The sequence below is a fragment of the Mixophyes fleayi genome, chromosome 4 (genome assembly GCF_038048845.1).
Source record: "Mixophyes fleayi isolate aMixFle1 chromosome 4, aMixFle1.hap1, whole genome shotgun sequence".
NCBI classification, from domain to species: Eukaryota; Metazoa; Chordata; class Amphibia; order Anura; family Limnodynastidae; genus Mixophyes; species Mixophyes fleayi.
This window is the reverse complement of record NC_134405.1, coordinates 284,921,256-286,074,688: the sequence shown is the minus strand read 5'-3', so window position 1 is coordinate 286,074,688 and position 1,153,433 is coordinate 284,921,256. Positions and strand designations below refer to the sequence as shown.

General features: G+C 40.2%; 3 protein-coding genes across 5 annotated transcripts; 2 read left to right on the top strand and 1 right to left on the bottom strand.

The window, feature by feature from the left end:
- The first annotated feature begins 273,460 nt into the window (after window positions 1-273,460).
- Window positions 273,461-312,983, top strand: SPDL1 (spindle apparatus coiled-coil protein 1). Its single transcript, XM_075209817.1, has 12 exons — window positions 273,461-273,691; window positions 276,490-276,664; window positions 277,433-277,609; window positions 278,796-278,990; window positions 281,142-281,291; window positions 292,088-292,186; window positions 292,985-293,095; window positions 294,052-294,192; window positions 295,433-295,536; window positions 297,306-297,493; window positions 303,501-303,828; window positions 311,217-312,983. The coding sequence occupies exons 2-12, from the start codon at window positions 276,503-276,505 to the stop codon at window positions 311,365-311,367; spliced, it is 1,806 nt and encodes a 601-aa protein (XP_075065918.1). The 5' UTR covers window positions 273,461-273,691; window positions 276,490-276,502; the 3' UTR covers window positions 311,368-312,983.
- Window positions 312,984-447,298: 134,315 nt separating this feature from the next.
- On the top strand, window positions 447,299-1,146,799 carry DOCK2 (dedicator of cytokinesis 2). 2 transcript variants are annotated; one of them, XM_075209814.1, is made up of 52 exons: window positions 447,299-447,488; window positions 547,014-547,097; window positions 562,052-562,092; window positions 567,498-567,553; window positions 570,724-570,820; window positions 580,318-580,466; window positions 585,015-585,150; window positions 586,075-586,229; window positions 604,706-604,787; window positions 606,463-606,598; window positions 608,639-608,714; window positions 629,527-629,603; window positions 631,213-631,338; window positions 636,688-636,803; window positions 638,761-638,859; window positions 652,639-652,711; window positions 652,791-652,894; window positions 656,735-656,915; window positions 659,959-660,056; window positions 664,620-664,709; window positions 666,056-666,156; window positions 667,869-668,003; window positions 712,668-712,776; window positions 736,606-736,676; window positions 743,348-743,454; window positions 786,934-787,082; window positions 799,041-799,136; window positions 925,504-925,602; window positions 927,545-927,639; window positions 953,410-953,488; window positions 989,812-989,912; window positions 990,813-990,871; window positions 1,013,561-1,013,709; window positions 1,019,021-1,019,106; window positions 1,023,991-1,024,147; window positions 1,029,226-1,029,266; window positions 1,031,945-1,032,035; window positions 1,033,107-1,033,226; window positions 1,038,826-1,038,915; window positions 1,043,362-1,043,466; window positions 1,049,911-1,050,052; window positions 1,064,919-1,065,000; window positions 1,068,383-1,068,467; window positions 1,083,571-1,083,657; window positions 1,084,056-1,084,232; window positions 1,095,255-1,095,338; window positions 1,099,572-1,099,709; window positions 1,103,796-1,103,923; window positions 1,118,310-1,118,490; window positions 1,140,777-1,140,897; window positions 1,141,088-1,141,230; window positions 1,144,593-1,146,799. In XM_075209814.1, exons 1-52 carry the CDS (start codon window positions 447,446-447,448, stop codon window positions 1,144,665-1,144,667), a joined length of 5,502 nt encoding a protein of 1,833 aa, XP_075065915.1. In that variant the 5' UTR covers window positions 447,299-447,445; the 3' UTR covers window positions 1,144,668-1,146,799. The 2 variants fall into 2 exon arrangements, with proteins under 2 accessions (XP_075065915.1, XP_075065914.1); XM_075209813.1 differs by having other exon boundaries at window positions 1,118,307-1,118,490.
- INSYN2B (inhibitory synaptic factor family member 2B) lies at window positions 815,507-905,230 on the bottom strand. Of its 2 annotated transcripts, none has more exons than XM_075209815.1 (4): window positions 905,028-905,226; window positions 839,564-841,515; window positions 837,062-837,136; window positions 815,507-818,169 (listed from the first exon to the last, which is right to left on the bottom strand). In XM_075209815.1, exons 2-4 carry the CDS (start codon window positions 840,907-840,909, stop codon window positions 817,983-817,985), a joined length of 1,608 nt encoding a protein of 535 aa, XP_075065916.1. In that variant the 5' UTR covers window positions 840,910-841,515; window positions 905,028-905,226; the 3' UTR covers window positions 815,507-817,982. The 2 variants fall into 2 exon arrangements, with proteins under 2 accessions (XP_075065916.1, XP_075065917.1); XM_075209816.1 differs by having other exon boundaries at window positions 818,032-818,164; window positions 905,028-905,230.
- Window positions 1,146,800-1,153,433: the final 6,634 nt, after the last annotated feature.

Below are 1,153,433 nucleotides of genomic sequence, written 5' to 3'. Positions count from 1 at the left end.
TACATGCTGCATTGTAATTAGTTGAACTGCATGCTATATACCTATTTTACTATGTTTTACAGGTTCTAAAAGTGCAACAAAGGTGTATTATTAATAAATCAATTGTTAACTTTTATTTGACTTGTACTTACACATTCTGTGCAGCTGTCCTGGATTTAACTTAGGTACACAGCCTCGGACTGGCCTGCCGGCCAGCCGGGCTGTAGACCGGTAGGCCCAGCCGCGATTAAGCCCCGCCCCCTCCGACATTGGGGCGGAGCTTGCAGGGAGCACCTCGTAGACGGTCGTCTGTGTAAGAAACACACTACCGCGCAGGCGCAGAGAGCCGTGCCTTGGCTCTCTGCGCCTGCGCGGTAGTGTTTTGTGAACTTCAGCAGGGGAGGAGGACGGAGTTTCTACCGCGGCTGTCTTCTTGTCACTAGCCGCGCCGCCCAGAGGAGCAGGATGCCGGAGCTTTTCAAGGTAAGGTAAGTGGCAAAAAGAGGGGTTACTATTACTACTCGTTTCCCACAGTAAATGAGGGTTACTTTTCACCTCTTTTTTTTCCCCCTCTTTGTACTGCAGTCTGCAGGTACTGTTAAATTGCACACAGATAGCTGACTAGCATTCACCATAAGTGTGTACAATGCTCTGGATCTTAGGAAAAAGCTATAAAGGGTTAAGTAAAATCAGCAGTGATTAGACTCCTTTGTTGACATTTATTGTGGGAGTCTATTACATTCAGAATTTGTGGAGCAACAACCAATGTGAGGTCCAGAAGTAATGCGTAGCACCTCACTCCCTGCCAATCGAGGAGCCAGAATTGGGAGTGCCCAACCTGTACCCAGAAGCCTCCACAGGAGGGGGATCCAGGTTAACCAGTACTAGCAAGAGGTTACGACTCATGCTGTACCAACAAGATGCAGAGGCTGCAAGGACCAGATATCTTTTTCCTCATTGCCTGTGAGCCTTGTATAAGCATGTGCCCCAAAAACAGGCTGTCATTGGAGCAGGACTGCCTTGCTGGCTGTAAGAGGGGGAGAATGCTAGTAACCACAGGACTGTGCCCAGGGGTTGGCTAAAGTGAGACTGATAATTATAACGTATTCAGTTGTTATGGTATAATTGTTTAACCTTTTAATAAAAAGTACTATAGCTCCGTTGTGTTAAATAAACTTAAGTTTTCATTATTCAGATGTTTGCCTGGATGTGAAAATACCAGTGTACACAATTAATGAAAAACTTTTGTTTTATACATCACGGAAACATTATCATTATAAAATTCTGTAGATGGTTTAGCCAAACGGTATTGTCACAAGGCTTAGCAAGAGAGTTCCCCTGCTTTGGTTCTATACACTGTTAAAAACACCACAACTCCTGGGAAACAATAAAGAATATATATGTATATATAGTGTGAATTGAGAGTACTATAGCTGCACAGAGAACACTAAATGCTGAGTTGGTTTGGGTCTATAGTTGAATGTGGGGCTGAGTGTGGGGAGGAGGCTGAGTGTGGGGAGGGGGGCTATCTATTAAATGTGAATATTAATTATTTAATGCTAGGAATGGTAGTGGGAAATGGCTGTATTAAACGTAAATGCTATTGATTTATTGCTGGGGCCGTTTGGAGGGAGGGTAATAGGTTTATTTATTAAATGGGAATACTATTAATTTAATGTTGGGGTTGGTTGGACGGAAATAGATCTATTTATCAAATGTGAGTGCTATTACTTTAATGTTGAGGCTGGAGAGAGGCCTAATTATTAAATGTGGGTGCTGTTGATTTAATGGCAGGGATGGTTGGCGTTTCTAAATGTACCAATTATTTTTTCCAAATAGGGCCCTCAACATTCCAGGATGCAGACAAGCCGCAACTAAAGAAACCAGCAGCCACAGGTAGTAAAAGTGACAACAACAGGTAGGACAGTCTGTCAAATGTTCTGAGTCTAGTGTAGGCTTGGCTAACCTGTGGTACTCCAGGTGTTGTGAAACTACAAGTCCCAGCATACCCTTCCAGCAATAAGCTGCTATATATTGGCAAAGCATGCTGGGACTTGTAGTTTCAAAACACCTGGAGTGCCACAGGTTAGCCAAACCTGGTCTAGTGGGACAATCCTGATTTTTGGTGACTGTTCTGCCCAATCTAAGAGGCAGGTCAAGACTGTGTATTCTTTATACACACACTGCATTCTTTATATACTACACTAAGGTGCTAGCTGTCCTTTGTGGGCTGACCGCTCCCCCTCTAGTGTCTGGTCCCGCCTCTATGATGGCTGACCACACCACCTCTGGTGGGCCCCTAGTGTTGCATTCCCGGTGGGCCCTTCATGCCCCAGTCCGACACTGTAGGTACATGTCTTATATCGGTCTTGTACACAGCAAATGTACAGGCTGCATGGTTGCACTGCAATTATTTTACATGAATGCTGCATGTTGCAAAAAAAACTGCAGGTGTGCCTCACGCACGTGAACCAATTGCAGTGCATCCATGCAACATACTTCTTATATGTATCATGCTTTAAATGGCTGTCCTGAAAAACTGAATTGTGATCAGAATATCTATCCAATATTGTGAAATACTGATAACTAGAGTATAAAGGGGAGTTATAGGAGACATACAAAATGTCCACCATTTTTTTTTATCCATGCATTTCTCACTAGTTTTCAGTTTCACTGGCTTTTTCTTTTGGGTTTCATTTTTTTCTACACTGTCATCAGCCTCCTAAATCTTCACACTCTCATACAGGAGGATGATGAACTGAGCAATGACATTGCTAATGCTGCTCCTGTTTACTCCACTTGCACAGTAGGGGTAGTAAGGTTGGGGCAGAGTGTATATCATACTGTCTCATATATCACAGTAAATTAGTTGTGGGCATATAAAACTATATGTGGTATCTAAGTCATACGTGGCCACTCTCCCGGAATGTCCGGGAGACTTACGACTTCTATGTAGGTCTCCCATACTCCAGGGAGAGCAGGCAATTCTCCTGCATGCTTCCCACTTCCAAGTGAAGTGAGCATGATGGAAGCCTTCATGAAGTGAAGCACTTCACAGTGAATAACATCATTTTGGCCCCACCATCCGCTGTAAAATGACGCAGATGCCTAATTGCTTTGCAAGGGCAGGGTCAAAATGACACAAATCGCTGTGCCCCACCCCACTCTGTCCTCCCACCTCACCTGCCCAATGGGATTTCCCAGAGGGAAAGAGTAAAAACTTTGTGAGCATGATGTAAATATAGTGGCTATGTGTTCTTATAAAAGGGCATATGGGACATATTAGCTACCTGGTATTGACTACATTGTGGCATATGAGGCTATATGGAGGTTTAGGGCCTGATTCATTAAGGAGAGTAAAGCATATAAAAAAGTAACTTTGCACTTTGGCAAAACCATGTTGCATTGAAGGGGTAGGTAAATTTAAAATGTGGGGAAAGATTTATAGTTGGGGTAGGGCATGTCCTAGATCAACTTTAAATTGCAGTGTAAAAATAAAGCTAGCAAGTATTTGTGGGCTAAACGACAAACAGCCATGTGCAAAATAATAAACTCATTTGCACCCCTTGCATTGTAACGTGGATTGTCCCGTAGAACATTTACTCCTTTTTTGCCTTACTTTTTTTGCCTTAATGACACAGGCCTATATTGATTATATGTGAGGCTATATAAAGTTTGGGTCTAAAGCACATGGCATTTCTTTTGTCATACTATGCACTTTTAATATTTATATTTTCACGTTACTTAAAAAAACTTATATGCTGCAATATGTCATACTTATAAAGAATAAAGAAGTGGAAGTTGCTCAAATCAATTTATAGGCTATAGCAGGTGCGTGAAAGGGTGGAGTTATCCTAAAAGGAACAAACACACAGAAAGATCCTCCAGCACACTGCTATAGCCAGCAACATATCTGCCATTTATACTGTCTATAAAAATGAAAAAGTCTTTGTTGCACACATTTGCAAATGTATGTTTAAGCCAGCCGCCATTCCATGACGCTTTTGCTAGTAGGATGGTCCTAACTCTAAACAATGAGAGTCCCATATATTTGGGCCATATGTGTTTTTAAATTGAGATCTAACTTACCAGAGAGGTACCCCAGAAGCCTCCAAATAGCAATCCAATGTCAACACTCCCCCTCAGCTACTGACACCAACATGCCTCTCAGACAAATAAAGAAGTGGAAGTTGCTCAAATCAATTTATAGGCTATAGCAGGTGCATGAAAGGGTGGGGTTATCCTAAAAGGAACAAACACACAGAAAGATCCCCCAGCACACAGCTATAGCCAGCAACATATCTGCAATTTCTGCTGTAGATAAAAATGCAAAAGTCTTAGTTGCACACATTTGCAAATGTATGTTAAAGCCACCCACCACTCCACGGCGCTTTTGCTAATAGGGTGGTCCTAACTCTAAACAAGTCATACTTGCCTACTCTCCAGGAATTTGCAGGAGGTTTCCAAATTTCAGGGAGCATCACCACATCCCGTCCTGCTCTTGTCATCTGACCTCCCCTTTGGGATCTCCTGGAAAAGAGGTTTTAAAAGTTGGCAAATATGCAATATGTGGATATTTTTTCACCACATCATGCGTGACAGATATATTTTTTGTGTTTTATTTTTGCTGTAGTAGCAGGCTGACATAAAATGTAATTGTCACACGTCACACTGCATTGCATACTTTATTTTGCGAAGTGCAGTGCAATTCATATACCATTATCGCTTTTAATACTTGCTCATTTAACTGTTAGTTCTACTTTATGAATTTAATTTTGCAGCTTGTGATGCTGAACACATTATTTGGCCCACCACTCTATGTCAGCTCTCATCTTGGTGCCGCGCTAGATTACTACCCGTAATAACAAAAGTCAAGTTAGCAGCTCTGATGCAGGTAGTGCTGGTGGGAGACAGTGCTGGTGAAAGAGATTGCTGGGGTCAGAAAAGGCTGGAGGACAGAGTGCTGTAGAAAGAGAGCTGCAGACAGACAGTGCATCATTCATCTATTATTTCCTTTTTACTCTACTACTAGTTTAGAGGCATACTTGCCAACTCTCCGGGAATGTCCGGGAGGCTCCCAAATTTCAGGGACTCCCGGAAGAGTAGGCAAACCTCCCGGATCCTATAAAATACCAAACTTCACTGCATTAAATAGCGATTAATGATGCGAATAAGCCCCACCCCCCGCTATTCAACACCTTGAATTGCTGTAATTTTAGTGGGGGCTAAGGGTGAAGCAACATCGTCACACCCCCTCCTACCATCTGTCACATGACCTGTACTCCGGGATCTCCCGGAGTACAGATTAAAAGTAGGCAAGTATATTTAGAGGGTGTTGGAGCTCATGTATGGCATACAACTTTGATGCTTTTTGCATTTATCTATGTTGTTTTTGCACTCTTTACACTTTCACAATGTTGGAAAATATGAATGTATAGGTTATACAAAGTTTTCTGGCAGGAAAAGTTTTAAACATACTAATTTCTGAAAGAATTATATATGTTGTATTAGAAAAAAATATGTAAAAGCATACAAAACTTTAATAGCAATGACTGTACATATGTCACAAGCCTCTGGTCACCTTAAATATGGTGATATACTATGGAACATGTTTTAAAAATTGCAACTAAGATAGAGTTCCTTTACTGCATACCTCCAATACCTCCAGAGGGAAGGTGGAAAGTGAGAACAGAGGAGGATGGGGGTAATCAAATCGCGTCATTTTGGCCCCGCCCCAGCAATAGAATGCGTAATTTTGCCATGGGGGTGGGGCCAATATGCCATGATTCAATGTGAAACTGTTCATGGAGGCTCCCATCCTCCCCACTTCAATAGGAAGTAGGCAGGATGCAGAAGAATGGCCTGCTCTCCTGGAAGTATGGGAGGCCTACCCGGAATTAGAAAGTCATCCATGAAGCCATCCATGTTACAATAAGATTGTTAACAAAAAGTGACACATACAGTATTTGTTTGACATTTGATGCAATATGATCAAATAGGGATAGCTTAACCAATCATTAATCTGTCTTCTGTAAAAAACTGTTATGCAAATATGAGCAGATTGAAGCTCATTGAAATGTGTATTAAAATGTTGTGTGTGTTGGGGTCAACAATACCGTAATAGTCATAAATTGCCTCTGTGCTGAAAATAATTCTGGTCTATCAAATTTATAATGTTTGCAAAGTGATTACTCTTTTTTTTGACAAGTGATCTGATTAATATTGACTGCGTGGCTAAAATGTGATAATAGCTTATGTGGCTCATACGTATATGTCAGAGAAATATAGTTGTTCAAAGACAAAATAATATGCATGTGTTGGTTTCCACTTCACAATTCTGAGCCAAGATTCACCTGAATTTATGGAAATAGTTGAAAGCGATTGCTCATATAGCATTTGGCACCCATTAGTACGCAAGCAAGGAATGGTTTCTATAAATCGAGCAATTTTTTTTTATCATAGAGGTGTCATGATTTTTTGTTTAAGAGAATGGAATCCCCAGTTCAATTACTGTAGTATAAAAGGTAGCTGCAACTCCATGCATGGTTTGCTGAAACAGGCATAAGTAAAATAAAAAAACAAACTATTTGTAAGAGTGAAAAGGCAATGCTTCAGTTGTGACTACAATGATTGTTACAAAGCGAATAGTTGCATACTACAAATGGTTACAAATTCTGAACTTAGCCGTTATAAGACAAGTGTGGTTATTTAATTGTACTTAGCATGATAATATAACAGGCAAGAGTAAAAACATTGATGCAAATCAAAAATGAGGACAATGAGGTTAAACAAACATGTGAAATGTCTACTGGTTCTGTGTGAAATATTTAGGAAGTGTACATCACAATCTTATCTAACGCTAAATCAGGTTATAACTGTGAAAGGAGTCAAAGGTGCATAAATCTAATCCAGATTTGTGAATTTCCATACCTTCTGGCGATGTAACTAGGAAATAAGAGATGCATATCTCCCAACAGTCACATTTTCCCAGGACAGTCGCATTTAACAGTGCTAAGAAAGGGTACGATATCGATTTTGGGTGTCATCTAGCAATTTTGAAGTATGGTTGGTGAGTTTAATTGTGACCTAGGATAATTGGAGCGCCAGACAAGGGGCGTGTCTGTATCATACATAATTTTTTTAAGTTTTTTGACCACATTTGGTCATTTTCACCTGTAAAAGCTATTGTGATTTTCCACTACTTTTAATACCAGTGTGTCTCATGGTAAAGTAAACATATGTCAATTAAATACTACACTATGGGTTCATTTTTTATTTTTTTTATGTCATATGGGCTGATACTCTGAAGATATAAGAGGAGACAACTAAGATAAAATAAAAAAGGAAATAGAAGCCTTATCTACATCACACTTAAGGAACTGTAATGGAATGCCTTTTATTCTTTGTACACATCTATAAGTTTTTTTTGCCTCACATTGGTATACTTGTTTGTGTAGCATATTGGCTGTGCTGCAATGTGGCTCCATGAAATGTGAACAGGTGGAGGGAGAACAAATATTTTTATTTTGAACACAATTGATTTTGAAAGTCAATTTTTCCATAAATATACAATCCACAAAAATTATCCACTCACCATTAAAAGGAATATACATTCCACTTATAAACTGTAACTGAGTTAAAACATTGCCAATTAGTCCAAATATCACAGTTAGTCAAAACGGTATACTTATTTGTATTAAATATAGCATGGGAAATGTTGGAGTGTTACTTCTTGTATTCCCACATGACTTTGATGACTTTTAATGCCACAGTAAAAATATTACAAGTACAAACTTAGCAATGTTAAATATTTTAAGTATTCATGTAGCAAACTAAGCAACTGGCTGCCTGAATTATAAACCAAACATTATATCCAACAATAATATATTAAATCTGACCTTTGCTACATTTTTATTTTCCATGCTGTTAATGACTGACACTTCCGGAAATTGTAACTGTCAATTATCAAATAGAGTGGCACATTCTTAATAACTTTTAGTTATTAAAACTGGTTACCATCAAAGCATTAAATAACATCATAATGTATCATTTGTTATGACATTAGAAAGTATGAGCAATGTAATTAATAATTGCTCTGAAAGTCTTAAACCCATAAAAATTCCAATTTGTACTGGGCTCACATTCTAAAGCATTGCTTTTAATAAACTCTTACATTCCATTTAATCTGAGTTTTGATCTGTTAAGTCAACCCCTTTTGTGCCAAAAGATAAAACAGAACGACTGAAATTCTGAAGCATAAAACATCTGGAAGTCAATGCAAGTCAGTGGTATTTGGACATTATGTTATGTACAATAATGATAATAAAAACCAGTCTGTAACAGTTTTCTTAAGTTTGATGCTGACTTAGGTGAGTTGGTATAAAATGAAACTGCACAGCACTGTGATCTCAGGTAAATGGAATTTTAATAGTAGAGAATATTAAGAAATGGCTCTAATTCCAAGAATACAGTGTGGGAAGACATGTCGAGAAACCAAAATATTATTTGTTATGTTTAAAAATGGGCAGCTGAACAGTCTAGGTTTGTAGAGTTATGGCACTGAGATAATATATGTAGCTGTTATATGTATTGTCAAAGTCGTATAATTGGATGAACGAAAATACATTGATTAATATTGTTTTATTGTGTGATTGCACTCTACACGTTGCATACTACCATCGCACGGTAAAATACGCACGCACACACTACAACATTTAGTTATTTATATATTTCATATTTAGAATGATTCCAATCCACAGTGATTTTTGATCAGATAGTATTTAGTTTATTATTAGTTTATATATTATGATTATATGTACACTTTAGTGTTATTTAAGGTTCAGGTTATAGGAAATGTGTCATGTCTGATATCATTTTAATCCCCTATTCATCAGCAGTTGTCCGGTTCTTTTTGCCGTAAAGATCGCACATTGCATACTCTAGTTAGTGATGTTAGGGAATAAATACTTAAAGTTATATTGACTGTGATGTGTAAATAGACTAGATAAAACTGGTTTCTGGGCGGGAGAATCATCTGGAATGTTGACCCTCAGCCTTAGAGGGGGTTGTTTGAACTAGCCTATGACCTGTTTACACTGGACCCACCTGAAGTCTGGACCTATAGAAGCAAGCCACGTCATCTGCATTGTTCTCTCTGTAACGCTGAGTGTATATAATATAGCTGTACTCACACTAGCTTCAGTGGTAGCGCAGCTAGCGCAAGCGAACGCAGCGGTATGTATTTATCTTTTGGTATTGGCTTTACTGTATTATAATCATGTATTGAATTGTTAAATTTGCATCTGCAAATTACTTTGTGCCTTGGAAACACAACACAATCGTTTATGTAATGCTTATTTGAAAACAATAGAATTACTTTAATAATATATATAAATATATATATATATATATATATATATATATACAAAAGAAAAAAGAAGCGCCAAAACATAGTGTGATATTGTCACATCGGAGCAGTGATCAGATTAATTATCAAATTATCCTCGTACCAGATATAAAATGTAATTTCGCTTATCTGAGAAAATATCCTTCTGCGATCTCCAGATCCTTCTTGTGCAGATTAGGGTACTCCAAACTAGGACTCAGATAGAAAGTAACAAACAATAGTGTAGCGCATTTTTAACAAAAGTAAAACATCATTTAATTCATAAAATTGTATCCATAAACAACAAATCAATGCCCGTACATTGAATAAATTAATTCAAGCTTATCTGTGCACTGTGATCGTCCACTGTCCAGTAAAGATCTCGCCATCCACTAGTGATCCTGGCTCCTTTACACCAATATACAGACAGGAGATATGATTCCTCAGCCCTCTCAGACAGGTGACAATGCGTCCTCAGCTTACAAGTCAAAACGAGTGCACTTCAAAAGATCCCTGACGCGTTTCGTCTGTTAGACTTTATCAAAAGGATGAATGTTTACCATACATGAGAGGCCTTCTTTTATAATGCCTGCTTCTCATCAATTCCACATATATATGTATACAGAAACAAATAGAACCGGAGAGCGCTCAGTGCAGTAATTTTTCAACTTAAATAAAATGTGTATAGTTCTTATATAAACTCTTCTCCACTATCCTCTCTCTCTTTATATATATATATATATATATATATATATATATATATATATATATATACACATTAGAGGAACTGGGAGACTGGATGACTGACGGAGATATGGTAGGCTCTTTAATCTTCAAAAAGGCCACACATTACCCTTAATCTCAGTAACAAAACATTTAATCAAATAGAGACACCTATCTGAAATAACATATCAGTGGACACCTAAAGCAAGTGTTACAAGCTATAACAAACAAACCTGCCAATAAAGCAGGATGGAACTGAAGGGTGCAGGTGAAGGCTTTGAGGGCCACCTGTTGCCTATGACTGGTATATAGACTAAGGAAACATTTTTTGTGTATCTGCATATGTTTTCATAAAAATTGGTCTCAACATAATGGCTACCGTCATCGTTTTGTACAGTTTTGGATCTAGCGCTCTTTTGTATTTCTAAAAAACATAAATGTGGAATGAAATGATCTCTGCTCCTCTGCAGTTTCCTGATGTGAAGCACTGGGTGAGTAACTAAAATGCTCATTTTAATATTTTGCACTTTAATTGAGCGTGAGAGTGTTAGGAATTCACAGGAATATGAGGTGAGGTTGTAAAAAACATAATGGAGTTTATTGAAGTTCAGTCATATAATGATGGTTTGAATATATGCTTACTGAATATTGCAGTAATCAAGAGAAGCCAGGTGAAAGCACTGACTCTGAAGTAGTGCAGGGATGAGTCACAGCCAAACAACAATGCATGAATGTAACACAATCTTTGAGGTAATGCAGAAATTTACATAGTGTTTGTGGAAATACAGGTATAGAACAATGTCTCTGTGGCAATGCTGATATAAACCAGCCTTTTAAGCAATGCATAAGTGCAAGTATAACAGTCTTTACTGTGAATGCCCAGCAGAATGAGCAATGATAATTACCAAAGTCCATGCCTGTACCTCAGAGACCATTATACTGCATAGAGCTATATGTATAGCATGCAAATACAAAGCCAGATTTCAGGATCAATCAGACTGTAAATTGCAAATCCAGAGTCAGAAAGGTTTAGTCAGAGCTGAACAAACTTAGGGACTACTTTTAGTGTTATTTTATTATTTGCATTTGCATTCTGGATAATAAAACAAGCTGTGGGCTAATAGCATGCTTTCACTTGACTTTATTAATGACTGCTTTGTTGAAATGTGCCACCATCTACCCCAGGTGACAGATTATGCTACCTATGCTCATCACATGCAAGCAGAACATTATTTATGAAAAACTTAAATGTTCAGACACTTATTTTCTTGCTGGAAATGCCTAAACAGAATCAACAACTACATCAAACTCGATAGCTAGGCACTTCTTGAAGAAAATTGCTGTAAATAATGATATAGTAGCCTATTTAACCAGAGAATGTGCTGCTTTGCTGGCTACCCCAGGATATGGCTTTTTATGTATTTACTTAAAGTAATGCACATGACCTTAACAAATGTTTCAACATTTGGAACAGGTCATTTTGCAGAGGTGTAAAATTACAGCAATATGAACATCAAATTCCGTATTTCCTTCATCATTCTACACTGTATTCAGAAATTCCACTTTATAAGTATGTATTATAAGTGTTTGGGTATTAATCTATTTGATTTTACATTCAAATTTAGTTTTCAATTGTTTTCAATTAATGTCTATTTAGTATATATTTAGTTGTATGGTTTTTTTTATGGCTATGGCATTCTATTGAATTTGCTTTCATTATTTGACTGTAGCAAACTGATTATATGAATGAAGAAAGTTTTATAATCTGGTTGCTCTACTTACGAGATGAGTGAGATCAGGTTTATTTACCGTCTCCTGATCCGTTTATATTAAATACTATAGCAAGATCATCTTATTTATAAGACCTCTGGACTCTATATGAACAATTAGAATTGTAAAGTGATTGGCCAGGCGATATAACATGATCACTGGCTCAGCATTTAAACAGCGTCTCCTCAGTACATACATTCATTCCTCTGATGAAACCGTTCTAAGTAATGGAAAAACGCGTCAGTATTTTAGTTTATATCATAATTGGCACTGTGGATTCTTGGATTGTCTGACATCAGAATCCCGGGGTTAGTTTACTATTGAGTGGACTGTGGTTATTTGTGGATCGTTACTAGTCAGTTCATTATTATCAATCCGATCTTCCAGCGGCTTCCAGGTGGGACAGGTGTCTAAACATCATATTTATACACCACTTACTGCAGTAGATTTCTGCATGCTAATCAAGTACTTTCCCTATTTGGTGACTATCCTCTGGCTTCAGCCAGGAGAGTTCAGATTCCTATCTCAGTGATTCATTTTTCATAATATTATCCACATGTTAAGTCCAGGTTACCGATGTGCATTCGTTTATGATTAATTGCTGCTAATATATTAGTCTTACATAATTTATATTATATTGCTAGTTGGTTTTATAATTATTTATATGCATCATTGTCTGGAATGTATTTATTATTAAAATATTATTTGGATTCAGACCTCTCCTATAATTTTCACTTTATAAATAGGGCTGGGACAACAATAGTGTTAATTCATTTTGGTCTGTGATGTGGTTGGGGTACAAAAAGTGAAGCCTAGGCAAAACAAAAATGATATAGAGCTCTTAAGGCCAAATTTTGGCAGAGCAACATGCCAAATTTAGTACCTGAATGGAAATTTTCCATAAAACGGTATAGGAAATATATCTCATATCTTAGCTGTCTAGCCATTTAACATGGTGTTTGGCAACACTTGCTTTATTTGAATGTTTTAAAAGAGCCTTTAAATTAAAAATACATAGCACTTCTGGGATGAGAGCCCCAGACATTCAATATTCATGGCCTAGGAAAACGCTAACTAATAGCGACTACCTAGAATCTTCTTCTGTTGTACTGGAAATACAGAGATTCATAGAACAATTGTAAAAATAATACCTGTTTTGGTGTATTGTATACCAAGTAGTCTTGCAAATGTATGGATAACCATTTTAATAACATTATTTATGACTACTACTGTTAACCAGTTCCTTGCACAGATAGTTATGGTTTAACCTAATTAATATAATTTGTATTTTCCCTTAAATCCACAGGACCAATAGTTATATAATAACTTATACTTATTTCTTCAAGAAATACTGCACACAAGATGTAGCTTCATGTAAAATGTTTTGTATTCTTAATTAACATTCTAATTGTAAAACGTATATATTATAAAACAGTAGACAGTGTATATTATATAAACTCAACATGTTTTGTACGCTCTATTAACATGGGTTGTATAGCATAGATGTTCATACAATACATTACATTCATTATCTGTTGAATAAATAGACAAGTTATTGTGTGTGTTTTTTGATCAGCCATTGTGAGGTTTTTAGGGTGTGTGTGCCAGTCAGCTTCATCTATTGACTAAAAGTGTGTGACTGTATTGTGTGTGTGTGTGTGTGTGTGTATGTGGGTGGGTGGAGGGGGATAAGTAGGGACATGTGGGTGGAGTGGGCGGAGAAACACAAGCTAGACTCCATTTTAAGCATTCAAAACTCATTTCACAACAATATTCTCACAATAAACTCCATGTATCTCACATATAAACACATATAAACTTCTATCATTTATCCACATGTAAACTTCTATTTATCTCACATGGAAACTTCTAGTATCACAGCAAAACATTATTTAATTTACAATGACAGCCATTTTGAGGCCTGGTGGGATTAGATCAACCTCCATTTTTTCTATTGTCTGAAACTCAGCCTTCCCTAAACATATGGTATATCACCTTGCTGCTGTAGTAGCTATCATCCCATAAATTCAATTTCTCCAGCAATAAACTGCATTAGATCAAAGTTTCCCATAACCAACCTTCAATCTTTCCAAAATCCATTCTAAACACTTATGAACTTCTGGACTTACATTTTAAACCAAATACATATAATTCAAACTCTATACATCCATTCAAGCACCATAATCCTATTTCACTGTGTCTCGTAAATCAATGTGTATAATACATATATATATATATATATATATATATATATATATATAGTCCCACAATTGTACAGCATTGCAGGAGTTAACAGCAACATAGCACATTGTTAGCCATTCTAACACTATATTCAACTATCAATCTCAAATATATACAGTTTCTATTTGTGAAATGCTTTCAATCTACAACACAGTCACATATTAATCACATAATCTACATAATCAAATCTACAACATCACATTGTCTTACCAACTCTAATCACAGCATTGCGACACTATTGCAGGACATGCAGTTACTTATTTTCCATTACCCTTCAATTCAAATTCACTACAGCATTCATTTTCACATACTAACCATCTGCAAACCAACAAAAAACTATATATATCCAGATTCAACCACCTTGAATTCAAACTTCATTATAATCAATTTTTCATACTAGCCAGCCTCTAATATAAATGTCCTTCTAAGCCTCTCACATGCACAAACCTCCATTGCATTCAACTTACAGTTTCTAGCAGCTGGGAGCTGTACGTGCTAAAGTCCAAAGAATTGTTTAGTGTATAAATAAATACCTGTCAAATTGGTATGAAATCCAAAACTGCCCAAAAGAGTTTCACGACTAGGCTTTCCCCACGCATTGGTCAATGTGTCTGGGTACTTTTATAGGATTTTTGAGGGGCAGTTATTTGCGTACTGTCACCTAACTACAACTACTATGTGCTATTATAAACTCTATTATCTTAGACCCTTTCAACCCCATTGATCAGACAAATTCAGAGGATAATTTAACCTTCAGCTCAGCACCAACATACAATGGCAAACCAATCTTTCTTGTCCTTCAGGCATTAAAACATGCTACAGAACATTGTTGTTCCTATTTTTGTCAAGCTGCACTTAATACTTTAAAAATATATTTCAAAAGCTCCTTTGAGTAAACCCCTGAAAATCTCTAATGAGTAAACTTCCTCAGACCCTCAAAATGGATTAAATCAAACTTTATATAAAACACAAAATCATTGCCCGATCTATATACTGGCTCACACACAGCATAATATATATATATATATATATATATATATATATATATATATATATATATATATTGTGGCAATGGGAGTGGTTTGACACAGGCCTCTAATAGTGGAATTAGCTATGGTGCTAACTGTCTGCAGGTAAAAGGCTGCAGACCAAGTTATATACAGGTGTAGCACTGTGCTTAAGTTCAGTAATGTACAGGTCAGAGACATGTGGTAAAGTAAATGTAAAAAAGTGATTTACTTGCATGCTTTAACGTGTTTGTATCCACAGAGCTGATAGGGGTGGCTGTGCTGATTAGGCGTTACAGAGCACCTGAGGAGCCATCCTTTAAAGACAAGGTGGGAGTGTCGCCTGTCAGTCATCCAAGACTGTGGGAGGAGACATGTGCATTTAAACCTGGAGTTGTGCTCTTGTCAGAGGTGACTGACGCTGAACCAGTTGGCCAGTCAGTAGGGAGCTGTACTGTGTCTAGTTAGTGTTTAGGGTCACCAGGAGGTGCAGGCAAAGGTAGTTGCTTGCTGGTGTCATCCTGCCGGAAGTTGTACAATTTATTGTGATGAAAACAATAAATATATTTGATTTATAAAATAAGTTTTCGTGTTGCTGATGTCTACTGGGTATTCTTGCAAGAGAAGGTGACAAAAGTGCCAAGAGAAGGGTGCGGTTTTGTTACAAGATATATATTTTATATATATATATATATATATATATATATATTGTTAGGAGCGTTTTGTCGCTATCCAATAACGATTGTCGAATCTCGATTTGTGTTTCCAACGCACAAATATTTATTCTCAAAAAGTAGCAGAATAATTCAAGCGAAATAATAATAAGTACAGCCGTTACTTATCGCAGGCGCTCTGGATCCAGTGTACAGTCATTCAGGTCTGAAGTCTGTGGTCAAGGTGACTGACCACTAGATGAGGAGCTGCTGTTTATATGCACACAGCGATACAGTAAACAATGCAGATGGTATAGCTTGCTTCTATTGGTCCAGGTTTCAGGAAGGTCCAAGGGTTTGTCGATCATTGGCTAGTTCAACCTAAAGAATCCAAAGGTGGGGGTCATCTCTCCAGGGGATATGCTCCGATCTTCCCGCCAAGATTCATAGTCTTAATAGTCCATAATTCCCTAACATTAATAACTTGCGTATGCACTCTGCGATCCCTTCGCAGAGTGAACCGGACAGTCGCAAATGTAAAGGGGATTAATATGATACCTCACATGACATGATTCCTTCAACCTGTACCATATGTTTTACTGATATGCATATAACTTATAATATTACACATAAACACTACTATATTTCGACATAAATAACTATGTGTTGCAACTACCATTAATGTGTACTATTTTACAAATGTGTGTGTTGGTGCGAATGTATGTAAAAGCATAAATACTGTTGTTGCCACGTGTTGCGGCTGCGTACGCCCTTCCACACTGTAGCGTGCCATACGCATCTTTTCAGACAAAGACAACCAAGTTTGCTCGATTTTAATTGAAATGACTTTATCCAATTTGCTGACTTTGACAATATATATATAAATTCATGCACACACACACATGAAACAATGTACGAATGTTAAAGAACAACTTAGGCATAGCATTTTAACTGACAATTGCAGCAGAAATGTTGGATTTATTTACATTACTAAATAAGCTTCCATACTTTACTGCAACACAGTTTTATGATTCACAGACATGAAAATCTTCACATGATTTTATAAGAGTTATTTATTACTTTATTTTACCGTAAAAGTTATCTATTAATGCAAATACTGCCGTTGATAAAGAACCTGCCATCTCAAAGGGATTATGTACTGCAGCCCACCATTTCTAATATAAATTAATCCCTTTGCAGCACATGATACATTTGCTGGGACTGGATCTATAATAAATGGGCATCAGTTTACAGAGAACAAATTTTGGCAACTACTATAAATAAGATGAGTCAACCATACATAGAGATAAAATATCATGTGCTAAAGATGTTAGTAATTATGTTCTTTATACAGGAAAAATATTTATTTTGAAAACATTGTAAAAATACATACTATAATTAATTTTTATTCAGAATTTTATATTGGAAGAAACTTTCATGATCATAATGTGCTGAGATGACTTTAGATCTCAGCAAACTGTCCATGGAAATTTAAAAAAAATATTGGCAACTGTGCATGTGGAAAAATAAAGTGGAAAGAAATTGTATTTATATATATATATATGTTATAATTTACATTTAACATTGAAATGTAGAATAGGAAACAGACTACAGATAAAGCAACAGATGCAGTGAATGGTTGTTAACAAATTAGTTACTAAAGGCAGCAGGTTCACAATAGCAAAAATAGCAGGTATAATTGTAAATGCAGATTCCTAGATACAAGGGGAAAATTGCAGCACAGGGTAGCAGGATTACCAGTTTGAACAGATGAACTGGTTTAGCCACTGGAACAGGTAAAACTTCTGTCCGATGAAGAATCAGACAAAAGGAGGGTTCGGCATTTGACCGGCGTCAAATGCAGGAAAATTCACAAAAGTACCAGGGATTAGGCAGGGGCAGGGTCAAACAAAGCCTGGATCTGGGTCACAAGAGAAGGTACAGAATGTAGAAACAAGTAGGTGTCAATTACCATGGAGTCAGTCAGGATCAGAACACAGGAGTACACTGTGGAACCAGCAGAAGCAAATACAAACAAACAGACAAAGATTGCTGGGAAAGACAGGCTCTTAAATGCCAGACACAGGTGAGCATTATTCAGCTGATGTGGGCTTCACCCCTACCAGGCAAAGAAAACTGTCCAGGTACAACAGCAGGACCTCTGGTAGCACAGAGACACTGCAGGTCTAATACAGAATGAGGGACAGAGTCCTAACAGTACTAAACCCCCTTGTTTAGATGTTTTATGTGTTTTTATTGAGTAGAATATCAATAACATGTATTCCCTTTTAAAAAGGCATATTTTAGGTTGTTGGGCTGTAGGTTTAAATTTTGTCAGTGGTTAAATATATTTTACTCCTATTTAAAGGTTATGAGTAGTTTTTTTATAAGTATTTGATAATATCACTCATAGGTAGCTTTTCACAATATTTTTAATTTAAGTATATGTTGGGATATCTATGCTGTTTAGGTAGCTGTCTATTAACCTATTCTGGAAAGAGATATATGTTTGGTGGTTTCCATGACAACTAGTATCCCACTGTAGCTGTATCATGGTATTTCTAGCTATGTTTAGGAAGGATATATTCAGTATTAAAAAATTGTGTGGCACAAGGTTGTACGATAATGATACGTACTTTGTAATGTTCCGATTTGAGAACCATTATGGTTTCCTAGTCGGTATATATATGAAGTTTAAATGTGAGCTTTAGTTGCAGTATAGAAAATGAATAACAACTAAATGAACTAGAACTTACTTTACAAGATGACAAAATGATTAAAATATTGGAAGATCTACAAATAGAAAGTTCAGGAGAAACCAATATAACACAAATTAATACTAATCAACTAAAAAGGAATCTACTTTTTGTCCAAATATCACACTCTACAACACCCTACATGATACGGTCAAAATCTAAATGATAAGGAAAAGAAAGACTTGAAGAAAATACAAGGATGGAAATATGTGATAATTAAAGCTCAGATAAAGGAGGCAGTATCGTAATTTGGCCAATAAATGATTACCAAGCAAAAATTCATAAACATAAGAATGATGAGACAAGCTACAAAAGCTTAAATTTAATCCAACAGCTAACTTTCTAAAGATATATCAAAATTTAGTGAAGGGTACAAATGAAAGAAGGATAATAAATAGAAGATAATATTCATTCCATTGGGTTAGGAATCCCAAAGTTGCAACCCTATATATATTACCTATGGTAGATAAAAATGGGAACAAATCCCCCGAAAACCTATTGTATCAGGAATGGAAAATCTGACTGAAACGGCAAGCATTTATGTACATACCTAAGAGAATTTGTTATGACACTGCCCTTATACATTCGAGACACGCTGGATATCCTGGAAAAATTGCAAAACATCAATGCAATTATGAACACATGGCTCTGCACATGTGATGTGGAGTCGCTTTACACCAGCACAGAAAATCAGACGGGACTCAATATGGACAAATATTTTCTAAAGATGAAGGCTCTTAAGAGATTTCTAAGAGATTTCCTCTTAGGTTATTGGAATTTTTTCTAACTAGGAATTACTTTAAAGTTAATGAAAAATTCTATCTACAAATATGTGGCACAGCAATGGGAATGACTTTTGCCCCAGCGTATGCAAACATTTATCTAGGGGGGTGGGAATGCAGAATTATATTCACCCTAGAAAATGAGAAATATACTGAATGTATTACTATTTGGTTTAGATTCACTGGCAATATACTCCTCATTTGGGAAGGTAGTCAAACCTCTTCAAAGAATTTATTCCAAAATTAAATAACAATAGCATCAATTTGGAAATTGATTCACAAAGTATAACATTCTTGGACTTAACAATATCAGTAATGGATAAGAATGAATTAAAAACTGAAATACATAGGAAGTCAACAGCCACGAACAGCATGCTTCAAACTCCCATTTACCCTCAACAATTAGAGGGGATACCAAAGGAGAATTTCTCTGTATGAAACGTAACTGTGGAGACTGGTTACATTTGATAAACGAGCAAATGAATTACAAACAAGACTATGGAATAGAGGTTACTGTCATAATCTGATTAAAAAAAAACCATAAAGGGCCTGATTCATTAAGGAAAGTAAAGCAAAACAATAAGTAACTTTGCACCTTGGCAAAACCATTGCATTGGTGGGGGAGCTAGATTTAAAATATGATAGCAGCTTTATAGTTGGGATACGGCATGTCGTAGATCAACTTTAAAGTTCATGGTAAAAATAAAGCTATCAAGTATTTGTGTGTTACATAAAAAACAGCAAGTATTTACATTATGTGCAAAATAATAAACTAATTTGCACCCCTTGCAATGTAAAATTGTTTTGTCCATCTGAAAGCTTACTACTTTTTTGACTTAATGAATTAGTCCCAGTATGACTAAGGAGATATATACAGAAACACTAATATTTCCCATGCAAAAAGAGAAAATAATCCGTGGCAGGATTACAAGGAATACCGGATAAACATAAACATGTTTTACAATTGGATTCGGATTTAAAAGAAGTGATTGGGGAAAAATAACAGTCAGTTGGAAAAGATCCAAAAGTCTGAAGATCCTCTTGGTCAAGAGTCATTATACCCTGAAATTAAGAAAGGACCTCTTGGACAGACTGTGGAATTATATGCCTGGGGGAGGTGTAAAGCTTGTAAGTATACTAAATAAACAAAACTTTTTTAGGACAAATATAAAAAAAAACATGCAATAACATTCATCAACTGTAACACACCAGGGGTAATATACTGGTTAAAATGTATTTGTGAACTAAGTTATGTAGGCATGACTAGTAAACCTTTTAAACAGAGATTATTAGAAAATATTGGTAATATCCGCAATGCCAAATCAGATGTAACCAGGATGAAACCTCTAACAAAGGTCGCAAGCCATTTTTTAAAAGAACATAACAGTGATTCTAAATTTTTCACAGCCTTCTGTATGGAAAAATTATCATTAGGGATAAAGGGAGATGATATGAAAAGGAAACTTTTAAAAAAGAATCAATATATATATTCTTATTGGATACTATTAGTCCTAGAGGACTAAATGAAAATAATTACTTAATGGTATACTTATAAGAAACCAATAGGAATAACCTACCAGACTCCTCGGTCTGAAATCGTGGGGGGTTCCTCCTCTCAGATGGTAGTGTTGTTGGGAGATGAAGAAGTCAGTCTGAAAAATAAATACTATACAATAATTGAAATAATAATATAATATAATAAAAAATAATGAAAATATTAGAAAGTGTACAAGAGGTGGGAATGTTATGAGGGACAATTTGAGATGACAGGCAATAACGTGCACAGTTTATGAAAAATCAATTTTTACACAAGATCATGAAATTAATTGAAAATAAGCATTGTTCACTGAATGCACATAATTCAGAGATTTAATCATATAGCAATATAATTAAGTTATTTTTAAAATTATGAGCTATAAGATCACCCAAAGCAACTCCAAGCCTCATTTATAATCCAATGTATATATCACCCTGACTAAACAATTCCTATATATGACTTGAGATTTACTATTGATTTAAACAAAAATAACTTACTGATTCCTCTGCCTCCTCTCCCCACATCATATGATTTGCATGGAATCATTATGTCTCCAAGTCCTTAGCCCTGCCCTCCTCCGGGGGTACTCCATATAACCCCCCCCCCCCCCCGCCCAGTAATATCCAAGGGCTATTATCTACCGTCTTTGCTGTGTCTCAAATGATTTGTAAAATCTGTTAATTATTGAGTATGGCTTTGTTTTATGCTTTTGACTTGTATTGATATGTACTGCCTCCCTCTCTCCCCTTCCCCTCTGTCCTCCCCCATCCCTCCCTTGTATATTACATTGTGTGTCTTTTCTGTTTTTTTTTTATTATGTACCATGTAACCAAAAGGAAAATGTTTTAATAAAATCATTATTGATAAAAAAAATAACTTACTGATATGCACTAGTGAAGAAAATACTGATTCCTAATAATGATTTAAGTGATAGAATGTCCTAACTTCTACTTGAATGATAGAATCTCCCTACCGATGATCCGAATGATAGAAGTCGGCAGTTCAGATCTGTGCACAAATAGAAGAAATGAATAAATGGAAATTAAGTTTTATTTAGAGTTAATAAATCATCCCCTTGTATGTACAGAATGGGAGGACCACTGCAGAGATGGAGAGATGAGCTGTTCTGTCGGTATTCCGATATGAGTGATCCTGGCCTAGGTCTATATGACTGGGGTCTGACTATTGATTTAAGCTACAATGATTTACTGATACCGATGGTAATGAAAACACTGACTCCAAATAATGTTTTAAATGATAGAAGGTCTTACTCACCACTAAGTATTGGAACAATAGAATCCGTCAGTTTAAATCCAGGTCTCTGTGTACAAATAGAATGATTGTACAAGTGAAAAGATTATATTATTGAGAACTAATAAACCCTCCCTTGTGTGTACAGAGTATGAGACCTATTGTGGCGATGGGGAGATTAGCCGTGCTGTCGGTACTCAGCTATAAGTGATTGCGGCTGTTAGAATAGCTAGTAATAAGATTTTGAGAGGAAAGTAAATGAGACCATTAAATAAACAAAAAATATTGGATTCAATGGTGCCCTACTGATTGTGACGAATGCGGTAAAACTTCACAGAGAAGAAGGATATGGTGCATGGTATTCTCTAGAGTAGATTTGGATTCTATACATATAACTTAAAAATCATTATACATGTAGATTAAATATTATTATTGTATGTATTAAATGTATATATAGGTTGAATTAGTTTGTATAGAATATATATATAGGTTGAATTAATATGTATAGAATGTATATATAGAGTGAATGGATGAATCCTCTTTCTCCTTGGCATATGTGGAAGAACATGGTGGCAGTGGGGAGACCAGCCACACTATTAGCTGTGAGTAACTGTGGAATATGTGATCCTCAGATAATGGGATAAAGATAGTTAAACTAATTAGCTAATTTTTGAGATCTAATAACTAATGTTGAAGGATATGAAGATACCTCATTAATGATGAAGGATACGGTACAACATATTTTTGGGATATGATACTATTAGACTATATTTCTCATTTAAACCCTAGTAATAAAAATAAATTAGGCTATTATCAAAACTCATAAACTATAAATTGTAATAACTGCAATCTAAATACTGTATAAATTAGAAGGAATGTCATAAATAGCAAAATGAGCAAACCATGGATGTAATGAGTAAGTGACAAAGCAATCCAAACTATAAAGAGTTAATGTGGAAACAAGTGCTAACCAATTGGGGAACAAAAAAAAATCAAACCAATGATAGGTGGGAAGGAATTTAAAAACCTCGCTCAGAATTTTACTCGGCTTGCCTTGAAAAAGCAGCTTCAGCAAAACCCACATTGGCGTTTGCTGAGTATACTGAATCCAAAATCTGATTAAATATATTAATTTTCTACTAGATTTTTTAAAAAAACTTAGATCAGAGAATAATATTATGGATTGCAGTGAATGTAATCAACTATGGCAAGTAGACAAACTAGCTCCGATCAGCCCCAGAATTAGTGGAGCAACAGAAGATAGTAAACAATTCAACATATGTATTGGAATCTATAAATATTAACGGATAAGTAATCACAAATAGGGTCAATCTTTGCATTGAATATTTAATTAGGGGAGAATAAAAAGGGAAATTTTATATTGAGACATTTATTACATGGCAAAGTGATTCCCTCATAAGTTAATTACCAGAGAGATCTGATCCCCAATAAGTGATTGTGGTGAACTACTGAAGGCAGTAATCCTAGTTCCAAACAATTGGTTTAGATCTAAGGTATAATTCGGCAGGTTGTAACAAATGTGCCCATTTTTATAAATATTGTGCAAAATATTGGCTAACATTTATACAACACTGAAACAAAATACTAACAGCCCTGGAAATAGCTTGGATAATAGCTACAAATCATTAAGCAACCTATGTTATATACAGTATGAAATATACAATAGAAAATAAAGGGATTAAAGATATACTCAGAAGATATTAAATATTACATGAATTCAATATTTCACTTTGCTGTTATTTCACTGATTATATTTTAATTTTAATTATAAGTAATAAAAGTTAATTTTCAAAAAACTAATTGGAACTAACAATTATTGGTTAAAGGAATACTATTATGATACTGTTAGTGCACTACATTATTCAAAGTCTGTTTTTAGAATGCAGTATAGCTTAAAGTGTATTCGGTCTAATACAACACTATTTGTTAGTTGTATATAAGGAATAAAATAACACTAAGGTGTTATGAACGTAAACTAAAAATTGTATATAATAGAGATGCACTACATTCATGTACTGGACTGTGATATAAAGATGGACATATTTTATATGAATATAGAGTGAGTACTAATGTTCGTAACATTGGAGATGCGGGATATCATAGATACATTATGCAAAGGTTGCAGCTGCAATGAATCCCCAAGATGACTGTAAGTTGAACACACTGAGGCCTGATACATAAGGGAAAGCAACTTGCGGTTTAAGAAAGAGCACAGAACATGAGCGTAGTTCCAACCGTATTCAAATTTAAGTGGATTTCAAGTTGCCTTTCGATTTTGAGAATAAGTGCACTCTACCTAAACTGTGATTGTTGTGTGTTAACAGACTGAACATAAGTTCAATATAAGTTCACATCAGAACACATATAAAAAAATTATATTACAAAATAAATGTACTCTAAACAGTTTAAACATTAATAAAAAATATAGCTGGTTTAGAAAATATATATATTTTATGCATTTTTTACATTAAATAATAACTCAAGATGTTCTTAATGCATACTGCCTGAGTCATTAAGGCACGCAAAACAAATGAATTGTACGTTTTTGAAAAAACGCATGTAGTTTGGACATACGCATGTCTGTATTCATCTAGAAGCGGATCTGAAGAAACTTCTCTTGTTGAAACAGGGTGTAGGTACACTCTGCATATACAGCCCTTGCCATATTGAGACAGATACAAAACACTGCAGGATACGAAGCAGTGACAGATCTACCATTGGTGCGGCAGGGGCAGTGCACCGGGGCCCATGGAGATAATGGGGCCTGCTGCATGGCAGATGGAGAGGGTCGGTTCCCTCCGCCTTGCATCGGGGCCCACAGCTCGCTAATTCTGCCTCTGATACAAACAATAGATATGTAAAATAAGTCCCAGCAGAACACACAGAAACAAAAAGTATTCAATTATTGTCATCTGTTAATAATATAGTCGTTAATAAAAACAAATTTTAAAAAAACTTTTTTTTTTATTCCTCATGAAATAAATTTATCAGGAATGTTATTAATGCACTTGCACTTGATTGCAAACACATGTTCTAGCATGCACATGCAACCACCATCACTATCACTCTACCCTGTAGCTGGTGCAAATTAAACGACTGAAAAACATCAGAGATACTCAATGCTTGAATTAGTCTCTGCTGTGTGCGCTCGACCTTGATACGCTCTGCTAACAGCCCTCACACTGTAAATTAACTATGTGCATATGCCCTCTCACTCACCCGTTCCGCCCATCATCAGCAGCAGCAGCAGCTATTTATATAGCGTTACTAATTCCGCAGCGCTGTAAAGAGAACTCACTCACATCGATCCCTGCCCCATTGGAGCTTACAGTCTAACTTCCCTAACATACACAAAGACAGACAGATACTAGGGTCAATTTGATAGCAGCCAATTACCTGCTAGTATGTTTTTGGAATGTGGGAGGAAACCGGAGCACCTAGAGGAAACCCACGCAAACACAGGGCTGCTCATGAAATCTAGGCTGTCGGAACTGTCCTTTGCGCTCGAAGATAAATTGGATGTACTTGTGGTCACTGGCATCTAGATCATTTCTGGGTATGCGCAGTGCAATTATACACAAAATACGAGCATTTACATTCATTAATAAATCAGGCCCACATTGCTTTTTTATAGTCTCTCTGTACATTTCCAAATAAAGAATTTGCCGTGCCAATCATCACTATCAGTCAGCTCTTACACCTGCCCTGTAGCTGGTGCATGTGATACATTTGAAACCAAGCATACGTAACAGAAACCCAGGACTTGAATCGGTTGCAGCTGCTTCGGTATGCTCTTACTGTACGTTGCCTACATCCGCCCACTAATTCCCGCCCTTTTCTGCACTTCATGACGTAGGCAATAGTAAGTGTCATATATTTTTAGAAATGAGTTGCATGCATTTACGATCATTGGCCTATTTCTGATCATGTGCAGAGCTATGCAAGATACAACATTCAAACCTACTTATGTCTGCATGTAAATCATTTGAGTAAGGGCTTTTCTCATCTGAGCGCTCAAAAAGGTTTTTATTTACATTTTAATCTAATTCTGCCTTAAAATTGCTTGTATCTCATTCTTTACATTTAAAGCAACTCCATCTCATTGTTGTTCCTACCCTGTTTTTTTTCTAAATGGTTAATAACCGGCAATAACTATGTCCCAGTGATGGTTTTTAATATACCATCACTCAGTAATACCTATACGATCTAAACCATACCTTAGATTACTTGAAATCACTTCAGGGAACTTGTTTCCTAAATTGCATAGCATTTAATACATTTTCCTTAAATTGCCACTATGACCAATACATTTTTCATCATATGAAGGGGGCAGAAAAGTATACCATTTTTTGTCCCTTCCCCTAATTAGATTAATTACCCCCTAATGAAATATCTGAACTTCTCACTAAGAACTTCTGTATACCTCTCTATCCCTAGTACCAGGATGCAAGCAGCCTTTTTAAACAATCCCTTATTCATGCAAACTCTGCTGTCATGTCTGACAAATCTAAACCTCTTCTCCTTTCACCAATTATTTAACCAAGGTTTAAAGTGCCTGATGCAAAGGTTCCTGTCCTCTTCCACATCCGGAACAGAAAATGCTTCTCAGAGGGACACTAAGTAGACTACCTGCCCTAGCTTTTTTCCTTACTGACATTAGCTAGAGATGTGCTCTGACCCTCATGTTTCGATTTCAAAACCACTGTCGGTTCTAAACCAAGTTCGTGTTTCGACTTTGCTACAGGTTTTGCCAAAAAAAAGCAAAAGGTTTTGTTTTTGTGTTTGGATTTAATTAAAAATTGTGAACAATAGGTAAAATAATGTCATGGTGAGCTGTTTTTGCTCCTATATTACTACTTCTAGCAATAACATTAATTTCCAGGCATTTCCAGTCTATTTTTCTATCCCTTCACAACTGTCCCAATTTTCACCAATGTTGGCCAAAGGCTGCAGCGAACTGTCTTAATGAAGGATTTTGTCACTTTACGATCATTGCATTTGCTTTCTTCGATTCAATTAAAAAAATAATAAACTATAGAATATGTAATATGTGTCAGCGCAGCAGTCCAGTGGTAATGAGGGAACCCACGTGCTGCTCAAATGAGATTCTAATTCTCTACAAAAACAATAAAAAACAGAAACTCAGCGCACTGAAAGGTTCCACAAGTTAATAGACAGTGATGTTTGTCACTAATATAATACTCGATGTGATGCCTGTTAATATGTACATACAAAACCTTAACAATATCCTTGTTAAAGTCCAGAAAGAGCTTGTGATAATGTTCACTTCTTGGAATATAGGGAACTTCACAGTGGTATCTGTATCATAACTCATGTATCTTCAGGGCGTTCGCATGTAACAATAAAAGACAAGGATGTCACCAACATCAATTGCGTCCAAAATGAAAATTACAATATCTACTCACACCATAAGCCTTACCTGGAATTCTCCTCATAGGTCAGTGGTCTACTGAGGCCGTCTGCTATTTTATTTTTTATTCATTTTTTTTTTACCCCACGGGGGCGGGTGGCCGCCCGACGGTGAAGCAGTCCCGGAAGTGCTTTTCACTGAATTCTGGGGGGGCTGCAAAGTCACACACTGGAGGGAGGGACATACAGATGTAACAACGTTAACTATTGGGGTTCACAGGAAGGATCAGTATAAGCAGCAGCAGTCCCAATGCGAAACGGACGTGACAGGTACGTCGATTCACACATAGGACAGGGCTGTGTTTAGTGTTTTTGGTGTGTGTGTCACAATTTGAATTGGGGGCACTATTTGACATACTATGATCCTGGGAGCACTATTTGATATACTATGATACTGAGGGCACTATTTGGTTTAATATGATACGAAGGGCACTATTTGGCATACTATGATCCTGGGGGCACTGTTTGGTATAATATGATCCTGGTGGCACTATTTGGCATACTATGATCCTGGGGCACTGTTTGATATAATATGATCCTGGGAAAACTATTTGGTATAATATGATACTGGGGGGCCCTATTTGGCATAATATGAGCCTGGGGCACTATTTGGAATAATATGATCCTTGGGGCACTATTTGGTACATCATCCTGGGGACATTATTTGGCATAATATGATTCTGGGGAAACTATTTGGTATAATATGATCTGGGGCAGTATTGTTTAGTGTTATATAAACTGGGGGCCCTACTGGGTGGCATAATATGAACTGGGGCACTGCTAGGCACCCTAGATGTTGCTAGACACGAACTTCCAGTGGCAAGCTGGGGCACAGAGTATCCCTTGCTCAGTTTCCCAAGGTACGAACCTCAATGAAAGGTTATGCACACTCCTATGGGTAAGTGACCTGAACTGAACACTCTGATCCACCTAAGAGAGTATGGAGCTAATATCAGATAATCATTGACAACAAAATTTCCTTGTGGAACAGTTCTGCTTGCCTGCCTGCTGCATCATCTTCCTGTGTCTTATAACATATGAAAGTGTACTTCATCCTCATTATTTGCTAGTATGTAAGGTTTTTATCCTTGTTATGAGACCTTGTTATACGTTTATGATCTAATTTTACTGCAGAACAGTGGTACTCTCACAACTGACAGTGTTGCCGTCCATGCGATTATCCAGCACTTTCTTAATTTCTCTACCTGGTCATTTTTAGCAGGGTTTGCAAGTACAGCCATGGGCAAAAGTTTTGAGAATGACACAAATATTATTTTTCACAAAGTCTGCTGCCTCTCTTTTTATGATGGCAATTTTCATATACTCCACAATGCCATGAAGAGTGATCAGATGAATTGCAATTAATTTAAAAGTCCCTCTTTGCCATGACAATGAACTTTATCCCAAAAACAACATATGCATTGCATTTCAGCCCTGCCACAAAAGGACCAGCTGACATGAGGTCAGTGATTCTCTCATTAACACAGGTGAGAGTGTTAGCGAGGACAAGGCTGGAGATCACTCTGCCATGCTGATTGAGTTAGAATATCAGACTGGAAGCTTAAAAAGAAGGATGGTCCTTGAAATCATTGTTCTTCCTCTGTTAACCATGGTTAACTGTAAAGAAACACATGCAGTCATCATTGCTTTGCACAAAAAGGGCTTCACAGGCAAGGATATTGCTGCTAGTAAGATTGCACCTAAATCAACCATTTATTGGATCATCACAAACTTCAAGGATAAAGCTTCAATAGTTGTGAAGAAGGCTTCAGGGTGCCAAAGAACATCCATCAAGCACCAGGACCATCTCCTAAAGTTAATTCAGCTGTGGGATCGGGGCACCACCAGTGCAGCGCTTCCTCAGGAATGGCAGCAGGCAGGTGTGAGTGCATCTACATGCACTGTGAGGCGAAAACTTTTGGAGGATGGCCTGGTGGCAAGAAGGACAGCAAAGAAGCCACTTCTCTCCAGGAAAAACATGAGGGACATACTGGTATTCAGGGATTGAACTGCTGAAGACTGGTGTAAAGTAATTTTCAGATTTTTTTTGGGCAAGTGCTACCATCAGTCCTGTATCATGCCAACAGTAAAACATCCTGAGACCAGTCAGGTGTGGGGTTGCTTTTCAGCCAAGGAAGTGGGCTCACTCACAATTTTGCGTAGGAACATGAATAAAGAATGGTACCAAAACAATATTCCAGGAGCAACTTCTCCCAACTATCCAAGAACAGTTTGGTGATGAACAATGCCTTTTTCAGCATGATGGAGCACTTATCATAAGGCAAAAGTGATAGCTATGTGACTCAGGGATGAAAACATTGAAAGTTTGGGTCCATGCCCAGGAATCTCCACAGAACTCAATCCCATTGAGAACTTGTGGTCAATCCTCAAGAGGCGGGTGCACAAACAAAACCCCACAAATTCTGACAAATTCCAAGCATCGATTAGGGAAGAATGGGCAGCCATCAGTCAGTATGTCGCCCTGAAGTCGATTGACAGCATGCCAGGGCGAACTGCATAGGTGTTCAAAAAGAAGGGTCAACACCTCAAATATTGACCCTTTGCATAAACTTAATGTAATTGTCAATAAAAGCCTTTGACACTTATGAAATGCTTGTAATTTTACTTCAGCATACCATATCAACATCTGACAAAAAGGTCTAAAAACACTGAAGCAGCACACTTTGTGAAACCAATACTTGTGTCATTCTCGAAACTTTTGGCCATGACTGTAAATTCATTAGGAATTGAATGAATTACCTATAAACTGGAAACTCGAAGAGCGTTTACCTATTCTGCGGAGTGTTAACCTATTATTTTAACTCTTTATTTATATATTACAAACATGTTTCACATAGCTGTACAAGACTAGCATTGTATTCGTGCACATCAGTCCCTGTGTAGCAGCAATATAGTGAGACTTCAATGCTTGATGGGGGAAGTATAGGAAGGGAAGATAGATATCTGTAGTGAATGACTTTTTTATCGATAAGTGGCTGGCTTGGCCTGCCTGTGTGGTGTGCAGGTGTCAGGGGGAGGACTAATGATGTTCCCTCATGAGTGCAGAGGATCAAATATCTTTTTATTTACACAATGTAGTCACACTCCTCTTGTACACCAGTTTTCAGTTCTTTTCATTCATTAAATACTTGGGGTACTGCTTATTGTGACAGGCTCTACCTTGTGCTGCTATGACTCCACCTACCACTGTGTGTTGTATAAGCCTTGCCTTCCACTGATGACGATGTGGTTACGTATAATTGAGTTAACCCCACCTACTTTCAAGATGGTCCCACCCACAGTTGTCTGGTCCGCCCATGTGAGGCCACTTCCAGAATTTTTTCCAGGGCCACTTTATGTTCCCAATCCACCCCTGACTCACACTATAGGTAGCTGCAAGCCGTTCCTGACTCTTTGAGACACTCCTGGCCAATACCTCGATCCTCCTGAATTTGGTTGTGTTCACCCTGAACGGCTCCCGACCTCTCTAATCCTCGTGGTAGTGGATTCCACCTAACACTTCCGTTGTCCTATTCAATCTATAGAGGTCCCGGAGTGTCTCGAGGAGTCGGAATGGTTTGCAGCTATCTATAGTGTGAGTAGATATTGTAATTTTCTTTTTGGATGCAGTTGATGTTGGTGACACCCGTGTATTTTATTATTACATGCGAACGCCCTGAAGATACATGAGTTATGATACAGATACTACTGTGAAGTTTCCTATATTCCAAGAAGTGAACATTATCACAAGCTCTTTCTGGACTTTAAAAGGATATTATTAAGGTTTTGTATGTACATATTAACAGGTTTCCCATCGAGTATTATATTAGTGACAAACATCACTGTCTATTAACTTTTGGAACCTTTCGGTGTGCAGAGTTTACGGTTTTTAAAAAATAATAAACTGCATAGCGTTAATATCTCCACTTTATTGAACCCAAACCTCCTTTGCATGTTCAAACTATTATTACTGTAACTGAATAAATATATAACCACACGGTCAACAATGTAAATTTGACAAAAGGTCAAAGTATTTATTTAAACAAAACTGGTGGTGGAGAGAGCAATGTGAGACAGTTAACAACTAATAACAAAACTAAACAGTGGAAGGTCATATTGCTATTACACCACTGCTCCCACAATAAATTACATTAGGATGCTACAGGCTAGTAACTGTCATAAGCTTTTAGAACTAGCAGGAGAGTACTTCACCTATAGCAGCCGCCTTTCCCGTAGAGTTAGACACACTTACAGGTACTTGGATGCTCCCAGGACTTAACTCGATTTAGTAAAAGTTTATGAGCAGGAACTGATAGCACAGAGGTAGGAAAAAGGGGGCCAATAGCACGCCCCCACATCCACTCAGGAGGCAGTAATCATTTATTTAAACGCGCGTCTTGGCTGCCTATTACTAGCTGGCATACAGTGGCAGTGTGAAGCTTCCCGGTTGCCCTTGCGTCAGGGTAAGCACACCTCTTCTTGGGGTACAAGTCTTCGGCAGTCACCTTTACCCCAGGGTTGGATGAAGCTTACCCTGGGGAATTATTTTTTAGCCCTTCCTCCCAATAAATATTTATGAGTCCCCTGGTTTGATTTAGAAGGGCAGCATTACTGCACAGAGCACATAATTAAACGAAGGTAGGAAAGCCCTGCTCTTGGCTACTGATGAAGGCTCTGGCAATATATTGTGGGCGTAATCTTTGCATTTTTGTCGTATGGGTGCAGGCTACCTTCCTCTATTTACATTCAAAAATGTCTAACTCTATTCTATTCATACTCATGACAAACTATTGGCCGGAGCAAAATTTGGCATCAGGGTGAATACACCACTTCTTGGGGACCACCACTGCTGCCAGTCTCGAGCAGCCCCCTTTACCCTGTGGTTGGACGAAGTTTCCCCTGGGGGACTGATTCTCTATATGGTTCTCTAACTCCATTACATAGCGTAAATCATCGTACATCATATTGGGCAGCACAGTGGCTAAGTGGTTAGCACTTCTACCTCACAGCGCTGGAGTCATGAGTTCAATTCCTGACCAAGACCTTATCTGTGCGGAGTTTGTATGTTCTCCCCGTGTTTGCGTGGGTTTCCTCCGGGTGCTCCAGTTTCCTCCCACAATCCAAAAACATACTAGGTTAATTGGCTGCTATCAAAATTGACCCTAGTCTCTGTGTGTGTGTGTGTGTGTTAGGGAATTTAGACTGTAAGCTCCAACGGGGCAGGGACTGATGTGAATGAGTTCTCTGTACAGCGCTGCAGAAACAGTGGCGCTATATAAATAAATGGTCATGATGATGATGATCATATCTCCATCTTTGCATGTATTCTTTGTTAGTGCCAAAATCTGTCATCTTAATTTCTCCGGATGTGGACCTTCAATTGCATTGTCAAGACATATTTTAGGCAACCAAATCTGCATCAATGTCAGTATTATACATACTTACATGTGTAGAAAGGGCAACTATTGGCCTAGCTGAACTGTCTGTTTTACATAGTTCTTACATGTCACTAATAGAACATATAAATACTATTTATATACATCATATTTAAAAACATGGGTCTTGGGGACCGCCTCTGCTGCAAGTATTGAGCATTCCCTTTACCCCAAGGTTGGATGAAGCTTCCACCAGGGGAATGATTTTGCAGCCCCCCTTCCACATAAATATACACAAGTCCCCTGGTTTGGTTCAGAAGGGCAGCATATGGCACAGAGCATATAAATAAACAAGGTTAGGAAAGCACTGCTCTTGGCTACCGATGAATGCTCTGGCAATACATGTGTGTGTAGTCTTTGAAATTTTTAGTATGGGTGCAGGCCACCTCAGCATCTTCATTTATTTATATAGCGACAATAAATTAGATAGCTCTTTACAATTGGGTATCTACTTGTCTAAATATCTACTAATACCTCTGTCCATCTAATGACATCTGATTGTTGTTGCATCTTCACTCTCTATGATGCATGCTGTGCAATGTTTCAAATTTAGTAGCCAGTAGCCACTAGTCCGTGTACAGTCTATTAAAGACTAAAATTAAAAGCTATTGATTACCAAACTATTCTAGCTGGCAAATCTCTACTTAACTGCTTTTTACAAAAATTATACATTTTATTGCTTTCCTATGTCAATCGTTCACCCTGAACTCTATTTTATGAGCAGAGCACCTCAGGAATCCTCCTCCCTACATGCTGTCTGTTCTAAAATGGCACTTGAGAAAATGAGAGAGGGCTATATATACAGAAGATTTTGAAAAAAAATCCCAGAAATTACATTTTGCCTAATTTTGAGATCTGAATTTGTCATGCAAAACCAAGCCATGACACTGTTCCGCTCAGATACTGAACGTCGGATCTTGTCGGTTTTCACAAAATCTGACCCACTCCTCTCTAAAAATAGCTCTCTGTTCTGTTCCAACATCTCTGATGGATAAATCAATAGTAGCAATATGTAGCACAGAATATAACCCTCCACCTTGACTCAGTAATTCAACAATTATCACATGCCTCCTATCTAGTGGGAAGGAGGGCAATTGCCTTCTAGACTGACCAACCCTTCCCTTATTTATTCTGTTGAGTGCGACTGCTCTATAGAGAAGATAGTATTTCCTGTTCATTAATGCTGTTATCACTGGGCCAGAGATAGGGAGAGAGAGGAGGTGGAGTCTGAGCAGTGGGATGAGGCTACACATGCATGTGCAGTCCTGCAGGCATCACGAGACATAGGAGGGGTGAAGCTGCTGCAGTCCACAGAGTGACAGCCACTCAGTTTTCCAGGTGAGAGGAAGAGGGAACTGCAAGGAAAACCCTTTTGTGTTTTCCTGTGGCTGTGTGTTTATTTATGTCACCCTCTGTGTCTCTATGTAACCCTTTGTTACATAGTTTGTGTCTGTGTGTGTGTGTGATCCTGTGGCTGTGTGTGTCTCTGTGTGACTGTGTGTCTCTGTATGTGTTGCTCTGTATGACTGTGTGTGTCTCTGTGTGATGTTGTAGTCCGTGATCCTGTCTGTCTGTGACCTTGGGTTATGTGTGTGTGATCCTTTATATAATATATGTGTGTAACACTACCAACTTTGCTGGTCCATGAATTGAGAGAGATGGTGGTAAGGGGCATGGGCACATTATGATGATTATGTGGTCACATCATGGTGGGAGTGTCTAGAGTTTCTGAACTGCTAAGCAACCCCTCCCTCTCCCATCGAAACACCCATTCATTGTCATGCATGTCAGTGGCAATTGTGCGCGGCAACCAGTCACTACTCCTCTAAAATGCAAAGTGCCAGTAAAAAGGATATACTTTCAACATTCCGATCTACAGAACAAAGGTGTCCGCAGGTGGGAAGTCAGGTCAAAACCCTCAAATCGGGACTGTCCCACATAAACCAGGACATTGTGATGTCCCCCACTGCTGGTGGCACACATTTGGCCACATGACTGGATTTTTCGCAGGAACCTAAACACTCTATTTTCTTCATGATCAACTCCCATATTAATACCTTTTACTATAGACTCCCATATGAAAAGCTACCATTCCTGCTGAGGGTCATCACTGCAATCCAGTTCCTGGAGACTCCTTTGCTGGAAACACTTATATAACTTTTATGCTCAGTGAGAACAGTTAATGTATTATTATAAAGGGACATCTGCTGGGAAATATCTATGATCCACAGTCCTAACTGTTCCAGATCCAACAGTGGTTATAATTGCTCTTCTCCAGGGGGAATGGTAACAATATAGGGGGTGACTTAGACAAAAAATAAGTTCTGACTGTAACCTAAGGATCTTATTGTGCAAATGTGTGAACCATACTTGCCCACACTCCAGGACTGTCTGGGAGACTCTCAATTACTGGTAGGTCTCCTGGGCTCCTGGGAGAGCAGGCTATTCTCCAACATCCTGACCACTTCCCAGTTAGGTGGGTGGGATAGGGGTCTTGATGACACAACTTGTCGTGAATCGCGTTATTTTGGCCCTTTCCCTGCATGTTCACAGCATTGCCTCATGAGGGGCAGGGCCAAAATGACACAATTCACATCACCATGCCACCCCTTCACATTTCACCTCCCCTCCTCTCCCCTCCGGGATCTCCCAGAGGGGAGAAAAATAAAGTTGGCAAGTATGGAGTGAACTGCATTCATATACAATTACCAAAGAGTCATTGCACAGCACTAGTCCAGACATGCTTACAATAACAAATATATTACATACTAATAAAATCAATCTCCTTCTGTTTCTAAACTATTGAACTTCTTGCATCTGTTATCCTTGCACTTTCGATTTAGTTGCTCAGAAGAGCTAATGTATTCCTTACAACAATGGGATGAATCAGTCTATTCAATTAGCTATACAAATGCTAATCACAAACTACGATTCATCATATATTTATGAAAGGGTAAAAAGCTGGTGTCTTTGCCAGCAGTAAGGCTCATTTTATTTCTCATTGATAAGCATTAATAGAAAATTAGCCTCATCTTTCATTTTTACAAATAGACTCCTATGTCTCAGTGAAAATTATATAGTGTCTACTGCACTTTTTATGTTGCTATCCTCAAATAGTAATAGTAATATGAAATATAAAGCGTTTTGAATGGTTAATCATTACTTTACAGTATAAAATTTCACAAACAAAGTTATCTATAGATACCCCATCATAAAGTTTAGACTTCTTATATGGTACATTAGTTCAGTGCCAGGTCTAGAGACAATGGTATAGATTATTTGTTTGGAAACAATTGTCTTGTTCGGTGCTACTTCTATTGTTCATATAAATAAGACTGGCTGCCATGTGACTTCCACATGTTTCTGATGCAGAATGTTGATATGCGGAGTGTGAAGAGGTGGCAATGTCCAAATTATACATACTTTAATATCCTAACTAATATGCCTTTGGCATTTTCACATCAAATGTGAATTCATTCATTCTTTTCCTTTAGGCAGAGTCAATTTCAGTAAATCTGGTGAATATTTAGATGAGTTCATAAAAATTAAAATATTTTTAACTTGTAGTAAAATTGCCAATTGTTAACTTGAGTTATTTAGTCGTATAAGCCAGTTTGCATTAAATCCAGTAACAACCTAAGATTACTCTTGCAATCCCATTTTCTGGAAAGTGTGACACAAAAGAGTCATTTCACACATGTATAAATGCATATTTTGTAAATACGCACTCTTAAAGATGTTGATGTTTTGATAGCAAAACTTTCCCACATTCATTTTTGATGCTCATATATAAATTATTTGCAGATTTAAATGTTGCACAATTTGTCATTCACACATGCAGACAAAATCTCATAATTGTTTTGTTTGCGATCTGCTATCTTTGTTTTAGAAATATTTAGTTTATGCAAGTAAAGGTGTAACTGTTTACTATATTGCTGAGTTTGACGTTACAAATTCCATGTATGGTTGTTATGAGTATTTTTAATTATTCAGAGTGTTATTGTCTACGTAAGGTTGAATATAAAATAATAATGATAATAATAATGATCTTTTGTGTTTTTTTTAATTGGACATTTTAATAAATTAATAGTTAAAAGACATTTTTGGAAGATCTAGGCATTTTCTTCTGAGAGACTTTGAATAAGAATCTACAGCTGTTAGACTATGATAGCTGTAATACCTGGTATATTTGTGTGTGTCCAGAAAGTGACATTCTAGAAGCGGAAGTTAGATAAACAATGAGAAGTAACCACTGATGTCACAATATCAAATGTGTTTGTCAAGCTTATGGATGAGGAATTATAAAATTGATAAAATAAAACATGTTTGTATTGTATAAAATTGCACTCTCAATCTCCGCTCTCTCTCTCATCAGAGTTTTAAGATTTTTTTTAACACATTATTTAGAAACATGCGCTGGCTTCAACAAAGTTGCATGAAAAGTTGGTCATGATTTTGGAAGATCAAACTGGAAAGTCACCAGATAAATGTTACTGATAACTCTGAATGGACCAATGCGAAGCACCTGAGGAAAAATTTAAAAGAGGGCTGACAAAATTTGGTATTTTGGTATGTCTACCAAGCCATATGACCTCCTTTAAATTTACACGGCTGTTTATAACAATGCTTACAATTTTTTTGAACAAGCAGCAGCATGTTTCAAGGAACAATGAACCTTCTTCCAGATGTTTTTCAGAGAACAAGCAATTTTCCAAATCTCAGGATGAGCTGGTGAAATTATGTTGGAAAATTATGCAAACTTGGGATGCATCTCATAAACACAGAAAAATGGAGAATATCCAGAGGATGAATGAAGTGTTCAACCCAGTAGTCATAAATGTAACACCTTAAATACTGTTCCAGAGGCTGATTCACCCTTTCAGTTTGTCCATTGGTTTGAAGATGACAACTGGATAAAAAACTTTAAAAAATGATCTCCAGAGCAGAGCCACAAATTGTGTTTCTCTTTCAGAAATAATATTATAGAGCATTCGGTGCAATCTAAAAATGTGTTGAATGAGGAGAGGAGCCAGAGCTTTGGCAGAAGGTAATTTGGGAAGTGGAATAAAATGGGCCATTTTACTGAAACGGTCAACCAGCACCCAAATACAGTTGCAACTTTTTGACAAAGGTAAGTTATTGATAAAAATCCTAGAATATATAAGTCATATATAAGTCCATGGAGCACTTAGTACATGTAGAAGAACCAATTTTCCTGTGGGCACCTCTGTAGGTATCCTTTTTCTGGAGAAGGTTCCACAAGTATGTCTTTAATGAACGCCATCTGCCAGGAGACTTTAGAGTCTTAGTGATACCTGGTTCTCCAGATATACTGCTGTTACGACAAAACAGACTTTTTCAATGACACAGGTAAAAATACCAAGTGAGAAAACATGGGGGCAGGTACTATCCACTATGAGGAGCATTAGCAATACGTACTTTAGTGTGATTAATTGCTATAACATCAGACTAGGGCGGCAGACTGTGAGGGATATTGGGGATAATCAATGTAAGCACCCAAAATCCTTAATGGTATGTTCTACCTGGTTAAGAACAACGCTAATTAAATAAAATTTTATGTGGAAATTGCTGTTTGGAATGTACAGCACATGCATTGATCCATCCACCTAGGAGCCGGAAGGTTATCTATTCAAATGCCAAATAACCCTGAGAGATTAAGACAATATTATGGTCTCTATGAATAAATTAAACTTTTTAAAACAGAGTTTAATATGCTATACCATATAATAGTTGTCATAGATTAAAATGATTCTAACACTAACACCCAGTCTCATCAAAGTATGTGTGATGAGACTGGGCACCACAGTTGGAATATCGGGCCAAACCAGTCTGTCAGACAGTGGGCCAATTGGACAATATTGGCCTACCCAGTTATTAAATATTGTCTTGTGACTGGATCCAGTATTGTTGTGGTGACCAGTGAGGGCAGGGAGGCAGCCCACATGAAACATGGAACAGCTGGGGACTCTGTGACATAGCAAAAGTGTGGAATGGGTAAAGAAATGGAGGGTCAGGACTCTATCTGAGGTCAAGAGGTGGGATCTGACTCATAACTGACCATTGTTCCAGCACATCTCAAGCCATACTTGATGTCACAAAACAGAAGGTGGTCTACTGCTGAGTTCATGTTCTACCTCCACCCATGTTACCACACAGATTCCATCCGCCCCCAATGAATCATGGCCCAGGAGGCAAAGACCTGGTAACATTGGGGAGAGACAATAAGGGAGACCAGGGGGGGAGAGGGAGTTGTTGCTGGAGGATTTTGGAGAGAGAGGACTTGGGCTGACGTTGAGTAGCCATACTCTATCAGGGCCATAGAGGATTGTTTGAAGCAGGAGCTTATTCAGTCAGATCAGGTTCTGAACCTCTAGGACTGATTTGTCATCACTCTATAGAGAGACACTCACAGGTTCTGGGGAATTGGTGATCCTATATAGGTAGGGAGATTGAAACCCAGAGTCCCAGAACCATGGCCCACCTGGATTGTCATCTGTGGACTTTGCTGTTGGGAGTTTGTGTCTGTTAGGACTTTGAGCTGGGAGATGACCTGCTGGGGACTTTGTTAGGAGTTTTTACTGACACTGGTGATTTTAATTACACATTGTTATATTTGGCGTGGGAATATGCTTTTCCTTGGGGTGCACTGTTGCATTTACATTGTGCGCACACTTTGTTTAAATAAGAGGTTATTATCTCTTTCTTTCTTCCTTACCTGTGTCATCTGTGAACCTAGTGGGTCGAGTATCTAGAGAATGACGCTTCCAACGCCAGCATCCTCAGTATGTAAGAGTGTTCCAAGTTGTGCAGGCTAAGTCTAACCCTAAATATAGTGTCCCTTTAAATGATTAGCAATTACATAGTATGCTAAAACATTGATCACCCTTAATTGGCCCAAACTATATTTTTATTATTTTAATATTTTGCTTTTTAATATAAATAAGATTTTATGGACAAATAAAAGTCATATTTTATTTATCATCTTTAACTTTGTTGGTCACATAAAGACTCAATATCAGACCATTAATATTACATTTCCAATTAAATATCCAGGGAGTGCCTCAAATTATTAGTAGTTCAACAGCCTGAAACTGATTAGACAAATACTGATTTACTGAATAACCCTAAAACAATGGCTGCAGATGGAATGATGTAGGTATAAGAGAGAAAATACAATTGTTTTTGCATAAAACCTCTAGATAACAAAACATAATAACAAAATCAAAGTGATAGAAGACCAAGATGCATTGTGCATATCTGGGATTGGGTCTTTTTGCTGCTTCAATATATTGAAGGCTCTTATGCTCAGTAAATACAATGATGACTATGCTTATCTTCCTCTAGACAGAATATCCTTTCTTCAAATGTGCATTTCATGGCAAGTAAGATTTGATTATTTACAACATTGGATTCACAAAAGACATTTTTTTCAGAAAAATGCACAATAGTGCTACTTATTTTCAATAGTTGGCACTTGGAACAGGAGAGCACCAACACCAACTCCGGAGGCATGCACTTCAATAATAAATGGAATTTCAGTATTTTGTTTACTAAGAATAGGAGCTGACACAAAAGCCTTCTTAAGGTACTCAAACGCTTGACCAAGCTCCCTTCTTGGTTAGTGCTGTAGTTGAAGTCACCATCAAATAAATCTCCTATAATAATTAGCAAAATCTAGAAAATGTTTGATCGGTTTCAGATTAGATCCTGCAACACAGCTGTGTTAGCCCAAATGGCATAACCCTGAAGTGATAGTGCTCAAGTATTGAAAGTTGTCTTCCTCTCATCACCTTCATGAATACATATTAAGTTGTTTGCTCCAAGCAAGTCAATGTTTGAGAATACAGTAGCACCCCCTAATTCTTTCAACAACAAATTAAAGGTATCAGATCTATGGCACAATCGTATGGATGATTTGGAAGTAATGTGTATGCAGCCTGGTTGGAGAAAAATAATCCAAGTAATTCTGGTACTGATGGGGAACGAATTGATAGAAGTAGTGACCAACTTTAATGGCTGAGACAGACATGCTCGCATACAATCTGTATTCCATGCGATAAGTTATTCTAAGGACCAGTCAATGACAGGGTAATGTTTCTCAAGCCAAGAATCAGAGGATACATGGGAGATTAGGGCAGCACGGTGGCTAAGTGGTTAGCACTTGTGCCTCACAGCGCTGGGGTCATGAGTTCAATTCCCGTTCATGGCCTTATCTGTGTGGAGTTTGTATGTTCTCCCCGTGTTTGCGTGGGTTTCCTCCAGGTGCTCCGGTTATCTCCCACACTTCAAAAACATACTAGTAGGTTAATTGGCTGTCATCAAAATTGACCTAGTCTGTGTCTGTCTGAGTGTGTGTGTATGTTAGGGAATTTAGACTGTAAGCTCCAATGGGGCAGGGACTGATGTGAGTGAGTTCTCTGTACAGCGCTGTGGAATCAGTGGCGCTATATAAATAAATGGTGATGATGATGATGATGATGATTAATTTAATAGAAAAGGCAATGAATCTTTATGCATAGACCCAACTGAAAGTGTACTGTTTCTTTACACAGTAAGCAAATGGCCTTCTAAGCCACATAGAGGGACAGGATTGTCCAGAGGCTGAATAGAAAAAGCCATTTTGTTAGATACTGAAATATACAAGAAATTTCCAGTTGCTCCACTATAAAAAAGGAAGAGCAAATCAAAGAATTTGGAGTCAAAAGACACCAGAGCATGTATCTGGATTGATTTTTTGCCTTTTGCCACCATCAACTTACTTCTCTGCCCATCTGCACCTTCTCCCTCGTCCTCCCTCACATTTCATGATTTTGCCACCTACTTCAAAGAGGAAATCGACACTCTTCGACAAGCTATTGCCACACACATGCCAAATTCCACACACTTCACCCACTCTGAACATTCCACTGAAACTGCTCTCACAAATGTGATTGATGATCTACTTCCTGCAAAGTCTAAGAGTCATTTCTCCATATTCATTCTCCTGGACCTTTCCGCTGCTTTTAAAACTGTTGATCACCCTGTTCTCCTAGACACCTATCACTCTAATGGCCTTCGTGGCACAGTTCTTTCCTGGTTCATTTACTACCTATAGAACCGCTCCTTTATCGTTTTTACCTCTGGCACATCCTCCCCATCACTATCTGTTGGGGTCCCACAAAGCTCTGTTCTTGGCCTTTTATTTTTTTCATTGTACACCTTTTCTCTTGGGGCACTATTTCGCTCATTCAGCCTCCAGTACCACCTCTACACTAATGACATCCAAATCTAAATCTCTTCCCCTGACCTTTCCCCTTCTGTACTATCTTGTGTAGTCAACTGTCTTCCCACTATCTCCAATCACTGTCAATAACACCACAATTTCCTCAGTCTCTCAAGCCCGCTACCTTGGTGTCACACTTGACTCCTCCCTCTGCTTTATTACTCACATACAGACTCTCTTCCAGTTGTGTCGATTCCACCATAAAACATTACTAGAATGTGCCTTTTTTTTACTTAACATGCTACCAAAACTATTCTCTCATCATCTCCCGTCTTGACTACTGCAACCGTCTGCTATCTGGCATTCCTGATACAATATATTCACATTTTAATCCATCCTAAGTGCTGCTGCAAGTCTGATCTTCTTCTCGCACTACTCCACATCTGCTTCACCCCTTTGTAACTTTCTACACTGGCTCCCTGTGTACTCCAGAATCCAATTCAAATTACTCACCCTTACTTACAAAGCCCTCAACAACAGCACCACTTCGTTCATCTCAAATATTGTATCAAAATACTCTTTCTTCTTCTTAGATCTACCTCTGACCTGCCCCTTGCCTTGTCTTTAGTAACCACCTTTCACTTACGCCTACAAGACTTCTCCCACTTATTAAATTCCTTACCACGCCCAATCAGGTTTTCACACAGCCTTCAAATCTTTATACATTTTCTAAAAACCTCTATTTTAAATCTTACCATATCCCTGTTAACAATATTCACACTAATACACCCTCACAGTCTATGTGTAGGCACCTGCCATTACCAACTGCAGCAGACGGGACATAGGCGCAGCAGACTGGAGGAGACACTATTAGACACTGTCTCAAGAGATAATACTTACATCATCTCGCGAGACCAAGAGATTCACAGTGCAAGGAGCTCATAAACACATGACCCGATCCTTGGGACAAACACTTATGACTGGACAGCACCTCTCCTCCGGCACATGAAAAAAGTAAATGCATAAGACAAGCAATAAAATCACACACAAAAAAAGAGAGGAGGGCTCGAGCACAGGGGGCCGCCGGGCCCTTAAGCATGCTCGGGCCCTGTACTTTGTACCTACCCTACCACCCTCTCAACAACATTGCATTCTACACCTTTAGCAATTGAAAAAAAACAATTAGGACCGGATAAGGAACGCAAATTGAGTTCAATTTGCTTTTTTATTTTTAAATACAAGCAGGTACACCCATATCCAACAAGAAGATGATCTGAAAAAACATTTTTAGTTGAATATGGGTGTAAATATGCTCGGCCTACATGACATTTGCTGTATACAGACAGGCACAACACACTGCAGGATATGCACAATGTATATGTATATATAAAGTCCCATCAGAATGCACAGATTAAAAAAATATTATTAAATGCATTAACACCTGTTAATAATATAGTCATTAAAAAAATACATGCAAAAAGTTTTATGTTTTTCTTATTTTTTTCTATTAAATATATTTAAAATTAGGTTATTAATGTCTACTGTACATAAATATTGTTACAGTACTCTTGATTGCAAATACATGTTCTAAAATGCAGATCAGTGTCACTCAGCGTACACCTGCCCTTACCTGGCCTGTTGTTGATACGTCTGAAAATCAAGTACGTGAGAGTGCCCCAGATCTTGAGATGGATGTGCATGTGTTCAACCTTAGCACATCCTTACTGTACATTGACTTGTGCATTTGCCCCTTCCCTCCTTCATTCCACCCTTGAAATCATATGCTGTCAGAAGAGTCTTTTGCGTTCAATAATGAATTGGATGCACTTGTGTTTACTGGCTTTTAGTCTGTTTCTGTGCATGCACAGAGCAATTTGCACGTACCGGCATTTATGCTCAATAATGAATCAGGCCTTTAATAGCCAGAAAATCACTTGTATTAGCAAATCTACTGTTCCATATGGGTGTCTGTATGTTCCATGCTCTAAATCAGATTTTTCCTGTACCAATATGTCTTAAATACAAAGCACATGCTAGGCTAACTTTGCTTTATGTGAAAGAGAGAAATTCTTTTCTTGATTGCATGTTCTTCAGCTGTCATTATAGTTTCCATGGACACTAAATACTCCACGTTTTTATTACAATTTTTTTAAGTCAGTAATTAAGGATACTCAGGCTTTGCTACATTGGAAATTAAGTCATTTATGTTAAAATAATTATAAACAATTGGTGCATTTTACCACAATCAGTGGACATGACTAATATGTTTTATCTCTTGTTTTTCTTATGCAATGCACTATAATTTGTAAGTTACATTCATTTTGCTAGGATTTCCTTCTGGGTCCAATTTCCAATAAGGCCTGCTTAGCACAAAGTGACCTTCACCTTGTGACAATTGTCTTTTGATTTCAATTACTGCAGTCAGCAGTTGGTCAGAAATAAGTTTGAAAAGAGAGAACCATTTTAATCAGTGAACTGCAACTGTGATCACATCTCCAGTGCTTTATAATTAAAGCAATAAACTTTCATATGATGTTTCCTCCAGTACCAATGCTATAAAACATCTGTAGTCTTTTGAAAAATATATGTTGCAGTGAACCAGTTTTACTAAGAAATATTAATAGTAAAATATTACTGGAAAAAGTTATACATATGGTGGAAAATGGCATTGATGCCACAACATGAGTTGCCAACATTTTTACGGACACTGTATTTATTTAATTGTAAATATGGCATCAAAGAAATGATAAGGATTGCATCTAGAGGACAAAGAGGATCAAGGATGAGAAAAGTGGAATGCATAACCATTTTCACATAGAAAACCACTGATCAGTGCATAGGGGGCCTGATTCATCAAGGAACGTAAATGCTGATACATGCTCTTATTTTGCGTAAATGTGAACACAGGGGTATGCATTTAATCTTTGAAAGCAAAGGACACTTCCGACAGCCTACAATTTCAATGGGGGATTGGGTGAGGGATGGGGGCCTATGCATGTACTCAATGTACAGTAAAGACGTGCCAAGGTTGAGCTCACTCCCATTTGTCTAATTCAAGCTCTGGGCAACACTCATGTACGTGATTTTCAGCTTTATAACTTAGACCAAATACAGAACAGGTGTAAGTGCTGATTGATAGTGCTTATAGTTGTGTCTGCATGCTCGAACATGTGTTTAGATTCAAGAACAACTGTAAAAATGTTTTTTATATATAGTAGGCATTAATAACATCCTGATAAATGTATTTCATTAATGATTATATTATTAACAGGTGTTAATTTGTTTAACAATTAAATCTTTTTTCTGTGCATTCTGATGGAACTTTATATATAAGTAGGCATTGTGCAGGGTGTTATGTCTATATAGGCAGTGCGTACTTATACCCGTATTCAACTGGAAACATTTCTTCAGATCCTCCTCTTGTTCAATACAGGTGCACCTACTTGCATTTTTCAGTCATTTATAAAAAAAAGCACAAATTGCGTTGACTTTGTGTTTCTTAATGAATTAGGCCCAGTTTGTGTACTCTTGTAGTGTTTGTATAAGATTTCCTTTGTTTTTACTAAAATGGTTGCATTTAACTGGAATGTTTACTGACAGTAAATGTTTACTGATTATCAGAAAATATATTGACAACTATCAATGTTTGGCATCTAACTGAATTGGTGGTGGATAGATTCATAGCACCCATTGGCTTAGAAACATAAACTCGGTAAATATATATATTTTTTTTAAAAAAAACTACAGCCAGCTTTTTGTACTGTATTTTTTTTCTACATTTATATAAATAAATATTCTACATTTGTAATTAGTTATCATATTCGACTATAAGTTAAAACATTAGTGAAATGAACATTCAAAGGAAAAAAAGGTTCACTACTCTACTATTTTATTTATTGTTGTTTATTTGTATAGTGCCATAGTTTAATTTGCTTGTGACAACATAGATTCTAGTTTGTGGGCTAGATTTACTAAACTGCAGGTTTGAAAAAGTGGAGATGTTGCCTATAGAAACCAATCAGATTCTAGCTGTCATTTATTTAGTACATTCTACAAAATGACAGCTAGAATCTGATTGGTTGCTATAGGCAACATCTCCACTTTCTCGAACCCGCAGTTTAGTAAATATACCCCCGTCTGTGTTTGTGTGATAGGGGATTTAGGGTGTAAGCTCCAATGTGAAAAGGATTGAGGTAAATGATTCAATAGTCTCTGTTTTTTTTACAAGTCTCTGTATATTAGAATATTTCATTTGTAATTTGGTCAATTTTTTTCTTCTTTGTGTAATGTGCATTTTTGTTCGTTCTTCCAGCATTGCTAATTAATACGCTCCTTTGTAAAGGCATATATTGAACATGTCCTATTTAAAAACACAACAAGTATGTAGCACTCAAGGTTCTAAGGTAACACTGCTTTTCCACATGTGTGTGTCCTACTACTTTTAGTGAAGTATATTATGTATCTTGCAGAATGGCATAGTTTTAGAACTGCTAAAGTAAATAGTGTGTTGGTGACTTGGATTTGGAAGCAAGTGGATTGATTAATTACACATGGACAAATCATGCTGCACTTATGTTGGAGAAAAATACTAGATAACATCTGAAGTTACACATATACGTGCAACATTTTTTGTATGAAATGTATACATTGTCATTCATCCAACATGTAAGATGTACATACTGTATTATGGTAAATATATAATTTTTATTTTGTTGGGGTCCACTAGCAGCATCTCCTCGCTCTTCACCTCCACTTAGTCCATCGCTGTCATCTCCACATCCACCAAATTAGCTGTTTCCTCCACCACCACTGCATCCTCCACCACCTCCGACTTAGCCTCCTCTTCCACCACACACTCCTCCTCCACCTCCTCTGCTAGCTCTTCTATCTCACCTTTCTAGAGCTTCTCCTCCATGGCTTGTTCACGTGCGAAGCATTTTGTGTAACATAGTACATGAACATTTTAATTTGCTGTGTCATCTGTTTATGAGTTTATAAAATGACATTACATCCTGTATGTATATTGTGCAATAACATATTTGTAACCTTGTTCAAAATAAACAGTATCTCTTCATACACAACAAAAGTTGCATAATTTATGTAAATATGTATACATTATGAACATAAACATACTGGCATAAATCATATGCACCCAAACCATATGGAACTTAATATGTCAATTATACTGTTAACTTCATTTATAATTGAAAAAAAAGTCCAGAATTAATGTAAACTTTACAACCCTAATCTCATACTGCATATTTGATATTACAATGATAATCATTGGCCGCCTGTCATGCACAGTTATATTTTTGTGATATTATATACTGACATATTTTTACATACACTTACAATTTACATTTGGCTTATGAGAAAAATGTATTCCTAACTGTAGGTCAGGAAAAAAAATACATTGATCCTCTGCACTCACCAAAGACATTATTATTGCTATTCTAGATTCTTCAAGCTGTGCTCTGTATTAAAAACAAGCAATGTTTGTTCTGCATATTGCAATATATGTTAAGCTGGTCAACTCATCCCAAAATCTTCCCCTTCTGGTCAGTCCTACTCTAAACATAAACATGAATTCAATCTGAATTTTTTTTTTTTAAATCAAGAACTTTTTATTGAAAGCTTTCAAAGCAAAGAAAATGACATAAACACAAACAAAGAACACCCCAAACTAACCCCCCAACCAGCCTCGGACTGGCCCGCCGGACAGCCGGTCAATCCACCGGTAGGCCCAGCGGGGTTGAAGCTCCGCCCCTCCGTTGTTAGGGCGGAGCTTGATGTTGAACTTTGTTTAGATGGCGGCGGCGGTCACATCTCCTGTAACCACACTACCGCGCAGATGCAGAGAGCCCAGGCGCGGTAGTGTGTTTTTCAGCAGTTTGAGCAGGGGAGGAGGACGTCCTGATATCAACATACTGATCCAAGGTCAGTTTGGTCATCATAGGTTCATGCAACACTGGACGCAATAGACCACGCCCCCTCTGACGCTGCAGAGTTTCCCCGGGTTATCTGAAGCCCAGCCAGTTTGATCGTGGCTGGGATACAGAAGCTGGATACTGCCGTTTGATCGAGGAAACATATGGACTGAAAGATACCTTTTTAACATACAAAATGTGAGTGTTTTTAACCCCATGTTTTAACTTAATAAATAGAGAACGTAAAACACCATGAGATCTTTCTCTGTTCTCTCCCTGGTCTCCCATATGTGCACTCTGGTGAGGAGAAGAAACAGGTTTAGAGGGGAGTAAAAGTACATCGTGGTGGTGCTTTTTGAAGCAAGAGGACACATTATTCAAATACTGTATGGAATAGAAAAGGTCACATTGATGTAAGTTTACCATCTGGGACATCGGTATAGGTGGAACTAGAAGACCAACATCCTTTAATGACTTTGGGACCGTTTTCCCCTTGACTTATTCATTGACCCAATCCTTGTGTTTCTTTACCCTTCCCCCATTTGCGCCCGTCCTTTGATATTTATATTCTCTTTCATACAACACTGGCAGCATACCAGCATATATGGAATAAATGTGACAGGCTTTGGATGGGCTGTATTCTGTTCATTTTGTTGTTTTTTAAAATTTCCCTTCTCAACAAGCATTCATTGGTGAAGTACGCAACCGTAGTAGCACTGATGCTGTGTGTATGGTCTTTGACGAGTGGCATATTCTGTAAGAGTCCTTAAAAAATAATTATAACAAAGAGTCATTTTAATAATCAGACTGTGTATACAAGATCTGGCAAATGAAGGGTGCTTTTCATGTAGTCTAGTATTCCAATTGCATCCAGTTGAAAATATAATCATTCAGGGTTGTATAATATGTTGGTCTATATTGTATGTTAGTGTAGAAAGGCACATGCATAGGAGAACATAATTATATTTATATATTTTTCCTTTTGCCTATTGTGCATTCTTTTTGATGGTTGTCCTGTTTAGAATTTAGGGGTGATATAGTGAAAGTATTATAGGCATATATCAACCGTATTTAAAATGAAATTAGATGGATTTCACTGAGATTTGTTGAGAATTACAATCACTTGTTTTTTTATGAATTGACTTTTATTCCAGGACATGTCACAGCAACAACAGGTTGGTAACCATTGTACTAAAAAATTAATTGTGCAGTTTATGTCTTCTAATTGATGATGTTATTATTTGGTTTGTGTAGCCCTTGTAATGGCTTTTAATAAGCTCAATACATGATGGGCAATAACAACATATGAGGCGAGGGTTGGAGGTAACCAAATGATGCACTTATCATAAGTAACTGTCTTGGTGCATTAGGAGACGACAGGAGCTGGTACTGGAGTTTCTTCCAAACCACAAGTGTTTTATTAATGGGTCCCATGTAGTTCCCTACCAGTAGAATGGGCAGGGTCTAATGCAAAAGGTGCACATTTAAAATAGTGCTATAAGTTGTCCTCCATAGCCTGACCACACCCCCTTTACTGGCCACACCCACTCCTAAAGTTGGCCACACCCCAATATAGTGGGCCCCTATCACTGAATTCCCCCGGTGGGCCCTTCATGCCCCAGTCCGACACTGCCCCCAACAGTAATGTATCCAAATTACACTTGATAATTAAACAATTAAGTATAATGCTTGATCTATATTCAATAGGTATGTACCACATAATTGAGTTATAACACAGAAAAAGTTAAAAGTAATCATTTAATGGTTTGCATATCATATTTTTTAATGTACTTCCATAGATATATGTAAATTACATAATATTATAGATTGCATATAGATTGAGCACAGGATAAGACGTATCACGGGACCACCTCTTCATTTATTTCTCTTTTACTCAGATGCTTCCAGATCTCTACAACACGCTCTATACCTTGATTTGTTTCATCAGGAAAAAATCTTGTGGTACTTATGCACTCCATTTTTACTGATATCCAGATACCGTTCTGGCTTTTTTGTATCATTAACAAGCACTCTCTATTTTTGGAAGTCAGGGTAGTCTGCAGAGAGCCAAGCTCTTGCAAAGATAACTTTTGCCAATTTGTCAGGTTAAGTATATATTTGTAAATAGCATTATTAGTAATATCCTCAAAGGAGATGCCTTATAGACAGTACCTGGCATCAAGAAGGGGGACTGCTGGTATTATATCCATAACACACTCCCAAATCTCCATGCAGAATCCTCCTACCGCCCGACATTTCCTGATATGTGCCAAAATGTGCTCCTGCTTAATTTGAATTTCGGGCAATTTGAATTGCTTCTTCTACTCATTTTAAATAGCCCAACCGGTGAGTGATAAACTCTGTGAGGAATATGTAGATTTATCTGTTGTTACTGGAGGCATGACATTGCATTCATTATATTTTTAGCATTTGATTTCAATCCTCAACAGAGTGGGGCCCCAAGTCATCCTCCTAAATACATTTGAGATTCACGAATCCATCAGGGGCTGTCTGAAAATTAAGATTAGAGTATATTGTGGATATTTTATAACGTGCACCCACAGTGGATAATCATTTCTTGATAGGGACACCCTAATATGAGGTGAGGACTCATTGAATTGAGAGTTAATGACATGCCATAATTGAAGATAATAGTAAAAGTAGAATTAGGAAGCCCAAATTTTTTTGTTTTAACTGTTCAAAAGATTTTAAATAACCTTCCTGATAGAGTTGTCTCAACGTAAACATACCAAACCGTTGCAAATGTTATATTCTCATAGATTATCCAATTCACACAGCTTATAATTGATCAAAAGTGGAACGTCTGTATCATATCCCTGACCCCCCAACAAGTTATGTTCTACACTCTATATTTCAACCACTTGACCATTAATCAATGCAACCTTTCTACTTATCCTACCCAGAAGAAATACCTGTAATGGAATCAAAGGATACTCTGTCTGCGTACCAAGGAAGTCATCCAGAACACTTCGTCTTGCGCTCCCCAGCTATTCAATTAAATTAGATAATTGTGTCGCAAGGTAATATAGTTTTAGGTTAGGGAGTGCCAAGCTTCCTGAGGCCTTAAATCTACAGAGTGTACGCAGTTAAAGGTTGGCTCTTTGTTGCCCCATACAAATTAGGATTTATATTTATTTATGGTTTGGAATATTCTGTTACCCATAAACATGGGAGAGTGCTGTAAGATAGAAAGATAATTGGGCTGAATAGTCATTTTATATAGATTGAGCCTGCCTGTTTTCTCCATAAGTGCCATTACAGAAGATTCTGTGATTGGGTCAAAATTTTGTTTAACAAATTCAGCATTTATAATGAATATCCAGACTATTAAATATATGAAATGCAGGGACCATTGCAGGGAATGTCATGGTAATGCAAAAGTTGGGATTGTACCATATAATCATTCCCAGTATGAAGAATATGTAAATGAGTTGTCTGTGTCTGCATCTGACAAAAGCAGGAACATGTTGTCCATGTAAAGGGCTATGGTATCCGTGACCTAATCAGCTGGGAGGGTGCGGATGCCAAGAGTGCATGGATCAAACATGCTACAGGCTCTATAGCCAAAATGAACAATGCAAGAAATAGAAACCCATGCCTAGTAGCCCTTCCCAGACTAAACAGGTCCATCTCCTCTACCATTGGAGGAACATTTAATAATTCTACCAAATCCTCAGATAGCCTGGTCTCACTAACTCTGCTGAGTTATGTAGTTAGTTGAAAGTCTGTGTAAGTCACATGAGTTGCTTACAGGTCCCTGTCGTAGTGAAAAGAAGAAAAATTCACTCTTTGCTATTATCTGGGTTGTAAAAGCTGCATGAACTTCAAGGTATTCTTCCTTGATTACAATCACAAACAAAAAAGCAGATCATTCTCTCATTGTCTTAAATTGTAAATAATATAATCCCTGTCTTTGTGATGGCTACAGTTATGTGAATACTTTTGGTTAGATTGAAAAATAGTATCAGAGCTGGGTTAACACTGGTGAAGGGATAGACAATGCATCTGTTTTGCACAAAACCCAAGGAGTATTGATTCTAAATGATAGTGTGTTTTAAAATGAATAAAGAACAAATTTACAAACAAATAGAGCGTGTTCATCAAAAACGTAATATACTTCAGAAAATTATATTTGTGATGTTCTTATTCCCATTTTAATTGGAAAAAAAAAGTTAGTTCATATGCTTCAAAAGCAATATTTGGTCTTGGAATCAATTGAGTTCTTGATTTATTGTTATAGTATGCTATCAAAGAGACTCTATTCAGTAAAAAGTCTTCAGATAAGTGGTTCTGTACCTCAATGTCTTTAATAGTCCATGGTGGTCCAAGTTCTGATTTATTAGAGTTCCTTGTTCTTGATCCAAACATTGGATGTTCTCCTAGTCTTCACAGGTTAAGTAGATAGTTCAAACAATGTCTCAATGGTGTCTAATCTTCTGTGTGTCATTTTACCAGTGTGAAGTACACTGTATAGTTCTTGAAGGATAAAATGATATCACAAGATTGATGCTCCTCTATTAAAATATCATATACCAGATAAAACCTTAATGTATTGATAAATTGGTAGATGGATAGCACTTACATCTGTATTTGGTTCCTGGATGTTGGATTCCAGGATTCGTTCCATTCTAGTTAGATGGGGTTTTTGGTTCTTGGTTGTTAGATCCCAGTTATATTGAAACTACCCCTGGCTACATAATAGCTTGGCTATAATTGTGCTAATTAGTTGACCTGCTGAGATTTAGCTGGCCTGGTTATAAAAATTGCAGTAGAACTAAATAAAGTACTTATTCCAAAAATATAAAATCTAAAAAATTCACACAAAACAGATATTTGAACCAATAGACAAAAATGTGTGGCCCTATAGCAGTGGAGGAAGGTCTGGGCTATTTAATTTTCTTTAAAATGTTTTACATTAGGGCTGTTGAGTATGGCTGGGATGGTTCTACTGATCATTTTGTCATGGCTAAACAAGCCACGTAGCCCCCCTCCCACATACACCTGAGTGTATTGTACATGTCTAGAGAAAAGAAGTCTACTTTTCGACTTGTCAAATAAATGGTACTACCAATCCAACTGTGCATGTAGCCACATTTGCATATTTTTTTATACTAGACAATCTACTGCTGTTTCTGTTTTTTTTTTATTGTTTCTCTAAGGAGTACTGCAGTATCCAGACTATATGTAGTTGGCTTTAATTGTAGCACCACTTAGGGCACATACTTAGTTTATTTCTGCTCAATCATATGACACAACTGTCACCCGTGATTTGAGCATTTTCTTACCACTTGATGTAGCATATGCGGTGTTGTTCCATTTTTATTTTTTTCATTAAAATCATTATTTGTTTATGTTGTACTGTTCACCTATCCACTTTTTAATGCCTGCTCTGCCACACAATACTGTTTTGATTATATTGACATGTTTGCAATGATAAAAATTATTGAAATAAACTATCTGTCTTCAACATGGTGTTTTGTTCTGTCACTGACACACAACATCTCATTGGGATGGCCAATGCCTTGATCTGATTTTCTCTAGGCTATGTGTGGTTTCTAATTTCCTTAACATTTTTTCCCCCTCTTGGATCATCACTTTATCAGCTAAAACCTCTCCACTAGTACTTTAACCTCTTTGCTCTCAAACTCTACAAAGCCTCCTCATACCCGTTGAAATCTTAACTGTATTTATTTTCAACAGTTCTCCACTTTTCTCCATACTTTCTCTCCCCTTTTTCTACATTCTCATCTCCTGATATATCAGTAACACATTTTCAATAAACCCTAGCAAGAGCCCTTGATCAAGTGGCTTCAACTACTCAACATAAGTTAACTTGAACTTCGATGTCAACAGTGGCACACTAAAGTAAAACGACATATTGAAAAACTTTCTAGCAAAGCAATATTTATCATTGGCGTAAATCTTATATTTCTAATGATTTCATCACATATACTGCTATATACTACTCCTATCCAAACGTTATGAACACTGCCAAACAATCATACTTCCAATTTCTCATCTCTGCTCAGGCTGCTAACTTTAAAAATGCCTTTTTAACACATTTAATTCTCTTCTCAACCCTCCCATCCCAAACTTGCTGATTACTATCAATGACCAGGATCTTCATTCCTACTTCAGGGACAAGATTGATAAAATCCAACATGAAATAGTATCTTGGCCCTTGACAAACACCCAACTCAATTCCTTCCCTGCACCCTCTGGCACACTCTCTTCATTTGATCCCACAAATGAAGATGAAGTATCCACTCTCTTCTTATTTCTTACTCTACTATCTGTCCTCTTGTTTATATACCTTCACAAATCAGTAGATCCCTGTCTCCCTTTCTTTTGCCAACCTTCTAGTGGTATCTTTCAGTCATTATTTAAGCACGCAGTGATTACTCCTATTCTGAATAAACTAATTTGTTACCCTTATTCTCTCTCAAATTAATATTACAGCTCTCAGCTCCCATGCTGTGCTTCTTGAGAAAATTGCCTATACTCACCTCACACATTTTTTATGTTATCACACAACCTATGTATAAAACTCATATCTCACACAAATCACTGCAAAAACTTTCATTCATGAGATCTTCATCTCCCCCATTGACTATTGCAATTGCATCCTTACTGGTCTTTACTGAGTCAGCCTCTCAACCCTACAATCTATTTTGCACACATATTGTTCTTCCATCGCTGATCCACTCTGTCAGACTATACATTGGTTACCTAATTTTTATCGGATCCAATATAAAATACTTTTAAATACATACAAAGCCATCAGCAAAACTGCACCAACATACGTCTCTTCACTTGTCTCAAAATATCTCCCAATTCGACATCTTTGTTCTGTGAAAGTCAAATAATTGGATGAAGTCATTTCAAATGACTAATCATCAATTTAATTGGCTTTATCTGAAAATATGTGAATAGCAGGCTACGGTGTGGAAGGGCGTATTACGCAATAACTAGCGAACACTTCTACATACATTTACACTCACACATTCTTTTGTAAATAGTTCACCTTAATAAAGTTCCTACACATAGCCTTTTATAATCAAATGTAATAGATTTAATAGTTTAATATAATAATATTAAAACCACTTTAATGACATCTAAGGTTCAGGATAAAGGAAATGTATGGTGTCATATTAATCCACTTTCTACTATCAGACATCTACAACAATCGGCTAAGTGATCGCATCTTGCATATGCTAGTTATAGATGATAAAGGATTAATGCTCAAAATTATATTGTGTTTGGAATGCTAATAGACTGGTTTGAACCAGTATTTTGGCATGAGGGAAGACACGTAGGAAGCAGTTGGAGAGTTGACCTCCACCCTTGGAGAGAATCGTTTGAATTGACCTATGACCTGCATTATACTGGACTGTCCTAAATCCTGAACCAATGGAAAACTGCCATGACATCACCACTGTTTTTTATGTATCACAAACTGTATATAAACCAGGCACTGAGACCATCATTCAGTCTACTTTGACCACAGGCTTCAGGACTGAATGACTTAATGCTGGATCCAGTGCGCTGCGTATGTATCGGCTGTACTTTATTTTATTTAATTATCATTTGTTACATCTTGCTATTAAATGTCTTGTGTGCGTTGGTACCACATTGATCGCATTGGACAATATTTATTGATAGCAGCTAGACGAACATAACAGTTCTGCACAAGATCAGTGTCTCTCTTCCACACTCATTAACTGCTCCCATTCCCGGTTCAAATACTTTTTCTGGCTTCACCCACTTTGTGGAATTCCCTCTCACGCACAATAAGACTTTCCTCTAGTCTTCAAACCTTCAAGAGTTCTCTGAAAACCCACATCCTCAGATAAGCTTATGAAATTCCTAAACCACCCTCTTAACCTCACTAGGGTACTTTATTACCACCCTTTACACACACATGACAACAATCCTCTGAACCCATGACTAACATTGCTGGTTGACTGGCTCATATAACCTACTAAGCACTTTTTAACCTTTGCAATCTGGCCAGACCAACATTCAATATGTAGCACTTAACCTCATGAATCAAACTTTCATTGTCCTGTCCACTATACATATTTGATTAACAATTTAATTTACATGCCCTACAGTCAATGACCAGGAGATGTTCTATGGGGTTTTAAAACAAAATATATACTATATAAACTCCTAGATCTTTTGGGGATGCCGATATATATGCATTGAATGACACTATTAGGATATATTAATCAGATCTTTTTGACAGACCCTATGAATATCTGAAAGTCAAATATATATGTTTTGTGGGACTGGATTGAGAGACACCATCGGGGTTTGATATACACAACAAACTCAGCAAGTGTGATGGACTCTATACACATTTGATTAATAGTCTAATTCGTATACCCCACGATCTCTGACTAGGATATATCACTGGGGTTCTATAATATACACAATTCAAATTATTAGATCATTTAGAGATGTTGATATATATGGTAAAAATATCAGATGATTTGGTTATATCCCAATTATACTATCAGAGATTAGTCACGGGTGGGAGCGACTACTGATTTAACAGCTAAACAATATTTGTGCACTCGTAGTTTATGACTAAATTTATAATTCTCATACCTCACTAATATTGAGATCCTGATATATATAATCTTCTTTATTTATCAACATAATACGATTGGTAACAAACGGGAGTAAATACTGATCTAACAGATAGATTGACATCAGCAGATTTGTAATTTATTATTGATTTATATATTATTTAATTCATATACCCCATTTATACATATATTTTTTAGAGAATCTTAGATCTTGTTATATGTACGACTCCACTCCCGAGATTATATAGAAATAACTTCTTTAATACAGTTAATTTTATATAGGACATTATTGTTCAATATACTTTGAGGTTCCTAAAATATCTATATAGAGTTATCCTATCCATATATGGATTACTAATACATTTCATGCTATATCCCTACTATATATTACATTAAGGATGAAGCCTCACCTATTAATTTTATTTACATCTTTATTTATCTAAGCCTGTTCTAGACCCCATATTTTTAATATTTCACTTTCATTCATTATTTTAATGTATACCTAATAAACTATTTTTAATGTGTAGTCTATTTATTTCTTTCATATCCACCTTGGGGTATCTTATGGACCAAGTAACAAGGTTTCCATCTCATTGATTTTTCAGCTAATCTCCAGGGGTGCCTTCTATAAAGTAGTATATTTTTCTGTTTTGCTTATAATAATCAAACTATGCTGCTCTCATGCTATGGTAAAAGCCAGAGAGAAAACACCTGTAGAGGTAAGACGGCAGTTCATGACTGCAGCAGGGAGCGTAGTACTGGACTCCGTTTTTTGTGAATACTTCAAGCAGGGGAAATCTTGTTGGTGTGGTGGAGAAAGGCGAGATTTCTCCTGTAGGAAGTTTTAGTTTAAGTAAAATAAGTGAGAGGAGAGGGAGTTACGTCATGTCCATGGTTGATGCAGTGCTAAATAGGAATATATGCACTCACTTCTCCCTTTTTCAGTAAAGCAAGTTGAAGTAAACATTTTGGTTGTGAATGCCAAGTATAACACTGGAAAGGGAGTATGGCAGGAAACTGAAGCTAGGATATAAGATAAAGTTTCCAAGTGGCTGCTATAACAGTTATTCACAGGAGAGGCTCATAAGCTAAGTTATGGTGGGGTCCACGGGAGTGTCTTCTGTTGCCCCAACTGGACTGGGTGAGTTGACACTGGGAGACTTGTCTGTGTTAATTGACTGCTTGTGTGGAAGAGGCGACTACCCAAGTCTGCTTAATGCTTATCCAAATCAATCAAGTTTAGATACGTGAGTCGATAGAATGGATGATGCTCATATTGTGGATGGGGTTAGGCTTCCACATGGAACTAGATCAGCGTCCAGTAAGATCATATGGATGCTGTGGATGAGAGCAGAACTGCCTTCATTCCTGGAAGCATGCAGCATGCGGCCACTGTAGGTACAACCTCATCTTGTGCACAGGCAGAGGCAAAACTAGCGAGCTGTGGGCCCCAATGCAAGGAAGCGGGGGATATGAGGCCCACAGCTTACTCACTCCCCGTACAGCAGGTGCCATTTTCACCACCACAGGGCATATGCGTGTCTCTTGACCTCTTTGCTTCTCCTCTACCTGGTGCTTGAATCATGAGCTCCTTTGATTGCAAGCTATTCCTCCTGTTTCCCTCAATGTTAAGCTGCCGGCATTCCTCCCTCCTCAGTCTCCACCCCCCAGTGTGTATGTCTCTCTCACACATTTGTCTATGTCTCCCTCTTTCTGTTTGTGTCTCCAATTTTATATGTGTACCTGTTTCTCACATGTGTACCTTTGTCCCTCCTTTGTGTGTCTCTATTTCTATATATTCACCTCTGTCTCCTCTTCTGTCTCCTCTTCTGTCTCTCTTTGTCCCATCATCATAATCATCATCATCATTAGTTATTTATATAGCGCCACTAATTCTGCAGCGCTGTACAGAAAACCCATTCACATCAGTCCCTGCACCATTGGAGCTTACTGTCTAAATTCCCTAACTCATACACACACACACACACACACACACACACACACAGACTAGGGTCAATTTTGATAGCAAACAATTAACCTAGCAGTATGTTTTTGGAGTGTGGGAGGAAACTGGAGCACCCAGAGGAAACCCATGCAAACACAGGGAGAACATACAAACTCCACACAGATAAGGACATGGTCGGGAATTGAACTCATGACCCCAGTGCTGTGAGGCAGAAGTGCTAACCACTAGGCCACTGTGCTGTTCCACTTTGAATTTGTGTGTCTCCGTCTCTGTGTTGTGGGTACCTGTGCTTTCTCCCCCTTTGTGTGTCTCCTTTTACCCCTTATTATATCCAGGGGCAGGCTGGGCTGGGGGGGCATGTGGGCATTCGCCCCCAGGTCTTCCCATAGTGGTCTACCTTGGGCTGTGTCACTGGGCCATCTGCATTATTTTTCCTTTAAAATGTTCCTAATAGGCTGCTGAGTCAAGTCTTGTCCCCTGGGCTAAAATTTGCCAGCCCTCCCCTGATCATATCTATCCCCAAATTTCCTCTACCATTTCTCCCACCACCCACTTTTCCCTTTTCCTCTTACCCTGCTCCTTTTCCTGTCACCGCCATCTTCCACCTCTCCTCTCTTTAACCTCATGTTTTCCTCCTTCTTCTCTGCTGATGTCGATCCGCTGGCTGCCGATCAGAAGCAATGTGAATGAACCTGAGGATGGCAAGTAAGCACAATCTTCTGATTATAATAATTTTTGCCCTATGGCCAGTGAGAACCCTGGCGGAGGTCAAATTTACCTGCTTTCGTCAGCAAAGCTTCCCCATGCAAATTGCACAATTATTATGGCGGTACTTGTACCACTGCAATATCTTTCTGTTAACAGATAACTTCAAAAAATTGATTGAATGTATAAAGGCTTTTAAATATTTATTTATTTTTAAAAATAAATTTTAACATTAATATTTAAATTAATAATTAAATTATTTTATTTCTACTTTAGTGAAAATGAAAGCCCCAATCTGTCAAGCCAGCTTAAAGACTGGTCTGGCAAAGTGGAAGGTTAACCCTTACCGGTTTGGGCCAGTATCTCTGCCTCAGAGATATTTTGATAATTGTCGACATAAGGTATTTTTTACATTACATATCACTACTAAGGGCCTGTTCATGATAAATAGCTTCTAATGTTTTTGACCAGCATCTCTTGTTTTTAACAGTAATGAAATTCATCAAGTTTCTTGGCCATCTTGTTAACCCTAACTTTTTTAAATGTTGTTCTTGTGTTGTGTCTATTTTAGCATATTAAGAGACCTTAAAATAACAGCGATTACATATTTACTTTGTATAACAATAGAAGCTCCCAATGTGCAGGGACTCCCGAGAAGTGCTCCAGAGAAGTTACAGGGGTGAAGCAGATATGCCAGAATAAAAATAGCAAGGTAAGTATTTTAGACAGCCTCCGTGTCCTGCTACCGAATCTGGTGCCATCACTCTATTTCAGTGCCTTTGTTGCCAACTAAATCAACTTCATAGGCCGGGGAACTGACTGGTGACCTAACCCTGACAATGGCACACCCGGAGGCCTCATTGGAGAGGTCTGGGGATCTGCTTGCCTGCCAGACCAACAACGTTCATCCAGAAGGTTTGGTATACCCCGAGTCGGGAACCTGGTTACTTCTCCCAAACTAATTGTGAGCACCTGCATGCTGCCCTCACTTGACGAGACTTCCGCTCTCCCCAAACTATCGTCTACCACCTACCCCTGAAGTTCTGTTTGGCTCTGTGCACTGGGCAGTGAGTTCAAATCAGCCAAGGTGCATGTCACGAACGTCCAACCTGTCTCAGATACAGCAATCTGAACAGCTGGCCGTTACTGGATTCACCTTAGTCACTTAGCAATGAATTCACCTTTTCTGCCACCACCAAGGATTTATTATGGTGTCCTTATGTTCACCAAAACCACTTATTAATGTTTCACACTTAAATCACATACACATGTAGCATGAGCCTCCCTGGGCTTCATAAATTCACAAAGAATCACAGAGAATATGCTAGATTAAATGTATTTTAATCCGAAAAATGATTCCAAGGCTTAGTTACAAAAAGTTAATGACAAGACATACAATAAGTTTCACAAATAATTTGCAGACAATAAAATAGGAGATAAAACCAGAGTCACTACTTACTAGTTAAGACTTGGTGTGGGTGTGTGAGGGAACACAATTGAGAAAAATGGGACATTTCAGTCTTGATAGACCCCCTCATGAAAATGCACAATGTGATGTTTAAAGCAGAAGATTTTAAACCCTTCTTCCAGGCTCTTCGCCCCCACATTAGGAATTACATTTTCAATTAAGTCAGATTGATTCCAAAATGACACAGAGCTTTCCGAAGTAAATTATCTATCACTAAGATATATGTTTGGGCACCTCAGAGAATCTCTCACCTCTGCTCTGCTTGAGTGGCTAGATGGTTTACAACTTTGGGGCTTCAAACTCCTCCGTCACTCTTCAAACGCACACTTGATCGCCAGCAACTCCCAGTTACCCACATCGTAATGGGTTTCTGCGGAGGAAAATTTCCTGGAGAAAAATACACAGGGGTGCAGACAGTGATCATTGAGATCCTTCTGAGAAAGGATGGCGATGGCACCGGCCCCGACGTCAGAGGCGTCTACTTCAATAATAAAAGGTAGATCCGGATTGGGATGTCGGAGGACGGGTGCGGAGATGAAGGCATCTTTGAGGGCCTTAAAAGATGTCAAAGCAGCGGAAGACCAATTAACAGTATCGCCCTGTTTTCGAGTAATGGCAGTAATAGGAGCCACTAACACTGAAAATGACCGGATAAATCGCCTATAATAATTAGTGAATCCTAAAAACTTCTGAATGGCTTTTAGATTGCTTGGCCGGATCCAATCGAGAACTGCCTGGACCTTACTGGGGTCCATAGAGAAGCCACAAGGAGAGATGACATATCCGAGGAACGTGACCTGGGTGACTTCAAACTCGCATTTCTCAAGTTTTGCAAAGAGGCAGTACTGGCGTAGTTTAAGGAGAACCTTTTTGACATGAATACGGTGCTGCTCCAGTGACTTGGAATAGACCAATATGTTGTCAAGTTATACCACCACAAACTTTCCCAGAAATTCTCGTAAAACATCATTAATAAAATCTTGGAACACTGCAGGGGCGTTACATAGGCCAAAGGGCATGACCCGATATTCATAATGGCCCCGAATGAGTGTTGAAGGCCGTCTTCCACTCATCCCCCTCCTTGATCCGGACCAAATTATATGCCCCTCTCAGATCAATCTTGGAGAAGACCGTGGCTAGTTTGAGCTGATCAAAGAGCACGGAGATGAGCGGCAATGGGTAGATATTCTTCACGGAGATCCCATTCAGACCCCGATAGTCTATGCACGGACGGAGACTCCCATCTTTTTTTGCCACAAAGAAGAAACCCGCTCCTACGGGTGATTTAGACAGTCGAATGAATCCATTACGTAGGTTTTCCTCCACATAGTCGTCCATAGCCTTAGTCTCAGGAATGGACAGGGCATATAATCTTCCCTTAGGAAGCTTGGCACCCGGAACCAGATCAATGGAGCAATCATAGCTACGATGCAGGGCAGAGAGTCTGCTTCCTTCTTAGAGAACACGTCGTGGAACTCCTGGTAAGGTGAAGGAAGAGATTCAGGACAAGGCTGAACAACCCGAAGAGGTAGGACAAGACAGGTTGATGAACAGGCCTTACCCCATCGTAGGATTTCTCCAGTGCTCCAATCGATGTGAGGAATGTGGAGTTGAAGCCAAGGATGCCCCAATATCAATGGTACGGAGGAACAGGGAATCAGGAAGAACGAGAGAGCTTCAGAATGGAGAGCTCACACAGTAAGGTGCAAAGGAGGAGTTTGAGATGAGATCCTTCCATCAGTCAACGGTCTACCGTCTAGTCCGCAGACTGTGATTACTGAGTCCAATTTTACTGAAGGAATACCAGGTGCTTTGGCAAAGTTTACATCTAGAAAATTTCCAGCTGCTCCACTGTCTAGGAAAGCAGAGATGGAATCAATTCTATCTCCATACATGATCCGAGCAGGGATGAGGATGGAATTCTTGGAAGAGACCATTTGGAGACCTAGGCGTACCTCTTCCTTTACTCCTAGGTCTAATCTTTTTCTGCCTTGTTAGGGCAGTTACGCAAGAGATGGCCCTTATTGCCACAGTATAGACATAGCCCCTGCAACCGCCGCCTGGACCTTTCCTCGGGGGACAGGCGATAAGCCCCTAACTGCATGGGCTCCGGTAAGTCCTGAGGGACCGGGTAGACAGCTGGAGAGGACCAGGATGGCGAGACGGCCTCCTTGTCGGACCTCCTTTCTTTGATCCTGTGATCAATCTTAATAACTAATTGCATTAAGGCCTCCAGGGAAGGTGACGAAGGGTACTGGACCAGGGAGTCCTTTATCTGCTCCGAGAGCCTTGGCCAGAACTGACTCCAAAGTGCGGGGTCATTCCACTGGCTGTCGACCGACCAACTTCTGAACTCAGCGCAATACTTTTCTGCTGTACGCCGCCCTTGATTGAGTGCTCTTAGGTGTGATTCGGCAGAGACCACCCGGTCTGGGTCATCATATAGGAGACCAAGAGCGTTGAAAAAGACGTCCACGGACTGCAGAGCAGGATTAACAGGGATCAGACTAAACGCCCAGGATTGGGGATCGCCCTGAAGTAAGGAGATGATAATACCAACCCTCTGTTGCTCCGAACCCGAGGAATGGGGCCTGCGGCGGAAATATAGCTTGCAGCTCTCTTTAAAATTCCGGAACAGGGTTCTATCCCCGGAGAAGCGGTACGGAAGATTTAACTTGGGCTCAGGAGCAGGTGCCAGAGTTGCTTGTGAGGCTTTGTCGGCTTCTTCCTGAGCAGAAAGTCTGAACGAAAGGTCCTGAACTACCTGTAAAACAGCGTGGATCTGTCCTGCCAGGACTTGAGCCGAGCTGGGATCCATCAGCGGAAAATAGAATCGTATTTATGGCCAGTTATAATGTTAGGAACCCCTCCGGTCAGCACGTCAAAACCCGGAGTCTGGTGTTCACTGGAGCCCCTAGTGGTGGGGACAGACTTGGCCGCAGACAACAGAGGGTCGAGAGATGAGCGCTGACTGGGGAGAACCCAGCTATGGAGGGTAAAAGCAACGGCAGAGTGAAATCCAGGCAGGGGTCGAGGGCCGGCAGTGGACAAAGATATTCCAAGCACAATCCTAGGTCAGGGGTCACAGGCAATACAACAGGGTCCAGAAACAAGCCAAGGGTCATACACAGGAGATCAGGTCTAAGCAAAAACAATCAAGGAGCAGAAACAGGAACAGAGAGCCTAGCTACACTGGGAGCTATAACTGGCAGTGAGGCTCAGTCCTCACTGCCTTAAGTAGCGAGAGGAACCAATAGGAGCCGTGAACAGCGGGACTCCTCCCAGTAACATAATCAGTATGCAATGCCGACCAGCAATAGCGCCCAGAATACACAGCCAATATAAGCATATAATTCAGCGCCACAAGAGAGACCCTCATAGGGTCCAAACAAGAATAATATTACCTTTTCCTAGTCTTCCTTCTGCGTGCATGCGCCTGGCTGTAGGATAGTTGGCCGGGCGCTGCGGCAGGCGAAGCAGAGCGTCCCGGTTGTTGCTCAGGCAACTGGGACGTAGGGGGTGGAAGTGATGTCCCGGTCGTCATGGAGACGGTCAGGACGTCCGAGGATACCGGAAGTGAGTCCCATCGGGGAGCCGCGACTCGTAACACATAGGCTCCATACTCATATCCGACCACGCTCCTGTCTTTTTAGCACTCCGTCTTCATTTGGAAGGCCAGAGGAATACTATGTGGCGATTCCCATCACATCTGAACACATCGGAAAAACGTCTTAAATATCACTGGATCGATTACTTGGACAACAACATTAACCACTTTGACAATCCAGTGCTGTTTTGGGAGATCTCCAAGGCGGTGCTGCGGGGGAACTTAATAGCCTACATTGCGAACAGGAAAAGGGAAACTAACAAAACCAATCAGTCCCTAACACAACTTACAGTCAGGTCCACAAATATTGGGACATCAACACATTTCTCATATTTTGGGCTCTATACACCACCACAATGGATTTGAAATGAAACTAACAATATGTGCTTTAACCTCAGACTTTCAGCTTTCATTTTACGGAATTTACATCTAAATCAGGTCAAGGGTGTAGGAATTACAACGGTTTATATAAGTGCCTCCCACTTTTTAAGGGACCAGAAGTAATGGGACAATCGACTCAAAAGCTATTTCATGGACATGTGTGGGCTATTCCCTCGTTATTTCATCATCAATTAAGCAGGTAAAAGGTCTGGAGTTGATTCTAGGTGTGACATTTGCATTTGGAATCTGTTGCTGTCGACTCTCAATATGAGATCCAAAGAGCTGTAATTATCAGTGAAGCAAGCCATCAGTAGGCTGAAAAATCAAAATAAACCCATCAGAGAGATAGCAAAAACATTAGGTGTGGCCAAATCAACTGTTTGGAACATTCTTAAAAAGAAAGAACGCACCGGAGAGCTCAACAACACCAAAAGACCCGGAAGACCATGGAAAACAACTGTGGTGGATGACAGAAGAATTTCTTCCCTGGTGAAGAAAAACCCCTTCACACCAGTTGGCCAAATCAAGAACACTCTCCAGGAGGTAGGTGTATATGTGTCAAAGTCAACAATCAAGTGAAGACTTCACAAGAGTGAATATAGAGGGTTCACCACAAGATGTAAACTATTGGTGAGCCACAAAAACAGGAAGACCAGATTAGAGTTTGGCAAACAACATCTAAAAAAGCCATTGCAGTTCTGGAACAACATCCTATGGACAGATGAGACAAAGATCAACTTGTACCAGGGTGATGGGAAGAGAAGAGTATGGAGAAGGAAAGGAACAACTCATGATCCAAAACATACCACCTCATCAGTGAAGCATGGTGGTGGTAGTGTCATGGCGTGGGCATGTATGGCTGCCAATGGAACTGGTTCCCTTGTATTTGTTGATGATGTGACTGCTGACAAAAGAATTCTGAAGTGTTTCGGGCAATATTATCTGCTCATAATCAGTCAAATGCTTCAGAACTCATTGGACGGCGCTTCACAGTGCAGATGGACAATGACCCGAAGCATACTGCAAAAGCAAACAAAGAGTTTTTTAAGGCTAAAAAGTGGAATGTTATGCAATGGCCAAGTCAATCACCTGACCTGAATCCGATTGAGCATACATTTCACTTGATGAAGTCAAAACTGAAGGGAAAATGCCCCAAGAACAAGCAGGAACTGAAGACATTTGCAGTAGAGGCCTGGCAGAGCATCACCAGGGATGAAACCCTAGTCTAGTGATGTCTATGCGTTCCAGACTTCAGGCTGTAATTGACTGCAAAAGGATTGCAACAAAGTATTAAAAAGTTAAAGTTTGATGTAGTATTGTTTAGTTTGTCCCATTACTTTTGGTCCCTTAATAAGTGGGAGGCACATATAGAAACCATTGTAATTCCTACACCGTTCCCCTGATTTGGATGTAAATTCCCTCATATTAAAGCCGAAAGTCTGCAGTTAAAGCACATCCCTGTTAGTTTAATTTCAAATCCATTGTGGTGGTGTATAGAGCCCAAAATATGAGAATTATGTCGGTGTCCCAATATTTATGGACCTGACTGTATGTGGGTCCAGTATAATGCATATATTTTTGACCCTAATGACACAACTTTTGCTAACTATAAACAGGCGAAGCTAACATTAGAAAACTTTGTATTAGCTCAGGCCCAATCTAAAACTGACTATTCTAAAAACAAGTATTACAGATGAGATAACAGAGTTGGTAGACTTCTGGCTGATATGTCTATGGCCTCCAGATGCAGAAGCCATATTGTAGCAATTAAGATGAATAACTTTTTTGTCCCCTTAACTAAGTCTAAATACGTCACTGATGCATTCTTTAAATATTATCAGGCACCATATACTGTTTTCCCCCCAAATACTCTCTTTTGAATGACCTCCTGCAGTAAGTAAATTTACTTAAATCTACCCCTTTTAAAGGGAATTATTAGATCAAGATATCTCTACACAAGAAATCTTAGATACAATTTCAGACCGATGGATACTCGGGCGAATATTATAAGTTACTTAAAGTCAAACTAATTTCAACTTTGCTGGAACTGTATCGTACTATTCATCGTCGGCAGCCCATTAACCTAATTTTAATCAGGCATATTAGCTCTCATTCCGCAACCAAATAAGAACCCTATGTTAATTACCTGGTATCGCCCCATCTTGTTGCTCAACATAGACTTCAAAATACTTTCACAAGTTATGGCAAAACACCTTCAGAATATTTTACCCTCTTTACTGACCCCTGTCGAGGTTGAATAATTGGATGAAGATGTTCTAAATTAATTAATATTGGTTTACCGTTCGATTGCGATTAGTATGCTACACCATACTGTGGTTAATTACACAATCGCACAGGCAAACAGCATAGACACTTACATTCACACCTACATTTGTAAATAGGTCACATTTAATAAAGTTCCAACCCACATTCATTTAGAGATTATTTATACAAAGATAAAATTATATTAAAGGTATTTATGGTTCAGTTCCTCAGAAATGTATGGTTTGGTCTTATATTAACCCACATTTTACCAGCAAGAATCCTGTATCATCAGATGAGCGAACGCACATATCGATCGCGAGTTATAAATAATATGAGATTAATTCTCAAACGCACTCTGTTAATTGGTTAGTTGAAACCAGTTTTTCGTCGGAAAAACACGTATGCAAAAGTTGTATTGAAATGCCCCCACCTTTGGAAAAAGGATCATATGAACTGACCTATGACCAGCAATCTACTGGAACATCATAAACCCCGAACCAATGAAGAACTTTGTAAGTGTTATCTGTGTATAATTGTGACATCATCACTGATTTTTTCAAACCAAATTGTATATAAACTGGTCTCTGGTATTGGAACGGTCTCTTTACCAACACAGATTTCAGCTTTGATGACTGTTCCTGGATCTATTATGTATCGGTTTTACTTTGTAACATTTTATTGTATTTTGCTGCTTATTGCTATCAAATCTCTTTAGTGCGTTGAAACCACACTGATCGCATACGGACATAACACCCCACATCAATTAGGTTTTGTACACAGACGCCACTCGGTAAGAGGCATCCGCACACGCAATTACATCTATAATTGTCTCTTCCCACATCTCTAACTCCTCCCATATGCTCCCCAGCCTTGATGCCCATAAGGCATTTGATACAGTCTATTAGTAGGAGGGAATTCGGTAGAGATTTCACAGCCATGATTAATTATTTCTATGGCATCTCATCGACTTCCTTCACAATTAATACATTACTCTGTGTTTCCCTGGTGATGACAAGAGGGATTCGGCAGGGATGCCCAATGTTCCCCTTATTATTCAACCTGTTACTAGACCTAGTGCTGCGAGTCATACAACTATGGCCTCAGCTGCACAGTATCTTCATTGGCATGGAATGTACCAAAATTACAGCATTTGTAGATGAACTTCTGCTCCACATCTTGAACTCAGAGTCCTCTCTGCTTCCTCTAATGAGGAATATTGACTTGTTTGACTCGGCGTCAGTTTTTGAGGTGAACCTTGACAAGTCAACTACCATCTCCCTGAAACTCCCAAAGAACATGGCCACTGTCTACAACCTCAATATTGGTAGAGCAATTTCTGATATGCAAAAGAAACTGGTAGGGTGGGAAGAACCTAACCTCTCCTACTTAGGTAGGATGAACCTCCTGAAGATGATATCTTTCCAAAGACTCTTGTATTCCCTGCAAACATTGCTCCTGCTACCAACAAAAAAAAAAGATGCACAACACATCAGTTATTTATTCCGCAAGTTCATGTGGAGGAAGAAGTGCCTCTGTGTTAGTCTCATCAGACTTCAACAAGCCAAAATAAATGGGGATATAAATTTTCCCAATGTTGTCCATTTGCTTTACCTGAGAGATCGGCTGACTGACCGAAGTACTTACACCAATTTGGCAGTGAAGAAGCAATTCCTTCCCAATATTCATATAAATGTCTTTCTCCACCTGCACAACCAAGAAATATCCTCCCATATCCTGGACACCACACTTGTACTTTCTGTTAGCAAAATTTGGCACATATTGCATCCCTAATGTTATCTAAATCTTTACAAATATATCCTCTTACCTCTTGTTGGGAACCCTGATTTACAAAATGGCATGGGAACTTGCCCCTTCACTGTGTGAGATAGGAGTGGACTGCAGCAATTGTTATATAGAACTGTTGGACAGTTGTTAGATAGGACTAATAAAAAAACATACCGCCACACCAGGGCACTGGAATTATTCCCTTTCTTGTAGCCTAGTCTTCATTCAAGCCCAGCACTACTTTAGCAATGGTATCTTCCTCTTCGCTGCAGTTGATTGGGATTACCCCTTTGATACCCTATTGCTATCTGCTCCCTCTAAAAGGAGAATGATCTCTTCCCACTACACCTTTCTGAGGACTATATTAGATCATGGTAAAATTATATCAGGTTTGAGTCAGCCGCTCAGCTACTTCCCTCAATTGAATGAGGAGACATTGTTAAAGGCATTGGCTATCTCGTTTACACTTTTCCCTGCCTCTACAAATTCGGAAATGTCCCTCAATGTCACACTCTGCTCTCCGGGTACATCTACCCGAGCCTCTAAACACTGACTGTCACATTAATTCCTCTTCTAGTGCAGATGATTAGTCATGGTCTGCACCTGTATTTACTACACCTGTGTGCTGGTCAGGTTTACCATTGGTCAGCCTCCCTTTATAAGGCCTCTCCTTTCATTCTTGCATTGCTGGTTCTTCAAGTCATATCTGTTACTTTGATGTCTCTGTTGGGATGCATACCTGTTACCTGCTCGGCCTGCATTGCTGATTGCTGTTACCTGTTCCATAATCCGTGGTAGCTGCTATTCATCACTGCTGTATGTTCATCGCTGTTGTATGTTGGACTTCCTCGATCTCTGCATACTTGTTCCACTGCTCATGGTAAACGCTATGATCTACACCTGTTACCTGCTCGGCCTGCATTGCTGACTACTGTTATCTGTTCCAAAATCCGTGGTAAGCCGCTACTCATCGCTGCTGTGTATTCATCGCTGCTATATGTTGAACTGCCACGATCTTTGCATACCTGTTCCACTGTTTGTGATGAACGCTACGATACACATCTGTTATCTACTTGGCCGGCATTATTGATTATTGTTATCAGCTCCATCATCTGTGACAAGCTGTGCCAATAGTGGCTGCTTATTGCATGTGCAAATGAATTATATTGTATTAATGAATGTTGCTGACAGTTACCGTTCTTGCATGTCTTCGCGATCATCATCTGCAAATTCCTCAAGTCTTCATAGAACCCTTGTATTAATGTTTTATAATAAAATGGTAATCATTGGTACCGCCATTTTAATGTCCGAATTGGATCATTCTCCTTCTATGTAACTTGTTCTCTAGCTGTCTCATTGGGAACTTTCCTGGAGGGCCGCGACCTGCAAGGTGGGAGCCGCAGAAGTCCATATTCCCTTGCGGGAATCATTGGTGAACACCTCCAATTTTGTTAGACTCCAGGGAAGTTTAGTCAATACTGTTTGAGACAGCAGAGTCTCACTCAATTATTCGTGAGCTAACCTGACACTCAACATCTTCCACAGAGGCTACCTCTCACCCCACTGCAGGAATATTATTGGCCTCTCTACTGATGCCCATTTAATATGGATAGTGTGTTCACCATTTTGCATTTGAATCTCTGCGTGTGCTAAACCTGCCTTTATACTGAAACGTAAGGCTGATACTTTAATTAGTTCTATGATTCATGCATATCAGACAAGGCATTTTTCCTTTCCCCAATTTGCTGAATGAGTTCAATTGCCCCAAGTGTGGCGAACCCCGGCCGGATTTATATCACTGTTTTTGGACCTGCCCCGTTATTAGGGGCTTCTGGACCCATGTGTGGAGATTTGCAATGGCAGATTTGGTGAACTATCTACTGCTTACACCTGAATGTGTCTACAGGGGCCAGGAGATTGTTGATGGTGATTTCCGCTAGTGACTTTTCACATGGCTTTTCTGATAGAAGTCTTACATTGAATAGGTTTGGTTATTAAGTTTATATTTTAGGGTTCCTTTTTGAACATTTTCCATCTGAGCAACATTGTGCAACATTTCTTTCAAAATTAAAGACAGTTACAAAGTGGGGTAAGAAAGAGACAGACAGACACAGAAAAGACAGAGATGCACAGACATACAAGGGGGGGGGGGCAGAGCAACACATACAAAATAGCAGACAGAGGAAAACAAAACAGGGGAGAAGAGACAGGGCTGGGGGACACACCGAGTTCAATAAAGTTAAAGACAGTCACAAAGTGGGGTAAGAAAGAAACAGACACAAAGATGCACAGACACAGAAAGGGGGGAGCAGAGCCACACAAACAAAATAGCAGGAAAACACAAGAGGGGAAAAGAGACAGGGGGTGAAAGATAGAGGCAGGCAGACAGAAACACGGTGGGGAGTTAGGGGGGAGGGGTGGATACCTACCGACAGCAGACAGCAAGGGAATCCTTGCAGAAGCATGAATCATGGGACCAGGAGCAGAGAGGTCAGGGGGCGAGCCTGTGCAGTGTGCACATGAAGATGCCACGCCCCCTGTATAGTGAGAGTAATCTCTATACATTAAGCCGCATGCTGCCTGTTCCAGTATAGAGGCAGCATGTGGCTTAATGTATAGAGATACGGGGAGAGGGGGAGCGATTTTGCTAGGGGGACATATCTAGCATCACAGTAAGCCCTCGCTACGGCTCTGCCCACCCTGGCTGGTTTGCCTAGTGCTAGTTGAGTGAAAATAGGGGGGAACCCCACTTACATTTTTCCCCGATTTTCACACAACCAGCAGTAGGCTGGCAGCACTATAGTTAATAGTGGTCGGGCTGGGAGCCCCACACTTTTTTTTAAAAAAAAACAACTTTTATCTGTTTTTAAACTTTTGACAGCCGCGGGGACCTGCGGCTGTGTAGACAGACAGTCTATGTGCTTACTATACACGCTGCTAGGATGCAGCGTTTTGTATCTGGTAGTCAGGAGAGTTTGCTCCCTATCGATTTTGTAAAGAGTGATTTTGACAGAAACACATCTCTGGTGATTTTACATCAAATCTCACTTTAATACATCTGCGAAATGAAACACCCGTGAGAAAATCGCTGATTTGCAAAATCGCACCATGATACATTTACCCCTAGGGCTTATATAACACAGGGATCATTTGTCCCAGCATGCCCATGTAGTTTTCTTATTTTGTGGGTTTTCTATTTGGTATATAGAGTATGTGTAAAATAAAAATATTTAGTTAGGAAATTTATAAATCCCCTTTGAATTTTCTACAAAATATTGTTAAAAAAAAATATATGATTTGGGGGTCAAGATAACTTTGTATTTCACTATAATCTGGTCATGTGTGCTGCGGAAGCTGCACATACATCATATTAATATGTACTCAAGTGAATTTTAAAATGTACAGGTGCAGCAGCATTAACTACTTTAAGCATATATTAAGTTTTACATAAAAAAAAAAATCATTTTTTTTTTTCTTTATTTATGGCATAATTGCTTTAAAAAGTTAAAGCATTCAGTTTAAATGAGTTATAAATAGAAGGCTGAACTTGTTCTGAAAAAAATTCATACTTGGAGCCTGATTTAGAGTTGGTCGAAATTCCAACTGTGGTCTTCAAAAATCTGCTCTGTTTTACTGCCAATAAACAGTAATATGTATCAGAGTTTAAAGTTACACATCACTTGAACATTTGGCCCTCTATAGTTCGGGATGTACAAGAGCAAGTTATGTACAGTAGGGTCTGTAAAGATATGTGTTGATAATGATTACCGTCAGCAGGTATCTTTGCGTGTTAAAAAAGAATAATGATATAAATAAAAAAAAACTTCTAGCACCCCCCTACTAAAATAAGTAACCAGCAGCAATACTATAGCCTTGGTTGGTTATCATTAAAACAGGGCAACAATGTGCAGCCATTGACTGCTTTGGCATGCTGGCTCTTGTAGAAATATATATTGAATAAAAAAAAAAAGCTTAAGGTAAAATAAAATAAAAAGGAAAAAATAACTCTAAATTTCATGTTTTGCTCCTACAGATGCTGCAAAATATCTTTAGATATGTGCAACCTAAAATAGAATGCATAGATTTGTCCAAAGCAAACATACGAAAGTCATGATCATCAACACACAAACTTGCATCAGACTTATGGAACAAGCCCCTGATCCACTTTTTCTGCAGCAAGAGGCTGCAAGTGCAAAATAGGTGTGACTTTAAATGTGAATGCAACTTGTATACATGCACAGTGCAAAATATTGATGGAAAATAAAAATGTATGATGCACACTGTACTCACATGTAACTCTAAATGGGGCTCATAGTAATATAGTAATAAGTAAAAGTATGGTCCCAAAATTCTGGTTGTACATGTGTAGTTTGAGTTACTTGCAATCTTTAGCATGCTATACCACACAGGATATAGTTACATCAATCACAAAAATGTGGCCATCATCATCAACATGGGAATTTACCAGTGGGATGTGCAAAGAACTGTATGTTAAAAGGCGTATCTTAAGGATATTTGCAAGTCAAAATCAAATGCATCTCCACACCCTTACTGTACTGAACTTACACATGAAAGTTCCTGATGTGTCTCTCCGAATTTAAGGGGCCTACAGTCTCCTGATTCATATACACTGTACATAAATGTATAATTTTACACTTTTACACAATTCAAGTGGATTTTTCAGCTCTAAATGAGGCCAAATGATGATAAGGCAGTGTCGGACTGGCCTGCCGGGGAGCCGGGGTATCCCCCGGGAGGCCCTGTTGCCTGATAACCCCGCCCTCTTTGTTGGTGAGGCAGAGCAGAGAATTACCGAGTTGCGGTCAGTCTACATATGAAACGGAGACTGTCAAACTAATCCCTGCCTACAGCCAGCACGTGAGAACACTTCCTGCTCCTGAGACAGAGAGAGGCAGAAATGCTTCACAGTGACACAGATCTCAGATTACTCCTTCTGCTGTAGTTGCAGGCGTCCTGTAGTCATAAAGTTGCCATCCTAACTGCAGTGTGAGTCCGTGTAATCAGTAAGTAATAAATCGTGCAAACTTCTCTAGAGCTCTCCACTGTGTGACCTCGGAGGGAGGGAGATAAATTAGAATGGCTTCATTGCAATATACGTCTTCAGTGCCTCTATAAAAGGATCCTATTGCAGCTGACCAATGAATGGATTCCTAATAAACTAGTAAACAAATTCACTGTTTATATCATGTTCCATGTTTATTTGTTTTCAATCAATTGTGGGACTCTATTCCCTATAGAAGCATATCTTAATCAGAATAAAACACATTCAGACAGTTAGGTCCTTATAGGATTGCATCTGCTATATGCTTTAATATTAATGTTTTGCTTTTGTCCTTTGTAGTGGCATTGGATTATTATTGAGTGTACATTTTGTGGGTAGATCATTTTTTAGAGTCCTGTTTTTATTTGCCAGTGTCTAGAGTGTAATTAGATTTATGTAATATTTTAAATGTGCATATATTTTTATGCTAATAATTTTGTGGTCTCCATAGTGCTTCATGGATATATTAATTTTTAGTCTATACCCTTATATTGTGGTTTTCATATGATGAATGGTTGATCTCTAGTACTGTAGTATAGCATTTGTTTTCTGTGTACACTATGAGGGGAGAGAACACTAACCACAAAGAATGGACAGCACACAAATAGCTGATGATGATTGATTGTATTCAATTCATCCCTCCCCTTTCCCTGTCTCCCCTGTTTCACACAGTGCCCTCCATGCTGCATTTGCTCCCCTTCACTTACTTTCCTATTGACTTCTTTCTTCTCTTCTGTCTTTTCCTTCGCGGCTCCTCACTGCAAATGTCCTCTTTTTCTTTATGGACCATACTAAGGTGCTATACGTTGTCCTCCATGGCCTGACCCCATCCCCTTTAATGACTGACCACAACCCCTCTTACAGTTGGCCACACCCCATTGTAGTGGGCCCCTACCGCTGCATTTCCCCCGGTGGGCCCTTCATGTCCCAGTCCGACACTGTGATAAGGGGTTAAGTTCCTGAGCCTTTCACCATTTCCAGCCTGTTGTCATTGCCCATCACAAAATTGACAGCAAATTAATGCTTTAAAAAGTTGTCTCAGGGGAGTTCTTACATGAAGCTAGGTAATGACCTCTAAATAAATATTATGTCATGCAATACCAAAAGTGACACCATCGGGCTGTACATAAGAGCTCACATAACTTTTCTAATAGAAGTCTTACATTGAATAGGTTTGGTTATTAAGTTTATATTTTAGGGTTCCTTTTTGAACACTTTCCATCTGAGCAACATTGTGCAACATTTCTTTAGTCTGTATAAATGTATATGTATAAATATATAGTGCTTCATCAGTGATGGTTTTTCAGCCTATAAGATTTACCACAAACGTTGTTATGTTTATATTGAATTTGAACACAAAGCCAGGTAATCTCCAATGCCATGTTACCAATTTAATCAATTTAATCAATAACGGAACATTCTGACCTAGAGAAGAAAACTGTCTCAAATCTGTTGGATATCTTCCCATTCAAACTAATCATCTAAAAATATATGTTCTAAAAAGGCTTTGGAAAAAATGAAATCATAGTAATGTCCATAATTGCCAATAAGATATTACTATGCCAACAAAAAACCATTACATTCATCAGTGTAATCTCAATGTTTACGTGTGATGCTTGGTATTCAGAAAACACACTCGATGGAAGCAATTATGAATAGCAGTAATTGCCTGTCAAGTCACTAACTTGGAAGATCTGATTCAAAACAAATGTTTTTCTTTACCCATCATTCCTAAATTACTGAAAATACTGTACATATATGAATTAGAAAATGTATTATTGCTTTAATTAGTTCAATTTCAAGTCATCAAAGATAGGCATGTATTTTTAAACTATAATACTATTATGCAGAATTGTAGCATTTTACTAAAATAATATTGAAGACATTCATAATTGCAACATTTAATTGTGTATCTACACATAATATGAAATAACTGAAGATAATAAAACAGTAATTAAGATAAACAGTTTCGACAAACAGTTATAAAAGACCATACCGTACCGTTTACACAATTTTCACAGTAATGCCAAATAATCTACTAAAGTGTAGACTATTAGTATAAAGAATGATAAATTGAAATAGTATCATGTTCAGGGGAGAGCTCAAGGCATAAGCCCACCAGCACCAACATTTGTCCATGGTCTTCCCTGATTCCATACCATCACAGGTATTTTACCCAATTTCAAATTTGTTTTCCATTATATTGAAAAATCTACACCACAAGCTAATTATCACACACAGCAAAACCCTCTCCCAAAGTGCATAATAATGGACTTTATTGCCATAACGAAAATTCAAATTCTTTTAATGATAGAGTACACATTTTCACTTGTATAGCTTTAACTAATCTTAGGTGAAGTGTAGTGGAAACTAAACACATTGCAGGCAATGTATTTGCCCTACAGCCAGCAGTGTACAGGGGACCCGGTGAGTTTGTATAATCTGAACCTTGCAAACCATATTGTTTTTTCTATTTCTTTTAAGCTAGTAGATTGACATTGGTCCAGAGGTTGATGTGGAAAGGTAGAAGTTGCGGTATAGAAAATGTTATGGGAATGTAAGTGAATGGAATTTGAAAGTTTTACAATGAAGCCAGCAGGAGTAGTGGCGGTATGGCATGCCACCCTATACACCCCCACTTTGAGGGGGGTGGTAGGTAACTTGGCTCTGTGGTACACATGACAATGCAATAGAGGATAGAGCCTTCCTCCCTCTAATTAGATAGGCTGATTCGACAAACATTAGAAAGTAGTCCTGTGTAAAGTAATCCTGTTTGAAGCACAGAGCTCTGAAGTATTCTACAGTCTTCAGCCTCTTACAATATCATCAGAAACTCTTCGGAAATATAGAATTTACCTCCTGATTTCAGTATGACTTTCCTGCTTTTACCACTTTGTCCCAGCCTCCTTTGTTCCCTTATATTCCACATTGCCCTACATTTTCTTGGTACTGGAAGCCAAGCTGGGACTTAGGACTTACTGCAGTGGAGTATAGGAATGGTAGGTACTATTCACGCAGAAATCAATGGCAGCCATTCTAGCAGCAAATCACAGTGAATCAGTTGCACAATGATTTACTGTCAGACACTATTTCACATCATCTATAACACGGCCACACAAAGTTCCACCTCGCAAGACTTAAGGCTTATTCAAAAATATTCCCTGGAAAAATGGGTAGAAGTACATGAAAACTCACATGAGCGTTAGACACATTTTAGTGATTTATTTTTAATGTTTAATGCGCTTTTCATGTATTGTGTTTTTATCAGTTCAATCTATTGAATTAAAAAAGGCATGAGAAATATAATGCCAAGTTGTAGAATTTTAAAAATGGCATTTATAGTGGGAATGTGCCTATAAGAAACCATTCATTTTATTTTTAATGCACTTTGCAAGCATTAGATTGTAGATGAAAAGAGCATTAACAGTAAATATGTGTAAAAAAAAGCTGTTAAACTCTTGTACTAAAGTCTCAGTTGCATCTTTGCTATGTAGAACCCCTCACTCACATCCGGGTGAGTGATCTCTGAAAGTATAGTTAGGCATGTTTTAAATTGTGCTGTATTGTCTCTCATAACATAATAGATTAACTCACCCAACTGTTCTCAATCTTTATCAGTGCATTTTTGGTACTTAAGGATAAAATACAATAACAGTAAATATTTCATACTGTTCTCCTCCATACCTAGGGGCTGATGCAGAGTTGGGTAAATGTCTGTTTGTCTAGTGTAAAATGCACACATTGGTACTGTGCATGCCCACAAAAAAAGCACACTCCTACGTCCATATTCACATTTACATCTCACACTTATGACTACTTATGACTGGAGAGTCTGGCGTTTTTGTGTAATAGCAACTGAGGTAGAACAACACAAATATGCCTCTCATCAGCAGTATTAGTGGTAATCGTTTTCACGATTACCACAATTCCGACAGCGAGGACACCGGCAAATAAAAACCGAATTCATGAAAAACCGATTGGAATATAAATTGACTTACCTGCAAACTGACGCTGCAGATCTCCCATGGAACCACCATGGTGACAGTAAGTTATTCCGAATGGACAGGTCTTAGGCATTACAGTTTGGCGTCATTGGGACTTCTATGAATGTTAATTTAAAGCTGCAAAATCGGGACCCTGCAGGTTAAGTGTTCAACACTTAACCCGACATTGGCGCTTTAAATTAACATTCATAAAAGTCACGATGACGTCAAACTCTTCTGCGGAAGACCTGTCCATTACAAATAACTTGCTTTCACCATGGTGGTGCCATCGGAGATCTGCAGCGTCGATTTTGTGGGTGTCCTCACTGTCGGATTTTTCAGAAGCGTTAAACTGTAATCAACCCAGTGGTATCACTTGTGGGTACATAAGGTCTGGTGAAAATACATACTGATGAGGTCATTAACACTAGCTTGCCGCTTCGGATTGGCTGATTGTGGATTAATCCCTAAAGCTAATAGTGCTTTCTTCTTTGCTCTTGCCTATATCAAACAATTTCGTAGGTATATTTAGCCGTTATAATGTTGCTACTTTCATTTGTAAATGTGAAGGAAGACTTCAAAATGAAAATGAAACCTATTAGTGAATGCATCTTATGCTATCAAAACAAACTTTACAAAAGTTTTACAAATGGAGCAGAGGCAGAGCATGCACAATTCACAAAGTTAAGTTGTGTGTAAGAGCAGACATAACCCTGGCACATATGTTGTTGGTACTATGGTTTACATGCTTTTCAACTCTACATGCTGCAAAAAGCAGTTAGATGAAAATTACAAATTCCTCCCAAGAATATCTCTTTTTGGAGGGGAAGTAAAATGAGGACGGAGAGTGTATTACTGTCCAAATGTGAGGTAATATTCCTCCTGATAATGGTACTCTACGATAATGGTAATGTAGAGATGATGGGGTATAACATTTTATATTATGTGAATATTAGTGTGTGGTGTTTGTGCGATACACTTATCTTAGTCATGTGATGGTACCGAATACAAGTGTCTGACTGTCCTCTTCAGCCTTGATCTTGATTGAAGTCTTTCACCGCTCACCTGCACTGACATCGGAGCCTCCCTCTCAGTTGTTGGCCTAGCTTGGGAGGCACCAGCTGACGCACAAACAGAACAGATGTTCCAGACGTGTATTTCCAGACTCTGCAGCTCGCCGTCCGTCTCCCAATGATGCTGGCACATAAACCTAGCAACTCCTCTGTCTGCACCACTGCTTCAGCCTTTCCTCACATACTGTCTGTGACTATATGCCTCAAGGCTTATAACTTTCTCTCTTTACTCCTATCGCTATCGCCTATCTCCATCCTGTCCCCTTTCCCACACTTTCCTCAGATTTATCCTCTTCCCCTCATCATGGCCCCACCCACTTCTCTCATGCTCATCCCTGTCTCTGTGTCTGTGTCTTCATCCTCCTCCAGAATCCCCCTCAGGCTCACAACAACCTCCTTTCTATTTCTGATTTCTTAGTATACTGTCCCAAATCTGGTTGCAATGGCAACATTAGCAGATCTGTTAAATGAAGCCAGCAGTCTACATGTTACACCAGTAAATATTTTTTTGAGAGTCTTTTTTTAGCTCTTTTTGGATGTATATACATCCAACTCATCATCAGCTCCAGTGATCTTGCAGATTAGAATATTCCTGGATCGTTACTCCAGCCCAATTGCCACAGCTGTAGGCATCTCCACAGCAGTATGTGGATGTGAGAGACAATGTAGGATGAAGACCCAACAACAGACTGTATATAACTCAGCATTCACAAAGCATCAGATAGGCGCTCTGTCTTTGGCTGTGACAGTGCAGGAAAGGAACTTCTAATCTGATCAATTTAAAAATTGCCCACTATACTTGAAAGGAAAACATTTGGTTTTCTAAAAATGTCAAGTCCCAGAGCAGCTGCACCGGCCCACAATTTGGGTCTTGGGTATTTGGGTCTCACTAAGTGTTTGGGGCCCTGGGAAATTATAATCTTTGTCCTTCCCTAACACCAACTCAACATGTTAAGTAAAACATTCTGCAAACTTAGTAATTTACAATTAGCTGGCATGAGTATGAAAGACATTCTACAGATACATTTCTACTGGGCAGGCACATACATGCACAACATGCAGAGATCAGTCTAGATAAAGGACAGAATACCCATTATCTATGCAGCATGACATATACAGACCAGAAGATCTCAGTACCAATGTATTGTATTTAAAATCACATTCAATTAATATTATGCAGTATAGACACTAACAACCGCATTTACCAAGAGGCATGGTGCTGTGTAGTTGGCCAGTATTACAAAACAGGGTCTTTCAAACATTTCACTCTTCAAGAGACGAAATATGAATAAATATAAAATATATAAAGGATATCAAGGTCTTTACCAATCATGGATGAATGGAATCAGCCTTACGTAACAATTATTAATCAGCAGGGGCCTCTTGACAACTGTTAGTGACACATCTTTTGTCTCACGATATGAAATACGTTTTTGAACCATTTGGTTAAATACAATTGGCAACAATTGTATATTCTGTGTATGTCTCATAAAATACCTAAAAATAAACCAGCTGTTGTACTGAGAGGTTGAAAAGTAAGATATACACATATACATGTTTATTTTATGTGCAATCAGTGTATAAAAAGTGACTTTAAAAACAGGATACAATTACATAATTAAAAAACCTAGCATCTTGCAACCATCATTTGTTCTCATTTCAAGAACATTATTTTTCCATACATACATAACACAAATAATAGATTAATGGCACAAGTGGGAATGCAATGAAGAAATAAAACTCATTTGAAGTTTTCCTTTAGAATGTTGCCATTTAAGATTGGAATCAGTGTTGTCGTTTTATATATTTTATCAGCCTGAGAAAAAAGCTTACTTTGCTTGGAGATAATCTGTTGAAGTTTTAAACCTAGGAGAAATTTCCATAGCTATACAGGAAGACTTATGTTGGTTATACCTCCGATTAGTGACACACTACTGTCTAGAAAGTAACAATCACTGCGAAGACCAGAAAATATGCTTCGGTACCTTTTTGGCCACAGTTTATCCACAGAACTTAGAGACTGAGGGGACTATTTTATGAAACTTACCAGGAATAAAAGTTCTCATTTGTGGTTACAGAGGAGGCTGCTGCCTTCCACTCTAAATTACAGGGCCTGATAAAGGGTTCAGGCTGCCCTAGGCTAATATGCTCATTGTTCCCCCTCATCTCTCACATCAGGCTAATATGTAGTATGTAAAAACGAACTCAACCTTAATTTAAAATCTGCCCTATTTCACCTCAACCCACCAATGTTTATGTTCCCATGTTTTTGAAACTCAGCTCCAATTGGCTTTTTAAAGGGTCACGGTTCATTAAAAACTGTATACCAGAACATAGACATGAGTGAGCCTACTGAGGGCAGGATAGGAATACATGGGGCTGTCATGCCTGCACCTGTTTGCCATTTCTGTCTCTCCTACTCTATTATCCTCAAGCACCCTTCAAAGGATGACGCGTTGTCTTCAGACTTTACCATAGGAATATGTCAAGTTTAAAACCTTACTTATTTTTTTTTATGTTTCCTTTTTAGTTTGGAGAATAACTCTTCACTTATATTTTAAAATGAACTTCAGTTTCCAGTCTCACAATTTTGCACTACAAAAGTTTTTGGTTCCCCAAAAGCCTTGAGCCCTAGGCTGCAGCCTAGCCAGCCTATAATGTAATCAGACCCTACTAAATATCATTATTTATCAAACTATAACCGTGTATACTCTAGTGCAACCTCCCATATATGACGGTGGGTATCTCCCTAGTAAGGATTGAAGACCTGGGGGTAAATGTATCAAGCTGAGAGTTTTCCAGCGGGTTTGAAAAGTGGAGATGTTGCCTATAGCTACTAATCAGATTCTAGCTGTCATTTTGTAGAATGTATTAAATAAATGATAGCTAGAATCTGATTGGTTGTTCAAACCCGCCGGAAAACTCTCAGCTTGATACATTTACCACCTGGGAAGTATCACCATGAAAGGAGTAAGTTTGATGTGAAAAACTTATTCCAATTTGATTAGCTCCAATTTGGGTTGGTGGCTCTAAAGGAAATTGATGAATTGGTAAGCATCCTGGGGAATGTCAACCTCTGCTTCAAATTGAGAGAATTCAAGACAGAGAGAGAGAACATAGTCCCTTAGCTTCGTTCCAAATTTCAAAGTGATAAGGGAAATAATTGGGTTAGACTAAACATGGACTGGTCATGACTCTTTAGGTAACCAAAGTATAAGGCCTAGGAAAATTGGGGGACAACAAAAGAGTTCCAGGTATACCCACCTCTTTGTATCATGGAAATATTTTCAGTAGGTTAGCTGGCACTTTTAAGCTGCCTTGGAATATCTAAGTAGTACAGATGCTCCCAGCCTCTTTAGAGATCTAAATCTTTGTGAAAATTAACATTTTGCTTCTAGTTTCTTTCTGCCTGGAAATAAGTTATTTACCCAATGCTGAAACAGAAGTGTTATGTTCTTGCCCTTAGATTTGCCCTCATTCAAGATGGCCGTGATTGCCTCATGAAGTTTCCATCTTGGATCTCTGATATGAACTTGCCCTTACAATAGTCCTTATCCAAGATGGCCAGAACTGTCTCAGGAAGATTCAATCTTGGATCTCATTTCCTGTTTGGGCCTAGAAAAGGCACTTCCTGTTATGCAGCCTTTGCTCGAGTATTGTATTTGTGTCTGAACCAGATGCTTCCACTGAACCTTGCTCCCTTGTGATTTGGAATACAATTACTTGATACCTCTACAAGATATTTATCTTGTTGATACTTTGGACTTGCTTGCTGGACATTTAATATTTATTTCTATATCAAAATAAATCCTGTTTACTACAGAACTACCTGGCTATTGGGTTCCATTTGTAATACCAGAAGTGTGACAAGAAGAAGGACTGATATGGAAACTTGACTTGGAAGAATGTGAAATAGGTACAATTAAAGCAGATAAATGGATTTTATTAAACAGGGGTAATTTGCTATATATAATTATTCATAACCGTTACCTATCTGGAGACCAAGATAGTAAAAGGAGATGTCATGCATGGTGAAGTAAAAAACTTACAAATGCAATCCTCCAGTTACAATTAAACTTCCGTTCAACACCACAAAACAATTATATTCTCAAAAATAATATCATAGATTTATATTTATATGCTAGTTTCTTTGAATCAATTCCTTAATACTATTATTTAACCTCTAATGCTAATTAACCTCTAACCATAGATCAGTTACCCTGCTGATTTTACAGTGCATCACCGCTGACTTCTAACTCTTAACGGCTCCTAGTGAATACTAAAGATGGATTATTACCTACGTCAATTAATAATACTTCTATTTACCTATGATTAATCTTATTATACTTAATGCTGCAGCTAGACTTAACTTCTTCTTTCACAGCTCCACATCTGCCTCTAACCCCTATGAGCAGGGGCGGATTGGTGATTGACCTTACAGGGAAGATTCCCGGTAGGCTGATACCCTAACGAGATCCCCTCATTAATGAATGTTTATTTTAAAGTACACCCTGCGCACCGGTGCTGGGTGTATGGTAGTAGGCACAAAGGGGAGTGGGGGGCATTAAGTTGACGGTTGGGTTGGGAGAGAGGGGGGCACGGGCGACGATCAAAGACTTTGGTGGCCAGTGTAAACCAACAGGCAGCCAATCATGAGGCTGCCTATTGCTTACTAGGGTCCCACAATGCTGTGCATACAGACAGGAACTTCTGATCTGAGCAGCAATGCTGCGCGCCGCAAGGTAAGTGAGTTGAAGGAGGGGGTGGGGATGCTCCTATATAAAAGCTATTATGGGAAGAGGTTGTTTATATATAAAAACTATTATGGGAAAGGGCTGCTCATATATAAAAACTATTATGGGAAGGGGCTGCACATAGGTAAAGACTATTATGGGAAGGGGCTGCACATATATTTAAACTATTATGGGAAGTGGCTGCACACAGGACTGGACTGGCCATCTGGCCCTTCTGGCAAATGCCAGAAGGGCCGATAGTTAGATGGGCCGGGTCTGGCACTGCAGTCAGTGCATCCAAGTTAATGGGGCTGGCCCTAGCCTATTAGGGGCCGGCCCCAACACCGACAGGCTTCCTGGTTGGCCACACCCCTACATTGGGGTGTGAGCAACTTTAAGAGGTGGTGTGGTCAGTCATTAAAGGGGGTGTGGTCAGCTCATTGAAGACAACGTGTAGCACCATAGCGTGGTCCATAAAGAGAAAGCCGACCTTGCAAATAAGGGCAATTTCACATGTATCATGTCAAAAAACTAGAGATAAATAAATAAATGTGAGTGCTCTCCAAAAGCTCAATGCTGTTACTATAAACAGATATATCAATGTAGAGAAAGGAGCGCAAAGAAAATCAATAATGCTGATATAAATGAAGGGGAGAAAGATAAACGACAGTGTAAATAGATATTATGTTTATAGCCTTTTATGAAGCAATCCCCTAAATGCACTTACATCAAAGATGTTTCCCAGTATCAACATACGGACCTTAAACCTAATAGTAAATTCTACCCTACTTTCTTGAAAGGTTCCTATATAGATACATTTCAGAAGTTAGTAGAGAAAGATGTGGAGGAATTACCAGACAAGATAAAATATAGAAGTAATTTATCCCAAGGAGAAAAGACAACTTAAAACCAATAAACACATAGGGCCTGATTCATTAAGGATCTTAACTTAAGAAGCTTCTTATTTCAGTCTCCTGGACAAAACCATGTTACAATGCAAGGGGTGCAAATTAGTATTCTGTTTTGCACATAAGTTAAATACTGACTGTTTTTTCATGTAGCGCACAAATACTTGATAGCTTATTTGTACACTGAAATTTAAAGTTGATATTTGTGTGCTACATGAAAAAACAGTCAGTATTTAACTTATGTGCAAAACAGAATACTAATTTGCACCCCTTGCATTGTGACATGGTTTTATCCAGGAGACTGAAATAAGAAGTTTCTTAAGTTAAGATCCTTAATGAATCAGGCCTATAGTTATCAAATCGGCTGATAATGGAGGGGGCATAATCATTATGGATGTGTGGAATTACTCGGCTGAATGCCTGAGACTTTTATCTGATTAAAGCACATATAAGAAATTAAGTGAAGATCCTACACTCTAATATCAAATAGAACTGAAGGAATTATTGGATAAAGGACTACAACTTAGAATTTTGACCAATAAGGAATACTGACATATTTTGACCAAACATCCCAGAATACCCGTATTCTACTGTCTCCCGAAAGTGCATAAAGACAGGAATAACCCCCCAGGCCGTCCAATAGTCTGTGGCATAAATAGCATCACTGCCAACCTTTCAGGCTATATAGATCAGTACCTACAGAATTTAGTTAAAGGTCAACATAGCTACCTGAAAGATACCACATCTATTTTACAAATTCTAAGTAGTATTCAATGGAACAGTTTCTACTATCTGGTTACATGCAATGTTAAATCGCTTTATACTTGCATTAGGCATGCAGAAGGTTACAAGCATACATACCATTGTTTGTGTTCTCAGTCCACATAAATAAATACAAATATATAAATTAGAACTAGAAAATTAAACAGCAGCTTTTAAATGAAAGCATATAAATGAACCATCACACAATTATGGACATCTTTTAATTTAGTTTAACATTGAGAAGGTATGATACAAACATAAAATATATAAATCAAGTACATTAACATTCAAACAAAACACACATTTTGAGTATCAAATAACTTTAAATAAACTTGCTTATAAACTGCTTATCACACAGTACAAAATACCTGCATGTATTACCTTCTTAATTTTTTGCAGTGGTATTTTTGAAGTTTAAGACTGAAACCGTCAACACAGCAACAATTTAGATAAACACTGAGAATGTTTGATACAACAACACAAAAAAATATAAATAACATTCTTTAACACCACACAGTTATAAGTTTGAAATAACTTTAAATAAACGTGTTTCTAATCTGCTAATCACAGATAGTGCAAAACACACGCATATATTACTTCCTTCACTTTTTGGAGTGGTATTGATGAAGCATTATAGGTAACAGCAATTAAGCTGTTACAGAAGCAATTTTTGGAGAGGAGAAGATGAATATGTAAATGTTTCAATTATCTCATCAATTATGAAATTTCCAACAATATCCATTTCAATATTAAGAAGCAGAAATTATTCTAACAATTCTTGGCCAATCATTGATCTAAATCGATTTTTTACTATTTTAAGCTTTGAAACAACTCTTTCAAAAGATACCTGAGTACAAGCTAATGTAAGAAGAGTTTTGTACACAGCAAACAGATTGGTATATGCATCAGAGTGTAAATTGTGATCATATAGGAGCCAGTAGCAACAGGTCAGGCAGTTTTCACAGGCTTTATATTTTATATGACTGGGCATTGTTTCTTCAACGTTTGTTTCTTCTACACTAACACTTGTGGTCTGAAGGGAATATGGCTTTTTAAGCACTGAATAACTCTGCACAAAATTTAGAAGCTCTGCTTTAAGCTGAACAATGTCTACCTCAGCCAAATCTGCAACAGTTCTCAGAGCCTTTGTCAGTATTACACACTGTTTCTTTTTCATTTGGTTAAACTGACTTGGGTCAAAGTAGGTTAAATTCTGAATGAGGCTTTCATTTTTTGAAAACCTTCTATCAATACTCTCTACTGCTCGATCAAGTACAACATAGTATGTCTGAATTTCTAAAGCTTTTAGAGAGTCTTCAATAGGCTAATCTCGAGATAACTCACAAGGCATCTTTTTTTTCTAGGTCTTCTTTTATCTGGTAGACTTTTTTGAACTTCAGCTGTTACAGAATGCTCTTCAAGAGAACTATCAACTTTGTCAATAAATGAATTTACTGATTCTAAGCTTCTAAAGCAGACCCTTGGCAATGTCAATCATTCGCAATGCCTGTAATATATCCAAGCCACTAGTCTGCAGATAATCCGAAACTGGAGTTGCAATTTCAAAGATCTACATGAACATAAATGATACAAGTAGTGTTTCTTATCTTTAAAAACAATAAAATACAACAAGGCGCACTGGGCAAAAAAATATGACCAAAGCGTTCTCAACTCCATCTATATAAACATAAAATCGATGTTATATTATGTGTTCTCACTTATTCTTTTTGTCAATAAAATAAATAACCTTTCTCTTCCAAGAATGACATAAAATGCATATAACAAATTCAGTATAGGAAGCTGATGAATTAAATGATAGTCCACAATGTCCACAAGCACAGAAGCACTCTTTTGGAATCCAGCGATGAAATATTCTCAATAGATGTTGTCAAAGCTGATGTTGTCCAAAAGGACCTTCTTATCTTATAAACCGTCTCCAAATAGTTGAATATGTTGGATAGGACGAAAATAAACATATATAATGTATTAATGATTGGACTAATAATCTGACCTTATATCACAATTCTATATCCAATATTACCGAACTCCACGTGGGTTAACAAATGATTAACTAGTCACTGCCACACGTGTGTAGCACAGCAAACAGTCACTTACATAATAAAAACCAGTTCACTTATGGATGTAATTCCTGCACCAAGTTCTCTTATCGGAACGTCACCCGATTGTAACATACAGAGAGGGGAAAATATCGGAAGAGAATCTGGCATAATATCTTCAAGATTTATTTGTCATAATGCATAAAATCACAACATAAAATCATTTCCTAATTTTCAACTCCCAACCTAGACAACAGATATACTCGTACCGGACATAAATGAAAAGTCAGCGTGTAGTTAGAAAAATCCCGGGCATTCACCGCTAGACAAGTCACTCTCCTCCGGCTCTGAGGATCTCTGGGGTCTTTCTCAAGGTATCTGATACCTTGAGAAAGACCCCAGAGGCGGGGTTGAAACGCGTCGGTGAACACAGATCCGCCCACTCGCCAGCGGTGTTACATAAGCGGAGGAGAGTGACTTGTCTAGCGGTGATTGCCCGGGATACTTTGCCATCATACTTTGTTATAATCATGACATCCTTTAAAAGTAACCATATACATGCCTTCCTACTTTGTTATAAATCAACCATATACATGCCAACCTACTTCGTTGTAATCATGCCATTTTTTAATATCAACCAAATACATGTCATCCTACTTTGTTATAATCATGCAACGCCTTCAAAATATATTATTTCTATCCAATGATCACATAATTATGAACATAATACAATCTCATAATAATGATATACCATTAACAAAGCTGTTTTAATGTCAAACTTATTATACATTTTCTGATTGGTTTGCTAAAAATGAAATGAAATCTCATTTGACTCGATTCTCGGTGATTCACGCCATTTTGGAGGGCGGGAGGGTTGCGGGGCGAGGCCAATCGCGTCAACCACGACGGGAATTAACGTTTCGCGGGGGCGGGGCCAAAATGACGCGATTGGCCTCGCCCCACCCCCTTTCCGGGAGTTGGCAAGTATGGTTTTCTCTCTTTATGGTGCTGCGGGTCTGAGTCATAAAGGAGTCATAAAGGAAAGTAAGGCAAAAAAGGAGTTGATTTGATCCTAGTCAAACCATGTTACAATGCAAAGGGTGCAAATTAGTTTATTATTTTTCACATAAGGAAAATAATGTCTGTTTTGGCTTGTAGCTCACAAACACATGATAGCTTTATCTATTACACTTAAAATGAAAGATCCAGGATATGCCCTACCACAACTATAAATCTGTCCCCACATTTTAAATTTACCTCCCCCTGTAAAGCAACATGGTTTTGCCAAGGTGCAAAGTTACTCCTGTTTTTTTGCTTTGCTCTCCTTAATGACTCAGGCCCATCATGTGGTGCCCTGTAAATAAAGATTAATAATAATAACTATAGCAATAAACATTTAAGTATTAATCAGGTGTAACAGAAACTGAATCTTCATAAATCTTTATGAATTACTTCTCCCATGGTATGTGTTAACTGTAACTGTTTTATAAATGCAACACTTAGCTGATCATGAGTTTATGAAGCTTATATATATCTATCCTATATATCTATCCTGTGTCTCTTTCATCTCTCAACTGCTCAGTCTGCCTGCTCTCTACCTGTCTACGATTTTACTTTGTAATACGGCTATTCTTTTTATATGAAAAGCTTTAATTCTGTTTTCATCATCTGCAGCTGTAATTTTCCTTCCTTACTGCCTCACACTGGCACACACATCTTCCTATGTCTCTCACCCTCAATTTCACACATCCTCAATTCTTCTACATTGCAATTTTCCAATCACCCCCATTCTAAACAGTCTTCTCACAAACTGAAGATTCGTGTTCACACATATGTGGCAAAATAAAATTCTGTGTTTAATGTAAGTACAGATGTTTTCAGACACATATTTTTGCACCTGCTACAGGGCAAGTGTAAATGCCGGATGGTCGTAATGACTAGAGATCGGCGGGCTCGGTTCCCCGAGATCCTAATCCATCCGAATTTCGCCTATCCGAGTATGAGCTGAGTAGGCTCAGTACTCTCCCGCCCATTCGGAATCAAAATCGAGGCAAAACATCATCGTGACGTATTCGTATTTCTGAGCTCGGTTCTCGTGAGATTTGAAAAGCATAAATACCAGCCTCCACAGCAATCCATCGCCATTTGACAGAGGGAGAGAGCAGGGTTAGGTCAGAGGCTGTATTAGCGCAGGGACAGAGCAATAATTGTACATCTTTATATTATTCTTTCATTTCGAATCTATTCAATTCTATTATAGAATAAAAATCTATTTGCAATTGTTAGAGCAGCAAAACAGGAGGATAGAGGAGGCTTTTTTTAAAATTTTTGGCACTCAATTTTATGCTTTTGGGATGTCCCATATTCCCCAGTGTTTTATATTAATTATTCTGCAACCAGGTTCTGTCATCAGTCCTGATGGTAGTGTTTCCAGTATGTCATCTGGGAAAGGCGATGTCAAAGTACATAGTCTTTTTAAATCAGGGAAAAAAAACACACAACCAAAAAAAAATTACCGTGTTGAAGCGAAAAAGAATTGTAACTGAGGAAGTTAACTGCCGACAAACAAAAAATTGCCAACATGCCATTCTACACACGCAGTGACAAAGAAAGAATGAAGCCTTTGCCTTTCTCTATTAGTGGCAGATCAAAAAATGTTACCGAGCATTCTTCTTGTACGGTCACTCGTGACCAAGCAAGACCAAGTAATTTGGAGTCTAAACGTGGTGCACAACTACTGTTACGCATCAAAGCCGAGCTGCAAGATAACAGTAAGGCATTAGAGGATAATGTATGCTCTGAATCAGAAATGACACCAATCCCTGTGGAGATTCCATCCAACAGTGGTATGTCTAATTGTGAGCATCCTGTTAGTGCACCCATAAAGAAGGGCCCTTTCTGCTGATGTGTGCCTGAACAGCCCGAGTGTAGTCGGTGATACACAAATTGAGGATGGCACTTTGGAAATAGAAAAGGATAAGGGGGAGATTTCTGTAGGCGACGAGGGCCCTAATGAGGATGTTGATGAGGATGAGGTTGTTTGTGTAAGTCCTGCACCAGTGGCAGCAGTTCTGGCACGTGACAAGAAAAAGGCCATAGTCATGCCTTGGGCATAAAACAAAAAAATCCACTTCTTATGTGTGGAAATATTCCTACCCAAATCCAGACAATTGTATAGCCATTTGTAGTGTATGTCAAGCCACAGTCAGTCGAGGGAGGGACCTTAACCATCTTGGAACCTTGTCTATGTTATGCCATTTGACGAGAGTTCGTGGCAAAGTGTTAGGAAAAGCTGAAAGTTCTTCCAAAAACATTACAAGCACTCCATCATCAGCTAGGAAACTCCGGTCACTGACATCCCGACGGCTACAAAATACACCCACCACACCATCCTCATCAATATCCTCAGTAGCGTTTGGAGTTAGCCTTGCATCCCACTTATTAAAGCTGGATGACTCCTGCACTATAATTGATTCCTCTGAAGAAAGCGTTAGTCCCACTGCTGCTGCAGGTGAATCGTCAGCCCAGAGGAAGGCCAAGAAAAAGAGCAGTCCTACATTTCAACAATTAACTGTGAAGCAATCATTTGCTAGGGGAAGCAAATATGACAGCAGTCACCCAGTCGCCAAGCGAATCACAGACACCTTGGCTGCAATGTTAGTGTTAGATCTGCGTCCAATATCCACAATAAATGCAGTTGGTTTTTCACAGTTAATTGAGGTTTTGTGTCCGCGTTACAGAATTCCATCGCAACACCATTTTTCCCGTAAAGCTATTCCACAACTATACCAAAAAGTTTGTACAAATGTAGAGATTGCGCTGAAAAATGCCATTCGGCCACTGTCCACTTAACCACAGATATGTGGACAAGTGGAAGTGGTCAAACGAAAGACTATATGACTGTGACAGCCCACTGGGTTGGTCATTCACCTTCACCAGCAGGAAAAGCAGCAGCATGTACACCACTACGTAACATTTGTCACAGGCAGGCCACTCTTTGTATCACCAGCTTCACTAACAGGCATACAGCTGACAATTTGTTACGCAAACTAAGAGATGTGATTGATACATGGCTTATCCCACTTGGACTCTCCCCAGGATTTGTTATTTCTGATAATGCCAAAAATATAGTGCGAGCATTACAGCTGGGTGAATTCCATCACATTCCCTGTTTTGCTCACACCATCAACTTGGTAGTGCAGAGCTTCCTACGAAATAACCGTGAGGTGCAGGAGATGCTTTCGGTGGCCCGTAAAATTTCAGGCCATTTCAGGCATTCTGCCACAACATGTAGGAGATTGCAGCAGCTCCAAGAGCAGTTTAACTTGCCCTGCCACAAACTTAAGCAAGAGGTGGTAACTAGGTGGAATTCCACCCTGTACATGCTGCAGAGGATGGAGGAACAGCACAAAGCCATCCAAGCATATTGCACAAGCCATGACATATGGAAAGGAGGGGGGATGTATTTCACTCTTGCACAGTGGGGAATCCTTTCAGTGCTGTACAAGGTGCTGAAACCATTTGAAGTTGTGACGTGTGAAGTGAGTGCAGATGCTGCTAGTTTGAGCCAAGTCATTCCTTTAATTAGACTCTTGGAAAAGCTGCTTGAGAAACTGAAGGAGGAGATGAAAGCAAGCAATTCCGCAAAGTATGTTGGCCTTGTTGATCAAGTACTTAATTTGCTTCACAATGATCCTCGAGTTATTAAGATCTTGAACTCAGATCAGTATGTTTTAGCCACTGTGCTTGATCCAAGGTTTAAGACCTACATTGAGTCTTTGCTTCAAAATGAATGAGATGTGAACTTTTGCAAGGAGCTATTGCTCAGCAAGTTGTCCGCTGAACTAGGCCTTGGCTTGACGACGTGTCCTCCTTCAGTTTCTCAAGCAGCTGCTGCTCATAAAAAATAAAATTTTCAAAAAAGAAGCAGGGATGACGCAGAGGGAAGACCAGAACAATTTAACATCTGGGCTGGTTTGAAGAATTTTTCCAAAAAATGTGTGACCTTGCCCATAGCTCCATTCAATATGAGTATTAACATGCAAAGGATGGTGGAGGATTATTTTCAAGAGGTAATTGATATGGAAATGTCAGACAGTCCCTTTCCTTACTGGGAAGAAAAGCAGGCTATTTGGAAACCCATGTACAAACTTGCTTTGCAATACCTAAGCTGCCCACCCTCCAGTGTGTACTCTGAACGAGTGTTCAGCACAGCCGGGAACTTAGTCAGTGATCGCCGTAGAAGGTTGCTTCCCAAAAATGTGGAGAAAATGATTTTTATAAAAATGAACTACATCTTCCACGAGGAAGGCTTTCACCATCCAATACATCAAAGCACTGACTGTTCTCTAATGGCGGATTCAAACGGCGATGAATTGATAGTCTGTGATGATGACGTACACACTGATGATGGTGAGGATGAAGGTGCAGATGATGACGATAACATCTTTTTAAAACTTTCTATGTAACTGTAGGGTGCAATCTACCCCCAAAGAGGAAAGGGACTTGGGGCATTTCCATATCACGTACCGTCTTGAAAGGCTGCTGTTTGGCCAATTTCTCATTAAGGGTAGGGTGTCATACACAGACTGACCCCAAACTGCCTTTGTCCATTTCTATTAATATTGTACAGTCTTTTAACAGCTGAAATTTTTTGTGTTTTCGACAACTGGAGGGGGGCCTATAGAGACAGAAACCAAACTACCTTTGTCCATTTCAATTAATATTGTACAGTCTATAACGGCTGAATTTTTTTGTATTTTCGACAAGTGGAGGGGGGCCTATAGAGACAGAAACCAAACTGCCTTTGTCTATTTCTATTAATATTGTACAGTCTATAACGGCTGAATTTTTTAATATTTTCTACAATTGGAGGGGTGCCTAGAGAGACAGAAACCAAACTGCCTTTTTCCATTTCTTTACATATTTAACTATAAGTGTAGGGTGTAATATACATCCAAAGACGATGGCTGCATTGCAAATATGCATAGATGGAGAGGAAGACAATCTGGTTTGTGTGTAGAATTAATGAAGGTCTACCTACCAGGAATTAAACTGTTTTTTGGATAATTTATTAGCTTTACAATTACATTACTTATCCAAGAAACAGGTGGAGCAGTAAATTTGGTTATTTTACGCCCAAAAACATTGATTTTTAAATAAAATAGCAAAACAAAACCAAAGAAACCCAAAATCAAAACACGCAATGGCGGTTTGGCAAAACCAAAACACGACGGTATTCCAGATCCAAAACCAAAACCAAAACACGAGGGTCAGTGAGCATCTCTAGTAGTGACTGACACAGCATTGTCTTCGTTTACTATGCATCTCAAAAGCTAGCACAAAACAACTGTACACACTGAATATTTATTTTCTATACATATTGTATGTCCTATATGCAATGAATATTAATATTATTATGTTTTGATTATATTAAAAAAAATGTATTATTGTTTTTTTTAGTTTTTATAATAGTGTTTTCAGTTGTTATGATAGTTTATGATCAGATAAAACTCATTGTAAATATGCATGTTGTAAACAGTGCAATTTCTCCTAAAAAATTACTGTATACTGTACGCTTATGGAAAGTACACACTGTTTATGCAGAGCGTATTTCCACCCATGTTCAAATCATATCTTAAGAAACATTTGGAATTCAATACGGGCTTAACTACGCAAACATTTTGGACCTCTTCTCTGGGAGATCCCGGAGGGGAGATACAAGGGACAAGTCAGAGAGGATGGCAAAGCATGATTATCATGGCCCAGCCGCCCGATGCACAACAATGCAATTTGCATCATTGCACAGGGGGTCCAGGTCGATGATGATGCGACTCGCATCAAATCGTGTCATTAATGCCCTGTCTCACCCACTTCAGAAGAAAGTCAAGTGGATCTGGTAGGGTGACCTATTTTGGCAGGTGTCCAGGAGCACTCCCTGAAATTCAGGACTCTCATAGAACTTAAATGACTTATTTTTCTGGTTATTTTGACTTCCTGGAAAAGATATCTCTTAACTGTATTTTAAATTAATGATCAATACTATTTTTATACTTCAGCTATTAAAATTGGTAATAAAGGGAATTCAAAGACACATCAATTCCTTTAAAAGTACATCATTTTCTAATTAAATCACCATATGGAATATGGTGGACTATAACTTCAGAGTACAGTCAACAGAACCTTTGCTTTTCCATCTTTTAATAATACTATAAATTTTAATCTTTACATTGAATGAGTTATATATAAATAGAAGGATCTAATGTGTCTGCTTACAGTTAGTGCTGATTTTTCTTCTTCACTGGTTATCGCAGGGATATCTTGGACAGCCTTGGGATAGGTGTTGAAGAGCAGTGTCTGACAAGTTTAAACTGAGAAGCATCCATCTTGATGGCAGCTCACATCCATATTACTACTGTTGCCCTATTCAGAATAAGGTTAACACTGTTAGATAATTTAATGATAGATATAGGAAGAAAGAAGGTTAAATGACTATGAGTTTAACAAATATAACGTAAACATCCACAGAAACCAATGATCATATACAGTGAAAAATAGCTTGCTACTGATCTATAAACACAGAACAAAGTCTTTAGTAATGGCAGTCTCTGACAGCTGTACTGAATCAATGATCTCCAGAGACACTGGCAGTCTGTAGTATTCATACAGAATAATTAAAAATAATTAAGTAACAGACTTGTAGAAGTAGACAGGGTACTCACAAGATGAAATCTTGCTAATGTGGAATATCCAATCTTCTTGATCTGCCTGGAGAAAACAAAAGTCCAAGTGCAACTGAGATGAGCCCAAAGCTCATCAGTGCCATAATCAGCAGGCAGAGTAATATAGAAAGGTTGTTCAATGTTCAAAATGCTGTACTCACAGAGAGAGGTCACAGTAAGCAGAATGGTGGATCGCTGAGTTGGAATTATAATGCTGTTCGCTAGGGTAATAGAGCCAGAGTTGAAGTTGAATCAGAAAACTGAAGAATCTCAGAGAGGAGACTGTACAGGAGTCCAGAGTGAAACTGTATCACTGAAAAAGCTGCATATAACAGGTGGGACTTTTAAACTCCAAAGAACCAATCAGGTCAGGAAAGAAACACACCTTAATTTATTGAGACATGTACAGTATATAATGATGTATGCTCAAAACAGCTGAAGAGGTAATGTCAACATAAACAGTCAATGACTCATGCTCACCAGAGTTAATGAGGCAATACCAATATCCTAACATACACCTAGGCAGGAATAACAGAAATCAAAAATTATTTTTATATATTGGCTATACAAAGCATCTATTCATATAACATCTACATCACGTAAAAAGCCAGCAATACGTCAGAGTCTTTTCATCACATCAATAAAAAAAATACTGCATCCTAAGTTGTCTAGCTATCCTGGTATTCTAAAAGTGAGGGGGCATTACCTTAATTAGAGGCCTTGTTGCAGGTCTGGTAGCTAGGCAGGGTAGAAGTAGCAATTAATCCAATGCTTTATTTCTGGATATATTACCACAGCAAGTGACAATTGGATCTGTGTTTCCTCTCTTACAATGAGCACACAAAGTTTTCCAGTCACAGGCACTGGTCCAGGAAAAGTTCTATGCATCTGGACAAGAGTGAGCCACTAGAAACATCACAGCTAGACCAAGTTATTTATCCAGTGTAACATCAACGGGAACAGAGGGGCACCTGGTGTTTGAGATTCTAGGAAAGTGATGGATTGGAGTGAGATTTCCTCTGGTTAGTCCTTGTGCCATGTGGGTATAACCCCCTGTTTGTCCCTCATACTGTGCTGCAATGTTACCACTTCTCATGCAAATGATTGGTTGTTTGCTTCAATAAAATTAAGGAGACAATTACTAAAGATGTTATTTACAATAACACACTTTACTTTTTCATCAGTTTCAACATTTTGGAAAAAAACCACAACATATCTCATTGGTTCTCACTCAGATTGTTGCAGTTTAGTATTAACCAAAATAAAAAAATAATACTAATACTGGGGGTATGGCCAGGTTGTTGATTGAGACAGATGCCTTTCTTCAGAATTGCGTTTCTTGTTCTACAAAATCTATATCCATCATGCTCAAAACTATTTAATATTAAACCCATGTATGTATATTGCACTCAGAAAGATTGTCAACTATCATTTTTCAATCTTTGGCAGGTTTATGACACTAATCCAACTTGGGAGACTCCACACCGATCTCACAAGAGCCATCCAAACACTCAGTGTCTGAAATACACCACATCCTCCACCTTAGGGCTTACTCCCTTCTCAATAACTTCAGCATCTGTGGACCATAAATATCTCCCATCACTTCAGTTTTTCACCCATTCAAGATCCCAGAATCTCAGTACAGCTTATTACCTACCAGTGGTCTCACATTGTGAGCACAAGCGACCGGCAGCTTTACAGGATCAAGAGTCCCTAAGCTCCATACCGGTTATGAATTTGCCCTTAGTATAGCCCTTATCCAAGAAGGCCAGGACTGTTTCATGAAGATTTCATTTTGGATCTCATTTCCAATTTGAGCCTATAAAAGAATCTTCATAACTGAAGCCTTTCATTGTGTATTGTGGTTGAATCTTAACTAAATGGTTTCACTGATCCTTGCTCACGTTTGTGATTAGAATTGCACTAGCTTGTTACTTTCACTGAACCGTTCACTGCCTTGTGACTATGGACTATACTTGTTAGATACTTTAGATTTGGCTTATGAAATAAATCCTATTTACCTTTGAACTACCTGGCTATTGGACTTCCATCTATAGTACCAGTAGTGTGACAATACCACTGCTTCCAGCAAAAGACTCTCAAAGTGAACCCTGAGCATCCTGTAGAGCAGGTATCCATGATTTGCCCTCTACTTCCCTCCATGCTTTTCCTCTCCTCTATCCACTCCCTTAGTGGCCTAACCTATCCCATTTTCCCTCTACTTTATCTCCAATTTTCTCCATTACAGGAACCGCAACAGGCAAGAGTCCCCTCTCATTTAATTATTGGAGACTGTGGTGATCCTAACTATCCCAAGTCTCTTGCTGACCATCTATTCACAACCTACAGAGAGTTTCCACTTCACTTGCAACATTTTTGGTATTGTCGAAGTTGAATGATTGGATAAAGTAATTTTAAATTAATAAATTTTAATAAATTTTAAATTAATAAATATTGGTCAATATAGAATCCTGTGCAATTTGTACGCACCGGCATATGAATGTTAAATACGCAATCACACATGAGTGATTGTAGTCTTGTTCTCGCTCCTGCATACTCTGGAATGTCAGGTGTTCCCTAGATGATTTTATCCCGTAGGTATTTCCAGTTAATTTGAAAACGATAGTAAAAACCTACTGTGGCCACAGCACGTTACTCAGTTCCAATTGTGATGCTGTTTATAAATCCTTATAAGTAATGGTAAAGGGAAATAGTTAATGCAATCCACCAATGAGTTTTGTCCTTTTAACAGGACTTTCTCAAGGAGATTTGTTGCAGTCCGTGTATGCAATATATGTACTCTCCCTAACTGTGTACTCGGCTACAGGTCAACATCCATATTAATTAACTCCTACCTGTGTCAACTGTGCATGCTAACATCCCTATGGGTAGCCACATTGTAAGCTCATAGTGACCTCTAATTGTCTAGAATTTAAGTATGTATAGTGACTACACTGGTCCATTTAATAAACTTAGTCTACTCTTTCCCCTTCTCACCATTCTCAGTTATGAGTTCCATAGAGATTGTATTGCTACATACCGACGGAAAATATGGATGATCTTTTATATTAATATGTATACTTCCGCAGAAGGATACTGTTCAGGTTGCTTTTATTGGCACTAGTTCTATTCCTTATCTACCTGTACACAGGTAGGGATTCTGTACATGTAGTAAATTCATAACAAGACCCCTGTGTATGAATTAGATTAACTGTATACGTAACAACTCAGATTTATCCGCATAATGTGTCATAAAGTTTAATACTACCCCCTCTTCGAATGCAATGTTGAGGGTTGCTACTAGCTTGTTATTTTTTCCTAATAACTGTTTCACATCAAAATCAATATTCAGCCCCATAGGGTGTAGTGTTTACATTTTATATATCCATGCTGTCTCTTCCTTGTTTATTTTTAGCCCCATGGGGTGTAGTGTTTTCAGTTTAGTTTGTAGCAATCAGGACAGTAAATAAGAACTGGAGAGGGGGGATTGTTTGAGGAAAACAAACAAGGAATAGACAGCATGGATATATAAAATGAAAACACTATACCCTATGAGGCTGAATATAGAATAGGAAAAAAATATATCTGAAACCAAAATAAATATTTTTTTAGTGATTGGTTTGACCATTTAATGACCATGCTTTCTTCATAGCGATCTTTTTATTTCAGTTATTTCATTGATTTTAAGTCCATCCAAAATTAATCAAAAGTCCTCCCAAAATGAGCTTCAGACATTATACCACAGCTAGTTATGAAATGGTTTGTGATTAGAAACTGTTACTTTCTTGGAATTCTGACTTCTGGGGGTAAATGTATCAAGCTGAGAGTTTTCCGGCGGGTTTGAAAAACAAATCAGATTCTAGCTATCATTTATTTAGTACATTCTACAAAATGACAGCTAGAATCTGATTGGTTGCTATAGGCAACATCTCCACTTTTCAAATCCGCTGGAAAACTATCAGCTTGATACATTTACTCCCTGATGTAAATAGGGTTATCATGGATATCCTCTTATGATTGTTTTACTGCATGTAACTCTCAGAAGGATACAAGTAGTAATCTTTATGGACTGAGACAACATTGTGGCTTATTGGTGATATTCCATGAAATGTAAAAAATATTTGAGCCATAGTTTATATTCATATGCTGGTATTACTGACCTCAATGTATTGCTTTACATCATGTCTTTGCAATAATTTAGGTAACTATGCAATATAAAAGGATATAATTGGCCACAATTAAAAAGTTATTTATGTTTGATCTGTTATTGGTCACTCAGGACAGAACCAAACCCTGTTCTTTTTTGGGTGTAATGAAACTCACTTGAAATGACAGAGGTTACCAGAGCTCAGATGAAAATAATTCACTAGTAATAATTACCACCTAAGGTTCAGAAAAAAGTAATAATTGTTAAAAGATGCTTCATCAACATTTTTGAAATACATATGAAGCTATTCTCTTTGATGTAACAGTAGTAAAAAAAAAAAAAAAAAGACCTTTAGCCAATATAGCATTTAATGTTTGGGAAAGTCAAAATTGTCATATAATTAATTTTCAGTTCAAAAGGTAAAATATGTTTTAATATTGGTAAAAAAAATATAAATAAATGGCATTAATTTGCCTCTTTCTATTAAAAGGTATTCCGAGGTGATGTCAAGTGATTATTCCAGTAAATATAGAAATTCTTGATCCAGTGAACCAAATTAAACAATTTTTAGTTGCTTACTAATTTTATTTTAAATATGTTTTTAAATAATTCACTTTTAATAATGTGTGAAGTAGCCATTTAAATATTTTTACATGTTTATGACTATAGTTTGGCCATCAAAAATTTAAATTCTTGGTTTAGGGGTAATTAGGGAAATTTCGTAGTAGTTCTAGAGGATCATCCCTCCTAACTTTGATGTCCGCAATGAAATGCATGGGACAAAATGGAGGGGTAGTTTTTGATGTTTAAGTGTCAAAACTTGCCTTGTTTTGTGCTTCAGGGCTTCCACTCTGGTGTCTAATGTATGGCAGTATTTTGTATTTGGTTTCTTATATATAGCAGGATCCCTAATCTGGTGTGTAATCCAGTCTTGTGTCTATGGCAGGACCTTCAATTTAGTGTATAGTAGAATCTCTACCAATCTAATGTTAGTATCTAGCAGTACATCTAATATGGTTACAAGCTCTCATGTCTTACATATGGCAGAATTTCTAATCTGGTAACTGTAAATGGCAATCCTCCCCCAATGAAGTATTCACTGTCTACTCTGCTTGTTCTTTACTCATATGGAAGAACTTCTGGAAGCAATAAGTAACATTTAACAGACAGCATCCAGTGTATAGTTTCCTATCTGACACTATGCATACGGCTCCCAGTGTACTCCACCCTGACCTGCTCACACCTCTACTTTATGCTGTGGGGTACCCTTCTCCTTCTATTATGAAACTCTGAATCGGTTTCTTCCCAATTGTCATATATGTTTTCAAATGTTTTTGCATGACTAAAGGGCTGTATCACCCTGAAAGCTTGAAATGTAAATGCTTTTGTTATCTATTGGAGGTGTAAATTTTATAAGAAATTATCTGTTTTTACAACACAAATGTATTCACTAACCCACTGCCCATAACCAGTAGTACAAGGCAAAGTCCGAACAAAAGCCAGTTTAATTCTTATATCTCTACCATAATGACTTTTTGATGCTGAGATTTTTAGCTTTACCTCTCATCTGTAGGACACTCATCTCATTTATATTTGTCTGTACAAGTTTCTCTTCTTGCAATGCCAGACATAATGCTACATAATCCGGTATTAGTTCATACTCATTGATCTACACTGTTTTCAGCCTAACATTTTAGTTCATAGTTTTTCTTTCTGCGGACTCTCAGTGGTCTTTTGTTAACCAAACTTGCACTAATTCAATCCGTCTTGAATGTGGCTACTATACAGATTTTTCTCACAAAACATATTACTGGTGCTGCAACGCATTACTAGGTTCCATTGGTTACCTGTTTCCTCCATGATAATATTTTAGTTCCTTGTTCAACACTGCATCTCCCGATATCATTTCACTAGTCACTGCATTCCCTTATTCAATTGTTCACTAAGATTGTCCATTAACCAACACCTTCCTTATTGGCACATCCCACTCCTGATTCCAGGGGGATATTTACTAAACTGCAGGCTTGAAAAAGTGGAGATGTTGCCTATAGCAACCAATCAGATTCTAACTGTCATTTTGTAAAATGCTCTAAATAAATGATAGCTAGAATCTGATTGGTTGCTTTAGGCAACATCTCCAGTTTTTCAAACTCGCAGTTTGGTAAAGATACCCCCTTTTCCATGCTGCTTTAGGCACTCTCTGAAACTGCACCTCCTTAATGAATTCTTTCAAATTCCATCACCCTATAACACTAACAACCTAGCTGGTTCTGTTAAATAATGAATACTCAGGTAAGTACCTGTGGCTGAATATGCCCTTGTAACATTACCAAAAAGCGTTTCCAACCAAATAAATAAATCTTTTTCTATAACAATTTGGGTTTATAGATGGGTTCAGGCTCTTCCTTCTGCTGCAAATGTGCCTTTTATATAGAACTACAAATGCCAAGTCACCCTGATTTGAATTACAACATTTAAAACTTAACAGATCACATCTAATTACATTATTTTGATATTTAAGTCAGTTTAGTATCACTGCAATTAGGCTCCCACAACACAATAAATGGCACCAATATAAGAAAGTTACCAGTTGGTTTATGGTTTGCAAAAAAAGATACTAATGGCATATTTGATTGATATCATTGGTTTGCTTAACAATCTACTATATACCATTAAAAAAAGCTGTCTAAGTGAATGTCCTAATCCTCAATTTACTGCATAGTTGTATTTGTTCATCTCTTACATAAAATGATAAAGGTTTTATTTTTCCATGGTCTGAATACATTCTAATCTGTTAGGGCAACAACATTTATTTTAATACACCTTTTTTCAGATGATATACTTTTAAGGTTACTTTAGTGCAATTTGCAGATGCTTGAGGGTTGGTTAAAATTTAGTTGAGGAAGATTTTTGTTTCATCTCAGTGTTTAAGGTAGAAAGGTGTCAAATGTTTATTTCCCAAATAGCTCCAGTGTCAGGAAGTATTCACATATGCATATCATTTCACACCCTCTTTAAAAATAACATGTCATTCTCTTTTATCAAGGAGTGGAGACATACACGTGTGCTTTGTATACATAATGAGCTATATTAAATGTCATGTGCAATGCATTTAGAGCATACTTATCACATAATTATTGACTTTCATTTATGTTATCAAGATAAAAATCCCGGCTCTTTTGTTTTGAGTCCAGAATGTAGCCATTGAATGAGTTAGTGTGACCACATGTTAATGTGGAGAGTGTATTTTCCAGAATGCTGTAACAGTTTAACCTTTCTTTAAAAGCACACTGCTGAACAATATTATGTCTTATCTGCAATAATTTTAAATATTTAAGCAATTTTCTTATTATATTTTATATGCACACTTAGGGCTTGTTTAGAGTTGAATGTAAAGATGATCTCATTTAAATGCAATGTATAGATGCATCTGCACACTTACGTTTCCATGTTCTAGTATATACAGTACATGTATCCGTGGCAAAGATACAATCATCATCGTAATCATCAACTAAAACTAGCACCCAGTTAAAGTTTGTGCAAAATGTACGTCTCTTAGCTAACCTATTTTATTGTAAACAAGTTAAATGAAACTTTAAATCAGGCTCTTCGGGACTTGAGTTCAGGGTTTGGGAAATCCCCTGGTTATGAATCTAACTGTACTGCCGCTAATTGCTGATTTGCGGTAGTAGTGAGCTAGTAGTGTGTCATCCAATATTGTTTCTTTCCCAATAGCAGGATCTATAACAGATGAAGAAGATGCCAGTGGTACCCACATGAATCTAGGTGAGATAATAAAGAGGGTAAAAGAGGTAAGTCTTTATTTAAAATTAAAATAAATAAATAATTTGTATGTTTTATTTCCATTTTCCCCTTGTGCTCTAGTGGTCGCAGTGGGCTCTGGATGCTTGGGCATCCTGCCACTTGTAGATCAGCATGACCTGGTAACCATGGGCATGCTGGTGCTTGTAGAACTACAAGCTCCAGCATACCCAAACACTTAACAGCAGCCTGGACATGCTGGGTCCTGTAGAGCACCATGGACACAATGGTTAAAAATGTCTAAAACACATCCACTACCCCACTGTTGTGAGAATAGCCCATGCGCTTTTCGGCAGGGGGCTGGTTATACCTAGAGGATGGGCCTGCATTGTTTTGTTGACCTGATGCCCTAGGGAATACAGCCCTGTGCTTACCAGAATATGGCTTGTTTGGCACTAATGCAAGGGGGATTGGTACAGTGCCCCAAAAGGTTAAGTTGGGCCCAGAGAGCAGCATTTTTACATGCTTCACACATTCAGATTTTATATTTTATATTAATATTTAAAGACTCTCAATTTGTCCCTTTTACTTTAAGCCATACTTGCCAACTCTCCTGGAATGTCCGGGAGACTCCCGCATTTCGCGGGAATTCTGCCCACTTCACTTCCTAATGAAGTGGGCAGAATTAGGTCCAAAACGCTGCAATTCTCGGTAAATCGCGGCATTTGGCCCGCCCACGCTGTAAAATGACGCATTTTGAGTCATTACGTCATGGGGAGGGGCCAAAATGACGCGATTTTCATAGCCCCACCCCCTGCACGCCCACCTTCCTCGGCAGGCTCCCGGATCATACTTGCCATAAGTTGGCAAGTATGCTTTAAGCTACTACGCATTTTGTGACTACATTTGTTGCAGCAACAAACAAAACAATCATGAAAGAATATATTAATGCAGTGCATTAGGTGCTAGATAGTGTGTTTCTGATAGGAGTTCACTAAATCCAATATGCCAGATGCTTCTAAAGATAGGCTGCTCCTTATTTCCCCCCCCCCATTTCCTCAAAAGACCATATAGAGCTTACAACACGCACCAGTGGTAGGTATGCGCAGCACCCGTTCCGTGCGTCTCCTTTTTTTGCAGAGCAGCTATGTCCTGCAGATACTACCCAACGTTCAGATCTATGGTGCAAAGCTGTCCTGATCCAGACTATGAAATGGAGCTGTCAAAACGGGACTGCCCCACCAAAATCAGGACAGGATTTGAAAACTTTTAGAATTTCTCAAGCTTTCCTTAATGTGAACTGTTATTTAGAGTTTTACTGCAATATTTAAACATTTTGTAATTGAAACAAACAAAAGTGTCTCCTATTTAATTTCACATTCCTTTTCACCTAGTATATTATTTAAGTCTGTTTACTTTCATTTAGGGTTTTTTATTGCAATCTTTCTATAAGGCATTTGGAAATGACTTTGGCAAAACTTCATACAGGATTGCATAAAGTGTGAAATAATTAGGCTTTGCTTTAAACTTTCCTGGCTCATGTGGAAGAAAAAAACAGTCCTTTGTGAATGTACTAAAGCATTCTGTTTCAATAAACTTTAATAGTGTTTTCCAAGCTGTAACTTTTGATCCAGAATTGACATACAAAACGTGAAAGAACAATGTTAAAGGCAAAGTGTTATGGGAGAGGCTTAAAAATTCCAAATTCCCTTGTGGTTCTCAGTTGCCAGATCTCAAATCAAGATGTCTATCAAAACAAATAAAGCAAGTTGAACTCAGTTCTCAGTTAATGTTATCTTTCTGATCAGGAAACAGTTTCAAATCTTTATTTCAGAGCAATGTGTTTTTGCTTGGACTCATTATAGGGGTTGTATTCAAAGCCGTGTGCCCCAAGGTAAAACGTACATAAAAGAATGCGCTTATTTTAAGCAACTAAAAATGGGTATAAGGTATGTTAGAAGCTCTTTAAGTTTTTAAATATAGAGATATAAAAGTCTTTTTAAAGGCCTCTGGTAAAAATAGAAATGAATCAGAAAGCAGTGAAAGTGGGCAGCACGGTGGCTTAGTGGTTAACACTTCTGCCTCACAGCACTGTGGTCATGAGTTTGATTCCTAACCATAGAGTTATCTGTGTGGAGTTTGCTAAGTGACTGCTATTAACTTGACCTTAGTGTGTGTGTGTGTATGTGTGTGTTATTTAGACTGTAAGCTCTATTGGGGCAGGGACTGATGTGAGTGCGTTCTCTGTAGAGCACTGTGGAATTAGTGGCGCTATATATATAAATAAATGATGATGATGATGATTGATAACTGCACTAATAATTGGGAGTAGCTGGATGGTTTTACAAACCGCCCTCCAAGAGTAACCTCAGGCCCAGGTGCGGCTGCTTCTTGGGCTTCACCACTCAGGCTGTTTGGAACCCCAATGCTGCACAACTCTGTTATAAGCCAGTGATGTGCGCACAGTCACTCCCACGCATAATCTGTCTAAGAATGGGCGAATGAGGCCAGGAGCCATCATAGCCACCTGAGTACTTTATACTTGCCCCTTCCTAGGTGCCCCTGAATATGGTATGTTACATTGCGTGGGAGAGGATATTACCTTGTGTGGAAGTTGAATTAAAATAGATTATTCTACAATCTCAGTAACCCATCCAAGGACAGGACTTCTTTTCATGTTCTCCACTTACATTTCAAAAGAATATGGGATTGCAGGATGTATGTGGGAAAAATAATGTCTAAAGCATCACATTTCATTAGGTAATTTTTGTTGCTAGGATGCCTTGGACTGATTTGTAATTTGAGGTGAAAAATTAAAAGTATCAAATACAGAAATACAGTCTGGAATTTTCAGTCAAAATCAACAGCAATTTACTAAATAAATATAATGGATACATTGGGCCAGATTTACTAAACTGCAGGTTTGAAAAAGAGGAGATGTTGCCTATAGCAACCAATCAGATTCTAGCTGTCATTTATTTAGTGCACTGTACAAAATGACAGCTAGAATCTGATTGGTTGCTATAGGCAACATCTCCACTTTTTCAAACCCGCAGTTTAGTAAATAAACCCCATTGACTGTTAACAGTTTAATTTTTTTGTAAAAAATTTGTATAAAAAATATTCACATTTCTAAAAGATTAACAGACAAAATCGGTACTTGCAACTATTTAGATGTATTATAAGAGTGCACTTGGTAAGAAAAATATTAAAACCCCTTACAGCATGCATGCTATGGTACAATAATCGGTAAACAAAACTAATATACTGTAGGTTATTAGATTGTACCATGGTAAATGTATTGTAACATTTTAAGCTACTGAAAAATATTTAAAACACTCAAACAAAGTTTTTCATTTAATACATTACATGAATATCATCAGTTCAAGAGGAACTGACCAATATTTAATTTACTGAAACAAGATAAAAATATTACAGTGAAAGCTTAGTTTGCCTAACTTTAGCTTCAAAATGTTGTGGTTTGGGCATGCTTAATTGTAGGTTTTAAATATATTAAATATATTATTATACACACATACCAGTGTATTCATAAGTAATAAGAGCAACATTTTGTTTTAATTAAAACTGTTAAAAACTTCTCATATCAGTACAATTACACAATTTTATTTTAAGACAACTGTATTTATTATTAAATAATGTTACATTATTTAAAATATGGTATGGGATAGATGAGTGGCAAACATCCTCTTTATGCATCATTTTATATTCAGTGGACAAAGTAGGAATTTTAGAAGTGGCGGTATGGAAATTCGCAGTGAAGGGGCGGAGACTTTTGATAGTGTGAAATTATTTTCTATGCTTTTTAACACTATATAGCAGCGGTTCCCAAAGAATGCGCCACGGCTCCCAAGGGTGCCGCGGCCAGGAAATAAAAACTTACCAATCCGGCAGCGCCTGGGACCCAGCATCCTCCTCCCTCCTCACTGAATGTCGAGCATGACGTCATCATGTCCAACATATTCAGTGTAGAGCGGCAGGAGAGTGGAGCTGGAAGAAAGAAGACAGAAGAGAAGACAGAAGAAAATGAAGAAAGAAGATCAAGTATGGTAAGTAAAGGAACGGAGCGGAAATGGTGATAGGAAACAGCAATGCATGGGCAAAATAATGAATGAGGGGGCAGTGTGAGTATGTAGAGGCACACAGTAAGGATGAAGGGGCACACAGAGTGAGGATGAAGGGGCACAGAGTGTGAGGATGAAGGGGCACAGAGTGTGAGGATGAAGGGGCACAGAGTGTGAGGATAAAGGGACACACAGAGTGAGGATGAAGGGGCACACAGAGAGAGGATGAAGGGGCACAGAGTGAGAACATGAAGGGGCCTCTACTGAATGTGAAAATGTGGAAGCAAAGGTGGCAATGGTAAAAACGGTGTCAATATATATAAAGTATATGGAATCAACAATGTCCACTTTCTTTTAAGTCATTGGCTCCTGGTTTGATGTGCGGAACTTAGTTCTGTCCAGTATACAAGGGAAGGTACTGATGGAATTTTTGAGAGCTTTCCTGGTCTGCTGTATGGAGTCCTGTTTTGCAGTGTCAGATTGTTCTAGCGTTGATGTCAGTGGTAAGTCTACAGAAGCCCAGAGCTCCCAAGAAGGTCAGGAAAGAGTTTTGTCCTGTGCTTCTCCAATAAGGCCTGTTCACTTACCTGCTGCAGTGTCTGTTAATATCCACTTGCTTCTAGACCATGTGAGCAACTTCAAATGGAGAGGGGAGATAAAGTGCCAGTATATCATATCAGCATATACCGCCAGGGGCGAATTGGCGATAGTCGTTACCAGGAATTTTCCAGGTAGGCCGGTGGTCTAATGATAAAGACTGAAATGTATATCATTGGAAGCATCACATAGGTTCTATTTAAAAGAGTATATATGCACTTTGGTCTCAATTGTTGGAAAAATGTATCCAGCTCGTAGAATACAAACATCAAAAATATCCAGATCGATTGATGTAAAAAAATATATAAGGATATCCCTAAGAAAGTTAAAACTGCCTCCTTTTTGAGTTGCTGCATTTGATACCTAGGTTTTTTTTTAGACAATATCAGCAACACACGATTTGTATTAGCGCCAGAGATTAAAGTTTTTCGGTGGTCTAATGAGGCTGTCCGTTGGCCTGCTGTTGTAATCTTTTTTGTTTTATTTGCATTACATTTTTTTGTGTGTTTTTTTTTTTTTTTAAATCTCCGGCACTGCTTCATCAGGGTCAGCCGTGCCTAACTGTTACCTTCTGTGTTAAATGTAATTAGCAGTAGTATATAACAGAAATGCCTTCTCCAATAACTACATAACTCGGCCACAACAGTTCCTGAAAGAACATGTGATGTACAAGTTCCTGATTAATCTGCGGTGTGCCGAACTGCCAGTACTTATACGGATAACTACATGTCAGCAGCACCCTCCAGCACAGATGGAGAGGGGGGATCGGGGTGCCAGCGGAAGACCAGCAAGTGGCCGCGGATCTTCTCCTCCCTGCCTCCCTCCCTCTATGCGTGGCCTTGTCCTATACCAGATGTCACATGGGACGCGCATCATGTGACAGGTGCCATCCCATGTGTGCACTGCAGGAAGCACGGCTTCAATAAGGTAAGTGAAGGCGGGGGTGGGGGTTAATGCAGTGTAAAGTGTGTGTATGAGGACAGGTGGCTTACATGAATGTAATGTATGTATGTATGTATGTATGTATGTATGTGTGTGTGAGGGCAGGGGGCTTATATCAATGTAATGCATTTGTGAGTGAGGGGAGGGGTTTATATTGATGTAATGTATGTGTGTGTGTGTTTGGGCAGAGGGCTTATATCAATTTAATGTATGTGTGTGTGTGTGTGTGTGAGGGCAGGGGGCTTATATCAATGTTATGTATGTGTGTGTGAGGGTAGGGGGCTTATATCAATGTAATGTTTGTGTGAGTGAGTGAGGGCAGGGGGCTTATATCAATGTAATGTGTGTGTGTGTGTGTGTGTGTGTGTGTGTGAGGGCAGGGAGCTTATATCAATGTAATGTATGTGTGTGTGTGTGTGTGTAAGGGCAGGGGGCTTATATCAATTGAATGTATGTGTGTGTGTGTGTGTGTGTGTGTATGTGAGGGCAGGGAGCTTATATCAATGTAATGTATGTGTGTGTGTGTGTGTGTGTGTGTGTGTGTGTGTGTATGTGTGTCTGTGTGTGTGAGGGCAGGGGCTTATATCAATGTTATAATATGTGTGTGTGTAAGAGCAGGGTTTGCTTATATCAATGTAATGTATGTGTGTGAGTGTGAGGACAGGGACTTATATCGATGTAATGTGTGTGTGTATGTGTGTGTGTGTGTGTGTGTGGGTGTGTGGGCAGGGGGCTTATATCAATGTTATGTATGTGTGTGTGAGGGTAGGGGGCTTATATCAATGTAATGTTTGTGTGAGTGAGTGAGGGCAGGGGGCTTATATCAATGTAATGTGTGTGTGTGTGTGTGTGTGTGTGAGGGCAGGGAGCTTATATCAATGTAATGTATGTGTGTGTACGTGTGTGTGTGTGTGTGTGTGTGTGTGTGAGGGCAGGGAGCTTATATCAATTGAATGTATGTGTGTGTGTGTGTGTGTGTGTGTGTATGTGGGGGCAGGGAGCTTATATCAATGTAATGTATGTGTGTGTGTGTATATGTGTGTGTGTGTGTGTGTGAGGGCAGGGGGCTTATATCAATGTTATAATATGTGTGTGTGTAAGAGCAGGGTTTGCTTATATCAATGTAATGTGTGTGTGTGTGTGAGGACAGGGACTTATATCGATGTAATGTGTGTGTGTGTATGTGTGTGTGTGTGTGTGTGGGTGGGCAGGGGGCTTATATCAATGTAATATATGTGTGTGTGTGTGAGGACAGGGGGCTTATATCAATGTAATGAGGGCAGGGGGGCTTATGTCCATGTAATGGGTGTGAGGGCAGGGGGGCTTATGGTAATATAATGTGGGTGTGAGGTAGGGGATGGCTAATTGGGTGCTATTTTATTTGTGGGGTGATGGTGGGGCAATTTAATAGTGGGTCCTATTAATTTACGACGGGGTGGTTTGGGGGCTATTAATTGAATGTGGTTCTGAGTTTGAATATGAATTATTAATAAACTTAAATGCTATTTATTGATGGACTTGTCTGGAGGTAGGGAAAAAGGTTTACTTTTTAAATGGGAATACTATTAATTGAATGTCAGGGCTGGTTAAAGTGCAATAGATCTAGTTATCAAATGTGAATACTATTATTTTAATGTTGGGGCTAGAGGGAGGCCTATTTACTAAATGTGGGTGCTATTGATTTAATGCCGGAGCTGGTTGGAGTTTTCTAAATTTCATGTACCCATTTATTTTCCGAATAGGGCCCCAAACATTCCAGGATCCAGACAAGCGGCAACTAAGCAAAAGACACCAGCAGCCACAGGTAGGGAAAGCAACAAGAACAGGTAGGAGAAAGCAGGACAGTCTGCCAACTGTATTTTTCTATATTGGTTTCACACGCCGCTCACCCACGGTTGCCACCAGGTAACCTGAATATCATTCATTCCTCATTCCCTGCTTCTTCCCTGGCTGTCAGGCCTGCAATCAGCTCTGCACATGCGCAGGTGATCATCTCACCTGTGTTCACCTGTCCCGCTCATCCATTGGTTACCTCTCATTTATAAGGCTCCTCCCAGCACCTCTCATTGCTGGTTCTTCTCGTCAGACTCCTGACCTGGAAGCCGCTCATGGACTCTGCTGCTGCAATCACCTATTGCCTGCTCCACTCATTAGTGGTAACTACTGCAGATCATCGCTACCATCTCTTCAAGTGTATTGCTGCAACTAACCTATTACCTGCTCCACTCGTTAGTGGTAACTACTGCAGATCATCGCTACCATCTCTCCAAGTGTACTGCTGCAAATCACCTATTACCTGCTCCACTCTTAAGTGGTCACTTCTGCAGATCATCGCTATCTTCTATCCAAGTGTGCCGCTGCAAATCACCTACTATCTCTCTGTGTACTATCACTGAGCATCACTCAGTAATCCTACTCATTTGTGGCTATCTAGTGCCTACATTCCTCTCTATACTAGTTTCTGTATCACAGCTCACTAGGAACTTCCCTAGAGGGCCGCGACCTGCAGGATGGAAGTTGCCAAGCCCAAATTCCCTTGCAGGAACCTCTGGTGAAAGCCTTCCACTTTGTTAAATTCCGCGCCTCTGGGTGAAGTACCATCAATCCCAGGCAGAACAGAAGGATCCCACTCATCCTAGTGAATTCTGACAATTGGCAGTTTATCTGCACCGTTATTCCGTATATGTATATTGTGATGACATTTTCTGTTACAGGTTTGCTACCGCTAAATTTAGTTGCTCATTTTGTCCTATTTTCTATGTATTAGTCAAAGTGTACTCATCACCCGTGCACAGAGGAGGTAGCCATTATGTGGGTGAACCAATAATCATACCTCCCAACTGTCCCGATTTATACATGTTTGTCCTGCGGATGGGAATGTTGGGGGAAGAGTGGTATTTAATGGGCAGCCTAGTGCTTTGCAGCGCTAGGCAGACCTCTGGGGTATAGCTAGCTTGTACTAATCCCGTCTCCTTTTGTGTGGGCCCTTATTACAGTTGATTTGGTCCCGCCCACATGAAGCCACTTCCAGAATTTTTTAAAGGGCCACCTTCAGTTCCCAATCCGCCCCTGTATACCGCCCCACTTCAAGCACTCTTCAGAGTCACAGACACAGGTCCTAGAAAACAATATGAAAACCCATTACAGGAAATCTTTCTGAATTATTATATGTCATAATCAATAATTTTTTCTTTTGTGTGTATCTAGAGTGTATATTTGTGAGTATTTGGAGTCGCAGGTATCACTAGATATTTCCACCTCAAAACACAGCAGTATTTTTATGTGAAGCATACAAATGCTTATACTTACACCCAATGATAGTTTAGCGATGCGGCCCAACAATGTTAGTGACAAATGTGAAAGCTGTATTATCCATATAAAATATAATGACATACAAACACGCCCATGTCCCACATCAATTGCTTACCATTTATACATCTAATCTTCTTTCCTGCAGTAGGACAAATTGAAATGGCGGAACCATGGTCTGACTGGGGCACAATAGGCACATCAGAGAAGCCAATGGTAGCGGCCTACAGAATAGCATATGCTTCCATATATTCAGCCTGTGAAGAGGACATAACCAGCCCATGTAGTACGAGACTAGCACTTATCAACTCTGCTTAGGAAGTGGTGTTTCAAATACAATACAGGCAGCCATGGATAAGATATTTAAACACTGTGATTACTGTGGACTGGAGATGCACATTTCGAACACATACATTATATATATATATATATATATATATATATATATATATATATATATATACAAAATATAAATCTTAAAATGCCAGCCACTGACATGGCAAATTGGGATAAGTAGTTCCACCACAGCTAGTGTGTAAGTACTGTATATATAATTACTGTGGGTTGTGAATGCATGTTGGAAATAGCATCAACAGTGTGAGGACACTGGGATTGGAACATAGTTCTCTAGTTTACCCGGTCCTCTAGGTTCATGGATCACACAGGTAAGAAAGCAAGAAGAAGGAGATAATAACCTCTTTATTTAAGCATAGTGTACACAAAAAATAAATGCAACAGTGCTCCCCAAGGAGAAATGTGTTCCCTAACCAAAAATAACCAAGTTTTCAATAAATTCATCAGTGTCAGTAAAAAATTCCAACAAGGTCCCCAGCAGGTCATCTCCCAGCTCAGAGTCCTAACAAGCACAAACTCCGCAACAAAGTTCACAGTTGGCAATCCAGGTGGGCCAGGAGTCCTGATCCGCTGGGTGTGTTTGTGTGTCTTGCTGATCCTGGACAACGCTTCACCAGCTTGGTGGGACTCTGGGTATCAGTCTCCCTCACATATTCGATGTAGGCTCACCAATTCTCCAGAATCTGTGTGTCTCCCCATGGAATGATGACAAATCAGTCCTAGAGGTTCGCACCCGATCTGTCTGAATAGGTTACTTGTTCAAACAATCCTCTCTGGCACTAATAGAGTATGGCTACTCAACATCAATCCAAATCCTATCTGTCTAGAATCCCAGCAACATCAACTGCTCCAATCCGGCTTTCCCTTTTTGTTCATCCCCAAAATTCCCTGATCCTTGCCCCCTCCCTGGGCCATCCCCCCGGGCCATGATCCATTTTCATTGGTGGTGGAAGAAATCTAGCTGGTAACAGGGGTGAGAGTAGAATATGACCTCAGCAGTAGCCCACCTGCTGTTTCCCTGCCAGAATGTCTGGGCCAGTTCTGTGGAAGACAATGGGTAATAATTGGCCTTCCCCACATCCAGATCTTAGATAGGACTCAGTCTCTCTTGAAGTTAATCTTTTCCACTACTTCATGATGTCACAGGGCCCCAGCTGTTCCATACTTCCTGTGAGCTTCCTCCCCCTCACTCTTTGGTCACCAAAACAATGCTGGAGCCGGCCACCTGGCAGCATTTAATAACTCGGAGGGCCAATGCCGTTCAATTGGCCCACTGACTAACAGACTGGGTTGGCCCAATATTCCCACTGTGATGTCCGGTCTTATCACAAACAGTAATTCAATATACAAGAGGATGCCAGGGTAGGGGAGCGCTATGAATTTGGTGGCCTGTGTGAGAGACTAGTGCTTGGGGCCTCCACTCCCTCTTATTTGACAAGGGAAGAACAGTGGGAAATATATGTGACAATGGGAGAGCGAGGAAGGCATATGTGCCCTTTCCACTCTCCTTTTGTCACATATTCTCTCCCACCATACTGTATATCCATTTAAATCAGAACACGAAAAGAAATGGAATTTACAAGATTATTGAAACCCTAGACTTTACATCTGGTAGCACAACCTTTGGTCAAAATAACTATCAACTGCTTCCTATAGCCATGGATGAGCTTCCTGCATCTCTCTACTGGCAGTTTCGTCCACTCTTCTTGTGCACGCTGCTTTAGCTCCCCTTCACCCAACTGTTGTTTCAGATCTATCAACAGGCGTTATTTGAGATCTACATGTGGCCAATTCCGAATAGTCCAGCATCTTGTCTTGTGCCATTCCTGTGTGTTTTTGAAGTATGTTTTGGGTCATTGTCCTTTTGGAAAACCCATGACCTTCGACGGAGACCCAGCTTTCTATATTGTACTCCAAAATTGACTGATGCCATACACACTTTCAAGGCACCCAGTGCCAGATGCAGAACAGCAAACCACAATACATCACTGAACTCTGGTGCTATTGTGTCTCATTGCCGTACAGTCATATCGATTACTCTTCCCCGGCAGCAACTCGGAGCAGTGTTGTCAGCTGTTCGTTGCTGGGTAAAGTGAGCGTATTCCAACGTGTTTTGTTACTGTTCGTGACTTTCTCAAGGGGTCTATGCCAGGCAAGGGATTATGGACGTAGGTTATATACTCTTCGTAGTGCATTTAATCACATGTATGCTGAGTAGTCACATAAGCAGGTGTAATTATTGGTGCAGTTCAGTTTTGCAACTAACAATGATCAAGAACTTTGTCTAACTTTCTTATTGTTTCCAATGTTTAAAAATCAACTTGTATCTCTCACTATAAGTGTTAGTAGTCGCGGCGGTGCCCGCGGCACTCTATACAACTTCCTGCTGGCGTCCCGGCTGTCGCTATGATGAGCGGGACGTCACTTCCGGTTTTGTCGTCCTGGTTGCCTGGGCAGCAACCGAGACGCCCGGGACCCTCTGCCGCCGTGCCCGCCCAGCTGGCTAACAGCCAGGTACTCGCACAGGTTACATTAAGTTTAGCTAATCATGGCTATTTAGTTACCAACAGCTACCTATGGCTGTTTAGGGCACATTAGTAGGTATTATGCAGTTGAGCACTGCATTACTATTGGCCACTTGCACTACTTCCATTAGGCAAATCCTGTGATTACTCTAAAGACCTAGGGCTAGATTTACTAAGCTGCGGGTTTGAAAAAGTGGGGATGTTACCTATAGCAACCAATCAGATTCTAGCTATCATTTTGTAGAAGGTAATAAATAAATGAAAGCTAGAATCTGATTGGTTGCTATAGGCAACATCCCCACTTTTTCAAACCTGCAGCTTAGCAAATCTAGCCCCTAGTCCTGATTGGTTCCTAGTACTATTTAAGTCAGTGAGATCTGAGCCTCACTGACAGTTATATCGACCCTGTTTCCAGTATTGCTGCCTGCTCCTGTGTTATTGTTTGGTGTTGAACCTAAATTGATTTCCTGTGTGTCGTGAACATAGAGAGCTCTACCAAATTGACCCTTGGAATGCCAGTGTGTGATTTGTAGATACATTTGATTAACAAGCTGTGTGTACTTGCATTTACATTTGTGTAACAGTCTGGAGGTGTGAAGAGTTAACCCTGTGTGTGCTGATGTGGGTCTTGCTAGTTTGTGGAACTAAAAGCCTGTGTGCCAGTGTGGGACAGTATATATACACTCATGCATAAAGCTGTCCCCAAGTGTGGAGATGAGGGGCATCAGGATTTGTTTCATGGTAACAGAAACTAACTTGCGATAGGTATAGTGCAGAGCCTGGGGTCTAAGTTCAGGTATATGTCGTGGGCTTGGGTATCCGTATAATGGTGGAACTTGCTGGATGATCTATTGTAGTGTGACATGGGTTCCAGGTACATATAAAAGGATGTTCGAGCCTGTGGGTATATGTCAACCAAATCTATGTGGTATGTATGATAAATGATGGGACATAATGTGAGCTTATTTCAACTTCTCATACTGTTATTAAAAAGTTCCATCTGAACAAGAGCATAAATGAGAGCAAGTATTTGTCACAAAGGCTAGGAGTATAAATAATATATTTAATTAACAAGGGTTTATACCTCAAAATCTGCATTCAGTCCCTCTGGTTTTAGTGTTTTTTAAAAAAAATACATTTTGTTTCTGTTATGTTAGTAACTACAGTATTGCAACTATGGACCTGTTCATAATGTTTGAACAGTGAATGTTTGTCAAGAACCTGGCTTAATGTGTTCGTAATTTCTAAATTTGAGTGGTCTTATCATTCTGCTAACGTATTGTTTGTGGCATGGACATTCTATCAAGTAAACCACGCCTATTGTTTCACATGATATTTGGTCTTTGATATGGTAAGTGTGTCTGTAAGTATTAGATTGAAAGTTCACAGTAGGTTTTATTTGGGTCTAGTGTTTTGCAGCTATGACAATTTCAGCAATGAAAAATGTCTTTCGATTTGGTGTCCTGTTTAGTTGTGGTTATGGAAACTATTGTCAGATGGTTCTTTACTAGCTGTTAATGAAGGTTCGAGGCTTTCGTGAATAATACATCTGGATGTTCGTCAAGGAGTTTCCCTAGATGTTCAGCAGTACATGCCAATGTTTTTGTATGATGTGTCTTATTTTTCCTGACATGTTGTTGTACTGGGTTATGAAATACAACCTTTTCTCCTTATTCGTGTTTTTGCAGTACTGTAATAGGGTGGCCCTGTCTAGGTCCCTAACTTCTTTCAATACTCTCTCTATTGATTCTTGATTGTACCCTTTGTTTGCAAACTGTGGTTGCATGGATTTCCCTTGTATGTCGTAATCTTTAATACTCGGACAGTTATGTCTAACACATTTTAGCTGTCCTACAGGTATGTTCAAAAGTCAGTTAGGATGGTCATTTATTGAAATGATATAGCTGTTGACATCTGCAGTTTTGTTGAATTCTAAAGTAATTATGTGTTTATTTTCTATCCCAATATCTAGATCTAGGAATTCTACACAATCCTTGCTGTATTTGGTAAAGAAAATTAGATTGCTGGTGTTTCCTCTGTACCTCTCCAGATGAACAGGACATTATCAATGTATCTACAGACCAGAGGACCAGATTTGCCCCAAGCTTGTGATTGGACCATATGTGTTATTGGTACCATTTACTCATAAATAGGTGATTTGGGCAAAATCTGGTCCCAATTGCTGTGCCTGTCTGCTGTCTGTAGTATGTATCACCATACCAGAAATAGTTGTGTTTTAGGATAAATTGGATCCTTTTTGTAATGAGGCCAGTTTGTTTTGTAGGTAAGTGATCATTTGATTGAGGAAATGTATTGCAATGGTTAAGCTTTGTTCATGGTTGATCGCTATAAAAAGCGATATGACATCTTTTGACAGAGATTTTCCTCCCATCTGGTGTTTTCAAAAACTTGTAATATGTGGGTGGTGTCTCCGACATATGAAGGTTGTATGGTAACTAGATCTTACAGAAAGCAGTCTATGTATTGGGACACATTGGAGTTCAGAAAATCAATTTCAGATATACTTGATCTGCCCGGGGGGATGAGTGATGTTTTTATATATATTTGCTAAGTTATAAAAAAAGGAAATGACCGGGTGGGGATTGTTCAAATAGTTGTATTAAATTTTATTGAGGATGCCCAACTGTAAGCCTATTCTGAGAAGTGCTGTGAGTTCAGCACTAAATTATCTGGCCGGGTCTTTTGTGAGTGGTTCATAGGTGTTTCTGTCACTTAAAACATTAAGGGCCTCAGTATCATAATCATTCTTATACACACAGCAAATTTGCAAACAGGCGCCAATCATCTGTAAGTTCACCAAAATATATAGAATCAAAAAAGTCCAGAACAATATATGTATAAATGTAGAGGAAGTCCTATGTTCCAAAAGGCACAGTAATGGAATCTTCTGATCAAGTCAAGTGTTCCAATATTCCTCATAGATCATACCTGCACAGGACCCGGCGAGGACTCAGACGTGGCAGAGCACAATCCGGCTCAGACTCTCGCGATAAGAGAATAGGCGGAAGACTTCCGCCTGTTTGCAAATTTGCTGTGTGTATATATATATTTGATAGGGATTGGTGTTTCCTATATAGTTTGCTACAGGCTGCCTTTCGGATTTGATACATTGTTTTGCGCCGTGGACTTAGTCATTTTTTGATTTGTCATAATCATTCTTGTTTAGACCAAGACCACCCATTTATCTGCCGGTTTAATTTAGATCTGGATTGGATCTTAGTTGATTCAGAGCTTCTTGCTCCGCTCTAGTTAGGTTTACATTCCTATGTTTAGAAAACTTGTATCCCTATTCTACTTTACTTAAATCGTCTGTGACTAATTTTTCAATGGTGTTAATGTATGGGCCTTCCATATGCCTGGGGAAAAAAAGGTTGATGCTGGATTCAGATCTGTATGTTTATATGTATCTGGTGTTGTGTTATGTTGTTGATGGGCAATGGTTTCTGATTCTGATTTCATGAAATACTTATTGTTAGGCAACTTCCTTATACATTTTTGAATGTCCAGGAATGTGTGGAAATTTGTCAAGCTGGTTAGAGGGTGCATATTTTAAATCTTTGTTCAGCAAAGAGGTTTGGGCAGGTGTTAGGTGGATGTATCTAAGGTTGAATATGCCTATGGACACGGGTTGGGTCAGGTTAGTTATCTTGTTTGCTTTGATTTTTTTGCCCTCCTCTACATCCTTCCCTGATATATCTAGTTTTCTCTTTCTTTTGCTGTACTGATTGATGTTCTTCGGTTGCAGTATACTCATCACTGCAGGGCTGATATCTAAAAAACATGTGTTAATTGTGTGACTGTATGCTAGTTGGAACAGGACCCTTCCTTTTGATTGGTTTCAAGTATTGCACTAAAGTTGTCTGTAATGGTTGGGATGGATGTTATGGTGTCCTGATGTGACTTGGGATGGTGGTTTTTGTTAGTCGATAAAATGGAGCTAAGGTCTAGATCTAGGCATCCTTCAAAAGATGTCCTGATTTTTGTGTTCTAATCTGCAATTTCATCTATTTAATAGGTTTAGAAACATACATTGTTTTCAATGTATGATTCTGACGATATTGAAGAATATTGTATATTGTTGACTAATATCCTTTTTTGTTTGACCCCGATCCAAAATGAGGTTGGTGATATTTTTTCAGCATTATTGTTTAGTTGTCTCGTGTGACTCTGATAGGTCATTCAAGTTTTGTATGTAGGGATTTTCTTAGATCTGTGGGACTTTTATTTATGTGGTGTGATATTCTATTTCTTATTTTTATTCTTATTTTTATTCTTGTGCTGGTAGTGTGTTGATTAAAGCAGAATTTATCTCTCAAAGCTTTGGATTTCTTGACTGATAAAATGGATTTATCTCCTTTGTCTAGTCTGTTTTTGATGAGTGTTTCAAATTCAATGAATTCCGATTAATTTTAATAAAGTTGTAGGAGATTGTCTAGTGTACTAATTTTCTCGTCTAAATTTTGTAGTCTGTTGGTGTAGCTTTGTAGTCTGTTGGTGATTTGTTGAAATGAGGTACATCAAGTTGAGGAAGCAGTCATCAAGAATGTTTTGCCATTGTTCTATAAAAGTTTTGTTTAATTTATTCAATGTTGGTGTTTTGTGTAATTTCAGTCCCTTTGGTATAATCTTTTGGGATAAATACTAGTCTAGTGTGTATTTATCCCACCAATAACTTACTCTCTCTTTTCAATAATTTCTGATGGGATATAACAGCTGATTAATGTCTCTTTAGTGTGGGTCCTCCTTAAAATCTTCTCTCAATGTGTGGTGGTGGTGGTGATGCACCGATGTGTTGGATCCTAATGGGTTTTTGTCCATAGACAGTGGATCATCAATAACAGAATGTCTACGTTGACTTTATATACAATTGATGTGGTTTCCAGTTCGTCCTCAAACATGGGGGTTAACGAGGCCGCATCGTATATCACTCACTGTATTTTTCTTTTTTCGTTTGTTTTATTCATTGTTAACACCCAGCGCACATGCAGGGAAGATGTTTGGGTTCCAATGAAAGGCATTGGTCGCATCCTATTTGGGTTGCCAGGGGGTGGTCCCATTAGTTGAGAACAGCAGGTGCCGAATTGCAAGGCTGCCTGTTGCTAAGTGAGGTGAAGGCTGCAGAGGTTTGGGGTTAAAAGGAGGCGAGGTGTGAGAATCAGGATTTCTTTTCTGTTATGAAGAGAAGGGGGCCAGTGCTGTCTTATGGAGGCTTTTAGTGGCTGGACAAGGGTCAGACCTGCCTCCATATACTACTGTGTGTTGCCTTTCTCAGACCAGCTCCCCAGCTCTTTGACTGACTTAGTCCTGTCATATGGGACTGAGCAGATAAGTGTGGTCTGCCCCTCCCCGTGTGCTGCCTCCTCCCTCCTCCACAGATTGCCTCAGAATGGCATCTTTGAGAGTAGCATCATAATTCTGACTACAGTTCCTAATAGGTTGGCATCTCTGTATAAGTCACCCAGTTAGAAGCTACCATTTCCTGCTCTTACCAGTCCTGCACAATTCACCTGCTGTAAGTATAATAATTTATGCAATTTAGTACTGGAAGGCATCTCTGTTAAATATGTGTGCATCTATGTAAAACAGATTCTTACAATAGGGTAGTGGTGGGAACTATACTTGCAATTGTATTTATTAACTTAACTTATTAATTTATTTAACTTGGATATTTTGACACCATCACAAAATCAGCAAAATCCCTCTGTTGTAAATCTCCTAAATTGAATTGCAAGCTGCTAGATTAAAATTGCACAAATTAAATGTAAAATATTAAAATGACTAAAAACATCCCTCTCATATAGGGTAGCCTGGATTATGTATATTATGTTGTTGCTGGTAATATATATGTGCTATCTCATTTTAAATAACTGAATTGGAATAATTCATAATGGTTAGAAGCTGGTATTGCCATCATATCACAACAAATGGTCACATATATCCAATAGAGCCCATCAATGATCCAAACATTGTTTCCAGTAGTGATCAGAATATTTACTCATCAACCCCTTGCATTGTATCCCCAGTAGTGCCTTCTGTTCCCAATAATGGCAGTATGATTGCATCCCAATAGTGATTTGCATATTTATCCAGAAGTGACCCTACTGATATCCACAAATATTTATGTAAAGGGTGCACACATACAGGGACAGGCACTCTAGGCACACATTATAGTCTTTTAATGAAACTGTTGAATGAATATAATGAAAATAAATGGATTTAATTGATAATGTCAGGATTAATAATTAAACTGGATGAGTGAGTTAATGATTATAAAGTTGTTTATGATGTTGAAGGGGGTTTTATGATGAGGCTGGAATGAATAATTTTGAGGAGGGGTTAATTCATAATGAGGGAAGTGATATTGTGTTGCAGTCACAAAAATGCTCTTTGTATTTTATGGGGTCACTAGAAAGCTTTCTGTATTGTGGTCACAAGAACGCTCTCTATTGTATGGTAGACACAAAAATTCTCTCTACATAGTTTGGCAGTCACTAGGATTCTCTTTGCATTGTATGATGGTCATAGGAATGCTCTCTGTATTGTGTGATGGTCACAAGAATGCTCTCTGTATTGTATGACGGTCACTAGGATGCTCTTTGTATTGTATATGTATCACTGACCAAATTATCATACAGAACAATATAAACCTTGCAATACATTTTGTATGTTACATCCATGGCAGTATTTTTGTTTAATTTGAAAAAAACATTTTTGTCATTTGTTCATGCTAGTGTTTACACGTAATAATAGTTTTATTTAAAAGTATGTTTATTTTATTTTGGAAATCCCACCTCTATCCCAAAGAAGAGGGGATAGGGTGAAACAGAGGACATTGGGAGTTGGAACCATTTCTTGGGGGTTCGGGCAAACACCACCATGGTTGGGACACCCATAAAGTTTTGCATACAGGTAGGCAAATGCAATGTGTTTTTCATTTTTTTTATTTATTCTGTTAGGGAGACTTTTCAACCAGTGGGATACTCAACTAGTATTAAACTAATACAAACGCTGGGAACTCCCTGTTGCTGCATTGAGCTGCTCCACACACATAACTGATGTGTGTACTCCACCCACTGGTGTGCTATCTCTGTGTATACCAGTGCAATGCTCAAGCTATTGGTGTGTTAGCTTCACTAACTGTGACAGGTGGACTCAGCCTACCATTGCGTATTGCATTTTCCTTACCTAAAACCTATGTGGCTAGGGTGTGGTAACTTCGCCTACTACTGGCCTTGCCTACCATTTATTTGATCCGCCTACATGAGGCCACTTTCAGAATTGTTTCCAGGGCCACTTTAAGTTCCCAATCTGCCTCTGGCCAGGACCCTGCCAAACGGAGCAAATGATGGGGGTGCAGTGGATGGACCCCCACCTAAGTACTATTATTATGAAGGGATTTAGTACAGGGGTTATTTACAGTAGAAAATGCCTTTATCGAGTTATTCTAACATTTATATAGGTTTGCTGTATCACTTAATTTCCACTCAACCCAATCACACTGGTAAAACAGGAGACATTTCCTTTTCAAAGTTAGAGGCTTTTCTCCAAGCATTGGTTCTCATTTAACATTTTGTAAACTATTGTTAATCTCTTTGGCTGCTCATGAACCATGTAATGCACAAGTACATTTCTGTTAAATAACCCATGTCTTTGTTTAATATAAACCCACAAAAACTGTTTGGAAGATCTGTTTTTCATAAAGCTTGGACAGACAGAAAAAAATATGTTTAAATCATGTTATACTGTGTTCATAAAAAGCACATACATATATGTAGCCAAAAAAGTATTTAAACAATAAATCTATTTTATATATTTTTGTCTTTTGTTTATGACTGGCAATCCTAGTATAACATTTGGGAGGTCTGTTTTGAGGTATGATTAGTAACCCAGGAGACTTCTACTTTACCATTTTCCACCCAGAATTTGTCCGCACATGAATTTCAAGTTAAATAGGGACACTATCAATATAAAGGTAGTGGACCAAGAATCAAACCAACAAAAGGGGACCCTTCTCAAGTGCTCCTATGTAATCAGCCCACTGATGATGCCACCGAATCATATAAACTGAGAAATAAATAAAATAAAATATAAGAAACAAAGGTGATACCATTCTATTAATCCTTCACCAAATACTTGAATATTGAAGATGGAATATCTTTTTAAAAAGTCCTGGATGGAAGTCTTTAGATCTTCTAAGAAGTACAGAAAAAGACAATTTCTATGTATAAATTTTCCCCAAACATTCAATCATCAAAGAGAATAGTCAGTAGTGTAATATTTTTAATACATTATCTTGTAGAATTCTCACCAGGGAGTATTATAACCATTTACCACCATATTTGTGACAAACAATGGCCCATAAGACAGTGATTCCCAACCAGGGGTTTGGGAACCCCTAAAGGTACTGGAAGTGTTCCCTGGGGGTTATCAGAAAAAAACAGCAATGGCTGCACTACTGTCTTTATTGTCAAGTGGATGGATCTACTTGTGATGTGTCTCCTGTCCTGTATGTGAACTTTGGGTCTGATGCTGAGTTGGGCATTGGGCATAATTTAATTTAATGTACAGTAAAAAAAGCTGACTGTAAAAAGAGCATATTTAAGGCCATATGCTGAGTCGCAGGCATCTCAAGGATGCACCTGTAACTTATACGCCAGGTTTACGTCAGCCTTACATCAGGCATACATATGCATACAAACAACCAGGTCATAAAACACGTTTTAATAGGCTTAAAATAATACAGCAGATATAATGCTCCTTTTTTCGTGTATGAATCAAAGTAGAAAAATTATATATTTAAATTATGCCCACAGAATTCAATAACATAAGCACGCTCAATGTATACAGCGCCTAACATTGAAATCTTTTCTTCTTTGCAGAAACTTCAGTGGGCTAGATAGCTTTTTGCTTTGAATATGTGTGCACTTTTATTTGCAATTTTGCTAAGGGGACCAAGGACTACTGTTGCATATAGGCCCACTCATATCTTAAAATGGCCCTGTCTGGAGGGCTGCAGGTCACTACCTCCCCCTAAACTACTTGCTTTCACTAACCAGCAAAAATGCTCACTTTCAACAAGAATAAAACCATGCACCTAGTTAATAACAGAGCTAATCGCCTCTTTCTGGCTAGAATCGACAAGGGATTGTTGGTTAAACAAGGGAAGTAAAAATGTTTGCCATGAAACACACACACAAAATGGAGCAGCATCAACTTCTGAATCTGATCAGCCATGTGCTGAATTGCCAAACCCCCTCTCTATAACATCTTTTGATCAGCAAAAAGATAATCTCTCAACATGCAAGAAAATAAAATAAGAAGATTACATCAAAATTGTTTTTACAAATATTGGGCATCTAGAGCAACCAAAACCATAGTGTGTTGTTTGTGTGAAGCGCTGTAAAACATTTGGGGGATCCCAGGGGGGAAATAAGTTTGTAGGGGGTTCCCTGTGTAACAAAGGTTGGGAACCACTACCATAAGACCATACTCAGTGATCTTATCCAGGGCCGCCTTCAGAAAAAATCGGGCCCAGTATGGGCCCCTGTGCCACCTGGGCCCCCCCTCCCCATACATGAGCGGGCCCCCCCCCCATGAGCGCCCCCCCTCATGAGCAACACAGACTTACCTGGGGCCCGCCGCTGGTCTCCGCTATTCTGTCTTCAGCCTGGCTGTCACAGTGACAGCCAGGCACCAGGATCCGATCGCAGGGGTGGAGGATTCATTTCCCCTGCGATCATGTGCTCTGCCTGTGACAGATCACATGATCGCAGGGGGAATGATTCCTCCACCCCTGCGATCGGATCCTGGTGCCTGGCTGTCAGGTAAGTTTTTGCTGAGCTGTTGTACCGGGCCCCCTGGTGAGCCCGGGCCCGGTACAACAGTACCCCCCATACCCCCCTGATGGCGGCCCTGATCTTATCCATTAATCGCTAGCATTCTTTTGTGCACAAGCTTACTAAAAATAGGGTATAATGGCACTTTATACCTTATATCTTTATTCTATGATCTTCTATGATGAGAAGAAATCTTACTCTCTCACATGGTGTTTTAATCGGAATCTATACATAAATTAAAAGGAAAAATAATTTATTAACTGGTACTCAATAAAATAAAAACATACTTACTTTACAATAAAATATCCCATAAGAGGTTGGCTTCCTACTAGATCCAGATGGTGTAACAGAGTGACAAGTATAATACACATGTAGAAACAAAGACTTTTTCAGAAGTTGAAATGCGTTGGTTGGGGAGTTTTTTTTTTCCTTACCACGTTTCCTGCCAGAAGCGCACTGCCACTAATGCCACTTTCTCAGATGTCTTTCCAGAATATCACATACAAAATCTGTTGTGTTTAGATCTGGTGACTGAGAAGGCCATAATATGTGGATAACGTCAGTGTCATGCTCAGCAAATCATGGGGCAAACCCATATGCTCTGGGGATTTGTCATCCTGGAAGACATCCCTCCCAACAGGAATATGATGCCACATAAGATGAAGATAAGGACTCTTAAGCAGAGAGTAGCATTGACCTTATAATTTCTAAGGGAATGCTGTACCCAAACCATGCCAGAGAAAAAGCTCTCCACAACAGAAGCACCAGAATCCTTCACTTGTGGAAAAAATCTATTCAGTGCTGTAGAATTCTTCTGGTCACAATTGACTTTTCAAACGTGCAAATGTGTACTGTAAGGTGTGATGAGCAATTTATGCACTGCAGACCAATTAAAATATCCTACACTGTGGAGTTCTTAATTAAACTGGTTGTTTGCATCACATATTGAAATTTGCAGGCAATTTATCTGCAGTTGCTTTCCCATTTTGGGTTGCACTTTATGGTCCAGCTATCTTGATCTTGGTGTTGTCAGAGTTTCATGCTGAAATCACCTTAGATACTGTTGCTCCTGAAACATTAGTAAGTTGAGCTGTATAGGTCAGAGAAGCTACTGGCAACCAACACCAACAACCACCCATCTTTCAAAGTTACAAATATCTGCTCTTGCAGCCATGCTAGCCATAATTATTTTTCAGCAGTTTTATACATGACACTGAGCATGCATGGATTCCATTTGCTTTCTGACACATAGGAAACCCCTTTGTCCACTCCCTATAAAATACTATTGAAAAATTGTCACATGTAAAATGACTATATTTTCACTTTTAAATGCAAGATATGCATTGAGCTTCCATGAACATACATAGCTGCAGAAGCACAAGTTTTGACTATAAGTTGGAAATATGCCATAACCAAACCCTGGTACCAACTGACACCATAAAACATCAATGTATAACATGTTTAAAGTAGGAGTTATTTGGATGAGGAATCGCTACTCTAAGTTTGGATCATGAAGTTATTCTTGGTATACTTGAGATCCTCAACTATTTGGTTGTCTAGGTGAAGGATTATAAAAGTCCTATAATTGTTAGAGCTTAGTGATTATTTTAAAGTTTGAGAACAGAGGAAATGGAGAAGAGTCTGATACAGATTACAAGTGCCATAAACCTGAAGTGTAAAGCAGCCCTACATTCTGGAACCCTTTACACCAAAACTGACTCATCTAACAAGGAGAGAATTGAATGCAGCTCACACATTAGGAGGTCCCACCATTGTTTTGTCTTTTCATGCTGCATCAGTTTGAGTGGTAATCACTTTTTATACCCCAGACACAAACACATTTTACAGGTTTTGTTTGGGACAGAATGGACTTTCTTTTGGCATAATAGCCAAATAAATATCTTGTTAATTTATAGGCATTTTATATGAAATAAAGGAGGGACATATTTTACAAAATGTGTTTATTCATGACTCTTTCCTGCACATACAACACTATTTCAACCCCCAAAATATACCCATTATTTAATTATATAACATCTAATATTTACAGAGACAACATACCACAGTATGTGCACTTTGGGTCTGATGCTGAGTTGGGCATTGGGCATAATTTAAGGTACAGTAAAAAAGTTGACTGTAAAAAGAGCATATTTAAGCCCATATGCTGAATCGCAGGCATCTCAAGGATGCACCTGTAACTTATACGCCAGGTTTACGTCAGCCTTACATCAGGCATACATATGCATGCACACAACCAGGTCATAAAACACGTTTTAATAGGCTTAAAATAAAACAGCAGATATATTGCTCCTTTTTTCGTATATGAATCAAAGTAGAAAAAATATATATTTAAATTATGCCTACAGACATCAATAACATAAGCACGATCAATGTATACAGCATTTAACAGCTTCAGGGGTGAATTTGCAATCAGCCAATTAGAAGTGGCTCACTAGTGCTGGCAACGGTCATCATCATCGGTATATATTTGTACCTGCCCTTAACCAGGTGCAAAAGATACAGCTCCAGACAGGAGTATATATGTCTATGTGCTGATCTTCCTCAGCCAAATTTGTGTCAACACGCCCTTACTGTACTACTATTTAGATCGCTCCTCCTATCTCCCCATTCCTCCACTCCAGTTGTAAGGAGGCGTAATTGCCAAAAACGCACACGTGTTCTCTTTGTAGGCATGCGTAGTGCACATTTTAGTAAATTTACGTACACAAACTGGTATAAGTTCATCACAGCATCAGGCACTATGGGCTAGATTTACTAAGCTGCGGGTTTGAAAAAGTGGGGATGTTGCCTATAGCAACCAATCAGATTCTAGCTGTCATTTTGTAGAAGGTACTAAATAAATGAAAACCCGCAGCTTAGTAAATCTAGCCCTATATGCAGGCGCTGGCTGGGATGCTGCAGGCAGGGGGGCACACAGGCGGCCGCATCTCATTACAGGGGATGCGGCCGCCTGTGTGAAAAAAATCAGAAGAAATTGCATCGGGGGGCGGCTGGCCGGCCTACCCCCCGGCCCTAAAAGCGCAAAATCTGAGCGGCCCAGTGGGCCGATGCCCCCCTGTCCCCCGGCCCAGCTCGCCCCTGCCTATATGTTTGTTTTACAATAACAAAATGTATATGTAAAGCGTGTTTGTGTGTCTGTGTTTTCCCCCACTTTTTGAATTTTAATTTTTACTTGATTTTTTTATATTAACATTTACATGATAAAGCATATTAACATGCAAAACCATAAACTGAGATGCCATTGGTCACTGGTGTGTTTCCTTGCTTTCACTGTATTTGCAGTGTGACGCAGGCTAAATAACATTTTCCCTATATGTCTTATTAGTCACTTGGTATTCAGGAGGGAGCCCAATCGCTATTAATATGTGCCTCAAACCTCATGTAGGTGCTAAGCTCCAAACAATGACTAAGGGATCCTGTGGCATGCAGCCTAGAACTATTGTTGATTTCAAGCCCTTATGTAAATCCTACGTCAAGGTAAGAGACTAAAAAGAGTGTCCTGAAGACAATAGTATGTGACTGTCTCTTAAATGGATCATTTGTTAATAAAAAAATTTAATTTCATTGTTGTTCCTAAAAGAAAATAATTTGAAAAAATTATATTTAGCTACATTGCATCAAGAGGGCAGTTTGTGTTGTATCCAGTAGCAAAAAACATAAACAACTTTGTCTTATGCTTTAAACACATGGAGAAACAGAAGGAAACCAGAATAAAGCAAAGTATTTAGTAAATTGCAGAAAGGTATGTACAAGTAAATAAACAAATGGTGAAACCCATTTTAACGTTCAATATAAAGTATTAATGGGGATTGCATTGACGTCAAAAGAAGAAAAGACTTTACGTAGAAATACATTTACTTATATATTATACAGTTTTACTGGTTTTCCTATGGACAACTCAAGCTGATCGTCAATGATTGCCTCATTCATTAAATTAGGACATATCCATTTGGGTAACCTCAGTATAATTAATGAGAAAACAGTCCAGAAATGATTTTAGTGCTACCAAATTATATATCATCCGTAAAACGCATACAGAGGAGGCTTTGTAAGTGGTTCAGGAAAAATCAAAATGAAAATCAGCAATTAGGACAACTACACTCTAAGATATATCACTTTCTGAAGAATTCAAACTCATAAAAAACAGTTTTTTCCCCAAGAAATGTGATAGCTTTAAATTCCATGAGGCAGCAATCTCATCAACTGGGATTCCAAGCTCCTTTTTGTTTAAATTACTTTCATTTGGTCAGTTCTTCCATGAAATTATGTAATATCATATAGCAGTGTTTTAATTCTGAAATTAGAATCATAATCAATCATTTTCTTGTATTTATTTAATGCCATTTACAGTTAGATTACACATTTTCTTCTCCACCGTATGGAAAGTTTTTATCCCATCTGAAAAAAAGTTATATTTTTTCTTTACGCCACATTTTTCGGATCATAAACAAGATAATGCAGTATGTATATTTTAAATCTAATGGAACATTTTTCTACCATTTGGTACTTCTGCAAAGACTGGACTGGTGAATCGGTATATTAACCCTTACTACTACAGTCTTTCATTGCTGAGGCAGCTGAACTCAGCTGTCCCAGAGATGTTTTTCTGTAACATGGTGGCAAAAGGTGTTTTACCACAGCAATAAAAAAATATAGTCTTATTACCAGGATGGGGGCATTCTTGTGAAATAGTCTATTTTCCTGAATTTTACCTTTATTCATTTTCAACAGAGAGATTTTCTTTCTTACTTGCAATGATTCTTTATTTCACACTTATGATACAGGAATGTTAAGCACTGTTCTGGTTTATGCATTTGAACATACTAGAGCCCATTCATAAATTGCAGAAAATGCAGGACACGCTGCTTCTTTATTTGCTCCAGTTCTACCTAGCTTTGTAGGCTTTCAGATTCACAGGGAAATGCTCATGGTGGAAAGCTGGCCTTTCAAAGTCCAACCTAATATCATTTAAATGCCCCTTGCTTCATTTATTTTAACTTTCATATTTTTCTCCAATGATAATAATTTGTCTACATTGATTTCCTAAATTAATCATGAGTGTGGGTACACCATGGGCCTGATTCATCAAGGAATGTATCTGTGTATTGTGTGCAAAATGAATCAACGCCTGCCCAGAATCGGATCATGTGGAATTAAACGCAGCAACGTTCAATTCATCTTTGTGCAAAAAGGACACTTACTACAGCCAAAGATTTCTGGGAGGGAACGAGTCTGTGAATGCCCATAGTCAATGTACAAATGTACAGTAGGGGCGTGCCAAACTTAAGCATAAAAAAAAACCCAAAAAAAAACCAAAAACTTTTTTTTGTAAACTTTTGTCATTAATGCTTATATTATTAACAGGTGACATCAATTGAATAGTTTTTTTTTCTGTGTGTTCTTTTGCAAAAGTATATTCCATATAGTAAAGGACGCATTCTGCAGTGTCTTGTGTAGTAGAGCACAGCGGACCTGCACCCGAATTTACCAGCGCACATATCTTCAAATCCATTCCTTTTTTAACTCGGCAGTGCGCAGAGCCAATTTACGTATGTTTTAAAACAAATGCACGTTGCGCTCGGTGGGTCTGATTCATTAAGGAAAGTAAAGCAAAAAAAAATTCTCCTGGACAAAAACCATGCTACAATGCAAGGGGTGAAAATTTGTTTTTTATTATGCACATAAGTTAAATACTGGCTTTTTCTCATGTAGCACACAAATACTTGATAGCTTATTTATACACTGAAAATTAAAGTTGATCTACGACATGTTCTACCCCAACTATAAATCTGCCATCACATTTTAAATTTACATCCCTCCGATGCAACATGTTTTTGCCAAGGTGCAAAGTTACAAATTTTTTTTTTTGCTTTACTTTCCTCAATGAATCAGGCCCAGTATGCGTGCCTTGATGAATCAGGACCTATATCTTTATTAGATATCACTTTTGTATTTACAATTTTATTATATTGGTCACCGTGCAACTACGAATGAACTTATCTGTTAAAGTGCAATTGGAGTGCAAAATGCATACTATTAAATGTACAAGGAAAGGTCCAGCCTCCACCCAGAGGTGGAGGCTGGACCTTCACCTCTGCAGATAAATTGACTACAAATTGCAGCCTGTGGTGAAACAGTCAGTTTAAACAAAATTGTTCTGATAAGTCCTCTACAGAGCATGATATCAGTTTGGGTTGCAAAGCATAAACCACTCATCACAACTGGCCATGCATGTTTGTGAGTTTAGTGGTGCAAAGAGGACAAGCAATGGACTACCTGGCAGTGGAAGCATGTGATATGATCCAATATATCATACTACACCATGTTCTTGACAAACTGCATTTGTGGCACCAACCAAAAGAGCTCTACTGCCCTAAGTGCTTGTTTTTAATAATGAATGTCTGAGATAGGGGTTTTCCTTCTAGATCATCTAGGCATCAGTAGACTGAAAATATGCTTTTTTTATTATTCTTTTTTTTAATTAGTGCTACACCAAATACTTGGACCAAAATGTAATCAGCTATTTCTCTTCAGTATGAGGATACCAAAATATATGTACAACACCATTCTAGTTGTCCAGGTTCCAAGATCTGCATTTTATTTTTTTGCCCTTACATTGTGCTGTCACCGCACATAGCTACAATGTATCTGTGTGCACAAATCCTTGAGCTGAAAATAAATAAACACAGGATTAGTGTTGTCAGGAGAAATGCTGGTAACAATTGGAAAATTTTGGAGTAACCTTAGTTCTGTGGGACATAAATGCATTTTGCATGAGACTAATATAAAATGTGTAAGTGTCATACACAATGTTTAAAGTGGTTTTATTGAGCAGTGGATAGTGTTAAGGTGCTGCATGCTTTAAAAAATGAAGATTCAGGGAAGGTTTTAAATGTGACACCCTGAATATATGTTTGCTTCACTGGCTAAGGACGGATTCACCTACAGGATATGCCTTGACGTGAGCTCATGCGCATTCAGCAAGAAACGCCCCCAATCTGCCCAACTCTTCCCATGATGCACACTTGTAACCACAGCTATCTTTTCCTGTATATTTATGTACTTATCTGTAATAGCAGGTACATTTACGTAAAAATAGTGCATGTCCGTGATTTGCAATGTGCTTTGCCCTTTTGAAAATAATCCATAATTTCTTCATACTATGCCCACTGTCAAGGGCAAGCAACATTTTAATGGGCCCCCAAAGATTCTAGAGAGGGACACAGTCCCCTCACTTACCCTATTGTTCTCCTGGTGTAATGTGTACTACTCTGTATTTCCTACTCAGAGGGATACCTACCTCTCTCAGCAGAATTTAATTTTGGAGCCCTAGGCAAGCTCAGATGATTGACATTCTGAGGCGTGAAATGCCTTGCGGTTTTGGCGGTCACACATTTATCATGCTCCCTGAGGACTGTGGACAGTGCACTGTTTGACAGAAGAGAACGGAGCCTGGAGCTGAATGGATGTCAACGATATGAGGCTCAGTAGCTGAGAGACCGTGAATTGACAGGTTCATAGTTAGAATACCTTAAAATAACTCTTAAGCAAGGTAACTCATAAGCAAAATATTCAAGGCATCTATAGGAATGTGGCTGTGTACCAGTGTCATGTTAAAAGGTATGTTTTTTGATTATGGGCTAATATGGGCTTTAAAAGAGGTATCACTCTTACTTGCACATATGGGAGCAGACCTTTCCACTCCATTTGTCTGTCCCGGAGTTTCTGAAGCACTGGTACTTTGTGTTTACTGTTCTGTACTGTTTAACCCTGTATGGTTTACTGTTTGTACTATGTACGGCACTGCGGACACCTTGTGGCGCCTAACAAATAAATGATAATAATAATAATAATATAAGAAACTGAATACAGGAGACATAAATCAAATGGAAATTAACTCCTGCTAAGTGCACATTCTGGACCATGAATTTATATATAGGGTCCTGAATCTAAAGAAAATATGGTAGCAAAATATATTATTGGCAACTGTTATGATAATCAAGTTTTAAGGAAATATTATACAAATGTGGTCATGATTACTCCCAAAGACATGAGAACATTGCATGTTCTTAAACCAGGGGTTAATGTATATTGATGTCCCCTTAAGAAACCTGAATCTTGTCCTCTAATTTGAATTTTTATTCAAGAGAAGCCTTTGTCCAGAAACAGGTCACTCAAAGTGCATTATGTTTTATATAGGAAACACAATGCATCAAATTGATGTTTTTTATAATCCATATCCGAGATCTCTGTATTCATTCGTAATCAGAAAACCTAGTCACATGACATGTGTCGAGCACAGATTCCAAACTTATCAAGAAGAGAGAGCAATCAAGCAATTTCCCAACAACTAAAAAATATCGTCTCATATGCATATATTTGAAAAATGTATACTCTTTTGTTCTATTATATTCCAAAAGAGAAATATCCCATTTAGATAATTTCTGAATAGAACCAAAAGGCCCCTAAAGGTCCGTAAAACTGATTAGCATACAACACTCTACTTTCAGTGACCTCGCAGTGAAGACAGTTTTATGCAAAGAAGAGATTTTTTAAAAGATAATGAACATTTGTCCTTAGTTATCTTTCCCAGGGCAAAGATAACTGGCCATATTTGACATGAAAAGTTGGAAGTAGTAACCGGAATATATGTTTTTTGGATAACTGCTCAGCTGTATCTATTGACCTTGACCTGTCTTGGCATATACCCCCTAATGTTGAGAATTAAAGGGTTGTAGGTTTTGGAACTGCCTCACCAGTGGTTGAGTCACCCAGAGAGTGTATTTTTAGACTTTGGGGGTACATTTAGGATAATATATCTCCAATGTGATTTGTTTTTCATTGCATGCAACAATTGGTAATTTTGATTTACAAAGACAATCTTTGTTACAATATACAGATGATATTTCTGTTGCTACTATACATACACATATGACTTTGATTAGTGAGCTAAAAACATATTTTAAAGTCTCTATTAGAGATTAATGAAAAAAATTGTTTTAGCATAGAACACACTTGCAAGGAATCATGGGAAAGGTAATGAAATATACTCTAAGGATATGACCAATCAATGAAATGCCAGGTTCCAATCATTGGGTCCTTGTGAGAATAATCAGATATTTCTTTGTTTCCTCTGTAATAGTGTGGGGACATATGAAAAATGAATTTCTCAGTTCTGAAAAGATTCCAACATATAATATTAACAGGAGAATGGTTTTAAAAATATTATTTTTTTACTTTAGAATCTAATGTGCACATAATATTTTTTATAGAGATCTTAATTCCTCCATAGACTGATTAAAACATGATGAAGTTAGAATTTTGATTAATAGTGCAAAAAACATTCTTAATATCATTTACTTATACAAATGACAGATCATATGTTACAGGGAGAATGGAAATTAAAATATGTTATAGTCACAAGCAACATTGAGGTATCTTTTTAATTTGAGATTTTAAAAGTATAAAGGAGTAGGGAGAAAAATATGTTTCATTGAATGTTTTTCTAGTAATTTTTTTTTGGCTAAACAATGATTTAGGGATGATAATCATTGGTAGAAATATTTTAGGACCGAAGGGTGTCATGGTAGACTTTTGAATATAGTCTTTTGGGACATCACGCCGAGAGATTCACTTAAAGAAGGACACTGGAAAAGTTTTAGAGCACAGATAAATTATTTTATTTTACGGATGGTATATTGATATAAGCAGAAAATGATTAAGAACATGAAAATATGTTGCATTATATATGTCAGACATTGTAAAGTTTTGAAAATGAATATTGACAAGTTTCAATTATTAGTTTACAGACCCTACATAATGTGATTAAGTTACAGAACATTCTGATATTATAGGCAGATGTTCACAGAGTGGGTAAAAAGGCTGGCTAGTAATGGATTGATGTTTTACCCATAGGGATATTAACGCTGAGACAAGAGATAGATACATTTTCTGATCTCCTTGAAGTAATTGAATATATATAGTTGAATTTAATAATGTGATTATAAGTGATATAGAGATATATAAGTTGTTGAAAATGTTAACTTATTTTTTAAAATGTGCATTCTAAATTTGAGGAAACTCAAAGGTGATATCCAGCTCTATTCAAGATTTATATCTTATTTGTCTTCAAAATAACGTAAAACGTAACAAAATAATTCCCTACAGCAAAGTTGGTGATAGAAATGAAATTGATTGTATTTGTAAAATAGTGCTTGAAATCTTTTTATAATATTTTATGTTTTGTTTTCTAATTTGTTTTTTTTACTAGTGATTCATTTATCAAATGTATTATTTGCTGTGGAAATATGTGATTTCCTAAAAATTATTAAATATATGATTGTTACATATTTAGAGGACAGGTTATGTACCATGTGCAACTTATTAGTAATATGTCAGAGATTTTATGTGACATAATATTTTTATTTTGTGGCATGGTAGAGTGCATGAATTAAATACTTAAGAACAGAACAATCAAAATGATACAAAACAATTGAGTTATTTGTACAGACTATAGATAATACTATTTTGTTAATACAATGAGTGGGAAACAAAAAGAGATATTGATTTAATATAAAGGGAAAACTGTCATATCAATTAATTGTCTTTTCTTTGATGAGAATTGATAGTGTCATTAGTTCTTACAGCATGGGCTGGAAAAGCGCTACCAGAAATCAACTTCTGGTTACTCCTGAGTGTTTCTACAAAGCTTGTACCCCCTGGTTATTCTAGGAACTTTAAACAATGTATTTCTCATGTATCTGGTATTCATCTTTTTTTTGGAACACCTAAGTAAAAAATAAATGTGCAAGTTACACATTTCCTCACTGAGCATGCGCACCCAAGATACATATGCATATGTCAGCATACAGATTCAGCCGCTTCTTGCACTTCCAACTCCTTACACTTAGAGAGGTGGAACGTGGAGAAGGCTGATAATAAATTTTACACTAAGCAAATGGGGGTAAGTCCAACTCAGCAACAGGCCCACTATGCTGACTTGCAACTCTATATAGCTACATAAATGCACCATTTTTGCAGCACAAATTTTATGTGTAGATTTTGTTTTGAGGGTCTCTAGGAATCACACTGAAACTCCAACATGCTACATGGTTTAAGGAATGCATGGCCAGTACGGTGGCTTAGTGGTTAGCACTTCTGCCTCACAGCACTGGTGTAATGAGTTTGACTTCCAAACATGGCGTCCAAACATGGCTTGGAGTTTGTATGTTCTCCCTGTGTTTACGTGGGTTTCCTCCGGGTGCTCTGGTTTCCTTCAACATTCCAAAAACATACTGGTATTGGCTGCTATCAAACTGACCCTAGTGTCTGTGTTGTGTGTGTTAGGGAAATTAGACTGTAATTGGCAAGGGACTGATATGAGTAAGTTCTCTGCACAGCGCTGCGGAATTAGTGACTGATGATGATGATGGTTTTTACCCTTTCATTGTGACAGTGGAAACACAAGTAATGCCTGTTCAGCAGTTATAATAGGCTTTCTAATTTGTGAGCACTATGTGATAATATCAATGCAATAGTACTCGCAGGAATATTCAGAACTAAAAAGTTTAGTATGTACTAAACAGGCCACACTGGTGTTACTGCACCTCTCAAATACCACCTTTAAATACTCCATACATAGAAAGACTAACATATGGACGACAATAGTTACCCTGCTTATTAATGGAAATGTTGGTGGAATGTTAAAAGAGCACACAGTAATAAAATAAATACAACAGCTAGTGTTGTTCTTACTAAAATATGTACTATGGTGTATAAAGTAAACTGAATGGATCAATTGCATCATCACTAGAATAAAATGTGAGCATATGTTGCAGATTGCAAGCTTAATAGCAGCAATTTCACATCTAAGCAGTGTGTAATGTAATCTCTGTTTAGGTTCTGAGTTAGAGTTTTGTTTCAAAATAGGCACAAGGTATTCATTCAACCTCTGCAGATGTTGGGGGCAAGCTGACACCTGAAGTCTTGTGTTGACAAAATTTGGGACATTGATTGCAAAATAATAAAAGTGATTTTGAAAAGGTATTCTGGATATTCATTTTCTTATGGTTTGTATACCTTTGGTTGAATGCCTTCTTTCTCTAGCGCACATACAAATCAGATATAAACACAATGTACATACATTTCTGCATGTCATGTATCAGAAACAATGATTCACACAGTATCTCACCCAGTGCATTCCTTTCACAAACTGCATTGCTTAAATGGTATTTCACTTTCAATGTTTGGCATATTTTGTAGATTAAATGTACTATTTGCCAGACTATAGGCAAGATCTTGAAACACAAAGAACAAAAAATAAATGTAAAGCTGAAAGCGCTTCCTATTAAAATGGCTGCCTCTGGAGAGTAACAAAGTGATCACCTACACTACACTTCAAAATACTAGTAAATACATAAACATGTACACAACCAATGGTGCTATCTGATCATCAAGAGATGTTGAAATAGCTTACGCTTATCACATATATCATATATTAAATAGTTCGTACAGTCCATATAGTCCAGACCTCTTTTGACGTTTATTTAATGTTTTTCCAATGTCCATTTAAAGCTCACAGTCCATCTCATATGGTAACATGTAAAATAAGTGATGTTAACAAATATAGTGTAGTATATTCAACTCAAATTTGTTATATCTGTACAGAAAAACCAATCACCCAAAGTTAGTATGTGTCTCCTTAGATGTCATACTTTAAAACACCATAGTTGTGGTAATGACTTATGGGGTATTATCCCCTTTTGTAAATGTGCTTACTCAGAAATCTCTTCCTTTGCACATATCACAACCTCACTGGTTTCATATGGATGTTTTTTCTCTTTCCTCAGATATTTAAGTTGACTCGTGTATGAATGGGTCCTAGTGTGATCCACAATAAACGGGAAGAGGAAAAATAGCGAGATAATGTATTACCTCACAACAACATTTTTATGAAACGTCCGACATACAGACATACAGATTTAACAAGATAAAATAAAATAAAAATCTCTTAAAAACAGCAGAAGTCCAATATATCCTAATGGCATTTGAAATAACCGCCTGCTGGAATCTCAGAGTATGATCGTTTTCAGCATGTTCTTATATTGCGGTCTTTATTTGGCTGTATTATTATTATTATTAATTTTTATTTATAGGGCGCCACAAAGTATCCGTAGCGCCGTACAAGGACAAACAATGGCACAGTACAAGGTGAAACAGCACAGTACAAGTAACAGTAAGCACTATAACTCTGGGGGCTCAGGCACAGCATGAAAGAGAGGGAGGGAGGGGAAAAGTGAGTATAGGCAGGTAACTATGGCCCAAGAGGGTGGGCACGGAAGACAGGTTCAGAGTCACTGAGGGGAGCGGAGAGAAGCGAGAGGAGACAGAGGGCAGAGGGACTGAGAGGAGGTGAGCTGAGTAGCTGGAGAGCGCAGTTAAAAGTGATGGAAACAGAAGGTAGGAGAGCCCTGCTCAAAGGAGCGAACAATCTAAAGGGAGGGGAAGACAGACAGACACATGGATGAGATGGAGAGACAGGAGAAACGGAGACGGAGTCGAGGAAGGGGGAGAAGGGAAGAAGGGATGAGAAAGAGAGGTAGCCGACCGGTGGGAGTTTAGGCATGAGACTGGAAGGCTTTAAGGAAAAGGTGGGTTTTTAATGTTCGTTTGAAAGAGGACAGATTAGGGGAAGTTCTGATGGAGCGGGGGAGCTTGTTCCAATGGAGGGGAGCGGCGTGGGAGAAGTCTTGGATACGTGCGTGAGAGGAGGTAATCAGAGGGGAAGAGAGGCGAAATTGGTTGTATACAACCAATTTCCCTGCAGAAAGGAAATTTCAACACGTCCCAGGCAGAGATTGTATTTAGGTCACCTGAAATAGTGACTCCTAGATCCCTTTCTTTCTCAGTAGTTTTCATTATAGTGCCATTAATACTATATTTATTCTTTGGTTTTTTGAGACCCAAGTGGATTATTTTGCCCTTTTTGGCATTAAACTGTAGTTGCCACTCTCTTGACCACTCCCCTAGTCTACCTAGATCATCAATCATTTGTTTTTTCCCTATAGATGTGTCTACCCTTTTGCATATCTTTATGTCATCTGCAAAAAGTATGACACAATACTTTACCTTCAATATTATTTGCAATGTCACCAATAAAGATATTATAAAGCACTGGTCCAAGTACAGATCCTTAGGGTACTCCATTGATAACCTTTCCCTCCTGTGAACTTTATTTACTATAATTCTCTGTCTTCTATCCTGCAACCAAGATTGTATCCATTCACCCATCTTAGAATCCAGTCCAAAGCTTTCAAGTTTATTTAACAGCCTACGATGTGGGACATTGTCAAAAGCCTTACTAGAATCTAGATAAGCTACATCTATAACCCCCTTAATCTAATACTTTAGTCACCCAGTCAAAAAGTCATTAAGATTTATTTGACACGCTTTTCCCCCAGCAAATTCATGCTGTTTGGGATCCTATAAACTGCGGGATTTCAGATATTCTACAACTCTTTCTTTTAAGAGTGTTTCCATAATTTCCCTACTACTGATGTACGTCTTACTGGTCTGTAGTTGCTCGCCTCTTCCTTGCTTCCACTTTTGTGCAGTGGGACTACATTCACTCCTTTCCAGTCCTCTGGAATTACTTCTGTAATTAGTGACTGTTTGAATAATTCTGTTAATGGTGTTGCCGGGACCCCTTTACGCTCTTTTCGTATCCTTGGATGTTTCCTATCTGACCCCATTGATTTATCCCCTTTCAGTTTTGAGAGTAGTGTTAGGACCTTCTCCTGTGTAAATGTACTTGTAGCTAGCTCATTTTTATGAATATACTTGCAACTTAACTGCCCCTTCCCCTCTATTTCTGTACTGAGCAAATTTTCTTTTGCTTAGTTCCAAATTCATGCATTTGCATCCCCCCGAGTATTCTGTATTTGTCTCCTTGTTAGTATCATACAATACACTATCCAACTGCTGAAGCTGGGTTGTGTCATGCTAAAAATATTTTTAATACAAAAAATAATGAGCTCTCAGCTTAGTACTGGGAAATGAAAACCTGCCCCTGCATGCTGTAATGTGGGACAGCGGGATGCCTTGTCACCATCCCTTAAGCAGTGTTGGCTGCACAAATAAAAGCCCTACCCAGAATGTCTGCTCCTGTTCAGCCAACTTTTATCACTATATAATGCCTAACTGGTTGTGAGGACACCAGGGTTAGAACCTAAGTCATACTTGCCAACTCTCCCTGAATGTCAGGGAGACTCCCTGAAATAGGGGTGATCTCCCTCACTCCCTGAAGAGTCTGGCATTCTCCCTGATGCTGAGCCAGTACAAGACGTGGTTGGCTTCGCCATCTGTGGCATGATGACACAGTTCAGAAATTGTGTCCTATGTCTATGTATTGATGCCTATGGAGGTGGCCATTTTCATGGAGACCAAGATTTAATCAAAGACTGACAGGTAAGACAACATGACTTCAGTAATGGAGACAGAAATGTAAAAGACACTTCAGTCTCTAGAGATTCATTAGCTGCTTTTCTTTAACGCATAGTTGCCTACTCTCCCGGAATGTCCAGGCGACTCCCGCATTTCTGGGAGACCTCCCGGGAGAGCAGGGCAACCTCCTGGCTCTCGTCCCCGCAATAGATAAGTGGCAGGGGGCGGGGCTTAATGACGCAAATATTGCATCATCTTAGCCACGCCCCCCTGGTGTAATTGGCCAAATTGTGGCAATCATTTAGGGGGCAGAGTCAAAATGATGCAATTCATCAAGCCCCGTCCCCGCACGCCCACCTCCCCCGGGATCTCCCTGAAGCCAACGAGGAAAAGTAGGCAAGTATGACCTAAGTTCACTAGGTACCTGTCACAATCTGCCCTCAGCTTATGCATTACATGCTGCTTTGCATGGCAGCTCCTGCCCTTTGTGTCCTATTATTGTATTGTATTGCAGCAGTACCTCGGATTACCAGAGGTGCTGCTATTATGCCTTTCTTGTTTGCCTTAGGGGTTAACTTGTTCACCAATTATCCCATGCACCTGGGTGTGGTTTTCCCTTTATATACCTGTCACTCCCAGCACAAAGGGCTGGTTATTGTTGTCCCATCCTGTGATGTCCTTTCCTGTTGTCCAATCCTGATGTAATTTCCTGTTGTCCTTACCTGATTGTTTCTGGACATTCATGCTACTTTCTGCATCAGCTGGAACCTGGTATTTTTCACTGCTCCTTATTACCTGTTGTTAATATCTACCCTCTGCTACCCTGCATTACCGTTTACCTGGTTGTTTCTGGACATTCATGCTACTTTCTGCATCAGCTGGAACCTGGTATTTATCACTGCTCCTTATTACCTGTTGTTAATACCTCTCTGCAAATAAACACAGAGTGTTTTCACCAAATTCGTGACTCCTAGCTGTACTTCTGTTTGAGATCTGTGGCAGTACCTGGCCCTCTCGGTTCATGAATCACACGGGAGGCAAGAAAGAGATAATGATCCCTTTATTCACACAAGTGTTCACACAGAGTAAATACAAAAACAGTGCTCCACAAAGGAGAAATACTCCCCCCACCAAACATACAAGAATGTTAGCTAATAACCAGTGGAAATAAAACACCCAAACAGCACATAGGAGAGGTCTCACCACACAAGAAGTTTTACAGAGTCCCTTTCAGGCCACAAATGAGTCCCAAAGTTATTTCACAGGATGGCCAGTGGACTGGTCTCAAGTAGTTGTCCTCCAATCTTGCTGATCCCGGCCGCTTGGCCAACTCTCCACTAGCCTAGCGGAACCCAGAGTACCAGTCTCCCTACTCCAAGTAAGCTCACCAGTTTCCTCTGGATCAGGAGAGACTACAGATGGATAAAGGGTCCAACAAATTTCCTCACTGGGATAGCAATGTCCAACCAGCATTTGTCCCCTGGTAGAGTTTGATAACCCTCTCCCAGTCAGAGTTCCTTCTCCTTCAAAAATCCTGACACACAGACACCTCCCCTCTCCCGGGTCCCGTGTTTTTACTCTACTCTCCCTCTGGCCCACCCCCCTCTTCAACAGTCCATAGTCATTGGTAATAACAGCATAGGGGTGATGACCGAGGTGTGGTAACGAGTGTGTTTTTAACAAAGCCACCCCTTGTGGTTTCCCTGCCAGCAAGTCTGAGGCATTAGGTGCTTCATGTCACATCCACAAACATCATAAAGTCCACCCCCTGTATTTAGATCGGGGCCAGATCATCTACTGTTTAACTTGCAGTACTTTGAGATGTCACAATGGTTTCAGCTGGTCCAAGCTTCCTGTGACAACCCCCCCTCTCTCCTGGGACACATGTAGTACCGGATCTGTCCACCAGGTGAAATGTAATAATAGTACAAGGGAACCAATATCATCGGTCGGGCCCACTCATGACAGACCAGGTTGATTCGATTCTATCCCAATGGGACACGGTCTCATCACACTGGTATACAGAAATACTATTCCTGGAGGAGGCAGTTGATGACATTTGCAGGGTCCCTCCTGTAAATGTTATAGCCTGCCCCATAGCCAAATTTGGTGGAGGGACTGGTGATGAAAGTCCAGCCTCCCAGTCTCCTTTCTGCTTTATTGTCTGGGGTTTCATTGTACATGCTCAAAAGAGACCCCGGCTGTACTCCTCTGTGAGCAGACAGTAAATAAATATGAAATAAAAAAATTGCAGTCAGCATTCAAAACAAACAAACAAGGTAAAAGCAGTCAAAACTGTCTAGGACTGGAAAAGAAATCAGTTAAGAACCTTCCTAGGCTTAGTAGGCAGTTTGTTTCGACACTAGAGTTGCTTCAATTACGGATATGGCCAGACCGATTAGCCTGATCCGACTCTGCAGAGGGTACTTGGTCAGATCTTCGCTTATCCCTCTGTTCCTCTCTAGTGCTACAAGCACCTGACTTTACTTGGAAGTTATTCTGGGTTAGCTTAGGTGCTTTCTTGACAAAGGAGAATAATGAAATAGAAAATAAAGAAATATGAACAAAAATATGCAACTATGGAGAAGGAATGCATCGCCATAAAATGGGCCACAGAAGTTCCATGCTATTATCTTTTAGGCAGAAAATTGTCATTAATAATAGGTCATGAACCATTGCGGTGGATGCAGAATAACCATGAGGTAAATGCCAAGGTAACACACTTGTTTTTGGCACTGCAATCTTTCAGGTTCACAGTAGAACATAGACCCGGGATTCTGCATAAAAATGTAGATGCTAGGGGGAGGAATATGTGGCAAAGGGAGTGGTTTTTCCACAGGGCTCTAAGAGAGAAGTTAGGGATTTAGCTGAAAGTCTGCAGGACAAAGCTGCAAACTGGGTTACACATTTGTACAGCAGTGCACCTAGTTTAAAGATATACAGGTGGAGGACATATGTGTGACAAAACATTACCATAGAGTGTAATTTAACTTACATATTTTGAAGGGGTTTGGAGGTGTCTTTTTCCACAGCTAACAGCAGCTGACAGGGTGTGTCTGCAGTGAAACTAATCAAGCAGAGCACCTGAAGAGAACTCCTCTATAAAGACCAGGTGGAAGCGTCACTTGTCCATTAAGCTAGGTGGGAGGAGTGTAAAATATTTAAACCTGAGTTGTTAATTATACAGGGTGACCGATGCCAGACAAGTTGACCGGTGACAAGGAAGTTGGTCTTTGTTAACTTAGCAATGAGGTCAAAAGAAAATGTATGGAACTTTGTGTTATGAGCTACTTTGCCATCCCGACAGTAAAAGTAAAGTACAAGCAAGAAGTTGTCATATGTGCATCACTAAAAGGGTTCCCATGTCACTATATATATATATATATATATATATATATATATAAATATAAATATATATACATACATATAGTGACAGAAGCACTAGGCAAGTGGTAAATGACAAGGGTATGTGTCTCAGGCTGTCTGTCTTATATGCTTTTAAACCCCAGGTTTAGTTCGTTTTGGAGAGGCAAGGTGTTTATTTTGAAGTTTTCAGTATTATAGTATTATTTTCTGCTTAATAAACCTGGCTGAGGCCAGTTGTCCCAAAATCTTGGACTGGCCTGACTTCTCTGCTGCTAAACGCTACCATATACCTCAGGAGATGGCACCTGTTCCCCTAGCTCGGTTATAATATGGTGGCGAAAGCTTACAACTGCACTTAAAATTGCAGCCATAAAAATTGCATGGACAATTTAAAGTTACAGACATGGTGGAAAATAGACTTGCATTTAAAGGTCCGTGCATGTTATGTTGATATGTGGGTAAATACATATATTCCCCCAATATTTTGCAGTTTATGGTATATCACTCAAAATTATCAAAATACTTTGTTTAACAAATAAAACCACAAATAAAACATAAAAAGCGTAATTAAATCTCAACAGTTTGCCATTTTGACAAAAACTATCTTTAATGGATCACGCACATCTAGTCCAAATTTATCAATGATTCCTTCAGTTTCCCCTTTAAAAACATGATTAATGGAGTCCAGGTGTTGAGTCATGATATATGCTGATTATACATATATATATATATATATATATATATATATATATATATATATACAAGGCAACAGAAAGTGTACATTTCTGAAATAACATTGATTATGCCATTTTATGCTGGGGTTACAACCACTGATGCTGAAAGCACGAATGTTGTATGGATGCTCTATGTATGGTAAATAAACACACACACAGAGCAGAACATAAATAATTCAGTGTCATACTGGTAATCATAATCGCTGAGCTTCAGATCAAAATCTCTCACAAATATTGTTTTACAAGTGAGAATGGTAGCATGAAAGCATGAGAATGCTAACTGATATATATAGGGGATGGGTATCTATGAAAACAATTGTGTTTTATGGCAACCTTGGGCTGATAGATAATTCCACAAATGTGATTAAACCAGTTTTACACTGTTTTATACTGGGGGGGGGGGTTCTCTTTACAATTTTAGGCTGATGCTGTAAGGTTGAGGGGCTGATTTATTAATGGACAAAAAGCCCTGATGCCATGTTTTCACATGGATATCACTTGGGAAACCTATTTAACAATACTGCTATAAAACCTGTTCTGTTATTGTCATCTCAGGAAAGGCCTCTATAGCAAGTTTGGATAATTCTGGCCACTGCTGAAGCTTTTTCTACCATTATTCATGGGGCTCACAAGTAGGTGTAAGTAATATGTATAATGTATATATTCATTCGTTATTTTCATATATATTTTCGTGATCATTTTTACACCCTTGTCATCTTGTCAGTTTGAATAAACATCAGTATAGTGTGAGTTATTGATGCTAATTCTTCACATCTACAACATCATCTTCTAATAGTGTTTCATACTCATAACTTCTTATAAGGACCATCACAATCTTCATGAATATCAATTGGACCAGCACATCTCATCATTTGCCTTTTCATAGCGTCTTGAACATTTGGGAGCTTATACAGACGTACGTCTGTTTTATTTGTGTAAAATGCTAATTTCCGCACTGCACATGCATTCCAGAACTGTGTAGGCACACCTCCATATGCAGATAAGTTGCACCTCTCTATGGCCTCCCTGGTAACAGCAGTTATTATAGTTGCTGCAGATGACGCCACAACTTCTGTGAACATGAAGAATTAGCGTCCTGAGTCTATATGGAGCAGTTAAATTGTCAGATTTGAGCTTTCATTTCCACTAAAGTGGAAAAAAATTAATAAAATGTTTAACAGTAGATTATTATTATTATTATTATTATTATTAATAATTATTTATAAGGCGCCACAAGGCATCCACAGCGCCATACAGAGACGACCAAAATTACAATACAATGGGAGACAGCACAGTACAGTAAACACAGCAACTCAGTAAGCTCAATGCACAGCTAGAGAGGGCGGGGAAGGGGGAGGGAGGATCCGCAAATGACGGGGCCCAAGAAGGAGGGCGCGGAAGACAGGGAGACCCCCAGGGGGGAGGAGGGAGCGAGAGTGGACGTGGAGTGGAGGACCCTCGAGGAGGAGGGCTAAGTAGCTGGAGAGCGGAGTTAGAAGTGGTGGAAACAGGAGGAGAGATGGCCCTGCTCAGAGGAGCGTACAATCTAAGGGGAGGGGTGGACAGACAGAGAGACGCAGGGGAGAGAGGGAGAGTAGGGGGACGGAGGCAGAAGATAAGGTAGGAAGTTAAGTGGGAGACAGAAAGGCTTTAAGAAAAAGGTGGGTTTTTAGGGCCCGTTTGAAACTGGACAGATAAGGGGAAGTTCTGATGGAGGGAGGGAGCTTGTTCCAGTGGAGGGGGGCAGCGCGGGCGAAGACTTGGATACGCGCGTGGGAGGAGGTTATAAGGGGGGAAGAGAGGCGACGGTCAGAGGCAGAACGGAGAGGGCGGGATGGAGCATGAATAGAGAGGAGGGTGGAGATGTAGGGCGCAGTGGAGTTGGCGAGGGCCTTGTAGGTGAGTGTGAGGAGCTTAAAGAGGTGTCACTCACCAGACTGTGAGTGCTTCTTCCCGTGTGTTTAGGAACCGTGGCCGTCCACCATCCTGAGGGTCTGCGCATGCGCAGCCCTTTCAAACTTCAGTACCTGTTCCTTTTAGTTAATTGGCTGATCAGGCAACACTCCCTATTTAAAGCACCTGTGATCATTGCCTGGTTGTCTGATCTTGGAGTCTCATTCCGCATGAGCCTCTGAAGGTGTTCCTGTGTTTCCTCGTGTATTCAGCTCTGCTGATTCCTATGGTTTCCAGACCACTTCAACTCTCCTGTGGTTTCCAGACCACTTCAACTCTCCTGTGGTTTCCAGACCACTTCAACGCTCCTGTGTCTCATCGTGACTGTATTTGCTGATTCCTATCCGCTGCCTCCGTGCACTACAGTTATCAACTCACTTCAACTCTCCTGTGTTTCATCGTGACTGTATTAGCTGATTCCTATCCGCTGCCTCCGTGCACTACAGTTATCAACTCACTTCAACTCTCCTGTGTTTCATCGTGACTGTATTAGCTGATTCCTATCCGCTGCCTCCGTGCACTACAGTGATCAGCTCACTTCAACTCTCCTGTGCTTCATCGAGACTGCACCAGCTGATTCCTATCCGCTGCCTCCGTGCTCAACAGTTCCAGCTCATCTCAACTCTCCCGTGTTTCATCGTGACTGCACCTGCTGATTCCTATCCGCTACCTCTGTGTACCTGCAGTGTCCTGCTTGCCGCTACCCTTCAGTTCTACTCGTGTCTGCAGCCAGCTGATCTGCTCTCCGTGCTTCTACAGTGTTCCTGCCTGTGTCAACTCGTCAGTCTGCATCGGATCAACGCCTCGCTGCTTTCATCTCGTCTAGACCATCTCTACTCTTCAGTGTTCTCCAGGTGTCCAGTTCTATATACTACTGCTTCCTGAGTATTTGTTTCCATCTCTGCTGGTCTACCTACCTGTGCGCTGCACCTCTTTGATTACCGCTTCTACCCTCCTGGGACTTCGCATCCTGCTGGCCTCCAGCCGTTCAGGTATCTCTGCACTCCTGTCTGCCAGCCTGCTCCTGAACCACGGTATGCATACTTCTCATTGACTGTGCTGGTGTATTGCATATCTTGCTGGACTGAGTTGTTATCCTTTGGAGTTTACTATCCGCTGAGACTATTGCCATCATTTGACTGTGTTACCTTTTGCCCGGATAGTTCCTGTGACTTTGTATTATTGTGCAGTGCTGTTCAGTCATTACTATATTGTGCATATCATCGTGGGATCAAGTTCAGTGTGCCCGTGTATACTCTGCATTGCATTTCTCTCCCCGTGCTCCTCCTCACCTATATATTCAGTGGTACAACTTGCTAGAGGCAGACCACTGTTCCCTGTTCCCTGAGTCACCTGTTCCAGTATCCTTTCACTATAGCAGTGGTACAACTTGCTAACGCAGACCACTGACTCCCCGGATACCTCCACCTGGATTCCATTCCTTCACCTAGACAGCGGTACAACTTGCTAAACGCAGACCGCTGACTCTCATCACCTCCTCGTTGCTTCTGGACATTCCTCCTCACTATAGTAGTGGTACAACTTGCTACCGCAGACCACTGACTACCCTCACGTTTCCTTTGTCTATTCAGTTCCTCGTGTACTATTACCTATATATTACCAGTGCTGCTAGTCATAGACTTTCCACGAGCATTCTCTACCATCTGCTGTCTCCTGTTCCGTGATCACCCCGCTACCAGAGTACCATATTACCATCTATACTGCTCTGTTAAGTCCATCACCTGGTGATCCCTGGGTAAAGACTCCTAGTGCCCATGACAAGAGGATTCTGAAGGGGAATGGGAGCCAGTGAAGGGCTAGGTAGAGGCGGGAGACAAAAGAGGAGCGGCGAGAGAGGAAAATAAGCCTAGCTGCAGCGTTAAGGACGGATCGAAGGGGATCGAGATGAGAGTGGGGGAGGCCAGTGAGAAGGAGGTTGCAGTAGTCCAGGCGGGAGATGATCAGAGAGTGGATAAGGCATTTGGTGGCATCTTGGGAGAGGAAGGGCCGGATGCGAGCGATGTTGCGCAGCTGGAAGCGGCAGGATTAAATAGATCAAATATATTTAAGAAAAATGGAATAAAGAAATTATATAATTTCAAGGAATGAGTCATTTGGTACAGAATTAAATTATTCTAATATGTTATCTGTTGACAGTATATATATATATATATATATATATATATATTTATTTATCTTCAACATCAAACAAAAAGGGGCGCTTCAATGGTGTAATATACAAGTAAAACGTTTATTTCCAAACAGTAGAATTGCACGTACCAAATCTTAAAAGATTTCAGGCATAAAACAGTGAGCGTCTAATCTCCAAATGAGGACATCATACCAATGTGGCTCTCACAGAATATCCACAATCACCTCTACGCGTTTCATCCTTGAGGACTTCGTCAGGAGGCGTGGATATCTGTAGAAAGGTTTAACTATTTATAGGTTGTTACTAATTCATTCACAATATATATATATTGCTCAGTACACGTTAATTTTTATGCAATTCACATGGGGAAGCTGGTCGAAAGTATGTAACTCTTACCACCACAGTTACTGCCGACAAAAATAGGGCAAAAATAATTAAAAGCAAAAAATTGTGCAGGTACATTCATATTGCTTCAGATCAGCAGCCAACAGGACTCTGTGTACTTCAGCAGTAGAAGAGAAGGAAGGTAAGGGGTTGAATAGGGCAGATGTGGAAGAAGTGGGTGACAAGAAGTGAACATATAGACTTAGATACAGACACACAAAGAGGGGAAAAGAAAGGCACAGGCACACACAAACTGTCACTCACCGGACCGTGAGTGCCTCTTCCCGGACATTTAGGAACCGTGGCCGTCCACCATCCTGAGGGTCTGCGCATGCGCAGCCCTTTTCTATACTTCAGTGTATACCCCTTTAACTTAATTGGCAGATCAGGCAACCTCCCTATATTAAGCACCTGTGGTCACCACCACGTTGCCTGATCTTGGAGTCTCATTCCTCATGAGTCTCTGAAGGTGTTCCTGTATTACTCGTGTATTCAGCGCTGCTGATTCCTGTGGTTTCCAAACCACTTCTACTACTGTGGTTCCATACCACTTCTACCATCAACTGTATCATCATGACTGTTTGCTGATTCCTATCCGCTGCCTCCGTGCACTACAGTCTTCTAAACCACTTCACGTTATTTTATATCAATGTGACTGTTTGCTCATTGCTATCCGCTGCCTCCGTGCACTCCAGCTTTTACCTCACTCACCTGCTTCTCATCAAGTCTGCCAGCTGACTACTATCCGCTGCCTCTGTGCACTACAGTCTCCTGCTTGCAACTCGCCTGTGTTCAACATCGTGACTGCCAGCTGATTACTATCCGCTGCCTCTGTGCACTACAGTCTCCTGCTTGCAACTCGCCTGTGTTCAACATCGTGACTGCCAGCTGATTACTATCCGCTGCCTCCGTGCACTATAGTCTCATCTCATCTTTGCTGTGACTTCCTCGAGACTGCCGCTTTCATTACCATCTGCTACACTTCGTGATCAACAGCTCCTGCCCTGCGCTGCACTCCTGTTTCCCATCGCTGTTGGTTCCTGTGGTTGCTACTGGTTACCTCCGTGTGCCGCTGAGTCCTGCTGCGGTGGTCAACGCTATCGTCCATCTCCTGCTGATCCACTCTCCACGCCTTCACGTGTTCCACTGGTCTCTACCCTCCTGTCAGCATTGGATTTGTATCTCATCTACTACCCTCTGCTGGATCATCTCCATTCTCCTGGGTCCCCTATGAGTCCAGTTCCACGTGTTGCTGACTCCTGTGGATTCGTGTCCCTGTTGGTCTACTCACCGGTGCGCTGCACCTGCTAGACCGCTGCTTCACCTATCCAGGGACTTCCTATCCAGCCGCTCAGGTACCGCTGCAATCCCATCTGACTGCTACTGCTGAACCACGGTATGCATACTTCTCATTGACTGTGCTGTGTATTGCATATCTTGCTGGACTGTGTTTGGTTCTCTCTGGAGTCTGCTATCCGCTGAGTCTATTGCCATCATTGACTGTGTTATCATTGTGCTGGACTACTTCAAGAGACTTTCTAGATTGCAGACCTGATCAGTCATTTATATATATATATATCTATATTGTGCATATTACTGTGGATCGTGTATAAGGTGCCTGTGTATATCCTGTGTTGCAGTCTTCCCCCGTGCACCTCCTCACATATATATTCAGTGGTACAACTTGCTGATGTCAGACCACTGATCCCTGTTTCCGGTATCACCTGTTCCATTATCCTCTCACATAGCAGTGGTACAACTTGCTACCGCAGACCACTGACTACCTGGATACCTCCACTTGGATTCCATTCCTTCACTCAGACAGCGGTACAACTTGCTACCCGCAGACCGCTGACTCTCATCACCTCCTTGTTTCTGTTGGACATTCCTCCTCACTATAGCAGTGGTACAACTTGCTATCGCAGACCACTGACTACCTTCACGTGTCCTTGTCCATGCAGTTCCTTGTGTATCATTACCTCATTATTACCAGTGTTGCTAGTCATAGACTTTCCTGAGCATCTCATCGGCCATCATTTCATGTTCCGTGATCACCCAGCTACCAGAGTACCCTATTACCATCTACATTGCTCTGGTAAGCCTACCATCTGGTGATCCCTGGGTAAAGACTCCTAGTGCCCGTGACAGTAAGATCAGGCCATGACAGACCCAGATGTGGAACCTACCGCCAAAGAGATGCTGCAACATCTGGTTAGCCGTGTGGAGCAACAGGATGCCCGCCAACAGCTGTTACTTCAGTGTTATCAGTCATTAACCTCCCAAGGAACATCTGGACAGACTGTGACAGCTACTACTGAAGCTCCTGTGCTTTCCTCCGTTTCCCCATTGCCATCCCAGGTGTCTATAGCTTCCACGCTTCACCTGCCTACTCCGTCAAAGTACGATGGAGACCCCAAAACTTGTAGGGGTTTCCTTAACCAATGTTCAGTCCATTTTGAGCTCCAACCTCAAAATTTTTCTACCCATCGTTCCAGAGTGGCCTATCTTATCTCTTTGTTTTCAGGACAAGCCCTGGCTTGGGCCTCCCCTCTGTGGGAGAGGAACGATCCAATATTACAAGATAGTGCCAAATTCATTTCTACATTCCGAAGTGTGTTCGATGAACCAGGTCGTGTGACCTCCGCTGCTTCCAGCATCCTCCGTCTGCGACAAGGATCTCATACTGTAGGCCAGTACGTCATTCAATTTAGGATCTTAGCCTCTGAACTTCAGTGGAACACTGAAGCCCTAGTTGCCGCCTTCTGGCAGGGGCTTTCCGATAAAATTAAAGATGCACTGACTACCCAAGAGCTTCCTTCGTCACTTGAAGATTTGATCTCTCTATGCCATCGTGTTGATATGAGATTTCGTGAAAGAGAGGCTGAGAAAACGACTTCTGCTAAAGCACCTTTTCGCTCTGACCCTCAATTTCGTCCAGTGTCACCCGCTGTGATTCCCATGGAGATAGGACGTTCCAAGTTATCTTCTGAGGAGAGGAAACGAAGAGTCAAGAATAGACTCTGTATCTATTGTGCTGATTCCACTCATGTCCTCAGCTCCTGCCCTAAGAGATCGGGAAATGCCAGGCCCTAACTAGTTCTGGAGAGGTGAAGTTAGGGTCCCTGGAGTCCTCTCCATCGTCTATGAAATCTAAAGTCTGCGCTTTTAATGTGACTATTTCCTTTGCTACCAAAACCTTTGAGTCACAGGCATTGATTGATTCCGGAGCAGCAGGAAATTTTATTTCCAAATCGTTAGTTAATCAATGGTCTCTACCAATGATTACCTTAAAAACTCCCATTACTGTGACGGCTATCGATGGATCACGTCTCATCAACGGTCTCATCACCCAGAGTACGTCTCCAGTAACCCTTCAGATTGGTGCTCTGCATCATGAAGAGATATCGTTTTTAATTCTTCCTGTTACGACAAGTCCGATTGTCCTAGGCCTTCCATGGCTTCAGTGTCACTCTCCCCAGATTGACTGGCGCACCCCTCAAGTCACGTCTTGGGGGCCTGAATGTCACCATCATTGCCTTTCCCAAGTCATTCCTCTCAAGGTACAGCAAGCTTCCATCTCAGCTATTTCACCGGGACTCCCTCCTCAATATGCTTCATTTACCGATGTTTTTGATAAAGCTCAGTCTGAACGTCTTCCTCCTCATCGTTCTTGGGATTGTCCGATTGATCTTCTTCCTGGCAAGACTCCTCCCAGGGGCCGGGTCTATCCACTCTCGTTACCTGAAACTCAAGCTACATCTGAATATATACGGGAGAACCTCCAGCGTGGGTTCATTCGACCTTCCACCTCGCCCGCTGGAGCTGGGTTCTTCTTTGTCAAAAAGAAGGATGGATCATTACGCCCTTGTATAGATTTTCGTGGACTCAATGCCATTACTATCAAGAATCGGTATCCCATTCCGTTGATCACTGAGCTATTTGACCGCATCAAGGGAGCCCGTATTTTTACTAAGTTGGATCTTCGTGGTGCCTACAATTTAATCAGAATCCGTTCCGGTGACGAATGGAAGACAGCGTTTAACACCAGAGACGGGCATTACGAATATCTGGTAATGCCTTTCGGGCTATGTAATGCCCCCGCTGTTTTTCAGGGCTTCATCAATGAGATTTTTCGGGACTTATTATATGTATGTGTCGTCGTCTACCTGGACGACATATTGATTTTTTCACAGGACCTGCCTTCTCACCACCAACATGTGGCAGAAGTCCTCTCCAGGCTACGGAAAAATTCATTGTTCTGTAAATTAGAAAAATGTTCATTCGAATTACCCCAGATTCCATTCTTGGGGTATATTGTTTCCGGAGTTGGTCTGAAGATGGATCCTGACAAAGTAAATGCTGTACTACATTGGCCCCAGCCAACTACTCTTCGTGCCATCCAGCGTTTTTTAGGTTTTGCCAATTACTATAGACGCTTCATTCAAGACTTTTCTTCCATTGCATCTCCTATTGTGGCCCTGACTCGAAAAGGGGCTAATCCTAAGCAATGGTCTACTGAGGCTATTCAAGCCTTTCAAACATTAAAAGAGTCCTTCTCTTCGGCTCCAATCCTTCGTCAGCCTGATGTGACACTCCCCTTTTTCCTAGAAGTAGATGCCTCTAATGTGGGCTTAGGAGCTATTCTCTCCCAACGCTCGGAACAGCAAAAATTCCACCCTTGTGCCTTCTATTCTCGGGGTCTCCTACCCGCAGAGAAGAATTATACCATCGGAGACAAGGAATTACTGGCTATCAAAGCCGCATTGGAGGAATGGAGATACTTGTTGGAGGGAGCTCGCCATCCGGTGACGATCTTCACGGATCATAAGAACTTATCATATCTCCAGTCTGCCCAATGCTTGAACCCTCGTCAAGCAAGATGGTCTCTTTTCTTTTCCCGTTTTGAATTAATAATTACCTTCAAACCAGCTGCCAAGAACAAAAAAGCTGATGCCTTATCTAGAGCCTTTGTTACGTCCTCTGATATAGAAGAGGTTTCCAACCATACCATTCTAGACCCCAAATGTATCTCACTGGCTGCTTCATCCACCAAAACGCTACCATTTGGGAAGACCTTCGTGCCTCCTACTCTAAGGAGGAAAATCCTTTCGTGGTTCCATGCCTCTCGTTTTTCTGGACACGCCGGTGAACACAAGACTTTTGAGATCCTCTCTCGAAGTTACTGGTGGCCTTCAATGAGGAGAGACGTCAAAGAGTTCATTGCTTCCTGTGAATTATGTTCGCAATTCAAATCCTCCCGCAGAACCCCAGCAGGGTTGCTGCGACCACTACCCATTCCGTCCAAACCATGGACCCATATTAGTATGGATTTCGTTACTGACTTACCACCTAGTAAGAACCATAACACTATTTGGGTGGTAGTGGACAGATTTTCGAAGATGGCTCATTTCATCCCTCTGTCTGGTTTGCCTTCCTCGTCTATCCTGGCTGAACATTTCATTAAAGAGATCTTCCGTATCCATGGATGTCCATCTGAGATTGTGTCTGATAGAGGAGTACAATTCGTGTCCAGATTCTGGCGAGCCCTTTGTAAAACCTTGGGCATACGATTAGCACTCTCATCTTCTTACCATCCACAATCCAATGGACAAACCGAACGTGTCAATCAAGATCTTGAGACTTTTATAAGGATATTTTCATCAGCCAATCAAGACAACTGGGTAGAGTTACTCCCTTGGGCTGAGTTCGCCCATAACAACATGTACCATGAGTCATCATCCAAAACTCCATTCTTTGTGGTCTACGGTCACCATCCGTCTTTTCCGGAATTTCCTGCCCTCCCGCCCACCCAAGTTCCTGCGGTGGAAACTGTTTGTCAGACCTTTAAAAATATCTGGTCTCAGGTCAGAACCTGTTTAAAGAAGACATCTGTCAAATATAAATCTTTCGCTGATAAGAAGAGGCGGGCTATTCCACCACTAAAAATTGGAGATCGTGTCTGGTTATCCACAAAAAATATTCGTTTGAAGGTTCCATCCATGAAATTCGCCCCTCGTTTTATTGGTCCATATAGGATCATTCAAGTTATCAATCCAGTATGTGTGAAACTCCTTCTTCCTAAGAGTCTTCGGATTTCTAATGCCTTCCATGTATCCTTGCTCAAACCTCTTATTATCAACCGTTTCTCAACTCCTCCCTCAGCTCCGCAGCCAGTTCAAGTTCATCAGGAGGAGGATTTTGAGATTACCGAGGTACTAGATGCAAAAATTTCGCGAGGAGTCCTCCACTTCCTCGTTCATTGGAAGGGCTTTGGTCCTGAGGAGCGCTCTTGGATCAAAGCTGAAGATCTTAATGCTCCTGCCCTTTTGAAGAAGTTTTACTCCAAAAATCCGGACAAGCCCGGTTCCAGGCGTTCTGTGCCCACCTTTAAAAGGGGGGGTACTGTCACTCACCGGACCGTGAGTGCCTCTTCCCGGACATTTAGGAACCGTGGCCGTCCACCATCCTGAGGGTCTGCGCATGCGCAGCCCTTTTCTATACTTCAGTGTATACCCCTTTAACTTAATTGGCAGATCAGGCAACCTCCCTATATTAAGCACCTGTGGTCACCACCACGTTGCCTGATCTTGGAGTCTCATTCCTCATGAGTCTCTGAAGGTGTTCCTGTATTACTCGTGTATTCAGCGCTGCTGATTCCTGTGGTTTCCAAACCACTTCTACTACTGTGGTTCCATACCACTTCTACCATCAACTGTATCATCATGACTGTTTGCTGATTCCTATCCACTGCCTCCGTGCACTACAGTCTTCTAAACCACTTCACGTTATTTTATATCAATGTGACTGTTTGCTCATTGCTATCCGCTGCCTCCGTGCACTCCAGCTTTTACCTCACTCACCTGCTTCTCATCAAGTCTGCCAGCTGACTACTATCCGCTGCCTCTGTGCACTACAGTCTCCTGCTTGCAACTCGCCTGTGTTCAACATCGTGACTGCCAGCTGATTACTATCCGCTGCCTCTGTGCACTACAGTCTCCTGCTTGCAACTCGCCTGTGTTCAACATCGTGACTGCCAGCTGATTACTATCCGCTGCCTCCGTGCACTATAGTCTCATCTCATCTTTGCTGTGACTTCCTCGAGACTGCCGCTTTCATTACCATCTGCTACACTTCGTGATCAACAGCTCCTGCCCTGCGCTGCACTCCTGTTTCCCATCGCTGTTGGTTCCTGTGGTTGCTACTGGTTACCTCCGTGTGCCGCTGAGTCCTGCTGCGGTGGTCAACGCTATCGTCCATCTCCTGCTGATCCACTCTCCACGCCTTCACGTGTTCCACTGGTCTCTACCCTCCTGTCAGCATTGGATTTGTATCTCATCTACTACCCTCTGCTGGATCATCTCCATTCTCCTGGGTCCCCTATGAGTCCAGTTCCACGTGTTGCTGACTCCTGTGGATTCGTGTCCCTGTTGGTCTACTCACCGGTGCGCTGCACCTGCTAGACCGCTGCTTCACCTATCCAGGGACTTCCTATCCAGCCGCTCAGGTACCGCTGCAATCCCATCTGACTGCTACTGCTGAACCACGGTATGCATACTTCTCATTGACTGTGCTGTGTATTGCATATCTTGCTGGACTGTGTTTGGTTCTCTCTGGAGTCTGCTATCCGCTGAGTCTATTGCCATCATTGACTGTGTTATCATTGTGCTGGACTACTTCAAGAGACTTTCTAGATTGCAGACCTGATCAGTCATTTATATATATATATATCTATATTGTGCATATTACTGTGGATCGTGTATAAGGTGCCTGTGTATATCCTGTGTTGCAGTCTTCCCCCGTGCACCTCCTCACATATATATTCAGTGGTACAACTTGCTGATGTCAGACCACTGATCCCTGTTTCCGGTATCACCTGTTCCATTATCCTCTCACATAGCAGTGGTACAACTTGCTACCGCAGACCACTGACTACCTGGATACCTCCACTTGGATTCCATTCCTTCACTCAGACAGCGGTACAACTTGCTACCCGCAGACCGCTGACTCTCATCACCTCCTTGTTTCTGTTGGACATTCCTCCTCACTATAGCAGTGGTACAACTTGCTATCGCAGACCACTGACTACCTTCACGTGTCCTTGTCCATGCAGTTCCTTGTGTATCATTACCTCATTATTACCAGTGTTGCTAGTCATAGACTTTCCTGAGCATCTCATCGGCCATCATTTCATGTTCCGTGATCACCCAGCTACCAGAGTACCCTATTACCATCTACATTGCTCTGGTAAGCCTACCATCTGGTGATCCCTGGGTAAAGACTCCTAGTGCCCGTGACACAAACAAGACACAGATGCACACAGATTCACAAAGGGAAGGCATTACTCATATGGGGGAGATAGGTATATATACAAAATTGGAGACAAAGGGTGAGACAGAGACATGGGGATGATAGAGACATACACACTGTGGGTGGGCTGGGGAGGGAGGAATGAAGACAGCCTAACAATGAATGAGCAGATGTGCTCAGGATCCAAGCATCCAGGAGGAGAAGAGGACAAGGGGTATGCTGTGTACTGTGTTGCCGCTGCAGGAGCACCTGCACCATCCACTCTACCCACGCTATGCCACTGATTGCAACAACTGAATTGATTATCTGCATTCTTCTCCTTCTACTTCGAAATTACTCCAACCTCCTCTTAGTCTTACCCAGCAGGAAGGCTCTTCTACTCATCATTATGGCCACAACCTTGATCTTACTTTCTTTAGACTTTGTTGAGTTTCTGATTCTTTACCACCTCTTTCCCTATCTCAGCAGATCACCTGCAACCTCTCCTCCACCACTTTACTTTCTTTGCACTCTAACTCAACCAAGCCTCCTTGTAGACGTATAAATATAAGTTCTGTTAATTCTCAAGAACTTCCACCTCTCTGCACAAAGTTCCCTAATCAATTTTTAATTCTGATCTGGCAGTTCTATGTCTGAAACACACTGTAGCAACAGCCCTTCATCAAGTGGCTCAAGATGGTTTTTCTACACAGTGAAGACTACTACCATCTGGCACACAAAAAAGACATGATGCCTTGAAAAGGTCTCTCAATAATGAGATCATTGGCAAAAATGTCATAATTTTATAACTTCAATATAATGCTACTTACTACACTTAACAAAATGCCCTGAACACTGCCAATTAAATATACATCCAATCTCTCATCTCTGCTCAGGTGTCTAACACGTTCAGGTTTCTAATATGAATGTATCTTTAATACATTTATAACTCTACTCAAGCCTAACACGGAAACCTCTTTGGCCACTCTCAGTGCCCAAGATTGACAAGATATAAAAAGGTATATCCTTCCTCGATAAACTTGCTCAGTTCCGTTCCTGCATCCTCGGACACCCTCTCTTTATTTGATCCCTTTTTCTTCTCCTCCAACTCTATTAACGGTCCACTTAACCCTATCCCCTCATAAATTAGTATGGCAATAATATATAGGAACAGAAATGGCACTAATGGTTAAAAATATGTATATTACACCTAAAAAATGACAAATAAAAAAAGTTTTGTGCCTTCTAAATAAATAAATAACTCCTACAAATGTCACTGAATGTTTTTTAAATGATATCAGAACTTGTAATAAATTATTCATATATTGATGTATTATTGAACCACCTCCATATAATTTGAGCACTTAAAGTGATTAATATGTTTACACACCTCTGTGAGTCCACTTACAAGCTATTTTCCCAAGAACAGCATGTAGTATTAAGTGAAGTATCCTCTTCTAAAACTGTGCATTTCTCAAGCTTTATTTTATAACTCCATATAAAAAGGAAAAGAGTGCTCATAGTGCATTAGCTTTTTGTTTATTGAAGTCCAAAACAACACTTATGAGAAACATATTAATCACTTTAAGCACTCAAATTATATGGAGGTGGTTCAATAATACATCAATATATGAATAATTTATTACAAGTACTGATATCATTTAAAAACATATGAATCACACATTTTTTCACTTTAAGGATTTAATAACTTAAATCATACTGTATTAGACGATGATGTGTTTTTTTTTCATTTGTTTTTCAACATACACTTTTTTGGAGAATTTTTTTTCCAAGCATTGACTCTTGGATTAAACATCACAAGATGGAAAGTCCAGCAACAGGTTTATAAAGACTTGAGGACCATCATTTATTACAAGTACTGATATAATTTAAAAACCTTCTGTGATGATTTAAAGAGGATTTTTATAAGGCACAAAATGTTTTGTATGAGCTATTTTTAAAGGTGTAATATGCATGTGGTTAGCGTCATTTCTGTCTCTATTTTAATTGTAATACTGATTTTTTTTTTTATAAGGCTCACATACGGGTCAGGAGCCTAGGTACAAAGGGCTGCTTCTAATGGGTTGATCTGATTCATTTATGATTTTTTTGAAGCCCCTCATACCTTAGTCTATCACTATAGCTTGTGACTTGTGCTCATTCCAGCCTTAACTAACACCTTTAATCTTTCCATCTTCACATCTCCAAATTCTCTCTCAACAAAAATCCTTTGCTCACAAAACATTCTTTTGTTGTTCCATTCTGCCAGTCCCTACATTTGTTGCCTGCACTTTAAAGAATCCAATATAAAATATATTTGCTAATAGACAAAACCATTAACAACACTGCACCAAAATACATCGCTTCACTTGCCTCAAAATATCTTCTAATTCAACTCTTCTGTTCTGCCCAAGATCTGCTCTCCTCCTCCATACTTGCTCCCATTACCAGTTACAGGATTTTATTCAGGTTGCACCCACTATGTGGAGTTCCCTCCCTCACACAAGACTTTTCCCTACCCTCCAAACCTTCCAGCATTCCTTGGAAACTGGACTAACCTCTTGAGGCAAACTTAATCACCCATTTACAAGGAAAATAAACCCAAATGAGTTTGTATTTAGTTATATTTCATATGGTAAATGTGACTTTCACGTTGATTAATAACTGTTAAGACTCTATACTCTCTTGAGTATTTGGCACTATATGAGATGTTTCAAATCAACATATATATGTAAATACACTTTATTTGGTGTGTGTCTTTCCTACTTACGTTCGGGGGCCAAATGTGTCCAACTCTGCACGAGCCCACATATATTTTTAAAAAATTAATGGCACTGTGATTTTATATGTGGAGCCACTGTTATTTCAGGGCTATGAGCAGCTCTATTAACTATATACAAACTAAAAATGTATATAACCACTGAAAACAACTATTGTCAAATCATGATAGATTCAGTTTAAATAGCAGTGTGTATTCTAGATAAAATACATATAGAAACAAAAACTATATATATATATATATATATATATATATATATATATATATATATATATATATATATATATATATATATATATATATATTAGAAAACAGACAGATCAAGAAATAACATATGTTGATCGAGTGCTGTTATTAACAGATCCTGACTTATCAGTATATTAGTATAAAGTGATTTCTAGATTCGGTCTGGGTTTATAAATAGTAGTTCCGCAGTACAAGCACAATATTACCCATCAGAAGTTAGAAGTTATCATATTAGTGTAGCCAGAATGTATATAGCCGTTATTGGATATATCACATTCAACATGGGAGGGGAAATTCTTTTGAACAGTAATGTTCCACAAAGAGCCAGTAAAAATTGGTCTAATGTTAGAATTAGCAGATTTGATTAATAGTGTACTCAGTTTTCCAATTTAGGAATCCAAAAATCGCTGTATCATAACAAGTATGAGATAAATCAAGAAACAGATCTTGCTTACCAGACTCATGGGCTCTGGTGTATGCCTATTCTCCATCTTTATCCGACATGGCAATTGTTATCAGCTGGTCAGTTCTTTATTAGATGCAGCAGAAACTATGTTAGAACCAAAGCAGGACCCAATAATTTAGTATATAGTTTGATAGTAGGTATTTATCAGGGGCACCAAATCCCACAGATTGACGCGTTTCCTTACCTATTGGTAAATTCATCAGAAACAAAAAGAGTTTGATATCACAATGTCTTTATAGGTGAGGTAATTTCTATTGCGGTTTGTGTGTTAATTACCTCTCACCTGTATTTACCTTAATTTTCTAGTAAATGGTAAAAAAAAAACTTGCTTTTTTTTTTTTTTCTAAACCACATTACTCACAAAGTAAATCTATCCTGATAATGTTGTTATAAAAAAAGATGTATAATCAGTTTGCAATAAATATACATAATGTTCTCAAAAATAACAGATCAGAAGTCTTAAAGAAGTAGGAAATATATTGCATATCATCCAAATTGATTTATATTGTTAAACAGCCAAAGAGCTTTATTCACATTTAAATATTGTATGATGTATACATTGATCTTAAGTACAATATACATAAATCATACTTTTATACATTAATTATTTTGTAAGAATCTGGAAAAATTGTGTATTAGAGATATCAAATTAGTTATTTTAAGAGATCTAAAATTGTCTCCTATTATTATATAACTAAAATAAACAAACCATTCCTTTTGCAGCTACAATATACAGAAAGACAAGAACAAATAACAAAATGGGCCTTATTTATAGTCATATCTCTACATAACGCTCCAGAAATATTTGGCTTTCATAGACACTAATGAATTTAAGAGACAGTAGCAAAGATCCCACTGTTTTATAATTCTTTTCATTCAATAGCAATAATTTGAACAACATTAAGGGATGAGTGGTGTAATTTTATAAGATCTCTAAAGACATCTAAAAGATTAATTTTACAATCTATAGCGTAAAAGTTGAATGAGCCTATTTTGTATTCCAGTCCTGTGTAGTACTAACAAACTGCTAGTCTAGAACTAGATAAAAATTGTTTATGAACAAAACGTTATGCGATAAAAAGGCATGTGTGTGTGTGATTTGGTATGTATGTAATATGTAGTGTTTGTATAGTATGTAGCATATACTGTATATACTAGTCTGTGTATGACCAAGTGGAATTATATGATTGTGAAGTTCAATAACAATAATTCATTGACATTCAGTCTTGACTAGGAAAGTGGCAGATGTTATTTACATTGCTGCGTGTTTTGTATTGTAAGAAGCTTGTTATGTAGGAAATGGGATTTTACTGTCCCATTTTCACAGACTTGAATGGCTAAATCTACCCATATGACACATCTGCTATAAAGATGTTTTTGGATACTTTATTTAGCATTTCCAGCTAACAGAATAATGTAACTACTCCTCCTTGTGGTCACATCTTCTCTGCAGCGTTCTGCAACATAAAATTCTTATAATTTCTACACACAAATGTCAAGCAGATTTAGTAACCATTGTTGTTCTTTTATTTATTTTGGCCACCATATTTTTTTTTCAAAGTCAGAATTGTGTAACTAGAGTTTCGGTGGAAATTGTTTCACTTCAGAAGAAAAAAATAAAATAACTTGTACCCAGATACAAATCTAACTTATGACAAAAGGTTATGCCACAGGTAGATTTTTCCGATTAGCTGAACTGAATAAGCTAACCAGTATATTTTGTACATTTTACTAAATTGAAAACCGGGAAGTCAAATGTGACAACCATGAAAGGGAAGTATGTTGTATGACAAAATATTTACTTTACACACACAAAGAATGCTCATTTTTGTCATTTTAGTACTTAGTTCTTAGTGGCTCTCCAGCAGAACTACGAGATATAAAGGAGCATTGATGCAAATTCGGAGAGAGTAGATGACTAAGCAAATAGACTCACTCATTTCAGCAGTTGGAGGTGCTGGCACTCACTTTAATAGCTCACCTCCCACTTTCAGATATTCTACAAGAAATAATTGCCCAATGGTGTGTCTAAAAGTCTGCATGTTGCTGTGGGTGAGAGCCTCGAGTGATATGTCAAGCCAGGAGACAGCTCAGTGCTGGGTAGATAAATCTAATTTAAAATATCTAAATATGCATCTCTCTGAAAGTATCAATATGTAACATGAATTAGATGTTAAGGCAGATGAGATACACTTAATGAGTATCCAGAACCAGCTAGCACAGGCCTTCACCTATAGCAGTTACTGTTACCATAAGACACTATATGTTCCCCGGTACTTGGATGCCCCCCAAGCACCAAATATATATTACCATATAAGTATTAACTAGCTGAAGTATCTGGCATTGCCCGGGTTTAAATCTTCGAGTTATTAAGTTATCAATGAGTTGGATATAACTGTCAACCTTTAAAATTAATTAGTCTTTCCAGGCAGGCAGTTTTCGAAGACTCAGACCAAATGTCAGGCGCTTTCCTGCTTCTGCCTCCAGACGGGCACATGACCCCTTGGGATACCCGCGACCCATTGCATAGCGACGGGACATTCTCTGTTTCTATTTGCATGCATAAGCAGAGATTGGTATTTTGTCGCATAGCGACAAGACGTTCTTCCTGTTCAGCGATTGGTTGAGTTCCTTTCGCCGATTCGGCAGCACCTATCAGGAAACACTTCCTTCTATTCAAGGATCACTCTGACTCTACATGCGTGCCAGAGTATTTAGTCTTCAGCCTTGCTCCAGTGTTGTTCCTGTGTATCTTGCTTATTTGGATTTCTGACCCCGGCTTGTTCCTGACTTCTCCTTTGGTTCCTGATTCCTGGTTCTGACTCGGCTTCCTGACCATTCTTCTGCTCCTGATGTAGCTGTGTTTGTCTTCTTGGTTTTGACCGGGCTTGCAGACTACTATATGCACTGTTCTACCTAGTATTCTGGTTCTCCATCACTGCTTCCTCAGTTGATACCTCTACAACTGACTGATACTGAGGGCCGCGACCTGCACGCCTCTTGCAACGAAGTCCATACCTCCTTGCGGAGGTCCCTGGTGAAAGCCAGGGGCGTGTTAGACTCCACGTCTCGGTACTCAGTAGCGCCAACTGCTGGTAGGTGTCATCATCTTCATCCTCGTGGTTGTGACACCATACTAACTTGTCTGGGTTATTCTTTTTAAGAAATTTGGTCAACGCAGTGGCTTGGGTAGCGAAGTTTTGAATAAACCGGAAGCATCTGTCTGGAGAAAGAACCACTCCCTAAAGTTAGGTGCTTGAAAGACCGATACGATGCACAAAGCTTCTTTAAAGTGTTTCCAGGCAGCTTTCAAAGACTCAGACCAAACTAACTTGTCTGGGTTATTCTTTTTAAGAAATTCGGTCAACGCAGTGGCTTGGGTAGCGAAGTTTCGAATAAACCGCCAGTAGTACCTGACCAACCCCAGGAAAGACCACATAACCCAATGTTTAGCCTCTGCTATGGCTAGCACACACTTCAGGCAATTTGCCATAAGGCCGTGATGCCTTAATGACTGCAAAACCACCTCCACCTTGGAAAGATGGGACTCCTAGTCCTGACTGTGGCGTGTTCCCGGTGAAGCTTCAACAGTTTGTTCATTGCCCACTGGAACATGGCTGTCCCATGCAGGCCAATCAGCAATACATTGTACAGAAACAGCCCTTCAGGTGTTGAAAAGGCTGTTTTTGGTTTTGACTGAGGCAGTGTTTGGTATCTGCCAGTACCCTTTTGTCAAATCTAGGGAAGTCAGATACTGACTACTGGCCAGATTCTCCCCTAACTTGTCTCTCCGTGGCATTGGATATGTGTCAAACCTAGACAACTTATTCCACTTCCTACAAATCATTACAGCAGGGAATAGCCCCAAAAGGCTTTGGCACAAGGACTATTGGGTTATTATACTCACTGGTGGACTCCTTCACTACCCGAGTTGCAAAATGACCTCTACCTCTCACTTTACTGCAGCCCTTCTTGCCTCAGGTATTCTCTATGGTCGCTGGTTAACAATAACTCCTGGTGGGGTGACAAAAAAAATCAGTATTTCGAGCTACCATTTCTAAGGCTTGTTGTCTCTGAGTCGGTGTCAGAGAAGTGTGTTGGGATTTCCTCCATCCACGGCTTTAACAAGTTGACATTAAAGACTTGCTCTTTTCGCCGTCTACCGAGCTGCAGCACTCGGTAATTTACTTGCCCTATGGTCTCTATTACCTCATAAGGGCCTTGGCAATGTGCATACAACTTGTTTCCTGAGTTGGTACTAGGACGAGCACCTCTTCACCTGGGTTAAAGGTGTGTAGGGAGGCTCGGGTATCATAACCCTTCTTTTGATGTCCCTGTGCTTCCGTCAGATGTTGTTTTACCAATGGGCCGATCTGTTATAGTCAATCATATAATTGGGCCACAAATTGTACTATATTTGGTTCTTTGGGACCCTGCTGATTTCACCCTTTTTTGAGGATGACCAGAACTCTGCGGGGTTGTCTCCCAAACAGAAGCTCAAAGGGACTAAACCCCGTTGATGCCTGTGGCACCTCCATTATCGCAAACATGAGATAGCGCAATATGGTGTCCAAATCTCTTTGATCCTGAGCCACAGCATGTCTAATCATTTTCTTTAGGGTTCTATTAAACCGCTCAACCAACCAGTCGGTTTGCGGATGATAAACTGCGGATCTCTTTTGGGATTCCAAGCCTACAGTCATTGCCAAAAGTTTTGAGAATGACACAAACATTATTTTTCAAAATGTCTGCTGCCTCAGTTTTTATGATGGTAATTTGCATATACTCCAGAATGTCATGAAGAATTATCAAAAGAATTGCAATTAATTTCAAAGTCCCTCTTTGCCATGACAATTTACTTTATCCTAAAAACAACATTTCCACTGCATTTCAGCCCTGCCACAAAAGGACCTGCTGAAATCAGGTCAGTGATTATCTCGTTAACAAAGGTGAGAGTGTTGACGAGGAGAGGGCTGGAGATCACTCTGTCATGCTGATTGAGTTAGAATAAGGCAAAAGTGATAACTAAGTGTCTCGGGGATCAAAACATTGAAATTTTGGATCTATGGCCAGGAAATTCCCCAGACCTCAATCCCATTGAGAACTTGTGGTCAATCCTCAAGAGGCGGGTGGACAAACAAAAACCCACAAATTCTGACAAACTCCAAGCATTGATTAGGCAAGACTGGGCGGCCATCAGTCAGTATGTGGCTCAAAAGTTGATTGACAGCATGCCAGGGCGAATTGCAGAGGTCTTCAAAAAGAAGGGTCAACACTGCAAATATTGACTCTTTGCATAAACTTAATGTAATTGTCAATAAAAGTCTTTGACACTTATGAAGTGTTTGTAAATTTACTTCAGTATACCATAGCAACACCTGACAAAAAGGTCTAAAAACACTGAAGCAGCAAACTTTGTGAAAACCAATACCTGTGTCATTCTCAAAACTTTTGGCCATGACTGCAGTGTACATCAATACTAATTATTTTACATAGGAATATAATGGTGTTTTGGCGCTGCTTAAGAATAAGAATACTCTTAATTGTGTTATGATTGTCTGTTCTTATAATAATTGTATGTTTGTGTAATGTCACAACATTGTGATGAGAGGTATCACATTATGCAACAATATAACTCAAATAAATGTAGTCTTACAGTTCAGTAGGTTCAGTGTCCTTGAATGGTGCTCTTTTCTATGGCTAATTAACCTTCTTTCGAGTCTTGGTTCTTGTAAGTTTAATGTCCTTGAAATGGGTCTTTTTCTGTAGTTTTTGGCTAGATCTTCTAGTTTCTTATCTGTTTACTTTTCCGGTTTTCATTATTATTCCAATGGTTTACATGCAAAATAAAATACATACTATGGTGAAGTATGTTCCTAATGGTTTTATCACCTGATGCATCTGAACTACATCTGTTCTCCTGTTATCAAACCTGCATACATATTTATACCATACCTCCCTGTAACTTTACCATAGTGTGTTCACTCTTTGCCTGGTTTATTTACCAGATTGTCCCAATTGTTTTTTGGGTTGGCTTTGAATTGTAAAAAGTTCAACTGTCCTAAACAATTCTACCCCAAGGTGATAAGGAAGGAGGGTGCCATAAAACATGTATTTTCAGCACTAATAGTCTTCTGGCTTGACCTTGATGTATAAATAGCATTTTGCTTGGGGTCCCTACTGTAAATGTTGGTAACCTTTTTGGTAGTAGCTGATTACAATGGACATCCTGTTCTATCTACCCAGGTGTTCTGAGTTTCGATTCTAATCTATTGTTTTCAAACTCTAATCAGTGATGTTTTAAACTCCCTCTCCTTGCAGTCGTTTGCTATGAATCAGATTGCAATATCCTAAAAATGAATACCCTATTTGACACATTTTTGCATATAAACTATAGTGTACCACATCTACTTCTTACTATAATATATATATATATATATATATATATATATATATATATATATATATATATATATATATATATATATGTCTAGGTGTGCTCTGCTCTAACAGACAATACACTGCAGGATATGTCAAATACATATGTGAAGTATAAAGTCCCAAAATAATGCACATAAGAAAAAAGGAAAAAACTATAAATGTCACCTGTTAATAATAAAGTCCTTGTTGACAAAACATTTAAAAAATATATATATATTAATTCCACATAAAATATATTTATTAGGATGTTCTAAATGTCTACTGTTATGAAATGCATTTTTACAGTAGCTCTTGATTGTAAACACATGTTCTAGCCTGCATATGCGACCGTTATCACTAGTAATCGCCACTTACGCCTGACCTGTAGCTGGTGCAAGTGATACGACGGTAAAACATGTACCTTTGAGATGCCCAAAGCATGAAACGGACACTGTAACGTGCCAACAACCTTGGCATGCACTTACAGTACATTGACTACGTGCATATGTCCACTCCCCGATCCACCCATGAAATAGAAGGCTGTAGTAAGGGTCAGCAATGTTAAACACCTGACCAACAGGGGGCAAAAGGAAAATATTTTCAAATAAGGTTATCATAATATACCATGCCTGAACAGGTAACAATCATCAGCTACATGAGATATAGCTTGGCCAAAGGAACCGGATTGGCTAATGGGAAATTACAGTTAGACAATTGTCTCAGGGCCAAAACTGTGGATGGAGATGGAGATGCTTCAATTATTGAAATTAGGTAGAAATTCACATGAATTTGCCAATTCAAATGCCTCAAACCTATTTGTGTGATGAATGTGATTTCTGTGCCAGTTCAACGTGGGTTCAATTGCTGCAGTTGCACTACCCTAAAACAATGAACTTTGAAATCACATTTTCAATTTGAAGATTAAGTTTGAAGTTTAAGTTCACATCTTGCAGTTAAAACAAAACATGTTTCTTAAAATTAATATATAAAATGCGCCCATTGGTATAAAAATGGCTTCATTTTATAGTATTTGTAATGTGTAGCAGTTCTATGTATTAGGAAATTATTTGGTTAATAGACCAAAAATGCTATTTAGAACATAAGATTCGTTGCTTTGTGCTTTGTCGCTATGTGGTCTAATAGGTTACTTTTTTATACTAAATAACTATGTAGGATTTGGCAGCGTTACCTTGAGAGCTGTGAAATGTATTCGCCATCAAACAAACAAACTTCTTCTTTTATATATATAGATTTTTTGTTATGTGTTCTGATGTAGCCTTTTAGTGAACATATCACAAGTAATGTTTAAGCAAACGGTACTTACACCCAGATTCAAATTGAAACGTATCTTGAAATATGTTTGGATTTGATTACAGTGGGAACTATGCACATGCTCCATGCTCTTTTCTAAAACACAGCCTGCATGCAAGTTGCGTCCGAACATGAATCAAGATCTCTGTGTGCATTATTGCTCCCGATACATGACATGCAAAATCGCTTCAGTGCCCTGTCACAGCTTTTTAGGATGGTTCATGATAAGAAAAGCTGATTCAGACTGCTTGCAATACAGGAGATTACCCTTTTTAAATAGGAGAAAGAAAAATCATAATATAAGTGGCCTCATTTAGGGATTAATCATGTAATTGGGGCCAACACAAAAGTAGGTGGGACATATTCCCTAGCAGAGCAAAAGAAAAAATAATCACATTGCCTACCTACCTGTAACTAAAACTGTAGGTTGTCCCGGTCATGCCCTTACTCCCCCCAACAATAGGTTCCACCATCCCTATGCCCTCTTTACCAACATTTGGGATAGGGTTGGCTTTCAAACCAAAAATACATACTTTTGAACATAACTGTGACTACTTATAGACATTAGAATCAACAATTTAATAGATACTTGCTTTGTTCGGATCAAACAGAAAATAATTATATGAATGCGCAATGCAAAATGTAAGACAAAGGCAGGTATTATACTTTGGTGCATAATAATTTGCACAGTACTGGTGAGAGATATACAATATAGCATCCTAGGGACATACAATACAGAGAGCATCCTAGTGACTGCCATTCAATACAAAGAATATTCTAGTCACCGCCATCCAAGATAGAGAGAATTCTAGTGAGCGCAGTACAATACAAAGAGCATCCTAGTGATTACCATACAATATAAAGAGCATTTTGACCGCCATACAACAAAGGGTGCAACAAAGTGACCATAATAAAATTCGAAGGTCACCAAGTGATGACCATATATTTCAGAGATGAGTTGACAGTAACATACCAAGCTTCTGCTCTGCAGAACATGCTCAGGCTGCACTTTACACAGGATTCCTTCATCCCATCAATATACACCTGAGAGTGGTTTACATATTCACATATTGTGTCACCTGCCTGAAGCAGCAACCTTTTCTCTCTGCTTCAAACCCATCTAATAATCTCCCCCTTCCCTCCACTACAATGAACCAATCCTCCTTCTTTTTCCTCCTTCTCCTGCCTTTTCCATCCTCTTATCTCCTCCTTCATCCTCCTCCTTAATCCTCCTTCATCCTCCACCTTTATCCTCCTCTTTCACCTTTATTCTCCTCCTCCTCTTTTTCATCCTCCAACTCCTCTATCCTCTTTCCTCCTCTCTTCTCCTCCTTCATTCCTTCACTTCTTTCTTCCATCTTCTCCTTCCTTTTCCTTCCTGATACTGAACTCAATCACTCAGCCTCAGTCATGGGAGGCTAAGCCTCGAATGGAGCAGCAAACAGAGGCAGGCAGCAGGGTGATTAGATAAGCATAGGGCTAATTTCAATATTCCCATTGATAATTCCACTCTCTCTTCTGCCACTAAACTTCTTTCAGTTATTTGCTCCTTTGGTCTCTCCCAATGGACCTCATCTCCCACCAATGCTATAGTAAGTAACATCAAATGTGTTACTTACTATAGCACTTTCTATTTACTTTAGGTACTTTTACTGAAAAAATATATTATATATTATTACAGATGAGCAAGTTATTTGACTCATACTTACTACCATAGTATGCACAGTTATACTCTCTAACGGAGGGAATTATTGCTACTCAGATTGGACAGAAATAACTGGCAATTGAGGAGTTATAGATAAAGAAGATTTAATTATCTGAGAGGATATACAATCAGCGGGACAGTCTAGCAGTTATCTGCTATTTTTAACTGTATTCAAGATTGGTTTTTCATTTTTCACTTGAGGTTTTATTATTTCGCTAATAACATTTATTGTTAATAAAGATTTCAGTTTTTACTATAAGTATATTCATGTTTTTAATAATTATTAATAAAGTTAAATTTTTTCATTATGAGCTAGCCCCATGGGTGCCCCAACAAACATATTCTTTTCTCCTTCTTTAGTGTTATACTGTATTGATGTGAGGGTACACCTTTTCCAGTGACATTGAGTGAATAGGAGACAATACAACAAAGTTAAATGCAATTGATGAGAAAAAAAATGTCACTGGTTTAGTGGGCTTACCTAGTGCGGTGTACATTTGTTTAGGGGCCCCACAAGGCTCTGTTCTTGGTCCTTTACTTTTTTCATTGGATATCTCTTCTCTTTGGGCACTAATTCACTCATTCCACCTCCAATACCACCTCTACGCTGATTACGCCCAAATCTATCTCTCTTCCCCTAACCTCTCTTCTTCTGTACTATCTTGTGTAACCAACTGTCTTTCTGCTGTCTCCATATGGATGTCCCAATGCTACCTAAAGTTTTTACTATAAGTATATTCATGTTTTTAATAATTATTAATAAAGTTAAATTTTTTCATTATGAGCTAGCCCCATGGGTGCCCCAACAAACATATTCTTTTCTCCTTCTTTAGTGTTATACTGTATTGATGTGAGGGTACACCTTTTCCAGTGACATTGAGTGAATAGGAGACAATACAACAAAGTTAAATGCAATTGATGAGAAAAAAAATGTCACTGGTTTAGTGGGCTTACCTAGTGCGGTGTACATTTGTTTAGGGGCCCCACAAGGCTCTGTTCTTGGTCCTTTACTTTTTTCATTGGATATCTCTTCTCTTTGGGCACTAATTCACTCATTCCACCTCCAATACCACCTCTACGCTGATTACGCCCAAATCTATCTCTCTTCCCCTAACCTCTCTTCTTCTGTACTATCTTGTGTAACCAACTGTCTTTCTGCTGTCTCCATATGGATGTCCCAATGCTACCTAAAGCTCAACATGTCCAAAACAAAGTTTATTATCTTCCCTCCTGCCAGAGTCACCACCTGCCCTCACTGTCAATAATACCACAATTTCCTCAGTCTCCCAAGTCTGCTGCCTTGGTGTCACACTGGACTCCACCCTCTGCTTTATTCCTCACATCCAGACTCTCTCTCAGTCCTGTCGACTACACCTTAAAAACATTGCTAGAATACGCCTGTCACGAATCTGCAGAAAATTTAGTGGATCCCAGTTCTCTGTCAATGAATGGTAGTCATTCAGGAGCGGGGAGTCTAACGGGTAGGGGGTTTTCACCAGTGACCCCTGCAAGGAGCTATGGGCTTTGCTGCCCCTATCCCGCATGTTGCGGTCTCCCAGATGAGAGACAGAGCAGTGGTGGAGCTTGAAACTACAGGTTTTGATAACTTAAGGTAACGGCAAGAGAATCACTGGTACAGCAACAGTTCAAACAATCAATGAGAATGGTTTAGAAATAACTGGTTTATATTTGGCAACTCAGGGTAACAACAGGAGCATCATTGATACAGCAACAGTTCAAATAGTCAATGGAGATGATAGAACTAGCTGGCTTGCAATTTAGTAACTCAGGGTAACAACAGGAGAATCACTGATACAGCAACAGTTCAAATAGTCAATGAAGATGATAGAACTAGCTGGCTTGCAATTAGTAACTCAGAGTAACAGCAGGAGAATTATGATACAGCAGCAGCTCAAATAGTCAATGAAGATGATAAAACTAGCTGGCTTGCAATTAGTAACTCAGAGTAACGGCAGAAGAATCATGATACAGCAGCAGCTCAAATAGTCAATGAAGATGATAGATGAAACTAGCTGGCTTGCAATTGGTAACTCAGGATAATAGCAGGGAAATCACTGATAAAGCTGAAGTTCAATCAGGGCAGACGTGGAATAGAACTTTAGCTGATACATACATGATAATTGTAACTACAGTTGAGTTACTGGTTACAGCGACAGTTCAATATGCACATAATAAGGAAGGAGAACTTAGCTGATCCGTAAATGGTGATTCCAATAACAAGTGAGTTACTTGTACAATGGCAGTCCCAGCGTAGAAGCAGCGATGGAGTTGAGCTGGCTGATCCGTGGATAGCGATTCTGGCAGCAGGTGAGTTCGCTTGTTACAGCGGCAGTCCCAGCGTGGAAGCAGTAGTGGAATTGAGCTGGCTGATCTGTGAATAGTGATTCTGGTAACAGGTGAGTTTGCTTGTCACTGCAGCAGTCCCAGCGTAGAAGCAGCAGCGGAGTAGAGCTGGCTGATCCAGACAAACAAAGGCAAGGCACAGCGGAGGAGATAAACCAACAGGAGCCTAATCCCATAGGAAGAGTATGTAACTCAAAGAACAGGCAATGGACAGAGGGACCATGGGAGGTTTAAATAGCGCTCCATAATCCTATGCACCAATGGGAACCGGTAGGAGGTAACAAATAAGGGCAACAGGCAGCACATGCGCAGAACCAACTACATAGGAGCTTTGACACGAAGTAGTAGCCTGGATCACCGCTTCCAGGAAGGAGGTAACAACGCCGGCACTTATCTATGGGACCGGCATGTGACAACGCCCTTTTCTTGCTCAATATGCTACAAAGCCTCTTATCCATTCTCTCATCATCTCCCGTCTTGACTATTGCAAACTCCGGCTATCTGGCATTCCTGACACCCATATAGCCAAACTTTAATCCATCCTAAATGCTGCTGCAAGACTGATCTTCCTTTATTACCAGCTTCACATCTGCTGCACTACTTTGAAAATCCCTACACTGGCTCCCTGTGTCCTCCAGAATCAAATTCAAATTACTCACCCTTACCTACAAAGCCCTCAACAACACTACACCTGCATACATCTCAAAATGACATATCAAAATACTCTCTCTCCCGCCCTCTTAGATCTACCTCTGACCTGCGCCTTGTCTCATCTCTGGTAGCCACCTCTCACCCCCACCTGCAAGACCTCTTCCATGCTGCTCCCCACTTATGGAATTCTTTACCACGCTCAATCAGACTTTCTCGCAGCCTTCAAATCTTTAGATGCTCTTTGAAAACCCATCTCTTTTTTAGAGGTGACCTTAACCCAATAACACTATTCACACTAATGCACTCTCACAACTGTTCCAATCTCCACTCTGAACCACATTTGTTTTAGCTGTACCCTCTTCCACTTAGAATGTAAGCTCTCTAATGAGCAGGGTCCCTTCATGCCCTTTGTTTTCATGTCTGCGTCTATTTTGTCTACCTTGTATGTCTCTATATTATGTATGTACTGTTTTCCCAACTGTACGGTGCTGCGGAGCACTGTGGCCCCTTACAAATCTACGATAATATAATAATAATATGTGCCACATGTAATAAAGTGGCTGGTTCCTGGGAAGGGACCAGGCATGAGAAAGCAGAACAATGTTGGGATCGGCCACAAGGCAGCAAAAATAAAACACATACATGATACCCAGAAACTGTTGAGCACAAGGACCCAGTGAAACTGTCTCACAGCATGATACTGGAGAAACTTTAAGACCCAGAAAAGTCCAGTCTGTGAGGGCTGCTGAAAAGTTCTGTGAATTGTGTGACAAGGAACAGGAACAAGCAGGTCAGCAGACTGTGGGACAGAAGCTATAACCGGCAATGAGGCAGCAGACCTCATTGCCCTAAATACTGAAGCAGACCAATGAGAGCCCAAGGGGTAAATGTATGAATCTCCGGATTCTTCATCTCCGGACCTGCTTGTTCCTGTTCCTGTTCCTGTGTATTATATTCTGCTGACCTCTCGTGTATGACCCTTGGCTTTGGATTTGGACTTCGCTTGTGTATCCCGTGACCCTGACCTTTGGCCTGTCTACTGTTTCTCGTGTTTGCCTGTGACCCTTGACCCCGGCCTGTTAAATTGGACTTGCTACCAGCCCTTGACCTCTGCGTGGACCTCACTCCACTTGCCTGGGTTCTCCCCAGCAGGTACACACCTCACGACCCTCTGTCAGTCTGCAGCCCAGTCTGTCCCCACCATCAGGGGCTCCAGTGAACACCTGATTGGCAGAGGAGACTTCGGGTTGTGTTGTGCCGGCTGGAGGGGTTCCTAACATTATAACCGGCCCACTCACGGAGACGAGGTTGGAATGGATGCAAGTGGATCCACACCGTCTCCGGCACAAGCCCTAGCAGCCCATGTTGAGTCCTTGTATCAGATGATCCAGGGATTGGCTGAGCGTCTGTCTGTTCAAGAAGAAGCCGCAAAAACTTCACAACCCACTCCAAGTTCCACCTGTGAACCTAAGATGAATTTGCCGGATCACTTCTCTGGAAATAGATCCCTGTTTCGGAATTTCAGGGAGAGCTGCAAGCTCTATTTCCGGTTGAGACCCCGCTCCTCCGGGTCAGAGCATCAAAGAGTCAGGATTATCATTTCCCTCCTACAAGGTGACCCCCAGTCCTGGGCCTTTTCTTTGCCACAGACCAGTCCTGCCATGCAGTCCGTAGACGCTTTCTTTGAGGCATTGGGTCTACTATATGATGACCCGGATCGAGTGGCCTCCACGGAAGCTCATCTACGAGCCTTGAAACAAGGCCGGCGGTCGGCAGAAGAATACTGCGCTCTATTCCATTGATGGTCGCCTGATAGTGGATGGAATGATCCCGCCTTACGTAGTCAGTTCCGTCTCGGAACAGATTAAAAGACTCTTTGGTGCAATACCCATCTCCTACATCTCTGGAGGATCTGATGCACCTCTCAATTAAAATTGACAGGAGGTTTAAAGAGCGGAAAACCGAAAAGAAGACATCATCGCCTCCATCCGCCTTCGTTCCTGTTTCCACGGATGGTGAGGAACCGATGCAATTAGGGGCATATCATCTTTCCCCTGAGGAAAGAGTCAGGAGACAATCACAAGGCCTATGTCTCTATTGTGGCACAAAAGGCCACTTCTCCCGTTCCTGCCCAAATAAGCCGGGAAAAGAGCATGCCTAGGGAACGGGGAGAGAGTTCACCTAGGTCTGCAGATTGTTTCCCCGAAAAATGCTGTTTTGATTCCTGCACAGCTCACCTTCAGTGCTCGTTCTGTGAAACTATCGGCCTTCATTGACAGTGGAGCTGCTGGCAACTTCCTCGACCTCGAGTTTGCCCGATCTGCTGGGATTCCGCGGATTAAACTCCAATCTGCCATTACGGTATGTGGCTTAGACAGTAGTCCGTTGCCAGGTGGCAAGATTACTTGGGAGACCCCACCACTACAGTTGAACATTGGCGCTCTCCATTCGGAATCCATAGTCTTCCGTCTTATCGAATGTCTGTCGGTTCCTTTAATTCTGGGCCACCCCTGGCTATCCCGCCATAACCCCGCCATGGATTGGGTAAAAGGAGAAATTGTCCAGTGGAGCCCTCATTGTACACAGTTTTGCTTGACACTACCTCTGCGTGTGATTCACTCTATTCCGGAGCAGCTCCCTTCACAGTATCATGACTACCTGGATGTTTTCTCCAAAAATGCTGCTGACACTCTACCACCGCACCGGGATTTCGACTGTGCCATTGAGCTCATTCCGGGCTCTAAATTACCCAAAGGACGCTTGTACTCTCTCTCCGGTCCGGAGACCAAATCCATGCAAGAGTATATTGATGAAAACTTGGAGAAAGGCTTCATCAGGCCATCCAAGTCCCCAGTAGGAGCAGGGTGCTTCTTTGTGTCCAAGAAGGACGGCGGACTCAGACCCTGTATCGATAATCGAGGGCTGAACCTTATTACGGTTAAGAACACCTATCCCCTTCCCCTCATCTCTGTACTTTTTGATCAACTAAGAGGGGCAACTATCTTTACAAAAATTGATCTTCATGGTGCCTATAATCTCATACGTATTAGAGCAGGTGATGAGTGGAAGACGGCATTCAACACGCTCTCGGGCCACTACGAATATCTGGTCATGCCGTTTGGCCTTAGTAATGCTCCTGCTGTATTCCAGGATTTGCTTAATGAGGTGTTACGTGAGTTCCTGGGACACTTTGTTGTTGTCTACTTAGATGACATCCTCATATATTCAAAATCTTTGTCTGTGCACCAAGGTCATGTCAGACAAGTCCTACAGAAATTGCGGGAACATCACCTCTACGCTAATCTCGAGAAATGCGAGTTCGAGGTCCAGAAGGTATCCTTCTTGGGCTATATAATCTCCTCAGAAGGTTTCTCCATGGACCCAACCAAGGTCCAGGCAATCCTGGATTGGGTACAACCAAATAACCTCAAGGCGGTCCAGAGATTCCTGGGTTCGCCAATTATTACAGGAGATTTTTTGGCGGTTTTGCTGATATCGTGGCTCCTATCGTCACCTTGACCCGCAAAGGAGGTGATCCAGCTGTTTGGTCACAACAGGCAATAACTGCATTCGAAACCCTGAAGAAAGCTTTTGTGTCCACTCAGGTCCTCAGACACCCGGATCCTAAGGTACTGTTTATTCTTGAGGTAGATGCCTCTGATGTCGGTGCTGGGGCCATCTTGTCACAAAAGGATCCCCAGACCCACCGCTTACATCCATGTGCCATTTTTTCCCGTCATTTCTCCTCAGCGGAAACCAACTATGACGTGGGAAACCGAGAATTGCTGGCAATTAAATGGGCCTTTGAGGAATGGCGACATTGGTTGGAAGGCGCTGCACACCAGATCTCCGTCATAACGGATCATAAGAATCTGCAGTATATACAGTCAGCCAAACGTCTGAACCCCAGACAGGCTTGTTGGTCGCTGTTCTTTACTCAGTTTAACTTTATTATCACCTATTGGCCTGGTTCTAAAAATATTCAAGCGGACGCCCTGTTCAGAAGTTTCCTGGCACAACATGCTCCGGTCACTAGCCCAGAACCTATTGTTCCTGTGTCTATAATCCATGCCGGATTAACTCAAGATTTGAGCTGTACCTTACAAAGGTTCCAGAGGTTGGCTCCTGATAACATTCCGGTAGGATGCTTGTTTGTTCCTGTTCATCTAAGAAAGGCAGTCCTTACTGAAGTACACAATAGTCAGTCTGCTGGACACCCTGGAGTCTTCAAAACATTGGAGATCCTTTCCCGTACTGTATGGTGGCCATCACTGTCTGCCGACATCAAGAGTAACGTCTTGTCTTTTGAAGTTTGTGCCAGGAACAAAGTTCCCAGGACTCGCCCGGTAGGTCAGTTGGTTCGGTTGGCCGCTCCTGCAAAGCCTTGGACACATTTGTCCATGGACTTTATCGTTGATTTACCACCTTCTGCGGGACACAATACCATTTGGGTCATGGTAGACCGCTTCAGCAAGATGGCACATTTCATTCCACTAACCCGGCTTCCTACTGCTCGAGATCTAGCCATTCTCTTCATACAACATATTTTCCGTCTCCATGGACTTCCTTCTGATATTGTTTCTGATCGTGGATCACAATTCATTGCACAATTCTGGAAATCCTTCTGTACCCTACTCGGAATTAAAATCAGCTTGTCATCCGCATACCACCCTCAGTCAAACGGGCAAACCGAAAGGGTTAACCAGGCCTTAGAGCAATTTTTAAGATGCTACACATCAGAAATCCATGATAACTGGTCCTCCTTGTTACCCTGGGCGGAATTTGCTTGTAATAACTCGTGCCATTCATCCACCAAAGTCTCTCCGTTTTTTTGCAATTATGGCTTTCACCCCAGATCCAACTCCTTATACTGACTCAAATCTGTTGGTATCCAGGAGATCCGCTCCACTGCCAGGGACCTCAGACTTATCTGGACAAAGGTACACTCATCTTTGAGACGAGCTTCATTTGCTGCCACCATACCATCTGCTCTCTCAAGGTGGGTCAGAAGGTATGTCTCTCTACAAAAAATATCAGGCTCAGACAGCCTTGCAAAAAGTTGGGCCCTAAGTTCATTGGGCCATTCTCCATTATCAAGAAAGTTAATTCTGTAGCATTCAGGTTAAAAATTCCGGTTTCGTTAAGGATCCCCAACACATTTCATTGTTCATTGTTGAAGCCGGTACTATATCCTAGCCAAACCCAGTCTTCAAGTGTGCTTGGGGGAAATTCAAGCAAACCACTAAGATACGTGGTCCAAAGGATCCTGGATTCTAAAAAAGTACAAGGGCAGGTGCACTTCCTGGTGCAATGGAGGAACCGCGGAGTAGAAGAGCGGTCTTGGGTTCCGCGCAGACAACTCCATGCCCCAAAAAAACTGAAGGAGTTCTTCAAAAGATTCCCTAGAAAACCGGGATGTCGGGGTGCCTTGACCCCTCCTCAAGGGGGGGGGTACTGTTACGAGCCGCGGCGGTGCCCAGCCGCCACGACTCTGCTACCTCCGTCCCGGCCGTCGCTATGGCGACCGGGACATCACTACCGGGGGCTTGCCTGCCATTGCCGTGGCAACGGACAGACGCTCCTCTCTCCAGCACCCCGTCCCGGCGTTGCAGGGCAGCCGGGCGCGTGCGCAACAGCGGGGCAAGCCTGCGGGCTAATTTGGCCAGTTGATGTAATTAGAGAGCTGGGCTCTCATTGGTCTGCTTCAGTATTTAGGGCAATGAGGTCTGCTGCCTCATTGCCGGTTATAGCTTCTGTCCCACAGTCTGCTGACCTGCTTGTTCCTGTTTCTGTTCCTGTCTATTATATTCTGCTGACCTCTCGTGTATGACCCTTGGCTTTGGATTTGGACTTCGCTTGTGTATCCCGTGACCCTGACCTTTGGCCTGTCTACTGTTTCTCGTGTTTGCCTGTGACCCTTGACCCCGGCCTGTTAAACTGGACTTGCTACCTGCTGCCGGCCCTAGACCTCTGCGTGGACCTCGCTCCGCTTGCCTGGGTTCTCCCCAGCCGGTACACACCTCACGACCCTCTGTCAGTCTGCGGCCCAGTCTGTCCCCACCATCAGGGGCTCCAGTGAACACCTGATTGGCAGAGTAGACTCCGGGTTGTGTTGTGCCAGCTGGAGGGGTTCCTAACAGAAAGAAAGCATAATAAAGAGAAATTGATTAAGAGATAGAAAAAGGTAAAAGGAAGAGGATGAGGCAGTGAGATATATTTACAAGTGACAATTATTCTGACAGGAAAATAACAAATAGTTTCACATATTTATCAGAATATCAGTATTATTTATTCCGCCCAATTTATAAGACATGTACTGAACATGTGGCTAAAAGTTATGTTTACAAAACAAAAAGAAAGTTGTCAGCGCTTATCCTTTAAACTGCATATCTGTGTGTGTCTAGCAAAATGAAAACATGAGGTATCAGTTCATATTTTGATCAAAAGATTTAAGCCTGCATCACAATGTCAAGGTCACCTCATTATATGCAGGTCCTACACTGACCTATATGCTTTAAACACCATTAAAATGCAGTTAAAATCAGATAGACTCACCTCCCAGGTATAGGGGTTTACATCTAGCAAGGGCTGGCTTGTGAGCCACACCCAAATGTGCCTTAAATAGGCTTAATGGACAGCTGCTATGACAAAAAGGTATATCCCATTTTGTATGTGGTACCAGCTGCGTGGCAATATAAATGCCCGTATATGTATACAAAAGAAAAAGACAGTTGTCAGCGCTTATCCTTTAAACTGCATATCTGTGTGTGTCTAGCAAAATGAAAACACTCTTACCTCACAGAACCTCCATTATAATTGTAACTAACTGTCACTTCAGAGATTTTCTCCATCTTGTGGTTGGCATCCATACTGCCTAACTACGTGAATTACACAAAGACTACTGATTGGTGATAGAAATGTGTAGCAAAAAAATTATTTTTAACAATTATTATTGCAGTTAGCCAGAAAAATCGATGTTAAATACTTTTGTGTCAAAAAAGACAAAATTATTATAGGAGTAATACCTTTATTGGCTAACCAAAAAAAATTGTCATTATATTTGCTAGCTATCAGATCAGAGAGGTCCCTTCATCAGACAACTTTACAAATGAATGACTAAGAAACAGGCACAACATTTAAGAGCTGTTACATCAAGAAATTTGTACAGGTGGGAATATATCAATAAGAAAAGCTAAAGTAGTAAAACTCAGGTTTTCATTACGGATGGAAGAGTAAAAGTCCTATGAGTCCAGAGATCTGGAGTCACTTTGCTGTGGGGTGTGAAGTGTGTCCAAGTAGTGGGTCATAAATCCAGGTGTTAGATTGAGCTCTTGTGTCAATGACTAGAATGTTATTATCAGCTTAAATTCAGAGATTTTTCTCTAATAGGAAATGAACAGTAAGGGCTGCGCTCTACTTTCCAAGTGCAAGAACTGCTATAGTATAGGGTATCCCTCCCTGAATAACTTCCAAATATTAATATAACTAAGCGCTCAATTGCCTTCAATGGGTCCTACATAGATTAAATAATATGAGGAAAGAGGTTTGATAGACCTATATTGTAATAATAATAGTAATTATGTTGCCTAAACAGTTTTATTCGATAGGCAGGATTATATAACATTTATATACATAGGACAAGAAAAGGAACAATATTCCAAATGACACGGTAAAACAATGGTGAAGAACAAATATAAAATTGGAATATAAAATAAACACCATGCAATGATATACTATTGATTAAAAGTCCCACACAATTAGGCAAATAGCCTCTGTAGTGCCTTTTTTGAGAAAGTTACTGTGGAGAAATGCGTCAGTTTGATAATTTGGACGTACAAGCCCTCTTGTGCTCATTGTCTTTTTTTTGTGGAATAAGAGAGATAAGTTTTGATCCAGCTATTTAAACTTGATTGCTGTGCCCTATCAAGATCAACTACTTATGCTATGGACACTGAGGTTGCAAAGAGATATTGACAGTCAGGATGAAGGGGGGCAGAGAAGAAGGCAGAACAAAGATCACTGACAGTAAAATAACTGGCAGATGGTGGAATATGCATAAGGATGACAGTTCACCTGTATTTTTACAGTCATACAATTCACAATCCATATACACCTTTTTTTCTGCGCAGAAAAAAACTTTCCACAAATGGTTGTAAAAACTTCTCAGAGGTTTTAACAATTCACTTCACTATAAAATACAACAGGACTATCTATCAATGCAACTGTTTAAACATGTGGCAAATATCAGGGAAATATATATATATATGCTATGCAAACAAATTACATTAACATCGCACAATGACAATAAAAAGAAACAGTTTTTCTTTCTTGTCTCTAGGTTTTTTAACCAGCACTTCTTGGATTACATAAAGTGGATATTCGGTTTTGAAACACAGAATGATAAACCGGCCTAGAACTATTTGCGTTGTTACCCAATTATGACACGTCTTCCATCCTTTGTTGAGAAACCGAAATCTGTAGGTTTTGTGAATCCTCCGGTAACGTGATTTCCGCTCAGAGCCCCCAAATTGTTATGTTCGTTTAGTCGCTAAAAATAAATATTGTCTGCTGCGATCAATGTAGTTCCAAAGCACAAAGAGATTTAATAGCAAGATGTAACAAATAATAATATAATGTAAAGCACAGCCAATACATATGCAGCGCACTGGATCCAGCATACAGTCAATCAGTCCTGAAGCCTGTGGACAAAGTAGACTGAATGTTGTTCACTTTGCCTGGTTTTATACAATTTGTGATACATAAAAAACAGTGGTGATATCATGGCATTTTTCCATTGGTTCAGGATTTAGGACAGTCCACTATAATGCAGGTCATAGGTCGGTTCAAACAATGACCTCCAAGGGTGGGGTTCAACTCTGCCTACGTGTCTTCCTTCAGGAGCCCGCCAAAATACTGGTTCAATTGCCTATTAGCATTCCAAACACAATATCACTTTGAGCATTAATCCTTTATCATTCATAATGAGCATATGCAAGGTGCGATCGCTTAGCCGATTATCACATATCCCTGTTAAAAATAAATTGTTCCTACCTGTGCTGAGAGCCGGTGATCTCTGTCTGGGACTGGGTGGAAGTTGGTACAGCATGAATCACACCGCAGGAGTCACACACAGGCTCTGTAGGCGCAGCCCCAACTCCACTCAGCAATAGGCAGCCTCGCAACTAGGGAAGCCTCACCACCCCGCACCGCTCGTCACCCCGAACCGTTCATCATCCTGAATCCCCCTTCCCATGCCAGTTGCCCTCACTGGAAAAAAACAAAACAAAGGGCTGCAGTCCCATCAGGCCCATTTGGTAATATGGCATTGACTGGCGCCCAAGGTTAACAGCTCTACATTAGAATACTATGCAGTGCTTTGATAATGTTAAGTCCATCAAATTATTCTGTATTGTATGAAATTCAAACCACGTACATGAAACCATTTTGTGAAGTTCAATGATAAACTGAAAAATTCAGTTTCTCTCGTTTGTCCTATATTAATGTTAATTAATGTTGTGTTTGGCAGTAACATAGATAAAAATATCAGCTATTTCCTCACATTTCTTGGCATATCACAGTCTCTTTGCTCCATTAAATATTTTACTTCTTAAATTTAAGCTAAAAGCCATCTGTTTAGTTTCTCTTTAGAATGTGTTTTATTTTACAAAGCCCTTTAATTATAAAGAAAATTGAGTAAATCCACCTAAAATACAGTAAATATAGTTAGCCTGTCAGATATAAGACATACATTATTTAGACCACAGTTAAAAAGACAAAGGCTGGTAGTTTTCACACTGCCATAAATATATCAGATGCAGTTTCAAAGCCCAAACTGCAGTTTACATGCCATCACATTTGATGTGTGGCATTTAAAAAATCCCAAAAGCAGTTTATTTTAAGCCAAACCACATACTAAAAGGGTGTTGGAATCAGATATCTGATTTTAGATTGCATTTTTTGTAAAACAATACAATAATTAAAAAATCACGCACAGTGGTCACTGCCCAAAATCCTCGACTAGCACCAGCATGGACTAGTTTCTATTATGACATAGAGACCATGAGTGTGGGGTACACTTGTCACAGTGGAAACTATCCGCAGGCCAAGAAATCTGATTGTTGCACTAAAAATGTAAAAAGAAAGAAAGAAAATAAAACACAGGCACTATTATAAAATAATGTTTAATTGAATAGAATACCCCTATACACCATTTATTAAAAAATAAAATCTTGTTTTTTGTTTTAATCCAGCATGATGCAATGGGAATTAAAACCTTTCTCTTCTTTAGAGGTCTGTTGTAGCCCATAAAACAGCAACATTTCACATAAAGAGTGATGCCCTAGAACACTACGAGCGCCTACCTATAAATAAATATGACCAAGAGTAACCTGGACTCACCCTTAGTTGGCAGCCTATCACAAGTATTTTCCCCCACTGGCCAAGAGTGGCTGGCGCATGTGAAACCGCTTGTGATTTTAATTCTCATTGGATTATACTGAAGCATAGAAATATTTGATTTTTTAATAAAATGGTTAACAAAGGGTATTAGGGAGTATATTATTCCTGTAAACTTTAGTTTAGTATCATGTCTGTGTTTTATTTATTTATGTTTTACACTTTTGGTATAATTATCATAGACACACCAGTTCTGTGAAGACCAGATTTCCATTATGACACCGGGACCCCACACTTGTGGTTTCATTTTCACAAGTGACTGAACACACTGGAAGATAGTGTGAAGAAACACTCTGTGGCTAAATACAACCAGATATGCAAAGCAACAGAGCTGGATTAAGACCCTGTGGGGCCCAAGGTAAGAAACGTGTTCTGATCCCCCTCCTCCAATCATCCCTGTCAAAATGCTTTTCGCACGGTATCTCCTACACCTTTCCACCATACCACTGTATTGTGAAGAGGAGGGCATGTATTTTGAAGAGGGAGGGGGGCATGTATTATGAAGAGCGGGTCGTATATTGTAATAAAGGGGTAATGTAGTGTGCAGAGGAAGGGGGTATGTATTGTGAAGAGGGGGCATGTACTGTGAAAAGGAGGACAGGTATAGTGAAGAAGGAGGGGTCATGTATTGTTAAGTGGGAGGGAGGCATTGACAGTGAAAAGGGAGGGGGAACATGTACGGGGAAGAGAAAGGGAGGCAAGTAGTGTGACTGCAGTTTGTGGGTAACTTACCATGATAAAAACTTCTTTGGAGGTTCATAAATGCGAGAGAATGTAATTTATTTCTTTGTATAAGCATCTATGGTCCATGCTAAAGTTCAGATTAGACACATTTTATTGTGTTAAATGGAACACAACTCAAGCAAAGGGGCAAAGCAGACTGTATGCCCAGGTGCATGAATGCTTACAATGCTGCAGGCAGCATTTAGGTCCAGCAGGAAATTAGCCGATGAAAAGATAACTATGTCACCTGCACCTGTAACACTTGTAATTAAACAGCTGCAGGAAAGACTGCTTAGACAGTATGCAGAACATTTAAGGCATGAATTTTTCACATATACAATTCATGTAAAAATGTAAAAATACTGTATGCAGTGTATCATAGCTTCAGAATGCAGTAGTTTCCTAGTCATAACATTGTAGTATTTAAAATTATCCATGTACCCCTATCCATAGGCAATTGTATAAGCAAATGAGAGGCTTTTATAATTTAAGCTATATATCCATTGATTGGTTGTTTGTTCAATTGGCCAATCGGTTCCTTAAGTCAAGGTTCTTTCTACCTGAAGTAGATTCTTAAATGAGCACATAGTTTAACATCCATTGTCCTATTTTGCACAGTGGTAGTGCAATTATAACAGTTAATAAATACATGATTTTACAAAGTGTATGCATTCTCATTGAATATATAAAATTAAAATTTGTGAAGCAAATTGTACCAAACATATTAAGGTATAGTAGTTACCATAAAAATTAACACATAATAAACAGTTTTACTGTATATAGTAAGAAATTTCAAATTAATGAATTAGAGAGCCAGCTTTTACGATAGTATTTGTTTTAATCTAAACATTTGTGAGGAATATTAAAGAGAAAAAAGTGCAAATTTGTATGCCTTACAGTACACTGCTGTATTTAAAGTTAAATAACAATTGTAAGTATGTTTCTACTTATAAAAGAACAGTTTGCCACAGTTTAGATTCTTCATACTTTCATTTAGGATAATGGAAACTTGCATGTCGTGTGATTTCTTAAATTGGTAGCATTGGCACGCTATGGATATTGTATTTAAATCAGAATTACCTAAACTTAAACAAAAGTGCATTTTAATTTAAACATCTTAAGCATAACAATCATTCTTTAATCCTCAGACGTGGTAAAGGGTAATCGCATGAAACTCTTTCCAAAGGGGTAAAACAAATTGAAAATGCCAGGAATGTTTGACAACTATTGTAAAACCACACTACAACATTATTATATTACAAAATAGCTTCCTCTCTTTCCATCCCTGCAATTAATCAAATAGTTAACCCACTCAATCAGCAACTAACTTCCTTCATCACACACGCACAAAATTATATAAATAGCCTGATACTGCACTGTTACCGCTAATTATGCATCATGGTTAACATACTCCAATTAACTTTTGACCTTTGAGTGCAGTGAAGCTAAAAATTATCATCACTTTCAGTACCATCTTTGCAAATGCTGACTTGATTGACTGCAGGCTTAAGACCTGCGAAATGTAACTTGCTGGATGCTGATTACTTAAACAGATGCCATGGATTTTATAGCCTTTTGAAAACCTTAGGGAAACTTATATCCCATAAGCACATAGCTAGAACTCAATATTATGGATACAGTATTGACCTCATAACTTCTCTACATGGTTGCTAACTGCTAACAAATAAAAATGGAATTCAGTAGGTTATTTGTAGGTTAAAGCACATTTCACGCTCTGGGAGCAAATCAATATACAGTATATAATATTTTTCTTTCTAATTAAATATAAGCAATAATGTAAGATAAGTGACATGCATATATTTAAAATATTATGCAAAGTAAATCCTTATATTTGTGTCACCACTGTGAAAGTATGCTTTGAGGGAATGCAAAACTCCCAGAGACTCATGTAGAGTGGGACTCACTCTAGTTCAAAAACACAGGAGAAAAAATGTGGTCATGAAAAGAAGACACAATTTTGTGTTTATGCTGAGATCCATCTCAGTATGCATCCAGCAGGGCAACAGCAACATAGGCACCAGATTTACGCTGGGAAAAAACAGTAGAATATACACCAGGTATATGCCCGGAGAAAAACGTAGTATATGTGCTTGGTTTACGCCAGGAGATGTAGATTAACAGCAAATGCTAATGTCACATTTCCCAATTTGTACACAATATATTAATGTAATGAATATTGATAATATACACAATACAGAATAGTGTCTGAACAGTGTTATTTATAAATACAGGAGTTGCATTTACCATGTAAAATACCATTAAGTACAATCTAAAATTAAAAATGAAATTAAGTTGAATACAAACATACATTGTCTTCCCCTTTACAAAATCATATGGGAGCCTTCTTTCCTGCAGCGCACAGAAGGCAAATATCAATGAAGTAATGTGAATAGATTGCAGCGACTTCATATAAAATATCAGCCACACAATTCGTTTCTATACTCAGAGCCTGCAGATCATCATCATCATCATCATCAGTGCATATTTTGCACCAGGGGTCGAGCACCCGCAAGAGATGTGCCACATGACAGGTGTATATGAGTTTGTGCCCAGATCTGATTCAGTTGCATTTACTTGGCCTATGCTTTAATGTTCTATCCATCCCCTGGTCCAACTCTCTAACGGAAGTGTAAGTCTATTTGGTGCACATATGCAGTACGGAAATGGGTAATTTCCACAACACAAAGATACATATGTCCAACTCTACATGACCCCTCTGTGAAGGTAAAACTCACCTGAATAGGAGGAACACCTCATATATACAACTTGTGACTTTACAGCAATATAATCTATGAGATCTTTCACCATTCTGTGGCATATCATACATGTGGAATTCCCTCCCTTGCTCAATAAGACTTTCCTTAAGTCTTCAAACCTTCAAGCGTTGTCCGAAATCCCACCGCTTCAGACAAATTTACGATATTCCTCAACTACCATCTTAATCTCCCTAGATTACCCTATTACCACTCTCTACACAGCTAACACAAGACAACAACCCTCTAACCAACATAGTTGTGTCACTGATCATACAGCCCACTCAATACATTTTATCTCTGTCATCTAGCTGGAAAAATATGCAATATGATGTAGCACTTACCCTTGTGTATCAAACTCCCATTGTCTTACTTCTCTATATGTATGTATTACCCAGTTTTGTTTTATTGATGTTTGTTCCCAATTTTAAAGCGCTATGGAATTTGCTGGCGCTATATAAATAAATGATGATGATGATGATATCATTCAGCAGAATTATAGTGAATAGAGCTGGGACGATTTATGTTACTATGTGGCTGTGGCAGGATGGTGCGGTGGTTGTCATTTCTTCAGCAATGTAAATGCCTACGTCATTTATCACGACCAAAACAGAGCGATTAGCATAACCCCGACAAAGTCACTATATCTACTTAGCATATAATAGAGAGTGATTCTTTATGGCAGTTCTATTTAACTACATATGTCAGATCCGACTTGATCTGAGTGAGGTGTGTGCTAGAAATAAGATCCTTAGGACTCTTCATTTGGGTCAGTTTTTTACCTTTTTACCAGTGTTTACTAAAACAATGTCACTTTTAGTTACTTCTAAAATCCAAATATGTATTTGAATCTACTTCTCGAATATATGTTTCTGTATGAATATTGCAGTTTATCATGATAAGACAATATCCAAGTAATTGACATGCTTGTAAACCGAAACCGGTGTTGTGTCAGAATTCCCAGTATGAACACCACGGAGAGAAATGTGAATGAAATTAAGTGCTTTATTTTGAACACAGGCAAAAATGAGATGTGGTAAATGAAAAGGCAACTAACACAAGTCCATAGAAACATACCTAAGATACCTAGGTAGCTGAGGGACCCGAAGTACTGGATACCTGGCACAACACGTTAACTACAGATATAAGATATTTGTATTGCCAGGTTAAGCTGGGAAGCTGGAGACTCTAGTTTGCCAAGTTTGGCAGATGACTGCAGAAATATGTCTGGATCGTGTTATAATTCCTAGTAACTCCTGGGAGAGGCAATAGCGTTTGAAAAAAAAAAGTGTATTTATTAAGGCAGAGATACACGGGGAGCCAATTGCTGCAGACAATTGTAAACAGCAACTCAGTTCATAGGCATTGCAAGTTTCAAAAGCAGAAATAGCAGGTATATTCTTATAAAACAAGTAGGTACAGATGCAATGAATGGCAAAACTAATCCATAGAGGCAGGAGGTTCCAAGATGTAAAGGGTAAACTGCAGCACAGGGTAACAAGTTTACCAGGTACAATTCTGATGACACTATAAAGTTCAGATGCAGGGACAAGGAAAAGAGTTACCAATTACCAGGAAACACAAAGCACTAGATGATGGAGGCAGGTATTAGGATTCCAGATAGCCACGAGGCACAAGGCACCAGATGATGGAGACAGGCATCAGGATTCCAGGCAGCTAGTAGGCATGAGACACCAGATGATGGAGACAAGTATCAGGATTCCAAATAACCAGGAAGCATAAGGCACCAGATAATGGACAGGAGATGCAAGCAAAGGAGGGTCAGGCATTTCAATGGTTTAGAAGCTGGGAGGTCCACTAAAGTACCAGGGAATAGGCAAGATGAAAGCCAAATTGAAGCCAGGGGTCATGGTCATAAGCCATGGTGCAAAACCATAGGAACAAGCAGGAGTCAATACCAAGGAGCAGGTCAGGATCAAACTCAGGGTTTCACAGACAACCAGCAGCAGCAAGAACAACTGATGAAGGACACAAGTAGCATAAGCAGCACACAAATCTCAACTTTAAATTTCAGTGTACAAATTAGCTATCAAGTATTTGTGTGCTACATGAAAAAAAGTCAGTATTTAACTTATGTGCAAAACAAAATCCTAATTTGCACCCCTTGCATTGTAACATCGTTTTGTCCAGGAAACTGAAATAAGAAGTTTCTCAAGTTAAGATCCTTAATGAATCAGGCCCAAGATGTTAATGTCATCATACTCACCCTCATCCTAACCCTCATCAGTGTGTACATCATCCTCAAACAATATTAATTCATGTCTGCTGAAATCCACTATTACAGAAGTCTCTGTAGTTTGATATAATTGCCAGTAAAGGCCTTCCTCATGGAATTTGTAATTCATTTTGATGAACTTCATCTTTTCCACATTTTTAGGAAGTAGCCTCCTACGCCGATCACTGACAATGTTCCCAACTGTGCTGAAAACTCTTTCTGAGTACACACTGGAAGGTGGGCAGCTTAGGTATTGCAAAGTGAGTTTGTACATGGGACTCCAAATTGCCTTTTTTTCCTCCCAAGATGTAAAAGGGCTGTCTGACATGTCTATTTGTACGCTGTCATTAAAATAATCCTCCACTATTCTTTGGATGTTGATAGTAGGATCAGGTGGAATTGCAAAAGAGGTGTTATGATTTTTGGGTAATTCTTTTTAACCAGACCAGATGTCAGAATTTTGTACTGACTCATCTGCATCACCACTGGTTCTCTTGGGAAAGCTAAGTTTTTTCCTAGCAGCAGTTGCGTGAGAAACTGAAGGAAGAGACGTTGTCGTGTCATAGGCTACTTGAGCTGACAACTTGCTCACTAGAAACTCATTGAGATCTGGGTCAAGTCGCCAAAATGTAGTGATCCAATTTCAAGATGTTGAAAACTCTTGGATCCTGGTGAAGCAAATAAAGTTTCAGGTTGGGCACGAAGGATGAGTGAGATCCTGCAGTCTCAGCTGGAATTGGCTAGACTTCACCCAGAGGTTCAGAGTCTAACAGAGCGGAAGGTATTCATCAGGGATCCCTGCAAGGAGATTTGGGCTTAGCGGCTTCCACCCTGCAGGTGGCGGCCCTCTAGGGAAGTTCCCAGTGAGACAGGACAGAGAAGTGACTTGAAAGGTGAGGGGAATACCCAATAACTACCAGAGGTAGGATGAGATGAAACCGAGGGATGAGGCCCTAGGAAGGGTAGAGAACAGGAGAGCAGTACACTGGAGAGGAGGAGGCGTTGATCCAGAGTAGATCCAGGGTAGTGCCATCCACAAGTGGAACGGGTAAGCAGAGATCAGCGGTGCACAGGATATACAGCATACAATGAACCACAGCTATTACCAGTTGGGAGTGGAACAGGTCAGCGGAGGTCAGCGGTGCATACAGGATATGCAGCGGGCGTTTATGACAGCTATTACCACTAACTAGTGGAACAGGTAAGCAGAGATTAGCGGTGCTCAGGATATGCAGCAGACGATGAACCGCAGCTATTACCAGTTGGGAGTGGAACGGATCAGCGGAGATCAGCGATGCATGCAGGATAGGTAGCGGGCGTTTATCCCAATGAGGAGAAGGGAGCTGCTTCCAGGCCAGGTGTAGACTCGAAGAACAAGCACTGAAAGGTGAGGGGAGGAGCCTTATAAAGGAGTGCCAACCAATGGAAATACAGGGCAGGTAAAACAGGTGAGGTGATTTGCACAGGCCGGCAGGATGGCATGCAAGATAGGGAGAATCAGGCTGAGGACAGCCGCACTGATCCTCGACTGGTGGTCCCAGGAGGCAGGCATGTGGCTCATTCCCTCCTCGATTTATTGGTCACAGTTTGCTTAATTAGCTTCATCCGGTTTCCCCACCAAAGCTGGAAGAACACTTCTTTCTGTTTGTATTGAGAAGGGCGATGGGGTGCCAATTCTCAATATGCGACGGGTCCTTCCCTTTGGATAACAAAATAAGGACAGACAGCCTCATGGAGGGGGTAAGAATTTCTTTATCCAAGCTCTCATTAAACATCTCCACAAGGTCAGAAGGTCCTCAAAGGACTTAAAGAACTTGGAGGTCAACCCATCCGGTCCTGGTGCTTTCTTCTTTTTTCATAGACAAGCTGTCTATGGCCACTCTGATCGCGTCTGCCCATATCTTGTCACCCAGGGCATCAAGTGAACCGCTAGAGTCTTCAAGTCCAGGTGTCTCCCTCAGAAACTCATCCATCCTCTCTCTAACAAGTGGCTTCTCAGACAAAAGAGCAGAGCAAAAGGATTGAACACTAAGAATGCCCTCCTTATCCTTCCTAAGAGCACCCCCAGCATCACGCAAACACCCTCACCCACTTAGCATCGACCAACTTCCTACAGCTCTGATAAGGATCAGGTGAGTGGTCCTTCCCGTAATCCCTCTCCAGAGCTAAGGAAGCAAACCGGTCGTACTGTATCTCCTTCATCTGGGCTTTCAACTGGAAGATCTCCCCACCGTCTCCCTGTTCCGAGATCAAGAATCTAAGTTTATTTTTCAAGGCCAGGTATTTGTTCTCATTTAACAAGTTCTTTCTGACTGCAAAGGTTGCGGAAGACGCTCCTAGTCCTCTTCTTACATACCTTCCACCTACTCCATCCAGCCTTCAGAAGTGACTCTTGAGATTCAAAGAAGTCACTAAAAGACTGTCTGATCGCCTCTTCTTCAAGGAGCCTGGGGTTCAAGTGCAAAAGGCCCCTACCCTTCTGAGGGGTTTCTGAGGCATTCAAGGATACACACAGGCAAATGTGATCAGAGAACTCTACAGGCCCCAGCACTGGCGCCAAAGTCGTCGAGCTCTCCTTAACAAAAACCCTATCTATCCTAGACCTACAACTACATCTAAGTGAAAGTGAAACCCATGAGGTTTGTGAAGTGACAAACGTGTACATCCACCAGACCCGCTTGTCTAACTATACTAACTAAAAAATTGGAATCATAGCCCAGAACAGTCTTTGAGCTTTCCCTGTCTTTGGGCCTAGTGACTGCTAGCACTGCTGCCCCAGACAAAATCCATGCATAAGATATTACACCTGGTACTGGTGCTGGGACCGGGGCAGAGGGCATCTGTACAGGATCTATCGAACCTGCACTAATAGTGACTGAATCAGAGGATATTTTGACTGTAGCAGACTTAACCACTTGCTGACCTAGTAAATCACTACACACAGTTGGAACTTGAACATTCTGACATACATAATTAACCTTATTTACATTTGCAATATGGCAGGCATCATCTTTACAGACTCCTCTTTTACTCACAAAGCATTGTTAGCTCTAATTGGAATCTGCTACGGGCCATATAGGGAGTCAATCACCTGTGTTGACTTACACTCAGAGCAGCTCTATTGAAACCTTGGTTAGTCGCACAATCACACGCTAATAGATGAACTGCAGGAACAGATGGGCTAGCCACAGACACCGGTAGTGGAGTTGCATTCCCAGAACACACGGGGATAACCACCGCCGAGAGCCGAGACAAGCGCGCACCACGCCAGCTAGTAACTATGGCACCTGACCGTAATTTTACCCCTGTCTCCATATTTGAATCTGAAACAGGCTTAGCGGTCTAGCCACATTAACTGCCAGCAAACCATCACCTTCCTGCGCAGCGCTCACAGCCTCACCTGACCCCATGAGTTCATGGATGTGATCATAGAGCAGGTTATCCGCTGAGTCTGGCACACCCGAGACAGGTACATTCATAGGCATAGATGCAGAGGTTTCTTCCCTCTCTGTCATAATCTCCTCCAATGCAGACGATTGCAACCGGGAAAGCAGAAGCTTGCAATTGCAATCCTGAATACACTCATTCACTGCCAATTCATCAAGTTCACTTGCCTCTGAATCGGGCTGCTCCACACTCACAGCATTAACCCCCACCTCTCCAGCAGGAACAGAGGTGTCTTCACACACTGGAACTTTAGCTGCAGGAGCAAGAGACATTGTAGCCATAGCAGTAGAAGGCACCACAGATGTATCTGTAGCAGGCACTATATTAGTAGCAGACACTGTAGCTGTAGCAATAGCAGCCATTATAGCTGTAGTAGCAGCAGGCACCACAGTTATATTAGTAGCAGGCACTATATTAATAGCATATAAATAAAACAAATGTAAGGAAAAAGATGGCGCTGATGGTGTAAATACTCAAAGTCTACAAAGTCAATTATAAGTGTAGCATCAAAATGTCCTCAAAGTTGAATAATGATATAACATCAAACGACCAAAACTCCGGAAATAATGATGATGATGTTATTCTTCTATGCTTGATCCAATCCTCTAATATTGATCTCATAGATGAACATGAAAAAGAAACAAAGAAACATACATAGCGTAACCTGTAAATTCCGATGTAACACAGGAAGCTATCCCTATAATGCCCGTGTATAGATAATAGTACACATGCACCACGTGATAGGGGGAAATTTCCTTAACCCCTTAAGGGTGTACACTTACTAGAAGTAGTGAAATTTCAAGCATTGAACCAAACAGAAAATGCTCCTCCTGTGACAAACTCCTTCAAATACGAATATCCACTCCATCAAAATAGGAACCGGAGAAGGGAAAAAAGTATATGCTCCATAGTGTAAAATCTTCACATTTAATTTCCACACATAAAAACATCACATATATAAAAAAGCAATTGAAAATATCATAGCACTGAGCCCTGCTACAACGGAGATAGATGGACTCTTACCGTCCTTCCTTTCTAAACAGGTTACGCTATGTATGTTTCTTCGTTTCTTTTTCATGTTCATCTATGAGATCAATATTAGAGGATTGGATCAAGCATAGAAGAATAACATCATCATCATTATTTCCGGAGTTTTGGTCGTTTGATGTTATATCATTATTCAACTTTGAGGACATTTTGATGCTACACTTATAATTGACTTTGTAGACTTTGAGTATTTACACCATCAGCGCCATCTTTTTCCTTACATTTGTTTTATTTATATGTTTTTCTAGTACCATTGGGGATTGTGTACTGTAAGGTGAGAGGCTGCTTTTGGGTCTCATAGCGCAGGTATACCTCATATTTGTGATTACTATATTAATAACAGACACTGTAGTTGTAGCAGCTGCAGCCATTAAAGCTATAGTAGTGGCAGGCACAGTAGCAGACATTGGAGCTGTTAATTCACAATCTTCTTGCACACAGTTAACTTGCACTTTACCTTCCATGTCTTCATATTGAATAAACGTATACTGACTTTTCTGCTGTTAGTTTGCATGCACCTCCACCTCAGCCAATGCTGATGTTATCCAAAGTTTCCTTAACTTCAGGAGCCTTTCCAGGCCAATTGTTGAAATCAGGTCTACTGGGTTATTTCCATAAGAACCTGGCAGAGAGCTCTGAGCTTCCTTTGGACAATTTCCAAGCACACATGGCTTGCTCTCATCCCCAGCCAAACTGTTCTGTAACTTTAGCTCAGGGAGAGCTAAGCCCAAACTAGGCCCTGAAGCCTGGGGACTCTCCTCCAAATCTCCCCCACAGGTTTGCTTCCTGGTGTTTGGGCCTAGGGTAGACCCAGAAGCCTGTAGCCTCTCCATCTCCTCCTTCCCAGGTTTCCGCGTGATCCCCTGGGTGCTATCCCAGGAATTTTTTTGGTTCACTGCAGCTAGCTTATTCTTTTGTCAGCAGCTTTCAATCCAAATTTGCTTGTTAACCATGTCCCAAATAATTTGTAGATCCAAATATCCATGCTTAACTGTCCCAAATAAGTTGTAGATCCAAATGTCCATGCTTGACTGTCCCAAATAATTTGTATTTCCAAATCTCCATGCTTGAAAAAATCTTCTTTTCTTCGGGTAACATACACCCCCACTTTGTAATTCCATGTTGATTGCAGTCTTCTGTTCTTCGGTCAGGAGGACCCCAATATTATAAATCCGAACCGAAATATGCTTAGTTAAAAAAATAAAAAAGATGACACACAACGCTAAAACGGTTTGTACAGTGTACAAGGCCCGATACGCAATGAAAATAACAGCTGCAAGCTCTATTTATAGTTTAAGGGGTTTTCTCACGCTGTCATGGGGAAACCCCTTATACTATAAACTTGTGCCTGTGCTAAACTCATTGCGTATCGGAGCTTGTATTAGATACAAGCTAAGTTTGCGGTGTCTGAAATCAGGGTTTCTTTTTTTAATCAAGCATGTTACAGATTGGATTTATAAATTGGGGATCCTCCTGACCCGAAGAAAGAAGACTTCAATCAAGATGGAATTACAAATGGGGGTCCTTCTGACCAGAAAAAATGAAGATTGTTTACAAACATTTGGATCTATAATGCTTTGGGACATTTTCAAGCATGAACATTTGGATCTATAATTATGTGGGACATTTTCAAGCATGGACATTTGGATCTATAATTATTTATGAACAGGTTTTTAAACACATTTGAGTTAAAAACTGCTGACAAAAGAGGAAGAATTCAGATCGGTGAGTATTTTGGATTTTATTATTTTTATTAAATTTATGTGGTACAAAAGAGGCTGTGTTATGTTTTTATTGTTTTTTTAAAATTTTTATTAAAAGTATGTGGTTTTTAACCATGCTGCTTGAGCCTTACTTCTCTTTCTTCAGGAGTCCTGTTACCGCCGGAATAAGTGTCTTCACGTTTACACATTCCCTGGACTCTTTTGCTTCGGATCTACTTGGGTCTTAGTTACTCCCATGAGGCCTCTTGTTACTATCAATATGTGAGCTTTCAAGTTTACATGACTCCTGGACTTTTATGTTTGAAATGTTCTAGTTTGTATGTCTCTCTACCTCTTATCTGGCCCCTGCAGGTTGCTTGATCGTCTCAGATCTCAGCATCTCACCCCCACGATGGTCAGTTTGAAATGTCATAGTATGTGTTTTTTAATTCGCATTTTTCCTCTTTGGGCCCCAAGCTCTCCAGGACTTATTATACATGGAGTCTCTGTATACTCATCTGTAGATAAGTCTGCTATTCTTTTCTGTTTTTAGGTTTGCACTATACACCATACCTTCTCCAGTTTGGTTTTGTTGATTGTATTCTGTTATATTTTACCTTGTTGTTCCAATATCACATTTTTTGTCAATGTCCTATATTGGTCCTTCCACGCAGCATGGCCCTCTGAGCTTTACATCCTAAATGACCTTATCTGGCACTGGCGGATTCCAGTGCCACTCCACCCCCCTATGGTCTTTAGGACCAGCTTTGGAGACATTCTACTTGTACACCTTATCTTCCCCTGGGTCCAACTCCTCAGGCTATTCATTTATGTGACTCTAGGCCCCCTTTCCCAGACCTATTTTACTTCTTCTCTTTCCCGTCCCACCCCTAACCCTGCCCCCAACATGAACCAAGCTCAATTCTTTTATTGCATTAGTGGCCTATTATCTCTGCACCAGGTGGGCAGTGGTTTTGGCAGGTGACTTAATACTACAATAGACAAATACCTGGACAGATCTACTCCTCCTCCCCAATCGACCCCAGTTTACTGATAATAACTCTAAGGCACTGAAATCTCTACTCTCCGAACACCTCTTGTTTGATGCATGGTGAGTTAAGGAGCGCACCACAAAAAATTCACTTTATTTTTACCGGTCCATGGTGTGCACAGGTGGTTGAACATGGTCTTCCTATGTATTGACCTAGCTCAACAGATCCTTGATGTTGACATTCTCCCTTACACATGGTCGGACCATGACCCGGCTACGGTGGATATTGTGGGCACTCAGCTTGGGAGAAAACAATTTAACTGGTGTTGAAATTATAGAATCCTCCTTAACCCTCAGCTAAAATAGACTCAGAAATTCGTGACTAATACATGAATAATGTAGATCCCTCTGCATCTCCAATGCTTCTCTGGGACCCCAACAGTGATATGTGGCAGCTTGATCAGAGCGACTGCATACGCCAAAAAGATGAGGAGAAATTTATTCAGGTTTCTGGATGGGTGGCTAGGTTTGATAGAACTCACAAAACGTCAGGCTTGCCAGTGGACTATGCTAAATTGGTGGCAGCGAGGGAAGAACTAACTATCTCAGCCCCCTCTCCAACTTCAGCAGAGGCCTCAAAACATTTTCTTTCTTAGTGTTACCTACCTAGACTATCGCCAGACACATTTGAACAAATAGGGGCAGATTTCACAACTCACAAAATATCTGGAGTCATCAAAAACTTGAAATTGAACAAGGCACTGGGCCCTAACGGCTTTACGTCAACGTATTATAAGACATTTAGTGAGATTCTATTGCCCTATCTTATTGACATGTTCAATGATGTGTTAAAAGGTGGGTCCTTTTCAAAAAGTCACTTGAAGCCCGTATTATTGTTATTCTGAAGACCCGTCGGACTGTGCCCACTAATAGGCCCATTTCAATTTTGAATACTGACGACAAGATCTATGCGAAGGCTCTCGCTCACCGTCTTAATACCGTGTTGCCACACTTGGTCCATAAGGATCAAGTGGGTTTTATTCCAAGCCGTCAGGTGTGGGATAACACCAAAAGAACAGTTAGCCTCATTCATCATATTAACTCGACTAAGACCCCTGCAGTAGTATTCTCCCTGGATGCAGAGAAGGCCTTTGACCATATTAGCTGGCTCTTTATGCTGAAAACTCTTCAGAAATGTGGGTTTGAGGGCAGCTTTCTCAAAGGTATTCAGGCCTTATATTCTAATCCCTCTGCTAGGGTTTTGGTAAATGGGGTGTTTTCCTCCCCGATCCTGATTGCTAACGGCACCCGACAGGGGTCCCCTGATTTTTGCCCTTGTAATTTATCTCCTGGCTGCCAAAATTCGCTCCACCTCGAATATCAAAGGTGTCACTGTGGGTCCCGATGAATATAAGCTCAGCTTTTTCGCAGATGACATCCTCCTCACATTAACCTCCTCCCATACCTCACTGCCAAATCTATTTGCCACACTCTCGGGTTATGGTTCCATTTCAGGATATAAAATAAACCTTTCCAAAACAGAATCCCTAGCTCTCCACATACATCCCTCAAGCCTGAGTCTCCTTAAAAGCAACTTCAGCATCTCCTGGCGTCAGACTAAGTTAAAATACCTAGGTGTCTTTATCACCATCGATTATGGTTCCCTGTATGCAGAAAATGTCCTCGCCATAATCAAAACAATTAAGGTGGGTCTGCTCAGGTGGCAAAAACTTATCTCCTGGCTGGGCAGAATAGTCGCCCTTAAAATAAATATCCTACCCCACTTGCTTTATCTTTTCCAGACCCTCCTGGTGCAGGTGGATTGATTTGGAGTCTTCCTGCTGCTGCGTGCAATCTCTGGGCTCGGCACTGGGAATCACAATCCAGTTGCTTTATTCACCTGTCAGTTATGGGACTACTGTAAGCTTCATTTTGAAGCCACCTCAACCCACTCCCCTATAACGTCTCTCTGGGACAACCCAGCATTTCCCCCAGGGCAATGTCATTCTCGATTTAAGGCATGGCAGGAGAGTGATATCAGGATGGTGAGAGATGTTCTGACAGCAGAGCAATGCATCTCATTACCTCTGCTAAAAGAGAAATTTGATTTTCCTGCTGTTAGCCCATTTACTTACCTTTAAGTAAGACACTATGTCGACTCCCTTTCTAGATCTGATATAGCAAGACCCCTTACTCCCCTGGAATCCCTATGTATCCAATCACCATTGCAAAGGGGAATAATCTCCACTTTATATAACCTTCTCATCTCCTCCAAACAACCCCCTACCCTTATCCATGAACTTCGATGGAAGGCTGACCTGGGTAGACCACCAGATGAGTACACATGGGGGACAATTAAAAAGAGGGTCTCCAAGACTTTCATCTCATCCCTTGTTAAGGAAAATACCTATAAAATTTATTTTCTGGTTCCTACCCGGCCAAAGAAAATTTATGGGTCCACTTCTGACTTATGTTGGGCGTGCTGTGTGGAATGGGGGCCCTTCATCCACATCTGGTGGTCCTGCCTGGGAATAGCCTCTTTCTGGGATAATGTGGCGGCTTTGATTAGCGCCATTACTACGTCCATGTTACAAAGTGTCCATGGTCCTTTTTTCTTGGCTCCCCCAAGGTCCTAGACAAACAGGCAGAGAAATTGTCTGTTCAGATCCTTAATGCGGCCAGATGCCTGGTCACAAAACATTGGAAAAGTCTAAACCCTCCCCCAGGCAACAACTTCTCAAAAAAATCTGTCATTTAGCATCCATGGAGAAAAGTTTAGCATACCTTAATAAGAAAACCCATAAATTTGCCCAAATTTGCGGTGATTGGTTCATCTGCAATGGTCCCTTCAGTTCCAATCCACCACTTGACCAATCCCAGAATATCTCAGCCCTATTCCTGTGAATAGATCTGTCAAGTGTGCTGGCCGCATAATGCTCTAATTGGTTTGACCTCTGTCCGCCGGCAAGCCCAGGCCTGGTTGTACACCCCCCCAACTCTCCCTTTTCCCGCGCCCTCACTCGAGAGAGTTTGCCTAATCGCAGCTTCATACATTTGAGACTTGTATAGCTAGAGTGTCAAACAGTCAGGACTTTGATCTCTGTTGATTTTTGAAAAAGGGATTTTGACAGAAACATATCTCTGACAATTTTACATGAAATCTCAGGTTCGTACATCAGCGAGTTTCAACTCTTCCGAGAAAATAGCTGGATTTTCAAAATCGGAGCTTGATACATTTAACCCCTGGCGTTGTTTGACAGATGCTGCTGCTGTTCCTGCTGTTGAAGGCGATTCACCAACCCAGTGAGCTGTCACAGTCATATAATCTTTGGTTTGCCCAGTTTCACTTGTCCATATATCTGTGGTTAAGTGTACAGTGGGTAGAATGGCATTTTGTAGCTCAATAATTAGGTTTTTTGTAACCTCCTGGTACAGGTGGGGAACTGCTTGCCTAGTATAATGGTGTCGAGATGGAATTTGGTAACAGGGACACAGGACTTCAATCAACTGTCTAAAACCTGCTGCATTAATGGTGGATATTGGACGCAGATCTAATACTAGCATAGTCACCATGGCTCCTGTGATCCGCTGCATGACTGGATGACAGCTGTCATACTTGCTTCCTCTTGCAATGGATTGTTTAACAGTCAGTTCTTGTGAACTACTAGTAGTCTTCTTCTTGGTCTGCTTCTGGGATGAAGAGCCATCCCCAGCAGCAGCAGCAGCTGGCATAACGCTCAAGAATTCTTCTGAGGAATCTTTTAACGGGGAGGAGTTATCTAACCTTAGTAACTTGCAGGACTGCAGCCAGCGCCGGTGCTAGGGTTCACGGCGCCCTAGGCAAAATTTTGCGCCCCCCCCCCCATCGCGAACACACTAAAAAAAAAAAGTAGATTTTACTTACCATTTCTTTCTTTTCTCTAGCTGATCCGCGCCTTCTTCACACAGAGGCGGAGTGATGCATGCTGGAAGGTGATACTTCACTGATGCGCCGCGGACACTAAAAAACAGCAACCCTCTCCTGAGCCGCTGACTAGATTAGAAAATCTAGTCAGAGGCGCCCTGCAGGTCCCGGCGCCCTAGGCAACTGCCTAAGGTTGCCTAATGGGAGCGCCGGGCCTGACTGCAGCACTCCGATCACTAGGGAGGATTTTGATGATGAAGGTGTTGGAGGTGTAGATTGTAGGTGCTTGGATCTAGCTGAGAAAAGGAAACTAGCTGATTCTGGACTGCTTGTTGTTATTCTTTTAGCATAAGTTTCAGATTTTCCCAAAAGTCTGCTATAAACTCCCTTCAAATGGCATAACATAGATGAGGTTCCTAGATGGTTAAGGTCCCTACCTCTACTGGCTTTGGCTTTACAAACGCTACAAATGGCTACACAACTATTGTCAGGATTTGAGTAAAAATAATCCCACACTTAAGAGGTAGATTTTTTGGTGTTATGCCCAGGCATGACAATGGACTTCTTCTTATCACTGGCAAGAACTGCTTCCACTGATGCATGACTTACACAAACAACATCCTCATTATCAATATCCTCCTTAGCGCCATCATTAGCTACACAAATATCCCCCCCATCCTGTTGCCATTCCTTTCTATATCACCAGCTATACTTGTGCTGCTCGACCACACATTTGCAGAAATGGTGAAAGGAGGCTTTCACCATTAGTATCAGAATGGTCACGCTCACACGTGGGATTTGTGATGTTTACAAATACAGTTTGTTCTACTGCCTTACTGGTTTTTTTCAGCCCCGATTTGACGCATGTAATTTTTTAACACCTCTTTCACACTCTGAATGTCAAGGTCTTGCATTGTCATTACAAACAGATGCCTCGTTAATCATTGCATTATTATCACTCAGAAATAAAGGCGAAGGCCTTAATGTTTCCTTGCCATTGCTTGTGTAGAATGGCATGTTGGCAATTTTATGTTTTTCTACAGTAAACTTTCCTTTTATTACAGGTGTTTTTATCTGTATCAATGTGAAAACTTGTTTTTGGGTATTCAGTTTCCATGACTTCAACCCACTATGCCCTTGGGCATAGGCTTTAGTAGATGAAGTTGAAGGACTAGTATCATCATGACTGGTGCCAGCAACTGGTTGGTGCTCCTGCTCTTCTATCAACTGATCACGATCAGAATTGGTACACACCGCCAGTCAGTGATTTTTGGGAACAATGTTGTCAGATGCACACACTAGTACAGTGTGCAAGTAGAATAAAATATAAAATAATTGCTTTTTTCAGCAAATGATTGACAACTGAGTTGAGTACACACTGCAAGTCAGTGTTTTTTGTGAACAATGCTGTCAGACAGTATACACACACTACAGTGTGCAATTTGAATAAAATAGAAAAATGTTGCTTTTTTCGAAGTTAATGACAACTGAGTAATGACAACTGAGTAGATTACACACTGTCAGGCAGTGATTTAGGTGTTGTGTTTCAGGATATAATGAGATTTGTGGCTGGAGACTGGCGAGTGATAAAAACGATACTAGCCCTCCTGTGTCTGTGTGAGCAATGGCGCCTGATATCCTAGGGAGGGATAGACTTATGTAATCCAAAACCTGTGAGTGCCGATGACACGACGATGATGGTTTGCCTCAACGTCAGATCTGAGGAAGCAGGAGAGTACCGAGCTGGCTTAGCCCCCCTGCCAGTTATAGCATCTGTGTACTGCACTATTGCTGACCAGATCTGTCCTCTGTTATCCTGTGGATACTCTGCTTCTGACTTGATTCCTGTTTAGATATTTGGCTTTGACCTTGACTCTGCTTGAATGCTAATTGCCCCTGACCTCTGCCTGTTTATTGTATTACCCCTGTCTGCAACCTGCCCTGACCTTTAGTCTGTCTCCTGGTTACCCCACTTGCTGCTGACCCACGACCTTTAGCCTGTCTCTGGAATCTGCTTTTTGCATTCCGGTTGTCCTCCATCCTGTGCTATCGTTATTCTAATAAGCTTTTACTACCTTAGATTTAAGTCCTGGGGGCATCCGTGTACCTGTAAAAAAGTTCAGTTCTACGGGAAAGACGATTGCTAAAGTTAAAGACCTCTATGAGCCTGGTTCTAAAAGCTTATCTAATAGCCGTTAGCTTAACAGGTATTTACCTTTTTACCGCGATTTGTTTCTTTAGGCTGCTATTAATGAATTTGAATTCTGCATTGTAATGGACTACCATGGCAAACACAATCACATGGCACATGATGAAGTGACAGTGAGGCTTTGGAATGCCCCTCTAAGCTCTGTCTGCTCTATGAACTGTAAAATCCATGCCCTCCTTCTCCTCTCCTCTGCCTTCACATGAGAGTTGTGAGCCTGTGTGTGTTTGACTGAATACTTTGCTATATTTTGCTATATATTTGAATACTTTCAGACAGATTTTGAAAAGGAGATAATGATTTGTAGGAGGGCATAACCATGCTTTAAATGTACTTTATTTGCTATTTAAAGAAAAAATATTCTATGTGGGATTGCACCTTTAATAGTAATAGAACATCAAAAGAGAGTGGACAATTATTCATATATCCACCAATTGCCACCCAGACCTCCCACTTGCTCCAAAGTAGCAGCACACACCCCCAAATCCCCACTTGACACACAAGCCCTCAGAGATACCAAATGCACTCCAAAACACCCCCAACATGCTGCACAGACCTTTCCACATGCCCCTCAAACCTCCCCACATGCCCTCAGACCTCCCTAAATGCCACCCAAACCTCACCAGGTGCAATCAGACCTTCCCAAATACCCATTAAACCTTGAGACCTTCCCCACATGCCCATCATACACCCCCATATGCCAATCAAACCTCCCCAACATGCCCATCAGACCTCAATCACATAACACTCATATTCACATGACTTCTCATACCTCCCCATATGCCTACTCACACCTCCCCTAAATGCCTCTTGCACCTTCCCCACACTTACTTAATTTTACAGATGGTGCCCACAGAGGAAAGAGGGAGAGCACACTGCATCTCCTCCTCCTCCGGTGTGCTGCATGACCTCCCTGTATTGTGCAGATGATATCACGTGACACAGAAGTCAGCTGCTCTCATTCAGTCTTATTCTCTGTTTTATAACAAAGCAGAGAATAAGGGGGATCGGGAGCAGACGGCTACGGGCGCAGGTGAAGGCTTATTAGGCTGGTGGCGGGCCATCGGCCAACTATTACCCACACCTGCTCTAGAATGATAATAACAGCACATAGTATTTCTGTTCAGTCTAATCCTGATTATTTATGTGTAGGAAAATTTGAAGTATGAAAAACTAGTTTTTAGAGCAAGTCATATCTATCATTTAGTCCTGTGGTGAATACCATATATTGATGTGTTGATGTATTTTCTTATAGACATGGTCAGCTAACATGCCTGTCCATCCCCATAGGGGTTAAGCTACCTATTCCAGATGATATTTATGTTGAATACAGGAAATCGCTCAAGTATAGTATATGAGTTTTCTGCATTAAACACAATTTAATGATAATCATTTTATCAACTTTTACACTTACTAGAGACAAAACTAAAGTAATAGGTTGAGCTCCAGTAAATTTTCATGTGTTAAACAAATCCAAACAGATGCATTCTTTACAACATAAATAATCAGCAAGAACTCTTCCCAAGTTACACGGTTCCAAAGTATGACAAAACAATGGATATTCTTATCTGACTCTGACCAAAGCTTCCAATTTTGAACATCCTGTGACTTCTAAGGAAATTGAATGTCCAGCTCATAAATATTCATGAAATAAAATACAATGCACATCCTTTCTTTTCACTAATGGAAAACAATATTTCCAGAGACATTTAAATGGTCTATTTGAATAATGCAGATAAGCAGGAATCAACATAATACATGTTGCAATCATCATACACAAACTGCAGTCAAACAAATCAAGGCTTTATAACAGTGGAACAACAGGTTGTCTACTTTTTACCCTTCAGTTATCCAGTTGTATAAAATTCAGTTTATACATATAATTTGTTTTTTTAGACTTTAGTATTATTAAGTGCTGACTTTCTGAACCCTCTTCTTGAGTACTTTAACAAGATATGGTTTGAAGAATTATCTGTGTGGAATCAAGTAGACAATTAACAGGACAGCCTATCTGTAGTTTGGGTGCTGTGAGGATTTAAAATGTTTGAACCACTGTACCTGCACAATTATAGCACATAATTTCAGGGTTGATTTACTAAAATGTGTGGCTTGTCAACTTGACATAACCACTCCTAAACTTACCATCAATATTCTGTAGTTACAGTATAATATACTCGTTTCAATATCCAGAACTTCTGGAAAGAATTACTGAACAATTTCTCCTAGAAATTTCGACAATAAATTTCACTGGCTATTCAGAGGCAGTCAGTGCATGGATGGGCATGCCACCTGTGGAACCTTTGCGGCTCCACGAGGGTGAGTTATGGGCCCATGAGGTTATTACTTTCAGAAATATGTCTTTAAATCAAAAATGTAAAAGTGTTTTATGCTATTGCTCTGGGCTACCCCCGGCAACACAATACCTAAATGAATAGTACCTGTTCCCTGGGAATGCTTGTAACCTTTTAATGACCAGTAGTAGTTAGTCTCTCCCTACTGCCATTGCTGGTTGTTAACAACAGGCGAGCAGCTTGCATTTGGCTCAATCTGTTATTGCAAATACTACTTTTAAGTTTGAAACCAGTATGATCCCGAATAACAGACCAGCTCACCAATGAGTGTACTGAAAACATAGTTTGGCAGAGTGCCACCATTTTTCGGGTGAAATTACCAACATTTGAGGGAGGGACTGCCCTCCTGATGTCCCGCACATGCTCAGAACAGCAGAGTTGATGCCTGGGGATGGAGGACCAGAACTGCTGGCTTCAGTCTCACCTGGGTATTGGTGGTAGCTGCATTTATTCAATATTCACCACATAGACAGTATGCCAGAATTTGTCCAGCGAGGTAAAAGATTCTGCATTCCAGTGATCCATAAACATGAGTACACAGCTTAGCAGGCCTACCATACCATATATACGGAGAGCCATAATATGGGTCACTGCTAAGCTATTACAGTTATTGTGCATCTACTCTCCAGACATTTCACCGTTCTATATGACAATGATTTTTTATTACCGCATTAGATTTCCGCAGTATGTCATGTATGAACTCTATCAAAGTAAGTCAGGACTTCTCATTACAAATGAAATTATTGTAGTTTTAGGCAGCATTGAAAATGAAGTCAGTAGGAGGTGGCGGTACGGCACAACCACTTCAACCACTGGGTGTACATGTATGCATTTTAGATATTTACTTTTATTCCCCTCAGCACAATATAATTCTATATTTTATTTACGCCAGCAGATCATCTTCCTAGATTTATATAAGAACTATTTATACTAGCAGTATATACCTTTTAGTGACTATTTTGTCATTGATACAGTTATAGTTTTACCCTTTTCATTTGCCCTATTATTTTATATATCTTATTGTCGTGAACATAGAGAGCTTGCAGTTATTTATAAAGGATAATTCATAACTGCAGTGTAAATAGGTTGTATCAAATGAATCCATTGATAAGTTAGTGTAAAAATTAAAGACGCAGAGTCTGATGTAATTGTGTTTGATGGCTTTTTACATCCCAGTGTGAGGAGATAAGCCGGCCACTTTTAGCAGCTTCCAGGATGTTCGCTTTAGACACTTGAATAGACTTTGTGGTGCCAATCTCAGCTGGAGATCCTGGTAGGCAGCATGTGAAAGCCTATACAGGTATATAGAAATATGACCTTCAAAGGAAAATGTTGTCATAGTTCATATTTTGGGAAATCTGGGAGTCACTCCAAACTGAGGAGCAGAAGCACACCAGGGTTGTGAATGACAGGTTCGGGGGGTATCAGGGAACAGCTAAAATCACATATCTTTGGAAGAGGTATCTCACATTGTCATAATTCCATTATGTTTGGTATTTAAATGTGCGGGAGATTATGACCGGTTTATTGAGAGGGGTGGTATTTCTCTGAGATATATCTGTGAAGAATTACCCACAGGTTTAGACTTTGGGAATATTTGTGAGCAAAGTATAGTGACACCCAGGGGACATCCCTGCCTTCTATTAACTTTGAACACTGCCCCTGTGAAGACCATCCCATTTCATTTGGCTTAAAAACCTGTGTGTGGAAAGGAAAAATTGTCAGACTTTTTGGGAAATCAAGTTACATTGATAAGCTGTCCATCTTCCTAGCCAATTCCCCTTGGCCAGAATGCAATTCATGTAAGTGCAAATCTGAATGTAATCCTTTTTATTTTAAACTGTTTTTGTTTGTTATGTCAAATTTATTAATTGTTATTCATTATTTTTGTTATCTGTATGCCCTGTACTTTTTGTATATTAAATCTATAAGTTAATAATTTGCGTCCTTGATACTCTAAAGAATCCATTAGCCTATTAGAAGAGAGATTGCTCGACCAGGTTAACCCTTGGAATGCCAGTGTGTGATTTGTTGATACATTTGATTAACAAGCTGTGTGTGCTTGTATTTATATTTGTGTAACAGTCTGGAGGTATGAAGTGTAAACCCTGTGTGTGCTGGTGTGGGTCTTGTTAGTTTGTGGATAACTAGAAGCCTGTGGGACAGTATATTGGGGTCCTATTGCCCGTACTCAATAGGTGGTGGCAGAACCTGAAGTGTCTGGGGGTGTAAGAGCGCTGTGTTTGGGGGTGATTCCGTAGGTCTAGATCCTGAGTGATAGGTGAGAGAGACTGCGGGCTGAAATCGTGTGTGACTTCATACAGCGAACACCCCAAAGTCACGGCAGCTGGGAGCGTGTTCGTGACACTTATATATACATTTTATTTATTGTAAACTGTAATGCTATCTTGGACTTTTAGTGTGCCACTAAAGCCTCACAAGCCCTGGTTAACCTATGCCAATATAATATTATATAATAGCAGTATATGCAGCACAGCAGAATATATGTGAGTCATATGAGACTATATAGGGGCATATTGAAAATTCCTAGTGGGCCCCCTTCCTGAAGGTCCAGACCATGCAGTGTATTTGCAATTGTCTCCCAACTCTGTGTCCCCATTCTGACTGATCTAAATCAGAGAATGAGACTGAATGAGAGGAACTGGAATCTGTGTCATGTGACCTCCTCTGCATACTGCAGGGAGTTCACCCAGCACAGCCAATCAGTGGGGGAGGAGAGTGTGCAGTGTATTCTGCACCGTGTGCTCCTCCTTCTTCCTCTGCTGACTCACCTTGTGCAGATAAAGGATTTTAGACATGTGGGGTAATTGTGAGTGGCATGTGGGGTGGTCTGACTGCCAAGTGGGGGGTTTGAGTGGCATGTGGGGAGGTCTGAGTAGGATGTGGGGTGTCTGAGTGGAATCTGGGGAGGTCTGAGTAGCATTTGAGGGAATTTGGGTAAGTCTGAGTGGCATGTGGGGAGATCTGAGTGGCATGAGGTTAGGTCTCAGTGGCATGCGGGGGGCATGTGGGGAGACCTGAATGACATAAAGGTAGGTCTGAGTGACATGTGGGGAGCATGTCTGGAGGGCTGAGATGCGATTAGGGTGATCTGAGTGGCATTTAGGGAGGTCTGAGTAGCATGGGGTAATGTGTGGAGGCCTGAGTGGTGGAGTTTGGAACTACATGTCAGCTCTGCGGGCAATGAACACAAAGAAAGGGACCTCTCAACAGAAAGTCAGTTTTCTTAATTGCTGTGTACTTTCTCTGAGTGGCTGTGGGGAGAAACCAAACAAACCCCTCCCCATACCCATGACCGCCCCTAAACTACGTCTAGTGTACTCCAACCACTCTAGTCTGGTTACAACAAAGCTCTAACAACTGCAAGTCCATGTGTAACACTGCAGCTAACATGGTGTAGACAGAAATAACAAGACAATGCAAACAATGACAAAAAGACAATTCACAATAGACTACAATGTAGTGCAATAGGGGCCACCCCTGGCCTACGTTAAATGGGGGTCTGACCAAACACAGTGCAAATTTTTGGGTCTCCAAATGATCACTGCAAAATGGCTTGTAGGTATTTTGGGCAGGACAATGGGGGCTAAAATGACATTACCAGACCGGGCCCTGTCTCTCTAACTGGAGCTGATCTCCCACTGCTGGCAGGGATAGTACCTTTATTATAATGTTACCACATGCTATGCCTGTATTTAAATGTTCCCTCTTTCAAGGCTCTGAGCCTAGTGCAATGCTGGGCAGGCTCTAAGCCTGAATTACAGTGCAACAGGCATTTAAGTTTGATCAAATCTGTGCCCAAAATGATTATAAATGAAAGATCTAAAAATACACCTAAGAGCCCTCTGGCCTTGTGCCCACCTAACTGTGCCAAGGGCCTTGATGCCACAATATGCCCACGGGCCTTGTGCCTGACATTGGTGACAGTGAGTAATGATAAATGTATGGAAAACATACTTACCTGCTCCATGCAGGAAATAAATCTCTCGTTTCCTTCATCTCCAATTCTTCCAGCCTGCGTTATCTTCTTCTCTAGTTCGCAGCAGTACTTACTTAGAAGGGCTCTAACTTTTTTAGTTCCTGTCATCTGTCTTCTTTTTTCAGGCTCCTGTGCTTTTTTTCTTCTTGTCTCCGCACTGCTGCATTACAGTCCTGTTTCCTGAGCCTCCTACAAAGGTCTGACCAGACCAGTGCAGGAGGCGGAGTTTAACAATGCGGCGAGTCATGATTGGCTCACCAAAGCAACAAATTCATATGGCCTGCAGTGAGCCTTGATTGACTCGTTATCCTGGCCATTTATTGGATGAACTTGAATTGAGTTCAGATTTGCTGTCATCAATAATGAGGATCAACCAACACAAGCTGGACTTATCTGCACTAGAACAGAGGTCTGGGAGTCCAGTGCTGTCCTTTGTGTAGCTCCTTTTCTTTGCCCACTTCAGGGGCACAGCTCCATGGGGACACACTGCTACATTTATACTGCTCCTCTACTCCACTTACACATCTCTTGCATATGTCCAATATACATAATTACTTGCCTGCAAACCGGATATTGCTGGGTACAGTAGTACCACACACTCAGCTATTTAATTCTCTCTCTAACAACACACAATAGGCATGGTTCATGCTCCTGTTCCAGCAAGGCTTATCTAACATCCCACTATCCAGGGCTTATTCTTTCCACGGTGCACCCCAACCCTCACAGCTCTTACTCCAGCCCTACTCCTTCCTCTCACACTGTCACTTTTCAATATCATCCCAATAATAAGGTACTTTCAAAGCTTTGGAACTACGTTGCTGAAATGTGCAATTAAAGGACATTTAATCCTCAGGCAGACATCTTAAATATCCCAATAGACAGGGATTCTGCTTCACTTGGCTTAACAGTTACAGTGGCGCACGCAGGGGGGGTTTCTGAGTCTCCCGAAACCCCCCCCCCTGCGCTAACTAAATGGCCACTATATCGGCATTGTCCTATACAGCAGCCGCGGCGCTGTCAAAGAAGCGTCCGCGGTGGTGCTGTAGTGTATACAGCACCGCCGCGGATGCTTCTTTGACAGTGCCGCGGCTGCTGTATAGGACAGCACTGCCTAAACGGAGCTGCTGCGCATGCGCGGGCGCATTCACAATAGCTCTCTCGCGGGTTGGTTTTTTGGGGGGGTTTTGGGAGGGGGGGGAACCCCCCCCCCGACAATCCTCCGTGCGCCCCTGAGTTACACAAACACATGATTCCTTCTATATCTAACTGTTTTGACTCTTTTCCTCCAGAGCAGCTGGCTGTTTAGTTGCAGCAACCCCTGTTTACATCATGGGTGTTCTTTTCAAGGGGGGTCTTTTACACAGGGACCTTCCAGTCAGCTTTCCATCCAAAGGCTCTACAATCTTTAAGACATTTGCTGTTGGGCGACTCTCCCCCTCTTCTTCCAGTGCATCACTCATACACTGTTGCATACCTTTACTGGATTCTTTTTTGAGCATCTCTGAAGGTGGGGATCCCCCTGCGGTCCAACACTCTTCTCTATGGGGCTTTTAAATAATGGGGGCCTTTGACTTCCCACTGTTATCAGCAATCTGTATCTACCTTTTTGGGGCTTTTATTACTTTGGGGGCTATTAAATTTGGGCTATTAAATCAAATGTGGTTTACTTCCCTCTACAGGGGATTTTAACTAAGGTGCCTTGTAATATCTGCTACTCTCATCCTTTGTTGGGACTCCGGGACCACACTCTTCTTTTCCAGGTCCTGGCTCAACAAAAGTGGCTGCCTCTTCTGCCTGGTTCCCACATGGGGTTCTCATATCCAGCGCTGGTGCTTTAGCACTGTGTGGCTAAACTCAACCCACCATGGTTGTCTTTGTCACTTGTTGATGTTGAGTGAGTGTCAGGCACCATCCCCGCAGTTTTCTCTGTGCCCAGGGATGGCCACCTGTCTCTTCCGGCCGGGAGTGTCTCATTGCTTAGTAATGAGAAGCAGCTTCCCTAGCCGGCATTTCTCCTTCTGCGCGCATATGCACTAACGTCCGCCTCTCGTTTTGGTTCGTCTGACTACTCTTGTGTTCACCACACTTCACCGGCAACTGACTTGGAGAACCGAGACCTTCGCGTCCCTTGCAGCTAAGACCAAACCTTCTTGGGGGGTCTCTTGTAAACACCAGGGGAGCGTTAGACTCCGCACCTCCAAGTTCAGTTATGCTATCTCTGACAAGTGTACTCCATCCAATACCTGATCATGACAGTGAGGCACTGGCCTCATTAAACTAGGACATTCCCTCGGTGACCTATGGCATGTGTTACATGAGGGTCCTTGTTCTCTTGTCTGAAACTATAATAGGGATGTGACAGCTTCAAAGGATACACTGACTTGTATATACCCGCATAGCATACAACAAAGCTCATTGGTTTGACAACAGTATTGGGGAGCTGAAGAAGAGTGAAAAAAACATTGCAGAGAACTAGCTAAAACTAATCAAGCATACTGAAGAAAACAATCAATAAGTAGTCAGGTTAAGTCAAGTCAGATTATGGCAGCAAATAACAATCCAAGTCAGCTTTTATGGTTTTATGTACGATGAAGAGGCTTCACAAACTAGCATGTATGTTAGAACTATATCTCATCACTTGTGATCTGTAGTCAATCATACTTTTGAATAAAGTGTATTGATGTAATTGGTTAAGTATTTCAAAAAATAGTATAACACTCTGTGCAGACAGTCAGTTTTCTTAAAACACTAAAGGAAGTAGTTGTCAGACACTTTCTAAAAACAAACTTATTTTTTCTTCGGTGATTGCTACCATATACTGCTTAGAGAACAACCAAGTACCTAAAAATATGATATTGTTTAAAAAGATGCTAACAATGAACATATAAGGGTTCTTTAATGACCATTATTCTTCTTGGGCAGTAGGCTCCTTTTTTATAGTACTGAAACAGATCTGGGGGTAAATGTATCAGGCTGAGAGTTTTCCCGCGGGTTTGAAAAGTGAAGATGTTGCCTATAGCAACCAATAAGATTCTAGCTAACATTTTGTAGAATGTACTAAAGAAATGATAGCTAGAAACTGATTGGTTTTTCAAACCCGCCGAAAAACACTCTACTTGATATATTTAACGCCTGGTGCATGTGCTTAATGATCTTCTGGTGTCAAGAGACCGGGGGTGATTGATTGATCTTAATCATTGGCCTCTCTATAACATTTAATACCATGGAACATGGGATTCTAATAAAACACCTGAATAATTTGCATGGACTGGATGGTACAGTCTTCAGTTTGGTAAAATTTTCTCACTGGCAGGTCACAGGGAGTGTCTTCAGGAGTACTCTCGTTTGTACCAGTGACCCTGACATGCGTCATTGTGCAGTTCCCTATCCTATCTCCCATGCTATTTGCAGGATACATGCTACCACTGGGTGAAATAATCATAAGTCATATACCCAAAAACATGGAATGTGGAAGTTGCCAAATGTGTTTGTGTTTTGAGCCATAGAGCTTACATGCTACATAAAATTAAACTCACATAAAGCATTGTATTACATTTAGATAAGGATTTTTTTGGACCTCAGCTGAAACAAGCAGCGGAATAGCAATTTACTGTAAAGTAGTGTCCATTTAAAATAGAGAATGGTAGACTATTTTTGCTATAGGAAAGCATACTTCTAATTTACCTTCTTTTTATCCGTAAGAGACTTACCAAGCCAGAAATATGGATCCTGCTGGGTGACAAGGATATTTAATTTTATAATATATCATATTCACTTTCAGCCATGTTTTTGCCTTTAATAAGTTTAATGAACAAATGAAAGTCCCCTCCCCCATCTTATAACATGAGGCTGGTGGAGGCTGTATAGAAACCTGAGAAACAGGTGTCACGTACTGTCAAGCTGTTCAGGTTCAGGATGGGCCTTGAAGCCTACTAGGCAAAGACTACCACCCGAGAGGTGCAGAGACTAATGGAAGGAGAGGTATTCACCTGGGATCCCCGCAAGGAGATATGGACTTGGCTGCTCTCCAAACACAGGTCGCGGTCCTCTAAGGGGCGCAGAACAGACTAAGGAGGAACCCAGATAAAATGGAGACATGTAGCTATGCCAGACTGCAAGAGGGTAAGTATACAGGTCTTGGAGAGTGGCAGGTGAGTCAGGAGAATTCAACAGGAACAATACGCTGAGAGAAGCAGATGACTTATAGTCAGCAGACCATCCATGACTCTGAGAGGTGTCTGTGCTGAGCAGCAATATACAGGAGAGCTTAGATCCCTAAGAGCCGGTTCCCCAAAGATAGGATCTATGATGATGCCTTGTAGTAACCCTGCACTGCTTGTTTCAGCTGAGGTCCAAAAAGCAGCAATATACAGGAGAGCTTAGATCCCTAAGAGCCGGTTACCCAAAGACAGGTTCTATGATGATGCCTTATAGTAACCCTTCAGGTAAACTGTGGAACACACAACAACATGTAAGAGCACTGAGGTCCCAGATGGATAGCGAAGGCTTGATTTAGGATCAATGATGAGGTGCAATATAATGCTGGCTTAACACAAACATATACTGAGGAACTGATGACGATCACACAAGAATAGTAGTGAGAGTACTGCAGAGAACTATGCGCTGAGATCCCTGTGGATGGAATAGCCCAGAGCAGGATCAATGATGAGACGCGATACTCAGCAGTATAATCACTGGCCTTGAATTAGAACAGGTATGAGCAATGAGGACACAATGAGTAGTAAACAGGACCGGACCGATGGTAAGGCACAAGGCACTGCGATACATCCACTGATCAGATCATGGAATGGGTGACACCGGTTAGAACCAGAAGGGTGCTATACTGCACAAGGCAGAGGCGCTGAGATCCGGATGGGAAGTCGCGATGTACCAGCAATACAGCCGTGGATCATGATTATGATACAGGTGTCACAGGAATCAGCAGGCGGGTATGCGTGGAAGCGATCAGGAGTCAGAGTGCAAGCAGGAAACAGGGAGAACCCATTTTTTTCCCAAATAGGGCCTCCAATATTCCAGGATCCAGCAAATGAGCTAAAGTAACCAGCAGCCACAGGTGGTGAAAGTGACAAGTACAGGTAGGAGAGAGCAGGACAGTCTGTGCATTGTTGTGATTCTAGTGGGACAATCACAATTTTTGGTTAGTTTTTTGCCCAATGTAAGGGGCAGGCCAAGATTGATAACTGTTTATATACACACTGCATTGTTTATATACTACTCTATGGTGCTAGATGTCCTGATGTCCTGAAAGTCAGGAGTGCAGGGTTTCTTTTCTGTAGGAGGGTGGCCTAGCATTTTCACCTGCTAGCCACGCCCCAATGATGCATAGCCATGCCCTCAATCGTATGAATACACCCATGCTCAACTATAAGGGGGGCCCCATGAAGTTGTTGTTTGGGGCCCTGAATTCCTCTTGGAAGCCCTGCATGAGCATGGTTTCCACAAGCTCGTCAGTGTGGAGCTAGTGCCTCTATGGGGTTGTGACAGCAAAAAGATTGGGCCATTTTGTGTGATAAACTCCTCTTTTTAGGCAGTCAATCACAAGTAGTTACAGTGCTCAATGCAATGGTAATAAATGGTATGTGTATAGAGTGATATATAGTTGGTAGCCCCAAAAAATCAGGTTATGAAGCATAAAATTTATGACTACAATTTTTATATAAACACATTCAGTAATTTATTTGTGGCATATTCTTTTACATATAGAAGTAACAAATATTAGTCTCCGGAAGAGAGGGCTTCTGCATTTTGCATCCCCTATACTCCATAGAGGCACCAGTCATGTGCTGACCTTATTTCACTTTAACAGGGGGACCACACACTGGAGACACTATTGAAACTAGTGTGTAATTTAAATGAATGGGGAAAAGCTTCATGAGTTTTAAAACATCGCTGTTTTTTAAATCAATGGAAATTGGTACAATTTGTTGGAATTTGAAAGAATAGTGCTTATAAACAAACTAGGGAGTTTGGACAATTAATGTCTTTGCCCATTTCTTGTGATTTTGATTGATTTAAAAAAAAGTTTGGAAACTACCTTTAAATGATCCAGCCTAAATGTTTCTTTTTGTGTATTACTGAAGTTGCTGCTTACAAGGAAATAATAACTAATGACCACAAGAGGGTGATAAAGTATCACTTTTGATAATGCACTGTTGGAGCAAGATGTTTGCTATTTTGTGCAGTTTCTAATACAAATACTTAGAAAATCCGTAGAAAATATAAACTATTTAGAGCAATGTGACCTAAAAAAAAGTAAGTATAAAAGGTTGATGTGTTTTTTCCAACCAATTTTGTGGTGTTGATGTACAGAGAGATCAAAAAAAAGGCATCAGCGGAAAGAATAATGTTAAAAAGAAAACATGTTAAAAATGTAATAACTTTTGTTATTAAATAAAGCCCAGCAACAATAAAATGTCATTGTCTCAGAGTTTTTCAGGTACAATTTGATTAATTTAGCTTTTGTGGGAAGAGTAACTGAAGGAAAATTGCACAAAAAGGTCACTGATCCAGTATTGTGGTCTTCAAATACTGAAGACCAAAAACCAAGTAAACCAAGACTTCAGAAGCTCCATGCCTAGCAATTATAGAGAAGTTGGAGCAGAAGAAATGGTACAGAGACAGGAGGGATGAGGGCCCTGCTCGTAACAGCTTAAATCCTAAAGGGAGGGCAAACAGACAGCAGGCACAAAGGGAGTCAGAAGAGGGATCAAGCACAGGAGGAGCAAGTAAGGGCTGGGAAGACTTTGAAGAAGAGATGAGTTTTAAGTGCCCGTTTGAAGAGTTAGGGGACAGTCGGATGGAGCGCGGGAGGTCATTCTAGTGGAGACTGGCATGGATGAAGGTTTCGGTGGCATCCTGAGATACAAAGCGCCAGATGAAGGCAAAGTTATGTAGTTGGAAGCAACAGGATTTGGCAAGGGATTAAATATGGGCGGCAAAAGAGAGGGAGAAGTCAAAGGTGACACCCAGACAGTGGAGGTAAGGGACAGAAAAGATGGTGGTGTCGTTGACAATGATAGAGAGATCAAGGTGGGATGAGGATCTTGAAGGAGGGAAGATAATGAGTTCTGTCTTAGCAATGTTAATTTTGAGAAAGCTTAAGGACATCCAAGAGGAGATGGCGTAGAGGCAGTCAGATGTAGTTTCCTGAAAGATCAGGAGAAGAGATGTATAGTTGAATGTCATCAGCATATAGGTGATACTGAAGACTGAATGAAGAGATGAAAGTACCCAGGAAGGAAATATAAAGTGAATAGAGTAGAAGGCCAAGAATAGAGCCCTGAGGGACTTCTACAGTAAAGGTGGAGCGGGGGTGAACCAGACATGGAAACAGAGAAGGAGCATTTAGCAAGGTAAGAGGTGAACCAAGCAAGGACAGAGCCAGAAATATCAAGAGAGAGAAGGGTCTGCAGCAGGAGAGCGTGGTCCATCATGTCAAAAGCCGCAGAGAGATTCAGGAGGATGAGCAGGGAGGTGATCCCTGGGTTTGGCAAAGATGAGATCATTAGTAACTTTGACCAGGGCGGTTTCAGTGGAGTGGAGGGGGCGAAAACCAAATTGGAGAGGGTCGAGGAGGGAATTATCCAAGAGTTGTTTGGTGAGGCGGTTGCAGACAACCCGCTTGAGTAATTTAGATGCATAAAGAAGAAGTGAAATGGGGCGGTAGTTAGCGAGGGAAGTAGGATCAAGATTGTTTTTTTTGAGAATGTTTAAAGGAGGAGGGAACGATGTCAGTGGAGAATGACAGTTTGAAGAGGTCTGCTATGAAGCCGGATGCCCAAAGTCCATTTTGGGCCGCCTGGTGGTCTGCGGTGCAGGCAGCCTATGGAGTTCACGTATAGGCGACTGCATCACATACTACTCAGTCCAGCCACATCATCCATTCATACAATATTGTACTACAGCTTGTAGTACAATATTCTATTAATGAATGATACGGCCACTTTGAATAATGCCGCCTATGCACGGACTGCATAGACTGCCTGCACCACTCCAATGACAGTGCTACAGGGTTCCTCTCCTAGACTATGGCAGCCGTGTAGCACCAAATTACCCTCCTCCTCCCTGACTGTCAGTGTGATGTCATCACGTCCCAACGCTGTCAGTGAGGAGCTGACTGGGAGGAACTGGTGAAAAGAAGAAGACAGAAGAAGACCATAGGAAGGTAAATAAATTAGAATTTTGTAATGAGGGGGACAATGTAATGAGAGGCACAGTCATGAGGGGGACACTGTAATGAGGGGCACAGTAATGAGGGGGACAGTGTAATGAAGGGAGCTGTAATGAGCTGGAAAGTGTGATGAAGGGGACAGTGTAATTAGAGGCACAGCAATAAGGGGAGAAGTGTGATGAGGAGCACAGTGTGATAAAAGGCAGAGTGTAATGAAGGGCAGAGTGTGATGAGAAGGCACAGTGGGACGCAGAGGCACAGTGTGATGAAGGGGACAGTAGTGAATTAGTGAAGATGGGGGTACAGTGTGGGCACAGTGTAATGAGAGGCACAGTGTGATGAAGGGGCCAGTAGTGAAGTAGTGAAGATGGGGGTACAGTGTGGTGAAGGGAGAACACTGTGATGCAGGGGAAGCAGTGTTATGAAAGCGCAGGAGTGTGATGAACAGGGAACAGTGTGATGAAGGGGGCACAGTGTGATGAAGGGGGCAATAGTGTGATGAAGGGGAAACAGTGTGATGAAGGGGAACAGTGTGATGAAGGGGGAACAGTGTGATGAAGGGGGGAACAGTGTGATGCAGGGGGACTGTGAATTAGTAGGAACAGTGTGATGCGGGGCACAGCATGATGATGGGAAAAGTGTAATGAGGGGCATAGTGTGATGAAGGGGAATAGGCATATCTGTTATTTGTTATTTGTTTCATATCTGTTATTTTGTTGCGATTTTATAGCTATATAGTGTTATATATCAGCCAGATATGTAACAATTGGTGTTGTAGGGAGAATATATAAAAAAATAAAGTGCAATATAAAGTGAGGTTAGCTGACTGTCACGGGCCTCGGTCACGGGTCTGCAGCAATAAACGGGAACCAGCCAGAGACTAAATACAACTCCCAGTAAGCCACGGAGTCTAACAAGGAGGAGGTATTCACAAGGGACCAGCCGCAAGGCGGTTTGGACTTAGCTGCACCTCCTTACAGGTTGTGGCCCCTACTGGAAGTGACTAGTCGGAATATTAGGGAAACAAGCCACAAGAGTAAGCAACCAAGAGGAGAGCGTTAGCTCTGCGGATGACTGATTACCACTTAGATGGCGGCAGGAAAACAGTTCAGTAGTTAGCAGGTTACTCAGGAATAGAAATGATGCGTTGCAGCGTGTAGCCAGCAGGTTGTGTGGAAGCAGAGGATAAGCGCTGTAGAGTGTCAGATCTGCGGACGACTGATTACCACTAAGATGGTGGCAGGAATAGAGTTCAGCAGTCAACAGGTTACTCAGGAATAGAGATGATACGTTGCAGGGTGTAGAGTGTCAGCTCTTCAGACGAGGAGGCATACAGAAGCCAGAACAACATGGAAGGTAACATGAAGATCAGGCACTGAGGACAGGGAGGAAGTGCCTTTTAAACTTTGGAGCCTAAACTCCAACCAATAGGAAGAGGGACAGAGGAATTGGCAGGTCGGGTCTGTGCATGCGCAGACCTGGAAAGATGGCGGCACCGACCCCGGACCGAGCGGATGGCAGGAGCAGTTAACTAAGCCGGGGATCGGGTATATGGCTCAATCGCCCGGCGTGTGATAGTACCCCCCTTTAAAGGTGGGCACTGCATACCTATTATTGGGCTTCAAAGGAAACTTTTTATGAAATCTCTCCAATAACTGTGGTGCGTGGATGTCAGAGGACCATACCCATGACCGTTCTTCAGGATCGTAACTCTTCCAATCTACCAAATACTTCAGGCCACCTTTATAATACTTAGAATCCAAGATCTGTTTAAGCTCAAAGTCTTCCTCCTGATGAACCCTAGGAACGGTGGAGGATGGTACTGAAGAGAAACGATTGATCCTTAATGGTTTCAGTAAGGAAGCATGAAAAGAGTTAGGGAAGCGGGTAACCGCTACTTGAAAGATACAGGATTGATAACTCGAGAAATGCTGTAAGGGCCAATAAAGCGTGGAGCCAACTTCATACATGGCACTTTGAGACGTATGTTTTTGGTGGAGAGCCAGACTCTGGCTCCAACTTTAAAGGAATATATAAGGAAATACTCTTCTATCCGCAATTAATTTATAGCGGGTGGATAATTTCTTGAGACAGGATCTTGCTTGGGTCCAGATGGAGTGGTAGTTGCGTTGAAGAGCATCAGCAGCAGGGACTTGGGTGGGTGAGAGGTAAGTAAATTCTGGAAGAGGAGAATGATGTCCATAGACCACAAAAAAGGGTGATGTAGAGATAGATTTGTGGAAGGCGTTATTGTGGATGAACACAGCCCAAGGTAGAAGGTCCACCCAATTGTCCTGATTGGCAGAGAAGAACATCCTGAGGAAAGATTCTAAGTCCTGGTTCACAAGTTCGGTCTGCCCTTTGGATTGAGGGTGGTAAGCGGAGGAAAAAATAAATTTGATTCCCAACAACTTGCAGAGGGATTTCCAGAATTTGGATACAAATTGTACGCCTCGGTCCGAAATGATTTCGACAGGGCACCCATGTAAATGGAATATTTCCTTGACAAAGTGAGATGCCAATGCTGGAGAGGATGGCAGCCCAGGTAGAGGAATGAAATGGGCCATTTTAGAAAAACGGTCCACCACGACCAGTAATGAAGTCCATACTGATATGAGTCCAGGGTTCCCGTGGTATGGGTAGTGGAAGTAATTGGCCCAGAGGAGAATGATGCGAGGACTTGTGCTGCATACAGATTTTACAGGAAGAGATGTAATCCTTGACGTCGGAATGTAGACCTGGCCACCAATAGTGCCTGGAAATCAATTCAGTGGTCTTGCAAATCCCAGAATGACCGGAGAAGAGGGTAGCGTGGAAATATTTTAAGAGCTTCCGGCGGAGACCAGGGGAAACAAAGGTCTTTCCAGGTGGAGGAGTAGGAGGTCAGAGCCCCGTGGTGCACAGGAAACATTTAGGATCTAAGATGGAACAAGAAGGGTATTCGTCCTGTGACACAAGCGAAGGGAAAGCTCGGGATAGGGCATCGGCTCTTTTATTTTGATTCCCAGGTTTAAAGGTGATGTGAAGGTCAAAGCGGGAAAAGAAGAGCGACCAGCGAGTTTGCCTGGGATTTAGACACTGTGTAGTCTGGAGGTATAATAGATTCTTATGGTCGGTAAAAATGGTAATAGGATGAAGTGCGCCCTCCAAAAGGTAGCGCCACTCGGTCAAAGATGCCTTGATTGCCAGCAATTCCTTATCCCCATTTGTATAGTTCACCTCTGCAGGAACTTCCTGGAGTAGAATGCACTGGGGTGAAACTGACCCATAGGTGATTACTGAGCGAGAACGGCTCCTATGCCAATATTGGAAGCGTCAATCTCCAGAAAGAATGGGGAAGAGGTGTCGGGTTGTCTGAGGATAGGTGCCGTGGAGAAGGCGTTCTTGAGGAATTCGAAGGCCTTTAAGGCGGCTGGAGGCCAAGATTTAGGATTAGAGCTCTTGCGTGTTAAAGCCACAATAGGAGCGACAATGGAAGAATACCCTTGGATGAAGCGTCTGTAGTAATTGGCCAACCCTATGAATCGCTGAAAGGGTTTGAGGCCAATCGGGAGGGGCAAGTCCAAGATGGCTTTGACTTTATCGGGGTCCATTTGCAGTCCTGATCCAGATACTATATACCCGAGGAAAGCTATTTGGTGGAGTTTAAAGGAGCACTTCTCCAGCTTACAAAATAACTGGTTGTGACGTAGCCTGGAGAGGACCTCAGCCACGTGGAGATGGTGAGAGGAGATGTCTTGAGAGAAGATTAAAATGTCATCTAGGTATATGACAACACAGATATAGATACGGTCTCTAAATATTTCACTGACAAAACTTTTAAATATTGCGGGTGCATTGCACAGACCAAACGGCATTACAAGGTATTCATAATGACCGTCACAGGTGTTAAAAGCGGTCTTCCACTCGTCCCCTGATTTAATTCTGATGAGGTTGTAGGCTCCTCGTAAGTCCAATTTGGTAAAGATTTCGGCCCCTTTAATGCGGTCAAAACGTTCCGTGATGAGCGGAATAGGGTAGCAGTTTTTGACTGTAATAGCATTGAGTACTCGGACATGGACTTGGTCTCAGGCAAAGACAAAGGGTATATGCAGTCTCTGGGAGGAACCTTTCCTGGCTGGAGTAAAATAGGGCAATCCCAGGGACGGTGAGGGGGCAACGTCTCCGAATGAGCCTTATCAAACACATCCAGGAAAGAGTGGTACTGCTTTGGTAATATCACAGTGTTGGATTCAGAACTGGTAGAGGTGGCTCTGAGAGGTCGGACTTGGGTTAGGCACTTTTGGAAACAAGCTGATCCCCAAGAAAGGATTTGAGATGAAGACCAATCCATCAAAGAGGAATGCTGTTGGAGCCAAGGTAATCCAAGATGATGGGAGAGGTGGTCGAAGGAAGTACATGGAAAGTGATTTGTTCATGATGTAAAGCCCCGACCTGAAGAGTGATAGGTTAGGTACAAAACTTTACGGTTCCGATGGCAATTCGAGACCCATCAATAGCCGAAATGGAAACAGGAACCTTCAGAGGGTCGATAGGTATGGAGCCCTGTAAAAGAAAGAATCGAGGAGAGCAGAAGTGTGGAGGGGACCAAGAGGTCCATGAGGCGCCCAGCCTGGACTGAGCGGACGGCATGAGCAGGTAAGTAACTCGGGGATCGGGTATATGGCCCGATCGCCCGGCGTGTGATACTGACATTGAAAAAAAGGTCTAAGAGGCATAATAAGATGCATGTGGAGAGTTCTGATTACATGTGTGTAGGTCTGGTAGCATGTGTGTAGGTCTGATGGGGATGTAAAGGGCACATGGGGAGATCCGATGACATGTGGGGAGGTCTGATGGGCATGTGTAATGGTCTGAGGGGCATATGAAAAGGTCTAAGCAGAATATTTGGGTATGCAGGGAGTTTCAAAGTACATCTGAGGGCATGTAAGAGGTTTGAGTGGCATGTGCTGGAATTTTGGAGCAAGTGAGGAGTACATGGGAGCACTTTTGGATAAGTGATATGGGCATGCAAAGGTTATTTATGGGCTTTTTTCAGTCTCAAAATAAAGGGCAATGTGTGGGCATTTTGAAGGTTAAATGTTTGTATTATATACCGCATGATCTGTGTTATGTACTATGTTCTCTTATTGCTTGGCCTTCCTAATTTCATAATCCTATACATTTTCCAAAAATGCCCCAACATTCCAGGATCCAAATAGAAACTGGTAGCAGGTTGTGAAAACTGCAATAGCAGGTAGAAGAGAACAACAAATTCTACCAACAGCCTTTAACCCTCCTGTTTTGTTTCCTCAACTGTCTTGCCCTCTATCTCTCTTTTGCTCTTTGCTGCCCCTCCTCCTTGCTCTCATCTGTCTCTCACCTTCCTCAATATAATGTCCATCCTCCTGCTGTATGTCTGCCTTCCATCTTACTCACCTCCTCCCTGCCATCTTCACTCCTCCTCATCCTCTCTCCACAGACTTACAGGACTGTAAGAATCAGCTTGAGGCAGAACCATTAATCTTGGCGCAAATGTAAACTTCATTTTTTTCAGCTGATATTTGTTTTCCACTGCAACATGCTGGCCATGCCCCCACCCCCTCGTACTTTTCTGTACTATGTTGGGGGGGACAGCCTGTCTGTTTTATTTGTGCTCGTTCCCACAATTTCTGAATTGCTGCTGGCAGCCTTGGCTACAGTATGCCACTCAGTAATCCATATAATCTTTTACACTAGTGAGAAGAGTAGTTTTATATTAATTGATTACAATTTACTCCATCTGTAGACATCTCAATTGGACAGTGTATACATATTAAGGAGTACTATAGGAAAATGTCTGGTTACCTCGTGGTTGGACAGTGTATACATATTAAGGAATACCATAGCAATATGTATGGTCACCTCCTGGTTGGACAGTGTATACATATCATCATCATCACCATTTATTTATATAGCGCCACTGATTATGCAGCGCTGTACAGAGAACTCATTCACATCAGTCCCTGCCCCATTGGAGTTTACAGTCTAAATTCCCTAACATACACACACAGACAGACAGAGAGAGAGAGACTAGAGTCAATTTTGGATAGCAGCCAATTAACCTACTAGTATGTTTTTTTGGAGTGTGGGAGGAAACCGGAGCACCCAGAGGAAACCCATGCAAACATGGGGAGAACATACAAACTCCACACAGATAAGGCCATGGTCGGGAATTGAACTCATGACCCCAGCGCTGTGAGACAGAAGTGCTAACCACTTAGCCACCGTGAATACCATAGGAATATGTATGGTCACCTCCTGGTTGGACAGTGTATACATATTAAGGAATACCATATGAATATGTCTGGCCACCTCCTGGTTGGATAGTGTATACATATTACGGAATAGCATAGGAATATGTCTGGTCACCTCCTGATGGACAGTGTATACATATTAAGGAGTACCATAGGTATATATCTAGTCACAAGCCCCATACCATTATCCCTCCTCCACCAAATTTCACAGCTGGCATAATGCAGCAGGCAGGTAACGTTCTACCGGCATCTGCCAAACCCAGGCTCGCCAATCTGACTGCCAAATAGAGAAGCGTGATTTGTCACTCCACAGAACACGTTTCCACTACTCCACAGTCCAGTATTGCTGTGTTTTATACCACTCCATCTGACGCACGTCATTGCTCTTGGTGACGTGAGGCTTGGATACAGCTGTTTGGCCATGGAAACCCATTCCATTAAGCTCCTGCCACACAGTTTTTGTGCTTACATTAATGCCAGTGGAAGTTCGGAACTCTTCAGCTATGGAATCAACAGAGCGTTGGTGGATTTTACGCACCATGGGCCTGATTCATTAAGGATCTTAACTTGAGAATCTTCTTATTTCAGTCTCCTGGACAAAACCATGTTACAATGCAAGGGGTGCAAATTAGTATTCTGTTTTGCACATAAATTAAATACTGACTAATGTTTATTCATGTAGCACATAACTACTTGATAGCTTATTTGTACACTGAAATTTAAAGTTGATATTTCTGTGCTTCATGAAAAAACAGTCAGTATTTAAATTATGTGCAAAACAGAATACTAATTTGCACCCCTTGCAGTATCAATAACATTTACAGTGTAATTGATTAATACTGTATTATTTACACTATTCACTGTTATTAAAGTAATTCTTTGGTTTTAAAATAAGCATTGCCCAATCAATTGTATGTGTTTCCAAAGCACATGGTGGTTTATTTTAGCAGATGTAAATAATCAACAATTCAATACATTATTATATTATGATAAAGTACAATACAGCACAGCCAATACCAAAAGTTACATACATACATACCGCTGCAATCTCTGCGCTTCCATGGGTCCCAATGGAACAGTGTATCTGTTAGATAACTGTGGTCAGAGTAGACTGACCCTGGTGGGGGATGCAGCTAATATATACAGTCAGTGTTTCATTGTGAACAATAGAGATGACGTAGCTTGCATCTATAGGTCCAGGCACAGGGTGGCTTCAGGGTAAACAGTTCATAGGCTGATTCAATCTAAGGAATCCAAAGGAGGGGGTCGTCTCTCCAGGGGGTCTGCTCCTTTCATAGCCAGCATCATACAAAAGGTTTATTCCCTAATATCAATAACTAAAGTATGCAATGTGCGATCTCTTCGCTGACTGCACCGGACAGCTGCTGATGATTAGGGCTTCAATATGATATCAGGCATGACACCTTTCCTATAACCTAAACCTTTAATAACACTAAAATGTACATATAATCATATTATATAAACAAATAATAAACCAAATGCTATCTGCTCATAAATTACAGTGTAACGGAACCAATATGAATTGTATAAATAACTAAATGTTGTAATGCTAGTGTGTGCGTGCGTATTTTACCGTGCGATCGCATCACACCACGTGTTACCTGGCGTACGCTTCGCAATACGCACGTCAAACCAATATTAAACCAATATACTTTCGTTCATCCAATTATACGACTTCAACACTGTATGAGGAGATCAATGTGTATATACTTTATGGGCCCGAGTCATTAAGGAAAGTAAGGCAAAAAAAAAGGCGTAAATTTTCTCTGGGAAAAACCATGTTGTAATGCAAGGGGTGAAAAGTAGTTTATTATTTTGCACATAAGTAAAATACTGGCTGATTTTTCATGTAGCACAGAAATACTTGACAGCTTTATTTTTACACTGAAATTTCAAGTTGATCTAGGACATGCCCTACCCCAACTATAAATCTGTCCTCACATTTTAAATTTAGCTTCCCCTCCAATGCAAAATGTCTTTGCCCAGGTGAAAAGTTACTCCTTTTTAATGACTCAGGCCCTATATGTCTTTAACATTACATAACCTGGACAGACTAGGACTTGCCAAGTGCTATTTATGTACTGACCACACTCACTCCACAATCAAGCATTTGGAACCCCCCCCCCCTCCCCTAGAAATTTTGTTTTGGCCCCTTAGAATTGAAAAATTAGTAGTGTACGTATGAAAAGACAAATATAATGGAGGGTTACTCTACATTAAAATACCCAGTCTATATTGGGTTTTAATAATATATATTAGCTACTAGTATTTGTGAAACACCAGTACATTTTTTTTTTTTAGAAATGTATTATTTGGCAGCAGCAAGGGGAGGAGAGAGCTATGAGAGGGAAGTTTGCTGGAGAGACAGAGTGTGCAAGCAGACACAGGGACCCCAAAGCTATAAAAGAAGCTGTTGGATGTAGTGTTGCACAGGAAGGTCTTGTAGCCGGATCTCTGCAGAGAAACCTGTGGAAGATTACACAGCAAAGTGAGACTATGTGCTGAGAGAGAGAGAGACTCCCTCTATTAGTGAATTGTGTATGAGAAGAGATGGACAGTTAGCAAGATCAGGCTTGCAGGTAGTCCATTACCCAAAAGCGGCCAAGATCTTCATCTTCATCTAGAGAGAGAGAGATAAGTAGTAACACCCCAAATATTGTGACACCTTTATTGCTGCACTAAGAAAAGACCACTATACCTTTAATTTCTCTAGTTAGACCTCCTAACATTAATATTCACATATATCAGAGACTGTGTTGCCTGCCAGAAATATAGAGACATTCCAAGTAACAGAGATCTAATGCAAGATACATCTAAAGTTACCCAAGGTAAGTAGCCTTTCTACAAGTGCACAACTAGTTAATATTACAAACTATTTAATATTTAATATTATCAGGACTGTGATTATTACGTTAAATCATTGTTGATTCATTTTGCACACTGTGTGTGATTGAGTGCAGTGTGGAGAGTTGTATGGCCAATAAATTCACGGGTGGTGACCACATTGTTTGTCATTACTGTTCACCCTACTGTTGTCATTGACTAATATCTCACCCGTTGTCTGAATTACTGTCTTTGGTACTTCTAAACCGAGACCCGGCTAACTTACCTCTCCGCCAGCATCCTCCCTTCCCCGTGGCCAGGCGCCATCTTAGTTTTGGGTCTTCGCATGCCCATCTTCCCCTCTGCCTTACCCATTTACTTCACCCAAAATCAACACTCTTTTGATTGTTCATAACCACAGTGTGTGGTCCCTTATTATTCAGAGGGTTGGTGTGGTTGGGTACATGGGGCTTCCCGAGTCAACCCCTGGTGGATCTAGATACAGTCCACATCTCACCATACTGTGTAAAATACTCTGGTGGAGGCACTGAAGATGAGACAGACAATATTTCACCACCCCTTTCAGAGTACTAGGAAAAGAGGTTCTACAAAGGAATAACTTTTTATTTCTTTTCATATTTATTAAGTCTAACCAATGGAACTTCATATTGTATTTTATTCAGAAGAGGTAGCATTTTTATTTTGCAGAGTATTGAAATAACTGAAATATGGGCAGTAGAAAAAAGGCATAAGTACAACAAAAAAATCACATTTCCTAATTTATTGCCATGGTTACTTTAATGCAGCCTCCAACTCTCCCAAATATTAATATACTACATGTTTGTAATTCCTGCTAGGTTTGAAGTAGACACTGTGCCAGGAGAAAAGGCATTATTATTTTTCTAAGTAACCACAACTAAATATATATTTTGTAAATTAATTTGCTAAACATCTTATTTCTTTAATCCAAATTGCCTGTTATATGAGTTGGAGCTTTGAAGTAAGACTGTGTGCTACTGCGGTTGGGCTGTTTTATTCCTAGACAGAATTCAAGCGAGTACACCTTTGCTCCATTAGAAGTATCATGAACTATTGTAGATTGTAAAAAATGTCTAAAGTATCCACCTACTGAATTGAGCCGTGACAGTACTGGACTACACAGAGGAGTTATTCGAGTTAAGGCCTTAGTGCTGCAGCAATTTGTTCTGTAATACACTAACATATGCAAAATATTAATCTGTAAGTGTATTAAAAAGTTAAATTTGCTATAATTATAGAACAATTTATTTGCAGATCCATGCATTTTTATTGTTTTTAAATAATGTTTAATAAAACTATTGATTTTTAATAAATATGATATATCTTGGAACGCAATCTGAACGCAATTTGGGGTTTCTGTTAAAAAAAATCAAACGTAATTTGCATGCACATGTGAACATATTCAAGTACAAGCGGATCTCAGGAAACTTTTCCATTTGAATATAAGTACGCTCTGATATATGGTACTTGCTGCATTCAGCCAGACAGAACAAAGTGTAGGACATGCACATGCATATGTGCAAGATACAGTTGTACATGGCCTATGTGTGTCTACCCCTCTCCTCCATGTTTGGCCTCAAAATCTAGGCAATCGGATGTTAGACACGACACTCAACAGGATTTACGTCCGAAGGTGATCCAGGCCACTGTGTTCAGCAATTTAAAAGTTTTATTAGGTTTTTAATCATCTTTTGTAACTGAGCGCTGTATGTTTTATTTCTGTTGGCAACATAACAATAAACTCTACCCCTCAAGCTCACTCTCTAGGTGTCATCGTTAACTCAGAACTGTCCCTTGTTCCCAACATCCAATCTGTATACAAATCCTGTTTCTAAGAAACATTTTCAGAACATGCACATATCTCACACAAAACATTTTAATTCATGCATTAATTCCCCCATATTGACTATTGCACTTCCCTTCCTCTAATCAAACATTCACATCTATAATCTATTTTAAATGAAATGGCTATACTTTTTTTTCCCGTACAAAATATTCTTCTGCTACTACTCACCTCTGTCCCTTTATTTATTACCTATATGTTGCCAAATCTAATGTAAAATACTTCTGCTACCATAGAAAGCCATTAACAAAATTGTACCAATATACAACTCTTCACTTGTCCCTACATATCTCCCAACTCGATCTCTCCTCTCTGGCCAAAATCTGTGCCTTTCACTCACACTCTGCTACAGGACTTTTTTTTTTTTTTTTGCAATAATAGTTAATGGTTTCTGTTAAGCCTATTTATTTTTCCCAGTTTATTTGGGTATTATTTTACATTTTTTTAAATTAAGTTTAATTTATGTTTTTGTTCTTTTATTATGTTTTTTCTTTCACAGTTTGTTCTATAACATCTGTAATTTGTATTGTTTTAAGAATTAATTAATTTTTGCCCCACTGCAGAAATGACCTAATGTAACAGAAGAAATTAAGATATATAAATTACAGGAGTATATTTAAAATGCTTAACAGCTGATATCTTTACTTCCTTTAATCTCTTAACCTTATTTTAACCATTCCTGAATCATGACACAACACCTTAGTGTGGCAAAATTAGCAGAGTTTATTTTGAAGGTATGATGGTGGAGAAAAAGAGCAGTCAGATTGACATCCGCCAGGTAAACCAGGGTGCCCCAGCATTAACCATGGGACACCCGCAGATGGGGGACAAACAACACACCCCGGGTGCACATATCTACCTTATGTGAGGCATTCACCCCAGGTACTACAGCCCCTTCTGGGCTAACGGAATGCAACCACAAACAGGAACAAAAAAGGGTGGTACTTGGACCGAGACTATAGCCGACTCCATAGAACAGAGGCAGGTTAAGGGTGCCCGCTACCGTAATGTGCGCCCTAACCACTGGCCGTCGACTGCACTGCATTTTCTGTCCACACCCGGATCCCTAGAACCCGAGGCCCGTCACAAACCTACCCTATCAATGCTAAACTCCTGTTAACCTTCATTATACTGAACCATGCCCTCAACCCTCATATGAACACCATCCTGCCTATAAAAGGGGGTTCTAAAATCCAATGAGTGGGTGCTCAAATCGCAAGCCACTTAGAGAGCGTGTGTGCCGGACTACCAATGTACCACCTTTCTTCCTGCCTTCGACCTATCCAATTAACCACTGCCGATCCAGGAACTGAAGATGCATCCCTTGCTGCCGAATGCAATGCAGCCTAAAGAACGTATGAGTGTTCTAGCACCCAAATATGCTACGTGGTCTGTAAAGGCAACCTCCAAGCTCCTGACATAGCAGGCCTAGACCCATCAACACCGCAGCAGATGTGGCAGCCCCGATTCAGAAGCAATGGGTGCTGAAATGAAAAATGTCCAGGCCAAATGCGACCAAATATGCTTGCATACCACTAAAACTGATACCTGGTGAGAAAAGAACCGTCCCGTGCCCCAGCCATGCCGGGAATTCAAGCCGCAGGCAACGGAATCCCTCCTTGTTGCCATCGGCAAAACAGCGCCTTTGGAAAACATTGTAAACTAGCACCCTCTACTAAGCTGGTCAGATTTGGTTCTCCTCAATTGACAGCATACCGAAGCATATCACAACATGCTGTGCTAGCATACCTGACAAGTAGCCGACCCAAAAGAGGCAATTAGTTTCCTCACCCGGAAGGAACCAAATATACAGAACTCATGCGCGTCCCGAGCCTTTTGAAAACCACTTCCATTAACTTCCACCAGAGAGAAATCACCAATGTGACGCATATGTCCAGTGGGTACCAGGCGTCCCCTTGCCCCACCTTTCAAATCCCTGAAACAACAAAACTTCTGGCGTAGTCGTACTTCCCGCGCAGCCTAGTGAGAATGATATTCCCACCAGAGCCCCTGCCAGAGTTGCTAAGGACTTACCGGCCCAAACAAAAAGCTAGTCAGCGCTTTTGCCCACCTTCATTAGAGCCCTAAATTTGACTAGACCCACTATGCCGGCTCGAAGATCTGCCTACCTAAGCATGACCAGTGGAACCCCTTAGGGAGGCCCCGGGAGCCCGCATTGTAAAACTATCACCTTGGCTCCTGACAAATGTCCGCCAGAGCATTCTCAGCGCCGGGAACGTGCCCGACATGTAAGCAGATATAGTAGGACAAAAAGTGTGATATCCACCTGCGCAAAAGAGTAATCACCAGAGGCAACGTATCCTGATGCCGATAAATGGTCTGCACTACTCCGCAGTTATAACCCCGAAAAACTATTTGCTTCCCAACAGAATTGTCCGCAACAAGCCAAACAGCTCCCACTATTGGGAAGCTCTCTGGGAGAACCCATCTTTCAGTCGAGCCTGACTGAACCCATTAGCTGGGCCCCAGTGCAGCGCATCAGACCTCGACAATGTAAGCCCCCCAAACCAGCCCCCCAGACTGCATTTCCCAAGAGTTCCACCACCGAACTAGCCACTGGGGAAGAAGCAGTCCATAAATGCAATACGTTAACATCTAGCAGGGACAGATCCCAAACGGAGAAATCCTCTCGGATCACAGTATAAAAATGGATACACAATGAGGGAGGTTGCACTCAGCCATCGCCAGCTTGACCCCCCAACACTTGAAAAGCCCCAGTATGGATTGGGTCTGCCGCAAAGGTACTCACTATTTCTCCATTACTACACCTATCAGAGTGCACAGCTTCCTCAACTTCCTAAGGAGAGCCTACAAAGACCCGAGACGTGTCTATTCTGATGCCCAAGTCCAACCCCCATACTGTCGAAACCATCCGCCTGCTCGAGCACAACTGGGACTGCCCAGAAAGGGAAACGGACCCCTACCTAAAACAAATGCCTCGCAAATCGGGCCCGTAATGGGCCCCATGCCCAGAAAAATACTCCACATAATGGATGATGCCATCATGGCCTGTGCCCACCCAGCCACATCGGTGTAGGACGGGTCTCCACCCTCAAAGAACGTGCAGTAGACTGTGCATCCCATAGATAAGCACTAGACCACCTAATGGCTCTTGCCTATCCCCTCACTCTGTCTACTGCAGCTTAAAAAGATTGGTACCACAGTACAGCACTTCTATGGAATCGCCTCACTCACTGCTGCATCCCGCGGGGATCACAGGTGCTGTATCCGCTCAACCTTCCCACATCCTTTCTAGGACCAACCCTGACCGGGGCAACCACCCATCCCCAGTAAGTGGGAGGTGCAAAAGGTCCGCACATATCCCCCAACGCAATCTCCTTGCGAACTTCGTCCGCTTGACCTCGGGAAACAAACTGGAGCAATTAATGTTTCCTACCGCGTCCATCTTGACCGACCCCTTGCAAGGTAACCTAAACCCTGTGCGAACCCCATACATTAAAACTCTGCATCCTACTCAAGTTGGGGAGCAAACGAGCCATCACTCCAGCTAACACATTAATTGGTTATCCTACCTTCTGCAGGGCCGGAGGAGGGCCGATTACCTCCCCCTCCCCCTCTGGCTGCCTTGTCATCAGACTCTGCGAAGTGTCCCCCTTCACCTAAGATGCAAGTGTGGGAGAATCTGCATGCTGCCCTTGTGGGAACTGGCCCTTGCTAAGAAAAAGGAGCACCAACTCCACCTCGACCTGGCTGCCACTGCCACATCGTGGCCAGGAACCAACACCCCAACCTTCATGGGACCCCCTCAACCATGTCTCCCCATCACGATGACCTAGCAGGAGGCTTGGGAGGCCCACGTATTTCACCCTTGAATGCCACATCATAAGCTAGCCACACCCCAGGTCGTGACGACGTGGACATTTAATGCACCATGTGCAAGTATTTCCACATGACCATCCCCTCCTGCGGACGGGGCTCCAAGTAACAGGCAGCAAATACATACGTGCCCGTAAGCCAGTTGTATCGGGCTTATAGCTAGTTTCACCCCCGCCACCACAGGAAAACGCCTCGAACACTGCCTACTTAGCCTGCTTGAACACAGCGAACATAGCTATGTACCTGCCTCTATCAATTCTGTGCCTGGAAGAAACTCTAACCCCCTGAAATATGGGCATGCTAGCGCAGTACACCATCACCAGCCTCAGTTAGACAGGAACTTCCATAATTCCAGCCCGTCGCCCCAGCGCCCGATCATCCACGTGCTCTACGAAATATTGGTGCAAATTCTTAACAAGTTCCGGGGGGCAGTCCCCGAACCAAGAGGATGCAATACTGGAGATATAACCATCAGACCACAACAGCTGTACACCAGGTAAATCATACATATGGATCTCACCTTGCAGCACGGAAGTGCCTTCAGAGTCGCCAAACTGACCTTCCATTCCCGATTATGCTGAGGTATGTCCTCCACTGCTCACGAACCTGGCACACCGGTCCACGGCGGCTCCCGCATCTGCTGGGAGAGACATGTTACTGACAGAAGCCTGAGACAGGGAGCCACAAGCTGCAGACTTCTGCCCCCTCCCGCCCACTATCTGTGAACCCTGTGCTGACCGGCAGATCGGTCACCATATTGCCTAATACATTTATCACGACTATGCCTAGCCCCACTCCCGGACCTGAACTAAGTCAAAATGTCAGTACTCCTCCTCCCGCCCACAGAAACGCTGGAGTAAAGAGGGGCTACACTGAGGGAGGACATCACACCCCACAGCCAGTATGCACCAAGTGATTACATGCGGCCCAATGGCAGGATATATACCTCGTAGGATTAGAAGGGGGGTGCACCCACACTTTAGATAGAACTCATAACTAAAACAAGAAAAGAGGTGTGTCTAACATGGGCACTCAAAGACTTCCCTGCATATCCCCACAATTTAATGCACTCAAATAACCATTTGCACTTTATTGGTATACATTATACAGCTGAATATTCACACATTTATTTCACTACAAAATGGGTTCTAGCGGAATGTTGAAACTTAAAACCTAATACTTGAATGGATGAATGGATCCCGTAGATTGCAGGGTGGGGGGGCGGAACTCCCAACAGCCTGTTGTGTGCCTAGCCCAGATGGACCTTCCAATGGCGCAGGAGGACCACAGCCATGGGACATAACGTCCCAAATATATCTCAAACTGGGGGGCCCTGCTACTCCCCCAGCAAACACATGGCCGCGGGACCTGGCGTCCCGAGTTATGGAGGGGGGGCCACCCTCCGCTACCGGCCTACTAGCCCCCAGGCAAGCAAGCGGACTCACCCCTGGCGCTCCCCGAACATGCCACCGTTCGAGGATACGCCGGAGTAATGGCCGCGGACCGGAAGTGACGTGACATCACTTACGGATGCGCAGCAAGAACCCGGCCGGGTAGTAACCCTCCGCTGCAAGACCGTGCCAGAGGGTAGGAGGAAAGACCCCTCCTGGAGGGAAGGAAAAGGGGTAAAAGCGAGGGGGGCAGCCAGAAATAGGGAGGGAAAGGTGGGGGGACAGAGGGAGAAAGTACATGTGGCTTGGAATGGGGGAGAGGGAAAAAACAGGAAAGAAAGTGAATGAAAAAATAGAAGGAGGGTGAGGAAAACGAGTGGTACAGAGGAGAAAAGAAAAAAGCACATAAAACAGAAACAGCAAGTGTGTACAAAGAAGGGGGGGGATTCAGAAGAGACAGAAAAGGGGGGAAGACAAACTGCACTGAAATAAACTGTAATAGGAAATAGACAGGGGAAATATACAGTGAGAAAGACAAAGATAAAACAGGAAGGGAGAGGAAAGAGTAGAGAAAAACAATGAATAAATGCACTAGGGGACAGGCAGGAAAGCACAGTGATACTTATCTACCAACGTTCAAATGCCAAGAGACTGCTTAACTCTCCGCCCATCTAACTTATGTGCTATGCCTGGTCCTCCCATATGACATCAGGGGGTAAATGTATTAACCTCCGGATTGTTGAACTTCAGCGCTTAAATTTAAAGCGGCGCTGCCTTGTAAAGGGAAGTTTCCGGAGGTTAATACATTTACCCCCAGATGGGCATACTACCTTTAGTTAAACTATTAACCCCAGAGTACTAACTACAGTTTAATGATCCAGCCTTAGCTTTTAAATTCATTTAAGCTTAATACAGCCCTCATTTCTCATTGAAGTATAAGCTAGGAAATATCATTTCCATTTTAGCCACAATTTATAGCAGTTCATAAGCAAATTATGCAGATTTTTGCATACAATCACCGCATTGTATACCATGTATATATGGATTAACTCATCTTTTGACATAGGGCCTCCATACAAATAAAAAAAAAATATGGGCGAAAGTGGAAACCTTTGTCTTGTCCCTTTAAAAATATTTATGGTTTCAATACTCTAGCTTTAGGTTGTGTGGCCAAGCACTTGAGCCAGCCAAACGTGGATTTAAACAGCTGCTTACAGAATATCTGTTAGTGCCTGGTCATCATCTTCTAACTTTATTAATTTACAATTACATACGGTAAAAAAGAGGTGTAGCAGTCTTCATTCAAACAAAGAAAGAAAAAAAGTAGTGTTGGGCCTTTTCTGTATCAGAGTGGCAGCCCTGCATTCCAACAGCCAATTGTACAATAGGGGTAAAATAATCTGTATTCACAAAGAACAATGGTCATCTCCTGGTGTAGTATATCACCACTACAAAAGTGGAAGCTGCTCAAATCAATTTATAGGCCATAACAGGTGCTTGAAAGGGTGGGGTTATCCTGCAAGGAACATACACACAACATTTTTTTCCCCAGCACACTGCTATAGCCAGCAACAGATCTGCCATTTCTACTGTAGATAAAAATGCAAAAGTCTTTGTTGCACACATTAGCAAATGTATGTTTAAGCCATCCGCCACGCCAAGGCGCTTTTGCTAATAGGATGGTCCTACTCTAAACAATGAGAGTCCCATATATTTGGGCCATACATATGTGTTTTTAAATTGAGAGCCAACTTACCAAAGAGGTACCCCAGAAGCCTCCAAACAGCAATTCAGTGCCAGTACCCCCTCTCAGCTACTGACACCAACATGCCTCTCAGACAAATACAAAAGTGGAAGCTGCTCAAATCAATTTATAGGCCATAATAGGTGCTTGAAAGGGTGGGGTTGTCCTGCAAGGAACATACACACAACATTTTTTCCCCCAGCACACTGCTATAGCCAGCAACAGATCTGCCATTTCTACTGTAGATAAAAATGCAAAAGTCTTTGTTGCACACATTTGCAAATGTATGTTTAAGCCATCCGCCACGCCAAGGCGCTTTTGCTAATAGGATGGTCCTACTCTAAACAATGAGAGTCCCATATATTTGGGCCATACATATGTAGTATATCACCAAACACCTATGTCCTCCATGGTTTGATAAATGTTCACTCAACCCCCGTGCCATATACATTATGAGCTTATCTGAAAAACAATATGCCCTTCCCTCAGTTTAGTATAGGTAAGTACCTCCTAGGTATAGAGGCTTAGGTCTAACAAAGCCAAGAAATTTAGAAAATGTATTAAGAGTATTTCAGTCATATATATTAATTTTCAGCTTCATCATGGTAAAAGGTTTGACCTCCTCCCTGTTTAGTATCACTAATGGCACAAGACAAAGCTGTCCCCTCTCACCTTTGCAATAATCATTGAGCACTTTGCATGTAGAATATCCTCTTATCGATCTCTGAAACTCAAATGTGCGTTACCATGTTACTGGAAAACATAGGAGCCTATGGCAGGTATTCAGGATACAAAGTTAACTCACAAAAAATGTGGCACTAGATATTTACCTCACCGACAAAAAAAAGTTGTGGCATCTATGTAAACTAAAGTAATTAGGTGTATATATCACTATATAGTATCATCAAATTTTCCAAGCTATCTTCTTTCAAGGGCTAACTCAAATCAAATCAGATCTGACAAAATTAGGTGAACATTTGACATCCTGGATGGGACATATCAATCAATTTTTTTTCCAATAATCCTCATTTCTTTCAGATGCTCCTGATTTTTGTCTCCCTTATGTATTTAACTCAATTTAGCACAGTACCTTGGCTCTCAAATGCATAAACAAGCACCCTAGAGTTAAACTGAGCACCTTACAAGGCAGGGTGGAGGTTTGGGCATTCCAAATGCCATATAGGTCTATAAAGCCTGGTTCTCAATTGAGATGGAATAGGTGTTAGGAATATACTGGCAGGAAGAATGAGGCTGTGATGCAATAAAGATGGTTTATTGGAAATTAGCAGCAGACAGGGAAAAATGACAAAGTCACTGTACTCAACTGGCAAAATGATATGAATATTTATGCAAGCAGTATTTTTCAGTTTTTGTTTAAAAAAAAAATAATCTGCAGACAAATATTAAATTATGTGTTACAATTATACTTTAGGAGCCTACTGGTTTGTAACAAAAATAATGTGAGGAACAATTTGATGTTGAATTTTTAGGGAATTGAATACTTTTGCTAAGCGTATTGATTTACACAAAATGAAAAATATACGCTGCCACTCCAGGACATGGATCAGGCCTTCTCCCCTTCAAGCTGTTCCTGGACTCCTGTCTCCTACTCCAACGTACTGCTACTTCATGCCATCTCCTACCCCATGCTCCAGCTCCTGATGCTGCCTACATTCACTCGCACCTCTCCATGCTCAGCCGGCTCGGATGGTCTGTTTCTACAGGCTGCAGCTTGGGCCTGCCTTCCGTCACTCCTTCACTTCACTCCTCGGCCTGTATTCTCTCCCTGGCCCCCATCAGATGCTGCAGACTGTCTCCCTGGACGCTTCTGTGAACCCTCCGCCATATTTTCTCCTCTTTTACTCCATCCCGGTCTCCATCACTGGATGCCTCATCCCCCTCTCTACCCCCCACAATGTTCACCTGGTCCCTGTTCTCCACTCTGTCCCTCCACTCCAACTACCATCTGGCTCTCACCACGTATAGGCCCTCACATGTTGCTACCCTCCTGGTCATACTATCTTTCCTCCCTGCCACCCTCATATACCTCTAGAACCTCAATTATCTCTGGACACTGCACTCTCCCTGTTACCCTGGACTTATTTGAACTTTATTCCCTGTACTCACCTGGACTCACCCAAACTTTTTCCTGGAATCACCTGAACTCTGTTCCCTGGACTGACCAGGCTTCACCTGTGCTCCTGCTCACCAGCCTTTACCACTGCCTGAGTACACCAGCCTCCTGTGGATTCACCAGTACCTGTGGTCACTCACCATTTGTTTTTCATGTACCCTGTTATCTCTGACTGGTATTGTCACTCTGTCCTCTTCCCCTGCCTAAAACTACTGTCATTAGGCCCAATCTTGATGCTCTTGAGTCTACTTCTTTTTCCTCCTCTCTTCTCTCCCCTCTTCCTACCAATGGTTTGCACTGACTAAGTGACCTCTCTCTATAACAACTCCCTCACCACTGCCCTGGATGTTGTCACTCCACCTCTTCTGTTCTACATCAACTCTTATTGCCCAAACCCTGGCACTCCAAATTCACCTGTTTCCTTTAGAAGTGCACTAACGCTGCTAAACGCCTCTGGAGAAAATCCGGCTGACTTCATTTTAAATTTTTCTACTGCTATGCCCTCTCCCTCGCTAAACAATCTTTCTTTAAGCCCCTTATTTCTTCTCAGTCCTCTAATCTCCGACACCTCTTTGCCACATTCAACTATCTCATCACCACCCCATCCGATCCTTCTCTCCTATCCTTCTCTCTCTCTGCAATTGAATTGGCTTCCTTTTTCTCCTCCAAAATTGTGGACATCAGACTCGACATCTGCTCCTCTCCTGCGACCCTCTTCCTCCATCTTTCACCAACAACCAACTCTAGTGCTCCTTGAAGAAGTCCAGTCCCTCATTCATTACTCTTCCCATCTACCTGCCACCTGGATCCCATCCCCTCTCACCTCCTTTGCTCCCTCTCCCCCACTGCCTGCTCCTCCCTAGTACACCTCTTCAACCTGTCACTTTCCACTGGCATCATCCCCTCCTCCTTTATTTCTCCCACTCTTATAAAACCCAATCTTGATCCCACCACGCTCGCTAACTACCACTGTTTCACTTCTCCCCTATGCCTCTAAATTACTCAAGCGGGCTGTTTGCAACCACCTCACCAGTCACCATCTCTTGGATAATTCCTTCCTTGACCCTCTCCAATTCGGCTTCTGCCTCCTCCATTCTATTGATACCTCCCTGGCCAAAGTTACTAAGAATATCCTTTAAGCTAAATACAGGGGTCACTTCTCCCCGCTCATTCTGGTCACAGGGAGTCAGTGTAGGAATTTGCAAAGTGGTGCAGAAGATGTTGAGCAGTGAGAGAGGAAGATCAGTCTTGCAGCAGCATTTAGGGTGGATTGAAGTGTGGATATATGGGTGTCACATATGTATGGCCCAAATATAAGGACTCTCATTGTTTAGGGTAGGACCATCCTATTAGCAAAAGCGCCTTGGCGTGGCGGATGGCTTAAACATACATTTGCAAATGTGTGCAACAAAGACTTTTGCATTTTTATCTACAGTAGAAATGGCAGATCTGTTGCTGGCTATAGCAGTGTGCTGGGGGAAAAAATGTTGTGTGTATGTTCCTTGCAGGATAACCCCACCCTTTCAGCACCTGTTATGGCCTATAAATTGATTTGAGCAGCTTCCACTTTTGTATTTGTCTGAGAGGCATGTTGGTGTCAGTAGCTGAGGGGGAGTGCTGACATTGGATTGCTATTTGGAGGCTTCTGGGGTACCTCTTTGGTAAGTTAGCTCTCAATTTAAAAACACATATGTATGGCCCAAATATAAGGACTCTCATTGTTTAGAGTAGGACCATCCTATTAGCAAAAGCGCCTTGGCGTGGCGGATGGCTTAAACATACATTTGCAAATGTGTGCAACAAAGACTTTTGCATTTTTATCTACAGTAGAAATGGCAGATCTGTTGCTGGCTATAGCAGTGTGCTGGGGGAAAAAATGTTGTGTGTATGTTCCTGGGTGTCAGGAATGCCAGATAGCAGGAGGTTGCAGTAGTAAAGACGGGTGGTGATGAGAGAATGGATTAGTGTTTTGGTAGCATGTTGAGTAAGAAAGTGGAAATGTTTTTAAGGTGTAGTCGACAGGACTGGAAGACTCTGGATGTGATGAATAAAGCAGAGGGTGGAGTCAAGTGTGACACCCAGGCAACGGGCTTGGGATACTGAGGAAATTGTGGCATTATTAACAGTGAGGGAGATTTGAGGGCAGGTGGTGACTCTGGCAGGAGGGAATATATTCAACTATTTCACACATGTTGAGCTTTAGCTAGCGTTGGGACATCCATGTGGAGATAGCCAAAAGACAGTTAGTTACACGAGATAGTACAGAAGGAGAGAGGTCAGGGGAAGAGAGATAGATTTGGGTGTTATCAGCGTAGAGGTGGTATTGGAGGCCGAATAAGCAAATTAGTGCTCCAAGAGAAGGTGTACAATGGAAAAAGTAAAGAGCCAAGAACAGAGCTTTGTGGCACTCCAACAGATAGTGGGAGTGGAGAGAAGGATGTGCCAGAGGTTGAAACACTAAAGGAGCGATTCAATAGGTAGGAAGTGAACCAGGAAAGAACTGTGTCACAAAGGCCAATGGAGTGAAGGGTGTGGAGGAGAAGAGGGTAGTCAACAGTATCAAAAGCAACAGAGAGGTCCAGGAGAATGAATATGGAGAAATTACCCTTACATTTTTCAGTAAGTAAATCATTGGTCTCTTTTGTGAGAGCAGTTTCAGTGGAACGTTGGGGGCGGAAGCTGATTGCAGAGAGTCATGAATTAAATGAGATGCGAGAACGTGAGACAGGCGTTTGTACACTAATCGCTAAAGTAGTTGGGAGGCAAAGGGGAGAAAAGAAATAGGGCAGTAGGTGGAGAGAGAGGCTGGATCGAGGGATGGTTTCTTTAAAATAGGTGACATGAGCGCATGTTTAAAGGAGGATGGAAATGTGCCAGTGGAGAGAGACAGGTTGAAGAGATGAGTTAGAGGTGGACATGCAGTGGACGAAAGGGAGCGGAGAAGTTGAGAGGGAATAGGGTCGAGTGGACAGGTTGTATGGTGAGATGATAAAATGAGTGTAGAGACTTCGTCTTCAGTTACTGGAGAGAATTAAGGGTGGATTGGGGAGTACAGGTAAAGGTGGGCAGATTGAGTGAGGGAGTGGAATTTGGCACAAGGAAATATCTTGTCGAATGGTGTCAATTTTCTCTTTGAAATAGGTGGCGGAATCATGGGCAGTGAGGGAGGAAGGAGGAGGAGTTGCAGGTGGGCATACAAGTGTGTTGAAGGTGGCAAAGAGGCGACGTGGGTTAGAAGACTGAGAACTGAAGAAAGCTTGTTTGGCAATTGAAAGGGCAGTGCTGTAAGATGAAAGGATAAATTTATAGTGGAGAAAATCGGGATAGGAACGAGATTTTCTCCAGAGGTGCTCTACAGGGTGGGAGCACTTTTATAGGTAGCGGGTCTGTTTGGTGTGCCATGCATGGGGTTTTAATCATCGGAGACCATATGTAGTAGCTGGAGCTCCATTGTCTAGGGCTGAAGTGAGTGTTTTGTTATAGAAAGAGGCAGCCTGATTAGGACAAGACAATGCAGTCATAGGAGAAAATAGTTGTTTTAGTGAAATTGAGAAGTGGATTGGGTTAAGAGTACTTAGGTTTTGTTGTGTATGTGTGTATTTGGGTGCTGGGAGAAGGGCATGACCTAAGTTGAGGCTGAAGTAAAGGATCATGTGAAGAGAGTGGTTGGGGAGTGGGAAGGCTAAATTGGAGAAACTCGAGATGGAGCAGTAGCGGGAGATGACAAGGTCAAGGGAGTGCCCATCACAGTGGGTGGAAGATGAGGTCCATTGAGAGAGACCAAAGGAGGAAGTTTAGTGGCAGAAGAGACAGTGGGATTATCAATGGAAATGTTGAAATCTCCTAGTATGAATGTAGACAGGTCAAAGGAAAGGAAATAAGTAAGCCAGGCCGCAAAGTTGTCAAGGAATTGGGAAACTTGACCTAGGGAGTGATAATTGACAGCAACACAAGGTGGAGAGGATATAATAGACAGATAGTGTGGATTTTAAAGGAAAAGAATGAGAGCGAGGGTTCAGAGAGTATGACTTGGAAGGTGCAGCTTGGAGAGAGTAGAATGCCTACTCCACCACCTTGTCTGTTTCTGGGTCTGGGAGTGTGGCTGAGGGAGAGTCCCCCATAGGAGAGAGCAGCAAGAAATGTAGTGTCAGAGGAGTTGAGCCATGTTTCTGTATTGGCAAGGAGGTTGAGAGATTTAGAAATTAATAGATCATGAATGGATGTAAGTTTGTTATAAACAGACCTGGCGTTCCATAGTGCACAGGAGAAGGGAAGAGAGGGTTGTGGAAATATGTGGATAAGGTTGGCGGTATTGCAAGAACGAAAATTGATGGAACGGTTTGGGACGGAGCAAGGAGCGTGAGCAGTTAATGGGGATTGTACGGGGGCCCAGGGTTAGGCAAGATATCACCAGAAGCCATGAGAAGAAGCAGGGTGAGAAAGAAGACATGCAAGGAGGATTTGTGTGTGTGAGGTTTATTTCTGTTTATGTAGGTTGGTGAGTATGGTGGTTTCAGGAGACAAAACAGTTCAAGTGTACAGATTAGCAAGGAGGGAAGTAATGAAGGAGAAATCATAATTGGGGAGGGAGGAATAGGATAATGGAGAAAGAAGAAGAGTTTGAAGAGAAGTATGGTGACAGTAAATAGGAGATACTGTAAATTGAGCAGGTGCATGACGCAGAGATGTTGAAAGAATGTGTATTAGCTAGGGTAGGTAATGAGAGAGTAGGAAAGAACAATTGATCCAAATTGTGTGGGGCAATGGAAGAGGTGAAGGATACTTTACCGCCCCCTGGTTGGGGTAAATGGAGTAGGTAGTTTCTGCCGCTCTGAAATGATGAGGTCTAAGAGGATCCTTTCATTTGGGTGCAGAGGGTCTAGCAGGCAAACAGAGAAGGTAACAGCAAACACAATTGAGCTCAGTGAGTAGCTGAACAGATGTTGAAACAGAAACAAAAGTTGAGCTCTGTGGTTCCCTCCTTTTCTATATTCACTTCTCCCACACTTTATCTGACTTTCTCCTAGTTTGTGCTCCTTCAAACGGGCACTTAAAACTCATCTCTTACTCAAAGCTTACCAGCCATCCACCTAACCCTCTTTCCATGCTCGTTTTCATCACCTCTCTCTTTTCTGCCCCTTTATTCGCTCCTCCAGCACTTGATTCCCTCTACTGACTCCCTATGTGCCTGCTGTCTGTTTGCACTCCCTTTAGGATGTAAGCTCTTACGAGCGGGACCCTCTTCCCTCCTGTCTCTGTACCTATTCTTCTGCTCCAAATTCACTACAAATGTTATGTCTGGAGCTTCTGGAGTCTTGGTATTACTCTTTTATTGCTCTGTACTGTTTTCCCTGTATAGTCAACTGTTTGTATTGTGCATGGCCCTGCGAAAATCTTGTGGCGCCTTATAAAAAAAAGGATAATAATAATAATAACAATCCTTACAAATTATAGCATGCTTCCTAATATAACATCTTGCAGTAATCTGTATTTATTTTATTTTCTGGTATCAGTTAGATTTATATGCTATCCAATGTTTCTGATTTTTTGTGTTGTTCAGCCCATATATTCCATACCAAATTTAAACTTAATAATGTAATATTATAATGTAATAAGGTATATTGCATCCTTTTTCACATTATATATTGTGTTTAATTATGTGTTTTTACCTGTAATATTAGATATGGAAGATTTGTAGTGTTAACATATTACATACTGAATGACCATAACAAAGCATGCTTTTAGGAGAAAGTTATTTTTCCTGTTTCTCTAAACTACACAAGGCCTGCCAAATAGATGCTAATAATTTTCAAAAACAAATATTTGTGTTATGATCAGTGGACATATTATTCCTTTGCCTTGTTTGTTGTGACTTGCTCTAAATAAATCATCTCAATTAAAACAATTCAATTTTAATTTGTGAGAAGAAAAAAAAAAGATTACACTTATTGTAACCTTGTTACAACATAGTAGGATACATATTTCTATTTGTTAGGTTCATTGTTAACTGTACAGTTTTGCATTAATGTACTAACAAGCCATATTTGTTTTCATTTCTAGAAAGAAATGAAGTTTGTAGTCTACAAACAGTATTATATATGTTAGGAAAAAAAGACAATGGATATGCTGTTAGATTGATAATTTCCCTATGTAAAAAAAATCATAAAAAGGAGCTTAAGAAACAGTAATAACAGCAGAGGGTGATAATTTAACAGTGGCTCTGACTAGACACAGATGCAGCTTGCTGTCCCATCCTTAGTTGCCCTACACACCAGTAATCCTTCCAGATGCCTCAGCGCTGCTTTTGAGAATAAAGAATGCATACAACAGAAAACACACTCTGCACTTATCATATGTGTGTAAAAAATAGCATTTATCAAAATAATATGTTATACTTGAAACTGCCTTAAACAAATGCTAGTTTATTTCCCCTAGGTTGTTAGTAGCTTTGAATTACAAAACATTCATTCATTATTGTTCCCCGACCCTGTCAATTTGCCTGTTTAAAATGCAAAATGTGTCTTCAACTGTTCCGTTACCATAGTAAATAGGCATCTGCAAGTGTGTTCCCTTGTTGGAAATGGTGAGGGAACCAACTTCTTTCTTTTGTATAAAAATGGAAAAAAACCAAAACATAAATCTTTAACTTAGTGTAATGTGCTGAAAAATAAGTGGTTTCCTAACTATTACCTAAGAAACGATACCAATTATATTTGTGTAGTGGTATAAATCATTGTGATTTCTTAAAATAAAGGAAGGAAAGACAATCCAGCACAGAGAAAGTTTTATACAGCAACACAATTATATTGTGTTCATTTCTTTGTTTATACAGAGCTGGCTTTGTTGCAGCAGAAAATGCAACATTACCTGTTACAATCTTTAGTGACAAACTAACAATGTTATTAAATGTGCATCAAACGGTATTTCTGCGGTGACCTATTACTATATACCGCTTTCAGTTCTACATTTGTTATGAGGGCCTGAACATAGCCTTTCTTTCATGGTGTTCTTTGTACTTTATCTTCCTTCCTTCGATAAAAAAATAGGACAGACAGCAAATGTCCTATTTGTGCAGAAAAATGCACATGAGTGTACTGCACCATACTTTAGCCTGTGTTGTTGGCAATTATGGATGCATTTTGCTGCCCGAACATACGAATAAAACTTCTGCCACAAAAAAATGAATACTTATGTGTGTATGTTGAGTCGAACGTATCTCAAGACACATCCATCTCAAAACACAGCAGAATTTCTGCTTCAGGCATATAAATGCATATACTTTCCCCGCAATAGAGTAGAAAGGCGGCTTAACAGTGTTGACAGTAAATGCAAAAGTCTTATTAACCTATTCATGCACAATGTAACATAATAAAGTGTCATATACACAAGATATATTATAGAGAGTAGTAGTAATTATATAATACTGTATAATATATGGTTAGCCTTCCATCTAATTGGATAGCATTTGTAGGGGGACGCAAGTCTAAGACACCATCAAATCTAGACACCAACATATTTTGGCACACAGTATGAAAACGCTTATATTTCCGCCACAAGAATTCACATACTCAAAATGAGGTCCTGTATGTTATTTCTGGTGTTTTTCTGTGCTTTTAAAAGGAACACAAAAAAATGATGAAAAGTGCCTGTGTGCCTAAGCTGGTAAATGCAAAACATGTAAGTTGTAGCAATACGGAGTGTTTAAAAAAATATATGGTTTTCTGGCTTCTCTAATATACAAAGCAGTGAAGTTGTGTAATTATTATGCAATTTACACTGTTGTGTTTTTTCATTGTTTTCTACAGTACATCCTATTAAAAGGATAGTATAACAATATGCTTCTTATATATACTGTGCAAATAAGTTACCACTTGAATTTTTGAAGTACCATGGAAAATGCTACTTCAGCACACAACAGGCATAGCATAGGCCATTATTTCCAATAGGGATGATCCAGCCATCTAACTTGAGTCAGATTGTCATTTGAAAAATCTGCACGTTTTATGGAATACATTATCATTCAATTTATATTATGCAGGATTTAAGCATGGTTTATGTGAATTTTACACTGTTTTTTTACCATTATTATTATCATTATTATTATAAATTTACAGACATATTATGCTAATTTTGCAACATTTTTCAATTGTGTACACTTTGCTTTTGAAGCTTACCATGTCTCAGGTTCAGAAATTGAAGCCTTTCGAGTAATTAATCTATTTATTAGCAGTATAGCATTTATTCAGAAAAAAATCCACATCCAGGTTTCCTTCTAAAGGATTATGTTAATTTTCCTGCTCACATAAAAATCCTTTTGGGCACATTTAAACCATGTCACCATTTATTACAATCACCGAAAAAGAAACAAATATTTAAGGGGATATTACTAAAGTGCAATTTTCCCAAACCGTGTGTTTTCTGGAATATCTCTTGAGGATCTCCAGTCAATTAAGGTACTTAATAGCAAGGCAGCCAGTCAGTAGCTGTCACTTATCTGTGATTGGCTGACCTGTGTAAACTGCCACACATCACATTCAACTTTTTTAGTCTCCAAACCACCCGATAATAAATCTGGCGGCTTGGCTCTGAAACCCACATGCAGTGTGTGTGTGTTTGCAAACTCCATACGAAACTGTCAATTTGCAATTATATTGCTCTGTACAATATAACAGTAAGCCTAAAAGTTAGATATAAGAGGGAGAACCCAATAAAATTATTCTCTGGTAATAAAATATATGCAAGCAGTGCTACATTGACACCTGCCATGGCTTCCAGTAAAATATGCACAGAGGATTGTTAGTAGGCGCGGCGTTCGCGGGCACTGCCGCGACTCTCAGTTTTCTCCTGCTGGCGTCCCGGCCGTCGCTATGACGATCGGGACGTCATTTCCGGTTTCTGTGCCCCGATTGCCTGTGCAACAACCGGGACGCTCAAGAATCAATGTGTCAGGTGCCGTCTCCGCGCTCTCCACAGGCACCGGAGATGGGCACCTTCTCTCCGCAATCCATGTCCTGTTGCCTAGCAGCAGAACTCTATCTCTACTCACCTGTCTGCAGTCAGCATGTCTAAACCACCTAAATTTCCCTAACCCAATCAGGAGGCACCTAAGAGTACTTAAAGCAGCCTCTGACACCTGTCTAGTGCCAGAGTATTGGTTCTACTCTGCTCCAGCATTTAGTTTGCATTCCTGTTCCTGAGCTCCTGTGTATAGACTCCTTGGCTTGTTTGACCTCTCTTCCGGATTTCCCTTGTACTTCGCTGCCCGCACTGGTATTGACCTTTGGACCGTCCCTGACTACTCTTGCCTACTCTCCGTGGTACCTCGCTTCCTTGGTTTCGACTCTGCCTGTCTGACTACCCCATTCGCTGCACTGGTGACTTCCTGGGAGAACCGCGACCTGCACATCGCACGCAGCCAAGCCCAAACCTCCTTGCGAGGGTGCCTGGTGAACTCCGGTGGTGTGTTAGACTCCTCGCCTCTCAGGTTAGTAGCGCTAATAACAGTCGGTGATATTCTTTGTGTAAAAGTGTGACACCCTGTCGCCGTGCCCGGCCAGCTGGTTAACAGGCGGATGCGCGCGAACAGGGCTCTTAAGGTTTAGCCAATCATGGCTAATCAGGTATTTACTTTGGAGGCAGTTATATATTTAGTCTGAGTATTATGCAGCTGAACACTGCATTTCTATTGGCCACCAGCACTACTTCCATTAGGCTGAACCTGGGGATACAGTGAGGGTTTCTCCTGATTGGCTCCTATGACTATTCAAGGCAGTGAGGACTGAGCCTCATTAACGGTTATAGCGTCCTGTTTCCAGTATTGCTGCCTGCTCCTGTGCTATTATTTGGTGTTGAACCTTTGATTGATTGCCTGTGTATGACCTTTGCCTGTCCCTGGATTCTGAACCTTGCCTGTGACCCTGACCTATTGCCTGTACCCGGATTCTGAACCTTTGCCTGTGACCCCGAACCTATTGCCTGTACCCGGATTCTGAACCTTTGCCTGTGACCCCGAACCTATTGCCTGTACCCGGTTTCTGAACCTTTGCCGGTGACCCTGCTGGTTCCTAACATTTCCTCCGGTGTTTCGTCCAGTCCACAGATCTCTGGCCTGCCTGCACTCCGTGTGCTACCTCTTGTACCTATATGCGGCCGTGTGAGTATAAACTTATACTACTTTGAGTTTAAGTCCTGGGGGCATCAGAGTACCTGTGAGCATAACCAGTCTCTACGGGAAAGGCGTTAAAGGTGAAGACCTCTGCTACTAGTTCTATAATCCGCATTGGTTGCCGTAACAAGGATTAGGGAAACATAGTATGTTAGAACTTCTCAATAATTTACATTCTCAGCTGATACTTTATAAACTCTTGCTGCAGAAAGTGCAAATATCAGTATGCACAGTTGGACCAAATATAACTTCTTAAAGGGCATCTACATTCAAATATTTAAATGGTCATAATCATGAATTTAAAATAAATTAAGTGTAGCAACCATTAGGTACTCTTTACATATTCTAGGCTTCTTCTACTTGGATAAGGAAGTAAAAAAATAGTATTTTAATCAAACAAACTCTGGTTTCTGAACTTCTCCAGAGTGATGCAAGATAAAGAAGAACCATTATTATAGGTAAGGTCTCTAAGGAAGGAAACAGACAGCATGCCAGTGACATTTAGTTATGTGTAAACATATTTGTCATTTCAGTTATATATTTTAGCATAGTAATATAAATGTTGATATGTTATTAATGTTCAAGAATGGTTTTACTAAGTCTGCAGTCAGTGTTATTCACCAAACAGAACGCTGGTAGCCATCACACCTAACAGATGTCTCAGTTTGCTTTGCCAGCCATGGAAATTTATCTGGACTGGCTTGCCCTGACTGACAATGAGAGACTGACAGGGGGAGAAATGTTGTATGATACTATAAAATCATCTATGGAAATGGATGTTGAGAATTGCAATCACAAGTATAAAAATTTGCTTTGATGATGTATATTTTTTTTCTATACACAGTAACAGATAAGAACATGGGAAGGAACATGCTCTAACTTACAAATTACAGATACAACATAAATGATCACTTTGACTTAGAATTCTTTTAAAACTAATGGGCAAGGGATACATGCTGTCAATTCTTTGCATTTATCATTGAAAAAGATGTGCAAAACTTTTCCAAAAATAAGGCTGAAGACAAGCAGTATTTGTAGTATGTTGCCCTTTACACAGTGCTGCCAATAATGTATTTGATATGCCCAAATGCTTTTCAAAATAGTCTAGCTTTGTTATTTTTAATACACGTGAACAATCCCAATGAAGAGGAAAAGTGTTGGTTAATAGATTTTCTGCATCAAAAGAGCATTATTTTTATGTAAGAACTGAGGCACTGATACCAAGTATTTGGTGGTCACTAAAGGACCATCATCACATGGTATAACTTCTTTTTTCTAAAAAAAACCTTATGTTTAAACACAATACAAGAAGTCAAAGATTAAGGTTTTGAGGGAAAATCAGAAGGGCAAACAATGAGGGGGTGGATAAAGAGGGAATATATTTCAAATGCATGTCATTGACAGGTAGTTATGGGAGGGTGGGTGCAAGTCGGATCATACAGCCAATATTTTTTTTTTTTTAAACTCTTTATTTGTTACAAGAGGAAACAGCATAGAAAAGAGCAAACAACAAGTAAAAACCAACTGTTTTAAGACAACAAGATGTCTCCTCTTATTTTAAATTTCTATAGTAGAAGGAAGGGATAGGGAAGAGACAGGAAACAAAACGGGTTAAGAAGGGGGAACGGGGGGGGGGTTGGGAAAGACAGGCACGTATATCACCATACCTATTACAAAGGAGGTTGTAAGCAACATATCTACAGGATAACGACCTATAAAATAAATAACAAAATAAAAAATAGAGGGCAAAATATATGGATCTCTTACCCATGGCGCACGACGACCAACCTGGCGGATCCGAGAGACGGCCCAGAGTTTATGTACCATTAGAGGATGAGAGAGCCAAAGGGGGTAAACAGTTACGGCTTTCCTGGAGATACCACAGGGCCCAAACCTTGTCAAAGTTGTAAAATTTATCGTGAAGGTAGCATGTAATAGTCTCCATGCTTGTGATATGCCGAATGTAGTACCGTAAGGCCTGCATAGAGGGAGGGTTAAGATCTTTCCAGTGTTTAGCTATTAGGGATTTGGCAGCAGCTAGTATGTGGGATATCAGCTTGTTGGAAGGGGCGGTCTCATCAGGGATAGGGCGAGAGAGAAGGAATGACCAGGGATCCTTAGTGATCTGTTGTTCAGATATGGAATTAATAAGTGCAAGGACCATGTTCCAATAAGGGATCATACGGGGCAGGTCCACCATATAAGTAGCATCGTGCCTCTCTGGCCACATTCCGACCAACAGCTCGGAGTAGCAGTGGGAAACATTCTAGGCAACCTATCTGGGGTATAGTACCACCTATAGTACAGCCAATAATTTTTAAAGATTGATAGGTGATGCTACTGGTGCATTTATTGTTGTTTCAACCTCAAAGCATGTGCCCACCTCACCATGAAGGGAATCAGGGTGCTATGCAACAAACTTGTTATATACTCCATTCAATATATTATATATAAATATCTGGAATAGAGGGTGGTTCTGAAAACTTCCAAAATGTAGTAATCTGGCATTTGGCATCCTTTAGTTTATGTCACATTAATCGTTGACTGTGTTTTGGTACCCTTCTGCAGGCATGGCCAAAAGGATTGAGAATGACACAAGTATTGGTTTTCACAAAGTTTGCTGCTTCAGTGTTTTTAGACATTTTTGTCAGATGTTGCTATGGTATACTGAAGTAAAATTACAAGTGTTTCATAAATGTCAAAGGCTTTTATTGACAATTACATTAAGTTTAAGCAAAGAGTCAATATTTGCAGTGTTGACCCTTCCTTGTGAAGACCTCTGCAATTCACCCTGGCATGCTGTCAATCAACTTGTGGGCCACATACTGACTGATGGCTGCCCATTCTTTCCTAATCAATTCTTGGAGTTTGTCAGAATTTGTGGGTTTTTATTTGTCCACCCACCTCTTGAGGATTGACCACAAGTTCTCAATGGGATTAAGGTCTGGGGGAGTTTCCTGGCCATGCACCCAAAATTTCCATGTTCTGATCCCCGAACCACTTAGTTTTCACTTTTGCCTTATGGCAAGGTGCTCCACCATGCTGGAAAAGGCATTGTTCATCACCAAACTTTTCTTTGATGGTTGGGAGAAGTTGCTCTTGGCGGATGTTTTGGTACCATTCTTTATCCATGGCTGTGTTCTTAGGCAAAATTGCGAATGAGCCCACTCCCTTGGCTGAGAATAAACACCACACATGAATGGTCTTAGGATTGTCTACTGTTGGCATGACACACAGGACTGATGGTAGCACTCACCTTTCCCTCTCTGGACAAGCAATTTTCCAGATGCCCTAAACAATCTGAAAGGGGATTCACCAGAGAAAATGACTACCCCAGTCCTCAGTAGTCCAATCCCTGTACCTTTTGCAGAATATCAGTCTGTCCCTGATGTATTTCCTGGAGAGAAGTGGCTTCTTTGCTGGCCTTCTTGACACCAGGCCATCATCCAAAAGTCTTCGCCTCACTGTGCGTGTAGATGCACTCACACCTGCCTGCTGCCATTCCTAAGCAAGCTCTGCACTGGTGGTGCCCCTATTCCGCAGCTGAATCAACTTTAGAAGACGTTCCTGGCGCTTGCTGGACACCCTGAAGCCTTCTTCACAACTATTGAACCTCTCTCCTTGAAGTTCTTGATGATCAGATAAATGGTTGATTTAGGTACAATCTTACTAACAGCAATATCCTTGCCTGTGAAGCCTTTTTGTGCAAAGCGATGATGACTGCACTTGTGTCATTGTCAAAGCTTTTCGCCATGACTGTATAATGGTATGCAGACCTTTCCACACTGACGCTATTTTAGGAAAGGTCCACTAAATGTGAGACAGAGTGCTTCCCTCTCACACACACACTCCCTCCAGCTTAATTTGGATGCATTAGGAAAAATCATATGTATATGTCTATGGACCATGTACCATCTGGAAAATATTTTCTCATTTATATTCAAATAAGCCTTTTGTCAGGATTCACTAAGATGAGTGGGATCCTTCTGTTCTGCCTGGGATTGATGGTACTTCACCCAGAGATGTGGAATCTAACAAAGTGGAAAGTTTTCACCAGAGGTTCCTGCAAGGGAATTTGGGCTTGGCAGCTTCCACTCTGCAGGTCGCGTCCCTCTAGGGGAGTTCCCAGTGAGCAGAGATAGTGAACCAAGTACAGAGGAGAATGTAGGCACTAGAAAGCCACAAAAAAGTAAGAGTACTGAGTGATGCTCAGTGATAGTCCACAGAGAGATAATAGGTGTATTGCAGCAATACACTTGGAGAGATGATAGCGATGATCTGCAGTAGTAACCACTAACGAATGGAGCAGGTAATAGGTGATGTGCAGCAGCACACTTGGAGAGATTATAGCGATGATCTGCAGTAGTTACCACTAACTAGTGGAGCAGGTAATAGGTGATTTGCAGCAGGGCACTTGGAGAGAAGGTAGCGATGATCTGCAGTAATTACCACTAACGAGTGGAGCAGGTAATAGATATTATGCAGCAGAGTGCATGAACTGCTTCCAGGCCAGGAGTCTGAGGAGAAGAACCAGCACTCGAGAGCAATCGAGAGGTAACCAATCGGTGAACTCGACAGGTGAAGACAGGTGAGATGATCACCTGCGCATGTGCAGAGCTAATTGCCGGCCTGACAGCCAGGGAAGAAGAAGGGAATGAGGAATGATTACCGGGTGGCAGCTGTGGGCGAACGGCATGTGACACCTTTCTCTTGCACATACTATTCACCATGGGTATAGCCCCAAACCCCCTCCCACTTGACATTTGGACCTCGCTGCAGTACAGCAGTGAGCAAGAACACAGCAGCTGAACCGGAAGACGCATCAGCAGCTCCAGTCTCACTCAGCAGGGCTGAGACGGATCTGCTGGCGGTCCCTGGCCGAACCTGTGTTTACACAGCAGTGATCATTTGACAGACAGTGTTGGATGCCAGGTAGAAAATGGGGGCAATCTAAAGGGTAGGGTACTGGGTGGGGCACAACTCCCAGTTATGACTGGAGCCAATTTTATGATGAGGCGGATGTCGAATCCAAGAAAGCCCTAGAGGCATTGCTGTATGATGGCTCTGTATTATTTGGTCCGGCCTTAGAAAAATTCATCTCTCAGGTCACTGGGGGAGACAGTTTGTTTCAGTGGCTGCACCTAAGGGGAAGGGCAGGCGTTTTAGCTCCTTTCGTTTTTCAGACCATCAGGGCGAGGCTCAGAGGGGCAACAGGCTTGGGCCATGTGACACCTGACTTTAAAGCAAACAAACAAGCAACCTGCATGACTCTTTATACATCCCCCTCCCAGAAGTTGGATGGTGAGGGCTCGTTTCCTACTCTTTCGGGACCAGTGGTTCAGTTCTACCACAGACGCAGGGGTAAGGGGAGTGGTAAATGGGGGGTACATCATAGACCCCTTGTGGATGCCTCCGCAACGTTTCATATTTATTCTCCTTACTCGAGAAGGAGCCAGGACAGTGGCCCTTCAGGAAGCCATTCAGTCCCTGTTGACGTCAGAAGTGATTGTCTCGGTTCTGAAGGAGCAATGAGGTTTAGAGTTCTACTCAAACCTCCTTCTTGTGCAAAACTAGACGTCATACCATCCCATTCTTAACCTAAGGTCCCAAAACACTCACTTGAAGGTACCCAGCTTCCATTATTTTGTCAATTTCATGGAGCAGAACGAGTTTTTGGCATCCTTGGATATCAAGGATACAGACTTTCACATATCAATATGAGCAGGACACCACAACCTTCTCAGGTTTGTAGTGGACCAGTCTCACTTCCAGTTCAGGACTCTTCCCTTTGGTCTGGCAACAGTGCCATGGGTATTCAAGAAAGTGACGGTGGTCATGGCAGCAGGTTTACATCAGCATAGTGTAACAGTCCTGTCATACCTCAAAAATCTCCTGAACAAAGCAGTCTCTGTCCCATGCCTTCAGTATCACTTGTGCCTGGCAGCAGAGAGCTTGCAATCACACGGCTGAGACATAAATATCAAAAAGTCCAGCCTTGTGCCTACACACCACATGCTTTTCCTGGGTCTTTTGTTTAACACTAGATGCCAGAGGTCTTCTTTCCTCTGGAAAAGATCTGGACAATTCAACGCCAGGTGAAAACATTGTTGTCCCCCAAACACTTGTCCATTCTTCAGTATATGAAGCAGGGAGGCGCATGGTATCTTGTTTCAAGGCAGTTCAGTTTGCATGCTTCCACTCCCGCCTCTTCCAACATGAGATCCTTAAAAGATGAAACAGGCTGGATCCCTGTCTAGAAACCCAGTTCTTCCGTCTGTCTCCAACAACCTGTCAGTCCTTGTTGTGGTGGAATCAGGCAAGGAAACTCAGTCTGGGAAGGCCCTTGTCAGTATAAGATTGCAATGCTATGCAAGGGGTGCATATTAGTTTATTATTTTGCACATAAGAAAAATAATGGCTGCTTTTTCATGTTGGACACAAATACTTGATAGCTTTATTTTCTACACTTAAATTTAAAGTTGATCTAGGACATGCTCTACCCCAATTTTACATCTGTCCGCACATTTTAAATTTACCTCCCCCCTCCAATGCAACATGGTTTTGCCCAGCTGCAAAGTTACTTCTTTTTGCTTTACTTTCCTTAATGAATCAGGCCCAAAGATGGTTATTTTTCAGGTTGTATCTTACATAAAGCTGTTCACAGGTGTCATTGCTCTATGTCGGTAGTAAGCTTACTTTTAGCTGTATTTTCCAGCATGCTGAATCCAGCTTGCATGTTGTATAGATTAGGACAAATTGCGCTATATGAAGGCATACCCATGGAATACTGTAATGAGTTGACTACACAAAAATACAGCAGGACATACACTGATCAGCCAACATTAAAACCACCTGTTTAATATTGTGTATGTTCCCCTCGTGCCGCCAAAACAGCTCTGATTCATTGAGGCATGGCCTCCAGAAGACATCTGAAGGTGTCCTGTGGTATCTGGCACAAAGACGTTAGGCAGAGAGAGTGTGGTGAACAGCGCAAAGAGGAAGATCCACAAGGTGTTACTATATCAAAATATATTCTTTTTGGTAACTAAGACCAAATTCATCCAAGGAAACTGCTAATATTCATTCAACCATTTATTAGTAATCTAAAAACCAATATTTTCTTTACATACATGCAGGATATTAGGAATTATAACAACTTTAAAATATGGTTTATAACACTTCAGTTATTTAAAAGATCTTTTAGGATTATTTATTTGTCTAATTATTGATGAATGTAAAGAAAATATTGATTTTTTAGATATATTGATTTTAAGATGTTAGCAGCAGATCCTTTCAGTTCTACGCACCAGGAACACCCCACAAAACCTGCTGTTTTAGAGATACTCTGACCGGGTAGTCTAGACATCATACTTTGGCTCTTGTCAAAGTCATTCAGTTCCTTACGCTTGCCCATTTTTCCAACACATAAACTTCATAAACTGTTCAATTGCTGCCTAATAATCCCACCCATTAACAGGTGCAATTGTGACAAAATAATCCATGTTATTCACTTCACTTGTTAGTGGTTTTAATGTTGTGGCTAATTGGTGTGTAGTCCGATTCTACAAACAGTATAGCAGCATTCAGCAAGTGGGTTAATGTATAAAATTAAAGTTATATATTATCCTTTTTGCATGAGGCACTGCTGATCGCAGCATGCCCTGGTCTCAAAGTGTGTGGCTATGCTGCCTCTTGTAGTACTACAAATGCCAGCATACCCATAAGGTTGGTTTTACTTTTTTTTTGGGGGGGGGGGGGGGGGGTGGGGTTCTAACTTATTTTTCATTTTCCTGCCTGTAGTGCAGGATAGCCTTAAAGCATATCATAAGCTTTTAACCTATATCTTACTGAAATGCACGCAATTGGCATAATATGCAGTCTCCCACATATCTTAAGATACATGAGCCTCTGCATACTACGAAAAATGGAATAATTTTAGCGGCCTATACTTTTGGTGTAAATTTTGTTTGTCTCTACATCACTCCTTAATTTTTGACAAAAAGACTTGCAGTGTCCTTCAGTTGGATTACTGACAGAAAGTCTGCTGTATGTAAGAAAATATTTTTTCCATGATCAGTACCTGCTCTCAAAGATCCTCAGTTCTACTAAGCTCTTTAACATTTACATATATGCTGGTGAAAGGTTTTCATGCACGTTGTCACCAGGTTTATGTGCGTTCTGCTCCTGTGTCATCATATAATGTGTGCTTTACTGATATAATTATATAGTATAATTACAAGATTCATAGCACTGATGTATGTAAAAAGAGGGTGTTGGTGTTCCTTTGTGTGTCCCCAGATTGTTACCACTTGTTACTAGTATTAGAATAATTGTTGCTCCTGTGAATTGTGACTCAGGATTAGAGGCTCAAACACATAATTCAATGAAGTGGTCAAGTGTGCAGTGCCTCAAATCTTCTGTTTTAAAAATAGATGATTACATTGGGCTTATGTGCTTAAGTGTCGGGAGCACCCATTGCTGTATCTTGCCTTATGTTAAAAGTGACAGTGATAAATTGTAATTATTTTGAATCAATATGTACCAATAAACATGGCAATTCCAAGTCCAAAGATTTTCCCTTGTGTAAAAACTGCTACACTTCCTGGGCCTAATTAATCTTTAATTGTAACCTGAATCCAAGTTATGCTTTTAAAACGAGCATGGAACTTGTGCGTATGTGTGAGCGTATTCAAATCCAAGTGGATCTTGATTTGTTTCTATTTTAGACAGAAAAACAGCTATATTGCACCAGGATAGTCCTATAGTTTCTAGGAGATGGAGCAAATATATTTTTATATCTTTTATCATGAAACCACCTAAAAATGGTGCACCCACACAGATTACTGAATATGCAAACTAACAAAGAACAAATTTGTGTTAATAGGGCACTCAAAGGATAGTAGAATAATATAAAACATATCTGAATTTTATTGATATACATTAAAAAATAGTAGCACATAGTATAATCATGTTTAGAGTAGTGAAATATTAAAACGTGTAAGTTGAATGAGTAACCAGAAATGGTATAAACTGTTAAAACCAGCAGAAAAACTGCCAGAACGTGCCGTCCCTCCAGTATATTTATATATATTTTTCGTTGCGGGCGCTTAAACAGATGTTAGTAATTAATTAATGTACCCTACATCTATTGTGTAATGCGAGGGTTAATACCCTCAGTTAGCATTGGAAAATCGGTAGGATAAATCGCTCATAATAATTTATGCACCTGGGGAAAGAAAGAATATTAATAGGAATATTGTTGAAAATATGGCTGGAAAAAATGGGCTTTATATTGTAACAAAAGGAGGCATTTAGCTGGCAATATGCAGAGAAAGCAGGGAAGTAGAGTAAAACATTGGCACAGTTATGTACCTAGGTGAAGATTAAACCAGGTAAAAACATATGTGTAGTTTAAAATTGGTTTACTTACATCATTTAAAAGCTGCTTCCTCTCAGCAAACAGACAGGGTGGGTCTGATAGTCTAAACAGAGCCAGGGATGGGCGTTTTCTTTTAAAGAGAAGGTGGGTGTGTCACCTGTCCATCAAGCTAGGCCTGTGGGAGGAGTGTCAGGTATAAAACCCTGCTTGTTTCATTGTTCAGGGAGATCAACGCTGGGCTAGCTTGCTGATCTGGACAGAGAGCTGGACTATGTATAGTAAGCATTGAGGGTCTCCATAATTGCTGTGCAAGTATACGGTGTCAAAACATTATTACCATCCTGCCAATAAAGAACCATAAAAAGGAAGAAGTTGTACGCGTGTGCTTCTGCAGTAGCGGGCTCTTGCCACAAGTGGTGTCAGGAGTGGAAGCAAGTTTCCGCTACCCAACTGGTGCAGACGTCAACATGGAGGAAGTACTGAGAACCTTCGTGAATGTGGCCGCTGCGCAGCAACAGCAGCAAGCTCAGATGCTGCAAGTCGCCGAGGCACAGGTGGAAAACACAAGGCTCTTAAGAGAAGAGTTAAGCCAGATGAGGCATGACAGAAATGAACCACCTGGTCCTGTTCTCCAGAAAATGTCACCAGCTGATGACGTAGAAGCATATCTGGTGTCTTTCGAGAGACTTGCAAAAAGGACAAAATGGCCTCCTAAAGATTGGGCTGAGAGACTGGCGCCATATCTGACTGGTTAAGCTCAGCGAGCTTATATGGATCTAGATGAGGAACGGGCCTCTGACTATCTGTGCCTAAAGTCTGAGATATTAGCTCGCATTGGAGCTTCTGGGCCAGGCCGAGCCCAGCGCTATCACCAATGGCACTATGATAAAGAAAAACCGGTCAGAGCGCAAGTGTCTGAGCTTTCTAAAATTTTAAAGAAATGGCTGCAGCCTGAGGAGAATTCGCCTTCTCGGATTATTGAAGTTCTGGCGATAGATCACTGCATCCGGGGGCTGAACCGCGATTTGCAAAGGTGGGTTCTGCAATCAGACCCACAAACTTATGAAGAGCTTGCCACCATGGTAGAAAGGTTTTGTGTGCTACAGCAAATGACTAAAGAACCTGCATTTGTGCCAAAGCCGCTGCCACGCCAAAAGCCAGGTTTGACAATCCTTGCCACAGGGCCCAATGGCAAAACTGCTACGGACAGAGGGCCAGGTGCAAAGCTGTCTAATCTGAAGTGTTTTGAATGTGGTGAGCCAGGCCACTTTAAGGCAGAGTGTCCTAAACCCATGGACTGTTCTGTAGCACATATTGGACCTGCATTTCCAAGCTGTTTTATCATGAGTCCCACATCAGGAAGTCCTTGTTTGTTCCGGGTGACTGTGCTAATCAACCAAAACCTTGTTCTGGCCTTGGTTGACTCGGGGAGTGAACTCTCATTGGTTTCCAGCTCTGCTTTACCCGAAACCATAACTTCTCAGTTGCCCAAACTGAAAGTTCTTTGCGTACATGGCACAACAGAGGAGTATGAAAGAACAATACTACCAGTCACACTCAAAGACAAAACTGTTATGGTGGTAGCTGCCATAGCACTTAAACTCCCATATCCACTCATTTTGGGGCGAGACTTCCCACTGTTTAATGATGTCCTCGGTGAGCGGATCCGGCCGGACATGCCGGCAACTGATGCAACGGTCGGAAGCCCGGTCTTAAAGGAACCGCCTAAGAATCCACAACATCTGGACATCGATCTTTGGGAACCGCCAAACCGGAATGCCATCCTGGGAGTCACAGCAGGAGTTCCACAAAAGCATCCAACTGTGGGGAAACATGGACAGTCCAAACTAGCATTGGTCGGTGATGTCCCAGATGAGCCCACCCGGCCTGTCAGTGAGGATATGGACTGGTCCGCAATACCAATTTTGTTTCCTTTGCAGGACTTTGCTCGAGACCAACTTAATGATGCCACTTTGGAACATGCCTTTAAAAGTGTGACTGAGCTAAATGGGGTAGCGAAAGCCACCCAGCCTGCAGAAGGTATACCATATTTTATTGTTGAAAATAATTTCCTGTATAGAGTTTCTAATGTACAGGGGGAAAAAGTAGAACAATTAATAATTAGTCAGGTCCATGTAACCCTAGTGTTAAAAGCAGCACATACACATGTCTGTGGGGGACACCTAGGGGAGGATAAAAGACGGGAACGAGTTCTGCTTAGGTTTTACTGGCCCGGTGTACACATGGCAGTGAAAAAGTATTGCCGGTCCTGTCCCATTTGTCAGAGAACCTGTCCCAAACCCATGTACAGGGCACCTCTCATTCCAATAACAATAGTACAAGTTCCCTTTGAACGGATAGCTATGGACCTTGTGGGGCCCCTGGAAAAATCTGCACGTGGGCACCAATATATACTAGTGGTGCTTGACTATGCAACCAGGTATCCAGAGGCAATTCCCCTACGAAACATAAAGTCCAGCACCATAGCTAAAGAACTTGTATTGATGTTTACAAGCTTGGGAATACCAAAAAAAATTCTCACAGACCAGGGTACTCCATTCATGTCTAAACTGATGAAGGACATGTGCCAGTTGCTAGGGGTTATGGCACTTCACACCTCTGTATACCATCCACAAACAGATGGCTTGGTGGAACACTTTAACCGCACATTAAAGCACATGCTCAGGAAAGCTGTGGCTCAAGAGAAAATAGATTGGGACACTCTTATTCCCTATTTGATGTTTGCCCTCCGTGAGGTACCTCGAGCTTCAACTGGGTTTAGTCCCTTTGAGTTATTGTTTTGGAGACAGCCCAGGGGTATCTTGGATATGTTAAAAGAAGGGTGGGAGCAGCAAGGTACCAGGGAGCCAAATCTGGTACAATTTGTGTCCCAAATGTATGAGAGGCTAGGAAAGATAGGGCCCATTGTGCAGCAACATGTAAAAGAGGCTCAGGAACGACAGAAGAAAAGTTATGACAAAAGTGCTGTTGTTCAATCTTTCAAGCCTGGGGACAAGGTCCTAGTCCTGGTTCCTACCCAGGAAAGCAAACTTTTCGCCCATTGGCATGGTCCATATGAAGTTCTAGAGGCTGTCGGTCCTGTCAATTACAGAGTCCACCAGTTAGGTAGAAGAAGGGAGGAGCAAATATATCATGTGAACCTCCTTAAACCCTGGCATGATGAGGAAACCTCTCCTCAGGTAGTGAGTACTGCCATTGAAAAGTCTGAAGTGCCCATAGAGCCAGCCTTGTCCATTCAGCAGAGACAACAGACTGAAGAAATGATTCGCCGGAACAGGGATGTCTTCTCTTCCATTTCTGGGCGCACTACCTTAATCGAACACGACATTGTCACTGCGCCAGGAGTCATTGTCAAGCAGAAGCCAGACGGGTGGACGTGAGAAAGGAGGTCGAGAAGATGCTCCAGTTAGATGTAATTGAAGAGTCCACTAGTGAATGGAATAGTCCCATTGTGCTTGTCCCGAAACCCAATGGGACAATTAGGTTCTGCAATGACTTTAGGCGCCTAAACAGTATGTCGCAGTTTGATGCCTATCCGATGCCTTGTGTGGATGAACTAGTGGAAAATCTTGCTGGTAGCAATTATTTAACAACCCTTGATCTAACAAAGGGTTATTGGCAAGTTCCCCTGACTTCCACGGCCAAGCCAAAGACTGCATTTTCCACCCCTGATGGTCTCTATCAATATAAAGTCCTACCCTTTGAATTGCATGGGGCACCTGCCACCTTCCAAAGGGCTATGAATAAATTGCTACGACCTCACACAGCTTATGCAGCTGCTTACTTGGACGATATAGTGATTTATACCCCAGACTGGGGATCACATTTAGCCAAAGTTGAGGCGGTCTTAGCTTCATTACGGTCCGCAGGGTTAACAGCTAACCCGGAGAAATGTGCCATAGCCATGAGAGAAGCCAAATATTTGGGGTACATTGCTGGTCGAGGGCATGTAAAACACCAGCTAGACAAAGTGGATGCAGTCAAAAATTGGACAAGACCAGAGAAAAAGTCACAGTTAAGAACCTTTTTAGGCTTAGTAGGTTACTACAGGCGGTTTGTAAGCCACTTCGCCACTAGAGCTGCTCCACTTACGGACATGTTAAAAAAAAGTTGTCCAGATAGATTAACCTGGTCTGACTCTGCAGAAACCGCCTGGTCTGATCTTCGGTTAGCTCTTTGTTCCTCTCCAGTTCTACAAGCACCAGATTTTACCCGGAGGTTCTTCCTCCAAACTGATGCTTCTGGTGTTGGCTTAGGTGCAGTTTTGTCACAGGAGAAGAATGGAGTAGAAAATCCTGTCCTGTACCTAAGTCGTAAGTTGCTTCCAAGGGAACAAAAATATGCCACTGTGGAGAAAGAATGTCTCGCCATAAAATGGGCTACAGAAGCTCTGCGCTATTATCTCCTAGGCAGAGAGTTCACCCTAATAACAGACCATGCACCATTAAGATGGATGCAGAACAACCGGGAGGTAAATGCCAAGGTAACCCGCTGGTTCTTGGCACTACAACCTTTCAAGTTCTCAGTAGAACATAGGCCTGGGATTCTACACAAAAATGCAGATGCGTTGTCACGAAAATATACGCTCCTCACGAAGTCCGCGTTCCCCTACTTGGAGACGCTAGGGGGAGGGATATGTAACAAAAGGAGGCATTTAGCTGGCAATATGCAGAGAAAGCAGGGAAGTAGAGTAAAACATTGGCACAGTTATGTACCTAGGTGGAGATTAAACCAGGTAAAAACATATGTGTAGTTTAAAATTGGTTTACTTACATGATTTAAAAGCTGCTTCCTCTCAGCAAACAGACAGGGTGGGTCTGATAGTCTAAACAGAGCCAGGGATGGGCGTTTCCTTTTAAAGAGAAGGTGGGTGTGTCGCCTGTCCATCAAGCTAGGCCTGTGGGAGGAGTGTCAGGTATAAAACCCTGCTTGTTTCATTGTTCAGGGAGATCAACGCTGGGCTAGCTTGCTTATCTGGACAGAGAGCTGGACTATGTATAGTAAGCGTTGAGGGTCTCCATAATTGCTGTGCAAGTATACGGTGTCAAAACATTTTTACCATCCTGACAATAAAGAACCATAAAAAGGAAGAAGTTGTACGCGTGTGCTTCTGCAGTAGCGGGCTCTTGCCACAATATATAGTACCTATTAATATTTCAGCACGACTAAGTTATATATACATAAATCCTACTAGGTAGATGTGACTACTCCCTCACTTGAGAGAGTGCTCAATGAAATGGATAGCTCTGTCTACAGCCTCCTATTATAATGAGACAGCAGAGTAAAATATTGTGTATAGGAATTATGTTGAATGGACACAGCTATTACGAATGCAAGCTTTTCCACACTTAAGTAAATACTGCTATGAACTGCCCAAGGATCTAAGTAATATGGATCCGGACAAGCTACATGCTCTAACACCAGGCATAGTATTGTGCTTACTAAGAGCAGTCTCTAAAATAATCTATCCCCTTCACTGCTAAGATTCCCAGACACCCACAATCTATATACTATGGTAACTGATGGAGAGATGGCGCATGTGAAGCCAACGCTCGTTTCACTAGACTAAGCTTTCTCAAGGCAACCCGATCTGGCGTTCCAATAGGTTATTTAGTTTGGGAACCACCCACTTATGACATCATGCTTAGCAGCCATCATGGCAACACAGGACGCCAGCTGATATCAGCATTTGTGGATCTCCTTGTCACACTCGCAATGTATGTACAGAATATCATATAAGAATGAACTGGAGGTTTAGTTATTATAACGTGCAGTTTGAAATCTTGTTTCAAAGGTAATACAGCATATTATCACTAGAAGTATTCCGAGGATAATAATTACAAAAAGAGCCCAAAAGTTAGATATTATGATTGGTTCTGTGAAAACATCACAGAGCCAATATAATTCAAATCTTCTGGATCCAGAAGACGTGTTCCGCAATAAGAAAAGGTAAGTATGGTGAATGAAACAGTATCATATTATTCGATGAAAAAAGGGGGGGAGGGTATTTTTCTGAAAGAACAAAATAATCATATAGTTAACCTTCAAGGGAATATTATGATGTCTTTGATTCAGAATTAAATCAGTATATAGAGTGCTTAAAAGTGCCTGAAAAATGTAAGTGTAAACAAAATGAATCATAACATTAACAAACCAAGTGATAGAAAAAATTATTAAGGTTACTAAAAAGATGCCTATTCCAAAGGGAAATAATTATGAGAGCAATATTAATGCTCCAAAAAAAGACAGTAACTGTGAATTGGTGCATAAATATTAGATATCCAAGTGAAAATAATATAATTAAAATCAAAATGACCTCATGAATCATCCATAGATGGTAGCCTATGGGAATACCGAAAAATTATTATGGTCATTGAGACCCCTAGGGGTCAGACTGTCCATCAGAAAGATTTTTCTTGTTTCCCTCTTTAAGAGTTCCAAATTGAGGTTCCCCCCTCTTAGACCCATATGGACTTGTTCCATAGCAAAAGCTTGGAGTCCTATTGGGTAACCCTCGTGGCATCTTTTAAAATGCCTAGCTACTGTTGTAATTTGTTTCAGATTCTGCATATCCCTCTCTGCCCATCTGATGTTACCTACATGTTCTAGCACCCTCCTTTTTAGGGGTCTGCTCGTCATGCCGATATAATGAAGATTACATGGGCAGGTAAGGCAGTAGATCACATTCAGGGAGTCACAATTAAGGAACTTGTTAATCTTCCATGTTTTAAGGTAACGATCATTATACTACCTGGTTTGAACCATGTATTGACATGCATGGCATTTACCAAATTTGTGAAAACCAATGGGTCTATTTGAAATTCTCGTTAATGGGGGTAAGGCACTATGTACAAAACTGTCTCTTAAATTTTTTGAGCGGCACCATGTTATGGATACCCTATCGCCCAAAGCTCTGTCAAGATCATCATCTGATTTGACTACATCCCAATGTTTCTGAATTTTTTTTCCAATCTGTCTCCATTCAGAGAAAAAAGAGCCAATAAGGTGAATTTTTGAATCCTGATTCTTATTCTTAGGGGGTGGATAGATAAGCTCCTCTCTATCCTTCTTCATGACTGCCGCTTCAGCCTTATGTATGACACGTTTACTGTAACCTCTGGATATTAGTCTATTTTTGAGTTCATCCGCTCTCTTATTGAAAGTTTGTTCTTCTGAGCAGTTACGCTTCATCCTAAGGAGTTCCCCTTTGGGAATACCCATAATCACTACCGGATATAATCAGAGCTGGATGAGTGGAGAAGACTATTGGTAGCAGTTTTCTTTCTAAAGATATCAGTACTTAAATGCCCATCTGTTGTTTTGAAGATGCTTAGATCCAGGAAATTGATGTTATTTTTATGTATCTCAAATGTCAGCCTGAGATTCAGGTCATTTGTATTTAGAGTCCTGGCAAATTCGAAAAGTTTTTCCTCACCAACCCACAGGACCAGTACATCGTCAATATATCTTAGCCATAAAGCAATATGGCTAGTATATACAGAATTCTCTTCAATAAAAGCCTTCTCCCACTCCCACCAACCAAGGAAGAGATTAGCGTACGTGGGTGCACACGCACTGCCCATTGCGGTTCCTCTAATTTAGAGATAGAACTTATCTTCAAAAATGAAATAGTTACAGGTCAAAACAAATTATAGTAGATTCAGAATGAAATCATTCATATCATCCCCAGTTCTCATATCCAGAAAGTATTTTGTTGCCTGTAGGCCCTGTTCGTGAATTATATTTGAATACAAGGATTCCACATTGAAAGAGGCCAATCTTGTTGTTTCATTTATAATGATGTTATTGATCCTTGATAAGACATCTGAGGTGTCTCTTACATGCCCGTTTTTTCCAGGCCATATTTTCAACAATATTCCTATTAATATTCTTTCTTTCCCCAACTGCATAAATTATTATGGGCGGTTTATCCTACCGATTTTTCAATGCTAACTGAGGGTATTCACTCTTGCACTACACAACAGATGTAGGGTACATTAATTAATTACTAACATCAGTTTAAGCGCCTGCAATGAAAAATATATATAAATATACTGGAGGAACGGCACGTTCTGGCAGTTTTTCTGCTGGTTTTAACAGTTTATACCATTTCTGGTTACTCATTCAACTTACACGTTTTAATATTTCACTACTCTAAACATGATTACACTATGTGATACTATTTTTTTTAATGTATATCAATAAAATGCAGATATGTTTTATATTATTCTACTATCCTTTGAGTGCCCTATTAACACAAATTTGTTCTTTGCTAGTTTGCATGTTTCTATTTAAATCTGGGTATAAGTGCGATCTGCCTAAAGAGTACCTGTCAGGAGGATATGTATATGTGCTAGATCAAGTCCCATCAGAACGCATGCAAAAACACTAACTACATAAATCAGAATGTTCTTAAAGCATATTGTTAAGCTGTAAGCAGTATTAGGTGCATTGTGTTCAGACATGAATTGCATGTAATCGGTTTCTGAGCATGTGCAGATCTATTTGCCGCAAGATACGGCATGCAAAGTAGAGATGGTCACTGACCCCCGTGTTTTGGTTTTGGATTCGGTTTTGGATCTGGATTACCGTCGTGTTTTGGTTTTGATTTTGGTTTTGCAAAACCGCCATTGCGTGTTTTGGTTTTGGTTTTGGTTTTGTTTGGTTTTGTTTTGCTATTTTTTTGGAAAATCCATGTTTTTGGGCCTAAATTAACCCAATTTAGTGCTCCAACTGTTTTAGAGACAAGTAATCTAATTGTTGAGGTAATAAATCATTCAAAAAAACAGTTTAATTCTTCGTTGGTAGGCCTTCATTTATTCTACACATAAAACAGATTGTCTCCCTCTCCATCTATGCATATTGGCAATGCAGCCATCGTCTTTGAATGTATATTACACCCTACACTTATAGTTAAATATGTAAAAAAAATGGAAAAAGCCAGTTTGGTTTCTGTCTCTCAAGGCCCCCCTCCACTTGTATAAAATACCAAAAAATTCAGCCATTATAGACTGTACAATATTAATTGACATGGAGAAAGCCAGTTTGGTTTCTGTCTCTCTAGGCCCCCCTCCACTTGTATAAAATACCAAAAAATTCAGCCATTATAGACTGTACAATATTAATAGACATGGAGAAAGCCAGTTTGGTTTCTGTCTCTCTAGACCCCCCTCCACTTGTATAAAATACCCAAAAATGCAGCCATTATAGACTGTACAATATTATGAAAAATGGACAAAGCCAGTTTAGGGTCACTCTGTCTATGACACCCTACCCTTAAGGATAAATTGCCCTAACAGCAGCCTTTCAAGATTGTATGTGATATGGAAATGCCACAAGTCCCTTTCCTCTTTGGGGGTAGATTGCACCCTACACTTACATAGAAAGTTTTAAAAAGATGTTATTGGCATCATCTTCAGCTTAATCCTCACCCTCATCAGTGTGTACGTCATCATCACAGACTATCAATTCATCGCCGCTTGAATCCGCCATTAGAGAACAGTCAGTGCTTGGATGTCTTGGATGGTGAAGGCCTTCCTCGTGGAAGATGTAGTTCATTTTTATAAACATCATTTTCTACACATTTTTGGGAAGTAACCTTCTACGGCGATCACTGACTAAGTTCCCTGCTGTGCTGAACACTCGTTCAGAGTACACACTGGAGGGTGGGCAGCTTAGGTATTGCAAAGCAAGTTTGTACATGGGTTTCCAAATGGCCTGCTTTTCTTCCCAGTAAGGAAAGGGACTGTCTGACATTTCCATATCAACTACCTCTTGAAAGTAATCCTCCACCATCCTTTGCATGTTTATACTTGTATTGGATGGAGTTATGGGCAAAGTGACACATTTTTTTGAAAAATCCTTCAAACCAGCCCAGATGTTAAATTGTTCTGGTCTGCCCCCTGTGTCTTCCCTGCTTCTTTTTTGGAAATTTAATTTTTTACGAGCAGCAGCTTGAGAAAGTGAAGGAGGACACGTCGTCAAGCCGAGGCCCAGTTCAGCGGCCAACTTGCTGAGCAATAGCTCCTTGCAAAAGTTCACATCTCGCTCATTTACAAGTAAAGACTCAATGTAGGTTTTAAACCTTGGATCAAGCACAGTGCCCAAAACGTACTGATCCGAGTTCAAGATCTTAATAACTCGAGGATCACTGTGAAGCGAATTAAGTACTTGATCGACAAGGCCAACATACTTTGCTGAATTGCTTGCTTTCAGCTCCTCCTTCATTTTCTCAAGCTGCTTTTCCAATAGTCTAATTAAAGGAATGACTTGGCTCAAACTAGCAGAGTCTGCACTCACCTCACACGTCACAACTTCAAATGGTTTCAGCACCTTGCACAGCACTGAAAGGATTCCCCACTGTGCAAGAGTGAAATACATCCCCCCTCCTTTCCCAATGTCATGGCTTGTGCAATATGCTTGGATGGCTTTGCGCTGTTCCTCCATCCTCTGAAGCATGTACAGGGTGGAATTCCACCAAGTTACCACCTCTTGCTTAAGTTGGTGGCAGGGCAAGTTAAACTGCTCTTGGAGCTGCTGTAATCTCCTACATGCTGTGGCTGAATGCCTGAAATGGCCTGAAATTTTACGGGCCACTGAAAGCATTTCCTGCACCTCACGGTTATTTCGTAGGAAGCTCTGCACTACCAAGTTGATGGTGTGAGCAAAACAGGGAATATGTTGGAAATCACCCAGCTGTAATGCTCGCACTATATTGTTGGCGTTATCTGAAATGACATACCCTGGGGAGAGTCCGAGTGGTATAAGCCATGCATCAATCACATCTCTCAGTTTGCGTAACAAATTGTCAGCCGTATGCCTGTTAGTGAAGCCGGTGATACAAAGAGTGGCCTGCCTGTGACAAATGTTACGTAGTGGTGTACATGCTGCTGCTGTTCCTGCTGGTGAAGGTGAATGACCAACCCAGTGGGCTGTCACAGTCATATAGTCTTTGGTTTGGCCACTTCCACTTGTCCACATATCTGTGGTTAAGTGAACAGTGGGCAGAATGGCATTTTTCAGTGCAATCTCTACATTTTTACACACTTTTTGGTATAGTTGTGGAATAGCTTTACGGGAGAAATGTTGTCGCGATGGAATTCTGTAACGCGGACACAAAACCTCAATAAACTGTGAAAAACCAGCTGCGTTTATTGTGGAGATTGGACGCAGATCTAACACTAACATTGCAGCCATGGCGTCTGTGATTCGCTTGGCGACTGGGTGACTGCTGTCATATTTGCTTCCCCTCGCAAATGATTGTTTCACAGTTAATTGCTGAAATGTAGGACTGCTCATTTTATTAACCTGCCTCTGGGATAACGATTCACCCCCAGCAGCAGCAACAGCAGCAGCAGGACTAACGCTTTCTTCAGAGGAATCAATAATAGTGCCGGAGTCATCCAGCCTTAAGTGGGATGCCGGGCTAACTCCGAGCGCTACTGAGGATATTGACGAGGATGGTGTGGTGGGTGTATTTTGTAGCCGTCGGTATGTCGGTGAGCGGAGGGTCTTAGCTGATGAGGGAGTGCTTGTATTCTTTTGGGAAGAACTTTCAGCTTTTCCCAACACTTTGCCATGAACTCTCGTTAAATGGCGTAACATAGACGAGGTTCCAAGATGGTTAAGATCCCTCCCTCGACTGACTGTGGCTTGACATACACTACAAATGGCTATACAATTGTTGTCTGGATTTGGGTAGAAATAATTCTACACATAGGAAGTGGATTTTTTTGTTTTATGCCCAGGCATGACAATGGCCTTTTTCTTGTCACGTGCCAGAACTGCTGCCACTGGTGCAGGACTTACACAAACAACCTCATCAACATCCTCATTAGCGCCCTCGTCGCCTACACAAATCTCCCCCTCATCCTCTTCTAATTCCAAAGTGGCATCCTCAATTTGGGTATCACCGGCTACACTCGGGCTATTAAGGCACACATCAGCAGAAAGCTCACGAATAAACAGCCCACTGTTGGATGGACTCTCCACAGGGATTGTTGTCATTTGTGAATCAGAGCAAATATTCTCCTGTAATGCCTCACTGTTATCTTGCAGCTCGGCTTTGACGCGTAACAGTAGTTGTGCACCAATTGTAGGCTTGGTAAATTTTTGGGATCTGCCACTAATAGCCAAAGGTGAAGGCCTCATTCTCTCTTTGCCAATGCGTGTGTAGAATGGCATGCTTGCAATCTTTTTTTTATCGTCACTTAACTTTTGCTCAGTTACACTTCTTTTTCGCTTCAATACAGTAAAAATTTTTTTGGTTTTTGCACTAATTTGAAAACACTCTGTTGTTTGACATCGCCTTGGCCAGATGACGTACTGGGAACAGTAACATCAGGACTGGTGACAGAACCTGGTTGCTCATTCAGATCATATGTGGACTGCTTTGAATCCATTCTGAGCGCAAACCACTGGGGAGTGCTAAAAATTATTTGGTAGATACTGCTGACAGATATGACTTTTGACAGCCAGAAATATTAATGCACAATAAGGGAGGACACCCCAAAAGCACTGAGGAGTGCTAAAAATTATTTAGTAGATACTGCTGACAGATATGACTTTTGACAGCCAGAAATATTAATGCACAATTAGGGAGGACACCCCAAAAGCACTGAGGAGTGCTAAAAATTATTTAGTAGATACTGCTGACAGATATGACTTTTGACAGCCAGAAATATTAATGCACAATTAGGGAGGACACCCCAAAAGCACTGAGGAGTGCTAAAAATTATTTAGTAGATACTGCTGACAGATATGACTTTTGACAGGCAGAAATATTAATGCACAATTAGGGAGGACACCACAAAAGCACTGAGGAGTGCTAAAAATTATTTAGTAGATACTGCTGACAGATATGACTTTTGACAGCCAGAAATATTAATGCACAATTAGGGAGGACACCACAAAAGCACTGAGGAGTGCTAAAAATTATTTGGTAGATACTGCTGACAGATATGACTTTTGACAGCCAGAAATATTTATGCACAATTAGCGCTGGGGAGTGCCAAATATTAAGAAAAAATAATAAACCTCTATCCTCCTCTCTGCACTAGCGATTTTTGGTTAGAGCAATTGCAAGAACAATATTGTATTCTCTGTCCCTGCTCTAATCAGCCTATGCTCTCTCCCTCTGTCAAATGGCGATGGATTGCTGTGGAGGCGTGTATTTATAAAGTTGAAGTATCGCGAGAACCGAGCCCCGAGATCCGACGACGTCACAATGACGTTCGGCCTCGATTTGGATTCGGAACGGGCTGCTCAGCTCGGTACTCGGATACCCAAAGTTTGGGTGGGTTCGGTTCTCGGAGAACCGGGCCCACCCATCTCTAATGCAAAGGGACTTGCGTTCGAAGATGAAAACGTTCCCCTGTATTTGAAATCTGTCTGTTTTAGATACCGACTCAGTCATTAACATTGTTTGTCTTCTACATCAGCATACCAGAGGTTTGGGCCACTTTAATATTTTGGGGGACCAAACACTGTATTCTTAGATGCTAGTTTCCCGTGTTCTAGGAGACTAATGAGTAATTTGCATTCTTCTTTGTTCAAAATAATGTACTTGTCAGACTTGTCAGTTATGTGCAATTTTATTTTGCACCAGTCATACTCTATTTGCCTTGCAGTACCCTATACAAAACATGACTAACATTTTAATTTCTCATTTTGGATCTTCTAAGTTGAGCTGGGCAGAAAAATGCTATTTCTAAAAAGCAGCAGGACATCTTGCTGAATTCAAGCAATAAGTAGAGAGCCAATCAGGAAGTGAAGCTGGAATGAAATCAGACATTGTATAATCACACAAGTGTTGAATTGACATTGACTGTCATGGATATGAACACTGCATTAATAATATGTACATTATTACCTGATATATGTGACTAGCTAATTGTACTTCTTATTCAGTTAGTCCTGCTCAGTTCGGCTCAGCTAGACCTCCTTTCAGCTTCTGGACTCATTATATATTGGGCCATATGTTCATGTGTCTTTAAAATGTGGGCTAATTTACCATGAGACACCACAGGAGCATCCAAATGGCAATAAAGGACCAGCACTCCCCATCAGCTTTTACAAAACATCATCCGTAATTAGAAAAGATAACAATCGTTTACACTGCTGGGTATGAATTGTAGCAATGTTCAGTAAAGATGCTGGGAGGTAAAGCTGAATGGCAGGTGGTAGGCAATGGAGGAGCTAATATAAATAGATATATCATATGGAAATGGTGTTTGCAAAACCCAAGTCACATTATTTTCAATGCTCCCAACTTTGACAGGTCCTTTTTAATCCTTTATATTGAGTTACTTTTAAACCACTCTGTTGATAAAGACTGTGATTCTATTCTCCTTTCTTCATGGTGCAATAAATTCCTATTTTAAAAACCCTCAGTCAGAAGACATATATGGTTCTGGGTATAATTCTAAAAGCTTACATTGTGATCAGAGCAGACCCTGCTAGTATTACATATCCTAACAATAGGTAATGATACATGCGTGAAACAGTATTCTACAACAGTGGGTCTTTTTTTAAATAAATAATTGCACAATAGGTTTGGGATAAAGAACAAACATAATGTAGAAAAATCCCTGCAACACTAGAGAAGACACTTTATTTTCAGTCATGTGAACATACCTTTAACAATGCGATCACTCAGCTGTGAAGCTCCACAAATACGTGGTCACACAATATTTTAATATAGGAAACCTAGAGTATCACATATTCACACTGCAAGGTAGTATTAGGACATAAAACGAATGACTTTTGAAAAGCATGTTCAACCCTAAAGCGTTCTAATTGACTTTCCCTTTTAGTTTAGGGTTACACAGGTAATTTTCAGTCTTGTGGGTATCTCGCTTGAGATTGCTTAAGAATATACAGGTCGATTTTATACGACATCTTCCTGAATCCTTTTAGTTGAGTATTTCTGCCCAGAACATCAACTGGAATCAGCAATGTACTATCTATCCTATTAAACAAGCTCATTCAAGATGAAATCACAGCATTGTGTATATGAAGGAGATTACTCTACTAAACTGCAGTTAAAAATCATTTGTATATCAAGCTTATTGCAAACGGGTGGCTACAAAATAAGCAATCACTGTTATGGGAGTAATCTCTAATGAACGCAAGATGAAAAATCACCTGTGTATCTGAGCCCCTGCTATAGATGGACGTTGATGCCTTTTGGGTTCTGTTACTGATCTAAAATGAACTAAGCCAAAAAGTAAAGCTATATCCAAACAGGCTTATTTTTAGATGTCAAATACACTCTTAAAACACCTTTTATATAGCGCCACCATATTATGCAGCTCTGTACCGAGAATATTTGCTATTCACATCAGTGCCTGCCCCATCCATTGGAACTTTCAGTCTAAATTCCCTAACACAAAAGGCCCTTTTGGTCAACAGCCAATGAACCTACCATGTATGTATTTAGAGTGTGGGAGGAAGCCCAGGTAAGCACTTAAAGAAAATACAAACTCCACAGATAGGGCCCTGGTTGGGAATCAAACTTATGATTCCAGTGCTGTGAGGCTGCAATGCTAACCACAGTGCCACCTGACAAAAGTCTGGGGGCAGGTTAAGGAGGGCCAAAATGTGGGAGAAAATGTGAAATATATGCCATACCTATTTTCTTACCACTCTTTACAAAACTGAATTTACATTTGTTTCAGAAGGTGAAACTGAGATTATGTCAGTTTTATTGAGTTTAAAAGTTACAAATAGATCTACAAGTTCCTCAAGAAACCCCTATCAACATTATAACATACCGGTATATGTATTTGTATAAATAATAAAAGTATGTGAAAGGATTACTTGAATAAAACCTGTGCCACGCCATAAAACTTTTGTCTCTCTTTAAAATTGTACTATGAATATACACCTACTTATTGGTTCAAGTAACATTGCAGAATTGTATAACAGTTTTTCATATATTTTTACAGCTTCTGGGGCGTATAGTCTAAGGTATTTCCCCGGGTTCTCTCCTTTTGGTTCCAGAGTCTGGGGTATGTGTATTCCAGATACTGGACAATCTCCTTCCTCATAATCCTCCTTCTCAGTCGGGATTGTCTCATGTATGGAAGCCTGGGCGTGTTGCAGCGGGAACAAAGTCCCCAATCCCCGAGTCCGAAAGCATGCAAGTCGCTTGTTTGTTTGTATTTGCGGCAGTATCGGTCTTCCCCAGGGCACTTGCACGTTTACAGACTCTGGAATTGGGATCTGTTTCTCCCCGCTCTGACACCCTCTTACATCCATTTCAAGGATGGTTTTCCTTTACTTTGTGCTTCTTTTACTTTTACACCATCACCTATGAATGGGCATAGATCATTTTTGTATATCTTTATTAAACTGGTAAATGCAATTTTCATTGTATTGACTTCTGATAATTGTGTGCAGGTAACAAAATACTGAATTAATTTATAGGCTGGTCTGTTTTATTTTTACATATGTTGGAGCAAACTGCGGATAGATGTACTACCAGCGAGTTAAAAAGCCCACCTCCTAGCCGTTTCCTGTTGGAATGAGGAGCGCTACGCTCCGTCTCCGTTACCTAATTGCTGCCCTTATACCTAATGCGCTAGTGGAACAGGAAGTGGGGCAGGACGCCTGGCGTCCTGAATGTCTTACTGCGCATGCGTAGCCGGGGCACAAACCGGAAGTTTGGCTTTGCGCCGTTTCTCCCATTAGATTTGTGAGCGGGGACTGTCAGATGGGTGTGTGCCGCATATAGCGAAGACCTTCATAACATTCTCATAGAGTGACCGGAGGCTCCCTCCTTATTAATAGGAGAGTCTGCACCACAGTATATACACTACATACCACTAACCTGGGTTATAAGTGTGTACATTGAAACCTGCAAGAGATTGTATGAACCTGTTTGCTGCTGTACAAGTCATCACTGTGAGTACCTGCATAATCTGTTGTTACCAAGTTCAAATAAACCAGCAACCTGTTTTAAGTTAAAAACGTATGTGGCTTTACATCCACTTATCACCGCTGACACCTTTATCAACATCTAAAGATATATCCAATAGTATCAAGGGGAAGTTACCTGCAGTCGTTGTTCCTAGGGATCTGCTGGTTCTGTTCTATAATTAAGCTAACAAATGTTACTGCAAATCTCTTTAATGCTTATAGTAATTGAAGGAGGGGTGTGGGGTTGTGGAAAACTTTTGTTAAATATTTTACAAGGTGGTGGTACAGCTTTTAAAAAACATTGATCCCTGTTTGCACCAAAATACTAACCTACTTTCTGTACAGCATGCAGTGATGCTAAACTGATATCTCCTAGGCAAAATACGTTGTCCTCAACAATGTTTGAGTTGCTTATTTAGTTTATCCTATTAGCACAGAAGATTAAACTATTGTGGGCTTCACAAGGGTGATATGGTGATACTACATATAACACATAAGTAGTATTATAGTAAACATTATCTCTGTGAAACCGTGCAGGGCAGCCTCCATATAGTGAATATCTGGTATTTCAAACAGCAGTGTGATTGACATATTGCACAGCAGATGGTGAGTAAGCATTTTTAAACTGGATTTTACATTTTGAACAGATTACCAGGTAATCTGCTGTAATCTGCATAGCAAACTGACACTTGGTATAAGTAAGGATTTGTGAGCTGGGCCTTCTCACCTCTTGTCTGTTTTACCCAGTTTGTTTATTAGTTTACTGTGTTTGTTCCCAATTGTAAAGCGCTACGGAATATGTTGGCGCTATATAAATAAATGATGTTGATTTGTACACATGAGTTGAAATCTCACGTTCACTTATTAAAATCTGCTAAATGCCTTTTTAACTTGAATAATCTTAAGAAAATAGGTAAATGGACCTGCTCACACTGTCTTTAACAAGCATTCACTTTGATTTGCATCAGTTTCCATAATGTTTTATTAAAGAAAAGGGCAAAGTGCAATGTTTGTCTTCACTTTAAACAGACATTGTTTTTAATGCTAATGTTTGTATACAGCTGTAGTTTTTTGCCCTAGTTCTGGTGTGGGATGCTAATTTATTATGTTCGTATTTCTGTCTGGTCTAAGTTTTTAGTCTGTGTCATGCTATTGGCTATTCTACAGGGAAAAAATAAGCATAATAGTATGCTTGTGAACTAAACACCAAAAAGTTGCATATTTTGTGGGAATTGTTGAATGAAATAGTTAAGCTTTAATCTGTGCTCTATAGGTGAGGGGACAGTACCTGTAACTAGCAATAATTTGCAGTTGAGTGCCGTTGTAGTTTTGTTTACTTTTTTTCCTATGCGATAAACCTTTTGATCCATAGTGTACAGTCATGGCCAAAACTTTTGAGAATGGCACACATATTTTTTTTCACAAAGTCTGCTGCCTCAGTTTTTATGATAATTTGCATATACTCCAGAATGTTATGAAGAGTGATCAGATGAATTGCAAATAATTTCAAAGTCTCTCTTTGTCATGACAATTAACCTTATCCTAAAAACATTTCCACTGCATTTCAGCCCTTCCACAAAAGGACCAGCTGACTTCAGGTCAGTGATTCTCTCATTAACACAGGTGAGAGTGTTGACGAGAACAAGGCTGGAGATCACTGTCATGCTGATTGAGTTAGAATAACAGACTGAAAGCTTTAAAAGGAGGGTAGCGCTTGACATCATTGTTCTTCCTCTGTTAACTATGGTTAGCTACAAGGAAACACGTGCAGTCATCATTGCTATGCACAAAAGGGCTTCACAGGCAAGGATTTTGCTGCTAGTAAGATTGCACCTAAATCAACCATTTATCAGATCATCAAGAACTTCAAGGAGAGAGGTTCAATAGTTGTGAAGAAGGCTTCAGGGCTCCCAAGAATGTCCAGCAGCACCAGGACCATCTCCTAGAGTTGATTCAACACTGCAAATATTGACTCTTTGCATAAACTTAATGTAATTGGCAATAAAAGCCTTTGACACTTATGAATGCTTGTAATTTTACTTCAGTGTACCATAGCAACATCTGATAAAAAGGTCTAAAAACACTGAAGCAGAAAACTTTGTGAAAAACAATATTTGTGTCATTCTCAACTTTTGGCCATTACGATGTCTGTTTCCATTAACCACTTGCTCACCCTGATGGTATTATTGAAAGTTAATTACTGTTTAGCAAACTCTCTTGCACATTGATATATCAAAAATGACAGGGAGTATCTGTAGCTTCGTTTCTAACATGATATTGTGTATACTTGGTGCATTGCACCTTATACTATTTCTTTTTGTCTATCACATTTTAGAGAACGAGATTACAATTGCTTGTGTTTATCATTTGCTTGTATCAATTGACTTAACTTGTGTGTGATTTTTCACTTAAGACTGATCTACACAAATATGTATGTGTGTATATATATGTATGTATGTATGTATGTTTATTTGTTATTTTATTTTTTTCACATTTCTGTATAGGGATTATTTTTTTCTGATATGATACCCATACATTTTTGCTAACAAATTTACTTTCTTTGGTATATTAATTTTTAGAAGCATCAAGTGCTGGGGTTAATTGTTACCATGGGAGATAAAAGACAAGGTGAATGTACTGTATATAAGAATGTACAGTAAACGTGTATGATGTGATTTATTTCACATGTCTTTAAAAAAAAAGTTTCTATACTTTTTGGCAAAATGTTATCCCAAATGGCTGATGTAATTCACTGTAACATCCCTTATTATTTGTGCCTTTAGGAAATCTGACAAAATGGATCAGTCAGATGTTCTAGTAAAACTGCGGCGTAAATTAAAGGAGGCAGAAGAGGAGCGGGATAAGGCTGCACAATATGGACTTCAATTGTTGGAAAGTCAAAGTGACCTTCAAAATCAATTAGAGGAGCAGCGCAATGAAATGACTAGTACCATTGAGGTAAATGATGTATTAAAACCCGAAACAGATATATATATATATATATATATATAACTTATTTGTGCTGAATGTTCTCATCAAGAGATGGCAATAAGGAAATTACTGCGTATGAGGGAATAAAACCCTGCTTGGTAGCAAGATCAACACTAACATGCTGTTGTAGCTTTCTTCATTGCCAGGAAACTCCTGTACAAGTGTATCTACTTATAGGATGTAACACTTGCTTGGAATCTTGCCTATATTTCAAGATATATTATGCGTTCTGTTGAATAACTTGAATTCTGTAAGGCTGATATTTGCGGTTTTGGGGGGTTATTCAATAAGGAAGGCAGATTGCGGTTGCACACTTCGAAATACCGCTAATTTCCCTTTGCACCCCATAGGGTTGTGAAAGGTAATCTGCAATGTTGTGGTACCGTTTTGGCACTATGCGTAGCCAAGATCTGCCTTCCTAATTGAATACCCCCTGTTATTTCTGAAAGTATTTTTAGTGGAAATGGCCTTTCATGTTCTAGTGTACATTTCAATATTGGTTGCCTTGCAAAGCTTAGGTATTCCTTTTTTGGTATGTTATGGTGTTTGTATCCTAAACTGTGGTTTAGAACATTGAGTATCTTCCTACCTTCCCCATAGTAAATCTAAAGGGTAAGTATTCCAAAAGTAAGCCTTTGGTATAAGTGTTATTTTCAATATGTGCAGATTAGTTTTACTGTTGCAAAATAAATACATTGCTTTTGACATGCTACATTATTTTGATTAATGTTACAGAACCTGGAACAAGAAAAGTACTCTCTCCAACGAGAAGTTGAACTTAAAAATCGAATGTTAGAAAGTTTGACGTCTGAATGTGAAAATGTAAAGCAGCAACAGAAGGTTTGTCTGGAACAGTTACAAGAGCAGCTTGAAAGGAACCATAATCGTGAAATTAGTGAACTGAAAGACAAGGTATGGAATATATATATATATATATATATATATATATATATATATATATATATATATATATATATATATATATGTGCAGCCAAATCACCTTTGCCTACTCTGTAGCCAGTGTTAGTAGTGGAAAGCTGGTTCTTCCGCCACTCCCCTGGTCAAGTAGCTCTCCGCTTTCTGACGGTGTTGGACCACAGTTGAACTGCAGCAGTAAGGTTGCTTGCACAGAGCAATTCCAGTTAAATCTGCAAGTGTGTAGAGTTACTTGTCCCAGCGCATTTTGTTCTTGGGACTTTCTGAAAAATGATTTCTTACAGCAGAGGTCAGCTCTGGAATATTTTTGCATTTTCTTGTTTTTACCTGTAATGTTTTTCCAAATGTAAATTTTAACATTACTTTACAAATATTGAATCATACTTGTAATTGCTCTAGAAGATAGTAGGAAAGTGCAAGCTGGGTGAAAACCAGTTTAGTTTATTTTCCACTTTTCTAGAGATTTGTGGCGATCATCTGCCAATTGTCGTCGTCATGTGATGTCGTATTGTGATGACATCAGATCCTTAGGCATACACACAATGCTGATTCCATGCTCTGCTGAGAGCTATAGATCTTAGTACAGTTATTGGCATAGGGAAAATTGTTGCGTGCTTTGTTTTGTATGTATTGTGTGTGCAGTTTCTAGAAAAAGCTAGTTGCTGGTGTGCTCACCAAACTATTATATGTTGATAAATTATATTTATAAACCAACATGTTTTGCTTTATTACTTAATGTCTGGATTTTTGTCAAATTTGGCCAAATACATGGGTAACCATCTTGAAAATAGTCAGTTGTTCAGACAGCTTAAGCTGCCACATGCCATAAGGCCAAATTAACCTCCAAATGGACGTAAATATAAACTATATTTATTGGTCATTGAAGGTCCCCTTGTATTTTTGGTCTAAAGTTGGAAATCCTTGGAGCTCCACGTAAAGTGATATGGAATATATTGGTGCTATATAAAGAATGATACCTGTATTAATATAATAGTAGACCACAACACCATTCATAGCTGTAAAATCACTCAAAATTAAACTTCTTTACCTGTGCTATTATGACATTTTGAATCATATAATTCTAATATTTCATTTAAAAATAATTTTAGAATTGTGTGAACTTGCAAAATACCAACTATATTGAGTACTTGTGAAATTACAGATGGAGAAGCTGAAAGCTGAATTAGATGAAGCAAGACTGAGCGAGAAACAACTTAAACACAAATTAGACCATCAGACTGAGGTGCTGGCTAATAAATCGGAGGAGCTGCGGATGATGTCGGAGCGTGTTCATGAAACCATGTCTTCAGAAATGTCCACCCTACAAGTTGAGATACATGAACTTGAAAGTGCAAAGGTGAGTTAGTTAATGTGGTATGTGGGGTTGTTGTTTTTTTTTGTTTTTTGTTTTTTCTTGCAGTAGTGAAGTTCTAAGTTTGTATGTGTTTGTACACCCGGACCATTTTCATTTAGAAGATGTCGATTTAATAAATTATACGTCCTATAAGTTAGTAAGGTTTGGTTACCATTAAGCAAGTTCCCTTGCTATCTGTTCTTTGTGATATGCATGCTAGCAAGATTATAACTTATTAGCTAAGTCAGCCACTTTTCTTTATATCAAACCACAATTGGCGTAAGTTACACAGCCCAACCGAAAAAACATTTTTTCTTTGGTTGCTAAGAATAAATTTAGGGTATATTGTTGCTGAATTCAAAAATGAAATGTTTTTTTCGAACTGGCTCTAGTTTTTAAGATGATGGATATACTCAATTAATATGGAACTTAGCCATGGTGCTTGCATGTGGGAATCTACCAGAACGTTCTAGAAGGTGAGACATGCGATCATTCTAGAATATCCTACATCGCAGGCTTTTAAATAAACTCAAAAGCTTGGGATTGGATTCTAAGATGGTTGAATGGATAAAATCTTGGTTGCAGGTTAGGAAACCGCGTTGTAGTAAATTGAGTGCGTTCACAGGAGGGATATGCTTGTCAGTGGAGTACACCAGGGATCTGTACTTGGACCGGTGCTTTATAATATCTTCATTGGTGATATTGATAATAGTATTGAAGGGAAAGTGTGCCTTTTTGCAGATGACACAAAGATATGCAACAAGGTAGATACACTAGGAGGTGTAAAACAAATGATTGATGTTCTAGGTAGACTAGAGGTATGGTCAAGAGCATGGCAACTACAGTTTAATGCAAAATCGTGCACTTGGGCCTCAAAAACCCAAAAGTTAAATATAGTATTAATGGCACTATAATGGAAACTACAGAGGATGAAAGAGATCTAGGAGTCACTATTTCAGGGGACTTAAAGGTAGGTAAGCAATGTAACAAAGCAAAGAGAAAGGTAAGTCAGATGCTTGGTTGCATAGGGAGATGAATCGGTAGCAGAAAGAAGTCATAATGTCACTGTATGTGTTCAGTTTTGGAGGCCATATCTCCAGAAGAATATAAATACATTAGTCTGTACAAAGAAGGGCAACTAAAATAGTGCATGGCCTACAGCACAAAACTTACCCGGAAAGGCTAAAAGATCGTAATATGTATAGTTTGGAGCAGAGAAGAGAAAAGGGGGACATGATAGAAACTTTCAGATAGATCAACAGTTTTAACAAGGTACAGGAGGGAAACATTCTTCAAAGGAAGAGAACATCATGACATGCCCTGAAACTAGGGGAGTAGGTTCAGAAGAAACTTGAGGAAAAATGACTTCACATAAAGGGTAGTGGTTAAGTGGAATAGACAGCCTCTACCACCTCTGATGGCAAATACATTAGAGCAATTTAAACATGCTTTGGACAGACATAAGGACATCTTTAAGAAAAAATAAGGATTAAGTAGGGTTGGAGGTGTTACAATAGTTTAAAAACTGAACAGACTAGATGGGCCAAGGGGTTCTTATCTGCCATCAAGTGTAATAAAAGCAAGGAATAAGGGCAGAGGTTTCATCAAGATATAAAGGTGATGGAAGCACACACATAATGGCAGACTATTTCTAGAGCCTTCAACGTGACTTTCCTTATAACACACATAAAAGAAAATCGTATTGTTTTACTATGCATTAATTGTTAATTTGTCCGAATCGGCTTACTATGTTTATTTTTTATTATACCAAATATATAATGCAATTATGTATTTCATGTGTTCACTTTTGTATGATTTGAGACCACTTCAATGCAATTTGTAAATAGGCTCTGCCTGACCATTGCATTTTTTGAAAAACATTTTAATGTTTTTCAGTAAGGTACCAACTATCTAAAAAATTAGAGGCAATCTAGCAAAACCGATTTCATATTTGGAATCAGCGCCACAAAGTTACCCCAAAATCACTCTGTTATGATTGTCAATAAAATGAGTGTTCACCAGTGTTATTTGAGAGCTGTTTGCCATGAGATGGATGAAACCATTGTCCAGATTTAGCAAGGGCATTTACTAGAAGTATTGTCAGTGGACAGCATACATTTTTAAATGTGCATATGTTTCCTTTCACAACAATAGGCAATTTTAGAAGAAGAAATGAATGAATTGCAGTATCGGCAACAACAACTCATTCTCTCCAATGCTAACCAAAGTCGACAGGTTGAACGTCTTCAGATGGAAAAGGAGGAAAGGGAAAAAGAAGCTGTTAGTTACTGTAATGCCTTAGAGGTAACCCTTTTTATTCGTATAAAAAGATTTTGTCTTTAAAAAAAAAAAAATTGTTTCACTTCTGATTCACACAGCAACACCTATTTGCCCTCTGTGTTTCTAGCAGTTCATGCTGATTAGTGAAATCATACTACTTTCTTGAGTAGAGTTGAGTGCTAGCAGCAAACACTGAGCCACAAGCATATTATATAACATTTTGTTTATTGGATACTTGTTAGCAATAATTATGGGAAACAAACCATGCTTCAGTGCAACATTTTAATAATATATTGTCATCCTCATCATCAACATCGTTTATTTACATAGCGCCACTAATTCAGCAGTGCTGTACAGAGAACTCTCTCACATCAGTCCCTGGCCCATTGGGGCTTACAGTCTAAATTCCCTAACGCACACACCACACAGACAGACAGAGTAGGGTCAATTTGTTAGCAGTCAATTAACCTACCAGTATGTTTTTTGGAGTGTTGGAGGAAACCGGAGCTCCCGGTCGGGAATTGAACTCATGACCCCAGTGCTGTAAGGCAGAAGTGCTAACCACTAAGCCACCGTGCTGCCAGAAAGTTTAAATATATCTGATAAGAGAGGAACAAGTGTGTGTGTGTGTGTGTGCAGTTATGTAATTTTTCTTTTTATATTTTAAAAGAAATCACATAAATAACGATTAGAGTTTGTAAGTAAATAGGCACCATAACAGATATGCAAACGTGGATACAGAGGGCCTAATTTAGAGTTGGGAAGCACATTTGCTCTTGCTAAAACCATTTTGCATCGCAGCAGGAGGCACATTTAAAATGTTAATAAAAATTTAGAGTTGGCAGGGGACGTGTCCTAGCTCGACTTTAAAGTGCAGTGTGAAAAAAAGTTGTCCAGTATTTGTTTAAAACATGCAAATACAGCCAGTGTTTTTGTTGCATGCAAAAAAAAAATGCATTTGAACCAATTGCATCAGAATGTGGTGAAGTCCACAAGCAAAATTGTTTTGTTTTTTTTTGTCTTTTTGCTTTGCTCCTAATACTAAATAATCATCCTCATGTGATGACTCTGGTAGGGGCGGTGGAACACTGCAATTCAACAAATGTAGTTCTGTCATCAAGCTTAATAGTGTGATAGAACAGCCTTTTTATAGTCTGACAAATTGAATTGATTAGCATGATTATAAAGATAGTCATTAACATACATGAGCATGCAATAAAAACACATAACTATATACCAATATAAAATGGTTATGGAATAAATAAAACATTTATTACATAAGGGTAGTTCCATCAGTAAGTCACCTTCTTACATTGAAAAACTCAATTTTCTCTGTCCTACCACTGGGGGACACTGCGTTACCTTGGGGTATAGTAGGTGGGACTGGAGTTAGGCACTTATAAACTTGTTTGTTCCCCGGACTCCTCCCCCACTATGCCCCTCCTCTGTAGCTGACTTCAGTTGTTGTAAGTGCCTTCTGGAGAAAGGTCATCTCTGTATAGGCTTCTGCCTATACTTAGTTTAGTTTTAGGTTTCATGTTTTTATTTTATTCCTTTTTGCAGGTGCAGCGTGGGGATTCAGCCTAAGTCCCAGAGTGGGTGAATAGCCTGTCAGGTTTACTTCACCCGGGTCCCCGCGCAAGGTAAGAAGCAGCCTGCCTCTTACTTGCACCATTGCCGGCAGTCTCTCCCTAGAAATGAGCAGTTGGCCCTCTTATTGTAAGTCTGCCAAGGGCAGCATATCGCAGCAGCCACGGGAGTGGCTACAGTTATATATATATATATATATATATATATATATATATATATATATATATATATATATATATATATATATATATACACACATACATACGGCCATATAGATCGGCCGGGGCCCTTAATTATTTATCGGGCGGGAGTGAAGCTACAATAGCCTCTCCTCCCCCCGCGGACATGCCGGCAAGGTTCCCCGCCTCCTTCCCCCTGTGGGCAGCGAGCGGGGGGACAGAGACGCAATCGCGCTGCACTAAAGGCGATTAGCGCAGTCATGCTCCCCGCAGCCTGGGCACTTTAAAATTGGCGGTGGATGCTTTGTTAAAGCCGACTGACATACTTTTTATGTGCAGTTCGGCGGCGCGTGGAGGCGGCCATCTTGGGGACGGATGGAAGTCTGAACTCCCTCCGCCTTTCAGCTACTAAACACAGACGGCGCCCATGCCTGGAGGCTGTGCCAGACAGAGACATCGGGCTGCACGCTCTAACCCCTCTGCCTTCAAAGCTGCCGGTACCTCTGTATTGTTTTTAATTTGTTTGCTAAACAAAAGTTAACTTGTTCAGTCTTTTTGAATATAGACTAGGACTGTTTTTCTCACTTGGTGTCTAATTCCTAGAAACTTCCTGGTATATATCCTAGAGGAGTTTCTATGCTGCATTGAACCTCTAATATATATAAAGGGCTTGTTATTGCAACTTGTGCCTTTAATTTTCACTGTCTGCAGCAGAGTTCCCAAGTTTAATAGACATTGTTTGTTATGCCTGTACTAGAATATACAGGTGCCGTATGTACGTCTGGATTATCTTTTGACCAGCCTATCCAGAATGCTCTGTATGCACACATATGTGTGTGTGTGTAATATATATATATATATATATATATATATATATATATATATATATATATATATATATATATATATATATATATATATATATATATATAATGTGTGTGTGTGTATAGGTATATGTACCACACAATGTATTTAGTTGAAAGAATATATGTTATGCTGTATGTTTTACCAAGGTAAGAATCGGCATTTGCATGTTGCAATGTGTATATAATTAAGGTGCCCAAAACATATCATACAGATGTATTTGGTCTCGCCTATAATTCCATTGCGTTTTGGCTGGAAAAACTCCCCCAATAGGAGATTTCCGTCTGTACTGACAATAATTATGTACAAATGACGAGATTCATTTATATTTCCTGAGTTGCATTATGTCTGTACAAAATGGATATTTTAATATCCCCTTTTCTACAGCTTAGCCCGGATGCTCTCGGTGCAGCTTATGAGACTTAGCTTGGCGAACAAGGTGCATCCACTTCGGTGACTGCAGTTCTGCGGATGTCAAGCTGGGCTAAATCTATGGCAGCATCAATGGCCTAGGGTCTACAAACAGGGTGTTCCCATTTCGGTGTCAGCTGTTTTGCAGAAACAGGTCTGGCCTAAATCACTGTCGCCTCGGGTGGTCGAGCGCATTAAGGTGATTTTAAAGTCCGAAATGGTACATGAGTATACCCTTTTTCATGCTTCTACACATGTTTACACTGTGTTGGTTAAGCCCCTACACAGCTTATATCTGTCCGCTAGCACAGAAGCGGCATTCCGCTATTCAGGTGAAAAAAACATCTGAACAGAGACGCTGTTGTTCACCATCTTCCACAGATGAGCAGATTTTTATTTCTCACTGTTGTCACATTCAGAATCAGGATTCTCACTAGAGGATGTCTATTTCGATCTTGGTTTTACTAACCAGAACATTATTCCCTCTGGTTTCACACACACGAGGTGGATTATTCTGGCTTAAACTTTTACACAGTTTTAGCATTGGCAAAACACCAGTCTTTATTTCATTTGGCAATCTAAGCCTTAGTGCCACCCTATTGGGAAAATGTTTTTCCTCATATATTTCTCTCGGTGTCTGTCTTTTGACAAAAACCAGGGAAACGGTAATAGACTGGCCAGATTTTCATCTTCCCTCTCTTTCCTGTCAGAGTGAATACAAGGGAAGTAATCCCGGCTGGTGACGACCCTGTGGTTGTTCAGTTCTCTTATTCTGCTATCCCTGGCGGGAGCTGACTAAAGAGGTTTTTCCTACACAGAGCAGGAGCTGGTAGAGTGTTTCTCTGACAGAAGTAGTTTTCTAACCTTTATTTACATTAAGGGTTACTGGGGTGGTTTGTATTCACCCAGCGGAGTCATAGCTGGTAGTAATATAGCCATCCAGCTATGATAACACTAGTTTGTCACAGGCTTACAGGACTACGTTCCAATATTGGAACTCTCAATTGGCACTATTACAAACGTGTATTCAAAGTCTTCTGGCGGTGGGTGTGCTTTCTTTTATTTTTATGTCAGCGACACCAGGCAATGATTACATGTTCAATACGTTCATCTTTTCTGTTGCGCTAAGGTCGGTACCACATTCCGGGTCAGGCCTAGCCTTACAGGGGTACTTTTATAGTTTATGTACAGTGGCTGTCAGGTAAACATCCATAGGTCTGGGGGGCATCCCCCGTACATGGAAGTTTTTTATTACAACAAACGCTTAGCTTATAGCTAGACGTTTTCAGCCAGAATATTATACTTGCAGCCTCTCGGCAAACAGCAGGGCTGCATTATTGAGTTCGCAGGTGGTCACTTTAAACCTTCCCAGGTCTTCGCTTATTTTACCACACCAGAGGTGTTGGCTTCTGCCTCATCTTCTAGAATGGAACATTCCGTATCTTCCTACCGAAGAACACGCTTGTCTCTCTTCTACTCAGTGCCAAAATGTTCCTGGCAGAATTTCCTTTCAGTAACATGAGTTTGTTTTATAAAATAGGATACCAAGGTTCTAGTGAATCATTGGCTTTCCTCATCGGAACATCTCCCATGTCTCAACAGGGAGATTCTCATCAAGGGAAGCTGTCTTCCTTGTTTTGGACGTGCATAGCATCCCTCTGCCCTGATCCACTGGTTTACCTTTCGGGTGGTGCTTGGCCACACTGATTTTTGAGTGGGTCAGTTGTCCTTCTTGTGCAGGGGGTCAGGAAACCTGTAGAGATTTGGTCTCATAATGCAGGGCTGTTTTATATTTGTAGCATTTCTGGAATTATGGAATACCCATATCCTAATAACAGGATAGGGGTCGACCTGTGTATGGTCGGAGGGGTGTGCTTTGTAACACACTATGGGCCAAGTGAGTCCAATGTATTATTATTGAGTGCCGAATGCCTTAGCAATCAGTCATTTACCAGATAAAGTGGGTCACTCCAGGATTAATTTCTTTGTGCTTTCCTGGTTAGGTCATAGGGCTCTCCGAGAGGGAGCCCAGGTTCTTTTGACATGTTAACCTGTTTTGTCTGTCGGTTCTCAATCTAATGATCCTCAAGTGGATTTGTCCATAGCCAAGTCGGGTCTCCCTAGAACTTAGGGAGTGTACATGTTATTTACAGGTCCCATTTCTTCGTGGGTGTTCAAGAGTTTCTAGGAGGGGGTGCATCCCAGCTAGTCTGGTGGTCCGCCGTGTGTCTCGCAAAGCAGTGTTCTCCTGGTTTAGGGGACTAGCGTTGACATCCCTCTTTTTTCCGGTCCCAGAGCGGCCTCATTTTGCTGTTCGGACCTTTTTGATTTCCATCATCTATTTTGATGCTGTGGCGTCGGACGCCTAACATTTATGGCCCGAGAGCCCTTACAGGGAAATGGTTGCTACCTCAAATACAGCTGCTTCTTCAGCTGTTTTTTTGGGCTTGGAAATATATTCGGTTGGTGTAAATTCCTTGAGTTTTACACGTCCCACTCAGGAATCTTTAAAGGGTTTTCTTTTCTAGCTGGCTCCGATTCAGGTCTTCGCCTTACTACCTTCAGCGGCACTTTCCGTGGCTCTCCGGTTAGCTCACCGGAAGGTTGTTTTGCTTAAGGGGGGTTTCTTCAGGCTTAGTCCACCTTTGGTTGGTCGCATGTTTCCAGGGAGTCTAATTCTCGTCATCAGGGGGCTTGCTTCGGCCTCCGGTGACTCTCTGAATTTATTAAGCTGTTCACTCGTGGTATGAGTGCTCTCTTGTATATATGACGGCCTTACGTTGTCAGTTCTCTATGAGTGCTTCCTCAGATGTCGCTGAGTTTGTTAAGCCGTTTAGCTCATTGTATAAGTACTCCCTGGTATATATCTGAATGGTTTAAGCACTGTATCCGTACTTCCTTAGATATAGCTGATTGGCTTAAGCCAGGCCTGTCCAACCTGCGGCCCTCAAGATGTTGTGAAACTACAAGTCCCAGCATGCCCTTCCAGCTATCAACTGGTTGTCTACTGGCAAAGCATGCTGGGACTTGTAGTTTCACAACATCTAGAGGGCCGCAGGTTGGACAAGCCTGGCTTAAGCTGTTGAATCAGTGTATATGGTGATCTTTTGGATATCGCTGAGTGGATTGAGTTGTTGGCTCAATGAAGGCTGCTCCCTTGACTATCACATCTCGTAGGGGATCCGGGGCGAGAGTGTGTATGGCTCTTCCTCATTTTATTTCCCCAAAAATTAGTGGCGCGTTGTACGAGGCATTATTGGTTCTGACATTTAGTGCCTGCATTCCACTAACACAGGGATTGCGGTATATCATTCTTGTGCCTCTTCTTTGTGTGTAACGTTTCTCCAACGGGAGATTGTTTGTGCTCTTGTTCGCACAGTTCCTGTTTATGAATTTTATGCCCATTAGCCTCTCTATTGCTAAAGAGTGTAGGGGCGGGGCAGGGTCTAGGTCAGGGGTGGGCAAACCAGTCCTCAAGGGCCATATATATAACAGTTCATGTTTTTAGGATTTCTTTAATCATGCACAGCTGAGTTAATCTATTTGGCTGGGTCAGTAATTATCCCAGCTGTTTCTACAGACAGAAATCCTAAAAACATGAACTGTTATATGGCCCTTGAGGACTGGTTTGCCCACCCCTGGTCTAGGTGGTCTCTTGCCACTGCATCACGACCAACATTCTGTCTGTACCCTTCTGCAGGATTCAGTGACTTTTACAGTGCACTCTCCAGGAGGGTTGCAGCTTTTTGTACGGCACAACAGCGTCATTCAATGGCGCAGTTATACAGAGTGGCAGTGTCTGTTTCTGCTGCAAGTTGTTTTCTTTGTTGCATGCCTTTGCATTCACAAATGCAGGGTTTTGGCCACAAAATATTGCGCACAGCCGTTCCAGAGCATTCCCGCCCTTGGACACAGCTTTGGTAGCTCCCCAAGGTAACGCAGTGTCCCCAGTGGTAGGACAGAGAAAAGAGGATTTTTACTCACCGTAAAATCAGTTTCTCTTACTACACTGGGGGACACTGCGCGCCCTCCCTTGCTCTGAAAATAGTGCTATCTTTGGTGTTGCTTTCTAAATTGCTTCTTCTCTCTTCCTGGCTTGGTTATACAAAACTGAAGTCCGCTACAGAGGAGGGGCATAGTGGGGGAGGAGTCAGGGGAACAAACAAGTTTATAAGTGCCTAACTCCAGTCCCACCTACTATACCCCAAGGTAACGCAGTGTCCCCCAGTGTAGTAAGAGAAACTGATTTTACGGTGAGTAAAAATCCTCTATTACACTTTTGCCCCCTCTAATGTGAGTGAATCATCATAACGCAGTAGAACACAATAAAGCTCATGTAAAATACTATCAAAATAGTTTTATCTGCCAACTTTCAAAATCTTTAATTGAATTACTATTTGTGAGACATATCATTGCATGTGCGAGTACAAATACGATAAATTCAACTTTCAGAATTTTATAGCATGATGGTGACATTTGGGGGATACGTGTACATACTTTTGGTAAAAGGATGACAAGTTGTCTAACCTGGACACATTTTTGATGAAGTAATGGATTCACCATGCTGTGGTAAATGAACCATCAAGTTGGTATCCGTAAATTTATTGATTATAATTTACCTACTACTGTTTTTACAAAATAGTTGAGCACAAATTTGGAAACAAATGTTTTTTACATTGTACTTGTAACCCTTATGAATAAACATTTGACATATCTATCTGAATCCATGTTAGTATGTTAATTATATACAAAAGTCCATAGTATTAACTACAAATGGGTACATTCAAAGCACAATTTGGAGTAATAGAGGCCTAATTATTAATCAAATGTAGTTTTACTGAGCTTCTGGAACATATAAACCTAAATATAAAACTTCATTTTGAGGCATTATCTCAAAATTTGAATAAATAATAAAATTTCTGTACCTTTTTTGGTAATGGAATGACTATATTACAGTTCCATGTTTTTACCTAACCAAATCAGGCAAAGCAAATTATGGCTTCTAAATCGCCTCATGTCCATTTTATTATCTCCGATATTGAAGACTAAGCTGTTCATTTGAGCAAGCACATATTTTCATTGCTTGATATGCAGATAAATAAAAACTTGTGTGTATATTTACACATACTTTTTTGTTTGTTTTTTTCCACTGGCAGTTTGAAAAGCCATGATAGGAAGTACTAAGTACTATACACAAATAAAAATTATTGTCCACTAGTGGAAAAATATATAGCACTTCAAATGATTAATAAGGCCAAAATCATGTACAGAAAAAAAATGTAAAAAAAAATTGGCGTGCGGTGCCTTGAACGGCCGCGAGACAACTAGCACGGATATTTTTTTTAATTTATTTTTTTACAGAAATAACAGTAGTTTTTGCTTGCATCCCATAGAGGAGGTGCGAGCAAATACGAGATTTATTTTTTTACCATAGTAACAATAAAAATGCGCGGCCGTAAGTTTCCTCAACATCGCAGCCAATTGAATCTGCCCCTTTGTATCCATGTTTTCATGGAATCGCCCATAGTTTGAATAATTGGTATATAGCCGTACAATGTGACCATAATAGTTCAAACATAGGAAGAAAAAAACAAGATGATATACACTTGCAGAGCTAGAGAAAAGGAATCAGATAAATGGAATTTTGATATATTTTTATAAACAAGCAGTCTATACATGTGAATGCATTAGTGATTGTCCTAAACTCTCTCTCTCTCTCTCTATATATAAATTTTTACTACTTCTGCACAGAGCTGTTCAGAGAATACTTCTTTCATCCATATCATCGTCAGCAGCTATTTATGTAGCGCCGCTAATTCCACAGCGCTCTACAGAGAACTCGCTCACATGAGTACCTGCCCCATTGGAGCTTACAGTATAAATTCCCTAACATACACACACATACCAAGAGCTTTATCCCAAATTAGCTCTAATTGGCTGTGTGGTAATATTAATAACTAGGGATTTTTCCAAGCACTGATCTCTGGATCTACGATTGATTAATTTCCAATTGTAAGGGCTGGGGTCTTGGGATACCAGTAGAGCATTACAAATATTTTTTTTTTTTTTCTTCCTAAATTGCTAGAAATATTCAATTTATTTTATACTGAGAGTGCTTCCATCATCCATGTAGGAGGCTCGTATAATTGTCCTTCCCAAGCCAGGTAAAAAATACTTCTATATCAAGATCCATACAAGCCATTATCTGGCATCTGAGTTTGAGATATTAGCATAAATATGGGCTATTCCTTTAAATAATGTGATGAAGTTGTAAGCCCTGGTTGGTTTTATGCCAGGTAGGTCTACCTAGCCTACTATTACTAATGCCTTTTGCACTGGCACTAGAACATCTGGCAGGTATAATTATAAATCATTCTGGTATATGTTTTCAATATGTGATGGAACCGAATGACATGTTGTTTTTGGTGGATACTAAAGATTATCTCAAAAACCCGCTTCAGATGGTTGAGAAGTTTGTATTTGACTCAGGCCTTTAAATCAGTTGGTCTAAATAAACTATTTTCCCTACTCATAGGAATTTTCCAAGATATCGCACATTTTTATTCTATACAATGGGTCACAAAATTCAAATACTTAAATATTTGGATCTCAAACAATCCAACTACCTATATTATTGATAATATTGTCCTTTTAATTGTTTTCTTATGTGTTAAATCTTGTGTTTGGAAGACTTTGGCTCTTACGGCAACAGAATTAACTTAATATGTGTATCGAACCTAAAATGTTATATTGGTCAGTTTGAATGAAAATGTACCTTGGTAACTAAACCAGGAGAATTTTGAAATACATACAGTATGGTTAATCCTTAATATGGGCAGTCAGAGCTAAAATTAAATGTAAAATATTACCTAGTCCTTGTGCTCTTGGGGGCGCTTACCCTTCCACAATTTCAATTCTTAATGGTTGTCAGAGTTTGAACATTTTTGAGACTGGGTTGCGAATTCTGGTAATTTATTACAAAAACTTCAAGACTAAACTATTTGGAACAATGCAAAAATGAATAAAGTATTACAATTTGGCGAATTCTAATCTAGTTTTGTTGTTACCCAAATGGGTCAGCTTTATGTCCAAAATATTTGGAACTCTCTTACAAAAATACAATTCACTATTCCAAAAACTCAGTTTTTTTTAAACTTTGCCACACTTTTTTCAGATTCCATTTGAAAATGGTAAACCCCAGGTTCCTGGCATCTTCAGTGACAAGTGTTTCCAAACTATTGGTCAAAAGAAATGCATTTTATGTATACCCAGTTTTGTTTAGGGACTCTGATACAGAAAAGCCTCCTTCACATTGGACAACATATTGAATCTGTTTCTGGTCATGGGATAGAGAGCAAAGTATATGGAGCAAGATGTAGACATATCTTGTAGAAAAGCTTACTGCTGTCTGCAGGAGACCTAAGACATGGGTGAAGATGTATTTTCCAGCAGAACAAATACCTAAAGCATACAGCATAAGCCACATCACAGCGGCTACAAAAAAAAAAAAAGCAATGTGCTGGTGACCATAAAAACAAAACTAATTGAGCTGAAGATTATGAATGTTTGCAAAGTTTTTCAGAGTAGAAGTACGAAAATTTATAGTAGACTTCCAAAATGTATGTTTGTAATGTGACGTTATAGCACTAACCAATAGTTTTTGCAGCTGATTTTGTCATTTCTTTACAAATGTCCCCATCAACTAGATTGCAGTTAGCAATTTAGGGAACCATTACTGACTTATTCTCATAAATGTGTTTTTGAAACTAATTCCAGAAAGCACGTGAAGCAAACCAAGATCTACAAATTCAGCTTGACCATGCGTTGCAGCAGGCCCAAGACCCTAACAGTAAAGGCAATTCTTTGTTTGCTGAGGTATGTGGGTGTAAAAAGATACCGTTATATTGATATTCAATGTGCATATATAACAAATTCAAAATGGATAGGTATGATCCTTATGTTATACAAACTATCAGTACATTTGAAGAGCACACCATTGCATTACTTTTCTGCGGACATGACCTGCACTATTTTTAAGTATTTGATGCAATTCAATAGGCATATATTAATTGGAACATATTTTAAAATCTGTACAGGTAACTTTAATTTAACACCATGTAAATGTACACAAACATGCAAATTCATGTTCTAAATCCACTACAATTTGACAAAAGGAGATCTATGACATGTAAATTAGTCACTTGAGACATTTAGAATGTTGAATGAACAAAGGTTCCTTTATTAAGAGCAAAGTACAGATGAATTCATCATTGAACAATCTGACATAGACTCCAAACTGTACATACAATGTATGGATTATATACCTTTATAAAGAAATACTGACATGCATTATAAATTCTTAAATAAAAAAAAAACAATTAACTGCACGTAAGATTATCCAGTTAATTGAAATATTCGCCTCATTTCTGACTTAATCATAACCTAGATAGTTATCTGGCAGATGATTTTAAAGGTGTGCCTTATACTTTACATTATTAAGGAAACTACAGATGATACACTATTATGCGTTTAAAAATCTAAACATACTGCCATATTGCTCTCATTGATCATTTTAAATGCCAATTTTATGCAATATAGGAGTGCGTGAGACCACATTTTCCAAGTGAACACTATTTTCAGTACTATGTTACTACAGTATTGTGTTCCTCCCAGGTGGAAGACCGCAGGGCAGAAATGGAACGTCAGCTGATTAGTATGAAAGTTCAGTATCAATCGCTTCAGAAACAGCACGCGTTCTCCAGACAGCAAATGCACCGAATGAAGGTATGACTGCAGCAATAATGCTTTAGTTACATTTGTCCTTGCTGTAAATGTCTCTGGGTCAAACACACTGCATTAAAAGGTATATTAACCCCTTTGTGACTGGATGGATTCCATACATTTGTGACCAGAGCACTTCTCACAGTTTTGGTATGTGTTGCTTTTAAGTGCTTGTCTGTCCTGACGCGCCGGCTGCAGTTTGTCCTCTGTGTATGGCTGTTTCTATGGAGTGTTAGAAGTCGACACTTCCCCTGCATGGGAGTGGCTATAAAATAATTTATTTTCATCTACGCGTGATCCACATCTTGTAGCAGCTGACATGTCAGTCACTGTTAGGTGGAGACTACTCTATATCTACGCTGGCATTAGATGATTGATCAGAAACAGGTTCTCTTGCAGGACAATGGACTTTTCTCATGGGAAAACACTTGTCCTTGTGATTTGCTGTGCACAATGAGTAAGTCTAGGCTCTTCCATTAAACTGTAAATGGCCAAACACTTGGAACAGCATGTACAAAAATCGGGTTGGCCTGATCTGTAAATGACTTCCCGGCTCCATCACTGGTATCCTGAGCTGTAATTCGTAGCTGCAAGGACGACCAATGTAAATATATCAGCAACAAGTTACAAACTTTTTTTTTTTTTACTTAAATGTAATGTCAATCAGTTTAGGGGAGTCAGGAGGAGAGGTGCTGTGTCTAAAAAGCATTGCAAACATGAAGTGAATACATTGATTGGTATAGGCAACATCAACTTTTTCTTGTGCACCAATCGGAATTGAACTTTCATTTTTACTGGTGCAGTGACTGAGAAAAAGGCAGTGCTGAACATTTAGTCTATACACCTGGTGTTAAACATGTTGTATATCGTTAATTTTAATATTGTGGAGTCAATTTGTCCCAAACCTAGGTTTGATGGCTTCTGAATATGAATTGTTTGGAAATTTTGTTGCCTGATAGGTGCAAATAGCAACCTTACTGCAGCTGAAAGGTTCTCAGACAAACCCTGAACAGCTGGAGCGCTTGCAGTCAATGGTTCAACAAAAGAACAATGAAATTGAGAAACTTCTCGCGAAAGTGCACCAGCTAGAAAAATGTCAGGTATGTTCCTCCAAAACACAGATAATTGCTTGTATTTGTACTATTAGTTCTACTGTTCCTTGGTACAAAAATTATCTACAGAAAAATCAGCATGCTGCCATAGGAGTGTTTTGTGCTTTTTATTCTTGATTGAAATTGATTTCCAATTTTAAAATACTTACTTTGGCTAAAGGTGAAAAAAATAAAAACAGAAAATAAATTTCTATAACCTTCAGAAATGGAATCACACAGCAGATAGACACAGACTGAAAGGCAGGCCTGCTCTGTGTGACATAGCCCCCATCATAAGTGCAGGTCAGGCCCTCCCCACTCTACTACATGCAGTACAACACTGTGACTCCAAGTCTGTGACTGTCTCAGTGATAGTCTGTCCAGCCACTCATCAATCAGAGAATGGGTGACATGCTGGCTCTCTTGCGTTGCCTGTATTGCATCTCCACCAGCAATTGGGGGGTAACTAACGCTGCTCCGTGTTGTCACTGGATACTGATCAGATAAGACTGCATTGTATTTTGCGGTTTTTTTTGGTTTTTTTTAATAGGCTGTTTAAAATAATGCCCATGTGGTGTCTGCTGGGCACAGTGTGCATGTGAGCACTATTGGGCACAATGTGTGTGGGCACTGTAGAGCCAGACCACTCCCCCTCCTGTTATATAGGTTAAGGCAGCTGTGTGGGTTGCAAGTTCACAAGTCTGGGTAGATTGCAGGTCTCTTAAAGTGCAATTCTCTATCTCATGTAACTTTTCTGTCACCAGTGGGATGTCTCAAAAGAGAAATATAAAGTACACAATGCCCATGTGAATATCGCTCTTTCTTATTTACATATGACACCAAACTGCCTCCTAAGATGTCAGAAGAAGCACATTTGTTATTAATTATAATAGTATTTTCGATCTCTCTTTTAACTAAAAAGAAGAAAAATTGTCAGACAACTTTATTGTTTCATTTCTAGCGTCTATCTTTGCATCAGCTGCTTGGCGTGCGGGCTACTATGGAAACGACAAACAGTCATTGTTCAGCACCCGCTTTATGTTTGGTCTGGGAATACCAGTGTTTACCACGCATATATCATTTGAAATAAATTTACAAAAAAAAAGTAGCATTTCAACTCTCTGCGGATTTTAAATATTTTTTGGTGTAATACATGTATTTTAGAAAGGCTTGTAAAACTCTGTGACAAACTAGGAACTATAGAGCTCAAGTATTTTGTTTCTAACATATCCTTTTTTTTTTTCTGTAGCAAAATTGTGAAAATGGATCTATGAAGATCAGTACTGATATTTTGGTACAAGGTGATGAAGTCTATTATGTGGATTTACTTAAAATGAAACTTGAGAATTCCAGGTTTGTAATACGTTCATGCAACAGTTTCTTGAATACCTGATGAATACATTGGGAATAACAGGAATGTTTTTGTATTTTTAACTTGAAGAATAGAGGTGGTTAACATCTTTTAATAAACAGACCAGTTTTCATGTATTAAAGGTACTCTGAAACCTGTATCATCATGGATCAATTCGCAAATGCCTTACATGGGGTTTCTGAATCGGCTCCCCAGTGCAGGATCTCAGGACTACCTGTCAGGAGGCAGTCTCTGGAGATATCACATGGTGATATCACTGGAGCTACACCATCACATTGTGGTAGTACTGCACATTTTTGGAATGCTGCTTGCACAGATCACTGATGGACAGCCGTCAGGACATGATGCTCCTCCAAGGCCCCCTATCACATTTAGTCAGTGAAAACTGACAGAGTAACAGGGTATAACAGGTTATATTGCACCGCACCAAGTAGACCAATGTAACTCCCAAAATAAATATAATGAGAGAATGTATTCTCATATAATTATCGTATTAGTGGAGGGTGCACTCTCACACTATTTTTAAATCATGTACTATTAAAAAAAAAAGAGTAAGAAAAGTAGTTAAAGTGAGGAACTCAAATGGTCGTTATATTAAAAACCATTAGTCCAAAGCCACCAGGTGGCTATTGACTTATGGTCTCATTTATTTACTAATGATGTCTGAATAACTATATTTGTTATTATACAAACCTAGGGAAGGTATTACAGGTATTCCTCACTTAACGACCGACCTATTTAGCGACCATTCGGACTTACGACCCGTTGTTACGTCCGGCTCCGCCGCTCAGCAATAGGGGAAATTAATGACCTGTGCCCTTGCGACGGGACGTAACCACGCCCGTAGTACCCGCATAGTTTCTTTCTGAGCTGAAGAAGACAAGACAAGACGCACCTGATACCCTTGCAGTCTCCATTGTGCGGTAAGTTAGCTCTACAGTACTTGAAAGCACTTGGTTCTGAAGTAATACTGCAAGGACATTAACTAAACATAATATCTTTTTACTAAAGGGAGGAATATAAAACTGCATATGCACATGCTGATTTTTTATTGCCATGCATATGTATACAGTACTGTACTCACTTAGTGACCAATTCGCTTAACGACCTAGTCGTTGGAACGGAACTAGGTCGTTAAGTGAGGAATACCTGTATGTTATAATATTATGAACAGCGTGGAGGCTAGGTATTGGCTCACTACCTACCTTAACAGCTATAATTTTCTGTACAAATACATTCCATATTCACTTTTTAATATTTCACCAAGTTCTTTAATGGACTAATTTTTGGTCACAGATTTTAATAGTATATAATAAAAATTAGAGGGCAAACTAAAAAGAGAATACATTGTATATATATGTTTAGATGTTTGCACTTTTGAGGCTTACTTTATAGAAATAGAAGAATGTCACCCAGTGGCTATATTTTCTTGTAAGAATTTTCGATTGCTACAAGGAATACTCTTTAAAATAAAGCATCTCTCAGACATGGGTGTGGATTCCAAATTCTGCCTGTCACAAGGTGGACTGTGTATGTTGTAGTTAGGGTGATTGATAGCTTATGGTGCTCCCACATAGTTTCTGCTATACCTCTTTGCTTCACCATCAGCTGCTATTATATATTTTCTAAACCCTAGAATTTTTAATGTGAATGTAGTCTGGGGCTTGTAGTAAAGTACGTTTGATTATTGCAATGCACACATTTATTTGGATGTCATTTTAAAATATATTGTTACATCTAATATTTGCAGTAAGGAGATTGAGAAGATAAAAGATGAATTATCTCTACAAAGGATGAAAGCTTTAGCAGAAAGCCAACGTGTCCTGGAGCTGGAACGCAAGCTGTTTACTAACGATAGGCATCTTAAGCTCTCCCAGAGTGAAAACATGAAACTCCGTGTCAACTTGGATGAGCTGAAAATGAAATATGAACCTGATGGTATTAATCCCAAATCTATAAACTATATATCAGATAGGACAATTGAACTAGGCTCCTATGATACTTGCCAAGTTTCTGATTGCCTATCTAGATTTAATTCAAAATGTATCCAGCTTGAGACATAATTCCAGTAACAGACAGAAACATGTTCTGTAAAACATTGTAATGATTTGTTTTTACATGAAAATCGTAAAACCCTTAAAATATCTTGTTCATACAGCTGCATTGCTGTGGGTTGTTACATTCTTCAGTTTTAATAGCTTTGCAAGTAGTTATATTTTCACATTCCTCTGTAAGTTCCTATATTAAGTTGCGTTGATTCCCATAATATTTCTTTCTTCCAATCTGGGGGACGCTGCTACCATGGGGGTTGTAGCTGGGGAGTGTGGAGTTGGCACTTAACTAGTTAAACTGTGGCTACTGACAGACTCCTACCTTCTGCAACCTCCTGTAGCTAGTCAGTGTAGTCAAGTGCCCAAGGAGTTGGGCTGACTTTTATTTTGTTCCTGTTTATTTTATAGGCTGTTTTTTTTCCCACAAGGATAGTGTAGAACGAAGCTAGAAGGGGACAGCAGGGCTGCTTTACTTACAGGACTGCAGCGCTGTCAGGTAGTGAGAGCGGCGGTCTCACAGAAAGCGCCTATCTTCTTTGTACGATGCTGGCATGCGAGAGCGATAGAAGACGCGGCCACATCATTTCATGGGGACCGGCGCCACTCTGAGGGGCATAGAGCGCAAGAATCCAGAAGCGATTGCCGTCGCCATCTTGGAAGCTACCAAGTCCCTTCCTCAGAGAGGGGGGGGAGCTACATTGCACAATGCATTTTAAGGCTTTAAGAAGAGGCAGTCTGTTGGCTTAAAGGAGAAGCGCTGCAGACAAACTCTTATGAGCAGTCAGGAGGCCTCTGGACACTGCAGACAGGGAGTAGTCATTATAGAGCTCCCCACTGTCTTAATCGGCAGATTGGTTTCTTCCACAGGGCCAAAGCATCGGCTGGAGAAGGGAACTTTTGCAGTCAAACGCAGACAGACTTGGCTGCTGCTGGACTCCGTCCTGCCTGCTATACATTAGTCTGGATATGCTAAGTATTATTTAATCTTTATATTACACTATACTTGCTATATAAGATGAGTTATACTGTCTCTTACAACAGATATAGTATTGTAGTTACACAATTTAATATATTTGTACTCACTAAAAATGTGTATGTGTGTATGTGTATGTATATGTGTATGTATAGATATAGATATAGATATAGATATATATATATAGATAGATATATATAGATAGATATATATATAGATATATATATATAGATATATATATAGATATATAGATAGATGTCATAACAAAAAAAGATAAATATCTAAGATACTACTGGTGACTTCGTCAGGGGACAGTAGTATTCATAGGGGTCAATCTATACCTATGTGATTGTATACTATACTTTCTATTCCTATTCAGTAATCATGTCTGATGAGGGAAAATCTACTAAAGCTAAATTTTATAACTGTTCAAGATGTAAAATAAAATTACCTATGAGACAACAGGACCTGGGGGCCTTCTGCGGGTTTTGTCTCCTATAGCCATGGAGGAATCGAAGTTAGCAATGTCTTTACAACAGTCTGTATACTCTTTGGTGCAGCTCTTGAGCCACTCAGAAGGGACTTTATTAGAGGAACACCGCTCTACCTCATTAGTTGGGGTAGCCCAAATGGCAGTATTGTCTCAACAAGAGGAGAATGCAGGTGTAGGTCCAAGTGGCCCTCCATCCTCATTGGCTCCTTAAGGCCTTTCCCAGGGGGAACCGGCCTGATCCAGTGTTTTAGTTTGTGGTATAGATAAATTAAACCATTTTTTAGACTACCCAGGACCATTGGGGTCTAGAAACAAAAGGCACAAAGTGAGCCATCCTCTCTTCTTGATCTCTGACTCTGAGGCGTCATCAGAGGAGGAAGGGGAAATTCTGCATGAGTCAGATTTCCAGACACAGGTCTTAGACCTGGATGACTAACAGAAACCAAGGTGTTGAGGATATGGTTCTGGCAGTTCGGCGGACCTTAGATCTTGTAGACATTGACGAGCCTAGACCAGTTAACCACGGGCTATTCAAAAAGGTTAAAAAACCCGTAATTTATTTCCCCCCTTCTTTGGAATTGAGAGATTGCTGAATCGACCTGGTCTCAGCCTGATCGCAAAATGGTGGTTCAACATAGGTTTTTGTTCCTGTACCCGTTGCAGCCACATGACCTAGCACACTGGAAACAGGTTCCTAGAGTGGATACACCAGTGGCACGACTGGCGCGCCAGACTACACTTCCAGTTCCGGGCACTGGCAATCTTCAGGATGTCACTGATCGTAAGGTGGAAGTATTTTTAAACTCCACTAATGATATAACGGGAGCTTCCTTTATACCCATGCTGTCTTCTGCATGGGTTGCTAGGGCGATGGAAACGTGGGCTGACTGACTGGCAGAGGGATTGCAGGATTCGGACCTTCTTCCCCATGCTTTACGTCTTAATGAAGCTGCAGAGAGTATCTGCATGAGGCAGCGGAGAACGCAACATCCTTCTTATCTTTGATGTCAGCTACTGCGGTAGAGGCTAGAAGAATTCTCCACCTTCGGGCCTGGGAAGCTGACGAATCCAAAAGGACCTTGTAAGCCCTTCCTTTATCGGGCTCGGTAATTTTTGGATCAGAGTTAGATAACTTTATCTCTCAGGTGATGGGGGAAGAGTACTTTCCTTCCCGTGAATGAGAGAATGCCTCATACTCAGAGGTTTAGCTCCTTTCACCAGCATTTTCAAGGAGGGGTCCGCCTTTAGAGGTCAGACAAGCTGAAGTAGGCCTTCTGGGTTTAGAGGCCTCTCCCATAGAGGAAGGTCCTCAGCTGGTATCAGGCGCCAGGCCAGACTTCCGGGGAATCCGGCAGTCTGACTCACTCTCCGTGCGGGAGTAGGGGGGCGTCTGCAACTGTTCACAGAACAGTGAATAAAATCCTCTCCAGATCTCTGGATTCAGGGAATCATGGCAAGGGGATATATCGTAGATCTTTTAGGTCAGGCCCCTCCATTGGTTCTTGCAACTACCTTGCTCCTCGACCACAACAGAAGGCAAGCGATGTTGCACTGTGTAGATTTCAGCGGGAGTAATCTTCGCGGTCCCAGAGAATTAGAGATGCCAGGGATTCTATTCAAATCTTTTTTTTCCGTCGCCAAACCGGACGGTTCCTTCCATCCCATTTTGAACTTCGTCTCTAAATCTACATCTGAGAATAGACAGGTTTCGATTGGAGTCTCTTCGTTCACTGATGAATGGGTTTGAAAGGGGAGAATTCCTGGCGTCCATAGATTTTCGGGACGCATATCTTCATGTACTTATATGGGAAGGGCACTAGCCAGTGCTCTGCTTCACGGTAGGAGTGGCTCATTAACAATTCAGGGCGCTTCCTTTTGGCCTGGCCACAACGCCCAGTATATTTACAAAAATAATGGCTGCCCGCCTGGTGTATGGGGATGAGCAAAGTGCCCAATCTCGACGACTTGCTGATCAAAGCCCCCATCAGATCAGCTTCTTCAGCATTTACATCTCACTTTAGAGACCATTCAGCTTCACGGTTGGTTGATAAACGTCCAGAAGTTGCAGTTAATAGCAGTCCAGAGGATGATTTTCTTAGGTCTTATAATTTATACCAAAAGACAGAAAACTTTCCTTCCACATGACAAGGTTTGCTTGCTACAAGTCCTGGTAACCAAGGTCCTAGACAGTCACAAACCTTCCATGCTTCTTTGCATGAGGTTACTGAGCAAGATGGTCTCTACCTTCTACACAATCTCCTGTGGAAGGTTTCACTCGAGATGCTTCCAGGGGGATCTCCTAAAAAAAAAAAAGGGGTCAGGTTCATCTCTCCACTAGGAGCACCAAAGGATACTGTTGTCCCTAGAGACTCGTCTATCTCTCAGATGGTGGAGGAGTCAAGAACACCTTAGCATAGGCAGATCCTTTGCCCCGTGCTCCTTGATCATCTTAACGGATGACAGTCTAAAGGGCAGGGGTGCAGTGATGCTACATTTGTGCCTTCAGGATCATTGGTCATAAAGAAACAAAACTCCCTTCCAATAAATATCTTTGAGTTGAAAGGGGCTTAGTCCCTAATTCAGGGATTCCCAGTGCGATTACAATCAGACAATGCCACAGCGGTGGCATATGTCAACAAACGGGGGGCAAGGAGTCCAAGGGCAATGGGCATATCAGCCCAGATATTTGCCTGATGGTGGTCCTGCTGGCCATAGCATCAGCTAGACGAGTCTCAGAGTTTGGGGCTCTTTCCTGCAGGGAGCCTTTCCTGGTCTTCCGTGATGACAGGGCGGTGCTTCCTTTCTACCGAAAGTAGTTTCCGGATTTCACATTAATCAGGAAATAGTGGTGTCGGTGTTCCAAGATGCTTCCACAGGTTCCACCTTAGAATATTTAAATGTGGTCAGGGCATTATGTATTTATGTCCAAAGAACTTTGGATATTCAGCGTACGGACTCTTTTTTTTTTTGTCCTAGTCCGGGAAAAGAGGTTGGCCAGCTTTCAAGCAGACCATTGCTAGATAGCTTACCTTTACAATAAAACAGGCGTATCTTAGGGCCGACCGGACTGTGCCCTACCCACGTTACGGCACACTCCACCAAGTCTGTGGTGGCTTCCTGGGCTGCACGGAATGGGGCCTCGGTTGATTAGCTATGCTGAGCGGCCACATGGTCCTCTGTCCATACATTCACCAAATTTGATCAGTTCAGTGGGTTCGGATCCTCAGATGCTAGCTTTGGCCGTAGCGTGCTACGAGCTGGGCATCCAGGACGGTCCCTTCATTAGGGGGGCTGCTCTGGTACGTCCCCATGTTAACAGTGTCCACCAGATAGGAAGAGAGAGATAAAAGGATTTTTATACTTAAGATAAATCCCTTTCTCTGATTCCATCTGCGGGACACTGCGTTCCCTCCCTTCTGTTGTTCTGCTCTTTACTTCTTGGCTGTTCGATTCCCTTTCCTTGAGGGCTTTAGAATTACACTGACTAGCTACAGGGGGTTGCAGAGGGGAGGAATCTGTCAGCAGCCATAGTTTAATTAGTTAAGTGTCAACTCCACACTCCCCAGCTACAACCCCATGGTAACAGTGTCCCCCAGACAGGAAGAAAGAAATAGAGAGGGATTTATCGTAAGTATAAAAATCCTTTTATCGCCAATTTACTAGAGAATTGCAGGGTTTGCTAAATATAACAATTTTCATAAAAAGAATACTTAAAAGTTGGAGGATATTCCTGCAATGGCCTAAATTTATATATATTTTTTTTTCCCCCCATTTACATAGTTTTTAGTTGCAATTTTTCGTTAAGCTTGAATTAAAAGCATAACATGTAATATATGTAATTGCAACGTATCTTCAGTGAATAAGAGGTTTAACAAGATTGTTTGTTGTCAATACAACCAGATGTATAACATCAATATAACCAAGGTTTAGAAGCGAGTATATAAAATGACAATGCCTACTAATTTTCTTATAAGGAGAGGTGACAAGGAGGTGTCAAGTGGATGGGAATAGGGAGAGACAGGAGAATGGGGTGAGCATAAATATTTTAAACTGAACATTTTGGGGCTTTTCTTCCAGGATCTTCCAACACGCTCTGTTGTCTTCCCCTTTATTGTAAGTAGCAGGAGAGAGTTGAATCTGCTAATCTCTCTGACTGCGGAAATCTGCCACCTTCTACAGTGGTATTACACAGGCTGCCTGGTCTGGTAGACATTGCCCATAATGATCTAGGGACCACAACAGCAAAACCACTGCAGTTTCTTTAAAAGTTTAATTCTATTACAATGACCTCATTATAAAATTGTCTACTTTCACTGAACTAAATTTAAAAATGTAACTTTTTAGTGTGCTTCCCCTCAACTATTTTAAGTATTCATCTGTTTCTGCGAAGGACTACTGAATACTAAAGCATTTTTTCTTCTATAATAGAAATCCTTAAAATGCGGACTGAGAAGCGAAGGCGAGAACAACTTCCTCTAGATTGCCCGCTTGAAGATGCAGCCAGTGGGAACGGTCAGCATGTCAATACTACTGATAATGTCAAAGAGAATACAGCAGTAACATCAGAAAGTAATGCTGGTTCCCCTGAAGAAACACATGCATCTGCGACAGGGATGTATGCTGTACCTCCAAGACGAGACAAAACCAACACTGACCAACCTGTGAAAGAACGGAAGAGAGTAAGAATAGTAGAAGACCTCCATGACACCCAGGCTTTAAGTAAAAGAGACTGCACCCTAACGTCTACCTCCCCCAGGTCAGTGCCCCCTCCAATTCTTGAACACAGCATTCAAGAAAGACCTAGATCTTTCTTCTTTCGCTTTGTGAACTGCGCTATTCGTCTCTTTCTGTTCTTCTTAAGCTTTGCATGGTGTCTGTTTCCTGCTGTCCGGCTTCCCCGGCTTAAAATTTTCAGCGCTTTTAAAAAACTTTAAATCGTGCACATTTTTAAAAAGAATGGAGTGTTTTTAGCTTTAAGTGTAATGTTGTGATTTGATTTAACACGTGCATGTACACAAAATCATGTATGTCTGTTAATTCAGCAGTGAATGTTCAGTATTACTAATATTTATTTTAACTATTGATTCTTCTATAAGTTTCGCTAATTTAAAAAGCTGTTATTTTATATGTCTATTTGTATGCACTTTTTCTTACAAATTATGTTTTGTTAATGCCAGATTTACTTTTGTAAGCACAACCAGTGTTATGTACAACCTTACAAATGACTAATCTATGCACTAAAAGAGAAAATAGCATAAAACTTTAAATGAAATGTTGGTCTCTTCCCTTTTGCCTAAGATAGTAACAGTAAGGGAGCCACAAGGAATCTAAAGAGGGAGGGGGGGTGGGATGTTAAAGAAGAACCAAGCTGAATGCTCTACCTTTTTTTAACAGCAATTAGAAAGATAAGCAATTTAACAACATAACATTTAAGTTTAAAGTTTTTAATATTGTTTCTCTTTAAGGTGATGACATATTTTACCTCTGTTGTTAATGATGTCCCCAAGTTTTTAAAGATGAGTGCTCATGTATATTGAATATTTAACACAACTTTCAATGAGATGATCTATTACACGCATGGTCTGTTCAAGTGCATCTATCAATATGACATAATGTTCGATGGCTGCACATTTTAAAAGTAATGCAAAAGAAACATCACCACTTATTATGGTAAGTTGCACCGTATATTAGGAAGAGGAATACATTGGCATTATCCTTTTAATTAAACTAACACCTTACTTAAGAAATTGGGGGGTTCCCCTCTGGCAAGCCACTTTTACGCGAGGCGACAGTTGGCCTGCTTGGTCACTATGTGCTGGCGGGCAGTGTTCGTTCATAGCTCACAATAGATTGTTTTGCTTTACACAAAAAGGTGTGTTCCTGGGATCTAAAGCCCCCTATTTACTTAGAGGGATGCTTTCACTAAGAAGGAATTGTCCAGAACTGAACAACACCTTTAAACTAATGGGACAAAATGCATTATATACACAGTGCTAAAACCAATTTATTTTTCTGGCCTAGAAACCAGCTAAGTCCTTTAGACTGTATAGTATACATTCCTTTTTTTTTTTTTGTCCAAATTATGTAACCTAAGGTGTGTAAATATTGATGACGTTTACAGTTAGAAGATGGAGTGATGTGCCATTGATGTATGGCAAAGTTATGGTTAAACCTATTGAATTACCTCTTTATATAGAGAACAAAAATCTACTAGTGTCATTTGAAAGTGATAACTTTCTTGACTTTTGTGTCTACTCCATAACCACCAAATGAAGCAATTGTCAGTTACCATTAACTGTTACTAAACTGATCTGATTATTGCCTTAAATTTCCCAGTGATTTAAATTATGCAATTGCGCACACCCATTCATTTATTTACTTTTATGACATTTGTTTATCTGTTTCAGTTGGTTTACTTGAATTTTGAATCAATTGAACACTATTTAGATTTAAGTGCAACTTTTTTATTTTATTTTGGACTGAAAAAAAATTCAGAATGTATGCAGACACCCTGAACATTAGATGATCTGCAGTAAGATACAGATATATAAGTTATGGCTATTAAACTTATTCTATAATCAAAGACAGTCCTTAGTGAAAGGGCATTTTTAAACCTTAAACATATATGTAAAGGTTCCCACACCTTGGTAGAACTAAAGATATTTTGTTTTCTGCAGCGATTCCACACTTCTTGTTGCCAAGGCGTATTTTTGACTATTTAACGACTCGTAGAAGATGTACATGGCATTCAAAAGACTTTGCAAATAATAGTCTATTATTGATGAACTTGGTTGTATAATTTCCCTATCTAAAATTTTTTAGAATTTCAAATCTGCACTGATTGCAACAGCCTCTGCACTACTCCTGGGTACTATAATCTAAGTTTCCAACATATGACCAAGTTCTTGAGCTTTGGCATCCCCATGTTCCCCTGACACCTATTGCTTAGTGGGAGCTAAATTATGTAGTCAGAGTATAGCACATTATAATCATTCTAGGTAATAGTCCAAGAAACCAGAACTCCAACAAAGGCTGTAAGCATCACAGCCCTGACTCAGGAGCAGTGAATAGTCTCCAGCAATAACATCTAGTGCAGATTTTGGCTATGATGCAAATAGGACTAATATGGAATATTCAAATCAGGTACTCTACAAAGGGTGTGTGGCCAGTGTTCCAAAAGTGGAAAACCACTTAAGCTGGTTGGAGATAACACAGCTATTGATTGGGCGCATGTCACAGAGATCAAAGCTGGCTGTATATGTAAAGATCTGGACTGCAAGTATGGTCCTTTTTCATTCATACGGGCCTGACACCGCTAAGCGAGTATACCGCTTTTCAAATTTTGGCCAATTTTATTGGACAGATGATAAAATCTATGTTTCCCATTACCATGTGGCGAGGTGACCCTTTACTTTTTGTTCCATTCTGTTCAATGTGTCCTCCTAAGTATGTTTCCCAGATACAGATCTGATGTTTCTTACTTGGTCAAGCTAGACTGGCTGTTGTGCATATGTCTGGCCAGTTTATGGGAGAAAAAGATAGGGAGAGGGCTTTAGAGAAACTTCACGTATCCCACCAATAAAAGAAAAGTTCTATTTGCACTACATAGTGCTATGTCCTCCTTTAAAGAAGGTGGTACTCCCCTCCTTATAATTATAATATTTATTTTGATTGGCTGGCGTACATTGCAGGAGGGAGGCGGACTTTGCCAAAAAGGGTGTCCAGGATTGGATGTAAATGTCACATGACTAATAGTCAGATTATACGAAAATACTACAGGTGTAGCAAGCCATACAATTTATTTTTTTAAACTTATTTTATTTTTGTTTTTAACATTTGACCTATACAGAAATCATAAATGAAAGCGGTTACTTTAATTCCATATGTGTTGTATTTGCACTCAACTTTGTAAAAAAATACATATCCATAGTTTTTCTTTTATTTGTCTGATCTATTTTAAAATAAAACAAACTTTTTGTTGCTTGTATAAGAAAATTAGTTCCTTTTTTTTTTTGTCTTTTTTTAAAAAGCTATAGCAGTGTTCTTGTATTTAAGAAGTCTCCACGTCTAGCTTTCATGGGTTTATTTCTATATACCATTACCTTTATTTCCTTTTTAATTCCAATGATTCTAGGATCTTAAATACCATATGCCTCCGTAGTGCTAACGTCAGCATTTTAGTCACCAGAAAACAATGTTGTAATGCTCGCATAGTGACTCACACCAGTTTGGTTTGGCAATGTTCTTATAGCTGAAGCACTCTAGTGCTTCCTTTGTGACAAAGAAACTGCTGTGTGTTATCACTGGAACCTCAGAACACCATAATTTCCTGGCAGGAAACTGCTTTCTAAAAAGCCCATATTGTTGTCATCTTCACCTCTGATTTTTATGCCTGCTGTCTCCCTTAAGATTGATTCAGTAGACAGCCTGTTGGTGTAATGTTAAGTAACCAGACATGTATGTGTTTGTACATTTGGAAAAATTACAGTTGAGGAAATGTCACTTGCACTATATTTGGTTGGTTATTTTGACAATAACAATCACCCATTTAATTTAGTACAAGTTGTTCCTCCTCTCCTAAACTGGAATTTTATGGAACACTCAGTTGTCTATTAGAGCACGGAGAAAAGGAGGCATCATGAGTATCTTTATTTGTACATAAGATTTGCACTTTTTAAAGCTTGCTTTTCCAGAGCAAAAAGCCTCTACCTACATTTGAAACCATATTATTCTTCTAATGAATGTTCTTGTGCTTCAAGAATGTGCACAGCATCCTATAACGGAAACTTGTTGGCTGCATATGGTTTGTAAATAATCCCACTTGTTTTCTATATAGTCATTGTTTGGCCCCATTCTTGCTGTCTAATGTAGCTATTGGCAGCAAGTCTTGTGCATAGTACAAAAATAGTAATCATCCGTAGTCCAAGTGAAATCACAAGCGTCTTGAGTTGTGAAAAGCTTCTGGAACTTGCAAATATATACAACTTGCATCATTGGTTACAGTACAGCGTTTAGTCACCACAAGTGTCAGCCCAAAAGCTAATGATTTCTCGCAATGGTACAACTTAACAAATTGTTTGAATATTCTTACACTTGCATGACAGTTTGCTAACATTGGCTGTGCATTTTGTTTGACCCTTTTAAACACAGTTTATAATGGTAGTCATGTCCTCATTTCTTGGGTCTTCCATGTTTTTTTTTTTTCTTGAGGGGCGGGACTATTTGTTGTAAAGAAATACTAAATGGCTAATAGTATGTGAAATGGACAAAGAAAGTGTAGTGGATAGGGAGGTGGTGATTTTTCAGTCTAGTGTTGTGATGGCTAGATTTGATTTTATATATGACGAAGTGGTTTAGTGTGGTCAGATGAGTGTTTCAGGACACTGCAGTGTTTTATACAGCACGCAACTTTTTGAGAGAGAATGCACTATTGTGTGACAGAAACCGTGATTTCCGTCAAGTACAGGTCGTCTGGAGCACACTTTTATACATGAGAAAATGCAGCATTCTGAAACCTGTCTTAATACTCTGGGTTTGAGTAAATAATATAAAAGGAGTTTTAAGATAAAAAAAGCATGTTTTGGCATTGTTGGTTCAAGTGTTGATTAAAGTAGGGCTATTTGTGTGCAGAAAGTTATGGGTTAGGGTAAGTAACTGTAAACCTATAATAAAAGGGTCACTATGTAAACCACAAGATAATTTGTCTAAGACGATAATAATGCACATTTTTAAAAGTTACTATGCCTTGAGAGGTGTTAAAATATTTGACATTTTATATAACCTTGTACTTATGTGTGTGTAATTTTTTTTTTATTGAGTACTATATGATCCTTTTTATAATAGTGAGTTGCCTATTTAAGCTTATACAAGTATATCCCATGCTATATTACTATGTAGCTGCAGGGAAAGTTGTAGACCTGATTTCACCCCAAGACCGTGTACACCACTACATACGCATGCACACCAAGGCTTCTTGTTGGCTCATCTATGCTCCCTGTAGTTGTCCTCTGTGTCCTTCTGCAGATTAATGGCTATTCTCCAATCTGATGAAACCCTTCCTTCCTCCCTGACCAAACACACAGGGCAAGGGACAATCTAGAGCAACAATACAGTCTCCTGTACAGAGCAACCCATTGCCAGTACCCTGACACCTTCACAGTCTTTCACCTGCTCTCCTTCACAATAAATACTCTTTCTGGCTTTAATAGTGTCACCACCTCACTCCTACTCACCAATCACTTTTAATGGCCTGCCCAACACTCGCTGCACTGTGAAATGCACAGCTGTCTCTGATCGAAGTCTCACAGTCCACCATATTATACCACAAATTCCTCCTAAGATAGGAGATCCCAAAAATAAGTTTACCCATTTAATTTTGACTTGGTGGAAAGAATCATGACACTCCCACACTTTGGTGGTATTCTAGTTCTTGTTTAGTTATGGTTTAAATGCCATCTACCCTGAATATGTCCACTTACATATTTTGTCCGGTGGTACTTGTTATTGCAACATGTGTCTTACCAACAACGACTATGTAGACAAACAAATTCCGATTAGTAGAACAGCGACAATGATTAAATGCAGACTTACATTGAAATAGACAAAGGACATTTCCGACGACTCTCCATTCAGACTGCTAGAAATTGCGAAGATACTGCATGCTAGCACTTGAGTTGTCACAAAACAGAGCAACAGGGACAATTCTAAATTTAAAGCGGCAATGGCAAGAGCCTGCGCCTAACCCTAACCCTAACCCTTACATTAAATTTAAAACGGCAGTGGCAGGACCTGCCAACTCTACAAATTTAGAAATATCCATGACGCTTTTTTTTGTGACTAACAACTCAAGTGCATGCATGCAGTAGCTTCACAATTTCTAGCAGTCTGGATGGAGAGTCATTGGAAATGTCCTTTGTCTATTGCAATGTAAGTCTGCATTTAATCATTATTGCTGTTCTACTAATCGGAATTAATTTGTCTATATAGTCGGAATAACGTACCCAACCCATTCTGTCTTGGGAGTGATTGATTCTGTGTGGATGAATGGTGGATTTTGACAACTGGACCATAAATATGTCTCTAGATATTCAGATGGTAATTTCACATTCTACTTTGTGAGTTTCTTTAACTATAAGATATACTTTCAACAAACCAGTAGAGATAAGTTAATAAAGTTACTGCATCTATTTGTGTCAAAGTGGACAATCAAGCTGGTTGGAGATAACAGATAGTTATTATGCGCATGTCACTGAGATCAAAGCTGGTTGTATATGTAAACATCTGGACTACGAGTATAGTCCATTTTTATTCAAACAGACCTAACGTTGCAATGCACGTGTACCACTTTTCAAACTTTTTCAGTTTTATTTGGCAGATGATAAAATCTACGTTGCCCATTGTTATGTGATGAGATGACCCTTCACTTTATATCCAGTCTGTTCTATGTGTCCTTCCAAGTGTGAGAGAACGCTTTAAGGAGACTTCATGTTACTGGTTCTATTTTTGGTTTATATTTGTGTAGATGTTCTTACTTGTGTATTAATATTAACAAATGTATCACTGTCCAATTTAGGCATTTTTCTGAATTTACAATCGCAGATGACAATAACTTGGCTACATAATCAGTATATGCACAATGTTGACTTGCTTAATTTCGGCTAATCTATGAAAAATATTACATATAGTTAATGCAAATTGAATCGCCCTAGTTAGATTTCCTTCACATTATTGTATAGATTGCTCATTTTTTCCTAGCTTGTTGAGTGATGCAAATGCAAAACTTAGTGATTTCTCTCCAAAACAGTTATGCTGTGTAGAGGGGAAGACAATAGGGCTGTTCTAGAGACTGGTATTATTGAATCTTTAAGTTAGGAGAGTTTGAGTACAACGTCTTACAATTTATTGCACAAAATATGAGCTATTATAGCACATTGTGAGGTTTGTATGTAGGTTCATAGGGAGCAGTCCTTTTTAAGTGTGACTTCTAGACCTCATTGACCGTTTTACAACATGTTGGTATAACCTTCATACCTGGAAACTCTGCCAGATGCTGAGACAAGTACTTTAAGTGCGTCTCAAGCTAATGGCCAAACACTTACTCCATATTTGAGTTTTATTAAAATTAGAATGACTGTTTACCTGTAGGTCATCTGCTGAAGATCCGAACTTTGAACCGACAAAGACTGATGAGGAAAAAGACTTGAGAAAGTGTGAGAGGAAATCAAGACACAGAGCTGCTCCTGTCCTGCATGTGTCTTCAAAACCTTCCACAGTAACACAATGTCCACAGCAATGACACATTCTTTGTTTTTTGTAGCAATATTTCATTTAACATATTTTTTAACACACGTGAAAATCTAAATATGTATATATATATATGTGTGTGTGTGTGTGTTGGCTAAATGGAGCTGTTATATTTCTCTCTAAATAAGACCAAGCATAGTATCACCTTTCTCTTTCTTTAGATCATATGGCTGTTTGGTTTCATTTAGTAGAGCTGGGCTGGACAAACCTTAAGATAAGTGTCCAGTATAAAAACCAAGTACTGATGTCCAGCGTTCAGGGGGTCATTTCTCAGGCGCTTTCAGTGCACTTGGCTGTTGTCTAGATTTGTCAGACTGGATTCTGTACATATTTTCTCCATTTCTTCTCTTTTCTCATATCTGTTCCCAACATAAATACGTAGATTGTTTTCTTAGATTTTTGGCATCCTACCAATCACATTTGCAAACGGGTGTTTATACAATAAAAAGTAATACATGTAGACAAATAGTTGTTTGGGGGACTTTTAGTGGAGAATGCAGTTAGCCGCGATGTTCCGCCGAACATCTCTGCTGCGCACATTTTCAGCTACTATTGTACCTCAACATCACGGATTGTTACATCGCCACGGAGTACCTTAGACCATACTGGAGGCACTCTGCGGCTAATTAAATTCCCCCCAACCCCCCTTACATCCCGGGTGATCAGCAGCAAGAATGAGTTTTGGCAGCTTGAGCTATGTATGGTCCACTTTACTGGAAGGTGAGCTAGCCTTAAGTATGATTTGGTCGATATCAAATACTTTTTCTAAATGGTCTTGTTTATTAAATGAATAGTAAACCTTCATTTGTTTTCATGAAACTTACACATCTAAATGTGCCTGCTTACTTTAACTCTTCTGGATGTATGCAGGGATCCTTGTAAACATACATTAAATGTAACCTGTTGGCTTCACTGCCGCCACATAATTTGTCTTCAAAATAATTATCTTTAGAGCATATTGCCACCTGACACACCAGGCTTTCCTTTTTCTTTATGCAAGTGAACGTTGGATTAAATTTAATAAAAGCCCATTTCAAAGTTGTTGTTTTTTTTGTTTTATTTTTCCCTGATAAAATCCAGTATTGTACATTTCTTTCAATTTGGATTTCTGTTAAAATCGCTCAAAAAAACAATAACGGGTAGACCATCAGAATTCGCCTGCTTCACCAACACTTCGCTATGATCCGGGTCCGATAATGTTAAATTAGCTGTGTGTGTTAATGTTAATACAATAAAAATATGCAACATTATCCAAAACTAATTGAAATGCTGTATATAAATGTATGTTTAAAATATTCATAAAGTATTGATTTTACTCTTATGTAAACGTTTTTTTTTGTTTTTTTTAAACATGACATTTTGTTTTTGCTAAATCTAGAATGAGCAGGTATTCTTCTCTAGCCATATCATGTGCATTCCTTTTGTTGTGATTTTTATTATGTTTCATTGATGTAGACACCATACTTTCTGTATTAATTGTGAAGATTTGTATCGGTGAACAACTTTTTTTGGTCAACTTCTAACCAAAAATTTTTTACAAGACAAAAAAGCCTGATTTTATAAAGTTGAACTGTGCTGTATGTATAAATAAAATATAGAGTTGCAAAATTCTGTTGTTGTTTTTTTCAGTTTGTGTTTATATTCTGTAAAATATAAGTGGTACGTATGTTGTAAGAGAAATCTTCTGTTTTGAGTACACTGCTACATCACAGTTGGGTCAGTCCTGGTTAATTTTAATCTGCCCACTCTACTCTTTACTTAACCTGTTGTTTGCAATGAAGTGTCCTACTCAAATAAACCATTCTATTGCGGGAAGTGCTAATTTTACTGTATGTGACGATACGAGTGGAAGCCTTTAAAACTATAGTTGTAGTGGGAAAATGCATCCTGTGTATCGATGGGTTGGGTACGTTTTCACGATGCTGACAAATTCAAAAGCCTTGAGTCCTACAAAAGAAAACCGATTTTGTGAGAAATACTAATTCAATCTAAACAGACTTACCTGAACACCGAATGTGCAGCTTTCTGAGGGAACCGCCATGCTGACAGCCAGGGATTCTGAACACACAGTAATCCGGCACTTAAGTTTAAAGTAGCTAAGCCTGCGGGGTCCACACATTGCCACTTTAAATGAACATTGATGTCAGTCGCACCAACGTTAAACTAAAGTGCCGGATTCCTGTGTGTTCGGAATCCATGGCTGTTCCTTTGGAAAGCTTGCACATTTTTTCTTTTGTAAGACTCAAGGCTGTTGGATTTGTCAGCATCGTGAAAATGGTTACCACCAGGATCAACTTACAAAGCAAGTAAATCCACTATTGACCTGTTTTAATATGAATTCATTATTACTGAGATTTGTATAATTTACTCATCAAGATAAACAAGTCCATGACGGGCCTTTACATCGGAAGAGCTGCCTTTTACCGGTAGAACATGGTCTTTGCTTCCTATTGTACCTATGATGTTGCTTCCAACAATGTTGTAAAAAACTATTCTATAAAATGTGTGTATCAATAATGCCTCTCGGAACACTGAGCAATTTGTTACACACTAAATCGGACAGTGTCCTGGTATATTTCATACTAGATATATACCTGTGCCTACAAGGATGTAGTTCTACAAGAGAATTGTCAGGGTGTGACTGGCTGCCTTTGTACACTTCTTCTGTCTTGCATTTGTTGCTTACATCTAACACAGCAAAGGGCAACACCTCCCACCGGTATTCGGCAAAACTTGCCTTTAAAGAGGTTGCCGTTTAATTTCCCCTGCATAGTTGCCGAATATCGGCGACTTGCAAAATCCGCATTTACCACCAGGGGTAAATTTATCAAGCTAGGGGTTTGAAAAAGTGGAGATGTTGCCTATAGCAACCAATCAGATTCTAATTATTTGGTACATTCTACAAAATGACAGCTAGAATCCGATTAGTTGCTATAGACAACAGCTTCACTTTTTCAAACCCGCAGCTTGATAAATTTACCCCCAGGTGTTATGAAGCATTAGAGGTGTAAAGTTATGCACCATCTAGAGCATAATGAGCTAATTTATTTAATACACGTAACACATCCCATATATAATAATTCTATATGTATATATGTAATTCTAACATGTTTACTAAAGTCTAGAGAAACATTCTATGTCAATGGTTAGAAAAGATATCTGATAATATTGAATCTTCATGTTCTGTTTGAGATATCCCTATTTTTGGAGTGAACAGGACTATAATAACCCATCACACTCAGATCATCAGATGTTTGTAGCAGCAGAGAATATTTCAGGAAGTTAGTGTGCTGAATATTTGGGAGGTGGTGACTTTAGTGTGTGTGTAAATGAGACCAGGGCTGTAAGTAACAAGAGCAGTGTCATAGTGAAAGAAGGCAAATGGAGGGGCAAACAGGAAGCCACCCCGAGTGAGTGTGGTAGGGAGCAGTTTGTTTCATCAGCACTGTAGTAATATGAGGTTCTTCATAAACTGATGCAGGAAGCTTGTGGTGTTACCTCTGTATGAAGCAAAGTTCACACATCCATCTTTTTATTTATTATAACTCGGAGGTATACGGTTGTGAAAGAAATATTAGGAAAATTGATGTTTCATTTCACATGCTGAGAAAGCAATGACACTTAAAAGCATTTGAATGAAGTTCTTCCACACGAGTTATACCCCATTCATACTGCACCAAAATCCCGGGTTTTTGCCGGGGCGAGCTCAAACGACCCGGGTCTTGGTGCAGTATGAATGGTACAAGTCAAAAATCCCGGGATTTATCGAGGGATAATTCCCGGGTCGGACCTGGGTTGCCTGCACTATGAATGGTGCAACCCGGGTTTTTCAACCCGGGTTGCACAGAAAACAAGCTGATTGGCTGTCTGCCTGTCTCTGAAGGATGATGTCATCGGTGGGAGCCCGTGGAAGATTCGAGAAGGAGTTTAGGAGAAATGGTGGTTGGTGGAGTGCAGATCAAGCTGAAGCAGAATCGGAGTTTGTTGGAGAAAATTGCTTTTATTTCACTGAAAAAGTGTGTATTAACAGCCACCCACTTTTGCATCATCTTTATGCGTCAAAAAAACAGTCACTTTTCAATGACACCACCATTTTTCAGCCAATGAAAACTGCTCTGGTGATGACTCCCACAAATTGCCAGGGCACAGACTTGTGCAGTATGAATGGGGTCAACCCGGGAAATTCTCGGGTCCGAGGTGCAGTATGAATGGTGTTTCTGAGCTGGGACGCTCCGAGCCCCGGCTTGAAAAACCCGGGATATTGCCGGGGCTGCAGTATGAAAGCGGTATAAGTGATGTGTTTCCGGAACAGGGACTGTGGGCAGTCTCTTCTGTCCTGTCGTGTGTGCAATTCTGTAGCTGCCTAAATATGGCAACAAAATTGTTCAGAGGTCACTTGATCAGGATTACTCTTCTAAATATACACCTTTATCATAGTGTTTACCTGATTGTAGATATTTGATATAATATATGCATGTTGGGACACTAGATGGCAGTGGTGTATAAGGAATAGATAAGTCCTTTCAACTCCATATAATAATTTGGACACTAAAACAGTTGGGAGTGTACATATTTAATGTAAGGAGTGCCGGTTTAAATGGATTTGTAAATGGTTTTTCAGACTTCCTTTGACGCTATGATGGTTAAACATTATCATTATTTCTGAGAGTCTTCATCCTAGGAATATTACATGTATGGAATCTGAATCTGGGGAAAAAATAGCTACTGTTACTAGCTGAATATGTCATGCATGCAGATTTTTATCTCCAAATGCTTCTTTCTAGAAACACTGCTACACAATAAAATGGGAATTTTGATGCAATGGCAGTATAAGTGAGGATGTAGGTTATTTTAAATGAAATTCATCTTTCCTATCTTTGTTCCTCCCTGATTCCATTAGCTGGTGATATATCCTCTAATCCAGGTCCCCCTGACTTCCCCCCCACACACATATATCTGAACACTACTGAAATCCAGCAAACCTCAAACACATCGCCTGTCTCCCCTCTCTTCCAAAGTCCTTTAAATGTGCCCTTTGGAATGCACTCTCTGTAACAAAATTACCTCCATGCATGACCTCTTCCTCTCAAACAACCTCAACCTTATGGCAATAACAGAAACATGGCTTATTCAATCAGACACTGCCTCAACTGCAGCCCTTTCACATAGTAGCTTCCATTTCACCCAGACCTGGAGGCAAACAGGGAAGTGCGGTTAGACTACTTCTCTCCCCACAGTGCACATTCACAGTTCTACCCAATGTCCCATTACTCACGTTCACATCTTTTGAAGTACATACTGTTAGGATTTTTAATACATTCTCTATGCGTATCGCTGTGATCTAACGCCTCCCTGGACCCCACCAGCAATTTCTTGAACATTTCTAAGCACGGCGCCCTTCTTATCTTCTGACATCCCTATTGCTAATCCATGTTCTAATGCTGCTTCATATCTGCTCTCTCTAACCTCCTCACTTGACGTCTCTCAGTGGATTGAATCCACTACTCATTAGGATGGTCACTGTCTTGATCTTGAGCTTCAAATTCTGAAAATAAAACCTTTTAGATTTTCTTTAATGTTGCTGCTTTTTATTGATCTATAATTTTATATTTACATGTTACTGTTCTTAACTATCATTATTGTACTGTATTGCTGTACCAAAACATTGCTGTGTGATAGGATTGCTTAAGTGTAAATATGAATTATTTAAAGACACAGGACTAATTGGGGGCCGGGAATAGGTATATGTATTAAATGTGAATAATCCTAAAATCTAATGGCATTGCATGTTGAGGGGATTAGGTTTATTAACTGTTTATGCTATTTAATGTTGGGACTGATGGTCCGTTTTGTATGTGTGATTCCACTTGTGTAAAGGAAATATATTCTCAGAGCAAAATATCAAATTTAGTTTGATACACATTAATTTTATTGTCTAAACTTCAAATATTTAAATGTTAGAAATACAACATATTCTTAAAGTATTTAAAATAGAAAATAAACATGTTAAAGTGGAGAAGTATTGTTATTAGTCCCTTTTTTTGTTTTGTTTTATATTTGACAAACATCAGTATAATAAATCCTTTTTTTCTTTGGCACAGGTGAGTGCAATAGCACATAGACTTTATATTGCCCTTAACTATCACACAGTGTACACTATGGGTATATTTCCCCTCTTCTTTTGGAACACAAATAATATAACGAAAAGAGATACTCTGATCTCTGAACTTCTCATGCTCACATTTATGTCTTTTGACAGAGAAAAGACAGAGAAATCATGTCCTATGGGTAAACCATTTGTTCCATGTGGAAACACTAAAAATCAGAATGATTTTGGGTAGCTGTTTATTTTTTGTTGACTTTTGTGACCATTTTATCTTCAGCCTCATTGATGCCTTCATATGTTTAATACTTGGCTGCTAAAAAAAGTGGTTTCCTTTCCCTGTGTGAACTTCAGTGCATGTTTGAGTGCCAGAGAAGTAGGACCTATGACCTGCTGTGCTGCAGCCATTTCCTTTTTAAATATTACCTATTACGTTTTTAGAAGGTGTTTGTGCTATAGGCAGCACATACACCGCTTATGTAGCTTTTTCGGCTTGCTATACCAGAGAGCAGCAGCCACGAGCAAGAGGAGGCTTCTGCAGGGATGTTTCTGATAACAGCACGGAGTTAGGAGACTGCTGCTACCCTGAGACATTCAGACACCAGCACTGCCTTCTGGCCAAGTACCTTTTTCTGTCATTTTTCACACTGTACACAATATTATTATAGTGGATATATGTATGCTGTTTGCAGTAAACATTGTGCCACATAAATCATCACCGTTTCTGTACCTAGGTTTGCTATAGGAGTATAGGCTGGAACCTAGGTGCGTGTGTGTGTATATATACTTATTTTTGTGGTTGGAAGGTACTGTGGTGTATGTCAAAGACAAAACAGTATTCTCTAAAAGTTATTTTTCTTTCCTTTTCTGGGGGTAAAAAAAAGAACACAACTACTTATCCCTGAGTGTGGCTTTTGCGTTCTGCCTCTTTTGCTAGACAGGTGGCAGGTAATAGGGGCAAATCATTAGCTTGTTATGTCAGACAAGGGAAAAGTTTCGCAGTTAATATATGTATGCTATTGTTTTGGAGTAAACATTGTGCCACAAACACATTTCGTACCTAGGTTTGCTAAAATACGCTGGGACATATGTGCATGGGTGTATGTATGCAGGTGCAGATTGGGAACGTAAAGTGGCCCTGGAAAAAATTATTGAAGTAGCCACGTGGGTGGGACCAAATCAACTGTAGGTGGAGCCAATACAAAAGTGTGAGGTATTTAAAAGTACTGGAATTTGGTTGTAACAACATTTAGGAAAATCTAGATGTGATTTCTTAAGCAATGCAGGGAAAAGCTGCCAGTCCTGTGTTATAAAAATACATGAATCCATTTGCATTATCTGTGACTGGTTTATGTCTCTGCTCAATCTTGTTTAGTTGCCTACTAACACATTCTTCCAAAATTCCCTTCATAGAAACATACTCGACTTTGGTTAATAAGTTTAACTATTATGAAACATGTTGACACAATCGTATTTGATTATTCTGCTAGAGCAGCATATGAACAACTCACCTTACTGTTGCATTTTTCCCTGACATCATGGGGTAACCGTCAAATCTCTCTATAAAATATATATATATATATATATATATATATATTGATAATGTGTGTGTGTATGTATATATAATCTCTCATACACTTTTGCAAGTAACTTAAGTGATTGATTTCACCCCCGTGTGTATCAAAAATGCATTTAAAGTAACTCTTATAATAAATAATTAATGGCTTTCCAGGTGTTATCGAAGAGAAACAGGTGGTAAGCGATTTCATTGCGCTTGTGATTTCCACTGCTGTTTGATTTCAAATGCTGTTTGTTTAAAGTGTGGAGTTAGATCCAGTAAGCAGTTGAATCCAGGAAGGGGTTTAATCTGGTAAGTGGCTAAAAAAGGTTAGTACTCTCTAGTTCACTGTAGGCTATAAGAAGTTAGGTTAACCATAATAAGATGAGTGGTAGCAGACTTGATGATCTCACTCAATGCATATCTTGTCATATATATGCACACTTGGAGCAATTGTTTCAAAGTTTATACCTCTGTGAGAAATTTGTCTCTTTGGAAGCCCAGGTAACTGATCTAAAGCAGACCATTGCAACATTGAGAGCGCCAACTTAGAGCAGAGTTTACAGCTCACCATTGATGAGTTAACTGAGCAGGGACAGAGGAGGATGCACTGGTAGCCAGGCCAATTCTGAGCTAAGCAATCCCAGCAGATTTGCCAGATTTGCTGAAGATACTGTGGAAGGCAGTTCAGAATTGGCAGAGTTGGGTGAGGCTGCTTCCTCTAGCAACCAGGGGAACGGTCTCTCCAGCATAGAGGGGACTAAAGTTACTCAGGGACCCAGGCAGATTGTGGTGGTAGGGGATTCAATTATTAGGAAGGTAGGTAGAGCAATCTGTTACCGGGACCAGGCATGCCGAACAGTGTGTTGTCGCCCGGGCTCGGCATATTGCGGATCGGGTGGACAGATTGTTGGGAGAGGCTGGGAATGACACTGCGGTTTTGGTGCATGTTGGCACCAATGACCAAGTTAGAGGAAGAAGTGGTGTCCTAAAGAATGATTTCAGGGACATAGGTCGCAAACTTAAGGCAAGGACATCCAAAGTACTATTTTCAGAAATACTACCAGTGCCACGTGCTAGTCCAGGAAGGCAGCGGTAGATTAGGGAGGTTAATGCGTGGCTAAAAGATTGGTGTAGGAAGGAGGGTTTGGGATTTTTAGAGCACTGGGCTGATTTCTTGGTCAGTTGCCATCTTTATTGTGGAGATGGTGCACCTGAATGAGGAGGGGGTTGCTATGCTAGGGGTGAGGATGGGTAGAAGTTTGGAGGAGATTTTAAACTAGGCTTCCAAGCAAGTATTTATGGAATAGACATTGAGAGTAGTAAGGAGGTATTTAACAAGAGACAAGGGGGTGGAGGGGGGGGGGGGGGAAGCATAGCCGATAAAGAGAGGCCATTTTTAAAGCAAAAAGAAATACCTAAGGGAGGCAATAGACTTAAGTATATGTTTGCAAATGCAAAAAGCCCGACAGGTAAAATGAGGGAGTTAGAACTAGTAGCAATGAATGAGCAGTATGATATTATAGGTATTACGGAGACCTGGTGGGATGATATACATGACTGGGCAGTGAACTTAAAAGGCTATTCTCTCTTCAGGAGGGATAGGGTAAAAAAAAGGGGAGGAGAAGTATGTCTTTATATTAAGCCAGAGTTAAAACCAAGTATTCAGGAAGTTATTTACGAGAATATTGGTGATAGTATAGAGGCATTGTGGGTTGAAACATCCAGCGGAGGAAAAAGTTCATAGAAGTTGCTGATAGGGATATGCTATAAACCGCCAGATATTAGTATGATTGAGGAAGCCCAACTTCTACAACAATTTGAAAAGGCTACACAACTTGGTCAAATTTTAATTATGGGGGATTTTAATTATCCGGACATTGATTGGAGTACTGAGACCTGCGGAAATAGGTTTCTGAGCACGATAAAAGACCATTACATGTCCCATTTAGTAGAGGAACCAACTGGGAACCGGACTATACTGGACCTAGTAATAACAAATAATGTAGACGTAATATGAAATATTCAAGTAAGGGAACACTTGGGAATTAGTGATCATAATATGGTCTCATTTGAAATTAGTTTCCAGAAGCAGCGTTATAGGACTTTAAACTTTAGAAAGGCAAATTTTAATATGCTAAACAGTCTTTAAAGTGCATAGACTAGGACAAAGGTTTTGAAGGAAAAAATACGGGAGAAAAGTGGGCTGTCTTTAACATATTGTTGGAAACATACATGTATAAGTTCATTCCTATTGTCAGGAACCCCTCCAGCCAGTACAATAACACCCGGAGTCTGCTCTGACAATCTGGTGTTTACTGGAGCCCCTAGTGGTGGGGACAGACTTGGCCGCAGACTACAGAGGGTCGTGTAATGTGTACCAGCTGTGGAGAACCCAGGAGCAGAGGGTAATGGCAGACAGCGAATCCAGAGAACAGGCCGAGGTCAGCGGTCATTTGCTAGATAGAATCGTCAGAAAACACGCCAGGGGTCGAGGTCACGAGTAAATCAGCAGAAACGAAGGTACAAGCCAAAAGATTAAGGGCACAGGCAAAAGACAAATCCAGAGGTCAGGCAGGGGTTAAACACGGCAAACAGAGTTCCAAAGGTTAAACACCAACAGAACAGCAGCAGGCGCCAACACAGGGATCTGGAAGCTATAACCGGCAGGGAGGCTAAGCTCTCCCTGCCTTAAATACTACCAGCAGCCAATCAGAGCTTGGCTCTGAAGTATACACAGCCCCCTGCATAATTTAATTATATTCATTAATTATCCCGCAGGCTAGTGGGGCCGATGTGCGCACGCGCCCAGCTTTCTTTCATTGCCGGGACGCGGCGCTGAAGAGGAAGCGTCCGACCATTGCCTTGGCAACGGCCGGGTCACGGCCAGAAATGACGTCCCGGTCATCAAGGTGACGGCCGGGGAGCCCAGGAGACGAGTCGCGGCGGCGGTGAGTACCACCGCAGCTCATAACACCTATGGGAAACAAATGTAAAAGAATTAAGTCTAAACCAACATGGCTAAATAAAATGGTAAGGGAAGAAATGCAAAGGAAGAAGTGCGCATTTAAATTGTTTATGTCTGAAGGGTCAGAGGAGTCCTTCCTTAGGTACAAGGAATGTAATAATACATGCAAAAAGTAAATTAAATTAGATTGGCTTAATTAGAAAATGAAAAGCAAGTTGCAAAAAGAAAGTAAGACAAACCTCAAAAAGTTTAAGTATGTAAATGGCAAAAGGATTAAAAAAGATAATATAGGACCCCTAAGAAATGAGATGGGTGGATTGATAAATGATACTAAGGAAAAAGCAGAGGTATTAAACACTTACTTTTCTTCAGTATTTACTAGAGAGGAACAAATGGAATAATACATAAAAATGGATATTAAACTATACCATTGATTAATACTTGTCAGAGGAAGAAGTCCAAAGTCGACTGAAGAATATTAAGATCAATAAAGCTCCAGGTCCAGATGGCATACACCCAAGGGTTCTTATGGAGCTAAACTCACTAATAGCTAGACAGCTATTCTTAATTTTCAGAGATTCATTCTCATCAGGCTCAGTACCAAGGGATTGGCGAATAGCAGATGTAGTGCCGTTGTTTAAAAAGGGAACAAGATCACAACCAGGGAATTATAGACCTGGAAGCCTGACATCAGTAGTGGGGAAACTACTGGAATGTATATTAAGGGATAATATTCAGGATTACTTGGTACGCAATAAGATTATTAGTGGGAATCAACATGGATTTGTGAGGGATAGGTCATGTCAAACTAATCTAATTAGTTTCTACGAGGAAATTAGTGGGATCTTAGACCAGGGCAGCACAGTAGATGTGGTCTACTTAGATTTTGCAAAGGCCTTTGATACAGTGCCACACAAAAAGTTGGTTTACAAAATAAGGGAACTGGGTCTAGGAAACAACATTTGTACTTGGATCGAAAAACTAGTTAGAGAAAAGGGAACAGAGAGTTGTGATAAATGGAACATTTTCTAATTGGTCAAAAGTTTTAAGTGGATTACCTCAAGGTTCTGTGCTGGGGCCACTCCTTTTTAATATATTTATTCATGACCTTGGTGATGGTTTAGAGAGTAAAGTTTCTATTTTGCAGATGACACTAAACTCTGTAAGGTAATAAATCAGAGCAAGATGTAGCTTCTCTACAGAGGGACTTTAAATAAACTGGAGGATTGGGCGGCCAAATGGAATATAAGGTTTAATATAGATAAATGTAAGGTTATGCATTTAGGGATCAAAAAACAGAACGCAATCTATAAATTAAATGGAATTAATTTAGGAGAATCTATAATGGACAAGGATTTGGGAGTGCTCGTAGACAGTAGACTTAGCAATAGTGCTCAATGTCAAGCAGCAGCTGCAAGGGCAAACAAAGTATTGGCATGCATAAAAGGGGCATAGATGCAAGGGAAGACAGTGTAATTTTGCCACTGTATAAATCGTTGGTAAGACCTCCTCTTGAATATGTAGTACAGTTCTGGGCACCACTCTATAATAAAGATTATTTGGAACTAGAAAGGGTTCAGAGAAGGGAGACAAAATTGATAAAGGGTATGGAGTCATTAAGTTATGAGGAAAGGTTAGCCAGTTTAGGCATGTTTCCTTTAGAAAAGAGGGGTGTAAGAGAAGACATAGATCCTCTGCACTCACCATGTACAGACTGGGGTGCAAGAGGGGGTTGCCCACATTGTATAGAGAAGAAAACAGGGATACTCTGCACTCTCCAAACACATAATTAATGCTGTACCAAGTACTGTTCTATATTATAAACAGGGAATGTTAGTTCCACATATTGCAATATATGTTAAGCTTACCAACTCACGCCAAAGTCTTCCCATTCTGGTCAGTCCTAACATGATCAAATGCTATGCTATTTTATCTGGGCTTAAGGCTTACCTGCACACAGCTTTTAAAGGCAAGTCTTTCCCAAGCACTAGCAGCCATGGGAGACCTGGGACTCACCTGACACAAGTTGGAATTAATGTAAAGAATGGAGTGCAAGAGTCATGGGACTTGCATTGTATAAACAAAAACGGACATAGAACTATATACAGGACACGCGGTCACCCCCTAATGTTAGAGGAGAGGAAATTTTACAACCAGCAAAGGAAGGGGTTCTTTACAGTAAGGGCAGTCAAGATATGGAATTAATTGCCAGGGAAGGTTGTGATGTCAGATTCAATAGATATGTTTAAGAAAGGGTTAGACAAATTTTTAGCGGAAAAGTGTATCCAGGGATACAACCGTTAATTAAAATGAAGGATAGTAGTGGATATATGGTAAAAATAGGACTGCAATATTGGGTCTGGGGGGGATTTTCACAATTGAAACAGATTGGTGGTTGCTTACTCTGGATCAATTTCAACTATAAGTGCAGGATCGCAGGAGATCCAAAATAGGTTAAACTTGATGGACTGGGGACTTTTTTCAACCTCCTCAACTATGTTACTATGTAAATGCTTTAAGCTTCTGCTTAAAAATGTGCCCAGTGATTGGGGGGTGGTTTTAATTATTAACAGTGCAGTGAGCGTTTGCAATGAGATCAGTACAGTGGGGACTGACAATGGTTAGCTGGTGATATAGTAAGTGCAAAGGAGGCAGGATTAATGACATTGTCAGTGAAATGGGGAATGGCTATATGTTCAACAAAGTGATCTGAGATATGGGATAAATGTACTAAAGTATCACCAGATCTGGATTAAGGCTCAGGGAGGGGGCCCGAAGCACTTAAGACAGGAGGGTTATCATTTTAGACACATTTTTGTTAATTACACAGGCAATACAGTGTGCACTACTGTAAAGTGCACGCAGCTCTGTCTTCAGAAGCAGTACTGTGTGAAGCAGGATATACCTCCCAACTGTCCTTGCAGTCGGACCAAGTCTTGACTGTCTCGCTTAGTCACCCAAATTCTGGACTGTCCTGACAGATTCCGGACAGCTGGCAGACTGTCTTGCTCTCTCCTACCTGTTCTTTTCACTTTCATCACCTGTGGCTGCTGGTGTCTTTAGAACAGCTGCAGCTTGTCTGGATCCTGGAATGTTGAATGCCCTGTTTGGGGGGAAAAAAAATGGGTACATGAAATTTAGAAAACTCAAACCAACCCCGGCAAATCAATAACACCCACATTCAATAACTAGGCCTCCTTCTAGCCCAAGCATTAAAATAATAGTACTTACATTTAATAATTAGATCTATTTCCCCCCAACCAGCCCTGACATTATATAATTAGTATACATAGTTAATAAATGGACCTATTTACCTCCCTTCAAGTAGCCCCAGCAATATGATAATAGCATTTACATTTAATATATAAAACCATTTCCGACAACCATCCTCTGCATTAAATAATTCATATTTACATTTAGTAAACTGCCCTCCTACCCAACCTCAGCCCCATATTCATTTAATACCCCTAAACCATACCAGCATTAAATGTCCCATCACCTCACCTAAAATTTTTAATTTAAATAGCCCCATTACCTCACATTTCAAAAAAATAGAATAACACCAATTAAATAATTAGCCCCGCCTACACTCCATTAAGGGCCTGATTTATTAGTAAAGTAAAAAAAATTAGTAACTTTGCACCTTGGCAAAGCCATGTTGCATTGGAGGGGGAGGCAAATTTAAAATGCGATGGCAGATTTATAGTTGGGGTAGGGCATGTCCTAGATCAACTTTAAATGTCAGCGTTCAAGTAAAGTTATCAAGTATTTGTTTCCTACATGAAAAAACAGCCAGTATTTATCTTGTGTGCAAAATAATAAACTAATTTACACCCCTTCATCATCATCATCACCATTTATTTATAAAGCGCCACTAATTCCGCAGCGCTGTACAGAGAACTCGCTCACATCAGTCACTGCCCCATTGGGGCTTACAGTCTAAATTCCCTAACAGACACAGACTAGGGTCAATTTGTAAGCAGCCAATTAACCTACCAGTATGTATTTTGGAGTGTGGGAGGAAGCCGGAGCACCCCGGAGGAAACCCACGCAAATACGGGGAGAACATACAAACTCCTCACAGATAAGGCCATGATTAGGAATTGAACTCATGACCCCAGTGATGTAAGGCAGAAGTGCTAACCACTACGCCACCGTGCCTCACATCCACATTATATTAAGACTCCCCCCTCCTTTTCTTTACATATTCATTCCCTCGCATCTCTGACTTTGCCTCCTCATGTCTCTCATTGCTGCCGTCTAGTTCTCATTGCAGCCCCTTTCCAAAGCAATTTTTCCATAGGTTCAGCCCCCTCCCATAGTAGATTTCCCCTAGGTGCAGCCCCTTCCCATAGTAGTTATCCCCTAGGGGCAGCCCATTTCCATAGTAGTTTTCCCTGGGTGCAGCCCCCCTGCCCCTCACTTAACCTGGGTGGTCCCGACATTGCCGCTTTAAATAAAAATTCATTGAAATTCACTGACGTCAGGCACTACTGCCGGACACTTCGGAAGAAGCTGCTTTCATTGTCCTGCTGCAATCGGATATCTGGACAGTCGTTGATCAGGTAAGTCTGTGTATATTCTTGTCATTGTCTTCTCAAATCAGTTTTCTTTTTTAGGTGTCCTCAGCTTCGAATTTACCAGCATCGGTGAAGAGACTACCACCGTTCTATTTGAGCTGTTACCTTCTGCTTCTATGGTAGACAGGTGGCTGGTGATAGGGGGAACGTATTACCTTGTTATATAACAATGTCAGACAAGGGTGACACACCCCGGACTAAATATTCCACCTGCTCCAAATGTAAAGTAAAGCTTCCTAGGGGACAGTTGGACACAGGGGTGGTTTGTGCGGACTGTGATGCGTGGGGCCCGGGGTGAACAGGCCCAGGGTTCTGCTCTACAGCAGTTGGAAGAACCAGCGTGGGCGGTCACACTGGTGCAGTCGGTGTCGGCACTGACAGATGCTTGCCCTTTCGGCGGTGGTACTCCCCCAGACTCCCACCCCTGTAACCCCGTCTGCTGCACCATTGACACCAGCAGCAGGGCAAGATGTGAACCTGAGCCTTGTTGGTCATGCATCCACCTCCTTTTTCAGAGGTCCCTCTCAGGGAGAGCCTGCATGGTCCATGTCCTTAGTTAAAGGCCTGGACTGGTTAAATTGGTTTCTGGACACCCCCAGAACCCAAGCACGACACTGAAAGCATCATAGGTCTACTCATACTCTCCTCGCATTTTTTAATTCAAAAGAGTCTTCGGTGGAGGAAGGCAAGCTTCCTGAGGATTTGGATTCCCCCTCCCCCTCCCCCTGGAGGGGGGATGTGGCTGAACCCTCGGAGTCAGGGCTTTGAGGATCTGGTACTGACAGTTTGCCAGACATTGGATCTAGAGGAACCCCGGTCAGACCTAAGCCTTTTTAAGCGCAGGAAACACCACGTTGTCTGTTTTCCGGCATCAGTGGAACTTACAGACATAGCTGAGTCAGCTTAGGAGCAGCCAGATCGTAAGTTTGTTATACCATGCAGATTTCCAGTCCTTTATCCCCTGCAGGCGTCAGACATGGCTCGCTGGGTACAGGTGGATATACCAGTACTACTCTTCCAGTGCCGGGTTCTGTGGCACTCCCTGACACCACTCACCCACAGGGTGGAGGGTTTTCATAAATCCATCTTCCTAGCGGCAGACGCCTCACTAAGACCAATGCTGTCTTTAGCATGGGTCGCCCAGGCAATGGAGACCTGGGCTGACCAGCTGGTAGCAGGATTACAAGACTCAGATCTTCTTCCCCTGGCTCTACATTTAAAGGAAGCCTCCGTTCCTCCATCTCAGCATCGGCAATAGTGGCCCGTAGGACTCTCTGGCTCAGGTTCTGAGATGCTGATTCAGAGTCAAAGAAGGCTCTGGAGGCTCTTCCCTACTCGCGCTGAGCCCTTTTTGGCTCAGAATTAGATAATATCTCTCAGGTCACAGGAGGTAAAAGTACCTTCCCTCCGGGGAGTACCCTTAATGCTAAGGTTCCAAGGTTTTGGTCTTGTCATGAATCCCTTTGCGGGGGTGAGAGGCCATACCATTAGGGGCAGGTCGTCTGTGGCCAGAGGTCATTCCCAGAGAGGTAGCGCCTGCTGTGGGTCAGAATTTTTGGAGCGGCGTCCTCCCAGAACTTGAAAAGAGGGGTGATCATTCAGGGGTCAGGATTATTATTACCATTTATTTATATAATGCCACTAATTCCGCAGCGATGTACAGAGAACTCACTCACATTAGTCCCTGCCCCGTTGGGGCTTAAAGTCTAAATTCCCTAACACACAGACATACGGAGACAGACACACAGACTAGGGTCAATTTTGTTAGCAGCCAATTAACCTACCAGTATGTTTTTGGAGTGTGGGAGGAAACCGGAGCACCCAGAGGAAACCCACGCAAACACAGGGAGAACATACAAACTCCTCACAGATAAGGCCATGGTCGGGAATTGAACTCATGACCCCAGTGCTGTAAGGCAGAAGTGCTATGCACTTAGCCACCGTGCTAAGCAAGGATAAGCGCTTTGATTAAGTACACATTTAGTTATATATGACATATTGGGAGTTAGTGTTATTTTATTGGGTCCACTTTACTACACCCAAGGACCATATTAATGCTTAAATGGCTACACCTGACCTTTGGCAAAGTTCTGGCACTCCTCCTGAGACTGATATGCAGCACATCTATTCCCAGGACCAAAAACCAATATGTTGTGAAGGACGTTCGTGGTGGCCATGCACCATAAAAGAAGACAGTCAACTGTGACTGAGTAGATGTAGGCCCAGGGGACTCAGCAGCTCTCCTGTGTAGAGCTGTTGCCGTTACCTTGTAGGTTGAGTTTTGAATATTAGAAGCCAATTTTACATATTGAATTACCAGTATAATGATATACCCCTCTTTGGATAGAAATATCCTTTAAATTGTGGAGGAATCCTGGGTTCCCACTGCACAAGGAGGATTTGAGTTTAAAAATGGAGATCAGTAAGCTTCTGCAATAAATGCAATGTCAGATTTTATCGAGCTAATATCACTTTTTAATAAAAGACAATTCAGTTTTCATTATTATAGCACAATTCAGGAAGAGGGTCAAAATTTTCTAATTGTTTCTGTACCTAATCCATATCTACATCTACATCAAGAGGTGGTAGTATTCATTAATCTAACTTTTATCCAACTTGATTGTGTTTTTCTTTAAGCCCACTTCAACTACTGTACTGTATGCTATCTCTTTCAGGGTCATTCTCTATAAATGACATATATTGTTGGAATTGGAAGTGCCATAATATTTAATGGGTAAATCATCTATAGTCATTGCAATACTGTATTGTATTTTTTTTACTTAGATTATTTTTTTTTATCATTGGAAGTTTTGGGTTAAATTTTCATGAGAATGTGATGGTAAAGGGGGAGGGGTTTTGACAAATTTGCTATAAGTTTCAACAAACTCCATCCAAGCAAGAGAAAGGATTCCCCTTTGAAAGCAGCAGGGGACCTGTCAAAACATAGGATTGCCGGAGTACAGGTACTTATGACTTTCTGATTTAACTAATTTCTTCAGGTAAAAGATGACATGCGTTAGTAACAAAATGCATTTGGACTAGCACTATTGGTTGCATGAGGCCCCTGTATAACGGGAATGTTATTTGTTACACTGCTTTTTCACACTACATAGCTCCTTTTGAGCCAGTTCCACTGGACTTTCAGATCTAGTTTGAAGTTATTTTGTATATGAATTATAATACAAAGAAATTATTTTAAAGGCCATTCAGTAAACTCTTAAGTAGATGCAAGAATTGTAACAACTCGGGCATTACAGCACATAGAAGACTTTAGCACAAGAGACAGATTCATCTCTAAGTAAATGGACATCTTTGGAGGAGCTACATCATAAAATTGTGTCAATGTAATGATCACTTATTGACTGATAAAACCACTAGAACCTCTTTGTGTGGTCTTCACATTTAGCAGCCCCCATTCATATAGAATGCTGTGTTCACCAATACTCATTTGCCCCCGGCCCTTCACTCCTACTAGTAGAAGCTTATCAACTTAGGGTATTTTTGTGTGTGGACGGAACGCAGCAGGAAACAACATAAAGACAGGTAGATGCAGATAGGAAACGTTTAGTGACTGTTAGGAACCCCTCCAGCTGGCACAACACAACCCGGAATCTACTCTGCCAATCAGGTGTTCACTGGAGCCCCTGATGGTGGGCACAGGCTGTGCCGCAGACTGACAGAGGGTCGTGAAGTGTGTACCGGCTGGGGAGAACCCAGGCAAGCGGAGTGAGGTCCAGGCAGAGGTCAAGGGCCGGCAGCAGACAACAGTATCGGTAAGCAAGCTGAGGTCAGGGGTCACAGGCGGATAGCAGAAACGGTAAACAGGCCAGAGATCATGGTCACAGGAAACACAAGCGAAGTCCAATTCAAAGCCAAGGGTCATACACGGGAAATCAGTAGCGGTATCAAAAATACAGGAGCAAGCCGCTCAGCAGACTGGAGCACAGAAGCTATAACCGGCAATGAGGCAGCAGACCTCATTGACTTAAATACAAATACAGACCAATCAGGAGTAGGATACACTGCTGCGGACTAATTGCTCATACAGAGCAGGGCCAATCAGGGCTTGTCCCTGAAATACAGAGATGCAGGCTAATGCCTGTAAATCAGACCTCAGATTAATCAGCCCACAGGCTGCCTGTCATGCGCCCGCCTACCGCCGGGACGCAGCGCTATAGTAGAGGCGTCCGGCCGTTGCCATGGTGACGGCCGGGCAGGGATAGGAAATGACGTCCCGGTCGTCAAGGTGACGGCCTGGACACTGGGGCGCATGAGAAGCGAGCCGCGGCGGCTGTGAGTACCGCCGCGGCTCGTGACACTGAGGTTTCATTTGCAGTTTCTGTTGTACTGAGGCAAGGTCCAAGGACAGGGACATTGAAGATCCTAGTTCAGAGGCAAGGTCATGAGACAACAGCCTGAGGACATAGGCTGATAGTAAACTGAGATATAGTATGGTCTATGGTCAGTGCTGGGGGCAGATTAAGGACAAACCAGAAAACAGGCTATGGTCAAATGGTCTGGGTCAAACACATGGTGTCCGTAAAGTATTCAGCAGTATTTGCAGGAACAACACACACTGGGTCAGACAGAGCTACCACCAGCACAGATGGTAGGGAAAAATAGGTATATAAAATTTGAACAATCAAAAGGAATCAAGCACTCCCATAAATTAAATTAGCCTGCATCTGTGCTGAATAGAGATGCTAAGCTGCTGTTTAGAAGCTAGCTCAACACAGGAAAAATAAGTAGAGCTCACATTACCGAACAGTAAGTAATAAGCTTTGATTCTATTCTTTATATTGATTTATGTTAATTGTGGCATATCTCTTTGAAAGTCCTTGGGGAATACTTTTCAGCTTCTTATGAATAAAATATCAACAGAATCAGGATGATATACCACAAGTTTTAAAGGTAATATGCTCTAAGAGACTTTTCGAAAGAAGGAGATTTGGGGGTATATTTACTAAACTGGTTTTGAAAAAGTGGAGATGTTGCCTATAGATTCTAGTTGTCATTTTGTAGAATGTACTAAATAAATAACTAGAATCTGATTGGTTGCTGTAGGCAACATCTCCAATTTTTCAAAACGCAGTTTAGTAAATATACCCCCTGGTAGGATATGAGGTATTCTCAGCCTTATTCATTTATTATGTGGGACTGTTTAGTGGTGGAGGGAGGATCAAATGTGCAAAATAAACCCAAAGGGTCTTTTTTTTTAAACTAACACCTATTCTGTATCAAACAGTTTGATACTCTCTCCAACTATAACTCTTAACAGATTCTCAATATGCAGCAGGGTGAGCATGGGTATATGCAGACTTATGTTTATAACCAACCTTCACTCCTGTGACTTCTAGCTAATGTCAGCTGACTAGAGCTAAAAATGTGTTGGAAATACAACAGACCTTTTTTTATATTGATTTATTAACTCCACAATTGATTTTATGTGGATTTACATGTTTGACTGGAACAGACTGTCCACTAAAAACATTTGTTTATATATCTACAGTAAGAACAAATGCTGAGAATAACAGGAGATATGTTATTGACAAGTGAACATGCCAAGGCAAGGAGCAGTAAAACACCCCGGCCACTGAGACATCAGCTTACTGAGGTTACCCCTATAAAAAATAGAACGGAGTGTGAAATAGACATTCACAATTATCCAGCTTTTCTAGATTGCCTCAACTCCTAACTGTCAATAGTTATTGATCTCAACAACATGAGACGCAAAACCATCACATAATCCCCCACCATCTTGCCCACACATGAACTGGCTCTTGCTCTGAAAGGTTGGTTATGTGCTCTGGCACTTTCCTCTCACTCTGGAAGGTCACTCATATATGGTCAGAGATGCATATATTGTGTACTTTATTACAAGGCATTCAAACTGGTAACCAATTCTCTATCACTGTTACTATTGCTTTTACAATATACATACAGTTGATTTTACAATACACATTCCCTTATCAGTTTTTCCCATACCCATAATGGGCTTGGAAACATAACCATATATATTCTCTTGATGACATAAGATTCTCATATGTGCTGCTCATACTCTCCTGGCAACATAAATACCCCTAATATTGGTGTATATATTATAGGCAGATACTTTGCACTATAGAATAACAGATGTAGTCATGGAGCATAAAAGAAGATTAATTTCAGTAGATAAATTAATGGCAGGAGCGAGATTGATGCTGTTGAACCTATAAGCCTCTAATACACCAAACCATGGATTTTTTTTTTTTGGTAACTTTCACTATATCTCTGACAGGTAACACAGTCTCTGATATATGTGCAGCATTATGTAAAGAGGTCAAACTGGTAGAATTATAGGTATAGATTTCCTTTCTTGGTAAAAGATACTTCAAGTATTACATCTAACACTATATTATTGTTTTCTCCTCTTTTCATATATATTGCTGTGATGAGTTCACGTGTAAGAAGATCATTGATTGACCTACTTTTCCTAGTGTGTGTCAGCGCCTAAAGTATGTATATATCTGCTTGTTTTTGATATCCTCTTTGGACATAGTAGGGTCCTATTAAGTAGTGGGCTGCCCAAAGAAATGCACTATAACTGTACCTGCAATATTTCTTTTTATACGTTTGTGTAGACCAGTACGGTGACCCAGTTCTTTTCTTGGATACTTCAAAGTGATAATGCGTGGATATCTAATTGCTTACACAGCTAGGAAAAAAACTATATTGGAACTACTATGTGACTTACATAAAACTCACATGCACAGAATGCGTAAACAACTTCTAGAAAGCTTCTTATTGGCAAAGTCCCAAAACCACATTAAAAACAAATATTACTGATGGGCACTAAAGCTGGAAAATATCTTCCCAATGTAGCAAAGCACAGCAGAGCAAGCACCATATTTTAGAGATAGCAGACACATCAATGAGAACAGGACACACTAATCCAGAAACTATTATGTCAAAATTTAAAGAGTACTATGACTTTGTATGAGATAATACCAAATGAGCCAACATTGCCAGAATGCTTATTAACAGAAGCAAAAGAAAGACTTCAAATGCCACAGTTTTAGGATTAGAAGTTAAATATATTATTGAAAATCTAAATAACAACAAAGTCCCAAGTTAAAATAGCCTTAAACTATTATGAAATGTTAAAACCTAATGCAATCTTTTTTTTCCATAAAATCTTTTCAGATTTGTTACTACTCCCACATCCTTAATCAAGACTTGGAAATATTTGTCACATTTGCAGCACCCCTGGTGGCTTCCTCTTTGCTTTAAAAAGAGCAGTGCAGAGTCCTCTTCTGTGATGACCAAGCATGCTAAGAGTAGGCCCCCTCTGTTCTTTTGTTAGAGGCCCAAGGGGTTACAGCAGCATCACTGGACCCCTACCCTAACTATGCTGTGTGGCTCAGCACATGCAGAGACTTGTCCATGTGCAAATGAGCCCCATTCACAGTGGATGAATACCAGAGGGAGGGCGTCTTGAGTGGATGGAAACACATCGTTGAGACCTTCTTCCTACTAGGTATCATAGCAGCCACATGAGCTGCCATGTCATAGTTATACTCCTGGCCACTGGAGCAAAGACAAGCACTAACATAAGATGAGCCTCCTGAACTAAAGCCAACATCTGGAAGTTAGGAGCAAACCAGTAAGCTGATTTACTTCAGTAGCATTATCAGCCACTGCTTCAAGCACTGATTTGTTAATAAACCAGATGAGAAAAGACACCAGATTCTAAGTACTTGCCAAAACAAACAAGATCATATATTATGTATCCTGCTGAATAATGTGAATCGGATGTTGGGAAATTTTAAGTAATGAATATCCCAGTGGTTTCAAATCGCCAAAAGGCAAGAATCTTTAATGAATTATGTTAGAAACAAGAAATCAGGGCCAAACAAATGGTGTACCAGGGCACCAATACCGAGCTATCTTGCACAGGTCAGGGAGAGTTTATTGAAGAGGTCTGTGGTGAGATATGTCCTCAAGATTAAGGACTATCAGCGCAGCATAAACACCAATTAGGCAAAAGTAAATAAGAAAGCAAACCTATGTACAATTTTTTTTTTGTTTGCTGAAGTTGAAATAAAACATTTTTACATAATAACTTATGTCTACTTACATTTCTTTAGGCTAGCTGTACATGGTGAATATTCAATAACAGAGTATGGTGTATAATTTGGAACAAAATCAGAGAAAAACAAGCCCACACTCAGTATATCCCATATTATATATGGTACCAGCTGCATGGCAATAAGCCCGTGCTCGGTATATCCCATATTGTACCAACTGCGTGGCAATATAAATGCCCTTATATGTATACAAAACAAAAAAGAAGGTTGTCAGCGCTTATCCTTCACACTGCATATATCTGTTTATCTAGCAAAATGAACACATGAGGTATTAGTTCCTATTTTGATCAAAACATTTAAGCCTGCATCCCAGTGTCAAGAGCACCTCATTATATGAAGGACATTAACTATATACTTTGTACATTAGCTATATCTTTTTTTTCAAAGTCATATTGTCCTACTAGTGTGCTAATGTGAAATGTGTGTTTTAATTAAGATTTTGGAGTGTGATGCTAAATATTCATATTGTGCAGTGTGTTTTAAGGAAGGTTATATCAACATATATGCAACATATATGTATGAAATCCCTATAACATAAAATACTTGATTGAAAAAAACATGGCAGGGATGTGACTTGGAAGCCAAAGATGGTGGAAGCACCTCTGTAGAGCTCCGTTCACCATAAAATACAAAATTTCTACACAGTTCTGCTCCTCCTTGGATTTGCCAAACGTTTTTCTACTGGAATGGGGAGAGAGTGCGATGCCATTGGTTCCACTGACTCTTCCTCAGCAAGAAAGATGTCAGAAGGTTTGCCAGTTGATAAGAAGCCCCAAAGCCGCTATGTCCAGCAGCCCAATGAAGTGTTGGGAGAGATTGGATATTTGTAAGGTTTTGGATAATAAAGGGGGCTACACCTGGAATTTGGATCTTTTATGTTGTGTCCGATTGTCTCATCAAGTAGTGTATGCACAGCGGATTTACAGGCCACTGTAATAACTATATAGTGCTACATCTGTTCCACCACTGACTTCCTGATATTTGACAGTAATTCCAATGACTCTTCATAATAATCTTATGGTTATCTATTTATTTTCACAATTAAGGTTACTTCCAGAATGTTCACCATGTCCACCATACGCTTATCTTGCTAGTTACATTGTACTTCTCATTTAAATATAGCACTTATATATCCATAGTTAGGAGGTTGCCGTCTTGTTCTTCAAACTACCAGAGTCTTTAATACCTCACACCTTGCTAAAGGTTCACACCCTTATGCTCTCCAGGTGCGGTATTGTTTTCATTTTCTATTCACATGCTGAATGTTCTATGTTTCTCTGTTCCAAACAATGTTCTTTCCTTATCTCCATACACCCCCCTCTTTCTCGCTCCCTTTCTTCCTTCTTTACTCACCTTTCCCTCTCCCCTCTCCTCCTTCTGCTATCTCTCCCCTAGATCCTCAGAGACCGCATAACACCTTCTTTACAACCTCACTGAATGTCACTACCTAAGAAAAATTCCTCTGTTGACCTTACTACCTCTAGCAACATCCTAAGAGTTTGCTCCGTTAACACAAAAGGCCTTAATATTCCCAAAAGGAGGTATTGGGCACTACATGTTTTTCACATAGGGTGGATGTGGTCTTCATTGAAGAGACCTACTTTCAACAGGGCTCTTCTTCCCTGCTTTACAGTAAACATTAGCCACAAGCATTCTATAGCAATTGTCCAACAGCGAAAAGTATGGCCACTTTATTATACAAAACCTTACAAATCTCCAATCTCTCCCATCACTCCTTTGGGGATGAACAAGGCCTTTTTGTGAAATGCATGTTATTCCATCAACAATTTACTTTTATTAATATATATGTTCCCAAACAGTACCAAGCAGCATTTCTAGCTGACACAATAAAACAGCTGGAACACCACATGGAGGGTATTGTGGTCTTCGGAGGTGTTCTTAATTGGACAATGGAACAATCAATAGATGCCTCTGGTGGGACACCGAGACACCCCCGAAATGTGTATCACAAGGTAAGACACACTCTTCATGACTTTCAGCTGGCCAACTCCTGGTGTCCTTTACACCAAAATGGACGCGACTACACTTTTTTGTTTCATCCCCACTCTGCTTATTCTGACAATCTTTTTGTCAGCCATATATGTTTACATCTAATGAAAGAAACAGACATTGGGCACATAACCTGGTTAGACCATTCACCCATAGTTCTCTCCTTATGTGTCAACATTGGTCTGCCCAAGCAGTGGTCATGGAGACTGAACGAATAGTGTGTATTAAGGGGATAAACTGATTCCACTGGGAGCAGTCATTAAGAAGCAAAAAGATGATCTGTAAACCCCTACTCAAAATTAAATATCTCGAAACTAGCCACAAGTCCTTCCTGACCAGGGGGACACTGGTGGAGCTGACGGAACTCAGGTCTGCTCTCAACAAGCTACTCTAACAAAACAAAGTTAGAAAATGTTAACAAATATTTTCACTAAGGGTATAAGCAGGGGCGTATTTTAACCAGAGCACTACGCATTCAGCAAGCTCTATCTTTCCTTCATTCAATTAAATTTGACCCAAGAGATAGCGGCTGCCTTTCACTCTTATTATTCAAAGCTAGATAATATTTCAGGGACACCCTCCAAAGCTGATTCTGACCTAAAAGAAGAGATGAAGGCCTATCTTCAGAACTGTAAAAATCTCTGATACTGATAGAGAGACGTTGAACCAACCGTTCTCCTTAAGGGAGTTGGAAGATGCCATTTCCTCCACCCTGGTGGGCACCATCAGTTATTACAAAGCTTTTAGTAAAACTCTAAACCCTCTCCTCCTGAGAGCACTTAATGAGAGATCCAAGGATCCCAGCATCACTCAGCAGTCACTCAAGACCCATATCACTGTTTTCCACAAAGATAGTAAGGGCCCTCCCAGTGCTCTAGCTACAGGCCAATCTCTCTGTTAAATTTCAATATGAAGCTTTTTGCAAAAATTGTTGCTAACCACTTGAAACCTTTATTACTAGACCGAATCCACAGTGAGCAGGTTGGTTTTGTCCTGGAACATGAAGTCCCAGACAAAACAGTGAAGATCATTGATCTGATTTATTCGGTCAAGGGATTGACGACTCCCACTTTACTCTTGTCAACTGACGCGGCAAAGGCTTTTGACTGTAGACTGACATTTCCTTTTAGGGGTACTGGAGCACATGGGACTGGACTTTACCTGCTTGCACATAATCATTTCCCTTTATAAAGACAATATATAACAAGATATGGTTCCCTTTCTGACACTTTTTTTATATGGAAAAATGGGACACGACAGACCTGCCCACTTTCCCTCTTGATTTTTATTCTTTGCATAGAGGCCTTTGCCAGGTCTATCCGCCTCAACCCTGACGGGTCAGGGGTGCAAGTTGGGGAGGAGGGACCATAAATTGGCATTATTTGCGGATAACCTATTAGCAATTATAACCAATCCAATCATTTTGTTTTCTAATTTGATGTTGGAGTTCATAAAGTTTGGTGAACTTTCAAACTTAAAAATAAATTATGCAAAACCTGTGGCTCTGAACCTCTCAATACGACCAATGACTCTAGAGGGGCACCAACATTCCTTCCCTTTTGCCTGGCCCACCAATCATAACCACATACCTAAGGGTCTTCATCGCAAAAGATCTCTCCAACTTGTTCAAGGCAAATTTAGGAACTGGCGATCCCAGGGTTTCTCCTGGCTAGAGAGAATTAACATCATTGAGATGAACACTTTGTCAAAACTATACCGCCATCAAACATTCCCTATTTTCATCCCTCCCAGATATTTCAACGATGTCCAAAAACTAGCACGTGACTTTGTTTGGACAGGGAAATCTCCCAGATTTCAACACGATTTTCTCCAAAGAAGGAAATCACAAGGGGGTCTGCAGCTTCCTCTGTTTTCTAAATATTATCAGGCTGTGTTACTTAATAGAATATTGGAATGAACCAGAGCCACAGACTCTAAACAATAGGTTATGATAGAGGGACATGCTTTGGGGATTCCATCCGATGACCCCCCTATGGCTTCTCAAACTACCTCATTCTTCCCATACAATCATCTGTCCTACCCTCCACTGCTGGGCTAGATTAAGGACAATCGATTTCATATATTCTCCTCTATCTCCCCTTACTCCCCTGTCTTTCAACCTGGATTTCCACCGGGATTACTAACAAAGTCATGGTCTGCCAAGATAGTGATCAGAAACAATCAACTGGTGGCAAATGTAAGTGTGTGCACCTATTTCTCCAGGGCAAACTGGGAATTCCTCCTCTTGAATTCTGGTTATACCTACAAACTATACATTATCTACAAGACAAAACAAGCTCTTTCAAGATCCCAAGCACACTGTCTCCAGCATTTATAACTTGTTTATTGTTAACCTATGTGAATTTTTACCAAATTTTTCAAGGTCTTGGGTTCGGGATCTAGGAAGATCGGGAAACTACCAGATCTGGACAAAATATTCATATTTACTCTGGCCAGCTCCCCTAGTCTTTCTGTAATAGAGATGCAGTTCAAGGTAATTTCTAGGTGGTACAGGTGTCCATCTCCGCTTTATAAAATGCACCCTGGTGTCTCGGGTTCCTGTTGGAGGTGTGGTTCAGGAGTAAGGTCTCCACTACACATATGGTGTAACTGCCCTATCCTAGCTTCCTTGTGGCTTAAGGTTAAGGATTACGCAAAGGAAATTATGGGAAGCCCAGTGCCAGAGCGACCATATTTTTGGATATTTAATCTCCCAAACATGCCAATCTCCCAATTGCTTAGACAGTTAAACAATGCTGCAAAAGCTAAGATCCCAGTACACTGGAGATCTTCTACTCCCCGATTCCTCAAGGAGAAGCTTCACACGATAGATCTTTATATGTCCAAGGATGATCACTACATACCCAGCCAAGAACGTTTTTCAGAATTTATGGCAATATGGTTCCCTTAGCTAGAATTTAAGGAGTCTCCTTGCCATACTCTTATGGACTGCAAATAGTCTCCTTGTGTATTATCCAGACAATGTGAAGTTTCCCTTTAGTGGTAGGTGAAGTATTTCAAGGTGCCACAACTTTACTGACAATGTCAGTTAGCCCCGAGGACCACCCCCTCACCCGTCCATTATCCTCTTTAAAACCTACCCCAACCTTAGGTTTTTCTTGTTTTTTATTCTCGATATGTGGAGCATTGTTTTTTTCGATTTGTTTACAAATAAACTACTGTATCTTTCTATATATGCTTGTTGTTTCCTCCTTAAAGAAAGATCATAAAAAAAAAAAATCTATAATGGGTGAAGGTTGTGCAGGGCACATGAACTGACTGGTGGCACTGTACCAAAGTCTTTACTATCTTCTGTGGAGGCACCATAACCATATTTCCATGGATGGGTATATATTGAACATGGGCCAATTAATTTTTAAAAGACCTATTAAAAAAACTCTTCTCTTCCCATTGCAAGTAACCTTATACTGTGAGATACATTCAATAATATAGCTTCACACTCTAAAAACACAAAACATATCAAAATCTCACAGGTGTGTGTGTTCATGGGGGCACAGATGGACGCATGTGTCATGGAATGACACATGCTTTATTTGTATGCGCTGTATTTTTGCACTGTTACATAAATATCTACTATATAAAAGCCTAGTGGCGTGTGCCTGTGTGTGGAAAAAAAAAAACAAGCTGCAGCGCCAGCTGCTGGGTGAAGTTATACACTGACCTACTAAATTCTTAGTGTGTGTGTGGGGGGAAAAACTCAGAAAGGGCTGAAATTTGCTGCAGCGCCACCTGCTGGGCGGAGTTATACACTGACCTACTAAATTCTTAGTGTGTTACATAGTTACATAGTTACATAGTTGATGAGGTTGAAAAAAGACACCAGTCCATCAAGTTCAACCTATTTTGGATCTCCTGCGATCCTGCACTTATATTTGTAATTAATCCAGAGTAGGCAACCGCCCATCTGTTTCAATTTTGAAAATCCCCCCCAGACTCAATATTGCAATCCAATTTTTACCCTATATCCACTACTATCCTTTATTTTAAATTAACGGTCGTATCCCTGGATACACCTTTCCGCTAAGAATTTGTCTAACCCTTTCTTAAACATATCTATTGAATCTGCCATCACAACCTTCCCTGGCAATGAATTCCATATCTTGACTGCCCTTACTGTAAAGAACCCCTTCCTTTGCTGGTTGTGAAATTTCCTCTCCTCTAACCTTAGGGGATGACCACGTGTCCTGTGTATGGTCCTTGGGGTAAAAAGTTCCCATGAAAGCTCTCTGTATTGACCCCTAATGTATTTGTACATAGTAATCATATCTCCCCTTAGACGCCTCTTTTCTAAAGTAAACATGCCTAAACTGGCTAACCTTTCCTCATAACTTAATGACTCCATACCCTTTATCAATTTTGTCGCCCTTCTCTGAACCCTTTCTAGTTCCAAATTATCTTTTTTATAGAGTGGTGCCCAGAACTGTACTGCATATTCAAGATGAGGTCTTACCAATGATTTATACAGTGGCAAAATTACACTGTCTTCCCTTGCATCTATGCCCCTTTTTATGCATGCCAATACTTTGTTTGCCCTTGCAGCTGCTGCTTGACATTGAGCACTATTGCTAAGTCTACTGTCTACGAGCACTCCCAAATCCTTTTCCATTATAGATTCTCCCAAATTAATTCCATTTAATTTATAGATTGCGTTCTTGTTTTTGATCCCTGAATGCATAACCTTACATTTATCTGTGTTAAACCTCATATTCCATTTAGCCGCCCAATCCTCCAGTTTATTTAAGTCTCTCTGTAGAGAAGCTACATATTGCTCTGATTTTATTACCTTACAGAGTTTAGTGTCATCTGCAAAAATAGAAACTTTACTCTCTAAACCATCACCAAGGTCATTAATAAATATATTAAAAAGGAGTGGTCCCAGCACGGAACCTTGAGGAACTCCACTTAAGACCTTTGACCAATTAGAAAATGTTCCATTTATCACAACTCTCTGTTCCCTATTCTCTAACCAGTTTTCGATCCAAGTACAAATTTTGATTTCTAGACCCAGTTCCCTTATTTTGTAAACCAACCTCTTGTGTGGCACTGTATCAAAGGCCTTTGCAAAATCTAAGTAGACCACATCTACTGTCCTGCCCTGGTCTAAGTTCCCACTAACTTCCTCGTAGAAACTAATTAGATTAGTTTGATATGACCTATCCCTCACAAATCCATGTTGATTCCCACTAATAATTTTATTGCGTACCAAGTAATCCTGAATACTGTCCCTTAAAATACCTTCCAGTAGTTTCCCCACTATTGATGTCAGGCTTACAGGTCTATAATTCTCTGGTTGTGATCTCGTCCCCTTTTTAAACAACGGCACCACATCTGCTATTCGCCAATCCCTTGGTACTGAGCCTGATGAGATTGAATCTCTGAAAATTAAGAATAGCGGTCTAGCTATTTCCGAGTTTAATTCCATAAGGACCCTTGGGTGTATGCCATCTGGACCTGGAGCTTTATTTATCTTAATATTCTTCAGTCGCCTTTGGACTTCTTCCTCTGACAACCAAGTATTAATTAATGGCATGGTTTCATTTCCATTTTTATGTATTACTCCTGCCATTTGTTCCTCTCTGGTAAATACTGAAGAAAAGAACGTGTTTAATATCTCTGCTTTTTCCTTAGTATCATTTATCAATTCACCCATCTCACTTCTTAGTGGTCCTATATTATCTTTTTTAATCCTTTTGCCATTTATATACTTAAAAAACTTTTTGGAGTTTGTCTTACTTTCTTTTGCAACGTGCCTTTCATTTTCTAATTTAGCCAATCTAATTTCCTTTTTGCATGTTTTATTACATTCCTTGTACCTATGGAAGGACTCCTCTGACCCTTCAGACTTAAACAATTTAAATGCACGCTTCTTCCTTTGCATTTCTTCCCTTACCTTTTTATTTAGCCACATTGGTTTAGACTTAATTCTTTTACATTTATTTCCTATAGGAATGAACTTATACGTGTATGTTTCCAACAACATTTTAAAGACAGCCCACATTTCTTCCGTATTTTTTCCTTCAAAGGCTTTGTCCCAGTCTATGCTCTTTATAGACTCCTTTAGCATATTAAAATTTGCCTTTTTAAAGTTTAAAGTCCTAGTTGATCCCTTATACTGTTGTTTCTGGAAACTAATTTCAAATGAGACCATATTATGATCACTGTTTCCCAAGTGCTCCTTTACTTGAATATTTGATATTACGTCTACATTGTTTGTTATTACTAGGTCCAGTATAGTCCGGTTCCTAGTTGGTTCCTCAACTAATTGGGACATGTAATGGTCTTTTAGCGTGCTCAGAAACCTATTTCCCCTAGCTGTACCGCAGGTCTCAGTACTCCAATCAATGTCCGGATAATTAAAATCCCCCATAATTAAAATTTGACCTAGTTGTGTAGCCTTTTCAATTTGCTGTAGAAGTTGGGCTTCCTCAATCGTACTAATATCTGGCGGTTTATAGCATATCCCTATCAGAAACTTCTCTGAACTTTTTCCTCCGCTGGATATTTCCACCCACAATGCCTCTATATTATCACCAATATTCTCGTATATAACTTCCTGAATACTTGGTTTTAATTCTGGCTTAATATAAAGACATACTCCTCCTCCCCTTTTATTTACCCTATCCCTCCTGAAGAGAGAATAGCCTTCCAAGTTGACTGCCCAGTCATGTGTATCATCCCACCAGGTCTCAGTAATACCTATAATATCATACTGCTCATTCATTGCTACTAGTTCTAACTCCCCCATTTTACCTGTCAGGCTTCTTGCATTTGCAAGCATACACTTAAGTCTATTGCCTCCCTTAGGTATTTCTTTTAGCTTTAAAAAGGGCCGCTCCTTATCGGCTATGCTTCCCTTTCCCCCCTCTCCACCCCCTTTACTCTTGTTAAATTCCTCCTTACTACTCTCAATGTCTATCCCATAAATACTTGCTTGCCCCTCCCCCCCGGAGCCTAGTTTAAAATCTCCTCCAACCTTCTAACCATCCTCTCCCCTAGCACTGCAGCCCCCTCCTCATTCAGGTGCAATCCATCACGACAATAAAGATGGCAACTGACCGAGAAATCAGCCCAGTGCTCTAAGAATCCAAAACCCTCCTTCCTACACCAATCTTTTAGCCACGCATTAACCTCCCTAATCTCCCGCTGCCTCCCTGGACTAGCGCGTGGCACAGGTAGTATTTCCGAAAATACTACCTTGGATGTCCTTGCCTTAAGTTTGCGACCTATGTCCCTGAAATCATTCTTTAGGACACCCCTTCTTCCTCTAACTCGGTCATTGGTGCCAACATGCACCAAAACCGCTGGGTCATTCCCAGCCCCTCCCAACAATCTGTCCACCCGATCCGCAATATGCCGAGCCCGAGCACCCGGGAGACAACACACTGTTCGGCATGCACGGTCCCGGTAACAGATTGCCCTATCTACCTTCCTAATAATTGAATCCCCTACCACCACAATCTGCCTGGGTCCCTGAGTAACTTTGGTCCCCTCTATGCTGGAGAGACCATTCACCTGGTTGCTAGAGGAAGCAGTGTCATCCAACTCTACCAATTCTGAACTGCCTTCCACAGTATCTTCATCCAATCTGGCAAATCTGCTGGGATTGCCTAGCTCAGAACTGGCCTGCCTCTTCCTCCCTCTGCTACCCCTAGTAACTGTTACCCAGCTGCCTACCTGTGCATCCTCCTCTGTCTCTGCTCCACCCTGCTCAGATAACGCATCAACGGTGAGCTGTAAACTCTGCTCCAGGTTGGCAATGTCTCTCAATGTTGCAATGGTCTGCTTTAGATCAGTTACCTGGGCTTCCAAAGAGACCAATTGCTCACATTTCTCACAGAGGTATAAACCTTGGAACACTTGCTCCAAGTGTGCATACATATGACAAGATATGCATTGAGTGAGATCATCAAGCCTGCTACTACTCATCTTATTATGGCTAACCTAACTTCTTATAGCCTACAGTGAACTTTAGTACTAGCCTTTCCTAGCCACTTACCAGATTAAACCCCTTCCTGGATTCAACTCCTTAATGGAACCAACTCCGCACTTTAAACAAAAACAGCACTTGAAATCAAAAAAGCAGTGAAATCACAAGCTCAATGAAATCGCTTGCTACCTCCTGTTAAATAGAGCTTGCACTAACCAGCTGTATCAACTATGCAATTAAACCACACCCACTAGCTCTAACAGAGAGAAGGAAAAAAAAAAACCAAAAAAACACTTAATAAACACACAGAAAAACGAATCCCGTTCAATAAACACACAGAATAATTCCCCAAACTATATCACTCTCTCAGCACAGCACAGCAATCCTTAATGGAACCAACTCCACACTTTAAACAAAAACAGCACTTGAAATCAAAAAAGCAGTGAAATCACAAGCTCAATGAAATCGCTTGCTACCTCCTGTTAAATAGAGCTTGCACTAACCAGCTGTATCAACTATGCAATTAAACCACACCCACTAGCTCTAACAGAGAGAAGGAAAAAAAAAAACAAAAAAACACTTAATAAACACACAGAAAAACGAATCCCGTTCAATAAACACACAGAATAATTCCCCAAACTATATCACTCTCTCAGCACAGCACAGCAATCCTTAATGGAACCAACTCCACACTTTAAACAAAAACAGCACTTGAAATCAAAAAAGCAGTGAAATCACAAGCTCAATGAAATCGCTTGCTACCTCCTGTGTGGGGAAAAAAACTCAGAAAGGGCTGAAATTTGGTATACTTAGATTTTTTTAATTTGTTAATTTAATTTGTTAATTGTTAAAACTGTTTATAAAGATTTTAAAAAAAATATATATATATTTCTTGAAGGAGAAGTGACAGATGGGAGTGGTTGATGGTTGCCGGGGGTGACAGTGGGGAGTGGTTGGTGGTTGCCGGGGGTGACAGAGCGAGAGGAGTGTGATACGCAGGACCGCTGAGAGAGATCCCTGTGTCTGGATAGACATCTGGATAGATGTGGCGATAAAGATGAAGGATGAGGTGATGGAGAAAAATGATGAGGTGGTGACATGTAGACAAAACCACGTTAAAAAAGGGCGCTTGCGTCGGGAAGTAACGCTCTTCCCCTGAGGAGGCCTGGGCTATGGCCCAAATGCATGACAAGAACCTTTTTAACACCTTAAGTAGCTTGATTTGACTAGAATGCATGAGTATCATGCACAGGTTAACTTGTCTATAATTTAAAAGCCTAGCGGCGTGTGTTAGTCTGTGTGTGGAAAAAAAAACAAGCTGCAGCGCCACCTGCTGGGCGGAGTTATACACTGACCTACTAAATTCTCTAATATATAAAAATAAAAGCCTAGCGGCGCGTGTTAGTGTGTGTGTGTGTGTGTGTGGAAAAAACTATTTTCTCAGAAAGGACTCATCCAATTGACCTGAAATTTGGTATACTGACATTATTTGACAAAAAAATTAGAATAGTGAAGTCAGTTAACTTCCATCATCCCCCCTTCCCCCCGTGGGAGGGGTAGTAAAGGCTAAATTTACGAGTTGAGGGCTCAAACTCATTTTCGTGAGGTAATTTTACCTCATGAACACACATGTGTAGCGGCGTGTGTTAGTGTGTGTGTGGAAAAAACTATTTTCTCAGAAAGGGCTCGTCCAATTCACCTGAAATTTGGTATACTGACATTATTTGACAAAAAAATTAGAATAGTGAAGTCAGTTAACTTCCATCATCCCCCCTTCCCCCTGTGGGAGGGGTAGTAAAGGCTAAATTTACGAGTTCAGGGGTCAAACTAATTTTCGTGAGGTAATTTTACCTCATGAACACACATTAAAAAGGGCGCTTGCGTCGGGAAGTAACGCTCTTCCCCTGAGGAGGCCTGGGCTAGGCCCAAATGCATGACAAGAACCTTTTTAAGACCTTAAGTAGCTTGATTTGACTAGAATGCATGAGTATCATGCACGGGTTAACTTGTAAACTTCATAAAAGGCAATCCAGGGCTTTAGCCCAGACTGCTTACTGCTAAAGCAGGGGACATTCCCTTGTAAAAGCAATCACCAGGATTTGCCAAGCTGGGTTAGCCATACTACCACTGTCATTATATGCAATGGGCACAATCCCTATTGTAATTGGGCATTCAAAAATGTGCAGGCCAACCAGACCCGTGCTGCATATCACTGGGTTCTTCTTGGCACTCCTGTGGCATATAGTGCCATGATAATCATGTAAACTAAAATATATGAGGAATAGTATTATGGAACTACAAGTCCCAGTAGGCCCTAACAGCAATTGACTGCTTGGTCATGCTGGAACTTGTGGAACATATAGTGCCACAATAGCATGTAAGATTTTTTTTAAAAAAGCGCATACATTGTTTTGAAAACATTTTTATTGAAATAAAAACACCCGCATTTACCTTTTATTACACTGCTGAATCCAAATGGATTCTTCATTCCTGAAGAATATAGAAAAATTTGAAAAAAAAATAGCCCATAAGAGACAGATGCAACTTGCTGCGTAACAGCTGTGACAAAAATAAATGAACTCAAATGATATAGAGTGGTAAACCAGATCAGTTTGCCTATTAATTAGTTTGACTGGTTATTAATCCTTCCACTTCATTTGAGTTTGTTTGTTCTTAATACAGTTTCTTTAGGAGCAATTTAAGCCTATGAGGGCTTGCTGGGACTTGTAGTTCCATAGTAGCATCTCATATCATCTTTAATACACATTACTACACCAACACCCACTGCACCAGAAAAGTCCAAATGGCTTTTTGAGAGCGGGGGGGATCCCAGATATGACATTGGGAACCTACGCTGCGGGTTTGCCTGTTGTAGTGTACCTAGCCCAGGCTGGCAAAGCCTGGTGTTGGTTATAGCTTTTGCAAGTTTACATTCCCCCTGTTTTAGAGTGGCAAGCCCTGGAAACAGTGCTGGTGCTGGTTATTCATTTGAGGAGGGGCTTTTTTATTATAATATATAAATATGTTTTTATTATTTAATTATTTTCGCCACCCCCAAAAGATATACTCTTTAAGAGTCGTGTCTAGAGATGCGGCCAAGTGTAACTGTTTTCCACATGGAAACTACTGATTGCCGTTAATGACCACAGGAGGTGAGCTAGTAGTTCTGAATTTTAGGCCACATGTTGGACAGCAGTGTACTAGGATTCAGAAATCACAGGATTGATAAGGAAAGGTGTGCCTATGGGCTCACATACCTGCCTGTGGACAGGAATGATAAATGAGATGTTTATTGGTTTTAAAATATGGAGATGAGCCTCTCCTAGGTATTTAATGCACAAAGCTGCCTGATCAAAGAAACATTTCTAACCAATCCTACTTTTATGTTGACTGTTGTTGTGAAACTTACACAAGTGATCCTATTGGGGTTGGAGCTGTAGACCACCATTGTAGCATGAGATCCAATGCTTTTCCTATCAAGCAATGGTGGGACAAGCTGTTTTCACACCTATGGCAAAATGCTAGTATACAATACACAGTGCATAATATAATACAGAGCCTGTTCCCTGTTTGCCAGTGTATAATACAGAGCTCACTCTATAGTAGTTTGTAGTTTACGTCCCTCCTTCCAAGTTCCCCGTTTATGTCTGGTCTCAAGCTACTTGTTCTGTACCACTCATGCACTGAACTTCAGCAGCCAACCAGAGTTTAGTGACAGAGGGGAAACTAGAGGTATGTGCCAATAATACAGTAGAACACACACAACATTCAGCTTTTTGCCAGCAAGTAGAGTCCCTGTTTATCTGTGTAAAGTACAGAACACATTTTTCTAATGGCCAGTATGCAATCCAGAGTCCATTCCCTCGTGCCCATTGTACTGTACAGATCCTATTGTCAGGCATACTCAGCTGCGTTTATTAACCTAGACACTGCACTTACATGTTGGTTTCCAGGCAGTGTAGCTCTACCCCCTGATGCTCTAAACTGTTTCATTAAGGGGCACCTTAGTTAACTAAAAGACACTAAAAACTATAGTCTCTTACTTGAATCTTCAGTAACATTGGTGCAGTATTTAAGGTGTATAAGTAAAGCAATGCAGTCTGTTACTTAAATAATCACTCCTGTTGCATGTATAGGAAGGACTATTTAAGTGATGTTAGTGCATTATTGATTGGTCCCCTCAAAACAGGATGTCACTGTGCCACTCTGGGAGAGGTTTGAAGGAGCTGTGATGAAGGGGGCATGATGAAGGGTAACTGATAGAAGGGTGGATGACATAAAAAGGCTTGGTCAATAGCATATCATAGAAAGTGATGAAGGAAAGAGGTGATATTAGAAGGAGGCTTGATCAGGGTTCAGAACAGGCATCACTGGGCCCCATAGCAATATTGAATAGGTGCCCAGAGATGCCAATCTACCCTCCAGTGCACTCCTCTCAAAAGGGTAGAGTGGAGGACATTTCTGATCCTGTGTGGCCTAGCACATGTACCCACTATGTAGTGGAGATAAGTCATTCACTCTGCACTGTTTACAGTAGAGTGGTGATTTCAGGGGGAATGTGGACCTCGGGAGCCATTGCTGGGTCCTCCTCTCTGGGCACCTCAGCAGCCCCATAGCTCTACCACTGGGTATAATGATGGAAGGGGTATTGATGAAGGGATTAAAAGCCTGAAGGTGATGGCGATGGAGTTAAAATATGAAACAATTGGTGTTAATAGATGGACGGGGGTGGAGATGAGAGAGGAATAAGGATAACTGGATGAAATGAGCTTGAATGTGGGAGAGAATGATGTTGATGGGCAAATGGTAATTATAAATGGAAAAAGTGTGTTGATAGATGAGAGGTGAGTAATGAATATGGGGAGAAATGCTTTTGCTTCCATAACTTAAACAAAATAATATAGGAATAAAAAAAGACACATGCACACATCTGAAAACATACATAATAAACATTTATGAATATAATTATATGAGTGTTGCAAGCTAGGTGCCAGTGGCACTAGTTTGCCAATCCCTAGAGTTTGGGATCCTCCCACACAAGATTGAAAATATGTTTGACCACACCTATCTGCAGCTCAGTACAGGTTTCAGAGATGAACTGTATCCTGCAAGGAGCAGAAGCTCTGAAAATATAATTCATATAGGAGCTGATGAGATGGCTCATTGATGGAAACTCCTGAAAGAGCCAAGTGAGGGGCTGTGGTGTGACCTGCAGGATGCGGTAAAGAGAGGGTGCAAGAGAGAGAAACTACAAGCCCTGACAAGTTGAAAACAGACAGGTGATCTGACACTGATTTGTGCAAAACAGGAGCTAACCAGAAACTTGTCCCAGAGAGACGGTCCACAGTGACTGGCTAATGAAGGACTTTGTGACTTTGTGTTCCTGTGTGCAGTCACTAAAGAAGTTGTAAGTGGTCTAGCTGCCCACTGGCTAGAGGGGCTAAGCAGTGAGGTAGTGACTTGATTGGGGGCTAGATGTCTTTTGTTTTAGACAGTGTTATTGTGCTGCAAAGCTGCTAATAATTAAAAGTTCATTAATGTTAAAAAGTATGATTTTGTAGAAAACAGGGATACTCTGCACTCTCCAAACACATAATTAATGCTATATCAAGTACTGTTCTATATTAAAAACAGGGAATGTTAGTTCCACATATTGCAATATATGTTTAAGCTGACACACACACATATACACATATATATATATACACACACATATACACACACTGATCAGCCTTATGCCGCCAAACTGCTCTGACCTATCGAGGCATTGACTACTACACAAGTCCTCTGGAGGTGTCCTGTGGTATCTGACACAATGACGTTAGCAGCAGATCCTTTGAGTCCTGTAAGTTGCGAGGTGTGGCCTCCATGACTTGTTTTTCCAGCACATCCCACAGATGCCCAATTTGTCTGATTTCAGCTACATGCAAATTATACCTTGTATTAAGCATAATGGAGTTTAGAGAATAGCTTCTAATGTGTTAACAGTTATATTTTCATATCAGCAGACTTTTATCTTTAAGGTCTCCTAAATAAAGCTGACACACTACCAAAACAGAAGTAAGTTTGACCTTACTTATCTTAAAACATAACATCCTAGTGTTGAGGATAACTGTAAGGCAGTAATAACCTGTTAAGGTCTGCCTAAATTCACTAGATTTTAGAACATGTGGCCCTATGTTCCTGACATGCAAACACTGATTTGTTCTCTGAATGCTGTCAACAGCATTCACATAGCCAAGTAATACTTTTGTGTCTGGAATTTAGCACTTATTCTGCCTACTGTGTGGAAAACACAGCATACATGCATATTGTTTCCTAGGCTACTACACATGGGCTCACAAATACTTATATATCATTAGCATTAGAGGCAATCTGACCAGACTTGACTGTTGCAAATGTAAACTTAGTTCTTCTTCACTGACAGCACACATATTGATTTTATTATGATCTGCATGTGTACTACAATTCATATGCTGTTCAGCTATAGATGTGCACATGTTCTCCATACTCCTAGTCTGAGGAAAGCCTATGTAAGCTAATAATCGGAGGGCAGGAGTAAGGGGAAAACTATAGGGCACTGTTGGAAGCATATCTGCCAACACATATACCCCATGATCATTGTTTTCATGACACAACAATGTTATTCAGGGACAAAATAATTCCTACTCCTGATGCATGTAAACTACACCCCCGATTCAAAAATTGCACCTCAAATTGACCAATCATGCCCACTTTCTGACCAGCCATGCCCGTTTTCTGTCAAAGCTCCACCCATTTCTGTACAAAACCCCTTTCATGGTCCGCAAATCAGAAGTGCCCTGTTAAAATCAAGACAGGTGTGGGATATCATCACCTTAATCAAAGTGTATTTATAAGGCACCAAAGTGTCACAGCTCAATGCAGAAATCACAGCTGAGGAGCGCGGAATATGGTGAAACACACAATGATTATTGCCGGATGGTACAAACTGGATGGTGTAGATAACAATGTGGATTGCAGGGAGCTGCAGAAAACAAATACCAGGAACACAGCTGATGCAGGTGAACAGGTAATATGAAGAAATCCCAAGGAACAGGTGAACCAGGAACACAGCAGGAAACAGCACAGCAACAACAATGACCAGCAATGTATACTGGGAGTGACAGGTATAAGTAGAGAGACAACCAGGTGCAATAGATAATTGGTGCAACAAGTAACCCCTAGTGAAAGGAAAGGAACAATATAGCAGCACCTCTGGTGAACAGAGGCACTGCAGATAATACATAAGCGTCCAGGAGGCAGGAGCTGCCAATGCAAGCAGCATGTAATGCAGAGGGCTACAGGCAGGTCCTAACACAAAGAATCTGCAGGGCTGTACAATCAACAAAATATAAACAGGATAATATACAGATAAATAAGGGGCAAGAGAAACAATAAAATCAGTAACATTAAATGCAAAAAGTGAAAATAGAGGAAGCACCTATATTAGAAGGCACAACTAGAACAAATGAAACCTTACAAAAAGGATCAGGAGGTAGAGAGTGCCAAGCTCATGAGAGTTAATATCCAATAAGGGTCAGGGAATCAAACATGATAGGAGTAGAGGGAAGCAAGTGGAAGAGGTAAGTGGAGTGAGAGAAGAGAGTGGTGTTTTTGGGACGGGGGTAGCAAATGAAGGCAACAGGGCTGGAGAGAAAAGAGAGGAATGGACTGAAGCAGTGTATGGGGCAAATGGCTTAGGATGGACAGGTAGACCAGCATGAAAAGGTGAGTTTTGAGGGAGCGATTGGAGATTGGGGGAGAGTTTCGTCAGACGGGGCAGGTAGTTCCAGAGGTGGGGAGCAGCATGTGAGAAGTGATAACAGAGGAGAAGATCATTGACAGAGTAGAGTGTGCGAGTATGGGAGTGTTTCATGTCAAGGTCAGAGATGTAGGAGGGGCAGGAATTAAAGAGTGCTATGTAAGTGCTTTATAGCTATGTGAGAGTAAGCACCTTGAATTGTATTTTGGAGGGAAAGAGGAGCCAATGGAAGGCTTTGCAGAGAGGCACAGTGGAATAAGAACGGAGGGTGAGGAAGATTAGATGTGACACCACTTTGAAGCAAGGGGAGCAGAGAGGAGATTGCAATAATCAAGACATGAGTTTACAAGAGTGTGGACAATGGTCTTGGTGGCATCCAAGTAGAGGAAAGGGTGAATATTGGCAATGTTAGAAGGAGGATGCATCATGATTGGGTGAAGACAGTGGGTTTGTCAATGGGATTGTTGAAATCACCTAGTATCAGCTAGTATGAGAGCAGGCAGAGCAGAGATAGGAAATAAATGACCCAGATAGCAAAGTTGGAAAGGAATTTAAATGTATATGCTATTAATTTAATGTTTTGGTTGGAGGGAGGCCTACTTATAGAATGTGGGTGCTATATTGATTTAACACTGGGGCTGGGTGGAGTTTACTAAATTTGTTGTACCCATTTCTTTTTCCAAATAGGGCCTCCAACATTCCAGGATCCAGACAAACAGCAACTGATCTAAAGACACCAGCAGCCACAGGTGGTGAAAGGGACAAGAACAGGTAGGACAGCAAGACAGTCTGCCAACTGTCCTGAATCTGGTGGGATTTATATTATGAGGAGGTCTGACTTGTTTAAATGTTGCACTATGAGATTCATGCACAAGACTGACATGAAAACGTGCTGGAATGTATTAATCATGTTAATATGTTTATGTAGGTAGAGGGCTGCAGTCAGTAACTAGTGGCGGACAGTCTGTGACGTGGTAGTGATGGAAGACTGCTGTTTTTTTTATTACTGGGCTTGCTATCCCTGAACTGTAGTTTCTTGACATGTTAATTATGATTAATACCTAAGTTTATTAAAAAGATAAAGTACAATTTGTGTGAATTGAAAGGTAAGCAGTGGTGGAAGTGGGGTGTATATTGTACTATGCCATACCGCTACTTCTCATACTGCCTTCATTGTAAAATAATAAAATTCCATTCACTTGTTTACATTCCCATTACATTTTTCAAACTTCTAAATTTCCACTTCGACCACTGAGCTTAATATTCATCGTATGTAGTATATGACCAGTATAATTCAAAATTCTGCTAGATCCTTTGACAAAATATAGGGTCCATGGTCATTATTCTTTAACTGCTGGGACCACAGTGTGATGATAAAAGAGGGCACAGTGTGATGAGAGGGACAGTAATGGGGGCCACAGTGTGATGCAGTGTATTGATAAAGGAGAACGCAGTGTGATGAGAGGGACAGTAATGAGGCATGGTGATGCAGCGTGATGTGCACATAGCTTACCCTTCTAAATAACTATAGGAGTATATGCTATGCTAAAAAAATATAGTGCTATGGAGGGGGCAAAACCAATATCTTGCCTAGGGCCCCATGAGGTCTAAATCCAGTTCTGGTGCTCACATTAATATAAAGCTTACTTTATGCTTTATTTCTATTTTTATATAACATTGTATTATGTTTATGTACATTTTACTGTTCTAATTCTAGTTTTCATATCTGAATACAGCACAACTGCTTAATTTCTGTTTTGTATGCAATTCTGTATTGTTTTGTGTGGTGAAGGGGTCGAGGATGAGGTATTAATATCACCTTAACCAGCCTGTCCCTCCTTTCTTACAAAATGTGGATTATAGCTTTATACTTTTTATAGTCCTTGCTTTTGTTCCCCACCTTAACAGAGTACAACTGCAGTGTCTAATTACATGTGAATAAGTGGATATTGTAGTTCATTGTAAATATGTATATTGTTTATTGTATCTTGTTAATATTGCATGGAAGCTGTTAGTCATTGCCCTTAAAGTGAAACCAGGTGGGTTATGGGTAAGGATCAGATTGCAGGATACAGGTGAAGGGAAAGGCCAATTAGTATCTATTGTTCTCAACATGACTAGTTCAGACATTTTGTCTAGAGCCCAGCAGGGGACCTTCTGTGGAAGTACAGCTCATCTCCACTCCTCCTCCAACCCCCTGATACAGCACCCACCAATGATTAAGAAGAATAGACCCAGGGGTTTGCCCAGGGAGGGGAAAATTAGACCCTAAAGAGACACTCCAGGGAGGGGGGGGGGGAGAGATTCATTCTGGTACTTGAAGCTGCAGGGTGGCTGGTTTTAGAGTTGCCAAATTGATTTACTTTCAAACTGCATTTGCCTGAGTGACTAATTAGAACCTTAGAAGGTACTGGGTAGGCTCCCCTGGCCTAGAAAGGCACGCGTGGGTGGCCAGCCAGAGTGAAGTGGGTACAATTGAGCCAGAAAACCCAGCATCTTCACATTTTGCTATGCTGAATGTATGGACACTGCGCAGTACCACCTCTCTTTGTATAATTTTCATGCTGTACATATGGACAATGCACAGTGCCACTTCTCTTTGTCATTTCCATGCTGTACATTTGGACACTGCACAGTTCCACTTCTCTCTATGTCATGTTCATGCTACACATCTGGGAAAATCTCCTGTCCTTGCACAGTCAAAAGTTTCGGTACCCTAAAAGTAGCCATGTTTAGAAGAAAAAAAAAGTTAAACTTATACTATTAAAATACTTTAGAAATACCGGGGTTTCATGAAAATTTCCTGATCAGGATCAAATTTTCAGAAAACCATGAATAAAACCAGCAATTGAAAACATTGGAGAAAACGCCTCCCAATAGTTATTTCTGCACCAGTTATTATTAAATTGTGTCTTACACTCTGTGACTCAACCAAACTTCTTATTTACAGTCAAAAAATTTAACTACAAAAAAGTATCTGTTGCTGGCTAAAATGAATAAGTGATAAAAGAGCAGTCATGAACCATAGGCTTACAAGACAACAATAAAGAAAACTGTGCAGTATTACAGAAAAGGGGAGGAAGGAGGAGAAGGGGAAAAAAGTAAAACGGGAGGGATGAGTGTGAGGGGAAGGGGAAGGGGAAAGAGGGAACGAGTGGCGTGGAGACAGGGACTGTGTAAGGAAGGGGAGTAGAGAACTAATAAATGGGGGAAGGTAGAGAGGAGGAAGGAAGGGACGGGGAAAGAAGAGAGGGGGAGGGAAAGGGGTAGAGAAGGGAAGAAAGGAGGGGGTAGTGACAGACGCATGGAAGAAAAAAAAACACTGAAGACCCGATTAGCACCTGTAGAAAATTTTAAACTAGAGAGCAGAGTATAAACAGTAAAATGGGGGAAAAACTAAATGGGGTTATAAGAGACCCACAGTTATCTTATTCAGAAAATGCAAACACTTAACAGAGTAACTGGGAGACAAAAGTCTGTCCACAACATATTAATAAGCACAGTGGTCGAAGTGTGTCGGTATGTGCCGGAATGATATACCGGCACTTCTTCTCCCCATTGTCTGTGAAGCTGCACACGTGCTCTATAAGCAGATTTCGGTGCTTGTAGTGCCTGTGAGCATACGAGTGTAGAGCCAGACAGTGCTGCCTCAGTTTGAATGTAAGCTATCGCAGATTGGCACTTTTTTTTCGTCAGTGGAAAGTAGCTGGCAGCAGCTCTGTAAAAAGATTGCGGCTTTGTGTAGTTGTACCCTCCGTACTAGCACAGATCCACAGAGGGGTGATCGGGACGAATATGCTGCTCAGCTGCGCAAACGCAATTGGAGCAGCTGCGCATGACTCTTTGCCTGCCTCTTAGCCACCAGGCACCTGTACTTCATGTGTTTGGTCGCAAGCAGCTCACCCATGAAAACTTGAAGGAGTCTGTGCCAATCAAAGTAACAGTGCCCCACTATTAAAATTCCTAGATCCGCCCCTGCTCCTGTCACATATAAGCAAATTATATATTTACCAGCACCTGCTGTGCAAGCTGTACTTGAATTGTTTGTGACTTCCTGTCACATCGCTATAGATGTTGACGTTGAAAGCACAAGTGATAGTGATTATTAGTCTGGGGCTATGGTGTTGGTTCAAAGGGGTGCTATGGATAAGGGGCGGGCACCCACAGTTACAGTACGGAGTTACAAAGGAGGTGGGGATTTTGTAAAAACTTCCACCCAATAGGTATTTTGTTCATTAAATGTAGTCCACAAACATAATTAACTTTATGTATTTAAAATGTGTTGTTTTTTTTTTACAATTTCATATAAGGCAACTTGTGTTTAGGGGCTGGGGATAAAATAGTGAAGATACCACATAGAGAATGATGTGTAAAGGAGAACAGGTGGGGGAGTTAGAGAGTAGATTACCTGGGATGAAAATAGAGGCACAATGGGAGTGTGGACAGACAATGGAAACAAATAAGGGAAAAGAGAATGGACACATGGAAGACATAAGGAAGAGGTGAACACAAGGGAGACATTAGAGAGCTATAGGAGAACGGGAGATATTAATGAACAGTACAACAGGGGAGAGGTAATTGGACACAGGAAAGAAGGGAAACACAGGACAAATATCCTTGTATCATTTAAATATGTTTTATATTATATATATAGATCACAAAGTCCCTAAAGTTTAGACCACCTAACAGTCGGCCATTTTCTTCAAATTTCCATACCAGCACTTCTAAAGTCCTACTTCAACCACTGCCCATAATAATAAATTGGTATTCACTTATGGCACTATTAGCACTTAAATGGGATGAAAGCAGTAAACAGTAGAATAGTTACTACCAATTATCGCTAAATACATATTCACAATTCATTTCCACTTAATCAAATCACATTTATCACAAGGCAAAAATGACTTTTTATTATAAAAAAATCAACTTAGACATGTGTTAGATTCATCACCTAGTCAATTGTAATTGTTATTAACATCAATATACAAATCATTTATTATGGACAATAAAACAAACTATGGCAAGCATATTATTACTACCTGAACTGATTATGTAGTAATAGAATAGGAAAAGATGAAGTATACATATAAAAAAAGATATATTCATAACAAAAACAGACAGAAGCCAACCCCATAACATCGCAGAATAGTAGGAATTAATTAATGGACACATGTCACGATGTGGGAATATATCTGATACAAATTAACCCGTGCATGATACTCATGCATTCTAGTCAAATCAAGCTACTTAAGATATTAAAAAGGTTCTTGTCATGCATTTGGGCCATAGCCAAGGCCTCCTCAGGGGAAGAGCGATACTTCCCGACGCAAGCGCCCTTTTTTAACGTGGTTTTGTCCACATGTCACCACTTCATCATTTTTCTCCATCACCTCATCCTTCATCTTTATCGCCACATCTATCCAGATGTCTATCCAGACACAGGGATCTCTCTCAGCGGTCCTGAGTATCACACTCCTCTCGCTCTGTCACCCCCAACAACCACCAACCACTCCCCACTATCACCCCCGGCAACCATCAACCACTCCCATCTGTCACTTCTCCTTCAAGAAATATATATAGATTTTTTTAAAATCTTTATAAACACTTTTAACAATTAACAAATTAAATTAACAAATTAAAAACATCTTAGCATACCAAATTTCAGCCCTTTCTGAGTTTTTTTTCCCACACACACTAAGAATTTAGTAGGTCAGTGTATAACTCCGCCCAGCAGGTGGCGCTGCAGCAAATTTCAGCCCTTTCTGAGTTTTTTTTCCCACACACACTAAGAATTTAGTAGGTCAGTGTATAACTCGGCCCAGCAGGTGGCGCTGCAGCAAATTTCAGCCCTTTCTGAGTTTTTTTCCCCACACACACTAAGAATTTAGTAGGTCAGTGTATAACTTCGCCCAGCAGGTGGCGCTGCAACTTGGTTGTTTTTTTTTTCACACACAGACACACGCCACTAGGCTTTTATATAGTAGATTATAAAATAAAATATTAAATGTCAGGGCCCAAATAAAATATTACATTTATACATAGCAGTGAACATGATTTTCCCCTCAGATAATAGTGTGTTTCCTTTTTTAAAAGGTTTGGTCAATTAGCCCAGTAGGAGGTAATTAGGTTGAGCAGACCCTTTGTGAGGAGACAAGCTTAAGATATGCAGATCCTAGACATCAATTGTTTTGATTCTGTATTCCACTTCCTAAAGCTGGGTACACATTACAGAATTTTCCACCTACTTTTTATGCCGATCGATATTACATGCGATCAATAGTCCGATCGCTCGGTCCATGGACTGCATACACACTAGCCTTGTTTAGGACGATAAAGGGAAGAGCGGACGTCCCTTTAGCGACTTTTTACAGCCATGTTGTTGTGAGCAATGATTGCAATTCCGTACACACTGAAGCAACATTTGCGGGGCATTTAACGATATACCAAAGACATTAGCATAAAGGGGAAGAGCTTTCGCTATAGTTAACGCCCAAAACCGCATAAAAAGAGAAGGCAACACTGTCTCTTCATTCATTCCTATTTGTAAACCTACAATGGCTACAGTAGTACAAGAACAAGCAACTGCACTTTTCCTGCTTGCTGTGTCAAGAAGACTGCAAGTACGGAACCAAAGAGAAAGAAGGAGAAAGAGTAGATCTTGTTGGAGCAAAGATTGGTTCAAGAGGAGAGACACGTTCTCTCATATGCCCCTGCTACAGGAGATACGGGACCACAACCCAGATGACTTTAAGATTTTTCTTTGAATGAATGATGCCACTTTTCAGGAACTGCTCCAACTAGTAACCCCTCTCATCCAGAGGGTATTTTACAAATATTAGTTAATAAAGGTTATTATTTATAAAGGTTAAATGTGAATGCCAACATAGATGCAAAGGGTAATAACACACGTGCTTTATACACGTGGAATGGTCTGCAGCCAGACAGGTGCAATACACATCTATACAAAACACAAGCCTGTGATGTGTGGATTACCGCACCACGTGGGACTGGTACAGACATCACAAATTTACATTTACACACCCCCCAGGTCGAGGAAGTATCGGAGGATTGTCGTGGATCGGTCGTAAATTTATACACACTACACAACGGAAATGAGATTGGAACAAAAATATTAAATGGTACCACCAACCAAATGAGGCGACAATCGTCCATTTGGGCAGACTTTCGACCATCGTGTCACTACACAACACTGACTCGACTTTTAAACGAGCGGTCGTATGTCTTCTGATTGAGCCAATTATTGGACGAAAACCATGTAGCGTGTACCTAGCTTAATTGACTTCCATTCAATAGGTATTGTAAATTGTAAAAGGATTTCCTTCTTTGATGGGTTTTAATCTCCTTAATATTCTGGCAAATGTTTGGGTGACCATTTAATACCATTATATATGACTTTTACTGTCAACCAACTCCTCGCAAAGGTACTTTTAAATTAACCTAAGAAATATAATTCTTATATTCCCTTAAATCCACACGAATAGCTTATGCTCATATCTTCAAGAAAGACTATGCACAAAATATAGTTTCATTTAAAACGTGTTGTATTATTCACATTCTATTTGCGAAACGTGTGTATATATTATGAAACAGTAAACAGCGTAACATATTTGTGAGGATACCACCCTTAGCTGGGATGGAAGTTACCCTCTGTGGGATTCAACTCACTCGGGTAGACCAAGATATATCCAAAATAAGACTTTATTACGACAGCACAACACCACAAGACGTTCACAAGTTACAGGGTAAATGGTAGCACGTATCCTCCAGCAGCCTCCTGCAGTCAGCACTCCAAAGTCATAATCTCTGTCCCTTTCAGGGTCTTATCCTCCCGCAATATTACCACTACCGTTTAGCAAAACAGTTATGGTGTCTCCTAGCCTGGGTTACTAGCTCACACCAACCCTGTCCTGGTAGGGTTCCCTCCAGCGGCACCACAGTGCCTGGCCCAGAGTCCTTTTCACTGATGTCTTCTACACCAGGATCCTCCAAACTAGCATCGCTCTCCTGGCATTCTCCTCGCCCTTCCTTATTTTCTCTATCCACAGGAAGTAGGGTCAAATGTCTCAAACCTCCCCTTTACAGAAGGGGTCTCCCAGTCAACAATTTAGCTCCTAGACACACTGTCCCTGTTACCTTGATTAGACAATAGAATGGCTTGACTCAATTAGCTGTTTTGGCTGGATACACTACACATGGGGTTACAATAGTACATCAAGGAATGACACTGCACGCTTACATGGAACAATAAGACTTTTGACACATTATATCAGCAGGGTTACACAATATAAGTCTGTGATACCCTTTGATACAATTACATTTATATTGACACATATTGATACATTTCCCCATGCTATTTCAACCAATATATTACTGTGGAGGCACATTGCATATGAGTAGAAGTTCTAACCTCATTACCTCTCAGGTTATCTGTTGACCTAGCTAATTAACATGGGCTGCCAGCTAGTTAACTCAGACATTGTTCTGATAAAAAACCTCACCTCAGCTGCACCCCATACAATACACATTTGAGACAAATGGTAATTACATTAGCTACAACAAGCAAAATGACTGCTGTTGTTCTGATATTTTCACACAGTATGGCAATATTGTTTCTATTTATACTACATACAATATCACAGGTAATAGTATGGGCAAAATGTGTCTAATAACATGAAATAATAATACACATAATACACCAATGCTCTGGTGTATATACTTAGACTGGGCCAAGGATTAAAAAGTACAATAAACCGTGAGAAACGGGTGATGATTACATAGTTCTCAGTCCAGTAGTACCCCGTTTCCTCACATTCCTCCCCTACTTTTTAAACTTGAGCCCCAGTCTCTTCTGCAGACACTACTGCAGGTTTTATGTGGTTTCCCACGAGATGAACCAATTTCCTGCTGGGCTGTGCGCAGCCTCCAGCGTTCACTTGCTGCACCTTGTTATATTCTTGTAGCCGCCAGCACCTATCAATTCCCAGAACCTCTGCGGGAAGTCTCGGTCTCCTGCTCCAGTAGCTACTCTGAGCCCTGCTGTCTAAGAGCCTTACCGACTGCCTTTCCCTGGTTGTCTGGGGTCCTGTCTGGCTACGCCTCCCCCTTCCCCAGTTCCCTTCTGCACTGGGATTACTTATTTCCCCAGTCTGCACCCGCTTATGCACAGGGTTCTTGCAGGAATCCTGCTGCACACTATCTCCTGCAGGGACTACTGAGAGTAACATCACGCAGTCATCAATGTCCTGCTTTTTATGCTGCCTTCTCCCCTCCTGTGTCCGAATGTCACTGTTGCAGCCATGCCCTAACATATTCTTGCAGTCTGCACAGTTGGCTATGTAGCGGTCTACATCCCTCGCTAAACCTAACCACATGAACTGCTGTCTGAGCCTGGCTCGTGTTCTCCTTTTTCCTCTGTGATCGGTACCCCCTTCCCCATGGGCCTGAGCTATAAACCGATCCCGATATTCGGGTGGGACTACCAACCTGTACTTATGATTTGGGCTGGACACCGTATACAGTAACCCATCCAACCAAGCACAATCCTCTACCACCCCAGTCTTATACGACATATCTGCTAGTGCCCGCATCCCTTCTAGATCTGGATCTAGTAGCTGGGCTTCTTGCAGTCTAGATTTATCCTCCTCCCCCAGGACTAACCCCCCCTCAGGATGGTCTTGGCTACTCACCCTCAGAGGCCCGGAGATGGTAAAGAAAGGTTGCTGATACCCGTTAGTTACTGGCGTGTAGAAGTGGTTGTTCTTCCTCTGCCTGGGGCTCACCTTTCTATGGGCTTTTTCAACAAAATAATTCCTGAGGTCTTGCCCCAAATCATTGCCCAAAATCACCTCATTGGACATTCCTGCCATAACTCCAACTTCTACCAGGTTGTTACAATGGCCCCAATGCAACTGGACTTGGGCTGTTGGAATCTCTGCCCATCGTCCATCCTCCATCCTAATTTTAAAGTACTTGTTGGGGATAATTCTTCTGGAATCCACCAACTCGGGGCGTACCAGGGTGATGGCTGCCCCACAGTCTCTAAATCCTTGGGCTTTTCTGCCATCCACCCATACAGGTTTCAAGTGCCTGTAAAGGCGTCCTCCTGTTGTTTGCCTCATGTCAGCCACAGCATTGCAAGTGGCCTTTACCCCCCTCGCCTCTGGCGCATCAGGGTGGTAGTGTTTGTTTTTCCGGGGGTGGCTCCTGCCAACAACCCCCGTGGGAGGGAATTGGTCTAATTGACCTCCTTTCCTGGGACACTGCTGTTGAAGATGTCCCCAGTATTCACATCGAAGGCACCACTTCCCGACTTGTCCCAAGTGTGGTATTGCTTGTCCTTGACTGCTGGGTCGCCTTTGGCCTTCACTCTGCCCCTTTTCTGCTTTATCCCAGGACTGTGGGTTACACTTTGCCACCCAATCCTGAAGGCTGGGAAATATCTCAGTCAGCCCTGCTTTTACCAGCTCAAGTCCTTTTCTCCGGATCCACTGACTGAGGACGTGCTGCAGCTCTTGACGAAGCTGACCATAGTCATAGCTTCCACTGTGCACTGCTGACTGGCCTGGGGTGGGGGATGTTTGTATTGTAGCTGCAATCTCCTGAATCCTTACTGGCTGCTCCTGGTCCTCATACAACTCCTTGGCTTTCAGGATTTCTGCAACATAAGTCCCAACTTGGGTGCCTTCCACTGCTGGGACCTCTGCTATTTTCATCCTGCCCGCATTATCGAGTAGGCACAGGTCCCATTTGCATAGTTTTTCCACTAGTTGTGGCCTGAAGTCATCCTGGGTAGTAGCAATTTCCCTTGTCTGGCATAATCCCCGGAGCTCATCCAGTTTTAGGGAGTTATACTTGATCATGTCTCACGTTTCTTGCAACTCCTCTGATAGGCTTCCTTTGGGTGCTGTGTAGCCCGTGCTGTGCTGTACCTACAAGGCCCTTGGACTGCAACCGCTTGCGTCCCTTGCAGCCTTCCCGGTTCTTGCAACACCGGGCCGAGTGATCCCACTGCTTGCCACCAAATGTGAGGATACCACCCTTAGCTGGGATGGAAGTTACCCTCTGTGGGATTCAACTCACTCGGGTAGACCAAGATATATCCAAAATAAGACTTTATTACGACAGCACAACACCACAAGACGTTCACAAGTTACAGGGTAAATGGTAGCACGTATCCTCCAGCAGCCTCCTGCAGTCAGCACTCCAAAGTCATAATCTCTGTCCCTTTCAGGGTCTTATCCTCCCGCAATATTACCACTACCGTTTAGCAAAACAGTTATGGTGTCTCCTAGCCTGGGTTACTAGCTCACACCAACCCTGTCCTGGTAGGGTTCCCTCCAGCGGCACCACAGTGCCTGGCCCAGAGTCCTTTTCACTGATGTCTTCTACACCAGGATCCTCCAAACTAGCATCGCTCTCCTGGCATTCTCCTCGCCCTTCCTTATTTTCTCTATCCACAGGAAGTAGGGTCAAATGTCTCAAACCTCCCCTTTACAGAAGGGGTCTCCCAGTCAACAATTTAGCTCCTAGACACACTGTCCCTGTTACCTTGATTAGACAATAGAATGGCTTGACTCAATTAGCTGTTTTGGCTGGATACACTACACATGGGGTTACAATAGTACATCAAGGAATGACACTGCACGCTTACATGGAACAATAAGACTTTTGACACATTATATCAGCAGGGTTACACAATATAAGTCTGTGATACCCTTTGATACAATTACATTTATATTGACACATATTGATACATTTCCCCATGCTATTTCAACCAATATATTACTGTGGAGGCACATTGCATATGAGTAGAAGTTCTAACCTCATTACCTCTCAGGTTATCTGTTGACCTAGCTAATTAACATGGGCTGCCAGCTAGTTAACTCAGACATTGTTCTGATAAAAAACCTCACCTCAGCTGCACCCCATACAATACACATTTGAGACAAATGGTAATTACATTAGCTACCACAAGCAAAATGACTGCTGTTGTTCTGATATTTTCACACAGTATGGCAATATTGTTTCTATTTATACTACATACAATATCACAGGTAATAGTATGGGCAAAATGTGTCTAATAACATGAAATAATAATACACATAATACACCAATGCTCTGGTGTATATACTTAGACTGGGCCAAGGATTAAAAAGTACAATAAACCGTGAGAAACGGGTGATGATTACATAGTTCTCAGTCCAGTAGTACCCCGTTTCCTCACAATATTTTACACAAAATATAGATTTTGTGACATATATCATTAATTGCCTGTAATATAAATATATAAGAAATTGTGTGTGTGTTTTGAATAACTTGTCTAAAGGTGTGTGTGTGTGTGTGTGTGTTTTAAGCTATACCTATTTTGCAAGGCTGAATGCATTGTGCATGGGGAGGGGGGGAGACCACACAGACACACTCCATTCACCTCACATTTACACACATGGTATTTCAATCACATTATCTCCTATCCACATTCCCTTCACATGAGTTTCTAGATGGCAGTCATATTACAGGCTTGCCAGAAACTAGATTCATTTTCTCCACTGTCTGAAACTCGGCCTGCTCTGAACACATGGCACTTCACTCCACTGCAATATCAACCACACCAACATTTTCAGCCATGATCCACACTATTTCAGAGATTCAGAGCTACAAACTACCCTTTAAACCAACTGTCCAACAAAGCGTTATATTTAACAATCTAACCACTTCCTGAACCATCCAATTACCCTCCATGCATCCATGACCAAAACTTAACCAACACAGAACCATGTATAACACAAATGCCTCCATTTATATCAACAATCTATCCCAAACACAACAGGAATTCCAAGAATTGTACAACACTACAGGAGTCACGTCCAGATTCGAAGTCCATCTTCCATTCAACAACACATTACAACATTTATAACATTTATGTGTCCAGTCTCACACTCACCTTTCATTCATTCCATTCAAACTCCATCATTCCTACTAGTCAGGGCCTTTGTAGGCCATGAGGTTACTCACTTCCCTGCATGTCCACCTAGGAGCAATGCAATGGCAGCATGTGTGATCAGTCTGGGCAGCTCCCAAAAAAGACCCTTTCTTCCTCTGTGTAAAGTAAAAACCCCTCTTGTGGGCGGAGACTACCTTTTACAGGAGCCAGGCTACAGTCTTTCATATGTTAATTACTGATCAAGTATTTACAAGCCTCATGTTTCCCAGTGGGGGGAAGGATGGGCTTTGTGTAAAGCCAGTGTGCTAGTTCAATTGTGGCTAAATTCTGATACTTGTTATAAAGTGAAACATAAATAATAGATTATTTATGTACTCTTCATCATAAACAGAAAAGAAACACTAGGTGTAAAGTTGCCATAGTCACATGTATTTCAGGATGAGATTGGATATTGTTGTAATCCCATCATATTTGGTATTTAAATGTGACCGGTTTGTTGAAGGGGAAGTTATGTCTCCAGAATATATCTGAGAAAAGCTAAGACAGGTCAAAATTCAGGAATAGTTTTGAACAAGCCTTGGTGACACCCAAGGGACATTTCCGTTCCCCGACATTAGCATCCACACTGCCCCTGTGAATGCCGTCCCATTTGAGTTTGCTTAAAAACCTGTGTTTTGAAGGGACAAATTGTCAGTTTCTTGGGGATCAATCTAATTGAAGGACTGCCCATGTTTTCTGCCTACCCCCAGGCATACAGATGATTATGTGTAAGTGATGCTATGTACTTTCATCCCATTTGTTTTTATAACTGTTTGCAATTTTTTATTTGTATGTCAAATCTTTATCTAACTGTTTTTTTTATTATCTGTAAGCATTGTACCTTTTTTATTTTAAGTCTAACAATTTAATAGTTTTGTTCTTATTGCTCTAAACGAATTCATTGCCTGTGTAAAAGAGATCAGATTGCTTGACGATACTAAAACCTTTCATTGCTGAGGTGTGAATTGCGAATACATTTGTATACCAAGCCTAGTGTGTGCCTGCATGTGCATTTGTGTCGTGGAGCCTTGAGTGGTTAAGGGTTAACCCTAGGATTGCTGGTGCCTAGCTAACTGTTTGTAACAAGGAGTGCTCATTGCGTGCCAGTGTGAGACAGGAAATTGGGGTCCTATTGCCCGTATTCAATAGGTGGTGGCAAGATCGAAGTGGGTGTGGTTGTGTGAGAGCTGTTTGGGGCGATTTAGCAAATCTGTAGCCTCAGGGAAAGAGGTAAGCAATGGGATTTGGGCTGGAATCCAGTGTGTTCCCTTACAGTAAACACTTCCGAGTACACAAAGTTCAGTTTGTGACTGGTAAAGGCAGTTAGGATAGTTTTCCTGACAAGATAGAGGTGATATATTGTCTGACTGTTGAAATATATGATACGATATTAAATCAGAGAGTAGCTAGAGGAGCTTATCCCTGACAACATGTTAAACACATTCAGCTTGCCTTGAAAAAGTGGGTTCCAGTAAAACGTGCGTTGGCATTTAGTTGAATGCACCTAATCCAATGATAGTTAATAGAAGGTCTACGTTATATTATATTATTAGGAAGCATTTAGTCCTCATATATAGCAAATGGCTCTTACGACTGCCCATGAATTGTAGGGCGGAACTGATGTAAGAAGGGGTGGAGAAGAGCCTGGACAATGTACAGTAAGGGCGTGCCTGGGGCATACTGACACAGATGCAGCCGATTCAATTCCTGGGTTTCTCTAAAGTACTGGGTACTGAGTTCTTTATATCTGCGCCAGCTGCAGGGCAGGTGTAAGATCTGATTGATAGTGATGACTGTCACGGCATCGTATTTGTAATACTACATGTATGCATACCACTGCATAGCAAAGAACATTTACATGCAAGTAAGAGCGGATATAAAAGAATATAAAAGAATATAAAAATATTTTTTTTTAAAAACTTATAAAAAAGAAAATATACTTTGTTTAAAAACACATATTTTTATTAATAATTATAGTACTATGAATTGTTAATTTATTATGTAGAATATTTTTTTTTGCATGTGTTCTGATGGGACTTTATAATGCACATATGCTTGTGCATATCCTGCACTGTGTTCTGTCTGTTAACATACAGCAAGTAACATTTAGGCAGAGCGTACTTACACCCAGATTTAAATTGAAACATATCTTGTGATCTGCTTGGATTTAAATATTAGGCTCTATGGCCCTGATTCTTTAAGGAAAATAAAGCAAAAAATGAGTACATTTTCTCCTGGACAAACCATGTTACAATTCAAGGCGTTGGAAATTAGTTTAGTTTATTATTTTGCACATAAAGAAAATACTGGCTGTTTTTTCATGTAACACACAAATACTTGATAGCTTTATTTTTTCTCTGAAATGTAAAGTTAATCTAGGACATGCCCTACCCCAACTATAAATCTGTTCCCACATTTTAAATTTACCTCCCCCTCCAGTGGACCTCCAATGAACAATGTGTCAAAGTCAGTAAATTGGATAAAGTCATTTCAATTAAAATCGAGCAAACTTGGTTGTCTTTGTCTGAAAAGATGCATATGGCACGCTACGGCGTGGAAGGGCGTACGCAGCCGCAACACGTGGCAACAATAGTATTTACGCTTTTACATACATTGGCACCAACACACACACATCTGTAAAATAGTACACATTAATGGTAGTTGCAACACATAGTTATTTATGTCGAAATATAGTAGTGTTTATGTGTAATATTACAAGTTATATGCATATTAGTGATACATATGGTTCAGGTTAAAAGAAATGTGTCATGTCTAATATCATATTAATCCCCTTTACATCAGCAGCTGTTCGGTGCATTCGGCGAAGAGATCGCACATTGCATACTCTAGTTATTGATGTTAGGGAATAAACCTTTAATATGATATTAACTGTCAAATGCAAATGGACTGATTGTAATTGGAGTGTGGCGGGAAGAACAGAGCAGTTTGGCGGGAAGAACAGAGCTCATCCCCTGGAGAGACCCCCACCTTTGGATTCCTTAGATTGAATCAGCCTATGATGTGTAACCCCCTGGACCCTCCTGATGCCTGGACCAATAGAAGCAAGCTATACCACCTGCATTGTTTCACTGTATCTCTGTTTGCATATAAGCAGTAGCTCTCATGTAGTGTTCAGTCACCTTGACCACAGACTTCAGACCTGAATGACTGTACAATGGATCCAGAGCGCCTGCGATAAGTAACGGCTGTACTTATTATTATTTCGCTTGAATATATTCTGCTACTTTTTGAGAATAAATCTTTGCGTTGGAAACACAAATCGAGATTCGACAATTGTTATTGGATAGTGACAAAACGCTCATAACAATTTGGGGGCTCTTGAGTTTGGAGGTTTCGTTGCCGGACGATACGTAAGACCAACGGATTTCGGTTCCCCAACAAAGGGTGGAGATGCGTCATATACGGGTAAAAACACAATGTGTTCAAAACCTGAATTTTACTCTGTGTTGTGAAACCGAATGTCCGTTTTGCATTATCTAAGGTACGCTAACTGAATCTAGGGACAAAAGAGAAAACTGTTTCTTTTTACTGTTATTGTGCGTTTTAACTGTATTGCATTGCTTAGCATAAGTGTACTTCCTGCTTTGCGTACGCGAACTTCCGGTAGATTTTCCACGTGGTTAAACAATCGTTTTGATAGTTGTTATACATGCATAGTATAATTACTTGTTAAAACATCTGGGACATTATTACTATTGTTGGGAACTTTGATTTTCTGCGCAGAAAAGGTGTATGTCATGTGATTTGTTGACTTTAAATACACTAAGGTTTGATCTATTGTTGAATAGAGTGTCAGTTGCTGTCTGACGAGGCAGGTGCCCAACTGGTGTACGGTTTACAAGGCAGGTATACCGGGGGCGGAAACTAAGCGAGTTTTCGCGACGTGCACCCAAGGGTAATCGCATCGCTTACTGATAAGCTTTAAGTGCTGCGATTGCACCGCACGGCAAGGAAAGCCGTGATTGCGACTTGGGGGTAACGGGGAGGAATTACGTTGGTAAGGCTGGTAATTGACTTTACCGGATGCTGCCAGGCGTAATAAACTCAACAGATTTTGTTGGAGAGTCAGGGGTAATCGAGGAGTTGATAACCCTTTAGTCCGCATTGATATTTCTGTATTAGGGGTCCTCGTTCAATACGAGAGGAAGAGAGTGGACGCGGCTTGTAGCAAATACGTTCACGGGCCAGTAAAATATCTCTAGCGGTAGATTGCGGGTAGCAGAGTGTTGAAATTAGTGGCAGGATATTGTGATATTTCTGGAACCCTATTTTTGTGGCAGGATATTGTGATATTACTGGGACCCTATTGTTCAACATGGGTGCTAAGCAGACGCTAGAGATGGCTGAGGTACTGCCTAAGGAAGGGCCTATTGGTTCGGCGAGATTTCTCATGTGTAAGAAATATGGTGCATATGCAACTGCGTATTGTGACACGTGGGTCAAGATGACCAAAGATTGTGTTAGGCCTTTCCCAACAATAGGGAGTTTTAATGCAGAGGTACTAAATAACGTAAAAGATAAAGTGTGGTTGATTAAGTCAACAAAAGTGAGAAATAAACATAATGACTGTTTAAAATTGTGTCAAATGGAAGGCAACACGTGGCAGAGCAGCCAGTGCACAGCGGAAGTAAGCGTGGCGAAAAGCGCGCACAACGGAAGTAGCCATTGAGAACTCAGCGCAATCGCGCCCCCGCCACCCTATGTGGCGGGGGGATGTAAGTACAGCCATTATTAAAAATGAAAAAAAGGAAATTGCTAAGTTATATCCTGTTTTAAGTCCGTTTAAAGCAAGTGTTTCTGAAAAAGAGAAGAATGAACCCACGGTAATTTCAGCCATTGCTCATGCTGTTAATATGTTAGAGGTTCAGCGTAAGTATGGAAAGGGGGCAATGGCTGAGATAGGTGATAGTAGTGTGACCACTAGGAGAGACACTATTTAAAGTACTGAAGTAGCTAACCCTGAAGATAGTGAACCAGTGGGTACGTATCCAGTCCGCACAATATCAGTTCCCAATGGGAAGGCGGATAAGAATGGTGTAGTTCCTTTAAGAAATGTTACAATGCATTGCCCCTGGACTAGATCAGAATTACATTCCATTATGACTGAATTCCCAGATCCTAGAAAAGAGTTGGCTAAGTGTCAGAAGTTTGTTAAAGACTTGGGAAATGCACACGAACCAACTGATAAGGATTGGCATGTAGTGTTGAGGGCGTGTCTTCTTCCCAATACTAACGTACAACAATTTATTAAAGATTGTTCGTTGGAGGAAGACGACACCTTGACAGATCAGATTAATCAAGAGAATATAGAACAGATTGTCAAACATTTAGCCATCTATTTTCCAGTAGTAGCGAATTGGAGTAAGATTTTCACCATAAAACAAAAAGATAGTGAAACAGCATCAGATTACTTTAGTAGAGCTATAGCAGTGATAACACGGTTCACTGGGATATCAAACATAGGTGAGGACCCACATCACAGGGAAGTAGCTGTAGGAGTACTAATGGATGGTCTTAGGGAAAATTTAAAAACCAGAGTACAAACCTCATTACCTAATTGGAGAGGCATCATGGTAGATTCCCTTAGGGAGTCTGCTGTGGAGCATGATAAAAATATCTTTAGGAAAAAGGAAGAAAAGAGTGACAAGTTGATGACGGTGAGTATACAAGCATTAGAGGGAATGCATACACGACCACCAGCCTATAACCCACATAACAGGAAACGCAGAATGTTGAAATGTTATAATTGCAAAGAAGAAGGACATATGAGGAAAGATTGTACTAAGGGAAGATATAATCCTAATGAAGGGTCGCATAGATATCCTCCAAGGAGGGATTCACATAGACTAGAAGACTCACACCTGCCCGCGCATCTTACAGCAGCAAATGCTGCACGGGAAAGCAATAGCGCTAGGGGTCAGGTCATATCTGTAGTCTATAGCCAGTGAGGTTAACTGAGAGTCTGAGAGAAGAACCAACAATGATAGTTGACATAGCTGGTAGGAAGCAAACTTTTCTTGTAGATACAGGGGCGGCCAGATCTGTGATAACCTCTCCTTTCAATCTACAGATGACCAGTAAAACTATTCCAGCTATGGGGGTAACGGGAAAAGTGTTACATTATCCTATAACTAAACCCGCTGAAGTTACTATCGGGCCCCTGCATACTAAGCATTCGTTTCTCTTAGCTGCAGCGATCCTACTAACTTGCTAGGGAGAGACTTGTTATGTAAAATGGGATGTGTCATATACTGTACTTCAGATGGTGTGTTCTTAGATATACCCGAGAAGGTTGCGCATGAGGTACAGGATATATTGGACACCCCTCAAAGGTTAATGTTGCACTCTACCGTTGTAGAACAAAGTCCACCTCAAGTAAAGGGGATGTTGCTGGAAATACCGGGTTCACTATGGACCAGAGATGGACAGGACACTGGATTGATGGCAAACGTAGCCCCTGTCATGGTAAATCTAAAAAGTGGTAGGATAGCTCCAAAAATCCCACAGTACCCATTGAAACCGGAGGTGGAATTAGGGGTATATCCTGTTATTGAAAGGCTGTTACTATAAGGGATTTTAATTCGTACATCGAGCACAGCAAATAGTCCCATTTTCCCTGTGAAGAAGAGTGGGGGGAGGGGCTATAGATTAGTCCAGGACTTAAGGGGCATTAATAAAGTTGTTGAGAGCCAATTCCACGTAGTGCCGAATCCAGCTGTCATCCTCATGCAGATTCCACCATCTGCTAGTCATTTTACTGTCATTGATCTATGTTCTGCTTTCTTCTCAGTCCCTCTTCACCCTGACTGCCAATACCTATTTGCATTCTCCTACCGGGGAGTGCAATACACATGGACCAGACTGCCCCAGGGGTTCATTGACAGCCCCAGTATTTTCTCCCAAGCCTTACATGACTGTTTGCAATCCTTTCAACCCTGCAATGGGTCTGTTCTAATTCAATATGTGGACGATTTGTTACTGTGCTCTGATTCTTTTATGTCATGTTTACATGATACTAAATTGTTGTTGCTCACAAACAGGGCACAAGGTGGCAAAGGACAAGTTACAGCCATGTCAGACTAAGGTCAAATACTTAGGGCACTGTCTCACCCAGGGGCTAAGACATCTGACAACTGACAGAATTGATGCCATACAACACATGACTCTGCCGCAGAGCCAAAAGCAAATTCGTACCTTCTTGGGGATGTGTGGATACTGTAGATCCTGGATCCCAGGTTTTTCTATTCTGGCATTACCATTGCAGGAGCTAGTCTCTTCCTCGAAACCAGAATGTGTCGTACACACAGAAGAGTCAGAGCAAGCGTTCTTTAATCTCAAAGACAGTCTGACTAGAGCACCTGCATTGGGAATACCTGATTATAAAAAGCCTTTTAAACTATACTGTACGGAAGCTGATGGTTGTGCAGCAGGTGTCCTCACACAGAAACTTGGGGACGCTAGCAGACCGGTAGCATACTACAGTGCACAATTGGACACTGTGGCAAGATCACTCCCAACATGTCTCAGAAGTTTAGCAGCAACTGCTCTTCTGGTAAGTAAGAGCGAGGACATAGTATTAGGACATAATTCAACTGTCTATACACCCCATGCTGTATCAGCTCTGTTAAATTCAGCTCTAACCAGACATGTTTCTTCAGCTAGATTCACAAAGTGGGAACTAGCTCTGATGGCACCCTCAAACATCACCATCAAACGATGCAGCACCTTAAATCCAGCTACATACCGTCCATATGTGTCTCTAGAGACACAAAGGGTGGGAGGTGAGGAGACCCTGGTTGATGATGAGTTAGGCAAGAGTACTGATACGCATGATTGTATGGAACACCTGAACCAGACCTTTACTGCAAGGCCCGACATACATGACACCCCTTTAGAAAATGTGGATTTTACGTTTTATACAGACGGGAGTTGTCATAGACAGACAGAGACGGGAGAACTATGTACTGGTTACGCTGTTGTAGACGATCAGGATGTGGTAGAAGCTGAACCCCTTGGCCCACCTCACTCAGCCCAAATGGCGGAACTATTAGCATTAAGGAGAGCGTGTGAGTTGGCATAAGGTAAATCAGCTAATATATATACTGACTCTAGGTACGCCTTCGGGGTAGTGCATGATTTTGGGGCCCTTTGGCGTCTTAGAAACTTTACGACAGCAGCAGGTACGCCAGTGGCACACTCACAACACATAAAAGGACTTTTGACAGCGATACAGTTACCCAAGACGGTAGCCGTCATAAAGTGCAAAGCCCATACCTCTGAAGAAGACCCGGTATCATTGGGCAATAATAGGGCGGACAAAGCTGCTAAATGGGCAGCAGGGCAACCTATGACTGTATCGACCGAGACTATGATGGTTTTTCAGACATTAGACATGCAGAAATTAATTGAAATGCAAGATTTGTGTTCCCTGCAGGAAAAGGCGGTCTGGAAGGCGAAGGGATGTGGTCAAGAGTCCTCAGGACTCTGGCGGGATGGACAAGGTAAGCCTGTAGCTCCCCGAACGTACTATCCAAGCCTGGCTGAAGCAGCACACGGTCTGACTCACCTGGGTAAAGAAGGTATGTGCAAACTGGTGAGAGCATACTGGTGTGCTCCTGGATTTTCCTCTCAGGTTGGTAAGAAAGCAATGTCATGTCTTACTTGTTTGAGGAAAAATGTCAGGAAAACTATTCCAACTGAGCCATCCCACATCCCTCCTACAGACGGACCTTTTCAGGTAATACAAATTGACTATATCCAATTACCACCGTGCAGGAATCTAAAGTATGTGTTAGTATGTATTGATGTGTTTTCCGGTTGGGTAGAAGCATATCCAGCAGCCACTAATACTGCTATGTTCACTGCAAAGAAAATTGTACAAGAGTTTGTGTGTAGGTTCGGTATCCCTAGAATCATTGAAAGTGATAGGGGTACCCACTTTACTGGTGATATCTTCCAAAATATGTGTAAGCTCATGGGAATCAGTAGCAGACTTTACACCCCTTACCGACCACAAGCCAGTGATAAGGTGGAAAGAGTAATTGGTACTATAAAGAACAAGCTTGGTAAGATAATGGCTGAAACTGGGTTGGCGTGGCCTGAAGCTTTGCCACTAGTCCTCCATAGCATTCGAACCACTCCTAGACCTCCTCTTAATCTGTCCCCCTTTGAGATACTGTTCGGCCGACAACCTTATTTGATCGTGAGTCCACAAGACGACTTGAAGTGTAATAATGAAGTGACTGTACAATATCTTATAAAAATGAGCAGACAGCTAAAGCAACAACAACAAAAACTAAAAATGCTGTCACCTGGTATGCCAGAAACGAACTGTCATGATGTTGAACCTGGGGACTATGTTATGATCCGCAATTTCTTACGTTCAGGTTGTTTAACAGACCGTTGGGAAGGTCCGTACCAAGTGCTGCTGACCAGTACTACATCACTGAAGGTTGCAGAGAGAGACACTTGGGTCCATTCCACCCACTGCCGTAGAGTCAGTAACCCGGAGAAAGTGCGAGATAAAACTGAGACCGACGGCACAGATCTGTCACTTGTAAATCTGTTCCGTGAGACCTAAAGCCCGCAGTCAAGACACCTGAACCAGAGACGTTGCATCAGAACTATCTTTCCAGCGATGGAGTGGCGGTTTTTGTTTTTCTTTTGTTCCAGGATTTTCCTTGTTTTTACTTTTTCTAGGACATTCTATTTTTGTGAAGGAGGATGGAGGACAGAGGAAGGTTCTGGCAGTGATACGGATGAGATGGAGATCGAGGAAAAATTACTAGAGTACTCAGAGCAGCCCATTATCAAGCTTGGTCCAGGGGTTATGAAAAGGTCTGCTAGCTCAGGAACTCGGAGACAGTGTGAGGGGCTATTGTCTGATGAGTATTGTATTTGCAAGTTCTGTGACTACTTAGTTGAAGAGAGATGCATCCAGCGATGCCAGTCCACCGGTAATCTGAATGTGGGCGGGCATCCTCTGGAGGATTATCACTCCTTGGTGGGTAAGGTCCTAAACCAAACCGAGTGCTGGGTGTGCTCTCACGTGCCGCAGGGGCAGCATAACATAGGACTAGTGCCATTCCCTTTAAACATCTCCGAAGTACTCGAATTGAGGGGTGGGAGGCCCATAGAGGGGAGGTTCAATAACACTAGGTCCCCTAGTCTAACGCTTCGACAATACTCTGTAGACAGTTCTTTGCTGTGCCTAAATATCTCTCATGCAAAGCATCTGGAGAATTGGGAAGCTGACCCATCAGATCAGACAATGGCTCGCCACGCTCATTTTAGAGGGAGACTTACAAGGTCACCAATAGGCAGGAATGTTGATGGAAGTCACAAATTAGGGCGTATAACCAAACATAAGAAAGTATCCATTGGAAAAGTCTATAGATAATTGTAAGAATGTCATCCATGCTGACACGTGTCTTGAGCAAATGGAGACACTAGGCTTGGGTAGTTTTATCAAAACTCTGTGTGATATAATTAATGGGCATATTGTTCCTTATGTTCTCCCTGATGATGTGTACTTTGTTTGTGGGAGAAAAGCTTATTCCTTGGTGACTCCGAGTTCCAAGGGTTTGTGTTTCTTAGCTAAACTGGTTCCTGAAATCATGACTATTACTCATGAGGAAATGGTTGGTATTCACAAGACTACATCACCAACATACATACACACACAGTATGAACACCGTGGAAAGAGAAATATGATTCCTGTGGAGGAACCCATAGCTACAAAATTGATTAGTGAAACCGCTGGTTTTCAAGTTATGGTTGCTCTAGATCTCACCAGGACCGCTCAAGGAACATTAAACTTTAAATATATACAAGACCTAGCTAAATTGATAGACAATATCACCGTGCAAAATCACCTTGGCGTGGTGGGTGGCTTCAACATACATTTGCAAATGTGTGCAACTAAGACTTTTGCATTTTTATCTACAGTAGAAATAGCAGATCTGTTGCTGGCTATAGCAGTGTGCTGGGGGAATTTGTCTCTGTTTTTTCCTTTTAGGATAACCCCACCCTTTCATGCACCTGTTGTAGCCTATAAATTGATTTGAGCAACTACCAGTTTTGTATTTGTCTGAGAGGCATGTTGGTGTCAGTAGCTGAGGGGGAGTACTGACATTGGATTGCTATTTGGAGGTCTCTGGGGTACCTCTTTGGTAAGTTAGCTCTCAATTTAAAAACACATATGTATGGCCCAAATATAGGGGACTCTCATTGTTTAGAGTAGGACCACCCTATTAGCAAAAGCACCTTGGCGTGGTGGGTGGCTTCAACATACATTTGCAAATGTGTGCAACTGAGACTTTTGCATTTTTATCTACAGTAGAAATTGCAGATCTGTTGCTGGCTATAGCAGTGTGCTGGGGGAATTTGTCTCTGTTTTTTCCTTTTAGGATAACCCCACCCTTTCATGCACCTGTTATAGCCTATAAATTGATTTGAGCAACTACCAGTTTTGTATTTGTCTGAGAGGCATGTTGGTGTCAGTAGCTGAGGGGGAGTACTGACATTGGATTGCTATTTGGAGGTCTCTGGGGTACCTCTTTGGTAAGTTAGCTCTCAATTTAAAAACACATATGTATGGCCCAAATATAGGGGACTCTCATTGTTTAGAGTAGGACCACCCTATTAGCAAAAGCACCTTGGCGTGGTGGGTGGCTTCAACATACATTTGCAAATGTGTGCAACTGAGACTTTTGCATTTTTATCTACAGTAGAAATTGCAGATCTGTTGCTGGCTATAGCAGTGTGCTGGGGGAATTTGTCTCTGTTTTTTCCTTTTAGGATAACCCCACCCTTTCATGCACCTGTTATAGCCTATAAATTGATTTGAGCAACTACCAGTTTTGTATTTGTCTGAGAGGCATGTTGGTGTCAGTAGCTGAGGGGGAGTACTGACATTGGATTGCTATTTGGAGGTCTCTGGGGTACCTCTTTGGTAAGTTAGCTCTCAATTTAAAAACACATATATATAGCCCAAATATATGGGACTCTCATTGTTTAGAGTAGGACCACCCTATTAGCAAAAGCACCTTGGCGTGGTGGGTGGCTTCAACATACATTTGCAAATGTGTGCAACTGAGACTTTTGCATTTTTATCTACAGTAGAAATAGCAGATCTGTTGCTGGCTATAGCAGTGTGCTGGGGGAATTTGTCTCTGTTTTTTCCTTTTAGGATAACCCCACCCTTTCATGCACTTGTTATAGCCTATAAATTGATTTGAGCAACTACCAGTTTTGTAATATCACCTAGGTGTATGATGACACTTTCAGGTATACTGGAAGGGAGCTACAAGCGTACAAGAAGGAGTTGGTGCAACATAGACTGGTACTAAATTATATCACCTCTATTACTGGTGGGTACTGTGTGACGTTGGCCACCCAGTTTGGTGTCAAATGTTGCACGTACATCACCAATAATACAGATGACCCTAAGGAGGTTATAGACCGGAAAATGGATGAAATTCTTCAACTGAAATGGGAATTTCGAAGGAACCATAATTCTTCGTTATATGAGATCGGGGGAAAAGGTGGCAGGATGGTTCTCGTGGTTGAATCCTGTGAAATGGTTCTCTGGTCTGGGGGAATGGGTACAGGAAATGGTTGCTAGTGTAGGTAAGCTCCTTCTCCTTATACTGGGTGCCATCTTAGCAATTGGTTTATGTGGCAAATGTGTTCCTACTGTGTTGAAGTGTGGAAAACAGTCTACTAGGAGTAACACTGAGAACGAGACTGAAAGGGAGGTGCAAGATAGCGAGATCATGGTCTGTGAAGAAGTGTTGTATAACCCTGAACTTGAAACGGTGATTAGGTGATAGTTTATTACACTATCAAATGGTGGAACTGTCGAAGTTAGTAAATTGTATAAAGTCATTTCAATTAAAATCGAGCAAACTTGGTTGTCTTTGTCTGAAAAGATGCATATGGCACGCTACGGCGTGGAAGGGCGTACGCAGCCGCAACACGTGGCAACAACAGTATTTACGCTTTTACATACATTCGCACCAACACACATTTGTAAAATAGTACACATTAATCGTAGTTGCAACACATAGTTATTTATGTCGAAATATAGTAGTGTTTATGTGTAATATTATAAGTTATATGCATATTAGTGATACATATGGTTCAGGTTAAAAGAAATGTGTCATGTCTAATATCATTAATCCCCTTTACATCAGCAGCTGTTCGGTGCATTCGGCGAAGAGATCGCACATTGCATACTCTAGTTATTGATGTTAGGAAATAAACCTTTAATATGATATTAACTGTCAAATGCAAATGAACTGATTGTAATTGGAGTGTGGCGGGAAGAACAGAGCAGTTTGGCGGGAAGAACAGAGCTCATCCCCTGGAGAGACCCCCACCTTTGGATTCCTTTGATTGAATCAGCCTATGATGTGTAACCCCCTGGACCCTCCTGATGCCTGGACCAATAGAAGCAAGCTATACCACCTGCATTGTTTCACTGTATCTCTGTTTGCATATAAGCAGTAGCTCTCATGTAGTGTTCAGTCACATTGACCACAGACTTCAGACCTGAATGACTGTACAATGGATCCTGCGATAAGTAACGTCTGTACTTATTATTATTTCGCTTGAATATATTCTGCTACTTTTTGAGAATGAATCTTTGTGCGTTGGAAACACAAATCGAGATTCGACAATCGTTATTGGATAGCGACAAAACGCTCATAACAATTGGTATTGCCAAGGTGCAAAGTTACTCACTTTTTTGCTTTACTTTCCTTAATGAATCACAATGACATATTTGCTCTGTAGAAGAATGCACATGTTTATTAGGTTTGATGTACAATATTGTGCGGTATCATAACTTTATGCATTCTTTAAAAGATTATAAAAACAGAATTTAATAGGGTCCAGTTTCGGTTCAGTTTTTGACCCATCTGCAACATGCCTTTCCTGGTGTCACCAGAGACAGGACTCTGTGTCTTTCATCTTATCCAGGAGCCGATGAAATTATCCATATAAGCTCAGATACAAATTGTTAATGTATGTGCAATATATTTTGTGATTAAATGTATTTTTGATAGTATTACACTACACTATTGCTTTCCATTTCTTTGATATGAGCAAATAAGAGATTTTTAGCCTAAGTGGTGTTGATCATCCCTGAAAAGTGCTACCATTGTAGAGCAGACGTTTAAAGACCCTGGGGTTATTCAGATAAGTTTTGCACTATTTGGTATGAGGCCATTGACATAAAATTCGTGTCTTTCCATTTTTCAATAAATACTTCACTATTGGGTGTCCTTTCCTCTATACATATATACTACAAGGAGAAATGTATCTTTCGTATTAAGAATCAAACCACACTAGGGATTTCTGTAGATTGGAGTCATATTGTTAATCAGTGTTCTTCTGACCTGATGCTCTTGGTCATTGAACATGTTAAAACAGATTTGGATATTGTGAGAAGAGCGATTAAATCTCTTTAGACTGCTCATATGGAGACATTCCTCACAGATTAGAACAATGACTGGGTACTGACCCTACCTACTCAACTCAACACGTATCTCTCTTCTCTTGATTGCTGAGGTATGGCAATACACTCAGTGAGGAGCAGAAACTGAATGATGTTGTCACGGGCACTAGGAGTCTTGCCCAGGATTTCACCAGATGACTGGGCTTACCAGAGTAGTGAAGTTCTCACAACGGTCCTCTGGTAGTGGGGTGACTTGCGGAACAGATAACACAGCAGATGGAGAGAGAATGCCAATAAATAATAGGAAAGTCAGTGACTTGCAGCAATCTTTGGTCAATGAATCAGCGACTAGCTGATATAATGGAAAGGCAGATTTGAACACGGAGATCAGGATGGACGTGAGTAGATGCAGGGAGGTAGCAGGGAAGTCAGTGGTCTGCGTACAGCAAGTTGTACCACTGCTTATGGTGAAGAGACTTGTCCAGGTGCAGGTAGGTAGCGGGGAAGTCAGTGGTCTGCGTATAGCAAGTTGTACCACTGCTTATGGTGAGAAGACTTGTCCAGGTGCAGGTAGGTAGTGGGGAAGTCAGTGGTCTGCGTATAGCAAGTTGTACCACTGGTTATGGTGAGAAGACTTGTCCAGGTGCAGGTAGGTAGCGGGGAAGTCAGTGGTCTGCGTATAGCAAGTTGTACCACTGGTTATGGTGAGAAGACTTGTCCAGGTGCAGGTAGGTAGCGGGGAAGTCAGTGGTCTGCGTATAGCAAGTTGTACCACTGCTTAATAGGTGAGGATGTGTACAAGTGTTGATGAGTGGAAGCATACAAAGATAATATGATGCAGACACTGAGAGCACAGAGGAACTTGATCCCAATAGGTATGCAGCGTATCCAATAAAGTCTATATAACGGTATGTGTGGCGCTGCTTGGTAGAGACTTGCTCAGTACAGATATGCAGGCCAATAATGGATAGTCAATCACAGTTATGCATATAACGACTGAGTAGTACGGTTAATTCCAAGCAGGTATGCAGCGTAAATAACAGTCTATAGCAGGTATGGATACCGCTGCTGAGCGTGGAAACTTGTCCTAGCGGATATGCAGAGTAAACGGAGAAAGTCAATAACAGATAGGCATACCGCTATTCAGTAGAACAGTCTGTCCACAGGGAGATGCAGGAACTGCAGAGACGCTGGACGGCAGAGACCAGTGTAGGAACCACAGGTGAGTAGATCCGGTAATCAGAGTCCAGCTGAGGACACAGGCAGGAAGCAGGAGACTGTAGCAGGTATGGAAACCAGCGATGAGTAGCACAGGGAATCCACAGGAACTGAAGACACTAGTAGTACACAGGAGATAGTAGCGGGTATGGAAACCAGCGATGAGTAGATCAGGAATCAGCAGGAAACTGAAGACACTAGTAGAACACAGGGAACACCTTCAGAGACTCACAGGGAATAAGACTCCAAGATCAGGCAATGAGGTAATGCACACAGGTGCCTTAAATAGGGAGTTGCCTGATCAACCAATTTGGATTAAAAGCAACAGTCACAGGAGTTCTTGGGAGCTGCGCATGCGCAGTCCATTAGGATGGCGGACGGCCGCGGTTTAGGACAGGTGCCGGCAGGAAGGCTAGGGAGCCACGCACCAGCGCAGAGGCACTCACGGTCCGGTGAGTGACAGTACCCCCCCTTTTAAAGGTGGGCACAGAACACATGGAGCCGGGTTTGCCCGGATACTGGGAATATAATTTTTTCAGGAGAGCTGGGGCGTTGAGATCATCAGCCCGGATCCATGAACGCTCCTCTGGACCAAAGCCCTTCCAGTGCACAAGGAAATGAAGAACTCCTCGCAAAATTTTTGAGTCTAATATATGCGTGATCTCAAACTCCTCCTCTTGATGAACTTGAACTGGCCGAGGTGCTGAAGGAGGAACAGAGAAACGGTTGATGATAAGAGGCTTGAGTAATGACACATGGAAGGCGTTGGAGATACGAAGGTTCTTGGGTAGTAGAAGTTTGAAACAGACTGGATTTATCACTTGAATGATCCTATATGGACCAATGAAACGAGGAGCAAACTTCATAGATGGAACCTTCAAGCAAATATTTTTAGTAGAAAGCCATACACGATCTCCAATCTTTAGTGGTGGAATAGCCCGCCTCTTTTTATCCGCAAAGGACTTGTATCTGGCAGATGTCTTTTTTAAACAGGTTTTGACCTGAGACCAGATATCTTTGAAGGTCTGACAAACAGTCTCCACAGCAGGAACTTGGGTGGGAAGGAGGGCAGGAAATTCCGGGAAAGACGGATGGTGACCGTAAACCACAAAGAATGGACTTCTTGAAAATGACTCGTGATGCATGTTGTTATGGGCGATTTCAGCCCATGGGAGTAAATCTACCCAGTTGTCTTGGTTGGCTGCGGAGAACATCCTAATGAAAGTTTCAAGATCTTGATTGACTCTCTCGGTCTGTCCGTTTGATTAAGGATGGTAGGAAGATGAGAGTGATAACCGAATACCCAAGGTCTTACAAAGGGCTCGCCAGAATCTGGAAACGAATTGCACTCCCCTATCCGAAACAATCTCAGAAGGACATCCATGAATTCGGAAAATCTCTTTGATGAAATGATCAGCCAGAGTAGATGAAGAAGGTAAACCGGTCAAAGGAACGAAATGTGCCATTTTCGAAAATCGATCCACCACTACCCAGATGGTATTACACTTTTTACTTGGAGGAAGATCGGTGACAAAGTCCATACTAATATGGGTCCAAGGTTTGGAAGGAATGGGTAGTGGTTGTAGTAATCCCGCTGGTGTTCTGCGGGGAGTTTTAAACTGGGAACACAGCTCACAAGCGGCCACAAAGTCTTTGACATCTTTCCTCATAGAGGGCCACCAGTAGCTTCGAGAAAGGATTTCTAAGGTCTTGCGTTTACCCGAATGTCCAGAAAAATGTGAAGAATGGAACCAAGACAATATTTTCCTCCTAAGAGATGGAGGCACGAGGGTTCTCCCAAATGGTAGCACCTTGGTAGACGAAGTGGCCAGAGACACACACTTGGGATCTAAAATAGAATGGTTAGGACCATCTTCAACGTCTGAGGACGTCACGAATGCCCGAGACAGGGCGTCTGCTTTTTTATTTTTGGCAGCAGGTTTGAAGGTTATAATAAGTTCAAAACAGGAAAAGAAAAGAGACCATCTTGCTTGACGGGGATTTAGACATTGAGCTGACTGTAGATATGACAGGTTTTTGTGATCCGTAAAAATAGTTACGGGATGACGAGCTCCCTCCAGTAGATATCTCCATTCCTCTAATGCTGCTTTTATGGCCAACAACTCCTTGTCCCCGATGGTATAATTCCTCTCCGCGGGTAGAAGACCTCGGGAATAAAAGGCACAAGGATAGAATTTTTGTTGCTCCGATCTTTGGGATAATATGGCCCCTATTCAACATTAGAGGCGTCTACCTCTAGGAAGAAGGGAAGCGTCACATCAGGCTGTCGAAGAACAGGAGCAGAAGAGAAGGACTCTGAGAGACTGAAAAGCTTGAAGGGCCTCGGAGGACCACAGTTTAGTGTTAGCCCCCTTGCGGGTCAGGGCCACTATAGGAGAGGCAATGGACGAAAACCCTTGAATGAAGCGTCTGTAATAATTCGCAAATACTAAAAAGCGTTGGATTGCTCGGAGAGTAGTTGGCTGGGGCCAACTTAATACATCGTTCACCTTTTCTGGATCCATCTTAAGACCGACTCCGGACACAATGTATCCCAGGAATGGAATCTGGGATAACTCGAATGAACATTTCTCTAGTTTGCAAAATAAAGAATTTCTTCAGAGTCTGGAAAGGACCTCTGCCACCTGTTGATGATGAGTGGGCAGATCCTGGGAAAAAATTAATATGTCGTTCAGATAGACGACGACACAGACATACAGCAAGTCCCGGAAGATCTCATTCACGAAACCCTGGAAGACAGCGGGGGCGTTACACAACCCGAAGGGCATAACAAGATATTCATAATCGCCATCCCTGGTGTTAAAAGCTGTCTTCCATTCGTCTCCGGACTTGATCCGGATTAAATTATAGGCACATAGAAGATCCAACTTGGTAAAGATCCGGGCTCCCTTAATGCGATCTAAAAGTTCAGTGATTAACGGAATAGGGTACCGATTTTTGATGGTAATGGCATTGAGTCCACAAAAATCTATACAGGGACGTAATGATCCATCTTTCTTCTTTACGAAAAAGAACCCCGCTCCAGCGGGAGAGGTAGAAGGTCGGATAAATCCTCGCTGGAGGTTCTCCTTAATGTACTCAGATGTTGCTTGAGTCTCAGGTAATGAAAGTGGATACACATGGCCCCTTAGGAGGACTCTTGCCAGGTTGTATGTCAATCGGATAATCCCATGCCCGATGAGGAGGAAGGCGTTCTGACTGAACCTTATCGAACACATCCGCAAAGGAAGCATACTGAGGAGGGAAGCCCGGTGGGCATTGTGAAATGGACGACTGCTGTATTTTGAGTGGAACAACTTGAGAGAGACAACGATGACGACATTCGGGACCCCAGGAAGTGACTTGAGGAGTGTTCCAGTCAATCTGAGGGGAATAAAGTTGAAGCCATGAAAGGCCTAGTACAATGGGACTGGTAGTAACAGGAAGGATCAATAAAGAATTTTTTTCTTGGTGTAAGGCTCCAATTTGAAGAGTCAATGGAGACGTACTTTGAGTAATGAGACCATTAATTATACGTGATCCATCAATAGCAGTAACGGCAATGGGAACCTTTAAGGAAATCACTGGTAGAGACCATTGATTCACTAGGGAACTAGAGATAAAATTTCCATCAGCTCCAGAATCTATAAGTGCTTGAGAGACAAAGGATTTGGTAGCAAAGGAAATGGTGACATCAAAAGCACAAACTTTTACATTCGTGGAACATGGTGAGGACTCCAGGGACCCTAACCTTACCTCTCCAGAACTAGTTAGGGCCTGGCATTTCCCGACTTCCTAGGACATGAGTTCAGCATGTGAGTAGAGTCAGCGCAATAGATACAGAGTCTATTTTTCACTCTTCGTTTTCTCTCCTTATATGTTAGTTTAGAGCGACCTAGCTCCATAGGTTCTACTGGAGGTGGAGAATGACGAACTTGAGATACTGAGCGAAGAGGCGCTTTGCAGGAAGTTATTCTCTCGGAATCTGTCTCACGAAATCTCATGTCTACACGATGGCAAAGGGAAATCAAATCATCCAAGGAGGAGGGTAACTCTTGAGAGGTCAGTGCGTCTTTAATTTTATCGGAAAGCCCCTGCCAGAAGGCGGCGATCAGTGCCTCAGTGTTCCACTGAAGTTCAGAGGCAAGTATCCGAAATTGAATGACATACTGAGCCACAGTCCGAGATCCTTGGCGTAGTCGGAGGATACTGGAAGCTGCAGAGATAACACGACCAGGTTCGTCAAAAATACTTCGAAAAGTAGAAATAACCAAGGCACTATCTTGCAATAAAGGGTCATTTCTTTCCCACAGAGGGGAGGCCCATGTGAGAGCCTGTCCGGAAAACAAAGAGATGAGGTAGGCCACTTTGGAACAATGAGTAGAGAAGTTATGAGGTTGAAGTTCAAAATAAACGGAGCATTGATTAAGAAAGCCCCTACAGGTTTTGGGATCTCCATCATATTTAGAAGGAGTAGGCAGGTGTAGCTTGGAAGCGATGGACACCTGGGATGGCACTGGGGAAGGAGATGGAGATACTGGAAGCTCAACGGTTGCTGCTACATTTTGCACAGGGGTTCCTTGGGAGGCTAAAGCCTGACAAAATTGCAACAACTGTTGTTGGCAAACATCTTGTTGTTCGATTCGGGTGACCAGATACTGCAGCATCTCAATAGCTGTTGGTTCCGATCCTGGGTCTTTCATGGCCTGATCTTACTGTCACGGGCACTAGGAGTCTTGCCCAGGATTTCACCAGATGACTGGGCTTACCAGAGTAGTGAAGTTCTCACAACGGTCCTCTGGTAGCGGGGTGACTAGCGGAACAGATAACACAGCAGATGGAGAGAGAATGCCAATAAATAATAGGAAAGTCAGTGACTTGCAGCAATCTTTGGTCAATGAATCAGCGACTAGCTGATATAATGGAAAGGCAGATTTGAACACGGAGATCAGGATGGACGTGAGTAGATGCAGGGAGGTAGCAGGGAAGTCAGTGGTCTGCGTACAGCAAGTTGTACCACTGCTTATGGTGAAGAGACTTGTCCAGGTGCAGGTAGGTAGCGGGGAAGTCAGTGGTCTGCGTATAGCAAGTTGTACCACTGCTTATGGTGAGAAGACTTGTCCAAGTGCAGGTAGGTAGTGGGGAAGTCAGTGGTCTGTGTATAGCAAGTTCTACCACTGCTTATGGTGAGAAGACTTGTCCAGGTGTAGGTAGGTAGCGGGGAAGTCAGTGGTCTGCGTATAGCAAGTTGTACCACTGCTTAATAGGTGAGGATGTGTACAAGTGTTGATGAGTGGAAGCATACAAAGATAATAGGATGCAGACACTGAGAGCACAGAGGAACTTGATCCCAATAGGTATGCAGCGTATCCAATAAAGTCTATATAACGGTATGTGTGGCGCTGCTTGGTAGAGACTTGCTCAGTACAGATATGCAGGCCAATAATGGATAGTCAATCACAGTTATGCATATAACGACTGAGTAGTACGGTTAATTCCAAGCAGGTATACAGCGTAAATAACAGTCTATAGCAGGTATGGATACCGCTGCTGAGCGTGGAAACTTGTCCTAGCGGATATGCAGAGTAAACGGAGAAAGTCAATAACAGATAGGCATACCGCTATTCAGTAGAACAGTCTGTCCACAGGGAGATGCAGGAACTGCAGAGACGCTGGACGGCAGAGACCAGTGTAGGAACCACAGGTGAGTAGATCCGGTAATCAGAGTCCAGCTGAGGACACAGGCAGGAAGCAGGAGACTGTAGCAGGTATGGAAACCAGCGATGAGTAGCACAGGGAATCCACAGGAACTGAAGACACTAGTAGTACACAGGAGATAGTAGCGGGTATGGAAACCAGCGATGAGTAGATCAGGAATCAGCAGGAAACTGAAGACACTAGTAGAACACAGGGAACACCTTCAGAGACTCACAGGGAAAGAGACTCCAAGATCAGGCAATGAGGTAATGCACACAGGTGCCTTAAATAGGGAGTTGCCTGATCAACCAATTTGGATTAAAAGCAACAGTCACAAGAGTTCTTGGGAGCTGCGCATGTGCAGTCCATTAGGATGGCGGACGGCCGCGGTTTAGGACAGGTGCCGGCAGGAAGGCTAGGGAGCCACGCACCAGCGCAGAGGCACTCACGGTCCGGTGAGTGACAGATGTATTTCAACAATCACAACTCTGTGTCAGGTGACAAGGGTTGTCCTTGTCAATGTAAGCAGCTGATGCGTCTTTGTGGATTGTCTAAATCCCTTATGTAAAATGGGTGCTAAGCAAACATTCATATAAAAGATTATAGCAGTTGTGAAACTATTATAGCAAATATCAAACATTTCTATAACGTAATAAGTAAATAGTGCCAAAGTTTGTAACAAAGATACACTTGCTAACAACGAAAAACGTTAAACATGTCTAATCATACAGTATGTCCCAGCCGGATGATGAGGCACTTGGCCAGATCAATGCAACCAAGAAGCGGCAGGAGCACAATTTCGTAGTCAAAGTTTAGGTATTGGTGCAGCTCATATTGGACAAGCTGCACCACATCAACAGGCAGCTTATGGCTGGGGCCAAACTCCGCTTATGCAAGGTCATTACACAACGGCTCAATCAATGCCTGCTGTGGCCACTCTCCGCCGCAGCAGTGATCAAAAATAGGTGAGTAATTGCAGTCCCCACCCCTTATCCCGCCCGCCTCCACCTTCACAGGCAAAGAAATGCTATGTAATTCTGATGTTAAAGTTTCATGTCCAAATTACCTTGCAGTTCCTATGTAAGAGGTCTGATATAATTTTTTTTCCATGCTTTATAATGGATTGCTTTTATCTTTTGGGTTAGCTAATAAAAGTGGCAATTATTTGTCTTAATAAATCCTATGTATATTCTGTTTAACATGCATATAGGACTAAGTAATCTGTGTTTGGGCCAATCATTTCTGTACAAATTTGAACAGGGCCGTAACTAGGGCTGTGCAACAGGGGCGATCAGGACGCAACTCTGAAGGGAACGTAATTTAGGAATATTTTAGGTTTATTTGGTTAAAATTGAGTGCTAGGGGTGCGGCATTTATCTTTCTTGCTCCAGGCGCTAGAATTCTAAGTTACGGCTCTGTATTTGAAACAATTCAAACACATGCACATATATGTATAACTCTATATATGGATAACTATTTATCTCTCTCTACTTCTCTTCTGCTACATTATTTAGGTTAATCAGACTATACATTACAGAGTTTTTAAAAGAATCATTTTCACAGGGGCAGGACATCAACAGGAGCCTGAAACACAAGCTCTGGGAATACCACTGTCATGCCAGGGGGAATGGTGGTGGGAACATGGCCTCTGTGGACCTGATGCCTCTAGAGTGGATAGAGTTGCCCTGGATTGATATCCATGAAGTCCAGGGGGGTCATATGAATTTATACTGATGCTCCCCCTACAGAGCCACACCAAGCACCCTCAGGTAACTATTCATGTGATAAAATATACTGTATGGACTGTGAAAAATCCTGTGTTATTATGCAATATATACCTCTTCCCCTTTGTGTTTCAAACTTTTCCTTGAATGCAAATATTATTGACTGAATAGCAAAGTGACATTTATTATTTTTAAATGCCAAGCACCCACACACCGCAGTGGAGCCGCGCGTGGAGTCAAAAAAGGAGGAGTGGGAGGAAGATACGGAGGAGGATCAGGAGTCCGGAACAGTCAACATCTGTTCAACTCCTGGAGGCCTTAGAGAAATCTATAAACGATACCAAAGATATCCAGAGAGCCACCCTTCTCTGTCCAATAGGTTAATGGAGAGCAGGAGTTCATTATTATAGCTAAAGAAAGTGTAGAGTCATCCCTGGCAGAAAGCCTGGCGTGCCTGCATCCTGTCCCTGGGGAGCCTGAGTCTGAGGGAGCAGATCCTTCAATATCTGCTTCTGCTCCTACAGCCCCCAGTGCTCAGGTCACTCAGAGCCAGGTGTAACATTAATCATGAGATAAAGAGTTTTACCTGTGATATAGGAGTGAGGAACCAAGGTCTGAAAGGATAACAATGTCTCTGTTCTGGTAATGCAGACACTTGACGTTTTCAAGCTAGGTCTAAAACATTGAGATGTTATTTGACAATGCAAGGATTCAGTAAATATTGAGGCATCACTACAATGGGTCTGATTCATTGAGGTACGTAAGTCCACTTACGTAGCGTATTTTGCATATTTTCACTCTGCGAATGCGTGAAAGCAAGACATACTACAAAAAAACAATTCATGTTGTTAGTCAAATTACACTTCCAATTGCCAACGATTTGAAGGACGGTACATGGAGAGGAAGTAGAGGACTAACGTAGACAATGTACAGTAAGGGTGTTGATGGTCGGGTTGGGTATAAAAAATCTACAGTGAAAATGTCTAAATGTCTACACCAAAATGTCTACAGTCATAAGGTTGACACATTTAAAAGGTCAATAGTCAGAATGTCTACATATTCATAATGTCTACACAGTTAAAAGGTCAACATGTAAAATGTAGACAGGGTTGTAAAACAGACAGTTAAAATGTCACGATAAATCACTATATTTACAAAATACATGTAAAAAGAACAAGAAGAAATGTAAAAAATAAGGCGCTCCGCCCCCACACTTCTTTTCCAACCCTAGTAATGCCAGCCTAGGCTGGTACTAGCAAAATTGGGTGGACAAAAAGCATGGCCCACCCTGATTTTTCTGAGTGGGAAATTGCATGTGTTATTTTATTAAACACAATTTGCGTTCAGATTGTGTTTCTTAATTAATCAGGCCCATTATTATTATTATTACACAGACATGTTGCTTTGTTCCTAGAACAGCAATGTTTGGCTAATACAAATAACTTGGGCAAATCAATATTTAACATTTATTTATTTTTCAAAATGAGTATATAAAATCCACAGTCTTTAATTTTCCTCCGTACTGATATATGCCTGATTGCCTCAATAAAGGAGTCATTGGCGCTCCCAAGGAATTGCAGAGTGACTTTGGATTTGAATTTGGAGAGATGCATCACAAACAGCCTGAACATTGATGGAATATAAATGTTTCCAATTCTGAAAAATGTATTAATTTCTTCCCAACAGTATCAGAGCTACATGAGTTCCATCTACTGCCCTATAACGTGTGGAAAACTGGCAACTGCTGCTTTATGGGTACAAGGGTTTCCTTACCTAATGAGAGATATGGGAGATGAATAAACGCTGTGCTGTGCAACAGGAATGCCTGCAGTTCCCTCTTGAGTACCAGACTGAAAGCAGTCTGGAACCTTCCTGTTGCAACAGCCACCGTGGTCTGGAAAGACCCAGATGCAAAATTAGTCAGTGTTGGTATTTCTGTGTGGATGGCAATCAATGTGCAGAGTGTCCATGATGACATGAGCTCAGGGCCGGTGCTAGGGTCCATGGCGCCCTAGGCATTTTTACAAAATCTGCAAAAATCGGCGCCCCCTCACCCCGTCTTTCCTTACCTTGTCTCACCACCGCCGCCTCTCTGCTCTGTCTCCTCCCCTCCACTCACTGACACTAGTGAGTGGAGGGGAGGAGACAGAGCAGAGAGGCGGCGGTGGTGAGCAATAGCCTCTTCCCCCCTCCCCGTGCATCTGAATGCTGTGCGGCGGCCGTGACAGGTATGGTCAGCGGTCGCCGCACAGTTTTAAAGTAATTTACCATTCTGTGGCGCCCTCCAGAACCGGCGCCCTAGGCAAGTGCCTAACCTTGCCTAACGGGCCTGCATGAGCTGGTAGGCGAAAGTAACGTATCACCTCTGTATCTGGCATCTCAAGGAGGGTTACACCTTACCTGTTGACACGCTCCCTGGATCAGCAATCAACATCATCTTGAGGCCAAAAACATGGCCATTTTACCCACTATGTTCTTTGTCAGAAGGATGAGACAGGGATAGATACAGATACAATGATTAGCTTCTGTAATATTTTTAACATTTAACGCAATAAAAGTTTATATAACAAAAATATAAAACATAAAAAATTCCTTTACTATAGGTAATGCGTCCATGTGTTTTTTGTTTGTTTTTAAAAAAATGAAAAATATGAAGACATAGCATATACAATTTAGAACATTTGCTTCACTAGTGAATTATTTGTGTGCGTGAATCTGTGGAAACAACATGAAAAGCTTTCGCATACCTAAACTAACACGTTCCCTGCTGCAAGAAAACTTCCACAAACAAGCGTACTGTCAATCAGCTGATATAGTTGTGCTTGATGAATGCAGTTGTGTTTCCTTCATCATTATCATATTCATCCTGTAGTTACACCTGCCCTGTAGCTGGTGGAAAGGTCATACCTGCTAACAAGCGCATATGCACAAAACTGCTGCTCTGCAATGTCCACATTTGCGAGAACATGTCCCTTCCCCATTCCGCCTCTTCAGTCGCAAGGAGTCGTAAGTATCAAATACTTGCGAGCGTACATTTACATGCATTACATTTCTTGACATATGCAGAGCGAAATCACATATGATAGGCTACACAAACTGCCATACTACTCACTCTCTATCAGCCACAATATATGTAAATGATACAACAATGTATTCTCAGCTCTGAGAAGTAGTGGCCTCTCTGTTCCTCTCTTACATATTGTATTCCCTGGTAGTAGTGTACATGAACAAAAGTGTTTGCCTACCTATGGTGGGAAAGCAATATAGCACCCATTGTATATTATCAGCTCATTTAAATAGTGCACAATTACACCTGTCCATTGTATAAAGCGTGGCATTATAAGATTGCCCATTCTCTTGGGGTTCCTAGGGGGCCATGATTTTGGATTTCAGTCATTGGCCTTGCCTGCTTCTGACTCGGATTATTGGCTTGGACTTTGGTTACTCTTTTGGATCCTGAATTTGCACTTATTTGGCCTGCCTATTATTGGCCTCTTCATTGGACTGACCCCATCATACAGATTGTGAATTTGGTACTTTACTTCTCATTTCTAACTGACCTCTGCTCTAACTAGTATCTGTGTTTGTGACATTATTACTAACACAACTGTTATGTGTACTTGTTCTGCAGATATCTCCTTCCAGATAACATGGTCATTTAGTATATATTTAAAGTGTTTTTTTTATATACTGTATATCCCTACATGATATATTCTTATTTATTATATAATACATATATTATTTTGCTATTACAGACACAGAAACATTTTCAAAACTGTACTAATTATTTTATATTTTTTTATATTTTACAATTAATAACTGTCAACTTAATGTATTCAGCTCACTGCTAGGTTGTCACATGACCTACAGATTACCTCACGTGATGTCACAACCAATGCCACCTCACAGAGCCCTGGTAAGTATAAATGTAACTGTCACAGCATCACCTGCTCAGTATGTGTGAAGCACTAGTTGGATTAGCTCCCTTAATCTGAAAAATGGTGCTTTGCTCCTGCGGCTATAGCCGTAAGTTTTTCCTATTTGGAATCTTTGGACTATTGCTCCTTATCTGTGGAGTGCTAATGTGCATTGTCGGTGCCTGGGTGCCTGGATGCACTTTGAAGTCCTCTGGCAAAGGCAGGAATGATCATATCTGTGATCCCCTGCAAAAAACAGGACCAGTGATTATCCTGATTGCAGCAGGCTTCTTGGTAGCGGCTCACATAAAGCGGAGACGCAATACCCAAGAAAGAGACGAAACCGTTTCTGCTGTGGAAGCCCGACGACCGGCAAATCAGACTGTTTCGATTACTGTGGGTGAGTATTTAACAGTGTTATTTTGTAATACACTATAAAGAATATTAAAAATGTAATATTGAACAATGATTTTCACAACTTTCCTAATGTGAATACCAGGAATAATTGACTAATTTGTCTATTTTTTATCTTTCGCAGGTGAGAGAGTTTTCATCTTCCCTCCACCCCCACCCTCATATTTCTGTGACCCCTTGTCACCAGCAGAGGGTCAGAACGTGAGGAATTCGACCTGGAATGATGATGTTCCACAATCCTATGACAGCTTGTTTAATATCAGGTAGGACAAAGCAAATGCCAATTTCAGGAGTGCAGCTACAGATTTATGACCCCCTTAGCAAAATATTCAAAAGACGTCTATTTTAGTCGAAATGCACTGATATATGAAATTTATATGCGTGACTTTATTTTTGTAGGATGCTTCATACTGGAGATGATAGTATTTATACTATTCCGCTGCCAATTCCAACTGCGGAGGCAATTCCATCAGACGCCCCTCCAAAATATGAGGAAAGATCCTGGTATATGTGATCTGGGAACATCATCTTCTCTATAACAATCACTGGTCTGTTTGTCTGTCCAGTTAAGGACAGCTGGGGATTAGGGCTACTGGCGACACCCCAAAAACAAAAACGACACTGTGCAGCCACCTCGCGGGTGTGTTGGAAGAGCTGCTAAGCTGATAATTATTTTTAAAAGGTTGACAGTTACAACCAACTCATTGATTACTTAATACCTCTAAGATTTAAACCCAGGCAACACTGGGTACTTCAGTTAGACCTCAATAAGATCAAGTGACCCTGCTGAAATATAATGAAGTGAGCTTCTTTATAGCCAATAAAATCTGTCTTATGCATAAAACACGGTGTCAGTTGTTTTTATACACACATCTTTTGCTTCTCCAGGTGAAAACAAGATCTATGAATATGGGGCATCTAATGGTAAAGTATATATGAAAATATGTAGTCATTTTATGGGCTGACTAATATTCACTAATCACTAACCACTAGTGGCATCACTTTGTGACCTGTGCCTCAGTGATGTCACCATTTTCTAGTGACCTGTGCCTCAGTGATGTCACCATTTTCTAGTGACCTGATTGGCCATGTTGTCATCTATATTAACATGCTGTACAAAATGTTGCATTCACTGTATGTAGGAGAAGGGTATATTCTCTTTACATCATTTCCACTGTGGTTTCTTTGTAAGGTAGATACACCATGGCTGTCATACTTCACTATCAATATTTTTTATGATGTAAACATTTTCTATATGAATTTCCTGTGACCCTTTAAGACAATGGTGCAGAATAAAGTGGTTTTTGGTATACTATATTGGAAAAGGATTATCTGACATTTATAAACTTTAACCCTAGTAACATTCTATGTGATTGCAATAAAAATCTATTCATTATGCTACAAATAAACCAAACACAAATTGCTTTTAAAATTATTTTACATTCCTAATACCTAGGAGAATAAATTAAGTTTTCATAAATATTAAATATTGTCAGAGATATTTGGAGACTTGGGGAAACTTGTGTAATGTCAACGGGACATAATACCAATGATGTAATAATGTATATATATTTTTAGAGGATTTTTCCTGCTCCCTTCAAGTTCAACACCTCTAGGCTAGGCGCACTTGCCATTTAGATGTGTAAGACTATTTCACACCAGTTTAAAGCAAGAAAAGCAGTGTTGGCCAACCTGTGATACTCCAGGGGTTGTGAAACTACAAGTCCCAGCATGCTTTGCCAATATATAGCAGCTTATTGCTGGAAGGGTATGCTGGGACTTGTAGTTTCACAACACCTGGAGTGCCACAGGTTAGGCAACACTGTCTTAAAATAAAATTGAAAAATCTGCGTTTCCTATCTGCTTGCAAGATGTTGCTGCCACTTAGGGGAGAAAAAAGATGGGTGTGACAGGATGGACTGCCTATGCCACCCTGTCTGTTGTGTTACTGGGTACCAGTTGAGGTTGCCTTGCCTCTGGGTAACTGTCGCTGCTAGTGTACCCCATTGCTGGTGCACCTGGGCTGGTACCACTGACCTCTTGCCTTCAGATCAGGAATGCTGTGAATGGTTCCCCCCTGGCCTATCACACTGGCTAGAGCTGGGAGTAGCGGGCAAAGTGTTGGTACTGGAATGCTGAGTCCAAACCTCAGAAAAGCCAGAAAACGGATTTGATTTGGGTCTAATCTGAAAGTCACAGGAATAACAGCAGGGAAGAAGTTGTCAAAGCAGGATCTTGAAGCAAATCATGTTTATTAGCTCAAGTGTCCTTATGAGGACAGTTCATACACTAGTGTAAGGGACTAGTGATCTCCAGAAGAATAGATGGTATAATACATTGCATGGTCAAATAGCGCTCCTTTTTATACAGATTCAAATCCTGGCAGGAGGTAAGCCAGCCCCCTGACCCGAGAAGGCTCCACAATGACTGAAATATGTAATTCAAAGCTTAACATCAGGATGTGAGATGTTCTTTAAACTTGGATTTTAAATGCAATTTATAATTAACAAAATTTACACTAATCTGTGATATCCTAAATCTCATTGATCAGAAGTTTCATGTTACTTTTTCCAGGCTATTCAAGTGTTGGTCACGAACAGATGACAAAGATCTAATTAGCCTAATTGGGATTTCCTAAAAAAAGATTAAAAGAAAAAACGAATTTCCTCCCTTCGTCTCAGAAATAAGTACATTTCCTATACCAAAATACACACAATATAAAAAAATCAGTACCTTAATATCAAAAATAAGTACATTTGCAATAATATAAATTAGTGCACTGAGCTAATAATTTAAATATATTTATACAATAAATTTATTATAAGTGATCCAGCCACAAAGGGGACCCATTTAATATTCATATAATCCAACATATAGGGGGGTATTCAATCGTTAGCGAGATGCGTTAAAATTTCGCGCTCGAAAAAAAACCAAAAACGTGCTCGTTTTTTCCTGTTCGAGCGCGCGTTTAAAAAAAAAACACCCTCAATTCAATTGTTTTTTTGCATTCACCCCCTCGTGCTCTATTATTGGTCCTAGCGAGTTTGAAATGAGGAGTGGTTAAGGCACTCATTTTACTATAAAAAAATAAAAGTAAATTAATGCAATCAAGAATGGCCCCAGCACTGCAAAGGAGATTGGGCCCCTACACTGCAATCAAGAAGGGCCCCAGCACTGCACAAGATAATGGGCCCCCACACTGCAATGAAGAAGGGCCCCAGCACTGCAAGCAACAATGCCCCCCCCCTCCCCCTGTACAGCAGAATTAAAGATTTTACAAGGAGGTACATTTTTTGAAATTTACAAACATTTGAACACTGGCCAAGCATGGACATTTGTAAGGTACAAATAATTGTGGGACAGTGGGCAAGCCGGACCTTTCTTCGAAGGTAAAAATATTTGTTGGGACTTTGCGTAAATGAGTGTGTGTAAGTAAAGCATTATAAAACTGAGGATTTCGTCCATGGTGAGTATTTTATTTTATTTTTTTTAATTTAAATCTATGGTGTACATGAGGGTGTTTACTGTATTTCTTGGGGTTTCATTATTTTTAATAAAGATTTGTGGTTGGAATGAGGGTGTTGTGCTTTTATTTAACATTTTGCTTTGTGGAACTACAGATCACAGCCAGCCGTGGGTGTAAGAGCATGTTGGCACTTGTGGTTCTACTACAAGTGCAAACATGCCCTGGGTGCTATGGGTACGCTGGTGCTTGTAGTTAGACAAGTAGCAGCATGCCCACACTATTTAGGACAACATGGCTGGCTGGGACATGTAGTTCCACAAGTCAAAAAAAATTTTTTTGTTCTTTTTCATACAAAATCCCCATTTATTACCCTACTACCCACAGCCCAGGGGTAGTAGGAAGAGCCCTAGTGCTATCGGCACAGGCCTGGGTGTCCCTAGGGGGGTGGCCCGCTTACATTTTTCAGCGGACCACAATCCCTAGGGAATCCAGGCCAGCGCTGAACAGTCTGTGGGTGTTTAGTCATTATGGCCGTGGGACCCAAACTGCATCCCCCCCCCCCCCCCCTGTTATAGTGCCTATCACCCCGGCTGGTTTGCCTAGTGCTGGTTCAATTAAATTAGGGGGAACCCTACGTCAAATTTTTCACACATCAATAGCCTGCCAGCACTAGGGCGAAGACTAAATAGAGTGGGGGAGCAAACGATTTTGCTTTTAAAAAAAAAATTAAAAAAACATGATACTTTTTGGCACAACCACCCACCCTTAAAGACAAAAAAATAGTATAAAATTATTTAAATACATGCACCACTATGGTTTTTTCTAAAGGGCGAAATTTCCAAAAAATATTAATTATTATACACTTTTTTTAGTACTTTTCTTTTTTTAGGTTACTTTTATGAACTTTTACACCTATTTTCTCTTTCATCCAGTCTGGGGGACACTGCTTTACCATGGGGTTGTGGAGGGGAGCTGGGAGTTGGCACCTAACTAGTTAACTTTAGTGCTGCTGATAGACCCCTCCCCTCTACAATCCCCCTGCCTCTTCCTGTACAATCCAGTTTTTTTTTTAGGTTCCCTGGAGTTTGGGCACGTTTTTTAGTGCTTAGTGTAATTTTAATACATTTTATTTGTTCTTTTATGTTTTCTCTTTTTTTACACAGGTGGCAGCGCTGGAGTGTGTTCTAATATAGAGAACACACTCACAGCTTGGCAGCGCAGGCATTCCCCTGTTAGCTGAGAGCCAGCGGTTCTCACTGACAGGGGCTGAATTACAAAGTGCCTGATTATAGGGAGTTACAAGCGGTCTCATAGACCGCTGCACTCCCATAGCCTCCCCGATAACCGGCGCTGCCATTACAGGCATAGAGCGCTGGTTATTGGGTAATGAAGATGGCGGCGGCCATCTTGGATTCGGACAGGAGAAGGGGCTAAACCAAGATTCCCCCCTCAGAAATAGGAGGGGGGCGTCGGGAAGTACCGCTGCGGAGACCTCTGTCCTGGGAAGAGGATCTAATAGAGGTCTCCACTAATCTGCCACCAAAAGCCGTTTTTTCCCTAGGGATTTTCAACAAGAACAACGGCATCAGGGAAGAGGGGAGAGCTAAAACATAGAGTTTCCCCCCTTCTCACAGAGAAAGAGAGAGATGGACCTTCCCAGGGTTCTGGCGCCAAAGCAGAAGCCCGGGAACAGGAACAGAGCTGAGGGAGAGCACAGACTGCTGTTGGACTTCTCCCTGTCTTGGTGGCCCTTGGGCTAAGTACAAGCTTATTTAAACACATATTTGTTGTTTTATTACTGGCTTAGCAGGTTTACATTATAGTCTCCTGCTAGCCTAAAATATTATGGTGTTTAAAATATTCAAGTACAACTTTTTCAAAGACATTAGTTGATTACTTGTTATTTACTCTGTTCTTTTAATATATTTTACTCTCTCTCTCTCTCTCTCCCTTTATCTCTATCTGTATATTCAGCTAGATTGATTTTGTGTGATTGGTGTGCCTTCCTTTATATAAAATGACAGATAAGGGAAAGGGCCCTATGGCAAAATATTTCACATGTTCTAAATGTCATGTAAAATTACCGTGTGGGCAGAAGGACCCTTTGGCGCTCTGCGCTGCATGCGAAGCAGGGGCCCCCTCTGTGCAAAGCCAGCAGGTTACAGCCCCTTCGTCTGAGGAACCGGTTTGGGTAACCTCCCTAACACAGTCGGTTACCTCCCTAGCCCAAATGGTTTTTCAATCAAATCAGTTGCTATCAACTGTGGCAACTTCGGTGGCTAGCAATACTAATACGCAGTCAGACCCCCAGGCTTCCTCAGATGCCAGAGGATCGAGTTTGCCGGGAACTTCCACATCACAGGCTGACCCAGCCCCTGCTAATACAGACCCGGCTTGGTCTACAGCCTTTTTGAAGGGATTAAACAAGCTTAACCAGTTGCTAGATTCTTCTAATACCCCGCCTGCTAAGAGAAGGAGGTTTAGAGCAGTAAATCCCCTTGTGGTCCTTTCAGATTCGGAGGAAAAGTCTGAGGAAGAGGGGGAAATCTATTCGGATGCTGACCATAGTCATTCCTCAGAGCAGGAAGTGTACCCTAGAAACCAATTTGTTAATGATTTGGTTTTAGCGGTTAGACAGGCGCTGGACTTCCCAGAGCCGGAGGAGGTTTCCCCCAGGGACAGAAATCTGTTTAAGAAGGCCAAAACAAAAGCCAACCGTTTCCCTCCTTCTGCAGAACTCAAAGAAATTGCTGAAGGGGCTTGGAAACAACCTGAGAAAAGGTTTTTCATTCCCAAAAGGTTCGCCTCTCTGTATCCTCTTCAGGAGGAAGAGGCGACTCGCTGGGAGAGTATTCCCAAGGTAGACATTCCTATTGCTCGCCTGGCTAAACATACTCTACTCCCAGCCCCGGGTTCAGCGTCTCTCCCAGACGCCAATGACCGTAAGGTAGAATCCCAGCTCAAATCAATATTTGCGGCTGTGGGTTCTGGCTTTAGACCCACATTTGCTTCAGCCTGGGTAGCAAAAGCCATGGAAGCATGGGCAGACCAGCTGGCAGAAGCTTTACAGGACTCCGAGCTCCTTCCCCTTGATTTGCATTTAAAGAAAGCTTCGGGGTATATCTATGAGGCGGCCCAGAATTCAGCAGCGGTTTCCTCTGCCATTCAGGCGGCCTCCATTTCAGCAAGGAGAACACTATGGCTGAAATCCTGGGAAGGTGATGCAGAGTCAAAGCGCTCTGTGGAAACCATCCCCTTTTCTGCAGCGGGCTTATTCGGCCCGGAATTGGATACCCTCATTTCCCAGGCTACGGGGGGCAAAAGTACTTCTTTGCCAGTACACGCTAACAGAAGCCGCGCTCAGAGAAATAGCTCCTTCCGACAGCCCTTTCGTGGGACCTCCTTCCAGAGGGGTCAGTCCTTCAGAGGAAGGCCATCTAATTCCCGAGGCTCCTCCTCTAGGGGAAGATCCTCGTTTGCTACCAAGCGCCAGGCCGCTAGGACCCAGAAAAAACCTGCGTCCTGACGACCAACCTGTACTGCAGGGGGCGCCAGTGGGAGGACGTCTGTCCCTGTTTCAGAAACAGTGGACAGCGTCTTCCCAAGATCCTTGGATTCGGAGAATCATTTCAGAGGGGTACAGAATAGACCTATTGGGCCCGGCTCCACAGCGTTTCTTCCAGACCCCGCTACCTCAGGATCTTTTAAAAAGACGAGCTATATATATATACTGTGTAGCTTCTCTTTTACTCCAGCAGGTCATCTGCAGAGTGCCAGATGGACAGAAAGGAAGGGTTTTTTTATTCAAACCTGTTCCTAGTCAAGAAGCCGGATGGCTCCTTTCGGCCTATCCTAAACTTAAGGGGCCTCAACGTTCACTTAAGGGTGGACAAATTTCGGAGGGAATCTCTGAGGTCAGTAATAAACGGCCTAGAGATAAATCAGTTCATGGCGTCCATAGATATAAAGGACGCTTATCTCCACATTCCCATTTGGATCCACCACCAGTCTCTCCTCAGATTCTCGGTAGGATCTGCTCACTATCAGTTTTGGGCCCTCCCCCTTTGGCCTCTCAACTGCGCCAAGGGTCTTCACAAAGATTATGTCAGTTATGGCAGCATGTCTTCACCTGCAGCGAGTTCAGGTCGTTCCTTACTTGGACGACCTACTCATCAAGGCTTCCTCAGAAGTTTGCCTGCGTTATCACCTGTCCCTCACCCAGGCAGTTCTCGAGGGCCACGGTTGGCTGATAAATTCAAAGAAATCCCAGTTGATCCCGTGTCAGCGGATGGTATTCCTGGGACTTATCATGGACACCAGGAGGCAAAGAGTGTTTCTCCCAGCAGAAAAAATCTCCTCTATTCAGTCGGTAACCTCCCAGGTTTTGTCTTACCCAAGCCCCTCAATGCACTTGTGCATGAGGCTACTCGGAAAGATGGTGGCCTCTTTCGAGACCATTCCCTTCGGGCGAGCCCACTCTCGATGTTTCTAATGGGATCTGCTATCGAAGTGGTCAGGGTCACACCTACACCTGAAAAGTCAAAAGATCTCTCTATCTCAAAAAGCCAGAGAATCTCTTCTGTGGTGGATGTGTCTGAACAACATGAGCGTGGGAAAATCCTTCGCACAATGGTCATGGATCATAGCCACGACAGACGCCAGCCTGAGGGGCTGGGGGGCGGTAATCCTTCATCTCCGACTCCAAGGGATTTGGTCGCCTCAGGAATCAACTCTTCCGATAAATGTTTTGGAACTGAAGGCCATTCTCTTGGCTCTCCGGGGAGCCCAGCCTTTTCTTCAGGGCCAACCGGTCAGAATTCAGTCCGACAATGCCACGGCCATGGCATATGTCAACAGACAAGGAGGAACCAGGAGTGCAGTGGCTATGGAGATTGCAGCCCAAATATTTGTTTGGGCGGAGCAATATGTCCCAGCAATATCGGCGGTTTTCATTCCAGGAATAGAAAACTGGGAGGCGGACTATTTAAGTCGAAACCAGCTGATGCCGGGGGAGTGGTCTCTTCACCTGGATGTCTTCCAGTCTCTGGTTCTCAGGTGGGGTCTTCCGGACATAGACCTCATGGCCTCCAGACACAACCGGAAGGTCCACAGGTTTTGCGCAAGGGCAAGGGATCCCTTAGCGACGGCACTGGACGTTTTGACGATGTCATGGGAGTTCAGGTTGGGTTACCTGTTCCCTCCAATTCCTATGCTTCCTCGAGTTCTCAGAAGAGTTCGGCAGGGCCTTCTACCAGTAATTCTGGTCGCTCTCCCTTGGCCGCGCCGAGTGTGGTACGCAGACATCATATCTATGGCGGAAGGGCCGGGGTTCCGCCTTCCGTATCGAATCGACCTGCTTCTGCAAGGTCCGTTCCATTTCCAGAATGTACCTCAGCTCAATTTAACGGCATGGCTGTTGAAGCCAGCCTCTGGAAGGCTAGAGGTTTTTCGCCCAGTGTAATTCAGACTCTGATGCGAGCCAGGAAACCTGTTTCTTCTCAAATTTATCACCGGATTTGGAAGGCCTACATTAGATGGTGCGAAAATAGGACGTGCCACTCGTCCTCCTTTAAGCTTTCCCGTCTATTAGCCTTCCTTCAGTATGGCTTGGAAGCAGGCCTTAGGTTAGGTTCCCTAAAGGTCCAGGTTTCGGCATTGTCGTTATTTCTTCATAAGAAATTAGCCGAATTGCCAGACATTAGGACTTTTTTCCAGGGAGTTTTACATATCCAACCTCCCTATGTCCATCCTACAGCTCCATGGGATCTCAACATGGTGCTGGATATGCTCAAAGGCCCTCCCTTTGAACCTTTGAGCAAGGCAGACTTAAAGTGGTTGACCTGGAAGGTCCTTTTTCTTTTGGCTACCGCTTCGGCTCGTAGAGGTTCCGAATTAGGAGCTCTGTCTTGTAAGGAACCATATTTGGTTTTCCACGAGGACAGAGCGGTGTTAAGAACTCTCCCTTCTTTCGTCATCTTCTTCCCATGCAGATCAGCTATCGATGGAAAAGTTAGATGTGGTTAGGGCTCTCCGCACTTATGTTAGGAAAACTTCCCAAATTAGACGTACTGACTCTCTATTTGTCCTTTATGACGCTAATAAATAAGGCTGGCCAGCCTCAAAACAGTCCATTGCAAGATGGATTACGTCTACCATCAGACAGGCTTATATAAAGGCTAGCCGTCCTGTGTCGGAGAGAATCACAGCCCATTCCACCAGATCGGTAGGGGCGTCGTGGGCAGCAGGGAATGGTGCTTCTGCGGACCAGCTTTGCAGAGCAGCCACCTGGTCCTCTGTCCATACGTTTACTAAATTTTATCAATTTAATGTCTTTGCATCAGCCGATGCAAATTTCGCTCGTAATGCCTTGCGAGCGGGATATTCAGAGTAGTCCCACCCTTTAGGGGCTGCTTTAAAAACGTCCCCATGGTAAAGCAGTGTCCCCCAGACTGGATGAAAGAGAAAAGAGGATTTATGTACTCACGTTAAATCCGTTTCTCTGATTCCGTCTGGAGGACACTGCGATCCCTCCCTTCTGTTATTCTTCTGTGTGCTCTTGTTTGACTGCCCTTTTTTCTCCTGGGGCTTTTTAAAACGAACTGGATTGTACAGGAAGAGGCAGGGGGATTGTAGAGGGGAGGGGTCTATCAGCAGCACTAAAGTTAACTAGTTAGGTGCCAACTCCCAGCTCCCCTCCACAACCCCATGGTAAAGCAGTGTCCCCCAGACGGAATCAGAGAAACGGATTTAACGTGAGTACATAAATCCTCTTTTCTCAGTTTAATGTATATTTTTCTTAACTTAATAAAAAAAATTTTTCTTTGAGCAGACCATGGAGGCGCGAGATAAAACAGCATATTTGCCTTTTTCACACTCAGCGTTAAAAAACAATTGAATAGCTTTTTCCGCTAAGGGTTCGCAGCCAGCCTATACTTTAACATTGACAAACGCTTGGAGCGCGATAACACCGTGTCGGTTAAAAAAAAAAAAAAAAGATTAGAATTGCATGAGAAGTTTTCGCGCTCGACAATAAGGTAAAAGAGCAAAAAAATGACTTTGCACGCTCGAACTTCCAAACTCGCTAACAATTGAATACCCCCATAGTGCTGCCACACATGATCTGACCAAACTTTATTAGTAATGCTTGTTTCTCTGTGATAAAATTATTTACCAGCACTATTATAAAGACCTTATAACAATGGGCAACACTCAATGAAACCTTTATGAAACCTCTGTGCTTATAGATGGAGATTTAAGTCCAGTACCATATTCTCAGATCTTATGTGAAAAAATGTTAATACTAAATAAAAATTTTGGAGCATCTAGACATACAACTCAATAGCCAGAAGCCAGATGTTCATTATTTGTACCCCAGCGGTGAAAAAAGTCTGCAAATAAAAGTTCAGTAGCTATGATCTGCAATATACACTATATGGACAAAAGTATTTGGCCACACTTATTAACTGGGGATGCTCAGGCTCAGGTTTCAAGGGGGCCATGATTTCGGATTTCGGATTATTTGGTACCTGCCCTGAACTTTGGCTTGGACTTTGGATCCTGAATTTGCACTTATTTGGCCTGCCTATTATTGGCTTCTTCATTGGACTGACCCCATCATACAGATTGTGAATTTGGTACTTTACTTCACATTTCTAACTGACCTCTGCTCTGACTAGTATCTGTGTTTGTGACATTATTACTAACACAACTGTTATGTGTACTTGTTCTGCAGACATCTCATTCCAGATAATATGGCCACTTAGTAAGTGTTTAAAGTGTTTATTTTTATAAACTGTTTATCCCTATGTGATATATTCTTATATATTATATAATACATATATTATTTTGTTACTACAGACACAGAAACGTTTTCAAAACTGTACTAATTATTTTGAATTTGTTTATATTTTACAGTTAATAACTGTCAACTTAATGTATTCAGCTCACTGCTAGGTTGTCACATGACTTACAGATTACCTCACGTGATGTCACAATACCAATGCCACCTCACAGAGCCCTGGTAAGTATAAATGTAACTGTCACAGCATCACCTGCTCAGTATGTGTGAAGCACTAGTTGGATTAGCTCCCTTAATCTGAAAAATGGTGCTTTGCTCCTGCGGCTATAGCCGTAAGTTTTTCCTATTTGGAATCTTTGGACTATTGCTCCTTATCTGTGGAGTTTTAATGTGCATTGTCGGTGCCTGGGTGCCTGGTTGTACCCTGAAGACCTCTGGGAAAGGCAGGAATGATTATATATGTGATCCCCTGCAAAAAACAGGACCAGTGATTATCCTGATTGCAGCAGGCTTCTTGGTAGCGGCTCACATAAAGCGGAGACGCAATACCCAAGAAAGAGACGAAACCGTTTCTGCTGTGGAAGCCCGACGACCGGCAAATCAGACTGTTTCAATTACTGTGGGTGAGTATTTAACAGTGTTATTTTGTAATACACTATAAAGAATATTGAAAATGTAATATTGAACAATGATTTTCACAACTTTCTTAATGTGAATACCAGGAATAATAGACTCATTTGTCTATTTTTTATCTTTCGCAGGTGAGAGAGTTTTTATCTTCCCTCCACCCCCACCCTCATATTTCTGTGACCCCTTGTCACCAGCAGAGGGTCAGGACATGAGGAATTCGACCTGGAATGATGATGATCCACAATCCTATGACAGCTTGTTTAATATCAGGTAGGACAAAGCAAATGCCAATTTCAGGAGTGCAGCTACAGATTTATGACCCTCTTAGCAAAATATTCAAAAGACGTCTATTTTAGTCGAAATGCACTGATATATGAAATTTATATGCGTGACTTTATTTTTGTAGGATGCTTCATACTGGAGATGATAGTATTTATACTATTCCGCTGCCAATTCCAACTGCGGAGGCAATTCCATCAGACGCCCCTCCAAAATATGAGGAAAGATCCTGGTATATGTGATCTGGGAACATCATCTTCTCTATAACAATCACTGGTCTGTTTGTCTGTCCAGTTAAGGACAGCTGGGGATTAGGGCTACTGGCGACACCCCAAAAACAAAAACGACACTGGGCAGCCACCTCGCGGGTGTGTTGGAAGAGCTGCTAAGGTGATAATTATTTTTAAAAGGTTGACAGTTACAACCAACTCATTGATAACTTAATACCTCTAAGATTTAAACCCAGGCAACACTGGGTACTTCAGTTAGACCTCAATAAGATCAAGTGACCCTGCTGAAATATGATGAAGTGAGCTTCTTTATAGCCAATAAAATCTATCTTATGCATAAAACACGGTGTCAGTTGTTTTTATACACACACCTTTTGCTTCTCGAGGTGAAAACTAGATCTGTGAATAAAAAATAAGGGTAATCCAATGGTAAAGTATATATGAAAATATGTAGTCAGTTTGTGGGCTGAACTAATATTTACTAATCACTTACCACTAGTGGCATCACTTTGTGACCTGTATGCTGCTACAGGCAAAGATCATGACTAGCCTATTCTAGACGTTCCTTCTGGAAATTCGTCATCTGTCAGAAGCAGTGGATAGTCAAAGCAGCAAGAACAGGTAGGAGAGAGCCAACTCTCCTGATTGTGGCAGGACAGTTCTGACACTGGGGAACTGTCCTATGCAGCCGGGCTTTGTCCCGACTGCTGCTCTTTCAATCTTCTCTTACCGTGCTGCTGTGTCCGGTGGAGGAGTTCGAGTGCTGTGCTGCAATACACAGAGTGACATGCCACATGTAGCAGTAGAAGTAGGAACTGCTGTGAAGACAATAACCCTACTCCACCATACATCACAGTAGATATGACATGGGGAGAATAGTGAGGGGAGCATATATTACATATGTTCCCCACTATTTTCCCATTGTCACATATGAGGAGGGTGCCCAAAGCATTTCTGTTGCACACTGGGCCAATCATTTCATAAAATGCCTATGGTGAGGGTTAATGAAGGATGGGCATCAATGGCACTTTATGTCCGGGCTCCACTTGGCCTAGATTCAGCCCTGAGGGAAACATCACTAATAATAAAGCTGTCTGTGACTAAATTGGTGGCATCACACTGAGCTAGATCAAGAATAATATAGTATGGAAAACCATGTAATAGAAAACCTCACAATAAGTATAATCACTGACCTCACCCCAGAAATACAGATGACACCACTGATTATATCACAGAAGGAAACAGTACAGTGGATGACATATGTCATGATATCAAAGCTGGTAAAAAAACTAATGACATCACAATGGGTCACATGACATCAGAAATGAAAAGACAATATGCTTAACAAAGGGTGGCATCATTGCTTACATGTCAATGGATAACATCATTGGTGTTATTACATTAGATTACATTATGTCATTGCATCCCAATGACGTAAAATATGACATCAAAATGGGTGACATTATTAATGACATTCCAGTGGTATCACACATGATATTAAGAAACATGGCACCACAATGGGTTACATAAATTACATTAAGCTAGATAACATAATAATGAAAGATATCACAGAGAGAGTTTAGTAACAAAGTGGTTTTTACACCGGTTACACAGGTTTCAGGATGCAGTACGGTAGAGTGTGGCAGGAATAGCAAAAGAACTCACTAAACAACAGATGCTGAATGTTATGGTCTGCAGGACTTTACCACGGAGTAGTGGAGACTGCTGGTAACAATCTGCAACAGGTTAGTCCTCTGTAACACGGGAGAGCTGAAAGCAGGTATTGTTGGTAATACTCTGCAGCAGGATAATGCAAAAACACTGGACAGCTGAAAGCAGGTACAGAGTCACAGACAAGCTGAGTCAGGGGTCACAGGCAGAGGTGTAAACACAGAGGGACGGGCAGAGGTCAATTCCTGGAGATCAGTCAGGAGAGGACACAGGGACAGCAACACAGGTAATGGAAACAGATGATCTGGCCAAGACTGCTGGGAAAAACAGGCTTTTGTAGGCCAGAGGCAGGTGTTAATCATCCTGGAGTAATGTGACAGTTTCGGAAGGTAAGAGAACAGCTTGAGTACCACAGTGGCCCCTGTGGTGGAAAAGTAGTACTACAGTCAGGATGTGTGTGTATATATATATATATATATATATATATATATATATATATATATATATAAAAGGTCCAACATAGTTCCTGGCAGACAGGAGTTGCAGGATGCAGATCGTGACAGAGTTAAAGCTACTGTAAATGAATGAGTGTTTCCTGATCATCTCTCCATCAGCAGGTTATGTGCCTCTGGTTAATACAATAATTCATTCCTGTGATCTTATTTTATTATTCTATTCAGCAAGCTTTTTATATATAAACAATTTGAAAAAATAGATACATTGGGCCTGATTCATCGTCAACGTAATGTGAACGCAGCTTGCATTTTAAAAAAAACAACGTAACTTGCACGTACGCCCGTGTTCAAGTGCGAGCTGATCTTAAGAAACATTTCCATTTGAATATGGGTAAAAGTACGCTCTGGCTATACGGTACTTCATCATCATCATCATCATCATCATGTTTATATGGTGCAACAGAATCCACAGCACCGCAAAATCAACAAAAAATAAACTGAGAAAAATACAGATAAGTAAGGGACAGGAGAAACAATAGAATAAGATAATACGACTAGAACAAAGGAAACATTGCAAAGAGGGTGAGGAGTTAGGAGAGGGCCATACTGGTTAGAGATAACATTAAGATGATTAGGGTAGTAAATGGACATGGAAGATGTGGAGTGAAATGGGCAGGAGGAGCGTGAGGAGACAATTATCTTAGGATGGGCCCAGGTAGGTAAGTGTGAAAAGATGAGTTGTGAGGGAGCATTTGATAGATTCAAGGTTGGGGTGGGGCAGGGAGTTCCAAATGAAGGGAGCAGTGCATGTGAAGTCCTGAAGGTGGTTGTGTGAGGTGATAAGGAGACTCGAAGGTCATAGAAAACATAGTGGGCGAGTAGGGGCCAGTATCACTGTTTCTTTGAAGAATTGTGATGATAAGGGATTTGTTTAAACAAAATTACTTTACTATAAAAACAGACATAGTCAATATTTTTATTGTAAAAATATTGTTCTTGTGATGTGTCTTTTTTTTAGAATCATAAGAGACCCTAAGATATCAGACTTGCTATTACATAGTATTTTTACTTTGTGTAACAAAGCAAGCTTCCCACTTGGATTGACCCACTCCCTTGCACTGCTCCGGAGATGCTACAGAGAAGAAGCAGACATGCCAGAGTACAAGCTGCAAGGTAGGTGGCCTTCAGTCAATGACCCTACTTTTATCAGCGCCTATTCCTCTTGTTGTGGAACTACAAAGCACAGCATGTCCTGCCAGAGAGTAGGCTGGGACTTGTAGTTCCAAAATATCTGGAGAGCCATAGCTTAAACTAGTAAACAGCAAGCCACATAATATACAAACACTGTTTCAATGTTACATACAAAGTTATTTCCTCCAGTGTGTCCTTCATGCCACAGTCTGACATTGCTGCTGCTGTTTTGTTTTTTAACTTTAACTTGCCCCCACATAAAGTCCACGTCCTCTCCTGTCTCCCACGTGCTGCCCACGTCCTCTATCTTAGGAGAGGTGCCATAGCATACTCTTGCTCCGGGCAGGCGCGGGCTGGCAAATTTCAGCCCGGGGGGCGCACTGGCGGCCACATCACATGACACGCGATACCATCAATGACGCAGCCGCATTGAGTGTCATGTGATGCGGCCGCATCGCGTGTCCGTGGATGCAATATCGAGGTAATATTGCATCCACGGGGGGAGGGGGGGGTCAGCCTACCCGAACAGCAGTTACTGTGAGCGGCCCGGTCAATGCCTCCCTGCCCCCAGGCCAGCCCGCCCCTGGCTCCGGGTGTGATGACTTCACGCTAAACCTCTAACTGCAGTATATACACATGCGTATGTGCAATATAAAGTACTATCAGAACGCATGCAGAAAAAAGAGATTTTATTAAATTAATTTACAGCTATTAATACTATAATCATTTCTAAAAAAATATGTGTTTTTTTTACATGAAATACAATATTTTTCATGCATAATGTACATAAAATGTATTTTTAGAGTTTCTCTTGCTTGTAAACACATGTTCTGGAATGTATATGTATCAGTTATCACTATCAGTCTGCACTTACACCTGACCTGTAGCTGGTGCATATGATACAGCTAAAAAACATGCACCTACAGATTCCCAGAGCTTGTATCGGACGAGTGAACTTAACTGAAGACCCCTAGAATAATCTACATCTGCTGCATATTTACTCTGCTACCTCTGACTGCACAGGAAATTACTAGGACATTACTTAACTAGTTAATTATTTGAAATAATTCCCATATTTGTTGCTATTTTCCTTATAAATACCAATGTTTGTCAAATGATTTTTATTGCTTTCCTTTCATGGCGTTATCTTTAGAACTATATCCTCCTTCACCCTTCCTGCAACACACACCTCTGTCCATATTGCCCCTTCATTACTTCACTCACCTCTAGTTTACACTCTTGAACTGTTGTCCTTTTTAAATTCAATAGTTAAAACAGCCTCACCCTGTCGCCAGAAACGAAAAGGAAACACATCTTACAATCATCTTTCCTATCTTTGTTCCTCCCTACTTCTATTAGCTGGTGATATATCATCTAATCCATGTCCCCCTCACTTCTTCCACACACATATATCTGCTACCGAAATCCAGCAAACCTCAAACGCATCACCTGTCTCCCCTCTCTTCCAAAGTCCTTTAAATGTGCCCTTTGGAATGCACTCTCTGTTTATAACAAATTTACCTCCATGCATGACCTCTTCCTCTCAAACAACCTCAACCTTATGACAATAACAGAAACATGGCTTATTCAATCAGACACTGCCTCACCTGCAGCCCTTTCACATGGCGGCCTCCATTTCACCCACACCCCCAGACATGGAGGCAAACAGGTAGGTGAGGTTGGACTATTTCTCTCCCCACAGTGCACATTCACAGTTCTACCCAATGTCCCATCACTCACGTTCACATCTTTTGAAGTACACTGTTAGGATTTTTAATCCATTCTCTATGCGTATCGCTGTGATCTATCGCCTCCCTGGAAACCACCAACAATTTCTTGAACATTTCTAAGCATGGCGCCCTCACTTCTTATCTTCTGACATCCCTACCATCATCATGATCATGGGTGATTTCAACATCCCTATTGCTAATCCACGTTTCAATGCTGCTTCATATCTGCTCTCTCTAACCTTCTCACTTGACCTCTCCCAGTGGATTGAATCCACTACTCATCAGGATGATCACTGTCTTGATCTTGTTTTCTCTAGACTATGCTCAGTTTCTGATTTCCTTAACACTCATTTTCCCTTCTCAGATCATCACCTTATTAGTTACTCATTCACTCCTAGTAGTTTAACCTCCCTGCTGTCAAACTCTTGCAAGCTTCCTCATACACGCAGGAACATTAACTCTACTGATTTTCAACAGTTTTCCACCTCTCTCCAACACCTTCTCTCCCCAATATCTAAATTTTCCTCCCCTGATATGGCAGTTCCTCATTTTCACCATAACCTAGCAACTGCCCTTTATCAAGTGGCTCCAGCGAGTCTTCATACTCTGCTAGACTTTTTTGTCAACTGTGGCGCGAAATCTACAAAAACTTTCTCATAAAGCTGAACGTCACTGGCGTAAATCTTGTACCTCTAATAATTTCAACGCATATACTGATATCTACCACTCCAATCGAAGTGCTCTGGGCACTGATAAGCAACCATACTTCCAATCTCTCATCTATGCTCAGGCTTCTAAACCCAAACGCCTTTTTAACACATTTAAATCTCTTCTCAATTCTCCAACCCATATCCTCCGATTATTATCAGTGCCCAGGATCTTGCTTCCTATTTCAAGGACAAGATTAATAAGATCAGTCTTGAAATGGTATCATCTCCCTCGACTAGCAATCAGCTCAATTCCTTCCCAGCATCCTCTGACACCCTCTCTTCATTTGATCCCACAAATGAAGAGGAAATTTCTACTCTCTTCTTATCTTCCTACTCTACCTCCTGTCCTCTTAATCCCATTCCCTCACAAATTGGTAGGTCCTTGTTTTGTGTGCTCATACCACCACTAACTAAAATCTGTAATCTATCTCTCTCTACTGGTATTTTTCCATCACTATTCAAGCACGCAGTGATTACTTCTATTTTAAAAAAACGAAACTCTGACCCAAACGCTCTCTCAAATTACTGCCCCATCTCTCAGCTCCCATGCCCTCCAAACTTCTCGAGAGAACATGTTTCCTTTTTGCAAACAACCTACTGGATCCTTATCAATCAGGCATTCGTTCTCAACACTCTACAGAGACTGTACTGACCAAGGTTGTCAATGATCTGATCACAGCTAAAACTAAAGGTGATTACTCTCTTCTAATTCTCCTGAATCTCTCTGCTGCATTCGACACTGTTGACCACTTGTCACGAATCCAAATGATATTTAGTGGATCCCTTGTATCTACCAAAGGGTAGAACTCATTCAGGGTTGAGGAGTCTAATGAGTAGCAGGTTTTTGCCAGTGACCCCCGCAAGAGGGTATGGATTTTGCTGCTCCTATCCCGCAGGTCGCGGTTCCCTGAATGAATGCTGGCAGAGTAGATGGAGGAGCTTGAACAGTGAGTTGATAACGGCCAGTCAGAGTGACACTGGAAACAAGAGCTGAAGAGTCCTTAGTTCAGTGATAGTACAAGTGGGAGCAATGCTAAAATATAATAGCTGAGATGTAGATGACACGTCAGGACAACTGCAAATGGATACTGATATAGTGACGGTTGAATGAGGGTAATAACAGAGTAGAACTAGCTGCCCCATAGTTGGTAACTCAGAGCAACAGCAGGTGAATTACTGGTACAGCAACAGTTCCAATAGAAATGATGATGAAGTAGAACTAGCTGATCCGTAGTTGGTAACTCAGAGCAACAGCAGGTGAATTACTGGTACAGCAACAGTTCCAATATAAATGATGATGAAATAGAACTAGCTGATCTGCAAGTGGTAATTTAGTGCAACAGCAGGTGAATTACTGGTACAGCAACAGTTCCAATAGAAGTGATGATAAAGTAGAACTAGCTGATTCACAAGTGGTAACTCAGAGCAACAGCAGATGAATTACTACAGCGGCAGTTCAATACAGGCAGTAATGGCGTGAAACTTAGCTATTCTGTAGATGGTAACTCAGAGCAACTGCAGGTGAATTACTGATACAGCGACAGTTCAACAAAAGCAGTAACGGAATAGAACTAGCTGATCCAAGAATGGTAACTCAGAGCACAGCAGGTGAATCACTGATACAGCGACAGTTCAGACAGAGGTAGTAGTAAAGTAGAACTTAGCTGATCCGTAGATGATGATTCAGAGCAACGGGTGAGTTTCTAGTACAGCGGCAGTTCAAATATGGAAGAAGTGGAGGAATAGAACTTAGCTGATCCGTGGATGGTGATTCAGAGCAGAGGGTGAGTTACTGGTACAGCGGCGGTTCAAATATAGAAGCAGCAGTGGAGTTGAACTAGTTGATCCGTAAATAGAGAGTCAAAGCAGCAGTAGGTGAATACAGCTGCAGCAGGCAGTTCGATTAGCGGCAGCAGCGGAGAGGAGTTCAGCTGATCCAGGACGTTCATACAAAGCCACAACAGGTGAGTCAGACCGAAGGAAACCAGATCCTACTGAGAGTGAGTAACTCGAAGAACAGGCATCGGACAGAGGGAAAATGGGAGGTTTAAATAGTGCTCAAAAATGCCAGAACCAATGAGAACAGATAGGAGGTCATAAGAGAGGGCAATAAGTAGCACATACGCAGAACAAGATACAGATGGTGAATGATGATCCGATAATGAAGTTAGTACACCCTGATCACCGCTTACAGGAGGAAGGTAACAACGCCGCTACCTGTCCGTGGGGCCGGCGTGTGACACCACTCTCTCCTCATACAGACCCTACAATCCCTAGGTCTTCAAGACACTGTCCTATCCTGGTTCTCATTCTACCTATCTAGTAGCTCTTTCAGTGTTAATTTCTCTGGAACAACCTCCACTCTGCTTCCTTTATCAGTTGGAGTACCACATGGCTCAATCCTAGGTCCTCTGCTATTCTCTATCTACACCACTTCTCTTGGAAAACTAATAAGCTCCTTTGGATTTCAGTATCAGCTCTATGCAGATAATACACAAATCTATCTATCCTCTCCTTATCTCTCACCATCTGTGTTGTCTTGTGTTACTGACTGTCTTTCTGCCATTTCATCTTGAATATCCTCTTGCCAACTAAACTCAATCTTTCAAAGAATTAATAATATTCCCACCCAACAAGAGAAGCTTCCTGCCTGACATTTCTATTTCTGTTGACAACGTGACCATAAATCCCAACCCGCAAGCTCACTGTCTAGTTGTAATCCTTGACTCGCAACTATCCTTTGTTTCCCACATCAACTCTATATATCATGCTGCATACATCTAAAAACATTTCCAAAATATGTACATCTCACACAAGACACTGCAAAAACTTTAATTCATGCACTCATTATCTCCCGCGTCAACTATTATAATTCTGTCATGGTTTGGTATTCTGGACTCTTGGATCCACCCAACAGATGTTATCCCTAGCAGGGCGCGGATTCTAACGGGCGAATGGTTTTCACCAGCTGTCACCGCAAGGTGACTTGGGTTTAGCGGCATTCGTCCGCAGGTCGCGGTCCTTACCAGCGTGTTGGGCAGAATCCTGGGGGAGTGATAGTAACTGGTGTAGGGTAGGCACACTGGTAATGTCAGTTCTATACCCAGACAGCGAATAGACAACAGATGCAGGATAAACGTACAATCAGCGATTTAATGATGATTGGATGATCACAGAACAGTCTTGGTATATTGGCACAAGGAACATAGGAACAGAGTGAGCAGTGCCACCGGCAATGTAGTATGAGTGAATACAATATAGCGGTATAATCAGTGTATTCAAATATAGCAATAACATGAACAGTCCAGCAACAAAGTGGAGATGGTAATGCAGCAGGTATATGAGACCACAATGAGGCAGCATGATACAGGAGGTACAAGTAACAGTCCAGCCAGCAAGGTAATCACAGTCGATGCAGCCAGAGTGGAATACCCCGTTTATGCTATTATATGCATAGATGAGATAGGAACAGTTCAGCCAGCAAGACGAGATAAGAACCAGCAGCTTTGATGATACGACCTGTAACCACTGAGCCACCGAGACAAATGTGGAGTAGATGATCTTGAGTGGTGCAGTCCGTGGAGGGGTAACACAGTAGAGTTAGATGTGACTTGAGCAGCACGGCCTGTGTAGTAGCAGCACAACAAAGATAAGTGTAGCTTAAGCACTCCAGCCCGTGAAACAGCAACACAGCAGAGACAGGTGCAGCTTGAGCAGTATAGCCCTTGAACAGCAACACAGCAGAGGCACTGCAGCTTGAGCAGTATAGCCCTTGAACAGCAACACAGCAGAGGTACTGCAGCTTGAGCGGTAAAGCCCTTGAACAGCTACACAGCAGAGGCACTGTCGATCCAGGTGAGAGAACACAGGATAGGTAGGAACCTAATCAGACAGGTAACTTGATCAACAGGCCCAGAGGAATGGGAGGAGGTGCTTTTTCAAGTTTAGAGCCAGAACCAGGAACCAATAGGAATCTTGCCAGCAACAGACAGGTACTCAGTCTGCACATGTGCAGATCAAGACTAAGGGTTTGAGGGCTGCTAATGAGGCACAGGTGAGTGTCTTAGTCTTTGTTTATGGCAGCCGAATAAGCGCCGTGTGACAAATTCCCTCATTACTGGTCTTCCCAAAATCAGAGTTGATTTTCCTTGCAAATCGTGTTTCGTCTGCTGGGCCACTCTGTCAGTCTCTACATTGGTTGCCTATTTTTCAACAAATCCAATATAAAATTCGTCCACTAACATACATCAACAAAATTGCACCGACATACATCTCCTCACTTGTCTCAAAATATCTCCCAACTCTACACCTCCGTTCTGCACAAGATCTGCATCTCTCTTCCATGCTCATCACTTACTCCCATTCCCGGTTACAGGACTTTTTTCGTGCTGCACCCACTTTATGGAAGTCACTCTCTCGCACCACAAGACTTTCCTCTAGTCTTCAAACCTTCAAGCATTCTCTGAAAACCCATATCTTCAGATAAGCTGATAATAGTTCTCTACCATCGTCTTAATCTCCCAAGGTTAAAACCCTCTACACAGCTTACACAAGACAACAACCCTCTTACCAACTCTACACCACCGTTCTGCACAAGATCTGCATCTCTCTTCCACGCTCATCACTTCCTCCCATTCCCGTTTACAGGACTTTTTTCGTGCTGCACCCACTTTATGGAACTCACTCTCTCGCACCACAAGACTTTCCTGTGTGGCTGATCATACAGACAACTAAATACTTTGTAACCTTTGCATTGTAACTGGACAAATATTCAATATGATGTAGCACTTACTCTTGTGTTTAAGATGATTGTCTCATAGACTGTAAGCTTGTGAGCAGGGCCTTCTTACCCCTCTGTATGTATGTATTGCCCAGTATTGTTTTATTACTGTTTGTTCCCACTTGTAAAGCGCTACGGAATCTACTGGCGCTATATAAATAAATGTTGATGATGAGTGTGAGTGCGCTCTTCCTTGGCACGCCCTTACTGTACATGGCCTATGTACGTCAGCCCATTCCCTCACCCGTTCCGCCCCTTCAAGTCATAGGGAGTCAGAAGTGTCATTTGCGTTTGGACATAAATTGGATGCAATTGTGTTCCCTGGCATAAAGTTTGTTTACTAAATGTAACTGACTCATGTTATTTTCATGCAACGACCAGGTTGAGACCAATTAATTGGGTATATTATAGGTAGTAATAAATATCTATATATAAATATATATATATCTATATATATATATATATATATATACATACAAGTTAACCCGTGCATGATACTCATGCATTCTAGTCAAATCAAGCTACTTAAGGTGTTAAAAAGGTTCTTGTCATGCATTTGGGCCATAGCCCAGGCCTCAACCACTCCCCACTGTCACCCCCCGCAACCACCAACCACTCCCAACTGTCACTTCTCCTTCAAGAAATATATATATATTTTTTTAAAATCTTTATAAACACTTTTAACAATTAACAAATTAAATTAACAAATTAAAAACATCTTAGTATGCCAAATTTCAGCCCTTTCTGAATTTTTTTTCCCCACACACTAAGAATTTAGTAGGTCAGTGCATAACTCCGCCCAGCAGGTGGTGCTGCAGCTTGGTTTTATTTTTTACACACACACACACACACACACACAGACAGACTAACACACGCCACTAGACATTTATATTATAGATATATATAGTGTATGCGTGTGGTTGTGTTTGTTTTTTATATATTATACAATTCAGACCTTTTTATTTTAAGATTAACAATCTCTAATGTCACCAGTGGACATGGGATTATGTTCTAACCTGCTAATATTGTGGTTTGATTATCTATGTATCAACAGTCCATTTGCATAAGGTATTGGGTCTGATCTCATTTTGATATAAAATCAATATGGTTTAGCTGTTATCTTCTTATGAATAAGATTTGTGTCTTTTTTTTTACAATAATGAATCGCTATACAAATCAACTGCTTTAAACAGCATGCAGTGATCACAAACCATCTGTTTATGAAGTGAGCTGTGTATCACGAAATGTGTAATTAATCCATAGATATTTAGGCCCTAAAACAAATGAATTTGGATCTATAAGGATCACATTCTCACCTTAAAGGTATGTTATCTATTATTCACTTAGGGCCCAAAGTATAGTGCAATCTACAATAGATGTTTATGTATATATTCCTGGCTTGAAAAGGAAATTCGAGGAATATTTTGGAGTGATTTTAAAACTTGGTTATCCCCATATAAAAGATGAGCATCAAATATTATTGGTCTAAGTATTTGCTACCTTTATGAATGGTACACACTAGTTGTTGGCAAAATGGTCTTAAAGTACAGAAATATAATACATTTTCATCCATATGCAAAGTTGTACACATCTCTAGATGTGCCCAACATCTCATTGGCAGCGCAACTGCTTTGTTTATGACAAGTCAACATCATTAGCATGCATTTGCAACCGCCCTGTAGCATGTGCAAAATATACACCTGCTAACAGATGTCTATACGTGTTTCTGCACATCTGCATGGCCCACATTTGCCTAAACATACCTCATTATACTCGGCCTTCGTTGAAGGGCCCTTTCTCTACCATCTCCCACCTCTCTACCCGCAGGTGGGTGGAAAAGCTGGAATTGCGCAGGTCTGAAAGGCCCTAGTTTCACGCAGGCGATTTGATGTGAGATGCGCTACACAGTCTGGCCTACGTCCCACTCTTCATCAGCTCCTATATGTTCTTTGTTTCGTTTCAGGTCTGTGGTACTGAGGAATTACTATAATGCGGTTGGATTTGGTGGACGTAATTCTGGGACCATCCTTTTCCTTTTTTGACATTGGTTGAAAATGGTGTTGGTCTAGCACCCTTATACCTTTGGAAAGTAAGGGGCCTACATTGTAAAATCAAAAGATGATTGGTGTTTCTAAAACAATATCCTTGATATGTAAGAAACTTACATGACAAACCCCCTACTTAAATTATAGGCTACATCTTGCATTACAGTTACTCAAATTGTTCAAGGGAAATGTCTATACTGGTTAAAATGACACTAAACTTTTTAGTGCACCAGGTAAAATCTATGTAAATGGCTATGTTATACACAGTGCAAGATAAACTTAGGCATATTGCATTTTATATGTTCCTCCCTGATTGATATTAAGATGCTGGAGAAATCTGCTGATTTTATATCTGAGCCTCCTTGCCCTTAATCAATATGGCTTGGACATTTCAATCTGGTACCGGACAGTGGTATTTATAGACACACATGGCTTCATTTCGAGTCGGACGCAATGTGCGTCTAAGACTTACATGAAAGAAAAGGAGTGGGAATGTGCCGAAGCTTGGTATGGTATTAAGAGTGGCATGCATCCCCAGTTGCGTCCCATTAGTAATACCTTACCAAGCTGCGACCAGTTCCTGCAGCTAGCTAACTACTTGCGCCACCTTATTCCTGCCGCACTTTTTCAGTCTTGTTTTGACCTGTGTTCCAACTGCGTCTTGATCCGACTAGGCTAGTTTTTGCAGGTAGACGCCCATAGTATCTGAATTATTCACGGTCACGCCTACATAATTCCGTGTTCCACCCTTTCCCTCCTACTGAGACGCAAGCTGACGCAGTGTACAATTGCGCCTGAAAAGCAGATGGACTGCAGGGAACTGTTGTTTAATGCGCATGCCCATCAGTGGAAATGTGCAGGATGCGCCTGAAATGGACTTTGTGTCCGACTCTAAATGAGGCTCTCAATCCCTAATTATCATAATCAAGTCATGTGGAACAGATTAGGATCTTTTTTGCAATGTCTGAGAAGTACAGTAGTTTGGAATAGTCGCCAACTGTTTGAAAAGCTTTTTTACACTCACCATTAATCGTATCAATACATTTTAATTCTCTAGCATCTGTGTGATGGCAAATAAATGCTTTTTAGCTAGGTTACCCTGCTGAGCATTTAATGCTGTTATCAGATATTATTATTTTACAGATACTGCTTCCGAATCACACATGATCTGGATGCTGCAAAAGCTATCACAATGGGATCAGTAATTGTAAACATGAGCAATCATAAAAAGGATCAGGGAGTCACTGGCCAAGCAAATGTCTGAGTCTGAAAAAGTTTATATGAATAATAATACTCCTGAGAAGGAGAAGTGTTGGTGGAGGCACAGAGACATGAACAATATATGGTAAACACCTTGCTCTTTCCAGATCTAGAATGTTTCAACTCTGGGATAAGGCAGGAAAATATCTGACACTACCTTCCAGGAAAATTACGTTTATTCTCCCTATCAGGTCAGTTAGATGTACTGGACAGTAATGATGATAAAATATATGCATCTACGGCATTTACTTATGATACATTTTTTAACTGAGTGTCTTTTAAATTAAGTTTTGCAAGAATTTCAAGTAAGGGTACAAAAAACAGTGGGGAGAAGAAGGCGTACATAGTGGGTAAGGAACACAACAGTAGGTCATACAAAAGTATTCACACAACTGAAAGCTTGCAGAACTAGGAATAGAGGTCTTCACCTATAGCAGCCGCCTTTCCCGAAGAGCTTGTTATGCTCACAGGAACTCAGATGCCCCCCGGTCTTAAACTCAGCGTAGTGCAAGCTTGTGGATAACACCGCAGCACTGAAATAGGAGGCGGAGACAGGAAATAGCGATGGTCCGGAACAAGCCGAGGTCTAAAGACAGAAGCAGGCAGCGTGGTGAGGTACAGGCAATCGTCAGGACAGGCAGCAAACGAAGGTATCCGAGTCACAGGCAAAAGGTCAGGGCCACCAGCAAGTAATCAAAGTCCAGGGAACTAGCCATGGGTAGTACACAGAAATGCATCTAGGAATCAGTACAACAGACAGGAGCAGGTCACCTAACAGGAACTGAATGCCATAACTGGCAGGGAGGCTAAGCCCTGCCTGCCTTAAATACATAGAAGGGACAATCAAAAACCAGAGGGCACAGCAGGATAAATCAGCATCAGAAGGCTGTTAATTAATTTTAAAGCGTTTGCACATGTGGCTGGCTGCCCCTCATGCTGGGACGCGGAGTCTCGACAGCAGAGTGTCCTGGCCGTTGCCTTAGCGAAAGGCAGGCCAAAACCGGAAGTGTCGTCATGGAGACGGCTGGGACGTCCTATCTATCTATCTATCTATCTATCTACTATATGAACAAAAATATTTGGCCACACCTGTTAATAATTTAATTGAAGTGTTTTAATCAGACCCATTGCCAGAGGTGTATAAAATCAAGCACCTAGTCATGCAGTCTGCATTTGCAAACATTTGTGATACAAAATGGGTCGCTCTGAAGAGCTCAGTGACCTCAAGCGTGGTACTGTGATAGGATGCCACTTTTGCAATAAGATGGTTCGTGAATTTTCATCATTACTGGATATTCCACGGTCACCTGTAAGTGATATTATTAGAAAGTGGAAGCATTTAGAAACAACAGCAACTCAGCCACAAAGCGAAAGACCATGTAAAATCACAGAGTGGGGTCAATAACTGCTAGGTGGCTAAGTGGTTAGCACTTCTGTCTCACAGCATGAGTTCGATTCCCGACCATGGCCATAACTGTGAGGAGTTTGTCTGTTCTCCCCGTGTTTGCGTGGGTTTCCTCTGGGTGCTCCGGTTTCCTCCCACACTCCAAAAATATACTGGTAGGTTAATTGGCTGCTGTCAAAAATTGACCCTAGTCTCTCTCTCTGTCTGTCTGTGTGTGTATATTAGGGAATTTAGACTGTAGCTTCAATGGGGCAGGGACTTATGTGAATGAGTTCTCTGTACAGCGCTGCTGAATCAGCGGCGCTATATAAATAAATGGTGATGATGATGATATTGCGCATGATGCATAAAAGTCGCCAATGCTCTGCTGATTCCATAGTTGAAGAGCAGTGCCGTAACTAAACATTTTAATGCCCTGGGCGAAACAGAATTTGGTTGCCCCCCCCATATACCTTTATGGGATTAGATGCTGCTTCTCAGCGTGTAAGCATCCCCGATGTCCTCTCTCTGCTGGTGTCTTATGCTCCGTTGCTGCTTAAACGGATCCTGGAATATTGGGGGCCTGTTTGGAAAAGAGATTGTTTTTTACTCACCTCCTGGAAAGTTGAGCAGTTAGTGAAGAATCTAGGTTTCCCTCCCCACAACCAGACAGACTTTAAATCAGTAGCTTTTTCTGTTTAAAAACAAGCCTCCTTCCACCCAATCAGCTCCAGGATCTAATTAATTGCATTTACAGTTAATGTCTAATTCCCCCCATATAGCCCCAACATCAAATTCATAGCACACACGTTTAATAAATAAGCCTCCCCCGACCAGTTCTGACATTAAATTAATAGCATTCCTATTGAATAAACAGACATACCCCATGCATCAGCCCATGCATTAAATTAGTAGAATTCCCATCTAATGAATAGACCTACTACACCCCTCACCAGCTCCCACCATTAAATGAATAGCATCCCCATTTAATAAATCAGAATATTCCTCACCATACCCAAAATTAAATTAAAAGACTACATATGTAGCAAACAGACTCTCACCAGCCCCGACATAAAATTATTAACATTTTCATTTAACACAAATCCTATTTCCCCATCAGCTCCACAAATTATGGCTTCAAATTTCCCCATATTGAATAGTAATTATTATTATATAATTAATATATTCTATTCTCTCCAGAACCCCCTATTCACTCCAGACACCCTTCTCTCCAGACACCCTCCTTACCAGACCCCTTACTCCTTCTCCCCAGACACCCTCCTCACTCCTTCTCTCCAGACCCCTCACTCCTTCTCTCCAGACCCCTCACTCCTTCTCCCCAGACACCCTCCTCACTCCTTCTCTCCAGACCCTCCCACCAGACCCCCCACTGCTTCTCTCCAGACCCCTCACTCCTTCTCTCCAGACCCCCTCACCAGACCTCTCACTCCTTCTTACCAGACCTTGCACTACTTCTTACCAGACCCCTCACTCCTTCTTTCCAGACACCCTCCTCACCAGACCCCCCTCCCCATTCACTCCAGACACCTTGTTCTGCAGACCCCTCACTATTTCTCTCCTGACCCTCACTCCTTCTTTCCAGATCCCTAACTCCTTCTTTCCAGACCCCCCCCATTCACTCCACACACCTTCTTCTCCAGTCCTCGCTTCTGTCCTCTCCAGCCCTCGCTCCTGTCCAGCACTGCAGTATTTTACTCACCTGAGCGTCTCTTCTTCTGTCCTCTTCTTCCTTCTGTGCCAGCTCCTCGTCGCCTCTGTTTTGACAGCGTCCTGCCGTCATTAGTTGTACATCAGGGCGCTGCAAGAGAAGGAAGCCGGCACCCTCACGCTGACTGTCTTCAATGGGAAAAGTAGTCCTGTGGCGCCAGCACCGCAAGACTACTTTGCCATTTCACTGGTGACAAGTAAAGCGCGGGCGGGTGTTGCACCATCATTAGGCCTTGCACCCTGGGCGGTTGCACCGCCCTCGTTACGGCTCTGCTGAAGAGTTCCGAACTTCCACTGGCATTAATGTAAGCACAAAAACTGTGTGGCGGGAGCTTCATGGAATGGGTTTCCATGGCCTAACAGTTGCATACAAGCCTCACATCACCAAGACCAATGCCAAGCATCGGATGAAGTGGTGTAAAGCACACCGACACTGGACTGTGAAGCAATGGAAACGTGTTCTGGGGAGTGACTAAACACATTTCTCTGTTTGACGATCAGATGGGCGAGTCTGGATTTGGCAGATGGCGGGAGAACTTTACCTGCCTGACTGCATTATGCCAACTGTGAAGTTTGGTGGAGGAGTGATAATGGTATGGGGCTACATTTCAGAGTTGGGGCTAGGCCCCTTATCTCCAGTGAAGGGCAATCTTAATGCTTCAGCATACCAAGTCATTATGGACAATGCTATGCTTCCATCTTTGTGGCAGCAGTTTGGGGAAGGCCCTTTTCTACTCCAACAGGATTGTGCTCCAGTGCACAAAGCAAGGACTACAAAGACATGGTTTGATGACTTCAGTGTGGAAGAGCTTGACTGGCCCTCACAGAGCCCTGACCTCAACCCCATCAAACACATTTGGGATAAACTGGAACGGAGATTGCGAGCCAGGCCTTCTCGTCCAACATCAGTGCCTGACCTCATAAATGCTCTACAAAATGAATTGGCACAAATTCCCACAGAAACACTTCAACATCTTATGGAAAGCCTTCCAAGAAGAGTGGAAGCTGTTATTACTGCAAAAGGGGGACAAACTACCTATTAAAGTTTATGTATTGGAATACAATGTGATTACAGTCCCTGTTGGTGTAATTGTAAAGTGTATGTATGTTAAGTGTGTGTGTATGTATGTATGTATGTATGCATGCATATATATATATTTAAATTTATATTGTGACTGGGAGATATCCCACAACTCCAAAGATTTTAAGGTTTTGTGCAACTTGCCTCAGCCAGTTGTATTCAGTAAGAAAAATAAAATAAAACTCCAAAATAAACACTTTGCCACCAGCTCTAACTAAAATGGTCACTCCTGACTAACAAACTAGAGAAAACAAAAGGTAGGTATAGGCTTTCTCTCACAGAGACTCTGCAGCCCCTGTCCCCAGGCAGTGAGAGTCTGACTGATCTGTTTTGCAGCTTTTTACCAGCACCACTCAGGTGCGACTCGTGTTTACCAACAGGATCACTGGTAACTTGGAAGACCTGGTTAACAGGCTTAATGTATGTAGCTCACCATCTCTCTCCATCCATAACACCCAGGACCCTTTTCTGGTATTTTAACAAGCTTATAGCCCTTTAGCAGCTCACAGCCACTACAAACATTCTCCTGGGGTTTTAAAACCAATAGGTTAGGAAGCTTGGTGAAATATACTTGCCGTCATATGTTATGCCAGTAATTTGTTACACATCGCCTTGCCATTTTTTCAATCTAGGGGTCAGCAACATTTGAAGTCCCTAAGCAGGAGACCTGAGACAATGCATCAGTGTTGGCTAACTGTGTACTGGGTCTATGTTCCACTGTAACCATAAACTTTTGTAAGGCTAGAATCCATCTTGTAACCAAGGCATTTTGGCTTTTATTTGCAGATATCCACTTTAATGGTGCATGATTTGTCACAAGTTTAAACTATATACCCAAGAGGTAATACATCAGAGTGTCTAATGCCCACTTAATAGCCAATGCCTCCTTTTCTACAATGGCGTACTTTCTCTCATGCTCATTGAGCTTTCTACTCAGATATATTATAGGGTGCACCACCCAGTCGCTAGTTTGGGGCAACATGGCACCTACCACTACATCTGAGGCATCTGTCTGTACAACAAACTCTTTAAAAAAATCTGGCATTATTAATACAGACTGCGTATATAACGCCGCTTTAAACACCAGAAAGGCTTCCTCTGCCTCAGGGTTTCACTTCACCATACTAGACTGCTTTCCCTTTGTAAAGTCTGATAATGGAACGTCTGTGGTGGCGAAATTAGGGATGAACCGCTGGTAATAACCTATGATCCCCAAAAAGGCTCTCACTTATTTTTTATTCAGAGGATAGGGCTTGTTTTGGAATGCCTCAATTTTATTCAACTGAAGTTTAACCAAATCTTCTGAACTTCTTTAAACACTAGGCAACATTTCTTCGGGTTGGCTGTTAGCCCTGCCTTTCTAAGTGAGTCCAACACTACTTGAATTCTATTTAAGTGAGAGTCCCATTCTGGACTGTGAATCCCAACATCATCCAGATAGGCCGCAGCAAACAGTCTGTGGGGCTTTACCAACTTCTCCATGGCACGCTGGAAGGTTGTTGGGGCCTCATGTAATCCAAATGGCAACACCTTATATTGATAGAGTACTTCTGGAACAAAGAAGAATATTTCATTTTATTTCTTAAGCTGGCACAGGCCTGCTACTGCTTTTAACATGTGCAGAACTTTTTTGCAAGCTTTTTCACCACCAAGTTGTGACTGGTTAGGGGGCCCCAGAACCAGAGCCGGATTTACACCTCATGGGGCCCTAGGCAAGATATCGGTTTGGGCCCCCCCCTTCACACACACAGTGGCCCCTCACACACACGCAGGGCTGCCATCAGAAATTGTGGGGCCCAGTACAAACGAAAGAGTCTGGGCCCCCCCCTTCCCAATGTATAGTGCGGGGTATATTACATTGACTCCATATTAAGCCACACATAGTACCCCCAGATCATATTATGCTACACATAGTACCCCCAAATCATATTATCATACACATAGTACCCCCAGATCATATTATCATAAACATAGTACCCCCAGATCATATTATCATACACATAGTACCCCCAGATCAAATTAAGCCACACATAGTACCCCCAGATCATATCAAGCCACACATAGTACCCCCAGATCATATCATGCCCCACATAGTACCCCCAGATCATATCATGCCCCACATAGTACCCCCAGATCATATCATGCCCCACAGAGTACCCCAAGATCATATTATGCACCACATAGTACCCCCAGATCATATCATGCCCCACATAGTACCCCCAGATCATATCATGCCCCACATAGTACCCCCAGTTGATATCACGCCACACATAATACCCTCAATACATATTATTTTTGTTACATTTACATATATGCATAGTGTAGGAACCCCCTGTGTGCTCACCTTCTACTCAGCGTGCCAGCCGAGACAGGAACAGCAGCTGTCAGCACAGGCAGTCCCACAAGCCGGATATGACAGAAGAACACAGCCGTCGGCTCTATCACAACCCCGCCCCCAGTGACAAGAAACAGTTCTCAAAATGAAAGACCCGACTCCCGGTACCGATCCCCCCCCCTCCCCCAACCCCCACCAGTCAATTTTTTTTTATATTTTCACTTGTCCCCCCCCAGCTGGGCCCCCGGGAGCCGCTAGGCCCTAGGCAGGTGCTTAGGTTGGCTAGCGCGGTAAATCCGGCCCTGCCCAGAACCATCTCTGGGGTAGATGGTTTTTATAGCAGACGAGAGATATTACACAAGTCCAAAGGTTTCATGCAACTGGCCTTTTATTCAGTAAGAAAAACAAAAGAAAACTCCAAAATAAACACCATGGCACGCGACTAACCAAATATGGTCACTCCTGACCAACAGGCTAAACAAAACAAAAATAAGTTTTTAGCACAGTAACTTATAGGCAGATATCACTCTTTCTTTCACAGAGACTCTGCAGCCACTATCCACAGGCAGTGAGAGTCTGACTGAACTGCTTTCCAGCCTTTTACTAGCACCACTTATGTGCAACTCCTGATTACCAACAGGTTCACTGGTAACCTGAAAGACCCAGTTACAGGCCTAATGGATGGAGCCCACCCTCTTTCTCCATCAATAAACCCAGGACCCTTTTCTGACTTTTCAACAAGCCTATAGCCCTTCTGCAACTCACAGCAACCACAGACAAACATTCTCCTGGGGTTTTAAAACCAATAGGTTAGGAACCTATGTGTAATATACCTGCCATCATATACTATTGGATTTTTGTACATCCAAGAACAGTGGCTTGTAATGTGGCCTCCTTGTGTGCCCCAACATGTAAATCTGACTATATGGGTATCACTTATATTGAGGCATTAGATAGATATCCCTTGCATGCAGGGCCAAATAAAGATATTGCGGGCCCCTGGGCTACAGGTACTGTAAGCAGAGCCGTAACAAGGCCGGTGCGGCCGGTGCCGCCGCCCCGAGCGCAGTCCCAAGGGGGCGCAATGGCCGCCCGCACGGCCTCTGTGTGAGGAGTGAAAAAAAATAAAAAAATTAAACAGACCTCAGATTCAGACTGCCGGCCGCCCGGCGCATCCAAAATGGCGGCAGGCACCCGGCTCCACCCCCTTCTGAACTCTGCCCTCTGCCTCAGCGTCTGATGTCATGACGTTGCTAGGCAGCAGAGGAGCAGAGAAGCAGTGAGGAGCCAGGCAGCGACGGCTGGTCAGGAATAAAGAAGGTAAGCTTCAAAGCAGGGGAAGGGGGATGTGTGTTGCTATTATGGAGGGAGGGAGGATGGATGGATGTAAGCTGCAATTATGGAAGGAGGGAGGAGGGGATGTAAGCTGCCATTATGGAAGGAGGGAGGAGGGGGATGTAAGCTGCCATTATGGAAGGAGGGAGGGGGGGATGTAAGCTGCCATTATGGAAGGAGGGAGGGGATGTAAGCTGCAATTATGAAAGGAGGGAGGGGGGGATGTAAGCTGCAATTATGGAAGGAGGGAGGGGGGATGTAAACTGCAATTATGGAGGGAGGGGGGGATGTAAACTGCAAATACGGAGGGAGGGGGGGATGTAAACTGCAAATATGGAGGGAGGGAGAGGGGGGATGTAAGCTGCAATTATGAAGGGGGGGAGGAGGGGTATATAAGCTGCTATTATGGAGGGGGGCAGGGCCGGTGCTAGGATCCATGGCGCCCTAGGCATTTTTAAAAAATCGGTGCCCCCCCCCCGCAAAAATCGGCACCCTCCTCCCTCCTCCCCCCGTCTCTCCTTACCTTGTCTCACCACCGCCGCCTCTCTGCTCCGTCTCCTCCCCTCCACTCACTGACACTAGTAAGTGGAGGGGAGGAGACGGAGCAGAGAGGCGGCGGTGGTGACAAAATAGCCTCTTCCCCCCTCCCTCGTGCATCTGAATGCTGTGCGGTGGCCGTGACAGGTATGGTCAGCGGTCGCCGCACAGTTTTAAAGTCATTTAGTATTCTGTGGCGCCCTTCAGGCGCCCTCCAGAGCACGGCGCCCTAGGCAAGTGCCTAACCTTGCCTAATGGGAGCGCCGGGCCTGGAGGGGGGGATGCTGCTATGCTTTATGAGGGAAGGGGGGGTATGCTGCCATAATGTGTGAGGGAAGGGGGATGTATTAATATAATGTGTGATATGAGGGTAGCGAGGTTGGGTGTCTTAGTACATGGGTGGGAGGTAGGCTATTAATTTAATGGTGACGTTTAGGTGGGGGCTAATTATTTAATGGGTACTATTTTATTTGTGGGGTGCTGGTGGGTCAATTTAATTTATTGATGGGGCTTTTTAATTTAATGGTGGGGTCTATTAATTTCAGGTGAGGTATTTATCTGTATTGCAGTCACAAGAATGCTCTCTGTATTGTGTGGCGGTCACAGGAATGCTCTCTGTATAGTATGGAGGTCACAGGAATGCTCTCTGTATAGTATGGAGGTCACAGGAATGCTCTCTGTATAGTATGGCGGTCACAGGAATGCTCTCTGTATAGTATTGCGGTCACAGGAATGCTCTCTGTATAGTATGGCGGTCACAGGAATGCTCTCTGTATAGTATGGCGGTCATAGGAATGCTCTCTGTATAGTATGGCGGTCACAGGAATGCTCTCTGTATAGTATGGCGGTCACAGGAATGCTCTCTGTATTTTATTGCGGACACTAGGAGGCTCTTTACATTGTATGTGTGTGTGTATATATATATATATATATATATATATATATATATATATATATATATATATATATATATTTATTAATTTCGTGTGATGGTGATAAGGGGGCACAATGTGATAAAGATGGCTCCATGGCACGGTGTGATAAAGGAGAAACTGTGATGGAGGGCACAGTTTGATGAAGGGGCAGTGTGATACAGATGGTACCGTTACATTTATGTTTCAATTTGTTTCAGTGAGTTTTATTTCAATAACCAATTCATTTTTTTATACAGCTAGCATGTGATAGCTGCATTTAAAGTACTTTGATTCTATGGAGGCTTATTACATAAAGATCCTTACAAAGCCAGACCGAGAAGAATGGGGAGGGAGGGGGTTTCAGTGCAGTCTAGAACTTGTAAAGCGCTAGCCACACCCCCACAGTAGGTTGACCACGCCCACTCGACGATTGACACTCCCACTTAGATGGGGGCGCCAGTTCCCTGTCTCGCCCAGGGCACTAAAATGGCTAGTTACGGCACTGCCTGTAAGCGCCTTCCCCCTACTGCCAATTCATCGGACAGTCACCTTGAAAACAGTCTATTTCCTACCTGTTCTTGGGGTTTACACTACCTGCTGGTTTCTTAAGCTCAGCTGCTGCTAGGCCGGATCCTAGAATGTTGGGCCCTGTTTGGAAAATGCATAGTTACTATTTATCTCCTGGAAAGCTGAGCAAATAATATACACCCTAACCAGCTCCACCATTAAATTTATGTAGCATTCACATTTCAAAAATGGGCCTAATTCTCCTAACTAGCAGTGATACACTCCCCCACAATCCAGCCCCTTCACATTACAGTAACCCAGCTCACAGAAATCGGGTATACCAGTCCCACACTATAGCAATACTACCCACACTTTCACTGCAAACTGCACTAACACCACTCCTCTCCCCACACTACCCCGATGCCACCCCTCCCCCCACACTGCTCCAATGCCACCCCTCTCCCCACACTGCCCCAATACCACCCTACTGCCTACAATGCTCCAATACCACCCCCCTCTCCACACTGCAACAATACCACCCTGCTGCCCATGGTCCCTTCCCCCAGCATCACACTGCCCCCTCCCAGCATCACATTGTACCGTAACAGCATCACTCTGTCACCCCCCAGCATCACCCACCCGTCCAGCATCTCAATGTCCCCAGCAGCATCACACTGTCCAGCCCTGCATCTCATTGCCCCCCAACAGCATCACACTGTCCCCCTACAGCATCTAAGTGCCACCCCCCAGCTTCACCCACCCACCCCAGCATCTCAGTGTCCCCAACAGCATCACAGTGTCCCCCCAGCTTCACCCATCCCCCACAGCAGCTCAATGTTCCCCCTTCACCCCTCCCACCAGTATCACACCGTTATTTTACATACCTTACTTATCTCCTCTAGTCTGCGTGGCTCCTAGCAGCGTCCGGAAAGTGAGGAGGAGGCAGAGGCACAGTGCACTATACACTATGCCTGACGTCCACACGGCATGGTTGTTAAGGTGGCTCGTTGCTAGAGAGGGGCCAGCCATCAGGAAATAGATCAAAGTGGAGCTGAGCTCAGCTTGGCTGCTCGTCTGTCGGCAAGAAAATATATAAATCATTTATTTTTTAAAAAGAAGCATAATTCAAAAAAAATCTTTGTTAGGGCCCCCCAGCTGCACGAGGCCCCTGGGCTGTAGCCCCTTTAGCCCTAGCGTTAATCCGGCTCTGCTTGCATGACAGTAAGATAATGGCAATTCAGATCTCATACTGTCCTGATGATCACAACACCTATATACTTCTCAAATTAGGAAATAATACACACTACCCACGGCCTTAAGGTCTCATTATTATCATTTATTGTGCTAGTAATTTAATGATATGCACAATATCTGCAATGAAAGCTCATTAATAATGCTATAATTTTCTGGCCAAAAAGCATATGAATAAATTGATGTAATGTCTCTCCAGATTTAATGTTGTTTGTGAAATATTGCTAAAATCTAATAAAAAAACATTAAATACAATACAGAAAAAATGTTGTCACCTTAAAGTAAAATGTGTGTTTTATATATAGTTATCTTCATGAAAACAAAGATGGAGGCTTATCTGCATATGATGGATTTTAACAGAACCGCCTGTAAGTTCATGTGGACGTAAATTTCCCTTTAGACATTCATACCCCCAATTGATACCTTATTTGCATTGTTTTGTTATTAATGTTTCTGCGTTGTGGTGAAAAGAAACACAAATACATTTGTGAGCTGGGGATTTCCCGGTATTAATGTATAGATTATTTTTTTGCAAAGATAGTCTGTTCTGTCGTCACCCCCCTCTCATCTCAACTCACAGCAACATAACTAGGCAGACAGTTACTTCTACTGTAAGATTCCTTCTGTGTTGCAACAATTTTGCAGCTCTCCGCAAAATCGTTAACCCTTAGTGCTACAGAGAACTTTTGACCAGTTTACACATTTTTGCAATTTGTCAATTTCCACTCTTAATACTTTTCTATTTATGTTAATGCGGATGTTATATTATTGTTTTATGTGAGGAAGATGTTATATTATGGTTCTTTATTGGACTTTAAAATATAGATGATTATTATTGACATTGAAATAAGATGACTTATAATCAGCACATCTAAATATACACGTCAACATGGTTGTTTGACCTATAGAGGTGTATTTGACACAACAGTGTACCAGAATCAGTTTCAATGGAGCCTGATCTCACTACTCCGTGCTGTTGGAAGACACTGCTCTTTATTTTAGGCTAGGGAAACATGGGCACTTATAGCACCAGAGTATCACTGTCCCCGGGAACTCAGTACTTTGACACGCTATGTGCCTGCACACATCGGGTACTGTTAACACAGAGTTCATGGAACACTAGCATTTTGACTAAAAAATGTACACTTAATTTTCATAAAGTACAAAAAAACAGACTTAAGATATTACATTCAAGTGTACTGTGTAACAGCGCAGGTGTAGTACAATACACTGTGAAACATAAATCATACTTTATAGTACGATACAAGACATATGGCATAAGATATAACATCCTACATTATACATAAAGTGATGCATGAATAGTGCAGTACTTGAACAAGACAACAGTTTCAACAAGCAATGGATGTGAGGGGGAGGTAGGTGAAGGGTGTAAGGGAGAGTGGTCACAGCCCAAAGCTTTACTGAAAGACAGACACATATAAGGGCAGGGTGCATAAATAAAGGCAGCACAGTCAACAAAGTTCAATCAGTGTGATACAGGAAGGGAAGGAGGGGGGAAGGGAGGGGGAGTCACAGGCCCAAGGCTTTATTGACAAACAGACACATATAGAGAGAAGGGGGCAGAGGAGAAGAATCTAGTCCTCTCCTTCTTCCTCAGGTCCATCATGGAATACTAGCATTGATATATTTAGTAAATGCTTCTTGTTATCATAAGGGGTATATATAACTGAAATAAAAAAATTAATCTGGAAACTCCTGTGATTATAGTGAAATAATAAAAAATGGGGCAATAAAAATATGGACTATTATTTACCTAAACTGCATATCACTGTTGTCACATAACTAAATTTAAAGACAGTTCTAACTGACATCTTATCTATCCCATTGAGATATTTATTGTGATTCCTTTTTATTTTGGGTACACACACAAATATTTAAATACTAGTAAAGTGAATAAGTGTATTCTACTAAGAAGGTTATTTTATGCTTGCAGAAATATACAGGACAGATTGGCACTCCTGTAGTTTTGTCTCTATAGGCCCTGTGACTACATAGCCTTTCCACAAATCCAGACCGACTTACAATACAATGTTTTAACTTGTTTGTGTCTTTTGTTTACCTTATAATATGTGAGGGAAGGGAGGATCTTAGTGGTGGAGGTAGGTCTTTAATGGTGGAGTGTAGGTGGGGGCTAATTATTTAAGGTGAGGTGAAGGAACCTTTAATTTAATGCTGGGGTGCTTTAGGGCTATTAATTGAATATGGGGCTGATTTTGGGGAGGAGGGCTATTTATTAAATTTGAATATGAATTATTTATTACCGGGATTGGTTGTGGAAAATGGCTATATTTATTAAACTTTAATGCTATTTAATTTATTGCGGGGACTATTTGGAGGGAGGGAAATATGTTTTGAGTAAATGGGTATACTGTTAATTTAATGTTGGGGCTGGTTGGACGGAAATAGGTCTACTTATTAAATGTGAATATTATTGTGGGGACTGGAGGGAGGCTTAATTATAAAACTTGAGTGCTATTGTTTTAACACCGGGGTTGGTTGGAGTTTTCTAAATCTCATGTACCCATTTTTTTTCAAAATAGGGCATCCAATATTCCAGGATCAAGACAAGAATGAACTGAGCTAAAGAAACCAGCTGCCACAAGTGGTAAAAGTGACCAAGACAGGTAGCAGAGAGCAGGACAATCTGCCAACTGTCCTGAATTTGGTGGGGCAGTACTGAATTTGGGTGACTGTCTCACTTATTCAGGATTTGGTCCGACTGTATGTCCCGGTTCACAACGTACTGCTTGTGAAGGCAGAGCTGTGTGCTTCTAACAGTATTGCCTGTGTATTTGTCTAAAATGATAACCATGTTACATAATAGGGGCCCTGATGTCTTAAATACCCTGAGCCTTAAACCAGCTCTGGTTATTGGAAGGGAACTGATAGCTGCTCCCAGTTCCCGGACAGGACACAGACTGCAGAGCAAGCTGACGAGCTCTAAGTCTCGCAAGATTTTGTAATCTTGTGAGACAAAGAGCTTCCCTGCTCACTCTACAGGAAGTTCCCACCCTGATGGATGTCAGCAGCACCAGAAGCATAGATAAGTACAGTGGGCTGAGGGTGTCATAATGTCCCTGGGGGGATGGCGGGATGTGGCTGGGAGGAAGTGATAAATGTAATGTTTTATTATAATGTATGTATCAATACCTCATGTTGGCCACACCTACAACACAATGTGGTCACGCCCTGCGCGGTGGCACATGGTTTCTTTCCTGCTGGAACTGAGGTGGGCTTGTGTACTTTAAATGCCAGGGCTGATTTTTAGTCCCAGTCCGGCCCTGTTGACAAGCAACACCAGAGGGAGACCAAGAAACCCTCCACCCCCTGCTAACAAAACCACAGGCACACACAGAAAAAGACAGCAGTAGGCAAATGGTCTTTGAAAGCCACGTTGGCAGTTTTTTGATTAGGCACATGTTCTCAAAGGATTTTCATGTCTGATTAGATTTTTTATAAAAGAATAAAAAAAATCGAATATCTCTTATGTAAACCATATTTTAAAAGTATCCCTTTAAAACAGGTGCAATATAGTAAATGGACAAGCATACAATACAAAATCTTAACCATTTCTTACCTTAACTAAGAGGTACCTCTACCTTAAATGCTTACTAATTATTTTCCAACTGTAATAATGTTTAGCAATAGTACATTCTAAACTCAAAACAACTTGTCATATACATCAACATATGCATATTTAGCAATAAAATGCAATTAAGTGGTCTTATGAGGAAATGAATGACAAGCAAATATCTCTCCACTTCTCTATCCCATAAACAGTAGACTATGGTAGAAAAGGCTCTAGAATAAAGTCACTGGTGTCAGTTCCTCTTAGGTTTGTCAATGTGATGTTAAATACTTTTGTGTCAAAAAAGACAAAAGTATTATAGCAGTGCTACCTTTATTGGCTAACCAAAAAAAATGATTATATTTGCTAGCTTTCAGAGCACAGAGGCCCCTTCATCAGGCAAGTTTACAAATTAATTACTGAGAAAAAAGCACAACATTTAAGAGCTGTTACATCAAAAAATTTGCACGGGGGGCGACGACACATCATTAAGATAAGCTAAAGTAATAAAATGAAGGTTTTCGTTATGGATGGAAAAGTAAAAATCCTAGGAGTTCAGAGATCTGGAGATGCTCTGCTGTGGGGTGTAAAGTGTGTTAATGTAGTGGGTCATAAATCCAGGTGTTATATTGAGTCCTTGAGTTAATGACTAAAATGTTCTCATCAGTTTGAATTCCCATATTTTTCTCTCCCTATCATTATTATTTTTTTTTTAATACTTTTTTATTTTCAATGGTCAATCAAGAAAATACAAACGTAAAAACAATAATACCAGGTAATGAACATGGTAAAGCCAAAACAGTAATTACAAAGTATCGAATTCGAGGACAACATTAGGCAAAACATTCAAAATAAAAATAAAGAAAGAAAGTGACCAGTTTTTATATTTTTAGAGAGCGATATTAAAAGTAGGATACAATAACCAAAGGGATTGTTAGAGAAGGGCAGGGGAGGGGGGGAACACAAGGTTAAACACTACGAGTTTTCAGAGGGTAGTTAGGGTATAACTAGCCAAGAGTTGAGAGGGAGGCATCCATTGAGCGGACTGCGGTCATCGCACATGGGTCAGGTCAGAGGAAGATCAAGTTGGGGGGGAATGCGTTTTCCGTGTTTAGCCATGGAGCCCAGACTTGGTTGAAGACATGGTCTCTATCATGGAGGTAGTACGTAATCTCCTCCATGGCGGCCAAATGCCAGATCTGCCTTTTAAGGGCCAAAAGGGACAGAGGTGAAATATTTTTCCAGTTAAGGGGTATAAGTGATTTAGCTGCTGTCAGAATGTGGGCGGTTAGCTTCTTGGAGAATTTGTCTTGAGGAGGGTAACACAAAAGAAAAACCCAGGGATCATTTGGGATGGGGCCTTCAAATAGGGTGTTTAGGAAACTATGGACTGAGTCCCAGAAGGAGGTGATCTTAGGGCAAGTCCACCAAATATGAAGCATTGTGCCCCTCTTGCCACAACCTCGCCAATAGGGTGAGGAAGAAGTGAACATTCTGTGGAGTCTTGTGGGAGTGTAATACAAACGGTAATAGATTTTGTAAGAGGTCTCCTTCAGTTTGGTTGAGATTGAGCATTTAGCTATCCCCAGTCTCATGTCCTCCCAGGCCTCCTCGTCTGGGGGAGGACCAAGGTCCTTTTCCCACTCTTCCTCATGAGGGTTTGGAGATGGAAGGGCCGAGGTGAGAAGAATACCATATATTTGAGAGATCATGCCCTTGTCCAAGCGGTGATGCCTACAGAGAAGCTCGAAGGGAGTAAGGATCTCTAAGGACATATGTTGGTGGAAGGGATCGTAAAAAGTGGTTAATTTGGAAAAATTCAAAGGGGCTGAGGCTTTGGGACGGGAATTGGAGTTGGAGATCTGCAAGCGAAAGCCATCTGCCTTGTTTGGAGAAGTCTACATGGAATTTAAAGCCTGCACAAGTCCACCTGTGGTGCATCATGGTGGCGCAACCAGGAGAAAACACCGGATTGTGCAAGATGGGAGTTAAAGGGGATATCGCGGTTGAGAGTTTTAGTTTGGCGGAGTGGGAGTCCCAGAGCATGGTATCAAATTTAATAGAGGGGACCAGTTTAACAGCAGGGGGACGACAAGGAGGTGACAATCCCCAAAGAGGGGCGAGCTCAGGAAGGGTTAGGTAGGCCGACTCTATGTCGAGCCATGAGATGGAACCTGAGGGGGCGTATGTGGCTACAATTTGCGAGAGATGGGAAGCCAGATAATATAGTTTAAGGTCGGGGAGGCCTCTACCACCTCCAGGAATTGGACGCTTTAAAATGTTGGCTGAGATTCTTGGGGGTCTATGATTCCAGATAAAGCGGGTGAGGGCCTTTTGGGTGTTAGCAAGGAAAGAAGCAGGGACAGCTACTGGTAGGATTTGAAAAAGGTATAACCATTTGGGGAGCATATTCATTTTGACAGCTATGATCCTGCCCAGCCATGAGACAATGAGGCAGTTCCAAGAAGATAGATCCGCCCGCATCCTGGAGATAAGAGGTAGGAAGTTCTCACGAAAAAGGAGGTCATAGCGGGATGTGAGGAAAACACCCAGGTACTTGATCTTCCTGTGCTGCCGTTTGAAATTAAAATTAGATCGGAGAAGGTCGGCATCCCGAGGGGGACATGGAGCAGCATAGCCTCCGATTTAGCATAGTTTCTCCCTGTCATTTTTAAAAAGACCTTTTAGTATTAAGACTTTTAAATCTGTCCTTACAAAAGAAAGAAAAAAAACCTTTTGATAAAGACGCTCAAAAATATAAAAGGTGGTACAAGTGCAATAGTTCAGCAGCTGTTAAGGGAGGGCGCAAGTTTCCCAAATAGACAACAATGAAAAAAGAAAACAGAGCAATAGGACAACTGCATAAAAATATAAATTAAAAATTTAAATTTCTTAATAAAAATGAAATAATAATTCTGTATAAAAAACATATGAGAATATATAACCACAGATCATCAATATAAAACATCAAATTTATTTAATATACAAAGAATAAAAAACATACATATAAATGTAATAAATGTATACAGAATAAAACCCTACAGGCAACAACCACTGATTATGAATATCAAATCTAGTGATGAGATTGGTAAATGAAATCTGTCATACTGTGTCCTGGTCCAGAGAAGCGTTTACCCACGGGTGTGTCCAGAGACTTATTGTGTGTCTGTGTAGATTGATCCTGGATTGTAGTTTCTGCTTGTCTCTCCAATGTATATTCCCTCAGGGCCAATGTCGGACTGGGGCATGAAGGGCCCACCAGGGGAATGCAGTGATAGGGGCCACATTATATTGGGGTGTGGCCAACTTTAGCAGTGGGTGTGGCCAGTAAAGGGGGTGTGGTCAGGCCATGGAGGACAACTTATAGCACTATTTAAAATGTGCACCTTTTGGATGCAATGCATTAGACCCTGCCCCCTCTACTGGTAGGGAACTACATGGGACCCATTAACAAAACACTTGTGGTTTGGAAGAAACTCCAGTACCAGCTCCTGTAGTCTCCTAATGCACCAAGACTGTTACTTATGATAAATACATTGTTTTGTTACCTCCAACCCTCGCCTCATATGTTGTTATTGCCCATCATGTATTGAGCTTATAAGGCACATTATAAAATCCTTTCCTCCACTATTTGAAATATTTATTGTCTTGCATCCTATTTGGTTAATAGAATAAATCCCAGGCAGGTGCCAATATGTTATATGTAAGTAAGATGGACAATCATATTAATATTGGAGCAATAGAGTGCTAAAGCTGCTAGAATTTAATCTTGACACAAATAGTGAACATACAACAATAGCCAGGGCACTGGAAAAGCAAAATGAAACAGAAATTGAATGTACATATGTGAAGCATAGCAATGGATCCAGGTCTGTGTAATCCGGTTAAAGCCTGTAGGATAATAAATCAGGCTAAAGTTCAGTATTTCCATACACATAAAGTGTATACAGTCCACAAAAGGTATATGACTCATGCTCAGTGTTATACCATATGATGAAGACACAAATAGGATTCTATTTTGCCTGAAAAAACAAAAACTATTGCGTTACTTACTTGTGCAAAGCTCCGGTCCTTGATTCATGTTCCTCTGGGCGGCCGCTGCTGGATTACAGGACGTCCTCCTCCCCTGCTCAAACTGCTGAAAAACACACTACCGCGCAGGTGCAGAGAGCCGCGTCTTGGCTCTCTGCACCTGCGCGGTAGTGTGGTTACAGGAAGTGTCACCGCCGCCGCCATCCAAACAAAGTTCAACAACAAGCTCTGCCCTAACAATGGAGGGGGCGGAGCTTCAACCCCACCGGGCCTACCAGTGGATAGTCCGGCTGCCTGGCAGGCCAGTCCGAGGCTGCTCAGGGCACCTTGTACACTGTATTATGTATACCCCATTGGAGGATGTACATGAGAATGTGTCAGTGATTTTATAGTCCCATTGTGTGTTGGGTATATGGACTGTGTTTGTTGGTAGGACATGGGGATATGTTTTGCATTTTTTGTTTTTGCAAGGGAAGGTGCCAGTCTCTGATGGTGATGAGAGGGCACTTCTAATGAGATTTCTTAAATTTGGAAGCTGTTTGTATGAAAGGAGAGGTAAATCTGGGAATATTTCCTTCAGTCTATTATCTTTCTGAAATATGGGTTGAAGGCCAGCAGCAATTTTCCCCAAGATGTTCATGTGGGGATTGTAAGTGACCACTAGGGGCACCCTGCTATTAACCTCCTTCTGTTTGTAATCATGTCCCGGGTGAAAGCTGTTCCATCTCAGATATGCTGGGCGGCCTGTAGGTTTGTGATAGACTGATGTTTGTATAGTATTGTTTTTATTGTATAGGGATATGTCCAGGAAATGTATCTGAGTTCGTGAGTAGTTAAGAGTGAGTCTAATGGTTGGGTGAAATTTGTTGAAGTTTTTATGGAAAGTCAGCAGCTCATCTTCAGAGCCCGTCCAGATTAGTAGCAAATCATCAATATAACGGAAGTATGCTAGAGGTTTCATTGTGCAAGTTGAAAAGAATTCCTCCTATAGTTTCGCCATGAAAAGATTAGCATACTGAGGTGACATCTTCCTACCCATGGCACTTCCCATACACTGCTTTGTCAAACATATATCTCTTTTAATGGTGACACTCTGTGGTATCCCTCACTTTTCCAATAAATACAATCTATAATCTGTCTTTATTCTGGCAGAATATGACTTGAAGAAGTTAGGCATGTACACACTTTCCTCCTTGTCTTGTCCTATTACCCAGGCCCAGTCCTGCAGTGAGCTATCTCTCCCCTATACTTCACTGTATGAATGTCTCTTGTCTGAAGTAAATTTTGTTGTTTAGTGCAGATTGTCACAATATATCTCACTCTCTGATCCCTAACTGTCTTTCTCTATCACTACCCCTGATAGTTTATCACAGTCCTGCAAAAGGCTGTCCAAATTATCTTCGGGCCTCCCCACCAAGTCCCTATCTACCTAATAACTAGATTCACAATACTCAGTCCCATCAAATAATAAATAATCGGGGGTTACTTATCCCTTTAAATTCTTCAGACCTCTCACAGGAAATTTCAGCTGTTTCTCTCACAGGACAGGGTTGACAAGTCTGACAGGGCTCTCCCTCCTGTCAGAGCTGATACTCCTCTGTCCCTCACGGCTGTTTCCTCCTGGGCTGATTTTCTTCAGAGACTCACGGGGCTTTTCTGCTGACAACATGACATTTGTTCTTTGCTGACAGACTGACAGGTTTCTCTGCTGACAGAAACCACTCCCCCTCTTCATCTGCCATTTTTTAGCCATTCCTCTCACACCTAACTGTCACTTTTTTCCTCTGACGTAATTCCTCTTCCTTCCAACTGTGACTCTCCCCTTGGCCTGCTGGGAAATTTTATTTTTATTTATCAATCCCTGACAGTAGTGCACATGTGCGGGTCATCATGTCCACTTACACTACACTTACTACGCACAATGTTTATTGTACATTTTTACACATACTGGTAGGAGCTATATAATCAGGGCCGGTGCTAGGTTCCATGGCGCCCTAGGCATTTTGAAAAAATTGGCGCCCCCCCCCCCCCCCAAAAAAAAAAATCGGCGCCCTACTCCCCCCTCACTCCGTCTTTCCTTACCTTGTCACACCACCGCCGCCTCTCTGCTCCGTCTCCTCCCCTCCACTCACTGACACTAGTGAGTGGAGGGGAAGAGACGGAGCAGAGAGGCGGCGGTGGTGAGCAATAGCCTCTTCCCCCTCCCCCGTGCATCTGAATGCTGTGCGGCGGCCGTGACAGGTATGGTCAGCGGTCGCCGCACAGTTTTAAAGTCATTTACATTCTTGTGGCGCCCTCCAGAGCCCGGCGCCCTAGGCAAATGCCTAACCTTGGAGCACCGGGCCTGTATATAATATACACAATAATGATTCAAAGGGTACCAACTCCCTCTACGTCACCTATAAATATCTTTTGTTCATGTAAGCCCACAAAAATTGGTTATACCATCTCAGATAGACATTGCAACCACATCACAAAAGAATAGGAGAAGCGAGAGAGTTCAAAAAAAATTCGAACAGACAAGCACCTGTATTGAAAAAACATTAAAGATTTAATTAATCAAAAAACATGTTACAGAATCATGCCCATAGTGGGCATATATTCAAAAACCATCCAAACACCTAGGTTCCAACGGATAACTTGTGTCCTATTATAACTCATTCCTTGAATGAAAAAGTTTTTAATGACATCCTAAATGTTGAGTGTTACACATCGGGATCTTAGCCGCACCTACCTCACCCTCCGCTGTCATATCACGGCTACCTGGGTCCCTTATGGTCGTCTGCAGCATTCCCGTCCTCCACACCTCCGTTTGTAAACAAACACATACTGTTTGTTCTGCTGCATGGGCGCGGCCATCTTGGATGTACTCAGGTGATCTTTCCAGACCAACCAGATTCAATAGCTGTGATCACATGAACTGTACAGCCAATAGTTGTTTGTGACACACTATTTAAACATGCTGCTGTGATCTGTTCATTGCCAGAACAACACACTTCTCTCCAGAGGATAGTTCTTGGCTCCAGTGTTCCTGCCAGCATTACCAAGTGCTCTGTTCCTGCCAGCATTACCAAGTGCTCTGTTCCTGCCAGCATTACCAAGTGCTCTGTTCCTGTCAGCTCTAACAATCGGCCAATTTCCATGCCAATTAAAAAAAATTAGATTTTCGTCTAAATCTTTGCCAACAGGCTTATTCCTTTGCTCCCCATCTTAATTCATCCAGACCAAGTGGGTTTTTGTCACCTAAAGGCAAACACTTTACAACATCAGACAAACAATTGACATAATCCACTATATCAGACCTGGCCAAACTGTGCCTCTACAGGTGCTGTGAAACTACAAGCCCCAGCATATTTTGCTAGTAGATCCGTCCGCCCGTCGATAGCTGGCAGGGCATACTGGGACTTGTAGTTTCACAACAGGAGGGTGCCCCCTCTCCCTGCTGAAATTGTTCTGGTAATAGAACCCCTGACCAGCAGAATTAGATCTTAAGCCGGGTGAACACTTCAGGTTTTTCAACCAATTATCGTACCAATCACACAATAAATGACTGTTAGGTAAAATTTTGCATTAGTGTGTACGCTCCCACAGTCATGTTTTATTGTACCACAGCACATTCTATCATCTTATTTGATTTGATTTTATAAACTGACTAAAAATCTCTATCAATGATGGAACGATATCGGACAAATGTGGAAGTGTGAATGCAGGCAGGACCAGCCGTGTAAACAGATTTCTATAGAGTGTGCAGAGTCATGATCTTTTCAGCAGATGGTTATGACAGCTGAAGAGCACAGATCTGAAGGTAAATTATGTAGGTGTGTACACAGAAATCTGCATGATCACCAGGACTTTCAGTCGTTGGTAAAATCGTTACAGAAATCGCATCTGCAGTAATTTTCTGTAGTGTGTACCCAGCTTAATTTACATATATCAGGCATCTCTAAATAAAAGATTGCCCTCTTCGTAGGCAATGTCTTGTTGACCCTCACCAAACTGCTTACCACTCATCTTATTCTATTCAAGGAACTATACTATTTCAGTATGGTTTCTAGGTACAAGGTTAACAACTACAATTCAGAGGCCCTTCCTTCCTACCTTCCTGATCAATGGAAAAAAACTGCTTAATTTGAATTTTGGACCTTGGTGTTAATATAACCAAAACTCATAACCAACTTTATAAAGCTAACTATCTGCCCCAACTCAACAAAAATGTCCTATTGTAAGACATTCTATATCCTTAATATATCCTTAATAGATAGAATACCTTAATATCCTTCCTAGAGTCCTCTACTTGTTCAGAACGCGTTACCCATTTGGGTACTTGATACTCTCCAAACATCATGTAATCAGTTCTTCTGGAACTACAAAGCACTTTGCATAAAGAATAAACTCCAGGCCAAATCTTTACATAAAGTTCTGGGTTGACTTGTAAAATTAGATAGTCAGTTAAAGTCATTTGCCGTGCTTAAAAAGCAGAGTAGGACACAATCGTCTAAGCTGCGATTACCAACACCATTTGAGAGACATTGCATCTACAGTCCGGGTCGCCGCGGCTATATATCGATCCTGTACAGTTCTCTAGTGTCTTCCTCATCTCCTCCCAGGGAACCGGTTGAGCAGGCATGGGAGCAGGATCTTGGGGTAACACTGGACGAGGAGGGATGGTCGCTCATCCGTGAGAGGATTTCAAGGTCTTCTATTAATACAGCCATACGTGAAAATTCATACAAGATTTATACCAGATGGTACATGGTTCCTGAGAGATTACATTCTATCTTCCCCCACACCTCAGATCTTTGTTGGCGTAATTGCGGAGCGGTGGGTTCTTTCCTCCATATTTGGTGGGAATGCCCTCTAGTGTCCAGATTTTGGGATGATGTAATTTCACTGGTTCGTCAGGTTACCTCAATCAATGTATCTAAGAATCCACTTTCGGTGCTACTGTACAAACCTATCAAAGGTATCACTAAGACATCAGATAAGCTTGTCCGACACATATATAATGCAGCTAAGCTACAAGTAGCTAGTGAGTGGAAGAAGGCCTCACAACCTTCTAGAGAGGGTGTTAAAGAGAACTTGGCACACTGCATCCATGGAATATGTGACTAGTCTCCTCCATGACACAGTTCCCAAGTTCCACAAGGTGTGGGATCCTTGGTATAGCTTTAACAACAGTTCTATGCCTGGCCTCTTATAAGCTCTATATGCCCTTCCCCTTCTTTTTTGTCTTTACTTCCTCCCTCCAGTCCTCTCCCCTCTTTACTCCCAACAAAAAATAAAAAAATCCAGCAGTTTGCTCCACTCATTTTATATCTACAACATTACATGATCTACCTCTGGTTTTGGAAAAATTCCTTACTCTTATAATCACCCTGTAGATCTTTAACTCCCAGCTTCCCCCTGAAATGTACCATGATGTGAAAACTATATCTATATGTTTTCTTACTGTTTTTCTACTTTTATTTTCTTTACCAGAGTTTTTATATTGTGTATTCTTGGTACTCGTTTACTGTCAGTGACATGTACTGTTGTGCTTTATATCTACCTGCTGTTATAAATAAAAAGTTAAAAAAAAAAAAAAAAAAAAAAAAGCAGAGTAGGCTGAGTTATCTCTATTCCAACCTTGGGCCTAATGTTCTGCCTGTCACTTCACCCCTCTACACTTTCCCCAATATGGGCTCATCCTTTTTTTCCACCATGACAAGTGATGACATGGAATCTATATGTGAAGTTGCAGGTATTACTAGATTCCAATATACAATAGATGACTTCAATCCCTTATCGTTTGTCTTGCTGCAGGAAAAATGCCATCTATTTAACAATAATTTTGACCAATATCTCCAAATTTGTCACTTTGTCTGTACCCCACTTAAAAAAACTCCAATAAAAAAGCTTTCTCAATTTGAGCGTTCATGATCCTGCAACCCTAATGACAGAGCCTCTATTTCTTTAATTTATCAAACCATGTTGCCTCCACAGATCCCTGAATTGGATCTTCATGAGCTGGCTTAGGAATCGGATATAGACTCTCCCCTGAATAATGAAACTTGGGACAATATCCATACAAGAATCTCTAAATGCTCAATTAGTGTTGCAAAGTCGTTACATGTAGTGTTTGTTTCCCGAGCAACTGCACATAATAGCCCTAATATTCCTAACACGGGCTGGAGATTATGTGAGCCTGATGTCAGTTTTATCCATGTATACATGCCCCAAAATATATACATGCCTGTTATTCTGGAATAAGATGAAGTCACTAATGTTTCTGGTCTAACCTTAAACCTATGTCTCATTAACCCGCTCCAATGTGCACCCATAGAGCACATCAGCAAGTCCATAGATAAGCTTATCATGTACATATGCTCTGCTGCAAAATAACAAATTGCATACTGTAAAAGTATTTTCCTTTTCTCCTTTTTGGGTTACAATCTCCTTAATATACTGGCAAATATATGTATGACCATTTAATACCGTTAACAACTCCTCGCAAAAGGTATTTCTGAATTAACCCATGAAATATCATTTTTATATTTCTTTATATCAACAAGTTTCAAGAATAATCACGACAAGATATAAGATTTGTTTAAAGTGTGTTGTATTATATTATAGAACAATAAACAGCGTAACAATATTGTACACACAATATAGCTTTAGTGCAATATATATCATACTTATTGCCTGTAATATAGATATATATGTAATTGTGTGTATTTTGACTAACTATTGTTTAAAGGTGTGTGTGTGTGTGTGTGTGTGTGTATATTGTGTAGTGACGGGGGAGGGGAAGAATCCATACAGACCACAAACATACGTCACTTAAAGTCTAGTGGCCATTTTCACTAGATCGTTTCAACCAGTTCAAACTACTACACTTTCGGTGCATAAACCCACTTTCTATGCATATCTAACAATCTGATCACTTCCTTAAACCATCACTTTCTATGCAATGTAGTCACCATCCAAAATGGCTGACTTGCCATGCTTGTAGGCCCACAAGGCCTACTAAACAATTACAGTTACTAAACAATGTGAACTCAGTACAAACCCATTACTCATTACAAGCAGTATTTAGCCAATCCACCACAAATAGCTCTATATTCAGCAGTAAACGCACAATGTCCATTGGCCAATTTTAACACCTGATATTTCACACATAGCACAAACGTCTCCATTACCAAAGCCTAACCAATCGATCCCAATTCAAATACAAATGCTTTCATTTATCCCAACCAGGATCCAGACTATGTATAGTACAGCACTCCACAAGTCACAGCACAGCATTAACTATGTATAAACACAAATGTTTTCATTTATCCCAACCAGGCATGCATTTATGTAACTCTATCCATATAACTGTCCATATCAATCCAAACTTTCATTCTCACTTAAACTTTCATATCACTTACAACAAATAATCATTCATTCTTATGTCCTCCATTCAACAACACATTATAACATGCTCACACTCACCTTTCATGCCATGCACACTCCATACTAGTCAGGGCCTAAGTAGGCCTGTTCACCTAGGAGCTACATTACCTATCAGTCCGAAATCCAGCATGGAGTAACAAAGCTAATTTCTTTGTCTAGTGTAAACACCTCTTGTGGGCGGAGTCTAGAACCTGGCAAGTCTTTCATTTGCTAATTACAGACAAAATGCTGAAAACCTGTTTAAGTATTTAGTTACCACCCACAGTCACAGGTGGGGGGCAGAATGGCTGATTTTGTGCAAAGCTAGTGTGCTAATTCAACTGTGACTGAATCTCTGTTATATATTATAAAATTAAGCATAAATAATATATTATTTATGCACTCTTTATCACATACTATAAAAAGGTTAGCACGCCTCACATCAAGGGTTAATCAACCGCATTTAGTTCATCTCCAAAATAGAAAATGTTACTTGTCTACGACACAACAAGTTTCACAAGATATGAGTTCCCTGATACTCAAATTACACCACGGAACTACCAGGCACTTTACACAGGACCTCATTTAGAGTCGGACGCAATGTGCGCCTAAGACATGCAGGAGGAGTGGCATGCAACCCCAATTGCGTCCCACTTGTAATACCCTACCGAGCTGCGAACAGTTACTGCAGCTAGCTAACTACTTGCGCCACCTAATTACTGCAGCAAATGTTTAGCCCTTTTTTGACGCATGTTGCGTCTGCGCCTTACTGCGTCTAGGATTTACTTACGGGGTCACACCTTCACAATTCCGCATTCCGCCCTTTCAGTCGTAGTAAGCCGCATGCTGTCGCAAGTGTAATTTGAGTCCAAGATGCAGGTGGATATGGTGCTTGCTACACATGCGTGATAGTGTTTTATTTGGTCAATGCACCTAAAACAGTCTTTGCGTCCGACTCTAAATGAGGCCCACAATATTTAATTTTAGTAATTGGATCATCAGCCAACTCCCCCCATCCAAACCTTCCCGGACCCACTCCAACCCCATGTTCCTCTTCACCAACTCCCCCTCCACTTACCCCTTCCACAGCTACAATACATAATATTCATACAGACACAAAATTGTTTGTTTACTGAATTATCCTCAAACAGCTATATTTATTGACATCTAGCATATGAGTAACAACTAACTGTTCTGTTTCGAGCACATTTAGGGCTAGATTTACTAAGCTGCGGGTTTGAAAAAGTGGTGATGTTGCCTATAGCAACCAATCAGATTCTAGCTGTCATTGTGTAGAAAGCACTAAATAAATGAAAGCTAGAATCTGATTGGTTGCTATAGGCAACATCCCCACTTTTTCAAACCCGCAGCTTAGTAAATCTAGCCCTTAGTCTGTTACCGCCAGTTAATATCTACTTTTTTATGTTACGTATATTAAATAAAATAAAAAAAAATAGAGATTTCAGCACAGCATATATTTAAAAACAACAAATACATTTTGTGCATTACAAAACTAATTGTAACAGAGATATTTTTGTGGAATAAAAATAAATGACATGAGGTTTATACTTGATAATATATCCCAAATGACCAAATAACAAGCAGCATCCCATATCTGCTTTGATCCATCTTAGATTATCATACGATGATTTATACTGTGTTTTTCGCACTGGTCTGTGACACAATGTGTTGGCCTTGTCATTACTGGGCCTTTAAAAAACTATATTATGATGATGCCATTGTTGTTACCACTAAAGGTTACAGTCTTTGACCTGGTACCAAAAGATATTGAAATAAGGTTTCCTTTTTTTTATGATTTTAATGTATTTGCATGTACATGCCCTTCTGTAAATGTTTCCTCTCCTCACACTAACACACATTGGTTAATACACTGACATAATGATAACATAAAGGGTAGTGGGTATAGGGACAGTATCTGGGACTTGGTTAAGCAGCTCTACTCTCAGAAGAGGAAACACAGTAAACGGATTATTTCACACAGACCAAGAAGGAAGTGCTCAGTAGGAGTGTCACTGGGAGGGATCGCATCTCTCTGCTACCTACAGCTAAAGAAACTGAAGTGTGACGAGTAAACCTGGTCCTCAAAGTCTGTCTGGGACACTTGAAAACTCTTGTGTGCAGTAACAGCGCTTCAGGGTTCAGTTGCTTCTGAACGCTAGATTGGTCGGCAATGGCTCCCTGGCAGAAAAACGAGAAAGAGCGATATGGCGTTGGTATGTTCAATATGCATGTCTAGCTATAATCTCGTTTATTTGCTTATATTTCTTATTGAACAGGAAGGATGTGGCAGGTGCATAGTCATGATGGGACTAGCGATCTGCAAATGCAACAAAATGTTTGAGTGTAATATAAATTGTGAAATTACTTTTCTCCGCAAATGCACTGTTCTGTCTGTAAATTACCCGCACATTAGGATCATTAATAAATTGACAATGATTTAATTGGCTTTCTGAAATCAGCCATACAGAGTTTATTTCTTAAAAAGTAAAAGAGGAAAAAGATTAGCTTTCACTTGGCATGCACAAATGAGGATCTATGGGTATTAAAAGTAGTTCTTCTTTTTATTAAGAGAAACCTATGTTTTAGATGCTTTGTCCTGGTTGAATCGGGTTTTTTGCATGTACTGTAAACATTTAACTTATGTTGAAACGACTTTGTTATAAGATTGAAAGTATGTAATTGCAGCTGTAAGATTACTGCTTTTGGACATAATTGCAAATCTATTGAGGCCGATCATATGCAAAGGACAATATTTTAAGTTTATATGTTGCAGTTTTGTATTTTGTAGCAACACTATTACTAGTTTTTAGACTTATTGAAGGCGGGAGAATCTGTAAATATTAATATACATACAGTGAAGTGAGTAGTTTCCACCATAATAAACGTAAACCTAATATTATGTTTAATGATGCAGGTAAATTCCATTTTTGTCAGGGACAGACTTTGGAGCAGGATTAGGCAATTTGTGGCTTCCCAAATGTTGTGCATCTACAAGGTTCAGAACATTCTGCTAATCTTTAGCACATAGGGTATACTGGAACTAGTAGTTCCACAACAGTTTGACAGTCAAGAGTTGCTTCTCCTCTGTCTTATATTTTAATATAATAACTTGAAAGTGTTTCTGCAGATAAAACCTTCTTTTTTTTTACTCATGTCACTTAATTCCGTTTGCAGATGATATCCTTATCAAAGTTATCATGACAATAAGATAATAAGAGCAGTTAAACAGTGTTTTTGTAAGGAAGTCGTTATGGGCATGGCAAAATTATTTTAAGTTTTCCAGGAGTTTCCAGTACATGAACAAGAATTTATGAACTAGAAAAAGTCCTCATGCCCATTAGTGATTGTAGTGAGTTAAAGGAAAGTAAGTGGAAGGGTCAGTAAATAGGCATTTCAAAGGTGCACGCATTAAAAACACTAGAGCAACACACTAGCAGGGGCGTTCTGGCTGCAGACGCTCATTATGTGTTGCAGGTATGTGTTGAGAGACAGCCCTTCCCGACTGCTCTGATTGTGTGTCAAACACATTCAGGGGGGGATTCAATTGGGCGCATTACTGTAAAAGTAACGAGGCCTGCACACTATTACTGTTATTACGGTAATAATGTGCTTAAATACCATTATTACGGTAGTTTCAACACCGGCTTTTTGCTTGCAGCTCAGGGATAATGGGAATAACGGTGGTAGGATTAAAGCTGCCCTAATCTGGGGGGGAATTGAATTCCCCCCTCAGAGAGGCTGGGCAGCATACTCTGCCTGCCAACATGGACCTAGAGCACATAGTGTGCGGCCGCAGCCAGTCCACTGATAAATGTAAAAAGGTCCAAACCACTGATAAAAGTACAAAAATGAGCAGGGTCTAAATTGCCCCCCTCCCCCCCCCCCCCTGCTAAAAAAATCTTCTAGATCTGCCCCTGGCAACACACAAAATTAATGCCAATTGGTTAGTTGTCTAAGGGGCATATTTATTAACTAGTGCATTTTTGACACAATCATTTTCATTCCTTGTCACAATGATAAGGAATGAAAGATCAAGAGCATTTATTAAAAGTGTTCTACCAGAACAGTGGTCACGTTAAACTGCTGTCCCTGCGAACACACAAGTGTACCTACCTCCTATCTTCTCTGTGGTCACTATTGCAAAGTGGCCACCTTTGCGATAGTAACCGAAAGGGAGAGCAGTTAAGATGCGGTGAGGGATCCGAAGATCCCTCCACCCCAATGCTCTCCACATAGGATTCAATGGCTAATGCCATCTTCAGTCTTTAATTTTCAGAACTTGTTAAATTATGAAAAATACCAGTCCCCATCGAAACCTATCCTTTTCGTTTGTAGAGACTGGGACCGCAGCAGATATATCTGATATCTGCTGCAATGTCCTAATTATAAATTGATACCATCCTTCAAAATGCTGTTTGTTTTCGGGGAATTTTAAGCAAAAATTGTTGGTTTCACACTGGTGCTTTTCAAGCCTTTGCTTATGTCTAATTGTCATAACGTTTTTATCACCGCTAAAAAAGAACATAATTTCTACAGCTCATATGTTATAACGAGGGCATAAAAATATCTGTGTAACAGGTTCATCTCAAATATAGTTTTAATTCAGTTTTTGGTACTTTAGATATATGTCCAAAGCGCAGCTGTATGCTGGAGCAATTAAAGTATCGGTGAAACATTCTCTCTGTATACTCATAGAAATGACTGATTTTATAGTACAGCGATTACACAAAGTGAAAAGCAACAGTGTAACATCACCCTAATAATGCATTAATATTGACCTCATCAAACATTGTTCATAAGAAGTACTGTAACTTCACAATCATAATTATTTTCGATCATGAATCCTCTTGATAATCTGAGCTCTTGATTATTAATATATTGGCCACTAGCAACAATTTTTATATCTATAGAATTTATGGAAATATGTGTAGTTTTGCAGAAAGTAAATATTTACATGTAGGATAGAACTGGTGCATGCATTAGAGCACTAATCCATATTACCAATCAGATATTGGTTTCCATTGCCTAAATTCACTTGACAGATACAACCTAATTGCTGCAAAGCAGTGTAGGAAATGAGACCTACTGGACCTTATTGTTCAATCACATCACTAATCAACTGTTATTTTCACCCTCTGCAGGCCTTTTTTGTGCTAGACAATAGTATAAGTTATATTAGAGCAAAGTTCATGTAGTGTTTCCGTAAAGTATTGGACATTCTTTAAAATTAAAATCGGATCCAAAAGGTTGGATATCAAATGAAAATACAACTCACCGCAATCAGTGGACAACATACATAAAGGAAGTTTGACCACAATGTTTTCGTAAAAATCGGTCAGATATCTGTTTTGTCAGTGATTCACCAAGCAGTCAGATCTGACCCCTATTATCTTAAGTGATTCATTTTAATTTCCCATAATGTTACTAGAAATGCTGTAGGTATTCATGAACATCCTATCTGCCTTTTGAACAACCAGTATGACTTTAACATGCATGGTTTTATACATGACACATACAAAATATAGGGCCTGCATAGGCCAGTTAATGCAGCAATAAAACAAATAAGTTTTTTTTTATTTAAATAGCAAGTTAGGTATCTTTTAAGCATCCATCTGATAGTCATGTTTCTTAGCTGTCCTCCTACAAGTCATTATCTCCTTTTCAAAATCTCTCTGGAAGCGAGACAAATATGGCTGCCAGTCACATACACACACACACACACACACACACACACACACACACACACACACACACACAGACACGCACAGACTCATAGCTTTTAACATGTCATGACATGGCTGTTAGGCGAGAAGGAGGGGAAAGATTTTAGAGTGCATAATGCAGACACACCTCAAAGGGAAGTTCCACATCCTCTCTGCCCACTACATCATGTACCATGGTAGTCACATGACATGATTTAAACTTGGCAGAATTATATATCATTATTAGTAGCCCAGACAAACAAACCAAGGAGAAATTATAATTTTTTAGTGGTTAATGTTAAAAACACATCTAATATTTTCATGGGATTGCTGCTTTACGTTAGCTCTGTGTTTGCCTCTTCTTATTATATAACTGTATTCATTAGTATTAGAATTGTGTCTGAGTAATGAGTAATTGTGACCGAAGTTATATCACTACTCTATATTCATTGTAACCTCTACATACGCCAAGATTAAAAGCTGATACACGACTAAAACTGTTTGGGGGCGGCTTTGTGGCTTAAGTACTTCCCAGAGTTAAAGGTAGTGTGTAACGTGACAGTATTATTACTTACAATAAATAAATTGTTTTCCCAACATCCTACAACATATAATTAGTATATATTATTTTTCTTAGGCCCATCCTTCTTTGCTGCTCTTCAATTATGTCATGGACCAACTGAATATTTAGAAAATTAAGTAATTTTTTTACAATGATAATCGACCTCTAAAACAATTTGAGTGACAGATCTAGCAGCGGTTTATCTGACAGACAACAAAATCACACTAGTCTGTAATATTGTATTGCAGCATGAATTAAGATGTATGAAAAACATAATTGCAGTAACTGCAGCATGTTTTCATTTTACATGCACAAACTGAGTCACATGAATTTTATGCAAGGTTAAGTTTCAAATTAGATATGCTCTTAAATCTAACAATCATTCTAAGACTTCATAAGGGTGTGACTCTATACGTCACGTACGCTGGCCAAGTTTACAGTTCAAGTCCTGTGTCTCAAACAGATTACAGCATCAGGGGACTGAACATCTTCCCTACATCTAGCATGAATCACTGGAAAACAGTTACATACTTATATATTTACATAATAGTAGTTCTGCTATAATAGTAGTTCTGCTATTTCATTTTTAAAAACAAAGTATACACTCAAAAATATTTAGTTTTATGTTTCAATAAAAATATTGAAGTTAAAAAAATAATAATAAAAAAAAACAAAACACAAAAATCGTTTTTTTTAAATCTATCACTCAGACTGACTGGGTTTCTGCAACTTCAGGTTGTCAGTCATTTTTGCCTAACTTATGGGTAAAGATTGTCACTGGAGGCTCTCAGTGACCAGTGTGGTCATAGTTTTCTTCACCCTGTGCCGATTTTCACTTTCATTTGGACAAAAAGGACAGCAAACAGTAATTCTGCTTATACCACTTTCTTTCTTGAAAGGGACACAGTGGGTGATGCAGACTTGTTTATTGTACATATCACTTAATATTTAAAAAGTACACTCACAGAATTAACTGACAATCATTTGTCTAGCTTTCCCCACTGGAATAGAGTGTTTATTTATATGGCTTTCAACAGCAAGTTGTCAGCAATCCCCCAACCCCCCCAGCCTTGGCTTTAAGCTTTATCAGATCACATGCCAAGTGACAATTCAGTTAAGGAAGTGAAAAATAAGAGACTCCTTCTCCTTTTTATTTTGACTTTTGGTTTTAGATTTTGCAATTTACAAAGCATACTATCTGAATGCTTCTTTGGTGGAGCCTTTATTTTTAACATTATTCTTAAACTACAAGTATTTAAACTCTACTGTTCTGTGAAACATAATTCTTTATCTTCATTTAAAATCACACATTGTTAATGTGCAGCGCAATGGCACAGTGGTTGGACCTGCTGCCTCACAGCGTCTGTGTGAAGTTTGTGGACCTCTTTTAGTCCATGTAAGAAGTGTAGGAGTGGGAGTGTGCTGCAGTTTGGTAGGGTATTACGAGTGGCATGCAACTCCAGTTGCATCCCACTCGTAATACCCAACGGAGCTGCGAGCAGTTCCTGCAGCTAGCTAACTGCTTGCGCCACCTAATTCCTGCCGCACAGTTTTAGCCCTTTTTTGATGTGTGTTGCGTCTGCACCTCACTGCGTCTAGGATTTACTTACAGGGTCACGCCTTCACAATTGCGCGTTCCGCTCTTTCTCTCGTAGTGAGCCGCAAGCTGTTGTAAGTGTTAATTGCGTCCAAGATACAGGCGGATATGGTGCTTGCTGCACATGCGTGATAGTGTTTTTTTGTTTGATGCACTTAAAACGGACTTTGCGTCTGACTCTAAATGAGGTCCTATATGTTCTTTGTAAATTTGTGTGAGTTTCCTCCCACCATGCTAAAATATACTGGTAGATTTACTGGCTGCTGACTACAATGAATCCTACTCTGTGTGTGTCTCCATGTGTTAAGGGACTTAGGAGGACATTGATCAATATTCGCCAAAAAATGAAAAATAGTTTTCAATCCTTATCGCATTGATAAGGATTGAACTATTTCTCAACTTTATTAAAAAACCAACACAGGAACAGCAGTTCTGATAAACTGCTGTTCTTGTGAAAAAAAACAACTTGCTTACTCCATCTTCGTAATGCGATCCTGGGTGACTTCTTCATTCCTCCCTTCAAATCTTGTGCGCATGCACTGATTGATAACTCGGGCATGTGCACAGGCATCCAAACAGCATTGACCCGAAGGACCTGGGTCATGTGACAGGGCTGCACATGCGCTGTAAAGCTCTGCTCTTCAGAGCAGAGCTTTACAGTGCTGAAAACGATCAGAAATGGTACCACAAGTGTAAAAGTTTTTACAAAAGTTGATAAATTGCGGTACATAGCAGTCCCCATAGACATCTATGGGGACTGCTATGTATTTTGGAAAAAAATGCAAAGCAGCAGAGATATCTGCTGGATTGTCAGCAAAAAAATGATTGGAAAATAGGCCACTGGATTGTAAGCTACAATGGTGTTGGAACTGATGTGAATGCCAAATATTCATTGTACACTGTGTAATATGGTTGTGCTATGTAAAGAAATTATAAGACTAATAGTGCTGGATGGTGCAGTGGTTTTGGCACTTACAGAAATAGACACATTGGGCCTGAATCATTAAGGAAAGGAAAGCAAAAATCTCGCCTCTCCAGTCGCAACTATGCACAAGTGTCAGATGCCAGCAAATCTGCAAATGCTGTTTTTTTATGGACCTGCACTGTACAAATTTGCAAATTTTAAGTTACACAAATGGGCATACATCCAACTCACATTAAAAACTGCTGTACCTAATACTCCAAGCCCATCAATGTTTAGTTGTAAATCACATGAGATACTTGTACAGAGAAACCCACCAAGGTAACATAACTACCTCTAATTTTTAAAGTATACAAGTCATACAATTATTTAGCCTTGTACAATATGGGCTTTACAAGAAATGTGTACCTCTGTGTCTTTTTTAACTCAAAACTTCTTTCTCTAAAGAGGACCCCTGCTTTCACCAAGATAGAGCATACTGTATTAAGGATTGTTTCTCTAGGCACTCATACCTAGATACATATTAAAGAGGGCAACACCACTAAGCCTGACACACATTTGAATTAATGTCCACAGCTATTCAGTTAAGTTGTGTCATGTCAGACACAGACCGGAAACCTTTGTAATACAATATGCAGTAGCTATTATCTCGATAGGCTTGGAAGTGATAATCCCCTTTAATATACTGCAAACACCTTTATCCTGGCTCTGATGGAAAAATTAAAATGGAATGGATATCATCATATATAACTAAATTGGTGTGTTTAAAAGAAAAGCATGTTACACCATACTTGCCACCTTTGGCTAGTTGGTCAACGGGAGATCCGGGGAGGAGCTGGGCATGTGGGGGCGGGGCTTGGTGAATCACGTCATTTGGCCCTGCTCCCTTAACTGACATCACATTTTCTAAACTATTACAGCAGGGGGCGGGATCATTGAGGACTCCCAGAAATTTGGGACTCTCCTGGGCATTCTGGGAGAATAGACAAGTATGCGTTACACTATATGCATAGACACTATATTACTCTAAGGGGCATATTAAATTAGGATTCGAGCCCGCAATTATGCGCGGCTGCATGGGTCCCAGTACCGCAACATCGCAGATTTCCCCAGAGGGGTGCGCACAGAAATCCGCAATGTTGCGGTACTGTAATGACACTTTACATGCGCCCCCGTTCGTACCCTAATTGAATATGCCCCTATATGTCCCTATGAACGCTAAGGTGAAGTTGACTATTTTAATGAAAATACTGAGGTGGAGTACTTACTAACTTACTTGCTCGTTATTGAAACTATTTGATGTCTATGATAATGCAAGGAATAGATAGTAATCAGAAGAGTTGAAATCCCTTAGTTTATTATCATTATTATTTTTAATGCTGCATAATTGCATTTTTAGCCTACATTGATGTTCAGCCACTTCTTTCATTTTCTGTGTGGTAAAGGGAAATCAAACATAGTTTGAAAAATTTGTAATTGAATACATAAAATATCCAAATTTGTACCTGAACAAACCATGTTGCAATGTAAGGGGTGCAAATGCAATTTTTTGTATGTAGAGAAATACTGCTTCTTTTTGCCTGTAGCACTTTTTTAATTTTTATTTTTGAATGGTCAAGTAACAAACAAAACCGAAATGCAATGTCAGTAATAGAACAAGCAACAGAAGCACATCACATAGAACATGATATAAAATCAATATAAAGATATAAAGAATCAGTGCAACAAAATGCGTGTATAATAATTGACCAGGGATTTTTAAAGGTATAAGGGAAGGAGCGAAATGCCTCAACAGAGAATGGCATGACGCAGGAGAAAAAAAGAAGGTAGACTAGTACAGTACAGAACAGAAAAGGAAAGGAAAGAGAGAAGAAAAGAGAAAAAGAGGGGATCACGAGAAGAGGACGGACATATGTAGGTGTAGAGTCAAGTGAAAGGGGAATAAGCCCGAAAAAATGAGAGCCATGGGCTCCATACCTTAGTGAACGATCTTGATGTCCTATTGATGATGCTGGTCATGTATTCCAGGCGCTGAACCTGCCAAACTCTATTAATAATGGACTGAAGCGAAGGTGGAGTTTGCTGCCTCCATTGTGCTGCTATTTGGCAGGTAGCTGCCGATAAGATGTGCCTAGCTAGCTTGTTCTGATGTCGAGTCGCCGTTGGCGCTCCCTAGGGCAAGAGAAAAAATTTAGGCTCTAATGGTATCGTTACCTGGATAATCGATTGGATCAGGTGTTTAATCTCGGCCCAGAAGTTTGAGACTTTGGGACAAGTCCACCATATATGGATAAAGTTGCCCTCATGGGAGCACCCATGCCAACAGCGATCAGAAGAGTCTGGGAGGATTTTATGTATCCGGGAGGGAACGTAGTACCAACGGTACAATACCTTATAGACATTCTCTTTTATTTTAACGCAGATTGAGCTGGAGGCAGCATTCTCATATATCTCCGACCATTCCTCGTTCAAAAGAACTTCACCCAGGTCACGTTCCCAAGCCAGTTCATGCGAAACTCTAATGTCTGAGGAAAGTGGGGCAAGTTCATAGTATAATGTTGAAATAAGGTCTTTCGTGGAGGACTGACGGAGACAGAGATGTTCAAATGTGGTAAGGGGACAGGAGGGGAGGCGAGTTTTGGCAGTATGGTGAAAATGGCGGAGCTGGAGGAATTGGTAAAATAATTTAGTGGGAATATTTATTTGCGATTGGATGTCAGAAAACGAGGGGAACACAGCCATAGAGGTGAGATCGTTTAAGAAACGGACCCCTTGTGAGGTCCACGAGGAGAATGCTTTAGGAGTAAGGCCTTGAGCGAAGTCTGAGGAGTTAAACAAAGGAATTAGGGGAGAGGGATGGGGGAGAGGCCAAATTTCTGAGAGCATGAGTCCCAGACCGCCAGGGAATGTGTAATGACCGGATAAAGTGAGACACGTTTTGGTCGACGAGCCCGTGGGAGCCATAGGAGAGTAGATAGGAATAGCATACCCAGACTTTCAGCCTCAATCTCGACACAGACCCTGGAGGGAGACAAGCTACACCACAGAACGCATTGGGTAAGCTGAGCGGAGAGGTAATAGCTTAAAAAATCAGGGATTCCCAGTCCCCCTCCCCACGGGGCTCTCTGTAAAAGCTTGAAACGGACTCGGGGGCGCTTACCCGCCCAAATGAATTTAGATACGTGGAAAAGGAGAAATTTGAAAACGTAGGGGGGGACCCAGATGGGGAGGGTTTGAAAAAGGTAAAGGAGTCTAGGGAGTATGTTCATCTTGACCGCATTAATACGGCCTATCCAGGAGATGTATAGTTGCGACTACGAAACAAGATCTGACTTAGCTTGAGCAAGAATGTGAGGGAAGTTGGCCTGAAAAAGCTGGTGAAGTTGCTTAGTTAAGTATACCCCAAGGTACTTGAGTTTTTGAAGGCGCCAGTTGAATGGGAAGGAACTTTCTAAAGACACTTTGTCTGCTGAGGAAACATAAAAGTCTAAGACTTCTGTCTTGTCAGTGTTAACTTTATATCCCGAGAAGTGGCCGTAGAGCTTTAATTCGTCTACAAGAGGAGGAACAGAGAAAATTGGGTTAGCAATTGTTAACAGGACATCATTCGCATATAATGCTATTTTATGGGAAGAACTACCCACCGGGATGCCTAGTATCTGCTGGTTACCCCGGATTCTAGCTGCTAAAGGTTCTATGATAAGGGCAAAAATGAGCGGAGAAAGGAGACAGCCCTGCCGTGTGCCATTGGAAATAGTGAAGGGGACCGAGGTCAAACCATTTGCAGAGACTGTGGCTGACGGAGAGCGGTACAAGGCTGAGATGGCCGTCATAAATTTGCCAGAGAAACCCATCGCTCCTAGTACCCCAACCATAAACGACCAGGAGATGCGGTCGAACGCCTTCTCAGCATCTAATGACATAAGGAGGGAGGGGAGCTTACCCCTGTGAATTGTGTGTATCAGGTCAATTGTTCTTCTAGTATTGTCCGGGGCTTGACGCCCCGGGATAAATCCCAACTGGTCGGGATGGATGAGGGAAGGGAGGAGGGGATTAAATCTAGAGGCCAACATTTTTGCATAAATTTTAAGGTCCACATTGAGGAGGGATATTGGTCTATAGCTAGAGCAGAGAGTTGGGTCCTTCCCTGGCTTTGGAATGACAATAATGTTAGCTCTGGTTGTGGCTGCATCAAACGTGGCACCATCCAAGATCTCGTTAAAAAAAGATGTCAGATGGGGGCCTAGTACTGCAGCGAAATTTTTATAGTATTGCGGGGTAAAACCGTCAGGGCCTGGAGCTGAAGAGGGTTTCAAGGATTTAATAGCGACCAAAACCTCGTTCAGGGTGATATCTTCATTCAAGGACTCTATGTGAGGTGGAGTGAGCCTAGGGAGGGGGGTGGCGGCTAGATATTCGTCTAGAGACGGCACCGTATGAGCTCTTAGAAGGGTGGGTGGGGGGGGCTAAGTTATAAAGGGAAGAATAAAATTCCTGAAACGTCTGGACTATCTCCTTAGGGTCATATGTAGCTCTGCTCGTTTGTGGGTCGTAAATTTTATCAATGTGACCTAGAGCCATCTTCTTATGAAGCTTTCTGGCTAGCACAGAATCTGCTTTGTCAGATTTATCATAGTACCGTTGCTGTAATTTCTGCATAGTAATAGCAGCCCTACGGGAGAGAAGAGTGTTAAGTTGGCCTTTCAGCGAGGTAATCTGAGTGAGCAGAGCAGGGTCATGAAGAGACTGATGTTGGGAAAGAAGAGAGGCTAACCTGTGCTCTAAACAAGATATCTCTTCTGCAGCCTTTTTACTAGAAGCCGCAGACAGGCTAATCAAGTGACCCCGTATAGTGGCTTTGTGTGCTTCCCAAATAATGCCTGGGGGGACATCTATAGCAGAGTTATCTTGGAAATAGTTGGCGATTGAGTTATTGAGGTCTAAAAGGGTCGTCTGATTGAGCAGGAGAGAGTCATCTAGGCGCCACTTTCCCTGGGGTGATGATGTTTTGAGGAGGTCTAGAATAATGAACGCCCCCGAGTGGTCAGTCCATGAGAGTGGGGTGATGCCCGCCTGAGTCACATTGGGAGTGAGTGCATGGGATATATGTATCATGTCTATGCAGGAGTATAATTGGCGGGGGGCAGAGTAATGGGTGTAGTCCCTAGCGTCTGAGTTACAGAGTCGCCAGGAATCATACATGCGATGATGAGAGAGCAGTGTGGCTAGTGAAGTAGATTCTGCTGAAATGGGAGAGCCCCGCCGGGAGGAAGAAGAGGAAGACCTGTCCAGGACAGGATCAAGGGTCACATTAAAATCACCGCCTACTATCACGTGGCCCCGCGCCAGCCGCCCAATGCATTTAAAGAGTTTGGTAAAAAAAGGCTTTTGTTTCTGGTTAGGGGCATAGACCGAAACCAGGGTAACAGGAATAGATCGGAGGGTACTACCCACTAGAACGAAACGACCCTCCGGGTCTGCGTAAGTGTTGGAGTGCAAGAAAGGAATCTTGCTGTGGATCAAAATAGCCACCCCCCGCTTCTTGCAGTCCGCCGAGGCAAAGAAAGTCTGAGAAAACTGCTTACCCTGAAGCTGAGAGTGGACTCCAGTGAAGTGTGTCTCCTGTAGAAAGACAATATCCGCTTTTTCTCTCCTACAGGCTCCCAGTAGCGTCGTACGTTTACGGGGGTGTTGAGGCCGTTGACATTGATCGAGAGTACTTTTAAGGCCATGGCATTGCAGAAGTGATAAATCCCGGCAGCTTGACTAATAATGGGGAAGAATGGAATAAGTTAATAAGCCGTCCTTGAGAACAGAGAGAAGGCAAAGGAAAAGGTGAAAATGGAGAATCGAGAAAAGAGAAAGGAAAGAGAAGAGGAAAGAGGAGCCCAATTGGGCATAAACCCTGTATGAAAGGAACCCAGGAGGGGTTCAAAAACATAGTGAGGTTAATTACAAATAACAGTAAACAATATCAAAGGGTGCGTGGGGGGGTGGTCCTGTGTATAAGGTGAGATGAGACCAGGACCGTAGACCCATGACAAAATCTTAATAAAAGGCAAACAAACAGAAGAGAAAAGGAAAAGAGGGAAGAAAGAGATCCTCCCTCCCTCTCTCCTCCTCTCCCGTAGTAATATTAACTAACCAAAAAAAAGTGTGCTTTAACAACATATTAGAACTTTAAGATTCTACGGCACCTTTATTTTTACACTTTGGTATAGATGCATTAGGCCATGACCTACTCTTGTCTCAAAATCTGTCCACACATTTTAAATTTTAAATTGCACCATCATGCTAAATTTACACAAAACACTAAATCAAGCCCTTTGTATCCCCATTTAGGAAATGCCCAGCAAAGCATAAATTGAGAATAGTAATACATTATTATTATTATTATTATTATTATTATTATTAATAATATTATTTATTTGTACGGCTCCACAGTGCTCTGCAGTGCTGGACAGTGGGGAAAATAGGACGTACATAAACAGGGACATACAAGGTAGACAAAATAAGTGAAGCTTTAACAAGAGGAGTGAGTGTGACTTAGATGGAGATTGGGACAATTGTATGGGTGCATTACTGTGGGTAGTATAGGTGGAACTAGGGTAAGCTCTAATAAAAAGATGTGTTTCAGAGAGCGTTTAAAGGTTTGAAGGCTGTGGGAGAGTCTGATTGAGTATGGTAGGAAATACACAAGTGGGTAGCAGCACAGGAAAAGTCTTGTAGGCGGGAATGATAGGAGATGATAAGCTCTGTTTTGGATAGGTTGAACTTTAGGTAACATTGTGAATTTCATGTGGAAATACTAGAGATTCCACATGAGAGATTCAGTTGGTTACACAAAATTATACAGATCGGGAGAGGTCAGGGGAGGAAAGGTAGACTTGACTGACGTCAGTTTAGGGCTGATAACGGAGACTGAAAGAGTGAATTAGTTCCCCAAGAGAAGAAGTGTACAGTGAGAAAAGCAGTGGGCCAAGGACAGAACTTTGTGGGACCCCAGCAGATAGAGGGGAGAATGTTTTAGAGGTAGAGACACTAAAGGAGCAGTTCAATGGATAGGAAGTGAACCAGGAAAAAACTGTGCCACGGAAGCCAATGCAGTGAAAGGTGTGCAGGAGAAGAGGGAGGGAAGCCAAGTTGCAGAGAGTAGAGAATTGGGTGAGAGGAGAGAAAGTGAGATAGGCGACTGTACACAAGTCACTCAAGTAGTTTTGAGGCAAAGGAGAGGAGAGAAATAGGGTGGTAGATGGAAAGAGAGATTGGGTCGAGAGATGGTTTCTTTAGGATTGGTGAGATGAGCATGTGTTTATAGAAGGATAAAAATATGTCACTTGAGAGAGATAGTTTGAAAAGGTGAGTGGAGGTAGGCATGCATTTTGGGAGAGTGAGTGGAAAAGTTGTGAAGGAATAGGATTGGGGCGACAAGTCATAGAGAGAGATGATGGAATGAGTGTAGAGACTTCATTTTTGGTTACTGGAAAGAATGAACAGAAGATAGTTTGTGGAGAGTAGGTGGGTGAGCTATGCGGGTTTTGGCATGAGGAAATACCATGTCCACTGGTGTAAATTTTATTTTAGGTGGGAAAATCTTGGTCTGTGAGGGAGAAAGGGGGAGGGAAGCGAAAGATCAAAGAGGCATTGGGGATTAGAAGCCTTGGTGGATACTAGAGAATTGAAGTATGTTTGCTTGGCAAGTGATAGGGCAGTTAATGTGTCATACTTAAGATGAAAGCATTAATTCATGGTGAGGGAACTAGGCTTTTTGCAAGATTTCCTACAGTGGTACTCAGCAGTGCGAGACTACTTTGGTGTGCCATGTTTGAGGTTTGGAGACTATATGTGGTAGCTGAAGCTGCATTGAATAGGGCTGAAGTGAGTGTTTTGTTGTAGAAAGGAAAGGTCAGAATAGGTGTAACAGAGAGTAGTTGTTTTAGTGATAATAAGAAGTGAACCAGGTCGAGAGTTTTTAATTGTCACAGTGTGTGTTTGGAGGTGAGCACAGGGGTAAGCCATGAGGCAAGGTGAAAAAAGGACGTTGTAGTCGGAGAATGGGAAGTCCAAGTCCAAACTAGAGATAAAGCAGAAGTGGGAGAAAATAAGGTCAATAGAGTGTCCATCACAGTGGCTGGTAATTGGAATCAAGTGAAAGAATTATTGGGTTTGTCAATGGGATTGTTGAAATCACCTAGTATGAGAACAGGCAGGCCAAAGATAGGAAATAAATGACCCAGACAGCAAAGTTGGCAAGGATTCGAGAAACTGGACCTGGGGAATGATAAATGTCAGCAGAACAAAGGTGGAGAAAGAGAATAGACGGATATGTACTTCAAAGGACATCCTCTTAAATCCACATCTGACCTGTGCCTCACTGCCACTCTGATTACTACCTCTCACTTCTGTCTCCAAGGCTTCTCCAGTGCTGCTCAACACTTATGAAACCTTGGCTGCCAAAACTCTCCTACCAGCCGTCAGTCTTTTCAAGCTCATTTCAAAACATACCTCTTCACTATCGCCTATGCCCACCTGATACTACTTCCTTTGGCCATCCCAGTCTCTACTCTGAGTCCTACTATCTCCTGGTATTTCAGCATTGTCCTATCCCTCTAGATATCAAGCTCTCACTAGCTGGGCCACTTTCTACCCTACACCTCACATGCATACCTTTTTTTGTCAACCTTATATGTACTTTTTTCATGTGTGACTTGATTTTATGTACGATTTGTTATATCCACTGCTCATTGCTGCAGAGTTTTGTGTTATCTTCTAAGTAAACAATGATAAGTCTAACTTTGTACTGTGGAAAGATGTATTGTCTTTTGTTTTACTGTAAGGGCTTTATTTAGAGTTGGATGTAAAGATGCGCCAGGAGCGTACATGCCAAATTGCATTTTCACACTTGCCTTTTTTTCGGTTATTTTCAGTTGCACATATATTAAGATAAACCAAACTAGTTTAACTTCTAGCATATAGATGTGATTGGAGCAAAGCTACGTCGGTCAACATTATCAACTTAAGTCTGTCGTATAGATGTGTCTGGAGAAAAGATATTGTAGTTAACATCATCATCCTCTGCTTCTTCCTCAGTCCGAGCTGTTTGAATGGCGTGGGGAAGAAGTTGATAATGATGACTGTCATATCTTTCATTGTTAAAATAAAAACTACCTATTTTTTTTCAATTATAAAATCCATAACCAGTACCAGTACAAGACATCCTGGTGTGGTTCTACTAAAACAGGGGGACAACAAGTTTTCCCACTTCGTCCAGGTATAGATGATTTTACATTTCTGTACCATTCTATTCTCTCAAATGAATGCATCTATCCTGCTTTCAGTTTCATTGTAACAGACGTCCTAGCCTATATTGTTTCCTGCCTAATGTGATTAAATTAAGCCCCACTACTATGTTTGTGTTTTTCAATGATGAGGACTAGAAACATCAATAAACATTTTTTTTACCATGCATACTGAAATATGAAGATTACTTAATGATTATATATTTAAAAAGTAAAACTGTACTTTGTCCTTAATGCATCATTTCCTGTTTTATGTTGTAGTTCGAGTTTGGACTTTTTAAAACTGATGCTCACCTTCCCCCCTCTCTACCCTGTACAGCGCACTGCTTTACTCCAAATTGGTTAAACAAAGCTAATATTATATTTAGCACAGTTCAAATCATACCTCCTTATTTTTGATCACATGATTTTATTTCACATAATTGACTCATTGAACATTTACAAACAGCCTTTCTTTCAGAATATAAAAAAGGATAGAGGGTAGCGCTGACTCAACTGTAAAAATAGTTTAATACAAATTAAAGCCAAAAGGCCTGATTATGATAATACCACACCTGACTAGCATACATACAGTTAATATTCTTACAATAGAATAGATATCACTGACATTTATACAATTAGCTTATTAATTAAATAGACTGGTGCACCAGTACATGTAAAATTGGCCAATATATAGCGATATCAATCTAAAAAACAAAAAATAAACCAAGCTGTGGTCCGGACCAATTAAATTGCGGTAATCAAACCGGTTAGTGAGCAGTCCAAAACTGTTGTGCGGAGTATAGTCCCATAAGGCCGTATAGCATTAGTGACCATAGCATGTGAAGAATTGTATAAATATAATCCAGCACAAGCAAGAAATATTAATCCAGCTCAAAAAATGAGCATGTCAAAAAATAAACCAAACCGTTCAGAAGCGCCTCTTGCTTGAATACTAACATGTAAAATAGAAAATAACAGTTCAAAGTGTATGGATACACGAAGATAGATCAATTGGTAGTACAATTGGGCATATAGCCATACACCAATGAGCCTTCAATCACTGATTTAGCGTCTGCATGAGATTGAACTTGTTTATCCAACGCTGGAATGCAGTAACCGCCCAGCTTGAAACATACAGACACAGCAAGCCCGCCACAACGGAACCAAGCGGCAACAGCTATGCAAATGTATACACACAAAGTCTCAAGACAATGCTTGTATTGTGTTCAGCATAAGTTTTACTTAGCTCATCAAGTAATCTTAGGCAGTCCTCCGCAGTTGGTATGTCAATTGGAAATGTCCATTGTCTCCGTAAGTGCAGGAGAAATAATAACAACAGTCCGGCACACAGTACCCCGAGGTAGATAGGCGGAGTCAGTTTGTCAGCTAGTCAGCTGATACGATATAGCAAATACTGACGCGTTTCTCCGGGTAGTCCGGTTTCATCAGAAGAATGGTAATTGTTTCACAGACAAAACAATTTATAAGCCGATCCGGTCACATGACCAACGGTTTGGTTTATTTTTTGACATGCTCATTTTTTGAGCTGGATTAATATTTCTTGCTTGTGCTGGATTATATTTATACAATTCTTCACATGCTATGGTCACTAATGCTATACGGCCTTATGGGACTATACTCCGCACAACAGTTTTTGACTGCTCACTAACCGGTTTGATTACCGCAATTTAATTGGTCCGGACCACAGCTTGGTTTATTTTTTGTTTTTTAGATTGATATCGCTATATATTGGCCAATTTTACATGTACTGGTGCACCAGTCTATTTAATTAATAAGCTAATTGTATAAATGTCAGTGATATCTATTCTATTGTAAGAATATTAACTGTATGTATGCTAGTCAGGTGTGGTATTATCATAATCAGGCCTTTTGGCTTTAATTTGTATTAAACTATTTTTACAGTTGAGTCAGCGCTACCCTCTATCCTTTTTATATATGATTTATAATCAGTTAGTATCAGATTTCTAACTAGAGACAGCAGCGATCAACTGTAATTAATACGTATTTACATAGATTACCTAGCGCCCATCTATTTGATTTGATTTTCTTTCAGAATACATGATTCATTATATATTTTTAATAATATTATGATGTGGTTCACATTTAAAAAAAAATAAATATTTGTGAGTTAGAAAAGAGTTTAATATATTTTATTTTTGTATAAATATTTTAATGAACACAGAATCAGTTATTTTCTTTAAAAAAAATGTCATATAAAATGCTGAAATACTAGCGATAGGCGGGAATTGTGCTCTCTCTAGTGGGGCAAGAGCTACAACAACCAAGGGTATCCCTCCCTTAAAGGTCAATTCAAATAGATATAGGTTATGTTGGGATTCTTTTCCAAACATCATTTTAAAAAAAATGGTTTACCTTTTTGATCTATCTATTCTTTATCCTGCCAGTAGTAGGTTAACAAAGTTAATGGGGATGGCTAAATACCAGGAACCAGATAGCTAATGCCCCTAAAAATCATGATGTCTGTGACCTCCCCTGATTCATCATTTGTGACTCCCATTGTGATATCATTACTTGTTATTCTTTTTGTGGTGTTGTAATAGGATCCGCCATAATAATGATACAATGCCTTTGATCTTATTAATAACCAATCTCATTAATTATTGGGATATAATGCAATTTGCATCTTTTTCGCTACTTTAGTCACGTCGAATAATACGCACCCGTGACATCTCAGATGTACTTTAGAGGCATTATTTCATACAAGCTTTTGAGCTTTCCCCTAATACCATGCCAACCATAAACAAGGTATCCCAGTTGTTATGCTTGCGCATTCCAAACTAAAAATCCGTAAGAGCGACTTACGCTATCCCTGTGTTTGACAAGGCTATATATATATCGCCTAAATATTACACACATCTATTGACCTCTACTGTCAAATAAATACCAATCTATCATTTACCTCACTATACTGCATTATCTATATAAACATCCATTCATCCTATTCATTCCAGTTATCTAAACATACAAAGCAGGCATAAAGATACTTTAAACATACAGTACACAAATGCATACATACAATACAGATAATACATTATAGATTAAACAGACAATGCTAGAACTTCAGAAGTAAGTATATAATATCCTATTCTGTTGTGTGTGTGTGTGTGTGTGTGTGTGTATATATATTTATATGTACTAGTGTATATGCTGTAAGACAGAAATGTATAGGAGTGAGTATATGGTCAGTATTACTCTTTCGTGTTCTGTGTGTATAGATGTAACAAGAGAGAGAAAGGATGTGTTTTAAGAGTGTATGTTTTTGAATGTGTACAAAATGAGAGCACGCATAATACATGTGTGTATGCCATGTGGTCCTGAAAGCTGGGGGATGGTATTATAAATTGCAGGCAGGATACATATAAGGTGAATAAACAGATATATGTTTAAGTGGTAGATAAAGAAAGATTAAATGAAAGAGAGAGAAAGAAGATAAAAGTTACAGACAGATAATATATAGCTTACTGTGGAGTGGTTATGTCCTCTGGGCTCCAGGTGTAAGAGAAGTCCCCAGCTTCCAAGTGTGTATGTGGTGTGATCGAAAGAGAGTTATTACAGACTGAGTTGAAGCTTATAAGCATTTACCCATAATGCATTGCTTCAGGTGGGAGTGGTTGACCTCTGCCACACCCACGCAAATGGACACAGCCTGCAATGATGACTCACTGCTCTGTGTTTCTTAGCACATGTTTTTCCTATGTTTGATTTCTTTGGTTGGAATGCCCTGGCTCTCAGCCAGTTCATATCTTAATATGCGCATAAGTTCCGCGCATGTAAACAGCAGTGGAATGCTAGCGGCCATTATGCGTGGCTCAAGCTCCGCCCACTGCAACATCAGCAGCGATATAGGAGCTCCTTCACAGATGTCATCATTTGTGACACCCATTGTGATGTCATCAGTTGTGTAGTGCAGGATAGATATTTCTGCTCAACTTTCAAAACACACAACCAATGTCTTTCATTGTTATACCATAAGATGTGTCACACATTGTAGCGGTATCATTGAAGGAACTTTGCTGTCATCATTGAGTTCATTCATTCTGTTGTCATTATTAATAAATCCATTTTATGTCACCCAATGTGAAATGATATCATTATGACATGTCACTCACTATGCCATAACTTTTTGCATTACTATTTTTGTATCACCATTGTGATGTCACTTCTTGAGATGTCACCAAAGCATATCATAAGTTATATCACCCAATGTAATACCAACAGTGATGTCACCTATTGTCACAGCAGTAGTGATTGCAACTGTGGTATCTTTCATTATTATGGTATCTAGCTTAATGTAATTGATGGAAACCCATTGTGATGCCATGTATCTTAATATCATGTGTGATACCACTGTGATGTCATTAAAAATGTCACCTATTTTGATGTCATATATTTATATCATTGTGATGCAATCAATAATGTAATCTATTATAATAACACCAGTGATGTTATCCATTGACATGTAAGCAATGATGTCACCCTTTGTCAAGCATATTGTCTTTTCATTTCTGATGTCATGTAACCCTTTGTGATGTCATTAGTTTTTTGCCAGCTTTGATATCATGACATATGTCATCCACTGTATTGTTTCCTTCTGTGATATAATCTGTTATGTGCGTATTGTCGCTAACCAATAACGATTGTCGAACTTCGATTTGTGTTTCCAACGCACAAAGATTTATTCGCAAATAGTAGAATAATATGTTCAAGCGAAGTGATAATAAATACAGCCGTTACTTATCGCAGGTGCTCTGGATCCAGTGTGCAGTCATTCAATCCTGAAGTCTGGGGACAAGATGTCCAAACACTAGATGTGAAGCTGCTGCTTATATGCACACAGAAATACAGTAATACAATGAAGATGGTATAGCTTGCATCTATTGGTCCAGGTCTCAGGAAGGGCCAAAGGGTCGTCAATCATTGGCTAGTTCATCCTAAGGAATCCAAAGGAGGGGGTCATCTCTCCAGGGGGTATGCTCGGCTCTTCCTGCCAAGATTCCTTAGTCTTAAGTAGTTCATAATTCCTTATCATTCATAACTTGAGTATGCACTCTGCGATTCCTTCGCAGAGTGAACCAAACAGTCGGAAATGTAAAGTGGTTTATTATGATACCACTCATGATATGATTCCTTTAACCTGTTCCGTATATTTCACTAATATGCATGTAACTTTAATATAGCACATAAATACTACTATTTTTCGACATAACTGACTATGTGTTGCAACTACCATTAATGTGTACTATTTTATAAGTATGCGTGTTTGTGCGAATGTATGGTAAAATACCAAATACTGTTGCTGCCACGTGTAGTGGCTGCGTACGCCCTTTCACACCGTAGCGTGCCCTTGTACGTCATAGCGTACCGTACGCATCTTTTCAGACAAAGACAACCAAGTTTGCTCGATTTTAATTGAGATGACTTTATCCAATTTGCTGACTTCGACAGCTCCACCCTTTGATAGTGTAAGAAACTATCACCCAATCACCGTTTCAAGTTCAGGATTATACAATACTTCTTCACAGACCATGATCTCGGTATCTGGTACCACCCTTTCAGTCTCTTTCTCAGTGTTACTCCTATGAGACCTTTTTCCACACTTCAACACAGTAGGAACACATTTGACAACTAAACCAATTGCTAAGATGACACCCAGTATAAGGAGAAGGAGCTTACCTACACTAGCAACCATTTCCTGTACCCACTTCCCCAGACCGGAGAACCATTTCACAGGGTTCAACCACGAGAACCAACCCGCCACCTTTTCCCCGACCTCATATAACGAAGAATTATGGCTCTTTCGAAATTCCCATTTCAGCTGTAAAATTTCATCCATCTTCCGGTCTATAACCTCTTTAGGGTCATCCGTATTATTAGTGATGTACGTGCAACATTTGACACCGAACTGGGTGGCCAGTGTCACACAGTACCCACCAGTAATAGAGGTGAGATAATTTAGGACCAGTCTATGTTGCACCAACTCCTTCTTGTACGCTTGTAGCTCCCTTCCAGTATACCTGAAATACATCTCGGTGATATTATCTATTAATCTATTAATTTAGCTAGGTCTTGGATATATTTAAAGTTTAATGTTCCCCGAGCGGTCCTGGTGAGATCTAGAGCAACCATAACTTGGCAACCAGCAGTTTCACTAATCAATTTTGTAGCTATGGGTTCCTCACCAGGAATCATATTTCTCTTGCCACGGTGTTCATACTGTGTGTGTATGTATGGTGGTGATGTAGTCTTGTGAATACCAACCAATTCTTCATGAGTAATAGTCATGATTTCAGGAACCAGTTTAGCTAAGAAACACAAGCCCTTGGAACTCGGAGTCACCCAGGAATAAGCTTTCCTTCCACAAACAAAATACACATCATCAGGGAGAACATAAGGAACAGTATGCCCATTAATTATATCACATAGAGTTTTGATAAAACTACCCATGCCTAGTGTATCCATTTGCTCCAGACACGTGTTGGCATGGATGACATTTTACAATTATCTATAGAGACTTTTCCAATGGATACCTTCTTATGTTTGGTTATACGCCCTAATTTGTGACTTCCATCAACATTCCTGCCTATTGGTGACCTTGTGAGTCTCCCTCTAAAATGAGTGTGGCGAGCCATTGTCTGATCTGATGGGTCATCCTCCCAATTCTCCAGGCGCTTTGCATAAGATATATTTAGGCACAGCAAAGATCTGCCTATGGAGTATTGTCGAAGCGCCAGACTAGGGGACCTAGTGTTATTGTACCTCCCGTCTATGGGCCTCCCCCCCCTCAATTCGAGTACTTCGGATATGTTTAGAGGGAATGGCACTAGTCCTATATTATGCTGCCCTTGCGGCACGTGAGAGCACACCCAACACTCGGTTTGGTTTAGCACCTTACCCAGCAGGGAGTGATAATCCTCCAAAGGATGCCCGCCTATATTCAGAGCACTGGGGGACTGGCATCGTTGGATGCATCTCTCTTCAACTAGGGAGTCGCAAAACTTGTAGATACAAACTCATCAGACAATAGCCCCTCACACTGCCTCCGTGTTCCTGAGCTAGCAGACCTTTTCATAACCCCTGGACCAAGCTTGATAATGGGCTGCTCTGAGTATTCTAATAACTTTTCCTCTGCCTCCATCTCACCCGTATCACTACCAGAACTCTCCTCCGTCCTCCATCCTCCTTCACAAAAATAGAATGTCCTAAAAAGAGTAAAAGCAAGGAAAATCCTGGAACAAAAGAAAAACATAATCCGCCACTCCATCGCTGGAAAGATAGTTCTGGGGCAACGTCTCTGGTTCAGGTGTCTCGACTGCAGGCTTTAGGTCTCCCGGAACAGATTCACAAGTGATAGATCTATGTCGTCGGTCTCAGTTTTATCTTGCACTGTCTCCGGATTATGGACTCTCCTGCAGTGGGTGGAATGGACCCAAGTGTCTCTCTCTGCAACCTTCAGTGATGTAGTACTGGTCAGCAGCACTTGGTACGGGCCTTCCCAACGGTCTGTTAAACAACCTAAACGTAAGAAATTGCATAACATTGTCTCCAGGTTCAACATCATGACAGTTCGTTTCTGGCATACCAGGTGACAGCATTTTTAGTTTTTGTTGTTGTTGTTTTAGCTGTCTACTCATTCTTATAAGATATTGTACAGTCACTTCATTATTACACTTCAAGTCGTCTTGTGGACTCACGATCAAATGAGGTTGTCGTCCGAACAGTATCTCAAAGGGGGACAGATTAAGAGGAGGTCTAGGAGTGGTCCGAATGCTATGGAGGACCAATGGCAAAGCCTCTGGCCATGCCAACCCAGTTTCAGCCATTACCTTACCAAGCTTGTTCTTTATAGTACCATTTACTCTCTCCACCTTACCACTGGTTTGTGGTCGGTATGGGGTGTGAAGTCTGCTACTGATTCCCATGAGTTTACACATATTTTGGAAGATATCACCTGTAAAGTGGGTACCCCTATCACTTTCAATGATTCTAGGGATGCCAAACCTACATACAAAGTCTTGTACAATTTTCTTTGCAGTGAACACGGCAGTATTAGTGGCTGCCGGATATGCTTCTACCCAACCGGAAAACACATCAATACAAACTAACACATACTTTAAATTCCTGCACGGTGGTAATTGGATATAGTCAATTTGTATTACCTGAAAAGGTCCGTCTGTAGGAGGGATGTGGGATGGCTCAGTTGGAATAGTTTTCCCGACATTTTTCCTCAAGCAAGTAAGACATGACATTGCCTTCTTACCAGCCTGAGAGGAAAATCCGGGAGCACACCAGTATGCTCTCACCAGTTTGCACATACCTTCTTTACACAGGTGAGTCAGGCCGTCTGCTGCTTCAGCCAGGCTTGGATAGTACGTTTGGGGAGCTACAGGCTTACCTTGTCCATCCCTCCAGAGTCCTGAGGACTCTTGACCACATCCCTTCGTCTTCCAGACCGCCTTTTCCTGCAGGGAACACAAATCTTGCATTTCAATTAATTTCTGCATGTCTAATGTCTGAAAAACCATCATAGTCTCGGTCGATACAGTCATAGGTTGCCCTGCTGCCCATTTTAGCCGCTTTGTCTGCCCTGTTGTTGCCCAATGACACTGGGTCTTGTCACGGGCACTAGGAGTCTTTACCCAGGTATCACCAGATGATGGACTTACCAGAGCAGTATAGGTGGTTATATGGTACTCTGGTAGCGGGGTGATCACGGAACAGGAGACAGCAGATGGTAAGAGAATGCTCGTGGAAAGTCTATGACTAGCAGCACTGGTAATATATAGATAACTGTACACGAGAAACTGGATGGACAAGGAAACGTGAGGGTAGTCAGTGGTCTGCGGGTAGCAAGTTGTACCACTGCTATAGTGAGGAGGAATGTCCAGAAGTAACGAGGAGGTGATGAGAGTCAGCGGTCTGCATATAGCAAGTTGTACCGCTGTCTAGGTGAGGGAATGGAATGCAGGTGAAGGTATCCGGGAAGTCAGTGGTCTGCGTTAGCAAGTTGTACCACTGCTATGTGAAAGGATACTGGAAACTGGTGACTCAGGAAACAGGGAACAGTGGTCTGCCTCTAGCAAGTTGTACCACTGAGATATATATGTGAGGAGGAGCACGGGGAGATAAATGCAATGCAGAGTATACACGGGCACACTGAACTTGATCCCACGATGATATGCACACAATAGTAATAACTGAGCAGCACTGCACAAATATACAAAGTCACAAGAACTATCCAGGCTAAAAGGTAACACAGTCAAATGATGGCAATAGTCTCAGTGGATAGGAAACTCCAGAGGAGAACAACTCAGTCCAGCTAGATATGCAATACACCAGCACAGTCAATGAGAAGTATGCATACCGTGGTTCAGGAGAGCAGGCTGTCAGAAAGGAGTGCAGGGATACCTGAACGGCTGGAGGCCGGCAGGATACGAAGTCCCAGGAGGGTGGAAGCGGTAACCGAGTAGGTGCAGCGCACAGTAGGTAGACCAGCAAGGATATAAACAATACTCAGGAAGCAGTAGTATATAGAACTGGACACCCGTAGAGCACAGGAGAGTAGAGGCGGTCTAGCCGAGATGAAAGCAGCGGAGCGTTGATCCGATGCAGACAGGCGAGTTGACACAAGCGGAAACACTGTAGAAGCACGGAACAGCGGATCGGCTGGCTGCAGATACGAGGAGTACTGGAGGGTTGCGATGAGCAGGACACTGCAGATACACGGAGGCAGCGGATAGGAATCAGCTGGTGCAGTCACAATGAAACACGGGAGAGTAGAGGTGACCAGGATATTGTAGATACACGGAGGCAGCGGATAGGAATCAGCTGGTGCAGTCACGATGAAACACGGGAGAGTAGAGGTGAGCAGGATATTGTAGATACACGGAGGCAGCGGATAGGAATCAGCTGGTGCAGTCACGAAGAAACACGGGAGAGTTGAGATAAGCAGGATACTGTAAATACACGGAGGCAGCGGATAGGAATCAGCTGGTGTAGTCACGATGAAACACGGGAGAGTTGAGATAAGCAGGATACTGTAGATACACGGAGGCAGCGGATAGGAATCAGCTGGTGTAGTCACGATGAAACACAGGAGAGTTGAAGTGGACTGGAAACTGTAGAGGCACAGAGGCAGCGGATAGGAATCAGCTGGTGCAGTCACGATGAAACACAGGAGAGTTGTAGTGGTCTGGAAACCACAAACGAACAACAGGAATCAGCAGGAGCTGAATACACGAGGAAACACAGGAACACCTTCAGAGGCTCATGGGGAATGAGACTCCAAGATCAGGCAATGAGGTATTGAACACAGGTGCTTTAAATAGGGAGTGTTGCCTGATCAGCCAATTAACTAAAAGGAACATGTACTGAAGGATTGAAAGGGCTGCACATGCGCAGACCCTCAGCATGGTGGACGGCCACGGTTGCTAAACACACGAGAAGTAGCACTCACAGTCCGGTGAGTGACAGTACCCCCCCCCCTTTAAAGGTGGGCACAGAACACCTGGAACCGGGTTTGTCCGGAAACTTGGAATAAAACTTCTTAAGAAGGGCTGGAGCGTTGAGATCTTCAGCTTTGATCCATGAACGCTCCGCAGGACCAAAGCCCTTCCAATGAACGAGGAAACGAAGAACTCCTCGCAAAAGTTTTGCATCCAATTTATGGGTAATCTCAAAGTCTTCCTCCTGATGAATTTGAACTGGCCGAGGTGCTGAAGGAGGGACCGAGAAACGGTTGATGATGAGAGGTTTGAGCAAGGACACATGGAAGGCGTTGGAAATACGAAGATTCTTAGGAAGTAGAAGTTTGAAACAAACTGGATTTATCACTTGAATGATCCTATATGGACCAATAAAACGAGGAGCAAATTTCATAGATGGAACCTTCAAACGAATATTTTTGGTAGATAACCAAACACGATCTCCAATTTTCAGTGGTGGAATAGCCCGCCTCTTTCTATCTGCAAAAGACTTATATTTGGCAGATGTCTTCTTTAAACAGGTTTTGACCTGAGACCAAATATTTTTGAAAGTTTGACAAACAGTCTCTACCGCAGGAACTTGGGTGGGAGGGAGGGCAGGAAATTCCGGAAAAGACGGATGGTGACCGTAAACCACAAAGAATGGAGTTTTAGAAGATGACTCATGGTACATGTTGTTATGAGCGAATTCAGCCCAAGGAAGCAATTCTACCCAGTTGTCTTGATTGGCTGATGAGAACATCCTTATAAACGTCTCAAGATCTTGATTGACCCTCTCAGTTTGTCCGTTTGATTGAGGATGGTAGGAAGATGAGAGTGCTAATCGTATGCCCAAGGTCTTACAAAGGGCCCGCCAGAATCTGGAAACGAATTGTACTCCTCTATCTGACACAATCTCAGACGGACGACCATGAATACGAAAGATTTCTTTGATGAAATGCTCAGCCAGAGTAGAAGAGGAAGGTAAACCAGACAAGGGAACGAAATGCGCCATCTTCGAAAATCTGTCCACCACTACCCAAATAGTATTGCAGTTTTTACTAGGAGGAAGATCAGTAACAAAGTCCATACTAATATGGGTCCATGGCTTGGACGGAATGGGTAGTGGTTGAAGCAAACCCGCTGGAGTTCTGCGGGAGGTCTTGAACTGAGAACACAATTCACAAGCGGCCACAAACTCTTTGACATCTCTCCTCATAGAAGGCCACCAGTAACTTCGAGAGAGAATCTCAAAGGTCTTGCTTTCACCCGAGTGTCCAGAAAAACGAGAAGAGTGGAACCACGAAAGGATTTTCCTCCTAAGAGTAGGAGGCACAAATGTTTTCCCAAATGGTAGCACCTTAGTGAAAGAAGCAGCCAGCGAAACACATTTGGGGTCTAGTATAGAATGGTTGGAAACCTCTTCAACGTCAGAGGACGTCACAAAGGCTCGAGATAGAGCGTCGGCTTTTTTGTTCTTTGCAGCTGGTTTGAAGGTTATGATTAACTCTAAACGAGAAAAGAAAAGAGACCATCTTGCTTGACGAGGGTTCAAACACTGAGCAGACTGTAGATATGACAAGTTCTTATGATCCGTGAAAATTGTCACAGGATGACGAGCTCCCTCCAACAAGTATCTCCACTCTTCTAATGCTACTTTAATAGCCAGCAACTCCTTGTCCCCGATGGTGTAATTCTTCTCCGCAGGCAGAAGACCCCGAGAGTAAAAGGCACGAGGATGGAATTTTTGTTGCTCCGATCTTTGGGAGAGAATGGCTCCTAAACCAACATTAGAGGCATCTACTTCTAGGAAGAAGGGAAGCGTCACATCAGGCTGTTGAAGAATGGGAGCAGAGGAGAAGGACTCTTTAAGAAACTGAAAGGCTTGAAGAGCCTCAGATGACCATTGCTTAGTATTGGCCCCTTTACGAGTCAGGGCCACAATAGGAGATGCAATCGAAGAGAAATCTTGAATGAAGCGTCTATAGTAATTGGCAAAACCTAAGAAACGCTGAATGGCACGAAGAGTAGTTGGCTGAGGCCAATGTAACACAGCATTCACCTTTTCTGGATCCATTTGCAGACCAACTCCGGAGACAATATAACCCAAAAATGGAATCTGGGGCAACTCGAATGAACATTTTTCTAATTTGCAGAATAACGAATTTCTCCGGAGTCTGGAAAGAACTTCTGCCACATGTTGGTGATGAGAAGGCAGGTCCTGTGAAAAGATCAATATGTCGTCCAGATAAACGACGACACATACATATAACAAGTCCCGGAAGATCTCATTAATGAAGCCCTGGAAAACAGCGGGGGCATTACATAACCCGAAAGGCATTACTAAATATTCATAATGCCCATCTCTGGTGTTGAAAGCTGTCTTCCATTCGTCACCGGACCTGATTCTAATTAAATTGTAGGCACCACGCAGATCCAACTTGGTAAAGATCCGAGCTCCCTTAAACCGATCAAATAGCTCAGTAATCAGAGGAATGGGATACCGATTTTTAATAATAATGGCGTTAAGACCACGAAAATCTATGCAGAGGCGTAGTGATCCATCCTTCTTTTTTACAAAGAAGAACCCGGCTCCAGCGGGAGAAGTAGAAGGTCGAATAAATCCTCGCTGGAGATTCTCTTGGATGTATTCAGATGTAGCTTGAGTTTCAGGTAACGAAAGTGGATACACACGACCCCTAGGAGGAGTCTTGCCAGGTAGAAGATCAATCGGACAATCCCATGAACGATGAGGAGGAAGACGTTCAGACTGAGTTTTATCAAATACATCGGCAAATGAAGCATACTGAGGAGGGAGTCCCGTGAGGAAGGTGAAATGGAAGATTGCTGTATTTTAAGAGGAACGACTTGGGAGAGACAACGATGATGACATTCAGCTCCCCAAGACGTAACTTGAGGAGTGCGCCAGTCAATCTGGGGAGAATGACATTGAAGCCATGGAAGGCCTAAAACAATCGGACTTGTAGTAACAGGAAGAATTAAAAACGAAATTTCCTCTTGGTGTAGCACACCAATCTGAAGCGTTACTGGAGACGTACTCTGGGTGATGAGACCATTGATAAGACGTGATCCATCAATAGCAGTCACAGTAATAGGTGTCTTCAGGGTAATCACTGGTAGGGACCATTGATTCACTAGGGATTTAGAAATAAAATTTCCCGCAGCTCCAGAATCAATAAGTGCTTGGGACTCAAAGGATTTGGTAGCGAAGGAAATTGTAACATCAAAAGCGCAGACTTTTAATTTCATAGAACATGGAGAGGACTCCAGGGACCCTAACTTCACCTCTCCAGAACTAGTTAGGGCCTGGCATTTCCCGATTTTTTAGGGCATGAATTGAGCATATGTGTGGAATCAGCACAATAGATACAAAGTCTATTCTTTACTCTTCGGTTCCTCTCTTCGGTAGTTAATTTGGAGCCTACTATCTCCATGGGTATCACAGAAGATGAAGCTGGACGAAGTTGAAAAGTTGAGCGAAGAGGTGCTTTAACTGAAGTTGTTTTTTCAGACTCCCTTTCACGAAATCTCATGTCTACACGATGGCAAAGAGAAATCAAATCTTCTAAAGAAGTAGATAGTTCTTGAGTAGTCAGTGCATCTTTAATTTTATCGGAAAGCTCCTGCCAGAAGGCGGCAATTAACGCTTCAGTGTTCCACTGAAGTTCAGAGGCTAGAATCCTAAATTGAATGACGTACTGGCCTACTGTACGAGAACCCTGACGTAGGCGGAGGATGCTGGATGCAGCGGAAATGACACGACCTGGTTCATCGAATACACTTCGGAACGTGGAAATAAATTTGGCACTATCCTGTAGTAATGGATCGTTTCTTTCCCACAGAGAGGATGCCCATGCGAGAGCTTGTCCAGAAAACAATGAAATAAGATAGGCCACTCGGGAACGATGAGTAGAGAAATTTTGAGGTTGGAGCTCAAACTGAGCATTGGTTGAGAAAACCCCTACAAGTTTTGGGGTCTCCATCATACTTTGACGGAGTAGGCAGGTGAAGCGTGGAAGCCGTAGACACCTGGGATGGCACTGGGGAAACGGAGGCAAGCACAGGAGCATCAACATTAGCTGTGATATACTGTCCAGATGTTCCTTGGGAGGCTAACGCCTGGTAAAATTGTAACAACAGCTGTTGGCGAGCATCCTGTGTCTCCATACGGGTAACCAGATGCTGCAGCATCTCTTTAGCTGTAGGTTCCGAATCTGGGTCTGTCATGGCCTGATCTTACTGTCACGGGCACTAGGAGTCTTCACCCAGGTATCACCAGATGATGGACTTACCAGAGCAGTATAGGTTGTAATATGGTACTCTGGTAGCGGGGTGATCACGGAACAGGAGACAGCAGATGGTAAGAGAATGCTCGTGGAAAGTCTATGACTAGCAGCACTGGTAATATATAGATAACTGTACAAGAGAAACTGGATGGACAAGGAAACGTGAGGGTAGTCAGTGGTCTGCGGGTAGCAAGTTGTACCACTGCTATAGTGAGGAGGAATATCCAGAAGTAACGAGGAGGTGATGAGAGTCAGCGGTCTGCATATAGCAAGTTGTACCGCTGTCTAGGTGAGGGAATGGAATCCAGGTGAAGGTATCCGGGAAGTCAGTGGTCTGCGTTAGCAAGTTGTACCACTGCTATGTGAAAGGATACTGGAAATTGGTGACTCAGGAAACAGGGAACAGTGGTCTGCCTCTAGCAAGTTGTACCACTGAGATATATATGTGAGGAGGAGCACAGGAAGATAAATGCAATGCAGAGTATACACGGGCACACTGAACTTGATCCCACGATGATATGCACACAATAGTAATAACTGAGCAGCACTGCACAAATATACAAAGTCACAAGAACTCTCCAGGCTAAAAGGTAACACAGTCAAATGATGGCAATAGTCTCAGTGGATAGGAAACTCCAGAGGAGAACAACTCAGTCCAGCTAGATATGCAATACACCAGCACAGTCAATGAGAAGTATGCATACCGTGGTTCAGGAGAGCAGGCTGTCAGAAAGGAGTGCAGGGATACCTGAACGGCTGGAGGCCGGCAGGATACAAAGTCCCAGGAGGGTGGAAGCGGTAACCGAGTAGGTGCAGCGCACAGTAGGTAGACCAGCAATGATATAAACAATACTCAGGAAGCAGTAGTATATAGAACTGGACACCCGGAGAGCACAGGAGAGTAGAGGCGGTCTAGCCGAGATGAAAGCAGCGGAGCGTTGATCCGATGCAGACAGGCGAGTTGACACAAGCGGAAACACTGTAGAAGCACGGAACAGCGGATCGGCTGGCTGCAGATACGAGGAGTACTGGAGGGTTGCGATGAGCAGGACACTGCAGATACACGGAGGCAGCGGATAGGAATCAGCTGGTGCAGTCACGATGAAACACGGGAGAGTAGAGGTGAGCAGGATATTGTAGATACACGGAGGCAGCGGATAGGAATCAGCTGGTGCAGTCACGATGAAACACGGGAGAGTAGAGGTGAGCAGGATATTGTAGATACACGGAGGCAGCGGATAGGAATCAGCTGGTGCAGTCACGATGAAACACGGGAGAGTTGAGATAAGCAGGATACTGTAAATACACGGAGGCAGCGGATAGGAATCAGCTGGTGTAGTCACGATGAAACACGGGAGAGTTGAGATAAACAGGATACTGTAGATACACGGAGGCAGCGGATAGGAATCAGCTGGTGTAGTCACGATGAAACACAGGAGAGTTGAAGTGGTCTGGAAACCACAAACGAACAACAGGAATCAGCAGGAGTTGAAAACACGAGGAAACACAGGAACACCTTCAGAGGCTCATGGGGAATGAGACTCCAAGATCAGGCAACGAGGTATTGAACACAGGTGCTTTAAATCGGGAGTGTTGCCTGATCAGCCAATTAACTAAAAGGAACATGTACTGAAGGATTGAAAGGGCTGCACATGCGCAGACCCTCAGCATGGTGGACGGCCACAGTTCCTAAATACACGAGAAGTAGCACTCACAGTCCGGTGAGTGACAGGTCTTTTTCAAAGGTATGGGCTTTGCACTTTATGACGGCTACTGGGTAACTGCTTCTGGGTAACTGTATCGCTGTCAGAAGTCCTTTTATGTGTTGTGAATGTGCCACTGGCGTACCTGCTGCTGTCGTAAAGTTTCTAAGACACCAAAGGGCCCCAAAATCGTGCACTGCCCCGAAGGCGTACCTAGAATCAGTATATATATTGGCTGATTTACCCTCTGCCAACTCACACGCTCTCCTTAATGCTACTAGTTCCGCCACCTGGGCTGAGTGAGGTGGGCCAAGGGGTTCAGCTTCTACCACATCCTGATCGTCTACCACAGCGTAACCAGAGCATAGCTCTCCCGTCTCTGTCTGTCTATGACAACTTCCGTCTGTATAAAACGTAAAATCTACATTTTCTAAGGGGGTGTCACGTATGTCAGGCCTTGCAGTAAAGGTCTGATTCAGGTGTTCCATGCAGTCATGCGTGTCATTATTCTTGCCTAACTCATCATCAACCAGGGTCTCCTCACCTCCCACCCTTTGTGTCTCTAGAGACACATATGGAAGGTATGTAGCTGGATTTAAGGTGCTACATCGTTTGATGGTGATGTTTAAGGGTGCCATCAGGGCTAGTTCCCACTTTGTGAATCTAGCGGAAGAAACATGTCTGGTTTGGGCTGAATTTAACAGAGCTGATACAGCATGGGGTGTATAGACAGTTGAATTATGTCCTAATACTAGGTCCTCGCTCTTACTTACCAGAAGAGCAGTTGCTGCTACACTTCTGAGACATGTTGGGAGTGAACTTGTCACATTGTCTAATTGTGCACTGTAGTATGCTACTGGTCTGCTAGCGTCACCATTTTTCTGTGTGAGGACACCTGCTGCACAACCATCAGCTTCTGTACAGTATAGCTCAAAAGGCTTTTCATAATCAGGTATTCCCAATGCAGGTGCTCTTGTCAGACTATCTTTAAGATTAAAGAACGCTTGCTCTGACTCTTCTGTGTGTACGACACGTTCTGGTTTTGAGGAAGAGACTAGCTCCTGCAATGGTAATGCCAGAATAGAAAAACCTGGGATCCAGGATCTACAGTATCCACACATCCCCAGGAAAGTACGAATCTGCTTCTGGCTCTGCGGCAGAGTCATGTGTTGTATGGCCTCAATCCTGTCAGTTGTCAGGTGTCTTAGCCCCTTAGTGAGGCAGTGTCCTAAGTATTTGACCTTAGTCTGACATGGCTGTAATTTATCCTTTGCCACCTTGTGCCCTGTTTGTGAAAGATGAAGCAACAACAATTTAGTATCATGTAAACATGACATAAAAGAATCAGAGCACAACAACAAATCGTCCACATATTGAATTAGAACAGACCCATTGTGGGGTTGAAAGGATTGCAAACAGTCATGTAAGGCTTGGGAGAAAATACTGGGGCTGTCAATAAACCCCTGGGGTAGTCTGGTCCATGTGTATTGCACTCCCCGGTAGGAGAATGCAAAAAGGTATTGGCAGTCAGGGTGAAGAGGGACTGAGAAGAAAGCAGAACATAGATCAATGACAGTAAAGTGACTAGCAGACGGTGGAATCTGCATGAGGATGACAGCTGGATTCGGCACTACGGGAAATTGGCTCTCAACAACTTTGTTAATACCCCTTAAGTCCTGGACTAATCTATAGCCCCTCCCCCCACTCTTCTTCACAGGGAAAATGTGACTATTTGCTGTACTGGCTGTACAAATTAAAATCCTTGTTGTAACAGGCTCTCAATAACAGGAAAAACCCTTTGTTCCACCTCCGGTTTTAATGGATACTGTGGGATTTTTGGAGCTATCCTACCACTTTTTAGATTGATCATGACAGGGGCTACGTTTGCCATCATAGTCCATAGTGAACCTGGTATTTCCAGCAACATCCCCTTCACTTGAGATGGACTGTGTTCTATAACAGTAGAGTGTAACATTAACCTTTGAGGGGTGTCCTATATGTCCTGTACCTCATGAGCGACCTTCTCGGGTATATCTAGGAACACACCATCTGAAGTACAGTATATGACACATCCAATTTTACATAGCAAGTCTCTCCTTAGTAAGTTAGTAGGAGCCGCTGCAGCCAAGAGAATTGAATGCTTAGTATGCAGAGGCCCGATAGTAACTTCAGTGGGTTTAGTTAGAGGATAATGTAACACTTTTCCCGTTACCCCCATAGCTGGAATAGTTTTACTGGTCACCTGTAGATTGAAAGGAGAGGTTATTACAGATCGGGCCGCCCCTGTATCTACAAGTAAGGTTTGTTTCCTACCAGCTATGTCAGCTATCATTGGGCAGCACAGTGGCCTAGTGGTTAGCACTTCTGCCTCACAGCACTGGGGTCATGAGTTCAAATCCCGACCATGGCCTTATCTGTGTGGAGTTTGTATGTTCTCCCTGTGTTTGCGTGGGTTTCCTCCGGGTGCTCCGGTTTCCTCCCACACTCCAAAAACATACTGCTAGGTATTGGCTGCTATCAAAATTGACCCTAGTCTCTGTCTGTCTGTCTCCCTGTCTGTCTATCTCCCTCTTTGTCTGTGTGAGTGTGTGTCTATATTAGGGAACTTAGACTGTAAGCTCCAATGGGGCAGGGACTGATGTGAATGAGTTCTCTGTACAGCGCTGCGGAATTAGTGGCGCTATATAAATAAATGATGATGATGATCATTGTTGGTTCTTCACTCTGACTCTCAGTTAACCTCACTGGCTGTAGACTACAGGTATGACCTGACCCCTAGCACTGACTATTGCTTTCCCTCGCAACATTTGCTGCTATAACATGCGCAGGTAACTGTGTGTTCTCTTGCCTATGTGTGTTTCTCCGTGGAGGATACCTATATGATTCCCTATCCATATGTGTATCCATTCTTGCTTTTTTACAATCTCTTGCGAAATGGCCTTCTTCGTTACACCTGAAACATCTGATCACTTTAGGTTTCTTGTTATATGGGTTGTATGCTGGTGGTCGTGTATGCATCCCCTCTAGAGCCTCTATACTTACTGTCATTAACCTATCACTTTTCTCTTCCTTCTTCCTAAAAAGGTTTTTTGTCATGCTCCACAGCAGACTCCCTGAGAGAATCTACTGTGATGCCTCTCCAATTAGTTAATGTGGTTTGTACTCTCGTCTTTAAATTTTCTCTAAGGCTATCCATTAACACTCCTGCAGCTACCTCTCTGTGATGTGGGTCCTCACCTATGTTGGATATCCCAGTGAACTGTTTTATCGCTGCTATAGCTCTAGCAAAGTAATCTGAGGCTGTTTCACTATCCTTTTGTTTTATGGTGAAAATCTTACTCCAATTTACTACTACTGGAAAATAGATGGCTAAATGTTTGCCAATTTGTTCTATATTTTCTTGGTTAATCTCATCAGTCAAGGTGTCATCTTCATCCAACACACAATCTTTAATAAATTTTTGTATGTCGGTATGGGGAGGAAGACACGCCCTCAACACTACACGCCAATCCTTATCGGTTGGTTCGTGTGCATTTCCTAAGTCTTTAACAAATTTCTGACACTTTGCCAACTCTTTTCTAGGATCTGGGAATTCAGTCATAATGGAACGTAATTCTGATCTAGTCCAGGGACAATGCATTGTAACATTTCTTAAAGGAACTACACCATCCTTATCCGGTTTCCCATTGGGAACTGGTATTGTGCGGACTGGGTACGCACCCACTGGTTCACTGTCTTCAGGGGACACTACAGGATTTGCTGTTTCAAGATTTAGAACGCTTTCACTCCTAGTGATCACGCTACTCTCACCTATCTCAGCCATTTTCTCATACTTACGCTGAGCCTCTAGTACACTAACAGCATGGGCAATGGCCGAAATCACAGTGGGTTCATCTTCATCTTCTGATACACTTGTTTTAAACTGGCTTAGAACAGGATATAATTTAGCAATTTTCCTTATTTCAGTTTTAATAACGGCTGTACTTATCGCTCCCGCCACATAAGGTGGTGGGGGCGCGCTTGCGCTGAGTTCGCCACGCTTCTCAACGGCTACTTCCGCCGTGCGCGTGCTTTTCGCCACGCCTACTTCCGCTGTGTATTCGCTGCTCTGCCACGTATTACCTTCCATTTGCCACAATTTTAAACAATCATTATTTCTATTTCTCTTTTTTGTTGACTTAATCAACCATACTTTATCTTTTACAGTATTTAGTACCTCTGCATTAAAACTTCCTATGGTTGGGAAAGGCCTATCACAATCTTTGGTCATCTTGACCCACGTGTCGCAATACGCAGTTGCGTATGCACCATATTTCTTACACATGAGAAATCTCGCTGAACCAATAGGACCTTCCTTAGGCAGTACACTGACCATCTCTAACGTATGCTTAGCACCCATGTTGAACAACACCAATCTACACGGAACACAGACACACCGCAATGCTCTATTCCTTCCGGCCAACAATTTCAACCCTGTTGCTACAATCACCGCTAGAGATCTCTAATGCCCTTGTGAACGTATTTCCAAATAGCCGTGTCCACTCGCTTTCTCTTGTTGCGAACAAAAATCCCTAACACAGAAATAGTTCCTCGATAGCTCGGCTATCTCAAATTCCTGTTGAGTTTATTATCGCTGGGAGCACAAGTTGATAAAATCAACCTGCCTTTCCAGTATAATTCCTCCTAGCTGCTTCAACAATTTGCACTAACGGTGCGGTTAGATCGCACTGCCTACCAATACTAATTATTAGCAAACCTTGCGATCTATTGGTAGCGCTTTGCGAAAACCCGGTTTTCGCATTCGGTATACCTGCCCTGTATACCGTCCTTCAGTTGGGCAATCCGCCTCATCAGACAGCAACTGAGCACAATGAATAGTAAACAGTGTATCTACGTTACAAAATCACACACTATACACCTTTTCTGCGCAGAAAATCAAAAGTTACCAACAACAGTAATAATGTCTCAGAGGTTTTCACAAGTAGTTATACTATGCACATATAATAACTATCAAGACGATTGTTTAACCATGTAGCAAATCTACCGGAAGTTCACGTACGCACAGCAGGAAATACACATACGCTAAGCAATGCAATGCAATACAGTTAAAACGCACAATGACAGTAAAAAGAAACAGTTTTATCTTTTGTCCCTAGGTTCTAGTTAGCGTGCAAAACGGACATTCGGTTTCACAACACAGAGTAAAATTCAGGTTTTGAACACATTGCGTTCTTACCCGTTTTTACCCGTATATGACGCGTCTCCACCCTTTGTTGCGGAACCGAAATCCGTTGGTCTTGCGTATCGTCCGGCAACGAAACCTCCAAAGCTCACGAGCCCCCAGATTGTTATGTGCGTATTGTCGCTAACCAATAAAGATTGTCGAACTTCTATTTGTGTTTTCAACGCACAAAGATTTATTCGCAAATAGTAGAATAATATGTTCAAGCGAAGTGATAATAAATACAGCCATTACTTATCGCAGGCGCTCTAGATCCAGTGTGCAGTCATTCAATCTTGAAGTCTGGGGACAAGATGTCTGAACACTAGATGTGAAGCTGCTGCTTATATGCACACAGAAATACAGTAATACAATGAAGATGGTATAGCTTGCATCTATTGGTCCAGGTCTCAGGAAGGTCCAAGGGGTCGTCAATCATTGTCTAGTTCATCCTAAGGAATCCAAAGGAGGGGGTCATCTCTCCAGGGGGTATGCTCGGCTCTTCCCGCCAAGATTCCTTAGTCTTAAGTAGTTCATAATTCCTTATCATTCATAACTTGAATATGCACTCTGCGATTCCTTCGCAGAGTGAACCAAACAGTAGAATATGTAAAGAGGTTTATTATGATACCACTCATGATATGATTCCTTCAACCTGTTCCGTATATTTTACTAATATGCATGTAACTTTAATATAGCACATAAATACTACTATTTTTCAACATAACTGACTATGTGTTACAACTACCATTAATGTGTACTATTTTATAAGTATGCATGTTTGTGCGAATGTATGGTAAAAGACCAAATACTGTTGCCGCCACGTGTAGTGGCTGCGTACGCCCTTTCATGCCGTAGCGTGCCCTTGTACGTCGTAGCGTACCGTACGCATCTTTTCAGACAAAGACAACCAAGTTTGCTCGATTTTAATTGAGATGACTTTATCCAATTTGTTGACTTCGACAAATCAGTGGTGCCATCTGTATTTTTGTGGTGAGGTCAGTGATTATACTTATTGTGAGGTTTTCTATTACATGGTTTTCCATACTATATTATTCTTGATTTAGCTCAGTGTGATGCCATCAATGTAGTTTATTATTAGTGATGTTTCCCTCAGGGCTGAATCCAGGCCAAGTGCAGCCCTGGACATAAAGTGCCATTGATGCCCATCCTTCATTAACCCTCACCATAGACATTTTATGAAATGATTGGCCCAGTGTACAAGAGAAATGCTTGGGGAACCTTCCTCATATGTCACAATGGGGAAATAGTGGAGAGCATATGTGATATATGCTCCCCTCACTATTCTCCCCTTGTCACATGTTCTCTAAGCCAACTTACTGCAGACCCCAAAAGTCCTTAAGTACTGTGATGTATGGTGGAGTAGGGTTATTGTCTTCACAGCAGTTCCTACCTCTGCTGCTACATGTGGCATGTCACTCTGTGTATTGCAGCACAGCACTCGAACTCCTCCACCTGCAGCACGGTAAGAGCAGATTGAAGGAGCAGCATGAAGCAGGATGTACCTCCTGACTTTTCATGCAGTCAGGATGATGCCCAGCTGCATAGGACAGTTTCCCATTGTCAGAACTGTCCTGCCACAATCAGGAGAGTTGGCACTCTCCTACCTGTTCTTGCTGCTTTGACTATCCACTGCTTCTGACAGATGCCGAATTTCCAGAAGGAACGTCTAGAATAGGCTAGTCATGATCTTTACCTGTAGCAGCATACTTTCACTTAGGGTTGTACATGCCCATCTGTACTTGGTTAACCCCTTGCCTTATGCACACAGTAATAGAGGTTAATTTTGGGATTATCAATGGCACTACAAATATAAGAGACACCAATAAACAATGCCAGAAACTGACTAACAGCAAAAAGCAAATACTCACATAGGCCGGAGAAGATGCAATGGACCTATGTGCAAACTGAAATCAGGACAGTCAGAAATCCAGAAATCGGAAATGTCAAGGCGACATGTCACCAGCCAGCACCTTCCAGCAAACAGTTAGAGTCCAATGGTAAAAGGTCAGGAAAGGCAGTGATGTAGAGAATAGTCAGCCCAGTGCAGAAAGGTCAGAACCAGAATCAGGCCAAACAAACAGCAGGAGCCCCACATAGACAGAGTAACTGCACCTATCACAGTCAGTGCAGAAAAGGGATTCATGCACTGTAAAGCACAGGCAGCTAATGAGAGGTCTCCTAGAGAGTCAATCCACCGTGTGCTAAACCATGCAATCACATTTTCACACTGGACTACCTGCCTTGCTAAATACGGAGGCGCCATATTAACTGTACAGCCATCGTAAGGGCTTCACAGTGGGGTGTGTCTCTGCCCACCGATCCTCAGATAGAACTCTGTTGCTGCTTCCCTGGATCCTGGAATGTTTGAAAAAGAGATATGTGCTATAGACCTAATGGAAAACCAAGCAATGAGTGAATACTCTAGCCCCTCAGCATTAAGCACCAACATTACTTCAATAATATTGATGTTTAATAAATAGGCCTCCTTCATCCCAAGTACTCATTAAACTATTAGCCCCACATTCAATACTGAGACCCCACAATGCATTATTAGCCCTTGCGATATATTAATAGCTCCATCATCCCTACATTAATAGCCCCTACACTTAATAAAAAGAGACCTTGGGTTAGATTTACTAAGCTGCGGGTTTGAAAATGTGGAGATGTTGCCTATAGCAACCAATTAGATTGTAGCTGTCATTTTGTAGAATGTACTAAATAAATGATAACTAGAATCTGATTGGTTGCTATAGGCAACATCTCCACTTTTTCAAACCCGCAGTTTAGTAAATATACCCCCTTGTATTAAAATAAATAAGTAATAATGCCATACCTTCACGCAAGTTAAAAACTAACAAAACAGCGCAAGCCATTATGGCCATAAGAGACAAAAGGGAAAAGTTAGTTATGAGCATTTATAATAAATGAATCTTTTCACCATTTCTGTAAATCTCTCATTTACAAAAAGATGCCTCTTTTTTTACCCTCCACTCTTGATGTTATACAGCAAAATCTAAATAGTTGCAACCTATATAAATTAAACAAAACTTTAGCTAATAAAATTTCTTTCTAATTTAACAGAGAAGGAGGTAAAATAGGCACTTAAAATCCAAACCTCACAAGACAACTCCAGAATAACGGTGAACTTGATTTCCCATGTAAATAAGTTAAAGTTATGTCATTTTAGCCTTAGATGCAGAGAAGGCCATTGATAGGCTCTTCTAGCCATTTATGTTCCAAACACTGAAAAATTGGCAGCCAGGCTTTATACCATAACCCGTCATCTTCATTTGAGACAAGTGACTTGAATTCCCCAGTGTTTGGTCTAAATAATGTGACAAGACAAGGCTGCCATCTCATCCCACTAATTTGTGCATTATGTATAGAATCACTCACCGCAAAGACTAGATTGAACCCAGATGTAGAAAATTCAGACAATAAAAAATCTCACTCTTGGTGGATGATGTATTTTTAACCTTGTCCTTGCCACAGATTTCTCTCCCCAATTTGTTTGTACAACTTGAGAATTATGTCCTACTCTTAGGAAATAAAGTATACAATTCCCCAAATCTAAAGCGCTTGTCCTTCATCTCATCACTCAAACTACAAAAAACCCCTGGAAGTCAACTTTGACTTTCAGTGGCGCCCCCTTGCAATCCGAAATCTAGGCATATCAATTACTAAAGATTATGGCCTACTTTACCAGGCTAACTATCCTCCATTGCTATTGTTTTTTTTAAACGTGATCTGAACAGTTGTAATTCCCTCCACATTTTGTGATTTAGGAGGATCAATATTATTAAAATTAATGTTTTGCACAGGCTGTTGTACCTATTTCATACTTTACCAGTAAAAGTCCCCAGACTCTTTACTCCGCTCACTCCAATCCCTATGTGGCACCTATATCTGGAATGGCAAAAAGCCTAGACATAGTAACACTTGTCTGGCTAAATCCAAATACAATTGGGGTTTGGCCTCCCAGTATTTAAAAATTACTATCATGCCACCCAATCAAGTCATATCCTTTCTAGGATAGGCGACTTCGGGGTCAAAAATGGGTTGATATTGAGGAAGTATTGTCAAGGGATCAGAGATTGACAAGATTTCTACCTTGACTCTGCAAGAGACTCAGCTTACACTATTCCCTCAGTTTGTTTCACACTGGAGATATGGGATAAATTGAACAAACATCTAAAGCTATCATCATCTCCATCCCCACTAACACCAATCTGGAAACATCTACCTTTTCCTCTAGGCCTTAATGCAGTCTCTGCCCAACCTGGGCTATCAGTGGGTTTGGATATATTTCCCCATATATTGGGGGAATGTGCTCCAGACTCTGCTCTGGAAATGTGAAACAAATATAACCTTCTCCACACACTTGAATTTTATCACATCCAAATTAAAAGCTTTATACAGGATCAGATACAGCCCTTCAAGCTCAGATGCCCCTAAACCATTTGAACGTCACTGCATCTAAACACCTGTGTTACAAGGTTATATCTCAGTACTGTATAGCTCTACCTTGTCTCCTTCCCCTCAATTTGTGGAAGCATTTGAACAAGCATGAGAACAGGACCTTGGGATCAAGCTTGACCAGGAAGGATAGTCGCTCATATGGCAACGAGTAACAAAATCTTCTGTCAATAAGGCTGTACGATAGAACAAAATCTTGACCAGATGGGATATGGTTCCCACCATATATGTAACCTTTGCTGGAACAACTGTGGGCAAAGAGGAACCTTTTTACATCTCTGGTGGGATTGCCACTTATATCTCGATTTTGGGATAACATATTCACCCAGGTTACTGATACTCATTTACCCAAAGACTCATTGACTATATTACTTTGCCAACATGCCAGGTCTATAATTAAATCCTCTGATAAGTAAACTGCCATATATGCAATACAGCTAAACTCCAAATAGCTAGTGACTGGAAGAATGCTTTGCAACCATCCACAAATGCAGTCATTAATAGTATATGGCATGCTATGGAATATATAACAAGCTTTGTCCATGATACAGTTACTAACTTTCATAAAGTTTTGGATCTCTGGTATTTATATAACAACAGCATTCCCCCAGGTACAGCATAAATCCTCCTTAATTTGTCACACTAGATGACATGAAATTTTTCCTACCTATTCCTGTACTCAATAACCACTCCCATAGACCATTGTGTTTTACGAAGCATTATCCCTTGTGGGCACTGCAGGCAGCATCGAAATTTAAAGTCAAAGTGAAAGGTTGTCAGAAAGTGTGTGTGTAAAAGTCCATTTTTTTCATTTATCAGTGTTAAAACACATTTAATAGGATTTAAGAATGCACGTTGAACGCATAGAATTAATGTCCATGTGTCCAGTCCCTTAGAATTTTAACAACTTAATGTTATGGAAGTAAGAAAAATTTGGACTGTTTTATGAAAGCCAGCACATGTTGGATATCTACAGTAGGTGTGTTAACAGGGGTCAGTTCAATCATAGACATCAACTTTGTGTAAGTTCCTTGCCTGTGTCTATATAAAAATCTTGGGCGTAGTGAAAACAGATGTAGGAAATGTTTTTGCAATATACCAGGCTATTTGAGGCCAATATGTGGAAACTAATTGTGACAATATGTAAAGTATGCCAACAACTGTGTAAAAGTCATTCTTCCTGTGTAATTTTTTTTTTTGGTTTTGGGTCTGTATTAACCTTGTGTTTTGGTTTTGGTTTTGACAAAACCACCCTGTCACACGCCGGTCCCATAGCTAGGTACTGGCGTTGTGACTTACCCTTTAAGACCTATGTTGGTGCTTGCTTTCGCTTCAGAGTCCCTACCTGTCCATAGGTGTTTCTCGTTATATTGATTGAGACCTCCTTCTGAAGCCTATTGGTCCTAGAGGACTATTTCAAGTTCCCGTAATCATGGACTCTTTGTCTGATCTTCGTGTTACTCACACTGCCGTGGGTTCTGGTTGCATATCTGACCTTTTGCCTATCTGCTGGATACTATCGATGGCCGAAGTTACCTGTCATCATTGCTCTCCATCGGCTCCGCTGTATGTCAGTTTGTGATTCATCTACAAGCTGAAGTTACGTGGTGTCATTCATATGCACACAGAACTATTCGTGAGTTGTCTGCTATACCTGCGCTCATGTTGATTGGCTCCAGTACTATTCTACTCGGCTGCCTATGTTGCGGTATGCTATGTTGAACTACAATCAAGTTCTCTTGTCATCTGTGGTTCTATGTCTGGCACGGCTATTATTATTCTGCTGATTATTATTGCTGGACTGTTAATATGAATATACTGCTAAGCCGGGAGCCTCTATTTTAATACAAGTTGTGTGCATTACCAGCTGTCGTCTAATTGTGATGAACTCTTGCTTACCTGTTAACCGGATCTCCTGTGACCTGTAGTTTTACGCTCAGTTTGGATTTCCTTATCACGCTGTACTTCTAGGCAACACCTTCCTGCTTACCCAAGTTCCTGGATAGCATATAACGTTCTTTGTTCCGCTATATGAACTATTGTGATACCTATAACCACCTGCTAAAGTGAATCATATTATACGTTTGGATCAGCCAAGTCTACATACTATTCTCATCGGACTTTTAGCTGTGTCAGTGGTTCACCTTCATCTGCTGTGTGGTTCGTGTGGGATCCAAGTGTTCTATTACCATCTAGCGTTGAACTGTTATATTGTTTATTTTCGCATGCTATTGCCATTGGTTACCAACTGAAGTGCATCTGTGACTACGATTGTATTTTTTATAACTGCTGTTGTATCTTCTATCAATATATAAAGTTGCAACACACTACCATCGTTTGTGTTATTGTTCCTGGTGATGCTCTCAAGTTAAGAACTTCAATTCCACTGTGTCCTGTCTCCACCACCCTCTACTATCACCATCTAAGTAGAGGCTGGGGATCCATAATTATCCTTAGCCGTGACACACCCTCACGTGTTTTGTTTTTGGTTTTCGGTCTAAATTTTTTGGAAAAATTGCTAAAATATGCTAAAATTACATAATTTAGCATTTTTTTGTTCCTACATTATTATTAACCTCAATAACACTAGTTTCCAGTCACTTACAGTCAAATTTGACAACCTCACAGGTCACAAATTTGACAACCTCGACAGAGCAACGACACAAACACACGGTAGTTCATAGCACATCTAAGAAACATTGCAGTGGCAGAAAAGAAAAGTGGTGCAAGATGGAATTGTCCTTGATCTCTACCACCCACCCATATGTTAAAAAGGTTTAATAAACTCACACAGATACAGGAGGGGTAGTAGCTACAGTTTAACAAACCAAGCACTTCAGTGAAAGAAGTGCCACTTTTGTGGCTGAAGTGCTTGGTTTGTTTGGGTCCCCACAAAACAAGCTAACAATGGGCTTAAGGTAGCTAAGCGAACAGTGCTGTCAATGAACTGCAGCAAGCTTGGTTGGTTAGAGCAATGGCACAACAAACGGCAGTATATGACATTTAGGAAGCATTGCAGTGCCACACAGCTGTGTCAGGAAGGAAAAGTGGTGCAAGATGGAATTGTGCTTGGGCCCTCTCACACACTCTTATGTTGGACATTAAAAAGGACATGCACAGTTTAACAAGCCAAGCACTTCAGCGACAAGGAGGGCCACTTTTGTGGCTGAAGTGCTTGGTTTGTTTGGGCCCCCACAAAACAAGCTACTAATGGGCTTAAGGCAGCTAAACTAACAGTGCTGTTAATTAACTCTACAGTGGCAAGTCATGCACCAGTGGAAGCAGTTCTTTCCGGTGATAAGAAGAAGGCCATTGTCATGGAATGTGTGGAATTAATTTTACCCAAATCCTGACAGCAGTTGTTTAGCCATTTGTAGCATTTTTATAGCCACAGTCAGTAGAGGTAGGGACATTAACCATCTAGGAACCTCATCCATGTTACGCTATTTGAAGCGAGTTCATGGCAAGCTCTTGGGAAAATCAGAAACTTATGCTAAAATGATAGCAACAAGCAGTCCAGCATCAGCTAGCTTTCTTCTCTCAGCAAGATCCCAGCACCTGCAATCTACACCGCCACCACCTTCATCATCAATATCCTCACTAGTGCTCGGAGTTAGTCCTGAAATCAAGTTGCTAAGGCTGGATGATGCCTCTCCTATCCAGGATTGCTCTGAAGAATCCTTGAGCATTAGGCCCACTGCTGCTGCGCCTGCTGCTGGGGTTGGATCTACAACCCAGAAGCAGACCAAGAAGAACACTACTAATAGTTTACAACACTTAAATGTTAAATAATCCTTTGCAAGAGTAAACAAGTATGACAACTGTCAACCAGTCGCACAGCATATCACAGAGGACATGGCGACTATTCTAGTATTAGATCTGCATCCAATATCCACCATTAATGCAGAAGGTTAATTAAGGTCCTGTGTCACCGTTTCCAAATTCCATCTCAGCACCATTTTACTAGACAAGCAATTCCTCACCTGTTCCCAGCGGAACTGGGAAAACTAAAGATTATATGACTGTGACAGCCCACTGAGTTGGTTAATCGCCTTCAGCAGCAGGAACAGTAACAGCATCTAACAAACAATGCCAGATTTTTCAGAGGCAGGCTACTCTGTGTATCACTTGCTTCTCTAAGAGGCATACAGCTGACAACCTGTTTGAAAAACTAAGGGATATAAGTGCAACATATCTTATTCCGCTTGGACTCTCCTGAGAATATATGATGTCTGATAACGCAACCAATATAGTTAGAGCATTACAGCAGGCAGAATTCCATCACAATCCCTTTTTAACTCACACAATCAACTTGGTGGTACTGAACTTTTTCAAAAATGACAGAGACATACAGGAGATGCTGTCTGTGTCCCAAAATATTTTGGGTAATTTTTGGCATTCTGCAACAGCATGTAGGAGATAGCAACAGCTGCAAGGAGTATAAAGTTTGATGGTGAATGTACTTTAGCCCAGCGCAGAGGAGAATACTTTCCATGTTGTGCAAGGTGCTGAAACCACTCGAAGTATTCACCTGTGAAGTGAGTTCAGACATTTGAGTAAAGTGATTCCCCTAATTAGACTTTGGGATAATCAGCAAGTGATATTGAAGAAGGAGATGAAACAAAGCAATTCCGCTAAGTATGTCTGACTTATAGATCAAGCATTGCTTCACCAGGATCCAAGAGTTATCAACATCTTGAAATTAGATCACTGCATTTTGGCAACTGTGCTTGATCCTAGGTTTAAGTGCTGTGTCTTCTTTATCTCTCTGACCCAGATAACAAGTTATGCAATGAGCGCCTGAACAGCAAGCTGACAGTATAAGTTGTACATGACATGACGACATATTCTCCTTCAGTTTCTCTAGCAACTGCTGCTAGGAAAAAACGTAGCTATGCCAAGACACCCAGTGGTGATGCAGATGAGTCACAACAACATTTTGACATCAAGTCTGGTTTAAAAGAATTGCCCAAAAATCATGACAGCTCTGCCGTTAAATGAACTACAAATTCCATGACTTCTGTAATGGTGGATTTTGCATGGATAAATTAATATTGTGTGTGGATGATGTATGGTATTATTGTTAATAGTTTGGGTAGAATGGCATGTTGGCAATTTATATTTTTCTACAGTAAACTTTCTTATCCTTTATTAGAGAGGTGTTTTTTTCTTTACCAATGTAAAAGCTTGTTATTTGGATTTCAGTTTCCCTTAAACCCACTATGCCCTTGAGAATAGGCTTTAATAGATGACGTAGAAGGACTAGTATCATCATGACTGGTGCCAGCAGCTGGTTGCCATATTGATGGCGCTGAGCTGTGGCACTGGAGACTGACAATAACACTGCTACTCCTTCAGTTTCTGTGTGAGCAATGGTACTGAGCAAAGGCACTGAGACAGGAGAGTGACAAGAGACACTGCTACCCATTCTGTTTCTGTGTGAGCAATGGCACTGGAGACTGTAGAGTGATAAGAACACTACTAGTCATTCTGTTTCTGTGTGAGCTATGGCACTGGAGACTGACAATAACACTGCTACCCCTTCAGTTTCTGTGTGAGCAATGGTACTGAGCAAAGGCACTGAGACGGGAGAGTGACAAGAACACTGCTACCCATTCTGTTTCTGTGTGAGCAATGGCACTGAAGACTGGAGAGTGGCAAGAACACTGCTACCCATTCTGTATCTGTGTGAGCAATGGCACTAAGAAATGACACTGAGACTGAAGAATGACAAGAACACTGCTACCCCTGTTTCTGTGTGAGCAATGGCAATGAGACTGTTGAGTGACAAGAATACTGCAACCCATTCTGTTTCTGTATGAGCAATGGCACTGGAGACTGGAGAGTGATAAGAAAACTGCTAGCCATTCTGTTTCTGTGTGAGCAATGGCACTGGAGATTGGAGAGTGACAAGAATACTGCTACCCATTCTGTTTCTGTATGAGCAATGGCACTGGAGACTGGAGAGTGACAAGAGCACTGTTACCCATTATATTTCTGTATGAGCAATGGCACACAGCAATGATACTGGAGACTGACAAGAACACTGTCACCCCAGTTTCTGTGTCAGCAATGTGACTGGAAAGACTGAAGACTGACAAGAACACTGTCTGCTACCCCTGTTTTTTGTTAGCAATAGCACTCAGCTATGAGACTGGAGAGTGACAAGAACATTGCCACCCCTTTTGTTTCTGTGTGAGCAATGGCATAGAGCTTTGTCATTGGATACTGATAAGAACAGTGCTACTCCTCCTGTTTCCGTGTGAGCAATGGCACTCAACAATGTGAATGGAGAGTGACAACAGCACTGTCACCCCTTCTGTTTCTGTGTGAGCAGTGGCACTCAACAATGTCACTAGTGACAGGAGAGTGACAAGAACACTGTCTGCTAACCCTGTATCTATGTTAGCAATGGCAAAAGCCATTACTTATGGAATCCAAATCTCGCAAGACCCTACAGTGCACTAATGAAGTTTTGACACGATTTTAGTTCCGAGGACGCAGGTAGGTACCAAACCAGGTCAGCTCAGTACTTTGATTGGTGAAGTTCAGAGGGGGGCGGGAGGGTCCGTTTTTAAAAAACTTAGCCTGAGCATCCCCAGTTAATAAGTGTTGCCAAATACTTTTGTCCATATAGTGTATATTGCTGATCATCTCTATATATAAGCACAGAGGTTTCATAAAGGTTTCATTGAGAGTTGCCCATTGTTATAAGGTCTTTATAATGTTAGTAAATAATTTTATCACAGAGAAACAAGCATTACTAATAAAGTTTGGTCAGATCATGTGTGGCAGCACTATATGTTGGATTATATGAATATTAAATGGGTCCCCTTTGTGGCTGGATCACTTATAATAAATGTATTGTATAAATATATTTAAATTATTAGCTCAGTGCACTAATTGATATTATTGCAAATGTACTTACTTTTGATATTAAGGTACTGATTTTATTTATATTGTGTGTATTTTGGTATAGGAAATGTACTTATTTCTGAGACAAAGGGAGGAAATTCGTTTTTTCTTTTAATCTTTTTTTAGGAAATCCCAATTAGGCTAATTAGATCTCTGTCATCTGTTCGTGACCAACACTTGACTACACAGCACAGAGTCGTTAACTGTATCCTGCCTGGATAAAGTAACAGGAAACTTCTGATCAATGAGATTTAGGATATCACAGATTAGTGTAAATTTTGTTAATTATAAATTGCATTTAAAATCCAAGTTTAAAGAACATCTCACATCCTGATGTTAAGCTTTGAATTACATATTTCAGTCATTGTGGAGCCATCTCGGATCAGGGGGCTGGCTTACCTCCTGCCAGGATTTGAATCTGTATAAAAAGGAGAGCTATTTGACCATGTAATGTATTATACCATCTGTTCTTCTGGAGATCACTAGTCCCTTACACTAGTGTATGAACTGTCCTTATTAGGACACTTGAGCTAATAAACATGATGTGCTTCAAGATCCTGCTTTGACAACTTCTTCCCTGCTGTAATTCCTGTGATTTGCAGATTAGACCCAAATCTAATCCGTTTTCTGGCTGTTCTGAGGTTTGGACTCAGCATTCCAGTACCAACACTTTGCCCGCTACTCACAGCTCTAGCCAGTGTGATAGGCCAGGGGGGAACCATTCACAGCATTCCTGATCTGAAGGCAAGAGGTCAGTGGTACCAGCCCAGGTGCACCAGCAATGGGGTACACTAGCAGCGACAGTTACCCAGAGGCAAGGCAACCTTAACTGGTACCCAGTAACACAACAGACAGGGTGGCATAGGCGGTCCATTCTGTCACACCCATCTTTTTTCTCCCCTAAGTGGCAGCAACATCTTGCAATCAGATAGGAAACGCAGATTTTTCAATTTTATTTTAAGACAGTGTTGCCTAACCTGTGGCACTCCAGGTGTTGTGAAACTACAAGTCCCAGCATACCCTTCCAGCAATAAGCTGCTATATATTGGCAAAGCATGCTGGGACTTGTAGTTTCACAACACCTAAAGTGTCACAGGTTAGCCAACACTGCTTTTCTTGCTTTAAACTGGCATGAAATAGTCTTACACATCTAAATGGCAAGTGGGCCTAGCCTAGAGGTGTTGAACTTGAAGGGAGCAGGAAAAATCCTCTAAAAATATATATAAATTATTACATCATTGGTATTATGTCCCGTTGACATTACACAAGTTTCCCCAAGTCTCCAAATATCTCTGACAATATTTAATATTTATGAAAACTTAATTTATTCTCCTAGGTATTAGGAATGTAAAATAATTTTAAAAGCAATTTGTGTTTGGTTTATTTGTAGCATAATGAATAGATTTTTATTGCAATCACATAGAATGTTACTAGGGTTAAAGTTTATAAATGACAGATAATCCTTTTCCATTATAGTATACCAAAATCCACTTTATTCTGCACCATTGTCTTAAAGGGTCACAGGAAATTCATATAGAAAATGTTTACATCATAAAAAATATTGATAGTGAAGTATGACAGCCATGGTGTATCTACCTTACAAAGAAACCACAGTGGAAATGATGTAAAGAGAATATACCCTTCTCCTACAAACAGTAAATGCAAAATTTTGTACAGCATGTTATTATAGATAACAACATGGCCAATCAGGTCACTAGAAAATGGTGACATCACTAAGGCACAGGTCACTAGAAAATGGTGACATCACTGAGGCACAGGTCACAAAGTGATGCCACTAGTGGCTAGTGATTAGTGAATATTAGTTCAGCCCATAAAATGACTACATATTTTCATATATACTTTACCATTATATGCCCCTTATTCATAGATCTTGTTTTCACCTGGAGAAGCAAAAGGTGTGTGTATAAAAACAACTGACACCGTGTTTTATGCATAAGACAGATTTTATTGGCTATAAAGAAGCTCACTTCATCATATTTCAGCAGGGTCACGTGATCTTATTGAGGTCTAACTGAAGTACCCAGTGTTGCCTGGGTTTAAATCTTAGAGGTATTAAGTTATCAATGAGTTGGTTGTAACTGTCAACCTTTTAAAAATAATTATCAGCTTAGCAGCTCTTCCAACACACCCACGAGGTGGCTGCACAGTGTTGTTTTTGTTTTTGGGGTGTCGCCAGTAGCCCTAATCCCCAGCTGTCCTTAACTGGACAGACAAACAGACCAGTGATTGTTATAGAGAAGATGATGTTCCCAGATCACATATACCAGGATCTTTCCTCATATTTTGGAGGGGCGTCTGATGGAATTGCCTCCGCAGTTGGAATTGGCAGCGGAATAGTATAAATACTATCATCTCCAGTATGAAGCATCCTACAAAAATAAAGTCACACATATAAATTTCATATATCAGTGCATTTAGACTAAAATAGACGTCTTTTGAATATTTTGCTAAGGGATCATAAATCTGTAGCTGCACTCCTGAAATTGGCATTTGCTTTGTCCTACCTGATATTAAACAAGCTGTCATAGGATTGTGGATCATCATCATTCCAGGTCGAATTCCTCACGTCCTGACCCTCTGCTGGTGACAAGGGGTCACAGAAATATGAGGGTGGGGGTGGAGGGAAGATAAAAACTCTCTCACCTGCGAAAGATAAAAAATAGACAAATGAGTCTATTATTCCTGGTATTCACATTAAGAAAGTTGTGAAAATCATTGTTCAATATTACATTTTCAATATTCTTTATAGTGTATTACAAAATAACACTGTTAAATACTCACCCACAGTAATCGAAACAGTCTGATTTGCCGGTCGTCGGGCTTCCACAGCAGAAACGGTTTCGTCTCTTTCTTGGGTATTGCGTCTCCGCTTTATGTGAGCCGCTACCAAGAAGCCTGCTGCAATCAGGATAACCACTGGTCCTGTTTTTTGCAGGGGATCACAGATATGATCATTCCTGCCTTTGCCAGAGGTCTTCAGGGTACATCCAGGCACCGACAATGCACATTAGCACTCCACAGATAAGGAGCAATAGTCCAAAGATTCCAAATAGGAAAAACTTACGGCTATAGCCGCAGGAGCAAAGCACCATTTTTCAGATTAAGGGAGCTAATCCAACTAGTGCTTCACACATACTGAGCAGGTGATGCTGAGACAGTTACATTTATACTTACCAGGGCTCTGTGAGGTGGCATTGGTATTGTGACATCATGTGAGGTAATCTGTAGGTCATGTGACAACCTAGCAGTGAGCTGAATACATTAAGTTGACAGTTATTAACTGTAAAATATAAATAAATTCAAAATAATTAGTACAGTTTTGAAAACGTTTCTGTGTCTGTAGCAACAAAATAATATATGTATTATATAATATATAAGAATATATCACATAGGGATAAACAGTTTATAAAAATTAGGGATGAGCGCACTCGGATTTATGAAATCCGAGCCCACCCGAACGTTGCCGATCCGAGACAGATCCGGGTATTGGCGCCAAATTCAAATCTGAAACTGAGGCTCTGACTCATAATCCCGTTGTCGGATCTCGCGATACTCGGATCCTATAAATTCCCCGCTAGTCGCCGCCATCTTCACTCGGGCATTGATCAGGGTAGAGGGAGGGTGTGTTAGGTGGTCCTCTGTCCTGGTAGATCTCGTGCTGTGCTTTTTAGTTCTGTGCTGTGCTGTTTAGTTCTGTGCTGTGCTGTGCTGTGCTGTGCTGTGTTCTGCAGTATCAGTCCAGTGGTGCTGTGTGCTGTGCTCTGTGCTTCTAAGGGCATAGTTATTTCCCCATTATTCCCAAGTTTTTAAAAAATAAAAAAAAAAGTAAAAAAAAATAAAAACTAAAAAATTAAAAAAAATATATATAATTATAACCAAATTTGCAAAACCAATCCAGCAGTATAAGTCCATTGGTACTGCAATATTACAAAGTTCACACATTCTGCAGTATCAGTCCAGTGGTGTTGTGTCCTGTGCTCTGTCCTGCTGAGTTCCGTAGTGCTGCTGGGTCCTGTGCCGTGTCCTGTTCAGTCCAGTGGTGCTGTGTCCTGTGCTCTGTGCTTCTAAGGGCATAGTTATTTCCCCAATATTCCCCTGTGTTTAAAAAAATAAAAAAAAGTTATTTAAAAAAATACCAAAAACTAATTTAATTTTTTTTAATTACCACAAAATTTGCACAACCAATCCTGCAGTATAAGCCCATTGGTACTGCAATATTACCAAGTTCACACATTCTGCAGTATCAGTCCAGTGGTGCTGTGTCCTGTGCTCTGTCCTGCTGAGTTCCGTAGTGCTGCTGGGTCCTGTGCCGTGTCCTGTTCAGTCCAGTGGTGCTGTGTCCTGTGCTCTGTGCTTCTAAGGGCATAGTTATTTCCCCATTATTCCCAAGTTTTTAAAAAATAAAAAAAAAGTAAAAAAAAATAAAAACTAAAAAATTAAAAAAAATATATATAATTATAACCAAATTTGCAAAACCAATCCAGCAGTATAAGTCCATTGGTACTGCAATATTACAAAGTTCACACATTCTGCAATATCAGTCCAGTGGTGTTGTGTCCTGTGCTCTGTCCTGCTGAGTTCCGTAGTGCTGCTGGGTCCTGTGCCGTGTCCTGTTCAGTCCAGTGGTGCTGTGTCCTGTGCTCTGTGCTTCTAAGGGCATAGTTATTTCCCCATTATTCCCAAGTTTTTAAAAAATAAAAAAAAAGTAAAAAAAAATAAAAAATTAAAAATTAAAAAAAAATATATACCGTATATACTCGTGTATAAGCCGAGTTTTTCAGCATACTTTTGTATGCTGAAAAAGGGCACTCGGCTTATACACGGGTGAACTTACCTGGTGTCCGGTCCCTCGGCTTCAACTTCTGCATATGCGTTCCAACACAGGAAGTTCGGCATTTGGAACGCAAACTTGCGTTCCAAATGCCGAACTTCCTGTTGTTGGAACGCATATGCGTTCCACTGCCGGGTAAGTGAAACGCGCTCTCTCTCTCTCTCTCAAGACTGTGCGGAGAAATTGTTTGACCTGGTGGATAGTTTTGCTAAAAGCAACAAACGAAAAGTAGCAGTGTGGCCTTTGCAGATAATTTTACTCGTTCTGTGGCCAGAAATTATTCAGGACATTTCTAAGGAAGTTGTAGACGAAAACAAGGTGAGAATGTCCATTTCTACACAAACTCCAGTTAATAATCTCACCTATACGGAGATTAACATATTGTGTAGTACAGTTGAACAAGAATAAATGGTCACAAAATAGCATTGAACATGGGCTGTATAATTGTTACCAAATTATAGATATACATAATATGGGAGTCAGATATTGATAAATAATGTGAAAACTACCTGGGAGGGATTTAGTTTCATGGTAAGATGGCGCTTTAGTCTCTCTCTCTCTCTCTCTCTCTCTCTCTCTCTCTCTCTCTCTCTCTCTCTCTATGAACAAACAAACAATACAGCCACCATGTTCATACATTTATATCCCTAAATGTATATCCCTACCCCTTTATTTAGGTTAGGTTGTACCCAATGCCAATGATTTTATAATCATTTATGAATGTTCCTTGTCATCTACTGTTATTTATGGTTTAGCTAAAAATGATTTTATAGATTGAACCTATCATTTTTATTTAGGTTTTTAAATTAGCGCTCTTTTCCACCCTAGGCTTATACTCGAGTCAATAAGTTTTCCCAGTTTTATGTAGTAAAATTAGGTGCCTCGGCTTATATTCGGGTCGACTTATACTCGAGTATATACGGTAATTATAACCAAATTTGCAAAACCAATCCAGCAGTATAAGTCCATTGGTACTGCAATATTACCAAGTTCACACATTCTGCAGTATCTTGTGCTACATATAATGGAGACCAAAAATTTGGAGGATAAAGTAGGGAAAGATCAAGACCCACTTCCTCCTAATGCTGAAGCTGCTGCCACTAGTCATGACATAGACGATGAAATGCCATCAACGTCGTCTTCCAAGCCCGATGCCCAATCTCGTAGTACCGGGCATGTAAAATCACAAAAGCCCAAGTTAAGAAAAAGTAGCAAAAAGAGAAACTTAAAATCATCTGAGGAGAAACGTAAAGTTGCCAATATGCCATTTACGACACGGAGTGGCAAGGAACGGCTTAGGCCCTGGCCCGTGTTCATGACTAGTGGTTCAGCTTCACCCACGGATCTTAGCCCTCCTCCTCCTCCCCCCCCCTACAAAAAATTGAAGAGAGTTATGCTGTCAGCAACAAAACAGCAAACAACTCTGCCTTCTAAAGAGAAATTATCACAAATCCACAAGGCGAGTCCAAGGATGTTGGTGGTTGTCAAGCCTGACCTTCCCATCACTGTACGGGAAGAGGTGGCTCGGGAGGAGGCTATTGATGATGTAGCTGGCGCTGTGGAGGAACTTGATGATGAGGATGGTGATGTGGTTATTGTAAATGAGGCACCAGGGGGGGAAACAGCTGATGTCCATGGGATGAAAAAGCCCATCGTCATGCCTGGTCAGAAGACCAAAAAATGCACCTCTTCGGTCTGGAGTTATTTTTATCCAAATCCAGACAACCAATGTATGGCCATATGTAGCTTATGTAAAGCTCAAATAAGCAGGGGTAAGGATCTTGCCCACCTAGGAACATCCTCCCTTATACGTCACCTGAATAACCTTCATAGTTCAGTGGTTAGTTCAGGAACTGGGGCTAGGACCCTCATCGGTACAGGGACACCTAAATCCCGTGGTCCAGTTGGATACACACCAGCAACACCCTCCTCGTCAACTTCCTCCACAATCTCCATCAGATTCAGTCCTGCAGCCCAAGTCAGCAGCCAGACTGAGTCCTCCTCAATACGGGATTCATCCGAGGAATCCTGCAGCGGTACGCCTACTACTGCCACTGCTGCTGTTGCTGCTGTTAGTCGGTCATCTTCCCAGAGGGGAAGTCGTAAGACCGCTAAGTCTTTCACAAAACAATTGACCGTCCAACAGTCGTTTGCCATGACCACAAAATACGATAGTAGTCACCCTATTGCAAAGCGTATAACTGCGGCTGTAACTGCAATGTTGGTGTTAGACGTGCGCCCGGTGTCCGCCATCAGTGGAGTGGGATTTAGAGGGTTGATGGAGGTATTGTGTCCCCGGTACCAAATCCCGTCGAGATTCCACTTCACTAGGCAGGCGATACCAAAAATGTACAGAGAAGTACGATCAAGTGTCCTCAGTGCTCTAAAAAATGCGGTTGTACCCACTGTCCACTTAACCACGGACATGTGGACAAGTGGTTCTGGGCAAACGAAGGACTATATGACTGTGACAGCCCACTGGGTAGATGCATCCCCTTCCGCAGCAACAGCAACAGCTGCATCAGTAGCAGCAACTACAAAATGGCGGCTCGTGCAAAGGCAGGCAACATTGTGTATTACAGGCTTTAATAAGAGGCACAACGCTGACAACATATTAGAGAAAATGAGGGAAATTATCTCCCAGTGGCTTACCCCACTTAGACTCTCATGGGGATTTGTGGTGTCAGACAATGCCAGTTACATTGTGCGGGCATTAAATATGGGCAATTTCCAGCACATCCCATGTTTTGCCCACACCATTAATTTGGTGGTGCAGCATTACCTCAAGAGTGACAGGGGTGTGCAGGAGATGCTTGCGGTGGCGCGCAAAATTGCTGGACACTTTCGGCATTCAGCCAGTGCCTACCGCAGACTAGAGGCACATCAAAAAAGCATGAACCTGCCCTGCCATCACCTCAAACAAGAGGTTGTGACGCGCTGGAACTCCACCCTCTATATGCTGCAGAGGATGGAGGAGCAGCAAAAGGCCATTCAGGCCTACACAGCCACCTACGACATAGGCAAAGGAGTGGGGATGCGCCTCAGTCAAGCGCAGTGGAGACTGATTTCCGTGTTGTGCAAGGTTCTGAAGCCATTTGAACTTGCCACACGAGAAGTCAGTTCCGACACTGCCAGCTTGAGTCAGGTCATTCCCCTGATCAGGCTGTTGCAGAAGCAGCTGGAGAAAGTGAGGGAGGAGCTGGTAAGCCATTGCGATTACACCAAGCATGTAGCTCTTGTGGATGTAGCCCTTCGTACGCTTTGCCAGGATCCGAGGGTGGTCACTCTTTTAAAGTCAGAGGAATACATTCTGGCCACCGTGCTCGATCCTCGGTTTAAAGCGTATGTTGTGTCTCTGTTTCCGGCGGACACAAGTCTACAGCGGTGCAAAGACCTGCTGGTCAGGAGATTGTCCTCTGAAGAGGACCGTGACATGCCAACAGCTCCACCCTCATTTTCTTCCACATCTATGGCTGCGAGGAAAAAGCTCAGTTTTCCCAAAAGAGGCACTGGCGGGGATGCTGATAACATCTGGTCCGGACTGAAGGACCTGCCAACCATTGCAGACATGTCTACTCTCGCTGCATTGGATGCTGTCACAATAGAAAAAATTGTGGATGATTACTTTGCTGACACCATCCAAGTAGACATGTCAGACAGTCCATATTGTTACTGGCAGGAAAAAAAGGCAGTTTGGAAGCCCCTGTACAAACTGGCTCTATTTTACCTGAGTTGTCCCCCCTACAGTGTGTACTCGGAAAGAGTTTTTAGTGCAGCGGGGAACCTGGTCAGTGAGCGGCGAAGGAGGTTGCTTCCTCAGAACGTTGAAAAAATGATGTTTATAAAAATGAATAATCAATTCCTCAATGAAGTACAGCACTGCCCTCCAGATACTACAGAGGGACCTGTGGTTGTGGAGTCCAGCGGGGACGAATTGATAATGTGTGATGAGGAGGAAGTACACACTGTAGGGGGAGAGGAATCAGAGGTTGAGGATGAGGATGACATCTTGCCTCAGTAGAGCCTGTTTAGTCTGTACAGGGAGAGATGAATAGCTTTTTTGGTGTGGGGGCCCAAACAAACCAATCATTTCAGCCAAAGTTGTTTGGTAGGCCCTGTCGCTGAAATGATTGGTTTGTTAAAGTGTGCATGTCCTATTTCAACAACATAAGGGTGTGTGTGAGGGCCCAAGGACAATTCCATCTTGGACCTTTTTTTTTTGCATTATATGACCAATCAACAGTCGTTTGCCATGTTCAAAAAGTAAAACCAAATTTAAAAAAATTCAAGAAATTAAACCAAAAGTAAAATGCCCTGTCATAATTTAAAACAAGAGGTATTGACGTGCTCTAAAACTACTGTATTGTTGTTTATATTTTATAAACACTACACTTGAAAGCTTGAGTCTTTCAATAAAAAAGTAACTGTCCATTGCACGAATATTTGCAACAGGGACAATTTTAGGGTTAAGAAAGTCAACTAATAACACTTCGACGCTGTCTGTCTTTATAAACACTACACTTGGAAGTTGGAGGAGGTATTGTGGCCCCGGCACCAAATTTACTACCGGGGCCACTCCACTGTGCAGTCCATATTTAGGTGTATCAGATATTAAACAACGGTGACAGTTGATGCCCAATTTTTTAATTATATTGTGGCCTCGGTACCAAATTGTGTACCGGGGCCACCACACTACGCAGTCCATACCCTTTTTTGGTGGAATTCTGACACGTGGAGGGTTTTTTAATTATATTGTGGCCTCGGTACCAAATTGTGTACCGGGGCCACCACACTACGCAGTCAAGATAGATAGATGCGTATCATAGATAAAGTACATTCAGTGGTGTGGGGCAAATTGAAAAATATTCAAAATGCACTGACATTATCAAAAACAAGAGGTTGTCACATGCTAAAACTCCAACATGTATATGATGGAGAGGATGGAGGAGCAGCCGTATGTGTAGTGTAATGCAGACCTGTTGAAGGTTTTTTATATATTTTATTGTGGTGCCCAGTGCCCACTCCTCTATGCAGTCCAGATACATTTATTGGTGCGAATCATAAAAGTTCAGGGTTTTTAATATATATTGTGGTGACCCACTCCTCTACGCAGTCCAGGTACATTTATTGGTGCGATTCATAAAAGTTCAGGGTTTTTAATATATTGTGGTGACCCACTCCTCTACGCAGTCCAGGTACATTTATTGGTGCGATTCATAAAAGTTCAGGGTTTTTAATATATTGTGGTGACCCACTCCTCTACGCAGTCCAGGTACATTTATTGGTGCGATTCATAAAAGTTCAGGGTTTTTAATATATTGTGGTGACCCACTCCTCTACGCAGTCCAGGTACATTTATTGGTGCGATTCATAAAAGTTAAGGGTTTTTAATATATTGTGGTGACCCACTCCTCTACGCAGTCCAGGTACATTTATTGGTGCGATTCATAAAAGTTCAGGGTTTTTAATATATATTGTGGTGACCCACTCCTCTACGCAGTCCAGGTACATTTATTGGTGCGAATCATAAAAGTTCAGGGTTTTTAATATATATTGTGGTGACCCACTCCTCTACGCAGTCCAGGTACATTTATTGGTGCGAATCATAAAAGTTCAGGGTTTTTAATATATATTGTGGTGACCCACTCCTCTACGCAGTCCAGAAAGATACCTTGTTGCAACATTTTGGACTAATAACTATATTGTGAGGTGTTCAGAATACACTGTAAATTAGTGGAAATGCTTGTTATTGAATGTTATTGAGGTTAATAATAGCGTAGGAGTGAAAATAAGCCCAAAAACTTGATTTTTAAACTTTTTATGTTTTTTTCAAAAAAAATCCGAATCCAAAACCTTAAATCCGAACCGAGACCTTTCGTCAAGTGTTTTGCGAGACAAATCCGAACCCCAAAAATAACGAAAATCCGGATCCAAAACACAAAACACGAGACCTCAAAAGTCGCCGGTGCACATCCCTAATAAAAATAAACACTTTAAACACTTACTAAGTGGTCATGTTATCTGGAATGAGATGTCTGCAGAACAAGTACACATAACAGTTGTGTTAGTAATAATGTCATAAACACAGATACTAGTCAGTGCAGAGGTCAGTTAGAAATGAGAAGTAAAGTACCAAATTCACAATCTGTATGATGGGGTCAGTCCAATGAAGAAGCCAATAATAGGCAGGCCAAATAAGTGCAAATTCAGGATCCAAAAGAATAACCAAAGTCCAAGCCAAAGTTCAGGGCAGGTACCAAATAATCCGAAATCCAAAATCATGGCCCCCTTGGAACCTGAGCCTGAGCATCCCCAGTTAATAAGTGTGGCCAAATACTTTTGTCCATATAGTGTATATTGCTGATCATAGCTACTGAACATTTATTTGCAGACTTTTTTCACCGCTGGGGTACAAAAAATGAACATCTGGCTTCTGGCTATTGAGTTGTATGTCTACACGCTCCAAAATGTTTATTTAGTATTAACATTTTTTCACATAAGATCTGAGAATATGGTACTGGACTTAAATCTCCATCTATAAGCACAGAGGTTTCATAAAGGTTTCATTGAGAGTTGCCCATTGTTATAAGGTCTTTATAATAGTGCTAGTAAATAATTTTATTACAGAGAAACAAGCATTACTAATAAAGTTTGGTCAGATCATGTGTGGCAGCACTAAGGGGGTATTCAATTGTTAGCGAGTTTGGAAGTTCGAGCGTGCAAAGTCATTTTTTTGCTATTTTACCTTATTTTCGAGCGTGAAAACTTCTCACGCAATTCTAATCTTTTTTTTTTTTTACCGAAACAGTGTTATCGCGCTCCAAGCGCTTGTCAATGTTAAAGTATAGGCTGGCTGCGAACCCTTAGCGGAAAAAGCTATTCAATTGTTTTTTAACGCCAAGTGTGAAAAAGGCAAATATGCTGTTTTATCTCGCACCTCCATGGTGTGCTCAAAGAATTTTTTTTTTATTAAGTTAAGAAAAGTTTACATTAAACTGAGAAAATAGGTGTAAAAGTTCATAAAAGTAACCTAAAAAAAGAAAAGTACTAAAAAAAGTGTATAATAATTAATAATTTTTGGAAATTTCCCCCTTTAGAAAAAACCATAGTGGTGCATGTATTTAAACTTTTTTATATTATTTTTTTGTTTTTAAGGGGAAGGGGGTGGTTGTGCCAAAAAGTATCATATTTTTTTATTTTTTTTTAAAAGCAAAATCGTTTGCTCCCCACTCTATTTAGTCTTCGCCCTACTGCTGGCAGGCTATTGATGTGTGAAAAATTTGACGTAGGGTTCCCCCTAATTTAATTGAACCAACACTAGGCAAACCAGCCGGGGTGATAGGCACTATAACAGGGGGGGGGGAAACGCAGTTTGGGTCCCACGGCCATAATGACTAAACACCCACAGACTGTTCAGCGCTGACCTGGATTCCCTAGGGATTGTGGTCCGCTGAAAAATGTAAGCGGGCCACCGTCCTAGGGACACCCAGGCCAGTGCCGATAGCACTAGGGCTTTTCCTACTACCCCTGGGTTGTGGGTAGTAGGGTAATAAATGGGGATTTTGTATGAAAAAAAACAAAAAAATTTTTTTGACTTGTGGAACTACATGTCCCAGCCAGTCATGTTGTCCTAAATAGTGTGGGCATGCTGCTACTTGTCTAACTACAAGCACCAGCGTACCCATAGCACCCAGGGCATGTTTGCACTTGTAGTAGAACCACAAGTGCCAACATGCTCTTACACCCACGGCTGGCTGTGATCTGTAGTTCCACAAAGCAAAATGTTAAATAAAAGCACAACACCCTCATTCCAACCACAAATCTTTATTAAAAATAATAAAACCCCAAGAAATACAGTAAACACCCTTATGTACACCATAGGTTTAAAAAAAAAAAAAAAAAAAAATACTCACCATGGACGATATCCTCAGTTTTATGATGCTTTACTTACACACACTCATTTACGCAAAGTCCCAACAAATATTTTTACCTTCGAAGAAAGGTCCGGCTTGCCCACTGTCCCACAAATATTTGTACCTTACAAATGTCCATGCTTGGGCAGTGTTCAAATGTTTGTAAATTTCAAAAAATGTACCTCCTTGTAAAATCTTTAATTCTGCTGTACAGGGAGGGCCATTGTTGCTTGCAGTGCAGTTACCCTTCTTCATTGCAGTGTGGGGGCCCATTCTCTTGTGCAGTGCTGGGGCCCTTCTTGATTGCAGTGTAGGGGCCCAATCTCCTTTGCAGTGCTGGGGCCATTCTTGATTGCATTAATTTACTTTTATTTTTTTATAGTAAAATGAGTGCCTTAACCACTCCTCATTTCAAACTCGCTAGGACCAATAATAGAGCGCGAGGGGGTGAATGCAAAAAAACAATTGAATTGAGGGTTTGTTTTTTTAAAACGCGCGCTCGAACAGGAAAAAACGAGTGCCTTTTTTGTTCGAGCGCGAAATTTTAACGCATCTCGCTAATAATTGAATACCCCCCTATATGTTGGATTATATGAATATTAAATGGGTCCCCTTTGTGGCTGGATCACTTATAATAAATGTATTGTATAAATATATTTAAATTATTAGCTCAGTGCACTAATTTGTATTATTGCAAATGTACTTATTTTTGATATTAAGGTACTGATTTTTTTATATTGTGTGTATTTTGGTATAGGAAATGTATTTATTTCTGAGACGAAGGGACGAAATTCGTTTTGTCTTTTAACCTTTTTATAGGAAATTCCAATTTGTTAGGAACTTACCTTGTCCTCGTTCCGCTGCGCTGTCAGCGGGAGCTGTAAGCGGTGTCCATATCTTCAGCGCTGCTTCTGTTAGCGCTGCCGCACTTCCTGCTTCTCTCTGCTGCTGATCATGTGACTCCTGGGTGGGGAATTCAAACTACTATATCTTCCCTGCTCTGACACGCTGCCTGTGTCAGAGCAATGTGTTTCCTGTTCCTGGCTACAGTTCCTGTGTCCTGACTCCTGTGATCCTGCTCCCTGTTTACCCCTCTATTCCTCCTACTCCTGTGTACCTACCTGGCTGTGACCGACTATTCTCTGGATCTCCCTCTGGCACCGTATACCTGATACCTTCTGTGTACGACCCGGCTGTGTTATCGACTATTCTCTGGATCTCCCTCTGGCACCGTATACCTGATACCTTCTGTGTACCGACCCGGCTGTGTTACCGACTATTCTCTGGATCTCCCTCTGGCACCGTATACCTGATACCTTCTGTGTACCGACCCGGCTGTGTTACCGACTATTCTCTGGATCCTGCCACGCACCCATTGCCTCCGTGCATCTACCGGTTACTGTTCCAGACCTACTACGCCTGGAATTCACGGTTAGTGCCTGTACTTGCACCACATTGTCTATTTTCTTGTCTGCCTGCCATCACTTAGAACTTTCTCCCTTACGTCAGTAGGCTAATCTGGGGGCCGCGACCTGCGGTTCTTCGGCAGCTAAGCCCACACTACCTTGCGGTGGTTCTTGGTGAAGACCGGAAGGCCGTTAGACTCCGCGCCCTAGGTAAGCCTGTGCTAATACTGACTAAGGCATCAAGATCGTAACAGTTTGCTCTGACCCCCTTATCTAACTGATGGAAGCGACAGTGAATCCCACTGCGAGAGTACTACTGGATAACTTAGCGGCTCAGGTTGAGGAACAGGGGAAAAATCAAGAACAGTTATTACAGATTTTGCAGACTCTGTCTAACAGGTTGGATACGCTCCAAGCAGCTCAGGTGGCAGCTCCTAATCCTCCAACTGCTCCGGCCCCACAGCCTGCCCCCGCTCCAAGCGGTTCAGCTGTATCTGCTCCCACCACCTCTCAACTCCGCATACCTAACCCACCCAAGTTCAATGGGGATCCTAAGGAATGCCGAGGCTTCTTGAACCAGTGTGCTATTCAATTCGAACTTTTGCCCGGGAACTTTCCCACACAGAAAACTAAAGTCGCCTATATTATTTCCTTATTGTCTGGTCAAGCGCTTGCCTGGGCTTCTCCTCTCTGGGAACATGATGACCCCATTCTCCATAATTGTGCCACTTTCTTGGAAACCTTCAGACGCATCTTTGATGAACCCGGACGAGTCTCCAGTGCAGCTTCTGGACTCCTCCGTCTGCGCCAGGGTACCCTTACTCTGGGCCAGTATGCCCTTCAATTTCGCATCATCTGTACTGTAATGTGGACAAGTGTGTCTTTGAAAAAACGCATCTTCCTTTTCTTGGTCACGTGGTTTCTGGCTCCGGATTACGTATGGACCCTGAGAAATTAAAGGCGATTTCTGATTGGCCCCAACCGGTTGGACTTAAGGCCATCCAGCGTTTTATTGGGTTCTCTAATTATTACCGCCACTTTATCAAAGGGTTTTCGTCTGTTATTGCACCCATCACTTCCCTGACCAAGAAATCTGCCAACGCTAAGACCTGGCCACCAGAGGCGGTAGAGGCCTTCAAGTATCTTAAAGAAGCCTTCATATCGGCACCTATTCTTCAACAGCCAGATTCTTCCTTCCCCTTTTTTCTCGAAGTTGACGCATCCTCCACTGGAGTAGGAGCTATTTTGTCTCAGAAGAATTCTACTGGAAAGTTTTCTCCCTGTGGCTTCTTTTCTCGTAAATTCTCATCCACCGAAAAAAACTACGGCATTGGAGACAGAGAACTACTTGCTATCAAATTGGCCTTGGAGGCCTGGAGACATCATTTGGAGGGAGCCAGATTTCCTGTTACTATTTTTACGGATCACAAGAACCTGCTTTATCTACAAACTGCATCCTGCCTCAATCCCCGTCAGGCCAGATGGTCGTTATTTTTTTCACGATTCAATATGATCATTACCTTCAGACCAGGGTCCAAGAACAAGAAGGCTGATGCCCTCTCTCGTTCCTTTGATTCTATGGATACCGAAGAAGAGAGTGTTAGGTCTATTCTAGATCCAGAATGTATTTTGGCTACTACTCCTACTCGGGTGATCATTCCTCACGGGAAGACTTTGGTTCCTCCACATCTCCAAACTAAACTCCTTAAATGGGCTCATGCCTCCCGTTTTTCTGGTCATGCCGGTATAAAGAAGACCTTGGAATTTATCTCCCGTAGTTATTGGTGGCCGGCTATCCGTTCGGACGTTCGACAGTTTGTGACGGCGTGTTCCACTTGCGCTCAGAATAAAGTTCCTCGTCAAGCTCCATACGGTCTGCTGCAGCCTCTGCCAATTCCGGATCGACCTTGGAGTCACCTCTCCATGGATTTTATCACAGATTTACCCTCCTCCAGAGGGTTCTCAGTAGTGTGGGTGGTCACCGATCGCCTTTCCCGAGCCGCTCATTTTGTGGCATTAAAAGGTCTCCCTTCTGCTCCTGTTCTGGCTCAACTCTTCATTAAAGAAATTTTCCGCCTACACGGCTGTCCAGATATTATCGTTTCTGATCGAGGAACTCAGTTTGTGGCAAGATTTTGGAGGGCCTTTTCTCGTCTTTGTGGAATTAAGTTAAATTTCTCTTCTGCATATCATCCGCAAAGTAATGGTCTCACGGAAAGGACGAATCAAGAATTGGAGAAATTCCTCAGATGTTTCATTTCAGCTAAACATGATGATTGGGTTGATTTATTACCTTGGGCAGAATTCGCCCACAATAATAATTCACATGACTCTACCTCCATTTCTCCCTTTTTTGCTCTTCAGGGATTTCATCCTAAAGTTCCACCCTTCAAAGAGTTAACCGCTTCTGGGGTTCCTGCAGTGGATTCCCTTCTATCGGACTTCTCGTCTAGGTGGGATCTTATCAAACGCAAACTACTTCACACCTCTGCCATCAGTAAAAAAGCATTTGACAAAAGAAGAAGACCGTCTCCACTACTCACTCCTGGTGACAAAGTGTGGTTGTCTACAAAGAATCTTCGCCTGTTGGTTCCTTCTAGGAAATTCGCTCCCCGATTTATCGGTCCCTTCAAGATCATTGAGGTCATTAATCCGGTGGCCTTTAGATTAAAATTACCCCCTACCTTGAGGGTTCCCAATGTCTTCCACATTTCCCTTCTCAAACCACTTGTTGTTAACAAATTCTTCTCTTTAAGAAGACCTCCTGCTGCTATTTCTGCACCAGATCAGGAATTTGAGGTGAAGGAGATTCTAGATTCTCGGATTTCCAGAGGTTCCTTGCAGTTCCTGGTTGACTGGAAAGGTTACGGTCCTGAAGAGCGTTCTTGGATTCCTGCACGAGACCTTCATGCTCCGAGTTTGTTGAAGAAATTCCATACCAAGTTCCCTCTAAAGCCTTATAGGTTGTCCGGAGGCCACCCCTGAAGGGGGGGGTACTGTTAGGAACTTACCTTGTCCTCGTTCCGCTGCGCTGTCAGCGGGAGCTGACAGCGGTGTCCATATCTTCAGCGCTGCTTCTGTTAGCGCTGCCGCACTTCCTGCTTCTCTCTGCTGCTGATCATGTGACTCCTGGGCGGGGAATTCAAACTACTATATCTTCCCTGCTCTGACACGCTGCCTGTGTCAGAGCAATGTGTTTCCTGTTCCTGGCTACAGTTCCTGTGTCCTGACTCCTGTGATCCTGCTCCCTGTTTACCCCTCTATTCCTCCTACTCCTGTGTACCTACCTGGCTGTGACCGACTATTCTCTGGATCTCCCTCTGGCACCGTATACCTGATACCTTCTGTGTACCGACCCGGCTGTGTTATCGACTATTCTCTGGATCTCCCTCTGGCACCGTATACCTGATACCTTCTGTGTACCGACCCGGCTGTGTTACCGACTATTCTCTGGATCTCCCTCTGGCACCGTATACCTGATACCTTCTGTGTACCGACCCGGCTGTGTTACCGACTATTCTCTGGATCCTGCCACGCACCCATTGCCTCCGTGCATCTACCGGTTACTGTTCCAGACCTACTACGCCTGGAATTCACGGTTAGTGCCTGTACTTGCACCACATTGTCTATTTTCTTGTCTGCCTGCCATCACTTAGAACTTTCTCCCTTACGTCAGTAGGCTAATCTGGGGGCCGCGACCTGCGGTTCTTCGGCAGCTAAGCCCACACTACCTTGCGGTGGTTCTTGGTGAGGACCGGAAGGCCGTTAGACTCCGCGCCCTAGGTAAGCCTGTGCTAATACTGACTAAGGCATCAAGATCGTAACACAATTAGGCTAATTAGATCTTTGTCCTCTGTCAATGACCAACACTTGAATACACAGCACGGAGTCGTTAACTGTATCCTGCCTGGATAAAGTAACATGAAACTTCTGATCAATGAGATTTAGGATATCACAGATTAGTGTAATTTTTGTTAATTATAAATTGCATTTAAAATCAAAGTTTAAATAACATCTCACATCCTGGTGTACCGGCAATGGGGTACACTAGCAGCGACAATTACCCAGAAGGACGTGGTTTTGGATGCCGCTAAGGAGTCCAGTGGTAGCAGCAGCTTAAAGCCCTTTCTACTGCGGTTAGAGGGCGAACTTTGGAGAAACAAAGGGGATGATGGCAAGGCAACCTCAACTGGTACCCAGTAACACAACAGACAGGGTGACATAGCCAGTCCATCCTGTCACACCCATCTTCTTTCTACCCTAAGTGGCAGCAACATCTTGCAAGCAGATAGGAAACGCAGATTTCCAATTTTTCTTTAAGACAGTGTTGCCTAACCTGTGACACTCCAGGGGGTAAATGTATCAATGTCCGGATTCTTCAACTCCGACGAGATCGGCGTCTTCAGCGCTTAAATTTAAAGCGGTGCTGCCTTGTAAAGGGAAGTTTCCCTTTACAAGGCAGCGCCGCTTAAAATGTAAGCGCTGAAGACGCCGATCTCGCCGGAGTTGAGGAATCCGGACATTGATACATTTACCCCCAGGTGTTCTGAAACTACAAGTCCCAGCATACCCTTCCAGCAATAAGCTGCTATATATTGGCAAAGCATGCTGGGACTTATAGTTTCACAATACCTGGAGTGTCACAGGTTAGCCAACACTGCTTTTCTTGCTTTAAATTGGCGTGAAATAGTCTTACACATCTAAATGGCAAGCGGGCCTAGCCTAGAGGTGTTGAACTTGGAGGAAGCAGGAAAAATCCTCTAAAAATATTTATAAATTATCAACATCATTGGTATTATGTCCCGTTGACATTACACAAGTTTTCCCAAGTCTCCAAATATCTCTGACAATATTTAATATTTATGAAAACTTAATTTATTCTCCTATGTATTAGGAATGTAAAATAATTTTAAAAGCAATTTGTGTTTGGTTTATTTGTAGCATAATAAATAGATTTTTATTGCAATCACATAGAATGTTACTAGGGTTAAAATTTATAAATGACAGATAATCCTTTCCCATTATAGTATACCAAAAACCACTTTATTCTGCACCATTGTCTTAAAGGATCACCGGAAATTCATATAGAAAATGTTAACATCATAAAAAATATTGACAGCGAAGTATGACAGCCATGGTGTATCTACCTTACAAAGAAACTACAATGGAAATGATGTAAAGAGAATATACCCTTCTCCTACATACAGTGAATGCAACATTTTGTACAGCATGTTAATATAGATGACAACATGGCCAATCAGGTCACTAGAAAATGGTGACATCCCTGAGGCACAGGTCACTAGAAAATGGTGACATGACTGAGGCACAGGTCACTAGAAAATGGTGACATGACTGAGGCACAGGTCACTAGAAAATGGTGACATCACTGAGGCACAGGTCACAAAGTGATGCCACTAGTGGTTAGTGATTAGTGAATATTAGTTCAGCCCACAAAATGACTACATATTTTCATATATACTTTACCATTGGATGTCCCTTATTTTTTATTCACAGATCTAGTTTTCACCTGGAGATGCAAAAGGTGTGTGTATAAAAACAATTGACACCGTGTTTTATGCATAAGACAGATTTTATTGGCTATAAAGAAGCTCACTTCATCATATTTTAGCAGGGTCACTTCATCTTATTGAGGTTTAGCTGAAGTACCCAGCGTTGCCTGGGTTTAAATCTTAGAGGTATTAAGTTATCAATGAGTTGGTTGTAATTGTAACTGTCAACCTTTTAAAAATAATTATCAGCCTAGCAGCTCTTCCAACACATCCATGAGGTGGCTGCCCAGTGTCGTTTTTGTTTTTGGGGTGTCGCCAGTAGCCCTAATCCCTAGCTGTCCTTAACTGGACAGACAAAGAGACCAGTGATTGTTATAGATAAGATGATGTTCCAAGTTCACATATACCAGGATCTTTCTTCATATCTAGGAGGGAGTTTGATGGACTTGCCTCCAAAGTTGGAATCGGCAGCGGAACAGTGTATACATTGTCATCTCCAGTATGAAGCATCCTAAAAAATAAAGTCACACATATAAATTTCATAAATCAAGAATGGGCAATCATATAATGCCAGGCTTTATACAATGGACAGGTATAATTATGTACTATTTAAATGAGCTGATAATATACATTGGGTGATATATTGCTTTCCCACCATAGGTAGGCAAACACTTTTGTTCATGTGCACTACTACCAGGGAATACAATATGTAAGAGAGGAACAGAGAGGCCACTACTTCTCAGAGCTAAGAATACATTGTTGTATCATTTACATACATTGTGGCTGATAGAGAGTGAGTAGTATGACAGTTTGTGTAGCCTATCTTATGTGATTTCGCTCTGCACATGTCAAGAAATTTAATGCATGCAAATGCACGCTCGCAAGTATTTGATTTTTTCGACTCCTTGTGACTGACGAGGCGGAATGGGGAAGGGACATGTTTTCACAAATGTGGACATTGCAGAGCAGCAGTTTTCATCATCATCATCAACATTTATTTATATAGCGCCAGCAAATTCTGTAGCGCTTTACAATTGGGAACAAACATTAATAAGACAATACTGGGTAATACATACAGACAGAGAGGTAAGAGAACCCTGCTTGAAAGCTTACAATCTATAGGACAATGGGAGTTAGAAACACAAGGGCATGTGCTACATCATATTGCACAATGGACCAGCCAGACTGCAAAGGTAAAAGTACTGAGTGGGCTATGTGTGTTGCAATGTTGGTCAGAAGGTTGTTGTCTTGCATTAGCAGTGGAGAGGATAGTAATAGGGTAATCTAGAGAAATTAAGATGATGGTTGAGGAATATCATAACCTTGTCTGAAGAGGTGGGTTTTCAGTGAACGCTTGAAGGTTTGAAGACTAGAGGAAAGTCTTGCTGTGCGTGGTAGGGAATTCCACAAAGTAGGTGCAGACTGGAAAAAATCCTGTAACCGAGAATGGGAGGATGTGATGGGAGTGGAGGAGAGACGTAGATCTTGTGCAGAACGGAGGTGTCGAGTAGGGAGATATTTTGAGACAATTGAGGAAATGTATGTCGGTGCTATTTTGTTGATGGCCTTGTATGTTAGTAGAAGAATTTTATATTGGATTCGTTGAAATACAGGCAGCCAATGTAGAGACTGACAGAGTGGCTCAGCAGAGGAATAACGGTTTGTAAGGAAAATCAGTCTAGCCGCTGCATGCAAAATAGATTGTAGGGGTTCAAGTCTGACTTTGGGAAGACCAGTAAGGAGGGAATTGCAATAGTCGATGCGGGAGATGATGAGTGCATGAATTAATGTTTTTGCGGTGTCTTCTGTCAGATATGTGCGTATTCTGGAAATGTTCTTTAGGTGTATGTAACATGATTTAGATATAGAGTTGATGTGGGGAATAAACAACAGTTGTGAGTCAAGGATTACACCTAGGCAACAAGCTTGCGGGGTGGGATTTATGGTCATGTTATCGACAGAAATAGAAATGTCAGGCAGGAAGCTTCTGTTTTTGGGTGGGAATATTATTAATTCAGTTTTTGAAAGATTGAGTTTGAGTTGGCGAGAAGACATCCAAGATGAAATGGCAGAAAGACAGTCAGTAACGCAAGACAACACAGATGGTGAAAGATCAGGAAAGGATAGATAAATTTGTGTATCATCCGCATAGAGATGATACTGAAATCCAAAGGAGCTTATTAGTTTTCCAAGAGAAGTGGCGTAGATAGAGAATAGCAGAGGACCTAGTACTGAGCCTTGTGGAACTCCAACTGATAAAGGAAGCGGAGCAGAGGTGGATCCAGAGAAATTAACACTGAAAGAGCGATTAGATAGGTAGGATGAGAACCAGGATAGGACAGTGCCTTCAAGACCTAGGGATTGTAGCGTTTGTATGAGGAGAGAGTGGTCAACAGTGTCAAATGCAGCAGAGAGATCCAGGAGAATTAGAAGAGAGTATTGGTTATTATTTTTTGCTGTGATCAAATCATTGACAACTTTGGTCAGCGCAGTCTCTGTGGAGTGTTGAGAGCGAAAGCCTGACGGAAGAGGATCCAATAGGTTGTTTGCTGTAAGAAAGTGTGTGAGGCGTGTGTAGGCAATTCTCTCGAGAAGCTTGGAGGGGCATGGGATCTGGGAGATGGGGCAGTAATTTATGAGAGAGTTAGGGTCAGAATTCTGTTTTTTTAAATGGTAGTAATCACTGCATGCTTGAATATAGATGGAAAAATACCAGTAGAAAGAGATAGATTACAGATTTTAGTTAGAGGGGGAATGAGCACAGGAGACAGGGACATACCCATTTGTGAGGGAATGGGATCAAGAGGACAGGAGGTAGAGTAGGAAGATGAGAAGAGAGTAGAAACTTCCTCTTCATTTGTGGGATCAAATGAAGAGAGAGTGTCAGAGGGTGCTACAAAGGAATTGAGCAGATTGCTTGTCAAGGGAGATACCATTTCAAGCCTGATCTTATCAATTTTGTCCTTGAAATAGGAAGCAAGATCCTGTGCACTGATGTTAGTTGGAGGATTTGGGGCAGGAGGATTCAGAAGAGAGTTAAATGTGTTAAAGAGGCGTTTGGTGTTAGAAGCCTGAGCATAGATGAGAGATCGGTAGTATGCTTGTTTAGCAGTGTCCAGAGCATTTCTGTAGGAGTGGTAGATATCAGTATATGTGATGAAATCATTAGATGCACAAGATTTACGCTAGTGATGTTCTGCTTTACGAGAGAGTTTTTGTAGAGTTCGTGTTACTGTAGTGTGCCACGGTTGGCAACGAATTCTACGCGAAGTATGTAGTGTCGCTGGAGCCACTTGATCCAGGACAGTTGCTAGGGTTTGATGAAAACGGGGTATTGCCCGATCAGGGGAGGAGAATGTAGAAATTGGGGAGGGAGAGAAGGTGTTGGAGAGAGGTGGAAAACTGTTGAGCTCAATAGCATTGATATTCCTGCGGGTACGAGGAGGCTTGGAAGAGTTTGACACTAGGGAGGGTAAAGAACTCGGGCTGAGCGTGTTGCTAATAAGGTGATGATCCAAGAGGGGGAAAGGAGTGTTAAGGAAATTAGAAACTGAGCATAGTCTAGAGAAAACAAGATCAAGACAGTGGCTATCCTGATGAGTAGCAGATTCAATCCACTGGGAGAGGTCAAGGGAGGAGGTTAGAGAGAGTAGTTTGGAAGCAGCATTGGAACGTGGATTAGAAATAGGGATGTTGAAATCACCCATGATGATGGTGGGGATATCAGTAGATAAGAAGTGAGGGAGCCATGCAGAGAAGTGTTCAAGAAATTGTTGGTGTGGACCAGGGGGGCGATAGATGACAGCAACACGCATAGAGAATCGGTTAAAAATCCTAACAGCATGTACTTCAAAAGATGTGAACGTGAGTGATGGGACACTTGGTAGAACTGTGAATGTGCACTGAGGGGAGAGAAGTAGTCCAACCCGCCCTCCTGGTCTGGGGGTGTGGGTGAAATGGAGACCACCATGTGAAAGGGCTGCAGGTGAGGCAGTGTCTGAATGCGTGAGCCATGTTTCTGTTATTGCTAGAAGGTTGAGGTTGTATGAGAAGAAGAGATCATGTACGGAACTAAGTTTGTTACAAACAGAGCGTGCATTCCAAAGGGCACATTTAAAGGACTTTGGAAGAGGGGAGGTAGGTGATGCGTTTGAGGTTTGCCAGATTGCTGTAGTGTTTAGATATATGTGTGTGGGAGAAGTGAGGGGGACCTGGATTAGGTGATATATCACCAGCTTATAGAAGCAGGGAGGAAGAAAGGTAGGAAAGATGATTGTAAGATGTGTGTCCTTTTAGTTTCTGGCGGCAGGGTGAGGCTGTTAAAGTTATTGAATTTAAATAGCAAAAGAGTTCATGAGTGTTCACTAGAGGTGAGTGAAGTAATGAAGGGGCAATGTGGACAGAGGTGTGTGTTGCAGGATGGGTGAGGGATAATATAGTCCTAAAGATAATGCCATGAAAAGAGATAAAGAAAAATATTTTGGCAAGCATTTGTAACTATGAGTCAAATAGCAAAATGAGGAATTAAAGGAATTGCCTAATTGCAATGTCCAGTGTAATCAGATAAGTAGTGCAGAGCTAGGCTGCAGCAAATGTAGTGTATTCCTGGATGTCTGGATAGTATAAAGTAATAATGTGAGGAGCATGTGGGGGAGTGGGTGGAAGTGTTGAATGGAGAGTAATAAAGAGCAGGTAATTGAGTAGCTGAGATTTTGCAGACTCATGAGAGAGGAGATTGGTTGAAAGACAGTATAATTTCTTCCAGCTTCTAAAGGGAGATAAAGCTTAAATAGAATTGAAGTACAGTGCTGAGATAGAGGACTGAAATAACTGTAGCATGGGTAGGTAGTGGTTGAGCAAGTAGTACAGCAGTCTGATTAAACAGAGTCGATTTTGCATTGAAAACAAACTGATAAATAAAACAAACTTTCATGAGATGAGAGGAAAATGAGATCAGAGTCCAAAACCGTCCTAATGTTGCATGTAGCTTGTAGCCAGGGTGAGTTGAAAACATCAGAGGTAGAATATGGAGTTTCAGGTGAATGCTGACAGTTGTCCTTTTGAAGCTGTGTTAATAGGCAGAATGTTCTTCTCCTGTTTCCTCCTGTGTAACTCCGGTATAACTCCAAATTATGCGGTTTAAATTTTTTGTTTCACACTTGTATCTATACACACTTAGAGCTATACACACTAACTAAGCAGCCATCACTGGCTTTGCAGCCATTCTACTATGAATATATCTGGTTAACAGATACATGTGATCAGAGTTCTTCAATCAAGCCCTATATAACCCCCCCAACAAACCTTAGCAGTAAAATGTTTAAACAAACAGTGAAAGGACAACTTGCAATAAGGCTGTAGTAATTACCATTAGAAATAAAACTGCATTTTCTTAATTCGGTGCATATGTGCTTGTTAGCAGGTGTAACCTTTCCACCAGCTACAGGGCTGGTGTAACTACAAGATGATTATGATGATGATGAAGGAAACACAACTGCATTTATCAAGCACAACTATATGAGCTGATTGACAGTACGCTTGTTTGTGGCAGTTTTCTTGCAGCAGGGAATGTGTTAGTTTAGGTATGCGTGAGCTTTTTATGTTGTTTCCACAGATTCACGCACACTAGTAGTTCACTAGTGAAGCAAATGTTCTAAATTGTATATGCTATGTCTTCATATTTTTCTTTTTTTAAAAAACAAAAAACACATGGACGTACTACCTACAGTAAAGCAATCTTTATGTTTTATATTTTTGTTATATAAACTTTTATTGCGTTAAATGTTAAAAATATTACAGTAGCTAATCGTTGTATCTCTATCTATCCCTGTCTATCTATTCCTGTCTCATCCTTCTGCTAAAGAACATAGTGGGTAAAATGGCCATGTTTCTGGCCCCAAGTTGATGTTGATCGCTGGTCCAGGGAGCGTGTCTACAGGTCACGTGTAACCCTCCTTGAGATGCCAGATTCAGAGGTGATACGCTAGTTTCGCCTACCACCTCATGTCATCATGGACACTCTGCACATTAATTGCCATCCGCACAGAAATACCAACACTGACTAATTTTGCATCTGGGTCTTTCCAGGCCACGGTGGCTGTTGCGACAGGAATGTTCCAGACTGCTTTTAGTCAGGTACTCAAGAGGGAACTGCAGGCATTCCTGTTGAACAGCATGCCATTTATTCATCTTCCATATCTCTCATTAGATGAGGAAACCCTTGTACCCATAAAGCAGCAGTTTCAACAACTTGTCAGTTTTCCACTTGTTATAGGACAGTAAATGGAACTCATGTAGCTCTGATACTGTTGGGAAGAAATAAATACATTTTTCAGAATTGGAAACATTTACATTCCATCAATGTTCAGGCTCTATGTGATGCATCTCTCCAAGTTCAAATCCAAAGTCACACTGCAATTCCTTGGGAGCGCCAATGACTCCTTTGTTATCAGGCATATATCAGTACAGAGGCAAGGTGGAGACGGTGGCTCTTATATAATCATTTTGAAAAATAAATAAATGTTAAATATTGATTTGCCCAAGTTATTTGTATTTTCCAAACAGTGCTGTGCTAGCAACAAAGCAACATGTCTGTCTAATAATAATAATAATAATAATGGGCCTGATTAATTAGGAAATACAATCTGAACGCAAATTGTGTTTAATAAAATAACACATGCAATTTGAATGCCACTCAGTAAAATCGGGGGAGGCCATGCTTTTTGTCCACCCAATTTTGCTAGTACCACCCTAGGCTGGCATTACTAGGGTTGGTAAAGAAGGGGTGGGCGCCGGCATTTTTTACATTTCTTCAGTTCTCTGTTCTTTTTAAATGTATTTTTTAAATATAGTGATTTATGGCAACATTTTGACTGTCTGTTTTACATCCCTGTCTACATTTTACATGTTGACCTTTTAACTGTGTAGACATTATAAACATGTAGACATTCTGACTGTCGACCTTTTAACTGTGTCAACCTTATGACCGTAGACATTTTGGTGTAGACATTTAGACATTTTCACTGTAGACAATTTCACTATAGATTTTTCATACCCAACCCGTCCATCCACACCCTTACTGTACATTGTCTACGTTAGTCCTCTACTTTCCCTCCATGTACCGTCCTTCAAATCGTAGGCAGTTGGAAGTGTAATTTGCCTGACAACATGAATTGGTTTTTTATAGTATGTCTTGCTTGCGTGCATTCGCATAGTGAAAATATGCAAAATACACCACGTAAGTGGACTTACGTACCTCATTGAATCAGACCCATTGTAGTGATGCCTCAAACCTTTGCTGAATCCTTGCATTGTCAAACAACATCTCAATGTTTTAGACCTAGCTTGAAAATGTCAAGTGTCTCTAATATCAGAACAGAGACAGTGTTATCCTTCAGACCTTGGTTCCTCACTCCTATATCACAGGTAAAACTTTTTTTATACCATGATTAATGTTACACCTGGCTCTGAGTGACCTGAGCACTGGGGGCTGTAGGAGCAGAAACAGATATTGAAGGATCTGCTCCCTCAGACTCAGGCTCCCCAGGGACAGGATGCAGGCACACCAGGCTTAATGCCAGGGATGACTCTACACTTTCTTTAGCTATAATAATGAACTCCTGCTCTCCATTCACCTATTGGACAGAGAAGGGTGGCTCTCTGGATATCTTTGGTATCATTTAAAGATTTCTCTAAGGTCTCCAGGAGTTGAGCAGATATTGACTGTTCTGGACTCCTGATCCTCCTCCGTGTCTTCCTCCCGCTCCTCATTTATTGGCTCCACACGCGGTGTGTGGGTGCTTGGCATTTAAAAATAATAAATGTCACTTTATTTTTCAGTCAATAAGATTTGCTTTCAAGGAAAATCTTGAAACACAAAGGGGAAGAGGTATATATTGCATAATAATACAGGATTTTTCACAGTCCATACAGTATATTTTATCACATGGATAGTTACCTGAGGGTGCTTTGTGTGACTCTGTAGGGGGAGCATCAGTATAAATTCATATGACCCCCTGGACTTCATGGATATCAATCCAGGGCAACTCTATCCACTATAGAGGCATCAGGTCCACAGAGGCCATGTTCCCACCACCATTCCCCTTGGCATGACAGTGGTATTCCCAGAGCTTGTGTTTCAGGCTCCTGTTGATGTCCTGTCCCTGTGAAAATGATTCTTTTAAAAACTCTGTAATGTATAGTCTGATTAACCTTAAATAATGTAGCAGAAGAGAGGTAGAGAGAGATAAATAGTTATCCATATATAGAGTTATACATATATGTGCATGTGTTTGAATTGTTTCAAATATGTACAGAAATGATTGGCCCAAACACAGATTACTTAGTCCTATATGCATGTTAAACAGAATATACATAGGATTTATTAAGACAAATTATTGCCACATTTATTAGCTAACCCAAAAGATAAGAGCAATCCATTATATAGCATGGAAAAAAAAATATATCAAACCTCTTAAACCTCTTACATAGGAACTGCAAGGTAATTTGGACATGAAACTTTAACATCAGAATTACATAGCCTTTGTTTGCCTGTGAAGGTGGAGGCGGGCGGGATAAGGGGTGGGGGCTGCAATTACTCACTTATTTTTGATCAATGCTGCGGCGGAGAGTGGCCACAGCAGGCATTGATTGAGTCATTGTCTAATAACCTTGCATAAGCGGAGTTTGGCCCCAGCCATAAGCTGCCTGTTGATCTGGTGCAGCTTGTCCAACATGAGCTGCACCAATACCTCAACTTTGACCACGAAATTGGGCTGCCGCCGCTTCTTGGTTGCATTGATCTGGCAAAGTGCCTCATCATCCGGCTGGGACATACTGTATGATTAGACATGTTTATCGTTGTTCGTTGTTAGCAAGTGTATCTTTGTTACAAACTTTGGCACTATTTACTTATTACGGCATAGTAATGTTTGATATTTGCTATAATAGTTTGACAACTTCTATAATCTTTTATATGAGTGTTTGCTTAGCAGCCATTTTAGGGATTTAGACAATCCACAAAGACGCATCGGCTGCTTACATTGACAAGGACAACCCTTGTCACCTGACACAGAGTTGTGATTGTTGAAAACGTCATTCAGTTTCTGCTCCTCACTGAGTGTATTGCCATACCTCAGCAATCAAGAGAAGAGAGATACGTGTTGAGTAGGTAGGGTCAGTACCCAGTCATTGTCCTAATCTGTGAGCAATGTCTCCATATGAGCAGTCTCAAGAGATTTAATCGCTTGTCTCACAATATCCAAATCTGTTTTAACATGTTCAATGACCAAGAGCATCAGGTCAGAAGAACACTGATTAACAATTTGGGGCATATTCAATTGTGCCATTTCCTCGGCGCGCTAAAACTACTACCGTTATTACGGTAGTAGTTAGCTGGATTTCAGCTCGCAGCTCCCTGAGCCGCGAGCTGAAATATAGCGAGAAAACTACCGTAATAACGTTTTTTCCACGCACTATTACCATAATAATGGTAATAATGTGCGGACCGCGAGATTTTCGGCGTTTCCGCCGACAATTGAATATGCCCCTATGACTCCAATCTACAGAAATCCCTAGTGTGGGTTGATTCTTAATACAAAAGATAAATTTCTCCTTGTTGTATATATGTATAGAGGAAGGGACACCCAATAGTGAAGTATTTATTGAAATCTGGAAAGACACAAATTTTATGTGAATGGCCCCATACCAAATAGTGCAAAACTTATCGGAATAACCCCAGGGTCTTTAAACGTCTGCTCTACAGTGGTAGCACTTTTCAGAGATGATCAACACCACTTAAGCTAAAAGTGTCTTATTTGCTCATATCAAAAATATGGAAAGCAATAGTGTAGTGTAATACTATCAAAAATACATTTAATCACAAAATATATTGCACATACATTAACAATTTGTATCTGAGCTTATATGGATAATTTCATCGGCTCCTGAAGAAGATGAAAGCCACAGAGTCCTGTCTCTGGTGACACCAGGAAAGGCATGTTGCAGATGGACCGATAACTGAACCGAATCTGGACCCTATTAAATTCTGTTTTTATATTCTTTCAAAGAATGCATAAAGTTATGATACAGCACAATATAGTACATCAAACCTAATAAACATGTGCATTCTCCTACGCGGCAAATATGTCATTGTAACTAGACATAATGTGATTCATTAAGGTAAGTAAAGCAGAGAAAGTGAGTAACGTTGCACCTTGGCAACACCATGTTGCATTGGAGGAGGAGGTAAATTTAAAATGTAGGAACAGATTTATAGTTGGGGTAGGGCATGTCCTATATTAACTTTACATTTCAGTGTAAAAATAAAGCAATCAAGTATTTGTGTGCTACATGAAAAAGCAGCCAGTATTTTCTTTATGTGCAAAATAATAAACTAATTTCCAATGCCCTGTATTGTAACATGGTTTGTCCAGGAGAAAATTTACTCATTTTTTGCCTTACTTTCCTTAAAGAATCAGGGTCATAGAGCCTAATATTTAGATCACAAGATATGTTTCAATTTAAATCTGGGTGTAAGTACGCTTTGCCTAAATGTTACTTGTTGTATGTTAACAGACAGAACACAGTGCAGGATATGCACAAGCATAGGTGCAATATAAAGTCCCATCAGAACACATGCAAAATAAAATTCTATATAATAAATTAACAACTCATAATACTATAATCATTAATAAAAATATGTGTTTTTAAACAAAGTATATTTTCTTTTTATTTATATATTTTTAACAAAATATTTTTATATTCTTTTATATTCTCTCTTACTTGTATATAAATATTCTTTTCTATGCAGTGGTAATCATACATGTAGTAATAAAATTACGATGCCGTGACAGTCATCACTATCAATGAGATCTTTCACCTGCCCTGCAGCTGGCGCAGATATAAAGAACTCAGTGCCCAGTACTTTAGAGAAACCCAGGAATTGAATCGGCTGCATCTGTGTCAGTATGCCCCAGGCACGCCCTTACTGTACATTGTCCAGGCTCTTCTCCACCCCTTCTCACCCCAGTTCCGCCCTACAATTCATGTGCAGTCGTAAGAGCCATTTGTTATATATGAGGACTAAATGGAGCTGGTCTACCTGCATATGCTTCCTAATAATATAAAATAACGTAGATCTACTATTAAACTATCATTGGATAAGGTTCATTCAACTAAATACCAACGCTCATTTCACTGAAACCCACTTTTTCAAGGCAAGCTGAATGTGCATTTTGTCAGGAAAACCTATCCTAACTGCCTTTACCAGTAACAAACCGCACTCTGTGCACTCCTGTGACTTGGAAGTGTTTACTGTAAGGGAACACATCGGAATTCAGCCCAAATCTCACACTCACCTCTTTCCCTGAGGCTACAGATTTGCTGAATCGGCCCAAACAGCACTCACACAACCACACCCACTTCGGTTTTGTCACCACCTATTGAATAGGACCCCAATAGGACCCCAATTTCCTGTCCCACACGGGCACGCAATGAGCCCTCCTTGTTACACACAGCAAGGCACCAGCAATCAAAGGGTTAACCCTTTTCTACTCAAGGCTCTATGACACAAATGTACATGCAGGTACAAACTAGGCTTGGTATACAAATGTATCCGCAATTCACACCTCAGCAATGAAAGGTTTTAGCATGATCAAGCAATCTCATCTCTTCTACACAGGCAATGGATTAGTTTAGAGCAATAAGAACAGAACTATTAAATTGTTAGATTTAATATACAAAAGGTACAATGCTTACAGATAATAAAAAAAATTAGGTAACGATTTGACATACAAATTTGCAAACAGTTATAAAAACAAATGGGATGAAAGTACAGAGCATCACTTACGCATAATAATCTATACGCCTGGGGGTAGGCAGAAAACATGGGCAGTCCTTCAATTAGATTGATCCCCAAGAAACTGACAGTTTGTCCCTTCAAAACACAGGTTTTTAAGCAAACTCAAATGGGACGGCATTCACAGCGGCAGTGTGGATGCTAATGTGGGGGGACGGAAATGTTCCTTGGGGGTCACCTAAGGCTTGTTCAAAACTATTCCTAAGTTTTGACCTGTATTAGCTTTTCTCAGATATATTTCAGAGACATAACTTCCCCTTCAATAAACCGGTCACATTTAAATACCAAATATGATTACCAATGTTACTCTGTGTGGTCTCAGTGTTCGGTAGGTACTCGGGGCTTTTGATCAACTGGGATAAATCTAGTGTGACTCCGATTAAGGGCACTTGCCCTATAGGTCAGGTACTGCAGACTCCTCTTAAATGGACTCTGGTATTTAAATATCTTGGTATCTGGATTTCTAATGATATGGGTCAATATATCCAGCGTAATGTCCAGCCTCAGATTGACTATTTTAAGAGCAGGATTGGGGTATGGAAACAGCTGCCATTAATGGTCACAGGTAGAATTAATCTGGTCAAAATGATAATTCAACCAAAGTTTCTGTATGTTTTGCAGCAGTCACCAATATATATCCCTCATAGTATATTTCGTTATATTGAGCTTTATACCACTTTATATCGTTCTCGAGGGTCGGGGGGTTTGGCTTTGCTGAATCTGCGGCTTTATTTATTATTTTGTTTCTCAGCTGACACATATTGAGGTATGGTTCCGGTCGCGGATTGGTGTGGATTTGCATGATTTTCTAGTCTCTGGGACAGGTTCTAAACATACACGGGTGCAGTTTCTTTTGGCTGGTAGAAAGGTTGGGGGTGATGCCCCTTTATTGATACAGGCCATGAAGGTCTGGCGATTTTCATCCCGGATTGGGGGTGGACTGGACTTGGACCCATGCACTCCACTTTGGGATAATTTGGACTTTGGAGAACTGGTTAGGATGGAGGGAGCTGGAGCTTGGCGAATTTACAATATAATACATATTGGACAATTGTATGAGAATGGGATACTATATTCATTTGAGCAACTACAGGGATTACATGAGTTACCTAGGGGTTACTTTTATAGGTATTTGCTGTTAAGACATGCTCTTGCCTCGCAGTTTCGGGAAGCTGCCCCAAGTTTCAATGCAGATTCCTTGAGGGTGCAACTGTCAAGGTTGGGCCAGAGGCGGCAAATTTCATTTTTGTATTCATTATTGGTGGGAGGACCTGGTGTGGGGGACTTGCCTGAGCTGCGATGCAGGTGGGAGGGTGATCTTGGGCAAATTAGTGCGAAGGAATGGGATATGGTGTTGTGTAGCCCGAAAGAGGTCACTGCATCGGTCAAATTTCGTCAGGTTCATTTTTTTCTGCTGCACAGAGCGTATCTTACTCCTCTTCGGCTTTCTAAATTTGATAGGGGTCAGGTGGTTTTGTGTCCTAAGTGTGGGAGTGAGAAAGGGAACTTTTGGCATAAGCTCTGGGAGTGTCCATTGGTTTTCACTTGACGCCAAGACTATGTATATTTAGTTTAAGCTTGAACAAAAACATCCATAGGCTTATTAGACTGCACATTAATACGATACTTATGTTGGCAGAAGTGGTCATAGCTAGGAAGTGGATGGCACCGTTATTATCTCATTGTATCTCGAAATTTTGGATGATGTGCATACCCTGGTTTGAAAATCTGAATATTAATGGATTTTGATTCTACTGTGTATGAATATTTGACACTACCTGTATCATTGTGTAGTTGTTGTTTTAGCCTAATGTTTTGGCCTTTTTTTCCTGTTAAAAGTGTAAAAAAAAGTAAAAAATGCAATAAAATTTTACCTGATTTAAAAAAAACAACCAAATATGATGGGATTACAACAGTATCCGATCTCATCCTGAAATACATGTGACTATGGCTGTTCCCTTTATAGTTGGTATCTATGTTGTAAAACCCTTGTGTGGTGTTTGCCCCTCAGTATGGAGAACCACATGGATTTCCCAAATTATGAAAAATTAATGCATTTCCTTTCAAGTTCATATTTCTATGTACCTGCATAAAGAGCCTTCAGGTTTTACCTGGGTCTCCAATATTCTCACCTAGGCCTATGGCTCTCTAATTTACACCTAGTGGTTCTTTTGTGTTTACAATACCTATTGAAAGGAAGTCAATTAGTAAGTGGAATAGAGCATCCAAACAATTTATGTCTAGGATCTGCATATCTTAAGCTTGTCTCCTCACAAAGGGTCTGCTCAACCTAATTACCTCCTACGGGGCTAATTGACCAAACCTTTTATAAAAGGAAACTATTATCTAAGGGGGAAATCATGTTCACTGCTATATATAAATGTAATATTTTATTTGGGCCCTGACATTTAATATTGTATTTCATCATATCAGATTTATGCCCTCATCCTTACACGTGTCCATGAATTAATTCCAACTATTCTGCGATGTTATGGGGTTGGTTTCTGTCTGTTGTTGTTATTAATATATCTTTATTTATATGTATACTTCATCTTTTCCTATTCTATTACTACATAATCAGTTCAGGTAGTAATAATATGCTTGTCATAGTTTGTTTTATTGTCCATAATAAATGATTGTATATTAATGTTAAATAACAATTACAATTGACTAGGTGATGGATCTAACACATGTCTAAGTTGATTTTTTATAATAAAAAGTTATTTTTGCTTTGTGATATATGTGATTTGATTAAGTGGAAATGAATTGTGAATATGTATTTAGCGATAATTGGTAGTAACTATTCTACTGTTTACTGCTTTTATCCCATTTTAGTGATAATAGTGCCATAAGTGAATACCAATTTATTATTATGGGCAGTGGTTGAAGTAGGACTTCAGAAGTGCTGGTATGGAAATTTGAAGAGAATGGCCGACTGTTGGGTGGTCTAAAATTTAGGGACTTTGAGATCTATATATATATATAATATAAAACATATTTGAATGATACAAGGACATTTGTCCTGTGTTTCCCTTCTTTGATGTGTCCAATTACCTCTCTCCTGTTGCACCGTTCATTAATATCTCCCGTTCTCCTATAGTCCTCTAATGTCTCCCCTGTGTTCACCTCTTCCTTATGTCTTCCATGTGTCCCTTCTCCTTTCCCTTATTTGTTTCCATTGTCTGTCCACACTCCCATTGTGCCTCTATTTTCATCCCAGATAATCCCCTTTCTAACTCCCCCACATGTTCTCCTTTAAGTCTCATCCTCTATGTGGTGTCTTCAATACTTTATCCCCATCCCCTAAACACAAGGGGCCTGATTCATTAAGGATCTTAAATTAAGAAGTTTCTTATTTAAGTCTCCAGGACAAAACCATGTTACAATGCAAGGGGTGCAAATTAGTTTTCTGTTTTGCACATAAGTTAAATACTGACTGTGTTTTGATGTAGCACACAAATACTTGATAGCTTATTTGTACACTGAAATTTAAAGTTGATATTTGTGTGCTACATGAAAAAACAGTCAGTATTTAACTTATGTGCAAAACAGAAAACTAATTTGCACCCCTTGCATTGTAACATGGTTTTGTCCTGGAGACTTAAATAAGAAACTTCTTAATTTAAGATCCTTAATGAATGAGGCCCAAATTGTCTAATGTGAAATTTTTTTAAAAACACATTTTAAATACATAGAGTTAATTATGTTTGTGGACTACATTTAATTAACAAATCTACCTATTGGGTGGAAGTTTTTACAAAATCCCCATCTCCTTTATAACTCCGCACTGTAACTGTGGGTGCCCGCCCCTTATCCATAGCACCCCTTTGAACCAACACCATAGCCCCAGACTAATAATCACTATCACTTGTGCTTTCAACGTCAACATCTATAGCGATGTGAAAGGAAGTCACAAACAATTCAAGTACAGCTTGTACAGCAGGTGCTGTTAAATATATAATTTGCTTATATGTGACAGGAGCAGGGGCGGATCTAGGAATTTTATTAGTGGGGCACTGTTACTTTGATTGGCACAGCCTCCTTCAAGTTTGCATGGGTGAGCTGCTTGCGACCAAACACATGAAGTACAGCTGCCTGGTTTCTAAGAGGCAGGCAAAGAGTCCTGCCCAGCTGCTACGATTGTGTTTAAACAGAATCAGAGCAGCTGAGCTTAATATTCGTCCCGATCACCCCTCTGTGGATCTGTGATAGTGGACAGAAGGCTCACCTCTACATACAGTACAGAGGGCACAACTACACCAAGCCGCAATCTTACAGAGCTGCTGCTAGCTTCCTTACACTGACGGAAAAATAAGTGCCAATCTGCGATAGCTTACATTCAAACTGAGGCAGCACTGTCTGGCTCTCCACTTATATGCTCACAGGCACTGCAAGCACAGCATCTGCTTATAGAGCATGTGTGCAGCTTCACAGACAATGGGGAGAAGACGTGCCAGTATATTATTCCGGCACATACCGACACACTTCGACCACTGTGTTTATTAATATTAGAGATGGGCGGACTTGGTTCCCCAAGATCCGAATCCATCCGAATCTAGCCTGTCCGAGTACCGAGCCGAGCAGGCTCTGTACTCTCCCGCCCATTTGGAATCGAAATCGAGGCAAAACGTCATTGTGACGTATTCGTATTTCTGAGCTCGTTTCTCGCGAGATTTGAAAAGCATAAATACCCGCCTACACAGCAATCCATCGCCATTTGACAGAGGGAGAGAGCAGGGTTAGGTCACAGGCTATATTAGCGCAGGGACAGAGCAATTAGTGTACACATAACTGTTTCTATCCTAATCTCTACAATTATAATAATAATACTATTTGCAATTATTAGAGGAGGTTTTTTTTTCTTTTTTTGGGCACTCCAAGTGCTTTTGGGGTGTCTCATATTCCTCAGTGTTTTACACTAAATTTTTCTGGCTGTCAAAAAAAGTTATCTTTGTCAGCAATATCTATCTAATACAATATTTTTCACTACAAGTGATTTGGGGTGTGCAATATTCCCCAGTGTTTTAGACTAATTTTTCTGCCTGTCAAAAAAAGTCATCTTTGTCAGCAATATCTATCTAATACAATATTTTTCACTACAAGTGATTTGGGGTGTCCAATATTCCCCAGTGTTTTACACTAATTTTTCTGGCTGTCCAAAAAACTCATATTTGTCAGCAATATCTATCTAAACAATATTTTTCACTACAAATGATTTGGGCTCATTAAAATGGATTCAAAGCAGTCCACATATGAGCAGAATCAGCAACCAGGTTCTGTCACCAGTCCTGATGGTAGTGTTCCCAGTACGTCATCTGGGAAAGGCGATGTAAAAGTACATAGTATTTTTAAATCAGAGGAAAAAAACACACACCCAACAAAAATGTACCGTGTTGAAGCGAAAAAGAAGTGTAAATGAGGAAAAGTTAAGTGCCAATAAAAATAAAATTGCCAACATGCCATTCTACACATGAAGTGGCAAAGAAAGAATGAGGCCTTCACCTTTCTCTATTACTGCCAGATCTAAAAATATTACTGAGCCTTCTTCTTGTAAGGTTACTCGTGAGCAAGCAAGACCAAGTAATGTGCAGTCTAAAAGTGGTGCACAGCTACTGTTACGCGGGAAAGCCGAGCTGCAAGAAAACAGTAAGGCATTAGAGGATAATGTATGCCCTGAATCACAAATTACACCAATCTCTGTGGAGAGTCCATCCACCAGTGGCATGTCTAATTGTGAGCATTCTGATAATGTACCCATAAAGAAGGGCCCTTTCAGCAGTTCTGCTGATGTGTGCCTGAACAGCCCGAGTGTAGCCGGTGATACACCAAGTGAGGATGACACTTTGGAATTAGAGGATGAGGGTGAGATTTGGGAAGCCGACGAGGGCGCTGATGATGATGCGGTTGATTGTGTAAGTCCTGCACCAGAGGCAGCAGTTTGGCACCAGTGGCAGTAATTCTGGTACGTGAGGTTCTGGCACCAATTTGCATTTTCCAAACAGAAGCAGGGATGACGCAGGTGGCAGACCACAACAGTTTGACATCTGGGCTGGTTTGAAGGATTTGACAAAAAAATGTGTGACCTTGACCATAACTCCAACCAATCCTACTATTAACATGCAAAGGATGGTGGAGGGCCTAGCAGGGATTAAACTGTATTTTTCCTAATTTGAAGTAATAAGGTGTGGGTGTAATATACACCCAAAGACGAATGCTCAATTGCTAAGAGTCATTGATGAAGAGGAAGACAAGCAGGCTTGTCTATAGAATTTGCAAGACCAAGTAATTTGAATTCCAAAACTGGTGCACAACTACTGTTACGTGTGAAAACCGAGCTGCAAGAAAACAGTAAGGCCAATCCCAGTGGAGAGTCCATCCACCAGTGGTATGTCTAATCATGAGCATTCTGATAATGTGCCCATAAAGAAGGGCCCTTTCAGCAATTCTGCTGATGTGTGCCTGAATAGCCCGAGTGTAGCCGGTGATATACAAATTGATGATGCCACTTTGGAATTAGAAGAGGATAAGGGGGAGATTTGTGCAGGCGACGAGGGCGCTAATGAGGAAGTTGATGATTATGATGCAGACAGATACCAAATTGCCCTTATCAATTTCTATTTATATTCTAGATTATATGGCGGCTGAATAGTTTTCTATTTTACTCCTAGTGGAGAGGGGATCTGATGCAGACAGATACCAAACTGCCTTTGTCCATTTCTTGTTATATTCTAATTCTACAGTCTATGCCGGCTGCTTCCTTTCTATTTTACTGCAAGTGGATGGGGGGATATGATGCAGACAGATACCAAACTGCCTTTGTCCATTTCTTTTTATATTCTAATTCTACAGTCTATGCAGGCTGCTTCTCATCTATTCAACTACAAGTGGAGGCCGGGGGGGGGGGGGGGTCATAGACAGCCACCAAACTACCTTTGTCCATTTATTTTTTATATTGATCAGTCTATGCAGGCTGCTTTTTTTCTATTCAACTACAAGTGGAGGGGGGGGGGGCTATATTGACAGAAATCAAACTGCCTTTGTCCATTTTTTTTTAGATATTTAACTATAAGTGTAGGGTGTAATATACACCCAAAGACGATGGCTGCGTTGCCAATAGGCTAAGATGGAGAGTAAGACAATCTGGTTCGTGTGCAGAATTAAGGACGGCCTACCAGGGATTAAACTGATTTCTTCCAAATTTATTACCTTTAGAATTACCTTACTTATCCAAGAAACAGGTGGAGCACTAAATTTGGTTATTTTATGCCCAAAAACATTGATTTTTCAACAAAATAGCAAAACAAAACCAACCAAAACCAAAACCAAAACACGCAATGGCGGTTTGGCAAAACCAAAACCAAAACACAACGGTAATTCAGATCCAAAACCAAAAACAAAAACAAAACACGGGGGTCAGTGAGCATCTCTAATTAATATGTTGTGGACAGACTTTTGCCCCTCAGTTACTCTGTTAAGTCTTTGCATTTTCCGAATAAGATAACTGTGGGTCTCTTATGAACCCATTTAGTTTTTTCCCCATTTTACTGTTTATACTCTGCTCCCTAGTTTCAAATTTTCTACAGGTGCTACTCGGGTTTTTTCTTCCATGCGTCTGTCACTACCCCCTCCTTTCTTCCCTTCTCTTCCCCTTTCCCTCCCCCTCTCTTCTTTCCCTGTCCCTTCCTTCCTCTCTCTGCCTTCCCCCATTTATTAGTTCTCTACTCCACCTTCCTTACTTAGTCCCTGTCTACACGCCACTCGTTCCCTCTTTCCCCTTCCCCTTCCCCTCCCACTCATCCCTCCCATCTTACTTTTTCTCCCTTCTCCTCCTTCCTCCCCTTTTCCGTAATACTGCACAGTTTTCTTTATTGTTGTCTTGTAAGCCTATGGTTCATGACTGCTCTTTTATCACTAATTAATTTTAGCCAGCAACAGACAGTTTTTTGTAATTAAATTGTTTGGCTGTAAATAAGAAGTTTGGTTGAGTCACAGAGTGTAAGACACAATTTAATAATAACTTGTGCAGAAATAACTTTTGAGAGACGTTTTCTCCAATGTTTTCCATTGCTGGTTTTATTCATGGTTTTCTAAAAATTTGATCCTGATCAGGAAATTTTCATGAAACTCCGGTAATTCTAAATTATTTTTATAGTATAAGTTTAACTTTTTTTTTTTGTTAAACATGACCACTTTTGGGGTATCGATACTTTTGACGGTGCAAGGACAGGGGAGATTTTCCCAAATGTAGAGCATGAATATGACATAGAGAGAAGTGGAACTGTGCAGTGTCCAAATGTACAGCATGAAGATGACAAAGAGAAGTGGCACTGTGCATTGTCCATATGTACAGCATGAAAATGACACAAAGAGAAGTGGTACTGTGCAGTGTCCATATGTACAGCAGAAGAATTGCATAAAGAGAAGTGGTACTGTGCAGTGTCCATACATTCAGCATAGCAAAATGTGAAGATGCTGGGTTTTCTGGCTTAATTGTACCCACTTCAGTCTGGCTGGCCACCCACGGGTGTCTTCCTAGGCCAGGGGAGCCTACCCAGTACCTTCTAAGGTTCTTATTAGTCACTCAGCCAAATGCAGTTAGAAAGTAAATCAATACATTTACTGTAATAAAAAAATCATTAGAATATTATGTACACACAGTAAAAAAATGCAATGTAGGTTTACCATATTATCTGTCCCTTACCTCACTATCTTAAGGAGTTACAGTCACCTGGCTGTCCGAACTTAACAACCCGTGTATCTGCCGATGTATTTCACTGATAGAGAACGGCAGCTCTAAAACCAGCCACCCTGCAGCTTCCAGTCCCAGAATGAATATATCCCCCCCCCCCCCCCCGAGTGGCTCCTTATATCTATGGTCTAATTTTACAGTGTTTTCCCCGCCGTGGGCAAACCCCTGGGTCTATCCTTCTTAACCTTTGGTGGGTGCTGTATCAGGGGTTTTGAAGGTGAGTGGAGATGAGCTTCCACAGAAGGTTCCTTTCTGGGTTCTAGACAAAATGTCTGACAGCCCCAGTGTTAAATCAATATAGCACCCACGTTTTATAAGTAGGCAGTATTACCCCCACATTACAGCAACCCACATTACCTCCATATTACAGCAACCGGCATCACCACCCACATTACAGTAATCCGCATTACAGCAACCCGCATTACCCCCACAATACAGCAACCAGTATTACCCCCACATTACAGCAACCAGTATTACCCCCATATTACAGCAACCCACATTACCCCCACATTACAGCAACCAACATCACCCCCACATTACAGCAACCCACATTACCCCCATATTACAGCAACCGGCATCACCACCCACATTATAGCAATCCATATACAGCAACCCGCATTACCCCCACATTACAGCAACCAGTGTTACCCACACATTACAGCAACCAGCATTACCCCCATATTACAGCAACCCGCATCATCCCCACATTACAGCAACCCACATTACTCAGGACTGCCCCACCAGAATCAGGACAATTGGCAGAATGTCCTGCTCTCTCCTACCTGTTCTTCCTGCTTTCAATACGTGTTGCTGCCGCTTGGGTCCTAAGCTCAGTTGTGCTTGTCTGGATCCTGGAATGTTGGTTCCCTGTTTGGAAATAGAATGGGTACATGACCTATAGAAATATCAGCAATGAGTGAACACAGTAGGCCTGCATGCCTCTATGCAGTCCGACATTAAATCAAAACAATTCATGTTTTATTATTAGTGCTCCTTTCCTGTAACCAGCACGACTGTAAAATCATTTTATTCATCTTTAATAAAAAGACCCATTGCCCCCAAACAACCCCAACATTAAATGAATCATCCCACCCTACATTGATAAGTCTGCACCAACCCCACTATTAAATTAAATTGCCCCACCATCACCCCCACAGACAAAATAACACCCATTAATTAGCCACTACCTACCTCACACATTACATTGACACAAGCCCCTTGTGCCTTCACACACATATTAGACTGCCACAAGCACCCCTGATGCCCTCACACATAGATTAGACTGCCACAAGCACCCCTGCTGCCCTCACACACACATTATACAGCCACAAGCCCCCTGCTGCCCTCACACACACATTAGACTGCCGCAAGCACCCCTGATGCCCTCACATACACAGATTAGACTGCCACAAGCACCCCTGCTGCCCTCACACACACATTAGACTGCCACAAGCACCCCTGCTGCCCTCACACATACATTAGACTGCCACAAGCACCCCTGCTGCCCTCACACACACATTAGACTGCCACAAGCACCCCTGCTGCCCTCACACACATTAGACTGCCACAAGCACCCCTGCTGCCCTCACACACATTAGACTGCCACAAGCACCCCTGCTGCCCTGACACACACATTAGACTGCCATAGGCACCCCGGGTGAAAAAGAAAGTTAATAAAATCATGCAGCAGCTTCTATCCTCCCAGGCGGCGGGGGGCCCTCAGAGAGAGGGGGGCCCGGGGCACGTGCCCCCTGTGCCCCCCCCCCCTTAATCCAGCTATGATCACCCCCAACATTACTGCAACCGGCATTACCCCCACATTACAGCAACCCACATCACCCCCACATTACAGCAACCCGCATTACCCCCACATTACAGCTACCTGCATCACCCCCAACATTACAGCAACCAGTATTTCCCCCACATTACAGCAACCCGCATTACCCCCACATTACAGCAACCAGTATTTCCCCCACATTACAGCAACCCGCATTACCCCCACATTACAGCAACCCGCATTATCCCCCACACATTACAGCAACCGGACACTAATAGGCTATGGTCGGCCCCATTAGCTTTCAGATCCCGTTAGGATGTAATGGGCAGTCCGCAGCAGCCCATTTAGCCATCAGCCCTTCTTAATAGACCAATTAGTATTTGTTAATCTTAGTTCCATTTAAATATTATATATTAGTATAAAAGTGCTATTCTATCCAATACTGATACTCCTGGATGTGTAAATATACATTGTCCTTTACATGTAGCAGCCAATCTTCAGCATAATACTGTGGTTATACACAAATTGGTCCTTATTGTGACTTTATTTGTTAAATTACAACATACAACTGCTTGGCTTCTTTATGAAGCATATAGTATGCTTCTGCCATTAGTTTTGCTTGGGCTAGAATATAAATATTTTTTTAATCTTATTGAGTTAGACGATCATTTATATCAATCACACATCAAATGATTCACTTAGATATGTGAACATATGCTATCTGCAACTTATCTGTACAATTTTGTTGTCTTACAACGGCTGATTCACTTTTCTTTTATTATGTCACAATATCAGATTGTTCTCCATTGTCATTTATAAGTTGCAGCTTATCCTCAAGCAGTACTAACATCTTATCCAGATCTGTTCTGATAGCTATCGTATTAATTACATTACAGCATCTTGAGATTTCAAAATGATCTGGGTAATTTCTGAATAAAGCATGCAATGTACTTTCGCTATTCGTCTTCTGACACTTAAATACCAATACCTTTCACACATCAAGATATTTTTGGTATGTGTATATCCTCATTTACAGATTTGCGGGCATTTTCTTTTCTCCTGCAATGTTACTTTTTTTTATTTTGGTTCCCTTTTTAAAGCCAATTACTCCCCCTCATATCTGCCATTAAATCTGACTGGCTGCCTGGAAAAGGATTATGAAGCTCCTGGATAGGCTCTTGGATAGGCTGAATCAAATCAAACAAAATTAATATTCACCCTACACTAATTTATCTCTTCCAAGCATTACCAATAACATAAACATTCCATTCAGGACCCTTGTACTTCACATGAATGGACAAGAATTCAAGAGTAAAAAAGCATATATCTTCCAGCATCCATGGTTGGCTGGTGGCTTGGGAGCACCTTTAATAGGCATTCAGTGGCACTCCCCCCTGGGTCTCGAGTTTGGAAGGGCATTGAGTCCGCTTCACTCACTTCATCCTCGACTTCTGGTGTTATTCTGGTTCAGATGCTCTCACTCATTTATTTCCCTGTCTCTTACAGTATGAAACAGATTCAGTGCCTTTACCATTTCCCCATATACTACTCTGGTTTAATACGGAATCCCCCCCGGATCTCTACCCTGCTGCATATCAGATTCATTAATGACTTATTAAAAATCGGAACCTTCCTCAAAATCAAACATAAAAGAAACTCACAACCTCACCACCTCCACCTTCCACCACTAATTATACATTTTTACCAGACTTCACCAAAATTTATGCCGGGTCTGCCACCATTTGACCATCATGTAATTAAACCCAAAGGAGGGTTTAGGCACAACCTGTAATGAAAGGTAAAGGGTATAGGTTCGGGGAAGGATGTGCAATTAGAAGTGTCTCTTGGTCCTTTCTAGAATTGAATGTTAATCTCAAATGTTAGGTGGTACTTACGTGTTCTTTCTGTATACACAATCTAATGCAATATGTTTAGCTACTCACAGATGTAACAAAGTAAACGTGTACAAGCCTTAATATAATTGTAGCCAGCATTTTAGCACAACTGAAGTGCTAATCTTGCATTACTGTTTGTTTGTAGAGATGAATATGCAGTACTAACATTTAGAGTAAAAACAAAGCCAAACATAGTGAAGTACTGTGGCGGTAAGCTCCTTCCTCCCCCACGCATAATGTGATTATTGCACTTACACGAAAAATAATTGATTTGTCACCTACACCACAGAAGCTGCATCAGACACTGCCTTGTCAGCATGGAATGTTGTAAAAGGAAGAGAGGTGGCTGTATATAGTGAAGTATTGTTTAAAAGGTTTATTCAACTGAAATAAAATATCACTTACATATAATAGGTCTTTTACACAGATGTGAATTAGGTGTCAGTAGATGTTCTTTTGTTACCCAACGCATTTCGTCTTTCCAGACTTCGTCAGTGGACCATTAAGCTGGAGTTTGGAGATGTATCTCTACTCATTGTTATGGTTGTTAAAGAGGGTTAATTAATGTGCTTATGGTTATTACTACACATGTGTGTGAGTTTAAATTAAAAACACATGTCAGTGTTTGTGTCTCTTATTTATATGCAGGCACAGAATGGGGGCCATTACTTACATACAGAAAAGCATATAGGTCGCAATTTCTGCCTGTTTCAGTATGTGTTACTGTGTGAAAGACATTCATCACTGTGTGTGTATACTTATACGGGCTACAATGGCAAAATAGAAATCGATAGTGCATAAGTGCTGATGTTACTTATCAGCATAAGTTTATAAGTTTTATGTCTCTCTCTCTCTCTATATATATATATATATATGTATATATATATATATATATTTATATTTATATAGGCACATACCTTTTTACATTCTCACTAAAGCAACAAATATTCCCCCATTTGGATTAAAGCCGTATCAAGAGTCGTGGCATACGGAATTGATTGGTTACGTCCATGTTCTTGTAGTGTCATATATCGAGTGAGGGTTGGAACTGTTAGTGAGTCAACTTGTTGTTCCCTGATATCTTGGGACACCTCTGTATGTTGTCTCTACGTATAGAGGTGAGTTGGTACCCCTGCTGTCTCACATCTGATTTTCATACAGATGTCAAAGTTATCTTTTATTTTATTAGAGGTGAATTTTGTAACAAATTTCGTATCGATACTATGAGTGATCTTGCAGCTGCTGAATTTGTTCCAGTAATAGAAGCCTTTTCTGTCATTGATCATTTTGAGCCAGTTGGACTTCTCAGAGGTTTTTATACATCATATTCTAATTTAAGTTTGAGGTTGGGTGCTCTTCTAAGCAGGACCTTTCGTTTTTATGGGGAGAATCTTTAGCAATGTTTCGTCCTTCTGAAGGATATGCCAATGTCTGCTTATGATGGCCCTCTCTTCCCTGGCCGAATCTGTGACTTAAGTAATGAAACCAATTTCTATGGTGACAGGTTGCCACAATAATGCAGTTAACGTCCACAGGTTTGAAATTGGTTTGTGTCTCAAATTGTGAATATTCAAAATTTCTAAGTCCAAATGAGTGACTTTTCTATTACTAGTTATCATGGTAAATTCCTGTTATTCGGATCCATACTGCGATAAATTGCGACAGTATATTTCCAGATGAATATAATGTCATCAATGCATCTACGCCATACTACTGAGTTTACAGTTATCCATTTGACCAAATTGTCTTTCTCTCTGACCAGCTAATGAACAGGTGCGTATAACCTGCCAAAAACTATGTCCCAATGAATGTAGTTTGTGCTTGTAGTGTGAATTGTCAAACCAAAAGTGGTTGTGGATCAGTAAAAATTCTGGTGTTAAGAAAAAAGTTTATCTGTTCCTGTGAGAATTGAACTGTTTTCTCCAGAAAGTATTTTCTATTTACAGTGCCCTGTTTATGATCTATACAGGTATGTAACGACTTAACATCCATGGCCACTAAAATGTAGTGTGGTTCCCCTTCAAATTGATTTTGAACTTGTACAAGCTGTGTCATGACTTGTAGGTATAACTCATGCCCTTGTACTATTTCTTGTAAAAAAAAAAAAAAAAGTCTTTATATTGCAAAACGTTAGTGGTTAGCTAATTGATTCCTGAAAAAACAGGACAACCTGGTGGATTGTGTGAATTTTTCTATATTTTGGATAAGTAATAGAAAACTGCTAATTTTGGATATAGAATGGACAGATACTCTTTTGTCTTAGACCTCATTTGTCTCTTTGTCATTCAATAGGTTGTGAGTTTCCTTGAGGCAATCACTTTTATTCAGTATAACAATACCACCAATCTTGTCCGCAGGTTTGACCACTATGTCATTGTTAGATGATAGTTCATTTAGGGCGCCATTCTCTTTATTTGTAAAATTATGTCTTTTCTGCATATTCCAGATTAGATGTAGTTCATCCTCAACCAGTTTTTTAAAAGTACTGATATAACTGCCTTTATTGTGAGAGGGATAGAAGGTGGAAGTGGTTTTGAGGTAGGAATGTATGTATTTCTCAGAGCTGTTCTCTGAGAAATATACTACATACAATTTTTTACTACCACATAACCTTGTGTATTTCCTAACACAGAGTTTATTACTGGGTGCGATGTACATTATTTAATACTGATATATGTGCTGTGAGTCTGAAATTGCTCAAATTGAATATATCTTTTCTATCTGTGGGGCTGGTTGGGCTATATTTGCATTATTTTTCTTTTTTTGTGTCTCTTTGTTTCAGTCCCTCCTCTTGTTCCTCATCTGATAATGTCTGACTTGTTTTTTTTTTTTTACAGAGATTGCATGTGTTTGTGGTTCCCTGGTTATGTGTCCTGTATCTGGCTTAAACCTAAAAGTTTTAACTGAAGGAAGTGTATTAAGAATTGTTTGAGTAGTACCTATGGTGCTGCTATGTGTAGCTTCATCTAGATCTTGCCCCTGTGAAATTGTGGCTTCATTTACCATTATGTCTTTACTTTCTCTCTTGAGGTTATTTTTAATAGTAGAAGTGATTGAGTCTTTGTCAATTTCTCCTTCTATATTATTGTTCCCTTTGAAGGCCGCAGACACTGGCCATTCTGCTGGGTGGCCAATCGAGGATATATTTAAATACTGTGTGCTTCACTATGTGTGGCTTTCTATTTGTTTTTACCCTACATGTGCTTTTGGGAGTGTGAAGCACTGACTGGAAAAAGTGAGCTTGACATGTAATTGTAAGGAACTACTACAATAAAAACAATTTTTTCTCCTTCCCTGGATATTGAACTTCCAAATTGTGATTTTCAATATAAGATATAAGCAACATTCACATCTTTTTTCAGATTGACTCAGTACGTATTTTCTATAAATTATTATGTGATAAAAGTCCATCTGTATATCTATTATAACGATCAGAGAGTGATGCAAGATTATAACTTGAGTTGTGCTAAATGCTGGATACAATTATATCAAGGCTTGTATACATGTTTACTTTGCTACTTCTGTGAGCAGCTAAACATATTGCATTAGATCGGGCATATAGAAAGAACACATAAGTACCACCTAACATTTCAGATTAATATCCATCACTAGAAAAAAACAAGAGACACCTCTAACTGCAAATCCTTCGCTGAACCTAGACCCCTCACCTTCCGTTACATATTTCACCTAAGAAACCTTCTAGTTTAATTTTATGTAACACTTAAGTGGGCTAAATATCTGAGCAGATCCTCATCCAAAAGCCTCAGTTCCGCTTTATATTATTCAATACTGACCTCTAAGGACTCTGGGAAATTCCCACATGAGACAAACAAGAAAAAGGACCTTGGTGAATAGCTGAATGCAGAGGACTGGTCAGATATCTGAATGGGATTTGCAAAATCCTCCATCAGTTTATGGATCAGTGTAAGGAGAATGCTTGTAAGCTCCTATATCGATGGACTTGCTCCCATCCAAGCTACATAACATTTCCCCTAGTGCCTCCTCCCTTGCTGGAGAGGCTGCCAAGAGATTGGTTCCTTTCTTCGCATATGGTGATCCTCTTCCATTCTGCAGAGATAATTGTCTGGCGTTTGGGACCTCATTGCAACCCTAACTAGCACTAATACTCCCTTTATCATTCTCAGATTTCCAAAGAATCCTAATAGGCTTGCGCAGCTTCTTGACTGATTGCCAGCTTTTGGAAAAGCTTAACCTCCATAAAATAGCTGAGCTTGGGGAAAATCTGGCATGCCTATGAGATGGCACTGATGACATGTATTCATCTATCTCATTCCACAACACATGGATTACCTGGATCTACCTCAATTCCAGTCAAAAGAGTTGCCAATAGGTCATGTTTTTAGGATATCTCTCTGTTGAAACAGGTGTAATAATTACAACCTCAGCCAAACAGATTAAATCAACCGTGTATGCTTAAAGAAATCCTGAAAACATGAAATGCTGGTAGTTCTTGAGGACTGTGTTTGGGCACCTCTAGTCTACACCGTCTCAATATGGTCATGATATGACTACAGTCTCATTTGCTGTAGAGATTCACCATGTTATATAAAACTCCTCTGCGAATGATGTAGATATATTGCCTCCTCAAATGTTCATACTTTTCTTATTTTCAAGCTGTTAATAAAATGTTAATTAAAAATAAAATAGTCCCTTTAAGTACAACTTCAGACACTGAGAGACTTGGTAAATATGTGTTGTGTGACTAAAGCAGATAAAATAATCTATTTTGCCAGTTTTTGCCATGCTACATTTAGAGGCAATGGTGCAACATCATGATTTTGGCCCACTTGTGACCAGATCCTTGCTCTCTATTCAGTAATTTAAATACAGCTCTGAAGTTTTCAATTCAATTACTGTAACACATTTTGTCTGCCTGTTCTTCCTACTGATTCTTATATTGGCACTTGAGACTGTGTTTTAATTACAATTAAAGGGCATTGCAGAGATACAAAGATACAAGCAGCCACCATCACAATGTAACTGGCTTTGCACTTAACATCATATCCAAACTTACGATTATCAAACCTTAGAAACATTAAACATCATACCCACTGCCCCACAATCCTTCCCAAACTTCTGTTATATAATTAGGCATCATCTCTTGTAAATGTCCTGGTTAGGCTTCCTATGGTACACCCATCTCTAAAAGTGCGCCTTCTTACTTTTCCACTGTTTTGGTATTGTAATATAATGAACATTAACACCCTCTTATCCCAAAATACATTAAATAACTGCAATAGCAACTTATCCAGCTCATATTAACAAATATATCTCTTCCTTTATTTGCAGTAAAACTTAAAAAGTGATCCACAAACATGTATGTTGGTACTACACATTGCAGTCCTACAGAAAATGTTCTGGACCGCCTACCATATTGTGGCATCTTGGTTTATCTCTTTGTGACTTGAATCACATTTGTTTTTTAAATTGAACATTGGTGGTATCTCCTTTCTTACTTCCTGTTGCTTGTTTTCTAGGACCCCACGGCTCCCTTTCTCCCCATCATTTTCTCCCTCTTGTCAGGCTGTTTGATCTATCTACCCCCCTATTCTTTTTCTTCTTTTGTTTTATCTTTATTGTCCTATTGTTTTTTGTAAAAAGAAAAAATGATAAGTTTGTAATGTTTATTATACAATGTTTTTGGTTGTCTGTAACTGATACTTATCGATTTCAATAAACGATAGTTTACATGGAAAACAAGCGTTATCTCCTTTATTACTGAAATCACAGCCACTCCAGTTCCATATGACTCAGCTTTAATGCTAATACACCATAAAAAGAAAAATATTGGGGGTAGTAGGATATCTAAGGCTATGAAATCAGACAATACTTTAGGAGAGTAGTGCTCAAACTCAGTCCTGAAGAGCTACCAACAGTTCATGTTTTCTGGAATTCTTTAATCATGCACACATAAGTTAGTATATTTCTCTTGGTCAGTAATTATCCAACCTCTTTCTACAGACAGAAATCCTGAAAACATGACCTGTTGGTAGTCGCTCTTGAGAACTGATTGTGAGCACTACTGCCTTAGGCAAACATGGACTCTCACAGGTAACAAGACTTTGAAGATGGATGGCACCAGCCAGTCAATCTTCTCTATATACTTACCTGGTTAGAATTCCAATAAACTACACAGGATAAAGATATAGTAGCACAATTTAACACTGTAGGAATACACTATCCCCATCCATATTACCTCAACATCCTCCCTACTTTCACTTTGGAATATTAAAAGCAAGAATTCAAAATATTTTATGTTTTCCCTGCACTAAGATCTTGTATTATTCTCCACGAATAAATATATAAATAAATACATGCACATTACACGTAGAAAGGAGCTATGCTATTACTGCTAGCAATTTTGTGCTGTTTAAATTAAATATTCAGTTTACTATGTTTTCATGAAAATGTGATGTGACTGATTCAGTATATGATTTCACCATTGGATGGCAGTGCATGCTAATGATATAGAAAACAAAAGGGTGCACAATGTTTACGTGTATTTGTTCTGTATTTTTAAAACTGTTTTTTTTCCCCTCCATACAGCAATTTGCAATTTTACGAGCGTCAGGACACCTCAAATTTCCCTTCAAATTGGGGACGTAGTCCACATATTAGAGTCTTGTGAAGGTAAGGTTATAATAATTTATTTTATTTATCAGATGTTTAGTTATTCAACTACTATGACATGGTTATGTTAAAAAATGTAATAGAACTATACAGACACTTTTGTTGCCATGCAGCAGAAAATAAGTTATATAAAAAGTACTGGGAATTTCCACACTCCACAGCCGAATGACACTAGTTTCAAATGCAGTACATCTTCTGGGCGCCTTTCAATTTATTTTTTGTGCCTTTATAATGACTGACTGTAAATCTCGTACTGCATTGACAAGTCCCTTTTAAGGGGATGGATTTCCCTGGACGAACCCCATTGGTGTACCTAGCTAAACAGAGTGTCAGGATTGACTATGCTTGCCCACTTTGGCAGTATGATTTCTGGCAGGGGGCTCTGTCTTGGGGGTGTGACACGTGGGTCGTCCCTGTCAAACTTTCAATTTAGGCCTATCACAACAGGGGGCGGGGCAAGCATGATGTGTTTATCCCCATCCTCAACTACTTCACCAACAAAGAAGCCACAATGATGGAGGTTTCCCTGTTCTCCAAAAATTCAAAAGTCTCCCAGACATACTGGGACAGTAGGAAACTAGAGGATTGACTGTGTCATGTGCAGGGCCCCAAGAAGGAATTTGGGGCTCAGGTACAGCAACTTTGTCCCCCCCCCACCAAATGAGTAGGAAAAGGGTTGTGTGCGAAGAGGGCGTGGCCACATAATGCTAGGAGCGTGGCCACCATGGGGCATGGCTGCACCTCTTTAGACGTTAAATATTATGTATTAAAACAGTGTTGCTCTCACCTTCCTGTTATTGCAGCTTTCACAACCTGGTACTGGATTTTTGTCTGGATCCTGCAATGTTGGGCCCTGTTTGAAAAACGTATATAGGTACATGAAATATGGAGAACTGAGCAATAAGTGAACACAGTACATAAAACAGCCACCCACCAGACACATCACATCTCCCCCAAAGACACATTATGACCCACCCATACAAACTATGACAACCCCCTTAGTCGTACGAGATTTGGAGATTTAGAGCCCGTCAGACAGTGTGATGTCACACACTGTCTGGGGACTGAGAGCTGCTATCAGTTCCCTCCATCCCCATTAACACCCCACTGTCATCCCATCTGGAAAAAAAAAATGTAATTAAAAAAAATATATACAGTATATTATTTAAAGAAAAATAAAAAATATCTGGCTGCTTCCAGTGAAGGGCCGGGCCCCCCAGGCAGGACTGCCGCCCCCCTCTCTGCGCTCTTGTGGTTATGTGATCAGTTCATCTACAGTCAGGTTGCACCCTCTTTGGTCAAGTAAACCCCGCATTGCTGAGCCTTCTGGCCAGCCACAACTGGTAATGTGATTCAACTGCGGGTATCCCTAGACAATGCTGAGATGCAACAAAGGACACTACTCTCTGAACATGATATGTTACTGGAATTGATTTGAATATCTGAATTTCAAAGTGTGCTTGCCACCTACTCAATTGCACATGAAATTTCCATCTACTGGAAAGCAATAAATATGAATGAGTATTAATGATAGACCACCCTTCCCGTTGCACTAGATGCATGCTCAGTGTACCTCTGAGAAACTAGCTTTGACAACAACAGACTCTAGGAAATTTGCTGGCTGTTAGCAGATTGGCTGTGACGGTTCACATGATCTTCTGCCATCACAGGATCTTCAACTGACATAACAAATGGCTAATTTAAATAATGGCTAGGGCATTTTAACAGGAAGTACTGGACATATAGTATTTTCTAACAGGCTTTTACTCAGATTGTGTTATTAATGTTAGACTTTTTCCAAATTAATGATGGGTACATATTTATTACTCACTTCAATAAATCATAACTTATAAAATGCAGTCTATAAATTAATAACAGATATTTAGAATTACAGTCACTGAACTGTAGTATAGTTGACCATCCTTAACAAGTGGGAAGATTTTCAGTAGCAACAATTACCAGGGACATATTCTCCAAATCTAGAATTGTCCCTGAACATTAGTGATAGTGAGCATACATGCATTCCTGTAGCCTACCCTTGTTTCCCTAAAAGTACCATTTGCCCAGGCTGCTTTGTCATCAGTCTGGGTCTGCATCATGACATATCTAGTTATGGTTGCTACTTCTAGGTGAGTTTGAGAAGAGAAAGCCTTTCTTAGGTTTGTTGACCTTATAGAGGCAAACAGATTATTTTCTCCATGCGTTGTGCAGGCCTGCACCTTTTAAGAAAAATTCCTGTTATAAATATCCCACGACATGCACATATGTGAACATTTTCAGTTATTTGGGTTAATGGGTAATTATCTGCAAAATGGCCAGATACCTTTTGCAGTAGAAAGTCTTTCCCAGGTATGTGATTCAGACTGCAGTTTTCTTAGCAGACAATTTTCTATCAATAGAGCATATACAAGCCAGCGCCCAAAGGCATCTCTTTAATAAAACACATAATTGTTTACAATGTGGCTACATAAAAATGTCCTTTCCATTTCTTCTTTTTATGAGGCTATACAGATTTACCAATGGAGAAGTACAGAGGCGTGTAAGCGTAAAATAATAGATAAAAGTGCATGAAGTGTAAGTCAAAATAAGCTAAGTAAAATTTTCTATTGTGAAAATATTAGGAGACTATTTAGATCTCCTTTTTATTGCATGATGATGTCAAAAGCAAGGATTTTTTTGTTTCACCCCATTCAATTTATTTGCATGCATAACTTTCTCATACATCCAATGAATTGTTATTGTCTGAACCTGCTGGCCACTTGCTGAGGGTGGCGAGAAGATTTCGGGACATTGGGATTCAAGCACAAATGTTCATGTGTCCCAAACTAATATACTTAGAGATACATATATATTTATATACATGTCTCTGTATGTATAAAAGTGTCAATTTAATTTAAATAGACACATTTTGCAGTTCTGCTTTGATGTCCTCCGATAGAAAAGCACCAGAGCAATGAAGTGCCATCCCTGCCACCAAACAATTGAACTGTAGCGTGTCATTCCACCAGGCACGGTTTATATTCATTAATTGGTTGCAGGCATGGCACTTCAAACAGCCTGTCCATACTAAGAAGGAAGTCCACAGGACTTCCATTAGCCTCCAGCCAATCACAACAGTTTTTCCATGTTGGCCACTTGTGATTGGCTGAGAGCTGAAGGGGAGCCCACGATCACTCTAGGTCACAGTCATTTAGTAACAAGTGCTTGTAGCAAGCTGTTGCATAAGTTTATTTCTTGAATCCCTTATCCTCGTTGGGACAAAAGAGGTGAGACAGAAGAAAATAATTTATTTCTCAATTAATTTTGGCTAATCAAGAATTAGGAAAGTAGAGCATAATTGTATTTCCCATTGGTCCAGACGAATGAAGAGAAGAAATTATATTTAATAAAGTGATAAGAGGGTTTGGGGAGATTTTTTTTAATTCAAATTAAGTTTATATGGGTCTCGGTGTTTCTTTATTTTTTCAGATATTTGTCCATTACACAGGTTTAGAGACTTCGGTTATTTATATCAGGACTAATGGGGTGGAAGAGTTGCCACTACAATGGTCTCAATCTTCTTCATTACCCCAGTCCACAAAGCCCTGGAAAGTTGCAAAGAGCCTCAGCTCAGGAGCTGATAGTCTCTGGGAAAGAAGGGGATGCATGGTGTTTTGTTTATTTTCAATTCATCCCCCCAAAGAGATACCAGCCATGCATTGGCTTTCACTATGACAGGGAAATGGCAAACACACCCGCTACCTGCAAAAGTACTTCTGTACTGTTAAGCACCCGTGGAAGACATCCAAAGTCAACTTCCTCCAGTATAATTTAATTATTTCATCTTACAACACTGTTCTTTCACTTGCTAAGCAAACATACTAACTTCACTAATATCCACCTAGGGGGTAAATTTATCAAGCTGCAGGTTTGAAAAAGTGGAGATGTTGTCTATAGCAACCAAACAGATTCTAGTTATCATTTATTTAGTACATTCTACAAAACTATAGCTAGAATCTGATTGGTTGCTATAGGCAACATCTCCACTTTTCAAACCCGCAGCTTTATAAATTTACCCCCTAGTCTTCTAATCTCAGATGCATATTTACCACCTTGAGCTCTCTTCTCTGCCCACCTGCATCTATTCCCCCCTCAACACCCCTTCATACAAACTTAATCTCGAATTACTCTAGAATTCACCCTTTTAGATTTAACTAAGGCCTGTGGCTCTCCTCGCCTCTGATAACCACCTATCACTCCCTCCTACTCTCATGCCACTACCCATTTATGGAATTCCCTACCACACATGGTCAGACTCCTACAGCTTTCAAATCTTTAAATGCACATCGAAAACCCATCTCTTAAAGATTACCCTACTTCAACTTATACTATCAACCCTTATAAACCCTCACAACTGTCCCTAACTCCACTCTGAGCCACACATGCTCCTCTTGTTTCAGCTGCCATCTTCCAGTTAGAATGTAAACTCTCTCATGAGCAGCCCTACCCCCATTCATTACATGTCAGCATTTATTTCATCTACCTAGTAGGCAGGGCCGTCTTTCCCATTGGGCACAATGGGCATGTCCCCGGTGGCCCTGCAGCCCAGGGGGGCCCGTCGGAGGCAGCAAAAAAAAACCAAAAACCTGGAAAAAAAAAAGACAATACTTACCTTGCGGTCAGCTGGCGATCCGGCTCCCTCCATGGTCTCCTCCTCCGTACGGCGCTCGCAGTGCATGTCGGGCGTGACATCATTACGCCCGCCCGACATCCATTGCGGAGCGCGACGGAGGAGGAGACCATGGAGGGAGCCGGATCGCCAGCTGACCGCAAGGTAAGTATTGTCTTTTTTTTTTTTTTCAGGTGTTTTTTTTTTGTTGCTGCCTCCGACGGGCCCCCCTGGGCTGCAGAGCCCATATATATAATATTTTTTTTTATATATATATATATATATTTATGTATATATAGGGGCGCCGATGTTGTTAAGTGGGCCCTGCTAGTAGGTGCTGTTTTAAGTATGTCCTCTTTTTCGCACCATGTAGAGCACCATGCCACCTTACAAATCAAAGATAATAATAATAATAATAATAATAATAATAATAATAATAATAAGGAGCTTTTTTAATTATTCATTTAAATTACTCTTTCATTTCATTGAGGTTTTCATTGAAATGAATGGGTGACTGAAATGAACTCTTACCCCAGTGCTCGAACTAAGTTTTCTGTTTAGCTTTCCTGCAAGCCAATCTCTGCAGTTTTCACGAAAGTACCAGTGAGCAGGCACTTCTTTTGAATTTTGAGATTATTTGGCTTCAATAAGTAGAATTTTGGGCACGAAATGTAGCACTATATTAACATGTCTGAATAGCTCCACCGAATGTGCCAAATTGATTCACCCCTTTAAAGTGAACATTGTATGGAAATCGGGCTCTAGTTCAGTTTGACTTCTCCACTGAATGTAATTGGCTTTTATAATGGCCTGCTTTAGAATTATGCAATTATTTTGCATAATTAATTCTGAATTGACTGTACATACATTGTATATATTGTGATACTGACACCCGGCTGATGACAGACACAAATAACTTCTTGTTGGAAAAAACGGTGCTTTTTATTGTTCACGTCACGAATAGCACAGCAGACTTTTGTCAGTATGCACCCTTGCTCTAGCTAGACACAGTTCAGTGTAATCAACAGCCAGCTATCTGACATCGGTCTCCCTGCCCACAAGAACATGCAGTGTTTCATCCTCCTACAAACAGAAAACAACAAACCAACATGTGATGTACCTGCGTGTCTTTGTACTGCAAGAGATACTCAGAGAGAACTTAACTCTATCTGCAGCATGTCCCCACAGAATCCTTGGGTTTTTACCTATCCCTCTGTAAGACAGGTATGGGAAATAATCCTCTTTGTCACAGTATATGCATCAACCGATATTAGAAAACCTTTGGTGCAGAATATATTTCACATGTTTTAGTAGCTTACCTTTCACAGGCACATCTGGTGTCAGGGTGCCCGTCACTTGCTGTTAGTGTTATTACACAAAGCTTGCAAGTTGTGAAATATACTGACAAACCAAAGAAATTCCCCTCTCTATTTTCACTGGTTTCAAAGCAAGTTGTAAATGGAAAAACACAATTCCCCAAAAGTACCATAACACAAAATAGACTCTTATTCATAGCTTTCATCAGAGGACGTTGATGCAACTGATCTTGTTAGAAATGTAACATTTCTGAATAATCACTGTCAGTGGTTAAAGTGAGCTTGTATAGGGTGGTATGCCACACGCCACTTCTCCTACTGCCTTCATTGTAAATCTGTCAAATTCCATTTACTTACATGTTCCATACCGCCATTTCTAAATTTACACTTCGACCGCCGATCACAGTGCAATTGGGCTATCTCAACACTAGACTGAAAGCTGTTTTCAGAATGATATCTTGGTCTCCAGAAATTGGTACCAAACATGTAGTGTTGACACTTTTATATTCTTAGGAAATAATTATTGAAGTGACATTTTTAAGGGCTCATTCATGCTGGGAAAATGGGCAAAATTGGCTGAAAAGCTCATTAATAGCAGCTAGGTGTGGATGATCCACACTTCCTCTTTTAATATAATAAAATGTCAAAAATGATAGCAGCAACACACAGTATAACATGTTTTTATTTTTAAAGGTGTATTAATATAAATTATAAATTGAATGCAATAGTATAGTAAATACAAACTAGTTTAGTCTTAGTTTACTCTCTTAAATCAAGCAATAAACTGACTATCACTGCAGGTGATTCAGGCAATTCTGCATGTAACTCTCTGCTTGGACGGAGCGATGATGTCTTTTGCTAGTGGAAATTCTTTCTGTTAAAATAATAAACATTACAAAATGAAATACATCTCCAAGCAAATGTCTTTTCTATTTTAATCAGTATGCTTGCTGTTCTTTCCCTTTGGCTTTTATATACATTTCAGAATTATTCCATTACATGAGAAGTATATTGAGATGAATTTTATATATTTTTAAGAAACATGGCTTACAATTTTAAACACAAGTAAAAGAAACATATATTGATCAGTTGGGATGAGTTCAGAGATGGCTATCAAAATGTATACAAATGTATTGAAGGCAGGTTTAAAGAAATATCCATAGATACCAATGGCTTTATCTACAGTACATTCTTACTCAATAGACGTATTCAGTGTCCTTGTGCTAATAATACAAATGTACTGCCACCAATAATATAGTTATACTGTGCAGACTAAAGCTGGATTGTTTCCATTCTCCCGTTGAATGAGCCTGTTATGTGTGATTAGTGAAACTCAATGATTTTGTCATGATCAGGAAAGTTGCACTGAGTTGCACTGAAACTTTGAGCTGAGTTTAAAATCTTTGGATTGTTGTAGGAAAATGCTAATATTTGGAATTGTGATTCCATGTATGTCCCACATTTGGGAATGTTGGGAGATATTTTCCTTTCACAGCTGCACTGCCTACGTGCCATGGCCATGCCCATTGACCGGATGCCAGGTACTGAAATGTTGGGAGGCATGTGATTGTGACACGAGCTGTGACTTAAGGCCTATGACTGTTCTATTGTGCATATTAATTTCTGTTATATGCAAACCTAGTATATTTCATCCTGTTTAGTGAGCCCTATAATGACTCACAGTGTATTGGAATCCAATAAATCGCTGTTGCTTTCTCTGTTGAACAAATTGTCCATATCTTAAACCAGTGATGGCTAACCTGTGACACTCCAGGTGTTGTGAAACTACAAGCCCCGGCATGCATTGCCAGTAGATAACTAGCTGATAGCTGGCAAAGCATGCTGGGGCTTGTAGTTTCACAACACCTGGAGTGTCACAGGTTAGCCATCACTGTCTTAAACCCTCTCCCTCCTTTTATATTATTCAGTTCTTTAGTAAATCCAAAGCCCATTGTTTCTGTACTATTAATTACCTATATTGGCCATCAATTACGCAGGAAATACATTGCTTGTAATCAAAACTGGTTTATTTTTTTTTACAGTACACTGGTGTCACAAACACACTCCCAGCTGCCGTGACTTTGGGGTGTTCACTGTATGAGTTTACACACGTTTCCAGGCCACAGTCTCTCTCTACCAATCACCCAGGTTATAGACCTACTGTATCGCCCTCAAACAGCGCTCACACCTCACACACTTCAGGTTTGCTACCACCTACTGAATACGGGCAATAGGACCCCAATATACTGTCCCACACTAGCACACAAGGCTTCTAGCTATCCACAGACTAGCAAGACCCACACTAGCAAGAAAAGGGTTAACACCTCCAGACTGTTACACAAATATAAATACAGGCACGCACAGCTTGTTAATCAAATGTATGAACAACTCACACACTGGTATTCAAAGGGTTAATTTGGTCGAGCTATATTCTTCTTAACAGTCTAATGGATTCATTAGAATATCAAGGACGCCACATATTAAATTATAGATTTAATATACAAAAGTACAGGGCATACAGATATAAGAAGAAATTATAACCGATTAATAGATTGACATACACAAGCAAAACTGTTTAAAATAAAAGGGGTTACATTCAGTGTGTCACTTACATGAATTGCATACTCATCAGCTTATCAGCATGGATTGAACCTGACAACTGGCAAAAATATTTTTTCCTTTATCATTAGCTAATGACATTAATGGCTAGTAATGAGAAATACAAAGTTATGTGCCACTGCAAATACAGTGTCAGTATGTGGTTGTATAGAGCTAAGCTGTTGATTATGATGGCTGCTACTTAAAAAAAGAATAAATAATGTTAAAAGCAGCATACATCCGCTTAAAATGATTAGCCAGCAGCAGTGCCATTGCTGGCTACCGCTAGCGCTGAGTGACAATGACAGGGTGGTAGTCTACCTTGTCAGAAAATGATGTCAGTCCAATCAGAAGGGGGCAGAATTCCCTAGAGGAATATGGTTTGCAAAAAATGTGTTTGTCTCTTCTTCCCCTAGTGCAATGAATAGTACTGGGACTGCTCCTAGCACCCATGTTAAAGTGAAAACTAGAAATAAGGGGGTGATATAAATTAGTTAAATAAATCATGATGTGCACTAAAATTGTAATTTTAATATTTTCAGAGTTTCAGAAATGGTCTTGTAACCTGTACAAGGTACAAAGAGTCTAATATAAAGCTTTTTTTCAGGATTTCTAGGGTATAAAAACTAAGCAATTGTTGTTGTATATAGTGTAGTATTGCAGTAAATCTTTAATACATAAATTTAAATAAATATTTAATACATTTAAAAAAAAATAGACTTATCTGGATGTACTCCATGTGGTTTGAATGGAATCTTTATGTTCATCCTACCTTACAGGAGCACAAAGGTCAAAAGTGGGGTGATATCCAGAGATGGTAATGAAGCCACCTAGAGGAACCCCATACCGTGGGGGGGGTTGAGTCCTCAGTGGGGGTTCTCTACAAAAATGGAGTGAATGCAAAATATAAACAGGATTCAAAATTCTATATAATTAAGTTGAAAATTGATTCAAAATTAGTAATAAATAAGTTCAAAATCATTAAAAAAATCATGTATATGTAAAACGTCACTTAAGTAAGGAATTCAGACACTAATGGTTTTCTATGAGTATGCTTAATCAAGAAGTGGGAACCAAAGTGAGCAGTGTGCATGACATACAAAACTAAACCAGTTGCGCATAGTCACAAATGAGTGGTCTAAGTTTGGCTTAGAATTTATTAGCTTTTTGAATATTAACCCAATACCACAAAGTGTAGTTATCTAATTCTATATTAGGCCCTAGGTGAACAAATAAAAGTGGTGGTATTTTTACAGCTACTTCTCCTACTGCTCTGATTGTAAAACTATTCCATTCACTTACATTTTACATACCACCACTTCTAAATCTCTTCTTCGACCACTGAATATATTGTCATCTTAACGGTGTCTCACTTACTTTATAGAGCACAACAATTTGCATGAAGAAAAGAAAAGTACCACTCAAAATATGTGACAAACTTAGTTTTGCAGATTTAAGTCAAACATATGAAATTACAGACAAGCTAGCCTATAGGCAATCAGACTATATGCAGGAGTTTAAGGATTAGCATGATGAACAGCAGTGGTATAAAATCTGCCACTGGCAAAAAAGGGCGAATTTGGCCAGACAACCACACATCTCTACATACAGGAAACAAAGCAATGCTAGTACCAGTTGTAATGAAGAAATAAAACTAATGCTGCTGTAGTTTTACCCTCTTACAACTTATTTAGAAATAAAAGAAATGAATGGATGGCAAAGCAAACTGTGTGCATTTTCTGGTGACACAGCCTCACAATATAAATTTCATTAGACACCCTACTGCAGAAACTACATGTAAAGTTTTATCAAGCAGAGATGATGATGAAGAAACACCCATGCATCCAGATGCATCCAGATACAGCTGCCATTCAGCTGACACATTAAAAATGTAAAAAAACAAAAATCCCCAGCTGTGTCTGAGAAGCATAACTCTTCTACCCCACTCCCTAAAAAACATTATATTGTGCTGGAAAGTGTAATTTATCATAGGTTAAGTAAAACTGATAACTCAGTACAAGTCTGGCTGATAGTTCACCATCAAAAAATCACCATCATAAAGTTCACAACTTTATAAACAAGCACCAATTCAAGAGCCATAAATTATGTAAAAGGAGAGAATTGTCAGTTCTGTCGTAGCTGTTTTCAAAGAAGGAGTCAGATGATTTGAGAATAAAAAAATCAAGTTTCTTCAAGCTTGCGTGAATCACGGACACTCTAGACTGGTTAGTGTAGAAGGTAACGACAATACATTTCTACATAAGTTTTATAAACAACGATCTTTGCACCCTTGCACAGAGGGGCATTTGGCTTGAAATTCACACTGATTGGTTAACTATTAATTACCTCTACACCTCTACTCAAAGAATGTGCCTCCTTAACCACAATGTGTTACAACATGAGGCCTTGTCTGAGGTTTTGCAGACACAGATTCTCTTATCAATGTTTCCAAATAATCTTTAGTACAAGACAGTACGGCCTTGTGCAAAAGGGTACATTTACTAGAAGAATGAAAGTCATAAACATTTCTTGCAAAACGTAGTTTGATTAAAGCTCTAACATATAGTTACAATAATAGCTGCTAGAATCAAAACTGAACATTCAAACAATTCTACATCAGTTCGGAGTGTGCAGAGATAAGATTGCAGTAGTCAAGTACATAGTGGGCCCTATCCATCAAGGAGCGCAATTTTCATTTTTTTTTAGAAGCAAACAAATTGCATGCACCTATGCCCGTGTTCAAGTATGACCGGATCTGAAGAAACATTTCCATTTGAATATGGGTATAAGTAGACTCTGGCTATATACAATACTCGCCGCATACAGACAGACACAACAAACTGCAGGATGCGCACAATGCATATGTGTAATATAAAGTGCCATCAGAACACATAGAAAATATTAAATACATTGACACCTATTATTACTATATTCATTAATAAAAATATTTTTTTATCATATTTTTTTTCCATGAAAGGATGCTATTAATGCCTACTGTACATAAAATGCATTTTTACCGTTGCGCTTAATTGCAAACACATGTTCCGGCATGCAAACGTGACTGTCATCACTACCAATCAGCACTCACACCAGCCATGTGTAAGTGATATGGCTAAAAATGCCCAGAGCATGAGTCGGATGAATGTGCTTCCGCTCGACCTTGGCAGGCCCTTACTGTATATACTGCCTACGTGTATACGTCCCTTCCCTCCCCCATTCCGACCTTCAAATCGTAGACTGTCATTTGTGTTCGAACTTGAATTGTGTTCACTGGCATAAAGTCTGTTTCTGATCATGTGCAGAACAATTTCACACAAAACATGGCCTGCAAAGGGACTTATGTTCCTTAATGAATCAGGCCCAGTATGTGCAGAAAGGGTAAGTCAAAGTGGCTAAGGAACATCTTGAAATGTTAACCGTGATGAAACATATGGAATGGTTCATAGTCTCCTTGGTGAGAAATATGGAATATGACAAATGATATGGCAGTTCCAAAAATAAAAAAATTCAACATGTTAATTACACGTTGAGCATAGTTGTTGTTGCTAGTGGTATTAAGGATAGAGATGGTGTACATGCTGATTATTCGGGGACTAAAGTTACACCTGATGAAAATTTCTAATGCCTGGAGAAAGCGTCAAATATACATCTGCTTGAAAATCCGGAACAGGTTTGAAATTTGATCAAATTTCTGTGGTTCAATGGCCATGAACACTTTCTTGGTACCATCATCTATAGTGACCAACTCTAATTTATGGTTCAAAATGTATGGTTCACATTGCTGCTTGCATTGCTGCTTGCAGTTTTTGTTCAGTAATCGTGTTTGACGGTTTTCCATTTGCATTAAAATGAGTGTTTTTAATTCTTTAAATAAGTAAAGTAAAGTAAAGCCATTCAAACCAGTTTGAACACTTTGACTTTTTGCCAATTAAACTCGATTTTTCAAATTGATCTAAAATTTGAGAAATTACATTGAATATTCATTGTTTATAACCGATTTGTCGAACCAGTTTACAACATCAATATACGTCAGGTGTCAATTGTTTATAATTATGAACATTTTTGGGCCCTAGGATTGGAAATTCACATCTAGCTTGTTCAATTTAAACATTATTATAATGTGTTTGTAAGCGCATATACACAGACACACTTAAACAGGGTTGGCATTTATTTTTCTTTTCAAGAAATATATGGTCACTAATTGGACTTATTTTAATAAAAAACTCTTAAGTACTGTTTTAATCACCAACTCCTTCGTGTCAGGCAACCCTATTATCCCTTAGCTTTGAAAATATTTTTTTTAACAGTCAGAAATTGACTGCAGGTAAACACAAAATAATAATTATACAAAAATATACAATTTACAAAAATATTGGCTTTCCTAGCATACTAAATTCTGGCTTATCAGATTTTGTTAGAGGGGTACCCACCTACGTATAAAATCTGCTCAGTGACTAATTCATAAACTTATTACATTTAGGGAAGAGTGTGGCAATGCTCGGCACAGAGTAGAATGCACACAGGGTATGAGAATATTGAAGAATAGGTTTGATAAAAACTTAATTGTGTTTTTATAGATCGAAAGAGATATGAAGAAAACAATGCAGCAACTACAATATATGGCTAATAAAAAGCTGATTATATTAAACATATAAATCTTTTAAGATATAGGTTGACATACATAGGTCAGAAGATAAGGCAATAACTGTAAAACAAAGAATTTAATTAACTGGGTAAACATTTCTGTTTGAAGTGATGATACTGAATCAATAATGTACATGTATGTGAGACCAGTCTTTTACTCTTTTACAAGGTACACTAGAGATGAGGAAACTGGTTCATGTAGGTTTGGATCAGTTGAGGTTTTGTTCTGTGTATATATATATATATATATATATATATATATATATATATATATATGCTCTACACCAGTGATCTTTTTTCTAGTGTGGACTTTCGTTGATATTGTGCAGATCAAACGATGTGAGATAAATCATGTGCACCAGTTTAGCTTTATGGCCAGTATAAGGGAGCCCTGTGATGTTGCCTTTCATAGTATATTGCTAATGTATTACAGCATTAATTATGAAAATGCAGCCATTGCTGTTTTCTTTCAATAAAGTTGGAGGATGCTCTTTAATGAATGCTAAATGATATGCAAATTGATCAGTATATTTTCAGTAGCAATAGCTATATTTCAAATCCATCTGATTTTTTGTTTAATCTGAAACCAAATGATGATTACTGCAACAGATGATAATGGCAAATAGAACTATTATTTTAATATCCCAATTATATTGGGCTTCATTAGGTCGTTAAGAGCTGGCCAGCTGACACAAAATACTGTCCGAAAATTGACCAAAAATTAAAGTGTCCAATATGAATCAAGGTAGAAAATGGTACATTCCTGCTTAAAGGAGAGACAATCAAGGACTGAGAAGGCATCCAAGGAAAATACCTCAGTACCCCAAAGACCACTTACCAAAAGAATGCTAGAAATAAAGTTGAGTCTTCCAAGATAGGATAGGGTATTGTCATCAGCCGTACAACATGCATTCTTAAACAATTACTATATCCAAAGGTAGCAGAGAACTTTAGCTCCACCCCCTTCATGGCATCCAGGAGGCTGCTTGGGCAGCACGGTGGCTTAGTGGTTAGCATTTCTGCCTCACAGCACTGGGGTCATAAGTTCAATTCCCAACCATGGCCTTATCTGTGTGGAGTTTGTATGTTCGCCTCGTGTTTGCATGTGTTACCTTCGGGTGCTCCGGTTTCCTCCCACACTCCAAAAACATACTAGTAAGTTAATTGGCTGCTATAAAATTGACCTTAGTCTGTCTCAGTCTGTATGTGTGTATGTCACCCCCCCTCAGCTAAAAACTGGGGAGGGGGTGACATTTGAAGGAGAATGTGAACTGGAAGACCAATGAGAAGCAGCCATTTTAAAGAGGTGAGCAAAAATGTTCACACTTTATGTGGTAGGTTAGCTTCAAAGTCTGCTATATATTGTGTGCATATATTGTAATATGAGCACAAGTATACACAAACACTCTAGTTATACATTAAAATACTGTACAATGTGTAGTGACCAATAATTACACTATGAAAAAGCATGGTTCTATGGAACCCTACATTCAAACTAATCTGTTTTTTTTCAGTCTTCCTGGTAGAATATTTTGGGAAGGTGGATTGCAAGCACCTGTAAATTCCCTCTAGCACACCTACTAACATTTGTTAAAGACTTTATTTTATATGTAAACCTTGTGGAAAACCAGCTCTTCAACTTAAATTTAGCCAGAATTTAATTTTACTTCTCTTATGATATGCATAGAAACCTTAATGTATGAACGCTATTTTCATTTAACAATTTGAACATGCTCTTTCATTTTTAGACTGGTACAAAGGATACCTGGTAAAACAGAAGTTGCATGAGGTAAGATTAAATTACTGTCCTATCTTTTATTTGATTTATCCCTCTCCTTGTAGAGAACATGACTGAACATCTTAAACGATTGTAAGGATTTATTTCCAGGCATGAGCTTCTTTGTTAATAAAAGACAAATGAGTACTGTTTGCTAAGTTTAATTATATTTTTACCTACTTGTATAAATGATTCATTTTTAGCAATTAATCATTTCCCATTACTAATTAATAGTGTCCTATCTATAAATTTACAAATTAAGTTCACAATTGATTTTGTCATTCCGTATATATCACTTAATAGCATAAAAGGCAAAGGTCATTATATCTATATTGGCATGTAAAATAAGAACACTGCAATAAGGATTGTGTGTGAGTTTTTTCTGCTGTCGGTGTGAGGACCTGCTTGCGGGATTGATGAGAGAAAGTCAGCATCCATCTGGGTTTTGGCCTGAAGTTTCAATTTACAGCCTTCAGCTATGCAGGCTCTGATAATAAAGAGTGCATCTTCTGGTGTTCAGTACTATGTTAAAGCTTTTTCACAACCAGTGGGCATTAAACAAGAGTTTTTTGTGCCTTTTCCCTCACGTACAACAAATTTCTACAGCTACTTTTGATTAAATTTTTAATAACTCAATCATAACTACCACAACAAACAGCAGGAAATAGCTGTAACCAAATTACTAATTTCTTTAAAATGTACGTAAGTTATGCATTTCATTGGAATAAGTCATATGGCTATGTGCCAAATATAAGGATTATAACACTACAGAACTTGTTTAAATGTTCCTGCATATACAGTATAAATCCTACTTGTATTATAGTGGCGTAATAACAGCTGTGAAATATAGCCTTATCTTTGTCAACCTCTGACATCACAAGTCAAATATATTGCTATCAAACGTTTTAGTTTGGCGGCCATATTAGAACTTACCTCATCTCCGATAGTGCCAAACATAAATATTTCTCACATTTATTGATTATTAGCTATTAATAAACATTACCATATATTTACCTGTTTCAGTCTTTCAACAGTTTTGAGGTGATCTCCTTTATCTTTATGTTTTACAGTTGGGGTGCATTATTTCATATGTATTTTACAGGAGAGTTAGGTACTATTACTTGTGTATTATAACCTTGTAATTATGTGCTTTGGTTTCTTTTTTTGTTCTGTCTAGAAACAGTCTTTCCTTAAGCTACCAATTTTTAAAATACCTAGAACTGAAAGCACAAACTTCTTCCTACTGTTCCACATTAACTGACATAAATGCTACAATCTAAAGATAAGAATTAATCTTGAGGAGTTGGTTTTGCTGTTTGGTTACTATCCTTAAAAAAAAAACTGTTGTTCAAAATCCATTTTACACAAGATGTTATCTGCTAGATTTCCGAATTACACATTAGCTGTCTTTAAAGAAAAAGACACTGGAACACGGAACACAATTGCGTTAGTGGATAACGTTACTTGGATTAGCTCCCATAAAGGTAATTTGCAGAGCTAAAAGCTGCAGCAGGAAATGCCTGATGTTCAGTTTCATAGCAGTACCCTGATGCTGACAAGAATAATAAAGAGCCGTATGCCCTCTTCTAGCAGTGCCACATGAATGTAATGGATTGGATCAGAAAATGCTAGTAAGGTGCTTGCAGAATGGTATTACCTAGAATTGTTCATTCTATTTTATAATTGTGTTTATATACAACTCTAGCCTTGAGCCTTATCTGAAGATTTTAGTATAGTCATATTTAAAGCTAAATATAATTTGTCATATGTTTACAGGGCTGCCATCAGAAACTGTGGGGCCCAGTACTAATTAATCCGGCATGCACCTCCCCCCATTCCTCCTCGTCACCGTACATGCCCTTCCCCCTAATCATAGTACATGCCTCCCTCATCACAGTACATGCTCTGCTCCCCACTCCCCTCATCACAGTACACCCCCCAAATCACAGTACACTCCCCTCCCTCATCACCATACATGCCCTCCCCCCTAATCAGAGTACATGCCTCCCTCATCAAAAGTACATGCTCTGCAGCCCCCTCCCCTCATCACAGTACACCATCTGATTACAGTACATCCTATATTCCCTGATCACAGTACATCACTCCTCCCCTCATCATAGTACATGCCTCCCCCTCCCTCCCTTATAAGAGGTAATGCCTCTCCCTCACTCTCTCCCTCCCTCATCACAGCACATGACTTCCCCTTCCTCCCTCGTCACAGTACATGTCTCCCCCTCCCTCATCACAATACATGTCTTCCCCTCCCTCCCTAACTCCCTTATCAGTAGAAATGCCTCTCCCTCCCTCATCACAGAAAATGCCTCCCCCTCCCTCCCACCCTCGTCACAGTATATGACTCTCCCTCGTCACAGTATATGCCTCCACTCCCTCCCTCATCACAGTACATGCCTCCCCCTCCCTCCCACCCTCGTCACAGTATATGACTCTCCCTCGTCACAGTATATGCCTCCACTCCCTCCCTCATCACAGTACATGCCTCCCCCTCCCTCCCACCCTCGTCACAGTATATGCCTCCACTCCCTCCCTCATCACAGTACATGCCTCCCCCTCCCTCCCTCATCACAGTACATGCCTCCACTCCCTCCCTCATCACAGTAGATACCTCCCCTCCCTCCCTCATCACAGTACATGCCTCCCTTTCTCCCCCCCTGGTCACAGTATATGATTCCACTCCCTCCCTCTCTCCTTTATCAGAGTAAATGCCTCTCCCTCCCTCATCACAGTACATGGTTCGGCCAAGATCCCCATATAAATGCTCTAATTCACTGACCTTGTTGCCTGGCCACCTGCCTTCTTTTCCCTTCAGCGATGCGGCAGCTCCTAGTCACCGATGGGAGCATGCCACACAGTAATGGTGTTACCGCGCACAGCGCACGAAGCCTATGAGTGTCTGGGAACAGCAGCATCGTGTTGGGGGACAGAAGACAAGCGACCGGGCTAGGGGGACTGAACAGACTAGGAGCCCAGACAGACAGAATGCCGTACCCCCCTGAGGGCGGCCCTGTATGTTTATGAAAATACAGTGTAGTAGTTTTAAATATATTTATTGTTTGCACCTTATACATAATATGATTTTTTTTTTTTTGATGGATTAAAAATCATTATTAGGATTATAATAGCAAAGAAAAAATGTTACTGGATAGCAGTAGCTAAAGTGATGCATCCTGTCTATGAAAACATACTACCTATCTAAGCAGAATGTACGGAACTTGAAAATAATGCATCTCATTCCAAATGCTAACTCATATTTGTTTTCTGTCCTGGATGAAATTCCAAGTATCTGGTATCTGGTTTTATTATGTGTGCTGTATACGGTAAAGTATTTAAACTGCAACTATCACTTACAACGGGGCGTTTCAACCTTTACTTATCATGTACCACCTTATGATAGTAAATATTTACCAAGTACCTGCCTTTTATGTATCAATTTATCGGAAGTACTCCCAATTAACCACTAGCATCAAGCTCTGCGTCTGACCTATTTTTAACACAAGACCTGTGCGTACTTTTGGGCATTACAGAAGGTAAAACATTTCTAATATTTGCTCGCACCTCATAGAGTTGTAAGCAAAGATCACAGATGTTTTTGTACTATAACCTCATCATGCAAGGCTCCAACGGGACTTTGCGCACAGTTGAATTCCCACTTATGTGTCCCATGTGCTGCAGCACAGTTTTTGGACACTACTTTTTCCATTTCAGTGTGTTAAAAAGATGTCACTGCGCTTGAAAAAGTTTATCTCTATGGTACCACATTATGTCCATACCCTCTATATAATGCAAGCAGTTTAACCAGTGCTGTATTTTTCCCATTGGTTTCTATTGCCAATTCATTCTAAGACCCTATTAATTTCAATGTAGTTGTGCACTGTATAAAAACTGCATTAAAATGAGTCGGACATAGACATGAATGGGCCATAGACATGAAATGAGTTCTAGGAATTATTTTTTGCCCACATCAATTGAAATTTGTTTCAAATTCCCAGGACACTTCTTCATTGCCAGCCACTCACAAATGGCTTGCATGGGTTACCTTTTGTGATTGGCTGAACAGCTAAGTGGTGTTTTTCATTAATTAAGTGTTCCATCATTCTGCTGCGGGGCTCCGAGTAGAGCAGTTTGCATCATCCTAATTTTTTTTTTCTTTCCGTGGATTAGAGCAATATAACCATCCACTTAACCCCTCATCCACTCTGCTTGTTCTCCCCCCTCTCCCCTGGTCCCTTTTTCTCCCTTGCACCACTGCCTCCCTTTGTGCCTGTTTTGTCCACCCTCCCTTAGGATGGAAGCTCGCATGAGCAGGGCACCCCTACCCTCCTGTCTCCATACCGACTCTTCTGCTCCGCCCTCACTCCATTTGTCTGCCCGGAGTTTCTGAAGCATTGGTACTTAGTGTTTATTGTTTTGTAATGTTTTACCCTGTATGGTCTACTGTTCGTACTATGTAAGGCGCTGCGAAAACCCTGTGGCGCCCAACAAATAAATGATAATAATAATAATATATTGCTTGGATTATCCTTTGGATTAAAAGAAGATCGGTCTTTGTTTTCCCCTTTGGAGTAAAATAAGATTTGTCTTAGGTTTTCTTATGAATTAGAAATTTAGGGCATTTCTCTTTAATTCCTTCCACATTTTCCTTTTTGGATTAAAAGAGCATTTGGATTGAATTTCCGCTTGGATCACACATTAAGGACATTTTCCCTTTGGATCACAAATTAAGGACATTTCACATTGGATTACAGTTTTTCCTTAAAAATGGCCAGAATTCAATTGGTTTGATAGATGCAAAGAAAATAACATTGGATTATAGTAGGAAGTTATCATAGAATGGTTGTTTTTGTAATAAAAGGATGACTATTTAATTAAACTTTGTTTTTACAAATGTACATTTTATTTACTTTTCTATACTATATTTGAATAATAAGCAGACCTTTTACCATTATACTGGGTCCTCTGAGATGGAAAAGTTGCTTTTCCAAGAGTCGCTATATTCTTTATGACCACAGTACCCCAGTTAGAGCTGGGAAGAGACCCACCGCTTTGGTAATGGGGGCCATGTTGTTTTTTGCGCCCACTCCATAGAGCCAGTGGGATCCACTAATTGAGAAACCCTGTTTTACATATATGGATGTGTGTGGATAGTCTCTACACTTAGTAATATCAATTTGGACAACATGCATCTAATGTTTGTAAGAAGTGGGTGCATCATTAAATGTAATTGTATTGTATTATAAGTACTCTGTGTTTATGGTTATGTTATGTTTGAGTGTGATATTGACCTAGCTACACCTACTTAGAAAATATAATTATATTTCTCAGTATTTTCTTTATATCCCCATTCACTATTATTAACATGTGTCTACAAAATAAACTTATAATGCTCTTGTTTACTACAGGGGATATTCCCTAAATCATTCATCCACATCAAGGAGGTTACAATTCAGAAGAAAAGGTATTTTTCTTCTTTGCTTTCTTTTATTCTTTTTATGTAGTACAGGAAAAGCCTTTAATGTCTTATGTTCTATTTTATTGGAATCTGAATTGCCTCCTTGTCAACATGGGTTTCTAGAGGCCAAAAATTGCTGGTGCTTTATGAGTATTTTGTAGCCTTTATGGCATTTTATCATTTAAATCATACTAAACAAACAAGCATGTAATTATTAAATGACAACTGTTCATTTCAGTGCGGGTAGCAGTGATCATTGATTAATAGTAAATAAGCGAATTCGCTTTTGCAATTCTTACCATGATTAAAACACTGACAAAAAGTGAACCCCTTTATAAAAGCAAAGAGAATACAGTTTAGATGAAAAAATGAGAGATTTCAATGGTTAATGAATACTATTAGAAATCATTATTAAATAATACACTTATCTTAAGACATTGTATATAATTTGAAACAAGACCCTTACCAATTTAAAATAAACAAACATTTGTAGTGCTGATAAAAAATGCCATCATATAGGGGTACCGCTAAATATGGGCACATGGGTCTGTTCTGGGGAGTTCAAGTTTTACTAACCCTGTAATTGTTCTTTTTTCGATTTATTGGGCAGGGGGTGGTGGTTTGCTAACTCAGTTGCAAACCTACACAGTGCAATAGCTCATAGCAACTGATCAGCAATTAGCTTTGGCTGGTTAAGTGCAAGGCAGGCTAATAAAAGCAAGTGTCTGACTGGTTGATATGGATTACTGCTCTGTACAAGTTTGCCCTTACAATATGTCAGTAACTAACCCCCATTATGTAGATCTATATGAATACACCTCTTCATCCCTTTATTCATTTGCATCAATTCAATATAATGTCATCCCTATCATTTAATATAAGTTCAATTGATAAATCTAACACAGTGCCCCTAATGTTTATATACTGTATATTCATATTATTCCATTTCAGTAGTTTCAAATTGAACAAAATTGCTGTCATTAATTTACTAAAATTGTGCATCCATCGACCAATCTGTCTATTCTAGTAAATACTATAGAAAGAATGGTAATCGCACAAGGAGTGGGACTATCCTCATTAGTAAAATCAATCCAAAGTTATTTATAAAATTTCTTAATGAGGGGGTGCTCTTCCAACATATATCAACATTTGTTTAATTGCAAGATGTAAATACACTAAGTCCCCTTTTATTTAACACTAGAATAGGAGGTTTACATGTGTAAGGCTCTCAATACATCTGTGTAGTTGTGAAATAACATCACACAATACAGTAACACAATAAATAAGAGGATCTCCGTAGGGATATTCCTATGATAGTTACATATATGGGTTGATTTGATCATATGTGTAATGATCATTGCTTAATACTATCAAAGACACCACATACAATTGAAGCAGGATAATAATCTCTATATCTCAGAAACAGTCTATGTGCCAAGCTTCAATGACATTTTATAGGAGTTATAAGAGAATAAAGTGAGAGATACATTTATGTCTACAATATGACTACATTTATAAGATAAATTCTCAATATATGTAACATATCAATTCCTTCTATCAACAATATGTTGGCTTCTATGGAAGGGTTCTGCTTTTCTTAATACACAATATAATTTCTTTCTTTATTCACATTTTCTTCTATCGATTTTAATATTTTGCCAACATTAATCTCTGAAATAAAGGCCAACTAATGATATAGTACATGTTGATCTTAAATTCTGATCCTAATTTTAGCAATATTATGAACTAGTAGACTGGAGTACCTTTTTCTTTGTGTAGTTCCAACTCTGATCTTGAAGGTACAAATATTCTAGTAAATAGCAATTTTATTCCCAAAACAAATGAATTGTGGTTTTCACCGGTGATATTTTTTTTCAATCTCTTATTCATTTCAGTGATCCATTCATTTTAATGGTGATAATTAAATAAATATAGAAAACGGGCAGAGTAGAGTCCTTAACCAACCCCACTGCTAGATAGCTTGGGACTGGCTTCTACTAAAATAGGGAGACCATGAATGTGGTTATAGATGAGACCAGACCCAGCCTGGTCAAGAAGGGTAAAGCTTATATAGGAAAGGGTTGAGCATGAAAAACAGCATGTAATCTTCTCCCCCTACCAGAAACTACCAGTGCCTGGCAAGTTGTGCCTTTAAAGAGATTGGTGTTTTTAATTTTCTCTGCAAAGTTGCCGAATATCGACAACTTGCAAAATCCGCAGTTTAATACATTTACCCTTTAGAGTGGCAACTTTGCCAAATCAATGGTCCCAGTATAACTGTATGAGGTTCCTAAGGCCCCTGCCTATTATACCATTAAAATAAAAATAAGTACTGCAAAGGAAGAAACAAACAAAAGATTTTAGAATATAGCTTATTTCATTAATTAAATAAAACACCCCCGAAGGCCCTCGTTAACTACTGTATTGTAAAATAAAATATTTATTTTCTCCTGGCACAATCCAAGGGGAAATTTGTAATCCAATGGCAAACCCCATAGTTAGTGACGCATACTGCTTGCTGTAAGCCTGGGTGTTGAATGCCGCTGTCCTGTGTCTGGGAGCATGGCCACAATGTGAATGGTGAAAAATAGTTGTTTATTTTATTTATTTATGTACAGAGCTTTCTTTTTCTATTCAGTGACCAATTCTTTTGATGTTTGTGCATGTAGAGCATGTGCTGGAAACCCCAGTGAAAGGAAGGGTTCTGTATACCTGTATGAATAAAATGCAAGGTCATATTAGCACTGTACCTGAGAACATGTGGAGCATGTTTATAGATCAAAATATGTGATAAAAAAAATACATGGTAAACTAAAGAAGATACAAAAACATTGATTTTTTTAATGATATTTTTTGACAGATTTCATGTTGATCTTTTTTATGATTTATGTCTATGATATTTGTATTGCTGTCATTTGTGTTGTTATATTTTTACATTGAATATTGGAAGCAAATAGAAAAGGGTATACATTTTTGTTTGCTTGTTGGATGAAATTTATAAATTTAGTTTCTATCGTAACTGTAAGAACTTGTATGTTTATTATGGGGCTGGCAGTACAGGGTTCCTGTGTCTGCCATGTACGTCCCTCCCAGTTATATTAACTATTGATACCCGCTCTCACATGTAATATTTAGTTAAGCAAGTGATTAATTATTGTTATGTAATTGTCATTAAGAAATACAGAAAACATAGTGCCTTCTGAAATTCCATTGGTGCGAGAAGTTACAACTACTCTACGAGAATGGGGCAACATTTGGAAACAGCTGTATACGGTAAGAATCATTGGTTAAAATGTTTATCTATTTATTAAGAGTAAGGGAACTCTATGGTCTGCAATATGTAAGATGTGTCCCATGTGTTTCTATTAAAAGGAAAAGAGATACCAAAGCACAGCCCAGGCTTCTCACGTATATCACAGGATGGATATATTTTAGATTGATTGCTTTCCCGTGGAGATCGTGTAATGTGAAGGGGAAGACGCAGGGACTTATATCCACTTGGTGATATAAAGTAAAGCATTTAACAATCTCAACTGAGGATGGAAGATCTCATTGAGTAAATTTTCTCCCCGAGCCACCCCCCCCCCCGTGATCCGAGCCGCCCTGCCCCCAAGGCACTTACCACCTCCTCCTGGCATTGCAGTCCTTCCCCGACGTGCTGTACGCTCTCTACTGAGGAGATCTCGTGAGAGTGAGACTCACGAGATCTCCTCAGTAAGGAGACTACAGCGCGCCAGGGAAGGACCGCAGTGAAAGTGCTCAGCAGCATTGATTGCGCCGGGGGCGCCCTCGCCCCCGACCGCTCAATAATGCTGCTGAGTACTTTCAAGGGCCCCCTGGATGCCCGAGGCCCCTGGGCTGTAGCCCAGTTAGCCTTATGGTTAATCCTGGCCCTGCTTATAGTGCACTCATTTTGTTTAGAACAACTAATAACTTTAATGATTTGAGTCTCCAAATCATAATTCATGACTAAAACACAGTGGGCCTGATTCATTAAGGCATACAAAGCAATAAAAGAAGTACATTTCCTGGACAAACCATGTTACAATACAAGGGGTGCTAATTAGTTTATTATTTTGCACATAAGGAAAATACTGTCTGCTTTTTCAACTATATCTCAACTATAAATCTGACATCACATTTTAAATTTATCTCCTCCTCCAAGGTGCAAATTTACTTTACGTTGTTTTTGCTTTGCTTGCCATAATGATATTGATTTATGGATATATAGGATAGTATGGATTAATATTACTGTTAACCTGAAATCAGCAAGGAGTGTTTGTATTGAATGCCCTTTGTTCATTGAACATTTTGTCAATATACTATCCAATGTGCTCTCTGATCTTTCTAAACCCATTGATTTAAGCAAAGTAAAAGTATTTTTTTCCCTTAAAGTGAAGCTTTTTAATGTTTTTCTTAATTTTTTTGTGGTTACTGTGCTATAGCCCTGATACTTTGCTATTTCTTGGTCACAGCCATAAATACTATACTTGGCACAGTAGATTTTTGGGCAACATTGTAATAACATTGTGGTAATGTAATAGTGTTAAAAAACACTAGAAAAACATTGACCTTTCATTGCCTGTGCCCGCACGTGTTTAAAGTCAATAGTAAGTTTAAAAACTGAGAATATGAATAAAAGTTTAATCATTTGCCACTATACTAGAGACAACACGTTTTAATGTTGGCACACGGAATTCAAACAATGTCAAAATGTATTGTACAGGATGAGACCAACTGCCTGCTGTCAGCAATGGGTTAATTAAGAACAGGAAAGGATTCATCTTTTTAAAAAAGTTTAAAAATGTATCTGTCCAGACATAGTTGAAAAAAAGTCATTGAAAGTCTCTTGTCCTGCAAGGAAGTAGAACGTATTTTGTTAACTTTACAAAACCAGGCTCAATATTGACTAAACGTTTTAGCAGTCCGACATTATCTAGGCCTAGACCTAACCACATAAAGTTAGGATTGAGACACTGCTCCAAAATACTTTTTGATATTAATTTGCTCAGTTGCAAATACCTAGTAACCATGGCCTATTAATGGGTTGCATCACCTGCACACTTGATCAGGTTGTCATGAGGGTATAAATTACAATTGTGCACTAGTCCCGTTTCTTGCTGCAAAGCTTTTTTGGATCTGTATATGGCGCCAGTACTCATAGATTTGGCTGTTTTTCTAATAGTTAAACTGTTCATTTGAGACTCGTGGTCGCTGTATTCAATCTCAGACATGTCAGTCAGACAGGAGGTGTTCTTGCAAATATATATTTCTTTTTGCAATGACAACATAGTAATTATTCAGTGCTCTCTAGCAGAGGTGTCATAAATGTCAGGAGTCAAAAAAAGGTAAAATAACGCATCAAATTCAAGGTGTTATTAGACGTTGTAACATCCAAGCAAGAGATAGACGTCTTCATTTCGACATTGTTTTGGAGTCCACAGCAAAATTATTTTTGGGTATATAGTAGACAGACGGTGCCCTGGTGGAGAGGAGTATTGCATTGAAGTCATTCCTTCTGGTTTGCTGCAGATTCATCTCCCAACATCATTTAGATTGGTACATTTATTTTTACAGTGCAGCAACACTATATTGTCAAATTTACAGGTTACTTATTCTTGTACATCTGTTTTGTTGTTGTAAAGAACTGCAACTATATAACCATAAAATATGTTGTTGAGTCCCAGGCTCCTTGCAGGGCTGTCTGGAAAAATGATGGTTTCTAATGGAAGCATTTTCATTAAACAAGAAGTGCTCAATAAAAGAAAAAAAAAAGAATTAAGGAAGTCTATTGAATTTATTGAGCATGAGAATTCGCTTTGTGCATTATTCTACTTTTCATTGTCTTTTATGTCTTATGCAAAGTGAAGCAGCCCAGAACATAAAGCAGATTGCTATAACTCATGCTCTCCTTCACTATTTAAAATTTGAACACAAAGGTGTATAAAAGCTGCTGTGCAAAGTTATACTGAGAAAATTGAAATGTGTAACTAAATGAAAAGGCAGTCCGTGATCAATCAATCAGGTCGTTTCATGGAAACTTTTCTACCTTTTGAAAACTTGCTCAATTAATTTTACTTGCTAGTCAAATCCAAAATAGTGTATTTATGAAAAGCAAATATAATACTTTAAATAAGGTCATTGAAAGAAATGTAGCACACTATATATATTCTTTTCTTGTGTATGTACTACTTGACATTGACTTTATTGTATAGATCCTGAATGCTACCTGTTTGCTAAACGCTTGGAGATACTTAAATGCCTTTTTCTATCTTCCAGTCTACTTAGAAGTCCTATTGCCTACAATGTATGAAACATTTTGAGGTTTAATTTGTCCCAGGATTATGTTGTTATAAAACCAATAACCGGCTTTCCCTTGAGCAATTACTGCCCCTAGCAGAGGTGTAATTAAATGATTCTATAATTAAAGGCAATCTAACTTAAAGAAAATGTACTTTTGTCATTTGTACCTAACTCACCAGAATGCAATATGCTACAGACAGGTAGTTTTCCATCCTGGTTCTCATCATTTCCATCCATTTAGTGTGACCACCAACTGAAATTAGGGAGATCCAACCCTCTAATGTCTAGGGAGTTTAAGAGCAGAGATTTAGGCATCCTGCTATTCCACAGCAGAGTCATAAACACTGAGTGGAGTGTTTAAAAAAAAATAAGGGGGGGGGACACAAATCAGAGAATTACCAAACAAGTATAGGAATCAGAGTAAAAATTTGATTGTCAAAAATTTAACATGACTGAGCAGTAACAAAATTCCTATAAATGTCAATAGTTCAGTACATAAATGTATGTGCCCATTGCAGCTTGGAGATTCTCTAATATATGACTGGGAGTTCCTGTAATATATGGTGATTAACTGTGGTTCTATTAATAAAGGCGCTAACGTAAAATAATATAGAGGCATATGTAAAAAAAACAGTTGTAAAATGTGGCGATAAAAATGATGCAATTCCATGTAAAAAAAACTGCTGCGTCACTCGCATCTGTATCGGTATCATATGCGCTTGTTTTATGCCAGGATAACGAAAGCGTGAATATACAGATTGACATCGTTAGAAGTAAATGCTAAAGTCACATTACCCAGTTTGTTAGATATCTGTCACAATATAATACTGAAAACAAGTGTCATATACGTAAGAGATTAGTGTCTGGACAGTATTTAAGAAACTGAAAAGTAATAAAGGTGAAAGTAGCATTCACCACGTAAAATAAATTTAAATACAGACACGAATACAAAATAAAATTACAATTTAAATTATAGACAAACATCCATTGTTGTCCCCTTGAAAAATCAAATTAATATATTTTTATCAACAGTCTGAAGGCAAATATCAAATAAGTATTATGAATAGACGGACATGACATCATATAATATACTAGTGCTTAATTTGCTGCAAATAGGGGTCCAGACTCAATTAGCCAATCAAAAGTGATTTCCGATCGTCATCATCATCATCATCAGTGCGTTTTTTGCACCAGGGGTCGAGCACCCATAACATATGCCTCCTGACAGGTATCAATTGCGTCTGTGTCAAGGTCTACATCAGCCTCATTTACGTGCACACGGCCTAACTGATCTCGGCCTCCAATTACCCACCCTTTCCCACCCTCGTTCTGGTTGTTTTAGCATCTTAGTATGACCACTGGGTGTTAACATTATTCTTTCTTACCCTAACACTGCATAACTGTATACAAATTAATACAATATCATAATATCAAAGGGCACAGATAACAAAAGGTTGAATGTACAGGCCTATTATATTTTAATTTGCCACCAATTTGTCATAATTGCATGTTATGCTATAGTGTGATCCCCTGATACAGGAAGATGATGAGAAACTAAATACTTGCCCAAATGACCTGACATCTATCACAGCTATGTTCTAACAAGTATACCAGGGATCTTGATTGTTAATGAATGTAAATGTTTAAAATGCCACATTCCATCTCTTTTTTTTCTCAGAAGACATTTGTTTACTTGCTAATCACCTTAAAAAATAAGTTACAGTATTACAAATGATATATAACAGACTATGCTACAATTGATATTCAACAGTCAAGTTATTCTAACCTTCTATCAGAACAAACCTTACTTCAAGTAACTAAGAGTGTGCACTGGGCACTTTTAGTGTTTTGGGTTTTGGGTTCTGATTAGCTTGAGGTTTTGGGTTCTGATTTGTTTTGCCAAAACACCTGACGAAAGGTTTTGGTTCTGATTTTGGGTTCTGATTTATATTTAAAAAAGCATAAAAAGTGCTAAAATCCAGTTTTTTGTTTTTTTTCCACTCCTACGCTATTATTAACCTCAATAACATTCAATAACAATCATTTCCACTAATTTCCAGTCTATTCTGAACACCTCACACCTCACAATATTGTTTTTAGTCCAAAACGTTGCACCGAGGTAGCTTTCTGGACTGCGTAGTGGAGTGGGCCCGGTACCCAATTTGGAACCGGGGCCACAATACCTCCGCCTTCAAATGGTCTCAATTCCACTGCACAGCTGCCTGCTCCTACATCCTCTGCAGCATATACAGGGTGTAGTTCGAGCGTGTCAATACCTCTTGTTTTTGACGATGACAGGTCATTTTCATTCATTTTGGATTTGGCCCCAACACTGAATGTAGTTTAATATCTGATACGCATCTATCTGGACTGCGTAGTGTAGTGGCCCCGGTACCCAATTTGGTACCGGGGCCACAATACCTCCTCTAACTGGTCTAAATTCAACTGCACATATGGCTGCTCTTACATCCTCTGCAGCATATAGACTGAGGGTGTAGTTTGAGCGCGTCACTACCTCTTGTTTTCGACGACCATGGTACAGAGCATTCATCATTGAGATCCCATCAAGTATGTCAAAGACAGACAGCGTCGAAGTGTTATTTGTTGACTTTGGGAACAAAAAAACTGTCCCTGTTGCAAATCTTCGTGCAATGAAGAGTGACTTTTTCATTTAAAGGCTCAAGCTTTCAAGTGTAGTGTTTATAACATCATTACACCAACAGGTAAAAATCCTTTTAATTGGGATAATGGAGCCACAAAGGAAATTGCCCATATGTAATGCCCGCACAATGTTACTGGCGTTGTCTGACACCACAAATCCCATGGAGAGTCTAAGTGTGGTAAGCCATCAACCGTCTAAATCTCACTCCACTGATGGCGGACACCGAACGCACGTCTAACACCAACATAGCTGTTAAGGCCGCAGTTATCCGCTTTGCCATAGGATGACTACTGTCGTACTTTGTGCTCATGGCAAACAACTGTTGGACGGTCACATAATGCCAAAAAAAGATTTGCAAGATGGAATTGTCCTTGGGCCCTCCCACCCACCCTTATGTTGTTGAAATAGGACATGCACACTTTAACAAACCAATCATTTCAGCGACAGGGCCTACCAAACTACTGTGGCTGAAATGATTGGTTTGTTTGGGCCCCCACACCAAAAAAGCTATTTATCTCTCCCTGTACAAACTAAACAGGCTCTACTGAGGCAAGATGTCGTCCTCATCCTCATCCTCTGATTCCTCTCCCCCTTCAGTGTGTACATCCTCATCCTCACACATTATCAATTCGTCCCCGCTGGACTCCACAATCACAGGTCCCTCTGTAGTCTCTGGAGGCCAGTGCTGTTCTTGATTGAGGAATTGATAATTAGTTTTTATGAACATCATTTTTTCAACGTTCTGTGGAAGCAACCTCCTTCGCTGCTCACTGACCAGGTTCCCCGCTGCACTAAAAACTCTTTCCGAGTACACACTGGAGGGGGGACAGGGGCTTCCAAACTGCCTTTTTTTCCTGCCAGTAACAATATGGACTGTCTGACATGTCTATTTGGATGGTGTCAGAAAAATAATCCTCCACCATTTTTTCTATTGTGACAGTATCCAATGCAGCGACAGTAGACATGTCTGCAATGGTTGGCAGGTCCTTCAGTCCGGACCAGATGTTGTCTGCATCCCCGCTAGCGGGTCTTTTAGGAAAACTGAGCTTTTTCCTCGCAGCCACAGGTGTGGAAGAATATGAAGGTGGAGCTGTTGGCATGTCACGGTCCTCTTCACAGGACAATTTCCTGACCAGCAGGTCTTTGCACCTCTGTAGAATTGTGTCTGCCGGAAACAGAGACACAACATACGCTTTAAACCGAGGATCGAGCACGGTGGCCAGAATGTATTCCTCTGACTTTAAAAGAGTGACCACCCTCGGATCTTGGCAAAGCGTATGAAGGGCTTCATCCACAAGAGCTACATGCTTGGTGGAATCGCAATGGTTTACCAGCTCCTCCCTCACTTTCTCTTGTAATATAGATTGCAGTACCTATTCTCTTGCACTGCTTAAAAATTGAACGTATTAAATGTAATATAGATTGCAGTACCTATTCTCTGGAACTGCTTAAAGAATGAACGTATTAAATGTAATATAGATTGCAGTACCTATTCTCTGGAACTGCTTAAAGAATGAACGTAGTAAATGTAATATAGATTGCAGTACCTATTCTCTTGCACTGCTTAAAAATTGAACGTATTAAATGTAATATAGATTGCAGTACCTATTCTCTGGAACTGCTTAAAGAATGAACGTATTAAATGTAATATAGATTGCAGTACCTAATCTCTGGAACTGCTTAAAAATTGAACGTATTAAATGTAATATAGATTGTAGTACCTATTCTCTGGAACTGCTTAAAAAATGACCGTAGTAATAGAACTGGCAGTTTCTATTTTTTGGAACTACACAAACAATGACCGTAGTAATAAAACTGGCAGTTCCTATTTTTTTGAACTACAGAAAGAATGAACGTAGTAATAGATATGGCAGGTCCTCTATTTTGGGACTGCAAGAATATATTGCTCTATAATATTTTTTATACTTTTTCAATTATTTTTTTCTAATTTTTTTTCTATTTTTTTTGGAGATTTTTTTTTTATTTTTTAAAAGATTTTTGGCTAATTAACAAATTGGTATGGACTTATCAGAAACAAATACAGGACAAAAGCACCACTGGACTCAGCAGCACAGACACTGGCCAAAGCACCACTGGAATCAGCAGGACAGAGCACTGGGAAAAGTACTACTGCACTCAGCAGGACAAAGCACCACTAGACTAAATAAATCAGCAGGACAGAGCACTGGACAAACTACTAATTCACTCAGCAGGACAAAGCAACACTTTTGTAAAGTTATCAGCAGGACAGAGCACATCAACCTCCCTCTTCATTAACCACAGGGAGAATGAAGATGGCGGCCGCGAGCCGGGAGATCCGACGCGAGACTTGGATGTCATAGCCTCGTTTTGGATGCATTTGGCGGCCGGAAGTTCCCGAACAGTGCTCGGATCCCGTCAGATCCGCACTGTTCGGATGGGCTCGGATTTGCGAAATCCGAGCCCGCTCATCTCTACAAGTAACTGATCATTATTGACACTTAGGGGGAATTCATTTGGCCGTGTTGCTGTAAAAACGCGGCCTGCGCACTATTACCGTTATTACAATAGTTTCAATGCCAGATTAAACTTACCACAATAACGGTAATAGGTTTAGTGCGGCGGTACTCTGAGGGGAATTGAATTCCCGCCTTAGAATTAAAATAAATCAAAATAGAACTGAATCTGTTGAAATGTTTTATAAAAAAAACAAAGTTTTCTGAATTTCTTATTTTCTCATCAGTGTTTCTGTAACTTGACCAAAAACGACAGGCAATGCCTTTCTCCTTTACATAATTTTTTTTATAATTGTCCGCTCAATAGCATTCTCAAGTCAAGAATGTAAGACAGGCATTCAAAGAAATATGACAGAGTGTAGTGAGATACTTTTAAAAATATTCCTAAATAAACATAGTTGTCCTCAAGATCAGTTTTCCTCATTATCCCAATATGAATTTGCATTACAAGAGAGGGCGCATATTAGATTATACTTGAATTGAGCCTGCAATTAAATCGCTGGTTAAGAATATTCAGATATGGTGTAAAGAATTTATAGCTATAATTATACCTTTAAGATTACTGAAACTCGAATTTGGTTTATTAGGAGCCTTTAATATCTTTGAATTTATAGAGCATTAGTCCTTTAGACCATATAGGAGACCTTTTAGGTGCAAACAGCAGTTTTAAATTCACTTCTTGCTTAAGCACTTACACCTGGTTTTTGTATTTCGCTAATTTTATATTATATTTTATTTAACTATATTCAATAAAAGTTAAGTTTTAATGACAAGTTGCTCTGATTAAATATAACCAAAACTTAGAGTTGACTGTTCACCTATGTTAGCAAACTTCTTTTTCTTTTCTCCTGTGTAATTAGTCTTAGTCAGAAATCATGCTACTAGATTTCTCTTGGGTAAAATATACATTAGCAGAAAATATGTTTCCATACATTTTCAATAAAAGTGTATGTTTATGCTTTATTCTACACATACATAGGGAATATAACAGTGCTACACTGTGATATTATTGCCATAAAATAGTCCACTGCTTTCTTCGCCTGCTTTTATTTTCAGCAGAAAGTATGTTTCAGTATGAAGGCAATTGTTCTCTGACCTCATGGTTTTCCATCAATGCAGAAAAAAAAATGAAGTTTCACTTGGGAGTTACCATCTTGTCTACAACCTGGTACAAAATAAAAGTTCAAGCTGGCAACTTTTACATGGTGGACTTAGACATTTTTCTAATTGGGAAAATGTCCCTGGATAGTTTATTGTGCTGTAGAGTTATTAAGAAGCCATTAACCTCTGTGTGTGTTGTCTCGTTGCAGTCGAGCAAAAAGGAGAAATTCCAGCAGGTCCAGTCAATGATGTGCGATTTGATGGAATGGCGATCGCAGCTCCTATCTGGTACTTTGCCAAAAGATGAACTAAAAGAGCTCAAACAAAAAGTGACTTCAAAAATTGACTATGGCAATAAGTAGGTTATTTTCTTTATTGTCTGATTGCAAAGCTTGGCCTGGTACTTGTGCTTCATTTGAATATTGAAAATTGAATTTATAATTCTAAGCTACTTTTTATTATACTATTACAGATCTGTAGTAGTGATAGCACTACTAGTAGCAGTGATAATACCTGGCACACTAGTCTTACAGCATTGTCAAGAAAACTCTTGTGAAATGCCACCATCTGTATAATCAGTATTACTTCTATAATTCTTTATTATCCAGTATTTATAAAGCCAAAACATTTTATGTAGCAGTATACAGCACAAGATATACGAGGGGAATTTAATTTCCCCCGATACAACACAACGTTAAGCATATTATCGCTAATAAGGTAATTTTAACACTGATTTCTGCTTGTGGCTCGATGAGCCGCGAGCAATAGGCCGATGTTAATATGACCGTACTAACGGTAATTATGTGCACTTAATTATTATTACCGTAGAAACGAGTGTGCAGGCCGCATTGCTTTTGCAAGTAACACGCCACTTGAATATGCCCCAAAGAGTCTATAAAAGTATTCTCTTTGTCATTTTTCATGTATTATATTTTTACATCATGGAATCAAAATGGATTTAGTCTCTCTGTAGTGTCAAATTAAAAATACACCATTATATCCCTGAAGAAGCCCAGCACCTTAGCTGGTGAAACGTGTAGGTTAAGCATTAGCTTTAGGGACATCTCTTACGGGTGAAAACATAGCTCTTTGTCAGCAAAGGCTGAGATCATCTAAGCAGAGTTTATAAAACGACGGAATGGCGAACATGATGCCGCGGGAAGCCTAAGGAAACAGGTTGCCCCTGCTCCTGGTGAGATATATCCATCCACATGCACAGGAGGGAGGCGATCACAAGAAACAGCGATCAGAAACGCAGAGAATCAGACAGACAAGATCAGCTGATGGTCCGGTGTTCTGAAGCACAGTATCAGTAAGCTCTCTACTAGAGAGGACATTCTTATGGATGTCACCTTGTTTATAAACAGCACTTTTGGGATTTAGAGTCTCTATAATAAGAACTGACACTAAAAAGATTTTGCGCTTCATTTGAACTTTACAATAGAGAAAATTACTCTATATATTCATATTATGTTTTTAATGTCTTTTCTTATTATTTACATTTATTAGAATTATTTTGATATTGAGACTATGTTATACTTGATGGTGGTCCTTTATATACCTCTCTCTCCAAATATAGTAAGAACAAGTCTGAGAATATTAGGAATTTGAATATTCTATATTTACTGCATACCACTTACATGCACATACAATAGTTACATCTGTGAACCACACATTGGCTACTATTCGCCTACTAATTGAATACAAAAGTATTTACTCCTTTTCTAAAATACACATAAATGAGCCCTGCAGCAATCAGCTGTCTTTGCAGGTTACATAATTAATGTATTGGAGTACAATCAGTGCTGGACGTGGGCTGTATACAGTGGTAGGCCATGTCGTCACTTCTCCTACTATAAAGTTCCATTCAATTACATTTTCCATTCCGCCACTCCTAAATTTCTATACCGTCACTTCTAAATTTCCACTTCAATCACTGAGTACAATTCAAGCGTTTAAATGATTTAAAATTAAGTGCACCTCTCTATGAGATGTCCCACAGTTGCTTAGTGCATTTTCAAACAAGAACTTTGTTATGAAGATTAAAGGATGTTATTTACAGTTCAGGGAAAAGGTTATTGAAAAGAACCGATCAGGGGAAGGATATATGAACATTTCAATGACTTGTAGTATGCCCCAGAGTCCTGTCAAGTTCACCAGTAAGAAGTGGATAGAATATGGCACAACTGTCAATTTTTCTAGAACAAGCCATCCTCCAAAGTTGATCGACTGTGTTTTTTAGGTTCCCCCATTAGGTTCCCCCATTGGAACCCTAGGCAACCTGATGATAGAAGACATAGATAAATCTTAGAGGGAAAACTTGCTTCAATCTGTCTAAGACATATATATTCCAGCAGGGCAATAATACTGAAAGCATGTATAAAAAATATTTAATGTTCATCCAGTCAAAGCCCATAGAATTGGTAGAGTGATTAGAAAATTACTGAAATAAACTCAAAGCTGTAATTGCAGCTAAAGCTGTTTCTACAAAGCAGTAAAGCAAGGTGGTGAATATCTATGTAATTGTCTATTGTATGTTATTACTTAATTATGTAATTAATTAAGAAAAAGAAAATTGATTAGGAACTTGAAAACTAAAACACTTGAATTTTACTCAGTTATCGACGTGGATTTTTTTTGGACATTGCAGAGAATCGTGTGTTGTTCAGTGGTAAGAATTCATCAATAAATCCATTGTGTTGTCATGATGTAAGAAAATAAATACTGAAAAATGCCAAAGGGGTAAAAAAAAATTCATAGCCACTGTGTACTGACATCATATGCTACAACAAACTAATACAAAAGGGTTAGGAGGACTCTGCTTATGAGAGCTTACAATTCAAAGTTAATGCATTACTTGAAACAAGAGGTCTATATGTCATATGTCATAATTTCTCATTGTTGACACATCACAGGTTAATAAGGATATAAGTTTGCTTAGTCCTTAGTCATTCTCAGTGTACTTTTTAGTGCTGAAAATGCTAGGAATATATTTCTCCCATAGTAGTCATTGCAGTTGACCTATCAACTAGGGGGAGATTAAAAAGATATAGACAAAGAGGGACAGTTCATGCAGTCCTCGGTTAATAATGACAAGGAAGCGTTGTCTTTTAATGAATTCTGGTGTGCTAGTATCAGCCAATACAGTATCTAGGATAGTTTTTTTTTTTATAAAGCAGTTACCACCAATGTACACCAGTGTATGCAAAGCTATAAAAATGCTATTGAGTCAATTAATCAAAGTTTAAGATTGTGTGGGCTGCAAGAAAAATAAAAATTATCATATGTCATTTTGTAAGGTTTATTAATAAAAAAAACCAAAAATAAAGTTTAATGTTTGCTTCCCGATGCTTGTCACTGTGCCCTCCATGCTGCTTTTACTCCCCTTCATCTGTCTCCCGTTTCACACTGTGCCCTCCATGCTGCTTTTACTCCCCTTCATCTGTCTCCCTTTTCACACTGTGCCCTTTATGCTGCTTTTGCTCCCCTTCATCTGTCTCCCCTGTTTCACACTGTGCACACCATTCTGCTTTTGCTCCCCTTCATCTGTCTCCCCTGTTTCACACTGTGCACACCATTCTGCTTTTGCTCCCCTTCATCTGTCTCCCTTTTCACACTGTGCCCTTCATGCTGATTTTGCTCCCCTTCATCTGTCTCCCCTGTTTCACACTGTGCACACCATTCTGCTTTTGCTCCCCTTCATCTGTCTCCCCTGTTTCACACTGTGCACACCATTCTGCTTTTGCTCCCCTTCATCTGTCTCCCTTTTCACACTGTGCACACCATTCTGCTTTTGCTCTCCTTCATCTGTCTCCCTTTTCACACTGTGCACACCATTCTGCTTTTGCTCCCCTTCATCTGTCTCCCTTTTCACACTGTGCACACCATTCTGCTTTTGCTCCCCTTCATCTGTCTCCCCTGTTTCACACTGTGCACACCATTCTGCTTTTGCTCCCCTTCATCTGTCTCCCTTTTCACACTGTGCACACCATTCTGCTTTTGCTCTCCTTCATCTGTCTCCCTTTTCACACTGTGCACACCATTCTGCTTTTGCTCCCCTTCATCTGTCTCCCTTTTCACACTGTGCACACCATTCTGCTTTTGCTCTCCTTCATCTGTCTCCCTTTTCACACTGTGCACACCATTCTGCTTTTGCTCTCCTTCATCTGTCTCCCTTTTCACACTGTGCACACCATTCTGCTTTTGCTCCCAGTTCTGTCTCCCCTGTTTCACACTGTGCACACCATTCTGCTTTTGCTCCGCTTCATTTAACTTTCTATTGCCTTCTTTTTTCTCTCTGTTTTCTTTTCTTCTATTTTCTTCTCTTTTTCTTGTGGCTCCTCTCTGTGCGCTTCTCACTGCAAATGTCAGACGTGATGATGTCATGCCCAACATTCAGTGTGAAGAGACGAGGGGAAGAGGGCGCCGCTGCGTCCGATAAGTAATAATTTTTTTAATGGGCCACCAGTTTGACACGTCTGGTATAGACAATGGCCAAGTCCAAAAACCTTGCATCCATGTGTGCATCAAAATTGCTTAGTGATTAGCTAGGACCTCTTTTTTTTTTGTTTAAGCAAATTCTCTGTATGAAGGACCTGGAGAAATTCTACCACACCAGTCAATGTGGCCTCTATTGCGATAATTTCACAATTACTGTGGATACAGTATTTGTAGTGACCAAATATTATACAAAGAAGGTGATGATGGTCATCACTATGATTAGAGCGCTGTCGGTCCCGTAAAAAGTAGACAGATAAAAACAGGAGTCTGTCCCTGGTAAAGAACATATGAACAGCCAAACTTCTTTAATTACTATTGTGAATAGGAATCTAATGTTTGTTTTTCATTGTACAAAGTGGAACACTGCAATGGCATATTTGTTTAATCATACGTGTTTTAACTGCAGAATTCTTGAGCTTGATTTGATTGTACGCGATGAAGATGGAAATATTTTGGATCCTGACAAAACAAGTGTGATCAGCTTGTTTCATGCCCACAAAGAAGCTACAGAGAAAATAACTGAGCGTATAAAAGAAGAAATGGTAACTAACATGTTATGAAATGGTTACTAAATTACGAAGTCCTCATGATGTTTTACATCCTTGCGCATATGACTTCATCATACAGATTGCTGATCCATATTTTTAACCTCCCCGCTGGTGTCTTTTTAATGGATATTTCATAGTTTGGACCCAGGCCACATGTCTTTCCTTTTTATTCCTTTAAAAGGTTTTAGCAACATTAGTTGTTGCAATAAATAACATTTCCACATGTAGGGTACTATTTATTAATCTGCGGTGATAAGACTGATTATTTATTGTCCCTTATTGCAGCAACAGAAAATCAATTATCTCCACAATTTATTAATAAATGAGTCTTTTTGCAGCTGCCCAGCTATACTGTCCATTAGCAGTAAGACTTACCTTACAGCTTCGCCGGGTCAGTCTCCAGGAATATGTGCATGCGTGACTGGCTAGCCAGTTCTCTAATGAGCCGTGGAACTGAATGCCCAGACGTGGGATTATAACAGGAAAGGGAATGTTCTGGGTGTAAAATTGTCACAGATGGTCATGTTATATATCTCCTTGTTTCCTTTCAGGTATTTCTCTCTTGGACTTTTTATCATCACTAGATCCTTTGCACCCCACTTCCTCACGAGATCTCTGTGGAAACTGACCCCTGGTAGTCAGACTTTAGGGCTAGTTACATCACTTAGTAATTATTATATCTAACTGTTGTTCTACCTGCCTCAACATCCTACCAAAATATTGTATATTGATTTAGAACCAGAGTGTCTTAAACTATTCATATTTTACAACTTTCAGAACATTCTAATAAATTACTGTGCAAAACCAAATAGCCTTTTCTTTTTTTTAAAATTAAATGTCCCGGCTGTGTATTGTGCAATTTATCATTCTGTAATTTGTATTTAAATTCAGTCATTATATATTTGTCTTGTTTTCCAGTCCAAAGACCAAAATGACTTCACAATGCATGGCCGTATATCGTCTTCACCTACACACGGTCTCTATGTCTTTGTAAGGAATTTTGTCTGCAGAATAGGGGAAGATGCTGAACTTTTTATGTCGCTGTATGACCCTCAGAAACAAACCATTATAAGGTAGGAAATATATTTTATGTCACAGATAATCTTATTATATATCCACGTAGCAATGTCTTCAAGAGCTGTTTTTCTCTACTCTGCACTAGAAGAGAAGACAGATAAAGGCACAGATAATGGCACATTCAGGGACAGTATTATTGAATGTGTGTTGGATGGAGGGGGCACAAGCGAGGATTCTAGTCCTCTGCTGTGTTTCAAACAGCTACAGCTGATTTGCTATCACTAAATCCTATAACTTCTTTAAGATAAAGTTGAATGCTTCTAAAGGAATCCATTGAAAGTTTGATTTTTTTTAAGTAGCTTTCATAACTTATTCTGACAGATAAAAATGAAACATCCAACATAAAGTGAAAGTAAGATGAAAGATTGTGTTAAAAATATCCTACAGGTGTAACAAGGTTACAAGAATAGACATGGGAGCATGAGTTTTAATCAGTAAAGGACAATTTACAATGTAACTCCTACAGAAACACTTACTGGAAAATTATCATTTGCTTCATTTATTCAAATGTCACTAAATATGTGCCCGGCTATGAAAATAGTCCTGAGGTTTACAGATGTAGCACGTGTTACATTGTCTTTTAACAATGAGCTGATATCCTGCATAGCCCATGGCATCGAATCGCATAGCCCATACCATATGATTTCACCACACATATTGTTGGTATTAAAAACCAGACAAAGTTTTATTAGCAGTACAATGGCTAACTGCATGGTTTGCTGCTGAAATATTATTATTATTGCTTATTTATATAGCACCAATCATATTATGCAACGCTATACAGAGAATATGTAATCATTCACATCAGTTCCTGACCCACTGTAGCTTAAATTCTAAATCTCTGCCACACACACAGTCTAGGCATAGTTTAGTTAGAAGTAGAATATCCCACCAGTATGTTTTTGGACTGTGGGAGGAAACTGGAAACCCACGAAAACCTGGGAGATATATTTACAAACCTGCGGGTTTGAAAAAGTGGAGATGTTGTCTATAACAACCAATCAGATTCTAGCTGTCATTTTGTAGAATGTACTAAATAAATTTTATTATTATTATTAATATTTATTTATAAGGTGCCACAAGGCATCCGCAGCGCCGTACAGAGACAAACAAAATTACAATACAATGGGAGACAGCACAGTACAGTAAACACAGCAACTCAGTAAGCTCAATGCACAGCTAGAGAGGGCGGGGAAGGGGGAGGGAGGATCCGCAAATGACGGGGCCCAAGAAGGAGGGCGCGGAAGACAGGGAGACCCCCAGGGGGGAGGAGGGAGCGAGAGTGGACGTGGGGTGGAGGACCCTCGAGGAGGAGGGCTAAGTAGCTGGAGAGCAGAGTTAGAAGTGGTGGAAACAGGAGGAGAGATGGCCCTGCTCAGAGGAGCGTACAATCTAAGGGGATGGGTGGACAGACAGAGAGACGCAGGGGAGAGAGGGAGAGTAGGGGGACGGAGGCAGAAGATAAGGTAGGAAGTTAAGTGGGAGACAGAAAGGCTTTAAGAAAAAGGTGGGTTTTTAGGGCCCGTTTGAAACTGGACAGATTAGGGGAAGTTCTGATGGAGGGAGGGAGCTTGTTCCAGTGGAGGGGGGCAGCGCGGGTGAAGTCTTGGATACGCGCGTGGGAGGAGGTTATAAGGGGGGAAGAGAGGCGACGGTCAGAGGCAGAACGGAGAGGGCGGGATGGAGCATGAATAGAGAGGAGGGTGGAGATGTAGGGGACAGTGGAGTTGGCGAGGGCCTTGTAGGTGAGTGTGAGGAGTTTAAAGAGGATTCTGAAGGGGAATGGGAGCCAGTGAAGGGCTAGGTAGAGGGGGGAGACAAAAGAGGAGCGGCAAGAGAGGAAAATAAGCCTAGCTGCAGCATTAAGGACGGAACGAAGGGTTTCGAGATGAGAGTGGGGGAGGCCAGTGAGGAGGAGGTTGCAGTAGTCCAGGCGGGAGATGATCAGAGAGTGGATAAGGCATTTGGTGGCATCTTGGGAGAGGAAGGGCCGGATGCGAGCGATGTTGCGCAGCTGGAAGCGGCAGGATTTAGCAATAGAGAGGATGTGGGGGCCAAAGGAGAGAGAGGAGTCGAGGATGACACCAAGGCAGCGAAGTTGGGGGACAGGGGAGATAGAGGTGTTGTCGACAGTGATGGAGAGGTCAGAAGGGGATGGGGTATGAGAGGGAGGAAAAACTATGAGCTCAGTTTTGGCAAGGTTAAGTTTGAGGAATCGAGAGGACATCCAGGAGGAGATGGCAGAGAGGCAGGTGGACACCCTAGAGAGGAGGGAGGGAGAGAGATCAGGAGAGGAGAGGTATAGTTGAGTGTCATCAGCGTAAAGGTGGTAGCTGAAGCCGAAGGAGCTGATGAGTTCACCCAGGGAGGAGATGTATAGAGAGAAGAGTAAGGGTCCCAGAACAGAGCCCTGAGGGACCCCGACTGCAAGGGTGGATGGGGGGGAGAGAGACCCAGAGGTGGTGACAGAGAAGGAACGGTGAGTAAGGTAAGAGGTGAACCAGGACAGGACTGGGCCGGAGAGGCCGAAAGACTGGAGGGTGTGAAGGAGGAGGGGGTGGTCAACAGTGTCAAAGGCTGCAGAGAGGTCAAGGAGGATGAGAAGGGAGAAGTGGCCCCTGGCTTTAGCAGAGAGGAGGACATTGGTGACTTTAGCCAGGGCAGTTTCAGTGGAGTGGAGGGGGCGGAAACCAGACTGGAGAGGATCAAGGAGGGAGTATTCAGAAAGGTAGGAGGTGAGACGGCTGCAGACGAGCCTCTCGAGAATTTTGGAGGCAAAAGGGAGAAGAGATATGGGGCGATAGTTCGAGAGAGAAGTGGGGTCGAGATTAGGTTTCTTAAGAATGGGGGATACGAGAGCATGTTTGAAGGAGGAGGGGAAGATGCCAGTGGAGAGGGAGAGATTAAAGAGGTGAGCGAGGTGGGAGCAGGTGGTGGGGGAAAGGGAGCGAAGAAGGTGGGAGGGGATGGGATCCAGGGGACAGGTAGTGGGGGGGAGGATGAAATGAGAGAGTGGACTTCCTCGCCGGTGGTGAGACGGAAGGAGTGGAGGGGAAGGTGGTTGGGGGGGGGGACAGAAGAGTGGGAGGGGTAGAAAAGAGAGTGGAGGAGGAGATTTCAAGTCAGATGGCCTCGATTTTAGAGGAGAAGAAGGAGGCGAAATCGGAGGCAGTCAGGGAGGAGGGAGGGGGCCAAGAGAGTGCTGAAGGTGGCAAAGAGGTGGCGGGGGTTAGAGGACTGGGAAGAGATGAGGGATTTAAAGAAAGATTGTTTAGCGAGTGAGAGGGCAGAGCTGTAGGATGAAAGGATGAATTTAAAGTGGAGGAAGTCAGCCAGGGAGCGGGATTTTCTCCAGTGACATTCGGCGGAACGGGAGCATTTTTGGAGGAATCGGGTAAATTTGGAGTGCCAGGGCTGGGGTTTGGAGCAGCGGGGGTGGACGGAGTGGGCAGGGGCGACCGCGTCCAGAGCGGAGGTGAGGGTGTGATTGTAGAGGGAGACCGCCTGGTTGGGGCAGGCCTGGGAGGAAAGGGGCGAAAGAAGGGTATCGAGAGAGGAGGACAGAGAGGCAGGGTCAAGAGCGTCGAGGTTGCGTATGGACAGAGTAGGTTTGGGCAGGGGGAGGGGAGCAGGAGAAGAGGAGAGAGAGAAGGAGAGGAGATGGTGGTCGCATAGAGGAAAGGGAGAGATGGAGAAGTCGGAGAGATTACATAGGTAGGAGAAGACAAGATCAAGGGAGTGACCAAGGCAGTGGGTAGAGGAGGAGGTCCATTGGGTGAGACCAAGGGAGGAAGAGAGGGTGAGCAGTTTGCTGGAAGCAGGGTAGGTGGGGTTGTCGATGGGGATGTTAAAGTCACCGAGAATGATCGAGGGGAGATCGGAGGAGAGGTAGTGAGGAAGCCAGCTAGCAAAGTTGTCAAGGAAGAGGGAGGTGGGGCCAGGGGGGCGGTAGATGACAGTGACGCGGAGATGGATGGGGTAGAAGAGGCGGATGGAGTGAGCTTCAAAAGAGGAGAAGGAGAGGGAGGGTTCAGGGGGAATGACACGAAAAGTACAGGTGGAGGAGAGGAGGAGGCCAACTCCACCGCCTAGGCGGGCACCAGGCCTGGCGGAGTGGGTGAAGGAGAGGCCACCATAGGAGAGGGCAGCGGGGGAAGTAGTATCAGAATCGGAGAGCCAGGTTTCAGTAACGGCAAGCAGGTTAAAGGAGTTGGATAGAAAGAGGTCGTGGATAGCAGTCAGCTTGTTGCGGACGGATCTGGCATTCCAGAGGGCACAGAAGAAAGGGGGAGAGGAGAGGGGGGAAATGGGGATGAGGTTAGCAAGATGAGCAGCGCGCGGGGGATGGCGGGGAGGAACGGGAGAGGTAGGGCGGGGGGAGAATATGGGTATGGAGTGAGAGCGGGGAGGCATAGTAGGGAGAGAGAGTAACAGAACAGTGAGATAGTGGGGACAGTGAAAAACAGGTAAGAACAATGGCAGGAAGACAATGAAAAGGTGGAAGATAATAACGAATTAGGGCGTGGAGGGCATGGAAATGATAGCTAGAATCTGATTGGTTGCTATAGGCAACATCTCCACTTTTTCAAACCCGCAGTTTAGTAAATATATCCCCAGGAGAACAAACAAACTCAAAAATTGGGACCACAGCTGCCAGTATTGTGGTATTACGATTTGCTTCTATGGGGAACACAGGTCCCAAAGTAAATTCTATGTGGGATATATTCATTAATTTTCAGCCGCAATACACTCTGTCCCAAAACCACCCACAGCGTGAATCTGTAGCAATTCAGTATGGACTCCAGTCGCCCTGATTGCACTGGGTCCCATGGGCAAAATGAGTGACTATTATCTGGCACCCCAGTAGCAGCAATAGAAGTTGCGGTATCGCTTTCCACAGTATACGGCCCTTAATGGAGCAGTTGTGGCTGCTAGAGAGGAAGTATATGTTCCAGAACTACTAGCAGTAAGTAGTTTAGCATAAATAAAAAAAATAAATTTTAAATCAAGCTATTTCCCTTTCATACCCTTAGACCTTCTAACTGAATAGGAATGTGACATACCCATTGTTAGTTCCTGCTAAGTGTGTGTGAATCTGTTCTTGGGCGGTCACTTGAGGTGGTGACACTGCCTACTGGAGTTGTGTGTTTTGTGCTGGATTGTTTACAGCTTCAATGTATATGCAGAGGATGTGCTCCTCAGGTGACTGGAAAGGATCGATGACAGCAGATAATTGTGTAATTGATTCATTGCTGTACTGGTTACACACGCTTGTATGTCCATTTTAGAGAAGTCATGCGCTATATTTCATATACCTTTAAGTTGGGACTGAGCAATGACAATGTTTTTTTTATGAATCCATTAAAATGTTATTGTTGTTCTTGTTTGGCATATTCTGCCCACTCCTCTTGACCTTTATACCATTTTTCGCTAGTACATGTACATATTGTACTGTGAGAAGACATATATAAACCTTCATTTGTCTTCCTACCACATGCATTCTTTCTTAGTCCCAGTCTTATTGACCAAGGTATGATTGTTATTAAACCATTTTCATCATCATTATCAACATTTTACTTATATAGCGCCAGCAGATTCCGTAGCATTTTACAATTGGGAACAAACAGTAATAAAACAATACTGGGTAATACATACATACAGAGAGCTAAGAAGGTCCTGCTCGCAAGCTTACAATCTATGGGACAATGGTTTGATACCCAAGGGTAATTGCTACATCATGTTGAATATTTGTCTAGCTAGAATGCAAAGGTTACAAAGTATTTAGTTTTCTGTATGATCAGTCACACAACTATGTTGGTAAGAGGGCTGTTATCTTGTGTTAGCTGTGTAGAGGGTGGTAATAGGGTAACCTAGGGAGATTAAGAGAGTGGTAGAGGAATATTATAAGCTTATCTGAAGAGGTGGGTTTTCAGAGAACGCTTGAAGACTAGAGGAAAGTCTTAAAGTCTTGTGGTGCAAAGGAGTGACTTCCATAAGGTAGGAGTCGGCCAAAAAAAGTCCTGTAACTGAGAATGGGAGGAAGTGATAGGAGTGGAAGAGAGACACAGATCTTGTGCAGAATGGAGGTGTCTAGTTGGGAGATATTTTAAGATAAGTGAGGAGCTGTATGTCGGTACAGTTTTGTTGATGGCCTTGTATGTTAGTAAAAGAATTTTATACTGGATTTGTTGAAAAACTGGCAACAAATGTAGAGACTGACAGAGTGACTCAGCAGACAATAAACGATTTGCAAGGAAAATCAATCTAGCTGCTGCGTGCAAAATAGATTGTAGGGGCTTGAGTCTGATTTTGGGAAGACCAGTAAGGAAGGAATTACAATAGTCGATGCGGGAGATGATGAGTGCATGAATTAAAGTTTTGGAAGCGTCTTTTGTGAGATATCTATGTATTCTAGATTTTTTTTTTAGATATATGCTGCATGATGAAAAAATAGAGTTGATGTGGGAAACAAAAGATAGTTGCGAGTCAAGGATTACACCTAGGCAACGAGCTTGCGGGGTGGGATTTATGGTCATATTGTCAACAGAAATAGAAATGTCAGGTAGGAAGCTTCTATTGTTGGGTGGGAATATTATTAATTCTGTTTTTGAAAGATTGAGTTTCAGTTGGCGAGAGGACATCCAAGATGAAATGGTAGAAATACAGTCAGTAACGTAAGACAACACAGATGGTGAGAGATAAGGAGAGGATAGATACAATGGTGTATCATCTGCATAGAGATGATACTGAAATCCAAAGGAGCTTATTAGTTTTCCAAGAGAAGTGGTGTAGATAGAGAATAGCAGAGGACCTAGGACTGAGCCTTGTGGTATTTCAACTGATGAAGGAAGTGGAGTGGAGTTTGTTCCAGAGAAATTAACACTGAAAGAGCGATTAGATAGGTAAGATGACAATCAGGATAGGACAGTGTCTTGATGACCTAGGGATTGTAGCGTCTGTACGAGGAGAGAGTGATTGGTCAACAGTGTCGAATGCAGCAGAGAGATCCAGGAGAATTAGAAGAGATTAATCACCTTTAGTTTTAGCTGTGATTAGATCATTGACAACCTTGGTCAGCGCAGTCTCTGTGGAGTGTTGAGAGCGAAAGCCTGATTGAAGAGGATCCAATAGGATGTTTGCAGAAAGGAAATGTGTGAGGTGAGTTTACGCAACTCGGTCGAGAAGCTTGGAGGGGCAGGGGAGCTGAGAGATGGGGTGGTAATTTGACAGAAAGTTTGGGTAAGAATTTTGTCTTTTTAGAATAGGAGTAATCATTGCATGCTTGAATAGTGATGGAAAGATACCAGTAGATAGAGACAGATTACAGATTTTAGTTAGAGGTAGAATGAGCACACAAAACAAGGACCTACCAATTTGTGAGAGTATCAAGACGACAGGAGGTAGAGTAGGAAAATAAGAAGACAGTAGAAACTTCCTCTTCATTTGTGGGATCAAATGAAGAAAGGGTGTCAGAGAATGCTGCGAAGGAATTGAGCTGATTGCTAGTCGAGGGAGATGATACCATTTCAACTCTGATCTTATCAATCTTGTCCTTGAAATAGGAAGCAACATCCTGGGCACTGATGGTAGTCGGAGGGTATGGGGTGGGAGGATTGGGAAGAGATTTAAATATGTTAAAATGGCATTTGGGGTTAGAAGCCTGCGCATAGATGAGAGATTGGAAGTATGCCATTTTATATAAAACCTCTGCTTTCAACAACACTAGTAAATATTTAGTTACAGATGCAAATGCATACAGTGAGATAGACACACAAAGCTTTGGAGAAAGTAAAAGAAATAGGGGCAGGAAGGATTAGCTGTTATTTTTTTATATTTAAAGTCACATTTGTGGCCAGATATTATTAAATAAACCCAGCTACCCTTTAACAAGTACATTTTTAAAAAAACTTTTTTTATTTGTTACATACAGACTATTATAACTATAAAATAAAAGTGAAAAAAACATATCTGAAGCACGTATAACAACAATGAGAATGAGTGCATACCTGTATCCAGGGCCGGATTTACCGCTAGGCAACCTAGGCACCTGCCTAGGGCCTAGCGGCTCTCGGGGGCCAAGCTGGGGGGGACAGGATCAATTTTAAAATTCGGCCCCTCCCCCGAGTCGCGGGGGGGGGGGGGGGGGTGGGTGCCGCGAGTCGGGGGTGGGGGGGGTCGGGTGCCGCGAATCGGGAGAGGGGGGGTCGGGTGCCGCGAGTCGGGTCCCGGCAGCCTCTTCTCCTCTCAGTGTCTCAGTGATAGAGAGAGGAGGAGAGGCTGCCGGGACCCAACGAGCGATCACGTGACTCTTTCTTTTTTCTTTTTTTTTACATCTGGACTGACGGAGGAGGAGCAGCGCGCAATAGAAAGGTAAGTAAAACAAGGGACAGAAGTGGTGATGGTGAAGGGGCACAGAAGTGGTGATGGTGAAGGGGCACAGAAGTGGTGATGGTGAAGGGGCACAGAAGTGGTGATGGTGATGGGCACAGAGGTGGTGAAGGGCACAGAGATGGTGATTGGCACAGAAGTGGTGATGGTGATTGGCACAGAAGTGGTGATGGTGAAGGGCACAGAGGTGGTGATGGTGATGGGCACAGAGGTGGTGATGGTGAAGGGCACAGAGATGGTGATTGGCACAGAAGTGGTGATGGTGATTGGCACAGAAGTGGTGATGGGCACAGAGGTGGTGATGGTGAAGGGCACAGAGGTGGTGATGGTGATTGGCACAGAGGTGGTGATGGTGATTGGCACAGAGGTGGTGATGGTGAAGGGCACAGAGGTGGTGATGGTGAAGGGCACAGAGGTGGTGATGGTGAAGGGGCACAGAATTGGTGATGGTGATTGGCACAGAGGTGGTGATGGTGAAGGGCACAGAGGTGGTGATGGTGATTGGCACAGAGGTGGTGATGGTGAAGGGCACAGAGGTGGTGATGGTGAAGGGCACAGAGGTGGTGATGGTGAAGAGGCACAGAGGTGGTGATGGGCACAGAGGTGGTGATGGTGAAGAGGCACAGAGGTGGTGATGGTGATTGGCACAGAAGTGGTGATGGTGAAGGGCACAGAGGTGGTAATGGGCACAGAGGTGGTGATGGTGATTGGCACAGAGGTGGTGATGGTGAAGGGCACAGAGGTGGTGATGGTGAAGGGCACAGAGGTGGTGATGGTGATTGGCACAGAAGTGGTGATGATGAAGGGCACAGAGGTGGTAATGGGCACAGAGGTGGTGATGGTGATTGGCACAGAGGTGGTGATGGTGAAGAGCACAGAGGTGGTGATGGTGAAGGGCACAGAGGTGGTGATGGTGAAGTGGCACAGAGGTGGTGATGGGCACAGAGGTGGTGATGGTGAAGAGGCACAGAGGTGGTGATGGTGATTGGCACAGAAGTGATGATGGTGAAGGGCACAGAGGTGGTAATGGGCACAGTGGTGGTGATGGTGATTGGCACAGAGGTGGTGATGGTGATGGGCACAGAGGTGATGGTGAAAGGGCACATGTGATATTGTGAAGGGCAAAAGTGACAATGAAGGGGCACAGTGTGATGATAGAGGGACAAAAGTGACAAGAGCACGTACTTGGATTTATGCGTATTATTTTTGCAAACACCTTAAGTAAGTATTTCTGCCCTGACTTCAATATTTATTATGTTGTTTTGACCCAACTACTTAAAAAAACAGGACTGCTTGGTAATTATTTAGGGGTGCCTTTTTCTGCAGCAGGGTGGCCTTGCTCTTTTCACATGTTAGGTACGCCCCCAAAGATGCAAGCCACGCCCTCACCTCCTTTGGCGGCACATGCTTTCATATCTACTTAACTATAGGGGTATATGGTAGGCATGCGGCGGCACATGCTTTCATATCTACTTAACTATAAGGGTATATGGTAGGCATGCGGCGGCACATCCTTTCACTTCTACGTAACTATAGGGGTATATGGTAGGCTGCAAAAATATAGTGCTATGGATTGTTTCAGGGAGGGGGCCCAAAAACAGTATCCTGCCTAGGGCCCTATGAGGTCTAAATCCGGCTCTGCCTGTATCTGTACACAGAATTATGCAGCTACAGTTTCCTTGCCTCAGGGCCTTAGTTAAAGGGATACAAAGGGAGGCATTCTGAGGTCAAAATAAATTGATGTTGGGATTAAAACCAAGGCCTCTAACACCACTTTTATTTTTAAGTCCCCTCCAAAATACTCTTGAATTAATTGACAAAGTGTGATCGTAAGGTGCTGTAAGTGTCAAGTCAGCCGCAAGTCTTGAAATTAACATTTCTGCATGGTATCACTTCATTTTCACCCACAGGAGCTTTCAGTGAGAGGTTATAGTTATAATTCTTACAATGTCTATTTTAAAAGGAAAATCAAAGTACAATTTTACTGTGTAAGTTTAGGTATTACTCAACTTTCAATTGATTTTATTTAAAAAAAAAAAAATGTTGATTGGACTGTATTGTTTTGTTATGACAAACCCCCTTTGTGTATTTTGATTATTTTATATTTTTTGTCTGTAGGTGTTGAGTAATGTGATAACAAATTTTCTTTTATAGAAATTAAATATGTAATCAGATAGTATGGTGCATTTGCTTGACAATGCCAGAGACAATCAATGCATCTGCTGAATGTACTTTTCTGTTTTCAATTCGATTAATTCTCAGATCAGGTAGAAGAAAGTACATTAAACTTGGCGCTGTGACACACAGCTTATTTTTCAGAAAGTTATTTTTAATGGTTGCATAAAGGTCAGTAATTGCTTCCTTTCAGTGATGAATCTAATGCTTGCTCTTGGATGTAGCTGTAATGGGAATAAGTTTGCTACATAAGTGCAACTTATAGCAAATTAAAAAATGTTTTCACTTTGCTTTGAGTATGACAGCCTCTTGGCTACCTTGCTTTTCCAGCACAGTTACTAAAACATAACCTAAAGTACAAATGACATTGGATATACAAACTGACAGTAGAAACCATTAACAGGAAAAAATGCATTGTTGTTCTATTGACTTTATTTAGAGTTTGTTTAGCAGTGCAATATCTTCAGTAAAGTTACAACTAAGACAGCAGATTTAATGGTTCCCTAATGGCAGTAGATTTAGTGGCTCCCTAATGAGTAAAGTTTCATGCCTGGCCGGATTTGTGTTGTTAGTGGAGGCGTAGGGAACTATTGTAGAGTGAAGTTTCCAAGCTCAGCTTGTGCAATCCACTTAGTATATTATACTGAACTTTTTGTCGACATAAAAAGTGAAAAAAAGAATTATGATATTAATTTGGGCATGATTACAGAACAGTCATAGGGAAACCCAAGGTAATGGGTGAACAAAAAGTGCTGACTTCAATGACTGCTAGTCAAAATGAAGACATTAAGGAACATTTTCACTAAAGGTTTTATATCTGGAATTTATAACTTCACTGTCTTCAAAAGTGAAGTAGAAACTGTTGAAATTGTTTGTACAGCAAATGGTGACCAAGATCCACTTAGAGCAGTGTAAGTTAGAAAAATGTGTCTTTGAGAAGGAACAACTTCCTTTCCTTGGTTATGTGATCTCTGGCTCTGGACTCCCAATGGACCCCGAGAAACTCAAGGCTATCTTGGATTGGCCCCAGCCTGTTGGCCTCAAAGCTACTCAGCGGTTTCTAGGAGTCGCTAATTATTATTTATTTAGGGATTTTCTTCTTTTGTTGCCCCTTTTACAGCCTTGACTAAAAAATCAGCTAATCCTAAAAATTGATCTTCTGAGGCAGTAACAGCCTTCGTATTACTCAAGAAGGCCTTTACTTCTGCTTCTGTGTTGCAACAGCCCGATACCACTTGTCCTTTACTTCTTGAAGTAGATGCATCCTCCATTGGAGTTGGGACAGTCCTGTCTCAAAAGTCCTCTACTGGGAGAATTTACCACTGTGCATTCTTCTCCCGAAAATTATCCTCAGCCGAAAGGAACTATGGTATCAGTGATCAGGACTTACTTGCCATAAAACTAGCCTTGGCAGAGTAGAGACATCTTCTGGAAGACGCTTCTTTCCCAGTAACTATTTATACCAACCATATAAACCTTTTATATTTACAAACAGCTACCTGCCTGAATCCACAACAAGCGAGATGGTTCCTGTTCTTCTCTCATTTTAATCTCTGCATTACCTTTTGACCAGGATCAAAAAATAGGAAAGCTGATGTTCTCTCCCATTCATTTGATTCTGCCGACCTAGTGGATCAGGACAAAAAGAAACCTATTATAGATCCTGAATGTATTGTAGCAACTACTCCCATGTATCTAAAAATACCCAAAAGAAAAACCTTTAGACCCTTTCATTTATGAGGTAAACTCTTTAAATGGGCTCACACCTCTCGTTTTGTGGGCCATGCTGGTATCAAAAAGACCAAAGAATTAGTTTCTCGCAGCTACTGGTGGCCTTCCTTGTCTTCTGATGTTCAAGAATGTCTCTTCTTGCTCAACTTGTGCCCAGAATAAAGTCCTCAGGCAAAACCCCTATGGTCTCTTGCATCCTCTGCCTATTCCAGACCGACCCTGGAGCCATTTTTCGATGTACTTTATCACTGACTTTCCACTACCCAAAGGTTACTCCGTGGTCTGGGTAATCACAGACTGTTTTTCTAGAGCCGCCCATTTTGTACCTTTGAAAGGGCTTCCATTAGCTTCCACCATGGCTCGACTTTTTATAATGGAGATCTTCCAATTACAAGCATGCCCTGATGAGATCATTTCTGACCTCGGCACTCATGGCTAAGTTCTGGAGGGCCTTCTGCCATGTCATTGGAATCAAATTAAAGTTTTCCTTCGCCTATCACCCCTAGACTAACGGCCTCACAGAGAGTACTAATCTGTAGTTGTAAAAATTCCTTAGATATTATATCTCCTGTGCCCATGATAATTGAGTTGACTTGTAGCCATCCAAATTAGCCACTCATCAGTCTTGGGATTTAGCCATATAATTACTACCTGACAAGACCCCTGCTGGATCAGGGTTACTTTTCGTCAAAAAAAAGATGCAGGTCTTCACCGTTGCATTGATTATAGGGGTCTCAATTCCATCACTGTCAAAAACAGGTACCTGTTGTCCCTGATCTCGAAACTCCTCGACAGGATAAAAGGAGCTTCCATTTTCACTAATTTGGACCTTAGAGACGCTTATAATTTGATTCGGATCAAGAAGGGCGATGAATGAAAAACAGCCTTTAACACCCACAATGACAACTTTGAGTATACGGTTATGCCCTTAGGGCTGTGCAACACCCCAGTTGTTTTCCAATATTTCATGAATGAGATCTTTCGGGATTTGTTTTACCGGTCCACAGTCATATATTTGGATGATATCCTCATCTACAACGCTTATTTAAGATCTCACCGTGAACATGTGGCCAGCCGTTCTGATTTGGCTCCGGCAGTATCAACTATTTTGTAAGTTAGAGAAATGTGTCTTTGAGAAGGAACAACTTCCTTTCCTTGGTTATGTGATCTCTGGCTCTGGATTTCGAATGGACCCCGAGAAACTAAGGCTATCTTGAATTGGCCCCAGCCTGTTGGCCTCAAGGCTACTCAGCAGTTTCTAGGAGTCGCTAATTATTATCGCCAATTTATTCAGGGATTTTCTTCTTTTTGTCGCTCCTATTACAGCCTTGACTAAAAAATCAGCTAATCCAAAAAATTGATCTTCTGAGGCAGTAACAGCCTTCGATTTACTCAAGAAGGCCACAATAATTTATGCCATGAGTTCACTTCTGTATCTCCTTTTCATGTTCTCCAAGGATATCATCCCAGACTTCCTCCTTTTTCTTATTTTCCATCCTCCAGATTTTTGACAATTGATCTTCTATTTCAGAATTTTGCTTTCCAAATCAAACAAAATCTGAGTCATACCTCTCGTACTAGCAAGAGATCCTTTGACAAAAGATGACGTCCTGCACCTTTACTGGTTCCTGGAGGTAAGTTCTAAGCGGAATCTCCAGCGGCAAGTACCCTCTAGAAAGTTTTCTCCGTGCTTCATTGGCCCCTTCAAAATCCTTGAAGTCATTAAGCCCGTGGTCTTTAGGTAGGAGCTTCCTCCCACCTTAAGAATCCCTAACGTCTTTAATGTTTCTTTGTTAAAACCTTTGGTTATTAATAAATATACCTCTTTTAGGGGAAATTCCTCTGCTGTCTCAGTACAGAATCAAGAATTCGAGATTATGGAATTTCTTGACTCCCATATCTCCAGGAGGACACTTCAGTTCTTGGTTGACTGGAATGGCTACGAATAATGCTCATGGATTCCTTCCTGAGATCTTCACGCATCTAACCTTCTAAAGCGGTTCCATAAGAAGTTTCCCAACAAACCTTTAGGGTGCCCAGGGGCCACCCTGGGGGGGGGGGGGGTACTGTAAGAAACTTACCTGATCCACACACCTCCTCCGTTCTGACAGCCGTGCGGGACTTCCGGGTATACGGAGCTGCCGATCATGTGATCTTCGGTGGGGAATTCAAACTTCCCTTTTCTATATAAGGAGCGATCTGACACTTGCATGGTGTCAGAGCAACAGGTTACCCAGCATCTGACTCCCCTGTGCATTGGTTCGATTCTCCCTGTGATTTCAGCATGTGTCATCTGATTAAGTGTACCAGACCTCAGCTTGCTTTCTGACTACTCCTCCGGATTGCTCCTGTGTACTGCTGTCATCTGATTAACTGTACCAGACTTCGGTTTGCTATCTGACTACTCGTCCAAATTGCTCCCGTGTACTGCTGTCATCTGATTAAATGTACCAGACCTCGGCTTGCTATCTGACTACTCCTCCAGTTTGCTCCTGTGTACTGCTGTCATCTGATTAGTGTACGAGACGTTGGCTTACTTTCTGACTACTCCTCTGAATTGTCCCTGTGTACTGCTGCCATCTGATTCCTGTACCAGAATCTGGCCAGTCGTATTCAGCACATCTCTCCTATGTTTGTCACAGGTACTCCTTCTTTATTCTTTGGTCTCTTGTAGCCGTTCCCTCTTACCTGTCTCCTACATCAGTGGGCTGAACCAAGGGTCGCAACCTGTGGTTTCCCGGCCGCTAAGTCCATCCCGCCTTGCGGCGGTTCTTGGTAAAAAACCAGGGAGGCCATTAGACTCCGCACCTTGCTAAGCCAGTGCTAATACTGATTGGGAGAATACCCCTGTGCATAACATATTGATTATTTTTATTTATTTTTAGTTATATATAATTTGTATTCATTTTTATTCATGCCCCAGTGCACTGCTTTGCTGAGGCCTATAATGCTGTTACGTTGGCCCTGATTGGAACCATTGGCACGGCAAAGTTGCCACTCCAGGCCTCCCAATATTTTATATAACCTAGTTCCTAAAGCACAAGGAGACAGGAAAAACCCTAACACTTTCATTCACAGACCTGGTAGTTTCTGGGAGGGTGGAGCACACTGTTTTTCCCTATAGCTGTCTGAGGATTTTTTTGTTTTTTTGTTTATTCATTTTTTACAAGGTGTACAGTTTACACAGTGCACATGGAGGATTTATTACGGGTTACAAGTTCGCCTCCAAATGGATCCTATAAAAACTGTTCCTTTTAATTATTTATTTTTTACTTTAACCACAGGCATTAAGTAGATTGGCAGTGGGTGAGCTTCCAAGAGAATTTTGGGGTGCCCGGTACAGCAACTTTTTTGGACCCCCCTCCATAGGAGAGCAGGAAGAGAGATGTATGTCGCTGTGCAGTGGCGGTGCCAAAGGGGGTGTGGTTGCATAGTTTTGGGGGCATGGTCAACATGGGGGCTGGCTGCACCTCTTTAGACATGACACTAAAACAGTGTTGCTGTCACCTACCTGTTATCGTAGCTTTTACAACCTGGTACTGGATTCTTGTATGGATCCTGGAATGTTGGGACCTGTTGTCATACACTGTCTGGGGACTGGGAGCAGCTGTCAGCTCCCTCCCTCTCCCTTAATCCCCCACTTCCCCTTTGTGGGTGTGCGAGCTGGAACAAAAAAAGTAATTAAACCAAAAAAAGAAAAGAAACTTCTTAGCTCCAGTTGAGACCCGCAACACCCTTCTCTCTGCGCCCTTGGGTGTAAAGGACAGCCCAATCGAGAAGAGATTATAAAGTGTGTCCTAAAATCTCTAGAATCCGAGAGAAATTTGATGTGATCCTCAACTGGTTACTAGCATTAATGAGTAATAGCAAGTGCCTGCAGAACCTATAAAGGAAGCAACATAAACAGAATAACAATTCCCATTTACAAAACAGTAATTTGTACATGTACAGTACTTCAGAAGTAGTAAAATATTTTTACAATATGGATAGACATACACAATTTGTACTGCATTTTTATCCAATATTTTCTGTGGGATATAAAATGAAAGATAAGTAATACATTATATGACAGTCATAATAAGTATATCATGTTGTGAACAAATTGTAAATATCTTAATTGTTCCCTCTGACGTAGGTGATGTTCTTTCTGTTTGTGAGCTCTTAGGTACACAAAGTCATGGTGTTAGCTGTTATAGTCCTGTCTGCAATTTGTGGGAAGACTTTTCTTTTCATTGCATTGGCAGCAATACATTTATCCAACATACTATTATGTTGTCACATAAAGGCTACAACAAATTTCTGTATCAGACATTTTGAGTGGTGATTGCTTTCGGAACTGACAAACAGTGTATGTTATCTGTTGTTTTATAGTAAATAATACAATCCAATTTAGACAACCTCACCTAGTTGCAGATCTGACCAGAATGCTAATGTGAGAAAACTAAACGAAAATATTGACATATTGTTTGACAATACTGCTAAACTTACAATTTAAAAAAATCATTAAACATATTACTCATTATATTATATTTACATATAGAGATCATCAGCACCTGGATTTATTGTTATTTTTGCAATCTCTTATTTGCACTTTTAATTTTGAGATATTCAATGTTTTTACTGTATCTGCAGTATTGTACACTTTTAGATGAGGGGTGGGTGGATTTACTTTATTTGATTCAAGTGAGTACTAAGACAATTATAACCAATCAGATGTTTACTATAGATCGACTAAAGCAAAGATCTATTTGGTTTCTGTGTGTTTACTATGAACATGGTACAATTTACTTTCCAGCTGTGGCCTAACACTAGAGGAATTGTATAGTGAAGAGTGTTTCTATACCATTGCAATGTAGGTCTAATGTTGTAGATCCCGTGGCAGAACTTGCCATCTCCCAGTAAAAGGGGAACATTTAACCATCATTTTTACCATCCCTTATTGTAATTACTGGATGGCAGTGACATAACAATGGGGGCTGTATTGGTAGCAACAGCATTGGGGTCCTGGGGATTTGGGGCCCCTCGAGATCACAATATGATACATAGGGTCAGTGTTTTGTCTTCCTTCCCTTTCTGTAACATTGTGTAACATGCCTGCCAAATTTCAGAATTATAATGTTTGTAATATCTACTAACCAGGTTGTGTTGGTGCTTCTGCATGTTTAGAGAACCCTGACTTAGATTTTACACTGACATACTCATTGTTCTGGTGTGGCTCAGTCATCCCACTAGATTGAGCAGGATTCTCCCTACCTTTTGTTTTCATGTCTGCATTTATTTTGATTAACTTGTATGTTCCTGTTTTATGTATGTCTATTTTTTCCCACTGTCTACCACTGCGGAGCACTGTGACATCTTACAAATCAAAGACAATAATAACAACAGTAATAATACAGCATATTGATATACATACACCTCTTTCAGAAGGGCTTCTCTCCATCTTCAGTAGCTGCAAACTCTGCCCCACTCCCTCTCTCCTCCCAATTAGCAAGTTGGTATTATTCCCTACTCTGGGACATCACGATTACCTGAACATCACCATTTGCAAGCTCGATAAGCAGAGAGGTTTCATAGCTGAAGGACTGGACAGGAGAGTTTTTAAGTCCACTGCCAATTATAATGTAGAGGAGTATGTGGCAACTAATTAGACAGGTTCCATCCAATTCAGTGCCACAGTCTCTGCACACATCCCATCTACACAAGATGCAATCCCACAGGCTTGCATGCCATAATTATCAACAGGTAAAACATCCTCTTTAAAGAGAAGCTGTTACTAATGTATCAATAATATTGCACAATTATTTAAACTTAATTAACATTATAATATACTGCACGTATTTTTATTGTTCAAATATCTATTATTAGAACCGAAGAAAGCTTTTGTTTGCATGTTCTGTCTACCAGTCCCCACCCGACATTTCCCTTGAAAAGATTATCTACTCAGAAACAACAACTGCAACTGAACAAGCCAGCAGTATCAATCACTATGACACTGCTGTCTAATGTGTATAGACAGGCTGAGCAAAGGGAATGTCATGTCTGAGCTGTGTTGTTCTTTGATTGTGAAAACAAAAACTTATAGTGAGTCAATAGCTTGTATTTAAATTTCACTATAAACTATTTTATGTGCCCTTTTATAATCTATCATATTAAACTACATAAATATTTTTTTTTACAGTGAGAATTATTTAGTGAGATGGGGAAGTAAAGGCTTTCCAAAAGAAATAGACATGCTCAACAATTTAAAGGTTGTTTTCACGGTAAGTACAGTATTCTCTCATGAGTTAAGTTACTACATATAGAAGACTCATGCCAGCGGAAGATTTACTAAGCTGCGGGTTTGAAAAAGTGGGGATGTTGCCTATAGCAACCAATCAGATTCTATCTTTCATTTATTTAGTACCTTCTACAAAATGATAGCTAGAATCTGATTGGTTGCTATAGGCAACATCCCCACTTTTGCAAACCCGCAGCTTAGTAAATCTAGCCCTAAGAGTTTTTTACCCAACTTATAAAAAGATAGCAGTTTGCACAGATTAAAATAACTATTTATTCTTCCTAATTCATCTAGTGTATTTACAGTTAATGTATAAACATGTTGTTAATTTAATAATGTTGATAATTGTTAACCAGCACCATATCTCATACATTTTGGACTTATTTGTTGACATATTTGTTTATACATGCTGCAATGACATTGGCTGTTTTACCAAGAAAGTGCAAATGTGCAGTAATGGATAGCAGCCAGTCACTTTTAACTAAAGCACTGTAGACAATGAAATCTAGGTCCTAATGCTTAGTTGGATCTACACCTGTTTATGTATTGTAAATAACGAAAAAGTGCACTGCGCATGCCCACTAATAGAGCAGGGATGCCGAGTGGCTCACATCTGACTCTTCCGACTCCTTCCACCTGTAGAGTACAGTAAGGGAGTTTCAATGCAAATGCAGGTCATGCAGGCTTAGAGATATGCCTGCCAGTTGGCATATCATTTGCTGGTGCCTGAGGGTTGGACCTTTGCAGGGTTTTAAAAATAGACTGCGGTCCCCCCGCTCCAAAAAAAAAAACAAAATCAGGGGAACAAACAGCTTGGGGTCAACCCTGCAAAATTTGCTAACTGTAGTAAACTATGACAGGCGGCTGTGCCTGGAATACTATAGCAGGGAAACCCGCAGCGAGGGATCCTCCTGCCATGACGTCCACCAGCCCTAGCCTGTTCAGCATGAGGCTGAATTCCTAGGGGAATTGGGCCTGCAAAAAAGTGCTCCCCCCTCTTCCAGGAGATAATAGTCCCATGCTGAAGCACTGGACTATCCACACCACTAAAGCAGTGGGTGTGGGGTAAGAAAAGTGTAATTTTTTTTTATAAAAAAAATAGATACAATTTAACTATTTTTTTAAAAAAATTTTACACTGGTCAGAACGTCTGAAAGCTGCACTGTATTGGTTAGTAGTCTTGGGACTCCATCTTGATACACTGTGGTGCATTAATACATTTTATGACCAAGATGTGCTTTTGTACAACTATATTAATATCTTACCAAATTCCCCTATCATTGTGGTCTAAACAGTGATTTAGTGAGCTATATTGTCTCCTTATAGCATTTGTAAGATGAGGGCTCCCTGCTAATATAGCGTTTGCTGGTACAGACTGCAGTTTTCATTAGCACAGGAGTAGAAGCCTACTCACTGGCCAAGCGTGGACAGACGCAGCCTTCCCACTCCCTCCCCCTGCGTGAGAGACATAGGCTCCCATGCTTCTAACAGCGACCTTCTTAAACTAGCCCCTACATCTTCTTACTTTAAAAAGACCACTGGCTAAGAGGTCCAATACTATCTTAGATTTACAAGTTCCCTTGTCAGGCTAATGTCAGTACACCTATTGTTTACATTTTAAACTTATGGATTTTTGCTTTTATTTTTTTATCATGGAGGATCTTGGAAACAAGGATCTTAATAGAGACCGAATTTATTTGGTGTGCCAGATAGTAAGAATTGGACGAATGGACCTTAAAGAAACCAACATAAAGAAGTGCACTCAAGGGTTAAGGCGACCTTTTGGAGTAGCAGGTATCAGCAAATGATTAACTTATTCTAATACAAACACTTTATGCATTGTCACCAGGATATGCAAAGTAACAACTAAGACATCAATTACCTAGATGAAGGTGTATATGAAAGTTGTATGTATGGTATCAACTCTTTAATCTCTTATATCTGTTTTGTTGTACTAATGATTATTACACAGATCTAGATATATGTAGCTTGACATGGATGTTGCTCAGCAGAATTCCCTGGGGTAAATGTATCAAATAGTGATTTTGGCATAATGACGATATCTGGCCACTTTGCTTGGTAAATTTAAAGCAGCAAAGGCTTTAAAGGCAAAACGTACCTTTAAAACCATTGCTGCTTTAAATTTACCATGATTACCGGATTTTGGCGATTTGCAAAAATCGCTACTTGATACATTTACCTCCCTGTCTCTTTAGAAAGGCCCATCGCACAGGTCGAGAACCATGGATAAGAATGAATGATGTCCATTTTTTTCCCCTGACTAAAGATGTCTGACCTTTCTCTTACTACCTGCCTACAGATCACGCCTCAGGCATTTGTCAGTGTCTTAGTACAGATGTTATTCCCATGGGTCAGTGCACATCTCATATCTGGGGACTTCTCTGAAGCAAGGAAGAGAGCTAAAGATAAAGAGGGCTTGATTCCTGTATTCCTAGTGTCAGAGAAGTTCCCAGGTCTGGAAATTACTCTGCTTCCAGTATAAGTGCCATGTTATACATCTTTCTTCAATGATATGCATACTGAGCAAGGGAAATCAATACGTGGGTATACTTTTGAGTGTGTGAAGACTACAGAAAACACTTGAGACAACTGATCTAACAGTACAGCATGTTTAAGGTTGGTCATCTGCACATACATTTTAGCTGATGTTATTATAAATCATTTATTTTTACATTTTAGCAAGGCTGTTATGAAGAATAGAGATGCTCAAAAATTTCTAAACAGTTAAAAATTCGATCAAAGGCCACATGTTTGTGGTGCAAATATCAATAGACCACAAATATTTTAGAAATTTGCATATTGCATTGGAGGTTTGCATACAATTTTGTGTTTTTAACTTTTTATTTTTTTAGACACTATATACATAATATTTAAATAAAAAATGACCTTAACATTTTTTTTAAAATTGAACCGTGAACACTCCTGTTGAGGTTCGCTGTACATGTTTAAGGTTTGCTGCTCACTGTAAAAAAAAAAATGCCCTCAAATACTGTTGGACTCTCTTGATTTTTTTAATAGTTCTAAAATTTGAAAAATTCTACAATATTTTTCGAACTTTAGAACCAATTTTTTCTAGAAACCAAATGCAGCCAGATCCATTATCTTTCATGGAAAACTATCACTGGCAATCCTTCCTGCCTACAAAAAGATTATTTAGTCATCACATGTTTGGTAAAATTCATGCATTTATTCATTGACCTATTTGACATATGTTTACTCGCTACTCACATAATACATTAATGCTTCTATAAAAAGGCGGTTGTGTTTATGAACCCACAAAATGAAGATTCTTATTGCTTCTATTTTAGAGTAAGTACCCCTATGTGTCTACCAAGCACATTTCATGGTGCATATGACCCTGAATCTGTCCCTGGAGACTGCCACATCTGCATATATGTTTAGGGGTTATTTATTATTGTATACCTGTCTACCTTATTTATAGCGATGCAAAGTTTGTTTTCTTACTTTTGCAGCTACAATGGTCTCAAATGTAAAATTCTATAAAACATAACATTTTGCACCAGAGTTTAATGTAAAGATAGTAAATTATATTTGCTTTTACAGTCTGCTTGGTGTAAGGGTTTAAGCACTATAGAACTATACATACCTCTGATTCATTAATACATAAGTATGGTAATTATTTTGCAGTATAAATAAGGTCATGGTATTTACATTTTACTTGATTTATTTTACACCTTCTATTTCCACTTGCTTCAGTTTCTCAGCATTTTAACAGCACATTTCACATCCGTGATTCATAAATATGATTACTTTGTTCAGAGTCTCGACCTTGAAATATTTTATTTTCACCAGTAATGGACATCACCGATGTGATTAAAGGGAAAGCAGAAAGCGATGAAGAAAAGCAGCATTTTATACCCTTCCATCCGTAAGTATTAAAAGCCCCTCATTTGCATTTACTGAATCAACAAATTAAATGAAGAATTAGACATTTGTTACTAAAGCAATGCAGATAGCTTTTCATTTATTAATGCCATGTGTTACTTAGTGCATAAAAGGGTCTTCTGAAATATTAATGAACTGATATAGAAAGTGACTTTTGTTAATACACAGCTATGCTGGCAAATATACAGGGTGAAGTATAGAAGTGGTTAGTTAGGTTCATGGAAAATGAACCAGAATTCTTTGGCAATATAAATATTCAGTGTATATACAAATATTTACCAATATACTACTAATGCTACTAATGTATTTATTGTTTAACAGTTATTTATACAGTTCCTAAATATTATCAAGTGCTTTACAGAGAATATTTAATCAAGCACACCAGTCCCTGCCCCAGTGGATATTAAACTCCATGGGCCTGATTCATTAAGGAAAGTAAGTAAAAAAAAATGAGTAAGTTTTCTCCTGCACAAAAAAACCCATGTTACAATGCAAGGGGTGCAAATTAGTTTATTATTTTGCACATAAGATAAATACTGGCTGTTTTTTCATCTACCACACAAATACTTGATAGTTTTATTTGTACACTGAAATCTAACATGCCTTATACCAACTATAAATCTGCCATCATACTTTAAATTTGCCTCCCCCTCCAATGCAACATGGTTTTGCCAATGTTCAAAGTTGCTCATTTATTTGCTCTACTTTCCTTAATGAATAAAGCCTTATTTTCTCTACCATACAGACACACTATTGCTAATTTTGTCAGAAGCCAATTAACCTACCAGTATGTCTTTGAAGAGTTGGAGGAAACTGGGGCACCTGGAGGAAACCCATGCGGACACGGAGAACATACAAACTCCACACTAATAGGGTGTTGGTTGGAATCAAATCCATGACCCCACTGCTGGGATGAGACAGTGCTAACCACTGCGACAGTGTGCTGCACATTTTTATAAATAATTGTTATGTTTTGCAATAAATAACACGTCTACAGGCTAAATATGTAAACTTTTGAAATGTTCTTTAACTTTTGTAATTAGAACTAGAGATGCTCAGGCTCGGTTCCCTGAGAACCGAACACACCTGAACTTAACAGATCCGACTACCAAGCCAAGCCTGCTCGGTACTTTCGCGCACCCTCGGAATTGAAAATAAGGCAAAACGTCATCGTTATGTTGTCAGATCTCAGACCTTGCAAGTTTTGGATTCTATAAGTACCGCCCTCCACGGCGATCCAGCGCCATTTCACAGAGGAACACAGAAGTGGTAGCACAGTTCTTGGCAGTCTCTAGTGCAGTTGGGCAGTGTCATAGGTAGAAAAGAAAGAGGAGGGGTAGCAGTATTCTTCAAAGCCTCCAGTGACATTCAGGAGAGCTCCATTGCTAGTTGTCATTGCTGAAATACAAATAAGTAGGCTTGGTCTCCTAAATCTGCAGTCTTTGTTTGAAAATGATATTGTGACCTGTGAGGTGGTCAAATTGACTACAAATGACTTGAAATTAGTGTTACTGAGGTTAATAATAATGTAGGGGGGAAAAAAGCAAAAATATGTGATTTTAGTAAACAAAAATAGAAATTTTAGAAAAAAAAATCGGGATCCAAAACCAAAACACGAAGTTAATCCAGATCGAAAACCAAAACCAAAACCAGAACATGGGGGTCAGTGATTAGAACCTCTGTGTATATACAGTACCATAGTAAGACATGAGTCAGGCTTTCTCCACATGGCTCACTCACTGCAAACAAGTCAGAAGTAACAGTGTTACCTGTGCTGAAGTAAATCCGCCTATATAAGTTATGAAGGATAGTATTTTGCTATTTATATTACTTGTATTATAAATGTGACAAACCACACATGTTTATTTGATTGCATAAATGTACATTTAGGGATTCAGGAGAGGGCTGGCAAATTTTAGCCCTGGGGGCAAGTCTTGCCTGAGCAGCCTATTAGGAACATTTTATAGGAAAAACATGCAGGTGGCCTAGTGACCCAGCCCAAGGTAGCCCACTATGGGACCGGCCCCGGGGTCACATGCCCTCCTGCCCCCCAGCCCAGCCTGCCCCTGTAGGGATCATTTAGAAGTGTACTCATTTACGCTGGGTACATACATAGGAGAAAACGCACATCAAAAAAGTGTATTCATGTGCATATGTTGAGGCATGTATCCAGCTCAACAACATTAGCATTTGCATCAGACGTACATCAGGCGTGTCAGTGTGTATACTAATGACCCACAAGAGCGTAGAGATTGACAATAATAATAGTAAATAATATTGTCACATTATCCTATTTGTACACAATATAATAATGTAATTAATCGTCATATGCACAAGAGAGAATAGTACCTTGACAGCTGTTACTAAATGTGCAAGTCACATTTTTAATATAAAATGTAATGAAATACCAACATTAACACATCTGTTGTTTGCTTCTTTAAAAATCGCCTTTTAATTGATAACACATGTAATTTATGGAGAGCAGATATAGATTGAGAACATGTTTATTTTGTCAGTTTTTAAGAGATGCATTGGCATCCCTGGTAGAAATACACCGTTGTTATTAAAGAGATTGTCATCCATGATGACTTCCTTCCTAACAAGTCTGCATAGGATGCTGGTTGTACATGACAGTTTATATCCAACTATTCATTGACAAAATTTCATTACCTGTACTCTTGTTAACTAGTTGAATTCAAGATGTTGTTCTTCACACTCCTAATATTGTTACCTCTGTGAACTAAATGTGTTGTCTGACAACCGTACAATACGTTATAGTATAGAGAAATGTTATGCACGTTTTGTCGCTATCCAATAACGATTGTCGAATCTCGATTTGTGTTTCCAATGCACAAAGTAATTTATTATCCAAAAGTAGCAGAATAATTCAAGTGAAATAATAATAAGTACAGCCGTTATTTATCGCAGGCGCTCTGGATCCAGTGAACAGTCATTCAGGTCTGAAGGCTGTGGTCAAAGAAGACTGGTCACTAAGCCCAAAGCTCCTGCTTATATGCAGTCAGAAATACAGTAAAACAAAGCAGATGGTGTGGCTTGCTTCTATTGGTCCAGGCTTCAGGAAGGTCCAGGGTACTGCAGGTCATAGGCCAGTTCAAACCAAAATATCCAAAGGTGGGGGTCATCTCTCCAGGGGATGTGCTCTGACTTTTATAGTCAGTATCACTTTGAATATTTATTTCCTAACAACAATAACTAGAATATGCAATGTGCGATCTCTTCGGCGAATGAACCGGACAGCTGCTGATGAATAGGGAATTAAAATGATACTAAACATGACACAGTTCCTGCAACCTGAACCTTGAGTTTTACTAACATGCATATAACTTATAATATTAAACATAAATACCGCTATATTTTGACATAAATAACTATGTGCTGCAACTACAATTAATGTGTACTAATTACAAATGTGTGTGTTCGTGTGAATGTGTATAAAAGTGTAAAAACTGTTATTGCCACGTGTTGCGGCTGGATACGCCCTTCCACGCCGTAGCGTGCTCTACGCATAATTTCAGACAAAGACAATCAAGTTTGCTCGATATTAATCGAAATGACTTTATCCAATTTGCTGACTTCGACAGCTCCATCCTTTGATAGTATAATAAACTATCACCCAATTACATTCTCGAGGTCAGGATTGTACTGTACCTCTTCACAGACCATGATCTCTGTATCCCTCACCACCATTTCAGTCTCGTTTTCAGTGTTTCCCTCAGAAGACTGCTTTCCACATTTCAACACAGTAGGAACACATTTGACACACAAGCCAATTACTAAGATTAAACCAAGTATAAGGAGAAGGAGCTTACCTACGCTAGCAACCATTTCCTGTACCCACTTTCCTAGACCGGAGAACCATTTTACAGGGTTCAACCATGAGAACCAACCTGCCACCTTTTCCCCGACCTCATACAACGAAGAATTATGGTTCCTTCGAAATTCCCATTTAAGTTGCAGAATTTCATCCATCTTCCGGTCTATAACTTCCTTGGGGTCATTTGTATTATTGGTGATGTACGTGCAACATTTGACACCAAACTGGGTGGCCAACGTCACACAATATCCACCAGTAATAGATGTGAGATAATTCAGTACCAGTCTATGTTGCACCAACTCTTTCTTATACGCTTGTAGATCCCTTCCCGTGTACCTGAAAGTGTCATCATTCATCTTGGTGATAATATCTATCAATTTAGCTAGATCTTGAATATACTTAAAATTTAAAGTTCCCTGAGCAGTCCTGGTGAGATCTAAAGCGACCATAACTTGAAAGCCAGAGGTTTCACTAATCAATTTTATAGCCAGGGGCGGGCTGGCCCGGGGGCAGGGGTGCATCTGTCCCCCGGGCCGCTCAGTCTGACCCCTGTTCGGGCCGGGCCCCCCGCCGTGGATGCATGTTTTTTTGCCAGATTACCTGCGGCCGCATCACAAAACAGGCGATGCGGCCGCGTCATATGTCATGTGATGCGGCCGCCTGTGCGCCCCCCGGGCTGAACTGTGCCAGCCCACGCCTGTTTGTAGCTATGGGCTCCTCACCAGGAATCATATTTCTTTTGCCATGGTGTTCATACTGTGTGTGTATGTATGGTGGGGATGTGGTCTTGTGAATACCAACCATTTCTTCATGTGTAATAGTCATGATTTCAGGAACCAGTTTACCTAAGAAACACAAACCCTTGGAACTCGGAATCACCCAGGAATAAGCTTTTCTCCCACAAACAAAGTACACATCATTCATAAGTAACAGTATGCCCATTAATTATATCACATAAGGTTTAAACAAAACTACCCATGCCTAGTGTCTCCATTTGTTCAAGACACATGTCTGCATGGATGACATTCTTACAATTACCTATAGAGACCTTCCCAATGGATTCTTTCTTATGTTTGGTTACACGTCCTAATTTATGGTGTCCATCAACATTTTTGCCTATTGGTGACCTTGTACGTCTTCCTCCAAAATGAGTGTGGCGAGCCATTGTCTGATCTGATAGGTCAGCTTCCCAATTCTCCAGACGTTTTGTATGTGAGATATTTAGACACAGTAAGATCTATCTAAGGAGTATTGTCGAAGCTTCAGACTAGGGGACCTAGTGTTATTGTACTTCCCTTCTATGGACCTCCCTCCACTTAAATCGATGACCTCAGAGATGTTTAGTGGGAACGGCAGTAGTCCTATGTTATGCTGTCCCTGAGGCAGATGAGAAGACACCCAGCACTCAGTTTGGTTTAGAACCTTACCCACTAAGGAGTGATAATCCTTCAGAGGATGCACGCCCACGTCCAGATTACCAGTGGACTTCCATGGCTGGATGCATCTCTCTTCTACTAGGGAGTCACAGAACTTACAGATATAATATTCATCAGACAATAGCCCCTCACACTGTCTTCGAGTTCCAGAGCTATCAGACCTTTTCATAACCCCTGGACCTAGCTTGGTAATGGGCTGCTCTGTGTATTCTAACTTTTCCTCGGAAACCATCTCATTGGTACCACTATCAGATCCTGCCTCTGTTCTCCATTCTCCTTCACAAAAATAGGGTGTCCTATAAAAAGTAAAAACAAGAAAAATCCTGAAACAAAAGAAAAACAAAAATCGCCGCTCCATTGCTGGGAAGATAGTCTACGCAACATCCTTGGCTCAAGTGTCTTGACTGCAGGCTTTAGGTTTCCCGGAACAGGTTTACGAGTGACAGATCGGTGTCGTCAGTCTCAACTTTATCTCGCACTTTCTCCGTGTTACTGATTTTCCTGCAGTGAGTGGAATGGACCCAAGTGTCTCTCTCTGCAACCTTCAGTGATGTGGTACTGGTCAGCAGCACTTGGTACGGGCCTTCCCAATGGTCTGTTAAACAACCTGAGCGTAAGAAATTGCGGATCATAACATATTCCCCAGGTTCAACATCATGACAGTTCGTTTCTGGCATACCAGGTGACAGCATTTTTAATTTTTGTTGTTGTTGTTTTAGCTGTATTACACTTACAAGTCGTCTTGTGGACCCACAATCAAATGAGGTTATCGGCCGAACAGTATCTCAAAGGGGGACAGATTAAAAGGAGGTCTGGGAGTGGTTCAGATGCTATGGAGGACTAGTGGCAAAGCTCAGGCCACGCCAACCCAGTTTCAGCCATTATCTTACCAAGCTTGTTTTTAATAGTACCATTTACTCTTTCCACCTTACCACTGGCTTGTGGTCGGTAAGGAGTGTGAAGTCTGCTACAAACTTGCCTTTACAAGCCATCGCCGCTTTAAATTTTACCTGCAAAGTCGCCGATTTCCGGCAACTTGCAGAAATCGAACTTTCATACATTTTCCACCGGGTCTTCTTCAGAAGTGTGTGCTTTACATTTTATGACGGCTACTGTCTTGGGTAACTGTATCGTTGTCAGAAGTCCTTTTATGTGTTGTGAGTGTGCCACTGGAGTGCCTGCTGCTGTCGTAAAGTTTCTAATATGCCAAAGGGCCCGAAAATCATGCACTACCCCGAAGGCGTACCTAGAGTCAGTATATATATTAGCTGACTTACCCTTTGCCAACTCACACGCTCTCCTTAATGCTATTAGTTTGGCTACTTGAGCTGAGCGAGGTGGGCCAAGGGGTCCAGCTTCTACAATGTCCTGATCATCTACAACAGCATAACCAGTACATAGTTCTCCCATCTCTGTCTGTCTATGAAAACTCCCGTCTCTATAAAACGTAAAAATCTACATTTTCTAAGGGGTGTCGCGTATGTCGGGTCTTGCAGTAAAGGTTTGGTTCAGATATTCCATACAATCATGCGTATCAGTACTCTTGACAAACTCATCATCCACCAGGGTCTCCTCACCTCCCACCCTTTGTGTCTCTTGAGACACATATGGAAGGTATGTAGCTGGATTTAAGGTGCTACATCATTTGATGGTGATGTTTGAGGGTGCCATCAGAGCTAGTTCCCATTTTGTGAACCTAGCTGAAGAGACATGTCTGGTTTGGGCTGAGTTCAACAGAGCTGACACTGCATTAGGTGTATAGACAGTTGAATCATGTCCTAATACTACGTCCTCGCTATTACTTACCATAAGAGCAGTTGCTGCTACACTTCTTAGACATGTTGGGAGTGATCTTGTCACAGTGTTCAATTGTGCACTGTAGTATGCTATCGGTCTGCTAGCGTCACCATGTTTCTGTGTGAGGACACCTGCTGCACATACAGTATAGGTCAAAGGGCTTTTCATAATCAAGTATTCCCAATGCAGGTGCTCTAGTCAGACTATCTTTAAGATTAAAGAACGCTTGCTCTGACTCCTCTGTGTGTACGACACGTTCTGGTTTTGAGGAAGAGACTAGCTCCTGCAATGGTAATGCCAGAATAGAAAAACCTGGGATCCAGGATCTACAGTATCCACACATCCCCAAGAAAGTACAAATCTGCTTCTGGCTCTGCGGCAGAGTCATGTGTTGTATGGCCTCAATTCTGTCGGTTGTCAGGTGTCTTAGCCCCTTAGTGAGGCAGTGTCCTAAGTATTTGACCTTAGTCTGACATGGCTGTAATTTATCCTTTGCCACCTTGTGCCCTGTTTGTGAAAGATGAAGCAACAACAATTTAGTATCATGTAAACATGACATAAAAGAATCAGAGCACAACAACAAATCGTCCACATATTGAATTAGAACAGACTCATTGTGGGGTTGAAAGGATTGCAAACAGTCATGTAAGGCTTGGGAGAAAATACTGGAGCTGTCAATGAACCCCTGGGGAAGTCTAGTCCATGTTTATTGCACCCCCCTATAGGAGAATGCAAAAAGGTATTGGCAGTCAGGGTGAAGAGGGACTGAAAAGAAGGCAGAACACAGATCAATGACAGTAAAATGACTAGCAGACGGTGGAATCTGCATGAGGATGACAGCTGGATTGGGCACTACTGGGAATTGGCTCTCAACAACTTTATTAATTCCTCTTAAGTCCTGGACTAATCTATAGCCCCTCCCCCCACTCTTCTTCACATGGAAAATGGGACTATTTGCTGTGCTGGATGTACAAATTAAAATCCCTTGTTGCAACAGCCTTTCAATAACAGGATATACCCCTAATTCCACCTCTGGTTTTAATGGATACTGTGGGATTTTTGGAGCTATCCTACCACTTTTTAAATTTACCATCACTGAAGCTACGTTTGCCATCAATCCAGTGTCCTGTCCATCTTTGGTCCATAGGGAACCCAGTATTTCCCGCAACATCCCCTTTACCTGAGATGGACTTTGTTCTATAACGGTAGAGTGCAACATTAACCTTTGTGGGGTGTCCAATATATCCTGTACCTCACCCGCGACCTTCTCTGGTATATCTAAGAATACGCCATCAGGGGTACAGTATATGACACATCCAATTTTACATAACAAGTCTCTTCCCAGCAAGTTAGTAGGAGCTGCTGCATCCAAGAGAAACGAATGCTTGGTATGCAGAGGCCCGATAGTAACTTCTGTGGGTTTAGTTAAAGGGTAATGTAACACTCTCCCCGTTACCCCCATAGCTGGAATAGTTTTACTAGTCACTTGTAGATTGAAAGGAGAGGTTATCACAGATCTGGCTGCCCCTGTATCTACAAGAAAAGTTTGTTTCCTACCAGCTATTTCAACTATCATTGTAGGTTCTTCCCTCAGACTCTCAGTTAACCTCACTGGCTGTAGACTACAGGTATGACCTGACCCCTGACTATCGATTTCCCGCGCAGCATTTGCTGCTATTATATGCGCGGGTAGCTGTGAGTCTTCCATTCTATGTGAATTTCTCCTTTGTGTGTATCTGTGTCCCACCCCTATGTGTATTGGGTCTTTCCTTTTTACAATTTTTCATGAGATGTCCTTCTTCATTACAGTTGTCACACCTGACTATTCTATGTTTCTTGTTATGTGGGTTGTATGCTGGTGGTCGTGCATGCATTCCCTCTAGAGCTTGTATACACCCCACGTCATCAACCTATAACTCTTCTCTTCCTTCTTTCAAAAATATTTTTGTTATGCTCCACAGCAGACTCCCTAAGGGAATCTACTGTGATGCCTCTCCAATTAGGTAATGAGGTTTGTACCCTTGCCTTTAAATTTTCCTTTAGACCATCCATAAGTACTGTTACAGCCACCTCCCTATGATTTGGATTCTCCTTTTTATCTGTTATCCCAGTAAAATGTGTCATTGATGTAAGAGCCCTAGAAAAGTAGTCTGATGCCGTTTCACTATCTTTTTGTTTAATTGTGAAAATCTCACTCCAATTTACTACTACTGGAAAATAGATGGCTAAATGGGAGACAATTTTCTCAATATTCTCTTGATTATCTTCATCTGTCAAGGTGTTGTCTTCCTCCAACAAACAATCTTTAATAAAAAAAAAATTACTTTAGTATTGGAAGGAAGACATGCCCTCAACACCACTCGCCAATCCTTATTGGTTGGCTCGTGTGCGTTTCCTAAGTCTTTAACAAACTTCTGACACTTAGCCAACTCTTTTCTAAGATCTGGGAATTCAGTCATAATGGAACGTAGTTCTGATCTAGTCCAGGGACAATGCATTGAAACATTTCTTACAGGGACTATACCATCCTTATCCACTTTCCCATTAGGAACTGCTATTGTGCGGACAGGATAAGTACCAACTAGTTCAGGATTAGTCACAGGAATTGCTGCTTCAGTACCTTGGATGTTTTCCCTCCTAGTGGTCACCCCACTACTCACACCTATCTCAGCCAGTGCTGCTCCCTTTCCATACTTACGCTAAACCTCTAGCATGTTAACAGCATGGGCAATGGCTGAAATTACAGTGGGTTCATCCTCTTCTTCAGAAATACTTGCTTTAAACTGACTTAAAACAGGATATAACTTAGCAATTTTTTTTTTTATCGTTTTTAATAACGGCTGTACTTACGCCTCCTACTGCATAGGCCGTGGGGGGCGCGCTTGCGCTAAGTTCTCCACACTACTCAACGGCTACTTCCCTTGTGCGCACGCTTTTCGCCACGGCTACTTCCGCTGTGCACACGCTGCTTTGCCACGTGTTGCCTTCCATTTGCCACAGTTTCAAACAATCATCATGTTTAGTTCTCACTTTTGATGACCTAATCAACCACACTTTATCTTTAACATTATTTAGTACCTCTGAATTAAAACTCACTATCATTGGGAAAGGCCTAACACAATACTTGGTCATCTTGACCCATGTGTCGCAATACGCCGTTGCGTATGCAGCATATTTCTTACACATAAGAAATCTCACTGAACCAATAGGCCCTTCCTTAGGCAGTACATCGGCCATCTCTAGCGTATGCTTAGCCCCCATATTGAACAATACCCTTTATGCTGACCACAGATAACACCGCAATGCTCTGTCCCTTCCAGCAAACAATTTCAAATCCTTGATACAAGCAATCTACCGCTAGAGATCTTTAATGGCCTTGGACGAATTGCTCGTGCTGCGTCCACTCACTCCTTCTCGCACCAAACGAGGACCCCTAACACAGAAATATCCGCGTGAACCACAGGAATACCGCAATAACCTGTCTTTTCACAAATCTGTTGAGTTTATTATCACTGGTAGCACCAAATTGAATTATCATTCAGCCTTGCCAACATAATTCCTCCAGGCTGCTATCCCAAGTCACAATCACGGCCTTACTGTGTGGTCAGTTTGCACCGCTTAAAGATAGTAATCATCAGTAAACGTTGCAATTACTATTGGACGCGCTTTGCGAAAACATCCTTTGTTTTCGCCCTCAGTATACCTGCCTAATATACCGTTCACCAGTTGGGCACCTGCCTCGTCAGACAGCAACTGACACTCTATTCAACAATAGATCAAACCTTATTGTATTTAAGTCACAAAATCACACAACATACACCTTTTCTGCGCAGAAAATCAAGTTCCCAACAATAATAATAACGTTTCAGAGGCTTTAACAAGTGATTATACTATGCATGTATAACAAACTATCAAAACGATTGTTTAACCACATGGCAAATCTACCGGAAATACACATACGCTAAGCAGGAAGTACACATACGCTAAGCAATGCAATACATTAAACGCAAAAATGACAATAAAAAGAAACAGTTTTCTCTTTTGTCCCCTAGATTCAAGTTAGCGCTCCTTAGAAAATGCAAAAACGGACATTTGGTTTCACAACACAGACTGAAAAACAGGTATTGAACACATTGCGTTCTTACCCGTATATGATGCCTCAATCCACCCTTTGTTGCGGAACCGAAATTCATAGGTCTTGCGTATTGTCCAGTAGCATAACTTTCACTGCGAGCCCCCAAATTGTTATGCACGTTTTGTCGCTATCCAATAATGCTGCGGAATTAGTGGCGCTATATAAATAAATGATGATGAGGATGATGTTGATATGTGTTTACTATGGCTATACACATAGCCAGCTTCCACACTTGATTTGCAGATTAATGCATCATGAATTCTAAGTTTGATAACAGTTGTCTAATACAGTGACACTGGTAGAGAAAATCACTACTTACATGTCTATTTTTTTTTTTTTTTTTTTATTGAAAGCCTGGGAACGTGCGTTCAAAAACCCAAAGTGCCCAAAAAAGGTGTAAAACCATAAAAAAGTGCACAAGGGGTACGGTACTGGCCCCTTCTTTAAAAAGAAAGGGCCCTGGTCCCCGACCCCCGGAACCAAAAAGGTCCCTTAGGGGGCAAGGGTCTTCAGACCCCCTTCGCTGCGAGGCTAGGGGGGTCCCTTTAGCCCCTGGGATCCACCGAAGCTTCACCCAGGGCTTAACAACTAGTCCACCCCCTAAGGGGAGGACCAACGTGGGTGTTCAGGGAGGTCGGAGCCTAAGGGCCACACAGCCTCCCCTAGATCGTCTCGGGGACAGGAGCCCAGAAGGGCCTACCCGTACCCAATAAAATCCGGAAACGTGAACACAAAAGAAAAAGTGACAAACGTGAAGAAAAAAATAAATAGTGCCGAGTGGATACGGCCCCAGCCTAATGGCTGGGCTTGGTATAAAAATTTTCTCGCCCAGCCATAAGGCCGGGGCAAAGAATAGAGCGAGTGCTTAGTAGAAAGTGGTCATGTCTATACTATAGACATTCACATAAGCAGCTCTCATGTCCCAATAGCATAAGACTTCTTTAATTATATACGTTTTTGAGCAGGTCTGCATTATACTTAATTATATTAGGGAGATGTACTTTTAGTAAAAAGTAGTTCTCTAATTTCAAAAGTACATCAACGTAGTATTAATACTTAGATTTAAAGGTGTTCTGGGATGAATTAAATACATTCCCAGCAGAAATATCCTTTTGAATCTATGGCATTGCATATTTTTGTCCTAATGTGCTTTCATATTTACATGTCACCATGTTTCCATTGGCTAGTACCTTAAAGTCAGATGTCTGTCAAGCAAACTGACCAGTGACAGAATTGCTTTGTGAGGTTTAACATCTTTATAACATCAAATACGTCACATGAAAAATGCAGAACTATATTAGGAGAGTGAGAATTATACTAAACATGACACAGTTCCTGCAACCTGAACCTTGAGTTTTACTAACAATCATATAACTTATAATATTAAACATATATACCACTATATTTTGAAATAAATAACTATGTGCTGCAACTACAATTAATGTGTACTAATTACAAATGTGTGTGTTTGTGTAAATGTGTATAAAAGTGTAAAAACTGTTATTGCCACGTGTTGCGGCTGGATACGCCCTTCCACGCCGTAGCGTCCTTTACGCATATTTTCAGTCAAAAACAATGAAGTTTGATCGATATTAATTGAAATTACTTTATCCAATTTGCTGACTTCAACAGAAAATATTACAGAGATGCAAATCAAATTTTTTCAAAGTATTGAGACATTATAAACTAAGTTTCAATAAGGCTACTAGGTGTTAAGACTACCCTTGAATAAGCATGCTTGCCTGTCATAGGGGCCGATTCAATTCTGCCGCGAATAGCGCAGCGATAACAGTATTACCGTTAATACGGTAATTTTAGCCTGGATTTCATCTCGCAGCTCAGGGAACAGCGAGTAAAAATCCACCATTGAAATTACCGTATTAAGGGTAATTATGCGCAGTTTTACCGTATTAACTGTAAAACTGCCAACGCCGCGTTATTCTCGGCAGAATTGAATTGGCCCCATAGTGTTTCTCCTGTGATAAGTTAAGGTTTGGACTATTACTACCCCATAGGAACTGGAGTCATGTACCCTGGTTTAATCTGTGTTATAGCACCCATACAATGTTAGAAACTTATAAATTAGTATAGTTGTAACAGTAATTACATAGTAAATTGTACATAAAGGGTATAATTGATGTCAGGGCCACCATCAGGGTAGTACAGGGAGTACACCAGTATGGGGCCCAACAGCAGAGTGAGTCCCCAACAGCCCTGGGCCCAAACAAATTTAATAGTGGAGGGGGACTCTGCAGTGAATTAAGGGAGGTAGCGGGCGCTATTTCTATGCAGCAGTAGCTCCAGTCCCTGCCCACCAGATGCCCGGCTCCCAGACAGAGAGCCGTGTCAAGGAAGAAAGGCTCCCTGCAGCCTGGCTCACATCATATAATTAATAACGTCACAGCAGTCAGTAGAGAGGAGCTGAAAAGAGACATCAAGAAGACCCAGAGAGGTAAGTAAATATTACTACCTGTCAATCAGTTCAAAAGAGGAATCATCCTCTATATTTTTATCAATTTACATATTCACTTGAAAACAGGTTGCCTCATGGTGTAAATAAGAATATGAACATCTTTCACTGTGTGACTTGTATTACAATTAACCTTTCCGTGCTACGTTAATTAACAATTCAGCATTTCCTGTGTAGCACTTTATTGTTATAAATGTTGTTAATATTGTTTGTCTGGCAGCAATCCATTGAGACCGTGCCAGACATTTTGTCTGAGATGTTATTGTCAACGCTGCGAATACACAAAAGTCTAATCAAAAGCTTTTTTGCAAGAAGAAAAGATGTTACAACTAGTTTGATCAAATGCATGAATATATTAGTCAAGTTACTAAGGACAGCACTACCCAAATTATTATCTATCCCTGTCCTAAGGACAGTATTTCAAGCTCTGTGGGAAATGTCAAGTGATATTAGAAAGTTTGTTCTACAATTGCTAATGATCAGAATGTGAGGGAGGTTTAGTTGGTGCCTTCTCTGTGCTTCAGAAAGAAACTGACTGACTTATATCAAGCTCTGCATTTGTTGGTACTTTCTATGCTTTTATTACCTTTTGGGCACAGCAGGAATAGATCAGCTAAGTGAGGCCTGTATATCCACTGATTAAAGTATAACTATGGAATGAAATGCAAAACTAAAAATATTCTTCTTCAGTCCTAGTGCTTGGAAGTTCAGTATTTGATTGCTTCAACACTATAGATAACATACATTAATGAGACTTTACCATAAGTATTAGAATAAAGAGTTACAGTGATAGAGCACCGAATACATTGATGCAACTGCTATCATTTGCCCTAAGCCATTTATATGAAGGAATGCATTAAATAATATGCTAAATATTACCTGTATTGCAATGATAATTTGATATTATTAATTATAGTTGTTGTTGTTGCATTAGCATAATAAATTATTTGTACTTTAGGATTAAAAGAATAAACTAAGCAGGCTGCACTTAAGCACATTTGGTTCCTCACAGGACTGTCTATGTTACAGCTGTGGCATATGCTATATATTATGTGCTTATACAAAGCATACTGTTTCTTTAAGATCTGTACAGTTCTGGAATTAAGCAGTCTGCAAAATTATAACATAACCAGTTAGATTTCATCCCTGGCAAAACCCTGTTGTTAAGAACGCAAACTCCACCACTTCTCATGGTTTGTATGTTGGTTCTCAACATGGGCTCTTTTCCTACTTCTATTTAGTTTTACTAATTCTACTAATAGAGGAGGTAAACTTCCTCAAACATTTAATATGCAATATCATTATAATTTGTTTGTATTTAATTTTTTTTATATGGAAAAGGTGACTTTCACATTTATGAATAACACGGCCGAGGCACTATTCTCATTAGTCTCTTGCGTAGATGACTCTGCATTATATTATGTTGTGTACAAAGAGGGCAATGGAATTTTATCATTTATTATTAATACTGTTAAGCTGCATCTCTACGCTATTGTGGGGGGTGATTATACCCATTTATACACATAGGGCAGAACTACTGTTGTGTTTTGTGGTTGAACGTATCTTGAGATTAGTGCGACTCGAATACATACTTAAATATGCTTTATTTGCGGCACAATTTTTCCATGTACGTTCAAAGCGTACAGTGGGACTGAGTCATTCAGGAGAGCAAAGCAAAAAGATGGAGTAAGTTTGCTCCTGGACACACCATGTTACAATGCAAGGGGTGCAAATGTGTTTATTATTTTGCATATAAGTTAAATACTGGCTGTTTTTTCATCTAGCACACAAATACTTGATAGTTTTATTTTTACACTAAAATTTTAAGTTGATCTAGGACATACCCTACCCCAACTATAAATCTGTCCCCACATTTAAAATTTATTGACTCAGGCCCAATGCGTCTCATCCTAAATGAGGCCCAATGCACAGTACAGTCCAAACAGGTCTTGGTGCCTTCATTATAATTAGAGATGTTCACTGGTCACCTGTGAAGTGTGTTCAGATACTGTTAGCTTGAGTCAAGTGATTCCCCTAATTAGACTTTTGGAAAAGCAGCTAGAGAAATTGAAGGAGGAGATGAAACAAAGCAATTCCGCTAACTATGTAGGACTTGTAGAAGAAGTATTTTATTCACTTCACCAAGATCCAATAGTTATGCACATCTTGAAATCGGATCACTACATTTTGACAACTGTACATGATCCTAGGTTTAAGAGCTATGTCTTCTCTTTCTTTCCAACTGACCCAGATCTCAAGAGATGCAATGAGCTCCTGGTCAGCAGGCTGACAGCTCAAGGGGTACATGACACGGAGGCTCATCCTCCCTCAGTTTCTTTGGCAATTTATGCTAGGAAAAAACATAGATTTCCAAGACACCCAACGGTGATGCAGATGAGTTAGAACAACATTTTGACATTTGGTCTGGCCTAAAAGAATTGCCCAAAAAACGTGACAGCTCTGTCGTAAAATGAACTACAAATTCCACAGGAAAAGCCATTACCAGCAATTACATCAAAGTATAGAGACTTCTGTAATGGTGGATTCCAGCGGGAATGAATTAGTAATGTGTGAGGATGATGTACACACTGATGAGGGTGAGGATGATGACAGTGTAGATTGCAGGTGTTGGGATCTGGGAGCTGAGAGAAAGAAGCTATCTGATGCTGGTATGCTTGTTAATATTTTGGGTAGAATGGCATGTTGGCAATTTTATGTTTTTCTACAGTAAACTTTCACCTTTATTAGAGAACTGTTTTTTCTTTAAAAAGGTACAAGCTTTTTTTTACATTTTTGTTTCCCTCACTTAAAACCACTATGCACTTGAACATAGGCTTTAGCACATGACTTAGAGGGATTAATATCATGACTGAGACTGGAGAGTGACAAGAACAATGCTACTGGAGAGTGGCATGAACAATGTACTGGAGACTGGAGAGTGACAAGAACACTGTCATCACTCCTGTTTATGTATGAGCTATGGCACAGTAGAATGTCACTGCAGGCTCTTAATAACACTGACAGCCCTATTGTTGGAAATTCTGTTTCAACACTAAACACTACTACCTCTTATGTTTCACTTTCTGGGTGAGCTTTGGCACAGTACAATGTCGCTGGAGCCTTTGAAGATCACTGCCAGCCCTATAATATCTTTCAGCACCTCTCCTGTTTCTGTGTGAGCTATGGCGCTGCCCAACTGCACTGGAGACTGCCATCAACCCTGCTACCCCTTCTATGTCTCTCTGTGAAATGGCGCAGGATCTCAGTGGAGGGCAGGATTGATAGAATCCAAAACTCGCGAGATCCAACAAAGCGACAATGACGTTTTGCCTCGTTTTCAGTTCCGAGGATGTGTGAAAGTACTCGGATCAGCTATTTTCGGGTGGGCTTGGTTTTACGAAAACCAAGCCCGAGCATCTCTAATCAAAACATATTCACTGACGTTAGCAATAATGTATTGTCTTTTGCGTTTTATTTAATAAATATTAAATTACACTGCCCAGGGAACTAAGTAGTGAAAAGAGCACCTTATATCATCATCATCATCATTTATTTATTTATATAGCGCCAACATATTCCGCAGCGCTTTACAATTGGGGACAAACATAACAAACTAATAAACAAACTGGGTAAAACAGACAAAGAGGTGAGAAGGCCCTGCTCGCAAGCTTACAATCTATGGGACAATGGTAGATTGACACATGGGGCTAGATTTACTAAGCTGCGGGTTTGAAAAAGTGGGGATGTTGCCTATAGCAACCAATCAGATTCTAGCTGTCATTTTGTAGAAGGTACTAAATAAATGAAAGCTAGAATCTGATTGGTTGCTATAGGCAACATCCCCACTTTTTCAAACCCGCAGCTTAGTAAATCTAGCCCATGAGGTTAAGTCTACATTTTGCATTTTGGCCCAGCCAGACTGCAAAGGTAAAAGTGACTCATAAGCTAAATGAACCTGTCACACAACAATATTGGTCAGGGGGTAGTTGTTTTGTGTGAAATTGTGTAACAGGCTAAAGGTAGCGAGGTTAAGAGGGTGGCTGAGGAATATTATAAGCTTGTCTAAAGAGGTAGGTTTTCAGAGAACGCTTGAAAGCTTGTAGACCAGAGGAGAGTATTACTGTGCGACAGAGAGAATTCCATAGAGTGGGGGCAGCCCGAAAAAAGTCCTGTAACCGGGAATGGGAGGATGTAATGAGGGTGGATGAGAGACGCAGATCTTGTGTAGAACGGAGTTGCCGAGTTGGGAAATATTTTGAGACAAGAGAGGAGATGTATGTTGGTGCAGCTTTGTTGATGGCCTTGTAGGTTAGTTAAAGTATTTTATATTGGATTCGGTACAAAACAGGCAGCCAGTGTAGAGACATACAGAGTGATTCAACGGAGGAAGAACGATTTGCAAGGAAAATCAGTCTTGCCGCAGTATTCAAAATAGATTGTAGAGGTTTGAGTCTGTTTTTGGGAAGACCAGTAAGGAGGGAATTGCAATTGTCAATGCGGGAGATGATGAGTGCATGAATTAAGGTTTTTGCAGTGTCTTGCGTGAGATATGTGCTAATTCTGGAAATGTTCTTTAGATGTATGTAGCAGGATTTAGATATAGAGTCAATGTGGGGAACAAAGGATAGGTGTGAGTCAAGGATTACACCTAGGCAGCGAGCTTGTGCGGTGGGATTTATGGTCATGTTATCAACAGAGATAGAAATGTCAGGTATACTCTTGTTGGTGGGTGGGAATATTATTAACTCTGTTTTGGAAAGATTAAGTTTGAGTTGGCGAGAGGACATCCAAGATGAAATGGCAGAAAGACAGTCAGTTACACGGGACAACACAGATGTCGAGAGATCAGGAGAGGATAGATAGATTTGGGTATCATCCGCATAGAGATGATACTGAAAGCCAAAGGAACTTATTAGATTTCCAAGAGAAGCGGTATAGATAGAGAACAGCAGAGGACCTAGCACTGAGCCTTGTGGTACTCCAACGGATAGGGGAAGCGGAGCAGAGGTGGCTCCAGAGAAATTAACAGTGAAAGAGCGATTGGAAAGGTAGGATGAGAACTAGGATAGAACAGTGTCTTAAAGACCTAGGGATTGCAGCGTTTGTAGGAGAAGAGAGTGGTCAACGGTGTCAAATGCAGCCGAGAGATCCAGGATAATTAGGAGAGAGTAATGGCGTTCAGTTTTAGCAGTGATCAGATCATTGACAACCTTGGTCAATGCAGTCTCTGTGGAGTGTTGAGAATGAAAGCCAGACTGAAGAGGATCCAACAGGTTGTTAGCGGAAAGGAAGCGTGTGAGGCGAATGTAGGCAAGTCTCTCTAGAAGCTTGGAGGGGCACGGCAGCTGAGAGATGGGACGGTAATTTGATAGAGAGTTTGGGTCGGAATCTTGTTTTTTTAGAATAGGAGTAATCACTGCATGCTTGTATAGTGATGGAAAGATGCCAGTAGAGAGTGAGAGATTACAGATTTGAGTTAGAGGTGAAATGAGCACAGAAGACAGAGATCTACCAATTTGTGAGGGAAAAGGATCAAGAGGACAGGAGGTAGAGTAGGAAGATCAGAAGATCGTAGAAATTTCCTCTTTATTTGTAGGGTCAAATGAAGAGAGGGTGTCAGAGGGTAGCGGGAAGGAATTGAGCTGATTGCTTGTCGAGGAAGAGGATACCATTTCTAGTCTGATCATGTCAATCTTGTCCTTGAAGTAGGAAGCAAGATCCTGAGCACTGATAGTAGATGGAGGGTTCGGGGTGGGAGGATTGAGAAGATATTTAAATGTATTGAAAAGGCGTTTGGGGTTAGAAGCCTGAGCATAGATAAGAGATTTGAAGTATGTTTGTTTTGCAGTGTCCAGAGCATTTCGATAGGAGTGGTAGACAGAAGTATATGTGAAGAAGTCATTAGAGGCGCGAGATTTACGCCAGTGACGTTCTGCTTTACGGGACAGTTTTTGAAGATTTCGTGTTGCTTTAGTGTGCCACGGTTGACATCGAAGTCGACGTGTAGTATGTGGTGTCGCTGGAGCCACTTGATCAAGGGCCGTTGCTAAGGTTTGGTGAAAATGGGGTACTGCCATCTCAGGGGATGAGAATGTAGAGATAGGGGAGAGAAGGTGTTGGAGAGAGGTGGAAAATTGTATATACAAAATAGCAGAAATGTTGATCACTATTTAAGAACATGGACATTTCTAGGGTGCCTTAACTCCTTCCCAGGCCCTATTTTGGCAATTTTTGGGTTGGTCACATTCCAACAATAAGGGGTTAATATCATTTTATTGGTGTATGTAATATCTTCAAGTGCAATCTCCTCTTCCTTTTATTTGCATAGAATGTCACTGGCTTGGGCTGGCAGTGAAGAAGCAGAAGATAATTAAAACTGAAAAAATAAATAATTGGCTTATATTTGATATGAGTCATTTTGGAAGTACTTTTAAATAAGTAAATGCCATTGCTAGGGTCATTTGAATGCTATTGGTTTTATATTTATCATGAGTTAAAGGCCAACTAAATGTAAAAATAGAAAATATCACAAATGAAGGTAAACAGTATAATTTGGCTGTTATCTTCACTATCCAACACAAACAGCTACCTAACAATGTTTGAGTAGTGTAAGAGGGGATTTGATATAGGTCACAAAGCACAAATAATAAAGCATATTATTTTATGTGTTCTCTGACATCACTGACTATCACCAATCTGTAGTCTGTGCAGAGCTTTTCTATTATCTTACGACTATCAACCCAATCACTGAACTGCCTCACAATGATGTAGGTTAGATGAGCACCACCTTCCTGAGCTATTTGTACCTTCTTAATTGTTAATTGCTAAATGTGTTATTTTAGGTATAATGATTAACTCTACGAGCACCATTGCGCTCAGTTAATGATCTGCAGTGTTAACCCTCATCGTACATGGTTGCTGCTCTGTATCTTTTTGGTCGAAAACAGAATAGACCTGCATCCATGTGCAGCAAGGGTTAAAGCTCCAGATGAAAATTAAAAGAGCCCGTGCAAGTTGTGTGTATCTGTCTAACGATTTATTTATTTATTTTTTAAGGCATTGTAAATTATGCTTTCTGTGCTTGATGAGTTTTATTGTCACTTCCTCTTTAAATTTCTTTAGGGTTGTAGCGGAGAACGATTTTTTGCACAGCCTTCTTAACAAAGTCACAGCACTAAAGGGAGACAGTGGTGGACAAGGTGAATTCATTTTTACTTGGTTTATAATTAACTGTATTACTTATAAGATGATTATCATTTCACTACTTTTAACATACTTTCTATCATCCCTTTATTTTAAAGTTTTGCTCATATAAAATAAATGCAAAAAAAGAAAAAACCACACACTCAATCACATCTGTCCGCTTAAGTGGGGAGAGAAAGAACAAGAATGCAGCTTATTAGATATAATCATAAACGTTTCCTCGAGGCAGAAACTCAATCGATGTGATTCCAAGATAGGCTATTGAACTCTGTGGGCCTCATTTGGGGGTAAATTATCAAGCCGGGGATTTAAAAAAAATGGAAATGTTGCCTATAGTGACCAATCAGATTCTAGCTGTCATTTTGTAGAATGTACTAAATAAATGATATCTATAATCTGATTGGTTGCTTGGAGTTAGAAGCAAAGCAAAACATAAACAAATTTACACCTTGACAAAACCATATTGCATTGCCGGGGGTTGGGGGGCAATTGTTTGATACATGCAAAAGCAGCCAGCATTTTTCTGACACACAAAAATAAATTAATAAATGCATTTGCATCCTTTGCATTGCGACATAATTTTCCAGAGTTATCCACAAATTTGAAGCTCATAAACCTCGAAAAACAAATCCAGCAAATATATTTTACACCACTAATAAAATTGGCAGTTTTAGATTTTACACAAACACCACACACCAGATAAGCAGCTAATTATGTCAGCCGTTAAGTGAAGTCTTTGCGCTTTAGTGAACTGGTCAGTCCTACATAACATGATTTTACATTCCTACATAACATGATTTTACATAGAAGTCACCATATGATCATCAGTTAAAGTGTACAAACAAAACAATTTTGCAATCCAATAGAATACTCCAACATGGAAAACTGGAGAATATAGCACTAAAACCAGGGACAGGCGAGGGGAACATTTCACTACCGTTAAAATTGAATTGGCTGCCTGAACATTGGAAAACCTAGTATTTATGTAACGAGTGTGGACACATGACCAGATCCCCCATATAAAACTACTTCACATATTTCATCCAGGTCCCCATCCTAGTCAAGGGGGTATATTTACTAAACTACAGGTTTGAGAAAGTGGAGATGTTGTCTGTAGCAATCAATCATATTCTAGCTGTCATTTTGATAGCTAGATTCTGATTGGTTGCTATAGGCAACATCTCCACTTTTTCCAACCCGCAGTTTAGTAAATCTAGCCCAAGGTCTCCTTCTGCCCATTTCCTTTAGCTCCAAGGCTTCCCATTCAAAGTAATAAAAGGTAGCATGTTAATGATAAAGTACTTTTAACAATCATAACCATATATTAATTTATTAAGTTAAGCTAAGATATAACAATGTAAATATAATTTAGTAGGTATATTTGCTCCTTCTCAATAATCTTGCCAAACCTGGAATACACTAACACACATTGACCGGTCTTCTTCTTCTTCTTCTTCTTCTTCTTCTTCTTCTTCTTCTTCTCCTTCTCCTCCTTCTCCTTCTTCTTCTTCTTCTTCTTCCTCTTCTTCCTCCTCTTATTCCTCTTCTTCTTCCTCTTCTTCCGCCTCCACCTCCTTTTTGTATCATGTATTATTGTTTTTGCAGGTCTTTGGGTCACAGTGAAAATGCTGGTTGGGGATTCTGTTCAAATCCGGAAAGACTACCCTCATCTCGTGGACAGAACTACAGTGGTTGCAAGAAAGTTGGGGTTCCCTGAAATCATTATGCCAGGTATATTATGTCAGGGTATTTTGTTTGATAGTAGCTCTCTATGCAACTAAAGGTCATCACAACTTAGTTTATCATAATTCACCCTGGATGTAAATCGCTTCAGAACCCCGTACTAAGCGTGCAGAAAGCTTGCGTTTCTGAAAACAGTGATGTGTGGCAGACATTTATAAGTATGTGTTTAAAATTTATACTGTTTTGTACTAGATAAGAGAACAATAAAAGTTTATTCATACTACACTTACACCTGTCTCTAATTCTACTTAAAGGCAATGCAGTGAGACACACAAGGCCTAAAATGGAGAGCTCACATGTATCAAGAATTATAAAAACCTGATTTTCAAACATGTATTCCATGGTGTTTATTAGATCAAGATTTTTCAAGATAAGATGAACACATTTGGGCTAACTAGTTACTTTTTTTTACACAAAAGACAATATCAAACTAATAAGAATACAGTTTTTAACATAATGTAAGAAAGAACATCCAGTGCTGATATAAAATGGGTCAGTCAGGATGTGATTACTTTTAACGAAATTGGATAGGCATTGTCACGTGTGTGGGAGTGGGTGCTGGTGTGGTCAGCAGACCCAAATGTATTGGGTGCCTATTATGCTGTGATATCTGCGCACAGCCCCTGAACAACCAGATCTGTCCACTGTGACTAAAATTTGCCAAACATGTTTACAGATCTAGGTGTTTTCTGATCATACAGTCATGGACAAAAGTTTTGAGAATGACACAAGTATTGGTTTTCATAAAGTTTGCTGCTTCAGTGATTTTAGACCTTTTTGTCAGATGTTGCTATGGTACACTGAAGTAAAATTACAAGTATTTCATAAGTGTCAAAGGTTTTTATTGACAATTACATAAAGTTTATGCAAAGAGTCAATATTTGCAGTGTTGACCCTTCTTTTTGAAAACCTCTGCAATTCGCCCTGGCATGCTGTCAATCAACTTCTGGGCCACATACAGACTGATGGCCATCCATTCTGGCCTAATCAATGCTTGGAGTTTGTCAGAATTTGTGGGTTTTTGTTTGTCCACCCGTCTCTTGAGGATTGACCACAAGTTCTGAATGGGATTAAGGTCTGGGGAGTTTCCTGGCCATGGACCCCAAATTTTAATGCTTTGATCCCCAAGCCACTTATTTATCACTTTTACCTTATGGCAAGGTGCTCCATTATGTTGGAAGAGGCATTGTTCATCACCAAACTGTTCTTGGATGGTTGGGAGAAGTTTCTCTTGGAAGATGTTTTGGTACCATTCTTTATTCATGACTGTGTTCTTAGGCAAAATTGTGAGTGAGCCCATCCCTTGACTGAGAAGCAACCCCACACATGAATGGTCTCAGAATGATTTACTGTTGGTGTGACACAGGACTGATGGTAGCGCTCACCTTTCCTTCTCTGGACAAGCATTTTTGCAGATGCCCCAAACAGTCTGAAAGGGGATTCATCAGAAAAAATTACTTTACCTCAGTCCTCAGTCATTTTTCCTAGAGAGAAGTGGCTTCTTTGCTGGCCTTCTTGACACCAGGCCATCCTCCAAAAGTTCTCGCCTCAATGTATGTGCAGATTAACTCACACCTGTCTGCTGCCATTCCTGAGCAAGCTCTGAATTGGTGGTGCCCCGATCCCACAGCTGAACCAACTGTAGGAGACCATTCTTGCACTTGCTGGACATTCTTGGGCACCCTGAAGCCTTCTTCACAAGTATTGAACCTCTCTCCTTAAAGTTCTTGATGATCCGATAAATGGTTGATTTAAGTGCAATCTTACCAACAGTAATATCCTTGCCTGTGAAGCCTTTTTTGTGCAAATCAATGATGACTGCATGTGTTTCCTTGCAGATAACCATGGTTAACAGAGGAAGAACAATGATTTCAAGCACCACCCGCCTTTTAAAGCTTCCAGTCTGTTATTCTAACTCAATCAGCATGACAGAGTTTTCTCCAGCCTTGTCATCGTCAACACTCTCACCTGTGTTAGTGAGAGAATCACTGACCTGATGTTAGCTGGTCCTTTTGAGGCAGGGCTGAAATGCAGTGTTTTTGGGTTAAAGTTCATTGTCATGGCAAAGAGGGACTTTGAAATTAATTGCAGTTCATCTCGTCACTCTTCATGACATTCTGGAGTATATGCAAATTGCCATCATAAAATCTGAGGCAGCAGACTTTGTGAAAAATAATATTTGTGTAATTTCAAAACTTTTGGCCATAACTGTATATGACGACCACAGCACAATGTGTTAGGCAACTTTAGGATTTCATGGGGTAACGGTTGTTACGGGTCTGGGTGGCAGACAACTTACACAGAAACTCTCCAGGGCCTGTTTGACTTTCCCTAAGTTCTCTTCCTCTTGTTTTATTTGTTCAAAGTGCACAGACAAGTTCTTAATAAGTTGTGCATGTTTCTGTTCAAGGTCCTGGGCATCATGCAATTGGTTTGTAAGAGTTTCCAATTATCAGTTAGTCTCCTTCATCATATTTATCTCACCATCTGTCTTTTACCCACTCAGAATCTGCAACAAGTGAAGGGATTTCTCTTTTGCCTCAAAGAACTCCTGTAGAGGCTCATTTAATTTTGCAACACGTTGCTCACTTTCTTTATGCTTTATGGTCAGATAATCTCTCTTTAATATATACTCCACAATGTCACTTGTAAGGGATTCAGTTAAAAAGTCTATCTCTTTCAATAGAGTTTGATGGGCCACTTTCTCCCATGGTTGCTCTTCTTTCACTCTGATGGCCCTTTATACATTCTCCTAATAATTGTGTCATGACATGCCTCTGTTTGCAGTATATCATCTCCTCTTTGGATGCTGTTTTGACTATACCAGATTCAGCCTGTAAGGGATTAAGACCTGTTCCTGGTCTTTATAGTCTGTCTTTCCCAGCAGACTGGTGGCAGTTCATCAATTGTTTGCTGTTCCTGGTCTCAATCTCAGCACTCCTGTGATCTGTAACTCATTAATTTCCTCGTATTGGACTCCTAATTGGCTTATGGTTGTGTACCTTTTTTTCTGTGACCCTGACTTCGGCTTCTTTGACCTTGCTTGTGCTTGCTCCTTGGTACCACTGTGGATCTCCAAATTTCTGACCCTGACTTGCTGATCATCCTCCTATGTACTTCTTCCATGGAGTCTCCGGCTACCACCTTTGGATTAACCAGCATCTGCTATAGCTGCTACTGGTGCACTCAGTTCCTGCTGTCTCCTGAGGATTTCCCAGCATCAAGCTTCTGCTACAAGCAACACATATGTAAGCCTTCAGCTCCTGTCATTTATAGACTATGCCTCTGAGGATTTTCCTATATTCACTGTCTTCTATAGCTGCTACTGATGCAGAATTGTTTATTGAGCGCAGTATCTGATTCCCATTGTTGCAACTACTACTCCAAATTTCCGCTGCCACTTATTATCAATTTCATTGAACTCTGCATCTATTACCTGCAGTGCCCATGGACTTGTGCTAGCTGTATTTACCACTACCTGTATCTAGTTATTTACCTGTGTGATCCTCGTTTTAAATGAAGAACTCTGTTTTTATTTTCAGCAACTCTCTGTGATTTCCATACTGGAAACCCTGACAGTTTGCAATTCTTGCATGTGGCTATCTCTTGCTCAATGACCACAAGTTTTTGGCTCTTTCTGTGCAATCAGACTACTTTTATGCTCTCTTTTCAGGGCAGTCTCTTTTACTAATTCCCATTCCTCAAGGCGCTTAGCCAGAACTTACAAGCAGCGGTAGCTGCTCTTTCTCATGTTTCTCTGCTGAACTCTCTTTAAGAGACTTAATTTCACGCTCTTTCTTCCAACTTCACATAGTCCACTGCATACTGAGACCTTGACACACCTATGTGCCATCTTTCTCTCCTACAATCATCATTTTTTATGAAAAGCAGGAGTGGGCTGTACTTCCTTATCCTGCTGTGCCCGTATTAAAAAAATGATAATTCTGCTATTATAATCCTGATATAATAGCAGTCTGCTTTATTTGTAATGATGGCAAACCACATGCACATAAACAAACAATTTCTCCTTAATGATCCCTAGCAGTGTCCTAAAGTAAACCACCTGTTTATTAGATCAGCTAGCTTTCCCATCTCCGTTTGTCCTGCCCACAAGGAACACAAGTCTTGTAACCCCTAAGTTCCTCCCCTAACTCTTACCTGATTGACAGGAGTAAGACTCATGTCTTCCTGCCCCTGAGTCTGACACCACCCACCTCTCTAGATAAAACTGATTAGAACAAGTGCTCTGTTTGGTCTGTTTACAAGGCCTCATTTACACCACACCTGCTAAACATACGTGGCAAGTCAGTCTCTCTGCCACTACATATATATATTTTGTCTTTTCATTGCCGGATTAACTTAATGACCTTTCTAAAAAAAAACATGTAATACGGACTAAACCCTTCCTTAGCCTAACCCATCCTTCTCTATAATGAATGTATCTATGTTATGTTCAAACGCTCACTTCAGTTAGAACCGTGTGGATCATTTGAAAGCAAAACGATTGCACTTCTGTACTGTAAAACTGCTTCATGTGTATCAAAGAAAATATATTATTGATCTATTTTTGTTCACCTTAAGCAATAACCCCACAGAATTACCCCACATTGCCTTGATTCAGAGAATGTGACATCTGTGAAGTAGTCAAAGAGTGATGCAACTGAAATGTATGATTATAAGATGTGATATATAATCCCACATATATATTTAGCAAATGCAATAAAAATGTATAGATTATAACCTTAACCTAAACTAATACGTGAGTCAAGCCAAACCTTTTTCTTGAAGTCGATATATTGATGATAGCGGCTCTGTGGCAGTAGAAGTGACGGCAATTGTAGCCATCACATCCGCTGTCACCAGATGGCGAACTCTCTATGGATCCCTTTGTTTGAACATTGCTCATGTATACCATTGCTAAGATCAAAAAGATGAAAAAGGAGCTAAAAGCAATGTTACTGTTACAGTATTTTTGACACAATCTTTTTTTTATGAATTACAGCTATGATCAACAAATAAATGTTTGAGGGGGTTATGAGTGGGGGCTATGAATATAAAAAGTTACCTTTTAAAGACAACAATATCTTGCAATGTTTTTCTCATCCATAGTCTATAACAATGCAGATTTTCATAGAATTATTTCACTAATTGCAAATTGTTATCACATTAGGAAAATAGCAGTGGCAGAAAGGGGGTATTTTCATATTGACGCTTTCGTTTAACATTAATTCTTCTGCTGTGGCATCTGCTGCAGAGAAGGCAGTGTAAGAACCTGTAAAATCATGCACATACAAATGCTTTTTCATGTTTCCCATTTTATTGCTTTGTTTTATGCAGGGGATGTAAGGAATGATATTTACATTAAATTGCTGACTGGAGATTTTGACAGAGCCGCACAGAGAAATGTAGAGGTGATCATGTGCGTTTGTGATGAAGAAGGGAGGGTTATGCCTGTGAGTATATTCTTCTTGCAAGTAAATATTTTCATTTGGAACTTCCCCAGGTTTGAGCTCAACTTGTCATCACAGAAAAGCACACACATAAGTACCATATGGTAGAGCATCATCATTTTGTTATGCGATAGCTCTGTAAGATCCTGCAAGATGAAGCAAAAACAAGTGCTCATTTTATGTATCCTGTTTTTTAAGTATTTGTGGAATAAATAGCAAGCATGGTATAGGAGTATATTGATGTTTTTATTTCTTATTGAGTCAGAAAAGTATATTCATAAACAAATTTAAACACCTAAGTAAATGAAAGACACCAAGTATACTGATAACAAGAGCTTCCAAACAGTTGAGGCCCATGCAGTAGTTTTGCCAGTATGGTCATTTGTAAAAATGCTGCACTGGTTGCCTATAATTATGGCTAGCATGGCTGCAACAGCAGACATCAGTGACCTTGCAAGAGGAGTGTTTGATGGAACAATAGCTTAACTTCGTAACTTTTCATGACAAATGGTGTATGAGGAGATGTCAGCAAGGAACTCCAAGGGTCATTTATCATCAGCAAAGGGCGACAGTGTGCGGAGGACAAAGCATATAGAGGATGGTGATATGATCAAATGGATCATACCCGATCACGTTCTTGACAAGTGGATGAGTGCAAGTGTGGCACTAACCTAAAGAACTCTACAGCCCTGAGTTCTTGATTGAAGGTATCTAGTAGTTCCATAATTTTGCGGGGAGCATTATCTTGGCGTTGTCAGGAATCCTATATTTAGATGCAGAACTCTCTCACTGCACAGCATGGAAAGCACAGCTGATGCACGTCTTCTGAGTTGCAGTCAAGTGATTGCTGACAACACAGAGGTGGGGAGTTGAACTTCCAAACCGTATATAAACAGGCACTGCTTGTTATTCCCTGACAGAGGATCAGTTTTGCTGTTCTGAGCTGGTGAGCGCCTTATCCTGTTTACTGTTTGATTCCTGATTATTGACCCAACTTGTTTCTGACTTTGTGATACCTGGATCCTCACTTTGTACTGCACTGATAGATTGGTTGTCACTTTTAGCTTTACCTGACTTTTCCTCTGCGCAATGACTCTGCTCAGTTTACCTGCATCTTGTTGACCTTGGCTTGTCTGACTATTCTGCCTTCAGAGCTAACTGCCTGTAATGATCTGCCCACCATGCTAAGGGCCAGTTCGGGGGCCATAAGCTGGTTACTAATGCAACCATATCATCCTGCTTTGCGGCAGGCTCTGGTAAATACCAGCATTTACTTAGACTTCACCACCGCTATCTGGCTGTGTCAGTCTTCGCTAGTGTTGTGTCCACAACCCCAGACCCGATAGGTGTGATTTGGGGACAGTCATAGACACACCTTAGAAGGTGAGGTCTGTGCTAATTGCTAGTTAGTGGTACTGAGTAATCATCTTCACCCTATATTGCAACATTTCCTTGCTGACGTCTTCCATAGTGGTAATGCCACTATCCACAGAGCATGTATGGTTGCCCAATAGTTTGATTATTATCCTCATAAAACACATCAGCTAGTGATATAGGGGAGCTGGAGATCAAGTGATGATTGATTGCACTATATGGGTCCTTTAAATATTGGTGTTGGATTCCCTTTATTTTTTTCCTCTTTGGTGTTTACCTTTTATTTGTTTTGCACTGATGTATGTATTCATTATTTTTGCTAATTATATCTTGCTATATAACCAATCTAGTTATTAAAATGATAGACAAGTCACACTACATCACTTTATAGAGTTGTCTTCCACTAAACTTTCAATCACATACTTTCTACTCAGTCATATTCCGTTAAGTATCCCCTTATATATTCAAGTTAGAATAATAAAAAATACATTTAGCACGAATGTGATCTAAAAGTGAATGCACATGCACTCTTACTCATTATTAAATTGGAATAAATAATATCCATGATTATTTTTTTTGTGTTCAGAATGCGATCTGCTTGGGAGCCGGGGACAAGCCAGTGAGCGAATATAGATCTGTTCTGTACTATCAAATCAAACAGCCACGCTGGATGGAAACCATAAAGGTATCAGATGGAACATTTTTCAAAGAGGATCTGGGGAATTATCACTTTCTTTTCAGTTTAATGACAGCATCATTTAAAAGTGATCCATGTAGTTGTTTAATAGTACACTGGCACAGAGTTCTTTATTTCCTGCAGGCCAGCAGGCTCTAAACTACAGGTAAAACCACGCACAGAAAATATATATCAGTTTAGAGGGTATTTATTTGATGATCAGAACAAAAAATTACTGTTCTTCTGTGTAGCTGAACACCGCAGTAGTTTAATCAACAATCTCTTTAGATGCATCGGCTTTGAATGGAAACGAGAGGATAGTGCACAGATGCTTTCAAATATTTATTGACTGTAATAAAATTCAAAACGCTGCAGCGAAAAAAAGGAAAGAAAAAAAGAGGATTGCCTGTGAATAGTGTAAAATAGCTGTGGGCATGAACACCTGATTGAAGTCATTCTCAGCCTGTAGTCTCGTGGGGTATTAGATCAGAATGGTCTAGATCGCATGTTGTGGATAATCTACCTTATGAGCAATTTGCTGCAGTTTTATTAAATGTTTTGTTTCTACACTAAGGAATGCAGGTATATTTGTATGTTTGTTATCTATTTAGAGAGTGGCTGTATTTTTCACTTTGCTGTGTAGTTGCATATTTACAGATATTGCATACAGATCATTAGTGTGATAGAAAATGTCTGTGGCCCATGACAGTTCACCAGCTAATGCTGTCTACCAATTTGAACAGATGCTTATTGTTTTTGTGCTATGCCTTCTACAGTATGGTAGGTATAGGCAATGGACACATAACCATCATGTTAAACAGTTATTGTATACATTTTTTTTACTGGAATACAAGTGCCATTCACTTTTACTCTTGTGACAATGTGGCATATAATTACCAGGTTAAAAAACTATGGGCCTGAGTCATTAAGGAAAGTAAGGCAAAAAAAAAGAAGTAAATGTTCTCCTGGACAAACCATGTTACATTGCAAGGGGTGCAAATTTGTTTATTTTTTTTCACATAAGTTAAATCCTGGCTGTTTTTTCATCTAGATCACAAATACTTGATTTCTTTATTTTTACACTGACATTTAAAGTTGATCTAGAACATGCCGTATCCCAACTATAAATCTGTCCCCACATTTTACATTTAGCTCCCCCTCCAATGCAACATGGTTTTGCTCATGTACAAATTGACTCCATTTTTATGCTTTACTCTCCTTAATGACTCAGGCCCTATGGATGTACCAAAACCAGATCTCAGTCAAATGGTCTTTGTATTTACCAAGATTCAAATATAAAAAACCAAATGTGAATCCTGATTTCATTGTAATTATAGTGTCCACAACACTAAAATTATTACTAAAATTGCACAAGAGATTTTAGAACTTAGATCATCCTGCTTAATTTTACTATTCAGATTTGGTTGTAGATTTGTTTTCAGCAGAAAGCTGTTACATGATTCGGAACATCTCTATATTATGTTGTTATTTTTCGCAGTGGACCTTTGAGACTTTTCCTATGACTAAATTCTGTTGCCCTAGGCATTATTTATCCACTTACAGGGCTAAACACTTGATAAGCCGTGCCATGGTGTATCAGCCAACTTCCCACCAGCATCACATAAGACATAGTGAGGCAAATGTGAACTCAGTTCTCTTGTATGATCTGTAAGTAATTGATAAGTAATTAGATGTTCACTATCCAACACCAAGGCGAACATTTAGCGGTTTCTATATATACCAACGTGTTAACACATCATATTCTATATAAAAAGCCATTGCTTTTTTTATAAGAATTTACACATTTCAGATAAATATAGTTTGGTGTGGTTGCCATTATTTGGATTTAGACTTCCAGGGGCCTATTGTTGCTGGACATGTGGATCGGTACGAATGAGATCCCTACCAGGGTTCCATGGACATGACTATAATACAGGTGTGTTGTAGCAGTAGATATTAAGGATTTCAGAAAACAAGCTGCACAAGACAAGTTGCAACTGCTCAGTTTTGCACTAATACAGGAAAACATGAATTGGCATCACAAATAGGCCCAGCCTAAATTCTTATCTACTTTCATGTGACTTTTTTTAATTGCTTTCTACGAGCCCTCTTGTAACTGTTACTATCTGGATTTGGGCATTCCTTCTACCTTCTACCTATGACATTTATATTATTCAGGCAGAACTGTTTAGTTTTATTGCCATCAGGCACAATGCAAAGTTACTCTGTGGGTACATCCAAAGCACATAGAAAAACTAAGCTGAGTGGCATCAAAGGTCAGCAAAAAGAAAAAAGCTCTGTAAGTATTTGGTAGGGAATCCAGTCACAATTTTGAACCCAGTTTTCAGAATCAAAAGTCTGATTTATGGAACATTATTCAAACCGGGATAGGTGCAGTAAACAGGTACACCATGAGGAGGCAGTGTTATAACAGGGAAGAAGGCAAAGATTAGACAAAGCATTAATGTGACATTATTATGAAGCACAACGCCCAATTAATGGTAAGTCAATTGTTTGAAGGGTTGGAGTTGAACTCCAGTAATCACAATGTTTAGCCTATTCCTTTTATGTAGTAGACTGACACCCTGTCACAGTGTGGTACAAAATTCTTGGTGGGACACAAGGAAGAAATCTGGAAAGACAAAGCAGACCATTTACAAATAGCTGCAGAAGGGCATGTATAAAGAAATTAATTAAAGTTATCTGAAGATGGAAAACCCCTTAACCAGTTTCTGTAAATTACAGACAGTTTGCAACTTTGTCAGTGTTTGTATACTCTTGTGACTTCAGATTGGCTACAAATTGAGAATTGAAAGCACAGTAGTTCCCTATAATCAGTAGCTATTAATATTTTGCACACTGACTGTTATTTTAAAGCCACTATTTTATGTATTGTTTGCCAGGACAGTGTCAACTTGTTTCCACCATATAGTGTATAGTTAGAAGTATGAAAATGGGTATTATTATGTGACCTGTCAAGCCGCTGCAAAAATTGTCAGTTTTTTGTGTCACTCAATTTGTAAATGATCCAAGTGTTATTAGTATGATTATTCTCTGCAATTTTTATGTAAATTGATCGTTCTTGAATCTGTAGAAAATGACTAATGGAGAAGATAATCATTAAACACTGTGTGATCTGGGAAACCATCCAAAATTGTGGTCTTATTTTTAGAACTGAAATTACTTGATAGACTCTCAGATGAAGATTTGTTTTATGCTCATCTCACAGTAAAACAGGGAAAATGTTTTACCTGTTTAAGACAACTGGGTATTATCTTTGGCTATACTTTGAGTCAACAAAAAAAGCTTTTTATACTTTTGAGGTCTCACAAGCATATTATTCTGGGTATTCTTATATCACTGTATGGATTCCAGGATACTGGCTGAGGTTCGATTAATTGTGACTCGTGCAGTAAACATACAAGAGTGTAATTCTATTCAAAGCATCTAATGTTAGCGTTATAGGTCCTGACAACACCTTGGTCCATGATCCAGCAGAGAAGATGTGCTTCTTAAGGAATGCATACTAATTTGTCTAGTCAGTGAATAATAACACTGTACAGTTAATGTGCAATATTTCTTGTGAATGAATCTCTCCATCTATAGACATGTGTAGGTCCAATGTCCTGGACCCAGACTTGCAAGTTATATACATACAGGTCAACATAGTCACATCTCTAGGCATAACAGCATTAACAACCTTCCAGTGCTCACCATTTACATTTGAATGTCACCAGGCTGTTATGCCTGGAGAAGAAGCAGGACAGGCAGCGGTGGTTATAAGTATCTCTTGAACCACTAGAGCATCCCTCTGGCTCTTCTTAAAATTTGATTTCTCTCTTTTAAAGTATTGGTTATTGCTTTGAGTGGAATAAATTACATATAGAAAGTGGAATGGAAAAAATAACAGTGATGGCAGAGATGAGAAACAGTCTTACAGTTAAGGTTTTGCTTTTATCTTATGCAATATTAATATCTGGGGATGTCTCTGGATGTTAGCTAATTTGTTGACGTCTGTGAGACAAAACTAGTGCATGATTTGATTCTAAATATCTAAATGATACCATAGTTATTTTTCTCTAAGTAAGGGAACTCGTCAGCTATGGTTGCCAGTTGCCCAGTTTTGAAACAGACAGCCCAGCCCTACCTATGCATGCTCTTTGTCCAATAAGCTTGTTGGGAATGGCATTAAGTGTAAGCACCCAGTAGTACATCGGTCTAAGGGGCAAGCTGTCTTGAATCCAAATTACAACATACTCTCACCGTCCTGTCACAGGTGATGTCACTCTTTGTCCCCCAGATTGCCATAAGGCTAACACTTCTTTCTGTATCTCCAAATAATGTGTTAGGCTTTGCATTAACAGCACTACTGGAGCAAAACCCAATTTAGCCTGTTCATCTATCAAACTAATTTGTAACGAGCAAATAAGAGGATGAAAGTGTGTAGGTATGAGGCACAATTTATATAAAAACACAATGAGCATACTGGTTTTAAAAATTTGGCCATGAAAATCTGTGTCCATGACATTAGCCTTCATTTTCTTATATAGGACTAGTGCACGGTACTGCTTCTCTAATTACAGTGCTATAATAAGTGTTCAGTATAATTTGTTAAAGTGGAAATGACCTGAACATGACTAGCATAGTGTAATATCCAGTGCCCAGGTAGAAGTATATTATGATCATTTCCAGTGACCATGTCCTGTTGGGTGACTATAATATCCCATATCTGCATAGAGTATAATAAAACTGTATTACTATCATTTCCAGTTGTCAGGTAATTTTGGGTAGCTGCAGTATTCTTTATATACCAAATGGACTGATTATAAAACTCTATCACTCCAAAACCATTCCCAAATTTTTAAATCAATGTTTCAGAATACAAAAATAAATATTAGTTTATTGATTGTTTTTTTAAATATGCACTGGACTTTTTATTTCTAAGCCAGTAACATATGCTCATCAAACATTTTAGCTATTAGACTCTTTATCTGCGACTAATACCCAGCAATGTTCATACATTCTTGCTGCAGTATACACCAGTCATTTCGGTATGCACATGTATAATACAGAAAGTTATCAGCAAACAACCTCAAACAGTTAAAGGGGAAATCTGTTAAAAAAATAAATTAAAAACCCCCTTCCAGCTAAAACAAAAAATCAGTAGTTTATAATGAATTAGTAATGAGAATTTTTTGGTACTTATTATAAAGAGTAGTTTGCCTTTACAACAGAATTCAATTTATATTGACGTAGCGAGTGAACTCCAGTATTCCCTGAAACAAGAAAACAGAAAAATGAAAAGAAAAAAGGACCAAAATGCTCAGTTTATGGCATCTCCTGCAATGCATTTACTGATACTCAAAGCACAGCGTCCGCTCTATTTCATACAGTTACACAGTCATTACCAACTACTGGGTACAGTCAACAACACAAGATGCTGCTGTTAGGCACATTCATCAACACATTATTTCAATGTTTTTTTAATCACCTTCCCATGTTTTCCTGCAAAACTCTTGCAGCCTATGCAGCCATTGAAGAAGGTTTTTTTTATCTTTATCCCTAATCCCCATGATGTAGAATTTGACTCTCTGTAATTTGCTAGAGAAATATTCAAGCCATAGATGCCATTAGAAGTTTAACAAGGTGTACAATTAGTAAATGGTGTATAAACAATACATACTGTACACAGAACAGAAACACAGCATTATGAAGAACTTTTCCACTCACCACATTTACAACAATAATGTTTGTTCATATGTTTCTGTTGAGGAAGCAAATCAATTTAAACAAGTAATATTACATTTACATTAGGGATGAGCAGACACATTTTTACAGTTTTAAATAAATATTAACGTTTGCTGTCCTGGCCAAAAGTACTCCTGTTTACCACCTTCTACTTTTGTAAACATACATGTTCCATTTAGCTTGTCCTACGTGGAGGTGTCAATTAGTTGTTTTGCATCTAAATATTTCCTTTGAACTCTGCTTTGGTACCCAAATATTATCCCAAGTGAATGATATGAATCTTCATGAGTACTTTGGATGCTTTTCAAAATGTGTGACTGTTTTCTGAATGTACAATATTTTTGTCAATAGAGTGTGTTAAGAAACATATTCAAGTCCTTTGAATGGTACAGAAAGGTTAGGAATATGTATGTACAGTATGTGCTTTAGATTGTACATCTATGCTTTGCTCTCAGTTGATAAAAGCAATAATTGAATTTCTGCAACAAAGGAACTTTACGAAAAAAGCATAAAAGGTTTTATTAACAAAATAAAAGCTAGCGCTGTTGTCACAAACGCCCAGCCTGTCCCAGATACAGCAATCTAAACAGCTGGCCAAGACTGGCGTCACCTTAGTCGCTTAGCAATGAATACACCTTTTCTGCCACCACAAAGGATTTATTATGGTGTCCTTACGTTCACCAAACCCACTTATCAATGTTTCACATGTAAATCACATACACATGTAGCATGAGCCTCCTTGGGCTTCGTAAATTCCTAAAGAATCACGGAGAACACACTAGATGAAATTTATTTAATCTGAAAAATGTTTCCAATGCTTAGTTACAAAAAAGTTTATAACAAGACATACATTATTTTGCACAAATAAGTTTCAGAAAATGAAATAGGAAATACTTACTAGTTAAGACTTGGCCTGTGTGTGTGAGGAAACACAATTGAGAAATATGCGACATTTCAGTCTTGATAGACCACCTCATGAAAATGCACACGTTATTGTCTAAAGCAGAAGATTTTAAACCTTTTTCCACATAGCTTTAACCCCCCACCTTTGGAGTTTAGCTGTCAATTAGGACAGATTGACCTCCCAAATGTCACAGGGCTTTGGAAGTGAGCTAGGGATGTCCTGAGATCGGGAATGTTCACTGGACCTGAGTTCTCACCTCTGCTCATTCTGCTTGGCTAGATGGTTTACAACTTTGGGGTTTCAAACTCCTCAGAGATGCCTATCTCTCCCTGGTCTAGCTAATTTCAACAGATTATTGACACTTGCATAGGTTCAAACTCATGTCATCTAGCAAAGCACATGTTGAGATTACATTACAAGGTTACATACAATATACATTGTCATACATGAATTCAACAGAAAATAACAATCAGTCATTAGATATACTATATAATTGTCACAGCTGTGATAATATTATAATCAAATTTCAAGCCTGAAATTTTGCCCTCGGTGACAAAAACAGTTACTTTTATGAACAGTGAAAAAAAGTAGGCTGTATTACAATTCATATGCCATATTACAATTTTTTTTTACATAGTATATAGGTGTTCCATGGTCCATTGAGGTCACAAGTTTGTGATGGGGGTTTTTAAGAAGTTTAGAACGTCTTTGTCCAACAATACTGATTAGGAACATCTCTTCTTAGAATTAACTCTTCCACTGCCGCTCACATCTTTCTCCTCAGCTTGCACGGATAAATATAACTACAGTAAAAAAAAAAGTACCACATCAAATGTATATATATTTAATGCTAATATATTGTCTTCATCCAAAAATATCTTTGACACAATTATGAAATGAAAACACTGTGCAAATAGCCTGCAATCGTTAATATGATGCCACAACATTTTATTTACAATATTTGTACTTTTATTGTAGGGAACAGAGTATTGATTTGTGCTGCAAAATGGCATCTAGAGCAGAGAGCTTTTTTTCATAGAATATAGGCAGATGGAGGTGCTCCTTGCTCAGACAATGTTCCAAATATGCAAATACAAGACTTAGTACAGTGGGGCAAGATATTGAACTGATATTTTAGGAGAGAGGACTTTTTTCATGGCATACCTGATTTTGAGGTTTTCTACCACACACATTGACTTGAAACCACAGGAAGGTGGCAAAAGTGACTAATTTGATATGTAACAAAAATAAGATCAAATGAGGGGGGCAATCCAAATGTGATTATAGACTGAACTATGTGGTTCTGACCTTGTGTTCCGCATCGGATGCTCAGTTTGGCTATTAACTTGAATAAAGGTAATGTGCGTCTTGGAATAAACAGACAAATGAAAAATGCCCAATTATAGACATATAGGTGTGTTATGTCGTGCAAGTCCTGATATTTATACATAACTCCCCTCCTCTGTACTTGGGATGTTAACTGAGTGTTTAAAGAAATATGACCAACTAGCAAATTCTGAATTATTCTGAATAGTGTGGTTCTGTCATTTGAGGAGAAAGGACAGTACAGGTTACCATTCTTTTAACAAACGCTATTTTTCTTTAGGATTGCTTCAATGTAAGGGTGGTGTCACACTGGGGATTTCTCTCCATGTTTAAAGTGGCAAATCTAATTCCTCCAAATGAAAATCATGATTTAATGGAGATTATGTCACAAGCATTTAATCGCGCGAGTGGTTTTTAAAGTGAAGATGATGACTTTAAACAAGTGTCCGAGAGGCTTCCCAATTGCACTACATTATGGGATTTATTTATTTATTATAGGGTGGTGGTGACAATCATTATCTATTGCTGCAAATCACAGTGATACATAATTAAGTAAAGCTGTTACTCCACAAAGATTTCTTCCTTCTTAATGGAGTAAGTGCTATAAACAGGCGCACAGCACTTTTACCCGTCAGGGATCCTGAGTTGGCCTTACTTTGCTTTTCAGAGCTTGAAAAATTGACTAATGCTGCGGTCCCCATACATATAGGGACCGCAGTTCATATGGGGACAGTGCTAACCTCCGGTAATTATGTCAAGGCCGGAGAAACTTGGCATTTTGGCTTTTTACCGCTTGTTAAATTGACCACTATATCTGATCCTGTCACACAGAGGGCCTGATGCTGAGTTGGATTTAAATTTGCTGTAATTTATGCAGAACAAACTGCATGCAAAAATAGAGTAGTTGCACCCATATGCTGAGCAGTGCGCATCTTAATATCCATCCAGTTCTTCACGAGTAGCATATGCACCAGGTTATACCATGTGCACAAATATCAAACTTAATTGTAAGCAGAAACTTTGCTATATTAATTTTTCTAATGAGATATACATTCTCTATTTGGTGCAATAAAAACACAAATAAATTTACTTACCTATACAGAACTCCAATCTGTCAACAAAAAGCCAAGAAGCAACAAAGTCAGACAAGCAATACTGTAATATAGTCGTGAGCAACGTAGCAAGTGGTATAAGCTGGAGAGGTTAATCTGCATAGCTAATAGTGCTGATTGTCATCTGCAGCATGTATTTGCACCTGCCTGCTAGCGGGTACATAAGATATGGTTCCTGACAGACGTATATACATCTCAGCGATGATCTGCGTCAGCCGCATTTGCGTTAAAACACACCTTTGCTTTACTTGACCTACATTAGATCACAAGTATCACAGACGCTCCACTATGCAAGTGTGTATATCTGTGCACTCTCTTTCTACACAGTGCAAATTTCAGTAATTTACACTATGCAAACTGCCGGAAATTCAATTCAGCATCAGGACTAGAGTTTTTAAAGCGCTCCTTATAAGATGTGAGAGTTCAAAGCAATGCCCTTTTCCAGTTGAGATAAAAATCATATCATAATTTGTTCTGATCGCTTCTGAAAATGCTCCGACATTAACAGCGGCAGCGCAACACCACCCTGAAGATAAGTTGAATTTGTTTAGTCTGCGTAAACATCTTGTTTAATTGATTAAGTGTATTTCTTCACTTGTCACTGATGATGACAAGTTTTATTATATTTCAAGTATTCCCTCACCACATGTTTTCTGTGTGAAAGAGAATAGAATTAGTATTTTTATTATTGGTTGTATTCAGGGCACTTAAAAAAAAAATCAGCTTTCATTAAAATGTTTTGGTAATTTCACAGATCAGTGGTCTCTCTACATCTGTAATGAACAGTGAGAGTTCGGTTAATGTGTTTGCACAGAAATCATGGATCAAGCTTATCAAGTAAAAAGTGCTTTACATATAATAAGTCAAACATTGGGAAACAAATGTAAAAGGATTATAGGCCATTGTATGTATTGTCAAGAGATTTGTGGATGCAACAGCAGAGAACAAATGGTATAAATAGCAAGTGACTTAAACTTATGCATAATGTCCTAAATGGTAATCCAGGAGAAGATGATCATAGGTTAAAAACGTGGGTAGATGGAGAGGCAATGGCGTAGTGTGTCTTGCAAGAAATCACTCTGTACATACCCAGAAAGTGGGCGCATGCATATGTGCCCATGCAGACTTGTGCCATTCTGGCACTTACACCTGTCTGCTCCTGCTGATTCGGGATGGGGGAGGGAAGGGGCATTTTAACATTGACTGAGTACAGTAAAGGCATAATTATGCAAATGCAGCTCATGCAGACCTGACGAAATACACATATACGCCTGCTAGGAGGAGTATCTTTGCCATTGCTATAGGGCAGGTGTAAATACTTGCTGATGATGTTGAGTAAGCCAGACGCATATGTCAATGCATTTGTGTATAGGTGGAAATTTGTATCAGCCGCACAATCAGAAATGATTTTGCATAGGCAGTAAAGTAAGCAGAGAAGAATGAAGTGTAAGATGTTTACCTGTTCAGTGTCCTCTTGACAGCATAATTCTGTACTTTTTGTGTTGGCATTAAGTCTTGTGTATGTGCGTTGGCTGCCTTGAAGGGACAGTTCCTATCCAACTCTGAGCCTGGCATCAATGAAACATTAGTTATAGGATTTGCTTCCTGACCTAGGTGCTGTTATTGCTTTACATTACTGTTGCTGACCTTCTCTTTGTTTTTCACTATTGTTCCTTACTGTCTACTCTAACTATTTTCACCTCAAATTTATGCCTGCTAACTTTGTATGCTGCTGTCCATTTGTGTTAGACTATGCCTACCTCGCTATCACCCTTTTCTTGGGTGCTGGTTGTGACCATATTAGTCAGTGACTATAGTTACGTGTAGAGGACCTAGGGGTAACAGGTTATTTTTCTCCTGAAACTGCCATGTAAATTTTTTTTGATTATTGAAAGTACTTGCAATAAATTAATTTTTGTAACACTATCTTTTCACTGTCCTTTATTTGGATTTATGACACATCACATAACACTTGTATCACTCAGGATTTACTGCTTGATATGCATCATTGATTTCCACCTTTTCCCTGTACCGTTGAGAGCAGTGGTGCACTGCCTGCATGAAATTACAGAGATATACCATCCCAGAATAGGAAACAGTTTTATCATTCTCTATATTATCTTTTTTATTTTGAATGTTTATACAATATGTTTGCCCTTACCCTCAATAGGGTTTAGCATGATTAAGATGTTTCTCTTTACATCTTACAGCTTTTCACCTATTTTGTCTGATTTGTGATTTAAACACACCACTGAGTTTTGTACTATTCTGTTTCTATTGTGACATTTAAGGGTTGGGCACCTTTTTAGTATTGTGAGCTGCATACAGAGATTAAAATCCCATAGGGCCCCAGGCTCCAGGCAAGAAACTGTCAAAATGTTACTTCTTCTGAAGCAGACCAGTATTATGTAGCCTGTTGCCATCAAGTTATTGTGGAACTTTAAAATCCAGCATTGGTTAATTAACAGAGTCGACTGGCGCTGTTGTAATACAGTGCAGTGCTGTATTGGAAAGTATAGCTGCCAGGCCTCCTTAAAATATAGTGGGTACAGGGCCAGTATTAGACTTTGTGTTCTTTATTCCACCCAGGGGTGGATCCAGGGGGGCGCGATTGGCACCTTCCTCTCTTATCCCTCCTCCCCACTGACTGTCGGGCGTGATGTCATCATCACATCCCGATGCGGTCAGTGAGGAGATGCACTGAGACAGGCAGCTGGCAGAAAAGAAGAGGGAAAAAGAAAATAAGACCATAGGAAAATAAAAATGGTGCAATAAGGGGCACAGTATAATAAGAAACACAGTTGAAGGGTGCAGCAATGTGTTGAAGGGGGAGCTGTGTGATGAAGGGTGCAGCAGTGTAATGAAGGGTGCAGCAGTGTAATAAAGGGTGCAGTAGTGTATTGAAGGGGGAGCAGTGGGATGAAGGAGGAACAGTGGATGAAGGAGGAACAGTGTGATGAAGTGGGCAGCAGTGCGATGAAGGAGGAACAGTTTGATGAAGGAGGAACAGTGCATTAAAGTAGTACAGCAGTGTGAGGAAGTGGAACAGCAGTGTGATGAAGAGGGCAGCAGTGTGATGAAGGGGAGCCATGTGATGAAGGAGGAACAGTGTAAAGTAAGGGAAAGCAGTGTGATGAAGGGACAGTAGTGTGATGAAGGTTGCATAGTGTAATGAAGGGAAGCCGTGTGATGAATAGGCCCAGTATGATGAAGGGAGTAGCAGTGTAATGAAGGGGGCAGCAGTGTGATAAAGAAGACAGCCCTGTGATGAAGGTGGCATAGTGTGATGAAGGGGAGCCATGTAATGAATAGGCCCAGTATGATGGATGGATTCAGTGTGATACAGTGTGATGAATGCCACAGTGTGCTTAAGAGGTGAACAGGGCGATATTGTTGTGATTTTATAGCTATATAATGTTTTACTTAAATAAAGCAAAGAACAAACATGACCGACTTGTATCCTAAAATATATTAATTTGTGAGACACTTAGTGTTGTGGGGCACAGGGCCCACAGGCATTGGGACTGGAGAGGGGGAGGAGGTGGGATTAATTGACAACCCCCCTTTCCTAAAAGAAGAGTCTAGATCCACCCCTGATTCCACCATATATTTAAGTGTGAAAGTGCAGTCACAGCAAGGCAAATGTAAGCAAAAATATTCACATACAATACTGATACATGTGATAAACAAAGTCATAATGTCTCCAACCTCTCGCTGTTTTCAAAAGTAATAAATGAGCCTAAAATGAGCAATATTTTAGGAAAAGCAATTTTGTACATAACAAGGAGCTTCCATATATGCTAAATGTGTCTTTTCTAATGCTGAGATTTCAACCTCTTTTAGTTTTGGTCCTTGATCCAAAATATGGTAACTGGTGTGTCCTTCTGGGGCAGAACAAATAAACTAATATAAAATAATATTATAGGTTGCTATTAGGGCTACCGGTATGATTGATATGTGAGGGAGAAAGTGCACAATGTCATGTAGTATTGCTAGCTACATTATTATTCTCGTAGTTCCTGCAGTCAAATGTCATTCACCTATGAGTTCTCCTGAGATGCACAGAACGACAGTTATTGATATCATGTCCTGGTTGTTACTCATGTCACATACTTAAATCACTAGTGCTATAAATCACTGCGCCGTCTGAAAGCTGTGGGAGAGCTGTTGTCTATATGTATCAAAAAGGGAAAACGTGGTTAGGACAACTGATAGTAGTGTAGTGTCTGATGTCATGTATATCCCTCTGATTTTGTATGATTATTTACTGTCATTTCTTATGTTCTCCTTAAATGTAATCTATTAACTCATCTCTACTGCACTGTTAAAATTGAGTTAAATTAGGGGTTCTTTTTATATCTTGTAGATGGGAGAACTATGTTAAACATCCTTAAATGTCTGGATAATTTTATTGATTATTGGGTGTTGCCATAATTTGGTAAATGTTGATAGTACTTCACCAATTCACTGATTTGGATCCAGTTACTATAGCTGTAAAATATGAAATGATAAACTGCAAATTATAACATGTGTTCCTTAATATTCTAATATAGTGTCAGTACTTTCCTATTTCTCTTTAATTGTGTTAATCCTCTTTATAATGAAGTCTGTAAACCTCAAATATAACAGTGATTTGTTGGGAGTGAGAATGAAATGCTTTCTTCTTTCATTGACCTAACTCCAGTCTAATTTCAAAAGGTTGCAGTCCCAATTGAGGAAATGCAGCGAATACATCTGAGGTTCATGTTTCGACACAGATCATCTCAAGAATGTGAGTAGTGCTTGACTTGTTTCTGATGCAATATGCTAAATAGTTTTCTCTCTATACATATGTTGTATTTTTGTTCCAGCCAAAGACAAAGGAGAGCGAAGCTTTGCAATGGCATACGTAAAGCTGTTGAAAGATGACGGCACAACACTGCATGATGGCTGTCACGACCTAGTAGTATTAAAGGTACAATGGATTTATCTATTAGTAATGGAATATTACCTACAGAGGGATGTAGCTGTTAGGTCTACATAAAAAATCTGAAAATCCCATGACTATCGCTTAAGAGGTACCTGTCTCAAGTGCATTAAGTTCATTTTGCTAAATTCTAGCTGTGTTAATCCAGAGAAAGATCAAATAAACTAACATTACAGTGGAAAAAAATACCTTCCTCACCTAATAAATGGCTTTTGGATGAATTCCTTGTATCAGATACCATGATGATATCTCCTAATTTCTGCTAGAGATACCATTCCTAGTAAGACATCCAGTTAATAAGAAATGCTTACTATGCTGCTGGTGTTGCAGTGGCTGTTTTCTTAAACTGCACAGTGCTGGGTGTGAAGGGTTCATTAGAAAAGCCTTTGTATTTGCCATAGATATTTATACATGCTAATCAGTTCACATATGAGGTGCATTTAAATGTAAACAAGTCCAATTTTTAAAGTCTCTTTTTAAAATGTATTAGTTTTGTTCCTTTAATTAATACGGATGCCTGGCCTTAAGCCGTCCATTCAGGGGCTCATGTTAAATTGAACACAAATTCCGTTGTTTGCATATAGTACGTTTACTTTCTTCTATGCAAGCGCACAAAGCACTAGATCAGAAACACTTGTGGTGTGCACATGCTCAGATGTAAAAAAGTGTATTATATGGCAACAATGCAATTTGCATTCAAATTAACATGCAGGGATGCACCCAGGCAGGGGGGGGGGTGTCCTGGTGCCTGGAAACCCCCTCCCATTCTGAAGGCACTGCATGCTTGAGGTGGCTTGCTTCGTGTAAATGATGGGGATAGGAAGAGTTGGAGAGCAGCCCAGCACCGTCTAAAATTCTTTTCGCTCCCCAATGTATATTGTTCATGCCCATTTGCGGCTTGGCTTGGAAACCCCTCTCTAAAAATCCTACGTTTGTCCCTGACATGAGACCCTCATTTATCTATTTTCATTGTTTACTCCACTTATTGGACATATCTATCCTATATGACATTACCTACAACAGATTTTTCCCACCAAATCTGTTTGTGACTTCTTGAAACTCCTATAGGCTCAACAGGATGATTTTATTTTTTAGTTAAATCCTGCCAAAATATTCTGATTTTATAATATAAGTGGCATTTCAAAAAGTTTAATTTGTAAAATGTAAATGTGAAAAAGCAGAGCTAAGCTCACATTACTGCTTAGTTTGCTCAGAATGCTTCGGTGACGTAGGCTTGAGCTAACTAGAAATGTAGTACCTCTCTGTTCTCTAGGAAAAAATAATTACATGCTAAATGTTGTTGTTTTTTTGTGGTATATTCTTTATTTACAGTTTCCATCATATATAAATCTGAAACATAAAAAAATGTCATGAAACTGCTATATATATCTTAAAACATAAAAAAGGGTAAAACCAACGTGTAACATGTATAATACAAAATTAAAAGAAGAGGATAGAGTAGGGATAAGGTTAAGTTAGTCCAGGAATTGTCTGGAAAGCAGTGAAATAAGACTCAGGTCCAGAATAACATGTATATTAAAAGCTGACAATTTCATTTGGTAAGGTCTATATAAACGAATATCCCAAGAAATAGCAAGTATAAATATTATGGGGGTGGCACTGGTGATATAACTCTGTAATTAAATGTCATTTGGTACTGCCTTGCCTAGAATACTGTGTTCAGTTCTGGAGGCCATATCTCCAGAAGGTTATAAATACATTAGAGACTTTAAAGATAGGCATGATAGAAACTTTAAAATGTTAATATATCCAGGATTTGAACAAGGTACAGGAGGGAAATATTCTTCAAAGGAAGAGAAGTACTAGAACACCTTGACATGCACAGAAACTGGAGGGAAGTAGGTTCAGAGGAAATGTCTTGCTTCACAGAAAGGGTAGTGGATAAGTAGAATAGCCTCCCATCAGAGGTGGTAGAAGCTAATACAGTAGAGCAATTTAAACATGCTTGGGATAGACATTAGGATATCCTTACAAAGAATAAAGCATCAAATAGAGTTTGGGGTTACCATAGGTTAAAAAAATGGGCAGACTAGATGGGCCAAGTGTTCTTATCTGCCGTCAAATTCTATGTTTCTCTTTTGTAAAATAGAAATAGTGTTTTTGACCTCACATATTTAGCCTGGATCTAAGGCACAAGATAGTATTTCTTTGATCATTTCTTTAATAAAATGTTTTTTTTTTGTGTGTGCAGAAACACAGTGTTTGCATATTACACGTAACATTTATTGCTGACATGACAAGTTTACTGTTGTTTTTCCAACCACTGCAGACTCAGCTTGGCATTACAAGCAACCCATTGAACTTGAAAAAATGTTTTGCTTATGCACTTTTTCTCTGTGCTTAATCCTCAGTTTGTGACTGGTCAGTTCATCAGAGGCAATTTATGTTTGCTTGCTCTGATCTATTGAGAGCACAGTGTGATTACTTCTTCTTTTATTGTTCAACACACAGAGAACGCTTTTTCTTTATTACTACACATATTGTAGACGTTCTTTGCTTTATGTTCCAAGTATACTTTACATTGACACTCTCAGTTAATTAGATTACAACTCAGAAACACTGAACTCTAGTTGCTGTATTTGTTCCAGGACTAAAACGAGCCTGCTCTCTTCATGTGCGTTGCTGAAGTGGTTGGATGGGTTTGGGCCCTCACGGCCCTCCCAGACCTTCATAGAGACTTTTTCTGAATCTTTAAAGCTACAAATGATTCAGCAATTGCAAACAGTGATGTTAAATCACACCTGCTGTCTGTACACGGCGGCAGTGGCCATTTTGTGGGCTGAACCAATAGTAATCATAGTTGCCTACTCTCCCGGAATGTCCGAGAGACTCCCGAATTTTTAGGAGTTCTCCTGGACTCATGAGAGAGCAGGCAAAAATCCCGAATCCAGCTTTCGGCGTTGTTGAAGATGGTGGGGGCTAAACACGCCATCGTGGCCCTGCCCCCTGCTGCGATTGGCTAGAATTGCCTGAGATTGACAGGGGCGGAGCCAAACGGTGCGCTGCACGTGGCCACGCCCCCCTCGACGGACCCCTCCCGGAAAGCTGCCTGCAAAAGTAGGCAAGCATGATAGTAATGGGTTTGCAGCCTATAAATTCAATAAGAGTCCGCTAACATCTAAGGAAAGGCAAGGATATACATGTAGGCAATATAAAACTGTGTGCTTTTACTTGCGCATATAATATGTTGTGGGATACATTTTTTATCACGTATTTTCACCTGCTGAATATGTATATGAAGGAAGGAAGAAGTGCAAATGCATTTTTTTTGCATGCAGGGAAAATACTGCTTGCGTTTGCATGTAGCACGCAAGTATTGAGCAGATTTAGTGTTGATCTTTGATGCACACTTTACCAAACTCTAAATCTGTTCACACATATTAAATCCCCCCCCCCCAGGGCCATCTTAACAACATTATGGGCCCCTGGGCAAAGCAGTGCCCCTAGATATAGATATAGATATAGATATATAGATGTATACAGATACAGATATAGATATAGATATATAGAGATAGAAATAGATAGATGTACTTGCTCAGTGACCCTTGTAGGTTTTTTTTCAGGATTATTTATTCTCATTAAGAGCCGTGCCTATGGGGCCCCCTTGCCCGTGGGGCCCCCGGGCAGCTGCCCATCGTGCCCAATGGAAAAGATGGCCCTGCCCCCTCCCCTCCTGCAGAACAACATGGTTTTGCCAGGGTGCAAAATTACACCTTCTATCTGGATTTACTCCTATCTCTAACTCGGACATAATTAGTATTTGGTAAGAAAAAAGTTGATAAATTCTGATTTTATTTTCACTTACAGGGTGACAATAAGAAGATGGAAGATGCCAGCACATATTTATCACTTCCTTCCACTCGTCAACAAATGGACAAGAGCTCCACGTTCACCAGGAACAGCAGCAGTTCTGGAGGACTGTCTGTTAGTTCACGTGATGCCTTTTCCATTTCTACTCTTGTGTGCTCCACCAAATTGACACAGAATGGTAGGTTGTCTAAAACAGTACTGTGCAGAAATGCAGCAGCCATAGTTCTTTTTGGTTATGACTTTAGCAATTTTTGTTCCTATGTTATATATTAACATAAAATGTATTATTACAATAAGTGATGAAGTAATACGACTTGAGCTCAACTTTTAACAGTCTCAGGCAGTGAGAGCCTTTAACTGTGTACAAATTCTCCTTATTGCCTATTCACAGCTAACAAAGAGTGTGCTCCGGTTCAGTTCTTTTGAAAGTTGCCCCAGAAAATCCCTTTGCGCTTCCACTTGCAGATCTAGCTGGAACTGGGAATGGTGGAAAGAGTAAAAATGCACTTTATATTAATTATTATTAGTTTTAACTCTTTTCGTAAAATACCATAATTTATGTTTTAAATAGATCATGGGAGAGGGAGGACACTGGGATTGTATTTTTTGCTCTTACTATGTCCAGTGGCAGGACTACATTGTTGCAGCAGGTGCCGTGCATCGGGGCCCATGGAGGTAATGGGACTTGTTGCATGGCAGATGCAGAGGATCAGGGACCACAGTTCCCTCTTCCCCGCCTCCCGGTGCACACAGCTCGCTAGTTCCACCTCTGATTATGCCACTATTGCACATTTGAATGTTTTATTACAATTTGTAAAAAGGATATAAAGCATACTTGCCAACTTTTTGGAGTTGGCGTCCGGGAGTCACCCTGGGGAAGGTGAGCGTACGGGGGGCTCCAAAATTGCATCATTTTACAGCGGGGGGTGGGGCCAAACTTCACTAGGAAGTGGGCAGATGCGGGAGATACTCTGCCATACTCTCCCGGGAGTCCGTAAGACTCACCCGAAATGCGGGAGTCTCCCGGACATTCCGGGAGAGTTGACAAGTATGATATAAAGGCATCCCATTGAAAGTATAGGTCACAACCTGGTTTTTATCACCTCTTAAAAATTGTTAAAAACAGGTCCTTAGCAGTGAGACGAAAAGGCTCTGTGGCCACCTGCAAACCAGGAAGTCCTGGTAAATTTGACCTCTACCTTGCAATATAAGTCTCACAAGAGTGCATAGCAAGCATTTAGTTATATATGACACTGATCCACATAACTTCTTTTAACAAATGGTGCCAATTTTACACCTTCACAGAAGCTGTCACCTTGGCGCTTGGCCTGAACAGTCATGGGCTTCCCTTGTAACATTCGCACAACAAGCGGCGCAATATGTCACAAAAAGTCACTTGAGCTGCGGGCCTGCAGTTTTTCACTTTTAAATATTACCCTTTGTTTATTAAATGCAAAAAAATTGACTATTATACAACTTCATTTGTAAATGGTGGATAGTCACCCTGTTGTAAGAGCTCTTCCTATATAGATTTTGTAAGACTGCTATCTTTCTGCACTTTGTGAACTACAATAAAGGCAGCATGGAATAGGACTGTAAATGATGTCACTGCTGCATAAAGCTATCTGTGAATCATCAGTGCCTGCAGCTAAACACTTTGTGAAGGTAAAAACTCACACATAATTGCATTGTCATTTCTCATCTTATTTCTAAAGAGGTTGTGCCTTATTGAAACAAAGAGCAATGAAAAAATCATATAAAGACAGATATACAATATACAACAACCCGTGTATGTACACGAGGGGTTCACTGACTGTGTAGACAAAATATTATAAGATGAGCTGTCTTTCTGTGCTCATTTTTTCCCATTTTGCATTCTGTTTAAAAAGGAACCTCTAATTTTCTAAGCTCATCTTCTCAAAAGAAAAGAGAAAATAGTTTTGGAAATGTTCAAGTCAAAACTATTTTTTTGCAAATATATATCATATTTTTTTGAAGCATATTGTGAGAAAAACAAAACCAATAGAAAAATTGCAAGAATAGCATTAGAGAAATATATAGTTGTGTAGTAGTACATATCATAGTGTACAATACAAAGTATAAAACTGGAAAGATATACACTAAGGGCTAGATTTACTAAGCTGCAGGTTTGAAAAAGTGGGGATGTTGCCTATAGCAACCAATCAGATTCTAGCTTTCATTTATTTAGTACCTTTTACAAAATGACAGCTAGAATCTGATTGGTTGCTATAGGCAACATCCCCACTTTTTCAAACCCTCAGCTTAGTAAATCTAGCCCTAAGACAGAATTTGTATGATATAAGTAGGTAACTCTCAATAAATAAAACGGTCTCTATGAAAACATTTAATGAAACAAACCTTATCAGCTGCAATCAAATGTGTCTGTGTAATTATTTTACTACAACTTAGCGGCGCATGGTATGAGGGGAAGGAAAAAGGGGGCGGGCACTTATAGGTATATAAGGGGGTCATCTGCTACCATTCGGAGTCTAGACCAGGTGGCATACTGGAGGCATGTGTTTCAGGGACGGACCTAGACTTTATTTTTAGGGAGGGGGAGGGCGATTTAGCATAGTCACCCCCTCCTTCATTCTGATTGGTTAACCCTGGTTGGTCCCGCCACTGGTTGGCCCATCCCTCCTCCATTTTGAACGTCTTGGCCACAATTTAAGGATTTTGATGTGCCAGTTTGGGGAGGGGGTGCTCTGATCACCCCCCCCCCCCACACACACACACACACACACCTTGATCCGCTACTTATGTGTTTGTGTTCTGATGGGAATTGGTGGAATGATTATTTAGCTTTTCCACATAGCGAACATAACATTCAGTTCTCTATCCATAAATACCTCTACCCAGACCATCCTAAACAAGTAGAATACTTTTTCAATATGGATTTGATGGATGGTTTACGTTGCCATATTTTTAATAATAAATTGCAGTAAAAGTAACACTTTTGATATTCAGAGATTTAACAAACAGTGAACGTTTACAGTTTCTCATTGTTCTGCTGTTATTGGATGTGGCTTGTAGTGTCGAAATTTGTCAACATTCAATTAATACCATAGCTCTGCCCAGGAAGAGGAAAGATTTTTTTAGCTGATCGTGGAGCAGCACTGGTTAAGGTCTCTGGTTTAGGTCTCTGTAAATATAAAACATATAACCTTTTACATTGTTAAAAATATATTTGCATCTTTTAGTTGGCCTACTTGGACTTCTGAAGTGGCGCATGAAGCCTGAACTCTTGCAGGAAAACCTGGAAAAACTGAAAATTGTGGATGGAGAAGAAGTTGTAAAAGTATGTACTGTAAAATAGTGCATTGTTTGCCTATTATGTAAATTACAGCAGTATTTTTGAAACCATTTTTCATTTACAGAGCAAACTAAGTCTGATAGATTTCAAAATAAAGCGTAAGACAACTGAATTATAAGCATGTTGCTGTACAAAGCAAGGCCAGGTACCCACTGGTGTTTGAATTGCATTTAACAGCGCAAGTTAAAATGCCAGTGAAACTACATATTTAATGTAAACATGCAATTGTGTTACTTTCGTTTGGGAGCTTATTGGAGGTCACTGCTTTGATTTAAATACATTTATTTTTAGTTAAACACATTATTTGGAGCAGTAAGCATTTTAAAAAACACAACAGCTCCTGAATGTAAGTGACAGAGAAGGTGCAGGTATAGCCCCACCTTACTGAAGATTGGTGGAGGAAGCCCAAAACCTCTAGGCTGTCGCACAGCAAGTTATCACCGTGGGGTCTCATTTTTAAAAGAAAAAATAAATGGCTGTTAGGTATTTGCTATGTATCTTTCAGGGCTTGGAAAGACACCACTGAAGTTTAGAAGTGACTTGCACACTTCAAAATGTTTCTCTCGAAGCCATGAAACAATAACTATATCCCATCCCTGGCTCATAGTTAGAACTGGTACATACAGTTAGAAAGAGAAAAAATCTAGGTAGCTGACCAATGATTTTCTACAGAATTCCCCGCGCTCTGAAGCCATCTTTAGTTAGGACGTGTGATTCATCATGTATAGGAAGACCCTATAGTGTGTAAGATAGAAACCATAGTGTAGTGAAATCATAATCTACTAAGGGATCTGTGATAATAGAAGTACCATGGATCCAGTTCTTGGGTTTGCTGAGTGCACCTAGAACACCCCTTAGATACTGCAGGTAGAATCATCTGCACAGGTTCTGTTGTTTGTGATTTTCAGACCTATGTAAGAGAAATTGGAGTATTTGCACAAAAGCCACCCTCTGAGAAGGAACAGGTAGATTGCCCAAACTCCCAGTTCCTTAACTATGAGTGATAGTGGGATGGAACTTGGGGATCTTAACACTGGAGTTCCTTATATAGTTGTATATAGACTATCTAGAGAATAATAAATAGAGAGTGTGGAAAATGTTGCAAAGCCACATAACCTTCAAAGGAAGAAAAAGTTCTATTATTTTATGCCTGTTGTCATAACACTGGGAAGGTGTCTCAAGCTCCCGTTTACTGGAGACTTCAATGGCGATATTATTAGATTGATAGACATGCCATGCATTGAGTAGCACAGCTTGCAGCTTGGACTGTGTCTGAAAATCCAAGGTACCATTTTCAGATTTGGACTCTCTTTTCTCTAATCAAAATCAACCCATTATCAAGAATTGGTCACAATTGCAGTGCCTATCTGGACTTCTTTGAGACAAAAGGCAAGGGAAGATATTGTGTATCCTAGAGAAAGTCTGGCCGTGCACACATAATCAATATAATGTGGGTGCAAGAGTCTCTAGGTGGTTTCACTGACAAAGGTTCTTTAGCAGCCAGATAATAAACTCAGGACAGCGTTAGAGGCAATTATAAATACATCCAAAAGTGGATCGGCAACTTTATTGAAATCACCTGCCATTAGGATGGGGAGACTACTAACCTGTTACGATTATGATGCCTTAGTCAGTATTAGCACAGGCTTACCTAGGGCGTGGAGTCTAACGGCCTTCCGGTCTTCACCAAGAACCACCGCAAGGTAGTGTGGACTTTGCTGCCGAAGAACCGCAGGTCACGGCCCCCAGATTAGCCTACTGACGTAAGGGAGAAGGTTCTAAGTGATGGCAGGCAGACAAGAAAATAGACAATGCGGTGCAAGTACAGGCACTAACCGTTAATTCCAGGCGTTGTAGGTCTGGAACAGTAACCGGTAGACGCACGGAGCCAATGGGTGCGTGGCAGGATTTGTGTCCAGAGGGACGACCGGGTCAGTACACTGGAGATATCAGATATACGGTACCAGAGGGAAATCCAGAGAATAGTCGGTAACACAGCCGAGTCGGTACACAGAAGGTATCAGGTATACGGTGCCAGAGGGAGATCCAGAGAATAGTCGGTAACACAGCCGAGTCGGTACACAGGAGATAGTCCAGTTCGTAGTGCCAGGGATAAGCCAAAGAATAGTCAGGTCACAGCCAGGTAGGTACACAGGAGTAGGAGGAATAGAGGGATACACAGGGAGCAGGTTCACAGGAGTCAGGACACAGGAACTGTAGCCAGGAACAGGAAACACATTGCTCTGACACAGGCAGCGTGTCAGAGCAGGGGAGATATAGGAGTTTGAATTCCCCGCCCAGGAGTCACATGATCGGCAGCAGGGAGAACCCGGAAGTGCGGCAGCGCCAACAGAAGAAGCGCTGCACAGATCGGACACCGCTGTCAGATCACGCTGACAGCGCAGCGGAACGGGAACAAGGTAAGTTCCTAACATAACCTAGGCCAACCAGTATACTACATCTGTGGAAGAAAGATCCATCACATATGTTGGGCTGGTATAAATTAACATAATCTCTTTTTGACTTTAAGGTAATTTTCCTAAATCACATAAGAAGGAGAGTACCTCTAGAGGCACCCCCACAGTACTTTGAGAATCTACCCAATCTCATTTGAGTTTTGTGTGTTAGTGTCTTTCTTATAGCAGGGATGTTTCTGCCCACAATCTCTTCAAATATATCAATATTCACTTAATCTTTGAAATATTTCAATTAAGTATGATATATAACCATAAACTTACAATTATTTTAGGAAATTCTGTCTTCAGCTGATTTCAGCTGATTAATTTTGAAACAAAATCAACTTGTGGCACTCTGGTAATTAGCGGAATGCTCTCAGAAACATGCTTATCAGTAAAGTTGAGATATTTCAACATGACCAGTTGAAGTTTCTCTATTCATTAATGATTCACATCATCCCATTTCCAGGGGATCTTTGATTTTCAGATTGTTGTGCCTCCACTGTTTCTCTATGTCATCAAGTCCATCTTATAAACTTTATAAGTTTATGTGCATTTATGTAGTCCTAAATTTCAAAATATCTCTCAGCCAATTTAGACACTTGCGGCCTATGTTGTGTCAGACTGTTTTCGAAATTGATTCGAGATTTGTTTGAAGTTTTGGTTACTAATTTCTGAAAGAACATGGACATTAGGTTTAGATAATGGGGAGCTCTCAAGTTTTGCAACCCTGAGGAAGTCTTTGGGAGTTATTCATGTTTGGCCTCCCTTTTGGTTTCAACTGCACCCATAGCGGCAGGTTTCAGGGGCATAGTTGGAGTGAAAGTAGAGTTGTGCTGTTAATTGGAAAATCATACCAAAGTGCAAAGAACGTTAAAAAGTCACATCTGTTACATTATAAAAGGTCATAGCCCATAAGAAACTACTGGATTGTACTAGGGTAATACATCTTTGCATATGATAGGACTGTGACTTGACTGCCTAACCTTACAAACTAGCACCAAGAGAGCTTCCAATCCAAGAAATGCAAGCCTAACATTGTCAGTTTGGAATTTTTTGGAGAGTGAAATGAATTACAATGTCAAGAGAATAGAATGGGCACAAACACTCCACCGAGGTTGCCAAGGAACAAAGCTTGGAATGTTGGCCCTGATACAACATATGGAAATTGTATGAATGTTACAATATTTATTACAATAAAAGTGTATATGTCAATTGTACTTCTAGCGTTGTTGTACATGTTGAGATTTATGGGACTAAATCTGCATCTAAGACAATTCTGACATGTAATCCAAATTCACTGTCATTCTCAGTTAATGATTGTATTATTTCCATGGGAAAATTCCAAATCAGCCACTGCTTTCACCACCCCCAACCAACTCAGAGGAAAAAAGTACAGCTGTGAGCATCTTAGAGCACTCTCCTTAGAAATCATAGTTAGCCAAAATTACAGCGTTAGAAATAATAACATTTCAAGTTTGCTGAATCTGAATCATTGTAGGAATTGATGGCCTGTACAGAACTGAGATGGCAAGCACCTAGTTTATATTATATTTTTAAATAAAGTTGTACCCATTTATCTGTTAATGTTGTTATCAACATAGAGCAGTCACCAGTGGCGGATCCAGGGGGGGGGCGATCGGGGCGATCGCCCCCCCTACCAGGGGTTTGCTGCCGACAGCTGCACACTGTGCAGGTCCGTTCAGCAGTGACAGTGTGCTGCCCGGCTGCTCTGATTGTGTTTTAAACACAATCAGAGCAGCGGGACAGCACACTTTCACTGCTGAACGGAGCCTTAGAACACAGAAAGGGGGCGGGGCCTAAATCGCCCCCCCATAAAATCGCCCGGGCTAGGACAAATGTCTGGGTCCGCCCCTGTCAGTCACTCACTTACTCTGCTTGACGTTGGATCCTGCCACAACAGATTTGTAGTTAAGTCACTATAGCTATGTTTAATATACGGCTTTCATGTCTCACTGTAAGTGCTAATATCAGCTGCTCTCTCGAGAAGCATTTTATGTTATAGTATATGCATGGAAGGGTGTCAATTTATAATGTTTGCAATAATTTCGGTACTATTATACTTTCACAGTTTCTTCAAGATACTCTTGATGCACTTTTCAACATCATGATGGAACATTCCCATTCAAACAAGTACGATATTCTTGTCTTTGATGCTCTGGTAAGAATTTGGTATTACAATTACTACATGACACAATTGATTGATATTTACAAAAATAATTTCTGATAATCTGATGAATTTACACTGCGTGATAACACATCAAAGAGTTCTCTGTAACTCAAAACTTCCAATGAAATTAATTATTCAGGTAATTACAAAAGGAATCACCACGACACAGGTTCCATGTTGTGTATACCATTAGCCAGTTGATCAGAGGGTTTTCACCCATTCATAACCACAGAGAGTTTTATGTTTTCTAATTTTTTGATTTTATTTGGAATAAAGTTCCTATTTTATAGTGCGCTCAAGCTGATTTTATATTGGTTTTTTTTCATCCAAGAATGGATAATGTATAATTTTGGGGTCCTGGATAGTATTTTTTTAATATATTTAGGGGCCATGTCAAGTTTTAGAGGGACTTGATCCAAGCTCCTCCTGCATCTCTGCGGCGTTAGATCACCTTTAATAGTGATCTAATGCTAAATTTCATTCCAGCTAGCAATACACCACTATAATGAGTAATCTATTTATGTGGATATACAGGGAGAGCTGGATCATACCCTGAAATAGCTGCACTCCTGATTGGAAGAAGTGCTGGTGATCAAAATAGCATCACCAGGCTACCATGGCAACTCCAATGTAGAACAACCATTCTAATTGAATCCTGGGCCCAGCACTGGAACCACTGACAGCCTGGTTGCTGGTTCCAGGGCGTATAGGAAAGAGGTCTCCAGTGCTCAGGCTTCAGACCGTTTGGATGTGGTTAATTAAAATGCTAAACCATTTTATATGTGAATAGATTTCAAACTCCTAATTGAATTTTCTTTGCTTTACACCAAATAATAAAGTCATGGTAGCTAAATTTGTCATTAGTTATGTCTCAAATTAATTATGTAAACAATTTTAAATTATATTGTATCTAATCAAAAAGTAATGACAATGTTGCCAAGAAAAAACAATTCCAGTGTTCAAGTGTAAACTGAATTATTTTGCTACTATTCATTATAATTTATGGTTAATAAATAATACTAGTATTGGTACATCCACATGAGGGTTTTTATTACCTATAATTATTAATTTATTAAGTTTCTATTGCTGTTTTGCATTTTCTAACAATAATCATCATAAACATTTATGAATGTTTTTCTTTAGATTTCTACAGAGATTGATCGAGAATGCATTTTAATTGTGTGTTTGGAACATATATATATGTAGCTCATCAGACACTTTAAATATTCTTAAATAATATTTCCTTAGTGAACATATTTGGCTCTGGCAGTTTTGTTGATTACTCAGTCGGGTGGTTTGACAGATGAGTTGATAATTTTAATTTGTTCTACTTTCAGATTTACATAATTGGACTCATTGCAGATCGGAAATTTCAACATTTTAACACTGTTTTAGAAGCATACATAAAGCAGCATTTCAGTGCCACATTGGCCTACAAGTAAGTCTTGCCTTATCTGAAGTTCCATCCTTAGAAGAAGTGGCAGAAAACCCACAGTTGCCGGGACTGTGGTGGCTATGGTTCCTGGAAGTGAGGGGGTGCCCTTAGCCACTGCACCACCTGCATTAGTGGTTCTTTCACTGTCTGCACCCACTATAAGCATAGACATGGGACTTCACTGCATATGTGCCAGCATTCACATAGAAGAAAAGAGTAAGGGCCTATGGACTGTTTTGCCGCTCCCATATTGCCCCCCCATATTTTGCTATGGGACCTGGTGATGAAGTGGTCCATCCCTACTTATGTCACAAATATCATAATATAGAGCTTATTGAAATCAATATTATTATTATTGGGCATGTTGGTAAATGCAGACTACATCTGCGGTCATTTTTGGACCTGACTAACAGGCTGCAGTAACACTTGAAGGGATCATTCAGTTTGGTTGCAGAAATGCCCTTTTGAATGGACCAAGCAATCTGTGTAGGCTCCTTTAGCATTTTTGAGGTTTCCTGTTTTGCACAGACAAGATTACTGTTGCTGTGCGAATAGAACGGGGCGATGGGTCATGCTATGAATCATAAGAATGGCTTCTTTAGGTGCAGTGTTACGGAAGAGTACAAGATATTTAGCATAGATATCTAACAGTAGATACTATAATAATCAGTTACATGTCGTTAAAGTGAGAGGTGGAAATAAAAATGTACAATAAGTTTAAAGAGGAAATGCTATCAAAATGTTTTAATTATGGTGTATTCAATAAGAAAGTCTGTAATACACTTGGTGTTCTATTTTGTTGTATAGTTCTTTGTTTTGTGTTGACGCCTCTCTGACTATGTGATTTAATGTATAAGTAATGATGTCCATAGCTGAAACTACAAATGCAGCCAGTTTTTGATCCAGCATAGTATAACTGAAGTGAATACACTGGATACTGTTATATTAGTTCTCTCTATAGACTTACTGTTCTACATGAGTGCGGCACAGATTGGAGCAAGCAGCTTGATCTGCACTTTCTGTGAGTGAGGCCTGATCATGCCAATTGGCTGACAGTACCAAATTGGATATGTGGATTGGTGTATTTTTTGCATCATGAGCAGTACCAACCAGTCAAAATAGCAAAATGGCTTAGTAAGCTTGATATGTAAAAAAAGAAAAGGGTGGTTTATTGGAGAAACTTAGAGGAATGGTACATGTAGTACAGAACATAGATATATGTATGTGTTCAATGTACAAGCCCAGGATTGCAGATAGTATAACACGACTCCATGGATAACAATTGCAGCAGCTTCTCTAATAAAAAAACATTGTATGCAAAGGAATTGCTTCCCCATAGTTTGGGAAGCGGCAATTACTAAGAGAGTAATTTACATATATATTACCCTGCCAATTTATATAAAAGTTAAATGCATTATATCTGTAATTGTAATTTATTTGTTCCATGAATTATATTTGTATTGTTGTACTGTTTGCATAATTTATGTAGTGTCTAGTCTTTTGTGTTCATTACCAACGTGATGGTTTACCGTTTATTCATGCTATAACATAGACTGGATGATTAATATCAACATAATAAATCTGTGTTATTCAAGCACATCTTTCCTACAAATGACGAGTGATTACATGAGTGATTTTGCATTCATATTATTCACCATTTTTTATTTCGCACAGCACTGAAACACTAACCTATTTGGAAAATATTTTCTTGACAGGAAACTAATGACTGTTTTGAAGAAATATTTAGATATTTCCAGCAGAGGAGAGCAGTGCGAGCCAATTCTAAGGACTTTGAAAGCATTGGAATATGTGTTCAAGTTCATTGTACGGTCGAGGACATTATTTTCACAGTAAGCATCTTTTTTTTGAAGTACCTTGTAATTGATTAGTACTGCTATACCACTGAGATGTAGTATTATTGCAAGAAGACTTGCAAAATGTATAGCTCTGTAATGATCAAGTTCTACTCTGGGATGCTAATGAGAAACTAGAGGGTTTAGAGAATTTTGGCACAATTTATTTGTGGACGTCAGTGGCTCAACTTAACCATTTACAATATTGCTGTAAATGTGGATTTCAGAATTTGACCATTTCACATTGTCTGAATTTTTTATTACTCTAGGTAATATGTTATTTAAAAAAGTTGGTCTAAGATATTTCATAAAATTGTATTCTATATCCTTTCATAATAGCTTTTCAGGAAAACACATTTGTGTAGAACAATATCATTTATACATTGCCTTAATAAAATAATAATACCACAAAGAAATTCATCATTTTTCCTCAAATACTATTGAAGTTTTTGCTTGATTGTGCTGTTTAAGTGTACATTATTCTGCCAAGTTTTACAGCTGCTGCCAAGATTATAGAATCGCAGATTCATTTGTCAAAGAAGTAGTCACATTAGTCATATTCTCTCACTTAGTTTATGCTGGAAATGAAATGTGTCATTTCTAAGTACTAGTGATGACAAAATAGTTTTATGTTCTTCTCGACTCTGATTCATAACTTGAAAGGGCAAATCTTGTTTTTTAATACATTTTAAACTACACCTGTATTAAACACTTTTCTGACTTGTGTAATATCTCATAGCTCCTTTATGTCCAAACATAAAGGTGCCCATACATGTTGTAGTTCAGATTGCCAATTTGGCCATGTTAATGCTTGTCTGCAAATCTCTCTCGGTGTAGACTCAAAATGACCAGGATCCCAATATATTTCTGACTAGCTAAATATCAATGGACACTGGCTGAAAATATGTTTGGATGATAACAACGATCTGACCATGTGTGTAGTTTTGTGTGGCCAAAATTGGACATATATTGTAGAGTGGCAAAAAAGTATTTGCTCCCTTGTTCACATTTTAATTGCATACATCGTATAATCAAAATTCATTTAAATGTTTACCACTGATCAAACACTCTGTGACATATACCTCTTATAAACAAAATATGTACTTGACTACGGATTGGCGATTCTGGCGCACTAGAATCTTTCCTGAATAGGGAGAATTAACATCCTGCTGAAGATCTTGTACCTTCTACATACTCTCCCCATGTACATCCTTGTAAGGGGTTTCTTCACTTCAGTAATGAGGGACTTTGAGTAGTGTGGGAGGAAACCACATTTGAAACACAATGTCTTATATACATAAATGTAAATACTTGGGAGGCCTTCAACTTTCCCACTTTGCTACATATTATAATGATATCATGCTTGGCAGGAGTGGACAAGACAGAGGAAGCAATGGGTGGAAAGAGGAGAACAATCACTTAAAATTCCTTCTCTGACACCACTATTTGCTAACGTGTGCTTCCCTTCGGAAGTCAACATTAATGCCTTGGTCACAAACTGGGATCTCTCATATGGGCCAGCTGGTGCTTCAGGTGTGTACACCTTCAGGGATATTCAGGCCAAGTGGACTCTAGCTAAGAATACTGTTGGTTAATACAGATAAAGTGCTTTCTGGGCAAAAAAGAAGTCCAAAAAGAGGCAAGTAGGGAGCTGACACCATTTGAAGCTCCCATCTATCCTTATCACATATATTGTTTTTTATTTACAAACTTCTTATAGAAAATCTCTTTAGTTCACTCCCAAAATATACAATGGATTGGGAGAAGAACTTTGGGGATATAAATGAAGGACCACAATCTAAGCAAGATTTTCCAAATCACTCAGACCTGCATTGTGCGCATAGCTGTGGTATAAAAGCAGTATAAAGTGTTATCTATGCTGTACCGGTGTCCTAGCCTCCTTGCTAAAATCTACCTGGGGTTCCTGATACCTGTTGGAGGTGTGCCTCAGCAGCTTGGACCCCTCTCCACATATGGGTTGGTGTTCAAAAATTAAACTATTCTAGAAAGTAGTAATTTTCATATCTATAGAGATTATGGGAGGTGAAATCTTGGACAATCCTGGGTTCTGGCTCTTAAACTTGACCAAAATACCAATAGCGTAATAAATAACAAGTCTTGCTAAACCACCTAAAGAACCCAGCAAGGATGGTGATGACCACCCACCGGAGACTTTCCTCTCCTACAACCTTGAAAGAGTGGTTTGTCAGGGTGGAATATTACATGGTTATAGATGATACCATCTTATCAACTGTTGATACATTATGATTTTTCATGCAATTTGTGAAGCTGGCTGAAATTTAAATATTCCGCAAAATACTTGACAATATGTACCATAATCCCCGAATACGATTATAGATGGTTTGGGGTGAATACCTATTAAATTTTACGTTTTGCCATGCCCCTCATCTGGATATCAAAGTGGACTGGTATCTATGGTTTCCTAGACCCCTTTTCTCCTTCGATTCCATCCCCTAATCCCCATTTCTACACGCCTTGTTTTCTCCTTTGTGTTTTTTTATACTCTGTACATGGTTAATTTGTACAGGTAGCTAGACCCAACTGGATGGATAGGTTTGTAATGTCTGTTGGTTTGTAATGTCTGAATGCTACAGGAGTTAGGAGGTCATATTTAAACATTGGAATGATTGCATTTAGTGTTGCTTGTTCATAACCACTCAGTTTGTAATTGTTTAAAAGATTGTGTTATAAAAATTTGTAATGATGTCCTGCTCTCGCTTTCTCAGCCGGCCATTTCCCTCCCCAACCTCTATAATGTTCTTCAGACCTACAGTGTGATATCTAACTATAAAATAAATGACACAAAATCAGAGGCCATGATGATCCACGTCGTCGTCGTCGTCCCCCACCCCCGGGAGGCCAAGGTGTTGCAATCCTCTTTCAAATTTAAATGGAAGACCAGGAAAATAAAATACTTGGGAGTCTACCTTACATCTCGATATGACCTCCTTTACCAGGAAAACTTCCCACCCTTATTTTCTAAAACACAATCTGATCTGGCATCCTGGAACCGTCTTATCATCTCATGGCTGGGCAGGATCATAGCAGTCAAAATGAATTTCAGACCAAAATGGCTATACCTCTTCCAAACCCTACCAGTTACTGTCCCCGCCACCCTCCTATCTAATATCCAGAAAGCTCTGACTCTGTTCATCTGGAATCACAGGCCCCCAAGGGTCTCGTTCAACGTTCTGAAAAGGCCCATCGCTGGTGGTGGCAGGGGACTACCCAATATCAAGCTATATTATCTGGCTTCCCATTTCTCCCAAATTGTTGCATCATATGCCACCTCGGGTTGCACCTCGTGGCTTGATCTAGAGGCGGCATATATAGCCCTCCCTGATTCCACCCCGCTACGGGGTCTACCCCCTATACACCGCCCCCTCTTCAAAATTACTCCCTACTACTAAATTTGACGTCAATATTTGGGATTCCTACTCCTTTAAACTAAAACTCACATCGGCCCTTTCCCCCCTAAATCCCATTTGGTTTAATCCTATATTCCCTCCTGGCCTCTCCAAGGTAAAATACCGCTTTTGGACCCAGGCTGGCCTCAAATTCCCATCAGATTTCTCGAAACAAGGCCGATGGCTCACACTAGCAGAACTTCAGCCTCACCCCCCCAGCTCGAGTGCTTAACCCTTTTCAAATCAACCACTTTTTGCAATCCCTATCACCCAGATACTTATTACGTCCCCTCACCCCGTTCGAGAACCTTTGCAAACTCCACCCCATGGATAATGGTATAATATCACAGCTTTATAGTATCTTTCTTGAATCCACTATCCACTCGCAACTCCTACATGGAGTTGACTGGGAGAGGGATCTTGGCCCACCTCCGGATGAGGAGGCCTGGGAGGAGATGAGACTGGGGATATCCAAAAGTTTCATTTCGACCAAACTAAAAGAAACATCCTATAAAATTTATTATCGATGGTACTATACCCCCACCCGACTTCATACAATGTTCCCTTCCTTGTCCCCTGACTGTTGGCGGGGCTGTGGCCACAGGGGATCAATGCTACACATCTGCTGGACTTGTCCAGTGATTACTCCCTTCTGGGACGCGATCCATGGCTCCCATGGCGAAGGACCCTTGGATTATCCTCCTTTGTTACCCTCCCCCAGATCTTGACAAATTTTCTAGAAAGCTAAATGCACACATCCTTACAGCCTCTAAATCCCTTATAGCCCTTAATTGGAAACGCAGCTCTCCTCCATCTCTGTCTGCCCTTAAAAGCAAATATGGCATGTGGCGGCCATGGAAGAGATCACTTACAACTTACACGATAGAGGTTAAACCTTCAACCAAGTCTGGGCTCCTTGGCAATTCGCAGAACGCTCGTTCCCCTCTGGCCCTTAAAGACTTCGTTCTGACCCATGTGCAGCGATCAGGACTCCGCTCCTGTTACGCCATCTCCTGTCCTCTAACATTTACCTTTTATCTTCTTCTCGATCACACTCCTGCATCAGCGTTTGTGGTCTCCCCCCTCCCCTTTTTCCCTTCTAACTCTCCTTCACCCCTCCCCCCATTCTACTAAGGGTGTGCAGCGGCCACTTTTGGGGTTTTGGGTTTTGGGTTTTGGGTTCTGATTAGCTTGAGGTTTTGGGTTCTGATTTGTTTTGCCAAAACACCCCACGAAAGGTTTTGGTTCTGATTTTAGGTTTTGGGTTCTGATTTTTTTTTAAAAAAGCATAAAGTGCTAAAATCCATATTTTTTATTTTTTTTCACTCCTACACTATTATTAACCTCAATAACATTCATTTCCACTAATTTCCAGTCTATTCTGAACACCTCACACCTCACAATATTGTTTTTAGTCCAAAAGGTTGCACCGAGGTAGCTGGATGTCTAAGCTAAGCGACACAAGTGGGCGGCACAAACACGTGGCCCATCGTAGGTGGCTGTGTAGGCTTACATGGCCTTTTGCTGCTCCTCCATCCTCTGCAGCATATAGAGGGTGGAGTTCAAGCACGTCACTACCTCTTTTTTTAGTTGATGGCAGGGCAGGTTCATGCTTTTTTGATGCAGCAGGAACAGTGAACGTAGTTTAATATCTGATACTAATATTTCTGCACTGCAGGGACAGTGAACATAGTTTAATATCTGATACTAATATTTCTGCACTGCAGGAACAGTGAACGTACTTTAATATCTGATACTAATATTTCTGCACTGCAGGAACAGTGAACGTACTTTAATATCTGATACTAATATTTCTGCACTGCAGGAATAGTGAACGTACTTTAATATCTGATAATAATATTTCTGGACTGCCTATTGAAGTGGAATCTCGATGGGATTTGATACTGGGGACACAATACCTCCATCAACCGTCTAAATTCCACTGCACAGATGGCGGACACCGGATGCACGTCTAACACCAACATAGCTGTTATCCGCTTTGCCATAGGATGACTATATAGGAGTGGCACCGCAGTGGCAGAAAGGATGGCAGTTTGAAAAACTAGGCCCCAAAGAGCACATAATGCCAAAAAAAGAGTTGCAAGATGGAATTGTCCTTGGGCCCTTCCACCCACCCTGATGTTGTTGAAATAGGACATGCGCACTTTGACAAACCAATCATTTCAGCGAAAGGGCCTACCAAACTGTGGCTGAAATGATTGGTTTGTTTGGGCCCCCACACAAAAAAAGCTATTCATCTCTCCCTGTACAAACTAAACTGGCTCTACTGAGGCAAGATGTCGTCCTCATCCTCATCCTCTGATTCCTCGCCCCCTTCAGTGTGTAATTCCTCATCCTCACACATTATCAATTCGTCCCCGCTGGACTCCACAACCACAGGTCCCTCTGTAGTCTCTGGAGGGCAGTGCTGTCCTTGATTGAGGAATTGATAATTCATTTTTATGAACATCATTTTACAACGTTTTGCGGAAGCAACCTCCTTTGCCGCTCACTGACCAAGTTCCCTGCTGCACTAAAAACTCTTTCCGAGTACACACTGGAGGGGGGACTACTCAGGTAAAATATAGCCAGTTTGTACAGGGGCTTCCAAACTGCCTTTTTCTTCCTGCCAGTAAAAATAAGTGGTTCTTGATCTTTCCCTACTTTATCCTCCAAATTTTGGTACTCCATTATATGCAGCACAAGAGAGCGTACCCCTAAACCACACACACTCGGCAAAGCCTTTACAAATTATCTGCGGCACAGGAGAGTACCACTGGACTGGAGTTATACAGCAGTACCTATTTTTTGGTACAGCAGCAACAGTGAACGTAGTTTGGCTTTTAAATAGCAGTACCTAGTATTTTTTGGTACAGCAGCAACAGTGAACGTAGTTTGACTTTTAAATAGCAGTACCTAGTATTTTTTGGTACAGCAGCAACAGTGAACGTAGTTTGACTTTTAAATAGCAGTACCTAGTATTTTTTGGTACAGAAGCAACAGTGAACGTAGTTTGACTTTTAAATAGCAGTACCTAGTATTTTTTAACTAATTTTTTAATATTTTTTTTAAATTATTTTTGGATAATTTTTTTATCTTTTTTTAAAATAATCTTTTTAACATTTTTTAGAACTTTTGGATAATTTGGAAATAACAATGCCCTTAGCAGAACAGAGCACAGGACACAGGCAGCACCACTGGACTCAGCAGGACAGAGCACAGGACAGCACCACTGGACTCAGCAGGACAGAGCACTGAACAAAGCACCACTGGACTCAGCAGAACAGAGCACTGGACAAAGCACAAAGCAACACTAAACTGAAAAGCAGGACAGGAGCTCCCTAACTACAACCTCCCTCACGAGTGATCGCAGCCAGAATGAAGATGGCGGCTGCGAGCGGTGAATTTATGACATCCGAGTCTCGCGAGATCCGACGCGAGACTTGGATGTCATAGCCTCGGTTTGGCTTCATTTGGCACCCGGAAGTTCCCGAACAGTGCTCAGATCCCGTCGGATCCGCACTGTTCGGGTGGGCTCGGATTACCGAAATCCGAGCCCGCTCATCTCTACATTCTACCATATTATAGGTTTATATATTTAAACAAAAGCAAAAAAAATGAAAATATGGTCAATTTAAGTCTCAAGTTGTCAAAGAACGCCTTTGTTGGATTTTACTAAATTATTAATGTTCTTCTATGTACACAATGTAAATGTTTTCCGTCAGATTGTACACGTTTTTTTTCATTGACTGACCATCCAAAATAAAGAATTAAAAAAAAAACAGAAAAAAAACATAATACCATAAACAGAATTTATTTAATTTTAAATGTAACCCTATTTTGGCTTGGTCACATTCCAGCATCATTAATGTGTTTATGCAGTACCCTCACAAATTCTATCTAATTTTTTTTCAGAAGATACCATTAGTTTGCTTATTCCTCCTGTCACTGCAAAAATAAATCTACCGAGAACTTAGACGTAAATATGGCTGTGTTTTTTTCATCAGCAAGAAATACTTTGTAGTTCTTGCTTTGGCATCAAACCCTCTTTCAATACCAGCAAAAAACAGGATTCTACACACAGATTTTCATAACACAATCTGAATGCGGATTCATCTGTAAAAGAATAGTAATATTCAGGGGGGGGTTTAATTGACCTGCACTTTATTACAGTTAATACAGTAATTTTAACCCTGATTTCTGCTCGAGGTGAAATCAGCGTTAAACATTACCGTACAAACGGTAATAATGTGCACTGTTACCATAGTAATGATAATAGTGCGCAGGCCGTGTTACTTTCAGCAGTAATGCGGCCAATTGAATCTCCCCCCTCAGTCACTTAATTTATGCTGGAAACTAAATGCGTACTAGTTTTTGGTACTAGTAAATGAGTGACTAAGCAAAAATCGATTCTTGCTATTCAATTGTCAGCGGAAACACCGAAAATCTCACGGTCCGCGCACTATTACCGTAATAAAAACCGTTACTACGGTAATTTTCTCGCTGGATTTCAGCTCGCTACTAGCGCAATAACGGTAGTAGTTTTTACGCGCCGCGGAAACTAAAGAATTGAATATACCCCTATGCGTTCTGTACCTCATTGAAAGTGTCTTCTGTGGTTTATACCTCCACATAGGCATTAACGAGCCCAGGCTATAAGCGTTTACGTTCCAGCCGCAAAATTGCTCTACTTTAAATGTGTCAAAATGATTGTCTTGAGTGGTTCAGCTAGGCTTTTTTCAAAAATTGATATACAATAGACATTATCCTGGATGCTGGGGGCATGTCTATAAATTTTACAGGGCCACTGAGCTTAAATATTCAAACTGATTGTGTATGAATAGCAGATGTGTAACATTCACAAAATAGAGCTGAGAGCAAGCAAATGTCCTCTATAATTTTACACGTCAGGCTTCATTTGTGTCTTCGCTCTGTTCTTTTATAGAGGATCTCTATTATGCTCGGAAACAATTGCACATTGACTTATGAATGCAGCTAGCAGCTCTTTTGTATAATGCAACTAGGATCGTCAGTTTCTGTCATCCTTTAATTTAATAAATGTCTCTTTATCCACCCTAAAACAATTCTGTTTTTTTTATTTATTGCATTATGGTCACGTGAACATTATGTGTATGAAAATATGAATATAATCTAAGAAAGACAAGTAAGGTTTCATGGATTTCAAGAAAACTACCTATATCAGGTGTCAAGGTAACTGTCACTGGTAATCTGTCTGGTAGTTTACTAGTTTTTCAGGCAGTTTGTTGATTGGGTCCCTCATAAGAGCTCACAGAGTATAGTAAAAACTCTTGACTTCTATCTGAGCTTACATGCTGTACCAGCTAGACCACTCCCATTTCTGACATTGGACATTGTGTAGGATTGGTAACTTCAGTCACATTTCCGAGCCTACCAAGTCGGACGCTGTCTAGTATGTATAATATAAAGTCCTAGTGGTGTCAGCAAAATCTAATATCCACAGGGGAATTTTGATTGGGCACTGACCAGCGGTAATGATTCAGATTAGCCGATAAAATCTCTTAAAGTGGGGTCACAATATATAATATAACTATTATATAGTCATTATTAAATCTGTATTTTAATTTATAATTTCTTTTCTCTAGTTCTGTAGTTTTTTGTTGTTGTTTGTGGAGAGAGTTGCTGCTCCAATCAGTAAATTACTGTGGAATAATCTAACCATTAAACATAACAAAGAAAAAAGGAAATGCAAACAGGCTCCTCGATCAAAATATACCACACATCCAATTGATCAATTAAAAAATGTAATATTTATTTACATCCAACATACATAAAAAGTCAACCTCATTAAATAAAATCAAGAAAAAATGTAACCATAAGTAGCGTTTAAAGTATGCAATAGAATATGATTGATGATTCTAGTGGTGCACACACTGGAACTCATTCATTCGCTCATTCATTCGCTCATTCATTCAAAGTTTCGATTAGTATACAAATAGTTATTTACACGAAGTTAACCTTTCTATAGAATCAGTCACTTCAAGCTGCAATTACAGGTGTTTCTATTGAGTTTAGGGAGGCCAATTATCTCCTTTAATCCATGGGGATAAGTCATACTTGCCAACATTTGTATTTCTTTTTCCGGGAGATGCCGGCTGGGACGTAGCGTGCAGGGGGCGAGGCTCCGGAATTGCGGCGTTTAAACCGAATTCTGCCCACTTCCTATCAGGGAGATTGCCACACTCGTCCGGGAGACTCTCGCAAAATGCGGGAGTCTCCCGGACATTCTGGGAGAGTTGGCAAGTATGGGATAAGTAGCATAAATCAGAATGCTGCTATCAGGGCTAATAAGGGTTGAGACCCGACATAATGTGTGACAAATGGTGGTTCAGCCGCCTAACGTAGTTTGTAATCCACTCTATCTCCTGCAGTCCATGTGGTACAACCTTACAAGGATATTCATTATAATTATTGTGTGTTAAACCCTGCTGCTGTAATGGAGTCTACATGTGCACCTAATTTAACAAAAGATAAACCAGTAGTTTGGAATATCAGCGCACTGCATGTGTCACAACAAACGATTTATTTAAAACAAAATGTCTGTGGAAAAATATACTAGAAACTGTATTGATATAAAATAATTTTAAACAACATGATTCATACACAATAATCCTCATTCACTTAAACTCGGTGTACCATTAAAACTGTTTTAACAGCAAAAAAGGAATCTTGCACTTTCCTCAAAAAATAACTGATGATCTTAATATCATTATAATATAACTGGGAAATTGAGGCTGTACATTGTTGGAACCTCTGATGTTCATACTACGTAAAAATAATATTTTGTATCTAAATCCATATAAGTCATAATATCGCATTCTGAGCGTCGGATCCTCTAACCACCATATAGTCACAAAAGTCACATAAGTAATTTCTCAGACTCTCACTCTGACCGACTTATGTAAGACACCCATTAGCATAATACTGGCAATTTTGTTCTGTCCCCATGTCCTTTTAATGACAACAACTTCAGCCTGGCGCCAGCCATTGTAAACTGTTTATTTTTCTGTAAACAGACCCAATTATAAGTATCCTGCAACTTTATGAACAGTGCATGCTTTGCATTTTGCTTTGTAAGCCAGAGCAGTCCCCATAAATGTGTATGCAGTGGTTCCCAAACTTTTTCAGTTCGCGGCACCCTTAGAATCTCCATAATTTTTTCAAAGCACCCCTCCAAAATAATTGCAGAGCAGTCCCATTTTATAAGTAGTTGGGTCAAAATAACGTAATAAGTATTTAGGTCAGGACAGAAATACTTAGTAAGCTGTTTGCAAAAATAATACACATAAATCCAAGGGAAAAGAATATTTTTATATATTTTTTTCAATTATATTTCTGTGAAAGAACAATTTACAGCTACTAATAAGATCAAACAAAATAAAACAACAACATGTACGAAAATCATCACACTGTGTCCCTTCATCCTCACCCTGTGCCCCTTCACTATCTCACTGTGCCCCTTAACTATCACACTGTGCCCCTTCGTCCTCACAATCTGTGTCCCTTCATCCTCACACTCTGTGCTCCCTTCATCCTCACGCTTTGTGCCCCCTTCATCCTCACCCTGTGCCCCTTCACTATCACACTGTGCCCCTTCTCTATCACACTGTGCCCCTTCGTCCTCACAATCTGTGTCCCTTCATCCTCACACTCTGTGCTCCCTTCATCCTCACGCTTTGTGCCCCCTTCTTCCTCCCCAATTTGTGCCCCTTCATCCTCACACTCTGTGCCCCTTATTCCTAACACTCTGTGCCCCTTCATCATCACACTCTGTGCCCCTTCATCATTACACTCTGTGCCCCATCATCATCACACTTTGTGCCCCTTCATCCTCACTCTGTGCTCCTGAGATCCGATGATGTAACAATGACATTTTGCCTCGTTTTCAATTCCGAGGGTGCGCAAAAGTACCGAGCCGGCTCAGCTCGGTACTTGGGTCTGCTCAGTTTGGGTGTGTTCGGTTCTCGGGGAACCAAGCCTGAGCATCTCTAAATAAAATGGTTCCAAGTTCAGAAATGTGTATAGGTTATTTATTACCCTGTGATGAAATTGCTACAGGGTGTAGGTGGCCACGACCAATACTACTGGACTGTTGTATTAGTACTACTGGCCAGCTGGATGCCGACCCAAGGCATTCAATAGGGGTCTTGTCATGAGCCGCGGCGGCTCCGGGCGCCGCAGCGACTCTCTGCCCTCGCGTCCCGGCCTTCGTCATGACGACCGGGACGTCACTTCCGGGACAAGGCAACAGTCGGGACGTGTTCTCTGTGCAGCGCCGCGCTCCGGCATTCAGGACAGCCGAGCGTGTGCGCAAATTGAGAAGGGGCCAGCTGTCTAATGATCTCCCCTGGGGCTGCCTTTCTCTCATTGGGCCATGCTGGTATTTAAGCCAGGAAGTGGCAAAGCCTTCCTGCCGGTTATAGTTCCTGCTTTGCTGCATACTAGCCTGCTATATTCCTTGTGCTCTGTTACCATTGAATTTGATTATTGTTGCCGACCCTAGCCTGGATACCTGACTACGTTTGATTGCCTGTGCCCCTTGATCTTTTGCCTGGACTCCTACGCTGCTGTTTGCCTGTGACCTCTGACCTCGGCTTGTCTAATGGATATTCTGTCTGCTGCCGGCCCTCGGCCCTTGCCTGGACTCCACTCTGCTATTTGCTCCTATACGCTATTGCTGGGTTCTCCCCAGTCAGTGCACAACTCTCGACCCGCAGCTGTCTGCGGCCAAGTCTGTCCCCACCACTAGGGGCTCCATTGAAAACCAGACTTCTGAGTAGACTCCGGGTTTTGATGTACTGGCTGGAGGGGTTCCTGACAGGTCTGGCCAAGCCTGTCCCTGGGTATGATCGAACCCACAACAATGAGGAATCTCTGGTATTTCAAAATTTTGTTATATAGCCATGAGTACTGATAGATTATGTGCTTAATATTATTTATTACTTTCAGGTCATATGCCTTGTAAGGCTCTTGTATATGTAAAAACATTTGTAAGTGACTCCAGAAAATCACTTTCCCTTACAATATTACAAGTTTTATTACATTTAATAGGTAGAAGAGTTCTCGTTTGCCAATCAAATTAATCCATTATTGCAAAGAAGATGGTCACATTAATTTGCAAAACAAATTATAACAGAAGCTATTTTCATATAGGAGTTATTTAAAACATCTTTTGAAGTTGTAATATGCAAACCTACAGGGTTGCCCTAGCTTCTGAACTGCTGTTGACATCTGCAATGTGCTCTAGTGAGATTAGTCAGATCTGTGCTTCAGTTATAATGTACTCTTCAGTTTTCAGCTCTCTAAAGTTTTCCTAGAATTTTAATATGTTTCGTTTTCACATTCACCTTATGTATTGCAACTTTGTTTACATGGGTTATACACTACTTTGGAATATTTGCATATTAGTTATGTACACCTTTCAACAGACTGTCAGGTTTGCAGCATTCTTCCTCCACAAATAATTACATTAATCACACGTTTTGTTTATCTTACTATACATTTCTTAGGGCTGTGTTTAGACCAGAGGCGAAACTTGTGCGCTGTGGGCCTGGTGCAGGGAGGTGGGCTCCCTATCCTCTGCAATGCAGCGGGCCCCATTATCTCCATGGGCCCCGGTGCATGGCACCTGCCGACCAATGGTAGTTCCGCCACTGGTTTTAGACAAACTATACAAGCATTTTTTTCATGTTGCTGTGAAAGAGTATCAGGTCTCCAGTTCTCCAGCGTTTACCTTTGTTCCTGTGCTTGTTTGATTTTGACCCGGCTTCCTCTGACTCCTCTCCTGTTCGTGTCCGCTGCTTTCGTTATTGACCCACCACCAGAAACTTAGGCATACCTACTCCTGAGAAGTATGATGGCAATCCCAAGGGTTGTCAAGGCTTTTTAAACTAGTGCTCTATCCAGTTTAAACTTGCCCCAGAGAACTTTTCTTCTGAGAGTGGCCTACATCATCTCCCTCCTTTCCGGACAGGCTTTGACCTGGGCTTCTTCCCTATGGGAGCGTGATGATATTTCTCTTTGTAACTCCTCTGTCTTCATTGAGAATTTTCGTTGAGTATTTGATGAGCCTGGTCGTGTATCATCCGCCACTTCTCATCTTCTGACTCTCCGGAAAGGATCCCTCTCAGTCGGACAGTATGCTGTCCAATTCTCTAGCTTCCGAGTTAAAATGGAATAGTGAGGCTTTAGTCGCCACCTTCTACTAAGGACTTTCTGACTAGATTAAGGATGTTTTAGCCTCTCGAGACCTTCCTCCTAATCTGGATGATCTAATTTCACTCAGTATCAAGGTAGACATTCATCATCAGGGGCGTTCCTTGGAGAGGGATCAAAGTCAACGCCTTTCCTCTCAATTGGCTCCCCATCTCCCGTTTCTTCTTTGGAGGAGCCCATACAGATTGGACGCTCTCGTATTTCCCAGGATGAACAGTGGGCACCGCATTAAGAACCACCTTTGTCTTTATTGTGGAGAGGCTGGTTACTTATTGTCTGCTTGCACCAAGAGGCGAGAAGAGGGAGGTCGTCCTAGGATCCAGTTCTCACACTCCCTGTTCTCAATGGAATGCCAACATTTTGATGCCAGTCACCCTTAATACATTGAACGATTCTCTTGTATGTGCTGCCTTTTTGGATTCTGGATCCGTGGGGAACTTCATTTCTGCTAATCTCGTGTCAAGTCTCCATATTCCGCTTCATTCATTGCCACAGCCCCTGGTTCTAACTGCAGTGGATGGTAATCAAGTCACCAACGGTTCTATCACCTGTATCACCAGTCCAGTTTGGTTGCAGGTAGGTTTGTATAGGCCACATGCAGGTGAAACAACTCCCAGTGATAATGAGTCAGAGAAAATAGTCCAAGTAGCATAGTGGCCCCTTTGGTGGGCAGTGGTACTACAAGTAGGATATATATACAACAAATCCAATAAAGTCACTGCAGACAGTATGTCACTCACCGGACTGTGAGTGCTTCTTCCCGGACATTTAGGAACCGTGGCCGTCCTCCATCCTGAGGGACTGCGCATGCGCAGCCCTTTCTATACCTCCAGTGTATGTTCCTTTAACTTAATTGGCAGATCAGGCAACCTCCCTATATTAAGCACCTGTGGTCAACACCACGTTGCCTGATCTTGGAGTCTCATTCCCCATGAGTCTCTGAAGGTGTTCCTGTGTTTCCTCGTTTATTCAGCCCAGCTGATTCCTGTGGTTTCCAAACCACTTCTATCTCTGTGGTTTCCAAACCACTTCTACTACTGTGGTTCCCATACCACTTCTACCATCTACTGTATCATCGTGACTGTGAGCTGATTCCTATCCGCTGCCTCCGTGCACTACAGTCTTCTAACCACTTCAACTCTACCATGTATCATTGGGACTGTTAGCTGATGCCTATCCGCTGCCTCCGTGCACTACAGTCTTTCATTCACATCCACTCACCTGTTCATGATTGTGACTGCCAGCTGATTCCTATCCGCTGCCTCCGTGCACTACAGGCTTCAACCTGCAACTCGTCTGTGTTTCATCATCGTGACTGTTTGGCTGATTCCTATCCGCTGCCTCCGTGCACTACAGTCTTCAACCTGCAACTCGTCTGTGTTTCATCATCGTGACTGCTAGCTGATTCCTATCCGCTGCCTCCGTGCACTACAGTCTTCAACCTGCAACCCGTCTGTGTTTCATCGTGACTGTTTAGCTGATTCCTATCCGCTGCCTCTGTGCGCTTCAGTCTTCAGTCCTTGTCAACTCTCCCGTGTTTCCTTGAGTCTGCTGCCACTATTGCTACCCGCGACTCTCCGTGATCAACTGTTCCAGTTCAACTCTGCTCCGGTGTCCCATCGTTACTGCACCTGCTGGTTGCTATTGGCTACCTCCGTGTTCCCGCAGAGACCCGCTGCTGTTACTTCTCAGCGCTACTCATCCATCTACTGCTGATCCACTCTCCACGCCTTCCTGTGTTCCCTGCTGGTCTACCTACCTGTGCGCTGCACCTGCTAGACCACCGCTTCACCCATCCAGGGACTTTGCATCCTGCCGGCCTCCTGCCATTCAGGTATCTCTGCACTCCTGTCTGACTGCCTTCTCCTGAACCACGGTATGCATACTTCCCATTGACTGTGCTGTGTATTGCATACCTTGCTGGACTGTGTTGGTTCTCCTCTGGAGTGTACTATCCGCTGAGTCTATTGCCATCATTGACTGTGTTATCTCATGCTGGATTACTTCAAGAGACTTTCTATATTGGCAGTGTTGTTCAGTCATTTATACATTTATATTGTGCATATTACTGTGGATCAAAGTCAAGGTGCCCGTGTATATATTGTGTTGCAGTCTCTCCCCGTGCACCTCCTCACATATATATTCAGTGGTACAACTTGCTAGTGGCAGACCACTGACCCCTGTTTACAGTTTCACCTGTTCCAGTATCCTCTCACATAGCAGTGGTACAACTTGCTAACGCAGACCACTGACTCCCCGGATACCTCCACTTGGATTCCATTCCTTCACTCAGACAGCGGTACAACTTGCTATCCGCAGACCGCTGACTCTCATCACCTCCTCGTTTCTGTTGGACATTCCTCCTCACTATAGCAGTGGTACAACTTGCTACCGCAGACCACTGACTACCTTCACGTGTCCTTTGTCCATACAGTTCCTCGTGTATTACTACCTCCATATTGCCAGTGCTGCTAGTCATAGACTTTCCTGAGCATCTCATCATCTGCTATTTCCTGTTCCGTGATCACCCTGCTACCAGAGTACCATATTACCACCTATACGGCTCTGGTAAGCCTATCACCTGGTGATCCCTGGGTAAAGACTCCTAGTGCCCGTGACACAGTAGCTGCAGAATGCAAGTCGTGACAGACTATCTTCGGCCTCTGAACTTTTACACAATTATTCCTGAAGAACATCTTCCGTCTCCACGGCTGCCCACACAAGATTATCGCTGATCGTGGAGTTCAATTTGTGGCAAAGTTTTGGAGAGCCTTCTATGGGAACCTTGGAGTCAACCTCAAGTTCTTCTCAGTATATCATCCCCACATGAACAGACAGACTGAGCGTGTTAATCAGGACCTGGAATGGTTTTTGTGATGCTTCTCTTCTGAACATCAATTCTCTTAGAGTGACCTTCTTGGCTGGGCAGAGTTTGCACACAATAATCAGGTGCATTCTTCTACAGGTTTTTCTCTGTCTATGGCAGATATCCGGTACCTCCTTCTTTAAAAGAAATTCCTGTCTCATCCGGTCCTGCCAGAGACTCTCTTACTCGCAATCTTTCTCAGATCTGGTCTCAAACCCAAGCAAGACTTTCGGAGTCCTCCCTGCATTATAAAGACGCTGCTGATCGCCATCGGAGGAATTTTCCTGTATTAAAGGTTTAGAGATCGTGTATGGCTATCCACGCAGAACCTCAGACTCCGTGTTCCTTCAAGGTAGTTGGCTCCAAACTTTATTGGGCCCTTTTCTATTTTGCAAGCCATCAATCACGTCTCTCACAAACTTTCCTTACCACCCTCTCTCAAGATCCATAACACCTCTCGTTATTGAAGCCCCTGGTCCTCCACAAGTTCTTTAAGGAGCCTGTCACTCCTCTCCCATCAAGACTTCTCGCCGAGATGAATATGAGAAAACAATGTGGAGGTCCATTCCCTTCATGGTAAAATCCAGTTCCTTGTACACTGGAAGGACTATGGTCCAGAGGAGAGATCTTGGGTGGATGAAGTTGACATCCATACTCCTCATCTCCTTGCTGAGTTTCTGGAGAGGGGGGGGGGTGTTGTCTTTAGCACCCAATCAGATTCAAGCTGTCATTTTGCAGAATGTACTAAATAAATGACAGCTAGAATCTGATTGGTTGCTATAAGCAACATGTCCACTTTTTCAAATGCACAGTTTAGTAAATATACCCCCACATCTCTTGGAGAGATGCATGTGTTATTTCTATGGATTCTTAATGTGAACTCAACCAGTGCCTAACTGGCACAGATACATTACTGCATTAAGAGGTGGTAAATACATTGAAGGGCAAGCTAATTCAAGCCAGAATTTTATCTCAATTATTACACCTCTTGTATGTTATATAAGATAGGTAGAAAGTCCAGTGATGTTTTTGTTAAATGATTGACACCTATTTTAAATTTTTATGTGAATGTTCAATAATTACACATTTGTGGCTGAGTGTTACAGAATTTATATCACATGCCTTTGCCTAATGTTTGTTCCTGTCAGTCACATTCCCTTGAAAGGGAATGTGACTGGAAAGGATCCCAATGGCTGGAGACCAAGGAGCTTTGGTTGGGTCTGGTTTAGAGATATTCATAAAGGGTTCAGTGTTAAAAATCATTTGATATAAATGTCAAGAAAGATATATTGATGATACTATAACTCTTTAACAATAGTATAGTTAGCTTTAATTAGTTTAAAAGCAAGGCAGCTGTGGAAAGTATGAGGAACAAGTTTAGCATGCAGCCTATTTGTCAGTGTGCAGTTATAGCAACAATGTCCAGTATGCAGAATGTAGTATATGCACTGGTTGTGTAACAAGTGGACTGCACATATGGCAACAAGTTCAATATACAGTGTATGGTGAGAGCACAGATTTGGTAATAAGCAGACTGCAGGTATGGCAACAAGTTTAATATTCAGCATATGGTGAGAGCACAACTTTTGCAAGAAGGAGAGTACAGGTACAGCAACAACTTCAATATTCAGGATAAATTGAGAGCACAGATTTGGTAGTGAGCAGACTGCAGGTATACCAACAAAATTCAATATGCAGCTTATGGTAAACAAACAAGCAGCAAGACTCCAAGTGCCCAAACAAAAGAAACGGTAACTATGTATATGACCTGGTGATAGGAGAGAATAGAGGGGATTGTGAGCAGAGGTTTTGGAATGCAAACAGCAGAGAGACACTACAGCAGAGAACACTTATTTTGGATCAATAATCTGGCTTCTGCAGAAAGTAATTGCCAGATATTTATAGCAGCAGGGATGCACCAGGTGTTCTTACTGACTCCACTAATCACCTGTAGCTGCTGTGTTTTAATCTAGCTGCAAAGGTTGGAGACAGATACTTCTGTGATTGACTTTTGTAGCAGCTTGATCTGCCCACGTAGGGAGTTTTGTTCTGCTCTAGACTTGTCAGAGTATTGAAAGCTTCAGTTTGTGACATTTTCCTGTGAGTCTACCTTCTCGAGGTTCTAGATGGATGACCTGGAGTCGGTAAACATGAGAGGATTTTATTGAGACCACTTCTATTTATCCTTACATGCAAACCAGTGCATCCAATACTGGTATAGTGGAAAAGGATAAATAATTATGTGCTTTATCTATACAATCATTGATGATGAATTACCTTTTTACGGAGCCAGACATATGTGTGTGGTTAGTTAGAATTCCTAGTTTGTGAGAAAAGGGGGTTGTATGGTTTTGAAAATTTTAAATTAAAAAAACAATGTAGAAGGCGGGATGTGATGATTACCTACATTGATAAGAAATACAGTGCCTCTTGAAATTTTAGTTGTAACACAAAGTAATATAGACTCAGCCTTGTTCATTAATACCACAAATTAACAAAGTTAATACCAATAGTGAACTATTGTTAACAGTAGTGTATGCTAACAGTACTGCAAAATATTGCTGCTAGCCCTCTTCTTTATTGAAGCATGTACTATTGAAATTACTCTTTTCCTCCAGGTTACTGTGGAAAAAGGGGTTGGGTCTTTCTGATGGGGTGTGGCCTAAGCTAATTATGTTTACAGCTCTTTAGCATATGTATAAAAAGTACCAGGCTTGACAATGAGGTAATACAGTTTGACAGAGAGAAAGACACTTTAGTTAATAAATTGGAGGCTAATTTGGGAGTACAGTGTCTGTGCAGGAAGTTTATGTACTCCCAGAACATAACTATAGACATATTAAGGCTAGGTACACACTGAATCATTTTCCGACCGACCTGCTATCTCAAATGATTTTACCTACAACTGAAGGTCCGATCAGTCTGGCGATTCATGCATACACACTGACCTGATTTACCAACAGACCTGTTCTCTTCATCTGGTACTTCATCTGGTCTACTAGTCTTCAGAGAATGAGACCACAATATTCATGCATTCTTGTCACATTGTCACACTGATTAAAACGCCTCGTTATAGCTATCCACATGTCCTAACGAATTTCGTTAGCTTCTGTTACTCTGAAACGAAACATAATGTCTTAGAACGAACAAATGAATTATTCCTTCTACAGCACTTTCTACATTTATTTACAGGCTGAAAAGAACACGACTCTGTATACTCTATGGAGATCGTGAGCATGAGTGCATACACACTACATGATCGGTCAGTGATTGGACTGAAAATATTAAACAGTACCATCAACCAAATGAAACGATGATCGGCACTTTGGGATGACTTTAGATCTTCGTGTCACTATACACACTCACACGGTATCTGACCAAATGGTCGGATGTCGGCTGATTGGAGGTTTTTCGTGCAATCATTGGGCCAGTGTGTACCTAGCCTAACTCTTGCAATATCTATTTGTTGCAGCAGCAGTGGTTTTATTTCATTTATTGCCTGTTAAAACTAGCATTTTTTTAAAGTATTTAATATTTTTCAACGTTTTGATTTCTTTTGTTTATCGAAAGAAAAAAATACCTAAACTTCATGGTATAAAGAAGTAATGGGCAGACTAGCAGGGCTGGCTGGCAGACAGCAGCCCGGGGGGCAAGCATATAGCACTGGCCCATAAATAGCAGCCTATCCTTAAAGGGTTGTTTGCAGTACAATATATATCTATATATATATATATATATATATATATATATATATATATATATATATATATATATATATATTTGTCAATAAAAAAAGAAGTTATTTTAAATTTTATTTTAATTTTGCTTAATACAGTGGTACTTTTATTATTATAAATGTAAATCTTAAATAATGTAACAAAAATCAAGACATTAAATTAATAACCTCCACATTTAACAAACAGACCAGTTTCACTCCTCACCAGCCCGACATTAAATTATTAACATTCCCATGTTATACAAATGTCTATTTCCACACCAGTCCCACAATCAAATTATGGGTTACAACTTTCCTCACATTTTTTATGTAACTTATGCTTTTATACTGCATACTATAAAAAATCCCCCCTTCTCTAAGCCCCATCTTGTCTCCAGCACCCATTCTCATCAAGCCCCTCTTATATCCAGCTCCCCCTTCTCATCAGCCTCCTCTTGCATTCATTCCCCCTTCTCATCAGCCCCCTCGTCTCCAGCCCCCCTTCTCATCAGCCCCCTCTTGTATTCATTCCCCCTTCTCATCACCCCCCTCTTGTATTCAATCCCCTTTCTCATCAGCCCTCTCTTGTATTCATTCCCCCTTCTCATCAGCCCCCTATTGTATTTATTTCCCCTACTCATCAGCCCCCTCTTTTCTCCAGCCCCCCTTCTCATCAGCCCCCTCTTGTTTCCACCCCCCCCTTAATTTAATTACTTGAGCTTCTTTTTTCCTTCTTCCTGTCACTTCTTCCTTGTTGTGTCCGTGTCAGCTCCTCGTTTCCTGTGTTCTAGCGCAACACCTGCCCACCCATTATCGCAACACTATATTGACTAATTACAGAGAGCCAGCGCATCCGCTCTCTGCTCACTGCAGCGACCTGATGTGAAAAAATTATGTCAGGTTGCTGCAGTGAGCAGAGAGCAGATGCACCGTCTCTCTCTAATTAGTCAATATAGTGTTGGGGTAAGGGGTGGGTGGGTGTTACAGTAACGGGTGGGCGTTGTGCCTCCCCCTCCTCTGACCAGGCGGCCCAAAGAGTACTGTGGGCTACCGGCCTGGGGGGGCACATGCCCACCGGCCCATGTAGACTAGATAGGCAAAGTGGTGCTTATCTGCTGTCAAATTCTATGTTTCTATGTTTCCAAGTAAGCAACTTAGTTTAGTGTAATTGCTATACGTACTAATCGCACCGCTATAATAAGCGAGAACACCTACATTGTTTAGAACAGTAAAGCCATCTTCCAGTTCAATAGTTGAATCTTTAGCTATGTACATGTTTTTGCTTTTCCATTGCAGTTACCCTACAAATCTTAAAACCACAAAGGACGGTTTGTATTTACTTTAAAAAGTAGCAAAACAAATTGAATACCCCCCTCTGAGTCCCTTGTGAAAATGCTATACAGGTATTCCTCACTTAACAACCTACCCATTTAATGACCGCTCGGAGTTACAACCAGGTTCTCCCTGGGTCCTCATTGTTATAATTGCTGCTGTTTGTAGAGCTTTACTGTACACATGTTTATTTTCTGTTATGCAGTGTTATGTAATGTAAAGCAAACTAACAAAATACAGTTTTCTTTAGTCTATTTCTTCATTCAGAATCAATAAAAATGATTACAATACATGTAGGTGCATATAACAGTACTGTACTCACTTAGCGACCAATTCGCTTAACGACCTAGTCGTAGGAACGGAACTCGGTCGTTAAGTGAGGATTACCTGTAATGCATTAAAATGTATCCATTCCACTGCTGCTCCCTCTTTATAATACTACCCCACTATAATGCAAGATCTGGCATGTGTAATCTAACAGTATAATCAGGTTGCACTGTTTAAAAAGACACCTAAAAACACAATTCTAGACATTAGCTTCATCCACTGAAACCTGTGCAACATGGATATTTTATGAAATATTAAGCTTCAGAAATCATGTATAGCCGGTAGACCCCTGGTTTGGGTTCTTTCATTTATTTGACTTAACATGTGGTTTAATCTTCATCTAAATATTATTATTTCATCTATGCATAAATGAACATGTCTTTGCTGAAGATAGTTATTCAAGATAAAACCTTTTGAAGGGGGTGGAAACCACTTGCTGGATCACATTATTTAAAGCAAGTGGCCAGAAGTTTGACCACAACAGGTTATAAATGAGCAAGGAAGGGTATGAGTGGCTTTGAGCGTCCCATCAATGCCAAACCTCCCAGCTAGCAGCGTTAAATAATGCCATTATAATGCTGGGGGAAAACATCCTCTTTAAAGGGATTGTTAATCATATGATCTGTTCAATATTATGACAACTATGTGTGTGAGTTTGAGGAATCGTTGTCTAGAAAAAACAAACATTGGTTTCCACCATCACAGTCTGATTTATGAAAAAGAACCATACACAGAAGAGAATTAAAAAAAAAAAGCTATTATTCATTAGCCTGTTAAAATAAAATCATAGAAGAAATAAGCCTGTGCTTGTTTAATCCCAGAGTATACATGGTACCAGCTGCTTGGCAATATAAATGCCCTATATGTATACTATAGAAAAAGACAGGTGTTGTCAGCGTTTATCCTTAACACTGCATGTGTGTGTGTGTGTGTGTGTGTGTGTGTGTGTGTGTGTGTGTGTGTGTATGTAGCAAAATTAACACATGAGGTACTGGTTCATATTTGGATCAGAACATTTAAGCCTGCACTCCAGCTTCAAGGGTACCTCATTGTATGTAGGTCCTACACTGACCTCTATGCTTCAGACACAAAATGCAGTAACAATCAAACGCACTAACCTTCCACGTATAGGGATTTACATCTAGCAAGGGCTGCAAAAACATTGCTCAAGTTTTTGGCCTCCATCAGATTGGAAGAATGGCTTGAGAAAGTGTCAAAATAGTTGTTCTGCCCTGCCTAGGGTAATAAAATGTTTTAAAGTGTAAAGATTTCTCTTTCTAAGAATTGAGTCCTTTATCACCTATAACCAGAACCCATCTAGCCTTCACTATAGGTTTTTTTTTATTATCAGATAATGAATGCTTACTGGAGCATTCATTATCCTGAGTTTTCCCGCTGCAGCAATGCTGCTCCTTAACTGACATCCCCAATATTGCCCTATTTGTACATGTATTGTATTTACTTGGGTGTGACAAATCATGACTAGCTCCCCTTTCTTTTAACTGTCTAGCTATCTCATACCTCCCAACATGTCAGTCCCTAGCAGAAATTGGGACAGTTGGGAGGTATGTCATCTGAGGATGTATCTACCCCTTCTCTGGTTCCTACTAATGTCTGCTCAGACTAATTACTAAAGTTAATTTGTGAGAGACATTAAAGTACAACTACATTAATAAACAGGACTAATATTTCACTTACTTTGTAGAATGACTTGTCTCTTTTTTTAAACTCTTTCTAAATAAGAAGGATGTGTGTGGAAATAATGAATAATTCTCTAGTCTTACATAGAGCTGGTTTGTATTCTATCCAGAACTCCAGCTTTGTAATATGAAGAAAAACTGAAGCAGCAATGATGACATTTATAAGTGAATTGAACAGCTTACATAATATATGGCAGATTTACATTTCTTCCCACACCAGAACACACAGTAAATTGCTTTTGGGTCACTGACTTAGCCTCCAAATACTCACAATGATGTAGGCTTACAACACAATTTCATACTCTTAACAGAAATCTGCAAGATGTAAAACAATGACAATTTGTTCTGGGTGTGAGGATTGGGTTGTTAGGATTATGATAAAGCAACAACAGTATTTGAACACAGAAAAGTATGCATTCATGGCTATGGAGAAGATTACAGTTTATTTGGAGTATGCAGAATATGTCTTTTGCAGAAAATGAGCTTCACATAGAGCACTAATATATTTGAACATGACCCTACTCTTTCTGTGAATTCATATTGATATTATTGTATTCGCATTTATAATGGGAATAATGGTCTACATGTAAGTATTTTTTCTCTACACGCCTGCCTTTCAATGTAGATACAACATGGAATAACTATGAATATTGACTTAAATAAAGAGCAAAAATGTGCACACTTTAACTGCACGGTGGCTTAGTGGTTAGCACTTGTGCCTCACAGAACTGGGGTCATGAGTTCAATTCCTGACCATGACCTTATCTGTGTGAAGTTTGTATGTTCTCCCTGTGTTTGCGTGGGTTTCCTCCGGATGCTCCGGTTTCCTCCCACACTCCAAAAACATATGTAGGTTAATTGGCTTCTATTAAAAATTTAAACTAGTCTGTCTGTCTGTGTTAGGGAATTTAGTCTGTAAGCTCCAATGGGGCAGGGACAGATGTGAGTGAGTTCTCTGTACAGCGCTGCAGAATTAGTGGAGCTATATAAACAAATAAATAAATAAATGATGATGATGATATGCTCCAACCTCTAAATCAGGCCCCATAGTGTACGAGGATCTGTAGCTCTATGAACAGTCATGATTTTCAGTGGTCAAAAAGAATTGGAGTTTGTCATTTTGGTTTATATTTCTGCAAAATGATTGTTTAGCAAGTATTGTCATTTATCATCCCCCACAATAATGGGAGGTATGGATATACAAAGATCTTGTACATGAACCAATTCACCATGGTGCATCCCATTGTATCTTTATTATGGCAGTAACTCTGTGTTTGTAGCATAGAACCCATTTTCAAGTTTACCAGGAAGCTAAAAAGAAAACTATCCCCCCCTAAAACCAGAAGGTACAAGAAAGTGTCTAGGAATTGTGGGTAAGGACCTGCAGGTGGCAATGCCATGCCATTTTGCCTCTTTTTTCTGCCAGCTTGTAAACACTACAGTCTTTCTTGCATAGGAGCAGTATGGAGCCGTGCCAAGTTGTATATTATTAGACTTTATCAATATGAGATATGGATATATGTTGCTGCCAGCAAAGCTTTCAAGAGCATTAGGACAATGCATCTAAATGGGTTATGATGGGCAAAATAGGGCAACATGCCCTCCACTTTATAGAACACTGTAAAATCGTTTGTTAGAAAAGAAGACATTCACAAAAGTATAGATAATAAAATATAATATGTCAGTCTTATCTGCGTTTAGTATTGATAATTTACAAAAAAAGAGAGAGTATATGTAATACACACTTGTAGGATATATAATAATGGACAACCGTAAATGTAACCATAATCAAATAAAATGAAAAACTTAGGGAAAAGACTCATCATATCTTAAACAATAAATCAATTCTTTATCTGCTTTACCTGACATTTAATCTTTGCTAAAAAAAAACCAAAATTTAAGACCTTAGTTTCTCATCAATGTAGATCAACGATTTCTTTCCATGTACAGGAAAAGCTTTTGTATCTCTGCCTTACTAGCAGAAATTCAACAGATTAATTAAAGGAAAGCCAAAGACTTTATATGGATATGATTGAGTCTCCTGAGTTGTCCAATATATTAGTAGTTTTCCTTTTTGTTATCCGCAATGCTTCATTTGCTGCTGAAAATTGAACATTATTTCTCATCATAAATCTAGCTTCCCCAGGTTTCAGATAAAATTGCTTTTTGTCAGGACTCCATCTCATTTTTATAAGTGTGATGTGCATTGGGCTACTGAACAGTTGTGTGCACTAAAATTCAAGGCAGATAACACCATATGTGGTCTTTTTCAGGAACCAACAGTAGAATTACATTGCCAAATGTTGATTGATTCGGATGGGAAGTAAGCAACATGCAGCAGATAGCAAGCTAGATAATGCTGGCTGTGAAATTGTTAATGCATGTTACGGAATCTGGAGCTTTTCAGTATTCACTGAATTCAAGCCTACTTTACTGACTTTCAATGTACATTTATTGTTATATAAATGTTTCTAATAGTTGTTGGGGAGGTTTGATTACAGCTGAAAAATGATATCTATAGTTGCAAAGGTGGAGACACAAAATTGAACATTGTGTACTTGGGAATGACCTACAATATGACCTTCATTTATACAAGTTTTTTATTTCACTTGCACAGTATGTATCACAAGCGATTTAACAAGATGATGACGTAATCTTGGTGACAAGTTGAGTGCAGTTGTAATGCAGTATTCCCTTTTACATGGATGACCAGTAGATAAAAATATAGAAAATGTAGATAGTAAATGATCTGGATAACTGTCATCTTTTGTTACTGTCTAATAAAGGGAGTTCAGAGAGTTTTGATTTGCTGACTAGGCCCAGATTGCCACTGAAGTCAGGGTCAATGGGCCTGATTCAGTAAGGAACTTAGGAAAGAAATTTCTTACTTAAGTGTGCTGGACAAACCCCCTGAGGAAATCTGCTAGTCAGGTGAAACGCATTGGGGATGCCCTTTTGACGTCGCAGAGGAAGTAATAGGTTTTGCGTTACACTGTGGTACGCACGCCGCACGCTGCATCCTTCATCCTGTCATCCGTCCGACTACATTCTTCTGATAATCCGCTCCTCCAGTTCGTCTGGATAAAACTAGAATCTTCATTACATCATCGCTCAACACATCGGGATCCCGTACATAAAAGGAACAGTGAGTTTACCTGGAATCCAACACCTGCAGTCTTTTTCCATTAGACTTTTCAGATTATTACAACAACATATCATTGACAATCAATTGTGATTTTGGATCATTGGATACTTTCATAAGTTGGACATGTGCTAGGCTGGACTGATGTCTTATGTTTTTGTTTTTGGTGCTATGGGACTTTATTATTTATTTGCCAGCATAATGATGCTATTTTAATCCTTATTTTTAATGTTTTTAAATGTTTCTATATTTTCTTTATCATATAGTATTGAATATTTCCAGTGATTTTAGTGTTACAGTTTGTCCAAGGAATAAATGCATCATATTTAAGATATCTAGGTTTCAGCGACATTATAGTTTTCTATAACACCCACCCCTCATCTCACCCACATCATATGCATAGGATTCATTGACGGTAATTGAGCGCATAATTATTTTATTATATGTATGGTTATGCAGGGAGGGATATCCTGAATTATAGCAGCCCTTGCATTCTGAGAGTAGAGCGCAGCCCTATTGTCTCCTTTCCGGACAAAACCTTATTACAATGAAAGGGGTGCAAATTAGTTTTCTATTTTGCACATAAGTTTTATACTGTCTGTTTTTGCATGTAGCACACAAATATAAACTTTAAATTTCATTGTGTAAATAAGCTGTCAAGTATTTGTGTGCTACATGAAAAAACAGACAGTATTTAACTTATGTGCAAAATAGAAAACTAATTTGCACCCCTTGCATTGTAACATGGTTTTGTCCAGGAGACTTAAATAAGAAATTTCTTGCCTAAGTTCCTTAATGAATCAGGCCCAATGAGATTATGTTGGATCAACATAGTACCAATGGTTTAAGTAAAAGTACGCTGTTGATAACTTCTCATGAATAGTGAGCACCAGGGTAGTGATTGACAACGCATGGGATCTACAGTCGTATCTGCCCAATGTGTCTGTCTAAGTGTGCCAAATTTATATTAACACACCATTACTGTACCCGCCTACGCTTGCCCACCCTTATCCGCCCCTGTTCTACCTCCCTGAATTAAGGAGAGGCCAATCAACGATATGTAAAAAAAGCTATATATGGACATGTGCATTTTTGGTGCTCATGCACACGAGGGAGATGCAGACCTTGTGCAAAATAAGTTGGTGTACATCTGTCAGGAGCCGTCTCCGCACTTCCCATGGGTGCCGGAGACGGATGCCTTCTGACCGCAGTTCTCATCCTGCTGCCTAGCAACGCCCTTCCGCCCACGTGACCGCCGCGGCGCGCGCATGTGCATTCCGCCGCCTTGTCCCCTAGAAACGGGATGTCTGCCCGGTGATCTGCTTAGTCTGATTGACGGAAACGCTCTCTCATTTCCTCCTCCACACTATTTAAACCTCACTCTGGCACCATTCTCCTTGGTACTGCGCTTCCCTGGTTCCGACTCGGCTTGTCTGACTCCTCTTCATCCAATGCTCTGGTGACTGTCTGGGAGAACCGCGACCTGCGCACTTCACGCAACAAAGTCCATACCTCCTTGCAGGGGTCCCTGGTGAATACCGGAAGTGCGTTATATTCCGCGCCTCTCAGCTTAGTAGCGCCAACACCAGTAAGTGGCAATCCCAGTGAAATACGTGACAACATCCTTCTCTAAATCAACCCTATTGTGCTCACTATTACCCTATTGCTCACTATTCACTAATGCCTCCCACTTGTACGAGTTTTTATATTCTATTAGATAGTACCAAGTTTCAAGTCCAAAAGAGCTCTACCTAAAGTTGCAAATGGTAGTTGTCTTTCAAAATAGATAATAATTGGCTCCTTTGATAGAACCATCATTTTCCCGATTCAATATTCATTGTTAAAATCACACATGAGAAGGGCCATATTTTTTCTTTGCTGTCCTTTCAATATGTAATAATAATTGAATTTCAGTGCAATCATTTGTGCTAGGTGGTTTCTAACAAACCCCAAGCGGTAATGGTGTATTTTCCTTCTCTGACTTTGTATAGTTAATTGTAGTAAGAAATGTGTTCAATGAATACCTCTGAAATACATAGGGGTATATTTACTAAATTGCGGGTTTGAAAAAGTGGAGATGTTGCCTATAGCAACCAATCAGATTCTACTTATTATTTATTTAGTACATTCTACAAAATGACAGCTAGAATCTGATTGGTTGCCATAGGCAACATCCCCACTTTTTCGAACCCGCAGTTTAGTAAATATACCCCAAAGTGTTAGGATTTCCTCCTTGGTTTTAAGAATTAAAGAACAATTTTATTTTCACAATTAATCTAGCATTCCGTCCTTATTACCTTGTGTAGCGGGCCCAGTGCAGCGACAATACAAGGACCCACTCGGTGTGATCACGTCTGTGTGTATGACATTATGCAGCAGAAATTATTTACGTTTTTATCATTCATGTTTTCAGAACTGTCAAGATATTGGGGGGTAAATTTATCAATCAATGGTTGTTTAACCACCACCACCCTCCTCTCCCCCAGTTCTCAGCGGTTTACCATCATTTTTTTAAAAATGATGATTTTATTAAAGGCAAAGGCCATCGGGATTTGCCTGTAATAAAATTGGTGTTTTAATTAATGACGGCAAACCGCCTAAGAATCAGCGGGTTTAAGTAACACCCCCCCCCCCATATCCTGAAAGTTCTGATACATTTAAGCTTGGGTCTCATGTATGTGTTAGTTGATTATTGTTTTAGTCTTAACTTTTTTTTGCATGAATTTCAAAATAACATATCAAATGTCTGGGTCTTAGTAATAAGGTAACAGCGGTTTGTGTGGTGCATATTGCTTCTGAAAAGCAACACTTATCATTGAATTATCATGTTTTTACTTGACTGTGTTGTTTTCAGACACATTTCAGCTTTTTAAACAAAGCAGGTATAGAGCTATTGCATATGAATCACTTTTGTGTTTACCTGCATTGCTCGCATATTGCTATAGATTGCACTGTATTCAACTGTTCTCCATTGTCCTTGTTAGGATACAGTTCACATTAAAGTATGCTGTCTCAGCTAATCTCTTGATAATAAAAGCATTAATGGGTCACAATGAGCCATTCCTCTAAGCAACTCTATTGCATAACACATTTTCCTTCATTTAACGTATTTAATTCCATTCTGAACATTGCTTAATTAGTTATCTTTTCAAATAATGTATGTCTTTGGGCAGTCTTCTGCAATTTAAGATTCTTCCTATGTATTCATTTATGTTCAGGCCAAGAGAATGTAACAAAAATCCAATTGTTTTATGTTAAATTAGGTTAGTTCACACATCCAATAAATCATGCATGAACAACATTCATAATAAGCAGATTTACAGCATATAAACCTGTTTCTTGATTACAATTGTTACATTTATAACTAAATACCACAGCTAGGTTGGTGGCATTCCTGTGTTCCAGTTGTACCGGGAAATTCCTCTGGTATAAAAAGGACACTGTCATCAACATGGAATTAATTGTTCTAAAATGCAGCGTGTATGGGCCCAAAAAAGATTTGCAAAACCAATAAAGATCTGACAGGTGGTAAATGTGGTCGACCAATGGCCACATCTGACTGAGTTCCAGACATCTTGATATTTCAGTCTTGGCCACACAAACTGTCCATGGGCACCTTAAACCAGTATAATTGATAACAGTTTTATTGGGTGAGAATTAAATGCTGTGTATGGCCTTGTGGGAATGCAGTGGACTCCAGCACGCAGTTATTTCAAATCAATAAGACAGAATCAAAACCTAGTCATTACATTTCATTTTTGTAAAACTACTTAAAGGACAATACACAAATTTTAAAAGATTGTAAAATGTGACTATTGAAGGAAGAATAATAGATGTATAGAATTCTCCTGAACTAGGAATATTGTGCAAGGATGCTAAACAATGTGCAATGTCAATCGTATTTGTCAGTTATATACGTGTCTATAAAATATGTAGGCTATCCTCCTCCTAGCTCTACTATCAAAGCCACCATGTTTTACATATGCTTTTTCTTTTAATGGTTCAGAAACATTTAATTTAACTGCACTGATTTGTATTAAGCCTTATTATCATAAAGGCTGCTGTACATAAGATTCCTCGCCTATTCATTCCTGACTCTCATATTGGACGGTTCGTCTACCTTTTGACAAATCTCCTTAATTTATCCATGCCTTCACATGTAGTAAATAGGGGCTCCTCCGCTGAGACATTTTCCTAAAGTCAGGAAGCCAATCTTGAATTTAATCAGTTTAGTCCTCCTTAATATCTCCATGGAGCTCTATTGAAGAAGACTGGAACGATTGTAGTTCCAGCAAAAATGAGCAATCAGCCCATGAGGTGGTTCACAAGTGCTGTCCGAGTGCTGATGCCAACCTCATAATATCTGTAATAACTTACAGAAGAGGGGGTTCCTAATTTACATTAAAGTGATAACAACAAAACTCAGTCTATACAGATATCACTTACAGAATATTATACCTATATCAGCATCACTTGTATGTTATTGTAACGGATTTACTGGATTCACTACTAACCTTGATTAATGCTGGCTTACCTGAGGTGCGGAGTCTAACGATCTCCCCGGTATTCACCAAGAACCGCCGCAAGGCGGGATGGGCTTTGCTGCCAGGAGTCGCAGGTCGCGGTCCTCAGGTTTGCCCCAAGGTGTAGTACAGCGGAGCAGGAGCGAGATGAGAGTAGTCGGACAGGCCGGGTCGGTACACAGGCAGGCAATGCAGACAGAATCAGGAAGTGGTCTCGGAGTCAATCAAACCGGGTCGGTACACGGGTCACAAGAACAGAAGCGAGGTCAGCTAGCCGGGTCGGTACACAGAGGACAACGGAATCCAGAAGAGTGAACAAGCTGGGTCGGTACACTGGGAGTCAATACACACGAAGCAGGAACAAGGAAGGACACAGGAATCAGGAGCCAGGAACTGGTAAGTTGCTCTGACACTCTCCAAGTGTCAGAGCTAGGTTTTTATGCAGAGTCCCATTTGAATTCCCCGCCCTGGGTGATCATGTGACCGCCCTAGGTAGTGGTCATGTGATCGCTGAACCCGGAAGTGCGGCTTCCGGGTCCGACGGAGCGGCGGGGGAGCGTGGAAAGGTAAGTATCGTAACAGTCCCCCCTACCTTAAAGGTGGACTCCGAACACCTATACAGGTTTACAGGGGAATCTTTTATGAAAGAGTTTGAGTAGACGGGGTACATGAAGGTCGACTGCTCTTACCCAGGAGCGTTCCTCGGGACCGTAACCTTTCCAGTCTACTAGGAATTGTACACCACCTCTGTTTTTACGGGAGTCCAAGATTTGTTTCACTTCATATTCACCCTGATTCTGAATAATAACAGGGGGAGGAGCCCTAGGAGGGGTGGAAAACTTGTTGGTAACCACTGGTTTCAGCAATGATACATGAAAAACATCTGGGATACGTAGAGAACGTGGTAAGCTTAATCTGAACGCTACTGGATTGATGATCTCTAAGATGGAAAATGGACCAATGAACCTGGGAGCAAATTTCTTGCTGGGAACCTTTAACCGAATTTTCTGTGTAGATAGCCAAACTTTATCCCCGATAGAGAGATTAGAGCCGGCTCCTCTCTTTTTATCATAAGACTCCTTAGAATGAGAGATGGCTTTTCTGAGACTTGATTTGGTTTGTTCCCAGATATGTGCGAAGTTACGAAATAATACGTCCACTGCTGGGACTTCAGAAGCAGTAATTTGGGAAAAGGTGGGTAATCTAGGATGACAGCCATAGAGAACGAAAAAAGGAGAATTAGAGAGAGCCTCATGGAAATGGTTATTATGGGCAAACTCAGCCCATGGAAGGAGGTCTGCCCAGTTGTCTTGATTGGCAGATATGAATATTCTTAAAAATTTCTCCAACTCCTGGTTGGTTCTCTCTGTGAGACCGTTAGACGGGGTGATATGCAGAGGAAAAATCAAGCTTGATCCCAGATTTATGACAAAAGGATCTCCAGAATTTGGATATAAACTGAGATCATCGATCGGAGACAATGTGATGAGGACAACCATGAAGGCGGAATATCTCTTTGATGAAAATATCAGCCAACGAGGAGGAGGATGGAAGACCTTTCAATGGAATGAAGTGAGCAGTTTTCGAAAAGCGGTCTGTGACCACTAGGACCACAGTACAAGACTTGGAGGGAGGTAGGTCAGTGATAAAATCCATGGAGATTTGTGACCATGGGTATTCAGGAACTGGTAATGGAAGTAGATGACCATAAGGCCTCCTCCTGGGGGTTTTGTGTTGGGCACATATGGAACATGAAGACACAAACTTCCTTACATCTTCCCGTATGGAAGGCCACCAGTAATTGCGAGATAACAGGGCCCAAGTCTTGCGGATGCCAGCATGACCCGAGAAGAGGGAACGATGAGCCCATCGTAGAAGTTTGATGCGAAGAGGTGCAGAAATGAAGGTTTTGCCTGGAGGACAGCTTTTCTTGATATGGGTTGTTGCCAATATTCGACTAGGGTCCAGAATAAATTTATTCTCCTCCAAGGGTTCCGAGTCAGCAGGATCAAATGAGCGAGACAGAGCATCTGCCTTGATATTTTTAGATCCAGAACGGAAGGAAATGTTGAAGTCAAATCGGGAGAAGAATAAGGACCATCTTGCTTGTCGAGGATTTAGGCAGCGTGCCGTACGTAGATATAGCAAGTTCTTGTGATCAGTGTAGATGGTGATGGGGAACTGGGCTCCTTCTAGAAGATGCCTCCATATAAAAAGAGCCAATTTGATGGCCAGGAGCTCCTTATCCCCGATACCGTAGTTCTTCTCAGCAGGAAGAAGACGACGGGAAAAGAATCCGCATGGACGGAGTTTTCCGGTAGTGTCTCGTTGAGAAAGAACTGCTCCTGTACCTATGGAGGATGCGTCCACCTCTGGAATGAACGGGCGGGAACAGTCAGGTTGCTGAAGGATGGGTGCTGAGGAAAAGAAGGATTTTAAGGTAGCAAAGGCTTGGATGGCCTCTCCAGACCATATTTTGGCATTCGCAGACTTACGGGTTAAGGCAGTGATGGGAGCCACCAAGGTAGAGTATCCTTTAATGAACTGGCGGTAGTAATTGGAGAATCCCAGGAACCGCTGTGTAGCCTTAAGGCCCGAGGGTTGAGGCCAATCCAGTATGGCTTTTAACTTGGTAGGATCCATTTGCAATCCAGTGCCAGAGATGATATAGCCTAAGAAGGGAACTTGCCTTTGTTCAAAGATGCACTTCTCTAATTTACAATTTAGATAATTCTTCCTAATGCGGGACAGAACCTCCAAGACATGTTTGCGATGTGATACTAAGTCTTGGGAGAAGATGAGGATATCATCCAAGTAGATGACCACACATTGATATAATAGGTCTTGAAAGAGTTCATTCATGAAGCCTTGAAAAACAGCCAGGGCATTGCATAACCCAAACGGCATGACCAAGTATTCAAAGTGACTGTCCCAGGTGTTGAAGGCGGTCTTCCACTCATCTCCATCCTTAATGCGCACCAGGTTATAGGCCCCTCTGAGGTCCAATTTAGAAAAGATGGTAGCCCCAGTTATCCGATCAAATAATTCTGAGATTAATGGTAAAGGGTACCGATTTTTTACGGTGATGGCATTAAGGCCTCGATAGTCAATACAGGGGCGGAGGCCCCCGTCCTTCTTTTTTACGAAGAAAAAGCCTGCCCCAGCAGGAAAAGAGGATTTCCGGATAAAGCCTTTTCTGAGATTGTCTTGGACATAATCCTCCATGGCCTTAGATTCGGGAACGGAAAGTGGATAAACTCTGCCTCGGGGTACTGGTTTGCCAGGAATAAGATCTATATTACAGTCCCAAATTCTATGTGGAGGGAGTTTTGTGGCCTCTTGTTCACAAAAGACATCGGAAAAGGTTTGGTAGGGTTCAGGAAGCAGTGCCAAGGGTACCCTCCTGTGGCGTTTGGGACCCTCCTTGGGAACTACTTTTGATAGACAATGATTAAAGCAATGTTGTCCCCAGGATAAGATATGACCGGACTGCCAATCCACATTAGGAGAATGGAGACGGAGCCACGGAAGTCCAAGGATTACAGGATTGGTAGTTTTATGGATGACGAAGAAGGAGATACTCTCCTGATGTAGGGCCCCAATCTGAAGACGAAGAGGAGAGGTGCATAAAAATATAGATCCTTCAGGGATTCTTCCCCCATCGATGGCTAAAAGGGAGATAGGTTGTTCTAGGGCTAACGTGGAGATAGAGAATTGCTTTACCAAGGCAGCCGAAATGAAATTCCCAGCTGCTCCGGAGTCAAGGAGTGCGGATTGAGAAAAGGTATGTTGTCCAGACTGTAAAGAAATGGGAATAGTGACACAATCATTATTATAAGGAACTGAGGAAGAAGAAATAAGGAGGCCTAACGACACAATTCCTGAACACGTTAGGCCCTGTCGTTTCCCGGACGTTTGGGACAAGAGTTCAGAAGATGCCCGCTCTCTCCACAATATAAATATAACTTGTTTCGGAATCTTCTCTCTCTCTCTTCGGCCGATAGGCGGGTCCTTCCCTATTGCATCGGTTCCTCGGGTGGAAGAACAGGTGTTTGGAAATTGGGAGCTAGACGGATCATACTGCGTCGGGACTGTTCCTTCTCAGAACTACGCTCCTTGAAACGTAAGTCAATCTTAACGCAGAGGGAGAGGAGATCGTCTAAAGATGCAGGGAGTTCCTGAGACACCAGCTCGTCTTTAATTCGATCTGAAAGACCCTGCCAGAATGTAGCTACAAGAGCCTCATCGTTCCAGCGGAGTTCCGAGGCCATAGTTCTAAAGTGGACCGCATACTGACCCACAGACTGGTTTCCTTGGCGGAGACGCAATAACCCAGCAGCGGCATTGGAAACCCTTCCAGGCTCGTCAAAAATCTTCCTAAAGGTGGACAAAAAGGTGGATAAACTATGCAGGATAGGATCATTCCGCTCCCATAATGGAGATACCCACGCTAAGGCTTGACCAGAGAGCAGTGATATCACATAGGCCACTTTAGCCTTTTCAGAAGGAAAATTCCCTGGCAACAGTTCAAAGTGGATGGAGCATTGGTTCAGGAATCCTCTGCAAAGTTTAGGGTCTCCATCGAATTTAGGCGGATTAGGCATCCGAATTTGGGAGGAAGAAGCTGCTGCTGCAGGAGGGGGGTCCGGAGCCGCACTCACTGGTGCTGGAGGTCCGGTAGCCACTAAGGTGTTCTGAACAACGTCCAGCCGGGTAGATAAGCTCTGAAGGAATTTTAAAAGTTGCTCTTGGTTCGCCTCCTGTTTATCCATTCTACCCACTAAATGCTCCAGTAGATCTTTAACCGCTGGATCCATGGTCAGAGCAAACTGTAGCGGATTTACTGGATTCACTACTAACCTTGATTAACGCTGGCTTACCTGAGGTGCGGAGTCTAACGATCTCCCCGGTATTCACCAAGAACCGCCGCAAGGCGGGATGGGCTTTGCTGCCAGGAGTCGCAGGTCGCGGTCCTCAGGTTTGCCCCAAGGTGTAGTACAGCGGAGCAGGAGCGAGATGAGAGTAGTCGGACAGGCCGGGTCGGTACACAGGCAGGCAATGCAGACAGAATCAGGAAGCGGTCTCGGAGTCAATCAAACCGGGTCGGTACACGGGTCACAAGAACAGAAGCGAGGTTAGCTAGCCGGGTCGGTACACAGAGGACAACGGAATCCAGAAGAGTGAACAAGCCGGGTCGGTACATTCGGAGTCAATACACACGAAGCAGGAACAAGGAAGGACACAGGAATCAGGAGCCAGGAACTGGTAAGTTGCTCTGACACTCTCCAAGTGTCAGAGCTAGGTTTTTATGCAGAGTCCCATTTGAATTCCCCGCCCTGGGTGATCATGTGACCGCCCTAGGTAGCGGTCACGTGATCGCTGAACCCGGAAGTGCGGCTTCCGCTTCCGGGTCCGACGGAGCGGCGGGGGAGCGTGGAAAGGTAAGTATCGTAACAGTTATACAGTAGTTCTTGCTGTAATAATTATGCAGATAAAGTTACTGATCATAGTTCCTATCGAAAGAAAATAGTGAGTGTTAATCCGAAATAAATTCTATAACTTAGTCTACAGTTCACTGAAATGCGACATATCATCTTTTTGTCTATAAGTGCCTATTCCCATTCCTTGTAATCCTGTAAATGACTGGTCTTAATGCTCATATTATCAGCATTTTGACTTAGAGATCTCCGGTGATGAAATACAATACTATTATTAGAAAACCAGTATACGGGAGTTGTTATAAAAATGCTCATTCTTTTCAATATGCTGAGCAGTGGGCAGGTGGCACTGTTGCTGTTGCTGTTTCGAGTAGTCTAAGTTAAACAATAGCAACATGTGATACTGGCTCTTTAAATATTTCAGTGTCATATTAATCTTTATTTTTCTTCTTCTGGTTTGCCACTGTATCCCTGTAAGGCACATTCTACTATGTTGTCCAGTGATAACACAGAAAGTGATAAACATTTTTGTGGTGCACAAAAATAAAATATATGCAACATATTTTACATCTTTGCCATCATGACCCAGTTCACCCATATGATAAAGTCCAGCTTCCTTTTGATCCTGTTCCACAGACCTTCTCTGCATTAAAAAGAACCCTGAAGATCAGTTAATTAATCCAGCTCAAGTTATTGACTCTAGAAGGTAAGTATGGAAAAATGGAGCTGAGCAAGATCACTTGATTGAAATGGGTCGTTTTGGGAAGTTTGATTTTACATGTAAAGTGATGGTTCACATCTTTAAATGTACAATATCCTTCAGTCCATTTTGTACAGAACATCAGCAAAGAAATGTGTCTGCTACAGCTGAGCGGATACCAGACAGGAGCTGGTCCTTTGTAAGACAGACTCTGGCAGCAATTTACTGGAAAAGTTGAAATGCTGTAAACTGTGGTCACATAGAAAATAGGACAATCTATGTCTATATTTAAAAATTTGTTACGTGTGGATAAGCTGTATCAATATCACACAGGTCACACATAGAATTTTTTTATTATTTTATGTTTGGTTATAAAGCACTTAAATATTACGCAGCTCTGTACATTGAGGGGATCATGACATCACAAAAGCAAACTATATGCATTGACATGCAACAGAAGGTAAAGATGGCCTTGTCCAAATGAGCTAACAATCTAAGTGGTACGAGGAACACATGATACACAAGGTTGCAGAATAGCAACTGTAGTTGCTGGTGAGGGAGGAATCGATGACTATAGTCCAGCAGCAGCATTATCAGCCTTCAATAATAAAGCAGTCATTGGCACCTGACATTTCTGAGCTGCTACCAGGGGTGTAGTATGAGTGGAACGTATTTTGCAACGTCATTTTTGAAGTACACGTTTCTCATACCTAAAAGCCTAAGTTGTTCATTTCAAATGGAGCAGGTACTGTTTAGTATACGTACCATATAGGTTAATCATAGCAGGGGTTGGCAACCTTTGTCTATCAGTGTGCCGGCTAAAATCTAGCCAAGGCCAGGGGTGCCAGTGTGTGTTTGTATGTTCATGTGTGTGTATATATAAATATATGTATATTTATTTATATATATATATATATATATATATATATATATATATAAAGAGAGAGATACACACACACACACACACACACACACACACACACATTTAATTATGTCTTACTGTATGATGCTAATATCATACAGTTAATAGTAACATATTCATGTTATGCCACATAGTGGTGCCCTAGTTCAAATTTTGCCACGTACTTTTGTCCCCCCGATTCATAGTATGCCACAGCCCCCAGTTCATAGTGTGCCACGTAATTGTGCCCCCAATTCATATCATGCCACATAGTTGTATCTTTATAGTATGCTGCAGAGACGTGCCCTTGATTCATAGTATGCCGCATAGATGTGCCCTCAATTCATATTATGCCACTGAGATGTGCCCTCAATTCATAGTATGCTGCATAGATGTGTCCCCAATTCATAGTGTTCCTCATAATTACCTTTGGAGTCAGCACCCCTCCTCCGTTCCATAGCGGAACCTGGGAGCTGCCTCACTAAAGCAGCTGCTGATGGATGAAATGGAGCTGTTGCGCATGCGCAGCTTTTGACCATCATCAGCTGTTTTAGTGAGGCAGCTGCAGAGCTCCATTGTGCCACGTCTGGCACACGGGCCCCGGGTTGCCATCCCCGATCTATAGACTACATTTGTAAGCATACACTGTCCAATGCAAGCAAATATATGTATAAAGAGGTTAGGGTTGGTGAATACTGTTAATAATTTCATAAGACTTTTTTGTATTCTGTACAGCTCAGCTTGCTCCTTCCTTAAAAATAATGTGCTTGTTTCATAGCACATATTGATTCTTTTTCAGGAATAGTGGCATGAATGTTTAATGTTATTTGTTGCATGGCAAAGGCCATAACAAAAAGAAAAGGATGTGAGAAAAGAATATACACAGCCCAGATTATTCTGCTGATGGTATCTGGATTTAGCTGTATATATACCAGGCAGAAAGTCAGGGCAAGGAAAACAGTATTTTTATTTAATGTAAATGACATAGAGGCTCCGTGAACTGATTAGTTTAACACTGAGGTAACAAATTGAGAGCAGAAAGAGCTTAGACCTTAAAAAGGAAAAAAGAAAACATATTTATTTTTCTACTTCACTATACGTAGCTCCTGCCAAGCTTTTTGGCAGTTTAGAGAGATTTATGAGTACTGAAAGCGTAGTTTTACAGTATAGTGCTAACAGCATTCCTGACTTTACTTTTAGAGTTATGGCTGTTATATCATTTCCGGCAAATGGTTCGTAATTTGATGCTGAATCTGTATTCATTTCAAGTAGTACACATCACATCTAGCCAACACTTCAATTACTGACCAAGGAAGCTTTTGCTGTGAATAAGGCAAATTTAGTAAAATTATATGTGTGAATATATATATATATATATATATATATATATATATATATATATAATGTACACACACTATATAATTAAAGTGCCCTTCACCAATTTTTTTAGACCAATATTCATTATAAATCTCAATCCATTTAAGCTTCAAAGAATCTAGAAAAGCAACAAAGGGGGGCACTCCATAATTCATTAAAATAATATTTTATAAAATAGATAATTACAGATTAAGGCCTCTATTCATTACTAAATGCAAATGCCGATACCTCACTATATGCCAGAGAACGCTGCAACATCTAATTAATCTTCGAGTGCAAAGGGCCCTTACTACAGTCTTCAACTTCATAGGTGGAACGGGGAGGGTAATGGGCGTATGCACGTTGTCAGTGTACAGTAAGAGCGTGTCAAACTTGAGCGCACGCAGCTGCGTCTGATTCAGGCTTTTGCCAATTCAAAGGTACATCATTTCCTGTCGTACTACTTGCACCAGCTACAGGGCAGGTGTAAGGGCCGAGTGATAGAAACAACTGTCGAGTATGCCGGCTAGAACATGTGTTTGTAATCAGTCACTGTAAAAATGCATTTTATGTACAGTAGACATTAACAAAATCATGATACCTGTATATAATGTGGGTGGGGGAAGTAAAAAATAAAAGACTTGTTTTATCATTGGGGTCATTCTACTTCAGTTCAACCAGGTGTGTCCACCACCCATCTCAGATTTTACAGAATTGTTTTTAGTTAAGAGGGGATGTGCAAAAAACTATTTCTGCCAACTACTTCTACTGTCTGACTACTAGTTCCAGAAATATTGATTTTTCAATGTATTGTACTATTTACGAATCGCGGCTTATTAATTCCAGTTTATTTGCAGTATCACGAGTGTTTATTAAGGAATCACCACCCCCAAGGTAACTTTTCCTCCTGCATCGAAAAATCCACACCAAATTACTGTATCTGCCTTACATTTTGAGTTATAGGAATAATGCAAACTTCTGGAACATAATTAAAAAAGCTAAGTTAAAAGAACATTACTTATCCCTATTTTTTTAGGTGCTTAACAAAGGTATACATTACTACCACAAATAAAATCATAGTGGAGAAAAAAAAATATGAACTTGACGTTCGATTACTGTTATACCGTATACATAATTTACACAAGAAACCATGCTAGGTTAAAAACCATATCCAAAAAGTAAGCAAAACTGAGGCAATGGGATAACCCTTATATACTGAAACTGAAACTTAACAGAAACTGATGGGAAGGGGATTCCCTTTCAAAACTGAAACTTTCCAGAGAAAGAGAGAGGGAGACAGACAGAAAGATAGTCAATTATGGCAGCTGCTCTTCCAAAGTGTATATTGGGTAGTCTTTTAAATACTGACTGCCATATTACTATCTACCCAAAAACCACTGGATTACATAGCTGGGACCACTTTGCAGATGAAGAAAAGGACATTTTGATTCTGAGAACTGAAGTTTTAAATGCAACCAGTGATTCTGGAACCTCAGTCTGCCATCATGAATAGGAACTGCTGTTAAACTATGAAGCATTTCAGAAAACATGCTGTAATCCTTTCTTGTCTCACACAAAAGGAGTCAGAAAAAGCTTAAGAGTTATCACTGAAGTGGGCCAAAAAACATGGTGACTGTCAGCTTCATGCTGTTATTAAGCCAGGAAACAAACTTTGCCCAAAATGCAGAATTTCAACTGTCACACTGTAAAGAAAAAACATAGATATAGATACGCCAACAGAAGAAGTTGAATCCCCGGCGAAGAGTTTAACTGAACCTGCAGAAACAGATGAGCTGAATTAAAGTATTACAAAGCAATATTGTCTCTTCCCAGAAAGTAAGTAATTGTTCAGGTTGTGATAATTTTGCAGAGTTTAATGTATGAATTAAAGCAAAAGTGTAAAGAGGCGCTGCAAGAAGTAATAAAATTATTAACTCTGGCACCAAACAGATGGACAATTAAGCAGACTGCAGAAGAATTTAATGTCACAGAATACATGGTAAAACAATCAAGAAAACGTAAAGCAACCCATGGCATAGTGGCAGAATCTAAAAAATATAGAGGGAAAGCCCTGCTTGTATAAATCATTCACCCGTTACAGCAGTTTTACGAAGATGATGAACATTCTCGGATGTGCCCTGGAAAGTAAGAGTTTGTTTCTGTGAAAGTTCCATGAGGAAAAAGAAATCACAAACATAACAGGCTACTCCTAGTAAACTTGAAAGAGCTTTATCTTGCTTTCAAAGACTGTTTTGTTCCTTACAACTTCTGTTGCTGCAAGAGGTATGCATCCTGTGTGTTTGTGAAATTTACCAAAACTTCAAATTATTGGTTGCTGCTCAGTGGTGCACGCAGGGGGGGTTTCTGGTTCTCCGGAAACCCCTCCCCTCCGCGAACCAACGGTACTGTACAGCAGCCGCGGCGCTGTCAAAGAAGCGTCCGCGGCAGTGCTGTATTGTAGTATAATATAGCACTGCCGCGGATGCTGCTTGACAGCGGCGCGGCTGCTGTAGAATTCAGATGCGCCGAAATGGAGCTGCTGCGGAAACCCCCCCTTCTAAATCCTGCGTTCGCCCCTGCTGCTCTACCACTAAAGATGGACTACAAAGACGTCACTGAAATCCTTGTTTGTTCTTCAATCTTAAAAACTTGTATGCTTCATGGAAGTGACAAATGCCCAGGGATGGAAGCACTTCAAAAAATAGTTTAAAGCCATTTTCATGATGGTGATATGGATGATGACGACACAATTGTCTGTAAGCAGTGGGTCCACACTGACCAAAGTAAATTGGTTACAATCACTAGTATTGTGGAACAATTTTGTGAAGTTATTTGTAGTGCTGTTGATGATGCAACAGTCCATCTGTACACAAATTAGTCCCAGGCTACATACCTACACCAGATACCCATGACCATGTAGCCATAACTGTGCATGAGTTCGTTACGGTAGTTATGATACACTTATCGGAACTATTGCCAAAATTGGAGTATGCTCACTACTTTAGTGATGATGCTGGTGCACAATACAAGACCTATAAAAACTTTTTGAACTTATGCTTCCATAAGGAAGACTTCAACATTCAAGCAGAATGGAATTTATTTGCCACATCTCATGGCAAGAGTCCGTGTGACGGCATTGGAGGAATAATTAAACGTCTAGTCACTCGCACCAGACTGCAAGCTGTGGAAACCCATCACATCTTGACACTTATGAACCTGTATAACTGGGCAAATGAAAATGTACATGGTATAAAGTTTTCTACATGTCACAAAGTGAAATACAAGACTGCAAAACCAAGCTGCATAGCCATCCAGAAACAGCAAAGACTGGCGGGTACACATACTCATCACAGATTTCGGCCTATTAGTAATGATAAGCTACACATATACCGCTTGTATTTACCGCTTGTCATCAGACGACATGAAGACAGCAGGAACCAGAGTTAGTGTCACTACGACCACAGTCACAAAAACTGTAGACAAAAGTGATCTGCAAATTGGAACATACATAGCAGCAGTGTACAATAACATCTGGTACATTATTCAATGTAATGAGTAGGAACAAGATGTGCTTGTACACTTAATGAAATGAAACCATTCAACAAATGTGTTGCCCTGGCTTTCAAGAGAGAAGTGTTTTGTTCACGTCCTCTGTGTAACGGAAGTGCCTACTATCTAAGGAAGTACTGGAAGGCAGTATGCACTTTCTGCTGACACTTTATGGAAAATTACAGACCTTTACAACAGGTTCCAAACAAGGGGAAAATAATGTGATTGTTGACTCAACTTCAGTTATGTTTAAGTTTTTTACATTTCATGGTCTCTTGTGTAAAGTATGTATATGGTACAACAATAATCAAACGGCAACTTCATTATTTTTTTTTTCTCCACTATGAAGCAGAGTATCATGCTCATTTTTGTGTGGTAGTAATGTAGTAGATGGAAGGTAGTAAGGACCTAAAAAAAATTGGGGCTAATGTTGATTTAACCTTGCATTTTTTTTTCAGTTCCAATAGCTTGCATTTCTGATGTAACTGGAAACGTAAGGAAGATACAGTAATTTGGTTTGGATTTTTGGAGGAAAACTTATTTTAGGGGTCCAAATTTTGTGGAGATTCCTTAATATTACTTCATAAATAAGCTGCGATTAGTAAATAGTTTAGTACATTGAAAAATCCATATTTTGGAAACTAATAGGCAGACAGTCAAGATATTTGGCAGAAATAGTTTTTGGGATATTCTCTCTTAACTAAATAATTTTCATAAAAATCTGAGATGGGTGGTGGACATTTAATTTTTTGGGGGGGGGGGGTGATCTGATATGGAATGACCCATTAATGACTATATTATTAACAGGGGACAGTAATCGAATCCTACTTATTTTCTGTGCATTCTTTTGAAACTTCTTATTCCACATATGTATTGGACGTATCATGCAGTGTATTGTGTCTGTCAAAGCACCTAGACCTGTATTGAACAAGGTCCAGGTGTTTCTGTAGATCTGCTCCTTGTTGAATACAGAGATGCGTATGCTGGAACTTTGTGCATTTTAAGAAAAATACACTTTACATTAATTTTGCACGCCTTAATGTATCATTTCCTGAGTGCAGTACAATGCGACAGAAGTTGGGAGTGAAAGTAATCTGGAATCTTGTGCACATACAAAGTAAAGGTGATTTACAATTTTGGGATGTTTTAGTAAAACAGAAAAAGTAAGCTGTTAACAACTAATTTAGTGAAATAATCCCCCCAAGCCCCATACACACAAGATTCTTTCTGACCTGCACTTTTAAGCAATGGGTTGAACCCAATAGAAACGGACTTTCATAAGTAAGGATGTGTTGAAATAAGAACACTGATTTCTAGGTTTTACTCGTTTTCTGTAGATAATTTGCAAAACTTCACTATTGTGAGTACCATTGTGGTCTAGATATATACTTCAGAATGTCTTTTCTAAAATGATATATTATTTCCGACAGGCTCTATGAAGGCAAAGAACAGACTGAATTTGAAGAGTCCATGAGAAAACTTTTTGAATCCATAAATAACCTAATGAAGTGTGAACACAAGACTACGATCTTACTTCAGGTTTGTTTCATTTTCTTATTTTATGGGGGCGATATAAAAGTATTGTGTTGAAATTGGTTTAAATTCGGTTTAAACCCAACACTTCACACCAGGATAGCTGAATCAGGTGTCCAATTTTATTGTCAAAATGGTAAGGACAGCAGTTTATTCTGCATATAACGACACCTGTAGTCATTCAAAATCCATGCAACCCTGTCCCTGTCTAGACATACATCTTCTAGTCACCGGCCAACTAACTGGCTTCGGTCAGCCCCGCGCACAACAAACAGTCTTTTATTTTTCTCCCAAGCACTAATTAACCAGTAAAGAAAATTAACAAACTAATTACACCCATGGTGGTACACCTGTGTGCTGTATAAAAGTATCAATGGGAATTTAATATCTCCACTTTTTCAAACCCGCAGCTTAATAAATTTACCCCTTGGTCTTAATAAAAAAAAAAAAAGATTTTGTTTTTAAATCAGGAGCCTGGTTGGCCCACAGGGCCCTATGTGGCCGCTTATATCAACTGACAGATGATAGGGCCATGCTTTGTGCCCAGGGGATTTGTGTCTATTTGCTTTACCCAATTTGAAACCATTTAAGTAAAAAATATGTTTATGCTATATAGATGTTCAGGTTAGAGAGACTGAAAGACCAGTTTTTTTGGACCAAGATTGCCTGTGTTTTGTGCCTAAAAAAATTATGCCATTTCGTGTGCCCAGACAAAAGAAAGAATAGTGCCAAAGTCCAGCAGATTACAAATATTAGGAAACAATTATCTCATATGACCACATTGAAGCTCTGCAAATTCCATTTGCATGTATAATGAACTGACACCAGGAAATATGAGGAAAATCTTTTAAATGCCAGATACATTATTTTTCATACAAAATTAGTTTGATCCTAATTTTACATTAAAATAAATACTTATTTCGATGACAACAAAACCAATTTGACTCAAGATCACATTTTGCCTCAGTTCAGTCTGCTTTCTGTCTCCCTCAGTAAGTTGCATTGCCTGGGGTGCCTCATAAGTTGTCTGGGTCTAGTTATGGTAAATTAAACATAAAGGAGTTATATCTTCAGTGTGTTGAGGGACATTTAAATTTAATTTAAAAAAATAAATGTTACAGGTATATCCATAGGCATGCATTCAAAAAGTGATAGCTCTTCAGACATACTATAGTTTAAAGGGGAACTTTCATGAAAATACCTTAAATATGTAATATTCATTGCTTGATAGATTGTTTTCCTAATGAGCAGGGCTGGAACACATTAAGCGTAGCAGGAGGCTTATGGGAACAAATAGTAAAAGAATCATCTCTGCCCCAGTCTCTGCTAATTAATTTAAGTTATAAAAACTGCATTCAAGCACACCATGCCTGGATCAAGCATAGAATACTATATTAATACTACTTGAAGTAAGAATAATTATATTTATTATTATTTCATCATCAATTTATATAGTGCCACCAATTTCGCAGCGCTTTACAGAGAATATTTGTCATTCACATCTGTCCCTGCCCCATCGGAGCTTACAGTCTAAATTTCCTAACACACATACACACATACTCATGTTAATTTTGTCAGCAACCAATTAACCTACCAGTATGTTTTTGGAGTTTGAGAGGAAACCAGAGCACCAGGAGGAAACCCACGCAAGCACGGGTAGAACATACAAACTGCACACAGATAAGGTCCTGCTGTAAAGCAGAAATGCTAACCACTGAGCCACCAAGCTGCCCTATTCATTGAAAGTTATTTATATAGTGCCTACATATTAGGCAGGGCTTTACAGAGAATATTTGTTCATTCACACCAGTCCTTGCATCAGTGAAGCTTACAAACTATATTCCCTACTACACAGGGACACACACAGACTACTGATATTTTCTTAATAAACTAATTAACCTAACAGTTTGTCTTTGGAGTGTGGGAGGAAACTTGTTCACCCGGAGGAAACTTGGGGAAAAATGTACAAATTCCACAGAGATAGGACCCTGGTCCGAATTGAACCCATGACTCCAGTGTTGTGAGGCAGTAATGATACCCACAGTGTAGAAAGTGGAGAAAAATGTTTGCAAAATATGTTCATATCTTTTTAGCTCATGAAGTTATTTTTTCTATGATGACTATTTAGAAAACAAATAACATAACCAATAAACTAAGCCTTCAAGAGCTTCACTTAATGTTTCATAACTGTTTCATTTTAACTAGTCATCTAGTCATTCTTCCATGTGGTGTAACCATGCCTCAAGTGCTAATTCTCCTCCTTCCAATTCTTCTTCAAACACCAATGTTGTGTGTGGACCACAGGAGCCCTCAGTACAGAAAAAGTGGCAAATCCATAAAAATTTTGCAACATTTATATAATAATATCACATAGTGTAAAGATCACTTAAAAAAAACAGCCTGGTTTCTTCTGTTCTTGTGTTTTAATAAATGTCCCTCCCATTCACCCTTAGTTTTTGCCTCTGCCCCATAATCACCGTAAGTCCTCCCAAAACTCTCCTGTTTGATTCCGGAGTCATAGTCTTCTCAAAATGTAATGGTTGGCTTCAAGTCCATTTGCATCATGTGACTGACGTAAAATGTTTTGCACTGCACAACCATACAGCTTGCACCTGCATTTTGAATTGAGCGTATTTTATAAGTGTGTCCACTTGCTCTTGGTGAGGCGGGTCGGGGTGTTCACATGTAAGTTCAGTACAGTAGGGATGCAAGTTAACCGCGCCCCTTAGAGATGCATCTGATAGTAACTTTGCATGTCCCATAGGCCCAGTACATGCTTCAGAGTTGATGATGATGACACCTACATTTTTGTACCTGGTGTATCTGCAAGGTTAAAAGCAACTTCAAACACAGCCGCAGGAACATAAGTGTGTGGATGCATTCTTGCATGTACGCAAATGCTGCAATTTTACGCTTAACAGGCCCTATATTTGATCATAGCCTGTACAGCAGAACAGGATAAAATGATGTCTACCATCAGGGCCGGAGCAAAACTAAACTAAGGTGTCTACAGAATGAGTGATATAATCATCCAGTACTTTTAATGCTCCCTGCTGTGCATAAAAAAGAGAGTGCCAGCCGCTGACATGAAGAAGTAGCCAGCAGGCTTGTGAAGCTGTTGGCTGTAGCTCCTCTAAGTTAGTGTTAAGCTGGAAATGTAGTGCTTTGTAATGATGGCTTCACCACACTCCCATCTACTGCCTGCCAAGGTAATAATCAGCATGGGAGAATGTACCGCTTGTGAGTGAGGAGGGGTATCAGATAGGGTGCTACAGGCCTTGACCCAGCCCTGCCTTTATCCTCCATAATAAAGCAAAGGACTTTTTAGTTAGAGTTCATTTAACTCAAAATGTTTATTTTCCTAAAATGTAGCTTTTGAATACACCTGATTTACCCAGATTAAACTCTTATATCTGTGTGTTATTATTTGGCAACCACAAAAAATATGGGAAGTTAAATTTTCCAGTGAGTGTTCAGTTATCTGCAGCTCTAAGCATCACATAAACCAGTGGTGGCTTGGAATCACCTGTCCAGCAGCTTGTACATGTCACATTGTTTATAAAAAAAAAATGTCTATAATGATTTAAGGTATTACCTAACATTTTAAGCTGCTGTAATGCTAATTTTACATATTCACAAGATAACTATATTCTTCTGGGACTAATGTAATTTAAGTGCTGTAATAAAGCATTGTTATATAGATGATGGCAAGGATAACCTATCATGGGTGCAATAAAAAGAAATTAAATCAGTCAGCATTGGCTGCATTTTATTAAAAATTGATAAAATATTAAATATAAATGTTTATAGCAAGTAACATATATTTAAATATTCACATTTAAACTGTCAAAGGAAACTGTGAGCACAGTAGCACTTTATGAATATGGAAAGAAAACAAGCACTATTCAATACTCATTTCTAACGTAAAATGTATTTATTATCTTCCGGAACATTATAAATGTTTTAATTATTTTGTAACAACCTTCCTATTCACATACAATTAAAATATATGTATGTGCTTTATAGCCACACTGTGGTGAGGGTGTTGTTGTTAGTGATTTAATTACTCTGAGAGTGAGAGAATAGCCAGACAGTTGGAGAGAGGTAGCTTTGTGTTTCTAGGAAATAGGGGGCAGAGTTTTGCCCCTTCATGGCCAGACTACATTCACATTTTGGGAAATGTCAGTTTAAATTGGAATATTTTTTTTCCTTTTAGTATACCCAAATTAGTTTTATATTTTTGTTCTAGGATAGATAAGACTTTAGATCTATAGAAGCTTATCACTCCTGTCGTAACATGACTTACAGGATGTCCCAGTGATTTTATTACAATATTGCTGAAATTTCACAGTAACCCGAATACAGAATGCAACACTAATATTACATGCTGCATTTTAACAAATGTGTGACAAAGAAACAGATCTTACAGTTCCCAATAACAAAGTGGGTCATACTGGGTGATTGCCACTTAGTCCATACCTGCCTACTCTCCCAGAATTACCGGGAGGCTCCTGAATTTTGGGGAGTCCTCACAGACTCTCGGAAGAGTAGGCAAAACTCCCGAAATTTGGCGAAATTCGTGGCAGTGAATGGAGGGGGCAGGGCTTAATCGCATCATTAAGCTCCGCCCCTTCATTCAATGCCGTGAATTTCGGCTTTTTTATAGTGGGGGCGGGGCTATGGTGACGTGAAATGTCACCACGCCCTCCTCCTACCCCATGTCACATGACTTCTCCCCCTGATCTCCGAGGAGAAATCTTAAAAGTGGGCATGTATGACTTAGACAGGACATTTAAGTCCTTTTAGAGCATAGTGGTGCCTTAGATAATGAAGGGCATATATATATGTAAGCAGTAGGCACACTGACCTCCAGGAGACAACAAGACCCAGCCCAGCCAGATCAGGTTTAAAAGGGGTAGAGGTAGCTTGTTGTTTTCACTGTTTGTTATATCTTATATATAAAAATCATTGGTCTGTTTGTCTGTCCAGTTATGCATTCGAACACCCCTGCACCAATTGGGATGAAACCTACGCAAGGTGGTCCAGTTGATCCTGGCCAGGTTTTATGGGGAGTTAGGGTCCCGGTCGGAACTCCTGTTTGTGTACGCTGGGCAGAACTTTGGCCTCGGGAGCCTGATCTGCATTCGGACACCCATTCACCTACGCGAGGTGGTCCAGTTGGACCCTACATGCAATTTATTTGCATGTAGGGATGAATACTGTCTGATTTTGCATGTAGCACACAAATACTGAGCAGCTTCATTGTCACACTGTGATTTAGAGTTGAAAAAGGACACATCCCCTCTCAACTATAAATTAGTAATTTGAGTGGCTTACAAATGTAAAAAAATATGAACTTTGGCTGTTGGCATGGAAGATGAGAAATCATGTATTTGGGACATGGCAAGGTGTTGCAATTGACCCCAGATTACTCTTTTGGAAACATCTTGGACCTGTAAAAACAGCAATGTGGAATAATATATTAAATTGGCTTTCACAGTGGAAGATGAAGTCAGATATTAATATCTACATTCGATTCTACATACATGACAAGACATACTTGCCTACTTTCCCAGAATTTCCGGGAGGTGCCCCAATTTTTGAGAGTGCTCCCGGACTCCTGGGAGAGTAGACGTCCTCCCGGGTGTTGTTGGAGGTGGGACTTAATGACTATTCGTGTCATCAAGCCCCACCCCCACTTAGCAATGCTGTGAATTTTGCCATTTCAGGAGGCTATGCCATGGTAACATGATCACCAAGCTGCCCCCTCCTGGATCTCCCGGATTTTTTTTAAAAGTGTGTGTGATTAGGGTGTTAAATCACACACTGCCATTTAATGGTCCGACTGTGTACGCCTCCCTGCTGCAGAATTAAGACCTACTCACCTTTTTCTGGTTTGGAGATGGCTCCTTTCACTTATATATGAAAGAAAGCAACAAGTCAGTACTGTTTTTTACAACGAGTTATTATAAATTGCTTTAGCACTTGCATATTTTGCTGAATAACTCATATCATATCTTTGCATTGTCATATGCAAACAGTTATATTAAATAACACAGTTCATACACAATTATTTTCCCTCTTGTATTTCTCCTAAGTAGCTGTTTTTAAGCAAAGGGCAACAAACGCTAAGAAATAAAATAATACAAAGTTGCATAGAGTTTATTTAGTATTTGTACTCATGTAAATAAGATATTAAGGTAGCAAGTTTCAAGAAAAGGCACGTAGAGCATTATGTACACCGATGAATACATAATTACACTGTTCAGTGTTTGTTCTCTACTTTTGCTGTAAGCTGTAGAATGACAGCTGTTTAAAAATGAATATACATTACAAGTAGATAAATCTCCATTTATAGTTATATCTAGAACAATATAATACACAAAAGCAATTTCTAGAAGAAAAACAAACATATGAATGCATTAGTGGAAATCTAACTGTAAATAATAAGAATATTAAAAGTCATAGAGGACACCTGAAATCTGCGAAAGGTACGAGGATACATACAGGGAACAGAACTCTATATTGACTTTTGTTATCCATAGGGGGTAAGTTATTCTTTCCAATGCATAAGTTGAACACATGACAGTGACGTGCAAGAGAGAGACACACACAAGCACAACAGAATCCAGACCACATCTCCCAATCCCCCGTTTTACCCAATTATCCATATCCTCAGCTACTCTTCCTAAACCAGTTTTGTTTACCCGGCAACTAGACTACCACACTCAAACTACATTAATATACCTGAAATATAGCAAGTGAGACACCGATGAAGAAAAACAAAGTGGAGATGGATCCATCCAGGAGACAAGCCTATGCTGTTAATAATACAGTTGTATTACATTAGGGTGTGAACTTACTTACAGTTTTTCGTGTTTATGAAGTCAGACAGATTCACTATCTGTCTGGTTGGTAAGTAACAGCTAGATTCCTGTCATTCTCACTAATAGACAGATCGATACAGAGTTACACACACACATACACAACTATGCATATCAACACAGACACACACAGAGACACACGTGCATATATACTAATTGCATATGTGGTGGTCGAGTACTGATGGGAATCCTTCCCTTACCTTGTCCTCCAGACACGAGTCAGGTTCTTTTCTGTTCGGATATCCGGTGGTCAGGAGATAAATACTTCAATGAAAGGGACAAGGATTGGTCAAACAACTTTGGTTTATTGAGAATGCGGTAAGGATAGTTTTGGTAAGACACCGCGCCACTGACCCCTTCAGCTCAATAGTAATGACAAAATAATGCGTCTGATCAGCATAGAGCACAATAGCATTTAACATATGACATACACCTGGTGAGTATATGGCAGAAAAACAATAACATCTTCAATGCACATTGTCTAATAAGGCACACTGGTAATCACAGTTACTACTTTCACGTTAACAATATCTGACTGGTGATGATGCAAAAACCATCAATAATAACCCATCAAGACTCTTGCGGTCACTACCGCGCCCACTAGAGGGCTACTTCTTATTCAGGTGTTTGGGGTACCGTGCTATTCCCTATGGGTCAGGCGCCCCACTTTTAGCATCTACTGCTGAGTTAACTTGAATTGCAGCGGTACCACTAACACTGAATGTCACACCTTCAATATTAATAAATCAATTCTTAGGTAACTCACATAACATCACCATCATCTAAAACATTTGGTGCACCAATATTATCCCCGGTAACGTTACCATATTTTCCACTCAGTCCTGGGCTGACCTGTGCACAGGAATTTGGTAGTGTTCCAATGTCCTGCAGAGGTTTCCATCAAGGGTTAAGTATTATAGTAGAAAGCAGGGCTGTTGCTCATTTCAGCCACAAGATGGCGCTGTTCTCTCAACAGTCAATGAATCTCTATCAGCACATGTGCTCTGCAACAGGGTATGGTGTCCAGATATCAGCACACACACAGGATATAGCTGAAACGACCGTCTTAATTGTTCCCTGCAGCCTGTGTAAAGGTATGATCTGGGGGAAAAGCTCTCGCAATCCTTCCTTGTACAAGAATGCAATGTCAGTTTTGGATAGATTCTCTCATCACTCTTCCCTCTGACACTGGGGTGTGTGCAGTACACTGCAGGCTAGGGTTTTACCTTGAGACGGTTCTGCAGTTAGTGGAGACTGTCTTTGGCACCCCGCTGCGTGTCCCCAGCTGTTCTCCGTCCGCTTTGCTGGCAATGTCACTTTCTGGCAGCAGCTCACTCTTGTCTCTGCTCGGCTGCACGTCCTTCCCCTTGTTCCTTCTACCATGCTGCTCTCTCCTTCTCCTCCTTCCTGCACATCCTCTTCCTGTTACTCCCCCAGCCAATCAGGGCCTTAATCCTCCTCCTGTCAATCACTCCTGGGCACAAGTTTTCAGGAGCACAATTAACCCCTTGTAGCCCTGCATTTTAAAAGCGTTTATGCACTCCTCTGTGCTGTTCAACAGGGCTTTGGGGTACCACACATACACAGAGACACACCTATACACACATGCTTCAGTTTACAGCGTGCTCCCGGCACATCTGCTTTTTCTTAACCTCCAGTACTCAAAACAAGAACTAGACTAGGTATGCTCCACCCTAGTAGATGATGCAGTAAGCCCCACCCTATGTAGATGCTGCACTAGGTCCCACTCCCGCGATATTGCTTGCACTATTTCTCCAGCTCTTTACATTGATCATCTGATAAATACCAAAAAGATCATGTATATTGCAGTATGTCTAACAGTGACTACAGCACACCTGCACAAATTACTCCAAAATGAGAAGTCAGGGCCAAATGTAAGGAGCTAACCATTTTATAATTTAAAATGGGATGTACATTGAAAATGTATGTGTGGGAGTCTAAGTAAAATGACCAAAATTATAAACCATAGCCCACAAAAAAATGAGCATTTGGCTTACCAAGCACGTGCATTCACACATTGTTTCAGCCATATGCCCATCCATATTGTGCTGACCCCAGCCATGTGCACACACTATAATGTTTTAAACACATTTCACTGTACCAGCCCTGTTCACAAACACATAATATATCAGCTTGTGCCTACACAAATAATACACTAGTCATGTGCCTACAGATTATGTACCAACCCACACCTTAACACATTGTACTAAAAAGCTTTACAGAAAGCTTAGCATAGAGGCTATTAGTGTACTGATGTATTTGAGATCGGTCTGTCATGAAGAGTCCACTTCAGTTGTGGGTGGATGGGTAAGATTCTGAATGGAAGGCAGAATGCACAGTCTGGTCACCAGGGCACAATCTCAATGGCCATGGTGACCTAGTGATTGTGGTTTGTGTTGCCGTGGGTTACAGTTAAACTATTATACACACACTATCACCTCGCATTGCATGTTGTCTCCTCACTCTCTCCAGAAATACCCTTAAACATTGTACTAAACCTCACATATTACATTTGTATCAGAAATCCCCTGCATTTCTCCTTTGTGTTACACCCCAAATTACTATTTTTCAGCCACAAACCTACGTATCAAATTTGTATCTGTACTGCCTCAAACAGTACACAACACCCCCTTCACATTCAGCAAATGCCAATCAACTGTCATGGGTTGTCATTGTCTATATATAAGGCTGGTCACTCACTGTGCAATGTTACAGATATTGGTCAGTGGACCAGATATCACAACGTGTGTGGCCTCAAAACTACCATGATGCCAGATAATGGTCCTACTGAAATCACATGGTGGAAAATACAGTAAAAGAGATGATCTCTATCAGCCTGTTTCTGTGATGATCTTCCAACCACCATAAAAGTCAGCAGCAAAGCTATGTGTGTGGGCAAACTAAGAAGTGATCCTGTTGTTTGTCCCATGTCTGGGTATCCTGAGGCTCATTCTCACTATCTGCTCTATGCTTAGTAACATTCCAGGTCTTTCAGTCACTCCCAACCTTATGTACACATGTAAAACCATGTGTAATCACCAAGTTATACCATATTATAGTGTACAACCTTCCTGTGTTACCTCCTCCTGCAACCACTGGTGAAGTGACGGCATAGAGAAAGTGAAGGGACGGTGTAGGACAGGTGAATGCATAGAGCACTACCACCTCTTATTAATGTCAATGCTACCACCTCTTATTAATGTCAATGTCAGATCCTACTGTTTAGGCATTGAGAGCAATATTATCATGCTACTTATTATAGCCTGTACAAGATAAGAACACAATGTACATTTGTACCAGTATTTTACATACTTGCCAACTCTCCCGGAATGTCCCGAAATCTGGGTCGCTTTCCCGGACTCCCGGGAGAGCAGGCAATTCTCCCGCATCCGGCAAATTCCTGGCCAAAATAATAAGATTTGCAGTGAATCGCGTCATTTTGGCCCGCCCCCCACATTAAATCATCGTTTCCGGTGTGGGGGTGCGGCCAAAATGATGCGATTGACTGCGCCCCGCCCGCCTCCCGTACTCTAATCATGCCCCCTGTCCGGGATCTCCTGGACTTTATTGCCTAAAGGTAGGCAAGTGTGGTATTTTATGTTACATGCTCTTGTATAAATATATAACCAATTATAACAAAGTTTAAATAATAATGGGATGTTTAGTTTATGCTGGATGTAATGAAGATAATGCATACCGCTGTAAAAAGGTGAAGACCTTCATACATTGCTTCTTATCTTTTCCTCAATGAAAATGGTCTTTACGGCAGATCTCATTTAACAGTAACTCTAAGTATTGCTATTATAAATATAATGTTTTACTATTATAAATATAATGTTTTTCTAGGTCAGGTCAAGATATAAGCGAGAATCAAATTTGCAGATGTTTTTACCTCACATTGTAGATATGTACATGGGTTTACAGAGGGCAATTTTTGTTTATTTCTGTTTTTAAATGAAATTTTACAGTAGATATTCACTGTGATTTGTGTAACAGTCTATGCTTATGTCTTTTCAACAGTGTTACTGATTATTATCATATAGAATAACAACCATTGCTTCACTGATATTTCTATGCCCTTGGATTTATTTGTACATATTGTGGACTGGATATCTCAACTCATCAACACTTTCTTAAAGCCTCTTAACTATATTTTAGCTGCAGCTAAGCAAAATATTTCTAAGGGATGGCTGTTAATATCTTCCCCAGAGTCAGCATATTGGGAATATGTGTAAATCTCTATGTACGGCGCTGCGGACCCTTTGTGGCGCCTCATAAATAAAAGATAATAATAATAATAAGTCTGCCCCAAGCATGTCCAGTACAATATCAGGAGGAAATCTCAAGTCCCCAAGCATGCTCAGTACAAATTCCCATATAGCTGTGACAGATTCCCTGAAATCAAACAAAGCATACTTAGAACAAGCATATAACAATCAGTGCCAGATCATTCTGTCTCACCACCACTGATTCAGCAACTTGTGTGTTCTCCTGTCTCCCATGTTTGATTCTGGTTTTAGTTGACTGTTCCCTGGGTAATAATTCTGATCATTCTACATTTGCTATTACTAAACTTAAACAGATTGGGCTGAGTCATTAAGGAAAGTAAGGGAGTAAATGTTCTCCGGGACAAACCATGTGACAAAGCAAGGGGTGCAAATTAGTTTATTATTTTGCAAATAAGTTAAATACTGGCTGTTTTTTCATCTAGCCCAGAAATACTTGATAGCTTTATTTTTACACTGAAATTTAGAGTTCATCTAGGACATGTTCTACCCCAACTATAAATCTCTCCCCACATTTTAAATTTACCTCCCCTACAATGCAACATGGTTTTGCCCAGGTGCAAAGTTACTTCTTTTTTATGCTTTGATTTCCTGAATGACTCGGGACCATTATATATACTGTGACACCCACCCTGCGCTTGTGATATTACTATACAGTTGTATAGGAAAACCCCTGCATTTCTCCTCTTGTTTTTTTCACCTTAGATCACAGTTTTTCATCCACAGTCCTATATATCAAACTTGTATCTGTACTACCTCAAACAGAGCACAGCATCCTTTGCACACTCAGCGAAAACCGTTCAGCTGTCATAGTTTGTCTATATTCTAAAGCCTATCATACACATTGCGATGTTACAGACATAGGGCGATGGGCCAGATATAACAGTGTGGGACCTCATAAGTACCACAATGCCACATAATGATTCTATATTCATGTTGCATAAAGCTCATCTAACCAAAAAGCTAGGTAAACACCTATGCAAGATAAACTCTAGGATTTCAGTTATATTCTTTGAGAGCATCTGTACTCTGACCTGATACTCTGGATGTCACTTTTGCTACCTCGACTCTATGATTATATTGTCCTCTTCCAGGACCTCTGTTTGTACCCTGAGCTGATTATAATTGTCTATCCAGGCATCTAGTTTGTCCTATATACTTCAGTACCCGCCCCTCATTACCTGCTGCTACATTATAACATTGTGCACTTGGGTTTACTTTATTTCCTTAACAATGATCAGTGGGAACAGGATGTCAGATTTAATATAAAACCAAACAGGGATCCCGCTTAGCGACAGCAGCTTTCTGCTATGAGATAGTCACCAGCAGACAGGAACCAGCATTTAAAAAAAAACACAGGGCAACTTATGAGTGAGGGGATTTATTTTTGTTTCTTTATAGAGACCTTTTTTTTTTATTTAAAAAAAAAAGTAGAAGTTATGAAAATAAAAGGTTGCAGTTGAGATTTGGGGCTATTGCTGTTTTTGAACTAAATATATATATATATAATATAAAGTTTGGCCCATTTAACGATCTTTAAGAAGAATTATATAGCTGTGAAAGAAAAATCAACCTGCATTGTTTGTCAATTCATCAATATTAGAAAGTACGCCTGCTGCTTCTTAAACTTAATGGCTGATTGTAATTTTGTTAATTCATCTTACAAACTAAATAATCTTTTTGACCACTAAGTTATCACAAAATCTTAATTTGCTCCCTGAAGATTTCCAGCCTTGACAACAGTAACCTCCGGTCCTACAGTCTGTCCCTTGTGTCATTTACATTCAGTTATTAACATTCAATATTAAACTATTGTTTTTTTTCCCGTCAATGATTTCCTATATTCTTAAACAATGTTTATCCATATGGAATGTATACAATATGTTATAGCTACAAGCTTAGAAGCCATAACCCATCAAAACTTACTACTAGATTAAGGGCTACTAAAATGCCTTGGAAAGTTACAAAGGACTGTTAAATATTCAAAAAATATACTATGAAATCATACATACATTGCCGCTTGCACGTGATATGTCTTGAGTGGTCAGTGATCAGATAAGGTGTATTCGATTTATACGGCCAGCCGGAGAGTCAGTGAAATACACACAGGTCTGGTATTTGCAAAAACTCTGATTTACTAGGACAAACACCTCAGTTTATGAAGTTCAGATTACTTAGACACATCGCAATTGCGCAAGTGTACAATATATGGCATTATGCCAAAATATAACAAGTACATATCGCAAGGCTAAGCAAATTAGAGAAAATACATTAGATGTGGGTATAATGATATTTCAGCAAGAAATTTCGCTAATAAGCATGTGCCTTATCTATACATGTCATAGGACCTTGAATTTAACAAGTAACAAAAGAGCTGTTGTGTATCTTACAAGCCACTGAACTAATTAAGTTTTTCTAAACAGAAACTGCTCATCCTCACATACCTTTGAATGAAGACAATCTAACCGTTAACTCTTTTACTGCTCTATTGCATGGAGGCCGTATGCCTAATTGAAACCTGAAACACTAAATTTGAACTATGAACCATGTTTGGTTCAATTTTTAGAACCACACAAGCTTTGGAAATGTTCTATTTTTTTGCTCGCAGGGAATTCAGAGCAATTGCTGATCCATAACAGTTTGCTTGACCGGTTTGACAAAATCAGTTTTTATTTAACGTTTTTTCTAGAACCCTCTACATGTCAGAAAAGATGTAAGTGACAACTATAAAAATGGTGTTACAACAAGGCATGTCATCTCTGAAACAAGGTGAACTAGAAAGCTCATCATTTACTGAAAGACAAAAAGGCTTCTCCTGAGCCAAAATTGAGTATGCCAAATTGCTTTCTGAAACTTCTATGTGAGCTAAAGAATGTGGTGTTACAGACCTGGATAATTAATATTTTATATCAAGCATTTCGTTATTAAAAATGTTCGTTTCATAATTAGGTGCAAAAGTAAACAAGACTTCATGTTTATGAGTCACATTTATTCTATTAAAACATCACTAAAATCAGGTTAGTTTTGTTTTACCTTCAGTTTGGTTACATTATTGGTGCTTTTGCATATATACACAGTTGTGAATTGTGTTTTAGGTTAAATTATTAACAGTACTTAGATGCAACTCTGCATTACCACTCTCTCGTCACGCTCCTACCTTTTCCTTCTGCTCCATAATTTTTCCAGCTCTATTTATTTTACTTCTCTTATCAAATAGGTTTACAATTATCAATAAATAAATCAATGAAAATCAGTAAAATGCCCTTTTCAGATATGTTTATAGAATGGAACATCACTTGTACCCTAGCTTTGGGTGAGTTTAAAAACTACCTAGTTTATTTTTTTCTTCACGCTGCCACTTTTTATGTGTTGCACCCCAGACCCCGTCGTTGTATACCTGCATGGTCACCCGCCAAATAGCTTATCTATATAAGATGAAAGCAATATTGACATTTTTTTTTAGATATAAATAATAAATTAATAAAAATAACCCAAACATAATCAGATGTTGTGTAAAGTCAGCAGACTACTGCCCTAGGCTAGAGCCTATGTAGAGTAAAGTAATCTGGAACTCTTGATTTTATTTTTTTTGTAATTGGTAAAAGAAACTTTAAATACACATCTATGGAAAAACTGACTAAACCCATGATCTGATCTTTACACATTGCACCAATTATCTCCAGAAACTGGCTGCTAAACAGCATAAATTTGATCATAAGTGGTCTCTGAACTTTGACCTGGAAGGAGTTCATCTTTTCAAAAAATAAACTTCCAGAATTAAAATATACTACGTCTTAGTGCTGAACTTGCTTATAAATAGTTTAGAAATTGAAGCTTGACTCAAATGAAGACTAACATTTGTGAACCCATCAAACTTTGGTAAGGCAGATTTCTTCACTTATCCAAGACTATTAAAGGAATATCAGTATGGATGAATAGGTTGGTGACTTAGAATAATTTTCCATATTGTCAGGCCAGTTTCTCATAGCTTGTTCCATGCAAACTTTCCTAAGGATATTTGTAAAAACATAACTTGTTAAGGTAAAACTTTTGAATGCAATAAAAATAGTATTTGTATATATAAGACCTGAGACAGGCCTTAAAAACATTTACCGATTTTGTGCTTATCGTCCACAAAATCACACTGCACATGCTCAGAACCAGACAATACGCAACAGAACACAGCCACATCCAAATCATCTTCGAGTGCAAACGACACTTACTACAGCCTATAATTTATGGGTGAATGGGGTGGGGAATGGGTAGGTGCATGTAGACAATGTACAGTATCATCATCATCATCAACATATATTTATATAGTGCCGGCAAATTTCGTAGCGCTTTACAATTGGGAATAAATATTAATAAGACAATACTGGGTAATACATACAGACAGAGAGGTAAGAGAACCCTGCTCACAAGCTTACAATCTATGGGACAATGGGAGTTTGAGACACAAGGGCATGTGCTAAGGGTGTTGCCTTGCACAATGGCGGAACTACCATTGCTGCTGCGGGTGCCGTGAACCAGGGCCCATGAGATAATGGGGCCCACTGCATGGCAGCTGCAGAGGGTCACAGGCCCCGGTTCCCTCTTCTCCACCTCCCTACACTGGGGCCCACAGCTCGCTAGTTCTGAATCTGACCATGCAGCCACGGCCATCTCAAATTTAGGCACAGGCAGAAGTACACTGGTTTTCTGCCGTATCTCTTGCTCCAGCTAGAGGTCTAGTCTAAGTCCCAAATACTATTGCTACTGGCTGAGTATGCATGCTATAACATGTGTTTGCAATCAGGAACAACTGTAAAAAAGTCCATTATGTACAGTAAACATTAAGAACACCATAATAAATGGGGAGTTTGCAGATCCAAGTTATGTGCAGTTTAAAACAAACGTATGTTGCGCTCAGTATGTGTGCCTTAATGACTCAGGGCCATCATCCTCTTGCGTGTTGTAGATGCATTCAATCAGGCACCTACCTCTGGAGATGCTCATACCACCACTTAGGCCTAGCTCAGTACTCTTCTCCCAGGACACTGTGGGTAATTCACTGGGTAAGTATCTTTCACATGCAGGTTTAGTAACAAGTATAAGAGGAGCGTGGAGCTGACACAGGCATGGTGGAGAATCACAGTTACCACAATACATGGGTACCATTCTCTGGGATGAAATAAAACATCACTTTTATTTCATCTTTTTCCTCTTGCATGAATCACAGTGATATTCCTTTCATGATGGCTCCAGAGCTGACACTCTTCCTAGGGTTGTCACTCTGCCTCTCACTCTTTCACTCTCGTTGGTATTAAGGTCTCTCCTCTGGCCTTGATCTAAGCTCACTACAGAGTATCTTTCCCCAACAGCCGTTCTGCTTTCTGCCCTACAGGGTATCTTAAATAGATAGTCTAACACAGTGATGGGCAAACTTTTTCAGGATCGGGCCAAATAAAAAAGAAAAACTTTAGGCAGGCCAATATAATTTATTAAAAAACTCAAATATCGAAATATTTAATACAATTTTTTTGAATGGGACGGGAGGGTGTTATATAGCAGTGTTACCTCTATAAGTGCAGCGATCGTACAGACACAGCACTTATTTCAGCAGGTTGTTGCATCCGTCTTTCTGGTGAGCCACTAACTGACAACACAGCAGCCATTCGAAATCCGCCCTAGTATATGGCCCAGCCCATCTCTTCTCACATGACTTTCAGCCATTAGGGGGCGGGCAGGTGTTTGAATGATTGACATACGAAGTGTCCTTTTAGGAAGGAGGATGAAGTGTAATGGAGGAAATAGCTGGGAAGGCATAAAAATGAAGGTTCTGACACACAGGGTCGGCCCTAATAATTTTATGCATATTTTAATGAAATGGTTAAAAATATTGGCGGGCCGGCTAGAACATCTAAGTGGGACGGATCTGGCCCGTGGGCCCTAGTTTGCCCATCACTGGTCTGACACATATGTCCCTGTTCTTAGAGAGAATATCCACATTCTTCCGCTCTCGACTCACTAGCAGGTAACTAGCCTCCTATCTCAGACGAATGCTCAGCAGTTACACCAACTGTTCTCGCTTTCACTTGGGCTCCAGAGCATCCTCTCGAGGCTCGGGCTCTTGCTCCAAAATACATCTGGCTACAGCTGAGGTATGGTGTTTCCCTCTAATTATTCATACTGGAATACACTTGGCACGTTTCAACTATCATGCTCTAGCTCCTGCTGCATATTGGGGAAGGGTACTGGATAGGAAAGCCCTAAGACTTAAACCAGAGTGTATATTGTTTATCTGCATCTTGGTTTTCCTATTAACAAGCAGAAATTAGAAACCACTGAAACACCAATGCTTAAAAAAACCTGTTAATACGTTTCCATTACATGCATATATTGGCAAAATGCATAATATTATTAATAAAAATGTATATTTTATTGTCATTTCTTTTTTATTTTGGACACAATGTAGATAATATGGAATAATATATGCCTTTAGCAGTCAAGTATATTACAAGATAAACTTCTAAGCTTACCGTCACTTATTGTTCTTTATATAATTATTCTGAGCTTACTTGAAGGTTTAATGGTTGTTTTGGGAACAATTAAACCCATACTCTCTGCATTTTTCATTAGGCGTCAGATACTGAGAAATAATTAACTGTTAAATAGTTATAAAGATTTGTATGAGATAGTACTACAGCATAGAGAAAACATATTTATCTCTACATGCAAAAGTCTCATCTTGAACAAGTGCAATATTGGGCTCTCTGGGAGGCTGGGAGGTTGAAAATGAATTTCACATGTCATCGGTTAGGTTAAACCTTGCTCTGTAATTGTATTGATTTAGCAGAATAAGAGGATAAAGGTGATTATATCACACCTAATAGCAAATCTGTGGAGCATGCCATTTACACTCAAGTCTTTAATCCTTGCCATAGATTGGCCACAATAAAGCAGCCAATTAGCGAGTGTTTGGATTTATTTTCCAAGGTTACAAAGTAAAGCAATGGATAAGAGTTTATAAATAACTATTCTTCCAATACAATTAAACAGCTATAGTTGATGACACTATGCACAAGTGTGTGTGTGTTCATTTAGTTTAGACTACCCCATGTGTAATGTTTGTCATTGTGTCATCACAAGACATTTTACGGTAGTATACGGTATTATGAAATCATATAATACCTTCCAATATTCAGATTGCAATTGCTGCACAGTTAGCATGATTATTATTATTATTATTATTATTATTATTATTATTATCCTTTATCATGACACACATAAATTGCATACAAATGACATGAGACAATGGTTAAGGATGGTCCTACTTAACTGACCTTACAATCTAGGGTTTAGGGAACAATTAGTACATAAGGTAGCAGAATAACAATTGTACCTGTTAGTGGGGAAAGTGTGCCAGCCACTAAAATTAAAGCAGCCATTGGTGACTGGTATTTCTATGTAGATGACTGTGGCGTACCATAGCTGGATTTAGGAGAGACAGTGGAGGATTGAGACATGAAAGCTGAACTAGTCTTGGTTAGAATTTTAAGAAAGTCAGCTGCTGCCACCTATTACATCACCACTTATAGTAACCAAACCTACTTTTGGTTCTGGAGAAGGTTTGTGATTTTATGTTGCATGGACACTAGTTTAGGTGCTGGGTTAATGGCATCAAAGCCAATACCCCTTCCTGCTCCAGGATGCTTCTTGAATTTGGTGTCAAATTGTGAGTGATTGTGCTCTATGACTATAAGGTTGTCTCTGACCATCTTGTTGAATCATTCTTGTGTCAGCAACTTGTGGTTGTCCACCAGTTCAAATAGCTGTTTGACCAGTGTCTTTTGGCATCGAGCACACTGCTGGACATGTGCGCAGGACACTTGTCCCTATATGCAGTTAAGCAGATCTTAACAACAATTCTGCAGTTCATTTAATGACACTTCTGGGTACTGCTCTGTAATTTCCCGCTGCCTTCACACATTTTTAACTGTTTTATAAGTTGACTAGCGGCTGATCCAACATTAACTGTTACATAAATGCCCTTAGCAAGTGTTATCTATCTAATAAATAAAGACACATGAGACTTGTTTGGCGAAAAAAAGGTCACAAAAATGTATTGACAATAAATTAATTAAAGTGGTAGCAAATAAAAGTATGACTAATACCAGCCATGTCTCTACCAAATTGTGGCAACCAAACAAAGCATTCTCTGACACTTCTAGACAGTGGAGATCCACTCCTTCCCCCTGTTAACTTCCCAAGGGAGAGTGTAACTAACAATTAGAGATGCTCACTGACCCTCGTGTTTTGGTTTTGGATCTGGATTACTGTCGTGTTTTGGTTTTGGTTTGTTTTGCAATTTTGTTTAAAAATCAATGTTTTTGGGCATAAAATAACCTAATTCAGTGCTCCACCTGTTTCTTGGATAAGTAAGGTAATTCTAAAGCTAATAAATTAGGAAATTATCCAAAAAACAGTTTAATCCCTGGTAGGCCGTCCTTAATTCTGCACACAAACCTGGTTGTCTTCCTCTTCATCTTAGCCTATTGGCAATGCAGCCATCGTCTTTGGGTGTATATTACACCCTCCACTTGTAGTTAAATAGAAAAAAAAGCAGCCTGCATAGACTGTAAAATTAGAAAGTAAAAATAAATGGACCAAGGTAGTTTGGTGTCTATATATGCCCCCCCCCCCCACCCTCCACTTGTAATTGAATAGGAAAAAAGCAGCCTGCATAGACTGTAGAATTAGAAAGTAAAAATAAATGGACCAAGGTAGTTTGGTGGCTATCTATGCCCCCCCCTGCCCTCCACTTGTAGTTGAATAGAAAAAAAGCAGCCTGCATAGACTGTAGAATTAGAATGTAAAAATAAATGGACCAAGGTAGTTTGATATCTGTCTGCATCAGACCCCCTCTGCACTAGGAGTAAAATAGAAAACTATTCAGCCATTATAGAGTCTAGAATATAAATAGAAATTGAGAAAGACAATTTGGTATCTGTCTGCATCATAATCATCAACATCATCATTAGTGCCCTCGTCGCCTACACAAATCTCCCCCTCATCCTCTTCTATTTCTAAAGTGGCATCCTCACTTGGTGTATCACCGGCTACACTCGGGCTGTTCAGGCACACATCAGCAGAACTGCTGAAAGGGTCCCTCTTTATGGGTACACTAACAGAATGCTCACGATTAGACATCCCACTGTTGGAAGGACTCTCCACAGGGATTGGTGTCATTTGTAATTCAGAGCAAACATTATCCTCTACTGCCTTACTGCTATCTTGCAGCTCGGCTTTGACGTGTAACAGTAGTTGTAAACCACTTGTAGGCTCGGTAAAAATTTTTGATCTGACACTAATAGAAAAAGGTGAAGGCCTCATTCTCTCTTTGCCACTGCATGTGTAGAATGGCATGTTGGCAATTTTTTTTTTATCGGCACTTAACTTTTCCTCAGTTACACTTCTTTTTCGCTTCAACACGGTAATTTTTTTTGGGGTATGTCTTTTTTTGACTGATTTCAAAAGACTGTGTAGTTTGACATCGCTTTTCCCAGATGACGTACTGGGAACACTACCATCAGGACTGGTGACAGAACCTGGTTGCTGATTCTGCTCATATATGGACTGCTTTGAATCCATTATGAGCCCAAAGCACTTGTAGTGCTACAAATTTTTTTAGACTGCTGACAAACAGGACTTTTGACAGCCAGAAATATTAATGCAAAAGAATGGGGGACACCCCAAAAGCACTTGGGAGTGCTAAAAAATATTTTTCAGACTGCTGACAAATAGGACTTTTGACAGCCAGAAATATTAATGCAAAAGAATGGGGGACACCCCAAAAGCACTTGGAGTGCCAGAAACTGCACAAAAAACCCTCCTCTATCCTCCTCTTACTGCTGTAACAACTGGTATTAAGATTACAATGGTATTGCATACAAACAATAATGTGTCCAAATACTGATCTGTCTCTGCGCTAATATAGCCTGTGACCTAACCCTGCTCTCTCCCTCTGTCAAATGTCGATGGATTGCTGTGGAGGCTGATATTTATGCTTTTCAAATCTCGCGAGAACCGAGCTCAGAAATACGAATACGTCACGATGACGTTTTGCCTCGATTTCGAATTCGAATGGGTGGGAGAGTACCGAGCGTGCTCGGCTTGGTACTCGGATAGGCTAAATTTGGATGAATTCGGATCTCGGGGAACCGAGCCCGCCTATATCTACTAACAATGAACATCTCTTTTTAGGGACAGTGCTCCACTGCCACGCGATTGCACAATTCATGGCTGCTCATTGGCATGCTTTCCGCCACACCAAGACTCATCGGAAATAAAAATACAGATTAAATAACAATTCAACATGACAATAATAAGGGACCAGGTGGGGTTGCATACAGTATTTTGGAACTTGGAATACATACACCCACAATAGCTACAAAAAACCACGATGACTGAAATAACAATATCATAAGTGTACATTTAATTGATTTCATATTTACAGTCATTGTATTTTTTTTGTCGCTATAGTGGATGTCGGTATTCCAAGCGCCGGAATACCGATTACCACCGACCATGTGTGTGTGTGGGGGGGGGGGATTTCCAGTGACAGAGAAAGTAATCAGCCTATGCCTAAGTTTATAAAACCTCCCCAGCTCAGGCCATCCCCCAAAATCCTCTCCGATTGGCTAACAACTGTAAAGAACAAGCCATTAACCCTTGCAGGGCATCTAACTTAATTTTTTTATATTACCACAATCTAGGTGCTTATATGCTTACGGGCCAATTACCTGCCCTCTGTTATCCTATTTATGAGAATAAGATTATGTTGGAGGTATGGCACAGAGCTGATCTGTGTGCAGCCCCCTCTAACTACTGTCCACATGCCACTTTATTGTGCAAGTAAGCAGAGACCTATATGAGAAACGCACATGCTTCTAAAGACAAATTTACATCCAGCATGAAATTCTAAACTCTCATTATAATTGTTTGTTTTTTTAAATGTAACGTTGTGCTGCATATTTTATCCCCAAATGTAATGATTCGTTTACATATTGGTTTAATTTAATAGATTGTAATTTTATTTTCCCTCAGTTCCCATCTTGGTATCGTGTCAGGCACTGTGGAAAATATATGTTCAAATTTTGTTTGTAATAGCCCTAGATGGGATGTTCAGAATGTAAATGGGGTGGGGTAAGGGATTTGTGGCTATAGGATCATTTGAAAGCGCTGTGTGGCATATATACGATGAGGGAACCATGTATGGTTTGGATCTCTACAGTAGATGGTCTTGGAAACATTTGCAGTCTGCTAAGTATCGGTAGTAACACTATTACAAGGCGATTCTTTTAGGAACTTGTCACATGACTTAATATATCTGTGTATAGGAATACGTAGTATATGCATGAATGAACTGTTAACTTACACCTCATACTCTTCCTCTGCAGTTTAGCGAGGATTTTAGGCTCCGCTGGTGTTAATTGATGGAGCATCTTTTAGTCAGATCATCATCATCAGCAGCAGCTATTTATATAGTGCTACTATTTCCGCAGCGCTGTCAGAGAACTCAGTGTATATGTTGTGTAGTGGCTTTATAGGCCCTGTCTTTTACTGTATTACCTGTGACAGGTACTTCAATGCCTAGAAAGGGGGGTTATACTATCATCAGTGATCCTCTGGCACAACCAGCTAGTAATTTTAAAGCAGTTAGGCTTTTACAGCTACATGACCGAGATAAGGGACATGTTTCTACTAGGAAACATATATAATATTTATTTAAATTGTGAAGATTAACCTGGCTTTTATCTTTGGCTAGATACACTTGTCTATTCTCTCCACCAATAGCTTTCTGTTTTAAAACTCAATGGCAAGGAAAGTGTTCCATAGAGTTGCTGATACGGTTTCCCATGGAAACCATTCTATACAGTACAGAGAGCGGAGCCCTTAGATACACTCTTAACAATGTACCTAAACAAAATAAAAATCCAGATAGGCCATTTAGTTAAACAAATATCCCTTACAGTCTATTAAATATATACTATTTTAATGAGGCAATTAGCCTTTACATAACAAAGTAATGAAGTTGGACAGATAGCATGCTGGACCTTTAATTAGTATAAACATTTATGTTAGACTCGTTTTATTTCACAGTTTATCTTGTTTAGTAATAATACAAAACCTCCTTGACCACTGTGGCCCGATGTAAATGGTGGATTAACTACACTGTGCTCGGTAGCCCACAGCAAGTGAACTGTATGTGAATAGTTACTGCTCATTCTCTCCTTTTTCTTATTTTCTAGCAATTGTTTTTTCTTATGAATTCCATCATTTTATTCTGAAATCATAAATAATACATCGCTGAGGAACCTTAATGCAGAGAAAAATTAATGATAGCATAAAATAAAGCCGAATTCTTAGAAATCCACTCTGGCACTAAATATTACACAGATTAAATAGTTTTTGTTTCAAGGAGTCATCAATAGTAAGTTATCAAACATTTATAGGATATGAGTGACTTGCTGATTCAGACATACATAATAGTTGCTTTGCTATAGAGTTTTTCTGGCACTACTTCTTGTCAATATATTATAAAGCAGACCAGCAGGAGACCATAAAATTGCTAATACCATTGTGCTGATTTATTGTCTTTTCAGGTTGCCGCACTGAAATATCTACCTTCAGTTTTACAAGACGTTGAGACAGTGTTTGATGCCAGACTGCTTAGGTAACTTATAAATAAATATAATTTGTTGTCAATGTCTTAGAAGTCAGTTGTAAAAGGCACTCATTAGTTTCTTAGGAATATTCTCTTTTGTTACTTATCTTTAGGATAATTGTATAGGGAATTTAAATTAAGGTTAACAACTTTAACTTTACATGTAGACATCAGAGCTAATTAGTAATGTAGCACCTCCTTCTGTATTATGCGTTGTGAGGGTGTATATATATATATATATACAAGTTAACCCGTGCATGATACTCATGCATTCTAGTCAAATCAAGCTACTTAAGGTGTTAAAAAGGTTCTTGTCATGCATTTGGGCCATAGCCCAGGCCTCAACCACCAACCACTCCCCACTGTCACCCCCGGCAACCACCAACCACTCCCAACTGTCACTTCTCCTTCAAGAAATATATATATATTTTTTTAAGTCTTTATAAACACTTTTAACAATTAACAAATTAAAAACATCTTAGTATACCAAATTTCAGCCCTTTTTGAATTTTTTTTTCCACACACACTAAGAATTTAGTAGGTCAGTGTATAACTCCGCCCAGCAGGTGGCGCTGCAGCTTGGTTTTATTTTTTTCCACACACAGACAGACTAACACACGCCACTAGACATTTATATTATATATATATATATATATATATATATATATTGGTGTAGATGCTTCTCACCTCTGTGCTTGGCTTTCAGTGCCTCCACTTGAATCACCGCTTTCTCTTCTGGGGGGTGTTCCTGAAATACACCAGGGAGAGATTCGGGAAACCCCCTCCCAATACTAACACGCTGTGACACACTGTATTCTGCAGAAGCCAGCCGGGCACATTTATTGAACTGGAACCACTCAATGCAGCTTTTGTGATGTTATAGAAAAATATACTTTGGTAAATTTAAATAATAGTGTGAACAATACAATAATAAGAGAGCATGAACAAAAGTAACGCACCAACTTCTACTATGAAACAACATCATCATCATTTATTTATTTATATAGTGCCAATACAGAATAACTCGCAAAAAATCAATAATAATATTAACATCATGAGACATAAACGTTAATTGTCACATCCTTATGCACTGGATCAATATATCATATGCTAACATTACTGGCTCCTGATACTGAGAATTATCTCAAGGGGTGAATGTATATATATTTACTTATATCCAGAGCTGGATTAAGGCTCTGGGGGGCCCGGGGCACTTTAGGCAGGGGGGCCCCTATGATGTAGCATGGTTATCATTTTAGACAAACACACAGGCAATGCTGTGTGCACTACTGTTAGGTGTCTGGATCTTGGAATGTTGGGGGCCCTATTTGGAAAAAAAAATGGTTACATGAAAATTAGAAAATTCCAACCAACCCTGATGTTAAATCAATAGTATTCCCATTTAATATATAAACATATTTCCCTCCCTCGAAAAAGCCCTATCAATAAATTAAATGGCATTTATGTTTAAAATATATAACCATCCACAATCATCTACGGCATTAAATAATTCATATTCACATTTAATAAACAGACCTAATTTTCCCCAAAAAGCCCCATATTCATTTATGAGCTTCAAAACCACCCCAGCATCAAATTTAAAGCTCCAATCACCCCATCTTAAATTGATAGCCCCCGCTATTAATTTAAATTGCCCCACCATCACTCCACAAATCACTCCACAACCTGCAATCCAAGATTAAATTAAGGACCCCCCTTCCCTCACACATTATATTAACATACTACCCCCCTCACAACACACATTATATTAACATACTACCCCCCTCACACATACATTATATTAACATACTACCCCCCTCACACACACATTATATTAACATACAACCCCCCTCACACACACATTATATTAACATACAACCCCCCTCACACACACATTATATTAACATACTACCCCCCTCACAACACACATTATATTAACATACAACCCCCCTCACACACACATTATATTAACATACTACCCCCCTCACACACACATTATATTAACATACTACCCCCCTCACACACACATTATATTAACATACAACCCCCCTCACACACACATTATATTAACATACAACCCCCCTCACACACACATTATATTAACATACAACACCCTCACACACACATTATATTAACATACTACCCCCCTCACACACACGATATTAACATACTACCCCCCTCACATACACATTATATTAACATACAACCCCCCTCACACACACATTATATTAACATACTACCCCCCTCACACACACATTATATTAACGTACTACCCCCCTCACACACACATTATATTAACGTACTACCACCCTCACACACACATTATATTAACGTACTACCCCCACTAACTTTGTTTTCTCCGCTCACTGTATGGCCTTGTTTCTCTTCACACATGGGACGGCACCTGTCACGTGCACGGCCCATGTGACACCAATAGCAGGCCACATATAGGGGAAAGGGGGGACAGATCGTAATAATCCGCAGCCAATGATAGAAGGTGGCTGGTCTCGGAGGAGGGGCCAGCCACCAAGTAATAGAGACTTGGGCCAGTGCAGGGACCGGCCCAAAATAGTCTTTTTTTTCTGCCCGGCCCAGCGGGCATATGACCCTCAGCTTCCTGGCCCAGCCCGCCTCAGAAAATAGTATTGAAACTGCACATTAAGAAAAAAAAGAAACAGTGATAAAATTACATCAGTTTTAACATATATATATATATATATATATATATATAAAAATTATTGACATGTTATAAATGTTTCTTTCTTTTTAATGTGCGGTATCATTGCTCTTTATGTATGTGTTTGTGTGTATATATATATATATATATATATATATATATATATATATATATATATTACATATAGAGCAATGATACCGCACATTAAAAAGAAACATTTATAACATGTCAATAATTTTGATATATGTATATACGTAGACACACCCAACAAATATTTTATGGGATCCACTATTTTGTATTAAAGTACTTATGCCTCTTCTATTAAAGGTGTAATTAACATATACATATATATATATATGTAACATATGTAACATATACATATATATATATATATATATATATATATATATATATATTATATATACACATACATACATACATACATGCATATACACATACATACTCCAAGTGAAAGTGTGACTCACCTTGGCAGCCACGTTCAGCACAGCATCCCAGTGTCTTTTGGTATGTGAGGAGCTGCTGCTGCTGCACATGCGCAGCAGCTCCATTTCGGCCATCTTAGAATAGCGGTGCGCCTGCGTCAGGGGGGCCCCACAGCCGCACAAGCAGCAGAATCGGATCACCAACTGACAGGTGATCCGATCAGCTGGCGGCCGGCGGCGGTGGGCCCTCAGAGAGAGGGGGGCCCAGGGCACGTTCCTCCTGTGCCCCCCCTAATCCGGCCATGCTTATATCTCTACAATATACTGCCAAACACGCACACCGGCAGCACTCAAACACACCACACAGATGGAGCAGTGCACTGCAAGTTGGAAACCTTCTGTATAGATGCCAGCCTGGCATGGAAACAACATGTGTGCCCAATTTATGAGTCTTTCAAACACTTACATTAAGGTACAACAGTCACAGAATGCAAACCTGTAGCAAGAACTGTAAATCCTCAGCTTGTATCCCTGCATATTACTTAAACAAACACTTGTTGCACATTTACCTGACTCTTTAGCCGTTGTGGCCAGATATAGTCCAAACCCCACTTGAATAACAGCAGATAGGTAAATTACAACAGTTACTTATCTGCACCTGTGTGGGCCCCATGATCTGGACTTGATTCCATCCAATCAAGCTCAATCACCTCAAAGCTGTGTGCAAACCTTCTCATTCAGCTTCATGCTGTGTCTCCCCAGCAGATCCTGTTCACCACTCCTCTCTGCTCTGATATCCCTCAAGACTGTCTGTTCCCTCTGCTCAGAACAACAATCCAGTGCCCTTCTGCATAAGGTCACCTTCTCTGGACTTGCCACACAGCTCAGTCTCTCTCATTATGCTCCTTCATCGCTCTCCTCCTCTGGGTTTTTTCAGTATTGTTAGACCCCACCCCTTTTACAGTAGTCTGGTGGGGCTGGTAAATTGCAATGTCCATCGCTTTTCTTACTGATGCAGATGTGATTAGTAACCCCTGGGTGCTTAAGTACAGCTGCAGCAACCCCAGGGGTTACAGTAATATTAAAGGCAAGCTCTTATAAGCAGTCTCCAGAATGCTAGCAACAGGGATAGAACAGTTGTCCCCAGGCTGCTTTATCCAATGAGATTGCTCCTGTGAGGAGGACTGTGCTGCCTTCAGTTCTATGGCTAATGCCCTCAGCAATACAACATTACTGTATAAATTATCCACATATGCGTCTCTGGCTATTTATATTTTTATTATTTACATTAGAGAAGACAGTGATGGGACAATTGTTTGGAACAACAGATGAAGCTGGCAAGATGACCAACCAGAAGGCTCAGTTCCCATTCCCACTATTACCATCCCCACATTATACTCAACAAAACACCCACAAATTAATCCCAAGTAGTTCCACGCATTATGGCTAGCATAATGCCACTTTGCATATCAGCACAGCAACCTCGGGCAGAGACTATTCCTGTGACCAGTGTATAATACATATCCCATTCATCAATTAATGTGCAATATTGATCTATTGCTTTTGGGCTAGTGAACAACACAAAACCTATTGCCTGTTGGTTAGTATACAGAGTACATTGCTTAGTGGCTAGTGTACACTGCAATGCCAATTTGCTGGTGACTACAGTACAATACAGAATTTATTCCCTGCTTAATAGTTTACAATACAGAGCCCCTTTGATTGTGGTCAGTATTCAAATTATAGCTTTTATCCAGGTGGCTAGTGTACAGTAAAGAGCCCATTGCCTGGCCAGTGTACAATATAGAGTCTAATCCCTAGTATGTAGTGTAGTCCTCGCCATCCATTATGCTCTCTTCTCCCATCGATAATGAAGGCTGGTCTCTGAGCTGCTATCAGCTATTGTGGACCGGTAGCTTCACATTTTCACTAAATTCCTGCAGCCAACCAGAGTTTAGTGCAACACAGAAAACCCAACACTATCAGCCAATAATGGATCTACATTGTCTGCACAGGCAGAGAATCGTTGGGTTCCTGTCACTGTAGTTTTGCTAAGATCTATGAAAGTTGCAAGCAGGGCATAGGTATATATGATAAATAACATCTCTTTCAAGGAGCTTTTAGTGCTGAAAGCAGAAAAATGTATCATGGTGCAAAAAGTGTTATTGGTAAAATGTGTAATTGGAATTAATTGTGAGATATTTTGTTTTAACAGACAATGTGTCTTTTTGTGCAAAATCCATTCAAATTTTCAGTGTATAAATATTAAATATAATGTTTAGGTAGCCAGATTAAACACATTTTTTCTTTAGAAATTAAAAAACAAAAATAGTCTTACAGCATATTATATTTACGCTGAAACAGACTGGAGAGCATGTACCTAAATTCTAAGAACAGTGCTGAAGTTTACTATTTCAAGGAAATAATTAGACAATTATATATAATTCATGCAGGCTTGTTTAATAACAACGTTACCTTCTCTAATTAAGTGCAGAATGTTATGTTGCTGTTCCCTCTTCCTACCGTAGTACAGGGTGCTGTACAGGTAATATTTAATTATCCACATCAGACACTGCCCCATTGGAGCTCGGAATCTAAATTATCTGTGACACAAGCACACAAAAACTATGGACCAGCAATTCTAACCACTGTGCTACAGACACACCATATACCAACACAATGGTAGCTTTATATTTAAATTGTCCTGCACATGTCAAATCATACACACATGCACATGCTTGTCATTGGTTGTTATAATAATTAATTGAAAACACAGACATGCATTTCTAAACATATTATTTTGTAATAAACTCTACATTATCTTAAGAATTAAAATGAAGAATATATTAACAAAAATGTAATCTAATTAAACAATCTAAAATCTAATTAAATAATGCAGACGTGAAGTAATTAAATATATTTCCGGATGATGGGAACATGTCAATAACTTCATAATGGCTGGAGCATGCAAAACAACCTATTATGTTTTTAGCTAAGCACCTCAGTTAATCAGTCTATTAGTGTTAAGAATACCTACTGTATGTCTGTGAATCTACTCGGTGTAGATAATATGATACTAATCTGTTCTTAGGTCATTTTAACTAGGATCAGAATCCTTCATTAGCTGTATACCCATGTGTCTCCAGTACACTCACAGCAACACAGAGTATTTCAGAAGACCAGTGTGCAGATATTGTAGCAATTACTTGTCTACTCGTTTGACTCAGCGAGTACAGGGCTGCAAAATACAGGATCAGCATCTTCATGTAAGGAGGGGAATGCGGGTAAACAACTGAGCTTTTGATGGTGTAACAAGCAGCATACCCTCATCAGCACAGGGTAGTTATCTGAGGTTCCTGGTGTGGGGTCAAGCGCACCTCCATATTACACTACATTCATACAGTACCGCCGCCTTTTGTTTCTTGTTGTGTTGTGCTGACATTTCTGTCTGCTTAATATTTCACTTTACTGAAAATCTAGAGGTACAACATTGAGTTTATGATTAGAATACAGCTACAGATAAACATATAACTACTCTGTTCTCTTTGTTATTATTATAGCCAACTGCTCTATGAGTTTTACACTTGTATCCCTCCTGTGAAACTGCAGCAGCAAAAAGTGCAGTCTATGAACGAGATTGTTCGCAGTAATCTGTTCACAAAACAAGGTAAGACATATATTTATTTATATAAACATATAGACATATATTTTGTAAAATAGACAGGAGATTCCTCTATTTAGTTATTTGTGTAAGTGATATTTAAATATATATATATATATATATTGTAACAAAGGGAGACATTTAGCTGACAAGATGCAGAGAAAGCATGCAAGCAGAGTAAAACATTGGTGCAGTTATGCACCTAGATTGATGATAAACCAGACAGAGACTTATGTGTAACAAACAATAGTTTAAAGTTTGGTTAACTCCCATGGTTTGGAAGCCCCTTCCTCATTGCAAACAGACAAGGTGTGTCTGTTAGTGCAAACAGAAGCATTGATGGGAGTTTCTCTTAAAGGGAAGGTGGGTGTGTCACCTGCCCATCAAGATAGGCCTGTGGGAGGAGTGTCAGGTATAAAACCCTGCTTGTTTTCATTGTTCAGGGAGACCAACGCTGGGGAAGCTGGCTGGTCCTTAGAGAGCTGGTCTATGTCTAGCTAGCGTGTAGGGTCTCCAGAATTGCTGTGAAATTCATATGGTGTCAAAAACATTTTTCCATCCTGACAATAAAGCTGTATAAAAAGAAGAAGTTGTTTGTGTGTGCTTCAGCAGTAGTGGGCTCTTGCCACAATATATATATATATATATATATATATATATATATATATATATATATATATATATATTTATATATATATTAATCATACCCACTCATTTCCCCATACTTAGAAAGGAATGCACCTCTTGTTTTCAATACATACCCACTACACCAACAAAATTGCTAACTTTTTTGCTGCCTTTTGCTGGAAAATAAGTATTTAGTAAAGTTGAATTTTTTAACCTAATTTCTCTTAAAAATGGATTCTCGCATCCATCTGACTTCCCATCCCACTGATTATTGAAACAATATCCGTCTTCAAGATGTTACTTACCCTCACTGGTGCCTGTAGTGGTGACATCTCCCTGGATGACAGTTCTGAGAGGTTTGAAAGTAAACTGCATTCATGGAGAGTTGTGGAAGGAATCATTGAACAGCTTTGGTCATCATGTTATAGGCGTTGCTTACTTGTATACGTAGACTTCCCCTAACATTAATCTGAGCTAAATGCTATTTAATTGCTTTATATCCCCATAGTCTGTAATCAGCTACCTACACTCATATGCTCAGATTGATAATTCTGGAGGAGCTGTGTCCTGTCCATTAGTGAAAGTGAAGGTGTCAGGGGTGGGAAGTGAGTACTCCCAAATGTATATGTGATGGTAATTGCTATAAGGAGGGAACCCCAGGACAAAACAGGGGAAACTTGATTTAGATGTACTATGACGGACAATAATAATAAATACATTACAAGTAGACCTAATAGTGTGTGACGTATATCAGATCACTTAGTGTTGGCATATAGTAAGCCTACCATGGAGGGAAGCACACACGTTGGGTACTGTAAAATACCTTGGTTTTGCCGCAGTGCATATGGATGGTCCTAGGAGGATGTCTCTGCAAACTAGAAGTGCTACTAACTGGGTAGAGCAGCAGAAACATCTGAAAAGCTTAAAGATGTCACATCAAGTCCAAACTGCTACCACGTTAGTAACACCATTGTCAGTAATATTTAAATTTCCATTTTTCTCCATAAATACTGCTAAGATCAGCTTCATTTATGGCTTAAACTAATCATAAGTATGATGGGATATGGAGTTATGTCTTTATTACATGTGACAAGTTATATTACATTATGTTAATATCTGGAAATGTGCTTCTCGCCCAAAGTGCAACATGGAGGTGCAAAATCTGCTCCATTGAGAATGTAGGAGACCACCAGCTTTGACCTGGTGCAAAATTAAAGCCCTTTTATGGAATTGAAATAGGCATGTGCCCCCCAAAACACAGTGAGGGACACTCCTAAAATGCACCATCTCCGTTCTTTTACCCAATTTCAACAGTCAAAATCATAAAAGGAAATCACATTTTTGTACTGATCCATAAAACTAGGTGCACGGGTGAGCTTACTCCGTACTTTGTAAGGAACACCTTCACCTTTCCCAACTCCTGCAGTCAGCCTGTGCAATCTTCTACTCCTCTAGAGACGGTGCTATCTTGTTCTGTAAACCTATGCGCTTAGCTGGAAATCTAGGCACACTTGCACAAGTCAAGGCTGGAGTGATCGTTTCTGTAAATCTCTCTGACAAATGTGAAAATGTACCTGGTTAAAGCAGTCTCCTCCTTCCTAGATACTTCTGCAATTGTATTTTTTTTTTAGTTGGGCTCTGATTAAGGTTAGGTACACACTGGAGGTTTCTCAGACAATTATCAGGCCAATCACCCAATAAACAATCGCTTGGCCACATATCGCTTTAGTGTGTATAATCACATGATGAACGACAATCGTTCCAAAGTGACGATTGTCGTTTCATTTGGTTGTACTGTTTAATAATCTCGTTCCAATCACCTTCCGATCATGCAGTGTCTATGCACTCACAATCACGATCTCCATAGACTTTATTACAGAGTCATGGTCTTTTCAGCCAATGCCAGCAATGAACATGTCCCAGTAACTTAAATGTAGAGAGTGCTGTAGATGGAATTGTTTGTTCGTTTGTTCTAAGACTGAAAATTTGGTTTCAGAGTCACAGAAGCTAACATAATTTGTAAGGACATGTGGATAGCTATAACAAGGCGGTTTTAATCAGTGTGACAGGAATGAAAGAATGAGCCACTATTGTGCTGCCATTCTTTTAACGACTAGAGGACCAGATGAAGAGCACAGATCTGAAGATAAATCATGTCAGTGTGTACGCACGAATCGTCCTCCGTCATTGGTAAAATCATTGGAGATGACACGTTGGTCGGAAAATTCTTCAGTGTGTACCTGGCCTAATGTGAAAAAATTAATACGAACACTCGATAAGCAAATATTTGCTTAAGATGATGGCTGTATTGGGTCACTCAATTTCAATATTAATGTACCTGGTTGTCAGCACCAATGAATAAACCATAGTATAGAGTTATAATAATAGAGTTATTTTGTGTGGTGAATTAGTCTAATCAACTGTATGGGTGGATATTGTGCATAATTCTGGATGTTTCTTACTTTCCACTCACCTGGAGGTCTCAGTAATTAATATTTTCTTTAAATACATTAACACTTAGAATGTAAGCGCCCTAATGAGTAGGGTCCGCTAAACCCTTTGTTTTCATGTCTGCATTTATTTGGTCTACCTTGTATGTCCCTGTTTTATGTATGTCCTGTTTTCACTACTGTACGGCCCTGCGGAGCACTGCAGCGCCTTATAAATCTACGATAATAACAATAATAATAAATAAAATTTGCTTAGATATATTTTATAAAATTGTGAAACTTGAAATAAAATCATCCCTGATGTACCTTACTGTCATTACTTGTAAAATGAATAAAAGAGGATCAAATGAGCAGTATTTTAGGGAAAATTAACGTTCAGATTAAGTAATTCATTCAAATGAGACAGTGCACTGTACTTGGGCGTGAGGTTTTGTAGTAGTTGTAATAGTCACAAACCAAATATCCACAAGTAGTTTAACGATTCCTATGTTTGTGGCTGCATATGTTACTTAGAAGCCCATCCCTGCTGCTTCATTCTTCCAGAATCCCCTGGCACTTCTGTCAACTGTGGTGAGGGGAGAATTGTCACTAAAGAAAATCGGGGAGAAAAAGCAAATTGAGTGTGCAAAATTAGTGATAAAAAAAATTGTTAAAAATAGTTTATAGCCAATTAGCAATCATAGAAATGAAGGAGTGAGAAAAGACTTGCTCATTTATTTCTGTTGCATTGTTCTTTGCAAGTACCGAACATCTGGGGAATATTGTTGTGCCCAGGCAGTATCCTCAGATGGACAAACAGCAGATCCATGTGTATTTGCTTGGGTGCATGGTAATGGAGTTGTAGATTATCAATTCAAAGCCAAAAAGTGGAAACAAAAAAATAAAGGTGCTACTTATCATAGAAAGTAACAACAACTTATAGAATTTAGTTGCCTGTTTACTAAACATGGAAAAGCCCTAGCTCCAGCGAAAATGGGTTTCTTCAAAGGAGGTGGGGGCTTCTTCCTATTAATCAAAGTGCTATCGACGTTGTAGCCCACATCGGCAGTGAGATTTGCCAGCTTTTGTTTCATTGGAAAGCCTATTTAACAAGGCATGTGGCGTGAATTCTTCTCTCGCCATCGTCATCTCAGGGTAGCTAGCCAGGTCACACATGAACATATGCAGTGATACTGACCCAGTAAAGCGTTACCACTGCCTGCTGTAATATATTCTAATTACATTTTGGAGGTAATTGATATTCCATTGGTTTGATAAGTGATGATAGAAAATAATTTTTAATATAGTGTTTGATACATGCACACCATGCATTAACAATAGTTTTATTGTTAGTGCAAGATATGTGTCTCATACAATATATATGCCAGTTTTTGCGGCATGCATCAATAATTTAATACACGGGTGATTATAGTGTATTGTGGGTTTTTATGATATTCAAGTGTATGTATTTGTTATATTAAATATATTGTCTTTAGCGAACCACTCTGTTTTCAGATGCCTTTTTTTTAGTGTATCGTCAGGAACAGTTAGTATTGTTTATCATTTATTTTAATTGAGTATATCCATTTGTATGTCAGCGCTGTATTTGGTTTTTGCTTGGTTTATTTCTTGTTAAAGTAATTTAGCAAAGTCCTTTTTTATACAGCTGAGACATTCATAGATACAATTTGTTTTTTAGGTTAATTAGCCCAGTGCCAGTTTCTTGTTGGTATCTGTTGACATAAGCCACACTTGATGGAAGCAAAATGGGAGTATAGTCACACATACTTGCTGTTACTAACTGTGGTATCCTTCCATCACTGCCTACATTGAGTGGAACCTTTGTTTCCTCTTTTTTTTATTTTAAGTTGAATTTTTTTCCCCTCAAATTATAAATTCTGTGCAATTTAAAGGTTTTTTTGACCACACCACATTTCTGACAAACAAGTGCCGCCCTATTTTTAATATAGATTTCTGTGGATTTTACTGGATGCTATGGATAAGCCATGCCTTATGTTTTGTCTGCAGAGGTGTTATGTGTTTATTTATTATAATTGGTAACAAAAATGCACCATTTATCACATAGAAACATAACATTCGATGGCAGAACATTTAGCAGAGTTTCAGTTATAAGTCTTATAATAGTCATATGATCATCCCGATATTAGCTCTACTGGCACCAGGAATCCTAACTGAAACATCATTTTTTCATAGGCTGCAGACTTTAGAACTTATACACAATTGCTTAGATACCTTGGTGGTAGTTGTAATAGTCGCAAATTGCCTTTCCACTTTGTTCCTGAGCATTTCAATCATTTCCATGAGTTATTACAGACATAATTTCAAGTGTCAAAAGCCTTTGATGTGTAAGCATCTTTAGTTCACCTAAACAGCTTTTCTGTCACTGTTAAAATTTACAGTTTACACCTTCATTGATTAGTGATCCCTCTGGGTGTTATTGGGGAAAAAAATCAGCCTTAATGAGCTGAAATACTTAAAGCATTTTGTTTGGTTTGTACATCAGGAGATAAAATGAGTAACTCTTTTATTATATTTAAACAATATCATATATAGCAGTGGTACCTCTGAGAGCATATAATCTTTGCCTCTGAGCCCAGCAATAGGAAGCAGTATATCATTAACTTTAAGTGTCCCAACGGTACTTTATATTGTGACAAAGGTACAGCAGATTAATTTAAAGGAGAAACTAATTGACCCCTGTCTAAATGTTTTTTAATGTTGTATGCAGTTAAATAATGTTGGACATAATTGTATGTATGTGCTTTATGATGCATATTATAGAGGGTATTGTTATATCCTGCTGCTGTTATGTTTGCTTACAATGACAGGGGTTAGACCATGACTACCTGCACATACTAACAGCTACAAAGCAACAAAAAATATTTTGAATAAAGTAAAGCAAATCTATGCTTTGCTTTAATTAATTGTTCATGTAATTGTTCTTTTTGTTTTGTTTTGGGTTTTTTTTTTTAAAAAAGAGGCGTATCTGGATATTAGTATCTAGTAGCCCTGTTGTAATATACATTTAAGCAACCATTGCTGTCTGTATCAATTGTGGTTCTATATCTGTGTTTGTGCCCACAGCTGTAATGTTACCTTTTCATCTCTACAATGTATTCTCAGTGATGCCAATAGATCTCCTATGTGTCTTTTATATCCTCTTCTGTTACATGCACTTAAGATAAAGGGCATTTTTTTATCTGGCCCTTACAGGAATTGATTCCTCCTGCGATCTATTACTATTTGCCAGAATGTATTTAAATATTCTTGACAATACTCTTGCGTAAGCGAATACATCTATAGTTATGTCAGACATGGATTTAGTTGGCTGTAATAAATAGAAGTAGTTTTAGAATGCTGTGAAACAGACTGTGATCCCTCCTCCGCATTAAATGTTATCATGTTGTACAATGTCAAAGAAATGTTTTATGTGTTGGGTATTGGCTGTGCCCTGCAGTTTTTCTACCGAATGGTTTTCCAATTAATACCTTTAGGTCTCAACAGGTGCCTGCTTCATCATCCTGTTGTAGGCTAGAAGTGGAGCATGATGACCGAGTCACTTAGAAAATAACACTTTTTTGATTTTTAAAACGTATCTTTGTGATACTATCTACTTTTAGTGGGTTTTTTTGTACTAAAATAACTTTTTAGATTTGTTAATCAATTATAACAGTTTACAGATGCGAGTTAGCCAGATGTATGATAAATTCTCTAAAATGGACTCTAAAGTCCAGAAAATTGTCATCAAACAGAAATTTACGTGGAAAAGAAAACAGAGGAACTGTTCAAGGGGTGTATCTTATTTGGGAGACACTAAACACAATGGTTTCAATTATATTAAGCACTTTTTGACTGATATAGTATTGATGATATTATGTCCTATTCATTCGCTAGCTAATTTGGCTTTTGCTTCCCCCTATGCCTGAGACATGGAACAGGGCGTGGGCACAGACAAGCAAGCATAGACAGAGTATAGTAAAGGGATGGTCACATAATTGCAAAACAATCAGACGTGGATGCACCTGCAGATTTGTCTGATAGGAAGGATGTTCTTAGCTGGTGCTGGAGGGTTGGTACAGCAATACACATTGATGATGATGGCTATCAGCTGCACTATCTAGACACTTCTGATTGGCTCATTGTGGTTTGACCCCTCCAGCTGCTAGTGCTTAATCCAATAGCTATATATTAATCCATTAGCTATATATTATATGAAGTCCCTGCCTACTATTTGGATTTCTTACATGACATTTCCATTTCGACAACCACAGGAAAGAAGATTCCCATTTGGTTTTTAAAAGAGAAAACAACAGATGTTTGTATTTAGTGTCACAAACCTTACCTGATCCACACTCCTGTGCTGCTGATTACCTCTGCCTCTGTGTAGAGGTCAGCATTTCCTGGATTGGGCAGTCACATGATTGTGGCTGGTAGGCGGCATATTCAAATCTGCAGAGTATATAAAGTTCAGCTGACATTACAGCTATGTCAGAGCAACAGGTATCCATACCCAGACTGACTCCTTGTTAAGCTGTATTGCTGCCGACCTTGGCCTCCCTTGTGATTCCTTCTGGCTGCCTGTTAGCCCCTTGTGAACCAATACTTGCTTGTTTTGACCACTCTTTCCCAGATCCTGAATTTGTACTACACTATTGCCAGTGTACCAGATCCCGGCCTGTTATTGCACTTCCCTTCTGCATACTGATTTTGTGCCTCACTACCGCCAGTGTATCAGTCCTTTCCTTTCTCTCTACTGCTTTATGCCTATTGGCTGATCAGAGGGCCGCAACCTGCATGTTAGCGGCTGCGAAATTCCATCCTGGCTTGTGGCGATTCTGAGGGAAGACTCGGGAACCTGTTAGATTCCGTGCCTCTGTTTGGCCAGCACCAAACCAGGTTAACACCCCAGGTCTCTCTTCCTTAGACAATCGTTACAGTATCTATTTAGACTGTAAGCTCCAATGGGGCAGGGACTGATGTGAATGAGTTCTCTGTACAGCGCTGCGGAATTAGTGGCGCTATATAAATAAATGATGATGATGATGATGATGATCTATGCTTTCTCTAAACTATCTCTATGCTGGATGGAGTATATGTATACACTTAAACTTATTATGCCAGGTGCAAATGCTACCGTTTTTGAGGTGGTTATGACTCAACATATGCAAGTAAATACACTTTATTATGTCATCTTTTCCCTATGCACGTTCACCTCTACATGAGCCTCAATGTGTACAGGTGATAATTAAATAAAGGAGTGTGATACATATGTTCCACAGTTACTTGATCGACATTTATATGGTTGACACTATAATATAGCGGTGGTAATCGTATTACCGATGATAAAAAATCCGACAGCCTTTACTCCTACAAAATACATCCAACTTGTTACAAAAACGAATAGAATATAAAGAGACTTACCTGAAAACCGAAGCTTCAGATCTCCGATGGAAGCGGCATGCTGACAGGCAGTCACTCCGAATACACAGGACTCCGGCACTTCAGGTTGACGTCAGCGCGACCTTGATCAATGTTAATTTAAAGCGGCAATGTCTGGACCCAGCAGGCTAAGTGTACTAATTAAATCTAAAAATTTAAAATTACTTTATTTATTAGCCTTTAGTTATATAGTGCCAACATATTACACAATATTTTACAGAGAAAATACAATCATTTACATCATGAACATACACACAAGAGTTAATTTTATCAAAAGTCATTTAACTTACTGGTATGTATTTTTGAGTGTGGGAGGAAAGTGGAGTACCCGGAGAAAACCCCACACAGGGAGAACATACTGCTGGTAATCGTTAATGCAATGCTTTTAATAATGACATTAAGTATAAAGGTTTGTGAATTTAAAGTAGCAATGGCAGGACCCCACAACTGGACAATTTATTTTTAGACCTGCCGCTTTAAATTCACAGACCTCAATGTCTCTCTGTTTTGTGTTGTAAAACGGAAGTGCCGGCATGCAGTCAGTTCGGAATTGCAAGGTAGTGTTTTCTGATAAGTTCTGTGTCTGTATTAATATAAGTCAGCATTTGAAGCAGGTTTGTATTATGGCAATCGGGTTGTATTTGTCTTCATACTCAGTGTCGTTATTAAAAGCATTGCATTAACATACTCCCCACCCGAACATAAAAACTCTAAAAACTGTGCCTTTTGGAATCAAAATTAAAAAGTATTTTTAAAGTTAATAAGAAAAATTCAAAAATGTGCACCTCTGAATATTCAGCCTAGGCATAACGTGTCTATTTACACACGTTATGCTTTTTTTCATGTCCTTCCAATTGATTACATAATACCTATTACATCACTATAGTGATAAAATCATGGCTTTCCATAATTGAAAGCATATTCCCTGAATGTTAAATTCAGTGTAATTTGTATTTAACAGTGACTGACATGCAAACTGCTGTTAGATCCAAGTCACACTGAATTTACCAATGCTGACAGTAGGGGAGACCTGAGACAGGTTGTATATACAGTAAATAAATGTAAAAAAAAAAAAGTCAAACATATAACAATAAAATGTTTCTCTGTTCCAAGACCCAATAAGCGCATACAAACCTAAATTAAGTATACATACTGGGGAGAGCAATCCAATTATTTTTTCTTCTTTTTTGTCACCAATTAGGTCAATTTAACTACAAGAAGATTAATGAAAAATTGTATTTTTTATTTTCTGATTTTGTCTGTTTAATGTTTTAAAAATAATAAAGATGTTGGAACTGATTCATTAAGGAAAGTAAAGCAAAAAAAATGAGCAACTTTGCACCTTGGCCAAACCATATTACATTGGAGGGGGAGGTAAATTTAAAATGTGGGGGCAGAATTAAAGTTGGCGAAGGGCATGCCCTAGATCAACTTTAAATGTCAGTGTAAAATTAAAGCTATCAAGTATTTGTGTGCTACATGAAAAAACAGCCAGAATTTTACTTATGTGCAAAATAATAAACTAATTTGCACCCCTTGTATTGTAACATAATTTGTCCAGGAGAAAACTTACTCATTTTGTTTGCTTTGCTTTCCTTAATTAATCAGGCCCATTTATTTCACTAACATACCTAAAGAAAGCCTTTCTCTAAAAGAAAATAATGTGAAGTTTACCAAAATGAATACATTTTTCATGATAATGAAGGAGTTAATTTAATGAAAAATCTAGTCCTAACTTGGCAGTAATCAGGATGTTGTAGTGATGCTATTACTCATTCCACCTGCCTTTCCAAGTGAAGCGACCTGTAAGCGCACTCCCATTTTACGGGGTGTAACACTAGATTGTTTCTGTGACACTATGGGGCATATTCAATTAGCTTTTGGATTCGCGGTAACGCGCCGGAACAGCCGCGAAACGTAATACACGGTACCGCAATAACGTGGATTTTCGTTCGCAGCCCATAGGGTTGCGAACGAAAATCTGCGTTAATGCGGTACCGTAATACCCACAAGAACGCGCACTTTTCGCGGCAACGCGCGTTACCGCGAATCCAAAAGCTAATTGAACATGCCCCTATGTGTTAATATCATTTACTGCAAGTGCTTAAACCACCAAGCATCATAGGCTATTTAGAAATGGTGCTGGAGTGTCGTTTGCAAAATGTATTAGGGGGGATTTCAATTCCCCCCGAATTTGCGCGGCATTAAAACTATAACCGTTAGTACGGTAGTTTTAACCTGGCTTTCTGCTCGCAGCTCAGAGACTGCGTGCAAAAAGCTGGCATTGAAACTACCATGATAACGGTAATAAAGCGCATTATTACCGTAATAACGGTAATAATGTGCAAGCCGCGTTACTTTTACCCGTGACGCGGCCGATTGAATTTCCCCCTCAGTGTGCAAAGCTCATTAACATCACTCATTTGTATTTTATTCTGCACAATAGTCAATCGTGAAATATTTTGAGTAGGTAAAGACAGGGCTGTAAGCCCTCAAGGGAGTCTGATTCTAGACATAAACCGTGCCTTATCCCCTGATTTATCTGGAGTCAGTGACAGAAGTAAGATCTGCATCACGTTGTGTTTTCTTGTTTATTATAAGACACAAAGATACAATATTTGTTTTTTTAACATCCTGATTTCTCTGATGACAGTTCCTGTGTAAGTATATGTGAGAGCCCCTTAGTGGCTCTGTCAGGATCATTTGCAAAAAATATTTGCCTTACACTCAGCAACACAGAGGCATAAGTGGACTGTGGATATGGATCTACTGTATCTATGCACAAGGAGATAAAGAGGGGCATTTGCACATGCAAAATGCATTGCACATCAGCATTATTACTTATAAATGAAGAGTGGTGTGAAAATAACTTCTTCCTTTAGGCAAGTGGGTGGTTGCAAATCAATAGTAACACTTGTAGCCAACAGGTGATGATACATAACCAAATCATTCTTCTGTTGCATATTTATAAATATAACCTTTTAGACAACTGTAGCTAGTTGTGAACTATTTTATGGGAACATTAATGTCGGTTTTGGAAATTCAACTTGTTGTTTTTTATGTTTCTCTGTGTGCTGTAAATATATAAGTGTGCATGGCAATTTTAGAATGGTTGAATTTCCCCCATCCTCCACTTACCCCTTAAACCAGTAGTTTTGCTTCTGATAAGTTAGACTGCGGTGTTCCAGTGAGAGGTTTACACTTAAAGTTGATTCATATCTAAGACGGACGATGACTGCACATTTGTGTCACCTGTTGAGCCAAAGAGTGCCGAAGATGGTTTCTGATGGAGAAAAGGGAATAATTTATCTGTGAAGCCCTACACAAGATGTTCTGACCTAGATATCATTTGTCAAATTGTCTGACACATGTTAGACGTCAAACCGAACATTTAGCTGCCTTTTAAAATGTCTCGGGAAGCTTCAGCCAGAGAGGCATGAGCTATAAGTGGTGTAAGAATGTAATAACACTCAGAAAAATAATATTACATTTAGCTGGCATTTTTGTACAATTTCATAAATTGTGCAGCAGTTTGCGTTTTAGTCTAAGCTGCACTGTAAATTGACCTGTTTCTATTTAGTAGAAGTTTCAGCTCAGCATATTTTAGCACAGTTTATATTTTATTAACAGGCTCAGAAGTGTGTACAGCTTATTTTACTGTGTTTGCTTCTTGCCTCATCTATTCGTCTTTTGAGTTATTTAATCTATTAGTCTTTCTGTGGAGCAGCGCGTCCTCTCCTGTCTACAGTATTAAGAATGCCACCTTGTATCTTCATCGCATGACCTTTTGTTTCAATATTTCTCTCTCACTACCCTTTATTCTATCAGTTAATGATAATAAAATATTAGTCAAATGAGAAATTAAAAAACAGAATCAAACATACTTAATTTTATATTCTACACTGTGTAGAACATAAAATTAAGTATGTTTGCCTCTGTTTTTTGCAAAACGTATTAGGGGGGAATTCAATTCCCCCCGAATTTGCGCGGCATTAAAACTATAACCGTTATTACGGTAGTTTTAACCTGGCTTTCTGCTCGCAGCTCAGAGGCTGCGTGCAAAAAGCTGGCGTTGAAACTACCATGATAACGGTAATAAATCGCATTTTTACCGTACTAACAGTAATAAAGCGCATTATTACCGTAATAACGGTAATAATGTGCAGGCTGCGTTACTTTTACCAGTGACGTGGCCGATTGAATTTCCCCCTTATTGTGCAAACCTCATTAACATCACTCATTTTTATTTTATTCTGCACAATAGTCAATCGTGAAATATTTTGAGTAGGTAAAGACAGGGCTGTAAGCCCTCAAGGGAGCCTGATTCTAGACATAAACCGTGCCTTATCCCCTGATTTGTAGACTACACAGTGTTATCTGGTTTGATTATATTTTATCTTAAATTAAGAACGGACAAATTAATGTACAATGTATTAGTCAATCTGCCAAAATTATAAAGCATTTAAACATCACCAGAAGAAATGTAATTATTGATGTAAGTTGTTATTTTTAGGTGTTGTGTGCATCTTATGTGTTGCTCATGTTTGCATATGTTTACAGAACAAAGTACCTTAAAATTATAACTTTTTCATAAGATAACAGGTAAGCCCTATATATAAACATATATTTATTTATATTTAAAGGACCATCAAAATCCAAAATATAAATGTTTGAATATAAATATACGACTGTAGTGAGTTAACAACAAGTCAACAGCCAAAGGTTGGGATCAAACAGGAGCATTTTTGTGAGGATCCATAGCATACACAACAATTCACAGCAAAATTGAAGGAGTGCAGATAGTTCAGCATATATTGGCTGCTTCAGAGGTGTGAGACCTCCACCCTCCCCAGACACCAGCCAAGCCTAGACTGAATGTGAACCCTTAAATAGGCCCAAACTCCTCCCCTATGAGAAATAGGTGGGACTTCCTCCAGGCTCCCAGGAGGTTAACCCTTTCCTCAGATTTGGCAGTTTCTCAGCCTGCCACAATGCATATATTGCTCAGTCCTCACCTATCATTCCACTGCAGCTCTGTTAAAAAGTAAAATATTAACTCCCCTACAGATCATTAAAGCTCCTCCCACATCGTTATGAAAGTGTCCTCATGAGATTTGTTATTGGTGTAAAAACTGGGAATGCAGTTATTTGTACTCCTGGCCTTTTCTGAGAATCAACCAATCCACAAAGTATCTTTCAGTCACTCTAGGACCGATTCATGTCAGAATGCAAATTGGACGTCATTTCCGTATTCAAAAAGAGTATGCAATTGTTGCGTAGTTCTGTTCATATTCAAATCCAGATGTTTCTTAATATACTTTACAAATTGGATAGGGGTTGAAATACGTTCAGTATGAACAGTGTGTACTTCTCATAGTTATAGGCACACATGCAGGCTACAAATATGGTTTAGGAGCAATTGCACTATGTTTGCTGCATGCATATGTACAATGAATTCACATCAGAATGCACATAACTTTTATAAGATCATAACTAAAAATAACAACAGGTAACAATATAATAACAAATCAAATTCATAAAAAACAAGAACAAATTTAACTATATTTTTATTCAATATCCATATGTTTTAGTTTTTTTTATTTAATCTATTATTTTTAAATAACTAACTAATTAAATCTTCAATGCGTACAGGGCATACAATATATATATAGAAAATAAATCTTGTGTACAGTTGTTCTGAAACACATGCACTAAAGGGAGTAAACAAAGTCAATGCACTGTCGGTTATCATTATCATCCAGCATAGACAGATACACAGTTGAGATACATAGGAAAGCTAAACTGAATTCTAATGGGAGCTAGAGAGTCAATATTGGGCAGGGTGTCCTTGAGAGTTTAGGCAAAGATCATGTCTATTACATGCAGGTTTACCCTTATCGTCTGTTGCACATTTTAGTATATTTCTCAGATTCTTTCAATTCCAGCTGTCTCAGCTATATGGCACAATAATCTACAAATTTATCAACCAATGAGAATATTAAATCATCCTTATTCCTATAAAATTCCAGTCTGATACGCCTCTCTTTTAGTGTTGGAGGACAGGGGATCTCTTATAGGTCGCTATCACTGCCTTTGTGATACTCTTTAGGTATTTCATTAGGATTTTTTATACTGGGTGATTGGTGGGTCAATTATGTTTCGGAAGCTAGGACCATCCGGTACCTCACATTCCATGATGTCTTTTGATGTGGCAATGACCCCATCCCAGAATGGGCTGAAATAACATGCATACCATATCTGGAGGGGTATCCCTACAGCCACATTACATGTCCAGCACATGTTGGGTATGTCAGGGTACATCTTAGCGAGGAGGCTAGGCAAGCAGTACCATCTGAATATAACCTTGTGCTGGGTCTCAATAATTTATACACTCACCAAGCTAGCCTGGGTTGTCCGTAAAATGTTGGACCAGCTGTGTACTTTAAGAAGGTTTCCCAAGTCCTTTTGCAGTCCCTGGTATATTTTGGTAATGCACCAAAGACATTTTCTATTAACAGCTTGTGTAAGCATGATTGTATGTGAAATACATAACTTTATTTACTTTATTGTTCCTGTTTGCATTGTGGTAGCAATTTAATGTTTAATCCCAGCTTCAACCTCAGTTGATTTTACTAGTGTTGGTCTATTATATGTGGTCTTAGACAAGTCCTGATTTAAATGTAGACCACCAGCAATAAGTTGTCCCAAAGCCAGAGATTAAACCCTGAGCTTATTGGAGTAATCAAGGATAGGTGGATACCAGAGGCAAGGTGTCATCATCATCATCAGCTATTTATATAGCGCCACTAATTCTGCAGCGCTGTACAGAAAACTCACTCGCATCAGTCCCTACCCCATTGGGGCATACAGTCTAAATTCCCTAATACACACACACACACAGACCGAAAGAGACTAAGGTCAATTTACTAGCAGCCAATTAACCTACTAGTATGTTTTTGGAGTGTGGGAGGAAACCTGAGCACCCGGAGGAAAACCAGAGAAACAAAGGAGAATATACAAATTCCACACATGGTTGGGAATTGAACTCATGACCCCAGTGCTGTGAAACAGAACTGCTAACCACTAAGCCACCATGCTGCCCTGTTAGATCTAAGAGAGCTGGAGGGAGAGTATTTTGATATTATGATATTTGAGATGTAAGGAGGGGTGGTGTTGTTGAGGGCTTTGTAGGCATGGGTGAGTCATTTGAATTGGATTCGGGAAGACACAAGGTAGCCAGTGTATGGGGTGTGCAGTGAGAGAGAAATGGGCATATTCTGGCAATATTTTTAAAGTAGAGGCGATAGTACTGGGAGAGAGACTGGATATGAGGAATAAAGCAGAGGGCGGAGTCAAGTGGGACACTGATGCTGTGGGCTTGGGAGATTGAGGACATTTTGGTGTTAATGATGGTAAGAGAGGTGGAGACCCAGGGAGGAGGGAAGATAACAAGTTATTTTTTGGACATGTTGAGTTTTAGGTAACGTTGAGACTTCTATGTAGAGACAGTTAGATAGAGGGCCAAGAACAAAGGCTTGTGGGACCCATCTATTAGTGGGAGGGGCAGGATGTGCATAGGTTTTTAATAAAAATTATATATTTATAAATATAAAAATATTTTATGAGACTGCCTTGATGTTAAGTATGCAGAATTATTTGTTTCCAGGTTAAGAGGAGTAATATTTATTCAATATGTCTTATATGTTTGTTACGTCTGTAATTATTGTTTAAAAATAAAGAATTTCCAATGCGATCGCTATGGTTCCAAAGCACATAGGTTTTATTCACAAATAAAATACAAGGCAAAGTTTGGTATATATAAGCATGCACTTGCTAGTACTAGCACAAGCTTCTATCAGAATAGTCTGGTTTCCAAAGCCAGATCTTAACAATTTATACACTGTACAGTTGTAAATAGCAGTGACAACACAGAGACACACAGTTACAGAATTAAGGTCTTTATTCATAGGTTGCCGGGTGGTGACCTCACAGGAACTCTACGTGACATTGGTGTATTCCTCTGGTCATTGTTCCTTGAAACTGCCAGTTGTCCAGTTTTCCTCCTCTAGACCTGTATAAACTGTTTTTTTATGATCCCTGTAAGCTGCACTTTTTAGTGTATGAAAAAGTGATCTTATTTATAACTAGCACACAGAGTTAGAACGCTACACAAATAATACCGAGAATGTTTTCATGCACTTGCGAACAGAATGATACCAAACACAATATAATTTGTAGTGTACAGAAAATATTGATTACCACCTTTATCCAATTATTTAACTTTAACATGTTATTACATTAAAACTAATAATCTCCATAAGCTGCAAGTGTATACTGACTAGATGCATAGCAGAAGAAAGGTATCGAATAATAATAATAATAATAATAATAATAATAATAACAATGGCCTTATTGTCCACTTATTAACTTATTATTTCATGAGGTGATTTATTTAGATATGTCTTGCCTTCATTGATTCAGTTATGCATTTCAGTGTAGAAAATATTTTCAATTCTGGCGATCACACAGATGGTGGCGGATTGGGTATTGGGTATGTAACAGCAAACAAACTGACTGAAAAAGCACAGTAGGTGCTTCCTGTCTTTAGCCTGACATGTCTAAAATAAGAGGGCAGAAGACAGGAAAGATACTCTTGTTCTATAAGAAGAAATGTTCTGTAATTATACATACACTTTAGCCTTAACATTGATAGTCCTTTAAGTATGTGAATGTAATTAGAATACTTAGGTGTCTGGCAGTACAGCTTGTATAACTACTATAGCATTTAAGCTAAGCAGCTTATTAGCACGTGAATCCTTGTGCTGTAGGAAAACCGTATTTGACAGTTTCCTATTAAAAGCATTTAAATTTGATATAAAAAAAAACATACTGGTCGGTTAATTGGCTGCCTGCAAAATTAACTGTATCCTGTGGGTGTCTGTGTGTGTGTTAGGAAATTTAGACTGTAGGCTTCAGTGGGGCAGGGACCGATGTAAATTACAAATATTCTCTGTACAGCACTGCGGAATTGGTGGTGCTATATAAATAAATGATGATAATGATGATGAACATACCCAAATCAGACATTTCGTAATTACCTATAAATGGAGATCAGTATGGAGCACATGTCATTTTCCAAGAGTCTTGGAAAAATCCAGAGAGACCGAGAGTACATCAGGAGACATGGAAACTCATTTTTTAAGTTTAATACTGAAGCAATACATTTGCTAAAAACAGGGGACGGTCGTCTGAATGAACATAGAGTATCTCACATCTCCGACTGGTCTCCCATCAAAATCCTTCATATATCCTTCTATAAGTGATAGTTTAGCCCAATCTCCATAAATACTGATAGGTATTTTGGCCATCTATACCCCTTTATATAACACTTTATATTTTTAAAATGAGAGACTAAGCTCATTGTGTTATGCACCTGACTACACGTTTGCATTGCTATCGGTCTGTTTCTCCATGACTTTATCCTCTTATGGGAGTATTTGGGGCTGTTAGAGAACAAAATTCCATATGAAACACAGGACGCTCTTTATCTGCTAAAATTCATGCATCATAAAATTATTCTAAAAACAAACTATAATGCAAAACCAATATAGCGAAATATACCAAAAACAATTAACTAAAAAAATGGTGGGACAACCGCAACAATACCCTCAACTTGTTGGAAGTAATTTTCAAGGTGTAAGACCGACACTTAATGCAAAATTACCTTAGGTGCCTGTAGTTTTCCTCCAAAACATCTGGGTCTATAGGTGCAGCTGAGCGGAGTGACGGGTTGCTGTAAAGTATGTTGTTAGGCATTCATAGTTTTGCAGAGCAGTATGAAAAAAATGTCTAAAATAGGATAAAGGAGTATAGAGGAAGCATTTTAGGTTTGTTGCTTGCTGTCCACTTCTCAAAATGACAGATGATTTAAGCGCCAGCTCAGTGTTGACTGAGATTAGGTCTCATCCTTTACTTCTATAGATTAGACTTTTGCACTTTTCAGAGGCACTTTGTTTTAGAAGAGCGTGTTTGGTTTAGTCTCATGTATGGCTTAAATTAATCATTATTAAAGGAGAAATTCAGAAATGTTTTAGTCAATGAATGGGGTGGTTCTAAATTGGTAGGACGTTGTACTTTGATGTTTAGTTTACACTTTTGCAGAATGGCTTATTGAGAATGAAAGCAGAAAGTTGGCGTGCATCTTGATGTGCTGAGGAACTCACATGTGCGAAAGGAAAGGCGTGCGTGTGCGAAAGGAAAGTGCTTTGGAGGCATCAAGTGTATGTTGCAAGTTAGGTGCAATGTGTTTTCATAATAACTTTTTTGTATTCTATCCTACCATGTCCTCCTGTGCAATTTCATTATTTGACATATGAGTAGCAGGTGCAAAAGCAAATGACGCATTGGTCAATTTACTTCACTTAAAGGGAAAAAAGCGAAAAAAAAAAATGTTTTTTCCTGTTCGAGCGTGCGTTTAAAAAAACTAAAAACCCTCAATTCAATTGTTTTTTTGCATTCACCCCCTCGCGCTCTATTATTGGTCCTAGCGAGTTTGAAATGAGGAGTGGTTAAGGCACTCATTTTACTATAAAAAAATAAAAGTAAATTAATGCAATCAAGAATGGCCCCAGCACTGCAAAGGAGATTGGGCCCCTACACTGCAATCAAGAAGGGCCCCAGCACTGCACAAGAGAATGGGCCCCCACACTGCAATGAAGAAGGGCCCCAGCACTGCAAGCAACAATGGCCCCCCCTGTACAGCAGAAATAAAGATTTTACAAGGAGGTACATTTTTTGAAATTTACAAACATTTGAACACTGGCCAAGCATGGACATTTGTAAGGTACAAATATTTTTGGGACAGTGGGCAAGCCGGACCTTTGTTCAAAGGTAAAAATATTTGTTGGGACTTTGCGTAAATGAGTGTGTGTAAGTAAAGCATCATAAAACTGAGGATTTCGTCCATGGTGAGTATTTTATTTTATTTTTTTTAAATTAAAATCTATGGTGTACATGAGGGTGTTTACTGTATTTCTTGGGGTTTTATTATTTTTAATAAAGATTTGTGGTTGGAATGAGGGTGTTGTGCTTTTATTTAACATTTTGCTTTGTGGAACTACAGATCACAGCCAGCCGTGGGTGTAAGAGCATGTTGGCACTTGTGGTTCTACTACAAGTGCAAATATGCCCTGGGTGCTATGGGTACGCTGGTGCTTGTAGTTAGACAAGTAGCAGCATGCCCACACTATTTAGGACAACATGGCTGGCTGGGACATGTAGTTCCACAAGTAAAAAAAAAAATTCTGTTTTTTTTCATACAAAATCCCCATTTATTACCCTACTACCCACAGCCCAGGGGTAGTAGGAAGAGCCCTAGTGCTATCGGCACTGGCCTGGGTGTCCCTAGGGGGGTGGCCCGCTTACATTTTTCAGCGGACCACAATCCCTAGGGAATCCAGGCCAGCGCTGAACAGTCTGTGGGTGTTTAGTCATTATGGCCGTGGGACCCAAACTGCGTCCCCCCCCCCCCCTTCTGTTATAGTGCCTATCACCCCGGCTGGTTTGCCTAGTGCTGGTTCAATTAAATTAGGGGGAACCCTACGTCAAATTTTTCACACATCAATTGCCTGCCAGCACTAGGGCAAAGACTAAATAGAGTGGGGAGCAAACAATTTTGCTTTTAAAAAAAAAAAAAAAAAATTATACTTTTTGGCACAACCACCCCCCAAATCCCCCCTCCCCCCTTAAAAACAAAAAAAATAATATAAAAAAGTTTAAATACATGCACCACTATGGTTTTTTCTAAAGGGGGAAATTTCCAAAAATTATTAATTATTATACACTTTTTTTAGTACTTTTTTTTTTTAAGGTTACTTTTATGAACTTTTACACCTTTTTTCTCAGTTTAATGTATATTTTTCTTAACTTAATAAAAAAATGTTTTCTTTGAGCAGACCATGGAGGTGCGAGATAAAACAGCATATTTGCCTTTTTCACACTCAACGTTAAAAAACAATTGAATAGCTTTTTCCGCTAAGGGTTCGCAGCCAGCCTATACTTTAACATTGACAAACGCTTGGAGCGCGATAACACCGTTTCGGTAAAAAAAAAAAAAAAGATTAGAATGGCGTGAGAAGTTTTCGCGCTCGAAAATAAGGTAAAATAGCAAAAATATGACTTTGCACGCTCGAACTTCCAAACTCGCTAACAATTGAATACCCCCCGAAGAGTTATATTAACTTCACAGAGTCTTTGAATAAAATAAAAATCAAGGCATTTGTGCCAGGAAAGAAGCCAGAATCCTGTGAAGTTTCCCTGTCATTTATGTACAAATCACTTCCCTGCTCATCCCTGGAGCCAAACCATTTGAGGATATTACTGTAAGCCTCTTAAAAAGACAAAGCAGTTTGAGAACTTTGAATCAATACAAATGGATTGTGTTAATGCTAGGGCAGAAAGTCAGACCAATAAGATTTACAATATAATCCCCTTAAATTTAACAGGTAAGTGCTTAAGTGCAACAGAGAAAATCACAATTTAAACCGGCAATATAGCACATAAGAATCCATAGTCCGGTGATTTCCAGTGCATGATTAATTTAGATAATAAAATATTCCATAGTTCCTTTAATTTGAGTTTTGTTCTCTAAAATGTCCTTGCAGTATCTGTAAAATGCTAATTTATATTGATGTGCGTTTCCATACCTTCCTTGTCATATTTTCCATGGAATGTTTATAACTAATCGCAAATGAAAGTCTTAGAACCAGAGGGACTGACTGACCTGTAAACACAGACCCTCAGTTTTCAAGAATTAGATTTGTAGTGGAAAGTAATTTAATAATGAAAGATTAATCAGTATAAAATACCGTGCGGTGCCTGACACAAGGGAATGTAAATGCTAAACTTTTATGTTATCTTTTCAGAATGATCGTATTAAAACACTATGGAATAGAAATAAATGTTTTAGTAGCCCTCGCTATATTCCACAGAATACATATCGATAAAATCATTGGACATCCCTACAGCTTGCAAGTGGCATCTCCTGTGTAATGATAAGTAATGAATAAAAAATAAATATTTTCTACAATTGTATTTGTATTGAAAATTGTGCTAACAGGTCAATGAGAAATTAAAATAAATAAAACTAATTATTGAATGTATAATGGCTAAGTTATACCACTACCCTCTATATGTAATTCCTGGAAAAATGAACTCTGGTAGTTTTCTAGAAAAAACAATTCAGATTCGATGGGCTGTAGTCCACAAACTGAAGTTATTCTGTCTGACTCTTTGGTTCCAATGAGGGACTTTATAATATTTCATTTCTAATCAAGAGTCTATTTACCATCTAGGCCAACTAGGCACCTGTCTAGGCCACCTCAGTTCAAGAGGTAGAAGGCATATCGTATTGTGTGATTTTCAGACACTGGAAAGACATAAGAAGAGTGTGCTTATGGGAATATACTCAGAATAGTGTAGACTAGTCATATTATTGTGTGTTCCTAATCCTGAAAATGAAGTATTTTTCCATTGTTTCTAATTTTATTAAATCTGAGTTCCTTGTAAAACCAATGACTTTGACCAGTGATGTCTTGTTATCACGCTTTAAGGACTCTTACTTGTTCCTTTTAAAGCCTTTAGCTTTGTTATAAGCATTCACTTTCTTTTACAATGGAATGAATGGAAGTTATTTCCCCTAACCCTGGTCCTCCCTTTGCCTCCCATGTTTTGCACATTTTTCCTACCAGATCAAGGGATTTTAATATAATCTGAATATGTATTTCTTCCCAGCTCTTGAAACCTGTTAGCCCTCACTGACACCTAGATAGCTTTTACCTGAATTTTAACATGTCTTCTCTTGGTGTCCTATACTGTAAAAGGTTACATGTCAACTATACTCCCAGATGTTGAAATAGGATGTGTAATTTGTATACTGCTGACCACTTGCCATACTTTTCAGACCATCTCCCTGTTCGATCTACAATGATATATTCCCATACCTATGAAGTCCACATCCTAAGACACTTCAATCCTTTATTTTAACATGTTTGTGTCATGTTTTGTCCCCCTACCGCGTTGCACCAGTTCCTCCTTCTTTGCTAACTCTTGTAAATTGAATATACCAATAGGACAATAATTTATCTCACCTTTGCCAATCTCCTTTCTGCTTTCAACATTAACAAAGACCAATTTTCCTCTTTCTGATCACAATTTTCTAACGTATAAGCACTCAGTTCCGATTTTCCTGCACTCCAACAAAGATCTGTTTCATGCACCAATATCTAGAGTGCATTGATAAGTAAAACTTCACTGACACTTTAAGATCCATGTACTCTCCTATCTTCTCTGTTTTATGTCAAAACCTCTCAACAGCACAATTCAGCCAATCTTGTACATGTGCCCTAGACTAAGTAGTCTAAGGCCAAGTTTTGTGTTCCTTTCTTTGTAAAGTTCTGCAGGAGATGTTTGTGTTACGTGAATAAATGATACATGTAATAAAGTTTATAGGTGGGCTCTGGGCATAAGGCCTTATTGCCCACTTATTAAAATGCCCCTTCTCCAAAATTGGTTAGGTCAGATTGGTCGTCAGTAAATTGTTTGATCTTTAGGTTGTTATCTTTATGGAAAGAACTGTAACTATGTGATCTATCAACAAACTGTTCTATTGTTTCCGTTAGGCCAAATTGTTACTCGTGTAAGTACACTTAAAGTAGTCTGCTAAAGGAATTACTCACTTATGCTTACAGTGTCTTGCGTGATTGGACTAAATGTACTTTCTTTTTTGTTTATCCCTTCTGTCTGCAAATCAATCACATTCTGTGCATAGCATGTTAAAAACTGCTTGATGCAGTTTACAAGAAACAAACAATTATTTGCAGTGATTAAGATAAATTGGTGTTAAAGCGAGCATTTGTTTCAAAACAAAGCACTTGCTAGATAAGTAAACACCATATTAACAGCCTGTAAGGTCTTGTACAAAGACTAAATCATTAATTTACCAGAAGGCAAATGTGACTTATAATTAAATCTCCCTTCGTTAGTGCTGTGCAGTATTACATAAATGTACCCCGTTAACAGAAATACAGCACAGATAAATGTATATTTAGCTCTGGTCAAATGTTCTTTGAAGGTTCTTTATGTGAAGTGTACATTCTGGAAAGGATTTATGTGGCTAACTCCTGGCATACACAAGAAGAGTCATTGCTTAATTTCATGTGTCCATTCACATTCCAAATACTGTGTACTTTAATGCTGAGATGAAATTGTCAGTGATTTTGTATTGCACAGTGCAGCAATTGCACTAAGGGTAAAGCTACATTAGGAGCCATTTACATCAGAGCGAATAGTGCAACTGAGTGCAATTGTGGGTCACACTGGCACTGACACTTGCACTTAACCAGCAGTCACACATTATTAGGAAGCCATGATTATCCCGTAGCTCTAGACATCAGTGGCGCACGCAGAGGGGGTTTTTGGGTCTCCAGAAACCCCCCCTCTGCTAAAAAAGTGCCCTACATATCGGCACTGTACTATACAGCAGACGCTTCTTTGACAGCGCCGCGGCTGCTGTATAGTACAGTGCAGCCGAACCAGAGCTGCTGCGCATTTCTTCGGGGGTGGAGGAAACCCCCCCCTGAAAAATCCTCTGTGCGCCCTTGGACATACCTCCCAACATTCCCATATTTCACTAACTAGCTGCAATTTCCTGTCAAATAGGGCTTGTCTTATTGGATTGGAGGCGTGGCCACATCATATACATGGGAGGAGTTTGTAAGTCACAATTGAAAGGGACATAGCTGAAAAGCCATGTTTTGAGCATAGGTTTGAGACTAAGGAACATTTACAGTTTCCCAGTAAGGAGGAATGTGAAGCCTTACATTATGTGGTACAATTCAAGCAAGTTGAGATTTAACAGTTGATTATGCTGATCACATGACTGACTTACATTATAAACAGATGTCACTTATGCTGTCACTCAGCTTTTACTTAAAAGCAACTACTTGGTGTAGAACAGTCAGTTATCAGCCTATAAATGTGTACTTTATACACATTCATACATATAAGCACACACATTGCTGTTATTTACTGTCTGCTGAGTGTTTTACCTAACAATCTACCAAGATCTCCCTTGTGTGTGTCTTTGATAAGATACAGAAATAGCAATCCCCTAATCAGATGACAAAAAAAAAATGTTAGTTGGTCTTGGATTTCCCCTACGTTCATTGTTAGTTGGTTGAGGAGAGGGAGACAGAGGAACAGAGCTATGCCAAAGGAAAGACAGAAGAGACCCTTTATTGCCTACATATTTTCTTTGCAGTGGTAGTGCTAGTATTGCTTATATTTATGAGTAAGTATCCCCATATTGCTTAAGTAAATTGCCAGTCAGTTTGCAATCCATGATGAATAATGTCACCTAATGTAAATCTCATGCTGTGTATGCACTGGTAAAATAACCGTTAGATGATGAATACTGCTGTAAAAGTTGCTCATCTGGAAGCCTAGATTCTAGAACTAACTACACCTGTAGCAATCAAGAGGGAATGACTACTGCAGTAAATATGGGAACAACTGCTGGTTTCAGATCTCTCTATAGTTGTTCTATGGGATTTATATCTGGACTCATTGCTGGCCACTTCAGAACAATAAAATGCCTTATCTTGAAGGAGCAAAGTGTTTGGGGTCATTGGCCTGCTGGAAACCCCATGGCATTTGATGGAACCCCAGCTTTCGGACACTGGATTCAGCATTGCTTCATGACGCCATGCACAAGTTTAAGGCACCCAGCGCAGATGCAGCACAGTAACCCCAAAACATCAGTCACACATTTTTGACTATAGAGAACATATTGTTTTCTTTTCAAGCTTAAATCTAGGGATGACCCTATTACCACCCTCTACACAGCTAACACAAGACAACAACCATCTGACTTCTAGCTGGTCCAATGTGCAATATGATGTAGCACATGCCCTTGTGTATCAATCTCCCATTGTCCCTTAGACTGTAAGCTTGCGAGCAGGGCCCTCTTACCTCTTTGTCTGTATGTATTACCCAGTATTGTTTTATTAATGTTTGTTCCCAATTGTAAAACGCTACTGAATCTGCTGGCGCTATATAAATAAATAATGATGATGATGACGACGTGCTTTACCAAAATGCCTCATATGTCCACTGGACATTCTCCCAGAAGGATTTCTTTATTTTTCTCCGCACAGCAAGAGTGCAGTATTATGGTGACACAATGGCATCAGCACACCACCTCTCGCGCTTGTCACCCGGCCTTCCCTAACAGTTGCAAGTATGAAGAAAACCCATTTGCTTAGTCCTGTCTGTGGGAGGAGCCCCATGCAGGAAATGGTCATCGATCCATTCATGTGTAATTTGGGTAGAACCCCCACAGTCTGAACAGAGCATAGAACACTGATCTAACCAGTCCTTTGCTATGTGAGATGAGGAGAGATGTGTGTAATGGAGTAGAAGATTGCACAATAAAATGCTGAAAGGAAATCATATTAGCAGATACAAGCTGAAAGGTGGATTGCTAAATATTGAAAGTCTAATTGCAAAATGTTTTCAAGTATATAGGCAGCAAGAAAAATACTACTGATATTGATGATATTGGGCCACTAATAGATATAAGAAAAATGATTGTTGAAGATAATTTTTTTTGCATCTGTCATTGCCAGGAAATAAGTTATATAGTAATACCCTATGCACAGCATCACTGTTACTTACCTTTATGGGATGTAGTTCTGCCTAAATAAGATAAAAAAAAACTGGCCCAGATGTTCTCCACACACCTGTGCTACGCGATCTAAGTTCAGTTGTTGATAGACCACTATTCTTTATATTTATGGACTCCCTCATAACCAGGTCCGAGTAATACAAATGAAAGTAAATGAAGGTAAATTAATACAAACATCTGTTACTTTTCTGCTTTACAAATCCAAGTAGACCAAATAGAAATGTCCATTATGTAATGACAATAGACAGCCACAACTTTATATAATATATTCATATAATATAGCCACAATGTTAATGACTTAGGTGCTATCAGTTGGAGGGGTCTTTACACAATTATCCAATCACAAGCGTCTAGGTAGTGCTGCTGATAGTGATCATCATCATCATTAAGTATTGTTGTACCACCCCTGGACCGTGGTAATAAATATGCTACTTGCACGTTAAATGGAATACACTTGGGGAAAACTGAAATAGAAAATAATTTAGGAATACATATTGACCTATTCAAACTTATCTCAAAGGCCAATAAAATTGAGGGATAAATGCACATAATAGAAACAGTCTTAGTATCATAGTAAATAATAAATAAATTACAATTGTATAAGATACCAGTTAAACCATATTTCGAATATGGGGTAAGGTTAGGGACACCTCACTGTAAGGAGGACGCAGGAGAACTCAGGAGGTTTCAGAGGCAGGAGACCTTAATAATAAAAGGAAAAGGAAGGGTTGAATTATATGAATTATAAAGGACTATGGAGAAATAGATGATTTATCAGTGATCTAATTGATATGTATAAGATTTTTGCGAAAGGGATAATAAAGATGAGACCTGGAAGAGGTAATAACAGCACTACGTATTAAATCTCTCACATATATAACCATACCCTAGCAGGGCCGTCTTAACAGCATTATAGACCCTGGACAAAGCAGCTGCACTGTGGCCCTACCTACAGAACCACTCACAGGAATAAAAATGTAAATTATCGATAAAATTATGTTTATATTTATTGGTACCTCCAACAAAATCAGTGTTACTACAAGCAGTGGGAGGCAACTGACATGGACTGTTAAAAATATTAGAAGAACCTTATTATAGCTTTACGGCTAAAAAAAATTATGTGTGCTGATTTTGTCTTGCTTATATATAATTAGTACGTGTATGTTGTTTTCGTCAAGGTCAAGATATGTATTCGGAAGATCGCACGTACAGATAACAGTAGATTAGTCCACCTAAATGTTTTAATAAAGAGGGTTTGAAGATTCTTAATAAATATCCCTGAATAATATACTGAAAAGTTGGCAAGCCCCTATGCTCATGGGGCCACCGGGCAATGTGCCCATGCGTTAAGACGACTCTGTAAAGGCACATCTGAGTAAATTAACAATGTTAATGAGCAGGGGTGCATCTTCAGGCCCCATAGCAAAGATTAGGTAGGTAGGGACCCGGCAGCTGTAACTGACCCCCCACCCGACCTGCTAAATTTGCTCTGAAATGAAAATATCCCGAACAAAGTAAATTTAACCACAATGTACAAATTGGGGTCCCTTCGGTTTAACTACATTATAATATATAAATATGTTAAAAATGGAACGGATCACAGCCTCAATCAGGACTGTAATAAATAAGCAGACACAGCCTATAAAGTGCTAGAATGCAGAGACATAAATATCACAGATATTGGACATTTAAGACACATTATAAGTATATTGTTTCAAATTGATACATAATTATATTATGTACAATAGGTGTAGTATAATATGTATGTATGATATATACAATATGTATATATTATGTACAATACAAGGTGAAGTGGCGTAGACAGAGAATGTACAGTAAGTGCTTCAGGGTGACTAGTCTCACTGTTCTGGGTGCCACAAACACTGGGAAAGCATACAAATTCCACACAGATAGAGCCATGCTTGGAATCACTCATGACAACAGCGCTATGAAGCAGCAGTACTAACCACTGTGCTACAGTGCTGCTATATATGCTGTTTGTTTTTTTCAGACAAAAACATATGTGAATGATTTCTTCTAAATTTAACTCTGCTTATTCTAATGTGCTTGTTAAAATTGTCAATACAAAGATTTGAATTTTTGGGAACAAGGACAATACAGAGGACAAGGGGTCATGAGATGCCAATGGAAGAAAGATAGTTTCTTGTTTTTTTCCCCTGTAAATTTTGGCTTTGGATTTCATTATCACATGAGGTAATAATGGTAAATTCATTAAAAATATGAAAAATTATATACTATATGTAGCTTTTTCTGTAATTGCCATTTACAGGGCCATAATGTTTTTTCAGCCTGAGCATGTGCAGTCTGGCATGAGCCTCTGGGGTAGCCGGGGCCCCTCGGAGGAGAGGGGCCAACCCAGAAATACCTGGCCCTCCTTACCACCGGGCCCTCTAGCAGCCGCATCTCCATTAGTTCTGTCACTTTTACTAACTATGTAATAATCACTTTTGGTTATCTGAGCAGATACATTTAAAATGGACACTATACACTATTACTTCCATGTCATCATTCAATAAATAATGCAAAATCAGAGGGAGACGGGTGCAGTTTAGCATGTTTGATTTTCATTGCCAAAGCATCTTGTCCTAGCACAACAAAACATTAACAGGTGCGTAATTACTAATTTATTCACATTGGCTTCGGGCAGAACAGACTCTGCTAAAACATCTCTTCCTTACTGTTTTTATGTGTACCAGGGTCATGACTAGTTGCTTCTTAGAAAATTAAATGCATCCCCAGCTACTTCTGTTGCATTAATGTCACTTTTACTTACTGCATAGTTTTATCATGTGCAGTATATACTACATTCAGCGCATTCTTTTCAACTTACTTTGTTTTTCTCTGATTTGAAATGGGAAATTAGAAGTGGTGGTATGGGAAATTAAGCGAATAGCCAGGACCCTTAGGGCCACCAAGGCCTCAGAAGCTTTGGGGAATTTGAGTGTATAATTAATTTTAGATGCATTATAACATTATATAGTATAATATAAACATATTAAATTATAGTAGTGTATCTGTCCTGTGTCCCCTCCTCTCATGTGTTCCACTACCTCTCCCCTGTGTTCCCCACTTCCCCTGTGTCCCACTAACTCTCCCCTGTGTTCCCCACTTCCCCTGTGTCCCACTACCTCTCCCCTGTGTCCCCTCCTCTCCTGCGTTCCACTACCTTTCCCCTGTGTTCCCCACTTCCCCTGTGTCCAATTACCTTTTTCCTTTGCCCCGCTACCTCTCACACATGTCTCTGGTGTTACTTCACCTATCTCTAATGTGTACCTTTGTATCCTTTGTGTACTTACATTCTCCCTCACATATTTCTTGTGTCTCTTCAACTTCTTATAATGTATCTCCTGTGTTTTTTCACCTCTTCTGTTTGTTCTACATATGTCCCTTCTCCTTTCCCCTCTATGTTTCCTTTGTCAACTCTCCCCATGTGCCCCTGTCCTCATCCCTTACTCACACCCCACCCGCTGTCCTTTCCCTCCTGCTCCTAGACAATATTAAATCCCAAGGCGCAACTTGGTGGGTCGAGTATGATTGATGAATAGCTATAGTACTTAAGAAAATTGAAAAGGGATGATTCAAGGTTGGTGTAATGAAGCTGTAACAGTATTATTTGTAATTAGTTAGGACTCTTTCCCCTTTACATAAATCTTTATATGGAAGACAAAAACAAACAATATTTCCTAGTTCTGAGCAACTAATAGTCAGGTATAATTAAAAGCATTGAAATGTTGCAAAGAGACATATATACAGAACCACAATCTTAGACAAAAGCAAATGTGAAATGTAAAGCAATAACAACTTTCAACATAAAAATAATAAACATCTGATTATTCCTTCTTCTGTTAATATACTTCTCTCTCACTAATGTCAGAAAATAAATCTCACATAAATTCACATAAAACAAGCCTTTAACATTCTGCGTGGCTTTTAAGGACACTCTTACACAGAGCTCTATGGATGCCTTCTAATGTGCTGGGATTGACTGAGAGAGTCTGATTCACTATCGGGTGCAGGGAAAGTGCAGTGAGACAGATGACTGTCCATCAGTGTCACACTGCTGCACAGCTGGACCCCCTAGACACACACTGATGATCAAGTGTCTGCAATCTCTAGTTAGAAATATCAGAAATATCAGCTCTGCCTATAACTCTGGCAGCCCCCGACCTCTTAACTTCTTACACACCAAAGATGCGATCTTGGATCCTCTGCATTCTGCTGGGCAGTTGTGTGGTAAAAGTGTGCTCCCATTCAGTGGCGCACGCAGGGGGGGTTTCTGAGTCTCTAGCAACCCCCCCCACGCTAACTATGTGGCCACTGTCCTATACAGCAGCCGCGGCGCTGTCAAAGAAGCGTCCGCGGCGGTGCTGTAGTGTATACAGCACCGCCGCGGACGCTTCTTAGACAGCGCCGCGGCTGCTGTATAGGACAGAGCTGACAAAGCGGAGCGCAGCTCTCTCTCGGTTTGTTTTTGTTTTTGGGTCGGGGGGGAAACCCCCCCCCCCCGACAATCCTCCGTGCACCCCTGCCATTCTCCCATTATCTCTCTCTCTCTCTCTCTCTCTCTTTCTCTCTCTCTCTCTCTCTCTCTCTCTCTCTCTCTCTCTCTCTCTATATATATATATATATATATATACAAACACCTCTGTGCTAGATAATCAAATATTTCTCACTAAGCACTGCGCCCGCAGGGCCATTGCAAGGTTGGTCGGCACCCTAGGCAAATCTTCAGCCTACTGCCCCTCCTCCCCCCGATACTCCCTTCCTTGCCCCTCACTCACTTGACAATTGTAATTATAACAAAATAATAACTCTTACCTCCTCCTGGCTGGCCGGCAGGCTGCAGTCCAGATGCACTGATGTCTAAAGCAGAATGCTGTCCAGTCTTCACTGCTGCCCAGGAGCAAACGCAGGATATCTAGAGGAGAGGCCCCACATGTTAGATTTAATAATACAAATCAAAACAACTGGACATCACTCACTTGTTACACACTGACATGTCCCCTGCTGCCTACCAACTTTTCTCACATATGCCCACTAGCTATTCTCACCACCCTCGTTTTTCTGTAGCCTTCACTTTCTGCCCCCTCATTTTTGTGTAGCCCTCTCTTTCTGCCCCCTCATTTTTGTGTAGCCCTCTCTTTCTGCCCCCTTCATTTATCTGTAGCCCTCTCTTTCTGCCCCCCTCATTTTTCTGTAGCCCTCTCTTTCTGCCCCCTCATTTTTCTGTAGCCCTCTCTTTCTGCCCCCTTCATTTATTTGTAGCCCTCTCTTTCTGCCCCCCCCCTCATTTTTCTGTAGTCCTCTCTTCTGCCCTCCTTGTTTTTCTACAGCCCTACCTTTCTGCCCCCTTGTTTTCTGTAGCCCTCTCTTTCTGCGCCCTCTTGTTTTTCTGTAGCCCTCTCTTTCTGGCCCCCTTGTTTTTCTGTAGCCCTCTCTTTCTGCGCCCCCTTGTTTTTCTGTAGCCCTCTCTTTCTGCGCCCCCTTGTTTTTCTGTAGCCCTCTCTTTCTGTGCCTCCTCCCCCACTTTCTGTAGTCTGTACTTACCTTTTATGCTTCTTTTCTCGCTTCTCTGCTTGATCGCGGCTCCTCTCAATGGCAGCACCATGATGTCACAACGCTGCCGGAGACGGAAGCAGGACACACACTAAGATGCGGTGCTGCACTGTAACAGCACAGCATATATATAACTCAGGTGATACACATATGAACAGCTTCTTGCTTTTTGCTTTGCTTTTATTGTCAGGATGGTAAAGTAAATTGACAGCATAGAGTTCCATTCTCTTTCTTGTGAACCTAACGCTAGATAGACAGAGACCAACTCCCTAGCCAACAGCCACTATCTGGCATCGATCACCACTCAGCAATTATACAAACAGGTTTAAATCATTTAAACTCCTCCCACAGCTCCAACTTGATGAACAGATAACACTCCCACCTTGCCTGTAAAGGGAGTTCATTGCAGGTACTCTGTTTTGATTGCAGACACACCCTGTCAATCTGCTGCTTGCTGTGGAAAAATATGGTTTTTATTTTAAAACCAATCAAAACATGTAAGGTAAATGAGACTCTTCACTATTATTTTAGGTCAGCTACTGTACAAATGAGTAACTCTTTCTCAGCAGGTTGCCAGCTAAATACCGGTCCCCTCTCTTTTAGAAGCCTGTGGCAAACACCTCCCTTTATCACTATATATATATATATATATATATATATATATATATATATATATGCACAGCACATGAAATAAGTATTAAACACATCAACATTTTTCTCAATAAATATATTTTTAACGTGGCTGTTGTGATGAAATTTACACCAAATGTCAGCAACAACCCAAACCATAGATGTCCATAAATTAAGTTTTGTGTAATAATGTGAAATGACTTCCTGAAATTTTTTTATATTTTCTTGATAACGACAGCTTCAAGACACCTCTTGTATGGAGAAACTAGTCGCATGCATTGCTCAGGTGTGATTTTGCCCCATTCTTCAACGCAAATAGTCTTCAAATCTTGAAGGTTCAGTGTGCTTCTTCTATGAATTCTAATCTTTAGTTCTTTCCATAGATTTTCAATTGGATTCAAGTCAGGTGATTGGTTGGGCCATTCTAGCAGTTTTATTTTCTTTCTCTGAAAACAATTGAGAGTGTCCTTGGCTGTGTGCTTGGGATCATTGTGTTGTGAAATGTTCGCCCTTGTTTCATCGTCAGCATCCTGGTAGATGGCAGCAGATTTTTATCAAGAATGTCTCGCATCCAAAGAGTTCAATTTTGCTCTCATCTAACCACACTATATTCTCCCAGTATTTCACAGACTTGTCCAAAAGTTGGGCAGCAAACTTTAAACGAGCTTCAACATGTTTTTTCTTTAGCAAAGTTGACTTGTGTGGTGACCGTGCATACAGGCCATGACAGTTGAGTGCATTACTTATTGTTTTCTTTGAAACAATTATACCTGTTAATTCCAGGTCTTTCTGAAGCTCTCCACAAGTGGTCCTTGGTTTTTGGACAACTCTTCTGATCATTTTTTTATTCCTCTGTCAGAAATCTTGCGAGGTGCACCTGGTCGTGGCCGGTTTATTGTGAAATTATGTTCTTTCCACTTCCGGATTATGGCCCAACAGTGCTCATTGAAACATTCAGCAGTTTAGAGATCCTTCTATAACCAATGCCCTCAGTATGTTTTGCAACAATAAGGTAGCGAAGGTCTAGAGAGAGCTCTTTGCTTTTACCCATCATGAGATGTTTCTTGTGTGACACCTTTGTAATGAGACACCATTTTATAGGCCATCAGTTGTGACTGAACCAGCCTGCAGGATTGCTTTGTAGATGCTGATAGATTTCAGATGCTGTTTGGGCTTTCCATGCTTTTTGCACCTCCCTTTCTTCATGTGTTCAATACTTTTTTCCTGTGTCATTTTATATTATTACACAAAACTTAATTTATGGACATTTATGGTTTCATTTCTTAGCATGTGGGGATTGCAAGGGTTGTTGCTGACATTTGGTATAAATTTCAATACAATAGCCACTTTAAATATATATTTACTGAGAAAAATGTTGATGTGTTCAATACTTATTTCCCCCGCTGTGTACATATAGCTATATATATATATATATATATATAGGTGAACAGTCAGTTCTTGAAGTTACTCTGTTGGAAGCAGGGAAAATGGGCAAGCGTAAGGACTTGAGCGACTTTGACAAGGGACAAATTGTTAAGACGAGAAAACTGAGTTAGCTCTTGCAGGGTGTTCCCGGTATGCAGTGGTTTGAAACTACCAAAAGTGGTCCATTGAAGGACAACTGGTGACCAGTGACAGGGCCATGGGCACTCAGGGCTCATCGACGCATGTGGGGAGTGAAGCCGCAGACTGGTCAGAGTGCCCATGCTGACCTTTATCCACTGCCGAAAGCACCCACAATGGCCATGTGAACACCAGAACTGGACCATGAAGCAGTGGAAGAAGGTGGCCAGATCTAATGAATCACGTTTTCTTTTACATCATGTGGATGGCTGGATGCGGTGTGCATTGTTTACCTGGGGAAGACATGCAAGCCGACCGAGGCAGTGAGATGCTCTGGGCAATGTTCTGCTGGGAAACCTTGGGTCCCAGCATTCATGTGGATGTTACTTTGACATGTATCACCTACCTAAACATTGTTGCAGACCAAGTATACCCCTTCTTGGCAACAGTATTCCTTGATGGCAGTGACCTCTTTCAGCAGAATAATGTGTCATACCACACTGCAATAATTTTTCAGGAATGGTTTGAGGAACATGACAAATGGTTCAAGGTGTTGCCTCCACATTGACCAGATCTCAATCCGATTGAGAGATGTGTTAGAAAAACAACTTGCAATTTACAGGTCTTAAAGGATCTATTGTTAGCATCTTGGTGCAAAACACCACAGGACACCTTCAAAGGCAGGGGCTGGGTAGGCTGTCATCTGCCCCCCTGGCTGGTTTCATAGTGGGCTTCTTTGGTCTGTGTCACTGGGCTACATGCATTTCTTTTCCTTTAAAATGTTCCTAATATGCTGTTTAACCAAGTCTCGTCGGTATAAACACCATGCAATCACTGAAATTTTCCATACTTTTAATTTCTCTTATTAACATTATTAGAGGTTTTTTTTAAAATGTAGTCTTAATAAATACAGTAAATCAATTTAGCCCTCTTATAATTCCCATATAATCAATTATTCAGCATAAGTATCTGTTTACTAATCATATAAAAAGTGATTAAAGTTTTGATTGGATGTCTTGTTCAGGGACCCCAGAGTTCTCCACACACTACAGTAATGGTAATGTTATTTCTTAATTACCGCCTTAAATTTGTACTGGCTAGATATTTGATTTAGTAAAATTCATTCTTTCACAGGTAAGTAATAAAAAGTAATGTCATTAACTTCACATATTTGAAGTTTCTTTATTATTTTCGAGTCCTGCAAGTGTGAAAATGTGTTATCTCTTCTTAGATGATTTATTGGCTTATATGCATAGAAGGTAATGTTTTAAGTCTCAATTATAACTAAGAGCATTATTTTACTTTAGACAGAAGTTAGACAGAATGTTATTTCTGACTTGCATGAGCCACATGGAGCCACTGTAAAGTAGAGCACTTTATAATTGTACATTGGTAGATCTTAAAGGGAATTTCTATCTGATTTGATAGAATTTTGTAGGTGTAACATGTGGGTTAATAAACGTAATTTCTGAAGGTGCTAAGCCTAGTGTCAGAGCAAATGCTGTTTTTGACCTCATGCTACCATTTTTGTGTGAGATAACCTGTTTATTCAAGAATGTTCATGGATTAAAACTAGAGATGCTCACTGACCCCCGTGTTTTGGGTTTGGTTTTGGATCTGGATTACCGTCGTGTTTTGGTTTTGGCAAAATCGCCCTTGCGTGTTTTGGTTTTGGTTTTGGTTTTGTTTTGCAATTTGTTAAAAAAAAATATTTTTTTTTGTACTAAAATAACATAATTTAGGTATTATTTTGTACCTACATTATTATTAACCTCACTAACACTAATTTCCAAGCATTTCCATTCAATTTTGACCACCTCCTAGGTCACAATATGATTTTCATACACTTTAAAAGAAAAATTATTCCAGTGATAAGAAAAAGGCCATTGTCATGCCTGGGCATAAAACCAAAAATCCACCTCGTGTGGAATTATTTTTACATAAATCCTGACAACACTTGTCTACCCATTTGTAGCGTTTTTAAAGCCACACTCAGTAGAGGTAGGGACCTTAACCATCTGGGATCCTCATCCATGTTACAACATTTGAAGCAAGTTCATGGAAAGCTGTTGGGAAAATCAGAAACTTAGGTTAAAAAAAATAACAACAAGCAGTCCACCATCATCTACCTCCCTTCTCTCATCTACATCCCAGCACCTGCAATCTACACCCCCAACACCTTCATCGTCAATATCCCCAGAAGCAACAATGTACAGTTAAACAATCCTTTGCAAGAGGAAGCAAGTATGAAACGTTTCACCCAGTCTCAAGCGGATCACAGACATCTAGTACCATGCTAGTATTAGATCTGCGTCCAATGTCCACTATTAATACAGTTGGTTTAAGACATTTAATTGAGGTGTTCTGTCCTTGTTAGCAAATGTCATCACTATACCATTTTAATAGAAAAGCTGTTACCCATCTGTATCTGTACTCTGTGTATCAGCGGCTTCACTAAGAAGCATACAGCTGGCAATCTGTAACTAAAACTAAGGGATGCCATTGCAACATGGGTAATCCTGCTTGGACTCTCCTGAAGATATGTCATTTCTGATAACGACACCAATATTGTTCAAGCATTACAGCGGGGTGCAATTCCATCACATTTCCTGTTTTGCTCACACAATCAACTTGGTGTTACAGAACTTTTAAAAAATGACATTTTTTTGTCAAATCCTTCAAACCAGCCCAGATGTCAAACTGTTGTGGTCTGCCACCTGCGTCATCCCTGCTTGTCTTTGGAAAGTGCAAATTGGTGCCAGAACCTCATGTGCCAGAACTGCCAGAACTGCTGCCACTGGTGCTTACACAATCAACCGCATCCTCATCAGCGCCATCATCGGCTACCCAAATATCCCCCTCATCCTCTTTTAATTCCAAAGTGTCTTCCTCACTTGGTGTATCACCGGCTACACTCGGGCTGTTCAGGCACACATCAGCAGAAATGCCAAAAGGGCCCTTCTTTATTGATACACTATCACAATGGTCACGATTACACATACCACTCGTGGGTGGACTCTCCTCGGGGATTGGTGTAATTTCTGATTCTGAGCATACATTTTTCTTTAATGCCTTACTGTTTTCTTGCAGCTCGGATTTCACACGTAACAGTACTTGTTGAACACTTTTGGACTCCAAATTACTTGGTCTTGCTTGCTCATGAGTGACCTTACAAGAAGAAGACTCAGTAACATTTTTAGATATGGCAGTAATATAGAAAGGCGAAGGCATCATTCTTCTTTGCCACTGCGTGTGTAGAATGGCATGTTGGCAATTTTATTTTTCTCGCCATGAGTTACAGCTCTTTTTCTCTTCAACACAGTTACATTTTTTTTGTGTGTTTTTTTCCCTGACTTAAAAAGACTATGTACTTTTACATAGGCTTTACCAGATGACGTGCTGGGAACACTACCATCAGGACTGGTGCCAGCACCTGCTTGCTGATCCTGCTCATATGTGGACTACTTTGAATCCATTTTAATGAGGCCAAAGCAATTGGAGTGCAAAATTTTGTATAAAAACTGCTGCTAAACTTGACTTTTGGCAGCCAGAAAAATAATTGTTTCACACTGGGGAATATGGGACACCCCAAAGCATTTGACGTGCAAAATATTGTATAGGAGATAGGAGACTTTGATAACTGTGTGCCTTATTTTCCACCTACAAAATTTTGATTTTGTATTGAAAGTCAATATCTAAAAGAGACTTTTCAGGGGTAAATTTTTCTCAAACATGTTCATTGAATCAAAAACTTGCCACGTGCAATCCAGCTCAAACACATTTGAGTCTAAATTAATACATTGTAAATGTGTTTGACGTGAACTATGCAAGACTCAAATTTCTAATTACTGGTTCAGTTTGAAGTCTATTGACATCTGTATTGCGAATATATTAATGGATTCCAATCGAGTGACATTTGCTCAAATTTCGTGCAATTCTACTCAAGAGGTAGAGAAGTATATTTACGGGGTGTTCTCAGGTTTGCTGGTAGGCAAACCTTTTTTAAATTAAATTTTTTAACAATTTTATTTTGGTTTACAAATCATCAGAGACATTGGATGTGCACATAGATGGCATGCGTACTGAGCGCAGCACGCTCTAATTCAACAAAGAGCACATCTAGATAAACGTGAATTCTGGTATAGGTCTGCTCAACTCTAGTACGCAAGACACTGGAGGAATGTGGAATAGAAATTTGCAAAGGAACACACAGAAAAAAAGAAAAAATATTAAATGAATGTAATCTGTTAATAATTTAAGCATTAATGATAAAACAGTTTAAATAAAAAATGCTTTCTTTGTTATATATTTTTTTCCCCATTAAAACACATTTAATAGGATTTTCTTAATGTCCGCTGACCATAAAATAGATTTTTACCATTGCTCCTGAGTGCAAACCCATGTTATAGCATGCATACATGACTGTCATCACTAGTAATCAGGGTTTACTCTAATCCTATAGGTGATACAGCAGAAAAACACGTACATTTGAGATGCCCAAAGCTTAAAACGGACATGGCTGCATGTGTTCGAGTTTGTCACAACTTTACTGTACATTGACTAACCCTTGAATTAGTAGGCTGTAGTAAGTGTCTTTTGTGTACAATGGTGAGTTGTATGTGGCTGCATTTTGCTGTATATGTTCCTGTCTTGGGCATTAAATTTGCAGATTATATGCACAAAATCAACATTTACTTCCCTTGATGCATCAAGCCCTAAGACTGTGCCTTCCATTGGAATTCATACAAAGACCACAACTAATTAAAGCCTACTGGAGCTGGACAACCCCTTTAATATTCATCAAGTGCTCACTGGCGTTAAGCCAAAAAGAAATCAGTGTAAAAATATTGGTTTTAATTAGATGAGGAAATTTACAAAACTGTTCCATGATATATTTCTCTCATTCTGTATTTGGACATGAATTTTTGTGTATTTCTCCAGCGGGATTTGAACTTAAGTGTTCAGCATAGATCTCCACCGACCACCAAGTCACAGTGTAAAATGCATTAACAAGGTCATTCCAGCTCTGTTTATAGTCTATAAATACACAAAATGCACAGTTGAGAATGACCATACTATGGAATGGTGACACAAAAGCAGATCTCATAGATTGAACTTTCACAGCTACTTCTCTAGTTTTAATGTTACATTTGCTATTTACAAAACCTTTTGTTTTGAGCTGCAGGGAAAGAATGCTAATCTCTTCTATTCACTATCTAAACAATTTTTTTTAATACATTGAAATAGATCTTTCATTTTTCTACTGATTTACATTTTAAGCATGACTTCTAGTTATTTTGTTTTGTTTTACATTAATTTTTCAATCTGAAGTACCTTATCTTATGTTACCTTCTCAATATTTCCCCTGTAATGTTAGCATGAACATAGTGACAAATAGTCTGACAAAATATTCTCTTGAAACTGAGAAAGATTCCTTTAGATCACATATTTACACCCAAGCATTGTTTAGACTAGGTTGTGCTAGACAATATACTTTGTTATGCAAATTAAAGTAGAGTTCAACGTTTTTGTATATTCACCCAGAGATTCAGTGCTACTGAAAAACAGAGCAGAATACCACTTCAGTACATTCCAGACTTTGCCCGGAATTTAAATTGGGGATTATTATGTGGGTTTGAAAACAAACCGCAGAATATATCAATCTGCGGTTTGCATGATATCACTGCTGATGTGTGGCAGTTTAACAAGACCCACGCGGCATAGGGTTTTATGCAAACTGCTTCTACATTTTCTTTAATAGGTGCCATGGTCTCACTGGAGACAGGAGAGTTAGAGGCTGAGATAGATATTAATAGAGTTGTCTTGTATATATTGTATCCTTGTCACTTGTTTCTTTGCTCTTATTGCTGCCTGCAAAACTTTTTTTGTTTCTGTTTGTGATCTTTGTGTGTCAGTGTTAGTTTTGTTAGTTCTTCCGCTTCCTTTTAACCCAATCCTCCATGTTGTATTGTAAAACAAAGCAAAAAAGGAACATCAGTAATTTCACCATTGCCATGCTGACCGATCAGCAGACTCGGTCATATTTTGTTGCTTTTTGAAGGCATCATGCTCAAATTGCATGTGATTTGAGCAATTTCGATAATCAAAACCAAATGGTTTTATAAACAGCATTTTGATGCAATGCACCCTTTACCCAGGTCTCAAAACCGACATTGCAGATTGAGATCTGGCAGTTTAAAATAATGTGGTCTGCTGTGCAATTTTGCCTATTACAGTTCTTCTTGTTATTATTATGTTTTATTTATAAGGTTCCCAAGGCTTCTGCAGGACTGTACATAGGTTGTCAGAACATACAACAAAATTACAGAATTGCATAAGTAAATACAGATAAGAACAATGGGTACAGATAAGCAGAATAATAAATGCATGGATGCAATTTACAGAACAAATCACATGGCATACAAAAACAGGAAAGACGACGGAGAGTGGGCAATTATGAGACATAAGGTATAGACAGAAGATATATGGAAGAGGACCCTGCCCGTGAGAGTTTATATGCTAAAGTAAGGGGGAGAAACAATAGGAGAACATGGGAACAATAGGTATAGTGAGGTTCATTATGGTGCAGTGGTCAGTAAGATACTGAGGTCATGAAATACACATGGGACAGGATGGTGCAGGGGCCATGTATAAGAGACATATATTGAGAAGTGCATTCCTAAGACACTGTCCTTTCCTCAGAAATTCCTGGATGTTCTATAGTTTCTTACTGCAATTCAATAGCAAGTAACATCCTTTGGTACATTGCATGGTTACTGTCACAAACGGCCAGCCTGTCCAAGATACAGTAATCTGAACAGCTGGCCGTGACTGGCATCACCTTAGTCACTTAGCAATGAATACACCTTTTGTGACACCACAAAGGATTTATTATGGTGCCCTTACGTTCACCAAAACCACTTATTAATGTTTCACACTTAAATAACATACACATGTAGCATGAGCCTCCCTGGGCTTCCTAAATTCACCAAGAATCACAGAGAACATGCTAGATTAAATTTATTTAATCTGAAAAATGTTTCCAAGGCTTAGTTGCATTTTTTTTTAATAATATTACATACAATAAATTGCAGAAATAAATTTCAAAAAATAAAATAGGAAATGAAACCAGAGTACTACTTACTAGGTAACACTTGGGGATAAATGTATGAACATGCGGGTTCTTCAACACCCGCGTGTTCAGCGTGTTCGGCGATTAAATTTCAAGCGGCGCTGCATCGTAAAGGGAAGTTTCCCTTTACAATGCAGCGCCGCTTGAAATTTAATCGCCAAACACGCTGAACACGCGGGTGTTGAAGAACCCGCATGTTCATACATTTACCCCTTGGTGTGTGAGGGAACACAATTGAGACAAATTAGACATTTCAGTCTTGATAGACGCCCTCATGAAAATGCACACAGTAATGTCTAAAGCAGAAGATTTTAAACCTTTTTTCACATAGCTCTCACCCCCCACCTTTGGAGTTTAGTTGTCAATAAGGACAGATTGATCTCCCAAATGTCACTGGGCTTTCAAAGTGAGCTAGGGATGTCCTGAGATCCGATGGTAATCGTATCACAGATGCTCAAAAATCCGACAGATTTTATTCCTAGGGAAAAAAAACGAAATGTGAGAAAAACGAATAGAAAATAAAGACACTTACCTGGAAACCGAAGGTCCACATCTCCGATTGAAGTGTATGCTGACAGGCAGTGATTCCGAAGACACAGGACTCCGGCACTTCACTTTGACGTCAGCGTGACTTAGATGAAGGTTCATTTAAAGCGGAAATGTCTGGACCCTGCAGGCTAAGTATTTAAACACTTAACCTGCAAGGTCCACCCATTGTAATTCTGTAATGTGTAATGGGAAAGTAAATCAGAATACTTTACACAAAACTGTTTGTATGTGCATGTTTTTATCCAAGTTTTTCCAGTATTTCTTCAAAAAGCCAAACAATGTAGGTAAAATAGCAAAATGATCCATGGATGGAATGACATTGGTCCGCCTACCTCTACACTGTTACTAGGTTTTTTCACCTCGCACTCATCTTTTGTATTGTCATGTATCTATATGTGATATATATGTAGCTGTAAAAACCTCTGGTAAAGATAAAACTGCTTCTCTTTTACTATTTAGATGCCCATAAGATCCCCCAGATCATTCAGTTGCATTACTAAAGGGAACAGACTGCACATAGTTCTGGGAACAGATTTTGCTTGAATAAATTATAATGTTTAAATGATTTAAATCACACAAAACTGTGTGTCATGGCTACAGACCTCTGGGATTTAAACTATAGTAACAAAATGAGAGCTTCTCAAACCTGTTTTTAGGTTGATAACACAGGCCACTTCTTCTTGAGTAGAGAAAATTGTATATGTGACTATGTTGTTAGTTTCTTTACAGAATAGTCCTTACATTTTACTTTGTCATGGGTAGATGAGATGCAGGATGAAACACCTTCCTAAATAATCAGACTTATAATAGGATTACGTAAGAATCTTGAAATTATCTTGCAATCTTAAGTAGTACAGTGGTGTCACACAAGTGCAGTGCCTGAATGCTCCAAATTTAAATAAATTATGTCAATGAGTACAACAAAGAGGGAGTCCCATAAGCAATTTTTAAAGCGCTGACAGCACCGTTTTTGACAAGTGCTCAAAGTGCGCAATAATAATTCTCTCCGATTGTAATACCATACTTGTCAACTTTTTGTCCCGCCCAAAAGGACGCAATTTGCGAAGCCTCGCCCCCTCCAGACATACATGCAGGCTCTAATCTGCAGATGCGGGAGAATTGCCTGCTTTCTTGGGATTCCAGGAGACCTCGGGAGAGCTGACATGTATGTGTAATACGTTAAGGGCCTGAGTCATTAAAGAGAGCAAAGCAAAAAAAAGGAGTAAATTTCTTTGGACAAAACCATGGTACAATGCAAGGGGTGCAAATTTGTTTATTATTTTGCACATAAAGAAAGTGCTGGCTGTTTATTCATGTAGCACACAGATGCTTGATAGCTTTATTTTACACTGAAATTTAAAGTTAATCTAGCACATGCCCTATCCCAACTATAAATCTGTCCCTACATTTTAAGTTTACCTCCCCCCTCCAATGCAACATGGTTTTGCCAAGGTGCAAAGTTACTGCTTTTTTGCTTTGCTCTCCTTAATGACTCAGGCCCTAAATGTGAATAGACCATGTCACAAAGAACATTCTAAGCTCTCATTGCAAGCTGTTTGATTGGAAATGCTGCTTTTTATTGAGCTGCACTGAAAACTTGAGCACTTCTAAAGATGGAAAAACTCTAGCGTTCAAAGCAACAGTGTGACACAACCCTTAATGACTACGAATATCTACAAAATGAATTAAAATATTTCTATATCAAAATGTTGACACCTTGAATAACACAAGTACACAAGAGGTTCCTCACTCCGCATTCTTATTCTTATTTTCAGAATGCCGTGATATTTTGCTACCTATGATCACCAAAGAGTTGAAAGACTGGCTGGAACAAGAAAAACAAGAGCTGCCCCAAATGAAGGAAAAGAAGTTATGTGTGGATTTACTCAACAGCATTCTAGAGGTGCTCAGCAGCCAGGATATGGTATGTTTAGCAGTGATGGCCATTGTATTTTCTTCCTGAAATTGACTAAACCTGTCAATATAAAGTATTTTGACCACTGGCTTCAATTGTATTATACTGTTTTTTATTGTCTTTTTTATTGCCATTCTAACCATTTTTTGGATATTAAAAAGAAAAAGTTGTATGTGTGGTGTTTAGGAGCTACAACATTCAATTTACATATGCTATTATTGAGTAGCTGAATCTATAACTGCTACAACAGTGACTCCAAGTTGGCCAGAATTTGCCATTATGAAGTAATCCCATGGGTGTAATTTTTTTTGTTTATCTTATTATCATCTCTATTGACATGCCAACTCTAATTGGAATCACTTGCTACTCACAGAGGAATCATTGTTGTGCTTTATTTAAATTCTCATCAGCTTCAGGTGAGCCCACCATGCATGAATGAACATGCCCAAAATGATTACCTCTATCACCATGTTCTTGGGCCATTGCTAGATAAGCGCTGGGGCTCAGCTAATCTCACTACATTCATAGTCACATTTACTATTCACTAATACACGCACAATTTTTTTTTAAAAAAAAAATAAGTGGAGACACTGTGTTTGAGTCTGACAATCTAGTTCTAAGATTGAACAATGATGTAGCATGGTCCACAATATAGAAAATTTATAATTTTTCTCTTTTTGCCTTTTTTTTCCTGTTTAAAATAAAAAGTCTTTTTTTTAATATGTTACCTACATAGAAAAGAAAAGAAAACAAAAATGTGATGTGAAGGAGTTAAATGGCAATTAAACCTATTTCTTGGTATACCAAACAAATTAAATGTAGTCCCAATAATACTCAATGGGAATTATGCACTGGGCACTTATATCAAACTCTGAATAGTGTTTCATGTCGGAACTTGTCCTAAATGGTTAACTGAATATGTCTGAATATGGCGCTAGCCATTCAGTTTTATGGGGATCCTTCGCAGCCTTCCTGCTCCCTCTTGCATTAATTTATGACATATAGACATGCGCAGTAAAGAGTCCAGGTCAGAACCCGGAGTTAACTTTAGAATGAAGTCATCGCAGGGACAGTCTCCTATCAGACGCGCTGTCCCTGCGTGACTTCAATAGTAAGTTGCTCTGTTAGTTCATCTATCATTGTTGCAATGGCAGATGATAATTAATGGGGCATAAGTCTGAATATAAATATATAGGCCCCAAAGTCAGCTGGTATCATAAGAAATCCACCCATGTCTAAAATATTTAGGGCTCTGTGCAGAATATTTAAGCATAACATATAACACAGCTCTGCTCAAAAACAGAGCTGGGAAAAGAGGAAAGTCACACAAAGTCGATTGGTAGTAATTAAGTTTGTTAATATATATATACTTGTCCTCCTTCCACCCTGACTCTTCCTTCTTCGCTCCACCCCCAAAAGATAGCCACGTGAAGGAGGCAAATATAGAGGAAAGAGTGGAAATGTGCCGATCTTTCCTACATATTTGTTTTGAAACATAGACCCCACTTTTACTCTAGGGTTAACTGGACTACCTGTGTAGCTTGTCTGCAATTTGAAACAGAGTTTGGTAATTCAGTACTTCATTGTCCCATCTTCCTCTGTGCTTCCTAAACAGCAATGAAACTGTCTACAGCAAAGGTCCCAGGCATAGGTTACATTGTAAGGAACTTCAATAAAGAGTGATCTCATATAATTGTATTTTCAGTTTTTGATGATACCAAATTTCAATGGGAAAATGGAAGTATTTGCTGTAAATCAATAAGTGAAAAGTCATTTGCACCAAAAAGTTATTTTTATATAGAGATGGTCACTGACCCCCGTGTTTTGGTTTTGGTTTTGGATCTGGATTACCTTTGTGTTTTGGTTTTGGCAAAACCGCCTTTGCGTGTTTTGGTTTGGTTTTGGTTTTGTTTGGTTTGGTTTTGCAAATTTTTGTAAAAAATACAAATTTTTTGGTCTAAATAACCTAATTTAGTGCTCCACCAGTTTCTTCGATAAATGAGGTAATTTTAAAGCTAATAAATTATGAAAAAAAACTGTTTAATCCCTGGTAGGCCGTCCTTAATTCTGCACACAAACCTGATTGACTTCCTCTCCATCTATGCCTATTGTCAATGCAGCCATTGTCTTTGGGTGTATATTACACCCTACACTTGTAGTTAAATAGAAAAAAAACAGCCTGCATTGACTGTACGTTAAATAGAAATGGACAAAGGCAGTTTGGTATCTGTCTGCATCAGACTCCCTCTCCACTAGTAGTAAAATAGAAAACTATTCGGCCGTTATAGACTGTAGAATATAAATAGAAATGGACCAAGGTAGTTTGGAGGCTGTCTATGCCCCCCCCCCTCCACTTGTAGATAAATAGAAAAAAAGCAGCCTGCATATTCTGAACAATATAAAAATAAATGGACCAAGGTAGTTTGGTGGCTGTCTATGAGCCCCCCCCCCCCTCCACTTGTAGTTAAATAGAAAAAAAGCAGCTTGCATATTCTGAACAATATAAAAATAAATGGACCAAGGTAGTTTGGTGGCTGTCTATGACCCCCCCTCCCCCCCTCCACTTGTAGTTAAATAGAAAAAAAGCAGCCTGCACAGACTGAACAATATAAAAATAAATGGACAAAGGCAGTTTTGTATCTGTCTGCATCAGACCCCCTCTCCACTAGGGGTAAAATAGAAAACTATTCAGCCGTTATATACTGTAGAATATAAATAGAAATTGAGAAAGGCAGTTTGGCATCTGTCTGCATCATCCTAATCAACATCCTCATTAGCGCTCTCATTGCCTACACAAATCTCCCCCTCATCCTCTTCTAATTCCAAAGTGGCATCCTCAATTGGAATATCACCGGCTACACTTGGGCTGTTCAGGCACACATCAGCAGAACTGCTGAAAGGGCCCTTCTTTATGGGTATACTATCAGAATGCTCACGATTACACATACCATTGTTGGAGGGACTCTTCACAGGGATTGGTGTCATTTCTGATTTTGAGCATATATTTTCCTCTACTGCCTTACTGTTTTCTTGCAGCTAGGCTTTCATGCGTAACAGTAGTTGTGCACCACTTTTGGACTGCAAATTACTTGGTCTTGCTTGGTCACAAATGACCGTACAAGAAGAAGGCTCAGTAATATTTTTTGATCTGGCACTAATACAGAAAGGCGAAGGCCACATTCTTTCTTTGCCACTGCGTGTGTAGAATGGCATGTTGGCAATTTTCTTTTTATTGGCAGTTAACTTTTCCTCAGTTACACTTCTTTTTCGCTTCAACACGGTAAAAACATTTTTGGGGTGTATTTTTTTCCCTGATTTAAAAAGACTATGTACTTTTACATAGGCTTTACCAGATGACGTACTGGGAACACTACCATCAGGACTGGTGCCAGCACCTGCTTGCTGATCCTGCTCATATGTGGACTGCTTTGAATCCATTTAAATGAGCCCAAAGCACTTGACGTACAAAATATTCAATAGATAGTGCTGCTAGATATAACTTTTTGCAGACAGAAAAATAATTGTTTCACACTGGGGAATATGGGACACCCCAAAGCACTTGTAGTGCAAAATATTCAATAGATAGTGCTGCTAAATATGACTTTTTGCAGCCGGGAAAATTATTGTTTGACACTAGGGAATATGGGACACCCCAAAGCACTTGTAGTGCAAAATATTCAATGGATAGGGCTGCTAAATATGACTTTTTGCAGCCAGAAGAATTATTGTTTCACACTGGGGAATATGGGACACCCCAAAGCACTTGTAGTGCAAAATAGTCAATAGATAGTGCTGCCAAATATGACTTTTTGCAGCCAGAAAAATTGTTTCACACTGGGTAATATGGGACACCCCAAAGCACTTGACGTGCAAAATATTGTATAGATACTGCTGCTAGATATGACTTTTTGCAGCCAGAAAAATTATTGTTTCACACTGGGGAATATGGGACACCCCAAAGCACTTGTAGGGCAAAATATTAAAAAAAAATGCCTCCTCTTTCCTCCTCTCTTCCTGCTGTAACAATTGCTAATAGAATTGCTAGCAGAATTTCAATAATAATTGAAAGAATAAGGTATACAAATAATTGCTCTGTCCCTGCTCTAATACAGCCTGTGACCTAACCCTGCGGTCTCCCTCTGTCAAATGGATTGCTGTGGAGGCTGGTATTTATGCATTTCAAATTTCACAAGAACCGAGCTCCGAGATCTGACGACGTCACAATGGCGTTTTGCCTCGATTTCAAATCCGAATGGGCGGGAGCTCGGATCGGTACTCGGATAGGCGAAGTTCGGGCGGGTTCGGATCTCGGGGAACCGAGCCCGCCCATCTCTATTTATATAATACACTGATGCACTTAATATACAGTAAGCACCCTGCTGGTTGTTTTATCTTCATTAAAATGTTCTCTTTCAATAAGAACATACCAATAGTTATTTTATATTCAAAATTAAAAAAAACATGGCAGCACGATTTTTATTTTCTTGAGTGTCATTTATTCAACCAATATACACTTAATAACGAGTTAACAGGTTCTTAGTGAGCCCCAATATGGAAGTGCTAGTAAATGTATAACTGAATACTGTCAACAAAATTTTAAACAGGATTGTGTGTTCATTAAGAAATGTCAGAATGACAGCTCAGGAGACATAACTCATATTTGGTTTAGAAGGAAACAGAACTTATTTCAGCAATGTATTTTATATTCTATATCTTTAAAAGAAAATGTACAGTTTCTTATTTCTAAGACCCTTGTAGATTTATCTTTACGTGTTATATATTAAGATTATTAAACGTTGGTTGCAGAGCATCCTTTTATATGTCCTTTCATTCTGCAAAAACAGATAATTTAGATGCATTGCTAATTGGCCAACATAAGAAAATGCTGCAAATAATTTGACCAAATCTGTATTATTTCGGAAACACTGATGTAACTGAAGATATTTCTAAGGTTTAACTGTGAATACCAGAATTCCTATCTATATTCTTTTTAAAAAAATAAAAGAAATGGGGCACATGGCTTCAATACCATCTTAGCTCACCTAGAGCTTGTAGCCTTGTAGCTCCGGCTACAAGGTCATAAAATACGTGTCATTTTGGCTGTTCTGCCATTCCATCTGGAACTCGAGCCCCCATAACAACTCCCCAACCATCTGCGGTCCCTTCAGTCCAATTCTGCAATTTGACTGAGGCCGCAAGTGGAGACGATGATGTGCGGCCTACCCTGAGCAGTGTTTCACTTGGCAAGGAATAGTTAACTTACCATCTACATGGGCCCCTTCCTTACATCACAGTATTAATATTATTATTATTTATTTATAAGGCGCCACAAGGTTTCCGCAGCGCCGACCACAGTACAAACAATGGACAGTACAGGGAATAACAGTACAGAACAATAAATGAGTAAGACTTCAGAGGCTCCAGGCAAAGCAAATATAATTGAGTTGGAGCAGAAGAGAAGCTAGAGAGACAGGAGGGAGAAGGGCCCTGCACATAAGAGCTTACATCCTAAAGGATTGGACCAAGTGCCTGAGGCCCCCAATGTGGACTGTGTCACTACCAGGATGGTTGTACTTCACGACTATGGACATCCCACAGAGCCACCACAAGACTACCCGCTCCATAGTTGGACAGTCCCGGCCTCCTGGCAGTTTGCTCGAAGTTCGGACCTACTTCTGGTGCTTATTCCCGAGCTGGAGTGCGGGTGAAAGTGACAGAGTCTCCTCGCCAGACAGATCATCTCCAGACAGACGCACAGGATCTCGGGACAGTGTGGTTGCCATCCTAGGGAGCACACCTTATCTAAGTTGGTCTCAGGCCCTGCTACCCTGGAAGCTTGAAACACCAAGATTTGTCCCGCTCAAGATGGTCGCAGGCCCCGCTACCCTGGCAGCTTGCAACACCAGGATTTGTCCCGCTCAAGCCGGTCGCAGCACACAGAGTTGTGAGAGGTGGTTCCTACATCACTCAGCAGCTCCCTCCGCATTTCTCACGTGCAGTACTGTACCTCAGACTCCCATCTATGTCCAAAGGGGGCCAATATTACTCTTACTATTACTCAGGAAACACAGCTGTGGGTTTGGTGACTGTGCAGACCTTACCTCTTTGCAGTCCTTTGAAGGGGACTTTGCTACTATTCAGAATGCGAAAGCTCTGTTTGCCTTTACACCATCGGCTGCCACTTATACTCTACCAGGGGTCTTCGAATCTCCACCAGCAGCTACATTTTGCTGTGAACTTTCAGTGGGCTTAATTCCTGGCTCCGCTGTTCTCTTTATTACACAACCTCTCCAATATAGCTTAACTGCTTAGTAACTATCCAGCAGTATGCTCCTGACTGTATGATGCAGGTGGCTAGCCCCCTGCATGCACCTCCTTGTGAATTGCCTCCTGCAGCCCTGGGGATAAGTGCGTGCTCCCTTTCAACTGACTTTCCATATCTCTCAGTTCCACAGGAGTCTTGTATTGCAACTTCACTAACTGACTAGAGCGCAGCAGTACTTGCCAAACACGACCACTGTCTATTGACCACTCTTGCATACCTACTGTTTATATCATCATGCTCACGGAGCATGCCTGATATGTAATGCTGGACTTCCCGCCCCTGTGACTAATCATGTGATCTCCTTTCTATATACAGTTCTTGCACTTGACTGGTAATCTGCCTTCTTAGCCTGTTGGCACGATCGGGTAGGACGCTATGCCTCCCAAGAGGCAAAATCCAAATGCTCTTGCCCCTCCAGTCCACTTTCTACCAAAAGCTGCCTCTAAAGTGGGCTCCTCTCCTTCTGCCAAGGATTGCTTACAACCTGCTTTGATTCATACCAGGCCGCTAGGCGTCCGACAATACTGGACACATCCTCAATGTGCTGGACTCTGTATGGGAAACCCAGGAAGAGCTAGTTCTGCTCTCTCTAGATACAGAAAAAGACTTTGATAGGCTACACTGGCTCTTTATGCAGTTAAATTCGGTTTTAAAGGTGATATTTCATGCTTCATGCTATTCTAGCTCTTTATCAGGCACCAACAGCCAGAATATTTAGTAATGGCTTTCTCTCTTTTGCATTCTCCATCTCTAATGGCACCAAGCAGGGCTGTCCTATATCACCTCTCATGTTCACCTTGGCCATTGAGGCTTTGGCCCAAACAATTAGGTCTGCATCTGATTTCCCTGGACTTACTCTTAATGCCTCTTCTCATAAATTATGTTTGCAGATGATGTGTTTCTGTTTGTCACCAGCCAGGAGACCTCTTTGGGCGGCCCTTCAGATAACCCTCGACCAATACAGTGCTGTCTCTTTTTATAAATTGAACATTACCAAATCTGAAATGTTACCAGTTAACATTCCCTCGCCCTCTCTTGCACTTCTGCAGCGGAAGTTCCCCTTCGTGTGGGTACAGGAATCTTATCTGCATAGATTACCGTCACCACCGCTGATCTTACTTAAACTAATTTTGCACCTCTGCTTTTACATCTTACTATATTTGCCAAGAGCTGGGTCGACCACGAAGTCCCCTGGCTGAGTCGTATAGCTACTTTTAAGATGATGCTTCTCCTGAAATTAATGTACCTCTTTCACATTATGCCCTATTTTGTCCCCAAGAAGTACATAGACCTTCTTTATAATCTGATGATAAACTATGTATGAAAGCAGAACTCCCCCATTATTGAGTATCAGTGTATGACCCTTTCTAAATGCCAGGACAGTCTAACACTTCTCAGTTTAGCTCTCTACCAAGAAGCCTGCATATTGTCCTAACTCATGGACTGGTTTATCCCTTCCAATGCTAAGCCATGGGTGCCCCTGGAACCGGACTCATGCCCTGCTTATCCTTTAGTGGATCTGCTGTGGACCACTAGGAAAGCCTGTCCACCATCCACCTACCTGCTCCTGTCCATTCCAAATGCTTTACAGATAAGGGATTGATTAATTCACCAAGCAATGCCAAGCTAGGCTATTCACACTATAAAAGAGAGACCTGCAGCGTGTGGACCTCCTTTCATAGTGGGAACCAGTATCGGTCTGGTCAGCATGGGGCTGAACTCTCTAGGGAAATCAGGCCTGTAATATAATGTGCACCCCATAGCAAAAATCAGCCCCATGCTGATAGCGCTGACAGTTATCCCAAACCCACTGGCCATGTAATACCCCCAGTTAAGTGATAACTTACTGAAACATGCAATTTACATGGGGTGGCACTGAATGGGTACACACTGAATTTGGGCATGGGGTGTAATTTGGGAGGCGGTGATGTCCCTTGCGTGAAAAAGAGAAAGACATTGATTGGAGGCTTAAATTTGAACTGGAGTAGCTGTTATTCAGAAGGAGGTTATGTCTCTGCTCCACCCTTAACTTAAACCATTAACATCTCATAGCTATAACTGTTAAAACAGGATTAGCACAGGTTGCATGATGGGATGGGGTGTCATAGTTTGTGGGTGATTTAGGGCCTCTCTTTTGTTGCTAAAGGATGCATCTGTCCTTCTGTTGAGGCTGAGACGCTTATAATATATTAAATAATTGATAGTAGAAAACAGTTATTATATTTATAAATATAAAAGAGACAGAATGGAGATTGCTGCAATTGGGGGCTGGGACACCGCAACAGTGTGTCTCAAAAATGTAATTCTGGGATTTAATATAATAGGAAACAGTAAACTGATAGATCACTAGGAAATGTGATTTAATAGGTCTGATTTAAAAGAAACAATGGAACATGTAATTGCCATTTTCCATATAAACTTTTTTACCATAATACTAACTAAAACAAATGGCTTCAGTTTACAGTGTCCATCCAACTTTTGCTCCCATATTGTGAATTATACAAATTGCATTATTTAATACATGCAGCACTAGTGTCACCTTGATAAATGGACCAGCCTAAATTACCCTCTACGTCCTTGAAGAGGCATTTTAACTGAGGTAATATAACAATGCAGATTACAGGAGGACACTTCTAGCCCTGATGCAGCAGCAGGTTGTGACAGGAATAATGTGGATTCCAAATTTGGCTAGATAACTGGGATATTTGCCAACATACCAGATGCTGTCATTGGAATTATTTATTTAACAGCGATTTCTCTTTGAAATACAGTGAAGGAAGCAGCAGATTTTATCTACATGTTATAATGTAATATTTTATATTTAAATAAAACATAAAATCAAGACATAATATATAGAGTGACTTGGGATTTGAGATGAGTTCTTATGCAGAAATATGGGTAATGTAAGTAATATTACAAGATTTCTTTTTTTTAAGGCACGTTTGACTAGGGTCAGTGGACGCTATCATACTTCATCTTCTGCTCATCTATGTTTACCATGCATTGAAGTTGGCAGTGGATGAACATTATTTAGCCAATCGGATATTCAGAATGATCACAGAAGCACAGAGTGTATCAGTAGATGAGCCTGTGATCTTGAGGGTGGCAGTTACCAGTCCTCGCATGAGGAGTACACATGTGACGAGTTCAGTGTCATGATGTGACCATAAGCATGGACACAGCTGGGAGGCCAATATACCGAGAGTGTGATAGTGTTAAGAGAGCAGGGTCTCCCAACAGTTATGTGAAGCAGCAGCGGGTGACATACATCTAACTTGTTGCGTAGACATTTGTGTTTTCCGTAACATTCTCTCACTAACAGATTAATATACAGTTCTTAAGTTCTCTTTTCTCATCAAATTATATAGAATATAATAGAAGGGAAAATATATTTATGTATGTTATTTACTTGATTGGTCGAGGTGGGGGTGTATACGGTGGTATGCCAAACCGCTGCTTCTCCTACTCTCTTTATTGTAAAACTATCACATTCCATACATTTATATTCCCATTACATTTTTCATACAACCACTTCTAAATTTCATCTTCCACCACTGATCTACTTTGTGTGTATAACAAACATGTTGCTTAAAAGAGTTTTTTGGAGGGTTAGAGATCAATTCTATGGGGAGTTGCCTGTGCTGTCCAGATGAAATATGTGAAGCGTAAAGAAATGCAAGAAGTGATATCGGCATAAACCATTATCGTTGGTTAACAATATATCTCTGTTTTAAAATAAGATGCAGTATTATTTCTCTTGCAAGTCACAATGTTTTCTATTCACTGCAAGCAAAGCAGCTATTTTATAGTAACACTGCACTAGGATGACCTAAGAGAAGCTGGTGTATTATTCCTGCTCCAATCATCACTCCAGGAGGAAGTTGTATACAAGCCCACATCCCTATACAATGTGCATTATTTTACTACAACATCAATGCATGCAATTTGAAATAGCTTGTGCTGGTGCTTAAGAAAGAGGACACTTTTATGAGTGTAACATAATATTATGACATTGTTACATATATAAAAATAAAACACATAATATACACATTTTCACCTTGTCTGTTTATAACTATTCAGTTCATGCAACATTGATGAGTTCTGTAGCATTTACTTCACCACGTTCATTCACATTGAATATTCTCAGCTTATACTGAAATAAATTGGGGCAGTTCTATTGTATTGGTCAAAGTCAGAAAGTTTTCAAACCCTTTACTTAAATTTCTTTTACCTTGGGAAAATAGAATTTAAAAACAACAGCAGGGACATATAGAGCATGCTGACTCAGTTATAGTGGATGACCTGAATTTGTCAATTAGCTGAAATTAGCTTTCTCTCTCATGGTGTCACCTTCAGAGCCTCTGAATTTCCTCAGTTCTTCAGCTGGCTGCTTTGAAATGATCCAACTTCCTAAGCAGGGAGTGCAAGGAAAAGCAATATTGAAGGGCAAATCATTTGCAGATAATATTTTGTGTGTCTTCTATCTATACCTTACAACTGCCATTTAGTACTGACTGGTTGTGCTACCCTGCTCACAGGTCCTTTCTGGAATCCGCTATGCCTATAATCTTTGATGGAGTTTCAGTTTTCAACCAGGGATCTGAGATGAACCACAGAGCTCTGTGAAAAATGACTGTACTGAGCAGGGCCCAGGGCTCCTGGGAGGGAAAGGACCAAATCTTTCATAGGTTGTTATGTGGCTTTAACAAACATGCCATTCTTGAGAAAATCAACTATAAAACTTCCCTCTCTGACTTGTTTTCCTACTATCTTGCTTTAGTATTATATAAATTAGATGTTTGTATTAGATGCTTGTGCGGGCGGTCCTGTGTGCTGAGATGACAATAGGGTATAATTATTAACAGACAATGAGACTTTCTGTGGTTTGTTGAAGTGCCATAAACTTTCTGAGGCTGATATTGCCTTAAGGTCGACATGATTGCCTTGTGGGGGGGTGGGGGGGGTGGGGGGGGGGGGTGGGGGGGTCAATAGAACAACACATAATTTAAGAGAACAACAGGCTTAAATAAAACAAATCTTATAATACACTATTTTTATGTATCATAACAAGTGTAAAAAGGATCTAAGTTGTGGAGTATTGATAGGATGGATCTTATGGGGTCAGGGGAGGAAGGGATATTTGGGGTTGTTAGTATAGACATGAGCGGGACAGAGGGGAGGGAAGGAGGCAAGTTCTCTGGACTGCTGATGTACTGATAGTTTTGGGGTGGGCGGACCTCACGGATCAAAGTATTCAGTCCAGGCGTTCCATATTGACAAGAATTGATGAGGTCGGTCATGAGTCATAACTATGATGTGTTCTAGTTTGTAGATAATTGATAGGAGCAGGGATTGTTGGGGTTCAGGATTCTTTCAATTCACAGCAATCAGGTATCTAGCTGCTGTATCATATATGCTGAGCAAGTTTCCATATCTGTTTAGAGATATCTGGGGGTTTTCCAGGAAGAAGATAAAAGGAGAGGTTTGGGTGGAGTTTTATCTGGATAATCTTTGTTTTATTTTTCTTTTTAACATTTTGAGAAATAGTCATGAAAAGAGAATATTTTACTAACAAATTAATGAGGGGGTCAAAATACCTAACATAGATACATTACATCTAACTGTAATATTTCTTCCCACAGAAATCAACTTTCCATCACATTCAAGAAATAACCGTGCAACTATTGCGGACAGTAAACAGGACAGTCATAATGATGGAACGAGATCAAGAATTAACTGTAAGTAAAACAGAATCATATTATTACTGTGGCATTAACAAGAGTACATACATGTATTTTTCAAAAATATTTGCTTATATTTTAAGCATATAAAATTCAGAAAATGCACTAAATAAACAATTAGTTAAATGAAAGTAAAGTGGATAGCTTTATTTTTACACTGAACTTTCAACTTGATCTAGGACATGCCCTACCCCAACTATAAATCTGTCCCAACAATTTAAATTTACCTCCCCTCCAATGCAACATGGTTTTTCCCAGGTTTAAAGTTACACCTTTTTTTTTCCTTGCTTTCCTTGAGACTCAGGCCCAATTTGTTAAACATGCAATATCTATCAAACACTTTTGGATAGCTCATTTTAAGGAAATAAAGCAGTGAAGGGACATTATTTTATCTTTCTACTTCTCTACTTCTGTCTTGTCCATTTCCTGTTTAGTCTGTGTTGTGCTTTTGCCTTTTTACTGGTTGTAATGATGGCTGTTGAGTTGTTAGACATACAGAATATGGCAGGCTACATCTGCAACACCATATGACTTATATTTAGCCAATACAAGTGATATGTACTTTGTTTTATCTATGCAAAGAGTTAGGAATGAGTTCATATGGGACCAAATCTGTATGCCATCTCATTCTTAGAATTAATAAGTCTCCAAAGTCTAAAATAAACCTTGAGGTCAACATTTTGTTTGTAAAGCTTTGAATTAATTAACATTTAAACTATGAAGATCATGTCATCTTTATTTATTTACTTTTTTGCACAGTATTATTTTACTAATTGTTTTTTGCTCAATTGTTGCAGAACATATCCTACAAATAGCTTGAGAATTAGATGTATGTTGATCCCTTGATTTCAAAGCATCTGCAATTTTAAAACAACTCTGTTCCTGAAATAATTGATAACAGGACTCTGTGGTATATTGCATGCTCAGCATGTGGTATCCAAGAACACATTTTGAATGCCATTAACTTTTAAATGCATTTACACATTCAAATAAAAACAGTTTGTTTTATGTATATTATGTTTGCTGAATTAATTTGGAATAGAGGTGCTTGATGTCAATTTTACAAGATATATAATCTTACAGAAAACCTTCTCTCTAATTCCCGTACAGGGAAAAAACTATAAGATTACTTACAGACACTTAGTAAAAAAAAAAATTCTGGAGGATTTTGTTCTCAGAAATCAATCGTAAGAACAATTCATTTATTTTGACATTTTACTGCACTGCCTGCAAATAATTTAGTTGTCCCCTGTTTGTACAAAATGTTACATTCTATAAAATGTTCTAAGCCTAAGCTGGACAGCGTGTGGCTGTTTACTGTATTTATTTAGTTAAATACGTGTTTCTTACTACTGCTATCATTTTGTGTTCCTTATGCGTAAAATAGGTGTGCTGCTAGATATTTGCCATTAACTGATATCCTGGAGATTAGCAGAGTCAGTCAGTGAATGTCAAATCTTTTAGTGCAAATTAGATAGGCCTGTAAGTTTTGAATATCTATCTTGATAAAAGATGATTAGACTGTGCAGTCATTTCTCATCCCTTACCACCAGCAGTGTCACAGTAATGTATCAAATTCAACCAGTTTAACATCATGAGTCCATAAGTCCTGCACTTCAGTGTTTTCAATTAGAGGACATAGTTAGCCAGGATAAAAAGTATATGTAATAATTTAGTGCTCAGACAGATGAGTTCAAAACATGTCCTTGATTAAAGGAAAACAACAAAACATTTATCTTGTGCTTTATAATTTAAATACTGCTAGAGATTACTTATGGCTTTATGTAGAGACAGATGTAAGTCCAATGTGTAAGCACAAAAAAACCCGCTTTTTCAGACTGTACATGCACTGTAGCCAAGGATACCTCTCAGTCTGCTCTTAGACATGGGTAACAGTATATGCTTTAAGCATATCTTAAGAAATGTATGCAATTTCAGTACTATTCCTAGTCACATGTATCTTTAGATACCTGCCGCTCAGATTTCTAAGCCTCTTGCCTTACTTTCCTTAATGACTCAGGCCCTTCATGTTTAAATGATGCTATACTGAATGCACTCCCTCTCTGTGTTTTCTTGCTATTAGTTTTGTTGAACCTTCATGCACATGTAAAAGATTAAAGTTATGAACTGACAGGAGCCAGTTGGCACCTCCCTTTCACCCCTGTTGTGGGAACACAGGACACTTATCACATTTATGCTCAATAATTCCTAAAATGTGTGTGATTGGATTGACAGGCATATTTAAAGCTATGCGAAAAGTTATTTTAAAATGGCAAAGAATGGTAAATTTGCCAAATATCACTTACAAAAAAATCTACTTTTTACATTACATTGCATTGACAGATGTGCAAAAAACCTAAGGTGGGAACGTGTACCCAACATAATAAATATGCATAATTACAAATAACATGTTTTATGCTGCCAAGTCAGAGGCATCTCAGATGCTTACATCAGTCATACATACACCATATACACACAATCTGGTCAGAAGCACAAGAATGGTTTGCTAAAATTTGTTTTGATAGTGAAAAACACATTTCCTATTAGGCTTGATATAATACAGCAGATATAATATTCCTTCTCCTGTTTGAATGGTAGTAACAAAAAAAAATCAAATACGTCCACAAAATCCTATAATATATGCATGACTAATGCAGAAAGCACCTATCCGATTTAAAGGTGAATTCACAATTAGTCCATCAGATTCAGCTGCCTAATCCTGGCGACCATCATCATGTACTTTCACTTGCCCTCTAGTAGGTGCAGAAATACTGCTCCTAACAGGCTTATATACATCTCTGTACTGGTCTGCCTCAGCCACATTTGCATGGCAAATACCTTATCTGTTCCACCTCTCCAGTCCTAGGGAGGCACAACTCTGCATGTGTGCCACTTTGCATACTCACATATGTGTGTGCTAACTTTGTGGGAATGCACAGTGCATGTTTTTTTTCGTAATTTACACTAAGCAAATGGGCGACCAACTCATCATCAAGCTCAGAGTGTTTAAATCTTCCAAGAAATATACTGAAAACTGCTTTCTAAAAGAATGGGTAATATAAGACAAGAGAACCACTTATGTACTGTTCCCCCTTCCATGCAGTGATATAACTTTTATTTACTGTAACTAAGCTCAAAACTAAAATGATAAATCATAGTTGCCAACTTTCTATTGTTGCCCTCCGGGACATTCCAGAGGGAGAAAGGGGGCGGTGCGCATGGAACGCGTAATTTTGGCCCCGCCCTGTGACAAAATCAACACTGGGCCAAACTGATGTGAATCACCGTGAACCTTATCTTAGATCTTAGATCTTATATCTTGGAATTTTATTGGACGATATCAATGTCAGTTATAAGTACTGCATTTATATTATTTATTTCAATATAGTGTGTTAGGGCTATCACTATCTTCACTTGTATGTCCTATTTATTTAGATCTATAGATAACAATAGATCTTTCTCTTATCCCATGTTTACCTCTCTAAACTCCTATCTTGTTGTTACTTTAAATTTTAACATATTTTGCTATGCTCTTATATAAAACCCTCCATTAACCATCTCTGTCCAGCAGTTGTGAGTTTATTGCCACATTCCCAATATTTTTCTCCTTTTTCATTATTCCATTATATCTCTTTTCATAGTAATTCGGTTTGTATTTTCCTCTGTCAAAAGTTTTTTTTTGGGCATAATGCAATTTTTTTTTCTCCCCCCCTTCATTTCTATATTTCAGCTATATCATTCTGTATTACTTAGTTGTTTCCAACTCACGTTTCCTCTTTTCCCTTCTTAGTCTACTGTTATCTATTTTCCTAACTCCTCTACTAACTCCCCTACTGATCTCAAACAACCATATGCCCCAATTTGTTCATTCAATATCAGCCCTACTTCTATATTAATCCACCAAATACTGCAGTTATACAGATTTATGCTAAGCTATCTGTTTAAAATTGATAATAATCATTTGACATCAGAGAATGCATGTTTTGAGGAGGCTGTCATAGTGACTTTTCAGCCAGGTCCTGGTGACTTATTCAGATTTAGATAATACTGATTAGCTCACATAATTAAGTACTATAATACCTCACATCCATGCATGACTAGTGACTATACTGTATGTATATATATATACATATATATATATATATATATATATATATATATATATATTCCATTGTGGATATGCAGCATAATTAATACATTTCTCTTACTGATTGGATTAATAACACTGAGCAAAATTTCCTGTGATGTTAATCTGAAGAGATTTGATTTTTAATTATCTTTCTTTAGCCATAATGAGTATTTGATGAGTCTGAGATATCATCATGTCAACATTTCTTAGGGCTGATTCACTCTTCAGCATATTTTGCCACATTATAAATGCAGTGCTGATGTAGAAATGATTATTTTTTGACAGCTTATTTAAATCAACAGTTATATTTTAATAACCAGGTATAAAATAATTCTACTGTGTTGTGTCTGTATAATTACAGAATATATATACGTCGTCTTAGTGACATTTTTAGTACAATTTCTGCATACACAGATGTAGGTTGTTCTTTATTAACTAGAACCAAACCTCTAGAGCCATATACTTTACAAAAACTTTACTTTCAATAAATTCCTTCAATAAAATTCTATAGATATATGTTGGCCCATCTAACAGTTCAATCCAATTAAAATGTCCATCCAATTAAAAAATCATCACTTCTTTGGGGAATTTCTTCATTGTGAATGTCTTGCAATTTCTCAAAATCCTCCTCAGTCGATGTATGAAATAAAACACATTAAAAAAATATATAGTGGGGGCGTGGCTTGGCAGCCATTCTAGCTGGTCGCATCCTCTGTGTGCTCCTCACCAAAGAGAAATAAATCTGCCTTCATCGGTGGGCTTGTGCCCCTTACACGCTCCCTGAGCTACGCATACATCGAGGGGTCCACCCTGCTGCCCTGGAATTATTGTGTAGTGCCTGAGGAGACTGCTCAGCGTAGTGTGCGGATCGGGGCCTACTAGGTCCCGTCATCGGAGCTGCCTGAGACCCCGAATCACCGGAAGGTGAGCCCGGCGGGCTTAAAATAGATCACCGTGGGCGGTATTGGCTAATACGGCGGCCGAGGAGACCGGTGGATCCGTGGGGAACTGCCCCCCGAAAGAAAGGAAGAGGGACGGAGCTGCTGGCTCTCCCGTGCCACTGTTTCCCGAGACTCACCTGTGTCTGAAGCGGTTGGTCCTCTCTGCACGGCGAATCAGGCTGGAGCGTCTAGTGGAAGCCTTCTCAGAGGAAAATTTCTACAGCGGTGAAACCGGAAGTTACCTTCCTCCGGCACTTCCGGCAGGAGTTGCCTGGTCCTCCAACGCTGCCCGGGAGCCCTGGTCCGGTGAGGCCCTTCAAGCTGTTCTGCCGCTAGGTGACGCCTGTTCCCGCAATCCGCCTGAAGTGCAGTGGTGACCCGGGGCGTGGTCCATTTGAAAGATCCTTGGGCCCAGTGGAAAGGAGATCCCCGGCCTCGAGTAAGCCACGGCTGGAGCCTTCATCATCGCGGCCTGATCTGCTGCCATCCCTATCCCTCTTTCTTTGACACCCAGTGCCCCTCTCAGCCGCCAGCCATCGGATGCGCCCTGAAAACCTGTGGGTGACTCTGGAGGATCGATCGGTGCCGCCGCTCTGTGAGTACCGGCGCCCACCTGAAACCCTTACTTTCCATCCCCGACAGGCGGTCCTGCGGTGAGTTCGGCTGCTGATTATACAGATCCTCCTGGCCCTCACCCGCGGCATGAAAGACCGGAAGTCCCCGGTCCATTGCCGTGGCAACATTACCGGTTCACGGGGGAGCTCCAAGACTGGGCAGAGTGTGCAGGCTGCATCAATCACGCTGGATAAGAGCTGAGCAGCACCTCTATCGCAAGCCTCTGATATACAGCCCTACAGAGCTCCTAGAGATCCAGGCAGTTCACACCACCCAGGCTAACCCCAAAGCTGAGGTACTAAAGACACAGACCCCAGCAGGGAGTTGACTCAAATAAAGTGGGCCAATCCTTCCCACTTCTAGGGTATGGGCTATCAAATATCCTAACATCTTACAGGATATCCTCCTGCCCCAGATCACCCTGGTCACAACATTGAAAAAGCAGGGAGGCACCTCTTTGTGGCCCCTGAGGGGTACGTCCAGATGCAGATCTACCATCGTCTATCACATTGATGAGAGCTGGTCCCCACCTGTGTGGAGAGTATAAAGATACAGACCTGCCCGAGCATGGGATTGGCCTACACGGCTAACCAAGCCCTGTATGCAAGCTTCAAGCCTACACGTAAACCACACATGGAGATGCGATTAATGTGATCGTGAAATTGGTGACCAGCCCAGCATACCTTATGCCCTTTATCACCTGTATCGTTTCTAAATATGTTACTCCTTGATTAGCCTCTTACTACGTGGCTCTCGGATCCATCTTTTAAATTATCTAAAGTATCTAGTCCCGTCTATACGCCATTTGGGACTTGGCCTCGCTATGGTTCCTAAAAGGAATAAGTCTTCGAAGACACCGTTGGCCGTACAGTTCTTCAAACCTCAATCCTCACCTTCCACAGGAGCGGTCCCTAAACACAAAGGTCCAGAGGACCCGGGATCCAGAGCAACCTCACCAGTTCAGAATCAGTCTACTGCCGCCTCGGTTCTATCACAAATCAGGACGCCCCTGTTACCATTAAATCCATGCAATTAATGTTTGACTCTTTCAAAACTGATGTACTATCTGAGATACGCTCCTCAATTCGGGAGGTCAAAACGCAGGTGGCGGAAGTTAGTGGGAGAACCTCCCACATTGAAGACAAGATGGAAGAGTTTGCAGCGTCTCATAATGCTCTTATTATGTCCCATGAGATATTGGAAAACCATGTCTATGGGATGGCTGATAAGTTGGCTGATGTGGAATATCGCTCCAGGAGAAACAACTTGAAGCTGCGGGGCGTCCCGGAGTCGATCTCAATTTCAGAACTTCCGGACTTTGCTAAAAGCCTATTCAAGAAACTCCTTCCTGAAGCCTCTGATCAAGATCTACTTCTAGGCCGCATTCATAGATTGCCGAAACCAAGAGGCGAGCTGGAGTCGACACCTCGTGACACGCTAATGGGGGTACACTTCTTCCACATCAAGGAAAAAATCCTACGGGCAGCCAGAACACAGGCTGCGGAAGAGGCTTTACAAAATCTGCAATTGTTTCCGGACTTTTCCCCAGCCACTGTTGCTAAACGCCGCACGTTCCAGCCTATCACTAAAGCGCTCCGGGAGAACCAAATTCAATATCGTTGGGGCTTTCCAGTTAAGCTTATTATCCAGCGCAACAACTCCACCCATGTGATAGCCGCAGGGGAAGAAGGTATCCAACTCTTGAAATTCTGGGACATTCATACCGCAACCACAGCCACAACCCCTTTGTCTTGATCCTAGAAGGTCTAGCCGTGTCTGGATGCAGAATCGCAGATAAACTCTTGTCTATGACTACCACTTTGGTTCGAAGGCCTGCCTCCTGCGGGGGGCGATCCAGTTCTACATCATGCCCTCTGGACGCTTTAAAGTCTGCTTCACTACATTTCCTGATCCTAACTAATATAACAAAGTGAAGCTTCAGTGGGAGGCCAGATCGCATTCCTTCGGTCGGTGAGCAGTTTCAGCCTTAGAACTGAGTGGGACTCTTTGAGCATTTATATATAGGATATCTAGTTGATATATATATATTTTTTCTTACTTAATAACCAAATTATATCCTTAGGCTTATTCAGGTTATTTATTTACTACTTCAATATATAGCAGGATTTTCTGTGTTTCATGTAATGTTAACTTTACAGGTGATAATTGTAATTGTTTTTGTTTTGTTTTATGGTGCTCTTTGGGTTTTTTTTTGTTGTTCTTTGCCACTCAACTGTGCTACTATCTTGGGTGGGTACACTGTTTCTAGGGCCATGTCCCTATAGTTACTGATTTTGCCAGATGATGTCTCCCTCTGGCAACTACTTTAATCCCAGCATTGGGGTTATTTATGTTTGTTTTTGTGTTTTGTTATCCTTCCATCCTCCCCGCAGCTTTCCTCTTCCCCTTAGTCCCCCTTCCCCTGCAGGCAAGCACGTCTTTCTACTTACCAAGGGTAATCTCTTCGTGAGGTCCCCAAAGACTCATAGTAAGCTAAAATGGTCAAGTTTTTATCTCTAAATGTAAGGGGATTGTACTCTCCTGCTAAAAGACGTTTAGCATTATCTTTTTTTTATAAGCAAAAAGACGATATTGTAGCAGAACAAGAAACGCATTTCTTGGCTAGAGCCCCCCCGGCCTTTAAAGACCACAGATTTCCAGTTTGCTATACCGCAAATGCTCTTTTTAAACGTAGCGGAGTAGCCCTCCTGTTCAGTTCCAAATCTAATTTTACTCTTAACTCTAAGTCCAAGGATAAAAATGGGAGATATCTTATTGTGGTGGGAATGCTAGATGGTAGATTGGTCACAATCGTCTCACTATATGCACCCAATTCAAGACAAATCCCTTTCCTCAGAACCACATTACGAGAAATTGAGAAATATAAACAGGGCACGCTCATTCTTATGGGAGACTTCAACATTGTATCTGACCCTAAACTAGACAGATCATCACAGCCTTCCTCCCACTCAGCAGATAATCCACAGGGTCCCTCAGCTGCCTTTGCTAGACTATTGGCGGAGTATGGACTCTACGATGTCTGGAGGACGCGCGCCCCCTTAGAGCGAGATTACACATACTACTCTGCGGTACATAACTCCTATTCTAGAATAGACCTTATCCTCTCGGACAAATGGTCTTTGCAGAATACCAAGTCAACTAAGATCCTCCCAATATCGTGGTCTGATCATGCTCCGGTGGTCTGGACCTGGCGATACCCGCAACAAGTAATTCCCCCTGGTTCATGGCGAATGGCCCCATATCTTTTGACCTCTCTCGAGGCAAAGCCTGCCCTTAAAGAAACGCTTGATATGTATATTGACGCCAACTCTCCGGAGGACACCTCCGTCTTTAATTTCTGGTGCATGCTCAAAGCTGTAATGCGAGGCACAGGCATTCAGATTGGAGCCAGACTCAAGCGCGCATACCTTAGCAACCAAAGGAGGTTGGAGGCGGAGTTGTCCTCCCTTGAGTCTTTGAATAAAGTCCATCCCTCAGTAGATCTTAAGGCCCACCTATCTCTAGTAAAAGATCAACTCCAAAAATTATTACTCTTTCGTACTCAACGAGCCTTGAGTAGACTGCGGCAGAAATACTAAGTTTCAGAGAAAAGAGCAGGGAGGTTGCTTGCTAGAAAATTGAGAGGACAAAGGGCCCAAAATCGTATTAAATTTCCAGTAGATGAATCCGGTGCCAGAACATCTAATCCACGAGATATAGCCAATAAATTCGCAGCATACTACTCTACACTTTACAATCGGTCTGAATGTGATATCTCCCCCCAACCGACCCCAAATTTGATTGAGAATTTTCTGAGTCAACTAAAATTACCATCTTTGGACTCTGACTCTCTAATTTTCTTGAATGCCCCTTGGTCTCAGGCTGAGATTACACGCGTTATTAAATCCCTACCTAAAGACAAAGTTGCGGGACCTGACGGATTTATTAACAATTTCTATGCTACATTCCAGACCAAACTTACCCCACTCCTAGAACAGTTATTTAATGCAGGCACTCACCAGGGGAATTTCCCTGCAGAGATGCTGGAGTCCCGTATTGTCACGATACCCAAGCCGGGCAAGGACCCAACTAAATGTCAGAACTATAGACCGATCTCCCTTCTTAATACGGATATTAAAATTTATGCCAAATTGATTGCCAATAGGCTTAATCCCCTTATCCCGGCCTTGATACACCCAGATCAGGTTGGCTTTGTCCTCGGAAGACAAGCATCCGACAATACACGTAGAACGATTAATATACTAGAGCAAGCCAATAAACACCACCATGAACTATTAATTATGTCGCTAGATGTGGAAAAAGCCTTCGATAGGCTTCACTGGGGCTATTTGGCGCGAGTCCTCGCTCGGTTTGGTTTTAGTGGGGGAATACTGCAATCTATACTAGCGTTGTATAAGGGTCCCTCCGCATCGGTCTACAGCAACGGCTTCTCATCAGCCAAATCCACACTTTCAAATGGAACCAGACAAGGCTGTCCCCTCTCGCCCCTCATTTTTCTCTTGGCAATTGAACCCTTGGCCGAGCAAATCCGGCAACATCAGCAACTCCCTGGCATCACTTTAGCTGCCACCACTCACAAACTTTGTCTTTTTGCGGACGACATTTTGCTGTACGTGACTAGCCGGGAGACCTCACTTCCACTCCTACATGATATGCTACAGGAATTTGGAAGCGCCTCCTACTACAAATTAAACACAACTAAAACCGAAGCTTTCCCTATTAACTTGTCAGAGGCCCTTCTGGGTCGCCTCAAGACGACCTTCCCATATTCTTGGAGGTCCCTTTCCATGCCCTATTTGGGAATCATGATAACCTCACATTTAGATTCCCTCTTGGAGGCCAACTATTGTCCACTATTGATCCAGCTAAACACCCTGGCAAAAGCGAGGCAGCACTATGAGGTCTCCTGGTTGGGCAGGATAGCCACATTTAAAATGTCCCTTTTGCCCAAAATGGTGTATTAATTTAGGACTTTGCCTTTTAAGCTACCCAAATTTTATATGGACAAATTACGCAATTTACTTACCTCTCATGTATGGAAAGGGAAAGCTCCTAAACTAGCTCATTCAACTATGGCACGCTCAAAAAAGACCAGGGGCTTAGCCTTGCCAGATTTGGTTAAATACCAGGACGCGGCCATCTTAGCTCAGCTCCGGGACTGGTCTCTCCCGGGTTCCCTTAAATCCTGGGTCGACCTGGAGAGAGGCCTCAATAGTGCATTCCCACTGGCTGACCTTCTCTGGATCCCTAGGTCCTGGAGACCCCCCCCCAGACTACCCTCCCACGTCTCACGTGGGATGCACTGACGAACTGGGACAAATTCCTAAAGACCTCTAACCTGATCACCCTCCCTACCTCTAATCTTTCCCTTCTTGCAGTATCGAAACTTATTCCTAACCTAAATCTCTCTCTGTGGTATTCAAGGGGCATCACTAATCTCAAACTGCTCTACTCTGACTATTACCCTTCTCTGAATTGAGGGATAAATTTCACATTCCTTATCAAGATTTTTACAAATACCTTCAGGTTAGGCACTGGCTACATTTCGTATTCCCACGGGGCTCCTCCCTTCAACTCCCTCCAGCTATCTTTTTATCTAGACTTTCAACTGGAAGTAACAAAGCGGCTATCTCCTTCTGGTACACCCACCTCGCTCAAGTCAACACCCGATAAAGGCCTCTTCCAAGCTGGCCTGGGAGAGGGATATTGGCCGGGAATTTGACTCAGATCAGTGGGACAAAATCTACCAAAATGCCCACAGGTGTTTGAACCACTCCGAGATGCTTTACAAGCTACTCTACAGACTTTATATGACCCCCGATAGGTTGCATAAGATATGGCCAGATCAGCCCAGGACCTGTTGGCGTGGATGTGGAGAGATAGGGGATATTTTCCATGTTTTTTAGAGTTGTCCAGTGGTCAGAGGTCTTTGGACTGAGGTGTACACCTTAATTTCTAAAGTTATTCGAACCCCGATCCCTAGTACACCAGAAGTCGCTCTCTTGCATTTCTTTCCCCCACAAGTATTATTGGGGGATCGGTATGTCATAGGCCACATCTTTATAGCCACCCGGGCCTGGAAATCAGCCACGCTGCCTTCCATAGGCAAGATAATTTCTAAGGTTCCGTTAAGCTGTGACATGGAATCACTGGGTGTCCCTTACTCTCCCTCTGCCTCCTGTCCCCACATCATATGGTTTGAATGGAATCGATATGTAGCCAAATCCTCAGTCCTACCCGTCTCTGTGGGAACCCCATGTAACTCCAGTCAGTAAAACCAAAGGGCCACTATCTATGTTGTTTCTCAAACTACTTGTATAATCTGTAAAATGCTGAGAGTGGTATTCTTTCATGCTTTTGCTTTGTATTGATGTGTATTGCTCCCCCCCTGTACCCCCCCTTTTGACCCCCCCCCCCTTTTTCTCCCTTGTAATTTACAATGTATGTTTTTCTGTTTTTTTTGTGTACCATGTAACCAAAAGGAAAAACTTTAATAAAATCATTATTGAAAAAAAAAAAATATATATATATATAGTGTAAAATATTCTAAACAATGATTCATAGAGCCTCATGTGTGATAGCACCCTATTGTGGTTGCACTTACTAAACTATATCTTTATTAATGCTCATCATAAATAACTCTGCTATAGTCTTAATCCAAGTTTGAGGAAACAGTAACTGAAATCCAGCTTTTATAGTCCCTTACTCCACTTAAATTCAACTATGCATAAGGTTATTTCTATACAAAACATCTTACCTGCAGTATGTATATATATATATATATATATATATATATATCTATATATATATATATATATATATCTATATATATATGCATATAAATATATATATAAATATATAATGTTTACAATAGCATATTAACAATTTTAACGCAAACTCCATATTCAGGAAACTATTTAATCTCTTTCTTCTCTAATTTTGAGATATTTGGTGAAGACATACATAAACAAGAATTTCCACCTGTAGAGTAGTGACTTTTTAATTGGTTGGACTTTTTTTATATGATCGAACTTTTAAACAGTGAGTGCGCCAACACATGTCCGTATAGTTTTTTGTTATAGTGTTTCAGTGGAGTGACACTGTCTGTATATGTGAGGCAGTACCTGTAAGTGTACTTGGGATAGTACATTATTTTTGGTCTCAATTATTAGATTTGTAGTTAGGTTTATTTGAAGGGCTTCTTCACCTTCTCATCTTATTTTTTACAAACCTTGCACTACTATTTCAGTTTGCTCAATTTGGCTAGTTCCAATATTTCCAATACTAGAAATTGTAATGGACTTTTCTGATCAGCCTCCCTAATGATATGTAAATCCTGAAGGATCCACTCTTTGCCAACCTGTACCCCCGTCATTACATTGTAGTGTTTCATGATTCCAATTCCCACTGCACCCCATCTGTATAAGATAAATACATGGAAATAATTAATCCCTTATTTAATGCATGATACACATAATGTACTTACATACAGACACACACACACACACACACACATATATATATATATATATATATATATATATATATATATTTACACACAAAGGGCTTCATTTAGAGTCGGACGCAATGTGCTTCTAAGACTTACAAGGTAGGGCGCTACGAGTGGCATGAAACCCCTGTTGCTTCCCGCTCGTAATACCCGACCAAGCTGCGACCAGTTCCCACAGCTAGCTACTTGCGCCACCTAATTCCTGCCGCACTTTTTCAGTCTTGCTTGACATGTGTTCCACCTGCATCTTGATCTGACTAGGGCACTTTTTGCGTGTAGATGCCCATAGTATCTGAATTATTCACGGTCACACTACATAACTCCGTGTTTCACCCTTTCCCTCGTACTGGGACGCAAGCTGTCACAGTGTACATTGCGTCTGAAAAGCAGAAGGAACTGCAGTGAACTGTTTCTTACTGCGCATGCCCCATCAGTGGTAATGTGCAGGATGCGCCTGAAATGGACTTTGCGTCCAACTCTAAATGGGGCCCAAAGTGTGCAAGTGTGAAGAAATGGGGAGAGGGGCTAAAATATCTTAATTCTTTTTAATCTTCCTCTCTTCATTACCCCCATCCCCCAAACATATTTAACTTCACAAGTGGCAGCAGTAGCAGCTATTTATTTATACAGCGCCACTAATTCCACAGCGCTGTACAGAGAACTCACTCACTCGCTTACAGTCTAAATTCCCTAACACAGGCACACAGACTAAGGTCAATTTAACAGCAGCCAGTTAACATACCAGTATGTTTTTAGAGTGTGGGAGGAATATGCAGCCCCTGCAGGAAACCCACACAAACATGGAGAGAGCATACAAATTCCACACAGATAAGGCCACGGTCGGGAATCGAAATCACGACCCATTTTGCTTAGGGGTAAGTGCCTAAGAAAGGAAAGTGGTTTGAACTGGGCAAAATGCACCTTGTAAACACGTGGAAATCTGTGATAAGGATGCTGAAGTTTGAGTATGTACTTCCTCTATATATTAGAAGACATTCAAAATTAAATTTGGAATACAAGGTTTTTATATATCAAATTAATTTTTTTATTATGTGTTATCCATAACATTTGTTATTATTGATGGCTTGAATCAATGCATAATGTGCATTCCTTTCAGACTTTTACATATATTTAAAGGAATTTTATCAAACCAGATTAATTGGGAATCGTATAACCTAGGACATTACTGTCATTGAAATGAAGTATAATGTTTATGCTTCTGGCTTTTGGATAGGAAACCATTGGCTAATTACATGTATGGTAGTGTAAGAAACAAAAATCATTAGAGGTACATTCATTAATTGCACTCCGTTGCATTAATTAAATTCCAGGTCACTTTGTTTTGTAATAAATACATTGTCCACACTTAACTTTTTTAGCAACCTAAAGTTATAATGAGGTGAGGTCAAGTAAAAGTCTAAAGGTCCTGTACGGTAAGTAAAAAGGTCTCCTTAAAAGCTCACTCTCAGCTTCACGTGTAGAGAAAAGGCTCCTGGGGCACTGACCCCCATAGTATTTACATCATGTGCCCAAAAATGTCATATCTTTTGTACCTACCTCTCTGGATGTGGAAAATTCAAGTATACTATCTGTTCTAAAAATTTCAGGGAATTATTTGAAAGTGGACTTCCCCTTTAAAATTGATAGTATTCACATGCTTGCTAATATAAAAACCACTGCGGGCCCCTCTGCTTTTGCAAGAAAATGGAAAAAGTTGAATGCACGAACCTCATTTAATATAAAGGTGTGTTTGATACCACAGTCTTCCTGTACCAGTTTCATAAGAGCCTCACCTCACTACTCTTTGTTATAGGAGAACTCTGCTCATTTCTCTATGTAAATGTCTCGCTAGCCCACGTTCCCTTTATTATACCATGACAACACCCTGTCTCCAACAAGCAGAAGTTGGATTTAACACAATAATGTTCTGAGACTAGTTAAAAGCATCTTACAAACTCCGGGCTGAGACTTAAGAAAACAGAAGAACGAGGGTTTACTGTCACACCAGTGGTGTGGAGTTAGACTGCCCTCAATCCCACATCCAGAGATATTTCTCTTTTATTGACCATGGGGTGCAACCATTAACTTAACATCATTAATAATTAGAGGAAAAGAAGAAAGAAGTTTGTTCAAAAATGGTTCACAGAAAATTCCCTTGTATTGACTTTTACAATATTTGAAACATCTTGGTTATTTTAAAATGTAACCTTTAATAATTCATATTAAAATAAATAGAATATAAAAACCAGCAAAATAAAAGTGAATAAACCAAAATGTGTGCTTAAAATTGCTGGATGCACTTCAATCGTCTCCTGTATTTGTTAAGGTTTTTATACAAAAGAAACTTTAGAAACATAAGAAAACGAATGTGGTAAAATTATGGGGACGTTTGCCTCCTTGTGCCCAGGCCTTAGGGGGACATTCCACAACATTCCGACCTGCACACTTGCATTTTATCAGGACCCAGATACCTACACACAAACCTGGTTACTTTCAAGCAGCCCTTTACATTTTCCTTCATGTTGAAGGTATTTCTGAACAACATATCAACTATGAGTCCTGCTTGTTCTGAGCTTACCAGAATAAAATATATATTTGTTGTTGTTTGTATACACATTACTGTATGCATTTGCTAGTTATTAGCAAGGGACCCTCATTTGCAGGGACAGGCTGGGCTGGGGGGCAAGGGGACATATGCACCCCGGGCCGGTCCCATAGTGGGCTACCTTGGGCTGGGTCTCTGGGCCACCTGCATTTTCTTTCCTTTAAAATGTTCCTAATAGGCTTCTGAGTCGATTCTTGTCGCCCTTCCCCCCCACGGCTAAAATGTGCCAGCTCTTCCCTGCTCATTTGCAATTTAAAATGTGATACTTATTAATTACCTTAAGATATTTTTTTAAGACTAGCTCTCTCCCTCCTCCCCATATCAAAACATTTCACAATATAATTATATAACAAGGGATTAGCAGTTTCCTCCAAAGCAATATGCTTTGTGTCCTCCTGACTGTGCATTTGGAGCTGATACTGCTGTCAACTTTTAGCAGGGTCCCAAATATCCCAATGTGGACTTCTCCCTTAAACTAAAATAGGTTTAATGGAAGTTTATTATTTACCTATTTTGTAATAGACACATATTGAATGTGAAATGTGATATAGAACATATTTTATTGTGCATTTTTTTGCTGATAAAAAAGCTGAAACCACATTTTAGTTCATGCATACAAGAATAAACTCTCTTTATACAGTCAAAAAAGGCTCCACCTCCTCTCTGATATATTCCTGTCATTTAATATATACACTTGTTAATTATATATATCAGAGTTGAAGCATTGAATAAATAAGACAAAACAAAACATAGACAAGTGATTTAGAATCCTGGTTCTGCACCCTGTCTTCAGACATCGGATTATTCGTTATTATAACAAGTTGATTGAAGATGTTAATCCCCCTGTAAGAGGAGGTCTGAGGACAGGTTTGAAGCCAATGCGCTACACAATTTTTTCAGTTTTCCGTTTCCCCAACTACTATTAATAGTAGTGTTTCTTGGATGTCATTATTGATAACAGTAACAAATTACTTAGTGTATCAGTTTAGCAGGAATGCTAAACAACACCCCATATTAATACAGTTCCAAAGCATCAGATATGAGAACGCTCTTTTTACATGTTATGAAGAGGCCGTTCAGTTAGCACCGAGGTTCTGTAGTAATCTCGCGGAAATGTTTCTGCGCTTATTATCGGCGATTGTAGTAGTGACAACCTCGATCCTTTTTGCTCAACCTCTACAAGCTGTGAACAAAAATGAGCGGAGATCATTACCAACAACCTCAGTCGCGAGGTTACTACAGAACATTGCGGCTTATTGAATCTGCCTGTTAGAGTCTAATGCTTGAAGTGGTGTGCAGTGTTACCTAAACAAAATACAGTTGTGCTCATTATACACAGTGATGTATGTGTGTGTTTCAATAATGTTTTCCAATGGCCCACTTAACAGTAAGTGCCAATTATATGGCTTGTTCACACAGGTTCATGTTTAAAAGACCAGGAATAGAGGGGAGGGGAGAGGGGGAGCAAGTGCTCTAATTAGTTATGAAGCCTTGGTACTAGTCCTATTACTGCCAGTTGACTTGTTGGAAGACACTCTTTACCATGAGATAGAACAGGCATGTCAAACTCAAAACCCCAATTGGGCCAAATAAAGTCAAAGATTGTCTAAGATTGTGTGGGCGCAACAACACTAAAACTAAATAAATAGCCATCGTCAGCACAATTGGGTAATGCATTTGATAAACAATCGACAAACTGCCATATAAATGTATTTTGACACCAACCTACCAAACGAATAATGATAATGTTTTGAGCACAAGAAAGCGTACTGTTCTGACTGCATGCGCCAACATAAAGCGTGCGTGGAAGGAGACAAGCTGAATCGGCGTGTGCATGTGTCATGTGACACTGACGGGGAAGGTTGACTTGATTCAAACGCAAACTGTTCTGTCGTATTCAGCGAATTTGTAAGTCATTTAACCGAATAAAATAAATTGTGGACGCATTCCACTTGTTTTGCCATAGTAATGCGGGGCTGCAAAAAATATGCATTTGCATGCAGCCCGCGGGCCGCAAGTTTGACACGTCTGACATAGAGTATGTAGTATTTCTCTTTTCTTTATACTCCTTGACCCAAATTCCCAAACCTGAGTTCAGTAAGCAGATTTCCCAGTACAGAGCTTTCTATCTTTTAACATTTGCATGCATCTTTATGTGCAATGTAACATGCACAGTTATAATTTTTTGTCATTTACCTGCCTTTGATATACAGTATGTCAGTGCACGAGCAGAGATGGAGGTAAAAGCTATATACTCTACATGGATATATTGGTTTATTTGTTAACTACCACTACAGGTGGCTAGCAGGATCAGGGTCAGAAGCAGCATTGCACGTAATAAGACATGCTAGCCTCTCAAGATTTGTGAATTTCACTAAAATACATCAAACACAGGAATCAATAATCCTTAAGGGAATATAAATGGGAATATTCACAGAGAATGAATGCAGCACAGTCTATAACATTTTCTGAAACTCACGAGTCCAAACAGGGATTAATGAATCCTTTGCGCAAACCATTTTCAAATGTTCACAATCAGGAACACACCACAGCATTTGCATTTGGGAAAATAAACCTGTGTAAACAAGCACCTTGTGGCCAGTAATGAACACCTCATTCAACAGAAAATAACATTTTATAATTTTAAAATGTTATTTAAGAATAATATAAACAAACCTTATACAATAGATTTACTTTGTTTTTAAAGTTTATGACAATGAACTGTATTTTATTTTTAAGTGTGGAGAATAACATATTTCCAGTGGGACAGTAACAAAAAAGTTATTAATATAATAAATATTTGTAAATATTTTAATCACATGTACAATTTTATATAAAACTATATATATAGATTATAAAAAAGTTTGATCAAGAACATACTTTATACTTTCCCTTTATATGGTTAAATATGAAAAACAAACAGTGACTATTTTTTCTTGCAAGATATAGTAACATGAGGCGCCACCAACTTTAAAAGAACACAGACTTGGTTATAAAAACCTAAGACCAAATTATTTCATGGTCAAATCCACCAGAGGCATTTCTTCTTCACTTTCTTTGTTTTTCTCCGCAAGCCTTGTTTTTCGGTAATCACACTCTCCAGTTCATGTTTCGGTAGAGGAGCCAGAACAGGACTTGGTTCCACTTTATCAAGCTTTTTCAGAATGTGAAGGAATCTTCCTTCTTGTTGTCTGAAGTCATATTCTACACTAGGAAATAGATAAATAAAAATACATTAGAACCTGTTAACATTGTCTTTCCTTATTTGTTAAACATTGCCAGTATTCACAATTCACTTTGCTCATCCACAGTTAACACATGACTACAATATTCCATACTGTAATCTAATTCTTTTTACCTAATGTCAGTGACTGTCTTAAGCTGACTTTATGCACTAAACGCTTGTTTGAAATTTATTAGTTTAGATTTCCTTCCAAATGGACTCATGAAGACCAGTTAAAAAATATGTTTTATTCACTATTGTTAGATTTAATTATCTATTAAAAAAAAAAAATACTGTCAATTAAAAGTATCAAAATGTTAGTGTTTGCAGTCCTCTATTGGTACAGTATTAAAATGGCACTAGGAGAAACAATTCAACCATGTGTTGTTGATCCTTCTTTGTATTTGGGGCAGAGCAGCTGGAATTAACATTCTATTAATTATTTAAGGGAATCATTTACTGGACTAGTTTCAACAATACCATTCTTGGTTTTTGTGGATAATGCTGACATAACATATTTGGTGTGTCTATGTTTGAATTGTCCTCTACGTTGTGCCAACCAACCATACTGCTGTAGGTATTCTTGGATGGAAATGACCCTGAATATTTAATTTGTAATTGTTTTATGGAAGAAAGCATGGCTAGGGAGGGAGGAGAGTGAGGGGCAAGAAGGGACTGATAGGCGGTGTTATCATGACATATGTACTCATATGTACTTAATTTTGGGGTGCATTGGGTAGCAAAGTTGAGAGCGGCGAGATGAGAGGAGAAATTTGAAGGTGACAAAGACACTACTGGGGTTGGAGAACTGGGAGGAAATAAGAGCCTTGAAGTAGGAATGTTTAGCGAGTGATAGGGCAGAGCTGAAAGAGGAGAAAATGTACTTGAAGTGAAGGAAATCCACATGAGTGATAGCGGGTAAGTTTGGAGTACCAAGGTTGAACTGGGGACCAACAAAGCTTAATAGTGACAGCCATGGTGACAGAGTCAAGTGCAGTGGTAAGTGTGTGATTATAGAAGGAGACAGTCTGATCGGGGAAGACAGGGTTTCAATCTATTTTGCAGGCAGCGGCTGGATTGATTTTCCTTGCAAATCACTCTTAAGCTTATGCTCTATCTACATTGGTTGTCTGTTTTTTTTTACCAAATCCAATATAAAATACTTCTACTAACATACAAGTCCATCAACAAAATTAAACATCTCCCAACTTGACACCTCCGTCCTTCATAAGATGGAAGTGTCACTCATCCACACTCATTACCTGCTTCCATTCCTAACTACTGGACTTTTTTGAGCTGCACTCACTTTGTGAAATCCCCTCCCTACCATTAGACTTTACACCAGTCTCAGAACTTCAAGTGTTCTCTGAAAACCCGCCTCTTTAGGCTAGCTTATCAAATTCCTCAACCACCCTCTTAACCTCCCTATGGTACCTATTACCACCCAGTACACAATTCACAGACTTGCATGTGTTCTTTCTATACTCATTCAACCCTTTGACCCCTGACTCCCTGACCAACAATTATGTGTGTCTGGATCATAGCCCACTAAGCACTTTATACATCTGCAATCTATCTGGACTAATATGCAATATGTAGCACTTAACCTCATGTATCAAACTCCTATCATCCTACAGATCATAAGCTTGCAAGCAGGACCCTCCTAGCTTTCTGTCTGCCTGTATTATCTAGTATTTTTATTACTGTATTCCTCCCAATTGTAAAGTGCTTCAGAATATGCTGGCACTATATACATGTTAATAATAATATTCAAAGATTGTTAATAATGCAAATATACATGTAAACCTAATAGGGTTGTCAAGTCAGTTATTTAAAACTGGACACACAAGAAACACACAAGTTTTATGAATGTACTTATTATAGTGCAGTATCAACTCAAGTGTAACTATTTATAAGTGTAATCTATAAGTGTTTATTATATGTGTAGTACATTTCATATGCATTTGGACTATGTAGTATTGAAGCATTACATTTTTATTTGCTGCTTTCAATTATGTTTGTGCTCTCTATGTATTAATGTTTATGTGTAAATAACTTTTTTTTTCACATCTATACAGATGGAGCATATTATGATAAGAACAATGGCACAATGTGGCGATCCATAAAGTGTGAGGTGGGCTTGCAGGATTGTGCCACAATAACCCTGCTCCTTCCAATCTATATCTCTGGTAGAGGGTGGGATCAAGAAACAGTGGTGCTGTTTGTCTTATCAGAATATGCTACAGTCAGTAACACTTAGGGCTAGATTTACTAAGCTGTGGGTTTGAAAAAGTGGGGATGTTGGCTATAGCAACCAATCAGATTCTAGCTTTCATTTATTTAGCACTTTCTACAAAATGACAGCTAGAATCTAATTGGTTGCTATAGGCAACATCCCCACTTTTTCAAACCCGCAGCTTAGTAAATCTAGCCCTTAGGGGGAAATCTATCAGTTGGAAATTTTGATCAAATTTTTACTGATTTACATGGCATTTTGTAATTTGCATAACCTGCTAAAGGCACATTGCCATATAAATCTCCATTTTTAAAATAAAAAAAACAAACTAAAAAATCACCATACATCCCACAATCATAGAAATAATCAATTTATGCACTGTGAAGTTTACAGTAGAGGAATCCAAGTGAAGGGTACATGCAATCTCCAAAAATAATTTAACTGTTTTCAGGCACTCAGATGAGTGAGATCTGCCATTCATGCCAATGGACAATGCATTTCAGTGGGTGCAGAAAGCACATACAAATATATTGGCAATCGAAATGAATGGGAAAGTGCTACTTTAAGTAATCAAATATGTATTTATTTTTTAAACAGTAAGCAAAAGATGGCTGGCAGGGTTTTCTAGGACTTGTGGTACTACATGTGCTAGCATGAGCAGTTCCTCAATAATATTACACTTCTTTGCTGCTAATATCATTGCTTTTAGTTGGGTTGCTCAGTCAATCACAAGCAGCCAGCATGTAAACATTGCTTGTGATTGGCTGAGCTTTTCTCATTCATTTCTATGGACAATGATTTTAAATGTACTTTCACTTTGACAGATCTCCCACTTTGAATTGTTCTGTCAAGCATTTCAATATCCCAATAGAAAATTTAATTTATTTAGCTTTATGTAGCACTTCAAAATTAATTTTGAAAGCTAAAGTAGTGAATCAACAACACAATAAACCCAATAAAGGACTTTAGAGTGCATTTTAGGCTTTTTGTTGTTAATGGCGTGCTCATACCTTTCATATTGTGAGTAATCTAAAAGAAGCTCTTTAGATATAAAATATTACATTGTGTTAAATTAGGCACATGTCTTCCATAAAACAAGGTAAAACTTTTACTCCAGATAGCACGACTAAGTTACATGCCTGGCTTTCCCTGATGCCCAGGGCATATGCAGGGCTCTGGTAACATACACAGCTGGATCAACTTTCACTAACGCCTATATACGTTGTTCCACCATTACACAAAGCTGGTACAGTGCTCCAACATTGTAAATACAGTCTGAGACAGACGTAGGCAACTAGTGGCTGGCAGGTCATGCTTGGATTTGCAGTTCACCATTGACTGGCAGAACTATGAGTTACTTATCTCTGTCTCAAGACAATTCCATTCCTGCAAATACTGGTTATTCCCAAAGCTGGAATGTTTGTTTCTTTTTCAATAAAAACCTTGTTCTACTGCTCCCATTTTTGACCTGTCACTATTAAGTGTTTTATGGTTAGCTTCTATCACATGTATAAGGAGATATGCAGGCGGACATGGATACTTGAATATACTCATGTGCTGCATGTGATAACCTACTTTTCATTATCGAACTGATGGTAGAATACGTACCTTCCATGTGACAAGACAGGGGACAGGCACACTTTTATGGTATAAGGTCCCAATCCTCAGCTTAATTAGGAAGTTAAGAAATTCTATAAAAAAATTAAATCTTTCTATTACTACTAAAAATATGTTGAAGTACAATAGTGTAAATGTCCTCTTGCTAGGGTTAAATAGTAGCAGGATTACTTATTAGAGATCAGCATTTCTCAAACTTCACTGGGCCTCATAAGGAACTGAGTCTCACCTTAATATTGCATTTATTGAGGGGTATACAGATAACTTAGTTATTACAATGACAGTCTCAATAATCTTCAAATAATAAAATTATTGTGGTACCCTTTACAAATCAGTGCACTTGTCATCACACAAATCTTAGCATTCTTTCATTTGCAAAGGGAAAGGTCACATAATTGTTATTTTTAATCATATCTACCAATTGTTATTAAGATGATTTGTAGTTTATATAAATATTTTTGGATGGTAATACTCACCATACATTAAAGCTGTATCTAACCTACCTTCTTGTGGCCTGAAGATTACAGCTGACATATATCAATTAAAAATATCACAGTCTGATCTCTCGTATCCACTCATATCCTATTCACTACAATTTACTACTGTTATCTGTTAATTATTTGCTTTGTTGCAACAAGTTTGCAGAATTCTGCAAAGAGGTCACTTTTGGTGCAGCAGAGAAGGTTGCACATTTAATTATTGTTTTTCAACTACAGTGTAACCCAGCAGAAAAATAAAAATATTTGCAGATCACATACTACCAGATTGAGAATATACAAATAAAAGAAATATTTTGACTGACCATCTCTTTAACATAAAATATTGCTTACTATATGCAGCTAATAATACCAACATTTATTTGCTACAAATTCCAAAATTTATAAAAAATACAACTTGGATTTGCAAAGAGAGACCTAACAGACATGTTTCTGAACCGATGAGCCTTATATATCTATATATATATATATATGACTCATAAAAAGAACAGTTTGAAAGGTTAAATAGACAAAGGATTTAAGTCTAAAGACAGTTGGAAGCAGTGGCGGAACTACCATTGGTGCGGCAGGTGCAATGCACGGGGCCCATGGAGATAATGGGGCAGTGCATGGTAGACGCAGAGGGGTGGGGGCCCCGGTTCCCTCCTTCCTACCTCCCTACACTGGGGCCCACAGCTTGCTAGTTCCACTTCTGGTTGGAAGTGATGACATAATGCCTATACAAACAAATATATTTATTATTATTTAAAGCTTCTTTTTATCTTCATTTATATCTTACACTTCCCTTTCTTGTCTATTTTTGCTTTTCCCATTTAATCTGTGAATTTCATGTTAACTGAGACTAGTTGATTCCACCTAAATACAGTTTAATAATCATTGCCTAGATGTCCATTGCCAATATTTTAATGTGTAGTCTCAATAGGGAAGCATTATTTTCTGTAGTTTACATTATTATTTCATAGTGAGCGGCCTTGAGTCCAACTACAGAGTGGATATGAGTGTCAGCTTATCAGACAGGTATTACCAGCTTTGTAGTTTTTTCCAATTTTAATTAGTAATGTTACAAAGATATCTGCAGTTGTTCACTCTATTTTCTCAACCTCTGATGGTAGCTGCTTGCCAAGTACCACCTAAAGTGTGTTGTTTTACAGTAAGCACCCCCGAATGGTTATAAATGTATTCAACATACCCCCTTTTGTGAATTTATATGTATTAATACCTTTTCTATTTAGTTTTGTATGGGTTTTTTCCCTATACTAAATAAATTTAAATGCTATTTTAATTCAAATATAACAGACGGAAGTGTCCCTTCAATCTATCCGAGTGCATCTTGGGGTACACAAATCAAGAACACTACTGCATATTGCTTCAACAGATCAAACAATATGGGAGCTCCCTCTCTATCTGTTTATATTAATTTATTACAATAAAATATACCCAATCCCTAAAATATATTTCAGTGTATCTAAATTCTGAGGGGGGAAAGCTGCTTCTGACATTCTTCTTTGTCTATGTAAAAAGCAGTTTTTATTCAGTCCCCTGTGTCAGTTCATTGGCAGATGGCTGCTGTAGTGACATTCTGGGCCTGTTGCTGAGCTGGACACATGTAAGGCGTAAGTTACACTGAAAAAAGGCGCCCATAAAATATCATATTACCGCCGTATCTGAAGATGCATCCAGCTCTGCATGTGCGCCAGATTTGCATCAGCCTTACGTCAGCCACATATGCATGCACACAACCAGGTCATATGCAATAAAAATGTTTGTTAACATTTGTTTTAAAAGGACCTAAAAACCCACATTTGCTATTAGGCTTGGTATAATACTCCTCACATAGAAATGAAAGTAACTAAAAAAAATATTTTAAAAATAAGTCCCCGAAATATATAGATACTCAAATACATGCACGATCAATACAGAAAGCATCTATCAGCTTCAAAAGGAAAAATCGCACTCAGCCAATCAGAAGTTGCTAGCTGGTGCTGGTGACTATCATCATCATCAGTGTGTATTTGCAGCTGCCCTCTAACAGATACAAAAAATACAATTCCCAATAGGCATATATGCATCTCTGTGCTGGTCGCCCTTACCTATGTTGGACCTCCCCCATTCTGCCTTTCCAGTGCTGTCAGATGTGCAGAAGTCTTCAAGCACGCATATATGTGTGTTCTTTTGTGAGTATGCACAGTGCAGATACTCAGAATTGTAAAAGGGCATATAGCTAACTCAGCATCAGGCCCTCATTATTTCTTGCCCTAATATCTTCTGTTCTGTTTGTTCACTATGCTTCCTTGTTCTGGCCCATGGTTTAATATCCAGCCTCTAAACAACATACTAGGACTGATTTGCTTATTGATTTAAATACAGTTAATATCAGACATTGCAGTTGCTCTGCTCTGCTATAGCCAGTCAATAGCCTGATTTTTGCCTGCAATATTGCAGAGTATGCGTGACCACAAAACAATGCTTATTAAAATGACAAATGTTGGTAGATTGCAATAAAACAATGACTACTATTGGTCTGTGTGTGAAGTCTTCTTCTGACCACATAAACAGATCTCACTGATGCTAAATTGGACAGTGGTTGGGTAGTAATGAGAGAAGCCTGCATTTTGTACTACAAGTATAAGGTTTACACATTTCTACAATATACTTATAGGCCTAGTAAATCAACACGATAATAATATAAATACATGTAGTTAGTAAAAAAAAAAATAGAAGGTGAATAACAAGCTCTATAAATTAGAAATCAGTAAATATTTTTTGGCCCCCTTTTGTTAAAATCTGTTTTAGGCTATTTTGGCTATTTTAGACCTTTCTGGTCTATACAGTAATTCTTCTCTAAGGTCTGCAATGTAAGGGGAAATATAGCTCTGTGGGAAAATGTAATATTTTTTCTCTTCTATACTAATGCACACCCTTGTACTCTGTAGTTACTTTATTGATGCTTTGCTTTAATGAACAGCACTAAAGTCTGTAGGAATATTGGAAAAATTGCTCTAGACAATTACCTATGGTCAGTGAATAATGGTGGTTATTACTGAAACCATGTATTCACAAATGAGCCAGATTGAAACTAATTGAAATTTGTGGGAATCAATTCAATAAACTCGGTTAAACATTTTCAACTACTCAATAGATTGTGTATTCTTTAATAGGGCACATAAATGTGTATACTCCATTGTGATGCTCTATGCTTTGTGGTACTTTGAACTGAGTTTGTATAGGGATCATTACTGCCTAGCTGTTAAACTCTAGGTGCATAATAACAGACTATACACAATGGATGTAGGACAAAAAATAAGAATTTCATGTGCTCTTTGATTTAGCAAAATGGACAAAAACCATTCACCCAACTATAGTATTTTCACTTGAAATCTACAAAATCATGCAGCTCAGACAAATTCAGAACAGGACAGGAAGCACAGTATTATAATGCAAACAATAGCACAGACTAATAGCAGCCCTGGGACCAGATTAAAGTCATTGCTCTCAGTGGCATCAGGGGAGGTTGGTAGTTTAAGTTCAGCTTAGTATACTGGTCACCAGAGCTGGATACTGGGTAGTGTGTTAGGTCACTGTTGGGTAGATTCTGCACATTTGCACAAAGACACCCCTATGTCCAGTTATATGTTGCACACACATTTCAATAAATTCAGGCAACATTTTAGTGTTTCCAGTGCTTTTGGATGCATAAAAATGTACTGTGCTCCACTGCCCTCTGTGTTAACCAAACTGCAGAAAATCTTCAGTCATTATTTTGCTATACTGATTTGAGAGTCATGACAGAGCAGGGCTTTGCTGGACTTCCAGCTGGTATCCACTTCTGTCCATTTCTGGTCTTGCTGTTGATGCCTTTTTAAATCTAGACAATTATACATCACTTAAAAATTGGTGTGATAGGGATGGTAAATGATCAATTAAGTAATTCATCAACATCATGTTATGACTAAGCTCTAAAAAGCAGTTATGCAGGATTGATGAATGGTCCTTAAAGTATAAGCAATATTGCTGCATTTTTTCTATACAGATGCCAATAATGAGCAATACATTATTACTATATTGTTTTCAACACCGCACCTGCATTGGTCACACTGCTGGAGTTATGTCGCATACACAGTAAAATATGAAATGATGCAGCCATCAGTGAACACAGGAGAGGAGTGTGCCTCAAGGACAAGCCAATGAGAGTAGTTACATTAAAGGATAAGAAACCAATTATAGCAGTTATGCTATAAAAAATATGCTTACACGCCAAAAACAAGCAAAGGAGTCGTTAGCCACGTTTTCTACATAATTGAGTATCACAGTGTTTGAGAAAATGCCTCAGCATTAAGTAGAAACCAAAAAAAATAAGGAGAGGGAGGTAGATTTATGTGATCCTACAAAGCACAAGAGTTATTTGAGATATTTTACTTTTTCTGATGTCTTTGCACCCGTCAAGAAAAAGAATAATGACATTTTAAAACAGCAACTTGACGTTTAGAAATAAAATTGAAAATCAATTAAATTAACTTTTTACTTATATGATGGTATTTGATGCGTGGTGAGATGTATTCATACTAACCTACAGTTGTTGTTCATGAGTCTGTTAGATGCACACACTCCGATACCATAGACAATATTGAGCAGTTTGCTTAATATTGCTGACTGTTTGGCTCCAAAACCAGCATGATGACCGATAATAGTCCCATTATTACCTGGCATGCTAGTAAATGCAGTTGGCATATGACTGATATTAGCCCCAGTGTAACCTAGAAGAGATCTGGCCACTCTGGCTGATCACAGAACGTCCAGATCTCATCCAGGTTAGCTACCCAGGTTCATGTGAGGTCAGTTTGAACCAAAGGATTGTTTTAATTACTAATTAAATGGGTTGTTTTAACTACTTAGTCTTGTGGACGGGAATCACCACCCCTATCAGAAACAAAATCACTGTCCTGCTTACTAAAGTGGAATTAATTTAAAATACTTTTTTATTCATATATATAATAGAGATATGTTTTTATACTGACATGAGTCAGTTTTATAGGTTATCTTCACCCCAAAAACTACTTTAGGGTGGAATTAGGGAAGATAGAGAAAAGAAAAATATAGATGCCTGCGCTCTGGCAGGTCCCATAATGGCTATAACGGTCCAAGCAAAAGACCCTCTCCTGCTCAGGGTGGGGGTTTTCATATTCCTAGCCATGAGCATGAACTATATGAACATTAGCAGCACAGAGAATTGAGTAAGCGAGTAGGAGGTAATTGGACAAAGGCCAAAGGAGTGAAAGACTGAAGCGGCATGTAACTGAAACAGTTACTGTTACTGACACTGAGATACTTAGCTTTATGGAAGGTAAATTTACTACTGCTATTGTCATCTATTAGGACTGGGCGGGAATTCTAAAAGAACACTGGGGAAATACGAATTATACAGTGAAGTAGAGGATATACATTTATGTGGGAGGGAACTGTAAGTACATACCTCCTGAGAGGGAGGAGGCGTGGCCACGCTGTGATGGGGGAGTAGATGCGTTACAATAGTGGTGTGTGGTTGCATCACAACGAGGGGAGCACTAGGCCACCACCCCCTCCCCTGAAAAAACCCTTGTCGTACACACTTGTGGCAGGTGTATGCGGTACCAACTCACCACTGCTCTGCAGAGTGGTCATGAGTCAGCACAACCTCCCCACAATCCTAGCATTCTCAACAAATGTTCTTGGGACTGTCTCATCTATATCAGGCAAAGAAAAGTCTAGAGGGACCACATTTGAATATGAGAAAAATTACCATACTTAAGAAACATGAAAAAAATATAGTATTATAGCAGGTAATAAAATGCTAGTGCCATTTGTATATCCCAGTGATTCTCAGCATTGTTACAAGAAGTTGAACCCATAGGGAATTAAGTTAAAATGATTTTGCTTTGACTGGAGACCAGTAGAGAGAGAAGGACTAAATGTGTTAACTGGAGGACAACACCATCATGCAGGGATAAAGGAGAGAAACGTTTACTGCGTTCCTGAACCTGGAAGAGAGTGCAAAGGAGAGAAAAAAACTGACTGTTAAATACAGGGGCTGGAGGGCAGGGAGGCATTTGCCCTCCGGGCCGGTCCCACTGTGGGCTACTTTGGGCCGGGTCATTGTGCCACCTACATTTTGTTTCTTTTATAATAGGCTGCTGGGTTGAGACTTGACCCCTAGGCTAAAATTTGCCAGCCCTCCCCTGATTAAAAAGTGTGGTTAGGGAATCTGGAGAGATAAGATCAACCGATACCAACAGCTTGAAAATAATAGTAGCTCTTAAATTCTGAAAATAACTGCTCTGAAATCAAGGCATGAATGAAAAGATAATGAAGTGTAAATGCTTTGATTGGCGTGAGTTTGTTACTAATGGTGAAGGCTCTCTGCTCCTACATCCGTCAGATTCTGTGGACCCTTCTCTTCCTGGCTAAATTAAATTGTCTCAGTACCCTTAACGGTATATTTTGTAATAGTGTTGGTTTTTTATGTCAAATGTTCTCTGTGCTGTTAAAACACAACCTCTGGTATATTTTGTTTTGCCTGCTTCCCACTGTGTATCCTCCTCTTTATTTTACCTGCACTCCTTCCCCTATACCGTAAATTGATTTAATAATAATCAATGAAAAAAAAAAAGAAGGGTCTAATTAAACCCCCTCTCACAAATGCAGATTAGTCTACTTAATTTAATAAATTTTGTTGTGGTAATTTTTTTTTTTTTTCGTACAAATTTTAGGGTTCATGTTACAGTTTACTTTAACCTTCATTTTAAGTTTAATTGACCTTTGACCAAAAAACCCCTGCAAAATGATTAGTACATATGAGAACTACCATACAGATTTACTCATCTTTTTCATAAAGATAGTAAAGGATAGATTACATTCCACGCGTTGTTCTAAAGATCAACACAGTCCGTGCACTGTTACCTTTACTACGGCAATAGCTGCGCACGCTGTGAGCCGCAAGCAAAAATCCACATTGAAATTACGGTAATTGTGTGCAGGCCACATTATTCTAAAGAGCAACTTGGGGAACTGGGGGAACTGAATCTACCCCTAAGAATGGTTAAAACAGTGCCCTATTCTGTTATTTTGTACAGCGTGACAGATAATAAATAAGGCAGAGTTCTGAATAAAAATGTGTAAATGCAGTCCATGGAAAGCTACATTTCTTAAAATACAAACTAAAATACAAACTAATTCATATAGCTCTATGCTGTGTTATCGGGAGAAAATAATCTTGGTTATTTTCCATACTCTGATATTCCTTTTATGTTCCTTAGCTCTGTGAATTCTTTATCTGTCAAGCATACACATGAGAATGGAAATAATTTATTATGAAAACCTTTTGTTATAATGAATAAGGACTACATCTACATTATAGGTATTTGTTCTCCTCCACAAAGAGTGGGTAGAAACAATGATAGCCTGTGTAATGATCTCTCCCTTTTATGATGGCACAATTATGTCTGTGTCTGGAAATACTAATGAGCAGAACATCTTTGACCAATAAGAGGGCTGAAACCAGTGGCGAACTAAGGCCGTAGCTGCCCATGTGACTGCTATGGGACCCAGCATTGAGGCTGGAGATATTGGTTCATCCTTCCCAGAGGCCTTCACTCTGCTATTCTGAGCATGTATTGTAAAGCCTTGTTTGGGCTTTCAGTTCCAGAACTACAAACTCAAATGGTGCTTCACCATGCATGTTCAGAGGAGCAAAGTGTGGGAATGTAGAAGCAGATTAACAATAAATGATGACTGAAATTAAAATATTTACAGTTTCACATCTATATTAGAAAATTGCAGTAAGGTTAAATTGAAATATTTCAACACATATTATGCATCTTATATTAGGCATAACCTGTAAATTGTCTGTGCCTCTCTAAATGTTCTGCAATTCTGTAAATGAACATGCAATCTGAAAAGAAGACTATAAACATCATCTAGAGCCACATTCATATCCAATAATAAAAGTAATGCTTATCCATCTGAGCTTTCTGCAATTAGAGTGGCTATAATTATAATGAGTGTGTAGTTCAGTCAGTTTTCCAGCTTTAACCCTTTGTGTCAGGGATCTGGATGAAAAGTCTCACACGGAAGTCATGGAGATTCTTCCCATTCCAGCCACCTAGCTATACATCAGTGGATACTATTATTATTTATTCATCTTCATAAATTACATATATTACATGGGTTCTAAAGGTTTCTTCACCGCTAGTAATGATGCTTGTTATGTAATCATGCATCACTCAGGGGTTTAGTAGTTTGGGAATTTTACTGATCTCTATACACTACTTTATTCTACAAAAATAATGCCACTGACAGAGACACCTGTTCTTATTAGGTCATGTCCTTAATATGTGAATGTTCCACACAACGTTTTTGTGCAGGTTTGTGACGCTGACTTAAATAAATAAATTGCTCTAATAACAACACTGCATGCTGCAGGGCTTTATACCTTTCTTCTCTGGCTTACAAATCATTATATATATAAAAAAAAAAACAGATGTTGATAACAGAGTATTTAATTTCTTTGCTCTCAGTACAGTAAATATATTATCAAATAACAAATCCACCCAAATCTAAAAAAAATGAGTTAGGTAAGATACATAAACTATGAAAACATTCCTAACAGTACAACTAGTCACACATGAATCATTTTTTCTTGATTCCAAACAAAGAATTGCATTTCTGTGCAATCACATCAGTTTATAACTTAAGCATCCATTATTTTTAATCAGATTGTTCCTCAGAATCTGAGTGTCCCACACACATTACAATTTTGATCTGACTAAGCAATAAGATAGTTTCAGTCGTATGAGCATTAGGGGCATATTCAATTGTCCTTTTTCCGCGGCGCGTTAAAACTATTACTGTTATTACGGTAATAGTTAGCTGGATTTCAGCTCGCAGCTCCCTGAGCCGCGAGCTGAAATCCAGCAAGAAAATTACCGTAGTAACGGTAATAGTGCGCGAACCGCGAGATTTTCGGCGTTTCCGCCGACAATTGAATGCCCCCCTTAGACTTTAATCGTACACTTACAAATCACACCCCTTTACTAAAACTCAATATGATCATTCTGTATGTAAAATACTTATCTAATCCAATTATCAATTGATTTAGCCATCTCCATTTGATTTACAATATATCCAATGCATTCACACATTTATCCATTTTTCAACTATTCAATAAGGAGTTGAATAAAAAGATTGCATAGGGGTTCACTACTGCCTAGCTGTTACAAACCTTTTACTTTTTCCATTTCCATATCAGCTGCCCAAGCAAAGCCTTTGGTAACCTCTTTATCTGTACCAGAGAGAAACCAGTGGATTATATCTCATAGATCATCACCAACCCCATCACATTCCTCCAAATATACTCCCTCTCGGGATCAAGCATTCTAACCTATTTGCTACTCGTATCATGTCTACTTCCAGAAAAAGGGGTCTCTGCTAATGTTTTCAACAAATTCCGAACCTTGATCAAGGTACGAAAATCTTATTTCCTCTTATTCATGGATTGCCTTAAACATTAGTGTCTTTCAAGATCAAAATTTGCCCTTTTGGACCTAAATAGACTGGCCTAATTTGTCATGATAAAACAAAATTATCTTTAATCTGCTCAAATCTTATTTCCCTTAGTCTTCTATTGTCATATAATGATTAGTAGGTAGGCCCTCACAATAATAACAAATTGTGTGAACTCATGTTATTTAGCAGAGCTCAACCTTTGTTGGCTAAATTCCAGTCATTTTCTTTGATATTAGTGATTGTTTGACTCTTAAAGGCTGTGTAAGTGAAATATTCCCCAATAAAAAATATTTATAAGGACCTCAGAAATATTTTTCATTGCTCATATTTATTAAGTTTGCAAACTTCAGCCTTCATCAATCAACAGTACGAACAAAACAAATAGTATATATGTGGTACCTTTTAATAGCTAGATTGTATAGATTGATCCTGCACCAGAGCCCTTCTGATGCATATTGCCTTTTGAAGTGGTAGTTGAAGAATGGACTGTATGCCCATTATTTTGTGTTCAAATTCCATGATGATAAGCAGACTTTTTTAGAAATAAATTATACTTTTCAGTGCTTGTGGCCAGTCTCCATCTCCGCTACAAATACAGATACTACATAGGACAACAAAAGCCACAATGTGCACTGACACATAATCTACATCTATACAGTCTGCTCATTTTCCTTTTTGCATTAGTAAATATGAAAACAGGTGCTTGGAGACCACTGACGGAGGCGGGGCTTTTTGTTATATACACCACTGTGCAAGATGAGTATGCATTGCTATAGTTTACATATACAATGATATATTTTCTGTAAATGTTCCAGGATTTCACTAGGATGAATTATGCAGGGCATTTATGTTACCTGGCACCACCAACATTGATCGAATGTAGTGATAAGCATTATAGTAGAAGCTCTATTGAAAGAATAGGGTGGCCCTCCACGTTAAAAGCTATTCAATTGTTTTTTAACGCGGCGCGTTAAACAGGCCAATGTTCTGTTTTATCTCACACCTCTTTGGTGTGTGTTAAAAAAAAAAAAAACCTATGAAAACGATTTGAAATCATGTAATAATGAAAAAAAAGATAAACTATGTTTATCAGTAATGCATAACAATAAAAAGTTGATTTTCTTGTGAAAAAATAATGAAAACAAAAAAAACATTAAAAAAAATAAAAAATCACTAATCTAATATATAAATGCTTAGTGGCGTCTGTGTGTGAAAAAAAAAAAACAAGTTGCAGAGCCACCTGCTGGGCAGAGTTATACACTGACCTACTAAATTCTTAGTGTGTGTGGGAAAAAAAAAATTCTAAAAGGGCTGAAATTTGGTAGGGCTCAAACTCATTTTCGTGAGGTAATTTTACCTCATGAACACACATGTGTAGAGGCGTGCATTAGTGTGTGTGTGTGTGTGTGTGTGTGTGTGTGTGTGTGTGTGTGTGTGGAAAAAACTATTTTCTCAGAAAGGGCTCATCCAATTGACCTGAAATTTGGTATACTGACATTATTTGACAAAAAAATTAGAATAGTCAAGTCAGTTAACTTCCATCATCCCCTCTTCCCCCCGTGGGAGGGGTAGTAAAGGCTAAATTTACAAGTTGAGGGGTCAAACTCATTTTCGTGAGGTAATTTTACCTCATGAACACACATTAAAAAAGGCCGCTTGCGTCGGGAACTAACGCTCTTCCCCTGAGGAGGCCTGGGCTAGGTCCAAATGCATGACAAGAACCTTTTTAAGACCTTAAGTATCTTGATTTGACTAGAATGCATGAGTATCATGCACGGGTTAACTTGTTAAATATATTTATGCATGTTTTTGGTACAAATATGTATGTACTAATGTGATTTGACATGGTATAGATGATTCTGTAGTAAAAAATAGTGAAATAAAAAAAATATGCTAAAGAAAATACTGTAATGTAGATATTATCAAATAAATAGGTTGTGTAATGCAATCTAATGTATGAAAATGTATGCCAATCCTTTTTTTTTGTTATACATGACCACGTTAAAACTCACATTCCCTCTTTTTCAATTGAATTGCATGATTTTTAACGCCGTGGTAACTAAAAACAGTCATTATAGCAGTTAAAAACCTGCGTGTGATTTTTTTCTTTTTAACTCTGCGGGGGAAAAAAACTTGCGGTCAATTGAATTCCCCCCATTGTGTGTGTGTGTGTATATATTGTACAAGTTAACCCGTGCATAATACTCATGCATTCTAGTCAAATCAAGCTACTTAAGGTGTTAAAAAGGTTCTTGTCATGCATTTGGGCCATAGCCCAGGCCTCAACCACCAACCACTCCCCACCCTCACCCCCGGCAACCACCAACCACTCCCAACTGTCACTTCTCCTTCAAGAAATATATATATATTTTTTTTAAATCTTTATAAACACTTTTAACAATTAACAAATTAAATTAACAAATTAAAAACATCTTAGTATACCAAATTTCAGCCCTTTCTGATTTTTTTTCCCACACACACTAAGAATTTAGTAGGTTAGTGTATAACTCCGCCCAGCAGGTGGCGCTGCAGCTTGGTTTTATTTTTTCCACACACACACAGGCAGACTAACACACGCCACTAGACATTTATATTATAGATATATATATATATATATATATATATATATATATATATATATTTATCTATATATATCTATATATAAAACACAATGGTTGAAGTGGAAATTTAGAAGTGGTGGTACTAAACTTGTAAGTGATTGTGTGTAGATGATAGTGACATTATTTGTGTTTTGTTTTGTTCATTAAACTAATATAAATGCTTGTGTTATTTTATATAAGTGATGACAAGTGCACAATTTCAGCTGCCAGCCTGGGCATTAGAATGAGGCGCAAACCTCTTATTGCAATCGTCAGCATGATCTCTTATTGCATCCAGTCACCTGAGTTATCTCTGTATTATATGTATTTAAGAGAAAGATCAATTTTGTAAACATTTCCCACAGTGATCTGTGAGTTACAGCTGCTAAAGAACGCCACAGAAAACCATAAAACAAAATATCTGTCTAAGCATCATTGACTCTGCTAATGATTGAATTACAGTAGCTATGAACAAGGAAGGGTGGTCACAACCTAACCTACATTAGTGTGATAGGAGTAATAATGTCACTAATTTGGCAGAATGCTAATTTGTTAGAACAGAAACAAGGCATTCAAAATTGTAATTACAGTGAAAGGTCACTCTCTAAGTTCTGCAGCTATAGCTTGCTTCTATGGCAAAATGCTAATTAGCCCTTTGGTATTATCATAATTGTGCTAAAATTGCTATACCTGAAAAGTTGTCTACCATTTAGAGGCCAAGAGAGACAAAGGGCAACAAATAAAGTTATTCATAAAGGCTATTTTAAATAATTGCAATACATTAAAATATGGAAGGTGTATAAACCAAATGTTACCATAGATAGGTTCTATACTTCATAGATTACAAAAAGAGTGCAGCACTTGTTTCAATGCTGGCAACTGTGTAGTCATATTCAAGAGATAATGGGCATAGTGTGCAGGTGTGTGGTGAAGAGGGAGCTCTTTTCAGCATTGAAACAAGAGCTGCTCTTTTCTTTATACTCATGGGTTAACTGTGGATCCAGACATTACTTACTGTTATTATATACATGCCAGACAATCATCTTTCTACATGTAATCTTTTCTACCTGTCATGTCATTAATTGGTAGCTTTGCTAAAGGTTAGGTGCTAAATTGAAACAGTGATGGTCTATGTTTCTACTGAGGCACATTTGGCCCTTTAGCAGTTGAACTACAGTAAACATTATCAACTTGTAGCTCCAGCAACAGTTTAAAGATACACATTGCCTTCTCAATAATCATATTTTAACAGAAATTCTTGAATCCAGTTGTTTTCTGTCTTTTTTTATCAAAAAAGTGCTAGCTTTATAACTTATCAAACCAGGGGTGGATCCAGAGGGGGGGAAGGGTGGCGAACGTGCATGTGTTTTAAAACTCTATCGGGTAGCACCCTCTACCTGCATCTCAGACACCAGATGCAGCCATGTGCGGGCACACAGTTACTGGGTATGCAGCACACTGATTGGTGGATGGCGCTGGCTATTCACCAACCAGCATAGAGGGAATTGTACTTGATTCACATTTATGGGGTCTGATTTTTAAAATAGTGAATAGGGAGGGGGCTCTGTTAAACAGCCCTCCCCTAAAAGAAAAGTCTATATCTGCCACTGCATCAAACATCCAGTATGCAATTGCCATAGTGTGTTTCTAAAAATGTATTTATATGGTTTTCCGGTGCATGAGATTGTAATCTGCTTTCAATACACATTCAGGCAGGGCCATTCTTCAATGTTGGCCTTATTCAGGTGGAGCAATCTGAGGGGCAGCAGATACTAGGTTTTTGACCTAGATTCTTGGCCCCTAACTTGGCTCTCCTATCTACCCTAGCGCTCCGATCACCAGCCACTTTGTAATAATTGATTACAGAAGGAGCATAGAATAATATAAGTCATCTTGTTCTTTTGTGATATCACTGAAGTGCGTTGGCTGTGTATCTCCCTCTCCTACTCCTCCTCCATCCGCTGTGCCAGCACTGTGCATGACTGGTGACTAGTATATCTGCGGTGGGGTGGGCATTATGTCAAACCACCAGACTGCAATGTGAAAGGAGCATTTCCAATTTCAAGATCAGCCAATGACCCCACATGCTCCCACAGGGGCCATAGACTAAGCAAATTTCCATTCTGATTCCATAAATCCAGCCACAATGAATCAGTTTTGCACAGTATGATTGTTAGATTGGCAAAACGTATGGTCAAAAATAACAAGTTCTGCTTATGACTGATCAACATACTGTTTACTATATCGTTGAAAATATTTTATCCTTATACTTACAGATGTATGTATAATGATTGTAATATGTACAACAAGCACCTGATAACAATATTTATGAATGGTTACAATAATAATAATAATAATAATAATAATAATAAACATTGAATAATAAACTACCTGTAAATAATACATGCTGTGCTCTGGCAAGTCCTACAGTTGTTTAGGTCTTGTCCAGTTCGATAGGAGTTGCGCCTGTTTAATAAAGTCATAAAATAATTAATATAAAGACTACATATATCTGCATTAATATCTTGCATATTGTATTCACCATCTCATAGACTCTTCTAGTGCTGTACAGTAAAGACAACATGGGTCATTTATGATGCCCTGGCACAGCACAAAGTCGGGCATATATTTGTGATGTTATTGCTCCTGCTTCTGTACCAGGTTATGTGTTGATGATGGTGGCTTTGCAGATGTACACAGTATTTCTCATGACAATGGTTTGATTGGGGTGGTCAACAGGCATACATTGCTCTGTCACAGATCACAGTCACAAAGCTAGTATTGCACATTCATGACCCTCTTAGTTACTGACCTAAAAGGGGGATAACTGAGGAGAAAAATAAGTAGCAGGGGATTCAGAAACACAAGTTGATAGGTGATATAAGAATATTAACAAAGAGCTGTTTGTGCTACTAAACAAATGCAATGTGTCTGCCTTGCTCTTACTGTCATTATATGACAATGTAGGTTTGTTTTTGAGTACATTAATATTAATCTGCAGATCAGTCTTGCAGTAAACTTAAGTACCAATATATAGTTATTTTGCTTTAATATGTGGGAAGGAGCAAAAAAATACAGTGCTCAGACTGAGCATGGGATGTGTACATATTTATGGGACAATGGCCTGCTACACCACCTGAAATGTGTATACTTTGTGGACAAGTAACATGAAATGTACAAAAACATGTGCAATGGCAGCCTATGTACTTCTCTCTGAGGTTTCTGTATCATATCTATCAAATGATTCACTCTTCAGCTACATATGAGGTAGATAGTCACCCAGTTCTAATGAATAATTATTAACTATGTAATAGTATTTCAGAAATATGTAATTGTTGATTTTTATTGCATGGTTGAAGTGTATTGGATCATAAATCTCATCAAACTGAAGTCTAAGTTAAAATGATCATTATGTTTATTATCCATTAACATGTTTATTTCTATCTGTAAACAATTAATTTAAGTGTGAATATTCTCCAGCTTAAATATATTCTGTCATCACTGCTTAATTGTTCCGTCACAATTGGCAAGTCACATACAACAAAGTATGTATATGTACAACAATAAATACAATACAGCATTGTGTAACCAAATTGTAATCATGTAGGTTATAACATATTGTACAGCGAATGCAAAAACAAAAAATGACATAATGTGATATGGATTGATAATTACTAATAACACAAACACTGGTGAAAAGACGACATGAGTTTAGAATTCATTGAGATTCTACAAATTGATTATTTTTCCTGTGATTAAAAAAACAGATTGGTATATTTTACATTCATGACAACACAGAATTTAGCAGAGTTTTAACTAAACCAGTATGTAGAAATATTTTAACTAAACATGCTAATGCCATTTTTATAGGCTCAGTAACATTATACACATTACCTCTGGTTGTTGTCTAGTGTTTGTTTCCCCATTTCTGTAGTTCATTATTTCAGGACTATGCTGTATAAAGCACTGAACATTAAGCATGCTTTCCTGCATCCTACTGATACGTTTTGTGTCATCTCATACAGCTGCTTGCTTACACTGTAAATGTCTTTCCTCCAATATCACAGCAGCAATAAATCACCAGCTCCCATGATAATGTTCACAGCAAGAGAGAGAAAGTTATTGACAGGTAGCTTTTAAATGATTTAGTCAGCCCTTTTATTTGTCGTTAAAATGTAAGATAAAAGTTTCTTGTTTTAAGAAAAGCACCCTTTGTAGGTATTTGTTACTCTGCCATATGGATGTTAATTCCTCTGGTCATGTCTCTAGACAACTATCAGGAAAACAGGAATCCTTCCAATCTGTTCTACTAAATATTCACATCAGTCTGCATTTGGCCCCAACAAGTTGTACTTTCACTGTCTGAATTTGATCTTAAGCGTCCCCTGTCCTACGCCACAATACCACACAGGAGAATGAATGGACCATCAGCAATCCAGCTCTTTTCATCATTTGTGAATTTACAAATACAGTGCAAAATAACTCAACAGAATGATGAAGCAAAGCAGACCTCAAATACTGTATTGCCTGAACTATGAGCCATTGTGAAATGGTCTTTTCCTCTGCAGTACTCTTGCTTGAAATGTTTCTCTTCACTCATGTAATTCAGCGTAATTAGTGTTTTCATGACAAATGAATATTGTAAAAATGAAAGCTACAATCGTGAACAAATGGCTACATTTAAAAATCACAATTTACATACAATTTACATAAGTTTCTATCACATTTAGTGACAATTACCTTATTATTTTTGTACATTATTTTATTTCCTAAGTACTTACATATGGTTGTTAAAGGTAACCTAAAATATTATTAACATACATACTATATGTCAAATGTCTAGATAATTTTAATAAAAAATTATGTTCCTTTAGATTAGAAACTGTACCTTACCCTTCACTGAATGCTCTGGCCTTTTCCAAGTCCTGTATTACATTCAAAAGGATCTTAATCTTCTCTTGGTTTGATTGTAAGGATTCTTCTATGGAGTGTAGTTTACCTTGTAGGGAACCAAATTCACCATGCGCCTTATGTCCTGGGTTTTTTGATTTGCTCTCATTATTAGTACCATGTTGCATTCCACTCTTTGGCAGACAAGGACTACTCTCTGTGCCACTCCTGCTTCGTGCTGGGTTCTTCTGCAATCCACTTATGTCAATTTGTGATGTTGGTAATCTTTCATTATTTATAAATGATTTTGATACCTGACTGTCATTAAGATGAGATGCAGATCCTGAAAGTGGCTGTAATTTGTCAATCGGTTGGTGTTCTGAGTGAAAGCAGTATGATACATTTCTGTTACAAGATGGTGTTAGGGTTATAATACTTTTGCAATCAACATTTGGCTTTAATCGTAAAAACTCCTTACTTTGCTTTACTGGACAGGTAATCTCTGCTTGTTTTGAGTCACTACATGCGTTGGTCAAATCCATGCAGATGTCTGAAGGTTTTTCGATGGTAACTTTGCACTTTTCAGAACATTCCAAAGAAACCTCAATCATGTTATCATTTGCAGTCTCAGGGGTGGGGTCATTTTGTAAATTTATATTTGGCTCCTCAATTTCCTCCAGAGGACTTTCAATAGCATTATCAGATACTTGGGTGGAGACGGTCATCCTTCCAAGCATCTCAACAAATTCCAGTCCTGAACATTCACTTTTAGGTCCATTGCTTTGTGCTTTAGGTGCAGTATGTCTTACAGGACAGCGTCTTCTGACCCATTTTAATCCCTCTTCAAACTGATCACTTAGTGTGAGGTGAGAAATTTCAGTAGCAATGACTTCTTCTGAGAGGTCCCCATTAATCTGCTCACAGCTAGACTCCGTAGACATTATGTCTATAGGTTTAGTTGCTGTTTCTTTTTTTGCCTTAAATATTGGAAAGTGTTTCCTGAGACTAGGGGAAGTCTGAATAGCCATATTTTGAAGACCTTTTTGTGAATGGGGATAAGCAAGCAAACACATTGGTCTGCTGTGGGGCTTTTCAGTCTTTCCGTTGACTAGCAGGGTGTTCACACAACACTTCATATCCAATTCTGCAGAGTGTGGTGGAATTGCATTTGTGCTGTCCTCCTTAAACCGGACTTGCTGGGATTTGTTCCTACGTTGGTTAGGTTGTTTTGCAAGACCAGAAGAGTCTAAACTTTTTCGCTTCAGTAGCACAGGACGCACTTTCATTGTTTGTTGTTCCATTGAATCGCAGGGTACGTTTGGCAGACAACTGGTTTCTTTGCGACCCATTGCAATAGGTCACTTAAAAAGGATTTGGAAACTCTGCCGCAAGTTAACAACGTTCTTAAAATGCTTAATAGCAAGATCCATTGTTGGATTGATTTTCTTCGGTATTTCCAGACAAATCCTTGTAATGTTTTTGTTTTTCTCATATAAACTATGCTGATGTAATTTGTTTTACCAGCATAAAAAATGTCTCAATAGTTAAGCAGTATACCTGTGGGCCAAGAACACTTTGGTATTCTTATTTGATTTCTTTTAATGCAAAATACTTATTATGTTAAATATGACCTATTGTGGATTCTTTACCATATTGCTTTCTTTATAGGTATGAAAGTCTGTTATTTAAATTGTACTTGAATTTTTCAATAAACTACTTAAATAGTTCTTCCTTGCTTGCAGCACAAATACCAACTGTAGCGTAGCAAATATTAATTTGTTGAATGTTGACTGTGATTCTAATACATATCTTCGAGCACAGAGCACAGATTGAGCAGCTGACATAATTCCTTTTATTGCAATGGTGAAAGGGAATAGTCACTAGTGAATAAACCACTGTCAGTAGCAAAATGTGTTCTTCTACAGGTCAACTTTTCTGTGGCTACAGCACATGCTCTGAAATACAAAATTACATTTTAATACAAGAACCATCCTTACAAATAACACACGTAAATTTACAGCAGTCTAGGTACCTAATATTATCATTCGTACTTTCTCTTGAAGATTTTTTTTTAAATAAAATCAAAGGTAAGGCTTGTCATAAATGTCATTTTTCAGATAATGTGTTTATTGAATGAAACTTTTAGTAATTGCAATTTGCCATTACAGTGCCAAAAGGCATTTTTGAAACTATTAGGGGCATATTCAATTGTCGCGGATTTCCGCGGCATTAAAACTACTATCGTTGTTACCGTAGTAGTTAGCTGGATTTCAGCTCGCGGCTCAGGGAGCTGCGAGCTGCAATCCAGCGAGAAAATTACCGTAATAAAGTTTTTTCTGCGCACCATTACCGTAATAACAGTAATAGTGCGCAGAGCGCGAGATTTTCGACGTTTCCGCCGACAATTGAATATGCCCCTTAGAATACTCTCGCCATCTCATTTGCATGTAATGCCTCTGAAATATCGTACAAAGAACAAAGCTACATGAGAGAGATGAAAAACTGGTCTTCAATTATATACCAGCATTAAATATATGTATTTATAACTCATAAAATATGCACTCTCCAGGGAAGTATATAATAGTTAAAGTACAATTAAATATGCTATATCACTACATATAGTACTTATATTGTAACTTGTGTTTTAAGTATATTTCTCTAAAATTAATCACTAAATTATCATGGTTCTAGACAGATAATACAAGGCAAACCCAACATTTGAATAGCATTCATTACAGCGTTAAAGCCATTCATGCTTATATTACTTATGATCTTTATTTTTGTTCATCAGTTTTTTATATTACTACTTTTTATTCCTTCCTTGTCACCACCCTTTTGTATTGTCCCAGAAGCCAGAACAACATTTAACATGTCCGTGATGAGATCCCAAAGCTAAAATCGATTCTAAGCAGTGACACTTAGCCAGGAGATAGGATTTCTATCAACTATCAAAATTGTGTAATCTTGTTCTATATTATAATGTTCCTTGGTTTCTAAGCAATTCATTTAACCATTATTAAAGGTGATGATAGCAGAACAAAGTACATTTCTGCAGGTCAGCTTATGTAGTGTATGTACTAAATAAGTATTTGTTAAAGTGCCACAGCTAAACATTGTGCAGAATAAACACTGAAATGTCTGTTTAAGCACAATTGATATTGTATCAGTCTGACAGCTGCTGTCAAGAAAAATATATTGAAAGTGTTAGCGCTAATAATAATAGTGCAAAACACAGACTCTCCTCCAGATGAATCGTATGTGTCATTATAAGCATGAGAGTGTTCATCTGCCAGATGCATAAACTATTAGCAGTATGCGCTGGAGTGTGTTGCGTTGTTACTAGCGCTGGTTTCTGCACTTGTGTTGCTCAGAAATGTCTTTCGCTGCAGTGAAAGTAGAATCTACTTTCCAGCAATGAAAGGGATTTTGAGTGACAGGTGAACTGTTCATGTTACCAGCCTGGGTAGAAGGAATGCAGCAAGAATGGGAAAACTAAGCAGATCAAATATGGAGAAGAAATGAGATAGAGAGACATAAAGAACAAGAAAAAGACACAGAGAGGAAGAGAGTCAGAAAGAGAAGGAGACTGAATAAAAAAAAAAAAAAAAAATTACATAGGGGGAAAATTACTAGAAGACAGAGATTCCTTATTATTACATTTGCTTTATTTATTTTTTCCATTTTTTTTGTTACCAGCGGATCTACAATTAAGTTTTCATTATATTTATGCTTCAATACCAAACATATTGTCTGCCTTGTATTTACAGGTATCATCTCATCATCTTTGCTAAGTGTATACTGATGAAAAAATATTTTGCTTCCCTTTAGCTATGTAATTACACTTTCCTCTTCACAAAACTTTGTAATACCTTGGAGGGATGGAGTGAATGTTTCATAGTGTGGGCTTTCTGAATAAATTCATTGAAATTAAGTTTTTATGTAGTTTCAGAGTGCTTCCAATAACCTTCTTTTGGCATACATTATAGCTTTTGAAATAAGATAGCATCTTCATTTGGAGGAATACAAGACAGTGTATCCACAGACATTAAACCTAGTAATAAAACATTCCTTTTGGGCCCGAGATGCTGTAAATATTCAGTGGACTACTGTCTCCTCACCGGCCATTAGCCACACTAGCAGAGAGCTCTATCTTTACCCCGGATCTGGCTTCTCCTCTCTAGTTCCATGGTGAAATTGAACCAAGTGTATCACTTTTAAGGGTATGATATTATTTCAAACTCTTCACACTAGATTTAAGATACTTTCACATTAATATATATGAACACACATTACTTACCTTTTTTTTTTCAGTCTCAAAAAAATCCTTCGTTAAGGTATGGAAAATCCCAAATATTAGACATTTAAGAAATCAAGCATAAGATTCATTGCACTATGATAAACAAGCCCTCAGCCATTCTTAACCACCGTCACCAAAGCTTCCAAGGATTTAGATACTGTGGAAACAGTTCACACAGTATCTTTATCCATTTATGTAACAGTATCACTTTGTACTGAGTTCTGTACAGACACTTTCCTACTTTACTATGAGAATTTTAATAAAATTTAATGTGAAAAAGAAAAAGTAAGTTAGACATTTGTTGATGATGATAGACCCAGATAAGACAATATATATTATATTATCCAGAGGGAAAAACATGCTTTTAAGAATAGTGAGACAGCTTCGGCTCACCCTTCTTCCTTTCATTTTCATTCAACCTTCTCTCTCCCTGATACTTTACTTAACTGACAAAAAGCTTCCGGTCTTTCCATTCTTTTATTTCCATGGAGTCTGAGTACCGTCCTCTCCGTTGAACGGAGCTCTCTTTTTATTGTGCACTTCATTTTATCTACATCTGTATTCGATTTCCATTGTTTTGCATTCTTGACGTTAATAAAAATTTGTTTAAAAAAAAAAAAGAATAATGAGACAACCCCTTAAAGGAGACCAAATATTGAGACAAAAAGGAATTCCAATATGTTCTGTAATAGTTATACATTTTTCCATAGTTTATCATATTCTTTTTTGGGACTAAATAGAAGAGTGCACTAAATGTGGGCACCTTTAACCAATGCCCTTGTGGGCAGTGGCATATGGGAGAAACTACATGGCACCTGATGTGTATGATATTTATATTATTCACTCTTCGGAAACTCATGTAATCATCGGAATAAGTAGGATATGGGGATATTTTAAGTCACTCACATGTTAGTACCATACCTCCCAGGGTCAAACGCAGAATTTGTAGAGGGGGGTTTCCACACCACGCCACCAGTGGGCGTGGCCAGCATGAATGGGGCGTGGCTATAATCTTAGACAGTGCTTGGCTGCTCTCCAACTCTTCCTATCCCTATAATATACATGGTCAATGCTGCGTGGACTACTGCTAGGTGCATGCAGCTCTCCCTTTTCAAGCAGAGCCGTGTGAAGCGGGGGCAGGGTCCAGCTACCTCAATTATACAGTGCCCCAGGCTTGGAGGGGGTTTCCAGGCACTAGGAAATCCCCCCCCCTCCCCGGTTTGCCTATGCCTCCCACCCTAAGATATTTTGAATTGTAACATTGTGCGCTCGTCACATTGGGGCATGCCACTTTTCCCAGTGGGTGTGCCATGAAGTTCCAAAGCACAGGGCCACCCCCAACCCCCTCTAACCCTTCAATGCTATGCGCACTTGCCACTGGTATGCATGGCATTGGAGTGACAATCATCATTGGCATGTCCCCTCAAATCAGGTCTGTCCTGGGACATATGTAATACACCGGTACTGTGAACTGTGCTCCTGGCAAAGCATGTACTGCTGGGGACACATAACGGCTCCCAGCTCTATTTCTTTAGGATATACTGCGCCATAAATGTACATCTAATGCTCGTTAACCCAATAGATTGGCTGATGGACAGTAAATTAATACATTTACTTAAATAAATATGTACTTTTTGTTATTATTAATGGACAGAACATAATGGATTTGTATTGGAGGTGGTTATAATGTGGGACCTAAATTAAAGTAAATTCTTAAAATAGCCAGAGTATATTTTCTTTTCACTTCCTTTTTCATGGTTGGTCTCACTGTTGGAGTTTTGCTATAATCGGATAAGAAGCAGGTGGCTTTAATATGTTGATTATATGATTAGAATTTGACTACTGCTGTGTGACAAAATTAAAAAACAGGTAGTAAGAAAGGAAATTAGAAGAATATGAAACTATATATCTTTCTTTGAAGCAAAGTGGCTACATTATGCTTAACCAGAGGAAAGGACTGAGAAGATGCTACCTCATAGACGGTGGCTAAATGTAGCACATTGATCTAGTTATTTCCTTTGTTATGAATATAACCCCCTGTGACTGTGTGTAGTGTTGAGGTGCACAGTTTAGGCAGTGCACCTCCTTCTCAGTTCTGGCTAGCTCCTGGCATGGATGTAGATGACCAGAGGGTCTCCGCACATGCAGGTTATTTTTACAGAGTCTCTGTGTAGATGCTAGGACACAAGTGATGTGACTTGGTGGTGCAGTGCAGTCAGATTTCAAAATAATCTCTTTATTTACACTCCTTATATTACCAAGGGTAATATCTCTCACCCTTCCTCTGTGGGGGTTTTAGCTCTCATCATTTCTTTGCAGGGGTAATATTTCTCACCCCTCCTCTGCGAGGGTAATATGTCTCACCCCTTCTCTGCGAGAGTATTATTTCTCACTCTCCCTCTGCGGGGATATTATATGTCACCCCCACCTCTGCGGGGATATTATCTCTTTCACCCCACCTTTGCAGTGGTATTATCTCTCTCACCCTTCCGCTGCAGGGGTATTATCTCTTTCACCCCACCTTTGCAGTGGTATTATCTCTCTCGCCCTTCCTCTGCGGGGGTATTATCTCTTTCACCCCACCTTTTCAGTGGTATTATCTCTCTCACACTTCCTCTGCCCGGGTATTATCTCTCAACCCCTTCAATGTTTGCTGCCTCTCCCTTCCATCATCTTGTCACTCTCTGATTTAATTTATCACTGAAATCTATTATGTCTGTGATGTTGTACTTTGGCCCCTAGTGGCAGCAGGCAATGGACCAGCTCTCCAGTTTATAAGGGGGTGGCAGCCAGGGTCCCAGTACAGAGGGGAGGAGGTCCTAGTACTGGGCTACACATTCAGTCAATGGGAGATGTGAACAACAACTCCAGAAGGGGTGTTACATGAACAAACTTTAAGGTGTTGTGGTTTTTAATTTTATGTGGCTGACTATGAACAGATCAGATTCATATTTCTTTGTCTGCATCTTACCTAACTTATGAATAAATGTGTTTTGCTGGTTGGAACAAGGTGAGTGAGAATTGTGGGATGGAAAGCTGTGGTCACATTGCATTACTTGTCAAGATTGGCTGATGGATTTAACAAAGGTGGGGTATACTTGTCTGAAAGGGGGATCCCAGAGTAGTACGTGAGCCAAATGCAATCATTATTTAAGACAGCCAGGAGTTTGTATCCTCTTTAAGTGTTTCTTCAGTATGCCACAGGACATGTACGTTTCATACATGTTTTACATTAAAGTGTAATTCTGTAATAAAAAGAATTATAGAACTTCCTGGAATAACTTCTGATAATTACATAAGGACTTCTGCCTAAAATCACCTGTTGAAACTTACATCGTAACAAGACTCTCTTGTTGCAATATGACAGACATGTTGTAATAACTGAACTTAATTTACAACAACTGTATCCATGTCGGTGCAGTAGCAGATTTGGACATTTTTAAAAAAAATTCTATATAAATATGTGGCTACCATCCATAGGTTGTGCTACAAACCCTTGGGCCACAGTTTGAACACAATTGCAGGAGCCATAATAGAGAAAAAAAGGTGCATTGTTTTTTTTCCCATGTACATGAGTTTTACAAAACCAGCACCGTTTTTATAGATGTCTCACACCAGTGCCGTAACTAGACATTTTAGTGCCCTGGGTGAGACAGGGCACCGGCGCCCCCCATCTAAGTGGGAGTGGCATTTGACAAGTGGGTGTGATCAACCTAATGTGTAGGTGTGGCTAGCACTTTACTGAAAGAATTCCTATATATATATATATATATATATATAAACACAGTGGTGGGATTCCAATAAATTAACAACCGACTCTCTCGCCATTTAAAGTATGCAAAAAATATATAGCGGTAGGTATTCTAATATTTTATGCGCTTAATACTCAAATAAGAATAGCAAAAGTGTGTGTGTGTGTGTATGTTAGGGAATATAGACTGTAAGCCCCAATGGGGCAGGGACTGATGTAAATGAGTTCTCTGTACAGCAGTGCGTAAGAAATTCATAAGTTTAGTTGTTTTATGTAGAGGACAAAGTATATATTTATTTTACATAAACTGTACTGGGCATGAATTTAAGGGGGCGTTGAAATATATTTAATTCAAATTGTGATACTAAATTGTCTGTCTTATTCATATAATGCCTCAATGTAACTCAAAGACTGCAGTATGTGTAGGTTTAAGTTACTTTAATATATTGTGTCAAAAATTGCCATGTCTTATCCTTGTCTCTCAAACAAACATTGCGGCAGATGTAGTTGAAATCCTTTTAATATTATCGATTTGCTTCATATAATCAAATATGATTTAAAAACCAGGGATCTAACAAACACGTGTAATCTAACAGGTGTGTTTAAACGAGAGAGAGAGAGAGAGAGTTAGAGAGAGGGAGGGAGAGAGGGAGGGGGGAGAGAGGGAGAGAGAGGGAGAGAGGGAGGGGGGGAGGGAGGGGAGAGAGAGAGAGGGGGGAGAGAGGGAGGGAGGGGAGAGAGAGAGAGGGGGGAGAGAGGGAGGGAGGGGAGAGAGAGAGAGGGGGGAGAGAGGAAGGGAGGGGGGAGAGAGAGAGTTGGGGAGAGAGAGGGAGAGAGAGAGGGAGGGGGGAGAGAGAGAGAGAGGGGGGGGAGAGAGGGAGGGGGGGAGGAAGAGAGGGAGGGGAGAGAGAGAGGGGGCAGAGAGAGAGAGAGGGGGCAGAGAGAGAGGGGGGCCAGAGAGAGAGAGAGAGGGGGCAGAGAGAGAGAGAGAGAGAGAGAGAGGGGGCAGAGACAGAGAGGGGAGGGAGAGAGAGAGAGAGAGTGGGGAGAGAGGGGGAGAGAGGGAGGGAGGAGAGAGACGGGCCCCCGGGCACCTGCCCATTGTGCCCAATGGGAAAGACGGCCCTGATTTTACATTATTCTTGAAGAAAGGACAGAGAGCTTAAAGTCTTAGTACAACAGAACCAGAAAACAAGAAAACACATAAGTTGTGTTCACATTGCGTTGGAAGATGAATCAGACCCACAGTAGTCTGCACGTCACAAACTGAGAAAGATAAAGTGGCGCTGCCTTGTAAAGGGAAACTTCCCTTTACAAGGCTGCACCGCTTTAAATTCAAGCTGCAAAGACGCCGATCTCCCGCGAGTTGACAAAACCAGGGTATGATACATTTACCCCCATGTGATTACTGCCTGTCACTATGTAATGTAACAATAGATAGGATATCAAACAGCATTCCAGGGACAGAATGCACAACCTTCTGCAACAGACATGTCAGGTGCTGTGGGATCATTTGTAGCCCTATCTCACAGTCACAGAGTTCTGTTTTGGGGCTGTTGGAATGCATTAACCCCTTATCTTCCTTTCATCACAGGAGTATACACAAACCAGATGCATGCAAACTGCTGCTCTCCAGCTGATATGGTACTACAAGACCTGCATCTTCAGACTGGCAGGGAATGCTGGGATTTGTAGTTCTCCAACAGCTGGAGAGACACAGGAACAAGTTCTCCAAATCGTCTCTAACCTGTTACTGATTTTCACTTAGACTCCAGTGTTCATTTGTTTCATTTACAGTCCACGTTGCCGTTTCCTGCAGGTTAGTCTATGAGAGCTAAATAGATTGATATACAGCCACCACACTAGCCCCCCCTCCCGGCACCCCCTCCCCCCCCCGCACGAGGGGGAGGGGCCACATTTTTTTATTTTTTATTTTACTATGTGCCACAGAGGGGAAGGTAGCGGGCGGCTGCTGCGCCCCCTCGGGCTTGCGCCCTGGGCGACGGCACCGCCCGCACCACCCTAGTTACGGCTATGTCTCACACTTTCTACATAATAAGAGCTTATTGAATCGAGAGAGTTCCTCTACATATCAATATATTTATCTAAATTTGTGTTCTTTATAGCATATCTGGTAATATTATAGCCAATAACCTTTATTAGCCTAAATTAGTCTTACAAAATGTAATGTAGGGATAGTAAAAGAATTAGTATACATCCCCGTGTTCCATATTGCTGACACATTTTCAAATAGTAACTTTTTTGGCCAGATGGAAAATAATAAGCATTGACTGAACATGCACAATTTATTTCCACATGGTATTAACAATGTGACAAAACTGCAGTAACATCACAGTACCAGCATATGTTTATCTAATTAGTGGAAATAAATTATGTGTACACTGTTACACTTTGTAAAATGTCACCTACTGCTGTATACAGACTATAAAGGAAGGTGTAATAGTAAACACATTAGAAGAGAGAAAATATTCTCATTGATCCTTGTTTTTGTCCTTAACATTATTACAATATAAAACACAAGTATTATTAATATATTAACTTCTGTAAATTATATCCTAATATTCGGCGACATCATCACTTTTATTTGTTGTTTAGTGAGGCCCTTGTGTCATATGACTTATTAGAAGAAGGTTTCATGAAGAATATATGACTGTCATTGATCTAAGTGCTGGGATTACTACACAGGCAAACTAGTCACATACCTAGGGCACTACTATTCACAGGGTCAGTTTATACATGGTTTTATGTATTTTTTTTATTCTTCCTTTTCTTTATTTTCTTATTGATTGCTTATTTTTACCGGTATAATTAATGGAGGAACGTGAGATAAAGGGACATGTGCATGTGGGATATACAATCACTATGTTATGACAAATTTACTCAAAATTTCTAGGCATGTGTCATCTCTTAATAATACCCTGAATGAATGGCAAACACACCTGGATATGAAGATCAACATGTTCCAAATTGAAACCTGTATATTATGATAAATAATGCACCCATTACAATAAACTGAAAGGATATTAGAATCTGCCTTGGTGTATACAGACACCTGGGTATTATTTAGATAAAATTGAGAGCAATTTTTTGAACTGTGCAGGTATCTGCACAAGAGCAGGGGTATGGGAGTACGGCATAAGCTCAGTGAAGCTTCAAAAAGGCTACATGGTGCAAACGCCAACTCCAGGCAGAGGAGCACTAGACATTCCTGCACTAGCCCTGGGCTCAGCTATATTGAAAAGGAACAGAATTGTGTTCTAGACCACGGTACCGTACAACTCCGAACTGATCAGTATACTCAAGAGAAGAAACTGAACTCTGCGGAAATGGGTGAAGTATGTTCCTTAACGCAGATACGCCAATTATGACAGCCTTTCAGCTTGAAAACCATTTACTCAATAAGGCTATACAGAAACTCAATGGGCCTGACTCATTAAAGAAAGTATGACAAAAAAAGGAGTAAATGTTGTCTGGGACAAACCATGCTACAATGCAAGGGTTGCAAATTAGTTTATTATTCTGCACATAAGTAATGATGAATCCACTTGTACTAAGGAGGCACAAGTGGGGGGCAGGATACTAAGAACGCTAGCGAGTAGAAGGGGGAGAGAACTAAAGCAAGCAAGAGAGGGGGGAGAGAGAACTAAAGCAAGCAAGAGAGGGGAGAGAGAGAACTAAAGCAAGCTTTACTTGTGCCCCAGAGTGTGGGGGCAACTAACAGGATTAAAGCCAGCAAGGTGGGAAGCAAAGGGAGAATATGAGACCAAGGGCAGGGGCCTAGAGATGAGGAAATCAAGTAGCAGAGCCGAGGGTAAAGGTAACAAAAGGAGGAGGACACGAGGATTAGAGGCCCTGCTCGCAGTACAGTCTAGAACACTACGGGCCTGAGTCATTAAGGAGAGTAAATCATAAAAAATGAGTAACTTTGCAACTGGGCAAAAACCATGTTGCATTGGAGGGGGAGGTAAAGATAAAATTTGTGGACAGATTTATAGTTGGCGTAAGACATGTCCTAGATCAAGTTTAAATTTCAGTGTAAAAATAAAGCTATCCAGTATTTGTGTGCTAGATGAAAAAGCAGCCAGTGTTTAACTTATGTGCAAAATAATAAATTAAGTTTCACCCCTTGCAGTGTAACATGGTTTGTCCCAGAGAACATTTACTTCTTTTTTTGCCTTACTTTCCTTAATAACTCAGGCCCTACATGTTAATACAACAGCACAAATAGTAGACAAGTGACACTGTTTTATCCTTGATGGTTAAAGAATATGTAGTTTTGACAATCGTTATACTGTTGGAACATAAAAGAAGAATTGTCAGAATTGTCTCAGTTTTAAGCTCATTGTTTTCCTCTATACTCAGCATTTTAGCTTTATATTTTTAGACATATTCAAACAAACTGACATATGGAAATATTTAATAAACAATGTTCCCCATAGAAAATCAGTTGGAAATGTATTTAGAACATATGGTTAGACATAAACATTTTAGTGCAGTCATGAATCAGAGCTCAGGGGGACATTTAAAAAGCCAGAGCATGAATGAATGAATTCTTTCATAGATCTGTTTCATAAGTGTCTGTGAGAACCTTACATTCACTTATCTCAGAGCCAAGGGTGGCAGGAAGTGATATCTCTTGGACAGAGCATTGTGAGATTAAAAAAAACAAAAACAAAAAACAATGACAAAAAAAAACAAAAACAACAGACGCAAGTTATGTAGATTTTGTAACATCTCTGATCTTTGGAAGTGCAAAGACTGGGGGCAATTATAAAAATTGTCATTATAATGTTTTGTCTAACACATTTTTTGCCAAATTGTATAAATGTCTTTCAGAATGTCCGAAGAATAACTATTTATTCTGCGATTTTAGCATTTATATTGTAAGGTTTTACTTTTTTTTTTTTTAACAGTTCTTAAGCAGTGTAAATATGTATATCATACTTAAAGCAAATAATGTTTTGCCTCTTGATACAACATGCAATAAACCACAAAATTAAATTTGAAAAGCAATTATTATTTTACTCTCTCTGCATGTTTAAATATCTAATTTGGAGAATCGTATTTACCAAAGTGCTTTAGATGCAGCAAACGTACAATGAAAAAAAGCATTGCAGGTTATTGTCTCTGCTCATCTGGGACATAACAGAGACAGAAAAATTGAAATTCACACAATGGCAAGTTAAGATGCAGGTTTAACATTTTGCCAGCTTTGCACTTTACTAACTGTTATTATGAAACTTGTTTGTTGTAGCCTAAAAAGTAACTTAGATATCCAAAGTTTCAAAGCAACTAACTGAATGCAACATCTTTCTCAAGTCAAAGGACAAGGGCACATTAGGCGTTTGACAGCAAATGTACAACTGTCAAAATGTAATGCAGGATTTCCAGGGAACATTCAGAGAGGTATATGTAACCCTTGTACAGATTCATGCTGTCTGACTCAGCTCTTTCAAGAAAAGAAGTGTTGATAAACTAACAAGGTCTACAAATATGTCAATAACCTGGTGTGTGGATTTCAGAATATAAACACTGTATACTGCGTGCATTGTGCATCAATTACTAATAGACAAGAATATTACAAACAACATCAGAAGCAGTTTTATTAAGATCCTCTAAAAAATATTAAGTTCCAAATTTGGATCAGTCACTTTAAAAGTTAATATTATGTCTATGACATATCGCAAAAATAATAGTATATCAAAGCAAACTTAGACCCATAATGATTTATAAAATGTAGTGGCATAGTTTGGCCTGATGTTAATAAGTATACAATAATTGTTTTGTTTCCTGCATTTTGTCTGAATACGTAATTGTACTGTATTTATATATGTATGTACAGTTAATACTATATAGGTGTATTATTTTACAATAAAAATAAATGTAGAAGTATGCATATTTCGCAAACTTAAAGTGAAATTTACCTGTTAGTGGAATGGAGGTAAAAAAAGGGAGAATGAGATGTTGTTATAAAGAAAACTCTTGGCAAGTAATGGTAAGCCTGCTTACATCTTCAAGATGTACAGCTATACTTTGTGCCAAGACTCATATATACAGGGCCATGACTGATACCAAGACTCATATACAGGGCCATGACTGATACCAAGACTCATATACAGAGCCATGACTGGTGGCAAGACTCATATACAGAGCCATGACTGATACCGAGACTCATAAACAGAGCCATGACTGGTAGCGAGACTCATATACAGAGCCATGACTGGTAGCAAGACTCATATACAGAGCCATGACTGGTGGCAAGACTCATATACAGGGCCATGACTGATACCAAAACTCATATACAGAGCCATGACTGGTAGCAAGTCCTATATATAGAGCCACAACTGGTGGCAAGACTCATATACAGGGCCACGATTGCTACCAAGTCTCATATACAGAGCCATGACCGGTTCCAAGATTTATATACAGAGCCATGACTGCCGCCAAGACACATATACAGAGCCATGACCGGTGCCAAGACTCATATACAGAGCCATGACTGGTGCCAAAACTCATATACAGGGCTATGACTGGTGCCAAGACTCATATACAGAGTCATGCCTGGTACCAAGACTCACATGCAGAGCCATGACTGGGGCCAAGACCATATGCAGAGTCATGACTGGTGCCAAGACTCATATACAGAGCCATGACCGGTTCCAAGATTCATATACAGAGCCATGACTGCCGCCAAGACACATATACAGAGCCATGACTGGTGCCAAGACTCATATACAGAGCCATGACTGGTGCCAAGACTCATATACAGAGCCATGACTGGTGGCAAGACTCATATACAGAGCCATGACTGGTGCCAAGACTCATATACAGGGCCATGACTGGTGGCAAGACTCATATACAGAGCCATGACTGGTGCCAAGACTCATATGCAGAGCCATGACTGGTGCTAAGACTCATATATAGGGCCATGACTGGTGCCAAGACTCATATACAGGGCCATGACTGGTGGAAAGACTCATATACAGAGCTATGACTGGTGCCAAGACTCATATACAGAGCCATGACTGGTGCCAAGACTCATATACAGAGCCATGACTGGTGCCAAGACTCATATACAGGGTCATGACTGGTGGCAAGACTCATATACAGAGCCATGACTGGTGCCAAGACTCATATACAGGGCCATGACTGGTGGCAAGACTCATATACAGAGCCATGACTGGTGCCAAGACTCATATGCAGAGCCATGACTGGTGCCAAGACTCATATACAGAGTCATGACTGGTACCAAGACTCACATACAGAGCCATGACTGGGGCCAAGACCATATGCAGAGCTATGACTGGTGCCAATACTCATATACAGGGCCATGACTGGTGGCAAGAGTCATATACAGAGCCATGACAGGTGCCAAGACTCATATATAGAGCCATGACTGGTGCCAAGACTCATATACAGAGCCATGACTGGTGCAAAGATTAAAGTGCCTAGCTAGATGTGATGCCAAATATATTTTATATATATTATTATATATATATATTTTATTTTTTTACATTCCCTACAACATTTTACATTCTTTCACTAGAGCTAAAAAGTGAAAGCTAGTATGATTATTAACTCCAGTGGGTCTAACTGGTCTAAGGAGACCTGGTATAAAGAAAACTTACTTAAATAATTATTTGGCTTTTTATGATTGTAACGGTAGCAGTACTTAAAATGGAATGTTGAATTCAGAATTTATTTATATTGCCGTTTTAACTTACATGTTATGTCATTTGACTAAATCAAGGTGTTACCATAACACCTCACATTGCTTCTTTTACTGTCATTTTGAAATGCTTTCTGCCATCCAGTTTTATTTCTAATCTGCTTTGTTCTACTCTCAGATCACACTCAATGCATCCTGTTTATATCTCAGTGGACAAAATAGCAGGTTCCATTGCATGCTTTAATCTAGTTCAGAGTGTCTTCTCCTGGTTTATAGGATTATTTAGATTGGACCTGACACAGTCATTTGTTGTTAACAGTTTGGTCTTCAGAGAGCTGAGATATCTCCAATGAGTAGAACATTCTGTTGGTTTATTCTTTTCTTCAAGACTGTAGAATCATTGTGGAAAGATAATTCTAAAATTCGACTGAAAGACAGTAACCTTCAACACATTTATTGCAAAATATGTCACAATTTGTTAAAAGCTCGTCAAAATGATGGAAAAAAATAAGAGTAAGATCATGTTGGACCCTTTTTTGGTAATGGTTAAAATCCGCACATTATTTATTCCACGAATGTGGAATAAAAAAAAAAAACTTAATACAATTACTATTTCATAAATATTTCTTTATATACAACATTTATTGTGTAAATCTTCTCAGAGTCTTTTACCAATTTCCCTTGTTCCATGCCACCAATAATTTAGATTTTCATGTTCTCTGGATATTCCCACATAAAGTTGACCGTGACAAATAATTTATATTTTTTATAAAATACAATGTTAAAACACTTGCAGCACACAAAAGAGGCAAATTTGTTTATGTGTTTTGTGTGTGTATTTAGAAAGGTGAGGAGCAGTGTTAGACTTATATATATTGTATATAGATAGATAGATAGATAGATAGATAGATAGATAATAGTATCAACAATATTTTATTCCATATCTAGGTTGACAGTTGTATGAGAAAGGCTTGACTTATCTGCTACAATTCAAATTCACCTTCAATGAGTTTAAGTATTCAGTGAAATACCTGAACTGCTGCAAATGGTTAATCATATCATTAATATGTATAATTATTTATACTACTTTTCTACTGTGTTGTACACAATGGGCCTGATTCATTAAGGATAGTAAAGCAAAAAAATGAATAGTTTTGCACCTTGGCAAAACCATGTTGCATTGGAGGGGGAGGTAAATTTAAAATGTGGGGACGGGTTTATAGTTAGGGTAGGACATGTCCTAGATAAACTTTAAATTCCAGTGTAAACATAAAGCTATCAAGTATTTGTGTGCTACATGGAAAAACGGACAGTATTTAATTTATGTACAAAATAATAAATTAACATGCACCCCTTGTATTGTAACATGGCTTCGTCCACAAGAAAACTTTTTTTTTTTACTTACTCTCCTTAATGAGTCAGGGCCCAATATCTATCTATCTATCTATCTATCTATCTATCTATCTATCTATCTATACACACATATATATATTACTTTCCTATAATTAACCAATCAGCTTTTGGTCACAAAGTTAATCATTGTATATTAGGAGTTAATTAGAGATGATTTGCACATATTAGCCCATAAGTTGTGTATTTATAAGCGACATATTTTTTTGCAAATATATATATTTGTATATATTTTTTACATTATTTACATAAATAAAGACGTCAGTGAGTACTATACATACAATGCATTTAGATATTATATTTTATATATTTATATATTGACATATTTTATATATACAGTTGTTCTGTGATAGCTCTGGACATTCATACGTGTGCTTTTTATTTAAAAGACTGTCTTACAACATAATTTGTAATGCATGTAAAAAGTCATATAAACTCATTACGTTTATGTATGAGAGTAATATGAGTAGCCATGCGGGTACAAATGCTTTCCAGCTGTGTTTTTTAAATATGCGTCTGTGACAAAACAGAGACTTATCTGTCCAAGCCACATGCTTGTGGAAACACATATGTAATCACTTCTTATATGCGTTCTGTTCCATTTACAATGCGACCCCCTTGAAAACAATACAAGTTTTCAGCTGAGTTGATGCGTGTCAGCCGAGCTGAAATGGAACAGATTATTTTAATGCAGCCTAGTGACAGAAAGTAAAAGTAGACTGGATGGATAACTTTATTTGTTTTACAGCTACTCATCTTTTCTTTCTTCTGCTTAGATTGTTTATTTAATTGCTGATTTTTCAGCCTCTGGCTGTTCAGATGACAAAAGAACCCATTTAAAAGCAACGTGGAACTAACCAATCTTCTTCTGAGTATTCAGTGCCTCAGGTTAGCAAACAGACCAACAAATTGGAGGGAAAATGATCAATATTTGTTAGTAGCTCCATAGGGCAATATTAAGTTTTAAGATTCATTGAGAAGATGTTGAAGCATTATGTAATACAGCCTTGAGAAGGCAAAAAAACAATTTTATTGTGTAGTACAGCATGACAGTTCAACTGGAATAAAGTGTATGAGAACAGTGAGGTGCTCCACAGGAAGGGATCAGTATCCCTGTTATTATTTCCCTTACTCTACTGCTTATACTGTCAGTAATGTTTAGGAAGTTCGGTAATAGTCAATAGCTATACTTAATGAGATTAATGTAACGCTATATTTTCCTGTAAAAGGGATCCCTTTTAGTGCCACAATTTTTTATTTTATGTTGGGTTGCACCCCGCACCCACTTCTTACTGTGGCTGTTATCCACAACAAAGTACGCCAGTGATTCCGGAAGCACCCAGCTCATATGTAGAACATAATCCACAAGGACTCATGTAGGTAACTTCATCAAGCCGATGGTTTGAAAAAGTGGAGATGTTGCTTATAGCAACCAATCAGATTCTAGTGGTCATTTTGTAGAATGCACTAAATAAAAGATAACTAGGGACCTGATTCATTAAGGATCTTAACTTAAGAAACTTCTTATGTCAGTCTCCTGGACAAAACCATGTTACAATGCAAGGGGTGCAAATTAGTATTCTGTTTTGCACATAAGTTAATTACTGACTGTTTTTTTCATGTAGCACACAAATATCAACTTTAAATTTCAGTGTACAAATAAGCTATCAGGTATTTGTGTGCTACATGAAAAAACAGTCAGTATTTAACATGGTTTTGTCCAGGAGACTGAAATAAGAAGTTTCTTAAATTAAGATCCTTAATGAATCAGGCCCCAGAATCTGATTGGTTGCTATAGGCAACATCTCCACTTTTACAAACCTGTAGCTTGATAAATTTACCCCTATGATCTCTTCCTGCACTTACAATCTTATAGAGATCGCTGTCCCCTTGATTCAGGATGTCTCTTAGTAGAGATGTGATCTTGCTCTTCTGATAAAACATGTATTTACATTTGGTGATATAGGCTTGTACATTCTAAAAATAGTGTGTTGTAGTTGTGTGGTGTTTATACCTGTGCATAGTAAGCAAATGACATTAATAATAGGGGTGTGCACTGGCAACTTTTGGGGTTTTGGGTTCTGATTAGCTTGAGGTTTTGGGTTCTGATTTGTTTTGCCAAAACACCCCACGAAAGGTTTTGGTTCTGATTTTGGGTTTTGGGTTCTGATTTTTTTTTTTAAAAAGCATAAAAAGTGCTAAAATACATATTTTTTTTTTTTCACTCCTACACTATTATTAACCTCAATAACATTCATTTCCACTAATTTCCAGTCTATTCTGAACACCTCACACCTCACAATATTGTTTTTAGTCCAAAAGGTTGCACCGAGGTAGCTGGATGTCTAAGCTAAGCGACACAAGTGGGCGGCACAAACACGTGGCCCATCTAGGAGTGGCACTGCAGTGGCAGACAGGATGGCAGTTTGCAAGAGTTTGCTAGAGGTGCAAGATGGAATTGTCCTTGGGCCCTCGCACCCACCCTGATGTTGTTGAAATAGGACATTTGCACTTTAACAAACCAATCAGGAACAGTGAACGTAGTTTAATCTCTGGTACTAATATTTCTGGACTGCAGGAACAGTGAACATAGTTTAATCTCTGGTACTAATATTTCTGGACTGCAGGAACAGTGAACGTAGTTTAATCTCTGGTACTAATATTTCTGGACTGCAGGAACAGTGAACGTAGTTTAATCTCTGGTTCTAATATTTCTGGACTGCAGGAACAGTGAACATAGTTTAATCTCTGGTACTAATATTTCTGGACTGCAGGAACAGTGAACGTAGTTTAATCTCTGGTACTAATATTTCTGGACTGCAGGAACAGTGAACATAGTTTAATCTCTGGTACTAATATTTCTGGACTGCAGGAACAGTGAACATAGTTTAATATCTGGTACTAATATTTCTGGACTGCAGGAACAGTGAACGTAGTTTAATCTCTGGTACTAATATTTCTGGACTGCAGGAACAGTGAACGTAGTTTATCTTCTGGTACTAATATTTCTGGACTGCAGGAACAGTGAACGTAGTTTGAAATAGCAGTACCTATTTTTTGGTACAGCAGCAACAGTGAACGTAGTTTGAAATAGCAGTACCTATTTTTTGGTACAGCAGCAACAGTGAACGTAGTTTGAAATAGCAGTACCTATTTTTTGGTACAGCAGCAACAGTGAACGTAGTTTGAAATTGCACTACCTATTTTTTGGTACAGCAGCAACAGTGAACATAGTTTGAAATTGCAGTACCTATTTTTTGGTACAGTAGCAACAGTGAACGTATTTTTATATATTGCAGTACTAATATTTCTTGACTGCAGGAACAGTGAACCTATTCATATATTGCAGTAGAAATTTTTATAGACTTTTTTTTATAGTTTTTTTATATTTTTTTAAATTATTTTTGTATATTTTTTTTATAATTTTTTTTTTATTTATTTTTTACTTTTTAATAATTTTTAAATAACAATGGCCTTAGCAGAACAGAGCACAGGACACAGCACCACTGGACTCAGCAGGACAGAGCACTGGACAAAGCACCACTGGACTCAGCAGGACAGAGCACTGGACAAAGCACCACTAAACTGATCAGCAGGACAGAGCACAGGATCTCCCAAGTAACCACTGAAAATAAGCAGGACAGGGGCTCCCAAACTACAACCTCCCTCTTCAGTGATCGCAGGCAGAATGAAGATGGCAGCCGCGAGCGGGGAATTTATGACATCCGAGTCTCGCGAGATCCGACGCGAGACTTGGATGTCATAGCCTCGTTTTGGATTCATTTCGCGGCCGGAAATACCCGAACAGTGCTCGGATCCCGTCGGATCCGCACTGTTCGGGTGGGCTCGGATTAGCGAAATCCGAGCCCGCTCATCTTTAATTAATAATAAAGGGAATTTCAGTTTATTATGGCAAGACCACATTTGAATTATGTTAAATAATTTGCTAGAAATTATTTAAATATAATTATAATGAATCCATTAACCGTGGGTTGTTTTTGGATGGCAAAATATGCAAGATTAGCTCTGATGACCAAAGCTTATCTTTACTTTTAGCACAAGCAAAGCTGGCGGTTTTAGTATATCCAAAATCCCAAGTGATAGATATCCACTCTCAAACCAGACACCGTGTCAGATTAAAACGTACATAAACAAGTCTGTTTAGTCTGCCTCTAGGCCTTATGGGTGCTGCCTTGCTTATGTTTTTAATGGTAATAAATATTCACAACATTATTTTATAGAACTGGAAAGCCAATTACTATAAATACTTGTGCTAAAGGGCGAAGTTGCCTACGTCTCGCTGAGTTTATTTTAAGTGATAGACAAGACAGATTGAGTCATTTGTAAGTGAAATTAAACTGGTAGAATACCTAGAGTGTGTCTGTCACTGCAAGCAATTAACATTTTACCAGGAGACTTCGTATGCTGTCTCCAAGGAGATGAGAAATATAGGAAGATTGTGGAATTACTCCTTAAGTTATTTTTGGGACCACGCTGCTGCTGCTGCTTATTGAATGTTACTGGAAATACCAAGTCATTATTTAGTAAGGAACACCAAATTCACTAAGCTAATTAGTGTTTCCATGGTGGAGTAAAAACACACATACAATAATGCATGCATGTATAGTTGGTGTACTTTATTATAGTAGTGGCATCTCTTTTATTAACATATATTCTATGTTTAACTTCTATCATTATTAAAATCAGTCTATTGCCTCCTGACCGTACACTATAGTGTTTTCGAATCTAAAAGCAGGCTATAAAAATTTGCTGGTTTCTACGTTTTGTATTATACATATTAGAACAATAACATCCCTTTCTGTTAGATTAAAGTATTAATGGCAAGTATTACTGCCAGTCCTCTCTAAAAAGTATTAACTATAAGTGTCTATGAAAACAGGTTTATTATATTTACTCCGTCAATTGTATATAGAATTAGTAGTTCTTTAGTGCAATGTTTAATTTAAAAGATTGTGAAAGAGGGATGAGTTGGCCTGTAGTTCTAAAACTAGAACTGTTATTGACTTGTTATATGAATCTGGTCTATTAATTGGATTTATTTTACTCTGTAGTGCAAATTATGGGCACAGTGGTTTGAGACATGGAAATGTGTTCCACTGGATTCACATTCTGGGCCTGATTAATCTTTTAACGTAAGTCCCGTTGCGTGCCGTATCTTGCGGGAAATTGTTCTGCGCAAGCTCAGAAACGGACCTTACGTCCCATAGATTGTAAGCTTGCGAGCAGGGCCTTCTCACCTCTTTGTCTGTTTTACCCAGTTTGTTTAATAGTTTACTATGTTTGTCCCCAATGGTAAAGTGATACGGAATATGTTGGCGCTATACAAATAAATGTTGATGATGATGATGATGATGATGAATGCAAATGTATGTAATTCATATCCAAACGGAAGTGACACTTCCGACTGTCTATGAATTGAAGGTCAAAACGGGGGAGGGAAGTGGCGGACACACGTAGGCAATGTACAGTAAGGGCCGAGGTCAAGTGCACGCACATTCATCCACTTCAAGCTCTAGGCATCTCTTAGGTACGTGTTTTATCAGTATCTTATGCACCAGCTACAGGGCAGGTGTAAATGCCGACTGATAGTGATGACTAACACATATACATGCCAGAACATGTGTAGTAAGAGAAACGGTAAAAAAGCATTTTATGTACAGTATGCCTAACATCATGATATATGTATTTTATGTAAAGATTTGTTTTTTTAACATTATTATTATTATTGTTAATATTTATTTATAAGGCGCCACAAGGCATCTGCAGCGCCGTACAGAGACAAACAAAATTACAATACAATGGGAGACAGCACAGTACAGTAAACACAGCAACTCAGTAAGCTCAATGCACAGCTAGAGAGGGCGGGGAAGGGGGAGGGAGGATCCGCAAACGACGGGGCCCAAGAAGGAGGGTGCGGAAGACAGGGAGACCCCAGGGGGGAGGAGGAAGCGAGAGTGGACGTGGAGTGGAGCCTCGAGGAGGAGGGCTAAGTAGCTGGAGAGCAGAGTTAGAAGTGGTGGAAACAGGAGGAGAGATGGCCCTGCTCAGAGGAGCGTACAATCTAAGGGGAGGGGTGGACAGACAGAGAGACGCAGGGGAGAGAGGGAGAGTAGGGGGACAGAGGCAGAAGAAAAGGTAGGAAGTTAAGTGTGAGACAGAAAGGCTTTAAGAAAAAGGTGGGTTTTTAGGGCCCGTTTGAAACTGGACAGATTAGGGGAAGTTCTGATGGAGGGAGGGAGCTTGTTCCAGTGGAGGGGGGCAGCGCGGATGAAGTCTTGAATACGCGCATGGGAGGAGGTTATAAGGGGGGAAGAGAGGCGACGGTCAGAGGCAGAACGGAGAGGGCGGGATGGAGCATGAATAGAGTATGTATCTTATTATTATTAATAGAACATGTATCTTATTAATGATTATAGTGTTAAGTGTTATTCATTTATTTAACAGAATTGTTTTTTTGCCATGTGTTCTAATGTGACTTTATATTACACATATACATGTGCATATTCTTTAGTATGTTCTGTCTGTCTGCACACGGCAAGTACCGTATAGCCAGAGAGTACATATACCCATATTCAAATGGAAATGTTTCCTGAGAACCGCTTGTACTGCAATATTGGCGTATGTGCATCCATGTTATGTGCAATTTTTTTAAATGCAAGTTATGTTCACATTGCGATCAAAGATGTATCAGGTCCTCTAAGTACTCTTGATTTTTGAAAGGTATAAATAATTAGTGTGCTAGCTTGTACGTTGACTGTGTGATTTTGTCCTTGGTGTGTGTCAGTATACGTGTATTTATAGATCATAGTTACTAAATGTCCCTGCGATATTCACAAGTTTTGAAAAATTGTCCATATTTGTCCCTGGCAAATTGGTTAATATATTGACCAATTGTTCACCACTACTTACTTGTGTGTTTTATAAAGAGTTCTGTAATATTATTTCCTGTTGCATACTGTATAAGTTAAGTTGTGTTGAAAGAAATAACTTCCACTGCACTACCATTCTGTTCTGTTTATGTCTAATGTTCATGTCTGGTAGGAAGGTTTAGTACCCTTAAATCTTTAATGTGTTCTGCACATAGCAAATACATAGCAAATACAGATGCATCTGCCCAGCAGCAAAGAGTCTCAAATATTACCAAATATAACAAATATGTCAGTGCCAGGCTCCTTTCGCTCACCAAAAATCTGCACTGTGAATATAGGAGTGTGGACGGGGAACGCTGGAAAGGGGTTTCCCTCTAGAAAATAAATACTGTTTATACTATGAAGTAAGGCTGGCTGTGTTTTGCAGGTCAGTGTGATTTGTACATTTTCCCTTGTAGGACAGAAATAATATATAATCGGTTCTGTATTTACTGTACAGGCAAATGGGTCAAATGCCTAAGGGCAGCACTGTTATGGGGAGAGATAGCAAAATAATCATGTTTTTTTAGTAAATTTATATATCTGTTTCATTTTTCATTTTCCTTTGTTTGTAAAAAAAATAACTGTGAATTGGACAAAGAGACATGAACATTAGGGGTACTGAATCAATCTTTTAAATTCTATTTTATAACAATATCTGGGCAGCCTAAACTCTCAGTTTGCATCTGTATATAATAAATGCCAAATTTTGAGTATGCATGTAAAGAGAATGTTAATATTGTAATAAAGGCAAAGGCGATACATCCACCCTCCAAAATATATGCAGTAAAATAAGTACATGACAACAAAACTATAGTTTGTATAATCACTTTGAGCAGTATTTTCATTGCTATTTATTTTATTAATATTAGATAGGTAAGATAGAGACATTGGGCCTGATTCATTAAGGAAAGTAGTGCAATAAAACGAGTAACGTTGCACGTTGGCAAAACCATGTTGATTGGAGGGGAGGTAAATTTAAAATGTGGGGACAGTTTTATAGTTGGCATAGGGCATGTCCTAGATAAACATTACATTTCAGTGTAAAAATAAAGCTATTGAGTATTTGTGTGCTAAATGAAAAAACAGCCAGTATTTAATTTAAGTGCAAAATAATAAACTAATATGCATCCCTTGCATTGTAACATGGTTTGTCCAGGAGAACACTTACTTATGTTTTTGCCTTACTTTCCTTAATGATTCAGTCCCATTGTATGCTTATTTTATATTGGTATTGTAATCTCTGTGTTAATTTGAATTTAATAAAGACCCAAATTCATGATACCCACACAGCAAATTTAAAAATCTGACTATTCTGTAGTTGCATTTTGAAAATCAAAAGTAAACCAAAATTAAAGGAAAAGAACAATTTTCACAGCTGTAATAAAATGTAAACACGTTTGTTACATATGATACAGGCTGCTGACCACAAAATTGTATACCTCCTGAGGCCTGACAGGATCTTAATGTGGAAGTAAAAGTCTAAGTGCATTATTAATTTGGCATGTCTTGTATTATTATGCGTGTTGAGACAATCTTGTTCATCCACTGTAATTTAATACAATTAAACTATTAATTCTAAATAGGAAATTGCCTTGTGATAATATTAATGCAAAAGTGCATGCTGTAGGTATGAGATCAATGTTCATCTGTCTAATTGTACCACTATGTAATTCTGTTATGCAATAAGCAATGAGAAAATAAGTCCCAGACACAACAAAGAAAACCTTGAAAAACCAGCTTTGGTAAAATCATCAGGAATTCATTCCATATATAACATGTTGCGCAGTTGAATCGTTCTCTGCCTCTATAGTATTATATTCTAATTTTTCTACTGTCTGCCAGTGGCTTTTCATACCATTAGGTCACATTTTCTATGTTCTGACTGTGGAAAGGACTTCTTTTCTCATTGATGGATTTCAACATCCTTCTACACTGAACACTGTCCTGCTGATTGGATGAGGAAAAATTATAAGCTTCTAACATGTATATAACCAAATCCTAAATGCAAGCCTTAATCCAACCATAAGTACTAACCAGATCTGAACTGCAAATCTTATACTACATCATTTGAAAAAGTAATTTTGTCTTGATACAGTTGTATGTTGCCCTTATGTTTTGTGAAGAGAAACTTCAAGTCATGTTTTCTCTCAAGGGCATCTTGCAAGCCAGAGAGATAGTTCCATCTGCTATATTCTGTTACTTTCAGAATAGCAGGTATAGAGTTGTCTAAACTTCACCTGGGACACCAGTAACCGTTCCATCTCCCCTACAAATCAGTAATTAATACATGGATTGGTAACAAACACCTTTCTAGCTGTTTGGTCAAGGCATTCTCACCTTTGCATATAGAAGAACACAGGGGCGGATCTAGAAAACGACTGTACCCGGGGCGATTTAGGGGGGGGGGGCGATTTAGGCCCCGCCCCTTTCTAACAGTTAAGGCTGCCGACGGCTGCACAGTATGTGCAGGTCCGTCCAGCCGTGACAGGCATGTACAGTGTGCTGCCCGGCTGCTCTGATTGTGTTTTAAACACAATCAGAGCAGCCGGGAAGCACACTGTCCCTGCCTGTCACGGCTGGACGGACCTGCACATACTGTGCAGCCGTCGGCAGCAAGTGTCTGCTAGGAAGGGCGATCACCCCGATCGCCCCCCCTGGATCCGCCACTGGAAGAACAGTATTCACATTGGCCAAGTAGCTTAGATGAAAGTAATTCCTTTAAAGTAGAAATTGTTCTATTTCTGTAGCCTGGTAAAAACTTAAACTATATAGAGAACTAAATATTAAACTGAAAGGAGGATTAGTGGGGCCCAGCAAGAACTAAACCATTCAGACATTAATCACCAGGGCCTTCTGAACGGTTGACCTCTTTACATCCATATATGTATATATTCCCAAGAATAGGGCAAAATGTGCAATAACATGTTAAAAAATATCTGTCATCATGAGATGTCCTCATACTTCCAGCATTCCAATGGTTAAACACCTGAAGATGTCAGATTGATGCACAAAGCCAACTAGATCTATGGGCATTTGTGACTAAAGATATTTAAGAGAAAATTCAATTAAATGACTACACCAAATGAGGATGTGGAATGTTAATATAGGAACTGAAAACCCTGATAACTTCTACTACTTAATATACTGAGCCAAACACATTCTACAAAGCACAGATTCAGTTACGTATAGGAACTAAATTACAGATGTATTTATTCATTTATACAGTGAAACATTTTGGTGCTGCTTCTGGATATTTTTAGCCTAGAACAATTCTTGTCAAGGTCCCTGGACCTGGTGATGTAAAGGAGAGATGAATGTTGGACAGGAAAAGGCTGTTTTATTGATGGAGATTGGTAGAAAGGTTTAAAAAAAAAAAATAGATAATGATATCTCACTGGACATGTTACTTTAACTTCTTTTTCTTATACAACAAATTGCTTTTAGATTTAACAAATAAACATGCATGTTATTGATAGAGAATAAAGGAGATACAACACATACTATAATGTTAAAAAAATCAGTAAGAAGTAGCGGAGTGGTATGTATAAAAGATTTACATCAGAGGAGAAAGGTGAGAAACTTTGGCCTGAGACAGGGTAAGGCCCCTTATCCAGTGGCATCAAAAATCATGCTTTTACGAACTCTAACACTAGTAAATGCATTTAAACTGATATGAAAATGGAACCCATGCCATTGGGGGCATTTATGGCACTGCAGTATTTTTTGGACGCTGCTAATTAATTGTGTGCAATCTCAAGTGCAAGCACTCGTTACCACTGCACGTCAAACACAATCACTGTTAACATGTGTGCAACTGGCATTTTCCTAACACTGCTGCGTAACCAGCCTAACTGGGCGAATTGTGTTAGAGATACTTCCAGATGATAACTATCATACACATAGCTGGCCCTTATTTCCAGTCGCATGTTCTAAAGATTTATTCCTGGAAATGTTTATCACTGGAAATACCTCAAAAAACAGGATTGCTCTTATAGGACCTCACTTAGAATTGGACGCAAAGTCCGTTTAAGAAGTGTAGGCGTGGGAGTGTGCGCAACTTGGTAGGGTATTACGAGTGGCAGGCAAACCCAGTTGCGTCCCACTCTTAATACCCTATGGAGCTGCGAGCAGTTCCTGCAGCTAGCTAAAGCTTGCACCACCTAATTCCTGCTGCACAACTTTAGCCCTGTTTTGACGTGTGTTGCGTCTGCGCCTCACTGCGACTAGGATGTATTTACATGGTCACGCCTTCACAATTCCGCGTTCCTCCCATTCTCTCGTAGTGAGTCGCAAGCTCTCGCAAGTGTTAATTGTGTCCGAGATGCAGGCGGATTTGGTGCTTTCTGCACATGCGTGCCCGTGTTTTTTTGTTGGATTGCGCCTAAAACGGACTTTATACTGTTCGTTGGATGTATTTAGCAGAATCTTTTCTTAAATCTTCTAACTTAATATGCAAAAATGGTATGCAAAAAATTGACCTTGTAATTAAATTCAAGAAATACACAATGATTGGGATTATATTTCATACCACGTTTGGTGTCCTTAGATGCAATTAAATATAGCACAGGGCTGGTGTGTGTGTGTGTGTGTATATTATATATGTGTGTGTATATATATATATATATATATAGTGGAAATGTTGCAATGTACAGTAAATATACATATTAGAGGGGGAGGAAAGATGGGTTTTGCTTGTGCATCAGGCTGTATTCCTGGTCCTTGAGGTCATTTGGCTAGGGGAGCAGTCCAAGGGACAAATCAAACTAACTGGTCAAAGAATCGAGTATTCTTTCCTGACAAATGCCATTTTTTTCTTTAGAACACGATAGATACTTTTAATCTTCTCTTTACTCTCCAACAAACCTGCACATGATTTGCCTGTTGTATGTAAAATTTGATATGTGTTGCCAGAAAACCCCAGGTTGTGAGAATATCATTTTTCTTCACGTTTACTCTATAAACAGTATACAGTTAACACTGAATAGACACATACCCAAATCATTTTTAGGTGTTGCTCTTGAATGGGTTTCACAATGGATATCTTAGAACTCTTTGGATTTATACATTACACTCACAGTGTGTGCTGTTCAGTTTTATGTTATAGTTTTATTAGATTCTTTATGGCTCTCTCATAACTCAACTACTGAATAAAGTTGAAAAATATTCATTGTTTAGCATACAGCAGGGACTTTCTTAACTGCTCAGAAATCCTTCGGAAATGTGCTTTTCGAAAATTGGTGGCATTTAAAAAGCATTCCCAATCATCTATTAACACACGATTAAAGTTTAACCTTTATCACCTGTTTCTCTCTTCACTGTCTAATTCCAGTGATAGATTTTGGGTGGTAGGGCTTTTTGGCAGAAAGGCAGCTTCAATAAACACTTGTCTTAATAGAATCTCAAGGCTGAGAGAGTCCAACCGTTGTAGCATGAGACTAAAGTGACTGGAAATATATGAACTCCAGAGGAAGTATTTGAACATTTCCTGTAAGAAATCATATTCTAATGAATCTCTTGTACAGAACGAATACTCTCAATATGTATTTTTCTGTGGGAAGGACCTGATTGTATCAATGGGCAATAACTAGTTAAATCAAAGCTTAAAAAGCAACTTAGATTAGCAGTTTTGGAACTAAAGAGGAGGCTCATACTGTTACACAGATATTTCTGTTTCTCCAGTCTCCACACACCTAGGATGCACTTCTAGGTTGTGATGTTGTCTCCTTACTGTGTGCTGGGTGGCCCATCCAGGTGGACTGGGGCAAAACTAAGGTGTTTTGTGGTGCGCTTTGTAAAAGGGAAACCTTACCATGCTTCTGTCATATTTTTCTTTCCTGTTCTGCCATCAATATTACAAAACAAATACTAGTAATGGCGAAATTTCATTCTTCAAACTTGATTGACAACTGTCAATCAAAATTGGTTTTACTTTAATTGTGGAATATTTACCAAACCATTTTTGTATGGAAAATGTAGTTAAGTTATTTTCTGAATGATCCCAATGAGATGCTGATTTTCTTGATATCCTAATTTATTTATAAAATGATGAAAAGTTTCACATACTATGAAAATGCAGGTTTATTAGATATATTTGGTTGCTGTGATGGTGTGCACACTTGGACATCTGCCTCACAGTGCTGGGGTTATGAGTTCGATTCCCGACCATGACCTTATCTGTTTGGCGTTTGTATGTTCTGCCCATGTTTGTGTGAGTTTCCTCCGGGTGCTTCTTTTTCCTCTCACACTTCCAAAACATACTGGTAGATTTTTGGCCTGCTGACAAAATTAACACTAGTCAGTCTGTGTGTTCGGGAATTTAGACTGTAAGCCCCAATGGGGCAGGATCTGATGTGAGTGGCAAATATTCTCTGTACAGCACTGCGGAATTGGTGGTGCTATATAAATAAATGATGATGATGATGATATATGCAGTCACATTTAAGCATACATTTACATATTTCAAATGTATTCATATTTCTTTTCTATTGTTTTGGGAGTCATCGAATATGATCATTAAGAGAATGAAATATATGTTATGCAAAAACTAATTTTTTAAATTACATTTCAATCTCAAGTTGCATTTTTTTCTATAGTAATGCTTAATGTATATTTCTTCCAATAAGATCCTTAATGTAAAAAACCCTAAAACAACTGGTATTTTATGTTTAATGGTCTTTTTATGGTATAGATGGAGCAGCATACCTGAACCAAGTAGCACAAGCGGGTGCAGGCAGGGCCAGTTTAACCCGAGGTCTAACTGGGCTAGAGCCTAGGGGCTTCGAGCATCTGGGGGGCCCGCCGGCATTCATCGGGTCGGGGGCGTCCCCACTCCCAGCTCCGACTGTCAGCTGGTCAAGGAGAATGGCAGGCAGCTAACAGCAAATGTTATGCTGTTAGCTGCCTGCTGTCACTGTAGTGCTTCTGCAGCATGCAGTAAGCTCCTTACTGAGGAGATCTTGTGAGAGTGAGACTATGAGTCATAGCCTCACTCTCACAAGATCTCAGCAAGGAGCTTACTGCGCCGCGGAAGCACTACTGGGAATGGCGGAAGAATGCCTGCTGCCTGCACACAGTGAAGAAAGGATGGATCAGGAATAGGAGGTGAGCTCTCAGGGGTCCCTCACAGCTTTATATTATGCTCTGTTATATATATATATCGGGGGGCTCACAGTACCCTTAGCCCGACTGCCTCCATTCCCTTAATCCGCCCCTGGGTGCGGGTAACAAAACATTCCACTCTAGTCACCTTCAGTAACACAGAACTTATATAGAACACCATGGGGTCTATGCATCAAGCAAAAATTTACTTAAAAGATGCGGAAACGATTAGGCTGACACTGTGCGGCATCATAGTCCCCATAGATTAGTATGTTCTGCAATGCATGAAGCTTTGATAAGCTTTGCATTACGCAGACAGGCAACGCCATGTCAGGATGGCGTTACCTATCATTACCTATGGGATTCTGCTGAAGTCTCTCTGGCTTCGCAGAATCTGGTAACAGCACATCCTCCTGTCACCGGCAGCGCTACCCTGCCTGAAAGCTGGAAAAAAAGTTTGCAGTATAGGGGTCACTTCGCTGGGGCTCCCAGAGTAGCCCCGACATGGTGCATCTAAGCAGTACCTAAATATGAATCACTGCAATGTGCAGCGATGCATATTTAGCTATACCGCATCTTATTGATGCATAGACCCCTATATGAGTGACTGAGGCTAATGCAGAGTGATTTTGTTTAATTAGTAGTGCTGTATTGTGTCACTTGCTCTAAAAGGTTTCTGCTCCATCTGCATAGAATAAAAAATACTTATGAAAATATATAATAGTTCTGAACAATATATATCAGGTTTATTTGTTACACTGTTAAGAACAATACATATGTATAAAAAGAATTATAATCAATGCCTTGCTTTTATTTTAACAAGGCCATGAGTGTATGAATATTTTCTACAAATGTAAACTGAATTTTATGGCTTATTTTACTTTACTCTTAATTCAAATATATTGGAGTAGAGTAAATCAATCTCAGCTGTCTGTCTTGTGCATTGATGCTGACAGCCTCATGTAAGAGGAATACAAATACTGGAATTTTATGAGAAGGGACATGCTTAGATACTTGGATCAGATTGAATTTTATAGAAGAAATTCATAAAAAGTCCTAACTTTTACTTTCATTATGCAGCAAAAATGCAGCAGGGGTTTTGCATACAGATGGCTTCATCTGGTAAAAGATGTAATTCTCTTTTAGGTAAGACTAAGTAGTATGTAACATATGAAGTCTTATTAAATAATTCTTAATACTGGACCCCCATTTACAATTATTCTGTGAATATGTGATTCAGTAACTCTTAAAGCTTTCCATGCACTGGCAAGTCTGGGCACGGCTCATTAATGAAAGGTTCTGAAAGCAGCTTGATGTCCTTGAGAAGGGCAGTCATGCAGTGCATTGGACAAGATCCAAAAGACACGTCTAAAGGTGTCATAAATATATTTAGCTATAACATAACACTTCTATTTTTGAATATAACATATGGGTAAGAATCTATCCTGTGCATGGTATATTTAGAACCCTGGATAGAGTTGGATATCTATGATTTCACACTTAGTTTACTTTGAAAGTGGGTTGTGACACAATGGTAAAAGCAGGTTCTAATCATATAAAAAGCATTTTTCAGTTTCTGGATGAAATATAGATTATATGAATAAGGTACATTTCAAGGCATTTCAATAGTTTGAAATTTTGTCATAGTAGCATTACTATAGCTTCTATAACCTAATTTTCCATTACAAGTTCTCTATATTAAGTATACTAAGTATTTGACTCATGGTCAGATATTCTCCAACCAAATTAAACTAAACTACAATAAAACTGAGAGGTTAAGAAAGGTAGAAATTACCAAGCAAGACTCCATGGTTGAATAAAAAAAAGGTAACTTTTGTAAATTGTATTAGCTGTCTTAACATAATGGGTAACGGAGGGGGGGGGGGGGGGAGTGGTTTGATACTTTAGCACTACTAACCATTAGCATTGATTAATTATCAGTGATAAAAATAATTATCGGTGATAAAAAGTTGATTGTGATGTTATTCACAAAGGGAAGACAAGAGAAGAATAACATCCTATTTGTAAATATTGAATACAAAGAAGTCATTCTCAAATTCAGTGGATTGTTGTTTAGATGGTTGATTTAACTTTCTGTGGGTTAATTGGCCAGGATGATTGCTATGCTTTGCTTTTATCTCTGAACAGTTAAATTGAGACATGATAACAGTTTAACAAGCTACTGATATTGTCGTTCTATTTTGTAAGCATTTCTCTTAATTACAAACCTGGTCCTGGAGATTGCCGATTCATATATCCCTCTATTGATTTCTCATTTATATTTCACTGAACTATAAACTAGTTTGTGTGGAATGTAAGACAAATAGGGCGGAATTCAATTGGCCGAGTTGCTCGAGAAAGTAACGCGGCCCGTGCACTATTACCGTTAATACGGCAATTTCCACAAAGATTTTTGCTCGCAGCTCTGAGAACTGCGAGCAGAAATCTGCATTGAAATTACCGTATTAACGGTAATAGTGAGCGGGCCGCTTTACTTTCACATGTAACGCGGCCAATTGAATTCCCCCTTTAGTGCTAACATATGCAATTTATGCCTGACAATTACCAGTTATAGAACTGATTTTATAAGTGTCTAAAACATTTTAATGGGAATTATTTCTGAAACTAGTTGAACTTGTTTGTTATACATATTTAGTATGCAGTAATAAATAAAGAAAAAATTGTGTATCTCCTATTAGATCGATATAAAACATTAAAACATTATGCTTAAATTCCTTCAATGTTGTTTGCAGATATTCTGTTTCTCCAGCAAGTTTGTCAAGTGTGATTAGAAATTTTCTTGTACCGTAGCTTCTGTGTAATACTTTATATCTGTTGTAGTTTTCTTTAGTGGACTCTTTATTAAGGGTCAAGTCCCCCATCTCTCAACGGCCTTAGTCCCTCATCATGCAGCAATCATACAGAATGTAAAAAAAATAAGAAGCATCTGGCTTAGTATGGTTTTGAAAAATCTTCAAAAGTGTTTTTAATATTGCAATAAATATACTCTCATTTCATTAAACAATAAAAAAATCATATAAAATTGGTCTGTGCAGATACTCCTACCGAAAAAGATGAGTAAACAAGCCCAGTGTATTGCAGACCTTTCTAAGTTTGCCCCGCGCGATAAATACACTGGAAGGTGCTTCTAATCTTAGATGTTGTTAAAGACCAGTAAGGAGATCTGTTCAAAACAAAAAGCACTCAGCTCTCCTCCGGCAATTCGCTTTGACTGATGTACACAGTCTTGTTCAATTTTATATGTTTTTTATTCTTTAATGAAATGTAAGTATATTTTTTTGTATTATTAAGAAAACCCTTTTGAAGATTTTCAAAGACTAAACTATGCCAGATGCTTCTTATTTTTCTATATTCTATATGATTGCTGCATGATGAGGGACTAAAGGGGTTATGACCCTTAATGAAGGAGTCCACTAAAGAAAACTACCACGGAAAAAAAGTATTACACAGAAGCTACAGTAAAAGAACACTGGAGAAACTTGTTGGAGAGACAGATCTCCAAACAATAGTGAATTAATTTAAGTAAAATGTTTTCATGTTTTATATGGCTCTAATAAGAGATATACATTGTTCTTAATATTTTTCTTTATTTATTATTGTTATATCTGTTTTAAACTGGTGGATAGTTTATTTAAGATTTATTTGGGCTGCAGCTGATTGTGGAGCTCTGTAGGAACTTTTTCATTTGTATTTTCATATTTAGGATGCACTAGTAGCAAATGTCTTAAATAATAAAGTTGTACTAAATAATACAAGGCTGCAGGATGTTTGAAACAAGCAGAGGCAGGAAAGGTAGAGGTCTGCTAAAACAGTTAAAATGAGACAATACAGCAGAAACAGTAAAGGTGAAGGTCTATGAAAAGTATGACTGGAAGGTCAACAAGTATCAGGAGTTGGTTTCTCCAGACTCCTGAAGCTTTTACCTTTACCTCCTGGCTGTTAGCAACTAAGAACTCTATTCATTTAGTTCTGGCTTTAGTTTTGTGATATTGTATCTTATGTGTTACTTTTTTTTATGATTTTTGTTCGCCTCCAGGACAACAAATACTAAAGGAGAGCACAATGTAAAACTGACTTTGTCATGCCTGAATTCCTCCCCTCAAAGTTGTAGAACAGACGTGAGATCTCTGCAGTTTAGGGTGAAAGATTAACAAAAAGTAAATTTTTTATAAGAGGTTTTCAGATGGAAGCTGATTGTACAACCCATTGACCATACCACCAATTTGAATACATACAGCATTGTCCACTTTTTAATACAAAAAATCATTTTTGCACCAATGTGAGAAGCAAAGTCATGATTTTGGGGAGATGAGGGAGACAGTTTTAGTGCATGTGTTGCCTGGTAGTGAGCAATCTAAATTTTAAACATAGTGAAGGGTTTATATATTTCCTATCGCTTTGCTTTCATAGGTGTTATGACAGTGATGGGAAAGCTGATGCACTTCAGCAGGCGCATAGGCATTCCTCTAACCTTCAAAATGGGCACACATTACCCTTATTCTCAGTAAGTTAAAACAATACATATCAGCAAGCATTGAATTGTATGGTAAATATGAATTACAAGCTGTATCAAACAAATCTGGCAATTCAATGTGACTTCTGGCGGGTCAGGCTGTCCACCAGCTTTTGAATGTTAGGTGAAAGACTGAAACAGTCACAATTCAACAGAGAGGTTTCCAGCTGTCAACCTGCTGTGCTTGATGTTTTTAATTGTGATCAAGAATGTCAGCTCACATGTGTAATTGGAACCAAAAGTAGACACAAAAAACTTTGCAGAACACTGATCTTCCTGAAAATTAACAAGATCTTCCTAAAAATTCCTGGCCTTGCTTTAATGAAGTAAGCGGGACTCACGCATCTCTTTTCCAAGGGAGACTATGTGGTGCAGACTGCATGACCCTCCTCCTCTGATCTCAGATATGCTGAGTGACTGGCCTACATTGTCCTGAGGAGGAGGTCATGCGATGTGCTTCTGGTAAAGATCAAGTTCAACCTTGTTCTCTGCTCTCTGTGACCAGCAGAGCTTCATGTGTTGAACTAGGGGCAAGAGTTAAGCTCGATGGGGCATAAAGCAGGAAGGTGCTAGGGGTGGCATGTGAAGATCTTTTTCCCATTACTGTTTTAGGATGTAGATACATTGCCAGACTAATCACTACACCTTTTAATGTAGGAATTATTTTCGTGTACTTAAGGTGTAGACAGCGTTTAATATGTTTATATCCTCAGTAGTTTAGAAATACTGAGATTTTAGGTGTCTAGATGAGATGGTATCATAGTATCATAGTCTGTGATTGCCATTTATTTGCTACGGCTATTTAATGCGGGCAATTAGTTAATGCACCCCCTGTGCAATACTTCTACTGTCAAAACAGCCATTAGCAAATCAGTCAGTCACTGGGATGAAAAGAAAACTTTCAGACTCCCACAATGTACAAAGTTAAAAAATCTAAAAGCTTTAATATATAAATGTTATATCATTTTCTTTCACCTTCAGACTCAGGTCAGAAGGTATAATGTCTTTCTTTTGGCAAAGTGAAATATTGAAAAGACTATTTCCAAAATATCCTTGTCGTGATCATAGAGAACTTACAGTTATTTATAAGGGTTAACCCATCACATAATTCTGGGGAATAAGGTCTAAATCATTCTGTAGTGTAAATATGGCATAGCAAATGAATCCATTGATAATTTGAGCTACTAAAGTGTAAAATGTGAAGCCAGAGAGTGTGTGTGTCTGTGTATTTGGGGGCTCTGCGCATCCCAGTGTTAGAGGATAGCAGTGTCACCTGTAGCAGCTTCAAAGGGCCCTGCGGTGAGATATATACTGGCCTGGGATGGAGTTTTGACACCTGAATAGACTTTTAGGAACCACTTAGCATGGTGTCTGGCTCAAAGAGACCATGTGCTGACTTGGCTATAATTAATATACAATAAAAATAATTCAGTTTTAAAATATGCCACTTAACATCAATAAAAGTAGTGATCAACCACATATTCCTCAATAGCATGATGGACAGCTCATATGTCAAATTAAGAATTCTGCCACATAGAAAATTTGAGGAAATGAGTATAAGCTCAACTGATACCCTATACCTAAGCTTGATATCAATAGATGGGTAAATTCATAAGGGATCTATTAATAATAAAATTGGGTCTGTGTGACGCTCCACAGAAAAGTTAGGTCACATCGTAGAATTGGGTAGTAAATCAGGCAATATGCAAATGATGATTGAAAAAAGTGTCACAGAACACAACCCCTGAGGGTAGGAACAGGTGTGGAAGTGTCTTTAAAAAGCTGAGACAAGTTACAACAAATTGTTAGTTTTTTGGGAAAATCAATCCACATTGATAAGCTGTCCATCTTCCTAGCCAATTTCCCATGGCACAGATTATACAACTCATGTAAGTTATACTCTGAATGTAATCCCTTTTATTTTAAATTGCTTTGCTTGTGTATGTTATGTCAGTTGTTTATTAATTATTTTTTATATCTGAATGCCCTGTACCTTTGTATATTAAATCTATAAATTTAGTAAGTTGCGTCCTTGATACTCTAACGAAACCATTAGCTGTTAAGAAGAATATAGCTCGACCAAGTTAACCCTTTGAATGCCGGTGTGTAATTTGTTTATACGTTTGTCTAACAAGCCTAGTATGTGCTTGCATTTGCATCTGTGTAACAATCTGGAGGTGTGGAGAGTCATCCCTTTGTTCCTGGTGTGGACCTTGCTAGCCTGTGGTTAGCCAGAAGCCTTGTGTGCTAGTGTGAGACAGTATATTGGGGTCCTATTGCCCGTATTCAATAGGTGGTGGCAAACCTGACATGTGTTGAGGTGTGAGAGCGCGGTGTGGGGGCAATTCAGTAGGTCTATAACCTGTGTGATAGGTAGAGAGAGACTGGAGTGCTGGAATCGTGTGTAACCTCATACAAACACGCCAAAGTCACAGCAGCTGGGAGTATGTTTGTGACAATCCTATATTCACCTCTGTGGTTAGGGTGGGAGCACTGTCTGCTCAATGGAGAGTTTATTGGTGATTCTGGGGCTTAGAGCGGTACATAATCGAGATCAGAATCTGGCTATTCCACAAAAGACTCCTTCCTGCACAAATCGGGATTTGGCTGCATAAAAAAAGGTGCAAAATATGTGCATAAGCAGACATGGTGGCCTTTGCTGAAATTTTAGACTGCACTGTTCATTCATAAATGAGTGTCCCATTAAATAACAGTTTCATTTTTGTGACATATCTACAGTAGTTTATTGTCAGTGCATGATAGATAAAAAACAGGCTATTTGTGGTTGATAGAAATTCATATACTGATGTTAATGGTGTGTAATTGCTACAGTATGTCCAGTATTTAGGTCATTGCTCTTGCCCATGTCATTTAAGTCACAATCTACAGCGATGATTAATATGTCTTTCTCTAAAGCTTCTCTATCTTTTATAATCCAACATTATGGTACCTATTTTTCAAAATAAAAAAAGCATATATAATAAACTAAATTATAAGAGCACTGCAGGCAGTTCTTGACAATGTTAGTATCTAGGTCAAATGTAAAATATGTATTAATTTTCAATCTTTCTCTCCTTTATTTATTTTTACTTTTGATGAAAATCATAGATCATTTCAGAAAAGGGGTCATTTTTGCCCTCTAATCCCAGACATACAACACAAACAATTTATGAATCCAATATTATTTTTCATTTTAGTCCTTGCACAAATTACAATCTTTATTATTTGACAAGGTTACTAGAAAGTATTATAGATGCAGTAAAGATATTTGTTTGTTATACATAATTGCATCGTATGGTATAGTATCACATGGATATAACTTTGAATATGTTGAAACAAGCCCAGGATATCATAGGATTCCAAGTACAAAACCTATATTAAAAAAGGGACCATAATAGAAGCAAGGCAGGATTGATGTCATATGCCACACTTACTATATGCATAGCATACCTAGAATTCACTAAAGTATGACATAAAGGGCCAATCAATTAGGTGCCAGTTGCCTCACATGTCTTTTTTCCATCTGTAATGTACCGAAGACCAATTCAGTTGCAAGACCCACAGTACTGATTGTGACTGAAAATAGGGCTTGATTCGAAAATCAAAATGAGTGAAATCAAGCCCTAGTTTGAGTCTCGATCAGTACCTCGGGTCTTGTAATTGAATTGCTCTCCGGTACATTACATGCGGAAAAATGACATGCGAGACAACTCACACCTAATTAATTCAACCCTATAAGAAAATTTCCTTACAGTGTATATGGATTTACTTATCATATAGGTTATCTTTGTTTCATTGGAAATTACTGGAATAATATGTACAGCAGGGAGTTTTGTGTTTGAGTGACGGTGCTCATTAATTAAGTTTAGAAAGCATAATCTGCTTTGAAGCCAGAAATATGAATATTTCATTTTCTAATGATGATGTGTCATCATATTTTGCTCATGAGAGCTCATTGAGCTACTATTGTAAATGTCTTGAGGGACAAGTACAGCTGAATTATAGTAAAGGTATGGTATCTATTATCTAGAATACTTTGCTAAGTATTCTAGTATTAAGTTTAATTTCTGTAATTTGAAGCACCATGCCTAAAATATAGTAAATTACATTTAAAAGTTACCGGTGGCTTTTTGCATGCACGGTGGCTAAGTGGTTAGCACTTCTGCCATACAGCACTGGGGTCATGAGTTCAATTCCTGACCATGGCCTTATCTGTGAGGAGTTTGTATGTTCTCCCCGTGCTTGAGTGGGTTTCCTCCGGGTGCTCCGGTTTCCTCCCACATGCCAAAAACATACTGGTAGGTTAATTGGCTGCTATCAAAATTGACCCTAGTCTATGTGTCTGTGTGTGTGTGTGTTAGGGAATTTAGACTGTAAGCCCCAATGGGGCAGGGACTGATGTGAGTGAGTTATCTGTACAGCGCTACGGAATTAGTGGCACTATATAAATAAATGGTGATAATGATGATGATGCACCTGGCATCCTCCTCCTTGTTAAATGGTTAAATGTCAAAACTGCAAAATGTTGCACTTATTGCCGGCAGAAGTTTTCATACATTCTCCACTCACACCACACAGCAGAATGAATGTACTGTCATCATCCCAGCTATCTTCATAAAATATAATACTGCAAAATATAAACTTACAAATAGTGGGGAATAGCACCATGGTGAAATGATCTGTTCTACCTCCAGATTTTTTTTTGCAGCAATTTTCCTTATCCCTGTTTATGATATTATCTCTGTGCAGAAGCCTTCTGGTTAATGGGTGCTATACCTGTATACATCTCTAATAAGATGTTTCACTTAAACTAGGTAGACATGTATTTATAGATACAACTGGTCAAGAAATCAATGTCCCAATTATTGCTGCCAATGTACTGCCAAAATCAATGTCAATTGATTTAAACCTTGAATCTGATTTATATGTCAGAGTCAATCTGAATGAGAACATTTGTATGATAGTGGCTGCGAGATGTTAAAGGGTTAACAGAGAAGCTAAGAAAGATAGGAGTGGTTGCCAGAGACAGGGCCTGATACTGAGTTGGACTTAATTTGCGATAAAAAAGCCACCTGTTCAAATAGTGTATGCTGGTACAGCCCATATGCTGGGTAAGTAGGCAAAAAATTTATTTTAAAATGCACCCACAAAATCCCATAATATATGCACTATCAATAAAGAAAGCACCTATCAGCTTCAGAGGCGTTATTCGCAAACAGCCAATCAGAAGTGGCTTGCTAGTACCGGCGATGGTCATCATCATAGCAGGTGCGAAAGAGATGGCTCCTGACAGGTGTATATGCATCTCCATGCTGGTCTGCCTCATCTGCATTTGCATGAAATCACCCTTACTGTACTCGGCCTATGTTAGACTTCCCCTTCCCTCCCTTGTTCCCCTTCTTCAGTCATAAGGAGGTACAAGAGTCAGATGCCTGCAACTCTGCATGCACACATATCGCACATATGCGCATAAGTCTTGGCTGCCAGCAGCTAGTATATATTTACAGACAGTCAGTAAAATTAGTCATATTTGTTTCTGACAGTTCTAAATTTCTCACAGCGTACCTCCCAACATGTCTGTGTCCAGCAGCGGGACAGGAGTTGTGGCCATGTCAAATGGGGGCATGGCTACAGCGTGATGGTGACCACGAACACAGAAGGCTGTCCAATGCTGTAAAGCACTAGGGTGCCCTTTAGATACCTCCCTTCCCCAACATTGCAACCAGCGGGACAAACTGTCTGGACAGTGGGACAGATCACTAAAATCGGCACTGTCCCGCTGAAACTGGGACAGTTGAGAGCTATGCCACAGTATTCATCTCACCAATTGCTGTTGGGCTAAAAGAGATAAAGAGATATAAGTGCCTTGACCCTTTTTTTTTTTAAGAGAACTTTATTAATACAGTACGATAAAAAATTGTACACAAAATAAGGACCAAAATAGGTCAGAATAGGTCACATTGTATTGAACTGGCAGGAACTGTGTGACAGCCTGAGCCAAAACCTTTGTTACTCGAGATGCTATTTTTTTTATTATAAATCTTAAAATTACATAAGTAATGTGTCAGTAGAAAATGCTGGTCATCAGTATTTTTTTGTTTATAAAATTGTTGGTTAACGGTACTTTTGGGGATTGGCAACCATGAATAAGATTGTGTTAGAATCACCGTTGCCACATAAATGATATTGTCCTGGCTCATATAACTTAATAATAGGAGGTAGGTGGCCACCTCACCTCACACCTCACAATAAACCTGCAGGTGAGAGTAATAGCCATTTGTTAGCTGGAACCTTATTCAAATGAAATTGCAGTGTGATTTCATTCAGGGATAGCGGCTATAAGTACAACTTTTGGAGATTAAAGAGTACAGCTACTTGTTTCCAGTTTGCATGAGGAGTGAAGGAGTGAGTGATAATAGATTATTTTGCAATCCCCAAATTACATAAGCCAGGACAATATCATTATTACTAGTTATTACTAGTTAATGAATCATATTTATATTCTAAATTAGATGATTGCATTTACAATACCAAACAGTCTTTGTATAAGATTTTACATAAGATTTAACATTTTACAATAACTTCTAATGTGCCCATACCCTAGATACAATATACAAACTTGAAGCAGTAACTTGATTAAGTAAGTATTTTTACTCAGAATAGTTCTCTTAATAGCTCCCAACACCATAATATGCATAATATGCAGCTTGCAATGACCAGAAACTTGGCAGCCCCAAATAAGGAGCAGGAATCTTAAAAATGCAATTGTGTGTAGAAAAAGTCTCTTCCTGGGCACTCCTAAGAACCAGTAATGTATGGTCATTCTGCTTGCCCTGACACATGGGGTAACTTTCCTCTTGATGGTTTATTTACATAAAGATCATTAATATGCAATTTTGTTTTAGTGCTTTTGTGCTACATTGGGTGCAAAAATTGCATGTCCACTATGGGTCCGGCCCAGGGAGCAAATGTCCTCCTGCCCCCCAACTCAGCCTGCCCCTGCTGGATACATAATGCAGTGGATGAATACATAAGAATGCTCTTATATAAGTAAACAGTTAGTTCTTATGTTATTCTTCAGTTCACAGTAGTTATTCTTCAGTTTTTCTTCTAAAAATCATAAGTCTTTTTGGAGCCCAGGTCTAAAAATTGATTTGGGCAATACAGTTGTCAGTCGTGGTCTACTGGAAGCGTTTCTGAAATGTCACTCTCCCTAAAAATGCATTGTGCAGAGACACCTCCTCCCACATTATTGCACATACATAGCCCCCCTTTATTACAGTAAAGGAAGATAAAACAGCAATAAAAATACTAATTTCCCCCTCACATACTATTAAATAAAATAATAATAAAATAACAATTAGTTTGGTTAGTCACCTAGTGCTTCATGTAAGTCTCAGCAGTTGTCAGAGTACAGAATACCACAAGTAACTGACTTTTACCGCATTTACCTTTTCACTCAAGTCACAGAAACACGGGAGCCCATACATATGTAGGAACCATATACCTGAACAAAAAGTAAAAACAATCACACTGGCCATTTTGTTGAAGCCAAAGATCATTAAAACATAGGCAGATCCCCTGAAACATCGGGATCAAATTATTTATTGTATTTAACTTGGAGAATAAAGGGCTCATGTTCTTTTCTCTTACATAGGATATTTAATATGTAAATTGTGTGAACTAGCAAGTTTCCCAATAGTCTGATAAGTCCTATTAATGTTACCCACTGCGCTAAGTTTCCAGGCTAAAACTTGCCCAAAGGACCTGTGTGTCATTAGCTCTAGATGTGTATGTATAATCATGATTGGGGTACAATATGGCTGCTGGCCTAGAAATGTTATTATTTTTTTCTATTCATGCCCTACACTTTCAAAACAACGTATTATCTTAATCTCAGTTTAAAAACTAGACTTCTAGCAGAACAATATAAATGAAATTTTAGACTAAATTATTAGAATTTATTTATCATAAACGTGTGAGATATTGCTATCATTATGTCCATTAATGAATTTAATCTGAATGCACAATAAGGGCTTGTACAGATGTTGAAAAACAATGCTAGTTGAAGTGTAAGTGATTTGATCTTATTTCATATACGTACTACGTATTAGCACGTCTTAAAGCTGTGCTGCAGCTTATACCGCTTTCATACTGCCGGGTATATGAATATTGCCAAGGGACAGAGGCTCCCACGGAGAGAAATTCCCGGGTAGACCCTGTTCATACCGAACATGGATCTGCCCGGGTCTAAATGGCAACATCACAAGAGGAGCTCTGGTTGACTCCTCTTGTGATGTGTTTTTTTTTTTCAACTTTATAATTGTGTTTAGTGAGACCCAGGTTGAAAAACCCGGGTCTCACCATTCATAGTGCAGGGGACCCGAGTCGGACCCGGGAATTACCCCAACAAAAGTCCCGGGCCTAATTCCTGGGTCATTAGACCACCATTCATACTGCTCCTCGACCCGGGTCGTCTGGGCTTGCCCCGGCAAAAATCCGGGTTTTTGGCGCAGCATGAATGGGATATTACTGTACTATGTACTTTACATAGTGCTTTTACAGACTAGGCTTTTGAACCAACTTATATTATTTTTTACTGAGCATTAATGATTGTGTAAGCAGCAGGTGAATTAGAAGCCAAGTAAGGTATAATAATAAGGTATAACGCTTATTTTAATAATCGTGTGCCCATGTGCCAAAAGAGGTGGCTGCCAGCCACACTTTTGAATAAGAGACTGTCAGTGATTGGTGAGGCAATAAGCGATTGTCCGACGGTTGTAAGTGATATAGATCTATACACTGTTGCACAGGCCCAGTACAACAGGACATAGATCTACTACTGTGTGGTCTGGTAGGGGTAAATCAACTGCTTAGAAATCATGTGGAGTTGCTCCCACTTTTGTTTATATGGTGCTCCCTCTTTATACCACTCCACTTTACAAAACCACCCTCGTTTATCAACTAGCATTTTCTGAGCAGATTGGAATATATTTGTAATGCTGGCTATGATAGAAAGGTATGAGAACACATAGTGCATGGCAGTTTGCTGTGTATGGGGCTGCATAGCTGTAAAACGGTCAGAGTACCCATGCTGATACCTGTCCACCACCGAAAACACCTACAATGGGCACATGAGCGCCATAACTAGACCATAGAGCAATGGAAGAAGGTGGCCTGGTCTGATAAACCACGTCCTATTTTACATCATATGGACGGCCTGGTGCATGTGCATCAATTACCTGGGGAAGAGATGGCACCAGGAATATGGCAAGCCGGCGGAGGCAGGGAAACCTTGGGTCCTGGCATTTATTTGGTTGTTACTTTGACACATACTACCTACCTAAACTTTGTTGCAGAACAAGTGCACTCTTCATGGCAACGGTATTCCCTGATGGCAGTGGCCTCCTTTAGCAGCATAGGACACCTTCCACATTCCCCAGATCTCAATCCAGTTGAATGGGATCCCCTGAAAAAACAAGTCAGAGCCATGGAGGTCCCACCTTGCAACTTACAGGGCTTAAAGGATCTTCTGCTAACATCTTGGTCTTACAGAGTCCATTATTAGATTATTGGACTGGTGGTTTTAATATTGTGGCTGATCTGTGTGTGTGTGTGTGTGTGTGTGTGTTTGTATATATATATATATATATATATATATATAAACAAGTTAAGCTGTGCATGATACTCATGCATTCTAGTCAAATCAAGCTACTTAAGGTGTTAAAAAGGTTCTTGTCATGCATTTGGGGCTAGGCCAGGCGTCCTCAGGGGAAGAGCGTTACTTCCCAACGTAAGCGCCCTTTTTTAACGTGGTTTTGTCCACATGTGACCACCTCATCATTCATCTTCATCGCCACATCCTTAATCTCCATCGTCTTACTGTTCTAAAACCTCTCGATACACAACGTTTCTGCTAAACACCTTATCGCTGTGCTCAATCAGTCTTCCTTGAAGGGCAGTATTCATAACCTGCACTTTCACATCACTGCTTCTCCGTACTCGTGAAAATGCGACATACAATTGTCCATGACCAAAGACAGGCTCTGGTAAATAATACCAACACGGTCAAGTGTTTGACCCTGTGACTTGACTTGACTTGAACTGCCGCCGTCTTAGCTTAAACGGCAGTCCTGTTTCGGATGGACATAAGTCAATCCGAGGTATCATCACCTTCTCTCCTTCAGCAGAGCCAGTCAAAACTTCTGCTTGTATCACATTCGTTTTCAGTGCTGTGACTACTAATCGAGTGCCATTGCACAGTCCTCTCTTAACATTCAGATTTCTCAATAGCATAATAATGCTTCCAACTTTCAATCTTAATCTGTGCCTTGGCATTCCGGAAGGAGTCAAGAGTTTGAACCCTCAACTCGTAAATTTAGCCTTTACTACCCCTCCCACGGGGGAAAGGGGAGGTGATGGAAGTTAACTGACTTCACTGTTATAATTTTTTTGTCAAATAATGTCAGTATACCAAATTTCAGGTCAATTGGATGAGCCCTTTCTGAGAAAATAGTTTTTTACACACACACACACACACACACTAACACACGCCGCTAGGCTTATATATATTAGATACACACACACACACACACACACATATGTATGCACACATACATGTGCTGTTGTTTTTTTTTATTATGTATTTTAAATTATTGGTCATGATCAGGATTCCATTTGAGGCATTTAAATTTGGATTCACGTAAGCTTGGCAAAATGTAAGTGTTTTGTTGACATTCTTTTATGTAACTTAATTGGCCTCAAGGAGATTTGTGAGGAAATCATAGCTATAAACCATACAGTTGTCCACACCCTCCAGCTTTTGTGCATGTATAAAAAGCTCCATTATCTCCACATGATGTTCTGTTCGAAGGTATAAAAAGATGTTGGGCCAAATGTATCAGACGATATTATTCCACACAGAGTAGCAATTTAAAACTTGCAGTTGTTTAGTTGTGGGAATTTTTTTTACTGCTTCTATTTAAAAAGATTACTTCCATTTTACATTTGTATACCTGTAGAAATACCAGTGCACAATTATTAATTTCCTTCCTCTAAAAATATCATGACATTTATTACCTTGTATATTTGCCTGTATTATTATTACTATTATTATTATTATTATTATTATCTTTAAATATAATATAATATAGGTAAACACTTATTTTTGAACAGTTTATTTTACATTTCAAACAAACTTTAATTTTTTAACGATCTACTGAACAAACATGTGTCAATTAGATTTTAAAGATTTTATTTATAAGCATTGTGGTAAAAGAAAGCAATAAATAAATATAGAGAATTAATAACAGGCTGCCCAAATCAAGCTGCATGTCTACTGTGGCGTTCTTTTAGCTACATGTGCACCATAGCCTCATTTATGAACAAAATTTTGTTGGTAAAACATACAAGTAAAATGCGGGCCACATGCACGCAACTCAAAATACTGTGTAAGAATATGGCCACATCAAGCTATGCTTAAAGCGCATCAAAATCTGCATTAAGCTCATCAAGATACGTTTTCAGTGTGTCTTGAGAAAGCAGTATTATTGATAAGTTGGTCATCATCATTAACTTGATGGTGATGACTGAAAAGTAAATAAATACATATCTAATAACAGCATACCCCCTCACCCCAAAGTGAAAGCAGCACCTGCCCTTATCACCTGCAGGGGGCGGCAAACAGTGTATTGTTCCCCTACAAGAGCCGCAACCTGCACCAAGCTATCACAGGCTGGGCTAGTCATACTATAATAGGTAAGGCCACAACATCAGTTGCCCCTGTCATAAAGGGACTATGACCCAGTCTGTTCCCCCACCCCCTGAGGAACACTAGCACCATGTGGACGGGGTTGTAGTAATAAAGTGTTAATATTTGCCAATACAAGTCCCAACCAGAAAGTGCTTGGGTATGTTGGCGTTTGTAGTACTACAAGTGCCAGCAGGCCTATGGCTGGACAAGCCCCCTGTGACTGCAGTGCCACACAGTAAAGTATGTGAGCTCTAGTTGAAGAGTCAGGTTTGAGCAATGCCTAGCTGTAGAGCTATAGAGTAATCCCCTCATCAGGGCAACTGTTGTTAACGGTGTATCAACTGCTTGTTTCATCTTCATAAAATAATGAAAAAAACATTGATACACAGAAACGTAGTACATTTGCTCCATATAAGCTATGTTGCAATGCAAGGTTCAACTAGGACAAGCCCCCTCCTAACTCTAAAACTGTCCGACTTAGAAAATATGCCCCCTCCCCTGCAATAAATAATGGTTTTGCCAAGGTGCAAGTTGCTTCTAAATCTAATTTGGTCCCAATGTTGCTAAACAACTATGGGAACTAATGGACAAAGAGATGTGTTTCATTATGGGTCAGGTTTGTCTATGATAATAATTTAATTTCATTTCTATTGCACAGCTTAACAGCAAATGCATGTTTTGCACCTTGCTGCACACACTGATACCTCACAGTGCATGTTTACTATGGAGCTATGGAATGTATATAAACAGAATGCACAGAGCATGTATACTATGGAGCAGTATTCCTATGAATAAGATGCCACGATGATGAATGCATATTTTTTCTATCTACCTACCTTTAAGACTCCCTTTTCCCAGCTAGAGTGTGTGCACCTTGATATCTACCTTGTCCTTAGTCAAAATTCAGAAGTATCTTCGGAGGGAATGTTTATGAGATAAGCAACACCAGACAGAGACCAAGGAACCCTCTGCCCAACTACTTATAGCCACAGACACATAAATGATGTAGCAATACACTAAACTGGTGTTTAGAACACTGGCACATTTATTAGTAAAGTTTCTGTTAGTTTTACTCTCAAAAATATATTTCTTCATATCAAATGATATTTTAGAGGTATATAACAATTAAAACAATTTAAACTTTGGGCAAGAATCAAAGCAATAGTCTCATAGCAAAAAATATCCGAAGACTAAAACACAATTTGTACGTTCACAAAAACAACTTTCTAAGGTAATACACTAATACCACATTTAACCTTGCTTCAAGCAGAGTAATTTGAAATATGCAATACAATTTGAAAAGGGAATGTTCAGGTCTTTAGTCAGGGAGTGTCATAGATGTTGATCCTTATTACTTGTTCCTGGATAGGATACGCACAAATAGAACATGGCTTATTTAAACTGTGCTTGACAACACACATAAGATCATCATCAGTTACACTGTTTGGTATCTTTTCCTGGTAAAATAATGTATTTCCTATGTAGGTATATCAAACAACACTCCTTCTCTTTCACATAAGATCCCTCCAAAATGGTTGCCGAAACACGTGTAGTAAATGCTGGCTTTTCCCTTCTTTTTCTTATGATAACACAGCTCACTGTCTCCTATATCACAATTCACACCAGTAATTTGAAGCTTTGCTTTTATGGTTTTTCTTTTTCTCTTTAATATCTCAGTCCCATAGTTTCGTAACTATCTCTCCCTGCACTACACCCTTGATACTAAAGTATAGTCCTGCAAAAGGGTTTTTACCAATATATCTTCATGTCTCCCTACTAGTTCCCTGGCTAACTAACAGTAAGACAGTCCATGTAAATAAGTAATATAACAATTCGTTGTTACTTATCCCACTAATCTCCAGCTTCGATTGGCAGCATGGCTCCTCTTTGGTATGGAGTCTGGTAGCTGCATCCACTCCTTTCTAAACGGTCTCTTTCTCTCACTTCCTGGTGTTTCAGTGACCAGCTCTGTTTCTCTGCTCTTACAGACCTTTTCTCCTCCTCATCTCTCTCTCTTTGCAAGCTCTGCCTTTATTTTCCCAATACCCTTTGCTCACGTGCCCACTCTGCACCTCTTCTGCGAAGCTCAAGTGACAAATCTCCTCCCCAGGCATGCTGGGAGATGTAGTTCTGCCACAGCCGAGGCCTGGTCAATTGCGCATGTGTGGCCCTTCTCGTACGCCGACACTACATATCTTTCTATCTATCTATCTATCTATCTATCTATCTATCTCCCAAACATAAACTTTGCAAAATGCTAAATCATGGCTGTTCTACTGGAGCCTCGCAGACCACACTGCAAAGATTATAATAGATTATATTGCATGACTTTATTTTATAATAGTACTGAGCCCACAGGGACATAGTTATTACATATGTGCAGCTGCTTCATAAATACAGCAGTTTACTAAATTGTTACGCTTGTGTGGGATATAACAAGGGCAGAAATATAGAATTTAATCATTCATATGTAGGACATTAAAATGACAAGAAATCCACATAACAACTTTACAGCAATTATTTGAGTAGATTGGTATTCTGAGTTTAAGCATTATTTCAGTACTTAACAAATGTAATTTTCTGGGATAATAATGCACGTATTAAATATTGTTTCTTACTAAAAATAGATTAATTCGTATAATTAACATATACGTATTCCATAGCTAAAGTTCAATTTACTTTAAGCAATTTTAATTTAAATTGTTTTTCATGTATACATACTGTATATAAAAGAAATGTATGTCCCATTAACAAATAAAAGTAAATAAGGCTCAATGGAGTATTTGCTAAGAAAATAAACCAAAAGTAGACAGAAAAAAAATCTTGAATTATATATGTACACTTGTATTTAAAATGTTTAATTGTGGTTTTTTTTTTTACTTGGCTCTTAACCTAACTTATTATTCCTGCTCCTTCCCCTCCATATCGATTAATAAAAATATACAGTAATATGGTGATATAGGGTTTATGGTAGGTAGATAGATAGATAGATAGATAGATAGATAGATAGATAGATAGATAGATAGATAGATAGATTTACAGTCCGGTGGTGGTGCTACCTAGTTATTTACTATCTGCTACTTTAAAGGATTTTTCTCTGCAATTTAAATTGAAGATTATGGTGGTAATGGTATTAACCAGTTATGGGTCTTTCTCCTTTCCAATAAATATGGTTGTCCCACTTTAACAGTTAATGTCAGCTTTAAATAATAACTGTAACAAAACTAATATTTGCCCAATAAATATTTCTGTGCTTTTGTTTTACTATTTTGACCATAGAAATACCATTTGCAGAGGCTTCTGGGAAACCCTAGTAACAGTTTTCTGGCTTTGTATCTTTTCAAAATGATGTCCAGCTCTGTGAGCAATGACTTTTATTTGGCCTAGATAGAGCTAATAAGATAACACATAAATAAATTTAAGTGACATCCTTGGGAGGGGTTGTTGCATAATAGATTTAATGAGAACAAATTTATTCCGAAGTGTAAATGTTAATTAAAGGTCAAGAAGAAAACTTCAGATGGAACTGCCTGGTAGCCGGCTCTCATTAGGTGACCTACTAGCCCAGTGTCGGCTAACCTGTGACACTCCGGGTGTTGTGAAACTACAAGTCCCAGCATACCCTTCCAGCAGTGAGCTGCTATATATTGGCAAAGCATGCTGGAACTTGTAGTTTCCCAAATATATACCAGCCCATTGAAGTCATTGTTCGCCTCACATGAAGGATGAGCAATACTAAATATACAGGGAAGAGGCCAATCTAACATACACATGAGTACAGGTATAAAGTATAATGTAATTTACAGCACAACACTAAAATAGTTAATACATTAATTTTACCTTGATACTTATATTTTGCCTACTACAAAATGTTGCCCTTCTACTGAAAGGACATAAATATAAGTACATTATATTAGTAAATATTATACAATAATAGAGTCATTTTTAGCTTTTTTATATACTATACAAAATGATTTACTTTATTGTTGTGGCATACAAGTCATTGTTTGAAATGGATGTGTTAAATTAACTTTTCATACATGTCCAATTGCAATATTATAAAGTTGGACAAATGTTTTTAATTTCTGTATCCCTTGTAGGCTTTCTATAATCTTGTTCATACCAGTTACTGTGTCGGAGTCAGTAATCTAGCAGTTTATACTTTGACATCCAGATATAATCCCTGACAGCAGACAATGTGTTTCCATTACTGCTACCCAAGTATATGTTTATACAATAAAAAAAATCACCACCATGCACTTGATTGGAAACCTTCAATGATCTTCCAGGGATCATCCCTCTGTATACTGTATATTTCCCTTAGTCTTCCAAAATAAATATGCACATAGCACAGTTTTATATGACAATAAAGTTTGGTGACAAAAGTTGTCACCATGTTCTAATTAAGCTAATTATCTTGGGCTTTGTTTTTGAGAAACCTGAAAAGAAATCTTTAGGCAACAGCTGAACACCTGAGGTGATGATTTAAATTTTTGTTTATTTTTTTTTTTCCATTTGCTGCTGTGAACGGGTGGGAAAGTACAGAAATAATCTTATCCCTGGCTGGAGTTGACAGTCATTGCTGAACACCTGTGCTGATGAGCCTGGTATATCGAGTAGGAGAAATGTCTTCTGCACACTGTTCAATAAGAGGAGGCTTGGAACATAATTTGGCAAGAGTCTTCTCTATAAAACAGGCAATAACATTGAAGGACAGACAGGGGGCCAGATGGCATTCTTTATTTGTACCCATGCTAATTTCAGGTTGTCATTTTTCTGAAAGTGAATTTATAGTTTGGCAGTGTTTATGTAGTATTGTTTATCATACTGATGGTTTTGCTAACATTTGATAAATAGGGGTAATTTCATTGCCCATGTGCATATATCCAAAAGTCCATGTTGTTGGAGGCACAGTTGCATTTTTAGACTCAAATTCACGCTGGGGGAAGTAGGATTGTTATGGCAGGGATTTGACCTTAAAGCATCTAATGTAATTTGTTTTGTGTCATTAAGCCCTGTCACACAATGCCAAGAATGGCGAAAGGGGGTTGAGCTACACTGACGCTAACACGTCACCACGCCCCTCCCACACTTGCCAAATGTGTAAAGTTTGCAAGTATGAATGTTGTGCCTGAGCAGAATGTCTATATTAAGAGGCCAGATAGCAGGAATGGCTGTGCAGACCAATAGAAAGCCACGGGCAGAGAATTGCGGTTTCCTATTGGTTCTCTCAATCACACCCCATACACACTGTAAATCAATGTGACAGTGGAACCCCAGAAGTTACCTGGAGCCCCTACCAATCTTAATATGGATCAATCACCACCAAATTTCCTGTAATTATAGTTCCATATCACAATTATTGTGAGAAACAATCCAGTCCATTTTTTATAGAGACAGGGATTTTGCCTTCACCGCATTTTGTTCGTTGTTATTAAGCCTATGTAGCTTAGAGTCATCAGCCAATATGGACACCTTACTTTCTTATTTTCATTACTTTGTTAAAAGGTCATCAACAATAATGGGAATGACAGGGTCCAATACTGATCCCAATGGTATACCTCTAATAAATCCCAGCTTGAATATGTTATGTTTATAAATATAGTTTGTCTTCTGTCCTTTAAGCCGTTTTCTTTTAATGTACATACTTTTAGTATTCTTATCTTATAGATCAATCTGATATAAGAAGTTGTGTCGAACGCTTTTGCAAAATCTAAATGTATCACGTAATTTGCACTACTAAGATCCAGTTTGAAATGTTAATTACCTCACAATTAAATTAGTCCCGGTGTGTTGGAGAATTAGATGGTAGGCTCCATTTGGGCAGGGAAAAACATTCTTGAATAAAGTTATCCGGTCATATGGTGCTACTGAACATATTGACAAAAAATACTACGACTACTACTACTAATACTTTTGTTATGCTTAAACATTACTTAAAAATGACAAAAACTAAATTATAATATATAGAGTTTGTCTTGAATATAAGCAAGAAACTCCCACCATGTATAAAAGGTTTTGCTTACTGATAAAAATATGCAAATATTTTACCATTTGCCATAACTTGTCCACTGGGGGCACTATTCTTCTGACATTTAATTTTCTACAGCAAATCAAAATGGCTGCTCCCATTCATGTTTGTGACTGGATGGTATAGTGCAAAGAGCACAGAAACTACTTTATTTAGTGACATCATGCAACAACTTTTTCACCATTGTACATTGGAAGAAATCAGGAAAAGTTCAATCTAACAAGGGTATCGACATTGGTTCACATTGTGTGACACAACAGCTCTAAAGCAGTCACAAAACTTTAAACTGCAACGCTCTGCCTTCAATTACCACATGTTTATACCCATCTAAAATGAATACTAGCTATAAATAGATTATATTTTCACTTCAAAGCTGCTCTTTCAGTTACCCATGGGAGTTGTTGTCATTCACCATGTCAAAATGGCTGCTGAGATGAGATTGAGTGGGAGCGCCAATAAGAAGCTGAAAGCTCAGTGCTTGTGGCTTCCTGTTGTGGTCTGCATTGTTGGAAAAAATGGCTGCATGGAGAAAACCCTGGGTGTGAATAGATGTGGGTGGAAATACAGTGTTTATAACAACACTTTCAACTTGTAGTTCCATCAGTGGGACAGTTTGCATAGCCAAGTCACAATGTAGATGTGACCACATCGCGGCAACGGCTGTAGAGAGCTAGGCTGCCCAGCAGACACCTCCCTTCCCCCAACATTCCCACCCACAGAACAGACATGTGCCCAGGGGGACAGCATGACAGAGCCATAAAATTGGGACTGTCCTGCTGAAATCATGACAGTCGGGAGGTATGCAATTATCTTTCCTATGTAGAATCTTTTTCTTTTAATATTCGAAAATGTAAAAGTATACTGTCACAGATCCAAGTTTGTTTTTAAGATCTTCAACTATATATATATATATATATATATATATATATATATATATATATATATATATGTGGTCAATTTCAGAGTCTAATTACTCTGGGAATTTCAGAAAAACGTTAATCACATTTCATTCTCATTTTATACCAGTTTTAGAAGTATTCACTGATTACTGGATATGCAATAAAAGAGCGCATTGACATTGGCTTTACAGAGATTGCTTAAAAGCAGCTGACATTCCAGTAAAAGCTATCCATTTGTGTATTCCAGAAGTGTTATCTATATGCTGATGACAAAGGGTTATATTGAATTATGGGTGACAGCTGTGACATAAATAAACCTTTAATGTATATTGACAGTGACTGCAGCAAAAGGTGATTTATTATAAATTCAGGATAGAATAATTATTAATTCCAAAGGGCAAAGCTATAACGGAGAAGGGCATGGACTGTGTGGAAATATAAAGATATTAACACATGTGTTCATCACATAATCAATATAGAGATGTTCAATGTTCAGAATGATGTCATATATTTAACTATATTTAATTCTAGCTTTTCACTTGGAATAGCCATTTAAGTATGTTTTATTCTAGAATTACCCCAAAGTGAAATTCCTCAAAGCTGGAGAGTTTTGAGCCTTCTTGACTAGATTAATTTTCACATTTAGTAATCTGTCAGTTCAGATCCAGCTGAATTTTTTTTTCTTAGTCTACCGAAGTTAATTTTATGTATTATTTATTATGTAGGAAAATGGTCAAAATGAGAAAATAAATAGAATCTTTTATCATTATTCCCATTTTTACTTTAACAAAATGAGCGCAAACCTAGGGAATAGGGTTACTAAATATTGAACACATTATTTTTAATTGCAGTCCACAAAGTATTTGTAGGAAAAGTAAATGTGGCAGGGATAGCCATCTGGGGGGATTACGGACGTTTTACACCATTTTTTTTAATTAATTGGATTACTAGCTAATATAATTTTTTATAATTAGGTCTATTCCCATAGAATAGCCTAATAAACCCCAATGCACACTGTTACACTGGCCACATACAGAAGCATGGGGTGTAGCTACGTCAGCCAAGCTCGAGCTTATGCAGCAGCATCCAAATCAAGCTTTGGGCATTTCTAAGATACGTGTTTTTCAGTCGTATCATTTGCACCAGCTACAGGGCAGATGTAAGTGATAGTGATGATGGACGTATATAAATACTAGAACATGTGTTTGTAATCTAAAGTAACTGTAAAAATGCATTTTATATACAGTACCTTCTTACTCTTATTTAACTATAACCTTAAATAACTGACATGAGACCTGAGTGTAACAAATTAAGATAGTATATTTAAGTATGGTGGTGGAGAAGACAACAGTCAGTCCGATGTCCGCCAGGCAAAATCCACCTGTCCCAGCAATTAGCCATGGGACCTCATCAACTCGGGGACAATCAATCAAACCCCGGGTTCAAGTGGGGGAAAACCAATCACACCCAGGGCGCACATATCTGCCTTAGCGGGACATCGCGTTCCGGGCTTACAGAACCCTCCAATCATCTGGGCTAGATAGAAAACAACCACAGAGTCACCCACAGGGGCGGTTCCTGTACCGAGACTGTAGCTGATTCACTCGAAGAAAGGCGGGTTCAGCATGCCCTTTACCATAATGTGGGCCCTAACCACTGGCCGTCGACTGTACTGCGTTTTCAGGCAAATCTCCATTCAGGATCAACATCAGCTGTGCCAGCATGCCAATAACTGAGCACCAACACAATACGCATCCAGCCCTGTATCCGTGCTAACAAGAACCGCCAACCAGGGAGGGTGGGGCAATGTTCAGACTGCAGAGACTACTTAATTCTCCGCCCATCCAATTTATAGACCCTGTCTACCCCTCCCCTATGACAACAGATGGGCGTACTCCATAGTTAACTATTAACTCCATAGAATAATCCAGTTTGAAGATAAAACCTCAGCTTTTAAATTGCCTTCAGACTTATTTTAGCCCTCAGTTCTTATTTCATGATAAAGAAAAAGAAAAACTTTTTTTTAATGTTTTTTCATTAATGACTTTATTATTAACAGGTGACAATAATTGAATGTTTTTTTCCTGTGCGTTCTCCTGGGACTTTATAACCCACATATGTATTTAACGCATCCAGCAGTGTGTTCTGTCTGCCTCAGTATGGCAAGTGGTGTGTATTCAGAGCGTACCTACACCTGTATTCAGACCACATGTAGTTGAATACGGATGTGCATATGCCAGAATTAAGTGCGTTTTTTTTTTAAATGCAGATTATGTTACTTTTGCATGCCTTAATGAATCTGGCCTTTAATGTCAATATGAAACCTTTCTTTCAATCATTTCTATTGCGCGCAAGTTCATATTACTAACTTTCGATTACTTTCTTATTAAAATATATCAAAACTTGGTAGCAAAAAGTTTTGACCAATGTCAGCAATCAGCGTATTATGGATCTCTACAGCCAACACTACTTGTTAACAAATAAATTTGCAGCCTCTCAGAACGAGCATATGTTTTGACACAATTCATACATCTTTTTGTAATATACTGGATGTCATCTCCTTCATTGCTCTTCATAATAACATTTCTCAAGTCAGAAGCTGGTACATGAAGATCAAAGCTGACTGGTATGCTATGATAGATTGCAACCACAAAAGACAAAATGGGGTATAGATTAAAACAAAGAGGACATAATTCTTTGCTGCCAGGGTTCCTCAGCACATCTTTGTAAATCATTTTTTTTCCAGCATATTCTCATGAAATGGCTAATGTTTAAAGTTTCCTATCACCTATTCATGTCATTTTTTTGTGTACATTATATGGGTTTTCTCACTACTTTCCTGTGGTTTTACTTTATACTAGAGTTCAGTGGAATTGCCGCCAAATGTGGCCGCTTTTTTTACCCAGAATTCCCCTATCATTTTTGTTCTGCCAACTCCTCTACCCCAACCACACCGCAGCGCAGAATAAACTGGCACCACTGTGTTCACAGCTCTACTTATAGACACTAAATTCTGTGGAATACGAAATTTACAGATACAGAGGCTCAAACTGCATTTTCAGCGTATAATATTCTTTTGCGCTTACAGATGCTTGCAGCCCTTTATGATTGAAGAAGTGAAATGGGGGAAGCAGGGGGTGTGTAAGGCGTGTTGGAGTAAATGTGACTTATGTAGACTGTAAGTTACAAACTGATAGTGATGTCCAGCTTAGATGTGTCTGACGCAACATACCCATGTAAACGGTGTCTTTTTTTTGGGTATACTATTTCTGTCTGTTTTAGACAGAAACTGCATCCAACTCTACATGAGGTCCATGGCTATTCCATGTAATGTTGAAGCAAAAGCAGAACTCAGAGATTATATTACCGGAACTTGACACCTGCATGTTCCTCCTTGATAATCTATTTGTGTGAAATTCCACTGCAACTGCACTCTAAATGCTTTATTTGCCCATTTACATTAATTATAAGTTTCCCTTATTCCTTATTGTAAATACTTTAGGGCCTGGTACACTATTGTGTTCTATGGGGGGAATTCAGTTCCCCCTGAAGTAGTGCAGCGTTATACCTATTACTGTTATTACGGTAAATTTATCCCGGCTTTCTGCTCGCAGCTCGGGGAGCAAAAATCCAGCATTGAGTCTACCGTAATAACGGTATTTAAGCGCACTATTACCGTAATAACGGTAGTAGTACGTAGGCTGCGTTACTTTTTACAGTAACGCAGCCAATTGAACTCCCTCCTATATCTCATAATTTTACACATGCACAATTTTCCATTTCACACAGTGGTCTAACTGCACAAATATTGTGTAGACTGAAACAAGAGCCTGCAAATGCTATTATATATTTATATTGTTTTGTTCATTTTTCCCTCTCTAAATAAATGTTATACTATTGCCGTCTTTGGAATTATGAAACAATACTGAACATGCTAGTACTAGTGGAGATTATGACAGGGAGAACCCAAGCTGAGGGTTTCTCTGTAGCGTCACCAGCCCAGTCAGTTATAGCCTAGTGCTGGTCACGGCTTTTTCAGGGGAACACTACAGTGTTTGTCCCCCAGATTTTGCCACTAACTGCTTAGGAACACCTGGGGGAGGGGGCCTACGTCCTTCTTGATATATTTATTGAAACGTCTTTTAACACACTACAAAGGTCCGTGCTGATGACCATCATCGTCAGCATAATCTTTGCATCAGTCCTCAGGTACCTGTAAAAGACAGGTCTGCTTCAGCCACACTTGCGTGAACATGCTCTCACTGTACTTGGCCTGCGTTGGAGCGCTCCATTCCTCGCCCCCGTTCCGCTTCTCCATTTGTGTGGAGGTGCAAGTGTCAGCTGTGCTGAAGTCTGCAGGCGTGCATATGTGTGTGTTCTCCTTGTGGGAATGTGCTGAGTTATCAGATCTATGAACCAATTTATCTCCATATGTTTCTGAGAATTTTAAAATAATGAATATAAACACTGCAGACTTTATAGGGTATATTTTTCCTCCATATACCAAAGATAGGGAACAGATTTCTAAAACCTATGTAGACAAAGTACCCCTCTTCTTAGATTATATGCTGGTGTATGCACATTATAGGAGTTATCCCAACATCTCATTGTATTAAGTGTTAACATTTTTAGCTACTTAATATTCAGCTGGTGTTACTGTTATTCACAAACATGACCTAATTGTAAGTGTAAATGTGTTGAATTCTAATTTCAAATTAGGTTTATCAGGCATTGGACACATTGGATAACACTTTGAAACTTTTTCCTTTGTTATGTATTAGAAGCACATAAATACAAACATATGTTAATTCCTTAGGGCACATGTAAAAATGATAAGGCACAGTTAACATCTATCAGTATATTAATCTCTCATCACACAGAACTATATTTTAGTTTATTTAGTATATTTTAGACTTCTCTCACATTTCTAGTAGATGATTATTATTTACTTATGTTTTAGTTTAGATATATATATATATATATATATATATATATATATATATATATATATATATATATATATATCATGGACAACAAGATAAAATGTAGCAGCTGACTAACCCTGTAATTATCAAGTTGCAAAAGTACATGTGTCAGTGTTCTCTGCCATTATTGTGCACATTATATTGTGACAATATATGTGCTGGAATTGCTACATCTATATGTGCAGTATGTCCCACCAGTTCCTATTTTAACAGGACAGTTCCTATCTCTGGAGAATGGGTGTGGTATCTCCTAAAATGTTTGTGATTTGGATCATGGTATAGTTTGGTGAAATCTGAGGCGTTGCCGAAATGGGGATAAATTAGACCACATACTGCTGACAAATCCACTCCCAGATTTGCTGTGTCAGTCCCATTTTCTCGCAAAGCCACATCCCTCTTCTGGATCACCATGGGACTAATGAGAGACATGCATATTTTCTAAAGCCATGGCAGTAAGATTTGCTGCTGGTGCATTGTAGTTTTTCTTATATCTATCTTATAAAAGACAACGCTTTTCTGTGGTGTCTGCAGAAACTTAGACCTGATATCATGGATATAAATTACATACATCGTTACAAAAGTTGACCTAGTGCTTTCTGTCCCATAACTTTGTTAAGAGCAGATATGTGTTAGAAAATATTCAGTGGGACAGAAAGCTTTGCGATGTAATTTTGTTTTTATGACACAAGTGGAAATACAATACTCTATAACAATCAAGAATTACACCAAGACAGAGAGTGTGAGGGATAGAATATATTGTTGTGTTGTCAATAAATAGAGAAATCTGGTATGTAGCTACTGTTGGCTGCTTGAAAGTTTTAGGGCCTCATATTGGGGTCTACTTATGACCAACAACAATATTTCTCCATTATTTATCATTCCTTATCGCTGCTTTTCGCAGCCATAAGTGATGAAGTTTTGAACTTATTTATGTAAAAAGCCATGCTGGGTCGCGCACAGTGCCGGATTAAGGGGCCTCCATTCCCCCGTGAGGGGCCCTCCCACCCCCCGTGACCCGAGCTGCCCCCCCTTCCCCGGCACTTACCTCCTTCGCCGGCGCACTGTACGCTCTTTACTGAGGAGATCTCGTGAGAGTGAGACTCACGAGATCTCCTCAGTAAGGAGAATACAGCGTGCCGGGGAAGTACTGCAGTGAAAGTGCTCAGCAGCACTGATCGCGCCGGGGGTGCCCCCGCCCCCGACCGATCAATACTGCTGCTGAGCACTTTCAAGGGCCCCCTGGATGCCATAGGCCCCTGGGCTGTAGCCCAGTTAGCCCTATGGTTAATCCGGCCCTGGTCACGCATACAATAAGCGGCTGTCCCAGCGATGATTCTGTGCTACTCACAGTTCTGAAGGAACTTCCGTGTTCTGAGTCTTTATTGCTTATGTACAACCACGGATCAGCACATGCACAGGGTCAGTTTATTTAGAGGAGGGAGTGGAGGAACGTCCAGCCTGCCTGGAAGGGATCGGAAGACCCTCGCCAGCGATGTTCTCCCCAAAAGCTAGAACTGCTAATGCCATCTTCAGATGTCATTAGCTATCGGGGTCAAGCTTGGTAACCAGAGTCATACAGCAGTCCCCATTGAGAATAATGAGGAATGCAATATTTGACTGTAATTTATTTATCTCTGATATCTCCTGCGCTAGGCTAATGTTAAATAGCCCTGATACTAACATTTGCCTAAACCATGCATAAGCAGCCATTTAATGTCCTCTCAACAACATATATGTATATTTATTCATTAATCTAAATTATAGTATGTGCTTGCAGTATAATAAAATGCAGCTATCGCAGTACCAAAAAAACCCATTGTGGTGTTTCCCTTGTGGTTATTTTTGGAGTAGAGCTTTAAGAAAATGTACTTTTCTTATACTGTGTGCTAGCCGTGTTAATTAGATGCACCGATTAATTGAATTAATTAAGAACACCCCAACAGTTATTGACTTATCATGTCTGAGTGCAATGTGTATCTTCTGTTTATTTGACACAACGGTTGTAAAACTTAAAAGTAAGAAGTTTGAACATACACATATATAGCTACAATGCAAATAAATTAAGCACAATCAGCTGGAGAAAGTAATCCACAATCAGCCAATCAGACGCAATTAGTTAATACTGCTGATCGTCATCACCAGGGGACGAGCAAAAGATACTTCTCCTGACAGGCGAATACGCATCTGTGTCTAGGTTTGACTCAGATGCATTTACAAGAACACACCCTTACGGTACTGAGTCAATGCCTGCACACCCCTTCCCTCCCCAGTTCGACTCTCTAAAAGTCTGGTGTTGTATGTAGAATTATGTATCGGACTTATGTATTGGACTTGAGTCTAACTCCACATGAAGAGATAATATCTCAATTTTTGAAAGATTCTTTCAAGCATGTGAATATAATTTCCAGTGACGCTTTAATGGTGAACAGCAGCACCAATGCTGACAATGCTAGCTCACTCTATGAATATATAGGACTTTAAACCCCTGCATTCATCTTCAATGTAAACCATTGGGCATAACCATAATATAATTCTATTACATTTGAAATACTAACCTTCAATACACCAACATTTATCATTATTTATAATATCTATTTTGGTTTATGTGTATTCACGTGCAAATATACCTCCACTACTGTTTAGATATAAATTAACTGTACAGAGCTATAAACATTAAAACACCAAAATGCACAATACTGAAAAGTGGATGTTTTTGGATTGAATTGACAAGCTTAATAATTTACTTTCTGGAAGTACACAGAGAATTGTATTTTCTTTTCAAACCACCTAAATGTGGAACAGTTTAAAAGGAAAAGGGACATGGGACTGACACCGTAGAAAAGATGATCAATTCAAATGTTATGACACAGCAACTATCTGTGTACTGCACGGATGTTTAAATCAGACATGGAAATGTGAGTGAGGACATACAACTAGGTAGAACCACAGTATGTGTTGAGTTCTAGATGGATGAATACGTGTATGACATTTTCATGCCATAGGATACATAAAAAATACATTTAAATTGTTAACAATTTCATAAGATATAAACTACTCTTTAAATAACAATCACAAAATGCTACATTTGGATTCAATTGAAAGCAAATTCCACACAATGTTTTGCTTTTAATTGCATGTCCAAATTGATGATTATATTTTTAATCAATTGTTTTCTTTAGCTTTAGAGTGAAGATAAAACACTAATGATGTGTCTAACACATCTACTGGTTGTAAGCTGTTCAAGCCAAACCGACAGCTTTCACATAAATTCATCTCTTCCCTAGCTCTGACTTATTAACTACAGCTGACCTGAGCTGGCAGCCAAAATATATGTAGGACAAGAGGACCACAGGTGATACAGTAACTGCTGCAGAGCAGCAGGACATGCTGTTTTGTAACCATACAGCAGTAGAATAACTAATGCCAACAATTTGTAAATCGTCATATTATCTCCTGGCAGATCAAATAAAAAATATGGTTGTCCCCATTAATGGAGTTAAACTGGGTACACACTACAGTAAATTGCTGCAGATGCCATTTCTGTAACGATTTTACCAACGACTGCAAGTCCCGATAAGCATGCAGATTTATGTGTGCACGCCTATATAATTTACCTTCAGATCTGTGCTGTGCATCTGTCATAACCATCTGCTGAAAAGATCGTTACACTGTACAATCTATAGAGATCTGCCTACACTGCTGGTTGTGAGTACATACACACTTCCACATGTGCCTGACATCGTTCCATCGTTGATAGTGATTTTTAATCAGTTTATGATGTGCTTTGGTGTGATAAAACATGATTGTGGGAGTGTACACACTAATGCAGTATCGGACCTAACAGTCAATTATTGTGTGATTGGCACGATAATTGGTTGATAAACCTGCAGTGTGTACCCAGCTTAACTCCATTCAAAACCTCAAATTTTAGATAATAGTAAATATTACGTTGTTGGACAATTTTCTGATAATCCAAAACAAAAGTTTTGTATTTGTAAAACAATTATTTACTTTTCTAGATAGATAGAATACAGAAACAAATTATTATAGTACATAGAACAGTTTTACAAAGTACTATATTTTCAGGGTATTTGTGAATCACAGTAATCCACAGTCATCCCACATTCTAAGTAGTTATGGTAAGGAATTCTCAGGAGATGGATATGCTAATCAACCCTGATATGTGTGGTTTTTAAATAGCAGGTGTTGTATATTGTATTGCTATAATTATTTAAGATAAACAAAACTGCAGGATCGCTTAACTTAATTATACAGTGGTACAGTGTAGGATAATTAAACACTTATCTGTATGAACTTTTATCAATAGCTTTTGAATACAGCCATGTGTTTTATTTTGTCAGTACACAGTGTGTAGTTGGTTGATAAAAAAAAAAAAAAGTATACACATTATAATTTTGTTTAGGGAAGATAAATGAACCCCTAGCTTCAAACTGCATATAACACACCGATGCCATCTTGGCAACCAAAACTGAGATATTATTGATCTAACAACTATGCAATATATAATAATGCGTCACACCATGACACATAAGAAAACTGTTTGCGTCAAATACCTTTGCATCATATGCATCACTGAAGATATTTTGAGACACAAAATAAGGATGGTTATTCTTTTCTCTTTCCATGAGATTGATAATCATGTACTGTCTCTATATCTTCCTATTTCTTCAGACCGACTCTTAACAGTGGTCAAATGCTTATCTATTAACAGTTGTATTGATTTACAATGGGTCATGATGGAAGAGAGAGAAGACCGGAATAAGATGTGAGCTGGATGAACAGCACTTTCTTGCTTGCTCTATAGTTGTACAGCTGTGTTTGTTCACATACAGCTACTCTCTCTATTTAGATGGAGTCATGGCAGACAGAGGCACTATATAAGAGAGAATAAAGTCACCAGGCAGTTTTATATTTTTATGCGGTAGAGGAACAGCTATCAACATTTAAATCTGATAGATGCTCTTCTGTCACACTATGTAGAGATATACAGTATGTGCCCATCGTTGCATGCTTCAAAACATAGCTCACATAACACACTTATCACTAGTCAAAGCCAGAGACATCACTAAATAAAATGTACAATCTTAAGGTAGATATGTTTTTGTTTTGCATAATCTAGGACCTGAATGGAAAGGTTGAAGAGATGTATTATGGAGATCCTTATAACAGAAGTAACAAGTAGCATAGAGATGTGGTGGGTCCACATTGAGACCACTTCCCTGTTAGAAGACTTAATATTTGAGAAGTCAGCTTTCAAATATAGGGAGATACTGCCCCAAATGAATTAGTTCTGCATTTACATATACACACTATATGTAACTTATTATAATGACAATATTATTGTATTTTATTAATAGTATAATATTATCTCCAGCTCTCTATGTCTATATATATAATTGAATATTGATGGCAATGATGATAATTAAATAGTATTTAATAGCATTGATCTATCAAACACAGATCATAAATTGTAAATAATCAGTATGTTATGTACAATATGTCAGATAAAAGTTTGTGCAGCCCTGATGTAATTCATGGCACTCACCACCCATGTCATAGAAATCAGTCACTGCAACAGACAAGGGATATGACAAGTTCGCTGCTTGTAATGAGTTTGCACAAATGTGATTATACAAGTTGTGCTCTATCTGTTTTCAATCACAGCTATGATGTCGGATTCTATGGTTAAGTTCTGTTGTACTGTAGCAGATCAAACTCTATTATATCACTACCTGACCTGAATGTTAGATGTTGGGGAACTGACATTCCCGAATTAACATCTTTCCAGTGGAGATGCTATCAGCATTGTGATTAAAATGATTAAATGTGTCAAATTACATTTTTCCATTTTTTCAAACATTAGCATAGTAATAAAAAAACTATTTACTTATATTGGTATATTTATATATTTATAAAGCTCAGTTTGTATTAATGCACTGAAAGGAGATTATTACATATACCAGCAAGATAAAAGTCCCCTAAATATTGCCCAAATTGCAAGCACTTGTAAAGATGAAAAACAAAACACCCTTTAAAATTGTTAACAGTGAAGAAGAAATATCCTTACCTGTAAGGTGCAGAATGATTACCTGCAGGAAATATAGATCTTCTCAGTTTTGCTGAGCAGTCATGATTATGACTACCAGTAATGTGATTCTTAAAAAAAGAGGTTTAGTAAGTCCTATATCTGAAAAGAAATCAGTTTGTATGCAAGAAGTCTGCTGGTTGTGCTCACGTAGGAATAAATAATCTAAGGCAGTGCAAACTGAGCAGCATCCACCATATGAGAGATGAAGACCTCTAGTGGTAATATACTGAACTGCACATTTGTGCACACTTGCTGGCAGTGCATAGGAGACTGTGTAGTAAATGACAAAGTGCAAGTGTCATATCTCAGAGATGGACAGCCTTGCAGTACATGATACACTACAATTATCAGAAAATATGTCTCATGGTATAGTCTAAATAATAATGTTAATATACTCACATTGTTACATAGAAGGATATGAGTCAGAAATATATGCAGCTAATATGTGCAGAATTTTGTTTTTGTTTAATTTTATTCAGCTTGAATGAGATCCATGGCTCAAGCCATAATATATATTGTATTTCTGTCCAGTACTCTTAAGTCCTGCATAAATCTACATTCTATAGCTTAGCTGAAGTTATTTTGTGAAATAATTGAAGCCCGAGACTTGGCAAATTACAGTGCTTCTGTGACCTTCATCTAAATTGTGTGCCTGCTATCTGCAAATAAAAGTATAAGCAGGGGTTTGTTGTAACTTGTTTTCTTGCTGTGACACTTTGACCTGGGAAGCTCACATATGTCCAGTCCGAGGACAATAGTTATGGGTGAATATCTTTAGATTGTTAGTTATCCTTTTTCTGAAGGGACAGAATAAGCTTGTAGAGTGCGTTTTGTTGCCCACACACAGTTGTGGTAGCAATGTTGTGATTCTCAAACAATATTCATGATATCACATCTATCAATACGAACTGGTGTGCTAAAATCTGTCATCCCACCAAAGTGACTGCAGCAGGGGCTTATGGGAAAGGATTAGGAAACACTAAAAGGTTTTTGCAGTTGTTACAGGGCACCATTCAGCCTAGTAAATTGATATAGAATTTTTACATCATATTGTGATGACTGCAAAAATGTTTGAAAGCTGCTGTAAGTATATATTGTATTACTAGAATATACTTTGCTTCTATTATGTAGCAAATGGCTCTTTGTCAAGGCATTGCATCACCATCATCTTACTGCCCAAACAAAGAGCAGTGAGCCTCTGCTCATCCTATTACATCACTTACCCACTTTTCCAGTCTGCGGCCAAAATCAATGCAGCCTTTTTGCATAAGGTCTTTTGAAAGAAAAATGTATAAATATTAAGAGCATGCTGCTCCCCCTTACCTTGTACAATGTATTCTAGCATAGCGAGCAGAGACTCAGGAAGCTGAGAAAATCCTTACTTGTAAATTCTGTTCAGTAGCCAGCACTTGTAATGTTAGAGACTTGTTAGCTGCTTTCTGGCTCAAATCCCACACTTATGTCAGGAGATTTGCAGCAGTTTTAACAATCGACATGAAAGCCACGGCTAACTAATTGTTTTTAAAGCACATGTCCCATTTAACTGAAAATACAACTGTTGCTGCAGTATGTGAATTGACTGGCAGCATTACTATATTGTATAGTGCACTTCAGTGTCAAGTATGATGGTATAAAATAGGAGTTCTGTCTGTTATTTGCACTAACCACAGATGTGCAAACACCAAACACCTCTCATCCTCCTAACAAACACATGTTTATCTAGAGGAACTAGGGCTGCAAAACGATTATAAAAGCTATCTCCTGAGCCCCAAATGGAAAGTTACCAGCTCTATTGTGGAATCCCTGCCACCAGACTTGTAGGAAATAGTGGATAGTGAAAATGTTGTAGTTATATTATTGTGTAGTATGCAGATTGTAATATTATAATATTATATTAGTTATATTATAAAGGTTAATTAAACTGAAAAGTAAACAGTCAGTATAAGCCACAGAAAATAATGGGCTATAAACTCAGTTAAAGTACATAAAAGGAAAGAATCCCAGGTTTTGTCGCTTTGTTTCCTCCATCCCTTTAGTTTTATCCTCAGAAATAGAGGGAAAGAGAGGATGGCGCTTGTGCTGTAACTGCAATTGAAAAGCCAACCTGCCTCCCATGATGCATTGTGATTGTAGTCTCATGCCCAAGTGCTGTGTCACCTATTACAGCTCCCTATTACTGTGCTATCTCTATTTCCCAGACTCATGTACTCCTGCATTAAGGCAATAGGTTGTGCATGGCATCTTCAGCACAACAGAAATATCTTTGTTTATGGGTAAGCCTTCAAAAAGTTCAGCATTATTCCCCAGAATGAAAACATACCGTCTTTTTCAGTTTGGGCTGACTATCCATTTTGCCATGAATATTAACTTTTTAAGCAAATATCAAAGAACATTGTGAATATTTCACTAGTGACAACCGCACACCTGTGATGTGGTTTCTCCTTGTAAGTTACATTTTTTCTTAGCCATCTGCGGAATACTGCTCTGCACTCTATGTATACATTTACATGTTGTGTAAGGTATAGTTTAGAAATAGAGCTGGGTTCGACAGTGGTCAGTTAATTCTGCTGGGTGCAATGGTTGGTGCAAAAGTTTATGGCAAAAATGCAGAATGAGACAAATATTTTGTGAAGCAGTTATGGAAGTTATAACACTGACTTTAGAACAGACCATGCATAAATGTTCAGCTTATCAATGATATTTTACGGACACTATTTATTAAAACTAGCCATGATTTACATAGCCAATTCACAGTTCTTAATAGACCACCCACTTAGGTCTAAGTTTGTGGAAAGGATACACAGCCCCGAAACAAATCAGCTGCCTGTCCCTTGAATGGAACAGGTGGTTTGTGATTCAATATTTCTGTCTTTTTACTTTTTCATTCTTATTTCATATTTCATGTTTCCATTTTAGATGTAAATTTGCAATTCATTTTTGTTGTTTTAAAGAACACCTTGGGGTAAATGTATTAACCTGCGATTCTAGCAAATCGGTGATTTTTGGCGACTTTGCTAGCCAAATTTAAAATGACAATGTGTATAAAGGCAAAACTTTCATGTAAAAACATTGCCATTTTACAAAGTTGCCTAATATTTTTGATTTAATAGAATCGCAAGTTAATACATTTACCCCTTTATCTCTTATATCTCATGTAGAAGACAGATAAGGAGAAGTAATAGTGCTTAATGATATGGACAGGTCTGGTAATTTGGTTCAATCACTGAATGGGCCCAAACAAACCAAGCACTTCAGCCACAAAAGTGGCGCTCCTTGTCACTGAAGTGCTTGGTTTGTTAAAGTGTGCATGATCCAAGGGTGGATGGTAAGGTTCCAATGACAATTCCGTCTTGCACCACTTTTCCTTTCAGCTACCACTGTATGCAGGCCCGGCGCTCCCATTAGGCAACCTTAGGCAGTTGCCTAGGGCGCCGGGACCTGCAGGGCGCCGCTGACTAGATTTTCTAATCTAGTCAGCGGTTCAGGAGAGAAGGGCAGCGGCGGCGGGGTGCCGCCGGTGTTTTTCCATCTCACACTAGTCACACATGATCACTGACTGATGTCAGTGATCATGTGATAGTCTGTCTGGCGGCGCCTCTGAGTTCTCCCCTCCCCTCTCAGCATGCATCGCGAGGAGCAGCTAGAGGAAGAAAAGGTAAGTAACATTTAAATTAATTTTAATTAATTATTCTTTTATCTGGTGAGCGGGGGGTGAGCGGGGGGCGAGGGGAGAGCGGGGGGCGGGGAGCGAGCGGCGGCGGCGTTATTTTGCCTAGGGCGCCGTGAACCCTAGCACCGGCGCTGACTATATTCCAATGTTACCTACATGTGCTATAAGTGCTGAAGCTTGTTTTCAATCTTCCTTTCAATTGCGTCTCTCGTACGTGTGACCACATACTTTGTTTTTCACTGGGTTCACCGCTGTTATAAATGTGCTCTGGGTGACGACGATCTCCTCGTCGTCATCTTCCAAATCTTCATCTCCAGGAGGCATTTGTTTTCTCAGGTCTCTTAGCTGTTCTTTAAACTGGACATATTTATCATCCTGCCTCAGGGCCTCCTCTGTATTATTCTTCTGAAGCGCAGTGTATCTCTCGTGTACAAGCTCTCTTAAATCCGGGATCTCATCCAGTGGATCACATTTTAATTTAAGTACAGTCTCCTCAACTGCATCTATATATTGGCCTTATCTGTGTGATGTTTGTATGTTCTCCCTGTGTTTGCGTGGGTTTCCTCCAGGTGCTATGGTTTCCTCCCACACTCCAAAAACATACTAGTAGGTTAATTGGCTGCCATCAAATTGACCATAGTCTCTCTTTCTCTCTCTATCTGTGTGTGTGTTAGATAATTTAGACTGTAAGCTCCAATGGGGCAGGGACTGATGTGAGTGAGCTCTCTGTACAGTGCTGCGGAATTAGTGGCGCTATATAAATAAATGGTGATGATGATAATGATTAAATCTCTGTTCAATGCAGCGTATTCCAACATGACAGATTCCATGCTGCCCACTTGTTCCATGTCACAGTCTGTCTGAAGCAGATATAATGCCACTCCAGTTGTAATATCCATTCCTGTATCTACATAAGTTTGGCAGTTTTTCAGGGATGAGAGGGAGGTATCCAGAGAGGAGCAGGATATTAAAGATGCAGCACAAGCAGACATGGGGGTAAATATATCAAGCTGAGAGTTTTCTGGCAGGTTTGAAAAGTGGAGATGTTGCCTATAGCAACCAATCAGATTCTAGCTATCATTTTGTAGAATGTACTAAATAAATGATAGCTAGAATCTGATTGGTTTTTCAAACCCGCCGGAAAACTCTCAGCTTGATACATTTACCCCCAGGTTTAATAATGTAGAGTTCATTGACAGCACTGTGGGGCTTAAGGCAGCTAAACTATTGGTAGCTTGTTTTGTGGGGGCCCAAACATACCAAGCACATCAGCCACAAAAGTCACTGAAGTGCTTGCTTTGTTAAACTGTACATGTCCTTTGCAATATCTTACATAAGGGTGGGTGGGAGGCCCCAAGGACACTTTCATCTTGCACTACTTTTCTTTTCTGCCACTGTGTGTGCAATGTTTACTAGATGTGCTATGAACTGCCATGTTTGTGTCGTTGCTCTGTTGCTTAGCGTGGTCAAAATTGACTGGAAATGACTGGAAATTAGTGTTTTATGTGGTTAATAATAATATTGCAACAAAAAAAGAGCAAAATTATGTGATTTTTGCATATTTTAGTTATTTTTCTAAAAGAAAATCAGATCCAAAACCAAAACACGCGAGGGCGGTTTTGCCAAAACCAAAAACCAAAGCCAAAACACAAATTTAATTCAGATCCAAAACCAAAACATGGGGGTCAGTGAACATCTCTATTTACAAGCGGATATCAAACATGTTTAATTTAATGTTTATCCATGTAAACAACTGAAAGTAACTCAGTGTTTACTAATTAGCAGAAATATTAGCTTAAATACATTTAAATTAAATCCTCATCTCAAGTCCATTTTTTCTTTAATATGTTTAAACCAGGAAAGGCTATTTGCAATGTTGAATATATAGTTAATTTTAAAATAATAATTAAGCCATTCATGACTTTTGTAATATGCCTAGAGTGCAGCAAACGCTCAGCCTATCTTCAACAATTTCCTTCATAGTAATTAAAATTATCCATTGAAATAATGGAATATGAAATTACCTAGATGTGTCCAGCTATCAACAACCTTTGCAAGCCTTTGTAAATTAGACTATGTAAGATAAATAAAAACTGATGGAGATGTGCATTACATACAGGGCCGGATTATATTTCCACAGAGATTCATGGCCCCAACTTCACGCACATCCATCTGCATGAATAACATAAATATATTCAGATATAAAGCATGATCATGCATTTTTCTTATGCTTACAATCATGTGGCCCCAACACACCTGCTTCCCTGTCCTCAGGAAAATACAGATGCTTATAAATTAAAAACAAAAATGAAATAAAAGTATTAACGGTCATATATAATGCCCTTTTTCAGAGAGTGCAGTGAATTGCCTTGAAAAATGACAATGCAGAGGTGTTTTGGTGGAGGGTTCCTGGTTCCTGGAAGCCCCCCATCGCAGCCTGGGGCACTTATGCTTGAGGTGGCTTGTCTTGTGTATATGATGGGGATAGGAATTTCCTGTGTATATGATGGGGATAGGAAGAGTTGAATAGCAGTCCAAAACTACCTAAAATTATAGACACTCACCCATGCTTAATGGTCATACCCATCGGCGGCATGGCGTGAAAATCCCTCTCTAGAAATCCTGCGTTTGCCCCTGCAATGATATACCATATAGTTAGCTATTAAAATTATCAAATTTATAGTACCTATTTTAAATCTACAAATGTACTTTACTCTCTCATCTAGTTTAAATAACACAGCAACATCCTCATTTTCAATGAAAGCAAAAAAACAAAACAAAATAAACCCCTATTGAAATACAGCCTGCAGGAATTTAAAGGACACCCTGCCACTCATGCAGGTCTGTTGCACTTTACTTGGCATATATGGCCATTCCACAAACCAGGGTCTGATTGCATAGTATGTTTATAAATGAGAGGATCCTGCCAGATTAAATGTCTGTTCTGCACCTATGTGAGGATGCTATAGTGTTATTAATGTATTTTATCCCCATTGTAATAGTAATGAAAATTTCCAGATGACGTAGCAAATTATTTATTACTGATTGGAATAATGTTTGAAAAAACTGTTGATGCTTGCTGTATTAACAAGCCTCCTGATAAAAATTCATTGCAAACAAGCTGTTTACTCCATGTTTAATAAGCTCCAAAAAGTGGATTACAGAAATTAATTTTGCTGACCTTTATCGTTTACCCTGGAACGCCACAGTGATGTTTATTTATGTTTATTGGTCATTATAAAAATATAGGACACGAAATATTGCTGCAATATGGGAATACATTTCCTTTATTATTGCATGTCCTGAGTGCTGTCTGATATCTTTTTTGTATGACTATGGTTACACTGGCGGCAATTTTTTTTGGTAAGGGATAGTGCTCATTTTTTCTACATTTATTTATGTGTGTGTGTGTGTGTTTTCCATTAAATGAGAACTCACTGTTCTCATTTGTTTGACCTTTTGAGAATTTCTGCAGATTTGTTTTCTATATGATTACAGGGAGAGTTGATTTATGAGGCTTACTTTGTATTGTTCCCATTGGTTCAATGTAAACTTTGTCAGGATATTTAATAAGTGAAAGTAGCACAATTGCGCTGTAACTTTTAGCAATCAATCACACATTGCTTTTGCAAATTGAAAGCAGCTCTCTACCCTGGATGACATTTACTGTAGCCAATAGAACTGCTCTGCAGCCGTTTTTCCTGGACCGACATGGTTCACCTCCCCAGCTGAAATTACGCTAAGGTGGCTGAGCAACTGGGCCAATCACAAGGTACAATCACAATGTGATGAATGTAAAAGGTTTGCCAGTTCAATATTACAGAATTGGAGGAGACCTGGGACAAACAGCTATGCGGCCCCCAAGGCTCTGGAGAGGGGAGTGAGCAGGTGAGTACATTTTAGGCTGGTTTAACCCATCTGATTTGCTATGGATTTCAGCAATCTGTGCTATTTGAACCATCTTTTAAACTGACATATATATTGTTCTGTTTTACATGAGTTCCATACTGTAGGAAGAGGGGTAACATTCCCTTCTTCATAAAAACATTTAATACTCTTGTTGTGTATTAATTAGAGATGGTCACTGACCCCCGTGTTTTGGTTTTGGATTCGGTTTTGGATCTGGATTACCGTCGTGTTTTGGTTTTGGTTTTGGTTTTGCAAAACCGCCATTGCGTGTTTTGGTTTTGGTTTTGGTTTTGTTTGGTTTTGTTTTGCAATTTGTTATAAAAATTACATTTATTGGTGCTAAAATAACATAATTTAGGTATTATTTTGTAGCTACATTATTATTAACCTCAGTAACACTAATTTCCAGTCATTTTTTATTCAATTTTGAACACCTCCTATGTCACAATATGATTTTCATACACTTGAAAAGAAAAATTGCTGCAGTTCTTGCCAGTGATAACAAAAAGGCCATTGTCATGCCTGGGCATAAGACCAAAAATCCACCTCTTAAGTGTGGAATTATTTTTACACGAATCCTGGCAAGAGTTGTCTATCCATTTGTAACATTTTGAAAGCCACACTCAGTAGAGGTAGGGACCTTAACCATCTGGGATCCTCATCCATGTTTCGTCATTTTTCAGCGAGTTATTGGCAAACTGTTGGGAAAATCAGAAACTTTGGTTAAAAAAAAATTAACAACAAGCATTCCAGCATAATCTACCTCCCTTCTCTCATCTACATCCCAGCACCTGCAATCTTCCCCCCCAACAATTGGCAAGTAAACAATCCTCTGCAAGAGGAAGCAAGAATGAAACCTGTCACCCAGTCGCAAAGCGGATCACAGACGCCCTGGGTACTATGCTAGCGTTAGATCTGTGTCCAATGTCCACTATTAATACAGTTGGTTTAAGACATTTAATTGAGGTGTTATGTCCCTGTTAGCAAATGTCATCACTATACCATTTTACTAGAAAAGCTTATTCTCTCCTGTACCGGAAAGTTCCTAAAAATGTCATTATTGGGTGACAAAATGGTATTCTACCCACTGTACACTTAACCACAGATATGTGTACAAGCGGAACTGGGCAAACAAAAGATTATATGACTGTGAAAGCCCACTGGGTTGGTCTTTCGCCTTCCCCAGCATGGACAGCAGCAGCATGTACCCAGGTGCATCACATTTTTGAGAAGTAGGCTACTCTGTGTATCAGCAGCTTCACTAAGAGGCATACAGCTGACAAACTGTTCCAAAAACTAAGGGATGTCATTGAAAGATGGCTAATCCTGCTTGGAGTCTCCTGAGGATATGTCATTTCTGATTACGACCCCAATATTGGTCCAGCATTACAGCGGGGCTGAATTCCATCACATTTCCTGTTTTGCACACACTATCAACTTGGTGTTACAGAACTTTTGAAAAATGACATGCAGGAGATGCTGTTTGTGTCCATAAACATTTAGGGTCAATTTGTGGTTTCTGCAACAGCATGTAGGAGAATACAGCAGCTGCAAGAAGACTAGCATTTGAGGGGAATATACTTTAGTCCAGCGAAGTAGTTACCTGTGAAGAAAGTGCAGACACAGTTAGCTTGAGTCAAGTGATTGCCTTAATAATAGATTTTGAAAAGGTGCTACATAAAATTATAGTGTGCAATAAAACAAAGTAAATGTGCTAACTATATTTTAATTGTAGATGAAATACTTAATTTTCTTTGCAAGGATCCCAGACTTATCAACATCTTGTTGGGACGTCTTCTCCTTCAGTTTCTCTGGCAACTGCTTGTAATAAAAGAAATTGCTTTCCCAAGACACCCAGTGATGATGCAGATGAGTCCGCTAAACATTTTGATATTTGCTGTGCTGTAAAAGAATTGCCCAAAAACCGTGACAGCTCTGCCCTAAAATCAACTAGTCATTCCCTTTGGAAGGCCATTATCAGCAATTACATCATACTACACAGACTTCTATGATATTGGGATATTGGGATGAATTAGTATTGTTGGAGGAAGATTATCACTAAACCCTGCCACCTCTCCAGTTTCGCAATGAGCTATGGTACAATAAAATGTAACTGCAGATTTAGACCAAGACTGTCAGCCCTATTATTTCTATTTCAGCAATTACAATTAGCAATGGAGCAATGGAGCTCTTCTCTTTGGGTGTTACCTATATAACGCAGCACAATTTGCCTGCAAATTCTACAGACAAGCCTGCTTGTCTTCCTCTCCATCAATGACTCTTAGCAATTGAGCACTCGTCTTTGGGTGTATATTACACCCAAACATTATTAGTGAAAATTATGAAAAATACAGTTTAATCCCTGATAGGCCCTCCACCATCCTTTGCATGTTAATAGTAGGATTGGTTGGAATTATGGTCAAGGTCACACATTTTTTTGACAAATCCTTCAAACCAGCCCAGATGTCAAACTGTTGTGGTCTGCCCCCTGCGTCATCCCTGCTTGTGTTTGGAAAGTGCATATTGGTGCCAGAACCTCACATGCCAGAACTGCTCCCACTGGTGCCACACTGCTGCAGGACTTACACAATCAACCGCATCCTCATCGTCGGATACCCAAATCTCCCCCACATCCTCTTCTAAAGACAAAGTGTCATCCTCACTTGGTGTATCACCGGCTACACTCGGGCTGTTCAGGCACACATCAGCAGAACTGCTGAAAGGGCCCTTCTTTATGGGTAGACTAACAGAATGGTCACGATTAGACATCCCACTGTTGGATGGACTCTCCACAGGGATTGTTGTCATTTGTGTATCAGAGCAAATATTCTCCTGTAATGCCTCACTGTTATCTTGCAGCTCGGCTTTGACGCGTAACAGTAGTTGTGCACCAATTGTAGGCTGGGTAACTTTTTGGGATCTGCCACTAATAGCCAAAGGTGAAGGCCTCATTCTCTCTTTGCCACTGCGTGTGTAGAATGGCATGCTTGCAATTTTTTTTTTATCGTCACTTAACTTTTGCTCAGTTACACTTCTTTTTCGCTTCAATACAGTAAAATTTTTTTGGGTTTTTGTTTTTTGCACTAATTTGAAAACACTCTGTTGTTTGACATCGCCTTGGCCAGATGACGTACTGGGAACACTAACATCAGGACTGGTGACAGAACCTGGTTGCTCATTTAGATCATATGTGGACTGCTTTGAATCCATTCTGAGCGCAAACCACTGGGGAGTGCTAAAAATTATTGAGTAGATACTGCTGACAGATATGACTTTTGACAGCCAGAAATATTAATGCACAATTAGGGAGGACACCCCAAAAACACTGAGGAGTGCTAAAAATTATTGAGTAGATACTGCTGACAGATATGACTTTTGACAGCCAGAAATATTAATGCACAATTAGGGAGGACACCCCAAAAACACTGAGGAGTGCTAAAAATTATTGAGTAGATACTGCTGACAGATATGACTTTTGACAGCCAGAAATATTAATGCACAATTAGGGAGGACACCCCAAAAACACTGAGGAGTGCTAAAAATTATTGAGTAGATACTGCTGACAGATATGACTTTTGACAGCCAGAAATATTAATGCACAATTATGGGGGACACCCCAAAAACACTGAGGTGTGCTACAAATTATTGAGTAGATACTGCTGACAGATATGACTTTTGACAGCCAGAAATATTAATGCACAATTATGGGGGACACCCCAAAAGCGCTGGGGAGTGCCAAATATGAAGAAAAAATAATAAACCTCTATCCTCCTCTCTGCACTAGCGATTTTGGTTAGAGCAATTGCAAGAACAATATGGTATTCTCTGTCCCTGCTCTAATTAGCCTATGACTACACCCTGCTCTCTCCCTCTGTCAAATGGCGATGGATTGCTGTGGAGGCGTGTATTTATAAAGTTGAAGTATCGCGAGAACCGAGTCCCGAGATCCGACGACGTCACAATGACGTTCGGCCTCGATTTGGATTCGGAATGGGCGGGAGAGTACCGAGCTGCTCAGCTCGGTACTCGGATACCCAAAGTTCGGGTGGGTTCGGTTCTCGGAGAACCGGACCCGCCCATCTCTAGTATTAATTAACATCTCAAGGTTATGAACACTCATAAAAAATACTATTGGCAAGTAGGTTCTTTTGATAATGTTAATGACCATGTCATGAACTTACAAGAAGTAATACAGATGTTCAGAAATAACAGTCACTGGTGTCCTTATACGGGCATACTGTGGATTTCATCTTACATAATTGGAAACTATTTAAAAAATTCTAAGTCTGTAGCACATAAATTTTGTCAAAAATATTTGTGAATTCATTACCTTAAATGTTTTTTTCAACTTTTGTTTTTAAAATGTAACTAATTCCGTACACTTGAGTGACCCTTACACTCATTGAGAGAGTAAGCGTCGCTGATAAATAAGAGACAGATTCAGTTCAGTGCGAGGGGACGCGTTGTGTCTCCGGAACAGTCCGCGGAGACACATTGCATCAGAGATTTTATAGAAATCTCTGCTCATTTCCCCTAAAAATTTGTATTAATAATTTTAGAGGCAGTTTTCCTAGTGATGCTAGAGAATTAAGCCCTGAAACTGTTATGCTGAAAAGACTCTCTGATATAATTAAATCAAAAAGTGGCTGGTTCCACAAAGTATTAGTTTAGCGGTGTGCATACTTATGCAAACATTGTAGAATTGTAGTTTATTTTATTTTCACTCCATTTTTTCTAAAAATTGTTTGCTTTTCCCTTGAATTTGTTGGTTGCAAGGCCAAATTACAACTGGAAAAAAGTCTGACAAGATTTAGCTTGATTTCACGCTTTACATACACCCACAATTTCAATAATTGTATATCCCCTTTATAATTATATATGCAGGGGCGGAAGTGGCCCTGGAAAAAATTCTTGAAGTGAAGGTGGGGCCAACACTAAAGTAAGCAGGGTTTAGCAATACTGGAATTTGATTGTTGTAACAATACAGGTAGTAACACTACAGGTGACACTGCTATCTTCTAACACTGGGATGTGCAGAGTCACCGAATACACACACAACAGACTTTCTGTCTTCACATTTTACACTTTAGTAGCTCAATTTATCAATTGATTCATTTGATATACCATATTTACTTTGCAGTTATGATTTAGCCTTATTCCCCAGTATTACGTGATGGGTTAACCCTCCTAAATAACTGTTCTCTATGTTCACAAATATATATATATACTGATCAGCCACAACTTTAAAAAAAACCTGCCTAATATTATGTAGATCCCTCTTGTGCCACCAAAATAGCTCTCCCACTGCTGACAAGTCTTGCGTTAAAGGATGTGTACCAAGAGGAATGACATTTGTAGTCAGGCCAGCATAGTATTTAAAGACACATTCAGGCATCATTCTCTCATGGAAGCTCTAAGCAGCTTATTTCATCCCAGTACTGCTCCACCAGGTTCTCTCCTTGCATAGACAACAGGTGGAATGGGTAGTACAAAGACGCTTGCTCTGTCCAGTCAGAGCTTGTGGTATCAATAATAGAGCACTGTATACTTTTTAAATCTCCAGCATTATCAACATGGAGAGAGGACCCGGTGTAGCACAGGCAAAGGAGAGTACTATTATTTGGGGAGAGGGTAACTAAAAATGTTATTTATAGAGGGACATATCTTTTAGTGCAAGTCTTTGCAGCAGTGGGACCGGTCCTGTCTTACATGAAAGTATGTGGGCATCAAGTAATTGGCTCACATACCCATTTGTGATAGCCTCTTCAGCTCTTTTAATTACCGTATATACTCGTGTATAAGCCGAGTTTTTCAGCAGATTTTTTATGCTGAAAAAGCCCCACTCGGCTTATACACGAGTGAACTTACCTCTCTGGTCCCTCAGGTCTTAACTACCACAGTGGAAAGCATGTGCGTTCCACAGACAGGAAGTTCGGCATTTGGAACGCAAACTTGCGTTCCAAATGCCGAACTTCCTGTCTGTGGAACGCACATGCGTTCCACTGCGGAAGTGATAGTCTGAAGACCTCTCTCTCTTTCCTCGACTGTTGTATTGGCGGCTCTTATGTCTTGGGGGTGAGTTAGGAGCCAAACTCTGCTTCTTCTTTTTGGGGACACTCTGCTGATGATCGCTCCTTGTGTAGTGTCGTTTTAACGGACTTCAATACACCAGGGTAACCGGAATTTCCAGCTTGGTATGCCAACTGTTTAATCCCAGTAAGTACGGTAAGTAAAATCAATCTCTCTCTCAAAGAGATTTTGTGTACCTGTTCTCCAGTTGAGCCACGTTTCTACTTAATTTAAAGACATTTATACTAACACTCATCACATGTAAGAAACATCCATGAAAAACATATATCTGGCCATGCCAAGATTCAAAGGTCACAAGACAATTCATCAAGAATGACCCCTCTTTCTCCTCCACACCAGATTAACATTTACTGATAGTCTCTTATTAGTTTACAAACAGAGATTTAATAAAAAATTTGTGTATTAATCTAATGCATTGATGCCACCCCCCAATATTTTTATTTTCGAAATTTACCAGTAGCTGCTGCATTTCCCACCCTAGGCTTATACTCGAGTCAATACTTTTTCCCAGTTTTTTGTGGTAAAATTAGGTGCCTCGGCTTATATTCGGGTCGACTTATACTCGAGTATATACGGTAACAAATATTTTACAAAGTTACGTCTACATTCATTCAGAAATGTAATGACCTTGATTATTTTCTGAGTGGAAGAAGCCCACTGCATTTTCTCATAGAACAAAAACATGGGTTAAACATTCTGTTTTTATTTTGTGTGAGAGATCACGTAATTAACATTTTGCTCCATACATTTTATTCATAAACAGCATCTTTGTTAAACAGTTATGGACACTTTCTGAAAGATTTGCAGTACTTTACAGACTCTCTCTCTCTCTCTCTCTCTCTCTCTCTCTCTCTCTCTCTCTCTATATATATATATATATATATATATATATATATATTTGAGGCCACAGTAGCAAGGGACCCATGGATATTTCATCTATGCTATCTTCCCCAGAACCTTGGATTTGGAAAATTGGAAAATCTCATTTTCCCCATCATTTTCTGCACTCAAATAACAAATTTGGCAGATTGCAGCAGAAAATATCTTCATGATAGGAGACACATATTCAACTTTTGTGATTACGTTCAGTAAACTGCTTGCTTGACCCTCATTAGGTTATTACTTAACTTAGGGAAGAAATGGTGTTATCTTTATTTTAAGAGAAATTTCTGACAGGAATAATCTAAAGTCCTGATCTCAAGGTGAAGAAATTTAAGAACTGTATGTATGTATTGGATGAAGACTGCTATACCCTTTTTCGGGATTCCATATGGCTTGGGCCCTTTTGACTTGATCAATATAAGATTTACTGTAAACTTGTAAGAAATGTGAACGTAAAACCCATGTTCAAGTATCAACAGCATTGAGCAATTTTTTTGTTTGGTATGTTTTGCTAACAGAAACACCTAGTGTACATGCCTCGTTGTCTATTTTTGTATATTCAACAAAAAGCCAAACCAATATTGCATTACTGATCTGAACAGTGCTTAACAAACATAAGGATGACAGAATATAGAATTATTAGATGCCTGAATCACTTCATGTGACCAATTTGTTTGAAGACGGTTGGACTTTTCAAGTTATTTTTTGCTTCATAAGCCTTGTACACACTACCTAACACGTTCTTTTATGCTGATAGTCCAAAAATAATGTAAACAAATGGACCTGTAAACATACTTTTTCTGACATTCACTGTTTGTCAACTGTGATGTTGCCTGCAGTATTCACATGCACTAGTTAAAAATAATGAAGTTCTGTGAGAGTGCTAATTAAGTCCATAGTACACTATGCGGCAGGGAAGCTTTGCAAGTTTGCTTCCAACATTGTTAATAATAGGGACAAAGTACCAGTTTTTAATCAGCAATTTTTTGTGCATGAGCCCTTACAGATGTAGGGCGTGATTCATCAAGGCACCTATCTGCCGATTTACGAACATATCTTACATAAAATCACTGTGCATTCCCAGAATCGGGACATATGTCAGTAAATGCAGTCCTGTCTGCTCCGTCTTCATACGTAAATGGCCTTTACAACAGCCTATGATTTCAGGAAGTAAACGTGGTAGGGAAGGAGCGTTTGGCCGTAATCACAGGGCCATCTTTTCAATTGGGCACGATGGGCAGCTGCCCGGGGGCCCCACAGGCAAGTGGGCCCCATATGCACGGCTCTTAATGAGAATAAATAATCCTGCAAAAGAAAAAAAAAAAAAAAAACCTACAAGGGTCACTGAGCAAGTACATCTATCTATCTCTATCTCTATATATCTATATCTGTATCTGTATACATCTATATATCTATATGAACAAGCTCCCTCCCTCCATCAGAACTTCCCCTAATCTGTCCAGTTTCAAACGGGCCCTAAAAACCCACCTTTTTCTTAAAGCCATTCTGTCTCCCACTTAACTTCCTACCTTATCTTCTGCCTCAGTCCCCCTACTCTCCCTCTCTCCCCTGCGTCTCTCTGTCTGTCCACCCCTCCCCTTAGATTGTACGCTCCTCTGAGCAGGGCCATCTCTCCTCCTGTTTCCACCACTTCTAACTCTGCTTTCCAGCTACTTAGCCCTCCTCCTCGAGGGTCCTCCACCCCACGTCCACTCTCGCTCCCTCCTCCCCCCTGGGGGTCTCCCTGTCTTCGGCGCTCTCCTTCTTGGGCCCCGTCGTTTGCGGATCCTCCCTCCCCCTTCCCCGCCCTCTCTAGCTGTGCATTGAGCTTACTGAGTTACTGTGCTTACTGTTTACTGTACTGTGCTGTCTCCCATTGTATTGTAATTTGTTTGTCCCTGTACGGCGCTGCGGACGCCTTGTGGCGCCTTATAAATAAAAATTATTATTAATAATAATAATAATAATAATATATCTATATCTAGGGGCCCCGGTGCACTGCTTTGCCCGGGGACCCATAATGTTGTTAAGATGGCCCTGCGTAATCAGTGTACACGCAGCTGTCCAAATCAATCTCTGGGCATCTCAAAGTTACTTGCTTTTCTGCTGTATCTCTTGCTCCAGCTACAGGGTTAGTCTAATTCCTGAGTGCTAGTGATGACAGTCTTATATGTTTGCTATAACATGTGGCAATCAGGAGCAACTGTAAAAGACTTTTGTTTTTCTTTTACTTCTTGGTCATCAATTCCTTTATTTTTAACTGAACTGACAGTATTAATTATATATTTTTTTAATTTCTGTGCGTTCTCTTGCGAATGTATAATCCATATAGATATTGGGCTCATTGTGCAGTGTCTTGTGTAGTAGAGCACAACAGATCTACACCTGAATTCATCATCGCGCCTCTCTTGAGATCTGTGCGTTGATTAATTCAGTCATGTGCACATCCAAAATACATGCATTTTAACCCAAACACAGGTTGTGCTCAGTATGCGTTGGCCTGATGAACCTACCCGTAGTCTCTAAAATGTAAGGTCTCAGGGCAGGTTCCTCTTTGACCTTTGCCTCCTGTTTGTTAGTCCTGTCTGTAGGTCCCTGTTACATTGTATGCTACATATGGTATGCTGTATTGTGCTACTTAGTATGTTAACTATGTGTATTGTGTGTTTGTTTTATTTAAATTTGTGCCATGGTATTATTTGGTTTATATATTATTTTATATTTATGCATGTATTTTATTTTTATTGATGCACCCTTCTCTACAGAGCTGCGGAATCTGTGGTGCCTTGTAAATAAATGATGATGATGAAATAATCAGCTTCACTGCAACACTTAGGGTTAATTATTTTAACGTTAGATGCAACATTGTTACAACAAAGTAAAAACAGTTATGTTGGCTGTCTGCATAGTTTTATTTTAGCAAACTTTGAAGGTAGGAGGCTCTATGAGAGCCTGAATAACTTTGTTTTAAAACTTCCCTGAAATCTCCAACTCACAAGTAGATAGGTTATAACACAACTTTGTTACATGCTTATTTTTCCACCAGAAGTCAACTGAAAAGTTAATATTAATAATTTACAAATATTTTTGTATATACTATGGGAAAAAATAATGACATGAAGTTCACTCTATGTCACTCTATAAAGTTTGTTCGTATTTCATAATATATACAAAAGCCTAACTATTTTTTAAACTGGCAGCTATTAATCTAAAACAAACACCATCATAAAGTAGTAGGTTGGACATTTTTAGAAAAATAATATTAAATAGTTTAAGAAACTCAAAATAAATGAAATGAAAAAAAATAAAATAATCATTGTTTGTATTGTACAAATATCTATTACTTTTTATTTAATAATCAATATATACCTGTGCTTATTTTGTTGTTATCTAAAATATTTTGTGGAACAGTTTTTAAGAAAATAGTTTTGTTCCAGTGTATACTTCTAGTTTCCATGTTCAATTTCTCTATAATCTTTAATGTAATCTCATAATTCTTGTCTTTCCTTCGAAATTCACTAACATTTTTGTCTTTGTTGAAATGATTCATGTTATTGCTTTGACAATAAAATTCTTTAGAGAACAGAAATGCTGATATGTTCTTGAAATTCTTCCGAATTACTTCTTTCATTAATCACAATACCCTGTGGTGCTTAGTTCATCTTTACTAGCTGCCAAAATTAAATCTATGGGAACAATTTGTGTCTGTAAGTATTAATATTTTAAACTGTCTATTCTAATCTAGTGATTATAGAATAATCCCAATCTATATTAAGGATTGACTACAGAATTGTAACTAGAAGTATTTAGCTATTTGAAAAACCAGAAAAAGAGATAAAATGGACTCTATAATAAAATACACAAAAATAAAGTGAGAAACGTGTATTAGTCACTGACTAATATTAGTATTAGGATAATTAGCATTAGAATAATAGAAGTAATATAGAGTAAAACTCACTCTTCACTTCCTCTTTCTGACAAGGTGGTCACCTTTTGTAAATAGTTGCTTGTTAGGTACCAATTAAATACTTGAATTTGCATATAGCATCTAGGGTTCTCCCAGGTTTCAGGTGTCAGAGTCTTCAGATATGTATGGTGTTAGAGTCACTCATAATCAGTGGTGGAAGTGGGCTAGTATACGTATGCCACTTCTACTGTCTATTTGTAAAACTATTAATTCCATTCACTTACATTTTCCATACCACCACTTCTAAATGTTCATGCCGCCACTTCTAAATGTCCATGTCGCCACATGTTCGTACCGCCACTTCTAAATGTCCATGTCGCCACTTCTGAATGTCCATACTGCCACTTCTAAATGTCCATACCGCAACCTCTAAATGTCCATACCTCAACTTCTAAATGTCCATACCGCAACTTCTAAATGTCCATACCGCAACCTCTAAATGTCCATACCACAACTTCTAAATGTCCATACCGCAACTTCTAAATGTCCATACCGCAACCTCTAAATGTCCATACAACAACTTCTAAATGTCCATGTCACCACATGTTCGTACCGCCACTTCTAAATGTCCATGTCGCCACTTCTGAATGTCCATACCGCAACTTCTAAATGTCCATGCCGTCACTTCTAAATGTCCATGTCGCCACTTCTGAATGTCCATACCGCAACTTCTAAATGTCCATACCGCCACTTCTAAATTTACATTTTAACCACTGGTCATCATCATAGAACAAAGAAGAAATAAGGGATAATAATAGTGTAATATTGTTAAAATATTTTTATTACTCCAAAAAATCAAAAAATGTGTAAAGAAAATGATAAAAGAAAGCAGTTTATCTGAATATATAAAAGATAATGGTATTAGTCCCCTAGTTTGGCATGCAGAGTATGTTCTTTTTTGCCATTTAAAGAGCCAGGAACACTGCATGGTGCTATAATGCTGTAACCCAAATCAACCTATACAGCATTTTATCTCATTTTATAACTGAACAAGAAAAATACACATCATCATTTAAATAAATAACCCCCAGTATGTTTTCTGTCAATTGGCAATTCATATTTATTTTGTTTCAATAGTGGTGATAACCCACTAATGTGATATAAACTGTAGTGTCACTGCTTGGTTTAATGCGTTGGACCATTATGAAGTATAATGTGGGAATGGTAATTAAATGGGGCCTCACTATCTGGAGCACATCATCACCATCATCCCCATTTATATAGCGCCACTGATTCCGCAGCGCTGTACAGAGAACTCATTCACATCAGTCCCTGCCCCATTGGAGCTTACAGTCTAAATTCCCTAACATACACACACACAGACAGAGAGAGAGAGAGAGAGAGACAGAGACTAGGGTAAATTTTTGATAGCAGACAGTTAACTTACCAGCATGTTTAGAAGTGCTAACCACTAAGCCACCGTGATGATAGTTTGTTGAGTCACCTAATGTTGTAGTGGTTTGCTGAACATTAGCTCATACTTGCCAACATTTTTTTTTTTCTTCCGGGAGATGCCGGCTGGGACGTGGGCGTGCAGGGGGCGGGGCTGCGAAATCGCGTCATTTTGGCCCCGCCCCCGTGACGGAATGACGCAAATCGCGTCATTTTACAGTGGGGGCGGGGCTAAACGCCGCGATTCCGGGTGAATCGCGGCGTTTAAACTAAATTTTTCCCCCTTCCTATCAGGGAGATTGCCACACTCGTCCGGGAGACTCTCGCAAAATGCGGGAGTCTCCCGGACAATGCGGGAGAGTTGGCAAGTATGCATTAGCTACTGTCCAGTTGATGGCCTGTGGCCTAAGATTTTTTGGGTCTTCTTGAAAACTCCATTTGTAACTATCCTCATATAGGTTTTATTGTTAATTTGTAATTTATTCTACTAAATTGTTGAACATGTGATACTAAAATTCTTTCCTTATTGATTGTAATCTTTTTAGAGTCATTTTGTGGCGTGTATGACGGCGATTCTGGACCAGATGGATGACCAGCATTATGCTCACTACATTGAAATATTTCAGTCTAGTTCAGACTTGGTGGTAAGTACTGTATGATATTTTTAAATAGATGTACCTAGCATTAAGATAACATTTAACACAGTGTAACCTTATTCATATAACTCTTAAAGGAAATCAAATCAAGTCATATGTTTCACGAAGCATAATGTTAATTTCCTACAATACATTTTTCTGCCACCACATGGCACCTTGAAAAACTATGCATGTCAGATGAGTGGGGTGCATGCAGCGCATGTGTACTGTGCTTTGTGACGCAAACGTTTGCCTCCCATCCAAGTAGGCTGCATCTGTGGTCTACGCAGAGGAAGCTGTCACACACTTGCAGAAAAAAAACACATGCGATTGGTTAGTGGAGAACTGTAAGTGATTGATCTTTGCCTCCACTCAGACCACAGGTGCTGCCAATTCATTCATTTAAATGAATTCAATATTTTACCTAATTATTATTTACAGCAACTGTTAGTCACTGTAAACTGTGGTTTTCGCGACAACATCATACAATAATTCAATGACAAACTATCTGGTTAACCATGGTATTATCAGTGGCCTGGTGCTTAACATTACATTATACATAGACAGAATACTACATGTGAGTTTAGTTTTGTGTTTATCTGTATATATGTGCTTGTACAGTTTGACCTGTCTTTCATTACAAATATTATTATTATTATTATCTTTTTTTATAAGAAGCACAAAAAGTCAACAGCACAAATCATGAAATTTATAGTAGTATACAATACACAGACAGCAATGATTTATAATACTTTACATTATACATTAATAAACTAAACAAAATTGTACCAGACATTTACTAGTTAACAGATTAAACACATATAACTTAGTAATGCAGATCAAGTTATTTATGGCACAGTGAATAAGAGTGATGGTAATGTCCAACGTGAATAGAACGTGATGAAAACAGAACTCGGGAGTCAGGCCTAGAGGTACAGAGGGTGATGGACTAGCAGAAGTAGAACTCCAGGAGAAAGAGGGCCCTGCTCCTGATAGCTTAAATCCTAAAGAGAACATGAAGACTCAAATTGGGTGGCACTGAGTGGGGGGTGATAGCACTGGCAAAGTAGTTAGGAGGAAGGCTGATAGGCCTGAAAAAATAAAAGAGTTTTTAAAGGCATGCCTGAAGCCATGGAGAGTAGACAATAACCTGATAGGATGCGGGACATTGTTCCACGGGTGAGGAGCAGCTCGGGCGAAGTTCTGGAGGTGGGATTGGGGAGAGGAAATCAGTGAGGCAGCAGTCATTGGCAGAGCGAAGGGTGTGGGACAGAATGAGGGTAGAGATGAGGTTGGAGATGGGGGGGAATTTTTGAGGGCTTTGTAGATGAGGTTGAGGAGTTTAAATTTAGTTCTATAGGTTGCCAGTGTAGTGACTTGGAGGGAAGGAAAGCAGAGATAGAACAACAAGAGAGAAAACTAAGGCAGGTGGCAGCATTGAAGATAGGCTGAAGATTGGCAAGGCGGGAGAATAAGAGTGGCGGCAAAAGACAGTGTGTGGATTTATTAAATATATATTTTCCAACCCAACACGCTTGGTTTTGTCATTTTACATCCTGTCGGCAAAATCGCTGATAACCTGCAATTTAAGAAAAAACAAAACGATGCTTGATAAATAATACTCCATGTATATTATAAACTTTTATAAGGCAAAAAGTGGACAAAGAGGGCAAGATAGCAGCCTGACATGTTGTGAGATATCACTAGCTCCTAATCATAGATTTAGATAGGTTACACAATTAATTTGATACAAGGGGACATTTTCTTGGTCCTTTATGGAGCTCCATTGATTGGAAGTCTAATAGTGCTCTCTCTGTACTAGTGTGCTCAGTACAGTAAAGTCATTTTTACTGGATTATGCTTGTGTGGCATAGCTGTATTTAACACTTTGTTTTTAAATTCTATGTTTAAATGATATGTTTGCAAAATGTGTATACTTAATCTGTTCCAGGACTTTTTGATGGAGACATTTATAATGTTTAAAGATCTTATTGGAAAGAATGTTTATCCTTCAGACTGGATGACTATGAGCATGGTTCAGAACAGGTAAGAGAATCATTGTTACAACTATTAGATACTGCTTGTATTTATTTTACTCATAGACCTATATACTAATTATTGCAGAGTTCTTGACAGGACATCATTAAAGAAAGAACATCTTTGAAATATACTGTAGATTTCTCAGTCTCATTGCTGCTCAGATACTTTATTGTTTAGGACGTGTGGCATTTACAATCTGTCCCCATGTTGCAGAGGGGTATGCGCCATAACTCGGGAAATCTCAGTTACATAAAGTGTGGTGCACTGGGAGCTATATCATGCTGTGAGTACACGGTCCATCCACTACTCTCCCATAGAGCTTAACATAATTCTTCTATTTAGTGCAATAAGAAAGAATTGGCTGAATTAAGAAGCCTTTGCTGCCTGCTCACCATGCAATACAGCTGCTGGTTGCTCCCAGCTATAGGTAATAGAAATAAAGAATCTGAGGGTCTTGTCCACATCCGGACTTCACCTTTATAAATTGATGCTATTTCCTAAATATAATACCTTCCATGCAATCCAACAGAAGATGCTCTAAACGTAGGTCTCTTGGAACTTTATGTTCAATAACAGAAATAGTGTTTTTGCTAACTGGGAAAAAATATATTCTGTGCAGTAAATGCAAATAGTCTCTTACACCTTTAGTGGCCTGTACCTCATGTTTGGGCATAGATAAGCAGTGCACCTTTGCTACATAGAGCCACTGGTTTAACTCTACTGAATAAGATATGGGCATTCAGCTGCTATGGACAGGAGGTGTATCAGTCCAGCTTCTGATTGGAGAGGGTTACAGTTATCCAACCAGAAGTGTGACTGAAACACACCTCCAGTCCTTTACAGCTATGTATGTCTTATTCAGAAACGTTAATATGGCAGCTCCATAAGTCTCATGGTCTTTAAGGTACCTTTAAAGCTTTGACAATCACTCTATGAGGCTTGTCTCTCTGTCTATTTGAAGAGTCGCACTCCTATTAGTTTGAATGTACAGGGGCAAAAAGGAAAATAAATGGGTGAGTCAAAAATGTTTGATTGGGAAAAGCCATAAGGGATACAGCAATATGTAAGTAACTAAATATGCACTTGATACTTAATATGTGTATATTTACAGTACTTGTTTAATTTAAACAATTCAATGGTGCAGTGCATTACAACGGTAAAATACAGTGGATGGAGTGAATGTTATGTAGGCGAGGTATAAATTCTGCAGGTACTGAATGTATAAGGCCAAATTAGAGCATGTAAAAGTGTTCTAATTTTAGTTTGTTTTAAAGAATAACTCTAACCAAAACTGTAGATTTTGCTTTCGATGGAGTTGACAAAGTCATGGTAAAAATATAAAGCTCTACTTACCTTTGGTGTTGCATCTCTCTGGTCCAGTGAGTCTCCCTGCTGGCTCCAGTGGTCCACCAATGCACTCATGGGAGGCTGGCATATGTTAGCCTAGGGGCAAGACTCGATTCAGTAGACTATAAGGAACATTTTAAAGCAAAAAAGACGCAGGTGGCCCAGTGACCCAGCCCAAAATAGCCCACTACGGAACCGACCCGGGGGGCAGATGCCTTTGTGAACTTTCCATTCATTCACAGGAGGGTCATCAATAACACAAAGGCCCATGTGAGCATTAGCAGTTAGTAGGAGAGAAGATTGTCGCTCTGGCTTTGAGGAGACCTGCTCAACTCTAAGATAATGAAAGACTTTGAGCATTAACAAAGCAGAATATGTTGATGGGATGTTCACTTATTACGCACCAGATTTAAAATTGTACTTTTGTGAATTCATTCCCTTAAATTGTTTACGTTTATCCAACTGAATGTCAATAAAATGTTCTTCTTGTTTTGTTTTTCGGTCAAACAGATTGCCAGACAGATCAACACATATCCTATAATGTATCTAGTAGTAATATAATCAACATATGCTGTTCAAGGCCGGTTACCTTCTGGCATTAAGAAAATCGCAATTATGTTTGAGATGTGGTGTGTAACCAGTGTTCAATCCTGCAGAGAGTGGGCATCAATGTAGGGCACTCTATTGACTCTCTTGTGTTCACTTTACTGAATGCGAGAATACCCTTCCATAATAATTCATACAAAACTAAACTGGGACTAAATAAATCTGTCCTAGACCTGTACAAACCACGCCCCCCAATGAATTCAAACCCGCCCACTTTCTAAGCAACCACTCGTATTATCTGAGACGATTCACCCACTTTACCAAAAGACCTATTCCTTCCAAGGTCAGCAAATCAAGGCTATCTCGCTGGAATTGTGATAGTTGGAAGGTATGCATGTTTGCATGATTTACTTGGTTTTAAAATCGCTAGTAACAGCATGCTTGTTCACACCAGTGGGTAACTGGCCAAAAGGAACCAAAATGAGAGTTTATTTGTATCATGTGCAACAGTTAATCTAAGGAAGATTTTAACAGTTAGAATTTGAATTGCTAGACTGGATTATCTTTTGCTGGCTTGTAGTTTGGTTTTATTCCCATACATGGATGCACACTGTAGTGAAATAAATGAAAAATAAGAAAGAATTCCCTGATGTGTAAAGTGTACTTGCATGAGAAATTCATTGCACTGTTTGTCATTGTTTGTCCTGTCAGAGCTTCTCCTTTAGCTAAATATTTTGTGACACTGAAAGTAAATCAAGTGATCCATGCTAGTGTGTACAGTGTGTGCTCAGGTGGAAGTTAAGTTGAAATGTTTCGTCTTATTTATAAGTACTACAAACTACAGTTTTGCAGCTGAAATCGAATGGGTGCTGCATATTTTATATTTGCATGTAAATAATAAAGTCTGGAAAACTATTTTAAATCAACATAAGTCCCTTAAACAGTGAAGTCTGTGAGAATAATTATGATATTATGATTAATGTTATTATACTGGGGAGGGGAAGAGGTGCTCCTGCTGGAAAATGAGACTTATGTCACAATGTCATTATTGTTAGCTGATAGATCTCAATTTCTTGTTCTGCAGTAAACTCTGATTGGCTGTTGAAGGTTAGTATTGGAAAGGAGCCTATAATAGTGCCAACAAACGCACCTCTTTTCCTTTTCACTCTTCTGTCTCTCCAGCAGATATACTCAGCAAGTGGTCCCAGTTGTGCATGCTTCTGTTGCGACTGTGGCAAGTCTGCTTCTCAGGATCATAGTAATATTGTAATCCATCTGTCATAAAAATATATATTTATTTGTACTTTTGAAAACTGGTAGCTCAGTGGTTAAATCCACTGACTGTACAAAATGACATTGTCAGTTTATCTGGAAATTGACTAAATGTCCAGTGTTGACTGATTTTGAATCATGGACAAATCACTGTGACTTCTATTGCATACTTGCCAACTCCCGGAACCTTGCTTCCGGGAGTTGGGGGCGTGACTGGAGGGAGGGAGGGGGCCAAAACTGTACGTCGCGGGGGGGGGGGGGCAAAATGATTGGCCTCGCCCCGCCCCCTCCCACCCTCCAAAATGGCGCGATTCACCGAGAATCGCAAAATCTTGGATCCGGGAGAAATTCCAGCTCCCCCGGGAGCCCGGGAGACTGACCCGAATTTCGGGAGTCTCCCGGACTTTCCGGGAGAGTTGGCAAGTATGTTCTATTGTCCTAGACACCAAACATTATATGGTAAGCTCAACTGTACAGTGGAACTGCATAAAATGTACAAGATATATGTTTAATATATGAATCCTTTTCATGAGTACATATAATTAAACAAGTTACCGTGTGTGTATAAACTCCCATACTTAGAGAGATTATTTAGACTTGTACTTCCATTGAATTTCCATCATTCCAAATGACCGCTCTGAAAATAGTACAGGCACTCCTCTACTTTGCACATTGACACGAAATATGTGGAAAGAATCCCCAGTGCAAGCAGTCCATAATAAATTATGTTGATAATTTGAAATATATACAGCATTACTAATTAAGATACTGTCAATTAAGGAAATAGTTCTTATGAATAGCATAGTTTCGTGCATCAATCAGTGAGCAACAGGCACTTTAAAATAGCCATTTTTGAAATGCTGCACTCACCAAATATATTTTGGAAGGAAGCACTTATCCAAGAATAGACAGTGGTATCACGAACCAAAACCAGGTAGGTAAAAGCAGAATACAATATGTGGTTTCTGGAAAGCCGCTCTACCACTGCACAAGGCAGATACCACTTAGGAGGTCCACCATTGTCAGTCTCTGGGTTAGATGGGTTTAGCCACATTTATGTATTAATCATAACAGTGATGGGACATAAATGATGCCTCTTGGTACATACATGTGGCACTTTTGTGTGGAGGAAGCTTTTTATTACATTTGGCAAAGTGTGTGTAGAAATGAGCTTATCTGCGAAGAGCAACAGAAAGCACAAAAATAATTCAACTAAGAATAGAGATCAAGAACGGATCTCTGCCAAGTTAGAGCTGGCATGACATTGAAGAAGAATAAGTCATCATGCAGGAGTAGGGCCTTTGCGAGAGCTCCCAGAGAAGCTTTTCTTTAAATGTTTGTAGGATCCACGGAGTAAAAACGATTTAGTCTTAGCTAGGTGTAAAATATTTGGGGCCAGACTGTATCCATAATGAAAAAAAGGGAGAAAAGAGGTTGTATTACTGTATAATATAAAAATTGCTAATGCACGAAGAGCAACCTTTTCATCTTGAGCATCGGCCCTTTTTAATTCCTTCTGGTGGTCCCAAGGTATCTTAGTATATTGACTCTATTACTGGAAGAAACTGCATATCTTAAAGGGTGACAAAGAGCAGTCTGTATTACTGTATATCATATGGTGTGTGTATTTGTGGCATGACATAGTGTGTACTACTGGGCAGAGAGCTGTCTATACTACTGTGTAAGGGACATTCAATGTTACTATAATGGGGCTTTGTGGAGATTTAATGGATTACTAGAGACTTGACAGCTTGTATTACTGGGCAGGGGCAATCTATATTTTGGGACAGTATTTGGTTTCTGGGAATTGAGTAGTATGCATCACTGCTTATTGGGCAATGTGTAAGTGGGTAGGAAGTAGCTGAGTTCTATTTTTATTATCTGTTTTTTATCTGACTTATCTAAATCCTCTCTTGCCAGTTATAATATAGAATATATTCTATACTTGTATACATGTGTTGTCAGATGTTCTCATGACCTTGTTATAGGTGACATTTCATATTTCAGTCCCTAAATTGCTGGCATCTGTCACAAAATCATTGTTCAGCTTATTTAATTGCATTGTTTTATTTTCTCATGAATTCATTCCTTTGAAAGGTCAGCATGATATGTAGTTTCTTAATTATATTTGATAAATAAATCATTTCTTTCTTTCTTTCTTTTTTTAACTAGTGAGTTACCACTCTCACAAACTTGTTAAATTATTGTCGTTATTGTCAGCTCTTCCTAATTCCCATGTTGCATGTACCAGTTCTCCCTGTGGCTATAAGGTCAGTCTGGCATCAAATAAGAATAAATTAACTGTTCATGTTCACATGTTGGGCATAATTTATGTGCAAAAGAGGCTCTCACAAATATAGCATATTTATGTCTTTATTCTGAGTAGAAGGCATCTCGAAATATGTCCAGCTCGGTACCTGCAGCATCTACACCTGATTCAGCCTTATGTCATCCATACACCCACATACTTGTACACACAACCAGGTCACAAACGTTTATAAACATTTGTTTTGATAGCGAAAAACACAATTGCAAGTTAGATTTCATACAATACAGCAGATATAATACTTCTTTATACTCGCTGAATGAAGGTAGCAAAAATATTAACCAATTCCTATAATAGTGCAGCTTATGACCATCATCCTCATCATTAGCGGGTATTTGCCCCGGGCCCCCTAACAGGTGAGACAGATAGGGCTCATGACATGTGTGTATATTCGTCACCATGCTGGTCTGCCTCAGCTGCATTTCTAGAACACGGCCTTGCTGTAATCAGCCTACATTAGGTCTCCTCTTCCCTCCCCTGCTCTGCCTCACCAGTCATAAGGAGGCACAAAACAGAGACAGAGGACACAAAATAATTCCAAATATGTGACAATACCAAAGGGCCCGCCACACTGTGCACTGCACACTCCTATACCTCACCAACATATTTGTCTCAACAACTTTGATGTGCAGTCCCAGCTGCTAAGCCACACTCTTCACTCCACGTGGTAGTGACTGAGTGCAATATCCGCCGACTTTTTCAGACTTGCAAATAAAGTTCAGTCCGTGGAGCCTTTACGTCCATGCAAGCACCATCCTGGATGGGTTCAATAGGAATAGGGACTCCTAGTCAGCACTATTTTGAAGAGAGAACATCTCTGCTCCTATTTAACTCCTCTCATGTTCTCTCTTACCTCCACCAGTCCTACGCTCACTTACAGGCACCCTGGGGTGTGTGGCACCAGCATGTCTGCTAAGCAGGATGGTTTGGCTCCCACATTAAGAAGAAATCAGTTCCAGAATGTGGGTGGTCAGATCCCATGACAACAGTCTTTTTGCTAATGCTGCTGAACCATCCATGTTACATTGTAGCACTTGCATCAAGAATCCAGGAGGTGCCATTGGTAGCCCCTCTGATGCCGGTATACTGGCTGCTAGCTGGGGCTAAAGTGCGGTGGCTCTGTGCCGCCACTTAGCTCAAAGGCTGCTACTGTGTCCTTTCCGTTCCTCAATCCCACAATGCAGAGCGGTGGCAAACTACCGCAGTATTTGCATCAATCCCCAGTAGACCACCAGGATAAGTGAAACTATATTTTATTATCATTAAATACATTTTTAAATTAAAAGCACATCTAAAATGCATGCTACATTGGTGAAGGGGGGAATGTGTTACAGGGGAGGAGTGGGGGCACAAATGTGTTACTACAAGTGCAAGGGCGGAGATTCAGTTACTACAGCGGCGAATGAGTTATTTATTGACTAAAAGCAAAAGTATTCCAAGATAAATCATTCAAAAATAATTCCTTGGTAATGCAGCCAACATTTCTATCAGTGTACAAGGTCATTACATCACTGGGTAGAACAATTACTGTAGGGCATATTTAGCATATTTAGCATATGATGAAAAGCATGAGGAAGTCTATTTAACAATCATCGCTGTGACACATGTACCTCTGCAACACTTGTTCTGTTATCTCCATCTCAGGATAGTGATAACAGAAAATTGATGTTAAAAATGTTTTCGTCTGTGCTTACAGCTCCACTGCTCATGTGTCAATTGACTAATCGGGACATGCATATGCACATCCCTGCAGACTGGTTTGGGGAAGTGGTAAGGTATTCCCTTCCGTTTTGGGTCAGTATTGTCAGGGCAGCGAAATATCGCTCAGCTGCCATTTTATTGATACATTGCAGTGATAAAAAAAAATAGCCATAATGGCACATATTGATAAATGAGCCCAATATGTGGCTACGTGTATAGATAACATTTGATCAGAGAAAAGCATGAAACAAGGTACATTTTTTGTAATAACTTTCTTTTACCTATTTACAAAAAAACAAAATTATATAAAGTAGATTTGTGAATATCATATACTTTTTCATTTGGTGATTTCCTGAGGACTGTATTTTGTTTATTGAACATACATTAGTGTATACAGTATTTCTTAATGACTTTCTGAGAGGTTGCATCTTGAAATAGATTAACTTTAAAAATAATTTAGCAGCTCTTTAGGACATCTCATCTCCATTGAAAAGCAGTGGTAGCGAAACTGAAAACATGAGGGTTTATGTGCATCTTAAATATAATTTTGTACAGTTCTTTCTCAGTACATATGTCATGGTTCAAATACAAAGTGCAACTCAGGAGCCAGGAATGAGGTGAAAACACACAAAGTTTATTGCCGGAATAACAATCTGATGGTGTAATACTGAATATACAGGAAAATGCAGGAATAAATACCGGGTAGATGGCTGATGTAGGAAAGCTCCCAGATAGCAGGTAAGCAGTGAAATAGAGAGATCCAGACAGCATGAAACCACAAGCACAGCAGAGGGTAGGAACAACAGGATGGGACAACAATAACCAGCAATGAATGCTGGGAGAGACAAGTATAAGAAGGACACACCCAGGTGCAAGGAATAATTAGTCAACAGGAAGGTTAACTCTTAAAGCACAGGAGGCAGGCACAGTTGCAGCACCTCTGGTGATCAGAGGTACTGCTGCTAACACATAAAATGAACACAAATACTGCACAGTGCAAAACAAACAGGTACTGCAGGATGCAAGCAGCATTCACAAGGGAGATGATGCAAAGCAGACGGAGGCAGACCGTGACAACATATACATAAAATGTAGGCTATTTGTGCACTGGTTCTAGAAACATATTTACAGAATTCACCATCAATATCTAACATTATTTTGGATGGCTGAGCCAATATTTATTTTTATTTTCATTGTTTCTTAAAAATAATGATTTGTGAATCAACTTGAAACAGCTATTTTGTCCACCGATATTTCCATTTTGAATCAGAAATAATGCAGGATGCATAGTTACACCCTAGAGGATAAGCTTACACACTAGAATGTGCTACACCCAAGATTTCTAAGAATGCTCTTGTAGTGTAGAAACCATGTAATAGAATTCTATAGTAGAAGAAAATTGTAAATGTTTTTCAAGCCAAATGTGGAGTTCATTGGTGAAATGACAGTACTGGCATTTTGCATTAAAGTACAAAATGTAAGGGATAATTTTCTTGTGCATAAACTTTTACTGAATGATCCTTTAATTCCCCAAATCTTTTCCTATTGATTACTTAAACCTTTAAATTCCATTATTGTTTATCTACACTATATATCTATATGACCTAAACAGTATGGGTAATAATAATCCCCTCATGTCAACTGTGCAAGCATTGGCAACTTTTAATATTCATCACACATTGTACGTGCAAATTAAACAAGGCTGTTTCATATATAGCATCTCTTTGTATTCCGGGAAGATTGCTAAATGGCATGTTGTACACCTTGCTGTATGTTATGGATCAATGTCTCAATTCCCAAGTGGGCTTGAGATTTAACACTAATGTACCAATCTATTTTGCTTGCAAGGTTGACCACAAAGCAATGAAAATTTTACTTGATGTACTTGCAAGATGCATATTAAGCAGCAAATAAAAAAATACATAAAAATGAATTCCTCCAAGGGCATAACACTGTAGAAGTTATACTTTCCTTTCCTGTGGCAAATACATTATGTTAATTAATTTCCCTGCAATTGTAGACTGCTGTGATTTAGTTAAATTTTGATTCTGATATTATTTATAATAATTTTAGTAGTCTTAAACACTAAAAAGTTACAATAAAAATGTTGCGCATTGTGCTCTGATGTGACATGGGGTCTTTTGCATGATTAACCCATTAACATCCACACAATGCCTCTTTACGGACGTGGTCTGTAAAAACACTGCACATAAGAACGGCGTCAACTCTGTGAAAGCGCTGAACTCGAGAGGCGGTCAACGACCATTATGAAGGATATCACAGTTAAAAAATGTAAAGATAACTGTTTCAGCATTAACTGGAGCTTGTATGTCAGCTCCAGTTAGAACAAACTGCTGCTGTTAAAATTTAAATATTATTGTAGTATTCATGCATATCGATTGCGAGAACTCCAACAAGAATTACCCGACCTGAGGACTCCGAAGGGCTGCTTCCCGACCATCACCGATGATGACTCCTCTTCACACCGACTTCAGCTAATGACGATGAAGTAAGAAGACGACTGCACTTGATGATGTCATTGACCATACCGACTCGATTATCGCTGTTGTTAAGGGGGTAATGTAAGTATGCACCCATGTACAATGTAGAAGGCTTTGTAAACTACATTGTACATGGGTGCATACTTACATTACCCCCTTAACAACAGCGATAATCGCGTCGGCGCGGTCAATGACGTCATCAAGTGCAGACGCCTTCTTACTTCATCGTCATTGGCTGAAGTCGGTGTGAAGAGGAGTCGTCATTGGTGATGGTCAGGAAGCAGGCCTTCGGAATCCGGATATCAGGGTAAGTCTTGTCAGGGTAGTCAGCATCGATTTGCTGACTACCACCAATATTCTCCAATGGGGCACTTTAATTTAAAAAAATTAAATTAATAAAACTTAATAGAATTAAAAAAGGTAAAACAAATACACACATTCATTCCAACCCCTATAACTTTTCATAAACTATAGAAAATGACATATACTGGATATTCACATAAGCAGGAGAAATAGGGGAATACATTGAAGATTATTTTTTTGCACTAACTGTGTGAAAATAATCATTTTAATCATGAAACAATGTATTTTTTTTTACTATTTTTTAGGGATGTGCACCGGCCACTTTTGGTGTCTCGTGTTTTGTGTTTTGGATTTGGATTTGCTTGATGTTTTGGGTTCGGATTTGTTTCGCAAAACACCTGTCGAAAGGTTTTGGTTCGGATTTAAGGTTTTGGATTCGGATTTATTCTGAAAAAAGCATAAGAAGTTCCAAAATCAAGTTTTTGGGCTTATTTTCACTCCTACGCTATTATTAACCTCAATAACATTCAATAACAATCATTTCCACTAATTTCCAGTCTATTCTGAACACCCTCACACCTCACAATATTGTTTTTATTCCAAAACGTTTCACCGAGGTAGCTTTCTGGACTGCATAGTGCAGTGGTCCCGGTACCCAATTTGGTACCGGGGCCACAATATATCACCCTCAACTGTTCTCAATTCCACCAAAAAAGTATCTGGACTGCGTAGTGGAGTGGTCCCCACAATATAATAAAAAAAACCTCAACTGGTCTGAATTCCACCAAAAAAGTATCTGGACTGCGTAGTGGAGTGGTCCCCACAATATAATGAAAAAACTCCAATTGTTCTGAATTCCACCAAACAAGTATCTGGACTGCGTAGTGGACTTTGTAATATTGTAGTACCAATGGACTTATACTGCAGAATGGGTGAACTTTGTATTATTGCAGTACCAATGGACTTATACTGCAAAATCAGTGAACTTTGTAATATAGCAGTACCACTAGACTTATACTGCTGAATCAGTGAACTTTGTACTATAGCAGTACCAATGGACTTATACTGCAGGATTGTTTTGGGATATTTTTTTATTTTTTTTATAATTACTTTTTTGTAATTTTTTTTATAACTTTTTTTTACATTTTTTATAATTTGGGAATAATGGGGAAATAACAATGCCCTTAGAATGACAGAGCACAGGACACAGCACCACTGGACTGAACAGGACACAGCACAGGACCTAGCAGCACCACTGAACTCAGAAGGACAGAGCACAGGACACAGCACCACTGGACTGAACAGGACACAGCACAGGACCCAGCAGCACCACTGAACTCAGAAGGACAGAGCACAGGACACAGCACCACTGGACTGAGCAGAACACAGAGCACAGCACAGCACAGCACAGCACAGAACTGAACAGCACGAGATATAGCAGGACAGAGGACTACCTAACACACCCTCCCTCTACCCTGATCAATGCCCGAGTGAAGATGGCGGCGACTAGTGGGGAATTTATAGGATCCGAGTATCGCGAGATCCGACAGCGGGATTATGACTCAGAGCCTCGGTTTCAGTTTTGCCATTGGCGGGAATACCCTGATCTGTCTCGGATCCGGCTTGGATCCGCAACGTTCGGGTGGGCTCGGATTTCAGAAATCCGAGTGCGCTCATCTCTACTATTTTTGTATAATTTACCTTTTATTTATCCCTAAAATATTAAATATTTTCTATTTGCAAATGTTACCTAGGGCTAGATGTACTAAACTGCGGGTTTAAAAAAGTGGAGATCTTGCCTATAGCAACCAATCAGATTCTAGTTGTCATTTATTTAGTACATTCTACAAAATGACAGCTAGAATCTGAATGGTTGCTATAGGCAACATCTCCACTTTTCCAAACCCGCAGTTTAGTAAATATACCCCCTAGAGAATTCCCTGTCATTGTTAAGCTAACAAATAAAAAGCTATTGTCATTCATACAGCACAGAGCAAAGATAACACGGACTTCAAGTGGTTAATAGATATATTTCTAGGTATGAATTTGTTCAGTTTTATAAATTACATTTCTTAAAAGACAAAAAAACACATTTAATATTGATAGTAATTACTTTCTGAAACTTTGCATGGATTTTACACATTTGCCTCCGAAATAGGAACAACAATAAAAATGGGAAGTTAATGTCCTAACAAACAATTAGGAAACTGAGAAAAAAATGTTTTTAGCCCATTGAGAAGTGACAAAAAAGATATTTTAGCCTTAGATCCAGATCTATAGGGATCCCAAACAGACCTACCCATTCCTATCGGTACTAGAGTGTGTAAGATAAAGGAGAATTACTAAATGTTTAACAGATACAAAAAGAAAAGTCGATGTCCTGTTTATAGTCTTATAAAGCGACACCACTAGTAATAATCAGACTAACCTGAATATGTTATATTATATAGCATTTTGTTATGTTCTGTGTACATTGGAATGTTATAAATTTCATAAAGATTAAAGAGCAGCAAAGTCTGTACCTTACTGCACCCATGCTGAACAAATCTATGTAGAGACAATAAATGACTAACAGTAATGGTTTTAGTATTAAGCTGGAATTGTAAAGGGGAATAAGCTTCTAATAACAAGCATGTAAGTTAAAGTAAGGCGTAGAAGGATTATCTTTTGAAAATAAAATGTTAATATAAATTGCAGCTCTAATGCCATTCTTTCTTGCTGATGTCATATCTGCAAATTTGCATATTTATTTTAGTTCTCATGGCGCTAGTTCTGTTTGTGAAAAGGAACAGACAGACAGACCGACAAAGCCGGTAGTGGAGCTTGCACAGCTCAGTGAATATACATCTGCACATTCTCCATGTTCTTGTAGAGTAATGTACATTTCTTCAGTGTTGTATGATAGGATAATATTAGCTTCAACTCTGTGTGTGCAGTGAAGTGTGCAGGAGTTGTGATACAGTGTACAGGAGAACTATACCTGGAACTGATCTTGCTTATTTTGTAAAAGTTAGAGCCATGGGGCCTGATGTAGAGTTGGATGCAATTTACACTTAAATCCATAGTTGCCTATTTGCCCGGAATGTCCAGGAGACTCCCGAATTTTTGGTAGTTCTCCCGGACTCCCGAGAGAGGAGGCAAAAATCCAGCTGTTGCCGTTGTTGAAGATGGTGGGGATGGGGCTAAACGCGGCATTGTGGCCCCGCCCCCTGCTGTGATTGGCTAAAATTGCCTAAGATCAACACAACACGAGTGGCGACGCACCCCTCGACGGACCCCCTCCCGGACAGCTGCCTTCAAAAGTAGGCAAGTATGCTTAAATCATAAGTGTAAATTGCATCCTGTAATTTATATAGGATTTCAAGTTGCACAGACTTGGTATACTATGCAAAGTGCACAGACACACTTCTTTATCTGCCTTATGGGCCGGTGTGCATGCTAAACTTAAGTGTAAAGCTGTTAAATGGATAATAAATAAATGTAAACAAAAACAAAGCAGCGTGCTTCTCCCCCTAAACAGCACTAGGGTCAGTTAAGCTGTTTGGGAGGGGAGCACACCTTTTTTTAAAATATAATTTTTTTTTTACTTCTTTTCTTAATACAGTAAGGTCATACTTGCCAACTCTCCCGCAATGTCCGGGAGACTCCTGAATTCCGGGTTGGCCTCCTGGACTCCCGGGAAAGCAGGCAAGTATCCCGCATGCTACAACTTACTCATCAAAATGACACGATTCACAGTGAATCGCATAATTTTGCCACCACCCCCCGTGACAAAATGACGTTTTTGTCGCGAAGGTGGGGCCAAAATGATGTGATTGACCGTGCCCCGCCCCCTCCTGCCCTCCAACCACGCCTTCTGCCCGGTTTCTCACAGAATTCCCTTTTCAAAGGTTGGCAAGTATAAGTAATGTCTTCTGCACCAGTAGAAAGCAGCCGCAACAGATATATCGCCTAGAGACATATTTGCGTCTGCTTTCAACTCAGCATAGCATGTTCATTGCTAGGTGTGAAGATACCCGGTTTTCTGGCCCAATTCTACCCATTTCACGCTGGCTGTCCACCCACGGGTGCCTTACTATGCCAGGGAAGTCTACCCAGTACCGTCTAGGATTCTCAGTCACTTAGGCAAATGCAGTAAAAAGTAAAACAATACATTTATTGTAACAAAAACAATCACTAGATTATTATATACACACAGTAAATAAATGCCAGGCAGGTTTACCACATTATCTGTCCCTTACCTTGCTAGCTTAAGGAGTTACAGTCACCTGGCTGTCCAGACTTCACGACCTGTGGAACTGCCAATGTATTTAGTTGGTGTAGGGGATGTCCTAGAGCAGCTTTAAATTTCAGTGTAAAAATAAAGGTATCAAGTATTTGTGTACTAGATGAATAAACAGCCAGTATTTAACTTGTGTGCTAAATAATAAACTAATTTGCACCCCTTACATTGTAACATGGTTTGTCCCAGAGAAAATTTACTCCCTTTTTTGCCTTATTTTCCTTAATGACTTAGGTCCGTAGTTTGTTAACCCACTCAGGGTTATGCTTTTTGAGGTTGGGTCCTTCAACAGGCAATTGGAAAACACTCCACAATGGCGCAGTGTTACAAGGACAAGTTATATAGAGTACACACAGGTGTTGCAATTAACATGATGATATCATAATGAACCATGTATGCAAGATTGAGCTTATAAGTACTACACACAAAAACTATAAAAAAAGGAATCACAATTTTAAAAAAAATATATAAATTATGACAATCAATCCTCTAGGAAATGTTGAAGTGAAAGTTTTCATTAAACCCATTGGCTGCTAAGGTGTTATGTTATTTAAAGAGACATTATCAATCACAAAAATGTTTAGATGAGATGGATTAGCACTGTATGTAACATGGCAACTTATTGCATTATTCTTAACCCTTTATTTGATCAATATTGGAACTTCTGAAACAACTGACTAAAGTAAACACACATTTAGATGTTACTGGAGAGCACCTCTGCCAAGGAAAGGGTAAAAATGTAAACGTTACTATGTAAACGTAATGGCAAAATTCATGTTGCTTAGGAGCAACATTGCAAAATAAAGTGTTAATGTAGGTTTGGTGTAAAAATACATAACATGATTGGCAATCTAAATGTTCTTGTTATGTGAAATAAATCTATCACTCTGGTTATATTCAAGAGTGCACATTTTGCACCTTCCACAGATCTTCCCTCTTTAGCAATATAAATATTCTGTCTTTCACCTGGAACGGAAGGTGCCAGTCTTAATTTGAGGCTGGCTGTCTCTGTCAGTACTGACTCAAGCAGAGGGTCTCATTTTAAAAGCTGCCATTGTTTTTAATAATTGATTCCATTCTTTATACTCTTTATTATAAAGTGTATATGAGCAGTTGGATTTCTTAGTGTTGTCAATAAATAATCTATATCAATCTAATCCACCTCACCTTTGAGATCAATTAAAAGAGAAGACTCATATCCATTTCCCCTAAAGCTTTCCATAAGAAAAATGGATTCAATTTCATCCTCCCAATCAAGGATACAATTCTTTTTCATTTTTAAAATCTAACTTTGGGGGATTGATCTAAACCAAAAGTTCTTATGGCCATTCCTTGTATCCAAATGCTTAGTTGCATCCGCTGCCTTAAAGTCAGTATGATAAGTTAAGCATTGGTTAAATGGACAGGTCTAAGAAAACAATAGACATAACAGAGTAACTGTATGTATGAAAGTTAAATTAAACTTATTGTTATTCAAATATGTGATGAACCTTTCCAAATCCAACATAGTCACGGTCCAAATAAAAATAAGATTATTAATGTACCGTTTCCATTGGTGGATATTTCTCCCTGAAAGGATCATAAAACTCAATTTGAAAATGATCCTGGAAACCTTGGGGAGGTTTGCTACACTCGGAGCCACTGAAGGACCCATGGCAAATCCAAGGAGTTGTAACTGAAAAGCGTATTTATATTTGAAATAATTATGATTTGTCAAAATTGTAACTAGTTCCGCCAAGAACATTATCCACTTCTTTGTAAAGTTAGATTGCCGTGAGAACCAAAGGTCAGTCTCAATATTATATTCATGGTCAATGACCGAGTATGAAGGCTTTACATGACAAGTTACAAGTAAATAATGTGATTCCCATTATATAGATGTGGAGTCTTTGGTAAACAATGGTAATAAGTAAACCATGGGTTGAAGAAAAGAAAAATAGGTACTTGGAGAAATGGGACGTAAAGAATGTTATCCCCACGAGAACATGTCTTATTTTCTGCCTGAGATGTCATTATGTTCATGTGTACATGCCCCTGACTCATTTTGAAATTCTAACATATGTCAGTGCAAGCAAAACTCATTTACATATGGAAAACCAATGGTACCACATTACCTATTAATCACTTGTTAATAGTCTTATTAAGAGGACTTCTATTACAGCTATTTTGACAGCATCAACCATTGGTTCAATGGAATGCAAAGCCTAACAGAAAATGATACAAGTGTATAAATTTGGCAGTCTGACCCCAAAGATCTTAATTTAGCACCTGATCATTTTGTCTTTGGGCAAATTGAATTGTTTCATTAAGCTTCACATAGCTGCAAATCAATTTCCAAATCTGACGGGAAAGAATTAATTATATGATATTGGCATATGCATCATTTTGTATTTTCTGTGTCAGAGACACGTTAATAAATGCCAGTTCCATGACATGCTATTTCTCTTAATAAATAATGAGATGTTTGTATTCGTTGCATGCTAAATGTATAAATGACAGCTCACTTCCTGCTTCTGATCTGCATTCTTTAGTCAATTAGAAAAGACAAGCTACATAGGGTGATATTGTAATAACTTTGCTTTGATGTCGAGAACTGTAACTTGGTTATTGGAGTCCACTTACTTTGTATGATTTGTAATTGTTTCAGTGGTTTGGAATTTTGCAGAGCCTTATAAATAAATGATGATGATGTTTATTATTTTTACATTATATAATACATTATTTTTTGGGCTATCAGGGTTAAAGCTACAAGCTTTTAAGACAATACGTTTAACATGTCAATATGCAATTTTTATGATAAAATAAAACCAGTGGTCACAAAAAAAGGAAAATGTGAATAAGGGACATTTAAGTAAACATATAAATATTACATCAAAGAATCTAGCTGCTGCCTCCGCTCACCCTCCACCACCACAGCCTGATGCTGGGATCCTTGCTATGGCCAATCCTAAGAGTTATGTGTCACAAGCATCAAAGTGAATCTTCTTTTCATTTGTATTAATAGGGGAATGTTTCTTAAGGAGTGTGTTAAAAAACAAAATATTTCATTTAACTTTTCCTTAGTCTACCGGAAGGCATTGTGAAGGGCTATTGTGCTTTTTGCCAAGTAAGCATACCTGGAGTGTAGCACAGCACATACAGGTAAAGGTAGCATAGGCAAACCGAGGGGGGGGGGGGGGTACCTAGTGCCTGAAAACCCCCTCCAAGCCTGGGGTACTGTATATTTGAGGTGGCTGGACACTGCGCCCGCTTCACACGGCTCTGCGCTGCGTGCACCTAACAATAGTCCACGCAGCATTGCCCATGTATATTATGGGGATAGGAAGAGTTGGAGAGCAACCAAGCACTGTCTGCAGTTATAGTCACGCCCCCATGCATGCTGGTCACGCCCACTGGTGGCGTGGTGTGGAAACCCCCCTCTACAAATCCTGCATTTGCCCCTGCATAGGGACATTCCAGTCTCCCTGTTTGTAGTGCACAACATTTCCACATGCACATGTTGTCACCTGAGGCCTTCCCCTTCTGTTCCTTGTAATATTAAGGCAAAAAAAAATAAAAATAAACTTAGGTATCCGTCTTTGGCCTTTTTATACTTCAGGAGGTATCTATATAGTATAGGTAAGCATTCACTATTGAACCTAAGAAAGTGCATTATGTGGTTAAGTTAGGTAATAATTTTATCTCTGGCCAATAAAATTAGCAGACACTGATGAAGAGTATATAAATAATCTATTATTTTGTATATGAACATAATATACGAACAGATTCAGCCACAAATGAATAGGAAGGTGACTGTGCACATGGAAATCCTCCCCCTATCTGGGACTATGGATTGTAAATACCAGATAATCTGGTTTGGAGCATTTGGTCAGTAATTAACATATGAATGCTGTGAGTGGTTCCTGTAAAAGGTAGTATCCTCCCACAAGAAGGGTTTTACACATGATTCAAAAATAGTTCTGTCTCTTTCATGCCTGGTGCCCAGACTGAGAGGACATGCTGCTTTTACTACTAGGTGAACATGTAGGGAAGTGAGCCACGTCATGGCCTACAAAGGCCCTGACTAGTATGGAGTTTGAATGGAATGGGTGAGAGGTGAGTGTTAGACTGGAATTGTGGTGTGTTGTTGAATGGAGGATGGTTGAATATGATATGAGAATGAAAGATCATTTATAAAGCTGGTAAATGTGATCGGAATTGCCTGAAGTTCTGTACAATTCTTGGAATTCCTGTTGTGTTTGGGATAGATTGTTGATATAAATGGAGGCGTTTGTGTTATATATGGTTCTGTGTTGGTTAAGTTTTGGTCATGGAAGCATTGGTGTTATACATAGTCCTGTGTGGTTCTGTGTTGGTTAAATGCTGTAATGGAGTTTTTGAATGGAAATAGTTGTTTTATGCAGTTTAGTGTATATGCATAGAAAGTGATGGATTATTCAGGAAGTGATCAGATTGTTAAATATAACGTTTTGTTAGATTGTTGGTTTAAAGGGAAAGTAGAGCAGATGGATCTGGTTGTAACCATGTGTTAAAAATGGCTGTTGGACTTAGTGAGATGAATGAAGTGTGTGTGTGGATTACCCCTCCTCCCACTGCATCACACACATTACATTCACACACATACACTTACACACACACACACACAGTAACTTATATATTTATATTACAGGCAATAAGTGTAATATATGGCCACAAAATCTATGCTTTGTGTAAAATATTGTTACGCTGTTTATTGTTCTATAATATAATACAACACACTTTAAATTAAGTTATATCTTGCTGTGGTTAGTCTTGAAGCCTGTGTATTTAAGGGAATATAAGAATGATGTTTCTTAGGTTAATTTAGAAGTACCTTTGCGAGGAGTTGGTTGACGGTAATCTAATATATAAATGCTTAGTGGCGTCTGTCTATCTGTGTGTGTGTGGGAAAAAAAGCCAAGTTGCAGCGCCACCTGCTGGACAGAGTTATACACTGACCTACTAAATTCTTAGTGTGTGTGGGAAAAAAAATTCAAAAAGGACTGAAATTTGGTAGGGCTTAAACTCATTTTCATGAGGTAATTTTACCTCATAAACACACATGTGTCGAGGCGTGCGTTAGTGTGTGCGTTAGTGTGTGTGTGTGTGTGTGTGTGTGTGTGTGTGTGTGTGGAAAAAACTATTTTCTCAGAAAGGGCTCATCCAATTGACCTGAAATTTGGTATACTGACATTATTTGACAAAAAAATTAGAATAGTCAAGTCAGTTAACTTCCATCATCCCCCCTTCCCCCCGTGGGAGGGGTAGTAAAGGCTAAATTTACAAGTTGAGGGGTCAAACTCATTTTCGTGAGGTAATTTTACCTCATGAACACACATTAAAAAGGGCGCTTGCATCGGGAAGTAACGATCTTCCCCTGAGGAGGCCTGGGCTAGGCCCAAATGCATGACAAGAACCTTTTTAAGACCTTAAGTATCTTGATTTGACTAGAATGCATGAGTATCATGCACGGGTTAACTTGTAGTCATATATATAACGGTATTAAATGGTCATACATACATTTGCCAGAATATTAGGGAGATTAAAACCCATAAAGGAAATACAAATCCTTTAACAGACTCTATAAATAAGTTCTGCTTTGAAAAAACTTTTTTGGATGAGTAAAGTTTACTAACAATGCAAATGTGCCAATTTTTTTCTAATAAACCGGTAAAGCAAACAGATTTCACTGTTAATAGTTTTTTTGAAAAATGAGTATTTCAAAGACATATTGCATGCAAAATTTCCCAAAGGTCTTAAACTGAAATATGCCAGCACATTGCTAATCGAGCAGCTTTCATAACTGAAACTTGCAAAGGAATGAACAAGTAGGTTCAGAAGTGGTAATTGTAGCCAATAAAGACAACAGCAATTATAATTTAAGATGAAAACAAGCAATATCATATCGAGCAATGAAAGAACTTTTAAAATAATCCAGTATTCTAGAGGGAGCCACATTTATTTTCATGGTCACTATGTTTTTGTGTTGTTTTTAAAATTGTATACAACAGTATATTTTTGCATTATTTGTGTGCCGTATTAACCTAAAATATGTATTGATTTCTATAATGCTCTGTAGGAAATTAAAAATTCTAGTGACCTTCAATATTTTTATATATGAAGCAATGCCTAGAAGATTCCTTTCCTATAAATTCTTTTTTTTTCTTTAACATCAAAGGTTTTTATGGAAGTTTTGAAATGGAACAAAATAATGTAAACAAGGTACAGTCGTTAATACTGTAAACAGTACAAGCCAAGTAGCTATAAGAAAAATAAAAAGCCCCACACCATGGGAAGAACATAAACCAGAGATAGGGGGTGAAAGAGGGGCGAGAGGGAGGAGACAAATCTAAAAATAAGTAGCATATCAAAAATATACACTCAAAACCACCATCACCATAGGACCTATAAATACTAGGCTGTTGCCAATGGGTTCCGGAGGGTCTAGTGTTCCATATAATTCTCATACCATGGGAACCATTTGATCAGGGGGGAGGACACTGAAGTGGAGTATTTAAACCCAATGGTTTCCATAACATAACTATTTTGAGTTTTGCCAACAATATTAGAAAGAAGGGGTAGTGAAGGGGACTTCCAGTGTTGGGCTAACGCCGCCCTAGTGGCAATGAGAATGTACCCAGCGATGAAGTGATTATGACGCTAGAGCTGTGGGATAGAGGTGTTAGAGAGCCATGGCAGGGCATGGTAGGATACTGAAGTTAGTGACCTGGATCAAATGGAACACTGCTTCCCATAATGGTCTGAGTCTCGGACAGTCCAGAAAACATGCATAAAAGAGCCAATCTCACCACAGTCTCTCCAACAGTATTTAGACACTGTGGACCAGATCCTGTGTAGTTTATTAGGGGGTGACATACAGCCTATGTACAACTTTAACCAGCATTTCTAAGTGGTTAATACACTTAGACATTTTATAGACGTTCTGAAAGATATCCTCCCAATCCTCTGCGATGATAGTGTTCCCCAAATCAAACTCCCATTTAGTCTGAACCATTAGATTGTGAGATTCAGTAAGGGATAGAAGGGTCTGGTACCATGTCGAAATGCCACCTGAATGGTTAAGAGAGGCGAACAACAATCCTTTCATATGAATTTTAAACAAACACTGTCACTGAAATGTCTGATGTTGAAATATTATGCCCATAATTTATTTTATAGTGACTAAAGCTGGGAACACACTACAGGTTTTTCACCTGATTATCATGCCAATCACATGACAAATGACTGTAACTCTGATATCGCATTAGTGTCTATGCTCCAACGATCATGTTTTACGATCATAGACTGAAACTTCTCCATATTGATATCACCCAGTGCCACAAGTGAGTCCTTGTTCAGTAATGTGCACCCATTACTTACCTTTTTGAATAACAGTCCAGACACATAGGGCCTAATTCATCTTCGGACACAAGTCCTGTTGTGTGCCATATCCTACCTGACATTGTTCTGTGCATGCTCAGAAACTTTACGTGCTTGCAATTCCAGTCCAAGCACAAATGGCATTTCCGACTGCCTACGACTTGAAGGGCGGAACGGGGGAGGGAAGGGGTGGACAAATGTAAGATATGTACAATATGTTGGTGTGCTGAAGCTGAGTGCATGCACATTTGTCCAATTCAAGTTCTGGACAACTCATAGGTATGTGATTTTTAAACATATCACTTGCACCAGCTACAGGGCAGGTGTAAGTGCCAACTGATAGTGATGAGTTGCGCCGTATGCATGCTAGAACATGTGTTTTCAATTAAGAGAAAATGTAAAAATGCATTTTAAGCACAGTACACATTAAGAACATCCTGATTTATGTATTTCATGTTTTTATATGTATTTTTAATAATGATAATAGTATTAAGAGTTCTTAATGAATTTAATTTCGTTTTTTGGCGTGCGTTCTGAGAACTTGATATTGCACAGATGCATGTGCGTACCCTGTTCTGTCTGTCTGTATATGGCAAGTGATATATAGCCAGAGCGTACTTCCACCCAGATTCAAATGGAAACATTTCTTGAGATCCGCTTGTACTTAAGTACATATAATTAGTCTGACTTTTTTTTTTTTTTAAAAAGGAAATTGCATTAACATTGCATTCCAGGATGAATCAGGCTCATAATGTGCTGGGGATCATTAAATAAAACTGAAACACTGAGAGGAAGGATGTGACTTGTCCCAGAACTCAGTATCAGCAACCAGCCATCACCATTGTACTGATGACCTAGCCAATATAATTCAGAACTCCACTGAACCAGACATCCACCTTTGGACATTTTCACTACCATTAGGCGGTGACTGATGGTTTCAACATTTCGGGACGCCTAAAACACTGAAAGAGTAACATGATGTCACTCATTTAGTGACATGATGAGAGAGCATATGATCTAGTGGGAAGAGGGTTGAGGCAAGAGCAATGAGTGTGACTCGATATGGAGATTGAGACAACAGCTGCCTCCCCATACCATTCTCTTTGGTGATGATAGGCTATGGTTCACATTTTCTATATAGCTACCTCTAACAGTCTTTGTTTTGGAATCGGGATATGACTACACATTACATAGAGGGGACGTGGCATTGAGCTTCTGAAGAGCTGCATAACACTCCTTCCCCCAAAACTAGAGATGGGCGGGCTCGGTTCCCAGAGATCCGAATTCATCCGAATTTAGCCTATCCGAGTACCGAGCCGAGCATGCTCGGTACTCTCCCGCCCATTCGGAATCGAAATCGAGGCAAAGCGTCATTGTGACGTATTGGTATTTCTGAGCTTGGTTCTCGCGAGATTTGAAAAGCATAAATACCCGCCTCCACAGCAATCCATCGCCATTTGACAGAGGGGGAGAGCAGGGTTAGATCACAGGCTATATCAGTGCAGGGACAGAGCAATAATTGGACACATTATTGTTTCTATTCTAGACAAATCTAATATTAATACCAATTGTTACAGCAGTAAGAGGAGGATTTTTTTCAATTTCTGGCACTCCAAGTGCTTTTGGGGTGTCCCTTATTCACCATTCTTTTACAGTAATTTTTCTGGCTGTCAAAAGTCATATTTGTCAGCAGTAGGCTAAAAAATATTTTGCACTCCAAGTGCTGTTGGGGTGTCCCATATTCCCCAGTGTTTTACTGTAATTTTTCTGGCTGTCAAAAGTCATATTTGTCAGCACTATCTAAAACAATATTTAGCACTACAAGTACTTTTGGGGTGTCCCATATTCCCCAGTGTGAAACACTAACTTTTCTGGCTGTCAAAAGTCATATTTGTCAGCAGTATCTATCTAATACAATGTTGGCACTACAAGTGCTTTGGCCTCATTAAAATCGATTCAAAGCAGTCCACATATGAGCAGAATCAGCAACCCGGTTCTGTCACCAGTCCTGATGATGGTGTTCCCAGTATGTCATCTGGGAAAGGCAATGTCAAAGTACATAGTCTTTTTAAATCAGGGAAAAAAACACATACCAAAAAAAAGAGAGGAAGACAATCTGGTTTGTGTGTCGAATTAATGAAGGCCTAACTACCAGGAATTAAACTGTTTTTTTGATCATTTATTAGCTTTACAACTACATTACTTATCCAAGAAACAGGTGGAGCACTAAATTTGGTTCTTTTGTGACCAAAAACATTGATTTTTGAACAAAATACCAAAACCAAACCAAATCAAAACCAAAACCAAAACACGCAATGGCGGTTTGGCAAAACCAAAACCAAAACACGACGGTAATCCAGATCCAAAACCAAAACCAAAAGACGGGGGTCAGAGAACATCTTTACCCAAAACACACCACTGCATTACCATGATTACCTGTGGCAGGATAAACATACTAACATTCCAGCAGCCAGGACAAAAGTTTCTATTCTAATGGACTGCTGCTCCTAAAGTGGAAGAGGTGCTTTAATGCAAGTAGCTCTGTATAGCCTGAATAAAACCAGTGTAATGAAATACAAATGTTCTTTGCAGCAGCTGGGCTCAAACACTGTGCAGCTTAAGGGCATTTAGGAATCGCTAATGCACGGTAAAGTAAAGTGAGCATGTAGCCTGTAGTCAGCTTACAGGCAACAGTAGAATGAAATAAATGCCAAAGTGGAGGTGTTGTCAAAAGTAACCTATCAGATTCCATCTTTTATTAGGTGCATTCTAAAAAATGGTAGCCAAAAGCTGATTGGTTACTCTGGGCAACACCTCAACTTTTCTTTTTAGTAGGTTTGATAAATCTACCCCTAAGGATCATTTACAAATCTTCAAATATACAGTGCATTTCACATTTCGCCTATTTGTCTACTTTCACATAAAGCTGTAGTGGAATGTTAGAGCAACGCTGAACAATTTATTTTTATCTAGCTTTTAACTATTGTTAGTTGCATTTTTAAATGTTTAGCTTTGTCTCCTTAAATCTATGAACCGTTTGCCAGTTTTGTGTATTTTTCAAACTTGTAAAGCTTAATTTTCTTTCATCCAATTCTAATAATATTATTATGTGTGCACGTCACCAGGAAATACCTGAACTATGGGCCTTAAAGCTTATTAACTGACTTAATATGTGTCTTGGAAGAAAAAAGGCTAAATACATCTGATCTAAGCTTTAAGTAGCAGATATTAAAATAAGTCAAATTAACATAATATGCCCATGTAGAATATTTTTTCCCTTTCCTTTAAGATAACAGGGGCATTTTTTTAAATGTGCAAAAAAGAACTGTAATATATGGCAACAAATTAAAATCTATATTTTTTTTTGAGTAAGACGAAAGCAAATGTCTGGTTGCTATGGCTTATATCACCTTTTATTTGCAAATGTTCCTGTTCATTAGTTTTCAGAAATGTCACTAATGTGTTCCAAAATTAGCTTGTTGTAAAATCTGATCACTCTCACTTTTCCCCAGTTCACCGCCAGACAGTTTTCCTGTGATCAGCTTGGTATTGCTCAGAAGGATTCACCAGAGCAGATTACTGGTTTACTGGAATTTTAAAAGTGGAGTTTTCAACGGTTTTAGGACTTATCCCTATTTAACAAAGACTATTGCACCGATCATAACATTCACCTGGCCTCTGGTGAAGCTTTGCATGTGGTCGCCTTTTTACTATGGGTAGTGACTGTACAAGTATTACCGCTGTCATCCTATCATTATCACCATGCCAGGGATCAACAAAGGAAAAAATACTTTTGTAGTCAAATAAAGCATTTTTTTTATTATACCTTTTACAATTTTTGTTTTAATTTAATTCATTTTCTTTTATGTGCCTGAAACTGGAAATCTAAGTCTGGGCTTCAAGTTCCGATAATTGATAATTGAATCATCTCTCTAGTATTAAAAAATATAATTTTTGGTGCAAATTTTCCATATTAGAATAGCATATTGTGGTTATTGTCGATGTAGGTAAAATATGTCTGCAATAATTTATCATTAACACACTTGGTACATATTTTGTAATTTTATGTCTGTATTTCATATTATATATATTTGTTGCAGAGTTTTCTTGAGGGCCATCGACAAGTTTGCCAGAACCATGAACCAGAAATTTCTTGAAAACATGAATTTTGAAGTGCAGGTACTGTAGTATTTTTTTCTGTTTTGTTTTGGTCTCATAAATCATGAATTGCAGTAGTTTGTAATTTTAATGACAAATGTGACAATGTAATTAAGTCCAGCTTCTCCCAGAGTTAATCCCATCTGTTGTGTAGTAGCAGAGCTTCCCCAAGAATTTTGTTTATTGATGACAAAATATATGTTTGTGTTTAGCAGTCGCATCTTCAAATGCAAATATATCTTCTGCCCATCTACCATGCTGAATGCTTTCCAACTTTCTGAATAATTGCCTAATTTTTTATTTAATGCTAATATCATTTGCAGTTTCCGAAGAGCCAGTGACATTGCTGTCAAGTTTATCTTGTACTTACTAATAATTATCTGTAACCCATTGTCTCACTATATAACCACTTAGGCATCAGGTGACTTAATTTTAGATTTATCGGCTTGTATTTAAGTTGGTTGTCATTAGCCATGTAGCCACAAATCACCCACAAATTATAAAGTACTGGCAGAGTTCTACAGACTAATTTTCCTCTTCTTTACTTATCCATTTAATATGTATATATTGTAACAATCCTGACCAGGTTTTGTTACTTTCCCTGTCTGCTCTGCTTTTCTGTACATCACATGACTCACCCTCAGGGCGGGTCACTCTAACCTGCTCTATTTAAACCCAGCACTGACATCTGCTCACTGTCAGTGCAACTTGTTGCTAACCTGATTCATTGGACTCCTGTGTATCCTGAACCTGTGTCTTTGCTGTGTATGAGTTTCATTTCTCTGCCTAGTGCTGGTGCACTTCTACTGGGACTCCCCTGATGCAAGTATCATCTTGTGCATATTACAAAGACTTTGTTTTCTCTCTTTTGTGCCTCCACTGATTCACAGCCTGCTGCAAGTCTATTCATGTGCATATAACAAGACTGTTATTGTGTTATCCTTGTCACGCTCCACCGTGGCTATTTGACACCTGCATATTATCATCTGTGCTGTGAATAGACTGCTATTGTGTTTATCACCTTGTCACGCTCCGCCATGGCTAATTGACATCTGCATATCATCATCTGCATATTTATATATATATATGTTTTATCAATCATTGAAGTATTGAAGAACTACATTGTGTCTTGCCTCCTTATTCTGAGCCTAGTAGACTCAGCATCAGGTCGTGTACAGGCCTGTTCTGACTATCAGACCTGTAACTACCAGCACCGTAACAGTTTGCACTGACCCAAAAAAGGAAATGAACACCATGGACGATTCCTCTCCCAAGGACCTATTTCAACACCTAATAGGGAGAGTGGAAAAACAAGAGACCAATCAAGATCGCCTCATGCAGTTCTTACAGGATGTATCCTCTCGTCTGGATTCTTTTCAGGACACTCTGGCATCCTCCCATAAATCTAAGACATCTGCTGAGTCTTCTGCTAACACAACTACCGTGTACCCACAAATTCCTAATCCTCCTATGTACGATGGGAACCCCAAGTCATGTAGAGGATTCATTAATCAGTGCGCAATTCACTTCAAATTATTGCCCATAAACTTTTCTACGGATAGGGCAAAAATTGCCTACATTCTGTCCCTTCTTTCTGGTCAAGCCTTGGCCTGGGCCTCACCCCTATGGGAGAAGAATAACCCCTTGCTGCAAAATTATACAGAATTTCTGACAACCTTCAAAAATTTTTTTGATGAACCTGGTCAGCTTTCCAGTGCAGCTACAGGAATTCTTCGTTTACGCCAAGGCTCTCATTCTGTGGGACAATATGCTATCTTATTTAGGACGATGGCCTCCGAGCTGTGCTGGAATGACGAAGCGCTGGTGGCCATGTTCTGGCAAGGCCTATCTGATCAAATAAAAGACGTGTTGGCTTCCCGTGACCTCCCATCTTTCTTGGATGATTTGATCTCGTTGTGTGTCAAAATAGATCTTTGATTCAAGGAGAGGGTTCAAGAAAAGGAACAGATTCGGTGTCCTAATCATCGCCCTGTTTTCCAGAACTTAGGGGCCTCTAAGCCCCCAAAAGAACCCATGCAAGTGGGTAGGTCCCGCCTCTCTCCAAGTGAGAGAGAGAGAAGATTTAAAAATAATCTGTGCCTCTATTGTGGAGGGAAGGCCCATCGCATCAGTAGTTGTCCTACGCGTCCGGGAAAGCGCTCAGACCAAACAGAGCAAGTGGGAACCCCATTAGGTCTCTTTGATTTTTCCCTCAACAGTTCTCATCACAAAGAGAACCTCTTGTTGTCTGTTTTTCTGTTTTTTGGGAATCTCTCTATTCCGCTGGATGCCTTCCTGGATTTTGTTGCAGCCGGTAATTTTATTGCCGCCACTGTGGTTGAGAAATATCATATTCTTACTACACCACTGGAATGTCCTGTACGCCTCACAGCCATCAATGGCAGTAATATCCCAGGAGGCTTCATTCAGTTCCGGACTGTTCCCCTCACCCTTCAGATTGGAATCCTGCACCAGGAAAAAATACCCTTCCTAGTTCTTCCCAAGACCATCAATTCCCTTGTGTTAGGTCTGCCATGGTTACGTCTCCACTCCCCAACTCTGGACTGGCATACTGCTCAAATTTTGTCTTGGGGATCACGGTGTCAGTCTCACTGTCTGAAGAAAGTAGTACCTCTTCATCTAACCACTGCATTGTCATTACCATCTTTACCTCCTCAATACCAACAGTATGCAGACGTCTTCTGTGAAAAGGAGGCAACCAAGCTTCCCCCACATCGCATTTGGGATTGTGGAATCGAGCTTCTCCCTGACAAACCTATTCCTCGTGGTCGTGTATATTCCCTTTCTCTTCCTGAGACCCAGGCAATGTCTACATATATTCAAGAAAACCTGCAAAAAGGTTTTATCCGGAAGTCCACCTCTCCAGCTGGAGCTGGATTCTTTTTCGTTAAAAAGAAGGATGGCGGCCTCCGGCCATGCATTGTCTTTTGAGGACTTAATGCTATTACCGTTAAGAATAGGTATCTGTTACCACTCATCTCCGAGCTGTTCAACCACATTAAAGGCGCTACTGTGTTCACCAAATTAGATTTACGAGGGGCCTACAATCTCGTTCATATTAAAGCATGTGACAAATGGAAAACAGCCTTTAACACACACGATGGGCACTTTGAATATCTTGTAATGCGCTTTGGGCTTTGTAATGCTCCAGCTGTATTCCAAACCCTCATGAATGATATTTTCCAAGACCTTCTCTATCAATTCGTCATCATCTACCTGGACGATATTCTGATATTTTCTCGAGACCTCCCTTCACATAGGGAGCATGTAGGTCAAGTCCTGACTCGTCTGAGAGAACACAACCTCTTCTGTAAACTTGAAAAGTGCCTTTCGAGCAACCTCAGATTCCTTTCTTAGGCTACATCCTCTCGGGCACAGCCCTTCAAATGGACCCAGCTAAACTAAGAGCAATTGTGGATTGGCCCTTGCCCACCGTTTTGAAAGCTGTCCAACGCTTCATTGGCTTCGCCAATTACTACAGACAATTCATCAAGGGGTATACTACCATCATTGCCCCCATTACTGCTCTTACCAAGAAATTAGCTAACCCCAAGCTTTGGTCCCCCGAGGCTATCTCTGCTTTTGAACATCTAAAGTCAGCCTTCTCTTCTGCTCCTATTCTGCAGCAACCCGATTGCCAACATCCCTTCTTCTTGGAAGTAGATGCATCTTCTGTGGGCACTGGTGCAGTTTTGTCTCAACATGACACTTCTAGGAAACTACATCCATGTGTTTTTTTCTCTCGCAAATTCCTCCCAGCGGAAAAGAATTATGGTATAGGAGATCAAGAATTATTAGCTATTAAATTAGCCCTGTCTGAATGGTGACATCTGTTGGAAGGGGCCTTGTTTCCTATTACGATATATACCGACCATAAGAACCTAATTTATCTCCGTTCGGCTCAATGTCTGAATCCGCGTCAAGCCAGATGGTCCTTGTTCTTTTCAAGATTTGATATTAGACTTACCTTCCAAAAAAGAAGAAGCCTTGAGAAAGATTCATTCCGAATCGAAATGCGTTGGGTGGAGGTCTAGGAGCGGGTGTCTCTTACCATATATCACTATTCCCGTGAGTTGCAGGCGATTCCGTGGATAATATATATATTGCATATATTCCATCATATGCGGGTAAGGGCACATCGGATGAGGAGATTATATTTTATTTTGCTACATTGCATAACGCGTATGTCCTTTTTATTAAATAAACCCTTTTATGTCAAAGTTAATGCACTATTAGCATTTTCTTATATTTTCCTGTCTACCATGATATCTGGCGGGTCTCTATTACGAGACATCTGATACATCCAAAAAGATCACTGGAGGATTATATCGGAGTTATCCGGAAAAAGGAAAATCGCTGCAAAGTACATAGGATCGTGGATCGGCGAGGAGTCAGAGGGAGTGACCATACCCCTTTTTTGTTTCCTGTCTGATGATCGGAGTTGCACGAAAAGGAGTCACCCAGATTATCCTATGCTGAGGTGATCACCAAACGAACGGAGCGATCGCTGGGGAGTTTTATACGCTGTTGTACTACCGATGTCCGGTAAGTGCATTTACCTAAGGGGTTTCCGTGAGAATTCAGATGGAATAAGATGAATATATGATAAAGAGTCTATCCATTTGAAGAAATTGCCTCTAGAAGTTTTTCACCATACTGGACTGTTTATATGTATATGTCTCACACACATTTCATTTGAATTGTTATACGAGAGGACTCAGTATATGTCCTCATGACATCTTGGTATTAGGCGCCATATGTGACGGGCTTGTGGTTTTATAATATATGTGTATACTCCATTGTGGATAGGAGTATCCGTACACGGGCAGCCTTATATCTTAGTCTGCGCTTTTTTTCTATCTTCTTTTATTTGTGTAGACTTACCTTCCGCTCAGGATCAAAAAATAAAAAAGCAGATGCACTTTCGAGGTCCTTTCATTCCGAAGACCAGGATACTCCCGAGGGCATTCATCCCATCTTTGACCCTAGTTGTGTCTTGGCTCTTACTCCTGTGCATAAATCTACTTGTCCTCCAGGCAGGACCTTCATATTACCACATCCACATCTCAGGTTGTTACGCTGGGCCCATTTATCTCGCTTTGCGGGTCATGCAGGAGTCAAGAAGACTGGAGAACTCCTGACCTGGTACTATTGGTGGCCATCCCTGCTGAAAGATGTAAAATCATTTGTTTCTGCCTGCTCTAAATGTGCACAACATAAGATTCATCGGCATAGACCCTTCGGTCCTCTTATTCCTCTACCTGTTCCTGAAGAACCCTGGTATCAAGTATCTATGGACTTTAATACCGATCTGCCTCCCACCAAAGCTCATACAGTTATCTGGGTGGTGACAGACCGTTTTTCAAGAGCAGCTCATTTCATTCCTCTCAAAGGACTCCCTTCTTCCGCATTGTTGGCAGAATTTTTCATCAAAGAAATATTTCGCCTCCACGGCTGTCCACACCATATCGTGTCAGACCGTGGTTCACAGTTTGTTTCAAGGTTCTGGAGATCCTTTTGTTCACAGTTAGTAGGCATTAAATTGGACTTTTCCTTGGCATACCATCCTCAGTCTAATGGCTTGACCGAACGGACTAAGGAAAATTCCTATGAATGTATGTGTCTGCTCACCAAGCGGATTGGCTGGAACTCCTCCCATGGGCTGAGTTCGCCCATAACAATCATTTTCATGAAGCTGTTGGTAATTCACCCTTTTTTGTCATTTATAGATGTCTTCCCAGACCACTTACCTTTTCTCAAACTCCTATCTCCTCAGTTCCTGCAATAGATTCCATGCTACCCAAGTTTTCTCTCATTTGGACTAAAACCAAAAGTAATCGAGAATTCTGCTGCACGGGCCAAAAAATGTTTTGATAAGAAAAGGTGTCCTGCACCTCCACTTCTTCCAGGGGATAAGGTCTGGTTATCCACAAAAATATCTGTTTAAAAGTTCCTAGTATGAAACTAGCTCCCAAGTTTATCGGTCCCTACCGAATCTCTGAGATAATTAATCCAGCAGCTTTCAGATTGGAACTTCCATCCTCACTACGGATTCCCAATGTGTTTCATGTCTCTCTGTTAAAACCGGTGGTACAAAATCAATTTAAGTGTCACAGTTTCTCCGCCTCCGGCTACTTCTCAAGATCAAACTGAATATGAGATTAAACAACTATTGGACTCTCGTAGATCCAGAGGATCACTGCAATTCCTGGTCAATTGGAAAGGCTATGGGCCTGAGGAACGTTCCTGGGTTAAAGCTTTGGACATTCATGCTCCTCGTTTACTCAAACAGTTTCTGAAAAGATTACCTAAAAAAGTATCGTAGGTGTCCGGAGTCCACCCCTAGGGAAGGGGGTACTGTAACAATCCTGACAAGGTTTTGTTACTTTCCCTGTCTGCTCTGCTTTTCTGTGCCTCACATGACTCACCCTCAGGGCGGGTCACTCTAACCTGCTCTATTTAAACCCAGCACTGACATCTGCTCACTGTCAGTGCAACTTGTTGCTAACCTGATTCCTTGGACTCCTGTGTATCCTGAACCTGTGTCTTTGCTGTGTATGAGTTTCATTTCTCTGCCTAGTGCTGGTGCACTTCTACTGGGACTCCCCTGCTGCAAGTATCATCTTGTGCATATTACAAAGACTTTGTTTTCTCTCTATTGGGCCTCCACTGATTCACAGCCTGTAGCAAGTCTGTTCATGTGCATATAACAAGACTGTTATTGTGTTATCCTTATCACGCTCCACCGTGGCTATTTGACACCTGCATATTATCATCTGTGCTGTGAATAGACTGCTCTTGTGTTTATCACCTTGTCACGCTCCGCCATGGCTAATTGACATCTGCATATCATCATCTGCATATTTATATATATATATATATATATATATATATATATACACAAGTTAACCCGTGCATGATACTCATGCATTCTAGTCAAATCAAGCTACTTAACGTGTTAAAAAGGTTCTTGTCATGCATTTGGGGCTAGGCCAGGCCTCCCCAGGGGCAGAGCGTTACTTCCCGACGTAAGCGCCCTTTTTTAACGTGGTTTTGTCCACATGTCACCTCCTCATCATTTTTCTCCATCACCTCATCCTTCATCTTTATCGTCACATTTATCCAGATGTCTATCAAGACACAGGGATCTCTCTCAGCGGTCCTGAGTATCACACTCCTCTCGCTCTGTCACCCCCGGCAACCACCAACCGCTCCCCCCTGTCACCCCCGGCAACCACCAACCACTCCCAACTGTCACTTCGCCTTCAAGAAATATATATATATTTTTTTTAAATCTTTATAAACACTTTTAACAATTAACAAATTAAAAACATCTTAGTATACCAAATTTCAGCCCTTTCTTTTTTTTCCACACACACTAAGAATTTAGTAGGTCAGTGTATAACTCCGCCCAGCAGGTGGCGCTGCGGCAAATTTCAGCCCTTTCTGAGTTTTTTTTTACCACACACACTAAGAATTTAGTAGGTCAGTGTATAACTTCGCCCAGCAGGTGGCGCTGCAGCTTGTTTTTTTTTTTTCACACACAGACACACGCCACTAGGCTTTTATATAGTAGATATATAGATATATATATATATATATATATATATATATATATGTATATATATATATATAAAGACAAAAAGAGAGAAGCGCCACGCATAGTGTATTAAATGACCAACAATTAGTCTTCTCAATGTGGCAAACAAGTAAATTGGCCTCGTACCAAAAAACAAATAATAAACAGCTTATCTGTAATTAGATTCCCGACATCCTATATAGAATCCTTGATGTCCAGTCCTTATGGCTCCAGAAGTTCAGATCACTATGGACTCAGAGCAAAACTATTATGGTGTAGTATGCCAAATAAGGTTACCAACAATTCCTCAAAACTGGGTACCAACATAAGCTCATATCAATATGATCTATAAAAGTGTTTTATTACAAAGATAAAATCATTGATATATATAAAATGCGCCCGTACATAGTATATAACAAATATAGGCTTATCTGCACTCGTTCCTGATGGTAATCACGGATCTCTCAAAACCACCTGGCCGGGGTAGATATGGTGATCCACGGAAAGAAACAGAAAACGCCTTATCCCCCTCAACGCGTTTCGTCACTCGACTTTTTCAAGAGGATTCCGGGTATGTATGTATGTATCCTCTTGAAAAAGTCCCTCTTGGGTTAATATTTATCCATATAGTATCCCTAACAGTTAAAATTCCCCCTGTGTAAACAAACTGAGATTTTTACATTCTGTACATATCAATGGGTCTGAATACTTTTGCAGCTATCACCTCACTATGCACAGACTATGTATTCACAGAAGTCATGTTTTACAGTGATTTAGTTTTCTATCAACCATTAATTAATTAATGCCCCCAAACACCTACCTTGTTATTTACAATGCTTTTTCAATTAGAGTACACAGGTTAAAGCTGAAAAATTAGCATGGAATAAGAATCTTTAGAGTTACGGTCAATGAGAAGGAAATTGTTCTGGATACATTTATGATAATGATTAAATTTAATGATGCATCTTAGAAAGAAAAGGCCTTGAAGGCAGATACCAGTAACATTTACAGCTGTGGTGATTTGTGTAATCTTTGTAATAGATCTTTTAAGGATTTGTGTAGTTAATTTGCTGTCCCAGTTACATTGTCAGTTTAAAATACCCTTTTATATACACTGAATTTGGTATATTGTCTTTATTTGTAAGTATGCACCTGAGATGAAAAGTTATTTACTCTGTAAAATTCAAACCCACTAACATTCAGCTGATGACACAGCAGCAGGAGTAGGTATGGTGAAAAGTAGGTAGATTATTATATTTTATTATATGTATTTGCTGAGAAAAAAACATGTCCATAACCACAGACTTTTCCTTTAAGTGTTAAATATCTTTCCACCAAGATGCAGCATAGTTCTCTCAGTGATATGACATAGGAACATGTATAAACTGCCATATTGAGTTCTTCATGATACAAAGTGAACCAAATAAATGAGAGAGAACTTCCACACACTCTTAATATAAGGTATTTATTGTTGTATGCCTAGCAAATTCCTAGCAGTTCAGGTGATCTATAACCAACCAATACAATTAATTGAATGTACCTCGGATTTGACTACTGTGAATGAGCTTTGAGAATCAGAACAATGGGAGAATTCCTGTAAGACTCTGGGGTCATGAGTTCAATTCCCAACCATGGCCTTATCTGTGTGGAGTTTGTATGTTGTCTCCGTGTTTGCGTGGGTTTCCTCCGGGTGCTCCGGTTTCCTCTCACACTCCAAAAACATACTGGTAGGTTAATTGGCTGCTAGCAAAATTGACCCTAGTCTCTCTCTCTCTCTCTGTCTTTGTGTATGTGTGTATATTAGGGAATTTAGACTGTTAGCTCCAATGGGGCAGGGACTGATGTGAATGAGTTCTCTGTACAGCGCTGCGGAATCAGTGGCGCTATATAAATAAATGGTGATGATGATGACTCTGTTAATAATGATCACTACAGGAAGATGTAAGTCAGGTTAAAGTTTCAGTTCATTCGCATCATGTACCATTCACTTGAACCATCCTTCATCACCAGGGAACAAAACCTAGCCACCTAGGAATTATTATTGGCTTTCATAAAATCAGTCTGGGGATTACCATATATATCTCTTACTTAGGCAAACATAATGCTCATCTGGAGACTTCTCCCTGATGAGCATGTCTTCACATTTGCTGACATTTCCCCTAATGACAAACCAGATCTTCTTCATCACCATCAATATTTATTTATATAGTGCCAGGAAGATCTTCTGTGCATTCTGTCCAAAGAAGCAATTGACATCAGTATATGCAAAGGTCAAGTGATCTTGTGCTGCTCTGCTGGCTAAGACTTTTATTATGTGTGAATAAACCTTTACAATGACAAGGTCAAATTCCATTAACAAATTGGAAAATCATTCCTTGAGACTTAATGCCTGGCATATCGGCTCCCCAGATCTGTAATAAGACATATATCATTATTATTATGACTAACACATCCCCCTTTGCTCATCCTGTCATGTCCAAGCTATGACCTCAAGTTGAATTTAGTTTTGTGAGATAAAAACCTTGTGTCTTCTAAGGAACTTACTCATGTTCCATCTAGCCAAGATATTGGAGTCATAACCATAGCACTTCTGGTCTTGAAGAGTTCATAAGATCTAGGACCGTTCCTTTCTGGTGAATATAGAGTTATTAGCCTATTCAGTGTTAACATCATAACTTTGAATGTTGAAGCAGCCTCAAATCCTGCTTATTTCTACAGAGAAGGAACAATAACTTTTCCTTTTTTATTATTCTGTCTATATGTTGTAATACCTCTGTCCATATGTTGTAATTGCTCTGGAAGTTGTTACTTGAACTTTTATACAGATACGGCCTTCAGGAGCCAGTTGCTCAGCTAGTAACAATGACAGTACCCTTTTGCCTGAATACGGCTGCAGCTGTTACCACCACTTTAAGAGAAGGCAAATTGTCTGAGTTCTGACCATGATTCTCAAATACTGCAAGCCATTAGGACATACTGGGAATTGTAGCTATGAGTAAATCATGACCTGGTAGCATCTTTATATAATATCTGTGTGTGAGGTGCAAACCTGTTCTTAGGCACACCCATTTGTTACTTATTGGCCTTGGCAGGTATATGTTTTTGGGCATGCACGAAATACTGGACAGGTGAGTCTGCCTCAATGCTTGGTAACATGATCCATTTGTGCTCTTCGATAAGTGTATGACAACTACTTAATAGTAGCTCTTGCAATTACACATTGCCCATTATAGGTTTAAGTTGTTTTTACCTGGATGCTTGTATCACTGTTGTACATGTACTGGCCTTCAACGTTGATTGCTATCTGCTAGCACTGACATTCTGCTTTATTGAATTCGTCTTTGATACCAGAAATCTGAATTATGGAGTAGTATATTAAAGAGTCCTGTACGGATTAGATGGGGCAACATATTGAGGACATTTTCTGTACCAAAGACAGGAGCTATGAAAAATCCCTTATCTTGACATTACTTTATTGCTTAGACATTCCAGAGGCAGAATCTACAGTTTTTAGCATGTAATGAAAATCACACTTCTTTCCATATTTGTTTCAACATGCCATTTGCAAATAAACTAGAGATGGGCGGGCTCGGTTCCCCGAGATCCGAACCCACCCGAACTTCGCCTATCCAAGTACCGAGCCGAGCTCTCCCACCCGTTTGGTATCAAAATCGAGGCAAAACGTCATTGTGACGTATTCGTATTTCTGAGCTCAGTTCTCGCGACATTTGAAAAGCATAAATACCAGCCTCCACAGCAATCCATCGCCATTTGACAGAGGGAGAGAGCAGGGTTAGGTCACAGGCTGTATTACAGCAGGGACAGAGCAACAATTGTACACCTTATTCTTTGTATTATTCTTTCATTTCTAATTTATTGAATTCTATTATTAATTCAAATTCTATTAGCAATTGTTAGAGCAGGAAGAGAGGAGGATAGAGGAGGCTTATTTTTCAATTTTTTGCACTACAAGTGCTTTGGGGTGTCCCATATTCCCCAGTGTTTTACACACATTTTTCTGGCTGTCAAAAAAAGTCATATTTGTCAGCAGTATCTATATAATACAATATTTTGCACTACAAGTGCTTTCGGGTGTCCCATATTCCCCAGTATGAAACAATAATTTTTCTGTCTGTCAAAAAAATCATATTTGTCAGCAGTATCTATCTAATACAATTTTTTGCACTACAAGTGCTTTGGGGTGTCCCATATTCCCCAGTGTGAAACACTAATTTTTCTGGCTGTCAAAAAAAGTCATATTTGTAAGCAGTATCTATCTAATACAATTTTTAGCACTATAAGTGGTTTGGGGTGTCCCATATTCCCCAGTGTTTTACACTAATTTTTCTGGCTGTCACAAAAAGTCATATTTGTCAGCAGTATCTATCTAATACAATATTTTGCACTACAAGTGCTTTGGGGTGTCCCATATTCCCCAGTGTGAAACACTAATTTTTCTGGCTGTCAAAATTCATATTTGTCAGCAGTATTTCTACAATTTTTTGCACTACAAGTGCTTTGGGCTCATTAAAATGAATTCAAAGCAGTCCACATATGAGCAGAATCAGCAAGCAGGTACTGGCACCAGTCCTAATGTTAGTGTTCCCAGTATGTGATCTGGTAAAGCCAATGTAAAAGTACATAGTCTTTTTAAATCAGGGAAAAAAACACTCACCCAAAAAAAAAATTACTGTGTAGAAGCTAAAAAGACGTGTAACTGAGGAAAAGTTAACTGCCGATAAAATAAAAATTGCCAACATGCCATTCTACACACGCAGTGACAAAGAAAGAATGAGACCTTCGCCTTTCTCTATTATTGCCAGATCTAAAAATGTTACTGAGCCTTCTTCTTGTAAGGTCACTCGTGAGCAAGCAAGACCAAGTAATTTGGAGTCTAAAAGTGGTGCACAACTACTGTTACGCATGAAAGGCGAGCTGCAAAAAAACAGTAAGGCATTAGAGGATAATGTATGCTCTGAATCAGAAATGACACCAATCCCTGAGGAGAGTCCATCCACCAGTGGTATGTGTAATCGTGACCATTCTGTTAGTGACAGTATACCCATAAAGAAGGGTCCTTTCAGCAGTTTTGCTGATGTGTGCCTTAACAGCCCGAGTGTAGCTGGTGATACACCAATTGAGGATGCCACTTTGGAATTAGAAGAGGATGAGGGGGAGATTTGTGTAGGCGATGAGGGCACTAATGATGATGTTGATGAGGATGATGCAGACAGATACCAAATTGCCTTTCTCAATTTCTATTTATATTCTAGACTCTATAACGGCTGAATAGTTTTCTATTTTACTCCTAGTGGAGAGGGGGATCTGATGCAGACAGATACCAAATTGCATTTGTCCATTTCTTTTTATATTCTAATTCTACAGTCTATGCAGGCTGCTTTTTTTCTATTCAACTACAAGTGGAGGGCGGGGGGGGCATAGACAGCCACCAAACTACCTTGGTCCATTTATTTTTTATATTGTTCAGTCTATGCAGGCTGCTTTTTTTCTATTTAACTACAAGTAGAGGGGGGGAGGGGGCTATAGAGACTGAAACCAAACTGCCTTTGTCCATTTCAATTTATATTGTACAGTCTATAACGGCTGAATTTTTTAGTATTTTCTACAAGTGGAGGGGGGCCTAGAGAGACAGAAATTAAACTGCCTTTGTCCATTTCTTTAGATATTTAGCTATAAGTGTAGGGTGTATTTCCATATCACGTACCGTATTGAAAGGCTGCTGTTGGGGAAATTTCTCCTTAAGGGTAGGGTGTTATACACAGAGTGACCCCAAACTGGCTTAGGGGGGCCTAGAGAGACAGAAACTAAACTGGCTTTCTCCATTTCAATTAATATTGTACAGTCTATAACGGCTGAATTTTTTTGGTATTTTCGACAAGTGGAGGGGGGCCTATAGAGACAGAAACCGAACTGCCTTTTTCCATTTCAATTAATATTTTACAGTCTATAACGGCTGAATTTTTGGGTATTTTATACAAGTGGAGGGGGGCCTATAGAGACAGAAACCAAAACTGCCTTTCTCCATTTCTATTTTTTATTGTACAGTCTATAACGGTTGAATTTTTTGGTATTTTCTACAAGTGGAGGGGGGCCTAGAGAGACAGAAACCAAACTGCCTTTGTCCATTTCTTTACATATTTAACTATAGGGGTGTAATATACATCCAAAGACGATGGCTGCATTGTGTAACAGATTCTGGATACTATATTACTAATCTTGATTAGCGCTGGCTTACCTGAGGTGCGGAGTCTAACGATCTCCCCGGTGTTCACCAAGAACCGCCGCAAGGCGGGGTGGGCTTCGCTGCCAGGAGTCGCAGGTCGCGGTCCCCAGGTTCGCCTCAAGATGTAGTACAGCGGAGTGAAGCGGTGGTAGCGGAGTCAACGAGCCGGTTCGGTACACAGGAATGGAGTCAGGCAGAATCAGAAGGCAACTCGGAGTCGACAAGCCAGGTTCGGTACACGGGTCACAAGAATAGGAGAATGGTCAGCAAGCCGGGTCGGTACACAGGGAATGGAGAGCCAGGGAAGTCAAACAGGCAGAGATCAGCACACAGGAGACACAGGAACAGGAAGACACTGCAATCCACGAAGAGCAGGAGCCAGGAACAGGTAAGTGTTGCTCTGACACTCAGCGAGTGTCAGAGTGAGGTTTTTATGCAGAAGGGGATTCAAAATCCCCGCCTCTAGGTTGTGGTCATGTGACCGCCTCCGGGTGCGGTCACATGGTCCTGAATGCGGAAGTGCGGCTGGACGGAGCGGCGGGGATAAGGTAAGTCCGTAACAGTACCCCCTGCCATAAAGGTGGACTCCGAACACCTAATAGGGTTTCAAAGGAAATTTTTTATGGAAGGATTTAAGTAGACGGGGAGCATGTAGGTCAATGGCTCTTACCCATGAGCGCTCCTCAGGGCCGTAACCCTTCCAATCCACCAAGAACTGTATGGCACCTTGAACTTTACGAGAATCTAGGATAGTTTTAATCTCGTATTCCACTTGATCCCGATCCACAGCAGGAGGAGGAGTTCTGGATGAGGTGGAGAATCTGTTGGTTACCATCGGTTTTAACAAGGAGACATGGAAGACATTGGGTATGTGTAAGGAGGGAGGCAGACTCAATCTAAAGGCTACGGGATTAATAATCTCAGATATAGCAAATGGGCCAATAAACTTGGGAGCAAATTTTTTACTGGGAACCTTTAAACGAATGTTCTGGGTGGATAGCCATACCCTGTCACCAACTGCAAAACTTGGAGTCATTCTTCTCCTTTTATCGTAGAATTTTTTGGAACGAGTAGTTGCTTGTTTTAAGTTTGTCTTGGTTTGTTCCCAAATATCAGAGAAGTTACGAACCAGAGAGTCCACTGCTGGAACTTCAGAAGATGAGACTTGAGAGAAGGTGGGTAGTCTAGGATGGCAGCCATACAGGACAAAAAAGGGGGAGTTAGAGATGGCCTCATGAAAATGGTTGTTATGGGCGAACTCGGCCCAAGGGAGAAGGTCCACCCAGTTGTCTTGGTTACTAGAGATAAATATTCTTAGAAACTTCTCTAATTCTTGGTTGGTTCTCTCAGTAGCCCCATTGGACTGGGGATGATATGCGGAAGAGAAGTCAAGCTTGATCCCGGATTTATTGCAAAAAGACCGCCAAAATTTTGATATGAATTGTGATCCCCTATCGGAGACAATATGTTGAGGACAGCCATGGAGGCGAAATATTTCTTTAATAAAAATATCGGCTAAGGAGGAGGAAGAAGGAAGGCCTTTGAGAGCAATAAAGTGGGCTGTTTTAGAGAAGCGATCCGTGACCACAAGCACTACAGTACAGGATTTGGAAGGGGGAAGGTCCGTGATAAAATCCATGGAGATCTGTGACCAAGGGTAATCAGGAATGGGTAATGGGAGCAAGCATCCATAAGGCTTCTTCCTAGAGGTCTTGTGTTGAGCACATTTGGAACAAGCAGCAACAAATCTCTTCACATCCTCCAGCAAGGAAGGCCACCAGTAGCTTCGGGACAATAAGTCCCAGGTCTTGCGAATGCCAGCATGCCCAGAGAAGAGTGAGTGATGAGCCCAGTGAAGGAGCCGGGTGCGTAGATGTGGCAAGATGAATGTTTTGCCTGGAGGACAACTCTTTTTTAGGTGTGTAGCTGCCAATACTTGACATGGATTTACAATGAATTTTTTATCTTCCGAGGATTCCATGTCAGCTGGATCAAAAGAGCGAGATAAGGCGTCTGCTTTCGTGTTCTTAGATCCTGAGTGAAAAGTGATGTTGAAATCAAAGCGTGAGAAGAATAAGGACCACCTTGCTTGACGAGGATTTAGACATCGGGCAGTGCGTAAGTAAAGCAAATTCTTATGGTCGGTATATATGGTGATAGGGAATTGCGCTCCTTCTAGTAAATGTCTCCATTCGGAGAGAGCCAATTTGATGGCCAGGAGCTCTTTGTCGCCAATCCCATAATTCCTCTCAGCAGGTAAAAAGCGACGGGAAAAGAATCCGCAGGGATGAAGTTTTCCAGAAGGACCTCGCTGTGATAGTACGGCTCCTGTGCCAACAGAAGAGGCGTCTACCTCCAGGACAAAGGGACGAGAACAATCTGGCTGTTGAAGAATGGGTGCGGATGAAAAGAGAGACTTTAATAATATGAAGGCTTGGATAGCCTCAGAGGACCAAATACCAGCATCAGCAGATTTGCGGGTCAATGCTGTGATGGGAGCCACGAGAGAGGAGTACCCCTTGATAAATTGACGATAATAGTTGGAGAATCCTAGGAAGCGTTGAGTGGCTTTAAGGCCTGAAGGTTGGGGCCAGTCAAGTATGGCTTTCAATTTTGTGGGATCCATCTGTAGACCGGTGCCCGAAATAATATATCCCAGGAAGGGAATTTGTTTCTGCTCGAAGGTGCATTTCTCCAATTTGCAAAATAACTGATTTCTTCGGATACGAGAGAGGACCTCCAATACATGAGTACGATGAGATGCTAGATCTTGAGAAAAGATGAGAATGTCGTCCAAGTAGATGACTACAGATTGGTACAAGAGGTCTTGAAACAGCTCATTCATAAAGCTCTGAAATATGGCTGGGGCATTGCATAGCCCGAAAGGCATGACCAGATATTCAAAGTGGCCGTCTCGGGTGTTAAACGCCGTCTTCCATTCATCCCCCTCCTTAATGCGTATAAGGTTATACGCTCCTCTGAGGTCAAGTTTAGAAAAGATGGTGGCACCCTTGATCCGGTCGAATAGTTCAGAAATCAGTGGCAGTGGATACCGATTTTTAACGGTAATGGCATTCAGGCCTCTGTAATCAATGCAAGGGCGGAGGCCCCCATCTTTCTTTTTTACGAAGAAGAAGCCAGCCCCAGCTGGGGAGGCAGACTTGCGGATGAAACCCCTGTTTAGATTTTCTTGGATGTACTCCTCCATAGCCTTAGATTCCGGGAGGGAAAGGGGGTAAACACGGCCCCTGGGAATGGGTTTACCAGGTATCAGATCAATGCCACAGTCCCAGATTCTGTGAGGGGGAAGTCTAGTGGCCTCTTGTTGACAGAAAACATCAGAGAAGGTTTGGTATGGCTCAGGCAGGAGAGTCACAGGAAATTCTTGGGTACGTCTGGGACTATTCGGGGGAACCACTCTCTGTAGGCAGCGAGAGAAGCAGGACTGTCCCCAGGACAATATGTGACCAGATTTCCAGTCCAAGGTGGGAGAGTGGGCACGAAACCAAGGAAGTCCTAAGATGACTGGGTTGGTAGATCTTTGTATTACTAAAAAAGAAATCTTCTCCCGATGAAGTGCTCCTATCTGAAGTAGAAGGGGAATAGTGCGTACCAGGATGGACCCCTCAGGGATTCTTCCCCCATCAATGGCCATCAGAGAGATGGGTTGTTCCAAGGCTTGTGTGGGAATAGCGAATTGTTTAACTACTGTGGCGGAAATGAAATTTCCTGCGGCTCCGGAATCTAGAAGAGCCGACTGCGGGAAGGTCTTTTGTCCTAACTGAAGGGAAATGGGAATAGACAGGCAATCATTACTATTGGGAACTGACTGACACTGAGAAAAGAGGCCCAACGACACAGCTCCAGAACTCGTTAGGCCCTGTCGTTTCCCGAGCGTTTGGGACAAGAACTCAGAAGATGGCCACTCTCTCCACAATATAAACACAGCTTGTTCCGAAATCTCCTCTCCCTCTCTTCGGCTGATAAGCATGGGCTCTTCAGGGGGAAGAACAGGGGTTTGGAAGTTGGGGGCTAAGCGAATCATGCTACGCCGCGACTGTTCCTTCTCAGAATTACGTTCCTTGAAACGCAAATCAACTTTGACACAGAGGGAGATAATGTCGTCCAAAGACGTAGGGAGTTCCTGGGATACCAACTCGTCTTTGATTCGGTCTGAAAGGCCCTGCCAGAATGTAGCTACTAGAGCCTCATCGTTCCAGCGAAGTTCAGAGGCCATGGTTCTGAAGAGGACCGCATACTGCCCCACAGACTGGTTTCCCTGGCGGAGACGTAGTAAGCCGGAAGCGGCATTGGACACCCTTCCTGGCTCATCAAATATTTTCTTGAAGGTGGACAAGAAGAGGTTGAAGTTATGTAGAATGGGGTCGTCCCTCTCCCACAAGGGGGAAGCCCATGCTAAAGCTTGACCGGACAATAACGAAATCACATAGGCCACTTTCGTTTTTCCGGAGGGGAAGTTCCCAGGTAGAAGCTCGAATTGTATGGAGCATTGATTTAAAAAACCTCTGCAATTTTTAGGGTCTCCATCGAACTTAGGTGGGTTAGGCAACCGTAGCTGCGAGGAAGAAGCTGCTGCTGCGGCCTGAGGTACAGGGGCCACTGCCGGCCCAGGTGATCCACCAGCCACTAGGGTGTTCTGGACAACATCCAAGCGAGTGGATAGACTATTGAGGAATTTTAAAAGTTGCTCTTGGTTAGCTTCTTGTTTATCCATCCTTCCTACTAAATGCTCCAACAGATCTTTAGCTGTGGTATCCATGGTCAGAGCAAACTGTAACAGATTCTGGATACTATATTACTAATCTTGATTAGCGCTGGCTTACCTGAGGTGCGGAGTCTAACGATCTCCCCGGTGTTCACCAAGAACCGCCGCAAGGCGGGGTGGGCTTCGCTGCCAGGAGTCGCAGGTCGCGGTCCCCAGGTTCGCCTCAAGATGTAGTACAGCGGAGTGAAGCGGTGGTAGCGGAGTCAACGAGCCGGTTCGGTACACAGGAATGGAGTCAGGCAGAATCAGAAGGCAACTCGGAGTCGACAAGCCAGGTTCGGTACACGGGTCACAAGAATAGGAGAATGGTCAGCAAGCCGGGTCGGTACACAGGGAATGGAGAGCCAGGGAAGTCAAACAGGCAGAGATCAGCACACAGGAGACACAGGAACAGGAAGACACTGCAATCCACGAAGAGCAGGAGCCAGGAACAGGTAAGTGTTGCTCTGACACTCAGCGAGTGTCAGAGTGAGGTTTTTATGCAGAAGGGGATTCAAAATCCCCGCCTCTAGGTTGTGGTCATGTGACCGCCTCCGGGTGCGGTCACATGGTCCTGAATGCGGAAGTGCGGCTGGACGGAGCGGCGGGGATAAGGTAAGTCCGTAACACATTGCCAATATGCATAGATGGAGAGGAAGACAATCTGGTTTGTGTGTAGAATTAATGACAGCCTACCAGGAATTAAACAGTTTTTTTCATAATTATATAGCTTTACAATTACATTACTTATCCAAGAAACAGGTGGAGCACTAAATTCTGGTATTTTATGCCCAAAAACATTGATTTTAAAAAACATTGCAAAACAAAACAAAAACACGCAAGGGCGGTTTTGCAAAACCAAATCACGACGGTAATCCAGATCCAAAACCAAAACCAAAACACGGGGGTCAGTGAGCATCTCTAAAATAAACATACTTTGTAGATAAACATTTCAGCAGAACTACTGATTTCAAAGTAGGAGAATATTAACCAGGAACAAATACATTTGACCCTATGAGATTACTAGTCATTAACCAGTATTATTTCAACCATGCCTACCATTATCAGGATTCCTGGGGGTAAATGTATCAAGTTGCTAGTTTCGGGTGAGTTTGAAAAGTGGAGAAATTGCCTATAGCAACCAATCAAGTTCTAGTTATCATTTATTTAGTACTGTCTACAAAATGAAAACTAGAATCTGATATAGACAGCATTTCCACTTTTCAAACCTGCTGGAAATATCGCAGTTTGATACATTTACCCCCTAATGTTTTCCATGTTTCGTTATTGATATCAGTCCTTTCCCCTAGAACATTCTCTTTCTCGTCGTCCCCTAATCATTATTGATGGTGAGTTTGAAATAGTTAAATATCTTGGACTCTAGGTGGTTTTATAAAACTCTTCAATACATAGTATATTAGAAAGGATTTGTCTCTGACTCCAAGCTACAGATGTACAAGACTCAAGAAACACTGTCGTAATCAGTTTCATAGAAATCCTAATTTAAAGAGGGGGAATGTTCCTACATACATGAATGTTTGGGAGTGTTCATGCTTGCTTGGACATTAATTGTGTGGCACGTCAGGTATTGCATCTACGTTGGAACCCACATGTTGCTAGACAGGTGCGTTTACCTCATCGCTCGGTAACGTGACCTGTTCATAGTTTCTTGTAAGCACTTGCAACCTATCTAAAAGGTGCTCTCACAGTTACACATTGCACATTATAGGCCTGAGTCATTAAGGAGAGCAAAGCATAAGAAAGGAGTAACAATTGCACCTGGGCAAAACCATGTTGCATTGGAGGCGGAGGTAAATTTAAAATGTGGCGACAGATTTATACTTGGGGTAGATCAACTTTAAATTTCAGTGTAATAATATAGCTAGCAAGTATTTGTGTGATAGATGAAAAAACAGTCAGTATTTAACTTATGTGCAAAATAATAAACTAATTTGCACCGCTTAAATTGTAACATGGTTTGTCCCAGAGAACATTTTTGCCTTAATGACTCAGGCCCATATGTGTGTTAATGCAACTTGCACATAAGTTGCGTTTTTAAAAAGAGCATGCAACTTGAGCGTAGTTTCTGCCGTATTCAAATCCAAGTTTATATTAAGATACGGTTCAATTTGAATCTGGGTGTAACGACACTCTGCCTAAATAGTACTTGCAGTATCTATGCACTCAGAACAGACTGCAGTATACGCTCATGCGTATGTACAATAAAATGTTACATCAGAACACACAAAACTTTTATTTGATCATAAAATAAAATAACAGTATAATCTTTAACAGTATAATCATTTATATAAAATAAGGAAAACCGGAGCTAACCACCTTAAATTAAACTTAAATAAAATGACTAAATTACTTTATTAACAGAATTCAATAACTTTTTTATACACTACATTACATGTAGAAATATTAACAATGGAGTATAATGAATAAAAAACTATATTATAAATAACTATATTAAAGGAACTAAAGAACGTCTTTATATACTACATTATATGTACAAGTTCTTCCATCGAAGTCCTCGAGGACGGCTTATTGGCACATTTGAGAGGATAAATGAATAATGGAATAATACAGCAGTCCATGACTGAGGTCCCCGCAAGACGTGCTGATATATGTGACTGCAAAACACTGTCACAGTTTCCTGACCACCCAGCAGGTCACATATTCCAGGTCACCCGGCAGGTGCACAGGGAGAGTTAACTAACTATCACAGTTTCCCGACCACCCAGCAGGTTACATATTCCAGATTACCCAGCAGGTGCACAGGGAGAGTTAACTAACTGTCACAGTTTCCAGAGCAGCCAGCAGATGCACAGGTGTATTGCCAACTGTCACAGTTTCCAGAGGACAATGGTATTGCATAGTTGTAAATATTAAGCAGACGTTTTGCGAAATAACTCCGAACTGATGCAACCGATTATAACGCCAATCTACAGACCTTTAATTTAGTGCCCTGCTCAAACAACGGCATCATAGAAATAGGTAACTCATAAAAGTCGTACTTATGCTTTTAATATATAGATATTTTTTTAAAATATAATTTTTGTTTTTTATTTTTTTAATTTATTTACATAACTAAAGATGATTTAAATGCGTACTGTACATACAATGCGCTTTTATAGTATGTTTTAGTTGCATACGTGTACTTTTTAAGTCAAAGACTAAATTGTGTCAGTCATCACTATCAGCCGGCATTTACACCTGACATGTTGTAGGTGCAAAAGATACGGGTGAAGACAAGCATGCAAACACAAGACTTGAATTGGCTGTATTTGCATCGGAATGTCGTTATTGTACATGGTCTACATTAGTCCCCTCCTTCCCTCCCCTTTCTGCCTTGTAAGTCATAAATAGTCATAAGTGTCAGTTGCGTGCAGACTTGAAATATATGTATGTTATGGTGGTCATTGGCGTAATTCCATTTCTGGATATGCGCAGAGCTATTTCATGCAAGATACACTACACAAACAGACATACGTCCGAACATGTACGTTGCAACTTTTCTGCAGAAGTCCTAGGGTTAGTAGAGTACCAGTTAGCATATCTAGCTCTAAGGAAAAAAAAACTGCTGTAGATGAGGAGCATGTATAGTATAACTTGATTATTGGTGTTTACAGAAAGAAGGGTTCAGAATAGTACGACATTACACTATATATATACCTTACCTACTTGCAAGGTGTTTTTTTTTTACCAGTTATGACATCCAAAGAATAATAAACATTCGTGGTTGTCTCACAAATTCTTGAATATAATTGTCCTTATATATTTCATACCCAACAAGTGACAACTTCAAAAGTAATAGGAACTAGGATATTTAGTCAGAATAGTCAGCTCATCAAAAAGATAGGGAGAGTAAATTAAGTATGCATACTTCCCAACAGTCACAATTTAAGGGCTCTGTCCCACCATATCGATCAGAACAGCTTTGTCCCATGGGTGGGAAATTTCCCATGTGTTGTTTACTGCTGCTCTGCATCATGGCAGAGTAACGGTGAACTGGTGCCACAAATGGTGTTTGGAGAGGAGGGGAATAAGCCTAGCATTTCTCGTGATGTGGCCACACACCCAGTGTGACTTTACCACACCTCTGCCCGGCTTTCGGAGAGACAAATGTTAGGAGGTATGAGTATGTGCAATATGTAAACAGGTAAAAGTCATAATAACATTTCTGCCATGATACACAATGCTGCTGTCAGCCCAGTTTATGTCTTCATCAAGTCAATAACTTATGGGATAGACTTTTTTTTATTTATTACAGCATTCATGATGAACTACTAATGAATGATTTCTGATGATGATGAGTAAACAAAGCTATTATGAAACTAAATGAATGCAACTTTCTAGGTTATCCTGTATCTTGTTACGTTATCCTTTTTGGGATTTTATTGCACATGTCCTGCCTTTTCCTCAGATAAAGTTGACCTAACACATGGTAAAGCAGGGAGTAAAAACAATCATGCATGCTCTGCCATATATGTTTTCTGTATGCATTTATGTGAACACAACACAAAATGCACAAGTATTACAAGACAGAATTACAGATAATGTGGTTAATGTTTTTTTTTTAAGTGCCCTGTGTTAACTAGTAGTAAATAAAACCTATGTAAAATAGTTGGCATAATAAATGTCATGGGACATAAGCGCAAAGACAGGATGAAAACTGACGCTATGGGGTCTAATTAACATGGGTTGAAGAGCCAGAACGCCAGGGTAAACTTTGGTAAAAAGATCTTTTTTTAACTCTTTTTGTTATTTAACAAAGAGTTAACATATTAAAAATCATAGAATTCTCCAGCATTTACCTAATCACCAAAGCTTTTTGCAGCACCATAACACCATCTCAGAATGGCATTACTTGTCTTTTTCAATGGGATCCAGCTGAAGCCTCTCTAGCGTCGCTGGATTCCTCATGCGCATAGCACTTTCTCCATTTGCTGGCAGCGTTAGACTGCCATTGAATTGAAAATACTTTGCTGAGGGCTCCCAGAGCAATAGTAAATTGTAGTGGTACTTCATTAGCTAGTGCTGTGATTTGCAGTAATGCATATTGATGGCTACCATGCTGGGGTCATAAATAGACCCCTTAGACCTTGAATGGGTACCACTAGACAGCACATGATGTTTGCAAGCCAAGTAGATATAAGGATCAAGAGGAAAGAATTAGGGCCCAACACATGCACAGTCTGATGGTTTGGACAATAGTTAAAAAATGTGCTTTCAATCTGGCTGTGATTATTATTGTTGTAATGGTTCAGTGTTGAACTGAAGCTGCATTTATTACTCAATTTGCTGCTTTCTTGCATCACTTTAAGGATTTTTATTTAACCCTTATGTTTTTACTCTGCTGTGTATTTCATCAAATTGTCATTTGTTAAATGTTTGTTACTAGTTAACTGTTTTATGTTGGCAGATCTCATAGGATGTTAGATTGCCTGTCAAATTTGCCTTTGAACTGTCAAGGGGTGTAGAACAGCCATTGACACACAAAATTGAAAACTAATTGAAATGCAGAAAAACTTGGCGTCCTGTGCGCTTTTGGTTAATTTACTATGCCAAGAAATAAAACGATTGGAGCTGTAAGCTAAGCTGACAAACAATTGCAAATCCATTATTCTTCTTGATTATTTGCACAAACTAATAGGCAATACTGTCCTTTAAACTAGAAAGTTCAATAGACATATTAAAAGTATCCACACTTAAAGTTCTAGTCACGAATTACATCAATGGTATTCATATGGAATACAGTGAATACAAATGAATGTGAATATAAGCTTTGGCAATCTGTCATGATGGTTGGTATTTAAAATTTAACAACAGTATTTGAAGTAATACTATAAGGAGTCTACGAAAGGTTGATTTGCAAAAATGGTGATACAAATTGCTATATTTAATGATGTACTTGACAATTTGCTAATAACCAACTCTGATAAATGCAAATTGACCGATAAATTAACATTTTTCTAAACCATCTGCCCCAAAATTTGTAGGACATCTCAAAATCTTTACAATCAATGATTTTTTAAATGCTAAGTGTAGAATATGGAGAATATATTAAGGATCAGTTTAGTAAATCACTATGAACATATGGACATCAATAAAATAGTTTCAAACACTCAGGATTGCTTTAATGGGTGTAATGCCCTGATGGTAGACCTACAACTGTGACAATAAATTGGCAACTGACTTTGGATAAGTTTTGCCATCCTATGAATCAACTTAACTATAAATTATAATTAGGAATGTTCACTCACCCCCGTCTTTTGGTTTTGGCAAAACCACCCTCACGTGTTTTGGTTTTGGTTTTGGATCTGTACTTTTTGTCAAAAATTGCTAAAATCACATAATTTGGCTCTTTTTTTGTCCCTACAGTATTATTAACCTCAATAACATTAGTTTCCAGTTATTTCCAGTCAATTTTATCCACCTCACAGGTCACAATATTTTTTTCATTCAGTTTAGGTCAAAAGACTGAAGCGAGCTGGCTGGTCACTAAGCAACAGAGCAATGGCACAAACACACGGCAGTTTATAGCACATGTATGAAACATTACCACACAGCAGTAGCAGGAAAGAAAAGTGGTGCAAGATTGAATTGTCCTTGGGCCCTCCCACCCACCCTTATGTTGGATATTAAAATGGTAATGTACTGTATAACAAACCAAGCACTTCAGCAACAAGGGATACCACTTTTGTGGCTGAAGTGCTTGGTTTGTTTAGGGCCCCACAAAACAAGCTACCAATAGGCTTAAGGCAGCTAAGCTAACAGTGCTGTCAATGAACTCTGCAGTGGCAAGTAATGCACCAGTGGAAGGTGTTCTTGCCAGTGATAATAAGAAGGCCATTGTCATGCCTGTGCATAATACAAAAAAATCCACTTCTTATGTGTGGAAATATGTTTACCCAAATCCTGACAACAGTTGTCTAGCCATTTGTAGCGATTGTAAAGCCACAGTCAGTAGAGGTAGGGACCTTAACCATCTAGGAATCTCATCCATGTTACGCCATTTGAAGGGAGTTCATGGAAAGCTTTTGGAAAAATCAGAAACATATGCTAAAAAAATAACAACAAGCAGTCCAGCATCAGCTAGCTCCATTCTCTCACCTGCAATCGACACCACCAACACCTTCATTATCAATATCCACACTAGTGATCAGATTTAGTCTTTCATCCAAGTTGCTAAGGCTAGATGACTTCTCCCCTATCCAGAATTCCGCAGTAGAATCCTTGGGTGTTAGGCCCGCTGCTGCTGCTCCTGCTGCTGGGGAGGATCTTCATCCCAGAAACAGACCAACAAAAGGTCTACTAGTAGTTTAAAACAAGAATTGGCTGTTAAACAATCCTTTGCAAGAGGAAGCAAGTATGCCATCTGTCACCCAGTCGCACAGCGGATCAAAGACCCCCATGGCAACTATGCTAGTATTAGATCTGCGTCCAATATCCACTATTAATGCAACAGGTATTAGACAACTAATTGAGGTCCTGTGTCCCTGTTACCAAATTCCATCTCAACACCATTTTATTAGACAAGAAATTCCTCACCTGTACCAAGAGGTTACAAAAACCTAATTATTGGGCTACAAAATGCTACCCACTGTACACTTAATCACAGAATGTGGACAAGCGGAACTGGGCAAACTAAAGATTATATGACTATGACAGCTCACCAGAATGGTGAATCTCCTTCAGCAGCAGGAACAGCAGCAGCATCTAACAAACTACCCCAGATCTTTCAGAGGCAGGATAGTCTGTGTATCATCGGCTTCACTAAGAGGCATACCGCTGACAACCTGTTAGAAAAACTAAGGGATGTCATTGCAACATGGCTTATCCTGCTTGGACTCTACTTAGGATATGTGATTTCTGATAACGCCACTAATATTGTTGTCAGGTGCCGTCCCCGCACCTTCACTCTGTGCCGGGGACGGGCGTCTGTATCCGACTCCTCACGCCCCGCTGCTAGGCAATGGGACGAATGACGTATTTCCGCCCGGCAGTCGGACGCATGCACGGGGGCTCGCGTCCCATTGCCTAGCAACGGGCCGCTTTTCCTTCTACCTGATCCCCGCTCTCCAATAGGCAGCTGGCTCTCCCTATATCAGGAAGTCTCTGGCACCATTAGGGTGCCAGAGTATCGTGGTATGGTTCCCCTGCTCCAGCGTCTCCCAGCGCTCAGCTATTTTTGGACTGACCTCTTGGCTCCTGACCCGGCTTGTCTGACACTCCCTACGGATCTCCCTTGGGCTTTATCCTCCTCTTTGGCTTTGACCCCGGACCGTCTGACCTCGCTTTTGTGTGCCTCCTCTGTACTGCGCAGCCTGCCCGGTTTGACCTTGGATCTCCTCACTACGTTTCTGCCTGATCCCTATACCATCCTACCTCTGGTCAGTACAGCACCTCTTACCAGCACCACTTCACTGGTGGCTTACCCGGAGGGCCGCGACCTGCGTACTCCTGCAGTGAATTCCAAACTTCCTTGCGGTCCCTGGTGAAAACCAGGAGTACGTTTAGACTCCGCGCCTCCAGTTTAGCTGTGCCAATACCAGCAAGTGGCCTCTACGTTGAACCGTGACAATTGTGAGATCATTACAGCGGTATGAATTCCATCACATTCCCTGTTTTGCTCACACAATTAGCTTTATAAAAAATGACAGGGACATGCAGGAGATGCTGTCTGTGGCCCGAAAAATTGCGGAACATTTTTGGCATTCAGCAACAGCATGTAGGAGATTGCAGCAACTGCAAAAAGAATTGAATTTGCCCTGCCACCAACTTAAGCAAGAGGTGGTAACAAGGTGGAATTCCACCCTTTATATGCTTCAGAGGATAGAGGAACAGCGAAAAGCCATCCAAGCTTACTCAACAAGTCATGACATTTGGAAAGGAGGGGGAATGTACTTTAGTCCAGTGCAGTGGAGAATACTTTCCGTGTTGTGCAAGGTGCTGAAACCATTCAAAGTAGTCACCTGTGAAGTGAGTTCAGACACTGCTAGCTTGAGTCAAGGGATTCCGCTAATTAGACTTTTGGAAAAGAAGCTCGAGAAATTGTAGAAGGAGATGAAACAAAGCAATTCCGTTAAGTATGTCAAACTTGTAGATCAAGTACTTTATTTGCTTTACCTGGATCCAAGAGTTATCAACATTTTGAAATCTGATCACTACAATTTGGTATAATTGGTATCAAAAGAAAAGAGAAACAATTTTGGTGACAGTGCTTGATCCTTGGTTTAAGAGCTATGTCTTCTGTTTCTTTTCAACTGACCCAAATCTCAAGAGATGCAGTGAGCTCCTGGTGAGCAAGCTGACAGCTGAAGTGGTACATGACACAACAATGTCTCCTCCTTCAGTTTCTCAGGCTACTGCTGCTAGGAAAAAATTTAGCTTTCCCAAGAGACCCAGTGGTGATGCAGATGAGTCAGCACAACATTTTGACATTTGGTCTGGTGTAAAAGAATTGCAGAAAATTTGTGACACCTCTGCCGTAACTCCACCTGATCCTACTATTAACATCCAAAGAATTGTCCCTTTACATACTGGGAGGAAAAAAAGGCAAATTGGAGACCCATGTACAAACTTGCTTTGCAGTACCAAAGCTGCCCACCCTTCAGTGTGTACTCAGAAAGAGTTTTCTGCAAAGTCGGGAATCTAGTCAGCGATCGGCGTAGGAGGCTACGTACTAAAAATGTAGAAAAGATAATGTTCATCAAAATGAACTACAATTTCCACGAAGAAGGCCTTCACTGGCAATTACATGAAAGTACAGAAACACATCCTGTTTCTGTGTGAGCAATGGTACTGGAGACTGGAGAGTGACAAGAACACTGCTAACCCTGTTTCTGTGTGAGCAATGGCACAGACCAATAGCACTGGAGACTGGAGAGTGACAAGACCACTGCTACCCCTGTTACTCTTTGAGCAACGGCACTGGAGACTGGAAAGTGACAATAACACTGCTACCCCTCCTGTTTCTGTGTGAGCATTGGCATGGAGCAATGGCACTGGAGAGACTGGAGAGTGACAAGGACGCTGCTAACCTTCTTGATTTTGTATAAGCAATGGCACTGAGTAATGGCACTGGAGACTGGAGAGTGACATGAACACAGCTATCCCTCCTGTTTCTATGTGAGCAGTGGCACAGAGCAGTGGCATTGGAGAGACTGGAGACTGACAAGAATGCTGCTACCCCTCCTTTTTCTTTGTGAATAATGGCACTGGGGACTGAAGAGTGATAAGAACGCTGCTACCCCTCCTGTGTCTGTGTGAGCAATGGTGCCAGATCTCCTAGGGAGGTAGGTAGTTATGGAATCCAAATCCTGCGAGATCTGAGGACGTCATAATGACGTTTTACCTCAATGTTAATTCTGAGGAAGCGGGAAAGTACCGACGAACTTGCAGTGTTCGGTTTTTAGAGAACCGAGCCTGCGCATATCTAATTATAATAGATTGGACTTATTGAACTTTAGGGGGCTATTTATCAATGGGACAATTTGGCTTCACAAGATGCTGAGAATACAGAGCGATGTTCAGTAATAGATATAAACAAATGTGTGTACTATAAAATGTTATAAAGAAGTCTGTATTTCCCTCCATTCAGTGACAAAAGCACCAAAGGTATGCTGAGATTTAATAGCTTTGACTATGCTAATCATATCACTGACTTACATCATAAATAGCCTATGTAATGTCATTCAGTTTATGTATAAGAGTTAATGCTTAACTCAAAACAGTCTCTGAGCTGCTTATCTGTTGTATATATTCTATTTATATTTCTGTGACTATGGGATCTATTTATTAAAGAGAGAAAAACCTTAAATACAGCGAAAATAACAAACACATTTTTGGGCCTCTTGGTATTCATCAAAGTCCACTGGCTGATGAAGCCTATTGCTATATCTTACAGGGATGCCTACTTATGGACCACAGTGTCTGTCTGGATTTCGTAGAAAGTGATGGAAAAAATGCTTTATTTTCTTCCTTTTAATAGTATTCTTTTTTTTTTTTTTTTGCTAAATTTATATATTCTTTTATTAAGTAATCTGGATTTGGAAGAACAAAGCCAGTGTGCATTTGCAAGGGACCCTGCACTGGCCTGGTGAGCGGTAGGACTCCTCTTACCGCTGCCAGCCAGTATCGATGGGAAGCTGAGCTGCTCAGGTGACATTTTATTGCTAAATAGAGACACAAAAGGTTTTCTATTGCTGCGATAAGTAGCTATCTATTTGATAAATAGATCCATAAGATGCTGGGTTTAATGCCTCATTGTGTAAAGTAATCTAAATTTCTTTCTAAAAAAAATGGTACCTACACCCAAATAACCTAAGTTTTTCAAAACATGAAAATTCTGATAAAATTAAAAAACAACATTGTTCACAATTTCGTTGTGTATATGAAAAATACATTATTGAACTCAACGTTCCACTGGTACAAATTATACTGTCAGGAAGTTTGTTCTCATTCAATTGAAAAGCAAATATACTGCTCTCTCTCTTCTAAGAGAACACATATCAAGACCCAATACAGTTCAAGAAGATAAACCTAAATGGGAATAGAAAACTTATTAATCTCAAAAGAAGACTGTTTCAAAATTGAAAAATGAATAATAGATTTATTTCAGCAAAATAATATATTTTTGAGTTTGGACATTTTTTTATCACAAATAGAAAAATCAGACACCAGCAACTGCCAAGTTCTATTTCTACAACCTGGTACAGATTGAATATAAGTTTACTACAACATCTGATTTATATCTTTTTTTCATTTGTGATATTATATCATAACCAAACTGGAAATGTATTATTATGCTGTGAGAATTGTATGATATAGTTTGTCATAGTCTCCCTTTAATATTAAAACACAACATCAATGTGACCAAAAATATGATATTGTAAATAGCCTTCCAAATAACAACAGGTATCTATTATCTGGAAAATAATTTTTATTGTCAATTGGATCACCATGTCTAAAACATAGTTAAATACATTGATTAAATTACCACCTATCTTTTCACACTTTCCCATCATTAAATTGTGTTCCAGTGCTCCTCGCACTGGGCCTGATTCATCAAGGCACACATTCTGAGCGCAGCTCGCAATTAGTAATAAATGTGTGTATTTTAGCTTTGCACACTCCTGAATTCATCAAGACACAGATCTCTAGAAACGTGTGCTATTGAATTCCTGTGTATGTCTGCTGTGCTCTACTATACAAGATGCTGCAGGATACGTCCAATACCTATGTGGACTATAAATTCCCATAAGAACAAACAGAAAAAAAAATGATTAAATGAATGTCACCTGGTAATAATATAGGCTTTAGTGATAGAACAGTTACAAAAAAGTGATATTTTATTTATTTTGTTTCCCATTAAAAACATTAGGATGATATTAATGTTTGTTGACTATAAAATACATTTTTACAGTTGTTCCTGATTGCAGACACATGTTCTAGCATGCATACGATACTGACAACACTACTGATCAGGACTTAGACTGCCCCTGTATTTGGTGCAAGACATATGGTAGATAAACAAGTAACTTTGAGATGGCCAGAGCTTGATTCAGACATGGCTGCGTGTGCAGGGCTGCCAAGAGGAATTCAGGGCCCCGTTACAGTGGAGAATTTTTTTCCGCAGTGGCTATGGCGGGAGTGGTCATTCAATTGGGCGTGGCTATGGCTGGAGTGGTCATACAATTGGGCGTGGCTATGGTGGGAGTGGTCATACAATTGGGCGTGGCTATGCATCATTGGGGCTCATGTCTACCAGGTTGAAAGCGCTAGTCCACCCGCCTGCCGAAAAATACCTGCTTTGCTGTGTACACCATTGGCATAAGGGTGCAGCGCCCGCTTGCCGGAGCATGACATATGTCCAAGCAGCAAAGACTAGCAGGCTAAAGGCACCAGTGTACACATCAATATATGTAGTAGTGACCAGCCATGGGCATACCATGGTAGCATGTGTTACTTGGCCCAGTAGATGAGACGGACCATCATGGCCCTGTGTAGCTGCCACACATTTTACTCAGCTCCCCTTTGCCATCCTCTCTAAGAACTGTGCTTAGAGGAGAATAAACTGGTGCCCATATGTCCGGTGTCCCTGTTCAGTTGGAAGCTTAATGAGTTGCTTGCTATGCGACCAACGACACCACTTCTGGTGCCCCAGAACAATGTATGAATGAGCTGGCATTCTGTGGCAGCAATTACATTCTGCTCAAAGGAGAAGGGGGGATAGATATACTCACTTTCTCTATAACCAGGAACTGCAGACCAGCACACAGTATTTATAGTTATGTCCAAACCATTATACCCAGCAATGAGCAGAACAGTGTCCCTTTAACACACTCTACCAATCACATGACCACTTGTGATCCACAATGACATGGCTAGGTCTTATTATCAGCATTACAGAAATCCTGCAATGGTCATCAATAGCAAGGCATGCCCTACTACAATAATGTGTATAAGATACAGAGAGAGATAAAACACACAAATGAATATAAATGCCTGGTTTGTAACCATTAAGGGAGCTTTTACAATACAAAGCTAATTTCCAAATGCTTATCTTGAAAACAAACTAATATCCAATGCATTCCATTCCCAGGAGGCAAATTGTGGCTCAACATAATTCTACTTACAATGTTCCCTGTTCCCTGCTGCCTGCAGCCTGCACCCTGCACCAAAAACAGCGCTATGACTCGCGCTCCTTACAGGTGCGGTCACAGGCTGTAAACAAGCTCCACAAAGTCACGCAAGAGCACAGTCTCGTATGGCGTCATCGCATTGGCGGATTGGACTGTGCGCCGCGGCCGGCACAACTACTGAGGTGCACCCCCGAACCCGAAACCTACCCCTACTAACCCCCCCCCCCCATAACATGGAAAAAGTTTTGAAGAAAAAAAAATGTTAAAAAAATTTTCTTTTTATAAAAAAAAAAAAAAAAAAGGAAAAGTCAGTGCAGCCACGGGCCCCCTGGCATACCCAGGCCCAGGTAAATAGTAATCGCCCCCCCCCCTCTCGGCGGCCCTGTGCGTGTGCTCGAACTTGGCACACTTACTGTAAATTGGCTACGGAAAAACACCCCTTCCAACCCATTCACTCCGCAAAATCGTAGGCTGTACTAAGTGTCTGTCAGGATCTGCCTCGCTTTCCTCTGCAGCATCGTGTCAGGATGCTGCTTCATCTCAGCAGCTCCTGTCTCTGGGATTGGATTGGACTTTATTATTGTGTTTCACTGAATGTATTATCCGGCAGTACCTCTGATCCACCAGAGGTGCTGCTATTGTGCTCTGCTTCTCTATCTTTTTGGAGTTAACTTGTTGCATTAATTATTTCCTGCTCCTATTTATACCTCTCACTCTTTCCTGTGCTGGTCATTGTTGTTGTTATATGTTGCTGTGCTGTTCCTTGTTGTACTCCTGGTTCACCTGTGCCCTGGGATTTCTACAAACTACCTATTTACCTAAATCAGTCCCTGTTCTATATCTACACAATCCGGCTTGTACCATACTGCACTTTCTGGAAACATTTCACCAATAAATATTGTGTATTTCACCATATTCCGGGCTCCAGAGCTTTTATTTTCTGCATTGAAATGTGACAGTGTCCTTACTAAGTGTCTATACAAAGACGCATCAGACAGGGCGAGCTTACTGGCCCATGGTCTGGCTCTGGCCATGCGCAGAGTCATGTGCGCACGATATGCTCAATACCGTGCCTTCATTAATCAGGATCACTGACTGTTGGAGGAGTCGCTTGATAACTTGGTCTATATGCATGACAAAACCAGCGAACTGAAACTGACAAAATTAGTGAACAGAAACAATTACTTACTTTTTTATTTTTACTTTCTGCTGCTGTGCCCCAGAGCAGTTGCATGGACTGCTATGGTTATTGCAGCCTAAAAGTTCAAATACCAAACTAGAGTATACAGTCTACAGAAACTGTGGATAGACAAAGTTAGTAACAAAATTTAATGATAGGTGGTTACATTCAAATATATAATGTCTCCCTCATTTGTAATAAATCTTCTGTAATGCTTATTATTCTCTTGTGTGTGCTACTTTTAGTAATCTGTACACTTTTATTGTTTTATAAGTCTTCCTGTCATATTTACCAACTCTCACAGAATGTCCAAGTGGCTACCGGAATACTGGGAAACCTTCTGGACTCAAGTGTGGGGGTCATTATAAAGACTGGATGACTGACATAATTTCACTCAATCACTGCTTTAGGCACCCCATAACCTTTGGCTTCCTAGGCCTCTGGAATCGGGGTGTGGCTGCATCACAATGGGGTTGTGGCACTTCTAAAGTGCTAGGCTGCCCATAACCATTCCTGCCCTTCTCCAGCAACAACCCCGATATGCCACATGCACCTGGTACTGTGGTGAGCCTAACATTCTCAGCAGTTGACACAAAAGTCCTGACTGTCGGGACAGTCGCCCAGAATTGGGACTGTCCTGCCTGAATCAGGACAGTTGGTAGGTATGAGCTACCTTCCAATATATTAGAGTAAGGTTAGGAACACACTGGAGATTTTTCCAACCAATCTGTTATCTACAATGATTGCACCTACGACTGAAGGATCGACCAGTCAAGCAATACATGCATACACACTACACACGATATACTTTCAGTTCTGTGCTCTTCATCTCATCCTATAGTCATTTAGAGAATGACAGCACAATATACATTCATTTATTCATTCCTGTTACACTGATTAACCGCCTTGTTATAGCTATCCACATGTCATAGCGAATTTCGTTAACTTCTGTGACCCTGAAATTAAATATTCAGTCTCAGTACAAATGAATGAATTATTCCATCTACAGCACTCTTTACATTTAGTCACCAGGACATATTTATTACCAGCATCGGCTGAAAAGACCATGACTCTGTAAACTCTATGAGTGCATGCACACTACATGATTGAAAGGTGATTGGAATGAGATTATTAAACAGTACAACCAACCAAATGAAATGACAATCGTCACTTTGAAATGACTTTCATTCTTTGTGTAGGTATACACACTAACGCGATCTGTGACCGAGCGGTCGTTTATTGGGTGATTGGCCTGATAATCAGCTGAAAAACCTCCAGTGTGTACCTAGCCTTAGTATATATGGCAGATAAATAGTAACACATGATAAATGATTGTCATACTGTTTGTGATATTTAGCTGTGTGTTTTAGAACTATTATTAGTTTATGCTTAGCCACTCTGTTTAGTTTGCCAATTTCTGCTAATTGTGCAGCCTTTGCTATACTGGTATTGTAATAACCTTTGTTAGAAATGATGAGGAAAGACAGTTGAAGTATTATTTGATGGAATACAGTTATGAATTGTACAAAGTACCTAATGGAAAGACATTATTGGGCCTGGGGATGTACAAGCGTGCAGATCTGCATTCCACATCATCAGTTTTTTGCAGCTGTTGTTAGAAATGCAGCCAATGCCTATAATGACTAGACATTTTCAGCAATAGGCAAAATTTTATATGTACAATTAAAATTGCTTATCAAATAAAGTCTTAGGCACGTTGTGAGCTAACTAACAGATAAGTGCAGAACAGAACACTTACATCTGGTCCAAATGAAGTATTTTAATACACATGTAATAGAAACAAAAATAATTTCTACAACAGTTTGATGTAGTGACATGCCTAGCAAGTATACATATAAGTATATAATATAATAGAATATAATATATAAATGTTCTACTTAATAAGAAGCATTGCATTTCGGAAATAAAGTAAAATTAACAGATTAGAGGTTCTTTCAATTTGCAGCACATTTTCCAATCCCACCCACTTTATATCAGTTCTTGTGATGCAATTTAATACATTATTTCCTAACTTATCAACTTGTGGCATCTGCTCCCTAGGTTTTCTTCAGAGGGATTCAGAGACTCCTTTAACTTATATATAAACTGTGTCTGTCTAGTGCAACAGGTGTACAGTTGAAAATATAAACTTAGATTTCATCTTCGGTATCTTAGAGGTTGTGCAAAACAGGGCGTTTGAAGGCGAGGCTCTACAGCTTTCTGCTAAACACAGTATAACCCACAAAATGTGCAATCCCCAACCCTAGGTTTACAGTGTGTTTAATACATAGCCCTATACATCAATACAATTGATGACACCTTATAGAATACTTACCTACTTTTGAAGGCAGCTGTGCGGGAGGGGGTCCGTCGAGGGGGGCGTAGCTACGCGTTGTGCACCGTTAGGCTCCTCCCCTGTCAATCTTAGGCAATCCCGGCAGGAGGTGGGGCCATGATGGCGCATTTAGCCCCGCCCCCAACATCTACAACAACGGGGACAGCTGGATCCGGGATTTTTGCCTGCTCTCTCGGGAGTTCGGGAGAACTCCCAAAAATTCGGGAGTCTCCCAGTCATTCCGGGAGAGTAGGCAACTATGCCATATAGTCTAGAAATCATTGACTTTAATAACTTCCATAGGTATTAGTTTGACATTTATGCTGCAAAACAATTGAAACATGAAAGGTCAACAATATTAAATCATAATCTACTTTTTTAACAAACCTAAATATTGTTATTGATTTGAATTGCTTTGCCCGAAAAAATATATTTGCTGAACAACGGTTTAGTTTTTAAGACATGAAGCAAACAAATAATTTTGCCATGTTGCTGATTCTTGATAAATTATTCAGAGCTCATCTTTCCTGTTGAATAACGTTGTATACTTTATTTTTTCAATTTACAGCTTTGGAACAATTATTTTCATCTGGCTGTGGCTTTCATTACTCAATATTCTCTACAGCTTGAGAATTTCTCTCATGATAAGCGCAATGAAATTCTGGACAAGTAGGTTTTGACTTTTTCCATTAAAATTGACATATTTGATGTACTGTAAGAATGCCGGGCTTATGTGCTGCTTCTGCACACTGAGCGCTAATAGGTCCACCAGACGGCAGCCTTATGTGCTGGCTGAGGTACCCATTGCCTCCACGACTTTCTAATTATATAGGCAAACAACTGGGAAATAACATGTGTACTTTAATTTAAATAAACACACAGGAGTTAATATAAATACAGGTAACAAAAGACAGGGAGTTCACCGAACATAGAGCCTACTACTGACGGAAAGGGGTGCAAAGCAGGATTATCCTGTATATACAACATACCAGACACCTTGATGGTGCTGTTCAAAGGTGCAGCAACTTATAGCAACCAATGAAATTCTATCATCATTCCAATGCAGTTTGGATAACGGAAAAAAAATCTATTTGTCATTGTTAACAGCAAATTTGTGCTTATGACATTATGGGGCCTTTTTAAGAAATGGAGAGAAACCCCCTTCTCTGGCGAAAATTGGAGTTTTTTTGCCAGATTTAATATAATGTGAACCTGAATAAAGTGAAAACTGTAAGTAGATAAAGAAAACCAAATAGCAACTATTCTGATTAATAGTATTATTGATCAAAGCAAAACTCAATTTGATGCTTCTTGATTACAAATAATGAGCTATTCCCTCTTCCTTATGTTCTTCATTTGTTGATTTTCTTGAATGTAGCACTGTATTTGTACAGTACCTAATCCCTAAAATAACAGTCTGTCCAAAAGCTTTTTGTATGTCAGGCATTTAGAATGTTATTGCATGTCATCAACTTCTAATTAATTGGTTGGGACCAGAAAATGTGTGTTTCTAGCAGTTGTGTGCCCTTCTCCATTGAAGAAATTGTAAAATGTATGTTTTCACTTCAGGTACGAAGATATGAGGTGCTTAATAGGATTTGCAATTCGTGACATGTGGTACAAGCTTGGTAAGTGTGACAAACAATAGAGGCGTTTAATGTATTTACCAAAATGCTGTGTAACACTATTCACTGCTGTCTGTAACCCATTACTCAAACTCAGCTGTGCCCATATTGGAACTTGATGGGAATTGGCTTGCTAACACTAACACTCATCTGTATTTTTAAGTAGAAATACATATTACTTTGTCCATTAAATGGAGTGAAACATCAGAATCAAACTAGACATCTATCTGGAATGCAGTGAACAGATCTTGTGATTTGCTTAAGTTAGCACCACGATGACATAAGGGCTTCGCAGAGTTGGCCGCAGCATGTTGTGGCCGCTGGGGTAGGTCTTTAGCGTAATCCGAAAGTGAGGGAGTAAGGTCTAGTAGCAACTTAGCCAGGAACCAATATAACAGAGGAGGGATAAGATTCCAGGAAACCAGGGAATGGATGCTTGGGGCAAACCAATGTTTCCAACACAAGAAGGTAATTTCAGTAGAAGTCCCTCAGACAGACAAGGATGAATTAGAGAGACAATAAGTATAAATACTGAGGCCAAATGGTAACTAACAGACATACGCGTTCTGTCCCTCTAATGGTTCACAGAACGTGGTTAAATAGAATGCCCAAATGTGCAGGGGGCGGGGAGGAGGCATGAACGGTCATGTGACCGCAACTATGAAGTTCAGCAAGATGTTGGCCAGGAGTGGTCGCCACTGCAGAGAATAAGACCTGGTGGTGTCGCAAAGAGGATCCAGTGAAGTGCACTGATGAGGGGTGAATGATAAAAGATGAACAACAAGTGACAAGCAGTGAGGGAAGAGTGATGAGTGATAAGGAACAAGTCATTAGTGACAAATTAAAAGAGATAAGTGATGATTGACAAATAAGAAGTGATAAGACATATAGTACAAGTCATGAGGGACTCCCAAGAAGTCATACTATTGTGTGAGTCATGATGTGTCACGAGCCGTGGCGGCTCCTGGCACCGGCGTGACTCGCTCTCTTCTCTGGCCCAGCGTCCTGGCCGTTGTCATGACAACCGGGACGTCACCTTCGGTTTGTCCAGGCCGTTGCCAAGGCAACGGTCGGGACGCTCTCTCACTGAAGCGCCGCGTCCCGGCATCCAGGTCAGCCAGCCGCGTGCGCAAATGAGGTGTTAGCTTTAGCCTCAGGGGGCTAATTATCCCTGCTGTGCCCCATCATTTTCATTGGTCAATACCGGTATTTTAGGCAGGAAGGGGCAAGCCTCCCTGCCGGTTATAGTCCCTGCTTCCTAGCATACTCCTCCTGCTGTGTTGCTGCTCCTGTTATTGTTATTACCGTTGCTGACCCCTAGCCTGGGTACTGACGCTGTTGATTTGCCTGTGACCCTGACCTCTTGCTCGGATTACTGACGCTGCTGAATTGCCTGTGACCCTGAAACCTTTGGATCCTCACTCCGCTTCTTTGTTAAACACCTGCGCTACTTTCTCAGGTTGTCAGCTCCTACTTCTAGAGAACAAGACCTGGGGGCATCCAAGTACCTGTGAGCGCGTCTAGCTCTACGGGAAAGGCAATTGCTATAGGCGAAGACCTCCGAACGGTTCTAGGAGTTGATGCCTGGGGCGTGAGCCCTAACATGATGTTGTGTATTTTATTTATTATTATTATTATTATTAATTTTTATTTATAGGGCGCCACAAAGTATCCGTAGCGCCGTACAAGGACAAACAATGGCACAGTACAAGGTGAAACAGCACAGTACAAGTAACAGTAAGCACTATAACTCTGGGGGCTCAGGCACAGCATGAAAGAGAGGGAGGGAGGGGAAAAGTGAGTATAGGCAGGTAACTATGGCCCAAGAGGGTGGGCACGGATGACAGGTTGAGAGTCACTGAGGGGAGCGGAGAGAAGCGAGAGGAGACAGAGGGCAGAGGGACTGAGAGGAGGTGAGCTGAGTAGCTGGAGAGCGCAGTTAAAAGTGATGGAAACAGAAGGTAGGAGTGCCCTGCTCAAAGGAGCGAACAATCTAAAGGGAGGGGAAGACAGACAGACACATGGATGAGACGGAGAGACGGGAGAAAGGGAGACGGAGTCGAGGAAGGGGGAGAAGGGAAGAAGGGATGAGAAAGAGAGGTAGCCGACCGGTGGGAGTTTAGGCATGAGACTGGAAGGCTTTAAGGAAAAGGTGGGTTTTTAATGTTCGTTTGAAAGAGGACAGATTAGGGGAAGTTCTGATGGAGCGGGGGAGCTTGTTCCAATGGAGGGGAGCGGCGCGGGAGAAGTCTTGGATATGTGCGTGAGAGGAGGTAATCAGAGGGGAAGAGAGGCGACGATCGTTGGACGATCGCAGTGGGCGAGAGGGAGTGTGAATAGAGATAAGGTTAGAGATGTAGGGAGCAGTGGAGTTGGCGAGGGCCTTGTAAGTCAGAGTGAGGAGCTTGAAAAGGATTCTGTAGGGGAAGGGGAGCCAGTGAAGGGCTTGGTAGAGTGGGGATACAGAGGTGGAACGGCGAGAGAGGTAAATAAGCCTAGCAGCGGCGTTAAGTCCAGATTTAAGGGGAGCGAGATGAGAGAGAGGGAGGCCGATAAGGAGAAGGTTGCAGTAGTCCAAGCGGGAGATAATCAGAGAGTGGACGAGAGATTTGGTGGCATCCTGGGAGAGGAAGGGCCGAATGCGGGCAATGTTGCGAAGCTGGAAACGGCAGGATTTGGCGAGAGAGTGAATGTGAGGGGCAAAGGAGAGAAAGGAGTCGAGGATGACACCTAGGCAGTGGAGTTGGGGAAAAGGGGAGATAGATGAGTTGTCAACAGTGATGGAGAGGTCAGAGGGGAAGGAGGTACGAGAGGGAGGAAAGACAATGAGTTCAGTTTTAGCAAGATTGAGTTTAAGAAATCTAGAGGACATCCAGGAGGAGATGGCAGTGAGGCATGCGCATACCCTGGAAAGAAGGGAGGGAGAGAGATCAGTAGAGGAAAGGTAGGTTTTACCACATTATGCATTATACATCAGCTCAATTTTTAAATTAAAGAGATGTGTATGTTCCAGTAGATAGCAATAGTTAGTTATTATTTTTCCACCATGTAAAATGTTATTTCCAATCCTTCATACTGAAGACAATCAGAGAAAAGCTAACAGCCACAGGTCCATACTGTAGAGATACTGTACAGATACAAATTTTGTGCGTATGCAAAACTCACAATTTACATCCAACTCTAAATGAGGCCCTAAATGCTGCCTTATTTCTGTGAAATGGATTCTTTATTTATCTGAAGTGCTCCATTTGCCATTTCTATAGATAGCCTCGAAGACCTCAGTGGTCCTGACAAACATACTGGCCAGCAAAATAGAAATAAATGTGAGTGAGCAGCAGCAAAACACTGCTGAACTATTGATGACTTTAGGAACCACAGCAAGTTAGGCGCACTAGAGAAGTCAGAAAATTACAATATTTTTGACAAATTGAATTCCACCCTATACTAAATTTTGGGTGGTGTTCTTCTTTAAACTAGCTTATCTTGACGCATATGTCAAAAGCAGGATAATCCTTTTCACTGTAAAGGTGTGTGGGGAGATGTGTACAGGTGTGTGGTGAAATGTGCAGAGGTGTGAGGGGAGATGGGCAGAGGTGTGTGGGGAGATGGGCAGAGGTGTGTGGGGAGATGTGCAGAGGTGTGAGGGGAGATGTGCAGAAATGTGTAAGGAGATGGGCAGAGGTGTGTGAAGAGATGTGCAGATTTGTGTGGGGAGATGGGCAGAGGTGTGTGGGGAGATGTACAGAGGTGTGTGGGGAGATGGGCAGAGGTGTGAGGGGAGATGTGCAGAGGTGTGTGGGGGGATGGGCAGAGGTGTGAGGGGAGATGTGCAGAGGTGTGTGGGGAGATGTGTAGAGGTGTGAGGAGAGATGGGCAGAGGTGTGAGGGGAGATGTGCAGAGGTGTGTGGGGAGATGGGCAGAGGTGTGTGGGGAGATGTGCAGAGGTGTGAGGGGAGATGTGCAGAAATGTGTAAGGAGATGGGCAGAGGTGTGTGAAGAGATGTGCAGATTTGTGTGGGGAGATGGGCAGAGGTGTGTGGGGAGATGTACAGAGGTGTGTGGGGAGATGGGCAGAGGTGTGAGGGGAGATGTGCAGAGGTGTGTGGGGGAATGGGCAGAGGTGTGTGGGGAGATGTGCAGAGGTGTGAGGGGAGATGTGCAGAAATGTGTAAGGAGATGGGCAGAGGTGTGTGAAGAGATGTGCAGATTTGTGTGGGGAGATGGGCAGAGGTGTGTGGGGAGATGTACAGAGGTGTGTGGGGAGATGGGCAGAGGTGTGAGGGGAGATGTGCAGAGGTGTGTGGGGGGATGGGCAGAGGTGTGAGGGGAGATGTGCAGAGGTCTGTGGGGAGATGTGTAGATTTGTGAGGAGAGATGGGCAGAGGTGTGAGGGGAGATGTGCAGAGGTGTGAGGGGAGATGGGCAGAGTTGTGTGGGGAGATGTGTACAGGTGTGTGGGGAGATGTGCAGAGGTGTGAGGGGAGATGGGCAGAGTTGTGTGGGGAGATGTGTACAGGTGTGTGGTGAGATGTGCAGAGGTGTGTGGGGAGATGTGCAGAGGTGTGTGGGAAGATGTGCAGAGGTGTGTGGGGAGATGTGTAGAGGTATGTGGGGAGATGTGCAGAGGTCTGTGGGGAGATGTGTAGAGGTGTGAGGGGAGATGGGCAAAGGTGTGAGGGGAGATGTGCAGAGGTCTGTGGGGAGTTGGGCAGAGGTGTAAGGCGAGATGGGCAGAAGTGTGTGGGGAGATGGGCAGAGTTGTGTGGGGAGATGTGCAGAGGTGTGTGGGGAGATATGCAAAGGTATGTGGGGGGATGGGCAAAGGTGTGAGGGGAGATGTGAAGAGGTGTGTGTAGATGGGCAGAGGTGTGAGGGGAGATGTGCAGAGGTGTGAGGGGAGATGTGCAGAGGTGTGTGGGGAGATGTGCAGAGGTGTGTGGGGAGATGTGTAGATATGTTTGGGGAGATGTGTAGAGGTGTGTGGGGAGATGTGTAGAGGTGTGTGGGGAGATGTGCAGAGGTCTGTGGGGAGATGTGTAGAGGTGTGAGGGGAGATGGGCAAAGGTGTGAGGGGAGATGTGTAGAGGTCTGTGGGGAGATGGGCAGAGGTGTAAGGGGAGATGGGCAGAGGTGTGTGGGGAGATGGGCAGAGTTGTGTGGGGAGATGTGCAGAGGTGTGTGGGGAGATGTGCAGAGGTGTGTGGGGAGATGTGTAGAGGTGTGGAGAGATGTGCAGAGGTTAGTGGGAAGATGTGCAGAGCTGTGTGGTGCGATGTGCAGAGGTCTGTGGGGAGATGTGCAGAGGTGTGTGGTGGGATGTGCAGAGGTGTGTGGGGAGATGTGCAGAGGTGTGTGGGGAGATGTGCAGAGGTGTGTGGGGAGATGTGCACAGGTGTGTGGGTTGATGGGCAGAGGTCTGTGGGGAGATGTGGAAAGGTGTGAGAGGAGATGTGCAGAGGTGTGAGGGGAGATGTGTAGAGGTGTGAGGGAAGTTGTGCAGAGGTCTGTGGGGAGATGGGCAGAGGTGTGTGGGGAGATGGGCAGAGGTGTGTGGGGAGATGGGCAGAGGTGTGTGGGGAGATGTGCAGAGGTGTGTGTGGGGATGGGCAGAGGTGTGAGGGGAGATGTGAAGAGGTGTGTGGGCAGATGTGCAGAGGTGTGTGGGGAGATGTGCAGAGGTGTGGGGGAGATGTGCAGATGTGTGTGGTGGGATGTGCAGAGGTGTGAGGGGAGTGAGCAGAGATGTGTGGGGATATGGGCAGAGGTGTGTGGGGAGATGTACAGAGGTGTGTGGTGGGATGTGCAGAGGTGTGAGGGGAGTGAGCAGAGATGTGTGTGGAGATGTGTAGAGGTGTGTACAGGTGTGTGGGGAGATGTGTACAGGTGTGTGGGGAGATGGGCAGAGGTGTGTGGGGAAATGTGCAGAGGTGTGTTGGGAAATGTGCAGAGGTGTGTGGGGAGATGTGTACAGGTGTGTGGGGAGATGTGCTGAGGTGGGTGGGGAGATGGGCAGAGGTGTATGGGGAGATGTGCACAGGTGTGTGGTGAGATGTGCAGAGGTGGGTGGGGAGATGGGCAGAGGTGTGTGTGGAGATGTGCAGAGGTCTGTGGTGAGATGTGTACAGTTGTGTGGGGAGATGGGCAGAGGTGTGTGGGGAGATGTGTACAGGTGTGTGGGGAGATGGGCAGAGGTGTGTGGGGAGATGGGCAGAGGTGTGTGGGGAGATGTGCACAGGTGTGTGAGGAAGGGGCAGAGGTGTGTGGGGAGAAGGGCAGAGGTGTGTGGGGAGATGTGCACAGGTGTGTGGGGAGAGGTGCACAGGTGTGTGGGGAGATGTGCAGAGGTGTGAGGGGAGATGTGCAGTAATGTGAGGGGAGATGGGCAGAGGTGTGAGGGGAGATGTGCAGAGGTGTGTGGTGAGATGGGCAGACATGTGAGAGGAGATGTGCAGAGGTATGTGAGTAGATGTGCAGAGATCTGAATGGCATTTGGGAAGGTCTGTGTGGGACGTGGGGGAGTTTCTGAATACACGTGGGGGCATTTTGTGGCAAGTTGGGCTATAAGAGCATGTGGTGATATTTTGGAGCAAGTGGCAGAGCTCAGTGGCATGTGGGGGAATTTTGGAGCATGTGGGATGAATGAATCGTGGTGCCGAAGTTGATTTGAAATTGATGATAAATTGTGTCCCTTCTGGTGATTGGAGGGTCGCACATGGGGCCCTTGAAGTTAACCGGGTTGTGTCTTTTTTCTGAAACTGCTTCCAAAACATCAGCACACAGCTGCAGTATACTAAATACTATTTTAATTTCAAAACACCCTAATTTTGCTTATGGGGATATATCAACAATGTTTGAATTTCTTAAGATTTTCCTGACCAATTTGACTTTTTTTCTGCTAGAATTCTATTTTGAATTTCTCTATTATAACAGTTCTGTGAAGCCATTTGACAACACTTTGTCAGATTTTCTGCAATGTACAACATTACCAAAAGCATTAAATAATGTGCCTGCAGAAAGCTGACAAACGTTATATACATCAGCCTGCAGGCAGCCCTTCCATCACTTTAAGTGCTGGGAGCCAGAGGCCCCAGTAGCAATGCTGCAGGAGGATTACTACAGTAACGAATGCAAAAAATGATAACACAACCTGATTAGCTATTCCACTGTCATGAATAAACTTCTGTGCTTGACTAACTTTATTTTATTCAAATCTATTTTAAACTGTGAGAGAAACAGTCTTTAAGAAAACTAAACAACCTTGCTTCTATCCCCATGGAGTAAACTGCAAAAGTTGAAAACTGTCTATAGGATACAAAATATGCAATGTGACTCACTAGCCTTTTAGAGTTAAAGATTAATGTAATTGCTCTAGAACATAATATAGGTCAACTTTGTGACACATTGTTTATAAACAGACCCGTTTCCTGGATATCCAATGTAGAATACTGTATACATATTTTAGTTTACTTACATAAAATTTAGTTTGCGTAAGTGAAGATAGTTTATTAATGACAGATGCTATTTGCATTTTTAGCCAGTCATATAATTAAATTTTTACATGGTTTATATATCTAGTTAATAGCAGAGAAAAAGTTAATTAAAATATTGTTAAATATTGCAATTAATTGTTTCAGAGCGAGGGCAGGTATCACTTTCAAGGCCATGAAGTTCAAATAAAAGTAATGTCAGCACAAAATGTTATAATATGAAAATGTATGCGTACCAGTAGTGAAATCCACACAGAACTTAAAGGTGCAAGCCCCTCTAAAAAAATATGTATGTTCAGTGACAGATTATCCACTGTGCAAGTGGCCATCTAGGACCTGATTGGTCCTAGGGATCCTGCCAGCCACTCACTCACAGCCAACTGTTTGAATGACATATTTAAAAATAAATAAAATAAAAGTGCCAGAGAAGCAGGGCTTGGATTCCAGGGAGAGGGACTGGATGATTGCATCGCTGGCCCGGCATCTATGGAGCTAATATAGGCCTGGCAGCTATACTGACAGAGCAGCCGCAGCAATCCTTCCTGCTGCTCTTTATCTAGTGACTGATCTTCAATCATGTGAGGTTGAGCACCTGGGGCTAGAGGAGCATGTACTTATGACAGCTTGAAGGAGCTCAACAAATGTTCCTCTGAACCTTGGTGTTATTGTGGCTTCAATTTCATTGCTTTCTATACACTGGAAAACACAAGATGCAAGAGGTGGGTTACCAGGGTCAACACATGCTAGGTTAATGAATATGCCTGAGCCACCATGGCTGAAGCAGAGAGAGATTTACAATCTGACATATGTGTGACCACCATTGAAAACCATTGGGTTGGATCACATGGCAGAATGTAAGAGAATCAAATCCTAGCACTGAAATGATTAAACATTGTCCTCTGGTACTCCATGTCTTGATGATCACATTAAGGTATACAGTATGTTGACAAGACCCCCCCCCCCACTCAGTGTGTATCGAATGTGTGACCTGTGTATAGCAAGCAGGTAACTACAGTCAAATTAAATAATCCCACTCTGTCCTCTGCTGTCATATAATCACTGAGGAGTTTTCTGAGTGACTGGCTCAGACTAGCAGACCTGATTACACTCTCGTAGAAGAGTAAGAGAGACAATAAGTAGAAGTCAAATGGGTAGCTATATAATTGTGCACCGCAGATGAGAACCTCTGGGAAAATTAAATATCAGCTTCATCTTAAAACAGCAATCCCACATAGAAGGTTTATTTGGTTTTCTTGAAATAGCAATAAAGTACTTTTTAAGTATGGACAATTTTCTCAGCTGTACCTCTATAAATCATTTTCTTCTTTTTAACATTGCTCAAGAGGTTACAAAATATAGCTGCCAGTTGCACAGACACAGACTCACAGCTCTCAGCATGACATGTGAAGGCAGAAGGGGAGAAATTTAGAGTACCCAGAGCAGATAGAGCTCAGATGAGCATCCGAAGCCAATCTGCTCACTACATCATGTGCCATGTACAGGCCCACCAAGAAATATTTGGGCCCTGGTGCAGCAGCTTCTTGGGACCACCCCCATAGATGATTAGGACAGAGTTTGTGCTCTGAATGACACTGAATGGGGCATGGTCCAAATCTGTTGTAGGTGTGCCCACTACACAGGCAGGGGCCACAGGTACTTCCCACTCTTGATAGTTGTATAGGGGCAGACCAGGGGTCATAGATTAGTAGTAAGAGAGGTTATAATTGTACACAGGCAGGATAGAGGTGGTAGATTAGTATTGAGAGATTTCATTTATAGAGGCAGAGGAAGAGAGTACAAACTACTCAACGTACACGGAATAGTCACTTTTCTTCTTTTGGCAGTCAAATTCTTTGCCTGCACTCTACTGTAACTGTCTCTCCAGGATTCTATATGTCACTCTTTGAGTTTCCTGTCACACTCAGATCATTGTCCTTCTCTTCTCACTTACTCATGGGAGCATATTGTTCCCGGGATCGCAGTAACGTTGCCGTAACAACGCACAATGGTAATCTGGGTTGCGAAGGAAAATCTGCATTATTGCGGTACCATATTACCTTCAGTAATGTGTAATCTGTGTGTTATAGCAACCACGGAACCTAAATGAATATGCTCCATGGTGTCTTTTTGCCTGCTGGGTGAGAATCCAACCAAGACACACAAGGTCCAGCTTCTCTCTCTCATTCCTTTACAACCAACTGTGTACTGTGTACAGTGCTGTGTAGCCTACGGGTCCATTCACAGCATTTCCTTGTGCTGAACACGCTTATCCTGGGTGTTACATTGTATAATTTTGTACTGTATGCCCAGGGCCTGTTTAAGGTTTCCAGAGGCCTCAGTGCAACTAATTTAATAAAACTGGGAATTCTCCTAAATAAATCCCAGTGTGAACCCCGCCAAAAACTCCCAACACTATGACTCACCTCACACCCCTCCCTATAGTCCCAACATTGTGAACAAGTGCAAAACAAGTAGCAGAAGTGGGTTATAGCCGGGACCTATCAGGTCATCGTCTTTGGGGCATTTCGATGGTAGCACAACGAGCCCAGTCACAGTGCATGAGTAGCTCTGGGTGTAATGTGGGAACTGGGATGGACAGATGAAGGAGGAGTCATTGCTGAGATAAGCACAGATCCTGCCTACCCACTAACAATAATAGAGAACATACTAATCTTACTAGCACGGCCAGAGGGGGAAAGCAGGCAGCAATCAGGAAAATGAGTGGGGGCCCGAGGAGCAGCCAGGGGGGCATGGCCACTGCACAGACAGGCCTGGGTCCTGTAACTTTGTACCTGCCCAGCCCCCTCCTCTCGAAACCCCTGCCCCCCTGTATTGGAAACAGAGAAACTTGATTCCTCTCAGTTCTGTTAATACACAGGAGATGTTTAGAATCTCAAGCATAAAAAAAGGGTTGTTAACAGCAAGCAATTATGATTGTTAACAGTAAGCAGTTACTGCAGTAGGCAGTAATAAAAGATGAGATGGGGGGATTCAGGTTACTGGCTTATTTCTGCAGTGCATATTTTGGTTTTTATATATGACATTGACTATAGTTTAAGCCACTGGTGTTGCCAAATTTAGTAGCCTGACATTTCTCAGTTTATGGTCAGCCAAAGCGTCATTGTGAGTGATAAAAATCTGGTCAAATATGATCAGTGTGGAAAATCTGGTTAGCTGATGACACATATCACTGTCTGATTAAGTAACAGCAGAAATGAGGAAGCGTAAACTTTATAGCATATTTGTTTGGGAAGACAATTTGATCCTCTATGTGTATAGATCCTCTATGTGTATGACTGGAATGGCCACAACTTGGGCCAATTGTTTAAACAACCCAAACATGCCATTTAAAAAGGTAAACAGTTCTATAAAGAAAAGCTAATGTAATAGTGTTGATGAAGTATTAACATTATGAAATTCAGTTTTCTAGTCATAGGCAGAAGCAAAAGGATTAAACAGAAATTGCCGATACCCGCAAAATGTAATATGTATACAGTCTATTGTTAAATGTATACTCACTGTCAGTAATTAAGAATTGTAAAGATTTCCTCAATTAAAAGAGTTACTCACTTTGTGGCAATACAATTGTAGTTCAGTGGGAGTCTGAGTCTAATTAGTGCCCTTAAAGTCCTGCTGCTATTCCAATCCGGTGAAGAATTGCTCAACATATCAAATCTCCAACAAATTAAATGCAAGTTGTATTTTATTTGGTAAATTTCATATGACATGCACTTATAATTTCTTAGTGGTTGGACAGCATTTTGCCAATCTCTGACACCACATTGGTAATGAAAGATCAGCCAGGATGTACTGTTTCCTTCTTCTTCAGATACAGGAACACTAATTGCTAAAAAGCAGAAAAACTACAAATTCCCGATGATAAAGGTGTGCATTGATACAATAAATTCTAATGACATAATTAAAATCACAACAGTAAAAAATATAATGATTTGGTAATATCAATGGTTTGTAAATTAGTATCAATAATTTGTGACATAAAAAACACTATTAAAAACATATAGTGTATTTTTAAATAAAAATGTCAAAAGACTCAAAGTGCAGGCAGTCAGTAAGGTTGGTGATTTATTATACTTCAGATATATATAAATAAAAACCTGATGTTTTAGGAAAAACAGAATAACCATTCTTAATACCAGTTTAAAAGGTTACTGAGCCTGTTGTCTTTTCACGTTTTGCAAGCAAAAATGTTATTTTAATAGATAGATAAAAATAAAACTGACGGCTCATTCTCTAATAAAATCATAAAGTGATCTGAACTGTATTTTGAAAAGTTCACTGTAGAGTTTGCTTATTGTCTTGAGAAATTATAATTATTTAGCTATTAACTGTACTTTGCAACATCAGCTTTACTAATTGCACATTCAACAGTCCACTTGTAATAGAAATCTACGAGACACCCACGTATTACAGTAAAACTGCAAAAAAAAAAACAATGAGTACGGGGATAAGCCAATTTCTCATTATCTTTTTGGCGAATGATTGTGCACAAACATGCAGATTGCCGTTGATTGCATTATGTACAGTACAAAAGGTCTAATTTGAAATTCTTTTTACACATTTAAAAAAGGGAAAGCTGTAGTCTAGCAATATAGATAACTAAATGCTCCAGAACATGCTGTTTTTCAGAGATAGGTTGTTGGATTCCCAAGATAAAATCCAATAGCAGAACTGAATTTGTTTACCCTATAAGTGCCAGAGAGATTAGTACAGTCTAAATAGATATTCACTTTTTTTTTAATAGAAAAAGCGGGAAATGCTTGTCACATTACATTTTTGGGAAAAGTGAGATACTTGAGAATCCTCCAAATGCACTCTTGTTAACAGTAACATTTTAAGATTAGTAATATAGCAGTGTAGGAATTAAAATATTATATAGCAAGTGATAATTTAGGGCCTGATTCATTAAGGAAAATGTTTTTTCTCTTTCATCCAGTCTGGGGGACACTGCTTACCATGGGTTGTGGAGGGGAGCACGGGAGTTGGCACCCAGCTAGTTAAGTTTAGCACTGCTGACAGACCCCTCCCCTCTACAATCCCCCTGCCCCTTCCTGTTCAGTTTTTTTTAGGTGCCCATGGAGTTGGGCAGTGTTTTAGTACTGCTAGTGTTTTTTTTCATTTAACTTTATTTTATTTTATTTAATTTTATTCCTTTTTTATATAGGAAGTTCTTCTTTGGTGGCAGACCTGGGAGTGTGTTCTATTATAGAGAACACGCTCTCAGAACGGCAGCGCAGGCAGGCACTGCTCTGTCAGATGAGAGCCAGGTTCAACCTTTGGAACAGGAAGAGAACACTAAAAGCCAATTTATAGATGATTTGGTTTTAGCGGTGAGACAGGCGTTGGACCTCCCAGAACCGGAGGATCCTACTCCTAGAGACAGAAGTCTGTTTAAGAAGGCCAAGAGGAAGGCTATCCATTTTCCCCCTTCTGTAGAACTCAGAGATATTGCAGAGGGAGCCTGGAAACAGCCTTATAGAAGGTTCTCTGTTCCCAGGAGATTCTCTTCCCTGTGTCCATTGCAGGATGATGACGTGGCTCGCTGGGAGAGTATTCCTAAGGTAGATATTCCAGTAGCCCGTTTGGCCAGACACACTTTACTATCAGTCCCAGGTTCAGCAACTCTGCAGGATGCCACTGATCGCAGAGTGGAATCCCAGCTGAAATCTATATTTGTGGCAGCGGGTTCTTCCTTTAGGCCCACATTTGTTTCAGCTTGGGTTGCTAGAGCCATGGAAGCATGGGCAGACCAACTGGCAGAGGCCTTATAGGACTCTGATTTACTTCCCCTGGCTTTACATTTGAAAGAGGCATCGGGAAACCTTTATGAGGCGGCCCAGAACTCAGCGTCTGTGTCCTCCTCTATTCAGGCTGCATCTATTTCAGCAAGAAGAACGTTATGGCTGAAATCCTGGGAAGGAGATTCGGAATAAAAAAAAAGTCAGTTGAAACCATTCTTTTTTCAGCAGCAGATTTGTTCGGCCCGGAATTGGATACTATGATCTTCCAGGCAACAGGGGGAAAAAGCACTTCCTTGCCGGTATTCTCTAGTAGGGGCCGGACCCCTCGGGTGAGCTCCTTTCGTCAGCCCTTTAGGGGGAGCTCCTTGCCTAGGGGGACAGTCATTTAGAGGTAGACAACCAAATGCCTGAGGCTCCTCTGTCAGGGGTAGATCCTCATTTGCAGCTAGGCGCCAGGCCTCCAAGACCCAGGAGAAGCCTGCGTCCTGACAACCCCTCTATTCTGCCGGAGGTGGTGCCAGTGGGGGGACGTCTGTCTTTGTTTCAGGAACTGTGGGCAGCGTCCTCCCAAGACCTTTGGATTTGGGGCATTATATCAAGGGGGTACATGATAGACCTGCTGGGTCCGGTACCACATCGCTTTTTCATAACCCCGCTACCCCGAGATCCAACAAGAAGACAGGCAATACAGGCCTGTGTCGCCTCTCTTCTTTCGCAAAGAGTCATCTGCAGGGTCCCAGACGACCAGAAGGGACAGGGGTTTTATTCAAATCTGTTTCTGGTCAAGAAGCCGGATGGGTCCTTTCGACCCATCTTAAACCTAAAGAACCTCAATGTAAACTTACGGGTGGACAGATTTCGGATCGAATCCCTGAGGTCGGTAATAAACGGCTTAGAGAAGGATCAGTTTATGGCTTCCATAGACATAAAAGACGCATACCTCCACGTTCCCATTTGGAGCGACCATCAGTCTCTCCTAAGATTCACAGTGGGGTCCTCCCTCTATCAGTTTCGGGCTCTTCCCTTCGGCCTCTCCACAGCACCGAGGGTCTTCACGAAGATCATGTCAGTGATGGCAGCGTGTCTTCACCTAAAGGGAGTTCAGGTCGTGCCTTATTTGGATGATCTGCTCAATAAATCCTCCTCAGAGATTTGCTTACGTCAGCACTTATCCCTCACCTTGGCGGTTCTCGAGAGCCATGGGTGGCTGATAAACTTAAAGAAATCCCAGGTGGTTCCGTGTCAACGCATGGTTTTCCTAGGGCTCATCATGGACACCAGTCAGTAAAAGGTGTTCCTGCCTGCCGAGAAGATTCAATTCGGAGTATAACATCTCAGGTCTTGTCTTCTCCCAGCCCCTCAATTCACTTGTGCATGCGGCTGCTGGGAAAGATGGTGGCCTCCTTCGAGACCATCCCCTTTGGTCGAGCTCATTCTCGATGCTTCCAGTGGAATATGTTGACAAAATGGTCAGGATCCCACCTACGCTTGGATCTCCAGAGGATCTCGCTGTCTCCGAGGGCGAGAGAATCACTCCAGTGGTGGCTGAATCAGGATCACATGACGGTGGGCAGGTCCTTTGCTCCATGGTCATGGATCATAGCCACAACAGACGCCAGCCTGAGAGGTTGGGGAGCGGTGGTCCTGCACCTCAGGCTCCAGGGGCTCTGGTCAGTTCAGGAATCAGCCTTATCAATCAACACATTAGAGTTGAAGGCAATTCTTTTAGCCCTCCAGGGGGCCCAGACTCTTCTTCAGGGCTACCCAGTCAGAGTTCAGTCCGACAATGCCACGGCTGTGGCTTACATCAATAGACAGGGAGGAACCAGGAGTGCAGCTGCAATGCGAGTGGCAGCTCAGATATTCCTTTGGGCAGAACGGTACGTTCCAGCAATATCGGCGGTGTTCATTCCAGGAATAAAAAATTGGGAAGCCGATTACCTCAGTTGCAATGCGATGATGCCAGGGGAGTGGTCCCTCCACCCGGAAGTATTTCAGTCTCTAGTTCAGAGGTGGGGGCTTCCGGATAGAGATCTCATGGCCTCCAGACAACACAAGAAAGTTCACATTTTTTGCGCAAGGGCAAGAGACCCCTTAGCGATACCGGTGGACGTGATGTCCATGTCATGGGAATTCAGTTTGGGTTATCAGTTTCCCCCGATTCCCATGCTTCCCCGAGTACTCAGACGAGTGAGGCAAGGTGGTCGGCCGGTGATTCTAATAGCTCCCTCATGGCTGCGTCGAGTGTGGTACGCAGACATAATATCCATGGCGGTGGGACAAGGATATCGTCTTCCGGCACGAGATGACCTTCTTCTCCAAGGTCCCTTTCATCACCAGAATTTACCTCAGCTCAGTTTAACAGCATGGCTGTTGAAGCCAGCCTCTGGAGAGCTAGGGGCTTTTGCCCCAGTGTAGTGAACACTATGCTGCGAGCTCGAAAACCGGTTTCGGCTCGCATCTATCATCGTATCTGGCGAGCCTATATTAGATGGTGCGAAAATAAGTCCTGTCACACATCTTCCTTTCGTCTCCCTCGCTTGTTGGCTTTTCTTCAGGATGGGCTGGAAGCTGGCCTCCGTTTAGGTTTATTAAGAGTTCAGGTTTCAGCGCTTTCAGTTTTCTTTCACCTGAAATTAGCGGACTTGCCAGACATCAGGACCTTTCTTCAGGGAGTCTTACATATTCAGCCTCCTTACGTTCCGCCTACAGCACCATGGGATCTTAACCTGGTACTGGATATGATTAAAGGACCTCCTTTTGAGCCATTACCTACGGCAGATTTTAGGTGTCTTACCTGGAAGGTCGTCTTTCTTTTAGCTATTGCATCTGCACGTAGGGTTTCAGAATTAGGAGCTCTGTCTTGCCGGGAACCATATCTGGTTTTCCACGAGGACAGAGCGGTGTTGAGAACCCTCTCTTCCTTTGTTCCAAAAGTAATTTCGGCTTTCCATCTGAACCAGGAATTTGTCGCTCCGGTCTTTTCCTCTACTTCCCATTCTGATCAATTATCTATGGAAAAGTTAGATATGGTTAGGGCTCTCCGCATTTATGTCAAAAGAAGTTCTCAGATTAGACATACAGATTCTCTGTTTGTTCTTTATGATTCTAATAAAAGAGGCTGGCCAGTCTCAAAACAGTCCATTGCAAGATGGATTACGGCAACCATTAAGCAAGCTTACATAAAGGCTAACCGTCCTGTGCCAGAGAGACTTATGGCCCATTCAACCAGATCGGTAGGGGCGTCATGGGCAGCGAGAAATGGGGCTTCTGCAGACCAGCTTTGCAGGGCAGCCACTTGGTCCTCTGTCCACACCTTTACAAAATTGTATCAGTTTAATGTATTTGCATCTGCGCAGGGCTTTCAGAGTGGTCCCACCCTTAGGGGGCTGCTTTAGAACGTCACCAATGGTAAGCAGTGTCCCCCAGACTGAATGAAAGATAAAAGAGGATTTATGTACTTACGTTAAATCCGTTTCTCTGATTCCGTCTGGGGGACACTGCGATCCCTCCCTTCTGCTTTTCTTCTGTGTGCTCTTGTTTGATTGGCCTTTTCTCCTTGGGCTTTTTAATTAACTGAACAGGAAGGGGCAGGGGGATTGTAGAGGGGAGGGGTCTGTCAGCAGTGACAAACTTAACTAGCTAGGTGCCAACTCCCGTTCTCCCCTCCACAACCCATGGTAAGCAGTGTACCCCAGACGGAATCAGAGAAACAGTTTAACGTAAGTACATAAATCCTCTTTTTTTAAAAATGCACATATATTGGGCATAGGCATGTCCATATTCAGGAGTGGATCTGAAGGTACATCTGTTGATGAATACGGGTCTACGTCTGCTCTGTTCTAATAGACAATAAACTACAGGATACGTCCAATACATTTGTGGAATATTAAGTTACAAAAGGACGCACAGAAAAAAACTATTCAAATAATGTCACATGTTCATCATGTAGTCACCAATGGCAAGTCATTAAAAAAGTAAAAAAAAAACATTTTTCCCATAAAATACATTTATTAGGATGTTATTAATGTCTACTGTACATATAATACATTTTTACAGTTGATCCTGATTGCAAACACATGTTGTAGCATGCATACAGAACTAGTTATTGGCACTTACTCCATACCTATAGCTGGTGCAAATGTTACGAATGAAAATCATGTTCCTTAGAGCTGCCCAAAACTTGAATCAGACACTGCTGCATGTACTCGAGCTTATCTGGCCATTGACTATGTGCACACCTCTCAGTGCTAGATTTAAGGAGCCATAAAGAGACTTTGTGCTGCTATGTTTAGCTACCTGTACATAGCGTGTTGTAGAAGATGAAAGTTTGCAAGAAGTCTACAGTTTCAATGAGTTAACAGTTAGGAATCAGAAATCAGCAGTGTACCATCTGTAGTTCCAGTTGATCGGGTACCAGATAGCAGTCGAATACAGTGCCAGGGATCAGTAACCATAGAGCAGCCAAATACAGTGCCCGGGATCAAGAACCACAGAGCAGGTGAATACAATGTCAGGAATAAGGAACAAAAGAGCACAGCAACCAGGAAGCTAGCACAGAATGGTATCACTGGCAAAGATATGCAGGGAGCAACCAGCTGATTGTTATCAGCAGCCTTATGTGGCAGACTGGCTTCTTCGGTACCTCCAATGCAATCAATGGGTAAGGTAAGGGGACTTTATGTCAATCACACATCCAGGATTATGGCACTTTATGTGAACAAATACCAGTAGGTCAACGCACCAGACCTAGTATACCAGCCTTTCTAGAAGGAGCTATAGTCACCATCCCTGGTGTAACACTGTCCTGGCTGCTGAGGCACGGTCTTCCACTCCTATACCAGCAAGGTAGGGACTAATTCCAGTGTCTCCCTGTTTGTGGCGGGCTCATAAACCGACAAAGCCACAAGCCGTTTAAGAAGCATGGTCATCCGACCAGCCCAACAGGAGTCCTAGGTAGAAAGAGAGAGAACTGCTACATAGATACCTTCCTTTATTCCCACCCTGGTTTCCATTTTAATGTGGGTTTAGCAGGGCAGACTTTAGATAACCCACCTGCCCTAAATTGGTGTCTGCTTATCAAAGGGTGATCCCCAGTCCTCAGGTACAGCAAGCATTCTCACTGGATATGCAACTGAGCACATAGTATCTGCGCAATCATTAAATGGAGCATAAGTGATATTAACCCCCTGTATATCCCCAGTGCCAGTGCAAGAATTCTCAGCTCCCTAGGCAAAGGTTCAGCTTACTGCCCCCAATACCCAATTCCCACACCTTCAGAACACTGTTCAGGGGCAAAACAGGGTTTCTATAGGGGGATGGGTGGTAGTTCCCTAAAAGTTAGATTTAAAAAAAAATAAAAAAACAATCTGTGACAATAAGCCAGCAACAACCACACCCGTCTGCCCACAAATTACACTGATACCACCCCCACCCCTCTTACCACAAATTACACCGATACCACCCTTACCCCTTTCCCCACACATTACACTGACACCACTCCTACCCCTCTCCCCCCACCTTACACCGATACAACCCTCACCCCTTTCCCCACACATTACACTGATACCACTCCTACCCCTCTCCCCCCACATTACACCAATACCATCCCCACCCCTCTTCCCACACATTACACCAATACCAACCCCACCACACTCTCGACACATATTGCAAGCAGGGGCTGGCTAATCTAAACCAGGGGGCAAGCACCCAGAACTGGCCCATAAGCAACCCTCAAGTCTTCATAAATAACCCCTCATAATTAATCGACTCCTATTAATCATTAATCCCCTCATCAATAACCTACTCAAAATCATTAAATCTCTAATCATTATGTAACCCCCAACAAGTGGCGGAACTGCCATTGGTGCAGTGGGTGAAGTGCTCCAGGGCCCATGGAGATAATGGGACCCACTGCATTGCAGATGCAGAGGGTCGACGGCACCGGTTCCCTGCTACTGGCTACCTGCACTGGGGCCCACAGCTCGCTAGTGGCCCCCCAGCATTATAATTAACCCACTTATAATCATTAACTTCTACATCATCCAATTAATAATTAAATATCCCCTCTAACCCCGTTAATCATTACCTCACTCAGCCTCATCAATTGTACCCCATTAAGATCAATAAACCCCTGTTCCTGATTCCTCATCCCTGTAATAGTCAGATGAAAACTTATCACATGTCAGCTCCCCTCTGTGAACTTCTGCTTCCACTTGCGCACTGTAGTATGGAAATAGGGGGGGGGGGGGGGTTCTCACAGCTGCCTGTCAGTGTGAGTGGCCAATAGATTGGAGGTAATAGCTGTGGGATATGTGCAGGAACAATTAACCCGGAGCTTTTTCTTACTCTGGGCGGCAGCAGATCATGCAAGCCACATAAATGCCTGGCACCAGCCCTGTGTGGTGCATCCAAAAGCCTGATGCCTTAGGCAGCTGTCTAATGGTAACAAAGGGCCTGAACAGCCCCAGTTTAGCCCTGCTTTTAACCCTATATATTATTTTCTGGGAAGAATGGTCCCAGTCTGTTCAGCACTTTCAGGACTAGATGGCCGAACACTAGAGGAAGTCCCACAAAGTCTTATGCCAGGGGTTTTAGCTGTTCCCTGGGTATCTCAGATTGTCTAGGGCTTGTGAGGGCCTTACTTGCACCACGCTCCTGATCACAGCACTCTCTTCTTGGTGCTTGGTGCTGCGATCATGTGACTCTAGGCAGGGAGTTTGAAACTCCCTGCACTATATAACATACACTGGGGGGGAATTCAATTCAGCCGCAACTAACCTGGCGTTAAAGCTAATACGGTAATTTTAAGACTGCTTTCTGCTCGCGGCTCCTTGAGCCGCAAACAAAAAGCCGGCATTGAAATTCCTGTATTAACACTAATTATGCGCACTATTACTGTAACGTTGGTTAGTGTGCAGGCCAGTAAAGTGGCCAATTGAATTCCCCCCACTATCTGTATCAGAACAACAGGTTGCTAACTGCTGCTTTTGGCTCCCGTTGAACTTTCTGGTTCTCAGCTCCTAGTGAATTTCTCATGGCTTGTCTGACTATGTTTTCTGGATTAACCCTTGGGCTGCTTACTTCAGTGTGTATCAGCTTGTTTACTGACTTTGCTTTCTGGATTATCCTTGGCACCACGTATTTCAGTGTGTATCCAACCCAGCTTGTTTACTGACCCCGCTTTCTGGATTATCCTTGGCACCACGTATTTCAGTGTGTATCCGACCCAGCTTGTTTACTGACCTCGCTTTCTGGATTATCCTTGGCACCACGTATTTCAGTGTGTATCCGACCCAGCTTGTTTACTGACCTCTCTTTCTGGATTATCCTTGGCACCAAGTACTCCAGTGTATATCCGACCCGGCTTGACATATTTACCACAACCTCTGTACTTGCTTGTGTTTATCCAGCTGCATCCGTCCATCTAGCCTCTATTACATTAGGGGGCTACGCTGAGAGCCACGACCTGTGGACTCCCAGTAGTAAAATCCATCTTGCCTTGCGGCGGTTCTTGGTGAAGAGTGGGGGGTCTGTTATACTCTGCGCCTCAAGAAGGCCTAGTCCAATCCTGATTGATAGTTGCCTTCAGTGACCGTAACAGGGCTTTGATAACCCCAAGTGGTAGTAGTTCCTCTAGGAGCACGTTGAGTTACCCAGCGGAGCATAAGGGACCCACCTACCGATATTTAAGGACACTCCGCATAAAATGTAAAATACCTGCAATACAATGCACCCATCATTGCCATGCTAGTGAGAGGGGATGACAAGCTAGCTTAACATTTACTTTTACAATGCCCAAAATCCTGCACTCACCATACCAAAAATATGCAACATATCAAGTAATCTGACGTTATTTACTGAACATTTAGGGGTATATTTACTAAACTGCGGGTCTGAAAAAGTGGAGATGTTGCCTATAGCAACCAATCAGATTCGAGCTAACATTTTGTAGAATGCACTAATAAATGATAATAATAATGAAAGCTAGAATCTGACTAGTTGCTATAGGCAACATTTCCACTTTTTCAAACCAGCAGTTTAGTAAATATACCCCATAGTGTTATTACAGTCTCCTCAGTTAATAAAAAGACTAACTCTGTATGCTGTCATTCCAAAGAAGGGCCAATTATGGCTCATCAATGTCATGCCAGGTTCAGTAGAAGCCACATTGGGCTGCTCTGGCTACAGTTCTATCCTTGCTCAGATCCTTATATTTCTACAGAGTGGTTTCGTAATAGTTATTTTTTTTAATCCTTCAGACTTGTTTTAAACGTAGAATTTGTTTTACCTGCTTACCATTATAATCATGTATCTTTTTTATTTAATTGCTATGTATAGATGTCTACACATATTCAGTTCTTTACAATTACTTATAACTAGATGAGGTAATTAATTGAATTAAATACTATGAAAATATATACATTTTTTTGTATTGTCACATTAGCAAGGCTATTTTGAAAATGACACATTACTAGAGTTTTAGAAAATCCTATTTTATGGCAATCATTTAGATTTCAGAAATTGCTTTCAATTAGAAAAAATCTACTTTCAATATCATTACATCATCAATCACAAGTTGTTGCAGTAAGTTGGCGTGATTTATTTGTGTATTGCTATATTATATAATTTAATTTATCATTATTTTTATGCAATTAATCATTATATTGATAATAATAAAAAAATAAAAATACCACCTTAATTTTTAAATATTTACCTATGCTACAGTAAAACTCCATTTACTGAATTTGTTTTGTTAAATATCTGCTTATGCTAAATGTTGATGTGACATATAACAGGAATAGAATGCTTTATATACTCAATTGTGGCAACCAGCATCGAACTATGAAACCATATATTCCTGTTCCATTTTTCTGAAGTCTGCGATATTTAAAATATTTCAATGCAATCTTACCTCCTCACATTTTCTCTGTTTGGTTATGTATATATTCTGAATCTGATGCAGGTTCTCTAATTAATCAAGTTGTAGAATATTGTAACAAATAAAACTTAACAAATATGAGAAAAACAGCAAATCTCAGCTATTTCTTTAGTTATTTTTCTGTAAAAATATTTTCCTGATGAAACATGTAAAAATCTTATTTTGTATGACATATATAACCTTCACAGATGTATCAAAACACACTGGCGTAGAATCACTGACACTTAATTTGCCTTAAAGGGAACTTACAAAACAAAAATATATATTTTTGGGTTGAGCTTAATGCGTTATTATAATAAATGAAATTGTACTTAATGTGGCTGCAGCGTTGCTTGAGCAGAATTGGGCTTTAACAGTAAAAGGAGAGAGGAGTTTGGCTATATATAACTATATATAATGAGTGAAATGTACAGTGCTCAGCATCAATATATTAGCAATAGAGTGAATGCACTATTTTATCAGTACCTGTATATCTATAATTGTTGTTCTATTATTTTATACAAGGCCAGAACAAGATCTGCTTTATTCCTGGAATGGTGGGACCAATTCTAGAGATGACACTTATACCAGAGGTTGAATTACGCAAAGCTACAATCCCAATCTTTTTTGATATGATGCTTTGCGAATACTACCATGAAGGAGATTTCAGAAAGGTAAGAAAGGAATAAGCCTGATTAAGTATATTAAGTTATCCAATAAAGGGTTAAAGAAATACATAGGTAAACAAGATTGCAATTGTTTATTTAGCAGTTTATCTTGCTGTGGCCACCTGGTCAGTGTCATAACAGATGGCTAAAAATCAATATTTAAATGTACCTTGTTGTTCCTGTACATTTGTTCCCTACCAAACCTATAAAGCTCTTGCCTTGCAATATAAAATGCCAGTGTTCCTAACTTGCAATAGAAATCATTTGATTTCCATAGTACTGTACACAGGGCAGACTGCACTGGGGGGGGGGGGGGGGCAGGGGGGCATCTCCCCCTCCCCCTTCCTAGTCCGTTCCTATAGTAGGCTACCATGGGCTGGGTCACTGGGCCACCTGCATTTTTTTTCCTTAAAAATGTTCCTAATAGACTAATCCTAATCGAATCTTGCCCCCTGGGCTAAAATTTGAGAGCCCTCCCCTGACTGTACAGCAGACGTACAAGCAGCATACCAAAAGCAGTAACTTAATGTCAACAGTGTGGTCAAGCAATCATGTACTGCATGAATGCACAGTAATGTATGTTTATACAGCTAGAAGTGATAACTTATTTTAGAAAGTATAATTACAATGATATAGAACAGTTGCACTGAAAGGTCAAACTGTCATCTAACACCAAGTGATTTTGTTAATCTTATATGTGCTGCAACACATCACCATTTCATCATTACCATTTATTTATAAAGCACCACTGATTCCACAGCAATGTACAGAGACCTCACTCACATCAGTCCCTGCCCCATTGGAGCTTACAGTCTAAAATATCCAACATACACACACAGACATAGATACTAAGGGCAATTTGATAGCAGCCAATTAACCTACTAGTGTATTTTTGGAGTGTGGGAGGAAACCCACGCAAACATGGGAAGAATATACAAGTTCCACACAGATAGTGCTAACCACTAAGCCACCGTGCTGCCCATATGGTTGAAAAGTGAAAATTAGTTTACTGTCTTGCACTTGTAGAAACAAACATGTTGCAGTGATGAACTGTTACCTATGCTTAGACCACATATGCTGCACTGTACAACAAAAAATAAAATATTTAAAAAACAGGTGACATTCCCCCTCCTCAATTTTTAACTAGTCCCAGCAGTAGACTTCCTGGACTGGTTTCCACTATAGCAAGGAGACCACAATTGGCTGACTGGTGCCTCTATGGGAATGTAGACCACAACAGATAGCATGGCCCACCTCCTACAGGCCATCTGTGGGCTGACAGGATAATTAATAAGATTGGGGCAACAAGAGTGAAAGCTGCAAGTTTTCCACCCTATGTGGTCTCCGAATATAGACATGGATCCCTTAGACCTCTGCTCATTTTACAGAAACAGTAAAAGTAAATACATAGAAGACATTTTGAAAAAAAAGATTCATTGACTAGTCTACTCCTCAAAATTCTCATTCACCACTTTATTAAATAGAAAATCTTCTTTTCATCTTTCTTATCTAATGTGGTCTACCAGACATGCTATGTCAAGATTAAGTTTTCTAATTTGTCCCACAGCAAGTGTTCTTTTAATTTTATCATTCAAACCTTTTACACTCCAAGTGAGCAGACGGAGTTTCCCTGTGGCAGATGTACCTGTAGCTATTGTGTTTCAAACAATCTGCTATAGAACTGAGGGATGAATGCCTCATGGTTTGTGGTCCAAGACCAATAGTCTTCTAAGATGTTGAGCCCTGTGCATATGAAGAAACAATGTGATGTCACATCAAAATGGCAAAAAAAACCAAACCAAAACAACAAAAACCAGGATTTTCAGAGTTCCATAACATATATTAGTAGCACCCAAACTTAATCCTAAACCCACCCCACCTTATACACCCATCCCAAATTTTGGTATACTAAGCTCCCTTTAATTGTAACTCAACTTTAACCCCACCCATTCAACTCAATAACTAAATACAGTATATAGATAATGCTCAAGTATCTGGCTAGCTTGTTAGTCAGACAACTATGTAGAAGGGAAGGAAAAGAGGGGAGAGCTAAAAACTACCGGTATTATACCAAGAAAATACCCTTTGGATCTACCACTGTATGAACTGTACAATCTCCAATTTTACTAACATATTTAAGCATTAGCTAAACAAACTGTAAGATCAGGGGAAGTCTGCGCTGAGATAAGATATTATAATCAAGCTAATGATTATGTTCACCTATAGGAACCCTTTTCCCATAAAACTTGCACATGCTCACCAGTTCTCAACTGCCTTCAGGACTTAAGCACAGAGTAGTAGTAGCATTGTATCTACAGTTCAACTCCGTGGCACAACAGAAGTGTAATATTTGAGACACAATAAATTAGATAATAAAAGTCATTCAAAGGTGGTTGTCCAGATATTCAGGAACCAAGGAAATGCTCATCAATGGTGATTGTAAAATGTGACAATGTAAGAGGTAAGAGGCAGACAGGAAGCATACTCAAGTCCAAGCACAGGGTCAGCGACAGTAACCAGCACTAATAACTGTGAGAGTCAGTTATAAAGCCCCAACACAGGTGCACTCATTACTGGTTGGAGAATGATATTAACTGTGACATTGCTGGAATGACCCAGCACACAGTAACACCTGAGGTGGGAGTATGTTGGTGCACCAGTAGTGCAGAATCAAAGAAACAAAGACTCACATGAACATGATAGTAGAACTATGAAATGTTACAGTTGTATGTCACTTGCCTACTGATGGGGACGTGACCTAGTCAAATTGTCAGAGCAATACCATTAAGATAAAATATTAAGGATCATAAGTTCACTACCCTTGAGTGAACTTCTGAATATCTCAGCATGCTAGAATAAATAGGCTTTAACTATAAAAGGAGAAAAAACGGCAACATGCTAGTCTTATACATTACTCATCAATGAATGCGTAAAATAAACATATTAAAAGAACACATCCATTAGTGTAAAGTGCTGTAAATTTTGTAGTCACAGTAATAATGTGGTAATGGTGGCTAACACTCCCCAATATATACAGTAGGGAAAGGTGAAACCCCAGTAGTGTAACACCCCTTCTCACCTGAGCTCCACAAGCCACCTTGGTTTTCACCCTGCTAGGACTCAGGTACGTAGGTCTATATGGAGGAAGAGCCACCGAAGTGGCGGAATCTGAATTTGTGCTGTTGCTCCTTAAACAGAACAGGGCAACACCCAAACTGAAGTGCACCCAGCTGCCAGGGGATGCGATAGTGTCTGTGCGAGGAGCATGCTGGGTCTTTTTTATGGTCCTGCGACCTGACCAAGCTTTGTGTATTAATCAGTTTATAGGCCCGGAAACTTCCTTCAATACTCTTCCACCTGCTAACCAGGTAAGGAAAGTGTTTAGAAATATAAATATATCTGGACATATGTGCAAAACCCACAGAAGATGGATGTTTATAGTGGATATTAACAGGCGAGTAGGTGACATGCAGCCTACTCCAGGCAACTGCTCCAAGCTATGCTTGCTCTACATTTTAACGCATTTAAAATCAATCTTACTAAATAGCTTCCCTCACCAATAATAGTTCTTTAGTGAAGGTTCCTCACCTTGGACCCCCACCAAGGGGTCCAAGGTATTTATCAAGGTCCTAGAACTCACCTTTGAGGCTGCTTTACGCTCTGTATTGGGTTCCACTTAAAACCACTGTGTCTTATCTCTCCAGCCATGGAGAGAGCCAAGTAGTGCTGAAGGTAAACAGTAGAAGTCTCAGGATGTTTTGCAATGTTATTTCTTTATTATTTATTTAAAGTATTTCACTAGGAAAAGGTGAATTGAGAGTCGCCTCTAGTTTTCAAGTATGTGTTTGATTGAGATGTCGCATGTCATGAATAATAGTGGTCATAGCATCCTCCTTGAAACCTATGTGGGCCTCAGATAGAATAATGCATATACGTAATAGTTTCAATTTGTTACAGGTCAAATTGCTCTAGATTGCTGTCATACCCAAAATTATATTTCTGTTATAATCTACATTTCATTTTCTTCTTTTATTTTCTACTTGTGGCAAACCCTAGTACTTTCCTGCACTATATGCAAAGCAAATGTTGACACTAGTAGGGATTTGGAATTTGTGCATTCAAATGGAAAGTACAAAATGAAGATCTTTGAAAATTAAATACAATATTGACCCAGTATGATATCCCATATAGTATTTGCTTAAAGGCCCCAATTCACCTTCCCAGTTTTTCATCAAATAGGTCACTGAAATGTCACAGCATTGAATCAATCATCCACAGTACTGATGCTAAATTCTCTATTAACTTTTGCAAGCAAAGACACAGCCAGCTCAGTTCAATTCTTGCTTTGAGAATAAAAGCTAAAATCAACTTTTAGATATGTTGTCATTATTGCAACTTTAACATTGCAAGCTATTTAAAATGTGCATTATATATAGATTAGCAAGTTGCTACAAAACAAAATGTCCTCATAAATGTATATGTCTATAAGTTAATTACCACCAAAGTCATATGTTATGTAATTGCAATTAGAAGCTCTCATTTATTTTTTGGCCCGGTTCTTCATTAATCTGTTCAGTTTTGACAACAAAACTTTATTTCATGGGTTTCAAATGTTTATTAATAGCAAAAAATCCTGAAAGCTTTATCCACAGAAAATCACTACATCCACTGAGACAGTGTAGGACATCATTTTGTTTTCCAGAGATACATATACAAATAGGAAAATAATTATGCTACCCTTTGATAATTTGATAAATCCAACCCATATGCCATACCTCCCAACATTTAAAAAAATCAAATCAGGACAGAAATTAACCCCTCCCACAATCCTCCCAGACCAGACCCGAGCTGCCCAATCCACGCTCACATTATCGTGAGGGCATGCCCCTTTTGTGGTCCGCTTATCAGGACAGTCCCACCAAAATAGGGACTATTGGGATTTGTGCATAAACCTATGGTCTGTATTTACACAGACAATACATACATCTAATTTATTATTATTATTTTTAGATGGTTGAAGTGGGTGTGTATACGGTTGGACGCCATACCACCACCTCCTACTGCCTCCATTGTAAAACTATCACATTCCATTCACTTAAATTCCTGTAACATTTTCCATACTGCCACTTATAAATGTCCACTTTGACCACCGAGTACAGCTACGATAATCCTGTAGGCAGACATGGCCTTTGGTTTTGTCGAAAGCAGTTACTTCTGCATCTCCTCCAGGTGGAAAGTGTAAATATTTGAAGGGATTCTGATGTGTCATGAACAATTATTTCTGCTTACTCCTCACTAACATTTTTTTTCTCTGCAGTTTGAAAATGAAATAATTCTGAAGCTGGACCATGAAGTTGAAGGAGGACGTGGTGACTGGCAATACATGCAACTGTTTGAAACCATGTAAGACCATAATGATTTCACTCATTTCACTGTACAGAGTCAAAGATAAGCCACTGTTATGTTTCGTCAAGATGGTCAGTCTCAGTTGGTAAAATCCATTATAATCTAAGAAAGCCAATGAGGTAAATACACCTGAGGTGTGCCAGTCCTCCAAACATCGTGGGCGCGAGATCTTTACAGAAATCTCAACCTATATTTCCTCGCACCCCATAGAGGTGCAAAGAAAAACGAGCGGATATTTTAACGTAGTAACGGGAAAAATGCACAGTCGCAATGTTCTAAGGATCATTGTGGCTAATTAAATTCCCCCTTAGTCTGGGTAGACGTCTTGCGCACAGACTGATCTGACAAAGTGGTGACTTAACCCTTACCACTCCGCTCCACTATAGCTGAAGCAGTTAAGTATTGCTCAGCTGAATCAAAAAAATTGAATTTATAAATTGTGGCGATAACATACCTTTTAAAGGTGTGTTAGCTGTGTTGGAGCATTGATTGTGATGCAGAGATACCAACAACTGAGAAAAATGGAGAAAAGAGCATTTCTTTAGGAAAATGCATACTACTACTGCAATTGCTTATACAATAGAGCACCCCTGGCACGCGGACCAGATTTTTGTCTAGCACGCCAGAGCTCCACAATTGCCTCACTAAGTCCGCCAAAGATGATCGAAACAGAGCTCCATTTGGGCCATCTTCGGCTGCTTTAGTGAAGCAGCTCCCAGGTTCCTTTGTGCAGTGAAAGATTCTGTCTCCAGAGGTAAGTAGCACAGAAGCAGCTAGCACATATGTTTGATGTTGAACTGGGGGCTCAACTATGAGGCATAATATGAATTAGGGGCACAGCTATGAGGCTTAATATGAATTATGGGCACAGCTTTGAGGCATAATATGAAATGTGGGCTCAACTATGAGGCATAACATAAACTGGGGGGCACAACTATGTAGCTTAATTTGAAATTGGGGCACTATTGTGTGGCATAACATGATCATTAATTTGGCCCCATTACTATTAATATTGTCATGATATTAGCAGTTGTACACATACATACACACATATACACAGAGGTCTAAGTGAAAACATAGAAATGGCAGTTTGGAAAATGTAAGTGATGAGATATCAAAGCAGTAGAAGCAGTGGCTGTATGACATACCACCAATCCTCTTCCACCACAACCCCTGCAGTAGAGCATAATACAACTTGGTCTGTCAGGTATAGTATCTTGGTCTATTATGTTAGAGTCCAAGCAGGGCCGTCCTTTTAATAGGGCCCTGCTGTTGCCTGCAAAGTGCACTGCTGTTATATTTTTTTATTGCAGGCACAGATGAAAGTAATAACAGGGTAACTAATGTTGTCTTAAATTCAGGTCCACAGTCTCAGCTTTTGCTGCATGTGAGCTGTCTTCATTTATGATAACTGAGAATTGACAGAACCATGCTATTTGCACTCAGAGCATTGGATAAATTATATTTGGCATATGGTCAGAACAATAGTCAATATCACTCTATATTAGTATTTTGATATGTTGCATATTTGGAAAAACTTTCATTGTATCAAACATAATTATCAGAGTATCTGCTGGATGCTGTCCATTGTATCAAGCATACTTCACAAAGTATCAGCTGAATCTCTGAGATTTCATTTATTCTTCACTTTACAAAAAGGGAAAATGTGTGTTTATATTACAGTGGTAAATCAATTATTTGGTTAATCGTTAATTAAATCATTTGCAAAGCAATTTTTTGTGGCTCATGGGAAGCAGAACAGATACAGGGCGCCCTGGGATGCTGGGCAGAAATGCTACTGCAGTATTTCAATCCCGGTATTCCAGGTCCTTCTGTATCTGTTCCGCATTTACCGGGTCTCACTGTGGTGGGGCGGTGGGGCCTCTCCCAGAACCTACCTTGACCATGACAGAGAGTCCCAGCATTCATCAGTGAGGTCTGTCAATCAGAATGAATACCCTCTCTCTGATTTGCTGTCAGACCGTCCCTGTACTATTGAGGTGTGTTTAGTGAAGGAGGTATGAAACATGTAGGGGATGTGAGGTTTTTGTTGCAGAGGGCCCCTTCAAATAAGTACTATTTCCCATTGCAGCCCTCCGGATAAGGCTGTGCACCAAATCATATGCCCTTCTTTTTGTTATAGTTTTCTCATAGCTGACTATATTGTCTCATGTTAGTATTCAGTGTATTAAGGTTCAGGTACTAAACCATTATACTAGCTATTAAGTCCTCTCTGTTATATCACTGTTGCCTCATCGTAATGTGTATTTAGTTCAGACACATTGCTCAGCCCAAAATGTCATGAAAAGTTTTACCTAACAGAAATGCCTTCCTGTTATTGTATATTGTTGTTTAGAATTATGCAGAAATAGAAAGTGAAACAAACCCCCCAATTTGGCAGTTACCTATTTAGGGCCTTATTTAATTTGTACCTGGACAAACCATGCTATTAAGCAAGGGATGCAATAAAATGTACTGTTCATACAAGGAAAATAAAGCCTGCTTTTGCAAAAAACAGACAGATATTTGGCAGCTTTATTTTAACACTGCAGTTTAAGGTTGAGCTAGAATAAGCCTCTGTCCAAACTCTAAGGGCCTGAGTCATTAAGGAAACTAAGGCAAAAAAAAGAGTAAATGTTCTCTGAGACAAACCATGTTACAATGCAAGCGGTGCAAATAATTTTTTTATTTTGCGCACAAGTTAAATGATGGATGTTTTTTTTTATCTAGCACACAAATACTTGATAGCTTTATTTTTACACCGAAATTTAAAGTTGATCTAGGACATACCTTACCCCAACTATAAATCTGTCCCCACATTTTACATTTACCTCCCCCTCCAATGCAACATGGTTTTGCCCAGGTACAAAGTTACTCCTTTTTTATGCTTTGCTCTCTTTAATGACTCAGGACCTATATCTATATTTTATATTTTCACTCCAGCAGTCAACATTTGCCCCTTCTTGCTGGGCTTACAAATGCAGCAAAGCTCCTGCTGCTACTCAAGAAAGGTAGTTGTCTTTTAAAATTGATTAAATAATTGCATCCTTTGCTAGAACCACTAGATTCATTTTCCCAACTTATATCTGGATAGTTAAAATCATTTATGAGTATCAAACAATAAAACGTGATAAAATAGAGTGCTAGGAAATGTCCACATTGTCAAAGTGTACTGGTAATAAATATATTGTAAAAGTGTCTAAAACACCATAAACCACAGTGAATTGTAAGGTTTTAAAACATACATTCCTGGAAGTCCTGGAAGTGGGAGTGATGGGGTGGATGTGGGAGTGACGGTGGGAGTGGGAGTGACGGTGGGAGTGATGGTGGAAGTGACAGCAAGTGTTGAATCTGTAAAAATAAACAGGGTGTCTAGTGTAGTATTGTAGCAAATATGAGTAAAATGTTGGACCTTATAGATGGCTGCGTACATGAAGGATATTCCAGTTAGCTTATCTTATACGGTGTCAGCACACCAGCTTCAGAAATGTAATAAACATATATTTCATTATAAAAGCAAAAAAGCAAATACTTAGCTGAGTTATAAGAGTCCAAAGCAATCAAATCTCCAGACAGCCTTTAAGTGATGTAGTCAGATTCTCAGAGTAAAAATATGCCGTTCCTTTAAATGATCCCCAATATCAAATGTACGTGTATTACTTTATTTGTTACTAAAGATGTTCAAATATTACTACACTATTTTGCCGTTTTCTGGCATTTGTTACTCTACATTTGTGTTTTCACTGCCACTTTTAATTTTATGTTTCTTCTACTCACCTGTTCAAAATCCTTCACCATTTCCATTAAGTAAGACCGGTTCCCTGCCTTCACTATCTTGCATACTGGTATCTTCCCTATATTTCTCTTACACTCCTTTGTAGTTTAAAATCTCCTGGAACTTAGGTATCTTTGCCCCAGCACAGCTGTACGCTGCCATAGTCTGATTATCCATTAGGCAACCTAATGTTTTGGGGGGTTTGACAAATCGGGGTAGGAAGGGGCCCCAAGACCCCCATGGGGTCTTAAACCGGCTCTGCATCCTCCTCATTGATGTGCAGCCAGCCTCTACTGTAGAGACTTTAGATGAAAGAGAAGTCAGCCCAGTTGTCCATAAACCCCAAACCTTTACCCTTTTAAACCAACTTCTCAGCCACTTGTTTGCCTCCCTAAGCTACCAGAGTCTCCCAGATGTAGAATGTGGCACAGGTATTATTTAAAAGAAAAACTTTGTGACTCCTTGATTTAGGTTTATATCCTAACTCTCTGGAATTGTTTTTGAGGAACATCTAGCTACCTCTAATTGTGTCATTGGTTTGGTTACCTGTTCCACAGCCACTAGATCCTCCCAAAGCCTCTATTATCAATCTGTTGACCTGATCCATCTTATGCCAAACCGGGCATTACAATACTGCCAACAGAACCCAACTGCCCTAATAGTAATAGAATACCCTACCACCAACATCTGCATGGTAACAGAGCATATTTGCAATGTTTATATTTATTGATTAAAATGATCGACTGTGAATGTGGGATGAACATTCACAAAATTATGGCATGTACCTGAATAAACAGAGCTTTTGAGACGTCAATGGAAGGGTAAGACCATTCAGCTCACTCTCCTCGGCAAAATACCAAATGATTTTTTGCAGATTTAGTTCCTCTGTAATGCAGTGAAATGATGTTACACAGTTTGTTAGAGATTGCTATTTAAGTGTCAGCAGTAGCTGAAGAACAGGCGCTGAGTTTGTAAGTAACAGAATATATAATTGAAGAACAAAATGAAAACACATCTGTGATGTATCATTCATGTACAGTTTAAAGGCCTCTGCTATTAAAATATGTTCATTTGCTTGCTTGGGATCTTTTGTCATGTTCCTTCAGATTGCTGGATTATGCTACAAACCATCCTTACATCTCTAAAGCAGTGGAGAGCTTTGTGACTCTAATAAAAGGCCTGTTGGAGAGGTTATTGGATTACAGAGCAGTGGTGACTGATGAGAGCAAAGACAACCGTATGAGCTGCACAGTCAACTTATTGGTGAGTGGTATTATTTTTCATGCAAGCAAGGAATATTAACAAGCTCTCATGAATAAACATATACTGTACAAAATGTAAGTGAAACAGCAACTCTGACATTTTTTCTCAAGGCTGAAAGAACCAGTGATAACTCATGGTTCTAGTAAGTCTGTTCTTTGGCTCTCACCCAGCTGACCAGAACAACTGTCCTGCACTGATGAAAACATAGATGGCTAAAATGGATCTGTCTGCGGCTGAATGTTCTGTACAAGCAGAAGTCTTTGACATCACAGGGCTACCATGTAAATGTCATTTTCCAAAATTCCCTTCTCCTACTGGAGAGGCTAATTTCAACCCACAATGAAAATACCACTCACACTATATACATATTCTGCAAAATCACCATTACTTTGGTTAGCTTTGCAAAATCTAAAATTCCATAAAATCTACCTATATTTATGCTATATCTGTACAAAAGCCTATATACTACCAACAGAGTGAGGTATCCTTACACTAGAGGGTCTATATATTAAGACCTGGCAATATGGAAGATTTTCTATTGCTGCTCATTGCAGTGATAGAAAAATATTCTTTTGCACAATTTCACAAGGATATATTGCCAGGACAGCTGAGCGATGCTCAGCTCCCTGGGGATACTGGCTGTCAGCGGTAAGAGGACACTTACCGCCCACTAGGCCAGTGCTCATGTGACCTGGCATTGCTGGCTCACACATGCACAGTGAAAGTTGGGCTTTCAGCTCCTTTTTCACAAAATTAAAAATATATGTAAAAAAATGTAAAACAAATATTAATTTACAGTATAAAAAAAAGGAAAATATTTTAATGCAAAAAAAGAAAAAAAAGAAAGGATGGCGATAGGATTACAGTGACGGTACAATGTTGAATAGAGAGAAGCCCTAAATATAAGGCTTTTCTCTGTTATTAAATAGAGAAAAAATAATGCATCTAACTCTTTCTAAATCTAATAAATACAAAAGAATCCATTAACCCAGAGTTTCCCAAACTCAGTCCTCAGAGCTCCCCAACAGTGCAGGTTTTCCGGATCACATGTGACATAATTAGGACCACCTGTGGATCTGTTACAATGTGTCAGTCAGTAATGAATATACCTGTGCTCCAGCAAGGAGATATGGAAAACATGCACTGTTAGGGAGCCCTGAGGACTGGGTTTGGGAAACCCTGCAATAAATAAAACATGACACACATAATTCAGACAGTGATAGTGTAGATAGCAGAGGAGGGGTGATGTGACTGAAACACAGTAAAACATTTTACAGTGTGAACGGTTAGTTACCATTACATAAGTCCCTGTCCTTCTCCAATAATTTTCCATCTAAAGTCAAAAGTTGACTTGGTTGGGCAGGGTCCACCTAAATAAATAAGTACCCAGATTGGTGCATATGTTACGTACATTTATAGATGGAACATACAAGGGAGTTGGTTCTATGTGTTAGTAGTGCAAAATATAGAACCAAATGTCAGGGACTCAAAAGGCCAAAGTCACAGTTAGAGTAGATTAGAGTAATTTGTACAGATGTAGCACTCATTAAATTGGTTTATCGCTGGGTGAATCTGCTGCCACTGCATAGCTCAGGCAGAAGGATTTCACCAGAAATAATGTTATTGTTAAACACCAAACCATTGATTGTTGAATCATTATAAAGGTTGTGATAAGAATTGCAGTTTACAATGAATGACAGATGCTGTCTATAAAAATTTAAATAACCTAATTTAATTTTTAAGCAATTAATCAGCAGTCTCTGTGGTGTGAACAGAGGTGACTGTCAGTCCCCTGCAGAATAGCAGAGAACTGCAAGTGATTAACTCCACTCACACCACAATTGTTTTTATTATACCACAAGAGTACAAATGTACACAATTTTAAAATAAGATTTAATTAAACAGTACATTTCCCACTACCCTTGTTCACCATTTTATTAATTATAAAAAAAAGCTTCTGTAACACCCCCTCATACTCCCTTTTACACAGTGAGGGACCGGTGATAAATACTACAGAGTCATCTTTTACTTCTAGGTCGTTAGTGGTGCCTCCACTTGATTGATGTGCTGAGTAATTGACTGGCTCAGCCCACCAGGGATTGACTTGGGACCCCTTCCCCCCACCCCAACACCAGATTGAATCTCATTTAGTTTCAGTCACTGACACATAAAGACTGCCATGGCGGGGGTATATTTACTGAAACGCGGGTTTGAAAAAGTGTAGATGTTGACTGTAGCAACCAATCAGCTGTCATTTTGTAGATTGTACTAAGTAAATGATAACTAGAATCTGATTGGTTATTTTAGGCAACATCTCCACTTTTTCAAACCTGCAGTTTAGTAAATATATTCCTAAGTCCATCTCAATATTTTTATTGAACAATATTACCCAATGTGTGGAGATGACTTCAGGTAATTTAGTAGAAAATAATTTAAAGCAAATGTGGGATAATACATATAGAATCATGCAATAATGCTAAATAGAGTAGTAGCATTCAGTAATAATATTACTAATATTACTGTACCATACTTATGCATAAGTGACTCTCTCTTCTTATAAAATAAGGAATTGATTAACGAGGTACCTTGTGCAGCTAACAAAAGAAATGCAATACTCCTCCTGCTCACTATACACCCCAAGGTATTTACACTTCACACATCCCCAATCACCAATGTCAAGGTGCCCAAAAAAATGACATTCCTATATATTGGGAAACACAATGTAGTGCAATGTGTTTTCTTAACAGCCAACACGCAAAAGATTAACAAAATCGCCTAGCATCAGACAACAATTTGACTGTTGCTAAAGCTGCATTCTCCAGTTTCAACTTCTACGGACCTATTTTCATGTCTTTTTGATATCTGCTGCTTAACTGATCTAAACCAGCTCACTTTTTACATGCACTCCTGGCTGTCTACAAGTATGTAAGATTGCATGTACACATCAGAGCCTACAATCTGGTGAGCGGATACCCCAGCTCAGCCTGCCACTGGCAAAGCCGATCATTTTAATAACACTTCTCATAGCAGGAAAAACACCAAAGAGTTTTTAATTAGACACCCAAATACTGTTTAGTGGGTATTACTAAATTAATAAAAAGTATGGGCCTCATTCATGTCTGATTTCAATTTGAACATAAGTTTCATGTTTAGAAAGAGCATGCAACATGTATGTAGTCCTGCCCATATTCAAATCCAAGCATATGTCAAGATAAGTTACAATTTGAAGTCGGGTGGAAATACGCTCTGTCTAAACAGTACTTGCCATAAGTAGTGACATAACAGACTGCAGTATACACACATGTGTATGTACAATGCAAGTTCACTTTAGAACACATAAAACTTTTATCATAAATTATAATAGCTGTTTAAAGAAAATTATTATTTTCAGATATAATTTTTTTCAATTATTTTTTACATTAGTTACATAAATATAGATGACTTCAATGTGTAAAGTACACAGTCCATTTATATTATTATTTTTATTATTATAGATTTGTAAGGCGTCATAGTGCTCCACTGCACCATACAGTAGGGAAAACAAGGACATACATAAAACAAGGGCATACAAGGCAGACAAAATAAACACAGGCATGAAAAAAAAAGTGTATTGAGGACCCTGCTCATTACAGAGCTTACATTCTAAGTGGAAGAGGGCACAGCTGAAACAAGAGGAGTGAGTGTGGCTTAGAGTGGAGATTAGGACAACTGTGAGGGTGTATTAGTGTGAATAGTATCATCAGGGATAAGGTAAGCTTTAAAAAAGAGATGGGTTTTTAGAGAATGTCTAAAGATTTGAAGGCAGTGTGAAAGCCTTATTGGTAGGGAAGGTGGTAGGGAATTTTATAAGTGGGAAGCAGCACGAGAGAAGTCTTGTAGGCGGACGTGAGAGGTGGTTACCAGAGACAAGACAAGACGCGGGTCAGAGGTAGAGCTAAGAGGGCGGGAGGGAGAGTATGTTGATATGAGATTTGAGATGTAAGTAAAGGTGAGCAATGTGAATGTGATTCTAGGGGACCAAGGGAGCCAGTGTAGGGATTTGCAAAGTGGTGCAGCAGATGTGGAGCTGTGAGAGATGAAGATCAGTCTTGCAGCAGCCTTTAGGGTGGATTAAAGTGTGGATATATGGGTGTCAGGAATGCCAGATAGCAGGAGGTTGCAGTAGTCAAGACGGGAGATGATGAAAGAATGGATAAGAGTTTTGTTTGCATGCTGAGTAAGAAAAAAGCGTAATCTGACAATGTTTTTAAGGTGGAATCGACAGGACTGGGAGAGAGGAATAAAGCAGAGGGTGGTATCAAGTGTGACACCAAGACAGCGGGCTTGGAAATCTAAGGAAATTGTGGTGTTATAGTCAGTAAAAGGATTTGAGGAGGAGTGGTGATTCTACTTAGTTATTTATATAGTATATATTAATTGCATAGAGTTGTTCAGTGATAGTATCACTCACAATTTTGCCTAAGAATATAGCCATGAATAATGAATGGTATCAAAGCATCCTCCAAGAGTAGCTTCTCCCAGCCATCCAAGAATAGTTTGGTGATGAACGTTGCCTTTTCCAGCATGATGGAGCACCTTGTCATAAAGCAATATTGATAACTAAGTGGCTCGGGGATCAAAATATCGAAATTTTGGGTCCATGGCCATGAAATTTCCCAGACCTTAATCCCATTGAGAACTTGTGGTCAATCCTCATGAGTCAGGTAGACAAAAAAAACCCCCACAAATTCTGACAAACTCCAAGCATTGATTGAGGAAGAATGGGCGGCCATCAGTCAGTATGTGGCCCAGAATTTGATTGACAGCATGCCAGGGCGAATTGCAGCTGTTTTCAAAAAGAACGGTCAGCATGGCAAATATTGACTCTTTGCATAAACTTAATATAATTGTCAATAAAAACCATTGAGAATTGAAATGCTTGTAATTTTACTTCAGTATACTATAGTAACATCTGACAGAAAATCTAAAAACACTGAAGCAGCAAAATTTGTTGAAACCAATATTTGCGTCATTCTCAAAACTTTTGGCCATGACTGTATGCTAAAAAGTGTTTTAATCCAATATTTTTTCTCTCTCAGAATTTTTACAAAGACATTAATCGAGAAGCAATGTACATCAGGTAAGAATACTTATTGCATTTGGTGGTGTTCAGTAATGGAGTGTTTTTGTTTTGTTTTGTTTTGTCTTTCGTTTGCTAATTTATTTATGACAACTAATTATGAAGGTGTCTAATGCACAATATTAGTATAATCTTTTCAAGTTAGGATTGTGTTAACCCAAAAGCAAGCTACTATATTTTCTCTACTTGCAGACCATTTAATATAAATAAAATTTAAGTGTTAAGTATTATACAGTATATTACATGCTGCAGATTTCAATTATGGTAACTAATTGCAGTACTTATTTTTAGTATACTCATGCAATGTTTCTTATTTCAGCTTCTTGATTATTGCTGTAGGGTAGGATAAAGATTATATTTTCTTAGAGAAGATAAGATAAAATTATATGATTTACAGAAAGCTATGTGTTGTGACAACGGTATGTGTTGTAAGTAACATTTTCTGCTGACTGTTATGCTAATGTCTACTTAGATAAACTTTTAGAGCAAGTCTGGTTAGAGGTCTTCACCTATAGAGGCAGCCATTCCTGTAGAACTGATTATGTTCAGAGGTACTCGGAGGCCCCCAGCACTTCACTTTAGAGTAGTAAAAGTTTATCAAGAGTAACCGTAGCAAAGAATGGAGGATAACCAAAATAAAAGGAGCAGGTACCAGATACAGTCCAACGGTCGTGAGTCAAAGTCAAAGTAAAAAGGTCACAACAGGAATCAGGTCCAATGCATGATATGCACAGGATAGAACTGGACAGAGCTGATCAGCAAATGTGCAGCACATGTACACTATAACCGACATGAAGGCTAAGCCCTCCCTGCCTTAAATAGTAACACTGGCCAATCAGGAGTCATTGCTTCAGTAAATAATAATTAGCCCCTGAAGGTAATTAACATAGAACTAATGCTCACGCGCCCGGCTGGCCACAGTTGCTGGGACGCAGCGCTAATTAAAAAAAAGCGGCCTGCACGTTGCCATGGTGACGTCCGGGGCAGAGCAGGAACAAATGACATCCCAACTGTTGCCATGAAAGCCAGACGCAGTCTGAGGAAATGAGCCGCAGACCGCCAGGGCTCATAACACTGACATGGTGACATTGCCTACCAGCCTTGCTACAGTGGGGAGCATTGCCAGACTGGTAGAAAAAACAGCCCTGGCAAGCAAAGCAAACCAGAATACAAACGTATCAATAGTGACTACTGCCGACCAAGTACTGTAGTGACATTGAGTGTAGTATGCCCAATGGCTGCAGCCTGTGTCTGTTAAAAGCAGGGCTTAGAAACTGAATAGTCAATTTAAAGTTTGGGAGCTCAGCCCATCCAATAAAGTTCTCAGGCACACGTAAATGCCAGAGGTCCCAGACTGTAAGTCCAGGGCCGTCTTTCCCATTGGGCACAATGGGCAGGTGCCCAGGGGCCCTGCAGCCCAGGGTGGCCCGTCAGAGGCAGCAAAAAAAACAAAAAACTGAAAAAAAAAAAAGACAATACTTACCTTGCGGTCAGCCATGGTCTCCTCCTCCGTACCGTGCTCGCAGTGCATGTCGGGCGTGACGTCATCACGCCCGCCCGACATCCATTGCGAAGCCTGACGGAGGAGGAGTCCATGGAGGGAGCCGGATCGCCAGCTGACCGCAAGGTAAGTACTGTCTTTTTTTTTTCCATTTATTTTTTTTTTTTTTGCTGCCTCCGACGGACCCCCCTGGGCTGCAGGGCCCATATATATAATCATTTTTTTTTTAATCTATATATATATATATGTGTATATAGGGGCCCCGGTGCACTGCTGTGCCCGGGGGCCCAAGAAATTGTTAAGAGGGCCCTATGTAAGTCTGGGCCTGATGGCCAGTACATCAGTGAGATGATGCTATACAGTCAGTCAGGAGTTCTCAATTTATGATATGCAGAACAGAAACACCAATTAGCTCTATTGTAGGGGAGAGGTGGAGAGACATGATGGGACGCAATAAGTGTAAAATCATTGATGTGTGATCTGGCATCAATGTTGTCTGGAAAGAAAAGCTATTTCCTATATAAGATAATCTCAATTTGTGTTATATTATAAATTATTAATTCAGCTCATCTTGGATTACAATTTCTATTTTAAATATGTTTTTGGTAAAGTATACTTCTCCAGAACAATTATACTTATTATAATTAGGCCATCTGTGAGTACAGGACGAAGTATCATTTGTTACCTCACCTTACCTATTAGAATGTGGAAAATGAGAATACATTTTTGCATCAATTTCATTTCTTAAAAAATTTCAATATTGGGACTATAGATAACAAATTAGTTTGAAATCTTCCTCTAAACATATGTCTAAAAGCTACATAAAAAAGGAATATATGATATATATATATATATATATATATATATATCATACTTACCTGATGTCAGGTGGCAAGTGCAGGTGGGGGTCCACAGTGATGCAATGGCGTCATCACACCCCCACCTGCACTTGCCACCTGCTATGTAATGTTGAGAGTCATTGCATTGCATAGTGGGGGTCGGGGCCTTTTGACTGAATAGTCACATTAAGGTCCACCCCCCCCCCCGCGATCTGATTGGGTACCTACTTTTCTTGGAAACTCCCAGAGATTCTGGGAGAGTAGGTAAGTATGATAGATAATATTAGAGAGAGAGAGAGAGAGGATTTCCTTAAAACTTTTCTAATTTTGGTTTGCAGATACGTCTACAAACTCAGAGATCTTCACTTGGATTGTGAGAATTACACTGAAGCTGCGTATACCCTCTTACTCCACACAAAGCTCCTGAAGGTTAGCACTTGTTGTTAATATAAGATTAAAGTGACAATATTTGTGTATTATAGTATACTTCACTTACATTCATATATTTGTGTTGAATTTTGCAAGGGATGGGAGTGGTTGCAATGTCACTTCCCACATATGGCAACAGTATGCCCAGACATAGAGTACCTCTGCTGGTGTATACTAAATTGTTAATGTTACAGCTCACATAATATATTAACAAACACATACATGTGAAGCATCATTGGTGCTTCTAACTATGACAAGGAGTAATGTAGTTACAAGAGCATTCTATCTTGGTCCTCAAGTCTATGTGGCCCCAATAGCATGTTTGATACAATGAAAACTAGCACCCGGTAATAAAAAGATAACCAAATATTTTAGATTATTTTGTGTTTGTGGTTTCAAGTATTTGTGAAAATGAATATAATATTTTAAATTCAAAGTGGGCCGTTGTAACTGGCCTGATAGAGGGCAATGCACTGTTTACCAATGTTTGAGATGGGGCTACAATGCCTGCCTTAGGCCTGGAGGCATCATTGTGAACTCTTGTTGGTTGCAGGACCTGTTTTCTGTACCCAATTATAAATTATATTCCAGGTCTAGTACACACACACACACTTGTATGTATATCTATATATCTATATCTATCTATATATATATCTATATCTATCTATCTATCTATCTATCTATCTATCTATCTATCTATCTATCTATCTATCTCTCTATATATATATATATATATATATATATATATATATATATATATATATATGTATACATTCATATATCTATATCTATATATACACTTACATGTATATACATATATATATATATATATATATATATATATATATATGTATATATATATATATATATATATATGTATGTATATATAGATATAGATATATGAATGTATATATATATATATATATATATATATAGATAGATAGATAGATAGATAGATAGATATATATATATATATAGATATATATATATATATATTTACATAGAGATATATAAATATATATTATACAGTATGTTGCATGTCTGTTAAATTTAACCCTTGCTCTCTTTAAGTGGTCAGACGAACAGTGTTCACCTCAAGTCATGCAGACACAGTTTCAAAGCTCTCAGACATACCGGCAACTGAAAGAGAACTTGTATGGAGTCATCATTGGTTACTTTGACAAAGGAAAGGTATGCTTTGTGCAGTATGGCTATCTTACAAAAATGTGGTGTATGTTCAACTTTAAATGAGCCCCAGAGTGTCTGATGGCTTAGCAGTTGTGTTTTGCAGAAATGCACAGTAAGAATTGGTACACTGGGGCAGGCCAAGTTATGTCATCCCATCTTGATTTCTCTATCTGTTAACAACATCACCATCTCTTCCATTTACCAACTCTGCTCCGTGGCGTCACCCTCGACTCTTCCCTCTCCTTTGCTCCCCACATTCAATCTCTCGCCCAATCCTGTCACTTCCAACTCCCCAACATCGTCTGTATCCGGCCCTTTCTATCTCAGAATGCAGCGAAAACCATCATCCATGCACTCATTATTTCCTTTCTTGATTACTGTAACCTTCTTCTTACTGGCCTCACCCTCTCCCACCTCACCCCCCTCAGATCTATACTTAACGTACCTGCGAGACTCATCTTCCTCTCCTGCCTCTCTTCTTTTACCTCCCCTCTCTGCCTTGCCTTACTCTGGATCCCCTTCCCCTACAGAATCATTTTCAAACTGTTCACCATCACCTACAAGGCTATCTTTCACTCCACTGCCCCATACATCGCCAACCTCCTCTTCAAACAAACTCCATCCCATTCTCTGCGATCGGCCATTGACAGTTGCCTCTCCTCAACTCTGATCACCTGATCCGACTCCAGAATCCAAGATTTCTACCCTCCACTGGAACGACCTCTCATGCGCCAGCCAACTCTCCCCTAATTTGTGCACCTTTAGAAGGGTACTTAAAACTCATCTACCACCTATCCACCTAACCTTCTCTCCATGTTTGATCTCCTCACCTCTCTTCCCCTGCCCCACTACTCACTTCTCTTGTGATCGATCCCCTGTGACTGCCATTGTGCCTCCTGTCTGTTTGCTCTTCATTTAGGATGTAAGCTCTTACGAGCAGGGTCCTCTTCCCTCCTGTCTCGCTACCCATTCTTCTCCTCCAACTCCACTGTGCTAGCTACATCTGGAGCTATTGAAGTAATGGTATTTTTGTTTACTGTTCTGTACTATTATACCCTGTATGGTGTCTCTGTCTGTTTTCTGTACGGCGCTGAGGAAATCTTAGGGCTCCCTATAAATACAGACTAATAATATTAATGCTAATAATAATAATGATGTTATGACCATATACAGGGAAGCTATCTGCTCCTTAATACTGACAACCCATAATAATGACATAATAATGACACAACACTAAGAAGTGGAGAGAATATGCCCACAGCCTTTATTTAACTTCCAACATTAACCTTATGACAGCGGGGCATACCGGGCAACCAAGTGCACTCAAATGGCCATATGGATAACCATATACCAAGGGTCACTTAACCAAAACTATGGTGTAATTACTTAGTGTCTGATTGCAAACAATCCCATCATATAGATTTATTCAGATACCTTTTTATTTACTTTTTTTAAGCTTTTAGTCAATTCCTTAGTACTACTGACCTGGCTCCATAATACTTAGATCAGCAGAATGGTTAGTTCCTCTAAAAAGGAAAGTAGTCCGGACATAAGTGCTTTCTTAACTTGTTTCATTAGTTGCATTATATTTGCAATATTTTGCATGTAAATTAAATTAGTCAGAGAACACACCTAAACAAATGTTTTTAAATTTAAAAAATGAAAATAATATGACATTTTGAAAAAATTAAAAAATTCAGCTCTGATGTTCCCTTACTTTACAGATTTAATATGGAGGGGGCATGAGGAAGTATTTGTGTGCTAAATACAAAAGCAGGCAGTAATTTTCCTGCATGCAGAAATTACATTTGTACCCCATTTAGCGCAACATTGTTTGTCCAGGAGCATATTTACACCCTTTCTTTTGAGGTTACTTGGGTCCTATGCAAATATTCTAATTTATATGCACTTAAATTGATATATATTTGTTTTTTTGCTTTATGTAATTTTTACTGAGACCTTAGTGACAGTACTACCACCTAGACAGTCTGTTACTCACTAGTCCAGGCCTGTGCCAGCTGAATGTCCAGGATTACTGCTGAAATCTGTCATTTACCATGGGGGCGGGAGTCCCTTTATCACAGAGTTTATTATAGTACAAATATATGGTGCAGTTAATGCCCCAGTCAAAAGGAGCACATTTATATGATGTATGTGCCTGCATTATGTACAGTAATGTCTATATACAATTATTGTGCAAAGTACATTTATATTATGCAGTCTACGCAATCCAATGTTATAATAGTTAGTGGAAGTACTGCTGCATTCACATATTTTTATACCCCTGTGCTAACATTGTGCAGCTGAGATGGTAAATAAATTATCCACACAGTCACTGTTGACAGACCCACACTTATTAAGAGACCATTGTGTTCAAGATAGTTTCTTAATATGTTGCAAAATGTTTAATTAGTAATTGAGAGTATTTTTTACTAAGTCTCCTGTGTGTATATGTAGACATGTAAATATAATGTGAGTGCTATATTTCGCAAACCTCCAGAGCTGCTGTTAACCTAATCACACATACCCCATTGTGTGTAGAGAACTAGACATCTCGTCTCCACATCTTATCAGATTTCATGATGCCTTCTATGTGGACAATAGTGCGACTAGGGCAGTGGATCCCAAACTTTCTCAGTTCGAGACACCCTTATGGTCTCCAAATTTTTTTGAAGGCACCCCTAAGCCAAAATAACTACTAAGTAACTACTAAGTACCCCCCCCCGCCTTGCTTACCACCATCCCTGTCCGTGGCACCCCTGTGAGATCGCTGCGGCACCCCAGGGAGCCACAACACACAGCTTGGGAGCCACTGGAGTAGGGTATAAAATATGAGGGGGTATGGCTGAGAAAGTGTGTAACATTGGGATATGTGGATCCGTCAATAAAGAGAGTCGTTGCGCAGGACGATATGTGAGCAGGTATCCATGGCCAGGAGACACAGAACTGCTGTTGGCGTTAAGTTGTAATAGGGCCGTGTAACTTTACAACTCAATATCAGCATGGACCTCAGCAGAAGTTTAGCTGGAGACTAGGCCCCACACAGGGTACCTACCAACTAGGGCTAAATCTAGCAGGTAATCATATGCAGGGGCATACACATAGGTTTAATAAGAGCAATAGGACCATAATATACTATCCCGTACTGGCACACTATGCTCCTTTTTACACACAGACAAGCAAGGCCCACACCAGCAATCAACAGGTTAACACTTTAACACCTCAAGACTTTGTTACACAAATGTACACACAAGCACATACTAGGCTTGTTAGTCAAATGTATGAACAATTCACACCAGCATTCAAAGGGTTAACATGGTCAAGCGATATTCTTCATAACAGGTTAATGTATTTTTTAGAGTATCAAGGACAAGACTTATTACATTTTTAGATTTAATATACAAAGGTATAATGCATTTAGATATAAAAACAAACAGATAAAAATTGACATACAAATAAAAAATGCATAACAGTTATAAAAGCAAATGGGATAAATGTACAGAGCATAAACTTCCGTATAATAATCTGTATGCCTGAGGTAGGCAGAAGAGATGAACAGTTCTTCAATTAGTGCTGACAATTTGTCCCTTCTGTCGAAGTCAGCAAATTGGATAAAGTCATTTCAATTAAAGTCTAGCAAACTTGGTTGTCTTTGTCTGAAAAGATGCGTACGGTACGCTATGATGTACAAGGGCACGCTACGGCGTGAAAGGGCGTACGCATCCACTACACGTGGCAGCAACAGTAATTGGTCTTTTACCATACATTCGCACAAACACGCATACTTATAAAATAGTACACATTAATGGTAGTTGCAACACATAGTCAGTTATGTCGAAATATAGTAGTATTTATATGTTATATCAGAGTTACATGTATATTAGTGAAATACACGGAACGGGTTAAAGGAATAACCTCATGAGTGGTATCATAATGAACCTTATTACATATCCTACTGTTTGGTTCACTCTGCGAGGAAATCGCAGAGTGCATACGCAAGTTATGAATGATAGGGAATTATGAACTACTTAAGACTAAGGAATCCTGGCGGGAAGAGCAGAGCATACCCCCTGCAGAGATGACCCCCTCCTTTGGATTCCTTAGGATGAACCAGCCAATGATTGACGACCCCTTGGACATTCCTGAGACCCGGACCAATAGATGCAAGCTATACCATCTTCATTGTATTACTGTATTTGATTGTGTATATAAGCAGCAGCTTGTGATCCAGAGTGCAGACATCTTGTCCCCAGACTTCAGGATTGAATGACTGCACTGGATCCAGAGCGCATGCGATAAGTAACGGCTGTATTTACTATTACTTCGCTTGAGCATATTATTCCACTTATTGCGAATAAATCTTTGTGCTTTGGAAACACAAATCGAGGTTCGACAATCGTTATTGGTTAGCGACATTACGTACATAACACTTCACATACAGGATTTTAAAGTCAACTCAAATAGGATGGCATTCAGAGGGGCAGTGTAGATGCTAAAATGGGGGGTAGAAATGTCTCCTGGGTGTCAGCTAGGGTTTGCTCAAAAATATTCCAAAAGTTTTGACCATTCTTAATTTTTCACATATCTAGCCCAGAGATATAACTCCCCTTTCCATAAACTGGTCATAACCTCCCACACATTTACATACCTTGTGTAGTGTATGCCCCTGAGTATAGAGCGGCACACTAGTATCCTAAAATATCAAACATGAAGGCATTTTCTTTGAAGTTAATATTTCTATATTTTGTATTGGCCTAAACTAGCACATGGCTTTCCCTAATTTACACCTAACACTTTAGTTTTCACCCTGCCTAATTAGACAGTCTTCTCTAAATATAAAATACAGGATCAATGACAATGCATGGCTGTGATCTGTATATCTTAAGTTAGCTTCCTGACAGAATGTCTGCAGAACCTTTGCTGTAAGAAGCATGGAAGAGTCCCAGGAAAAAAGGTGGTAGTGCAGCTGTAGTTTAAAATATTCTCTACCAATTGAGCGGTTGATAAATACATTAGGTTTGCAAAAGCTTAAGGGCTAGATTTACTAAGCTGCGGGTTTGAAAAAGTGGGGATGTTGCCTATGGCAGCCTATCAGATTCTAGCTTTCATTTATTTAGTACCTTCTACAAAATGACAGCTAGAATCTGATTGGTTGCTATAGACCACATCCCCACTTTTTCGAACCCGCAGTAAATCTAGCCCTAAGTGTTTAGAATTTTTAGTTATCACAAAGTAAAAGCAAGTTATGATGATGATAACGATAATAATATTAATAATTATAATAATAATAATATTGAAGTAAGCCAGGTATTTCTTGTACTTGTTACAAATATAGAATTTCTTTATTATTATGGATATCAGCATGATGCAGTTTCGAACGATTACTTTTTTTTACTATTCTGTACTTGTTTTCAGTATGTCCATGCAGTTTGGTACTGGTTTCTGAATTGTGCAAGTCACAGTTAAAAGGGACAAGTTCATAATTTAAATTTCTGCCTTCTTGATTAATTTTATTACTCAGAAAAAAAGATATTCAAGGACAAATCACTATAAAATTACAATAGAGCATAATTTCACATTTTATTATGTTATTACATTACAGATGTGGGAGGAAGCAATATCTCTGTGCAAACAATTGGCAGACCAGTATGAAATGGAAATCTTTGACTATGAACTTCTAAGCCAGTGTTTGGTAAGATCCTTTGTTTAACATCAGCTTTATTATTATTATTATTATTATTAATATTAACTTTTATTTATAAAGCGCCACAAGGCGTCCGCAGCGCCGTACAGAGACAAACAAATTACAATACAATGGGAGACAGCACAGTACAGTAAACAGTAAACACAGCAACTCAGTAAGTTCAATGCACAGCTAGAGAGGGCGGGGAAGGGGTGGTAGGATCCGCAAATGACGGGGCCCAAGAAGGAGGGCGCGGAAGACAGGGAGACCCCCAGGGGGGGAGGAGGAAGCGAGAGTGGACGTGGAGTGGAGCCTCGAGGAGGAGGGCTAAGTAGCTGGAGAGCAGAGTTAGAAGTGGTGGAAATAGGAGGAGAGATGGCCCTGCTCAGAGGAGCATACAATCTAAGGGGAGGGGTGGACAGACAGAGAGATGCAGGGGAGAGAGGGAGAGTAGGGGGACGGAGGCAGAAGATAAGGTAGGAAGTTAAGTGGGAGACAGAAAGGCTTTAAGAAAAAGGTGGGTTTTTAGGGCCCGTTTGAAACTGGACAGATTAGGGGAAGTTCTGATGAAGGGAGGGAGCTTGTTCCAGTGGAAGGGGGCAGTGCGGGCGAAGTCTTGGATATGCGCGTGGGAGGAGGTTATAAGGGGGGAAGAGAGGCGACGGTCAGAGGCAGAACGGAGAGGGCGGGATGGAGCATGAATAGAGAGGAGGGTGGAGATGTAGGGCGCAGTGGAGTTGGCGAGGGCCTTGTAGGTGAGTGTGAGGAGCTTAAAGAGGATTCTGAAGGGGAATGGGAGCCAGTGAAGGGCTAGGTAGAGGGGGGAGACAGAAGAGGAGCGGCGAGAAAGGAAAATAAGCCTAGCGGCAGCGTTAAGAACAGATCGAAGGGGATCGAGATGAGAGTGGGGGAGGCCAGTGAGGAGGAGTTTGCAGTAGTCCAGGCGGGAGATGATCAGAGAGTGGATAAGGCATTTGGTGGCATCTTGGGAGAGGAAGGGCCGGATGCGAGCGATGTTACGCAGCTGGAAGCGCCAGGATTTAGCAAGAGAGAGGATGTGGGGGCCAAAGGAGAGAGAGGAATCAAGGATGACACCAAGGCAGTGAATTTGGGGGACAGGGGAGATAGAGGTGTTGTCGACAGTGATGGAGAGGTCAGAAGGGGATGAGGTATGAGAGGAAGGAACAACTATGAGCTCAGTTTTGGCAAGGTTAAGTTTGAGGAATCGAGAGGACATCCAGGAGGAGATGGCAGAGAGGCAGGTGGACACCCTAGAGAGGAGGGAGGGAGAGAGATCAGGAGAGGAGAGGTATAGTTGAGTGTCGTCAGCGTAAAGGTGGTAGCTGAAGCCGAAGGAGCTGATGAGTTCACCCAGGGAGGAGGTGTATAGAGAGAAGAGTAAGGGTCCCAGAACAGAGCCCTGAGGGACCCCGACTGGAAGGGTGGACGGGGGGAGAGAGACCCAGAGGTAGTGACAGAGAAGGATCGGTGAGTAAGGTAAGAGGTGAACCAGGACAGGACTGGGCCAGAGAGGCCGAAAGACTGGAGGGTGTGAAGGAGGAGGGGGTGGTCAACAGTGTCAAAGGCTGCAGAGAGGTCACGGAGGATGAGAAGGGAGAAGTGGCCCCTGGCTTTAGCAGAGAGGAGGTCATTGGTGACTTTAGCCAGGGCAGTTTCAGTGGAGTGGAGGGGGCGGAAACCAGACTGGAGAGGATCAAGGAGGGAGTATTTAGAAAGGTAGGAGGTGAGACGGCTGCAGACGAGCCTCTCGAGAATTTTGCAGGCAAAAGGGAGAAGAGATATGGGCGATAGTTTGAGAGAGAAGTGGGGTCGAGATTAGGTTGCTTAAGAATGGGGGATACGAGAGCATGTTTGAAGGAGGAGGGGAAGATGCCAGTGGAGAGGAATAGATTAAAGAGGTGAGTGAGGTGGGAGCAGGTGGTGGGGGAAAGGGAGCGAAGAAGGTGGGAGGGGAGGGGATGGGATCCAGGGGACAGGTAGTGGGGGGGAGGATGAAATGAGAGAGTGGACTTCCTCGCCGGTGGTGGGACGGAAAGAGTAGAGGGGAAGGTGGTTGGGGGGGAGGACTGAAGAGTGGGAGGGGTGGAAGAGAGAGTGGACGAGGAGATTTCAAGTCGGATGGCCTCGATTTTAGAGGAGAAGAAGGAGGAGAAATCGGAGGCAGTCAGGGAGGGGAGAGGGGAGGGGGCCAGGAGAGTGCTGAAGGTGGCGAAGAGGCGGCGGGGGTTAGAGGACTGGGAAGAGATGAGGGATTTAAAGAAAGATTGTTTAGCGAGTGAGAGGGCAGAGCTGTAGGATGAAAGGATAAATTTAAAGTGGAGGAAGTCAGCCAGGGAGCGGGATTTTCTCCAGTGACTTTTGGCGCTACGGGAGTATTTTTGGAGGAAGCGGGTAAATTTGGAGTGCCAGGGTTGGGGTTTGATAGCTTGTAACTATCATTTTATTTGAAACTAACTATATTCAGGTACTGAATTTAATATCGCATCAACAATGGATTTTTTAGTGTATCAAATATCCTCTATAATTCCTAATAACTATTTGAAAATCTTCTTCATCTTCTTAACACTGCAGTCACAGAAAGCCCGGGGGATTTTTTTCTGTTCATCGCTTTTAAATGGACCAATCAGAAGATACAATCTACATGATATCATTGAGGTTGCTGCTTCTGGTTGGTCCTTCGCTCACTCCTCCCTCTGCAATATTACACAGAGCAATTTTTCTCCAGGGCTTTGAGACAGTACTCGGGTGAGTGGCACCCTGAATAGGGACTTTTTCATCTGACCTGGGAGCGCTGCTTTAAGACTTTGTAATAATTTGAATTGAGTTTTTACTAACATGTTGCAAGATATTAAGCCCCTACTAAAAGAGTTGATGGCACTATATCTGAAATAAAATGTGGGAGAAAATATCAACAACATTAGACATTAGAAGTCAGCAATATGATCCAGGACCAAGTAGTTGCAGATGGCTGAAGGCTGAGGGGGGATTTACTAATGTGCAGTTTGCAAACTACGATTGGGAGCATTAAAAAATCAGTCCACATCTGATGTGTGGCGGTTTGCAAACTCATAAACTGCATGCACGGTACCTCAGTGCTTAGCACTTCTGCCTCACAGTGCAGAGGTCATAAGTTCAATTCCCGACCATGGCCTTATCTGTGTGGAGTTTGTATGTTCTCCCCGTGTTTGTGTAGGTTTCCTCCGGGTGCTCCGGTTTCCTCCCACACTCTAAAAACATACTAGTAGGTTAATTGGCCGCTAACAAATTGACCCTAGTCTCTCCCTCTCTGTCTGTGTGTGTATGTTAGGGAATTTAGACTGTAAGCTCCAATGGGGCAGGGACTGATGTGAGTGAGTTCTCTGTACAGCGCTGCGGAATCAGGGGCGCTATATAAATAAATGGTGATGATGATGATGATGCATTGTAGGCCAAACTACATGGTAAACATGAAAACATCTGGTTTTACCTCTTACATTTTCTAAAAGCTATACAGCTATACAGCATTGGGCTTTGTCCTCTAGGGAGAGCTCAAAAATATTGTTGAGCCCCTGCACCTACAGAGTACCAGCATTGCGCCCTCCCTGGTACCCCAGGCCAGGGGATACCAGGGGAAAAAATTTATATAGTACAGCCCCATGACCGATATTGCAGTCTGGCATTTGTAGACCTTTGCCTCCTTGTGTAATATAATAAAAGAGTAGTGTACGCTACCAGTTACTGATTTGGGTGGTTTGTATTCCTTACCAGGGCTAAAAATGAATATTGTGGTTTAGGCCTGACTGATATGCTTTGATATGCTTTTTGCTCTATAGTAAATTGAAGCACCAAAAGAGATGCAGTTTTGCCAAACCGCAACAGTACAATTCCTCCTGAGTGCTCTTACACAAAGCCAGGAACTCTGGTAAACATTAGCGGATGAGGAGAAGCAAAAATACAAAGATCATCCTTTCTCCTAACTGGAATGAGCTAACAGAGACTTGCCAAGCAGTATCTCACCACATCAATTTTCAGAGTACAACATGAATAAAGGATATAAACTCTCTATCTCACTTACAAAAGTCTACCATTGGCCAAGAAGATATGGGAGTTTGTGTTGTTTTTTTTTACATTTACTTGTGGGAAAATTTAACAGTCCGAGAAAAAATATAGCAAACTTTAAATTGTTGCTTAATGTATCACATGCGATTCATTGCAATGGCATGTGATGTGTTAAATGTCAATTTTTTTTCTTTGCTATAGCTTAAAAAGAATACTTGAAAATCTAACTTTCACATGTATATTTCATTCTGTACATTTACTAATTTCAGTTTCTCTTTAAACACTACATACAGTAACCAATACATGCTATACAAAAAGCTAAAATGTAAAGACATCATGACTAAAAAATATCAGAACATACTTAACTAATTTTTCTCTTTTGTTTTCTATTGACAGAAACAGCAAGCCACATTCTATGAAAACATCATGAAAATTCTTCGTCCAAAGCCAGATTACTTTGCAGTTGGATACTATGGGCAAGGGTTCCCAACATTCCTCCGGGTAAATGTTTTATGTCCTCTATAACTAATTTTATTGCCACCAATAATGGATGAAATTAACAAGCAGATGTAGATGTACTGAAGACTTTTGACTTACATACAAAAGGTACAATGTTTTGCTGAGAAAGAAACTTTCTTATGAAACATTACCGTTTTCTGCAAGCTCTGTGGTGTGAACAGACTTATTTTCTGTATATTTGGCCTTTCCCATGGAAAATTGGACACCAGCACTGCTTTTGTTAAATAGTAGTGAACTTATATTTTTTGAGTAAAAGGAGTTTTGATTCTCGCATGCAATGTAGCTTTATTATAAGTTCAAAAAAGTTCATGAAAGGTTTGGAGAAGCTTCAAATAAATGAATAAGGCACTCAAAGTATTTACAAGAAAATAATACTGCAGATTTCTGCCTCACAGCACTTTGGTCATGAGTTCAATTCCTGACCATTGGCCTTATATGTGAGGAGTTTGTATGTTCTCCCTGTGTTTGTGTGGGTTTCCTCTGGGTGCTCCGGTTTCCTCCCACACTCAAAAAACATACAAGTAGGTTAATTGGCTGCTAACAAATTGACCCTAGTCTCTCTCTGTCTGTGTGTGTATGTTAGGGAATTTAGACTGTAAGCCCCAATGGGGCAGGGACTGATGTGAGTTCTCTGTACAGCTCTACGGAATCAGTGGCGCTATATAAATAAATGGTGATGATGATGATTTCAGCAATAAAGTGCAATACATATATATATATATATATATATATATATATATATTCATACGGAGGCGGAATCACCATTGGTGCGGCAGGTGCCATGCACCGGGGCCCATGCAGATAATGGGGCCCACTGGAAGATGCAGAGGATCAAGAGCCCCGGCTCGCTAGTTCTGCCTCTGTATGTATGTATGTATGTATATATATATGTATATATATATATATATATATATATATATATATATATATATATATTCTGTGACAAAGGGGCCTCAAACAGGGCTGAATTCTTTCTGGGTTTCTTTTACAGCACACAAACACAAATGCGCACCAAATGAGTGTAATTGGTTTGTTGTTTTCTGTGATTGGTTTGTAGTACTTTGATGGAGGACTGTCACGGTTCTCCGTGAAAGCCACTTACTGGTATTGGCACATCTAACCCAGAGGCGCGGAGTCTAAACGCACTCCTGGTCTTCACCAGGAGTGAAGCTGCAGGAGAACGCAGGTCGCGGCCGTCAGGGCCAGCCACCAGTGAAGTGGTGCTGGTAAACGGTGCTGGCTGACCCAAGGTGAGATGATAGGGAACAGGCTAAAACATAGTGAGGCGATCCGAGGTCAAACCGGGCTGGCTGCGTAGTACAGAGGAGGCACACAATAGCGAGGTCAAAACGGTCCGGGGTCAAAGCCAACGAGGAGGATAATACCCAAGGGAGATCCAAAGGGAGAGTCAAACGAGCCGAGTCAGGAGCCAGGAGAACAAACCGAATACAATAATAAACTGGGGAGCGCTGGAGCAGGGGAACCATTCACAATACTCTGGCACCCTAATGGTGCCAGAGACTTCCTGATATAGGAGGTGCTGTCACACTATTGGAGAGCGGTAGTCAGATGAGAAGAATAGCGTCCTGCCCGGCGGCCGGGATGCGGACCCCCACGCATGCGCCCGGCCACCGGGCGGAAGTGCGTCATTCGTCCCGTTGCCTAGCAATGTGAGGGATCGAAGACAGGCGCCCGTCCCCGGCACCGAGTGAAGGTACGGGGGCGGTGCCTGACAGTACCCCCCCTTCTTTTCTTATGGCTTGATCTTTGAGAAACCGAGCCAACAGCCGAGGAGCCTGGATATCTTCTTTGTAAACCCACGATCTCTCTTCAGGACCATATGCCTTCTAATAAACGAGATATTGAAGACGACCATGGAAAAGACGAGAATACAAAATATGGCTAATCTCAAATTCATTATCAGAAGCCGAAATGGCAGCCGGAGGAGGACAAATCCTGGAGAACTTGTTAAGTACCAAGGGTTTTAGAAGAGAAATATGAAACGTATTATGAATTTTCAGGGAAGGTGGAAGCAGTAATCTGTAGGTCACCGGGTTGATAGCTTGAAGAACCGGAAAGGGTCAGATAGATCTCAGAGCCAGCTTCAAGGATGGAACTTGGAGTCTGAGGTACTTGGTAGAAAGCCAGACCTTGTCCCCAGGTTGCAGCATAGGGACAAGTCTGCGATGAGGATCAGCGGCCTGCTTGAAACGTTGACCCGCTCTTCGCAGTCTCTCTTTCGTGGTCGCCCAGATGCGAGATAAATTATGGACCAATGAATTAGCAGCAGGAACAGAGGATGTAGGAGAGGAAACGAAATCAGGGACCATAGGATGGATTCCGAAAACTGTAAAGAATGGAGATGAGCCGGAGGAATCATGGACATGGAAATTATGGGCAAATTCAGCCCAGGGTAGGAAATTGCTCCAGTCCGAGTGATTTCCAGATGAGAAACAATGAAGGACCTCCAATTCTTGGTTTACACGCTCAGTTTGGCCGTTACTCTGCGGATGATAGCCAGACGAAAACTTTAAGCCAATACCCAACTCTTTACAGAATGCTCTCCAAAATTGTGAAACAAATTGAACACCGCGGTCCAAGACGATCTCTTGCGGGCAACCATTATAACAAAAGATCTCTTTAATAAGCACTTGAGCCAGTTTAGGAGTGGAAGGAAGACCCTTGAGGGGTATAAAGTGAGCCATCTTGGAAAACCTATCCACCACTACCCAGATGGTATTATGACCTTTACTAGGAGGCAGATCAGTGATAAAGTCCATGGAGATGAAGAGCCAAGGACGTTCCGGGTCAGGTAAAGGCAACAATAATCCAGCAGGAGGGCGTCTGGTAACCTTATTACGTGCACAGACTTCACAAGAGGCCACATATTCACAGACATCAGCACGAACAGAGGGCCACTAGAAGCGTTGAGACAGAAATGCTAAGGTCTTCTTGACTCCTGCATGACCAGCAACCTTGGAATCATGCGCCCAACGTAGAGCCTTGCTGCGCAATGAAGGGACCAGGAAAGAACAACCAATGGGAGGAGTTCTAGAAGAAGTCTTTGTCAAAGCAACAATCTTAGAGGGCTCAAAGATAAGTGGAGGCATAGAAGGGGGCGATAATCCTCGAAAGAACGAGAGAGAGCGTCCGCCCACAAATTCTTAGAACCGGAAAGAAAGGTGAGTTCAATGACACAGTCCCAGGGTCTATGAGGAGGTAGGACCTCAGAGGCGGTTTTGGAGAAAACATCTTGGAAGGCAACATAAGGAGTCGGAAGGAGGTGTTGAGAAGAAACCACGTGGAATGGAAGAGCTGAGGACACTGGCTTAACCGAGCATAGGCAATTCTTATGACACTGAGGACCCCAAGATGAAACTTGTGCAATGTTCTAATCAAACTGCGGAGCATGAACTTTGAGCCAGGGAAGACCCAAAATGACGGAGTTCACAGACTGTGGAAGGACTAGAAACTCAAACATTTTGGAGTGAAGCACACCAATGGTCAGGCAGAGAGGAGAAGTGACCCAGGAGATGTTTCCATTAGAGATGCGGTTACCATCCACAGCAGACAAAAACAGAGGCCGGGTGAGAGGCCGTGTAGTAATATGGAGTTGCGAAGCCAGAGTGACGGAGATGAAATTTCCGGCAGAGCCGGAATCCACAAAGGCTTGCGTCAGGAAAGGCCCAACAGGAGACTCCAGGGTGACAGCCATCAAGAAATCAGATTTGGAGGAGGTATAGGGAGTGATGAACTTGACTCCTAGTTCGGCCTCCCTAACACCAACTAGGAGGAAGCATTTCCCAGTCTTTTGGAACACTTGGCCGGACTCCCCGCAGTATAAACAGAGCCATTGTTTGATACGTCTCTAACGTTCCTTAAATGACAACCGGGAGCGCCCAATCTGCATGGGTTCGTCAGTGGAGATGGGAGGATTCTGGAAATTAGGAGCCAGGCGAGGAGAAAAACGGCGGCTGGAAACTCTCTCCTGAGTACTTTCCCGGAATCTCAAATCTACCCGATTACAAAGGGAAATTAAGGCGTCGAGATCAGAAGGTAACTCACGGGAAAACAATTCGTCCTTTATGGGATCCGCAAGGCCCTGCCAGAAGGTTGCTACCAGCGCTTCATTGTTCCACTTGAGTTCGGAAGCAAGGGTGCGGAACGACACAGCGTACTGCCCTACCATCTGGGAACCTTGGCGTAAATTTAACAGACTGGATGCTGCGGAAGAAACTCGCCCCGGGTCATCAAAAATTCTTCGGAAGGCGTCAATGAAGAAGGAGGAGGAGTAGCAAGGGATCATTCTGTTCCCATAATGGGGAGGCCCAGGCTAGGGCTTGGCCGGAAAGCAGAGAAATAATATAGGCCACCTTAGTACGCTCCGAGGGAAAGGCGGCAGAATTAATCTCAAATTGTATTGAGCACTGATTTAAGAATCTTCTGCAATTTTTTGGATTCCCATCAAACTTCTCAGGCGAAGGAATCCGGAGAAGGAAAGAAGAAGCCACAGAGGTAGAGGAGGTAGACTGTGTGGATCCTGCGGTGGTGACCATCACAGGACGAGGAGCAGCAAGTGAGGCTTGCAAGGTATCAAGCCGAGAGACCACTCCCTGGAAACACTGTAATAGGTGTGCCTGTTCAGAATCTTGTTTCTCCACACGATGAGCCAGATGGAGTAGTAGATCGCGGGCCGAAGGCTCGTCTGTGCCTTCAGCTGTCATAGCCAGAGTATACTGTCACGGTTCTCCGTGAAGGCTGGTATTGGCACAGCTAACCCAGAGGCGCGGAGTCTAAACGCACTCCTGGTCTTCACCAGGGACCCCCGCAAGGAAGTTTGTACTTAGCTGCAGGAGAACGCAGGTCGTGGCCCTCAGGGCCAGCCACCAGTGAAGTGGTGCTGGTAAACGGTGCTGTGCTGACCCAAGGTGAGATGATAGGGAACAGACTGAAACGTAGTGAGGCGACCCGAGGTCAAACCGGGCTGGCTGCGTAGTACAGAGGAGGCACACAATAGCGATGTCAAAACGGTCCAGGGTCAAAGCCAATGAGGAGGATAATGCCCAAGGGAGATCCAAAGGGAGAGTCAAACGAGCCGAGTCAGGAGCCAGGAGAACAATCCGAATACAGTAATAAACTGGGGAGCGCTGGAGCAGGGGAACCATCCACAATACTCTGGCACCCTAATGGTGCCAGAGACTTCCGTCCCCGACACCGAGTGAAGGTGCGGGGGCGGCGCCTGACAAGAATAAAACACTGTCTGTTCTTGTGGATGGGGCCACCAAAGCCAGCTAGCTGGCCGGTGACCACGGAGGTGAACTATGTCTAGCTAGCACAAGGGCCACCTGGTGTCATTCTGACCAGTTTTCCAAGCAAGAAGTACTTTATGTCTGTCATCTGCCAGGTGTCAGTATCACAATACACATATATTTTTTAAAGATTTTACATAGAATGTTTCATTGAATGCACCCATAACTGTAGTTTACATTAACAATATTTTATTAAATTCCAATTCCAATGTGTGTGGCCCAGTTTCATCCTTTGGCAGGTGCCTACTCTTTGTATAAACTTGCCTGACATAAGCTGATGGTCTGTGAATGTATTGTATGACCCATTGAAATTATCTAATAGACTAAATAATCTAACAAAGGTAATATTGCAGTGTCAGTTATTATTTTCAAGCTGCGGCTTCAGTGCTTTTTTGTTTGTATACCCTTCACAGCTGGCATATGTATGAGTTAAAAACAGCTTTCAAATTGAAAAAAAAATGGCTGGCCAATACTATTCCCTGTAAGCTGGGCACTCTGGAAATGTTACATTGTTAGGGAAAATCCATTGTGCAGAATTGAAATTAAAATTCTTAATGAGGCCCCTAAGGGTGTCATTCTCATTAAATTAAGTGTTTGATTGTTTAATTTACATAGCTTGCTGCTTAAAAGGAAAGTCCTTAAAAATGGATTGGTCTGTAAAAATCCCTACATTAGCACTGCATTTGTAGGATATGCCAAGACATCCCAGGCATTCCCTTTTGCATTCATTGGCACAGCCTACATATTGATTTTGCAAGAGGCAGCGAAAGCGCAAAGTTATTAACATCTTCGGATCTCTCCAAACTGAAATTTACTTAAGATGTGATGATCAGACTTACCCTAGGTCTGTACTCATATATTTTAGTGATATAAGACATATGACTGATGGCTGCTGCAAAAGTATTTTAGAGTACTTCCAGAGGTTGGCAGACAGATATTTTTTATATATTTAATCTATACAAAGTACTGGTCTAATTATATATTTGTATATTATAATTTGCAGATACTTTCTTAACTTAGTCTATCTACTGTATATATCTATAATAAAAGGTGTATAATGTTATCTAATACACTGCTATACTGTGGAATTATTTATACCCTTGATTTATATTTGCAGAATAAGGTGTTTATTTATCGAGGGAAAGAGTATGAGCGGAGAGAAGATTTCTTAGCACAACTGATGAGCCAGTTCCCTTTTTCAGAGAAGCTGAACACTACCTCATCTCCTGGAGAGGATATCAAAGACTCCCCTGGACAATGTATCCTTATATAATGCTATATAATGCTAAGACTTATATATACTGGTTTTGCCAAGTTTATAGAGATGATTTTGCTGCAGTCAAACACACGGGAGTACGGATCAAACCCACTTGAGAAAAGACGTGCAGCATTTGCAGGTTGGCCAGTTGGGGTCTTAAACTACCTTACATTATATTATCTCATCCCCTTTCATGTGTAGAAGAATTGAAAGAGGAGAAGATGCGATCAGGTTCCATTCATCTCACATTAGAGTCTCCTTCAATTGTTGTTAGAAATTTCTCTACAGAGAAACGATCTGTAATCAGGTCTTCTTGAACTCAAAATTGAGAGTCAGAATTACTGACATATGGACTGGTCCTAATGCTTAAAATCTGACTGACAGGTTCACTGTTCAGATTGACAACACACAGGTGGTAAAATAGGACAAGATGTGGCCTGGGACACTCAAGCATTGCAGCTGGATCTCTTCTGGTTTACATTGGTTTAGAGCAGTCAGAAGATATGCATGCCAATAGTACTTATCTTATGACTGTACCAATATTACAGTGTGTGTATCCAGCTTAGGTTTTCTTTATCACAATACTTCCTACAATTCAGTTTATGCTCTGTCAGGTTGTCCTTTCTCATCTTTGAAAAAAAGTGATTGACTTTAAACTAGCTATGCATTAACCTAATTATCACTTTATTATAATAGAATTAGTAATACGTAGCTGCCCACAATTATATTTAGTTTAAAAGCAATCTCACCTTGAAATAAACATGTATTTAATTAATTCCCTTTGTCCAGCACTGTGATAAGCAAAGCAAACCTTTACACTGGGCACTTTATTACCAAATACTTCATTGAATGCAACTTTATAGTCTATTCCATATGATTTATGAAACCTGAGTAAAGACTAATTGAGCAAATAGTAAAAGCATACACATTCTAATTTAATATTCATGGCAATCTCTAGTGAGCTGTTTTTCAGCTTTATTTATGTCAAGGGAAAGCAATTATTTTGTGTCTGTTACCCAAAGGACACAAGATAACATCTCAGCAGGACTTGCGGGAAACATAAAGGTTGTAATATTGTTGCAATCATGTAGTACACGTATATTGCTCTGTACTGTCCGACAAATAAGTTTTAGTGTATAAGGATATTAAGATGAAAGAATGATAAGAAAATAAGGTAAGAGCATTTGATATTAATATGGTAGACATGTCAGATGTTCAATTTAGAAATTGATTGTTCGCAATAAAGTTATATCATTTGAAATATTGCTATGTGAGTTGTAATGGTAACATTTGAAGATCAGCAGAGCAGAGAGTGGCAGTTGAATATGGAGAGAGAACAGTCATGAATCAACTGTAGAGAAGTAAAGAGAGCTGTCAGGGTATAGGTGGAAAAGGGAAATAAAGCTGAGAAGATTAGCTGTAGAGAAATAAAGAGAGTTGACAGTACCTCAGTCTGTGAGAGAGGTTAAGAGAACTTTAGAGAGATACAATGGCAATGAGGCGTCACCTGCGACTGTTCAAGTACACCAAGCAGGTTCATATATATCTCCCAGAGAGAGTGTCAGATTATGTTTTTATTATGCTTTCATCCATTTTGCATCTGCTTGTTACTTAGATCTGCTATACAGTTCAGATGTGTATCCCTGTGAGAGCTGATTGAAAGGCTGCACTTTGTAAGCTCTCACTTGTCCCACACTCATTGCCAGTGATAGCAGTACATGCTAGCTTCCTGGTTCCTGTATCTGTTTCCTTTGTGCTTCTGACCTTGCTTCAAATAGTTGTTGGTGCTTTGCAACTAATTTTCTGTTGGTTCCTGATACCTGGCTTTGCACCTGCATGCTATTTATATAGTACTACACAGTATCTTCAGGCACAGATTGCAGTAACTATCATTGCTTGCTCAGCTGGACATTCACCGTAAAGGCTATGTATATTTCTGCATTACCACAAAAACTGTTATAATCCTGCATTGCCACATAGAGAATGTTATAGTCCTGCATTGTCTTCTGGCTGTGACTCATCCCTGCCTCAGAGTTTGTGTTTTCACCTGTCTTCTTTTGATTGCTGCAATATCCAGTGTGCTCAGAATATCATTATATGCAGTGTATTGCAATAAACTCCATATTGGTTTCACTACAATACCACTGCATGTCCCTGTGAATTCCTAATACTTACCAAAAACACAAATTGTACGTGTAATCTCTGGCCAGGTGAAAATATTGTCAAACTACACATAGTAGCCAAGAGAGGCTACCCTTTTGAACAAAAGTGCACCACATACAGAGTCTGGCTTTTGTTTATATTATATAGATTTTGAGTAATATTTATGTTGTATTGATTGCTGTTAAATTGATTTTTTTTAGTCATTAAAAATATCTCTTATCTATTTATAGTAATTTAAGTTCTGTTTTTAGAGAGTTGTCTGTACTACTTTATTATGATAACTTTTGTTATTACATTGGGACAAGCTCGCCTGCCAATGTCAAGGCATCTCCTGTAGATGAGTCCCTAGCATATGAAACATATGTATATTCAGGGTGTCACATTTAAACCCTTCCCTGGGCCTCTATTTTCAAAGCTTACAGAAACAGAGGGGAGTGGCTTGACTCCCCAAAAATCTAGAAATGAGTAAAAACGAGGTGTGCTTGTTTAAATTAATGATATGTGTACAAGTACATAAAGTGCAGCAAGGACAATTAAGACCCTTGTGTATATAAGAACAAAGTAATATATAGTCCAGCGCTGTAAAGTAAACAATATATAAATCACTATATGTCAGCATATACATTATTACGTTGGCAGGTGAGCTTATCTCAATATAGCTATATTGTTCAGGTGTGTAATTATGTTTAACGGTAGTAACTGGTAGAATGAAAGGTGCAGCTCAGGTGGCGAGAGGGGAGAAGGGAAAGGTATAGCTGCTGCTGCTGATGATGATGAAAGTTAATTGCAGAAGGCGAGCAAGTGCGAAGATGGGGGAGGGGTAGAGGTTGTGACTAAAGTTATTCAGAGAGAAACGGGAGATAGAGGGTGTAATAAAGTAACAGAACAGCAGGGGTTGTGGATGGATGAAAATTGTGGAAGTAGATATGGAGGCCTAAGGGTTGGCAGAAGAATGGAGGTTAGAGTGGCAGAAGGGGAGGGGAAGATAGAATTAAAAACAAGGTGTTGCAATATATAGGGATTATAGTTGAATAGTTGAAGATATAGGTGTCGATGGCTGGAAATGTTTGCATAGGTGTTTGTAAGCAGAATGGTGAACATAAGTATAATTATATGTAGAGATATTTAACAAATTGTAAGGACTGGGTGGAATAAAGAAAATTTAGGATGAAGATATGCGTGGAGAAAACATTACTTGATGTAAATGTTGAGAAACTGTGTTTTTGAGTAGTGATGAGTAGAATTTATGAAAAGATAGGATAATAAATGCATAATGAAGACAAAATAAATGAATGTAAACAATTGTATGTGTGTATGTATGTTTATGTATGTGTATATATATATATATATATATATATATATATATATATATATATAATCATTTTGTGCAGTGGTTCAAGTAGCAGAAAATAAATTAAAGGTATGTGTAAAATCATAAAAGTAAATAAGTGTGCAAAACTGTATAAATAAAAAGGTTACATGAAGAGGTTATCAAGCTGTGCTGTGGATCCAAACACATTTCAACACTGGTATGTAGCTTCTTTTGCAATAATTATATTAGCTTAAAGTAAAATCCTTGCTAGGTATGTTTCCAGATATTGAAAAAATACTGTAAGTGTATTCTAAAAAGTGCTTATGTCACATTGATTTATACGACAAATAAATTAAATATATATATATTTTTAAAAATAGTCTTTCCTCTGAATGGAGAAACTTCTTTAGTAATATAAGTAAATTCACACTTATTGAATAGCCAGCATAAAAAAATGTATGCATCCATTCCTATCAATCACATCTGCAGAGAACTATTGTTTATGTGCTTTATGTGTTTTATTGGACCTGGCAGTCCAGGTCCAGTCTAGAGGGAATAAAGGTCCAGCAGCAGTCCGATTTCCAGAGGGATTCTGGAATTGTTTTTCAAGGTGCCTGCTGCTGCTTCTACTACTAGATTACAGTCTATAGAGGAGAATCTCTGAACATCCATCCATGACTTTGATCCATGTTCCAAGAGCTTTCCAGGTTTTGAGAACTAGTCAGTGTCCATAGTAAGCAGGGGTTGACTGGACTGCGGCTAAGGGGAGAATTCTAAATATTCTGATCCGAGTCTGCCCACCCCTTCCCCGGGCTAAAATTTGACAGCCAGCCCCAAAGTCAGACTTGAACCCCTACAATCTATTTTGCATGAAGCTGCTAGATTGATTTTCCTTGCAAACCGTTCTTCGTCTGCTGAGCCACTCTGTTAGTCTCTACATTGGTTGCCTGTATTTCAACAAATCCAATATAAAATTATTCTACTAACATACAAGGCCATCAACAAAATTGCACCGACATACATCTCCTCACTTACACCTCCGTTCTGCACAAGATCTACGTCTCTCCTCCACTCTCATCACATCCTCCCATTCTCGGTTACAGGACTATTTTCGGGCAGCACCCACTTTGTGGAATTCCCTCCCTCTCACAGTAAGACTTTCCTCTAGTCTTCAAACCTTCAAGCGTTCTCTGAAAAGCCATCTCTTCAGACAAGCTTATGATATTCCTCAACCAGCATCTTAATCTCCCTAGGTTACCTTATTACCACCCTCTACACAGCTAACACAAGACAACAACCCTCTGACAAACATTGCTACCCACACAGCCCACTCAATACTTTTACCTTTGCATTCTAGCTGGTCCATTGTGCAAAATGATGTAGCACATGCCCTTGTGTTTCAAACTCCCATTGTCCTATAGATTGTTAGCTTGCAAGCAGGGTTATCTTACCTCTCTGTATGTATTACCCAGTATTGTCTTATTAATGTTTGTTCCCAATTGAAAAGCGCTATGGAATTTGTTGGTGCTATATAAAAATAAATAAATAAATGTTGATGATGATGATGATAGCAAGTGTTAGTAACCTGCTACATACAGCACTGCATTATCATCATCACCATCATCACCATTTATTTATATAGCGCCACAAATTCCGCAGCGATGTACAGAGAACTCATTCACATCAGTCCCTGCCCCATTGGAGCTTACAGTCTAAATTCCCTAACATACACACACAGACAGACAGACAGACAGAGAGAGACTAGAGTCAATTTTGATAGCAGCCAATTAACCTACTACTATGTTTTTGAAATGTGGGAGAAACCGGAGCACCCAGGAGGAAACTCACGCAAACAGGGAGAGAACATGCAAACTCCACATAGATAAGGCCATGGTCAGGAATTGAACTCATGACCCCAGTGCTGAGAGGCAGAAGTGCTAACCACTTCGCCACTGTGCTGCTTTTGTACGGGGCTACTCACCAGTACTGCAGCCTGTCTAAGCTAGAGGTGTAGCCTTGAACTGCCTTAAGCTTCAGGGACTACTTGCCTCATCTATTACGCTTATCTGTGCTTAATTTTGTTCAAAAGTTCATTACCCTCATTATTGTATTTCCTCCGAACATTACATATCCTATAACTACTACTCATATAATTGTCTTCATCCTCCTGTGTATTATTACTGGGCCTACAACTAGGGACTGGCTGGCAGTCTTTAACCCGGGGAGAAGCATATTGCACTGGCCCATAAGTAGCGGCTCACCCTTAAAGTGGGTTTTCGGTACAATATTTATCAATATTAAAAAGTCTATTGTAGTGTTGCTTAAGCCAGCGATACTTTATTATTATAACTGATAAATCTTAAATAATGAAAAGAAATAATGCAGCAAAAAACAAACATCACTTTATATTGCATTTTATTTTATATGCTCTTTCTCCCTACAGGACTTATTTTTTTCATTTATTTTTACACATACCTGGCTGATTATAATGGGGGTATAAATCATATAGCAATAGATTATATAATAATGTTCTATTACAGTACTGAACATTGGGGCTGATTAATCAAAATGTAAAAAGCCCTTTTGCTTTAAAAACCTGGGGGTCACTGGGTATAAAATAAATTTTGATAAATCCGAAATACTTCCAATATCGGGTGTACAATCAATAATAAATAATTCGGTTCTAGCCTCTCAGTTCAAGCTGAACCACACTAAAATTAAATTCTTAGGAATTTATATTCCCACTAAGCTTCATAAATTGTATGAGGTTAACTATCCGCCGATAATCAAAAAAATTATAGCGCTTTTAACAAAGTGGCACGATCTCCCACTTTCCCTGTTGGGCTTTAACGCAGTTATTAAAAGTGTTGTCTTCCCAAAATTATCATACCCAATACAAATGCTCCCAATAGGTTTAAATAAGTCAGACACGCATACGTGTGCAAAGTTATTTTCCAAGTTCATCTGGCACTCAAAGAAACCGCGTATAGCAAGAAGTAAACTGATTCTAGGAAAAGTACAGGGAGGAATTAACCTACCAGATATAAATTCATTTACTCGTGCAGCCTTGTTTCGATATATAGTTGATTGGCTTTTTCAGCGTAGCTGTTACGCTGATAAAAACCTGGAAAATGCTATATTTTACCCACATTCCCCGGCTGCATTATTGCATCTGCCTAAATCGGAGATACCACCACAACTTGCTAAGAGTATCCTATTCAAAGATACATATAAGGCATAGATCCATATCAATAAAAAATATAATAGAGATTTTAGGACTACAAAATTCCTCCCAACCTGGGGCAACACAGCCTTCCAACCTAGCTTGGAAAACATTAACTTTCTGACATGGCGAGATAGTGGGATAATGGCGATCAAAGACATATTTGATCCAGGTGGAAATATTTATTCATTCAGTCAATTAAAGGAAAAGTTAAGAATCCCAAACTCTCAATTCTTTATGTATCTGCAGCTCAGGCATTATGCAAACTCAATAATAGTTCAGTCAAAGCCTACAGGGAGCTCAGATGGATTGGAAAGTCTGCTTACCTTCCTAAAAAATGTTAAGTTCAAAATTAGATACATTTATGCAGATCTAATATCTACGCAGCTCACAACCCCCTGGAGACGAACGGTGGATGCTTGGCAAAGGGATATTCCCAGCATAAGTGATCCGGTCACTTTAACTTGTCACTTTGAACATATTTGGAAATCTCTGTCCACTACTAGCCTTCAAGAAGTACATTTAAAAGTAGTTCACAGAGCATATATCCCACAAGCAAGTCGCCGCTTTATGGTTGAAGGGGAATCTGGCTTCTGCCCGAAATGCAAATCTCAAAGGGCAGACTGGCTGCATAACTTTTGGAGCTGCAGGAAGGTCAAGAGGTTTTGGTATAAACTGGTAAACTAAATTAACCACATTTTTAAGTCACAGGTCACAATGGCTGCTGAACCTCTCTTGTTAGCCGATTTCACTATTTGGAAAGATCTTATACCATCCGCTGACTCTTTGGCAGCCCTGACGGTAATTGTAACAGTGGCTAAAAAACTGATCCTAAGTAGAGATGAGCGCACTCGGATTTCTGAAATCCGAGCCCACCCGAACGTTGCCGATCCGAGTCGGATCCGAGACAGATCCGGGTATTGGCGCCAAATTCAAATCTGAAAATGAGGCTCTGACTCATAATCCCGTTGTCGGATCTCGCGATACTCGGATCCCATAAATTCCCCGCTAGTCGCCGCCATCTTCACTCGGGCATTGATCAGGGTAGAGGGAGGGTGTGTTAGGTGGTCCTCTGTCCTGCTATATCTCGTGCTGTTCAGTTCTGTTCAGTTCTGTGCTGTGCTGTGCTGTGCTGTGCTCAGTCCAGTGGTGCTGTGTCCTGTGTTCTGTCCTTCTGAGGTCAGTGGTGCTGCTGGGTCCTGTGCTGTGTCCTGTTCAGTCCAGTGGTGCTGTGTCCTGTGCTCTGTGCTTCTAAGGGCATAGTTATTTCCCCAATATTCCCAAGTGTTTAAAAAAATTAAAAAAAGTTATTTTAAAAAATACAAAAAACTAATTTAATTTTTTTTTAATTACAACAAAATTTGCACAACCAATCCTGCAGTATAAGCCCATTGGTACTGCAATATTACCAAGTTCACACATTCAGCAGTAAAAGTCCAGTGGTACTGCAATATTACAAAGTTCACACATTCTGCAGTATCAGTCCAGTGGTGCTGTGTCCTGTGCTCTGTCCTGCTGAGTTCCGTAGTGCTACTGGGTCCTGTGCTGTGTCCTGTTCAGTCCAGTGGTGCTGTGTCTTGTGCTCTGTGCTTCTAAGGGCATAGTTATTTCCCCATTATTCTCAAGTTTTTAAAAAATAAAAAAAAAGTTATTAAAAAAATTAAAATAAAAAAAATAATTATAACCAAATTTGCAAAACCAATCCAGCAGTATAAGTCCATTGGTACTGCAATATTACCAAGTTCACACATTCTGCAGTATCTTGTGCTACATATAATGGAGACCAAAAATTTGGAGGATAAAGTAGGGAAAGATCAAGACCCACTTCCTCCTAATGCTGAAGCTGCTGCCACTAGTCATGACATAGACGATGAAATGCCATCAACGTCGTCTTCCAAGCCCGATGCCCAATCTCGTAGTACAGGGCATGTAAAATCCAAAAAGCCCAAGTTAAGAAAAAGTAGCAAAAAGAGAAACTAAATATCATCTGCGGAGAAACGTAAAGTTGCCAATATGCCATTTACGACACAGAGTGGCAAGGAACGGCTTAGGCCCTGGCCCGTGTTCATGATTAGTGGTTCAGCTTCACCCACGGATCTTAGCCCTCCTCCTCCTCCCCCCCCTACAAAAAATTGAAGAGAGTTATGCTGTCAGCAACAAAACAGCAAACAACTCTGCCTTCTAACGAGAAATTATCACAAATCCCCAAGGCGAGTCCAAGGGTGTTGGTGGTTGTCAAGCCTGACCTTCCCATCACTGTACGGGAAGAGGTGGCTTGGGAGGAGCCTATTGATGATGTAGCTGGCGCTGTGGAGGAACTTGATGATGAGGATGCTGATGTGGTTATTGTAAATGAGGCACCAGGGGGGGAAACAGCTGATGTCCATGGATGAAAAAGCCCATCGTCATGCCTGGTCAGAAGACCAAAAAATGCACCTCTTCGGTCTGGAGTTATTTTTATCCAAATCCAGACAACCAATGTATGGCCATATGTAGCTTATGTAGTTCAGTGGTTAGTTCAGGAACTGGGGCTAGGACCCTCATCGGTACAGGGACACCTAAATCCCGTGGTCCAGTTGGATACACACCAGCAACACCCTCCTCGTCAACTTCCTCCACGATCTCCATCAGATTCAGTCCTGCAGCCCAAGTCAGTAGCCAGACTGAGTCCTCCTCAATACGGTCCCCCCTCCAGTGTGTACTCGGAAAGAGTTTTTAGTGCAGCAGGGAACCTGGTCAGTGAGCGGCGAAGGAGGTTGCTTCCTCATAACGTTGAAAAAATTATGTTTATAACAATGAATAATCAATTCCTCAATGAAGTACAGCACTGCCCTCCAGATTGTACAGAGGGACCTGTGGTTGTGGAGTCCAGCGGGGACGAATTGATAATGTGTGATGAGGAGGAAGTACACACTGTAGGGGGAGAGGAATCAGAGGTTGAGGATGAGGACGACATCTTGCCTCAGTAGAGCCTGTTTAGTCTGTACAGGGAGAGATGAATAGCTTTTTTGGTGTGGGGGCCCAAACAAACCAATCATTTCAGCCAAAGTTGTTTGGTAGGCCCTGTCGCTGAAATGATTGGTTTGTTAAAGTGTGCATGTCCTATTTCAACAACATAAGGGTGGGTGTGAGGGCCCAAGGACAATTCCATCTTGGAACTTTTTTTTTTGCATTATATGACCAATCAACAGTCGTTTGCCATGTTCAAAAAGTAAAACCAAATTTAAACAAATTCAAGAAATTAAACCAAAAGTAAAATGCCCTGTCATAATTTAAAACAAGAGGTATTGACGTGCTCTAAAACTACTGTATTGTTGTTTATATTTTAACACTACACTTGAAAGCTTGAGTCTTTCAATGAAAAAGTAACTCTCCATTGCACGAATATTTGCAACAGGGACAATTTTAGGGTTAAGAAAGTCAACAAATAACACTTCGACGCTGTCTGTCTTTATAAACACTACACTTGGAAGTTGGAGGAGGTATTGTGGCCCCGGCACCAAATTTACTACCGGGGCCACTCCACTGTGCAGTCCATATTTAGGTGTATCAGATATTAAACAACGGTGACAGTTGATGCCCAATTTTTTAATTTTATTGTTGGTCGCTGTAAAAAATTGTGTTCCGGGCACACCACATTACGCAGTCCATACACTTTTTTGGTGGAATTCTGACCCGTGGAGGGTTTTTTAATTATATTGTGGCCTCGGTACCAAATTGTGTACCGAGGCCACCACACTACGCAGTCAAGAAAGATAGATGCGTATCATAGATAAAGTACATTCAGTGTTGGGGGGCAAATTGAAAAATATTCAAAATGCACTGACATTATCAAAAACAAGAGGTTTTCACACGCTGAAACTCCAACATGTATATGATGGAGAGGATGGAGGAGCAGAAGTATGTGCAGTGTAGTTGAAGGTTTTTTATATATTTTATTGTGGTGGCCAGTGCCCACTACTCTACGCAGTCCAGATACTATTTTTGGGTGTAATGCAGACCTGTTGAAGGTTTTCTATATATTTTATTGTGGTGCCCAGTGCCCACTACTCTACGCAGTCCAGATACTATTTTTGGGTGTAATGCAGACCTGTTGAAGGTTTTCTATATATTTTATTGTGGTGCCCAGTGCCCACTACTCTACGCAGTCCAGATACTATTTTTGGGTGTAATGCAGACCTGTTGAAGGTTTTCTATATATTTTATTTTGGTGCCCAGTGCCTACTACTCTACGCAGTCCAGATACTATTTTTGGGTGTAATGCAGACCTGTTGAAGGTTTTCTATATATTTTATTGTGGTGCCCAGTGCCCACTAGTCTACGCAGTCCAGATACTATTTTTGGGTGTAATTCAGACCTGTTGAAGGTTTTCTATATATTTTTTATTGTGGTGCCCAGTGCCCACTACTCTACGCAGTCCAGATACTATTTTTGGGTGTAATGCAGACCTGTTGAAGGTTTTCTATATATTATATTGTGGTGGCCAGTGGCCAGTCCTCTACGCAGTCCAGATACTATTTTTGGGTGTAATTCAGAACAGTTGATGGGTTTTTAATTATATTGTGGGGAACACTCCTCTACGCAGTCCAGAAAGATACCTCGTTGCAACGTTTTGTACTAAAAAAAAAAAATATTGTGAGGTGTTAGGTGTTCTGAATAGCCTTTAAATTAGTGGAAATGATTGTTATTGAATGTTATTGAGGTTAATAATAGCGTAGGGGTGAAAATAAGCCCAAAAACTTGATTTTTACACTTTTTAGTTTTTTTTCAAAAAAAATCCGAATCCAAAACCTTAAATCCGAACCAAAACCTTTCGGCAGGTGTTTTGCGAAACAAATCCGAACCCAAAACATCGCGAAAATCCGGATCCAAAACACAAAACACGAGACCTCAAAAGTCGCCGGTGCACATCCCTAATCCTAAGACATTGGGTATCTCCGATTCCCCCGACTCTGGGAATGCTCAAGTTGGAGATTCTAGATATTTAGACAGGAGAGCCACTCTCCCAGATATAGAAAAAGGTGGCCTGAGGTTTCAGATAAAATGGGGCTTATATATCGAATCACTGGAACTACCAGTCAAGCAGAACATCTTTAAACTGTTTGAATACACTACCTGGTATCTGCTGAGGCAATTAAGTTAGGGAAAGAATGACTAAATACTTAGAATGATAACTAAAGTCTCCTAAAAATCCTGAAGTCGTAAAAAATAAATAAATAAATAAATAAATAAATAAAACTCTTTAACTGAAGAAAGGTCTGACTGATTCCCTTTTCCTTTTAACTAACTAAGAGAACAACTGTCCCGCCCCCTTTCCCCCCCCTCCATTTTATTTTATTTTATTTCAATTTACTTTATTTTATTTTATTTCATTTCAATTGCTTCTATTTTCTAACAGTGTCTTGTATTGTTCAGTTACATCCATATATGCAAATATTCAAGATTATCCAAAATGTTTTCATAATTATTTTATATTACAACTCTTCAGATAATATTACTAGTTGATGTTATGTAATACCAAAATGTCATGAAGATCTTATATATTTTCGACAACATTAGACAATGTAACGGAAATGTCATTTTTTTTTTATTTCTTGATTTGCTGTATTTGAGAAAAATATTCAATAAAAAGATTTGAAAAAAAACCCAAAAACCTGGGGGTATATTTACTAAACTGCTATTATTATTTAGATTGTTTTTATTTGTTTTAGGTTTAACCTAAAATAAATAATAAGAGGGGTGCTACTGGGAGGAGGAGCAGAGCACTAGGTGTCAATCTGACACCCTAGCCCAGAGCTGGGGGGCCAGAGTGTACTTTAGACAGGGGGGCCCTATGATGTAACACGGTTATCCTTTTAGACAAATACACAGGCAATAATGTGTGCACAACAGTTAGTTGTACGCAGTTCTGCCTTTATGAGTAGTACAGTGTGAAGCAGGATATACCTCCCAACTGTCCTTGTAGTCAGACCAAATACTGACCAAGTGAGACAGTCACCCAGATTCGGGACTGCTCCAACAGATTCAGGACAGTTGGAATACTGTCCTGCTCTCTCTTACCTGTTCTTGTCACTTTCACCACCTGTGGCTGCTTGTGTTTTTAGATCAGTTGCTGCTTGTCTGGATCCTGGAATGTTGGTGGCCCTATTTGGAAAAAAATGGGTACATGAAATTTTCCCTCCCTCCAAACAACCCCAGCAATAATTTAAATAGCATTTACATTTAACAAATATAACCATTTCCCACAACAATCACAGGTATTAAATAATACATAATCACATTAATTAAATAGACCTCATTTTCCCCAAACAGCCCACAATCAATAAATAGCTCTTAAACCACCCCAGTAATAAATTAAAGGTCCAATTACCCCATCATAAATTCATGGGCCCCACTATTAAACTAAATTGCCCCACCATCACCCCACAAATAAAATAGCATCCAATAATTACCCCCCCACCTGCACTCCACAATTAAATGAATAGCCTACCTCCCACATTATATTAAGACTCCCCTCCCTCTCACACACACTACATTCATTTACTGCCCCCCTCACACACACTACATTCATATACTGGCCCCCTCACACACACTACATTCATATACTGGCCCCTCACACACACTACATTCATTTACTGGCCCCTCACACACACTACATTCATATGCTGGCCCCTCACACACACACTAGATTAATATGCTGGCCCCTCACATACACTAGATTAATATGCTGCCACCTCACACACACTAGATTAATATGCTGGCCCCTCACACACACTAGATTAATATGCTGGTCCCTCTCACACACTAGATTAATATGCTGGCCCCTCTCATATGCTAGATTAATATGCTGCCACCTCACACACACTAGATTAATATGCTGGCCCCTCACACACACTAGATTAATATGCTGGCCCCTCACATACACTAGATCAATATGCTGCCACCTCACACACACTAGATTAATATGCTGGTCCCTCTCATATACTAGATTAATATGCTGGCCCCTCTCACACACTAGATTAATATGCTGGCCCCTCACACACACTAGATTAATATGCTGGCCCCTCACACACTACATTCATATGCTGGCCCCTCTCACACACTAGATAAATATGCTGCCACCTCACATATTTCGTGTTCCCATTTCATTCATGTCTTCTGTCTAAGACACTAGTTAGATCAGGGTATGTGCCTGCAGGTTTGATTGGGAGTGCTGCCCACTCTAAAACCCAACAAAGAAGTGTGATGCTTCACATGGGAGTGCTACAAAGCCACATTCTATAGACCTAGAATAACTAGCACAGTGTTTTACTATCACTGTTTGATACTTCGATATCATGTCCTCATTTTTCAAAGCCTTGTATAGTTCATCATTCACATTAATATTGTAAAATTGTCACTGCATGTTTTTTACATTCCATGGTTACATTATTCTTAACCATTTCAACCTTATTAGAGAGAAAATATTTTATCCTTCATCATTTATTTATCAGGTTACATGCCTTTATGTTGCAGGGCCATATGATATATGTACCAACTGGCTTTTCCACCTTTCCTGGTGTGTGTGAGTTATCACCAGACATTTATAGGGTCAGGTAGGCGATTTTCTGAGTCATTGGTAGATCTTGCCAAGATCTGCAACCCCTATAGAGAACATGAAGCAGGCATTGCTTTTGAAAAATTAAGATAGAAGTGAGGTTTACCACTCCAGTCCTCTTCTTGTACACTGAGGTACCCGGCCGGGTGAAGGGTCCACATAAGTACTTACCATGCAAGTCCATCCACAGCTCACTAAATAAGACCCTTTCTTATGCCATCCAGTGTTAAGTTTGACCAAAGTATATAAGTGTGGAGGAAATTGAAGCTGAAAAGTCTAATATTTAGGCTCAGGTTTCACATTCAAATTACACTCCACATAGATCTTGGGCTCTATAGCTAGAAAGTTGATCCACTTTAAAATATGACATTCATGTATAAAAGCTTTGTCTAACTATTATTCTTTATACAATATTGTAAGAACTCACCGACACAAGTTTTACTCATTACAATTGTTTTTATGATGCTGTAATTTGTATGCTTTACTTAATTGTGTGAGAATGACCATTGTTTTATCAATGTTATAAGAATCTGGAATCACGTGTCTTTGGCCCTTAACTTGTTGCTTTACAGATATTCAGTGTTTCACGGTGCAGCCTGTGCTGGAGGCACAACCCCGATTGAATAATAAGCCGGTTCCTGATCAGATTATAAAGTAAGTATTGTTTTCTAATCTTGCTTTGAACTTGTATGATATTAAGTAGTATCCATTGAAATAGTAGGAGACATGACATTACATTTTTAAGCACACACTTCCTGAATTTTGTAAACCACTAGCATGCTTTGCTTAGCTTTATACAAATATGTCTTGGCAGAAAGATGTTCATTACTAATTCTTTCAACCTTTAGTTTCAGTTGATTGCTTAAATTGTTTTGAAGATGTTAAATTTTAAAACAAGAAAATATAACCAAACTTGGTCTGAAAAGAAAATGTTAGTAAATATTTGAATAAAAAAAATTGAAAAATGTACTATGTTTGGCCTAAGCACATATTAATGATAGCAAAATTTCTGTTATCCTATACTTATCTGATGTCTTTAGGGTCATGCCATCTTGCTAAAACTTAAAATGCATTTTGCCAGTTAGAGCAAAAACATAACATTTCCAATATAGGGGCAGAATGGTGGCTCAGTGGTTAGCACTTCTGCCTCACAGCACTGGGATCATTAGTTCGATTCCCAACCATGGCCTTATCTGTTTGGAGTTTGTATGTTCTCCCTGTGTTTGAGTGGATTTTCTCCAGGCCCTCCAGTTTCCTCCCACAATCTAAAAACATACTAGTAGGTTAATTGGCTGCTATCAAATTGACACTTGACTGTCTGTGTGTATGTTAGGGAATTTAGACTCTAAGCTCTATTTGAGCAGGGACTGATGTGAGTGCGTTCTCTGTACAGCGCTGCAAAATTAGTTGCGCTATATAAATAAATGATGATGATGAACATAAAACATAAAATCTTGTCATCCAATCAATCCAGTTACACCGCTTGATTTAAGACTAAGCAGCAAGGTATTGTTCTTACAGCATTAATAGTGAACAAATGCCATATAACAATGTTGTTAATTTTCAAGCCAGGACAATTGGGCATAAAAAGATGCATGTGGCTACTATGGAAGATAATCCAACAATACATAAGAGCACTTCAAGCGTATAAATAGAAAGTAGATAACATTATTGTTAGTATCACTAATATTTCTAGGTGTAATATCCACGTTTCTCTTTATATGATGTTCGGATTAGTGTGAATGTCATAAAAAGACGGAGAGATCAATGCTTTCTTTACCAGACAATACTGTACTGAAGACTGATGAGTCACCTGAGATATAGAACCTACAAATGATGACTGTTCACGTCTGAAATATTTTTACTTTAATATTTCTCTACATGTGTTTTGACAATCTTTCTGATGGTTGGGAAAAGCATGATTTTATATGTGCAGATATTCATTATTTTGCGAGCACATAAAACAGTATGTGTTTTTACCACCTAGTGAAAATTTACATTAATCCCATTCTTTAAATGTAAACTATAGCTAAAATAGAGGTTGTTACTTCTGAATAGTTGATTTATACCAGTGAAATGATCAAGCAGGCATAACATGGCCAGTAGCGTATATGTTGAGAGGGACGGTGATTTGTTTTATCACATCCAATTCCTTATCTGCAGAACAATCTCTCTGGGTGGTGGGCAGTGCAGAGGAAAGTGTATTCCCCATGTGCTGCTTATAATTACCCACAAGTGGAATTTGTCCTGAATACAGTGTTAAAGACATATGAAAATGTATAGTTGGAAATTTTGTTGATGGTTATACATATTTTGTCTTTAAGAACTTCAGTAGGATACAGCATAACTGGTATTTTGCTATCATTCATATGTGATATGGCCAAAAAGGTGAACTGAAAGGGTTACTGCTTCAATGTCTCCTTATATTGTCAGAATTAGTGTGTCTGTGTATAAAGGATAAATTACACAGGCAATAGCAAAATGCCAAAGAATTTGACCTGAAGCATTTCCCTTTTGGTCTGTGGTGGAAGATATCAAGATAACCTTCAATTCCAATTACAAATATATAATTTATTATTCGCTAGGAAAAACAATGAACAACATCGTGTTATTTTTCCTTACAAGCATGCTAGTTTTTGTTGAAGAATATTGCTCACTGTAAAGCAAGCACTGCGGTGAATTGATCTGTAGAGCCCATCAGAAGACTCACATACACCTGCCTGTATAAGAATTCACATCAAGCTATGATGGCTGCTTGATAATTTTAGAAAAAACACAAATGGCATACTGTAGGAAAAGGTTTATGGCCACGCCTCTATTTACATTCATCACCATCATCATCACCATTTATTTATATAGCGCCACTAATTCCGCAGCGCTGTACAGAGAACCCACTCACATCAGTCCCTGCCCCATTGAGGCTTACAGTCTAAATTCCATAACACACACACACACACAGACCAGGGTCAATTTGTTAGCAGCCAATTAACCTACGAGTATGTTTTTGGAGTGTGGGAGGAAACCGGAGCACCCGGAGGAAACCCACGCAAACACGGGGAGAACATACAAACTCCTCACAGATAAGGCCATGGTTGGGAATTGAACTCATGACCCCAATGCTGTAAGGCAGAAGTGCTAATCATTAGCCACGTTGCACCATTCTCACCATACTAATGTATTAGCAAATTGTACAGCTAATGACCCTAATGCACTTCCTAGTGACCAACATGTTATACACCATTCTGAGCACCGTTTGACCAATGTAATAGGTACCAAATTTATAACACTTGGAAGTTAACTGTAAATGATATGCTCCTTTAACAATAAATTGGCCACAGTTTGAGGAAAACTTAACTGAATTTTACATGAATAGAGTTGTGAGTTTCTCAAGAGTAATTTTATGAATGCCATCCTATCGTCTATTTCAATTAAATGAAACATATCAGTAGCACGTCTGTTTTATTATATCTGATGGTGCATCCCTACTTTGTCTGTTTACCGTTTTTGGATCCATTCCTAACCAAGGAAGCTATTATAATATTGGTGACTTCATGTAAATTATATAGAAGTATCTGGATATTTACATACCAATTAACGTACTAAAGTACTATAACATAAGACAAAATTATTACACACTTCAATTCTGAAGGCCATTTAAACAATGATGGGCATAGATTTAAGAACATGCTAATTGATTTTTTTTTAGCTGTACATATAATTGGATGAACGCAAGGCTGTAAAATCATAATTTTGTGTTTTATAGCTAGCTGGAAGGAATGATATAGGCTAAAATGCAAAAGAAGTAAGAAAGATAAGTGTAGGCATTATTCTTATGACTTAATCTATTGTATCTACTTTCCAGGTGGACACTTTCAATTAATTTGCATACACTTTGCTTGTAAAGTAGAGTATGTATAAATGTGGATTTATGGACCTGACTCAACCTTAAAACACTTATGTAGAATATAATATTGCCCAGGAGATGAAGATTATGTTCTGCTGTTCATTTTGTCTGATTGTTCTTTATATCTTTCAGCTTTTACAAGTCAAATTATGTGCAGAGATTTCACTATTCAAGACCTGTAAGGAAGGGGTCCATTGATCCTGAGAATGAGTTCGCTGTAAGTGTATTCAGTTGGGGATATTGTATGTGTTTACTATACCAAAAAGTAATTATTCCATGACTATTGATTTTATTCTGAGATGAACATTCCAAGATAAGAAGTATGTAGAAACTGCAAAAATAAATAACACTATACATTTACAGCCAAGGTAAATGTCTATTAACTGCATTGAAGCAATACACATGCTTGCTTGTTTTTCTATATAGTTTAATTCAAGTCAGCAGTACGAAATTTATATACTAGAAGCCCAGATTAATAGAATTCTTAGTAAAATGTATGTAATATTTATCAGAAAGACATGGTTTTCCTATTGAATTGGTTTTATGAAAATTAAAATCTTCTATAACCCTAGGGAAAAGTGAAACGTAGTAAAGTCTGGACTGCATAGGAAAATGGTGATAGAGCGCTCTACACACCATTATAAAGTTATAACCAGCACAATGTATGCTCCATCTCCAGTCAGTACCCAATAGGACAGAGAACTAATTGCATTAGTACCAATCTTGTCAAATTAGTCTCAGTTATGTATACAGTTATTTTATCTTCATTTTCCAAATCAAATAACTGCCTGGATAAATTAGTTATAAAACCATATTAAGTTTCTTATTTAAGGCATAATATTCCTCTGGGACTGGGCACCCCCTTTGATGCCACACCTCATAGCAGTCACAATGACTGCTAATGCTATAATTATGCCCATGTAAATATAGTTATAGTCTGGGATGTCTGCATATTTTAATAAAAATATTTTGACTAGTTTGGCTAGTTCCTAACAAGCAAAAGTACAGTATATAGGAGTGCAAACCCGGGTCTGTCTGCATAGCTTATTTGTTTATTCCCTCCAACGTTCTTCATTGCAATACTCTTTTATGTTTGTTTTTTTTTAATGTTTTTTTGTGTGAGAATAAGGAAGATCAGCATATTTCACTTAGAAGATCCTGGGGATAATCTAGAAATTCTCTCAGGCACATTATTTGCTTGAGTGAGTAATCTGCTTACTAGATCAATTGCTAATCTAAAATTACTTGCATTGACTTCTCCTCATGCTCCTGGCTTACTTCTGTTATTGGCTTTGTGGCCTAATTGATGGTCTAGTTTGCTGCCTACTGCCCTCTAGTCTTCTCCTTAAAACTGTCACGATTGTAGCGGATACAGTGGATTATTTTTCACCAACCTGAATTAGCGATGGCATTAACAGAGACGCAGACTCTAATGAACCCCCAGTTTTTGCCAGGAACACCTGCAAGGTGGTTTGGGCTTCGCTGCTGATAGGTTCACAGGGTGCGGCCCTCTGGGCTGCCTCCAGGTGTGACGACCTGGTATAGAACTGCAACAAGAGACTGGTCAACGTAGCCGGGACTGGTACACGAACGGACTGCAAAATGCCAAATCAGAAAACAGAAGGAGTTTAAGAACAAGCCAGGTCAGCAAAAATCAGGAGCATAAACAGTACCAAATGACAGGCAGAAGAGAAGTCAGGAATGGTCTGGGTCAGAATTCACAGAGATAGCCACAAGAAGTTCATGAATGTTGAGTAAAGGTCAGGGGCAGACCTAGAGTACTTGTTCAGGGGGGGCTGATTTCGCATAGCCATGCCCCTCCTCCACTCTGATTGGTTGGCCCCACCCCTTCCTTTCCAATGATTGGACCTCCCTGCAGCAATTTGAAGGTGTTAAGATTGCTGCTGGGGAGGGGGGGAGCGATTGCCCCCCTCTGAATCCGCCAGTGGTAAAGGTTTGGAGCTTAACACTCTGGCACAGGTCTGTGCAATCAGCATGTTTAAATAGCTGAGCTGATGAATAGGATGGGTCTCAGGTCAGACCTCTTAAAGGTCCATGTGGGTTTTGTAGTACAGAGTAGGATTGTGGCACAGGGTTTTTCACTTCTGGAGCAGAGCGAATAGGAGGGAATAGTGGCGCGAGGTTTTGAAAAGTAACAGCAGAGCTTTGATGTGTGACAAAGACATTTTGGAGTTTTTAATGACACTATTTACTGGAGAGAGAGTGCAAGAAGTCTTTGTATGCATGTTACTCATTTAAGGAACCAATGATTTCTATTGGTGTCTCAGGCTCATAACTCTCTACAATACAAGAATGAAATTAGTATTCCACCTAAATCATCATCATCATCAACATTTATTTATATAGCGCCAGCAAATTCCGTAGCGTTTTACAATTGGGAACAAACATTGATAAAACAATACTGGGTAATACATACAGACAGCGATCATCAATGACATTGGGATAAAATGAAAAGATTAGGATACCACAGATAGAAAGGAAGGCTAACGTCTTTATATGTATGCTTCTTTTTTTCTTTTTTTTTTTAATTTGTTTATTGAAGGTCGATTACACAAATAAAGAAGTAATACAATGAGATCAGGAAAACAACTACGGGTATGACGAGACCAGCAAGTAAATACATTTCTGTAGGGAAAGTAAGCAGAGTAAACCCAACTGAATATACCATTAGGTTTAGGTGAATAAGGCGAAAGATGAGAGAAGACAGAAGAAGCAAGAGAGGAGAGAAGCAGAGCAAAAGGCAGAAGAAAAAGAGAAGAAGAGAGAGGGAAAAAGTGAAAGGGTAGAGTAGGTGGTGTGTCTAGAGCTGCAAAGAGGGGGGAAGAGGGAAGAGGGGGCTAAGCGTTTGTAGGGAACAAAGGCACTAACTATGTCAGGGGAAGAGAGAGCTGCATTTATATGTATGTTTCTTTCAGTCATAAATGCCCTGGCCAGGTTGACTTACAACCACATAACTGTAAGTCATAAGTGCCTAGTTATGGTGATCACATATTGAAGAGGGACATCATACTATTATTTATAATTCATGAGTGCTGTGAATACTTGTAAAAAAACAAAACTTAAGAAGGCATCATCATCTTTGTCTCTCTTACATTGCTGGTTGTCAAATGTAACAAAACAAATGTTTCACCAACATGTCCTCTTTCAGACATACCTTATCCATGCCAAACAGGGTCTCATTTAGAGTTTGACACATTTTGCGCTAGAACATACACAAAAATATTTTGTCAAGAATTCATACATCTGTGTGTATATTGAGCAGCACATATCTCAAGATATCTTCAACCTAAAACACTGCAGCATTTCTGTGTCAGGAGTAAATATGCTTATACTTAACCCATAATGCGTAGAGATGTGGCTTGATAGAGTTTGTGAATGTCATATTACCCTATTCATACACAATATGTTGTAATGTGTCATTTACACAAGAGGCAATATTGTCTTGACAGTGTTATTAATAAAGGCAAAAGCTTCATTTTCCATATAAAATTTAACTGGATATAACTCTATTATTTACCGCTTTATAAATCCAAAGGAAATCTTCTTTGCAGCAGAAGTCCAAATGAAAATTACAATCTGGATATGGCCGTGATTTCACATAATATAGCTGCAACACTAATGAAGTACTATAAATACTCAAACAGGTAATCAGAAGAAGCTAGATAGTGCAGCTGGTGACATCATCATCATATATCTCTACACCAGGCCTCCAATACCAGCAAAATATAGAATGTGTAAGAAGCATATCTGACAATAGTACACATTTCCTCCTGCATGTGCCAACATATCCTCAACTCAATATGGCCAAATATGAACTTCCCTGACTCAAGAGAATCCTCCCCTTCCGTGCTCTCCATCACTATTGGTACTACCAACATCTCCTCTTCTCCCCAAGTTCAATGCCTGGGTGTCACCCTCAATCCCTCTCCTTCATCCCCCACATCTAATCCCTTGTCCAATCCCACCACTTCCATTTCCACAATATAGGCAGCATAAGACCCTACCTCTATATTGATGCCACTTAAACTCTCATCCACTCTCTGATCATCTCCCGTCTTGATTACTGCAGTCACCTACTTACTGGCCTCCACCCGCACACGTCTCGCTCCTCTTCAGCCTATACTCAATGCTGCAGCCTGTTTAATCTTCCGCTCTCGCTGGTCTTCATCTGCCTCCCCTCTCTGTCAAGCTCTACACTGGCTCCCCCTCCGTTACAGAATTGTCTTCAAACTCCTCACCCTCACCTATAAAGCCCTCTCTAACTCCACTGTTCCTTGCTTTTCCAACCTCATCTCCATTCATGAGCCATCTCGCCCTCTATGGTCAACCAACGACTACTGCCTCACCTCCTATTTGGTTACCACATCTCACTCCCGCATTCAAGATTTCACCCGTGCTGCCCCCCTAATTCAGATCTTCAAATGCTCACTTAAAACCCATCTGTTCAGTGAAGCCTACCCGTCCTTTGTCTTACCTCTCACCTGCCCTCCTCTTTCCCTCTTCATGATCTTTTTTCACTAACCATACTATACTTCACCCTCATTCTTCCTCCACTCCTACTTACTCTTGTTCATCTCTACCCTCAGAGTTCTAATCCCCTCACCCTCTGTGTCTCCTGTCAGTCTCCTCCTCCCCTCTAGCTTGTAAGCTCCTTTGGCCAAGGCCCACTTATCCTCATGTCCTCTTCCTCCTGTTTACATTTACCTTCACTCCCCCCAGCCTCTTTTCTACACCTCAACACTTCACTCTTGCACCGTTCCTCCTCTTCTCCCTTTGCTTTGTTACTCCATCACTACACTGATCCTGTTAGCGGCACCACACTGCTGGGCACAGGTTCAGCCTCCTTCCATTCCCAACCTCCCTTTATCCCTTTCCCATTTTCTCTTTGATTTGGAACTCACTGCCCTGTGATCCTGTTCTCAGCTGACAATGTATTTCTTTCACTTTGTTTTTGTACTGCGCTCTATGCCGTGTTCTATTTTGTCTCATGCTTTATGTATCTCTTTACGGCATTGCAAAACTTTTGTGGTGACTTATAAATAAAACATAATAATAATACTAATCTCCAGGGGGCATGCTACTTTTGACACCTTTAATTTTGTTAAATAAGATATTCCACTCTCCCTTACTTGTGCTTGCTGCCTTAGTTCACCTCTCCAGGCATACTCGGCCATAAGTCAAAGTCACACACACCTTGGTGCACATGTGCATTATGGAATTGTGTATATTTACACCACAAAATTTTATGTATATCCTACTATAAATGAGGCCCATAGTAAACGCTTACTCCGGGGTACTGGGACAAAATTCGTATATATAGGTAAAACTTTGATTTGTGTTAAAATTAGCGAAAACGCTTGGAAAATATACTATCAATGGTACTTGGTCCCCCATATATTACATATTATCTACCTGAGCGTCTCTCCATTATGTTGGCGCTTGTGTGGTCAAGTGGGTACCCTGTCCCACGTCAGGTGGCACTGTCTGAATTGAATTCCCTTCTGGGACTCTATTCATTGCTTCATCTCCATTATTACTCAAGTTTCTCTTTTTGCTTCTCCGTTCTATTCCTTATTGCCTCGTCCCTTGCCCATCATCCCTAAACAAACTCAAAAACTAATCCCACACATGCTCAATACAGTGAAATGTCAGATTGCATTATTTTGGAAAAAGCCAGAACCCCCTCCTCTTCCATCCATTATCAACCGCATCTGGCAGGTCTATCATATGGAATATATTATTAGCCCCTTACGTCACACTCCTGTCACATTCACTCGGGTTTAGAGCCCCTGGGCCGAATACCATGGCTCTCCACCACCCTTGGCCTTTGGATCTTTTAATCCTCTACATAGTTGATATTCTGCTCACAACACTCACATCAATACATTTTATAGTGAACAGTAACTTCTCCCCTTACTCTCTCCTCTTCCCTATAGTTCTCTATCTTCTCTTTTTCCCTCATTTACTTTCCTCCTATTGCAATATTAATCGTGTATAACGTTGCTTGCCTCTCTCGAAGCTTTACATGTATGTACATTTTCTGTGTCTTGCTTCTACAACTGATGTCTTTTTCATGTGAGTCTGGCTCAATCGTGCTTTTCATAACCTGTTATACTGTACATGCCTTTGTGAAACCCAATAAAAATGTTTACCCAAAAAAACAAAATGAGGGTTATAGTGACAAACAACTGTGTTTCACTAAAGTTCACAGATAGTTTGAACCATACCTACTACTTCTCTGCTTCATTCCTTTTTCCTCAATTAGTTACCTCACCCAGTTAGAGAGTGCACTTGCCTAAAATTCAGCCATCACCAACCTCGCTCCAACCCTCTTTCCCATACTGTGATACATAAACAAAACACCTCACAAAACACACTCCATGCCCATCATCTCATTAAAGAAAACATGTACATCTGTAAACGAAAAGATAAGTATACTGAATATCCTTTAATAAAATAGTTGAACATATACTAATGCTTTTTGTAAAGCAAGAAAACTATCATCTGAATGAGCCCATAGAAAGCACTGCACTCCAATAATACTAACAAAGAGAAGCATCACAACAAAACCATAAATATGCAAATATGTAACTTTACCTTCACACTGCATAATAAAACATCCTATTTTGATAGTACTTTAATTAACTCACTGCCTAAATTGACACTTAATAATTTTGCAGAGCATTAAAATGTATAATTAAATTTAATTTAATAATTGAATTGAATTTAATTAGCTAAATGGCCACTAAAAATAAAATACAAAATGCCTTACATAAAAGAGCTCCTAATAACCTTCTTAATTATAAGTGTAAACTTTTTTTAAATATTTTATATTGTGTTTACATGTTCAGTATACACTATTTTACACTGTTATTAGCCATTTTCTGCAAACAGTTGATAAAAGAGGCTGGCTGCAGACAGTGTCTTTCAATGGGATCAATGACAGGATGTTTTCTGCATGTAGGAAAAAATCTCTGCACCATAATCACAGCTCTGTCTCAAATAATGCAGTCACAGTGCTGGGGTCATGAGTTCGATTCCTGACTAGGGTTTTATGTGGCGTTTGCATGTTCTTCCTGTGTTTGTGTGGGATACCTTAGGGTGCTCCAGTTTCCTCCCACACTCCAAATACATATTGGTAGGGTAATTGGTTGCTGACAAAATGAACCCTAGTCTTGTCTGTGTGTGTTAAGGAATTAAGGGGCAGATTCAAGTCCACGTTTTGTTCTTTGGAACAACGGGGTCTGCGCACTATTACCATTACTATGGCAATAGTGCGCATCATTACTGTGAGCTGCGAGCAGAATTTTTACCGTACTAACAGTGAAAATGTGCCGCCCGCGTTATTCTAAAGAACAACACAGGGAATTTAATCTGCCCCTTAGACTGTAAGCTTCAATAGTGCAGGGACTGGTGAATGACAAGTATTTTCTGTACAGCACTGTGGACTTGGTGGCGCTAGATGAATAAATGATGATGATAATGAAATGTCTTTAATTCCTATAAGCTCCTGACACGTTTCCATATATATTTGTGGATGTTATTTTATATAAGGCAACTTGTATTTTAGGTTTAATGGACCTAAAAGTAAAAATTTTTTTTTAAGTCTAATACCAGGCCAGAACTTCCACACTGAACAAGCTGAGAATGGATTAATGAGCCCACCAAGGAATTATTCATAGAGACATTATAGGCCAATGCTGTGTCTAAGTAAAATGCAATTAATTTCAGATATTATTTTTTTGTGATACCACTGTCACTGCAGAATGTGTCATAGATTGTATTAAATTTGTTTGCTTTTGGGGCGGTGACCCACTGAGTCTAGCATTATAAGGAGGCCAGATCTTTCCCCTTTAAGGTAATGTTTCACCTTAACAAGAGTGAAAGTGAGCTTGAGTTGATAAACACAGTGTATCTAATAGAAACTTAAAATTGGACTGGAGTGGATTCTCGATAATTACGTGTGTTTCATTTGGGGATCAGATAAAAGGATATGGAAGGAGCCTGTGGCTTTAGCTGTGCCAAGAGGTAATAGTAATGTCTGGCGCTGCATTTGTTATAAGTCTATCTGTTGCAAAGATGTTTTTAAGGTAACAAGAGTTCATTGGCTGTACCAGACTTTTTTTTAAGAAAACTATATAGCTCACTAAAAATCCTTCTGGGAATGCAACACTACATTGTTTATATTTGAATGTAACATCTTTTTTTTACATGCAAGCTATACATATTCTGTAGGCAGGGCCTGTGCTAGCACTAGGCGAACCAAGGGGGTTGCCTAGGGCACCAAGGGCTAAGCATACATACCAACTTTGGAGATCACTCCTCCAGGAGATCTCCAATTTTGGCCGTGTCTTGCGGGCGTGGCCATGCTAATTGCATCATCCTGACCCCACACCCACTATGCAATACCAATTTTGGCCTATTATAGCAAGGTGCAGGGCCAGGAAGCTGCAATTAGCTCTGTCCCCACACACTTCACCAACGAAGCGTGCAGGATTTGGGTGGCTGCCCTATTCTCCTGGGAGTTCGGGAGAGCTCCCAAAAATTCGGGAATATCCCAGACATTCCGGGAGAGTAGGCACCTATGGGTTGAAAGGGGCACCTAAAAAACTGAAGGAGTGACATAATGTCACTCCTTCAGTATATTTATTTACACCGTGGTGCACCCACACTAAACACCGGCTGCTGACATGTGAAGCTGGTGGCGCTGAGATATGATGTCACAGCCAAGTGCCACACTCCCAGTCTGAGGAACTATCACATGCCAGGCCCACAAGCGGGTCCCAGCACACTTACCCGCTCCATGTCAGCAGCTTCTCCAGTGCTGAGCACCACAACACACTGATGGCGGCCGCCATCTTGCTTTCGGTTCTGCACAGACCCGATCTACCTTTAATTACCTCCCTGCCTCTCCTTATTGGCTCCTTCTCCTCCCCAGTGTATTTAAGGCACCTGACATAGTAGTCAGGTGCCTATTCTTTGAGTTCATCTCTGTGTAGGTGCAAAACGTGGTTTCTATGCTCCTCAGCACCATCTTTGCAGTATATCATCGCTATTTGCCTCAACTCGCTGTTCCAGTGACTCTTTACCGTGCTGTTTCGTGTCATCTCTTCGTGCTCAGCCTGTTGCCCAGTGATACCCTCTCTACAGTATATCATCGCTATTTGGCTCAACTCGCTGTTCCAGTGACTCTTCACTGTGTTGTTCAGTGTCACCTCCTTGTGCTCAGCCTGTTGTCTCGTTAGACTCTGTGCCTCTGGGTAAAAGTAGTGTCAATATAGACAGACCCATGGGAGCCAAAATTCTCATCTGTACTTCGTGACAGGCTGCCCCACCCTCTCTACACAAGGTAAGAAGAAGGGATCAAGACAGGTTTGTGTGTACATACTAAATATTCCATATAGATGAATTAAATAAATTATTTTTCCTTTAATAAACAAGCCTATAGCCACTGAATAAATGCATACTTTCAACAAAGCAAAGCTATTTGTAATTTTGTGTACTTTCCTATAAAGCCAAGATCAGTATTTAGAATAGAATGAGAAAGCACTTCATCTAAATGAAGCATTTAAATGCCTACTATGAATCACACAGTCTTTTCATCTGTTGTTTGTAAGCCAGAGAAAATTATTGAGGCATTATCCTGTATATCTGTGATATACTGTACTAATGCAAACACTTCACTGCCCATACTCTCCACAGGACATGGACAGGTTTCAAAACCATGCAGGCAAAATTTCTGTGTCTAGAGACGAATTGTAGTCAGAACAAAAAAGCAAAGCTTAATAGGGCCACTAACAAATTCCGCTTTAAAGATATGTGCTTTATTATTGATCGGGCTAAGGTTTCCTTTATAATGCTCTGATAACTTAACTAATTTAAAATATTAATCCAGAAGCTCTGCATGCGTTTGTTTTTGTTTGCCAACTAAGTGGAAAGCCATCAGAATGGCTGTCAGCACAGTAGTCGTCATTAGCAGATAGTCGTTCCCAGGATCAATGGAATTGGACAGTCTCATTAAATAGCTTAGATAGAGCAAGTAATTCATTGCTGAAAGCTTTACTACAGTCTCAGCGTAAACATTTTTTGTCAAATCTGTGGGGCATAACAGAATGCAATATATACATTTCAGCTGCTCGTCTTCATCATCATCATCATCATCTATTTATATAGTGCCACTAATTCTGTAGCGCTGAATAGAGGACTCATTCACATCAGTCCCTGCCCCATTGGAGCTTACAATCTAAATTCCCTAACATATACACAGACTGAGAGAGACTAAGGGCAATTTAATAGCAGCCACTTAACATACCAGTATGTTTTTGGAGTGTGTGAGAAAACCTGAGCAACCCCACGCAAACACGGAGAGAAAATACAAACTCCACACACAGATAAGGCCATGGTCGGGAATCAAACTCATGACCCCAGTGCTGTGAGGCAGAAGTGCTGACCACTAAGCCACCGTGCTGCCCTAAACTTTAAACTTTATTATGCAAACCTGACAGCTGCAACTTGCTTTGCAATCTTAAATAATGTTTTGCTTTGTCATGTTTATAAAAATGTATTTTTCATTTACTTTGTTTATAAACCACTATTCTTTCAGAAACAATTGTTATTTATGACCAGAGTTCATTGCATTGAGGCAAACACGCTGCACTTTTATGTAGTCATCCAGTGAGTAATGTTGTTATTGTTATTAAATACTTTTGTAGGACAATAAATAACAATAAAAACTGGTCGTATTGCTAATTGAGAAGAGATTTAAAAAAAACATAATTTATATACAGATGTAGGCATTTTGAATTTAAATCTTAATTGTATCCCCAATCAAAATTAGGAACTGTGGTACTGGTGTGTGACAACTTGCACTTTATAACTGTCAAATTGTATGTAAAACATCATTGTAGATTGCCATTGTTGATGACTGTAAATTAAACTAAATTGAAATTCTAAATTATTTGTTACTCAGATTGAAAGAGCAGCCAAACAAACACTTGTGGAAGTACAAGGATAATTTGACATAGCTTTTCAATATAGGTTATTTATTTCAAATTTAAAATGTATGATGCCATTATTGATGGTGAATGTTGCACTGATTGAATTTTGTTGCCTAAATTGCCATAAACATTCACAAATATTTCTTGAATAAACTGACATGTATAACTTAAGTTTATTTAATTAGTTAATTCCATATAGAAATGTCTATATCTTTTCTTTAGTCTGTCAAGTACTAACATTTAAGTGGACCTGTCAGGCAATTCAGGATTTAATAATATATGCAACTCAGTATATATATTTAGAAAATGGTCCTTATAGCTCAGAAAACAATAAAATGATTCCATCCATCCTTCCCCAGTCTGTACGACCTTCCAGGTAACACTATTGTTGGGTGGATGAATATTCAGGATTCACCCAGCTACTACAAAATAAAAATTATTTACAAGGTCCCTGTTTTCAGATATTGATTTGTAGCGTGAATTCCATCCCGTTTTGAGCTAATGAAGTCTCAGTAGATCGGAACAGGGGACAACTCACCCAGCTGGCAGCACTGTTCTGGAAGCTGGAGAACCGGGTATAGAAATTATTGGACATGATTACTCATAATTGAAGCTCTGAAATACAGTTTAAAATATATTAACTTACAATGCAATTTAGTGTTTGGATGAGCTTCAACATTTCCTGCTTGAGCTTCCCCCAGATTTCTTCCATTGAACTGCTAGTATGATCCCCATCACGGTATTATTAGACCCAGTAAAGTAAGAAACCGCCTTTATTTCAAATATCATATTTGTGGAATTTGTAATAATAAATACATTGCTTTATTTTCCTTCAACTAGTGGCCAGACATATCTTGAAAGATCATTAAATAACACTCTATTGATATATTAACACCACTTCCAACCTGCCATTACAAATATTACCTTTTGCATTGTGAAAAAGCACTGGGCCACTATCCAAGGTGCTGAACAGCTTCAAGTCTCTATTTTCACCAATTGTACTTCATTTATGCGTCTCATGAACAGAAAGAAAATCTCTGTGCGTCATTACTTTTTGCATATGGAATGCCCTGATCCTCCTACAATTGCACCAATGTAGAACCCATCATCTTTCTGTGCAAAGCCCGTGATAATGGTCTCACATAGCAATCACAAAAGAGAGATAAATGGCTGTTGTACATTTTAATTTGCTGTCAAAAGTGTCCCCTCATATTTGCAGGACTTTCAATGTACTAACCTTTCTAGACATTTTAACATATCTACCCTGTTCTATGTACCTGATGATAGATGCAGATAATTATGTATTATTTTGCAGAGCATTGTGGGCAGCAAATCTTAAGGGGGATTTTTACTCTTCAGACTTTAATGTATTTGCTTATACATGTACTCCTGCAACTTTTATAAAATATAGTGTTTTGTCTTTTTTGCTTACTTCATGTGCTTTTAGCCATGTATTTATATCACCAGATGTAGTTGTTTGTTTCCGTTACCCTGGTTTATGATACAGTCCTTGTACTGCAGTTGTTTCAAAATGTTGTGTTGTATTCATGGGCAACTAAATAAGAAACTCTGTCTAAAGGTAAAACGACTTGGCTGAAAAGAACAAAAGGCGGCTAGAAAGATCAGCTGAAGGTGGACAGCGCGCTATATTTCTGGTTTAGCCAGATAATTTGCACCCATGCTTGTTACCATGTTACTTTGACAGTCTCTATGTCTTTCATCTCCTTTACTTAATGAGCCCATAGCATGTAGATTGTGTGTGTGTGTGTGTGTGTGTGTGTGTGTGTTGTTTCATTTTATGTTTACCATCCCTTTTGAACAGATTTATTTATTGTAAAACCATAGAAACACATCACAATCCCTCTACTATGAACTAGCACTAACTAGCACTAACTGATGGAGAACCCTTACTCCCAATACTCCCAATAATGAGTAGCTTGTTATCCCACTCAATAATAAAACCTTTTGCATAAAGATTGTCACCACTGGAACTACTTTTCATTTAAGATACATTTAAGTTTCTAAAAATGTTTTTATTGCCATTACGGTTTTTTTTATAACACGGTATGCAATTATAAATCAGAAAGTATCCAGGGGTCAATGATTGCATTCATAGTAAAAAGCATAGGATTGATGGATGCTATGTGATGTCATTTAATAATGGCATACTATTACTTTTTACTCTAAAAGTTAAAAAAAAATATTGTTAACCTTCAATAACTTTGTTGATGTTTGGCAAAAGTAGTCCTGACTCACATGATCAAACTTACAGTATATTGATATCATAATGTTTGATGCATGGCCAATTAAAGGAGATAAAATACTGTATAGTAGCTAATATTAGTCATAAGATGATCTAAAGGAAATAAAACCAATAAGAGACTGCACAAAAGAAAAAATATCAAAACCAGATATACTGCATATAAGGCAATATTGTGCACTGGAGTTTAAATGCAGCCTGATGTGATAAGTTTGATTGAAGCCCCATCACCAATCTATATTGAAGCAATCAATCCTTCGCTGCTTGAAAACACAACTTTTGTGGATATGTGTAATAGAACATTTTCATGAACTTTAGATTTTCTTCACCATTTTGTTTAGCGTACAAAAAACATTTCACTCCAGAATTAGTGCAGTATCTAAAGTTGTCTGTAATTATTTTCAGAATAGTGATAGATTTTTCTATATTGAATAGCGCATGCAATATATCAGCTAGATGCAGCTTGTTGTTAAGAAATTGTTGCAGTTCCATTACAATACCTTACTGTAATCTCATTAGTACCAATACCTGCTTCATTCAGACTACAGCACTGCACTACATAAGGTGCAAAATTAGAGTAGGTTTATTCTTACGTTTATGCACTGGCTCCTTTTATTTTATTTTTTCACAAATTTTATTAAACATATATGTATAGAGACAATGGGCCTGATTCATCAAGGCATGCATACTGAGCGCAACGTGCATTTGGTTTGAAACGCACGTAAATCGGATCTGCGTACTCCTGAACTCAGGAACGGATCTGAAGATATGGGCGACGATAAAGACACATACAAGACACTGCAGGATACATCCAATACTTATGTGAAGTATACGTTTGCAGAAAAGAAATACACATAAAATAAGACTATTGAATTAATGTCACCTGTTAATAATATAGGAATGAATGAATGACAAAACAGTTAAAAACAAAAAAAAATTAATATTTTTTATTTTTACGCGAAATACATTTATTAGAATGATCTTAATGTCTACTGAACATAAAATAAATTTTTACAGTTGCTCCTGATTGCAAACACATGTTATAGCATGCATACACAGCTGTCATCACTAGTACTCAGGTCTTAGACTACCCCTGTGGCTGGAGCAAGAGAAACAAGTAACTTTGAGATGCCCAGAGCTTGAATTGGAGGTGGCTGCATGCACTCGAGATTGGCACGCCCTTACTGTACATTGACTAAGAGGGAACATCCCTTCCACACCTTGTTCACTCCCACAAATCAAAGGCAGTAGTAAGTGTCCTTTGCGTACGTAGATGCATTGATCGTTGCTGCATTTAGTTGCATATGTCCCATTTCTGGAGTGATTTTTCGTGCAATACGCACAAGATTGACAAGATACATCCCTTCATTAATCAGGTCCAATGTCATGAGCCCTGCCATACAATAGGCTCAGGAGCACAATGTCAAAATCTGTATTTTATTCATCCATTAAACTCAATACACTGATAAAGACATTGACCGCTAACATAGCAACAACTTCCTATCTTTGTCAGTCACAAATCTCCCTACATTTCTTTTTTTTATGTACTCCAATATTCTCTACAGATCTGTTCTTTCTAAGAAAATCATGGGGTAAATTTATCAAGCTGCGATTTTCTGGCAAGTTTGAAAAGTGGAGATGTTGCCTATACCAACCAATCAGATTCTAGTCATCATTTATTTAGTACATTCTACAAATTGATAGCTAGAGTCTGATTGGTTGCTATAGGCAACATCTCCACTTTTCAAATCCACCAGAAACTCGCAGCTTGATAAATTTGCCTACATGTGTAAGATACTTTTTAAAAATGTAATTGCTTGATTATAATATGCTTTATTTACATTTTCTTATAATAATAATAATAATAATAATAATAATTAGACTCTAGTTTACACTGTATGTGTTTATTATTTCATGTTTCTCACTGCTTCACTTTATAGTATTGTATATATGTGTTTTACAAATAATTTTAAAGTTTTTTTCCGATTATAAATAGATATACGTGCTAACATCTTCTTCTGTTTTGTTGATTTTACTTACAGTCCATGTGGATTGAAAGGACAACTTTCGTCACAGCTTACAGGCTACCTGGAATATTGCGGTGGTTTGAAGTTACATCAATGTCAAATGTATGTATATGTAACATAGTAAAACAAATGACATTAAATATTCTGCATGTTTAAAATGTATCGCATAGTGAAATATGGGATCTCTTTACTAACATTGCTCAAAGGTGCAACCAGACATTGCCTAACCTGCACTAAATAGGAACAATCTAATTGCTGATTTATTATGATTTTAATGCAGAATTGCACCGTTTAACAATAAATAACCCTATTTATCAGGAATATTGATTTTGTTAATATTACGCAGATAGGGTATAAAACCTCTGTGTGTCTCATTCAGCCTGGAGGCTGGTCCATATCATTAAATTGTTAGTGTGCAATATGGTTAATATTAATTTAAATAATAAAATTGCATAAAATCCTGGAATTATTACAACTAGTAGACTTTTTCATTTTTATAGACAACCATAAGCCCATTGGAAAATGCCATTGAAACGATGTCTGCAACCAATGAGAAAATTCTGATGCTCGTCAATCAATACCAGAGGGATGAAAATCTGCCAATTAACCCACTATCTATGTGTCTGAATGGGATTGTTGACCCAGCAGTCATGGGTGGCTTTGCAAAATATGAAAAGGTAACTATCTCTAAAATTTGGTAAACTAGAATAAATTTACATGTATCAAGCGGAGACTGTTGAATTTAGGTAATGGATAACAAGATCAAACAGTAAAAACATTCTCACACTGGGTGTATGCCACTATGTCCCTCAGCTAAATGTGGACTTTGATGCCACTTCTTTCCCTCTCGTTATCCAATAATAAATGGTTATCCAGTGTGACCACCACAAAGGGGAAATTCTTTAAGCATCTGCAAGAAAACACTTCTTTCGTAACAATTGTGTATGAGCCCTAAATGTGCCCAGTGATTGGTGGTAGTTTGAATTAATAACAGTGCAGGGAGGGTTGGCAGACAATGGCATAAGTGAAGGGGAGCTCTATTCCAAGGGTTTGCTGGTGAAATAGTAAGTGCAAAGGAGGCAGGATTGGTGATGTTGTCAGTGCAATGGGGGCTGGTCATATGTTCAACAAAGTGATCTGAGAATGGGACCAGTGCAAGGTAGAAGGCAGGCAATGGAATCAATGCAAGAACCACTAAAGTATCACCAGAGCTGGATTAAGGCTCTGGGGGGCCCAGGGAACTTAAGACAGGAGGGTTATCATTTTAGATACATATTAGACAAATACACAGGCAATATTGTGTGCACTACTGTTAGGTGCTTTGCCTTCACGAGCAGCAAATGTGTGAAGCAGGACATACCTCCCAACTGTCCTTCTAATCGGACCAAATCCTGATTAAGCGAGATAGTCACCCAAATTTAGGACTGTCCAACCAGAATCAGCACAGTTGGTAGACTGTCCTGCTCTCCCCTACCTGTTCTTGTCTCTTTCACTTCCTGTGGCAGCTGGTGTCTATAGCTGCTGCTTGTCTGGATCCTGGAATTTTGGTGGCACTATTTGGAAACTAAAAATGGGTGCATGAAATTTAGAAAACTCCAATCATTCCTGGCATTAAATCAATAGCACCCACATTTAGTAATTAGGCCTACCTCCAGCCCCAACATTAAAATAATAGTTCTCACATTTGATAAATAGATCTATTTTCCTTCATCCAGCCCTGACATTAAAGTAATAGTATTCCCATTTGATAAATAAACATATCTCTCTCCCTTCAAACAACCCCAATAAATTAATAGCATTTACTTTTAATATAACCATTTCTCACCATCCTTGACATTAAATTATTAATATTCACGTTAAATAAATAGCCCTCCTCCCCAGACTAAGCCTACATTCAATTACTAGCCCCAAACCACCCCAGCATTAAATTAGAGGTTCCGTCACCCCATATAAATTTACTAGGCCTCAGTATTAAATTAAATAGCCCCACCAATAAATTAAATTGGCCCACCATCACCCAACAAATAAGTTAGCACCCAATAAATAATTAGCCCCCTCCTAAATGTCACCATTAAATTAATAGCCTACATCCCTTCATTCATTTACTATTTATTCATGTACTATTTAGACAGCCCCCCTCCCTTCCCTCATGTCACACTATATATTAAGACCCCCATTCCCTCTTACATTATAGCAACATACCCCCCTTTTCCCTTATACATTATAGCAGCATACACACCTCCTTTCCTCACACATTATAGCAGCCCCCCTCCCCTCCTTTCCTTCACACATTATTGCAGCTCCCTCCTTTCCTTCAAACTTTATTGCAGCCACCCCCTCCTTTCCTCAAACATTATAACAGCCACCTCCTCTCCTTTCCTTCATATATTATAACAGCTCCCCTCCCCTCCTTTCCCTCAGACATTATAGCAGCCCCCTCCCCTCCCTCACACATTATAGCACCCTCCTCCCCTCCTTTCCCTCACACATTAGAGCAGCCCCCCTACTTTCCCTCACACATTTTGGCAGGCCCCACTCCCCACCTTTCCTCGCACATTATAGCAGCTCCCCCTTCCCTCCTTTCTTTCACACATTATACCAGCCCCCTCTCCTCCTTTACCTCCTACATTATACACTATAGCAGCCCCCCTCCCCTCCTTTCCCTCACACATTATAGCAGCCCACCTTTCCCTTGCACATACCTTTTTCTGCTGCTAGAGACTCATCTTTCTGCACACATGGGACGGCACGCCCCATGTGATCTCTGGAGGAGGTCACAGATAGGAGGAGGAGGGAGGGAGATCAATAGATCCGCGGATACATTATGGATGACGACTGGTCCTGGAGGAGGGGCAGCTACCTAGTACCACTCTGTTGCCACCCCTTTGGGGGGGGCTATTCATCTTAATTAATAATTATCTAGGAGGCCTCCTGAGGGCACCAGCCTGCCAGTGGGTTCTATGGCCAATCCACCCCGTCTTTGTCTTTTTTCAGCCTTCTTACCTATGTAACAAAGTCACATCTAAGGAGACCAAAATATAACACTATTCCATAATAACTCCTCATATGCTGGCTAAATAAGAAATATTTCCAAGCAAAACTACAGAGGATTACAGTGCCTGGATTCCAACAAGTAGCAATGCAGAGCCCTTATATTCATGCAATGTATTTACTGGCTGGTTTGCAGGGGTGGATTGGCCATAGAACCTACCGGGACTTTTCCAGTAGGCCGGTGTCCTCAGGTGGCTGTCTAATGTCCCTTTCTCCCTCTATTTTAATGAAAATTACTTATTTATAGTGGAGGCGGTGGAGTCGACTCATCGATGCTTGTTCGCAGGTTGCTGAATTATTGTTATTTTAAAAACAGCTGGGCCCCGCCTTAATCCATTTCCTTGCCTCATTTTCAAAGTAGTGGCCGTGTTGCCTAATGCTGCAGGGCACAGCCCCTACTGCCTCTTTGTTGGCCACTTCCCTGTACACTACTTTATCCGCACTACGGCCCTGCTGTCCCTGGCAAATGCCTTAACATCTTGAAGTAAGTCATAGTTTACATATATACTGATATAGACATTGGCCTCACATTTACAGGCAGAGACACTGGGCACTCAACTACAGTTACAGACACTGGACACACAATAATTAAGACAGATACTGGGCACACAATTACATGTACAGACACTGGGCACACAATTACATGTACAGACATTGGGCACACAATTACATGTACAGACACTGGGCACCAGGGCCGGACTGGGAGTAAAAATCAGCCCTGGCATTTAAAGTACACAGGCCCACCTCAGGTCCAGCAGGAAAGAAATTGTGTGCTGCCGTGCAGCAGCGGCGCCAAAAGGGGCGTGGCCAACATGGGGCATTGATACATACATTATAATAAAACATTACATTTATCACGCCCTCCCAGTCACATCACGCCACCCCCCCAAGCACATTATGACACCCCCAGCCCATTGTACTTATCTATGCTTCTGGTGTTGCTGACATCCATCAGGGAGGGAACTTCCTGTAGAGTGAGCAAGGAAGCTCTTAGTCTCACGAGATTACCAAATCTTGTGAGACCTAGAGCTCCTCGGCTTGCTCTGCAGGCTGTGTTCTATCCAGGGACTGGGAGCAGCTATCAGATTCCTCCTGCTAACCAGAGCTGGATTAACGCTCGGGGGGCACAGGTTATTTAAGACAGGGGGCCCCTATTATGTAACATGGTTATCATATTAGACAAAATGTTAGACAAATACACAGGCAATACTGTGTGCAATACTGTTAGTTGCACGCAGCTTTGCCTTCACAAGCAGAACAGTGTGAAGTGGGACTTACCTCCCAACTGTCCTTGAAGTCGGACCAAATCTCACTAAACGAGACAGTCACCAAAATTCGGGACTTCCCCACCAGTGTTCTTGTCACTTACACCACCTGTGGCTGCTGGTGTCTTTAGTTGCTGCTTGTTTGGATCCTCGAATGCTGGAGGCCCTAATTGGAAAAAAAAATGGGTACATGTAATTTAGAAACCTCCAACCAGCCCTGGGGGTAAATGTATTATGCTCCGATTTTTTCAAGTCGCCGGAAATCGGCGACTTTGCAGCTAAAGTTTAAAGCGGAGATGGCTTGTAAAGGCTCGCCGCTTTAAATTTTAGCTGCAAAGTCGCGGATTTCCGGCGACTTGAAAAAATCAGAGCATAATACATTTACCCCCTGGTGTTTAATCAATGCAACCCTTGTTTTATAATTAGGCCTCCCTCCAGCCTCAACATTAAAATTCTAGTGTTCACGTTTAATAAATAAACCTAAATACCTCCCTCCAAACAACCCCAGCAATAAATTAAAATGCATTTACGTTTAAGAAATATACCTATTTCCCCCAACCATCACTGCCAATAAATAATTCCTATTCACATTTAATAAATAGACGTTATTTTTTTCCCAAACAGACACACTTTCAATTAATAGCCCTCAAATCATATTATGCCACAATAGTGCCCCAGTTCATACAATAGTGCCCCCAAATGATATTATACCCAAATATTGACCCCAGTTGATATTATGCCCCAATAGTGCCCTCAAATCATATTATGCCATACAGTAGTGCCCCAAATCATATTTTGCCACAGCGTAAACATATTAACAACACTAAATTATATTTGCATAAAATGTCAGGTTATATAAATATCCAGTAGGAATATACCGCACCCCCCCCCCTATCCTGTGTGGCATCTTTACTTTTCTCCCCCCCCCCTGTTTTCTGTGTGCCATCCTTCCCCCCCCATTTAACCTTTTTCTGTGTGCCATTCTTTCCGCCCCTTTCCCTTGTTCTGTGTGCCATTCTTTCCCCCCTTTCCCTTTTTCTGTGTGCCATTCTTTCCCCCCCATTCCATTTTTCTGTGTGCCATTCTTTCCATCCTTTCCCTTTTTCTGTGTGCCACTCTCTCCCCCCCCTTTTCCTGTGTGCCATTCTCTCCCCCCTTTTCCTGTTTTCTGTGTGGCATCCTTTATCTTTCAGCCCCCTTTCCCCCCCATTTTACTGTACTTACCTTTTTATCTTCTTTTCTTCTCTTGTTTCTGTCTTCTTTCTTCTTCTGTTCTCCGCTCCTCAGACCCGGCCGACTCGACAGTGCAGTGGTTCCTGGGGAAGAGCCAGCCACCAGGCTGTCAGTGCATGCTGTGTCAGTGCACAGTGTACTCTGTCAGTACACCGTGCACCGACTGCCTGGGACCGGACCGGCCCATCTACCCATCGGCCAATCGGCCCTTCTGGCATTTGCCAGAAGTGCCAGATGGCCAGTCCCGCCCTGCTGGGCACCCATATACAGTTACAGACACTGGGCACACATATACAGGGACAGAAACTCTGGGCAGACATATATAGGGAAGACACTGGGCACACATATACAGGGAAAGACACTGGGCACACATATACCGGGACAGACACTGGGTACACATACAGGGACAGACACTCTGGGCACCCATATACAGGGACAGACACATTGGGCACCCATATACAGGGACAGACACACTAGGCACCCATATACAGGGACAGACACACTGGGCACACATATACAGGGACAGACACACTGGGCACACATATATACAGGGACAGACACACTGGGCACCCATATACAGGGACAGACACACTGGGCACCCATATACAGGGACAGACACACTGGGCACACATATACAGGGATAGGCACACATATACAGGGACAGGAACTCTTGGCACAAATATACAGGGACAGACACCTTGGGCACACATATACAGGGACAGACACACTGGGCACACACACAGGGAAAGACGCTCTGGGCGTGCACATATATACAGGAACAGACACACTGGTACACATACAGGGACAGACGCTCCGGGCGTGCACACATATACAGGGGCAGACACTCTGGGCACACATATACAGGAGTAGACACTTTGGGCACACACATACAGGGACAGACAGACTGGGCATGCACACATATACAGGAACAGACACACTGATACAAATATAGGGACAGACAAACTGGGCACACATATACAGGGGCAGACACTCTGGGCACACATATACAGGGGCAGACACTCTGGGGACACATATACAGGGGCAGACATTTTGGGCACACATATACAGGAACAGACACTTTGGGCGCACATACACAGGGGCAGACACTCTGGGCACACATATACAGGGGCAGACACTCTGGGCACACATATACAGGGACAGACACTTTGGGCACACATATACAGGGGCAGACACTTTGGGCACACATATACAGGGACAGACACTTTGGGCACACATATACAGGGGCAGACACTTTGGGCGCACATATACAGGGACAGACACTTTGGGCGCACATATACAGGGGCAGACACTTTGGGCGCACATATACAGGGGCAGACACTTTGGGCGCACATATACAGGGGCAGACACTTTAGGCTCACATATACAGGGGCAGACACTTTGGGCTCACATATACAGGGGCAGACACTTTGGGCACACATATACAGGGGCAGACACTTTGGGCACACATATACAGGGGCAGACACTTTGGGCACACATATACAGGGGCAGACACTTTGGGCACACATATACAGGGACAGACACTTTGGGCACACATATACAGGGGCAGACACACTGGGCACACATATACAGGGATAGACGCTCTGGGCGTGCACACATATACAAGGACAGATGCTCTGGGCACACATATACAGGAACAGACACTTTAGGCACACATATACAGGGACAGACACACTGGGCACACATATACAGGGGCAGACACACTGGGTACACATACAGGGACAGACGCTCTGGGCACACATATACAGGGACAGACAATCTGGGCACATTACATTCTTTTGATGAGACTGAGGGAGGTAATGAGGGGATAATAAATATAAATGGAATGAATTAATGTTGTGAGGATTCATTTTTAATCGTGATGAGGCAGTTAATATTTATAAAGGGGTTTAATGATTTTGAAAGGGTTGTTATGATGAGGCTGGAGTTAATTATTTTGAAGAGGGGTTGTTTTCTGTTGAGGGGTTTTATTGTTTAGTACTTACAATGTATTATATTGGGTACATAAGAATGCTCTTTGTATTGTATAGCAGTCACTGTTATGCTCTCTATATTGTATGGTGGTCACTAGGATGCTCTTTGTATTGTATGATGGTGACTACTGTGCTCTTTGTATTGTAATTGTTTCACTAATACTGGCCAAATTATCATGCAGAACAGTATAAGCCTTGCATCACATTTTGTATGGTGTATCCATAGGAGTATTTTTGTTTAATTTGAAAAAAAAAATTTTTTTTAATTGTTCCTGCTAGTGTGTTGACAATTAATCACAGTTATATTTAAAAGTGTGTGTTTTTTAATCTTGGAAATCCACCCTTGCTCCCAAGAGGAGTTACAGAGGGCTTTGGTAGGTATCAAGGGTGCCAGGAGGGTGGAATCTCTTGGGGGTAAGGGCGCACACACCACCATGATTGGAGCACTTAAAGTTTTACATACAGGTAGGCAGAGGCCTGATTCATTAAGGGAAGTTAAGTAAAAAATTGAGTAAATAGTATTTTGGACAAAACCATCTTACAATGCAAGGGGTGGAAATTAGTTTACTATTTTGCACACAACTTAAATACTGACTGTTTTTTCACGTAGCACACAAATACTTGATAGCTTATTTGTACTCTGAAACTTAAAGTAGATATTTGTGTGCTACATGAAAAATAATAAAAAGGAATAGGGCCATTTAAAACCCGGTAAATGTCTCTGTTCCCATTTTCTAGATCTTTTTATATTTGTATTTCTCTCTTCCTAAATTGTGTGCTTGCCTCTGAAAGAGTGGAAGAAATATGCTGGCTCACAAGTACCAGGTTTTAGTGCAGTTGATTTCTGTATGAGGATTTAATATCAGGTTTGTCTAGTGATTTAGGGCGATTAAACCTCTGTTCAAGCCCTCTTTCCATTTTATGTGAAAGAGGTGCCTAGCAAAACTGCTCAGGAGGACAATGTGGAGAAATAACTAATCCGTGAGTGTCATGTCCTGCTATTACCACAACACCACAGCACAGGCCCAGATGTCTCCTTCATACTCAGTGAAAATTGTTTTGAAGGGGAGTAATGGTCTTAGCCATCCTTTATTTCAAGCACTAGTTAATTTATTAAAGTGATTTAATAGCAGAGAGTTGACAATTTTAAACAGTATGTCAGAAGAAATCTAACAATTACATCAATGTTAGAAAATAAAGAAGTCAAATATAAAATCTAGACACAAATCTGATTATATTGTGCTTTGTTTAAAAATAGTCCTTGAAAATCTGTCACCACTGGGCTCTGGAGACAGTATTGCTGAGAGGCATTATAAGAGTTGGAAATGGTTTGAAAGAAATGGTTTGAAAATAATAGGAAGATATGTGTCAGCTATTTACAAGGGACAGTTTAAGCCAAATGTGTGCATAAAATTGTCCAGTATTAATTTATTCTTAGGAGGCTCATCAGAAAGCTACAAAGAAAGATGTGTGACAGCTGGTAAGACATCTAACTCCGCTCAATTATTCACACTTTGTGATCCTGTCATTTGGCCTCATCTCCGAACAGCAATTGATCAGATAGCATAGTGCCCTTCCAGCGTCTTCTTCAGTACGTGATAATGGGGTACATTGGCCAACCAGATTTTTTAATTTAGCCAGGTCAAGTTGGATCAGATTTTGATAATTGAGGACAATTGTTTGGCAGTGCACACTGAACAATGGTTAACTTTTTATAATGAACAACCTGGCCAAACTGATCTGCCTGTGAGACAATACTTTTTATAGTATATAAAATATAGTATTTAATATAAAGTGTATTATATTAAACATTGTTGTATAGTATAGATTACTGTTTACATTTTTCTATGGTTTTGGTATAAGCAGAAGTTACCCTCTATGTTGACAATATTATGTTTCTTTACATTATTCTTCAGACTAGCCTACCCCTGTAAAACAATTCAAATTCCTTGACAAGTTTATGAGCATTTACTAATGAAAGTTAGAGCAGTGAGCATGATGCTAAAAGGAAGGGAGTATGACATTTAAAGCAACTATTCACATAAAAAGAGACGTTTTTCCTGGACCATGACATCTTCATAAAATTTGTATGGGATTTGGAGGAATAAGGTTCAGTAACAACAGTTATCATTTTTGAACTATAAAGTACAATACTTTTTAATACTAAAATGATGTGTCTTTTAGTTCTAGCGCTGAAAGAGAGTTGGCGATTGTATGGGCAGCATAATCTCTTTCTATTTTTCGCAAAGGGCATCAGTTTACGGGAAAACTGTTCTTACTTTTTTATACATCTGCACATTAAGAGATCTAAAATCTATTCATAGTTAGCAACATAATGAAGATAAACATCAGAACAAAGCACCAAAGATACTATACTGAAAAGTATGCATATTTTAATTAAACAAATTGCCATAATTAATTATATAAAATTGTACATAATTGCAATGTGTATCTTTATGATAGCTCTATTTTATGCTTTGTAGAATACTGCTGCCTTCGTTCCTACCAGTGCATATTATTTTCACCTAAATACAAGAAAGAAGCTAAAGCTGCATTACCACCTACACCTACACGTTATAATTTACTGACCTTGTCCCTCCCCAGCTGTAGCCCCGTTGGACTATTCCATGTGGCCATATTTTCCCCAAGATACTGGAAAATCAATTCCATTTTCCACTTTATAATAGCAGTGGAGTCTGATGCGGTTGCCCCATTTAGTGTGAAATAGGATGAGGACTTCTAGAAGCCATATTGTAGTAGATTGTGAAGCATGCAGACCATGTTGCCTTGATAAGGTAGAAAGGGTTTGCAGCATAATTTAATATGTTCCATACTGAATGATATTCAGATGTGTTGCGGGAATAGGATTCTTCCATTACGAGACTATTAAACATGCTGTAGCGTCACTATATGCTGAATTAGTTTCTGTGTGTATTTATTTGTGTTTGGGATAGGGTGTGTCCAAGCGATCAGACCTTTGGCCGCAAGGAAAGTCTTTGTAGATAATACGTTGGTTTGAAAATTCTTCAGTGTGTATTTAGCCTAAGTATTGGTGTAGGTGCTGCAGTGGTTGCTGATATCTCTGCTACTGTCAGCGATAACGTTTTTCTGTAACCAACACCTCAAGGCCTATGTGGTCACAGATGATGCTCTGGTGTGCAGCCAATTGGACACCAGAGGTATTAGGCGTACACCCCAGTGGGTTTGAATTGTATACTGCAAATAGTGTTAGATACACTATACTAGCAAACTGTATTATAAAAACAATTAAAGATAGCTAGGTAGTTTAATTTTCAAAACAGGTCCCATAGTTATTTTACATTTATATATTTACAAAGGTACATCCTTTAAATGAGTTATCTGATCCCACCTAGTCTAGCCTAAAGTGATGAGTTAGCAGCCGAACAACCTAATCCCTACCTGTAAACTTTGTTTTCTCTCTCTCTCCCTCTCTCTCCTGCTTTAATAAATGTTTATAGCAAGTTTTTAAGCTAGAGCCCTCCACATTTACTAGAGGAGCCAAGACAATACTGTTTTCAGCATTGTGAGAGAGTGTCTCCTTCTTCCTCTGATGTTTTTGTAGAAGTTGTGTGGAAGTTTCTAGCACAATATAAAATGCTCTGACCCAGTCACCTTACTGTGTACCTGAGTACAGCCACAGAATAGTAATCTGGCAGTGAGGTGGGTGGGACCTCCGGATGGTGGATCTCTCAGAGGACACTATGATAAGTATCTTACATTAGATTTTCTTTTGCCGAATTTATAGGATTTGTCTATTTTCTTCCACAAATATTCCCTGAACATATTTGGCGAAGAAACTTTTTTAAATCAATGTTTTTTTCTTCTTCCTTTATATTTAATCTTCCTACCGTGGTAAAACTGCACATGAAATCTGTTGTGGTAAGAGTTAAATCAATCCAAAACAGAAACATTTGTTTCTTTCCTGCTCAGTGGCAGGCAATCACTGGGTATATTATGTGGTCATATCAGTTAACCTCACTCTGCCTTAGTCTAGCCATCTAAAATGTCATATTAACAATACAATTGCCCTTTGTATCACTTTATCATTTGGGTGCAGCAAGAGAAATGGAATTGTACTGTTGATGTTATTGCTGTAGTTTCTGCAGATGTGAAATATTTTTTTTTTATTCCATATAAGGCTTTCTTTATTGATGAGTACATGCGAGAACATCCTGGAGATTGTGAGAAACTGAATAAACTGAAAGATCTCATCGCTTGGCAGGTATATTTTACTTCACCAGTCACATATGGTGCCATAATAAAATTTGATTACTGCCCGATTGAGAGAACCCTTAGTAATATATGTATTTTTTTGTTTCTTTGTTTTATGGGACCAGCTTTGCTCTTAAAATGAATGTGTTATGAGCACTGTCAAGCCCAGTTCCCAAAACCGCTACCCTAATTATGGTCCCTTTCAGCCTCAGTCCAACTGAAGCCCAGTGGTGTAAGTGGAGGCAAAATTGAGTCTACCTCTATCTCTGACACCCCCCTTGGAGTCCCTTGAGCCATGTGACTCTCTTAACGTTAAAATATTATCATTTAAGACATTTTTATGGGCAATGTTTAACCTTATTTTATTTTATTCATGCTGAAAGGCCTAATATAATGTATCACATGCAAAGGAACATCATCCCTTCAATCCGTAGAATACCAAGCAATGAAAATCTGTGATTAAATGATTTTAAAAATATCATCATCATCAACATTTATTTATATAGCGCCAGCAAATTCCGTAGCGCTTTACAATTGGGAACAAACATTAATAAGACAATACTGGGTAATACATACATACAGACAAAGAGGTAAGAGAACCCTGCTCGCAAGCTTACAATCTATTTGATTGAATGCCACATTGATCACTACACAAATATATATTCACTACCTAAGATATGCTTGTGCCTCGGGGGAAAATATGTACTATGAGGCAGAGTTTGCATGAATTGCATTAGAGAGATTAACCTACACACATATTAATAGTACATTGAAGAAGTTCACTAGGGAAAGATGCAAATGGTATGAGTATACATCCTATGTATTACAGTCATTTGAATATCATTTTTCTATTACTATTAATCATCCTGTCATGGTGACAGTATAAGTGCAGAGCAATAACTGCAGATAAGCACTTGTCATGTGCTAAGAAATGTAGGAAATAAAATATTAGGTTGATCTGAGAGAGAAAGTTTCGGTCAAAAAATAAAATCTGGGATTCTAACTAATACATAAAAAAGCAACATGCCGAATGTATGTTCTATATAGGAGCACAGTATTTTAAAATGCCCATTGTTTCTGTAATATTGTGCAATGTATTGAGTGTTGTCATGTGGGTGGTATCCATCATAACTATGCATTGATCAGAAAGTGTAGCTCTAACAACCCAGTCTTTCTGTATACCTTACCTCTAAGGCCACTGGCCCTTTGGCCCACAAGCAGACATCACATTATCATTGCAAATGGTCACATTAAGAGATCAAACACAAAATGAAGTGTTCACATGACCAAACAGTAAATCAACCTATGGACAACTAGGAACATGGAAAAGAAATCTTCATCACCTATTGACTAACCTGCAGCCTATGGGGGTATTGGAATTGGAGAAAGCAAAATGTGGAGTTAAAGTGTCCTTAAATTTTAGGTTTACTAACTCCATATTAATTAAAAAATACCACCATTTTGCCTTGACTATGAGATAAAAGTGGTGAAATTTACCGTAAATGTAGCTCAAATATATGAATAGAAAAACTTTAATACAAATTCTATAACCCCTTTGAAAAACTAGTCCTTATGAGTTATAACGTTTTAAATGTATTTGTTATTAATATTATTATTGTAGATTTGTACAGTAGGGAAAAAAAGGACATACATAAAACAAGTATATAAAAGCCAAACAAAATAAATGCAGACATAAAAACAAAGGGTATGGAGGACCCTGCTCATTAGAGTGCTTACATTTTAAGTGGGAGAGGGCACAGCTGAAACAAGAGGAGCGAGTGTGGCTTAGAGTGGAGAATGGGACAGCTGTGAGGGTGAATTAGTGTGAGTTGTATCATCAGGGACAAGGTAAGCTTTAAAAAAAGAGATGGGTTTTTAGAGAATGTCTAAAGTCTGAATGTTGTGGGAAAGGCTAATTGGGTGTAGTAGGGAATACCATAAGTGGGGAGCAGCATGGGAGAAGTCTTGTAGGTGTGAGAGAGAGGTGGTTCCCAGAGACAAGGCACAGGTCAGAGGTAGATCTAAGAAGGACAGAGGGAGGGGAGAGTATTTTGATATGATATTTGAGATGTATGAAGGAGTGGTGTTGTTGAGGGCTTTGTAGGTAAGGGTGACTAATTTGAATTGGATTCTTGAGGACACAGGGAGCCAGTGTAGGGATTTGCAAAGTGGTGCAGAACGCTCTCTTTTGGATATGTTGAGCTTTAGTTAGTGTTGGGACATCCATGTGGAGATAGCTGAAAGACAGTTGCTTACACAAGATAGTACAGAAGTGGAGAGGTCAGTGGAAGAGATTTGGGTGTAATCTGTGTAGAGGTGGTACTGGAGGCCAAATGAGCAAATTAGTGCCCCAAGAGAAGAGGTGTACAATGAAAAAGTATAGGTCCAAGAAATATAGATAGTGGATGTGGAGGGGAGGATGTACTAGAGGTAGAAACACTAAAGGAACGGTTCGATGGGTAGCACGTGAACCAGGAAAGAGCTGTGTCATGAAGGCCAATGGAGTGAAGGATGTGGAGGAGAAGAGGGTGATCAACAATATCAAGGCAGCAGAGAGGTCCAGGAGAATGAGTATGGAGAAGTAAGTAGTAAGTAGATCATCGCTCACTTTTGTAAGAGCAGTTTCAGTGGAATGTTGGGGACGAAAGACTGATTGCAGAGTGTTGAGAATGGTGTGAGAGGAGAGAAAGTGAGACAAGCGTTTGTACACTAATTGCTCAAGTAGTTTGAAGGCAAACGGGAGGAGAGAAATAGGGCAGTAGTTAAAGAGAGAAGCCGGATTGAGAGATGGTTTCTTTAGAATTGAAGAGGTGAGTTAGAGGTGGGCATGCAGTGGAGAAGTGGTAGCGAGAAGTTGGAAGGGAATTGAGTCGAGTGGACAGGTGAGATGATGAGATAAGTGCAGAGAGTTCATCTTAAGGTACTTGAGAGAATGAATTAAGGGTAGATTGGGGAGTGTAGGTGAAGGTTGGTAGAGTGGGTGGAGTGAGATTTGGCATGACGAAATATCTTGTCAAATGGTATTGATTTTTTTCTTTGAAGTAGGTGGCAAAATCATGGGCTGTGAGGGAGGATGGGGGAGGAGACCCCGGGAGCGCAGAGAAGTGAGTTGAAGGTAGAAAAGAGGCAGCGTGGATTAGAAGATTGGATATTAGAGATTTGAAGAATGTTTGTCTAGCAATTGAAAGGGCAGTGCTGTAAGATGAAAGGATGACTTTATAGTGGAGGAAATCAGGATAGGAATGAGACTTTCTCTCTGCAGTGCGGGAGCACTTTTGCAGGTAGCAGGTCTGTTTGGTGTTCCATGGTTAGGGTTTGCATCATCGTAGACTGTATGTAGTAGCTGGAGTTGCATTGTCTAGGGCTGCATTGAGTGTTTGTTGTAGAAAGAGGTGGCCTGGATAGAGCAGGACAATGCAGACATAAAACTCGTTACTTAAAACCTGTATAGGTACACTTACTAAACCCAAATATTTATTCTTTCTAAGACATTTTTGGATATATTTTTATGTGTATATTACCCTAAAAGTAAACTGTCAGCTTTTTTATTTTCATTTTGAAATATGTCTACTAACAAAATAATAATGAAGAGAATAAAATAATTTCCGAACCTTAAATGTTATAAAAATATATGTAGGATTAATTGACATGAAACTTACTTTTGCTTAAATCAGCTCATGCTCAATTTAGTTTGCAAATGTCACTGTGTGCTGCATCTGTTCATCTATTGAGTAGATAATGTAGAAGCGTCTGTGTCTCGTAGCATATTCCTGTGGACGGTATCGCATAAACCTGAAGTCAGGACATGCTTTGTAAGATGTACTGTACAGCTGTTCAAAGAATGCTTGGGAGAATTTCAGAAATTAAATTGGCCAGTAGATTATTGATGTTCTGTCACAATGAGGATCATGGAACAATATATGAATAGTCACAAAACAGGTGTATGATATAGAGTATGTGAGTTGGTTAGTAAGTTTTAATTTAAACAAATATCAGTTTTCAGGAGACTTTAATATTTAACTTTAAAGATAAGAAATGTTGCAGTTATATCTATTTGACATGTATTTTTAACATATCCATTAAGGCCCCTTACCCACTGGTATCAAAGATCCTGCTTTTACTAAGGTTTTGTATTGCTAATAAAATTAGGAAACAGGTGTGGGGATGGAACCTATTGATTTCGATACACTTACAATTGAGAGTGGTAGCAGCAAAAATTCTCACTACTAGTTTACCATTGTAGACACCTCTGCTTGGAGCTGGAATACGGATTCATGAAAAGAGAGTCACAGAAGACCTTCGTCCTTTCCATGATCGAATGGAAGAGTGTTTTAAGAGTTTGAAAATAAAAGTTGAAAAGCAATATGGTGTGAGAGAGCTGGTAAGATTCCACATTCTTTATATAAGAAATATTCTTAGCAGCGTGTATACTACAGGCAAGTACTTTCTGCTCTTTATAAAACGGTGTCGCCTAACAAACATACATTATATACAGATAATGGGCCTCGTGTAGAGTTAGGAACAATGAAAAAAAGCAGCAAATTTGCACCTTGGCAACACCATGTTGCTTTGCAGAGGGGGAAATTTAAAATGACAGATTTGGAGGTGGGATGTGGCGCGTCCTAGCTCAACTGTAAATAGCAGTATAAGATTAAGACTGTCCAATATTTATGTACTACATGCAACAGCAGACAGTATTTTCCTGTGTGCCGAAAAAATAGAATAAATAAATAACTTCATTAGCATCCCTTGCAATACATCATGGTTTGTCCATGAGCAAGTTTGCTCCTTTTTTATGCATTGCTCTTAACTGTAAATGAGGCCCGTTATTTGTTGGCCTTGCTGGAATTTATATAATATAATACAATTGTATATAATAGGATCAATGCCATCTTGACCTGCAGGTTATGTCCAGACTCTAGATTCAGTACCCCTGGAATACATACATTTTGGAGCTTACAAACAGCTTGTTGAAAACTAGGGCAAAGAGCACACCAAGGAAACTAAGGAAAGACTTTCCATATGAAGGTTTCAGTGGGATTTTATTGATTGATAAATCTAGTACATTATTTTTACAGTTTGGAGAGTATGATTAATGATTGTAATATATCAGCAGTCTTTCTTTATCTCATACAAACACTGTGTACATTACTCCTTTTTCCTTTTGTTGGGCTGATTACTGATTCTGGTTCACTTGCCAGTTTAATAGTAAATGTATTAGATCATGGGAACGCCACACAACACTCAGCGTAATAATTTTAAAATGAACTCTAAGCATATTTTATGTGAAATGGCATGAGGGGATTCTTCACTGCAATTACTGTAATTTTTTTTGGATGATGTGTCATTGTAATCACAAGCATATGCCATCTTTACATACACCCACACTTTTATAAAAGTAGCATAAAAAGCTTTGTGCATGTTCTATGTGGGAGGTAGAGTAGTTTAGTAACTTTCTAGGAAAATGTGCATCCTAATTTTCAAAATTATTTCGTGTAATTCTATCTTAAAGAAACCACGTCCGCATTTTGGCAAAGGCTGTGTACTACAAGTGTAAAGATTTCAGGGTTTGTTTGTTATTGTAGAAACATTTGTTTTATAAACTGGCCCTAAAGCAAATAGCTAAAGATGTCTAAACAAACAATATATAACTAAGCATATATCCCATTTACTTTGTGTTAATGGTGTATAGTTTCTTCACCCCTATAAATGCCAGCATGAAGTTAGTCATCCTCAGTTATACATACTTAGAGAAGTATACGCAATGTGCGCCTAAGAAACTTTCGGGGACATCCTGAGAGTATGGGAATTATGCCACCTTTCCATTGGTGATTAATGAGCGCATGAGATATGTCTCACAGTAGCTCAAAGAACAACTAACTTATGTAATGCCTAAGACATTTAGGGCCTGATTCAAATGAACGCACTTACGTCATTAGTCAAGTACAAGAGGATCTCAAGAAACGTTTCCAATTGAATACAGGTATAAGTGTGCTCTAACTATATAACACTTGCTGTATGCAGAGAGACCGAACGCGCTGCAAGATGCACGCAATGCATATGTGCAATATAAAGTTCAATTAGAACGCATGAAAAAAAATATTAAATACATTAACAACTCTTAATGCTATAGTTATTACTAAAAAAATACATTTAAAATGTTTTTTTTTTAATCTTTGCTTTTACATGAAATAAATAAAACAGTATGTTATTAATGTGTACTGTACATAAAATGCATTTTTACAGGTTCTCTTACTTGCATACCCATGTTACCCACTTACACCTGCCCTTTAGGTGGCACAAGTGGTACGACTAAAAGTCACGTACCAGAAAGATGCAGAGAGCTTGCATCGGACGCTTCTGTATGCGTTCAAACCTCGCCATAGCCTTACTGTACACCGTCTGTGTGCATACACCGCTTCCCCGACTACTGTTTAAATTAGGTACATACAACACAAGTCTGATGGCTTGGCCTGAGGCTGTAGTGATAGGACCACTGGCAAATAGAGAGAGGTCACGGTCTTGTGACAATGAGGCCTGTCAGTGCAGTCAGAAGATGCCGGCACACAGATGCACATGTGGTGATATTGCAGCATTTCTGCAATATTCAGTCTGTATTATTAATGTCAGATTTTTCAATAATAACATGTTAAACAATAGTTAAAATCTATGTGCAAGCTATTAATATGAGTCAGACAAGCCTGTTTGGCTGATATAGGAAGAAAAATGAACATTAGAATTAAATATTAGCAAAAACACAAGTAAAGTAATTACTTTATGAACTAATACAATTTTGTTGCTGTCACAGCATACATTGAAGTATAGTAAGTTGCAATAAGAAAGTGTTCATTTAAAATATTACAAATACCCTAGAATATGAGAGTTTTAGTAATCTCTGACTATAGTCAGTGCATGTTAGGAGACAGATGGAAGAGAGGTAATTGGTTTTGGAGATAAAACAAATCTGCAGATAAAAAAAATGCCAGACTCAAACTGGGACAGTTTGGATTAGTGGAAACCTCATTGAAATTGTATGAGCCAGAACTGCAGGAAAAAAAGGTATATTCACCACATTCCCATTACTGTCAAATAGAGATGCGTAGGAAAGGTTTTGTTCAGCATAAAAACAGATGTTCATGTGTGGGAGGAGACACAGGAAGGATAACAGAGGAGAAAAGGGCGAAAGAAGGATAGAGAATAAAAAGCTGCTGAAACATCAGACACAAAATGCTCAGGTCTTAAAACGACTGAACTTCCTTTAGCCATGTTTCATTGATATACTTGCATTTGTCATATTACTGTTGTCTGTGTAATCTTGCACAAATAATAGCTGAACATTTGAACTGCTCCATATAGTTTCCTAATTTTTTTTACTAGAATTCAAAGAACAGCACAATATTTGTGGTTGTCATAATGGACACCATGTCAGGACATTTAAAAGCTAGGAAACTTTTGATGTTCTTGGATTAATATTGGTGGCTGATAATGCTACTGACTTACGGTACCACAATTGTTATTCCACTACTTATGTATTAGTTGTTTCCAGCGACTGTTAGATTTTAAGCTTATTATTCAGAGCCATCTTTACCTTTAGTGGAAGCTATAAGTGTACTTACAAGGTTAACCACTAATATATAAAGTTGTAAATTCTGTTAAATAAAACATATATGAATAGGTATGGTCAGGATGTTTGGTGCTGCTGAATTTTGGGTGTTTTCCCCTGGAACTTTTCAGTGTTGTTAATCTTGTTAGCCATTTTTCTTCTGCTTGACTGCAGCACATAAGCAATGCAGCATTTTTATTATATAGTGATTTAGAAGTGATTTTGAATAAATAGGAATCACCCTTTTTTTTTGTTTAATACAGTACGTTATGATTTGCAGCTAAACCATACTTGCCTACTCTCCCGGAATTTCCGGGAGGCTCACTTAAGCCACGCCCCTTGCCACACCCCACTGCTATGAAATGCTGTGAATTCCGGCATTTCATAGCAGTGGACGGGGCCTAAATGACGAGTTTCGCTAAGCTGTCCTGCCCCTACACACTCACCTTCATCCCGGATCCCTTGGATGCCAACTTCAAAGGAGCTAAAGCAATAGCTGTCTCCTGAAATATTATGTTTGAGATTTTGTAAACAATTCCCAGATTGCATACAATGTTGTTAGATTAGGTGTTTGTCCTGTGTTACTTGGTATATTTTCACTTAGCGCTTTCTATGATATTTCATGCAGGAATACATCTATTAAATTCTGGAAAATTATAAAATCTGATTGGTTGCTATGGGTAACACCTCCACTTTTCCTTTTCAAAAGGTTTGATAAATCTTCCCCATAGTCTGAAAATGGAATTACAACATTTGCATCTCCTCCTTCTCTTCATCAATACCTATCCTTTGTCATAGTTTCAGTATAATTCATGTAGCTTCCTTTTTAGCTGACTCGACTGATAAGGTTCCTTTACCTTGCAGCCTGACTTTGATGATGGAAGAGTGGGGAGACCAAGATCCATGCTAAGATCCTATCGACAGATGTCTATCATATCAATGTCTTCAATTGGATCAGATTGTGGTACTCCCAGCAAACTTGCCACAGAAAGGTGAGCTTAGAAATCCTCTTTTTCCAGGACAGTCCAATATGTAAACTTGTGAATCCCTCCTGCTAAATTGCAGGTGTAAATTAAGCACTTGCTGTGACAGAAAGGGCAGGGGCTGACTACAAGTATGAATCTGAAGGTATTGTTTAATTCTTCTGTAAGTTGTGCAAAATGAATGAATAGGAAACAACCATTCTATGGGATGCTTACATGTTTTTTAGCAGAGGCAAAAGATATGCCACCTAACATGTCTGCATGAGATGCTTTTGCTGTACTCAGCCTGAGTTTGCTCACCAATTCCCTCCACTATCCCACCTCTCCAGATGCAGGGGCACAAATGGCCGAATTTCGCAAGTCTGAATAAGCACATATGTGTTCACTCACTTTCTAGGCCTGTACATAGTGATTTCGCTCAAAATACTCTACACAAATTGACGTATGTTCCACTCTGCATCAGCCCCTTTATTGCTGACAAAATAAATAAATAATCTTTTAAAAGTCCTATGTCTGCCTTCCCCCCTAACATCCATAACCAACAAACAACGCCAGTACTAGACAGACTGATCTGGTTAGTAAAATGGGGAGACAAGAAGCACGGGATCCACCTGCTAAATTGGAAACCAGCACCAGGCTTGGCTGGTCTCATGGAAAACCTCTGGATGGGTACTTACTGCTATAATGTCAACCAGACCTAGCCTGGTCAGAGAAGGGCTGGAGCCTCTGTGGAACAGAAGACAAACATAACAATTTGGGCCACCTTTGTGCTATGTCTGGGCTGCAGGTACAATGATATAAATGGGGGTCACACTTCCCTGTAGCAGGGAATATGTCAGGTGATGTAGCTCTAGTACACTGCAGCTCAAAGAAAAAACTGCTTCACTGTGCAGTTCCTGGGGCTCAGCACTGTCTCACAGTGCACAGACTCAACATGGCATGATCTATTACCCCAATGGGATAATTTGATCTTTTAGGTTGCTCTTCTAGATATTTGTGCCCAAGCACATCAGAAAAGTGCAGTACTATCCTATACCAGCATATTTCATCTGGTAGATATTAGGGATGTGCACCGGCGACTTTTGAGGTCTCGTGTTTTGTGTTTTGGATCCGGATTTTCGTTATTTTTGAGGTTCGGATTTGTCTCGCAAAACACTTGACGAAAGGTCTCGGTTCGTATTTAAGGTATTGGATTCGGATTTTTTTTGAAAAAAACATTAAAAGTTTAAAAATCAAGTTTTTGGGCTTATTTTCACTCCTAGGCTATTATTAACCTCAATAACATTCAATAACAAGCATTTCCACTAATTTACAGTGTATTCTGAACACCTCACAATATAGTTATTAGTCCAAAACGTTGCAAAAAGGTATCTTTCTGGACTGCGTAGAGGAGTGGGTCACCACAATATATATTAAAAACCCTGAACTTTTATGATTCGCACCAATAATTGTACCTGGACTGCGTAGAGGAGTGGGTCACCACAATATCTTAAAAACCCTGAACTTTTATGATTCGCACCAATAATTGTACCTGGACTGCGTAGAGGAGTGGGTCACCACAATATATTAAAAACCCTGAACTTTTATGATTCGCACCAATAATTGTACCTGGACTGCGTAGAGGAGTGGGTCACCACAATATATTAAAAACCCTGAACTTTTATGATTCGCACCAATAATTGTACCTGGACTGCGTAGAGGAGTGGGTCACCACAATATATTAAAAACCCTGAACTTTTATGATTCGCACCAATAATTGTACCTGGACTGCGTAGAGGAGTGGGTCACCACAATATCTTAAAAACCCTGAACTTTTATGATTCGCACCAATAATTGTACCTGGACTGCGTAGAGGAGTGGGTCACCACAATATCTTAAAAACCCTGAACTTTTATGATTCGCACCAATAATTGTACCTGGACTGCGTAGAGGAGTGGGTCACCACAATATCTTAAAAACCCTGAACTTTTATGATTCGCACCAATAATTGTACCTGGACTGCGTAGAGGAGTGGGTCACCACAATATATTAAAAACCCTGAACTTTTATGAATCGCACCAATAAATGTACCTGGACTGCGTAGAGGAGTGGGTCACCACAATATATATAATAAGAAAACCACCAACTTGTTTGATTCGCACCAATAAATGTACCTGGACTGCGTAGAGGAGTGGGTCACCACAATATATTAAAAACCCTGAACTTTTATGAATCGCACCAATAAATGTACCTGGACTGCGTAGAGGAGTGGGTCACCACAATATATATAATAAGAAAACCATCAACTTGTTTGATTCGCACCAATAAATGTACCTGGACTGCGTAGAGGAGTGGGTCACCACAATATATATAATAAGAAAACCATCAACTTGTTTGATTCGCACCAATAAATGTACCTGGACTGCGTAGAGGAGTGGGTCACCACAATATATTAAAAACCCTGAACTTTTATGAATCGCACCAATAAATGTACCTGGACTGCCTAGAGGAGTGGGCACTGGGCACCACAATAAAATATATAAAAAACCTTCAACAGGTCTGCATTACACTACACATACGGCTGCTCCTCCATCCTCTCCATCATATACATGTTGGAGTTTTAGCGTGTGACAACCTCTTGTTTTTGATAATGTCAGTGCATTTTGAATATTTTTCAATTTGCCCCACACCACTGAATGTACTTTATCTATGATACGCATCTATCTATCTTGACTGCGTAGTGTGGTGGCCCCGGTACACAATTTGGTACCGAGGCCACAATATAATTAAAAAACCCTCCACGTGTCAGAATTCTACCAAACAAGTATCTGGACTGCGTAGTGGGGTGGCCCCGGTACCCAATTTGATACCGGGGCCACAATAAAATAAATACACCCTCCACGTGTCAGAATTCCACCAAACAAGTATCTGGACTGCGTAGTGGGGTGGCCCCGGTACCCAATTTGATACCGGGGCCACAATAAAATAAATACACCCTCCACGTGTCAGAATTCCACCAAACAAGTATCTGGACTGCGTAGTGGGGTGGCCCCGGTACCCAACTTGATACCGGGGCCACAATACCTCCTCCAAACATGCTACAGACAATTCGTCATTGAGATCCCATCAAGTATGTTAAAGACAGACAGGGTCCAAGTGTTATTAGTTGACTTTGTAAAGAAAAAAACTGTCCCTGTTGCACATAGTCGTGCAATGAAGACTTACTTTTTCATTTAAAGGCACGATCTTTCAAGTGTAGTGTTTGTAAGTCTAAGTCATATTATACTTTTGGTAAAATTGGTTTTTTTTGTTCCTCTTTATGTTAATTAATTAGTAATAGAATTAAAGTAGGAAATAGAATTAAATAGAATTAAAGTAGGAAATAGAGTGGTATAGAGTTGTAGTGTGGTATAGATAGAGTGGTCCACACAATATAATAATAAAACCCTCAACTGGTCTGAATTCCACCAAACAAGTATCTTGACTGCGTAGTGTGGTGGCCCCGGTACACAATTTGGTACCGAGGCCACAATATAATTAAAAAACCCTCCATGTGTCGGAATTCCACCAAACAAGTATCTGGACTGCATAGTGGGGTGGCCCCGGTACCCAATTTGATACCGGGGCCACAATACCTCCTCCAAACATGCTCCAGACAATTCGTCATTGACAGACCCCAGACAGACAGGGTCGTAGTGTTATTGTTTGACTTTGTAAACCCAAAAAAATGTCCCTGTTGCACTTGCACATAGTCGTGCAATGAAGACTGACTTTTTCATTTAAAGGCACGATCTTTCAAGTGTAGTGTTTGTAAGTCTAAGTCATATTATACTTTTGGTAAAATTGTTTTTTTTTGTTCCTCTTTATGTTAATTAATTAGTAATAGAATTAAAGTAGGAAATAGAATTAAATAGAATTAAAGTAGGAAATAGAGTGGTATAGAGTTGTAGTGTGGTATAGATAGAGTGGTCCACACAATATAATAATAAAACCCTCAACTGGTCTGAATTCCACCAAACAAGTATCTTGACTGCGTAGTGTGGTGGCCCCGGTACACAATTTGGTACCGAGGCCACAATATAATTAAAAAACCCTCCATGTGTCGGAATTCCACCAAACAAGTATCTGGACTGCATAGTGGGGTGGCCCCGGTACCCAATTTGATACCGGGGCCACAATACCTCCTCCAAACATGCTCCAGACAATTCGTCATTGACAGACCCCAGACAGACAGGGTCGTAGTGTTATTGTTTGACTTTGTAAACCCAAAAAAATGTCCCTGTTGCACTTGCACATAGTCGTGCAATGAAGACTGACTTTTTCATTTAAAGGCACGATCTTTAAAGTGTCAGAAAGAGAGAGAAGACACAGGAGAGGAGAGTTGTAGCTGGGGACCTGGGGTGGAAGCTCCCAGGCTCCCCCAGCATTGCCTGGAAGTCTGAGCGTGGTGACTGAGCCAGGGCAAGGAATGTGTGCCCTGGATGAGGGGGAGAACTCCATGCCACTATAGTGAACCCAAGAGAGAGGGGGACACTGCACATGGAAGAGGCCCTGGAGTGAGGGCTGCTACAAGAGGCATGGTAGCTGTAGTGTCAGATCCTGAGGCTGAGAGTACACAGAGTGACGTGTCAGAGCACAGGAGACATTATCCCCGCAGAGGAGGGATGAGCTGCAGTTGAGAGGTCTGTTGTTGAAATAGGACATGCACACTTTAACAAACCAATCATTTCAGCGACAGGGCCTACCAAACAACTTTGACTGAAATGATTGGTTTGTTTGGGCCCCCACACCAAAAAAGCTATTCATCTCTCCCTGTACAGACTAAACAGGCTCTACTGAGGCAAGATGTCGTCCTCATCCTCAACCTCTGATTCCTCTCCCCCTACAGTGTGTACTTCCTCCTCATCACACATTATCAATTCGTCCCCGCTGGACTCCACAACCACAGGTCCCTCTGTAGTATCTGGAGGGCAGTGCTGTACTTCATTGAGGAATTGATTATTCATTTTTATAAACATCATTTTTTCAACGTTGTGAGGAAGCAACCTCCTTCGCCGCTCACTGACCAGGTTCCCCGCTGCACTAAAAACTCTTTCCGAGTACACACTGGAGGGGGGACAACTCAGGTAAAATAGAGCCAGTTTGTACAGGGGCTTCCAAACTGCCTTTTTTTCCTGCCAGTAACAATATGGACTGTCTGACATGTCTACTTGGATGGTGTCAGCAAAGTAATCCTCCACAATTTTTTCAATTGTGACAGCATCCAATGCAGCGAGAGTAGACATGTCTGCAATGGTTGGCAGGTCCTTCAGTCCGGACCAGATGTTATCAGCATCCCCGCCAGTGCCTCTTTTGGGAAAACTGAGCTTTTTCCTCGCAGCCATAGATGTGGAAGAAAATGAGGGTGGAGCTGTTGGCATGTCACGGTCCTCTTCAGAGGACAATCTCCTGACCAGCAGGTCTTTGCACCGCTGTAGATTTGTGTCCGCCGGAAACAGAGACACAACATACGCTTTAAACCGAGGATCGAGCACGGTGGCCAGAATGTATTCCTCTGACTTTAAAAGAGTGACCACCCTCGGATCCTGGCAAAGCGTACGAAGGGCTACATCCACAAGAGCTACATGCTTGCTGTAATCGCAATGGCTTACCAGCTCCTCCCTCACTTTCTCCAGCTGCTTCTGCAACAGCCTGATCAGGAGAATGACCTGACTCAAGCTGGCAGTGTCGGAACTGACTTCTCGTGTGGCAAGTTCAAATGGCTGCAGAACCTTGCACAACACGGAAATCAGTCTCCACTGCGCTTGACTCAGGCGCATCCCCACTCCTTTGCCTATGTCGTAGGTGGCTGTGTAGGCCTGAATGGCCTTTTGCTGCTCCTCCATCCTCTGCAGCATATAGAGGGTGGAGTTCCAGCGCGTCACAACCTCTTGTTTGAGGTGATGGCAGGGCAGGTTCAAGCTTTTTTGATGTGCCTCTAGTCTGCGGTAGGCACTGGCTGAATGCCGAAAGTGTCCAGCAATTTTGCGGGCCACCGCAAGCATCTCCTGCACACCCCTGTCACTCTTGAGGTAATGCTGCACCACCAAATTAATGGTGTGGGCAAAACATGGGACGTGCTGGAAATTGCCCATATTTAATGCCCGCACAATGTTACTGGCATTGTCTGACACCACAAATCCCCATGAGAGTCTAAGTGGGGTAAGCCACTGGGAGATAATTTCCCTCATTTTCTCTAATATGTTGTCAGCGTTGTGCCTCTTATTAAAGCCTGTAATGCACAATGTTGCCTGCCTTTGCATGAGCAGCCATTTTGTAGATGCTGCTACTGATGCAGCTGTTGCTGTTGCTGCGGAAGGGGATGCATCTACCCAGTGGGCTGTCACAGTCATATAGTCCTTCGTTTGCCCAGAACCACTTGTCCACATGTCCGTGGTTAAGTGGACAGTGGGTACAACCGCATTTTTAAGAGCACTGAGGACACTTGATCGTACTTCTCTGTACATTTTTGGTATCGCCTGCCTAGTGAAGTGGAATCTCGAGGGGATTTGGTACCGGGGACACAATACCTCCATCAACCCTCTTAATCCCACTCCACTGATGGCGGACACCGGGCGCACGTCTAACACCAACATTGCAGTTACAGCCGCAGTTATACGCTTTGCAATAGGGTGACTACTATCGTATTTGGTGGTCATGGCAAACGACTGTTGGACGGTCAATTGTTTGGTGAAAGACTTAGCGGTCTTACGACTTCCCCTCTGGGAAGATGACCGACTAACAGCAGCAACAGCAGCAGTGGCAGTAGTAGGCGTACCGCTGCAGGATTCCTCGGATGAATCCCGTATTGAGGAGGACTCAGTCTGGCTGGTGACTTGGGCTGCAGGACTGAATCTGATGGAGATTGTGGAGGAAGTTGACGAGGAGGGTGTTGCTGGTGTGTATCCAACTGGACCACGGGATTTAGGTGTCCCTGTACCGATGAGGGTCCTAGCCCCAGTTCCTGAACTAACCACTGAACTATAAAGGTTATTCAGGTGACGTATAAGGGAGGATGTTCCTAGGTGGGCAAGATCCTTACCCCTGCTTATTTGAGCTTTACATAAGCTACATATTGCCATACATTGGTTGTCTGGATTTGGATAAAAATAACTCCAGACCGAAGAGGTGCATTTTTTGGTCTTCTGACCAGGCATGACGATGGGCTTTTTCATCCCATGGACATCAGCTGTTTCCCCCCCTGGTGCCTCATTTACAATAACCACATCACCATCCTCATCATCAAGTTCCTCCACAGCGCCAGCTACATCATCAATAGCCTCCTCCCGAGCCACCTCTTCCCGTACAGTGATGGGAAGGTCAGGCTTGACAACCACCAACACCCTTGGACTCGCCTTGGGGATTTGTGATAATTTCTCTTTAGAAGGCAGAGTTGTTTGCTGTTTTGTTGCTGACAGCATAACTCTCTTCAATTTTTTGTAGGGGGGGGGAGGAGGAGGAGGGCTAAGATCCGTGGGTGAAGCTGAACCACTAGTCATGAACACGGGCCAGGGCCTAAGCCGTTCCTTGCCACTCCGTGTCGTAAATGGCATATTGGCAACTTTACGTTTCTCCTCAGATGATTTTAAGTTTCTCTTTTTGCTACTTTTTCTTAACTTGGGCTTTTTGGATTTTACATGCCCGGTACTACGAGATTGGGCATCGGGCTTGGAAGACGACGTTGATGGCATTTCATCGTCTATGTCATGACTAGTGGCAGCAGCTTCAGCATTAGGAGGAAGTGGGTCTTGATCTTTCCCTACTTTATCCTCCAAATTTTTGGTCTCCATTATATGTAGCACAAGATACTGCAGAATGTGTGAACTTGGTAATATTGCAGTACCAATGGACTTATACTGCTGGATTGGTTTTGCAAATTTGGTTATAATTATTATATATTTTTTTTTTTTTTTTTTTTTTTTACTTTTTTTTTATTTTTAAAAAACTTGGGAATAGTGGGGAAATAACTATGCCCTTAGAAGCACAGAGCACAGGACACAGCACCACTGGACTGAACAGGACACGGCACAGGACCCAGCAGCACTACGGAACTCAGCAGGACAGAGCACAGGACACAGCACCACTGGACTGATACTGCAGAATGTGTGAACTTGGTAATATTGCAGTACCAATGGACTTATAATGCTGGATTGGTTTTGCAAATTTGGTTATAATTATTATATATTTTTTTTTTTTTAAATTTTTTATTATTTTTTACTTTTTTTTTATTTTTTAAAAACTTGGGAATAGTGGGGAAATAACTATGCCCTTAGAAGCACAGAGCACAGGACACAGCACCACTGGACTGAACAGGACACGGCACAGGACCCAGCAGCACTACGGAACTCAGCAGGACAGAGCACAGGACACAGCACCACTGGACTGATACTGCAGAATGTGTGAACTTGGTAATATTGCAGTACCAATGGACTTATAATGCTGGATTGGTTTTGCAAATTTGGTTATAATTATTATATATATTTTTTTTTTTAAATTTTTTATTATTTTTTACTTTTTTTTTATTTTTTAAAAACTTGGGAATAGTGGGGAAATAACTATGCCCTTAGAAGCACAGAGCACAGGACACAGCACCACTGGACTGAACAGGACACAGCACAGGACCCAGCAGCACCACTGACCTCAGAAGGACAGAGCACAGCACACAGCACCACTGGACTGATACTGCAGAACACAGCACAGCACAGCACAGCACAGCACAGCACTAAACAGCACAGCACAGCACAGCACTAAACAGCACAGAACTAAACAGCACAGAACTAAACAGCACAGAACTAAACAGCACAGAGGACCACCTAACACACCCTCCCTCTACCCTGATCAATGCCCGAGTGAAGATGGCGGCGACTAGCGGGGAATTTATAGGATCCGAGTATCGCGAGATCCGACAACGGGATTATGAGTCAGAGCCTCAGTTTCACTTTTGAATTTGGCGCCAATACCCGGATCTGTCTCGGATCCGACTCGGATCCGCAACGTTCGGGTGGGCTCGGATTTCAGAAATCCGAGCGCGCTCATCCCTAGTAGATATATGCACGGTTTGCACATCAGCAATGGGTACAGTTGTGTATACTGGTGAATTGGTCACACTGAAGCGCACAGATGTACATTTCTCCTTTGCACTGACCATCACAATTGACCATAATTTAGGTCTATTTAAGATGCCTGTTTCCATATAACTGTAATACAATAGTTTGTATGAGATAACTACAGTAATAGAGTAGAAAACACAACTCTCTAAAATGCTAAGCGATTCAATTATTTTACTTAAAGAAAGCATTTTCTATTTCACAATAAGTTTTTTTTCTCATTATTATGAATGTCAGCAACTTCCCTTGGAACTGAGCTTACATAATGATTGTATATTGTTCCAAGCAGTTTCATTTTTGTTCATTTAGACAAAGGTTGGCATGGGGTTTATATACAAGAATGCCTTAATTTATGTTTGCTTTAGCATTCCCTGCTAATACCCTGTTTTGCCAAAGTGTGCTCATTATGCTTTTCAGTGCAAATAATGATGCGGGAATTGCAGTGTTTAGGAATTTCAGTGCAAATGGACAACAAAAGATACAGGTTACGAACAAGCCTGTTGCCAGCGGGGGAAAAATTACTATGAAAAAACGCAGTTGGGTTAATTAGAGTTTACCAACAAAATGATATATTAACATTAATTGAGTAAAGTATGTGTTAAAAGAACAATTATTCTATGAAAAACTCACCCATATATTATTAATAAATATTTCATTTTGAATTCAGCATGTGTTATGCTAAGTGTCTATATTGTCCTGCTAAACCATGCTTAACATTTAATCACTTGTTCAGCTTTCTAGTTGAAGGACGCTAAGATATGACTAACTCACTAATCGTATCCACACATATTGTGATCTGATATTTCAAACAGCAGCCAAATAACTTGGATACATGTAGATGTTGTGCATCTGGTTGTTCAGGGACTCGGCCAACCAGATCGTAATTTACTCAAAGGATAGATAAGAACACCAATCATTTGAAAATGTAGGTCATCGAAGTTTGATTATGTATAACAACTGTTCTGGAGCCCAGGCGAACACTTCAGTGGTCATCGAATTTTGTCTAACCAGCAAATTGTCAGAATGGACAGTTATAGTTATGGTTTGTGTATGTGTAGGACCAGAATAATCAAGCTAACTGATCAAGATCTGTGAATGATCAGAGTTTTTTTATTTATTTGGAAAATCTTACCAGCTGATCTGCATTATGTGCGATCGTTGGCTACCTGCACCAATTAGCCTGACAATCAAAAGACTGAATATTTGCAGTTTTGGACCACTGGGTGTTGCTACATTATTGAGATGCATTGCCTGAGGTCAGAGAATCTTTATGTTTTCTTTCTTCATTGCTCATCTGTGTGTATAATTTTGAAGTGGGTATAGATATAAGCCTCTTGTTAGATAACAAAATATGTGACTTGAACTTTTAATTTGATTGATTATTTTAACATTCACATTGTATGTTTGCTAGATAGAAGCCAGTATTTCATTTTTTATCTGCAAAATAAAGAATGTATCATATTTATATTATCTTGATTTAAGTAAAACATTATTCTGCCCAAATAGACATATTTTTCTGCATATACACATTTATTAACATTTAATTAACTTACCATATAACCTCTTTGGCCCAGGTATTCTGACATATTATACTGAGCAGTGTCCCTCGCAACTAAATTATTATAAAGAGGCTGGAATATTTACTTGATTTTTCAAAGCAAATCATTTAAACAACGCAAATTTTAGACATAATAAGTATGTCAGTGTGATATCCACTGGATATAAGGTTATGTGTGACCCGGGCTGCGCTAGTCGCAGGTATCGGGTGATGTGTGATGTGCACACATCTGCGCTGAGTGGGGAAGGGGTTGTTTTAACGGAGTCTCCACTGCAGAAGCTTATGGGTGGGGACAGAAGGGGATGCAGAGACAGCTCGGTGCATGAAAGAATGGCTAACCATCCAAACTTAAGTATCTCGCTATATCACACTGTTAAATTCATCAAGGAAACGCACCCAAATTGACAAATCCTCTCTAATTTGTTGTGATAGCCTGGGCATGGGCTTCAGTATAGGGAGCCCAATTACCGATTGGATCTAAGTGATACTTTACCGAATGCCTGACATACAAAAGTTGCTATGGTGTCAATTTTGATGTCCGTGAATGACAGCCTTCAGTATTATCATGCCCTTTTGGCAAGCCAAGCGTCTCAAATAGGGCTTGGGTATTGGTAAAAACGTTGCCACATTGCAGGGAGATGCAAGGACCAATGATAAGGAAGTCATCCAGGTAGTGAGCCACTCTTAGTTGACGATTGACCACTTCAATGTATCAGTGCAAAAATGTACTAAAACATTCAAAATAGGTGCACGGTATAAAGCACCCCATAGGAAGGCACTAATCTATGAAAACCCATGAATCGGAAAGACTCAGGGTACAATGGCAGGAGGTGGAAGGCCAATTCAATATCAACCTTTGCCAGTAATACCCCCGCGACAATTTCCTTCACTAAACCCAGGGCAAACTCAAAGGTTTGGTAGACTATTGTGGAGTGCTGTGGGTCAATTGCGCCATCCACCTAAACACTGTAAGCAATTACTTTGATGTTTGCACCTCCGACCACTAGAGATCTCTGCATTCCTAAACTTGCCCTTATCCAAGATGGCCAGAATGGCATCAAGGAGAAACTATCTTGGATCCTGTTTCCTGTTTCGGCCTATAATAGGCACTTCCTGGATGAAACATGTACTTGAGTATTCTGCCTGCTCAGCACCTGCTACTTGCTGCACTTCCTTGAATTCTTGACTCCCCTGCTTGTGTACCGACCCGGCAAACATTTGACTACCCTGCTTGTGTACCAACCTGGAAAACGTCTAACTACCCTGGTTGAGTACCGACCTGGCAAACGTCTGACTCTTCGCTGGATATCTACTTCTCTATTGGGTTTGAGATAATACTACCAGTATTGTTACAGACATCTTCCAGAGAGGATAAGTGCTGGATCAGACAAAAGGCTTTTCTGGGTACAACACCAACCGGCGAACAAGCAGACCGTCTAAAGAGGGGGAAGGGAATGGACCACACATGCAATCGAAAATTAACTTCATATTTTTTTCTGCTCGTATGTGGGGATGTGGGGGTTAGTGTAAGCCGATTTCAGGTTCTTAATAGCCACAGTACACAATGACCCCGCTATGGACATCCCATCTTAATACCCTGCAACAAGAAAACGCCAGCCCCTGTTCAGGGTATAATCGAAGTCAACGAGACAGTGCTTCAGACAAAAGGGCAAGCATGTTTGTATTTGCACAGTGTGCCCCTACCACACTGGGATTGTCAAAGGTGAAACATTTGTTTCTGCTAAGAATGGAGGAGCCTCTCACAGGGTTTTTTCAAGACTCTGGCATCTGCAAGCTGGAGCCCTGAAACAGAAGATGGGTTAGAAAGAGACATATCCTTATGTGAAACTTAGGGGGCATGACAGCCACATACCATGATAAGGGCCTCTCGACAAGGCAGGGGCCCATGATTAAGAGAGCTAGTAGGAACAGGATCCTGCTGTGACAGTGCTGAAAACTGTTGATGAACACCAGGTGAAATTGGAGTGTGCTGCGATGGGGCAGGGGAAGATTGGCACAGAACGGATGGTCTGGGCTATTGCTGACCCGAAAATACACCAGCAGAATAAAACTTTTGAGGCCAATGGTTCGGGGGCATGGGAGTTAAGTGAAATTGGGATGCGGGAAATGAGAAGAGTGGAGGGAAACATTGGGAATTATACAGTGCCCCCGTGGTGAGTACTGCATTGGAGAGAAAGGCAGAGGGAAAGGAAGAGAACTGGCCAGCAGAGTAAGAACGAGAGAGCTGGAAATACAGTGTCTGAGGGACAGACAGCTGGGTAATAGGAAACTCAGTATGGTGGAAGGGGGAACGTTGGAAAGAATGGGTGGGGAGCAGGGAAGGGGACCGGATGGGACAGTGGGAGGCACCATTGACTGGGGGCATGGGGATTGGGCTGCAGGTGAACCATGGGCGCTGGATGAGCCAGTGGAGGAGCAGCCAGAGACTGCGGGAGGAAAAACCATAGAGGAGTGGAGGTAATAGGAGAGACATGGCCAGACTGGGAAACAGGTAAAGATGGGGGGCATGTTGGAAACGTGGTGGGGGGGGTGAGGTTGGGGGTTCTGCATTGGAGGTGGGGGGGGGGAAAGCTGTTGCCAAAGGGAAATCAAAAGCACTTGGATATTGCCTGCAGCTGGCAGATGTCCTGGCACTGCAGGATCATTCACTGGCAGATAGGGGGAGTGGGGTATTGTGGGGGAGTGCATCTTTATTAAGGGAGAGGAGGAGGAGCAGAGGTACTGGCAGCCAACTGAGCTTCCCACTTTCACCCTTACATTTTCTATTCCCACCACTTCTAAATTTCTTGTTCAGTCACTGAACAAGTCCTCGCATTAGTTGTTTTCCACCTGCTGCGTTGGTACTTGAAGAATGTTCATGTTCTTATTTCTGCTGGATAGGAATAGCAATCCACAATCTCAGCTTCTCCTTTAGTTTCAAACACAACCATCCCTATTGGGTGAGTTCTATAACAAAGTTATCAGATAACGTGATCAATTTGATAAGTGATCAATGTAGGGGAGGGGACTGAAAGAGTGTTTTATATAAAAATTAATCAATTAGCTCTGTCAATATAGGAAAACTTATTAACCATTATTAGCAGTGTACATGCAAATCTGTTGAGTAGAGGTCCCTGTTATTTCATCATAACATAATAGAGGCAGTGGTTCAGTACAGTGAAAAGTATACAATAAAGAGGACGTTTGTATGCAGAGTTGCTGGGAAAGTTCTCTGTGACTGCTTGCAGGTCATCTTCTAAGCAGGCACTGTCTCCCATAGCTGAAGAACCAACCATTTATTGATGGTGTTATTTCACACCTTCATGACCAGAACACATTTCCCAATAATGCCTCTCCTTGCAATAAAAGAAAATCAATTTGTGTTTCATTTTTAGGACAGTGGACCTTATTTTGGTGTATAACGCTGTTTTGAACCAGTCATACAACTTTCTATACCTTTCTATAACTATGAAGATTTGCTTTTATATACATGCTTTACTGAAAATTGCCTGTCTTATGTATATGGCTGAAGTTGTGAAGTTTTCTTTTCTCTTTTGATGCCTATGTATATGAGTTTACAATTTTAGTCTTCTAGTTACAACCCACCATGTTTTTGATTTTGTAAAAAGAACCTTTTTAATACTTAAAAAATAAATGACTAGAGAGTTATGGCATAGTCATACTTATTGTACTGTTTCTACTTTCCCAGCAGTTTTGACCTTGAAGTGACCACGTCTAAATTCAAACTTCAAGAGAACAAAGGAGATTCGGTTCAAGTAACCGGCGAGACTGAAGTCAAATTACGAAGATCCCGCAAAAAAAATAAAAGAAGCAGCGTGGTGTTTGCTGAAGAAAAGCCAGTTGTGGAATCTCCTGTGTCACAGACGAAGAGAGTAAGTTGTCTTGTAACATTTTATTCCATTAATCTGAACAAATGAAAGACTTGTAACATTTCAATAAACAACCAGTATGAAAGTGAAAACAAGGTGGATTAGTTTATTATGTAAAAATGGGAATTATATAGAGCTAAAATATTATTTAAAAACAAACATCACCAAATATTATCCATAGCCAGCTCCCCTCTCTCAACATGTTTCCACTTTCTTGATGAGCTGTTGGCAACTGACCGTTAGTTGGGAATTGGGGGTAGGGGGGGTGGATGGGGGATCAAGGAAATTTATGACTGCAAAATCACAGGACATCACTAGAATACATATCAGAATGCGGGGGAGAAGACACTGACAAATAGCTGGGGACAGGTCAGCATATGCAGTAAAATTATTATTTTAAACTGTCCAGACAACTACATTTATGCTACACGTTGTAAATTAAAGTCCTGTAAAGATAAAGTACGTAAGTGTTGTGGACTCATGTTTCTATGTCACCGACACCCCTTCTGCATCAGAGAAGCATTTAAGTTGGCTGCAGAACATGAAAACATTTAGTGCTAGATTTATCAAACCTTCTAATTAGGAAAAATGGAGGAATTGCCCGTAGCAACCAATGAAACTCTAGCTATCATTTATCTAGTACACTCTAGAAAATGACAGCTAGAATCTTGCTTTGGACTACTCTTTTCCCTTTTAGAAGGTTGGTAAGCTACAACGGAGGACACTGATGCACTGAGTCCCGGGACTTCTATAGTGAATTGTAGGGTAAGAGTTCTTTATCCCACTTTGGCACATCGTTATATCTGCAAGACTGAGATTTGCTTCCGTGCATCCATATTCCATATACCCACAAAAGAGCTATAAACATCAACCACGTTCAGTATATTTTGCGCGCTCTCTTTTATTTTATTTGTACTGTTGTTTAAGAGGTGCTGCATTTAATCAAGAGAGCGCTTCCCATTTTTATGCTATATACTATATATTATTATGGCGAGCAGCACTCAATATGTAATACACACAAAAAGGAACATAGCTATAAATAAATTATTTATTGAAAATAATATCTCTATGGTTCCCAGAAACGTTCCCACCGGAAGTGATTTCTGTACACATTATCTTCAATTTGAGAAATTATGTCAAGCAGAAACTAGGCAGTGGTGGGAAACTATCACACTAACTAAGTATTTAGAGAAAGGTGTGATACCTAGGGGACTTCGTTTCCATAAAAATCCTACCTTTGTTCCCTTTCAAGGAGATTTGTTCAAAAAATGGAATACTATTTTGGATCAATGTTTTAATCAATTAATGGAATTAGTCATAGATGATAGATCCAAGTCCTTACAATCATTAGAATCTCAATTAGAAACTCTCAATAAAACCTTTGAACCACTTAAGGAAATGGAAAATTTTAAAAGATTGTCAATAATTACACAAGACAAACTTTCAAAATCAGAGGAAGAAATCCAAAATAGAAAACTAAAGAAATTTCTAAGAGATTTGGAGGACAAAAAAGAGATGGATATCAGTGGTATGAGACCCAAACCAACTAGTACTATCCCACAACATCAAGCAAAAAAAGTTAGAAACACGAAACCACCTAATATGAAAAAAACATTAATTAGAAATATTCCAGAGCAACCAACTACTAAAAGAACATATCAATTATATAACAATTTTTTTTTTAGTTTTGGTAAAAGGAAAGAAACGGAACAAGCCGCTATAGAATCATTCAGACAGGGTGAATCATTTGCTAAGAAAGAAATGCAAGATACATCCCGATCCTTAATGCAAAATATTACCAAAAAAGCAGTAGCAATGAATAGAAAGAGAGCATTGTCAGAAGATTCTGAAGATTTTTTACAACTTCTCTTTGGGACAGAGGAATCACCCACGACATCCACCACAAATTTATCCCCACGAATCAAAAGAACGAGGAACTCAATGAAAGAAAATATCTAAAAAGAGGAAATAGAGAAAGAAAAAATAAATTTAAGCCCTCATCACAAAATGCAGTCAGTGCCTCTTCGGAAGGTATCTTTAACTTAAGCAATAAAGTTCTTACAACTGACCAGACTAATGTTCTAAAAAAAGGAATGAAGTTTGCACCTCAATCCTTTCCGAACAAATTCGATATGTATATCGATTTACATCGGTTTGTTCGTACTATATGTTTGAAGAAATTTTATCAAAAAAATTCAATAGAGAGAACAATCACCAACTCAGATCATTATGTCCACACTAATTTTAAACAACAAAGCAGTTTTTATCCTAGCTTTGTAAAAGGATCATCCATTGAGACCTTCCAGAAGCATGTAGAGAAAGATTTAGAAAATCTGCCGGGAAAAATGAAAATTAAGCAAAATCTTTCCAAAAATGAACAACTCGCCTTGAAGGAACTAAAAGATGACCCTGACTTGATCATTAAAACCGCAGATAAAGGCGGTGGAATTGTGATTATGGATAAAACCAAATATATGGAAGAATTGGAAAGGTTACTAATGGATACAGATACCTACAAAGAATTACCGAAAGATCCTACGACCCAATACCAAAATGAATTGGTTGATTTGTTGCAAGAAGGTCTCAATTTGGGAATTCTGTCAAAAAAAGAATTTGATTACTTATATAATCAGAATCCAAGTATTCCGGTATTTTATCATCTATCGAACATACACAAGAATATTACCAACCCTCCGGGCCGCCCCATAGTGTCAGGGATTAATTCTATCACATCAAATTTGTCAGGTTACGTTGATTTTTTTCCTGCAACAACTAGTGACACAACAAAAGAGCCACCTTAAAGACACTACATCCATCCTAAAAATTTTGGATGAACTAGTATGGAAAGAATCATATACATTAGTCACCTGTGATGTAAAATCCCTTTACACATGCATTAATCATGCAGATGGATGTGCACATTCTTACCACTACTTGTTCAATGAGACTGATCTGGAGAATGAACAGATCAACTTCATTATGAGTAGTATGGAGTACATTCTCCAACACAATTACTTTTGCTACAATGATAAGTTTTATCAACAAATATCAGGGACTGCAATGGGGACGCGTTTTGCCCCAAGTTATGCCAACTTATTTGTGGCAAAATGGGAGAATGACTGCATATGGACCAATAACCCTTTTGTTGAACATGTCATTCATTGGTATAGGTACATAGATGACGTCCTTCTCATTTGGGAAGGGTCAGATGAAAGCCTCTCACAATTCCTTAAATACATTAACAATAATACTTTAAACATGGAATTCACAGCTGAATTCAGTCCTCACAAAATAAATTTCTTAGATATTACCATATACATAAAAAATAATGAAGTTAAAACTAAAAATTATATTAAAGTGAAGTGAAGTGAAGTAAGTAAGTACCAACAATTTCCTATTGGCCACAAGTAACCATCACAAACATTGGATTCACAATATACCAGCAGGACAATTCAGACAACTTAAAAGGAATTGCACTGATGAGAATGTGTTTGCAATGCAAAGTATGGATTTAAGAGACAAATTTCTAGAAAGGAAATTCAAAACGAAATCGATAGACCTCGCACTTGAGAATGTGAGCAAATTGGAAAGGAGAGATATGTTAACATACCATAGCCAGAAAACAAAAAAGACTCCAATAATTCCATTTATCACTCAATATAATAGCAATTCACAAGCTATGGAAAAGATTATTCAAAAGCACTGGTCTATTTTAAAACTAGATCAAGATATCAAGGAATTATTACCCAACAGACTGCATATTATATATAGGAAAGCGGGAAATTTAAAACAAATTCTTGCTAGCAGCTATATTCCAATTTCTAAAACAAAACCATCACTAACTATATCGCAAGGATTTTGGTATTGCTTTAACTGTAAAGCATGCAAAGAATTGAATATAACTCAAACCAATGCCATTACAACATTTCAATTTACTTCTAACAATAAACGTTTCAATGTTAAACAGCCAATCAGCTGTAATACTGAAGGTGTCATCTATATGCATCTATATGCTGGAATGCGAATGTGGCCTCCAGTATATAGGACGAACCATACGCACCTTAAAAATTAGGATTGCAGAGCATTTACACAATATTAAAAGAAAATTGAAGACACATAGCGTCTCTAATCATTTTCTGAACAATTCAAGGTGCAATCCAAAAAAACTTAAATTTTTGGGTATACAAAAGTCAATAAATTCTGGAGAGGAGGTGATTATGTATCCAACATATCAAGACAAGAGACGAAGTGGATATACATGGCAAGAACTCTGATACCTCATGGTCTTAACAGTGATTTCAATCTGGGATCATTTTTAAAACTTTAATTTTAATTTTTTATTTATATATTTGTATTTATATATTTTTCATTGTACTTATATTCTTTTATCTAATACTATATACCTTGGAATATCATATTACATATCATGATTATTTTTATTTTAATAAATGTCATACCGTATTTTTTAACCTAGTAGATTTTATTTGCTTAGCCAATGAGGTGATAGTCGCCTCTACATATAAGCACAACCTGTCTTTGAATAACATCCTTGAAAAAGTTCAGTATTGGATGAAACGCGTCGGATGCTTTTTGATCACTCACAGCCACCGTAGTTTACCTTGGAATCTACACTTCCGCATTAGATGTGCAGCGGGACGCCGTTCACACAGTCTACACAGAGAAAGATTACAGCTACAATGGAGAACACTGATGCACTGAGTCCTGGGACTTTTATAGGGAATTGTAGGGTGATGTACCTCTCACTCTTCCACAGGCTGTGTGTTGTTGGTAGACAACATGCTGCCTGGCTAAGAAATAAGACAGGGGCAGCAGAAGCAAGGAGAGTCCATCTTAAAATTTGCAGACATTTTGCTTAAAAAAAAGAGGGGTTTGTGCACTGCAAGATTAGGATATTGCAGATTTCGCCTTTTTATTATTCTCTTTATGTATTTTGGATGCTCAAAAAGTACTACCGCATAAGCCGGGATTCTAATTTGCTGTTGTAAGATCCCCTCTAACATTTTTCCCTCAAAATAAGACTGAACAGAATGCTGAAATTACTTGTACGATTTTAGTGTATAACTTTGCATAATATAGGTATGGAGATACCTATAGAACATTTCTCTAAATAGCAGAAGTGGATATTTAAATTGGGATTGGTGTCTCTAATAGAAAGGGATGCAAATATTCAAATGTAAATGCTTGCCTTTAAGCAAACACACCGTGTATCATTTTGAAGTCCATTTTCCGAGAAATAAATGAAACTTATGTTCACGCTAAAAGTTGTATTTATTTCCTGCTTTACTCACTTTATATTCAATGAAAATCATGCAGCTAAAGTTATAGACTTGCATATTTAAAGTATTGCACAGTCAGCTAAATGTATCATCTTGTTCCCCATGCTGTGTTTTTGGGTATATTATAAGGTTTTATGCCTTCACTGTGTATCAGAATCCCTGGGAGATTTTGTGTTGTGAGTGATAATGGAATGTCATATTCTATATCTAAAAGTTGTGAAAGTAGAAAACAATGCATTATTTATATGTGGTTAGTTTGTGAAGCCTGTTTTTAAATATAGTCAGGCCACTCAGATGTCACATTCAAGGCAGATGACTTGTAAATTTGAAATGAGAGAGAAAAGAGAGGAAGCAGTGGTGGAACTGGGGGTGTATACGGTGGTATGCCATATCACCATCTTTACTGCCTTCATTCTAACACTATCAAAATCCATTTCCATAATTTTTTTCATACCGCCTCTTCTAAATTTCCATATGCCACTTCTAAATGTCCACTTGTACCAGTCTACCTGCATATCTCCCAATAAATCAGAACAAAGTGTGCACACTAACGCAAAGTGGTGACAAGCATACAAAAAGGCCTTTCAATTGCCCTGCATGTAACCATGATGAGTACCCTCCCCCCAACCCTGCCCTATCAGGACATGCAGGAAACACATAGGGGTATATTTACTAAACTGCGCATTTGAAAAAGTGGAGATGTTGCCTATAGCAACCAATCAGATTCTAGCTTTTATCTATTTATTGCATTCTACAAAATGATAGCTAGAATCTGATTGGTTGCTATAGGCAACATCTCCACTTTTTCAAACCCGCCAATTAGTAAATCTAGTCCATAGTAAGCACACATTGGAATACTACTGTGAATATGCCAGAGTGTTAGAATTCTATTTGTTGCTATGGGTTACAGGGCTTTTTTCCTGTGCAACAATTTTCACAATGTTTCTCAACAGACAATTTCCATTTTCTAGCTGCAATATGCTTACATACTGAAGCTTAAATGATAGCAAAACACTTTCGAAAATTTTGTAAGAGAAGGTAAAAAATATACAAAATTATAAGATTATTCAGATTTATGGCCCAAGCATGGCAGGTAATCTGGTCCTTAAATGAATTTGAGTGAAAGTTAAAAGGAATAAGATTAAGTACTGCTTATTTGTGTACTTTTTACATTTTCAAACCCTCTTTTTACCTAGCAGTGGCATTGCTTGAGAAAAAAATGCTGCGTCTGACTTGTGTTTTTAAAGAGAGTTTCTAGCATGTAGCCGCTTATTTAAATAAAGAATAGATTCCCCAGCGCACTAGTAAAATGAAGATGCCCTCTGGTAAAAGAAATGATGAGATGACTGGTAATTTTGATGTAATTCTATTGATTGCAGTGCAAATAAAACATAAACATAAAGAAAACAAAGGGGAGTGATCACTCAATATGATTAAACAAAAACAATGTTAAAAGCAGCAAAGCAAGAAAATTTCAAAATAAGCAAAGTCCATAGGCTCTTAGTGCATGAATGGCCACAGTTGTGGATAAAAGATGCCCAAATAAACCTAATCACTGGATAGGAATAGGTAATGGCAAATCTCAGGCTTGCCTAGTAGCCCAGGTAGATTTAGGGGTAAATGTATCAAGCTGAGAGTTTTTCAGTGGGTTTGAAAAAACAATCATATTCTAGCTATCTTTTATTTAGTACATTCTACAAAATGATAGCTAGAATGCGTGCTAGGCTTATGGAAAGTCAATCATTCATATATCTCATTGCAGAGATGCAGGTATCGAGAATAATGAAGGGACATAGGCGTGAATAAGCAGTCTCAGGATGTGTGTATATGGACTTAGGTAGACTCCCCAGGTGCTCTGGTCCTAGATTGTTTCCTCCAATGCTGCCCGCACGTCGTCTTCTTCTTCCAGATGTGGTGTGTAGTTGCCGGCAGTATGAAATAAGTTTGTGGCGCGCATGCGCATACATCCGCAGCGGAAATAAACTGCAAACAATTTCGCCAGAAAGTAGAATGAACTATAAGCCAGTACAGATGTTAAGATATGGATCCGCTATGTAGTCCTACCCGTTTCATGTTTACGAGTAGGCCAGGGAATCTATTCTCTATCTAGACCTTTAGGGGATTGGGACCTTTCCCCTGCACATACTCCCCTTGGCTACATACAGACTTACACTAGAAGCACATATCTCCCACCTCCTTTGGCTTATTTAAATAAAACTGATTCTATTCTATGCATCCATACCCATTTCTTCATACTTGTGTCTGCGTGCGGTGGTGCCAGGACATGTTTTTGTGGACTGCTTGATCCATTTTAGTGCATTCAAAGTATGCCTGCATAATTGAAAAAGTCAATTGTTCTCTGTGAGAATGCATTGTGTACATACCCACTTGCAGCTGTTTTCTTTCCATTTCTGTCAATGGCACATTCATTCAGTGGGGTTTTGTACTACATGTTCGAACTCTATCAAAATGAAGGTGCCATTGAGAGTGGTTAATGACACGCTTGTTAAAATCCTTCTTCATTTATACAGTGACAAGATTCCTAGCAAGCAGTTTGCATCATCCCTAATGGTTTTCATTTTTCTTTCCTGTGAATAACAGCTACGGATGAAGACTGCCCATGGATTACAATTTCTTGTGGATTACAGTTACATATTGACCCCTTAACATTATACTGGGACCTCTGATACAACAAAGAGTAGTGTCTACTTTTTTGTGGGTCCTGTCCATAGAGTCTGAAACTGGTTTCCAGTATGCTCGATGGACCCTTCTTATCTTGCCTGGGGCTGGTTTCCACTCTTGCCAGGGGTCTCCATGCTTGTTGACTGCCTGTTATATTCGGAACCAACCCAGGATTTCTAGCCTGGGGTTGGGTTTCACTATAGTAGGGGGAACCCCACACTCTTGGTTTCCCTGGATAAGGATTTTGTGGGTTGCACACTTTCTGAATATTTTATTATTTACTACCACAGGTTTCCCATTAATTTCAATGGCCCATTCATTTCAGCAAAGCTTTCTACATGTAGTGTGCATGCTGAAAACCCCATTGAAGTAATGGACTATTTAAATGCATGACAATAGCTTGTTGCCACATGCGTTCTAGACACATCATAAACACCTGTGAAAGCATCAAGCGCATATTAACTGTATATGAACAGCATATCACACACTGGACGCATGGGCAAATTCATTGTATTAATATTAAGGGTGTGCACCGGCCACTTTTAGTGTTTTGGGTTTTGGGTTCTGATTAGCTTGAGGTTTTGGGTTCTGATTTGTTTTGCCAAAACACCTGACGAAAGGTTTTGGTTCTGATTTAGGGTTTTGGGCTCTGATTTATTTTTAAAAAAGCATAAAAAGGGTTAAAATCAAGTTTTTTGTTTATTTTTCACTCCTACGCTATTATTAACCTCAATAACATTCAATAACAATCATTTCCACTAATTTCCAGTCTATTCGGAACACCTCACACCTCACAATATTGATTTTAGGTTCAATATTTGATTTTTTGGTACAGCAGCAACAGTGAACGTATTTTAAAAATAGCAGTACCGATTTTATGGTACAGCAGCAACAGTGAACGTATTTTGAAATAGCAGTACCTATTTTTTGGTACAGCAGCAACAGTGAACGTAGTTTGGAATTGCAGTACCTATTTTTTGGTACAGCAGCAACAGTGAACGTAGTTTGGAATTGCAGTACCTATTTTTTGGTACAGCAGCAACAGTGAACGTAGTTTGGAATTGCAGTACCTATTTTTGGGTACAGCAGCAACAGTGAATGTAGTTTAATATCTGATACGCATCTATGTGGACTGCGTAGTGGAGTGGCCCCCGGTGCCCAATTTGGTACCGGGGCCACAATATAAAACCCTCAACTGGTCTGAATTCCACTGCACAGCTATCTGGACTGCGTAGTGGAGTGGCCACGGTACCCAGTTTGGTACCGGGCCCACAATATATCACCCTCAACTGGTCTGAATTCCACTGCACATATGGCTGCTCCTACATCCTCTGCAGCATATAGAGGGTGTAGTTCGAGCGCGTCACTACCTCTTGTTTTTGACGACCATGGTACAGAGCATTCATCATTGAGATCCCATCAAGTATGTCAAAGACAGACAGCGTCGAAGTGTTATTTGTTGACTTTGTGAACAAAAAAACTGTCCCTGTTGCAAATCTTCGTGCAATGAAGAGTGACTTTTTCATTTAAAGGCTCAAGCTTTCAAGTGTAGTGTTTAGAACATCATTACACCAACAGGTAAAAATCCTTTTAATTGGGATAATGGAGCCACAAAGGAAATTGCACATATGTAATGCCCGCACAATGTTACTGGCGTTGTCTGACACCACAAATCCCCAGGAGAGTCTAAGTGGGTTAAGCCACTGAGAGATTATTTCCCTCAGTTTCTGGACTGATGCACCACTGGACTCAGCAAGGACAGAGCACTGGACTGATGCACCACTGGACTCAGCAAGGACAGAGCACTGGACTGATGCACCACTGGACTCAGCAAGGACAGAGCACTGGACTGATGCACCACTGGACTCAGCAAGGACAGAGCACTGGACTCAGCAAGGACTTTTTTTTTATATTATTTTAAAAGGATTTTTGTAGAATTTTTCTTTTTTTTTCTTTTTATGGAAGAATTTTTAATACTTTTGAAATAAATATGCACTTAGCAGAACAAAGCACAGGACAAAACACACCGCTGGACTCAACAAGGACAGATCACTGGACTGATGCACCACTGGACTCAGCAATGACTTTTTTTTATTTATTTTTTTATATTTTTTTAAAAGGATTTTTGTAGAATTTTTCTTTTTTTTTTCTTTTTATGGAAGAATTTTTAATACTTTTAAAATAAATATGCACTTAGCAGAACAAAGTACAGGACAAAAGCACTGCTGGACTCAGCAAGGACAGAGCACTGGACTGATGCACCACTGGACTCAGCAAGGACAGAGCACTGGACTGATGCACCACTGGACTCAGCAAGGACAGAGCACTGGACTGATGCACCACTGGACTCAGCAATGACTTTTTTTGATTTTTTTTTAATATTTTTTTAAAAGGATTTTTGTAGAATTTTTAATACTTTTAAAATAAATATGCACTTAGCAGAACAAAGCACAGGACAAAAGCACCGCTGGACTCAGCAAGGACAGAGCACTGGACTGATGCACCACTGGACTCAGCAAGGACAGAGCACTGGACTGATGCACCACTGGACTTAGCAAGGACAGAGCACTGGACTGATGCACCACTGGACTCAGCAAGGACAGAGCATTGGACTGATGCACCACTAGACTCAGCAGGACAGAGCACTGGCCAAAGCACCACTGGGCTCAGCAGGACAGAGCACAGCACAGCACAGCATGAGAAATAGCAGAACACACCCTCCCTCTTCCCTGATCAATGCCCGAGTGAAGATGGCGGCGGCAAGCGGGGAATTTAAAGGTTCCGAGTATCGCGAGATCCGACAGCGGGATTATGACTCAGAGCCTCGTTTTAAGTTTCTGAATTGGCGGGAATACCCGGACAGTGCTCGGATCTGACTCGGATCCGCATTGTTCGGGGGGGGGGCTCAGATTCCAGGAATCCGAGTCCGCTCATCCTTAATTAATATGTACTTTGATGTCCAATTTGATCCTGCATTGTTTAATGCAAACATAGCACCAGTGGGTAAGGGTCCTTAAGTATCTAAGATTGATACCTACAGACATCAATTTAATAGTAGGGATGTGCATCGGCCACTTTTGGTGTCTCGTGTTTTGTGTTTTGGGTTCGGATTTGCTTGAGGTTTTGGGTTCGGATTTGTTTCACAAAACACCTGACGAAAGGTTTTGGTTCGGATTTAAGGTTTTGGATTCGGATTTATTTTGAAAAAAACATAAAAAGGGTTAAAATCAAGTTTTTTGGGTTTATTTTCCCTCCTACGCTATTATTAACCTCAATAACATTCAATAACAATCATTTCCACTAATTTCCAGTCTATTCTGAACACCTCACAATATTGTTTTTAGTCCAAAACTTTTCACCGAGGTAGCTTTCTGGACTGCATAGTGGAGTGGTCCCGGTACCCAATTTGGTACCGGGGCCACAATACCTCCTCCGACTTTCAAGTGTAGTGTTTCTAAGTTATAAACCCTACAATAGTTCGAGCACGTCAATACCTCTTGTTTTAGACGACCATGGTACTGAGCATTCATCATTGAGATCCCATCAAGTATGTGAAAAACAGACAGGGTCGAAGTGTTATTTGTTGACTTTGTTAACCAAAAAACTGTCCCTGTTGCAAATATTCGTGCAATGAAGAGTGACTTTTTCATTTAAAGGCTCAAGCTTTCAAGTGTAGTGTTTCTAAGTTATAAACACTACAGTAGTTCGAGCACGTCAATACCTCTTGTTTTAGACGACCATGGTACTGAGCATTCATCATTGAGATCCCATCAAGTATGTGAAAGACAGACAGGGTCGAAGTGTTATTTGTTGACTTTGTTAAACAAAAACTGTCCCTGTTGCAAATGTTCGTGCAATGAAGAGTGACTTTTTCATTTAAAGGCTCAAGCTTTCCAGTGTAGTGTTTCTAAGGTATAAACAGTACAGTAGTTCGAGGACGTCAATACCTCTTTTTTTTATTATGACAGGGCATTTAACTTTTGGTTTAATTTGTTTAATTGGTTTTAATTTTGTTTTACTTCGTGCTCATGGCAAATGACTGTTGGACGGTCAATTGTTTTGTGAAAGACGTAGCGGTCTTACGACTTCCCCTCTTGGAAGATGACCGACTAACAGCAGCAGCAGTGGCAGTAGTAGGTGTACCGCTGCAGGATTCCTCGGATGAATCCCTTATTGAAGAGGACTCAGTCTGGCTGGTGACTTTGGCTGCAGGACTGAATCTGATGGAGATCGTGGAGGAAGTTGACGAGGAGGGTGTTGCTGGTGTGTATCCAACAGGACCAAGGGATTTGGGTGTCCCTGTACTGATGACGGTCCTAGCCCCAGTTCCTGAACTAACCACTGAACTATGAAGGTTATTCAGGTGACGTATATGGGAGGATGTCCCTAGGTGGGCAAGATCCTTGCCCCTGCTTATTTGAGCTTTACATAAGCTACATATGGCCATACATTGGTTCCTCCACATCGCCAGCTACATCAATAGCCTCCTCCCGAGCCACCTCTTCCCGTACAGTGATGGGAAGGTCAGGCTTGACAACCACCAACACCCTTGGACTCGCCTTGGGGATTTGTGATAATTTCTCTTTAGAAGGCAGAGTTGTTTGCTGTTTTGTTGCTGACAGCATAACTCTCTTCAATTTTTTGTAGGGGGGGAGGAGGAGGAGGGCTAAGATCCTTGGGTGAAGCTGAACCACTAGTCATGAACACGGGCCAGGGCCTAAGCCGTTCCTTGCCACTCCGTGTCGTAAATGGCATTATGGCAACTTTACGTTTCTCCTCAGATGATTTTAAGTTTCTCTTTTTGCTACTTTTACTGAACTTGGGCTTTTTGGATTTTACATGCCCTGTACTAGAAGATTAGGCATCGGGCTTGCCAGACGACGTTGATGGCATTTCATCGTCTATGTCATGACTAGTGGCAGCAGCTTCAGCATTAGGAGGAAGTGGGTCTTGATCTTTCCCTACTTTATCCTCCAAATTTTTGTTCTGCATTATATGTAGCACAAGAGAGTGTACCCCTAAGCCACACACATTCGGCAAAGCCTTTAAAAATTATATGCGGCACAGGAGAGTACCACTGGACTGGAGTTATACAGCAGTACCACTGGACTTATACTGCAGAATCAGTGAAATTTGTAATATGGCAATAACAATAATGGACTTATACTGCAGAATGAGTGAACTTTGTAATATAGCAGTACCAATGGACTTATACTGCAAAATCAGTGAACTTTGTAATATAGCAGTACCACTAGACTTATACTGCTGAATCAGTGAACTTTGTAATATAGCAGTACCAATGGACTTATACTGCAGGATTGTTTTGGGATATTTTTTTATTTTTTTTTATAATTACTTTTTTTGTAATTTTTTTATAACTATTTTTGAAATGTTTTATAATTTGGGAATAATGGGGAAATAACAATGCACTTAGAAGGACAGAGCACAGGACACAGCACCACTGGACTGAACAGGACACAGCACAGGACCCAGCAGCACCACTGAACTTAGAAGGACAGAGCACAGGACACAGCACCACTGGACTGAACAGGACACAGCACAGGACCCAGCAGCACCACTCAACTCAGAAGGACAGAGCACAGGACACAGCACCACTGGACTGAACAGGACACAGCACAGGACCCAGCAGCACCACTGAACTCGGAAGGACAGAGCACAGGACACAGCACCACTGGACTGAACAGGACACAGAGCACAGTACAGCACAGCACAGAACAGAACTGAACAGTACGAGATATAGCAGGACAGAGGACCACCTAACACACCCTCCCTCTACCCTGATCAATACCCGAGTGAAGATGGCGGCGACTAGCGGGGAATTTATAGGATCCGAGTATCGCGAGATCCGACAGCGGGATTATGACTCAGAGCCTCGCTTTCAGTTTTGCAATTAGCGGGAATACCCGGATCTGTCTCGGATCCGACTCAGATCCGCAACGTTCGGGTGGGCGCGGATTTCAGAAATCCGAGTGCGCTCATCTCTATTTAATAGATAACGTTTTTATTTTCAGCCAGGAGTGTGTTAATGTTTCTGAGTGGCAGGGCACTTAACAAGCTGGCCTTCATCTCATTGACAAGTACAAAGCAGTATAGACAGGGATTTCCTGTTTGTCCGGCAGCATCAGCGTCCATTGCCTTTGCTGTAAGACCTCTGACCTATCCACAAGGTATGTGCCAGAGAAGGTGGCAGCTCCAGGGGCTTGGTGTCTTTTAGTTTATCCAAAGTGATGGAATGTTTAGGTAACTTCGATTTTCCCATATTCTGAACCCTATCCCACAGAAACTCCAAGCACACACTCCTGAAAATCACTATGGCTGACAGCAAGTTATTAGCAACTTACTATATACTATACTCCGTTCCAAGAAAGATCTTCTCCATACTAAAACAACTTGTAATATTTACCTGAGATGTTGTTGCTGCTTTCTACGCCATAGTCCTGTGACACCTCGGGTATTTTCCCGGTCAATTAGGGGGTTTAAAATTTAAAATCATGTAGTGTAAATCGAGAACATGAAATGTTTCTGATTCCAGTTTTTAGTATAGAATATAAAATTATGTCTCAAGCGCTACCTGCTGGTTAAAAATGAGAATTACTAATAATAAATTAAAATCTGGAGATAGAAAAATAATGTTTATATATATGTATGTGTAGAAAACGCATCTTGGCATAAGTTGTTTAAATTGTTGTTTGGGGGAGGGACGATTTATTTGGACACATAACTTACTCTATTGCTTTGGAGTAATATTGGGTGTTATCTTTTCATTCAGTTTCTGGAAATCCCTTCACTTTAGCTGTTTCACATTTGTCAGCTGTGATCTTTAGCACTAGAGACTATGGGAATGCTGGTAATTTGGTGTTTTGAGGTATATCAAAAACAGTTGTGCTAGTGATTTCCCAGTGGCTCCATGTAGTAACACAGTCATTTCTCAGAAATTTATGGAGTTTTGTATTTAAGCGCATTCTAGCCAATGCTCGAGTAAAAGAAAAACTTTAACCACTTGCATCCCAAACATTATGCAATATAAAAAAAACTTGAGACTTCTGATGGACAACCACAATCCATTACTTATTCTTGTTTTGCAATGTGCATTCAACTATAGCAGTAGAGGGCGTTTACTCCCTGGTCAATTATCTGTGTTTTGTTTGTTCATTTTATCTATAAAAATTGATCAGACCTTATTACATGACAAGCCATGCTGAGGCTAGCTGAACAGCTAGCCTAATGAACTACAATATTCCACTATGTTTCAGGAATGAATAATAATTAGGCTCATAAACAGGGCAGCACGGTGGATTAGTGGTTAGCACTTCTGCCTCACGGCACTTTGATCATGAATTCAATTCCCGACCATGGCCTTATCTGTGTGGAGTTTGTATGTTCTCCCTGTGTCTGTGTGGGTTTCCTCCGGGTGCTCTGGTTTCCTCCCACACTCCGAAAAAATACTAGTAGGTTAATTGGCTGCTATCAAAAATTGACTCTAGTCTGTGTCTCTCTCTCTTGTCTGTCTGTGTGTGTTTACATTAGAGAATTTAGACTATAAGCTCCAATGGAGCACGGACTGATGTGAATGAGTTTGCTGTACAGCGCTGCGGAATCAGTGGCGCTATATAAATAAATGGTGATGATGATGATAAACATGCTATATGTATAGGGGTGGGAACAGCAGGGTATACTTGCCACATCTTTCCTCTGCCCTTTCTTTAGTAAATCCCTCAATTTCCAGTACTCTTATTCATGCATAGTGAACCTCACCATTTATGCTTACATTCACCTGTTTTGTTTTTTTTGTTTGTTTCATCACTTACCAGCCTTAGGGGTAGATTTACTAAAGCTTCTAAAGGTTCTAAAGAGGAAAGTGGTGGTGTTTCCCATGGCAACCAAACAGTTTATGGCTATCATTTTCATAGCTACAATCTGATTGGTTGCTATGGGAAACACCTCCACTTTTCCTTTTTAGAATCTTTAGTAAATTACCCCTTAGTGTATCAGTGGGTACATTCTTCTATAGTGATCCTCACTAGAATGTATCTTTACCATTAGTCAGAACCCATAGCATACATAGCAGCATGTATTCTGTTCTTAGTCATAGTGAACTTCACCACCTACCAACATGTACATTTATAAAATAGTAAACCTCACCACTAACCAACCCACCATATTTACCATAATATATTTGAAGGCTAAATCAATTTGGGTGGAATTGAAACAGTTAAAAATACAAATATATTTAAATTAAAAAAAGCTTTCATTTTGTTGGTTTGCTCATACAACTATCAATATAGAATCAACCATATTATGATAGAAATATTGATGATTGATAAAGATACATAACAATGGGTTTTCAACTGCATAAATAACACATTGAATCCCAAAAATATGCCTTCTCTGCAGTAGCTCTTTTTTTGCTTTCATGTGCCATCTAGTGGTATTATGTTGGTATAGCACAGAAACGGAAATGCAAGATTTGCCATTTGTTTTTACACTGTTGTTTTTGAGCTAAATACCATTTTACAAGCACAAGCAAAAGTGTGCCTAGTATCATCATCATCATTTATTTATATAGCACCACTGATTCCGCAGTGCTGTACAGAGAACTCACTGACATCAGTCCCTGCCCCATTGGAGCTTACAGTCTAAATTTCCTAACATACACACACAGACTAGGCTCAATTTTGATAGCAGCCAATTATCCTACTAGTATGTTTTTGGAGTGTGGGAGGAAACCCACGCGAACATGGGGAGAACATACAAACTCCACACAGATAAGGCCATGGATGGGAAGTTCACTCATGACCCCAGCGCTGTGAGGCAGAAGTGCTGCCCACCAGCCACCGTGCTGCCCATCCAGTATTTCTTTTCCCTTAGGCAGCAAATGAAATGGTACCCTTCTCATATGCATAGTTTGCAGTATGCAGTTTTTAATTAATTCCCAGCTGTTTTATGTACGTATGTATATGTGCGTGTATGTATGTATGTATGTATGTATGTATGTATGTATGTATGTATGTGTGCGTCTAGGTAGTAGATCTTTACTTAATGGGATTTGTTTTTAAAGCGCAAGAAAATCTATTGGACATTAATGTATTTTAACTAACTTTGTTTATTAGCTAAATTACATCCCTGAAACATGATATGATGGTAGTTACAGTTATTTGGGGATAGATTTATCAAACCTTCTAAAAAGGAAAAGTGGAGGTGTTGCCCATAGCAACTGATCAGATTCTAGCCATCATTTTCTAGAATGTACAAGGTAAATGATAGCTAGAATTTGGCTGGTTGCTATGGGCAACACCTCCACTATTACTAATTAGAAAGCTTGATAAATCTACTCCATAGTATGATAGCTGTCCCATCCATTTGCTGCATTTTGCCACCTATCTTTCATCATTCTGGGGCAGAATGATGAAAGGTTTGAAGAGTTGCATTTACGCACTGAACATACCTGGGAAGAGACACATGCAAGAAAAGTGTACTCGTATTTATGTTGTCACATGAATCTTCCACATCAAAACAGTAGCATTTGTTACAGCTGTACATCAGATGTACAACATACAGCAGGCCTCCCTCCCGGATCCCACTATCGAAGTGGGCTTTGACGGCACTATACACAATCTCACCATCATAACCCCATCCCATTGCTTGATGTTGCAAATTAGTGCTTTGCAATGTAGGGGATGGTGCTACGGCGATATGTTGGTGTCACTACTCCACCCCCACACTTGCCACCTGAAAATGTTGGTAAGTATGTTGTACAAGTGTGTGTTCTTGTGCTCCATAATAGCATAGCCATAGTGGTCATGTTAGCAGTAAATGATAAAGTCACATTGCCTATTTCAGGCCTGGGCAACGTGTGGCTCTCCAGGTGTTGTGAAACTACAAGTCCCAGCATACCTTGAAAGCCATCTGCTGATAATCTACTGGCAAAGCCTGCTGGGGCTTGTAGTTTCACAACACCTGGAGAGCCACAGGTTGTTCAGGCCTGCCCTATTTTTGCACAATATAATAATGTAATGAAGTGTCATATACACAAGAGAGAATATTGGTTTGACAGTTATTAAAAAATGAACTCATATATTCCATATTAAATTTATTTAAATATCAACACATTCACCTCCTTTGTATACCGTACCGTATTAAAGATCAACTCTTCTTCCCTGCAGTAATCCAAATGGAAATGTCAATTAAGTAATGCAAATAGTTGGTTGCAACTTAATAAGATAAAACTGCAACAATAAAGCTGGAGGGGTCAATCTGCACAGTAGGCAATCAACCAGTCAGAAGTTGCTGGATATTGCTGCTAACAGTTATCAACATTTGTGCTAAATCGACAATAAAAAAGATAACATTAAAATACCAAAATGCTCCAAATAACTCAAAGACTAGGGGGTAAATGTATCAATGACCGGATTCTTCAACTCCGGCGAGATCGGCGTCTTCAGCGCTTAAATTTAAAGCGGCGCTGCCTTGTAAAGATAAACTTCCCTTTACAAGGCAGCGCCGCTTTAAATTTAAGCGCTGAAGACGCCGATCTCGCCGGAGTTGAAGAATCCGGTCATTGATACATTTACCCCTAGGTCTAACTTTATTGGAACACCACAATTCAGGCAGCCAGTTCAGGGACAGTGCCAAGCAGTCAAACAACACAGCAAAAGTGGGATCAAGAACTATGCATGGATAAGGTACTTAGATCAATCCAAATATATATATATATATATATATATATATATATATATGAGAGAGATGAGTGCCAATCAATGGTTCAATTGTAAAAATCATTACACATTAATTAACTGTACAATCCACGAAAAGTATATGCATGTAATAGGAAATATAGTCCCAAAGATTATAGGCACAATAAGTTTAGAAACTTTCAATAAATTTCAGTCCAATTAAATGCAAATCAGATTCCAGGAGGTTCTTCCAAGAATACGCTGCTCTACTCCTATGGTTGAGCGCATGGAGTGCACATTGTGGCCGTATTGGAAGAAACCTCATTTACTCATCGTGTAACTCTGAGCATTCCTATTTAAGGAAGCGAGCAGACCACTCACCCTTTTCTTATATTAACACTAAAGGATCCATATTTTGCTTCATTCAGTCCTGAATCTGAGAAAAGAAAGATCCTGTCAAGTTTTCTTGTTTGGGATGGAGCAATATCCTATGAAAAGCTGATAAAGAGAAGGTTCAAATCCAACATAATCCTTTGATTTGAACCTTCTCTTTATTAGCTTTTGGAAGGATATTGCTCCATCCCAAACAAGAAAACTTGACAGGTAATTAGCAATTAACTCCCTGTCACTGAATGTTTATTTATCTTTCTGAACCAAGACTACAACTTTTGTCTCAGTAACCTGCTTAAGAACTAAGCTATGCCACAGCTCTGATTATCTAACTGCATCCTGTGGATACTATTTGTTTATTTCAAACAGTATTATGAACTAAAGCTGGGTACACACTACACGGTTTTCATCCAATAATTGGCTAAATCAGCCAACATACGACGCTCATTCAAAAGGTCAGTGTGTGCAGTGACACGATGGTCGAAAGTCTGCCCAAATGGACGATTGTCGCCTCATTTGGTTGGTCGTACCGTTTAATATTTTCGTTTCAATCTCGTTTCCGCTGTGTAGTGTGTATAAACTTCCGACCGATCCACAACAGTGAATACGAAATTACAGTCATTGCTCACGACAACATGGCTGTAAAAAGTCGCTAAAGGGACGTCCGCTCTTCCCTTTATCGTCCTAAACAAGGCTAGTGTGTATGCAGTCCATGGACCGAGCGATCGGAACATCGATCGCATGTAAAATCGCTCGGCATAAAAAGTTGGTTGAAATTTCTGTAGTGTGTATCCATCTTAAGCAATAGTAGCTTTGTTATGATTTAAACAGCTAACAACTTCTCATGTCAGCTGGATCTGTAACCAAACGGCTATAATTAACCAGTGTGACTGACGTTTTGCTGTAGCAACAATATCAGAAAAGGATTAAAATTGATTTGAACCAATATATTTTTCCAGCAATTACTGATATGGGGCAAAATTACTGGAATATCAACATATTTATGTAAATTATTGCTTATTTGGAGGTTGACTCCCCCTAAGCTGATTATTTAAGATTAGGTGTTCTATTATTACATACAAATAAGGAATAAGAGTCATGCACGGCAAGTTTTAAAACACTTTATTTTCACTTTTTCACATTTATATTTCGCTGCTTTTTAGAATCAAACTTTTTATTGTTTACTTATAAAAGTTATGTTTTTTTCCCAATTACTTGGTACATGTGCATTTAAAATAAGAGACCCAATACTACACAGTGCACCTTTAAGATCCAGGTCTTTTTTCTCTTTTTTTGCTTACTTCTGATTATTTGGTTACTGGATGGTCGCACCTCAATACAAGAATGATCGCAACATATACCTAGAAATGTTGAGAATATGATGATAAAATGTATAACGAGACGTGTAGTTGGTGTCTAACTAGTACGACAACATCCTCTTTGTTCTGAAAAGAAAGATCCTAGCAGATTCCTATAGTCTGGTTTTTAAAGGAAGTTCCTGAACTTATAGGGCCTGATTCACTAAGGAAAGGAAAGCATAACAAAGGAATAACTTTGCACCTTTTCTTTTTTTATGACTCTATTGTTCCTGATACAGGCATATACTTTCTGTGGCTTTTGGTTAATTTTAGTTGTTTTATGTTAAAAATTCTTTTGTTTAGTTACCTCTTTTTGCAAATACATTTTTTCCCCTCTCTGTTCTGACGGTCTGTTCACAAACTTACAGAACTAGTAGGCGGAGGTCTTCACCTTTAGCAGCCGCCTTTCCCATAGAGCTTTATACGCTCACCGGTACTCAGATGCCCCCAGGACTTAACTCCAGATGTAGTGTAAGTTTGCAATGCAAAACTGTAGCGGCAGGCCAGATGGCAGCGGATGGTCAGACAAAAGCAGAGGTCAGAGGTCACTAGCAAGCAGAATAATCAGGTGACACGCCAAAGGTCGGGGTCACTAGCAATACAGCGGGGTCCAAGGTACAGGCAAATGAATCAGGGTCACAGGCAAGCAGGTAAGGTCCAAGGTACAGGCAGGGGTCATACACAGTAGTTCAATCCAGAAGGTTTACACCAAACAGCACAGGAGCAGGTTAGCAGACAGGGAACTGGAAGCTATAACCGGCAGTGAGGCTCAGACCTCACTGCCTTAAATAGTACTGAGACCCAATCAGGACAGAGGAGAACAGGGCTATCAATCAGCCTCAGGAGGCTGCTAATTAATTACTAGCTAGAACTGGCATAGGTAATAACATAACCAGGAAGCATATATAAAAATATAAATCAACCAGTTTAAATCATATGAGAGCTCCCCCTGGAGTTGGAGGATGTCCTTACACTCTCCTACATCTATGTCACAAGGATAATCCCAAAGAATAAAAACAGACTATAGAAACTAGAGCACGCGCCCGGCTGCTAGATCACGCCAGGATGCGGCGTACCGCCGCGGCTCGTGACACTCTCTATATATTTCTTTATTATTGAAGTACATTATACTGGTGCTGTTCCCCATTTGAGCATCATCATTGTGTATCGTTGCACCGGTCCCCAAGTACCTGCAGATACACCTCCTTAAAGACTTATCTGTGGATGTGTCTATGTCTAATCATGTTGCAATAAAGTCAACATCCTTGCTGGATTCAGCCTACACTTGCAGTCCCGTCACTGGTTCACCTTTCCAGGGTAAGGAGACACAAGTCAACAATATGCAACAATACATATACAGATGTATGCATAAGTATTTTTGATGCACATGCTCAGTATGGAACTGCAAAACAATTTGACATACATCTATTTTTTAATAAAGCCCCGACGGGGTAGGTAAAGGCCAGTAATTCATGGGTTAGTCAAGTTAAAAAATTAGCAGCTTTTTGTGTTTTGAAGCTAGCAGTACATGACCAGGAGTCACAACACATCATCTTTCTCTATATACGTTACATCCTCCTTCATTTACAGACAGATTCATTTGGAGACAAACATTATAGATTTCTTGATAATGGATAGGAGTGGAAAGAGCATTTTGGCTATCTGCCTGGTACAAGGCCATATAGCCTTGTGCTGCATTCACAAGAAGGTTAATGCAGCCCCAGGTCTTATCAGAATAGTACATTTCTCATTATGGGGCAATCATAAACCCTATAGGTTCTCAATTATTTACATTTAGTGAAAACTGTTTCTTTCTGTTGTATAAACGTTATTTTATTGATTTGTAAGTAATTACTTTTGTTTTACAGTTGTCAAGGAAACAGGAATTTATGAGTGACACCAATCTCTCGGACCATGCAGCAGTGCCACAGAATGCTTCTGCTCTGAAGCAAATGAGCTTTGCCAGTCGCTCCATGCCAACTATCCCAGGTAGGTCCAACGTTTGTAGAGAAATATACAATTCTGACTACCTACTTATCGTTTCCTCTTGGAACCAACCTACATGTAATAGCACAAACACTTATGCACACTATGGGGCACCAAGGTGCTTGGACATAAGTCATGTTATATGCTGTAATGCCTGATGCATCATATAAGCTCTGAATTGTTTTTTTCCTAGCATTGACTTTATCGGTTGCCAATGGCCCCGCATGTGAAGACCAGAATCAGATCCACAGGCTGAGCCAGCCAAATATTGGTGGATTTGAGCCAGACAAGAGGATGGGAAAAAAAAGCATAATGAATCAATTCTTTAAAACAATGGTGAGTTGTAGTACTATACATTATTGATGGGCAAATAATACAGCAAGCTGAGGCAGCTTTTACAAGTAATAAGATGGTGTGTGTGCAAAGAGAACGAGAAGACAGTAAGCAAAATACTAAGTATCTTGCTTAAAATCTAAATCAATGGTTTGTGCTATGTTGGTAGATCTAACAATATTTATAGTGACAATATTTATATTTTACAGTGTACATTGCACATACACAAATGTATATGGTTTTGTAACCGTTTTGTTGCCACCTCAGCCTGTGTAATACCAAGGCTTATTCCTGTATACACTAATGGCTCATGTAATTGTAGCCTATAAGGTAGTCATTATGACATTACTTGCTAATATACAATACTACTTGGAAGCCTAATATGTACTTGTTGGGGCATTTCATAGGACAATAACTTACATTCAGCTAAATGTGCATATATAACACCAAATTGTCATGAAAACCCTATAAATCTGACACCTAGGGGTATATTTACTAAACTGCGGGTTTGAAAAAGTAGAGATGTTGCCTATAGCAACCAATCAGATTCTAGCTGTCATTTTGTAGAATGTACTAAATAAATGATAACTAGATTCTGATTGGTTGCTATAGGCAGCATCTCCACTTTTTCAAACCCACAGTTTAGTAAATATACCCCTTAGTAAGTTTCTCCCCCACTTTTCTTAGGTCACTAAACCAGAGGGTTTAGTAAATGAGAATCATATATCTCACATTTGACCATATTAAGCTCTTTTCACTCAGAAAACCAACCTCTGCAACCCAAACAGTTGGCTATCTTCATGCTTGCTATTTGGCCAAGATATCATAGTGGAATAAGTTGTAGATATCCAAATCAAGAGGTCAATCCACACAGTACCAACCCACTTCATACAGAGGTGGCCAAGTCCCTTCTAGTTTTATGCACATAGTATAGATGCTACAACTTATTCATGTTATTTCCTTGTGGTGGCACTTTTACATACTTAAGCTAGGCTACATATAGACTATTGGATGTTTCTGACAGTCACACTTTTTAAACAATCTGCCTGATACAAAACAGGGAATGCTAGTGCTTCCCGTGTCCTTGGATATAGTTTATGTTTCTCACAAATATCAACACTTGAGCCACATGTCCCTAATACAGATTACCTCAAACTAAAGTGACAATAATCATACAATAGGATAAGTGTTAGCAAGGATACTATACCTTAAATAGTGGTCATTTTTTAAGTCATGAACTTAATTAGGCATTGTGCATAGACGTAGATTTGGATGCAAAAACCTGTGTCTGCCAACCAGTGGAGCACTGGCCAGTTGTATATGTTTCACACTGCCTAGGTACAATTAAACGGTTTCCATTGTGGATCATGCAGGTATACAGTAGAAAGTTACTTGGTCTGTCCCAAAAAATGTGTATACACCTAGACATTTCCCCAGTGGTAAATACCTCAGAAAACGGTAATGAAAAGTTGCATTGAGAGCTGGTGTCTTGGTAATGACAGTAATTAGTGTTTGGGAGAGCAATAGTGCATTTTGATCACTGGAATTTAGGGCTGGGATTTAAAGCTCCAAGACCTCTTACATTGTAGAAGAACAATCCAAATATACTATTAATATATTATTGCACTAGAAACAAATGAGATGAAAAACAACACAAACTGAGTAGAGTAACATTGCTTTTATATGATACCTTTACTGACCATCTACATGCAGGTAAAAGCTTGTAATAGTTTTTTGCTTAGTCACCTTATCCTTAAGCAACGCTTGATCCTCTAATCTTTGTGAAACTGCAAGTCTCAGCTTAGGTAGAGTTAGCTACTAAAATCACACTTCACATCGCTTTATATAACATTTGCAATTTGTTTTTGTGACAAAGGTGTTTTGTTCTCTCACCAATCACACCACTGCCATTCTAGATGTCAGTCACTAAAAAGAAAACTGAGTGATCACAGATGTCACTGATATAAAACCTATAAAAAGGTTTTGCTATCCGCACTTATGTTGAAATGATCTCTGTTACCAGCAATGTAGGTGCAGAAGAGCTTTCAATAGATCATGAATACCATAACTAAGCACATTTAATCAAAATAGAATCACCAAAATATATTAGTCATCCATCCCACAGGTTCCCAATTAGCAAATATTCAATTCATTTGTTGTTGATTTGTTTATCTATTTGCATTGTGGGAGCTTTCAGTTTGCTAATGAGGAAATCCATAGCTAACCAAGTATATATATGATGAACTTAAATGTTATTTCAATGCCATGTAACAATACATACCATCAAACTTAAAAAATTAATTATGTTCAACCACCCATGGAAAACAATACATGTTTGTTTTAAGGTATGATATTATATGCAATCTTTTTTTTTTTTTTTACAGTGATTGTTCTTTGCCAGATGTACGGTCATGTCACGTGCAGACTTTTCACACAGTCAGGGATAGAAGCTCTTCATTATTTTAGAGCTTGCAAGAAAGGATCTACATAATATCTAAGCATTTTTTCAACAATGGTTTAATTGCAAAGTGATAGGTGCACTCTCTTTTTCATGAACTATTTTGCTGCCGGTCCTAACTTTTTTTTTTAAGGAAATCTGCTTTTAAATGACACATTCTAGGAAAAACCCTTTCATTTCAATAGGACAGCATCTTGTAAAAAGCGCAACCGAAAAAGTATTATGTGATACCACCCATAATACCATGTCGGCCTAGGAGAGCTGCGACAGAGAAGGACCGAAGGACCTCATGTTAATACTTCCTTTACTCCCCTGCACTCTCCTTTTTCTTTTTCTTTTTTAAACGTGTCTGTGTCTTTGACAGCTACGCATATAACCAGACAAACCTGTCATACATCCATCTTGCAAGATCTCATTGCTAGACACCCAATGAAGATTGTCAGGTGTGCCAAAGTAAATACTGTGCAATGTGGATCAGAAAATTATAGTTCCCATGTGTGTTCCTTTTTGTAAAATTATTTTCAATGTATTAGTTTACTACCCTTTCAATGTCAATAACCACTTAATAGATACATAATAGTATATATTGCAACACATACTCATCCCTTACTTACTGTGGGAACGCTTTCTCCTGTAAATAGTTTCCTTAGATTTTACTGTAACTCTTTTTCCATCTATTATCTTGTGCCACAAGGAATTGGGTGTGTTATAAAGAGTAGAAGGGAAGCGTCACATGTGGTTGCACAGAGCTGATTTTGTATAAGAGATGACCTACAAAATGTATTACAGGGCATGTTTGCTATCAGTATAAGTATATGAAGTAGACTGAAATTAGTCTTTTTTAGTGCCCTTGAAAGAGAATGTTATTTAAGAATATTTAAAAGTATTTTTATTTCTTTCCTTTCAGCGCGTCTCCAAAGTGGCTGATGATGGCAAGCCGATGATGGACCAGCAACCGGAAACCTTGTCAATCGACCTGTGATAATTTTGGTGTTTACAGTAAATTCTTATCTCCACAACAACAACAAAATCAACACAAAACGTCAACAAAGAAATGTGCATTATACTAGGGAACAATGTCATTATAAAATAGGGGTGATCTTATTTACAGAGCGCAAAGCAACGGAGACACAGCACATAAGTCTCTTTGGAAGGACCTAGCTCCTCAATTTGTTCAGGTATGCCTCAATGTGTGTAAAAGCACATAGGTTTACTGAGAATGAGGACAATGTTTGCGGATGCTCAGAGGTGTGCACCAGCTGATTGTAGGAGTGGGGCAGTGTGAGTAGGCATACCGGTTCACCTTGGTTTACAGAGTGGTGCAAAAACCAAATTTCAAATTGCTTCTTGATGTGCGGAGGAGTGCACAGCCATTTGCACTCGGTCAAAGCACTTGATTTTTGCAACAGCTGTGAGCTGATGGTCATCAGGTCTCGTTACGTTCTTTTAATGTGACATATCTTGTGCCTTCCAGTTGGCTGTGAAGCCCATTCCCAGGAACACTTTGCCCAATGTAAAAAAAAACTCCAAACATAAAAGTTACACATAATACGACAGTGTCAATGTGCTCTCACACATGATTGATTTAAGCCATAATGAAGGCTAATCCAAGCAGTATTTTAGCAGACAAATTTCAAAAGTGAGAGCAGAAAGTAGGAGGCATCTTGATGTGAGCAGGACAGACCACTCAACATAAACTCTCTGCGCTTTGTAAATGAGGCCCAGCATTTCCTAACCATTATTGACTGGAATCCAAATTGTGTCTCTATGAATCAGCTACTCGCAGATATACATTTTTTATTTGAAATACTTTATTGTTGTGTACAAAAGTAAGAACATAAAATATCACAACAAGAATAATATTATAAATGATCAGTAATTAGAGTGCTAGCTGACAATGCATAATACTGTAGGTTTGTAGAGAGACAGATTTGAGGGTATATTTACTAAACTGCGGGTTTGAAAAAGTGGAGATGTTGCCTATAGCAACCAATGAGATTCTATCTGTCATTTTGTAGAATGTATTAAATGTTTACTAGAATATGATTGGTTGCTATAGGCAACATCTCCACTTTTTCAAACCCTCTGTTTACTAAATATACCCCTTGGACTCCACTCAGAATGGCTTGGCAACTCATACTTTGAGTCCTAACCCACAGGTTAAAAACCACTGGGGTAATACATTCTGGTGTTTTTTCTAAACAAACCTATGCTAACCAGTGAATGCAGCATTTCACTATCATGGGTGCTGCAAATATCAATAATATGTACCAGGTGTATTGTGTAAACTTCTGCCTCTACAATGTATAGTATTTTCGACTACTGGCTCTTTTAATTGCAATAAACATGAATATAGTGAGATCTCTATAAGTATGGCAATACGACTTAAGAACATAGGAAATATTTTGGTTGTCAGATTATACATTATATTATATAATTACGGTCTGTGTTGGATTAAAGCAGGCCTGTCCAACCTGTGGCCCTCCAGGTGTTGTGAAACTACAAGCCCCAGCATGCTTTGCCAGTAGACAACCTGTTGATAGCTGGAAGGGCATGCTGGGATTTGTAGTTTCACAACATATGGAGGGTCGCAGGTTGGACAGGCCTGGATTAAAGCTATCATGGTTTCTGGGAGGTCCTGAGTCCCACTCCGCATACTTTGTTTCAGCCAGTGATGGAATACAAAAACTCTTAATTTTTTAAATAAACATTTGGGACCACTTTTGAGTAACATCAAAATTCTCACCGTAGTGTAGTTATAAAAATGCAGATGTTGTACTTCAATTATTTGGAAATACCGTGCAAGAATATGTCAACAAATTTCTTTGAAATATAATGAATATAATAATCTCTCACCCCAAGCTTACTGTCTCTCTTGACCATGTCATTATTGCACCAATGAGTCTAAATAGAGAAAGTCTTTACCCTATTGCTTTTAACACCCATATTCTATTCCAATATCCCAATGACTGTTCACCCTATATATATTGCACAGATCTGACATGGTTATTATGTAACGGGTTTAGCTGGTGTTCAAAATGAGCTACAGAGATTACATTCATATATACTGTAAATACAGCAATACACAGTTCATTAAAACTCATTATATTGTAAAATAAGCTTTAATGAAGAAGGAGATTAAATCATTGCTTCTGTTGCTCTTTTTGGCACGAATTAATCATTTCAATGAGCCAGCAAGCATATTGGTTTTTTTTTATTAAAACAAATTTTGTGTAATTTTTGTTACAACTTTGATACCATATCTTTTTAAAAAAAATAAAAATATATATATATATCTTGTGTTTGCATATAATGCAGAAGTTTTGGGGAGTCCGATATGTGCTGTACCTATTCTTTTCAAAATTAAAATGATATTGCATTATCAAAGATGTGTCTGTTTTATACATTTGTTGCAGCTTATTATCATGTGTACAATAGTCTTATTGCATTATTTTTCTGAATGATTATGTGCACTTAAAAGATTAAAGATTACTTAGTAGCTGACTAAAACTACTGTATATCTTTGTAATGGGAACAATTAAGGCTGCACTTGAGTTAGCCCCTGTGAACTTCCTATTTCATGGGAAGGGGCATCTACTGCCTGTCTCATACAGGATAGTGAGTCTGGCATACAGGAGACTGGCGTGAAGCTGTTGCAGATTTGGGGCAACCAACAATTCATATGAACGGAGCTTCAGTGCAAAGTGGCTACTTTGATTTATCTAAACTCTACCTCAGGGCCATCTTAACAACATTTTGGGCCCCCGGGCAAAGCAGTGCACAGGGGCCCCTATATATACATCCGCAATGGATGTCGGGCAGGCGTGATGACGTCATGCCCGACATGCACCGAGAGCGCCGCACGGAGGAGGAAACCACGGAGGGAGCCGGATCGCCAGCTGACCGCAAGGTAAGTATTGTCTTCTTTTTTTTTCAGGTTTTTTTTTTTGTGCTGCCTCCGACGGGCCCCCCTGGGCTGCAGGACCCCCGGGCACCTGCCCATTGTGCCCAATGGGAGAGACGGCCCTGCTGTACCTACATCTAGGTTTTGGGCTGAGGTATTCTGTAAAAGAGCAGATTAAGCACAGCAGAAATTAGGCCTGTGACAAACAATTTTTACTTTATTGTTCATTTATTATGTCTGTCATTTTTAAACCTGTTTGTGTCTGTATCATGTACACCGTAAATAGCTGGTTTTGCTGCAGGGAACAAGGACAGGACAGTATCCAGTCCTACCACTGGTAGAAATGTTTGCTGCTTTTTCTCTAGTCATCTTCAACAGCCTATCAGAGTTTGCTTACACATGACAATAGTGTAGCTCAGTGTCGAACTGCTGCGTGAACTGCCACTGTGGAAATGCAATGGTAGGGGCGCATGAATGTGTGTGTGGTGCTGCTGAAGAGGCATAATCATCCACCAGAGGGTGATTGGCCAGCCACCAGAGAGACAAAGTCCAACCACTAGAGCTTATTGTTTTCTTTTGGTTAATTATACAGACTCCAATGTAGCTTCTCGGCACTGCACAGCTTCTTCCACTTCAACTGCTTTTTTCAAATCTACCGCTATCATACTCAAGTCAGTGAATATGTAATAGTGTCAGCCAGATGGAAGATTTGGAAACAGTGGCTTGGTGGAAGCAGCAGTGCAGCGCTCTTGAGCTACAAAGTTGTCTGTATAATTAGTACGAAAAGAAAAAAATAAACTTTATTCAATAAATATGTTTAGGTTAAAATAAAAAACAACGGCCACCAGTGAATTGACTTTGTTGTACACTGACCAACAGTGAATGGGCTCTATCATTCTGTTTATTATATACTGGGCAACCAGGGAATGACTCTGCAGTGTCAATACACTGGTAATAATACAATAATAATACAATACACTGTCAATACACAGTATACACTGGTAGCTACAATTAGCTACCAGGCAATGAGCCTTCTGCTCTATACTAGTGAGTTCTGTATTGTATAGTAAACACCAACAAATGACATCTGTATAGTGCACTAGTCACAAGATACTGGCTCTGTATTATATGCTCATTACAGTAATGGGATGAATCCCTGTTCTTGTGTGATGTGCAGAGGTTACTTCTGGTATAATGTGTGATGTCACTGATGGGTCTTGTGAGTGAGAGCATGACTGTATATTGTGTATAAAGTGATGGTGGGAATGGTAAATGATGCTTGTTCATGGCAGGTGAGGAAGAACATTTTGCCAACTTTGATTTAGGTGCAAATGTATTCACATTCTTGGGTCTTCCGTTCTGAGTCTTACAGCTCCCTGGATTTAATGTATTATCTTAACCTGCTTCCTGTCTACAGCAAGGGCATTTGCTGGGCTTCTAAGGAACACTGCAGCGCAAACAGTGGCCAATCAAGAATACAACCTCTAGCACAAGTCATGCACTTCAGGATACATATTGCTCCCATAACCTGTTCACTCACTGCTCCTGTCCAGGATTAAAGTATTAAATAAACTGGCATAATGCTGAGCAAATAAGATGCTTCTCCAACACAAGCCTATGTGGCTGATCACTATAATGATCATTATTAATATAATATATAAAATGGTTTTATACTAATGGGTTATGGTAAAGGTTAATGCTATGGAGAGATGATTTGGCAGGTAGGTGGCATTCATCATCAGGATATTGTGGCACCAATTCAGCATTGCACAGAGAGTATTTTTCATTCATATTAGTCCCTGTCCCAGTGCAGCTTACAGTTCAAATTCCCTAACATACAGACCAGCTAGGGTTAATTTTGTCAGCATCCAATGAATCTACCAGCATGTTTTTTGCAGTGTGTGAGGAAACCAGAGAACATACAAACTCCTCACAAATATGGCCCTGGTTAGAAATCAAACTCATGTTCCCAGTGCTAATGAGACAGAAATGCTAGCCATTTAGCCACCGTGCTTATTACACCGTGAGAGGCTGAGTGTCAATGCTGTAAGGTGGAGGGGCTGAATGGTACTGCTGTAATGTGGAGGGGCATAGTGCTATTGCTGTAATGTGGAGGAGCTGAGTGGCACTGCTGTAAGGTGGAGTGGCTGAGCTGTAGTGCTGTAATGTGAAGGGGCAGAGTGGTACTGCTGTAATGTGTTGGGGCTGAGTGGTAGTGCTGTAATATGGATGGGTTGAAGGGTGATGCTGTAATGTGGAGGGGCATAGTGGTAATGCTCTAATGTAGAAGAGCTGAATGGTACTGTTGAAAGGTGGAGACGCTGAGTGCTAATGCTGTAATATAGAGGGACTGAGTGGTTATGCTGTAAGGTGGAGGAGCTGAGTGGTAATACTCTAATGTGGAGGAGCTGAATGGTAATGCTGTAAGGTGGAAAGGCTAAATGATAATGCTGTAATGTCAAGGAGCTGAGTGGTACTGCTGTGATGTGGAGGAGCTGAGTGGTACTGCTGTAATGTGGAGGAGCTGAGTGGTAGTGCTGTAATGTGGAGGAGCTAGATGGTACTGCTGTAAGGTGGAGAGGCTGAATGGTAATGCTGTGATATGGAGCAGCTGACTGGTACTGTTGTAATGTGATGAGGCTGAATGGTAATGCTGTAATGTGGAGGAACTGAATGGTAGTGTCACGGCCACTAGGAGTCTTTGCCCAGGATGTCACCAGATGATGGACTTACCAGAGTAATATAGTTGGTAATATGGTTCTCTGGTAGCAGGGTGACAACGGAACAGGAGAAACAGCAGATGGTGAGAGAATGCTCGAGGAAAGTCTATGACTAGCAGCACTGGTAATGAGTAGATGAATGTACACGAGGAACCAGATGGGCAAGGAACGTGAGGAGAGTCAGTGGTCTGCGTATAGCAAGTTGTACCACTGCTATAGTGAGGAAGAATGTCCAGGAGTAGCGAGGAGGTAGTGAGAGTCAGCGGTCTGCGTATAGCAAGTTGTACCGCTGTCTATAGTGAAGGAATGGAATCCAGGTGAAGGTAGGTAACAGGGAAGTCAGTGGTCTGCGTATAGCAAGTTGTACCACTGCTATGTGAGAGGATACTAGAAACTGGTGTCACAGGGAACAGGAGTCAGTGGTCTGCATCAGCAAGTTGTACCACTGCTATATATATGTGAGGAGGGGCACGAGGAGATGAATGTAATTCAGAGTATACACGGGGCACACCGAACTTGATCCCACGATGATATCCACAATACAACGATAACTGACAAGCACTGCTTAAGTATACAAAGTCACAATAACTATCCAGGCAATAGGAAACAAAGTCAATGGTAACAATAGCCTCCGTGGATAGGAGGCTCTGGAGGAGAACACAACTCAGTCCAGATGGATATGCAATACACAAGCAAAGTCAATAAGAAGTATGCATACCGCGGTTCAGGAGAGCAGGCTGTCAGAGAGACGTGCAGGGATACCTGAACGGCTGAAGGCCGGCAGGAGGAGAGACCACTGGAGGATGGAAGCGGTAATCAGGTTGGTGCAGCGCACGGCAGGTAAACCAGAATGAACGAAGCAATACTCAGGAAGCAGTAGTAAGTGGAACTGGAAACATGAAGAACACGGGAGAGTTGAGGCGGTCTGGTATCCAGTAGTAGAGATGGAAGCAGCGGAGCGCTGACACGATGGACACAGGAGAGTTGAAGTGAGCAGGAACTCTGTAGAAGCAAAGGAGGCAGCGGATAGGAATCAGCTGAGTGCAGACACGATGAACACAGGAGAGTTGAAGTGAGCAGGAACTCTGTAGAAGCAACGGAGGCAGCGGATAGGAATCAGCTGAGTGCAGACACGATGAACACAGGAGAGTTGAAGTGAGCAGGAACTCTGTAGAAGCAACGGAGGCAGCGGATAGGAATCAGCTGAGTGCAGACACGATGAACACAGGAGAGTTGAAGTGAGCAGGAACTCTGTAGAAGCAACGGAGGCAGCGGATAGGAATCAGCTGAGTGCAGACACGATGAACACAGGAGAGTTGAAGTGAGCAGGAACTCTGTAGAAGCAACGGAGGCAGCGGATAGGAATCAGCTGAGTGCAGACACGATGAACTTTATTATTATTATTATTATTATTAATTTTTATTTATATGGCGCCACTAGGTGTCCGCGGCGCCGTACAGGGACAAACTAAATTACAATACGAGGTGAGACAGCACAGTACAGTAAACAATAATCACAATAACTCAGTGAGCTCAGGGCACAGCTAGAGGGGGAAGAGGAGAGGGGATGGTCAGCCAATAATGGCACCTAGGAGGGAGGGCATGGATGAGAGGGAGACCCCCAGGGGGAAGAGGAGGGAGCGAGAGGGGGTGGGGGAAGAGGGTCCTCGAGGAGGAAGCAGGGAAGCTGGCGAGCAGAGTTGAAAGTGGAGAAGACAGGAGGAGAGAAGACCCTGCTCAAAGGAGCGTACAATCTAAGGGGTGGGGTAGACTGACAGAAAGACACAGGGGAGAGAGGGAGAGAAGGAGGAATAGAGAGGGGGAGGGGAATGAAGGAAAGGGGAATGAAGGGGAAGAGTCAGAAGAGCAGGTAGGGAGTTAAGTAGGAGACTGAAAGGCTTTAAGAAAAAGGTGGGTTTTTAAACACCGTTTGAAACTGGACAGATTGGGGGAAGTTCTGATGGAGGGAGGGAGCTTGTTCCAGTGGAGGGGGGCAGCCCAGGCGAAGTCTTGGATACGCGCATGGGAGGAGGTGATCAGGGGGGAAGTGAGGCGACGGTCATTGGCCGATCTGAGAGGGCGGGATGGAGCATAAATAGAGAGGAGGGAGGAGATGTAGGGTGCTGTGGAGTTGGCGAGGGCCTTGTATGTAAGAGTGAGGAGCTTGAACAGGATTCTGTAGGGTAAGGGCAGCCAGTGAAGGGATTGGTAGAGGGGGGAGACAGAAGAGGAGCGGCGAGAAAGGAAGATAAGCCTAGCGGCAGCGTTAAGTACAGATCGGAGGGGAGCAAGGTGAGAGTGGGGGAGGCCAGTGAGGAGGAGGTTACAGTAGTCCAAGCAGGAGATGATCAGGGAGTGAATGAGGCATTTAGTGGCATCTTGGGAAAGGAAGGGCCGGATGCGAGCGATGTTCCGCAGCTGGAAGCGGCAGGATTTAGCAAGAGAGAGAATGTGGGGACCAAAGGAGAGAGAGGAGTCGAGGATGACCCCGAGGCAGCGAAGTTGGGGGACAGGGGAGATAGAGGTGTTGTCGACAGTGATAGAGAGGTCCGAATGGGGCGGGGAGCGAGGGGGAGGGAAGACTATGAGTTCAGTTTTGGTGAGGTTAAGTTTGAGGAATCGAGAGGACATCCAGGAGGAGATGGCAGAGAGGCAGGCGGACACCCTAGAGAGGAGGGAGGGAGAGAGATCAGGAGAGGAGAGGTAGATTTGAGTGTCGTCAGAGTAGAGATGATAGTTGAGGCCGTAGGAGCTGATAAGTTCACCTAGGGAAGAGGTGTATAGAGAGAAGAGTAAGGGTCCCAAAACAGAGCCCTGAGGGACCCCGACTGGAAGGGTGGACGGGGGGGAGAGAGACCCAGAGGTGGTGACAGAGAAGGAACGGTCAGCAAGGTAAGATGTGAACCAGGACAGGAGAGGGCCGGAGAGGCCAAAGGACTGGAGGGTGTGGAGGAGGAGGGGGTGGTCGACGGTGTCGAAGGCTGCAGAGAGATCAAGGAGGATGAGAAGGGAGAAGTGGCCCCTGGCTTTAGCCGCGAGGAGATTATTGGTGACTTTAGCCAGGGCAGTTTCAGTGGAGTGAAGGGGGCGGAAACCAGACTGGAGAGGATCAAGGAGGGAGTGTT

What these genes read in the sequence shown, in the direction of transcription:
- SPDL1 (XM_075209817.1), top strand. Translation starts at nt 276,503, where the DNA reads ATGGATCAGTCAGATGTTCTAGTAAAACTGCGGCGTAAATTAAAGGAG. An exon ending in AAATGACTAGTACCATTGAG is followed by an intron (nt 276,665 to 277,432) that starts GTAAATGATGTA and finishes TTAATGTTACAG; the next exon opens with AACCTGGAACAAGAAAAGTA. An exon ending in AATGAAATATGAACCTGATG is followed by an intron (nt 297,494 to 303,500) that starts GTATTAATCCCA and finishes CTTCTATAATAG; the next exon opens with AAATCCTTAAAATGCGGACT.
- DOCK2 (XM_075209813.1), top strand. Translation starts at nt 447,446, where the DNA reads ATGGCTCCCTGGCAGAAAAACGAGAAAGAGCGATATGGCGTTG. An exon ending in ATGAGCATGGTTCAGAACAG is followed by an intron (nt 927,640 to 953,409) that starts GTAAGAGAATCA and finishes TATTTGTTGCAG; the next exon opens with AGTTTTCTTGAGGGCCATCG. An exon ending in CGCAATGAAATTCTGGACAA is followed by an intron (nt 989,913 to 990,812) that starts GTAGGTTTTGAC and finishes TTTTCACTTCAG; the next exon opens with GTACGAAGATATGAGGTGCT.
- INSYN2B (XM_075209815.1), bottom strand. Translation starts at nt 840,909, where the DNA reads ATGGGTCGCAAAGAAACCAGTTGTCTGCCAAACGTACCCTGCGATTCA. An exon ending in GCCAGAGCATTCAGTGAAGG is followed by an intron (nt 837,137 to 839,563) that starts GTAAGGTACAGT and finishes TTTATTAAACAG; the next exon opens with GCGCAACTCCTATCGAACTG. An exon ending in ACAGCATGTATTATTTACAG is followed by an intron (nt 818,170 to 837,061) that starts GTAGTTTATTAT and finishes TCTATTTCCTAG; the next exon opens with TGTAGAATATGACTTCAGAC.